The sequence below is a fragment of the Phasianus colchicus genome, chromosome 2 (assembly GCF_987193195.1).
Source record: "Phasianus colchicus chromosome 2, bPhaCol1.hap1.1, whole genome shotgun sequence".
Taxonomy (NCBI): Eukaryota; Metazoa; Chordata; class Aves; order Galliformes; family Phasianidae; genus Phasianus; species Phasianus colchicus.
The window spans coordinates 103,277,325-104,197,994 of NC_143437.1; the positions used below are offsets into that span (position 1 = coordinate 103,277,325).

General features: G+C 41.1%; 14 protein-coding genes and 2 long non-coding RNA genes across 35 annotated transcripts; 7 read left to right on the forward strand and 9 right to left on the reverse strand.

Moving 5' to 3' along the window:
• Positions 1–134,763: 134,763 nt before the first annotated feature.
• Positions 134,764–137,137, reverse strand: LOC149919238 (uncharacterized). Its single transcript, XR_016464555.1, has 3 exons — positions 136,985–137,137; positions 135,422–135,553; positions 134,764–134,894 (listed from the first exon to the last, which is right to left on the reverse strand). It is a non-coding gene; the product is annotated as an uncharacterized LOC149919238 (long non-coding RNA).
• An 8,471-nt stretch (positions 137,138–145,608) lies between these two features.
• Positions 145,609–548,966, forward strand: KLHL29 (kelch like family member 29). Of its 5 annotated transcripts, XM_090136444.1 has the most exons (16): positions 145,609–145,960; positions 215,196–215,302; positions 249,611–249,694; positions 301,216–301,521; positions 399,659–399,772; positions 407,395–407,536; positions 408,291–408,833; positions 477,142–477,280; positions 493,066–493,265; positions 499,409–499,668; positions 513,344–513,542; positions 516,613–516,795; positions 519,388–519,568; positions 528,102–528,295; positions 535,764–535,908; positions 546,726–548,966. In XM_090136444.1, the coding sequence occupies exons 4-16, from the start codon at positions 301,261–301,263 to the stop codon at positions 546,907–546,909; spliced, it is 2,745 nt and encodes a 914-aa protein (XP_089992570.1). In that variant the 5' UTR covers positions 145,609–145,960; positions 215,196–215,302; positions 249,611–249,694; positions 301,216–301,260; the 3' UTR covers positions 546,910–548,966. The 5 variants fall into 5 exon arrangements, with proteins under 5 accessions (XP_089992570.1, XP_089992567.1, XP_031451767.1 ...); XM_090136441.1 differs by lacking the exon at positions 249,611–249,694 and having other exon boundaries at positions 546,726–548,965; XM_090136445.1 differs by lacking the exons at positions 145,609–145,960; positions 249,611–249,694 and adding an exon at positions 196,299–196,420 and having other exon boundaries at positions 546,726–548,965.
• Positions 548,967–556,349: 7,383 nt separating this feature from the next.
• On the reverse strand, positions 556,350–629,206 carry ATAD2B (ATPase family AAA domain containing 2B). 5 transcript variants are annotated; one of them, XM_031595911.2, is made up of 29 exons: positions 628,800–629,206; positions 614,975–615,129; positions 612,811–612,857; positions 611,610–611,763; positions 609,240–609,342; positions 608,619–608,727; positions 607,205–607,321; positions 606,565–606,640; positions 604,800–604,898; positions 603,920–604,031; positions 602,974–603,089; positions 602,043–602,217; positions 601,161–601,249; positions 599,948–600,107; positions 598,944–599,034; positions 592,974–593,285; positions 589,709–589,841; positions 587,697–587,883; positions 586,852–587,037; positions 585,864–585,999; positions 585,332–585,528; positions 582,773–582,932; positions 578,755–578,877; positions 575,615–575,752; positions 565,372–565,521; positions 564,829–565,269; positions 563,074–563,201; positions 561,873–562,001; positions 556,350–560,105 (listed from the first exon to the last, which is right to left on the reverse strand). In XM_031595911.2, the coding sequence occupies exons 1-29, from the start codon at positions 628,953–628,955 to the stop codon at positions 560,064–560,066; spliced, it is 4,221 nt and encodes a 1,406-aa protein (XP_031451771.1). In that variant the 5' UTR covers positions 628,956–629,206; the 3' UTR covers positions 556,350–560,063. The 5 variants fall into 5 exon arrangements, with proteins under 5 accessions (XP_031451771.1, XP_031451769.1, XP_031451770.1 ...); XM_031595909.2 differs by having other exon boundaries at positions 556,350–559,907; positions 560,050–560,105; positions 564,829–565,521; XM_031595910.2 differs by having other exon boundaries at positions 564,829–565,521; positions 585,347–585,528.
• Positions 629,207–636,905: 7,699 nt separating this feature from the next.
• On the forward strand, positions 636,906–653,185 carry UBXN2A (UBX domain protein 2A). The gene is made up of 7 exons (XM_031595913.2): positions 636,906–637,033; positions 639,667–639,719; positions 641,108–641,243; positions 642,824–642,933; positions 644,437–644,577; positions 649,774–649,935; positions 651,831–653,185. Exons 2-7 carry the CDS (start codon positions 639,688–639,690, stop codon positions 652,132–652,134), a joined length of 885 nt encoding a protein of 294 aa, XP_031451773.2. The 5' UTR covers positions 636,906–637,033; positions 639,667–639,687; the 3' UTR covers positions 652,135–653,185.
• Positions 653,186–653,277: 92 nt separating this feature from the next.
• MFSD2B (MFSD2 lysolipid transporter B, sphingolipid) lies at positions 653,278–691,706 on the forward strand. 2 transcript variants are annotated; one of them, XM_031595914.2, is made up of 14 exons: positions 653,278–656,288; positions 660,657–660,773; positions 664,462–664,586; positions 667,933–668,056; positions 669,515–669,593; positions 672,329–672,507; positions 677,744–677,834; positions 677,929–678,050; positions 679,748–679,831; positions 680,378–680,458; positions 685,653–685,762; positions 686,904–687,047; positions 688,987–689,163; positions 690,007–691,706. In XM_031595914.2, exons 1-14 carry the CDS (start codon positions 656,235–656,237, stop codon positions 690,062–690,064), a joined length of 1,545 nt encoding a protein of 514 aa, XP_031451774.2. In that variant the 5' UTR covers positions 653,278–656,234; the 3' UTR covers positions 690,065–691,706. The 2 variants fall into 2 exon arrangements, with proteins under 2 accessions (XP_031451774.2, XP_089992572.1); XM_090136446.1 differs by lacking the exons at positions 653,278–656,288; positions 660,657–660,773 and adding an exon at positions 661,630–661,715.
• Positions 691,707–696,832: 5,126 nt separating this feature from the next.
• Positions 696,833–704,366, reverse strand: LOC116230640 (WD repeat and coiled-coil-containing protein). Of its 4 annotated transcripts, XM_031595917.2 has the most exons (6): positions 704,186–704,366; positions 703,712–703,825; positions 700,376–702,273; positions 698,845–698,962; positions 698,345–698,416; positions 697,339–697,476 (listed from the first exon to the last, which is right to left on the reverse strand). In XM_031595917.2, the coding sequence occupies exons 3-5, from the start codon at positions 702,251–702,253 to the stop codon at positions 698,394–698,396; spliced, it is 2,019 nt and encodes a 672-aa protein (XP_031451777.1). In that variant the 5' UTR covers positions 702,254–702,273; positions 703,712–703,825; positions 704,186–704,366; the 3' UTR covers positions 697,339–697,476; positions 698,345–698,393. The 4 variants fall into 4 exon arrangements, with proteins under 4 accessions (XP_089992574.1, XP_031451776.1, XP_031451775.1 ...); XM_031595916.2 differs by lacking the exon at positions 698,345–698,416 and having other exon boundaries at positions 696,834–697,476; positions 704,134–704,361; XM_031595915.2 differs by lacking the exon at positions 698,345–698,416 and having other exon boundaries at positions 696,834–697,476; positions 704,186–704,360.
• Positions 704,367–711,414: 7,048 nt separating this feature from the next.
• On the reverse strand, positions 711,415–727,754 carry WDCP (WD repeat and coiled coil containing). 2 transcript variants are annotated; one of them, XM_031595895.2, is made up of 3 exons: positions 725,646–727,754; positions 716,856–716,976; positions 711,415–712,874 (listed from the first exon to the last, which is right to left on the reverse strand). In XM_031595895.2, exons 1-3 carry the CDS (start codon positions 727,566–727,568, stop codon positions 712,708–712,710), a joined length of 2,211 nt encoding a protein of 736 aa, XP_031451755.1. In that variant the 5' UTR covers positions 727,569–727,754; the 3' UTR covers positions 711,415–712,707. The 2 variants fall into 2 exon arrangements, 1 of the variants encoding a protein (XP_031451755.1); XR_004167289.2 differs by lacking the exons at positions 716,856–716,976; positions 725,646–727,754 and adding an exon at positions 714,037–714,480 and having other exon boundaries at positions 712,787–712,874.
• An 8,471-nt stretch (positions 727,755–736,225) lies between these two features.
• Positions 736,226–781,707, forward strand: FKBP1B (FKBP prolyl isomerase 1B). The gene is made up of 4 exons (XM_031595918.2): positions 736,226–736,574; positions 738,830–738,877; positions 777,881–777,993; positions 780,999–781,707. Exons 1-4 carry the CDS (start codon positions 736,538–736,540, stop codon positions 781,125–781,127), a joined length of 327 nt encoding a protein of 108 aa, XP_031451778.1. The 5' UTR covers positions 736,226–736,537; the 3' UTR covers positions 781,128–781,707.
• A 4,204-nt stretch (positions 781,708–785,911) lies between these two features.
• Positions 785,912–789,535, reverse strand: SF3B6 (splicing factor 3b subunit 6). The gene is made up of 4 exons (XM_031595922.2): positions 789,378–789,535; positions 789,112–789,230; positions 786,891–787,029; positions 785,912–786,418 (listed from the first exon to the last, which is right to left on the reverse strand). Exons 1-4 carry the CDS (start codon positions 789,405–789,407, stop codon positions 786,329–786,331), a joined length of 378 nt encoding a protein of 125 aa, XP_031451782.1. The 5' UTR covers positions 789,408–789,535; the 3' UTR covers positions 785,912–786,328.
• Positions 789,536–789,617: 82 nt separating this feature from the next.
• Positions 789,618–795,155, reverse strand: TP53I3 (tumor protein p53 inducible protein 3). 2 transcript variants are annotated; one of them, XM_031595921.2, is made up of 6 exons: positions 794,766–795,155; positions 793,532–793,674; positions 792,685–792,952; positions 791,910–792,122; positions 791,036–791,232; positions 789,618–790,468 (listed from the first exon to the last, which is right to left on the reverse strand). In XM_031595921.2, the coding sequence occupies exons 2-6, from the start codon at positions 793,667–793,669 to the stop codon at positions 790,277–790,279; spliced, it is 1,008 nt and encodes a 335-aa protein (XP_031451781.1). In that variant the 5' UTR covers positions 793,670–793,674; positions 794,766–795,155; the 3' UTR covers positions 789,618–790,276. The 2 variants fall into 2 exon arrangements, with proteins under 2 accessions (XP_031451781.1, XP_031451780.2); XM_031595920.2 differs by lacking the exon at positions 794,766–795,155 and adding an exon at positions 793,765–793,926.
• LOC149919239 (uncharacterized) lies at positions 793,772–795,193 on the forward strand. The gene is made up of 3 exons (XR_016464556.1): positions 793,772–793,852; positions 793,923–793,992; positions 795,107–795,193. It is a non-coding gene; the product is annotated as an uncharacterized LOC149919239 (long non-coding RNA).
• Positions 795,194–796,384: 1,191 nt separating this feature from the next.
• Positions 796,385–800,002, reverse strand: PFN4 (profilin family member 4). Of its 2 annotated transcripts, none has more exons than XM_031595935.2 (5): positions 799,854–800,002; positions 799,603–799,724; positions 799,092–799,229; positions 798,247–798,352; positions 796,385–796,870 (listed from the first exon to the last, which is right to left on the reverse strand). In XM_031595935.2, the coding sequence occupies exons 2-5, from the start codon at positions 799,717–799,719 to the stop codon at positions 796,845–796,847; spliced, it is 387 nt and encodes a 128-aa protein (XP_031451795.1). In that variant the 5' UTR covers positions 799,720–799,724; positions 799,854–800,002; the 3' UTR covers positions 796,385–796,844. The 2 variants fall into 2 exon arrangements, with proteins under 2 accessions (XP_031451795.1, XP_031451794.1); XM_031595934.2 differs by having other exon boundaries at positions 796,385–796,873; positions 799,854–800,000.
• Positions 799,915–808,466, forward strand: FAM228B (family with sequence similarity 228 member B). Its single transcript, XM_031595929.2, has 9 exons — positions 799,915–800,334; positions 801,752–801,841; positions 803,269–803,388; positions 804,240–804,314; positions 804,906–805,103; positions 807,037–807,114; positions 807,513–807,600; positions 807,689–807,818; positions 808,281–808,466. The coding sequence occupies exons 1-9, from the start codon at positions 800,173–800,175 to the stop codon at positions 808,321–808,323; spliced, it is 984 nt and encodes a 327-aa protein (XP_031451789.2). The 5' UTR covers positions 799,915–800,172; the 3' UTR covers positions 808,324–808,466.
• Positions 808,467–808,845: 379 nt separating this feature from the next.
• ITSN2 (intersectin 2) lies at positions 808,846–877,201 on the reverse strand. Of its 4 annotated transcripts, none has more exons than XM_031595923.2 (39): positions 877,060–877,201; positions 866,670–866,733; positions 852,932–853,024; positions 851,360–851,423; positions 850,161–850,324; positions 848,641–848,838; positions 847,665–847,761; positions 846,818–846,960; positions 845,792–845,855; positions 843,991–844,128; positions 843,784–843,869; positions 842,553–842,815; positions 841,684–841,833; positions 841,307–841,447; positions 838,931–839,018; positions 838,169–838,308; positions 834,929–835,065; positions 832,554–832,942; positions 831,700–831,821; positions 830,625–830,800; positions 830,057–830,201; positions 829,553–829,755; positions 828,881–828,945; positions 827,965–828,131; positions 827,590–827,635; positions 827,266–827,387; positions 826,733–826,829; positions 825,701–825,892; positions 815,867–815,988; positions 815,269–815,375; positions 814,976–815,159; positions 814,066–814,164; positions 813,728–813,895; positions 812,659–812,871; positions 812,337–812,458; positions 811,725–811,807; positions 811,502–811,585; positions 811,043–811,216; positions 808,846–810,209 (listed from the first exon to the last, which is right to left on the reverse strand). In XM_031595923.2, the coding sequence occupies exons 2-39, from the start codon at positions 866,698–866,700 to the stop codon at positions 810,052–810,054; spliced, it is 5,235 nt and encodes a 1,744-aa protein (XP_031451783.2). In that variant the 5' UTR covers positions 866,701–866,733; positions 877,060–877,201; the 3' UTR covers positions 808,846–810,051. The 4 variants fall into 4 exon arrangements, with proteins under 4 accessions (XP_031451783.2, XP_031451785.2, XP_031451784.2 ...); XM_031595925.2 differs by having other exon boundaries at positions 877,014–877,090; XM_031595924.2 differs by lacking the exon at positions 877,060–877,201 and adding an exon at positions 876,967–877,056.
• A 6,774-nt stretch (positions 877,202–883,975) lies between these two features.
• Positions 883,976–898,209, reverse strand: GPN1 (GPN-loop GTPase 1). The gene is made up of 14 exons (XM_031595938.2): positions 898,061–898,209; positions 897,893–897,986; positions 895,983–896,022; positions 894,018–894,084; positions 893,264–893,301; positions 892,650–892,728; positions 892,463–892,557; positions 891,697–891,742; positions 888,722–888,868; positions 887,467–887,549; positions 886,253–886,292; positions 885,585–885,675; positions 884,994–885,104; positions 883,976–884,464 (listed from the first exon to the last, which is right to left on the reverse strand). The coding sequence occupies exons 1-14, from the start codon at positions 898,142–898,144 to the stop codon at positions 884,373–884,375; spliced, it is 1,107 nt and encodes a 368-aa protein (XP_031451798.2). The 5' UTR covers positions 898,145–898,209; the 3' UTR covers positions 883,976–884,372.
• A 43-nt stretch (positions 898,210–898,252) lies between these two features.
• On the forward strand, positions 898,253–916,534 carry ZNF512 (zinc finger protein 512). Of its 2 annotated transcripts, none has more exons than XM_031595936.2 (14): positions 898,253–898,438; positions 900,106–900,170; positions 900,563–900,771; positions 902,985–903,074; positions 904,237–904,320; positions 905,525–905,649; positions 906,020–906,106; positions 906,902–907,000; positions 908,480–908,647; positions 910,528–910,719; positions 911,260–911,361; positions 912,230–912,292; positions 912,775–912,873; positions 913,335–916,534. In XM_031595936.2, the coding sequence occupies exons 1-14, from the start codon at positions 898,424–898,426 to the stop codon at positions 913,629–913,631; spliced, it is 1,695 nt and encodes a 564-aa protein (XP_031451796.1). In that variant the 5' UTR covers positions 898,253–898,423; the 3' UTR covers positions 913,632–916,534. The 2 variants fall into 2 exon arrangements, with proteins under 2 accessions (XP_031451796.1, XP_031451797.1); XM_031595937.2 differs by having other exon boundaries at positions 898,254–898,438; positions 902,988–903,074.
• Positions 916,535–920,670: the final 4,136 nt, after the last annotated feature.

Below are 920,670 nucleotides of genomic sequence, written 5' to 3' on the forward strand. Positions count from 1 at the left end.
AGATTCAATTCCATGTTGGTGTTAGCCATCCTCGTCACAGCCCTGCAGGTCCTGATAACATTCCTATATTCTTCTCAAGTGGTCAAAAACAAGCTCTTCTTTGCAGGGCTGCTCTTCTCCCAGTCTGTACATGTATCTGAGGTTGCTTCGACACAGATGCAACACATTATTAAGTTTATCTGAATTACAAAAAGTACCATTCTTGTGAAAAACACTGTTTTGTGGGGGTTTTTTATTGACAATACAGTTTTGCAGAATAGTTGTTTCTATTCATATATTTACAAAATCACAATTGGCCCTGGGAGAGTAGACTGGAAATGACTACTTATCTACCTAGTAAGAAAATGACGTTTGAAGAGCTGAGAGTCACCAAATTAAACCAGATGTTGTCAAAACCAAGAAGTGGATGTGATTTTTTTCCCAAAATAGGTAAGACTTATGAAATTGCTTCTCGAAATACATAGATCACTTCAAAAGTAGTGCCTCCTATTTATTTCCATGGAAACCACAACAAAGAGCACAATAGCACTATTTGATAGAGCAAATTCTCAGCTACAAAACACTGTTTTTCAAGATAGTTGCTATCATTAGCTGTGCCTTTTCACTACTGATGAGCAAGAGTCTGCATGCTTCACTTGTAAAAATCTGCACCAGAGGAGGTGACTGCTGTCACCATTGCTGTAAGGCTGCCCATCTGTTGCCATGTGTCAAATGGAAACAGAATTTAATTCAATATTGGCAGAAGGGTTCAGTTTCTACTGCCATACTGCCATACCAACATCTGCCTCTGACATCATGAGACAACTCAATAAAATAGGAAGCATCACTTTTGGAGCAGCCCTCTTATACTAGGTATGTGTATATTGGTTCAAGGGAAAACTTTAGTAAGAGTGTTTAAATTGACAAATCATATCAGCCTCAAGAAATACCATGAACTTAAATATCTAGAGGCTGGGGTAATATTAGGAGAAAATACAAATACACATGGCTTCCTTTTATCTTTCTTCTCTGTGTGGCATCAATCCAGTGATATACCTGAATATATTCCTTGAGTAGTGAGGACCTTTTCTCCTTAACTTCCTTTCTAAGAAAAGGATTTTGATAAATAATTCCACCACTAGAATACCTGTATTTGTTTGCATACATAACCCAGAGAAGGAAAAGAATGCTATCAAAACTTCTACATATGTTCTGTGCAGTTATCTCTGGCTTAGCACATCAAGAAAAAGTTTAGCACATAACATAATTGTTTTGCAATGTAGAATCTACAAATAAGAAATGCATAATCTAAAAAAAAAAAAAAAAAAAAACAACTCTCAAATATATTATCAATAAAAATTCTTAATGTGTAAATGCATCTGGGTAAGAAGAAAAAATTTGACATATATTCCAAGTACACTGAAGAAGTATGCAAGCACAGAAAAAAAAAAAAAAAAAAAAAAAGGAAAACAATCTTTAAATTTGAGAAAATATTTTCAGTGCTGTAAGAAGAAAAATAAATGGATAAGAGCTTTCTCTACTGAAATAATACACTGCACTTCCTCAATCAGTGCTTGGTTTGAGGTCTGCTTAAGGCCTGTAAGAATTGGCATTATGTCTGAGAAACAATGTAGTTACACATGCACAGCCTTTGTCAGTGCAGCTCTTCACTCCGTGAATAGATGAAGTTCAGCAACACTTAATTTTGAAAGCATATTAAATCAGGTCAAATTAGAATGTTCATCCTCACCTTTGAAGTCCTCACTTCGCTGATCTACATTTACTCAGAAGAATTATTGTAGGCTCTTCTGAAGCTGCAGGCAATCTTCAGAAAGGCAAAGCCTGGAAGAAGCAGGTGATGCTGCAGTCCTCTTCCAGAGAAAGATAGAAGGGTATAATACCTTCTTTCTGAATGTTTTATGATTATTACTTCTAACATTTCAAAGGTAACTTCTTTCTCACAAAGCAGAATGCTTTGCATTTATACTTCAAGACTGCACGCGCACCAAGTTTGATGTTTTTAAACAAGACTGAGTTACCCAAGCACGAAATAGCTGAAACAATTTTCTTAACAGCTGAAAAACACTTGGCTAACTCAAAAATAGCTGAACCAATTTTCCTCCAGCTTTCCAGTGCAGTACACCTTGGGATTAACACTGCACTTGCTAAATTTTTTCCCTTTACGTGCCTCTTTGCTTTTACCTAGTTACTAGCAAGAACACAAAATAAGGATTAAAGATCCAACCCAGCACATACTCAAGTACATGATTAAAATTACTAATATAATATTGAGTCAATGTTGGCAGAGTCAAATCTAAGAAAGTTTGTACCATTTCAACTTCATAAGTGTTCTGTATTGACACTACAGCTCATAAATATGGAATAAAGTGAGGTCCACTGTGTTTTATGAGGCTGTAACTTTTGATAGGGCTCTCACATTACTCTCAGTAACACTTCAGGGCAAATCTAGTTGGCTGAATTTTTTGGAGATTGCTTTCTGAATGTGCTCATGGCTAGTATTTCACATCAGCTGTGCATGTAAATTGGAAATGTTTTTACAAGAAAAAATCATGAGACAAGTGCAAAACAAAATGGGAGACATTTTTGCATACAATCATGCTCTAAAATGAACAAAAATGCTCAGAGGTCAAACAACAGCATTCACCTTTTTTCAACCCAAGGGAAAGTTTTAATTTACAGAGTGCCAAGCTTTCTTCCAAATCATTGCAGCTATCTCTTCCACATCTGTAATAATGGATCTACGTTCCTCTATTTCTTTTTCCCCTCATCTACAGAACAGTCTTCTACTCCTTACAGATCTAGTGCCCTAAAACATGTGTAGACTCTTGCACCATCATCATTCTGTCCTGGAGTTTTAAATGCATTAGGCATCTATTGAAGTCAGAATATATGGTTTATTAAAATCAGAATGTATGGATTATTATGTAAGAATTTAATTTGAAATTCTTTTTTTTTTTTTTTTCCTGTTTTCTCTGTATTTCTCAACCGTTCATCCCAGCTTCTAAGAACAAAAAAAGTTCATTTAGTGATGATGTCAGTAAAGCACATCTGTTCTCAAAGTGTAAGAGTAAAAGTGAAAGTCTTTAATCAGGTACATACATGCAAATTACTCATGACTCCCAGGGCTACTCTTTCCTTAGTTCAGCCAAACAGAATATCCACATCACAGAAAGGCCTTCACCATGTCATTTCACACAGTTCTGTATCAACTACTTTTATTGGCAGTTCCAACAGAACAACTGTAAACTTAAAAAAAAAAAAAAAAAAAAAAAAACAAACAGAAGAAGCAGAAGAAAAATTACTTCTCAGTGTAAAGACCTTTTTCTCTCCATCACTGGATCCATTATACAATCAAGTCACAGACACCATAAAATGTCTGCTGAATTTGTCAGAATTTTCCATAGCAATGGTTCAGTTTCAAAGGCAGCAAAAAAACCTGGGATGTTTGCTATTTCATGCAAATTTGAGATATGCAACTGTAATCTTCATTTAGTATTATTGAGTATTTTCCTGTTTGTGAAACTAATGGTAACATCTAATCCAAGAAATTTTCATGTTAAAATCACGCCTAATTTTATTCTGTGAAAAGATTTGTCTTTTAAACAAAATTTTTAGACTGCATTTAATGAAATAAGATTGTTCACAGTTTATTGTCTATAGCTGAACCCAAAGTCTTAAACTAATGGGACTGGAAAGGATCTGAATTTATCATGTAATTCCTTTCCTTATTCTACACAGGATCAATCAGCGCTATGACATTCCCAACTGATGCTTGTGTAAATCATTCTAAAGACAGAGCTTTCCACAATTCCTCAGTAATCTGTTCATTGCTTCTCTTACTATTGGGAACTTTTAGTTTCTAATTTGAATTGCCCTTTCTGAAATTTAAATCCTTTATAGTCTCTCTGCTCAGACTGTTCTATTAAATATCTATCTACACATATGAATAACATTGGGATCTTCACACTCTGCACATCTTCAGACAAAATCCATTCTTTCTTTCTTCCTTGGTCATGTCTGCAGACCACTGATCCTTCCCATAATATGTCTAGGTGGTCCAAGTGCTGTTTGAACATTAATGTTCAAACTGGACACAAACTTTCATCTGAGCTTAACAGTTTTGAGTAAAATAATGCCACACGTTTTCTAACTTGAATCAATCCTCAATCCTTTTTCCTTTCTTGCAGATCTGCTACCATGAAGCACAATTTCCCAGTCAGTATGTAACAGATTATATGGCTGATTATTTCTATGTGTAACGCTTTGCATTTATTAAGCAAGATCAATTTTCATAGAATCATAGAATCATTAAGGTTAGATGACCACAAAGGTAATCTAGTCCAACCTCAGCCCACCCCCCTCCCCAGTGCCCACTGATCATGTCCCTCAGAGCCACATCTCCACATTTCTTGAACACTTCAAAGGACAATGACTTCACCAGCTCTCTGGGCAGCCTGTTCCAGTGCCTCATCACTCTCTCTAAGAGGAAATATTTCCTAATATCCAATATTTTTGTGTACTATGTCCCACTTTGCCTGAACCATTTTCATTTTCATGCCTGTCCTGTAAAGTACCAAAAGCACTATGTCATCTGAACATTTCACAAGCATGCCTTCCACTCTGTCATGCAAATTTTTAATGAAACTGTAATGAAGCCAAGGCAGACCCCTATCACTACAAAAATAATTTGAACAAAAATCTAGTTCTTCTTCTGTAGCCTTAGAATTAAAGAGCTGCTCTCTTCAAGTAGAGAGGGAGAAAAGACAAACTTAGAGTAATCTCAGCATATGCTGATGGACTTCTCATCCAACAAAGGCCAAATAATTTAAAAGCATCAAGAAGAAGCGTAAGATCATCACGTAATATGTTATTTGTCCCATTTTTCTCAGCATTCGGACTGCATAGTAACAGAGCCTGATAACATATATCCCAAAGCAGATCTTGTGTGACAGTGAGTCAGTCAGTGTTATATTCATTATTGGACTGAAATTACTTGAAACAGAACGTGCTTTTGAAGAAAGCAAAAAGAATAGAAAAAGGAAATGAATGATTCAGTATATTATCTCCTCAGGCTGTAATATACAAAGCTGGCAGCTTCAGCTTTACAAGCACTTTAATTTCAAGAGACAAAGGTCTCATTTCTATTATTATTCCACTCACTAGAATTTACGTTTTAACCAAGCAGGACCCTCTGTGCCAACTGATGTCAGAAGTGACCAATTTATATCCATTAACAAAAAAAGTTTTTAAGTATAACAGTTGAAATTCAGGCCTAGTTCAATTCAGTGGCAGCTTTAGCCTCAATTCCAGCAGAGTGCACATAGAGGATTTGGTATTCTATGTTACACAATTAGACCAATTAAATTCTGCTCTTCTGCTAACAGCAGTTAATCTTCTAGTGAATGCATAGAGGTAGAGCTGCAGAAACACATCTGCGTATACTGCTCATCCATTAACATGCAGTTCATGATTATTTTAAGACCTTTTTCCCTAATAGCTTGGTTCTTATCAGCTTTCTCATATCAGTATCTTTTTTTCTCAGAGTATATACAATGATTTAAATAGGACCTCTGGTGGCATAAGTTAAACATGATAGGACAACGTTTAGCATATGACAATATCTGAAAGTTTTGTCCCTGATACATGAGAAATAGAAAGTGAGAATGTACAGGAGAGCTCCTGGCAATATCAAAATATGTACAAATCTTTGCAGTTTTGCCAAGCTGGAAGATGTTGTCCAGGCTACATACATTAACTTGGGATGTATATTAATACAAAATCCTGCAAGTGGTGAGTGAAGAAATTCCAGTGAGATTTTTTCTTTCTTTTTCTGTGCAGAACATTTTAACAAGGTCATCTCATCCTACTAAGTAACAAAATGGGAAGATACTACAAATCAACAGAAACTCTCTAAGTTTTTATATCAGGAATCAACAGCTACATGGCCTCTATCCCATTATAGAAACTCAATTGCAGATTTAGTGAGCAACACCTTAAAGGCACAAGAGCTTTTGCAGCTTTCTTACCTTTTAGGCATATACAATCTTGAGCACTTCTCTAGCTCACACAAACCTATCACATCATTCTGCATCAGTGATGGGAAATTTCCCATTTCCATTCCAATCTCCTACTATAAACGTGTGACCATCTATTTGCATACATTAAAACACTTCTTGGACTACCCAGCTGAAATACAGAAGATGTCTAATTTACATTTTATAGATGAAAACTGAGAACAAAGCTGAAAACATTTACTTGGTATTCAGAGAGAAAATCTTCCCTTGCCCTTTAAAGCACATGTTAAACCCATGTCATGTATAGCTTCCTATGTCAGTGTTTTTCTTTCATCACTCATTTAGTGTACATTTCATTTGTGTGCATCTGTAGTTCTCTATGTAATCAGGAAAAGCCATCTCCTGAAAGTAGGATTTGGTTATCTAAATTTCTAAATCTGTCTCCCATTCAGCTGAATGTATGTGATGACAGGCCTTCAAGAAAAGGATGAAATCTGGTATTTCATTTATGGGATGAAAATGCCTTACATAGGTTAGTAGAGGTTTTAAATGAGTCGGTAAAGCTTTTGGCATAGTGTAAAGTCATGTGCAGTGGAGCTCCAATAAATAAGAGACTTTCTTGAACTGAGTAGAAATTAGGAGAAGCATCCATTTCCCTTTTCCTAACTCTGCATTAGAGCACTCAGTGTAGCCTTATTTCTCTCAGCCTCTCTCTTTGGTAGTCTGCAGTTCAGGGAAATAAAGTACTACAAAAATCCAACTAAGTTCCAGTAGTGTGGAAAGTAAGAAACCAGAGAACTGAGTGTATGTTATGCCCAATGCTGAAATCTAAGAGTTAAGAAATAAATACAAAAGTGAAGCCTGCATTGAAATTACTCTAAACATTGAGGTCTTTCAAAATCTAGCTCCAGGTGTAACTAATACAGTTCAAGCCAATCCTATCTTATAATTTGATGCCTGAGGAATTATTGTGATGTAATTAATCATTCTGTTCCATCTGTGGCTCAAAAACAGAAATGCATCAAGTATTATACAAAAGACTTGCACTGTTATTCTGGACATCCACTCATTTTCCATCTTGCAGGCACGTAACATTGGTCACAGGACACTGCCTAAATCAACTTCAATAGAAGCACTGCATTAAAAAGTAATAGGACATAAAATCTTCACCATTCATCCTAACCAAATTATATCATGTTTACATTTTATGCATTTGTGATAACTGGCCTGAGAAGCACAGATAAAAAATGAGCGTTCTATGTACAGTATATTCGTATTGAAGAAGTTTGCATTATTTATAACAATGGCTCGACCAATACTCTGCATACAAATTTGTTTTGGTTCAGTTTTCCTTCATGGACAGACCTGGATATTGGTTCAAAACATTTCCTCAGTAGATCTATAAAAATTGTTAATCATTTCAATATACAAAATTACATTTGTAAACTTCATACATAAGTAACAGTATTTGCACAGACAGAGCTACTTACGTTATAAGCAGTCTGGGGAGGGATCTGTCTCTTGTATTTGCTTATACAATGGCTAGAACAATGTGATGTAGAATAAAAGCACTAGAATAATAATCATATTTATAATAATAGGCCAGGAGTTGCATTAACTTTTGTGTGTGGGTAATCAGTTCTCAGTGTCTTTGAAAGATAAGCCCACTTATAACAGTGCACAAAAAAAGAAAATCTTTGAAAGCCACGTTCCCAGTCATACAAAGCTTATCACTCAGTTATGGCCTGGATTTTCAAAAGAGTCTGAAGACATCATGCTTCTTAATCCCATCATATTTCAATAGATTTGGATGCCTAAATCTTGTGTGCAAATGAGGTAGTACTATGCAGGAAAAAGTTTAGCTGTCTTTGCTACAATCTAAACGCTCTATAACGAATACCTAGCTGAGCTGCACTCACACTATCTGAAAAATTGCTTAGTTACATATATGACTAAGCAAGCTACTCAGCGAGAAAGACTGGGATCTCACATATATCAGCCAGAGAAAATGTGTCTTACAGAGAAGAAGGAATTAGCTGAGAAATTTTCAAATACAGAATTCAAAGTTGCATGGTCTAGTGTATGAATTGAATAGAGGAAGTCTGCAATGGTTAGCTTTGAGTGTCAAATGCTTCCACATTTAAATAAAGTACCAAATCAGTAGGTGCACAATGAAAGATACATGATAAAAAGCTGATAGCTAACAGACTACCATGTGATTGGATAAATAAAAACAGTGGAATGTGCAGTACAGCAGCCTGTACTCATTGGGTTTGGCTTTCTGAACACCTAGACTTCACATCTAACCTCTAGTTCATAGATCTATTCTTTCGACCTCCGGTCTCAAGTTTTGCACCTCATCTTAGTCTATGTACCTTTTTGGCCTTGGGAGATTGTCTCACTCTGCTAAATACCAGCACCAGCTTTAAGGATTTTCTTTGGGATACCTGCTTATTACACTGACCCAAACATTCTGTGGGGGCAAGGCACCTTGTCTATGGTTCACATTTCATTGCAAGACAAGCTTCACAGCGAAACATATGAGAGATTTAAGTTTAAGGTAAAAGTTAAGGTATTTAAGCTTAAGGTAAATGTCCGAGGGTGGTAATAGTACAAGTTAGAAACAAGAGACTGTAAGTAATAAAAATGCACATTAGATATATAAATTATTTACAGAGAAAAAGAAGTTCTAGCTCATTCTTAACAAAACATTATCCGGCTAACAGTCTCAGAGTCTGAGATACAGAATCTCAGAATCCAGCCTTTATTGTAACCCTGACTCCACTTGTAGATAAACTTCTGTATATTTTTCTTAATAAAGTCTATCTAGATTTGCTTTAGTGTAAAACAAATGAAGAATCAATGGAGTAGATGCCCTCTTTGTTAATAAAAGACTTTCCAGGTTTCATATTCCTCTCATTTTTATCGTATATTTCTGGCAAGAAATCTTTGTATTCCAGCTCCAGAAAACTCATCCCAGCCCATGCTACCTAATGCACATTTTTATAAGTTTCTGAGTGTTTTTGTGGGTGTTTTTGTTTGTTTGTTTTTGTTTTTGTCTTTGTCTTCATTTTTTCTTAATACTCCACATAGCATTCATCATAGATGTGATGGCAGGGTGCAGGTAGGATGGTGAACCTGCAGACTTAATACAGCAATTTAATCTAGATTTGATAAAAACCAGAGCCTTTTAGAGCATAATACCAGAAACATTCTAGCCACAAGACTAAAGCACTTTCCCAGACAGACTGTCACAGAAGGAAGCTATACACTTCACTCGTAAGAGTGAAGCAGAAATAGATCTTTGATACAGTGATTTAACAAAGCTTAATCACAACTAAGACAAGGACTTAATAAGACCTAGATGGCAAGGTATACATGATTATTTACTACATAGAAGGCAGGGAATGCACACACTGGGAAGACTCTTTCATTGAGTCATGAGGTCCAGAGCAGACCCCTTCATTTCTGAACTCCTTGAACCACAGAGGTAAGAAACTGAGGTGCAACTGAATTCACTTCTAGTCCCAAACTTGGTCAACAATTTAAGGGGATTATATGTGCACAATCAATCTAAAATATAAGATTAGTGAAGATCAGTATCTGCAAGGTGTCTCGACATCAAGATTTCTGCAGTACATATAACCTTGAAAGTCATCTCCACTCAAGGGAAGATCCTGCTGTGCCACCAGATGCGATGCATGAAAGCTCAAGGGGGGAGTAAAATGATAGATTCATAACTTTGGTGCATGCCCAAATGGTCTTCAGCTGTTGAACCCAGTGTCTGCTACCAATTCCTTGGGCAGCCAGTTTGAGGCCTGAGCAATGCCTCCAGTGTCTCACTGTCTGTCTGAGTGAGGACTTGGGTGCAACAGCCAGGCCAAAAGAGGAATTTGATGGGGAAGAGGACACAGACACAGAGATCTTAGACAACAGGGATCCTTCTCTGAACCTTGATTTCCAGATGTGTTCAACCAGAATTGCAATGTTCTTCTGAGGATGAATTTCCCACAGTTCTATATGCCTTGTGTCACAAATACTTCCTGTCACTGATTTCTTACTACTTTTCACTGCTACCTTTCCCTATTTATTAATTCTTTCTGTCTTTCTCAAAAAAAAAAAAAAAAAAAAAAAAAAAAAAAAAGGAGAAGAACTTAAGGGATGAGCTGGAATATAATTTGGCAGGTTTTTTTTTTTTCCTTTTTATTTCTAGACAAAATGGCTAGGAAAAGCATGATGACATGAAAAGGCAGTGCATTTTTCAGTGATGACAAATATCCTGCATGACTAAGACATTTTCATTCTAATAATACTGAAAGCAATTGACCATGCAAACGTTACACAAATTTTCTGATCAAGGAGAATTCAATGTTTCGGTAAGCAAGTTATGCACATAGAGATGTAGATCCTGTGGATGTTATATTAGTGCAAGATACTTGTCCACAGCAAAATCTAAAGAAAGATGAGAAAGATATGAAGAAAGAGAACTCTGACTTTATTTTCACTGCTTTCCACAATCTACCTTCAGTTAATCAAAAGCAAAAAATAAAATAAAATAAAAGAGCTATTAAAAAGTTAATATAAGAGCCTTTGTACCATTGTTATCTCATTGCTTTAAACATAAGTAAAGATAAACGTACTTCTTTAACTTGGTGCCTGTGACCTTTGTGCTGACTCCAACAACTTGCAAAACAGTTATATGGGAAATCTGGAGTGCACAAGACTCATTGTTTTGTAGAATTGTTCAAACACTGCCAAAAGATAGAATGTAGACTCCTGAAAGATCCAAACGCCATTAGCCATACAACTTCTGCTATAGAAAATGTTATCAAAATCATAAAAAGGCCCACTCACTCCATATTCTTTGCTCAGCATTGATTTATGGACCTAAAAATAGAAAAATGCAAAGAATGTGGGCTTGGTTAGATACAATGGCCAGACCAAAAAAACCAAAATCTTCTATAATTAAACAGATAACAACCTGGAATTTATAACAAGAAAATCAAGAGGCATAAAGTCCAGGATTCACTTTAATCAGAGAGTAGCAATTTTTATTTCCACTCATATCAAACAACTTCCAGTCAGGCTTCAGCCAATCCAGAGCTGGTCTTTCTTTTCAGGTCTATAGCTGTCAAGGGAACTCTTGCTGCCAACCTTAAGGGTAGCCACAAAGCAGTCACAGAAAGAAAACTGTCTGTAAGGACCACCAATTGATGTAAGCTGCATTTCTTTGTTTTGTCTTTTGTTGTCCACACTATCAATCCCTTGGAATGCCTGTCAAGGTAATAGGAGAGGGAGTGTTCTCTCCAACCAGAGAACAATATGTTTAAGGCCCTCAGCCTTCACAGTGCCCTTCCGATAACTCCCTCATTCAGTCTAGATGTCACCCAGATGTATCCCTATCTGAAGAGTTGTAAATCAGCCTCTCAGCAAGAGCCAAATTTCCCTCATTCACAGAGCTTCTCATCAGAATTTTCACTGGACAAACAAAACAAAGATCTTTCACAATTTTACTTTGATAGCCTTTCACATTTGTAATTTGATGGCACTACTCTAGAGAAAGCCTCTCTCCAGAGGATGTCTGTGTACTTATCTCTGTGTAGACAGCAGTCACATGTAATTGCAATTTTTGCAACATTCCCTAAAATCTGCACAAACAAAACTAGTTTGCTGCTTAATGAATTACAGGAATACTAGAAAACTGTGCAAGATAAAGGTACAATAAAGCTGAAGTAGGACTATGGGAACACCAGCAATGGCAACCTGGGCCAGGTGAGGATGAAGTAGACTTCTGCCTCAGAAATGAAGTGTTTCAAAAGATGATAACACATTCTTTCTGAGAATATGGAGGAAAAGGAAAGAGATGGAATGTACAAGACGTTAGCTTCTGCCTCGGGTGATACCAGAACAGGAGACAAAGGCAAATAACCTGACACTTTTCAGGTGACCATGGTCCTGCTACCAAATCAACAAGACTGTAATTAGCCAGAATCTGATGTGCCAAGACTCATAACATAGATAAGCAAGTCATAACCTGAAATGGCAGATCCTCACCCTCATCCTCACAGGAATGCTTTAACCAGGATGCTCTTAGAAGCCAAGTCAGAATTGTGTTTATATTCTCTGTCAATTATTCCCAGAAGCTGCTGTCTGAAGGGGACATGTTTAATCTCAGAAGAATCTGACGGATTGCAGATGGCCCAAGGAAAAAGCAGGTCCTGTATGAAAATATTTTTAAACTGTAATTTCCAAATAACGTGGTCTGAGTCCTCTAAGAGGAGCTGCCCTTCATGTACAAACTCTCTCATGTTTATTAATTTCCTCCTGTAGTAGGCAGTCTCTAGGGTGCTGCTAGGTATGCCCTGGATTCCAGGGCTTACCCGTAAGCCACACAGCCTGCTTCAATACTCAATATCATTTGCTTAGAAGGTCTATCAGTAAATAGTTTTTGCACTCAGCAAGAGAAAATTTTTATATACTTAATAGCGTGCATCTGTTTTACGTCTCAGTGTATTTTAGAAAGACCCATGGCTCCATTCGTCCTTCCTTTCACTCAATGTGCCCCTGGGAGGGTACAAGTATCAGTCTGTCATAAATTTTACATCCTAGAAAAGACAGATTCTCAAAGGAAAATATCTTATACCTAGGAGAGATTGTAAGGATAATATAAGCTGGAACATTAGAAGCCTGGCCTATGCAGAGTCATGAAGAACTAAAAGAATCTATTGTCATTGGGAGTTGGTGAAGAGCCTTGCTTAATCTTTAATCTGAACAGAATGGCACTGAATTCCATTCTCATATTCCTTGTCCATGGACAGGAACAGTAGCTGAAGCACAAACTTACAAGGACAGGGAAAACTGTGAGGGGAATTTTAGCATTTACATATTTACTTGATCTTTCAAGGTATATCTTCTTACCAGCTAAGGCCACAGATATGACTAAGCAGTGCATACGTGTCCTGGAACAGATTGTTACAGAAGATGTTTTCCTGAGATGAGAAGATAAGCTGCAAACCTTGACCATGAAATGAGTCGTTGTCTTCGTAGCCTGAAAGAGGAGGATCATAAAGATCGCAGATAGGTGTCCACCTGAAGAGATTTGAGTTCATGCAGTGACATAAAATGTCAGTCTCAGTACTTGGACGAAAGAGAGAAGCAAGTCAGTGATGCACAAGAAGACATTGCACAACAACATTCCTTTTTGTCAGTTACATCGAATATGGACATTCTCATCTATGTCTTAACAAGAGATCTCTGAATCACTCCTTGTCTCACAAATATATTGTAAAGTGTAAAATACGTAACACTCAACTATACCCTCCATAACAAGGTCATATCAGACAAATAGGCAGGCTTGGATGATCTTGAATTATCTAAGGGGACACATAAGAGAATCAGGTTAATATAGCAGGACCACAGCAACACAGCAAAAAGAGGATAGTCAGATAACTGCCAGAAACAGCGGTAGCTGCTCTCATGCCACCTCCATTGATTATAAGTGGCAGAAACAAAGGGGAAATCTGTCTCAGAAGTCTGACATCAGAACCGTGAAGCATGGAGATACCATTATGATAATATAAGTACCATAGGAATCATTCCTAAAGAAGAAAGAAATAATATTTCTTCAGATTATAGTAATGGCCTTCCCTCTCCAATGCTCTGGTACTTTCCTGGGTGTCTCATGTGACAAGAGCACAGATATATCAGTCAGTGTATTTACATATCATGCTACTAATTAAAATGACTTGTCTTCAGTGATTTGTGACATTACAATAACTCGTCGACATATTTTCAGTGCTAGAATTTGATAAGAGCTTGACATAATTAACTTCTAAAAGGCAGTATCTATGTGCTGAGCTAAGCTGGGGCACCACTGATACCAACAGTACAACTGTCTTGATAATGTATTAAAAGCAGTTCAGCACAGTCATGTCTGGAGACATCCGTCATAGTCTTGCGATGAGATCTCATCACTTAGTGCCATGTCACTAACAGACTTAAGAAAAAAACAAGAAGCACTGACTGCTGAGAACCTCAACATAGAGCTGCATTGTTGATTAGTGTTATGAATAGTACAGAGAGGTCAATGGCAAAATAACTGACAAGGGAGCTTTACTAAGAGTTTTACAGAGTTTGTAAGAGGGAGTGACGACTGGATAGGATTAGGGTCTTTGTAAGAAACAATGAGATATGCAACCTGAATGTGCTCCAGCTGAGGGAATTCTCCTTAATTGTTCAGATGGAAGTACTGATAGACTTTACAGGTTAGTGTAGAAGTACACAAGTTCTGCCTTCTGTTTTAAAATAATACCGTAGGCTATTTAGAACACTTCTGCATTCTTACCAATAAATTCTTCAGTAGTTTATCTCTGAGTTCGTCTAAAAATGGATGCCCTTTCTTCAGGGCTTTGTAATGCAATGGCCAGAATGTTTGACTCTTTGAAATGTATGTTAAAAAAAAAAACAGAAAAACTTGTTAATGCTTAAAGTTGCCATAAATTGAAGGTAAAAGACAAAATTATTACAGCATCTTTCTGACTGCATTTGCAGCATGATGATAGTAAAACAAATTGCAGGCATCCTCTGCTTTAAGAAGTGTATCATATGGGCTATGGAGATAGCTAGTCAAAGGGGAACGTGAAGACCTGAGAAGGCACAAAAGAAAGAGTTTGGGGATTTTGCCAGAAACTGTGATGGTGGTTCCCTGCGGTACAACATTTTCAAGAGACCATTCATCTGTGTCTGCAGAAGGGAAATATTCCTTAAAATTCAACACCAAAGGCTCTCGGCCTCATTTCTGACACCTGTAGACCGAGAAGAGACATCCGCCAACCTCTCAGTTCCTGCAGATGGTACCTTCATATACTGTTTTATCTGTAAAGTTCTGCCACTCACATAAGTTTAGTGACAAACTCAAAATTCATTCGGCAGAGTAATCTTCTCCAAGTTTTCTCTTCTCTTTATCTTTTTTTCATTTCTTATTCAATAGGAACATGGTTACTTTTGAGTCATTGCTTGCACCAGTCTTGTCTTTGGGAATTGGACACGAAAATACAACTATAAAATGACATGTTATCCAAGAATTCTCTGCTATTCTGAGACTTTCCCAGGTAATTAGAACATTTTATGGCACTCATAATTGAACTGCAAGAAATATTAATCTTTCCTACTTTCTGCTTTGCCAATGATTTTCAGAACATTTTAGGTTTGGGTAAAGATCACACATAAAATCCTGTTTCATTTTTAATATAGGAGACGATTGCAGTACCAAATTCTGTGTCTAAATTCTTTTAGTTCTTACCATTAAGAAGGAAGGAGCTTTCATAATCCCTATGTGCCTGTGAAAGTGTCTCCCTTCCTACAGTTCTCTCTTTTTTTTTTTAGGTTTATAAAATCAAAAACAAAAAAAAAGGAAACACACACACACACACAAAAAAAAAGATTTTAAACAACAAATTAATATAAAACAAGGTTAGATAAAGTTCTTGAAGTTTATAGATTTGGAATAAAGCAGCCTTCTGGCTTTTTACTATCTTGGACATCAGAAATAAAGTTCTTGTCACATAAAACCCTCCTACAACTTAAGAATTCCTGACATTTTGTTTCTGTACTTAAAGCATAACAGAGAAAATTTGCGGACTGGCTTCTAAACTAACCCTACTGTTACTACTCATCCTCTTTAGTATGCATTTTACTTTATTTGTGGAAGACATTGTGAAGATCATTTTGCCCAAGTACCCTACATTTTTTTACCCACGGTTGTTGTAATTGTTGGCATCTTTATATGTGACTCTCAGTTTTTCCCTTCTGTCTTCCAGTGTCAAGGAGAATGATGTCATAAATGTGACAGCTGTCCTTTCCCATCTGGAATTCATAAATGGATAATATTCTGTTTCCTCAAAAATAGTTCAGTGTGGCTTGATTGCCTGGGCCTGTGTGACTGGCAGGGGGTTTTGCCTTCACATATATTCCAGCAGGCGTCTGATGCTTTCCTCAGTATCAGCCCTGTGAAACATCCTTCACAGAATCACAGAATCACAGAATCATAGAATCATACAATGGCTTGGGTTGGAAGGGACCTCAAAGATAATCTAGTTCCAGCCTCTCTGCCATGAGCAGGGTTGCCAATCACTACATCAGGTCTAGATCAGGCTGCCCAGGGCCACATCTAGCCTAGCCTTGAACACCTCCAGGGATGGGGCATCCACAGCTTCTCTTCTTCCCCAGTCTTGTCTGGAGAAAATGGAGACTACAGTGAATAACTATCATCTTTGTTATTTTTCACTAGGATGGATGAAGCATTCATGGCTTTGTTTTAAGAATGGAAGTGTTTGAAATCTGAATTCCTCATCTCCATTGCTATGTGACAATTATGGCCACAGTTAGGGGTATGGGTTTCTGCACTCAGATCGCTTGGAAGAGCATAGCTTGGAAACAAAGTGATGATTGGCCAGTCTGTAACTGGCAGTGACTGGGATTTATTATGTTATTTTAAAATTTGAAAATATTCTTTTTTTATGCAAGGTCAGCTTTTGCTGTATTTTATTACAGCCAAGCATGTTTGAAGGTGGGGGGAGATTTTATTAATACCTTGGGAATTTTTCAGATTTGCAGTCTTTCTTCATTAAAAGAAAAGAAAAAAAAAAAAAAAAAGGAAAAAAAAACCCAATGTATCATTTACAGTTTCAAAAGCAGAGGTAGAAAGGAGGCTAAAAATAAAAACAAATATGCATGTATTTGGCATCTTTGAGATGACCAGTCTCTGAAATTAAGCCCACAGGAATAAAGTTGACTTTCTGACATTTTGCTGTATTTCAGTGTTCTGTGCCTAATGGAAACATGCAGGTCACAAAATTACTGTGAAAAAAATGTCACTCTTTGCTAACATAATCTGCAACCCTGGTAAACAAGACAAAATTCAACAACTTAGAATACAATATTAGACATTAGTCCCTCACTATGAGTGACTATCTTTCCAAGACAAGGGTAAGACAGGATGTTAGTGCAAGGCAACAAAATTCTAATGCTCTCACAGCCTTTTGCCATCACATATTTCAACACCAAAACTTTTCCACAGAAACTGTAACATGGTTAAAGAAAGCTGGTAGTTTGTCTCTCTCTCTCTCTCTATATATATATGTATAAATGACAAGGGAAATAAAATCTGGAAAAAGACCCTGCAGAAATACAGTATATAGCACAAATGTAATTTCAAACAGATGAGGAACCAGCATTTTTAAAAGCTATGTTGAATCAGAGCCTGAGTTATTATGTGAATTGGATGGAAATGTACTCCATTCATTTTGAGAGCTTTGAACAAACTTTGACACAATTCATAAGCTGCCTCACTTAGGTGTTAAAAAATTTTATTCCACATCTGTTTTTCTCCCAAAGGAAGCAGCTAAATAAATGATCTTCTTTTTTCTTTTTTTTTTTTTTCCCTAGTGATTGAGATAATAGTGTAAGATTTTAACGGATATAGCACCTATTTCATGTTTTCATCTCCCTAAATGAGCAGCTTAAATTGGTATAAAATGACCTGTTCTTGTTCCCTGTGTTTATAATTCTTGTTTGTAAGATTATGCCAAACTGTGCTATTTTCATGCATGTAAAAAAAGTAAATCATACACAGCAGTAGTGGAAGATTCCACAGAGGTCTCCACCAAAATGCAATTAATATTGACATAAAGAAAAAATTTAAAAAGATGAAGGTATAAGATGTTCTCCAGACCAGATGCAAGTACTATTTTTTTTTTCTTTCTGTTCAGAGTCCTTTCTCTTAATCATCAGGCTAATTTCAGACATTTCAGAAAATATCAGATCATAGCAAGCTTAAGTTACTTCTGACTTGGTGCAAAATTAATAGCTGCAGCTGAGGCCAGCTCTAAGATAAGAATAATAGCTTATGTTTTCAAAGGTTTCAGCACCAGGCTAGCCAACCTGATTTAAAATAATACTTCGCACCCAGTATTTCCCTGGACTCAAGGTAAGGACATGCTGACTGGCAGTTTTCACTTCTTAATTCCCGTTATGTTTTGTAGCTCAGATTCAGCCAAAAAGACCTTAATAAATAAATAAATAAATAAATCTCAAATGCCTGGGAAGTCTCTATCTTTTCACTGACTACTCAAAATTATTTATTCTCTAGAAAAAAAAAAAATTGGAAAGGGAAGAAAAGTCAATATTCCCTTGAAATATAAAGAAACATAATTTTGAATTGTACATTATATGATTTTAACCTTTAGAGTTATTTTTATTATCAGAGAATCATAGAATGGCTCTAACCCCCTCGCCATGGGCAGGGATGCCATCCACTAGGTAAGGGTGCCTAGGGTCCCCTTCAGCCTGGCCCTGAACACCTTCCTGAACACCATTCAGCTTGGTGAGGATACACTCAATCCCACTGTCTGTATCATCAATAAAGATGTTGAAGAGCACCAATCTCAAGATGGACCACTGGGGGACACTACTCATGACCAGCCTCCACCTGGACATAGAGTCACAGTCCACAGCCACAACCTACATCCAAACACCTCTTTATCCACTAAATAGTCCAGCCTTCAAATCCAATTTAGAGAGATGTGCTGTGGGATTGTTTCAACGACCTTGCACACGTTCAGGTAGATGACATCAGTTGCCTTTCCTTTGCCCATACTGTCATTCCATTGTAGAAGGCCACCAGATGAATCAGCGACAGTCTGCCCTTGGTGAAGTCCTGCTGGCTGTCTCAAATTACATCCTCACATGTGCCTTAACACAGATTCCAGGAGGATCTGCTCTATGATTTTCCCAGGCATAGGTGTGAGGCTCACCAAGTTGTCTGAGTCTTCCATTCTGTAAAAATGGGAGTGGTGCTTCCCTTTTTCCAGTCAGCAGAGACATCAGCCATGACTCTTCATACACTATCAAGCCACATCAAGCCAGTTCCTTGAGAACCCAGGGACGCATGTTTTCTAGACCTATAAACTTGTACATTTTCAGCCTCGAGAGGCCTTCTCTCTTTGCTCTCCTCTTATAGTGGAAAGGATTTTGATCCCCCAACCCCTGCCTAGGGATTTAGGGACATGAAAGGTGTGGGAAGCTTGACTGCCAGTGCAGACTGAAGAAAAGAACCTGTGTACCTCAGCCCTTTCCATAACTGTTGAAGTGAGTTCTCCATTCTCATTTATCAGAAAGGGTATGCTCTCCTTTGCCTGTCTCTTGACCAGTGTACCCATGGAATCCCTTCATGTTATATTTCACATCCCTTACCATGTTCAGATCCACCTGCACTTTGGCTTTCCTGATCCCATCTCCACATATCCGGATGCTACCCCTACCACTTGTCCCTGCTTCTACTGCCCATACCTCTCCTTTTTTTCCCTCAGTTTGACTAGCAAATCCTTACTCAGCCATGCTGGTTTTCTGCTTCCTTTTCTTGATTTCCTACACTGGGGGATGGAGAGTTTGTGTGCTCTCAGGAAGATATCCTTAAATTGCTGCCATCTCTGTTGTGTTCTCCTGAAGTTCAGGGCCCTGTCTCTGTTCTTTGTCAGGCCCATATTCCTTAGGACTGCAATATTATTCTTAGTCATAATACTGCCTCTGTGACACTGTGCATATCTATCTATATACATATCTTCATCCTCACACTTCACGTATATTTTTAGATACATAAACCATGGACTTCAGCCTCAGGTATTTCAAGAAAAAATATAGAAGTCCCATAACTGTATAATCAGGCATGGATATGTCATGAAAGCTTGTATGTTCAAAGGGTATAAATTATTTCTTTACCAAAACTCCATCTGAAAACACTTGATCACTTAATCTTTTTAGTCTTAAAGCCTTAAGCATCCTAGAGCCTCATAGGAAGATGGCAGAAGTATTCCAGAAAAGGTACTGTTTCTTTTTTTATTTAAAAAAAAAAAAAGAAGAAGAAGAAGAAGATAACATGCTGAGTTTTTTTTCTATTATCACAAGGGAATTAAATATTTCCATTTTAAGCAGTCTGCAGCACCTTCTTTGTTTATAGTCCTCTTACACTATTGGTGTAAGCCACCCAACCAGTTAAACACTAGCTACAATTCTCTTTACAAGTGCTAAGGAAACTAATTAAACCTAACGAAAGCAATCAGTCTGCAAGTTGAGAATGTTCTCTTTTCCATTTTTGAGTATAGGTATAATGTTACTGACCCTTGGTGGTGGCAAGGCTGTCAAACACTGCAAATATATAAATTAAACAGGACGTGAGCTGTAGATTAAAAATCCTAAGTGCCAATTCCAAGTGCATACCACAGGCCTGCCAATTTTCTATTTCTGGCATAAAAGCTTACTATTTCCTCTTAAATTTTTATTATAATGTATGAAATCAGTACTATTTAGAGGTTAAATCTTTTCACTTGACTGCAGTCCTTCCAAGATTAAATTATGCTAATTTAACAAAAAAAAGGTAACCACTGAAAAAGAGCAATGTATCCTAATAATTGTTTTCAGAGTTTAGGACTGAATTTGAGGCTTATAATTAAATAGCTAAGTAGGGGAAGATGTTTATATGGAACTTTGTGTTCTGTTCAGCATGGCAATGTGACTCTTTCCTGTATTAATATGGCACTAAGGGAGCCTCAAAGTCTCAATCAGGGGAAATTATATATATATATATATTATGAATTAGGATATACAGGTTTTGCAGCAGAATAGTTATCTGTTTTATGAGTGACTTTTCAAAATCACTATTGCTTGGTATTTTATGGTTAAAAAAAAAAGACAATATTGGGTTTGGTATTAAGTTATGGAAAACTTAGGTTTAAATTGCAATGACAAGCATTGTGATTTGATTCCCCCTAGTTCTGCTATAAGACATGGCACCCTTTACATATGTTTAAATCCCCTGTCACGAAAAAAAAAATACATACTCAGAACAAAGAAAATCCAGGCTGATTGCAGTAATTGATTTTCTTGAAACAAATGATTGCATAATGCAGCTAGCTGCTAGGGGGAAAAGAAAAGAAATGAACAACAACAACAAAAAAAGGCCACGTGCTTTAGTTCTGAAACCTGATATATGGAAGGAACTTTCCAAGTCTCTCATTGCTGTGTAACATTCCAGGCATATCGAAAAAATGCAGCATCTGTGCTGCCTGATGTTTTTCTGCTGGTTCGACACATCCTGATGTGTGCTGTGACTGTGATGGAACATTGGAACATCAGAGGAACATTGCTCCAAGGAGCATCACAGAATGGATACCTCAGTGTAAAAACAGTAGAGGGACAGATGGAAAGAAAATTGTGAAAATCTAAAAAAGTGGCAATGACTTAGCATGTTCCTCTGAAGATCAGACCAAAATGGAGAAAGTATTGCATAATATGCCAAGCAATGTGAAAAACATTTAACAAGTATTTTTTATGCCCTGAATATGACTATTCATATCAATTGATTAAGTTTTCCAAGGAAAATTGCTGGAACTTTGTCATCACTCAAGATATATAGTAAATAAGGAATACATTTTAGCAGTTATTTATCTGTGAGGAAAAATAGGAAAACATGGCGTTAATAATAAGCAGCTGGGAATACAGAGGTCAGAGGATCCATTTCTATAGTGTAGGTCCTATAGCTACTTCAATCTATAGGTCCTGTAACTACTTGGTCATGTTAGGCATAAAGAGATAACTGGGGGGAAGAAGGGGGAGGGAAGGAGGAAAAATCATTTAAGAAAATCATCTTTTAATAAATCAATAACAGAAGCCTGAAAGTGTACAGGTAAGAGCATACACTATGTCACACATAGGTTAAACCTCAGCCCACCTAGATAAAGTCATACAACAGACTTGAGTAAGTGGGATAGTTCTCACCCTAGGCTCCTTTTAAGGTCAATATGGAGAAACTGCTCCTGAGACCAATTTGGCTCACCCAAGATCTGCTTCATATTGGAGATATCAGCTTCTCTCCCTTAGCAGCCAGAGAGAGGACAGATATGTCCACTACGTGCTTGAAGTGGGATAAATTTGGGTCCATAACCTTTAAACTGTTTGTTTTTTTTCAATAGTTTTCCAGCTCAGTTGACAACAACAAGCATCCACAGATATAAGACCACAATTCACGCCTCTATTTTACCTGGTAAAGATAAATTTATAAAACTGATTAAACCAAATAAATTTCAGAGACTTCATGAGAAGTGTTTTAAAGTAATCTGTTTTTGTTTATTGTTGAAATAAATAAAATACTTATGTCCTGTTAAAAGTAATAGAATTTACATCTGTATTTGTGCTATTTATTATCCCTTTAAAAAAATAAAAGAACAACAACAACTGCACTTGAAATTCTAGTAGCTTGTCAGAAATATGTACCAATGGTTGGGTCACATCTCCTGCTACCATTAAGCTGAATGTCATAGGCACTTTGAAACAGTAATAAAGCATTACTGCAATGCTTAGGAAACTGAGAAGAAAAAGATGTTTCAGGACAAATGAGAATTCAAGATTATAATGGGCCTAATTCTTTCACATATAATTTGCCAAAGTTCTCATCACAACATTACTAATTCAAAGGCTTTGTAAATAACTTGACATCTGGAAGAGATGAACAACAAGAGGAAAGCGGCCTTTTCACTTTAATGTTCAACGAAGTAATTATGGTTGAGAAAAAGAAGATGAGTTCTCACTGGCAGATAAGTCAAATAATTATGGTGAGTACGATAGGTGAAAGAGGGTCACTGAAACAAAGAGCAAGAAACTGCACAAGCAGATAAATTCTGATTTGAGGTTCAGTGAGAGAGAAAAGATAATTTATTCACATGGAAAATGACTCCAGTAATATTTTGGACATGTGTAGTTAAAATCTAGAGCTTTTTATTGAAAAATTAGAAAATCAAAAACCACAGCCTAAAAACAAAGAGCATTTGAAGAATATAGTGTATCCAGAATGAAATGGATCACCAAAGGAAAGAGCCCAACATGTTATGAAGAGTACATAGCACACCCTTCTTGGATTTCTGAATCAGCTAACTAACTTTGAAATAGCGAACTGCAGTAGAAATTAAGAACAAGATCTTCAGGTGACATCGAGTCAGCTTTCCTAATTGGTTTTCTCTTTCACCCTAGGTCTCTAGCAGAAATTGCAATGAGGAAAAAAAAAATGCATCATGTAACAATTCTACCTATTTTGAAGACTGAGATAATGCAATAGCATTGTGTGGTTTTTAGATGTGGGACCTGGCTAAACATTCTCTGAAGTCAAAAGAAATTTCTTCATTTACAACACTTGGTATAGATCAGTCTGTCTAGTTTAATGGCAAAATTTTGAAGAGTTTGTGTTGCTTTCCTATAGATCAGTAGATATGATTAAACATTTTTCCCTGCTAAATTTTGAGCAAAGATGAAATTTATCCACTCTCAATGGGCAGTCATTCTGGAGAGTCTATGCAGATACAAAAGCCACAATGAAGAATTACGCCATCTAATCTAACCTCAACCTTACCAAAGGAAGCTATATTACAATTCAGGAGCTAACATTTTTAATTATATCAAATATTGCAAAATTCTGAAAGAGATATAACAGTGAGGAGCAAAAAACATCTAAGGTCCATGTGAACAAAACTGATTATGTGGAAGATGCAGGTATATCTGCAGCTGACAGAAAATAAACAAAAGATCCATCCAGTATAATCTGTGAGAAAGTTCTTTCTCAACCACGTCTTAAAACAAATATAACTGTAAGTATGTGAGAAAATAAACCACTCAGACACCTGTGAGAATTCTCTGTACTGTATCAGTGACCTATCCAATATCCAGCTGCTGCTTATTTCTGATACTTCTGAGGGGGAAAAAAAAAAAAGAAAAAGAAAAAGAAACAAGAAAAGAAAGAAAGAAAAAAGTAAAAGTAAAAGCTTGGCAGCAGAGTAAAATCTCCTTCTTGACTCTTATAGATAATCACATAAAGTCCAAAAGTCATTAGCTTTGATTGTAATCATTGGCTTAATACAGTTCTATGCAGGTCTACAAAAATAAAGCACATTCAGGGAATGCAAATCTTTCTCCCAGCTGTCACTCACCTAAGCCAAATAACTTCTTCAAACAGCGAGAAAAAAACATATTTTTCAGAAATCTATCTGGTTTTACCTTAGAAATGCTTAAGGATTGCTCCCTGTTATTTTGTTATTCTATGAGCCTTGATTATCTGCAAACTTCTCTAGCACATATTTATTATCATAGCCTAGATAATGAATAAATAATATTAGTCTTTCTGCAAAAGGTTGTATTTTGGGGCAATCCCAACAAAAACAATTCCTCTCCTGAATACCTTCCTATGAGCTACTTGATCGTTAGATTTCAGAAAGCCAGAGTTTAACTGAGCACATATGCCCCCTTATTACTACCATGTAATGTATGCTTTTGAGTGAAAATGTCCTGAGGTTTAGTCTTAGAGAAAAAATATTTCAGATACGTATGAAGAAAATGCAAAAGTATTACCAGGGCTATTTCTGTATCTTCCTGTAAAACCAAATTACCTACGTATTTGTATAAATAACTGCAAGACACTTTTATTAGACAGAAAGCTCAGTTTCTCTTCCGCACAATCTCCTACTCCTCTGGATTTTGCAACAACATAATATCTTGGAGCAAAGTCCAAGTGTGTAACATTAATTTGTGATTTGATCATTTCAGGAGTGGCACAAACAAGGATATTATAATGAAAGAATTTACCATCTTCTTACTCACATCAATTTTTCAGCAAGGTAAGGTTAAACTTGATCTAGATATCCATGCCTGAGCTCATCGTCAATCTCATTTCTCTTTATGGCCAATGGAAAGGACTAGATATTCTATAGAAACCTAAAATAAATGTCTAAAATAGATTATGTAAAATAACACTACACCGTGGCCATTTCTCTCCACTGCTTATGAAGGGAGCGCAGATCACTGAGTTCAAATGTGCATATCTACATTTTCAGCTGTCCAAAGTTACAAGAGATTACACTCATGTTTAATATCTTTGAAATTTCTTTCCACACAAATGCAGTTGAAATTGGCCAGTAAGCCCAATATGATACTTACACACACACACATGACATGATCACATAAACATTGATATCTTAAGAAACTGGGTTAAAAATAAGGTAATAAAGGTAATAAAGGAGGTAATAAATCACTGCTGACCTGTGTTTATCTCTACCTTACGTTCCATTATTTCTTTATGTTCTCTAAGGCTGCATGAACTAGAAATTCAGTCGGTGTGGCACAGAACTGATGCATCATCCTGTGTAATTTTGAATTTTAAATTATTGAAAAAAAGTTATGAAAACTTTTGGAACCTGCAACTGTTTTTTTCTGCACGTGGAACACTTATATGGTGTCAGCTTTTGTTGTACACAATATACTACATTGTCGTTTGATACATTTTTTTTTGAACGAAATAATGAAAGACTACTGTAAATTAGTGAATAGGTTTGAGGTCTTGAGAGTGTTAATGTTCTCTTCATAGCTTCACACTCTCCAATTTATTAATTGGGAAGTAGGAAAGTCAAATATTTCAAAAGCTATTTGGTACTTAGTAGGAACAATGTGGAATTACATATACCACAAGTTTGCACTAGAAATGTGATAAAAAAATTTTAGTGTGAGAATCAGACCTGAAGTTTGATTCAATTTCTAGATTTGTTTCCAAAATTCTGCAAGGAAACCTTTTTTTTCAGTATTTAAATCTCTTAATAATTTTGAATTTCCCAGACTTAGTGAGCTTTACATCTTCAGGAAGCTGAAAACCTATTAACTCTTCTTGAATATATTCCTGAATGCTAATTAATGATTTCTAGGATTTTTATTTTTTTTCTGGCATTTCTGCAACAAAACATCTTTTGCACTGCCTCCTCTTTCCAGTTTGTACCTGCCACTTTCATTACTTGGGCTATAAGTTGCAGTAGCTGTTGTCAAAGCTTTGCCTCACCCGACACAGGCAAAGAAGAATGTCTGAATAGAAGTCTTCAGAGCCAGGCACCTGTGCATGGTGCTTCATCTGCTGTATCTTAGATACTTCTCTTAAGAAGGAGACTTAAGAATAGACTTTTAAATTCTGCCAGTGAGAACTTTATTTCAGGAGCATTTTAAAAAGAATATTTTTTAATCTAGGGAATATAACCTGTTTCTATTCCTACCAGCTGATGTATCTTTGGTTGGCTATAAGAAGTGCATTTGCTGCTCTCACTCCAGCAAAAAGCATATTCAAATGCTACCACTGCCATTTTGTTCACATTACCCCTACATCATAAGCAGTCTATGCAAAAATAAAGAATGGAGTTTTAAATACCATTTTCATCTATAAGGACTTCCTCTGTGTCAAGGGTGAAGAATTTTGAATAGGCATTATGGGAAGCTACTTCTGTGTGAAATCACCCTCTTAATTCTAGTCACCTTATAATTAGGGGTCAACTTAAAACTAGTTATCAGAGTTGCTTGTATGCTTGCTAAAGGATCATCACTCCTCTTGTGAGGCAGTTATTTTAAGACAAGAAGTGGTATAGAGAATATTCTCTCTATTTACAAGGCAGCTGCCTGGATTGCTAGGTTACAATAAACACTTTGCTTTCAAAAAATAGAAGTTAATTCAGAGCAATTCCTTGGAAGATTCATTATACATTCCATGAATTTATAGAGATTCAGATAATCACAAGTATATTCTGACACCTTTGAATTTATAGAAGTTTTGAAAAAATTTAAATGGGTCTGCAAAACCCCTGCTAGGCTGCCTAAATAATTTTAAGTGGTTGAGCTTCCATATCATTTATTTAGATCAGCCAAGGAGATAAAATCCACACACAAAGAAAATGATCTAGTGAAAGCATAAGCAACATCTTATCTTTATATCCAGCCATTCTCTAAGCTAATCCTTCCCTTTTCACTCACCTTGTGTTGAATGGAAGAACAATGGCAGAGGCTTCCTTTGGTAGGGCAGTGCCTGCACAGTGTACCCATCATATGAGTTTCCCAGCTTCACAAAGAGAACTGTGAACGTCTAGGTTCTGCAACTCAATTTTATGCAAATACCATATGCGTGACTACAACATGCACATACAAGATGTGTAACACCACAGTTTCTCCTTTTCTGTGACCTGCTGTTTGTAGAAAATATGGTGCCAGGGAGTAGTAGGAGAAGGTCGTAGACACTGTGACATGAATCAGTGCAACAGACGCCTAGCTCTGGAGTACCTTAATGAGGATAACTAGTGAGCCTCTGCCTCAGAGAGGGGGTTTGGGGAAGGTATGCTGTGAGCCTGCTTGAAAGGAGGCTAACCAATTGCAGGTATCTCTTGGCTAACTTTCATCTTTTCTTATTTGTAAAAATTTGCAGGAAAAAAAACCTCTTAGAATCACACTCACAAAAGATCTTCAGACTATTTCCTGAACTTTCAACCCCACCAAGTTCTAATGATTTATATTGACAAACCCAACTCCTCAGGGCATTGCTTAGAGTTAAGGGCCAACATTTGTTTAAAAAACAGTCTGTATAATTATGAGTCTCACCACTGACCCCAGCAATAAGGACATTTATGAAAAATTAAAGCACTGAGAGGAAAGGAAGCAACAACAGAAACTGAGCAGTGAACGGTAAGGTCAGGCCCACAGTATATTGTGTGGATTTGGTGTGCTAATTCCAGTTTTCAACCATGAGAACTGACAGTAAGTGTTCCCAAACTTACCCAACATAAGAAAGGCTGTGCTGTATACAGATATCCTCTGCATTCTGCCTATATAACTTCTGAGGGTTTCCCAGGAGAATTGCTTCTGCTTTGTGCTAGGATCTTAGTCATACCCAAAAGGCAGAGCAAATTCCTTTGCACAGGGACAGCATATGCTCTTCGTCTGATGCAGAGATGGCCGTGAAGAGATCAGACACAAAGGTAGTGATTAGCATCATACAAGGAGACACCTTTTAGTCTTTTTTTTTTTCCTAGCACTTGTTAGGCTCCAGGAGCAGCTTTTCCTCATGCCTTAAACTGAACAGGAGCTGCCCAAGTAGCCACCTTCTATGGTCAGGAACAAAGGCTAACAAAAGGGCAGAGAAACTCTGTGATGGATGAGAGGGGCAGGACTTGAGGGAAGAAAAAAATGCTGCTTAGGTTATTCAGGTTTTGTTCACAGGGAGACAGAGTGAAGTATATTGCAAACAGACGATAGAAAGCAAAAAGCACTTTATTTCACAGAGCCTAAAGTCCTATCCCCTACAATGATGTTTCATATCTTTACATTTCTTTACACACTATCTCATGCAGACCTGCTGATGGCATAGCACTGCATGACAATGTAACAGATTACAATGTGACACATCCAAGTAAATTGGAATGTATAATAATTATGTAAAATATCATATCTGCTAGCAGAAGGACTCTGAATCATCAGCCTTCCTTTCTGATCTGTGGATAATTCCCAACCACAACTTAAGTTTAATCAATCTCGTAACTTCTTCAGTTTTCACCCACGTAGACAACTCAATACATAAACATAAAGTACCTCCTCCTGGTTTTCCTCCTCAAGGGTATCTTTCCATGTGAGCAGACATTACATGCTCAGCTCCATGAAAAGTACTAGAATTAGATTTCTACAATATTTATTATGGTTGAATCTGCCTTTGCATTCTGTAAGGCTCTGTTCTTTTATTTTTATCAATATGATAGCAGCTTTTTTGTTAGCTGTATTTGTTTAATTTAATTCCCCATCATAGTCACCGCTCCATAGTGACAACTGGTGTCTAACTGTATGCAACGATTTTAATTCATTACGTGTGTTCTTTTAACTTGTATATATGTATTGCTACTTCCCTTCTTGACTGTTTCTCAAGAGCAGAAATTAAATCATAAATTCTAGATGCATAAAATGTTTTTATATGGTTCTATCTTTCTGATTAATTTGCAAGTCAGAAGTTTCCAGTGCATTGTGCTAAACAACAACCATGTATTTATCTTGACAAATGATGCAAGAAAAACTAATAATGATGAGGCATATAGAGAGCCTTTTATCCAAAGATCCCAGGACACACAACAAACTTTACATGTTGATTACAGTATTGTTGAAGGTTTTCATTGGCTTTAATGGGCATAAATGTAAGTAGGAAACTATGCACAGATAACTTCAGGCACAAATATGTCTGGAGTACAAATAAGTCTGGAGTACAAAGAGCAAACTAGAAAGCAGTTCTTTCTCGTAGTACAACAAAGAGTAGGAGGAGTACAGTGTGCAGGTAACAGTGGGGCAGCATAGTTAATTACTCTATATAAACCATGAGATGCATTCTCACTGTCTATTCAGCAGCATCCTGGTTACAACTGAGAAGTGAACAAACATGGGGGAAAATAAATATTTTGAGGGAAATCTGACTTTGGTTCTGACCTATGTTATTTTAGGACAAGAGCTTATCTTCTTCATGGGGTGAGATAGAGGGGAAGGTGATCACATGAAGTAACACAAATCCACTGTCTTGCAGTGTGGAGCTGAGCTGCCCTTTGGGGCTAAACCACATCACCACAGAAGTTAATTTCGGCCTGTCCATTTTTTGAAAGGGAGTTGGGGAAGTAGGGCAAATTTAAAAAAAAAATCTTCTGCATTTGGAATTTCATTTCACTGGGGATTTTGCAATTGTTTCTTTGTTTCTGGGAAGCAGATGAAGTTAACAGAAGGAAAGAAAATCCGTTTGACTAACACCAAAATACCTTATCTACAGTTATTTAACTATATTTTAGTGTCTATTTAATTCATTTATAAATATGCAATTCCTTGACACTCCCAGGCAGAATTTAAAAAATATTCCCAACCTTTGGAATTTTTACTAAAAGTGACACTCACAGAATGGCCAGGGTTAGAAGGGACCTCAAAGATCATGAATCTCCAACCCCCTGCCACATGCAGGGCCACCAGCCTCCTCATTTAATGCTAGACCAGGCTTCCCAGGGCCCCATCCAACCTGGCCTTGAACACCTCCAGGGACAGGGCATCCACAGCCTCTCTGGGCAGCTGTTCCAGTACCTCACCACTCTCACTGTAAAGAATTTCCCCCTGACGTCCAACCTAAATCTCCCCTCCCTCAACTTAAAACCATTTCCCCTCGTCCTGCAGTTATCTACCCTTTCAAAGAGTTGATTCCCCTCCTGTTTGTAGGCTCCCTTTAGGTACTGAAAGGCTGCAATGAGGTCACCCCGCAGCCTTCTTTTCTCCAGGCTGAACAAGCCCAGCTCCCGCAGCCTGTCCTCATAGGGAGGTGTTCCAGTTCCCTGATCATCTTCTTGGCCCTCCTCTGGACCCTCTCCAACAGCTCCCTGTCTTTTTTGTACTGGGGGCTCCAGACTTGGACGCAGTGCTCCAGATGGGGCCTCACAAGAGCAGAGTAGAGGGAGACAGTCATCTCCCTGTCCCGCTGGCCACCCCTCTTCTGATGGAGCCCAGGATACCATTTCTTTCATAAGAGGAAAATTCTTCTCTAACAGGATAGTCAGTCATTGCCTGGATAGTGATAGGAGACTCTATTGCAAGGTCCTTGCAATTACATTTTCAGAGAGCCACTTTCCAATCCTCTATTCTTGTACCGAGCTCTTACAGCCACCCAGCCTACAGTCCTACATTAAACTCCATAGAAAATACCACCTAATCATCTTAACCATACAGTAGATCCTGTCCTGCTTGGCCATTTCTGCATCCAAAAAAAGTATTTTGTACTGAATGCAAAATTTAATCAGCTCTTCAGCAAGTCACCTCAGCAAGTCTCTAGAATGACCTCATTCTCACCCTGGATGTTAATCAACACATTTGAGAATAGGGACTGGTCTGAGCACAGTCATAGCTGATGGGAATAATCTTCCGGACAGGCTAAAATTCCTACCTGGAGAGATGCTGCTACAATTAATCAAATACTTCATGGTGGAGGAGGTTAGGGAATCAGTTCACCTTGTCTCAAGTCTACCCACTGATTTAGACCAGTTTATTCTCTTACCAATGCAGCAAGATGAAGAGTTCTAGGACAGACAGAGAATTCATGTCTAAAGTGAATTGGTTTGCACATAATATCAGACCTTGTACCCAGCTGTACCACAGCTATAAGATAAATATTTCACCAGGTTTAACTTTCTCCATTCTTTTCAGCTAGAGGTAATCAACCAGTTCTATATAGTCAGATGATTTATTTCAATCCTCATAAATACCACTTTTCAGCAAATTTACTACTCATTGGGAAAAAAAAAAAACAAACAAACCACAAAACCAAAAACAGCTGTAGTCTGGAATTACTTTACTTACTCTTGTTATCCAAAACAGCCCATGAAATGGATCGTGTGTTGTTGGTCTAAGTTGCTCAAGTTTCAGGAAGTGCAGTGCTTTAAATACAGTGTTCAGTAGTCATCCCTAGTTCAAGAAGAATTTATCGTTTGCAGCCTTTCTCTATTCACCACATTTTGCCACATTTACCAAATGTCTACATTTAAGCACACTTTTCTGTAATTTGCACTACAAAGAACTATTGATGATAGTCTGAGTCTACCAGCCAAATTAAGATTTTGACTCTAGAAAAGCCCTATGTTGTTAATATTATATGTGCTTTCTGCCTTGAGTAAGCATTTTGCTCATATGTAGTACACAGTTCACTTGTTATAATAACCATTTTTTGTCACTCACTGTTTAAAAATTTTTCTCTTTTGACATACATCTTTTCAGTGTCTCAATTGTGTCAATTAGATTAGTTTCAGCAATCTTGTTAATTAGCTTGAAGCCTTCAAATCTTGAAATGAAATGGTTCACTTCTCAGCAGTGTGACCATCTCCAGCATGTGACTGGAAAGACAGATGCACTTTGCCTCTCCCCAGGCTTCAGGCATGGATTAAATTGCAGTGCAACTTCACTATTCATGTTGTAGACAGAGTGCCTTCCGTCCAAGAAAGGCAGATAGTATCCTCTCCCATTACCACGTGTAAAATTTTTCAAAGGGCATATGGAGATGCACACTCTGGAAACAGACTTGTCTTTCTTCTGCCCCTCTTCCTGTGCTAGTCTCCAGCAAGGCAGTTCTTGTGATTCCTTCACCCCTTTTTGATCTAAATAAACTGGGTTAGCCATGACCTATTCCCATTACTTAAGCTAATATGACTTGGTGTAACTGAAATGAGAGAAGGAGCGCTCACACAATCAGTTCTGCTAGGAAATAAGAGCAAGTCAGCATGGATGCACAGTAATCGCCTCATAAGCAGAGCTAGGCTGAGAAAAGCACATCTGTTCCCAGCCTGAGTTATGCTCTGCAAAGTTACAGCCACAGAATTAGCCATGCTCTGCTATACATCGCTACATAAGAGTTTTGGCTTAGTTTTGTGTAACGATGAAACTATATAACTGCCATAGCTGTGAAAATATGGGAGGGTAAAATGCAGGACCATCACAAACATGAACACCTGAAACTACAGCTCTGGGACCTAACATTTCCCTTGTTTTCAGAAGGAATTCTAAGTCTGAGACCAACTACCACCATTTCAATGAGGGTATTGTTAGCTGTTTTACTGCTGAATGTTTTAACAAATCCAGCTAACTCCTATGCTAAAATTCCAGAGATGCTCAAAATCATCTGTGTCCTGAGATGGCTGATCAGGAGAAGTCATCAAGCTACTGGAGTCTGTGTTATATTCTTGGCATAAGAAAATGGGAAATGGGCTGAGCATAAAATAAACAAACTTCTTCGGGAAAAGAGATCATATTATTCAGAATTGTGCCTGCAAGTATTTTTCTTCTTACATAAGTTATTACAACTTGATCTTAAATTTATTTTATATTAAAACGTCTCAGTTTTTTAACCAGTGTAGCCAAACTCGGATATCTTATCATAGGCTTTAAATCTACTGGGTCAGAGTTAGCACAAGAATCCAATCTCAGACCAGCAGTGTTAACAGCTACCTCTGTTTGTTCAATTTGCAGTCCCAGGATTTGCACCAATGTATAGATAGTTTTGGGATCATAAATTCTGCTGTTTTGCAATTGGCATGGCATGCTTGTACAGATAGAAATAAAGAGCACAGAAAGAGTCAGAAACTGGAGTCTAAGCTACAGCCTTGTTTGTGCTACCACCCTACAGCATTCAAAAAACAACATAGGAAAATGAAAGAAAAAAAGTTAAGACTTCATATTTTCCAGTTGTAAATACATTATTTATTAGAGAAGTTCTATAAAATTGAGTTAATAATCACTTGTCTGTTAGATAGACAGTTTTTTCTTGCTTACAGCTGCAAAGCAGTTGAGAAGGGAAAAGAGATATTTTTTCATCTGAAAATGTAATATAAACCGCTCCGACTGTGACAGCTTTTTCAATTAAAGCTAACTCCATACAGCCCATATTAGCACAAGCCTATTTTACTTGTTCATTCAGCCTGCTACCTTAATGAAAGTAAAGTGTACATCACAGTGAGAACACTCAAAAATTCAATTTCTAAGCAGCAAGTATATAATGGAGTTAACAGCTAACGGGTTTTGGACAGGGCATGAAACATCACATTTCAGAGAACCCATTGGGAAGGTAAAAGGACCAGTGGTGTTTTCTGATATACCCACTCTCAATTGTATAAATACTGCTACTGGAGTCTGCAGGGAGAAAAGATCTGATGTTAACTGTGAGAAAGTGAGCAATTTAGTGAGTATAATCTGAGTCTTCCTAGGATGTGTGAGAGCTTTTCTGAGTATGACCATGGAAAAAAGAGACTCCTCATCAATACACTATGAAACAACCTAATAGCCATCATGGCTTTTTTCCTTCCTTCTCCAAATAAATGCTCCTTAATAGAGAGTTCATTCTGATTAGAGGAAATGATTTTCACATACAAGATGATGTTCTCCCTAAATTGCTGAAACAGATGTAGGAGCAAGGTGAAGAGTTACAGACCCATGTTAAACCAATATGGATGACTACAAACAGATTACTGGTGATTTAATTAAAATATTGGAAAATTTATTCAATTTGATCAATAAGACTATAGAACCAAGTTCTTTCTCATATGAACTGTATATAACCAGGACATGTCTGGGGCAACAGGAAAGGGATAGGGCCATAGAGATGCTTGCAAGCAGAAGAAAACATGAACTTAAAGAAAATGTTTGACTTGCTAATTAGTCACCATTACTCCACCACTTCTTGGCCAGATTCTTACTCACTTTCAGAACCAGTTCTGGATTTCTTAGCATTTCTATCAGCAGTTTTATTGCACTGTTTGTGTACAATTTTGTCAACCTGCAAATCTATTATTGGAAAATAAATATTATATTAATATTTTATCTTAATTATGCTATTAATGGGACCATGGGGCTTGATGACATGCATCTGCTGGTCCTGAGGGAACTGGTGGATGGTGTTGCTAAGCCACTGTCCATTATATTTGAGAAGTTGCAGCAGTTTGGTGTAGTTCTCTCTGACTGAAGACAAGGAAATATAATCCCCATTTTGAAAAATGAATAAGGGACTACGCAGGGAACTAAAGGACACAAAATTTATCTCTGTTGTCAGCAAGATATGGAGCAGTTTCTCATGGAAACTACGTTAAGAGGCATGAAAAACAAAGAGGTGACCAGTGACAGAGGAATTCAACGATACACCTTTGCTTCATGCACACTTTCATGTCAGTTGCCATTCTGTCAGAGTACCCCTCTGCTGCCATCTGTCGCAAGGCAACAAAATGTGATGGAATGTTGATGGAATGGTTCAATGTCTACTGCCACACCACCAACATCTGCCTGTGATGGGATGGGCCAACACAACAAAATAGGAGGCTTTCCTTTAGAAGCAGCCCTCGTATATGCAACCTTTGCTGTATTTGTTGTAGTTTACGCACTCCTGCAACACAACCACACAGAAGATCAATTAAATTATTTTTCTTAGAGAAAACCTTAGAAAATTAACCAGTACAGAAGTTTTATATCATCATAATAACTATAACATAACATTAGTTGACATTCTCTGTAAACTTTTCTTGCTAAATTAGCTTTTCTTACAAAATTAAGTGAATTATATTTCTCATTCTGCAGCTTAAACTAGCAATATTTAGTTTTATGCCAAATCACAGTGTTTTGGCCAAGACTTACATTACCATTTCTGAAAAATACAAGTCTTAGAAACAACATACCTGCTATTTTATGCCAGAAAGAAAAATATCAGAATTCTCAGAATCTAGTCATCAGAGCTTGGTTTGGTTAGCAAAATGAAAACTTCTAGAATGCATAGAAGAGACTAATTAATGTGAACCGAAGATGAGGGAAGAAACTAGTACTCTAGCTTAGGCCCTTTTTTTCTTCAAAAGAGGGGGGTGCAACCAAAACATAAATGTTTGCATTGTCTGTGACTGTGGTTGTTCCTCATATTATTTCAGGTATCACTTTCTGAAACCCCTCCCAATAAAAGTTATTTAAAGACAAGCTCTAATGTCTCAGGAAAAGAGGGCTTTGAAAGGAACCTCACAGTGAACTGGTCCAGCGCTTTTCAATGTTTTTAGCTCACATTTTATTTTGTGTCTCATTTCCACAGTATGTGACTTCTGGGACAGCAAGGTGCTTCATGCCTCATTTGCTTCAGTAACATTTTTACCAGAAAGGAACATGTCCCTGGCTGAGAATTTTGTCTTATCCAGCACTGGCCCAAAGTCAGGATTTGCTACATCTAAATCATTTCAGACAGACACTTGTTATATCATTACAGTGACATGTTTTTCTCTAATGTCTTACCTAAATAACCCACACTGCATTCTAAGCTGTTATTTCATCTCAACTCTGTGGACACAGGGAACCCATTATTCCTTTCCTTTCCTTGGCAATCTTTCATAGTAAGGTTACCATAAAATCCTTAGTCTTTTCATCTTCAGGCTAAGCAAAACAAATTCCTGCAGTCTCACCTTAAAGGTCATGTTTTCTACATCTCTGGATTATCCTCCCTATCTCTGTTGGACTCCCTCCAGTTGGCCCATCTGTTACAGTGCATCACCCAAAACTGGGAACAGGACAAGGTTTTATGAGTGCTGAGTAAAGCAGAAGGAGGAAAACTTACAGCACTTCTGCCATATACCCCAGTATGTGGTTTACTTCTCACAGCACGGGATTCCTCTCTCACATTCATTTAGTGATTCAATGGCATCTGTTTAAATTCTACTTTGCCAAGAGTGCTCTCTTTCTTACATGTATGTAATTTGTTATTTCTCAGGGTAGTGTTCTGCATTTCTCCTTACTGCATTGCCTTCTATTTTTCTTCAAGATTTTTTCTTCAGCCCTTCAAGACAGGTTTGAATATTTTTAACATTTTTTAACTGTTTTCAGTATTTCAGATCTTTCTTCTTGAGTGTTTACATTCTCCATTCAGGTTTGTGTTGTCTGTTCCTGTCTGTAAATATTACAGCTATACTCCTTCTTCATTTTTCAAGGTCATTAATGAAAACAGCCCATACAGCCAAGGCAAGAGAATCTCCGCAGCAAACATTCCTTTCACTTTCAGAATGAATCTTTAACTCATCATTCTATGATTCTTTGATCCTCCAGTAGCTCTCAGAAGTTACCAGAGCCACTTGCCTAGACCTTACACGGAAGATTTCAGGAAAAACAGATGATTTGGAATCATTTAACAAGTTGCCCCTGAACTGTCCATTCCCACATCTGCTCTTCCCTTTGACTGTTAAATTATTCTTTTGGCCATCTGATCAAACTTAATCTTGTTGGTGGAAACTGATGCAAAAACCGCGTAACCTCCTAAATATTTAAATTAAGATATGTTGTTATCTGTGACTATCCACTGCAAACCAATGCCTATTGCCTTCTTCCCTTCTACAGAAAGGTCAGGTGTTGAAAAGCCAAAACACTGATGAGATTTCTATTAGTCTTGAGAAGATATATGCTGTTTGAATATGAAAAAGGCACTCAGAAAACTTCAAAGACATTACAAGGATATGTAGACTTGAAAATTTGAACAAAACTTCTTGAATGACATAAAATCCTAAAAAGAGGAAAAGGAAAAACTTTGAAATATCTCTTACGAAGAACAATGTTGAAGAAAATTTCCTCAAAGAATAACATACACACTTGGCTAGGAACCACCAGTGCAGATAAATAATGGAGATTTATTACTTGGCTCATAATTCAAGTAGAATAAACAGAATTACAAAATTAATGTCTCAAAAGACTTTTCTCTATTAAACTGTTGTAAATTCAGAGCATGTACTCCAAGGAATAAAAAGTATTATGGTTGATAGAACATGGCTTACAGCTTTGAAGGTATGAGAAGGTGAATAAACTGAACATGCAGTTCTCTGTAATCTGAAAAAAATAGCCATGCAGTGTAAACAGTCATAAATATCAGAAATTCATCTGTCCCCTGAGATGAAAATACTGACCACGTTAATAGGAACATTATAGAAGGTGTAACATAGACGGTGACAGTAGATAAATTAATCAGTCCATTATTGTCACTGGCTAAAGAATCAAATAACTATTGCAGCTTCCACTGATAAAGCACATGAAGTTGTTGGCAAACCATCCTTTGAGGATAGCTATCTGCAACTCTGATCTGAGACGGCTGTGGAAGAGAGAAAGGCGTTTAGAAAGAAAAATCTTGTTCCCAAGCAGGCAAGTTTTCATTCTTTCAAGACCCAGGTAAACGCTATTGCCAAATGGTTTGAAGTACTAGAACAATATCCAAACTCTTAAATCATGATACTCTGACATTAGCTTTTCACTGATACAACTGAATGTATGACCTCCAGGAACATAACTCCTGTTTGATACAAACTGGAGTAACTTTTAAAAATGTTCAGACATCCCAAAGAGAAATTGGAAATGAAATCCGAGTTTTCAGAAGGAATTCAGGCAAACAGGAATTACACTTTATTTTTACTGAAACATTCATTTCAAAATTCCCAACGCAAATCAGGCACCCTGAGGCTGCTCAAGTTTGTTTAGGACTGATGATAACAACGCATTAAGAGATTCCTCCCTTTTCAAGCTGCCCAGCAGCCCCCTTGTCAGTCTGGATCCAGCCTCCACAGGCAGTTCTGGTTGCCCACAGCCACCTGTGTGTGCATGTCATTCTGGGGAGGACAATGATGGGCACACAGGGGAGTCCCATTAGTAGCATCTGCTCACAAATTCAGAAAGTTTGGATAGTTCTCACTTCAAATAATGAGACAAGAAACTCTAAGGAGAAGGTAAACTGCACTCACCCAAATGAATTCAAATACAAGAAAATGATATTTCCCTAAGAGAATATGTTTGTAACAGCTTATGGTAATTAAAATTCTTAGAGCTGAGGTGACAACTGACCAAGCAAAGAAACCTAGCATGTATCAGAATTATCTTTTTTAAGAAATCCCTCATCTCTGCCTTGATTAGATGTCAGCAAACGCATCTGACAGTCATTTTTCAACAACACAGGAATGCAGTCAGTGGCTGTTCCCAATCCAACAGGGAATGAATCTATTTCCAAAAAGAAAAAGAAAAGCAAAAAAGAAGACTTCAAGGATACGGCTTTCTCTAGGAAGTTTGCTTAAGTGAATACATTAGAGTCGTTGCATGCACCACACAGCACTGCTGAACAGAAGGCAAACAGATAAGATCCCACCCTCACCCCAGGATAAGAGGACTCCCCAACTGCCAATAATGTGAGCAGGAGAGGCCCTGGCATAAGTAGCAGAAAAGGCTAAATTGTTCTGTCACTAAGTAAAAAGCAATAACAGTTACCAACCTATGACTTTGTTAACAGGCCTGGATACAACACTATTTAGTGTCTGCACTTGAACCAACTGGGTATTTTCAAATTTCCATACTTTATATCCCAATATTGCTTCACAAGTTCAAGTTCAAATAACTCATTGACTTCTGTAGGTTTGCCCCAGCTCTACATCAGCCTTCTGAGGACAGTAATGTTAAAAGACGTTTGTGGCTGTAGTTACTTGCTACAGCAGTTCAAGAAATTTTGATGTAAACCTGCCCCTAGGCAAAGGACACATGAGTGCTGAATTGCAGAGATACAGAAAACACATCATAGACTTTTACTAGCACATGAACTTTGGAAAAAGTAACCTGCTAGGGTCCAACACACATTACTCTGCACAGAGGAAATAGAAGATCTGATTTTTTGTTTGTTTGCTTGTTTCTGGAGTAAAATAAAATTAAAAATATGACATATAAAATGTCATGTCATAAAAACCAAGATGTTCTACAATAATCCAAAATATGATATCTCTACCAAAATGTAACCTCTGTTTTGTGGTGGTGCTTTACTCTTTTATTTAAAGTAAATTTAAAATAGCAATGATTGCTACCTTTCAGACTACAATGTCTCTACTAAATGGAAAAGCAAAATTTTCTGTAAGTATTGAAACAGTTTTACTTATTCAAAAACTGCTTTTCTTTTTGAGCTGAACTTAAGTTTGCAAATACTTCTGAGTGATCCAAGCATCATTTACCATAGGTTGCCACAATTTTGACAGCAGAAATATGTCCATTTACATTAGTTTGCCCTATATACACTGTGGGAGCTCTAAGAGGCACTTTGTACAACCACTAAGAGAACGGAAGAGTTTCAGGCTGCTTGGGCTATACCATAACTCATGCAAAGAGCAGATTGTATAAACAGCAGATGCTGACTTTTTCACACAGAGTGAGGGGGATTCATCTCCATCTCAGCTGGTCCCCATTTATAGTCAATGGAGACAAATGGGTAGTTTTGGGACACAATTCATCGAATCTCTTTCAAACATCTACGTTAGGATGCGATGAAGTGCATCCTAAAACAAGCTGCTTTCTACCCAACTATAAAAGGAAGTTAGGGTAAGCTATAGCTGTTCTCATACTGATGAATCCCATTGCCCAAATCCAGGCCAAACCTCAGTGAAATTTCTGTGACTGTCCATTATATTTGCCAGGCCTCAAAAGAGAATCTGTCCCCATTAAGGAAACATTTAGCTTCTTTTGTTACTCACAGATCAGAACTGTATTTAATTTGTTTGCTTTTAATACCAGGTCACTAGGTCTCACATATTGGTAATTATGTAGCATTAGCTCTTAATAGGATTTGCATAGATACAATACTTAAACAGACTAGATACGACACTAAAACAGTGTGATAAGAAGCATAAAACTTTGCCATTGGAAAATGATTTTTTTCTATTGCTAGCTGTAACAAGACTATGAATTTAATTCAGCATCCTAGGAATTCGACAATTCCCCTGTGATTTTGACCAGTACTGCAGCAGATTTTAAAAGTTGGAATAACAGATTTCCTATTTTACAAGGCATTTGAGAAAAAAATTCACTACCTGCACTCAAATCTTTTGTTTTTCCCCAGAGCTCAGACATCTCTCCTACTCTGAAATAATTATTAGCTGGAAGCATGTTTTGGCTTTTACCATTCCAAATGAACCTGACAAGTAATTTCCAAAGGAATTTATGTGCTATTGTATTTCCCTAGGCTGTGTTTTAAAAGTGTGATCCCCTTTATTGACATTTGAGAGAGTTTAAGCAACTTTACCATTCCCTTGAGGGAATATTGGAGGATACTTTGTGAATAGAACAAGTGAAACTATCTCTTCTGAAGGAGTTCTCATGACTTCATCTCACTTATTAGAGCAATGATGTGGGGGGGGGGAGAGGGAGGAGGGTGTATTTATGAAAATTCTTTTGAATAATCACTGATTTAACTTAACAAGGTTGCATTTTCTTCTTTTATGTTCCTTTGTCACAATGAGACTAACGTGGAAATTGTGAAATACATACAGGACATAATTCACCACAGTGTAAGTACTGCAAAACTCCCTGTACCACAATGACAACTTCCAATTACTTCCAACTTAATTTATACAAATAAAAGCTAGAAACAAGGCCATGTGGCATAATGATCAGATTATCTGTGTTAAAGAAATCAAATCTCTAAAGCTACTAACTTGAACAGTTCATAAATTCACGTATGTTCAACTGAAATTTTTACCAAATATTTTCAGCTAATAAAAAATGTATGTTGGCTTCTTCAAAGATGGGGATAAAAGACTAAACTTGTAAAATGAATTATTTCCTGTGAGGTGTTTATCCAAGGTATGTGTGAATGGTGTTTAGAACTGCTCTGTGGTATATCTCTATTTAACAGAGAATATGATTAAAATAAGAAATATTCCAAAGGTCACACACCTCTGTGTAAGTATGCATATGTACATATACATTTTGCATGTACATATTTCATATGTCTGTATATATATTTCACTTATAAAATATGGTAGTTTCAGTTATCAAAACTTTGCATAGGAAGTCAACTGATAGAGTTGAATGATCTGTCCAAGACCAGAATGTAGCTGAGTTAAGATGAAAATCCAGATCTGATGGAACTCCTAGCCTTGAATCATATTTTAATGTATTTGTGTTAAAAATCTGTGAATGTTTGTACTCTACAAAAACAGGTCCTGGAGGTCTTTCGATAAAGTCTGGCCATCTCCATGACACTAAATGCTCTTTTCAAAAGAAAACAGAAAAAATCATACCATGAGAGAAATATCTGTTCTGAAAAATGAACGGTAGCCATCTAGTTAGTAAAATCATTAACTGACCTGAGACAAAAATGGGTGGCCAGGGTCTACACAATAGCATGGACAACCAAGTGTAGTACTTAAGTTTGTACTTTAATTACCTAGTTAAAAAAAAAAAAAAAAAAAAAAAAATCAATAGGGCTATGCTACATCTCCATGAGTTCCAGCTTTGAATTTGGCCTCTAACCATCCTGTTCTGCCTTTTTTCCGTATGTAATTGTCCACCCAAGAGTTGTTATTTGCTTCCATTTGATCCATGGAGAGTATTTTTTGCTATAGCTGGAGGCTTAGTCCTTTAACTCAAGCAACAGAAGTTTTGTCTTTTGCGTTTGATATCCAGGGCACACTCTCCAGAGTTAAACAGAGATCGTGCTTCCAGAATGAGTTGGGCACCCTACAGAGACATCACTTGTTTCCCCAGGCAAGAAAGTATTATACATATAAACCAAAAAGCCTTCAATTGGAAAGACATTTCACACTTTTCTCAAGTGCATGAGAGCCACAACTCACAGAAACACAATTTAATAGGATTTTTTAATGAGACCTATGATAAATTGTTTTATGACAAAAAAAGAAAGTAAAAGCCCATTGTACTTTCCAATGAGGCCAGAGTACATGTGAGTTCCCAAATTAATTCACAGGCCTCTCTCGAAGAGCAATTCTTAATGCCCTCTATTAAATTACATCTCTTTATTTTGAGAAAATTGATTTACTTATTCCTTTGCAAGAAACTTGAGAATAGCATCACCAATCACTTTGTGTGACATCTCCATGCCAGCGACATTGGGTTATATAGTGACTGACAACTGAGACTTCTGCTACACCTAGGAAGAGCTTAATAAAATTGACTTAAGAGATTTTTTTTATTATTCCCAAGAACAGGGTCGATAATGAGATTTTTAGCTAACCACATTTCACTTGACAAATTATGAAGAGATCAATTTTTTTTCCCATTAGCCTCTCTTTCATCAATGGCTCAGCTGAGGTCAACTAGCCCTTCCATGTAGTTAATGGTAGACAACATTTGTTACTGATTTTTCTTTGTCAAAGCCAAACAGAAGAAAAATCAATGACCTTTATTTCAAATTCAAAAGAAAATATTTTGCTTTAAATTAAAAACTCCTCACATTTAAAAGAGACAAAAATTATGTTTTAGAGATTATACCATATTACAGTACAGTGACAGCTCAAGGCAAAGGCTGAAGGCCATAAATTGAGTGGAGCTGAGCATCTAAAAATCTCATAGTACAAAATCTTAGGCCAAATCTTAGGTCACTGAGAATATTATTGTTAATTTCAGTGAGGCCTGAATGTCATCTTTAGATTTTACCAAGAGAGAGTACTCAGTAGCAGTTTCTATTAACATATCATTATCTAGAAGAGACATTCCAAATCTTAAAGCATTTTAAATTATTATTTTTTTATTGCTGCATAAAACACATAGTGTGCATTTTATACCTGACTCCATTCCCTGAGCTGCCTGGAAAGTTACCATTACCACAGTATGGAACTGTGACTTTTAATAGCTATATGAAAACGAAAAATCATATCCTCCGTCGCTGTCTTTCTATCATGTATACATAAGCCATCAAAGACTTGTTAACATAGAAATAAATTATCCAAAACCATTTCAATAATGTTATAATAACAATCAACTTCTTCCAGGAAAGCTGGCCATGTGAGTTTTGTCATTGATTTGAGCCAAGATTTAACTACCTCTTTAGACAAATGTGTTAGCCATTAGTTGATTAAGTAAATCATAATTCAGAGCAGACTCTTCCTTCCAAACTTTTGACAATGCAGTTAAGGCACATTAGGATATCTCTGTAGCCTACAACAGTTTGAATCTCTGATTGGCGAGATTAGCCCAAAAGCCTTTCAATTGAATATAATAGCAGGTGGTCTAGTAGAGTTCATAAAGAGTCATTGGAGTTTAGATAGGAGGACTCTGAACTTCTATACAATGAAGAGTTTTGAAAGGAGAACAGATGTATCTTGTCTAATTTAAGGTCAGCTCTTTGTATTAACAGACAGAGGAATGCAAGCATTTTCCCCAGGCTATTTTTACTTAGTTAAGCATGTTTCCTGCATCTCTGTTTAACTTATCCGAGTACACTAGTACAAACAGCCTTCTGCTCCTTCTTAATGAGGCTATAGTTCTCCTCTTGGAACCATCTTTCCAAGTACGAGGCTCTCATATCATAAAAGATAAAGAAATTAATATAGGACTATATCATATTCCTGAAACTGCAGTGATGTTTATATGTTCAGTATGAGTATTTATGCAGATCCAAACAAGGGATGTATTCTTTGATTGTCTACATCAACTATATTCAAATGAAACCAAGACTCAGGTGTTCTTCCTCTGGATCTATACTAAGCTCTATCTGTTAAAGCTCACACAAGCTATCTGTGAGATTCTTTCAGACTTCAAAAATGCAGAAGCTTTAACTAATTTTGACTTATTCACATAAGAAAGGCCTTCAAGAGATGCATGTAATAAAGAAAATCCAGACCAAAAAAAAAAAACAAAAAAAAAAAAACAAAAAAAACACAACAAAAGCAAAAACAAAAGCAAAAACAAAAACCATAGCAGTCAAACTAACAGTGGAAGTCTTCAAAAAAATGCCCAAGGCTTTTTAGGGACCTCAAGTCCCTTTCCACAGTTTGTGCTCGAAATTTCCTTCAGGCATCATGACTAAGAAAGATAAACTATAGATAGAATATAGCTACTAATAGTATCGATGGACTCCTCTGGCCAAAATGAACAGTAATGTCTTTTATTTCATTTTAAATGAATGGATATTTAAAAAAAATATTTGCTTGTGTTGAACAAATCTGAGTTTTTTAGTTTGTTTGCTTTGGGAAGCATGTTTCAGTTTGATTACAGCCTTTAATCTTCTTTCCAAGATACTTAAGACTTTACAGCAGTTATGTCTCTTTGCAGGAGACAAGGATGATCATCAAGCCAGGTATTATCAACAGCTTGCAATGAGTAGATGGATCCAGACTCCACATTATAGCAAACACCAGGAAAACTGTCCCTATTCAAAATAAATGAAGGTCCAAATTTTGCATCCAGAAATTTACTTAGGTTTTCCATCTCTCACTGAAGTCAATAGAAATTATTAACGTAGAAGACTATGCACAAGGGCTGCTCTGAAAGTAATGCATTCTATTTTATTACATTAACCCACAATGTCAGAGAGAGATTTTAGCAGTATGGAAGAAGAGGTTGAACCTTCCTGCTAATATTGCATTAAATTCTGTTGCCATGTGACAGATGGCAGCAGAGTTGCAGCCTGACAAAATGGCATCTGTCATGGAAGTGCATATGAAGCAAAGGTGTCATTGAATCCCTCCATGAGGAAAAAATGATATCCGTTAACATTCTTTCACCCTTGCTGAATGCTTATGGAGACCAAACAGTGGATGTTAGCACAGTGAGGTGGTAGGTGCTTCATTTCAGCAGTGGTGACGTCGACATGAAAAACAAGCCATGTTCCAGAAGGCTGTAAAGATCTTTACAAGCACAGCATTCAGACTCTTATTCATTGCTGATGAAAATAACTAACTCTGACTATGTGAAAAAAATAGTGTTTTGTAGCTGAGACTTTGCTCCATCAAACCGTGTTACTGTGATCTTTGTATCTCTTGTAGTTTCCATTTAAATAAATAGGAGGCATCAATTTCAGAGCAACCAACATATATCTGGTTTCTGATAATTAAGATGTATCAGGAGTCAGATACAATGTAACAATGCATAGAGAGTATTAGTTGCTAGATGACTGATCTTTTCTTATTTCATTTTACTGGTTTTTTTTTCCTCAGTTTAGTATCACCCTGAAATATAATTACTGCTAACCTCATATACTGATAGTATTAATACTGAAATATTTTAGAAGTAGATGGATGGATGGATGGATGGATGGATGGATGGATGGATGGATGGATGGATATTAGATATCTTTTTAATGGACTACAAGTACACTGAATGTTTAGGGATTTGTTTAACCTCATATGGTCACTACATGACTAAAGTAAATTTTGTGGAGATAATTAATCAGCTTGAGAGAAAAGTTTGCAAACAGGCACCTTCATTCATTAGCTGGCTGGAAAGAGCCAGTGAAGCATAAATTGATTACCTGGAATACATTAAGTATTCTAGATGCTGCCAACTGTGTTTCCCCCTTCCTTTCTGCAGTACATTAAGTAGAATCATGACTTCTGTTATTTGGACTAGAAAGGCATTGAGTTTGTATTTCAAATTCATGCAAAAATCAATACATCCAAGTCAGTATTTCAATCTTATTATAATCTGGCTGTAGTTTGCAAAGTGGGTGTGTCAGAATGAGAACCAGGCTAAGGTGAAAGAACTTTAGTGTGGCAAATAATTCTTGATAAATTAAACAAATTTCCCCTATATCCTGGGATCCATGAAAAACCATTCACAGTAAACTAAAATCCAAGAGTTGTTATACATAGAAATGTCAAAATACAGGATCATTCAATGGCTTGGTTTGGAAGGAACAAAAGAAAGTCACTGTATAACACAATGCTGAAGAGTAGTCCTGGCTGCCAACACCATAACAGGATGGGGAGGATGGGGAGAAGAAAGACACTAAGCATGTGACTGAAAGCCTAGATCATCCTTTGTTCCTCCACAAATCTGCATGTATGTTGTAGCCACGGAGTAAACTAATCATTTTACAAAATATCTAAAACATTCATCATTTCATGAAATGACTGCTTCAGTCACAGATATCACAAAAATTTTCAGTTATTTCAGAAAATGATCAGATACCATAGATAAATACTATAGGAAATGCCTGCACCTGGTTTCTCTTGGACCACAAGACAATATTTCTATTACATTTATTTTTAAGACAATACACTGCTATTTATACCTGAAACTACATAGCTGTACACTTCACCAAGCTAACACTTATTTTCAACATTGAGACTATTTCAGAAAGTGACTTTTTGTTTTCATTTTACAAAATAACTGTTTTTAAAAAACACCATCACAGGTATTACAGGGGTTCAGAGAGAAGGGGAAGGAAGGTGGAAACTGAATCTGTATAGGGCTATACAGTATCAAAGAGAAAGTAAATTCTTTCTATTATACGAATTTATATTATATTCTTGTCAATCCATATATTCACAATCTGGCATTCACCCTTTTAGATGTTTTGGCCTTTTCTACCAAATTCGACATCACAAGCTTCTCCACAGGGTTTCTCCAGCGTTGGGATCCTTGGAAGCCATAGGAAAAAAAAAAATCTGAGTTCTGCATATATGCCTCAGGCAAATATTACTGCAGATAACCTGTGACCATGGTGACCTCCTGCTAGTGCCCTCAGTGGTGTAACTCATTAAAGTCACTGTTCACCCTAACCACTGCTAATGGGTTTACTGCTATTCATGCAGGAATTCCCCCCTCTGGTAATAATCAGACAGTAGAACCCTTGCTAGTGTTAGGACTCATGACCTCCACTTCATGCCAAAGAAAAGCTATGTCAGAAGCATGGGAATGAAAGCAACTGACAGTGTGAACTCCAACAGTGAAGATCATTAGATGGAGATCCAGGTCACAGGGGAAAAACAGAACCAACAACAGTGTTACTGCAGAATATTGCTGAGACATCCTGGTCTTACGATTTCATATCATTCTTTTTTACAAGAGATTGAGTCGTAGGACCAGCCTCAGGTTTCAGATGTGCCCTGAGACCCTGTAGCATCCCTAGAAGGGAAACAATGAGTTGGTTTGCTCTGTATCAATCTCACCATCTCTAACATATTTATTTTTGGGGCAGTTTCTAGCACCTTGCTCCACTGCAGCCAATATTGTAACAGCAGAAGTACCAGATCCCTCATATATCAGCTCTCCCTGGGTTTTTTGAATCTAACATGGCCTGAATATCTGAATCTGAAAATGAGCCCACTAATTTCCAGACATACCTCTGGATATGAGTGTGATTTAGGTGCTGTAAGGGAGCCAAATAGAAGAGACTTCCACCCGAAGAACAACACTCTCTCCTTCACACTCCAATGAGCAACTTGAAAGAAATAACCAACAAGGAATACAGATGTTAAAAGGAGACAACTTACTCAGAGAAATTTTGAGCGTAAGGAAGTTCCCAGAAGGAGAGTCAACAAAAGGGCATGTTGTCCCACAGCTAGGGGATTTCTAAAGGACTGAAAAATGCATGACCGATCTTCTGCTTTGTACCACTGCTGTTGTTTATTAATTCCCTGAATAGTAAGAAGTGGCTAGAGACATTATTTCCCACATAACCACAGCGTGAAAGCACGTGGGTAATGCCAGGATTCACCTTCTGTCTGTTTATACAACCGAGTGAACCAGGCATATCATCCAAAACACCTGTAATGCCAGTCAGTTGGCAAAAATACCTGAAACCTTCAATTATTTCATGAAAGGACTGATTTCACAAGATGACAGTAATAAGCACAGACACAGAGAACATATATATCTGAAGATAGTGTGATGAATACTTCCATATATATATATATGCATGCAAAAATTAATGCACAGCAGCCAGTGATTAAAGGAATTGGTTGATTATTTCCCATTGCCACCTGCTGTCTCCTGCCTCTGCAATGATCATTCAGTACAAATGAATGACCCTTGTGTTATGAAGAGCAGCATGTCATTTTAAAGTTATATTTACCAGCTAGAATAATACTGCTGCAGCTTTTGCATTCCCCTACACAGTGTTTCTATAGGGCTCCCTGGTACCCTGAGAGTGGTTAATCAAATCATTCTGGTCCCAGTTCCAGCACTGAGATTTTAGTTGTTGTTTCTTTTCTTTTTTAATGTCATTTTATACTACAATAAAAAAGTTTCTGAACTTCTCAATTCATTTTTCCACTTCTTTCCTAAAATAACTTGGCAGTTCCAGATTCCTCATCTCATGCTTCACAAATTAAATACAGTGAAAAGATGAGAGCCTTTCATTTTAGGTGAGTGATATCATTTATGCTTTTACTGATTTTATTTTCACTTCTGTCACAGTTTCTTATATTTTTTCTTCTTTTGTTTTAGGCTAAAAGATATAATCTAAGATGACTGTGCTGTTCTCCCAAGCCATAGCCTGTCACATTGCTGAATTATCAGTATCTAGTCAAGCAGCACAGTAGAAAAAGATCACATATACCAATTCCCCCCCACTTGGTAACCATTTTGCATTCACTGGAGGAAAGTGCACAGTCCAAGCTCTTTTTTGCATGATGGAAGTTAGTTCAACTCTGTAGCTTAGCAGATGTCCTTGGGCAGCAGGTGGTCTGGTGAATTATATCAGAGAAACTAATAAGTTGTGTATTATTCTGGAGGCTCTTAGTCCTCTAACTTGTTAAAAGAACACACTCCTTTTTTCTTTTCTCTTTTTTTTTTTTTTTAATGAATTTTCAGTCAGGCTGTAAACTTTATTTAAAAATAGTCTCAAAGAAAATACGGGAAACTGCTTTCTAAAAAGAATTTAGAAATCTGACATCAGTTGCTGATATCTGGAAACAAAACAAGGAATAAGAAAGTATAGTACAAGTACAGTGCGCACTGACATCCCCCCACTGAAGCTATTCTGACTGGAGCTATTCTGACTTATATCAGCAGGAAATCCTCCCCAGATTTGTCATGTCAACACAGATGAAAAAGGAGTACAACCTGTGCTGTCAAAAGCATTTAGGAACACCCTAAAGACAATGACCTCAAAAGTCACTCCACGTAACCACATAGAGCGGCCACAAATCCTTATTGCTTTGGCAAGATTTTTGCTGGAAATAATGTTGTGGGTTTTGAAACGAATATTGACCAATATTTTAGCCATATAATTATTCATAATATAAACTAGGATTCGTATTCACTTTGATACCATCCTCAGAGCATCTATTGACAGCCCTGCTTCTGGACAGGGGTGTTGTCTTGTATTTAACATAGGGCAAAGAGAGACCAAATATCTGCCTTCAATCCCATTCCCACAAAACTTTCTCCCATGAACTTAGCAAGCTTCATATCTTTGAAAAGCCTCCATTATCCTACATGAGAAATCGGGATAATCATCTTTCCCTCACTCACCAGCAAGTTCTGAAGATTTGTTTGTACACATTTACAGAGCTGTTTTATGGTGCTTGAATGGAAAGGAGAATATATGCAAATGATTTCCTGTCTGTATTAGGATACCACCGATGCAGAAAAACATAGTGTAATGTACAGAGATGAATATAGATCTTTTTTTTTTTTTTTCTATGTATAGCATTATAGACTCCAGATTCCAGTGGCTGCAAGAATTAATAGAAAAAAGGATGAGTGATATGTATTTTGTTCTGCAAGGTAAGGGCTGTACATTACAGTTTACTTTAATCAATGATAGAGTCATGCTATTAAAAACAAGCTAAAAAATGATTTAGGAAAGAAAAGAGATGGAGTCTTGAGGCTTTTTTTTCCCCACAGTTTTACTTCCCTATATTTTGGCTTATGGCATATATTAAATGGGGAGAAAAAAGTATGCATTCTGCCCATTCAGACAGAATGAAGTCTACAGTCAAGTATTTCAAAAATCTCCCTGCTCGGGTAGAATGGCAGCAGATTTGTATGCAGTGACAGGTTTAACAAATCACCAGAAAATTGGGTGTGACCTGCCAGGAAGAACAAATTGAAGTGTAAAAAAAGAGTCTGCAAACATGTTGTTTTATTCTTCAATGAGTAGTTTTCCTAGTGCATTCAGAGATTATGTATTTAGATGTTGGCAAAAATAATTACTTTTTTTTTCCCTCCTAGTGCACAGCCAGCACAGTAAAGAGAACGTGAATGAATCTATTAGTACTCATACATCTTCAATACATTTGTTTATGAAGTTCCTCATGCTTTCAAGGCAACAGAGTTACACAATTAATTGCAAAACTAACACTATGTATGAAAAGAAGATCCAACACTCAACTACGTTTCACTTTTCCTCCACTTCATGAAAACTGTGTATGAAAAATGCCCATTCTCCACTGATATACACAGGTCAGTGGAGAGTTTTAGAGCCACTTTCCACACAGGTATAAGCGACTACACAACATTTAAGTCAGAGTTGAGTGCACTGCATTATTATATAATGTGTCCTCCAGAGCTGTCATTGCTTCTGACAGTGCTCAAGAAACAAAGAAGCCATCTTTTATTCTCAGTCAGCATTTGCAGAGTTGGTACCCAGCATAAAGTAGGAAGGCAAGATGAACTGTGATACCTCAAGAGTCCTTTTCCTGGAAGAGCTGCATTTGAAGGACTTAATTGCTGTTCTTGAACATCATTGGCAACCAAAATCCACGTCAGGAGAATTTGTGTACATGAAATAATAGACGCCCACAGCACTGGATAACTTCACACTCATATTTCAGGATGTCAAAATGCAGATTGTCCCAGGGAAGGGGCACATGCCCAGTAGTGGCCTTCACTTTGCCGTGCTGAGGAGCAGATTGGCACGAGTTTGCCATTTCTCATAGAACAAGTAGAATTTTCAGCTGGAAGAGACTCCAGGCCCTCGAGACCAAACTCTAAATGGCTTCTCATGTTGTAGACAGTTTTCAAAAAGTCTTTCATGCCCTGCGTATATTGTAACCTACAGGGAAAGGTACTGAAATAAAGGGCCTAAACTGCAGAGGCCATTCATGCCAGAAGAGGGATTTCCCTTCCATTTAAGAGGTTGTTCTGTAGTGTGATGTTAGAGTGGAAATACGGTTCATAGCAGATGACTCTCTGCCTTGAAGTTGTGAGTCATGTGGCTGCTTTCACTTTCTACTCAGCAGCAGAGGAAGGCACATCACAGCCAGCTTCTACCCTCAGATCTGCATACATGTAGTCTGGCATTTTTTCTCAGTCTGAAGGGAGAATTTAGCTCTCCTTTATATTAGCTCATATTTATGAAGAATATTTCAGTAAATCCAAGAGAGAGCAATATAATTCGCTTGCAGCATCATGCCGAAGAATCAAGAACCATGTTTTCTGCACTAACTGCAGACATTTTGCTCTGTGAAATATGATGTTAAAAACTCCTCAGACAACCTAGAATCTGATCCTGGCTTTGAGAAATTGCCACAGGGCAATTCAGAGCAGACTCTGTAAATAATTCAGGTGCCTAACCACAGATGCCTTGGTGTCCAAGGAATTCTGGCAGATTGACAGATGTGATACAGCACCAAAGGAAGAGAATTTTAGGATCAACAGTACAACCTTGCAGAGCAACTGCTAGAAGCAAGCTTATACATTCTTGGTCTTCTAAAAGCACTCACTTGGTCAATCTTTACAATGATTTCTTCAGTAATGAATTAGGTCTTTATTTTGAGAGGTATCTGGTATATTAAAAATACAGACGTGAGTCAACTAATATTTTGAAAAAGGTAAGGGGATGTTGTTGAAGAAAAACACAAATTAGTGCTTGGCTACACCAATGGACATCTCTACATCTCCAAAAATATTGTTCAGAGTCTCCAACTTCTTACAAAGAAAGCAAAAAAATCTTTCAAATGATGAGAAAGTACTGTGTTTCCTTTCCGTGGCTTTGTGTAACAATAAAAAAGTTCACAATTAATGTAATCTCTACATTCATTACTCCTTTTTCATATCTACCATCTTACTGTAGATAAATGAGTTTTAAAAAAACTGGGTACAGCAGTTCTAGACAAAATGGCACTCATCATAATCATGTATTACAAGCAGATGGGCAGAAATTTGCCAGTGAGAAAGTTTAAAGAGAGGATCTTCACTTCACATCTTCCCCTTATATTACATGGCATTACAAAAGATCAAAACAAGAAACATGCACATCTTCAAAAAGATACACCATAGGAAAAGGTGAAATACAATGTGAATTGCCATTACAGTCACAAAATCACAAAGTACCAAGACAAGAGAACAAAGCTGAGTGTTTAACAGCATCAGATAAGTAGGGAAGGCAAAGGAGAGAGAAAGTACTTGTTAAATTACCCTTATCCAGATGTGATCAGATTTCTGTAGAAAACACAGAGCTGAAGGTGGTTCAGTTACAGCACTGAAATTACAGTAAATGGGGTTACTGAAGTTCTCATCTTTTAAAGACTAGTAGAAATGTTCAATAGAGCCCTGAAATTCTGCACTGATGAGGGTTTTATTAGTGCATGGATGGATAAATGGATGTAAAACTAGATAAGTAAATTGTACTTAGAGAAGGAGGAGGATTATTTGGCCTAATAAAAGAGAAAGACTTTAGAACTGGGCTCAGTGCCCTTATTTTAAGATAGATTGATCTAGGCTTTGAGATTTTGCACTATGTCAAAGAAAATGGAAAAGGCTATGGCCCTCAAAAAATAAATGTGTTGAAGATAATGTATAGTGTTGGTACTTTTCTATAGAAAAACTTCAGACAATAGCATATTTCTTGACTTAGGAGAGTCTGTGGAACAATTATATCTGGCATTATATAAGTCTGTTCTATTTTGCCTTTAGCCTAGTTTCATTATATCTTAGGTTTTAACCCAAGATATCATAAGTTTTAATGACTTTATCAGAGATCTTTCTAATTTAAACCAATGTCAGCAAGAGCTAAATCAGGTGCTTGGTGCTCATACAATTAAAAATAGATTTCCCAGAGCCATTCAAGTATCTTACCTTTACAGCACAGGAGGAACAGTCAACAGCTTATACCTAGCAGGGATGCAAGAGAATTTAATTTGTTAGAAAAATGTTCTTCACACCATTTTGGATTACTGCCCACAAAAAATGTGAGCGTCTTTCTAGTACCTCAATCACTATTTAAAAAAAAAACAAAAACAAAACAACAACAGCAACCAAAAAAAAAAAAAAAAAAAAAAAAAGCAGGATGAGGATAATTAGAAAGATGTTTATTAGATTTTGAAGTCCAGCCTCATGAAATATGTTGTCCATAGGCTAAGATTACAAAAGTGATGCATGAGTTGCTGGGTTGGGAGCTGGACTTGCAGGTTAAAATACTTGACAATATCTTAAATAGCATGTGAGACTAGATTACTGCATTCATCTTCCCTAAATTTGATAGTTCTTCAAGGATAGAATTGATAGAAATAGAGATTTTTTTAGTGTTGCAGGTATAAAAGTAGCACAGTAAGCCGTAGTCAATCCAGGAGGCTCCTGGAGTGTATTGAGAATAACTTCTTGAGCCAAGTAATAGACAGTCCCACAAGGAGGAATGCAATGCTGGATCTGTTGCTCACCGACGTGAGTGACTGGGCTATAGTGACCATGTAATGATGGAGTTCATAGTCCTGAGGGATATCTAACAGGTAAAGAGTAATATCAGGAAGCAGAATTTCAGGAAAGCCAACTTCCAGCTGTTCAGGGAGTTAGTAAATAAAATTCTGGGAAACTGTCCTCAAGGATAAGGGAGTGTCAACCACAGTTGACACATCAGCAGGGCAGAATGCCATTCAGAGAGACATAGACAGACTATGCACTGAGCACAGGAGAACTTCATGAGGCTCAACAAAGCTAATGCAAGGTCAGCACCTGGATCACAGCAACCCTCACTATCAACAGAAACTGGAGGAAGTAAGATGGATCACAGCCCCGACAAAAAGGACTTGGGGTACTGTTGGATGGCAAGCTGGACATGAGCCAGCAGTGTGCTCTCACAGCCCCAAAAGCCAATCATATCCTGGCTGCATCTAAAGAAGAGTGGCCAACAGGGCAAGGGAGGTGATCCTGCCCCTCTACTCTGTGCTGGTGAGGCCTCACCTGGAGTACTGCATCGAGATGTGGAGTCCTCAGTACAGGAGAGACATGGAGCTGTTGGAGCACATCCAGAGTGCTGGGGCTGTTTAGTCTGGAGAAGAGAAGATTCCAGGGAGAACCGAGAGTGGCCTTCCAGTATCTTAATGAAGGCTGGAAGGAGGAAGAGGACAGACTCTTTAGAAGAGTTTTCTGTAATAAGACAAGGGGAAATGGATTCAAACTAAAGGAAGGGACATTTAGATGGGATGTAAGGAGATAGTTTTTACAAAAAGGGTAATGAAGCAGTGAAACAAGTTGCCAAAGAGGTGGTGAATGATCTATTCTAAGAGACATTCAAGGACAGGATGGACAGAGCTCTGAGTAGCCTGATCTAGCTGTAGTTGACCCTGCTCATGGCAGGGGAGTTGGACCAGGTGACCTTTTAGGATCCCTTCCAACTCAAACAATTCTATGATCCGATGTTCAAAGAAAAGGAAGTAGTTTCAAGCTGCCAGTTTCTAAGCAAATAAATCACTGTGTTCAATTAAACAAGGAATGAATATATCTAACTCAGGGATATGTTGGATTTGCTTGTCCCTGTTCACACTCACTGCTGAACTACTAATTTTAACATTCATCCAAAGGGAGTAGAGCAGCTCTTTTTTCTGCCCATCTGAAATGACCATCTGTTTCTGTAACTTTGACACACTTTTCACGTCTGCATTTTATGAACAGACATCTAGAAGTAAGCAGCACACGCAAATAGAAGACAAAGTCCTACCTGTGTCTTCAGCTGACAGCACTATTTTTGCAAATTCTGCAGAACTTGGGCACAAAGAATTGTTAGCTGAGACCTAATGCTGCTTAAATCCAAAGCTGATAGCTGACTAGTAGCAAATTTCCTAATTTGTATCCTGCACTGTATCATAAGGTGAGGAGACAACAGCCTACCTCTGGCAGACTGTAAATCTGTGCCTATTTGAAATCTCTCTCTCCTCTCTGAAGGCTAAATCACCCCAGGAAAGACTGCCCTAAACATCAAGCCACAAAAACAAGTTTTCAAAGGCACCTAAATGACTTCAGTTCAGCTTTCTGCTGTACTTAAACAAGTGCTTGTGACATAACTGGAGCAATTTAATAAGCAACTAAGCCTTCCTATTCATTGCCCCCCTAACTGTTGTCATCCTGTCAGTGAGGATGGACTGAGAGAGAGCTCCTGCTCCTTTCCAAAGCAAAAATAGGAATGCTTAAGTCATCCTCCGGACACATGTACAGTTTTCAAATGTTAATCCAGGCTCACTTTCTGGCATTTGTTCTTAACAAAATTACAGCCCATTTTGAGACAGAATAATTATTTTATTTTTTTAATCAATCCTGTTTCAGAGTAGCAACAACAGCTTTATTCTGCATATATAGTATCTGATACTTATAATGCTGGTCTAGCATTAAATGTGGAGGTTGGTAGCCCTGCATGTGGCAGGGGGGTTGGAGATTCATGATCCTTGAGGTCCCTTCCAACCCTGGCCATTCTGTGATTCTGTGATTCTGTGATACAACATGGCTCTAGCCCACATGAAAGTCACCTCCACATTGCTGTGTGTTTCACAGTCTCCAAGCTTCACAATAAGTCAGTAAATTTCAAGTGCATCTTCCAGAAAAAAACATATTGCCACCAGAAAATTTTTGTAGCCATCATACACCCAGAAAACCCGTAACAGAACACGTACAGAGAGCCACAGCAGAAGTCCAGAGCAACAGTCCTGCTTTAAGCAGCCCATAGCATAATTTCCGAATTCAGTGTGAGCATGACCTCAGATCCTCAGTAAGAGGTGAGAACATACGAAAAATTTCATAATGTGGTCATAGAATGGCTTAGGTTGGGAGATATTAAAAATCATCCAGTTCCAAATCCATTGCTGTGGGCTGGGTGCCCCCCATCAGCTCAGGCTGCCCAGTGCCCACCCTACCTGACCTTGAGCACCTCCAGGGATGGGGCATCCACAGCTTCTCTGGGCAGCTGTGCCAGGGTTTTACCATCCTCTGAGTAAAGTATTTCCACCTAACATCAAACCTAAATTTCCTATTTTAATTTAAAGCCATTCCCCCTTGTCCTATCTCTATCAGACTGAAAAAAAAAAAAAAAAAAAAAAAAAAAAAAAAAAAAAAAAATCTCCCATTCTCTCTACTGTTCTAAAGCCTTAGAAATCCCTAGTTAAATCTGTCCTAAATGTAAGACAAGTGAACTCAGATTCAACTGCCCATGTGACAATTCAGTGAAGAATAACAATGAAGCATTGCTTAATATGATGGTGCAAAATAATTATTTGGCATACAGCAGGCTGACCCAGTGGCCTTCTGCCCTGGAAAACAGGAATAGTGTTTGACAGTCTATAGTTGGAATAAGGATTTTGTTATTCCTGCTACAGTGTGCTCTTCTGCGCAGAAGTCACGGTGTGCATTTTCTCTGCAGCACATTTTTCCCTTATGTAACACTGTATATTGCTATATATATATACACACACACATAAATATCTACTGAATACAATACTGATACAATATACTTCCTTGTAGCAATGCGCTTTACCTACTAATTCATTTTTCAGTCCCTGCTTTTTGGCCACAGTTTCCATACTGAACAAGTTCACAGCAGTCATCCTGGCACTTCAGCCTCATATGACCTGCTAGGCTCATCTTCTGTGACTTAGCTTTGATTTCTGTATAAGGGACAATGCAGATTTGGCCATTGAAACAATTTGCACCAACCTCTCTCTTGTCCAGTGTAATACTCAAAGGCAAGCCAGGAAAAGATATCTTCCCACCTTTCCTCTTTTTACTTCTTGAGGACAGAAGACGTTAGTAATGTCAAAGTATAGGTGGTGCCAAGATGACACCATCCAGTGCAGGAGAGAAATCTGGTTTGGTCTGTGGAACAGACATGGCTATACATGCATACTGCACTCACACATAGCCAGTGCTAGCCTTTAGAGCAGTAGCCAGGGACTTGGGTACTATAGAAATGAATGTACTTAAATCCTTAATATTTCATAGCCCTAATGTGGAAACTTTGGAAGTCTCTTAGGATGATCTCCAACTCCAACCTGCCTTAGACATCAGGTCTAATGCAGCTCTATAAAACATTGGAGCAGTCCAAGTGTGAGCCTGATCCCTGTGGAGCCCAATCTGGGCAGCCCAGGAACTGGAATAAAGTTTTACGTTATGATCAAAATCCATTTCACCAGTTAGGTGGTGAAAGTCTAAGTCGATCACCATGGACTGAATGCACCCAGAATGATTGGTATCAACATTTGTCTGTGCAAAACATTGTGGAACATTTTTAAATATCAAACAAATGTTTAAACATCACCATCTGGTTGTAGATACAAACAACCAAACACGATACAACTAAGTGTGTTAATCAGTGCCTGATGGTTTACTCCCATGTCAGTTCCCTGCTTCCCTACTGTTTGGTTCTTCCTGGCTCTTTTAGACCCAGGCTCCTCCACTCAGAGGCTGCTTCCATATGTGTATGTGACTACACACACAAACAAACACATATCTAATCAGCACTAGACACAGTAGGATTTCTGTTCTGACCAAGACCTTTGATTTACCCATACTATCAATTATGAATAATAAAAACAATGGAAATCCACAAACAGAAAAAAAATGGGATGATGGTTGCCCAGTTGCAGTCTGCTCCCAGCTCTAATTAGACCCCCAGTAGCTACGGTTCCCACTTCATCCATCAGAGCTGCTGCTTGTGACTTCAATTACAGAGAGGCCAAGTGTGCAAAATTGTATGAATACACAAAACTATTTTGTTTTTCTGCAGTGCCACTGGTTGGCTCAGTCATACTTTGCTGAACACACTAATCCTACAAGCCACCATCTTAAGAAAAAAAAAAAAATTATTTTTGAGTGCTAAGAATAACTCGAATTAAAATACATCTTTCAGTAGTTTTGTTATCCATCTTTTCTCCCATTACACTTTTATTTTTTATTTTTTTTTTTTTTAATGCAGCAGAAGGCCCAGATTTCAAAGAATGGGTTTCTCATTATCTTATTCTAACCTGAGAAAGAAAGAAAGATAGAAGTCAGGTGGAGAGATGTATTTTTCTCAATATTCTCAACTGCTCTTTACTGTTTTGTTTCTTGTCCTTCCAATCCTCTGTCAGCTGACACTTCTATTTAGGCAGAAAAGTTGCCTACATAAGAATCAAAACTGCAAAATGAATCTCTCCCCCATTTTCTCTATTATTAGCAATTTGTGACAGGGACTTCAAGAGACATCTTTCTCATATACATCTGACAACCACAAAACCTATAGGTAATTTTTTCTCCCTTCCTCTATAGCTTCATGAAATATCTTAGATGTGAATCATAGGAGAAATGATAGCCTGCAATACTTCGATAATTGTGGAATATTTCCATGCAGTGTACATCTGAAATAAATATAAAGCCATAGTCTGAACCATAAATACTAGCAACAGAAGTATTTTATCTAACACTAAGTGAATTTACCAGCAGTAACAGAAATAAAATACATCCACACCACCCCAGTATTCTCCTACTGCTGAAGAATTTCATGTAAGAACAAAAGGGATTTCTGTGGTTTACTGTTATTACATTTGAACTTGGCTTTGAATAGGAATAAAATTTCCAAACAAATTTAAATGTCAGAATCATGATTTAAATATCCTATTAGGCAACTCAGGCAGCTAATTTTCCAGCCTTCCTATATGTCAATGTCAAGAGACATGTGCCTTCTCTATCTCAGGCTATAACTATCTTGGACATGTATATTAGAATTTCATTTTAATGTGATTTAGATATCAGAGTTCTGAACATGCAGTAAATAATGAGTTCTTGAAAAAACTTCACTAAAAATTCTTTTGAAAAAGATTTCTTCAAGAGTATAAAGGCACATAGACTTCACTCTGGGAGCAAAACTGGTTAGATGCTACAATGTAGTTGAAATTTTTCTTTTGGAGACAAAACCTGCACTTATGATCAAATTTTTCTGTTACTCTAACTTCAATACCAACTATGGAAGAATATTTTCTGCAGTATCATTTTCAAGACAAGTTAAATAATTATATTTATCTTATCTTGCTTTGTAGCTCACTCTTCTTTGCTAGGAGATTCATCAAGGAGAGATGTTCTTCTGCCTTAAAAATGTATATTCTACATATACATTTCAGTACTAACTGACTGCACTGCCTAATCTAATGGATAATAGACAGTCCCAGGCAGGCAGGCTGTTTCCCCTGAACTTCAGTTTCAGACAAGAACAAATGACAAAGAAGCAATACAAATAGTGTCTCAGAGTTACCTGCCCTCTTCAGGGCCATCTAATAGAGACAAAAACTAGAAGAAAGAGAAGCCAGGCTAGGTAACCTGCTCTGACACAGTCAGATGTACATTAAGTTAACCCTGAATCCTGTGTGTGCATCCCACAGCAAGGAATGGAAAGTCATTACCTCTGCATGTAAATGTCATCCCTGCAGGTGACAATGAGAATACTCTAAGCTTCTCTTTTACTCATCAAAGCATTTTATATATGTTAAGATATTTCCTCCACAAATAATACCTGCATATTGGAGCCTCATAGTACTGCTACTTCAAAGCAGAGGGTTTTGAAGCATGTTCTTGGCTCTCACTGGGAGAAATCACTCATGTACCAAGGACGCAAGGTGCAGTTGCAGCAGGTGTCTGCACTGCATTATATATATTCAAATGAATTCAACACCTGCTGAATTACCTTGAATATTAAATGAATAAAGTTGTCAGATTTATTTGCCTTAGCTTTTCCCTACAGATGATCTAGGGCATTTTCTATGTCCCCTTTCACAGAAGTGCAAGTTGGATACAGGCAGTTTGGTGCCTTCTTTGTACTTCAAGGGTGAAGAATGAAAGCAATTCCCTCTCTGTATGTCTCATTCAGTTAAAAAGTAGTACCTTCCTTTAAATCATTCCGAAGAACATGTTGGGGCCTAATGGAAAGCTGGCTTCAACTTCTCTTGGAATTATCTCTCCACACTACTTCCACAAAAGGTCCGTATCACTTTCAGTGCAGCTCATTGTCAAACCAACACAGCTTGGCCAATCACACAACATTCAGTTCACAAGAGTACAAATTACACAGTGCTACTGAAATTCACAAGGCTTGTACTGAAGTTTATGAATGTGTACAGTGGCTAAAGGTTTTCTTGCTTTCAGCCACTTATTTTTGACATGCTTTAGTAAAATTCTGACTCTGGAAACTCTTGATCTATCAGAGATAAATAGTGATATGTCTGCTCCTGAACAAGTAACTTGAAAGGATCAGAAGAATAAGGTCTTGAGAACACAGGGAAAATATTCCTATGCTAAAGAGCTTTAGTTTTGTTTTGGTTTGTTTTTTGTTTTTTGTTTTTGTGAGGCCAACAAATTGATTCTTTATCCTAATTGACTCCTCTTTGCATGGAAATGCATCTTGTATGCTGAAATTTTATCAGTAAGTGCTAGAAACTGAATTATGATGACAGAGACAATGAGGTTCATCTAGTTTATGTTTCCTAAAGACTTGGTGATCCCTTTCAGATGATTTCTCTAGGTTCTTCTACAGCCAGCAGAAGTATCAGCAATGCCAGAAAGCAGTTCACCTCATTTCTGCCAAATGTCTGCTTGTCCTCCACATTCAGAAGGTCCCTGCCTCTTCCTGGTGAGGGAGGAGGATATTTATCATAAATTAGGATAAATTAGAGAACCAACTTAGATATAACTCCTAGGCTCTGGTCAGATAAATGCAAGTTACTGGAGTCCCAAATGCTCTTGGGAACACCATGGGAACCTCAAAAAGCAGAAGCTTTTCTGCAACCCTTGTGGTAATTGCCATTACTGAGGAGACGGATTTCCAAATGATACCTACAAACCAATGTCTTTTGAACCCAGTGGCACAGGGTTTCTAGACAGCAGCAGCTGAGAATCAGAGTTCTATGCATTTTGTTTGACTGCTAGTACGGAAAAAAATACATGTTATTTTTGGAAAAAAAAGTAAAAACATTAACTTTTCTTTCAAATGAATATTTTTGTAGTGTCAGCAGGAGCCTGCGGTTGCTAAATCCTGGCAGCGGAGAATCCCATGCAGATTTTGGAATATAAGATTCTTTGCCAAGTTATACAAATGACCTTCAGTTCTGCAAGAGAACACCTATGGGTTTCACTTTAATGTTTGCTTTACCACCATAATTAGATTGCAGTTCCAATTATGACACTATGGGTGTCATGATGCACACACACATAAAAAGTATACATCAGTATATGCATATCAAACTGCTCCCTATACAATGCTATTATGTTACACTTTCAGATTATAAACTAACAGAGAAATTGAGGACCTGACTTTCAGCTGCATGGAAAAATATACCAAATGTCATTCGTTTTTTAAATGAAGGAGAAAAATGCACAAAATTTATGGAAACTGTATTTGATTAATGTATTCTGAGAAATTCATTGCTGATGTAGGTCAGGCAGGATGGTCTATGGATTCTGAGGAAGAGATTTGAATACACTATTAAATACAAATCAGATAACTTAAAAAAATCAATTTTGTTCAAGGGAAAAAGTTCTCTCAAGCCAAAGGAGACTCAACTAATTATATCAAGAAAGTGCATGTAATGTAGCGTGTATGCACTACTATAGATTTTTTGTCTGTTCACAGAAACAGTCAGGTAGAAAACCATGGGAGATGGGCACAGACTAGCTCAAAAGGTGATTTTTATGGTCTTTTGCAGATATAAGACTCTGACCTAAACTGGAGTTTGATCAATTTCCGTATTGGCACCGTTCTCCAAAGAATATGAGAGCAACTATAACTTACAAGCAGATACAAAGCAGAAAGCTATCCCCTGTCAGATGGAATGTGAACAGTTCTAAAGTGAAACTTGATCCGAGATGTGAAATGATACGAATCTATAAACAACCCTTAAAATCAGATACATTAATTCAAGATTCAACACTTCCTATTTTCTTAAACTTGTCCTACGTTCAGGTGGGACACAGCTGATTTTCCTCATAGCATCTGGTATGATGCTCTGTTTTGGCTTTAGGAGAAAAGCAGTGATGATAATACAGTAATGTTTTAGTTGTTGCTGAGCAATGTTGTGCAGAGACAAGGACATTTCAGTTTTTGATACTGTCCTAATACCAAGTGGTTGGGGGAGAACAGGGAGCTAGGAGGGGACAGAACTAGGACAGTTGGCTTAAACTTTCCAAAGGGATGTTCCATACCATATGGCATCATGTGGAAGAAAACTATAAAACTGATGGTAGATGGCCAGGATGAGGAGTGCTCCTCTGGGCCTGGCTGGGCATTAGTCAGAGAGTCATAAGAATACACTTGTTTTGTGTATAAATATCTATGCATATATATAATGACTAACATTACTGTTATTTCTCTCTTCCTTTTCTCTCCAAATAAATAGTTTTTATTTCAACCCATGAGTTCTACCTTTTTATTTATTTATTATTATTATTATTATTCTCTCCCCCAACCAACTGAGAGGAGGTGGGAAGGTGAGCAAAAGGCTGTATGTTTTTTAGCTGCTTGCTGGGTTAAACCACAATAATGTGGCCCTCCAATTTAATCACATTGCTTGTTTGTATTCAGCTGAACACATTCCTTACTCATATCTAATATTGTAAGGAACAAGATGGGTATTCATCCCAGAATTCTTTTCCTGCACCTTAAAGCCCAACAAAATGAAGTGAAGGGGAAATATTAGTAACTGTATACCATTACCAGGATCTCATTGCCAAAAATTATCAATGTAGACTTCATAAAGTAAGCAATCTATGCCTTTGTGTTATTAAAGATTTAAAGTGATGCCTGCAGATGGCAATCAAATGGATACAACAAAGAACTTGAGATTTGTGCAGTCAGTGCTGGTAAATTGTAGATGGTTCACAGAATCACAGAATCACAGAATTGCCAGGGTTGGAAGGGACCTCAAGGATCATGAATCTCCAACCCCCCTGCCACACGCAGGGCCACCAATGGTTCCATAACTTAGACTTCCCTTTGGCCGTCAGTGTCCAGCTGCATTCCTTAGTATTGCTGGAAAATAACTGGCCTTTTGAAATCACAAGGAAATTCTTATTCACAAACAAACAAACAAACAAACAATTAAAGTTCGCTGACTTTCCATTGATTTTAAGAACCAAAGATATAAAAGACTAAAGTTCAGTTCCAAATCTGGAGCACAAATCATGTCTTGGTCTTCCCTTTAATGTCTACTCTGCAAAATATGAGTCTATAGTGGCCTATGATAGGATCTATCCTTTATTAGGCTTCAGAAATCTGAGGAAGACTCCTAAAATGACATAAACAATTAATTTATTAAATGAAAAATAATGTGGGTAAATACTCCTTATCTCTCACTTGTTGATACAAAATGGTACTTTCAATGAATATTCTTTACTGTGTATTCTAGATAGCAGACACTGATCCACTGGGGACTACTTGCTATTGCAATGTAACAATATTTTCAGTACTTTTATTTCCTTCTTAGGATTCAGCCCTACATATAAGAGAATACACCCCTGAAGACTAGACAACATCTGTTATATATAGGGATGAATCACAAGATGGGTATAAAGAAAGAGAGATCTAAAATCCCTTGACAAAGTAGCTGTTTCAATCCTTTAAGAAGCCTGCTGAAAGTTAATCTTAAATGTGATTTCAGGAGCCAAAACTTTCTACACAATTTATTTTCTTCATGAAATAAAAATGTTTTTTTGAAAACAGAGCTGCCATGTGGATCCCCACAGCAGTGTAGCTATTTTCTTTCAAGTTATAGTTGCTTCTTAACATTGAAATTAAGTTTGAATAATGCTGCCAAAGAAAATCACATACTTTACACGATTAGTGAACAGAACGTAAAAGGGAAATAAAATACGATGTGAGCTTTGTTAAACTTAAAATACACTTGACAATGACTAAAATAGATACATTCACCACCTGAAAAAGTTACTGCATTAATTTTCACCTTTCCAAAGTAGTTCTCTCTCAGATCTGAAGGCATGTATCCCACCATTTTTTGTCTCTTTACATTTACTATATCAACACCAATGTATCGCTAACAGAGAGGACAACTTTCTTCTCCTATCTCTGTCAATGACCTAGTTTACGTTCTTGGGAGGTATATGCCACCTCAATGCCTCTGTTTCTAGATCCATTACTTCCAAGTTTCTCTTCTAGGGAAATTATTCTAATGCTATGTACATCATAATAGCTAATAATAATTACTGTAATATACATAACTATATTATGTTCTACGTAGAGAATTATCATTATAGTAAGAAACTTCTAATACTTTAAGAAAATTAACATTTTGTGGTTACAAACTGACCTAGATTTACAATTCCCCTGGTTTCACGGAGTTCCTTTAACATTTTTGAATAATATTTCCTTCAAAGGATAGATATGTGTTCTTTTTCTCTTTCTTTCTGTATTTGGAAGCAGTTTGGAATATACATAGAGCTTAGACAATATTGTTCTTAGGTAGAATCTGGCAGAGCTACAGTTATTTCCATGGGACTGAGTCAATTTATCTCAGATTAGGAGTGAGTTTTAGTTTTCCTTTTAGGGACTTATAGGGACTTATTTATCACTAGCATCCCTAGTGATAAAGAAGGAAGACATCCATTATGGATTCATATCTGTGAAACTCATTACTCTTCAAAAGAAACCACAGAGACGTCATATCTTGTATACTAGGCAACAGAGTATCGAAGGGTGAGGTGGGTTTGAGCACAGTGCAGTTGCCTATGCTCCAGGAAAAATAGGTAACAATGAACTGCTTTCTTTCTCAAAAACCCAAGATCAATTGAGAGTGAAATGGTTCCAGCAATTAAAGCAGATAAAAGCAAGTCTTTTTGCTCACACTGTCCGGAGCAGGAAAGCGCATCGCTATGTGCTGTACTTTATCTTGCACAGATCTCTCCAATGAGGATATAAAGTGGCCTACACTTGGTGATTCCCTGTGTCATAGAATGGCTTAGGTTGGAAAAGGCCTTATGATCATCTAGTTCTACCTGCCAGCCATGGGCAGGGTTGCCAATCACTAGGTCAGGCTGCCCAGAGCCCCATCCAACCTAGGCTTGAGCACCTCCAGAGATAAGGCATTCACAGCTTCTTTGGGCATGTTCCACTGCTTCATCACCCACTGAGAACAGAATTTCTTTTAAATATCTAAACTAATTTTCCCTTCTTCCAGTTTAAAGACATTGCCACTTGTCCTATCACTATCAGGCTATTTAGAAAGTTGGCCCCTCTCCTGCTTGCAAGTTCCCTTGAAGTACTAGACGACCTCAATAAGGTCTCCATGGCGCTTTCTCTTCTCCTAGCTAAATAAGTCCTGCTCCCTCAACCTTTCTTCTCCCTGATCATCTACATGGCCTTCCTGTGGACCTGCTCCAACAGCTTTACATCTTTCTTTTGTTGGGGCCTCAGGTCTGGATGCAGAACTCAACATGGGGCCTCACAAGGGCAACCACCTCCCTCTCCCTGCTGTTGATGCAGCTCAGGAAGTAGTTAGTCTTCTGGGCTGCAAGAGCATACTTCTGGCTTTGTGTCTAGCTCCACCAGGACCCCCAAACCCTTCTCTGTAGGACTGCTGTCAATAAATTCCCTCCCAGTTTGTGCAACACTTTGTACTTAGTTTGTTGAACCTTATTCTGTTCACGTGAGCCCATTTTTCAAGCCTTTCCAAGTACCTTTGAATGGCATCCCTTCCTTCTGTTTTGTCAAATACACCACTCAGCTTGGTGTCATCAGCAAATCTGCTGAGGGAATATTCAATCCCACTGTCTTTGTCTTTGACAAAGACATTGAAGAGGTCTGGTCCCAAGATGAGCGCTTGGAGGACACTGCTCACGACCAGCTTTCACCTGGAGCAATTGTCCACAGCCACAGCTCACATGCAATCAACTCTTTATCCACTAAATAGTCCAACCTTCAAATCTATATTTCTCTGGAAATAAGGATGCCATGTAAGTACACATCAAAGGCCTTGCACAAGTCCAGGTAGATGACATCAGATGTCCTTCCTTTATCCACCAACGCTGTTGCTCCACTGAAGAAGACCACTAACTGGTCAGGCACAACCTGCCCTTGGTGAAGCTGTGCTGGTTGTCCCAGATCACACCCTCATTTCACACAGAAGGCATTACTCTTCTATGTGGCTTCTCTTGCATCTACACTGTAATCACTCAAAGGCCTTTCCAGCTGAAACCAGAACAAGATTCTAATCAAGTCTTATCTTTTCTGAAATTGCAACTGCTCTGTATACATACTTTGTGCTAGGTAAGCGTGTTCAGAAATTAGGGAGAATGTTCACACTTAGGCACTCATACAAATGCAGTAGAAAATGAAAATAAAAAACGACAAATAAATGATGTATCATGGTAGTTTAAGGATCTCTTTTCCCAAGAGAGAGTTTTCCTCCCTGTGGAATGTAAGAGCAAGAAGGAAGGGAATGAAGAACCAGTTCAGTTCAGGTTAATACACTATTTTTCATACCAGAAGGTAAATCAATAAATGGTTGCCTAGATCAATTTTCTGTCATGTCTATGCAACATATTGAGGAAATGTAGCAAGAGAAGCACTTGAGGATGTGGCAGCTAGGAACAGAACTAGCATTTTGATTATTATATCTTTGAAGTTTTGAATTAATAAATTTTGGGGTGTGGGGAGATTTTTTCACTTGAGACAGCTTTGTATTCATTACACGTACACAAAACTGCATTGGTTGTTTATGTTCACTGATTAACTGTAAAAAATGTTTCACCATTTAAGTGTGAAGGTCTGTGGTAAAATTCTAGAAATGTATTTATGGGGGACACAATATGAACAGCAGTTGTTTACTAAGGTCATTGGTATAAAATGTCTGACTGGTGCAAAGACTGTGTATCATTACAGTGCTGGTCATAAAATACACCATGGGGCACCTTGCCAGGTGCCTCTTCTAAGCAGCGTTGAGGTTGATGCTCAAGCAGAATATACGTTGTAGCATCTTCCTATGCTGAACATTTACCAAAATAAGATTACTAGAGCATCATCCTGCCTATGCTGGATTCTCTGTGTGCTGGCCATCATCATTACAGGTGGAAGGATTTGACTGTCCAGACTCTTGAAACTGTTCTGTGCAACTCCAGTAGTGCAAAACAAATTTAATGCCAGCTTACTGGCAAGTGTGCCAGTGTGATGAATTCTCAGGTGGCAATAAGAGCACCTTCTATATTAGCTCACAAGCAGAGCATGTAGTTGGGAGCTGTTGGATCAGGGTTCTGCCTGCTACTGCTCCCCATCTGCCCCTGTCAGAAGGGAGAGGCTGAACACAAGCACGTATCTCAGTAGGTTCACATTGGGTTTGTCTTTTTTCCTTCTAGCTCTCCATACTCAGTGATTACTTGGGGTGCTGATTATGGATGCATTTTGATAACAGTAGGTGTGCATTTATAAATACCTTTCAATTGCTTTCTAAAGCAAATTGTAACAAAGCTGAAAACGCATCTGGGTTTTATCAGTGCACCGTGTAAAGCAGCTGCTTTGAACTGCTGCTAAATTCGTATGAAACAACCCTGAATTCTGAAATAAAAGCAAACACTCCTGGTTCTTTTTTCCCCCTGAGCTTAGTAACAGGGAGAGTCCATATGACTGTACTGCAGACAAGTTGTTGAAAGCAAGAACTCCTGGAAAAAAACTCCAAGCCACACTTCAATGCCAAATTTTGCAACTATTCTGTTTACTGACTGGGATGTTCAAGTGAAATCAGACCAGTGGGCCATGACCAAAGATAAAAATAAAATAATTGCAAAAAGACTATGTAAAGCTGCAGCTCTAAACTCTTCAGGAAAAAAAATAAATAAATACAAAATAAAAAATAAAGTATGGCAACTTTTTCAGTTTCACAAGGGTTTTAAGAAACCCTTCTCTCCTTCTAACACAGCTTGAGACTTTGAAAAAGGAACTATTTAAGAAACTGTCCCATGGCACATTGAACTGAGCACAGATACAGAGAAAAACACTAACTTCCCTGCCCTGTCACCAAAGAGAACGAGTTTATTACAGCCCACAGAGAGGGAGATTTGACAGACAGCTGGCCATCCAAGCACTCTATTACTAAAGCCTGTGTTCAGCAGGATGCATTGTTTGAAAGCCGTGTTTGCAAAAGCAGTCTCCTACCACTAGCATCTGCATTAACTATTAGTTTTATGAAGTACAAACTGCTTTGCAATGGCATAGACACAAAGCAAGCTTAGCCTTGTGCCTACTTGAAGGAAAAAGAACGAAAAAAAACCCATCTCCCAAGGTTATTTAATTTTTTTAACAAACATATGTTGTGAAAGGCCTCATGGCAGTTTGAAGGAACTCTCAGAGCTCTTGGTAGAAACATGCTGAGACCTTCTCTCTTGAAAAAAAATAAAAAAGCTGAAGCCTTTATGACTTTTATCAGGAGAAAGAATGAGGATTGAGTAGGCTGAGGTATAGGTAAATCTTGTTTTGTCTATACTGTCACGAAGGTAAGACCAAAGAAGGCTTTAATAGCCTGATAGGTATAGCCATTAATAGCCTCATAGGTACCAGGTCTTGTAGTAGTAAATCCGTGTGCATAGGTAGGAGGTTAATACAGTTTTATTACCAAAGCTCTAGCAGCCTCCTCTGCAATCCAACAGCCAATCTCATCTAAAAATGTCCTGAGATTGTCAAATTACAACGTAGCAGCTATGAAGGAAAGCACAATTATAGGAGGGGGAAAATATTGAAAGTAAGGTCATACTCCAGACACAGAACTTGTATTTTCCTACAGGCTTACTCAACTCATGGCTATTCAATTTCAATTATTTAGACTCTCCTGTGCACGTTGTCAAAATTGTAGATATTTGGCCCCCTCCAAGTGGATATTTTGGGAAAATATTTTGGATTTTCTTTATATTACCTCAACAGATAATGAAGAGACAGAAACTGTACATAAATTGTAGGAGTCACAAATTCTTTACAGCCTCAGGGAAGGTACCAGCCATAATCATGTCTTCACTAAAAATTGGGAATTTCCTCCTCCATCTTCTGTCTTCGCTTGGAGAGAAACCTATACAGATTAGACACAGCCCAGGGCACCTCCAGAATCTAATCCATCTCATTTGTCCTAGACATTTATATATGAGATGAATCACCCACCTTTGTTTCTGTTGACTGTAGATGACTCACTGGACAGCTAAAATCAGATGAAATAAATTCCATTTGAAATGTTCTGCAGGATCAGACTTTATTTTACAATTACATGGTATTGTATGATTTTGAAGAGGTTTGTTTTGTTTTAAAAGCTCAAAGAAAAAAACACAACTAAGCTCAAGTCCCTAAACATAACAAAGCTGTGAATTTTTACAGTAATTTATTTTCTGCAGTGGTAGGAATATGTTGACTTCCTCTATTAAGTATTATAATTGGTAAGAAAAAAAAAAAAAACCAGAACAGAAAAAGGTCTTTGGCTGCTGTGTTAGCATTCACCTCCAAGAATAATTTTGATCTTGCAATTGTAATAGCCAATCTACAGCACAGAATTTATATAAGATGTTTTTGGCTGGTTTATGAGAGAAAAATCTTGGCACTCTCATAAACATCAATGCATGCGTCTTAAAAGTAATGTTCATAATTTACATAAACTAAACAGGATAAATTGGAAATTTCAACTCTCAGGCAAAAAGTGTGTCTAAAAGGCAATTTCAGATTGAATTAAGTGCCAGAAGAACTGAAGCCTACAAAATATTGCCCTTTTGCTCAAAGTAATAATACCTCACAACCGTGCACATTCAGATTTGCACCCACCAGTGCACATTTACACATTTTTGTATCTGTCACCTCTTCCTGTTTGAACCCAGAGAATTTTGTACCAATGCATTATTCTTTCTGCAGACTAAGCATCTTCTACCTAGTAGTTTAAAAGCTGGTCTCTTCACCCTTCCTGCACCCCATTTTGATTTCAGTGCTGTAAATTGTCAGGCAGACCCGTAACAAAAGGTCTCTCTTTCTAGTGGTTGCAACATAACCCAGCCACAACCAAACTGCTCCCAGCAGTATCTCCCTGCTGGTAAGCTCTCAATTATATTGCTCTAATGCAATCTGGTTCCTGGGTCTTCTTTCAAGCCAGCTCTCAGGTCAGAGATGCACTATTTTTCTTTTACAGTGTTGCCAAACTTGGGGTACAGAATAAATAAATTTTTGTTTGAATGTGAAAATCCTGTGACTAAACTGCTTTTGAAAAAAAGTACCTTAGTTCTAATTCTTTTTGTCTCGTATCTTTCTCTCAGCACTTGCAGCCAGATAAAATCACACCAAATTGGTTCAAAAAGATGATTAAATAAAATGTCAATACTTCACACCCACCTTGAAATCTCTTAGAAATGCTATAAATTATCAAATAATTCAGTAGTGGAGAATTGAGTCCAGGCAATCAAAGCTTCACTGTTCAGATTTCTCAGGTGCTCTATCTAGTTTCTTCTCCACAAAGGAGAATTACAGAAATTCACATAATGAGTCTAGGAATTTTGAGTGTCATTCATGGGATTTTGTATTTCACTTTTTTTAGCACATATTCATTATTGCAAAAAAATCATGGAGAAACCAGCAAATAAAAACAGACAAAGAAAAAAAAAAAAAAACAAGAATAGAGTGTAGCTCTGAAATTTCTCCATGTTGATAATGCAAATGAAATGCATATAGATCTCTAAAAGAATATTTATGACTTATGTTAAAGATATTAACTAAATCTATTTCATGATGGAACTTGTTCTTATCCTTGTGCTTATGAGAGCCAGCAAAGGTGTGCTTTATTTCAGTCTATAAATAGTTGAACTTTGCTAGTTTCCTCAGAGGGACGCTATGAGACAGTTGCTTAGATCACACAGTCCATGATAAGGAGCATAAATCCCAAGCCAAAAAAAAATATCTTTTTTAAGGTTTCGGATATTGAGGTTACACGCAGATGCCACAGATTATGTGCTTCCATTCATTATATGCAACATGTCTAACAGTCTGTGAATCAAATAGATTTGAAATGGAAAGTAAGCAAATTAGACTGGAGGTTAAATCTCAAATACCCTCTCAAACTCCACCCGTGAGGATCAAATACTGAAGCAATGCTGACCAAGAACCAAGAAACAGCTATTAAAGAAAGGAAGAAAAGAAAAACCTTAATCCAAAAATGATGAAAGAGGATTTCAACAATTGTCACATATTTCCTTTTCAGTTGCCTATATTTTTATCACAAGCTTCCTATAAATAAAACAGTACATAATCCCAGTTGATTTCTAAGAGGCTTAGTGCTCCTAAAGTAGTTACTAGTTCAATCACTCATAGATGCTATAGAAATAACAGCAGTTATTAGGATATATGAGAAGAAAACCAACTTCTCAAAAAGACTTGAGTTCTATTTCACGTCCATTACTTGCTGAAATTCAAAATTCATGGGGAAAAAAAAAAAATGGAACAACCAACTACTATCCATCTAAATTAATCAAAGCACTGCAGACATCTTGGTTTCTTGTTCTGGTATTACAGACATCACTTGGTGAAAAATGAGGCAGGCTAAAAAGGAAACATTTCTCTGTACACCAAGGTCTTGCAAAAGCAGATGTTGCAAATCTAGTAGAGAAAGAAAGGGAATAGAAATTGACTGAACTTTTTGTGTTTAGGAAATAATGTTCCCTGACTAAACATTTTCAGAGAAAATAAAACACCTGTTTTTGAAGACACAAGGAAAAAGCAGACACCTGTTTTAGAGATAGGAGGCAAAATTCTCATATAGAGAATAAACAAACTTTCTTAAGAACTCTTATGGCAATTCCCCTAGGTGGCTGGAACCAACTGGCTTATGACAGCCAGCTGAGGGCCCATCACAGCTGCTCAAGATGAAGCTTCTTACACACATGGCTAAGAGGATATAATGCTTTTAAAATCAAAAGTGTAGGGGAATAGAAGAGATGTGAGGTGTTTGTAAGTGCTTCAGCGTATGTAACTGGTGGATGGAAGTTTGTTGTTGTTGGCACAGGGAACGTACAAAGAAAGCCACAAGCGGGTCAGTAGGTTTTTCTCCTTAGGAAATAGAAATGGTGGGAGCAGATGTCTCAGCTCTTGAAAAACAATCATGAAAATAAGATTTTTATCTCCTCAGTTTTTAACACAGATAGCAGACTCTGCCAGAAAAGTATAAAGACTGATGTTTCATAAGACTATGCAAACACGATTGCAGCCACAAGTTGTTCATAAAGCGATGGAGATCAAGGTTCAATTGCTCAGATGCCTAGTGCCACATGAGGCACTTGGGTTTGTCAAAATCAGATTCACAGATGTGTGTTCTTCCAGACTGTCAGCTGGAGGTGAGTACTGATGTAGCAAGCATTTTATATGGAACTAAGTATTTATATTTAGGCAACTTCTTCTCTGTGATCAAATCATCTGAGAGAGGTGGGTGGGTGGAACAGAATAAAAGCTCCTCAAATTACAATTTAAAGAATGGAAATCCTGGAGAGGAAAGAATTAATGACAACTATTCTGGGAGTGCTGGTGACTCAGCCCAATACTTGCAAGGAGACCATCATTACATAAAATTTTCTATCAAACTGAAGTTCTTCTAAATAAAAGGTTTTTGGAGTCTTTTCTACATTCTCACAGTAAGTTCAGACATAATAACCTATTTGATTCTAATACAAAGTTGGAATGCACTCAAAATAGACACCTACCTAACTGCAAAAGATTTTAGTTTTAAGTTCAAGCCATCTTAATAACTATATTTTCTTTACACAGTACTTGAGTCTTAGCCACAGACAAGAATAAAACTGTACCAGACATGATAAAACAGTGGTTCCTATGTAAAAAAAAAAAAGGTTATAATCAGAATTTAAACAGGAGACAAAAATTCTGATGGAAGGACATGGGGGAAATGATAAGGCAGAAAATAGATGTGAAAGAGAATGGCGTTAGTGAAAATATAGCCAATACATCATCACTTTTAAGGAAGTCACTACAGAAAAAATAAGACTTTTTTTTTTTTTCTCTTAAAGAAAAAGTATTTGAAGTCAGGCAGTGCAATTATTTTGGACATGTTTCTGTGGAGCTTTCATTCCTACAAGGATGATAATAGGAGATGGCATAAGTATACTTGAAAAACTCAAGTAAACAAAGAAGACTGGCACAAAGGGGCAATTCAAAATGGTATGAGAAACAACTATGTTAATAGAAAGACCACAGACAGATGAGCGTGAGCAACAGAGGCAGATAAGTTGTGTTTGCTTTGACAAAGAAGATCTAGTGGAAATATTTTTAAAGATGGCACAATTTTCATATGTTAATTCAGAACTGAACATTCAGTTTTTACAATAAAGATATTTTAATCTCTTATAGGATCTTCTTGCAGCCTCATTTCTAACCATAAAACATGCATACAACTATTAGGCATTTGAGAAATTCTATTATGATTTTGTATAATTTCATTGAAGTCAATGAAGTCTTGTCATTTGTTTCAAGACTAGAATTACTCTTTATTAAAATACATTTGGTCCTTTTTATATTCAAAAAATTACTCAAATGTTTATTGAATCAATTTTTAGAGAGGACAATGAGGCTTGGAAAAGTTTAAAAGTTTCTTCTTTTTGTCCCAAAACTGCAGTTAGTACAAGATCGAAACAGCTTTTCGGTGATTTTTCCACACAAAAATGTTATTTCCATTCTAATGTCAAATCATTTTAGAGTGTAGAAGTCTTGGGGTAAAAGCTCTGGGCCTTATTTTCGTTAGTGGGAATTCTGCACATAAAATATAGCTTTTCTCCTCGGTCGTCTTTATTCCTTAATACTCTTTGGGAGTTAAAGGAAAAATAAATCCCAAAATGTCATGCTATCCATTCTTGGAGCTCTTCCCAGAATAAAACTGTCAGATCACACCGTTTCTTCATCCTTTTAAGCAGGTGTAGTGCTCATTACAGAGCCCAGCTGACTCCACTGCAGTCCATACAGAGCTGAAATTTCTGTGAGGCCAGCAAAAGCGCAAGTCTCCAAAAATGGTATGCACGTGGTCTAAAAAAGTTATAAGCCATGCATTTCAGAAGCATGTGGTAAATTTCCCTAGTACATCAACAAAACTCGTGAATTGCCAGTTACCTTCGGACATGTGGCTCTTCTGCCAAGTGAACAATAGCCTGAAGGGCAGTCCTGAACGAATATTTGTGGTAGAATTCATCCTCCAGTACTGTTGTCACAATTATTAAATTTTTAAGTATGTTAGAATGGCACCCAGAAGACTATTGAAAATCCTAAATGTACAGAAGTGTAGTAAAGAGAAATATCCTGGCCTTGGCCTAAATAGAAAAGATATCCAAAGATATCCAAGGAGTGATCAAGGGAGGATCCTGAGGTTGGGAAACTGAGACAAAGAGAGAATAATTCACTTGCCTGAGGTAGCTGAGCCCAGAAGTGAAGACAAATTTCTTAATTATCATTCCAATGTCTTAACCATGAAGCTAATCTTCTGTAGACCACTACTTTTATCTTCCTGTATTTTTTCATTGGTTTACCTAAGCACAAGGGTGAAATACTGGGTAGGGGGGGGGGGAGTAGGTAGATGAATTATATTTGAGTTACGCTACAGTAGGAAAATATTTGTCGTTTAACAATGAAAAATGCATTTTTCATTCTGGTAGCTGAAAAACAGATTTGTTTTTATTACATATTGAACGTAGCTAAAAGTGAACACGTTTTCTTATGCACCTGTGCTAACAGAAAGCAAAGGCAAAGTAATGAGCCCTCCTGGTTCATCTGAGGCATCTTATTGGGAACTTCTACTCGTCCTGAGCCTTCCTCATGATTTCTTCTCCCAGGATTCCTTCAGACATGACAAAGACACTTGTTCCCATTGACAACAGAGGCCAGACCGACAATGCAGTGAATTTAAGGGCAAGTATGTTCTAAGGTTTCCAAAGGCAACAACACTAAAATACATGTATAGCCCTGAAAAGAAAGGCTTTACAGCGCACATTATTAAATGCAATTTTTGTCATAAACTGACAAGTAAATGTTTTATTAAACCTGTTGGAATTCATTGTTAAATAACAACAATGTTCAACATTTATATCCTTAAACCTCTGCACATATATAAACCACCAAATCTTGCAACACAAGTGGATCATTTCTTCTTTTATTATTATTACTAAATCTGCTTTACGACACGCAGTGCACAGGCTCAATTTTCCACCCTCCAGGTTTCTCCCATGTGTGCTCATTTACGTCTGTGAAATTTTGATTAAAGTGACTAAACATAGTGGTTACCACCCATACTGAGCTCAACATGCAGCAGTGCAAATGACAGCAGAAGTTAATGAATTGAGTTTTCAGTCCTCGTAGGTTTGGCAATATTTGGAACAGATCAAAATTATCATCGGGTGATAGAGTTGGGAGGTTTCTGTATACACATCTCACCAGACCATCAGCTCAGCCTCTGGCCCATCCGTGGCATCTGCAATGAGGCACAGACTGATGGCGTTAGGCAAAACTGGGAAGAATTGAAGCAGTCCCAGTTTGTCAGGTACATGGAGTGCCATGTGTCAAACACGCAGCTGTGCATCTCCTCGGATGGTTTTGCTGAGGAGGGATTGATCACACCTTAAAAAAAATAAATCAGTGGAGTGCTTAGGGACTGCAGCAGTCATATGTATTGTGAGGATGGCGTAAAAAGTGAATTTTAGACGGTATGTTTCTAGACCTAGCAAAATAAACAAACAAAGAAATAAATAAATGTTAAGACGTGGGGTAGAATTAATGGTCTGTTGCCACACTGTTTCATTCAGTTCTCCTCTTGACCATGCCAGGAACCCCAAGTCTAGCACACAAAATCCATTCCAAGACATCACAGGTCCTTCTGCTTTATGGGAGCCATTCTTGTGACCCCTAAAGCTATCTTGGACTTCAGATGTTCCAAGACTTGCTCAAACAATTGCTTGTATTTGAGTTTAATACTTCAGCAAAGACAATCACGTCCACCTGGATTTCCCTTTCCAGGAAAAAAGCAAGCATTTTGGTGGGAACATTATAGTTTTACCTTGCAACTCAGGTGTGCAAGGCAATGTCAGTGTTGCTCAGTTGCTCTTCACGTCCTTTGCATGCTCAGCTACTGCTCTCCAAACAAATCAGAGGCATGTTCAGAAATGAATGCAGGCCAGGTTCTTCATGCAGCCTTCCTATTCAGGGCATGAAAGAGTTTCCAGAAGCCAAGAACAGCAAGGATGTGGCCAAACTTTGCCAGCAGGTCTTGGGAGAGCAGGCCTGAATGCTCTGGATAAATAATATATGTGAGGTTTATTATTCTTATTGTAAAGCAGAGAATAAAACCCTTAGAAAAGTCTGAAGTAAGATAACACAAAGAAATGAATCATAAACACAATGTTGCTGTGTCTCTGCTCATATCTCTCCTTACATTTTCCTTTTTGAAACCTTAGTTACATCTCTCTTCCTTCTGTTCTCTATTTCCAGATGGGTTCTTTGGCTTCTGTCTAATAAGAATACAGCTTTGAAGTTTTACATACTTTCCTAAGAAATACACACGTTTCTAATGACCAACATTTTCTCACTGGGCATGAGCTTTTCCTTGCTCTCAGTGAGAGAAGCTGTGAGTGCTGGAGCAAGCCAATCTTACAAGCACCCTCCTGGGAGCCTGACTTCCTCCAGTCTTCTCAATTTGCTTGCTTTTTTTCAAAATAGAAACTAATTTAAGTACAGCTTCAGCAGTGCCATTCTTTCTACCGGACAGCTTAATACACACTGTAAAATCTTTTCTTGATTTTACAATGTTTTGTAAATATCATTTAAAAAAATTCAATTATGTAAGAGTTCTGTTATCTCACAGTCTGTGATTTTTTTTTCTTTTTTTCTTTTTTTTTTTTGTGAACCACACAGGGCACGCTGTTAATAGCCCACCATTCCATTAATAATGCACCCAGCTGCCTCATCAGCTGGATGATTTATCCAAAACAATGCCTTTTACCACTTAGGAGGGCCCTGGTGATCAGAGCGCTGTCAAGCCATTACCACTGACAGCAAATTAGATTCTGTAGTAAAACACCTTGCTAATATTTGAGCTGTTCCCCACTGATTCTGCATTTATGTTGTTTTTTTGAGGGTTTTGCTTTGTGAAGTGGTATGCACTATTTATCCTGGAGGGTCTTTCTCTCTACTTTCAAAACATTTATCCCAATCCCTACAAAGCATCATCTTTTTTTGTTCTTATTGTTGCTGTCCTAAAGCAGGACTTATCTTGCCCATTACACGCTTCTAAATGATAACCACCCAAGAAGTCATAAATCTATATCTATCAATAGAAAAGGATGGGAAACATCCAGACCATGATTTATCCCAAGGTGAAACAGGTTTGTTAAGCAGACAAGAAGATTTGCCCTGTCTTTCCCTTTTGGCTTTGAAGGGAGCCTAAGGTGATTATTTCAGAATTCATTGGCCAGTTTTTGTTACTGAAAGTTAAATGCAATGAAACACAGCCTTTTAGTGCAGGAGCCAGAAATGACAGACCATGACACTGTGGTGTTGGGTACTGCCCAAAAATTTTTTGGCCAGCCCAGAGGAGTCATCATTTAAGCCTCTGAATTTTAGAGAACAGCAGCTCTCCTCCCTACCTTCCGGGCTTGCCTGAGGTTTTTCTTACAGGAAAGTAACTTCACTGGCATGCATAAGTGGGAGCAGTAAGGGAGATACAGGCATTGGAGAGTTAATTAAAAAGAAGAGGAGTCAGTAACAAAAGATGCAATCAGAAATTACCTTAAAGCATCCTGAAAAGCTATGGGATACTCAGAATATCCTAGAGATCTAACTGTTTTCATGGAAAAAGTAGTGCCACTGTCCCTGAGGAGATTAAGTGAATGAGTACCAGAGCCTTCTGAAAAAGATGGAAATGTAAGTGATAAGCAAAGACACTGGGGCTGTTGGATAGGAAATGGTCATAGAGATATTTATGGCATTCAAGGCCAGGCTGGATGTGGCTCTGGGCAGCCTGGTCTGGTGGTTGGCTACTCTGCAGACTTAGCAGAGGGGTTGAAACTAGATGAGCATTGTGGTCCTTTTCAACCCAGGCCATTCCGTGATAGTACTGAAGCACAGCGACACAAAGCAACAGCAGGTCAAGGATTGTAAGATGTATCTCTGCATAAGAAAGGAATCAAAAAGATTGCAAGGACACGCACAGGGTGTGTGGACAAGCATTGAAAAGGCATTTGGTTAATTAATGAACTACAAGAAAATCAGTTAGAACAAAAATGCAAAAAAAAAAAAGAAGGAAGGATTTTCATTTAACTGATTTGATGTTACTTCCGTATGATATTATTATATGGACTTTTATGGATAGTTCTTTCCAGGTTGGAGCATAGCTGCCATAGAATAGAGAAGGTCAGGATGGAATAAAACAGAAAAAAAAATCCATGGTTTAAACTGTGAGTGACATGCAGGTGGCCAAAAAGGAATTGACCGAATTGGTATCTGAATATTGCACACTGTTACTGAGACTCCTGGGACTGGAGTGTTTGTACAGACAGACAGATATCAGAGAGAAGGGTGATATTTTCATCAAGAATCTTGTATTTAAAAGTCTGTGGGATGTGTAATAGCCCCCTCCTCTTCTCCAGCTCTCTCCAGCCTCTCTGTGCCTCCTCAACTTGCACACTGCTTCCCAGCTGTGGGCTCAAGCAATGAGCTGTGCTGAATTTTGCTGTTACTGTTGAGTGGGCTACGGACCCTTCCAGAGGTCCACCAGCAAACCATTGTGCATCTCTAAGTGCATCATGCTGCTGCAGCAAGATGCAAGTGGCACAGTGGCAGGGAGAGTTCTAGCGAGGCTCCTGATAGAGGCTGGAGGGGAAACTATGAGGAAGGTACTACAATCAGCAGAAAGCAATAGAAAATATCCCTACATCCTTCCTCATTTTTGTTAGTTTTATTTACCACCTTTCTCCTTTGTGATGGTGGTTTACTCGAGTCCCCCATTCCTCCAAATTACATACATCAATAAAACCACTGACAGCATCTACCTTATCAACTGCAAGGATGTAGCAAGCACGATGCCCATGAAAGGCCTTATCTCCTATTTCCCACTGCAGGCACTGTCCTGTGATTGCTCAATTGGTCAATGAGGCTCAGGTAGTGATGAGTTTTCATAAACATCATTTTTCAGAGGAAGTACAATATAATGGCTGGGGTACTAGACTGAGACTCAGGAGAACACAATTAATTCTACCTCGTCTCCAGTCTCCAGGAAATTTGGGGAACATCTCCCTTTCTATTTTCTATCTGAAAATAGGGATAAAAATACATCCTCTGTCTACTCACCACATGCCTTTTCTCCCTTCTTCACACAGAACCTGGTATTCTGGGGCCACCAATTGCAAAAAGGGACCTCAGCAAAGGTCAGAGAAGATAATATGCCCTAAATGGAATTATTTGTGGATAAAGAGGGCTTAATTGTACAAAGATTTCGAAAACTATGTATGCACAAAAGGCTTTTAAAAAATAATTGTGTTTATTTTTAATCTTATTTGCCAGTCTTATCTTTCAAGCAGTCAGAGATAGCACCAATATAATCTGGCAAAAGCAAGAGTAATTTAATAGAAGGAGTAGATAAAGTGTCCAGATACATGTCCAGCATGTAAATTGAAGGAACTGCTTTATTGTACTTGCCAGATTTAGTGGAGAAAAGTGTGAAATATCTTAATGACAAAATTGTTAAAATTTGAAGAGTTGCTATGTCTCCTGCAAGGCTAGAAAAATCAAAAGACCCAGAAGATAGAGATCTATATTATACCAAAGTAATATAGTGACAGGGAGTCTTGGGCTAATAAACACCCTGAACTAAGAATGACGTGAGCACCATAAACAAGTCATTGTCCAGAGAGTGCTCCCAAAGTTCATAATACATATTCTAAATCAAGAAGCTCATAAAAAGTGCTGATAGACAATTCCACTGAGACAGACAGATCAAGAGGTGCCTGTGAAACTACCATAAATACAGTTGCCACGAACAGATGAAGAACAAACCACCTCCATGCACATTTCAAGATCAAGTGCAATAAGTGAAACACATTCTTGGGGAAGGAATCCAAATGTAAGAACAGACATAGAGGAGCCAGCACTTATTTCTTGTTCTGCTAGTCTGCTCAGTCTGACCTTGAAGAAGTTATTCTAGGCTCAGATCTGAAAAGTAGTGGCCAATCTGTTCCTGAATTAACAAAGCCTTCAGAAAGGGGCCTTGCCAACCTTGTTGTTTCTTGCAGGCAAGGAGAAGGTGCTCCTCCTCCTAATGCAAAGCCTGCCAAAGTACTCTGTTATCAATTGTAAGGATAGCATCTATTCTCAAAGCTGTATTTGCACTGGCAGTGAATCACACCATCACTGTGGGTAGGCAGCAGCTGATCACACTCAGATCTCGTCTGCACACACAGCACTGGACTTCTGGAAGGCGACCAGGTTTCCAGAAAATCCCTCTCCCCGTTTGCTTTTGTGTCTCCACATGCAGCCTGTGGGACTCTAACCCAGCTCCCAGCTCTTTTTGAAGGCTTGCAAGAACCAAAGCTATATGCAGAGTGTTGGATGGAGTCTCTCTCCTGTGCACGCCTGTGGGTGTGCCTTCATTCAGCAGGAATGCCTCAGGAGCTGGCTGTCACTCAGACCCCAAACCTATAGAGACCACCAGATTTCTGTAGGTCTCATCTCCAGTCAGTCTTCCCACAAAACCCTCACTCCTCCTAATCCCTCAAAGTCCCATGGAGAGGAAAGCACATCTAAGTGTGGCTAAGCTCAGGCTACGCATTTCCTGGACTGGATTCCTCTCTGACTTGTATCAATTCTACTGCAGAATAACACTATTGATTTTAGTGGAGGTATGGCTGATTTACACGAGGTTAAATAAGAGGAGAGTACTGATGACCCCTGTAAGATGGGGATAATAATCTTTACCTACAACCCAAGGGAAATGTGAGAGTTAATTAATTAGTATTGTAAATCTGTGTGAGATCCTAACAGTCTATAAATGAATTCAAATGGCACCAGAGAGACAGAGGGTATGAAATTGTTCCTACAAAAGTTAAAAAATACAGACAAGGAGAAACATGAAGTACAGAGACAAACATTCAAGCACTGAGCAGTGTGAGTGCACTTGAAGCCCCGTTACAGTAATGGGGTTTAAGAAACATGTAAGATATGTGATTTCACAGCTGAAAACAGGAATCCCTGACATTTTCTTTAAAAGGAATTGCTGTCAATACAACCCAAAGAAGTTCACAAAAGGTTCTGTTTTAAGTTTAGTCAATTAAAGATGCGAGAAAAAGAACTTTAGATATCATTGACCCAGATATTCTGTGGCATTTATATTCATAAAAGAGCAGAATATGGACACAATGAATTGCAAGAAAAATTCCCAATACAGATGGTTAACTTGCCGTTCTGCCCTTCAATAGCGCAGAAGTCGGAAAGGTGAGGGAGTCAGATGTAGAGGGCTATTCCCTGATCAAGGGAGCAAAGTGTGCTATTTAATAATAATGAGACAGGAAAGAAGGAATTTTTTTTAAGCTGTTGGAATGTCAGAATGATGCACCAACAGAGCGATATCTCCCAAAGCCTGAGCTCTGTACTGACAGCCAAGACCATTTCAAAACCATTAGTTAGACACCCCAGTTTATTCGCACACCCACAGTGAGCATACAAATGGTTTGCATTGGATCATTGGCTTTAAGTATTCCCCTAGAGAAGGATGTAAGAACTTCAAGTGGAAGAAGGTTTGTCTTTTACTGTGCTACATAGAAACAAAAGGCACAAAGACCCAAAGCACAGGAAGTCCTCTCAGGAGAGAATGAAAATAAATTCAGTCTCACTCTGCAGTCTCCTTATCTCTGTTGACCATAGAGAAAGCCCTGGGAGACATGTTGAATGCATTTAGCAGCCAAATTAGGAGCCTATAATGGAACTTCACAGTATCCGAAAATTATTCAAGGCCTAAAAAGCTAATGAAATCTGATTTGCTGCATTCCCTATATATAGGGTTTGTTTGCTTTCTTGTTTGTTAACTCTTATCACCTGCAGTTACCCAAAGCCAGCAGAAAACCAGACAACAATTTTAGGTTCACCTGTAAAAGTTCAAAGCTGACATAAATGAGAAAACATCAGAGGTTCTCTTCAATTACACTTTTCCAGAGTTTCCATATGGCTCAAGTAAATTTCAAGAGGCAAGAGAAGACATCTTGACCCTATGAACCATCATTGTCAAGCCAATGATTAACTCAGAGGTTAAAACTCACTCTTGTCATTGAGCCCTGCATAGTCTAGGATGATAGTATCATCTATAGGTAGTCAGTCAACACAGCTGTAGGCCCAAGTAATAAACCAGCTCAAATTATTAGCTTAATTTGCAGCACGGTGTTGATGAGCAGGTGCTTTTGCTGTTGGCTTTGAATGTATTTCCTACTCTAGGGTATGCTTTTCCCATTTGCAGTGACCTGTGACTTCCTTCGCCCTGATGTTCCATTACTGCCTATTTGCAGCTAAGAACATTGTGAATACAATTACAAACATAAGGGGGTCACTTCCACAGTCGTCTATCTGTCCTGTAATTGTAATAGCTTCCTTAACTTCACAAGTGACCTGCTCAATATGACCATGCCCCCTTATGTATATGTAAAACCTTTGTTGATGAGGTATTGTAATGATTGCTCTGTGTTGTAAAGGACAATTTTTGAATGTACAGTACTCAGAGAGTGAAAAAAAACACTGTGAGAAGGAGCTGAAAGTATCAGCATTTTTAGCTGAGTTTTGTGATCAGTGTGCTAACCCAGGTATAGCCCAGGAAAAAAATATATATATCTTGGTATTTTGAAGATTTCTTTTGAAATGTCTTTGAAATAAATAAGCTCAAAAGATTATTGTAACCAAGAAAAAACACCCATTGCATATTAGTAAACTCAACCAGAGACTACACCCAAATAGTTGCACCAAAATCCCGATTATCATATAATCATATAATCACAGAACAGCCTGGGTTGAAAAAGACCTCAAAGATCATCTACTTTCAACTCCTCTGCCATGGGCAGGGTCACCAACAACAGACCAATCTGCCCAGAACCACATCCAGCCTGGATTATCTGTTTCTTTCTTCTACCTTAAGAATTAAATACATTTGCAAAGCAGAACGAGGAAGCTTCTCCAATATTGGTTTGTGAGAATAATCACCCAGATCAGGCTGGGCACTGGGCAGCGTCAGGTAACTTTCCCTCTGCTTCCTACCTGAGAGTCTGAGTCTGCACATCTAACTAGACCTCTTGAACTGGTTTATCTAGATGGTAAAGCACCTCTTCTTCTGCGCAGCATCTAAGATAGCTGGAATCTAAAGAAAGGGATGTTTCTGAGCTTTAATATAATGTACATATTAAAAACATTATTCAACTTCCAAGGTTTTCTAATTTTTCTAATGAAGGGCAAGGGACACGATTGAATTAAAATAAACATGAGATAACAAAGACAAAAATATTGCGAAGATGTTTTGAAGTAGGATAATGACCCACCTAAATAAAGTCACTTTTTAATACCCTCTACTACTGAACTAAAAAATGTTTACCTATATATATCAAACACCACTTCTCCTTATATGCGTTGTATTCAATCTTCAGGATTTGCGAAGGTTCAGATTTTGTAGATATTTGTGGTGGGTCTCAGTACCTCAGTTTCCTCATCTGTAAAATGTTGGCACATTATTGTTTTTTATGTAGCAATTGTGCCTAGAGGCCAACCACCTCAGCATCCCATTGTGCTTTGGTAAGATATGGAAAATTACAGTCTCTGCCCCAGAGCTTAAAATTGTTTATCTTCATTATAGCCCTCTTATGGAGCTTAATGCTTCTGAAGTGCTTAGAAAGCCTGCAGTGAAAGGTGGGTTATAAATGCAAAGAGTAGTACCAGTGATAATAGATTTTTTTGATTGAGGGAAAGTCACAAATAAATATACAGTGTGGTGCATTAAAAGTAAAGGGAAAATAAAAATTAAAAAAAAAAAAAAAAACCAACAAGGATTTAGTAATCAGGTATCATCAAACCAAAGAAAAATATCTCTGTCACCAAGGATTGTGGCAGAGAGTAATGGGTGGACTTCAGTTCAAAAGTTCAATTATACAATTTCAGATTCAAAGGAAACTTCAGCTCAGCTATTGCCTAGCGATATGCTTACTGAAACCTTGAAGGAATGAAATTGAGTTTGAACTGAGTGTAGGAACAGTAACTTACCAGGTGGAGTATTCAGAAAACATTAACTCTGTGAATACCTTTGTCAAGGTAGGAGTGATTAATGCAACAATGACCTCTTTTTGAAGAAACCAGTCAATTTATACTTTATAACACAGAAAATTTATTGTTTCAACTTAATCATTGCTCAGACACAGGAGTGAACTCTCCCTAAAGCCTAAGGACAATCTCTCCATCTTGAATAGAAGATCTGCTCTCCTGACTTAGTCAGAGGTCTCCACTTACAATACAGAATCACTTCCTTCAGATGAAGGATTACAAATTTTGCATCAGCTGTGATGGGAAAACTGCTCCAGTGAATTCTTGTGAGCATTATAATTTGATTTATACTCCAGGTTTCTACATTTTTGGCACTGTCATAAAGTCTTTAATTGTTAGAAGTTAATGTTCAATCCCTACTGTGATGTAGTCTTCCTGTCTACCTTGGTATCCTTAAAATTTAACACTGACTCTCTTCACATAAGCATGTAATTAAAATGCCGATGAATTATTTTTGCATTTATATGGCAGCCTTCTACTTGTAGTGCTAAAATAAAACTTGCATTTGCATCAGTTCTACCCTTGAAGAACTGTCAAATCTAGAGCAGATGATTGCAATAATCTAGTCTAACATGCCACTTAAGATATTCTAAAGTACTTTGACCTGCAAGTCTTGCTCCCAAACTAATAACTCATGCCTGAACCGAATATATATTTTAGAAATAGATCCATCCAGTCAAGAGTTAGTTCTAATTTGTGGATTTAAGAAGCAAGAATGATTCTTATTTTTAGATTGCATCACATTTACCAGTCTGTGCTGCAGCTGCAGATGCTGTAGGGCATCTCAGATGGCATGAGACACCACTTGCAAGGCAATAGAATCCTGCTCCATAGGTCAAGATTCCAGTGTGTAAACCAACTCCACAGGGCAACAAGCCTGAATCTGACCACTGACCAAATGCTCACTCTTACAGGTATCAAGATTTAGCTCTCCCAAAATGAAGAGATAAGACATGGCTGTTTCCATGGGAAGTAGCTGGATGACCCCTTGAAGACAATGGCTTGGAGCAGTGACCACACCTTTGATGCCACAGGAGCTGTCAATGCAGATAAATCCCAGGCTGTCAGCAAACATGACACTCAAGGAGAAAAGCTCTGAATCTCACTAGACAGCTGGGATAAACATTTATATAGGAAACATTTTCAAAAGACTAGGCAGATTATAAAGGCACCAGGAGTCACTGAAATCTTGTTAAACATTGTTCACTGCATTACTTTAGATTTTGGTTTGAACTTACGTTGTCAGATAAATTCCATTTATCTCCTGAATGCTTTTCTCACTGTGAGCGTTTGTTGCTATGAATTCACACCTTCAGCGAAGATTTACATTTCGTCCTTGATCAAGACAAAGATAATGCTCAGTTTCAATCATTCTGAGGCAGCTCTTTTTTTCACTTAACTGGGTCAGTGTTTCTTAATGTGACACTGAAAATGCAGGTTATGGTATTCAACTGTTAGTGTAGGAAAGAAGGATAGTCTTATGTGTAAGGGATTGAATTAGTCCCCAGAGAGAGAGAGTTTCTCTCCAACTCTGTCACAGATTTTCAGCCCCACCTTGGAGAAACCACATTAGTCCCTCTGTGCATCTGCAAAATTGTGAAATAAATATCTTCCCCTTTTTTTTTTTACTTTGTCTTTTGTTACACATAAGGCCAAGTACACAGGGAATTAATTTTAACTGAGAGTCCTGGTTGCTCTTTTAACATGGCCAATAATGAGTAATCAACGTGATAGTAAATTTGGTGATTTAACCAATACAATTGCTCCACTATAATTCAGATACATAAAGATTTAGATTATATTTTTAAGAGAGCCATAGAAGAATTCCCATGAGCACTCCCACACTTCCATGTGCTAACCTATCTAACTTGTCATTAATTACAAACTAATGAGTGCCATTTTCTGTTCTGCACTGATACTCTGCTTTGTCCTCCCGTGGAGCTATCAACCAGCATTGAAGAATGTGTCCAGACTGCAAGCATTTACCCATCCTATTTCATAACGCTCAGCAATTTTGACAAAACAAGACTTTAGTACATAGTACCCCCGTCAAAAAATTAACTTTATGGACAGTCCCTTCAGTTTGGCTCACTCTGTACTGGAAATTAATTTTCCCATAATCTTTCTTGCATGGCAAGAGAAATGACCACGTGCCTGTTGACACTTCCCACAATCTTCTGTATCTTCTCCCCTTGGCAATACTGAGGAGATGATGCTGATCCTAGTTCCTCATTACAAACTGTTTCCAGGGCAATTGAGTGATTTATACTAATAAGTCTTGATTGTTGTCTTTATGTACTTAATGACTATGTCTACAACAATTACTTATGCTACTAAATCTATACTACTCAATTGCTACAGTAGCTCTTGGCATGGTTTTGGCTTGGACTAACAAGCTCAAATAACTCCAAGGCACACAAGAAGCATCAGCATGAGCCTGGAACAACTCCTAGCAGGCTGTTTGTATATAATAATTTTACTCAGGGTTGTTACAGAGTTTGATAGCGCAACCATGATCTGTTCTATGCTACCTGGTTTCCAGGTCAGAAAACAGTGCTGATGACATTTACCAACATATGTAGCCAACAGAGAATGTTAAAGGAGCACATCTCTGAAAAGGCTGAATTAGATCATTTCCACTTAAAAATACTGCAGATGTAGGGTACATAGCATGTGGACTATATGTTATGTTACCTGATGAAAGAAAGAAAATGAAAAGATATCTTTGCACCTGGAGCAAAGGGAGTTGAACAAGGAGATGAATGATCTCAAGTGCAATCTAAAATAGTCCCATGACTGCATAGATGATCCAGGGCTGCTTGTGACCTGCTTAGCATACCCACATGCTCATGGACCATAGACCTTAGTTGAGAGGGAGAGAAGCTTTGGCATCTCTTGCATCTACACTAGAATTTCTCATTGTCCACTTTACAAATTACTAAATGTTGCCAAGGAGTTTCTAGGGAAAAGGCAAATGAAAATATACAAGAAGCTAAAGTGGCTGAAACCTCAGTGTTGTAACTTCCCAGCAGAAGACATACTGAAGCTATTGGTAAAAGCATTAATTAATCACACGGCTTTAAAGATCTGTGCCATTGTCAGTAATAAAATAAATACAGGACAGTGCAGTTAGATTATTCCTGAATATCGGATGTGCTATTACAATAATTAAGATGACTAGTGATTATCTGTCTTGTTTGCTGATACTTTCTTGGTCAGATAAGTATAGCTACATTAAATGACAATCTAAACATTTGTTTGGATCATCACTCACTGATGCATTAGTCCTTTATACAGTAGGAAAAAGCCATGGATATTAAGATCTAAAGAACAATAATCAACTTACTTGAGCTCTGAGGAACAGCAATGGTAAAGAAACTGCTTGCAAATCACAGTGTGAAATTCAGTCTAACCATGTTGTGCTTTTATCATACACCTGGGAATATGAGATCTTTGCTCACCCAAATTCTCAAATAAGAATTTTCTCTATAAAAATAAATCATATTGACAGAAGTGAGTTTAGGCACATACAGACTGAGTACAGTTAGTGTGTGGCACTGCAAAAGATCAGAGAAAAGAAGACATAATGACGGCAGTCTACATTCCCCCAAGGGAAGAGTGAAATTACTGGATTGGAGTCTATTTGAACAAAAATCAACTTTCTTTGTTAGCTCTAGAATAAAAGACCCAATTAATTATTCACAATCATTCTATTGTTTGCATCTTACTGTAACCAAGCATCGCTTAAGAAAACTGGCAATATTTGGCACCTCACAGGATGCCACTCACTGCTTGAGGATAACAGCTATACCTTGCTGCCTCCTCTCCACCTACAGGGCTTCTCCATATTCTTTTTTACCCCATGTTGTCAGCAATAATCATGATAAAATATTACTTGCCTTTGCACCCCAATTTCATCAAAAGATAGCAAGGAGTATGTTGCAATTGTGTTTACTGAAATACAGCTTCTATCCAAAATTCCTTAGTAATGCTGTTCTGTGTTCTCAGCCACTTTTTTTCTACCCCATAGGAATCTGGTGTTAAACGCTGGGGAAAGAGACAGATTAGATTGAATTTGCAAAGCACTTCAATATCCTTTGGGGATACAAGACATAAAAATGCAAGGTATTGTATTATCATTAAAGTGATTAACAGACAGCATTAGAATGCAGAAATAACCAGCAAACTGGGAGTTTGCCTGTTTATCAGTTAGCAGAATCTTCATTTTATGGAAGCTGAGCTTGAGCCAGATTTTAAATGCGTAGCCTTGAATGTCCAGCATATATTGAAGAGGTGTAAAGATGACATGCATGGATGTGCTAGCATAGCAAAAACAGAAAGGACCTAACTGCATTTTGAGTTGGGAGGAGCACTTAGGTTATATCAAATTTTTATTACAGAGGGAAGTGGAATCCCAGTACATAAATACTAAAGACAGTAGGAGCCAGCACGGAGTGCTATGGAACACCACAGTTTATCTCATCAGGATCAAGCAGAACATTATCTAACAAGAAAGAAATGAGCACAGGCACAGGAAAGGTTTAAACCACTCAAGTGGTGTAACAGAAAATCCTATGTACACCATGATCTTGAGACATTAAAACAATTTGAACCACTGGAAATAAAAGGATACTGACAGCAGCCTGCATCATGATATGGGCAGCTAAGCATCCCAGAGTCCTTCATAGCAGCTGCCAAGAGGTGAGTGAGGATGTCACAGAGCACAAGAGAGAAGGGCATTCACACAAGATTAGGGCATCAGGGGAACCACATAGCATGGATATGCCTATGTTCTTCACATGCAGAAGCAAGGGATGAAAGGCCAGATGTATTAGGTATTCCTAAATAGGTGTACTACAAAAGGGAGTAAGTAAGGCTGTGTTGTTCAGGCAGAAAGTGAAAACGAACCAGAGTATGTTTAAGTGTTACCTAGAAGGATCAGATCAGTCATTAAAGGACTCTCTTGGGACTCAGACTGGAGTTCACCACCCTGATGAGTTTACACATGACCTTGGGTAAGTTGCTCAGATAATTAGAGGAACATGGGCATCTCATTCATACCAGTTTAAATTAGAGGCAATATCTTCAGCAAGCCAGTCATATCCTTTCTGAACTTCATTGCTACATCTAAACAACAGGGATAACAGCACCTCACACTGACTTTGAGAGAAAAAAATACACTAAAGATAATTAAAATTTTGCTTACAACACTAGCAAGGAACATAGGAGAAATGTAGGTAAGGCAAGCAATCAGATACTTAATAATAACTCATATGCCTTACTTGTTTGTAAATACTGGAAACACCGAGTCCCATTCATTATTTGCAGTCTCATTTAATAAGGCCACACTGTGCATGGGCTGTCTTTATCTTTATCTTTCTGATCATCTCAAATGTATGGAAAAAATGAGGCAGTGGAAACAAGAAGCATTATTGCATTATTGTGTTTAAAATCCAAAATGACAAGTTTTTCATTAGTGTTCAAATGAGATTCTTCCACCCTGGTATAGTGACAAGGTTTGAAAGAAGCTTGTTGCTGGACTAAACAGGGTAATTGCCATACAATTATATACGAGTATTTAACCCCTCTCTTCCAAATTCTCTATTATAGTAATAAAAATGCTTTTGTTTAGTCTTTTATGCTTCATGGCTTACAAATGCTCCTGTCTTTTGCAGCTCAAGAGAAGAAAAAAAAAAGAAAAAAAAAAGAGGGGAGGGTGTGGAGGGGGGGAAATGAAAGAGCTTTGACACATTTCCGATGTAAGCATTGCAGCGTTCCTCATGATACATTGTAGTGATGCTTAAACTCTGACAGCCTCAGTGTAACAGCACGTTGAGTCTATCACTATGCTTTCCTGCCTTGTGAAAAGAGCTTTGGATAAGATGCAAAGTAACATTCCTGAAAAAACTTTCTCTGGTTTTCAGAATTATCTCTTGGACTTATCTGCTAAATCATTCACCTGAGAAGCCTAGGGATTCAGGTCACGATTACCTCATCATTATTAACTTCAAGGTACACTTGCTTATGTATTAGGAGATGGCTATGAGCTATGGAGAGAAAGCAGAAAAAAACTATACTTGTTTTTTTAAAACCTATCCTAACTTTAAAGTGCTAATAACTAAAATTCATGCATAATTGCTAACATTCTTGGATGACATTTTGCACAGTCAAATAGATTTGTCCAGATTTAAAGACAAATTCCATGTTAGATACATAATATTGCTAAACATAGACTTTTGGTCAGATATTTAATTTAGATTAAATTCTGGCACTGTAACTCTGAAGCAGTAGTATCAATTATCATCCACATCAAAAATGTGGAGCCAAAGGAGCTCCACAAAATTTGGCCCTATGGCTTAGAAGTTTTTGCCTACAGAAGCTCTGTACCCAATTTTGTTGCTGTAGCACTGAGTTGAACCTAAAGGTATAGCTCTAGCTCCCATTTACACTGGCTTATCATAGAACCATTTGTGTTGGAAGGGATCCTTAAAGCTCATCTAGTCCAACTCCGCTGCACTGAACAGGGACATCTACAGGTGCTCAGAGCCCAGCCTGACCTTGAATGTCTCAAGGGACAGGGCTCCCACCAGTTCTCTGGGCAACCTGCTCCAGTTGCCCACCTATCTAATGCTCAGCTGGTGTGTTCTCATCCTTACAGGCATGACCTCCTGTGGATAAACTCTAGCTACTTGTTACATACCATTGCCTTTCTTCCCTTGTTGTCTGAAGTCTTCTCTTCTTAGGTCGCATCAGAAATAGTTCAGGCAGATTTGATATTCAAAAACATCAGCCTAACACTGAAATAAATGGAATCCAAGCAAAGACTCAGTCCCATTCATGGTCTTGAAATGAAGTGTTAAGTTCCAATGTATGACTCTAGATTAAATTATGTCTTTATACTATAGAAGCCCTTGACTGGAACAACTCTCATATTAAACATTCCATTCCTGTAAAGGGACTAGATGTTTTTAATCCATACCTTTACCTGGTTTCTCCTGGATAGATCTTCCTCAGACTCAGGCAGATTATGGACCTCTCTGGTCAGTCTAAAACTAACAAGAGGCTGCTATACTTACCTGTGAAGTTGTAGACTAAAAGCAGAAGTTGCTGAATATAACTCTGTGGTAAGAAGGTTGTATCAGAAATGAACTGTCCTTTGCAGATTTATGACCTCGCCGAGTTGAAAGGAGACAGCTTTTCCCATAATCTGAGAACACTACCCTTACAACTTAGTGACTGTTGTGATTCACAAGGCTTCTGATAGCCAGCAAATAAGCCCTGGCTCCTACAAACATGTCTATTACTGACAAATATTCTCTAAGTCATCTCTGAAAAATATTCCCCAAGATGAGGAAAACTGATTTAGGTTCTATATTATTTGCAATTCTTTTCTCACAGGATTTGAAGGGCACTTATGTCACTTGACACTGTTTCCTAGCTGGATGACTTCAACTTTTTAAAAATTTAATTAGGCCAACAAAAATAACCACTGGTAAATGACAGATATCTTTCTATATGATTATTTTTCTTTGCATGTCGATCTTTCACATAAAGGAAGAATGAGGAATTGCCAGGCCTTGACTTTAACCTGTCCATTGTAGTGTTCATTACAATGCTCACCTTCACTTCACGTTCTCTGTTTCGTTCCTTCTCCATTTGTTGCCTTACCAAACAGACTTATCTATAAATTGGGTCTGTGTTGTGCACTTTTTGATCCTTCTTGGTTTTGGTGCTTTTATGCACACTGAACTGTGTGCAACTGTTGTGGTTGCTTCTTCTCCAGCATTCAGAAAGGCATAGAAGGGTTTATAAAGCCTTCAACAGGATCTAGCATAGTGGGCTTTAAAGTAGGACAAGATCTCTAGGACCTGTAACTGAACAACAATTTGGAGGTTTCCAGAATTCCTAGTAGGATAAAGGAAGAGAGTAGTGATGGGCTCCAGACTGTATGAAGAATGGTGGAATTTCCACAGTATCACCTTGTCATTTTCTTATAGAACTTGCAATCATGACCCCTCAGGCACGTTATACCTTCCCACCAATGTCTTTTGGAGTGATATTTAGGCAGACTCCAATGTATGGAGAGGTAGACCTACATGACTGCCTCAAACATGCTCACCCCAAGCTTTAACCACAACTAAGTTCACCGTTCTTAACCAGACAAGCTCCATATATATGGTTATCCAAGGAATATTTGGGAAACCTGGTCAGACATAGAAACCAAGATGGATTCTCAGCCCTTCAAGTAGTTTTGCTTATCCTTAAGTGTTTCAGCAAATGAAATCTCTTTCCAACAATACTATTAGTGACACTGCGGCCAAGCAGAGCAGATGCTCAGAATTCAAATAAATGTTCATGGATCTTGGGTTTCTGGCTATAGAAGCCTCAGTCTTGAAGAGCACTTAGGTATTCATTTAATTTTATTCATATGAATAGCCCCAGTGACATTAGTAGGCATGAGGCTTAAATAATTGCTGGATAAGTGCCCCAAGTTACAGAAGAAAAGAAGGAGGAATGAAAAGAGAAATGGAAAGAAAAACAATGCAAAGATTAGCTGACTTTTTTTAAATTTCATTGGAAATTTTCTTTTGTATATCATTATGCTAAAGCCCATGCATAAATATGTATGTCTGAAGTTTCATTAAGACACATTAATCCTATATTTTATTATCTTGCACATTGCAGAAAAAGATTATTTGACCCAAAGAAAGAATTAATTCCGCTGAAGTAAAGTTTCAGCAAATCTCCTAGATTTGTCGTGAGAGAAGAAAAAGAAAAAAAAAAGATTGTAATTAATTTAAAAGGCCTCTCAAAAATGTTCACTCAATTTATTTCTCATAAAGTGAGCTTCTAAGCTTCTGTTGTTTGCCACCTTTCAGTCTGCCCCTAAATCTGATTTTCCCTGCCCACTTTCAGATACTGCTTGGAATAACTTCAACTTCTCTTGGACATTAGGCTCTGTCAGTCACCCCAAACTAATTTACTTTCCCACTTGGGATGCTCTAGGATTTAATGCCTCTAGCTGCAGCTTCAGGACAACCAAATTCACAGGTAGATAATGATAGGACAAAGGGAAATAGATTATGTTAGGAAGAAATTCTTCACTCAGAGAGTTGTGAGACACTGAAAAAGGCTGCCCAGAGAAGCTGTGGATGCCCCATCCCTGGAGACATTCAAGGCCAGGCTGGATGAGTGCCTGAGTAGTCTAGCAGCTGGCAAACCTGCCCACAGCATGGAGTGCAAACCTATGGTACCTTATGGTACCTTAGCAAGATTAGCATAGTAGGTCCAGTGATGGTAAGCAGGGTTAGACAAGACATCAGATTGCCAGACAAGAGCACAGTGATGAGGTAGGTCCAGAACAGAGGCAGGAACTGAATCAACAGATTACATGGTCAGGCCCAGGCATGGCTGCCTACACTCATATATGTGAACATAGGTCAGGGAGAGACTTCTTAAATGCAGCTCCCAAGAGAAGGGTGGGGAGTGGAGGTTCCTTAGCAGAAATTTCTCAGATAACTCCTTGCAACCCTAGAGACCTCATCTGAATTGCTCAGAACCCTCACACAGTAAGACTGGTAACTGGAAACAGGACTACATAGCACTCCACATCAATCTTAGATGACACTGTCCATTTTTGATTAGGCCAAAGAAACAAATATACTGGCATATATATTGTCATCTGATCTACATGAGATGTTTTACAGGGTTGGCAAATGGCCCAAAGAAGTTTCATGGCTTTCTAACATAGATGTAATACTCTTGGGTGTTTCAGAGGTCACTGGATGACACTGTGGGCAACTGATTCTCTCTTCTAGCTGCTGGCCAACTGGATGGCTCTGTAAGCTGCACTGACTGCATTAATTATCCCACGCTAATTATAAGGGCCTAGCATCTGAAGGTATCTGCCTACAGGTGCCTGAATTCAAGTCCTTAACCTTAAGATCTGCCCCAACTCAATACAGTTAAAAGAAATTGTTGAGAAAGGGGTAGGCAGCTGAAGAAAACTATTTCTAGAAAAAATAGTTCTTGTACTCTGTCAAAAAGACAGAGACATAAGGCTTTTGCTATTATCATTTTTGTGAACTTAACTGTTGTGAAACAGAGCCATCTGCACGTACCAAATTAAATCAAAATTCAATTATATATTTCATATTTTGTATGTATGTGAATATATTTATGTACAAAAAGCAGCTATCTATAAGAGCAGAAAGAGGCAAAACTCTTTCTGTACTGCTGGGAGGATGGAAAGGTCCCAGCAATCTCGTTTGACAGTAATTCTTTCCAGACTTATACTACAGAAAACTTCTTTGTGCATAAGTCCAGCCCCAACAGGATCAGAAGCAGACTTTGCTATGTTGTTTCTGGATGGAAACTTAACGTTTTAAGTGGGGTTAAAGTTTAATTTGGGGGAAAAAAAAAAACAAACTTTTTTTTCCGCGAAATTATTCTCTTCTGCAAGTCATGGTATGGCTATGTAAGAAAAGGGCAACAAAGTGAGAAGAAAAGAACCTAAACCTCATAGAAGTGCACGGATGAGGCATGCAAGGTAAGCAAGCACCTGAAAGCCCACGTGAAGTCACTTGGAGGAAACAGCACTGTGTGTTTTTCTCCATTCTTTGTCGATAGAGGTGAGAACAAAAGCATTCCCCAAGCTGGAGAGGAAAAGGACATTGAAGATATTAATTGCTCATGTTGTTTGGTGAGATAAGCTCGGTGAGCCATAGACAGAAACGTTAATAAGCATTAACCTTAATTTTTATGCATTAGAAACCATTTACACATAACATACTTTCTCTTTCTTAATGCAGTGTTATGGTTCAGCAGGATTGCATTTGCTGGAAATCTGTGACCACTCAATCTAGAACTTTCTTCCTCCATCACTTGCCCACCCTCCCCTTATCATCATATACTTTTGCTTTTCCATGCCTACATCCCTCCTGACTTCTTATCATGAATCAGAAACAGGTGTGCTTACTTTTCCATACAGCAAGCAAGTAACAATGTCTTATAGTGATCCTTCTGCCATGCCTCCTCCTGCCCACTACCACAGCCCCTTTTGAACTTTATTGTTATGCTTTTCAGAAGGTTTGGAATGCTTCTGTAAATTTTCTGGCCATTGTACACTACATAGATGCCTGTTCTCCCAGACACACTGCCAGTCTGCATACCAGATCATAAATATGTATTTACATGAGGCTGATGCTGATAACAGCTATGAACCTAATAGAAAATTTTGCATTCAACAAGAGAAAAGATTTTCGTTTTTCATCTGCCTGTAAGACTTGCTCTCAAATTCATTTCTTTCCACTGGATACAATCTAATATGGTTTGAGAGTATCATAACAATCTTGATGCAGCACCTGTTGAAATATACATGGCCACCTCCTGGGGTGTGGATAAACCTCAAAATGGAGAATAAATAACTTATTATAAAGAACTAGATTTCCAGTTGTTATTCATGGTAATATAAAAGAACTCCTGCTTTATAATTTAGAAACTCCATCGGGTTCATATCTTTATAGCATTTTTAAGGCATGCATCAGGTAGAAGGAAAGAATAAGCATTTACTTTTCCATTAAGAAAGGTAGAAGGAGTGCTGTGCTGCTTTATATATAAAGGTACCAGTCACAGCTAAAAACTTCAAGATGAAAAAGCTACATGCATTGTCATAACAATAAATAAGGAAGCCATTTCTTTCTGCTGTGAAAGAAGTATATTAAAGAACGTCCCCTGACACAAAAACTTTTAAGTTAAAAAAAAAAAAAAAAGCAAAAATAGATGATGCACTAAGGATTTGGGTCACAAAGCCAGATGACACCAACATGAGAACAGATTTGTTCTCCTAGCTCCAAACCAGGTGGAGAATGAGTTCATAGTGGGGGTTATATGTTCCTATTGCATGCAAGGTGGGACGCTTACTACATCATGGTGTCTCAGTGGCAAATCCACAGACCAATGAAACATCAGGCACTGAACTGAATTTCTTGGCCTCTTGGCCAGAACAAAATCGAATGCCATGATATCTCAGCAAGTGGAAATGAAAAATGTAATACAGTGAACAATATCATGTTAAAAAAAAAATCAGAAAGGGATTTGATGATAGCTATAGTAGGCTGACATTTAGATGTTGTATTTCAGTTTCAAAAAAGATGGCTATTATGTGAAAGGTATGAAATGTGACATTTTTCACCAGCTAGCACTAGGTTTCTTGTTATATCAGTTACATACTTTCTCTGCATGTAGCTGTGCCTGTGTGTGAGCAAGAGAACACAGTTTTTCATTACAACTTTGTACTGCTGGAAGCAACCATAGTGCAGATGGTATAAAAATATCTCATATTCTTCCTTTTTAGATTGTTGGGTTTTTTTTTTTGTTGTTTGTTTGTTTGTTGTCCTAAGAATTAGGTTGTCTTTTGAAAGCCACATGGAGATTATGGATGAACTTCAGCATTGACTCCTTCAGCCATTATCATGAACAAAAGTACAGAAACCCAACAGAAGCCAACTGAGGATGGTTCATGCAAAGGACAAAAAGAATCTACATTTGAGATACTTAGACTCAATTCTAGTACTACATCTGTGCATCTGAATTAAATGGTGCTGGGCACAGGCCCTGGAACTCAAAAGTCTGCTCTGTTCAATGGTTTGAACTTTGTGTGTGTGGCAACTTTTGCCAAGAGCTAACCAGCACTCTCCTCCAAATAAAAAAATGGTAGTTTAGGAGTCAGCATGGGCTATGTTATGCCCCAGTGGGCATAATGGAGGAAACTATCCTGTTTTAGAGAATCAGTACAGTATTCCTACACCCAGAGCCAAAGGCCGTAGTTCTATTAAGTTTGCTATGCAGACTTCAACAAGTCACCAAGGTATGATTACAGGCTCTTCTAATGACTGTTAACACATCACACATCACAGACACTACAAGCAAAAGAACCAGCAAAATGCAGTGAATAACAGTACTCAGTTATGCATAGTTTTGACGACAACTGGGAGCAGGTGGAATTCAGCATTTATTTATTTGCACTTGAAAAAAATAATAGTACTGGGAGGAAAGTTCTGTGCCTGACCATGGATCTGGCATGGCAATGGATTCAGGTCTTAGCTGAGTATTGTTCTGTGTTCTCAGGAGGTTAGAATACGTATTTCTGAATCTCAGCTCATCAATAATACTGCAGTGACAAAACATGCTCAGTTCTCAGCTTATTTAGTTAAGCCACGAGGGAAGAGTGTGTACTTTTAATATCACTTTGGACAGCATGACGTGCAACAGGGCTTCGCTCTCAATTTGGGCCTCTAGGCTTCTGGAACACACCAAACAATAATGCTGTATATTTTGAATAGCTTTAGTAAATCATCTTTTTTAAAAAAAAAAAAAAAAAAAAGAAAGAAAAAAAAAGTTTTCAGAGAGCTCACAGTGTGCCTCATCAAGGGATGTGCTGCCAAAATTGTAACAATTAGCTGTCTATCTTAGGTACTTCTGTGGCTCCCAGAACCACAGTACATCAGCATATCACAAACTTTAATGGATTTTTCCTCCCCATACAGCTGTGAGACTGAGAATGTGGTGTTAGAATCCCCCTTTTACAGCAGTCAGTGAAACTTGTACGTGAAATGAGGAGCCTGGCAGCTCAGGCAATACACCAACTGCATGGTCGTCTCCCACCATGTCCCCTTCATAGAAAAAATCCCATCTCAGAGGCTGGCAGAGGCTGCAGCGTGCCCAGATCCCAAACACAAGGGTGTGAAAGTTCGAGACTGCAGGCAGTGCTGCAGAGTGCTTTTCTCTGATTGCCTCGAGCTAGACAGAGAGAATCGTTTGGAAGTCTAAATGTCACTGATTTTGAAAACTGGTTTTAAATCACTGATTTTAAGTACACCTATGAACCCAGGCCAAGAAACAGATCCATGCTCTTAATGTACAGACAGTTCTGATCATAAAACAATAGCTAGTCACCACAGCTGTAACCAGTGCTAATTTGAGTACAGTTGTCTGCATGAACTGTGATAAGACGAAGCCCAAGACTTGACCAAGTCTATGGAGGACATTACTGAAAGGGAATGCCATTTCTCCTCCACAGAATCCAAGGTATACCCCACAATCTGTAAGCTATTTTTCCTTTCAGATATAATTTCCATTCTGGGTGTGAGTATCAGTAGCAGTATCAGTAATCAGAATCCTATTTTCAAAATGTCGTATTCCTCTCTTGAAGATAATGGACTGGACATGTTGTATTGTTCCTCTCAGCTGTCTGAAAATGATGTGATTACCAGAGAAAAAGGTGGTTTCTCAATTCAAGAATAGTTTTTGCTCAACCAGCTGTCAATCTGAGTTCATAGGTGAGAAAATATGCTTCCTGGAAAAAAAATAATAATAAAAATAATTTTTTTTAAAAAGCAGCTTTCCTGGTTCTTTTGCGATACATGTCATCACTGTCATTATTTTGCTAAGGAGAGACTCTTCGTGAAGACAGAGGTAGAAGCTGAGAAAATGGTTGGTTGAACAAAGCCATCCTTTCTCTTCCTGCTGTTAGGCAGCACTTAAAAGAAACTGAGGTGGAAGCTAGTTTTCTTTTCAGCATGAGGTTGGAGAACACCCAAGATCTTTAAATGCAGGTCAGCACCTTAGCCAGTGAGGAAGAAGTAATTAAATTACATTTGTCCAGGCTGGTTGTTAAGTTGTCCTGGGTGGCTGAACAATAGGCTTTTCTGAGCCTGAAGGAAATATATGTTTTTCCAATTAGATGAAGCAACAAGAAGACAAAGAAATATAGGAAGGATGCTCTAAATGACAAGAGCTACAGGGACAGAAAATCTAATGTTTGCATTGCTAAGACAGCAGGAAAGGAGCTTAAGAGGCCTTTGAAGAATGCGTAAGAAAGACAGAAGAAGAAATTTAGAGACATAATGCTTAGACAATATATGAAATCATTTTTTAATCTTAGCATAATATTTTCCCAACCTGTGACAAAGTTAGAAAAATCCAGTACTGATAGCTGCAATATGAGTGAGCGCATGGAGAACCTGCACATATCTACTGCTTCATCTCCCTCTGCTCCAGGCATTCCCAGCTTCCATGTGCGGGGCTCACTGAAGCAATATGGATGAGCACTGCTTTCAGAGAGAGACATTTCAGGTTTAAATTCCTCACCACAGAACACTGTTTTCAGGACTCAGATCTATGGTACCATTTTGGAACGCATAGATGCTTCCCTGAATGCATTATATTTTCTGAAGATCTGAAAAACAAGCTGCACTTATATTCCTAAAAACAGATTTATGTGATGGTTTCAGAGAGTAAGATGTGAATATACATTTTTTAAAAGTTACAATTTTTGTAACTGCTATCAAAGTCATATTTTACTTAGTATATTCAAAACTTTTCTTGCATTGATTTAAAAATGAACATTTCTTTTTACTTGGGACTCACAACTTACATTCCAGAAAAACAGTGTTCACAATATGTTGTTCAGTAAACCTTATGTTGGGCTTCTTTTTTTTTTTTTTTTTGGTGATGTTACTAATTTTTGTTAGAGCCCTTTCCAGCATCCCATAGCTGGTAGCTCGTGATACTGTGAATGATCATTTGTGTGTTTGCATGTCTGTGCAAGCAAAGGTCTATGAAAAAGGGAGCAATATGACAGAAGGTTTTCTATTTTTAGACAAACTTTTGTCCCACTGCTTTACTTCAAGCCTCCTCTCTTCAAAATAGGAACAACCGATGCTTCAATAGCATTTTAGTATCCAGTGTGACAAATAAATGTTTGTAATAGTTGTTCTTCTTGGTATAAGATGATCCACTCATGTCAGAGAGGCTCTTCTCAGACACATGAGGGTGCCCTTCAGATTGAAAACAGCATAATTTGTGTCCAAAAAAAGTCATCAGGGAAACAAAGCAAAACTCAAAGAAGATAAACACGATGTGGCAAATTTAAAACACAGCAGATTCATCCTTCTAGTGGCTAGCACAGCTGGAGAAAGTCATAATTAACTAGTCTAGTGTGCTCATGGGGCCACTACAGAGTTGGGGTGTTCTGCAGTTCTCCATTAGTAGAAAATTGACAGAGTTCCAGAATATATTTTAAATTGGGCACGGTCTTAGCACTCCTACATATGTCAAGAGAATGCCAAGAAGAATGTGATATATTTCGATACTCATGCTTCTGATTTATTTCCTGTCTTCTCCTGTAATTTTTTTATTACTATTAATTTCAATTTAATTGGAAGGGCCTGGCCTCCTTCGCTCTAGGCACCATATACATTAATTAAAGTACCGAAAGAAAGATTAAAAAGTAATTCAACAAAAAATTTTTTGATCAGACCAAATATCTGAGTCCAATAGATCATCTTAAAACATTCCTCGAAAATATCATACAAAGCAGGTACATATTTGCTCTTTGCCTTCTCCAGGACCAAGAGTAAAGCAGCAGGCCAAACCTATGAAGAAATCTGAGCCAAAGAGGAGATCAGAGCTCCATCACATCAGATGGTGAATTCCATGTGCAACATAAATGCTAACCTTGGCTTCCATAGTTCAGTGTAGGTGAGGATAAAATATTCTCCCAAGGAAACTGATTAGCACTCTGCTGTTACCAAAGCTTTCCAAATTCTCTGAGGCAATTCGTAAAAAACTCAGCAGTTTGCAGGTCAGCAATGCTATGCACTCTCAGCTTGAGCTGTTGGGTGATAAGTGTGCATTTTACACCAGCTCTCACTCCTATGTGCTCCGACAGGCAATGCTGCAAAGCCCTTTCTTAAGGTGGCTGAGGCACAAGACGTATCAGAGAAATGATCAGATTTATCTCATTGGGAATAGAATTTATTATCCTGGGCTCTGCTCAAAGGCCTCAGCTTTACAGCAGGAGCACTTTGCTTTTTGGGAACAAGTGTTGTAAACTCCTTTTTTCACACATTCTATCTTTGTACTGATTGACTTTCTGGACAAAGGAGGTTATGGTTTAAGTCTTCCAAAGGATTTTAAGAATAAAGTAGCTCAGCTGATAGCAAAATACATGATCTCTCTTCCAGGGCAGCTCCTCTATTACAGTTGTGAGATTGCAGGCATTGTGCTTGTACTTTAAAAAAGGGTAGACTTAAATACTGGAAACATATTTTTACTTGATAAATTGTTTGAAATAATCATTACATATCTACAAATCACGGTAAGATAGTGTCTAATTAGCTTAACTTTTGCAAACCAAAACCATGTCTCACTACCTTATTAATATTCTTGGAGTATGACAATAAATTAGCAGGTAAAGGAGAAAAGATTCCTTTGATTGCATAAGGTTTTTGACAGGGTTGCTAACATTTACTACTGAATTTGAAAAGTCATACAGAGGCAAAGTGTCAGTGAGAATTAAGAAATGGTTAAGAGACAAAAAAAGAAGAAAAAAAAAAGTAAAAATTAATGACCAAGTTAAAAATTTAACAGCAGATGCCTTGAGATTTGACATTGTGTCTGGCATTATTTAACATACCTATTAACACCTGGAACAGGAAGATGAACAGTGAAGCAACTCAATCTACAGATGACAACATATTATTTACATAAATGATGTATAACTGATGGCACGGATTTTAAAAGAAACTTAACATATACAGATCTTAGCTTAATAAACACCAAGGCAAATAAAATTCACAAAAAAAATATATTAGTATATTTTTTTAAAAAGGGAAAATAACACACACAAACCAAAAGGAATTGTTACAAATTATTATATGTATAGCACACAGCACTTTAAACATTTAGGAAAGAGCTTGGTTAGAACTGTGATCATGTAAGAATGCCTGCAATTGCAATTAAACAAGCAAATGAAATTTAATTTAAAAAAAAAAAAAAGAGAGAGACAAAAAGGAAAATGAAAAGGGAAAAGGGAAAAGGGAAAAGGGAAAGAGAAAGGAAAAGGGAAAGGGAAAGGGAAAGGGAAAGGGAAAGGGAAAGGGAAAGGGAAAGGGAAAGGGAAAGGGAAAGGGAAAGGGAAAGGGAAAGGGAAAGGGAAAGGGAAAGGGAAAGGGAAAGGGAAAGGGAAAGGAAAAAGAAAAAAAGAAAAAGAGAAAAAGAGAAAGAAAAAGAGAAAGAGAAAGAGAAAGAGAAAGAGAAAGAGAAAGAGAAAGAGAAAGAGAAAGAGAAAGAGAAAGAGAAAGAGAAAGAGAAAGAGAAAGAGAAAGAGAAAGAGAAAGAGAAAGAGAAAGAGAAAGAAAAAGAAAAAGAAAAAGAAAAAGAAAAAGAAAAAGAAAAAGAAAAAGAAAAAGAAAAAGAAAAAGAAAAAGAAAAAGAAAAAGAAAAAGAAAAAGAAAAAGAAAAAGAAAAAGAAAAAGAAAAAGAAAAAGAAAAAGAAAAAAGAAAAAGAAAAAAGAAAAGCCATAATGCTAGTATATGAAATAATGGTGTGCCATTATAATATTGTACCCAAATCAGAACCTGTCATTTCAGAAAAGTTATTAAAAAGTGCATGTTCAGAGACAGGCCAAAATCCGTAAGAGCATGGGGGTCATTTACAGAAAATCAGAAGGAAAAGACTGAAATTGTTGACTTTGCAAATTAGAAGACACAGAAAGCCGACATAAAATGTATAAAATAATGAATTCTTCAAAAATGCAGATTGCTGGCTCCGTTCTCCTTTGTGAAGGAGACATTCAATGAAAATGAAAGGTAATCAATTCAAAGCTGATAAAAAGTAATCACTTTTTATCCAGTACATGGTAAGGCTGTGGAACTCACTGCAGCAAAGCAGTCTTGAGATCAATAATCTAGTAAAACCCAAAGAGGGACTTGCTTTCTTATCGACAACAAAAATATCCTGTCTTTTAACAAAAATGCAAAAAGCATGATCTAAGTAATAAATATTCCAAGATTTAAGACAAAGTCCACTGTTTAAGGACTTCCTTGGATGCTTTATCTCATGCTTGCCATCTACAACATCCTTGGCATGTTCTCTCACTCATCTACATTTGGCCCTTCCTAAAGACAAAGATGTCTGAACAGACAACAGGTCTGATTGACTATCATAGTTCTTTATATTCTGATATTTATATAAAAGCTTCAAAGTTTCTGTAGATACACTCTCTATTAGGGTTGTATCAAAGTGCACTTTGATGCCTGGTACACAAGTGTCTGCCCAGTACCCTCGCAGCAGTGCAGTTTATTTGAGTGCAGTTTTCATTATATGGCCTCTCAAATAGCTCTTCCTGCAGGCATCTTTCTTTAAAACATCAGACTGCAGTACCTAATGAAGGCAGAAGCTTACGTATTGTCAAATAGTTCATAGAGTGGATTTTCTATCTATCCTTTTTCTCATTGTGATAGATAGCACAATTCTCCTTCCTCTCATTTGCAAAGATTTTTCTCAAATGAACTATGAATAATTAAAATCTAACTCCATTTGTTCTTTTTTTTTTTTTCTTAATTGAAGAAATTAAAGATGTATGTAGTATGACTTCAAGGACTACATATGAAAAGATATACATTATTTTATCCAAGTATAGCACTTTAAATGGTACAGTGCATATTTTTTTACTAATTCATGCCTCATTCAAGTTAAATATTTGCTCTATATGTGGCAAATTAAGCTAATAAAAGCAATTTTATTAGACACCGGTGTTTTTGTTACATCTGCACTCTCCAAGATTTCCATCCCCCGGCTCATAGAGCAGTAACAGGTTTTTTTTTCCTACATTTTCTTCTCCTTTTTTTTTTTTTTTTTTTTTAATTCCAACATTGAGTTATTACATTTATATTATTAATAAGACCGTCTGTTGCCAAATGACTGAAATATAGATTCATTATGGACATAAGTGCTCTTGCTGCAGGGTGCAAGCATACTGCTGACTGTTTGGGGTTAAGAAGAAATCTCCCCAAAGGTCTGGTTGTTATAGTTATTCATTAGAAGATTAGTTGCACCCTCCCCAGATGTACCTCATCATGATGACTTGGAAACTAGACACTGGAACAGACTAATAATTTAACATGTTCTTTGCTGCTGTTCCTCTGATACAAATGTGTCACTGTTAGAAAATGTACTGAAGATCATTACTGGAGGCTAAGGAACAAGCAAAACCTAACGGGAAATGTTTTCCGTATGGATCATTTGCTAATTAATTCCATCTCTGGCTAATGAAAAGATGATAGACCAGTAGATCATTGGATAATTGTATTTTGCTGGATTATTGTTCACAATGCACTCTTAAAAAACATTTTTGTTTAACCAACACATGGGTGTTAGAATTTTGCACATCGTTCTGTCTCCATGTTTGTCTTTCCTACCCCCATTTTTAAGTCATGGGGAGATTTATTGTGTCTTCATTTAACTACACAAATCAAAACATAGAAGGAAGAGGGAAAGTTATTTGGTGAGTAGGCAGTTTTACTGTGTCTAGTTTCCAAAATCCATCGCATCAGAATACCTACAGTTCCTCCACATGCTCTCAATCATATTACTGCCACTGTTCCACTCACCTCTAATGCTGTGAGCAGTTTCGGGCACTACAATATCAGACGGACATAAAACTACTAGAGAACATCCAAAGGAGGGCTATGAAGATGGTGAACAGTCTGGAAGGCAAGACAAAAGAGGAACAGCTGAGGTCCCTTGGTTTGCTCAGCTTGGAAAAGAGGAGATGGAGCAGAGCATCCTGGTGGCCTACAGCCTCCTCACTCGGGGTACAGAGGGGCCGTACCGAGCTCTGCTCTCTCGTGACAGTGACAGGGAATGGCATGGAGCTGAGTCAAGTTGGCTGTTAGAAAAGGCTCTTTACCAGAGGGTGGCCATTGGAACAGTCTCCCTGGTGCAATGGTGACAGCAGCAAGCTGCTCTCGTTCAAGACATGTTTGGACAAAGCTCTCAGATAGGGGGTTTGAATTTTGATTTGTCCTGTGTGAAGCCAGGAGCTGTGCTGATGATCCTTTTGAGACCCTTCCCTTGAGATATTTTTTGAATCTATGGTTCTAACTCATTACCATTCCCAATGGTATAAAATCCCTTTTGACTTCCCAAAGCCTGCCTTTCCCCAATTTCCTTGCCTTCCAGATGGGTGAAAGATGGCCTGGGTAGTGGTTACTGCTGTTTAGTGCTAACCATCTGCTGCACAGGAACAGGTCAGTTGGCCATTTCCAAACAAAATATCAAAGGGTTGAACTTTCCTTGACACAACTTCAGCTGGAGCACTGATATACTTTCTCATCTACCAGGCTGTTGATTTTCACAGAACTTGTGGGAACGTAATATCTTTGAAACCTTTACTCCTCTGTCAAGTAGAGCTGAAATTGCCCTCCAGGCTCGGAAGTTATAAGGAAGGGGCTGATAGACAGTATGATTGTGTGAGTTTTGTTTCCTTAGAAAACCTGGCTAAAAATATCTAACCTTAAAAGCAAGAAAATGAAGAGTAAAAGACATCATAAATTCTACAATGCTCCCATGATAAACAAAAATATATTATCCTTGTCAAGTACAATGGAATGAGATTTCACCATCACATAAGAGTCCATGAAGTGCTGACTGTTTGTTGAAGTCAATGGTGCAAAAAGAATGTGACACACAGCAGTGTAAGCAACACACTTAATTCTACTCATGGTCCTGGATTAGGTGTTGAAAGATAATGTGTCATAAATTAGCATCTGCATCATCTATCACGGATTACTGTTGTATGATATTGTTCATAGCTCTTCTTACATTGAACCGTACAGACTTGAAGTCTTGGGTGATATTCACCCAATGTAAAATCAGACACTTTTCTGGACGTGCCAAAGCTAGAAGGCTGGTCATATTTGCTTCTCACTCAAGACTGCAGAAGGACCATTTCTTCCAAAGAGCATCTCACACCAATTGTGATGACATCCTCCAGATAATTTACTCGCTCTATATAGACGAGAAAAAGTGGTTTGTGATACTGGTCTCCAAAGGCAAGATTTTTTTTCTAAAGGCATGTAGTAGTAACACCACCCCTTAAAATTTGAAAGAACTTTTTAAAAAAAGACGGGTTTTCATTAACATTTTTCCATTCCTTTTCTGTTTTTTTTTCACAGCACATTAAGCAAAAACTCTTTTTTTTCATTTTCTTCTCTAGACACTAGCATCATTGTATGCTTTTGCAGCCTGTAAGGCCAATGGTATTCTGGGCTGCAACAACAGAGGGGAGGCCAACAGGGAGAGGGCAGGGATCGTCTCCCTCTACTCTGCCCTTTTAAGGCCCCATCTGGAGTACTGCATACAGACCTGTGGCCTCCAGTACAGGAGGGATATGCATCCATTGGCGTGGGTCCAGAGGAAGGCCACAAAGATCATCAAAAGGCTGAGGCATCTCTTCTATGGAGAAAGATTGAGGGAGCCAGTATTGTTTAGCTTGGAGAAGACTCTGATGAGACCTCAATTTTAATTAATCATTTCCCAGTCCTTTTGCACTGAAACCTTTAGAGCTTGATAGAGTTTCTGTGCAAGCAATATTTTTAATAAAATATTTAGAACCGGAAGAATGTATCTTACATGTCTTACAATCTAAAGGAATAGAAGTTTAAGCATGTCTTGAGCCTGAATTAGTAGACTACATCAATTAAAGGGGCAAGAATAAGAAGCCTAAGTTATGCTGGCCTACCTTATGGGTTGGTTATTGATATATGGGGTTAGGGGCTTCTTAGTGCTGTGCAATTTCCATCCCTCAGCAAAATCTAGTTGCTTTCCAACCCCAAAAGCATACATGCTGCATACATACTTTCGTAATAATATCTCTCATATGCTGAAAAAACAGCCAACAATCTATTGATTTTCAGACAAGCTATCCTGACCAAGAAGAGTGCAACAAAGTGGGTAATGCTATTCATAGACTCACAAAGGGCTAAACTGTGGCTTTGCCAGGAGTTCAGAGTGGGGGAAGGAACAATGATTCACAGCCCAGCAGCAGAATGAGAAACTGACTATGTTTCAGAGGCCACAATCTTTTCCTCATTTCCCTCAAGCACAGTGATCTCAGCTCCACTATTTTGCAGTTTGTTTCCCTTCAGGCACTTGCACTGCCCAAGCCTGCTGGTGGTGCAGAACCATGACCTAATCACCACCTTTGTATGTCCATAGGGAAGCTGCTCCTCCAATGAAGCAAGGGCTAACCTGCATGAAAAAATAGGAGGAAAACTGCATATGTTGCAGTAAATACTGTAAATCAATGTGCTTTAGGACAGTGGAATTAAAGATGAAAATTCTCCTTTTTTGTTTCCATAATATTAAACAGTCTAGTTTAGGACAAACCAGGCTGACAACCCTCAATGAGGAAAATCCACAACCATGCCTGTATCTTTAATCCAGAAGCATTCTTAGAAACCATACATTCAGGTCTAATCAAAGCTTCTCAAAAGCCCAGTAGGCACCTATGGCACATCCATTTCAAAATTGTCACCTACCATTAAATTCCTCTCTTAGAAACAAAAAACAAGTGAGATTCTCATTTATAGTAAGGTCTCTTTACATTGCAAAATGGTATGAATAGAAATCAAATATATTGCACTGCATATGTATAGTTAATATACCTGTGCAGGGTAGCTTTTGTGAAAAGAAAAGCTCCAGTATTTGTTCAGTATTTCATCTCTCAATATAATTTCAATATGTTAAACAAATGTTACCTATACAGTGCACTATTGTAAGTCATACAGATGTAGTTTGTCCCACCAGGATTTATTAGGTCACAAATCCTAGCCAGCTTGTTTCTGTTTCTTGTATGTTCATAAGACAATTGAGTCTTGGGACTGGAAAACATCCTTATATACAAATCTGCATATAAAGAATAACTTTTAATTTATTGTTTGGATATTAAGTGCCGTGACAAGATAAGTCATATGATGTGTAATTGGCCCAGTGAGGATTTATTGTGTGTACAATATATACACTTTTATTAAAGTACAAGAAGAAAATTACTTTGTCAATCTTTTCTAAGAGAAAAAGGGCCTGGAGAAAGCATTAATTCTTCTGCTGTCACTTTTGGCACTGTAGTTCTTTCTATGCACAGCTATATTTTGAAACATACCTCTACTGTATTTAAATCATCAATAGTACAGAAGTTTTTTTATTTCTAATTTGGTACAAAAGATGGTCAGATGTGATCACGCATGTGCTTGTGCACACACGTTTTGCAGTCAATATCTGATTTAATCATTTATAATTAAAATCCAAACAGATAAAACAATAGATGAGAACTAGATTGTTGTTGCTGCTTTGTCGGAGAGATAAAACTCATCTAGATGTATAATCTGTTCAAAGCAACTCTAGCAGCATTGTGTTGATGTTCTTCCACCTTGTTGGAAATAAAAAACTTCCATAGAATCATCACAGGAAATGAAAGGATTTCCTTTCTGATGTTTCTTATTTGGTCTTATTCACAAGAAGGTTAGCTGAGCTCACAGACACCTATAAATGCAAAGGAAAGATGTTTCTCCTCTTGAACAGGTTCAACTTGCTGTCCAAACTTTCAGTTCCACCCACCACTGCAAAAAGTAAGATCAAGGCTCCTGTTGCTCCGGCCTCCTTGTTTCAACTCTTGTGTTATCACCTATTTGGGACTCAAAGCTAGTTCTCCTTAAATAAGATGAAGATTTACATGAGCTGCTTACAGAATTTTAAATTCAGTGTGGTTTTTCACAGCTGGCATTTCAATAATTCCATGAGCCAGGAGTCCCTTGGCAACCTTTGGGTCATTTCTCCACCATGTTATGTACATGTGTGTACACAACGAATTGTAGATCTACATCAAGAGTGAGAAATAGCCTTGCAGAGGAAGAGGATTAGTCAGTTAGTACCCAAGCACCAACCTATTTTCTTACTTACTGGAAACAGTTCATGTCACCCATTTTCACAGAATCACAGAACTACAGAATCATAGAGCCACAGAATCATGGAGCCGTAGAATCATTAAGGTTGGAAAAACTGCTAAGATCATCTAGTCCACCATCAACTCATCACCACTATACCAATAAATCATGTCACTCAATGTGACATCTACCCTTTTTTTGAAAAAAAAATGCTGTTCATTCCCTCATGGTATGACCTAATCCGTGTCAGGAGCCTTTAATCCACATAAAGTGTTCAGCCTAGGGGCCTGTCCATGCCCAGGTCTGTTCTCAAGGGAGACACAGAGCAAAGAACAAGTTGCCAACTTTCCCTAATGGGCTCTCTCCCCAGGCCTGCAGCTTGCAGAAATATGAACATTGACCTAACTCTGCTGTCATGGGGGAGCTCTGACTTTAACTAGAGAGGTCAGAGAGTCAGAGTCGTAACAAACCGTCTGTCACCTCACAGCCTCTTTCCTTCTGTCATGCCACATTGCTTCCCTTCTGCAACCAAATATTCTTTTGCTCTAGGGTTTTTTTTTCATCATATATAACTTCTGAAGTATTTATAGAATTGAGCTTTTGGAAGAACTGTAAAATAATATAGCATCACATTGCCTCCTGTTTTCTCTACCAGCCTGTTTTCTCTACCAGCATTGCTGTAGAGAGGACTACCAATGGAGACAAGAGAGCTGCTGACAATAGGCACTACTTACCATCCTCTGAGTGCGGATGTTGGGGATAAATGGTTGTTTTTCCAATGTGATTTACAGCTAAAGACAATTGGAATGAGATGGTTCATTTCAAAACAGTTATCCTTCCTTACACCTTAAAACAGGGAGCCTACAGCCAAACTGCATCCTGCAAAGCATCCCTGATAAATGCTAACATCGGCTTTCTGTTAAGTATCATCTGGGATTGTGATCACAGACACAGGCCAAAACTGTACCAGAGCCAGCACCAACAAATGTAATAAAATAAACTATAATACTGCAGTGGCATAAGACTGTCTTGATAGTACAAATGTAGCTACATACTGTCCCTGTACAAATATGGGCCTAATTTCTCCTCAACTAATTTCGGCTACTGTCCCCACATGTTCCACCCACTTCCAAGAAGTATTTTTCTACTTTCCTTCTTCATCTCCAAACCACAGGCCCATTTCTGAGCTCCTGACCCAAACCACTATGCTCACATCACAAAATCATAGAATCATTAAGGTTGAAAAGACCACTAAGACCATCTAGTCCATCAACCCATGCCTGTGACTGCATATCCATTTTCCTCCTGCTGTGTTTCACACCTCAGCCATTCATGTCAGTGCAGTCCCCAGCTCTTCTCAGCTTCTCAGAGTGCTCAGTGGCTTTGAAACCTTCAGGAGCTCGAATAAGTCTCCACTGGCAAAAAAAAAAAAAATAAAGACATTTCAGAGATGAAGTCTGGCAAAATGAATGCAGCTGTCTGCAAGTACAGCACTTCCCTGACAAACACACCATCTATGTGCCAAATTTCAAGTCCTTGCCTGAAATAACAGTTAAAAACAGAGCAGGCAAAAAACTTGTTAATAAAGCAACTCTAAGATATATATTTTTTTAATATTGACAGAAAAATATATTTTCCCTGACCCAGTTTTGAAAAGTGCTGATTCATTTCTCCTGAAAGCCTCCTAGCATATTCACCTAAAAGCACACACATGTCAGGTTCTGGGAAAGTTTTAATCCAAATTTTTACAGTCTGGCAAAGTTATAAACCAATGAAAATGAAAGTCAACAACGATAAGGATTGAGCAATCTTAATCATAGGCTTTGCTACTCTAGTTAATCCCCAGTGGGGTTATTACACCAATGATAATTTTAAAAGATTATGGAATTGCCTAATTTGTTACTGCTTGACTTGGAGGGATTTCTGGCCTAAACAGTTTTTGATGTCTGATTATCATGGCGAATATAGCACTATTATTTTGGCATACACATCATTCACTTCTGTAAGAAAAAAATTCTTGATGTGAGGGGCTCACGAGATCTTACAGTTATTCCTAAACCTGGATTTTCTTTCACAAGGTACTGCAGTCACTGCTACACTGGTGAAAAAATACACATTTCTAGATAGGAGTACATTATTTTGTGTGCTTTTTCTTCTTTTTTTTTTCTTTTTTTTTTCTTCTTTTTTTTTTTTTTTTGTATATAGAAGATAAGGAACATTCTGAAAAAAATACACATTCATTAATTTTATTGTTTTTTATACGCCATAATTCTTTGAACGTCATCTCTTAACTGGTAAAGATAGGATTCCCTGCACCATTTCAAAAGAACAATCATTTCAGACTAGAATACAAAAAAAAAAAAAGTGATAAATCTCCCTCGTGAACTTCAGCCATCATTTTTGCATCACTGTGACAGCCAAATTCATTCTGGTTTCACAGAATCACAGAATGGCCAGGTTTGGAAGGGACCTCAAGGATCATGAACCTTCAACCCCCCAGGCTGCCCAGGGCTCCATCCAATCTGGCCTTGAACACTTCCAGAGATAGTTTTTACAGCTTCAAATTAGGAACAAGGAACAGTTGCTTTTAACATTGTTTAAAAGCTGGCCAATGTTATATTTGCTTTTTTAAGCTCCATTTAATTCAGGTTCCCATCTGCCTCTTCTTCATAAAATTTCCAAACCCTAAGTGAAAGCATTAGTCCTCTGTGCTAGTTGCAACAACACATTCTAGCTGGTTTTTACTCTCTTGCTTGACCAAGATAACCACAAACAAAAAACTTTTAACCTGTATTTCTACGTAACAACTACAAAAAAACACAGAAAAAAAAAATAGAACCCCTCCCCACCAACAAAAAAATGTCCTGGTCTTTCAAAATGGGCCTATATATTTGTAACAACACCTTCAATGAGTTCATGTATCTTTTTTATTCTTCATAAACAGATCATTGGATCCTTTGGACTTCCAATGTGAAAAATGAAAGAATTTCCTCCTGTTCTTGCCTCTCTTATCTCTTAATTGTTTTGTTCGGAGCAGTAGGAGAGGCCAAAATAAATGTCTCTGCTGTTTTATTTGTCCTTTCCAGGCTCATTCATACTTTTCTTGAGGGCATTTGTTTTCTTCTTTTCCTTTTGAATCGGTATCTGCTTACTGTTCTGTACATCAAGCAAGCTAAATTGTTCCAGATTTTATTCCAGAGCCTTATGTAACACATATAACAGAACATATTTAAAGTGAGATTTCAGTGTTTTGTAACGACCATGTGAGGAAAAAGATTTATAGATACGTTCAGCCCCAAGGTATAGAACTGGAACTTATGTCCCCAGACCTGTTAATCTTTTGAGCATGTAAAATCAGCCATCCTTACTTCCAGACATTTTGGCTGCACTGTTATAGCCCTTGTTCTGAACTTGTAGGGAAAGGATATAGGAGATGGCTGGAAAACAACAACTGAAGCACCATTCTGCATGATAGGGTTCATAGCTCACACAAGATTTGAAGCACAGCAAGTACAACCAGAGAAAGGAAAAGACTGATCTCAGGAAAAAATGTTATTCCTTGTGACTCTAGGATACAGAAATATTAATTGTGGTGTACAGCTTCAAATAAATTCCAAAATGTGACGCCAGCGAAGATCTTTATCCTCTGTCTGGGCCTCCTCTGCTAACCCAAACATATACATCCTTATGCTGCCTTCCTTCACCTTTCTACAAGTATCTTAAAGCATTTCAGATGTCTCCAATAGGCAAAGGTTAGAGAGCACTATAGAGTTGATTTAACCTATTCACATAGATATAGGTTAATAATCAAGAATTACAATTCTGTAACTGACTCTAACATTCTCCCATAACCTTTTGCTAGCTGAATTCTGGCACAGCACAAAATCTATGCCCGTGTTTTCACATGGCAGCCTGTAATGCTTAGGACTGAAACGGGAATGAAGGTGATATGTTATTAATTATACAACATAACCTGTATTGAAAATCTAGACAAGGAGGTGTGAAAATGATCTCTTGAGAGATATTGTCATTTCGTGTGTTTTTTTTTATACCCCCCTCTTCATTCTGTAGATTCTTATACCATGCTCACATCTGTAATATCCAGTGGAGCATTAAGCAGTATGACTAACATCTGTCAGATGTGTGGTGTCTGCTTATGTGAGAGCATACTTGGAGTGTTCCTGAGGCTTGGCAGCTGGTTATCTTTTGTGATCAGGAAATCAATCAAGGGGGACTTCTGCCAAATCAGAGAGATTTCTCCACTCTTCTCCTTCTACTAATTGAAGCAGACATTCCCTTGCTGAGGTGAAGGATGGGAAGCTGTGGGATTGACAAAAAGCAGTATGCTGAGATATGGATGGGCCAGGATGGTTGAGATTGGATGGGTTCGGGGACTTCTGAAGAGCAATGTTCTGTCCTTCCTCACAAGGTAAACTGAGGAAATCTCAATTTCAGCTTTAATTTGTCACGTTGTGAGCAGATAGGGATGCCTTGTCCAGAAACTGGGTAACATGGCCTGACATTTTTCATTGCAGAAATCAGCCCCAACTGACAATCCTGATACTGTGTAAAGTGAGTGAAAACTCAGTTTTTCACAGCCAGCTCTTCTGAGATGATGGATAGGTAGGACAGATTGCTTTCTAACTGTTTGATACAGTTCCAATGGTCTGAAGGTAAGAAACAGGATTTATGCCAAGGTAAAACCAAATATTGTGATGCTGGTCGCCATCTGGGACAGGTTTCATGAAAGCATAGAATAATTAAGGTTGGGAAGACCACTAAGATCATCTAGTTCAACCATCATCCCATCACCACCATTCTTTTTGGATCTCCATAGGAAAGGCAACAAGTGGTTTATAAGACAACTCTTTTAATCAAACAGAATAAGAAGAGAAATACAGATAGTAAGAAAATATCCCACCATTTCAAATGCTAGGCACTCCATGTTTGTGTAGTCTCAGACAGAGCTCAGATGGATTTTCCTATGGCATGCTGCACAAAGCAGACCCTATCAATATAGAGAAATGCCTCTTTCTGGTCATTCAAGCTATTATATAATTTTCTTAGGAAAACAACTCTATTCACAAAAAATCTTTATATTAGAACTTCTTGCTTCACTTTTAGATAGAAACAAGGATATTCTATGGATTCAGTTTTTGAGCCATTTAGTGGTCTTGCCCTCTTGCATAAAGGTATGAGCAGGCTTTTTCTGGCAGTACAACATTGGTCATAATTGCAGAAAATAATAAAACATTTTTATATTCACCACCACCCAATGGGTGCCACTTTCTGTGCTCAGTGATCTTTATATTCCCAATGAGCCTCCTTACATGAGAATCAGCAGAGTGGAAATACAGTGTGGGTTCAAGGACTTTTTGTAGAGTTTGGCCTTTGGTAATCAATGAGAGCAACTCCTGCAGCAGCAGAATAAATGTGATGTGGGATTCAAGAGGGGAAGCTACACGAAGTTCAGCACTGGAATACACAGGAGGCTTTGGGATATTTCACCAACCAGATTAGGCTAAGAGGAACCTGTATCACGTGGGATGAGTATTTAGCCAACCCAGACTGGGAGATACCTAAATCCTACTCACTTTCATATACTGAATAACTATAGAGAGAGAGCTGTGTGGGATTGTGTCAGCAAGAGATCTGACAGCACTGCTGTTTTCTATCAGTGCCTGCTGCCGCTGTGCCTTGAAACAGGTCTCACACCATTTAAGCTCATTACCCTGGGGCTCACGGCCTCCCTGAGAAAAGGAAACATAGCTTGTGGCCAATGATGTCAAACATGACAGAGAGAGCCACAAGTATAAGAATGGATGTTTGCCTTCTGTGATGCCTGAGAAATTTATTTCAAAAGCTCAACTAAACAGTATATCAGATAAAATTTCCTCTATCATTTATAAAACTCTCGAAGTACTGTTACTGAAGTGCACTTATTTAATACAACACTGAAATAAAATACCTAATAAAAAATTAGTTCAATTACCTGAAACATTTTTCTTTCTACAACTAACCTAAGACATATGCAAAATTTTATTATGTTTAATGGCTGTGTGGGCTCCTGGTGTAATGACTTCAAGCAGCTCACTGAGCTATGATGCTTTTGCTATGTGAAGTTTAAATGGAGGGCAAGACTTTCAGAGGGAAATTTCAGAGAGAAACACGACAAGCTGCCCAACTTGACGGAGTCAGGGAGGTCAGGAGAGAACAGGTAGATTTGTAAGTCATTGATGCAAAGCAGATAGCTGAAGCCAGATGAGGCAGCGAGTTCGCTGAGAGGAAGATTTTAAATGAGAGAAGAAAAGTGAGCCAAGGACAGTATCGATAATCTGCAAGTAATTGCTTGGTTTTACACGTGATGCCAGAGCCGCTGTAGGAAGTGGCTCCTGAGATTCACTTTAAATACTGTAGAGGGATTGAGTGTGGAAGGAAGCAGAGGGTGTTTCTGCAGCAGTACTTTATCTCTGAACATGTTTGTGCACTGGAAGCAAATCTCCTAATCTTCACCTGTAGGCTCATGCCCACAAGTGGTTTCCATGCAGGCAAACTGGACTCTTCGGGGGCTACATTAAACCAAAGGATGCAGTGCTGCAGGTGCACCTCTGATGAGCTCCAGCTGCCAATGGGAGTTCTTTTCCCTGGATGAGAGTAGACCCAGTCTGACGTAAAGCTTCCAAAATAAATTTAGCATGGATACCAGGTCTTCAGCTCTCTCCACACAATGTTGCAGCCCCCTTCTGCAGTGCCAGACTACTTGATGATGTAAGCACAGCCATGGTGGAATTTTTATAACTTTGTTGCATGGATTTTACAACTTCCTTCATGGACTTATGTAAATCATTTTTCTTTGTCTTGAGTCTTTTGTGTATGAAATGTACTTAATAGTGTATTCTGTGCTCACTGGGACATGCAAAGAGTTAATTTGTTGACACACATCAGGCACTCAGATACTATGGTGACCAGCACCCCTCTCCATACACAGGGTAGAAAACAACCAGTGGAAAACAAAACTTGACTCATGTTCAGGAAATGAGATGTGAACCTTACCCTGAACACAGAGGATAAATCTTCAGACCAGAGTCCTTTTCTGTTCAAAGAGCTGAGACCATTCTTGCACACTCCAAAAAATGGGTCCTACTGAAGAAGAGTATGATATAATCAAAAACAAACAATTGAAAAAACAGATTTCTCAGCACCGATTTGTGGGTACTTCACCTTGCTGTCTTCATGTTCTTTTGAGCTAGTCTGCTGCCTTGTTATGGAACTGCACAGCGTTCTGTCATTGTTTCATTCAGATAGTAACAAAACAGCATTGTAACAGCAAGGGAGGAATCTCTACACATTTGTCAAGTGTCTCCCAGCTGATCTCTCTGCCTGAAACCTGGTCGTCATTTTTTTTGTGATGTTCTTGGGGTTGATTTATTCCTGCATTTAACCCAGCTGTGTTCTGCTGTAGAATCCATTCAATTCAAAGCAGAAACACTGGTCTTATAACCTTGAAAGCTTTTGCTAATTAATTCTATATTCAGCATGAGCGCTACATCTAGCTATTCTCTGAAGTAATCAGCAACACAGTGGCTACTGACTTCAATGTAAATCAGCTTTTTCACAAAAGGAATGCCATCCCCTCTTATTTTAACAGTAGTTTTTCCTCTAAACAACATATTGTACAAACTCATCAATAGCATCTCTTCCTCTTGTTGTGACTAACTTCCTCAAGGCTTAAAATGGCTGCAAAGCATCAAGAAGCAAACAGTTTAAGCCCTATATTAAGAGGTCATGGCATACCTATAACACCTTCTATTTAAATCGGTGACATTCCTGAATTAACTCTAAAAGGACAGTTAGATTTTTGGGGCGTTCACTTCGACACACTTAACTAGCTTTTGTGGGAAAAGTCATAGTACTCCCAAGATTTCCTCAGCTACTGAATTTATGTTTGTTTGTTTGTTTCTGTGATGTGCACACAATTCTCTTTCCACTGCACTTGAATCACCGAAAAGGGAAGATCCACACTCCCAGCACCAGGCTGTAATAGCATAAAACATTTTTCTGCTTTGCTGGCACATCACATTATAGAGGCTGTCCGTAATCTTAGTAGAACAGACAATGTAAAAAGCCTTTCTGCTTATATCAGGCCTTGTTATTAAATTTATATCCATTTCTCATAATAACCTACATTTCCCTTTATCGGAACTCTGAAAAATAACTCCTCGTGCAGGACTTGAGCACAGCATTTGATACAGTCGTTGGAGGAATTCTGATGCCCCGTCTCGGAGACATGGCAGGGGATTAGTGGGATTGCGAGTAGATGGCTTCAATCATTCCTCACAGACAATACCCAGTGAGACATGAAGACTTTCTACTTCCAGGGCTATCACCCATGAAGTTTTGAAAGACTCTGCCTAATTCAGTGTTTAGAAGAGGGCCCTTACTGTGAAATAGCCTGGACTAAAACAGAGGCAATGCTTTCTTGGTATCTTCACTCACAGGACTCGCAGTATATACTCTGCCTCATGTCCATTAAACTCTTTAAGTGCAATTAATTGTATATAAAAAAAAATGAATCAAAGTCTTGTTCCTTGAGACAAAGATATATCAATAGCAGAGAGAAAAGAAGAAAAGAAATTTCATTGCAGGTTAGTAGGGAAAGGTAGCCAGCCCATCTGCACTCTGTGCACATGACTCCTTTTCATCTAGTTGTCTAGTTTGTTGACAAATAAAAACTGGGGGGACATTTCTTTTGTAATGCATTGCTAAGATAAATGTTTTGAAATAACTCTTCACCTAGCCCTAATTAGTCATCTCTCTCCTTTTCTTATGCAAAAATACTTAATTAGGAATGCTGTGTATGATGTTACACCTACTAATACAAGGGTGGAAAAATTCTTTTTCAGATTACTTTTCATGAGGGGTAATACATTTGTGCTTTTCACATGGGTCCTGTGGAAATTTTCATCTTGTTTGTTTTGAAGATCTGGTAAACATAGTGTTGAGAGTCATAGACTTATAGAATTGTCTGAGTCGAAAGGGAGCCTTAAAGCCCATCCAGTCCAACTCCCCTGCAATGAGCAGGGACATCTACAGCTCCATCAGTTGCTCAGAGCCCCATCCAGCCCAATGCTGAGTGCCTCCAGGGGTGGGGCACCCACCACCTCTTTGTGCCATGGCTTCACTACCCTTAGTGTAAAAAACTTTTTCCTTATATCGAATCTAAAGCTCCCTCTTATAGTTTGAAACCACTTCCCCTTGTCCTTTCACAGCAGATCCTGCTGAAGAATCTGTCCTCTTTGTAGAGGAAAGGTTACATTCCAAAAAGTCATGAAGCACCTATTTCAGACTAGTTTAACAAAACCAAATAAAACTGTACTTTTATAGCATTCCGGGAAACAACATATATAACTAATCAATCCCATTAGCCTACAGAGTACATTCTTGCAGCATCTCTCCAGTGACACAGAAATTATTTTTACCAGAGATTTGCTTAGAAGGAAAAAGAAAAGGCCTCCAGCATTCAGCTTGGGTTTCTGCAATATTTTTAGCCATTCTGTATGGCAGTGTTCATATGCTCTAAAATTTATTCCATGTGCCTGAAATTTTCACCCTGAGCTGCTGGCTCATATTCTGCCTGTATCTTACGTTTTTCAGAGCTCAGCATAAGTAAGCCACCTGGAATCTAGACAGAAAATATATTCCTGATGTTTCATATCAACCCTGCCTGGCAGCTCCAAGATAGGCTAATGGGTTGTGGACCTCTAACATAACCCTGTTCCAAAAAGGATTGAAAAAAAGCTCATGTCTCTACCTATCTTCCCATTCACATCTACTCAAGCTTTCATTAATCTCCTGATTCTCAACTTCAAGATGAATCAGAACAATTGAGACATCCCTTCTCCCTTCATCCCTTCTCAATTTATGATTTTGAAGTGTAAAGTGATGCCACCACTGCCACATCAGCATTTGAAGTCAGAAGAATTGACCTCCCCATCTTCATAGCACTTCAGCAAGCCTAAATAAATGATTAGATTTATAACCACAGTTAACACTTTGCTTAATTTAAAGATGCCGTGTGGAGACGTGGACTTGTTGGAGAGTGTCCAAAGGAGAGCCACAGAAATCATATAAGGGATGAAACACCTCTCCTACAAGGACAGGCTGAGAGTTGGGGCTCTTCAGTCTGGAGAAAAGTAGGCTGCAAGGTGACCCATTGGTGGCCTTTCAGTATCTAAAGGGGGGCTTGTAAGAAGGAAGGAGTCAGGCTCTTTAGCATGGTCTGTTGTAGAGGGATAGAGGAAATGGTTTCAAACTGAAACGGGAGATTAAGATGGAGTATAAGGAAAAACTTCTTTACAATAAGGATAGAGAAGTACTGGAACAAATTGTTCAGAAAGGTGGTGGATGCCCTGTTCTTGGAGACATTCAAGGTCAGGCTGGACAGGGCACTGAGCAACCTATCCAACCTGTAGATGTCCCTGCTCATTGCAGGGGAGTTGCACTAGATTGGCTTTAATGTTCCTTTCCAACTCAAATGATTCTATGATTCTATGAAAATAGCTCCCATGACACTGTAACCAAACTGCAGTACATTGATTATGAATGTTCGTAAGGCTAATATCCAAAAAAGCAACTAATGCATAATTATGTTCTTCTTTTTGACTGTGCACTGAAGACACCCAAGCAGATCAAGCAAAACAGTTGCCATCCTTAAATTGATCATGGTTGACATGGTTATTCAAGCCACAGATAGGACCAGCTTCTTGTTTTAGACATAAACAGGCAGTTGAGAACAGTCTCCACCTCTCAATTTACAGCCTAAGCAGACCAGATGACCAAGGAAAGTATTACTCTTCATTATTCACTGCAGGAGAAGCCGAATCCTGATTAGATGAAGTGACTTAAAACAGAAAGGATTTCACACAGCCAGGAATTTAACTGATATTTTTTAAAGTGCGCCTCAGCACCTGAATTCCTGGATCATCTGTCTTCTCTTTTCCCAAAGGGGCAAAGGTCTTCCCATAATATAAAATTCTTTTTATGGCCCTAAAAGGTTGAGCTATTCAAGAAATGTGAATTCTCCAACCTGGCAGGATTTGTCCAAATAAAATATATGTATATATAACAATAATAAAACATAAGTAGTTTTTACACCTCCAAAGTGAGGCAGAAATATTAGTTAACTCAACCTTACAAGACCCCTGTGAGCTAAGTACAGACTACACTTCTCAAATATGTTTGGGTTTTTTTTTCCTCCCTTTCTCTTTCTCCAAGCACGCAACCAAAATTACAAACAAGGTGCATAACACTTCTGTGTGGTAACCATGGTAATCAGCTGTATCAACTACTGTAAATGGCAATATATCCACCAAAAGCAGACCTTCTCCACTCTCACACAAGGTGTCCTGCAGGCCACCACATCCTAAAACTGACTTGAATATTTCTGCTGGGCAGCCTGTTGCAGGCAATATCCAGCAGCTGCCCTTTGATAAGCTGCTTTAGAGCTGGGTTAGCAAGCACTAATTGCTTTGGAAAATTCGAGCCCAATGTCTATCCATGCTTCAGAAACTCTGGCCAATGCAGCCCTGGCCTTTACTCTTGCAGATCCTGCACCCTGAACAGTTGCTGTGCTCTGTGGCAGCTCTGTCTATCCAGATGAAATTAGCATCTGGACTGTCAATAAAGATTATGACTTAGGGAACGGGTAAGATTTAAAGGAATCAGGCCAGATGCGCTATATATGGTTTAATTATCAAACTATAGTGTTCCCTTCGTTGGTTTAAGAAAATGCCAGTGCTTGAGAAGTTACTGAACAGCACCTTTAGGATACAAGTATGTTTTCCATTCTACTGAAGATAGACTGCATCTGTTCGAGGCTGACTGATGCTCTGCTTTTTGATTACTTCAGCAGAAGAAATATGAAAGCCAGTGCTGTCCTCTGAGCGTACTGATACAAGATTACAGGCACTTCTAACTAGTATAACCTGTACCCTTTTGTACGCCCTACCTCAAACACTTCTTTTATTAACTTTACTTTGTTTCAGAACTTTATTCCTCCAGGTGCTTTGTTGCCACATGATGGCAGAGGCTGAGTTTCATAATGTCGAGCACGCCTGGGTCCTTTCCACCCAAAGAGGCCAAGGCTTTTCTTACCCAAAGATAAGCATTTCACATCCCAGCACTGAGCTCAGATGGAGGGACAGAACACACCAAAAAGAAATCACTCATAGCAAACAAAGAAGACTCTCTGTGACACACAGAACAGGGTTCAGCTGCCATTGTTGACATGGCTGATAATTTGTTATGCCAAAATTCACCTTCTGGTCTCCAAAATCTTATACAAATAAATGCAGCACACCTGTCCGACCCTCCAAAGCATCCTAATGCCATTAGCCATTATTTTGAAAAAGTTGCAGTTGACCTCAGTGAGAGTTCAGTGTGAATCTATAACATACAGTCTGAGCTCTGCCTGTAGCAACAATTTGCATAATGCTATTCATTTCCAAAATGCTTCACAGGCTCTATACCCACAAGGCCATCTCTGGATGGAGAAGACAGAAAACCAGAAAAGGGAGCATTGGACACCTGCAGAAAGAAAGGAAGATTCGACAATAGCAACATTTGGAAATGAAGCCCTGGTTTTATAGCACAAAGATCATTGGCAAAGAGTGGCACAGTGACATCCGTCAAGCTCTCTACAACCCTGGGTGTTCCAGTGTAATGGGGAAGATGCAGGGCTGGGACTTTCCTATGCAGGAATGGCAAAATCTCAGTACTTGGCTTTAATTCTGAAGAGAAATGTATTAACTGGCCCATGAATCAAGGGAGATTCAAAGACTGAATTAAAGTATAGCTGCATTTTTAGCAGTTGCTTGCAACTGGGTTCTTTAAGCACTCCCCAGCAGCTCCCCTGGGCAGAAAACAGTCCTCTAAACACTGGGAAATTTGCACATTTTAATTCTGCTACAGCCAAAGTAGCTTCTTAGTGCATCTCTCTCACCACTAGTTCCATCAGTGACATGACAAACACCCCTCAGGTATCATTTATCTTCTCTTTGCTATTAAGATGAACTGTGCGTGCAGCATAACATTTTGTTTTGGAAGAACCTGGGATTTTCAGGGGAGAAAGGAGGAGACTGATATAATTGTCCTTTCATATCCTGGACAAGGCAGGTGAGAGAGGCAGACGTGCAGGAAAATCCCATATCCTGGGCTGCACCAAAAGCAGAGTGGCCAGCAGGGCGAGGGAGGTGATCCTGCCCCTCTGTGTGCTGTGAGGCCTCAACTGGAGAACTGAATCCATACGTGGAGTGCTCAGTACAGAAGAGACGCGGATTTGTTGGAGTGCATCCAGAGGAGGGCCACAAAAATGGTGTAAGGGACGAATACGAATACGAATACAGGCTGAATGCTGGGGCTGTGCAGCATGGAGAGGCTGTGAGGTGACCTGAGAGCAGCCTGTCAGGATCTACGGGGTGCGGGGGGGGGCTGCAAAAAGGAAGGGAACAGACTCCATAGCAAGATAGGACGAGGTGATAGGACGAGGAGAAACGGTTTCAAACGAAAAGAGGGGAGATTTAGATGGGATGTAGGGAAAAAGTTTTTCATGATAAAGAACAGGTTGCTGGGGCGGCGGGAAGCTGCGAGCGAGGCGGTCTCCCTCTGGTGGCCGAGGGCCGCACTGGCAGCGGGAGCCCGCCCGGCTCCGAGCTGCGCTTCACCCGCGTCGCTTTCAGCTGAAATAACAGCATGAAAAGCCCTCTGAAGGGACGTTTCAAATAAAAATCGTCGTAATAACAGCCTAATCTTTTTGTTTGTTTGTTTGTTTTGTGGTTCCGCAGGACCGCAAGGCTTTCCCGATGCAGCTAAATGAAGCCAAACGTCGTTCCTTTTGATGACTTAATGTTTTTGTTGTTGTTGTTGTTGTTGCTTTTTTGCTTTTGAATGTGAAGACTTTGACTGAATTGGGTTTTATTAAATAAAAGCAACAACAGCAACAACGGGTTCTGTCTCACACGATTTAAATATCAGTGGAAGGAGCAGAGGGTACAGACAGGCAGAGCTGGAGACAAGCTGTGGTGGCTGTGGCATGAAACAAGGGAAATGAAACGGACCGGGGATCATAAACATGGTATTCAACACAGGCAAGCTGCAAAAGAAGGATGAGAAGCAGAGAGTTTGGAAAGATCCTGCTCTGACAGTTTCCTCCTGAAATGCAAATGCATTTAATTGTTTATAAAAGGAAACGTGATCGCCTTTCTGCCTCATAAAGGGAAATATTCAAAACCTGAAGGTCATGTTTATGAAACGGAAAGGTGTGTAAAATCGTTGCTAAATGAGGAGCAGGGCTTCACAAAGGTATCTCTCATTTAAAGAGAAACGGTGCTATAACTGCTGTAAAATCATGAGTGCTTATGAGGCAAGAAAGTGGATGGTGCTATGATATTTTGCAATGCTTCCTATAATTCAAATAGGAACTATTTCAAAATACATCTTAAGGACATGTTTTTCTGAGGATCATGTCCAGTTTTGTGCTACTCCTTGAAAGAACTTTATGGAATGTGGAGAGATCAAGAAGTAAAACAATAAAAGCATAGACCCTTAACTTTACTTAGATCCTCATCCTGCATACAGACGGATACACAGAAGAATTTCAGGACTGTATCTACACACATCTCCTGTAGTTCTTCAAAATTCAAATGTGGAGGAAAAAAGCAAAATAATCTCATAGCTGCTGTGTACACCTCATAAGGTTATCTGTTAATGTGTGGTTTCATTTTCCTAGTGAAATACAGCTCTCCCAACCACCACAAATATAAACCCGGGATTCTCTTAAATTGAAAATCATTCCTCTTTTCCATACTTCTTCTAACCTTCCATTCAGCTGATGGCATCCAGTGTTAGACCACGATTGTCTTCATTAAACGTGCAAATATGGAATACGGGTAGAGGCAGTTACAACTTTACATTAATACACCCTAACAAAGGCACACAGGTGAAGTGTGACAGGTAAATAGAGGTGACAACACAACAAAGGTGCTTGCACTGCTTAAAGCAATAGGGGAAAAATACCTTCATCCTGGCTCTTGATGAGATTAAACATCCTCCTCTTAGGGAAGGAAATGAACCATAACTGATCTGAGCTGGATTCATTGGAGTTTCCCAGCAGTGCATGCCTGAGGAGGAGGGTCATTCCCTTTTCTTCGGAAATCGATTACATTCCCCAGCTACCTACTGTGATATTACACCAGGATTCTATTGTATTGCTATACAGCCCACCGTTATATAGCAGTTCTATCAGCATTTCAATGTCCAATGAAAGCTGGAATTGCCACAGAGTTTTCAAGTAAAGAAAATTTCAAGCAAAAATAAAAAATTATTGTAAAAAAGGTTGGGTTGAATGTTTTTAGCAGAAGTATTTGTGGCTGTCTGTCACTCTTTTTTCCTGCTCTCTCACAAAAGGTTTTTTTAAAGTCTTCATTTACACAGACATATTGTGCAGAGTTCTTGGAAGAAACACAAATGGCATCATTCCAGTGGTGTAGTAATAAATTAAAAATGAATATTCTTACCCATTTTGTATAAACTCAGTCTTGCCCAGAATAGATGGGGGACAATTATATTTATCTGCATTGAACTTTGGCTGCATCACCACTGGATGCCACTAGGACGCATTAAATGTTGTCACTCAGTCTGTAGCAGGCTGTAATAACCCAAGTACTGTGTTCAGTTTTGAGCTCTTCACTACAAGAAAGACATTGAAGCACTAGAGTGCTTCCAAAGAAGGGCAGTGGAGCTAAGGAGGGTCTAGAGCACAGTGTTATGGGGAGCAGCTGAGGGAACTGAGGTGGTTCAGTGTGGGGAAGAGGAAGCTCAGGGGAGACCTCATTGCTCTCTACAATTCCCAGAAAGGGGGTTGTGGTGTGGTGGGGGTCAGCCTCTGCTCCCAGGTAACTGCGATAGGATGAGAGGGAATGGCTTCAAGCTGCACCATTAGGAAATATTTCTTCTCAGAAGGAGTGATGGCACTGGCACAGGCTGCCCAGGGAGGTGGTAAAATCACCATCTTTAGATATGTTCAGAAATGTGAAGATGAGGCATTGAAGGACATGGTTTAGTGGGTACAGCTGGTGGTGGGTCAGTGGCGGGACTAGATGATCACAGCAGTCTCTTCCAACCTTAATGACTGAACAACTCTATGATTCTATGAACTATTTGTCCCAAGTCCTAGACTGGTTAAAAAGACCACGACTCCGTGTATCCTTACCAAACTGAACAGCACAGCTAAACAGGTTTCTTACTGAGTACTTCAGCACATTCAACATAAAAACCCGAGAATTCTCTGGTGAGGAGAGAACACAACTTGCTTGCAAAATGTGGGTTATGCTTCTTCTTACTATGTTTGTCTTTTTTTTTTTCCATGTTTTATCTTATGTATTAATGGACTGAACAAATTGAGCTAATTGTTTTGTTGGCTGTAACAGATCCTATATTTAAGTTTAAGATTTATGTTGCAGCCAGTCTCTAAGGTGATGGCCATTTAATCATTGTTTATGTAGAAGTGATTAAATAAATGCCAAAAAAAAAAAAAAATCCTGGTTAAAACTTGAAAACAAGTGAGGTCTGTAAAGAGCTAAAAATAAACCTGAAGAATCCAGGCAAGCATGTGAGATCCTGTCTAGATGGAGCTTTAATTCTCTTAAACAGTTTTATGTCAAGAATGTGCTGCTTACAATGAGTTTACAAATCTTTAATTGCATTTTCACCGTTCAGTTACATTTCTTAAAATTTTACAAAATACATGTCTAGAATTAGAGGATATCATGGAGGGCAACAGCATCTCAGGGCACTTCTTCCATGCACAGGTCTCTCTCTAATCCTTATTTTTACTTCTTGATTGCATTTAACAATAGCAACCAGGCACTTCAGGCAGTGTTTTTAGGGCAATTACTACAATTCTCGGGTGGTCACTCTGCATTAGATTTCATGCCTTATAAAACAACATGAGGTGTGCTATAATCACTCAGAAATATACAGCCTTTCATGTCCTATTGCTTAATTAAGGAGGGTGTTTTGCAGTACAGATATTATTGCTAGTCTGTGGTTTTTAATTTTACTATACAGTAAAAGCACCCTAATTCATACCAGTAACAGGCAGACCTGCAAATTAGTGCATTTTCTGAATTAGAAAATAAGTGAATAAACTGCAGAAAGAAAATCTAAATGTGAGCACTGCAATATTAAAGCAAATGTGCTCATTTATCCTGGGAAATACAGCTGAGTCTCATTCTGGTGATATTTGAGAGCGTAACACCTTGGATTTTTTAAATATAATGAGGCTCCAGACCCCAGCCCTACAATGAGCTCCTTGTGTGCGGGCTCCTGTGCAAATATGGATTTCAGCACAGGTTCCCCAGGGAGCTGAGTATCACTTGTGGCAGCATGGAGAAGGGGGTAACAAGATACTGGGAGGACTGGTAGAGACAGCAGTGTTTTGTGGAGATGATTATTTCTGTGAGGTGGTGAAATAAAACCCAGTGATCTTCTCGTGACTTTTGCATTAGTATAAATGCTGTCACTACTAAAGCTATGCTTGATTTTTTGAGAGACACTGATAAGTAGATAAGTCACAAAATTTGACCTACTCGAGTAAATATCTATAATCTGACCAACAGTGTGCTGTAATCTCTGTTCCTCTCTCCCTTTAATAAACCCACTGGCTTTTTTGTTGGGATGTTTAAAATGGCTAACTGCACTGACCAAGGCTCCCTACACACATTCACTCTGCCCCTCTCCCTCTCTTTCTGCACCCAAATTTAAGAAAGCAGTTGGCCGCAACGCTCACCTCAAATTATTTTGTTGTTAGCAGTTCTCCACACACAGACCATACAAAGTATAAATTTCTCAGAGAGCCAGCCACGCTTATGCTCCATGTTCAAAGCCTGGGATTTGAAGAGCATGGAGCAGCGCATAATTTCTACGGGGATTTGCATGGAATCCTCCAGTGTAATTCAAACGTCCTCTTCCTGCTGAGGGGGGTGATCTACAGCTACAGCTTGATTCACAACCCTCCAGCAGCTCTGCTTGCCTCATCCTTCATGTGGACACTCTCCAACCCACCACACTTTGCATGAGCTGGAAGAGATGAGCAAGAGCGTCTAGTTAAGCTTATTCAACCAATCAACCAAGATCATTTGGCCAAGCTAACTGAGTTGGCCAAAAAGAGATACTTGGACAAGTTGATCGAAGTACTTTCCACCAAGGCCCTTCTTGACTCTTGTCCCACTCAGCAGCATACTGTTAGTGGGACTGCAGTTTTTGTCAAAGAATCATAGAGTGGCTTGGGTCGGAAGGATCTTAAAGATCATCTAATTCCAGCCTGCTTTGAAGAGATCTTCAGCTCAACACAATTTCATCTACACCTGCAATTGTTAATGCTTAACAATTATTGTCCTAGTCTGGTGAAGGTATATTTATTTAGCAAATAGCTAATTGCCTATCTACTGTGGAGGTTCACGGGCTCATCTTTAGAGCTTCAAACAGAAATCCTAAATCAAACATAGGCACATTGGCCAAGTCATCACTGTGGTGCTTCTGCAACTGCCTGAAGACAGCTTCTGCAATCCTTCTATGCTGGTAGTGCTCTGACTCATCCTAGCAACTTCTAGGTATCAAACTTATCCCATAGAGAGGGTGGGAATTTCTGTTCTGCCTGGGAGTCAGCTTTCATCCTAGGTTCATAAAGAAGTGTGCAGTGTCCTTCCTCAGTGTGAAGAAAGATTCTGCCACAGGAATTATTCAGTACTTTTCAGTCTGAGATCTCTCTATTTGTTTTTGGGAGACCCAAAATTAGCAAACACTTTGGAAAACTGTAATGACCAACTCCAGGAGTGATCTCAACAGATTACCTACAATGCAATGTGAGGAAATATTTCTGGCTATTGAAGTAAAATTTATGTGCAGCCAACTTCAGTGAAGAACACTCATTGCCTCTACCCCATGGGGAAAAAAATAAAAGGGGAAAAAAAAGATATATAGCTGCTCTGGTTTTATTTATGTTCGCTGTAATCATAAATATCTGCATTCAGTCTCCCTCTTACAAGCAAAACAAACCAACACTGCAATCTCTTACACCAGGACTACTTCTGCACTCATTGTAGTCAGTGGCCAAAATGCATATGGATTTCACACAGAAGACTAGGCTCTATATATAAGCCCTCCTTATACATCTCACCATCTGTGCTGGAGTAAACAAAAAAAGCCATATTAAAATCAAGCTCAGCTGGAAACAGAAGGAGAAGAGGAAATACCAGCAATTGCTAAATATAAAGCAATAAACAGATTTAAAAGGTGTTACAAATAATGGATGGCTTTTTAAAAAAGTTATGGCTGCACTGCATATGAATTTCTTAAACATGACTTTGTGGATGATCTTTCTTGTGTTTAGTGCATATTCTGTTTAATAATACCATGTATAAAATAATCTATCATATTCATTAACAGTATAGATAGCAATGTAAAATATTTTAAATTATTGATTGTTTTTCACTCCTGCAAGGAGAAAGATTTCTTCATTGCAACCCCTGCCCTGTTACAGGCTGTGTGCATGCCCAGATTTGCACTGTTTCATTTAACAGGGAACCATACAAGCTCCAAGATTTATCCCCAAACATTTTTGCTCAGGAGTGACAGAATGAGGCTCTCATTATACAAAATTTGATGGTATGGCAGAGGCTTCAAATCAGTAAAGTACCTCTGTTTAGGAAAACATACTGAAGACAAGCAGCCTTAGGCATGTGCTTATGTGCTTCCTTGAATCAGCCTGATTGCTGTAAGTATTTTCCCCAAGGCAGAGATAAGGCTTACAGACATAGGTCCCAAATTTGGGCCGGTCCAAGGCTAATTTAAATGTATCTCTTCCCTCTCTCTCTTTCCTCTGCTGAAAGAGCCGGGTTTGCTGCACATCTTATTCCTATCTGCCTTTATTAGGATTTTTATAAATGTGAAGGAAAAAAAAATAAAATAAAATTCAGCATCCCAGACGTCTCCTTGGGTTTAAGATCTTAACAAATGAGGACACAGCTGGGCTACTTGGTCCATGGATTTGCTAGCTGCAGGATTAAGTCCAGCTGAGCTGAAGTTTATAAACCAAGTTATTGACTTTAAAAATTCTCATACCGCTTATCAAAACACACCACATTGAAAGAACACCCTTCCCAGAATCAAACGTGGTAAAGCTTTCTCAATTATAGGCAGCCTCTCCCCACACAGCAGCCCTTGCCGTAACCCTACCGGTCTGCTGCATCTACTTCATTTCAAGACTCGCTCTCAAGTTGCTCTAAAAAATAGCCTTTTCTATCTTCCATCCCAAATAGGCAGGGTCTAGGCAGCAAAAGGTCGGTTTCATATAGCCCAGCACTGAGATGGGAAACAAATAGAGAGACACCAGGCAGCAGCATCCCTCGGCCAAGCCCCAGCTGCCATCAGGTGCTCCCTGCCTAAAAGGATTTGTTTCTAGTCTGAAGTTATCACGGTGCCTTTGTATGTTGCTTTTCACTAAAGGTCTGATCCGGCTGCCATTAAATCAATGAAAAGGCTCCCATTGACTTCAAAGGAATCAAGGTATACCATCTATTGCGGTAGATGAAAAATACCAAGGGAAGAGAAAATCTCTGCCTTTTAGTGTATACTTTCGATTTTTATAGTCTTCATCATAGCAATGTTCTGAGAGAAAGGGAGATTGGAAATTTTTCCAAGCAAGCCAGTGTTGAAAACTGCAAAAAATGGAACTTTTTAACACAGGTGGACATTTTCTCATTTATTCTAAAAAGTATTTTTTCCAACAAAAACTGTTTTCAGCAGCAAATCTCTGATTAGTTTAAAATCTAAACAACAAATAGAGCCAGGAAATTATTTTAAAGCAATCCTTTGAGATGCATACATCCTTTCTGCCTACTTACCTGTCAGCCACCAGACCTCCAGCTCCACATTTCTGTTACTCTGGAGCCCTGCAAAAAGAGGGGTTGGATATTAGTGCTGCTATTGCCTGTGCCCATAGGGAGGACCCCAGTGCCTGTCTCTCAGCCAGTGCTCTGTGAAAAGCATAAGGTGGGATAACACACATGAGAAAGAGAGGAATTTCTTAGTATGCAGAAGGCTGGATTGGAAATCTAGATATGCAGCTTTATAGATGCATATATTTAAAACATATTTCAGCAGCTTTATATACCGCTACAGTTACCGAATTTGCCATCTTTGACTTAGATATGAATTATTTACTTTGAAACTTCAATACCTGCGTAACTTTCCACTATTATTCCTATTCAAAGAAATACTTGCACCTCACAGAATTTCCCAGCAGCCAAATATTTTATTGAAAGCAATACTACAACTGTTGCAGGCTGGGTTATCCTGGTAGTTCGGATCAGGCCGTACTTTGGTTCATCTTACATCTGGTTTTCTTTGGACATAGTGACTCTGTATTTGGCTTCTATCTACTGAATGTACCAAACTATTCCCTCTGGTTACTCCAGAATTAAATAAAACAAATCTTGAAAACATCCAGATGTCTCTAATTTTGTAAAATATTCATTTTAATTGATTCTAAGGTTTTAAAATATTTTATAATAGTTCTGTGTCTCCAGCAAGTCTTTTTTTTTTTTTTTCCCAGGAGTATAACAAAACACTGAAACTTTGTGGAGGGCATTTGTCTGTGTTGTGAAGGAGATTTGCTCCAAGAGAACTTGCAGATTTTTGCTTTTCTTCATCTTCTTGTGGCACTAAGCAACATGGTTTAGCGATGGGACTTAGTAGGTCTTGAAAGTCTTATCCAACCCAAATGATTCTATAGTTATGTGATTCTCACTCACACAGCCAACACTGATGATGCTTACATACACTTGTGGCAGAAAAATGGTTCTTTTCCTTACAATTGCTACCATACAGCCTGTGCTCAGAAGACCACATAGAAATCAGGGACCTGAGGAAGGTCTGTGCCACTGTCAATGGTATTTGAAAACTCACAGTGGTCAGGTGAAGTGCCAGGTGACTGGAAAAAAGGCAATGTCACATCCATTTTAAGATAGAAAAGATGATGCAGGGAACTACTGACCCGTCAGCCTCACCTCTGTGCTGTGGATGATCACACAGCAGATCCTTCTGGAAACTATGCTAAGGCACATGGAAGAAAGGAAGATGGCATGGGACAACCCGCATGGCTTCAGCAAGAGCAAGTTCCACCTCACCAACAGAGTGGCCTTCTGTGACGGTGTAACCACATCAATGGACAAGGGAAGAACTGCTGTTGTCATCTATCTGGATGATATGCCTTTGACATGGTACCCCACAACAGCCCTTTCTCAGATTGGAAAGCACCTGGGTTGTGGAAAGCCCCACTACCAATAGAAGCTGAGGGATGAAAGGATAGAAAACAGCCCCGCCAAAAAGGACCTGAGGGTAATGGTAGATGGGAAGCTGGGCATGCGCCAGCAATGTGACCTTGCAGCCCAGAAAGCCAACCAGAAAGAACCACAGCCAACAGATCAAGGGAGGTGATCCTGCCCCTCTACTCTGCACTAATAATGGCCTCAATTGGAGTAACGCATCCAGATGTGGAGTCCTGAGTGCAGGAGAAATATGGAACTGTTGGAGCACATCTGGAGAGCTGGAGCAGTTCAGTCTGGAGAAGAGAAGGTTCCAGGAAGGCCTGGTAGAAGCCTTTTAGTATCTAAAAGGGGGTTGTAAGAAAGAAGGGACTCTTTAGAAGGGTCTGTGGAGATAGGACAAGGGAAATGGTTTCAAATTAAATCAGGGGAGATTTAGATGGGATATAAGAAAAAAAAAATTCATGATAAGGGTGGTGAAACACTGAAACAAGTTGCCAGAGGGATGGTGGAGTCCTGAAGACACTCAAGATCAGGCTGGATGGGGTTCTGAGCACCTGATGGAACTGTAGGTGTCCCTGTTCATTGCAGGGAGTTGAACTAGATGGCCTTTAAGGGTCTCTTACAACTCAAATGATTCTATGATTCTGTGTGGTTCCCTGGCAAAGCTGTAACTGAACTTGTGTTACAGATGACCTCACTGTCCTCCTCATGTGTGCACAATGTGGATCAAAATCCACCCTATCTATTGGAATGTTCTGCATAGAAATGCAATGGTTTGAAAATATTTTGGTTGGTATCTACCAAAACATTAGTGTGAGTTATAAAAAATATAGAGATACAAAAAGTACAGCCGAGAGCTCCCAAAATGGCAAAGCAACAGAGTACCTCTCCTGTGAGGAAAGACTCAGAGAGCTGGGACCTTTCAGCCTAAAGATGAAGAGGCTCAAGGGGGATCTCATCCTTGTCCATACCTGAAGGGAGAATGCAATGAAAACAAAGCCAGGCTCTTTCCAGTGATGCCCAGTACCAGGACAGGAGACAATGGACATTAACTGGAACATCACAGGTTGCACTTCTGTGCTGTGCAGGTGATGGAGCACTGGCACAGGCTGCCCAGAGAGGTTGTGGGGTCTCCTCCTTCATGATGTCCAAAATCCACCTGGATGTGGTACTGGGCACCACGCTCTACGTGTCTAACCTAAGTGGAGCAGGGTTAGATCAGATGGACACAGAGGTCCTCACCAGCCTCAGCCGTGCTGTGATTCTGTGAGGTACATTCTGGCAGAGGGTTTCTGACATGAAGCATCCCAGCTCCCCGGGCCACAAGGATTAGTTTTTATCCCTTGTGCCTAATGAGATATTGCTCTTTAAAACAGTCATTGGTGCAGAGGAATAGGAAATATAAATGCCATTTCCAAGAGAGACGAAAATGTTTTCAGTGTAATAACAAATATCCTGAAACAGTCTGCACTGGTGAGTGAACAGAGGATTACATTTAAATTCAACATTCTTAATGTACATTTCTAATCTTAAATTTCTAAAAAGATTAGCCATTTACAGGATGAATAACAGCTTCTGCAGTCATTGCAGCTACTATAAAAATCATAAAGGTTAGCAAACTGTATGGATCAGAATATAAACTAATCAGCATCTGGGATTAGGAAGAAATCTCCTCCAATTCATTGGTATAGGTTTACCCAAATACCGAACGGAGCCCATTATTCTGTTTTGCTGTTACTAACTCAAGTGACATTTGCCATGTGCCATCAAAGAGACCAGGGTCAGTATGAAATTTATCTCCATTAAGACCTGCAGATTTGGCCTCAAATTGTGAGTCCACAGTTCAGTAGTGAGTTGGGCTTTCCAGTTTTGGAATAGTTTTTGAATGTGGAAGGAATTATTTGGGAACTGTGCAATGAAAGTGCAAGGGAGGAAGCTTAGGAGGGGGCAGAAAAGAATTGAAATAAGATTCTAACATAGGATAAATATCAAAACAGATGAATATATTTCTTTCTCCCCGCCAACTTTGCTAAGGTTGTTCTTCTAAATTGAGATCACTGTATATCTCTGATCAAATCACATTCAAAGCAGTTATTCTAGCATGTCCTTGGCTGCATTTACACATTAGTTTCAGCATGTTATTCATATGCTGAGTTTCCTACAGAAAGGGAAATAAACTGCAGGAAAAAAATTCAGTTAAAAAAAGCACAGTGAAGGATTAACCTCAAAGCAAGGAGAAGACTCAATGTGTGCCCTGATGATTTTTCTGGAAGAAAGTTTGACAGAGTTCTATAGGAGGAATTCTACCTCAGTTTCTTAAACTTCAAAACCTGTAGAAAAGTTCTTCCACAAGGTGGAACAAGAGGTGATCTGGAAGATCGTTTCAATGGCTCTTTTCTGGGGGCCAGCTTTCCTACCAAAAGATGCTTCAGCAGGATCCTCTGTGATCGAATGGGGGGAAATGGTTTCATAATAAAAGAGAGGAGATTTAGATTGGATTTAAGGAAGAAGTTTTTTACAATACAGGTGGTGAGGCACTGGTATAGGTTGCCCAGAGAGGTGATGGGTGCTCTGTCCCTGTAGACACCCAAGGTCAGGCTGAACAGGGCTCTGAGCTGACCTGATGGAGCTGGGTGTCCCTGTTCATTGCAGAGAGCTGGACTAAATCTCCTTTAGGAATTGAGTCCTTCCAACTCAAGCAATCCTATGATCCTATGAATTATTAAGATGTGTTTAGGGGTGATGGTAGTCCTCACCCTGAAAAAAAAGTTAGCTCTAGAAAACTTTTTTTTTCTGTCAAGCATTGCTGCAGGTAACACAGCCAGCTCCAGGCTCCTTGAAAGCTCCTTCTGCAGGGCCTGAGTTCCACACATCTTCAGCACAGATCTGCTTCATCTCCTACCTGTCCTTGGGAGGTGCTGGTGAAGAGGACGTGCAGTCACATTTTCCCCAACAGAATCCAGCTAGCACAGCATTGCATGCAATTCAGTTGAAACCAAAGGACCATTGAGCCCTGCATCCTTCCTGTAATGGGTCCATGGAGGATATCTAGGGAAAATCATAAAATGGGGAGATTATGGGGTGAAATCTTGCTAGCAGAGGTTTCCTCATCCCAGCTTATCACAGCAAAGGGATTTCTCATGCCACTACCAGTGTCCCTGGGGATATTTTTCCTTCAGGAATTCATCCAAGCCCTTTCTGAACTCTTGGCATTCAGAGCACTCTGTTTTCTGAGTGTCCCATAGAAGGGAGCTGCACAGTACAAATTGCACAACTCTCTCGGGCTGTTTTGAAGTTGGCACCTGCTGCTTGCCTGTGTTGACCCTCAGTGCAGAGGTGATGCTGTCAGATGCCTGGAAGCACTGCCAATCACGAGGCTTGACAGAGCAGCCAAACACAGTTTCCAGGAATAGGAGAGGTTATTATGGTTATTTCTTAATGCTGAGTGAGGGTCTGCAAATCTACAGCCCTGTTACTATATGAAATACAGATTTCCCAGAGGCTCCTCTTTGGGCTCCAGCCAGCTAACACCTGCTCCCATACAAAACTCGCCATTTAAGCCAAAGGGACAGCACCTGTGAGTAGAGTCACTCCACAATTCGTTTTTCCAACTGGGAGAAAATGTATTCCAAACAGCACTGAGTGACAGATGTGATCCGGGCTCGTACTTGGTTCACAAATCATAAATCTGCTGTGCTGACATGGTCCTGGAATAACCATAAAACTGCTGGAAATGGAAACTGCAGTTATTTCAGCTAATCACAGAATCACAGAATCGCAGGGCTTGGAATGGATCATCAAGTCCAACACCCCCTGCTAAAGTAGATACCCTACAATAGGTTGCACAGATTGGCATCCAGATGGGTCTTGAATATCTCCATCAAAGGAGACATTGCAACCTGTTCCAGTGCTCCATCACCCTTACCATAAAGAAGTTCTTCCACATCTTACTATGGATCTTCCTATGTCAATCTTCTAAGTCGTTACTCCTTGTTATATCAGCAGTGCTGAGTCTCCTCTCCACTAAGGAGAGCCTGGCCTCACTTGTTTGCCTCCCACCTCCCTTTAGATATTTATATTTATCAGATCCCTCTCACTCTTCTTTTCCCCAGACTGAACAGATATAGTAACTTGAACAACTTATGTGTTACTAAATCAAAACTTAGATTAAAGGCAACTTCTAAAAGACACAGGTATGATTTCTAAGCCTCTGAATTCCTTCCAAATCTATCATTTGAGCACTGAAAACTTTTTGTTATAATAAACACAGGCCTGAGGCTGTAAGATGCTAAAAGCCCCAACCATGGTTACCAATTGAAATGGAGGGCTCTCTGCCTTGGTTTTACATGCACACAGTGCTTGAAATTAAGGCAGGCATTCACAAGTGATTTCTGAAAATCATTAAGCAATATAAAAGCCACAGTCCTTGTAGAAAATCATGTATTATTACAAACACAAAAAGACAGTTCTATATAAAAAAATCTCTCTGAAACAGCGAGACTAATAACAAACCGTCTTTTAGAGAAAGAAGGAAAGTTAACATCTCCCATAGTACCTAAGCACAGCACAAAATACAAAGAAATGTATTTTTCAGGAATAGTACAGCCTCTTCTTTAGGGAGCATGATAGAGAACTCCAAGACTCGGTGACCCTGTCCAGCCACAATACGCAATGAATATAATGGAGAACACAACAGGTATGATTAGTTTTTGGGAACTCTCACATGCTGAACTTATTTATGTGTAATCTGGCCAGCTCGAGTACATCAGCTTCTCCAGTAATCAAATACAAAGGGTGTTTGGATGAAGAAAACTAGCACTAAAGCAGTGGAAAGAGGGTATCCACCTCATCCTCTCAGAAAAAGCTGTGGGATCTACTGCACTGCACTGTTTCATTTTAAAATGGTTGGAAGCGTTTTTCCCTAGGCATAAAACCTGCTCACTTGGTATGTAGCAGCACATCAGCTAATGAGCCTCTATTTGCCTTTCCAAATGAAATTACTTGTTACAGGTGGGAGGAATTTTGCAGTAGCAGGTTAAAAGTAATAGAGTAAGAAAAAGCGTATTAGGCAACTTTTCTAGTCTGTTCCTATTCAAAGGCACTTTACTCTTCTTCTTACACAGGAGTACTAAACTCACACATCAAGTAGAAGTTGCTGGCAAACTCCAAGGAAAGGTGCCCTTTCCTTTCATCGCCAGCCAGGGGTGATCCTGCCGTTCTCCTCCTCCTCCAGTGGCGATGTCATCTCTGAGGTCAGGCTTCTGCTTCTTGAACATGACTTGGCTGTTTATGAAATGTGAAATCAACATCAACAATCAGCAGCAACTTCAAGAAGGAAGCCTTGGGCTAACAAATAATAATAAAATAAAAAAAAACCCTCATATTTTTGCCCGTGATGAGAAAAAATCTATACAGCCACCACCTAAGGGCTTTCATTGCCTTTGGCACGGAAGGAATCCACTTTTAGAGAGTGCAGCCTAAACATTTTCTCTCACTGAGCTCATCATTTATTTTGGTGGCAGACTTCCCTATGTGAGACAACCTCGCAAGTCATTAATCCCTCTTTAGATTAAACATGAAAGGGGGTCTATCCTCCCATTAGCACAGGGGAGATGTACTAATATGGCCCAAATTAATGTCCTAATCATAGCTTGACAGAAGAGAATTTAAAATATCCCATCTCTATCATTCTAAAATCATACAGTCTGCGACTGATCATTTGAAAATTGGTGTTGGTCATCAGGGATCTCAGATTGCAGCTGAATTATTCAGAGAGCTAAGTACCGAATGCAGCCACATCAGTGAAGGTGGGGCAGAGGAGAAGGGGTTCATATGGGGGAAATCAGGGAACCTCACTGAAAATCGAAGTGTAAGGCAGTTCAGCCAAACCCCCACATCTTCTCAGTTATTTACAGCTCCAGGACACCATTTTCATCCAAGAAAACGCTCGCAGAAAACACCGTCTTTGTGCATACTTGCTTGAATACACATTCGTATTGGTTTTCATTCTTAGTGTTTACTGGGGCCCTGGTTACATTCTCCAGCCAATTTACTCATATAATGTGTTTTTTCTCCCTCTGGCTACCGTGAAACAAAGCTTCAAAAGGGACAGGCAGGAAAACACTCCTTTTGCTAATGTATTTCTGTCCTAAATACTGAGGAATTCTCCTTCCCTGGAACATTTCTCACTATTTACACGTGTGGAGCTGTGTGCATACCTCAGCTTACTAACCCCAGTGGCTGCACAAAGGTTAAATCTGAATGGGGTTATTCATAACCAAGCCCTCAAACAGCTTGCCCAGCGCTAGGATTTTAGTTGATGCTCACGGGGCTTTGCTTAGTCCTAGAGAACATTATGAAAATCAGCCTGGATAATGATTACTTCAAATAACCAAGAAAAGAATGTATTACATTCTCTAGGAAATATTACAGATGAATCAAGATTTGCGTGTTTGCAATTTTTTGTTTGTAAATGTTCTCATTAGCTCATCCGTAAGATTTATTTTCCACGCAGGAATTACCAGGGGAAATTCTATACTGCTCAGTGAAAGAGGCAGATAGATTCTTGCAACACTCTTTTTGGATACAAAAGCCTATGCATTTCTAAATGCCACAATTTTGTTCAGAATATTCATCACAATATTGTTAATCATATCCTTATTGACTACACAAACCATTTATAGCAAGTTTCACAGAATTTAAAAACAGAACTAAGAGTCTGATCTATATATCTCAAAGCAACATGTTTTATCCCTATTTTAAAAACCCCACATGCAATAGCAGCAGTTAAGTCCTCAGAAGAGTAGATTTGTGTATATGGGGAAATGAACCTTTCAGCAATGTCCTCTGAAGAAAATCAAATGGAATAAATGAGAAACATTCAGATGTTGCCAGTATGTACTGGGGAAGCTCTATAACCTTCAAGATTCCTGCCAATCTGGCACAAGGTAGAAGTCCCAAGCAATTCAGTGAGTGGAAATAGTTCAACTAGAGGCAGGAAAGCAAAATATAGTACCCATAGTTGGGAGGGGTGAGTTGCACCAGAGCAGAACGCTGGCAAACAGCCATCCAAGGACTCATCTCCAGCCATCCGTTCATCTCCAGCGCTCCGAGGGAATGTACAAAAAATGAAATAACACCCAAATAACTGAGATACATGTGGCCAATTTCATCCGAGAGAAAAAATAAATCCTTCCTGACAGACTGCAGGACCTGTCTGAAGATTATTTGATAATAATTATTCTCCTTTGAAAGCACAAGCATTAGGGAGGATGTTGGGAGGTGTTGAGAGCAGCAGTAGCCACGCTGGTTGACGGAGCCTCGGAGGGACAGCAGGTTCTCAGATGGAGAGATGGGAACCACCACCCATCTCACAAAGCTCCCACTCATACATGCACATAAAGGTATGCACAGATTTTTCCACAAAACAGATGAAAGCACGCATTTCAGAACACATATTTAACTTCCTCTTAAACATCCTCACCTATTCACAGGAGAAACTGTTTTATTATTTAGGGCTCTTTGTATTCCTTAGAGGGTGGATTTGTCTAACTTAAAACTCACAGCCACTGCATCCCATAATGCCCTTGTCAGGAAGATAAACTTGCTGCTCACTCTTGGGTACCTTTCCCATGGGTGGCCACAGACCTGCAGTGACCAAGGCACTTCTCAGCTTCTTCCCTGATGAGCTAGATAAGTTGAGCTGCTTATGCCTCATGTTGTCATGCTTGTTTTCTGAATCCTTTTTCATACCTTTCCTTTGAACTTACCTTCGTACTTCCACACAGCTTTTGAACTGAGAATGCCAGAACTGGACACAGTTGCTAACAGTGGTGTTACCTCTGTCATACACACAGGCAGGATCAAATCCTCTTATCTCCTTGCTTTACTCTTTTTTACATCTCAGGATTTCATTGGCCTTTTAGCTACAGAGCTACAGTGAGATTTCATTATCCAAAAAGAACCCTAAATCTCTCTCAAAGTCCTTGTTTTCCAGAGAGCCTCCTGCTCTGTGTAGCCTCTTCTCTTTATTACCTTGCCTTGCACCTAGCTAATATTCCATCTTTTTACTTTTATTATCTTGACCTCTTCATTAAGCAATTCAGGTCACTCAGCAAAAATAACTTGCCCCTTCCTCCATTACTCTTCCATTTGTTCACCATTAACCTGTGCGATGTGTAAACCTGATTCTGTATCATTTCCTCAATCAGTGATAAGAACATTTGGCCTTTAGACAAAACCTGATTCCTAGACGAATCCATTAAAAAAAAAAAAAAAGAGTTTTAGTGCAAAACATGAACCAAAACAAAAAATGGGAGTACCACCACCTTGTTCAACCTGACTTTTGCCAGGCATCAACTAGATAGAAGAAAGTTTGTTACCGTTGGAGCAGGGCGTTGTGATGATGAGCTCCCTGACACTCATCAGATACTAAAAGGACAGAGTTTGTCTTACACTTACCACACAGATAAGCTTTGGAGTAAATCAGCTCTTCAAAGATAGGTATCCATGGGTATGTGAGCCCTCAAAATGCATCCAGGTTCCAAGGCATGTGTGCATGCTCCATCTCAGAACCATCCCAGTTAAGCTCTAGGTATCATCGACCTCCCTCTGTCAAGGTTTCTATGCATCTGAGGGGACCTGCACTGCTCATCTGGGTAGCAGAAAAGCAAAAGGATGTAGTGTTGTCTCCATCTTGCTCCACAGCCTGTATATGGTCCCTGACAGAGTCAGTGGCAAATAGCCCAGGTGGCAATTTCATCTCCTGGAAGCCCTTAGTGGCCCCCACTTCTCCTCATTTCCGTCCTATGAGCCTAGTTCTGGTTCTTTCCACAGCCTGTCTCATGAGGTACTTAACATTTACAGGAAAACTCATATTTAATTAAGTTGAATTACATCTCAGCATTGTGCTCAGATTGTTCTGAGCCCATCTAAATATACAGAAAAACAATGCGTGGCTGATTAATCAAACTATTACAGCCCAAACTTGCATCCCTCTATTAAATGACAGAACGGCAGCATCTCTTCTCCATGCCCAGCGTGTCACAACACTGAAATTAATTATTTGACAAGAATGGGGGGCATGATGTGTCTCCTAAAGGAAATGCGGCTGAGTCATTTATATTTTTTTGTTCTCGTTCTCTGTTCTAGTTATGCCACAGATGGCAGAAAATAGGAGTCAAACTAATTTAATACAGACATTCAGTTCAAAATGACATGCGCTTTAGTTTTCTCCATATAATTACGAGGAATAGGTGGGAACATATTTTTACCATTTTAGACAAGCAAATCAAACCCAACTCACTCCAAAATCACCCTGAAAGTCCAATTCCTCCTCCAGCCCCAGCTCATAAACCAGCACAGAAGAGTTATTTCAACAAAACTCAAGAAACTGCTCAGCAGCAATGAAAATGCCTCTCTGTGGGATTGAGTGGGACCAGAGGTGACTTGGAAATAAAGTTGTTAAACAGAATCTTCATAAGCTTTCAAAAAGTCCCAACAAAAGCCTGACTTCTCCGCTACCCTCAACCAATAGAGATTTTCACATAATTCAAGACAGAGCTCTAGACTCTGCCAATATAGTAAAATAGATTTAACTTTTATTACTGCCCACCAGAAATCAAAATCATAGCTCTAGCAGAACCCACTTTAGTCTTCTGGGGGAAGTTTTAGCAAATGGTTCTGTCATGTCTAAGAGAAATCAACTCAATATACTGCTTGCTCTTACAGGACCAGACTCTTCTCACTCCCTTGGCAAAGTCAGGGACAAAGAAGTTTCAGCTCACACACCTAAAACCACACAGATCTGTATTTCATCAGTTCTGAGCGTGTGTCTGAAAATAGTTTGTGGTTAAAAAGTGGAATGTCTGAGAAATCAGGTACACTTAAGAAAATATTTTGTGTGAAAAATCTGAAAAGAATGGTCCAATATTCATGAGAGGATCACATCCTTTCCTCGATTTTGCCTCAGTCAGAGGAGTTAAGAATCCAAAATTGGGGCTGTGAACAGTGCCCAAAGAGAAGGAAATCATTTCTGAAAACTGGCTAATTCAAAGCAAGAGTTGTCTGCCGTGACTGCTGCCCCACAGAGGATGTGGAGTTGTGTGTAGGTTAGGATAAGGGCAGTCAACAAAACCTTCCCAACGAGGCCCAGCTCCACCCCAGCGCCTCTTGGGTTACTCAGCAGAAGAGAGAAGAGAAGGAATTGTTTCATTAAACACGGTGCATCCACAGAAGTCAGTGATGTTTCTCACTGAATTCCACAGGTTAGCAGTTCTTAGCAGTTTTTGCAGTCTTAGCTTTATATTTTGGCAATTAAGTCAAGCTGTACACCTAAAAATTGCTTTAAATGTCACTTCCTGTTTTCTTTGGGGAATTACTTTTCTGCTTAATGTTAGGGCTAATTGTAACGGATGTGTATGGATGAATGTTAGAAGTACCAGCTAATAGTCCTTACACTGCAAAGAAACAAAAATACACGATGGGAAAAGTAAAATAAAAATATCTTCCTGATCTCCATTTCCTTTCTCAGAACCCTCAAACTCTTCCCTGGAAATGTACTAAATACGTGTTACCAGCATTTCAGGCAGCAGCAGATTAAACCATCGGCATTCCCATTCAAGCTGTAAACCTGTAATTAAAGAGATCTTCATTAGCTGAAAGCAGGAGTCAGATCTCGTGGCTGAAGTTTGGATAGCAGATACTCATCTTTGGATACGGCTTAAGAAAATCTTATAAAACAATTTTGGAGATGAATTTTAATTATCTTTGAAATGGCTGAACCTGAATCAAAAAGCAAGACATTTTTAGTAAGAATATAACGAACTGTATCTTAAAGCCCTTAAAATAAGCAAGAATTTCATTCCCTGAAGCACATCCAGACAAGGTTTACCATAAAGCAAGTGGGAAAGGTTTATGGGAACCCCTTTGTGAAATCCTAGTGCCCGATTACCACGTCGGTTCCTGCAATGTGCCCACAGCTAATCTAATAGCATTGCCATCCAATATTTTGCAGACTAAAATGAAATCTCCAATAAGATGAATAGATCTGTGTGTCTCCTAATATTTTATCAGAAGATGGACTTGATGCTCTGACAATTCAAGATGCCATTAGTTTTGATACAATCAGCAAAGTCGGGGGAGGTTGTATTATTTCATTCTAATACATGCCTCGTAACGTCATGATCTATTGCTAGAAGAGGAAATCTGTTCTTTCAGGGGAGGAAGCTTAACCAGCCGCCCAAGTCTTGCAGGCTATCACCTGCCTAATCCAAAATCAGGATTCTCACAAACAATCCTCAGACTGTCAAGTACAACTCTGTATCTCATTCTATTAAGGAAAATAAAATAAAATAAAATAAAATAAAATAAAATAAAATAAAATAAAATAAAATAAAATAAAATAAAATAAAATAAAATGCCCACCTAAGTAAAACCAATACCACAGAGCATTTGTGGATTATTTTGTGCAGGTTGGTCGGTTGTGTTTTTTTGTTTTTTTTTTTTTCCTGTAAATCTAATTTTCATTTCATCATTTCATCTTTTTCAGCAATGTGGAGCTCAGGGGGACTTTTCCCCCCCCAGCTATCAGCCTCATTTTAAACAGCTTCTTGCACATGGGATTCCATCATGTCCCTGTGATGAACCATCAATGGGGTACACTGCTTCCACCCACCCTTCTCTGCAGAGCCCCTAATACAGAAAAAGAATGAAATAACAATTAAAAAAAAAAAAAAAAAAAGAATAAAATGAAGCACTTTCTTCTGAAATTAATGAATTTGCTAAAATAAGAAAATTGAGTCAAGAAAATGAATGTAGAATACTGTATTTAATGTAATTATATGCTTATTCTTCATGACAATTGTGGCTCGAATTCTGAGTTAAATTGGTTGAGATCAGGAATAAAGCCACTGAGGATGAGGAAATTTGTTGAAGTTTATACCTAGAAGCAAAATCAGAATCTGACCCAATGTCAGCATTTGTAAATGAGGCATTTAATAAAATTTGAGGGGGAAACTGAGGTCAAGTTGTGAGCTCTATCTTCCTGAAGTGAAAGGCTACGAAAGCACACTCCTAAAATGACAAGCCTGGAAAATGGTCAGTATAATAGACCTATAGAACTTCATGGCTCAAAAGTGCTGTCCAAATATTAGCTAAATCCTTACTATAAACCTGCAAGGCAGATAAGATGGAAGCACTTATGCTAAAAATAAATAAAACCCAGAACTGTCTCATATAACTGTAAGATTTTATTAAAAATAAACAGGGCCGGTTGGTATCCTTAACCCCAAGGTCACCAAAAAGAGTACGAGGCACTGGAGGAACCAGCCCTCCAAAATCACTGTGTCTAATTAAGGATTCCAAAGAATCTCTGCTTTCTGCTCTCTCCGGTCTCAGAGCGTTTGCTGCCAGAACATCCAAATGCCACCGGGAGAGCAACATGCTGATGGGTAGGTCAGCAGACCCACTGAGACTTCTCCTGCTTGGACCCTGGGTCAGCTGGGCTTGCTGGGCAAATAGCGGAGGGCCAGGGCAAATAACACACTCCCTTGTTGGGAAGGAGGAAAACTAAGGGGGGGGGGAAAAAAATAGACGTCAGAAGAGCGTGTCGTGTGTGTGCTTGCTAAATAATTCAGATTTCAACCGTTCTGAACTTGTGACCCTCACACTCCGCCGTGATCTACAGGACTGGAAGTTTCAATGTTAATATACGGTGGATTAAGGACAAAAAGGTACAGAGCCTCCCAGCTTCAAAGCGAGGCCATGTTCTGCTAAAAGCATTCTACTCCTAATGATGATGGTTTTAGAAACGTTTCGGGCCCCTGCAATGACATACTGTCATTGGTTTGTGGGGTTGGGGAGAGAAGAAATGAAGCTGCCCTCCTGTAGCTGCACCCTACTTTCTCTGCATGCCCCTTCTCCATCAAATCCCTCTTTACCCACCACAACGGGTTGTGCGCTCCCGTCCCTTCCCTCACATTGCTCAGCCATCATTTGGCACAGCCGACTCACTCTCAACACATTCCAGCCTATAGGTCCCTATGATGTTGTTTTTTTTTTTTTTTTTTCCAACGGGAAAAATAAGGAGAAAAGAATTCGATTGAGCTTTTTTTTTTTTTTTTTTTTTTTTTTTTTTAAATATGCTTACAGGAAATCTCCAAGACAAAGTGTTCTGTGTTTAAACCCACAGCATATGCAGATTGTGTGCACATCAGAGCGATCACTACAAAGCAGCGCACCCAGATACAAGATTACGCAGAATAGAGCCAGATGCAGATTTCCACCCGTAAAATCTGTAGTGACTCCAAGCGCGACGGATATTTAAAACAAGAAGGGGGAAGAAAAGAAAAAGCGCTGTCGGGAGAGAATCGCACCGACCTATTCAAAGGCTCCCGTGGACTTCAAGAGGCTTTGGATCACGCCCCCGGAGAGCGATGATTTAATAAAGCGGGGGTAATATTTCTTTTCAACTACACGCTACTTTTTGAAGACAGCTATAGGAGACTGATGACCTTTTAGGAAATACGCTCTCCCGCATGAACGTCCTCGCCGGGGACGGACGGACGGACGGATGGAAGGAGGGAGGATGGAGGCGCCGGGATCCGCACCCACAGCCCCGCGGGGTCGGGGCAGGGGATGGGGATGGGGAAGAGGAGGAGGCGGCGGCGGCGGCGCTGGGGCCGGGGCAGCCTCCCGCGGGGGAGGCAGGAGCGAGGCAGGGAGGCCGGGGGGAGGCGGAGCCGGGCCGGGCTCCACCGCCTCCCGCCGCCGCCACGATTGGCCCGGCCCGCCCCTCGCCCCGGCGTCCAGGCCGCCTCCCTCCCCGGCTAAAGCGGGCAGTAGGTGAGGGGAAGGCGGCCAGACGGGAGCATGGTCGCGGCTTCGCAGCAGCAGCACCACTACCACAGCCAGCAGCAGCAGCCGCCGCCTCCGCCGCGCCGCGCCTCTCTGCCCGGCCTCCAGCGCGGCTCCCGCCGCCCGCAGCCGCGCGGGGCTCTGCGTTAGCGGCGCGGAGGCTGCGATGCGCAAACCTCCGCCCGCCGCCTCCGCGCATCCCCCCGCCGCCTGAGGCCCCGCGCTGCCGGCCCAGGGCCGCCCGCGCCCCGCGGAGGGAGGTAAGCGGCGCGGAGCTCCTCGCAGCGCCGGGCTGCCCTGCGCCTGCGCTCGCTGCCCGCATTAAAAACTTCCTGCGTGCCTCCTGCCGCCTGGGGGGTGCCGTGCGGGGCTGTCAGCGTTAGGATCGTGATTGCCGTCCTTTTATTTTCCAATTATTAATATGATTATTTTTTTTTCCCCCTCCCGATTTCTGTTTTTTTTTTTTTTTTTTTTAATTAAAAAGGGGCTCCTCGCCGCAAGCCCAGCCGCTCACCCACAACTTCTGGCTTCTCGCCGAGCCGTGGCCGCCCTGCCCCTGCCGCCCCCCACCTCCGGGGCCGCCCGTCCGCGCCTTTCCCTCTCCCGGGGGTCACCCCGAGCTCCGCCGCTTTCGGATCGGCGCGGCCCCGGGGCACCGGCCGTCCCCAATCCCGTCCCCAACCGCGTCTCGCTGAGCCTGGATCTATTTCCATTCCCCCCCTCCCTCACCTCCTCCCTCTCCCCATCCCTACGCGTGATTTGTAGCAGGAACTTCTCGCCGAAATCCTGCTGTAATAGATACCTTAAAAAAGCGCTTCTTCCACGTTTCTGCCACTCGGTGCTTTGCCGTTCCTCGCCGGTGTGAGGGTTTGTTTGGATGCTGCTGGGTTTTCCATTGATGCAGTTCGTTTATTTATTTATTTTTCCTAATTTTTTTGTTTGGTTGGGTGGTTTGTTTTTTTTTTTTATATAACTTGTGGCTGAGCCCAAGTGCTGCCTGGCTCTGATCCGCAGAGCTGCATCCCCTTGGGTACCTTCACAGGGGTTCGTTATTTGACGTGGAGTGGCTGTGCCAGGCTGTGTGGGTTCAGGTCCCTTCACCTCCCCAAGAGGGCTGAGAAAGGTCTAAAGGAAGGGAGCAGTGGGGCTGGAGGGTGTTGCTTTTCATACGTTTCATAAACAGGGACTGCTCCCAGGCTGGGATTTTCTCTTTTCCCCTCTATGCTTCACTCACAAAGCTGGATATACTCCTAAAATGACAAAGATTGATCTCCCCACCAACACCCTCCAGATTTGTGCTCCCCTGGTGCTGGAGTTGGCGCCTCACCTTTTGTTTGTTACATGTGAAAATTGTTTAGCAAAAGGTAGCATTCTGGGAACTGCACTAAAGGGGATTTGATCACTTTTCCATCAATGAGGCAAAACAGCGTGCCTGCTTGCTGCAGGCTCCTTATCTGTTCTAATGGATTATTGCATATAGCGGGTTTCTAATAAATGGGAAAACTTTCTTTCCCATCTATTTCCGTACCACAACAGAGGCAGTGTGTGTGCAGGGCATGTGTGCATCTTGCAGTGATTTACACATCTATCGGGGTATCCTTCCGAGGTCAGTTCTGTGTGATAGTTAAAAATCAAACTCCTGCAGCTTTAAGGTGACTGCAGATAATAATAAGACTGTCTCTAATAATTAGCAGTCTGCTGAAACTTTAAATCCTCCCTGGTAGCTGTTATGATCCGAGTGAGGGAAGGCATAGTGTTCCTGCAAGCTTTATTCCTTCAGATTTCTTTTCCTCCAAAACAAAGCAACAGTGCCTTCTGTTATTGTTATATTCTGATTTAAACTGCTAATGGGTTTGAGTTCTTCTTTTTTTTTTTTTTTTTTTGAAGGAGAAACAAAGTCTAACCATATTTTACGCCGGCATTTATCTGTGTCAAACTTTAGTTCTGCTCAGTAGGTTGTTTAATCATCTCTGAATAACATACAGGGTTTTTTTTGTTCCTATAACTTGTCTTCATTGTGTGTATTTATGGAAGCTGTCTTTGATTTAAGACGAAATATGGGAGCTATGCAAATAATTTAGTGACCCATCCAGGATAAGACTCAGCCAGCGTCTGTAAGCTGCATCTTTCATTGCCTCATTTCACATAGATATCTCTTCCCATAACATCTGTGTCGGTATTTCCTAATAGAAAGCGAATAACGCGTGCTATATTTTAATTAAAAATTACAGTTCAGGATTTTGAGTTATTGCCTCTTCTAAAACATGGTAGCATCGTTGTTGTTTACATGAAAGTCAAGCAACATCCGGTTATACCGAGTTGTCTTGCAAGTAAGTGGTCATTAATGCTTAATTTGGATGAATTTTTGTTTGTGCTCGTTTAGCTTCCTGCAGAGAGTCTGAAACGAGTGCTGCAACGCATCCAGGGTTCTCCATCCTGAGCACTGCCCGACTTCTCTGTATTTGTTGTCTCTGGCAGCTTATGAAATGTGTGCACAGTGTGTCAACCTTTCCCTTAACAACAAAACCTATGAGCAAATGTTCGGTGTGAATTATATTACTGAAATAAAATATTCTATAGTTGTCATGGTTACAAATAGAGGCAGGGTTACTGGTTTTCATCTGCATGCTGGGGAGGGGGAAATCCAGTTTTGTCACTTTTTTAATTACATTTCTAATGAGTGATGGTCATACTTCAGGTACCCGATAGACGAGATACACAGCCGAGCGAATTAGGTTTTGTCAAAGTCTCGCTGAAACAAAAAGTGGCTGTGTGCAAGAGCGGAGCCTTTCTTGTTCATCTGCTCTTTTTTAGAGGCAGAAATCTTGAAATACGAAAGTAGCCGCCTCTTCTGCTTTATCCTTCTTCTGGGTTCATGTTCTGTCAGGGTTACTGCTCTTAATCCTCAAACAATAATAAAAAGTATGTAGCGTGCGAGGGGACTGGAAATCTTCTAAATGAAAGTACACGCCGGTAGTAAGTTGGCCAGCAAAGAGATAAGATTCTGGGGGTTTGCTGTGAGCCATACCTGGTGCTATCACTCCTAATGCCTGCTTGTGAGGAGGATTCATTACCCCAGGCTTGCTGTGCTCACCTCGCTCACTGCCAGCACTGCTCCTCTCCCTGCTCTCAGCCCATCGTTCCCATTGGAGCCGTTCCAGTTCAGCGCTCCTCGAACCGTGACCCGGTCCGGGCCCGTAACTATTCTCAGGCATTGGCACCCATCCCACTGCTGCACCTCTGTGCTCATCTGCAGTTCTTGTCTGTGCCTTCTTGCTTGCCTGAGGTTTTTAATTTACTTTGAAAACCAATGGAGCCAGTTCTTTTGAAGCACGGAAAAATATACCTATATTTTTGTATATCCTTTTTTTTCCTTCCCTTCTTCTGCACGTAGAACCTCTGTATCGTGGTGGAAGTTTGCACGTGGCTTTGTGGGAGAACTGACCCTGGATACGGAGATGTAGAGAGAGGTTCCCATCTGCCCTGCCTTGTTTAACCTCTGCTCTATCCATTGCATCCCTATTGTGGGATTTTTTTTTTTAATCATAAGATCAGTTTTTAGGTTTTCATTGTATTTTTTTTTTAAGGTTTTCGAGTTATTTTGTCATGTGTTAATCTTTAATCTTTTTTTTTTTTTTTTTTTTTTTTTAGCATCCCTTGTTAACATCATATTGAATATGTTACAAAGGCACTCGCAGTGCCCTGCCTGTTAACTTGCACTGATCCACCTGGATTTACTGCTGCGGGCTGCAGAGCCAGGGGGCCAAGGAACCCGAAGCTCTGATCCCGAAGCTCCTCTTTGCAGAACATCAGCTTCATAATGTACCACAGAGGTCTGCATTGTTTTCAGATCATTAATTCTTTGTGCCATAATCAAGGCTTTCAGCTGGCTAAAATCTCAGCATGGCTTGGCAAATTGTTTGGTCCTACAGCCTTTTTTCTTTTCTTTTCTTTTTTTTTTTTCCCCTTCCTCCCCATTTCAGTTGCTCGGTTTGGAAACATTCAACCTTACCACGTGCAGATTCGGTAACCTTAAACACGATACAGTGCCATTAGTTTCTGATTTATTTGTGTATCTAATAACTTTCTTAAGCACTCATCACTCCCCAGCAGCAGTACTGTACCAACAGGTTTCGCACCTACCTGCTCTGAAACCTACTGAGTTTGCCTTAGTGTACTGTAGGGTCCTTGAAAGCGTGCTGTTAACCCTTTGTTGCCTTGATATTTTTTTTTTAACTCCCTTTCTGCACAGGGAGGGAAGGGGTTCAGCTCTCCTCTACGTTGCTCGCTCTCCTATGGAGTTCCCCATAGAAAGCTGAGGCTCCGCACGAGGGCAGGGCGCGGCCTTCTGCCAGTGCCCCGCCAGCAGCAGCGCGGCGTATGAAGCTGTGCGAGATGTAAACAGCTTTGACATGCTTCTGTCACTTCCACGTTCCCTTTGTTGCCCAAAGTACAAAGAACTCTTCCTCGGCTAGGAGGAGATTAAAAGGAAATAGATTAGAAATCTCTACAGGAACGCCTCTCTGTCAGGTTTTTAAAACTCGACGCTTTGCAGGTTTTGAATATGCGCTGTTTACCTATTATGGTTAAAACGGGATTGAAGAGAATTTATACCAGAGGTGCCCTGAGAAGCTTTCCCTGTGCTGTTGTTATGCAGCCGGTTACCTCCGGGCTGTCTTGACCATCTGATAAATGACGGTAACTGAATTCCTAGTCACACTCTTCCATAAATAATTTTATGTCTTGGATTAGAATATCAGGAACATGGGACTGTTTCCCTTAACTTCTGTGTGCTGCTTTTTTGTTTTTTTTAAACCTGTGATGCTTAGGTTTTCAGATGGCCTGAACTTGGATTTCTGCTGTTGGTGGCATTAATAACAGAAAAACACATAGGTTTTCGTTAGCCTTAAACTTCAGGTAACTTATGCTGGCTTATAGAAGACATATTGATTCGCAGAAGCAGTCTGCTCCAACTACAGACAGTGACTTTTTATTGTGAATTCAACGTTGCTTTTTCATTGTACTTTTGTTTTGCTTTTTATTAATTCCTTGTCATGCAACAAAACGTACAAAAGTGATATCAAGTGCCAGGACTTCAAACAGAACCTGAACAGGTTTGGTGTACTAGAACATATAAATGCACAATTCCTGGATTCATCCCATATTCCAGGGCTAAACTCGACATAATTATAGGTGAAATTAAATTTAATTGGGAAAAAAAAAGAGATTATTTCTAGGGATTATCTTTTGGAACTAATTCAGCGCAGCAGTTTGCAAGAAAAGCTGCTACTGATGTGATTCCTTAGCAATGTTGCTGTTAACTAGGAACTGCCAGACTTGCGTGCTGTGGAAGTTTTCTTGGCCTATGTGTGCAGTTGAGATACACTGGGAAGAATCCCTGAGATTCACATAGTGTCAGTGGCAGAACTGCTACTGCTGCAGGGCTCAGCCTCAGCATGTGCCCTGAGCAGCTGAGCTGGACTTTAATCATCTGTCTATTGATATTTTTGGACCTTGAGAAGAGGCACTTTATCTGCCTTGACTTTTTTTAAAACAGAATAAAACCCACAAAAACAAATCCACGATTTGCATGACAACGTGGACAGCAGAAATCCAGGATTTGAAGTGTGATTTAAGAGCTTTTTACTCCGGATACTTGTCCAAGTCCGTGCTGAAGAGTAATAATACTTAAATCAGATAATTCTGCTTTGAGATAAGCTTTGTCAGGCCTGTTTGAGGATTTGGGTTTTTGGTCTGTGAGTGCTGAGCGGTGGGTTTGCAGATCACAGCATTCTGTAGCTGCTCAAAGAAAAGTTTCCCTTCTCGGGCTGAGACTCAAACACGCTCTTCTCCTTATGGAGAAGAGGATTCAAATGCCTCTGGTTCTTCCAACCACAGGTAAACCACAGACCGAAAGAGGGCAAGGAGTTCAGAAAAGATCATTCTCTCATCATTATACAATAAGAAATAACTTTAAAGTGGATGCAGCTGTGTTTACCTGTGCTTTGAAATATATATGTCTTGCAAATTTCTGTTGACTGGTTGCTTATTGAGCACCTGAATTCATTAAATGATTCCTAACATATTGAGTCTTTCAAAAACTTCAGTTTTTTGACTTTCTCTCCATTTTATTCTCTTGCTTGCCAAGAGTGGGGGAAAAAGTGCCAAGTTGGAACACTTCACACTACAAAATGTTGTCAGGTATATAAATGTCTGGAAACTGCTTTTGAAACTATATGAAATGCTGTAGAATAACCATGACCTTAAGCAGTATTTTTATTGAGCTTACTCCTTCCCATTTCATGATATTTGAGAATGGGATGGGGAGAAGTTGTGAACTCACTCTGGATGGAACTTCAATGCTTTGCCCCTCATTCTAAAATGCAAAATACATATGTAAGTAAAATAGAATGGCTGTCACTTGTCTCAACCTATTCACTATTAAACATTTATATTCTGAACTATATCCTTAATATTTTGGCATTGTTGTTTACACTGTCAAAGCTAGCAGTGGTATTAGCAATGAAAGTTGGTTTTTCTTTCTTGTTGTTTCATGGCTTTTATTTTTTTGGTCTTCTGCTATTTTCTGAATGGCTTGTTTAATGTGATGTGTTGGAGGATATAAAGGATATATCAAAAGGATGTTGTGAGGGACAGAAGGAAAAGGATCAAAGGAACTTCTTCCACCAAAATTGTGCAAGAAGCACGAGGCCCTGGTGTAGACGTGATTTCTAGAGGATGGGAATAAGCTGCTTCCTGATATATGATGCTAGTTATATTTTAAGGATTCCAATTAAGAAAAATGGGTATTTATGCAAGTGATAACTACTTCAAAGCTGCAATTAATTCATCTTTCTCCCTTCTTCCTTTGGGAATAGGAATAGATGCAACCAAGCCCATATGGAGGTTCTCCATCATGAATGTAGAGTACTCTGCTTCCTTCCAGGCTAGTCACTGATTATAGGAAATTTTGCACTGAAGTTCATGTAATCCCCTTAAATCCCAGGAGGGCCGTTCAAGGGTTTGCTGCACCTTGCTGGGTGCAGTAGGCCTGAGAGATGATGCCTTACTGTCTCTCTGCGTCAGGGCGGCGATGTGCACAGTTCTCAGTTGTACCTGAAGTTTTAGAATCAGAAAACAGATCTTGGAACATAGCTTTTACCTCTTCCTTATTTCAAATGATTTACTTAACTTAGAGACACCTGCCCAGTACTATTCCCGCTCCCCCCTGACTTGCTCCACTTCATAAACAGCTTGATATATTACATCTGAAAAACCTAGATAATACCAAGAGTACTTCTCAGCGTACCCTGTTGGGAGCCAAGAAATACCAAATATAGCAAGGATACAGTGTGATGAGAGGCTATGAAAAATGCTTCTTCAGGTGAAGAATGTGTGTGGTTAACATTTCCAGGTCATCTCTGATGGAATTGCTAATACAGTGCAAGGCAAAATGTTATATATACTGCACTGTCCTATTTATTATAATATTTATGACTCATCATAGGAGGGAAAGTATAGGTTGAAACAAAATACCATGTACTAAATGTGGTTCTCTTTCCCCTCTACCCCAATATTTCATGTTTCTAAACATTGCATGTACCGATCAATAGTCAATTACAAGGAGAATTAACTTGGGAGAAGCTTGAATGTATTTGCATGTCGTAACTTATTTCTCGGTCTGTGGCTTTGTATTGCTTTTCTCCCATGTCATGTTTTTTTGTAAACAAAAACAAAACCCTCCAAATATTTGTACAATTACTTCTAATAGCAAGGCTTGCCATGTCCCATTTGAATACTGTCAGTATGGATTTCTGGTACAGCCTTTTTGCACTGCCCTGCTTGCAGGCAACATCAGTCAAATGTTTGTAGCTACTTTTTTGCTTCTGTTTTGTAATAGCTGGACATCAAGGTATTAGGCTTCAGATCAAATGTTGCTCTTGGTTACACACGTAGTTCATAGAAATCAATGTTGCATAGGCACAAATGAGTTGGATTTGATCTTTTTGTGAGTTAACTCTTATTGCACTTACACTGATGTTAGTTTGGATTTTCGGAGGGCTGGATTGAATGCCCTATCTACAGCTTGGAAGCCGTGAGACTTCAGTTTATTATGGCTCTCTACTACCCTGAGAACAGTGACCACCCCTCTTGATTTTTGTTAAGCCTCGAGACTGTAAACAAATGTAATGAGATTGGATTAAAAGCTGCCTATAGCACGTAAGAACTGGAAGGTGGCTGTGTGGGACCTTCTAGGGAGCCTCCTGATTGATCCTGATGTGTGAATTGTCACAAGAGCCACTGAACTGTGGACCAAATCCTGAACTAGTTAACACTTGTGGAGCTGACATGTTCCAATATGTATCTGATGTTGTGCAGCGCTTCTGTACCCTGAGGAACAAATCACTTGTGAAATTCAACTGTGAAGATCCTGAGGTCAAGGAAAGAGTCTGCAAATCTCTGTGGATGACAGCAGCTGCTAAAGAGGGGATGAGCAGTAGCGGAGCGGGCATGTTTTTCTGGTCTCCTTGCTTTGTGTGGCCCAGGTACTTCAATACATCTTTCTTCCTTCTTTCCTCTGTTTTGTATTATAAAATGGGCCAAACTTGTCCTTGGCCCAAATCAGTTGAATTCAATAAGGTTACAGTTTGGTACCTTGAAAATATTAGATAAATGTTCTGCCAGTTGTTCAAGATTATCAAATCCCTGAAGTGAAGCTTATTTCTCTAGTACGCTTCTCTCTTGATTTTATTTTTTGGTTGGAAGAAAAATGTGTAATTTTATGATTAAACTTGTGGGCAGTTGTAGCTCTACAGCATCACAACCTTATCTCTCTCTGAACTAAACGGGCAGTGGGAAGTTGTGGCTGATATTGGAGTTATTTGTAGGAAGGAAAAAAAAAAACAGAGCACAGAAATGGCATAGGAAGGAAACAAAAAGGTTTGCCTGAAGTCTGTAAAATACAGGGCAGACTCAAAAAAATTGTGCTTCAATACAGAAAAGCAGTCACAGGCAGAGAGGGGAATTGTGGTTCGCTTGCTGTTGTTACACCCTTTATTTTGGTTTGGTTTTTTTCCCTTGTCTCAGATAGAAAATTCTGAAAGCGTGTTTGTGTATGGAGAGGGGAAGGAGCACTCTTGCTAAGAGAGAAATTGCAGCAAGTTTTCCTTAAACTCACTGTTTCAATATCACACTTGAACAGTTCACAGCAGCATCCTTCAAGCCTTCTAAAAGCTGTTCTTAGACAAATCTTGTGGCTGCAGCAGCTAAGTTATTGAAGTATTGTATTGCAAGGATAATGTAAGTAAAACAAGCAAAAACCCACCTCTGTGCTGTGGTGGCTATTTTGCTTGAAGTAGTTCAGGCAGTTTTCTGATGGCATGGTGAAGGCAGCCTAGGCAGAGACCAATGCTAATAGCCAGTTGGGTGAAGCTGGGAGACTGGGAAACAACAGAGGCACCTGCTGCTGGAGGTGGTGGTTTAACTGGGGTATTGGGCACCCTTGCATAGGCTCCTGGCATATATAAAAGTCCTGGTTAACTCTTTCTTCCTCCTATTTTCAGGTCATACCATTTATCAGGCAGTTATTCACCTTCAGCAAAACGTGAATGGGCCCAGATTTCCTATAGGTGCTCACTGAAATGACGCTGCATATCACAAGCCTTCCCATGGTCTAGGCATTATTTTGCAAAGTGGGTCTTTGGTTGCATGGAGGTGATTGTGTTTTTTGTTTTTTTTTTTAAGGGTAAAATCTATTTTTCTATGTAAAGATTGCTGTTAAACTTCTGTGCATCTTTGGGCTATCTTCTTGATTGAAAAATTGAAAGAGACAAGGGAAAAAAATGGTGGCTTTCTCTCCTTTGTGCTTGACAGGCATAGTAGTAAGTATTGTATATTAAAAATATGTAATATTTAGTAGTAGTGTGATATTATACATGTGCACATGTATTCTGAGGGTCAGGGATTGTTAGAAATAGCTTAACTTATACCTGTTCTTGCTAATTTAACAGCAAAGCTTATTGAGAAAAAGACTAACTATCAGGATAAGATCCAAGAAATGTCAGTACTAATCTGTGTCTAGAAAATCTGTTAGTTTTAACTTAAGGCAAAATCTAAGCACAGACATCATGCATATATAACTACCACATGCACAAATACAGTATCTTGGCTTGTTACATCTAATAAATAAGCTTCACTGTAACTGCAATCAACACAGTGTCTAGAGATGTCTGCAAGAGTGATGATCGTAAATCAGTACAGTACAGCACCAAGTGACAGCGTTGGTCTGTGAAACCCTCAGCTTCTGTCTTCAAAGCCAATTGCAAATGTAGCTCTGAACCTCTTGGTGGGCTGTTGGCAAAGAAGAATAAACAGGGGATCTTTGGATCTTACACACAAAGTTTCTGATGTCTGAGCTAAAAACGATCTGTTAGCCGAGCCTGGAGCAGGCTTATTGCTGAGATGTGACCTGGCTGCCACTAGAGAGGGACGGAGCTCTGCACAGAGCAGGGGTGTGTTACTGCTCTAAAGGGCAATTTTCAGATAAATGAGGGTTTTTTCGTCACTGTTGTTCACCTTTTAGAGGATAGAAAGGGGAAGGGTAAATATTAAATCTCACTGTTGTTTATGCCTCAGAACGACTTGCAAAGCTAAGCGCTGTTGCCTAGAAGTGTCTCTAAAAAGAAGAAAGTGCTTCACACCCCATATATGCAATGTATGTAAGTATTTGTAGCTTGTATATATTTTAGGAATATGATAAATAACGTTGTGAAACAACATAAAACAACCATTAATTGCCAGTTGGATTGCAGAAGCAGGAATCAAATTCTGAACTATCTGGGTGAGTAGAGAAAGCATTGTATCCTATATGGAATGGAAGCACAAAGGAACTTGGAGCAAGCAGTGGGGTTTTCCCATGTTCCTTCATAAGATGGGAATGTTTTATGCTGCTTATCCTTATTTAGTTGTGACCCTGGAGCTTTCTTTCCGGGGAGGGGGAGGAAATAAAGAAAGAGTCCATAGAAAACACGTGGGGTCAGCTTTGGTTCTGTGTGTAACTGTGGCTTCTGATGGCCGTGTTACAGTGGTCAGGCTTATGTAGTTGAGTCTTGGCCGATAGCTCTCCTCCTCGTTATCAAAGAGCTCTTCTTTTCCTTTCCTTTATATATATCCTCAAAGTAGCTGCAGTAGCAGTCTGAACCTTGGTTGCTGCGTTACCTCTTCAGTCACTGTATCTTAAGCTTCCAGTTCTCTTCTTTCGATTTATTTCACTTCAGATTAATAAAAGCACCACCCATAATTATGGAGCATCTTCAGGATGAAACACATCCTGGTAATTTCAATTTATTTCTGAGGATTTTTCTGCCCTTGCCTCCTCTGTTGAGGCACTAAAATCTTCTGAGACGAGGACTGGTTCTTGTTTGCTGTGTGCAGAGGCCTCCTTTCTAGCTGAGCATCATGCTCCAACAGGACAAACAACTCTCAACTATGAAAACACTGCTCTTCTCCACCCCTCTTTTCTCTGTTCCAATCTACGAAGATTCTTTTATGCTGAGGCAAAGAGAATGCAACTTTTTTTTTCAGCTTTGTCTAACTCATTCTCTTTGGAGAGGAGGAAGCATCCTAAAAAGGCAAAGTGAACATAAAAAAAAAAAGTGATTTGGGCAATTATGGAATGCATAAATAGGATTTATTATTATTTTTATTATTTTTGACTTTGGATTAGAAACCAGAAATACTTTTTGGCTAAATATTTAGCAGCATAACATGTGCTTTCCAGCTAGGGGTGTATCTGTTTCTTCTGGAAAGCAAGTATGTGCTTTGTCTCACTCTGTTTAAAAATAGTAACCCCATGAATATATTGAAGTCTCTGAACTGTTTAGGAGGTGGTTGCTGCTGTAGAGGTCTGCAGTCACGCCCACCAGAGGGCATTTTATCACCAATTTCTTGGGGAGAAAGTTAATTCTTAAGTGATAAGTGAAGTGGTAAATATTGGATGAAAAAGCAGTGTATAAAACATTGTACAGATAGCTTTTTTTTGTTTATATATAAATACATATGCTTATTTCCTGGCTGTATTTATATGTAAATAAGTAATGGTGTCAGCTTGGATAGTTGGGTTTCCCCTCGGCTTCCTAAGTAATCCCTAGTTTTACTTAGGGATAATCTGAAGAAAAAGGGACTCTAAAGCTCTTGCACAGCTGGTATAGCTATTGGTTACCAGGAAACCAATGCCTGTACCCCTGGATCAAACGAGTGCAGCAGGTACGTTGAGTGATTGGGGTGTAGGTACCTCAAATAACCTCTTGCAGGGCTTCTCCAGAGCAGAGGCTGCTGTTTGGAAACCCTGCTCATTTAGGAGGCTGGAATTTGCAAATGCACTTAATAGTAAAGCCCGTGCATCATAAGGAAACACTTGGCAGCCAGGGAAGTGTACATCTGCCAGATGGACCTGACGTTTTGCATTTGGCAGCAGTTAATGCTAAGGCATGGTATGCAAAATGCAAGAGTGACAGCAAGAAATGAGGTTTTACTTTTTTAAAAAAAAAAAAAACAAAACCTATAGTTTTATTTTTCTCTTATCCCATCCATTTTCAGTGATAAAATAAAACCTTTGCAAAAAGCAAAAAAAATAAATCTGCTGCTGAAAATAGTCTCATCCCTTTTCAGGGTGCTTCCTTGTAAAGTTAACATCTGTGCTGAAGGTTTGGCTGCCCCTGCTCAGATCTGTGACCTTCGTCAGCCTGGTACAGCGTGCATAATGTGATTTAATTCTTTTTGGTTCCCTGTGGACAAATGTATTCACTCCACCAGAGCCCTCATGACTTGTCTGCAGCCTCAGCAGAGCCTTGGGGTCATATGAGCATGAGAGACCAAACTGCAAACCTGGGCAAGGATCTGAGTCGCCTGTGCTGAGGCAGGACAGTAGGAAAAATATTTCTCCCTGTGCATGATCCTGATGGTGTGTGTGTGGGACGTGCTGTGAGTCCTCTGCATGGAGATTTGAGCACTCGTGGCAAGCGTAGCTTGGGGGCTTGTGATTGGGACTCACTGTTATATTTGTGGCCATCTGGATAAGGGTGGGAATCAGGCTCACTGAGGTTCTAAAACACCTCAAAGATTGCCTAGTTTCCAGTATTTCCCCACTAAAGTACCACACCTCCATGGTGCTTGATTACCTCCAGGGGCAGCGACTCCATATCTCTCTGGGCAGCTGGATCCAATGCCTCAATACTCTTTTAGAGAAGAATAATTCAGAGCCTATCTGTTGCTTGCCAAAGTGAATGAAAATGGATTGCAATGAAATCTAGATTATTTTAATTTTTCCCAAATTGTTCTTATCAAAAGACTGTATATTATTGGAATAAAGCAAATATGGATCTAGACACAGCCAACTACCACTGTGCTGAAGTGTGTATAAGGGCTTTATTTCTTCAGGGATAAGGCCCTAATTTGCAGAGGTTAGGGCTGTGTTGGTTAGAATGAAGGGAAGCAATGCCAGCAGCATAATTCTCTGGAGAGCACCAGCTGTGGAGAAGATCCTTATGGTAGGGGTAGGTGCACCTTCTTTTGCAGGAGGGGAGCTGAGGGTCTGGCAGTGTTGGAACAAGGGAAAACTAGAAGAATTAGCTTTGATGTTGGGAGGGAATTATTTTCTCAGAGGGTGGTGAGGTGCTGTTACTGGCTGCTTGAAGAGGCTGTGGTGTCCCATGACTGGAGGCATTCAAAGCAAAAGGATGGAGTCCTGGGCAGCCTGATCTGCTGGGTGGCAATCCTGCTTCAAGCAGGGGGGTTGAAGCTAAACGTTCATGTAGGTCCCCTCCATCCTCAGCCATTCGCTGATTCTTTCAGCATGATGTGAGCAGGAGGCAGAAGGTGCTGTGGCCTCCCACTATTCCTAGCTGTTTTCCTTCCATGGAAAGGTACAAGTGGAAGCAGCACTGTGGTTTGTAGGCATCTCTACTCCCTCCAGAACTCAGTTAAGGCACTCAAAGATGGTTGTCGGGGAATTATGTAGAAAGAAGTGCTCATACCCTAAAAATGAATTTGTGTAATGAAAAAGTGAGGTGGAGAATTAATCAAGACCAGCTCCTGCCTGATCAGCAGCAGGCTTCTAGTAAAAAGCCTGAATGCTTTCAGCCTCTTTATTCAGATGATAGATCCTTTAGCCTTGAAATTTATTTATTTTTCCAGCAATGTTGGTATCTGTGCAAATAAATGACTCGTAAAAAAAAATTTACTAATCCTCTGAGACTGAAACTTTGAATAACACTTTCAGCCAAAAAAAATTGCTTTCCAGAACTGTCCTGAAGTATTCTTAAGTTCTTTTTTGTCCTTGCGTTTAATAGCTTAATTTTGTAGAATCATAGAATGGCCTGGGTTGAAAAGGACCTCAAAAATCATCTAGTTTCAACCCCCCTGCCATAGGCAGGGTTGCCAGTCACTAGAGCAGGCTGCCCAGAGCCGCATCTCGCCTGGCTTTGAATGCCAATATAGTCAAGTATTCCCCAGCTATTGTAAAATAAATAATACAGTTAATGGTAGTGGCTTTATTTTTTTCCCCTACTTTTGGCAACTAGGTGGACAAAGTGTAAATTTGGGGTCCCAACTGTAGAGACTTGAGACATTCTTGTTGTGAGTGAATTGGTCTGCTAAGAACTTTGTTAGGATAAAAAAAAAAAAAAAACACCAAAAAACTGTTAAGATTAAAAAAAAAAAAAAAAAAGTAGATGGCAGCACTAAGCTGTTCTGAGAGAGAGGATTTGAAGGTGAGAAGGATGAAAAAGCCTGTTAAATTTGCAATTATTGCAACAGTGCAAAGCTCCCGCAACACTATAGTAACTCATATTAGCAGAAGAACCTTGCAATCTGGTTTCCCTGCTGTTACACTGGGAATAGATACTACTGCTTCCTCTCATTTCATTAGCAAGGACCATATGAGGTCTCGGTGTAATTCTGAGCTAAAACAAGCACATATCTAGGTTTCCTACAGAGTGACTTAAGGATTTGACCTGGCTGCTGTTTGTATCTTGGTGCTAACTTATTAGCTGTACAGCTATTGTATCAGAAATCCTTGGCTTCCAAAGTATGTGCAACAACATATTTAACTTCTCTGTATTTTCATTTTGGCATATAGAGCCGTGGCAAAGTTCTGGAAGTTATTTGCTCAGTTACAGTACCATGTAGCCAATAGCAGTTCTAACAGAATTAGCCTAGAGCTGCTCCAGACCAGACTGAAATCTTATAAACATGCAGTTTACTCAGGATTTGAATCTATATTTTAATGTGCTTTAGCAGATGCCTTTCTTCTCCAAAACAACTACTTGTCACCTTTAGCTAACTTGCTGCTTTCCTCAGTCTTGTATTGAGCATGGATTTAGGTCATCTCTGGGGAGGGAGCAGGGAGTTAAAATACTCCACTATGGTTGCAGTGGAGCCAGCTGCCTTGCTTGTAAAATAGTTTTGAGCAGAAAAAGCCTGTCTTTCCATTTTCTGAGCTCCAAACTAAAGCCAAAAAAATGTTAACAATGTTGTTTTCTTGGACTTTGAGTCAGCCTGCCCACCAAAATTCAGAGTTCGCAGTGTGACCCCAGGGAGGGGAAGAAACTTGGATACCTTGATATGCAGCTTTGAACAAAACAGAGGAAAATCCACGTGGTTTAATTTTGACATAAGAACAAATCTAGCGGTTTTGAACTTTGTCCTATCCAGTAGTGGGCAGGGAAGCACACTGAAGGTGCAGAAGAGGAGTCCCTTTGAGAGCCTGTAGTGGTAGAAAATGGGGCTTTGTGGATGATACAAACCAGCATGCAGCAAAAAGGAGGTAATAAATGCTAACTGCTGGGGATCAAGGTTGATTTATAGCACATAGTTATTTTTTGAAGGCTTGCAGGTCTGTAGAGAATGTAGACTTGTAGAGCCTAACTGAAAGAATTGGGATAGCCGGAGCTGAGACTGGAGCTGATCCAAACAGCCTGTGCTCTTTGGCCTCTGAGGGCTTACAGGCCATCCCTAGAACTTATTTTGGTCTGCTCCAGCTGAATTTCTTTTCAACGTACTTAACTAAAAATAAATTGTAGGTGGCCATCAGTGTGTGATCCAAGTGCCTCGGTTGAGGCAGTGTGTTGCTGTGAAGGAGCCTGCCCTCTGGCATGCCAGCAGCTCCGTAGGGCTATTGGGCCTGGTGCGTGTGATAGGAGAGCCCCAGTCCTGTCCCTCACTGGCTTGTGAGGTCTTAACTTTGCGTAATGCTTCTTGGTGCTTCTGTCCTTGATCAAGGCCAGATTAGATGGGGCCCTGGGCAGCCTGGTCTAGCATTAGGTGGGAAGGTTGGTGGCCGTGCGTGTGGCAGGGGAGTTGGAGATTCATGATCCTTGAGGTCCCTTCCAACCCTGGCCATTCTGTGATCACTCCTCACACTAGTGGCTTCATCCCATAGGTTGTTTATAAAAAGGCTCTGGAAAGAGCCATTGAAATTACTGCAGCAGTGGCTAAAAAATCACTTTGCATCTCAAAGTGCTAAATCATGCTTTTTTGTATTCGAGTATTGAAGGTAGAAAGGTTCTGAAGACAAGCGGCTACTTGACTGTCAGAAAAATTTTACTTGGTTAGAAGACTCAAATACCCATCAGTGGGATTAACTGCGTTTTTGGGATGTTCTGCCTGTCTTTGAGTATGCCTGGGAAGACTGGATATTTGGAAGAATCTCTTTACTGTGAGTGTGGTCAAACACTGGAACAGACTTCCTAAAGGTGACTGGCATCCCATGCCTGTCAGTATTTGAGAGGTATTGGGACAACACCCACAGTAATATCTCTAACTTCTGGTTAGCCCAACTGCCTGACCACCTCAGAGCTAGATAGTCTTTGAACATACCTTCCAGCTGTGCAATTCCATTATAAAGAAGTGAGTTTGCTAATTTTTTGCCACGATATTATTTGATAATTTGATATTATTGAATTTGGTCATTGTGTTCTGCTAGGTTGTTTTTAATCTATCATTAGTATTTGAATGATGAGTCCTTACTTCAGCACGTCCATTCTGTAGCTTTCCCAAGGCTTGGTTCAGATGGTGCTTCTGCTGCTGGTTGGATACAAAATATAGGTGTATTTCATAAAATCATTAAGGCCTGAAGGACCACTAGTATCATCTAATCCAGCCATCAACCCATGCGTGTAACCACTCTGGACCATGTCCCTCATGGCCACATCTAGTCTTTCCTTGAAAACCTCCAGGAATGGTGGCTCCAGCACCTCCCTGGGCAGGGTTCCAATATCTCATCACTCATTTGAGAATAATTTTTTCCTAATATCCAACCTGAACCTCCCCAGCGCAACTTAAGGCTATTGCCTCTTATTAAGCTGATCAACTGCAAATATGAAATGGATTGTATGGTTGGATGTCTCATGGAAAAAAAAAAAAGGAACTTTTTACATAGAGATGTTGTAACTTCTCAATCTGCAGTGAAAGTAACTTTGTAGTGCTGATTGCATATACTGTTTGTTGTCATAAATAATGTAGAAATTTGAAGGATTTTAAAGAACTGAAATAAAATGTGATTTGAGGAGACAGCTTTTAAATTCTACTTCTGGAAAATTGGACATATTTTGAGGACATGACACAAAACTTGAAATACTGAATAGTTTGAATATTTTCCTGGAAACAAATAAATAAATTTTCATGACTAAATGAATCTTAAAATCACTCAGGCTATCTATGGAGCTGTCGGGCTTCTGGCCCACCTCTTCAGGTAGTGACTTAGAGCAGTTCTTGTGGCCAGATTATTAATAAAATGAGAAATGACCTGTTCTTCATCTTCTTTGGGAGAAGAAATTTTTCGTAACATCCAACCCCTGCATCTCCCCTGCTGCAACTTGAGGCCATTCCCCCTAGTCCTATTGCTACGTATGCAAGAGAAGCCTGCCCTCACCTTGCTACAGCCTCTTGTGAGGAGCCCCAAACTGAGCTCAGTACTGGAAGTGCATCCTCACCAGTGCTGAGTACGGAGGGACGATCACTTCCCTGCTTCTGCTGGCAATGCTGTTTCTGATAGAACTGAGGATGCCATTGGCTTTCCTGACCACCTGGGTGCTCTGCTGGCTCATGTTCAGCTGAGCAGTGACCAACAGCCCCAGATCCATTTCCTCTACACAGTCTTCCAGCTGCTCTGCCCCAGAACTGTAGCTTTGCCTGGGGTTGTTGTGGCCAATGTGCAGGACCTGACACTTTTGATTAGGGCGGTTGTAATTATCTCTGTTTGTTGCTATCTTCTTAAGGGATTGGTATAGGAGTTAAAGATCTCATACCAAGAGTTCTTATCATGGGCTTCCAAATCTCTGGATGATCTTAACCATATGTATGTTTCCAGTAGCTTATAAGGGAATTCTTGCATTTTTGGCCTTGACAGCTGCTTCTGGCTTCAAGCTCTGCAGTCTGGTTAGGCGTTTTGAGAGTATCTTATTTTTATCTGCTCTATAACTTGTAGCTTTTATTGAATTCCCTATTGTTAGGAGACCGAGAAGAGAGAAACTGAAGTTATGACTTCTGTGCTAGTCACGATTTTACATTTTTATTTTGTCTCTAAAGTCTGCTATTCAGTCTTCAGTCTGCCTTCAAATAAGGGTCTTCACATCCGAAATATTGTTGTTATGGTCCTCTGAGCCCTCTCTGAGCCTGCAGTATTTCCCTTGGATTTGGGTGTCTAGTACACAGAGCAAAGAAGCAATACTATTGATTTGATAGTAGCACTTCAAAACTGCTTTATTGCTCAAGCTAACACGGTGAGGGTTTTTTGGTATTGTTTTCCCTGTCTCAGTGAGCAATCGTTTCAGGATTTTTCCATGAGCTTTCCAGAATGGTGCTGGTATTAATACAACTGAAATACTTGGAAGAAGTCAAGCTTGCTGTCCCTAAAATGAATCAGCCAATTCTGTTGATGTCAGTATAGCTTATTATAAGTGTCCTTAAGTACTTGAGTTTCCCTTTTATTTAGATCAGTGTTGTTGTTTGTTTTTGGGAGGGGGGTCCTGCAGATTTGGGGAATCACAGTTGCATTTTGTTCTGTCTTTGGAACTAGGCTACTGAAAAGATTTTTGTGAAAGGTTGCTCATTTCTAATATGTATTATAACTATAGGATTAGACCCATATTCCATTTCGTTATCAAGTCCTATTTCAGTAGGAGATGGTGATTTGTTAAAGTTGAGCTGTTCCCTTAATGCTCTGAGGATTAGAAATGAACTTCTTCCTTAAACTCCCATTAGTAGAACATGAAGAAGACAGGAAGAATGAGCAGCACAACGTAATGTACATCATGCCCCTTTTTTGGCAACTTAGGCAGTGTCTGAGATGTCTGTTCTGCCTCTGCCCAGCAGTTGTTTTCAGTACCTAGCTGTCATTTCTCAGGTGTTTGAGCAACTACTGCCAAGCTTCCACTTCGGTTTGTTTGTGATGGTTTAAGGTAAATAGCACTGAATTGTGAGATATATCCTAAACCAGCCGTCTAGCAACCTCTTTGTGGGAACTTAATTGCTGGGGGGGGAGGGTAGGAAGGATTTGGGTGGTTGGTGTTTTTCTATTTTTATTTAATTTTCATGAAAATTAGATCCAAACGTAAGTGCTGTGAATTTCTTTCACGCTGAAAATTCCAACAAACCACCACTTGTGAATGCTGAAACAAACAAATAGAAATGCATTCCTTGTTTATTTGCTTTGAAGTAATACTTGTATATAATCAAATGACTCCAGAAGCTGACCGACTACTTTAAGAACGGCATCAAGTGTGATTCAAGAAAAGTACTCAGTTGGCAACTGTTGGACCTTTATCACAGTTAAGGTTTCTTGGTGCTCCTTAGACAATGTGAGAATGAATAAATAATCATCTTTGGGAAATCTGAGGCAATTGTCTGCTTGGCCCCAGTGTTCTCATTCTGCTCAGTGACTTTCTGGAGTTCTGCAGTATCTTTTGTTCATGTATGTCAGACTTGTCAAAGTCTGCAGATGACAAAGCTGAGATGCAGAGAGGAGAAAGGATTTGCCTGAAACACTGAGATCAAATGAATTCCTGGTTATACTAGAAATACTGCATATAATACACTTCATTTTAGGTTCAAGTAGTCCTGCAGGCCAGCAGTATTTTCTTTAAGGCAAAGGTGATGCAGCAGTAACTGTAGACACTTGAAATTATGGGATAAGAGATAATGATTGCACTGGGGAGGTTTGGGTTGGATATTAGAAAAAAAGGTCTCAGAAAGAGTGTTAGGGTATTGGAACAGGCTGCCCAAGGGGGTGGTGGTGGTGGTGGAGTCATTGTCCCTGGAGGTGTTCAGGAAACATGGAGATGGCATCGAGGAACACAGTGGACGCGATGGTGGGCTGACTGCTGGACTTGGTGATCTTAGAGGTCTTTGTCAACCTTCTGATTCTTTGATGCTGTTTATTTGTGTGTGGGCAGTCTTGAAGGTGAGCCATCTAATGACTCTAGGGTTACGTTAGGGAGGTGAAGTTTGTTATAGCATACCATGCTTTGGGAGGATGTAACAGTGACAATAAAGTTGGGTACACCCAGCTGCTGAACTGCTGAAATTTCGGTCTCATAAAGATAAAATTTTATTCTACTATGACTGGCCCTCTGCTTTTTTTTCCTTAAAAGAAGAAATAATCTTTCCCCACAAAGAGATTGAGAAATCTTCTGTCATGATGCCAGAGCAATGCCTGTGGCTTTCAGTTTTTGAATTTTGCCATTTTGCTTTGTGAAATAATTGTTGTTTCAGTCCTATATTGGACACTGGAACAATGAGCTCCTTTGGAAGCCCTTCAGTCTATCTTGGTGCATCTCCATAATGGCCCACAGCCTCAGAGTCCTTGGCAGGGTGCTGGGGAACACGATGTGCAGGGGAGTGGGAAGAAAAGGAGTGGAGCAGAGCTGTAGCAGACAGAGACACTTTGCCAAAGGTGTGACTGGGAGGCTGAGATGTTCTGAGAGCATGGAAGAGGAGGCCAGTGGTGGCTGTGGGGATTGCCTTGGAAGCACCTGGGAGTTGGTACAAAAGAGTTGGTGTGACCTGGGAGGAAAAACAAACAACAACAAAAAAGTTGAATGCAGCTTTTATCAGCCTCTTTGGAGGCTGGAGTTTCGGATCTTGTAACTGGTAAATAAGGTAGAGCAACCACACTAAATGGGAGCATGTGTTTCTGGTTTGGTGATTATGAGAGGCCAGCATGGATCAGAGCTGCAAGGTGCTGAGTGGTTGGGTTATCTCTGCTGCTCTTTGCTGAAAGTAACCATTTGGATTGAGACAGCTACTCGTAACTGTTCCCTTCCATAAACAAAGTGCCTCTTGGAAAGCTGGGTAGATGCAGGTGGCAATTCTTTGCTTACCTGAAGGAACGTGGATAACTGCCCTCTGATGCAGTTCCAAGTGGTATCTCCATTGGTGCTCTGCGTTGGCACAGCAGAAGAATGAAGCTGGTAGACTTACCTGTAGGTCCAAGATCTACAGAGTGCTGTCAAGGCAGATATCTCTCATCCTATTGCTGCCAGATTCTGTGGGGCTTAGATTATAGTGTCTGCAGATACTAGGAGATTTTGTGGTGGTTTTGCTTTTGTTTTTGCTTGAGGGAAAAAAAAAAAAAAAGGTGGTGAGGTAGGAAGAGCCTTTTGCCTTTTGGGGACACTTGATGCCCAGTACTGCCAGTAGCTGTCAAATTTCAATAGCTGTCAATTCTCCTTAGTACGGGAAAGCTGGAGCTGTGGGTTGGGACTGAAACTCTTCATCAGGAGGATAACATTAGATCACAGAGCTGGGGCTCAGGCCAGGACCAGAGCATTGATGGATAACGCTGCTGCAGAGATGAGTGGTATAAGCTAGAATGGTGTGGGAAACCTGATGTTCCAGAAAGGAAACGTCCAAGGAAGGAAAGTGGGATGCGCAGGAAGGAAATGATAGAGCTTTACTTGTTTGAGCTTAAAAGAGAATTAGAAGAAGGATAATCTGCTGTGACAGCTGCCAGGTAGCTGCTGTACTACTGTGTTAGCGTTACAACAGTCCTTGCTTAGCACGCACCTGCGGCTGCCTGCTGCTGATAGAGGGATGCAGCCATGGATGGGCCAAATGGAAATATTCCCTCCTCACAGGAGAAGGAAGAAGTCGGCTAATGGAGAAAAGGAAAGTAATCACAGAGAGTGAAACTTTCTGTTTGGAATATGTGACTTCCAGATAAAGAAAAGCTGCACTGTTGCTTATGGAATTCTGAAAACTTTCAAGAAAGCTGGAAGTAGTAACTGGAAGGGTTATATGAAATAATCTCATTGGTGAGAACTGTTGGGTGCTCAGGGTTAGTCAAGCTTTTCCTGGTTATATTTCCATAGATGAAAACTATCTGCTTAGGAAATTGTCTGCCAATTGTGCCCTCATAGAGGTTGACTACGATTCCAGCCTAGCATCACAGAGTATCCCAAGTTGGAAGGGATCCAAAAGGAAAATCGAATCCAACTATTGGCTCCACATGAAAAATCAGAGCTTTACATTAACAAATAACTCCCTTTTAGACTCCTTTTTAATGCATCGATTGTTTTAATCACCTTTATCTCATAATTTTTGCTTTGATGGGATTTCTTCCCATCAGTCGCTAACTGCAGGTGTACAACAGATCTTTAACATTGGATGGTGGCTATGGCATGAAACATTTTGAAGTATTCACCCTGTTGGAGAAACAGGTTACTTCCTAAGAAACCTTGATGGGCACCCTCTTTTCTCCATCTAAAACCAATCCAGCCTTGTCTGGTGAGACTTTTCTGACCTGATGATCAAGAGGCCGTATCTTCCCATTTTTCTTTTCATCTCTGCAGTTTTTGCTTTAGGAACGATAACTCTCTGCTGGCTTTGACTGTCACTTCAGAAATAGACTGAGGGGCCGTATGGTGTCCTAGGGCAGCTTTTCTTTACGTGACCTACTTCTTTCACCTGGCACCCACATCTCACACACTCAGCAAATCTGTGCGTGCCAAATCATGCCTGTGTTTGGTAGCTTCAGAATTTAGACCATTGTTTTTTCTCAGAGCCTTTTCCCATTGTCTTTTCTCATTCCCTCTGAGAGGGAATCAAGCCCAGGAATTGGGAGGGTTCGCCTGTTGGTTAGGCAGATAGTTGGGGCAAAGTGCATGCATCATTTCTGCTGGCAGATGGTCAGCAGAGGCTATTGCCTACATCTCACCTAAGGCAAAGGTGTTTTTTTGCTTTGAGCATCAGAGGAATCCTTGCTCTTTTCTGCAAAAGCCTGTTAAATCAGTGAGCTGTTTGCTTGTTTTTTTTTTTTTACATTTAAACTTTAATAAATAAATAGATAAACCAACCCTGTTGTACAACACCATATCCTTTAAAAACATGTGACCATCCAAAAAAAAAAAAAAAAAGCCTGTTACGTACCTATAATAGAGTGCTGAGTTCATGAGTGTTTCCACCACTGGCTGCATGTGCCAGGCTCACTCTAGCTCTGACAAGTTCAGAAGCTAAGCAGCGTTCTAAGCAGTGCTGGAATACAGGGTGAAAATAAGGGAGCTCCTTACATCGATCAAACCCAGAGGAGGTAGGAAGACTTAAGTGTCCAATTTAAGTGAGAGTGAAATGCTGAACTGTGTTAGTAACAGATGTGGTGTCACAAGGGATGTTCTTTTAAATCCAGCTTGAAAGGAAAACCAGCAACACAGGTACAGGGAAAATGTATAGGAGAATGAGAAGGGGTTCAGTATTTCTGCAAGAGAGACAGGCAAACTAGTCTGCTAGGAAGTATCATAATTAAAAGCAAACTACAGTTGTCAAAATAAGTGAACAAAACATGGTTTATGGTACATTAATTTGTTTGCTTACTTGCACACAACAAAATTTTTTTTGGCTTAGCAATTGTTCTCCCACTCATTAGTGAGAAGTAACTAGATTCTATTGCAGTACTTGCTGGTAAATTGGAGAATGGGGAAAGAAAAGGAAACAAATTGTTCGGACCACTGGTAAGCACTTGTTGACTTGATCCAAATTCAGAGCCATAATTTCAGCTTTCCTTTATGACTAGGAAGAAACAGCTGCCTGAACAGGAGGGAGAACAACTGCAAGTCTGCTGCCATCACGACGCTGTTACTCCATGATTCAGGTGTGATTTTTGGGCAGTGTCAGAGGTATCACAGACCTCTGTGTGCAGCCGACCCCAGGCCCTGCACTGCTGGCAGGGGATGGTGCAGCTTGGCCGGCTTTGTATCAGCTTGTTTAGGCTGCAGCTGCCTCTGCTGTTACTCATAGCTTTCCCAGAAGGTACAAAATGAAGCTGGGATGAGTCCTGCCAGCTCCTCTGCTGTGAATAGCATTAGTGAAAACTGACTGGAGGAGAAATTCTCGTGTTGCTGTTGGGAGAGCTAATGGCTGTGTCTGAAGCATTTCCGTGCTGCTGATGCTAGGAATGAGGCACTGGTTTGTGTCACAGTTGCAAACTGAGTTCCTGTGACAGAGGAGGCTGCAGCGTGCACATGGAGGAGGCAAAGAGGATGGCTTTAGCAATTGCATTCAACTCCTAGAGAAGTTCTTCCCCGTATTGTAGATTTCTCTTGAATTGTATGAGTAAGAGATGTGGGAAAGAAACAGAATAATTCTTCGGACCGTGCTTTGATCAGATGTTTATGCTTCAGTCTTGTAGCCACGTCCTCTAAACAATCAACAAGTTTCTTGGTTACAGTAAAACATGAATCATGTCGCTCTTATCTGTTCTTGCTTCACCAGGCAAAAGTCAAACAAGGAGGTCAGCCACAGTGACAGAGAGCCAAAAAGCCTCAGAGGCTTTTAGCCATGGAAAGACCTCAATGAGAAAGACAACCTGATGTGAAGCAGCAGAAATTTCTTTATGCTTCTAGCATCCTGGATGCTAAGGAAGCACTCTTTCCCCTATGTGTAACTGTTACTTCTTCATCTTGCTGTTATATCTCTTAGCTGCACAGAGGTGGGAGATGAAGAGCACAGTCCTCTTTGTGGAGCACCTCTTGATTTTTCTCTCCTGTGTTTGGCACAGATGTTAGCAAAGTCTGTGTGCAGAGGTATATTCCTTTATAGTGGCTTGGCAGAGTTGAAGCTTTCCTGTATACTATTAATCTACTCTGTAGTGTGCTTCTAATAAGTTCATTCTAAACTTTCATCCCCAAGCTGTCTTGATTCTATGGGGAATATGGCCAGCATATACATATAAGCAAAACCAGAGTGAAGGAATTGCTTATGCTTGATTTCCAGTGCTCCAGGAACTGTGCAATACTGGCAGATGTGGAAGGTTACAAATAGCGATCTTTCATGCTGAACTCTTTATTTTCAGGGTTTTACAGCCTCCATTTAAAATGCTGAAGTACTTCCAGTGTTTTTAGAAGCGATGCAAGTTAATTTTAGAACTTGTGGTGAAGCAGATTGGTTAGTAACTTGGGGTAGCTAGAGCATGAAGAGCAATGGGGTGTCATAACTCTCTGGAAGAGTCATTTGTGCCTAACCAAGCTCGAGATGATGTTATGTCTGAAGGCACTCTGCACTCACTGAAGGCTATCGAGATGGATTTTCCTTTTATTGTCACAGGGAGTCACCTGGGTTGACTACTAACAGAAGCTTGCTTGGCCCTGTGGATCTCTGGATCTGGAAATATAATTCGTTTTGTGAGGTTTATCAGCAGTGCCAAGTGCTGTGTTAAGGTTAATATTACTGAATAAGAGAAGGTTCCATTTTTATTTTGCTGTGATTGATGGTAAGCACTTAACTGTGTTTAATTGCCAGGTTGGCTAAGCTAGGCTTGTGAGGCATCTTCGGTTATGCGAGGCTGGATGTTTCGGTGCTGAGCTGTCAGATGTACTGCCAACAGTGAAAATCCAAAGATTGACACTGAATGCCTTCATATAGTTCATAAGGAGACCCGAGCTCAGGTCCTTGAGATAAAAATTGGGCAGAGAAATAGTGAAATCTGAAGTTTTCACACTATATAGTGGAAACACTGAAGTGACCCATTTTTGTTCAATTAAAAAGTAGATTGGTCATGGTGAGGCTCTCCTAAGGTATACGGTGCATTGTTGCCCTTTTGACAACAGTTGGACTTGGCTGGGCTTTTATTTTTTTGTGCCCATCATTGAAAACTTAGACTTTGGGGAGGGAAGTAATTGGGACGAAGCTTTATGTTAGGATTTTTTAATAGATGCCACTGTGTTCAGATTCTTAAAAGCCATTCACTCAGGCATGTCAGTTCCTATCTCAGGATTGTTTTGTACTCCATTCTGCGTAAATTAAAAACAAAAGTGAGACCGAACTGATTTCGTAGAAATAGTTGGACCGTGTGGAACCAAGCAGAGAGCTGGCCTTAAAGTCATACTCTTAACATCTGTACCAGGAATATCAGTTTGGCACTTCTCTGAAATGGTTTGAAGCTTGCAGGCGAACTCACAGCAGCCAGCAGGAATGTCTGACGTGTTCTTGTCTTGCTACCCTCTCCCACAAGTTTTTATTTCTAAATGATCATGTCTTGTTGAACACAAAATAAATAGAAGACTATGCTAAGCAAGGAAAAACAGACTTACCCTTCCCGTAGCAGCAGGATGCCTAAATATGTAGTTACTCCAGCAATTACTACTTTGTCACATTGGTGATGATAGCTTAGCCCCTAAAAATATGTTCAAAGAGCTATTCCACTCCACTCTGCTTCATTCTTTAATTTGATTCCATATTCAGTGGCAAAAGGGGATTGCCATCAATTGGGTATGCAACTGAAACTCTTTTTCCATTCAGTGATATCACTTTTGTAATTGTCTTTCCTTGCGTTTTCTGCTGCTGCAAACAGACTTTTTCCTGCAGAGGGATGGAATGGGGAGTGCTGCAACGTAGGAACTTCCTCATAGAAAATGCACGCCTTTGTTTTAAAAACAGCAGTGAAAGGATTTGGTTTGGGTGCTAAATATGTCAGCATTGTAAAGAGCCAGCAACCCATTTCGTTTTTAAATGCTTAAATAATTGTTCATATGCTCTACCTTCCTGAATTACAGTTAATTTTATCATATCACAGAACATCATAGAATGGCCTGGATTGAAAAGGATCACAGCAATCATCTGGTTTCAACCCCACTGCTATGTGCAGGGTTGTCAACCACCAAACCAGGCTGCCTGGAGCCACATCCAGCCTGGGATGGAATTACATAAGTCACAACTTGGTAAGATCCCATGAATGGATAGGCATTATATTCAGGAGTTGGTTGTACTGTGTTTTTTTTTTTTTTTAATTTGAAGGTTATTTTATTAATAATAACATTCAAAAAAAAAAAAAAGGGCTGGCTAAGAGAGGCCAGCTGGCATCATTACAGAGTAATACGGGAGAGCTGTGAGCACGGAGGAGGCACAGCATGACGGAAGGCAGCCAGAAGGATTAAGGTATCTTAGAACTTCTTTGCTGCAGGCTTAGTCTGGTGGCAGAGGGAACACGTAATTCCCACTTTATTTTATTTGTTGTGAGACCAAGGGAAGCAGTCCGTTCCGTTGCCTCCGTTTGCAGGATAGGGGAAGCAGAGCTGGCGCCGGGCTGTTGTAGGATCACAGATGGAAGAAATTTAAGGGATGCTTTAGGTCCTAAAGCTGCACTCCTATAGGTCTGTCAGCATAAAAGGATAGTGAACGGGGCCATTGGAGTGACAAATGTCTCAGGGGAGGATTTGAAGCAATAAAAGCGCACACAGCTTGCACAGCATGGGGCTGTGGATTGGCAGAAGTCTGCAAGTATGTGTAAGTGTTTTCATTGGATGCAGTTACTATCGTTGCCTATTTTAAACAAATGTCCCGATTAATCTGTAATGGGATAGCATCTTAACGCTGTGCTGGTTTTTTTTTTAATAAGCAAGAAAAATAAAGCAGTAAATATTGGTATTCTTGAGATCTGTTTTTGTGGAAATTCAGGAGAAAGACTTTTTCAGTTGAGAATCAAATCCCAGTAATGTCAGTCTGGCACAGGACTTGGTATCATTGATGTCTGCAAGATAAGACTAACTTCTGTGTGTGTACACACTCACTTATGTTTACATATATATATATATATATATATATATATATATATATATATATATATATATATATATATATATAAATACATGTATGTATTTACATGTATTTACTTGCAGCAAAATAATAACCAAAAATCTCTCTATTTCAAAGTTCTCCAGATTTACTCTTAAAATCTAGATTTAAAGTTGATGGTATCTCTTTAATACTTGTGTTGACAATATCTCTTAAATGCTTTATTCAGCTTTAAAACATAAGCACCTGTGCCTCCTTATCTTCAGGGACCCCTGTTCTAAGAAGGCAAATCAACATTCTTTGTAGCTATTTTACTTCCAAGGTATTGAGCCCTTCTCCCCTAATCTCTCTTGGAAGGGATTGTAGGAAGTGAAGTGCTGACTTGCTGCCTGTATTTAAATCCTCTTTGAGAACTTTTAATCTCTTTTATTTAATATTTTTAAGTCAGTTTGCAGCACAATGCTATTCACAATAACCGAGAGACCTGTGTCTTCAGAACGTAAGTGCAACCTGTTTGGTGACGATTGAGATCTGGGTGCTGGTGTATTTAGTCTGCCTGCAGGGCAGAGGTTGGGAGGACCTTGGGGACAGACCTTAAATACACATGCATTCACATGGCATAGAACTGCTCCTGCTTCTGGAAATGCCTCGTTCACAGCAGCTATGCCAGAAGGCTTAGCACTGGTGTTACGTGGTATTGGGTTGACGAACATTATTGCCTTAGCTGGTCTGAAAAGAACTAAGCTAAATGCCACCCAGCCCTTCCAGCACTGTTTTATAAGAGCAATTTGAGAACTTGCAGAGAGCTAACAGGCAGTGGTGGGCACATTTTGAAGAGGTGGCAGATGGACTGCGCTCACTCCTTGCAGTCCTTTTCATTTCTTCCTTTCTCAACCCTCATCTTTTGACTCACTGTAGCCAAATTTCTTTGAAGAAAATCTTTCACTCGTCCCTATTTCTGGAGTGTTCCTGGATCAGGTTAATTAAACTTATTTGCAAAATTCCGTAATCTGGTTGAGGTATTTTAGTCGTAAGTTATCTGTTGTTTTTTTTTTTAATTAATTAATTGGGTGAATGGTTGGACTGGATGATCCTGTGGGTCTTTTCCAACCTTAGTGATTCTGTGATTCTATGAATCTCAGTTATGCATCAAAATAAATTATTGTCCTTAGCATCTGTATGTTACATAGCTTTTTAATGTTGTTTAAGCATCCTTCAGTGCAACTCGACTTGCCGAAAACGTTACAAACAGCAATGACTTTTATTAATCATTCTCATTTCTTCCCTTCATTAAATTGCCATAATTAGTGTAAGATGAGCCTCCACCTTAGCGAGGGACGGGGGGGAAGTTGCAGCAAGATGAAAGCCTCCGAGTTGAGGGCTGATAAGATAGATGTGAGGAGGGAGGCCATGTTGTCATTGTGGCAGCGTTAAATCTCTCTCCCAAAACAATTGTGTGCAAAGCTCCACCTATGTGGCTAATCATGCCCGTGTTGTTAAACACTTCCATCGCACAGCAGTGCTTGCAGTGCTGCTTTAGATTAGATTAGCTGCACACTGTGTTGAATAGATAGCATTTTGAGTACCGACGTGTCAAATGATACAGCCAGAAAAAAGTAACTGAAGAAGCGTCTTCCTCTCTGCCGTACCCAAACCTGCAGGCCTGTCTCCAGGAGGGTATTTAAACTCATTAGAGTCAGCAGCTTAGGAAGACTGACCAGAGAAGGTGATCTGAAAATATTTTTTCCTCTGTTGGAGCGGAGGACTGTTTTGCTTGCAGAATATTAATTTAGAAAGCTGCCATACCCGTAGTGTGCTTTGTCCCTCACAAAAGAAGCCTGTTACCATTTTTTGGCTGCACGGTTGTTTTGTGATTGCAGCCTGAGTGTTGAATTCTGCATAGACTGCAGTCTGGAAGTAGATTGTTAAAGAACTGTTTTTCTTGCATATATACTTAAATCTAATTAGGAAGGTTGTTTTTTTATTTATTATTATTAATTTTAATCTAAAGTCAGTAAGGAAAAGTGGTTTATAATCAGGGTATTGAAGCACTGGTGCAGGTTGTCCAGAGTGGTGGTGAGTGCCCCATGCCTGGGAACATTCAAGGTCAGCCTGGATGGGGCTCTGGTGTTACTGTTCATTGCATGGGAGCTGGACCTGATGGCTTTTAAGGGTCCTTTTCGACTCAAGCAACTCTATGAAGAAGGGAGCTGCAACATGAGAAAGATATTCTTCTGTCCGTGCAGCAGTAATGTGTGTTGCTGGCTGTATGACTCTTAGATGGCACGTGTTGGAGGTGTCAGGTTTTTTTGTGTATCTCTGCAAGTTGAACAGAAGCAAAAGTAAGTATGCGGTTGAGGCGGTGTATGTTGCTGAATGAGGTGGGTTTGTTCTCAGTATGCAAACATCTGTGTGCCAAATGGTTTTCTCCCTGCCCCCCAAATTTTTAAAATTACAGTTTAGGGGAACAGATGCCTTCTAGACTGCTGTCGTGGCTGTGCTGGTGCTTGGATGGACAGCTGCCACTGGCTTTCAGGCAGCCATTCTTCTTAGTACATTTACAGTGTCATGACTCAGGCCAGCAGATACTCAATTATTAATGACTTATCTACAAAGAAAAATAATTAAAAACAAACCCAAAGCAATAGAGCACTTAATTAAGAGTTAGCGGTGGAGTTTTCTGCTGTCTCCTAATGGAAAGCTTCCAAGAACAATTTTACCTTTCAGAAAGAGTACCTGCATGAGCCTGCCACATTAAAAATGCTTCCCACATAAAATAGGAGTTGGTCATACTTCTAGGCAGGCAAATAAACCTATTGATTAGACACTAATTGGAGCTATGCAAAGTGGAAAGGAGCTTGTACATATTTCAGAGACTTCAGGCAGAAACCTGCATTAGCTTTGCAGTGTAGATGATCCCAAAAGCAGCTTATAGTGGATCCTGAGTAACTTTGTCCAAAAAATCAAGATGCAGCATTTTAGTTTTCTGTTTGTTGTGCTATCTTAATGATTTATGAGCTCCCACAGGCATTTCAGCAATATCAATGTCCTTGTTGGATTTTTGTTGCTGTCCAGAGTTCCTTTTCCATATCTTCAGCAATGATCTATAGCAAGTTTGCTGAAAAGCATAAGGAAAATCAAGCATTGTAAGTAGAGCTGAGTTTTTGCTCAAAGCATCTGTTTGCAGTGATATGCAGATGGAATTCCCAAGTCTCTTCATCTCTCCGATGGCCATCTCTCTCCTGCCACTTCCTGACTGCAGGTCTCTGAATTTCCTCTGGTTGGGATAACACAGTCCTGCCACAACGCAGTGCTATTCATCTGCATGAATAGCAAGCTGGCTGGTTCTCAGAAACTCCGTGGTCATTTGGTCAGAGACCATAATTAGCTGTTTTTAAAATATATAAAAATAAGCAAAATCAACTTAACTGCTGCTGAATTAAATTTCCAAAGCTGCTTATGTCCTTGTTAGTATCTCTTTTGCTATCTGATTTTTGTGTTGCTGTATGCTTTTCTTCCTTCAGAGTCTTCCTCCCTACCCACTGCTTCTGTGGTTCATCTTTTTTCCCAACTGTTGTGTAAACTGACCTCACTTCCAATTGTTTTGCTGTCTCTCTGTCCTGTTCACCTTTCATCGGTGAATATGCATCTGTAGTAGCTGGGGATGTGCAACCACACAGCCCCAGAGGAGGTTCAGGTCGGATATTAGGAAGAAATTCCTGTTCAGAAGCAGTGGTGATGCATTGGCACAGCTGCCCAGTGGGGTCACTGTGGTTGGGGTCACCATCCATGGAGGTGTTAAAGAAGTGTGTGTGTGTGGTACTGAGGAACATGGTTTAGTGAATGTTGTGTGGACAGGCTGATGATTGGATCTTAAAGGCCTTTTTCAACCTCTTTGATTCTACGATCAGTTTGTTGGTTGGACTTGGTGTTCCTGAAAATCTTTTTCAATGGATGTGATTCCATAACCTAAATGTAAATTGATAACTTGAAATAAGGAGCAAAATCAGCAGGACGTGACCAGTAGGTGCTTTGAAGACCAAGTGGTGGGTGGCTGTTGTGTTGTGAAGTCATACTTTTCTATTTTCATTGTCTTTAATGTGCTGGTAATTTCAATATCGGAGTTTTTTTTCTTTGTAGCCCTCAGCATGCTGCATTAGCTGCCAGTAACCAGCTGATCAGACAAATGATCTGAACTCCTCATGCCATTACAGTGTGGGTATTTCATTTCGTTTTTTTTTCTTCTTCTTCTTTTTACCCCTTCAAGAAGTAATACACCAGAGGAGGGCTTTAATTTAATTACTTGGAAAGAAGAGCTGCAGAGCGGTCATTCAAGACCTTGCAGAGGTTTTCAACTTGTTAGTGTGGCTCGAGACAGTGATCAGTGCAAACTGAGCAGGCAGCCTTTTACAATCAGCACAATCATCTGCTTTAATTACGTTACTTTATGTTCCCTATACAGAAGCAAGTAGCCAAAATTAAATTTTATAAGGAAGCTGTTAATGAATCTTAAGTCACTCAATTTCTGTCTTTTCAGTTAAATTAGAGATAATAAATAGCCTAAACCTTGGCAGTGTCTGTTCTGAAACTTGTCTGTGGCTGAACTGTGCTTTCTTGGGGGAATTAATCATCAGAAAAATGTAGGCTGCTAATTTTCTGCCCTTCCTGTGTGAGTTGTGTGGGTGTCAGAGGCTGAGCAGCGGCAGGAGTGTCCTTTAGACGTGAGCGTTTCCTCAATGTCGGGCTCCTTCTGGTGTGCAGCAGAGATGGGCTCCTAATCAGTAACAGAAAGAAAAGCTGCAAAGTATTTGAAGAGAGTGAGAGGGTGGTGAGGTGCTGGAATTGGCTGCCCAGGGAAGCTGTGGATGCCCCATCCATTGAGATGCTCAAATCCAGGCTGGATGGGGCCCTGGGCAGCCTGAGCTGGTGGGTGATACCCAGCTCATGGCTGAGGTTGGAACTGAATGGGCTTAAAGATGCCTTCCAACCTAAGTCATTGTATGAACTTACGCCTTACTTATAAAGTGATTTTGACAGCAGTGGTATAGTTACACTTATCCCTAATGCCTTTCTAATTCCATAGTCAATTTGCTTAATTAATTTTTGGAAGCTTGGCTTTTGCCCAGCCCTTTGGCACATGCAGGTGGTGCCAGTGAAAGCAGTCGGTTTCCACAGGTAGTGGCACACCTTGAGTGACTTTGTTGGAGAACACATTGCATTGGCCTTACAAATCCAAATGTCTTGATTTTTATTTTTAACAACTTTTTTTTTTTTTTTTTTTGCATTTTACTCAAGCTATTCTTTAAGCTTATCTGTTGATCTTATGTTCTGAGTTTCTTCAAACCGTCTTTGACAGGGGAGCTGAATAGGGTTGTTCTTCTCAATGTGTACATCTGGTTGATTAAAATGTGGCCCTCCATTAGAACAGCAAATACTAGCATGCTCTTTCTCCAGAGGCAAATAAGCACGTTTTGACAGTTCACTTGCTAACAGTGTATTTGCTCATTGTGTTGAGCACGACTCCTGACGCACCTAATTGCCTTGAAATAGCAGGTAAACATCTCCTTGTATTAACTTGACCTAAAAATCTTTTGTTGGTACCTTTGTGTATGAGAACGTGGCATATTTTGAGGTGTTTTTAAGCAAACATTCTCTGAATGCATCTGTATTGTTTGTGATACAGTTTTGAAAGATGATTATCGACTGTGTAGCTTTAGAACTACAAGACATTTTGATCTAAGAAGTCCATGTGACTGTGATAGATGTAGAAAGCAGTGTGGCTAAAATCATGCGGTATTTCCATTCCATGTGTATTGTATTTATCAGTGTGGTGGTGGGGTGTGTTGTTTGGGCCCTTTCTATGTCTTGGTGTTTGTTGCTAAACGTCACACAGCTTAAGGAAAATATCATCTGCGTGTTTAACCCTGCTGAACAGTCTTTCAAGCTCCTGATTGGTGCTGAATCTGATCAGAAAGTGAGATTGAGAGTAGCAGCTTGTCGGGGGGGGGGTGATTAATGACAGCTCCACCTGCCACCAGGCTTCCGTTGTGGTAACAGCCATCCAGGCTGCAGTGTCCTCCTCAGCGAGCTGCCATTTAGGCATAGGTTTACTCCCTCATCTCTCTTTCCATAAGAGTGTAAAGCCAAAAGTATTGATGGGAAATACCTGGAAAGATTCGGGTCTGCAGCAGCAAACTGCTGGCTGGTGTGGGTGAAGTGTGGTGGGGCAGAGAGCAGGGCAGACTTGCTGGTGGTTTTTGTTGTGGGTAAACAGAATATATGAATATAGTGTCCTCCCTATGGATACTGTGCAGAATTGGCTCAGGCGCAGTCCCCAGCCTCAGGCAGGCAGCAGTGTGGGCTTTCCAGGATAGCTTTTAGCTGTTTTTCAGGCTAGTCCTGTGCTAACACTCACTAAGAACACTTCCTACTTCCTATTTTTATACTTCTTTCAATCCTTAGGTCGAAATTCAATACCTGCTCCCCACAGCTCTCCCTGCTAAGCCCCTGCTTTGCTTGCGCTCCAACCAAAACCTGCACAGCAGTGAGGCTGTATGGAATACTAGGATTTTTTGAGCAAACCAGTTTGGTACTGCACCTAGGGAAATAAAGGCACATGGAATACATTTTTTGGTAGTACACGATTTCTGCATGAATGAGGTCTTGCAGATCCAGTTAGTCATGCTGGTGATGGATCTCACTAATATTTTCTTCTGGAGCTGAGTGTACTGCTAGTTGTGCAGGCTGTAGCCTAAATCATAGGGACCTGCCTGGGAAAAGTGTGCATCTCTATGTAACTGGCAAAGAAATTAAACCTCTGCTAAAAGAAAAGCATCAGCGGTGGTTAAGAATGTGCTTCAAAATTGTGTATCAGTGAGAGCCTGCTCCTGCTTCCTTGTTCTGATGCCTCAGGTAACCGTGGAACATAAATGCTTCTTACGGTTTAGTAGCTGACATCTCATATAAAAATACTTCTGAAAAGCAAAACAAAACCCACCATCACTTCCTGGTGTTCGGCCCTGGCTGCAGGAGGCTTGTGCTGGTAGAGTGGGCTGTGGGCACAGCAGTGCACCAGGCAGTAATAAATCCTCCAGGTGGGAAGCGTGGGCAGGTTGGAGGTCTGCTAACACCTTTGGGAGCCTCGAAGGGAAGAATTTGAGCGGTGGCCGTAGCGGATTGCAAGGGTGACTCAAGCACATTCTAGCATTGATCGCCTTTCTTAAAATAAAAACAGCTTGCATTCATGGCTGTGAGGGTGGGATTCGTCTCCCCTTACTTCAAACATCCACATTTAAGCTCCTTGCCCCAGGGTGCCTGCATAGTCAGGAGGAAGAAATAGATTGCCCTCTGAATGTGCCTGTTTTGAATATCATAGGCACTAAGCTTAGACAGAGGTTAGCTTCTCTCTTGGCCAGCCTGCACTTACAGCTTGTTCTCTGACACCGAATTTGGGTGAGGCGGATCCCACCCTCCGTGCTGAGCCTTGGGGACCAGCTGTGGGTTGGCTTGTGCTGGAAGTTTTTCATCAGCCATAACCTTCACAGGCTTGCTTCAGTGGGCTCAAAGAAACCCACTCTGGTGTGGTTTGCGGTTATGTTGGGTGTAAGGCTGCTGCAGCAGTCACTGCAGATTCAGTCTGAAATTCTCAGCTCTGGCTGCTGTTTGCTTCCATCAAGCCTCCCCGGTGCTCTGCACTCTCTGTGCTTGGGAACAGCCTGACTCTTCATTTTAAATAAAAAAAAATAGCAGCTTCTAGTGCTTCTGTTTTGAACGGAATAGGAGAGGGAGTGCATAAATCCTTCCTCCAGCTTGTGCCTCTGTCTGCAGCGTGAATTAACATCAGTGTTTTGCCTTCAAGAAAACGTTCCCACATTATGTTGTTACATGCCAGCGTGACAGCCTAATAGGAACTCTGCATCCAACTTTTTCCCTTGCTCTCTACTTTTTGCCAGAAATGCTATCAATTTAATTAATGAGGAAGCCACATACAGTAACTTGCATGTATTCTGAGTTTTGGCAGGCTCATGCATCTAAAACATACAGGCCTGTCCCTCCCAGCCCTTTGGTTTCAGGAGATAGCATGCTAGTTATTTCCATTCCTCATTCTTACCACGGAGTCTAAAAAGCAACATCTCTTAAAATGCAAACACAGAACGTAATGTTTGGAGAAATGCTTGACCAGATTTGCTTAAAGATGTTCATTTGTGGAGAGAGAAATGCTTGAATGGGACCTTCTATTGTGCTTTTATTTATAGGTCGGCATTACTAAGCATATGAGCACTTTAACTCATCATGGAGGTGTTAGAGGACTATCACTTTAACTTAGAGCATTCGGAGAGATTGTGACTTGGCCTAAAATCCCACAGACCTTGGCAGGAGGCAGTGAGAACTCCATCTGACGAATCCTAGTCTCCCAAACCTTTTCTTTTCAGAAATTGTGCAACTTGATGAGGGCCCAGAGGAACGTGAGCCCCTTTTCAGCATCAAGGCCAGGAGAACAGCATCAGCCGTTCTGTGGCAGCAGTTGAAAACTTGTGTTTTTCCCCGCAAGCTATGAGCATACACCTGTTACTTGGCCTTTCAGATTGTGACTTAATCGAGAATCTGAGTGGTCAGAGAAATTAAGTCGTTTTACTGCAAGGCATATATAGATAGATAGATTGTATTGTAAAAGTGGTGCTTGTAAGTTTTTTGTATTCTTTTGAGGACGTTTTATTTGAGCAGCTGTACAAAATGAATGGTGTTTTTTAGTGATACCAAAATAGATATTCTCAGTCTGTAATTTTGATAAATCTCCTTCTTGATGCATAATGCAGTTACTATTTTGAGGGTTAAAAAAAAAGTGTTGAGTGTACTGTTGTTTATTTCTGTCTAAACAATATTCTACCTGCTGACCAATCAAGTACTTTTAGGTTAAATTTTGGTTTACTGTGCATGAAATGCTGTTAAAATAGCTAAATCTCAACAAAAACGTATGTGTAGCTGGTGGACTCCAAGTGATGTGTATAAAATGTAGCATAAGCATATCTTTAAGTCACAATATTAAAATTAAGAGCCCTTGGTAAAATTGCTTGGCCTGTAATTCAGAAACCAGATGCTTAAGTTGTTTATAAACTGAAGTCTATATACATATATTTTGTTTCTAGGAAAGCGGAAAACAGTATTACCATAATTTTGCTGTCAGAGAAATAACTGTGAAAAGGTGACGTCTTGCTCAGCAGGTTTGTTTCTAGCCTTTATTTGAGGGTCTGCTTTCCCCCTGATGAATGCTCTTGCTCTCTGTGGTTTTGCAGAGCCAGCAGTGTGGATGGAGTGGGGCTGGATGCTGGGCTGGCAGAGCACAGCAATCAGAACTGCCGGCTGCTTTGGCAAATTCTGCCTTGGTGACAGCTGTGCAAACGTACTGGGGAGGCTGGGAATGTGCAGGTGTCCCTGTGCATGGGCTTGGCCTGAGGACCCGCTATTACTGGTACTGATGGGTAATGAGAAACGAGCCCTGGATGAGTCAGGAGTGGATTTCAGGGTTGGCAGGAGAGCAATGTGGGAGAATATGTTTTGTTTGTAAACTGAGGAGACTTGAGATCGAAGCACCGAAGCATAATAAATCTGGAATATCACAGGGCCTCTTTACAGAGTCTCGTCTCATCTCTTCTTCCCCTTCCTTCTCATTCGCAGAGAGTAAATCTTACTTTAAAGAGCTTATTTTAAAGAGCTGCATGCTTAGAGTACGGGGAAGAAAACTGTAGAGAAGCAAATACTTTTCTTTCTGGTGAACAGAGTTGTGTTTTGTCAACATTAACTTAAAACTATAGGATTGTGGAACGAGATCTCTGTGAATTTAGGTCAGTTTTTATCTTAAAGGATTCTCCCCCAAGAAGCAAAAAAGAAATAATAAAGAAAGCCAACCATCCAGTTAAATATTAGTATTTTGAAAACATAACAATAGCAATTAATTAAAGCCCCTTCCTTCTCTTATTTTCTTTGCCTACACTAAACAAGCCCAAAGCACTTTTTAAGCTGCAAATGGAGGTCATGTAACACAGCCCAGTCCCTGTGGTCATTATCCAGAGAACTAAAATACAGATATCTCTAGGGCAAAACAAAGTAGTTTTTAAGTAGGGCACAACTTCAGGACTGGAAAAGAATGAAAATCTCAGCTGAGCTTGGTGACAAGGTAGGTAAAGAAGTTGAGCCCGTAGTTAACAATGTGTAGGGTCAGCACACAGCAAAGGGGCAAAAGCCTTAAAGACACATATGGTTGCTGCTTTTAGGTTTATTTATTCTCAGTGCCAATTTCTCTCTCTGTCTCCCTCTCAATATGTGAGATTCAGTTTGTAGCATGCCATTTTGAATTTATTCAGAAAATGTGTTTGCTTTTCTGTGAAAATGGGAATATTGGAGGACTTTCTCTTCAGCTAAAACTTAACACTTAACTTTGGGTTTTTTTCTTAACCTGAAATAATTTTACTGTTGTGGTAACTGAGGAAATAATCCCACACAACTTGTCAAAATGGAAGCAGAAACAGAGGCTTTGAAAGCGTGCATTTTTTTCCTTGAAAAGAATGAACCTGCTCAAGCTGTGGTGCTTGATGTATTTCTACAGTATTTTGACAATAAATTCTCTAAGTTTTATGCAATCTTTAAAGGAAAATTATGTTTTTAATTAGGATTTTTTTACACTAACTACTTAGCAAAATTTTGTTATCTCACTTCCGTGCAGTTCTACAAAATTACCAATATTCAGTTGTAGTGATTGTGATCAGATTTATATTTTAACTTGAGTTCACTCAAATGGTAACCTGCAGGTTGCAGAACCACATCTGAATAGGTGGCAAGAAATATTTGTAATCAATCTTCATTCAAGGAAAGAATGCTTGTAAAACTGCATCGCTGTGAACGTGAGATTTCGAATTGTCATTCTGTTAGAAGATTTTCTTAACAACTGTTGCTTATACCACCATCAGGGGACATGCAGTAACTTTGAAAGTGTGAGAAATAGACTCTAGTCATTCGATGTAGAATAGTGCAGTTGGATGTGGAGAAGCTGATGTGTGCAGTTCCTTCAGGGTGCTGGTATGATTGATGGGAGCACTGAGCTCTGGAACAGGCTGCCCAGAGAGGTTGTGGAATCTCCTTCTAAGGAGATATTCAAGACCTATCTGGATGCCTACCTGTGCAACCTACTGTAGGGTACTTGCTTTGACAGGGGGGTTGGACTCAGTGATCTCTTGAGGATCCTTCCAACCCCTGTGATTCTGTGACTTGAACTTAATGGGTTTTCTCTCTCTGGCAAGCATCCTTGCAAAACTCACTGCACAGGGCCTTCTTGCAGAGTGACAATTTTGCTTGTTGGTTAGACACAGGAAGTTTTGCTTCCCAAAGTGAATGGCTGGGCAGGAGTCGTTCTTGCATTTTTTATCTTGGCATCTCAATTTGGTAAAAAACTGAATCTACATTTTTTGGGAGTGGGGTTAGAAATAAAGCTGCAGCTTTTGAGCATTAGTCAGCCCTTCCTAGAGAATTCAGGTAGCATTTGCTGCCATTTCTATAATCTTGTGATGTCATTTCAGCAGACTGAAAACCTTGCCTTGAATGTGTCAAAGACCCCTCAGAAGAGTAGTGTCCATGGGACAGTACTAAGTAGCAATAAATGTATGAGTCTTGCCCTTGCCTACCTCCAGTGACTGGGCCATAAATCTCTGTCTGAGGCTGTTTTAATATTATACTAGACATTGCATTCTAATGGAATGAGCATGCAGCTGAGACATTAGCTCATGAGACTTAATCCATTGTTACCTATGATAATTCATTTAGTTTTTCAGTCTGTCTGCTTCTGAAGCTGTGAAATGGGTAAATTTGTAATCTATTCCATAAGATATTGTGGGAAGAGTTGCATGGCATTAAATCCTACTGAGGAATGTCTCAGGGGAAGCACTTGTTGTGAAGATGCTGCAGAAACTTACTATTCCTTTGGAAGGAGGAGGACTAAGAACTGCGTGAGGTTGACTTCAGAGAGGTGCAGGCTGTGGAAGGAGAAGCATCCTTGAGGACTATCCTAGCAAGGGCTGATGAGAACAATGGATATTCCAGCTGGAGGCTATGGAGGATGCAGGCAGATGTGTATCATAGAATCATTAAGGTTGGAAAAGACCACTGAGTGGTTCTGCCAACAGCCCATCACCACCATGCCCACAAAACCACGTCCCTCAGTGCCACATCCACCCTTTTATTGACAACCTCCAGGGACAGTGACTCAGCCACCTCCCTGGACAAAGTCGTGACTGCACGATGCTGTGGAATTTGTTCCTGGGGGAAACCTCCCATCTTCTTCTCGGCCAACAAATAACCTTTGTTGGCTCTCATTTGTTTCATGTGTTTATAGACCTTTCCTAATTCCTCTTGCTGTGTCATTTCCCCCCCTCCTTCTTTTGTCTTGCCTCAGAAGCATCAAAACAAAACTGAATATAAATTAAAAGTGTTTCATGGACATGGTGCTTGTTACCATTCTTTTTGCAGGGTCTGGCTCTTCCACCTCTCTTACTTCTGCTACTTTGACTTTTTAGAGCAGGAGCTGCCTATTGTGGATGGAGCTATAGCAGTGGTTGGTCCCACATGCTTGCAGCATGAAAATGATTATGTTGAATGCTGACTAAAATCTAAGCACATATGGAGGAGAGGAGGAGGCTGTTCCTATTCATTGATGTCAGTCCAACCAGCATAAAGTCCTAAGAGAAGGGCCTGTGAATCCTGGGTTTGATTTGATGGTTTAGCTTTGATCAGGTGTGTGTTTTTTAGGTATTTTCTTGTTGCTGCTGTTGAGGGGGGTCCTGCTGGGTCTGTAAAAACCACATCTGACTGACGTGGAGTTTGAAATGAAACGTAAATGGTAAATGTACAGCAATTCTGCTTGGTTGCTGTGTATGATTTTCCTCTACACCTGTTTGTCATTGGTTTTCACACCTCAGTATGTTGCAGCAAAATCCCTGGTGCTCTTAAGGTCTGTAATTTCTGGCAGTGTTTTAGATGAGCATTATTTTAGGTCTGACAAACTACTGATCTCTTTCTATCACAAATGGCACTAATTTAAAGTTTGTGTTGATATATTTGGTGGGGGACACTCACTTCAGAATGGAGCAGCAAGTTGAAATGCATTGCACTGAAGAAAATCATGGGTTAACTTCTTTCTTTCCAAGAGATTTTTCAGCTCTCTCTCTCACAGACTCTTCGTAGTTTAATGTCTGGACTATTTTTTTTCTTTTTTGAAATGGGGAGACTGTTCTTTCCTCCGGCTATTTTCGGTGAGCTAGTTCCTGGAATTTTATAGAGAAAGGATAATATTTAGGTCATATGAAGTAGGCTGTTGGAGGCTTACTTCAAATATACTGTAAATATCATAGCAACAGCTATGAAAGAAGGAAAATAGTCACTCTCACAATATTAAACATCAAGTAGCTCAGCTGAGCTATTAATTAAAACTATCTGAAATGCGATGTAGTTCCACATTAGGCTGTATGAGCAGACCAATAAGATTGTTTTTACCAAAGAAAAATATCCATCCAAGAAAAGCGAATTAGGGGAGATTAAAGCTTGAACATTTTCTAAATGAAATAAACTGGAGAGGGAAATCATAGAATCACAGAATCGCTCAGGTTGGAAAAGACCTTCAAGATCATTGAGTCCAACCACAACCTAACCATACTACCCTAACAACCCTCCTCTAAATCATGTCTCTGAGCATCACATCCAATTGGTTTTTGAACACATCCAGGGATGGTGACTCAACCACCTCCCTGGGCAGCCCGTTGCACTGCTTAACAACCCTTCTGTAAAGAAGTGTTTCCTGATATCAAACCTAAACTTACCCTGGAACAACTTGAGGCCATTTCCCCTCATCATGTCACCTGTCACCAGTGAGAAGAGGCCAACCCTGCTCTTGCTGTAAGCACCTGTCAGATATTGAAAGAGAGCAATAATGTCTCCCCTCAGCCTCTTTTTCCCCAGACTAAACAGCCCCAGTTCCTTCAGTCTCTCCTTGTAAGGCATATTCTCCAAGCTCTTAAATATAATGCTTCTGTCATCCATGAGAAGTTTCTATAGCTCTACAGCAGACTAGCAAAGTCTTTGGGATTAGCAGGGACTGGAGAGCTGAGAAAGGGCTACAAATGCAACCCAGGTATCTGTACTTCATTATACTGAGATCTGCAAGGACATAAAAATTCAAGATGGTAGACATAAAAAAAACCAACGAAACAGCACAAGCATGCACAAAAAAACTAACAATAGAGAACCACACTCAGCCCAAAACAGAAAACAAACTACAACCTTCATCAGGGAAATATCAGAAGCAGACGTAAAGAGCTGGCCTAGATGAGGGTTTGGTTACGTGCACTGAGTCTCCCTGTGGCACCTGGTCAGATTAAGTTAATCACAAACTATCTACTGCTATCTAGTGTTACACTTTGGCTCGTGGGTAAGAGCTCTTTAGCAATTGGGAATTGCCAGGATCACTTTTCAGGGGCTGGGGAGTCCTTTCCTGAGATGATGTGACTGCTGGTGCAGGAAAGGTGCAGCCAGGCCAGAAGAGGTGCTGTCATTTTCATGTTGTTCCATGGTTCCCAAGTGGCCTACTGGCACAGAGGGACACAGTGGTGACTGCAGCCTTGCAAATGGAGAAAGTATTGTAGGTGACCCTGAAAGGACAGGTGAACAACAGGTCTTCCTTGATCAGTTCTGCCTAAATCCATCCTGTGTAGGCTGCTGAATTGCAGGGAATTTAGCTCCAAGCCCAGCTTTCAGGCCATTCATAAATACAGTGAAGATGTTATCTTCTGTGTCCTGTGTTTTGACACTTTGATTTCTCTCTGGCAGTTGTATTCAACAAATACAGCAAGGACAGAGTACTTGTGAAGTGGTGTTCCCCTGTGGATGATCACTCTTTTGAGAAACATAATGTGTGATATAAGAGGCGAGAAGCCAAGGGTTTTCCTTCCCCCTCCCTTCTTTTATTTTGCATTATTGTCATTTCACGCTTATATCATCGCAGTGATTTTGTCAAAGCAGTTTGAAGGCTCCACTCCTGCCCATCTTTCCCTTTGGAGGGGCAGAAGGAAAAAAGTTGGCTTGTGTTTACCCTTCTTGTCCTCAGGCACCAGCAGATCAGCACTGAACTCCCTGAGTGACCTCTGTATTTGTGGCTGAAGTGGTCACAAGCAGTAGATGAGGCAGACTTGAAGTCCTGTGAAAGTGTTCTTTTGTAGGAGAGGATGCTAGGTTTGGTGGATGGGTCGTGTGTTATTGGCCTACCTAACAGGAGCATTCAGAAATACAGGATTATGGGACTGACAGATGAATGGGTTGAAGCTTACACTCGGTAAAGCAGATGGATGGGAAAGTTTGAAACAAAGCATCCAGACCTGCATCCAAGTGATCTCATTAAGAAAAGGATGCAGGAAAAACAAGGCCATGGGAGAATCAAGCTCCCATGCCACAACATAAGTACCCAGTTGTGGGTTACCTTTGCTTCCTCATTCCAAATGCTGATGGGATTGTAAATGTCTCTGTTAAATGTATGCAAACCAGATTGTACAAAGTAATGATTTAAAACAACAACAGTCTTTCATCCTTGGTGAAACCAACAAATATTATAAAATCTAAATTGTCTGGAAGAAGTTGTTTATCTTCAGCTTCTGACAGCATTCACAGCTGAAATATATAAATGCTCTCAATTCTAGCTTTTGAGCCTAGATTTAATGAGGTGCTCAGAGGGAAATCTTTGGATGGGCTTGTATAAATTGTAGAAACACGCCATTGCATTGTCACAGATGACTGTTTTTCAACTTTTGATCCATTTTATAAGTAATCATTTTATCAGGCAACACCTGGGTCTACTCTTTACCTGTCCTTTTGAAAATAATTTTCAACAGTAACGTGTAATCACTGGATGGAAACGGAGTCTTGTCACTGATGCTGCTGAATAATAACTGGTGAATGCAGCTCTGTGTGAGCTGCTGGCTGTGTGCGGGTGCAAGATGCACCTAGCTGCAGTTCTGTGCCAGCCATCCAGTTTGTTGAAGTTGTCTTTTGAATCCTGCGAAAGAAGGAGGGAGGGGAATATAAAGGAAGAAGGACGTTCTTCTAATGCATCGCTATGGTTTTATCGTCCTAGTGATAGGACAAGAGGTAATGGCCTTAAGTTGTGCCAGGGGGGAGATTCAGATTGGATGTTAGGAAGAACTTCTCAGAAGGAGTGGTGATGCAGTGGCACAGGTTTCCTAGGGAGGTGATGGGTTCACCATCAATGGAGGCTTTCAAGAAAAGGGTAGATGTGACACTGAGGGATGTGGTTCAGTGGGCAGGGTAGTGATGGGCTGATGGTTGGACTAGATGATCTTAATGGTCTGTTCCAGTTTTAATAATTCTATGATTTTGTTGTAGTTCACCACTGGGTGTGGCTTAGTGATGAGAGATGCTATCTGATTTGGCATCTTCTTTTTTCTTAAGAAGTAAACCAACACGTTGTTTAGAAGATCCTTACATTAATGTCAGAATGAAATTATGCTTTGCCAAGGATGTCATGGTAAGAAGTAGAGCCTTTAGGAATGCCAAGGTGTGTGTCAGTCTTAAGAGACTGTTGTTAAACTTGGTCTGCTGTCTGTGTGCTAAGTACAAACTGATTTTTCTAGAAGCAAATGAATCCTCTGTATGTCTTCCCTGTTGTTAACAGCCTAAAATAAGTCTAAATAAGTACACTCTCTTGGTTTTTCTTCCAGTGTGAATGTGAGAGCTATAGATACCAGTCTACTGCTTTTTTCTTTTTTGCTAAGGACTAATATTTTGATGTGTTCCAGAAGGATGGTGGTTAGGAATCACTCTCAGCCTTGTGAAGACAGCTATCTTAAGTGTTCCTCAAGCTCATGGGGATGATTCTTCAGCTAAATGAGCCAACTAAGCACATGGAGAAGGGAACAGAAACCTACCACGTGCCTGAAGTCCCTCTGCTCTGAATCTAGTGCCTGAGTTACCTCAGCCTGTCCCTGATGTGACTCCAGGTGTGCTGCCTGTATCTGTAGTTGGTCACCTTTACACTTGCACTCATAACTCAGTCAGTGTAGCAGTCAGAAGATATGTTTATTAGGAAGCTTCATGCCTCAAAATTGTCATTTAGTTTTATGCAGTGGTAGATTGTTCCTCGTGCTTTCAAAAGAAAGGATCCCTTCCAGAGAGACCTTGATAAACTCCAAAGGTGGGCCCTCGTGAACCTGATGAGGTTCAACAAAGCAAAGTGCACTTGGGTCGAGGTAATCCCAGACATGTATACAAATTGGGAGAACTCCTTGAGGGTAGCCCTACTCAGAAGGACTTCAGGGTCCTGGCAGATCAAAAACTTAACGCGAGCCAGCAGTGTGCACTTGTAGCCCAAAAGGCCAATGGTATCGGGGGTTCCATCAGAATAGGAGTGGCTAAAAGGGTGAGGGAGGGGATTGTCTTCCTCTATTCTGCCCTTGTGAGGCACCAGCTGGAGTACTCCATCCAAGTGTGGGGCCCCTGACTTGTTGAAAGGTGTCGAGCTTTTGGAGAAGGTCCGGAGAAAGCCATGAAGATGATCAGACAGTTGGAGCACCTTTCCTATGAAGGAACTGGGTTTGTTCAGCCTGAAGATTAGAAGGCAGCAGGGAGACCTCATTGCAGCCCTCCAGTGTTTGAAAGGAGTTTATAAACATGAGGAAAATCAACTTTTTACAGGGGTAGATAGTGATAGGAGGAATGGTTTTAAACTAAAGGAAGGGAGATTTCGGTTAGACACTGGGGGAAGTTTTTGTACTGAGAGTGGTGAGGTGCTGGAATAGGTTGTCTAGGAGGTGTTTAAGGCCAGGCTGAATGGAGCCCTGGGCAATCTGACCTAGTACTTGATGTAGTGGTTGACAACTCTGCCTGTGGTATGGGGGTTGGAACTTGATTATCCTCGAGATCCCTTCCAGCCCAAATCATTCTATGATGATTCTATGATTCAGCGAGGATGTATCAAAGGAGTCACCCTATCTGTATGGTGAGGGAGAAAAGACTCAGGAGAGCACTTTCCTTCTGATGAGCTACAGTTTTTTTGAGTGTAACTTCATTTTTTTCCCCTCTGTTTTTTCTTTGCCTGGAAGAATTTGGGTTGTTGTTCTTATTGTCGTGTCTTTATCCCGGAGTTTCAACATTTTCTGAGTTGGTTTTCGCTGGCAGCTTTCAGTGAAACTGCTGTTATTGTATCCTTCATGCCATTGTCTGTGGTGTGAAATGGTAAGCTGCTTAGCCACCAGTGTTTAACTAAAGCCCCTGTTTTTAAATAGAGTTGGTGTGGTTAGTGCCTCTCAAAAGTTTGTGGATTTCTTCCCGCTGTGCTCTTTTGGTGACACTTCTTATTTACTTTGTCATTATAGATCATAGCAGCTTTGTGGGTCAGGTCCCCTATAGAAAGGATTTGACTTCTTTTAGAAGTTACCTGTTTAGTATCATAAACTACATAATTCTTATTTTAAAACTGCTTTTCATTCTTTATTTCTAATATCGAATGCTTATTTCTCTGGAGATATCTGTGAGTGGTTGAATGTAAGAATTCAACTCTGTAAGAATTCTCTTTCTTACAGAGAATATCCCCTACCTCTGATTTCTACATCTCTAAAATTATCTTCCATTGTGGGAAGCAGTTGGTGTATAGCCTATAACACGTCAGTTCTGAATTGTTGGATATGCATCTTACAGTCCATAAAATCCTTTATTGATACTGATCTGAAATTGCTACTGTAATCGTGCTTAGTCCTCCAACATGGTTTTTCTTGGTATTTTCTGTTTTGTCTTTTTAAAGTTTGTTTTTTGTTCTTGCTTTGCATGAAAAGTGATCAGATCAGATGTCAGCTGCACTACACACTTTAATATCCTGGATAAGTTCAGATACATTTTCATTCCAGTAGACAGGCTTTTAATCTGATCTATGGGTAGATACCTTACTAGCGGAATGAATATTCCACCAACCAGCAGCAGAGTGATTCTGTCAGTCTTATACCATCCTGACTTTTCATTAGTAGCATTTCTGTATATATATAAAAATATATATATATTTGTACATAGATGTACTTCTTTACTTTTATAAATAAATATTTTCAAGCACATGTACTAATTCCATTCTTTTCTCTGGTTGTCAGACCTCTCCAATGTACGCAGATGTCATGGCTGAGGACACTGTCACAGTGTGCAGCAAGCTGCGAGTTCATCAGCACAGTTGTCTGTTGGTGTGCAGTATCCTATAATTGTCATTTTCATATATCACGTTTGAAATGCAGCTCGGAGAAATTGGCTGTTAATTGGCTCCCAATCCTTCTGCAGTTTTTCAGCATTACAAGTCCTAATTTAATGTTGCTCTTTCTGCAAGGAGGAAGAACCATTTTCCTGTCTTGGTTCATCATGCATATGATGAATTCTTATATATAGTTATATCTTTTAACCCACTCCTTGACTTTGGCATAAGCTGTGAATTTTGAGAACAGATTAATCTGTTTTCTTAGTTACTTGTATAGCTTTTAACCTTGCTGATTTCTAGTATCCCAGAGAGCTATAATTGAAGCTGGTAGAGTAGCATTCATTTTGGAAATTGCTGTTGCATTTGGAAAATGTTACTGCCACTCCTCCATGCTTTCCCCAGCTGTGTGATGCTGTGCTGTCAGTAAAAGGGGAGTCAGGAGCGCTCTGGTATCCAGTTCTATCAGCCAGCCATGCCAGCCCAGCCCGAGATGTCATTGAAGTGATTTGACTAACACAGGCAAGGAGAGGCTTGCATAGTGCAGCAGAGATGGAACTACTACTTGGCAGATGGTGATTGCAAGTGACAGAGGGTAGTAGCATCTTCAGCTGCTCCTGATGTATCCATTCGCAGGGCTGTCTTCTAAGAGCCTCAGTACCCAGATAATTTCTCTGAAGACTCTTTCTGAGACATCATTTAGCATACAGTTTGTTGCATTGGTAAGGTTGTTTGGTTTATTGACCCAAGTGCTGTTCTTGGTATCTCAGTTTGCCTGTCACTCGTAAGTCTGCAGTTCACTGCTGAGGATAAGCGAGAAATGGGTGGGTATGTAGAACAGCAGCTGGATTGCATTGCACTTTATCCTTACTCTCCTGGTTCAAAATTCTCATAGGATGCCCTGGTCACTTCTGCCATGTTGAGATACAGATTGTGAGGAAGAGACCATTGGCCAAGGCTGTTAAATTGTAAACGATATCCCTCTCAGTTAATGCCACAAGAATAGATGCTTTCCCTTGCCTAGTTGTGCTTGGTCCTTTTACACGAGCAGTGTGTACTTTTGAGAGCTACAATGACAATAACTTGTTCTCCTTCATTTGTGTATTTGTGTGCATGGTGGAAAAATTTTCACTGCTGTTACAGGAAGGAATTTTGTTTGCATAGGAAGTCCTAAATGATACTGGCTTGCTGTCATGCAGCATGGCATGCTGATCTGTAATCTGCAGTCCACTGGCCAGGTTGTTTGGCTTTCTTATAATCGGATCTCCCTCTATCACTGAATATCTGCAGTGTAAAATATATATAAAAAAATCTTAAGGATGTCTTCTGAATGCAATGTGAGTATTATTTGAAAGCCTTCTTCACTTAAGTGACATAGAATTACAGTGGAAAAAAATGTATAGGCATGCATCTCCAGCTTTCCTGGGATCATGGGCAGTGTTACATATTACTGCTAAAGCCTGTAATCACAGGTGGAGACTGCTGCAAGGGATAATCTCTTGTTTGTTACATTGAGTGCTTTTTCTTTTCTTCTGTTTTTTAATGAGTCCCTTTCTGAAGTAGGCTAAGCCTAGTTGTCCTTTTATCAAATCCCAGTTGGTGATCGCTATTAGCAACAAGATAACACGTTTTCACAAGCTTGCACCTGGTTTAAAAAAAAAAAAAAAAGTGTGTACTGCTTTGCATATAAGCTTTGTCTCTTAGGTTATAAGAGTTCACTTTGAATGGCTGATTCATTTTCTGTACTTCTGCTCTGTGAGAAGCTGTAACGTGTTTTGTTGGGCTTGCATGTTGTGAAATTAAGTAACTGGAGAAGTTTCATATGCAGATTTTTCATCTCTGTTTGACATTAATAATTTAATTCCATAATGAATGGAAAGCATATGTGTGAATGCCACAAAGGTATAAAATGAAGATTGTTTTTGAAGAAATAATGCTAGCCTGATAGAGGACCTTGTAGCCTTAAACAGTTACTTGCTTCAGTAGAAGCTGAGTTATTAAATCAACCGTATAAAAAGCAGCTACTGTAGTCCTTCCTAGTAGATTTTCTGCAGATAAAGAAGGGCTATTTATGCTGAATCCAGCATTCCTTAAAATCAATGAAAAAGTTGTTTTATGTTTGTGAACTGTAGGTCTTAAGTACTGGAAACAGTGAGTTGACATAACAGCTCAGTATGTGTTCTGCCTCTTCCCCACCACCAACCCTACCAATTGGTTTGAGTTATCTTAATTTTGCCCACAGAAGCTGTACTGCCATTATGTGCAATCATGGGTAAACACAATACACCTCATCAGTGGTTGTATCTTTATGAGCTTATAAGGTACCAGTGAGGCAGAATTTGAGGGGAATCATACTACAAACTGATGCAAAGAGTAAAAGCAAAGTTGTTAATATTGCTTGTGATGGATGAAATGTCAACACCTGCAGAAAACTGAAATATCCAGTGTTTACATACCTGGCTCTGCTTAGTCTTCCCATGGACAATGAATAGCACCTAGATGTTCTATAACAATGCCAAGTAAATATATTTTTTGGAAGCATATCAGTTCTGGCTGAATAAACATACAGTATAGTAGTACTGTTTCGTTCCAGATAAGTTGTTCATAAGTAGATACTTGAAATAACAAATCCTTCCTATAGCTCTCCTATGGCACAAGTAAAAGTGTATCACCATTCAGCAAAGTTCTTGATGTTTGGATTTTAGTGAAATGAGTGGGAGAGAAGGTCTTGAATCTGGTTTGGTTTGCAGCCCCCCAGCAAACACTGCAGGAGACTTCCCAGCATGTTGTAAGCTTTCTGAAGAACTGACGTTGGTGTTAGGCTCTGTATTTGTTTCGTGTGGAAGCTGATAGGCAGCCTCATGTGAATACAAGAGGCTGTCACCCCCGGGATGCTCCCATGGGGTCTCTAAGTGGGAGTGTTGTGGCATACACTCCCTCAAGGCAACAGGGGTCTGTACCCAGCTGTTTGGTAATACCAGTGAAGAAAACAAGCCAAATGCTAACTAGTTCCTCAGAGGTTTTTGCTCAGCCCTTTGCTTTGGGAAGCTGGTTGCTGTAGAATAGTTACGTGAGTGAGGAGCAGCTGAGGTTACCAGGAACAGCAGGTGAGAATGATAAAGCCTTAACAGAATGGTCAAGGTTGGAAGGAGCTTTGGGAGATTATCTAGTCCAACCCCCTCCTCTAGCAGAGGCAGTGCAGGGTACCCCGCACCACATCCATGGGGATTTTGAAGGTCTCTAAGGAGGAGACCCTGTAGGCTTTGGGCAACCTGTGCCAGTGCTCTGTCACTTGTACAGCACCAAAGTGTCAATTTCTGCCTGTTGCCTCTTGTCCTGGCACTGAGTAGAGCCTGGATCTGTCCTCACTGCACGCTCCCTTCAGGTATTTATACACGTTTATGGTTTCCTCGTGAGCACCCTTGTCTCTAGGCTGAACAGTACCTGTTCTCTGAGCCTTTCCTCACAGGTGAGGTGCAAGTAGAAGAGCTCTGAAGTGCAGTTGTAGATATGCCCTGAGCTAATTAACTCATTTAACTCATACATCCATTTGAAAGAAGATCGAGCACAACAGATGTGGTTTGTTTAGGTGTTGTTTTGTGTTTTTTTTTTCCTTTCCCCCAGCTCTCCTCCCCCACTTAAACTTGCCAGTTAAAGCAGCATGGGCTGAGCTCCTGACTGGTCAGGGGCATACCAATGCTTGCCTCTAAGGCCCACTTCAGTCTCCCTATAACTGAGACTGCTTTAAATGCTATAAAGTTTGAGGCTTTTAAATTTAGAGCAGTTCTGTGTGGCTACCTGTATGTCGGTAAGCTAAATAAAGCCAAGTCTAGGCTTGCGTGGGGCTGTGCATGAGGGATATCTCAGTGTGCCCCTGGGCATAGTTTTGGCCAAGGGCTTTCCCTAAACAAAGCCCAGATGTGAGCGTGGGCTGAGCTTTGTCTCCATAGGGAGGATGAACAGATATGCTTTTCTGTAGGTAAGTGTGGACATATGTATGGGAGCTACGCCGTGCTGTTTTCCTCCAGAAAATCAACTCTGATTTTGTCCAATTGATAGTCACTGTTCACTGCTAACACAAATGTTCCTAGATTAAAAGCCATTCTGAGGGGCAATATCCAGGCACATGTATGTGCAAATCTTCCTAACCCCCACCTGACCCACAGCTCCATGCTGTCCCCTCGGGCTCTGTCTGTCACAGAGCTCAGCGCTGCCTCTCTGCTCCCTGTGAGGAGCCACAGCCGCCATGAGGCCTCCACTCAGCTCCTCTGCAGCTCCCAGCAAACCCAGGGACTTCAGCTGCTCCTCATAATACAGATTTCCCTCCAGGCCCTTCTCCATCTTTGTAGCCCTTCTTTGGATGCTCTCTAGTAGTTTTATGTTGGTTTTATGATGTTAATTCCTCCTTGAATTCCACCCTGAACACATGCTGTTACTTTGTCAGGTCTAATTGAGGGGCATTAGATGCACTTGAAAGTGCTTATGTGTTTTCACCCCATTTTTGGTAGTCTATTAATCTCTGACACAGTTTCATGAAATACGGCCTTCGTTTGACAAAATTAACTTTTCTTGATCCAAGAGATTAAATGTGGCTGTAAATTTTTAAGTAGAACCAGTTGCTGCTTTTCCCCATCAAAGAAAGCCTTGTGAACTTGAACGAGCAAGACTTAAGGAAAACATTCTCCTGGGAAAGGTGATTAGTTAATACTTAAGCGATATCTTTCTCTTTCTTCTCCCCATTTCTCCAGACCTGAAACAACGCAAACACTTCCTACATCAAAAGAACACCACAGACCTTTTTATTGGACGTATATCACAAGCCTTTACTTTTCACCAGCTTGAGCAATGGTGCAGGTTTTTGCCATTCCTTTAATAACTTAAAGTAGGTCGTAAGACCCACCACCGCATCCTCCAACTAGTATAAATCTTGGTTTCCAGAGTTTTAATTACAGTGGCTGCTCCCATTAGGTGGTCTTGTTTCGTGGCAGGATGCTAGACAGCTCTCTTGCTCTAAGTCATTTATGTGGACTGCGGGTATGTCTGTCAAACCATAATGAGCAATGAAAGAATGAAGAATGTTAATTTAACTGATGCTGCTTTTGCTGTTAACGTAAGTACCACCAGCTGCACCTCATAAACATTGCTGTTTGCTTGCCTGAGCTTTGCTATTCAGCGAGACCCAGCTTGATTGATAGAGGCAGAATTAGAATGATGGCTTGCATGTCGCAGCTCTTCTGTAACGCTACTTCTGTGAATGCTTTTTTGTTGCAAGAGACAGCTCCTAAATTTTAATTGCTTTTCAAACTAGCAAGTGCTGCTTGTGTCAAATGCTGATAATTGGTTTATGACATGGAGGTATTATAAATTAAGGAGAGGTCAGTGTAGATAATGTGTGTATTACCTGCTGGAGGAAAAAATGGTTGGGCAGAAGTGACACTTGGGAGAACCTTGCTTGGGTGTGCGGAGCACTCAGTGCTTGAGTGCGCCTTCTTGAACAATGGGCCCTGATAGGAAAGGACTGCCTGGAACAATAGCAGTGCTCCAAGTCGCTTTATAATTAGAGAAATTACTGAATAATTCAAAACTCTGTGAATGGTTTTTGTTTTCCGGCCCATTAAGTGTTCATGCAAACCTTCAAAATAGAGCTGCATACCTCCTCTCACCTGTCAGCCATCATGTGCGCTTGAGCAAAAGCAGGTTTTGTTCCTAGGGCACATTGCTGGGAGGGTGATTAACCCCCAGGATTTGATGCAGACCACTTGTGCTCTACTGCCAACTCATCCAGAAGCATCTCTCTTCCCTTCCAGCCCTTACTCCCTGATTAATGGGCTCCCGTATTGCCTAGTATGAAGCTGCTTCTCATTGACGTCCTGTCCAGCGTTTCCTTCTTGGCCGTGTTTGTTTCTTGAAGTCTTCCTTCTTCCCAGTCTCACTCTGTCCTGACATACTCAGTTATTTTAGAAGTGATTTACTACATGTTTCTGGCTTTACTCTGAGAGTATGTCACGGTGAAATGCTTTAAATCTAAATGACTGAAAACTTCAGGATTTAAATTATGTAGGATTTAAAACAAAGACTGCTCATGGAAGTAATTGATTTATTTTTGTTCAGTATCGTATCTAATTCATTTCCGTAATATTCTTCAGTTAGTAATAATTCAAATAACTTTCAACTAAATACCTTAATTCTATACTACTCTTTGTTATTTGTAATGTGCTCTTATCTATGCACACTGCTAGGCTTTAAAACTTTGTATTCTTTAAGTAATTTTGTAGCTTTTAAAATTGTTTAAATTAGATTACCTATAACTGACAGCATGCCACAGTATGGATGTTCTTTTGTGCCTATAATCAGTGAAGTTTCTTGTAAGCTTTTAGGTCAGATAGAGAAGAACCTCTGTGGAAGTGGCCTTTTAATCATATTAATACTATGGACATCATGGATACTGTCTGGTTTTGATCGCAGTCTGCACCATAACCTCTGTGCAAGTTTTAGGGTTTTTCAGTTTTATTATTTCAAAGAGAATTGCATAAGTGCATGGACACCACAAGTTTGTGTTTAAGTGTAATGAAGCTTTTCCAAAAATCGTTGTATGTACTTCTGGGGACTTAGGCTGGTTATTATATGGCCCATGCCTTTAAGGCAATAAAGTTAGCTTATAATACCTTTCTCTTCCACTTGGTTGTCTGTTTCTAGCCTTTGACTGAGAAATTAACTTTTCTTGGTCTTACTTTCAGTGAATTGGTCCCAATACAGAAAATAATCCCTGAGCAACTGCTGGCTGTGTTGAAATAATAATAAAAAGTGATTCTGTACAGCCAATACTGAAAAATACGACTTCTTGGGAAAGCTTCGAGAAAGAAAAGATAAGTGTAATAGCACTCAAGCACTTGTAAATGTTTAAGTATATATTTAAGTTTTATACATGTTTAAATGTCCACGAGTGCTTGAATTGATTCTAGATGGCAAGAAGACGTCCAGGGATTTTTTGTAGGATTTCAATGTGTTATCTTTTTACTTCTTATATTTTGAGTAAGAAATTATTATGTATTGTTTAACTTCTTGTTTAAACCCGTGCGTTAAATCTAGATTTTAATATTATGATTTTGAAATGAAATCTGAAATTAATGTATTTTAATCCAACAAAACTAAGAAATATCTATTTTAATAATATTAGGTGTGAATTTGATTACGCTTTTTTACAGGCAAAATACTTTCACTGGGTTATTACTTAAGGAAGGAGGTGAAAGTATTTTCCTCTCTTGTTAAGAGTGTTTCCATTTTAGTGGACAGCTAAAACTATTTTAATTGTAGCTACTAAAAGTATTTCTTCCATAAATCAAAGAGTCATTTTAATGGACCCAATATTAGCAAACAAAATTCCATTAACATTCAATGTCATTTTTAAAGTATGAAGTTTCCATTTATTACCATTTATTATCTGGTTCCTTTAGATAATCCCCCCCTCTGCCCAACATTTTAATATGGCAAACCAAAGACAGCTTGTGTTGAGGTACTGTTCCACTGGCAGGATTTGCAGTTTCAGCCTAAGATGCATCCTTCCCCAGGCGGATTCCTTAACCTCTTTCCATTCATATCCTCTGGCTAGCACAAGGTTCTGAGTGTATCTGGTGAAGCAAATCAGTTCCTTAGCCTATGTCAGCATGCTGCAGCTATTCCAGAGCATCCAGGAGGGATAAAATGTCAAGTGAGTTATGTAGAGGTAACATCTTTTCCACCAGGAATTTACTGTGTCTAGTTTCAGAGGATACTGATGCTATATTGAGCCCTGTAGTGGTACATGAAACTATATGGCTATGTGCTGTTTGTTTTTCCCCCCTCCTTCAAGAAAGAAAATAATTTTTTTCTTCTTAGAAGGAAGGAAAACCTTAAGACAGTAAGTGTAGCTGGCTTTTGTTCAACTCAGTTTATATTCTGGAAAAAGTGGGCACAGGGATATGTCAGCCTTTCTGCATTTGGAAAAAGAGTAGCATACATGTCCATGTGGAGGGCACAAAGTCAGCATCAAATGGGTTAAGCTCACAACTTCTGAGGTCCTCCTCTCAAAAATTGGTAATGCTATTTCCTCCTTTCTGTCTGGCACTGTTGGAAGTTTTGTCATAAACAGAGCTATTGTTTCAAGAGTGCTTCAGTGGAGGAAATATTCCATATTTTAAACTGAATGGTTGGAGGAGACTGTCTTTTTCTGAACAACAATAAAACCAAATAAACACAAAATTCCAAACACACAGCTAAGCAACTTTTGATCTCGTATCAGAAATAAGTCAAGGCAGACTTCATTAAGCAATCTGTAACATTTTTGTTTTCAGCAGCTCCATTTACCTTGTGCTAATTTTCATCAGCATTCCAGGTAGAGTCCTTAATGTACTACTAACCATTATTTTCTCACCTAGTTTTCTCAGTACTGACAGATAATAGATGATCCTATTACAAATAAATTTGACACTGCATCCATGAAAATGTGAAAATTGGAGTCTCTCATCATTATTTAAAATATGTGCTCACTCACTCAAATGAGGTATAAGAGTCTACTTTGGAGATAAAGTAGGCCAGATTGCTGGAAAGGCTGCTTCAGTGTCACACAGGTTAATGCAGATGTATTATGTATTTATATAGCCTATAGGAGGATAACTTTTTAGCAAATCATTTGGACTGAATGTGCACTTGATCAGGACCCTCATTAATAACCCATGGCCATACTATTCTCATAGTGAGAAGTTACCTTTGCAGTCATAAAGATTAATTCTGGGACTGTCTATTGTAGTTTGGGAGAAAAAAATCCAAAGAAACAGATTAGTTATGGGTTCAGTGCTGAACAGAGATCTATTTAGAATTAGTCATAGCTTGAGATCATAGAATGATTCAGTGCAGATCCTGAACTGTCCCTGATGTTTTGATTAGAATAGTCTTTTTCAGCCACAATTCTGGAAATGGGGACAAGATGTTTTTTTCTCTGAAGGTGAGGATGTGTATTGCTTTTTCTTCTGTTGGTGTGATTTTTGCTAAAGACTAAGCTGACTTTTTGCTAAGTGCAGCAGATGAAGTGTCCGGAATGTGTATTCACGTGAGCTGCACCTCAGTGAAGCTCTCATGCCAGACTGTGACCTCTGCAAAAAATAGTGAAAATAAGCAACTTCTGGGTATTGCACCAGGCCTGCACTTTGATCTCAATTGCAGTAATCCAGTCAGAAACTGGTAACTAATGTGCTTCAAATCCTGCAGCCAATAGAATTTTGTGCAGTAGAGGAAGTGGAGAATTGGCTAAACAGAGCAATTGCATTTCCAGAGAAAGGCAACAAAGCTGGGTCTGAAGCACAGATCTTATGAGGAGTGGCTGAGGGAACTGGAATTGTTTAGTCTGTAGGAGAGGAGCGTCAAGAGAGATGGTATTGCTCTCTAAATCTCCCTGAAAGTAGGTTGGAGCGAGTTGAGTGTCAGTCTCTGCTCCCAGGTAACACTAATCTAACAATAGGTAATGGCCTTAAATTATGACAGAGGATGTTCGTGTTGTATATTAGGAAAAAATTCTCAGAAGCAGTGGTGATGCATTGGAACAGGCTGCCTTGGGAGGTGGTGGAGTCACCATCCCTGGAGGTGTTCAAGAGAAGAGTAGATGTTGCACTGAGTGACGTTGTCTAGTGCACTGACAGGCATGGGTTGATGGTTGGACTAGGTGATCTTTATTGATCTTTTCAACCATAATGATTCTGTGATTCTGCAGCTATGACTACTTCTACCTGTAACATTATTTCTGCTTTTGGTGGATCACCGGAAGACAGCACACTGGACATTCTTTGCAGCACAGACATCTTCAGATGATTTGTGTTGGACTGTTGTAAAGCCTCATTAGCTTCCACAGGCCTTGCGAATCTCTGAACATGAACCACTGCAGGTGCCACAGGGAAGCAGTGTTAGGCCTTTACTTGGTGTCATGCGCCTGTAGCATGGCATTGACACTGGATGGCTCCTGAGGGAGGTGGAAGTGCCCTAGGACCAATGGTTGCATGGGTCAGTTGCATGAAGGCAGTTGGTATTTTGTTTTTGTACTCTGCATATGGCAAATGATGGTCATAAAAAAGGGTGGTGAGGCACTGGAACAGGTTGCCCAAGGAGGCTGTGGATGCCCCATCCCTGCAGGCATTCAAGGCCAGGCTGGATGTGGCTCTGGGCAGCCTGGTCTGCTGGTTGGTGACCCTGCACGTAGCAGGGAGGTTGAAACTAGATGATCATTGTGGTCCTTTTCAACCCAGGCCAGTCTATGATTAAGAGGACACCAAGAAAGAATTTGGATAGCGATACTGATGAAATTTAGAGCTTGTCACTAGAAAGCATATCACCAGAGACCTGGAGCTATAGGGAGGATTTTGGACTAATTCTGTCATCACCTTCAAGGTCTGAGGGTGAAGCAATGGAAGTAAATGGCAGAATCCCTTCAGCTGGGGCATGTTCATTGTGCATACTGCCAGTGTGAAGAAGCAGATATGAGATAGGCTTATTCAGAGCATTTGATGACAGGATGCAGGACACTGCCTGGGGCTGTAAGGCAAATAACAGTAGTCTTCTCCATGGGTGCTATTTAATTTTTTTTCTTTTAAATGAATACCTTTCTGACTATGCTGGTGTTGCCTTGCAACGGAAAAGTAAGCTCTGTATCTCTGTAGCTGCTGAAGTCAGAGATGGTTTACTTTGAGCTGTACATAGGTGTTTCAAGGGAAGCACTGCAGTTTTTCGTGTGTAGTACTTGGGTCTCTCTAGATTCAAAGTATCATGAGGATGTTAGTAACTTAATGACATGAAATGACCTGCTCTCGTGCCTCAAGTAAGTACTTGCAGGAATACTGTCCGCCAAGTCTATTCTTCCCTCTACTCTGCACGGGTGAGGCCTCATCTGGAGTATTGGCCATATGTGGAGCATGTGTCCAGATGTGGAGTCCTCAGTATAGGATAGACATGGACCTGTTGGAACGTGTCCAGAGGAGGGCCACAAAAAGGATCTAAGAGGTGAAATGCCTCCCCTGCAGGGACAGACTGTGAGATCTGGGGCTGTTCAGCCTGGAGAAGAGAAGGCTTTGGGGAGACCTGAGTGCGGCCTGTCGGTGTCTGAAGGGGGGCTGTAGGGCTGTGAGTAAGAAGGGGACAGACTCTTCAGCAGGGTCTGTTGTGATAGAATGAGGGAAGTTGTCCCAGACTAAAATAAGGAAGATTTAGGCTGGGTATTAAGGAAAGGTTTTCGTTGATGATGTTGGTTTTTCTTGTTGTTTGTTGGATCGTGTGGATTTTTTTTATTTTTATTTTTTATTTTTTTTTGTGGTGGTGGTTTTTTACAGTAAGGGTAGTGAAGCAATAGAATGGGTTTCCTAGAGAGATGTTGGATGCTCTGTTCTTGAAGATGTTCCAAGTCAGGCTGGATGGCACCTTGAGCTCTCTGATCTAGCTGTGGGTGAACTCACCTGTTCACTGCAAGGGAGTTGGACTAGATGGCATTTAAAAGTCCCTTCCAGCGCACATAATTCTACGATTCTTTGAAGTCTCATTGATAAAGATAGCTGGGAACAGCTGGAGGTTGTACTGCTCTGCAGTCCCAGATTACATGATTACCAGGAAGGTAGGAATCCTATAGGGAAATGCTTTCCCTCACTCACCTTGCATGTCATCATCAGTCTATGGACTTTTCTTAGGAAAAGTTAGTTATCAGGCTACCAGGTGGTGGAAGTTTCCCAGCACTGTATGTAAAGAATCTAAACCCAATGTTTTTATGTAACTTAATTCTTAAATTAAATCTTGGAGCTCAATTTGAACAGCACGATTGCTTCACTCAGCTGAATAAATTCTGTGATAGTCATACATGCTAAAATCAACAGTTAACATCAGGAGAACAAATTCTTGCTGTGAATGAATTACTTCTTTCTCTAATCATTCTCAAGGACTCAAAAGTTTGATTGACAGTAACCTGCTCACCTCCCACACTTCCTTTTCTATCTTCACTTGCTTTTTTTCCCTTTCACTAAGGGAGATCTTTTGTAATCAGTCCGTTTATTTTTCTGTTTCTTTGGGGAGGACAAATCAAGCTACAGATCTTTTTTTAGTGTTGTAATTACAAGTTGGAGAGAATGGTTTGAGAGCTCCACCGTGCCAATGGGCTGCTGGTGGTCAGCTCTGGAAATCTGATTCATTGCTTTGGAAAAACAGTCAAAATCTGTGCCTCAAAGGTGTGAGCTTTTGAGCCTTGTCATCGTAATATTGATTTAGGGTGTAATAAAATGGGACTGCTGCTAAAGGATTGAGCAAGAGAAGTGTAATTAGTGCCAATCAACATGAGCTTATAGAAAATAAATCCTGTCAAGGTAACCTGATGTCTATTAGGTGTTTTTAATGCATTTGCATGTTTAGATTATAAAGGTAAGATTTGTTATTTATGGCTTCTACAAGACATTTGACTTAATAATGTAGTTTTGATTAATTTGATGTGGCATATGTGAGGGATGAAACTGAGCTTTCTCAGCTTCAGCCTTTTAAGGTTCATGTCTTTAAACTAGTTGTCCTAGACTCTCTCTGAAGTTGGTGAGGAGCAGAAAGAGTCATGGCTGCAATTGTGAGTTCACACCAGAGGAATGTGGTCTTGCAGGACAAAGCTTGAATGTCTTCTTCAGCAACTTGTGTGTATGCCTATAGGAGAGGCTGTGCTAAACTCGGATCTGACCCTCCTGCAGATGCTCCCAGAGTCTTGTTGGCAGTTCAAGGAGTGTGATGGTGGTTAGGGGTGGAAGAGCATGACTTCAAGCCACTGGGGTTTCTTGCAATCATTTATTACCCTAATCAAAGTGAAGGAAAGAACAGATTCAGTTGTTTCTGTCGGAAACTTTTAAGAAAGCAAGATACTTCAGTCTGAATGTAACAAGATTTGTTGTCTAGAAATGAAAGCCAAGAAAATTTGTGATAGAAAACAAAAACCAAATAGATTTTGACAGCAGGAATAATTAATCAGTAAACCTTTTACCAACGCCCCCGAGACATCTCTAGAAATTTGGTGATCGTGACTGGACTTTTTTTTCTTCTGAACAAGGCAAGAAATCGAGTCCTGTGCATCATAATTTCCAACAGGATCTGCCTAAGGCCACAAAGGGACTGCTGGGGTTATCTAGTCAGTAAATAGTGTGGTGGTCTCTGTGAAGAGCATAGGGCTCCCCTGCTCTGCGATCAAACTGTCATTCTGAAGTGAGTCAGAGAAAATGGAGACTGTAATTGGGGACTCAGAGGTGATGATACCTGTCAGTCCTCCTAGTAACTACTCTAAGTAGACACTCAAAAGCTTTGAAAACCTTCCGGAGATGCGGAATGTTGCTAGCTGTACCACACCATAGCAGCATTCTCACCCTGGCTATATTTTTTCCTCTTCCAGACTTCTTTGCTCTCAAATATTGCATAAGGATGTTGATTTTTCTTGGGGTATAGCAGTGTTGACTCATCTCATAAGCAAAACAGTTTCTTTGCTTTTTTGAGCACAGGCTGTTCTTGATACTGTGAGTTCCCTTTCCATTTTGCAGTATTAGACCTAACAGAATGAGTTTTTTGGTTTTTCCCTCCTGCTTGCTGTCACTGGTCCACTGTGAACAAATGCATTTATGCTGTCTGCAAACTTTTCATGTAAAAACAGAATTTTCTTTGGCCCTTCTTCTTAGAGCTGCTGTCCTGGCTCTCGCTCCTGCCTGTTCCTGTCCCAATCTCCAAGACCTCTTCCATCTACCAGCGTTCCCCCGGCACTACAGAACACACATGTTGTGGCTGTGCTCACATCACCCACTGTTCCTTTTGTTACCTGATTCCCAAGAAATATCGAAACATCTGCATGGGGCAAAACAATAGGTTTGTTCTATTTCTAAGTTCTCTGTTGTTTTATTTATTTTCAGAAAGATCTGGAGAAGGTCTTGAACCACAGGAAGTTCGTTTATGTTGTCAAAGCAGTTGAGTTCTTTTCAGCCTAAAATGCTTCAGTGCTTTTACTGATAGTCCTTCCAGCTGCTTCAGCAAAGCAATGGAGTTGGGAAGATATGTTAGTCAAACTGTCTAAAAGTTTCCAGCCTTTTAATTCCACTGCCTTCAAATCATTGTAGGAAAAAGTATTTTGCTAGTTTTTACTTCAATAAAGAAATAAAAAGCCTTTCAACAGATGTACTTGCCTATTACCTTCATCAAATCTCCAGCAAAGCCAGTGGACTTCAATGAGTCATGAAGAAGCTGACTTCACTTTAAGGAAATGTACCTCTTTTACAAGACTGTATGCATTTGTCTTCAAAGAAACCTCACTATTCAGGTGAACAATTTTGAACTACAATTGCAGATGCATTAGAACTCAGCATTCATTTGAATAAGCGGTCTTTTCAGCAGCCTTTTTTACATGTGAATATTTTGCATATCTCTTTTGAACTCTACACATCTCAGCACCTTTCCTTGAGCTTTTCCTGGGGAATAAAAATTAAATAAACGTAGAATGAGTAAGAAATTCCTATTTGCATCATCATTCATCTGCTTGTAAGTCTTGCTACAGAATACCACATAAATTAATGCTGCCTGGATAATGTAATTCTATGTTTAACATGGCTCAGGAGAAGGATAGTGAAATAAATTCTTAGAAGATGGGTTCCTAAAGTGTCTGTCTACATTTTCTTGAGCAACTGAAGGAACTGGGGCTGTTCAGTCTGGGGAAAAGGAGGCTGAGGGGAGACCTTATTGCTCTCTTCCAGTATCTGAAAGGTGCTTATAGAGCAGGATTTGGTCTCTTCTCACTGGTGACAGGTGACAGGACAAGGGGAAATGGCCTTAAGTTGCGCCATTGTAAGTTTAGGTTGGATATCAGGAAAAACTTCTTCACAGAAAGGGTTGTTAAGCACTGCAATAGGCTGCCCAGGGAGGTGGTTGAGTCACCATCCCTGGATGTGTTTAAAATCCGTTAGGATGTGGTGCTCAGGGACATCATTTAGCAGAGAGTTGTTAGGGTAGAATGGTTGGGTTGTGGTTGGACTCGATGATCTTTAAGGTCTTTTCCAACCTGAGCAATTCTGTGATTCTTTAGCAGCTTTGTTCAGGTGGGCTGGTGTGTATGCTTTAACTTAAAGCATCAGCCCAAGGACATCTGAAGAAAAAGATGGGACGTGATGGGCTGCTGATGCAGGATGTCTGATCATCCATGTGTATAGATTTGTCAGTGCTAATGAACTGTGATCTCTGTGTATCTTGCGGAGTTTTAAAGGATTTCTGAAAAAAAAATGATTGAATGTCTGTAAAGTATTTTGGCAAACTTTGCTGTAATTGCTCATTTCATTTCAGTTTGCAAAAATAACTTTGTTTATGATCTGATATTTTTAATAGCATATTTCACTGTTTCCATTTAAACTTCGAAGTGACATCTTTGTTTTTCCCTTTTTAAAGAGCAGCATAATCCAGATGCCTGTCAAAAGAGTTGTTGATGTAGCATTTATGAGTAATCCTTCTGTTTGAGTTTTTTGTTTTGTCAGAAATGTTTGCCAAGCTCTTATGAAGCTCCCCATGAATATTATTGATGCATATTTCCTTTTAAAGAAGTGATTAGCCATGCAGGAATTCAAACTGAACAGTCAGTCCTGAGGCACAAATATTTTCTCAAAAGCTACGTAGTGTCATAGGAGGAGTTAATTTGTCTGTGTAAGGGAAAAGAGGGGTAGTGAGCTAAAATTGTTCTCTTTCCCTTAACCCAACTGAACTCTTTGCTGAAGCAGAGGTCAGCATTCTAGTTTTGGAGACTTTTGAAGAAGTGTTACACTGCATAACCTCAGGGTTACTGTCAGTCTGTCTAAATCTTTGATGATGAGATGTTAATGGGTCCCGGCCTTCTTTTAAACAGTTGAGTGCAATTGCAAGAAATGTAAGAGGAAGTAAACATTGCAAGTAGTCTTAGGAATTATAATTTCAAGCCCAGAGCTGCTAGGCAGTAAATCCAATGATGGTGCCATTAAAATATTTATATAAATAACTTGCACATTAGGCACGTATAGCATTCTCTGCTCTGGTCATCCTTCTTGGGTGACAACTTGGTGGCTATTGCATAAATTCTTTCAGGCAGTAGTGATGACTGACAGCATTGCCAGGCTTTTTCCAAGCACCTCAGGATCCTCTCGGCTTGCAGATCTTCAGCAGTCTCCAGACTTCTCAGTGTTTTAGTTAGTAGTTAGCTGGTAGGAAAAAGAGTTCTGTATATTATTATCTAATAGATGAGGGTCAACATACACAATAGCATCATAGTATAAGGCTTTCATCTTTCCCTATAAGGATGATGAAGTCAAGTGGGGCTTTGAAAATACATGTATCTTTCAGTTTCAGCTCCAAATAAATATTACTTTTTGCTTCTATTGCAGCCTGTAGCCATACCCAGCTGCAGAACCTGCCTAGCTTCTCCTGGCGTCTCTAGTTGCTCCCTTTGCAGATCACTTTCTCAGTGTCTGGCAGTGTTATAACAGCAGGCACTCTGGAGATTTTCAGTGGTAGAGCTGGAACAGGTAAATACACCAAAGACAGTGGGACAGCACACCTGGTAGACCCCAGCCCATGCAGCACTGAGAGCATTGGGTGCATCAGCCCATCCCTCACTCCATGCCTGCAGGTTCTTACCAGCTGGAATTACTGCTAAGCGAGATGTTTGATTTTTCATTTGCCAGATATAATGCTGATAAGAACCCTCCTTTTACTGCTTACGAAACTGTTCAACCTGCTTTGTGTTTATATATTTTTATTCCCCCGATTTGCTTTCCTTTCTAACTTGCAAAGAGCGTGCTCCACTTGTGCTTCCCTCAGTTTTTTTCCCTTTCATTGCCTGCCGCCCCACGCTGTAGCATTTGGCATGGGGGAGGATGTTTGTAGGGCAAAGCAGCCTATAAAGGGCATTTTTAAAGCGCTTTCTGCTTCCCAGTTGTTCTGTAGCTTGTCTGCAGGGGCAGCCTTTTGTAGAAGATTTTTGCATGAAACCTTTTCTGATTAATTAACCTAAAATAATAGTCTCCGTGTCCTTGGTTTTCATAGAATCGTCCAATGCCTAAGGTGGGAGGGAAAAACCATCTAGCTCCAATCCCTCTGCCATGGGCAGAGTTGCAAATCATCAGATCAGACTTCCCAGGATCCCATTCAACCTGTCCTTGAGTGCCTCCAGAGATGAGGCACATGCAGCCTGTGCCAGCACCTCACCACCCTCTGAGTAAAAGATTTCTTCTTAACATCTAACCTAAAACTCTCCTCTTACAGTTTAAAGCCATTCCCCCTGGTTCTGTCACTATCAAATCATGTAAAAAGTTGATCCCTCTCCTGCTTGTAAGTTCCCTTCAAGAAGTGGAACAATGCAGTGCAGTCTCCCTGGAGCTTTGTCCAAGCTAAACAAGGCCAACTGCTTCAACCTTTCTTCATACAGAAGGTGCTCCAGCCCTTTGATTGTCTTTGTAGCCCTCCTATGGATCCATTTTATCCTTCTTGCTTTCCAGATACTTTTCTAGCTGTGAGCAAGATGTGGAAGGCAAGTGGTGCATGGCATCATTGCTGAGATGGATGCTGTGTGCTTTGCATCAAGGAGCTCAGAATCAGACCCGTGGGGTTCTTGGGCTGCACTTTCCAGGGCTTTGCATAATGCAGAATAAACAAACCCAGAGCTTCCATCTATTTTTTTTTTTGTCTTTCTGCACCAAGAAGCCCACTGCTTCAGCAAGGAAAACATTCTTCTTGAATTTTGCCAGTTCTTACTCAAAACCGTTGTATTTGCTCTGAAGTTTTTGCCTTTCACTCTACTTTTCCCTGTATTTTGGAAGCTATTTGACATGCTCGTGGCAGTTGTATCATGGTAGGCAAGTGCTTGCTAATGCTCTCCTGCTTGCTTTCTTATTTTCCCAGTTATATAGATGCTGCACAAAGTAAGGCAGATCTCTTATTTGCCCCAGGAAGGCTCTTTGATTTTTCCAAGTTTCCTTTCATTATGGTATTGAGTTGCTGAATGTTGCTGTTTGCTTTATATCGTGAGGATGCTGTTTAAATCTGTACATTTCTCACACCTTATGCAACTCTTGGTAGATAAGCTGGTCTGCTCGATTGCCCTTTATAGGGCATCTGTAACGCAAAGCTCCGAAATACAGTTTTGCTGCATAAGGAAACTGTTTTAACTTGGTATAATGCAAAGTCATTCTGTCCCTTACGGCTCTGGCATTTGGATACTTATAATTCACTTCTTAAAGCTCAAGTGTGATGAGGCAGGATTTAAACTGAAGGGCTTGGGGAGTGGGGTCTGAAATGGCATCATTGCAACCAACTGGCTTATAAGCTAGGCCAACCAGAGCAGTGACAGTTTCCTTAACTGCCTCCAGTGATTTGAGCCAGAAGGTCAACCACATCCCTCTCTACTTAGCCCTGGTGAGCTTACATCTGAAGTAATGGCTCCAGTTCTCCTCAGTTCAAGAAAGAAAGGGATCTTGTAAGAGAGAGTCTTGTGGAAGGCGCAAAAAAGATTGGGGCCTGGGCATCTCCATTGTGAGGAAAGGCTGGGACTGTTCAGCTTGGAGAGGAGAAGACTGAGATGGGTCTTATCAACACTTACAACCATCTAACAGGTGGAAAGTCAAGAGGATGGGGCCAATGGTACAGTTTCTTTCAACAAAGATGCAAACTTGCTTTTCATTACCTAGGTCTTTTAAGCCTAAGGCATCTCTGATCATTACATTCATTCATGAAGAAGCTTCTGTCAAAGTGGGTGGGTTCACACCAGTTTCATATACCATGTAGCCTCCTGGTAGTTCTACCCCAAAGGACGAGCTGCTGATATCATGGAAGTTGCTACAGTGATGGAGTATCTGAAGTAAATGTCTGGTTTCCAACAGGTTACCTCTAGTCATTTTAATTTAGAAGCTTAGGTGCTGCATAGGATGTATGGTTTGCCCATTTTGAGGTTATCAGGCTGCTAATGGATAAATTGGGCTGCTGCTGTAGGCCTTTGTAAGGTACCTTCAGCTTCATGAAATATTGATACAGGGAAGTGAGGCTTTATCTTCAAAGCTAGCAAACAAAAGAGAACACCTCTTGGTGTAGATGCTTAAAGCTCCTCACTGTATGTCTGTCTCTTTTACTTTCAGCATTCATGTTAGTAGTTCTGAGCTGACTGACAGGTGTTCTCCTCTCTCCGCCTCACTTTGAACTGCAGTTAAGTTTTGATAAGATCAAAATCCTGTCCTATTAACAGCCAGGCTTTTCTAAAGCAGGGTAGAGAAGGCACCCGAAGCCTAGTAAATAAAGTAAATAATGTATGTTAAACAGTAAAGACCATTAATCCTTTCTTTGTGTCGTCCCAAGTAATAATTTTGACTCCTCTTTGGGACTGCGTGTCCAGGAGTAAGGAAACAGATTTTGAACCTAAGCCCGTCTTTGTGTACCATTTTCATGGTGACGGATTATTCCCTTTCTTGCTCCATTTTCCTTCTGAGCTTTTCTTCAAACATCCCGTATCCAGCTGTGAGGTCTGTTTCGCTTTTCCCTATGGCACTTCCATCTAGAGTCTACAGTCACGCTTTGTAGATGTTCCTCGTGTCTTTCACTTTTGAGGTAGGAAAGAAAAAGATTTCCTTCATGTGAAACTGCCATTGGTGTACCAGACTAGTCCTCTTCCTTATCACAAACCCATTTTATTTTATGTTGGGTTTTTTTTTTTTTTTTGGTCAAAGGTGGTTCTTCAGTTCTGCAGAGTCTGTGCTTGCTCTTGAACAAGTCCTGAGATGGCTTTGGGAAGTGGATGTTTCCCTTGGGAGACCTTCCATGTTATTGTGGCCCAGTGTTGCCCTTGAAGAGGATGGGATAACTGTGATGTGGTGATTCACTACGCAAAGGAGAAATTACTCCCTTGAGTTTTTTCTGTCCTTTCCATAAACTTCTCCGTGAAAACAGTGATCTTTCTGAAAAACAGGAAAACAAACCAAACCAAAAAAAAAAAAAGCTGTTATTTTTGTTGGAGCTTTTTCAGGCAGTTCATGCAGAATTCTTTAAGCGTGTCGCGAAAGTCAGAAACACTCTGTTGAAATGTCTCAACAATGTGTTTGAGCAGCATTATATAAATGAATAGACCAACTATTTGGAAAGCCTAAACTCCAAAATGAGTCTAACCCTGTAAACAAAGCAGCTAACGAGGAGAATGCAGCTCTGTATGACAGAGAAGACAGGAATGATGGGGATAATGCAGTCTAGACACTTCTTTTTGTGTGCCTTCTCAGTCCTTTCGTGTGCTTGTTGCTTGTATTATCATGCTTTGCATTTTTGAGAGACTAACCTTGCAGCTGGCTACTGCTTGGGAAGGAATCTGCTTTTTCTGCATGAAACGAGGACTGAAAATTGTAAATGATTTTGTCTGTTTGCTTTTAGAGATTTCTTTTGGGATGTCAGCAGGCCCCACTTTAAACTTGTATCTTTTTTCCTTCTCTTTGTAATGGTACATCATGAACTGCAGTCAGCTCTCATTACAGGTATTACAGGTCATTTGTTACAACATGAGCTATTTGATCAGCTCATCAAGCCAGAGTTGCTTTATGCTTCATTTACAGAATTATATAAGCATCTATCAGTTCTATTAAACTCTTCCGAAGGAATTTATCATGGCCCAATGGAACTCAGGGCTTCACAGACCCTCAAAATGACCTTGGATGCGTTGTGTCACTCTTTGGTGTCCTTCTCTTTCCTGTTACTTTACCACCTTCACCATCCCTTTGAACCATGAGCTTCTCAGTGCTCAGCCAGGTTTGGACTTTCACAGGGGACTGGCTGATTACTTTTCTTTCTTTGGTCAGGCTATTGGAACATAGTAAGAGTCATGCAAATACTCTGTAATAATGTACTTGCAGGGCAGGGAGGTGTCCTCCAAGAGGTTTTGCATGATAAACTTCCAACAGCTTGCAGGTATGGTAAGTGATATTGCTCTAACAAAGCAAAATATGTAGTGTTTTAGTTACACAAAACGTTATGTTTATATAAAACAAAGAAGCTTAAGCTGAGGTTGTGAAAGAGAAACATTTTGGTTTCTTTGGAATGGTTTTAAACCGAGACGGGAGGTGTAGGTTAGATCTTAGGAGGAAGTTCTTCACCCAGAGGGTGGTGAGGCACTGGAACAGGTTGCCCAAGGAGGCTGTGGATGCCCCATCCCTGCAGGCAGTCAAGGCCAGGCTGGATGTGGCTCTGGGCAGCCTGGTCTGCTGGTTGGTGACCTGCACATAGCAGGGGGTTGGAACTGGATGAGCATTGTGGTCCTTTTCAATCCAGGCCATTCTATGATTCTACGAAACCCTGATTACAGTGAACTTCCACTGAACAACGGGAACTTAGAATTGGCTTGTATCAGCTCATTTATTCATCTGTGTTTCTCATGATTGTAAGAATCTTCTTCATAGGGCCAGAAACTCCAGTGCTAAAAACGTGAAATCAATAGGTACTGTTATGCCCACTTAAAAATAAATAAATAAATATTTTATTGATTTGCAGATAATGACAGCACTTCGTTCTTGCAGGATTACATTCCACTTCCCGTCATGGAGATTACTCCTATATATATATATTAGATGTGAGATGGAGAATGTAGGTATAAAACTGCTTTGCTTTAATGAATAGTCATTTTATCCTGGGCACTAAAATGAGATATATTTCTTTAAATTTATCTCTTGGGATTATTTTTATTTCATGGGCAAACCCCGTGTTACCAAAGACTTAGAACGCTATTAAACTTTTAAATAATCTTGTGTCGCCTCATTCTTGCGAGTGCTTGAACTCGTCCTCTCTTTGATAGCAACTAATTAAGCAAAATATCGTGCTCTTTCTGCTCTCCTCCACGTCCTTGATTAGAGGGTTAACACTGTGTTATCACGGGTATTAGATGTTCTTTACTAAACCCTAAGAATCCAGCAGCACCGAACTCCCCGTGCTTCATAGCAGATTTCTGTCACCTTCAGAGGATTAAATTCTCCATGCCGATCATGGTGGCATGTACCATCTCCCATTCTGCAGCTGTTTTTTTTTCTTCTCCTCTAGCTCATTTAAAGGCTATTCTTACAAAGCCTAGGTGACTTCATCTTTGTGTATTAACGTAGTTTTCCTCTTTTTCCTAGGTAATCTGGCTTCCCAGAAACCTCCTGCTAAATGCAAGGATTTGCTGTCCTGTTTACTGACTATTACACCTGAGGCTGATTTTGATACACATTCTGGATATCATAGGGTAAGTGAGCAGTTATCTGTTCTTTTTGCATTTTAATTTTCCTTTTATCTGTCTTACATGAGCGTAGTTTGGGTTATGCATTCAGTGACTGCAGCAAATCCCTGTCAGAGCATGTGCAACTGTGTTACACTGGAAAAAGAATGTAGGAGACTGAATGCTAGTGCTATAAACCTGATCAAGGGTATATGCACTGGGTTGTGTGGCTGCAAGAGGGAGTAGAGTTCATCTCCACAGGCTCAGAGGTTTATATCCTACAGAACTGCAAAAAGCTGTAAGCCACTTTGAGTGCTGTGATCGCTTGGAGTTTTAAGCTACAAAATATACTTATATGTTTGTATTACAAATGAAACATTCTTTATTATATAAACACGTTATAAATACCAGTGAAGTTTGCAAAATTGTGTGTAGATTTAAAAAAAAAAAAAAAAAAAAGGCAGATTAAAGGTTGCTTAGTTTTTCCTAAAAAAGAGAGAACTGATTTCCTCTCCTACTCAGTTCTATTACGCACATCAAAGTGGAAATGTAAATATTGACTTCATCACTGAGTGACTCCCATAGGACTTTTTACCTTTCAGCTGCTAGGGGAAAGTGTAGCTTGGTGGATGCAGATTTGGGTTTTCTATTTTTGTTCTTCCTTACGGTGTTGATCCTCTGCTGCTGCCTTCTCTTTCAGCCTGCTGCTTTACTCATCATACCCCTTTCCTAGCTTCTTTTCCCAATCTTCTTTGTGTGTTTCTCCTTGCAGAGCTAAGCCTGACCCTTGATGCTATATGACTGCTCTCTTGGCATCCTTTGATCACATTCTGGCTTCTGCCAACTAGATATTTAGAACTGTTGGTTAATTCAGGCTTAAAAGTGCCTCTGGATATTGTCCAGTCTGACCTCCTGCTCGGAGCAGTGTCTCCCAGGTTGCTTAGGTCTGCATGCATTTGAGCTTTGAATATCTCCAAGGATGGAGATTCCAACACTTCTTTGGGCTCCTGTTCCTGTTTCACGATCTCATGAAGGATGTTTTCCTCATCTCTCATCGGAATGTTCGTTATCGTAGCTCCTTTCTCGTATCTCTCCATACTTTCAAGAATAGGCTCACTCTCTATACCATACCGTTAGGAATTGGAAACCGTAGTGTGATCTCTCTCCCCTCCTTCATGCTTTGTGCTCCAGCCTCCAATACCCTCTATCTACCCTGGAGAGCTCACAAGTGTTACATGGATGGGTAGGACACCCTCCCCAGGCTTGCTGGCTGTCCTCTTGCTAACACAGCCCAGGAGTGGTGCACTTCCTATCTGCGTTAAGACCACCAAGTCCTCTTTTCTTTTTTTCTTCTCTAATTTTAATCAGTTTAATCTTTCTTGCACACTGCACAACAGTTGTTGTGTTGCTTGCTGTTCCCTCTCGATGTTTCTTGCTGAACACCTCAGCATCCTCAGCACATCTGGATCATAACCTTTCTGGCCTCTTCCCGTAAATAGGTTTGTAGTACACCCATGAAGACTGTTTATAAAGTGTATTTCCCTTAGCAACCAGCTTACAGATTTCAGAGCAGCTTTGATAATTTAAAAATGCTTCTTAATTCCTATCATTAGTTTGTTCATGGTAAAACAGGAAATTGTGTGTATGCTTGAGTGTGTATAAGTATGTGTAGGGAAGTTTATTTAATCTCTTTCTCTGTGCTACCAATACAATATCATAAATAGTGTATGTAATAACAGAAAAATGAAATTGTTACTTGAAGTTGAGTCTGAATTTTGAATAAGGCTTTTATTTTATATTCCTTCTTTGTTCCGGCATGTGTTTGTAATACTGTAAAACTGAATACACCAACAGCTGTAATTGTCTTGCAGTTGTATAAAATGTTCTCTAAATAACTTTTTTTTTTAAATATCCCTCCCAATGAATACAGTGTCATTTTTTGCTATCTTTTCCTGGGGTGTATATGTTGTGAGATGCCCTTGTTCATTGCAGGGGAGTTGGACTAGATGGCCTTTTACGGTCCCCTTCCAACTCAAATGATTCTGCCCCAGCTTTGCCTTGACTCACTGAACAGATGGTCCTTGGAGAAGGGAGCTGTACTCCAGCAGGCTTTGCTGCCTTATTCATTTATAAACGAGCAACAGAAAGGAGCAGGAGGACATCAGAAGTTCAATGCTCAGACCATAATTATCAGTGTAGCCAGGGTGGCTGGAGCTCAAAAGCAAGTTCCTTCCTTTAAATCTGCTGAGAAGGGGAAGAAAAGAAAGCAGTAGGCAGGCAGGAGGAGTACAGAGGGTTAAACATACTGAACTGGGGAAAAACAGCAGAGTGGAAAATAGGTAAGCGAAAAGTAGAGAGGAAAAAAAATAACATGGGAAAGTGGATGAAGATTTTAACTTGCAACATAGCATTTTGTTTTTAATTCAGAGCAAGATTGTCCAACTGATGAAGAAGTACTTACACTAGAGCAAGTCTTATGGTGATGAGTGACAGTTTAATTCACTTTCTGTGGAGGGGAACGTCTAGCAAATCTGGCTTGATATGTTGCAGCATTGCACAGTTCAAATCAGTACAAAATGCTGAGTCTAGTCTTAAGCTGAATATCAGCTTATTGTACTGTTATTGTATCAGATTATGGTATTTCTGTGGGTATTTCTGGTATCATGTCTGTGATCTACTTGGGAGGGGAGGGTAAAATGACAAAACTAACCAAGCAACAACTCTCTTCTCTTCATTGGAGCTAATTATCACAAGTAGTTGACATATGTAGTTGGAAATGAGCTGCCCTCTGTGTCCAGGCTACCTCATCTAGGCTTCTGCTGTGGGTTGAGAAGCCGTTCAAAAGTGCCTTGGATTCTTGGGTGGACTTTGTTTCTAGAAATGAGCTGCCCATAGGAGTAGCATGCTTGTCTGTCTTACCCATTTGAGGATATTCCTAGCTCAGCCACCCCTCTTAAGACATTTTAACTTGCTTGTTCTTCTGAAGAGTGTAGAAGGTATTTATGTATGTTGGCCATAACTCTATACAGCTTGACAATCACATACTGTTGCAATCTCTGTGTTCTAACTAGGGAAGTATTTAACCTCTGTTGTTTCTGGCTCAGAGTAAATCGGCTTTCACCATATGCAGCACCTCATATGAAAATGTGTGTGTGTAGGGGGGGACGGGACGGTGGGGAGGGAGAGGAATCTGAAATGAAAGGAAGAAGTTGAGAGCTGTTACCATGATGCAGTTATTTTAGCAGCAGTGGTTCTCTCGGCACAGCAACTTGATTGAGTGTTTTCTGAGTGTTTCTTACAAGGAATGAGGGTCAGGAAGGTATGTAAACTTCAACCAAGACCTCTAACGACCACACACATTTAGGTGCTTGATTGTGTTTTGCTTTTCATATTTTGTAGCTTTAGGCGGGTTATAGCAAAGATTGCAGTCTGTTCCATCCCACTCTTTTCAGAAGAGAGCAAGCTGAATGAAGTAGTTGTTTTTACTCATGCAAGTCCAGAGTCGTACTTCTTGTATGAATTTCTGATAAGCTTTGGGATGAAGCAAAGAAACCTAAGAATAATCTCACTTGTATCTGTATGATATTCCTACAGTAACTTAGGGGAGGACCTCAGGAGGCCACCTTGGTCAACCTCCTGCTCAAAACAGACCAGCTGCAGAGTGGAGCAGGTTTTTCAGTGCTATGGTTGTGTCCAGCTGAATCCTGAGTATCCGTGAGGATGGAGACTCAGCAGCCTTCATGGACAGCCTGTGTTGATTGGTAAAGCACTCACTGATTTTTCCTTCCTCATACCTAATTAGATTTCCCCTTACTGCTTGTGCCTGCTGCATCTCCCTTTACTGGTTGACCACCACATCACTGAAAGTGAGAGATCTGAGAGATGTTTTTATAAAGAGCTCAGATAATGTCTGTCAAGCACCTGTGCATAGGGAAATCTTTTTTGTGTATGTTTCTTTGAGTCCATGTAGCATCTATTCTTTATTCTATTTTTTACTTTTGCTTATTCTTTCTAATGTGGCTCTGATTTAAGTGCTCTGTCAGGGTGCAGGGTGGAGGGGGATATAGGCAGTGTTAGTGCTAACATCTCCATAGGCACTGACAAAAATATCTCTGTTCCTCTCCGCCTATAGATGATGCATGCCAGGTAGGCTGGAATTTACTCACAGTGCTTGGAGTTTGGTATTGTTTTTGTTCTGCCACATCCACCTTTGTGCCTCAGCTTCCATGCCATTAAAATAGTGATTATATATTCTTATTCACAAGAGTGCTGTTAGTTCTACAGTAACTGTTAAATGCTTTTAGCTCCTTTGGAGAAAACTGCTATAAAAAAGGCAAAAATACGTATGTTTATAGTATAAAACACACGCCCATAGTTATATGGGGATATGTTAACTCCATACTCTTAGTAGGCTGCTTTTAAACCAAAGTATACTTTTGTAGTGTGTTGTGTTACCATATAAATTAGATGCTTTTATTCACATCGCTTGTTGGAAGCTGAAGGAGATGTACATGGGGGTTGCTAGGGCTCCCTCATTTTTCACTTTCAAGACTTAGAAGTAGAAACAAAGCTTAAAAACTTGTGATTCTTTTAAAAATTAAGTCTTTTCATAGAAGTAGTTAAATATTTTTTTGTGAGCTCTAATAATAATGAGTTTTTGGTGCCAGGATGAGCGATAATTGCGAATGGCAAGAAGTCATCAGAACATTGTTGCTCAGATTGCAGATTTTATTAATCGTGAAAGAAATTACTCACCTAGAAAGGCTATTTTATAAGTGCTCATTTGCATGAAGGCTTACTCTCTATATTATTTTGCTTAAAAAAAAAAAAAATCCCAAACTTTGTTCTCACCTTCAAAATCTTGATTATTTTGTTCTTGCCACCCAGTTTGCAGTAATGTCATCTGTGTTCCTGCTTATCAATGCCAATCTCATTTTTATCCCTTTTCTCACAAATATATCTAAGTACTTCTTGGATTTGTTCCAACGACTGAGTTCCATGCATCTCTCCTGCACACGTCTTCCATAGTTAAACAAGATGTTGATCTTTAATGAATGACTTCTTAGGTAGATGTGTTCTTTGGCCCTTTACACGGTTCAGACCTTATTAGGTGCTGGGGTTCATGGATGTAAATTACATTTCCATCCATTTTTCCTCACTTTTTTTACATTGTTTTCAATTTGAATCTTGACTTAAAGAAATAGGATGTGTTTAGTCAACAGAGGCTGCCCTGTGAGCTTAAAGCAAGGCACATACTGAAGTACCTCTTTAATTGGGCTATTAGTTGGTAAATTCTGTGGTGTATGGGTACAGCCCTTGCATGCTTCTGTTACAGAATTCATATACAGAGCATTCCCATAGCGTGAATATTCAACGCTTACCTGCCTTTTATTCCTTATGCTGAAATATTAATACAGGCAGTGATTTTGCACCTAATCCTGTGGAGATCAGGTGTGTTTAAACCATCCTACTGATAATACCCTGCATGCACCCAAGCCCTTTTTGAAGGATCATGCCTCTTTGGACCAAGCTGAACACTGACAACTTTCCTTAATTCAGTTGCATCTACAGCTCCTGTTGCTCAAGTGCTAATGGGCTGCCACAAGGAAGGCAGTGGCTCTGCCCCACAGAATCACAGAATGGCCAGGGTTGGAAGGGACTTCAAGGATCATGAATCTCCAACCCCCCTGCCACATGCAGGGCCACCAGCCTTCCCACCTAATGCTAGACCAGGCTGCCCAGGGCCCTATCTAATCTGGCCTTGAACACCTCCAGGGATGGGGCATCCACAACCTCTCTGGGCAGCCTGCTCCAGCATCTCACCACTCTCTCTGTAAAGAATTTCCCCCTGACATCCAACCTAAATCTCCCCCCCCTCAACTTAAAACCATTTCCCCTCATCCTGCAGTTATCAACTCTTTCAAAGAGTTGATTCCCCTCCTGTTTGTAGGCTCCCTTTAGGTACTGAAAGGCTGCAATGAGGTCACCCCGCAGCCTTCTTTTCTTCAGGCTGAACAAGCCCAGCTCCTTCAGTCTGTCCTCATAGGGGAGGTGCTCCAGTCCCCTGATGCCACTGGGTCTCATAGGGGAGGTGCTCCTGCCCCTGGCTGTGTCGCTGGGTCTTCACTTCAACCTGTGGGATGTAAACTGTGAGAGGGGAATAAAGCTGCTGCTACTCATAGCAAAAGCAATTTCAGACCCACAAGTAGAGAAGTACTTTGTAGAATCATAGAATGACTTAGGTTGGAAGGAGCACCAAAGATCATCAACTCCCCTGCTGCAGGCAGGGCCACCAACCTCCACATTCAATACCAGCCCAGGCTGCCCGAGGCCCCATCCAACCTGGCCTTGAGCACCTCCAGGGATGGACGGGGCATCCACAGCCTCTCTGGGCAGCTGTTGCAGCACCTCATCACTCTCTCTGTGAAGAGCTTCCCCTGGACATTCAATCTAAATCCTCCCTCCTTGAGCTGGAAACCATTCCCCCTTGTCCTATCACTGTCTACCCTTGTGAAAAGTTGATTCCTCTACTTCCCTGTAATGCCCATCATGTCACAGCTCTCTTCAAACTTTGCCAGCACCAAATTGGCTTTTTCATTGCATAGTCTTTTTCAGGACCAGATTGCAGATGGCTCAGTAGCAAAACAGATTCAGCCGTGGAGGATTCCTGTACTCTGCCAGTCTCCGGGCTATAACTTTAAAATACAATTTCACAATTGCTATTGTGGACTTCTGAGTCTGTTTTCTAAACTAATATTTAAATTAAGCCCTACCAATTCTGGTCTCAAAGTTTGCTGTTTAATCTACAGCATATTTCAACACAAAATTATGCAGGCTGAAGTGAAGACTGGTGTATGGTAGTGGAGCAGATTCTTCTGTTTCATGTATATTTGAAAGCTGAGAAAGCTTCTGCTGAAGTCAGACGACACAGGCTTGTCAAATGTTCACGAACGAAAAGATGGAATTAATTTGCAGTATCTCATTTGCCATCTTGAGTTTTGTCATGAATTTCCCCTACTAGGCAGCCTGAAATGCCAAATGAAAAAGTGTTTTAGTGAGAGATAATATAATATATTAAGAAAATGTTATTGATCACAATGTGCTTTTACTGGAAGATGACTTTTTCTGACCGGAACACAAGGGACTTTGCCTTGTTATGGTAGAAAAATATATTGTAATATGCAAACAGGATTATTGTTAAGGTCAGAGCAACTTTGTTTTTACATTCCACTTCCCCTGGAAGCAAGCTTCTCCACAGCAACGCTGTCAGCTTGGCTGGGGTAAGAACAATTTCAGTATACAACTTTGAAAAAAGGGTTACAGTGTCTGCTTCTTGAAGGAAGGAAACGAATGCTGTTCTCCACATCTCCCAAGGTCAGGACTTGCAATTCCTGTACTTTGCAATAGGCATTACTGTAAGCATTTATTATTATTTTTTTTTATGATGGTAGACTGTGGTCCGGTGGTTCTTTGCGTTTTTAGGTTTTTGTTGCTGTTGCTTTTTAATGGTGGTTGGTCAGAATCAATTAAAGCACGTTTTCTTATCCTGCACGTGTTAATATGCATACGTTACAGACAGAAGAGTTGTCCATTTTGGTTTAGAGTGGCTTTCACACACAAGGACTGTGAGGCACTTAACTTTTATGTGGGAAGATTAGCCAAGTGGAAGAGTCTGTGTTGTTCACAGACAGCTTACGTGGGTATATGAACATCATTACTCTACAAAGCGTGAGGACATAAATTTGTGATGGGCTGCCCAGCACACGCAAGTTAGAACAAGGACGTTTTTAAACATGTTTGATTTAAAGAGGTCTTCCACTGCATAAGCAGTGGCTTGGAGCCATCACTGCTCGCAGTGACATTGCTTTCTGCTGAAGGTCTCAAATTATGCCACAGAAAATAAATGTGTCTTCATGATGATATTTCTTAAGGATATTTCAAGCTATTTCTAATGAAATTTGCCCAAAACATATTCTGCAAGACATATCATTCTACCAAATCTTGTGTTTTTTTGTGATTTAGATAATATTATTATGAACCATGTTAATTTAGACTGGAAACACAAAAGCATTTCAGTTAAGCCACTGCAAATCCAAGAATATTGTATTTTCTTTGTTTGTTTTCCTTTTGTCCCGCTCCACTTCCAGCACATTCCTCCAGTGGTTTTCTCTGTCTTTGCTGCAATAAATCTCCACTTCAGTGAATTTGAAGATATAAACCTGACTGGAAAAATTCATCTCTGGTACAGTACCAGGTTACTAACCCACTTAAAGTTTTCCATGTGGCAAAATGTTTTCTTCGCTTTGACCAATTGTTTCCCTCATGGGCCAAGCAGTGTTACTGAACTTCTCGTCAGATGTCATTACATCCTGAAATCTAATTACTTTTCTTTACTGCTTTGTCTGATTTAGTCTGGGCAACAATAGGTTCTGGGTATAAATCACAGGAACAGATCTCAGTTGTGGGAAAACCCTATTTCCCTCACTCTTTTTTGCAGGCTCTTCGAGCACATTGATAGCCATGTGCAGGAGAGAGACCTCTTGTGTTGTTAAAGCAAGCAGTTACTAGTAGGAATTGGAGATTGTAGTTTCTGGGTTTTAAGAGAATAAAAAGAGAGCAAGAAGCAAAACAGATTTATTTTTTTCCTCTTTAGCTGCAAGAATGTGGTTTAGTTAGCACAATAAACATGACTTCAAGAGCAAGCGTAGCAAAGGTTACAGAGGAATATCACTTGATTTTCTGCATTAGTAAACCCATCATCATTCCTTCAAAGGATGTTTGGAAATATACAAAGGAAACCTTCTGTTTTTCCTCCTGTGCTTAAAGAGGAGGCAAGTTGCTACCATGGCTTCAATTCCAACCCCTACAGGACCTTACTTTAAGGCAACTTGGCTCCTAGGCTGAAATCAGTGAGCTCGGATGTGTGCCCTGCGGGAGCTGCTCTCCTAAAGACGCTTTATGTTGCCACATATTTTGTTCCCACTTGGCAGGAAAGCGATGCTCGGCGTTTGTAATTCCGAGGCTTCCCTGGATGTGCCAAAGCTCACCCTGCTCACAAAGCATCTCTTGTTCAGGAGCGGGTCTCTGAAACGCAGCGATGTTGGGCACAGCTGGTGCCATGTCCCCATCAGATGTCCTCAACAAGACTAGGTAGGGTTACAGCACGTGGTCCCGAACTGCACAGCAACACAGCTGTTCAGTATTTCCTCCCAACCTTTTGCAACTAGCTCTCCAGAATCCTGCTTAAAATACCACTGGAATCAGCTAAATGCTGCTAGCCCTGTGGATGAACTTTAGTACTTGGTTTGATGTGCCTGAAAAGATGAATTATTTAAGCATAAATCCATTTAGTTTTCATGTTCCCTATCCTCCCGAACTGAGAGATGAGGGAAAGAGGAGAGAAAAAAAAGAAACCCCATGGGAGATCAGTTTGTGCTGCTTAAATCATAGCCGAGTTGTTTTATTTGGTTTTGGAATCGTTCTTGGTGGGTACTGTAAACAGTGGAAGGTACCTGCAACTGTTACTGTGTTCTGCACTGAATGTGGAAATGTAGCAGCAAGCAGAAAAGACAACAGTCCATAAAATCTCCGTGTGTTTGTAGAGGAATTTGATTTAATGACACCAAAGGTCTCCTTGCCTATGCGTCTAATTGTGATGCGGTGAAGAACACATACTGGTAAGCAGAGATACTGAGCTAAAACACGTAGACAATGTTTACAGTGACACAAAGCTGCAGTTCTTGCAGGAGCGCCAAATGCCTTCCCGATTATTTCACGTTGTTACACCTCATAGAAGTTTTTACAAAGCCTTTTGCACCAACAAATTGAAAGATGCAGAACACCTCATCTCTGCTGGCTGTGGAGGTGTAGGAAGACCCCTGGCAGATCAGAATGGCTCCTTGCTCAGCTGTAAGCCTGCTTATGAGCTGCTGTACGTCCCCGTGAAAGGCAAAGCTGCACAGGCTGGATTTGAATAATGGAGTTGCCATTAATGTCTAACACAAAAAGATGATTGGTTCTAGGCTTGATTTATGGGAAGCAAGAAGTGGTGAAGTATACAGTACACAAGGGGATATTTATGCTGCTAATGCTTAAAACACAGCCAAATGCACTGCGTGCTGCAGCCGTTTCAGATGGCAAAAACAAAGGTGTGAATACAGCAGTAAATCCAGTTATTCTGATATTAGAGTGGCCCCAAATCAGGATCTGGCTGTGAAGTCTCTTCAACATGCAGAGCAAGTCTGATAAGCTACTATTTAGTTACTGCCTGTTATAGGATTATCGGCTTTGAATCAAAGAAAATAATTTCAAATACGTTAGGATTTAGGATACGTTGTTTCATCTTCATCAGTTTCTAATGCAAGAATTGTTTTTTTCCAATTTATGTGCAAATAGGCTTTCAAAATCTGTTGCTGAGAACTGAGATTTTGTCAGATTTTTTTTTTCTCGGTCAAATTACTCCTGTTTTGCTAATAACTGTCACATTGCACCTCCACTCAGCATTTCCTTGATCTGTCTCGCCTGCAGGAGCTAACAGGAGCTCTCGGAGGTGTATCACTTGGCTGCTTTGCAAACTGGGGGCTCCGAAGGTATTCGGCTGCGCATTTAGATTTTTTTTTGAAATGTTAAAGCAATTACATTTGATTTCTAGAAGAATAATTCATTGTCAGTTCAAACCAGATGAATTTCTCAAAAACATGGAACGTATCTCGGAGGTTTGTAAGCTCAACAGATATACTGCATTCATCATCCTGCAGTGTTTTATTTTAAAGCACGTTAGCTGTGTCTTTATGTATATTTTTTTAAACATGCAAAATATTAGTGTGATCCTTACAATAAATAATACCTTCTGCTTCATTTACACATCTCTACCCTTTCCCATGTTTCCCCAGAAAAACACAGGGAGTTGAAGGTACTGGAGAGCCCTCATTTTGGGGCTGGTTAATAGCTCCCATTATCTAATGTTGCTAGCGGTGATTGCTTCTGGCTGGCTTATTTCTGAGACAGAAAGATGTTATTAAATAAAGAGCATTTGGTGAGCTTGAGATCAATTCTGTCTGATACAGCAAGTTTGCCTCTATTCCCTAACATGCGGTTTCTACACCAAGCTCTGCATTTGGAGCAATTTGTTTCTCTCAACCTACTGTTTGGAGAAGACAACAATACAAAAACCAGCCTACTCCTAAACCTCTCCAAGCAGAGTACGTATTAGGTAATCTTCACTCACTAAACAGCTTGGCATTTTGAAAGAAGTTGTTTATTATTAAGGAAATTCAGATGAATACCTGTCTGGGTGTGCTGTGTAGACTTGAACCAACAAGATTGGTGTATCCAAATTATAGCAGCTTTGTCTAGTGTGAATGAGATGCTACTTACGTTTTCAGGTAAAAAGAAATCAACAGCTATTAATTTGGCAGAATTATTTATTTCTTACTGATGATATTTTCGGCGTATCTAATCAGTGCACTCATGAATAGAAATGAAACAATTTAAATAGAGGCACTGTACATTGTATGATCTTGTTTTCTCAAACTGTTCCGTAATGCAGTGAATAAATTTGTCTGTTCTTCTGAAAAGACTTCTGCAGAAATCATACACAGTGCTTTCACCTCTATTATTTAATATGAGTGTTTTATAACTCTTGCGAGATGGTGATTTCTGCTTCTGCTGCAGGCATCTGGAAGAAATACTTGCTTGAGGGGAACAGAAGGGAAGTGGAATCTTACGGATTCTGAAAATCCAGACATGCTCCAGGAGCACTTGGCTGAAAGGAGCGCGAGATGAACATGGTGAAACAGTCTTATCCCAAGCTATTCCCTAGCCACCTGAACAGCAACATTCAGATTTACTGAAGGTAAATTAGTGTGTGAAAAAAAGTGGGTTTGAGTCAGCATTTGAACTCAGGGGCCTAGAAATCTTAGAGCCATAGAATGGCTTAGGTTAGAAGAGACCTTAAAGATTCATAGAAACACAAGTTTGGAAAGGACCTACAAGGTCATCTAGTCCAACCGTCCACCCATCACCACTGCTACCACAAGCTACTAAACCATATCTCATAGCTCCTCATCCAGATGCCTCTTGAACACTGCCGGGGATGGCGACTCCACCACCTCCTTGGGCAGCCATTCCAGTGCCTGGCCACTCTCTGAGAGAAAAAGTTCTTCCTCATGTCCAACCTAAACCTGCTCTGGCACTACTTGTGGCCATTTCCCCGGGTCCTGTTCGTTGCCTGGGAGAAGAGTTGTAGAGTGCAATAAGGTCTCCCCTGAGCCTCCTCTTCTCCAGACTAAACAATCCCAGTTCCCTCAGCCGCTCCTCATAAGACTTGTGCTCCAGACCCCTCACCCCTTCTTGGGGTTTTGTTGCCCTTCTCTGGACATTATCCAATTCCAACCCCTCTGCCTTGGGCAGGGTTGCCACTCACCCTCTCAGCCTGGTGTTGATCACCACCAGGGATGGGGCATCCACAGCTTCTCTGGGCAACCTGTTAAGAGAGCATTCATCACGTGGCTGCAGTAGAATTTTGCTCTGAATCTTTGGATATATTTGCAACACTTCTGGAGGGGGGCAAGTTTTAGTTGGCCTCATTGCTATGCAGTTGCTGGCTGTCCATCATTGTACAACTTGCCTTCCAGATCAGGGTGGTGGTGGCTGAGGGTGACAGCAGTGAGCAGTGTGATCGCTGCTGATGGAGCTCAGTGTCATGGGCGAGGTGGGGAATCACACCTTCTGATGCTGTGGTCTGCATTGCCTAAAGTGCCTTGTTTAAGAAAAAAATCCATCCAAAATTCAAATCTAGGCTTTAAAAGATACTTATGTTGAGGCTTGAGGAAGCTGGATTTTTTATTATTACTTTATCCTTCTGGGGGCTGGGGGTTCTCTTACACCAATTTGAATATTTTGTATGGGGAGGTTAACTTGTCCTTGACAAATAGCAATATAAATAGATCACGCAGGTAAATCTAAAACAGCCAGAAGCCAGGAAATGAAGGTGTCACTTTATTCTTCCTACTGAAAGGATGCAGATACTGGATGCCATCATGATTTGTGTTACAGTACCTTTTAGAAGCTGTGACTCCACTGTCTTCAGGCAGGTTTTTGGTAAGCAAAATCTCTTTCCCAAAGCCCACTGTTTTAATAGGTTTTAGGAGTGTAGTTAATTCCTAAGTCTCAGAATACAAATGCTTGCTTCTCCTCACTAAAACCCTCCTAGATCCTTCACAGTAAGCCATGGCATACGTTTTTCATTTCCAATCATAAATCTCTAATCCTTGGGAATGGGTTCTGGACAGTGAAAGTGATACTGGCTGCTGCATTTATGATCTATCACCCCTTTTTTTAATTCTTTTTTTTTCTTTTTTTTTTGTTTTTTTTTTCAACGTGAGGAATTTTAATCCCACAGTGAATTTCAACACATACATGCTCTTAAAGACCTTACTGGCAACCACCACCCCTTAATCTTTTTACATTTCTTGCGATTAGCAGAGCTTTTTAATCCTAACACCAGACCCAACACCAACTGTTAACTGCACTTGGTGTTTTACAGCTACCTCTAAATCCTTCTAGCAGTCTGAGACCAGCATTATATTTATCACTCTGAAACGACCAGCTGTAAGACGTTGTGGCACTTCTCGAGTAGGCTTCTTTTTCCCACTTTCTCTTTTCTTGCCGTGGATTGATAAATGTAGTGATTAGTGTTAGGTTTTTTATATGATGATTTCCAGAAAAATGTGTAAATAATTGCTTTCCCCCATCACGTCTTTTTCTGTTTCTTGCATTTATCCCTAACCAGGAGGAAAAAAAAGATTTCCTTCTACCCGAGTTTGTGATTAGTAGCACAGAGCGTAGGTGGAATATGTTCCAGTAGCTTTTTTTCCCCTCCCTCTCCTTCCCCTTACACCTAATAATATATGTTAGTAAGCTAATGCTATTAGGTTATGCAGGCTGGTTGGTACACGGGGAAAGACACCAAAGCCATCAGAGCCTTGCAGTGCCCCAAACCTTCTTTCCATTCTGCCAAAGGTTCCTTGTGTTTGTCCAGATCTTATATCCTGCCACTTAAAGAGGCAAGACTAAAGGAATTACGTACTTAGTGTGTTTTTCCCCACCTGGAAAGTTGTGTGGGTGTTTACAGTCTCTGCAAAGAACTGCTCTGAATTAGCATTAGGGAAGGGGGAAAGGGAGAACTGAAGAACTGCAAACTCCGCTTCTCTTTTGTTGTTGCTGCTTGATTTCTGCTTGTTTATTTTTTTCCCCTAGGGAGGAGCAGAGAAGGCTTTGGCCAGAAGCATGCAGTCCCCCCAAATGACCCTATTTTGTTTAAGTCCTAAAATCATTTTTTAAGGCTGATGGAAAAAGAATGGAGGAGTTAGGCAGAGACAGAATAAAAAATAACACTTCTCCATAATTACAGTAGGTAATAGGAAACTTTGTCTTCTGCTGCTAATGTCTTTCCACAGTATTTTTCTCAGCTGTGTTTTTCTTTCCCCAACCAAAACAGCGGCATTTGTTACTGGCAGTGCAAGCTTCAGGAAGACTCAGATTTTAAAGCAAGGTAGGAAGGTTTTATGTGTGTATGTACAAGTAGATCTGTGTATGTATGCCTAGACCAATGGTCTTCACTTTGTAAAAATTCCGTTTCTGTAGTCTTCTGTGTCTGAAAGGTCAGCTATTTTCCTCTGATGACTGGACTAGTAAAAGAAAGTTCTCTCTGTGCTCCTAGACTTGCTCATATGCTAAGACCATATCAGCTCTGGCAAGAATTCTGCTTTTGTACTTAAAATGGGAGCAAAAAATGCAAAGTCGTACATTGTTTGAAGTAGCAAAACAGAACTCTGTCCTTCAGCTTCTGAGACCTCCATGCCTTTTTCTCCATGCACACCTTTGAACTCATTCTTCTAATTATCTTAAAACTTTGAAGGGGGCAAAAATCATAGGAACTGTGCAAGACAGAAGTAGGCTTCGTGGTGAAGTGGCCACAGAGGGCAGCTGGCATGCTGGCTGCTCTTCTGAGCTGCAAATGTTTGTGGATGTGGAAGAAGAGGATGAAGGGAGAGCTGCTGTGGGAGCTGGCAGTGTTCATCCCAGGTCTGAAGTTATACCTTTGGAAGCCTTGATGCATCTGCAGGGCTCGTGGTGCAGAGGCTGAAGAGAGGGAAGCCCTCAATTTTAGCATCCTAGTGCCTGTATTGCCATTTTCAGTGCTAAGCTAGCTTGCGGGTGGGGTATTGGAAAGGGCTGGGATTGAAAATTGTGGTGACCAACAGCAAGGAACTGTGGGAGTCAGGTAAATACAGAGCTGAGGAAAATGTTGGTACCTTGGATAAAAACACAGAAATCTGGAGTGATGTCTTCAAACTGACTGCAGTGTTAGCGACTGCAAAAGAAACTTCTGAACTTGAGTGCTGCAGTTGTTTTATACTGCTTACTTCCCTTTCTCTGGCTGCGTTTCTTCAAGAGATGTTTCCTGAACCCTGCCTGGAATCTCTGAAGTGCTTTGTAACTGTTCTCTCTCCAGGCAGTGCTCTGCACAGCTGTTTCCTGCACAGCATCCTACCTACACACAGTATAGAAAATCACTCTAGATTATAAAGATAAAAAGGAAAACATATTTATCAGGCATTTGTCTACTTCAGTAAAGAGGGAATATGTGTTTCTTTGAAGTCTTACAACTGAAAATCATGCTGAGAGTTGATTAATGTGAAAATTTGGATCCTCCATCACCTCTTCCTTTCCATTCCAGTGTTGAGTTCCAGTTACAGAACATGTGTGATGGGTGGCCAGCAATACCATTATCATATTCCTCCTTCAGTGTAGCTTCTGCAATCTTTTTTTCTCCTTCCTCCGGTATGTATCATAAAAATCAATATTCTGGCTGATGGGAAGGAAGGAGTGGTGTGCAGGTTGATACCTAGGGATCTGCAATCTTTTAGGTGTGAGATTGCTTTCTCTCTGCAATGGTTACAATCTTGGTCCTGTACAGTGCCTGCAAATTTTGGTTTTATATATGTAAGACATGCACTCTTACATTTTACGATAAGTTTCTAAGGGATGGAATTGATCAGGGCTGCTATCACGAATAGTAGATGCTTAGTCCCTAAAAATTGCTTGTATAAATAAGTATTTTTCCAGAAGGTGACAGTCTTAATCCCCTGCATCAAATTTTATTCATTCTTCTGCTCTAAGTGTAATTTCTTCAATAGTTTTGAAGCTGGGAAAGTGCTAACCTTCAGGATACTCTTTGCTTTAGAAACCTCTCTCAAAGTAGCAGAAGTAGTGACCAGTGAAGCTGAAAAGGAGGAAGATGGTGATTAAACACTTAATATAAATGTGTAGAAAATGGGGAGAACCTCAAGTTTAGAAGAATAAGGAATATTAATACTGATGTGGCTCTAACAACTGTTTACGAAGGTGAAGAGTGACAGGACAAGGGGGAATGGTTTTAAACTAAAATGGGGGAAGATTAGATTAGATGTTAGAAGGAAGTTCTTCACACAGGGGGTGGTGATGCACTGGAACAGGTTGCCCAAGGAGGTTGTGGATGCCCCATCCCTGCAGGCATTCAAGGCCAGGCTGGATGTGGCTCTGGGCAGCCTGGTCTGCTGGTTGGTGACCCTGCACATAGCAGGGGGTTTGAACTAGATGATCATTGTGGTCCTTTGCAATCCAGGCCGTGATTCTGTGACAAATCCCAGATGGGTAGCAGTAGTTTTCTGTCGTTATGGACGTAGTAATCTTTAACTTAAAGATTTATTTTCTTATCAGTCCCCTAAGTGATACGTTGATACCAACTCAGGTGTTGGACTGCAGAAATGAGGTGCCTCAATGTCAGCGCTGCAGATGCTGAGAGCAGGGCAGTGAATAGATATGCAAAGCATGTTTTTAACTGCTTGAAACCCAGGAACGCGCTGTACCTGACCACAGCCTATTTCAAGGTCTGTCAACTTTGAGGATTCTGCAAGCTGCCCATGTCTCTTTTTGAACATGCCCGTGAAAATAATTGTGAATGATTAATTTTAATTACTGCTGGCTCAGGGCAGATCCTTGGCTATGAGAATGGTTTTTTATTACAACATGTTGAAGGGTTTGTTTGGGCTGGAAAACTCTGAAACTTTGCCAGCATGAATGGTGAGCTCAGGAAGGAGCATGTCTGCTCTCCCATTGCTTATGCTTACTTAGCAGCAGCGTAGCAACTGCCACTGGGGCGTGTGTGTGTGTAGAAAGTACAGAAAGCACTTGAAATTGGTCCTGGTGATGGAGGAATGGCTGGAGGTGAAGACAACCAATGGCTGCTTCTGTTGCTTTATAGTCTCTCTTCTACTTCTGTGTTCTTCTAAACTGGAAGTGAGCAGAGAGGATGGTTGTGCCGATCTACAAGGACTGTATTTCTGTTTTAGCTTTTATATGTGTTGCTTCTACCTTATGCTTCTACCTATGGACACAATCAGAGTAGCTGTCCTCCAGAGCAATCATATTAAACTTGTACATTAGACTTTACCTCCTGTAAAATCTAACCCATGGGTAGAGGAGTGTTATCTCTATTTCAGAGATGAAACTGAGTCAGACTGATGAAATCTGACTGGATACCCGACTTCCCATAATCTGGGATGTGCCTTAAAGGCTGTTGGAAAAGGAATAGAAAGGAATAGATCTGAATCTCGTTTCACATTCAGTGTCTGGTTTTCTAGTTATTGGAAGAGCTTTCCTCTCAGATACTGAACCTGAGTGTTGCAATTCCAGTTCAGCAGATCTATTTATTTGTGAGGCTGCAGTGTGTATGTAGACACGAAGATACCTAAGAGACACAAGGAGGTCTTTTGGCTAAGTCATTAGCCTCGAACTCTAAAATTCACAGGTGAAACCATGTGCTTGACTTCACTTGTAGCTTTGCCAGTGGCTTGCTTTTTTGACCTTACTCAAATCACTTAACCTTTTTTTCTGATGTTTTTATTTTTCTATTAAAAACATTCATCTGCTGGGCAGTGTCTGGATTTGTTTATTCTGTTTATGTTCTTGCACAGTACTAAAAAGCATTCACTTGTGGCTGCGTAGAATTAGAATAAAAAGTGCATGCACAAATGTAGGTTAAAAAAAGCCCTAATTTAGAAGTGTCTGCTTGTGGAAATATTTGTTCTCAGCCAATGAAATTCAGTTCAGACTTCGCAGAATCACAGAATGGCCAGGGTTGGAAGGGACCTCAAGGGTCATGAATCTCCAACCCCCCCAACCACACGCAGGGCCACCAACCTCCACATTTAATACCAGACCAGGCTGCCAAGGGCCCCATCCAACCTGGCTTTGAACACCTCCAGGGATGGGGCATCCACAGCTTCTCTGGGCAGCTGTTCCAGCACCTCACCACTCTTATAGTAAAGAACTTCCCCTGACATCCAACCTAAATCTCCCCTCCCTCAACTTAAAACCATTTCCCCTTGTCCTGCAGTTATCTACCATTTCAAAGAGTTGATGCCATACCATACAAGTGTGCAGTTCAGCAGCACTGATTTATGTTCCTAAAGAGTCTTGAGGAATATTCCTAATCCAAAACTGGCTTTCAGGAAGGTTTCCATAGAAGTCTTGCTGCTTCTGGCTTGAGAACAGAGCTCTGTAGTCAGCTGAACTTCAAGCCCTGAGCTGTTCTGTATATTCCTTAAAACCCTCTAATTTCAATCTACTTTGCTATTTATATAATCCTTACCAACTGGGGATGACATTGTCCTTTTAGATGGAGGGAAGCACTATGTTTTCCCAAGACAATTTATGGCAGTATTAGGAATGGAACTTGGACTGCCTGAGCTCCAGCCTGATGTTTGATGCTAAAATAATGCCATCTCCATTACCCAGGCAATGACTAAGCTGTCCTTGTAGCATACTGTGGTAGTGTATTTTCCTGCTCAAGTGGACATGTTCACAGAAGGGAATTGATTACCAAAAGTTGGCAGACTGGACGGCCTGCGGCCATGGTTGGAAGATGCCAACTTTTTTGATGGTTAGCAAAATGGAGTTATTTTATCCTCTTCCTTTAGATGTGCCTTCAGTTAAGAGATAAGATGCCGTGATTACAGCAGTCTGTTATAGTTGTCTACACAGATTTCCTTTTGCAGAGATAATAATCGTCTGGACCATCTTTTCATTAAATTAGGCCAAACAATGAGCCTTATGAAAACTGCACTGGGACGAATGCAGCTGATCTGTAATTTGGGGTGTGTTTGGTTTGTAGATTGAATGGGAAGGGAGAAATGCTGGATTTGTTCTCCCCCTCTGCATTTCTTCATACTTAATTCTTTGACTGAATTCTTAAAATTGGCAGTTTGAACATGAGCAGGCTCTTTACTGTTTTAAAAACTATGTTTTTGCTGTTTCTGAACGGAATGAGAACATGAAAGACGTATCTTGTGAAGATTTTTTTTTTTCTGTGCTTCTCTGCCTTTGTTTTATCATCTTTTTCTCCCAGTATATCCACAGTGAATAACATTAGTTGTTACTACTAGAATTGCTCAGGTCACAAGTGGTCAGAAAGAAATCTTCTGTTAACTGCAATTTCTTTTCTTTTGGTCGTCTTCAACTTTTCCTAGCTTATGTATGTTCCTTCTTCATAGATGAGTACAAATTTTCTTTTCTCTCCACCAGTAACTACCTACCTATCCCCGCATTTATTACTGCACTTTTATTTGTTTTATGCTTTTTTTTTTATTCCCTTCCTTTTTCTATTCTATACAGTTAAAACACAGTAACAAGTGCTCACAGAATATGAGATAAGACACGAAGCAAATCGCAGAAGAGAAAAAAGTCACCCACGGTGTCAGAGTATGTAATTGCTTTTTGCCTTTCTTCAGGCTTTCCTGGTGTAATGCAGCTTGTTGAATGACCTGTGGTTATGCAAACATTTATTTTTTTTCCCTAGTCTTCTCTATAGACTAAAATTTAAGTAAACCATTTCTTCTAAAACATAAATGAAAAAGGTGTATTGTGCTGTTAACAGCCACGTTTGGGGTGGGAAAAAGTGAGCAATACCAAGAATGGGAATTAACTGTTGTGGGGAGGGTGTGCAAGCTGCTGCAGTTGTAAGGACATTGCAATGTCTCCATTTAGATGTTTCTCATTCCCTGCCATTTCTTGATGTATGATGAACACCAGAGATGCAAAATATCCTGAAACCTCCCTTGAAGCTGCTCCAACTACCAAAGCAAGTCGGTTCCTGGGGTGCATCTCTCTGTGAGACAGGAGCTGGCTGGGCTCAGCTTACCCAGTGCCTCTTGGGGCAACTTGGGGAATTGATCTGTGGTCTTCATTTGGCATTCTACAAGGGGAGTATTTGTTCCCACACAGCTTAAGCAGTGTGGCAGGTACCAAGAATCCCTTCTAAGCTGGCAAGAAAACTAGAAGCAGAATTTTTAAACAATTTACCAGCCTATTTCTTAGGAGGTGATGTTGATGAGGAAAGAAAGCCCCAGCTACTAATTTATTTTTGTCCATATGCATTTTGTTATGTAAAAACACCACCGAGATGACATCTCTCAAGGCTACAGTGGTGGTCTCCAGTAGATCATTCATGGAAATGAGAAAGTAAAAGAGAGCTAGAGGATCCTGCTTATCTGCAAACCATGCACTTTAATTACAGCATTAACTGCATGCCAGTGCCAGGGCTGTGCACCGGAGATGTTTGCTTGTTGCATAAATATGTAGAGGACAGCCTGACTTTGCAGCTTGGCATTTCAGTATGGTGTCAAAGACTCTTCCAGGTCGTAGTGCCACTGCATTCCTTCCAAGCAAAATTCTCAGGTCATTCACACAATGGCACCCAGTGCTGAGTAGCAGGAGGCAGCAGCTCTGTGTTGTTGGCAACTGGTCCTTCCCACATCTGCCAGTCTTCTCCATCTTCCAAAACCATCCCTAAAGTGACACATGGATTAACAAATGGCTGCATGTTTCTTGGTAAAAAATGCTACATTGTTGTGAGGGGGAAAAAAACAAGCAGAAAACTCCTAAAAACTCACAAATGAAGTAGAGAATCTATCATTTTTAGCAAGACTCAAGATTTCCAATTGGTTTTGACTTCTTTCAGTACTTCAAATTACTTATCTTTCTCCTCTTGCTGGAGGATTTTGCAAGTTACTAGGTTCACATTGAGGTGCTATGTTCATATCAATAGGAACATTATGCATTTTTTTTTTTTTTTTGCTGCAGTTCCCTTCCATCTCTTTCTTCTGTTGTTTTTTTTTTATTAATTAATCTGCAAGAGTCCAGCTACAGCAGATAATTCGTTGCTTGTCGGGTCAGGTGAAGGTAGTTCAGTGCACAAGGCACTTTAACAACGTGGAAAAGCTTCTTCACTAATTGGATTGCGGTACATGTGTTACTGCCCACTCTAACTCAACAGAATCTCTTTAATCTGATTGCCTCACTGTTATTTTACACTTAGAATTTGTGACATTCAACCTCTTTGTGAGAAATAAATATTATTTAATTATCCCAGGCTCGCAGAATCGCTGAGGTTGGAAGGCACCTCTGGAGATCGTCTCAACCGACCCCTGCTTGGAGCAGGTTGCCCTCAGCCTCTGTGCTGCCTGATGCTTGGACTGCACAGCAGCTGGGAAAAGCCAGAATTCAGCACTCTTAATGGGAGAGTGCTGTTTAAGGTTAAGAAAACAACACACCTTAGTTATTTACGCATAGTATATTTAAATTCTGGTGTCTGCACTCATCCTCCTGCTGAGCTTAATGGAAATGTGCGTGTATTCCTCTGACCTTAGTCACTGCCTTTGTATAACTATAAATGTAAAACTGTCTTGATTGTAAAAGAACTATTTATTTTGCCTTTTTTTTTTTTCTTTTCTCATCTCCGATTCCCTTTTGTACCCTGAAGAGAATTAAATTTCCTACCTGTAAACTCTCTGCTGCTGCAGCAAGTTGGAAGACAGGATGCTAAATGCGTTTGTTGGTAGTTATTGAGAATGCCTACATTGTACTCACAGGAGTAACTGCAGTTTCATGCAAATATACTCAATCTAGCTTGGTATATGCAAATACACCAAATCAGCCAATTCAAGCACGGGTAATAATCCAGCCACACTCTGATGGGGTTTGTAATAAACTAGCATATTTGCTGCTGCTTGAGCTAATTTATGGTGCTTGTATGTACAGTGCAACCATATGACCACGTCCTTTACTCCTGCCTTCATGCTTGTGAGTGTTTTTTAATTGTTTATTCTTTGTGCCTTTTCTTAATACTTTGCACTTCAAGAGCCCTCTACTGCGAGGAACTCGGTGGTTTGATCAGACAGGAGTAAGGTGAAGTGGTGACTTTGTTCATGTAGGAATGCAGCCACTTCTGGCATGGATCTCATGGTCCCTTTGCAAACAGTGACTGCCTTTGAAGACAGCACTGTCCTTTATTTTAACCAGTCTAATGTCAGAAGCATTACACATGTGGGAAGTCAGGGAATTTTCATAGCCAATTTTTTTTTTTTTTCATCAGACCCATTATCATGTGGTGTCATCATGTGAAGGAAATGAGAAAAAACAGATAGCCGCGTCGGAATTACGCAGGAATTAAACTCCACGGGAAAGTTGACTTACATTGCAGGCAATGTTTGGTTTTATGCTTTCAGTGCAAGAACATGCTTTTCAGCAGCCTGATAGCTCTGCGCTTGGGAGATGGTTTCTGTATTGTCTTATTAAAGAGACAGCACTACAAAATGCCATGAGAAGCATGGCTGTTCTTGTTCCCTAAGAACTGCTTAGCGTGCAGGATTTGACAACCTCGCAGAATGCGTAGCGTTAGGGCAGGCTGGGATCTTTTCATACACCACGATGCTCTCTTCACGTACTGAGACTTGTAGCCATCATTCTAATTAACGTTCCTCTTGTAAGTAACTGTACAGCACTGCCTCTTGTCTGGTGCAAAAATCCCTGCTCACGCGTGGTTCATTGTTCTGACGGTTGGCTTTCCGTTTGCAGTGGGGAGAATAGTGAAGAGCGACTGTCTAGACCTACTTGCAGAACTATTATGGCAAAAAGAATAATCTTACAGGAGAAGTTCCTATTTCCAGGACCTATTTGTACATTCTGACTCCTCTCCGTATAATAGGATTACACATTTCTTATCGCAACTGCAAACTGGATGTGTGCCAGCCATAAACTGTGCACAGTGTAACAATATGATTGCAGGCATTTTTATTATTTTTTTTTTTCCACTGCCTTCTACTTTCTCTCCATTCCTTCTTATTCTGGGTGAAGGGGAAAAAAATATTATATTAGACGGTGTGGGATGAATCACAGAGCATCACTTAAAACATTACTGTAGCCTGATACATGGAAGCAAAACCACTTGACCAATGGAAACTAATTACAGACAAGGAGTGCGCCTTAGGAGAAAAAGATATTGATGTTTGAAGTGTTTCCTTAATGCATATGTTTGAATTTGGGGAGGAAGAATTAAGATTCTGTCGCTTTGAGGGAATCTTCCCATTCACATGGTAAATGTGGGATTGACGCCAGTAGCTGAATGCTTATGGACAGATACACATTGCAGTGTGTTACTGTTTTATTTAACATGTGGGTTTGATTTACATAGTACTGTTGCAGTAATTCTGTCTGCAGTGTACTCGACTGTAATATATAAACCAGGTGAAATAATTCTGGTCTGAGGTAACTGAAAGCTAAATAAACGCTGCAGGGGGAAAGCTAAGCATTTACTGTGCTGGCTACCTTGAAATAGATCAAATAAAGGGGAGAAAAAAAACAAAAAAAAAGCCAATTCCTCTCTTACTCCCCCCCCAAAAAAACACAAAACCAAAAATATCCCAACAAACAGAATCACAAAATGGACACAGCAGTCCGTACTACATAATATAGGTAAGCAATCAGAAGTGAAATTCTTTTATGGCTCATAGTTAAATGTAGATGTAGCCATCTGCTGGGAATTGTGTGCTTTCCTGGAGTCTGGCCAGGTGTCAGTGTTGTTTGGCAAGGAGAAGGTGACCCAGGTTGCCATTCGTCAGCACCCACTTTCACTATGGTTATTATGGGATTTCTAAACTTTCATCTAGGAAAGTGTGCAGCATACCTGCAGTGAGCTGCAGCCTATGGTTCTCAGGGTCAGCCTCTGTTGAACATGGGCTGAGCTGTGAGCAAATGTGGCAACCTCAGTGGCATTTGGGATCTGCTCTGTGTCTTGTGGCTGCAAAAATAAAAATGCCCGTGTCATTGCTGAAATATGTTCTCCCGGTGTAGAGGTGAGACAGTCATCTATTTTTTGCTGTTTGGATGAGCTTGCAGCTTACAGGCGAGCAAACAGTTTTAAGTAGGCTTGTTCCTCTCTCCTGGTTTTGGAAAGACAAAACATTAAAGATGGCTGCTGGGTTATATCAGCTGAGGTCTTGTTTGTCCTCAATCCCTCTTCCAGTGCATCTTTCCTTCCCTGAAACACATGCAAACGTGAGAAACAGCGGTGTACAACTGCTGCCTTGGGCTGGCCGTGCCGCCCCATGCTCAGCCTGTTGAATCCAATAGCAGGCTGGGCTTTTTTCCCTTTGCTCAAAGAAATCAGGGTAAACATGCTCTGCACTGAGTAAGTGCATCCGCGTTTGATGTCTTGCTGAAGAAAGCCTGCTTTTGTTGTTGTTGCTGTTGCTATAAAAAAAAAAAAAAAATAGTATTTCAAACTGAATATTGCTGGCCATTTGCAGGAAGGTCTAGAGGTTTAATCAGAATAGAAATTCCTCTCTAGATGCATCAGACAGAAAGAGGCTGTGTTCTTGCGTGAGAAAATCGCACATTGAAGCTATGGTCAGCGCAAGCATCGCTTCTCGAGCAGGCGTGGGTGGCTTGGCTGGGACAGCTGCTGCTGTGTGCTTGGCAGTGAGCTTTTATTAACTCAGCGGCAGAAAAAGGCTTGTCAGGTGGAGCTGTATCAGTCACTGTTTTGAGGAGGGGTTTGGGGAAGGGTGCAGAGGAGGGCTAACGCAGCACCAACAGATTCTGGCTGGGGGGTTTTTGAGGCTCACTAGGCCTCTTTTCCCACTCCAAACACTCTCTCTTTTGCTCCAAGTGAGCTTTTTGTAGCAACTCTATCTGTTGTTGAAATTCTAGTCACACGTACATAGGATTTCTCTAAACGTCTAATGTGCTGGGTTCCAATTAAGTGTGCTGTTGAGTTTTGTACACTAAATATGGTTACTCCAGTAATTGATTTTAAAGGTATAGGTGTGAGATGGATTGATATATCTAGTCTGCAGGTTGTATGTAAAAATTGGTGAAAGTCGTCTGCATTTATTTCAGTATTCAAACACCGCTTCATTCATTTATTCTTAAAGCATGGGAAATGAGTATTTAAAAACCCCCACCACCAACAGAAGACAGCTAGTGCAAAACTATATTGGGAATTTAATGTAGACGTTGGGAAATTAAAAGTTCCTGCAATAAATGCAACTCTGTCATATTACAGGTATACTGCAACATAAATTTCTCAGCCTCTACAACGATATCGAATTCTGCATACGTGCAAGACGGTTGACATAGAGCGGTTATGAGAATTACAGCCTTGTTTTTCCTAGCTAGTTCATTTAAATTCTCAGCCTTAATGTTCTGTTAACCTTCCATTTTCTTGCTAATCTGCTTTAGGAGAATAAACAAAGTACAAGCCCTAAGTATCTCACAACTCAAAGTGATGTATACCTGGAGGGAGAGAGATAACATTAGAATGCAGTACACTTTTTGTGGCTTCATCACTGTGGAATCCTTGACCACTGACGTTAATGTTAAAACATTCCTCATCTTCATGGAAAGGACAGATGGAGCTGCTGGATCTGGTCTCCCTGAGATGGGGAATGAAGGCCGCATAGGGGATGCTGGAAGTGAAGAAGGGTAGGAGAACGCATGTGCCTGGAGAAAAGTGGATCCATTCTCTCTCTAGAGAGGCAGGATCCATAGAGGGACTGCCCTGTCCCACCCAGCCTTTAAGGTTCTAATCTGCATCCTCACTGCAGGTACTTTCCCATCTTGTTAACCAGAGACATGTTGGGATCACTGTTATTCTGTGATACAGTACCCATGCCAGCCGTGTTGCGAGGCGAGCGTGATATTCACTGAAAGCAAGATGTTCGTAGAATCATAGAATGGCCTGGGTTGAAAAGGACCACAATGACCATCTAGTTTCAACCCCCTGCTATGTGCAGGGTCACCAACCATCAGACCAGGCTGCCCAGAGCCACATCCAGCCTGGCCTTGAATGCATCCAGTGCATGGTAAGACTTCTTAGGAGCTCTTCCATGGCTCCCAGATCTATGATACATCATACTGCAGCAAGAAACTTGGGCATTTTTTTTGGAGTTAACATACCTGGATTTAACACTTACTTCAGTGAATTGTACCGTGTCTTATTTGCATAAAATAAACAAAACAAACAACAGCAATAAAGCCTGCACACAGGAAGGGTGAGGTTTGGAGTCACTGCTGAATGCTGGTCAGCTTGTGGCATCAAGCTGTGCATGAAGCTGGGAGAGCTGAGAAGGCAAAATGAGAAAGTTTTAGAAGTAGCCACTACAAACTCGTTGAGACCACTGGGAGATGGAAAAGTGATTTTAGGAAATAAATCTTTGTTATACTTTATATGCAATGAAATACAGGTCCCTTTTCGAAATCTCTTGTGGTTAAACACTTCTATCATGTGCTCACCACCTGCTGGAAATCCAGCACGAAAACAAGAATAACCAAATTTTAAGTTGTAGCAGCTGAACCTGTTTCAAATAAATCGCAGAAGCTATTGTTTACGATAAGTGTTATCTGATTGCTGGCAGAACCTGCGTTTATTGCTTTTGTATATTACAGTCTCTTGTAATTTGGACAGCTAAAAATTGTTATCCTTTTTCTTTTATACGGAGAGATTTGTAAGTAGACAGATATCTATAATTACACTTAGTGGGATTGGAGAGCGTATAAAGCATAAAATAAAATTGCTTCATTTTAATTTGAAGTAATATCACATCACATTTTTTGCTTTTTTTTTTTTTTTTAAGTATTTCAGAACAAGTAATCTTTCTCATTCTTTGGGTAGCACTGAAGGACGTTTCGGGACTGTCACAGTGATGCCCTGTGCAGACTGTTCACATGGACTTGGATGTCTTGAAATGTTTGCAGTGGAAGTCCAGCACTGGGTGCTTATTGTACAGCTAATCACGAAAGAAAGCTATAAAGTGCAGTCTTACAGTTGTCAGTGAATATCTGAAGTGAATCTTTCATTTCTGTGCAGTAATGGGGTCTTTTTTTTTTTCCCCTCTGATTTAAAAATAATAATAAAACAAGCCAAGCGCAAATGAATCTTTCAGTTGTTTCACTTCTCTTTAGAGCTCATTGTCTTTTATTTTCCCAGAACAGAAAACCCAACATTGTGTCTAAAATCCCAAATGCCTGATGCAAAGCCGCAGCTCAGATATATTCTTCCATATATTTTGGGTGCTCTTGACTTCGTGTCTTTATTGTTTATTTATACTAAATAATACACTAACTCTTTCTCTGAAGGTAGAGGAATATGCATATATTATTTACACCTTTTGATTTTGCCAAATAATATCACACTTCATGCTTTCAGAGTGCCTGACAACCCAATCCTCCCAGCAGTCCCTAGAGGTAAGAACAGGCAAGTGTGATTCACCACAAACAGGCTTTAATTTGCTGTTAAGTGAAACTTGCTGCTGTTCTGTTCCAATTTTGTGTCGTGGTGATGCTGTGACCTTTCCTTTGGCTGCTTCAGTCATCCATGTTTGTACCTTCTAGATCCAGTGAAGTGAAACCATGAGCATTTGAGATGTTACACAGAGAGAACTGCCTCTTGTTGGCTAGCAGAAGTGGTTTTAGTTTTGTGTAACATCTCTGCAATACAATCCCTGCAATACAAAGGAGAAAAAGAAAAGTCACTCAGTATTTACTCATGAAAAGAGGGATTTGAGCTGTGATTTTCATCTGTCAAAGCTGCAGCTGTACTTGGGAGGTCAGAATGTGTGTGTTTGGCCAGGTAGGACACTACCTACCTAATAGACTAATTCATGGGGCATGCTGGACAGTCATAAGGGCAGCACCTTTACACTCTGAAGAAGTATGGGAGGGAAGGGGAGGATCAGTATAGAAAAGACCTTTTTAGGAGTGTACCAAAAGCACTTGTGTGCTTTTGAATTAAAAGCAGCGGAGGGTAGACCCTGGGAAATAAGATTTTCCTCCTCAGACTTTCATGACCCAAATTCCTTTTAACGCAGAATTCTTCATCACACTATAAGCTTTGGATCACTGTGATTGCTTCTCCTGAGTGAGATTTTCATGGAACTTAACCTGAACATTCAATGTTTTATAGAATATATATGTTTGTTTTGTGCAGTTTGAATATTGCATGATCTGTGAGCTTTGCTTTTTTCCACTAATCATGCTTTAGACCCACACTTTTCTTGTAGTAATGCAAATGGTATTGGATAAATGGAGTCACGATGGTGGGTCAAACAAAATGACCAAAAGGAATGAGGTGGCTGGGATTCTTACCAAGCACTACCAGCCTACTTATGTCTTTTGAAATTGCAACTCCTTCTCTTCCAGCTAAAACTAATGGTCTAGGATGGATGCATGGTACAATGATGATAACTGCTCTCAACTGGAGAGAATTCACTTCACAGATGCTTATGCAGCTTGTCATGCCATAAAAATGAAATGGTACTTGGTGGATAGGATTTAAAAAAATGACTGACTTCTCAGGTACATGACAGGTATGTCAAGAAATGTAAGATCACAAGGCACTGTGTAGATCCAGTTCTCTGCAAGGGCAGGCAGCTGTCTGACAGATGCAGTCCGGAGATGCCCGTAAATGTCTGCTCTGTATCCCTCACTGCATGCCACGAGCTGCTAAATGGACATATCTGGGAGAACATGAAGACTGGAAACCGAAATACAGCATGTGTAGGGAAGGAGAAGGAGCCATCATGGATATTGTTGGGTCTTAAGATTCCTGTGGCTGACCGGAGGTCCCCTAGAAGACCTGGGGTTGACCTACAGTGCACTGCTGTATGATTTGTGTTCCAGAGAGCTGAAGAGCAGGCTGCTACTTTGGCTCTTCTCCTTTGTTTTCAGTATAAAGGACAGATTTTTATTTTTTTTTCGGTTGAGATTAGAATCCTTGCATGATTTCAATCGTCCCTCTGCTTTGAAATGCTAGATTGGAAGAGTCATTTTAAAAACCTATCCGAAATCACACTAGCTAAAAAAAGCTTTTCCACTCTTTGTATGCAGGTCTTTTGCATCTGTGTTTCTCTCTCTGCTCTGTGTACCTGAGCTGCAAGGGTGGAATTCGGACACAGTTGTGAGTGCAGCACCATGCCAACAGTTCTCTTGCAGTTCTCTGTGTCAGCCTGTACATTTCGGGAGTAAACGCTCGAAAGGCAAATACAGATGTAAAGCTCAGTGAAAGAGACATTAATTTCCACTCTTTGAAAGCACATCATCGTTCCCATTTCACAGATAAGGGAACGTGTCTGTAGGAAGCAAAACCATCTATTTAATTGTGTTACTGTCAGGATCGTTGTTTGGAAACGTTGGCCTTCTGTGACATATTTTGGAGGCCACAAGACTTCAAGTGCAAACTACTGTCAGAAAATCCAGAAAGCATTTCTGTGTTGCACAATCCAGTTGGCTCTGTCTAGGTGATGTTTCTCCTCTGAGACTGCTGTCATACAGTGGGTAATTTGTGGGCTGCACCTAGGGACTGGCGAGCAGTTGTTAGAGGCCACGTTTCACATCCAGACACCTGTAAAATTATGCAGAAATGGTCTTGGGATCCTAGAAGGTTTATTTGACTATGCTTTGCATGAAAGTGATGTTCTGAAGCATTTCCATTGTATCTGTAACTAACAGCCACGGTCACGATTTTGAACATGACAACAACAGAAAAGGCTCACCAAATATGTGGCTACTACTGTTAAAAAATAAAATAACGATCTTCCTTTTAGTGCTGGGAAAGTTGAGGTTTAAAAACGTGGTTGTGAAATTGGCCACCATTTTGTGTGTCTAGATTCTCCTTGTCCAACACGTGGAGAGATTTAGGCATCTTGGAATGAGATGTAAATAGCCAGCATGCATAGCAAGATAAATAATTATAGTATTAAATGCAACATTAAACATAGCATTAAGTCTCCTTTTCTGTTTTCTCGCCAGTCCAAAGCTCCGGGGATTCACATCTATCCATTCCTTAACCCTTTTTTAGGACCTCCATCCAGAGGCAGGTTCCTTGCTCCTCTGATTAAAAATCTGCATTGGCACACCATTTTTTTTTTTCCTTATTGGTAAAAGTCATGCAGACAGTTGCAGTGAAAAAGCTGGCAGACGGTTTGATGGGTGAGCGCCCAGTTCATAAGTGTAGACGTTCAGGTAAAACTGAGAGGCAGCTGTGGAATTTGGGAGCTCAGGAAAGTTCGGTGAAATGGCACCTGTCAGGGCTGTGCTGGTGCTGCAGCTGGAGGCCCGAGAGTCTCCTTTCTTCTTAGTCAAAGCACTAAAAAAAAAAGCAGTGGAAGTCAAGGAGAACTCGTGGAAAAGATGGATGAGCGAGGTGCCTTTGCTGCTGTGCCAGTGCATGCGAAGAGGAGCTCTGGGGGATGCAGGCGAGGCTGGAAGGCCCTCGAGTCCCCCGCTCCTGGGGCGTGTTGCCAGGGTGCCAGATCAGCCCCGTAAATGTTTTTCATGATCTGTAGCGGTGTTTTCCCTAGGCTCATATGTTTTCCCTTTTGTATGGGGCTCTGCTTCCTTGCCCGAGGAACAGTTGCAGACATCTATTTCCCTCATCCTTTCTGAGCCCTTTTCTAAGCTTCCTTCCCTCCACAAGTCTTTGATATATTCCCTTCCCTTCCTGATCTGAGGACTGGTAAGCACAGCAGGTGAGGAGTGTTAGCGCTGCATCTGCTGCTAATTGGGCTCACAGGCTCATTCAGATAGCGCTGGCAAGTGCAGCACCGAGTTAATCAGGAGCCGAGGTTTGTAGGAGAATGTTCATATTATGTAGGGTAAGCAGAGATTTGCATGTCAGCTTTGAAAACCGGGGCTTACTGAAACGAGACTGGCTGCTGCTTTCTGTTGTTGGCCTCCCTGTGGCCCCGGTCACCTGAGGCGCCTTGGGCCTGTGCTCCCATTTATCTGTGCAGCAGGCTTGGGGCATGGCTGCCGGCCCCGGCTGGGAGATGGTGACCAGGATGTGGTGAGGTAGGTTGTCACACAGCACGTTGTGTTCAGCAGCAGTGCTGGCTAGAGCAGATTCCTGGCTTCCCAGCCTTCTTTGCTTATCAAGACCTTGTGCTGCCACAGACTTTTCCAGCCACCTCTCTTCTCCTTTGCTTTTGCTTTTGCTGTTCTTACTGGTTGAGATTGGATCGCTGAAGTGATCCAATGCGGCGTTATCCCCTTGTCTCTGAAAAGCACAACAAAAAACTTGCTTTTAACATCTTTCTGCTCAGCAGGTTGGTTTACAGCACGGTGCCTGCGGGCTGCCAGGGCCGTGCAGGTGTGGAGGCAGTGCATGGCAAGTGGAGGGAAGGCAAGAACTCCTTAGGCCAGCTTTGCTTTTGAAGCCAAGGTATCCACTATCTACAGCTTCAGTGCTTTTGCCTAAGGTCATGCAAGAATGCTTGGCAGAGCAAAGAACTGAAGTGTGTCTCTCCAGATCTGGGTTACCACTTTAACCCCAGGACTGTTTTTCTTCCAGCTCTTGAAAATGGTCTGAAGCTCCCATGAGGTACTTTGTGAGAGCTTTTTACGCAAAGATTTTGCTCTAAAAAAGGACGACTGTTTGCTTTGCAAGGAGAAGCTCTTGTTCCTCTTTCCTTTCTGATGTATCCCTTCTGTTCTTGGCTTGCTAACTTGATGATATCACTCCCCATGCATTGGGCAAAAGCTGTTTTCCCTCTATTCAAAGAGCTAGGAGGAGCAGCTGCTGCACTGACTTCAATCTCTAGCTCTTTCTGTGCTCCTATGGCATGCCAGTGGGAGCTAGGATGAAGGTATGTGGAGAATGCTAACAAAAAAGCAAATTTGCTGCGTCATTCTTGAGTCTCCCAAGCCAAGGAGTGTTTCACTGGTGTTTATTCAGGAGGAATCCGGAGTTTGTGCAACATTTCCTGAGAACTGCTGACAGCTGAGTATGGAGCGCTCCCAGGCTCTTTGTCAGCCACCTGTGTCAGAGACGAAGTCTTTACTACCTGATGACTTTGCTGTTACATGAAGCAGGACATGATTTCTTAGTGCGTTATGCCTCCTGCCACGCTCTGAAAAAAATGAGCCATTCATTTCCTGTCCCTCGTTTACAGGTAGGTCCTTCAGTCAGGTCCTTTGACCCTTCTTCTTCTAGAAGACTGTCATCTGTTTGGTGTGTGGAGACACTTAAACGTGCTCCTTCTTTTTATATCCTTTTCCAGTGATGATATCTCATTCTTTTTAAAAACAGTAATTGCTTCTGCACTCTTCACTGCTCAGTTGTGCGGGAGCCTGGGTACATTATCCCATGCATACATCTAGTATTCACTCCAGCAGTCTTCTGTAATTGACAATTAATTTGAGAATCTTTCTCTATGCTGTTCTTTCACCTTGAGTGCTGGGCGTCCTGGATCTCTGCCACCTCATATTTCTTGGATAAAGTCACTGTGGCTTCTTGTCTTACAATGTCTGACTCTGAGCCAGGGCGACTTGTTGGGGGGGGAGGGAGGGAAGCTAAACACAGCATGTATTGCAGATTTGTTTGAAAAAGCAGAATAGTTGGAGAACAGTTTGTGTAAAACAAAGAGAAAGTCAGAAATGTTGATCTATCCATAAAAATTCCAGGAGAGCTTAGTTACCAAATAATGCAATTAGTCAATCCCTTTGTCATAACCATTGCAGTCTTCATTCTTTCATTCTGTGAAGAAAGGATGCGATATATAAATCATTTTCTGGGATGCCTTATGTCCATCCCATTCAAATGTATAAAATTCCATTCTAGTGGTGCTTTGATTTCTAACCTTTAAAAGTTATGAGCTGTGACAGAGGAAATTATAAACTCCCATTTGTTTTCTGTGCTTGTGTGGGGAAATTCTGTCTCAGTCCAAGCGCCATGAAGCCTACAGTGCCTTAAACTGATTTATGGAGCCTTTTCCTTGATTTGCTTGCAGCTGGTATGTGTAAGTCCAAATTCAGTTACCACACCTGCAGTAAATCAGTGATATATAAATGTTTCCTAACTTGGGAGAAAATCCATTAGTGGTTGAATTAAACCTTTAAAATACTCTTAGTTCCCAAGTGTTAGACTACTGTAACTTTTATGTGTGATTTTAACACATTCTGAGGTGTTAGGCTAACTACAAAGAGCCACTGAGCATGTAGGTGACAGTTGTTAATGTATTTTAAGAACAGTTTGCCTCTAATAAAAAGGGCTCTATCATGTAAATGTTGGTGTATCAACTCTAATGAGGGGTTATAAAGAGGGAAGAAGTCAGCAACTAGATATGTTCTGTTGTTTTCTTAACTAAGAGACTGTCACTGCCTTTGTAATACCATTTGGGTTGTATTTTCATGAGGGACAAGAAGCTTTTAAGGATGGTAGGAGAAATGAGCCTGTATTTGTTAATAAACGTTCCCCTCCTTCATCTTCCTCTTCTTCCTGTGCAGTCCAGGAGATCTGATCTGGGACTGTAGTATGACCCACTCACTCAATTCATTTACCCGGCCGCACATGGTGAGAATGCTGCAATCCAAATCACTGAGTGCTTGAGCTATATTGCTCAGCAGAAGGGGCTGGGGACCCAGCAGTGGAATGCACTGGCTTTTTGCAGTGGTAAATTGGGCTGGGCGCGTGGTACCCCATTAGATCTGCCATCTAAGCTGCTGCTTTGAGCGTTTCCATTGAGCTATGATGAGCCAGAGTTCAACTAGTTCAAGCATATAAGTCTTCAGTAAGCCACATTGCAGGCATGCTGTTGGCCATAGGGGTAGTGCTTGCACGAACCAGGAGGCAGTGGCATAGTTTGGAGGTCCATCTTACAGTTTTGTCTTCCTTCCACTCCTGTAATTCCCTCTCTTTCTTCCCTCATGCACCTCCCAAGATCCATTTCAGCCAGTGGATCTGCGCGGTAGGAAGAAGTAAACAAGTTGCATCGCTACACTGAATTGCTTTCTCTCCCCTTTCCTCCTCAAAAGCACAGAAGGGAATAGCGAAGGAAGATTAGTTGTGTCAGAGCTCCATCCTGGTGCTGCTGCCACGCCGTGTATTGCTCACAGCCGAGCGTGTGTGCTTTGTCTGGGATAAATAACACTGAAACTCTGTCTCAATTTTCTCTGCAGTTTCTCCCACTTGCGTTCATTTTAAAATTTCATTTCTCACTCTCATTACTATGAGGCCTGCCGTTCAGTGCCCAAGGGAATCAGGTAAAACATTTTTATTTACTTTTGGTTTGGTCTGGTTCTACTTTTAACTTCGTCTCTTCTTTCAGTTTTTGCGTTTTGTTTTGTTTCGCAGTGATTTTGGGGGGGACGAGGAGGGTCTGACATTTATACCACGCGTGAGAATCCTTCAAATGTAAATCTGTGTCCTTCAGTGTTAGATTTCTGGCTAATTCTTTCCCTGTAAGGTCATCTTGTTTTGCTCTTGCTGTCTATGATCTCAAAACCATGGAGTGCAGCAAGGAAACTTCTGAAATCTGGATGGGATTATTTAGAGTACTATTAGACGGTGGATTATTTGGCTGTTCATGGGCACTAGTCAAACCACACTTTTGCAATCCAGAAGTGTTGGCAGCAACGATGCTTAAATACATCCACTTTTTTTTTTTTTTTTTTTTCTTCCTGTGTATTCCTTCTCCCTGCAGCCAAAGCAGACTGCCTTTTCAGTTGTGCTGATGCTGTAGTTTGAGGGACATGCCATGAACCAGATTATCTAGTGCTCTGGGCTAAAAATAATCCTTCAATATAGCAAGAGTGGAGGAGGGTTTTTCTTACCTGGCTCAGTTCGCTGCTTTCCAGGATGACCCCACGGGTGGTTTCAGCAGCTCAACCCAAGGGACAGAATGATGATGTGCAAGGATGGGAACAACAGAGGTTGAGGAGAGGTAGGAACTCTGTAAACAGAATTTCTCCCAGAAAATTTTAGCTCCCAAGTGGGTAAATGGGTTCTTATGCATCTTGCTGCAGTGTTTTTCAGATGTTGTAGCCATAAAGGCAGGGACATGTCCCATTCAGCTGCTGTTGATCTGAGCATAGTAACCTTTGTAGAAGGGCAGAGCAATAATGTATTAAACCACAGCTACTAAATCTGCAAGAGCACTTCTGTCAAAACACCCAAATATAAAAGGTAATGTGAGCTTCACCTTCTGCAGTGTTACTCAGAAGGGACATCAGATAAAATATGGAATATATACGGTGGCTTCCAGATCAGTGGCTTCTGGGTGAGGATGGTGAGTAAGCATCTCCTTCCCAACATGACAGATGTGTGAAGATGAGGAGGGATGTACAGAAGAGTCTCAGGAGACCAAGACGCTCAGAGTGTCTGTAATGGGAGAAGCATGAGCAAACCCAGTGTGTGGGTCAGCAGACCACTAGACTTTAGGCTAAACACTCTTAAAGGGGAAAGTTCAATCAGCTTTCACTCCAAAGAGCATTATCAGTATATAACACTAATCCTATGTAACGGCACTCCAGCCTGACACAGGTACCGTGAAGTAGATTTTGTTGACCAGTTTAGCAAACATATTAAGATGCTGTCAAAGTAGGCAGGTCAGAGTGCTTCCTTAAATCATGCTGCTCTTCTGACTTGGTGATGTAGCTTTTCTGCAGCCAGTTACCAATAGTTGACATTCAGTGAACTCTGTACTATGAAAACTACCTCCCAGTTATTTTTGATCCTGGTAGTGTTTGGGTTTAGCATTTAGGTTTTTTTTAGGGGGGGGGAGGTTGTTTTTTTTTTGTGTGTGTGTGTGATCATCATACTTTGAACTTGCAAGTGCTCTGCTCAGTCAGATGAGTGCTCGTGCCTCTGTGCACTGTGTCAGATCTGTTCTAGGGGCCGGTGTAGCACGCACTCAAATAGTAAGAGGTCAGATTGCAGCTCTTCCAGCCTCTGCAGTATCATTTTGTTTTAATTTTAAAGCACATGGTAGAGGCAGGAGGGAATTCATTTTAAAATATTCACAGATACTCAGATGCACGGTAGGGTTGCATGGAGATTTCCTTATCTTTCCCTTTTGAAGGAAAGATAGAGAATTTTGCAAGTCACTCAAATCCTCACTCAGGAAACAGTGGATTTATTATGGCTGGAGACATCCTGCTGTTTGGGTTTCTGGGAAGGAGAGGGCCCAATGTTCCTATTCATGCACAACAGTCCTTTTTCCTTTTTTTCCTTTTTTATCCTTTTTTCTCCCTTTTATATTGCATTACCATGCTCTTGCCCCCCACCCTCCCCAGCTGAGCGTGGCTCTCCAGCTCTGCATATTGTGCTGCTTTTCCCCTGCTGTGCCACTCTCTTGTGTGCAGTGGCAGCAGCAAAGTAAAATCGACTGAAACGCTGATCTCCGAAGCACTGGCACACAGTGCTTTAGAGATTAGGATTTTAGTGCATTATACTCAGCTGCTAGCAGAGCAGAGCAGTGTGACAAGGAAACACAATGCAGGAGCCAGGGGTTCTGACTTGGAGCTTTAGCCCTGCTCCCTGTGGGCAAAGCACTTCGCACTTCTCCTTTTTGGTGAGCGTATGTATGGAGAGGCTGGGGCTTGCTGAGCAGATGAAGAGGGATATCCGGGGGCATGTTGAGAGCCTTTTCATCTAAATCACATATATTATTAAGAAAAAAAGTCTTGCGAAGAAAAAAAGTTTTTATGGCAAGATTTTTCTGCGCTATTCTTATATGCACATCCTCGTTTTTTCTTTCCCTTTGCTATATTTAGCTTTTTTTATTTTCCCAGAAGCTAAGAAAGATGGATTTTTGCTCTTGCTCCCATAGACCTGCAGTCAGAATTTGCTGCCATAGCAGTTTGCTTTGGGTTCCGCTCTCTTCTTTGAGGTTCTGGGATGATGCAGGGATGCTGTAGATGGGCAGTAACGGAAAGTGGGAGCCTGGCTGGGTTTGTCTGGGCACCTGCAGCGTGTTATTGGAGCCTGTGGACAGGATGGTCAGTATGTGTGCCCACAGCCAGTTCTCTAAGGTGCCTTCAGAGAAGACAGTGCTAATTAGTGCCCTCATCTAGTGTCAGCTCTTCATTGAGTTGGAAAGGATCATTACTTAATGACATAAAGTCATTTTAATAACTTGGCAATCTCTGATATCCTTATCAAATATCAGATAATCTCAATTTTTTTGGTACTTTTTCCATTGGCTTAAGGCCACTTAGTAGTAAAAGTGTTAATATTTATATAACTGCATTTAAACCCTATTTAAAAGTGCTTCTGTTCTTTATTCAGAAGGGAAGGAAAATAATACCAGGTACCAGAATAAATTCTCTCTTCCGGAACAATGAAATATTTCTCTGGCACAGGCTGAGGTTTGTGCTGCATGCAGATGTCGGCGAGCATCTGTCTCTCTCATGGTCTTTTTCTGTTCAGCAGCTCATTCTGCTCCTTTCTCTCTGCATCCCCTTTCTCCTCCTTCTCAGCACCACACTTGGTTCCTCTTCTCTCTCAGTTTTGTTGTATAACTTTGCCGATGGGCATCAATTTCCCCCCCAGCTTTCTGTTGCTTTCCAGAGTGCCATTTCTCCCCTCTTGTATTCCGGTTTTACTCTTTGGCCTTGACCTGACCTTCAAGCCAAGTTGTCTCTTTCAAGAATGGCTGCTTCTCAAACCTGACTGTTTAGCATTGTTATTTTTCTGACCTTCCTTTCTGAAGTTGTTCTCTGATCATGGTTATATTCTGTGCTACAGAGTTCTTTCCTGCATAGTCTGGTAATACACATCACTTGCATCTCCTGCTGTTTTTCTCCTTTTTAGTTCACCCCTTTGCAGTCATCCTGGATTTACCACCTTTTCATCATAGAGTGGCTTGGGTTTGAAGGGATCCCAAGTATCAAGCTCCAACTCCCTGCTGCATGCAGGGCCACCAACTTCCACATTTAATAGCAGACCAGGCTGCCCAATGCCCCATCCAACTTGGCCTTGAACACCTCCAAGGACAGAGCATCCACAGCCTCTCTGGGCAGCCTGTCCCAGCACCTCACCACTCCTTGGTAAAGAACTTCCCCCTGATGCCCATTTTCCTTTCCTACTGCCCTATAGCTGAAGCCATGAGGCATAAATCAGAGATTCCCTCACTATTTTCCTGCTTTTCGAGGTCTTGGTAGCTACTTCTATCAACAAATTGACTTTCTCAAGCCAATGCCTTGAGCCATCTCTAACCTCTTGAGGATTTGCTGTCCTGTTCACCTCACCAACCACTTCAGAGAGGGCTTTGCTCATCTGAATTTCATCTCAACTCCTTCCCACCTTTCCTAATTTTTCATCCTTTATTTTCTCTGCTTTGGAGTTTGTCGCCTTCCCGTTAATGTCATTTTCCAACTGTAGTCTTCTGGCTGTGTATCCCATGTAGTCTGGTCGCTTTGCAGCACCCCACAGGTGGCCATTGGTATTTCTGTCCTTTCTCCCTTTCAAGCACAAGAAGTCAGCACTCACCATGCTTGCTTTGGGCACACGTTAAGGCACAGCAGGGAATAAAAAATGAGAGTCCTTGAGCTCAAGTCCTCCTTACCATAAGCTGGAGCACACACCTGTGTACTTTGTTCACTTAGCAGGAGTTGCATATGCATGAACCATCGTATGCCCCATCTGTGTGGCTACATGTGTCCCCTCTGTAATAACTTGGAAGTCTGTGAGCCCACTCTTGAAGTGTGGTCGCTCTCTGGTTCCTGTGCTTGGTTCTCTTTTGTCCCCCTGCTGAATTCATCTCTCTCCAAAGAGATGCTGTAAGAGTGGTGTGGAAGGGGAGGGAAGCAAGGCAAGGGAGGGGAAAATATCAGACGCGTTAAAGAAGCAGAGAGGTCAAGAAAAGTAGGGCTGAATTACAGCCTTTCAGGTGTGGCCAGGAAAAGCATACCTGAGACTGGGATTGCTGCTTCTCCAGAGGGAAAACTCAGGCCACAGAGCTTCCAGCACATGCTTTAACTTGTTTAAAAAAAAAAAAAAAAAAAAGATAATTCATCTGCATATGGCAGAACTGCATATATAATAGAATTACAAAATAGAAAATACGTGACTTTTTTTTTTCTGCAATCTGATATATTGTCTTATGCAGGACCATTGCTATCGGAGAAATCATTGTGCTAAGTCAGCTATATTTTTGACCATAACATGATACATGCTAACTCTGGTTTTGTCTTGCATCACAGGGAGAGAATATATAAGCAGGTCCCCAGGTTTTCTTCTTCTTTTTTTTTTTTTTTTTTGTGCCTCATTCAAGCTATAAATATAAAATAAAGACATCAAGCTCAGCACCTCATGGGGGGAGCACCAGCAGTGAACCCCCAACACAGGCACTAAAATACCATAAAGTGTATTTGAGTCACTGTGCAGCGCGTTTGTGCCTTCAGCAGATGACTGTGACTGACGACATGCATACAGCATTGCCTGTGAGCAGCCTCCTGCCCTGCGGTGCTCATCCTGACCAGGGACTTCTCCTTCTGCAGGACAGGAGAAAGGCAGGACTGGTCATTCTGTTAATGTAGGTACTTCAGGGACATGTCAAAAAGTAGCTGGCACAGTAGATGGGCCAAGTAACAATTGCTGCTGACTAGCTCTGTCTCAGTATTTATTTCCCAAGGAGGAGTTTTAGGGCTGAAGATGCCTTAGGAAGGGCACAGCTGGGCACAGCTGGAGCTTGCTCCATGCCAGTGACTGCCAGGATAGCTGAGGGTGATGCAGCCCCTGACTTCAGGCCAGCTCAGGAGTGGCTTAGCAATACCAGCAAAGTCTAGTGGCCTCAAATCCTGTGAGTGTGGGAATAATCTGCGCTTTGACGCTGGTTCTGTGCCAGTTAGGTTGTGCTTCTGCAGGGAGCGGTCACCATATGGCTGCAGTGCAGCTGCACAGCCTGTAAGCCCTCTGCTATTTGCACATGCCCAGGGCATGGTTTTGCAGGGCTCTGACTGTGTGGGAATGAGGAAGGAGGGGTGGTTGGGTTGTGCAAAGCCAACAGGTCTGCCCCTGCACAACACTGGTTATGCACGTGTAACAATGATTTATTTGTGCCTGCTTCCTTGGGCAGGCAGAAATTGAGGTTACATTTCAAGGTATAACTCTGGGAAGGGGCAAGATGAAAGCGAAACAAGAAAAAAATTCCAGACCTTAAAAATAATTAGGGGATTAGAAAATGATGCGAGGCTTTTCAAGAGGCCAACTTGTATACAAGTAAAAATCAGCCCGTGGCTGCTGTGCTGCAATGCAGAGGCCAGAGCTGCTGGGGCACTTGTAATGTGCTGCTGTGCCTCTGCACCTTGTGGATAGGTGCTGAGATTCAGTGCAAGGAGGCTGCTTCCAGAGGAAGGTCTGTGATGGCATTAGGTGATGCGCCTGGATTGTGTTTCCTAGGCTGTGTTGGACACACACCAGTGGTACCCAGTAGGAATACAGCCACCTAATAGGAGATCTCTGCCTTCTCATGATCGATTCAAGATGAATCAATAACTGCTTTAATTAATTTTTTTAGTTATACGTGTCATAAGCGTGTGCTTATATGGAAGTTGTGCTCTACCAAGAAAATTGTAGAGATGATTTTTCTCCTACATCTGAAACAGCACATTAAGCTGCATGCGATTTTAGAAAATCCCAGGAGCATCAATGCCAGAGGAAGGCATCCCTTATTTATTACACCATCTTTACATGATTTAGCCATGGGATGTGATGATGGCAGCGCTGATCCTCGTGGTTCACCCGTGTATTGATGCTTCAGGTGTGTGATACGGGGGTTTTGCACTTGCCAGAGGTTGAACAGAGGCCTCCAGAAGGGGCTGTGTCACTGTGAGCAGTGAACACAAACCTATTAAGCAATGAAACGTGAGATTAGCGATCAGATAACGGCGTGCTGCTAATTTGGGCACAAGTGAGACGGGGGGGTCAGGAGTGCAGGTTGTAAGGAGATTCCGGTGACTAAGCAAGGAGGTAATGCTCAGCAGCATAGGTGCTTTAATTCTCATACAAAATATGTGCAAAAGAAAGCACAAAATCATACATTTTTGTGACTGCTTTAGACAAACCACGGTCTCCAGATACAGCCCGACAGGAGCCAAGTCCAGGTGACATAGATGGGGTCAGCTCTGCTCCTAATTTCATTTTTCCTTTGCGGTTTCTGAGAGATGGATATATATATATATATATTTTTTAATGGAATTATTATTATTATTTTTAGTATTTCTGTACAGACACTGCATTGGCATTGATTCACTGAGTTTATTTGTCAGCAATAAAATGAATGAAATTCTAGAGGTACAATTTCAGCCAGCTGCTGCTGTTTACTAGCAAGACTACCAGTGACCCTTAGCATCTATAAATACATCGCAGGGAATTAAAAGCAGCAGCCTCTCCAGTCATTTTTCTCTTACTCATGTTTCCCAGGCTTTTTTTTTTTTTTCTGTCTTTTTACATAGTTTTTTTTTATTATTTTTTTTTCATTTCTCACCATTTCATCTCCACGGCTTCAGGTACAGGCAAACATTAAGAGGAAGATTTAATTCCTAGTGAACGGTAGACTCGGTCATTTGTTAAAGGACTCATCAAGCCATTAGAGCATGTGAAGGTTTTCCTCCAGTCTGTGCTGTGCTGACTTTCAGTAATGGCCTTCTTAAAGTGAAAATTTAGATCTCTAAGCGTTATTTCTTAGCTCCTCGGTCTTATTAAAGGGAAAGTTGTTTGCAGTCATTAATTAGTTACGATTCAGACTTCCAAAAAGCTTGAGGTAATAAAGAGGCGCTGCAGTTTCTAATCCCCTTTTTCAGGTGGCTTTTCATTCCTTTTCACTGATTTTGGAGGCCTGACATGGACCAGTAGGTCTTTTTTTTTCCCAGTCACAAGTCATGAAAAGAGCCACTGTTGTTGCTCTACACTCTGAGCCAATATGAAAGGATTTGCTCCTCTGTACCCAGAAAAATTCCCCCAGTCCCGATGACGCCAAGCATCTCTGCCTGCAAGATTATTCCTTCCCCTTGGACTAAAATGGCACAGTATTGCCACCCCACATCCCTGTTTCATCAGGCCTTTCTAGCTTTTGTTTGAGGTTTTGGTTCAGCGCGATGCTCAGCTTTCCTACCTGCTGCTGCGGTGTGCAGAGCTCTTGCTGCAGGCAGGCAGGTTACAAATTTGACTTCCTTGCCGTAGAGCATGCCTCAAGAAATGGGTGAGGATACAGCCGATAGCACTGGGTTGAGTAAAATCACTGACAAAAAGGCACTCTGGGTGCTATTCATCTAAACCAGCCTGTGGTGCTTGCCCTGGGCTGGAGGGGATGGCTCACACCTCCCAGCAGAGCTGTGCAGCACCAGCCAACCTCTGCCAACCTTTGCCTTCTATAGGGTGTAGTTTGTCAGCATTTATAGGGGCTGCAGGCTCTTTCTCAGTGCTGGATGTCTGAGAAGAGGAGGGAGTTATTGCAGAGCATCTCTGGTTTTAATGCAACCAACCCCAAACCAAACATTATCTTATAAAAATAAAACCTTTTTTTTTTTTTCATTGTTATTTTATATTTCATCTTTGGTTCTGTTTCTTATATTCAGTTTTATTTTGGTCAGCCACCAATATTCTTTCTAAGCCCATTTCTTTGTCCAGCCCCAGCTGCTCCAGGATTTGAAATAAACTTACAAGGACAGCATTTGTCCCAGCTCAGAATGACTCAGAGCAACACGCAGGAGTATGTGAACAAGATTTGAGATTCGGGCAGTGGAAATTTGTCTTCACCAAATTACATTTCTCATTTTCCAGCCAAATGTTTTTATAGTGTTTGCTCTGAACCTTGCTACAGGGAAATTCTTCCAGCTGCAGCCTTCCTTTCACTGAAGCGAGCATCTTCTGCTATCTAGAAATAGCGACGGGACATCTGAAGTCATCTGAGGACAGTCTGCTCTCATAGAATCGTTAAGGTTGGAAAAGACCACTAAGATCCATTCAACCCATCAGCGCTCCTAAGCATCCGCACTGCTTCATGAAATTGTTGAATTTGGAGATACAACTTATATATGTAATACAAAATCTACTCGCACAGTTTTTCAGATGAGAAGTTCTCCATAGTTCTGCCTCTTGCGTCCTAAATCAGAAGTATTTTCTTTCTGAGATCCTGCAGTAAGGACAAAGAGATGTTAGGAAAGTTTTGCAGAGAAGCTTATTATTGTTATTGTATATGTTAAAATAAGAAATTAATTCTAAGCTGTTTTGCCCAAATGGCTGAGCTTTGTCTTTTTACCTGCAATTTAAATAAAAAAAAATCAACATTTGTTGAAGGCAAGGAGGATAATTATATAGTGAGATTGCTGTTGTTCTCTTCTTTTAAAGACAAAGAAAAATCCAGCAGAACAGATGTGAATCTGCAGACCTGTAGTATTTAAAAATAATTGCTGTACTCAGTGATCTACGATATTTTTTCTCTGTAGTTTCAGCATAGCTTTTCCTCTTCATTTCCAGGGCGGCAGGACTCTTTCCATAGGCTTTATCTTAGGTTAGGCCATGTTTCTTTCCTGTGCTTGATTAATCCTCTTTTTGGAAGCGGCATGCTTTTATTCCCTGTGTTGTTATCGCAGCAGGAGGAAGGGGAAATGTGTGATGATTGAAGAATTTTAACGTTTATGTATGCCACACATGAAGTTAGGGATCCCCTGAGATTTGTTTGTGTTCTTGTATATGTGTGGATGAACATCTGTGGAATGACAGCCTAACAACTTCCTTCTGACATTATAAAGGGGCCATAATAGTACTCTGTTTTTTTTTTTAAGTTGCCTTTTTTGTGTTAACTCTTTCATTTCCCTGCTGGTAGCAAACCGTGTTCATCCATCAATAAGGGGGCTGCATCTCCTGGAAGTCAATTAGACCTCAAAACCGAAATTAACACCAGATTGCTAGGCCTTGATCTTCAGGTAACCAGAGTCTAAACGTAGGCTCCTTCCCTATTATTTCCTGTATTACCTTTCTTGCTTAAGCCATGACTTTTTCCTTCCCCTTCTAATCTCCTCCCTGCTCTGAGCATTGTTCTGCAGGAACCAGCAGCAGCTTGTCTAATTGTCAATTATATCCAACAACCTGAAGATGCAAAGGTGAGCACACCTTGCTACTTTTGTCTAATAGGGTACAAGTATGTTTAAAAGAGCTCAGAGATGTTGAAGTTCTTGTGAACTTTTAAGGATTTAAAGCCTGGGAATGTTGGGCTTAGAGGTCACTGCTGGTGAGTCTTGTTCCTGCAGTTTTGCAGGTTTCTGCATTAACTTCCCAATAGGAATAACAAAGACACACACACACAAAACAAAAAAAAAAACAACCCCCAAAACAGTCAACCCAGTAACAAAAAAACACCTCACAATCTATTTTTGAGGGCCTGATCCAAATCCCAAAGCACAAACCTAATCAACTTCGTAATGATTAGAAAGTCTAATGTACTTTCCTGGTAATCTCTGCCTCAAACCCTTAATTTCTGTCTGAGCTATAGCAGATCTTTTTGGACATCAACTTCTCTGATTTACAAATTCTGAGTGATGAAAAATCCCCACCTTCCTTATATTTATTTCCCAGCGGTTAATTACCACATGAAACCAACCAGTCCTTAATTCTCCTTGACCATTTTTGTCTTGCTTTTAATTTTAGTTTCTTCTCGCTGTTGAATCGTTTTCCAACAGATTAAAGAGCTGTCTGTATAGACAGACGGTGATCAACTCCCCGGTTAACTTCTTTGGGATAAGATAGATTGCATTTCTTAAGTCTCTCATTTACAAGGCAAGTATTCTGTATATTTTGCTTTGTGAATACCTTTTGATTTAATTTCCTGTTTTAAAGCAGAGGCACAAGTACCGGCTTTACTAATTCTCTACGCTTTTCCTATTTCCAAAGAGCTGCATTCAACATCATAACTGCAGTGCTGCACAGACACCTAATTCAGTTGGTAATACATGATAACCCCATCTTAGCAGCGGTGTATTGATTTCCATAACCCAATTTCAGGGAATAAATGTTGGCTTCGATATTAGAATTCTCTCACCTCGATAGCTCTGTTCTGTTTAATATTATTATTATAACGATACAAGCTCAAAGGATCTATTTGTTAAAAAAGTTGCTAGAAACTTCGAAAAACACATAATAGCTTCCAAGTAAATAGCTGAATACCCAGAACTCTTATTTCTTGGATTAGGGAGTTCCACTTCTGCATGTGAGAAATCCATGTTTACGTTAAAAAACTTGCCATCATTTTCTGCTTGGGGAATTTGAGACTTGCTAACCAAGTTTAATATGCAGAGCTGAAAATCTGCTTTTAAAAGCCCTGTTTATGCTAAGACACAAGAAATTAGCAATTTTGGCTAAGTAAATGCGTAAGTTCACACGGAAGATACTTCAAAACTTGTGTAAATTGTACAGGTGGCACCAGGTGGGCAGCTCTGAGCATCTTTTGAGGAGCAGTGTGGCTGACCCTGCAGCAGCACGCGGCTGCCCCGCGCATCTCGATGGGGCCGGCAGCGCAGGAACACCACAGCTAATTGAATCTCTGTGGGGAACGGAGGTGGGCAGAATGCTATTAGCAGAGCTGAAATTTGGCCAAGATTCCTAGGGTTAGTGCTGCTGCTCCTGGGATAATTGCCATCAGGCTGAGCGTGGTGTTCGGGATCCATGCTCTATAGCTCATCCGAAGAGTCATAAAACCCGATTCAGCTGTAAGTACACAACGGCAGCCACCTGAGATAAATAACTTCACTTTAATGGCACCTATTTTTCTTTGTAAATGGCTTTAATGTCTGCTGTGCTATACAGAGGCTTTCTGACATTCATTATTAAAACTGTATATAACGTCTTTTAACCAAATACGATCTGAGTAGTGAAATACACAGGAACGTGCAACCCAAGAAGAGCATCTAAGTCTCCAAGACCCTGAGGCACACAGCCACGTCCTCTACTTACCAACTCTTTGGCTTAAAACTGCCACTGGGGATCTACACCTCTTTATTCCTGTCTCTGGGTTAGAAATCAGAAAAGAGCTTCTAACCGTATTCCATCCAGTGTGAGTTTATACCACTATTTGTCCGTGTTACTTTTCAGTATCTCCTGTAAGCTAGATTATTTTCATCTGTCATGAAGGAAAATGCTGCTTTACGTATGGTAATCCTTACCAGATTTATGTCTGCAATGAATGTTTCAAGTAGAGTCTGGAATATGAAGTACTCAACTTGTAATGAAGAATTTGAGTTTTCTTTGCTGTAATAGTGTTGCTATCATGTAATGCTTGTTCTGGCTGCGCTAATCTCCAAAGACTAGCGTTCTGAAGCACTGTATAATTCTGCTTTTTAAGGCCAAATGTCTCCTTGCTGGAGTTCTTAGTTTTCAGATGTGACTTGGTGACTCTAAGGGAGGCAAATGAGCATTTCACACTGAGCTTTACCATAAGACCAGTATATTTTACTCAAAGGCCAACCTTGTTGTGCTGGTCCGTGGGTAAAAGCTGCCTTAGCCAGTCCTGTCCTGAAGCAGAGCCCAGGTTGTGACCTTACCACTTCTAACCTAAAAGTCACAGATCTGAACAGGACCACTGCAGTAATGTCTATTTATCTGACCCTGCAACTGCAGTAAAATAAACCACGTGTTCAGATTTACCCCTGGAAATGTGTGCATCAGAGTATCAAGAGTATAGGATCAATAGTTATCTTTTCTACAATTAACAAAAATGCTGACATCCCACACTTAAGGCTGCATTTCGCTTTGGAATTTGGTTATGAGTGGAGTTTCACTTTTTCCCCCCAGGATTTTGAGTTTGGTTTTTTTTGTTGGCTGCAGAACTTTTAGTATGCGGTTGCACTAGGAGGTTATTTGAGAATACTCCTGGTTTCAGCTGATTTCCTTAGCAAATAATTTTGTGTGCTTCGCTTTGCTCTAGCAATTTCCATAGCCTCTCAGATGAAATACTAAACAGGATCACATAAGCTTTACCCCTCCCCGTAACATTTAGCCTGTCTATTTCATTATAGCAAAATATTGCATTTTACATGCCAAGCCTTAAAACCTTCTTTCTAAAAATGGTAACTGTATTTAATAACTAATTACTCTAATGATCCTACAGAAGTGCTTGAGACCTGTTTTAGTAGTGGTGTCAATTACAACCATCTGCACGATGAATAAAGGAACCGTGGCCCAGCTGTAGAGTTGAAACATGTTGGCATTTTCCTACGGGCAGCCATATGGTACTTAACGAAAGCGAATTGTTCACACTGCAAACAGCTCTGCTCCTGATGAATGATAGCGTTTTGTTCTGGAAAATGGTTCCACAAACACGGGGAGTATTTTTAAATGCTGGAAGTGTGTCTGTAAGTGACAGGCTATAAATGGGAAGGTCTTTGGAAGGAGGAGAGGGGGATGAGAACGGAATTGTTTCTTTTGCCTAGGGGTGTTCTAGCACAGCCTTCCTGTCTCTTAATAGCAGTATCTTTTTTGTGCATACATAGCCCTGAATCTGTAAAATTTATTTATTTTGGTAAGGAAGAAGATAATTAGAAATGTAACTCTCATTTGCCATCAGCATGCCCAAACTTGAAGCTGGTGTGAGCTTTAAAATAGCGAAGCTGAAGCTGTGAAGAATTAATAACTCCTTGCCTCGCGTACGTGCTGACATTCTTTTACACTTGGAAAAGGAGCTCCAGAATTGTAACTGCAGTAAGTATGTGAGCACACAGGTTGGAGGAAGGTCCCGGTTTCCTGGCACTTGGCATTAGTCAGAGAGAAAGGGGCAGATAACAAATCAGCTGTAGATAATGTCCTCCACTGTTTTTTGGTTAGAAACAGAAGCTGTTTTTTTCCTGCACGGGAACATCAAAGACTGGCTCAATGAACTCATCAAGAGATTGATAACTCTTTACCCCCAAGTCATTAGCCCCAAATCGGAACTGAATCAACAATAGGCTGTTGCCATTTCATGGCTGATAGCAACCATTTGGGTAATGAGTTTGGTCTCAGTTCAGTTCCTAGTATCTGTCTAAAAGAAATAACTGCTGCTAATGACCTGAATTGATAATTTTATTAATCTTAGAAATTGACTTTTTCCAGATGGCTTATTACTTCTGTACATGAGATGTAATCAGAAATCTTGCATCATTTGAATTCCTGTTTGGTTGATTAATAAATACCTAATTTGGCTATTTTTGCTATTTTTGTTTAGTCCAGCACGTTCTTTGGAGTTTGAGGATTATTTATGAGTTTTCCTTCTGTGCAGATCTCAATGGGTAGTTCAGCTTTCCTTATGGTGAGCTACTTTCTGCCCTTTGCCAATAGAGGACTGTTTTCATTTGCCAGCAGTCCTGTACATTTGCAAGCACTGGAGCTGCTTAAAAACACTTGATAGATGTTGCAGTAGTTTTACAAAAACAACATAATAAAAAATCTCACCAACCTGTGACATCCACGGTCTCATTACCTGCGCACAGAGCTATTTGCAAATTCACAACAACAGTAGGGCTACAACTCCAGAGCCCCATGCTTTTGGACTGGGAGCATCTGTCACTTGAGCTAAAAGCAAATCTTTCTTAGCTCTCAGCAGTACTGGGTGGATAAGGCTGCTAAGAAACCCAAGGTAATGAAACTATCAGTCCCAGCGCTAATGCCTTCTAACTCAAAATGTAAGAGCACAAGGGGAAGAAAAAAAAAAGCTTCCGTATCAGCTGGGGTATGTTTTCTTACAGCTTCTTTGTGAGATTGTGCTTTTACAAATCATGATGTTACGATATAGGTATTGCTGAAATGCAGGCAAGCCACCAGATTGTGACGGGGTGCAAAAACACCATGATGCCTATGAAACACAGAGGGCTGTGATCTGAGAGGCATTAAGCAGCTAATTACAGCACATTGTGCTCCATAACCTTCTCGATATTTGATCTGTTACAACAGTGCTGTCTGATGCAATAAATTTTCCTCACTTTTAATTAATAGTTGTTCGTCTGTACTGCAATAATTTTAACTAATGTTTGCATTAAAAAGAAAGCACAAGGGGAGGGAGACGTATCTCTAGGCAGGAGTGTAGCAAAAAGAAAAAAGAAGAAAAAAAAAGGGTCTTTTTATCCAGCTGGGAAGCAAATACTGTAATTTGGGAGCAGTGCATTTAGTGTGTGTTTTACGGGAGAAGCCATAGCCTTTCTGTCAAAAACTCACTTTCAGAATCACATCCTGGTGAGACATGCTGCTCCCTAAGCCCTTCAAGTTGCAGTTCTGCATCATCTTTTCTCTGCAGTTCCAGAGGTTCCTGCAGCTCCTGTCTTGACTTTGCAACCTGCCCTCTTTCCTTCTCTATCCTCTCACCCCTCCCTCATTATCAACTAGATCACATACATTATTTTGACTTAAAAAATGCAGAAACAGAGAAGTAGACCCATGTTTTCCAAATGTAGATGCACATTACCTTTACGGCGAGGTCAAGAAGCTTATAAATATTACTTACCCAGTGCATAACATGCTAATCATATTACAGGTTTCCATCATGTTTGCTTCTGCAGGGAATGTGTGAAAAAATCACTAACCATAGATAGTTGCAGTGTGGGCTGCTGGGCCTGCTGGTAGCCTGTGGCAGTTGCTCAAAAGGCAATCTGCAGAAAACAGATTAAAGGGGAATAGAGCAATGCTAAACTTAAGTCAGTGCACTTAAGCAGGATGCGTTGGAGGTATCCCCAGCTCAGGATACTTAACTGAGTCTCAATATTTGGTGTATTTGTTGTCACTGTTGTTCATTCTTCTGCATCCCTGTGACTCAGTACTCAAAATGTATTGGTGAAAGCTGGGATTATTGGTTTGTAGCCCACACGGTCATGGAAAATGAAACCCTGAAAACATTATAAGCATAAGGATATTTGAAATTTATGAATACAGTTTCTGAATCTGAATGGTTAGGTCCCAATGAGTTGGCTCAGTGTAGGCATCCAGTACCATTTAAGATGCCTCAGGGTCTCTCACTGTTCCTACACCTTACCATGCCAGATGATTATGGGGTCTTTTGTAGGTCTGCCCTCCTATTTGGCAGTGCCATGAGGATGGCTTACATATCATGGCACTTCTCAAATGGTGCTAGATGCCTGTATATAGGGAACTGAATCAGCTCTGCATGTTGGAGAGTCGTACAGCCAGTCTCAGCTGTTCCTGTTATATTACACCTAAAGGAAACTTTCTAGTTCTAGGTTAATGTCCACACTAGTAGCTAGATGATTTTAGCCACTAATATGTTCTTAATTTTGGACGATTTCCATTGAGAAGTAGACCAGAGCCATGTCCTTTTCTGAGAGGCTACATTCATACAGTAAAATGAATGGTGAGTACATAGCTTAAGCACTGTCCTATAACCCCCAAGCACTGTTATGTTTCTGGGCATGGTGTCTGCTCATACCACTATCATTTTCCCAACACGTGTAGCTGTGGGATTACCATTGTTCAGGCTGTTCCAGCAGGTAGCATGGATCCAGTTAGTGCCACTTGTCTCAGGACCCGCCAGGATACCTTTCTTCTGTTTGTCGACTAAAAGAAATGAAGAAAGGAAGACCAACAGCATATGTCTGTTCGTCCAGCCTACGTTAGTTTAGCCAGAAGAGAACATGAGCATATGTTAGCAGAATATTCCCTGGATTATTGCATGTGCTTGCAATTTTCTTTTGCTTTTGTCCCCAAATCCTATTACTGGACCATTTTGAGGCAGATTTTGAAGAAGAGAGGAGTCTTTGTAGAAGTCTTGTTGATCTCACTGCTGGCATGTTACGGAGGAAGAAACTGTCATGTGCTGTTACAGAAGGATGTAATGGAATGAGATTCAGCACACTTGGCAGAGAGAAGCTAGTATTTTTACATCATAGGTTCTTCTTTTCTTTGAAAATGCTTCAAGCAGTTGGAGAAAATCCAGTCTTAGTCCATTTATCACAGTGACCAACTGAAGACATGCAACAAAAGTGGTATGAACCATATTTATGTTTCACTTCCATTGCCCACCAAGGCAAAGAAGGCAAGTGTCATCTTCCAGAAGAACAAGAAAGAGGATCTGAGTGGTCAAACACTTGACCAGGTAACACAGAGTTATGGAGTTTCTTTGGAGATCCCCAAAACCTGGACGCAGCCTTCCTAGGTGAGCCTGTGCAGTGGGGTAGGACTCAGGTATCTCCAGAGGGGTCTTCTTCCGGTATCTGTGTCTATGAGACTTCAGCATATAAAATATTTTGAGTTAATCAACCATTACTGTAGGTCATAGATACCATAGGTCATGTCAGTGATGTGGCAGCACATCAATCTTTCTACGTCCTGATGTCTGGAAGTCCTGCAACAGGTCCTACAAAAAGATGCTGTTCTCTTTTTTTTTAATTCCTTCCTGGCATCTGCTGCATGCATCAGGAATTGCAGTGCTTCTCCTTTTCTTTGAAAATGCTTCAAGCAGTTGGAGAAAGTCCAGTTTCCACACTCCACAGCAGTGCTTTAGCATGTAATACAGAGATTGCCTTCATTTAGCAAGGGATGCAAAGAAATGTCTGCACTGAAGTGCTGAAGCAGCGTTGCTCAGTATTTTGGCCTCCAGACGAGGTGTAATCACTGAAAGTTCCTCTTGCCACACGTTCCTCAAAACCAAATTTTGAACAAAATGGAAAAATTGACCCAATGGAAGATACTTTGTTTGGACTTGAACAATTTTTCCACATACTGAAGAAATTCTTTTTCAGATTCAGGGAGAATTACCCACTTTCCTTTAGGAAAATATTTACAGTTGTTGCTTCAGTTTGGGACTCTCTTACGTATTATGGCATTTCAGTTACATTAAATACTAAAAATGATACTGACAGCAGAGCTGAGCCATTGCAGAAAAGGTGGAAAATGAAACCACTTTGAATATAGTTGGTGCTGACTAGTTTTCTACAAGCAGAGTGAAATACAGAAATAAAACAGCTAATAAGTAGTTACAGAATCATGCCTACTGTTGATGACCCCTGTGTGCATGCATATCTCAGAGTATTTAAAAGAGATGTCATTTGTCTTCAGTAAACCTGAGAGTTTGTTCTGGATGCAACAGTATTGTTACTGAAACAGACAACTTTCCATTCATACGAGTTTCTGCTCCGCTTTTTTTTTTTACTTGATTTCAAAAATAACAACTATACCATCTTTGTTTAGACAGGAAATATACAACACTTAGATACTTTCATCACTTAACAGTACTACAAATTATTTCTGGCTTTCAGTTGTTCTCCTTGGAGTGGGACACCAAATAAGCTGTAGGGAGCCTCAGAAGTGATGGAAGTTGGGTTGGTTGGTTTTTTCTTTGTTGTTTTTTTTTTTTTGGAGCATATTGCAGAGAGCTTGTTTTAGTTCAGCAGAATAAACAGATGTGACAGAACTGAGTTTAACACATGGCAGATAGTTGTACTTCTGAATGTTGTACGGGTTTAATCCTTATTCTAGTTTTCTGAGGCATTTGGGAGGTAGGATGATGCTGGCCTAATGGTTGCTCTATGCTCTGGTATAGGTTGGCTCACATCTATTCTTCCTCAGAAGATAGTTGTTTAAGAAAGTCAAGACTTAGGTGTTGTTTGGATAAAACTATCGTGTTATGTGGGTTTGCTCCCATTGGTCTCCAGTACAAAGATGACTACACATATTTTTATGAACAGATAAAAGCTTTTGTTGCAGAGACCAGCAGCACATAGTTGCCATCAAATTTCAGTACTGATACAAGCTGTGGGCTCTGAGGCCGATTTCTTAGATAGCAGTAAGTGTGTCACACCAGCTTTTCATCTTAGCCAGAGCTAAGCTTATCCCTCATGCTGGCAAACCCCACATGTCTTACCTTCCTGAGTATCTTAGAGGAGAGCTGCACAGTGAAGCACTGCACTCAGTTTGCTCTAGAGTACTCCAGGCCCTATTTCCATTATTCCATTATTTCCATTCTTTTGTGAGGAGCGAGTTTTGGAAACTGTGGGTCAGACTCTCCATCCATATAGACACACAGGAGCTCCTTGGGTGCAACAGGACATTTGCCTGATGGCATAGAGGAGTGTGAAGTTTAATTTAGGAAGAAGACAGAGCACCACATTCAAGCAGCTGCTGGGTGAACTGGGCTACCAAAACTGACCACCAGAATATATGCTAAGTTTGGAAAAAGAGAGAATGGTGTTGTGCAAGAGAGTCAGAGAAAGAGAACGCCTTTGCTCTTTAATATTCTTTTTTACTTGTAGAAAGTTGAATAATTTAGTGCACATTTTCTTCCCTTAATCCTACAGCAAATCAGCAAAGCCAGAATTGTGGACTAAGATCTCCCTATTTTAGGTGGTGTGCACACAAAGACCAGCATCCTTGCACACTCCAAGTATCCAGTGTGTAAATAGAAAAGGATGGGTTAGCAGTGGTGAAGGGTGGCACAGAATCACAGGTCATCCCAAGTTGGAAGGGACGCACAAGAATCATTGAATCCAACTCCTGGCTCCACACAGGACGATTCAAAACCCAAACCCTATGGCTGAGAGCGTTTGTTTCCAAATGCTCCCTGAGCTCCAGCAGCTTGGTGCTGTGCTCACTGACCTGGGCAGCCTGTGCCCACCACCCTCTGGTGCAGAACCTTTAACTAACCCCCACCTGACCCTCCCCTGACACAGCTCCATGCCATTCCCTCAGGCCCTGTCGCTGTCACAGAGAGCAGAGCTCAGCACTGCCTTTCCACTCCTTGGGTGCCCCCCAGGGCACAGTTGGCCCTGCTGATTCAGACTCAACTTTTGACATAACACACAGCAAAGCAGTTATTCTGAGGGAAATGTAGGAGCTGGTGCACAGCCCTGCTGAGTGGCTGCATCTTCTGCACCTGGCACCAAATATTCTAAAAGGAGAGAGAGATTTGCTTTGTTCTCTCCTTTTACAAGCTGTTCTGCGAATATTTACAGGGATCACGGGCTACAGCTGAGTGCTGTTGAAGTGTTGTGCGGTGCTGGTGAGGGCTGACATTGCTGATCAAAGGTGAGAGATAGCATGCAGGGAGCACAGTGGGGTTGACAGTCCCAAAGGGGATGGGAAGCAAAGATGTATATGCTGATGCAACAGAGAAGGGAGAGGAGCAGACAATCCAGGAGAATAATCTCAGTAGCAGCCTTCTGAACAGATCACCGGGCTCCTTCCTCGCAGCTCTTGACCTTGATAAGGTTTGAGATTTCCATTGAGGCAGCCCGAGTGGTACAGCTGTGTCTGCAGTGGGAAGGAGACTTTGTGGAGTGCTGTGACTTTCCTAAACGAGCCGGGCTTCATGGGTTTTCATCTCAGCAAACATAGGAAAACTATTTAAAAATGAATGTGCGTACATTAGACCTGTTCCCCAGCCTTTCTCTCTTACCCTAGGTTTCATAAGTACCAACTCAGAAATTACTGCTAAATTACTTTGAAGGGAAGAAAGTAAAAATCACTTTCAGTAGATCGCATGTAGCAGCATCACCTCTACAGCAGTCACACAAAATACATATAATTGACACAGTGCATTGGGACCCATTTCTGATATACCCAGGGAAGGGATGTTGAAATTCACTGGTAGGATAGGGAAAGAGAGACGTGGACTTGCTGTAAGCACAACTACATCCAGATTCCACAGGCCACATCTAACCCTCTTGCTTCACAATTTCCTATAATTCTTGCTATGAAAAAAAGGTTTATTCTTGTGAAAGAATTTCTATGAAAAAAAAAGGTTTACATCAGGTTCACTTTGAGAATTACTGAAGTTTTTTCTTCTGATTTCAAAGAAAATTAATCAAATTGGTTTTTATATTCCTGTGAGAGCTGCAAGGAGGATAAAATTGGATCTGCATTGTATTTTTGCTTCTTTGTTTGCTTTATTAGTTGGCTCTCAGTCTCATAAAAATGTCACACCAGAGTGGCCATTGAAATCTCTGTGTGTCCCTGACATTATGTAGTAATATATGGGAATGTGATGGATACAGCATAAAACTGGATAACGTAATGGTCTTGTGAAGAGGCATGTAGGGATGGTTTGGGGGAAGGCTGTATCTTTGTTTAAAACAGATGTCTTTAAAGGCCTTCAGTGGCAGAAAGTAATAACTAACCCAAACTAGCAACCTCACTGAATGTTGTAAATGCAAATTATCGAAAGGAAAGAAGCTAAATTTTTCATTTTTAATTAGTTGTAAAGCTAAAAGCTGTTATGCAAGTATTGTCACCAAAGTAATTAAACTGGACTTCAAAAAATGAGTCCCATAATGGTTCTGCACATTTGTGTATAGATGGCCTTAATTTCCAAATAAATATAGCCTATCTTAGGTAGCAAAAACCCACTGTTCAAACCAAAGAAACTGCAACCAGCTCAGTTTTGAAATCTGAACATCCAAATAAGTCTATATTTAAGTAATCAGTGTGGGGACTTGTATATACAATAAATAAATAAATAAGTGTGTTTCTATACTAGTTCTAATGTATTAGCTGAAAAAAAAAAGCTGTCTCAGACATTTGCAGTTTGACTCTCTTAGGTAATAGTGTACAGAAACATCTCCTTGGATCTCCTTGTCTTTTTTTTTTTTTTTTTTTGTAATCATCATAACAAAAAGAGGAACAATCAGGCAAAAAAGTTATTAAAAAAATATGAAGATTTTACTTCTTATCTTGTTTTAATCAAATCCCAAATCTTGCTTAATGAGATGATTAGCAGACAATAAAGCATGATGGCTTCCTCTGTGTTTTTGCTGGTCTCCCTCCTTTCCAGACCCCATATCCCCTTGTGTAGAGAAATTACCTGCAGGTGGCTGATAACATCAAGGAGACCTTCATAACACCTGGTCTCAATTGGTTTGGTTTTTTTTCCCCCTAGTGATGTTGGGCAGCTCTGCTCACCATGAACCTGCTGAAATTTCTGAAAATGAAGTAATGAAGTAACTGTTTTTTTGGCCAGCAACATCCTAGTTTATGGCAGTATTTACCCACAGCCATCCCAGCACTGCTGTTAGAAGGAGATCAGGTGACTCAGGTCACAGCTCACATTTTAAACCCATTTTTTTAAACTTGCATTAGTAACCTCTGGTTTGGGTTTAGGGCTTTTGTTTATTCATGGTTGTTTAATCTTAAGACTAGGTGAGCTGGAGTGATTCCTGGGACAGTTGAGGCAGAACCAGGACTCAGTGATGTCTCTGGGGCTGGGAAGCTCTTCCACAAGTGGTCTGAAAAGCTGCCTTTGTTGGCACCTTAGAAATCTTCAACAGGAGCCTGTAATTCTCCTGTACAGCAGAAATTAAAGCAAGGAACTCTGTGGAGTCTCTCTTGTACTGTGAGATGTGAACATATAAATATTGTCCATCTGAGACAGCAGGTAAAACAGTGTGAAGGTAAAAATAATTCCTTAGATGATGACATGACAGGCAGCGTGAAATCTGAAGAATATAGAGAACAACTGAATTATTTGTAGCAAAGTGGAATTTCCATTTAGTGTGGTTTAGTAAGCTACCCCATCATCTCCCTGCTGCCAGGACTTACAAGGAGAAATGGTCACAGTTCTGCTCAGTCCGTAATGCTTGTCCTTTCCAAATCATTTTTTTTAAATGACTCTCCAGTAGTCATTTAAATAAGGAGAAGCATTAGCGATAGGAATAGCCCTCAAGTTGTCTCAGTGAAGGTTTAGGTTGGCTGCCAGGAATAATTCTGTCACCTAAAGGGTTGTAAAGCATTGCAACAGGCTGCCCAGGTAAGCAGTTGTGTCACCAACCCCAGAAGTTTTTAAGTGGTGTATGGATGTGGTGCTCAGGGACGTGGTTTGGTGGTACAACTTGGCAGTGCTCGGTTAATGGATGGACTTGATGTTCTTAGAGGTCTCTTCCAACCTAAATGACCCTATGATTCTAGGATTAGCTTACAGCATATATAAAAAAAAGCCAAGAGAAGTGAAAACTCTGACATTCAGATATGTCCCTTTAAGTATTGTTGTCCAGCTGGAGGACTCAAAAGGGGATTCATGGAATTGTGGAATGACTTGAGTTGGAAGGGACCTCAAAGATCATCCAGTTCTAACCACCGTGCCACAGGCAGGGTTGCCAATCACTGTAGCAGGCTCCAGATCAGGCTGCCCAGGGCCGCATCCAACCTGGCTTTAAGCACCTCCAGGAATGGGGCATCCATGGGTTCTCCGGGCAGCCTGTGCCAGCACCTCACCACTCTCTCACTGAAAAATTCAATCTAAATCTCCCCTCTTTTAGTTCAAAACTGTTCCCTTCTGGCCTATCGCTATCTCCCTGGGTTTCCGTAGAAGTACTGGCTCTGCGAAGCCCTTTTTGAGATCACAAGATCTGCAGGTTTAAATATACCTCTTCACATCTGGTCTGGCCATGCAACTTTTGCCTTTTGCATTTCTCATGGAGGAAAAAAAAAAAAAGAAAAACACATTTATTTATAAATCCTTCAGTTTTATTCTCAACACTTCGGCATACGCTGCTTAAAATGGACATGTGTGCAACGCATTATCTGCTGCCTGAATGACAAATGGTTTATCAGGCGCTGACAGAGCACCGGGCCTCACGCTGAACGGTGGAAGGCAGCAGCAAGGACTCGGCTTCAGAAAGATTAACTTCCAGATAGGCAAATAATAATAAACAACAGACAGTAAGCAAAGGACCAGAAAAGAGGAATCGAGACCATAAAATGGAATCACAGCGATCCAAAGGGACAAAGCAAAGTGGATTTGTATATCTGGCCTTGAGATGCGATAACTGGGCAGCAGATTAATGATGCCAGGCTTGCTGATGGCAGAGAGATTTGCAGGAGGACGCGGTGGGGAAGGGCAGTGCAGGATAGCAGTGAGTGGCAGAAAGGGAAAGAAGAGGGGATGAAGGCTGGGGCAGAGGATGCCCTGAGAGTGGGAATTGGGAGCTGCAATCACTGGGAGTCTGCAAGAGAGAGAGGTGCAATGCCAGCAGTGAGACCTGTCTGTCATAGTAGTGTTCCAAAGGCTGGAAGGATGTAAGAACACATTGAAAGAACATCACCTATTAAAGCCCCAGCATTAAAAGATGTATGTGTATAGTTTAGAAGATTGCCAGGAGCTTATCCTTTCCTGCTATTCTTAATTTAAACATTGCTTAGATATTCACATGCACTTTGTTGTCAATACAGCTTGATTGATTTTTTTCTCCCTGATGTTTGGGAATACTTTTGAATCCCTGGAAAATTTTAGGTCTTAGAGACATTGAGCTTGGTTTGATTTACAACTGAGAGATACTGGACTTCCCTCTTAGACATTAGACCTTAGGAAATGGAAAGTTAGGGACCATGTACTCGCTCCAAAGAACTGCTTCCAGACTGCTCAGCTAGTACGTAGGGTGAAGCAGAAGCTGAGCATCCATGGGTAATTGCTAAGGAGTTGTGTTACTCCATAACCTCACTGAGTACCTCACTGCGTGGCACAGGGGAATGTCTGTCCACAGAAAACTGCCAATATATCCTCAGTTTTGATATAAAGGTCACATGCCAACTTTTAACGTGCATATACAGCGTCAACCTACTGCAGACAGATTTGATGCTATTATGTTGTGCTAATGGATTAATTACAAATTACCTCAATCTCGTACCCTCTAAGAGGCACTCAAGTGTTGAGAAGGGGCTGGAACAAAGACCAAGACATCAGCACATCCAACATTTCCTTTTGCTCTGTTCCTGACATAGTTTGGAACTTTGGGTCAGCTGCTTCTTGCCTCAACTTCTCCATCCAGCCAAGGTTACTCAATTTTTGTATTATATTTCATAGTCTAGAACTGGAAGTTTTGCATCCTTACTATATTTGGAAGAAAACTGAAATGCTAGTGGAGTAACTGTGCTTATTTTCAAAGAATTTGATAAAGAACTACAGTTCAGACACTTTGGAGTGAAAGTGCCCTGGTTTTTGCACCTCTTCTATGAGATGGTATCACTCTTGGAGAAATGTTTGTATAATAAAATACAGTGAAATGACACTATTGCCAAATGAGATCTTGACGAATAGGGCATTTGTAGTATTAAATCCATGGGTACTTTACGTTGTTATGACAATAATAGTTTGCACTGTTGTAATAAGTTACACTTTTTCTTCTTTTAAAAAATAAATTTAATCGGACCATAATGTATCTTGGAAAACATAGCCCCTACTGCAATCACCTGTGCATCTCATGGAACAAAACTGCTTTAAATATATATAAAAATACATTGTATGGAGTATCATATATCAGAGGCAGCTGTGAAATAAATGATGTTTATCAGTATGTGTTACATAAAGAGACTGCAAATATGTAATCCTTTGTGTAGCTCAGGTTTGACATAGCCATTGCCATAACACTTCTGCTTTTAATAAACAGAATTACATTGCAGCTGACACTTGAAACTCTGATTAGAAACACCCAGGGATGGAGCCCCGCAGTGAGGGGCTGGGGTTAAATGCAGTGAGCACTTAGACAATTTTATTCCCCTTATAGGTACTTATACCCTTATAGGTATATTATAGGTACTGGTTGCAATGCTCACAACTGGGCTTCAGAGAGCCTAGAAGGAATTCATGGTCTTGCAATGCCAGTTGCAGTTTTTGGGATACTTTCCATTTTCATCACAGGATCTGCTGTGAGACTGTATTCCTAAACTGCCAGGAAAAGTGTGCTTTAACTTAACAGGTGCCATCCATGCTAAAAGGATGATTTTGAAGATTATTACCTGGCATGACTAAGATTTATGATGCAATCTGCTTTTTTTCTCTTCTTTAGTACAGATAAGGGGGGTTATTATTGTTAGTAGAAATACCTATTAAAATAAACCCCATGAAGCAGTTTCAAGGATTTGATAAAAATGAATATAAAGTTGAAGCTCACCGCTTATCTTTAATTCAAGTGATTTTCATAGGGTTATAACTCTTCTGGCATGGGATAAGGAAGCAGGAGTGTGATTTTTATCCTCACTTTACAATAGAAGGGAACAACAGATTTTGCATTCCATTTATTAGCATGTTGCTGCTCAGGTTTACGTCTGCATGGGAGAGCTGACAGAGATTGCACATAGGTGAGAGTGAATGAGGAATTTGCGTGTGTGGCTCATTTCAGATTGCAATTAATGGTTTTTGCATACCAGGATCTACCAGTAGTTTTGGGTAGACTCTCTCCTAACAAGAGCACGCTGAGAAGAGCTGGAGAAGAAAGCATTAAAGTGTGGACAGCTTCCTTGTTCTCTTTAAAGTTTTCCTATACAGCAGATATCGCTAGTAGATCATGAGGTTGGGTTTAAATCATCAGTTATCATTGCTGAACATTAAGGCATTGTTTATTTATGTCTGCTCAGGGACATGATTTAACAGAGGGTTGTTAGGGTAGTATGGTTAGGTTGTGGTTGGACTTGATGGTCTTGAAGGTCTTTTCCAACCTGAGCAATTCTATGATTTGGCTATTTATGATCTTTTTTCTTCACTTAAATCAATTTCTACTTTTAAAATCTTTTAAATTCATATATAATACATACTAGTACAATATAATAATACTAGTACATATAAAGTCTTTCTGGAGGCTTATATATATATTTATACATCTTTTGCACAGTTCAGATTTTAAATGCTATTCACTTGGTCAATTAAATTAGTTTGTTATCTTCACTTCTTTGCTGAGTAAGGTGTGTCTGCAGGTTGTACAGCTAAGCATGATCTTGTGTCCTCAGTGATGCTGGGGAATGCTGCATTCGCAAAAATATTATTTTGGCTTTTGACTTCTTGTACTGTGAAAACTTAACCAGGAGACTAATGACATTGGTTTGACCAATATTGTTTTTACTTGACAATGCTTTTTTTATTTACGAGGGCATTTTGTCTTTATTTTTCTAATGTTCAGCATACCACTCACTATTCAGGATTTGTGAAAAGCAAATGAGTTGTTGTGTTTCCAAGGAACAAAAGACTTTGCATTAGTAGAACAGCGTGAGGCTCATTCCTCACTATACAAAAACTGCTTGAAAAAGAAGGGCTTGTTACTTAAACAGGCTTAGAGTTTTCCTTCAGTCTCGTGGCAGGGAGCACTGACCCCAGCAGTGTGTTGAGATGCGGGGAAGCCATGCGCTTTTTGGCAATGTTCCTGTCTTGGTGGAGCTCCAGAATCTTGTTAAAACTGACGAGCCAAGGCCTAGCTTTGCCTGCCTTCTCCAAAAGCCTTTTTATGTCTTAGCCATATGTGTTGGGCACACTGGGTTAACCTTCCAGTTGTTGGGTTGGAAGCTTCAATGCCAAGCATCATCTAGTTATTTCCTAGAAACTGCATTTGGTTTTGTGTCTTGCTGCTGTTTTTTGCAAGGTATGTGTGACATCCCTCATAAAGGCTGCCCTTCAGTTGCTGGTTGCTGAGACTTCCATTCTCACGTCCTTCATGTTTATTAAAAATGACTAGGAAGAAGTTCAAAACTTCTGTATCTGATATGTGTTATATCTATTATGGTGTCATACAGCTAAGAAAAAAATCACTGGCTAATGAGACTTAATTGTAACAAAACATCAAATCATTGTCACTTCTGCTGCGGTAAATGGCATTCATTAAATTAATCCACTCCATTACAGAAGTATTTTGCAGAGAATACCATGACCCTACTGCTTGTGTAGCAGTAATAAGCTGAACATAACACTGTGGCACTATTAAGTATATTAGAAAGCAGTTTGAAGCATGGCTGCATGACCTGAAGCAACATCAGCAGGTCCCAGGTAACATGTTTGAAAAAATAAACTACCTTAATTAAAGACAGGACTAAAGCAGACCCTAGGTGTGAACATTCCCGTAGCTTCGCACTGCATGAAATAAAAGTCTTGATCAAGCATCTTTCTGGCTCTTCGTGGAGTCGCTTGAGCCAAAGCAAAGCTGAAATCTTGACTTGGGGAAGGGGAATTTTGACATCTGGATGTTGCGCACTCTTCCTTACCCATACAATCCTGTTTTAACTTCAGATCAGAAATCACTGTGTTTTCTGGAATGGTCTCACAGGTCATGCAGACGATATCTGTCCTCTGAGATGGCTGGAGGAATTTTGGCTATGGCAAGAAGAAGGGAATGGAGAGATTTAGGTTAGATATTAGGAGGAAGTTTTTCATTCACAGGGTGGTGACACACTGAAACATGTTGCCTAGAGGGATTGTGAATGCCCCAACCCTGGAGGCATTCAAGCCCAAGCTGGATGTAGCTCTGAGCAGCCTGGTCATAGTTGCATGGTTGGCAACCATGCCCACAGCAGGGGGGGCTGAAACTGGATGATCTTTGAGGTCTTTTTCAACCCAGGCCATTCTGTGATTCTCTCTCTTTTCCCTCCAGTATCAGAAAATAGAGAACTGCATTGCGCCCCAATGCTTTTTTACAGCACCGCCATCAAAATTGCTGGCAGGAGTTGCTTTGACATCTTAGCAGTGCTCTACTTCATACCATATGTGTACATACACCAACGATGATATACCGCGTTTGTAACCAGAGAATGGCCTGCTTTATTAAACATCCCCCTTGCCAACAGTAGAAATGAACAGCCACAGTAAACACAGACGCAGCGAGGGAAGAATAGCCTGAGCCGAGCTGCTGCGCTTTGTACCTAAGGAAGGAAACGTCAACCTCTAATTGGCTCTGAATGCAGCCCACCTACTTAGCAAAATAGGCTGCCAAAAGCAAATTGCCCCGGTGCTCCACGCACCGCGCTGCCTTCCCATTGAATTCAGTCAAATGGGAGGCTTTGCCTTCTTTTTCCAAACTCTCCATGAGCTGGCAAAAAACTGTTTCAGTGTGTCTGGAATAAAAGCCTCCTGAGTACGAGCTCCTTCCTTTCACTCCTCCAAGAACGCTGTCACTCCAATTCTGGAAACTCAAAGACAACTGCAAGGGGAAGAGGAGCTTGTGTTTATTTTGGGAAGAGGAGACTTTATTTATTTATTTATTTATTTTTCTGGGAAAGCGCATTTTGGAGGAATGAGCAAAACACAAATCTTTCTTGTAGCTCTTAAGCTACTAAGAACAGCATTCAGAGCTTATATGTTGTTGCGTTGCCAGCAGTGATACGCAGAGGCAGTGCAGAGAAAGAAGAAATTTGTGCCATTCTTAAGCGATTTCTGGTGGTTTGGGTTTATTTTTAATTTGTTTTTCCTTACAAAACCACAATCGCTGGTTTTGGCCCAGGTTTTGCACTCAGGCTGTGGGATGTGGTGGGGATGCTCCTGGGACGAGCCTTGCTGTGGGATTTAACTCCACCACAAACAGAAGTGGTTGGTCAGTTGGTGGGTTTTCCAGCTGGATACCGAAATCTTCCCTTCCAAGCTAGTAAAATCAATTGTACCAAAGACTCGCGTGAGAGGATAGCAGAGGTAGGAGAGAAAGGAGTTGTTGCTTGGTTTCACAGAATCACAGAATTGCCAGGGTTGGAAGAGACCTCAAAGATCATGAATCTCCAACCCCCCTGCCACATGCAGGGCCACCAACCTCCTCATTTAATGCTAGACCAGGCTGCCCAGGGCCCCATCCAACCTGGCCTTGAACACCTCCATGGACGGAGCATCCACAGCCTCTCTGGGCAGCTGTTCCAGCACCTCACCACTCTCTCTGTAAAGAATTTCCCCCTGACGTCCAACCTAAATCTCCCCTCCCTCAACTTAAAACCATTTCCCCTTATCCTGCAGTTATCTACCCTTTCAAAGAGTTGATTCCCCTTCCCTCTATAGGCTCCCTTTAGGTATTGAAATGTTGCAATGAGGTCACCCTGCAGCCTTCTTTTTTCTAGGCTGAACAAGCCCAGCTCCCTCAGCCTGTCCTCATAGGGGAGGTGCTCCAGACCCTTAATCATCTTCGTGGCTCTCCTCTGGACCCTCTCCAACAGCTTTCTCTCTTTCTTGTACTGGGAGCTCCAGACTTGAACTCAGTATTCCAGATGGGGCCTCACAAGAGCAGAGTAGAGGGGGACAATCACCTCCCTGTCCCTGCTGGCCACCCCTCTTTTGATGGAGCCATGGTTTCATGGTTTCTGCTAAACACCTTAGTTACCATTTCTTCCCTGTATTTTAGTCAAAACCTTGCTTAGAAGCTTATCAGATTATAAGTTTGTCACTTCCATTTCATCACCACTAAATTCCCACCTGCTTCTACACCTCTGTTTTCTCTCTTCTACATGTGGAAATAGCATATGAGACCTTTGGTTTTTTTTAAGGGTGCCAACTTGCCAAGCTATTGGTTCGTCAGCTCCCTGTTTTTCACATAATGCTTTCACATAGGGAATTTAAGATTGAAAATGAAAGGTCAGAAAGAGGAGAGTAGCCAAGTAAACAGAACAAAGTTTTGTAAGCCTCTTGTTTGGTTTAATCTTACTTGGGGACGGGGGAAGGTCCTGGATGAATTCTTGCTTTTATGGGAACCGGGTCATGTGGTGGAAGGGGAGGGCAGTGAACAGAAGTATGAGCCAAAAGGGAGACATGAGGACAGGGAAAATGCTGCTGGAAAGCATGATCAACATATTAGGGAGAAAACTGGGGAAGGTGGTAAGGAGGCTTATGCATGCCCCACAGTCCTGCTTCAAACCACTTCTGAAGACAGTCTCTTGTTGCCCCTTCTCCCTCCTCATCCTCCTCCAAGCCAGCTTGGAGCCATCTTTGCTGAGCCTTCGAGCCATTACTGTCACCCTAAGACCCACTCAAGACCCAGGACAAGGAGCCCATGTTGTTCTACCAGATAGGCAGAAGGATAGGTGTAGATCCTCTAAATAGCCTGCGTGGCAAATGAGTAAGATGGACAAGTTTTCTCGGCTGTTTCAGAGAACCAGTGCTTCAAGATTAGAAAACAGACATCAACAGCAAGCTGTGTTCTGCCCATTCCTAAAAAAGAGCTTTAATCCAGTGTTGTTTGACATTTCCGTAGTCGTGACACAACTGCATGGTTGTGTTGCTCATTTGAAAAAGACAGTGGCTTTACAACTAGACTTTGACTCTCTCCCCTCAAAGGATAATCCTGGCCATTTTGCTAAAGTGTACTAAAATCCACAAGGAAATTATTGTTTTTTTTTCCTTCTACATGCACATTACTGACACAACGTGACTTGTGTAGATATAGCTGCAACCTGTACTTTAGCTGGTCAATGTAATGTATAACAGTAAAGCTACATATTATAATGACATAGCTTTCATAATATGTGTATGTTGCCTCCACTCCGCTGTTTTATGGCAGCGCTACAAAATATTTTACCAGCATATGTGTAAATCCTATAATCTTAAAAATGAAATGGCAGAAGGCCTCCATCTGACTAGTAAAGCAGAAGCATGGACTTGTGAGGTGCCTGAGGAGTGCCTGAGGAGTGCGTGTTTGCTAACCTGATTCCCCAAAACTGGTGACAGCAGAAACAGCAGTGCCCTCCTTCGTGTGTTGTGGCTGAGATCAGGGGTTTGGCTTGCAGAACAGTGGGGGCATGGTGCTAAGCCTGCAGGTGCCCCTGTTGCTTTTCATATCTATCTCCAGTGAACTCCAGTGCTCTGTTGAGTTTAACTTGAGCAGTTCGCCCAGAGTCATACAAGAGGTCTCTGGAGAGAGTAGGATTATACCCACTCCTTGCCTTTAGTCTGAAGCTGGAATAATTTTTTAAAGGAAGTGATGGTACCATCACAAAGAGAGCTCTAGACTCAGTGTTGTGTTGAATTTAACCATGCTGGGCACATTGGCACCCAGCTCCTGGCATGGAAACCTCTCCCCCTAGCAGCTTTAATGCCTCATGCTTGAATTACGTAGGGAAATGAGGCTACAACCCAAATTCCTCAGCAGGATAAATCATGCTGTATTAGCTCCCTTCAGTGCTCAACCTGGTGCATCTGCGTGTGTTGGAGGGGCTCATGGCATGACACCATGGGATCTGGGAAGTGGTTGCCTAGTCTGGGAGTTTCCAATGCTTCTGCAGAGATAAATGCCCAAATAATGTTCCCTTTGGTTTATGTAACAGCAGGATGCTGGGCACCTAAATATTAGCAAAAAGTGCTAATTTTTAGCAAAAAGTGAATTCCTGCTGAGGAGTTTTGTGTATGTTTCAATTCAAGCTCTGCTCTTTCCTACATGACAGTTTCTAGTCTTGGTCCATATTCACTCCACCCTCAACCCATCAGCTAGTGAGGAGAGATATCGACAGCCCTCGACCTCAGAAGAATTTGTCAGCATTAAATGGGTATCAGCAATGTTTGGGTATGGCGATGTTGGAGCAATGTGATCAGTAAGACAGAATCCAGTGGCCCAGAGGAGGAAATTATGCAGTCTGCAGATACACTTGTTTATCTTTGTCCCCTAACCATATCATGCTTCTCTTAAAGTACATTTTTGTACTGTTTATCTTGAATATGTGCATTTCCCAGGAGAAATCATTAGACCTGAGTGTGACACCAGGAGCCCATCCCCATGTGAACAGCACTTTCATGCTTCTCCCCATGTGTCCAGCAAGGGATGCTCTGGTGCTCAGCGTCCATGGGTACGGCACTCCCTGTCATGAGATCTGGGGTTGGGTTTTCTTTTCTGTTCAGCCAACAAATGACATTTCCAGGAAGAAACTTTTGTAAAATGGGGAGTCTCTGGGAGATAATTAGGTGGTTGTATAAATAATGAGTGAAAGCTAGATATTATCTGCCAGCTCTGTAGTCACATTTATGGAGAGAAGAGATGAGCTTTCTTTGGGGGCAGGAGAGTTTTCTCAGCTCAATTAAATGGACGTATAGTACCAGCCTGACACTGAGCATTTGTTCCCATAGAAGCCTGTTAAAGGGAAATACAGTTAATGTTGCATACAGCCAGTGTTTAGACCTCCCACTTGGATTATGAGAAATGTTAAAGCTAAAAAAAAAAACACTCATTATTTGAGTTTCAAAATCTGACTGGCTCCTGAGCACTCTCTGCAGCAGGGCGCACCTTTTCCACTGGCCGATTAGCTTCTTGTTATCTTGTTGCAAATGCCTGGCTTCGCTATTCCTGTACTTTATTTTAAAAGGCTTTTGCTCTGTGCAATTGAATATACTGTAATCTTCTTATCAAATGCTAAAGCTCTTTAGTGATGCCATTTTGAAAAGTACTTCAGTTTTTAAATTGCAAATTCTTCTCTGGCTGGAAGGTCTCTGTTCTGGGATTACATAGGGGTTGAGAATATATGCATACACACATATACATACATATCTGTGTATATGTAGATAGATAGATGTATATGACGTACAAATATGTATGATGTGTGTGTATGCAGAGATGCACACATATATAGGAAGGCTGTTTTGAAGTGCAAAAGTAATGCATCCTACTTCATTATGTTGGCCTATGACTTCAGAGGTGGATATTGGTGGTATGGCAGTAGAAGTTGAACCTTCCCAGCAGTACTTCATCCCATTTTGTTATTGTGCAACAGATGGCAGCAGAGGTGCAGTCTGACAAAAAGGAGTCTGACATGGAAGTGTGTATGTTAGCAAAGATGTGTCCTTGAATTCCTCCATGCAGAAAAACTTGCATCCGTTGACATTCATTGACACTTGCTGAATGTTTCTGGAGACCAAACAGCGGATGTGAGCACAGTGAGGTGCATTTCAGCAGTGGTGACAGTGACTGTGGGTTACCTCTGTTGCACATTTTCATAGGTGGCTCATGCAGGCTCTTGTTCATCACTGGTGAAAATGCACAGCTACTGGTGGTGACCGGGTTGAAAAGTGGCGTTTTGTAGCTGAGAATTTGCTCTGTCAAAAGCTGTTATTGTGCTCTTTGTATCTGTTGTAGTTTCCATGGAAATAAATTGGAGGCATTGTATTTGGAGCAGCATATGTGTATATAAATATACACACGTGTGTGTGTGTGTCTACATAAGGGCTGAGAAAAAACACTGTGCCATTTGTGAGGCTGTACGTTTGTGGTTTTCCCCCTAGTACACTACAAAGTGAGGATATGGCTGACAAAGCTGGTAAATGTCCCCCTGGATCGTTTTGGGGTGCTTTTCATGTTTTTTTTGGTCTTTCTTTTGAGCTGCTTTCTCCTTGGCTTCAGAACCTCTGAAGAGAAATTCTCCCTGAACAAGAGCAAACTTTTTCATTATTATTATGAAGCGAAAGAACAAGGCTTGTCTACTTTTGAGAGTAGAACTGAAAATCTGAGCTCTCGTATTCTGGTCTCACATCCGTCAGTAACTTGTGATGTGACTTGAAACAAAATCACTTAACCTGTGAGTCTGTTTCCCTACCTGTAAAATGGGGTTGAGAGTAAGAGGGATACCATGAGCATTAAATATTTAATGTTTGTAAAGTGCTTTGAAGACAGAGTGCCACATAAATGCTTATCACTGTATTGAAATAGGAGGAACTGGATAACCTTGTGTAGGAAAATTTTGCTCAAAACTGTAACTTTGGGAATGAAGACCAAAGCGGGAGAAGAAAGGACATCTGACAAAGTTGTATATTAATAATTTCGAGTGAAATGCACTTGAGAATCTATCTCTAAAAATTTAGAAGAGGCAGTCTTTGGGACCATTGAAAATAACCTTCAGAAAAACGTAGGATTCAGTAAGTAGACAAAATTGAACTTTTCTGCTAAAAACAACAAAAAAAAAACTTTATGAAATTATTCTGTTTAGCCTGACCACGGTAATCAAGCTTGTAATAGGGCCATTATGTGAAGGTTGGAAAGTAAGATGTCTAGTTATGGGCAGGCATTGTTTCTCTGTGTATATCTAATCCTTTCTAAGTGGATGTCAATACGTAGCTAGAAGATCAAGGAAATTCAGTGCATATGTACTGTATTTAGGAAAGCAATAGGTATAGCACTCCACCAATGAAGGCTGTTCCAAGCAGCTCATACAATTACGTCAGCGTAAAAGTCATTTAAAACTGGGTAGACAAAATTTAATGATATGATACATAGAGCATAGTTCATAATACACTGATGGGTAGTCTGTAACATTTCCTCCAATACTCCTATCTCCTCATTCTTTTCCTCGTCTTCAACATGGGTCCATCCCACGGGCTGCTGCTCTTCAGGATAAGCCTGCTTCAGTGTGGGCCTCCTGTGGGCTGTGCCTCCTTCAGACCACATCCACTGTTTCACTGTGGGCTCCATGTGGCACCCACAGACTGCAGGAGACAGCCTGCTCCTCCATGGACCTCTCCTAGGCTGCAGGGAACTCCTGGAGCACCTCCTGCCCTCCTTTTGCACTGACCTTACTGTCACAGGACTGTTGCTCACACTTTTTGCCTCACTCCTCACTGCTGGGCAGCCTTTTCTTATATTTGTTTCGCAGAGGTGCCACTAGACTCAGCTGTGTCCTGCAGAGGGACCATTGGATGTAGCAAAGGATGATTGATCCTGTGCCAGGAATGGGAAAGGAGAAATGATTCAGCCTCCAACCTGCAATAGGATTTGTGAGAGTTGTGTGGCTGAGTTGAGTGGCCATCACCCCTCACAGCTTTAAAGGAATTTGGGGGATTAGACTGTAGAGAGACTGCATGTCTTATAAATGTGCTGTTATCACTGGATGTCCCACATGTAAAACGCTGCTCTGTTACCAACCAGAAGTGCTTCAGAAGTGGCTTGCAAGAGATGGAGCAAATCCCTCTGCAGTGCTGCTTGCCTGCTGCTTCTCTTTGTCTTGCCTGTGAATGTGCCATTGCTTCTCAGGTCAGGTATTAGGAAAAAATTACACTCAGAAAGAGTGACAATGCAGTGGCATAGCTGCCCAAGGAGGTGCTGGGGACGCTGGAGGTGTTCAGGAACCATGGAGATTTGGCACAGAAGGACACAGTGGGCATGGGAGGATGAGCTAAGATTGGATCTGGTGATCTGGGAGGTTTTTTCAAACCAGAACGATTCTATGATTCTGTGATCCAGCTGGATGCAGTGTGTAGGAGGTACTGGCCTCTCCACTGAGACCTTCTGCCCCCCTACTTTTGGTAAGCTAATGGGGAAAAAAAAGGTAGAAACGAGAAGACTTTGTTAATTCATTGTAATAATCCAGTTTTTGTTTTTTTTTTTCTGAGTAAACTTTTCAGGTTTTTTTGGATATATCATATATATATTAGAATGTCAAGTTTTACTCTGTCTAGCCCCTTCACAGGGTGTTCTGTCAGATCCACAAGCTGTGGGATGGGGCTGTGGGACTGAGCTGTTCATGGAATCAGAGCAGGATGATCATTGCGGTCTCCTGTGCTTTTTGGCCTTAAAAATCCATAAATTTGTAAGACTAACAGGAACAGTGCAGTGCATCATCCACACAGCAATCAAGGTGTCACAGCAAATCAAAAGCTCTCACTATTTCTTTCAGACCTGAATTCAGAGAAAATGTTGACAGTAATTAAAAGAATTGCTCAAACAGGGCTGTGAAATTGTGTTATACCTAATAAGATACACATTATCTCCAAACTGTTTACAGCATTGTCTTTGGTAGGACGTGTTTGCATCCAAAGCTGCAAAGCAGTTGCATAAGATGCAGTTCCAGAAACAGAACGTGCTGCTGTTATTTCTCATTGCATGATGTTAGATTTTGTGTTTGATGTCTTTTCCTGGTATTTAGAGCCGTGACTTTATTCTATCACATGCCATCATCTACTACAATTACTTACTGAGAGTGCAGTGCCTTTGTCTGATCTTCCCATGCCCGCTTCTGTTGATGCCTGAGAATTGCTTAAATTGTGGTAATTGGCGGTCTTAGCTTTTGCCCACTGTTTTTACTTTCTCGGAGATTCAGAATTTCTGTCCAAACTGATTAGATAAGCTACAGCTACATTATTGCTGCTACATAGGATATATGCTTCTCTGAAGAGCTGTGAGGTTTACATGTGAGAAATAATTCTGCTGGAAGTGATAAGTCTCGGTAATGTATTCATTTGGGTTTCCTTGCTGTGTTTGAGCTACCTGTGAAAACAAACTCCTTAGTAAGTTTTGTAGCAGTAATAAAATAATTTACTCCAATGTCTCGCTCTTAGATGTCACAACATACTTTTGGTGTTCCTCCTGATGTTTACAGGAGTATGGCAATGCAAGGAAAGATTAATCAATCAGGAAAATGATCTGTTAGTTCCCTTCCCTTTTCATCTGTCCAACAAAACTGCAGTGCAAAGTGTCTCTAAGCAGTACGTATAATGTATGCGATTACTGCATGCTCAGCAGCCAAATGCAAACATTGCAAAGTAGAAACACAAGGTTTATCTAAAAATAAACAAAAAGGAAACAGAAATCTGTACTTCTGATTCTGCACACAAGCTGTTCAAACAGTCAGATCTTAATAGTAGATTTGAAAGTGTCAACAAGCGGCGGCCTTGGTTTTTTGCATGGTTCAAACTTGTCAGCAAATTCAGCCTTCTGAGTGATAATAACACCAAAAGGCTTACAGCAGACAGTCCTTGGTGTATTATGAACAAGAAAAAAACCTCCTAGGAACAAGAAGTATGTGTTGACCTGGGGTCAGCGTGGGAATCTCAGGTCACTGCTATAGGCTGAGCAGCTTCTGGAGGAAAGAGCAAAATCCAGGAAATTATTGCATTGCTTAACCACGCCACGAAAGGTCAGAAGGGAGCAGACCTCTTCAGATGGTCTTTAGTGACGATGACGATTTCGCTTGCCGTAGTCGCTTTGCACCAAATGGTATTTTGCACACCCTCCCCCTGCTCCTCTGCCGAAAAATTTCCTCAGATCTAATCTGAAAGCAATCACATGCTCATTAGCAATTTTTCCATTTTCCAGCGAACCACATGAAATTATTCAAAAAGCAAGAAAAGAAATTATTTTGCTCCACATATATGGTTGGACCAGGCCGCGTCCGTGCCGGTAGATACAGGAATGGGACAGGAGAGAATATGCAATGCTTCCAAATATTAAACTCTCCTGTGTAAATTGAAGTGACTGCTGGTGCTGTTAAGGTTGGCTTTACACATATTTTTTGCTGGTGTTGACATCTACTGGATAAATCCGCTACTGGCAGGAGGAATATGCTGTGTTGCAGAGCAGAGGAGCGTGCTGTTCCTCTCTCTCAGGAGGCTCCGCTCGCTCACAGGCCCTCACTGTTCCCTTTTTTGCTCTTTTCTTGTGTTGTGTTTCATTCCCCAAATCGTTCTGTGAACAAAAATTGAATTTGAAGATAGCAAAATTGCGAGCGGGTTTGGGCAACAGACTGATGAAACAGCTGCAGTCTTTCAGAGACTTGAATTTTTCTGTTCTGCCCAAGGCAGCGAAGGGAAATTAGTTTATTAGTTTCACTTCGGTCACTGGTGAATATCATCCCCCCTCACAAAAATAACACTTTAATTCTGCCTGATTTGAAATAATTGACCGATCAGGAATGAGGCATGTGCGGGGAGCTGCCGAGCCTGAATTACACCGTAGGCCTGGAAGATCAATTGTTCGGGAGGAGAGCTGAGCCGCTGCAGCCTTCTATTACACCTGCCTGTTTATTGCACTTGGCCGGAGGGGAAGGCACTGCGCCATTCTGATCTGTTGCCTCGGAGAAGTACGGATGTAAAAGGAATGCAAAATAAGGGAGCAGCAAGTGATTCTTTTTTGTTAATACATTTTATATTGATACTGAGGACATTCGAGTAAACTGAGCTTCCAGTTTGTAGAAGAGCGTATGTATTCTTCCTTCTTTCTCTGCCAATATTCTTGGCTAAATCAAGTTTAAATTATTATTATCTTTTTTTTTTTTTTTTTAGTTTCTTAATAATACTTGCAGTGACTGACTGGTAGCAGGAGCACAACTGCTTAGTAAAATTAGTCCCACTGGAAGATAATTCAGATGCTGCATCTCTTCTCCTTACTCCTCCTTCCTCTGCTCTTTCTGCCTGTTTTAATGATTTCATTTTAAGGAAAACGACCTGAGGCACAGCGGAGGAAAAAATAAAATAAAATAAAAGCCACAACAGCAAAAAAAATCGACTGGACTTATTCTTTGGCAAATTCATGGAACAGAAGTGAGGCCAGATGTTTGCTATACAGGCATTTGGCTTGTATATAAGATCCTCGCTACACGACTGCATATAGAGTTTTTGACAGCTTTGGCTGAACGGAAATGAATGATTGCTATTCAGGATAAAATGCAAACATTTTGGCCAGTGCTTGCAAATGTGGAAGCTTTACAGTTACATTCTAACTAGGTTCTTGGTATTCTTAAATCCATATTTAAGTACACAGATGCTTACCAAGCATGATTAGATTTCTCTCTTTGATTTTTCAAGGTTCTACATCACCTAATGCATCTTGAGTGGGATTTTGTGAGTGGTTCAAGCTTTTGAGAAATGAGCTGATTCTTATTTTATCGTGTTAGTTCTAAAGCAGCTAATTAAAAGCTTCAGACCTCTGACCTAGAAAAGGTAGGTTGCTGATATACTGCATTCAGCAAACAGTCTCGTCCAACAGCTGGGAAGATAAAACAGGATTTGCTGGTGACAATTTTAAGTGAGAAGCAAGAAAAGGTGGTGGAAGAAGTGATAAGAGGAATAACTTTTAAGAGGCACAGGAGCAAGCTGAGAGGCAGTTGGCTTTGATACTGGGTGTGCTATTAGTTCCTTAGGATGGTGGCACTGTGCCTATGATTCTCGAAGTGTCTGCCTTTCAAAACAAAAGAAAATTTGTAAGTAGGTAGAAGCGATACTTCTTCTGTTGAACCAACCAAGAATGAAATCGATCCATTTTATGAAGCATGGTTATGCCATACAGAGGTGACAAGCTGTGGCATACAGACAGATAACATGGGCTCTGGTTACATTCTGTGACATCCTTTAGGAAGAGAACATAGAGATTTGAAATCCCCTAATGTCTGCCAGGTGAGCTAGAAGAAAAGACCAACATTTCAGAGGTAAGGAGTGCCTGGTACTTACATATTGCTGCCAGTGGTGTACGCGTGCCACAAAACTAGCAAATGTCTCCAAGAAACATGGCAAGAAAATGTATCCACTAAGTCCTTCAGGACCTCTAAAAAAATATATGTGTCTCCTTAAATGAAGAGTGAGGAAACTTTTGAGGGTAAGTGCATGGAGGTTAGCGACCATCCCATGTTTAGGACACTTGAAATTGGAAAAACAGTAGTTCTTCCCATTCGTGCAGGCTTCATGTACAGCCTTATTGCAGCAGCAGGATAACTGCACTTTCCTACTTCAGACAACAATATGAGCAAATCATGTTAAAACCTCTAAGACACTTAGACACATGATTGTGCTAGTCTGTGTTCAGTGGGTTTAATGTTTCTTGTTTGTTTCGGAGGCATTTTGCTTCTAATAAGCTCTTTTTATAGACCAGATGCTTAGTGGCTGTTGCATGCTGCAGTGTACATGTGGTCTTCGTTTGTGGGAGTGATGAACAGAATGTGGCAGAAAACACTGCATGGTCAGAGGACGTCAGTCCTGAAAGAGGAAATATATTGTTTCTCCTGTTGCTTGCTTGCTGAAGCTTTTAAATGTGAACAGTGGCAGGGATGGGACAGCCCAAAAATATTCTGTAAAAAGGAAAAAATACAGTTACTTAAGTTTTGAAGGAAAACAGGTGATCCTGAGAGATTTTGCTGTAAAATGTGATGTATTTAACCCTTTCCTTGGCAAAAGCCTTTCTCCTCTAATAGTAGTGACTGACTGATCAGTCTTCCCCAAGGGCTGGAAAATTGAGAATGGCAGTAAATCAAAGGGAATTTCTTGTGCCTTGTCCAAATGTAATCTGAAGTCCTAGTCCACCCCTCTCTGAAACCAGCCCCAAAAGACCCCAGACCTTAATTAAATTTTGTGAAATTTAATTTGTGACATTTGGCAACACTGACAGTAGCTTATTCTATATTTCTGCTTTATTAACTATGAAGGCTTGAGCAAGATTAGGTATGTCAGGTGCTGGCAACCTCTCCATGCATTTTGAGAAGGTGGTGGATTTCCCCAGAAGAAACCCAGTCGTGTCCCTGGCCTCCCTCCTCTACCTCTCAGTTTTGAAGCATGGTCAATTGGTGATGCCCAGCCATGCCAAGCCATTCTCTGTGCAGGGACTCGCAGTCCCAGCTGCTGACTCCACTGTGTGAACCTTCCTGCACAACCCCCCGTCAACTGACAGTAAACGTAGCAGCTTTTGGCATTTGGTTTTCTTTTGTTTGCTTTTCTTGCTAATGAGATAATTTAATTAGGGGAGTCAATGTTTGGGGCAGTGTTTTGTAAGCAGAAGTGTTACGGAGGAACATGATGTTTTGGTTTTTTTTTTTTCCACTCTGACCGTTCTTATTTAGCAAAGCAGCAACAGCTACTCAGGACCCCACAGAGACATCTGAGAAATTTATTGGGCCTTTGTGTAAAGTTCCGGTGGATTTTCATGTAGGAAACTGCTATGCAGAATTCCAGTTGTGTTGCTGCAGAAGGACATTGCAAAGCCCAAGAATCTGTCGCAAATGGCAGCTGCAATTGATTTTGGGGAATGGAAGGGTTGAGTTATGCTCTGAGCTTTTAGCCGTGCGGGTGTACCAGATCAAGTGAGAGATCTTACAGCTGAAAACCGAGAGAGACAGGAATGGAGTTAGGGATATTTGAGTTACCTACATACCCTAAACCATTTTATATCAATTTGTAATTGGCAGTAGCTGTGTCTGAGGATACGGATCAAGGCCTTTGAAAATAGTCCAAGACATCTGACTGATAGGGGGCTTCCCCAGAAGGTAACCCCTGGGCTTGCTGTAAACCCTGCACCTTTTTGTGTGCGTCCAAATTTGACACACTGAAGGGTTTGCGATGGCTTTGTTCTTCATCTTCTGTTCTGGCAGTGTGAACCTCAGGACCTCAGATGCCTCTGGACAAGTGCAGATTTTTCTCATCCCACCAATGCTTGCGATCTGTAAATTGCAGGGTGTGTTACCTACTCCACGTGCTGTAAAGGCACTGGCATTTGAAAGCAAAGAACGAAGCATAGGATTTTATCTCATTTAAATTTCCACATGGAAATTTTGCAGAAGCTTAATAATAAAACGTATACATGCAGACTTTTTAATACCTCTTCATTAGGAAGACTGTATTCTCCTATCCTTGGGAGAAAGAAACCAAACCAGTACACTAAGGTATCACTCTCCGTGTCACTGACTGTATTTGTCTTCAACTGAGTAGTCTTGTTTATCTTTTTTTCATATCCAAAATAGGCTAAACTATCTATGTTCATCTTAAATACTCAAGAGTGTGCAAGTTTTTCTGCAATATTTTGTGGCAGAGAAGGAAAGAACTTACCTACGTGCTCTGCATGGTGAACTCTGTCCTGGGAAGACAGCGTTTCAGCTCTGATATTTTTTTTTTAATGTGTCCCAAAGCATGGCCTCCTCTAGCATATATTTGGAAAAATTCAATCCTATGTAAAACCCTACATAATCTCTTAAATCTCATGCTCCTTTATCACTTACAGGGTTAAGATTTTTTTTCTTCTCCTTCCTTTTTTTTTTTTTTAAAGATCTGATTGTAGCAAGGCAGCTCAAGTCTCTGTCTTGTCTTGGATTTTACAAGAGCTTTACAACTGTTTACAAGACTAAATCAGGGGTTTACAAAAGTAGACCTTGCTTGATAATAAAGTTGTTTCCTTGCCCCTCAAATATTTCTGGGTCTTATCTTTCTACACAGCTGCTTGTAGTTCAGCTTTACAGAATCTCTTGATTGGATTCCTACTGCCTCAGTCTAACAAAGAAGTCTTTCAATGAAGTTACCCAAATGGAAAAAAAGAGGTTAAGTAAAAAATGTGAAAATGGATTAGTCAGATCCATGTAGGCTTCTAACAATAATTCCATATATGTCTAAGAAAGTCTTTGTAGGTTATAAATAATGCAGCTCAAATTAAACATTTTGTTTGCCATGCTTCTGAAGTGAGGACTGGCTCCTGAAGCTGCCAGGTCTACTAATTTATTACTGGTTAATACGTCCACTGCTTTATTTGGAAGATTTATTTTTTTTTAAAGACGCATTTATTTGTGTTTAATGCATGTGCATGTATGACTTTGCAATTAAATGATATCCAGAATTTATGGTAACGCTCATACATTCCAATGTGGTTTTGGTGCTGTAAACATAAATGAACATCCTTAGCCCTGCTGCCTCGGGAAGGGGTTGTTGTGTTGGTGTGCACTGATAAAACTGCATCCAGTAGCATTTCGCCTGCAGCGTCTATCTGAAATCATTTGAGATTAGGTACTTAGACATCTTCTGTATCACTTACAGTTCTTCATGCTAGATCTCATTACAGCAAATCTCTCTCTTCTTCTTCATCTTCTTTTTGTGTGTGAATCTCATAAAATACTTACGCTTTGCATGCACTTAACTGCTTTTTAAGCTCCCTAACAACCCATTTTACCCGTGCTTCCGTTCATGCAGTCTGAAAACATGGAAGGCTATTTAGCTGCTTATTTTAACGTTTCAAACTCTTTTCTTCCACTTCCCTAATGGCTGTGAACCTACTTCCACTGTGCTGTCTCCCAACTTCTCTTGCAGATCATATTTCTCTTAATGTTATTATATAAAAGGTAAATTTAGAAACAAGTGCTTACCCGGGAAAAATTTAAATTAAAAGGTTGACCTTTATTTTTGAAATCACTTAATGTAGTTAACTAATAGTCTAAGAAATCTGATTCTCTGGCTTCAGATTGGCTGAAAGCCTATTTTTCCTTGTATTTATATCTGTGAGGACAGGCATTTTAAGGAGACCTTGACCAGATACGCATGGAGAGCAGGGAAAAAGCTGCTCTAAGGCTCAAGCCGGACTGTCATTTTGTGGAACATGAATAGGAAATGCTTTTCTTTTTTTTTTTTTTTTCTACAGAACAGTGAGAGCTTTGGGCTTGGGGGAAAAAGGGCTGTGTTTAAATGTATTGAGCATAAAATGAAATGTTAATCACTTAGGTTTAATAAATCTGCAGCAATGATCTGTTTGAACCTGGTAAGAGGCCTGTAGTTAGCACGCTGCTATCTCAAATGCCTCTGGTCTTTTTCTTGCCTCTGTGTATGTGAGTGGAAGCTGTGGAAACAAGGAACAAATGAGCTGGCAGAAGAGATGTGGTGAAAAATGAATACCAGCACAGAAGTAGTTTTCAATTAAGAAGGCAGGAGGGTTTCCTAATTGCCAAAGGGTTAAATCTGAGGTAAATTTGGAGATTGGATACAGTCATAGATGTTGGTGGCCCACATTTTGGGCCCAAGATGCTCAAGTTCTGCAAGAAAAAAAACATCTCAGATGCTACTGTTGAGTAAGCTGTTTCTGTGAGAAGTTTCGGGAACTCCTGGTCTTCACCAGCCGGGATGCTCCCACAATATACTTTTCCTCAAGAGAGAGTGGTTAAAGTAGTTGCTTTTTATGGCATCTCTGACTTGCTGCATTGTATTTTGGCTGTGGAGGGCTAAGATGGACACCTGGGAGAGTCAAGTTCCTCAGAAGAGCGGTCAGTATTGCTGCATTACTCCCTTCCTTTCTCCCCTATTCAACCATCCCAAACCCGCCTAGCTGTGAAAGTAAATAATGGAAGAAAGGCCAGGTTCCTGTGCAGTCCTCTTGTCAGGCTCCTTTGAACTTTGCAGTCTTTCTCTGAAACCAGGAGGGTCCTCTGTGCTTGCCGTGGCTCTTGCAGTGCCTCCATGGCTATGCTGCTCTTCAGGGACCAAAGCAGGCATTTTGTTTGCTTTGCCACATCACTAAATCTCCTTTTAGGTATCTCATGGGATTTTTATTTTCCTCTGGCTGCGCAGTCTCTCTTCTGTAGCTTACAATCTTTTTACACAGCTCTCCCTTAATGCCAATTCGCTCTTTTTGCTGTGTATTTATCAGCTCATCCTGTATCAGCTATGGGTTTCTCTCACTTTTCCCTCTCTGGCAAGGATGCTTTTTCCCCCTCCAAAAAAAAAATCTTGTTCCTTTTGGCTGCACAATGAAATCCTTTGATTCTATGTGACAAGCAGGAACACACGTTTCCTTTCTAGTCAAGATTAAAGACACCCAGCCACTTCGGTGATTACATCCTGGAAGAGTGTGGGGGAAGGCCTGTCTCATTGACTTCACCATCTTCACAAGATGGTATGTCAGCTGAATTAGCTGTACAAAGTGATTTTCAGCAGTGGCAGCCCTCCTCTTGGACTTCTATTCTGAGATACACATATCCTACATTCTTCTATTGCTCGGTTTGTCTACACTGGTTTTACGGCTCCGATGGAGGATGGACATATCTGAGATAGATTTAGCTTATCTTCTCAAGAGCTGGCTTCTAGGCATGGTGGCAGGAAGTTTCATTCTAACTGAAAAATCAGCTGCAAAACAGAGGTTGATGGATTATACTTATAGCTAAGGCTTAGCTGGGGTAGCAAATTCACTGTGGACAGCACTGGGTGTTTCCCAAGTCTGAGAAATAAGATGAAAACCTTCTTTCTCTTCCTTTGTGTGGTGTTCAGAGGGTTCTAACACTATTCAAAGGGCCTAGAAAAAGTATGTCTGCATGCTTTGAAATGTTGAGAAAAACATTCTTTTAACGGGGAAAATCAATGAATTATTTGTAGGTATTGATATTGGCATTTGTAAACATTACGGTCTTTCTGCCCTTGTTCTCTGTAGTGGAAAGGAGGTGGAGTGGTGGGGTTTTTTATTTATTCTTAAGAAAAATCCTAAAAAAAAAATCCTAAAAATCCATGTCTGGAAAATTTTACCCTAAAATTGGATATGAATCTGCATCAGGGGAGGAACAGCCTGTGTATCAGGAAAAGGTTCTTCAACAGAGTAGTGGGCATGGAACAGGCTCCCCAGGACAGTGAGCACAGCCCCAAGCTGCTGGAGCTCGAGGAGCATTGGGACAACATTCTCAGACATAGGGTTTGGATTTTGGAATTGCTAACAAGTGAGCTAGGGTGAAAATGCTTGCATGTGTTTGATTAGCAACTGCTGTCCTTGCTGTTTGTGTTGGTTTGTGCTGGCCTCCTTCACTGCCGTTTCCCAAGAAGGTCTGTGCTGTCCTGTGTCAAGTTCTCTGCAGAGGAATGTGATGATTAGGCTTGGCTCAGAACACAGTTTGTTGGCAAAGTTTTTCTTACGAGTACTAAAGATGTTTAAAGTGTTATTATGATGATGATTATCGTCCTTGACAAAGATAGCCCAGACAAAGCATAAACGCTGGATCCGAAAATGCATTTAAAAATAAGCCAGCCTGTTCACAAACCGTTTCTTACCTCACCCAGCAGCTATTTATAAGAACATTTTATATTGTTTCTAATTTTAAGCAATTAATACCTAGCACCGGCAGTTGAATCCCCGTTTATTAGATAGCTATCCCCTCCAGTATTTCTGCATGTCTTCTTGCTGTCAAGTGTCTTTGTACCCAGCCAAAAATGACACGCTTGAAGCAAGCAGTGTATATTTAATGCAGTGCATTTTCAACCCTCGCTTTTATTTTTTATTGGAAACATAATAAAATAGAGTAGCTGGACAAAGAAGAGAACTTGCTTGTGAAGAGGTTGGTGGGTTTTAAGTAAACTTCTTAATGCATGGCTTAGTCACCAGCTTTTTTCCTGCTTGTTATTGACGTAATTGCCTGTCAGTCTCATCTGATAGTAGAATTGCTGGGGGCATGGTGTCTTGGATCGTGTGGCAAAAACTGCTAGCTATTGACTTATGTGCATGTGTGCGCTGCTCTCCGCTGAATTAAATGTCAGATATACTCAAGTGTGTGGGTGGGTGGGGGGCTATGTGATTTGGTTCTCTCTCATTGCCTTGTCAAGGAGTACACTAACACAGCTAATGGAGATCCTCGAGCTCAGAAGGAGAAGGGCATTCAATTGACAGCCACCTTCCAAACAGTCAAAAAAGATAGCTTCATACAGAGAGGGAAAATGTGCAGTTTTAAGAAGAAACTTTTCCAGAGGCAAGGAATAATAAAGGGTGTTTTTAAATGGAATTTTTCACCTTTAAAGACGCTATCTTCAAGTAGTATCAGGATGTGGAGTGTTGTTTTTCTGGTCAACATCTACAGCCCTACTGTGTGGGTCCCACCACGTGCTGGAGGTGCTCACTGCTCACAGGAGTACAGCCATGACCATTCATATAGTCATATCACAGAATCACAGAATGGCCAGGGTTGGAAGGGACCTCAAGAATCATGAAGCTCCAACCCCCCTGCCACACACAGGGCCACCAACCTCCTCATTTAATGCTAGACCAGGCTGCCTGGGGCCCTATCCAACCTGGCCTTGAAAACTTCCAGAGATGGGGCATCCACAGCTCTCTGTGCAGCCTGTTCCAGCACCTCACCACTCTCATAGTAAAGAACTTCCCCTGACATCCAACCTAAATCTTCCCTCCCTCAACTTAAAACCATTTCCCCTTGTCCTGCTGTTATCTACCCTTTCAAAGAATTGATTCCCCTCCTGTTTGTAGGCTCCCTTTAGGTACTGAAAGGCTGCAATGAGGTCATCCTGCAGCCTTCTTTTTTCCAGGCTGAACAAGCCCAGCTCACTCAGCCTGTCTTCGTAGGGGAGGTGCTCCAGTTCCCTGATCATCTTTGTGGCTCTCCTCTGGATTCTCTCCGGCAACTCTCTGTCTTTCTTGTACTGGGGGCTCCAGACCTGGACGCAGTATTCCAGATGGAGCCTCACAAGAGCAGAGTAGAGGGGAACAATCACCTCCCTGTCCCTGCTGGCCACCCCTCTTCTGATGGAGCCCAGGATACCATTTGCTTTCCAAGCTGCAAGAGCACACTGCTGGCTCATGTTAAGCTTTTCATCCATCAAGACCCCCAGGTCCTTCTCTGCAGGGCTGCTCTCAAGGACCGCTCCTTCCAGTCTGTATGGATGGCTGGGATTCCTCCACCCAAGTGCAAAACCTTGACTTTGTGTTGAACCTCATCAGGTTCACCCGGACCCACCTTTCTAGCCTGTTGAGGTCCCTCTGAATGGCATCCATTCCTCCCACTGTGTCAACCGCACCACTCAGCTTGGTGTCATCAGCAAACTTGCTGAGGGTGCACTCGATTCCATCATCGATGTTATTGATAAAGATGTTAAAGAGCACCGGTCCCAAGACAGACCCCTGGGGGACGCCGCTCGTTACCAGCCTCCACCTGGACACAGAGCCATCGATGACCACCCTCTGTCTGCGGCCTTTCAACCAGTTTTTTATCCGTTGAGTGGTCCACCCATCAAATCCACATCCCTCCAGTTTGGAGATAAGGATGTGGTGGGGGACCATGTCAAAGGCCTTTCTCAAGTCAAGGTAAATGAGCTTTTCCCTTGTCCACTGATGCCGTCACTCCATCATAGAAGGCCACCAGATTGGTTAAGCATGACCTTCCTCTGGTGAAGCTGTGCTGGCTGTCTTGGATCACACGCTCATTCCTCATGTGATCCGCCCCAGTCCCCACCCAGAGGTTTAGGGATGCAGGGCTCAGGACATGAGAAATGCTGGAATCCTGGCCGCCAGTGAAGACCGAGGCAAAGAACTCATTCCGTACCTCAGCCTTCTCTTCATCCGTTGAAGCCAGTTCTCCTTTTACATTTACCAAAGGCAGTACACTTGCTCTGGCCTGTCTCTTCTGGCCAATGTACCTGTAGAATGTCTTCCTATTGTTTTTCACATCCCTCGCCAAGTTCAGTTCTGCCTGTGCCTTGACTTTCCTGATTCCACATCTGCACGTCTGGATGGCATCCCTGTATTCTTTCCAAGTGACACGCCCTTGTTTACAGAGCTTGTATGCACCTTTCTTTGCCCTCAGTATGCCTAACAGGTCCTTGCCAAGCCATGCTGGTTTCCTACCTCCTCTGCCCGCTTTCTTATTCAAAGGGACAGAGAGCTCTTGTGCTCTCAGAAGGGCATCCTTGAAGAGTAGCCAGCTCTCCTCAACATCTTTGTTTTTAAAGACAGCATCCCAGGGGATCTTGGCCAACAATCCATTGAACTGCTTAAAGTCCACTCTTCCAAAGTTCAGGGTCCTGACACCACTCTTTGCCAGGCCCACATCCCTCGAGATCACAAACTAGACCAGGGTATGCTCACTGTAGCCCAGGCTGCCTCCAACCTTAACACCTTTAATGATCTCCTCTGCTTTGGTGAGCAGCAGGTCCAGCAACGCTTCACCTCTTGTTGGTCTGTCCAATACCTGGACCAGAAAGTTATCATCAATGGATTCCAGGAGCCTCCTGGACCTCTTGCAGCTCACTCTGTGTCTTTCCAACAGATATCTGGATGGTTGAAGTCCCCCACCAGGATGAGAGCCTGTGAGCACAATGTCTCCCACATCTGAAGCAAGAAAGCCTCGTCAATAGTCTCCCCTTGACCAGGTGACCTGTAGTATACCCCTATCACCAGCTGGCCTTTGTTAGACCCATCCCTAATTCTAACCCACAGGCTCTCAACCTGTTCCTGACTGTTTCTCAGAGGAAGCTCCTCACAGTCTATCCACTCTTTGACATAGAGGGCTACTCCCCCACCCTTCCTACCTTGCCTATCCCTTCTAAAGAGCTGATACCCCTCACTGGTGGTATTCCAGTTATGGGAATCATCCCACCATGTTTCCGTGGTAGCAACAAGCACATCACAGTTTCCAACTAATCCTGCTTATTTCCCAGGCTGTGTGCGTTGGTACAAAGGCACTTCACCTGGGCTTTCCATCTCACTGCCTTTATAGAGGATCTAGGATCCCCTAGAACAGCAGCATTCCCCGCATCCCCCTGCCCTAGTCCATCCCTTTGTACTCCACCATCTTCGCCCATCAAGTTTGGTCCGAGCCCTCAAATGACCCGCTCAACCCCAACAGCACTCATTTTGTCCCCTTCCCCCTTCATAGCTAGTTTAAAGACCTTTCAGTGAGTCCCACCACTTCCTTGGCTAAGATCCTCTTACCCCTCAGAGACAGGCTACTTCCATCTGCAGCCATCATGCTAGATGCCAAGTAAATTGCCCCGTGGTCAAAAAAAATCCAAAATTCCTGTGTTTGCACCAACTTCTAAGCCATTTATTTATGCAGTGGGTTTTTTGGATTCTCTCAGTATCATTCTGTGCCACTGAAGGTATAGAAGAAAAAACCACCTGCACGCTTTCTCCATCAGCTACCTGCCCCAGTCCCCTGAAGTCTTTCATAGAATCATAGAATGGCCCGGGTTGAAAAGGACCACAATGACCATCTGGTTCCAACCCCCTGCTATGTGCAGGGTCTCCAACCAGCAGACCAGGCTGCCCAGAGCCACATCCAGCCTGGCCTTGAATGCCTGCAGGGATGGGGCATCCACAACCTCCTTGGGCAACCTGTTCCAGTGCCTCACCACCCTCTGTGTGAAAACCTTCCTCCTAATATCCAACCTAAACCTCCCCTGTCTCGGTTTAAAGCCATTGCAGGTTATTGTGAGATCTTTGTTAGAGGATTGTGATTGTGGTAGGGATTTTGTTTGTTTCTATTCTAACCACATTTATAGTATTGATTTTTTAACTGAGAAAGAATTTTCTTCCTCTCAAGCCAGTATCTCTCTGGTGAACCAGGTGAGCCTTTAATACACTGTATTTAGTCATAGTAGCTGGTTTAGTTTACCCTTTTTTTTTTTAATTCTATCAGGCGAATAACTACTGAAATTGTTGGCCACGCTGTTTTATATCACTTCTAAATAACATCTCTCTGAAGTAGTTTGTTATCTTTAAGTTTCTGGGTGAGTTTTGTTTCAGCTTCCCTCCTCAGCCATTATGAGCAGATATTTTTACTGTCTATTTTTGTATTTAAGAATTTGTAAAGCAAAATCGCTTCAGCTGACCTGTTGTTATTATTACAAACAATTTATTGCATCGTGTGATGCAAATAAAATAAATCAGATGCTGCAGTGACCTAGATACTCATTATTTATTTATGGGAATAAATATATTTAGCATTTATTTATACTGTTCTTCAATCTCAAATGCTGCAGACTCTTGGTTACTCAGACCTCTGCTGGGAAAATAACATTATTGCCACCCATTTTGCAGGTTAGGAAACCTCAGCAAGGAGACTTAAGTAAGTGCTGTAGGCTATGTAAGATATAATTATTAGAACTAGGATTAGATGTTGGGAGTCTCAACTCCCTCTGTTGCGTACAGACGTCTTGTTTCTGGCTGATAAAATCTGTGGATAACAAAGACCAAGGAGGTAAGGAATGATAAGGGCAGGATGATCACACAAAGTGACTTGGTCATTCGATTGTACATTTGATTGAGTACATTAAGTGTTTTAAATCTAGCCAAAAGCACAAGAGGAGATGGGAAATGTTGGCTTGCCTTGGCTCAGGTGTCCTTGGGGTGAAGTGTTCCTGTGAGAAGCTTTAGTGAAAAGGAGTGGAGGGAACAGTGCAAACAGATACTCAACTTTGAAAACAGGGAGTTAATGAACAGCTTTACAGGTGGATTTTTCTCTCTGATCTTTACGAGTGACGCTTGGTCACACATCAGGTGCAGAAAAAAAATCGTAGATCTGAAGGGTGTTGAGAAAACTACAGGATGGAGCTGTTGGAAACATTTTTCTGTTATCAAAACATTTGAATGATTTTCTTCTAGCTTCCACTTTGTGTGCTGTTGCTTGTTATTCTGCTGGAGAGTTTAGGCAGATGGTGTTTCGTCGGGTCTGAGGCATGGGTCTCTCCACCACATGCTTGTAGCTGTTCTAACTCTCTCCTTTCTGTTCTTGATTAACATTTACAACTCCACCGCTCTCTTCCTCCTGATGTTCAGCTCGGAAAGGGAATGAAGCAGCACTCCTCCGATGCAGAGGAGGTACAGCAGGGATGCGCCCTGAGGACTGTAGGGTACAAGTGCTATGCTGGGGCCTCATCCCTTACATCCCTTTGTTTTCATTCCCTCAGGCAAGGTCTCGAGTTCCCTGTGAGCAGAAGTTGCCCTACATCGAGATGTCACGGCACCACAGCCGGTTTGAACGAGATTATCGGGCCGGGTGGGATCGTCGGGACTGGAGCTCCAACGGCAACCACGTCAGCAGCACCAACTGCAGCAGTGCTGCCAGCACCAACAGCAACAACCGCCCTGGGCTTCTGCCCCTGCCCATCGTCCCCTCCCGGCTCCCCACTCCAGCCACAGCTACTTGCACCACCGTCAGCAGCGATGTGATCACAAACCTGGTGGCCAACTCGTCTCCAGCTTCAACTACCAAAGTAAGAACTCCGTATTTTTGATTCTGAGCGTGGTGTGTTGGAGGGGAAATTAGAGATGGAGCATCATCTGTCCCTTTGCAAAATCTGTGTTTGCAGTGTAGCGCATACTTAAGCAGATTGTTCTTCCTCATAGGCTTAGAGTTTCCCTGTTTCTGAGAGGCCCAGGGCTGAGCAGAGCAAACTCCATTTTTCTTCTAGCACTGCCTACATTTGGGCTTTCCATTGCTTTTCCTGGTTCCCATTTTTGCTTCTTCTCTCTTCACCAAGGCGGAGCTGTGTTTGACAATAGGTGGATATTGTTTTCATGCTGAAGGAGCAGAAGAGGTGCAAAGGCCATAATTTTGGCTGAATGTTGGGTTTTCTTCTCTTTAATTGTTACTTTCCTATAAGGTTTTCATAGCCTTGTTAGTGGTGCACATTATAGTGCAACAGTAGGACTGTTACAACCAGGCTCACTCACTCAAACAAAAGCGCACGCTAAAAAGGAAGGAAATTTTAGACCAAATAATTGAAATCATTAGTAAACCACTGATTTTTTTTGTTGTTCTAAAATATAATCAGGGGAAGGGGCGACTTTTCCTTTTAAAAAAATATATAAAAAATTAGTACTTTTAAATCTGCAAAGTACAAGTTATTATTCTGGTAGAAAGTTGGGGTTTCTTTGTGCATGCAAATTCAAATAGAACAGCTGGGGAATACAAAACCCTGGCAAATTGTAAAGGTGACCACAGTGTTAGCAAAGTGAGCCAGAAGCACTGCTGGTTTTCTTTTTATGATATTTAAATTTTCTTTCAACTTGGTTTCATTTTAATAACTGCTAGTGCCAAATGCAGCAGACACAGACAGGGGGAAAGGAGACAATAAAGTTATTTAAAGCCAAGAGCAAGCTGAAATTTTACTGCAGTACCATTATTATATTGATTTTATTTTTTCACACTGTAGAAAAACAAGGTCAGTGCTCTAAAAGGGAATATTAGGCCAAAGTTTACGATGTCTGTGGTTTTAAAAATTTTCCACAGTGTCTTCAAATTATTTTCATTTGAAAGAAGCCCATCAGATTCAGATCAAAACATATTCAGAGTCCTCCAGATGCTATCCACAGATAGATGCATTTCAATCGTGCTTTGTCTATAGAAGATTGAGGTAATTTTGGAGCCAAAGCAGTCATTTTATTTATCATGACCTTTGTTCCTGGGTCTGCTTAGAGTCCAGCTATTGTGTGAAGCTCATCAGCCCTTCTCCCAGATGTTCAAAACCGTTTTGAAGCACAGCAGTGCCAGTAAACCATGTGTTTATTGGGGGAGAGGAGGCAGGAACTGCAAGTTAAATGCCTTTTGATCATATGTTCAATGTGAACTGTTTTCTAAATTACCTTATTAGGCAATTTTCTGATTACTTTCATTAGTAAGAATGTTTTGGTATGAATAGATCAAAAGCAATAAACAGGCAAGAATGGAGGTAGCATGGGACACTTTTTGTTTAGAGAACTGTTAATCGGCTGTGTAATCTCCCATAAAATTAATGTGTAAAAATGCCTACAGTCTTTGCCCCAGCCTCTTCTGCCAAAAATCAGCTGCACAGCTCTAAAAATTCAAAAATGCGTGTAGTAAAGAAAAAACTTTGAAAGGGAAGGGAGGTAGGTAGGATCAACAGAGATGTAAGAGTATAGTGCATAGCAAGCTTCCAACTAATGATGTGGAACGGTGTCAGAAAAAAACATCAGGTGCTCATACATACTCATGTTCACCCTTCCTGACTCTGTCTCTCTCCCTCACACACAGCTGATTTACACTTGTGGTTAGCAATGTCCCCAGCCAGTGCCTTTCTCTTGTGAAATCCAGCTGATGGTTAACCATAAGAAATTAGGTCTGTGTAATGAGGAAATTGCAAGTCAGAAGAGTGAAGCGGTTGCGTGGTTTATTTAAAAAAAAATAGGATTGTGTCAAGTTTTCTTGGGCTGTGGAGAGCTCACAGTCTACTGTCTGCAGCCATTTTGGGAGTATTTTTATGGGGTAACAGCTCATGGAGGGCCACTGGCAACTTAAACTGAATGTCTTAGTTTAAGTTTGTGATCAGAAAGGGGATATTAGGTTGCCTAGTTGTAATCTTCTGTAGTCTAAATCTTCTTCAGTGTTATGGCAGTTGCTGTATGGCAGACTCAATGACGAGCTGGTGTCCACACAAGAGGTGACATGGTGAATGAAATTAAGTAATCATGGTGTTTTGGAGCAAGAAGATTGAGAACATTGTTCTTTTTCTATAATAGTCCAAGGATATGGATAAAGGCAGTGATGTGCCTCCAGGCTGAAGACACAAAGGCCTCTTTGCTTCATCCATTTACTAGTTTTGACTTTATTGTATCTTCCTGATCTGTTTTGAAGGGCACAAAGAATGGAGGCTAACCCTTTATTTTGTGTTCCTTCTATTTGATAATGCTCCCAGTTACAAGCTTGTTTCATTTATTTTATAAATCATTTATTCTGCCTTCAGATTTCTGGTCACTGGTTCCTCTAGTTTCCTGCAGCGTACCAGTTTTAGTAGCCTCCAAAAGGATTGCGTATCTTTTTGTATCCTGTCCAATTCCTCATTTGCCTTTGAAAATCTGGACACTGAAACCGTATGCAACATTTCAGCATCATACCATTCCTTTGTACAGAGATAAAAGTGCTCCCTTCCTCTGTTCTCATGTATACAGGGCTGATAATTGTTCCAGACTTTTTTTGCCAAGATGCTAAGAACACACATAGCATTTTTCCTTTTGGATCCTTATGCTGCTTCTGGAGTAACTGCTTTCGTGGGTATAGAATCAATCACAGCATCATAGAATGTACAGTCATATGTTCATAGTGTGGTTATATGTTCATAGACTCATATGACACTCATATGGTTCAATCATATGATACAGTCATACATTCACAGAAATACATTGATAGAATGATATCTTAGAGTCATAGAACTTAGATTGGAAGGGACCTTAAAAATCATACAGTCCCAAGTCCTCTGATATGGACACCCATGAGCTGGCACCTACGAGAAGCTCCCCAGAGCCATCTTGGCCTTGAGCACCTCCAGAGATGAGGCATTCACAGCTTCTCTGGGCAGTGCCAGTGCCTCACCACTTTCTGAGTAATTTTAGCCTAACATCTAATGTAAACCTCCCCTCTTTCAGACTTAAACTATTCCTCCATGTCCTGTCACTATCTGTCTGTGTAAAAAGTCAGTCTTCCTCCTGTTTGTACGCTCACTTCAAGTATTGGAAGGTTACAATGAGGTCTCCCCAGAGCCTTCTCTTCTCCAAGCTGAATAAGCCCAGCTCCCTCAACCTTTCTCTCTAGGAGAGATTCTCGAGCCCTCTAACATCTCCATGGCCCTTCTCTGAATCTGCTCCACATCTTTCTCGCGTTGAGAGAATGGGCTGCCTTCCTTTCCCAACATGCATAGCTTTGCCATTTGTTGCATGAAAACTCATCATTTCATATGAAAGCCTTATTCTTCTTACTTCCCACTCCTTTAATACTTTTTTTATCCACAAATTTAGCAGTGCTTTGCACATTTACTTCCAAATCTTGTTTGAAAAGTTGAATACCATTTAGCCTAATACCATTTCTTGTCTCATTTCCCATTGGCAGCTAATCTTTGAGAAAAAAATCTGTTTACCAATTCTTAATTCATTGAACACCGCTGTTGTGAAGTGCAGAGTCTTTAATCCAAAACATTGCACAGTGCTAAGTCAATAGTTATTAAAAATGAATCCACGTGCCATTGTTCTCCATTACATGTTATCAAGTGGAGTTATAATCTTGTCAAGGATTGAAATGAAGTCATTTTGACAAGATCTCAGTCTTCTGATATCCATATTGACAGGCTTTGGTGATGTTCCTGTCCTTCAGCTCCTGATACTGAATCCTAAAATGATAAATTCAAAATGCAGGAAAAGCCTTGTTTTCTCTCTTGGTACTTGGCTGGACTGTGAAACCACCTATATTGATGACGGAATTGCTCATGGAATTTATCAAGAAATAGTTAGAAGGAGCACTAGACTATATAATCTGGCTGAACCATTTGGTCTTTAAATGATCGTGGAAATGTATGTAAGATTAAAGACCTGAATTGTGAGATATGAATGACAAAAGCATTGAAAAGGAGAGGAAAACTTGCTCAAATGAACTACTGGAGAGAGGTGAGACCATCTTCAGTGGAAAGCTTAAGATATATAATGCCAGTGATGAGGGGGTTGGGCTTGGGCTGTGTTTTTATGCTTCACAAAGAGCTTTTAACATCATTCTGTGGAGGGCTTTGGAAGGATTTTATTACTAATTATTAATGTGTAGGAGAACTTTAGAACTAATTATACTTTGCAGACCTTTGAAATTTGTTCTCAAAGCGTACCTGTAATCTTCTTAGCACAGATGCTTTGGTACAAATCACACTTAGTGGATCTGCCACGTTTAAGTACTTACGGATGTTTGGTCTGAGTTATTTAAACAAAAAAAAAACCCAGCCCTGTAGTTTCCTAAGCTTTATTTTTTGCTGAACAAAATAATGGTGATACTTTGCACTGCTGTAACCCGTTTCATTGGAGGCTGCCAGTAGACATAAGAAAACCTATTTAAACCTCTACAACGCATAAAAAATAATTTAATGCCTCACTTCCAGTACACCATCAGGGAAGCTGAGGCAGTAGGAGGTTTTGATCATTTTCTTCATTGGAGATCCTTCCTCAAGCCTGAAGTAGTCAGTAAGAGAGAGTGCTGCCATGAAGCTGCCCCATTTACACCAGTTCTTCATATCCTGAGCCCAGTCAGGTATGGTGATGGAGCTCAGGTTTGGATTTGTCCGTGTTTGTGAGGCATTGTTTGTTTTCTTGCAGCGAGGTTATTTGTTGGTAGAAGGAAGCTATCAAAGAAATCCATATAAGACTGCAGCACTGCTTAAGATATTGGCAACAAAACACTCTAAAATTCATTTAAGGATGCTGCCTGCCATTCCAAGTATGTTTTCTGTTCATCTCAACAGCACCTTCATTCTTTGTTGCTTTTCTGAATTACTTTGTGAGTTACTTGTACAATTTTCTCCATCAAAGCTCCTGTATCACAGCTTCAATTTAGAAGTGTTGTCATGGGCTGTAATTTGAAATTTTATTACCAAGAGTTTTTTTGGTAATAGAACATTTACTTTTATCATCTCTGTATTATTTTTAAATGCCTGAAAAGATTGATACATCAACAGAATCAGTGCAGTACCAAGCAAGATCTATTTTTTTTTTTTTTTCCCAACCTTAATTTTAAAAACCCTTTGCTTGGAACACAAATTGATTCTTAAGCCCCCAAACACTAAATGATTTGTTATTCTCAAGGTTAAACCTATGACAAATCTTATAAAAATGCCAGTCTTCGGTTTTGATAAGATTTTCTCCAGCCAAGCTTAGAGATAACTATATAGTTTTAAGTCTTTAAATAGCATAACTGAGATGTGATCCTGGCTTCAGTGCTCCCATAGCATTTAAGATATGTGTGTTGTTGTTCCCGTAGTTGTCATCCCACTGTGGTTAGCCACGCTTAGGATGTGGGAGAGAAGACAGAGATGGCAAAACATTTGTTCACCTCTGTGGAAATCCAAGCAAGGATTGCAGGGGAAAAATCACCCCCACTGCTTTTGTCTCCGTGCATCATAGCAAGCAAATTGCATTGGAAAAATGCGTGGGGAGGGAAACAAATATATGTTAAGGGAAAAACAAGTCGGTTCGGCTGAGGAATGCACGGTAAAAAGACATGAAGTGGAACAGCACAAAGTAAAATGTTCTGTGTTTCCTTTCTTTAAGGTCCAAAAAACGTGGTTCCCTCAATGGCAGTCTGTCATATGCAGCCGGTTTGCTGTACGTTGCAGAATTTATATTGTCTGTTCTCTTTCTCTCGCTTCTGAGGTGGTGATTTGCTAAGCTGGTGGATGGCTTCCACAAATATTTAAAATATTGATTAAGCAGAGGAAAAATAAACATGAATTGTTTTTCAAGTTACGCCTTATGTTGTACATGACTAATTACATACAACAATTTGCTCTGCAATGGTATCTGAAATTTATGTACTCTTTTTATTATAAAACATAAGAGGCTTGCATAAAGAGAGAGATTATAAATATTGGAATACAACAGTTGCTAGAAAACAGTCAAAACATGCAGCGATGAAGTATATAGGATTTGCTGTTCCAACTTCTCTGTGCAAAGCTACTCTACCCGTCCCTTGAGGGACTGTATTGATAGCTGGCATATTTTTGTCACCATTTGTGATAGTAGCTGTCAATTCTTTGATCTGGACGTGATGGCAGCAGTGCAAACCAAATGCAGCAATGGCAAAAGCTGCGTTTCAGATCCACCTGATTCTTTTGGCAAATTACTGTGATGCTAAGTGAGGCTCTTCCACATGAAACTGTAATTATGGCAGGGTATTACATGGGTGTAGGAAATCAAAGCAGTGCCCTGAGTATATAATACACGATGTTCTGTAACAGAAGACATGGATAGGTCTTACCTGGCACCAAAATCACATTCTCCTAGTTCTCTAGGTTGAAAGTTCAATCGACTTTGCATAACCTGGAGTGCAGCTTCCAGACTGTGCCTCCTGCAAGGGGTCTGCAGGCAAGGAAGGGGAAACACCCAAAGTTCACGACATTGGTGGTAGTGGTGCACCTTGTGCCAACCTGGCCAGGGTCAAAGTGCCAGAATACTCCCCCTCTGTACTATCCTGCTGGTATCCCCAAATAATTTTGGCGAATGCTTTCGAAAGATGAACAGGGCCTCTGTCAGGAAGAAGAGGAAGAAACACGGAGATTCGATCTTTGATTCCCAAGGGACCTTTTTCTTGACTAATTACAATTCTGTAAATGGAACCCACGAATAACTTCTGTTCCGCTAACGTGACAGTGAAACAAGTTCCAGGAGTCCCTGTGTCACTAAGGGACAAGAGAGCTTGGAGAGATCAGTGGTGGATTCCAAAACTGATGTACTGAAGCTTTGATGTAGAGGAACCAATACCTTTTCAATAAGCTGAAGAGATACTTTGGGCTGTGTTGAAAATCTTCTACAGAAAGCTGATCTTAATCTTTGGCTGTAGAGAGAGCTTTAATTGTGCTGATGTTTGTCACATCTTCTTATCATCCTATTTCAGTATTTCTTTTCATGTGCATTTTTGCATGGTGTAGAAATTAAAAGGTACAAAATGTGATTTTAGTTTGTCAATTTTTGTGGATACTTGACTGAAATTGATTTGGAAGCCCTGGAATACTAATTAATCTGTAAAGTCATAGAAAGCTACTTGGAGATTTTGAATTGCAATGTGTTTATCATCTGTTGAAAGGGCTAGAGGTCTGGCCAGTCTCTCGTCCCAGTTCCATTCAAAGATGAAAGTCAGCATGTTTGAAACTCTAATTGACATAGCCAAGAACTTAGAAGGTCACAGCCACGACAGCTTTGGATAAAGAAGGAGTATTTCTAGCCTTTGACACTTTGATTGAAAACACCTCAACTTCTAAAGGAGATAAATATTAGTAATAACAATAACATAAACAAAATGTGTGTTGGCCAGGAGTTAAGTGCTTGATTCTTCAAAATGATTTAGAGTTCTTTTTATTTTCTTATTTTTCTCAACTTTACTTTCTTTTTGTATTTACTAATTGCAGATTATCCAAGAAAAATCCAGTAGAATATATACATCTGCCATTCAGGAGGCGTGTGCATTCGGTTGGAAAATTTGTCACAGCCTCCTGTTAAGCTAAAAAATCCTGCCCATGAGTTTCCTTGCCTGTGATCTGATGCTGATTACTCAAGATTTTATTGTCCAAGGAGCATTACTTCTGAAGGAGGGCAGGCTGTCTGCATTGTAGATGCATCAAATCCTGAGGTTGGTTGCTGTCATTTAGGAACATAGTGCTGTTGTCACTGTCAAACACAGCTGCAAAAAGAATTTTATGAGGAGTCATTTGGCAGTTTCCTATTATTTTTGCTGTCACTGGCTAACTTAGTCAGGTAGGCCCTGTAAATTATTTTCAAGACAGCTGGTTCTTTAAGTAATTTCTGATTTCGACATTGCATGAAGAGGGCAATGTCAGGGAAATCATTGAGGGAGGAAATGAGTAGATTAAAGGTTTGGTACAAAGGAGCCAAATGCAAACTGTTTGCAGAAGGCTTCGGGGGAGGTTGGGTGGGATGTCTCCAAAACATGATTTTTGTTAACAGTAACTTAAAAATAGTGGTCATTTTTTAAAACATAATTTGATTGCATCTCAGAAGGAAAATAAACTGCCCAACAGATAATATTTTTATGATGGCATTTGTTTCCTCCGATTGCTCTTTCATTTGGACTCTTCAATTTAGAACGCACTTGCAAAACAAGTGAATGAATTGAATAGGAAGGAAGGAAGAAATAGAAGGAGAAGGAAAGAAGGAAGGGAAGAATTGTGCAAAGCTTCACCTCTCCCTGAATTCCTGCCTGATACCACAGTTTGGCCCTAGCAGCAATAAACAGTGCGTTAACCTTCACTCCCTGGCTCCTTGCGCTGCTGTACATCACACCTGCAAACAGTGGACACAGGCTGATGCTCTCTGGGCACACAAGGAAGCTCTGATGACTCCAAATTGATATTAAAGCAGCACCACTGCTCTTTCTACAGTTCCGAAAATCCTCTTGTAAAGAGTCCCCAGACCTTTAAGAAGACCATGAAGATCTTGTGATTTGATGGCATGAAATGCAGGCAGCCTGTGCTGTTTCACACTGTCAGAATAGTGCCAGGAATCACATTACGGCAGCAATGCTGAGCTGCTCACCATCCCATCCAGACAACACACACAAGGTGCAGAGAGCTTCTGCATAACTGGAAGTGCAGTGACTCACTATCTTGTGAGTGGGCAAAGCACTGGCTCATTGTCAATGCCTGCAGAGCACTGTAGGGGAAACCACAAAAGGAATTCCTCACCCTTTTTTCTTACTCCAGTTTCTCCTTCTAGAAGAAGCTCTGATGGAGATTTGTAATCAACCATTACTTGAAAAGTAGCATGTAGAAGGAGCTTGCAAGTACCCATGTCCTTCTGGGGGATTTTCTCTTGGAATTTGAAGCCTCACTAGATGTCCATGTGCTGGTTAACCTGCAGTACTGTTCTTGGATGAAGTGGGCACTTTTCAGCAAACAAAATGTATATTTTACTTTGGTTTAGGGGAACTGACTATTCCGGAATTGTCCCCAAAGTCCATCTGCCTCTTCTGTTTTGTCTGTTCTGTGCTACTGTCCAGCTGAAATATATGTTGCTGTTAACCCACTACAATTTAGCATCTCCAAACTGATTCACTTTGGAAAACAAAGCCTGAAGAACTTCTGCTGAGAAAAATATGTTGTCTGTAAAGTGGTGTTTGTGTGTAAAGTGATCTGCACCCACTGTATAAATAATGAATAATAGCTAGTAATAAATTCTTCATATTATAGCATTATTTCTTACTGTTTATGATCCCAGGTCTTTTATGGTAATCCTAAAACAAAACACTGAGAAATATGTGAATAATATTTACTATTGCTAAGTTGTTACACACATCAAGAAAGAGAAGCTTTTTTGACTGTATAATTTGAATGTTTTTAAGACTATATAGTCTTTATGTGATAATACTATATACAATTAAAGTCATTCCTTCATCCCAAAAGAACACAGTGTGTTACAAAAAGTCCATGCGTTCAAAACTACTGAAGTAATGCTTTGAGGTACATTTGTCAGCTAGCAAGTGGAATGCCCCTAAAAAGCAATGCTGGGCATATTTTAACCTTGTGTTCCCCTGCAAATCTTTTTAAGTGACAGTCTTTATACAGTCAGCTGTGTTGTACAACAAGATGCTACACTGCCCCCTCAATGATCTAGTTGCTCGGCCTCCCAGCGGCTCAGTAATTGCTCAGTTGGTCTATGGGAGCCAAACCAGCACAGCTGGAGGCTCTCCCACCTGAAAAGGGAAGTCCTGACTGAGCCCAAATGAGCAATGAATGTGTATGAGAGCAGGAAGAATCTTAGAATTACAGAGTGGTTAAGGTCAGAGGGGACCTCTGGAGATCTTCTGGTCCAACTCCTGCTCAAGCATGGCCTCCTGAAGCCCTCGCCCAGGCCTACGTCCAGGTGACTTTTGAATATTTCCAAAGAGGAGACTTCACAAACTCTCTGGGCAACCAGTGCCAGTGCTTTGTCACCCCTATGGTACAGAAGTGTTCTTGATGTTCCATCTTCTCTACTCCAGGCTTAACAGTTCCAGCTCTCTTGGCCTTTCTTTATATGAGAGAGGAGAGGCTACTCAGGCATTATTTGGAAACACTGCTTTGCTGTGCAGGTTTAGAATTAGGAATATGAAAGCTCAGCAAGAATTAAAATTGGCAAGAGATACGAAGAACAGCAAGAAGGGTGCCTATAAATACATTGGCAGCAAAAGGAAAATATGGGCTTAGTGCTCATTGTGTAAAGTCCCAAATGGAAATATAAGAAGCAAAGACAGTCAGTGCTGCTTTTTCCTTGGTCGTTACTGGCAAGGGTTCTTTCAGGTCCCTTTGTCTGGTGGCAGAATCTGGAGGAGTGAACTACTGCTCATAGAAGAGGACAGGCTTGAGGACAGGGATAGAAGATGAGGAATGATCTTACAGATCTCTTAAGTCAACTGAGCATACACAACTCCTTGGGACCAGACAGGCTTCATCAAGGAATACTAATAGTGACAGATGAACTGATGCCATTTTGAAGTCACTCACAGTCATCCTTGAGAAGCCATATTAATGAGGGAATTTTCTGAGGATAAGAAAAGGAAATGGTCATATTGTTCTTCAGAGTGGGCAAGAAGAGAAATCAGGGAACTATCAGTTTGCCAGCCCAACCTCAGTGTCCTAGAAGATTGTATAGCACACCTTTCTAGATGTCCAGCTACACGGAAGACCAGAAGTTGAATGCAAGCGAGCAAGGGCAAATCATATCTATCCAAGATGATGGTGGTCTTCTATGATAGATTTGTAGACAAGAGTTGTACTGGGAATGAAATATTCCCATGTAGCTTTACAGACTGAGCAGAAAATGCATAGAAAGCAGCTTTGCAGAAAAGGAGGTCCTTCTTTAGCGCAAGTTTAAAATGAGTTAGCAGTGCAGTGAAGGCCAACCAAGGGATGGGATGTACCAGCGAGACAATAGCCACCAGTTCAAACTCTGTGACTGCCTCTCAAGCACTGTGTCCAGTTTTGGGCTCCCATGTGCAAGCCAGACACTGACCTACTGGAACAAGAGCAGTGGAGAGTCACCAAAATGATGTGGGGATCAGAGCTCAAGACATGGGAGAAGCTGAGCTGATGCTCTTGAGCATGGACAAGACTCATTGGCATGGAGAGTAGGACCACTTCCTATGCCTATCTAAGGGCAGTATAAAGACATGAGAGTAGATTCTTCCTAGTGAAAGGAAGAAGAGCAATGAGCACAAATTGTGCCCAGAACAATGTGGATTACATATAAGGGAACAGAAAGTCTCTGTGCAGGGTCCAAAACTGGAGCAATGGGTAAGAGCAGCTACAGGTTCTCCACCCTAGAAAATACACTGCAAGTTCAGCTAGACAAGACCAAGAGCACACTGATTGCATCAAAGATCACCTTGTTTTGAGGAAGATTGGACTAGTTTATCTGCAGACGTCCCTTCTAAGCAAAAGCATTCTATAATGCAATCCTGACACTGTCCTAGAATTGAACCATCACTAAACATACTTCACAAAGCAGAGGTATTGTCAGTTTGCTTTAAAACAATTCCCAGAATCCTCCTCAGTTGATAAATACTAAATCCTTGAATTTATTTTAGCTCTTCTGAGCCTGACTCCTATCTTGGCATAGTCATCAGAGTTTTGTTTTTGAACAGCTTGTTTCCTTTCGAATTTCTACCTCATGCTGGGATGGGGTATGACTGAATAATTTATCTTCCTTTTCCTCAAAAGCAAAGCAGTAGTTATACTCCACACAGATTCACAACATTATTCTGCTTCTAAGCTTCTATTAATTATCTTTATCATCCCTGCTTTTAAAGGTCTAGCATTTATCTTTGCAAAGTTCTTTAAGTTGGATGATGGAGGAAAATTTGTGTATTAAATCCCATTCTTGCTCATGAAGCTTTAAACTCCATGTGATAAACCTTTTTTCCACTGCTTGCAGTAATTCTTTTGGCAGTTTTCTTGTGACCAAAGTGCCTGATGTGTAGAAGTGATGGCTTTTAAGGTCATTATGCACATATGTAGTTATCTCAGATGTGCTACTTCTTTGATTAAGACATACACATATATACAATTTTTATAAGCACAGATATTTTCTTTGCCACATACAAAGTTGCTGATCATCTTGTTTTCTTAGCCTGCCTAGAAATATGACCTGCTTAACAATAATATTTAACTCAGAAACAGGGAAGGATAATGTTTCAGTGTTTTTAGAATTCACCTAGGCTCTGGATTTTACAGCTGTTTCAGGACAAAAATGGTCAAGCCTTTCAATAGATTTATTGAATCAATTGATGGAAATGAATCTATTGATTCATTTCCATCTTCATATTATGTAGATAATTCCTGAGTTTTTGTGTAAGTTGCCTTTGTTTCATCACTGCTTGCTTTGTAAAGGTGCAGGACAACAAAAGCACTCTTTGCTCTGCAAATCTGGGGGCATCCTCAATTGAGATGAACCGACTGAAGTAGAGGGGGAAGCTTTTAAAATAACTGTGAGTAAAAGAATAGAGCAACACACTTCATTTTTCATTCCTTCTCTGTTTCTTGTAAGCCATTTTGTTATTCATGTTGTGCTGAGTGACTGTCCTTTAAAATGGGCCAATAAGGCCCGTGATGGAAGAGGAGCAGAGGCTGAGGAGGATGTGAATGTTCTTATCAGCTTCCAACAAGATCAGTTATTCTCTGCTACGGGAAGCCTTCAAACAAAAAGTGGAGAGGAAAGATGGTCTAGACTCTTTTAAAAAAGCTTTCTTTCAGAGAATGAATATTTATGGTAGGTGGCACCTGCCATAGCAGTAACCTTGTCCCTGGAAGTAAGTCTGCAAAAGCCAGTCTTTCTTATATGGCCTCATGATCTGTTGGCAAGGAAGCAGATTTGCTCTGCAGCAAAATCTTTGGGCCATTTTTTTGATATGGAACTGAGAAGGTGGTTCAAAAATGAGGTAGGGCAACTGCAGCACCTGCTGCACTACTCTTGAACACTGTGCCTTTTTGCATCCACCTCTTTGAAGTAGGAGATTAAATACAGACATTAAGCAATACTGCAAAGTTTGTGGACCAATCCATGCTTTCCTTCATTTTTTTACTTTTCTACTTCACTCTTGGTATCTTTTTCCATCTCCTCCATTTTGTATCAGACATTTTATTTAAATTTTCCTGACATTTCCCACAGTCATTGCTGGATGCACCATACTTGCTGGCAGCTTTAACTGAAGCACTGGTAAAAAACAAGGCATGCTTGATGCTTACCACAACTATTTTGACCTTCCACTTTCTTAACAAATGCAACACCTCTTAGAAAATAAGACTGATTGGAAAATAAAACTTGGAGGAAAGAAAAAAAAGAAGGAAAGGAATCATGAAAATGCATACAGATTTTTTATTTGGTCAGATAATCCTTTTTATGTGTCTGTTTTCCTGTGAGCTCTGCTCACAATACAACTACATTTGGCAAGGTCAGTGCTAGATGATTAAGCAGTGCCAGACGTTGGGTCCAAGAGCTGGAACATGACCATCTATACCATTAAATTGTTAGCACAGGCTCTGCTGTGCTTTTGGCTTGGGCCAGCCAGCCCTGTCATAAATGATACTGAGGCATGGTTTGGGGATTAGCAAGGGCCAGGAGCCATTCTCAATCAGCAGTTTGGACATAGCCACCCTATTTTGGAAGATAAAAGTATATAATCCTGGGAGTGTGGTTATGCCATATCATTTGGCCTCAGAACCATATAACAGGTCCTGGCCTTGTTCAGTTTTCTAGTCAGAGGGAAGGCTTTGTGTTGGAGACAAGAGACTGCTTACTTGACTCTACTGTCCCGTACTTACTAAGATATATCTGGACAATAAGGAATACAGTCACATCTGTACTTTATCTGTTGTTTTAGCAGGCTAGGAGCTGTGCATTAATATGGTATGATTTGTCCCTGTTGTAATTGTCATAGCAACTAGAATGGTTGGTGAAACCAATCTCTCATTGTAAATACATAGGTTGCACCGAAAGTAATGCCTCCTGTTTATTTCCATAGAAACAAAGAGTGCAATAATACTGTTTGATAAAGAAAATTCTCAGCTACAAGACACTGTTTTTCAGGATAGGCACCACCACTAGCTATGCATTTTTGCCAGCTGTAAACAAAAGCCTGCAAGCCAAACTCATACATATCTGCATTAGTAGAATGACCACTGTCACCGTTGCCTCAGCTGAAATGCATCACCCACTGCCTCACTGCACTCACATCCACTGTTTGGTCTTCATAAATGTTCAGCAAGTGTTGATGAATGTCAACAGATGCTATTTTTTCCATCTGGAGGAATTCAGACACCCCTTTGCTTCATACATATTTCTGTGTCCGACACCATTTTGTCACACTGCCCCTCTGCTGCCATCTGTTACATGGCAGCAGAATTTAATGGAACACTGGTGAGAAGGTTCAGCTTCTACCACCACATCACCAACATTCACCTCTGACATCGTAGGCCAACATAATGAAATAGGAGGCATTAATTTCAGATCAGCCATCTCTGAAGTATATGGTCTAAGAGAGTCTAGAAGTGTACTTTCTAGGGAACTGTTGCAGCTATTTTTCAGAAATCTTTGTCATGGTCTTGCAAAGCGGCCACCTACTGCTGGTAAATATAGTCCCTGTATCAGAATGAAGAATATGTTATGCAGATGTTCCTGGTGGCAGGGAATTATTTTTATGTTTTCTTTTGGGTCTGAAAATAAGAGATCGTGTTAGATACTGGATGGATGCTGGCATACGGCTAGTATGAAAGATCACGTTATCCATTAAGTGTTGAAGTAGAAACGCCTCTCACTACCTGCACAATTGATTTTTCACTTACTAGACTGTCTATTCTCTTTCTCTCTCACCACAGCATTGAATAGAAAATAATACTGCTTTCTGCCAATGAAGGCCCAATAAACCTGTGACAGTTGCCAGGACAGGGAAATTCCAAGAGTATGGTTATATCCTTTAAAACTCTGCACTCACACAGAGTTTTGCACTTGGGCCAGAGGAATCCCAGGCATCCCTACAGACTGGAAGGAGCGGTCCTTGAGAGCAGCCCTGTGGAGAAGGACCTGGGGGTCTTGATGGATGAAAAACTTAACATGAGCCAGCAGTGTGCCCTTGTGGCTCGGAAGGCAAATGGTATCCTGGGCTCCATCAAAAGAGGGGTGGCCAGCAGGGACAGGGAGGTGATTGTCCCTCTCTACTCTGCTCTTGTGAGGCCCCATCTGGAGTACTGCGTCCAAGTGTGGAGCCCCCAGTACAAGAAAGACAGGGAGCTGTTGGAGAGGGTCCAGAGGAGGGCCACGAAGATGGTCAGGGGACTGGAGCACCTCCCCTATGAGGACAGGCTGAGGGAGCTGGGCTTGTTCAGCCTGGAGAAAAGAAGGCTGCGGGGTGACCTCTTTGCAGCCTTTCAGTACCTAAAGGGAGCCTACAAAGAGGAGGGGAATCAACTCTTTGAAAGGGTAGATAAGAACAGGACAAAGGGAAATGGTTTTAAGTTGAGGGAGGGGAGATTTACTTGGATGTCAGGGGGAAATTCTTTACAGAGAGAGTGGTGAGGTGCTGGAACAGGTTGCCCAGAGAGGCTGTGGATGCCCCGTCCCTGGAGGTGTTCAAGGCCAGATTGGATGGGGCCCTAGGCAGTCTGGTCTAGCATTAGGTGGGATGGTTGGTGGCCCTGTGTGTGGCAGGGGGGTTGGAGATTCATGATCCTTGAGGTCCCTTCCAACCCTGGCCATTCTGTGATTCTGTGATCTTTTTGTCCTGTCCAGTTTTCACCTCCCATTTCCTGCTGCCGGAAGTACAATTATCTACACATTCTAATTTTTTCCAAATACCATTTATTAACAGAAGTTGGCTTATTTCATGAGTGGAAAGCTGCAGACTGCCCTGATGATGCACCCATCTAGTGCTGCAAGAAAAGAAGTCTGAGGTATTGCTTTTCCTCCCCGGAAGTGTTGAAGACCAGGTTGGATGAGACCCTGGGCGATCTGATCTAGTACTTAATCTAGTGGCTGGCAACACTGCCTGTGGCAGGGCAGTTGGAACTTGATGAATCCTTGAGGTCCATTCCTATCCAAGCCACTCTATGAGTGTGATTCTATGATTTTAGATCATCCAGCGGAGTAAAATCACATATACCCACTTGCACATGCTACAACCTTTACAAACAACACTATAGTAGCGTGGTTAATCATAGAATGATTTAGATTGGAATGGATCTTGAAGATCATCTACTTCCAATCCCCCTGCTATAGGCAGGGACACCTTCCTCTAGACCAGGTTGTTGAAAGCTCCATCCAGCCTGGCCTTGAAAATGTCTGTGTCTCCATGCTGGGTGGTTTTGGCCTTGATTTTCAGTCAGTGCTGACAGCATAATAGACTTTTCAGTGCCAAATACTTTATCCAAAGCATTTATCACAAGGTATGTCCAGTGGTCCATATGCGATGGAGTTTGGATAGAAATCCATGAGCATATGTTGTCTGTGGTAACCTTCCCCTCACAACAGGCTATCGAAACAAAGCTCAGTGTATCTCACCTGTGGTGTTATTTCCTGAATAGCTCTGGTGACTTGTTTTCCTCATCCTGTCAACCATAAAATCTGCCAAATTTACCACAGATTTGTAGAAGAGCGGTTTACGAGTCTGTGTGATGTACAGCTCAGGGGTTAATAGTGGGTGTTTTGCCTGTTGGGTTCAGTCAAACGTAACGCTATTAACACGAGGTAGTTGTTCAGTGCTGCTGAAAATGAGCTTCTGTTTCTCATCCCTTTTCCCTTTGTATTTCTGCTTCATTGTGTTTAGTGCCCTGACTGTTCACTTTTCCTTTGGAGGTGACTGTTCCTGGACAGAATAAAAGTACAGAGACGGAGTGGTGTGAAAATGTGCGTACTGCTGCTGAAAGCCTTTTACAAGAGCTAGACTGCTTGGAGAAATAAAGAAGGAGAGAAAGAAAAGCACGCAGTTGCAGGAAGCAAATCTAAATAAGCTCCCACTCCACCTTTTTCAATTTTCTGGAGGAAATATCTTTTTTCATATCATTTGACTTTTTGATTGTTAGATCAAATTGAGCCAGTTGGAATGAGACTCAGTGATCAGAAGTCCTGAAAACCTCTGTTTAGCTGCTCTCTGGTCTCTGTGCAATTGGTTTGCTTAAATTCGCTATAATAACCTTTTAAGAGTCATGTACCCATTCTTCACTGAGGACCCTGCTGTGCATTGTGATTATGTTATCTGTTGCCTCCCTGAATCTTTAACATGATCAAAGTGTTGTGTTGTGGAGCTTGTTTTTTTTTTTTTGTTGCTTGCTTTGTTTTCTCTTGGCCTTTTTTTTTTTTTTTTTTTTCTCTACAAGCTTTTATTTCCAAAATATAAACATACATTGCTTGGTATCTGTTACTCTCCGTGTCAGTCCTCCTTTTTTTTTTTTTTTTTTCCTTCTTTCCTCTTCAAAGTTCCTGCTTAGTAAGTATTGAACAATCATGCTGAGTAGCTCTGATAATTAGGTAATTTGAATTTGGGGATGGATGTTAGATGTTAAGTCGTGGGATGGAAGCTGGTTACGTTGGAAGGCAATGTATTCTGGCTCTGGGTAGGAGAGAATGAAATGCCCTTTATATCAGTACCACTCGCCAGCAAGCCAAGGATATGGCATAGAACATCAATGCAATTGCATGGCCTTGCTCACCCTCTTTCTCAGGGAAAGCAGCAGATGTTTACAGTGAATATAGTGAAGTGCAAATGGGTAAAATACTGAACTGAAGAGGCAGCTTAATGGAATTATTAATGGGATTTGTGTTCAAATAGTGAACAAGGATTGATTTTTATTAACATAGGTTTTACACATGTAAACTTATGCAAAAGATTATAGCATACTTTTCCTTCTCTGAGTGTTTATAGAGTACACTGTATGTGCAGGGCTCTCTGAACTTCTTTAAATATTGCCCTTTCTCCCACTTATCTCCTGGTGCTGCTCAGTGTGTAGCACTCTATATAAATCTGTATAATGCACCCAGAGATTTAACTGAACAGCAACAAAACCTTGAAATTAAAACTGAAGCAGTAGGTGTTCAGTGGGAGTTCGGTGTTTGCTTGTTCATTCTCACCAGAATAAAAGGTGGGAACATGATGGATAGCTCAAAATGCTAAAGTGCAGCTATGTGTGAGCTGGAAGGCCTCTGCTAGAAGTGGCTATATACCTACAAGGTGGTGGCGAAGACATCATAGTTATGAGCTGACATTTAAAGAAATGTCAGAAGCATTCAAACAAACCCCTGCTCAGCTTCCACCCATGTATCTTTTTGTGTCCCCAATCCTGCCATCTGTTATCCCAAGGACTCCAGTTTTGATTACCTTTTTGTTTGCTTTTCTGATAAATGTTTTGTTTATCCTCTATGCCTGGCATGTGCTTCCAGAAATTGTTTGCAAGCCCCTTACCCTCTTTGTACGTGGATTTCTCCTAAAGATCTATTTACTACCATGATGCTGGCCAAAACTAATCCTCGTGATTATGGATGGGCTGAGTATTTTTGCATTCTCTATTTAGCAGCGTACTTTGCAAATACCTATTTGGAGTATGTGTACAAAAATGCATATGGTGTTGTTCAGCACTGTTGCCTGTCATCTACTTACTTGCTCGTGGTTATTTTCTTCACATATTGTTTTCTTGACATTTGTGAATGTGAGCTCTTAAGGGCAAGGAACATGTCATTCTTGGCATTTGGGAAGCTCTTCATTCCATTTAACAGATTTTTATTGCTACACATGTTCTGAAAATCAAAGAGGAGTGTCTTTGCCATTATGCTCTGGTGCAGCAAGGTCTGTGTGTAGTTCATTGTAGTTCATTTAAGAAAGACTTCTTCCAAAGCAGCTGCTATGCTCTATTGGCATTATTGATAACGTTAAAGTGTGTTTTATTCTGCTAAATCCTATCTCTATCCATAAATCATGAGAATAGTCACAGTAAGTGAGATTAAGCCTTCATACAACTCAATATTCTGCCTCCATGGGAGATTTACAGCATATGTATATACACCTGTATACATACTTTTCCCTTGCCAAGAATTGGGGTGATAATCATGGCAGGTAGCTGCTGGTGATCAAAATGAAAGAAGCTGAAGTGTGTTTGAGTCTGCCTGGTCCTTCACAGCTGTTGTCATTCACGAGAATGAGTTCTTCAAATGCAAGTCAGTAAGCAGAGGCACACACAAGTTGTCCATCCACCTTGTGTCACCTGCCATAAGTGGCCGAGTAATTTCCAGCTGGGAAGAGGAAAAAAGGCATGTGATCCTGTCCTCATCAAGCCTTGACTTGCTGCTTGGAAGCTATAGCTAGACACTTACATAGATACTGACATTTTAACAACCACGAATGTGAGTGTAAATTAAGGCTGGTGATTCTGTAGTTGTAAGAACCAGCTCAATGCATAGGGCTGTAGCATGGCTAATCTCCACTGGCTGTGAGCACTTACTGTTTCTGAAAAAAAATGCTGACCATGTGATTTTTGTTGTAGAATCATGTTAGTCCTGGGGTGGATAATACTGGGTAAAATATATTGTACCTATAATTCATATTAATGGAAATGCAATAATGGCAACCTGTCACCCACGGAGATTAGAAATGAGTCCAAATGTTGTGCTATAAGAGCATTAAAAAGGCATTATGAATTAGAATCTATTGCACCATGTTTTCCTCATTATAAATAATGGAGGGAAAAAGTAGACCTTGAAGTTTTCGGATTGTCCATTTCAAGAGAGGCCAGCAATTACTTTGTAGAGCTGACTGTGCACCATTGATCTGACTTATGGATTTCATAAATGCAGTAGTCTGTTAATTTAATAAACTTACTCAATCTGTTTTTAAACAGAGCACAGAACTTTGAAAAATGATTTCCTTTCAAACTAAAATTAACTCTTATGGCTTTTAAACATTAGACTGTGATATTTGCTTCCAGTTTTTCATTAAAATACCTTCTGGTTTCACATTTTTCCTGGGATGAGCTAAATGCTTGCAGCTCATGTTTTATCATATTAAATACTCATATTTCACTTATGCTAATTTGGCATCGAGTTATGAATTGGAGTTCTTAGACAGACCTTTATTTGGTTCTGCATTGTCAGTAAATTTTGCAGCTACCTCCAAAGTTTAGCATTGCCAAAAGCTTAGATGCAGTTGCTCCATAATCTAGATCTTGTCATATAATGGACAGAATATTGATGCCCTAGATATGACCTGTTATCTAATGTGAGGCTGCACATTCTTTGGAGAAAAACTTGAAACGTTTTCAACAAATTTGCAGAAAACTGAGTAAAGAGAGAATTCCCTTTCAAATTAACTTGCACTCTGAATAATGAGGTTTCATTATTACTGTCTTTGTCTGCTTTAGCTTTTCTGACCACAGCAGGTCATAAAGCAGTGCATCTTCTCTTGAAATCTGCCAACTTCTTCAAAACTTTGACATACCTGTTAGACTTAAATCTATTGAACTTGAGCTGTACAGAAGTAAAGCAGTGCGATGGCAAATTTTGTCAACCTAATTTCTGGATTTGGTGATGTAAACATTAATCTCTATGGAATCTTGCCATCAGAATTTATTTCTGTATTACTCTGGAAAAATACCTACTCTGTTGAAGCACGTATATAATTAAGGACAAAAGTTTTCCATGTTAAATAAATTCTGAATTTTATACAGTATAGATCCATCGTTCTTTCCCTACGCCAATCTATGCAAAATGTATTGTATCATGAATTGGCACTGACAGGGTAACTCTAGGATATTTGGTCAGATGCCAAGTTTAATTCATTTGTTATCAAGATCAAGAAACGAATGTGACAGTGACAGTAATAATTATCTTCTTCTGTAACGAAATGAAATACAGGCTCACACTTTTTGGTTAAAAGGGAGATAAGGGAGAGTAAGACAATTATACCTATCATATACTTCTGACCTGTGTTTTTATCGTTCTTGACAAGCTTAGAAAGCATGATGGTACATCTTGGCCAAGGAACACCTAAATTCAAATGAAATAACTTTCAACTGGTACCATATTTATATAGCAGGCTGATAAATTGCTTTTTCAGAAATCAGCTCTGTTGCATTTTTTAATAAAGTTAATGGGCTGAGACAGACAGTGGTGTGTTGTCTGCTTAGTGTATTCTGAATACAAAATAAAATTCCCTCAATCATACTTAATACTATAAGTTTGGAGTTTCATGAAGGAAATGAAAAATCGATGACATATGAAACTCAATACAAATTGGAATAAGATTCAGGGTAGGTAGCTGGGGACTGGCCGTGAGGACTCCTGAGCTGCTCTTAGCTTCATGATTCCCACTGTATTTTTCCCCTTCCAACTGCTGGAGATACAGGACTAATGTTATTTAGTTTTCTTTATTTTGATTCTCTTGGATTCCTTGAACAGCTTTTATGAACTGTCTGAACATGGACACCTTTGTAATTCCTGCCTAGGCAGAGGTTCTTGCTGATATTCAGACAATTTGTTGGGGTTCCATCCAGGAAAGTCCTTTGAGAGAGCTTGACTCTAGAGAGGAGTGAGTTGACATCAACATCAGTGCTTGGACAAGTTGACTTGAGAAAGAAGCAACCATCATCTTGACATAGGACTGGACCATGCTTACAAGTTGAAGATATTAGTCTGTCAAAAGTTCTAGAAGAGAGTTCTAGAAAAGATTTTGAAACCTGACTTGCTTACGTAACTGGAGATTCTTCAAGAAAATTATCTTTAAAAGTGAAAGTTTGCAGCTATTCTGTGATTTGGATGGATCTGTGATATGGAGAAATACAGTGATGTCAGCCCAGTGGCAAAGAGGCAGTGCCCTGTGCTGTTCACTGCTACTAAAGTTGAGCCTGTCAGTCCTTGACCAAACTGAGAAGTTGACAGTGTCATCAAGAAAAAGCCCTGAAGTCCTGGCCAAGAGGCTACCTATGTCAGTCATCTGAAAGGCTGAACTCATGGGCTGTATCTGTGGTAGGAACAACAACAAAAAAAACACTAAGCAAGCATTTCCCTCAAAAAGCAATCTTCCTGAAGGCAGCAATCTTTCTGCTGCTCATTGGGCCATTCTGCACGTCTGCATCCTCTCTCCTGATCCTGACAAAATGTTCTTCCCTCCTGATTCATCAACTCTTTCAATTGTATTCTTAATGAGAAAAGAAGGAGGGAGGGAGGGAGGGAGGGAGGGAAGGAAAGAAGGAAGAAAGGAAAGGAAGGAAAGGAAGGAAAGGAAGGAAAGGAAGGAAAGGAAGGAAGGAAGGAAGGAAGGAAGGAAGGAAGGAAGAAAGGAAGGAAGGAAGGAAGGAAGGAAGGAAGGAAGGAAGGAAGGAAGGAAGGAAGGAAGGAAGGAAGGAAGGAAGGAAGGAAGGAAGGGAGGGAGGAAGGGAGGGAGGAAGGGAGGGAGGGAGAGAAAGGAAGGAAGGAAGGGAGAGAAAGGAAGGAAGGAAGGGAGAGAAAGGAAGGAAGGAAGGGAGAGAAAGGAAAGAAAGAGGAAGAAGAGGAAGGAAGAGAGGGAGGGAGGGAGGGATGGGAAAGAGAAATAGAGAAAAGAAAGAAAGAAGACTTTTTAACTCTTTTTAACTTAATGTACAACAACAAGAAAAAGTCAAATTGTCTCAGTGAATTTTTGGGATTTTTGAAATATATATTCACTAGAAATTGAATACATAAGACAGAAATGAGCCAGCTCATCTTTTGTCTCTTTCCTTTTCTTGGATAGTTTGTATTTTCTGCCTACTGTACAGATTTGTCATGCATAATATACTTTTTTTTTGCTTCTCATCCATGTATTTTTACCTCCAACAGTCTTGGGCAGCTGATGGCTCTGTGTTGCACGCCTGGGCACAGACTAGGTCTAGCAGATGAAGCAGAAGAAAAAGTTGATGGAAGCCTGGAGCCTGATCCCATTTCACTTGACAGGTTCTGATGAATCTTTGAAGCTTGGATTCACCTTATATTTTAGCCATCCAAATGTTGGGGATCTATTTAAAGCCAGATTGTAGCCTCTCATTTCATTCAATAGAGAGGAGTAGCACTCTGTGAAAGATGATTTTTCTGCTCCTAAAATACATGGGTTGAAGCACTCCTTTGGCTTGCTTTTTTGTTGGCTACAGAAGGATTCTGTATATCACTTTTGGATATCTGATATAGAAAAAAGTCCAGTCCTCACATTCTGCATCATTTTCTCGATCCGTGTCAGCACATGTACATAAATACTTAAGGATCTAAATGTGAAAAAATAGATGTTTTGCAAATGGTTATTGATATTGTAACAAGAAGTATTATTATCCATCTGCTGAGGGAAAAAGTCACATCTTACCTATACTGAATCATTCGCATGGCAGAAACCTTGCCCAGTGTTTCATTGCGTACATTTATTTCCTCTTTTTAGTTTGCTTTTCATTTTGCCATCCTTCATTAATGCAAATTTTTCTCATTTGTGACACTGGTAGGAAGCACTTGGCCCATTACACAGAGCTTAGTCATAAACAAGGTATTTGCTGTTTCTCTTGAACAGAAGAGTCAGAAAATATCATTCTGGATTGTCAGTGACATTATCATACTGGAATCTGCTGTTCCTTAAAATTATTTTCGAGGCAGACGCAGCATTCAACCTCCAGATTTTGAGGTAAATCCATACAAATAAAGCAGTTTACCATCTCTTACCAAATTGCTCGTTTTCAATTTTGTGGGAAGAATATAAAGGAATAAGAATGGAGTATTCAGGGAGGCCATGAGGAGCTGGAAAATAAACACAAAAAGCAGTGAAGTTGTGATATATTGAGGAGATGGGCACTGTTTTCAAACTAAGAAACAACAGAAATTAGCAAGACCCAGGTTGGTTTTGAAACACCAGCAAAAGGAACTCAGCCACAAAGAGCCACAGCTTGCTCTGCTTTCTGCAGCATCTGTAGCCTAATGGCTACCATGGTGAGTAATGCTTTCAGGAGGCGTTGTGTGTACCATAGATATCTAATCTCTATAATTAGAAAAGCAAGTAAACATTTTCCATCTCAATTACCTGACAGTGGAGGACCTTGAATGGTGTGGTCCTTCATAATTTCAAATTTCACTTGGAATATTTCGGGGTCTGGCCAGCTCTACCAGATTATGCCCAGACACGGCTCAAGACTAAGCTTGAGTAAAAGATGAGGTTGGACTTGTTTGTCAAAATGTACACAGTATTTTATTCACAAATTCCATTGCAAATTCAGATGTTTACCCCATCTTCAGGATGAGTAAAAAAAGCCAAACTATATGTTTGCAATGTATTCTATGCAGTTCTGCCCATTAACTTCCAAAACTATAACCTGGATGGTGAATCTAGGAAACCTTTTCTCCCTAAGACTTCAGACTAAGCTGTTTTATTGGCTCAGTGAAGCTGTACTTACTAAGAATCATAGTAAGCCGTGTTTTAAAATTCCTAATGCAATGCAAGTACAAATTGTACTAGGCAGCGTGAAGGTAAATTGATTTAAATCCTAGCAAATGTTATCAAATGATACTTTATCACCTTTGCTAGTAAAATTCACAGCTGACTGAAATAAATAATGGTGATGTAGACAACTAGACATAATCCAGGAAAACAATCTCTCATTTCTGCATGAAACGAATCTGCTCAACTGCTGCAGTTGAAACTTGGTGCAACCTTCTGTTTTGCTGTCCTATGGGGCGAGCTTCTGAAGCCAGCAACCAATTAAAACACCAGGATTTACTCTTAAAGCCATGAGGAAAGGACATTGGAATATTCTATATGATGACCTCAGCATTAGCTCCTAGTATAACAGAGTAATTAAAACACCTGGAGAAGACCTTGGTTATATAAAAAAGAAAAATTACAAGCAAAAGTAGAGAGTATTTTGGTTAAAGTCTGTTTATTCAGTATGGTAGGTGCCAAAGTTCTAATGTCCATTGTTGAAGAAGATATGGAGAAATACTAAGGAAAGTCTTAAGGACAACCATAAAAATTATCCAGGCCTGGAGAATGAATCATAAAATCTGTTTCAGTCTATTCCATTTACTCAAGGAAGGTTGGCGTTGATTGCCTCGCTGCTGACACATCAAAAATTACGAGAAGTGTAGGAGATGTAAATCTTGCAGGCAGTACAATATGGAGTAATTGGAAATGTGAAGTTAGATGATACCGGGAAATCTGTAAAGGAATTCATCCCAAATGATCCTGTGAGCTCTTTCCAGCTTAGAACACTTGACAAAAGCTGTATTTGAAAATGACTGAAGGGGTATAATCTTCCAGGTACTGTTGAGTCTTCTGATATCCTCTTGAAAGGTTTGAATTAAGCAGGACTTCAGTCTCAGCATTTATTTTGTAATTAATACAAACATGTAGCTAATTCATTTGAAGTACAGTCTTTTAGTTACAGAAACTGGGGGAAAACAAGTAATTTTTTTTTTTTTTTTCCATGAGAACTCTTGATTTTTAGTCTCTTACTGTTACTTCTAGTGGTTTCTGTGCATGTGTTGCAGCACTGTTCTAGTGAAAAATTATTGAATGATGTACTACAGGAAAGTCTTTGTGGGGAAAAATCTTGTATTTTGATTACAGTTTGGGATCCAAAATAATGGTTAGAGAAAGATGCTTGCTATGTTCATCCTACTTAAAATTTTGCCATGCTCTCTAGCAGGTCTACTGCAAATGCCACGTCCTCAGCTGAGCTGTGTTGCTAAATGCCCACATTTATTTTCTTTCTTTGGTTCCACCATTTTTGTTTTTACATTACTGCTTTCTACCTGAGTCTTTCCCTGCTCTTCTAGCTCTTAAGTATTTCCTTTAATGCCATCACTCATTTTATCTAAGTAGCAGTGGCTAAGATTACACTCGTCTTTTAACATAACTGTAATCAGATTAAACAGATTGAATATTTTAGATGATGGGACACCAGGGATACCATTCCTTGTGTCCAGCATTATGTAAATCCACATAGGTCTCTCTGTAAGACTTGGACACAAAAGTAGTGAGATGTGCAAACAAACTGTACATGACAGATGTTACTCGCTGTCATGTCACTTAGGGCTGCAGGAAAAGCACTCAGTAATGTTGCTGAGCTGCTGCTGAACAAGGCATAGGAATCCATAAAAGTAGTGTAGTTTGGGGCTCACTATGCTTAATTCAGCTTTGGAGTTTTGCCTCATTACCCCTCTTAGTTTGGTCTGACATTTCTCAAGCCCAAACTCTGCCAAATCTCATAACAATATAGCCTTTATATAGTTCTAAAACACTCCAGCATCTCTCTTTCTGTGGTACATGTTGCTTATCTATTTTATAATATTTTTCATCCCGTTCCCATTAGTGATTTCTGCTGCTGACAGCCTCAGATATTCAGATGTCATGACACAGTCTTTAAAATGATAAGAGTTTACAACATGATACAGCTGGGGTTGCTTCGGTTTCCCTTATGGCTTCTGAGGTTTTGGAGTATCGTCAGGTTGCATTTCACATTAGTCTTTCTAACCACCAGGTTTGAAATATCTTTTTTCTGGCCTTTCTGATTCATTTGGAGCCAAGTCACTTTGAGTCAAACATAAATTAGGGTTTCTCAAGGAGGGGTGTGGAATTCAAACTCCTAAATCCTGAGCTGCAAACCTAAAAATCCCTGCTGCCTACCCCATGTAGGTAGCATATAGTCTCCATAGGTGTCTTGCTCTTTGCCAGCTCCAGATACCTCCAATATCTTCAGATATGTGTTTGCTGTACCATAACTGGATTACAGCTAAGCACGGAATGTGGAAACCAAGTATTCCTTTACCAAAATGTATCTAGCAAGATTTCTCAGCGTGTGCCTGAAAAAAAAAAAAAAAGAATATGAGGAATATGAGGAAACCTGAATGAAGAGGCTTAAAGGCAGCAGCAGCTCTCTTTTTAAAAAACAAACAAACAAAAACTAGCCAACACAACAGTGTAACACCAGGAGATCTTGAAACTGTCAAAAACTGTGGGGAAGGGTTTTTGGATAGAGCATTCCAAGTGGCAGGTTCATCATTTCTGCTCTGGGGTCAGGTGTGCTCTCTCTGGAGAAGCATTTTCCTTCAAGGCCTGGCAGTGGATGCTCTGCTCATACTTAAGAGGGAAAGGAACTAGCAGAGGTGCAAAGATGATGGAAAGGATGTGTCCTGTGTTTGACACAAGGAATGCAAGCCCAGCAGGTGCAACCCTGCTGCTAAAAGAAAAAAATAATAATAATAATAAATAGCAATAAAAACAGAGTAATGATTTTTCAGTAAAATAAGAGAGGGAAGAAGTGTAATCTCCAAACACATAGCCCTGGGGTAAGGACTTACAGCTGCAGAGCAATGTGGGGGTTCAGATCCTATGGACAGTGAAATGAGAGGAAGAAAATTGGAGGCTGCATTTTTTTCTCAAACTGGTACACATAATTTCATAATGTTATGAATGGCTAAGAAAGGATCTCGCTGTAATTATTTGTTTAATTTTAATGGATCAGTTTCCTTTGTAAACATGATTCTGATTTTGCAAACAACAGAATAACCCTTCCAGTCTTGCAAGAATACACTTGTGATGCTTTCACTCTCAAGTTGGTCTGATATTAAAGTCACTCCGTCTGATGCTTGCAAATCCAGAATGCACGTGTCCTTTGGAGGTGAAAAATCCAATTACAGCAGCATGCGTTGGGGAACCTGTGAGCCTGGGAGACAGGTTTATCTCGATCTGAATAACAAGAGCTTGTAAGAGAGCTGGCACCACAATGTGCCAGGCTCTGGAGAGAAAAGTTTTGCTCTAGATATAAGCCAGGCTGCTCTTTCAAGAGGCAGAGAAGTTCTCAGCGCACCAGGCAAGCCACAGATGAAGCAGTATAAAAAAAAAAGTATTTTAATTTTACAGAATAATCACAGTATCGAATGACTTGCCTGTGAAAGACCTACTTTAACTGCTTCCTCAGACTGAGCAGATTCAGACTTACATTTCCTAAGTGTGTTAGTGTTATTTTATAGCATTTCAACACTTCTGAATAATGCTAAATATTCTAAGAGCGAGGATGGAAAGCTGCCTCCTACCTCCCCATCCAACATGGGGCCGTAGATCCAGACAACCCTGAGTATCTAAATCTTGCTGAATTACTCAGCCCTCTATCCTGCTGCCACCAGTTCCACTGTGTAAATTAATTAATAGCAGTGTAGGAAATTAACTGGGCTCTAATTTCTCACTGACTTTTTATCTGTGGTTTAAAGAACAACATAAAAGTGAAATCCTGGCTCTTTTTTACTGCTTCTTGCAATTCTTAATACTTCCATCTCTCTCAATGAAAGCAACTAGCAGAGGAGGCAACCAGAAAGAGATGAACATGCAGACTGGCACAGTATCCCATATACAGCAGACTGTCAGGTAATAAAATGATGGTGCAATAGGAAAAAAAAAAAAAGAACAAGCAAATAAACTTGTAACAGAATCACTTAATACAAACATTTTAGTATTATTTCTGTCTGGAGCACTTACAGCAGATAAAATGGTTGAGGGATGTGGAAAGTATTTCTTAAATGGAAAATTCTCCAAGCAAGGGCTGGAGCCTTGTCACATCCCACCCGCGAAGGGAGGGAGGAGTGAGCAGATTTGCAATTCCCCCCAGTTAGATTAAGGTGAAACGACACTCAAGGTCCAAACACAATCATCAGTTTTAATGAGAATCTCTGTACTACAATTATCTTCAAAGTATTGGCACTTTTACAATTATATCTATCTAAGCTGTGCAGCTAAACTATGCAACTTTATGAGAAATGCAAACACGCCTTGCATTACTTAACAACTTTAAGAGGAAAAAAAGAAAGAGAGGAGGAGGGGAACAAGGAGTAGAGAAAAAAACAGACAGACAGAGATCACCCAGTCTGGGTTCCAGCATTTGTCCAGCCAAGGGCAGTCTGTGAGAGCCCAGGGTGACTTGTTGAGATGCATGCAGGACCTGTACTGTAAAAATCTGAAATTTCTTGGATTCCACTTCAGATGCTTTTTGTGTTACGAGACTGAGATTAGTGCCTGATGAGAATATTGTTTTATTTAGGTACTAAATCTGTGTTTCGATTATTTCGGATCTGGGATTTAGTAGCTAAAATGAACCTCCCATCTAAATGCAACATTAGATGGAAATATTTAGCAGCCTTGTACCTCATCCTGGTAATACCGTCCCATGATGTTTTCTATGGTTTCTCATACTGAAAAGACAAGGATTACCCAAGAACTGAGGCTGACAAACAAGTAAGGAAAGTAAATTGTCAGTGTTCATGCAGAAGCAAGTCAGACTTCTTCCCAAGCTATCAGACTTTCACAGTGTACAGAGAGGTGTTGCTGGAGAGCTTTTAGATCAGTTGCATTAATACATGGATTTGTGCCTTGTCAGAAGGTTCATCACAACTCAGCTGACTAAGTGTGAACAGAAAAGTAACCCCATGAATCATGTGAAAGGAAGCAGTGTACAACTATGATGAGCATCTCACCTATAAGTCCATTGAATCTCAACTGTGTGCTGTAATATCATAGGTCTCAGTTAAGGTCTATATTATTATAGCATGTATTGAACAGATACTCCATTGAGATTTTCATTAAAAATTAGGCTTCCGATTGAAAGAGTGGGATTTGATTTCATTAAACAGAAGTTATAGCAGATATTACAGATGCACTGGGCTACTCCACTAGGTCTTCATTTTCAACTTCACGTGGGCATAGGTCTCCTGTAGGACCTGTGTCGTATCATCCAGATTGGTGCAGACATCTGACTTACCTCAAGCATTTATATCAGCATTAGGCACTAAAGTGCAGGCAGCTGAACCTCTACCACCATTAATTTATTTTGTATTAAATTGCAAAGGCAGCAGAAATACAGCAAGTCAGCAAGTTGTTGGGATTAGTGAGTCTTGCAACTGTGAGGTGAGGTGCCCATTTGTCCTGTCTGCTGGCAACCCCCCATGGGTACAACTGTCCTGCATGGAGGGGCATCAGAGATTCCCTCCAGTTGGTGATGGGATTTTGAGGACTGAGAAACTTTAACTTGTAGGTTAAACAAAAACTGAAAAGAATACAGCTTCATACTAAGCCAGGGGGACAGCTGCTAATAATGAGCCTTACTGTATTGCTAAGTGATGTGGAGGAAGCCCTATTACTCTTGACTGCATAATTGGATGGGATATTGCTGCAGAAACCATATTAGAGGACAATCCTGCATTATCAGCATGAACTGGATGAGCTAATGGCTGTTTTTCTTATGCAGTGCCTGTGATCAAATCAGAATAGCAATCTAGCTGGAATGAGCAAAAAAGAAATTACATAGTGGATTTCATAGAAAATTAAGGCTTCAGGTTGTTGTATATATCCATAGTCTTGAGTAAATCTAAACCTGTTTGTATTTTCTAGCTTTTTTTTTTAACTTTTCTAAATCCTCACTTGATGTAGTTTCTTCAGTGATTAGATACACTTTTTTATTTCATTTTTATTGTACATTTGTGGCAAATATTTAAGGAAGAGAAGTGGGGGGTTGGGAGAGGACAAAAAGTTAATGTTACAGCTTTTTAATTAGAAGTCTTTGAAATTACAGCAATTTTATACTGTAGTAAGTTTTCAGGGCCATTTAGATTCTAAAATACCTGCCAACTGGGAAAGCCCCTAGTTCAGTTGCTTTATTTTTCCTCCATTACTTTTGCAGCAGAAAGTGGCTTGTATAGGCATTTGCTTTTCCCCCAGCACCTCCTGCTGATGCATGTTTATGCCACTGCAATCTTCAGAATGCTGATACCATGTAATCGCTGTGTGCTCACAACCCCTAATTGCATTTCTTGGTGTTCGTAATGGGGAACTGGTTATTCTGAGTAACGCTGTCTGAGGTGATGGGTGGCTGAGGGTCTGCATGCACCAAGAGGAGGAGGCATGTCCGCCTACTTCCATCCCTGCACTGCAGGTTTCTTGCCTTCACGATGCTCAGAGGCTGGAAGAGTCATCTGGAACCAGTGCCATCACCATCAGTGCAGCCCGATGGTGTGCTAAATGAGAAGCAAGTCATGTTAACAGTCTAGCACAGCCCTGTGTTTCATGAATATTTTAGTTTGCTGGCAGAGCTCCTGTTGTGCTGTACAGTCCGCACTGTGCATAGCAGCAGTACTCGGGAATATAATTGGTGGATGGGGAATAAAATAGTGTTTCATATCTGGAATTTTTCTGTTACTATCAGAAATATGCTTGATAAATTAACATAGCAGTGGCAGGAAAATCCAGGGGAATTGTTTTCAGTTAGGGCAAATTCAGAGGGCATCAGGTAGAGTTTGATATAAGGATATGTCAACTCTACAGTCAACTATCAAATACACATCTAAGATAAATCAAAGAATCAGAAATATTAAAAATCAGACCCAGTTATTATCACCCTGCCTTTTGATGAAGAAAAGACTGTTCAAAAGCAAACAAGCGGAAAGCACCCTCAACAATTTGCTGTTGAGCTTTTTCTTTTCAAGTTTAACAATGATGTAAGAATTTGCTTTCCTGAGGGTGCAGGGGTGTTTGTTTATTTTTATTCCTTAATCTTCTGAAAGTGTCAGTGAGACAACATGAAGCAGTAATGAGAGCAGAACACTTATCTAAGCAGATCAGTTGTTCCAAAGAGCCTCTCTTTGCATTTGGCAAATGCCTACAAGTATCTGTCAGTACTGTTTTGTATTAAACTACTGGCTGATGTGGCTGGGATGGGACATCACAAAAGGTTGCAGGACTCTTGATGATATGCATGAGACCACCTGTTACATATGGACAAGATAAGCTCCGGTGTGAAATATAGCTGGAAGAATTTCCCCTGTTTTCCTAGATTTTATTCTCATTCTTGTAATGTGGTTGTGTTTTTTACAGAGCAAGAGATGTATATCGATATCCTGGTTTTGTCTTAGTTTTTTTTTCCCAAGTGTCTTGTGTGTGTGCGTGTCAGAGACAGCCCTGCATTCTTCACTTCGTTCTTTTATTTATGGCTTGCTGAGTTAATGTTGTTGCTGTTGATTATTCATAAAGGGTTACTTTATCAAACTGTTTTCATGACAGCTAGGTAAAACTGGAGAGGGAAAAGTCTATATTTAATTATTAATGAGGCCAGTGTGATTTGTAGTAGATGTTGTTGATATATTTTCCGGTACACAGAGAAAAACACTTGAGCACTTTTTACTCAGTTTCTGAGCTATGTTCTGAGAACATGAGCTCTTTTTCAGTGTCTTGCTTCTAGGCTATGTGTGTGAGCTCTGGCTGGAGATTACTGCCAGATGGGAAGTGCAGTAGCAGGACTTGAAGTGTCCCTCTTCACTAAAACCTGAACCTCTGAATCATAGAATTGTAGGATCACTAAGGCTGGAAGAGACCTCTAAGATCACCCAGCCCAACAATCCACCGAGCACCAATACTAAGCCATGTCCCTAAGTACTACATCTTCTCTTTCCTTAAACACCTCCTGGGACGGGGACTCCACCACCTCCCTGGGCAGCCTGTTGCAATGCCTAATCACACTTTTTGAGAAGAAATTCTTCTTAATATCCAACCTAAGAGGCTTGCAGCTGCTGTGTGCAGCCTGGAAGCCTGTCACTGTGTGACTGACACTTGGTGAAGGCGGTGGGCTCTGTTCAGAGCCTTTCTATGGGCCTACCCTTTTTCCAGGGACACAGCCGTCCTTTGCACACTATGACCTGATTTTTCTTGCTTTCGGGTTTTCCTACGTGGTAACACTTGGGGGAAAAAAAAAGAAAAAAAAAATTAAGATTATGCTCTGTGTATCCCTCAGACTCCTAACCCAGAGGTAAGGGTCTCTCCTGGCTGACTGATGTCCCTTCAGCCAGGGAAGAATTTTAAAGGGTCTGTGTGGCTGAAATACATCAGGCTGACAGCTCTGTTGCAGAGGGTTGTTTTAAATGCAAGTTAACTGTCAACACTGAAGCACACAACATGAGGAGAAAACTTAAGCAGTCAACTTCCACGTCTTGAAGTTTTGCCACGGCGCTCTCTCAAGCCCGCTGCACCCCGGGGCAGGCCGCAGCAGGAGGCAGCCATCCATAGCAAGGCCCAGCCAGCACTGGCAGAGAGGGGAGGTGGAAACCAGAGGCACTCCCTGCCTCCCACTGGCATTTCTGCTGGGGCATTTGGCTCACGTGGCGTAAAATGGATGACAGAATTTGGCAAGTTGAATGGCAGGTCACCTTTGAGAGGCAGCCAAGTTGTACGGCAGCGCCTGGGCAGATCCAAGCAGACGTGGCAGAGGCAAACAGCGGGCAGGAAGAGGAGCTGGGATGGGAAGCCAAAGCAGTTTTTTGCATAGATGTGTGACTGGAAAATTTAGTAAACCAAGCAAATTGCTTACCAGAAGCTTAAATAGGATTCCTCTGATATCCAGCAGGATTCACAATGAGGGAGCAATCTATAAACCAACATATCCATGAGGAGAAATAACATTCCAGCACCTTAACAGTGCACTGAAATCGCTTCAGCAAATAACATCTCTTTGTAAAATACTGCTTTAACATTCCAGATTGTTTGCAGCATGTTTGTGTGGCCTTGAACTTTGCAAGTGTGTTTGAAAGCAAAATATTTAAACGGCATTTTCTGCATTGATAAAGTACAGACTTCAAAGTTGTGCCTGTCTGGTGCCGTGGCTGATGAATCACTGCTGCCCGAGGCTGGGGGGAGAATGCAGGTCGGCCTTTGTTTTCAGGTGTTAGTGATTCATTGGGAGTTTCTAGGGGAATAAAGAAACGTGAACTCTGGTCACAGCAGGTAAAAAAGCCTCCCAGTTCACCTTTTGATCTCGGAAAATAAAACAGAATTCCAACTAAGGAAAAAAATATATATATTGCATAAAAGCAGTAGAGGGAGGATTAATGTGGGCTGGATAGAGGAGAGTAGTTATTGCTTGGAGATAAGCACTGTGTAAAGGCAAAGTTAATCTTGAAACATTTTAGGGCAGCAGACAAAAGAGTTATTTGGCCTGGGTCACAGGTCTGTTTTCAACGGCAGCTTGTTAATTATTGTTTTAGATGTTTCTGTTTAGATGCCAGTTTGGTAACTATTAAGAATTTTTCCAAGGATAATGAAAATGCACTCAAGGAGGTCCCTTGCAGGATTGGTGTGTTTATGCATATGAAATTCATCATGAGGAGGATCGGGTCTCCTAGTTGGTGGTCTAAGGACCTTGTCTTCCATAGCAGGAGAGCACAAAAAGAAAGGGGAGAGGTGTTTCCCCTCTGTTTCTGGATAAAACTATACTATAACTGCTATGAAGTTCTCGAGCATTAGCCAGCTTCTCAGCTGGTTTCTGTAGCCTTGTGTAAGCTGCGTTGTAGGAAGCCAGCCTCCAAAAGAGCAGGTTATTCCTTTTTGCTCTGCAGTGCTCTGCAACTACACCAAATCCACGTTTAGTCTGAGAGAACTGATCCTTTCCTCCCCTCTCCATCAGCCTGATTTGTAACGGCCAGGCTGCTACCAGTGCCAAGTTAGCTGATTTAAAGGCACAATAACTGCAGTAGAACCGTGTCTTCAGTTTGATGCAGCAGATCATTTGACATTAAATATTAGGGAGGCAATTGGTAGCACCAGCTCCGACTGTAGGGTGGGAATGAGTCAGCTATTTGGCACATATTTATTTTTAATCGTTGTTGACATGGCTTCTGGAAAGAAGATGCATTTTTTCTGCCTGTCTTGTTTATTATAAACAATGTGCACGTTATCCTTGTGAAACAAAAGTAATATGTCTGCCAAACAAAGTGTTGAGAAATTGAAGCTTGACAAATGCAGATAAATTCAGAAATTAAGCCTCAGTTTTCAACAGTGGGGGCAATTGACCAAGAGGTCAATATACCAAGAGATTTTTGCACTAAATCTCTATCACTGTTGATTTTTATATGAAGATTAGATGCTTCTTTACAAGATATGCTATAGATCAAACAGTAATCAATTCAGGGAAGTTCTGCGGCTTCTGTTATGCAAGAGGTCATGTTGGGTAATTTCAAAAGGTCCCTTCTGGCTTCTGTATGAAGAAAAGACCATTAAAAATTCACAGTTTGTATAAAATAAAATTCTCCTCTTGTCTGATGCTAAATGAATTGCAAAAGCAAGTTTGACGAAACTGACAGGTTGTTCAGAACTATTAAGAAATTGCAGTTATGCTGAAACACGCTGCATTTTGAAGTTAAGCAAACAAAGTTTTTTCTTAGTATAATAAAAATATAATCATAGTCCACATGGTTATAATTTGTATTCCCATGTATGTCTTCAGAGCTTTTAGCTCAGAGGTCCTAAATCCTGCATCAGCAAATCCGTGGGTGTGTTGTTTTCTTCTCTGCTGTACAGATCACTCTCCATACATGAGGATGCTGGAAAATATATAGAAAGCAATGCAGTGGGTTTTGTTATTTTATTATTATTTTCTTACTTTTTGTATCATCATTGTCAGTAATGACAAGGTCAGAGACGTTTGCTTTTCACGTGGAGCACACTGTGAGATGAGTAGTGATGCCCTCCACTGCCCTGGAGTGGGGCAAGTTTCCCCTCCACAGTGTCCTAGCCACAAATTATTTTTAATGCCTTCACTTGAGCTGAGCTGCCATCTTCATTCAACACTTTGGCATAATTTTTCAGATATGCAAGGCCAAGGCTCTGGAGCACCTTAGACAGAGTTGGCTAAGAAAGTAGAATAGGAGATCCAGAGAAAATATCCTGGACCACCCTGCTTGGATGATGTTGCTGGGAGAGCATGGTTCTTGCATGGGACAGTTTGGATGATGTGCAGCGACTTGAGTTGCAATGCTGGTGGCTTCCAGCAGGCAATGTTTTCTGTCACTGCAGATCACTTGACATGTGCAGTGACTGTGAAGGTGCCAAGTCCAAGCTGCCCCACAGCACTGTGGCCCCAGATGAGGGCAGGGCATGGAGGATGGTAGTTCTGTTAGAATCTCCGTTTTTAGTGCTCCTATGCTGGAAGGCAATGGCAACTCCAGCAAAGAACTGCACAGAGCAGAATTGGATACAGCTCAGCATCTCTTAATTATTTCCATTTTATTTTTGAGTATCTGTTCCAGTTGTTAGGCTGGCAATGCACTAATCTCAAGTACTTCTTTTTTATTCTTCCCTGCATTGTCACCTAATAGGTTAGGCAACACAAAATTATTCTTACCTCCATTCCAGTTGCCCTTTTGTTCTTGCACTCAGTCAAATAAATATTTTTCGTGATGCTTCGGAAGGCAATAAAGAAATCCCACCTCATAGCTGAGAGTAATGTAGGCCAAGGCTGATGATGTGAGTCATATTTCTTGGAGACAAAAGACCTAACATTGTCACAGTAATAAGGATATGTAATATAATGGACTGTAACCACCAAGACTGCTATCACAATGCATTGTGATTATTCCTGCTCATTAATGAGTCCAGATTAGTAATACCAAGGCTCTTCTCTTGTGCTGATTTTGCAGGACTTAGATGTATAGAACAGCCAAACTGTGTTTCTTTCTCTTGTATACCTGAAAAATGATTAAAAAAAAACCTAATTATTTTTATTGCCACGCCTATGATTCATTATGCAGCATGAGGAGATAGGATGGGGTCCGGGCAGCTGTTATCTATGTATCACATTAGGCAAGTCACAGTGCATCTTTGCATCTCTTTTGCTCTCCATCTCCCGTGTTTTCTATAATTTTTTTGAGCCAGAGACTCTCTCCTGAGGCAGGTACTCTGTCTTATGTATTCCTGGCGTGTCTGGCCCCAGCTGGGATTGTAAGATGCTGCTGTAATACAAACAAACAAATAATAATAACTAGAGATAAGAAGAAAAAAGTATCCAGCTTGAAATATGGATCCCAGGGTGACTGACAGAGGGAAAACTAAGCAAGTCTTACACAGAGGTCATTGAAGGAAAATAAATAAGCATGCTCAGCTGTCAGATTTGCAGGCTCCTGAGAAAACTGCAATTAATAAAACATATTAATTGAGAAGTGTGGAGAAAATCTTAAAGCTTAACACGTGGAAAATATGTATATTCCCCAAGAATAAACATTACATTGAGAAAAGGCAACGTTTATATTGCATAGCATAACCAAGCTTAGAATGACTGTTGTAGCTAAGTAAATATTTATGATGCTCTGACATGAGGCACTGAGCGCATTATCAGTGCGTAATACATTAGCTGTTACACAGTACTTACAGTGCTTTTAATGGAGTACAAACTTAAAACGTTTTAGTAGCTCGGTGTGGGATGGCTGCATGTGATTTCTTATCTCCACAGCTAAAGAGCTTTGAAAGGAGCTGTGGTGGATCTTGGAGCCATAACTGCGATTTTCAGCATGGACACTGGGATTTTTTAGAACATCCTGGTAGCTGGGATGGTTCCTTTTTATTTTATTTTCCACTAAATACAGATTTCTTGCTGCAGGTGTACATTTAAAGTGTAACTTGCCCTACATTTGCTATGGAAGGAGAAAAGCAGGTGTTGGTACAACCCAACCTTTGCATTTTCCTTTTGATCAGTCATGATTTCTTTACATTGAAAAAAATATTAAATATATATATATAAGCATATGTATATATATAATATGTATAATATTTTTTATATATATATATATATATATATATATATATATATATATATGCAATTCACAGTGCTGCTTATCAGGTTGATTGTCCCATATGGCATTATTTGCCAGTGGTTCTGGTGTGAGATTGAAGATTTTTTTTTTTAATTAAGTAGATTTTTGTTTCCCCATTTATTTCCTCAGCTACGTGAATTAATCTTCTTGGAGCGATCTTCACAAATTCTGTTCTTAATCCTGAAAGTAGCTTTGTTATCTCTCATACCTTAACTTAAATTATTCGAGGGGAGGAGAAGGAGATAAGTTTCAGACTGAAAATGAGGTTAGAACTTAGCAGAGTGAGGAAAGGATAATGTTTGGTCAGTGCATCTTGATATTGTAGTGTTGTTTAATACAGCTGCACTGATTTAAAAAAGGAGCTACGAGGTCATACGTTGATGTGTTCATCAGCGTTCCCACTATGTATCTCACTTCATTAGGGTTTGCATCTTATCTTCTTCTCCCCAAAAATAACTTTTAGTTGAAAAGTATGAATTCAAGCTGATTTCAAAGCAAAAATAACAACCTCAACTCGGAATTTCTTCTTCTTGCATTTTAAAGGCAGCCGGTAGCATTACTGTGAGCTTGTCTTTTTGTGATAGACTGTTTTTTAAGCTTTTATGTTGTGTCTGACATCGGTGCCTAAGCCCTCTGCCTCCCAGTCACCCTGCTGTTTGACTCTTCCCTAGCTCTGCCATGGCATTTCTAAGGGCAAATTCCACTATTACTCCAGGGCGTTTTCAAAATCCGTCTAGTGGTCAAGTTCAATTCCATTTATTTTTGACATCTGTTTCTGACTTCAGAGGATTGCTTTACATTTCTGTCAAACTTCTTTGCACATATTTCAATCCATCAGTCCACGAAAACTTTTTGAACCTTCTTCATTGTGCCTCTTTCTGCTACAAAGCACCAGAATTCTTTTTTTTTTTTATACATATGGAATTGATCATGGACTAGAAGAGAGAATCAGAATAAAACAGCTGTAGCCCATTGTTATCATTGTAGTGAATAATTTCTTCCATTTTATTTCTCTTTCTGTTATCTGTCACTCATATTAGAGTATGAACTCCAGGGTATACCTAGTGAGACATGACTGCATCCTGTCTAACTTCAGACCCTCACATGAAGCACCAAAGTTAGCATGGTCCCTATATCACCTGTAGAAGACATGCATTGAAGGTCTGGCTCCTCTCTCCACTGACTGCAGAAGGGCCTTTGGGAGCACCATTCCTAAGGCACCTCTCTTGAGTGCTTAAAAGATGGATCCAAGCCAAAGTTTCCCAGCTTCAAACAGTGGGGTACATGAAATGGCTGTGTGCATGAAATGGCTGTATGTCTTGATGGTTTACCTGAGTTCTTGCAGTACTTTTAAATTCATACCCCTCCCCTTGACTTCACGGCAATTATGTTGTAGATTTCAATGAATTAAGCAATGCAGCTTTCTTCCTACTGGGAATAGAGAATGCACGTGTTTAACTGCTTGTCCTTGAGGGCTGGAGAAATGGCAGCAGTGCCCTTGTGCTTCCAGGATACGACGGATGAGTGGAGGAAGAGAGATGAGCCATCAGGAAGCAAGGAAATCAGTAGATTTCTGGGACTGGCTAATTTTTTGAGAAAAAAAAAAAAATCAGGAATATTATTTAGTATGTCATCTTTCTGCCAAGAACTTGCTGAGGTGGAAAGAGTGCCAAGCAAAAGTGAGATATTCACGAAAAAGGAGAAATTTAGTGACTGTTGTTGAAAGCACCGGTAGACAACGACATGTGGGACAACAATCTGATACCTAGAGCTGGGCTGAGAAAACAGCAGTTCTTTTTGTTGGACCAGTTCTGTGACCTTGAAGAATTTGCTTCACTTCTGGCTTTGCCACCTCCTCCTAGGAATCACCCATGTCACCCAGTGAGGGCACAAGGTCACCGGTGCGGGCGATCTCCATATAACGCAGCGCCAGCACCCCTAGCCCTATTAAAAGCAGTAATACTTTAATATGCTGCCAGCATTGGCAAGGGGGGAAATCAGGAGCTGCTGTGTAAAAACTGAGCGAAAGAGCTTCTTTTCTCCCAGCAAACCACCTGGGAGATTTGTTTTGTTTTGCTTTGATAGCTTCTGACACTGTGTCTTATATTGCGACTTGTCAAATTATGTCAAAATTGTGATATGCTGCCGTGTTACAAACTGTATTTATTGCTAATTTCACACTAAAATGTTATTTCATATCACTTCATAATCTGGTGCCATATTTACTGATTTCTGTATTCCATCTGGAACTTATCAGCCTTTCCATGATGCCTGCCAGTAGCCCGAAAGTTTCTTTCTTGATCTTCTCTAATACCCAGGGATAACTTCCATCTGGTCCCAGAGATTTGTTACTTTTAAGTTGCTCTAGATTATTTTCTCTCTGTCTCGCTGGTGCTGAAATCAGCTCGGATTGTGGTTGTGACATGGGCATTTCTCCTCTTTTTAGAACTGCATTTAGAATATACTAATTTATTTTTAGCTTTCTGGGCATCCTGCAGTTTTCTTCAATTTTCTTTCCCATTCCTTCCCATGATTCCAATTCATGTGATTGAAATTCTTTTGTAATTCTCCATTAGGAATTAGAAAAACAGCAAAAGCAAGAAATTAATGTCCCTTAGCCCATGGGGCTTTTCACAAAGTTAGATGAAATTAAAGCAAAATAATGAGTAGAGAAACAACGGAGCTTTTTGCGTTCTTTGATTTTCCTTTCATAATTTATGTAGTAAATATTTTCTTCTTTCTCTCCTCCTTTTTTTCTTTTCCTTTCTTTTTTGAGATATGCGACTTGTTATCATTTGAGTGAATTTACATACCAAATGGATTTTAATGTTGTTTTGCTGCTTAGGGTCATGACACGTATTTATTATTTTTGAAACCCAAGTAGTTTTAATTATTTTGGTGCTACTTGTGTAATTCTGGATAGCTGCTAGCAACTGAACTCTTCCATTTTTGTTCCCGTTATTAATAAAGCATTGTTTTTAATTTTATGAAGATTTACTGCTGCTCTTCCGTGTAAATTAAAACAATCCTTTACAGCAGAATGGAGCTTCCAGAGCACTCCAGGAGAGTCCATTTCACATTTACACCAGGTTATAAACTGCCTCTCCCCTTTAACCACCAGCTTCTTGCAGATCAAAGTTACCCACGTAGGTACGTAAGGAGGCTGAGTTACAAAAACGCTTCCATTGTCTAAACATTAATAGCCTTGATAGCAGCCACTTTGCTTTTAATTCAGGTTGCCAGGAGAATCTACATCCCTTAACATAAACATTGCTGCCTTTTGATCTAATATGCAGTCCTTTCGTGGCTCCACAACCCCAAGAGATAGCGCGGTGCTCTGCATCCTTAAAAACCCATATTTTAGCATGACATATCAACTACATCGCCTTCACCAAGGGGTAGCCCTCACAGCTAGAGACACCTTTAATCAGCGGAATTAATCAGTCTGGAAATCAACAGGAGTGCCTGGGGAGGTGGGTTGTTGCTCGTCATGAACAAACATGGAAGAAGTGACGTGTGAAGTGAATTTTCTTGTGGAGACCGTATTTTCACTGCTGATCTGCAAGAAACTCCAACTGATGTCCCCTCTGTAGGGAAGGAAGGGGGTGCGGGACGTGAGGAGTTGCTCTGAGGTTGCATGCCAGGAATTGCACACTGGGAGTCCAGAGGTACGAGATGTGGGCAGCTAAATGTCAATAATTACCTCTATTAATGTTAATTAAAAGAATCTTTTGGTGATTCATACTGTTTGTCACTCACATTTCTGTTTATCCTTCTGGGAACTCGCTGACTGAAGAAACGCAAATTGATCATGGTTTGAACTGTGGCTTTTTATTGTTAAAAAGGGATGAGAAAGGAATTGAAAGGAGAAGATGAGATGGTTAGTGTATTGCTTATTCTGCACCGGAGACACTTTATCTTTCTTTATTAGAAATTCTCCAATATTAGTTTACACCCTAAACTCAGCCTAAATTAACTTACCTTAGGTCCAAGTGTCTTATTTCCAAAATCAGCAGTTAGTGCCACCTCAGAATACTCAATGTTATGCATTTAGCTTTAAAAAAGATCAAAGTATTTCACTTTGTATCTTCCTTTGGGTCAATATTTTCTCAATCAACACTGTTTTAATCCAGATCGATTTCCTTGGGAATCATTTTTTTTTTTTTTCCAAATGTATTAGAAATATGCAAGTGTAAGGTACCTTCAGAACACTGAAGGAAGTTTTTCAAGGGAAGCATTACAAGAAGCCTTTGAGACCGTCAGTAAACTAATATTAATAACCTTATTTTCTCAACGGGTCCTGCTCCTTCTCTCTTTCTGAGAAATAATAGTCTCTGCAACCTGGGATTTGACAGAGAATAACAAAAGCTGTTATTCTGTTAAGTTGCAAAGATATTTCAGTAATCCATTATGAGAGTGCAAAAAATGAATTAAATGTGGGTGTTTTATTGGAGTTCATAAAGCTGTAAAAAAAAAAAGGGGGGGGGGGGGGAGGAAGAAAAGAGAATGCAAACTAAGCAGAAGTACTTTGGCAAGAGCCATCTCACCAGTGCTGCTGAAACCTAAAGGATGTTACGGAGGCACAGAAGTGCTGGACTTGCTGTTTCTTGGTAGTGCCGTTGGGTCTTTTGTTCATAACAATTTGTTGCCGTTGAAGAGCAGCTTGGAGTGAGCCGAGCTGAGCAGGCTTTGATGAGGCGGCTGCTGTTCACTGCCCCAGTTCAGAGAGAGCTGCCTCTGGAAAATCATCTGTCAAGGTGGTGCTGGGAGTCAGATGGCAGCCCGTGCCACCACGCTGTCACACCATTCCTCTCCGCTTGGGTTTCACTCGCTTCTGCTGCTCCTGAATATAAATTTGGAGAGCGAGGCTGCAGCTGGGTTGGGATTGCTTTTGTTGTCGCGTTGGAAAACTTTTCATCCTTTTTTTTTGTTCAGATCATTTTCAGAGCTGTGCTTTTAGTTCTGTCAGGGCCGACTGAAATCAAAAGCCAGTCCTATCCCCTGGAAGTAAAGCATGCATCTCGGAAAGCAAATTCTGATTTTCCCAAATTTCACCTCAAGTATTTATCCAGTGAGTTAATATCCTTTCTTCGTGCTAGTCCTTGCAGAAATACCTCATCTGATCTGGTTCCTCCACTCACACAAAGTTTTGTGCTCAGATGGTGCCTCATACAAGAAATCAGTTATAGCATCAAATGAATAGGTGCATGAAACATCTCAGTGCTCATACAAACACAATCGAGCAATTATCATATGGAAAGTCTGCATTTAAATACAAATGTTTGTGACTTGTTTGAACTTATATCACCCTAAGCGTAGCACACGATGTAGAAGTAGTTGGGATCCCCTGAGAAGTAATTTGAGAGATGTAAATATTTGCCCCAATATTTGTAGAAACACTTTGCAGTGCTTATATAGAGACATTTTAGTTTTTTCATGAGAGGGGAGTTAATCTGGAGAGCTTTTTCTTTTTCTCTTTCTGAAAGAGACTTTTTAACTCTAATATTACATCCTGTGCATTACTCCCTTGTAGTAATTCCAAATGAAGATCCTAAAATTCTTTCTCATCATCAGGCATTTTCCAAAGGAATTGCCATCTTATAAAGTATTCTTTCTTGTGATGCTCCCCACTAGACGACTGTTCACTACATAATGGCTGTGTTCCTTTTCTTTGCTTATTGGCAACATGATTTCTGGATTCACGACCTGCTCCACAGTATGATTTGCAATTAAGAATGGTTCATGTAAAGTAATCTACATAAAGCGCCATGGTAACTGAAAGAATGTAAGTATTTTAAGGTCAAGTATAAAAAGATACAGAAAATTAACTGTTAATTCCAAAATTGCATTTGGGATCCTCTGTAATCTCATGCTGTTGTAAGAAGCCTGGCTTTATGGCACTTATGGTCTATCTCAAAGAGATCCTCATAGCTTAAATACGACTGAACAAAGCCAACCTGCATGAGCCCAGCTCTGCACGATGAAGTGCACAGTGTTAATTTCCTAGCAGTACAGGAATACATTAAAGTAAATTTATGAACAAATACATTTGCCTTTATACCACACATTTCCACTAGTTCAGGGATGTCTAATGCAAGTTCATTGTGGATTTTTTTTTTTCTATTCCCTATGAATATTTAGCAGAAGGAGCAGTGCTTAAATGAAGACTTTTCTGCCCTTGCACCCCCGTATTGTGTTTTAGTTTACAAAAATGCATTTTGCACTTAAATGTTAGAAACAAAAATGTCCCTCAAGCTTTAGGTTTCTGCCAGAATCTCAGTGATTATTAGCATGTGTGTGCTGGAATCAGCCTGGTCTTTTTGCAAAAGCACTTGCATAGGAAAGATAGCATCTTGTGAACCTCTGGGAAAGATATATGCTTGTTTGGCTTTGTCTTATATAATGCAAAACAAACAAGAAGATAAAAAAGATATCCTGTGTTTGCAAAAGCACTATTGGGCAGACGGTGTTTGCTGCAAATGCACAGAGAACTTTTGCCTTGCATATTTATTTAGCCATGGTACGCCTTCACTTCAGTGCTACTGAAAAGTTAAAGGTCATCATGTGTGGATTTAGTGCTGCAAGAATGAGATTTGAGCACACATTTGTAGTCCTCATCCATCTGGGAGTCTTGTCAGACCTCCTTACATACACTGAGTTAAAAGCAGGAGTTAAAAGTCTAAGGTAGCCCCGAAGGACTTTTCTTTTAATTCATCAGTGAGGATCAGTTTGCTGGCAGCAGCTGGAAAATGACAGCAATATATGATAGGTGAAGACCCTCACTATTCTACTTACAGAGCAACATGCATTTCTTTTGCTTGCATTTTTTAGCATGAACAGATAACAGCAAACATAATTGCACAATATTCCACATGCAAGAAAAAAAACAGCAGCAAATGATGTGTCCTTCCAAAACTGTCTCCTGCACTCAGAGTGGAAGAAGACCTATAGGGGTTTCCCTTGAGATGTACAACCTGTCTGTAAATATGGGGCACTTTGCTTAATGCTCTAGTGGGAGGTGCTCAGATAGGTGCAGTATATAAGAGAAATTGGTTATTATTTTGAATGAGTTGGGATGAAAACTCTAGGACTTTATGTGTATATTATCATTTTCATTGTGGTTTTTGTTTGAACAAGTAAAAGGAACCTGTTAGCTGTAGGAGTAAAATCCCAACAGTGGGATGAAGCCAATGGCCGGATTCCCATTTGGCCTGGTAGGAGTCACCATTTCATCCTGCTCTTTTGGTAAGCTCAGAACACCGTGAGAGACTGAGTTATTGCAATAGAGTAAGGAGAAGCCTTCCTTTAACACCTCTGCATCTCATACGAACGCTCATAGTCTGTTAAAGGTACATACATGCATAAGTTAAATGATCCTTAAAAGGGTTCTGAAGGCGTTTTTTTACACTGGCATCACTGTCACCCACTGTAGTGAATGAAAATTCAGAGTATGTTGGGCTAAACCCGGTAATTCAACAAATCACTTAATTCATTGAATGGGAACATTTTTCTCCCAACTTGAGGCTACAAAGGATTCTTTTACATGAATTCTGTAATTGCAGCAGAATGACTTCAAACAATGGAAGAAGTGTTCGTTTTTATACCGTCAGCTTCAGTTGATTCACTTTTCAGGGAATGCAAAAAGTAGTTGACTGCTATTGTCTACTTCACCTGCCTTATTTTCTTCCTTGTGTGTTATTGTTCTTATCCAGATAATCCTACAGCTTGATCAATATCCTCACGTATGCTTTCTTTTATTGCACCTACTTAAAATACGTTAAAAATCTCCGTGGCACTTGAAGAATCAAACTGGAATTAATTTGATTACAGTGTTCTTAAGATGTAGCAATTAAGGGCAATCATTTTTAAATAATATCATTTTATAAACATTGTATAAACACAATGTAAGCTGTAGATAACTACTGCAGATTTATAGTAAACAACTTTATTGTATTTCTTGACAAATCTTCAGGAAGCATGAAATATTAATTTAGTTTTTATGTAATTCATTACTCATAGCAGGAATAAAAGAGAGCCCCGTACATGTTTAAGAGCACGCATTTAGAACAAGAGAGTTGATGTTTTCAGGAGTTTTTACAACTAGAATTCTTTAGCAGGGTAGAACATTTCAATTATATGTTGGCCCCGGTCTACTTACTGCATTGAAATTCTTTCCTGTGTACATTAGCTGGTAAAGAGCACCAACCATAAGCTGCCATCTCATAGAGAGACGTGTGAAATGAAAGGTGCTCTCCAGAGCTGGTGAGGAGACTTTGCTACCCTTGTTTAAATTCAGCAGAGAGGTCTGGCCCTCCAGGCAGATGGAAAAAGTCGTCAGAACAATGTGGAGCAGAGAAAACTTGAGTAAAATAAGAAAGTAGCTGCTGAATTAGGAAAGGCATTTTTTATTTATTTGGCACATTTATTTTGTTTACTTCGGACTGAATTTCATTAGCCATCATTCTCCAGCTGGGAAGACAACAGGCCCCATACCTTCTGTGACTAGATTCCTTGTTAGGGACGCTCTCCTTCCTTATGCCTCATGCCATGCGTGCATGGTGAAATAAAAAATTCACAGCCCCCTAAGATGAAGAGCTTGCAAATATAGACTGCAGGTAAGAGAGCTTTTTTAAATGAATGAGTTATGCCATACCAAAGCTTCCCAATTCAGTGCTGCAGAGGCTCTCTGTTCAGCTGGTCCTACTCCCTTGGGAAGCTGAAACTTCTGGAATTCGGAGCGGCACAGTGGAGCCAGAATCCCTGCTGTGATGTCAGGAGGTGGTTTTCCTAACTTACTGTGGGTCTCCTTATGACCTGCCTCACTGATAGTGAAAAACTCTCTGAACTCTGTGAAAAACTGATAGTGAAAAGCTCTGGTGAGGCCGCACCTTGAGTACTGTGTCCAGTTCTGGGCTCCTCACTGCAAGAAAGATGTTGAGGCCCTGGAGCGTGTTCAAAGAAGGGCAACAAAGCTGGTGAGGGGTCTGGAGCACAGGCCTTATGAGGAGTGGCTGAAGGAGCTGGGATTGTTCAGTCTGGAGAAGAGGAGGCTCAGGGCAGACCTTATTGCTCTCTATAACTACCTGAAGGGAGGTTGTAGCGAGCTGGGGGTCGGCCTCTTCTCCCGTATAACTGGTGATAGGACTAGAGGGAATGGTTTCAAGCTGCGCCAGGGAAGATTCAGGCTGGATATTAGGAAATACTACTTCTCTGAAAGGGTGGTCAGGCGCTGGAATGGGCTGCCCAGGGAGGTGGTGGAATCCCCTTCCCTGGAGGTGTTCAAGGAACGTTTGGATGTTGTGTTGAGGGATATGGTTTAGCAAGAACCATTGGTGATAGGTGGATGGTTGGACTGGATGATCTTATGAGGTCTTTTCCAACCTTAGTGATTCTGTGATTCTGTGAAAAACATGTTAGTTTAAGCCTCAACAGTACATGTGTGGCTTAAGCTCATTTTACTTCTCTGCAGGGGCACACTAAGAGAAAACACATGATGTGTTGCAGCAGCTCGGTTATTGCTTGTCATTTTATGGGAACTCAATTGCTTGTGGACGTTTGTGTATAACCTTAGTCCCATGTAGGAGAACTTAATGTAATTCCCAAAAAAATTCCATTAAATTCTCATTTTGGCTCAGCTTTTGTAGATCTGGTTATAGTTCTGTTTCGTTTGTGTTTTGTCTCACTCCAAAGGTCTTCTTCCCTTTTCAGTTTTACTGTGCTTCTGTGCTGTCAGTCGCATCAGAAACCAGAGGATTGATGTGGAAAAATTAAACTGGAATGACAAGTACTTGTTAATGTATATCAAGCATAACTCAAGTTGTTAAAAGGGTAAAAAATCCTTGTTATTGGAAGCTGAGTGCCATAAAATGTATATTACATGGAATGTAAGATATGTTAACCAAAAACTTAATGCACAATTTAAAAAAAAAATTATAACAGCCTACAGCTGTTGAGAAGTATGCTTTAATTTCATGTCACGGACTCTTTAATTCCTCCTCAGCTTAACCCATGTTCCTCTCTTTGCTCATCCTTAAGCAGGGAAGTAAACAGACCACCTGAGTGCTGGTCAGTAAAAGTCCTGTAGCAAGAGACTGTTTTTACTGCTGGTGTGCTTTCTTTTTTCTTTTTTGTGAGTTTAAAGTGATAATGCTGAGTTTTGAATGTATATAACAACAACAACAAAATGTGTTAATTACTATATAAAATGAAATAATAATTACGCATGTTTCCTGTCGCCTTTATACCAGAGGGCTTTTGGAGGCAGCATCTCAGCATTTTGGCTGGTTTATTTTGCCCTCAAATCCCCAGTGGCATTTTCCTGTTGGTTCTTTGACTACAAACATAGGCTGTAAAGGCAAAGCCAAAAAGGATCTCAGGGTTTGGTTTGTTTTCTATCGTATACAACAAGCTTAAATTTTGACTTTTGTAGATCAGCATCACCATATAAATGAAAAATCAGATTCGTCTGCTCCTTTTTCTTTCTCTGGTTTTCTTGCAATGGGTCACTGAAGGAAAGCCTGAAGGGAGAATCTCTAAAGTATTTTTCTTCCTCCTGTCTTATTTCGTACATTTGAACTACTTCAGCAATTTCTCTCTCTTTACTGGACAACTCCTTGGAGAAATTAAATAATTATTTATTTATGATTATTAGTTTCTTTTCAGCATTTTAAAAAATGTTTTCAATGTTTGAAGCACCCCAGAAGGCATCACAAGCAAAATCCGCAGCAGAGAAAACAACAGTAAGGCAAAAACAATGACAAATTTCATCCAAACACAAGAAGGGAGGAGAGTTCTTGAGCAGCAATAATTAACCAAGTTTCAACATGCACGAGACGCCCGTGGAAACTACCTGACAAATTGATGGGCTTTATGATAGGAAGATGAAGAGCTGTTTCAGGCACAACTGAGAGGGAGAGTGGTTAGCTCGTGGGTCTATGTGGGAAGACATTTCTTTTTATAACCTCCTTAGTAGTAATAAAAATTAGGATTAATCAGGTTTATTAGACAATTCTTCTGAAAAGTTTCTTCTAAGAGAGAAAGAAAGAAGGCATCTCTCCTGAAAATGCAGGGTATGCTCCCATTTCAAACAAATTTCTACAGGGCAGCCTTTCCGACTGGAAACCCTTAAAGAAATCTTGTCCCATCCTGCGAGTTCATTCATTCTGGGCTATTTAAGTTTTCATAGGGAAACAGCAGCTCCTACAGCTCAGCTTTCCTGCAGGAGGTAGTCACTGGAGACACATCACAAGGAACAGCCTCTTCAAACTACATGAAATACGTTGCTAGCTGTTGCCAGCCTCCTGATTTCACTCCATTCCTGTCTCCTAATTAAATCCCATAGCATTTTCCCTTGCATGTGAATGAAGTGGGGTTATGCCTAATCATGAGAGACTTTCAAGCAGAATGTTTGCCTTCTGGGTTCTCTCTACAGTCAGTGCTTCATGATCCATTTGTCTGGTGGCAGTTGATTTTAGCTGTCTGTTTGCAGTGGGGATTGTAAGGGATTGCACAGAATGAAGTTGAAACTCAGGGCACCAAAGGACAGGGAATGCTGGTTTGGAGGCACCCAAACAGTTTCATCATAGCTTATCCTGCAGTCTTGGCCAAATGAAAGACAAGAATAGATTTTGATCATTGGAGCAAAGGCTAAATTGTTGCTTCCTAGAAAACTTGTTTATATTGGTCTTACCAACAGAGCCCACTGGCAGAGGACCTTGTCAGCAGCCACCAAAGAGAAGACAGGAGGGATAAAAGCCCTGTAATTGATATCTTCTTAAAATATTCATAATTTGGTGTACACCCATCACACGTAGCTAGAACAGTGCTGCTCCAACTCATCTCTTCCATTTCAGCACTTAGGTCGTCTCTCGAGGTCTGTCATCGTGGGGAGGACTGCAGCTCTTCTTGGCATTGTAGAAGGCACATAGAGGAGCCACTCAGTCATTGCCAAAGGCAAATATCCATTTCATAGCAGACCTTTCACTTTCTATAGATTGTCTTAACTACTGGAGGAGAAAGATTATCTGTTGGTAGCAACAGATGCTCCCGCCACAGCTTCTGACCTGGCAAGGATCCTCACCATTTCTGATCTCCCCATCATTAAAGCAGAACAAACAAACAAAAAAACAAACAAAAATAAATCCAATCTTTCTATTCTACTCTCCTTTGAAGATCCCCTTCAGTTATTGCAGCTTAATCATGGATTTTTGCAGATAAGGTTGCTGCACTGAGAAGGCTGTGGGTGATGGTTTCCTTGTGCCCTTTTAAGGTGTTGATCTTGGGGTTTTTTTTTAAAGTTAAATTACCAGAAGGAGCCTTCCCTTGAGAGGAGATGTAGCTCCTCTGCTGGATTTTTTTTTTCCCCTTATACGTCTAAGAAGGTCTGCATATCCTTTAGAAACCTGTGGGTTTTGTGGTCACAGAACATCAGTTACCCTAATTAAAAAAAGATTTTTGTAATATCTTTTTATTTTAAACTATGCAAAAATTCTGTGGTGAGATGAGTTAGCAGGAAGAGTCTTGAGGAATAATCCTAAATATGCCTACTGTGTTACATCCAAGCCAAGGTGCCTGTGGCAATTAAAAGCATTTAAGTCATCTAGTTAGTTCCTTGGTCATGGAGCTGCTCCTTTAATCTGAACTCTTGACATTGCATGGAATCACGTTATTTGAAGTAGATCCACAGATGTATGAAGTTCTACCAAGAAACCAGGTGGAGTTTTGATCTCCATCACTTACAAGGAGTCTCTTTCACAGTTTCATTTTTCTGCTGGTTATGAATCTTCTAAGTGTCCTCCTCGTGGCCATTTGCTGTATAGCAAACCTTGTTTTGAGTTTATCCCTTGTTTTAACGGAGAGCAATTAGACATCCTCATGCTGTTACCTCCCTTGAACTGGCTTCCTGTCCATGTGCTCCCTACAAGATCCACCTTCCATGGTGCCAGATTGAACTGTGAATTTATCCCTGATTGGGAGCACAGTTTGTAGCTATTAAATGCAGATTATACCTGTTATAAAACACTGCTATTTCAGACCCAGTGAGCTCACCAGGAGGATATTAAATAGATGATCTAATAGGTTTGTTTCTCTTCTTCCCATCGGCATCCTCTTGGTTTTGTTGTTAGTGTGAGTTATTAAAAAGGGACCTGAAAGAAGACCACAGCATGCAAGCTACATAATATCAAGAAGAAGGTAAGAAAACTCAGTATATCCTGGCTAGGGATTTCTCTGGGTGAAGACAGAAGGAGAAAAATCTGCTTTGTGCCACTTGGAGCATGCTCTCAGTTGGATTACCACATGGTGAAAGGGTGAGGAAGCATAACACCTTCTGAGGACTGAACTGCGAGCGATTCACTCCCAAAACCAGGAAGGGTGTTCTTTCAGCATCACTGAGGTATTTTTCCTCTGTTACTGCTGCTCCTTTCATAGCAAAAGCCAAGCACACATGTGGCATCTCCACTGCCAACATCTAGGCTACACTGTGGGAGTCCGCCCAGCTGGGAAGCTATCAGGAGGCCTAAGGTGTGCATGCATGCTGCCAGCATTTGTCTGATTGCCACTGTAGTCCCACACAGATTTTCTGTGGCTGGATGTGTCCTTGAATTGGCTTCTCTAGATTCAGCATATAAAAGCAGTCCAAAACCAAGGTAATTAAGCCCATGTCAATGCAAGCTGAAAAGCCTTTGAACATGTAACCAATACCATGGGAAGCTAAAGATGCTGGTAGCACTTAACTGTATATATATAAGAAACTTCTGTTTTCCTCAATGACCTCCACCATTTATAGGGTTTGGTAGAGAGATTTCACTTACACAGTCCTCCTCTTTCAGCACAGATTCACAGGACCATCTTTTTGCTGTTCATCAGTGTTGGACTTTACATGGCAAGATCTCAATCCACAGCTCAGCATGCAGGAGGTACCATGAGACAAAGCAGTGCATGGGAAGGATACCCGTGTCTGTATTCATAAAGATGGTCTTATGAACGTGAAACCTGACAGCAATTGCTTTTCTTCCATCTGTTCCTACTCCCCACCCAAACATGCATATTTCTACCAAAGAAATAAAACCTTAAATTACTTGTATGGTCTGTAGTCGAGCTACCAGCAGAGCTTATAGATATCGTACATGAGCCAAGCCCTACTGCTCCTACTCAGCTCTGCTTCTCTCCTTCATTTCAATTAGACAGACTTTTGCTTTAGAGCACGATGAGTAAGAATTGTGAATTTTGGCCCAACTGCTTCAGCAGTTCTGTGTCACCCAGTATTTTACTACGCAGCAGTTTGCCAGATATACCATATTGGAGACGTGCTGATCTTTGTAGCTTCCAAAACTGACACTTCCTTTTCCAGTCTCGCATTTTAAACTATTTTAGCTGAAGAACACCAAGCTTTCAAAAAACAATGTGGTTCTTTTTTCCCCTTTTGAAGCAGTATTTTAATTCAGAGGCTTAGTCAGGACTTAAATCTTACTCATCCAACTATGCCAGTTCAGGCTGCGGTTTTTTATTTTTTTAAAAGCAGTGTGATGCTGATATAAAGCAGTTTTACAAACACGGATACACCCTTGGCTAATTTTGTGATAGAATGGCTTGCCAAAACCTGTTTCTCTACCCATCAGCTATGTTTCTATGCTGTTTCTAATTTGTGCGTTAGTGTTCTGGCATTCTCTTAGCTACAGAATTTGTCTTGGTCATATCTATGCAGCTTGTGCCAGAACAACCCTCTAGTATGGGCAGTGCCATCCTCTGCTGTAAAGTCATTAGAAAAGGTCATGAAAAGGTGATCTGAAGGGCTTTATTACAGTATTTTAGGACTGGAGCCATGTCCCGGTTGCTGGGATTTCAGGCTGTAAGGCGCTCCAGCTTCTTGCCAACCTGTTCAAAAATGAGTATTATTTGACTCTTTGTGTGCTGGATTTTTTATCCCCTTTTATAAGGATCTGGTAGAGGGTGGGGTGCTGGGAGGTACATACGTCTATCCATAAGGAGAGACAAAAAATAAGCAGCTGCTTTCAGTCTTTGACCCTTTTACCTCTGCACCATGTTATGTGTCTGCCCTTTGGAATATGTTGAATTTCCATGCTAATCTGCCTTTCTCTTGTAAAACAAAACGAGGAAAGCCTAGCGTCATTTTTTTTTTTTTTAAATTGGAAAGAATTTTCCTTTTATAGCCATTCTTTCTTTCCAACGTAGACCATTGCCTTTATTTACGGTTGTTTCATTTTGGGGGTTGGAATCAATAAATGTCATTTGTTTGTGTGTCCACTGGGATGTACACATGAAACTGTGTCTCGTTCTGTATAGCTCTTGTTATAATACAAAACTGCATTTATTTTCAGTACGAACAGAGCCTGAGAGAGGAGTTTATCCCAGTGTATTATCTTGAACGCTGCATTACCTAAAGGCTGATGATATAGAAATAATTGAAAGTAAGTACTGCAAAATTGTTGAGATAAATTTTGACATAAAAATGTAGGTTGGTTCATAAAAAGTTGCAATGACAATAGGTTATAGTGACAGCTTTTCAACAACTGTATAAGCTCCAGATGGAAGGGAATTTGGCTTAATGAATTATAGGCAGTCTGTAACACAAGAGCCTTTTATAGGAGCAGATCAGAAGAAAGAATAAACTTATTCATACTGGCATGTGTTAAATAGCATCATTGTTAGAAACATGGAGTTGAAAAGAAACTGAAAAATGAAAGATTTAAAAAATCTGCTGTTAATATCTGGGGCCCTTCCGGCTCCCAAGCAGGACATGACACAGCCATTGTTTCAGTATTAAGTGACCCCAAACATTGACTCTGGCCTACTATGGAGGCCAACAAGATGGCCTTGCTACAGGACCTTCCTCTTGGGGTCTTTGTTCTGAAATTGTCAAGAGTGGGACAAAGTCTGTGCATTCTGTTTTTTCTTTGCTGCCTTGCGTGGCGCGGTCTGTGATGGGGGAAATTGCAATGGCTGACTGCAGTTGTGCTCTCCTGCCATGCCTCTGCTTTGGCTACAGAGCTGCCTGAGCTGACAAAGGTTGTCACTTACACTTGGGGACTGATACTTAGGGCCCCTGAGAGCATTTTTTCCGAGCTGTGCCACTGACAGGCTGCATGACCTTGGTAAATTACTTAATATCTGCTTCCCCATCCAGAAAATGATGATGATACTTACCTGCCTCCCAGGAGAAGCATTTGGGCTTCATTAAGGATTAGGACATGCTTTTAGTTTAGTTAGTTGTGTTGAAATGTGCTTTGTAAGCAAAAGTTATTATTAAATAATGAATGAGGAAAAATGCTGTCAAAGTAATATACAGGACTGAGCCAGTGCTAAGAGCAGTAACCAAATAAAAATCACATGAGCTGTGATATCAGAACAGGGTAGTATGGCTGAAAACTAAGAATAAGCAGCAGATGTCAGTGACTCATTAAAATAACAAACTTGCATTTCTAATTTTGTCAATGTACTGTGTCACTTTTGATGGGACAGATTAACTGCTGATGATCTTGTAGGATTTTTGTGCACGTGGCAGTGAGGAAGGACGTGGCTGTGGCCTTCAGTCTGCCTTGCTGAATCTGTGCAAGGCAATATTAAAATACCTGGACTTCAAACTTAGGAAAGCAGAACATTTCTGTGAAACTACTGATCGTGGATGTGTAAGCAGTAAGTTCTGTTGGCAAGAAGCAAATCTGTGGCTTTTGACACTTTCAGATGATCTGTCCTACATCTTCCAACTCCGCCAAGCAGATGCAATGGACACCTGCCTTTACACGGATTTGGTACCAGCACTGAATGCTAGGTGTTTCCTCCCAGCAGTGATTGGGAAGATGTGCAGCCAAGCAGCCATTTATCCCATTCCCTGTTTCCTGAACATGGGCATCTTAATAGTTCTGGCAGAGCAGATGTGTGTGTTTTGTCAGCGCAACTGCGTGTTTGTGATACTCCATCTCCTCAGACTCTGCGAGGGCTCATTTGTCTTAGCACATTTTACACTTTAGAAGCACCTGGATCCTTACCCATGCACTTCATGAAACCTTTTTTTCATGTTCATTTTCCTAATTAACAGCCTGCGCTTGCCACGTGTGGATAATAACACTTGCATCCTCGCACAGGTAGAAGGAGTCTCTCAACAGCCGTCATTTTTCCCTTTGCATCTCTAAAATGATGTAATGGTGAGATGGTTTTAAATACAAGGCCCTGACCTCCATCAGGATGTGCTGTTGGGTGCTGGTAGATCCCCAGGTGGGAGCTGCAGGGCTCTGACCTCCACCCAGAGAGAAGATGGAGCCAAGGGGCTCAGTGGCATCACTGTCAGCCCTCACCTCAACCCTGCACCCACTTCGCTCCCGGAGCGTGGAGTGACAAGTGGTTCTATATTAAGAATAAAAAGATGAAAATGCAGCTAATTAGAAGGCATGGGGTTGACTGAAAGCATAATAAATGGCAGCTTACCAACAAAGATTGTTGCTCTGGGTAGATAATCTGATTAGTAAATATTTATTCCATCACAAAGTCTTTTTTTATGGTTTGATGCAAGTTCAGTCAATAATTCGGAGTGACCCCTTCAGCATTTCAAAATGGATTGGGAGGTTCTGCCATTTGAACCAGGGATTCCATAAACAAATACGAGATTCTGAGTGATTGGAGGCAGTGGTTCAAAATGCAGTAGTATTTATTTAGAGAATCCTCGCTGGGTGTCTGCTGTTTGATCAGGCATTTGTTTGCTTGGACTCCTAACTCATTTAATCTTACACTTTGAGAAGATACAAAGATATTGCACCCACCCTTTGACAATTAAAAAACAAGACATTAACTCTTCAATTACCGTTGAGCAAGCGCTCGTGTCACCAATGCAGCTCACATTACCTTACAACCTAATGGCCAGCAGATCACTCTGTACCCGGACTCATCAAATGGTGCACCAGATGCTTTTTGCCCAGGCATACCTGGTATAATCAGTTATCAAGAAAAAAGGGAAATCATATGATTTCTATCAGCTTTGCTGGTGTTAAGGAAACAAATCAGAACTTCCTAAGAGTTGCATTACCAGTGCGTGTGGCACAGCCGCTCTTCCCAGTCTTCGTAAACTCTGTTTCAATCAAGGTCTGCAGAAATAATAAAAGCACTTTTTTGCGTTGTTTGGTGACAGTGTTTCAGATAAATAAATGAGGATTTAAAAGAGGAGAGTTCACTGCATTCACTCACTGGAGGCTGTGGCTTTAGCTTTAAATTCAGAAAATGCTTAAGAGAACCTTATGAAATGTAATAAAGTTCTCTTTCCCCTAGCTCACACTCTCAATCTGAAATTGTATTGAGGGAATTTGAGTTTCAGTAGTGTCCTTATGGAGCAGCTATGCTTATTACTTAGATATTAGAGATGCCCTGTTGATGTACAAGCATTTGAATTCCGAAGGGAAATAAAGTCTGTATTTTCAGCTTATTATTGTACAATATTGTAGGCATTCCGCAGTAAGTGTCTGAGAAAAACTGTTCTTTTCCCTTCTCGCTTTCACCACCCAACGTGTTCTCGTCGCTTCCTACCTCTGCTGTGAAAGGAAGCATCAGTTTAAATTTCCAATTCCCCCGTAAGGAGTTATGTACATTATAACACTATTACAGTTAATGCTGTTTATGTGCTTAATTCCTTGCGCTAACAGTGGTGGCCGCAGTTTGAAATCGCCGTGCCACCTCAGTGCTGGAGGAAAGCACTAAGGGTACCCAGATGAGAGCCAGGCAGCAGATCTTCTCTAGTCTGCTCTCCTCCAACATTGACTTCTAACATCCTGCTAAGTTTGCCTTGTAAATAGAGTGCACATCAGGTAGCGTGGCTGTAGGACGGCTCCCTACAGAAGCAGCAACAAAGGCGTAGAGCAGGCACGTGGATGCTCTGGGAAGGAGCTTCTTGGAGTAACACTTCCTTCTTACATCCCTCCCAGTCTCATTTTTGCTTGCATATCCCCTTGCAGTGCTTTTGGGCATATACTCACACACAGCCTGGCACATGAACCCAAATCCCAAGCGGGATTCTTCACGCCCCATGCGCTAGAAACAAAATAAAATAAAATAAAAAGAAAACAAAAAATAAAAAGAAGAGCAAAGCAAAGCAAAAGCTCCTGGCTCTCTGTGCTCGCTGCATGAAATGGAGCGTGGAGGAGGATGCTCCGGGCAAACTGCAGCTCCGAGTTAACCGCCAGGTCAGTGCAGAGAGCCAGGAGCTGGGCAGCGGGCTCCCGCCTGGAACCAAGTCAATACGTGCCATCTTTTGCAATGGAGAGGATTATTTATAAATGATGCATGAAGGGATTTTGAGGTCTGCGAAGGCAGCACCGTGGCAGGATCAGAAAACGCTTGAAGGTATTCATTCAGCCAAGCTCTTTAGCTAAGTTTTCCCAAGCCCAAAAAAAGCCTGAGAAGTGAGAGGGATTGCAAGAGTATTTCTGGGACTTGAAGGAACTTTCTCCGCTTCCAGTTTCTGTTGGAAGAAGGTGCACACAGCCTGAAAATGAGGTACAACATGAGAGTTGCTTTGCTCCTGTTCTGCAGTATGTTTATTCCAGTCACTGCCAGGTACACAGACCTTGGTGCTAAATAAAAGCTGAGAGCAGGATTTGCACAGCTGAAATCAGAGCTTGGCGTTGGTTCCTGTCAGGCTGGGAAGTGATGTGCACACACGAAAGGTTTAGTTCTTGTTCCCTAAGGCATGTTTTTGTGCACTGCTGGCCTTCTTTGCTGTTCATTATGTCTACTGATATTATACATTATATCTACTTATAATATGTCTTACTATATTTCAGTGCTAAATTTGGGGGACTCCACCCCAGGGGCTCTTTAAGAGCATTTGACTCATTATTTTACATTAGATCTGTAAAGTGCTTGTCCTGTCCCTGTTATGTGAGTTGTCACTAACCTTAAAGTTGTCGTTTTCTTTCCATATTCCCATTATCCTTGATAGGACAAGGGGGAATGGTTTTAATCTGAGGCAGGTGAGATTTATTTTAGATACCAGGAGGAAGTTTTTCACACACAGGGTGGTGAGGCACTGGAACAGGTTGCCCAAGGAGGCTGTGGATGCCCCATCCCTGCAGGCATTCAAGGCCAGGCTGGATGTGGCTCTGGGCAGCCTGGTCTGCTGGTTGGAGACCTTGCACATAGCAGGCGGTTGGAACCAGATGATAACTGTGGTCCTTTTCAACCCAGGCCATGATTCTATGATATTATTCTATCCAACTACAGTAAAAATAATGTCTTAGAGGGGAAACAGTATAAAACTCATCAAACTACATTCATTTGGTATAATATCCATCTATTAATTCTTCTCACAGATCAGCAGACGTTGCTTTTTTCAGTGTTCCTTCTGAAATCTAGGAGCCCCTATTCCTCTAGAGTATGTCTGCTAAATTTTAGACTGTTAAAAAGGATGAAAAATGCCTTTTAACACACAGAGGATTAAAGACAAAGATACTGCTTGTTGTGCTGCTACAAACACACCCTGAAATTGAAGCTCAGGTGTTTACCTTCTGGGTTTTGAACCTTCAGTGGTCAGGTTTTTCTCAACCAAGCAGTTAGAAATCACTGTTGAAAGCCATATTCCTCAGTAGTTGCAGTGTACCAAGAACTGGAGCTCAGCAGAAAACAGAAAATGCCACAGGACAGGAGATACAGAGAAGATTATTAGAACTGGCAGTGTGGCAATGATTTCAGTTTTTTGGACCATATCTGTTGAGAGTCTGAAAAAGAACTGTATTAAAAAACAAACACTTTTTGGCAAAAAAGGAAGCTGGCAGTCGAGGAGAAGTCTGATTTATCAATGCTGTACCAGCTGTGCAAGTCTTCCTTTTCAGTGATTTTATTTTGATAAAGGGAGGAGGTGCTGTGGATTTTGGACAGGCTTTTCATTACAGGAGTCCATCCATGCCACGGGTCCCACACCCCACAGTTCACCTGATTCGCTTCACTGGCTTTGCCATATTTTTGCATTTTAGTGGATTCCAGGAAGAGGAAATGATGCATTTGGTTGTTGGGGAAATTCTTCTCTTCTATGAAAAAAACCATACAGTTGCCTCTTGCATGACCTCCTAAGAAAGCTGTCTTGCCTGAACTGTTCTCTTGTCAGCACATTTGCATGTTTTGAGGGCTCAGACTTTTTCTTTGTTTGGTTTTTGAGTGCAGAGAAAATCTCACGGCTGTTGGATGCTGGTTGGATTCTGGCTGTATGCATCTGTCTGTGTGTACACCCCTTCTCTTTTCTTCTTTCCCCTCTTCAACATGGGTATGTTTAGCTCAAGAGCTCTAGTTTGTACAGCTCAATTACGCTTCTTTTCCCCTTTTTCTTTGCACTGCTGCTGTTGGGCAGTACCAGTCCAAACCCCTGTCTGAAGACAATGAACTCAGCTCAGTAGCTGTTTTCAGCTGCCAGACACAGCAGTTGGGCCTGGGTTGTTCCCATCTTCCAAAAGGTACAAAAATTCCCTCATGTGACCCAGAATCCTTCCTCCCCTTTTCTCCTTCTCCCACACATCCCGTCCCACCTGTACCAGAAGGATGAGGAAAGTCACTCTTGGGTTGTAATGTCTTTTAAGTCTTCCTGTCACAAGAAGATACAAGAACCATGATAACTTCTCTCTTCGTTAAATAACGATTTATTCTTTTCCATGGTAAATTTCTTCAGAGCTTCATGTTGTCAGGTTTCCACCATCTACGTGTGTGTGCATGTCCTCACCCACCACTACTCAGAAATATTGGATGTCCTGTCAGTTCCCCGCATTAACTCTGAAGCGGGCCATCCATTTGAAATCGCCTGTCGACATTTAGGAATTGTCTGTATCAGTGTGAGATTTCCTCATCCAGGAGGGAAAAGCCCATCCAAATAAACCTTTGTGATGTGTAGCCTCTGAGGCTGAGATGTAGACAAGAATGAACACACACTTTTTTACGCCCAAGAGCCATTCCTTGCCAAGCCTGTAGTGCACAAATCACTGCTATGGATTGATCACTAGAGGTTGCTCTGTGAGGTTTTTCACCCTTGATATCATGGATTGTTTAAAAGTAGCACAGAAGCAGCTGGTCATCTTGTAGCCCCATGCCCATGGCTGAAGCCTTTGAGCCTCAGAGATGATTAGGTAAGCTGGGGGAGCCTGAGCACACCTTACAGGCAGAGCAGAATTGCTAATTGAGATAACTTAATAGTACACCCATTCTGCTGCAGCCTGATGAGCTAATTGTTCATGCTGCATTTCTCCAGCCTTTTATTTGTATGCATTACAGCTAGCAAACATACCAGCCAAATTCAAATAGGAGCTAAGACAGCATTCATTTCCAAAGAAATCCATTGCTGAGAGCAGAATTTCCCCTGCTCCTTCCATGTGCTTCAGTTTCAGTTTCATGGAGCTGAGGGGTTCGTTTGTTGATGGTGCATCCTGTAAACAGTGGGTCCTCTATGGATGGAGGCCCCAGGAGAAGGCAGTGAGCAACAGGGCCTGCCCTACACCACACGGACGCGTGGCTCCATGTGGAGAAGAAGGCACCATGTCTCTCTTCATAAACAAACTTGACCCTGCTGTGAACACCAGGAGTCATGGCTTCATCTCCCTCACAGCATTTCTGAGTTGGGGCTGAAGGTTTCATAGCCCAACACAGTTGTGCTGAGACTCCTCATTTTGCAGTTTACCATTTGGGAACAAGATATTTTGCAGCATGGGGGGGTCTGGCCATGGCAGTGTGTATGTATCCTTGCACACACATTTTGAAGCATACTGAGACGTGGCTATCTCTAACCTCCTTTTGCAGTGGCAGAGCTCAAGGAAGCAGCACACTGTCCTATCTATCTCACATGTGTGATACTATCCTATCAGCACCCATTCTACCATCACTTATGACACAGTTCTCCATTCCTGCTTGTGTAGTGTCAGGAGTTCAGCTGAACTCATTGCTCCACCAATGGCTCGGGCATCAAACTAACCACAATTCTGCCAAGCAGTGAAGCAGGGCTATGCAGACCACCCAGAGCTGCTGTTTGACCTCTTGTACCTCTTTTTCACACAGAGGGTGGTGAGGCACTGGAACAGGTGCCCAAGGAGGTTGTGGATGCCCCATCCCTGCAGGCATTCAAGGCCAGGCTGGATGTGGCTCTGGGCAGCCTGGTCTGCTGGTTGGCGACCCTGCACATAACAGGGGTTTGAAACTAGATGAGCATTGTGGTCCTTTTCAACCCAGGCCATTCCATGATTCTGTGATTCTGTATCTTCTTTTCCTTGAGTATAGGATGAGCCTAAATAGCTGACCAGGAGTCTTTGCCATTGCAAGAGGTTTCTGAACTGTACTAGGGCTCTTGGTGGGATCCATGTTCCTGTGCAATGTCTCATCCATGGTCGTTACAGTTTCATGAATAGCAGAGCCTGCAAGGCTGTTGGCACAGGGGATTTGGGCTGGTGGTCAGCTTGTGACACACTTGGCTTGTGGGTGACAGCAGATCTGTATCGAGCTCCACAGTCAGCATTGCCCACTAGCTCAGTCTCATTGTGCTGAGCTCTCTGATTTCTCCTTCAATTCTGTGCTCAGATCATAATTCCTTTCAACAGTTTCTTTTCTAACTTCCCCCACTAATAGCTTCATACTTATATTTTGCATTTTTCCGATAATGCCCTATTTACTGTTGAAACTCCTTTGCGTTATGTATTCAGGGAGAAATGCCTCTCTCTATGAAATGTCTTCTTCCAGCAAACACCCCGTTTCCCTTAAGACTTCCAGCAATGATCTCTGAAAATATCCACACCACTTCACAGAGAGCTTGTCTCTGGTGTATTCAGATGTCAAACTGCTTGTGTCTCAGCTTGGAGCAGACACTCTCATTTGTGTGCAAAGCCCTACCATGCTCATGGGACACTGCTCAATAAATAATAGCACCAGATTCATCTGCTGCATCCTATAGTAAAACTGGAAAACAAAACCAAACTTTCCACAGTTGAGGAAAGTCTCTCCTCGCTCTCTCCCCTGCATTTCAAATTATTTTTCCTATTGTTTCCATTATGCATCATCACGTTCTCCAGTGGGTGAAAGGTCCCCTTGCACAAAACAAGACTAACACTCAGCAAAAGATTTCCTACGAGGAATCTTTCTGGTGAAGGCAGGGTTTCTTCTGATGGAGGTGGCATAATGGTCTCGGGTGCTGCTCATCTTGTTTCATCTCATCATGTCCAAACTGACTGGAGTGGGGCATCAACCAATGCAACATCACACTGACCATGTACTCTTCACTTCTTTCTTTCCTCCTGCCTGGCTCCCTCTTGCTGTGCTTTTCTGCTGTTCGAGCTGGATATGGTGGATTTTTGTCTAATGTACATAGAAGGAAGCAAAATGTGGGTTTACAAGCTTGAGTAGCAGGGAATGAAAAGAGAGTATTGTGAAAAAAAGCAAAGCAACACCCCTGTCACAGGATCATAAGGTGCAGTGGCAGTAGCCTGCCTTCTGGTCCATCTATCTGTGAGCATGCAGCATTAAAAACAGAACAAAGCAATAGGAGTGAATGTGCACCGTGCTTATTTTAATAGAAAAAAGTTTGTATTTGTGGGGATCGCATGTGTAGTAGCAAAGAGCAATCTGAGGGGCTGGAGAGGAGAGCTGTTGTAAACCTGCAGCACCTCATGTTGTGTTGCTCCTAGCGTTCATCCTGCTTCTCTGCCTGCTGGCTCTGTTCTTCTTGAACAAGCAGCATACTCAGATACATAAGAATTCTTCTCTCTGAGGGATATGACATCGTTAAAATGGGTGACCCACCACCATCCCCCAAGGGCTCTGGGTCTTTGTGCTCATTCGTATGCCTGCACATCACACCCCCTGCTCAGAAGCCACCGCAGGACTGTCATGCAGAGGTAGCTGATTGCAAAACAAACCCCTGCTATCCTGACCCGTGGTTTGCACAGTTGATGTGTTTAAAATTAGGACTCAGTGGATAATTGATCCATCAGCCACGTTGGAAAAAATCATCACTGTTGTCATTTTAAATGCTCATAGATGACCACGCAGCAGTGAGTTTGTTTCTCCCGATCGAAATGGCAGCAGCAAAATGGTGGGGGGAATAAATAGTTAAAGGGGGAATGAGGCTTGGTGTCGAGTGAAGCAGTCCATTGCACTCAGAATGAAGCATCAGCCCTTGCAAGAAAAGTGAGGGAGAGAAAGGAGAACTTGGCAGAGGCAGAGAGAGATGAAGCTACTGTGCATGGCTACCCCATAACCTGATAGATAGCCAGGGCTCTGCTCTGCACTGATGCATCTGCAATGCTTTACCTGGCCAAGACAGCCTGGAATCCTTCATATTCTCTTTCCTTATGAATAGTTAAAATATTTAAGTCTGCACCAGGTGAGTTGCAGCCATGCTGGAGCTGGAGCATCTTGAACGGACTTGATTTGCATCCTCACCTGGACCAGACTGCAGCAAGATATGTGTCTTCTGCCTCTCAAGAGAACTATATTGAAGTTGGTTTCTCTTAATCTGTCCCTTTCCACATCAGCCACACTGTGCACAAAATACACGACATGCTGGACTTACATATGTATATATGCCACCCTACAGCAGTAAGCAGAAATCTCCACAGACAATCTTGTGACTCCATAGAATAGAGCGGTGGGGAATTAATGAAGACAGAAGATTAAAATAGTCCGAAATACAGATCGCCTTAATCTTACAATGAATTTTTGGAGAAGAAAGCAGCTGGAAGGTGTTGGCATAGGTATTGCCCAGATGTCAGAGTCCTTGAAGAGTAAAGATATGAACTCAGTGAGCATTCAGTGGGGTACGGGAGCATGGGCAGCTGGGCTGTATGGAGTGAGAGTGGTCAGTTAGCTATCTCAGGCATAAATTGTAGTTGGCACTTTAATAATCTTGCAGCCCTTGCTTTGGCAGGCTGATAGATTTTTTCAGAATCAGGAGGACATTTGAAAAATGTATTTTCTCAACTAGATTTTAATTTGGGGGCCTGTCAACCTTGGCACTGTCCTTTCTTTTAAAGCGAGGTCACTGTGACGTCCTCCGCCTGTGGGATACATGCATTTCCTAGGGATTTAAATCTTTTAGACATCATGTAATTCATAATGTTGTAAATATCTTCAGATTTGCCAGTTCTTGTGATTTCATTACGAGTTTTGTGGTGCTGTGTGTTTTGGAAAGAAGAGAGCATGATGTTTGTTGTTTTTGTGGCTTTTTATTCATTTGGCTTGAAAACCTCAACTAAGAATGGGAGGTTATGGAAGAACAGTACTTTTTTTTTTTCTTGGTTAAAACTAAAGATCTGTTTAAACTGTCCCACGCTTCTGGCTGTCACAGGGGCTGAAACCAGTCCTCCCACTTCTCCTTCCATATTCAGGAACAGGTGTGCATTTGATTGCATATAAATCCGAAGCAGTGTTTGCTATCTTCTTACTGCATTTCAGCAATATGATTTGCCTTCCTCCCAGAAATCCCAGCTCAGAGCAGCAGCTGGGTGCCTCGAAGGGAGCAGCCCTGTTCGCTGTGTCTCTGGGTGCTCTGGCATGTATATGAAAGCTGCTCTCGGTGGATTTTTTTTCCATACAGTGTGTGGCAGAGCCTCGTGCTGCTTTACGTGGAGCTCTGTGCTCAGGTGTTTGGTTTATCCCAGTCTTTCAGCAGCAGTACCTCTCATTTAGCATCTGTAGTAAAATTAGAGCTTTTCATGCAAATAAAGATTGTTTATATTAACAATAAGAGTAGCAGACGTGCAAAGTCTCAGTGCCTTCACCGATGCTGTGCAGCAGCTTTGCCTACCTGGAATAGTATCCACTTGAGGCTGCTCTTTGTCTTTTTCCTTTAGGCTTTTATAGAAGCATGTCAATTTTCTTCTTCTCCCAGACATTAACCTTTAGTGAGAAACAAGGTCAGGGGGGATAAGAATTGAGATAGCTCCTAAAGAAATCCAGTGAACAAATGACTGAAGCACATTTGCTCTCCTTAGTTTCCTCGCTCCCTGCTCGAAATAAAATTAAAAAAAATAAGTTAATAAATAGCTGTTCTTCGCTGCCTTCATGCCGTATTTTTAAAGTTCGTTATTTAATAATTTCTTTCTTCGCTTCCCCTCTTCTGCTGTTTGGGCTTTTATGCAGGATTGTCACCGTCGTGACAGAGCCGCTGTCCTACGAAGCCATTTCAAAAGGCTGTTTTCATAATGACTCCCGTGAGCAGAGCAAGCGAGCTTAACGCCGATATTTTCTGCTTTAGCCCCAAATTTATTTATTTTATTTACACATTTCTGCACAATCGGATGATTTTCCATGCAAGGTGCATGCTGTTATCCGAAAGGCGCGTGAAAGCGATAGGGCTGTGAAAAGCACAGTGTGCTGTAGCAGGTGAGTTCTGGCAGCTTTACAGTATGTCCAGGTTAACAACCTGGAATGCCATAAATATTCAGAGGTTTTTCAAGTAACATCAGATCTGATAGATGCTATTTAAAGTTGCTAAACATTAGGCATTGTGTTATTCAACTGAGCTTCTGAAAATATGTTCATCTTTTCTTGTAATTAATCTCATTAAAAAGTCTTTAGCTGGTATGGGGAAATAATGGATCTTTAATGTTTTGTTTGATATTGAAAGCAAGTTTTATAGTGAGACATTAAAAAGTGGTTTTAATGTGCGCTCAGCATGCGTGGGTACTCACAATCGGTGATTCTTAATGGAAATGTGATCAAAACGACAGCTTAGGCCAGAAAGCTGCATGAGAGCTGTGCTGAGGGAGGACGGGTGCCAGGGCTCCTGGGGATGAGCTCCGAGCAGAGCAGCCCCAGGAACCACACATCCCTGATGCTGGGGCTCAGCAATTCAGGGGCCCCATGCTGCCGATGTGTCTTCTTGTTCTGTAACAACGGCATCTTGGCTTGCATCAGGAACAGTGTTGCCAGCAGGAACAGGGAAGTGATTGTTCCCCTGTACTCAGCTCTGGTGAGGCCGCACCTTGAATACTGCGTTCAGTTTTGGGCCCCTCACTGCAAGAAAGACATCGAGGCCCCTCGAAGAAGGGCAGCAAAGCTGGTGAGGGGTGTGGAGCACAAGTCTTATTAGGAGCAGCTGAAGGAGCTGGGATTGTTGAGTCTGGGGAAGAGGAGGCTCAGGGGAGACCTTATTGCTCTCTATAACTACCTGAAGGGCTTGTTTAGCCTGGGGAAGAGAAAGCTCTACGGAGACCTCACTGTGGCCCTCCAGCAACTAAAGGGACCAGTGGGAAAGTTAGAGAGGGACTCTTCATCAGGAAGTGTAGTGATAGGATAAGAAAGGGGGCATGATTTTAAACTAGAAGAGAGGAGGTATAGATATTAGGAAGAAATTCTTCACCATGAGGATGATGAGGCACTGGGATAGGTTGCCCAAAGAAGTTATGGATGTCCCATCCTTGCAGCTGTTCAAGGCCAGTTTGGGAGCCTGACCTAGCAGAAGATCTCCCTGCCCTTTAAGTTACCTTCCAATCCAAACCATTTTACGATTTTATAATTTATGCTCTGAAACCTTCCTGTTTAAAAAGTAGATCTTGAAGTTCAGCTGCAAGCCAAATAAAATCAGCCGCTAATTGCCACTAAAATACTTTGTAATCACTTGAAACAGCTCGCCTGGATCTTGTTCAAACAGATGGATCTCGCTCCCCTCAAAGTTTTCCTGTCTGTTTTGGAAACAAGAACCACCTATGACGAGTAGCCAAATGCCTGTAGGATGCTATTAGAAAAGACTGTGAGCCATCCCAGTCCATAAAAAGATGGTGTAGGCAAATCATAAGTATTCAAGCTAGCAAATGAAGTTGAAAAAAAACCACCTTTGTGTGATAAATATTTTGCTGAAGGGAATTTCAGGTTGCTTCATGGGTGTTTATTGCTGTTGGCTTCACTGTGTTGAGCTCCAGACGAGGCTGACCCATGCTGCATCTGCTCCCCTCACATCTCACTGCATGGGGATGGCATACAGTGCCATCTCTGCCCCAAGGGTTTCCAAAAACCAAGGCAGTTTTTAAGCTGAGGCTGATGCCAGTCAATTGCCTGGTGTATTGATGCAATGCAACTCTGTAAATAGAAGTGGAAGTAGGAAGGAGAAGAAATCATACGCATGCACAAATGTGAAAAGGGAGCTCACTAGTTGGAAAATGATACTGAAATAGGAGCTTTAAGATAGCTCATGGGGAAATCGTTCTGGTGACAGATACAGTTAAGCACTGAATTGGGTTCCTGGGCAGAGTTGTAGATTGTCTTCAAATGGGACTTTCAGTGAGCCCTGTGTACCCCAGGGGCAGCCTTGCTGACCATCTTTATGCTATGGGACATCCCACAGTTCCATCCAGCTTTCTGCTTGTTCTGTTTGCTGACAGCACTTTGCAGTCTGTACTGATGTCTTAGCAGATCAGCACCCTGCAATGGAAGAACTTTGGCACTGCGTGACCTTAGTCCTCATGTCCTGCCAAAAACGTCTGCTTGTACTTCTTAACGTAGTGACAAACACTGTCTGAACAACACCTGGCAATTACGATGATTGTGTTTTTATGTCTGCTCTTTCTAACCTTTACATTTACTTGCGAAAAATATTATGGACTTTTCTTGTCATTTGCCAGCATTTTGAGTAGAAGAGCCCTCATATTATCTGTACTCGGGGCTAAAGAACATGGGAGAATTGCTAAGGCAAAATTATGTTTAATACCAAGAAATGAGACGAGTACAAATTTTCTTAGTTGTGTTATGTGCTGTTTTGGTCAAGTTAGATAATTCTTTATTTCAGTTTTCTTTGCTACTACAAGGCTCAGTCTGATCTCTTTTGTCAAGTTTTTGAATAATTTAGAGAAGGAACAATCTAAATGTTAAATATTATTGTTATCCATTTATTCCAAGAACAGTTTTTTTCTAAAGTCCTAACATTTTCTTATCTTCCTTAAGAGGATTTCAGGAGGATTTTCATGCCCTCTTCCTCTTAGTTCACAGAAGTTTGTGTAACTAGTTTACCTCTGCAGTCTGGAACTTCCTAGCTTTCCCATTCCTTCCAAATAAATTGCTACATTACATTGCCAACATGTTTATAAAGAACCTAGACACTAAAGCCTGCTGATAAAGTGCACGGGGCCAGGAAGATGCCCTGGCCTGCATGGCGATACTGAATATTGTGGTCTAAGAAATATTAAGGTGCTGCCACGTTGCTGAATACAAAGGGATAACTTCCTGTTTTTGTGGCAGAAAATCAATGTATAGCGTCAAGACTGTATACTGACAACTTGATTATAAAGGACACTGAATACGTTGACCCTGGAACAGCACCAGCACAGAGCAGACAAGGTGTTCATACAGCATCAGCAAGGCTAGCATGCATTAAAGCTTGCTTGCCCTTCTCAGTTACATCTGATATTTTCACACTGTGTTGCCATTATTATTTCTTTTTCACATCTCTTAGCTTTCTGTTTGCTTTTCTTGAGCTCTTTGCTATTGGTATTACTAGTGCACATGTAGCTGGCAGTGTTGGAGCTTTGTCACAGTGCATCAGTCCTTACCCTTCAGAATCATGCTGCATAGGTTCTGAAAGCAGCTCGAGCTTACAGTTGAAGCTGCGTGGGAGCTGACTTCCTCATGGTTTTCATCCCTTTAATTTCAGGTAGGAAAAGTTGCTGTAGGATGGTCAGAACCATCAAACCTGGGGCTGGCGGGTGGCACACGAGCAGAGCTGCATCACTCTGCTGAGCACTGATGTGACCCCCTGAGCATAACAGCAAAGGAGCAATTCCCATGGCAGTTCTTTCCTACACGTTTTCCATCTCATTTCAAGTGTTAATATACTGTCTTAACTGGGCACGGTGCTTGTTATCCTAGTCACTTCCAGCTGGAGCATAAGACAGAGGACCAAAATGAAAGACCATAGTAAACAATATGATTCATTTCATTCAAAAGGAACAAAATGCTAAAAACAGTAGCAAGAAAAATCTCTGCCTTCTTAATTTTACTATTTTAATTCGAGGAGAGCTGCAGTTACTGAAAGCATATTAGGCGGTTGCAAATGAGGGAGAAATGAGGCTGTAGGGTAATTGCTATAAACATATTTAGCATTATGAAATTCATTAGAAGTTCCATTTTTCATGGAAGAGTATTAGCTCCTGCTTGTGAGTCACTTCTGTAGCTTTGCTTCCTACCTCATTATGGTGCCTGACCCTGAGCTTCACAAAACTCCCTCTCTCCTTTGTGGCTGCGTGAGCCATGGTGACATTATATTGCGACTCTCCTTGACTTTTCATTCTTCCTGTTGCTGTTTGCTCTGACATTTCATTACTGGCATACTTCTCAGAATGCTATTATCTCTGTTTCATAGTAGTTTCCCATCATTTCCTTTGGCAGTGAGGAATAATTCCACAAGTTTCAAAAAATACGATCTGGCTCAGCTGCTTCCCCAAGCAATGCAGTCGCACAGCCCTGGGTATCCTGTAAAGGCATCCTGAGTGGGATTTTGTTTTCCTTTCTCAGATAAACTTATTTATTTGAGAATCTTTTTATTTACTTGAATATCTTTTCCAAAACTAAGGAAGCATGAGTGGCTACATTTTGTCTTAACTTTCTTCAGCTCCTGCTTTCCTGTGGTTAATGGCTAGACAACAGCATTCCTAAAAAAAGCTAACATTTACAGATCTATCATTCATGTTTCTTCAGTCAGTAAGGAAAGGTCAGCCTGTGCTGTAAACAGAGCTGTGACCATAATGCCAGTCAGCCCGCTGCTCTGCCTTCATCATGGCAGCCTGGAAGAAAAGAGGAGGTGCAGCAGCAGAAATGTCAGCTCCAGCTCATTGTGTGGGTGAGGATCCAGGCTTCATGCTTGTACCCGAGGCAGCCAGATTAATGTTGTCTCAAGTAGGGCAGGAAACACTACATTAGTAATCACAGGAGGCATAGCAGTTCTATCTCAATCATTTTTTTCTTTCCTTTGCCACTGAGCAGGAAGGAATGTCCCTGTTTGTTGCAGGGGAGTTGGACCATATGACCTTCTAGCATCCCTTCCAACTCAGACTATTCTATGATTCTATGAATCGGGCTATTTTGACTTTGGAAGTGGGAATTCCCTCTTCTCCTTCCAGTCTTGAGCATTCAGGCAGGCACACATTCAACAGAGGAAAGTTGCCTTCCATGACTTCAGTGATTGCTTCTGGACAAGTTAAACAGGAAATTAGATAGCGATTATACATTCTTGCAGAACTCCCAAAGCACTGTGTGGATAAAGTTGAGTGCACATTTATCAGGAATGGAAACATTACCCCTTTTCTTGCATTTAGAGAATATTGACGCACAGAGATAAGCATTGTTCTGGCAAGTCACTTAGGGAGAAGAAACCTCAAATCTTCGGAATCCACTTACCGTGTCATCCTCCCTCTCAGAGCAGCTTTCGGTCCTAGGATCTTCGTGGGAAGCTGTTATATAAATGAGGGAACAGAAATGTGCTGTTTTTATGTGTCTGTTTGCGTAGCATCCATCAGGCAACGCAGCTGCCTCAGCTCGAGGTTTTGCAGTGCTTAAAAGGTGCACCGCGTTATAAACCAGGTGACAGCATGCAGGGACAAGAGCCTTATCCAATTAGAAGTACAATTTGCTACAGACAGGGAACGTGGCAAACTCATCCCTGACAAGTTGTTTATTTGTTTAGCTCAGGTACATTAACAAAGGGAAGCAGAAAGCTCTGGCTTCTTTTGTGCTGGGTGCTTCGGCCTGCATTGCTAACAGATAGCCCATACAACTGTTATCTTACAAGGTTACGACAAAGGGTGGATGGAGCAAACAGATGGAAGGAGCACAAGTGAGACCGTTGCATTTAACATAATAAGCCATGGTCTTACCATCTGCCCAACTGTGCCAGAGTGTTTTGCAGTCAAAATCTCACCTACAACTCCCCAAATCTTGGGAAGAGTGCCATCAAATCTCTGCTGACTGCCGGGATTCAGGATTTCAACTTCATATTTCTAGAGTGATGCTACGAAACGGCACTCTTGAATATTTTATCCATGGCTTTGTTCTAGAAATAGTCCTGCAAATGTTGATGGGATGCATGCCGTTATTAGAGCTTATTTCCATCCTCTTGTTTGTTGTTGTAATTTGTAGAGAAAGGCCATAAGTTAAATCTCTAATTCACAACTTTTAATGTAAATCATATCTCATTACAGTACGTCACAGTGATACAATACAATATGTTAGTTTGCCCTAAGTGGATGTATTTGTCTCTATTTTCTGGCTCAGATAATAGTTACCATCTGGGCATGTGTTTATTTTTTGTTGTTGTTGTTTCTTTTAATCATTTGTGGTGCTGCTTGTTTTAAAGATGAAAATGAGTAAAATTTGAGGCTGATTTAGGAAATTGCCTGGAGAATATCGAGGGGAACTTCAGACACTTTGAATACTCCACATTTTTAACCTATGACTGAGAACATTTTGGTAGCCTTGAGTCCTCCCTTCCTACTCCAGGTCTTTGAATGTCTTATGAAATCAGTGCTGGGGTTGAGCAGCATAGAGCAGGATAGAGCCCCCAACTTCAAATCCTTCTCTTTCATCTCATCTTAACAAATATCAGATAGCACTGTGGCTTTCAGTACTACCAGCCCCACGTCCAGGCTATTGAAAATACGTCCAGCCCATCTCACAGTCAGAGTCTTCATCTTTCTGGCTACTGTGAGCATTTGTGCTGTCAAAACTGTGTGTCAGGTTTGTTTTCATAGTGGGTGTATAATAGCAGCAGCATTCATTGTCTGTATATTTTTGTATGCATGCATGCTGTACATCCTTCAGGCTGTTTTATTCAAACCCTTGCAAGTCCCTGTTTCAAGCCAGTCACCAATCTATAGGATGTAGCAGTGCAGGTGCCTAATTTGCACCTAAATTTCAGCTGCCTGGTGAAAAAGCCATCTTAAGTAAGTGCATAAATTCCTTACAAAGTCACTGGGGAGAAGCAGTTGCTTTGAAGGCTCCCAGAGAGATCTTTGCTACCTGAGTCTGGCACTTAAGTTGCTCTCAGTACCTCTGTGATCTTTTTCTTTCTGATCAAATCTCAGGGATTTGAGATATGACACACTTTTTTTCTTGTTCTGCTCTGGTGGAAGACTACCGTGGTGTTCAATGATTATAAAGAACACACTGAACTGAATTTGGCTTCTCTTGGTGAACAAAGGATATATACTCATTTATCTGGTTTGGGGCACGTAATATTTCAGATGTGGATTTGCCCATTTGTGTGGATCATAAGCATGGACTCCAGACTTGCACACATTTAGATTTGAAGTAGATGTTTCACAGTAATGCATCTGCCTTCTGGCTAGTTCTTCTTGCACAGTACATAGCTATAAACACTCGAGTCTCCAGTCATCTAACTTGTACCCTAAGAACTAAGCAAACATGACCCTATTGATTGTAGTGTCTGTAGGAAATACCCTTATTGTTGCAAGTGCACAGCCCTAAGTGTGTAAAATAGCACTACTCTTTTTAGCTCCCTATCCCTGCTTCTTGCAGCACCCAAGAAAGCCCAAATGAATCATTGCTCTTTCCAAAACGTCCGTGCTTCCAGATAGCATCATGGTATTAACTGTATGGTAACCACCAGACCTTGCAAGGTTTGTCTCTTGTAGACCTCAAAAGGGCACAGCATGAATGGCTGGGAGCTGTTTGCAGATACCTGTTGCAATTCTGGCTGGGCAGACAGCCACAATGACAGATACACCCCTCAGCACATCAGCCAAGGACCCTCTCTCAACTGCTCTTCTGCCACGTCCTGCAAGCTTCCATTTTCTTGTCCCCTGTTCATGCACTGGTTTGGATGCAGCTTTTCAGATCAATTTTGAGCCCTTTATCCAATTTAATTTTCCTCACCTCATGCAGAGAAAGGCAGAATTTATCCCAGCATCATTCACGGACATAAAACACTTGAATCATGTTTTCTAATTATTTCTATTCAGACATGGGAATCCATATCACACAGCCCCTAATGATGTTACACGCAATAAAAGGAAGAACCTTTTACCAAATACTTGACTTTATTGTGTCGTGATTAGAAGCAACAAATAAATGAAAGAAAACAAAGTTTTGGTTAAATAAAAATGTAATGTCTGTTCTCTCTGTTGAAACTGTTTTGATACAATAAACTGTGGAAAAAGGAATGACACGTGAGAAAGCACTTGAAATTAGTATTGGTATAGTTAAACAATTAGCATTTGCTTGAAAGATATGTACAATTGAGACAATACCATTCTTCAGAAGCAGTGCTGAGATCACATCCTTTGAGGCTGACTTGAGAGGAGTTTAGGAAGCATGTTTCTTTGCACTCTAATTCTGTAATTTGTAATTGTGCCTCTGACGAAGGTTTTTAGGTACAGCAGGACATTCCTCACCACCACTACAGATAAGCATCAAAACTGGGAAAAAGCAAAATAAGTAGATAATTAATTAGCTTGGCTTTCTGTAGACATACACCCCAAACTCTTTTGTTTGTTGTACAAACTAGGGTTAAGCACATCTTCCCCATGCTTTAGACTCCATCAGCTTTTAATTTTTCATTGGGTTTTATGAAATATAACAGATAGAATAGTCTTGTTTACTTGGAAATTTCAAAGATGGGGCACAGAAGCTTCATATATCCTCACAAGAAAACATTTATTAAGTGGAACCAGCTATACTTCAACAGAAAAATGGCCAATGGCCTTAAAGGAAATTAAAATGAGCCATAACAATTGGAATTCATGCAAGAGCATAAAGGGCCTCCCTAAGATAAATAATACATGCATTAAAAAGCATTGTACAGGAAAGAACATGATAATGGAGATTATCCCTCAAAAGTGAAAACAAAATTGGAAAATAAACATAAGAAGTTTGAGTGAGCATCAGAACTCTGTGATGCCATGCCTACAAAGGCTTTCGGGGACCACTGGGTTTGTTCCTTTTGTCACCAGGGCTGAGCTGAGAATCCAACTCAAAAACTCATGCAAGGGAAAGTGGGCTTTAACACTCCATCGGGCAGAGATTTCAGAGATATTGAGCTTGAAAGCTGAATCTGGTTTGAATTTGTCCTGACATTAAATATATTACTTCTGTAGTGGACATCATTATTTGGGAGGAAACTACCAAGAATTGGAAAGATTTCTGTGGATAGAATTTTATAGATTAAAACCAGAAAGGAGTGTGATGAGGCACTGTTAAAAAAAGATGCTCTTCAAACACTTCAGGAAAGGTCTGGTAATTCAGTTATGCAAAGCATTGGAGTAGATAATAAAGCAGCATCTCTGACCTTGCAATCAATGTAATAGTATAAAAGCCCAAATAACTTGGGGAAAATGGTGTCTGGAAGCCATAGAATTGTATCATAGAATCACAGAAGTGAGTTGAAAGGGACTCATAAGGATCACTGAGTCCAAATTCTGGTTCCACACTGAACCACCCAAAAGTCAGACCAGATGACTGGGAGTGTTGTCCAGATATTTCTTGAACTCCAACAGTCTCAGTGCAGATCACTTTCCTAAGGTGCCTGTTCCAGTGTCCAACCACCCTATCAGTGAAGAACCTTTTCCTGATATCCAGCCTGGACCTCCCCTGTCACAGCATTCCCTCGGGTTCACCAGAGAGGGAAGATTGAAAACTAGCATCAAAAGGGGTCTGGTTGAGACTTAACAAAGCAAAAAGGGAAAGGATTGCGCAGAAAGGGAGGGAGTGATAGAGGGATGTCTTCGGTGGCACCTGAATTCTTCTTGTCCTTTCATAGCTCATCTTCTGCATTCCTGACCTTCCTCCATCTGTATGTTTGTATCCCAGCAACTTCAATCTGCTCCAGGGGAGCTAGGAGGGTGAAAGCAAGGAAGGCAAGGAAGGGGCATGGTTCCATAGGACTCCAGCAGTGTGAGCAGAGCAACTTGGATCGTGGCAGCCATGCTTAACCAACAGTTGTGTTAGCCAGACAAATCCAAAGCTATAAATACACCAATCCTTATTTTCCAGCGAAGTATTACTTTTGTTTATTTGTTTGTTTGTTATTATTATTATGAAGTTCTCCCTTGAACAAGGCTGTAGCGACTGAAGAATTGGCTAAATATCTGGAATATTGTTTTCATTAATTGCCCCTAGAGTTGATTGGGTTTGAAACCTGACATTGATTGTCTGATGGAAGTTGAGCCTGATGTTCTGATGTTGTTGTTTTGGGGCATGTAGTTCCCTTGTTTTTGTGATATAGAAGACCAGGAAGAAAAACAAAATAGCCCAGTCATTCCATACCCTGGCAGTGAAGTTGTAGACAGGGAGTCCTTTTTCACTCCATAGTCAGTGTCCATAGGTTTTAATAAATGCCTGTACAAAATAAGGCCTTTTCTGAAACAGAAGAAAAGCTGCAAACAATTTCATAACAGGGAAGCACATCATCAGTGCCCTAGGTTCCTACATTAGCAAATTTGATGGGTTGGTTTGTGTTGATATTTCTGCAAAAGACTTCCCCTACATTAGAGATAACAGGAAAAGCTGTCTCTGAGTGTCTGACTAAAAAAAAATCTTCTCTGATGGATCAGAACCAATATGAAAGCTTTTGAAACTGCCCTCCACTACCCCCATCTGGAAGATTATCCATGTGGTGTTGGAAAAGCTCTAACTCATTAGGGCTAGAGCCTTTGAGGGCTTAGCCAAAGCTCATTTGAGGTCAAAGGACATGTTTATATTGACTTGATGAGTTTTGGATCAGACATCTTTGCTCTATACACATGTGACATTTAGCTCCCTAATTGTGCACACATAAAAAGAGGGAATGTTAAAGCTGTCGAGTTTCCTTGCCCTGTGATTGTCCTCCGTGACGCCTGCTACTCTGTTCCAGAAGGCTTCTGCTACTTTCTCACTCCGGGCTGTTTTGATGACTTGATAAGGAGAAGCTCTTGCCATCAAACAGAGCTCATCCAAATACACAACTTTCTTTGATGCATCCCAGGTCTCAAACTGAATTTCTTCAAAAGCAATAAACAGAAAAAAAAGAGAAAACAATTATCAACTTTGTGTGTCAACATCTGAGCTTCTAAAACAAAGCTTTCTTTCATGTCTTCCAACTGTTCAAGGCTAGAGGTAGGCTTTTGACCCGATTCTCCAGAGAAACTCCTTTAGAAAATAACTTCCTCTTTGATTGCTTGTCAGGGTTTTATTTCATGCCAGTCTTACTAGACTAATATTATAAAAAAACACAATTTCAGGAAATCGCCTGGAAGCCACGGAGAGGATACTAATACCTCCAAATAAGCAAGCTGCAGATCAGTTGAGGAACACAGAATTAGCTGAAAATATCAGCATCAGCAGACATGCTAGCTATATGTCATGAAGATGGCTTCCTCACGCGGGTGGGGATGATGCACCCTTTGTTCACGTTGCCTGATATCAAATTTATCCCCACCAAGGACAGCGAAGGCTTACATGCTCATGGATGGGAGTAAATATTTTACAACAATCGTTTTCTCATCTTGTCATATTATTTTATTTTACTCCTGGAAATGACATATTTCATCCAGCGAATTCCCAGGTAGTAAGGTGCAATGGAAATGTTTCACGGCTGAAAAATATTTCATCCTGCTTACTGTATTTTATTTTTTCACTTCCTCAAGAAGTGACTCAATTCTGAAGAAAGATGAGCACATTTATGCCATCACACTGAAAACCTAGACTGCATGTGGTTGAACGGATGTTTTTTTCATTGATATCTTTAATGCTTTCTATTATTTACCTGAATGAAAGTGTTTGTAGAGGGCTGACATAAAACCTGCAGCCATACAACCTCGTTGTGTTTCTCAAAGCACTTTTTCATCCAGGCGTAAGAGGGCTGGGCCATTCAGAAAGATTTGGGAGGTTTGCGTGTTCCTCAGGTGATGGCATTCATACATGGGGGAGCATAAGAGTAATGCTATTACACAAAATCTCAGAGTCGCTACATGGCTGAGGTTCACTGGGACTTCTGGGTCCATCTGGTCCAACCCATGCTCCAACAGGGACACCCAGAGCAGGGTACCCATCCATGCAGCCACAAATGAGATCTCCCACAGCATCTCTGAGCAACGTGTAGCAGTGCTTCATTACCTGCACAGCACATAAGTGCTTCCTGGTGTTCATTCCTCTCTACTGCATCACATACCCTCTCTAAATGCACTTGGAGATGAATTCTCCTCAAGCCAGTCATTGCCATTTCCAGTTCATTACTTTCCTTCTATCATTTAATATCTCTGTAGCCTTGTTTTGTTTTGTAATGTTTTATTTCTTCAAAACTACTTTGACTAACTTATAGGGAATTTTTTTCCTCCATCCTTTCGTAGAGCTTAAGGCCAGAAATGTGTTTACCTGCTGAAATGACAGAGGGTTTCACTCTGTGATCATGGAAGAGATCTCATTCTTTTTGGTGGAACAAGGATGTGGTTGGGGATCCTGTTTTTTTCCTGGCAGTTTGATTCATGTCAAAACCTTCCCTTTATTCTCCATCAGAATATAAACTCCTACACCTCCTAGCAGCTGGTTCTGTTATGTCTTTGTCCATTATGGTAAAGAATGAGATGTTTCCCATTGCAGAGTAGCAGTGGGCATTGATGAAGTCTCCTCTTCCCCTTTTAAGTGTTGGTGGAAATGAAAGACAAAATATTTTAGAGATTGGAGCCAAAACCTGCAGCGTTTGAGGAAGCCTCTGAAGAAGCCCTTAAGGAAAAGACCTCTGGAAAAGACCTTTAAGCTATGGACTGAATTGTGCTGAATTGTTTGTGTAATGCAGTTTCAAGGATACGATAGTCAAATTAGTGTCATACTGTTAAGTGTCACACCGTGTCTTCGAGGAAAACCTGACAAAAGTAAACAAACAAAGGAAATAGAAGTTAGTCATCACTATTCTTTTTTTTTTTTCCTTTGCAGAAGAAGTAGTGTCAAAAATTAAGCAATAAAACTCCATGTCAGTTCCATTATTCCCTGGGAAGAAATGCTTTCTTGCAAACTGTCATCCATGCAAGTCATGCTTACTTTTATTGCAGTGTCCGTTTTTAGACACAAGGTATTAAATCCTAAGATGGAGCACAGCTAATTAGCATAGATAATCAAGCTAGTTCCAGTGATGAGTCTGTTTGGTAAGATGACTCTTTTTTGATGTAGCAAAGCTAAAAATATCTGGTAGCAGAAGAAAGTAAATTGCAGAAAGCTTTGTAAGTGGAGGAAAACTTTAATTCAATTACTTGATGAAGCAACTCTAAAGGTATTCACTTCAACTCAATGTCTTTATCTTCCAGATTGTTTAAAGAGTAATTTGATACAGAAAATTTGATGAAAATTAAGCATCTTAAATTCAAGTTAAAGCCATCACAGACTTTGTCTTACCTTAGTTGGCTTACATTGTCTCGCTCTTGGGGGTTTGATGCATGAGTTTTTAACAGAAGTTAGAACTGCATGTTGGTGTTGAAATAGAAGTAACAGCAATAACAAGTAAACCTCTGCAAATGCCCTTGAAGGAATTTCTTTCATCCCTTTCTGCCTGAGTTTGTGAAGTCTGGGCAGTGACTTGTTTCCAAAATGCCTTTGTGTTCTTTGGAGGCACTTTGGACACCGTCCTTATGCTTTTTCTCTCACACACATGCAGTCAGTGCTGAGTTTCTCTGCCTGCAGTGATGCGTCTGAACTGGGCAGTTCTTTCCACTCTTAATGGAAGGTTCTTTAATGCCTTTGAAATATCATTTTGAAAACTTGCATTTGGTCTGTTTGGCACAATATCATTATAGTCCCTTAAAATCTTCAGCCTCACGTTCTTGAGAGTGCTTGAAAGTTGTTTCACTCAAATGAAATGTATAGATTGGATGTATCAACGTCTTCGGGCTTTGTAGTCTATCTATACTTTACAGATAAAGCACTTTGAAAGTTTGTATTATTAATATAGCAGAGCTGCTTGATGTGCAAAAGTAGCCTTTCCACGTGTAGTTTCTTCTGTTAAATATTTCTGTAGACTTCTTGTAACTTAAAGCTTTAATTAACACGTTCCGTACGCCTGCCAAATAATTAACTCAGTAATATATTCAAGCAATTTCTTAGTTATTTATTAAGTCAAATATTGATTAATTGCAGCTGCATTTTTTTCCTTCCATAAAAGCAGTTCAAAACAGCATCAAGAACAACAGCAGGCAGGTTTAAAGCTGGATAAATCAGAATTTTGTTTCAGCATCTGAACGCAAATAAATGGGCAGGTCAAAAAAACTTCTCTGCAGTTTCTCCAATGTAATGTTTTTTGGACATCAAACTCTTCCTTGATATGTTTGCAAAATATATCAGTGTTTAATACGACCATTTGTAATGAGACGTCTCCAGAGGAGAAAGCCTGTGGTTTAAAATTACATTATTGTGCAGAAATGATGTCGTCTGATTTTATGGATGAGCTTATGGCTTGAAATAACTGAGGTTGTTGCATGCTCAGTGTACTCAATTAAAGAGTTAATTTATTTGTTAGCGTCCTGTAGGATAATGTTGTTTTGAAGGGGAGAGAAGCACAAATGGAAGAGTTGCTGTGATTACAGCCTTCTCTAAGGAAAGAGCTTTGTTTGTCTGTACTGGAACAGAGTTTTAGCTTCTTTGCTTCCTAAATTGAAGTTTACAGTTAGAAATCTTGCAGTGAATATTTTCAGTGTGACAAGAAAATCCTTACTGTTTTTAGAGTAGTGGGAAGTTCGAGGGGATGTCTGACAGAACAGGGAGTACCAGCCAGTTTTCAGGAACTTTTCCTGTTTTACTGCCTACTCTTATTTCACTTGTTCAGTGGTTGTTCTAATTCTCCCCAAATTGCTGTATTGGAATCTAATTCCCTCATATTGCTGTGCTTTGAGAGTCTTTATGTTGATGAACAAAATTAGACTTTTTAGCAAGTAATTACTTAAATTACCTTAATTATATAATAATGTAAGGTCAGCAACAAAATTATATATACTCTAGCTAAATCATTATAATGCTGATGACATGAAGTGCCAAGCACTAACTTCCATCCTGTCTCTCCCGTAGCTAAGGTTTTGTGTAATCCCACTGCAGTTTACTGAGTATAATTTTGTTTCAGGTGTTTATCATAGTGGAGATGGCCAAAAAGGTATTTGAGATAATTAGTTAAGTGATTTTGTAATTGCTAAAACATCTGTCGGAATTAATTCCAGCAAAGTAGCCATTTTATCGAAATAAAAATATTCTCATAGTACCTTTGGCAGAATAGCTCCCTTGAAGTCATTGAAATGGCACCAGGGAGGAATCTGGGGCATTGAATTAGTCTTCAGTTGCACACTGCATAAACTATCTGCCCTTCTGTCATTTCAGCTTAGGAAGACATTGTAAAGCTCAGTGCAGTAAGTCTTCAGCTTCTTAAAATAAGACTCTTTTAGCTTCTTCGGCACCGTGGTTGTTCTGAAGAGCCTGAATGGCCCCTGTGCTCACAGGGCATTTCCTTTGTGTCTTCCCTGACCTCAGATGTGCCTGCACTACGGGATTTTCACTTGTTAGGGCTCTAATGAGAACCCACAGATGTGTTTGTTTCAAGATTTTATTTTATTTTTTATGACTTCAGACAGCTTTAAGCCTACACATCAGGTTTCCAGAGCCCACACATAAAGCTGAACTTCTACAAACAGAGATATTATTTAAAGCATTTCTAGAATTTAACAGCAGTTAACATTTTGGAAATTTCCCATCATGCTGCAGTTGAGCATCAGTGGTAGAAAAAACACCCACCTGGTAACTAAATGCTCCTCTTTGTCGTGGTACTCCTGCAGTAAATGAATGCTGCCCAAAGAAGATACCCAACGAGTGGGCACAGCCAGGGTCCACGCCACCCAGAAATGCTCAGATAATGAATAATGTTTATATAAATATCTGAAGGGAGGTGGGAAGCAGATGGATGAGGGAGGCCAGGCTCTTGTTGGAGGTGAGTAGCAATAGGACAAGGAGCTATGGCCTAACATTTGAACATAGGAAGCTCCCTACTAACATGAAGAAGATCTTCTGTACTGTAAAGCTGGTGGAGCACTGGAACAGGTTGCCAGGGAGGTTGCAGAGTCTCCAATATGGAGATATTCAGGACCCATCTGGATGCCTACCTGTAAGGTACCTGCTTTAGCAGAGCCATTGGACACAGTGATCTCTTGAGGTCCCATCCAACCCCTGCAGTTCTTTGTGATTCCGTGTGACAAGATGGGGCATTCAGTGGGCACTGTTACTAAAGATAGGGAAGAAGTAAGAGTTCAGAACATGCTTAAAAATGTACAAAAAGTATCCAAAATAATGAAAGCTATGATGGAGGGAACAGAGCAGCAGGGTAGGAGAAAGTGAATCAGTGAGTAGTTTGTATTTACAGTCATAGAATCATTAGGTTGGAAAATACCACTGAGATCATCCAGACCAATTACCTATCTGTCACCACCATATCACTAACCATGTCCTTCAGTGCCACAATTAGAATCTAAAGTCATTACTGTGTAAAACAATTCATGTCCCTCCCTAGTTCAGAGCTGGTGTTAGCTATCTCTGTCATCAGCTTTTAGACCAAACTATGTTCTGGTGACCTCAAAGGTAGCTTGAATTTATTTGTGAACTTGTGCTGTATCTGAAGTTTGCTCATCTCCGTGAGAAAAGAAACAAGAGAAGACACAGCTCCAGGTCATATTATGATGAAGTTCACGCAGTCAGGTTGGCTGGGAGAGGATGATGAGCTCAAGGAAATCTCAGCACCTGCAAGCAGAGCCCAGCAAAGCAGCCCACATTAAGCCCCATGTTCCTGCCTGCTCCCTGCTCCAAGATGCTTCCCACTGAGCCAAGGTTCTCAGAGTCCACGTGGGATGGAGTGTTCCCATGTTCCCAGTGGTTTAATCCAGGAATTGGTTGCTTAGCATTTTTTTCAAACAAGTTATAACACCAAACACACATCCACACACACGTCCAAGTCCCTCCACTCTCATTTTCATAGCTGGACTACAGAGGTGGGATGAAAAGAGCAGAGGGATGTCGGGGCAGCTGGGTGTGTGTGTGCAGTGAGCAAGACCTGCTGTAAGGCAGTCCATTGGGGGATGGGGGGACTATATTTGATGAAAGGAGTGGAAGGCATTCAAAGAAATATCTCAGGTTCTTTCTGCGTAAGTGCTCGATGTTTTCTCTCTCTTCCTACATCACAGGCATCACCACTGAGCAAGACACCCATGTTCCTGGATAGCTTTCTTTAAGGGGAGGTGCGGGGGGGGAAGATAATACACAAAAAGACACTGGAAATAAGGACTTTTCTTTCCTCTTTCAAAGAACGTTAGGATTTTTTTTTCTTGATATGTGTGGCTGATCTTATTTCAAAGTCACTTTGAAATTTTTGGGTGTTTGTGGTGGATGAAAAGTTCCTTGGAAATGAAAAGAAGTTTTACGTTTTTAAAAAACTGAAAGAATTGCTGGATGGCACTGTAGCCACAAGTTTGTTTCCCAGCATTGTCACTGATATAAACTTTATAATACAGGAGCTTCTTTCGTGGCAAATGTTGTGTTTTCTAACATAACAAGATCTATTTAGAAGTTTATACGTCTGTGACTAAACTTTCATCTGGAGCAATGTCTGTCAAAATACAAACATTAACATCTGAAAAGTTGCAGCTTTCATTTGTGAAAAATCTTGGCATTTAGCTGCAGGTAAAACATGCCGTTAAACCTTTTACATCATTGTTGGCAATAGACAATCAACATCACTTTCCTTTCTGTAAACACTGAAAGTTACTGTTTGGTATTGAGAAAAAAAAAAAAGACAAAAGAATTTTAGGAACAGTGAGCGTGCAGCAATTTACTGTTTTTGGCTTCTTCTCTGCTTCTTTATGTTTCTAAAGATGCAGCAGTTGGCAAATACAATACGGGAAGCTCAAACATTGTGTTAAATGAAAGTCAGAAACTGATAGGAAATGGATGCTTTGATAGTTGTAAATTTGTCACTGAGCAAGAAGTAATATCTGCTGTATAGAAGCGTAGTTTGATCAAGGTTCATTTTTGTGTGTAAATACAGATGTGTGTGAGTACAGCAGCAAACAGAATTGTGTCTCCCCTTGAAAGAGCTTTCAATGGAATTGTGGAATAAATATTTAAAATTCATGAAAGATCTGATAAGTTCACCTAAAATGCAACCCATCCATGAAATTCACAACCAGAAGTGAGCTGTTTTTGAGAGGTGGTTATGCATTTTTTCCTGCTCAGATTTCTCCCAACCCATTGGGATCTTTGTAGCTGTCAAGACCAGTGACCAAGTGTCTTCACCAGTTTACCTTCTTCTCAAGCAATTCCCTGATTGTTAGTTGCAAAGTCTGGGGGACTAAACTACCACCCATGGTGGAAGAAGAGTAACGTAGAAGTCACTTAGCCACCTGGGCATATAGAAGTCCATGAGATCCATCCTTGAGCCAACTTTACTGTGAAACAGTTCTCTTATCACCCTAGTAATAGAAGTCCATGAGAAGGTTGTGAAGTAAATCTTCCTAGAAACCCCATCTGAGCATATAACAGAAAAGAAGATGACTGAGAACAATCAACACGGAGTTACCAAGAGCAAAGTGTGCCATACTCACTGTTTTCTGTGATGAGATGCTGCTTCTGTGGATGAGAAAGCGATGGAAGTCATTCCCTTGGACCCTTAAGGCTTGTGACCATGTCCTGCACTATCCTTGCATGCGAATAGCAGTTGTACTTCTAAATTCAAGGTGTATTTTGCATACTTGTACCATAGGGTGGGTGGAAAATGGATTGGACAACCAGTCTTGAAGGGCTGTGATCATGGCATAAAGCCCTACCCGTGACTGGTTCTTAGGAGCATATTTCTGAGGTCGTGGTTGCAGTAGAGGTCTTGAAGACAAATTGAACGTTGACCCAACAAGTGCACTCCTAAAGCAATGGAAGCAAGCTGCATACTGACTGTATTCATTAGCAGGATTGCAGCCAACAGGTCCAGGGAAGTGATGCTTTCTCTCTGCTCGGAAACCGTGAGTCTGATTTTGATTAGTTCAGCGCACAGAATGCACGGACTAAGGCTGGTGAAGGGCCACTAAATTATTCAGGTGGTTAGAGCATATGGCATATGAGGACAGGCTCGAGGAGCTGGGTTTGGCTCAGCCTTGCTCAGGGAAAGCTCTTACTGCTGTGTACAGCTACCTATTGGGAGGGTACGGAACAGACAAGAGGCTCTTCTCAGAGGAGCACAGCAGGAAGACAAGAGGTATCAGACACAAGTGGTAACAAGGGATGCTGACCGAGGACAGACAGGCTGAACAGAGTTCCAGGATAGGCTGTTAAATACCATTACCAAAGGGCAAAGTGGATGCTTAGAACCTCCTGTTTGCAAATGAGCTCTGAAATTTTCAGTTAGCGTTTCTCTCCACTGTGCAGTGAATCTGGCATGGAAGAAGGTGGCCTAAGCATGATGATATTCAGCTAACTGAAGATCAGTAGCAGACACTGAAGGAGAGTAATCTTTCCTTCTTTGCTCTGGAATACAAAGTTAACATCCAGTTGTTGCAGCTGCTTTTGCTCCAGGCCCTGATGTTGGGCAATTAACTGATCAATTCCTAACCTCGTACCCAAAATCTGAGGGTCAGATCTGTGCTTGATAGGGCTGCTGCTTTTCAGCAGCTTTGTACTAGGGATCAGCCTGACCTGAGCTGTGCTCTGCTCTTGGCTAGCAACAGAGCTCAAAATTTCTCAAATTGTTTAGAAGTATAACTACTGCAAAAGCATTACAGTGATTTCAGTGTATCTTGATTTGCTGAAGGCCAAATCTAACCATGCTAAGCAATAGTTTAATCACAAAGCCAATTTTAAATGCTCTTTATTACGGGTGCCTTGCATTCACTGACCAGTTTCCATTCTCTTTCAAGCTGTGACTTTCTGTTTGCCCCAGAATCCTGCTGGAGAGTGGAAAGATGTAGCAAAGATTTTAAGGAACTAACAGAGAGCTCCTGGAGACAGGGATCGAAAAGTGCTTTCATAATTATTCCGCAGCCGAGCCTGCGTGACGTCAGTGTGATTCATGCAAGGTCATTACAATTTGTCTTTGTATCTGAGTTGAAAGTGGGAACAGGATGCTGAAAAAAAATGTTACTGTATGTCTGACTTGGGTATAAAGTGCAAATGGAGTGATAGATAAATGGTTAGATGCCATCTTGAGGAGTTGGGGTGAAACAAATTGGAAGACATATTTAGTAAAAACTAACGTGTCTGTAGGACGTTCTGATGTTGCTTGGTACAGCTTATGTGTCAGCCTCCATACAGTGATAATCGTCACTGTGGCAATGCTGCACAGTACGTAAGGAACAAAAAATGCAATGCCGAGTACAGTTGAAACAAGGAAACATTCCCTGATGGAAAATTTTCTTAATCCCTCTCCATAGAGGACTAATGAGGATTGCCTCCTATTTCTAAACTCAGATATTTTGCAAAGTGATTTCGGTTTGCCTGCTGCCCCTCAGTACTTCTTTCTCATGCCGTCTCCTGCTCCTCTTGAATTATCGTATTGCTTTTTGCACGATAAATGACATTCCAGTATGTATTTGAAATGACCAAGATTGGTATTAAAAATTAAATAAAATATTACCTCTTTTTTCTTTTGGTAAATTGCTCCAATAGTAGCAAATTAACAGTAAATTGATAGAGAAAGGTAAGCACAAATCCTTTAAATCATAGTGAAGTTTTTGGCATTCAAGCTAGAAGTGTCTCAATTTAACACATCATTGGTTTGTATTATTAGAAATTTCATTGGTTTGTGGAGCGTATGATGGTTATGCTCTAAAATTGAAAGTACATAGACTCAGGACTTCTACAGTAGGCTGAGCTCTTACACGGTTACTGATCAGTGTGCAGCAACTGCCATGGCTTGTTAATAAGCACAGGCAAACCACCATTAAAACCCTACTTGCCACTGTATGGAAGGATTTTTAACAGTACTTATTTTCTTGTTTATAGTTCTATATCAATCATGAAATGGGAACTGAGAGACCAGCAAATGTCATTTGCCACTTTTCAAGTGACATGAATTTATCATCTGCATTGCATTTCATCACGTTCATCTGCTTCCTTCCAGAAAGGAGTGGAGGATTAAAGTAGAACGTGTGTCTTGAATCAGTAAAAGAAACCCCGCTGCAAATGGTAACGTAAATTAAACAAGCAAAATGGTTCCAGTTAATACTTACTCAGTGTGGTCCAACTTCTTTTACTGTTTTGAACTGTATTGCCCGTAAATGATCCTGGAACTCCCCCAAAATAAGGGAGAAAAATTTTGGTTAAATAGCAAAATATTTTTAGAACCCTAATAAACTTTAAGAGGGTCTTTATTTCCTAACCGTTATGACTGCCTCTTCCATGTGATATTTGACAGGAACGTAACAAATGTTTATTATACCTATAAAGTCCTGGCATGGTATTTATTCTTTGTCATATGCAGCCTATGCTTAAATGTGCCTTCTGCCACGATTATGAAGCTGGCTTTATTCAGGTGGTGGTTTTCCTGCCTGTAGGGAGGGAGCCTGGGTGAGCTATAGGACACCATCTGATAATGAGCAGTTCTCCACTCCTGTATGCTGCTAGGAGGTCATTACTTGCTACATAAGATATGGTCTTTACCTATTCCCTCAATGGATGGGACTCATCTGTTGTCAGCCTTTTGCTCTTAAAGCCTAATGTTCTTCATAAATTCCTTGTTGCTTGCTAAAAAAAAAATCTGAAGTTGTTTTGTGCTAACATAGCAGAAGCAGCTGATGTTTGCAAAGCACAGGTGCTTCTCCAGCATGTCCCAGTGGTGCTTAGGCACAAGATAAAGGCTGCACAGCCTGTTTTGTACATGCCTGATGGCTGGATAGCTTGCGGAAACATTATTTCATGCTCTTGGGCTCACAGACGTGGTCCTGCAGGATGATAGGGCATAGACGTGGTGTGTCACCAGGCTGGGTAAGGAAACCATTGTACTTTTATTGGGTAATGATGGGCATTAGTCATGAGATAGAAGAGAGTTTACAAAGTGCTTGGGAAACAAGAGTAAAGATGTCAGATTACTTCTTTCTCCTATCTGGGAGCTCCCAGGTAAGAGAGTTTCTGGGAGAACGAATGAAGTGGGATCCTCCCTCCAGGTTACAAATTACATATACACATTTCATTTATTCCACGTGCTAAAATACCTTTACAGCTGAGGATGTTCAAACTCAGCCCCAGTGTGGGCAAGTTGTTCAGTAAGAGGTATAAATCTGACACTGTCATGCAGATATTTTTGGTTGATGAAACAACCCTCTGACGTTTGGTTGATGTCGCTCCTTTAACGCAAAGAATATCTGGGCCACCTACACTTTGTGTTGAGACAACTCCCTGCAAAGCCCTCCTATCTCTTCCATTTTCTTAATGGAGCCAAAACTGGGATCTGAATGAGTTGTACTTTAAGGCAATTGCTTTTCTGCTTTTAATTAGTACTGCTTGAATACTATCAGCTGAATAATGGATTTGATGAATAATGCTGTTGTCCATCAAATAAATTATTCGATTAATCTTTTTTTTTTTTTTTTGTATTACCTAGACACTCCTATAAATGGTTGCAAATATCCACTGAATAATCTATTAGAATGATGCATTACTTTTCAAATATACTATACAACAAATAATTTTATCTAGTATTCAGCCAAGTTTTCTCTTAATTAAAATTTATATGTATAAAATGACTGTGCCTGAAGTATCACAAAGAATTTAGGTAGCAGCAGACATAAGGTGGAGAAAAGTGTTTCTGTTATTATGAATGGTTTATGTCTTTTAATTCCTGTAGCACTTAAAGAGTATTCTGAGGATGCCAAGAGCTTTGAAAAATCTTTTTTTCCTCTTTCTTTTTTTAAATAATGTTACTTTTAAAATGTTCTGCAAAAGAATGACATACGTTTTACCAGTGATGTGCAGCCACCCTTGGGAGAGGAGTGGTTTGCAGCCAGTTCATTGCACGAGGCTGGGGAACGAAGAATGGGTGCAGGAGGAAAAGCCAAATAGATTCACGTGGCAGCATCGTACCGTCCCCAGCACACACAGAGCAGCTCTCCCTTCCAGCAAATGGCTCAGAGAGCCTATCTTAAAAGGGCTGATGCCTTTATAGGATCCTAATTAGTGCACAGGAGGGGGTCTCAAGTTCCGGATCTAACATGGAAATCAATAACCTGCACAAACAACTCAGAAACTAGGAAAAAGTTAACACAATGTTAGGAAGGCTCTAAGATGGCCAGCAATAATACAGGATAATGGCTACTGGCTTTCCCATTTAGATGTCACACCAATGTGTGTGAGTACAATACGTTGGAAAAAAGGGAAGCTGAGCTACTAAGCTCTCCTTGCACCTTTCAAAGAGAATCTGATGGGCCTATGAAGAGGACCTGTGTGACCAAATACCCTTCCAGTCCCCATTTCAAATGGACAGTGGTCCCAGCTGTGTCCCTCTACACTGTGTTTACAACTTACACCTTCCTAGAATATTTTGCTTGTCACAGTTGTGTTTGGAAGGGTTCTCATTTGTTTCTGATTACTTCCAACAGGATGAGGGCTGTTGTCAGTTGGGCACTAAAATTCACTTACACAAGAAAAGAATGAAAAGCTAACCTTGTTTTGGTTGAGGTGGGGAAGCAAGTCCTTGATGTTCACAGTTACTTTTCTCTCTAGCTATCAGTTGCTACAATTAAGGCATAACATAGAGGTTAGGACAGTCTTCAAGAAGTATGAAATAAAGCAGTCACCACTGCCTTTGGGCAGCTGTATGACAGTCGGGAGACCTGGGTAGAGGTCATTCTGGTCATTTTGTCTTATCATAAAATCATAGAATGGCTTGGGTTGGAAGGGACCTCAAGGATCTCAAACTCCAACCGCCTGCCGCAGGCAGGGCTGCCAGCCTTCACATCTAATACTAGGCTAACCAAAATCAAGTGAGTTGGGAGTCAATTTCCATGGTCAAGAAGAATTTTTAAAGGGAATAAAGAAAAAAAAAAAAAAACACCATGTTCATCTATTCAGAAATTTACATCCAGGGTTTTATTGCTAACCCTTGGGAATGGTTTTCTGACAGTTCAGCTTTCTTTGAGTGTCTGTCTCAAAATGATGTCAGCTCTTGATCTACCCAACCTGGCTATATCTTTTTATTAAAGTCACAGTTTGGATGGTGGATTTAATTTAATGCAAACGAAATTGTGTTGGGGTGACATGATCTGACTGTGTTATGCAGACTCGTGCATTATGACATTCCTCTCACACTAACTAAAGCTTTGTTGCAACATATTAATGTAGAAAGGGTTATTTGTTTGGCTAGTGATAAAGGCTGTTCATTTGCTGCTTAGAACTAGTAATAAGATTGACTTCTACGCAACCTTGGGGAGAAAGTTACTTTATTTATATATTTTTGAAGAGTTAAAAATTAAAAATGCATCTTGTGTATGTTCAGAGGAGATGAGAGCGAAGGAGAGTACATACAAATTCCATCAAATGCAATTAGCATAATCAGAGACTGGATGAGAGCCACAAATGATTGCACAAGGGGAAAAAAGTAGTTCCTAGGATCTTGATATATTGCCTGAAGCTGAGCAGGACACAAAGCACTAGAAACTATTTTTACCCAAGGGCAATTTTTGTTGATACTGCCCTTGCAAGCAGCTCTTATTTTATTATTGTTATGAATTCTTTTTCTGCCCTAAATTTGTATACTGAATTATCCATGAGGATAAATGTCAGAGTGGATTAAGATTAAATTAGGAACTAGATACTCCAAAACAACAACAAAAATAATGTCTCTTTCCTATGCGCTCCCTTTTTAATTTATTTTTATTTTTATTATTTTTTCCCCTTTAAACGCACCAGGATGCAGCTCCATAGAATTTCTTCTCTTTTGAATCTCTCTACATTAAATTTCCTGCACAGATAATTTAACTTCAGTATTTCGTCTTCTTAGGTTTAGGTCATCATTCTCTTCATAGACTTCCTGAATGTCTTTCTTCTGCTTGTAATATAGCTGGATGATGTTCTTTGTCATTTATTTTTTTTTTGCCTTCCTTTTTTCACTCCGGTTCTGCTGCAGTGCACATGGGGGCACAGTCAGAGAGTTTACAATGGCTCCTACCTTCCAGAGAGCGAAGAGTAATTTAGCCCACTTGTTATCCAGCCTGCCAGTCTCCAGCTTCTAACAGCTGACGGAGAGCAGTAGGCATGACACCTAAATGAGGTGCCTGTATTACATCGCTTAACGGCTGCCCCTGGATCTTACCAGGTTCGTTAGAATAACCCCACTGATGTTGGGAGCTAAAAGCTGAGCATTTAAAAATTCCCCATCTTGTACACAGAGGCTTTGCTTATCTGCAAGGCAGCATCTTTCCTGGCTGCTTATTTCTACCAAAGCTGCTGCTTTATTTATTTATTTATTTATTTATTTATTTTTCCTGTCACTTTGCATCTCAGCTCTTATTTTCCCATCTTATGCTCACCTTATTTCCACTCCCCCTGACATATGTAAATGCTCCAGAATACATTCATGCACTCACGCTTTATTACTCCTCCTTATATGCATACTTTTCTGTTTGGTTGGTTTGTTATTTATTTTTATTTTTTTTTTCCTGTTTTCTTTGGTAATCGTTTCACATTTTAATATAAAATCTGCTTCACGCTTTGTGTTTAAAAGCACAGTTGTTTGAACACACTCCAAATGGTCCCTTTGGGAGGTGGAGAAGAGGCAGGGAGTGCCATCAGGGTGGCTCACAAAGCTCTACCTATAGGAGAGATTCTAACAGTTCCTACGCCCGAGAAGCTTCCAGCAGTTGCTCCCTCTTTAGAACTGAGGTAAAAATATCCAACTGCTGTTAAAAAAAAAAAGGAAAACAGTGCTTTCTCTCACTTTGCATTCACAGATCTCTCCCCAAATACCGTCAGCCAGGGTTTCCAACAGGCAGGAGCTGGTCAGTTGGGCAACACTGAGAGGGTTTTGAAAAGTGAGCCTGCAAGCACATACAGCTGGAAAGAGGAGTTCCTGACCACTGGGGAAACTTCTGTTTTCTGAAGTGTGAGAACAACTTGGGGAGGCTTTTAAAGTATTTTAGTGATGCCGTTTTCCCCCTGCGGTACTCTTGCGGTTGGGCTAATGCTACTGAGGCCCATGGGCTTACAGCTCAAGGTAGGACTCCGTGCTGGGCAAGTGACAGCTTTTCCAGACATGGAAATGTCACAAGTTTAAAACCTCCCATTTTATGCCCTGTTCTGCTGTAAACAGGAGTTTTATTCCACCGAGGAAGGCAGACTTTTAGTTTGCCGTTGGAGTTTGCTCTCACAGCTAGATCAGAGAGGGCTTGAACTCCCTCAAGCTGTGTATTGAAAAGCTGTAGACATTCACGTTTTAGAGATATTTCACTTTTATTAGTGGAATAAAAAAAAAAAATACAAACTGCCTTACCTAGCTCAACCTTTAGTAAATAATTTAAATGTGCAGATTTGCTCATGAAAGAGAAGGAAATTAAAAGCTGCCTCAGGATGACTTGTTCCAGGGGCAAATAAGTCACGTTTTAAATAAAACCCACAACAATACCTTACACACCCCTGCTCTACGAATCGCAGAGCTTGTTGGGTGGGAACTGCTCTGTAAAATATCTGCAGGGAAGGCTGTGTCCACTTGTGCTTCATGGTGTGGGACTGGACGTGAGGGCCCCTGTGTCTCCTCCGAGCAGCAGGGGAACATTAGGCAGGCAGAAATGCAATTACTGGAGTTGAAATTGGGCCAAGACAATGGAACTGACAATATATTCTTGGAAAATGTGCTCTTTGATCGTAAATATCCATGAAGCAACCTTGCCAACGTTATTGATTTTGGCAGTGGATTATCACTGACAGCCAGGATCTGCTGCCCTCTTGCTTTAAGCAGTGCCCTAATAGGTTTTTAGACAAACAGCCACGACAGTATGTACAGAACAAGTCTCCAGGGTATGTTCATCACATCACAGGTTCCCTGACTGCGTTGGACTCGCTGTGCAATAAGATTGTACTGGCACTTTGTGCTGGGATGGAGAATGTTACGTGTTTGGGATGCACCAGACCTGCAGAGAGCGGGTGCATGTGCTGTGTGATGTCCTGCTCAGCCCCACATTGATCACAAGCTTTGACTGACACAAAGCATAAGCAAAGCTTGACCTTCGTAATAACTTTTTTCCCCTCAAAGTTTACACCTGGGAGGAAGGCATTGGCAGTAGCAAATGTAAGACCCTGGCTTTCAATAGCAGACACATTAGGTAATCATGCTTGTAAGCTGATGGTACTTTTATTTTCAACTGAAGTGGAGAACACCTGTGAGGAGGGTGTTGGTTAAAATAATGAGAGAAAAACTGAGAAAGTGCAAAATAACACCTGCATATCATCCTGATGATCTTTGTCTTTGTGTGCTAAATGCCTAATGCATGGAGTCTGTGCCCTGATCCTCAGCTGACAATTCTGAGTCCTGCTATAATACAAATAATAAGCAGATATTTAGGATAGATTAGAATTTACTTTTGGATCCATTAGCATTTCTGTTAAATCTGACAAACGATTTAGAAAATCTATATGAATACAAAGTGCCTGCTCATCATATTTTGTGACAGCTGGGTGAATACTTGACATCTTTGTGCTCTTAAAAGAACATATGCAAAGACTCAATTTAATTTGTAGGGTTGAGGGAATTTATTTGCCTAATTTTGAGCCCACTAGCACATGATGGATTTGAAAGTTCAGTTCTAACAGGAGTATAATTGGGTTCTCATTCTACTTAGGAGGAAGTGTGATAGAAAGGGTGAGGAGAGAGATAGAGACATGAGGAAAATTAAGTAAGAAAATGAAACTGGGAATACTCGTGAAAAAAGATGCAATGAGACTGGAAGAAAAAAAAAGCAAAGCAGCACATGAGAAAAAATCAGCACATACAAATGAGGGAGTTTTTAAGGGAGCAGGAGAGGAAGGGGACAAGAAAAAATAATGCATTCTTAATGTGGGATATCTTTTGGTTAGGAGGAGAGGATGCTCTAAAATATACTCACCGTGTTAGTTGACAGTGTAAGATAAAAGATTAAGTTGTGGGAAGGGAAGGAGGAGGAATATTTCTCTGAATACTTTTTCAAGCTCATAAAGAAAGGGAGGTGGTCAGATGGTTTGGAGTTTAGGTGATGCTGTGTGGAGCCAGGAGCTGGATTCAGCATTCCTTGTGGGTCCCTTCCACTTTGGGACATGGAAGGCTGGAAGAAACGCTGTGGCTTTGTTTAGCCCACAGTGTACATAACATGGTGGCTGTGGAGTGAAGGGCATTGCCATCAGTGTGGCAAGTCCCATTTCCTCCCACCACAACGCCCACCCGCAGGACTGCCAGCATCCTGAAATGGCTTTATTGAGAGTCCTTACAGGATGCCTCTCCACATCCCAACAGTTTATCTTTTAAAGGATTCTCTTAGCGAAAAACAAAAACACAGGCAAGAATTTAATTTGGTTTTAGTCCGACTCCCAGCATTTATGGTTTCCTGTTTGCTTCCTAATAAGCTGGCTCCTGATGTCCCCAGCCCTTCTCTTGCCTGATTTTGGACACAAAGTCCCTCTGCAGCTGTCTGCTAATGGGTCCAGCTGGACCAGGGTGATCTGAAGGCATTCTCAGGTCTTTGTGCAGTGCTCTGTGACCTTGTTGGCTGATTCAGGCTTTGGTTCTTAGCAAATGGAAGTACTTTTTTTGTGATACTTGCATTTACTTTTACTTGTAGGTAAGAACTACATTTCCAGCTGTATCATTGGCAATCCTCATTAATGCTCCTTGCTGAACAGAAGCTTTTTCTTCTTTGTGCTTTGCTAACATTGAAGAATTCAATGGGTTTTTCTCTCTTTTTTATTGTACCCTGATATTCTGTCACCTTTTGATCCCAGTGTCATGCACAGACTGCAGACTCCTCCAGGTGCAGTCTGCTGGCTCTGGGTGAATTTTTTCTTTAGAGAACATCTACTGTTTCAGAGACCGAGATACTATGGTGTTGGGTAATAATAATAATAATAACATGGATAATAATAATAATAACGTGGATAATAATAATTACCACAATACCTTTGTGATGTTTAGGAAAAACAGCTTTATTTAAACTCTGTTGAGAGCTCTGTGAAGGGTAGGAAATGTCAACCTTGCAGCAAATGGCCCACAGTATGGATACGTTTCTGACTTCATACAGCAACTTCTGCTTAATCCGATCACTGGTTAATTTAATCCTGTTTCATTTGATTGGATCCCCTGGAACCAAATCATTTGTATTGTGTTTTCGCTGGTATTTCTGATCATTGTCTTTGTTAATTTGATCGGGATTGATTGAGCCAGTCATTGAAAATAAATCACATAATTAATCACATGCAGCATTGGAAAAGCAGGTCCTCAGCTAATATGCTGGATTTTATCTCTCGTTTTTCTCCTTTAGTACATGGAATTTGGACTCCCTTTAGAAGGAAACTTCTTTTTAGAAGGAAGCATATAAATATATGTGTGCATCTATTGATGTAATTGTTTGTCTCTCTACTCAGAGGGCCTTAATTTGTGACTCTGAGGCAGTGGTGTTTGGTAGGTGTTGGGTGTAAGGTCCTTTTTAATGAGTCTGTATGAATGAGTTCAGCATGTGATCCACATTTGGATTTGATGCAGACTCACCAGCAAATATAAAACAAAACTAAAAATCAAGGTTCTGTTTTGTTCTAATAAGCTACAGATAGTTTGGTGCACAATCTGTGCTTGCCTGAAGCCCGGACCTGAAGTTAATGTGTTACAGTCTGTGGATAGGAAAGGAGATCTTGGATTTGCAATAAAGGTGTTTTTTATCTGTTGTGGATTCTTTTTTTTTTTTTTTTTTTTTTTTTAATAGGAGCTTTTTGGTCCTGCTTGAGCTCCTCTCTCATTCTGATTGTTGGCCATTTTGATCAGCACCGTTAGGTATTTATAACTTTGGGTTCTAATTGAAGCTTTATTATAGCAAATCAAGGCTCTGTCTGAGTCCTGGAGGCAGCAGTTGCACAAACATCAGCTGAAGCTCCCTTTACCTCTCCTGAAAGCAGCAGTGAGTTCAGCAGAGGCCACGCTGCCTCTTAGGGGGTATTATCTGCAAAGACCCTGGGCAGGTCTCCCCAGCACATCATCCTGAGGGGTTTCAAGGGCACTGCCTGCCCTGCAGCCATCCCAGCAGAAAGAGCAGCTTCCGCAACAGTGGAGGAGGAGAATTAGGAAGATCAGATTGTGACTTGCTGTTATAGGTGAGGTATCCCTACTGAAGGTCATTTAATTTTAGCTTGCCTGTCCCTGCACGGCTTACAGAACCAACCTGCGTTATTTAGGGCTCACAATAACCCTTCGCTTCCTCCCTGCAACCCTGAAGTTCTGTGAGAAATGGGAGATTATTTTTAGAGGAGGTTTATTTTGTGTTAACTTCCTGGGAGGAAAGAGAGTGGGAGTTTCTATGCTTTTACAAATGTAAACTTTTTAAAAGAGACATTTTACAGAGGATTTTGAGAAGCACAGGGCCATTGCCCAACCCCACTGCTGGATTTCCTCTTCATTTGAGTCCAGTAGCCAAAACCAGACACTCAGAAAAAAAAATTGATCTTCAAGGAGTAAATAATACAGGAATGTAAAACTATTAATTGTTAGAGAAAGTTAAAGTAGGACTTCACCTTATCCATTTATATTTACCGACAAAAGACTATTTAGCATCACACGTTGCTATGAGCACAGTGATATTGATGGAGCATCTGATTCACGCCCCAAAAATAAGAGTGAAGTGCCTGGAAAAAATAAGTGGCAGGTCTCTTGTAATGGCAGCCACAACTATACTATTATCTGTTTTACTTTAAATTGTGTGGCTGTGGACAGCAAAGTATGTCTAATAGCCATTTGCTAGATTTATAGCCTGGTATGTGATGTGTTTGCCATTAATCTTTTAGAAGGATGATGGCTGAGGCAGCTGAAGCATTCATGCTAGTCTACGAATCAGTTCTGCTGAAGGGAAAAAAGGAGAACTGGACAGCTTCCTTCTGGTAGCATGGAGATGTGGGAAGTAAATGAGCACAAATGCTTTGATATAAACCTACAAACCACAAAAATTGAGGAAAATGATGGCTGCGTTTCCAGAAAAGAAACATATGTTAGCACTCTGTTGTAAATCAAATTATATGACCACTGCCTAATCTTGCACTGAACTTCTTGTGGTAGTGGAGCTGAGTCTGAATGTATGCAGGGCTGCACCTCGAGACCTCCTATTCCCAAACAGGACCTGCCAGTCACGTCTGGTCGGAGCAGCTTGCTGGATGTTTAGCTTCCTTGAGGAACCAACTGGGAGATGGATGGGCTTGAGCTGTTTTTGCACAGGCTTGTTTGAATCTTAAAGTGCATTTTCATCTGTCTGCACAGAACGAAAGATTTTAATAAGAACCATTGAGATATGTGATGTTGGATTAAAAAGAAATGTAGTATATTATGTTAGCATTTTTACTGTGAAATATATTTTTAACGAGACCCAAGCAATTACGGGAATGGGCAGATTGTAGATGTTATCTTGTGCGTAGGGAAAGGGATGGGTTATTCAAGTGTGACCATTCAAGTGTATATCTTCGAGTGATGCAGCTCTCTAATCCCCTTTGTCACTTCTTTATTTTTGTGACTGCATCACTTACCTTCATCAGATGCTTTTAATCGAACGTTTGAGTAGGATTTGAATAAAATCTAATAGATCTGAAATTCCTCCTCCACTCCCTTAAAACATGATGGGAAATTTATTAGTCTTAATGTACATATCCCAGAGCTAATTGTTTTATCTTGTAAATCAGTTTCTCCTCATCTTTCGTGCAGCTTTTACTTTCAGATTTAGAGAATAAATACATTCTCGATTGGAAAGTCTTTGTTGTTTTGTAGCAGAAAAAGGGGGGCAGCTTTATGAATCTAAAAGGATTTTTAGTTCTTTTTAAATTATTTACAAATGCTGTAAAAATGTTAAAGGACAGCGGATTTTAAATTATGCATTAAATTAGCATCTTACTGATGGAAGACTCTCAAAGAAAGTTGAGGTTTTTAAATTGCTATGAGCCAGATTCAGCCACATTTAATAGCTCAATTGATGTTGATGAACTTATGGCAGCGATAAATTTGGACCTATAAGCTTATTTTTCTTTTTGCTGGGAAAGGTAAGCATGCTGTTCCTACAGTACTGACTGTCCTTTTGTTTGAGAGTCGACTGAGTGTACTTTGATCCTTTTTTTAGAAAAAGATTTCTCTGTTCTCCCTTAAAGAAGGCTTCCTGAGACCTGGATCAGATTATGGAAACCAAAGTGAGCACGCGAAAGTGCTTGTTAGAAAGTGAAATTTATGTGCAAACTAAATGTGCCCTTGATGATAGCCTTATTGATCAAGCCAAGTTAATAAATCAGTAATATTGTGCAGCACTGTTCAACAGTCACAGGCTTATCTGGGTTTTCTTTTTTTTTTTTTTTTTAATGTGCCTGCTGTGTAGGCAGAGAACATGCACTTTCCTGCCAAGGAGTGTGTACTACAATTGAAGCACTGAATTCACAGGGCTTGAATGTAAAATGTCAGCTTCCAATGCAGCAAAAGGGGACTTTTATAGAAGTATCTTAACGAAGGGATTGGAGCCCAAAGTGACATCGCTTTTGTTTTTTTTTTTTAAATATTCCTCTTTTTATACCTAATGCTTTAGGCCCTGATCCAGAAAGAAACTGAGAGTCCTAGTTAGATAACCAAAAAGAAATGCATGGGAAATTCGGGACAAAAACACCACAAGGAGCGTGACTTCTGACCCTATCAATGGCCAGCATTTGCATGCAAGATAAATGTTTAGTTTTCAAGCGATCTGCCATTAGGTCATTCTCAAGTAGCTTTGCTAGCACACAAGGGTTACATCCTTTGTACGCCCTTGGGATTCTGGTCTGACAAGCACTTATTCCATTATTACCCATGTTTCCTTTTGCCCTCTGACAAAAAGCACTTATGATGAACTGGATTTATCTGCCTCTGCCATAGGATCCCTGCAGGACCTTGCGTTGCGTAGTGCATGTTCTCTGTAGTACGTGCTGCTGAATTGTTCCTGATGTCACGCATTTTTTCTCCGTTGTGAGATGCTTTTACGTTTGTAGTTTCGCACTGATTTGGGGTTGATCTGCATGCCGACCGTGTTAGCAGAGGAGGTTCTGCTCAGGCTAAAGTGGGGCTTCTGTGCTCGAACCCAGTGTCGTGCGCTGATGTCCTTGGTGTCCTGGAGCAGCAAGTGTCGCAGCCGGGACCTCGGTTCCATACCTCAGCTCCGGTCTCTGATGTTCTCGCTGAGAAACGAAGGCAGCTGGGTGAGTACCTGACCTTCTGCTGGTGAGATTTGCCAAGACAGAATGCCAAGTGCCATTTATGAAGCACTTTTTCTTTAAATTCATTCCCGGCACCTAACTGGTGGGAGAGCGATGGTTGTCCTGGGCACTGCAGCCACCAAAAAGATAGCATTATGATCAATTCACAGCCTTCTTTTATCCCATTTTTTCCCTCCTTTTCGATAGTCTTATCCATCCTCTTGCTTCCCCAAACCCAGGGGGTTGCAGGAGGATTACCAAGACAGCAGCAACAGACCCATACCTGGCATGGAGTTATCTTTCATTGCATTGTTAGAGCTTGGGAATTTGGCCGTCAGCCCTATTTAGGAAGGTAACCATAGCATAACATGAATGAAATGGCAAAAACGCTTAGTCCAGGAATTTTGTGGTTGATGTGTGGGGGAGGGAAGGGTGAAGATGCTGGATGTGCTGGTACATCTGCCTTAGCAGCTCACAGACTGCAGTGAGAAGCCCTGCTACTCGGAGCTGGAATCAGAGTTCTGCCTGTGTGAGACGTGGGCCTGACCGCACTTGGATGTTTCTTCAAGCACTTGTCATTAATCTCAAGGTTGAGGTTGTGTTTAAATCCTCTGAAGAAAGGAATTGATGAAGCCAGCACCCTGCTGCTAAGGGATGTGTCTTGCCTGGAGGCTGCTCCATAAGCTCGCACTGCCCATTTGCTCTTTGCTGGATGCTGGTTAGGATGGCAATACTGAATGATGCTTCCAGCTTGAAAGGAAACTGAGATTTCTTTTGCCTTCTCTGCAGGGTAACAACATTTTTTCTGTGAGTTAACTTTATTATCCTCCTTCTCACCGCTCCCACATTAGCTTTCAAAAGAGAAAAACAACGCTGTGTCATGGTAGAATTGCCTGGTAATGGGAACTGTAAGGTAGATGAGTTCTCCTCTCCACCCATGAGCAAGTTCTTGAATAAGGTTTTACTGCAGGACAGCTCGTTCAGTTTCTCTTGCTTACCAGTCTGTCCATATCCCTTAGGTTTTCTATCTATTACAGTACATCCCTCTCTTTAAAAAGCAGTTTTCTTTCTGTCGCCCAGCCCCATGACTGGTACTGGGTGGATATTGCTGTCATCCCTGCATCTTTAAAAACCGTGTGTATGTCCTTAACAGCTACTTTGGCCATTGACTGGATTCAAAACTATGCCTGCAATCCTTCCCAATGCAGTATAGGAATACACCCCAGTCAGAGATCTTCCCCACTGTGGTTTAGCTTTTACATGTGTGCCTCATGCACATAGAAACTACCTGTTTCTTATGGAGTTTAGTAATACAAACTACTAAATGAGACCATAAACACTACGGTGCAGAAGCCACTGAGCTTTTTAGAGCACCAGACACGTTCAGGTTTAAAACCCACCCAGGGTCACCAGGCATTACTTCTTAGAGTGAGGCATAGCTAACAACTTTAAAAAGAATTCCCTCATTAAACTGAAGTTGCTTTTGTCCATGACAGGCTATAAAACCTGAATCTGTGGGAGGGAGTGCTTGCTACTACGCATGTGTGTGTGTGTGTTAGTCTTTTTATTTTCAGTGGGGAGAGAAAATAGAGTGGGTTGCATATTGGATACATTATCTTAGTATTAAGCTGCCATTCCCAATCTCTTTTGGATAATTGGAACAGAGAATCGCTACTTCTTATCCATCACTTTAAATGAAGGCCTTAGTAAAATAATTTTGGTTGCCGGGAACCACAAATAAGATCCCTCTATCCAGATTAGTTCTTTTTTGCTCATGAAACTGCTTGAATAGGTCTTAGCACTGTGAGCCGTAACAGGATATATGTCAGGAGTTTTACAAGCCTTTGGGGAAATTGCTCAGATGTGTTTATAAAGACCTCCCAGGAAGTGTTTTGTGTTGTTGAGACCGGGCAGGATTTAATCAGAATTTTCGTTGTTGCATTTTGGTTGTTGTTGGGTTGTTTTTTAAATTCAGCTGATACACTCTGCAACGCGGGTAGGAGCGCGGTAGGTTTTACGTTTCCATTGGCATAAAGGTCTTAGTAAAAGTTTAGGTCTTGTTTCATCAAAGGAGACAGCTTCTGTAAAGATTTGGACTCAATGGCAGATGTAGCTGTGGCTATGCCTACTGACCTACTGATGTTAACCATGTAAACTGATGCAGAATAGACTGGATCACAAATTCCCAATCTTTAGCACCAGCTGATTGCCGTCAACTCGTGAACTTTCTTGTGGATATTGTGTAAAGCCCTATGAATCTGAACGTTTTTAATGTTTTAATTTAATAAGATTCAGTGGACCAGATGTACACCAATTACTGTTGCCGGTGGGCCATAGTTTATGACTGTTAGAGCTAAAAAAAAAATTTCAGCAACCTGGCAACTTGTCTTTGTTAGTCTCAAGTTACTCTGAAATTGTTCCACCTTGCTCCGTTTTGCCTGCACATCTGTACTGCAGTTAATATCCTTGAAACTGGGAAACGGTGCTGCCAAGGTGGCTTTTTTTTTTGTTGTTTGTTATGCAAAAAGCTTGATATACAGAATTCCAGTTTTGTTGCAGAGAGTCTAGCTAATCCTAGCTTCATACTGTTCTTGTATGTCTTCGAAGGATGTAACATTGCCTCTGTAATATACCAGTCAAGTTTAAGCCAGAGGTGAGAAGAAGGATGAGTTCTGCACTATAGCAAACACCCCATCAGGAGAGCAGGGCTTTGCACAACACGCTTCCTTCCTTTGAAACTCACCATCAAGTCTGTGGAGCCATTGCACGTAGTAAATCTGCCTAGCAAATAACAGAGTGCATACGGTGTGTTGGGGCTCCCCAAGCTTTGGGAAATGCATATCTCTGGTTTGTACCTCTCTGGGCTAATTCAGCTCAGCCCTGAAGGCTTCTTCATCTCTAGATGCCAGTAATCACACTGTCCTTGCCAAATGTCATGGAAGAATATCCTGCCTGGGACTCTCCTAATGTCCCTTCATACCAAGCTCAACTTCATGGGGATCATGGCAGTAATTCATCAGCTCTGTTGGATGGAATCAGGAGATGTGCGGTGAAAGACTTATTTTCCATCATAAAACTTTTCAATTATTGCCTGAGTTGCAGTCATTTACCTTCTGTGCCATAATCTCTCAAATGGAAGATGTAGAACATAGCTGGAACAACAGATCATAAGTGTTGCTTTATTTACTGGGTTTGGCTCTAAGCTACTCATCAGCTTTTGTATTTATGTTGACTGCAGAAGTCTGAATTGGCTGATTTGTGGAGAATAATAAATACTCAGATGAAATCCTTCTGATGAGGGTTTCAGTACACTTGGAAAATTTGTGCACCAATTCAGCGTTCTGTACTGTTTGTCATTTTTAAACATGGGATGTTTTGCTCCATGCAAAACAGCATCACAATGATTTTAATTCAGGATGTCCTTTTCAATAGAGAAGAGTCTTTTGAATTAGTTTGAAATGCTACTGTAATGCTTAGTGGTTGATTAGTAACTTAAAGGGGCTAACCTCAGGTAAATTAATTATGTTCTCAAGTGGATAGGAAAAACCTGCTCTCATAAGAGCATGAAATTTTTATTTACATTTGTTCAGCCAATTGGTTGCATCGTAGCTGTGTGTGTGTCCCCTTCATTAGTCACCTTGTTGTACAAAGTTAATGGCAGATCTCAAGGAGAACTCTTGTCTGGGATGTCAGCAGAGAGGATCTTACTTAGGGAGAGCTCTATGGTGACAAAAAAAAGTTGCCCTAATGTGGGGCGAGATAAAGGAATGAGCTCAAAATGTGAATTTTAGAAAACAAAGCAAAAAAAAAGAAGTGCTTTTTTAAGTCACCTGTACTAAGAGAGCCTACAGGAAAGCTGGAGAGGGGCTTTTTATAAGGACAGGTAGTGACAGGATGAGGGGAAATGGGTAGATTAGGCTGGATATTAGGAAGAAATTCTTTACTGTGAGGGTGGTGAGACACTGAACAGGTTGCCCAGCGAGGCTGTGGATGCCCCTCCATGGAAGCATTGAAGGCCAGGCTGGATGGGGCTGTGAGCAACCTGGGCTAGAGGGAGGTGTCCCTGCCTACAGCAGGGGTTGGAACTACGTGAGCTTAAAGGTCCCTTCCAACACAAACCGTTCTACGGTTCTATGATAGAATTGGAAGAACAGAGCATGGCCATAAGAAATTCTAATTGCTGTTTTAGTTGAATATCAAGTGGAGGAATGTTGAGAAACTTTAAACATAAGCTAGCTCAATCTTCAAAACTCTGCTGTAGAAATGTGTCATTGTTACTGCTGCAGTTCAAAGTGACAGGCACGAGGTGAAATGCAGGCTTTCTCTGAAAATTTGTGTTTGTTCTTAATGGTCATTTCAAACAAAGGAGTAAAAGAAATCCTCAAATTTGGATTCAGGGTACCTTACTCATGACAAAGAGCACGGATGGAACATGTTAGGGCTGCTCAGAAATGCTGATAATTCATTTAGTGATCTTTGTAGTCTGCCTTGAAGTTCAGGCTACGAAATAGTGCTGCCATTGACTAGCCAGGCTTTACCAGACCTTTCAGAAACCTTCTTGTCTATTCATGTAAATAGACATTTGGCAGTACTTTAAAATGTATGCCCAGTAGATTTTGTAATGCATTTCTTTTCTTTTTTTTTTTTTTTTCATGTGTTTCTTGTTTAATTCAAACAAGCATCTGACATGAAAGCTAAAGATAAAAGTGTAACATAGTACAATTAGTTTCTGTGAAGTCTGCAGATCACTAATGGAACACATCTCTTCCCCCAGCACGACTGGCATAATATAGGCCATTTTTTGGTCATTTGTGTTGTACATTAAAAGCATCAAATAGAGTGCTGTCATGTGTCTGAGCGCATGGACATAAAGTTCCTCTTTTTGATGATGTTGGAAATTGTTTCTCTTTCCAAATATGCAAATTAGTAATTGCTGCAATTGGATCAGAGAGATGTAGCACTTGTAAAGTAACCTTTTATGTATTAAGAAAAATAATGCAGAAATTAGATCAGAGACCAGATACGTATGTGTATAAAGGAAAGAAATGTGGTAAGCTGTGCTTCTGTTTCTACCTCTGTTGTTCTCCAAACTGTGCTTCATTAATGTGCTTTGTGATTTCTTACCAACTGATGCCTAGCTCTTTCTGAGCCAATACACACAAGTTCAGGAGTACAGTTTAAAAACTGTGTGCTGTGTTTGTGGTTGTTAAGTCCAAGGGGCCTCTAAGAAGCACCATTTGTAAGCATATTTAGTGAAAATATCTATAAACCATTTATTTAAGGTCTTATTTGATACTGACGCTGTTTTAAAGCAGTATGAGTTTGTAACAGAAGTTACACAAGATACTGCACACCTTACAATACCAAGAATGTAGACAGACCCACTGATAAGGCCCAGTTCCTGTAACAAAGAAGTGCAACACATAAATACTGCATGTGGAATCTGGCGCACACGGGGCAGGATTGGAGTTCTGAATTCTCCTGCCCTTCGTTGCTTCGTAAAAATGTCCATTTCTCAATATTGCACTTACTGTTTCAGAGCTTTTCTTTAGACAAATAACAGTGGTTTGGCAGAGAATGGAGGTGGTGTTTTTTTTCTTTTTTCTTTGTTCTATTGCAGAGCGCTTTAGCCTCCATTAAACAGTTTAGCTGCATCCAGAGAGATGCTGCCAACTGTACTGGTAAAGCACCAAGAGCACCAACAGTATTATTTCCTCCTCTGTCAAAGGCTTTGTACTATGCAAAAACTAAGGGTATTCAGATTGAGCTTTTTCTAGGGACAATTTATAAACAGAAAGCATTTCAAATTGAGATTTATTTCTTCCCCTCCTGCCCTTTCTTTGCCACTGAATACAACACCATGAATCTTAAAGCTCTTGCTTATCCACCTTCTCTCTTTTTGCCTTTGCTGATTGTCATTTTTACTTCAGCTGCAGAAGTTCTAGGCTTGAAAAGTTAAGAATGGAATAGAAAAAGGTTGGGGGCAGAAGGAAAAGTGAATCTAAAACGTGAATGTCACTGTCATTGGCACCAGTGGAGTAGAAAAAAAACTGAAATGTTAAAAAAAAAAAAGCGGAAAAGGATTAATTGTTGCATTTTACAAAAGAAGAGAAAGAAAAAGTATTCATTTGGGTACAATAATAAAATTCTCATTTCAGGATTCCTTAGAAAAAAATATATTAAGAACCACGTTTCCTATGACCGTCTACATTTAACAAAATGCAGCATTTCTATGGGGATATATTTCCATTGTGGCCTTTGGCAGCAAAGACAGCAGCAGAGCAAAGCCTCTGTCTGCCATCAAGATCAGCATCCTGGCCTCCTGACTGCCGTAGCCCAGGGAGAGCAAATCTCAGGTGGGAACAGGAATGAGTAATAAGAGGCGATGGAGGCACCTGGATGAAGGAGGGAGAGTTGGAGCGTGGGCAGAAGGGAGGAGCTGGGATTTAAAGGGGTGAGGAATGACAGATGAACTTGGGAAAGGCGTTTTATGTATTTTGCAGAGGGCAGAAATGGGTCCGTTAATGAATTTTTTTCATGGAGTGATTGAAGTATTGATGATGGGGGGAAAAAAAGTCAGTGGTGTTGACAGAGATTTCATTGGTATAGCGTGACCCAGGGTGATTATGGAGCCTCTGTAGCTCCGTCTCAGAGCTAAATTACTTCCCAGATGTAAGGCAAACAAGCGATCACTCAGACTGGTCTCCTATTCTTTATGGCTTCATGGCCTCAATACTCATTCAGCAATAGGCAGCTGGTTCCGCTTTCCTGGTTTAGAAGTTCCGACACCAGTAAAAACAAACAAAAAAACTTTTAATCTTCTAGCAATGAAATACACTGCCAAGTTAAATAAATGAGACCTGTTAGAGCCCCCTCATTTTCTACAGACCTTTTCTCAGCAAAGACATGATTGTTTGAGAAGAACTCCTGAAACCACAGGAGTTCTGGCTGAGCATTTCAATCCACGTGATCGTTTCTTTATCTACAAATCTCTTTCAGATCACATCTCCCTTGATGATTAGTCAGCCCCAGTCCTTCCCCTACTTTACAGTTATTTTAACATCTCTGAAGAACTGCCAGCATAGCCACTTTAGCAGCCAATGGCTGTTATGCTGCTTTTTTTTTTTTATTGACATTCAATTTTAGGGGTTGACAGACAGTAAATACTAAGACTTCTCTTTACTGTTCTACAGTAATTTGTCCTACTGTGGTAAACAAGTCGCTCTTTTCCTGCCTTCTGCTAAGCAAAACTCACCATTTTTGAAAGAGACCGAGCAAACAGAAGATTGTCCCATTTTGTGTTAGCTATGGCTGTCTGAATGGATATTAGCATAAATCTTTTTTATTTATTTTCAAGGCTAAAGAAACCCCTACTTCTGAAAATGCTAGTTTTTGTATCTTTTTTTTTAATGGTGGCTCTGTTGAATTTCCAGAAATAATTTTGACAAATGCATTCTTTTATCCATACAGACATTCCATGTAAGCCTAGAGTAAAATGATATTTATAGACTTAAAACTATCCTCTTGGACTGTAACAAACAAACAAGCTACTAGATATTCAGAATGGTAATTATTCCAAATATTCTTACCATTTTTATTCTCTATCTTCTTTCTCTCTTTGGTAGACACCTTGCATTTCCAAGACTGAAAATCAGCCTCAAGGACTTGCAACTAGCGTTAGGTGGGGACAGACACCCATCAATCAGTCTACACCTTGGGACACTGATGAGCCACCATCTAAACAGATGAGGGAGAATGAAAACCCAGGTATGTTTGTAATCTTATTTGTAATTCTACAAGGGAAAATCATTCAAAGCAAATTCAATGCACTATCTCCATTTACCTCTGTAAATTAGACTTCATTGTGAGCCCTTTCTGTATTCTTCAGCAGGGTTTTTCTCTCATTGTAAAGACCACTCAAGTTTCTTATATGCTGAGACTAATATAAACGTATTAAGATGCCTGCAAGTTCATTAAAGTGTTTTTTTTCCCCCCTCCTTCTCTGCCTTCACTGGAGGAAAAGGCACTCTGTAATACTTTAAGACCTCTTTTATGTCCAGAACTACCTGAAATGATTTCCAGCTTCCAGACATATATCATACATTGTGCTACTTTGCCAGACGCCTAATTACAATCTCTTTGTAGTGGCTGGAGCACCATTATTATACACACAGAGTGTTTGTCAGGGAGCCATGAAAGCACGGTGGGGAAAGAGGTTAATTTTCTTGGAAGCATGTGCTTAAGCTGCATAAAGCGCAAAACACATAAAACCATAAACACGCTGCATGTCACCTGATGAGTATTTTAACAATTGCACTCACATCACTGTAGCAATTTTATGCACTTACTGGGTTGGAATAGCTCCAGGTATTGAGCCACTTTAGATACTGTAAAGGATAAGAGCGTGGCTCGGTGGTGACTTGTGCAAACGCGGTGGTACAGCGGGAGGCCCGGGGTGGTTTTTTGTACCTGTCCCCCTGTGCCAGCCCACAGCCATTGCCCACCTTCCTTCGTGCCACAGGTGCAGCTCCCTGGGTCACCACGGTGGCAGCCGGCAGCCAGCCCGCCCTCATCACACACTCCTATGGGATGACGCAGCCGCCCACCTTCAGCCCGGCCGCAAACGTCCAGGCCCCCGTCATCGGCGTCACACCTTCCCTCCCTCCGCACGTCACTCCCCAGCTCCCACTGATGCCGGCCCACTACCAGCTCCAGCCGCAGCCCTCCCAGCCCCTCAGCAACATGGTGGTCAACCTCCAGAGCCAGCCCTTGTACACCAACAGCCAGCCCCTCAGCATGTCCTCCATGAGCGGCGTGGGCCCGGTAGCCCACCCGAGCCCCGGGGTGGTGGGAAATGGCCACCTGGCCTGCCCCATGCTGCCACCGCCGCCTCCAGCCCTGCCCTCTGCCGCTTTGCCCAGCAACGCACCCGCCACCAACGGGCAGGTGGCCGCCCCCATGCCCCCCAACGCGGCGGCAGGGCCGGACAACACGAACGGGGTGCAGATGCTGCGGACAATCGGCGTGGGGAAGTACGAGTTCACGGACCCCTGGCACCCCAAAGGTAAGGTGGGCCGAGTCGGCCCTGCGGGGCGCGAGGGCACGGAGGGTGGCGGGCTCAGGATAGCAGCCGCATAGACCTCCCCGCTGCTCTCCTTGGGTCTGCCGGCCCGGCTCTGGCGTCTGTCCCACGGCTTTTCTTTAATGCATAGCTTTGATGAATTAATGACGACGAAAAGCGGTGCTTTAGAAAGGCGAGGACGAACTGCGGGTGTCTTTTGTCGGCAAAAACAGCTTTCAAGGCCCATCACATAAGCTGGTGCTCCCAGTCTCAAGGCGCATTAGGCAGCCATCATCCCTCTCCTTTAAAAGTGCCTGTGTTTACGTCACACCGCTGTCCTCTTGGCCTCAATTGTGTGCTAGTCACACCACTGGGCTTCTTCAGCCATTGCCTTCTTCCTCCCTCCGGTAAGAGCCCAAACCAAGTGCAGGCAAACCTATTGACTGACACTGAGCAACCCAAAGTGTTCAGCGTAAGGGTAAAACTCATCATTACCAGCTTCATTGGGCTCAAATGCTACAAAAAAAAAAAGTGAATTGTCACGAGCATTCTTGAAAGGTTGACCTTTTCAGATAAGTGCTTTCTAAATGAAGCACGTTGTTGGGTCACGGTGGAGTGTTATTTCCGAGTGTCTTACCCTAGACACTTTAAAAATTACTCTCTGTGCACTCAGTTTCTAATTTCGTTTGTGGAGTTTGCCCTCACCAAACCACCCCCCCCCAAAAAAAGAAAAATCATGACTGTGTCACATGTGACAATAAAGTAAAATGTAGCTTACCAAAATATAAATGCAGGCCTATCACCAAAATCAATTAAATTGATTTCAAAAAAGCCACCCCAAAGGCTTCATTAAGTCTGTGATATTTTATGTATACATTTGTATTCAGACCCAATCCGTGGGTAAATTATTTACTTGCCACAAGCTATTAAGTTCTGTTGTGTAGCTCTGTATTAAAGACAAGGAATCTCTATTAAAAATGATTACTCCAATAACTCTTCCTGCTCATTACTTAAATTATACTTCGGTATGTGCAAATCCATACCGAACGTCTCTTGAAAAGGAGCTGAGGTTAAAAGCTCGGAGTACTTTTCTCAAGTGAAATATTTGGACCACTTGTAAGGTTGTAACTTTGAGCCCCAAACACCTGCAAGGTGGTGATCTTCTGAATTTTCCTTCTCTTTAAGACCTAGATGGGCTTTAAGTGGTGCAAGTGCAGGCAGGTAATCAAAAAATCACTAACAGCTGCTTTTTAAGAGTTTTGCTAATTCTTTCCCTTTAAAAGAAATCAAAATCCACAAAAGCAATTTGTCAGCTTAGGTTTATAAGTTACAGACCTTTGATTTTGTAGAAGGAGAAAGGGCAGAGATTTATACTCCAGCCCCGGTAGAATGAGCTGCTGGATGTCTCTTTTCTCCGTGGAAGCTATTTGTCTTCTGAAGGCATCATCTCCGCTTTTCTTAGCCACCTATCCCAATTTACTGCACTAGGTACTCGGGTACATGATCAAATTAGCACAATTTAAAGGATTACTTGGTGTCATCGGAGACGTGCAAATATACAATACGGGGAAAAACACATAAGCTTAAACCACTTTCACTGTGGTAATTTGATCACGTATCTGGAGCCCTAGTGATGCTAACCTAGTGAGACAGATGAGCATGTCAGTGTCTGCACACTTGAGGTGAGGAATAGTCTTAAATGCCTTGCATACTTTGGCCCAGTAGCATTAGCTGTTATTTACGCTTCCTACATCAATTAACCTTCAGCGTATCTCTGGCTAGCAGGTGAAGTAAACTTCAGTTCAGAGTCCGAGTAAAAAGGTTGTAAAATATTGAATCAGTCTTTTAATATTTGATTTGCAAAGTCTTAATCAGCATTCTTGCTTAAAGTGCTGTAAACCGTAGTCTGGTCGAGTTGTCCAAATACTTGGGAAATGGAGCTTTGCTTGACAGTCAGCCAACGAGGTGTTCATTAAGGTGAGGAAGAGTTATAAGAATATGTTGGGCACATCAGACCTAGCCCTGGTCTTATGTTTCGAAACTTTTGTGCCTAGGAGAAGCTCTTAAGAATATTGAAGCAAGCAATATTTCTAAGCCATGACAAGTGCTGACTTATTAGCCATGCTTTAGCTTATAAATTGCAAGCTAGACAGCTGTTTTCCCAGGGATTTATGACCATCATCTTTTGAGTTATTCCTGGTAGAAGTCAAAAAACAAACATAAGGTAATGAGCACATATAAATAAACGTCTCATAAACAGGACTTAGTTTAAAAAGTAAAAGTCATCTCCTCCTAAGTCCTGAAAGGGCTTGATTCCAAACCTATAATTATTCTTGCCAAAGCTAATATCAGAGAAGATAGATACAAGTTAGACTTGGTTTCTTTTTGAATGGTCTTAGGATACAGAAATAATCAAGAAAGGGAAGACACCTAGATGTCTAACCATAATTTGAAACCGTGCTAGGATAAGATTTTTAGTATAAACTCTGTAGATTTTAATGTGACTCAATTTTTTTATTATTTTTTTTAATTTGTTTGTTGTAGTTTAAATTTCTGCCCTTACAGATTTCAATCTCTAAAGCTCCACTGATTTCACAGTCTTAAATGATAGGCAGCTTTCTCTCCAGGAAGAAATGGATACTATAAGACAGTGCTGAGCTGTTCAAATATACAAGTTCAAACTAATTCTCTGCTAGTTTCATTTAAATATTCTCTTTCTTGGGGAGTCTTGGTCACTGATGTAATATGAGCCACTGCTAATGGCCTTAAGGTCTTTCTCATTATCCTGAGATACTCGGTATTATTTTTTAACTTGACAGTCCAGTGTTGTAGAGGTTTGAATAATTACCCAACTATCCCTTAAGTGAAAGAACAGTACTTTCTGGTTAATATGGTAGGATTTCTTATATTTTTAGACTTTCTCTGGGAACTCGTATGAAACTTCATGTATTATTTCCCATCGTATTAGTTGGGGCCATATTATGCTGTATTCAATCAGAATGAGGTTTCTTATTTGGCCACTTCTAAATAAAAGTAAATTAATAAGTTGCCAAAAGTTGATGTCATGGCCAGTATGGTGTCTTATTTGCAATAGGTCAAGAGATCTCACTTACACGACAGAGAGTCATTTCTGTGACTCTGCAAATAGACTATTTTGATATCAATAATCATGATATAAGACAGATTTGCCATTCTCTTCACTGTGTCAGAGCTAATTCTCACCTAATTCCATTGAAAGTACTTGCAAGAAAATATTTGCACGGATTAGAGCATCTTCTTCATCTGGATGGGTGATATTCTACAATGAGATTCTTTATTGCCTCTATAATATGTTGAATATGAATGTTTAGCTACACAGTCCATTTATTTAGTGGATTTATATAACAGACACATTATAGGAGACATAAATAACGTTTCAAAGTAATTATTGCTTTTAACAGTGTGTAGAGCTGCCTCATGAAATGCATGGGATCTCTTACTATACACATTTAAGAGTGGTTTTGAGATATCTCAGCCTTGGATTGTAATTGCCTCTTTGAAGATAATCCTTTGTGAAGATACTTAGTGAAGATCCACTGTAGTTAACATAGCCAAAATTTTATGTGATTTCTTCAGAAAACAGAGTTGTAAAGAATATTCAAACATAATTTCAGTAACTTAAGGCTGCCAGCACTAGATGTCACTTGCACAAGATGCCTGTGGGGCAAAGGGAGAAAGGCTCTGTCCATTCAGCTTCCAACATGAAGAACCCCATGTCATGGTGCAGTAACAAAGACCAACATCTATCTACCTGCCAGTCCAGTTGGGGAAAAATTAATGTGTGATAAAGGGCCAGAAGAGATTGGTTCTTCTGCAGAAATAAATGAGTAGCTGAGATTTAGTCCTTGACTTTTTCATGAGGCAGTACGATTCTTTATTTCCAAGACTTGTAGTAAATCCAAACCTCAACCCCTAGTGGATAGCCCAGCTGTGTATGTAAGATATAAATGGTCTAGCTTGAACTCTAAGATCTATTATATGTTCAAAAAGATACTTTCTTCATAAATTCAGTATACCTTGAAGCATGAGTGAAAACAACACAAAGAAAGAGAAGAACAGGTTTTTATTGCAGTACATTCTCCTGCAGTGTAAAATTAGCCATGGGCATTGAGAGTTTTAATTTGTGGATGTTCGTGGATAACACTGATATTTGTTTCCACAGTATTTTTTCTTCTATATTTTTTTTTTTTTATTTTCAGTCCTTAACTGGTGGGAAACAAAATCAGATGCTAATTAGCATTCATACTGTAATGACTGTAGAAACATAACGGTATCAAAAATAAAATCAGAATGTTAATTCTTGTAACACTAATTTCTTAACACTTCCTTTTCAAGCATCACTAAATATCATGAACTAAATGATAACAAAACTACAAACGAATACTGTTGCATCATGACTTATTGATTACACTTTTCACACTTGACTTTATTGCTTTGGAATTCTCATTAGTCCTCAGACAATATTTGCTTTCCTTAACAGTGGATAGTAACATTGCAGACGACAACATTTTGTCAATAACCATCACCTATTTTTTCACAAAAGGTTGAATTTTCAAAAAGACTTCAGCCTGTCCAGCAGTTCTGTGGGTGTGCATAGCAAAGTAGCATTTGGAATTCTAATAACATTAATTAGAGAATACGTTGTGATAAACACTTTAGAAAGTCTGGTTTCAGTTCTTAGCTTTGCAGTAGAACACATGGTCTTTGTAACCATAGGAAAATCTGCCCTATTTCTGTATCCATATAGATAGATAGATAAATAGCTTAGATGTAGTTGAATGCATAAAATTACATGAGCGACTTCAAAATTAATGTCTCCTATTTTATTATGTTGGCCCACAACATCAGAGGCACATATTGGTAATATGACAGTAGAGGTTGAACCTTGCCACCAATATTCTATTCAGTGGAACAGCAACAAAGGAGCAGAGTGACAAAATGGCGTCTGAGATGGAAGTGTGTGAAGTGTAAGTGTGGAATTGAATTCCTCCATGCGAAAAAAATGCCAACTGTTGATGTTCATTGACACATGCTGAATATTTATGGAGACCAAACATGGATTTTATCACTGCGAGGCGACAGGTTGTGCATTAGTGCTGCTATGTGCTCTTTGTATCTGTTACAGTCTCTGTGGAAATATATAGGAGGCATTACTTTCAGAGCAACATACATCCATGCACAAGTATATACATATATATATGTGTATAGTTGTGGGCAAAAAAGTCTACAATAGAAATAATAGTGCATTTTATGTCTTATTTCTTGTAGATCAGTTAGGTTATCGTGGAAGTCTGTCAGCGTGGTGCTTCTAGCTGGGTTTTCCTCAAGGCAGTCTCAGTTTTTTGGGGCAGTCTGAAGATGACCAAGATACAAATCATTACTGATCATTTGTAGGCTCAATTTGCTGTGAGTGATTGTTCACAGAATCACACAGTCATAGCAGGGCAGAGGTGGAAGGGACCTCTGGGTCCATGTGGTCTAACTCTCTCCTCAAAGTCACTCAGAGCAGGGTGCCCAGCACCACGACCAGACAGCTTTTGGAGATCACCAACAAGGAGACCCCACAGCCTCTCTGAGCAACCTGTACCAGTACTCTGTGATCCACACAGCACAGAAGTGTTTCCTAGTGTTCAGGGGAGCATCTTGTGTCTTCGTGCACCCACCCTTCAGGTATTTACTTGCATTGTTTAGGTCACCCATCTCCTCTCTAGGCTTCTCTCTCTCAGCATTTCATAGAATCATAGAATGGCATAGGTGTGAAGGAACCCTTAAGATCATTGGGATCCAATTTCCTTGCTATGGGTGCAGTTGCCATGCACCAGCCCAGGCTGCCCAGGGCCCCATCCAATCTGGCCTTGAATGCTTCCAGGGATGGGGCATCCACATCTCTGGGCAGCAGTGCCAGCACCTCACCACCCTCTGAGTAAAAAATTTCTTCCTAACATCTAACCTAAATCTCCCTTCTTTAAAGTCATTCCCTGTTATCCTGTCATTATCTGCCCATGTAAAAAGTCAGTCTCCCTCCCATTTATAAGCTCCCCTCAAGTACTGGAGGGCTGCAATGAGGTCTCCACAGAGCCTTCTCTCCTCCAAACTAAACTAAGGAGAGATGTTTCAGGCCCTCTGATCATTTTCATGGCCCTTCATAAGACACTCTCCAGTAGTCCATATCTCTCCTGTACTAGGGAGCTCAGAACTGGACACAGGACTGGTGGTCTCACCAGTGCTGAGCAGAAAGGAAAGATCAATTCTTTCTATCTGCTGACCTCAAATACTTGACCTAATGCAACCCAGGATGTGGTTAGCCTTCTTTGTGACAAGGGCATATTGCTGGCTCATGTATTAGAATATTCATCTGCAATAAAACTAGACAAACTACTTGAACAGGTCCTCTAAATTCAGGGTTTTTTTTCAAGATTAATTACAATTTCCCAACATCAGAAAAAGAATTGCAAAGTTGGTGAGGGTATCTAAACCATCAGCTGAGTGAGGCTGAAATGCATTCCACCTTTTTGTGTTTCAGGTGGAGTATTTTCAGTTAAGTTTTGCCCTGTCTTTTAATGCCACTGCTGGTCAGGTCATTACAGACAGCGATTTAGTGCACTGAAGAACCAAAGAGGATTTGTAATAGTCCTAGAACATTACCTTGCTAAATGCACAGCATAAAGGTCACTGAATTCTCTTTTGATTGACAGTTCTCAGTATGTGAGTGACATGAGACTTCCATGTTTCAGCTGGAGCAGGAGCCTCTCACCACTACCAATTTATCATAAGGGTTATGATTAAAAAAAAAAAAAAGTATAGGGTTGCTAAAACGCATTTAAACTGTCTGAAACTACTCTTAACATTCATCTGCTGCATTATGCTTATTTTGATACTTTTTTTAAAAAAAATAAACACTAAATTTGCAACTTCTGTTCATCTGTTCTTGAAAGAACAGAGCTATTGTGGTTTTATTCTGTTAAGTGATTCTGTGTCATCAGTTGCAGAAACCTTTAGGTAATTAGACAATAATACATTTGAAGACATCTTGAAACTTTGCATATGGTTTCTTTGCACCAGAATTCTAATGGTTTGCTTAGAATGTGCTTTCTTAACAAATACAGTTTTGTCCCTGACAGTGACCACTAAATGCATTCCAAGTAGGTCTGAGAGGAAGCATAGCTGAGTTCTGTTGAATTACTGTTTCTCTCCCTTGCACAACGTTATACTCGCAAGTGCATTTTCTCAAGGACCAATAGGTGTCAAAATTGAGGCATTCTTTTAGGCACCCTTTTAGTGCAGAATACATGAGCAATAATTTTTTATGAGTATTAACCAAACAGTTAATGAACCAAAATAATCTGTGATATAATTAAAGCAGTGCCCTTCTCTCATTTCCCATCCATCCATCCATCCATCCATCCATCCATCCATCCATCCATTCAAATCTTGTTCCAAAGCACTTGCTGAGAGCTGGAACTGCATTTGGATGTTCTGAAAGTTATTCACTGTACAACCTTCCAAAACACTTGTGGAGTTTCTGTTCTCTCTTCAGAACCTCTTATGTTCATTTCTCTGGCCTCACCTTCCCTTGATCCTCTATGTTGTTCAACTCCTGACACATTTGGATGCAAATGTCATCTCTTCTTTCAGGCTCACATCCCCTTTTCCTTTCATGTTGTCCTCATATACCTGGAGCCACATCAGAGCCACATTTCCTGAATGTTCAGTTTTCTCCACAAGTTTGGCCTTTCTTCAAGCTTCCCGTTAAGATTTCCTCCTTCTCACAGTGGATATTTCTACTTCTTTTGCTGTCATTAATTAAACAATGGAAAGTCAAGTCCCAGCTACCACAGAAAATCAGCAGAGGTGTTGGGTTCTGTGCTCCATCCAAACAGAAGAAGCTGAGTCCATCAAGAGCCAGCCTGTGCATCTGTGCATACACTTACATGTTCTTCATATGGGCTATGCTGTGGGCTCCACAGCTCTCAAGACAAGTGAATTTATTAAGTTGCAGATAGATTTTGGTTTCCCTACAAGAAAAGCATTTTCTTTGTAATTGGCTGTCCTCAGCAGAGCAGCAGCTGAACTTTGGATGAAGGATCATTTCTGTCTTATTGCATTCTAAATAAAAATCATCCTGTCTCATGTTAGGTTAAGAAAAAGTCTGAGTAGATTTGCAAACTGCAAACACTTCCAGATAGCAACCTTTCTTACCCTTCTGTGGCTTGACATTGCAGATGAGAAGTTCTGCTATCCCAGCAAGGCTGGGTTTGAGCTGCAGTCAATAATAATGACAACTTGCATAACACTTTACATCTTCAAATTGCTTTACAAACATTAAAAAAAAAAAACTTCAACTGTTTATCATTAAATAATTGATCATATTTTGTAAGAAGAATGATAGAAGGACTACTGATGAAGTTAAAGGAAGAGTAGGCTTACATGAATTACTCATAGGCAAAACTTCCATGATCCAGAAGCACAAGCAAAGGTAACAAACTTTTATAATAATCAGTTCCAAAAATTACAGCCTGCAATGTCGTACATGTTCACTGCTGTACTGGAAAAATTTTTGGACTGTTGACAAAATCAGGAGGTTCAGGATAAGGATTTGAGCAAGAGTATAGACAGCAGTATCTATATATACTGTTAATATCACAGGCTTATCATAGGCCTAACATAGCATGGCCTGGGTTAAAAAGGACCACAATGATCATCTAGTTTCAAACCCCCTCTATTTGCAGGGTCACCATCCACCAGACCAGGCTGCCCAGAGCCACATCCAGCCTGGCCTTGAATGCCTCCAGGGATGGGGCATCCACAAATATATATATATATATATATATACACCTATTTATTCACACAGCTAAGTCTGATGCATTTGGCTAGACAAGGTGCAGGATGCGTAGTTATTCTTTTCACAGGGAGCTCAAATGGAAATTGGAGGGTTTGCCTAGCATAGATCTGCTTGGTAACATTGCAACATCAAAAAAGAACGTAGGATTAAAGAGAACATTATGCTTTTTTTGTGATTCCTCTGATGTTTCAGAGGAAAACAAAATATGTTTTGTCCATCAGTCTGCACAGTGAAGTATTTGGGTGATGACAGAGAAGATGGTATGAAAGCACAAGATTGGCTGCAATAGAAGAAGTCTGAAGTGAATCACAGGCTGATGCTCCTGTTGAGTTTGGCTGATTTGTAGCGAATCCAAATCCAGTATCAAGCCCAGCTCCTCTGCATGACCTTTTGCTCATAAGTAAAGACCTGAATGTTTCTTTTCATTTCCAAGCTGAGGATATTCTTTAAAACAAGGAGCATTTGGAACAAAACACCACCATCCTGTGGAAAACAGAAGGAGGAGCAGTGCCAGTAGCCTCCTCTTGTCTGTAACCTTGGAAATAGGAAATTCTACTATTTTCCTTTTCCTGCATGCTGTGCAGACTTTGTTACAGATGTGAATTTTCTAGATGGCTGAATTTTCTGGGGTTTAGATGTTTTTCTGCTAGATCTACTCCTATCATGGCCAAACTGCTTTATGCTGTTTTATGAGCAGTGCACTTCTTTGGAGGCTTTTTTATACTTCTGTAGGGTGGTTAGAGCTCTGAGGTGGAAGCCACATTGAGAATTCGCATAGAAAAGCACATTGCAGGAGCATTTCAGAGCTTGAGCTAAGTGGAGAGCAGTTACCTTCAGCATGAATCAGTTTAGTGATTGTAGTTTCAGACACATGCAGGTATTTATCCATCGACATATAGCACTGTAGATAAGAAATACCAAGAATATTCTTTCATTTGCATAAAGGTAGCTCATATTCCTTCAGCTCCAGAATAATACAGTTCTACAAGTATTCTGCTTGCTAGAATGTTAAAGCAAATTTGACATCCTGTTCAAGGATCAGCTATTCAAGGACAGACAAATCTACTCGTAACGAGAAATGGCGTACATTGCAAGAACAATCTGATAATGCCTTACACCAGCAAGATTTTCTTCTCTGAGAACTTAAATCAGTTCCACAGCCCTTCCCTGGAAGTGCCACTAACACCTTTGGATAAGCCATCACTATTTCACTTTTTTTTTTTTCCCTGTCAAAACTGCCGCATAGGCAAATTGTGCAAGTGAGTCTAGGTGTTATCTGTCAGAGGTGCTTTAATTTACTTGCAATGTGATAAAGTTTTGCTGAGAACACCACTTGGCTTTAAGCGTGAACTTAATCAAGAATTTTACCAAAGCCAAGAAATGATTTTAGCATATATTTTTGCCCAGATTTTTGGATGATGCAGTGATAGATTCGATATTTCAGTAAGATTGGGTATTTTCTGAGACTGAATCTTCTTTTTTCTATTTTTTAAGTAAAAAAGAACTGGAAATCTCTCTAATTGTTTGAGCAAAGTAAAGGCACTAGTTATTATTTATGCAACACAAATCCGTGTGTCTGAAAACAGCATCAAAATATATTTAGAAGGCATATTCTAAAGACCAAAATATGTTTTAAGAGTTGAGAAGAGGAGCCTATTTGAAAAACAAAATCTTACCATTTTAATAAGTTAGTGACATGGGTTGGTTCCTATCACGGTGAACTCACTGAAAGTGACATTGGCTTTTTAAGATGGCTTTATGTGGCAGTGGGATGTAGCCATCATTAGAGCAGAGCTGTGACCACACTTTGTGTTTAGGACAGAAAAGTGGCAGACAAGTTGCATGCAAATGAAATGAGAGGTAGTTTTAAGATATAAATTATAATTACCCAGTCTGGATCTAGATTATAATTACATAGTCTGGAACTATGCCAAGACACTGAAATTAATATTTTAAGTTTGGAGGGATGACAAAATAGTGTTTGGTGAGGTTCCTAGCTGTCTATCAGCCACGAACTCAGAACTAAAAGAGTTCAAGGAACCTACCTCACAAGGAAAACTGAAAAGACTTTTACTTAAAATCTTAAATACACAACAGAATTTGAAAAAAAAAAAAAAAAAGACCACAGTAATGAAGAAAATACACGGTGATACCATTAAATGTTACTGTGTGGTTAGTAAATGAGAAAGAAGCATTATTTATATTCAAAAACTGAAGTATTATTTTAAAGAACCCTAACTGGCAGGCGAGTCTTTTAGGTAAGATTTCTTCCCTAATTTCCTTGAATTTAGAAAGTAAGTGTGTTACTCATTCACTTAGCCACAGAGTTAGAGCCATATTTATCCTAAGCCTGTAGTACTGCTCTAGTTCTCTTGGTACTGGCAGGGCACAGCTTCTCCATGGGTGCTGCCTGGTTTTAGGCATTATGGCTATCTCACAACATGTCAGACAGCACTCAAGATCAGTTTGTCAGCTACTGAACCCTATTCCCATGGCTGCCCAGCTCTGAATCACAGAATCACAGAATTGCCAGGGTTGGAAGGGACCTCAAGGATCATGAATCTCCAACCCCCCTGCCACATGCAGGGCCACCAACCATCCCACCTAATGCTAGACCAGGCTGCCCAGGGCCCCATCCAATGTGGCCTTGAACACCTCCAGGGACGGGGCATCCACAGCCTCTCTAGGCAGCCTGTTCCAGCACCTCACCACTCTCTCTGTAAAGAATTTCCCCCTGACATCCAACCTAAATCTCCCTTCCCTCAGCTTAAAACCATTTCCCCTTGTCCTGCTGTCACTCACCCTTTCAAAGAGTTGATTCCCCTCCTGTTTGTAGGCTCCCTTTAGGTACTGAAAGGCTGCAATGAGGTCACCCCGCAGCCTTCTTTTCTCCAGGCTGAACAAGCCCAGCTCTTTCAGCCTGTCCTCATAGGGGAGGTGCTCCAGTCCCCTGATCATCTTTGTGGCTCTCCTCTGGACCCTCTCCAACAGCTCCCTGTCTTTCTTGTACTGGGGGCTCCAGACCTGGACGCAGTATTCCAGCTGGGGCCTCACAAGAGCAGAGTAGAGGGGAACAATCACCTCCCTGTCCCTGCTGGCCACCCCTCTTTTGATGGAGCCCAGGATCCCATTTGCCTTCCGAGCCACAAGGGCACACTGCTGGCTCATGTTAAGCTTTTCGTCTACCAAGACCCCCAGGTCCTTCTCCACAGGGCTGCTCTCAAGGACCGCTCCTTCCAGTCTGTATGGATGCTTGGGATTCCTCCGGCCCAAGTGCAAAACTCTGCACTTTGCCGTGTTGAACCTCTGGTGACTGCCCTGACCAGATTTCCACGTATGTAGGAGCTTTGACACCTCACAAACCTGATTGCACGTGAATTTAAATATCTAAACCTGAACCCATCCTCAGTTTCAGCAAAAGGGTCAAGAGTCTCAGAAGACAGACACATCAGGGTGAACACTGCTTCACTGTCAGAAGTACAACACTAAGTACTCATATGTTTTGCTGCTTTTGTTTTAAGTTTTGTGACATATTGGTTTAAGAGTTTTCTAAAATTAATACATTTGCCTTTCATTAACACTAGAACATGTTGATCTAGGTGAGGTAAGCGAACAGCCTAGTGGCCTTGTGGGATCACTTTCCTCATCTGCCCATGGAAAGCCACTTCTGGACATCCTCTATCCTATGTTTTACCTGTCATTGTTTTTTGTTAGCGTAGCTAAAGCTAAGTTGGGTACATATTGCCAACAGCTTTGATTTAGTTCATCGAAGTGCTCCTTAAACTGTTATCTCCCATAATTTCTCATGCTATCTTACACTGTTCAATATATGACAGCGTACGGAGAGGCTTAAGAGGTGAGAAGCCTACATATCTCATTCAGGAGGCATCACTTGCAGTAGTGCAATGTCCCGCAAGATATTTGAGCTTGGTTTCTCAGTGACGACTTAGAAAAAAGAATGCCATGTACACGGCTTCCACCAGCTCTTGGTCTTTTCTCTAAGGTTTTCTCACTAATCCCCAGCTCATCACGGTCATCATCAGCCTGTGTAATGCACTCATCACATGCTCATTTTCAGCTTTTGATTTGGCCAGGCTGTCAGCTGGGGAAGGCTTTCTCTGGCAGAAGTCTCCAGGTACATGAACAAGTGAGCTTTAAGTGTTACTAATAAAAAATCCTTTAATCCACTTTAACAATGATAAATTGGAACTGAGAACTTCTCTTTACTTTACAGATACATTCAGTTCAGAATTTCACTTAAGTCAGGAAATCATCTTACAGGCAAGAGAGAAGAAGTCTTAAACACTCTGATGTGGACAATGGGAATTAAAGGCCAAATGCTCAATGACTCTTACTGAGTATCTGAAGCACCTTTTGATGACTGAAATGTCTGCTGACATGGCTAATTAATATCAAATTCACTGGTCATTGCCATTATTTTTATTCTTAATTCACTCTGGCAGTTCCCTTTAATTTTAATTATGCTCTCATCATAGCCTGTGCATGATGAAAGGAAATAGCTGAACTGGGCCACAGTGATGTCATCTGAGCAAAGATCTGGCTAAAATGTGCCTTTTTGAATTGAGATATATTGGCAACTTTGTTTTGGTGGTTAGTACATCGCACCTGAAATCTGTATTATCATCCACCCACTAGCATCCATTTTATGTCTGCTCTTATGCTGAGAAGCACAGCATGATCGGATACAAAGAAAATTAAGACTTCTTCTTGCCTAAAAGCATGGGTTTTTCACTCCACCCTCAGTGGTTTATGCCTCTTGCAATCCCCACAGATCTCTGTTTCAAACAGTGGCACTTAGATGTTTCCCACAGTGCAGCTCATTGCAGTGTTTGTTTCAGGCAGCAGAAGGGGCCTTGAAGGGCTGCTCACCCTGCCTGAACCCTCACCTTATGTTCCCACCATCCCACCATCTTACGTTACATCATCTTACATAACCTGATCAGGAGGTAACACATGTTCTTGTGCCTCCTTTCCAAGCACCCATCCGTCATTTGCAAGCAAATGTGGGCTCATTGTTTCATGTCTAATTTTGAAAATCTAGCCCCAGTTGCTTTTTTTTTTTTTTTTTTTTTCTTTTTGTGCATCAATATACTAACATCTGGCTTGTACTGGCTTGGCAGACAGTCTGTATCATTAAGTAGAACTAAGCTGCACATTGATATGGACAGAGATGATCCTGCACCAATTTCCAAAAGGACAGTAGGGCTATTGGCAAATTAGATAGTTGGAGAAATTCTCCATCTCTCTTCTTTTTCTTGATGTATCAGGGAATAAAATTGAGGAGAAAGCAGAAAACAAACTAATGTGAATGTAATTCCCAAATTTCAATCTTCTGTATATTATGGGTCATTACCCGTTAATTTGCTAAATGGCAGCTTTCTACGAAAGAAAAGTTTTGTTTAGCTGTATAATGATGACAGATGATGTAATTAGTATCATTCCCACATTGAAAATGATAAAAGCATTTCTTTTGTGTGTCACTGCTTTTAGACAGTATAATATCAAAAATGATAACAGTATGAAAATTGCACCGACCGCTTTCATATTGTGCATATAGAATACCTCGGTGATATGATACAAGTAATGACAGGTACTTTGCCATGTATTCATTTTCTCCATTCTCTAGCCTTTATATTACAGTGAAATTAAAAAGCACAGCACTAAGCAAACCAGACGTGCCTGAATGCAGTACCATCTTATGAGACTCTAAATGGCAAGAGTCCCTTTACTATTGCTGGTTATGATAATTAAGTGATTATAAACAGAGTTTTTGAGGGAGAACACTGAGTCATTTTTCAGTTAAAGAAGTTGGGGGGGGGGGGTGTTTTAATTTCAGGCCACATTTGTTGCTTGAATTAGTTTTAATTATATTCTGTATAAGTACTTGCCCCATATCCTGGTCTTGATAGTGGTAGATATTCTCATTTAAATATAAATAAACACCAAACTTATTTAACATGGAAAGTGACTGCTGTGACTGTGTAGTAACAATTTTGTCTTTGTTGCCATGGTTTGGATTTTTATATAAACTTTGCAAATATAATAAAGCTAATGGAGCTCTTCATCCAAGGAAATGGGTATATTCAAGAAAATAAATTATATTTTGCAAGCTAATGAGCTCTACTAATTGTGTTTATCCCTGTGAATTAATACAATTTAAGCAAATCTATCCCCCAAAATCAAGCATTTGATTGCATTTTAGCTGCGTGGAAATCAGAACATCCGGATCAAATCTGAGTTTACTGGATATCCAAGGGGTAGGGGAGAAGGTTAATTTTCATTGACTTGTACAGCTGGTGCTAGCTCCTAGTAGAGCACAAGTTAGACTTTCAAAGTTGTGACTTTGTTAATTTTTTTATTTTTTTTTATTCAGCGACTTTCCTCGCAGGCAGAATTTTCAACAAAGAGTTGTGTGTAATAAATCCAATGTAATGCTGTGGTGGGCCTGTAGGAGCCATGCTAATTAGCCCACATGCCCACAGGACAGGATAAAGTAGGGAAGAAAAAGGCAATGACAGCTGTACTGTTAAGAGACGACTTATCTGCACACAGTTCCCTCTCTCCCTCCTTTTTCTCACACTTTCCCGTGCCAACATTTGGATTTTTTTTCTCTTCTTACAAGCAGGTTTTCAGTTCAGTGAGGTATTTTGGGAGATGGAGGCTGGATTACAAACCTCTGTGTAAATTGTGACAGATTTTAGATTATTCTTCTGCTTGGCTTTTTGGAAGGGTGACAGGAAGTAAAGAAAACGACCAGTTTGAATGTTCAAAATCCTGCAGATACCCCCAAATAACAGACAAGCAAACCATGATGGTGAGCACCAACAGGCAGGCACAGTGAGGTTTGCACTACAAGAGGGTGACAGCAGTTTGTCAGCAGTGTCCTTACAGAGCCAGTTCAACTTGCCCACATTGAATCACAGCCATTTCATAAAATCATCAAGGTTGGAAAAGACCTCTAAGATCATCTAGTCCAGTCGTCAACCCAACACCACCATGTCCACTGAGACACACCAAGACAGAATGCAACGCAGAAGTCCCAGCCTAAAATGACTGCGTTTCTGTGATCTTCACTTCATTGCAGCCCTACCAGGTCAGCACCAAAGCAGAATCCCAGCTAAGGGCCACAGCAGATTCCTCAAATGGAGCAAGCATGAGATCAGCACGCTCCTGTTTCAGCAGTGGAACCCTCTTCATTTATAACCCAGTCTGGGAAACGCAGCCAGACAGCCCTGTGCAGCTGCAGAAAAAAAAAAAATGCATCTTGAAGATGGATAGCATACACAAAGAGGGCTCAGAAATGAATTCTGTTTGTTTGTTTGCTTTATTGCTGCTCAGGTAAAAGCTTGGATGATCTTTTGCAGCATCTACATTGTAAAAATGCCCTTCTTCCATCACTGGCACCTGGATGTCTAAAAGGATGTTAGAATTTGTTCTCTAGGAATTTTGGACTAATTGTATTTGCACAGTAGGAAGGATCATGTAATCATAGAATCTTTAAGGAAAAGGCTACTAAGTTCATCGTGTGCAATTGCCACCCCATTCCCACCATGCTCACAGACCGTGTCCCTCAGTGCCACATCTTCATGGTTCTTGAACACCTCCAGCAACGGTGAATCCACCACAGCTTCTCAGTAAAAGAAAAATAAAAGCACTTGTAAGCAGGTATAATTGTGTCCAGACTGCCAGACTAGGAATTATACTTGAAGAATAGCTTTGACTTAAAAAAAAAAAAAATTATCTCAAACTGTCTATCTCCATTTCTATATGTGCTCAGGGAAGACTTCGTTGCTCTATACCTGAAATGATGATGTAGCGAGCGGGAGGTCTGCCTCCTCTCCTGGGTGGTAAGACAAGAGGTAATGGCTTCAGGTTGCACCAGAGGAGGTTCAGGTTGGATGTTAGGAAACACTTCTTCTGAGTGGTGATGCACTGGAACGAGCTGCCCAGAGAGGTGATGGGGTCACCATTGACGGAGGTGTTCAAGAACCACAGTGATGTGGCACTGAGGGACATGGTCAGTGGACATGGTGGGGATGGGTCAATGGTTGGACTTGGTGATCTTAGTGGTCTTCTCTGACCTTTATGATTTTATGATTCTATGATTCTATCAGTCTTGTGAGTGAAATATTTACATAAGGAAAGGTTTTTGTGCACAGTCACTCCGGATTCCATAGATTACAGAATCACAGAATTGCCAGGGTTGGAAAGGACCTCAAGGATCATGAATCTCCAACCCCATTGCCACACACAGGGCCACCAACCATCCCACCTAATGCTAGACCAGGCTGCCCAGGGCCCCATCCAATGTGGCCTTGAACACCTCCAGGGATGGGGCATCCACAACCTCTCTGGGCAGCCTGTTCCTGGCTCCTCAAATAGGCATTGATACAACAGACCAAAGCCACAGATTACACACCAATAAAACTATGATGTTGTCAAAGATACAAAGTTTGGAGCCATCTTCAGAGGCTTCTATTATTTTCCATAGAAGAACAAACTATTAAGTACATTCCTGTGGTTCAACATCGCATCACTATTAAAAAAAAAAAAAAAAATAGGAAGGAAAAAGTGCAAAAAACTTCACATAAAAAATGATGTTCTCATCTGAATGAAGCTATAGGCAGCAGTGGGAAAAGAATCCAGAGTTTGTTTCATTCCTGGTGTTGAAAGACTTTGATTTTTGAAACTGCTATTAGCAATTTAAAAGTCACCTGTTGGCTGCAGCAAAAAAGGAAAACAAAAGAAAGCAGCCATAATGATATGGTAGCTTTGGGCTGCTGACTTACTGCACAGACCCACACGTATCAGCAAGAGTTAAAATCAAAGCACAACCTCAGTTCTGAAGCTCCTTTTTCTCCAGTGTTTGAATCAGATCTGTTGTGTTTCATGTCTCACCACGTGGGGACGGAGGGGCCACTGCTCGGTCCCACTGACCTCATGCAGACTTATTGTAGAATTGTGTCAGTGCAAACACAGCTTTGATGCATCACGCAGGTTGCTCTGTGGCTCCTGCAAAGTGCTGACCACCCCACATCTGATTGAAAAGCTACCTGCATGGAGCTGAGCTGCATTACGGGTTGTGAAGCTGAGACAGGCTTGACTGACAGAAAGGGTTCTGGCAGGCTGTTAGCACTCATCAGCTGGGAAAATGGAAATGTTTATTAATAAGAACCTTTGACATGAAATGCAGGATATGTGCCCCCTGCACTAGGCCCATGATTAATAACATTAATTATGGGGAGTTCATTACAGTCTCATGGGGAGATGATATGTAATTCAGCCAGCATTTCACTGTAAATTAGCATTAATGTCCAACTTAAGTATAGTAGCTATCTGCAGAGGAGCTGCAGTCAGCAGCATGTGCAATAACATCGCCTTACTACACTATGGTGGACCTCAAAATAAAACACAACATTTCTCCTGTATTAAATCCTTGCTGCCATTGGAATATCTATCGTAACTAACCTACTGGTGCTATTAAACCTTTCCTCAGTGGTATTATAAGATAGCCTAGTGCCTTGTTGATTTTAAACAGGAACCAGATCATTTTAAAATCTGGTTGGAAGTAGTCTTGATTGCAGTTTCATTAGCAATTAAAAGAGCATGTAACCTAATGGCTTTTTCACTCCGATCCAGAGAAATTACGCACAGTGGGCAGCTCTTCAGTTGGTGTAAACCATTGGCAATGCAATAAAAGCAATGAACCTTCACTGATTTGTACTGAGAATCTAGCCTGCTCCCAGTTGTTCAAATGTACTCCTTCCTGAGGCTACTCTTTGTTGTTAACTCGTTGAGTAATAACAAAATATTTTAGCCTTACTTGAAATCCCTTTTTCCCAGTTTGACTTCCAGGAATCCATTATCAAACTGCCTCTGTCCTGTCCAACTTCAGTTTCTTCAGACCCTTGTGTGCTTCACATACCTCCAAACAGATGACCCCTATATATTAACAGGGCTTGTACGATCTTTATCAGCATCTCATGTCATGGCAGCTACTCAAAGCCATTGTTTTCCTATGGTGGACCCTGGACGTGGCTGCTAGAACCATCCCCGTGATTGCCTTGAGTTTGTGTGCTTTTAATCAGCTGGAGGAGCAGCTGGTGGCACTGTGGGAAACATCATCCATTCAAGACAGAATGAACGAGACAGAGAATGTCAGACAAGATTTTTTTTTCTTTTAGGTTCAGAATGGATATTAGGAAGAGTTTTAAGAGGTTTTTCACCAGAGAGTGGTGGGCATGGAGCAGGCTTCCAAGGGCAGCGGGCTCAGGGAGCATTTGGACACTGTTCTCACACACAGAATTTGGGTTTGGGGTGTTGCTGTGTAGAGCCAGGGGTTGGACTCAGTGGCCTGTGTGGGTGCCTTTCAACTTGGGTTACTGTATGGTTCTGTGATTCTGTGAAGCTGCAAGAATACAGAGTTATTATTTGGATTGCTGTGAGTTTTAGAAATGGAAGGCTGGATAGAAGGGACCTCCTGGGTCATTGTGTCCAGTCTTCAGTCATGTGTGAAACATCCAGTTTAGGACAGCCTGACGTGTCATTGCCTATCAGAAGTCATAGAATACTTCCTCGGACATTCTGACATTTATGACTTGTAGGGAGAGAAAGCTGCACTGTGCCAAAGGAATAGAGGAAGGAAACTCCTGGGCATCACCAATGGCTTAAGTTCTCACAGCTTTCTGGGAAAATGTGTTTGGTTCTGTTGAGCTGTCTATCTAAAATAAAGCCAGCTCAAGAGAACTATGAATCAAAGTAGCTCTGCAAGTGTCTGTACCAGAGAGACGAGTTGCACCCCGCAGCCATTTGGCACTGGAAGATGCGAGTTGGCCAAGTCCAGCACCTGTTGGGCTTGTAACACTTTTCTTAGAATTCACACAGCTGACTGTCTCCTGGGGGAAACACAGCAGCTGCTGGCAGCTGTGGTTAAATATAGGAAGAGGAGAATGCCACATCCAAGTGGAAGGGGGGAGAGAGGGGACAGGAATCTGGCTGCAGTGAGATTCCTTGGTGCAAATTGCCTGAGATGATCAGGAATCAGAGGCTTTTACATCCTCTGTGACCACACCTATAGCTGTACACCTCATCGGCCCTGGATAATGCTGGACAGTTGTTTTCTATTAACTGTCTTCTGGAGTGTTTTGGAGTAGCATATGAGGGCCCTTCATCTCCCTGTGGTTCTTATATACTTCCTGAGATGTGCTGCCCTTAGTTTGATTTGAGTCTTTGTAGCAGTTTTAAGAGTGAAAATGCCATGAACAGCTTAAAAATGAAGCGATACAGCGTTAGCACAGATGCAGTTTGAAAAGGACGTTCAACCTTCTCTAATCTACTGAGATCAGCGAGTAAAGCAAAAGGAAGGACAGCCTGAAAGATAATATTTTTCGTTCTGATAATCTGCAGTACTTTAATTTCACCCAGGCATTTACATCACCCCTTTACTGAAGAGTCTAAGCGTTCCTTTTGCTTTAGCTGGAGGACTGCTAAAAAGGAGCTAAAAAGCAAAACACTTTGCTTAGTCACCTTTCAGGTAATGCCAGACATCCTTGCAGGCAAAGAGAACAATGCAGAGCTGAGGAAGCTCAGCTACAGATTGAAAGATTATTCCTGTTCTTCAGACAAACACAACAAAAGAAGGTGAGAGGAAAGAATGAGGAAGAAGAGAGACTCCTGTGTTGCTTCATCCTCCTGCTGCACGCATCCACAAGAGATGGGCTGGTGGCACCCAGGTGTGCCCCAGCCTCCAGCCCTGGGCTCATGTCCCTATCCCAGGAAAACACGTGGCCAGCAGGCTCCCCTTGCCTCCCACCCCTTCTCCTGCATACCAGCTGAGCCCATCGTGGTGCTGATCTCATGCACATAAATTAATTATGAAGCTGACCAAGCTTAGAATCAATTAGACAGGAGACATAAAAGGAAAAAAAATAAAACAGACTAGGTGTGAAATGATGTGCACGGAGAAGGAATAGAGAGAATGGTCTTAAAGATAGCATGGGGTTTGCTGTAGCACAGAGGACCTGCACGTGACAGGGCCATCACTGCACCCCCCAGACCCTCTCTTCCTCCACCTATCCAAGTATGGTTTCATGAATTAGCTCTTGGCATCCAGAGCTCAGTCCTTCCATCTCAAGGATAACGCTTGGATGTAAAGAAGATTCCTTGTGTTAATAGATAACAGCCATCTCACTTTACATTTATCTCATTCGTTACATTTTGAGTTTGCTGCTGAGTGTAACCCACACCCTGAAATGGGCAGTGCTGAACAGGCATCATGCTCTGCATTCACAACCTCAGCATCTGCTGCGAGTTTGGGCCAATAAATCACAAATGCTGGGAGGAGAGGAGTCCTTCCTACCGCATGTCCTGACAGCAGTTCCCACAGCGGGCGTCTGATCCTTGAGGCACTGCCATATGCAAACAGTGGTAATCTCTGGTTTGTTGTTTCTCCAAAGTCAGATGTGACTGCATGTGTCTGCTTGGAAGCTGAAATAAGCCACGTTGAGGCTCGTTGGCTTTTGCAAGTTTGATTCATCAGCTTGGTTTCCAGAATGTGTAAAATACTTCCGACTTGGTCGGACTGTCTTTTCGTTAGCTCTGCCCAAGTTTGTCTTAGAGAAGACTTTTTAAAAAATATTTTTAATTTTTCAACATTTTGGATGCAAGCCTGGATGACGGTCAAACAGTTGGCTTTTAAATCTGATATTGATATTGTTTTTTCCATTTCCTCCATAAGCTCAGAGGCCCAATGAACAACATTGACTTGTACATATAATCAAACAAGTGTAAGGCAAGGAACAGGGACTGAAGTAAATCGTAGCATTATAGGAGCTTTCTTATGAAGCCACTCAGATGAATTCAATATAATGATCCCTATCGGGACCTTCAGAATTACAACCTTTACCAGAAATTTACACCCAGCCTTGGCATTACCTTTGTTTATTTTGTACAGCTATTCCATTGCATTACTGTTACATTATTTTTATTTACATACAGGTACTTTACAGATAACATTTAGAACAAGAAAGGAAGAAGTAAAAGGTCACTGCCCCAAGCAGGCTGTGATTTCTGAGTGCCTTCTGCTCTGGCAACCAGAGAGTAGTGCTTGTCACCAGAATCAGTGTGACTGTGTCCTTCCTGAAGCGCCATACCTGGTCAACAGCATTTACAGAGCCAGGCTCCATACTGTTACGTGAGACTTCAACCACTTCAGCTACAGCAGGGAAAATTATGATTAGGTTCTTGAATGTGTTTCTAAGTGCTGGTCCTGCTTTTGCACATACACTTCTAGCCCTTGAATAGCGCAGCACCCAGTCTCAATCTGTCATCAGTAGAGGAAGAGGCATTTCTACAGGGTTGGCCATCTGCTCTGTTGATTGTAGAGCAAACTTTAGCAACTGGTTAGCATAGGGATCTGGCTTTTGGATGCGGAGCTGTTAGCCTGGTGCCTCTTACACACTGCCTTGCAGGTCTACCCATTCATTTTATTTATAGTTAAAGGAGAAGAGGTTCTTTATGGTTACGTCTGATTTCAAGTATTTCTTCCAAAATGAAAGGCTTGGGCTTCTGTATTTCTCTTAGAAGTTATTTGAACAGTTCAGAGGTCCCATCCAACCTAAATTTTTTAACAGTTCCTTAAAATTAAAATTAGGTGGGGAAAAGCATAACTTTCAGCTAGTCACAGAGCTACTTAAAATCTCTTCTTTGAAAGTTTCCCTTTGGCTATGCTCTGAATCGTGCACAGCTTGCCCTCCAGGACCTATTTGCTCTCTGTTGGCAAATCAAGTTCTTAGAGAGAAGAAGAAAACGCTGAGAATGGCTTTTTCTTGGGTCTTTTGTCCAGAACACAAAATAGACAGTTTTCTGGCGTGCATGCAAGTTTGTTAGACATCCAGTGCTCCCACATGAGAATCTGGTACATCTGGTTCTGAACTCAGCACTATCTGGATGTGCTGGGTGCATTAAACCTCTCAGACCATGTCTCTGCTGGTAAACTAAGTATATCTGAGATGACTGTCTGGTACAGAGACCTAAGTGGCACAAGACAGTCCTTATCCTTTGTGCTAACCTCTCAGAGACTCTGCCTGTGTGTAAATAGCTTATTGAGAGAGATCCCTGCCCTCTTGGGATGGAGCTATTTGGCCCAAAACAAAACCATGGCAGTGGCATTTCAGCAGAAAGACAGCTGAGTTCTGGAGCAGAAGAGATTCTATTAGCATTGAAGATACAGGTGTAGATGTATCCTCAGGGAACCCAGGCTTACAAAGTCCTATTCATGAGTTCTAAGTACATGCACTGTCTTCCTCTCAGTGTTTTTGTAAGTTGGATGGTTGTTTTTGGTTTTTCTGGTGGTGGTTTTTTGGTATGGTTTGTTGGGGAGCTTTTTTTCTCACTATCACAGTGATTTAGCTTTTTTATTGCAAATTCTACTTATGACCCCGCGCTTCACAGGATCTCTAGGATGCTTTCCATCAAATCTTCTGACACATTAGGACCAGGAACAGCAGCGTGCTGTGCCTTCAGCCCCCATACAGACAGCATCAGATGGACAACATCCTCTATAATATCATCTGCCAGTAGAGAAGCTGAACCTTTCACTTTAAATCCTGGCTCTTTGCCCAAGCTAAATAAATGAGTGTTGACTGACCGCCATCGTTTTTGTGAAGTAACCGCCAGAGGGAGGCATGGCAGACTTAACTTGTTTTATTTTTAGACTTTGGTATGTGCACAATTTTATATAGTTCACACATCCAGCTTTTCTACTTCTCTTTTCAAGCCAGTTTTTATACAGCCCTCATTTTTTGCATCCTTGTTGTGGCACCGTTTGCACGCTGTTCATCACAGACACAATCTCATGGCTTCATTTTTTGAGGGATCTAGTAAACTGTCACTGTGCTTGCAAATATCATATAAAATAACGAGTTTTGTCATCCCTTTGAGTAGCCAGAATTCTCCAAACATTTCTCTTTGGTAGTTTTAAGTGCAATGGAAGCAGGCAGTCTAACATTGCAATGGCATGTTATTTCATGTAAGGATTTTTTTATTTTTTTTTCCTGCTTTCGAAACTAAAAAAATAAAAAACAGTGCCAGCAGTGGGAATTGATCAAACCGTAACATTTGTGTGTGACGCCCTAATAGATTCTATAATGCCTCTAGCTTGGCTTACAACATGGCAGCTAGACAGGCATATTAGCCGCATCCTTTTACATGCAGACCTTGCTGTTAAATCGTGTTTCGCTAATCTTCCCTTAGGGGAAATTGGATTTCAGTCCCTCTCCCACCCGAAACCCACTGTAAGATATAAAATTGGTTTTTAGAAGTCTCTTTTTCTCTAAGGCACTTTAATTGGCATAAGGTAGTTGCTCCTATAGAGAGACTATTGATTAGCATTTTTATTTTGCTAAACTTTAAAGTACACCACTTTCAAAAGCATTTCATGAAATACCAAGGCAATAAACCTGGCAATAAAAGGCCGGAATGGGGACTGACTTGGCTTGCTTACTCCTACCTGTCTCATTTGTCTTATTTTTTCATTTTTTAAAGCAGACAAATGGCTGAGGCTGTTTTTCATTCTCCTTACAATCCCCATAGTGGAACCCAATCTGGACACATGAGTCAGTGTCACACACATAGCAAGATTTATACCCAGAGCTGAGGGGGCCAAGTAGTCCTGGTAGCCTCATCCAGTGCAGCATGTCCTGCAGTGCCCCATGAGGGAAAAGACCCATGCTTACTCTTCTCCTCCTTCCCCAGCTCTGGGGTTGCTGGCAGTTCTGAGGCACCATCTCTGGGGAAGCAGGATGGAGAAAATAGGATGGAGGGATTTTTCTATGAGAAAACCTGCATGCATCATATCATTTGATTTTTTCCTGAATGCTTTATTAGACTTTATAAAAAGTCTTTGATGCATTATCTTATCTTTGAAAAGTTGGTAAAATGGCTCTTCTAGTCCTCAACGCCTATTTTCAGTGACCACTGCCAGGGCTTTGCTCCTTTGGGCATTCTTTGTTTCCAGAAGTTAAATGAGTTACAATCTTAAATGTGACATTCCTGAAGTTAAGTCTGTTCCGTGTCTGTGTCAGACTCAGTTTTCTCTTAGTTAAGGAGTTACTGACAGCCTGCAGTCAGGAAGTTATAAATGCTCCAGCTACAGAGCATCTCCCGATTGCGACATTCTTCCAGTTTGTCTTTTGTCTTGTAGTACCAATCATATTGTAAAAGCAGAAATGACACCCAGCCTCTTCCTGCTTGCCAACACCAGTGAAAATAAAATTCCAGTATGTAGATGGCAACACTGTGTGTTCAGAAAATTGAAAATTCAATAAAGTAAATACTCTAGTTGTCAGAGCTTTGTAGCTTTAGAGTACATGAGTACTCTAGAGCAAAAATGTTGAGTGAAAACAACTTGGTGATCCCAGTTCAATCTTGTTACATTACTTATCATAGAAATCCAGGGCTTGTAGGCAGAATAATTTTGACCTAAGGCCAGCCATTCGTGTATTTGCTCTCTGCTTTCTTTTATAGAAAACATTATAGGGGTACACTGCTTTGCCTGGGTCTTGTGTTTAATAGTGTTTTGCATCCATCTATGCCACTGAGACAGATTTAATTTTAGAATGTTTCAGAAGCGCCTTCTCGCCAATCAGACATTAGCTGTACAAAATCACCATGAACTGCTTTGCTTTCTCAGCATGGCTCGGCTTTATCCTCAGTCAATAGACATCTTATCAATCCTTGTTCAAAGACATTCTCTTGCTTCCCCTGGGCTAGTGCTGGTGATAGATAAAAAGTCTGCAAGCTTGGCTTGTGATTTGTTAGTCCCAAGCTATTTGAGGCAAATGGATAATAAACAAATTTTGAAAGTCCACCCAGTTCATTAAAACTCGAAGCAGTCATTTGAAAGTGTGGTGGGGTTTCGGAATGCTCTCAGCTTCACAGCATGGCCCATGATGATGCATGTACAAACCAAAATGTAATATAAAGAATACTTCTTTCATCTTCACAAAGAGGTTTTATCATACAGCCTTAAAGACCTTTAGATCTTTCTACATCTGAGAGGAAGATCCAGCATCTCTTGGAATTTCTGACTGTAAATTCAGAGCCCCTTTAGTGACTGTTCCTTTGAATCTCTGGGTTAACTCTCATTTGTGTTTTGTATTAAAGTTTCTTTTTTTACTACCTTTATACTTACAAGGGTCATTAGAGGATTATCCCTAAACTTCAGAATATTAGTAGTTTCTGACAGCTCCTGCTATTTCCCTTCCTGTGGTTAACTTGACTTTTCACTTGAACCAAAAAATAATACTTGCTATTGCTTTATTTAATTCTAAAAATTTCCCTGAAGAACATCTCCAGTTTTCTTTAGTGTCAGTCCACCTTACATCAGACAAATGGAAGGCTTCATAAGAGCAATTTTTCCCTGTTAATATTAAGAACCTTCTTAGGCTATAGATTAAGACTGCTGTTTTAGAAGTAAATTAATTGGTAGTTCTGTAGCAATTAGAGATTATTAGAAAATAACTTCATTTATTACTGATTTTTCAAGGGAGCACGGGAAAAGCATAAGCAAAGCCTCTCCCTTAATTTACAAAAAAGAAAAAGTTCTGCTGTCAAAGCATACTCTGTGAATATCTAATTGTAATCTGTGCATCTGTCCAACCAGATTTCTTTCCCCATCCATGAAGCTTTCAGCACAGCCATTACACAAAAATAAGCAGACATTTCCAACTGGGAAAATTGCAAAGACCTTTTGAGAAGGCTGAGCTGTCTGAGGATGCTCCAGTACAAAAAGGCAAACCTAAAAGCATTTAAAACACACAAAAGGTTTACTCTTGCGGGCCAACATGCTAAGGACTTAAGAGAAAAATAGATGTGTATCAGATCAGCAGTGACATTAATGTCTGTTTTAGTAATGCATGGCTGCAAAAGTACAGGAAAATGGTAAAATATGAAATTTCTATATCTACCATCTGTTTTATCCCTTCTGATCCTTAAAAATCCAAAACAACTGTCCTGGATGCCTGTTGAAGGGGTTGGGTTAAGAAAATTCTACCAACCTCATGAATGTTCTAGAAGCACAGTAGCAGAGAAGTGGCAGCATTTTTTCTGTATGAATTTGGAAGGCTGTGAGACTGGATTCCTTCCTTCTTTATACTTCTTATTGTTTTGTTTGGCATTTTTATCAGTGATCCGGATGAGTGCACCCTTGGTAAGTTTGCAGGTAATGCCAAGTTAGATGGGTCTGCTTGAGGGTAGGAAGGCTTTTCAGGGCATTCTGGATTAGGTTAGATTGATGAGCCAAAGCCAATTGCATGACATTCAACAAAGCTAATCCAGTACCTGGGACAACAACCCAATGCAGCGATAGGAATAGTGGTTGGAAAGCTGCCTGGTGGATAAAGGACCTGGGAGTGCAGGTTAGCAGCTGGCTGAACATGAGCCAGCAGAGTGCCCAGGTAGCCAAGAAGGCCAATGGCAACCTGGTACACATGAGAAATAGTGTGACCAGCAGGAAAATGACTGTCCCCCTGTACATGGCACCGGTGTGACTGCACCTCAAATGTGTTCAGATTTGGCCCTCTCACTGCAAGGGGGATATTGAGTCACTCAGGTGGTTGCAGAGGAGAGCAATGACTTAGGTGAAGGGACTAGAGCTCTACGACTACCTGAAAGGAGATTGCAAAGAGGGGGTTGGCCTTTTTTCCTAGTTGCCAAGTGACAGAACACAAGCAACAGTCTCAAGTTGTGTCAGGGGAAACTAAGATTGGACATTAGAAAGAATTTCTTCACAAAGAGGGTAGTCAAGCATTGGAAGAGGCTGTCCAGGGAAGCGGTTGAATCCTAATCCCTGGAGGTATTTAAGAGATGTGTGGCTGTGGCGTGGTTTAGTGATTGTATTTAGTAGGTAAGGTTAATGATTAGACTTGATGATCTTAAAGGTCTGTTCCAAACCTAGGTAATTCTGTGATTCTGTAAAATGCAAAGAGAAAAACTACAGCCACAAACATTTTATTTATGTGTTTAGCTGAAAGAAGCAAGACATATATGGATATGAGTTTCAGAAACAGATGTGTGCAAAAACATATGCAAGATTTAAAGCAATTATGTATGTAAACTTGATAGTAATACATGTAGCAGATGACTAAAGACCTAAAGGATCGCTTGCCTATGCAAAATTATCTACTGATTCCTTAGACCCATTTTTCACATTGTGATGTGACCAGATTAACTTTTGTCCCTGTGAAACTGAGATGCTTAGGGGACATGTAGGGTTTTTCTACTATTTCTTTAAACAACCATTCTTTTTTTTTGTCAGCCTGTGCTGCAAATATAAATGTAAAGGAAAGTAAAAAGAGATATTGTGAAACAGTGCCCCAAGCTGACTGCCTTGCCACCACATCTTGCACAGTGGCTTGATCTGATTTGTTAAAAAAGTAGGAGAAATAATGCAGGAAGCACTTGTAGGACCTCCTCTAAGCTTCTGGAGCTTATTGTTTTCATTTGAAATCTCCTTCTATTAATATTTCATAATTTTAAAGTAGAAAGAAATCCATATGGCGGAAGGATAGGAATAATGGGATTTTCTCTTTGTTTACGTTTTATGCAAGGAAGCTGAAAAGGTAAGTCAAGTTTTCTGGGAGTAGAGGGGATTTGGTTGATTTTTTTCAACATTCTTCTATGTTATTGTCACTCCATCATGTTCACTTTCATCCAAACTCAATTCAACTTGCACTGAGAACTAAAAGAGATTTCCAAAACTTCTGTAAGGATCTGAAGCAAATATATCTACAGTATTTTGATAGTAGTGAGTCTTGCCATTGATCCGTCTTTTTTTTATTATTATTTGATTAGCCCATGTAAGCCTAATTTCAGTCATTTTTTCCTAAATTTCATTAAACCACTAATGAATAGTGGTTTATAGAACCACTTCCACTGGAAAAACATGAAACATCTCAGGATCATTAGGAAGGCTCAGCTATTCCTATCAGAGTTCAGTCTTCCTGAGTACCATCAAATGCAGCCATTGGACACTCCCTCTAGGAAACCATCCTTGTATGCTCACACTCTTGCTTATTTTTTTTGGATGAGTGTCCAGTGGCCAAGCAGAGCTGCCCCTTGCATTTTACATGGGAGTAGAAGAGTGGTTTCATGACTAATAAGCATGAAATACAATTAATTGCAAGGGCTCTGAGAAATCTCAGCTAAGGAAGCTTCTCAGAGCAATGAGGAAGAAATGTTTTACCATTGAATGGGCCATCAGATTTCTAGATCACAAACAGTTTGACAGGGCTGACACTATATGGTCTTAATTTGCTCGCTAGTGAAACAGGCTCTTTCCCACTCTCCCAAGCCTCCAGGTGAAGATTCCAAGACACAAAGTTCTGGTGACTTGCTAAGGTTCACAGAGCATATCTGTCACACAGCTTGGAATCCTAACACTTGGTCTCAGCAATCTGCTTTTCTCTTCTGGGGTGAATGTAATACCTGCTATCACACATACTCATTTAAATTTCAGTCCCAAATGTTGATTTATCAGGCTGTGGCACCAACAGGGTTTCAGTTTCTCCTGCTTTTTACATCTACATGTGCCCTTTTTCTCCCCCATATTATGGATTGTAGGACAGTTATGTCCCATGTTCTGGATTATAGAACAGTCATAGCACAGTTCTACATCAAACCCTGAATATCTCAGTATGTGTACAACTCCACATGTGGAATTTCTGCAGTGGATGCGTGTTTATACAAGATTAGGGTCTTCAAGTAGGTGGCATGTCACGTTTTCACTGACCAAATGATGTAAGCTGTCTTTGCAAATTACCCATCAGAATAATACAGCATTTGTGTGAAAGTTGCACGAGTCCAAGTGGCCTTGAATGTGAAATGACTTCTTGTTCTCCTGACAAGGAGAATTGTTTTTCTGAGGTTTGATACCACAGTTTCTGCTGACCACTGATGCTAGTCTATTATGTTGTAATCATGTGCTTATATTCTTATAGCAAAACCACATGTTAAAAAAAAAAAAAAATTCAATGTAGAGAACGAGGATGAGTTGAACAAGCCTGCCTGATAAATTACTTTCCATTCCTGTGCTGGTTTCTCCATGATTGGATTAAAAAAGGCTGTCAGAGTCTGCTCATCCTGTAACTGCCTACCCTGTCCCCTGGCTAAGGATAAATAAAGAGTTGTCAGGTTCTACTCTAGCATGTTGTTTAACCTCAGCAAGTACCAATATTTACTCAGAAATTTAAAGCAGTACATTCGGCCTTCTCTTACTCCAAGGCAGTGGGAGTACAAAGTGGCCAGTTGTGTCCATGCCATGTCTGCTCGCCCCATGGGGTTTCTCTTCCATTATCTCTCAGCTGTCTCCTTTTGTTTAACATGAGAACTGAATTATGAACTGCTCAGAAATTCCAGCCCCATTACTGCAACATGCTTTGCAGAGAGCTCTCTGTTCATTATTCAGTGTTTGCCTTTCTTTTACCACTCAGAATTGAGTGAAAAATGCAACATTTGTCCTTCTGTATTTTACTGCACAGGAATTGAGTATTGTAAGAGCCTCACAAGCAAAGCTGTGTCGAGTTTTTCATTATGGAATACTTTTTCTCTGGTTCTTTTGGTGTTGCTGTTGTTGAGATTGCAGTAGATTTAATCTCACATGTATGCAAAATAGCACCGAAGAAAAAAAAAACCTTAGAAATTTTGCATATTTAAAACAAACTTCACATGATATTGAGTTAAATGTAACAGTGCTGCACTGTATTTCCTTCGCATTGTGGAATATCAAATGAAATGCAGAGCTGTGCAGAGAAGGACGTGGGGGTCTTGGTAGACAGCAGATTTGCCATGAGCCAGCAGTGTGCCCTTGTAGCTGTGAAGGTCAGTTGTATTGCAGAGCATGGCCAGCAGGTCGAGAGAGGTGATCATCCCACTCTACTCTGCCCTTAGAGTGTGTAGAGTACTGTGTCCTGCCCTGGGCTCCCCAGTTCGAAAATAGCAGGGATCTCCTAGAAGGAGTCCAGCAGAAGGCCACAAAGATGATAGAGGTCCTGGAACATCTCCCATATGAAGAAGGGCTGAGTAACCTGGGTCTGTTCAGGCTGGGGAAAAGAAGACTGAGGGGGGGGATCTGATTAATGTTTATAAATATCTGAAGGGAGGTGGCAGACAAATGGATGAGGGAGGCCAAGCTCTTCTCGGTGGTGTGTAGCAGCAGGACAAGAGCAATGGTCCAAAACTTGTACATGGGAAGTTCCACACAAACAAACAGAAGAACTTCTTTATGGTAAGGATGATGGAGCTCTGGAATATGTTGCACAGAGTGGTTGTGGAGTCTCCTGGCATATTCAAGGCCCGTCTGGATGCCTACCTGTGCTACCTCCTGTAGGGTACCTGCTTTAGCAGAGGGGGTTGGACTTGGTGACCTCTTGAGGCCCCTTCCAACCCATTCTGTGATTCTGTGAAATTCCTAAAAGGACATGTGAATAGGGTTGTTTTCTAAAAAAAATGCATTTTCTGCTAAAGAAAAAAATCCTCACCTCTCAAATGGTCTGCGTCAGGCAGATGGAATAAAAACGCACAACTTGAGAAACCCACTGAATATACAGAAGTGAAATTATAGTTCCTCTGTACAGTCTTGATACTGAAGCAGACCGATCCACCTATCCTTTTGTTCCCTGAGTTCCCAGAGCCTTCCCACCCCTTTTACCAGGACATTTCTGCAATCTCTTCAAGCTGGTACAGCTTCCTAACAACCTCACTGCTGCCATCCAGCCCTGGCACTGCAATCCACTCTGCTTGCTTTTACTTTCTGTTTCCCCAGTCATCACCTTTTCCCCTGACCCCAGACAGGATTAGGCATCATGGCATCAGCACACCAATGCACCAGCATCAGGCTTTGAGCTCAGGGCTGGAGTTGGCAATTCTGAGTTGGGTTTTGGGAGCAGGGATCGCAAGGGGCAGCCAATGGATAGGAGAGATATTAGGAATGAATGAAAAAATTAGTACATCAAAAAATCTCAAGACCGAGGTTCCTTTGGGAAACTTGGAATCGCACCCTCAAATTCCATCATTCACATGGGCTGCTCCGAAAGTAATGCCTCCTGTTTTATTCTATTGACCTATGATATCAGAGGTTGATGTTGGTGTGGCAGTAGGAGTTGAGCCTTCCCACCAATATTCCATTAAATTCGATTGCCGTGCGACAGATGGCAGCAGAGGGGCAATCTGACAGTATGGCATCTGACGTGCAAGCGAGTGTGAAGCAAAGCCTTTTCACTGAATTCCTCTTTGAGGAAAAAATAGCACCCAATGACATTCAGTAATGCTTGCTGAACATTTATGGAGACCAAATAGTGGATGTGAGCACAGTGAAAGCTGGACTGTATGGGCAACGTTTTCTGTGGGCAATAACCATAGCACTGTGAAAAAGTGGGTCACCTCCACTGGTTCAGATTTTTACAAGCACAACAGGCAGACTCTTGTTCATCACCAGTGAAAATGTATAGCTAATGGTGGTGACTATATTGAAAAATAGTGTTTTGTAGCTGAGAATCTGCTCTATCAAATAGTGTTATTGTGCTCTTGTTTTATTTTCAATGCCAGTAAATAGGAGACCTTACTTTCAGAGCAATCTACATCATTTTTCAATTGATGTGTGAGTGAGTAAAGAGGGAATGGCAAGAAATAATAGCCTTTTGCATAGAATTAGTGCCCAATAAATAGGAAACCCAGAACCAGGTCGCTTCTCCATGTCATGGGCTCACATTCACATTTCCCACCTCTTAGGGAGGCACCCAGCCTCAGTAACCTTGTGGACATCTTTGTTCAAAGTGCACATACATACAAAGTGCATATGTTCTACATACCTGTCAAGGAGATGATATGCTGTCATCCCACTAAATCATCTGAGAGAAGGCCTGAATTCTGATGCCCTCTTTCAAGCTGTTGGACAATATATTTTATAGAAAAGCAGATGTTATAAGGAAGCAGGAGCCACATGGCATCCTTCATGGGAGAAGCAAAGGAGAAACTGCACAGGTATTGCCTAAGGGCCTTCTGGAGCTGTAAGACAAGCAAGGCAAGAAATTCAGAGGTGTGGGACATTATATGCTTGATGACAAGCAGCATCCTCTGCTGCCAGTGGGCCTCTCTATTGGCCATCCCTCTGCTAACAGGGACCTCACTGTGCTTAGGAGTGTGTACATCCAAATTGTGCTGATTACCCCAAATGGCTCTGGATGCAGAGCCATTTCACTTCACTAATGATTCAAGCATCCCAGTGCATGCTGTGCTGTATGCTGGCTGTGTGTCTACTCGAGTCCCTGTGTCATAAAACAGGCTGGCAGGACAGTCTGCAAAGAGTGTGGAAATCGTTCATCTGCTCTTTTATTTGAACTTCCTGGTGATGTTCTCAGTATGTGTTCAAGAAAGATTTGATACAGAAGCTGAGGTTATCATTGCCAGAAGATGAAACAGGCTCCTGGATGACTGGCTTAGATTCTGTAGGACTGACAGTTTTGAGGCTGCCAAGATTTACTTTAATTATACATATTTTATAATTAACGTAAAGTGAGATATGCCTATATAATTCATAATGTTAGGGTGTCCAGAGTCTTGTATAAGTTCATAAATGCCCCATCTTTCTATTTCGTCCTAGGACTGAGTTAAAACATTTGTAGTGATCTATGGTGCCTTCCTTGATTTGCATTCTGCAGGTCTAAAGGAGACCTTTCTTTTATGTGTTGGCATAACAGCTGAAATTAGGTGAAACTTTTCTGGTGAAGTTTTTGGAGTTAGGGAACTGCACACTCACTGGGTGTTGCCTCAACCGTTGCCTTGAAATATATCAGGTGGTAATGAGGTCAAAATGTCACATCTCTACACACTTAGGATTTACTTGGGCTGATTCCAGGTCCTGGATGTTAAAGTAGGTCTGGGAGAAAACTTGCTGAACAACTGCATGGCAGTCAGAGAACACCTACAAGTCAATTTGTGAAGTGCAGCCTGATCTGCATACTTAATAATCTTTTATAGTATTTTTTATTTTAGGGCTCAAAATTTGCTACTGATGCATGAATATAATAAACAGTCTGGATACACAGATGAGTAAATCCACCATATGATTGCCTTTATTCCTCAGATTATCAATCTTGCCCCAGCTACACTGAAATTCTGTTTCTTAATCAAATTCACCAAATTTCTGTCAAGGTTTCCTGCTGGAGAACATTAACATGGGGTTTTATCTACGGAAGAAACTGGTCTGCTCAGACTGGCAAAGCAATAGGCAGAAAGTTTTGCAAATGCAGCTATTCCCTCTTGAATGCATGTGTGTTCTCTCAGATTAAGACTGAATTAGGGGAGATTCAAAGGGAATTTTCACTGTCATCAATAGCTGGTCATAGGAAGCTTTGCATAATTAAGATTCAGAAAGGCTGGTTACTTAACAGCAGTGAGCCGAGGTCCTCCAGCCAGACCTTCTTGCTGAAAAGAAAAAGATTTGCCTCCAGCATTGCTAAATCACAGAGAAGGTGGCAGGAGCAAGTAGGCAAAAATATCCTTAACACCAAGGGGAGAGATGTACGTGTAGTGTGGAGAAGGGGACAGAGACTGCAAAGCTGCAAAAGATCTTCACTAAGTGGAGCAAGAGGAGAACAAATATAGATATATTCTCTTAAATGTGCAGTGAGTCACCACAAGTCATGTTTTATTGGGGTTTTATTGCATGTTTCTTGTGTACCTTGGAGAATAAAACCATATGCATCTGATTAGATTGCTCTAGGGCTGGGACTGTAAGGTAAGAGCATAAATTGGATGCAATTATTTTTAAAGGAAATTATATTTCTGGTGCTTTCTGTATGTCTGCTGTCCTCTATCTTTTTCTTTTTATTGTCTGTTTTATCTTGGTTCTAGGGTGGTTTTCACTCCATATCTACCTTGCAATCCCCTGGTTTGTATGAAGGCAATTCACAGCCCAGTGCATTGCCTGTCTTCCCTGATTGTTTACAACTGGTTTATTAACCAGGCTTTGTCTTGGACTATCTTTGCTGCATCAGGTGGGAGGGGGGAGCATAGCTGTTCATTTTGCATTAAGCATGTGTGCTGATGTGGAAATATCCAACCATACCCCTCAGCGGAGATATCTGTGTTAAAATGAAACCAACTTTTATGGGGAAAAAATTAATTTATTACCAATGCAAGGTTATTACTTGGACCATATAATCCAGTGTAAGTATTTGATATTGCCTCCACCTAAGAGTCCTGTATTCCTGATTAAAAAGTGCCAGAGGGGAGTATATGCCTTGCAACCACTTATCTGCCCCGTTTTCAATTTCACCTGCTACAATATTCCATTTGAACTCTTTCTTAGAATTTTCCAGCTGAAGTGAAATATTTGACTCTCACATTGGGCTGCAATTTTGGGGTTATAGGGCAGGGGCTTGAGAAATTTTTTCCTTTCCCCCATTTCCTTTCTGCTCCTTCCCCTAGAAATATGTTGCCGTAAGTGCCTTTGGCAAAATAGTGATTAGCTATAATGAAGATCTGTCTGAGAGAGATTACTGCCTTTATGAGGCGGCATTTTTCAATGTGACTGTGCCTGTACCTTCCAGGCAGTTAGCTTTCTCCGTTCACAATTACATTTATTTATTTTGTTTTATAGTTTTAAATACCTGGACTTGTCCGGGCTGATTTATCCATATTATTTAAGTAGACACAGCATGTAATGTATTGAACCACACATTCTGAGAGTATATTATCGTCTTTGCCCTCTGCAGTGAACCCATGTATAACTATACACTTGCTCCCCAGATTCCCAAGAAGAGAGTTACGCTTTGCAGCAAGATTGAAAAACTATGTTGAGAGACGTATCTAGTCTATTGATTTTCGGATCTCCCTTTGGCTCCAGACGTGTTTCCTGGGGTAAGATTCATTCACCTTACTTCAGGCAGTCTACATCGTAGATGTGGACCTTTGGGGTAGTTGTTACGGGTTCTTTTTCCAGTCAGTGGAGGTCTAGGCAAGGGCATCAATGGAGTCTGGAGCAATCTGTCTGGTCCTCAAATGCGAGTTGTGTGTTTGACCCCATTGGCTCTGTTGACTAAATCTCCACTGCCAATAGGGAGAGCCATGGAGAGCTGCCCTAGCTGTAGTCATCTACACCAAGTTGGATGGATGATACCGAAACCTCAGCCTTTGATTCTACACATGCTTTGCAGATGTCTTCTCTTCAGCACAAACTCCTTTTATTCAAATGAGTGATTCACCAACCTCATTTACTTGGTTGCTGAACAAAACTATCTCACCTTCCCTCCCCAGTCATTGTGTCCTATATGCATGTCTCGTTCCTCACAGCCTGGCTGTATACCCAAATCTTGCAGCTATTTCTGCCTTTCCATAATACAGATTTTCCAGGTCATTCAATAGGAAAAGTTCTTTTCCCGTCCCTCTTCACTTCATATCTCGGGCACATGAGCTTCATTTTCCTTGGGTTTGACATGACCACATCTGTTCCTCTCAGACCTTGTGAGGAAGCTACAAAAAAATTGTAGACCGTCGCTGTGTTACCCAACTTGATATGTATCTTTGATGCTCTCATTTTTTCTTCTTCCTCAGATATTTCTTACCTGCACTCAAATAAGTCCTCAAAAGTCTACTCATTTTCTGTCTACCAATTTTAAGTCAGTACTGTTATTACTGAAGAAACTGCTGTGCTCAGACACCTTCTTTTCCCATGCTGCTCCTTATACTGGGGAGGGAATGCCTATAAGCTGCACTGAAACAATGCGATCCATCTACACGTTTCTTGAACACCTCCAGGGACAGTGACTCAACCACCTCACTGGGCAGCCTGTTTCAGTGCCTGACCAATCTTTTGGAGAATAAATTTATCCTAACTGAGGCCCTGGAGCGTGTTCAAAGAAGGGCAACAAAGCTGGTGAGGGGTCTGGAGCACAGGCCTTATGAGGAGCGGCTGAGGGAGCTGGGATTGTTCAGTCTGGAGAAGAGGAGGCTCAGGGGAGACCTTATTGCTCTCTATAACTACCTGAAGGGAGGTTGTAGCGAGCTGGGGGTCGGCCTCTTCTCCCGTATAACCGGTGATAGGACTAGAGGGGATGGTTTCAAGCTGCACCAGGGAAGATTCAGGCTGGATGTTAGGAAATACTACTTCTCTGAAAGGGTGGTCAGGCGCTGGAATGGGCTGCCCAGGGAGGTGGTGGAATCCCCTTCCCTGGAGGTGTTCAAGGAACGTTTGGATGTTGTGTTGAGGGATATGGTTTAGCGAGAACCATTGGTGATAGGTGGATGGTTGGACTGGATGATCTTGTAGGTCTTTTCCAACCTTAGTGATTCTGTGATTCTGTGATCCTAACGTTTTACCTGAGAAGCCCTACGTGAACCTATTAGAAGCTCAGTTGTTCAAAACAAACTTTATTCTGAGTTTTTCCCTCTCCTATGCTCATCATTTCATTCACAGAAGCTGTACTTCCACCCCACCACACACTCACCCATGCTGCAAAACCAAGGAGAAAAAAATTGAATTGTCCCTAAAAAACATGGGTACCTGCAGGACTGACCACCTCTTCACAGTTCCTACCTTTTGAGAGTATTGCTTTGTTATCAGCATTTTCAATGGGAGTCTTTATCTGTGCTTTTACAGGTCTAGCCTTTTTAACCTTCTGCGGCATGTTCTCGGGCTTTATCAGTTTAACCAGATCCATTATTACCTAAATACTGGGGAAGCAGGCAGGGGAAGGAAGAGAAAATGACAAGCGGCTCCTTCAAGAGCTGTTCTCGGTGGCTCTTTACAATATACATTAGTAACAGCAGGGAGAACAGCTTTCATGGCAGATCTGAGCCTGTTTGAAAAGAAGTCATGGTGCATGGTCTCAAAAAAAAAAAAAAAAAAAAAATTGCTGGTTTATATCCATCACCATTGGTCTTGGCATTCTGTGTCTACATACAGCGATCCCGTTGTGCGCAGTCTAGACGGAGCGGTGTCAAGTTTGCCCCTGCTGCTTCACAGCGATGCTTGCTGGAGTTTGCTCATGAACAAAATCTCTTTAGGTGTTTTGGGATGCATGAGGCTTAAGATCTTAAAATGCTGCTCTCTAGAGTGTATGCTCCTATTAATGGGCCCATAAAGATCCCCTTATTTATTATTGTTTAATTATATGCAACCTGTTGCTGCATAAGCTGCGCATAATTGGTATTTATTTGTGTGCTGGCTTGGGCGTGCATTTATTTAAAAGCTGCATCTTGGTTTTAGTGAATTCAGTGATGCTGATTGTTCAGAGTGACTTTATTTTACGTTGTCTTTTCTCTAAATGTTCTTTTGATATTTAGAGTGTTAGTGATGATATTATTACATTGCTGTTAGCTATTGAATGAATGATTGCTGTTGTATTCTGAATGTGCTGATGCTGAAAATCTGTGATATAAATAAACTTCCTCTGGTAACATCATTATAATAGCACAAGCAGCAGAAATTTATGGAAAGAACAGATTAAATGCTTAGACTTAAATTCTTCAGTGTGCAACTCTGCTTAAACTGCTGTGTCTGAATTTTGGGTTGCTGAATCAGGTGGAAAAAATCAAACTGACACATCGCTTGTCTGTGCATTTTTACTATGATATATTATGTTACTAAAAGAAAAAGCTCAAAAGCTACCACTGATAATCCTAGCTAAAACTTGGAACATAAATTATTAAGATCTGTAGTTTCTTTTCAGAGTGGCCTGGGACTTGATGCATATATCACAGCAAGGAAATGTAGCATCAATATGTACTTAGGCATTATAACATGAGACATTTTTATGTATGTAATAAAGCATTCGCTATATTGCTGTTTATCTAAGCAACAGATAGGAAGGCTGAGAAATTCACACAGTTAATCATATTTATTTAGCTAATTAACAACTAATAGCATTAATCATAACAAGCGTGAACATTTGAAAAGTAATTTATTATTGAATATTATTCAAACTATTATCGAACTTGCTTTCCAAAGTACATTTTGTTTATTTAAATTTGCCAAATCTCCCCAGATACCCAGGCTCAGTATTTCACGTACTTATCCCATAAATTGAAAACGTGAGATACAAAGTACCATGTCAAGAGTTTCCCAGAGATAAATACCCCTGCACTAAACATCTCCAATTATCCTGTGTAATCACCTCTAGGCTAGGGAAATGAGACTCCCAACGTCAGTCCTGCTTATCTCTGCCTTGCTGTAGTCACCTGCACTTTGTGCGGAGCTTCAGGATTTCCCCGAAATAGGTTGAAAGGTAGCATTATAATTATGCAATAAGATTAGTGCACTGGTCCCTAACCTTTGCAGCCCCTTGGCAGCAATCCTGAGCAAGTAATGTTGTACAGTGGGATCATAATTTGTTCTAACTCTCAGCCTGAAGTGTTAACTCCTATATCCCCCATAGCAGTGCTGGCCATTAGCCGTCTGTTGGGAATTACTGAGGAAGCTGAAGACGTCACCAGTGGCTGGTTGTCTAATTCAGTAGGTTTGTTCTCTTCTTCTCGCTAACTTTTTTATTACAGGTTTAATAGTGCCCGGTGAGACTCCCTAATAAATGAACGTGTGTTCATTTCCTGCACAGGTTTTGTCAAATTCACCCTATTATCTCCAGGTTCAGAGTAGGAGTAGTAGAGCGACAAGGCTTGTCGTTGGAAATTGAGGGGAGGGAAATGGTTCTCTTTGGGAGAAGGCAAGGAAGAAGCAGGCAAGCTTGCAACACAAAGCTGAAAAATAAAATAAAGTCACGTTTTTACCTGATTTTTTTTTCAAATGTTTATTTGTAGCTGGCTTTAAATTAATGGATGTAAATGGCTGAACTCAGAAGGTACGCAAAAGCTGAAGTACATAGTTGCTCACAGAAGGCATTGCAACACATTAGCTGTTCTGTGGAGATGGCTGTGTGGGAGGCATTTTCATACCAAATCTTTTTTTAGTTATTTCTAATTGCTTTTAGGGGAAAAAAAAAAAAACAAAAACCATCCCTTTAGGGCTTTGAACTGGAAAAGTGGATGTTCGCTGTCCTTATGGTGGTGCATTTTGAAATTGGCAGCATTCTCTATGGCCATTTTGGAGTTATCATACTATGGTACAACTGTTTACAGCAGCTGAATCTTTTCAAAATGCAGTTTGTCTGGTTTGGGGTTCATTTTCTATCAGCTTAGTGTTAGATTACTGCGGAAAGGGCAGCTTTTTGTTTCAGTCACTAACTCCAAACTGACTTGGACCTTAATCCTGCAATGATTTATGCATGTATTTAATGTGTCCTGTAGAGCAGCCAACGGGCCTGGAATCTGTCCTTTGTGGCACTGCCTTCCTTTGGAAATTGGAGAGATCTGCTGATGGGAAGCGTTAGCAACGAGTAGCCACAATTAACAATGACTTTAAACACTTGCTTAAAGTGGGCTGCGAAGCACACATGTTTGAGTCTCATTATACTGGGAGATTGTTTCCAAATTCTCCGAAATTACCTGGACTTAAATCTCCTGTAGATGCTGTTTGAGCTGAAGATACTCATTCTAAAAATAATGAAGCACTACGTTCGTATGCATGTGTCCAGATTTGGTAATGGATCATTTCAACACTGCATTCGGATGTTGAGTATAAGTTACATTTCTCTTTACCACACATCAGAAGGAGCTGCAGTTCAGCCGTATTATGATATAAATATGTACTACTGTGCTGCAGTCTGTATTTTCAAAGTGGGTATTTTAACATGCAAGTATTTATGCATTTAAAATTATGCATTACCTCTTACAGGTAAGGCCTATAAAATTATAAAGTACTGTAGTTTGATTGGATTATAGAATTTTGAGATTATTTTGAAAGTGTAAACGATTTTGTAAACTAACCTGGGTGCCTAATTTTATAGATAATAGCAACCTTGCTTAATTTTTGTGGTGAGGGACTGGGAGAAGGCAGGGAGAGGGTTTTAACCCCTCCTATAGAATCCTGTGAAGACATCCTTCCTAAAGGAGGAATTTCAAATCATAATGAAAGCTCATAATTTCCTGTGAAGTCTTAGGAAACTTAGCACATAGTGCTGATGACTTATTTTCATGTAAATTCTTCATCTTGATGTAATTCATATGGCATCAGCACTGATAAGTAATCAGACCTTTGTGATAAAATCTGAAGAACAGAAGAATAATGAGTGCCATGCCATTAACTCTTTACTGTAAAGCCAGAATGCAGCATTAGTTTTAACTCTGTAATACATAAAATATGCAAAAAAAAAAACACATAAACCAGATGGACTGCAGCAAATATAAGCCTGCCTGTAGCTCCTGGTACTGCACAACACAGCAGTGTGCATTCTACCATGGGACCCAACCCTCTGTAGCCATCCAAGGTTGACTGTTAAGATTGCTAAGCTTCAGCATGTTGTGCAGACCTTGCTCACAGTGCAGCCTTGTATCCAGATGTCTCATTAAAGTTGTGCATAGGAGTAAGCTTACGGACGTGGTCCTTACTTGCACAGAGTCAAGGATTCTTTGTTCAGGTCCCAGATGAATTTTGTTTGTGTGTGTATCAGTATTTTCTGCTAGACAGGGACAAAGACGTATTAATACTTATTCAGTCTTTTGTAATATCCTTTGCAATCTTCAAATTAAGGTGCCATGTAAGTATATTGTAGTGTTGTCAGTTGTTCTTGTTATTAATCCTGAAATAATAAAATGTGTATTAGATAGAATCAGAGCAGCTCAATGGTATATTGCAGGCTATAAGCTTTCATTAACAGCTGCAAGGCATTTTTTGTTAACTCTGTGTGCAGAGACAGGGAGGGAGAGGAGCTGGAGGGAGTGTGATTTGGGCTTGATAAAGAGAGGATAAAAGAGAGGCAGGGTTTTCATTCTGGGCAGTTCTGGCTGCTCTTCAGCTTTGTCCATCAGTTGTCTTCTGGCAACACGTTGTGCTAGATCCTCAAACATAATAGCAGTCCTTTACAATGGTCTCTTAAATGTGTTTTGTGGGCCAGCTAGGTTAATGTGTGGGAGCCTTTTATTTTTACAGTTTTTTGCATCGCTCTCAGCAAATAGGTGAATGCCGAGTGCTGTGGGATGCAGCAGCTTTGGTGTTTTTTTCACAATGATCAAGGGGCAGTTCATCTCTACACAGAACAGATCTCAGTCACCAGGAGACTGCAGTGACAAAAAGGGTGCTTTATCATCTGATCTAGGGTGAGAGCAGAAAAGAAAGCGTATTTTTATTGCTGCAATCTAAGGAGAAGCAGCCAGAAGTGAACACCAGCTCCTACTTCTGTCCATCTGCTCCCTCCTTCCTCTGGTTTTCCAGTATTATTTTTATTGTTTCGCTTTAATTACGGCAAGGAGAGTCACTTGAGTGCAGCTCTTTATTATGAAAGGAGTGGGGTCCTGGGATGCCAGCACTGCTCTGACTGGTGGCAGAGGACCATTACAAGGGCAAAGTGGCAATCCCAGGAGGCCCTGTCCCCTCACCTAGGTGACATGCACTTAGAAGGATGGACCTGGTGTTTTCCCGCATGCTTGCTGCCAGAGTGGCACTTATAAACCCCTTTCACATGTCGGTGTGCGGTGTGCTTTCATGTTCCTCACAGGCAGCTGATGCTGCTGAAGCATCACAACTCAGCTGTCGTTGGGATCACAGGGTTCAGCCTCTCCTGGGCCTGCTACATCTGCCAATTCATTTGGCAAGAAGAGCTCCGATTCGTAGCAGCACCTTCCACTTCCCAAGTTAAGCAGAAGAATATATTAATCGTAGTTATGTGTTGTCATCTGTACACTCGGGAAACAATTAGGGAAAAGTTTCCTAATTTTCTGTGTAAGCTGAGCCTCAGGTGTTCTGTAATAAACTGACAAACTGTGACTTGGGAGATGGGGAGTGCTTGGACTTTGGAAGACTGCTGAGCTAAAAGAAGAGATGCTTTCTCTCATTCCTAACTTCTGTTCTTAATGCTTTACTTGCACAGTTTTCTGAATTTCAGATTTCTGAAGTTTCCCAAAGTAGCATTGTTACATGTTTTTATAGAGCCTTTTGTGGGGGATTATATACATCCAAGAAAAGGAGCCAGCTGATTCTCATACATGAATAGCGCCGCATTTCTTTAGCACCTTTTCTCCTTGATCTTCACGTTTCATCATTTTTCTCACCAGATTACAAAGAGAAATAGAATCTAAAGAGTCCTGGCCAGTGCTACCCAAGGAAACAGTGAGCTGTTAGAGAAGGAAGGTGAAAGCACTGTATCTTCTGCCTTGGTCACTGTCTTCTGTTCTGGCTGACTGAGGGCTGTAGGGCTGTGCCAGCCCCCGAGCACAGAGCAGCACACGGTTACCCCAAGTTCGTGGTTCAGACGAGCTGAGCTCTGCCAGTTTAAGCAATCAATCAAACCAGGCTGCCTTCCTCATCAGTTAATGCAGTGACTGAGAATCATAATGTACCATGAAATTAGAAGCTTTTCTGGGGAGGTTTAGAAACAGAAATGTGACTGCTTAGATAAATGCTACACAATTGCTTTCAGTTCCCAGACATATGCTATCAGCTTTAATAAGGTTGAAAACCATCATAAGATTTGACTTGTGCAGATGGACAGTGTTTTAAATTGAAGAGTTAGTCATAGGTAAATAGTGGCTGACCACAAAAACATGTGAAAGAAAGGTAGGAGGCTGTACCAAGACACAGCATCTCATGGCAATTCTCATAAAGCTGCAGGGTTGTTTCCCCAGCATACCAGTAAATCAACTTCTCTTAGATATTTGAGGCTGTAGTTAAAACTCACGTTGAGAATGGTGATAGCATGTTGTAGGTTGGCTGAAATGCCTCCTCCGTGGTGCTGATTGTTCTTTAGTGTTAATGACAATCTACTTTTGTCATTAATTGAAATAGACCTTTCAGCAACGCAGTGGCTTATCAAAGCCTATCATTACAGTAGTCATATGCTTACTGGAAAAGTGCAGTATCTTACATCCCAGAATGTTAAAGAATTATTGATGGTTTAAGTGGCAGCATGGTATATGAGGAGATGCCATAGTGAAAAAGTTATCTGATAGCTTACATTTAATTTTTCCTGTTGAGTTGAAATTGTCAACGCTCCTAGTAGTAATAAAACTCTTTGCATGGAGTGGACTGTAATTTAATTTACTACTGTGAATATTGATTCCTGGATAGTACACTCTTTATCCTGCAGATGACCTAGATCCTTAGTTCCCTAAGGGTTTTGAATAATAACAGCAGCAAAAGGGTCTGGATTACATAAGAGACTTGATGGAGATTAGTTACTTTCTCTGCTGACATTTTAATTTTATTCATTTAATTTATTCCTCATATTCCTCGTCTTGCTTTGTAAGCTTGAAACCATTGTCAGTTGGATTGGCATTCACGAGCACTGAGTGTTTTAAACATTGCTCTTGCCAATTGTTCAAAGCAAATGTTTACCTCCAGAAAAGACCATGTTCACTTAGACAAGTGATTTCATTTCTCCTGAGCTGAAGTAATCCTCAAAGAGGTAATTTAGTTCAAGTGTCTATATTAATTAAGAGGACAGTCACCATGGGTTCCTGGCAGAATCTCCTTACCGAGGTCATCATGGAGTTGGGTTGCAGTTTCCACAGAACCAATGGGGAGTATTCCCACAATTTCGAGCAGCCTGACAGAGTTGCCCCAAAGGATCCACAAAATCTCCTACTGCTCACTGAAAGAATGAACAAGACCTCCAACAGGGATTTGGGATCCCTGAGGAAATATTAAAAGGCAAACAGGAAGGAAAGGTCAGTGAAGGAAGGGAAGAAAGGGGGAACAGTGTATCATCTATTGCTTTCCAAATCCCAGGTATTCAGGTTTTTGTATGCTCTGTTGCCATACAGACCAATGAGGTATGAGGTATTGGAGCCCAAGAAAAATATCAAGTCTCACCAAACTCTCTCTCTCTCCCCACGGGAATGTGGCAGGATTGCACCTGGAAAAGACAGAACAGCAAATGACAGAATAGCCTAGTTTCAATGTAAAACACAGAGGTTACTTGAGCAATTTTTTCGGGAGCTTTTCCTTTGCCCAGTTATTTTGAGCCACTCTAAGGCGATTAGAGCGGCTCGTTACAGATGCTCAGGAGCTGAGAAGGCGAGTCGTGTTCCCTTTTGAGAAAACTGTCACTATCTCTGCGTGAGCTCAGATGGAATTGAATAAGAGTCTGTTTTGTGCTCAGAAGTACAGAGCGAGCCCTCTTTTTCCTCTCGCTGACTGCGGGTTAATGCAGGCAGCTGGGGGATCTGAAGGCTCTTTCCTCCGTCTTGCAGCCATCCGCCGTGTGAGCTCACTTGCAGCAGAAGATACTCTGCATGCACAGTAGAGACATTTTTTCCCCGTCACCTCAGCATTTCTGTGCTGCCCACCGAAGAAATCTTGACTTAATATAGTGACTGTTTTCTCTGTTTTATGCATTCTAGCTAAGGAGCTAAATAATGCTCTTAGGCTTATGACAGTCGTTCACTATCCTTATTATAAAGAAGGAGATAGGCACATTTCTTAGCACGGATAATTTCTGAAATATAAGGAATGCATAAAATCACTTCAGTTTTTAAAAAGAATTCTCGAAATATCACCAAGTCGCTGAAAGTTATGTTTTAATTTTGTCTCAGATGGGACAACAAATCTGACAGTACAGCTCTGTATCTGTCATGGATATACAAGATGAAAATTACACTATGTGGGAAGTGATAAACTCTCTAAACCCATTTCTGTCTGGCACTGGGACTGAAATACGAGAAAGAGATGCTTTGAATAATTGGAAGATATTCTGGCTGAAACTAAAAGTTTTGAAGTTTTAATAATAGACCTTGGGGTCAGAAGGTTATGTGGTTAGATAGCTTGCTTGTATACCAAGAACGCTAGTATACTTGACCACAGGTTCACTTTGCAAGAGAATAATGACTCCAAACAGACTTACAAACAGTGTAAGCATGTAAGAAATACAGTAATAAAATCTGAAAAGGAAATTGGGATGGAGCAGCCTGCTTTTTAGTCATAACCTTAGCCGTGTGGAGCAAATGCAGATTTTATTTCACTCACCACAGTTGTTTCTCTTCCTTATATATCTGCAACACTTCATGCTGCACAGTATGTTCATGCTGCACAATCCACAGGCACAGAGAAAGAGAAGCCAACATTTTTGAATACCTGCAGCTTTTTGCTGGGTGTGGTTTCTTACTCAATGAAGTGTTGCATTCTGAATCATCACATAGATTTAAATATCAACTTTGGCAGCATTTAATGTTAGTATGGGATTCAAAATCTAGGTCAGCCTCTTAAGAAATTGGGGGATAAGGGGCATGTCAGCACTGGGCAAAAGCATTATCCATTCTGCATGTGAATATGCAAAGCTTTATATGAATTTTTATTGCATTAAAGAAAAGGGTTAAGGAAAAAGCCAGAAGGGATTGGAGGAAAAAATTATATCGGCATTTGTAAGTAACAGGATTTTGTAATTTAGCCCATATGTTAATGGCAGAATGAGCCCTTAAAAGTATTCTTTTCTACAATTCTTCATTAATGGCTACTGTTAATAAGGCTACTCTTATTTCAGTAGTTGCTTTAATTTAAAATGCTACCTTGATTTTCACAGGAATGGCTCTTATTCGATGAATAAATTATTACTTTGTCACTGTTTTTGTCAGCACTATTAACTATGGAATATATTCTAGCTGGTCATTTTAAGTGTCTTCCTTATCAGTATTGTGCCTGGCATTCATTATCCTCTTATCTCTCTGCCATTTCTCTCAGTGGAGAGGTAATGGATTGATTACTTTCACTGCTATATTGGTCAGGATGTACAACAAATTCTCTTCAGCTCTACAGCTCATTCATCATGGATATCCTTTAATCCCCAATCCCTGAGTTTAAACGTTTCATTCTCTTCATATATATTGGAAATTATTAGTGAAGACAAGAATCCAAGCAGTGCATCTTTTATCACTCATTTACTGTAAAACATTGTTAGTGAAGATGTTGGGGGTTTTCTCTCAATTATGCTGCTCAGATGAATTTGAGTCTCACTATTTCAGTAGCATTTGCATTTAGAAGAGGAAAAAAAATGTTCTTTGGGTTATGGTGCTCCCCAGTTTGCCACATGGCATTGGCAGTTGCAGAATCTCTGTTGCAGGAGCACATTGTCTCTAACTCATAGATGGCATTTGGAAATAAAGGCAGATTTCCACTTGAAAAAAAAATATGTACTGTACATATTATGTACTTATTATATGGAATACTCTGTTGGAGCAAATTGGATGGGATGAGATCTGTCAGACCTCTATTGGATAATGCATGGGTGCATTCCTTGGGTTTTCTAAGAAACTTGTTTGTGGCATAGCTCACATTGCAGGAATCATGGAAAGAATAGAGAGTTCCTAAGTATATGAAGGACACACACAGGCTCTGTGTAGGTAAAGAAATTCACCTCAATTTAGTACTGCAGGAGATGTAGCTCTGTTTCCCTAACTAACTGCTCCCCTCCAGAAGGTTCATTTGCTTCCCTTGTCACTGATGCTGTTTCTGTTACTGATGCTTATCAGTCCAGTCTGTGCTCAAATGCTGATTTGAGGTCTTTGCTGTTGCACCAGCATCTCTTGTGCACAAAGTGCTTAACTTGGGGTTTTTTCAAGGCATCAGCTGCATGCTGAGAAGTGACAAACAGGAGAAACCTGACTCCAGAATAAATGGGAGAAAGAAATGCTCAGAGATTTAGATAAATATCGGTTGAATGTGCATAAAAGTACTGATTACAACAAAGCATTTGAGGAGCAAAACCAGAAGTCACTGCCAATCTCCATCACCTTTCTTGAGTCCCTTGATGATGAGAGCTTCTTGCCATACAGCAAGCTTCATGAAAGGTCTTTCCCTTGCTTTTGGCTCGAGGGCTCCCAGGGCAGGACTCGCACTTGGTTGTATATCAGTGACAGGATGGACTTCATGTACCTGAAATTTAAACTGAGTACTGCTGACCCAATGTGCAGAGATAAAAACTGATCTTTTTATTTATAATGTATCTGCCCACTGTAAACCACTGGATGGCTGCATGATTTCCCTCAAAAAAAAGTAGGCAGTTGTTGCTTCTGATGACAAAACGTATCGAAGCATGATTTTTTGCAAAAAAAAAAACATATTGTGTATCAAGACTCCTTTAGATCATCTTGCCTTCTTAACTAAAAAATAAAATAAAATCACATATCATTTTACCCATGTTCAGTCTCCTGGGAGATGGTCCAGAAGGAAGACTGTATCCCTTCAGCCATATAGGGACATCTCTGTAAGCAGCCCTTTGCTTCTCTGACATCTTCCCTTAGATGTCTTGTCAGAGAGTCCCTGCCTCTGACATCTCTTTTAGATGTCTTTTGTAGTTGCTTTAAATGGAACATGGCCAAAAATTAAGTTCTCATCCTTCCCCTGTCCCTTTTATTGTTATCAACAGCACTATTATCATCCCTGTCTCTCAGCAGTTGGCATGTTCATACTTATACTTCTGAATGTTTCATTTGTCAGAATTTGTCGGGTCAGATCAACAAGGTTTTTGTCACTGCTCTAAAAGTAATTAGGAAGGACAGGTTTCTCTGCAAGAGAGAGGCACACAAGCAAATCTAGACCCATGTTACAACCCATGAATGTTACTGCTTAAAAAGGGAACATTTTTAGTAAAGCAATAGAAATCAACATAGGGCGGAAAAAAGGAAAAATTCTCCCTGTGCTTTTTAAATTTGTACTGGAACTATTAATACCCTTTCTCATTTCCTGGATTTTTTTTTCCAGTGTGTTGTCCCTTTCTGCTTTTTCCACCAGAGTGAAATAAAGAGTTGTTAGTTGTCTTTGGAAGTGTCATTTGCCCTGTATCACAGCATTTGATTTCCTGGCACCTTTTGCTCAGCTCTGCAGTTCACAGTGTGGGTAATGCAACCCCATCATATTGTAGTGCGACGCTGAAATTCTTTCAGGTACACATGAGAGGGAGAACTGCTAAAAGAGTTCGATGTTGCATTCTCCCACTGAAAGCACTCTGTATTTCAACCGATCATTTATTTAACATTTGACAGCCTCAAAGAGGAAGGGTAGGTTATCTGTGCTCTTAAATGCATTCTGAAAGGGGACTGTATCATAGTCAGTCTATATATCCACTTTATTTGGTTGATTTTTGCTGGTACTTAAATATATATATATATGTATATAAATAAAACAACATACAGAAGACCAAGTTTCATAGAATCATGGAGTCACAGAATGGCTTGGGTTGAAAGGGTTCTTACAGCTCATCTAGTTCCATCCCCTGTGCCATGGTTTGGTTGCCTGCCACTAGACCAGGCTGCCCAGGGCCCCATCCAATCTGGCCCTGAGTGCTTGCAAGGATACAACATAGTTTCAGTCTGCCCTGATTCTGAAAGGAGCATTCGGGCATCAGCAGTCAGCCAGAAATCAGTTATTCACCATCCTTATAGAAGGTACCCTCCATTGGACCCAGGACAGAGTTCAGTGTTTGCTGGGATCCTAAGATCTGGGAGGTTGATGTCCATTGAGCTCCAGCTTCGACACAGAGGTGCCCAAGGAGTTTTGGAGGCAGTACTGATGCACATGCCTTCTGGGTTGCCCTGAAGTTTTCATCCACTTGAGTCCTCACGTAACTTGAATCTTGTCCTTGCTGATTGCCCCAGTGCTTGTACATATCCTATTTCCAGTATCTCCATTGGGATCACTGACAGCTCTGCTCTCTTCCTCTGATTTCACACCTGGAGAGGCACCCCTCAGAGTGGTATTTCCAGCTGACTAGTGTTAAACAGGGTTGGTTTCTGCTTTTTGAGAGTGGGGAGTTTCTAAATTGCCACCTCTTCTAAATTGTATGCACTACTTGGGTAACCTTACTTCATTCACATAGATTTTTGTCAAAAATAGATTCAAATGCAAGTTCATCATTAGGAGCCCTAGTACTGTTCTTAATAGTACTGTATGACGTGAAGATAACAACTGAGGGGCTAAATATCAGCTTGCTGTCTTTTCCTTCCATGTAACTCCTATGCTCTGGTTTGACAGCTTGGGTCATTTTACATGCTTTTGCTTTTGAGTAGCTTGCAAGTAATATGAGATTAAATACCTAAATCAAAAATGAATATAGCAGAATGTTAGATGCTGAATAGCTGAAAAAATGTTAGCCAAATTCCATTCAAGATGCACTATTTTCAAGCAAATAGGTTCAAATATGAAGGATTTGTTTATCAGCATTTATTTCAAAATACGGTACTTATTTCTGATTATCTCGATTTCGATTAGAAATGCTAATTCAAATAAATTCAAGCTGAGAAACCATTTTTGAAAGCTTGCGTCTGAAAAGAGATCTGCAGCCATCACTGAATCGGATATGGGAGAATAAATGAGATCCTTCATAAAGCACACTGAAAATGAAAGGCTGAATGCAGCACTGCCAAGGATTAGCACTATTCTTTAAAAACATGCAATACAGTATTTATTAACTAAGTTTCGATCTAATGCCTTTGTAAGTGTGGTTGTTGGGCTTCTTTTTTCCCCTCTTATCGCAGGGTCATTTTACTGTTAAGGTTTATCTTACCTGGAAAAGATTCTCCTTTTTTCATCTTCATATCAGTCTGATGTTCCCCCCAACTGTTAGCTGGGGAGATTGACTTCAAGATTTAGGGCTTTGCCTATTCGTACCTATTGAGGATGCTTCCCTTCCAGATAGCACAAGAACAAGCGCTGGGACACGAAGTTTTAGAAGACTATTATCAAACCAGGGAAAAAATTCTGAACTTCTGCTTCACAATAAATTTTTAATACAATATCTGAAAGATGCAAAAGATCTGCCTGGAGAATGGCATTTCACTATTGTGCTCTTTTAAATTAAATGACAGCTCATACAGGTATTCCAGGGCTGGGTGTAGAATCTTGTTATTTAAACATTGTCAAAGCTCCCGTTTAATTAACTCTAATTCAGTTCAGTTTCGCCATCCTCGCACACTCTCTCTGTCTTCCTTTCACTCCCTCTCTGTCTTTTCTTTCTGCTGGCCATGAAAGCCTTCGGAGCGCCTGTCAGGGTGTGATTTCAAATGCCTTCCTGCCTGCTGCGGGGTGGAAGGAAAATGACGTCCTGGCAGAGCAGCACCGGAGCATCTCCTTGTCAGCAGGGAGAGGCAGGGCAAAGCCAGAATGCTAAGTCCCGGGCTGGCTGCGGCTCTTTGTGTTTAAAATGATACGTGCGTAGTTCCTAAGGAAAGCGGAGCCGCATTGCTTGTTGATAAAATCCGCAGAGGACGCGGTTGGACTTCCAGAGCTGGAGTGAAGACGTAATTTGTCAGCGTCGTGAGCGTTACCGTCACACGAGGCCGCAGAGATGGCTCTGTGCCTGTCTTCATTGGCTGGGATCTGATGGCCACGCGTTGAGGACTGCAGGCTGACCGCAGCATGGAGAGAAGGCTGTGGGGAGTCCTCATTGCAGCCTTTCGTGTATTTAGAGGGTGTAAACGAGATGGAGAGTGACTTTTTACACGGTCTGATAGTGATAGGACAAGGATAGGACATGAAACTAAACAAGCGGAGATTTAGGTTAGATGTTAGGAAGAAGTTATTTACTCAGAGGGTGGTGAGGGCTTGGCTGCCCAGAGAGGTTATGGATGCCTCATCTCTGGAAGTGTTCAAGGCCATTGGATGGGCCCTGGGCAGCCTGAGCTGGTGGGTGGCAACCTTGCCAGCAGCTGGGGCTTGGGACTGGATGGGCTTTAAAGTCCCTTTCAACCCCAACCATTCTGTGATTCTAAGGACCCCAGCCAGCAGTGAGTGGCAGAGCATGGTGGTTCCACCATCACTGTGGTGGAACAGACACACAAACAGATAAAGTCTTAAGTTCATTCAGCACTCATTCATGTTATTTTTTTGATAAGGTAGTTCAGATTACAAGCAAGCTTTCCTGAATACTTGTAAATTGCTTCCTGTGCATATCTAGCTCTGTTTCTCATCTCTTTAATATGCTACGGTGCTCCCTCAGTCTCTGTGGATATACAAACCATTCATTACTCTATTTCTTCGATGTGACTTTGGATAGCAAATATTCCCAGGCTCTGAATGGCAATTCTGTGATGAAAGTTGCAGCAGACTAGGCCAGCTGCTTATAGCTACTATTCAAAGGCAGTCATCCAGCCTGTGTGCTCTAACAGTTTTCCATCTCAGTTATGCCCAGACCAACAGCCTGACTGTCAAAAGTAAGCCCTAAACTTCCTCCTCTTTCTATTTGAATTCCCTTTTTCCTCTTTACATTCAGATCACATGCTTTTCCTCATAACTTGCAGAGATTTTACAGCTTCAGAAGCCTCTTCATTCCTGCCAGTGACTTCTCAAGTAGGGAAAAATGTCATATGCTGCTTTTCCCCAGATCGAGGGACCTCTTTTGGTCCTAATCAGCTGCCAGCATATGCACAGTGACCTTCATGCAGGCTCTCCCCATCCGCCAGGAGAGAAGCCTGCTGCCCGCAGCAATTCCCTCGCCTTGCAATGGGCGAGAGGCAACACAGCTGGATCAAAGAAGTCTAAAGCTGGAGACAGCTAATCAAAGCTAATCAGCTAGCCTTCCTTTGTGCTTAATAGGGAGAGATGGACAATCCTGGGGGAAACCCAGCTGTGCTGAAACAGATGTCTAAGGAACGGAGAAGACTCCCTCTCTGGAGGTGCCCGTCTGACTGAGGATTGGAGGCTGGATAGCTAAGTCAAGGCAAAATGCCTTTTATGCAGATGAATGTAGATTTGATTAATTCCAGCCAAAAATATGTATCTTTTTATTAATGCCAGACAAAAATGTATAAAAGTATGCAAGAGTGTTTATCACAATTTAATTTTAATAAGAGGTATTTTGGGGAATGCTGTCCTGTCTTGTAGCGGAGGGACAGCTGAGAAAAAAAAACAATCTCAACCTCAACCGTCTGCTGCAGTGCTAGAGGTGGACAGAAACAACTGTCAGAGCTGACACATCAAAGATCTTCCCAGCACTTCCCAGCCTTGAGGAAAAGCACCTGGCTCAGATATTTTTCTTAAATGTTTAGTAGATTTTCCAAGAATGCCCTGCTTCTCCTTTAAGAAAAAAAAAATAATAATAAAGATTTTAATAAAGATAGCTCCGTTATTTTTCAGTCACCCAAGGACAGCTGTGATTCTTCTCGTTGAAAACATCGATCCGCATATGATACCATTAAAATAGGGAAATAAGGCTTAGTTAATGGTATATATTGCCACTGCATGTGTATCTTATGTGTGAAGTTATAAACCTGAAAACAGGCATGCAAAATGAACGCTTCAGCTTGAAAGTGATGAAGACAAGAGTTGTGTTACTTTCCAGTCTAGTAGAAATGAATAGGCATGTACAGTACATTGTTCTCCTTTGCTGTTTTTTAAGGCATGAAAAGCAATTTGAAGTGTATTCTTGCTTTAATGCCATTTAGATTCCTCCCACAGTAATGTCATTGCCTGTTCATATGTGTGTCTACATAACAGCGTGTTTCTAAAAAAGAAACTTACTTCATTCCTGGTTTAAAAAAGTTTTGTTGTGTTACCACTATTCATGCAAACTGAATTTTCTATACTTTCAGAAGAAAAAAAAAAGCATTAAAAATATGTTGTTGCATTTTCCTCCGACTCATCTTGGCCAATGGCTTGGGAAGTTCTTTGCATGAATGCCAGAGATACGATTTAGAGCAACTTGAGTTAAAGGAGTCTTAAGCTGATGGTACCATGCTGTACCATGTCAGGAGGGATTTGCTGTCTTATGTACAAGTGCAGGCTGGTTACAGGAGTGGGCTGTTGGGATGGCTGGAAGGGACAATCTACAAGCTTAAACACGAAGTTAAGGGACTGCTTTTGTGCCCTGGTTCCTCTCAAAGCCCTTAGTAGGTCCTTTCGAAGCCCACCATCCTGCACTCCCATTTATGGTGGGGAGATACCTGAGCAGGGGGTGCAGCCATGAGCTCTGGGGATGAGTACTTCTGGAGCTTCAATCACATCATTCAGAACAGGAGCCGCATCCATCTTTGAGGAGGTGAGGGGACAGTTTGCTTTGTGAACTCCATGCTTTGATTAATCTATTCAAATATTAACAATGCCTGGTGAGGTAGACCAAAATATCCTCTGGATATATAAATATTCATATAGTGACATCTGCCACAGCTGCATAGTTATAATTCTCTTTTCATGGGAGGAAAAAGACTCTTTGAGGAAGGTCCAATGTACCAGAGGGTTTCTCTCATCATACCTGACACTTTGGAAGTTGTGTAACTTTTTTTACTTTATGATTGCATTATTTTTGAGTTAGTTAGGCTGGTATATGAGGATTTAACTACAACACAGCAGCTATTAACATTCCTGGATCACTTTTAGTTGGTGTGTGAGAGGTACTATGTGATTTTCATATTATTAAACAACTTCTTTGAGGATTTGCAGGAGAGTTTCTGCCTCTAGTCCAGCCTGAAACAACCCTGGTTTGCCCAGTTAATGTTGCAAGATTTTTGTATGCTCCTGACCCCCACTTTTTATCCTTAAGAGCATGCCTTCCATTTTATATGGCTTGGTACATCCCATTGGAAGCCCAGCATTGCTCCCCAGTGGATTTTATACAGATCTGCTCTGGTTCGGTTATCACATATTAAAAAATAATTTCTTTTCTAATATTCAATATATTGGTGGTAGTTGTTGCTTTCTGTTTTTTGGCATAGGGAAGACATTGTGTTGGTGCACCACCATTGTCTGAGCATGCATCAGCCTTATTCTCTCCTTACTTTCTGAAGAACATGAAAATGATTGTTCATAGAATAGAATCACAGAATGATTTTGGGTTGGAAGGGACCTTAAGATCATCTTGTTTCAACCCACTGCTATAGGCAGAGACACCTCTCTCTAGACCAGGTTGCATCCAGCCTGACTTTGGATGCTTCCAAACTGAGTCGTTTCTTGAATATGTTTCCTGTCTAGAAGCTCTATTCAGTACTCCATGGTTGTGGTTTTTTCCTCATTTATAAATTGAATGCTAACAAGTATAAAAGAACTGGTTTTGGTTACTTCTGGGTCCGTGAGCTCCAGAGGAAAAACCATAGAATAGTTAGACTTCCCAGCTGCAGTTCTGAACTCTGACTCTCTTTGCAGATAAACCAGTACTGAAGTCTGGTGTTAAAATTATGTACAATTTGTATGATTAAGACAATCCCATATAAAAAGAGATGTTGTATTTTTATATGGAGTTGTCATTCACCACAGAACAAGAGATTTACAGCTCCAATCAGGTGCTGAATGGCCATTTTACAGAATAGGTACTTGCCTTCCAGCTTTATCTTTTTAACCTTTCACATTACTTAGATCAGACAAATGCGAGTTGACCCTATTATTTCAGGAGAAATCATTGTTTTTCACTGTGACAAATTATAGGCAGGTTAAATTATCAAGAGCTCTTAAGTCCCAGGCTCAAAAGTTACTCTGACATTTTGCAAAATTTCATCTACATCTTGTTTTTTTTTTCATTTGTTAGAATTCTTGCTAGATAAAGACTTCAGAGCTGCTGCTTCATCTTCAATTTTATTTTGCACTTAGAGCATTATGTATTTTTTTAAAAAAAGTTGCAGCCTACCCAAATTACACTTTAGTCTGGCAATTTAATGTCCTTAGAAATGCACCAAATTATCTTAATCACATTCCTCAGTGATATATTACTACTTTTAAAAAACACTGCTAGGAGAAAATCACAAGAGTACAAGAGGGAGTTGAAGGATAAAGATGTAACACTTAAGGGGAAAAAAGGAAAACAAAACCCAAGACGTTAAGCTGACTCAAAAATTAACATTAAAAAATGTAAGGAAATCAAGAAACAATGCTCCTTTTATAGTATTGAGAGCATCTATCTATAGAACTGTATTTATTTTAAAGTTCAGCAGTGGAGTGCTGTAAAATATACCAAAATAATTTCTCTGTTGAACTGGTGTGTTGGTTAGAACTGGCAAATACTGTCACTCACACAGGCTTTGCATCAGTTTAGCTCCACCAGTTATTGCATAAATGTAATGGTGTTAAAGCAGCCTCTGCTTGCTGATAAATAGCAGCTGCCTGATATAGCACCGATGGTGCCTTCATCCCATAAATGGTCATTGTAAGTATTTTTGGATGTAAGACACCATTATTTTTTTCAAATAATGCTAATTTCAGAAGTCACTTAATTAACAAGCAACTTATTTCAGAATTCGTTTGGAGAAATTGTTTGGTTTGGTTTTGGTTTTTTTGGTTTTTATTTTTCTCAAAGCATATTCTGTATTTGTCATCCAGCTTAATACAGTTTTAGTAGCAAGTAGATACGATAGTTCATTACAACATAAAATGGGCAAACACTCTATTTTCGTTTTAGAATACCAGGCTTTTAATTACATTGATGCTATTTAATGACAGAGTAACATCTTATTTTCTAGGTCAGTGTTTTGTATTTGTGTTAGGATTAAAACAGATTGACATTTAGAATACAAATAAATGAATTTTTTGTATTAATTAAAAATAATGACCTAGAAAAATGCTCGCAAACTAACATAAAGACATCAGACGTGACAATTGTGCCTGAATGTCCCCATCAACTACATACCACTAAGTAATATACAAATGTACATATCAACAACAAAAAAGCTGAAAACAAGAATTTAAAAAAATGAAACACAACGTGAAATATTCACACCATGGAAGAGTTCACACAAACACAGGAAGAGAAACCCAATTGTTGAAATACTGGCATTTCCTGAGAAAAAAAGCTTTCACACGGGTAGGAATTTGTTCTTCTATACGTTTGCCTTCTGCTGGCCAAGCAGAGAGAAGGGAAGCACACGAGAGGTGAAATCGTGAAGCCTTTGAAGCTGAGCATTAGATTTTTAATGAGTTTGTTCCCGGGGTTGTTCATTTATACATACAAACTGCTAATACCATATAGTTAATTAAAAGTACGGTAATTTTCATAAATATGTATATGATATATGAAAATTAATGGTCTAGAGGAATGGGAAATAATAAAGTAAATTACAATAATTATCTCTCCTGAAACCAGTTCAGACGTGCCGCTCACTCTAGTCAGAGGCACCAGGTTCTGCTCTGTGTCACAGGGCAAAACATCACTGAAGACAAGGTAAATAGACGCCAACTTTGTTCCTGAAGAATGCAAAATAAAAATCAGAAAAACCATGGGTCATAAATAGCACTTATTTATTTTTCTTTTGGAGGTCTCCTCCCTTTAGTTTGGGTTGCAATAAAGAATCTGCCCTTCAGTAGCATCTCAGAGGCAGCTCTGTCCTCTGGGTTAGTAGGCTCCATTTCAGTATGTCACGGTGAAACAGCTTGGAGACAAACATCAATTTCCATTTAAATGTTGGTAACCAAAATTAGATCCTCATTTCAACCAAATGAACCACTAGGAATGCTGCTGTGACTTTCACTAAGTGGACTTGGCAAACTAAGTGGGCTCCCACTTGAATGCACCAAAACAATGGTTTTTGCCCCCCATGTAGGTGTGTTTGTGATTTCCATGGTAAGACAGACAAATCATTTGACATTAAGAATCTTCTATCTAAATTAAACCCCCATTAGTTTCAGCTTACGTAAAGCTGCAGTGCGTTTCCTCTGCTAATCGATGTGGTTTCTGCTTTCCATGTCAGCCCTCAGCATTTCTTAACATTTCACAAAGCCTTTAACACTCAGAGCTGGAAATAGTTAATGTTTGACTTTATATATTTTACCCTTCTTATATGCACGTGCCTGAGGACCCCTGTCATCTGCACTCTCCCACTGGGGAGCCGTGGCTCTACGTATTTCCGTCATTAGCGACAAGAAGCCGCCAGTATCTGAAATTAAAACAGATCTTTGATTTCCCACGAAGACCTCTAGAAGAGAAATTCACTTCAATTCTTCCGTAAAACTTTACAACTTTGTCTTCGCAGTGCAAGCGGGAGCCCTGGTGAGGCTGTCATTTGAAGTGAAGCTGCTTCACAGCCCCTTTTGTTCCCTCCCCGCTGGCTGCAGGGAGCGGGATGGCTTGTGGTGACAGCTGTACAGTTACGGATGGGAGCAGGGAGGAAAAAAGCCCTTGTTCAGTTAGGAGGGGTTTTACATCTCTCTGTTTCCATAACTACCCAGAAGGAGAAAAACATGCTTCTTTCATGCTTGTCTAGATTCAAAATTGCCTGTTGTCATCCTTTCATGGGTTCGGTGCCTTTGCGGGTTGGTCCTAGTGATATTTTTGGATGATGAAATTATTGTGAAATTTGTATATTGTCTTCACTGTTGAAATTTTGACTCTGGCTTATTGGTTGTGTTTGCTGAGGTGTCCTTTTATTTTCGTTTGTATCTGAAATGTTTTAGCCAAGTCTTATCAACCGTCTTCATCATATGACAGTCGTTCCGCTCACAAAATAATGTTTAGAAGCGTGTTTAATTCTTGGAGAAACCTAACATTTCACTGCTTATTAAATATATCTTTATCCTTTAATCTTAACAGACTTTATAAAAGTGGCTTTTTTTTCTTAATTCTGGCTTTGGTGAGGCAGCTACGTCACTGCCTCCCAATAACTTGTTCCTCTCTGAATACAAACAACATTTGCAGTTCAGTGGCTTCTAACACGACCAGGCAGTCACAGCTCGTACTGTCGTGCTGTGCTGTACCAACTCACTATCCACGCAGATACCAAAAATGGGACTTTGATAGCATTTATGTAAAAATACCTAATGGCAGCAGCAATACTTTCAAAAGGCTGGATGTGGCTCTGGGCAGCCTGGTGTAGTGGTTCGTGATCCTGTCTGTGGAAGGGGGGTTGAAACCAGATGATCTTTGAGGTCCTTTTCAACCCAGGCCATTCTATGATTCTATGAAATGTTTGCTTAAAAACTCAGGTTTAACTTGCTATGGGGAAACAGGAGCTGAGCAGGAGCAAGGGGGACATTTTACAAAACATTCCCTAAAAACATACAGCGCTGTTGAACTTGGAAAACTTTATAGTGCTTAGAAAAGTTAAAATATATATAGACATCAATTTTAAACTCTTTCACATCTTTAGGACAGGTATGGTCTAGAGATTTGGAAAGGTGATAAGTAGGGAGATGTTTGAAGAGAACCTGACAAATACGAGGTTTTTACCATATTGTACCCTGTTCCTAAAGCTAACAACACAGAGAAGTCAGAGGGCTGTTTCTGTGAGCTGCTCATTTCTGCAGCTTTCCTTTGCCTCCACTTCCAATGCATTGCACCTTCAGATCTCTGCAGTCCTGCCCCAGTTTGTGGGGCACAAAAAGATCATTTGTATGTTGCTGTCTCCAAACCTCCTGTTGTCATTTCTATTAATGAGGTAAGTGAGCAGCCCTGTATTTAAGCATTATTATCACGACTGGGGTGACCGTGAGTGCAGCACTGCTACAAGCTGAAGCTGTAGAGCATAGAACCGGTTGGTGGAGCAGATTGTTCCATTCCAGAGTACCTGAGGGAGGGCCTGGCAGTGTTTTCTTTTTTTTTTTTTTTATTTAGCATCATTTGATTACAGCTGCCTGTTCTGATAGTGTAATGAATCACCGGGAGGCACTATGCAGGCAGTCTGTATAAAAGAGCACTTCTCTATGTATGAGATGCCCACTAGACCAAGAGATGCTGTCAAATGCATTTAACCCAGTGCATAACATACGCCCAATACTAAGCCATCCACTGAGTGGATGCTTAGATTTACTACTTCATTATCATTAGATGATGTATAATATCTCTTCAGAAGGTGGGATCCCTGTACCAAAGATTTGTGCTTTCATTATGTGCTTTCATTGGGTATCTATATACTGCAGTAGTGTGAAATACTGGATAAGTGTTTAACCACTGATCAGGAAAGATGGGTGTATTTCAAAGCATTGTGTTAATTATAAATATGTAAGAAAAAATAAGCCCTACTCAGTTGAAATAGGCAGCACTGCCTTTGCCATGGGCAGAGGTCACACGTGCTATTTAATTAATGTATGTTGAGAGCTTTGAAGTCCTTGATTGTCAGGTGCTGTGCCTTACAGTTGTGTTTATTGTCTTACTCCTCACTAATGTCTGCAATTTGTATTGCATGATCACTGATCTATTTTAAGAAAGCCATCATCTTTTCTTATTTGGGGAAAGGAGCATTGTGTTGTTTCCATGCTGCTGTACGTACACCCCTGATTGCTGGTAGCACACAATGCACAGCTCTTGTTCTTCCACCACCAGCACTGGTCAGCCCCTGACTGCTGCTGACATGTCGGCAGCCTTGATTACACTGTTGGTTTCACAGATGGGTGCTTCTTGTTCAAAGCCTTCAAAATGAGGAAACATTTAGCTAATGCCTTGCACTACATAAAGAGATCAAAAAGGTCTAAAAGCTATCTGCTAGTCTTCTGCTACAAGCAATTAGGGTAATACTGAATCCAGCCCAAATCACATAGTAATAAATATTTTAGCCATCCCTTAAGCATGTATTGATATTCAGGGCTGTCTGCTGGTAAATAAAACAATCAGAACTAAATTTCTCTTTGAATCTGGGCTATTCTGTGTTTCCAGCACTCACAGGGTTGTTTTTTTTCATTCTCTTTCTGTCTCTCTCCCTCTTATTTTGTCTCCAGAGAAAATTATTGTCTGCCAGGAAATCAAGTTACAGTGCTAACTGAAATAGTGCCATGTTATATACGGAACAGGGGGCCAGGCTGGCAATTTGCTGGGAGCCTCTGGGGTTTGTTGCCTTGGCCAATATAGAACAGGCCAATATAGAACAGGCTGCAGCCAACTTGCTATTTGATCAGAGGTGAATCCTGGAAAAAAAACAGCAGATCCTGTTACAGGAAACTCCATCTTCATCTCAGCATGTCAGTGGGTGCTTTTGTGCTGGACCATTTGGTCTTGCTGCTTCTGCTCGCATGGATCACGGTCTGTGTTGGGAAACAAATCTGATTGTCTCCATTTTTTTTTTTCCTCATTCTTCCTGTGCATCCAAATATGTAGTGTAAATGCAGTTCGTTTTCAAAGCCAGTCACACGTGCTCAATGTTTCATTTGTAACCCCATATGACTATAAATTAGTGGGCATGGGTACCGTAGAAGTGTTCACCTTATAAATCAGAATGCCAAGAGCATTATAGACCCCAAACTTCTTCTTTTTGGTCATTTTTATGCACAAGCTCTGGTGTCAGAATCTCTCCAATGTTGCATTTAAAGTACATCTTCAAGAAATTAGGGGTGTCATCCAACTCAATATAAACAGAAAATGTGTTGAAATAGTTCTGTGGTCTAACATTGAAAATATCAACTCTGTAACGTGTGAAGACATCCTTGAGGCACCTCCTAATGTCAGTTCTAGTGATGATAATAGCCTGAAAATTGTTTTCAAAACATGATGCTGTGACTTCTCTAAGTTTCTAGTACATTTATAATGGCTCCATTTACACACAGAGTTGTAGTTGTCTTCCTCACATGAGTAAACACTGCATCTGACTTTGATGACCCTTTTTCCTTGCAGTAAGGTGTGAAAAGTTCGTCAACGTGAACAGTGAAAAATTATTTAGCCCAGCAGGGAACCTCACTGCCAACAATCCTTTGAGCAGAATTATCATATACAGCCTCATATGTGTTGTTCAGTATGGAATTTAAAATATTTTCCCAATCTCCAGCATCTGTTCCTGTTTTCTTTTGTAGCAAAGGTGTGCAGTAGCGTGAGTAAGACTAAAATCCAGACAGGTTTGGTCTGTGCTATGAAGTCCTGCTGCCATAGATGTTTTTGGAGTAGAAAAAAGTCATGCCTTGCATTTCACGTTTCCGTGCCAACAAAACACATCAGAAGAGGACTCTTGTAGGCTTATTTCAGGGTTGATGTAGCTGTGCCAGCAGGGATACCTCTTTATCAGTCTGTGTCCTATCTTTAGAGGGAGTGCAGTTGGGATGCAGAGACTGAAGGGCATAGCCTTGCTGAGCCTTTGCTGGGGGTGTAGTGCTCCTGTTGTCCATGTTAAGCACTTAGCAGTTCATTATTTCATCTGCCTTCAGGGCTTCAGAACACATCATGTTCAGGAGAAGCCACAAGCTGTCAATTGCTTTCGGGTGCCTTTGGAGGAGGCTGGCATCCTGAGAAAACCCCATAATCAGCAGAGACTGGGAGAGGAGGACAGAGCTAAGTCATCATCTGTCTTTGCACTTCATCACAGTGCAGGATGAAAGAGCTCCCCCATTCATCAGCTCCCCCCATCTCTAAGATAAATGACCCCATGCAGGGGAGTCACAGCTTTGTTGTGCCACCTCACCTTCTGCCCTTGACAGAGTTCAATTGCATTTGAGTTCAGTTGGAAAAAAAAGGAGGAAGTATTTATCTGTAACAGGTTACCTCTCACCTTCTGTGAAAAAATTAAATGAGTGGTTCTTCTCAGGTTCTCTATCCTCCCTTAGTAATTCTAGGGGAGAAGACAATGCAGTCTTTAGATTGTAGGAAGGAATCTCAAGATGATGGGGTAGTATCTGAGACATCTTCATTTGATTCCCACCTGGCTTCAGGGGAGGTTCAGGTTGGATATCAGGATAAACTTCTCCAAAAGAGTGGTCAGGCACTGGAACAGGCTGCCCAGAGAGAGGTGGTTGAGTCACTGTCCCTGAAGGTGTTCCAGAAGCGTGTAAATATGGTCCTAAGGAACGTGGTTTAGTGGGCAACACTGGTGAGAGGTAGATGGTTGGACTAGATGATCTTGGAGGTCTTTTCCAACCTTAATGATTCCCTGATTCCCCTTTTTCTCTAATACTATTCCCTTTCAGATTAAAAATAATAATACTGAAATACGAGACCTATGTCTTGTTCTCAGTCCCAAGTGTAAAAGCTCTTCTCCAGAGATGTGTGCTTGTCTTCACACTGCTAGGAGGATAATTTAACCAACAGGATATTTGTCAACCAGGAAACAATTGAGTCCATGCCCAATAATGCCTGGAGTCTCAAAAGGATGTTGATCACTTGTGACTGAGTTTGCAGTGTCAAGATGCCTCAGCAGAGCAGACAACAGCCTCAGCTGCTGCAAAGCCAAGTACAAATGTGTAACCTTATCAGACTGGCCTGACAGTGCAACAAGGCATTTGGTTACTGCCTCTCTGCAGCTGCTTCAAGCTACATAGCGAGGGTAAATGGAGCATCTAATTTTGGCACACATTAGGCTCTGGGTGTTGCAGTGAGGAGAAAGAGAAACTTTGGAAAATTACTAGAGAACCTTGTGGCGTTCAGTAAGGCAGGTTCACTGTGGTACACACTTTCCCGTGACTCATAACTCCCATTTGACAGCTAGATATTTTGCTTCATAACTTAATTTCTTGTGGCTTTTAAAATACCACCATCTATCAAAACGTGCCGGTGTTTGCAGTGCTGGCACTGACTGGTTAAAATGCTTCTTTTTCATAACTTTAACTATATAACATAACCTTGGGAATTAATCTCCCTAGTTGTTAAGGCAAGAAAGTAATTAGATTTTCTTTCAGGTAACTTTTCTTGCCCTCCCCCCCCTCATTTTCTGTACCAATCATGAAAGCCTAGGTAAGCACTTGCATGTTCTTCTCAGGAATAATTAGTGATGTTTCACCAATTACCCTTTGCTGTTTTATAATAGGTTTGTTTTTTCCCAACAACTTTCTATAAACACTACTTGTAAGAAGTATTCTTCCATATTTCAAAGTTCCTTATAATTTAGCTCTTGCTTGCTGCCCTCCCTCCCCCTCCCCCTTTAAACCTCATCTGTCCAAATTTAAGCTGAAATAAAAAGTTTTTCATTAAAAGTGGAAAGAAACTCGAGAGTTTCCACTGTGCCACAAGAATGTGCATTGGAAAGAATCTTTGACTGGGCGTCCAGTCTCCAAAGTGCATGAAATACAGAATAGATAAACTTGGGGAATAAGTTCCTTTTTCATTTTTACATCCGATCGTAAGTAATTAAAAAAATAAAATTTATTATATCATTTCTGTTCCCATTACTTGATCTATACAATTACATAGTTGTTCTTGGTCCTACATATGATCCAAGGCTTATGGGCTCTTCAGTTGTAATTTGTCCATTAATTAAGAGGAAGAAAATGTAGTGCAGTGGGTGGAGCTGGGGACCAGGAATCAAAGCATCTGAGCTCTTCCTTCTCTGTTAGTGACGTGAGGAAAGTCACTTGTACATCCTGACCCATATTGTCTCTGGGACTCTCAATATAATTATGTTTAAGTGCCCCCAGGCAATGAAATGAAGGCTGAAATGGCAATATAGTGAGTGCTTCCTTTCTCAGGCTCCACAGAGATGTTCAGCTGCAGGTTTCAGGTCAAGTCCCTTTCAGGTTCTTTAGCAATATGCCTCTTATAATTATGGAATAACATGCTGGTGCCTATTATGTACTTCTTTATGAGGAAAACATGCAGCTAGCCTTTGAGAATGATTGAGCATCAACAGTGATGGATAGAAAGGACTGGGTTGTATGGTCTCAAAGTTTGTATGAACCCGGGAGGAGGAAGGAGGATTCTTTCCTATTCCTTCCTTACTATGGACGCATGGGTGTTTCCTGTGATGTTCTGGGAAGAGAGAACAGCAGTGCCCACTCTACTGACACCCCTAACAGTCATTACACTCCATTTTTATCTGTGTCTGTTTTAAAAAAAGAAATCAAATGAGGCAAAAAGCAGATGAACAGTAAACCTCTGTATGAACAAAGAGACCAGGGGAATAAATAAACAATAGGAAATACCCAGCACATCCCTTTCAGGGAATTCCATGCGTTGGAGAAAAAGCTGGAAACGAGGAGGAGCCCAGAAGAAGGACTAGCATGAGATGGTTGGGATCGTTTTTCACTGCCAGGACTGCACTGTGTTGTTTCTCCTTTTACAACTCATCGGCAGGCATTATTACCTGGTGAAAAAATTTGTTTTGCAGCTCATCCTGAGCCCTCATAAATCATTAATGCCTGGCTAAGCACAGTGTGAGCATTACAAACACTCTGAGAATGAGGGCCCTTTCTGATATAACCTTGTGTCCAATACTAATGCCTGCTAGTTATTTAGCAATACAAAGGGGCCTCGGCTAGGAAGATCGATGAATCAATGCAGTCTCCTGACTTCCTTCTCCTCTCCACCTGCCTCTTCTCTTTATGGTTCAGAAACTGAGCTGCAAAAAACACGGGGCTATATGTAGTCAGCTCTCTGTAGAGGGCAGCATGAAAAGTCCAGAGCAAAGGAAGAAATTAGGTTCTCCAAATGGGAAAAAGGAGCTCCAAATTGTGATTAGGGCTTGTTCTGATTTCTTTCTTATGAGCCAAGTGGCACAGCTGTTTCAGACCTGTGTTTTGTGCTTTGCATCCTTTAATGAATGCATGTGGCGTAAAACACACTGGAGTGTGGAAAGTACGTAAACAGAAACTGGGACCAGGAACTGCAGGACTGGATGTAATTAAAGGGTGCTCAGCAAAGTCCAACAAATGAGGCTGTTACCTGGGGAGCTGTCTGAGGACTTAGATGTTCCAATCGGCTCACACACTTACAGCAGATAGCACAGAGAGCTTCCAGCACTGAGAGGCTGAACTTCGGGTCACATTATTCAGCCATCTTGGCCATAGTCTTGATGTCAAGGATGGTCTGTACCACCTGCTCACCCTGAGCCCACCTCCAAAAAGCCCAGCCCATTCAGAATGAAGCTAAACCCTATTTCGTCTTCTCTCTCAGAGCACAGGATCCATTTGTGTGGTTGCTACGCAGTTGTGTCTTTGAATGCTAAAAGTAATTGATCATCAGCTTTAAAAGGAGGAAATGGAATGAGGTGAGATGGAGAGTGACCTCTTGTGGAAGTGTACATACAATCTTGAACTTGGGTGATTTTGTCTTGGTTGTAGCCTTTGTCTTGAAAGACTTCTGCAGGGAAGATTGTAAAGGGCTGCTGCAGATACTAAAGGAACTTGAAGGGGAACATAGGAAAAATGCCATTGTCGTGGGCAGAGGACAGTAGGTGGGCAGATTTGAAAAGGGAATGACAGAAAACAGAAGTGAAATGAAGTAGAGGATATGAGAGACTGTCAGAAAGTTCAAAGGGGAAAGTAGCTGTCTTTAAGGCGTGAAATGGTAGCATGTGGGCCCAGAGGGAAAGATGGGTACTGCAGGTGAAAGTGGGAAAGTGGGCCAAGGAAAGAGAGTCATTCGTACATGAAAAGGATCTGAAACATACTTCCTCCACAATCCACTAAAAAAATATGCAGCTGTCAGGTAGCACAGGTACAGGTACAGGTACAGGTACCCAACAGGTAGCACAGCAACTAAAATGTTGGCGTGTTAGCAACATTGTTTTTCTCCTAAAGCTAAAACATAGCACTGTATCAGACACTAAGGAGGTAGAATCAACTCTGTCCCAGCTGAATGCAGGACAGCAACAAAGAAAACACATAATGCCATTCCTGTGAAACCAAAGGTGTTAGTTACTTGGGCCCTAAATCAGGCAAAACACCCTGAGTATCCATGGTCCTTCAGTGAGGCCTGCATCGTTGTGCTTCAGCTTAGATAAATTCCTTAAAAATAGCCCCTGCTATAGCACCCACAGGACAGAGTGGTTTATTTTCCTCTATTATAGATCTGACACAACCTGCTGTTACTTCCGTGCCCTCTCTAATGATCTGCTTGCTCTCTGGAGAGCACTGACCCATTTCAGCACAGAATAATTAGCCTTTCAGACACTACTGTGTTTCCATTAAATAGACATAAATGTGCAAGGTGACATTTATTTACTTAGGCCTGAAAAATGTGCACCACAGATGTTGGGGCTTGGGAGAACTTCTATTTGTTTTGACACAGCAGCTGTATATTTGTATGTTTTTGTGTTGTTTAACCGCTGGTGCTTCTCTCTTGTGGAGTTTCACTGGGGGACAGGAGAGCACAAAGGTTATTTGGGTCCCTATTTCATAAGGCCGTTTTGGCAATGCTTTGGCAGCACAGTGCCCAAGCCTGACACAGTGGCTTTAAACTTAATTCTAGTAACACATGCCAGCTCCTTTTAACTTTGGATTCCATGTGAAGGAATGTTGATTTACAGATCTGCCTGAAGAAGGATGTGCTTAGGGTGTTACAGTGAGAAAATGAGAACCTTGACCTATTGCAAACAAAATAAAACCAAAATTCTTTAGTATTTAAAATCAGCTCTTTTATCATCTTGATCACCGGCTTTTGAACAGCCAGACTATTGCCTGGTAAAAAGTATATCATTCATCTTGATAGGCACTTTGGCCCACGAAGTTGGAGGGAAGGCTTACCCTTAAAAGTTCAACTGGTTTCTGAAACATGTAGGTTGCTCAGCAGTTCACATCCACACATGAAGATGTGGCATGCTATCATTCCATTCCTTTAGTACCACTAGGCTTTATAAAAGGAGGCATCAAGCAAGGTAGGTGCTTTATTGCAGGATGGAAACACTTTCATAGGTTATTTTAATCATTACAATTCTTTCATGATGTGTGAAAGTTGATTGTTGCTGTAAATGAAGCCATTGAAGGCTAAAAAATAAAAATGCTGCGATGGTAAAAATCCTTGGAGTGCAAAAGATGGGAATTACTATAAAAGGCAGTAATTTATTCTCTGTGTGAGATTATTTTTTATCATAAGGATGCTTTTAAACTAATTCTGATATGTGTATATTGTGATCTATAGAGCTGAGGTATATTCCAAGATGTATTGATAATTCATTTAATTGTGTATGCAATTTAGTCTATATATTATTTATAAGTACTATTTTACTCTGTTAAATGAGAGGCTTAACACAATTTTACTATGTTAAGGCTAAGTTATTTTTGCAGGTCTTGTGGTTTTATTATTTTGACCCATATCCAGTTCATATTACATCATAATACCATATTTTTACTAATATTATTCTAGTATGTTCAAAGCTTATTTGCATTTGGATAGAAATTCATTAGCTCTTGATTTTTGTTATAACAAATTATTTTAACTTTTCTGTGAGATTGCATTCTCTGTGTTTCTGATTTGCTGATGCTTAAATATTTTGTTTTCATTTTAACCCTTCCAAATTTAGGATTGTTTTTGCTTTTTTTTCTGTATATGTTTCCGTTGTTTAGACCTACTGGTTCCTGCTTTTTCTTTTTCCTTTTTTTTTTCTTTTTTTTAATATGTTACGTTTGTAACTTCTGACTGTCTGTGTTGAGCCAATCTTACCAACAAAAATATCAGTTATTTCCTGTTTCTCTACTTCTTTACAAAAAAAAAAAAAAAAAGAAAGAAAGAAAGAAAGAAAAGAAAGAAAGAAAAGAAAAGAAAAGAAAATTGAAAAGTAAAAAGTAAAAATAAAAAACTCTTAATGGGAACCCTGGCACTGTCTGTCTTCTCTGTTCTGCAGAAATGTTGAAGGAGTTGAACCAGCAACGCAGAGCGAAAGAGTTTACAGACCTGAAAATTATTGTTGAAGGCAAAGAGTTTGAAGTCCACCAAAATGTTCTAGCTTCCTGCAGCTTGTATTTCAAGGACCTGATTAAAAGGTTTGCCTTCCTTCCAGCTGTGATCTGCTCTGTTCTTTTGTAGGGCGCATTTGTGTCGCTTTTTTTTCCTCCCCTCTCTTGCAGGTTTATGAAGATTGAATCTCCTGTCACAGAGCCAGTAGCCATTCTTTCCACTTCCTCTGAATGTATTTCCAAAGTGAGACTCAGATCCATTTGTTACACATCTGACTCGTACAGTGTAATTATTTCTGATCAGTAGAGGCCTGTTTTGGCCGAAGAGAGTGTTCCACTACTGAGAGATCTAAGATTTAAACTGATCTGCTAATAGCAATTCAGTAGCTGATCTACTGATAGGCTCCGACTAAACACTATCGCTGTCCATGCTTTCAAGGGACTCCATCACATCTGACAAAAGTTTATCCTTCAAGCTACACTGAGCTGTCAGCATTCTGGGGAACGATGCTGAGACGTCGTGCTAATAGAGGATTTTGATGAGCTTGATCCCTTCACCCTGAAATCTTTGTTAACATGCTTTTGCGTGCCTTTTATGGGCAAAGGGATTGTTATTTTTATTATCCAGGGATTTTTGAAAGAATTAAAAACAACTGATGAATTTCTCTGTAGAAAAGATTAGAAATAAGACTTTTTTTTTTTTTTTTTTCCTGGTCAAAATATAGCTCAGTCTGCATATTAGGCAAAGCATAGTTGTTTGCCACAAACACTTAGCTTAGGGTAGGTGCAATACGTACATTTTCTAAACATCAGGTCTCCGCCTTCACATTTTCCCCCCTCTGTTTCTAGCTGATTGATTCTAAACAGTGCATGATAATCTTTTTTTTCCATTACATTGATTTTTCAATTTGTATGCTTCATATACTTGCATAGGAATAAATTGGTGCTCTCGTATTATTAGTAAGTTAGAGTAGCAAGTAGGGAGAAAAAAAAAACCATGAGGATAACTTTCATTTTTCTCTCAATCATCAGCAAATTAATGCAGCTGCTGATTTTGCCTTGCAGTATTTTCCTGAGCAGACTGAGCCTGGACTGTGCTAAAAAATGGGATTAAAGAACATTTTGCTTGCTTCAAATCCTGTATTTAAATTTCGCCAACTAACACAATAGTGACTGTATTTTATTTCAGGATGGCATATTGGCTGGTATCTCCTTTCAGTGTATCATGTCCTTTTGCACAAAGCTGGTTTTATAATTATGGATATATATTACACTTCTATGATATAACTGTGCTGACTGCCTTATCAATTATTCATAAAAAATATGTTGGCCTAGGAAGCATGTCTTTTCCCCTCTGTAAATCTAATGATTGCTAGCTGTAGCTACAGACAGATCTCTCCTGTCCTTTCTCTCTGTCTGCTCATTATCATTTAATAGTAAAGTCTGGAGAATATGCTTTTAGGGTGACAAGGTGTAGAGTCTGGAGGGAATGAAGATCTTCTTAGAATCAACTTAGAGAAATATAAAAACTGACTGGCCAAAGACTGTCATCTGCATTTTGCTGCAAAGACATCTGCTTGTGTGCATAAATCACCAGGCAGCGTCTATTTTTAGAGAAACATTGCTGCTGTATTATTTCCTTACCAAATGGAGATATAGTTTGCATCTAAAGCTGTTTTGGTATGCACTCATTTCAAACAAACAAACAAACAAAAATTAATTAAATTCTCTGAAAAGAGACCATAAGAGCAAAATCCTAGATTTCAGCATTCTTGCTTGTCAGTTGTTCACACAAAGCTCACACGTGATGCAGGGAAAAAAAAAAAAAAGCAAGAGGTTTTGCCCATTTGCCAACCTCGCCATTTTTTTGCTTTCTTTCACATCATCATCAGCAATAAGTACTGCAGAGGTCGATTTGTGCCCACAGTCAGGTCTCTCCATCCCAATTACCTTCCTTGTACGAGTATAATCTCAGTTGTACACATGTAACCTTGATGAAGGCTAATGGAGTTGCACAGGTGTATCCAAGGCAAAAATACCTTTATTACTGATGATGATGCTTGAATAAGGAAAAATCCAGCTTGGTGTCTAGTTGAGTTTGCAAAAATGTCAGGTGAGAAAAATAAATATTCACCTGTAAATTGATCAAATGTGTCTTTGCAAGACAATAAACTTAGGAGTACAGAGGGAGATTTCTGAAGACGTGCTTTCTAGAGGATGTTTGCTGTATAGAGCTTAGTCCTTTCAGAAGCCCCATAAAGTCAATGAAATCCTTCATTGAAAGAGACAATCAGTACTTTTTAGGATCATGCCCTTAATAATCTAAAATCATTACAGTTCGCAGAGTCAGTACGTTTATAAATGCAGCATGTCTAGAATCCTCTCCTGATATTTATTAGTAGCTCCTTTGAGATGGCACTTAAGGCTTAATGTGATTTATATTGCGCTCTCTGTATTATTATAGAAATCAAAACAAGAAATGGCATTTTTTCTTGAAGAATAAATGAGATCTCTCTATGTTAAATGTAACATAAAAGCCATTTCAGTCAGTGTGTACTAGGGTTAAACTCTGAAGCCATTCCAACTGGAGGCACCAGTAGATTAGCAGAAACTTCAGTGGGAAGATGATCTATTCGTGAAGACGCCCTGTGCATCCATATGAAGATGCAGGAAAAAAATATATATATATGCATTTTCAGAGTATTTACTTCAGCTGTTCTTTGCCATGGGCTAGTTACTGTTAACCTCATGTTCTGCCATCGATTCCGCTGTGTGTTGTACTTGGTATCTGACAGTAGAATAGCAATTGGTGTCTCAAAAGAATAAAAATGAAATGTTCAAAACCAAATAAGATCAATTATCCCATCCTTAAAAAAACAAAACATAGACAAAAAGCAGAACAGAATGAGAGGTACATGCCCAACAGCAAGACTATTTGACAAGGATGAGTTGTGGTATTAATAGGGAAAAAATACATTGTTTTCAGCGTGCCTTGTGGGGAACTAGATTTGATTGACCAAAACAACTCTAAAATTATTGATTATTTATGAAATAAATTTGACAATGAGAATGCACCTTGAGATCCCTTACTTTCTCATATTCCGGTCCTAATCCAGAAAAGTTGTTCTCCCACATGATTTATCTTTGAACAGACAAGAATGGCTCTTTCGAGCCAGCCCTCAGTCTAAGCTCAGCACTGTGCCAAGCACTGTAATGTTGGAAATGGGTTAACCAGTCCCCTCTAAGAGCTGCACAGCACTCAACCCTAAACCAGGACCCAATGTTCTTCTTCCTTCCAGCAGCAGCAGATCATATAAAACACTCTTAGTTTTTTTCAGTGCAAAGTCATCTTTTTTAAAAAAAACAACTAGGTATTAGGAACAGCAGGTGTGAAGTGTTCCTGATGTCTGCTGCACTTCACTGCAGGAAAAGAACAGAGGTGCAGAGGACAGATGGGGACACGTGAAGATGGGTGCATGCTCAAGGCTGCTCCTATAGCAGGACGTATTGCAATAACTTCAAGTGGCGAGAACAGTTTTATCCAGTTTGAGGAGTGTTTGTTCTCTTCATACAATCATTTTTAAAGTTTAATCTTCTTCTGATTATTTGTGACCGTTTGTGCCTACTTTATAATAGGTATGAGGCTGAGTACTTGTGGCCTTACTGCTTTCTCCTTCAGCCATAGAGCACAAAGAGAAGTTGATGTGTTTCATCTGTGTGTAAGATAATCAGGTGGTTAATCAGCTTCTTCTGACTCTGACCTATACAGTATTACTGCAATATGGGACTTTAGGGGAAAGTAGATGATAAATAGCAGCTGGAATGGGGATCTGGACTCTAAATACCATGTTATGTGTTTTGAGTGCACCATCAACCACAGTTGCTATCAGTTTGTCTGCTCACCCTCTAGTCAACAAACACCTGTGTTTTGGGTATTTAAGAACTCAGCCTTCCCAAAACAGAGGTCTAATTTCTAGTACAAACAATTAGGAAAGGCATCCTGGTGGCTTTAAGAAGGAGCTTTATCTGATGGTTTGGATACCCATATGTGGGCAGATAGGAGTTCTGTCAGGAGCAAGTAGAAGTGGTTGTTTCTTGTTGTTAGTCCACCAACATTTAAGCCTGAAGTTGGTAGGATTAGTCTGTACTCACCATCTCTCTTCTTGCTGCTCACTTCAGAAAGGGAGACAGGACTCTCCAAGAAGCAAAATAGGTAAAAATAGGTATCTAAGATAGGATATGAAAGAGGGGACCATCCTTCATTACTGTTAATAAAGAAAGAGCCAAGGTAATTTAATTAGACCACAAATTTATGGTGGGTGTTATGTTGCTTACTTAAGGGGTTCAGCTTGATCTGGTTGTCTGGCCTTCTTCTGCAGTTATGAGGGAAGACAGGAACGTCCAGAAGGCAATTTATCCTGCCTTATGATATAGCATAGTATAGGTAACGTTCTGGAAGTGCTCATTTTTCATTGCCCAGAGAGAAAGTCCGGTCAGCCAACTTTGATTAGACACCTGAATTGCAGTTGACTAAAGCACATGAGCTATTCCTTCCAAAAATAGTGTTTGTCTGGATGCCACACACATATGCCTATATAGAGAGAGGAAAATCAGAGAATAAGGATCCATATCTGTATGCCCCTCTTTCAAATTTTCTTATTTAAGCCAATGCTGTAGCTACAGCTCCTTGGTTTGGGAGAGGAGAGGCAAGTTCTGTGTCTTTCTATCTGCAATAGAAGAAATGAGTGGAAGATGCACGTGTCCCCTGAGGAAGGAAGGAATGGAAAATCCTATGAGGAGGTGTCGTTTTTTCCATCTGTGTTTGGGATAGACAAGTACAGCTGCTGGATAAATGGAATGTCTGATATTTCTGTAACAAAGAGAGCTAGACCGGAACATTTCAATTTGCTGTTTTCTTCCCCTCAATCCAAGCCAAAATGCTGGAACCTCTACCAAATACGACATTAATAATAGGAAGTACTTGACATGAAAGCCTTTTCTTGGCCAAAAGGCTGGCTTTTGTAAGCAGACTTCAGTTTTATTTCTCTGTGGTCAGTTACTAAAGAGCAGTTCCTGCCTCATAAGCTTTATCTTTTCAAGACATCCTTTTAACGATGCTTTCTAATCTTGCAGTCATACTGGCTGCCTAATTCCAGTAGCACAGAGCAGTAAGTCACATACACAAAGAGCTTCAGTCATAAAGCAAACATTTTTGATGCAGTGTGATCTGGCAAAGCTGTGTTCATCCTTCTTTTCCTAAGGAGCAGAGCCAGTGAGTTCGTGGCCAAATTGCTTTTCCACAATACCTTGCTTCTTTTTGCAAGTATTTCTTTTTTCTAAAATAGGGCTGTATGTACTCCCAGGACTTGGAGGCAGAGCAGGAAGGCGGGAGGCATAAAGCATTTAAGGTGAAAGGACCAAATTCCTTTTACTTCACACCTACACTGAAGACAGAGATGTCATTCTGCATTTTACACCATTGTGAGGAAAGGCGGCATTTGGATGCAAGACAGAGAAACCTGCCGCTATCCATCTGAAACAGTCTGACAAAACTGCAAAAGCATTTAGGTGTCTGGAAAACAGACTGTCTGGTTTGTGTTTACGTTGTAAAAAGCCCAAAATGAGAAATAGCAGATGAAAGAAAAATCTACTCTTGGTGACCTCTTCATGTTTTCCTGCTTATTAAGAACCCTGCTTTTAGCTCCAGGAGAGGAGAAGGCAGCATTTCTACATCTGCACGCTTCAGCTCCACCGTAGAGCAGAATGAATGTGGAAACAAATTATAACATTTCTTTGGAAATGGAGAAATAGGGAGTTAAAAATATGATGCTTGTGTCAGATGCCGGGAGAGGTATAGCGTATGTAGACGGAGCACCAGTGCTTTCTGTTAAATCATTTAAAGGAGTCTACAGGAATGGGAGGTTGCCTGGGAGTATAAAATATTCTTCATCCTTTTACTGCCTGGGTGCTGGCTTGAATTATGCTATGGACGACATATTCTCTTAAACAAGGAACTGATAATTACTGTGCAATCCTGGCAGGGGAAAGAGCCTTCTGCATTCTGTGCCCCCCTTTCCATGAGCCACACTTACACCCGCGTGTCACAGCTGCCTGCTGGGTTTCAAATTTTGCAGCTGTCGGGCCTTGGAAAGCATGTTTTCATCAAGCAAAAATGTATGGGCTTCTACGTAAATGAACTGCAGCTTAGAGATACTCAACAGTGCTAATGAATTACAGCCCAACTGTTTCCAGCCCTGGGTGCGGAGGGTGAGTGGCTTGGGCTGGATGCTGGCTTGGCCAGGTGGGACAGATCCATGCTCCCTGCTCGGAGGAGAAAACCCAAGTGAGGAGGACATGAGGGCTCCTTTTCAAGCCTGGAAGTACCATAGAGAAATGAAGCTTCTGCCTCGTAATGGCTGCAGCTCACCAAGGCACTGTGCAGAATCACTTAACCTCTCGCTCCTCTCCCACACTGACAGCATCTCTATTTACTGTAGTGTGGGCTCCTCACTCACATAATTTCCAGACACAACTACAAATCCTGTGAATGTTATTCAAGGAATGACAGACTAATCACCTCTCTTGCTTGGGCTAGACCCATCTGCAGCCATGAAGCTGTCATGCAACCGCTTGTAAGATGCTGGTGCGTGCGAACCACCTGTATTTACTTACATCTCACAGCCCTGTTAGGCTTGACTGTGTTGAAATTTAGAGGTGAAAGGGGACAGTTATCTAACAAGGTCCAGTTTAAGCTAAATAGATCAAAGACGAGGAGAAAAACTTCCATAGTGCAGGAAGTAGAGCTGTGTTCTTGAAAGCTGTCGTTTTGGGTAGCTTCGAAAAGCATGCCTTGCCTGAAAACAAGAGTAATCAAATCTCTGACTCCAGCATGCTAGCAGGTCGCACCAGGGATCAGCAGTTCATTTCCTTTTATTTAAATCATCAAGGATTATCCACTGCTGGATTGGGGTAATGAATGTGAACTAATATGACCAGGTTATGAGCGTGTCAGATTATGATCCTGTCTTTTTGCTTGTGCAGCACTGGGCTTCGATGCGCTGAGAGTTCAGCAGGGACATGGGCAGGGTCCGAATCACAGAATCACAGAATTGCCAGGGTTGGAAGGGACCTCAAGGATCATGAATCTCCAACCCCACTGCCACATGCAGGGCCACCAACCATCCCACCTAATGCTAGACCAGGCTGCCCAGGGCCCCATCCAATCTGGCCTTGAACACCTCCAGGGATGGGGCATCCACAACCTCTCTGGGCAATCACAGAATCATTAAGGTTGGAAAAGACCTCTGAACTCATTGAGTCCAACCATCAACCCATCCCCCCACACCCACTGACCACATCCCTCGGTGCCATATCTCCCACGGTCCTTGAACACCTCAAGGGACAGTGACCCCACCACCTCCTTGGGTAGCTGTGCCACTGCATCATCACTCTTTCCAAGCAGAAATGTTTCCAAATATCCAACCTGAACCTCCCCTGGTGCGACTTAAAGCCATTACCTCTCATCCTGTCACTGGTTGCCTGGGTAAAGAGTGCAATCCCCATCTCTTCAGCCAGCACTGGCAGTGGAAGAGCAACATTCCCTTTCCACGTATCCCATGGCTGTAGGTGATGTGATGCAATTACCTTTTATTGACACCCCAAGCACAGGCTGCTTCTACATGTACACCATAGGAACAGCCTGTAGCTGAGTGACAAAGAACTGGTGCATGACAAAATGAGTTCTAATTACTGAAATGGTGATTGGGATCTTTGAGCACTACCATAATCGTTGTAGTAGTAATAAATAATAATATTGTGGTTATCATTATTTTATTATTGTTTTCCCTCTAGACATTGCAATGGCTTGGATAGACTTACCTAGATAATTACTTGTATAAATTTCACCACATTCCTAAGAAACAGATTTATTAGCTGCATAATGCCAGCTCTCTGCTAAGCTGTTTTTCGATGATGTAATAAATATCATTAAAGCAAATCAGATTTGGGTTGGTTAAGGGGGTGAGCTTTAAGCTAGATGAGAATAGGTTTTCATTCTGTCATTTTGTTTTAAATCTTCCCATGTAAACTACAAAAACCTCTTTGCATCTTTTACTTACCTTTCAGAAACAGTAGCTCGGACCATTTTGCCACATGTTTGCTGAATTAGGCAGCCAGAAGTACTTAGAAGTACCTAACAAGCAGGTTAGGGCCCGCACTGGTAATGAATTGGCCTGGTTTTTCCCTTCTCCATCTTATAAGAGTCAGTGCATTCTCAGTCCCTAGCAGAAGTCTAGGTCATGGAATGCTATTCTTCCAAGGGCGCTTGCTGTTCGCTTGTTCATTCACTTGCTTAAGCCAGCATCTTGAAACTTGTCATCTTCTTTCTTAAATCTCAGCAGGGAGGCAGATTTCTGCCTCAGACTGTGATCCCAACACTGTAGCCTGCCACTGATCCCGCTACTTTAGAATCAGGCTTTACCCGGCAATTAGGCTGCGTTCCCTCTTTGAATAGCATTAAGGGTATAGATGAGACGTGGCTCTTTTGTTAGTTTTGTTTTATTCTGGCCGTGTTGTTTGTGAACAAAAGCATTCGCTGATAATCCCATTGCTCGACTTGGTTTGTAATGATCATTTGTGGGATGGTGAATTAGCGGAAGGCTGCTGTGTGCCCCAGCTCACAGCCATTCATTTTCCTCATTTCCCTCCGATAGAGCAGGTGCAAGCAGACAGCATTTGACCCTAATAAGTTAAACCAGTCTTGCCAAATTTTGTTTGCCTGGAACGAGGAGCATTATTTGTATCAACATCAGAGTAAAAAGTGAGCAAATTGATTTGTCGGTCAGGTAAATTTTCGTGACAAATTGGCAAGCCTGTGTTTAAACAGTGTAATTTATTTAATCTTGTGATTTTACTAGTTCTTTATCATAATCGTACAATAGCGCCATTACAGTATATGTTTTCTTCTCTCATGAGACAGATGGATAGAGGCTGAGGCTCAAAGATAGTATTTCTCTACAAGGTAGTATAACGAAGGCAGAGATTTGCAAGTTAATACATTCTGAGCTGATAAAATAATTCCAAGGGAGAAGCAATGCTGGGGTGTAATTTATTTTTTAAAAATCCTGTTTAATAGAACATTCAGTGCCTTATGACATACATATTGCAATGATGTTGCTCTATAAATGTCCCTTCCTGTCATCATTTACATGATGGATTACCTTGCAGCTGCATAAACTTGAACAACACAGTAAATAACCTCTGTGCACCGTGTGCACATGCATCTTGGGGTGTGTGTTGTGGGAATGCATGTGGGTCTGTTTGTGCAAAGCTGCTTTTATATTTCATGAGCTCGTAATTAGGATAAATCAAGCTCCTCGGTATGAAATACTACTTTCCATGTAGAGTGGCTTCTCTGTTTGTAGCTGAAGCTTGGGTAGAATATAACTAAATTTCTTGCTTTTTCTCCCAAGATAAATAGACATGTGAGTTTTGAACCATTTAATAACTCTAACGATGAAAAGTCAAGTAGTGGACAGTTAAGATGCAGCAAGACGGCACTCTCTTTGCCTGGAATTTCAATGCTATAAGGGTTGTGTTCCACAGTAAACAAGATGCTCAGTCTAAATTGTATAGACTTGAACAGGAGTTTTTAATGAGCACATAGCTAACAGACTCTTAAGCCTCATGAGAAGCTGCCTCTCCCAGTCTGGAGTCCTTTTTCAGTAATCAAAATAATTTGACCGAGATAAAAAGATAAAGCTTCCCTTCATTTAAGTGTTTCAACTTACATAAAAATGTTGGATTTCCTGATATCTATAGACCAAAACACTGAAGAGGGAACAAAACAATGTAATTTGATTTTTTTTCCCCCCATCTTGGTAGCATATATTTTGCTCCAAAGGAATGGAGACAGAATTAATGTAGGGTAAATGTTGATGTTTCCAATTATGAAAGGAAGCAAACAAGATCAGGGTGTCATGCTGATGGGACAGATTCTGGGAGCACTCAGGCAGCTGCCAGGCCAGGACGCTGCTTTTCTCCATGGAGGGAGAGACCAGTCTCAAGGATGTGCCTCAGAAACACATATAGGGATGGAGCTGGAGCTTCTACCTGCATGCTGGCCATCCTGTAGAGTGCTATAAGCTAAACCTTGTGCTTTTTGTGGAGGTTATTGTGATTCCTGGGCTGTATGAGATCCTAAGCAATAGACTTGGGGATTGGAACTAGATGATCTTTAAGGTCTCTTCCAACCTAAGCCATTCTGTGATGATGATTATAGTCAGAGTTACCACTGTTTCTTCAATTGGAATTCCAGAACTAGTCTGATTTGGGAACAGGTTGCCCAGCAAGGCTGTGGGTGCCCCTCCATGGAAGCATTGAAGGCCAGGCTGGATGGGGCTGTGAGCAACCTGGTCTAGAGGGAGGTGTCCCTGCCTATAGCAGGGGGTTGGAACTAGATAATCTTAAAGGTCCCTTCCAACCCAAACCATTGTATGATGCTATGATTTCCCGCAGTAAGCAGCAGGTAATGGTGGCAGGCTCCCTGCAAGCTGATGGGCCGTGGGTAGGGAGAAAGCAAAAGGCACTCACCAAGTCCCATGTGCCACCTGCTCTTAGCTTCAGCAATGGTAATTCTGAGAGTGCCTTTATTTTACAAGATAATCATCTATGTCAGCACCATCTACATCATACCTTTGAGCCCACAGCACAGTGAGTCATATGGCTTCCGATGTAAATAGGTGTCACAAACTGTGTCAGGCCTCCTGTTCCCAGTGAGGCAGTCTGGGAGGAAGTTGAACCAACTGTTCCTAGTCACTAACGTACATTTACATAAAACGTTTCACATTTTTCATGTTTATCCTGTGCAGATGGCTCCATTTTGAACATCCAGAATTTGTTTTGACGTTGTGACTGTAGCTTGTAAACAGAGAGTTGGCTGGCATCTGCACCGGGGAAAGGTAGCTCTTTGCTTTTCATCTAAAATGGAGTGAGGCTGCAGCCAAACGGTTAGTCAGTCATGTTGGGATCTGGCTGAAGGCAGCATGTCCAACCCATGAGGGAAGCTCCAATCAGAGGTGATAGCATTGACCATAAGTTGACAAATGCATCCATTTGTCGCAGTGTTTCACTTACACAGCTGCTTTAGCCAGGCTCTAAATTCAGCTTTGCAACTCAAAGCATCTCACTATTAAATGTTTTGAACCAAATCACACAGAAGCTACACGAAGTGAATGTGTTGATACAAATAATGCAGTGAGAAGGCACACATACACATGTATTTATAACTCAAGGTGCAGAAAACTCACTTGCATCCCTATTTAGCTTGAGAACACCAGCGCTGATTCTTGTCTTTCTGTATTACATGTATGGAAATGATTTTGAAGGACAAACGAATATCAAAAATGTAAAGTTCTCTACTCATTCTTTTGGTCAGATACACTGTAGTCTTGCAGGTGAGGTTTTAGGGTTGTTTCTGTTGTTGCTATCAGTATTTGGACACTATAGCTCTTTTGCATACGTTAGTTAACAGAAAGGGACATCAGTTTTATTTTGTTATTTGAAAGAATTTGAGCCACCTTCTGCTTTAAAAAGCAGCCTGTGTCTCTTTCGTCTTTAGTTTAAGTAATTAAATTGAAGGGTAGATAGCCAGAGCGTGTTCAAAGCCTTGGCTTTATTTTGTCAGGCCTAATTATTCCAGACAATACAAAATATTTTTCTGTAACCCCCCTCTTATCCACTGAGAGTATATATGTGCTTCCTGCTTATCTGTTGGTTCAGTTCTGCTTGCACATTGCTCAGGTCTGTCACCTTGCTGGGGAAATACATGATTTGTAAATCTGAAAGAATTCCCCAACAGCTACCATAAAATTAAGCTGTTAAGGAGCTCTTGTGGCTTGTTTAAATGTAGACCTAAACAAACCTCTTTGCTGTTTAGCCCAAGATTAATCTTTTAAAAGTCCTGTTCTAAATCACTTCCTAATTTTAATGAGTTTATATATCAGCCTTTGCCAGATTTTTACTGTCGCTGTTCTCAAAGATTACAGCGGTGATAAAGATAGGACTAAAATTGTTTATTATATATTATTCTTCAGAAGCACAACTTTTTCCCCCAGAGGCTGTTGGGAGAGTTATTGATTTTCTGCCACAGCATGAAATGTGTGACCTTTATAATATGAGCAATGATTACAAGGCCAATAAAATGACATCATTCTATTTAAACTGCAGAGTTCACAGGGCAAATAGCAGCTTGTGCCACGTTCTGTGATGTCCGTGGACGATAAGTGTACATTGCCTGACTTCAAGTGAGATGGAAGCACTGAGCAGATGGGCTATTCACCCCAAAATGCCCACTGTTTTTGCCTGGGGGGGCAGGAACCAAGTAAAGCTATAGCTTTTCACAACTCTAGGGCAGGAAGTCAATGATGTTCTCAGTGCTGGCATTTCTAAGAGGGACATTTCTAATTGTTTGCTGCTACTGATACTACTGACAAAACTCCTGATGTGAGACAAGATCAGATATTTGGATCACTGCTTTCATACATATTTTCCCCAATCAACTGTGTTTGGTATTACAAGGCTAAATTCTGTTCTTGTAATGCAGCTTTAGTCATTCACTGCAGTTCCTCCACAGTAACTAAGGATAAATCTCAGATATATAAGGTGGAAGTGTTGAAAGCATATTGATATGGATGGGTTGATGGTTGGACTAGATGATCTTAATGGTCTTTCCAGACATTAATGATTCTATGATATTCTAATACAAATGAAAACCAGGAATACAGAAAGCTTCACAAGCTCTAGGCAGGCTTGGAAGGGGATTCCACAACCTGCTTCACTGAAATTGTTTAAAAAGATAAATTTCTGGAATCTATTTCCCACATCAGTCACATCAGTCTGTTTCAACACACTATTTTCTTCTGCTCCTTCAAAAACTCATTTTGGATCCATCAAAACTTGCTTCAATCCTGTCCCACCCCGTTCTCCATCCTGTGCTGCTGTGCCCAACCAGCTCCCAGCAGATTCCCACTTGGTCCAGCAGGGCCATGCCACTGGTGTGCTCTCTGCTCGGACAGCACATGCCAGCCATCATTGAGGAAAGAATAGGGATAATTTTCTTTCCCATATCTGACTCATTGTGCAATATCAATAATCTCTGTAGCTTTGTATTATATTTGCCGTAAGTGGCTCTAGTGATTGATTAAACACCTTAGCTTTTCTTTGGCGTTTAATCAATTGCAGCAGCAGCAGTTTATTGCTTGGTATATTACAAAGTAAAAGAGATTATTACTTAATTATTCTGAAAAATAGCAGCTTGCAGTTGTTGCTCGCATCGGTACGTGTCTATGCTGGCATGGGTGTCACATCATCTTTTCCTTTGTGCCTCCTCAACTCTGCTCTGGGAGAGAACTCACAGCTCCCTGGGCAGCTGTCACAGGGTCACACATAGTCCTTCACATAGCCATTGCCAGCACAGTGCAATTAGTGGCATTAAATAAATAATTGCTTACAGAGGGGCTTCCCGCAGTGCCAAGAGCCCGATTCTGTCGCTTGCTGGATCTTTCCAAGTCTCACTTAAATTTTAAGCAGTGTCCTTATTAACGAGCCCACCTGAATGTGAACTCACTGTCAGGTACTAAGCACTTCTGGAAGCAATTCAGCAAGAATTACATTGGTACCAGGAGGCATCTTGATAGCCCAGGGTGCAGCAGCGGACGTGTGCACAACTGGAGATAAATCAGATACAGCAAATGTTATTGCTGTCTGAGCGTGCGAAGGAAAAAATAATATTTTGTGACATCCTCTTGAGGATCCAGGAAACGGTGACTCTTCTGTTTTCACACCTGAGGTTTTCTGCCATGAGTGCAAAATTGAATTCATATGCAACAGTTCAGAAAGAATACTGTGGTGTGATAAAGCATAAGGACTCAGGGTAGCACTCACATCTCTGCCTGTAAGGATGCCACAGGTAACATGGTCGGTTCTTAGGGCATTCTTAACCATCTGTGTGTGGAGTAGGATCTAACCAATTCATGATTTAGAATTAAAAAATGGCATTTACTTCTTTGCTTTGCCCCTAACTTTCTCTGTGATCATAGGCAAGTAATTTTCTTTTCTTTGTCTCTTCTTTTGTGTATGGGAGTAACTGCTGTTCATTACCTTAGAAATGCATACAGAATTAAGTACTGCTAGCTGCTGTCCCATTGTGATAATGGACACCATATATGTTGTCTGTAGAAAAAAAAAGAAATCTTTAAAGCTCTGATCCTGTAAAGAATCACATGAACCACAGCAGTGTGCTTGACTTGAACAGTACTAGTCAATGGAAGATCGGTCACGATGCATCCACTGAACATTTTAAGCTTTTCCCAAAACTATATATTGGATGGAGTGGGGAGATGGGGGTGGCAAATTCATAATATTTGTATGAAGGAATAAAACTGAAGCTAGTATGCTACTCACTTTTGGTCTATATAGTAGTTGAGGTCTGACCGTCACCTTTCTAGGCAGCTTTGTGAATCCGGGAGGTTGGTAGTGCACTTGCTCATGCTTCAAGCTGGCATTGCTTGTGAATAGTGATGCTTTGGCCAGTCTGTGTAAGTCGTGCAGAATTGTATGCTGGTTTTGTGTTGTTTGTGCAATGGCTTTTGCAAGTACTCTAGCAGAATTGGAGCGAGCAGACGTTGACTGTCCAGTGACTAGGAGAAGTTCATGTTTCTTTGAGAAGGTGCTGGATGGTCCTAACCATTAAAAGAATTTATTTTCTTACTCCAACAGATTTCCCCTCCCCTCCTTGATGTGACAAAATTTATTATCACTTTTGTCTTTCAGGTGTAACCTGTCTTTAGTGTTGCAGACACATCAGCCAACCATGCATTAAGAACTGGGCCCTTACTTTAATTCAGTATAATTTTCTTTTTGTCCAATAATTTCACAAGCACTAATCCACACTTCAAATGCAGGAGATACTTTGATTTCCCAAATTGTTCAGCACTTCATGCAGGAAAAACCATAGGCCACAGTCATGAAACTCCTAGAGGATGGCTGCTGGCTTCCTGTGGCAGAGCTGGTTGTTGTTTTCCCCCCTTCCCCTACTTTGCTCTAACCATTTTGTCTGTCTATCTTGTCTTGTATTCAGTTTTCAAAGCAATTGCCATGAAGGGCTTCCTTTTTTTAGTGCCTAAAGGGAACAATAGATTTTTAGAATAAGCACGTAGATTTATATGACTATCTGTTAATGCCTATTGTATCTATCATATATGCACTTCAATATAATGTACGGAGAAGTTCGAGCTAAGTAGAAATTAATATTTACTATTGTTATTTCTGATGAAAAGGTCTTTAAATGTATCTTTAAATGGACATGACATTTAAAATTATTTCAGTACTGGATTCCTGAAAAACTAGATGACCTTTTCTCTTGAAATTGGAGAGGCTTTTTTCCTTAACAGTTATATTATGCACAGAAGATGAGATGTTAACCGAGATGTTAAAATGTATTGTTTCCCTTTGAAAGCTAATCCTGTTCCTCATTTTCATTAATGTTGGCTCATTCGTTTTTCTTTCTTTCCTTTCCTTTCCTTTCCTTTTCTTTTGCAACTGTTTTTGCATGAAAATGCAGAGTAGCAATAAACAGATTTTTTGTAAGACTTGCTTTAAGACTCTTCTCTTTCAGATCCAGTTAAAGTTTTAAGTTCAGTTATTTTAAAATTCATATTCCTTGGTTCCATAAACAAAAAAAAAAAAAAGAGAGACAAAAAAAAAAAAGGAGAAATATAATGAGGTGCAAAGCAATTTTCTAGCCCTCACTAATCTAAATGCCAACAAAATGGGGATGCCGTAATGTTCGTAATTTCATTGTCTGCTGTTACCAGGTCACCAAGAGACAGTAGCAGAAGTGGAGAGAAGCTGGAATTGGCCATGTCCAACCTCACTGCGGATGTCCTGGAATTACTCCTGGAGTTTGTTTATACAGGTTCTTTGATCATAGATTCAGCCAATGCAAAAACTCTCCTGGAAGCTGCCAGCAAGTTCCAGTTTCACACTTTCTGTAAAGTCTGCGTTTCATTTCTAGGTAAGAATCATTTCATCTAGTGAGGTTTTAAGGTTTACTTCACTTTAAGGTTTGTAACACTTCTTTTTAACTCTTATAATGATTAGGAGAGAGTTAAATGAAATTAAAAAAAAAAAAAAAAAAACATGATTTATTTAGGTTGAGGATTGAATGCTGAGGATTGAAGTGGCTTACAGAAGATAATCCAGAGAAGTCTAGCCTGTTGTATGAGTGACAGTAGCTTTCACAACTTGGATAGATTCTTCTGTTGAATCTTGTTTTATGATTGGTGCCACGGTGACATCTTGTTTCACAGCCATTGATCTCTGTATGGAGACCTGACTATAATACACAAGTTGTTTATAACTATGACAGCAAATATTGAGTGTTGCACCTGCCAAACAATGTTGAAGTTGGAGGGGAAGTCCCAGGGAGGAGTCAGGATCTGCAGTTTTCTTGCATTCGTGAGAAAATCCTTCCAGTGTTCTTGTAAACAAGGTCTGATTGAACTACTGCAGGTTGAATGTTTGCAGGATTTGCTTTTTTGTATAGAGAGAAGGTCTTCTGCATGCATATCCTTACGAATAATGGATAGGAATTATTCCTCTGCCCTCCTCTGGTAACTAGTGTGCCCTATGTGCATGGGGAGTGTTTGTCCCAGTGCAAGTGTACAGAGTAACCTCATGCCAGTCCCTCTGTCCATTCCCAGTGATCCCATGTGAAGCCTATTCTTCTAATCCACAGTACCATGTCATCCTGCTCTTGCATTTCCATGTATCTTCCAGCACGGACCATTTCAAAACCATCCAGTGTTACCAGATCAGTTCAGTGAGCTTTACTGGTCCATACTGGAACCAGCCAGCCCCATTTCTGTTCATGGCAGAACAGGAACCAGAGGTGAAAGTCAACTGAAAATCACGTTGGTCCAAATTCCTGTATCACATGCCACTCCCTTAATAACAGGGCTATAATTTCACTTAACAAGACAGTAATCACTTATAAATTATTGATTAACACAAACTTATTAACACAAAAAAATGTGATCTTGATCTTACATGACTTACTTCCCATGTCCACATTCCAATATATATGTTTTTTGACATCTGACTTCTGCACTCCCTCAACCCCTAGCTTGGTATGGGAGATGTCATTCTATTTGAACTCTAAATTTATCCTCAACCCACATGACCTATAGGTTCTTCCTAGTCAATTTTCACTAAAAATACACACTTCAAATTGCAGCATGTGAAGGATGAAAGTTAAGAAAATGTCACTGATTTGAAAAAAAAATCCTCAGACGAGTCCTGTTGTCTGTGGTGTTGATTCTCACTGCTAATCTGGCCTGCTGACAAAATGGTGTGACACCACTGCAGGCATTCAGTAAAGAATCTGTGCTATTGTATTCCCTTCTTCTTTCCATATTTTTTTTTTAATGTCACATTTATACGTCTGTTCTCAAATGTGTGGATAGTGGCAAAATGAAAACTATAGTTTGCAATTCTGCTGTGTTGGTTGTGCAGTTTGAGTGAGGGCTCTGGCTGTAGCATTGCTTTCCCCCAGCTCCTCTTCAGCACTTTTCATTATTAGATCTTATGGCCTTTCTAGAAAGAAGAGATGTGTTTAAGTTGCACAGCTTCAACCACAAAACCAAAATACATTTATTTCACTAAATCAATGTGAGATTTCTCCTTTCCGATATTTAATATTTGAATTCAGTGAACCATGTTATGGTGTGAAACAGTAGAGTTGGTTATAAGTTCAGTGATATATGGGGAGTCGCTGGAATTTTGTATTCTCATTTGGAGAATTCATGGAGTGTAATTGCTTATTTTTATTTATAGCTGTGACTGAATTACTCTGCAGAGATAGTATAGCATTTGCCATGTAAAAAAAAAAAAATTAAGGAAAAGCATTTTGCTTTCACTGTGGCTTTTCATCCCAGCCACTTCTACTCCCTCCCAGCAAAGCAGAAATACTGTAAAAATAGGGTGGTTTTTTTTTCTATGGTTTCTGGCAGATTCATTATTATAAAGTGATCTTCTGCCATATATAACCGTGTCTAAACTCTGAGAGAAGTGAAAGGATAAGTGAAAATAAAATAAAAGAAACAATTAATTGGCCTGTTGTGCACAGCATAGCAACATCCAAGGTAAAATCTGGATCATCTTTTTTAAACGGCGAGGCTCCAGGAAGATCCTTCTTGGCTGATGTCTGTGCAGCTCAAGCATCTCCAGCAGTGTTGCTCTGGGCAGAGCGCCTTGAATCTATTCTCACTGAATAGAAACCTGTTGCAAATGTGCTCAGAAGACTGTTCCATTTCAACAAGAGATTTGTTAACCAACTTCACTTGGCTAATTATAGCCATGTTCTCTCCTTCACACATGCTGTCTCCTCTGCTTTTGTCTAGACCATGCAAAGTGACAACATTTTCTCAGCTGATGCAACAATGCTGACAAGTTCATGCAGTTGCCATATGATAGCTGGGCAAATGTTTGCAAACTGGTCAGGACATCATAGGTATTCCCTCTACCCATATGGCTTAAGACTTGAGAGATTTTTCTTTTTTTCATACTTCTTTTGCAACAAAACGATGCTACCATTACAGACATGGCTCGAATCAGTTTTCAGGAGGTCCATCAGTACCACAGTTTGGGCTGTGATGCAGAGACCCCCATTGCAGGAGTGGACAGACTGTGAGCTTGCATTTCTTCCTGCTGCTGAAAATTTACACATAATTTACAAATAATTTACACTTCCTTCAAGTCTAAAGAAATTGGTGGAACCTGTTAGAGTCATGGAGGAAAGAGCAGGAGCTCTGACTTCAGTGCCCTGCAAGAAAAGCACAAAGTTTACAGAGTGAATGAATGGGAGATAAGAGAAAAGCCTAATGAAGGGCCAGTGACCTCCATAAATATACTTAAGCACCCAATGGTAGAATAGGCCTTTATGGTTCTTATGAATTCAAGAAAGTGTTGTAAGTAATTTTTGTTTATCCATGGTGGAAAATTTTCAGCCAAATGGAGAACCACATTGGCCAGTGCTGGAGAAACTAAAGCATCAACCTTTTCTGGAGATAGGAGATAAAAGGAACATTCTCACTACAGAACTGAAATCTTTGGGACGGTGAATGCATTCATAAATCTTCCCCGTCTTGCTTGTGTTGGTGACATAGGCAACTGAGAAAGAAATAAGATCCCTATCAGAATGACCACAGTGTTGCTGAGAATTGCAGGTTTTATGCTAACTTTGAAGATATCTAAGTCATCATCTCTAAGTGAAATACTAAATGCACACAGAAGGATCTTGTGCCAACCACTGATCTTCCACTCTAATGTTACCGCAGTCTCACTCAGTAATTCTTCTGACTCAACTCTAGAGGACTTTATCTCTGCTCTTCCTTTCATTGCTGTCCAAGAAGTGCAGTCTTAGCAGTCTGCTGGTTGTTTTTCTCTTGCTGACTTAGTACACGATTCCAAAATTGCACGTAACACGAGTGGGGAACACTGGTTGCTGATCTGCAGTATTACGTGGAGACAAATGTGATATCCAACACTTGACTCCCACCAGCGAGAACCTGCTAGATTACATCAGATATCCTTAAAGCCCATACAGCCATTTCTGTTACAAACCGTCCTTGATTGCTGTGTCAGTAGTCGTGTTCTGAATGAACTCAAGGTGAAATTCCACAAAAATGTGTTGTTCCAAGTCAGGTGTCCCTGTGACAAAAACAGCAATCATTGTAACCACGTCAGCATCCAAAGGAAAATGGCTCAGCAGCAGATGGGGCAGAACTGGTCCTTAGCTGTCTTTGTCCTGTTTGCTTTTGACTGGATGCACCTCTGGGAATGCTTGGGATTGGCTGTATTATGTAATGGAAGTTTATAGGTAAGCAGTCATTTAATCTTCCTTTATAGTCAATTAAGAGTAACAGGCACTGGTAGGGCATGATTCTGCTCATCCTGAAGTGGAGATCCAAAATATTATCAGATAAATCGCCTCCTGGGGTCTGCCATCAAGCAGTTTCAGGGAAGAAGGTGTGAATTTCTGCAGCAATACGTGGAGCTACCTGGACACCCCATGTACCAGGGCTGCATCAACACAACAATACAGGAATTAGAGAAACTTATCCAGATGAGAAGAAATCAGCTGTGAGCTGTGCTTTTCCTGCCCCATACCTCAGGCTCAGCTGGAGAAGATATGGGAATCTGTCCTGACAGAGGCAGAGCTAGGCCTTCCAAGGGAAAGATTTGTTCTTGCAGGTATTTTCCATTGTGTGCTAATAAATGGATGCACAATGAGTCAAACCTGATTATTTCCTTGATTATAAACCTTACGAGGATGAGGTGGGGCAGTGTCAGATTTGTCTTTGACTTGGAGGTTTGCCAAGCAATGATGAGAGGCTCTGTTAGGTGATTATTTTACCCACAGCCATATGTATACACAAAGCTGCTGCCAACAGACAGAACCGAAGGCCTTTGAAGAGATTTTTGGTTCTTTTAATTGGAAAAGCAGAAATTTTGGGAGCTTTGTGCTTCAGCTGTCAGTTTGCAGCCTGTCTCTGGGCAGGCTTTGAGTGACAAAATCTTCTGACAGAAAGCAGTGCCACTGTTCCGGTGTGCTTCAGGAAATGGGCTCCTTGCAGTCAGCACAACCAAATGATGTAAAATGAGATAGACTTCTTTCAAGATACTTAGATATGCAGAAGAAAATAAATTTTTAAAAAATATTATTTTATTCAGGAAAAAAGCAACAACCCACACCCAGAACGGGCTGTCTTTGAGTTATACCAGGTTAAAAAAAAAGGGTTGTAATCCCATTTTAATAAAAGCCACGTATAGATAGCATGCAGGTTTTACATCTGGTGAAGGCAGAATCTGAGCGTAGGGACAAATCACTGAGCATTTCCAGTGAAGGCAATGCAATGGGAGTTGTGCTTGAAGAGGTTTGGGGCTATCTGACATTCCTCTCCAGTGCCCTGAAATAACACACTGAGCTATGACACTGCGCAAATGGGATGCACTTTTTTTCTAGCAGCACAGAAGTCTGGCACCAGTCCTGATGTGGTCTATTGGGTGGTGAGGCACTGGAACAGGTTGCCCAAGGAGGTTGTGGATGCCCCATCCCTGCAGGCATTCAAGGCCAGGCTGGATGTGGCTCTGGGCAGCCTGGTCTGCTGGTTGGTGACCCTGCACATAGCAGGGGGTTGAAACTAGATGAGCATTGTGGTCCTTTTCAACCCAGGCCAGTCTATGATTCTATGATTCTATTGAAGTCTGTCTCCCCCTCTATTTATTTATTTATTTATTTTTCCTGCCTTACATCTTAAAGAATATACCAGTAGTGGCTTGGTTAACAGAATCTGAGAAAAAAAATCGAGTTCCTCTTATGAATTTCTGAAGTTGGTGGGTTTTTCCTGAAAGGGAAAAAAAGTACAGTCAAATGTGTGGTGTAGCACACTTTAACACAAAGCTACACACTGTGCTGTTAGTTCTGTTTGCCGGGTAGGAGATAATGCTGTCTCCTCTGTGCATGATTTTCTTTGAAACTCACTACACAACATTTAACAGAAGGCGTTGGTGTAATCTGTGTTTTGCATAAGGGATGTCATCACATTCAGCAGCAACAAAGTTCCTTTGAAAAAAAGGAGGGGAGGGGGGATTTTTCTTTTTTTTTATTTGAAGTAGCTTAGTAGCTGAACAGGGCAAAAATTATCATAAAGCGACTGCAGCATCCTCAGAAATGTCCTCGGTGCTGTTTGCATTTATTCTTAAGTGTCTGCGCTACCGTTTACATCTTTGCTGTTTCTTAAAGCAACATCGTAAGCGGTACGAATAGCAGGACTCTCTTGGCTGGATTCCTGTCCTTTGGGAAGCCCGAGACGGTATTATGTCAGTGGGTTTTCCCAGTGTGCATGAAGGTTTACACAAAAAGCAAACATAGAAAGTGTGTTTCTCTCCCAGTCCCCAGTTCAGTTGTTAGACAGACTTTGATTTTCTACATTAAGCCCCAGTCCTGAAGTAATCCAGGGTGCTGCTTCTAATTAACTCCCTGAAATTAATTAGCGCTGGAGTTTTGTCCGTGGCATTTATTTTTTCATGAGCTCAGTGAAAAAATGTGATTCTTGCTTTAATAATTCTCACTTGCCTTTTATTTGTTCCTTTTAGAGAAACAGCTGACTGCTAGCAACTGCTTAGGAATATTAGCCATGGCTGAAGCCATGCAGTGCACTGAACTATACAACATGGCCAAAGCATACGCCCTGCAGATTTTCCCAGAGGTGGCAAACCAAGAGGAGATCCTTAATATCTCAAAAGACGACTTCATTTCCTATATGTCCAATGACAGCCTGAACACCAAAGCAGAGGAGCTGGTGTATGAAACAGTGATAAAGTGGATTAAGAAGGACGCTGCAATCAGAGCTCAGGTAAAAATAATCTCAGCAGCTTCACTCTGCTCCATTCCCGTAAATGCTTCTAAAATAGAAACTATCACCGTGAATGTGAGGATGAGAGGGAGATAGGATGGGCAATTCAGATAAAGAAAGAGAAAGGGAATGCAGGCTATGCACAAAATCTAAGTAATTTCACAATCTGATCCCCATATCTGATCATTTAGAGTCAAAATCTCATTTGTGACATGCATTGTATAAAGCTGGGGCTTCAAGCTCCTGGCTGCAAGCTTGGTCGTAGATAAATCAGGAAGGATTAGAGTTGTGGAAGATGTTACTTTATGAAGAGGATGCATTTTAGCAACAGTGGGAAATAAAAATCTATCAGAAAATCAGTATTTCTTTTGATGGCACGTCTTGAATGCATGTAGCTTCAGCACACAACAAGTGATTCTGAATTTCTATCAGCTACATAGATAACCCCCTGAGTGTTATATATTTATTAGTTAGCCCTTACTCAACCATCTCTGCTATGCCTTCTACCCTCTACTCAAGAAGCTAAGCATGTTACTTCACCCAGCACTGTCTCCAGAGAAATGCTAAATCAGTGACTGTTCGATGGTTGTGATTATCCTTGGGACCAGAGGATTACCATAGTGATAATTAAAAGCCTCCAGCTTGAAGCTCTTGAAAGTCAGTCTTTTGGTGGGTTGTGGCCTGAACCCCAGATCTCTCTTTCTGGAGGACAGAGATGCTGACTGACCTTGGCAAGGGCTTTTCTGCACCTTTCATGTCCTGTGTGAACAGGTAATGTAACTCAGCAAGATTTTGTGCTGGGGAACTGCCAGTCTGCATCCACCTCATGCACATGCCAGAGGTACCTTTTAGTATTACCTGATATTTTTATTACCTATAACATCTACACGATATCATTGATTTACTGAAATGAACCACTTTTTGGCTCTTGCTGCCATTGAAAAACATGGTTTTATGGAGTATTTCACAGCTTGCTTAATATTTGATGACAGCAGTCAGCTCCATGCAGCTCTGAGCTCCGAAACTAATGCAAACTTAGGGATTATTCCCAGGGGCTGGAGCACGAGAACCCTGCAGCAGAAGTCAGTTTGCCTGGTGCAAACAGAAGGTGTCACTCATCAGGTGGTCTGGGTTGTGTTTTCAAAACTGATGGTTAAAATATTTCCTCCTGCGCCCTGCTGCGGTGATGTTATGAATTTATTTTTTAAGTGGTGGTTTCTCCACCACCGCCATCTCCTCCTCTCTTGCTTTCATGTTGTGGTTGGGTTGGTTTTCTGTGTTGTTTTTGTATTTAAATTCCAAGTTTCCTTCTTTTCTTTTCACCTTCTGCAGAGCCTTTGCAGCTTAAGCTGGCAGTTTTATTTGCTTCTCCAAATTTCTCTGCGGTGCTTTGGTTTCATGCATTACTTTACAAGGGCTTTTAATTTTTAATTTGTATTTATCCAGAGATGAGGGTCTTGAATAAATTAATGTTAAAGATACCATGCAGATAGCTATTTTCATGTCCAATCCTACCACAAAGCTAGTTTCTTCAGATAGCTGTTGTTCCTGGTTGATTTTTTTTTTTTAAACTGTGCACTGCTTGATCTATTATAAAGCTCTTAGTTAAACAGGTACTTATTTTCTAAAAGTGGGAGCTCATACTTACCATGAAAAATACCATCTTTACAAAAATGACTCCTGCATTTTCAGTACTCAGAAACAAATAGCTCTGAGGGTGGGTTGGAAAAAAGAAGGATCTAAATATTCTTATTTCAGATAAAGATGATGAGTGAACATTTGTGCTTGATGTGCAGCAGGGGCTGCCATGTCCGGAAGTGCCCAACTCCCATAAGTTTTACAGTCTGAGCAACCATGGAAACAACAGATGCAGGCTCGACTTTCTTGCAAGAGCTGTGCATGGATGTATTGACTTTATTCACAGTTTGGTGAGATGGATTCTCTCAATTATTTCTTTCTCTCTTCGGGGTCAGAAAATAGCACATAGGGGACATCAAAGCAGCAATAGGGTTTGTGCTTCTGCAGCCAACTGGTGGGACCTGGGGGTAGGACTGCTGGAGGGTTTTAGCCAAAAGCAGCCTAAAGCCCACCTGGTTAAGACATTGGTCATTAAGTCTCTTGGGGCCTGGATTTCCAGGACCCTCACCTTCTTCACACTTCTCATCTGCCCTTATCTGACAGGCCAAGCTCTGCTGTCACATTAGAGGGTTTTTATTCTTAATAGCTCTGACTCAGGTGATGTAAGTGCCTCCTTCACAGCTTCTTTAGGGCACAGCAATTCACCCAAAGGCAGGTTTCTGGCACAAGCAGAAGAGAAGAAGAATTATCCTCTGGAGAAGAGGGAGTTCAGAAGTGACTTTATCTACAACCCTCTGAAAGGAAGTTGTGGCAGGGTGTGGGTTGGCCTCTTCTCCCAGATAACAGCAGTAGGACACGAGGTTTTAAGTTGTGTCAGGGGGCATTCAGGTTGGGGATAAGGAAAAACGTCTCCTCCAAAAGAGTGGTGAGACATTGGAAATGGGCTACCCATAGTGTGAACCTTCACCTGAGGGTACATCTCAACCCGTGATGTGAAGCTAACATGGCCATTCCCCACACCAGAGCACCTCGAGGTACGCTGTTACAGCAACGTGTGTGTCACTGCCTGTCCTGTTCCCCTTGAAAGGACATCTCTGGAGGAGATTTTCTCACCCATTCTCATGGAACGGCATTGAGTTACATATCCTTCTGCTTCTGTGCCTTTCTAAATGCTCTTCTTTGGGTATCAGGTTCTTTTCGTTTTTGTTAGTCTTTCACCATCAGGTTGGAGGGCAGTGGTAGGGAAGGAATCAGGGTTTGTCTGCAAAATGAGTTGAAAAGCTATAATCTGACTTTTAATTCTGCAAATTGTTCTCAGATGAGGTCTTACAGTGTTAGGAAAAGCATCTGTGGTATTGCAAAGAAACAGCACCTTAGACTTGTTACGAAGAAAAAACAACAGTGCTTTAAAGGTTGCTGATCCAGCTACATAAGACAGAGAAGCAGTGCAGATAATGACATAAGTGTTAAGCTAAGATTTGGTAAATAGCTGTATCCAGTGCATCAAAGCAGCACGCTGGCTCATCTGGTAACGTTTATGGAGCTATTTTAGGAATGCTCAGAGTGCAGTCGTGTCTAATCAGTCTCACCAAAAGAAGCTGCCTGTGATGTGAGGTTCTGAATACTTGGGTAATTTCCTGTGCCAGCAGACGCAAAGCACTGGTTGCAGGAATTCCTCCTGATTGCCTGTCACTGTATGGAAAGTCTGCAGCCAGCTGACACATCTGGAAAAGCTGAATTTACTATTTTTCTATTTACTCCTCTAACTGACTGGTGGACAAGATTGTAGGGTTCATCCTAGCGGTCATCCCCTTGATAAGCTTATTACAACCGTGGCAAACTCATGCAAAAAAAAAATATATAGTGTAATGGAGGCTTTACTGTCCGAAAACCAATATGATCTGAGCCATCCAAACACCAGCAAAGGCTCCTGCTGGGCACCCTGAGCCCTTGGGCCCAGCCTGAACCTGAATGCATCCCCCCACTGTCTGTGTGGACTTGGACAGGTTGTTTCATCTTTCTTCCCCTGTTTATTGTCCTATAAGCCAGAGGGAAGCAATGTCTTCTGCACATGCTGCTGGAAGGATCCATGATCAGCAGTGGCACAGCTGCCTAGGGAGGTGTTGGAGTCACTGTCCCTGTAGTTGTTCCAGAACTGTTGAGATGTGGCACCTGGGGACATGGTTAGTGGGCATGCTGGGATGGGTTGGGGATGGAATAGATAATTATACTGGTCTTTTTCAAGCTTTATGACTCTATGAGTGAGCATGGGTGGTGAGCTGATGGTTGGACTAGATGATCTTAGAGATCTTTTCATGATAACGAGCTGTAATTGTCCACCAATGCTAATAACCAGCAGAGATGTGAAATGCTGCAGTTGTGCCCAGCATCAGTATGGAACGGGAAGATGTAATGGTACTGGATATGCTGCAATTTGCTGTTTGCCCACAGCACAGACAGACCAAAGCTCACTGGAAACTTTCACACCTTACAAGTCCAAAGTTGTGTCTGTGTTCTCTGACATAAAAAGCACAGCAACATGCCTATTAATAACAGAAAGCCTATGAAAACAAGGTGTCTCGTTGCGTGAAGCTTCCATCTCCCCGTGAGGAAGGACGAGATGTGAGGAGAGGACAAACAATTCAACAAGCTGAGCAGTTTATGGCTGGAAGAGTGGCAGTTACTGCAGCCATGAGTGATGGAGCAGAGGCTCTGCTCATTGGCAGTCACCTTTTGATGCACTCTTTGTGGATGTAATTGTGTGCCTGCTTTTAAACCCTTTTTAAAATCACGATGTCCAACAGCAAAATGAAATGTCTGTGCCATAAAGGCATTAAAAAGCCTTCTATGAACTTGTGTCCTCAGAGGCGGATTTGTCTAAACAGCATCTTCATGGTGCCTGGGAACCAGAGATGCATAGACAAATTGGAGGTAATTTAGAGAAGAGCAGCACAAATGATTAAAAGAGTGAAGGAATTGATGTGAGAAAGAAAGATTAAAAGATGTGAATATGCATGACTTGGCCTAAAGACAGCTAAAGAGCGATAAATGTCTGTAAGTGTTTGAAGTCCAAAGGAGAGGAGTTGGCTGGGAGGGTACAACCAGAGTGTGACAGCTGTAGGACCATGGGGATGAAGTTGAGACCAGGCAAATCAGTCTGAGCAAACACAATGCCGACATGAAGGCCCTCTATGTGAAAATGAGGGTAAAGAAAAGTGAAGGAGAAGAGAATTTGTCAAAAATGTTAAAAATGCCAATGATCTGTATTTTAACAATTAAAAGAGACTTGATGATCCTTGAGGTCCCTTCCAACCTGAGTAATTCTGTGATTCTGTGAAAAGAATTGACAGGAGACAAGAAACTGTGGAGTAGAAGCAGGTGGGTAACTGTGAGAGAGCAAATCGAAGATCTCTGGTCTGCAGTTAAGATGGCAGCATAATTCATCATGCAAATTTTATAGAGTCTCCAACATTATGCAAAAGACCAACGCACTCCAAGACTAGGAGGAATCAGAGAGGGAATGAGCACAATTTTGTGGTGACAAGGAGGTAATGATCTATTCAAACACTGATACACAATGGCAGCATGTACAGATCGCTTAAGTTGATCATAATAGGAAATTAATTGATCAATCAATGTACTTAAGAGCATTAAGCTTCAGGAAAGCAGTGCTAGAATAAGTATGAATGGCACGGCTTCCAAGGGAGCCTAAGTGAATTAGGCACTGACACTCTATTACACTTCAATTAGACTCCTTTGAAAAGCCCAGACTACCCTAATGCTTTGAAATCCATTTGTGGGAAGAGCAGACGAATTCAAAAAGATGCCATAATGAAAGTGCAAGAAGCTCCAATTTCTCTGAAAGTGAAAAACGCAAGGGATGAGCGGTAACCACTGTGATTTCACAGGGACAGGCTGCTCAAAGAGCTCAGATTTAAATGAAGCTTTTCCTAGTGGCAGTCAGACACACTCAGAGCCTGTACAGGCTTAGAGAAGGAGAAGAAAAGGGAGCAGCAGGAGCAGAATCAGCGTAGGAACATGCACTTAGCAATATATGGGAGGAAGAAGCAGCATAAAAAAGCAGAAGAGATCCACAAAGAATATGTGGGTGAAGTTTGCAGTTCATTAAATTCCTCCTGCATTAACCTATTAATTTTTTTTAGACAGATATCCGTCAGTGAAAGCCTACTAAATTATTCCTAACAAGTTTAAATTCACAGAATCATTAAGGTTGGAAAAGATCACTAAGATCTCCCTGTCCAACCTTCAATCCGTTGCCACCATGCCCAGTTGGTTTGAGGAGCTCCCTGGCCCCAGACCTCTCAGTCTCTCAATTTCTGTGGCTTTCCCAACTTATTTTCCAGCGTATTTACAAACTATTTTCAACTCTCGCTAAAGCAGTGGCCTTGCAAAGACATCCATATGCAAGAAGCTTCTCACAGGTGCTCAGCTGTGTTCCCTTGCACTGCATAAGAACCTCCAGAAAGAAAACTGTTTTGTGCCATAGCCAAGAAGTATTTCAGAGAATTACTGTATGTGAGTGTTTGCAGCAGTGTGTTGAAGAGCTGTAGTTCATTGGAGTTCATTGGATTTTGGGAAGTTTCTTACAAGCTTCAGCCTCTGAATTGTTGGCAGCATGCTTTCGTGGTGCATCTATGCATGTGCTGGTGTTTGAGTAGGAAATGCCAGTTACCATTGCGGTGACATCTGGGGGAATTCAGAGTGTTTGTTTGGCAGAGTTCAGTAGGTGAGATGGTAATATGGAGGGCTTTTTAAGCCTTACTATCAGGTAAATTCCAGCTGTAATAGATTTATGTATATGGTCTGATTTTTGGGCTGTCCTGTGCGGAGCCAGGAGTTTGTCTCAATTATCTTTATGGGTCCCTTCCAACTCGGCACATTCTATTCTATCATTCCATGCAGTGAGGTGCTGGAACAGATTGCTCAGAGTCTGTGGGTGCTCCATTCCTGGAGGTGTTTAAAGCCAGGTTGGATGGGGCCCTGGGCAATTTAATGTAGTACATGATGGCAATCCTGCCTGTGGCATGGGAATTGGAACTTGATAGTCCTTGAGGTCCCTTGCAACCCAAGTCATTCTGTGATTTTAAAATCTGTGTGTAAAAAAAAATAAAAAAAATCTCATTGTATTATTTCTAGAAATGCCTGCCTGTATGCTGCTTTGCAAACAGTTTGGCAAAGAGGACAGCAGTTCCCTTTATGCAGCACTGATGACATTACAGCATTAAGTCAGCTGTGCTGCCACAAAGGTGTCACATTGAAACCTTATTTCAGGAAGACAGAAGGACTGCTCTTTTCTTCTTGCTAGGCATCAGATTTATACAGGTGGCATTCCCCTGCCGAGTCACCATGTGAGCCCAGCACTGCAAACCAGGTTTTTTGCTGCATGGTTCTCTCAGTGTATTATGAGGCTGTCAGCTGCCATGCTAGGAGAACTTTGGTTTAATCTGAAGGAAACACTGCAATTCCAAGAAGTCAATTCAGGTGATGAATAAATACCAAGCAGACCAGAGTGCTTAGGCTGGAATTGGATGTGACCTTGGATGTAGGATTGTGCAAGAGGTTATTGGAAACAGAGCATTCCTTTGTAATACCCAGGGCTTAGATGAATCAAAGCAAGAACACTAATTGCCAAATAACACAGCAGTGCCGTGAAAATACAATCTAAAAAGGCTATTTCTGGGAAGGGCAAACCAGTTGGGCCTCCAGGCTGGAGCCATTCTGCTAGGCAGCTCACTGCCCCACTGCAGGGTGGGAACCAAAGGTTGGCATCTACATATCTGTGGGTTTTGCCATTTATTTTTGCAGTTGGAGTGCTCTCTCCTAATCTGAAGAAGTTTCATGCAGCAGGGAGCTGGTGCTGCTTAAGCTGTTGGGAGTAGGAACTAGATGGTCTTTCAGGTTTCTTTCAACCCAAGCCATTCTGTGATTCAGGACCATCCCTGATGGCATTCTCCATTCAAAGAGGTCCCCATTGGCCCCATTCTCCTGTGGGATGATGTAAATCTCCTCAGTCGCTCTCAGATGAATTGAATATGTTCCTACTTTCTAAAGTTTCAAAGCTCTCTCAGTTAAAGCACAAATTGCTGAAACAGCAGTTTATTGGAGCAAAGCCCTACCTTAACATGGGTAATCAAACTTCTGTATTTCCATTTCTGGCTTAAACATGTTTCTTTGGGCAGATAGCACAAAGGGACCTTTGTAGGAAGAACAGTAAGCAAGAGAGACAGACGAGTTATAAGGCATAGGGGAAACATTATTTTAACCTCTCTGGGCATTGCTTCAAAAATGTTAAAACTCTTGAGAGCTTTCCTTTGTAACACTTAAGGAGTAGGAAATTTGACTCTGTAGCAGTAAACTTATTTCCTTTTGAAACTAACTGCATATTGTTGTAGCTCAAAGCCTGTGCAGGAGCACATGGAGAGTCCTTTCAGAGGACACCTGGGAGGATTGTACTGGATTACAGATTTGAGAATAAAAAGATTATTTTTAATGTGATACTGAAGAGGGTTCTGTAACTGAGAATTACAAGATAGCAGAATAAAGCCCACTTGCAAGCATTTGTAATGCTTGTATGACGAGCAGGAGAAATGCCACAAAAAAAAGTTTAGCAAAGTAAATGTCCCCATTTAAACTACCAGCTTGGAATAAAACCAGACTTCAGTTGTTTTGTAGTCCAGTTTGGTTAAGTCTGGCCAGCCTGCCAAGATGAGAGTAGCTTCTGTGTGAGAATGAAAAAGGTCAATTTCAGTCTATTTCAGCGAATTGTGTTGATTTTATATTCCTCTCAGTCAGCACTGACCCAAGGTAATGTAGGCTTCCTCATAGTGTGACTGTGACCTGAGCACGGCGCCCAGGGCAAATGGGGGCAGAAATTCCCACCAGACAGACGAATTAATCATCCTCCAGTTTAGGCTGGCATCTTGTTGCAGACACGTTAATGTGGCATGGTCTGAGGCCTGCTCTGAGGCATGCTGTCCCTTTGCCAGGAGCTGCTAACTCACAGCTTTAGGCCAGAACAGGACATTGATACTCTGCTTCCCCTGGTGTGTGATACATTCAGTCAGCTGCAATTGCTTTGAGGACTGCATTAAGTGATTTGACTGGATGACTGTTAATTATAACATGAGTTTACATATCTAGCTGGCAAATACATGCATGTATGTACCCAATTAGGAGTATGAAGCTGGATCATAGAACAATAGAATTGCTTACACTGGACAGATCTTAAAGATCTTCCAATCCCAGCCACCTGCTGTGGGTTGCCCTCCATCACCCAGGCTGCCCAGGGCCCCATCCAGCCTGGCCTTGGCATCTCCAGGGATGGGGCACCCAAAGCTTCTCTGGGTAGCACTGCCAGTGCTTCACAACCCTCTGAGTAAAAAATTTCTTCCTAAAATCTAACCTAAATCTCCCCTCTTTTAGTTTAAAGCTGTTCTTCCTTGTCCTGTCACTATCAGACCGTGTAAAAAGTCAGTCCCTCTCCTGCTTGTAAGCGCCCTTCAGGTACTGGAAGACCAGAATGAGGTCCTCCCAGAGCCTTCTCTTCTCCAGGCTAAACAAGCCCAGTTCCCTCAACCTTTCTTCATAGGAGAGGTGCTCCAGCCCTCTGATCATCTTTGTGGCCCCCCTCTGGACCCACAAACAGCTCCATGTTTTTCCTATACTGGGGGCCCAGACCTGGACACAGTACTCCAGCTGGGTCCTCACAAGGGCAGAGGACAGGCAGACAATCACCTCCCTGCTGCAGCCACCCCTGTGTTAATGCAACCCACGATACTGTTGGCCTTCTGAGCTACAAGAGCACACTGCTGGTTCATGTCCAGCTTTTTGGCCATCAGGACTCAGGACTCCTTCTTGCCAGGGCTGCTGTCAAGGAGTTCTCCAAGTCTGTACTGATATCTGGGATTGCTTTGTTAAATTTCATTGGGTTCATATGGGCCCACTTTTCAAGCCTGTCCTGCTCTTTCTTGTTGACATTCCTTCCTTCTGTTGTGTCAACTGTACCATTTAGGTTGGTGTCATCAGCATACTTTCTGAGGGTACACTCGATCCCATCAAAACCCTGTCACCATCTGGATCCCACCCCCAAATGTTTAGGTAATTAAGGAAAAATAAGATGATCTCTAAAATTTTTCTCTCCCTTTTTTTATGAAACACATTTGTGATTTCAGTCTGGTTAAAGACCCTGCGTTCAGTTCAGCTCCTGAAATTGCTATCAGTACAATAGGCGCCTTGAGGTTGGCCATACAGCATCTCTCCAAAGTCACTGCTCTACCATGTTCCATGTGACTTTCCAAAAAGCCTTTGCTCCTGTGGTAGAGGCGCCCTAGCCTATGCAGGATTGCCCTGGCCATAAAAGGACCACAGAGAAATCCAGCTTCATCACTACTCAGCACTGCATTTATGGACTAGATATTCTGCAAAACCTGAGCAGCTTCCTTGATCCAATGTGAGATACGCCGAGGTTTAAAACAGCTGAAAAGCCATGCCATGAAAGTGCTCAGAATCTTCCCTAGCATTTTATACAACATATTCATTAGGTTCTTGCATAATTATATCTCTTTACATAGGACCTGAGGTGTTGGCACAGGCTGCCCACAGATGTGGTGGAGTCACTGTCCCTGGAGGTGTGCAGGAGCCATGGAGATGTGGCACTGAGGGACGTGGTCAGTGGGCATGGTGGGGTTGGATTGATGGCTAGGCTAGATGCTGTTAGTGGTCTTTTCCAGCCTTAATGATTAGATGGTCTCTGTGGTGTGCAAGGCAGGTTGTAGACCATTCATAAGTGACTCCCAACAAAGATCTGAGAACAATTTCAGTTTGTCCAGCAAGCCCGTATGAGAAGAAAATATCCTCAGGGTTACAAGCAGGCACAAATTGCAGCTCCAGGGAGTGCAGGTTGTTGTCTGCAGAATGTGGCAAAGTGCACTGTGCAGGTTTTCTGCTGTTGTAATGAAAAACAGCAATATCAGAAGCTACCATAGGCATTCCATAGCTGTATAAGGAGCAACGGAAAGACAAAAATGGAGAGCAAATAACAGATGGTAAGAAGGTTGAAATGCGTTACAGTGCTTATTCTAGTCTTAAATGAAAAGGATAATAGTAGCAGGATATTTAATACAATCATAGCTGACAGAGCTAGGAAGCCTTGTGAGGGAGAATCCAAAAGAAAAAGGCTGCTGATTGCCTAAATCACTTGAATGTTCTTAAATCAGTGAGGCTAAATGAAATTCACCCTTGACTATAGTGCTTAAAAGAGCTGGTGCAAAAAGCCATTGGTGTATAAAAGCCTCTCCTGTCTTTTAAAGACAACGCGATGGTACGTACTCTTCAAATCCCTTGGTAAAAAACACTGTTATTATGTGTACCCTTAATGCCTTTGGGGATGAGCCTGAATGGTGGTTGCGTGTGGCCGTGCATGCACACACACATATACAGAGCTTTTCCTGGCTGGTTGTGCAGGGGGGAGAGTAAGAGTGAAAAGTGACATGGGTTTTGATATGTAGCATTAACTTTCAAGCTGATGAAAGGGAGCAACATGTTCTAATTATTATTCCCCTTCAAAATAAGCCACAGACAAAGGAGGAGAGAAAGGGGTGGGGAATGAAAGAGAGAAACAGAATCACATTTTCTCACTTATCTAATTAAAGAAAGGTGGGTGAGCAAGAGGAAGAGCTCACCATGCTAATGCAGCAGTGATGCCCCATTTATTGTGGGCAACTTGGGGGCAAGGGACTCGTCCAGGAATCGCCCAGCCCTGCTCTCGTCCAGATATACGAATTTAAACCAACCTCTGGGACATCCTGGTGCCTTTTGGACCCCTCATCCTAATTCAGTGCACATGTATGCCTGTGCTTTATCCTTCTTCGTGGTACAGCTGCTCCTTGTACAGCCCTGCTCTCACACGTGCTGCAGCGCCAAGGGAAGTTGCTTGCTCTGCTACGGGTGTATATATTTCACAACTTTATTTAAACTGCCCTTTAGCAGCTCTTTCTGCTTCCTAAGCAGGCTGTGATGGGGATTAACCTCCCCGCCGGGGCTTGTCTGGCTCATCCCTGTATACTTGCTATCCGCATTATTCCTGTGTCCCGATTCCACATTCCGTCTTGGCTCCCTTGTAAGGTTAAACGCCCCCAACCTTCTTAAAAAAAAACACTTCCTGAAATCAGAGCTTTGCCACCCACTGCCATATGTCCACTGCTCCCTCTCCTACAAGCTACTGCTTAAGGGCATTACAGTATCTGCAGCCAAGTGCCTGACATTTGTCACTCTGGGGAAGGGGAGCAGCCAGTTCACCGCCTAAGAAAGTTCTATAGACATGGATTTCAGCAAGGGAAAAGAGAGGAGGCTCTTTTTTCCTGGTTCAGGGGCTGATGGAGTGATCCCAGGCCTTACTCAGCCCCGGCTATGTGGTCCTGTGCCGTTCTGGAGGTACGGCATGGGGCCACACGGTCACCAGTCACTGGGGATTTGTTTCAGAAGAGAAGCACTGTCATTTTCCCTTGGCTTTTGCATCACTTCTCTGGCACTGAACAGCAGCAGGGTAGCTAGACCTAAACCCGTTGTGCCCTAGGTAAAATTGCTGTTCTCATTCAGCCTGTGACCCTGGTTGTCTTCCCGCTGCCACGTCCCTGCTGGTTTGGGTAGGGTTCAGCTCACTGCAGGTGGTAAAGTGCTGGCTCTAATTGAGCTTGTACCAGGCTGACGTGGCTCTCAGGCAGAAAAACAGTGTGAATTCATTGCCACTGGAAGGAAAAATCCTATTTTCTTCCCAAATGAAACATGCTTTTTCCATTTGAGTTGGGAAAGGGGAAGCCCTGGAAGCAATCCCAGTCATTGCTGTGTCCTCACCTGCCTGGCCAGCCCTAAGGAGGAGCCCATTAGCTGGCTGCAGCTCTCCTATCTCCCAGTGACCCTTCCCTGTCCCTGCTCCTGCTGTGACTTGGCTCTCGTGCATGAGGGCCAGTCCTGCTGCTTAAAAACCTGCCAGAGCCAAGGAGCTTCTGGAAGAGCAGAGGCATGTACAGGCCAGCAGATGCTGCCAGTGCCCAGCGTGTCTCAGGCCTATGGGCCTGAGGAATATTTGTTTGCATCCTGACCTCAGTCCCATGTGGGGTCTTTGGAGGCCACAATTTTTATGCCTATCTATTACAAGAGATTATCTTTTCTTGCTGTGCACCCTTTGCTTGCCTCCTGTTTGTGTGGATTTCTTCTCAAGGACCACATTTTCCCATTCAGCTTCTCACTGTATTCCGTGACGCATTATGGTAGAAACACATATATAAAAACACGTATATAAAAAGAATAATCTGGGTTTGGGCTCTTGGTTTTTTGACGGCAGTTTTCTCTCGTGGGGGTTTGTTCTCCTTTAAGCCATGTTCAGTGACAGACAGCTTCATTTGCTCAGATGTCCTTTGCCCTCCAAGGTTTAATGTATTTATTTAGAAGATGCAACTTACTGTCAGTATTTGTATAGCACCCTCTGGAGTCCGACTTCTCCAAAATCTAGAAGTACATGATTTGTTTTCCCAACAAATAAACCTTATTAATTAAAAGATGGTGTTATTCATTGACTTGCATAGTGGTAGTTAAAACCCACACTATTCGCCAGCTTTCGTTTCACATCCACAATGCCAGAATAGTCTTTTCTGTTGGTTTTTTTTTCTCTTTTTTTTTTTATTTGTGCTGTAACGATCACTCCTGCATTTCAAGGTTAATTCAGAAAGCTCACTGCATGTCTCCAGTGCATAAGGTGTTACATTCAGCATGTGTTCAGAATGAGCTTTTATTCTGAAAGCCCTTCGTACAGCTGTACAACACGAGTTACCACCTTTTGAGGACTGTTTTCATTCCCTCTGGGACCAAATCCAGCCCTGATAACAGAGCATCAGAGGCTGCGTCACTTCTGTCCTACCTGAGCACCAAGTAGCAGTGCAAAATCCGTATCCCCAGGACAGCTCCAAGGGTAACATGTCTGCAGGTTGGCTGACGAGGGACAGTTTGCACAGACGGAGGCGGAGATGCCGAGCAGCTGAACAAAGGCTGCAGTGCGTTGTTGTTTTCTCCCCCTTTGCAGTACGCCGCGGAGCTGCTGGCGGTGGTGCGTCTCCCCTTCATCCATCCCAGCTATCTGCTAAACGTTGTTGACAATGAGGAGCTGATAAAGTCTTCGGAGGCCTGCCGGGATCTGGTGAACGAAGCCAAGCGTTATCACATGCTGCCGCACGCCCGGCAGGAGATGCAGACGCCGAGGACCCGGCCCAGGCTCTCTGCAGGTAAAACAAAACTTCCTTCGGCAGCACCAGCTTGCACCCGGGTACAGCCAGGCCATGCCCAGGGCTGGGGCACAGACCTTGGCTCCTTCCCTTCGCTCGCTTTCCAGCATGAACTTGGCAAAATGTTAAGCCCTGTTTGCAATTCCGCTTTGCTCTAGCATGTAAGAGGGTGGTGATGCACTGGAACAGGTTGCCCAAGGAGGTTGTGGATGCCCCATCCCTGCAGGCAGTCAAGGCCAGGCTGGATGTGGCTCTGGGCAGCCTGGTCTGCTGGTTGGTGACCCTGCACATAGCAGGGAGGTTGAAACTAGATGATCATTGTGGTCCTTTTCAACACAGGCCATTCCATGTAGCAGCCTCTCCCAGTGGCCCAAGATTAGGAATTTAGTTACATTCTTGAAACTGAATTTAAAAGGGAGCAGTAGGGAAATCAACTTTTTACATGGGTAGATTGTGATCGGACAAAGGGAAGGGTTTCAAACTAAAAGAGGGAGATTGAGATTAAATGTCAGGGAGAGATTTTTCATTGAGAGGACACTGCCGCCCAGAGAGCTGGGGGTGCTTCATCCCTGGAGGTGCTCAAGGCTGTGGATGGGCCCTGGGCAGCCTGAGCTGATGCCTGATGTAGTGGTTGGCAACCCAGCCCATGGCAGGGGGTTGGGACTGGATGATATTTGAGGTCCCCTCTACCCTAAGTGGAATTACAAGCTTTGGCAGAGACAGTGAGGCTCAATGTGATGTTCTGTCACTGTCCTGTCATCAAACCCTCTGTGCCTCAGTTTCTCTGGCTGCAGGAAGAGATGAGTAATAACATTTGCTTCTTTGCCATTCAACTTCTTGCAAGGAGCAGCTGATTAATATTCATAATACAGCCTCACTTTCACAGCCCTATGTAAATGTATTCTTGCAGTACCAGTTCAGGCAATTCTGCCTCCAAAACAAATGGATACACAGGATAAATTCCCTTTTAAAAAACCCTTTTCAAAATCCCTTTAAAAAATCTAGGGAAAATTATAGGGCTTCAAAAAGTTTTTCATTTGAGGAATGCACTAATTTTCTTTTTTGGAAAAATACACATTTAAAAAAAAAAAAAAAGTACCCGATGTGGCAGCACTGTGTCACAGTTAGTGTTAGAAATATCCAAGGGATGGGACACCTCCCCTGCAAGGACAGACTGAGAAAGCTGGGGCTGTTCAGCTTGAAGAAGAGAACGCTGTGGGGAGACCTAAGAGCAGCCTGTCAGTATCTGAAGGGTGGCTGCAGGAAGGAAGGGGTTGCTTTGATAGGACAGGGGGTAATGGCATTGAGATGGCATATCAAACCGCATCATTTGCTGCTTCTGGAGGCTCTCATCAAGGCACCTTTCAGAAGGATGAAGTGTAGAGGACTTTCAATAACAATCTACCCTAAAAAGTCTTTCACTGAAGACGACTAATGGTGTGATGTTTGAAGGGATTTTTGAAAAGTGCTTATTTTATGTATATAAAATTGTAGGTGTAATATGAACCATTTCCAGAAGCTTGTTGATGAGGGAAAAGTGATTCTCGCAGAGTAAGAGAGGGTGATTATAGTTTTTTAGGTCAGAGCCTAATTATATAGAATCGTGTTATTTTGCATATCAACGGCATTCACGTCGGCACAAAGGATCTCTAAACATCCTTTGTGGACTCGCTGCAGCATGCCACATGCCCTCTCGAGGTCATTGATTATAATCAAGTTATGTTGTGCTCAGGTGATTAGCTTTTCTGGTATGTTGCAAAAATAATGATCTCTTGTTACTGAAAAATATTTATTTAAAACTCTACCGCACTTTCGCTTAATAACTTGTAAGAGAGTAACCTTGTTTGAATGACAAAAATATATATATTTTAAAGAGCTAATGAAAAACAGCGATAATCCATTCCTCTGAAGCATTGCTCAGTGCTGGAGCTCCTGATTTCTCTGGCTGTCAGCTTCACTTCTGGACACCTGGACGCACTTGTCTGTGAGCTGGGCACCGTAACAGATCACAGCACAGTTCTGGCCACAAGCAGAGCTCCTGAGGTGGCAGTTCCTTCCAGTTCATGCTCCGGCTTCTGAATCTGCCCTTCCTGGCAACAGATTGCACTGAGCCTTACAATTTTAACACTTGTTGCTTAGCACTAAATCCAAATTATCCCCAGCACTTGGCACTTGGTGGTTAGAGGCAGAAAACATCCCAGAGTTAAACTATGACCCATAGTTGTAATCCACTGCAGTGATGAGTCTGGAGAACCTTGTGGATCAGATTTGATGTACTCCTGGCTGGGAGTCAAGTGGGAGCAAAAAACATAGAGATTTGGCCTGCAAAAATTTTGTCCATTTGCCCCAGCAGAGAACTTGGCTTGCTCTACACCTTGTGTGCTATGGGCCTGGGGAAGCTGTTCAAGCACTGATAAATCTCAGTTAATGACTGTAATGGAGCAGAAGCTCTTTTTCTCGTGTTTCTTAACACTTGGTCCATTAAGACCCCCATTAGAGGCTTGAGGAAGTGTTTCCTGCATATGCAAAACCTGGTTTCTCCAGGAAAAGCAGAAAAAAAGACCCTTGAAAATTATCCAAGCAAGTATATGGAGAAAGAAAGTCAGGATGAAGAAGAGTAGCCATAGGCTAAATCTACTCTGGTAGAACAACCTTCTGTAGGTTCAATCCATGTATACTTTATCTAAATAACAGTCAAACTCCAGTGATATCACAGCCCTTGAGAAAATCCTCATTTCCTTCAGTGGAACAAGTATTTGATACGTGTGGGTCTCTCCCAAAGACGGTTGAAGTCACCGGACATCTTTACATGGGAAGAACTTTTTTACTTCTTTCCCCTTTAGAATGTTGTGCAGATGATGTGCTGCCTTCCCAGTGACCCCCAGCATGCTCACCCCCCACTCTCCCCACAAGTTTCCCATTTTTTCTCACTCTTCCTGCTTTGATTGTGCAAAGACAGATGTATCCACAACATGTTACAGCTGCTCTGATTGCTGAGTGTTTTTTGTCAGCTCCTGCCTAGTAGAGAGTATCACTTTCTTACAGTGCTCTTCTGCTTTTTGAATCCTAGGTGTAGCTGAGGTGATAGTCTTAGTTGGAGGCCGTCAGATGATTGGCATGAACCAACGTGCTTTAACAGCAGTCACTTGCTTGAATCCTCAAAACAACAAGTGGTACCCTTTGGCCAGCCTGCCCTTCTATGATCGGGAGTTCTTCAGCGTGGTCAGCGCTGGAGACAACATTTATCTTTCAGGTGAGCAGCAAAGACCTGGGGCTGGGAGGAAAGCTTCCTCCTTACAACACAGACAGAACAAGCGAAGAAGGATGCGTTGCTCCTGGGGGATAAAATGAAAAAAGACAAGTGAGAGAGGGGCTGGGAAAGGGGATTTCCATGCTTTTATCATTCTCCATTTCTTCGCCACGCTAGCGTTCTCTCGAAGCAGTGAAGAGCAATATTTTGCTGTCGCAACGTCAAGAAAATAGGCCTGACAACCATCAGGCATGCAAAGAGGTTCCACTGCCATAGTAACACAATTTAAAATATTGGCTGTAGTTGAGTCTAAATGGTGGGTTATGGAATTTGAGACAGACAGGCTGAACTGCTGAATATGTGACCTACACTTACAGTATTTGCTTACAGGGGCATTCATTTCTTGTACTTGTTGTTGAAACCTCTCTTTTGACAGTAGTCACTAGCCCTATAATCTTCTTAGTTTCAATGAAACTGAGACCACGCTCCTTAAAAGGCTTTAACTCCCAAAGTAGCTGTCTGCTCTGTGCCTGTAGCATTGCAGTGTCTGGTTATTTGCAGTCTTGTGGTACCTCTGCTTGGCTGGAGGGCGAAAAGCAATTGCTAGCAGGCTAGAGCTTGCTCTGATGGCAGCAGTGTGGAGGTTTGGGGATGAAGGAAGGAGCCTGGGCAGGGAGATGCAGGTGTGTGGGATCTGAAGACAGAGATGCACCAGGCAGTAGCAATAAGAGGTTACAGCTGTTGCCTTTCCCTTCTGGTGTAACCTCACTACATCTGCAGTAAATCGTTGCCTGTGGTGTTAAATTCCATTAATACTGCATAGAGGCCCTAAGGACTGATTGGAAATTATTTGTTTGGCATTTTCTGCCCATGTTCTTTTTTGGTGCCAGAGCGAAAGCCTTCTATGGAGGCTTTTGACTTGTAGTTATTCTTAGCTGGAGCACTTTCTAATATGTAAAGATATTTTAGATTGTGCCTTACCTGCTGGCAAAAGCCATCGAGTCCTGAATTCAAAGCTCATTTCAGCTCTTTCCCTTGAATTTGGATGAATAAGTTGGTGGTATTCAATGGATAAAATAGGAGAGCTGGAAGTTCTTCATGGCTGGAAACCCAGCACAGTGTCAATGGATATTTTGCTTTGCTCAAAGTTACAAGACATAGGAAAAAGGGAAGGGAAACCAATAGAAATGGGAATGAATTCCTGCAAGCTCAAAGTACTGGACTCTGCAGTGCATATTATAGGTTTTGAGAGTGAAATAGCAAGGAGAAAGCCTGGGTTTGTCATTAAACCACAGAACTGAGAGACTTGTTTCTTTCCCTGGCTCCACCGCAGACTCCTAGTGTGGTCTCAGATAAATCACTTCGCCTGCTTGTTCTCCAAAATGGGGATAGTGAGGCATGAAATAAGTAGCTCCATTGGGAGCTACTGTAAGAAGTTTAAAAATTGCCATACATTGTATATATATATATATATATATACATACAGAAAGCCAACCATATCCTGGACTGCATCTAAAGAAGTGTGTGAGACCCCACCTACAGTGCTGTGTTCATCACAGGAAGGACGTGGAGCTGTTGGAGTGGGGCCAGAGGAGGTCCATAAGGATGTTCAGAGGACTGGAGCCCCTCTGCTGTGTAGACAGGTTGAGAGAGTTGGGGTTGTTCAGCCTAGAGAAGAGAAGGCTCTACAGATATATCGTGGCATTCCAGTGCCTAAGGGGCCTACAGAAAAGACAGGGAGAAACTCTTTATCAGGCAGTGCAGTGAAAGGGTAAGGGATAATGGCTTTCAACTAAAAGAAAGTTAGATTAGATTAGAGATAAGGAAGAAACTCTTCACTATGTGGACGATGAGGCCCTGGCACAGGCTGTCCAGAGAAGCTGTGGATGCCCCATCCCCAGAGGCCTTCAAGGGCAGGTTGGGTGGCAGCTCTGCCCAGGGCAGAGGGTTGGAACTAAATGGTCTTTAAAGTTCCTTTCAACTCAAACCATTCTATAATCCTGTGATTTCACTTGAGCATCTTAAGCTGATTTCAAGGAACAGTACAGCTGGTTCTTCTGTTTATCAGCAAATGAAAATAAATAAGAATTTTGTCCTTGAAAATCAGGCATTAAGCCTACAGTGCAAGCACTGAATCTGTTCTGCCCGTGTATACATTGCTTTGATCACTGTATGAAGCATTTAGATTTCATTCTGGACTGTGTCTTGCATCCCAGATAGGCTGTGCCTCGTAACACCTTCTTGCAAGTGTTGCAGTAATTTAATAGCCTGGAAGTTATTTATGAACATTGGAAAGGGTCTATCCCCTTACGTACTTGTCCCTTGAAATCTGACATCTTGATTTCTTCATGTCATCTAATGAAAAAAAAAAAAAAAAAAAAAAAAAGCCTTTGGGACGCATGAATAAATGACACAGATATGCATCATCGGAACAGATGCTCGGTATTGAGGGTGATTTATTTTAATTAGTCAAATGTCATTTGAAGAGTTTTTACTTTGTAACTGGCTTTGATTGCTGTGTGCCAAGCTGCTCCCGTTCCAGGAGCTCATGTACTTCTCCCCTTTTTCTTCCCCTCACCCACACGTTGGTGCCAGGCGGCATGGAGTCGGGTGTCACACTGGCTGACGTCTGGTGTTACATGTCCTTACTCGATAACTGGAACCTCGTGTCCCGAATGACAGTCCCCAGGTGTCGACACAACAGTCTGGTGTACGACGGGAAGATTTATACCATCGGAGGGGTCGGCGTGGCAGGCAACGTTGACCATGTGGAAAGGTAAAAAAAAAAGAAAGAAAAGTGGCGGTTTGCTGGCGCTTTGACTTCTTGCTGTGCTAGAGGATGCTTTTCCTTTTAAAGGACACGTCGAATGTGTCGTATGCGTTAAAATAAGCTTTCATAACCGCTAAGAAAGGAGGAAAATATGCAGGATTAGATTTCTTTTACAGCTTCAGTGGAGACCATTGTTTCGAAACCAAAGACGAGAGCTGCCAGATTGTTTGTTGGTTTGCTCAGGGGAGGGAAGAGAGGAATTAAGCTCCTCTGGACACTTCACACAGATTATACAGTGAACTCGATAGACTAATAAATGTCCTCTGGATTTGGTACTGATGGAAGTCTTAGCAGACCTCAAAAACCCTTTTTTAATTAAGAAAAGCAACAGCAAAGTAAATTTCACATCTGCACCCACCTGGTAAAGCATTTCAGCTCTGACTTGGCTGGAAGGAAGGCCCTGGCTTTGGTGCTCTTGGCCTGGAGCTGGGACCTGCTAAGCTTAGAGTAAAACAAGCAGTAAATGGAAACAGGTTTGAATTCCTGGCTGAGAGAGGCTGGATAAAGATGATACAGAGTGGAGGCTTCTCTTTTCAAGAAGTATTCAGATATTTCCTACTCTCACATGAGGCTTAAAAAAAGGAAGGAACAGAAGCGCAGAAGAATGATTTTACAGAGTGGAGTTCCAAAACTAATATCGTGTCAACCACAGCACTCAATAAAAGCGTAATAACTTCTGTGCATATCAATGTTCTCATTAAAAAATAGAAGCCACTGAATACTGAAATGCAGTTTAAGAATATTGCACTCCAAAAAGATCCATACATCCCTAGCCTTACCCAGATACATAAAAGTGCACTGTGACAATAGATGGGTGATAACATTTTTGTGAAAGGTTTTCTCTTACTGAATCTGGCAGCCAAAAATATGAGCTTTCTGTTTTTCAGTCAGTTTTAAGTGCTTCATTTGAATACTTCTTCAGCAGTATTTTGAGGCAGGCAGTTCCTGGTACAAGTTGCCTTAACAGAGAATCCAAAAAGGGGTATGCAAAAAAAAAAGAGTATTTTTCAAAACAGTAGAATAAAAGGTGCTCTCTATCTATTATTTCTGTGTTTGGAGGTTGCAATATTTATATTCCATTTATACAGAGGTTGAGGGTTTTGTGTTCGGGTTTTTTTTTTTTAGTATATATTACAAATGCTGGATACCAAAGCCTATCCAGAAAGAAGCTTTGACATGTTTCAATGGCAAGCTCTTGGGAAATTAGGAAATGTCCAAAAGTTTCCTTCTTTATATCTTTATATCTATTTTTTGGTACAATCGTATGATTACTTTATTTTTATGTATTTATTTATTTATTTGCCAAAGGATTTCTGTAGTTCAGTGCTTGAGACAGGCCAGTTTGTGGAATTATTGAAGGCTGCAGAAGGAAAACATCTCTGTAAGACGCTGGCTGCAGGTCTGGAAATTGTAGAGGATGAGGCAAGCAGACAGAGAGCAGATGGTACCTGTCTTATGCATGGCCAGGAAGGTCTGTCTGGTGCTGAGTGATCAACGTTCACATATGCCCTTAGTTTTGTGTTTCTCAGTCTTCACAGTTTCAACGCTATTTTATCAAGGAGAGAAGGATGTGACAAAATAGCCACTGGAAAGGATGTGTGCTGAGGGACAAGGTCTGCAGGTAACATTCCCTCCCAACCCAGGCATCGGCAGCTGACTTTGGTGATGCTCTCAGCACGCCAGGGAAATGCAGGCAGCAAAGAATGAATAATAAATAACAAATAATAGCAGTGAATGCAACACGTGAGTGTTGCTTCACTCTGCTCTGAGTTTAAGGTGGGCACTGCCCTTGGGAATTGCTTTGAAGAAAATCTCACTGTTTTATGCAGATTTTTTTTTTTTATTTCTGAAGGCATTTGTCTTGTAATGTAAGTTGGGAAATCTTTAGCTGAGAGAAGTGTTGTCTTGAACGTGGGAAAAATCAAGCTCAGGAGAGATAAACAGTCTTCCACTCCGTCTCTTGATACAGACAACATCTAAATAATGCTACCACAGAGAGATGTCTTGATAAATGCCCTTCATTAAAGTCTTCCTTTTCATTTTTCCCAGAGTCTCATTTCTTTCTCTGCTCTAATTCTCATGGCCTCACTTTAGCAAAGCATCCATAGTGTTGGCCAGCTGAATGCACCCCAGATGGAGCAGAGTTGCCCCCTCTCTTTCCCTATCACCGCTGTTACCCAAGCCCTTGCCACAAATGACATTGTACTCTGCAATGTCACACTCAGGCCCTTGGCATACCCAGCACAGCTCAGTGTGAGCAGCCCTGCTAGCTTGCACTTGTAACCACCCCACCAAGAGACTTTTATGTAGGAAAGTAGTAGATTTCCTCCCTATCATTTCAGTGCACGCTGTCTCTACCACAATAAGGATGTCTTGTCATGGGGATTTGCTAAGCCTGTGGTTATAATTAATCTGCTATTGTCTATAAAGTGACTTGTGAAATGCAGCCATGGAAAAAGTACAACATGGCCTCTTTTGGGTTATGCCAAGAAATGAGAGAGCTTTTTGGATGTTTCCTTTCTTATTCTTCGTACGACAGTGGGGAATTACAGAAGCAAACAAGCCATTGCTGAAGCCCTGTGTTTTGAAAAGGATGTTTCAGGGGTCTGCTGTAGAAATGCAGGTGAGAAAAAGATAACCTTCATGGCTGTACTGAGCAAACTCATGCCTTTTCAGACAAAAGCAGTCCCCTTTTGGACCAGACAACCAATTTTTTTGAGCATTCAGTAATTGAAGAATGGGAATCACTGTATTCATCTTTGCCAGCAGTGACGCCATCTGAATTTGGGGTTGGTACTTTCAAAAAACAAAACAAAGCATTGAAATACAGAACATCATCACTGTAATTGCTCAGTTGTCTGTTGCTGTATGCTCAGTTCATACTCACCTCTTGACTTTGCCCTCTCTTTTTTCCCCCGAGTGAGAGCTACAAGAAGCTGGCCTTCTCCCTCGTATTTCTGTGTGGGCTGAATATTCCTCTCTGACTGTTGTGCTGGGATTTTGGATGGGACACTTAGATTTTTGAGTAGTCCAACGTGGAGCCAGGAGTTGAACTTAATGATCCTGATGGGTCCCTTCTAGCATAGAATATTCTGTGTTCCTGTTCCATCACTCTGGAGGGGAACCTCTCTGTCATTCCAGCAGGTCTTCCAAAAGCATTGTATTAAAATGACAATAAAGTGACGTGATCACATGCTCCAAGTTATGTGATGGAAAAAAAACCACATTTACCTTTGCAGCTTTTGTCCCTCAGTGTTGAATTTCAAGGCCACACCCCTCCTTTTAATTGTTTTTCATCCCAAATGGGGCATCATCGTCCTGTTATCCACCCCAGTAGAGCTGTGGAGATTTAGCCAGGCCTGTTGAACGATACAGACTGTGCCACCAGTGAGAAGAGCAACACACTGGACATCCTCTGGGCCATTTACCCCCTCCTTTCATGCACATACATCTTATCTTTACCAGCAACATTTTGCTTTCTCCTTACTCCTCCAGCTGAAGTGTGACGTGCCTAGCTCAGGCCAGATTTCAGTGTGTTTTCAGTGGCATTGTGGAGGGCACATTTCTGGTTCACAGTGACTTACCCCGACTTCACCAGTTAGCAGCCCGTTCATATGGAGTCTGTGGAGTTTCTTGCTACAGCTGATCTCTGAAGATGGCAAAATATTTCCTCCCAGTTTCCTTCTTGTTCTCCACCTGTTTTATTTTCTGGGAATTTTTGGAATATTTCATCCTAAATGGTTAAAATATTACCAGGATACTTTTATTCCACTTTATACGTAAAACTGTATGTGCCATTACCTGATGGCACTGAATTAGAAAGCATTAAAGCAAGTAGGGACCATCGAACTCCTAATGATTTATGGCATCAACTCCTGAGCTCGTCTGTCTGTACTCTCACTTGTGTCATTGATGCTGAAGGGTGTAGCCTCAACAAGGAACGCTGGTGCCACTTAAATCAGTGGGTGCCTTCCCATCAGCTTCAACATAGGTAAGATTTTTTACCCTTTATCGATCTGTAAAGAAGCAGTAAAGTTCTACATTACAGGACTATCATAAAACAGACAGGTAGGAATCTTCTACTACTCATCTTAAAACAGTATGCATCTGCCAGACTGGCTGAGTTATAAACCCATTCTTGTGAATATACATGGATATACATTCGGGGAGAGTTATGTTTTTGGAACGGCTGTTTAGGAAAATAACGGCGTGAGCGCAGTTCTCAATCAAACCCTGTGGCAAATTTCTGTGTGACAGGGAGCGAGTCATTAGGTATCAGGCTAGAGAGTATTACACTTTCTGTCTCCTTCTGAGATATGACTTGAGTTGGGAGGCGGAGAAATGAAGTGGATCCACGAAGTAGGATTTTAGATAATGGATGGGCCTTGTAATATATGCAATTTGAGAGGCGAGAAGACTGCTTATGCTGACAAGACAATGTATGTGACTAAAAGTGTGGAAATGTGGGTGCTTTGTGGTTATTATCTGTTTGAAGGACAGAAGAAGATGAATCCCCTTGACCTGACAGCACTTTTACAATAGGGTTGTCTAAAACTGGGAGATTACTTCAGCTGGCAGTGTATGCTTGGAAGACAGTCTAAAAAATTCAATGTAAAAAATAAGCCTTATAAGCTTTATAAACTGCTTCAGAACCCACTGTTTTATTGATGTCTTAAGAAAATTAAATATATAGCCTTGTGCAAGAATACTTTCTTAAGCTCCTCAGGACAGTCAAAAGAATATAAAAAAGGCAGAAAATAGTAAACCATTAGTATGGTTTTAAACAACATGTGAATCATCTGAAGAGCAGATCAATATGACACTGCGCAGCTTCATTTTGAATAGCAGCTTTCCTGCAAACAGAATTAAATAATGTATAAGAAACTGGAGAGTGCGTGTCTGTAAGCTGCTGACCATGATGCAAGGATTTTATAAGGAATAAATGAAGATACTGTTTAACCTAGGAGAGAAATTAAGAGACTCTTGGGGGAAAAGGTACTGTTTTCAGATACTGAAGAGATCAAAAGTCAACTAAGTGAGGAATTGTGTGGATTGAAGTGAAGGGCTTTTCTGCTGTTAGCATCAAGGCCATAGGGGAAGAAGAAGAGAGGAGGTGCTAAACCAAAGGAGTGAAGCACAAGGAGGATCCAAGATGAAACTCTGAGCTTGGAGACTTTGGAAAAGTAGCAAGGTTATTTCTGAGTGTGTTTTCCTCACACCTGGGCTGCATTTTTTGCTGGGTTCAGATCATTTGCCGTATCAAGGGTGTATAAATAAAACATAAAGCAGAGCATAGCGCCTGCACAAGGGTCAAGTGAGAGAACACTGTCCATAGCATGCAGGGACTGCAAAACCGGGAGTCCATAACACGAAGGGAAATGTCCTTGAAGTTTCAAGTTCAGCAATTCGGATGGGCTTTGTAGGCCCTTAGCCAAGGACAGGGATGGACACATTGAGACTACAGGGAGCATTGGAGGAGAAGGAAGAAAAACTTTGGCATGGCTCAAAGCCAGCTCACATTAAGTCTCCATTTATGTCTTCAAACAGGGAATCAAATGCAAAGCTTGACTAATGGAAAGAGATCAAAGTGATTATTTTTTAAATCAGTTCTTCCCTCCCTGCTGGCCTTTGAGCAGCATTCAAGGAGCCAAAGAGCCTCACCAGCCCCAGTGACGGCAACACTGGAGGCGGAACAGAGAATGGAAGGGGCAGAGGGCAGAGAGGCAAAGTGTTTGAAGTTGTTTCCAGTTCTTACAAAGGTTATGAATATTAAACTTTATTCATTTTTAAACCAATTTAGTTAATCCAGTACTAATCCCTGTGTAAACACATTGAGAGTTGATTTGAAAGATAGAAATCTGGCTTGTGGTGGAAGACTTAAAGAGCTCGCACTACTTAGCTTGTCCTGTAGAAGTTGAAGAGGTGACTTTATTATCTTCTGCAACTCCGTACATGAAAGAGAGAGTTTTGATAGCAGGCATTTTTATAATCTAACAGAAAAAAAAAAAAAAAAATGTGGGTGGGAGAGGAAGCAAAACAGGCTAGAAATCAGGTCTGCAGTTTTGCCAGGAGGTCATGAACCAGAGAAATCCAGTGGATGTAAGGTCTTGGTGAGCAGACTGAAATTAGGTACCAGGAAGCCATGAAGGCACTTCCTTCTCTTATTCAACAGCAGAAGTAAGTCTGGCACTTAAGGGGATTGTTTCACTGAGCAGCCTGTGTAAAACCCAGGTTGGGTGGTGGTGTTGGCTGGATGAGAATCGTCTTCCACCTGCTTTATGGTTCACTGACTTTTGAAACCAAAGGGCATTCAAGATGAGCATTGTGTTAAGCCGTCCCACTTGCACCTGTGTCCCAGGGACTTGCAGCCTTTGGCTTTCAGCAGATGAAGTGAAACCAGTCAATTTTGATTCCGGGTGGCTGTTAAAAGAGAAGACAGAAAGATGAATTCTGTCACTGTAGAGCGTAACCGGTGAAAGTGGGTGAAAAATGGGATGTAGGAGGCCTGAGGTCCCCATAATGAGAAGGAACTGTTGTTTTTGCAGTTTGAATCTTCTGCCAGTATTGCTGTAGACATGAGCCTCAACCACATCCAACCTCAATTTGAAGGATATATATATATATATTCAATCCACCAGCAAATTTGAAGGATATATATATATATATTCATTTGTCTAAAAATGTATTGGAATGGTCAAAAAGTCATTAACAGTAACGTGCCTGTCTTGAAAACAGTGTTCTGCCAAATTTCTAACCAATTTAATCAATTTCTTCACCAGTTTTAATACATAAAAGCACACCAAAAAAATTTTTTTTGAATTACCAAACCCAAAATACTGCAGTAGATGAGTTGACAAAGTGTAGCCAAAAATCAGTGTATGAAACTCTTCATATAGGTGACATTCTGCCAATTTTGCTTTGGGCAGATGCAAGAGATGCAGCACGCAGTGCTTTCCCTGGAAGAGCTGTTTGTGTAGGCAAACATGCATCAGTAGTCTCTGTTTTGGTACCAAGCTTTATGAATCAGCCCAATATAGGTTTGTCCTCTTGAACGTTCCCAGCACCATGTTCTTTAATCTCATTATTTTTCTGCCCTTTGATCACTTTGTTGTAGATGAATTTAATTTCTCAGTAACTAATTTAGAGCATTGTAAAATGCAGTTCTCCACGCTCATTATAAGGGACTTTACCCATTTTTTTTCAGTTAAAGTTTGCCTCCCTCTTGCTTTTCCTTCATTTATGAGTATGTTAATTACTTCCAGCGATATTACTTGGAAACTCATTAATGCATTTTCATTAAGTACATTAGCTTATGCTGTTTCCACCAGTTACATCCCTTTTGCCACTCGTACTTTCCCCTACTTTGGACAGTGAGGATTTGAGGGACATAGTGCAAAGGGAGAATTCTCCTGTCACTGAATCATTTTCTAGAGATGGATTTGTGGCTGTGGATTCATTCAATGTTTTCGTATTGCATTTTACCAATATTAAGAACAAAAGCCCTAAATGGGTGATGAGGGCTTCTGTTTTTGCAGCACGCAATTTTGAGTAATCGCTCCTCAGGAAAGTCGTAGTTGACTGAATGTGCCATTACATGAAAATATTGAAGCCTAAGAATCACATTATTTTCCACTGTCTCCAAGACTCGTTTTAGAGCAGCTATTTGGATCCCTGCCACATTATCTTTAAGAAAAAAAAAAATTGACGTCTGTACTTGTGACATTGTCTAAAATGAATCTTTATCCATGGATTATTAACTGCGTATCCCTTATGGTCAATGGCTTAATTAAATCAGATAATGATGACCTTAAAACTAATTTAGCACTTTCATACACGCTCTTTCTGTTTGCTTCATGTCAAATATAGATACGCTGGTAAAATCTTATCCTAGCATTAAGATTTGCAGCATCCTGCAATGAAGCACATGGTTTGCACAATGGAAATTAAATGGAGGCAACTCGCTCTGGCACAAAATGTGCCCCGCTGGTCAGTTAACTGGAGCAAAAAGAGCTATCGTGTCACATTATAGTGCAGGTGAGATCCGTTCCACGAGCTGAACAACTGAAGTATATTAACAGTTGCCTGCCTGCGGTTGCTATTGGATATCACTGCACTGATTTGCAAGAATAATCTCATTGTACAGTCATTAATAGAAATTAATTAGTGGAAGACATCTTAACAAAGATGTCCTGAGTCTCTTTAGCTTGGACTAAAATGAGATTTGAGAGGCATGAACGGAAAATAGAACTAGCTTTCTCTGTGCTTTTATCAATGTTTTAAAAGCTCAGAAAAGGCATTAATTACACTATTTACCAAGTCGTTGAATTTGTATGATGTTAAAAAATACATTTCCACCTCTGCTTTTCTTCAGCTTGTCAAGCTGCCTTTCTGTTTTATTCCAGCCTGCTTTCTCTGCCTGTCTATCCTGCCTTCAACTGACGCTGCACCATTGCAGCTCACTCTGATGTTGTTGTTGTAGGTATGATACTATCACCAACCAGTGGGAGACCATCGCTCCTCTGCCCAAAGCTGTGCACTCAGCTGCTGCTACTGTCTGTGGTGGGAAGATCTATGTCTTCGGTGGGGTGAACGAAGCCGGCCGAGCTGCGGGGGTCTTGCAGTCCTACATCCCTCAGACTAATTCCTGGAGTTTTATAGAGTCTCCAATGATTGGTAAGGGAATCGTGTTGTCAGAGTAAACCCGTATTATGACAGAAATCTCTGTGCTTCAGGTATTTTAATGCCTTTGCAGAAAGCGAATGGGTTGTGGGGAGGGGGATGTGTTTGTAGCAGATTGGCAGGAATGCATGCATTTTATACCAGAGAGGCAATTATCTGAATCTTCAGTGAAGGCAATTGTCACTCATTAATAGAGCTAGTTATCAGCTAGAAGTGATGAGTTCAAAGTAGAGGAGTAAGGAAAGCAGTTATTAGGTATGGACAACTAGTAATTTTAGACCCAAAAAACTGTGAAGTGTAGTGAAACTTTATGCTAGCATCGTGTGTTGCTCCATGCTTTAAAAAGCACTGCTCACTTACTGGATTATTACTCATGTGCTTGTTAAAATGCTTCCTGTCCTATAGCAAGGTGGTCATTCTTAACTGGGGTATAGCAGTGGTATCGAAAACCATACAGGCTCCAGAGTCTGAATTCTCCAAGACATGTAGATTATTAAAACTGTGTTTATTAGTATGTGATGCCCCAGAGCTCTCTGAACATTTTACAGGATAGAGCCAGATGCTCTATGTTACAGAAAAAGGGCAAGATGAGAGGCCAAATTTTCCACTACACCAGCCAACTTCAGATGTGCAAATTTCCAAAATGATAGTAGTGCTTAAAAGATTGCAGTTTATTTGCTTTCTGTGCACCCTAAGAGCTGAGGCTGCTTTTGGAAGCAAGGTTTAGCATTCAGCCTCACAAGGACATTCCTGCAGGTAACAGCCTTCAGGAGCACGTGGTCTATGCTGGATGGATGGCTATGGGCAGCTTTCCATCTGGATGTGCTCAAACTCTCAAAGAAGCAGCACTTACGCAGTCATTGCAGAGAAGCTGCTTGGAGGTGGCTTGCTTTTGTGTCCCAAACCTCTTAGTCATGCTGAAACGTCATAGAATCATTAAGGTTGGGAAAGACTTCCAAGATCATCTTAGAACCATCGACCTACCATCAGTACAGCCCACTAAGCCATGTCCATAAGTACCGTGTCGACCCTTTCCTTAACACCTCCAGGGATGGTGACTCCACCACCTCCCTGGGCGGCCTGTTCCAACACCCGACCGTTCCTTCTGAGAAGAAATTCTTCCTAATATCCAATCCAAACCTCCCCTGATGCAACTTGAGGCCGTTCCCTCTTGTCCTGTCATCACGACAAATAACAAGTCATGGTTTGAGCGTTCAGCCTGGTAGACCAAGTATGAGTAGGAAGTAATAAATGACACATATACAGTTATGAGGCATTCAGGCCACCTAGACACATTCAGAAAGCTAAAACAAGCTTGTTGCTATCATTATGCCTGTCTTCTCAGTGTTTCCTAGTAAAAGGAATCACGAGGCATTGGTGTGGCCACAGCTGGAGCCTCCCCCGCGAAGGCAGCACTGCTCTCCAGCTCCCTTGCTGCTGTTTGTGTCCAGCCTAACATAACATGACATGCATATGATGCAGCATGAAGCGCCCAGCAGGAGGGCGTTAACCAGCAAAAGTCGTGTTGATGTAATACAGCAGTGCAAACAAACCTATTTCCTGGCTTTTTCCATCACAAAGCTACAGCTGCCACTGTTCATTTAATCCACTGACTGACAGTATGAGGTTTTCCAGTTCTCAGAGCGTACTGCAGAAATGAATGCATTATGCAAAGAAGCGTTCCTTTTCCTTACCAAGATAGTACAAGTGCCAGCCACAGAGCTAAGCAATCATTCCCTGGACTCATTATACTGTCTAGCAGGCATCAACACCACGCGTGCTTGGAAAAATCATCCAAATCATCCAGAGGTGGGTTTGTCACCAATTGATATAGCGGATGCGCATTATCATTTCCTAACAAAAATACACAAAAGTGAAGTTAAAAGACAATGCTTCTCTTTTCTTGGCGTAAATAAAGTTAATTAGTTAAGTTGAAGGCTTAAAATATGTGATGAAATGTGGAGTTGCTGTGTGTCTCTGTTGGGAAATGCGTAATGCCAGATTATTTGCAAATAAAGTAAAACGTGGGGGAAGTGGAGACCCAGTGGAGAATATCCAGAAAAGTGAGCTGATGTGATTCTTCTTCTTCTCTAAAAATGCTTTGGGAATATTGGAATTTTTATTCCACCAGCTCTACAAGAAGCAGAGTATCACCTGTGCTTGCAGGGTATCCCCAAAGAGCTGAACGATACTCCATGATACTCCATGTGCAGTGCAGGCAACCTTTACTTAAAAGAAAGAGGGAGTAGGAGGCTTGGAGTACTTTTTACAAAATGGAGATGAGGTGAACTGTGATAGGAAGATTGCTGGCGTGCTCTCGAGAGCCTCAAAGCCTTTTTGTGCATGTTTGTGAATTCTTAAGGTGTCCCCCTGGGCTAAATAACCTGAGACATCTGACAGTGAGTTGTGTGGTTTAAGATCACTCCAGAGATCGGCGAAACCTCTTTGACTTCAAATGGTTTAACAGGTTATTTAAAAACACCTCAAGCACGCTCAAATATGCATCAGTAGATGCAGGTGTTGAAAGTTCCTGAGGTCTCTGGAGATCTTTAGGCTGGTGCTACCTGCTCAAGTCACTGTGGTATTTTGCAAATGTCAGTGAGCTGAATGCAGCATGGCACGTGATTGAACCCAACACCCAAGGCAGTGCTGGCATCAACCAGCCAGTGGTTCCCACCAACCAGTGGCAAGGGAAAGGGTCATTTTATGATAATATTAATAGAGGTGAAGCAGGCTGGATACTGAAATCTTGCCTGTTCAGAGGTATGGAGTGGGGACTGGTAGCTCATCTACTCAGCTCAGCCCCTGCCCTCTTCTGCCTGCCTTTCTCCTATGAGTAAGCATTGAATCCAGCCCCACTTTCCATTTGTTTATAGCCTACACGTGCCATCAGGTGGCATGAGGTTGCTCCACTTCTGTTCTCTCCATCTTTGGAGGCAGCAGATGTTCCTTCAGAAACACAACCCACAACTCAATGTTACTCAGACAGTGGAGCATCCCAGCCTTTCCCACTGCACATTTCTGGTAAACCACCATGCACAGCTCTTCTTGCATTTGGAGCTGTTAGGAGTTTGTTGCTGTTGAGCCAAAGTCCTACAGCAGTAAGTGAAGCCAGGCTACATCCTTGCAGTGCCTGCCTTTCTGCACCCAGACCATTGGCTGACTGCTAAAAGTACATTTCTCACCCAGCTTCCTAAGTTTGGTCCTATTTAAGAAGATAGCTGTAGGCATGCTGAAGCCAGTGATTGTAAGTAAACCTAATTATCTCGTCACTGCATCTTAGTTCACGCTGTGTCTTCATATCAAGGCACTAAAATACACCTTTGTTGATACTCTGAGCAGTCTGTATCTGTACCAGTGTAATTACAAGTTTTGATTAGTGCTTCTGAATTTTTTTGAAAACAGTGTTTCTTCATTGACACTAGTAAATTTTAAAACCTACTGAAAACTATGGGAACACACAGGACAAAGATCTATGAGCATTTCTAATCCAAGTGGCCAGTTCTTGCCCATACTATTCACTATCCAACTGAAGTGGGACAACCACAGAGCTAAGAATGCAAGAAATATATGGAAAATGGTGTTAGCAGCATCTGCACATTTCTATTGCTCTGTTTGATGTCTTAAGTTTTGTTAAAATACATAATCAATCATTCTCATGTTCCTCCCCAGAGGTAGGCCCTCCCCTGGAGCACACTTGCCCACCAGGGCATTGCTCTGCCTGCTGTCTCCTGTGTCCTCAATCCAGAGAGTGCAGACATCCCTACCCCACAGTGACAGCCGCAGGCTGATGACATCCAAGACCTTGCTGCTGTATCTGCACCTCGGCCTCCCAAGCTGTGTGGAGGATCAGACTGCAGCCTCACAGCTGCTGAGGGACACGGTCTTATCCACGGCTGTGTCATAGTGTTGTCTGCATAGTGTTCAGGGATGGGAAGAGATACTTACTATTAAAAACAGATTTAGCTTCTGTTAACGAGTCTCTTTTCTCCAGTGTGCTTCACCATGTGAATTGCTGTCCTTCCTGCAGCCTCCTGTGCTGCAGGGACACCTCTGGTTGGAGCCATGTCAGGACTGGGTGGCACATTGGCGTTTCTTCCTCCTGTTAAAAACGTTTGGCTGGTTTGGTTTCATAACCTGTTTCTAGATGGAGCGTTGTTTTCACGCCACTTTTGTCTCTGACGGTGTGCTTTACTGGAAGACAACAAAAGATTTTTAAGCAATCCTGAATGGGAAAGCAGAACTGTGGTAATTGACCACGTAACGTACCAAGAGATCTGAGAGCCACAAAACACATCACAGACAGCATGCTGTTGTTACGAATTGAGCACACTGGCAGGTTAAATTATAAACCCCATGTGAAGTGCACCTACAGCTCAAGGATTGTCTTTGAGTGCATACCCCTTCCTGCAATGACCCGTCTCGAGAAGAATAGAAATACTTACCTATTTTCCTATAGCAGCAGCAAAAGAGAATGATGTTATGATATTATCCACTTGGAGAGAAGAGTATCTTTTATCTATTATTTCCTTTACATTTACTCTGCCTTTTAATCTCAAGAATGCTTGCTGTCTTGGACAAATCTCATTTAAGATTTTCCAGCCTGAAGTAGATTGCCGTGTCTGACAGCCCCGGCATTTGAATTCTGGAGAGGAAAGGAGGTTGTATCTCCAAAGCCTCAGTTCCCATATTCCCAGTCCTGTGGCCCATAGGAGCTGACGTGACACCCAAAAGCGTTGACCAAAAACGTGCTTTTGCTAAATTAGGGTCCCCCAGCACCTTGCATTATTACAGGGTTACATCCATCAGTGGACGGTCTGTAAAGCTGGAGCCTCCTGGGTGCTTTCAGAAGCCCTGGAAAGGACAACAAGGGAAGGGTGGTGAGGTGAAGTAAGGTTGCAGATTGAAGGTGGGCATCCACGCTTAGTTCGTAGATTTCAAGCTCCCCGTATCTGTCTAAACTTGTGGCCTCCATGGTAACAAAAGAGAAGTAAAACACAGTGTTTTCTCTCTACTCAGGCCTAGAGGGGTGTCTCCTGTGTCTTTCTGCCATATCTACGTCAGGATCAGGACACTGTGGATTTCTCCCTTCTTGAAAGAAGCAGCAGAGCTGTCCCCGTGTCTCAGTCCCAGGCTCACTTTATAGCAATTTATGAAATTGCAGCTAAAGCCAAAAGTACTAAAAAGACAACAGATAGACAGCGTCTTGAAAAATTGATGAGAATCAGGCACGTTTGCCTCTCAAAAGAAGAAAGAAAAAGTCTATCAGTCTGCTTATTTGAAAAGAAAAAAAAAAAAAGTCACTATAAAAATAACCAAGGGGGTTTCCCTCTTTTACTTTGACAAAAAGGAACGTGCAGTCAGTGATTCAGTCTCCTGAGAAGTCGCTGTTTCTGCCTTGAGGGAGCCCCAAATAATTTCCCTGTGAGATTTGGGAGTTGAGTTCTGAGCTCTTTTTTTTTTTTTTTTTTTTTAATGCGATAGTCTTATTCTCCTGCAAAATAGTGCTGGTGGGAAGGGGGAAAAAAACAGCCAGGAGAATGTGATAATTAAATATGGAGAACTTCTGATGAGCGTCTTAGCTGGAAAAAATGTCACATATGCAAGTCTGATTTGGAAAGGGATGCAAGACGGGTTGTTAGGACAGATAAGTCTTTCTGATGAATTATAGTGGCTTAGTGGCACCAAGAAAAAACTGAATACTCCTTGTTCTATTTTCTGGATGAATTAGTTTCTTCCCATCTGTTCCCAAGGATCAGTGACATTTTCCTAATGCATCTGTGTTTTTTGACATATGCCTGTAGATACTGAGAGTAATAGGAGCCCAGCTTACCCCAAAACGTGTTTTGTCTGTGCTGCCGGGTGCTGCAGGCCCACACCTCCCCCAAAACCAAACCAGACAACACCACAGCCAAGCTGGAACAGAAGAACACCACAAAACCATTCTGTTATTTCCTTTCCAGTTTAGTAAATTCAAACCCCAGTTAAGGAAATTACCACTCTTCTGGACAATTTTTGCTTAACTCTGGTCAAATTAAATCTCTCGTTAAATATTTAATGGTTATAAAAGAGCCTCAGGGTTACAATGCCAGCCAGGCAAGAGGTAAGAAAATGCCAAAAGTAAAACCACCAGGGCTGGTTTGAGCCCACTCCTTTCATTGTTTGTAAAAGAGAGCAGTCAGAGGACCACAGACCTGGGAGGAACACTCAGAGCCCTTGGATGCTACATGGAGACTGTTAGCAGTGTAGTAAAAGCACTGTAAGGATGGGGCCCTTCTCTCCAGCATGTTGTCCTGCATGCCCCATTCTTGACCAGCAGACATTCAGGCTGATTCCCCACTGGTGATGCAAGAGAATTGCCCTTTACTGAGCATACACCTATCTGCATATTTTGGAGATGCTTTATGTAGCTACTTACAAAGAGTTCCTATGGGAAGACCAAAGGATGTGTCCCCCAACACTTGGACAACCATCTAGGAAGCGCCTGCTCTGAAGGGCTTCATTTTTAGAGGACTAATTGTGAGACATATTTTCACTCAAATGAAGCAATGTACTCCCATCTTTTGTTCCCAGACACTGCTGATTGGTTTCACTGAAATGCTGATGAAAAAAAAACGTATCGCATTAAGACAGACACCATCATGAGAAATTTCAGCCCAACTGGCTCATGGTTAATAACGTGCATATGGCGTGATAGCAGCATACGGGACAAGTCAACTAATTAAATTACAAGGAATTTATTTGATAAATTATGCTTAGTTCTACATGTTTTTGTAATAATGCTTCCGCTAACACAAAAGTTTTAAAGCATCCTTGGAAATTCTGATTGAGCTTAGGATAAGGCACTTCCTTTCACAACTCAGCTTCACACGGTTCATTGCTATTGTACAGGACTGTTTGGAGATACTTCTCACATCTAAACAGAGAAATGCAGGTGAATTTATGAGACAGATGAAGGGGAGAAAAAGTCGGGTTTCAGAAAATCTTCTGGATTGTGTGGGTGACCTTCCCATGAGCTAAAGTAGAATACAAAGGAGAATCAACTCTTGAATATTATTAAGTGGGACTCTGCACTGTGGGATTCTTCTGTACTTAGCTACTTAGGAAGCATCTGGGTTAAAATTTGCAGCAATTCAAAATTCTGAAACAACTTGACATCTTAATTTCATATGTAAGAGTGGTGCTTTCAGTGATTCCGTTAGGCTTTGCGAGAGGATAATTGTACTTTCCCAGTTTAGAGGGAGGTGTGTACTGGGGAATGAAGGACTGATGAACTTTAAAAGTGCCTTTGAGAACTTTGAGAGAGAAGAACAAAAGCAGGAAAGATTTCCTCATTTTTCTTTCCCTAGCCTTGGAGGTTTAGAGAAACGTGACTTATCTATAAATAAGAGGAATGTATAAATAAAAAACAGTCTCCAAACCTGAGCCTAAAACTGATCTCAGTGTTGCTTTCCATTGACAGATAACAAATATGCTCCTGCAGTCACTCTCAATGGGTTCATCTTTATTCTTGGAGGAGCTTATGCACGAGCAACCACCATCTATGACCCAGAGAAAGGCAATATTAAAGCAGGTCCCAACATGAACCACTCCAGGCAGTTCTGCAGGTGAGAAAAACCCTTCAAATCGAATTACCAGTGCCTTAGTATTTTCTGCTGCTAAATAAACTCATACTGCCTAATAGTGAAGGGGAAAGGGGAAAGGTGAGTACCGTCTGGGGATGTTCCTCTTCCTCGTGTTTAGGGACGCAGCATTTTCCAAAGTGCTCTTCCAGCACCCTGCTTTGGTTCTTGCATCTCCTCGTATTCAGGCACCATGGATCAAGGGAGGGAAATGCCTTGGGCTTCTGTAGCAGACCACAGTCACCTTGATTTGCTCAGTTTGCCATGCGGAACCGGAGGACGATCAGTACACGCTATATTAGACTGCCATCATGTGGGATCGGTTGTTTGCTAACTAGCCAACAGAGACCTGAAAGGAAAGAATACTGAATAAGCACCACACACTGATACTAATTATTATTTATTATGTATCTTTGATTGCTTTTCGGGCTCACTGCTCTGATCCCAGTCACAGGTTTAACAAACTTCCCAAACTGGCATACGAAAATAAAACTTGGCACCCATCACAGACACTGGCAGGACTTAAAGGCCTTTTCAGAAGTATTACGTTACCATTACAGAGAGCAGAGGCTGGCAGCTCTCAGGCAGTGCTTAACACCAGCCCCTCACAGAGCAGTTACGGGCCGAGCTATCCATGTCATGCTGGCAGCCATCACGTGCTTGGCGAGGGCTTGGTATTTATTTCCATGGCAGCAGCATCTCGAGGCATTGAGCAAAGCTATGGTTGGAGGGGTTGTGTCCCCTCTATGGGTGTGGACAGTGCCATAGGGCAGCTGCAGGGCCCCACTCCTTAATGCAGGGGCTTTTCTAACACCTGTCCTACAGCTGGAAAACACCTCTTTGGTTTAATCTTCTGCTTTAGTGTCCGTTTTCTTCAAAGACTGAAAACCAGAAATAAAAGAGAGAGTACAGCTAATGTCACCACTACCACCAGTTCAGAACCATAGTCGCAAGATTTTGGGATTATAGGCTTACACAGCAAAATGTAACATGAGGGACCTTTGTGCATTTGTTCCATTCCTGTATCTTAGCAGAGAGAGGGATGTACTGCTCTTTGAACATCTCTGTTGTGTAAAACATAACAAATATCTGTTAATTAGGCATCTGTTTGTAACACACCACAAGAGAAATTGCTTAGCTGCGGGTGATTCCAGCCAGGGAACGTGAGCTGAGCATCTCACATGACCACTTCTGAAGGTTTCTAACATGAAGGGATGCTTTGTCTGCACCGAGCAGAAAGCAAACCTCATGATTGACCAAGGAGGGTTAGCCAGTGACTGCTAGCTGCTGTTTCAGTGCCATGATGGTGTTCCCAATAGACTGGCTTGGCTTAAGCAGAATATGGCACCCATCAATAAGACGTAACTGCAACATTTTTAAGTATCTTTTTTGTCCCAAAGCCTAAAGCAACTGTCAACATGGTGGACCAGAAACTTACATTTACAGTGGAATAGACACCATTGACAGAAATAGTTCAGTGCATGCATCCTGAATGACAAAAAAAAAGCATCATTTCTGAAATTGCTAAATGCAAAAGGAGACGTGAAAGCTGTGACAAAAACAAACTAAATTAACATACATGAAAATAGGAGAAATGGGAGCTTAGCAGTAACAAATACAAAAAGTATAGGTTAAAAACAGGCTGCTGCTAGAAGCAGCTGAGGGAACCAAGGGGGTACCAAGGGCCAAGAGGAAAAAAAGCAAAGCACTTTAAACATGGTGTTTTAGTCAGTCCTAAATACATACTTTGCTCCAAAAGTAACGCCTCCTATTTATTTCCACGTGGAAATTGCAACAAATACAAAGAGCACGCTAACACTATTTGATAGAGCAAATTCTCAGCTACCAAAGCTATTTTTCTACACGGTCACCACCGTTAGCTGTGCATTTTTACAAGCAGTGAACAAGAGCCTGCATGCCACACTCATAAAAATCGGCACCAGTGTTCCACAGCTGCTGTCATGGTTCTGTTGGTACAAAATGTAGCCCATACAGTCCATCTTTGATCAGCCCAAATATACAGAAGTCAGAAAGCACCAAATCCAGATTATATTGTGGGTGTGGTAGGGCAATCCAGCCAAGACTGGCAATGTGGCAATGTGTTCCCCAGTCTTCAAACTGGTACAGGATCTGGCATAATCATGTTGTAAGAGAAAGGTTGTCTTCTCCTCTGACCTGACTCTGGAAGTTCCAACCTTCAGCTTAGTCAGTGTCGTGATGTAACAGTCAGAGTTGATGGTTTGTGTGGGCTCCAGGAAATCCAGAAAGATCACCCCTTTCATATCCCAGAAGACAGTACACATTACTTTACCTGCAGAGAGCTGCATCTGGAACCTTTCTTTTGATGAGGAATTCATGCTGCCACACCAAGGAGCTGTTTTGACTCCAGCTCATAGTGTTGACACCACATCTCATCACTGGCAATGATACGTTCAGGAAATTGCCACCTTCACCCTCATATTGGATCAGCAGGTCCTAACAAACTTGCATACAGTGTTCCTTCTGTTCCTGTATAAGCATTCATGGAATCCACTTGGCACAATCTTTGCAGTATTCCAACATTGCCACGATCATTTTCAATGCACTGAGGTCAACATGCTGCTTTGGACACAGTATCCTGATCATAATCTACCAATTTATGTGGATGAGCTGATTAAGACACTCTTCATTTCATGGTGTTACAGCTGTGCATGGCTGTCCTGAATGTGGCTTATCTTCTGTGTTGCTGTCACCACTGCTGAAATGCACCACCCACCACCCCTCTGTGTTACATTCACTGTTTCATCTCCTTAACTGTTCAACAAGTGTTTGCCATTTTGCCCACGTGGAGGAATTCAGTGACACAGCGTTGCTTCATACACACTTCCATGTCAGACACCATTCTGTCCGACTGCCTCTCTGCTGCCATCTGGCACAAGGCAACAAAATGTAAGGGGATGTTGGTGGGAAGGTTTAGCCTCTACTGCCAAACCACCAACATCTGCCTCTGATGTCGTGGGCCGACATAATGAAATAGGAGACATTACTTTGGGAGCCGCCCTCATAGATGAGACTGATGAAGTAGCCAAGTGTCAAACGGAATGATCTGATGGATATTTTGTGCTTTGGACAGAAGCGAGCAGCTTTGGTTCCATCTGTGAATGGACCAACAGTGAAAAAGGTCAGAAATTAAGTAGTCAAAGCAGGCAAGCTGGTCGCGGTTCACCCAGACCCCTTTACAGACTTATCAGAGAACCACCGTTGTTGATTTGTAATAGCTTTTACAATTCAGGGGGATTGAGGTGGATCGGGGCACTGCCAAAGCGTTTCCCGTATTTTGAAAAAGGTGGAAGGCAGATTTTTAGTGTGGCAGTTAATTTTGCAAAGAATCAGCAGCAGGCTAAGTGGTCTCTCATTTAGCCTGATGTTGGTCCTTTGCAGAATAACAGAGAGGTTAATTTGGGATTTCTTCAGCAGATAACTAGATGGTAATAATTAAATGAACAGCAATCAGTGTGTTTTCCTGGAAAACAGGACTTTGTCAAGCAAACCTTCTGTCTTTCAGTTTTGGGGTGGGAGTTGGGTTCTTTGTTTTGTTTTTTAATAAAACACGCCTGGCTGCTCAAGACAACTGTGGAGCTATAATATACTGCGATTTCTCCCAGGTATTTGGCTGGTATTACATGGAATTAACAAGGCACACATTAGAGAGATTAAATCTGCTTCACTGACAGATCTCAAAATGTAGTTGTTAATGAGAAGATATCATCGAGAAAGGCCATCAGCAACAAGCATTAAATCTTCTTCAGTGCTAGGTAATATTTCTACCAGTGATCCAGGTAATAGAAAATCTCCCCTGGTAAGGTTGCAGGTGGTGTAACATTTGGTGGGGTTACAAATATTACAAAATGAGCAATATCTGCATGTCCCAGTTAGGCAGTCTCAAGCTAGCAGCGGTGTTGTAAATGCAAAGCAATGCATTTAAGAAGCACAGTTGCAGCTGCACCTGCCCAAAGTCCCTTTAGAAAGCCACAGAGGAGGACATAACAGAGGCTGCTCAGAGCTGCACAACGTGAGCTCTCACTGCAGTGCTGTGGCTAAAAGTCAGTGTGATACTGGGTGTAGCATATGAGCTGTAACGGAGGAATGAGAACAAGTTGGGAAGAGGAAGCAGTGCTGTATTGCAAACCACAGGGGCTGGAAGGGACCTCTAGAGAACATCTAGTCCCTAGAGCAGGTTGCACAGGAAAGCATGCAAATGGGTTTGAATTGCTCCAGAGGAAGAGATTCCACCACCTCTCTGGGCAGCCTGTTCCAGAGCTCTGCCACCCTCATGGTAAAGATCTTACTCATGTTCATATGGAACTTCCTATGTTGCAGCGTCTGCCCACTGCCCCTTCTGTCACTGGGCACCACCGAAAAGAGCCTGGCCCCATCTGCTCGACTGCCATCCATTAGATATTTATAAGCATTGCTAAGATCCTCTCTCAGCTTCCTCTCTTCACACAAAATATATGAATTTTTATATGAATTTTAAGGAGTTTATAAAAGAAAAGCTGAGAGGTGACTCAATCACTGGGAGCAAGTGGAAGAGCTTTCGGTCTCGCGGATGAAGGGTTACAAGGGCCAGAAAGTGACATTATGCATCTGAGCCTTCCAGCAATGCACTGCCCTACCAGCAATCAGACAGAGAGCCACCAGGGCCGAGCACACCACCACGGTGTTTGTATGAGAAGATTAGATGTGCTCCCAGCAGAGAGGCTGCCTGGGGAAAAGTCTGTGGCCTTATACACAAACTGAGAATGACTGCGCGCTGAGGTCCCTCCAGACCTCAGTCTCTGAGTCTACAAATTCCTCATTCCTCTCATTAGCAGGGATCACAAAAACATGGTTTAAAAGCAGCAACATAAACAACTTAAAAATTAACCGTGTGCTATTGATCTCGTCTCAACAGGAATCACACACCACCAAATTTGCTGGGAAAATCTTGACCGTATCACCTCTATTCTTAGCTGCACTGCTTTTACATAAGTGGGATTGCTTAGACAACGGGGAAGATAAATGCACATGGTATTCCCTGCGTAGCACATGTGAAAACAGAGAGGTCCATTGGAACTGTTTTAATATCCAGCTAAATTACTCTTAATGAAAAACTAAAAATAAACAGCTCAAATCTCCAGCTTGCACTTCGCCTGAGCACCCGCTTTCAGATTGAGCCTGGCCTCGTGGAAGTCGATAAGAACCTTTCAGATTGAAAAGGACCACTAAGACCATCACGTCCAACCACCTACCACCAGTGTTGCTCACAGAACCATATCTCTCAGTGCCACATCTCCATGTTTCTTAACACTTGAAATTCGTGTTGACCTAGAATCAACCCATTGAGGGATGCTGCCAAGTGGGCAAAGCGTGCTAAAACGCCACAGCCCCTGTCTTGACTGGGCACCTTACAGGGTATGTGGCGGCCTGAGATGGGCAGCCTCCCTGTGCGGGTCAGGGCTGTCCCTTCTACAGTGCCCTTCAAGGGGTTATTTTTCCACAAGCAAAAAGAATACAGAATGCATGCCGACGTATCATTAAAAATTCCGTATCCTGCTTGCTTGGAATGCAGGCAGCGTGCACACAGAAGTGCACTACAGCGATCCTCTGTGGGGGAACGGCGGCAGCGTGGTGGTGCCAGCAATAATTCCAGAGCAGCTAATTTAGTACCAGCAATTCCCAGTAGGTACCAGAAAAGCATTTTCTTCCTCCTCCTCCTCCGTTAACCAGGAAGATTTATTAGATTGGTTCTGCCGAATGGAAATCTTTAATAAAACTTAGACTGGGGCTGAAAAGCGTAGCAAGAACAGGGTTCGTTTGTGGATGTATTTTCTTTCTTTCCTCTCCTTTCTAAATAAGCCCTTGTTCTTGAAGCATGGCGACTCCTGCGCTTGCTGATGTACGGCACCGGCTGCAGGCTGATTCATTTCCTTGTCGCGAAGTTCGTGGTGACCTGGGGTGCTGGCTGGGTCGGAACACAGCTCGTGTGGGCAGCTGCTCCCCAGTGATGTTATTACACAGCTCCTTAATGGCCACGCATGTCTGGAGCCCACAGATGCGCCGCTCTCACAGCACGCAGCGCTTGCAGTTGGGCCAGAAGGGAAAACCTACATCTTGCAGCATGTCTGAAGGAGACGTGTGGCTGGGACTGCGTGAAGCAGACAGTTGATGGGAACTGCAGCACCAGGCTAATAGCAATGATGGCTGCAGCGGTTTGCGACACGAAGGATTTCTGTGTGCATTAAGGCGTAACTGATACATACAGAGCACTTGAGCCATTACTGATGTGCAGCGGGCTTTGGAATAAAACATTGCTGGTTTTCAGCAACAAGTAACAATGCCACACAATGGTTTTGGATCATTAGCAGGGGAAAGTGCTCACAGAGTACGGGAGAGTCTAACTGGAGTTTGGCCAAAACACTCACACTAATAATCCTGCTCCAAGAAGTGGCATGATAGCCTTCTAATTGTCCATGACTAATCTGGACCCTCGTTTATCCATCTCATTGTAAAGCTGACACCTCTGGCAGCCCGAGCTCGAACTTCTTGCGCATAACAGCCCAGCTGCTGACTGGCCACAAATAGCTGCGAGCTCATGACAGCACCCTGAGCACAACGATTCACCAGCCTCCATCTCACAAACGTTCCATGGGACAGTCCACTGTGAAGCAAGAGCTGCCCTCTTCCATTAGACCTTTCTGAAGACTGATGGCAAGAAAGAAACTCATCCACTAATAAACACTGAGATTTTTCTCCGTCTTGCAAGCAAATTCCATCGATAAATCTGATAACATTTAATAATGTTCTTGCATCTGTTTTGAATAAATCAGTGGCTCCTTGTGCACACAGGCACAAGTGAGGCAGGAAAGGAGCTTTGTTAGCAGCCTCAGAACATATTAAGTTTTGGTGAATCAAAACAACATGCTAATTCAGCCGCTTCAAATCTGTTTCACAACTCCAGACATTACAAGACAAGATTCTTTCTTCTTTTCTTTTCTAAGAGTTCCTGATAAGGCTGATGTGATCTTTGGAACGAAGCAGGAAATTTTAAAATAACAATAACAAACAAAATGAACAAACTTTGCTGGTACTCCCTCCATTTGGTGATGTTGTAATGCCATCAATATTATGAGAGAGACATGTTGGAGCTGGAGCTTCCAGGCACCCAACCTCACAAATGCCAAGATCTGAGGCACTCATGTGGAATCACAGAATGGATTGGGACGGAAGGGACCTTAAAGCCCACTCATGGCAGGATTGCTCCCATTCAGATCAGGCTGCCAGGGCCCCATCAGTCCTGCCCTTGAACACCTCCAGGAATTGGGCATCCACAGCTTCTCTGAGCAACTCCATCAGGGGACTTCTAATGAAAAGCAGAGGGCTCACAACACCCTCCAGGGGAAGAGTGCCACCAAACCACGGCAGATCATTCCACCATTTGCTCTGTAGCCAAGGCTCCAATGCTGGAGGCAAAGTGTGATACTGGGAGGGCTCACAGAAACATTAAGTGGTAGAGCAGACAGCAAAGCTGGTGATCGCATGTGAACAAACATACTTTTTAAAAAGCAAAGTCAGTGATTCATTTATCCATCAAGTTGTTGAATAGCCAGCTGTCACAGAAATCATCTCTGCCACCTGTTTGCTTAAGCTGGGGAAGGTAGAGAAGAAATGTAAAGGATGTTGAGGTTACATAAGCACTCCAAACCAGTGACAGCCAGATGTTCACCATCCTTTCAGGTACCTCAGCCTCACTCAGATGCTCTTAGGATTGTGCTGCACAGCTTTGTGGAGGTCAGCAGATGGGCTGGACTAGAGGTGGCTGTGTCAAGGGACAGTCATGGCGTGGTCCTCTGTTGTCCTTATGGTTTGGGCAATCGCAGTTGCTACCTTGGGTGAGTCGGCTGCAGGGTGATAGGTGAAGCCTCTACAGCAGTAATTACCTGGGGAGTAGAAAGCAGGGCTATAATTTGCAAAATGCTGAAGCATATTTTCCATGGATAAAGCGACCTCCATTCCAATGACGATCACCTTCACCGAGGGCACGTTGCTGGATGGGAGCAGGTCTGGCTGCTCTTTAGCTGGGGAGGTCACTGCTCTGGAGCTGCTGGGGGTTTGTGTCTTCTGCAGCAAGGTTATGTGGTCCAGAGCTTCGTTTCTGCCCAGGTTCTGACAACCCATAATCATTTTATCTCTCAGGATTAATGGCACCGAGCAATAAACTTGCATCCTAATTATTGCAATTATTTCTTTCTTCGTACGTCAGCCTCGGTAATGTTTTTACAGCTGATGGGATGGAAGGGAGAAAAGAAATATTGTCACAGTAATGAAGAGAGAGCAATGAGCATTCTCCTTTCCACTCGCTTTCCTTAGGGTTTTGAAGCCCACTTGAGTTTCCTGCCCCCTAAAGTCCCAGAAATTAGCAGTGATTGCCCTAATATTGGAAAGTAGCAGCAATCTAGGACTCAGTCCCTAATTGACCATAAGTACCTGCCTCCTGCTTTAGTCCTGGAGATGCCTGAATATCTCCACATCCCCTGCACACGTAAGTATTGGCTGCACGCTCCAGAACTGCCTATTCCTTGGTAGCAGGAGGAGCTCCCAGGCTTGGCTCACGTGCTAAGTGCTATGCCAGTCTTATCTGTGGGAATTGTGTTTGGAAGGGGCTGAAGCTACGCTAATCACCATTAAAAATTCATAGTCTTTCAGAGGGTAGAGTTCAGCACCCATTTCTTCCCCAAAGCATCAGCACCATTGTCAGAGGCTGCAATGTTCAACTGCTGTTCCCAGGCAGCAGTCCTTGCTTGCAGTGCTGTGGCCGAGGTGGAGGATAAGAGCTGTGTTTGCGCACTCGCTGTAACCCCAAACGAAGAATCCAGGCTGAGGATGACCTGGGACACAGCCTGGAGAAGAGGTGCTGCAGGAACTGGAAAGGCCTCTGAGCTTAGAGCTCCCTCTGCCCATCTCCATCCCCATCCAGACCAAGTGCTCCCTTCCAGCTTCCTTGGACAGAGAGCAGCAAGTACGAGACAGGCTGCTGCAAGTCACAGAGTCAGCTGGGGGTTGACTTCTGAGCTGGTGTGAGACATCAGTGTGCCTGTATCAGTAAATTGCAGTACAGCTCAGGATCCTCATGGGCACCGTTCATCAGTGCTGATGAAATGCCCCAGGCTCCAGGTTGCTACCTCTTACCATTTCCCCTTATTTATAATTCTGCATCCAGATCTTAGGGATTTTTTTTTTTTTTTCAGGCATGCATTTGATTTTCCTGCTTAACTCAACAAAGTTGCTGAATTCATCCATTTAATAACTTGTTCTTCTGCTTTTGTTGAGGAGTAACAATGTAAGGACTGAAAAGCACATCATTACAGAACCATCGCAGCAAAACTGTGCTGTACTGCAGCACATTTCCTGACACTGGGTCTTCCTCCATCTCACCCCAAAAATATCTTAGTCCTAACCGTGGTTTCATTCAGATTTTTCTGGGCAGCTCTGCCTGCTCTCCCTCTATGCCACGAAGGATGCCAGGCCCTAGCACAGCCCTGCTGGCTCCAGCTCTGCTTCTTCTGGAAATGGATTTGTTCTTCTTCAGAGCCATCTTTCAGGATGACACTTGTTTTCGTCAAGTCCTTGTTCTTCCCAATTTCTCCCTGACGTTTCAAAAATAATTACCAGTGGTTCAGTAAGTTCATTAGCAAACTCCCTTAAGACCCTGGGCTATGTATCATCCGGCCCTGCTGATTTGTGGATAGGCTCTAATCAAGTGCTTCAAGCCTCTCTCACCCTCCTCCTCCTTTCAGATTAAGTTATTTTGACAAGATTCTCATTATTTCCCATTTCCTGGTGGTATCCAGGGACTAGGCTTATTTGAGTCCTCACTGTTGTCATTGCGGGTTTATTTTTAACCTACCGCTCTGCTTCTTCACAAGGACATCACCGTTTTGCATTCTTCAGAAACATTCTTATTTTTTTTTCAGTGCTGCTGTAGTCTCAGTTCATCCTGGGTCTTAAAGGACTCTGGCTTTTGCCTTTGTCACTTTTCATTCTTCTTCCTCCCACTGTTCCAAAAGCAGCCAAGAGATATAAATTTGCTTTTACCAAGACTTAAGGGTTCACCACCCCTCTCCAGATTCTGAGATCAAGGCCCCCCTTCTTCGCCGCAAGGAATTTATCATCTTCCTCTTTTTCTGCCTGTATGAACATGCTTCAATGCCCCCCTTTTTCTTCCACCTTGACATGGGTTGGAAAGCTGGGGCAGTTTATGATCTACACACCATTTTAGTGGCCTTTTAGGCATCACAGAATGGCCTGGGTTGGAAAGGACCTTAAAATCTACCCAGCCCCAACGCCTGGTATGGGCTGGTTGCCCCCCACAACAGCTCAGGCCTCCCAGGGCCCATCCAACTTGGCCTTGAACATCTCCAGGGATGGGGCATCCACAGCTTCGTTGGGCAGCACGGCCAGTGCCTCACTACCCTTCTTGCACCAAATCATTTTCTTGTATACAGCTTAAATCTCCCCTCTTCTAGCTTGACACCATTTCCCTTTGTCTTATCACAGCAGAGTTCATTGCTGTTGTTCAAAGTACAGACACTCACCTAGAAGGAACATGAAAAGGATTTATTCAGGAGAGGGAAAGGGAAGAGAAATGCCCACACAGCTTTATATAAATAAGAAATGTATTCATGGTTTTACCCCTTGTTCAGAAACACTTGGGGCTGTTAAAGCGTAAAAAGAACTGTTTGGTCAGTGACTAACTACAGCTTTCTTCTTTTAAAAAACTACAGCGCTGTGGTTCTGGATGGAAAGATATACGCCACCGGAGGGATCGTTAGCAGCGAGGGACCTGCCCTGGGCAACATGGAAGCCTACGATCCTAAAACAAACACCTGGACACTTCTCCCAAACATGCCGTGCCCTGTTTTTCGACACGGCTGCGTAGTTATCAAGAAGTACATTCAGAGCGGCTGACAGAGCAAGGAGTTGGAAGGAGAACTGCTTGTACCTGTTGAAAGCAGGCAAAGAGAATACTACTACTCATCACAAAAGCAGCAAAGCCAGCCAGCGAACATATTGCTCTAAAGTCTTGAATAGTGTCTACATTGAATGTAGAAAAAATCATCCTCACCTTTTGGTGAACAAGGAGCAGAGAGCTCCGTGCTATGTAAGATATTGTAACTTAAGAATACAAGTGTGTCACTAGATGTTATAGTGGCACTTGTTCTGGACGTCGGCTTTTGGTCAACCCAGGTGCAATAGAATTTCACATATTTTTTAAGCTGAGGAAGAGAGGAAAAAAAAAAATAATCTGCATTTTACTTCTAGAGCTCAAGCTTGATTCTTAAAATAACCGTGCAGATTAGTTTTACTATTACACTTTAGGCATCAATCTATTTGAAAGGTCAAAGTGTCCTTACCACTTTGATTCCTACATTTGTTTTTAAACAAATACATGCTTTTCAGTACCAGTGACTGGGGGAAATCTTGTGTGACAAATGGCTTACCTTGATGTCAGTCTTCCATCAGGTGAAACGTGAAGTTCTCTAGAGCAGAGCCCAGGAGAGGAACGAGGCAGGGGCTGGGAAAAAGAGCCATTGGTAACACGATTCCATGTAATAGAGTGAAAAGAGGTCTGTTGGGCTGTGCGGATTTCTGCTCCCAGAGATGCTTGTGTGGGCACACGCACAGCTGGGGCTCCCGCTGTTTTCCTCCCGGTTTTGCTGCTGAGCAAACGTTTCTGTGCCCAGTAACGCAACACAGAAAAGGTTTGGAATTCAGAGGCGTTCTCCGGATTGAACTGCATACTCAGTTCTGCAGATTGGGATCACGTTGACACCCACCCAGCGTAGCGTGGGATTTCCACATTTCCAACAAGCAGAGGAGGAGTTGCCTCCAGTTGTGGCTACACATTCGATTTCGGCTGTCCACCAAAATCCCTTACTCTGGGACACCTGCCACTATCTCTTCCTTTTATGTAAAGTCTAAGAAGGTTCTTATAAGTGTGGAAATCTTACCTTATACTGATTTACAGATTTTAAACACACAAGTTGAAATCCCATGGTAGAAAAATGCATAGACTTAAGCCCAGTATAAGAAACTTTAAATGATTACTATGTAGAGTTGTAAGTATATGCACAGCACAGGGGTTATATTTTTATATATATTAAAATATTGTCTATCCAGAGAGCATTGTGATGTGGAAATTCTTTATAAATTTATACATAGAAGGATCAAATGGGAGACGGACTGGGTGATACAGAGGGGGCAGGGGAAAGACTCTTAAGGTTAACAAACAGAAAGTAGCCCCAAGCTAAGGATTGTCCAATTTCTTCCCAAGTAGAGGGGAAAAAAGTTCCCATTCTTGCCTTTGCAGACCCAATGCCAAACACCATGCCGGTAATTCAAGCAAGAGTTCCTCTACAGGGTGTGGGCGACATCCTACAGTCAATATCTGGTTGAATTTCATACCAAATACGTTAGCCTTTTTATACTGAGGGAAGACTGCCTGCAGCTTTGGGGAAATCGATGCAGATGGTTAGCTGATCATCTTATTTTATTAATAATCATTTATAAAAGAAAGAAATTTGTATCTTGCAGTATTTAAAGAAAAAAGTGCTCACGTCAGCTGAGTCGAGCTCTACAGCGACTCAAGTCTCTCATTTTGACAGTGAGGTTCCAGCCTTTGTTATGCAGCTGTTTTATTTATTCTTTAAAGAAAAAAAAAATAAATAAGCACAACAAAAAGTTATCTACTAGTATGTCATTTAAAGTATTTATGTCAAACAGGGTGCAAGTGTGAACCTAAGGATTGGAGCACAAGTTTCTAACTGCCTGGGGCAGGACTAATTTAGTGTTGGTGTGCGTCTGCCTCCAAAGGAGGTGCTGCCTGTCAGCAAGACCTAAACACATTCGACATTTCCAGTTTAGCTTATTTCTTCATTTTTCACACTGGAACAAAACTGGCTATTTCTGTGAATAATATTAAAAACAGGGTTATCTGTAATGGTATTGTATATAGTTTATGTTTACTGTTAAGTTCTTGTTATATTATAATAAATATATTTATAGATCTAGATTCAGCATCCAGATTGGATTAATTTTGTCACGAGTCACCAAGAGATACCTTTGCATTAATGACTACTTCCATTCCCATCCCAGCCATGGATGAAAGCTTTTCATTCCAGACAGTTTCTCTTGCAAATCCCCAGATCCGCTGCCAACGTTTAAATGCTCAGCAGCTTCCCAAGTACTCCCATTCTCATTTTGGAAAAGGAACTTTGGATTTTATTCATCAAGACCGCTTCTTCTTCATCTCTCTATTCCCCTAAATTTTCTATTAAACAAAGAACAAAAGGGCTCGTGATAATTTAGGGGAAAAAAAATATCTTGAAGCTTTATCTTAAAATGCCACTGAATCGCTCTTTGCTTTTAGTTAGGATGCGTGAAAGGTGGAAGCTGCTATGCCCTACCGTCAGAATTCCTTCCCACCGCAGAGCAGGAGCTCTACAATTCACCACCGGACACCGCTTCCAGGGAGCACTTAGGTACAGCCACGCGTGGCTTTGATGTTTCATTAGGGTGACATCTGGTAGCTGTAAAGCTGGATGGGGAACAAAGATGAGCCAAATATAGCTCGTCTCAAAATACCTCTGCAGTGGAACATCGCGTCTGGATCTTAGGAGGTAGTGTCTGTTATAGACATCAACAGAAACAAGCTAACATACATTGAGATTGTCTTCTGTTCTTACAGAGCACGTCTAGACAAGTATTAAAGAGCTTGACTGCAGTTTTTAAACATTGTAGGCTGGGCTTAGTGGCTCAGGTTGAATAGCCCATGAGGATTACTGAAAGCCATGTAATTCTGTAATTCAGCCAACCCTGCTGCAACGATCCAGACCAACTGGAAGGAGTGGGTGACCACCATCGACATGCAGAGGTGTGTGACTCAGCACTACTCAGCAACGCTTGGTAGGGCGAACAAGACACAGGCTGTTTGCTTTGCTTGTACCTGGAAATTGTTTTAGCTCCCTCTGGGAAGTTGGCTGAGGGGTTCACCAATAGAATCATGCATAGATTTGCGCAGAGATTTTTCTTCTTAAGAGCTGGAAGAAATTCCAGCTCAGCAATAACAATAAAAACTCTTCTGTTCCCGGTTCAGCTTCATGAAGAGAGCTATTGCTGATGGGATTATTCATTGCTTTCTGCAAATCCCTGTTCTTGATGCTGCACAGGATACCCTGCCTGTCCTGCTTCACCCAGCAGCAAACACTGTCCTTGTTCAGCCTCAGTCACCCACCTGGCCACAGACTGCAGCAAGGCGTTAAGGCTGAGCTTCGCACAGCGCAATCAGATCAGCCTCATTAGTGCTCTCATTACACCCCAGCTCACTCCAGGTGTGAGCAGAGCACCCATGCCCAGAGCTGTGGGATTAATGCCAAGAGGCCTTCCAGTACACGATGGGAGCTTTAAGCAACAGGGAGAGTGACTGCGTGCACAGGCAGGTAGTGGTAGGACACAAGGGGGAATGGCTTTAAACTGAAAGAGGTGAGATTTAGGTTAGATGTTAGGAGAATATTCTTTACTCAGAGGAAGGTGAGGCACTGGCACTGCCCAGACAAGGAACAGCATCGAGGGAGGCAAAGGGATGTGTCTCCAGCATAGTGCTTCCATCCCCCATCACGTGAAGGTGCACAGCCATACCAGAGCAGAAACACCATTCTTCCTCTGAAAAGCTGATCTGTTGGAGGTACAACTGAACATCAATGATGAAAGCTTTTAGTACTTCCTGTTTAGCTAGCAGATTTCTTACACAGTAACAAATCCCAATTTTCTTCATCTAAAATTCCATTTAAATCAGTACCAGCTCTACACATGGAATTAAATGTTTTGGCTCAGTTACTACCTGGGAGAAGGAAGCTCCAGAGCTGTCATCAAGTCAAATCTGCCTCTGAATTTTTCATTAGTGGCAGTCTCTACAATAAAGGTCTGAAAGGCTGCCTGCTGGTTTTAATTTCATCATCTGTTCTTTTTGACTGACAATCTCCTTCCCTTCAGAGCTCAGATCCCCCATCTCACACAGTGAGATTCATCCTGGCAACGACATCAAACTCCTTTTCGACCTGTCCAGAGAGCAGCACTCATAACCCTGGGTTTTCAAGAGCTTGACAGGAAACTCCAGCACACTGCTTGTAAGCAGAGCAATTACTACAGAAGCAGGAACTGTGATGAGGGGAAATTTAGGTCAGATGTTAGATAGAAATCCTTTACTCAGTGCCTTGGCACCGCTGCCCAGAGAAGCGTGGTGCCCAAGGCCGTGGATGGGCCCTGGACAGCCTGAGCTGATGGGGGGCACCCAGCCCACAGCAGGGGTTGGGGCTGGATGGCCTTTCACGTCCCTTCCAACCCAACCCTGTGATTCTATCATCAAGGACTGCTGAAAGCCACACTGTGCTCCACAGACAATACGCACACCCCTCACTGATGCCCTGTATGGCATCAGTGATTCTTCTTCACATTTCTGTGGCTAAAGAGAAGTCACCACTGACAAAAGCTTCAGCTCATCCCTTTTCCCCACCCTATGAAAAGCATAGTTTTATAATAGCTCTTACAGGTACCAATTTCTCTACAATTTTGGGAACCTGACCGAAGCAGTCCCTCATTTGTAATACAACGGCCTCGTGCTGGCAGACAGCATCAGAGGAAGGATCAGTGAACTGAATCTGAAGGTGATGCACCAAATGTTTTAAGCCGTAAGAACATAATGCTCATTATGCTCTGCCAGAAACATTGGCCCTCCACGCAAGTAAAAATAATCAGCTCTTGCAAAGCAAGCCTGGACTTCAAGACCCACTGGAATTTCTGTAGCCATTCTGTTTCCATTAAAAGAGATCGTCTTTTAATAAGTTATTTACTTCCATGTCCAATGAATGCATTGTTCCATTACGGTGTTCCATTACTTGTTGACACCAAGTTCAATTTTAACCTACTTCAATTTATCCTCAGCCTTTCTGCAAGCTGCCTGTTTATGTGTTGGAACGTACAAATGTCACATACAGCCTTGCCAGGGAAAAGGAGGAGCAGAAATGTGGCAGAGGGCGTTATGGAATGACTCACCCTCTGTTTCCCATTCAGAAAGACGCATCCTATGGGGATTAAGATATCATTTCCAGACTGCATACTACCTGCAAAGGTAGCCCAATGGCTTTCTCTAGTAGATAAGTTTTCAAATTCAGGAGGGAACTTACACCAATCCACTTTAAGAAAGCTTAAATGTCTTAGCCCAGCTGACAGTCATTTTTAATAACACTTGGAATACCTGGGTATTTCAGAAAGAGTGCTGAAAATACAACAGCAGTTCTAATAAAAAAGGGCATGCTAAAGGACTGAGTAATGATAGGGCACTCACCTGACATCAATCCCAAGCAAAAATGGAAAGATGATATCTGACTAAATTGATCACAAATCAAAGAGGCAAGAATAAACATGATGATTTTTGAGAAAATAGGCCGTATCACACAAACCTGATTTCACTCTCCGTCAGGATTACACATCTGATTGATAAAGTAATAGATTTTCAACAGCGTGTGACAAAATACTTCATCTTTCTCACTGTACAGCATCCAGATAGAAAATAATTAGCAGGTTAAGAATAGGTAGATCGAGGAATATCTATTCTGTTCAAGTACTTCCCATTTGGTATTGTCTGAGTATTCCTTGTGGGGGGCTTGTGAGGATCCTCTTCTTCCAAGTTCTGAAAGGATAATGTTGAAATAAATCACTAGCCGTGGGCCTTTGGAAGGATAGATAAGCAGAGAAAAGAACAAGGACCAAACAAGTCAAAAGCCTTCAGGTGGCTCCTCTGGCTAGCTGGGACCACTAAAGCAAACCTTGTTCTAACAAAACTGAAGAGGATCTCAGAGAGGTGGGAGTGAGGAATTCTGACATTCAGGCTGGAGCCCAGCGTCGTGAGAAGTGGCAAGCTGGACAAGAATCAAGCAAGAAGAGCTCCTAGTGCAATTTCAAAGTATAAAAGGACTGCATTGATTTTTGGATGAGTAAAGAAGGGATCAGTGAGTAGGAATCTGCGATTTCAGTTCTAAATATAGCACTGGTGGGACCAGTGCTGGAATATCACATCCATTTCTACTGTGAACAAGCGTTTCAAATGTTGAAAAAATTGACCTGCTACAAAAAGAGTCACAAAAATTACTTAAAGGCTGGAGCAAAGGCAGCGAGAGCCATAAAGAGCTCATTCTGCTCTGCAAAAAGGCAGAGAGGCTCTGAAACTATGCTGCAGTACTGTCTTTGGGGAATGAGGGGGGAAATAGATATGAAAAGTTCATTTAATCGAGAAGAAAAAGCAAAAACAAGAAACTGTAAGTAGAAGCCAGATAAAAATAAATGAGGAATAAGGCATGGTTCTGGCAGTGAGCTTAACCTCTCAATGAAAAGCTCTAAGCACGGGGCACATGTACAGACTTTCCAACCAAGCCTTTGTTTTGCCCAACAGGAATTAGGAGACACTGGGCACTGAATCATTGGTAACAAAGCGCCAGATTCAACACGCCAATGCTTTCTGCTGATTCTGCACTGTGTGAGTGGACCTGAATTTCTCTGACAAATGGTGAAATGCTTAAGTCATCGTTTGCTGTCAGAGCTACGAGTTGCATCCATTTCCAAAATTTATTCACAAGTACTGAAGAGGTTTAATAGTTAAGATTTATGCTCAATTTGTGATTTGGCGCTGTTTCTGAATCTTAGGAAAATGAAGGGTTGTTTTTTTGTTTGTTTTTTTATCTAAAAATAAAGCTTTCTGCCTTCCGCTGAAGTTAAAAGGACAATTCCTAAGCACTCCAGCCCTGGTATATAGGCTAACCATTCATTTTAAAGCCACTATATATGGAGTGTTTCATGCACATGTAGTCTTTACATGCTTACATTCCTGGTACTCAAGATGCCTACACAAAACAGTAATTACTCAACTGATACTAACCATCACATTGAACATGTAACATTTCCTTCACCCAATCTAAGCTTTTTATATTGTCACTGAGAATCACAGAATTGTGTGCTTTGGAAAGAACACTTCAAGGTCATCTAGTCCAACTCTCCTGCAGTGAACAGGAACATCTACAGCTCAGTCATTTTGTTAAGAGCCCCATCCAATCTGACCCTGAATATCTCCAAAGATGGGGCACCCACCATCTCTCCGGGCAACCTGTTCCAAAATCAGGTACTGTGTTCTTCCAGCCAACTTCCACGCAGCAGGTATCCTACAAGACACAGCCAACACAGTATGAGAATGTAAGCAAGCTCTCTATGACAAAAACAGAGCTGGGGTTTAGGAGATACTGAACAGTTATTTAGATGAAGCAACGTTAGTTTATCTCCCCTCTGTAGCAGAAAAACTCAGTTTCTTAGCAAATTCATTCACTCAACACTCAAATGCAACATACTTTCAAGGATTTTCTATGTTTTTGCCTATGCTTTACATCTAAAAACTAAAGAAGTATTTCAAAGGAAACCCCTTTGAAACTTCCTTGCATTTCCTCCATCCCAATGTAGAGCTGAAGGGTATTGGTCTTCTACAGACTCCCCCTACTGCCATGCACAGCCAGACACCCCTCAGTTATAGCAAACGTGAAATTTCACACTGATGCAAAGGCATTTTCATCACAATGAATACAGCTCCAAAAAAACAAGATGACAAATGGTGTGAGCATTCTCAGCAGCCATACGAATTCCTGACTACTACAAGACAGAAGTGAACACCACAAAACAGGAGAGGAACCCATCACAACATGAACATCTCAACTTCTGCAGCGTGCCCACACACCCTAAGTGCTGCAGCACTGATGTCCCAAGTGCAGACTGAATGTGAGGAGCCTTCTAGCACAGACTAATCCAAGAACACCTTCTGTACTTGAACCCTGAAAGCACCTTTATTCCAAATCAGCATTCAGTCATTAGCAAACCTTGATAAGGATGGCCAGGTTTACACTAACATTCCACTGGAAGTGGTGAATCCATTTTAAATCTCAGCATCTTGTCTTTTTTTTTTAAAGTATGGTAACTCTCCACTATCAAAGTGAGGCTCAATGTAGCATAAGTCAAATGCATCCCAAAAATAAATGGAATTTAGTAGTAGCTGCAGACATTTCCTGGTGTTTGGTTAAACAGAAATATACTCCCTATGCAAATGATAACTCTATAAAAAAAATTTACTCACCTAGAAATTGAATGAGGCTGAATTAATTGAAGTTAAAGTTTATAATCCCTGATTTTTACATAATAGTTACATGACTACAAGTGATGCATAAAAGGGGGAGAAAAATGAAGTGTTTAACTTCATTAATCAGTACATAAGTTTACTGATTTGGCTTTCAGTATGTAGCCACATGCAGCGCCAGCTTAAAATTCCAAATACTGCAAGTCCCGAACAAAACCTGCCTGAAACAGAGAACAAAATCTCATTTTCAATTTATTTAAATAAAATATTTGAGCAGCTTAAAGGAAAAAGGAGATGTGCAGCACTTCAAATTTAGAGCAATATAGGAAAATGCACATCAAAACTGCACTAAATGCAGAAAACAACAGGAGAAGCAAGCAGGCTTGAGCAGCACACATTGGACAAATAAGGATGCTGCTCCAGTTTTTACTAAGGCTCTATTAACAGCAAATGAAACTTAACTACTGCTCACTAATTCACGTTTCTGAAGCAGTAGAGCTCACTAATTTTCCAAGAAATGTTTTTCCAATGCCCCAGTAAAGCACAGTTTTGTCTCTTTTGAATGCTCATCTTTACCACCACTGCCAGAAATTAGGCCTGCCACTGTTCTCTCCATTAAGGTGGCCACACCACTCAAGAAAACAGAACCACAAGAGCAAGCCCTCAGCTCTGCAGCTTTGATCAGAGCCTGCAGATTCCCTGGACAGTGTTAGGTGTCTGTAGGGCAGCAAGTCTTGTGGCCTTTAGATCCAACAAACCTATCCATGCCAACACGGAATGAGCTCAGGCTCCAACCGATCACCTTGTTCACTGAGTGCTTTCCCACATTCTGTGTAAGATCTAATTGTGCAGTATTTAAGAGTCAAGTCAGGCATGGAAAAAGTCGCTACCCTCTTAACTTATAGGGTATCTTCTAGGATCCCTATAGTTTGAGGAACAGAGAGGAAAAGAGGAAGAAGAGCCAACGTTGTTAATGTTTTCCCCCTCAAGAGAAGCCCTACCAGATCTGTGCAACAACTTATCACGCTCTGTGCCACATTACACAAGTTACCAACACTTAGCTTAGAAAAACTGACAATGTAGATCTAACACAAGTGAGATGTGGGTTGATCCTGAACTTCCATAACCTCTGACAGTTTTATTAGATATAAATTATCTTTTTCTTAAAAAAATAAAAATAAAATTTTAAAAAAGGATAATGATGATATATGGGGAAGAATGAGAGAGTGTTTCCTTAAAGACCTCTAACTAGAAATTCTGGTATGATCTGCACACCATAAGCAGCCCTGGGTGTCTTCCCACAACTCAACATGAAACATTTCCTAAGCACGGAGCTTAAACTCATGATTACATTATTCACCTGCCAACGTACAATGCTAATTTCCCTTCTTCAGTCAAAATTAATCAGGACTTTAATGGACAAACACTGAAAGCAAGAGTCACACATTAAACCACTGCAAACAACAACACAGCAAGATCCCAGAATAAAACATGTCACCTGCGAGCACCAGGGAAGTCTGTACAAAAAGACTGCAACCAGCTAAGAGCCAGAATTGCTTTTAAACACAACATTCTTGAAGGAACTAAAGCTGTGTTTTCTTGTCATCTTTATTCAAGTATTTCACAGCAGTTATATTACAAATTACAGTAAAATGTTCAAAATTTCCAGAAGTTCAAAAAATTAAATAACTTACTTCAAACTAACGTAAAATGAAGTCAAACTGCAAAACATCAATTTGAACACAGTTCTGAATAAAACTATAGAATTCAAAATATACCATAGTTGATGAAGGAAGTCTACTTAATCCACCAAGTAGACACACGTTAATGAAACCAAACAGGACTCCCCGATGTCTAAATAACCCAATGTACAAGATACAAAAGATGCAAGTACAAGCCCAAATTCAAGCTTACGTTGTGATTACAAAATAAAATAAAAATAAATGACTATCAGCTGCAGGACCTTCCATTCAGGAGACTGAAGGATAAGCTACAGCTGACCCACCAACCCACCAAAACAAAAAAAAAAAAAAAAAAGGAAGACAGGATATTACAAAAAACAGTAATCCTATAAATACATTGGCATATGAGGAAATCAAGTAACAATACAGAGGACACAAAACAAAAAATAATTAATCACAGGTGAGATTCAAGCTTGCAAATACAATCAACTCCATAGCCATCAACTCCACCCAAGAGCAACTCCATCATCCCGAGTACAGCCCTGCCAGCCCCACAGAGAAACCTCCCCTCTCATGGGTGGCCATGTTTCATTGACCCCAGCACAAGGACTCACACAGGAGTTTATTTGCAATTTTCACAATAAGAAACAAGGAAGAGAGGTCAATTTGTACAAATTCTTGCCAGTGCTATATGGCAAAAAAAAATAATAAAATTAAAAATAAAAACATACAAAGAGTAAACAAGTTTAGACCACATGGATAGATTAACAGCTGCTTTAACTCTAGAACCACCAGACATCTGTAAAGGAAAACAAAACTGAACTGTGGTTATTTGGGCTACAAAGGCGGGTATATCATTTTATGTAAGCTGTCCACTATCACATTTGAAATCAGCTACTTTTCTCTAAACAACATGGCAGCTCCCAAATTAGCAGAGCCGCCTCTTAAGATTTTTCCCAATCAACAACTGACAGTAAAATTTTTCCTTTAGAAACATGACTTTTCAGAACCATTTTTAATGCCAGGCATTAGCTTAAACTTGCATTTTACACTCACTGGTGACTAAACTTCTCAACTGTTTTAATTCATATAAATTTATTATCGTCTTAAAAATGTATGCAGTTTTATCTTCCACAAGTGCTGCTGTTACTTGAACAAAAACTCCTTTGAGTAAGTGAAACTGGAATAAATATTTTTAAAAAATTCTGCAGCAAGAACCTGAGACTTGCAAAAAACCCTTTTATCAGAAACTTGCTACAAAAAATCTGCTACATTTTATTTAATCAAATCTTAAAGTTTGTAACAATTTCCATCAAAATACAAAATGCTGTTAATGTACCAGACACAAAAATATCTCAAACAGGTATGACGCTAATAAATACTAAACAAAACATGAAAAAAAATCCCCTAAACAAATCTGAGATCAAAGAATCTCATCTAAAATGTGTTTTCTGCTTGTTTTTGTTGTTTTTAATCGCACTTTCCCACCTAAAAAATACAGCGATTCTGCATGGGTTGCATTTAGGTGTAACTAGATGTACAAGAATACCTAAAACCTTTTTCTGCCATTAGCTACAAAGAAAAACAGTGGCATTCAGGGGAGAAATAGTTCCAAGACAGAATTATGTTGAATTATAATATACAAAGCACTTTGGATTACTGCAGTAGCCCAAGGCCCGTGTTTGTTTCTCTGCAGTGGTTTCCTACTATTAGCCATAGAGGTGGAGACAAGTACCTTAGCTTCAGCTTGTAAATGGGAGCAGAGTGATTACAGTCCTCAATAAACACTGTTGGTAACTAAAATACAAAAAGCTGAGGTAGCTCAGTATCTCTGCAGTAGTCCAAGACTGTTTTCTCTAATTAAAAACTAATCACACTGTGTTGCATATTTCTGGAAAGACACTTCCGCAGCTACGTAGGGACACAATGGATGGTTAGAGACAGTAACACCAGCCAACTTCTCTACAAGAGTTTCCACTTACATTTGAAAGAAATCAGCCCAGGTAACATCTTAATACCGAGCTCGTAACAAAACTTTTTTCTTGAAACTGCCTAGACTGTTCTCTTCGGTTTCCAGAGAGGAAAGATTTTGAACTACACAATTCAGACTGGAGAGCTGTGGTCCGAACAGATCGATTTGAAAGGCTGTCCTCCAGTCCCCTGACATTAACAGTGCTTTGCATTGACTGAGTCGTGAAGCCTAGTTTAAGTTTTACTTTCAGGTGAGCTTGGGCTCCAGGATTTTGACCGACATCTTCTTACCTGCACTGCACAGTCCAAGCTATATTACAAACACAGAAACCTGCCAGTATTAAACTGGCTTTTCTTAAAGAACTCCAGATGGACAAACAAAGGAATGGTGGGAAAACGCTTCACTTTTAGCAACACAGAGGAGTTTCACTGTGTAACTTGTTTCTCAAACAAGTCTGTATCAATGAAAAAGAAATTTCACCATTCTGGTAAAGTATGTGGCTTTTTCAGTGTGTCTTAGTTTAGTTCTGTAGAGTAAGACAGGCATTATAGAACCATAATACTGGCTGCCATCCAATGAAGAGAATACAAATACGATCTACAGATGGTCATTCTGAAGAGAGCTTTCTAACATTGCCATTTGCTATAATCCAAACCAATTGATTAGCCTTATCTTTCTCAATTGACTAAAAGGCACATAATAGGCAGTTCTAGAGAGCCTCATCTTCAAATTACTGTACATCCAGTTACTCAAGATTCCTACCACAATGCATCATTGCCTTCTTTAGAACAGATTTTTTTGTCCATTGCCCCAGAGAAGAGAAAGATTGGAAAAAAAAATAAAAAAGGTTGCCTGTTTAAAAATATTCAACTTAGATCTGCTCTTTTCAGTTCTCTCGTGTATGTTGGTCTCCACTTTGCCTGAAGTTTCACCAGAGATAATGCATGTAGAATGAACAAGAGCAGAAGAGAGAACAGTTTCTGTAGCACCAAAAATCTCCAAGCTGTGGCATTGTATTCTTTATTTATATCAGATACAACTATTTGAAGTTCCGTTTGGTTCTTGTAGGCTGGTTGGTTTCAGGTACCTGAGACAATAGCACCAAATTCAACAGAAAGAAAAAGAGAGAGCACTTAAGACCAAGGCTCTGCACATACTTGGTGCAAATGGAAACTGAATGGCTCAGAGGACTGCTCTCCCATGAGCAGTTTAAGAGAGGACAAACCCACCCATCTTGACGAGTTCACAGGAATGTTTCAAACACATGAACTGTTCTTTCCATCTCCTGCAAAAAAACACAGAACTTCAATTATACACAAATATAGAGAGAGACAAAAATAAAGTTACATTACATCATCATATTCACCAAGGCATCCCTGTTTCTTTTCTTGAAATCCAAACAAGTAATTCATAGGAAAACAGATGTTTCTGTTTATTAGCTCTCATCTGCTAGCAAAAGATGGTGAAAGAGGACATTACTTAGGAAGATCTTAATGCAGAAAAGCATTCCAATATTACAATCCATGAGAAAATCCAAGTCTAGTAGAGTCATGTATATAATTAAGGTACTTGATAAGTATTATTAAGAAAGCACTTGTGATAGCACACTGCATGAATCCAGGTCTTACTGCACATTTGAGCTATTGGTATCTTGACTGTAAACACCTAACTGCATTGTTTGGAGAATCAAAGTAAGGATCTGTCTCTAAAGATCTTCTGCATAGATGTCTTTTTAATCTACATAATATTTGGCACAGACTTCCAGCACACTTTTAGGTGAAGGTGGCAGAGGAAGAGTATAAAAATGGTTTAAAATATTTTGCAAGACAATACCCTATTATGCTATGGCCTCTCCAGATTTTGTAGTAAAATATTCATAGAGAAAAGAATTCGGGGTTCAGGGTTCCAATTAGAAACCAGCAATTGTTGTCTCTTTATCAGCAGGGTTAACAGTTGAATCCCAAAGTTGATCTAAACTATTCAGCAGCTAGAACAATGTTGCTGTAGGGAAAGCATGTCCAGAGTTATGATCAGTCTACATCAATGGTGAAATGACCTACTTACTCCTGATGTAGACAGAAGGCCTTTGAAATGAAAACACTTTAAAAGGAAATGCTGTCAGCAGAGCAGGCAACTGGCCTACATCACACTGTACAGGAATTTCCCAAGACCATCAAGAGTTTATTTTCCAATTTAGAAAAAGCTTGCATACTTTTTTCTTTTTTTTTCTTAATAACACAAATGCAAGCAGGGGCACAAGAAGGAACTATAAACAGCCACTAACTTCAATGTTATTCGTGCTGCTAAATTTGAAAACTTCTGGCACAGGAATTAAATTTTCCCATCAAACAAATAAGGGTTGAAAAAAAAAATCTGCCCACAGTTTAAAATTATGATTCCAGAAGATTAAGTATTTTCACCAAAGTTGAATAACATAATGCAAATCAGTTAAGAACAAGGAAAGGGATTTTCAGACTGATACATTCACTCACTAGGAGGGAAACCTAATCTAGTGAATGGTGTCCCAGTCCAGGACAGGGAAGTTGAACAACATTATTTTTAAAGGTCCCTTCCAACCCAAACCATTCTATGATTCTACCCATAAAGCCTTCCCAACATTATTTTTATAGACTTCCATATAAAACAGCTACAATCAAGCTTGTTTATCAGTGCTGCACAAGAATAATGAAGATTAAGCTACTTAGTTGGAATAACGTTTTGCAAAGCCAAGATGACCACCTGAAAGCTCCTGTTTCTGTTCCATTCTTATTCTGCTAGCAAATGCACCTAAATGCTGCTGCATTCTATCCTCCTTTTACTATGTTGTTTTAGGTTAAGTTCTTAATCCTTTTCTGAGGAAAGTATAAATAGAGACAATCTCTGTTTAAGTCATTACTATGCTATGCTTTCTTCTGTTCATAAATACACACCTTCCTCTACGTCTACTTAAAGCTCTTCTGTGCTAGTACAACAATAAAGTCATAGATTAACTGCTCTTGGAAAAACCAGTCTCACAAAAGTCAAATAAATAAAATAAACTGTATAACATCACCTCTATAAGTTGTGATTTGTCATAGTCTCTACGATGCCTGTAGATGCATTGGCTGAGGAGTGAATACAATCTCTCAAGTTGGTCAACAGTCAAGTTGTCGCTTTTCTTAACCACTAAATAAAGCAGTTTCTGTTGGAACAAAGGGTGAAGTTTAAAGAGCTTTTATAATCTTTTCTTCTTTTGCTTTTCTTTTTTTTTTTTTTTTTAAGGACAAATTGGAGCAATCTGCTTCTAAAACTCTACTTTGCAGAGATATATAGAAGTAAAATGGACCAAATCTGGCTATTATTAAGGCCAATGCTTCCATTTTAATTCAACAGAACTCAGCATTTATCTTTACTTCTGTATTTAGACCCACACTTTTCTTAGTGTTTATGCATAGTGTAACCAGTGCATTCTTTGTTCTGCTTGGAATTATACTTAATCCTATTGCATCTTGGTTATTATTACTGTTGTTTATAAATAAAGCAAACCATAAAAAGTGTCCTGATAGGTGAACACTCAAGAACTTTTATGTTGACGTGAGATTTTAAAAGTACCAAATGGAAACACATCTGGAATTCCACAAATGTCAAACAATGAGAAAATAAAAAGCATCTGTAGGGAAAACGTGTAAAACTGCTGATAAACAAATGATGCAAAAAGCAAGGGAGTCTAAATTTCTTCACAGGTCAAGCTAGTTTCTACCACAGAAAATGGCAAAATCTGTTTTAACTTCGCTTAAATTTAGGCAAAAGTGAAGTAAAATTAACTAGCAGAGGTTTGACCTATAGCACCAAAACATCAGCACAAATTCCAATTTACTTTCCAATTCCTTAACAATCCTTTCCACCAAGTATACATCCATGGGACAGGAAATTATACGTTAACTCCTAATTACCAGGCACCCAGCAGTTTCTCAGTTACTGACATGCAATTAGCACATAAGAGTATCATCAAAAGCCACAATTAAAATAATGGACTGCCTTATCTTTACTGTATTTGTAAAGGTAATAATAATGGGACAATAAGGTTTCAGCAGTTCTATTAACTTTTCATCCAAAAAAAATAAACAAAAACCACTGATCAAGTCATCTTCAAAAGTTACAGATGCCAAAATACCACTTTGTAACCAAAAATAAAAGGAAATTTTACTTTATAATAGAAGGAAACATTTTTCATGGAGCCTGTTACAAGTCAATTTATTTTTCAGTTCCATTACCTTTAGTCTGTCATGGTCAACAACTACAGAGGGTAATGGATCTGATGGTTCCTCTGGGACATGCTCCAGACTTGTGAGTTTTGACTGTTCCATAGTGACTTTTCGAGTTTTCTTACTCTTGAACATACCTGTAATTTAAGGGAGGGGGGAAAAAAGTCATTAGCCATGTCAGTTACACAAAATAAACAGCTTTTGTCCCAACTTTGGCTTGATTTTGCTGGGATTGTGTGAACCAGGAAAGCACATTTCCAGTGTACAATATCAATCAGCTTCACAGAATTCTCAAGGTGTATGAGAACTAAAACCACAGTTCATAAGGCACACACAAAACACATCAACTTGAAAACTGAACTCTGAAGTCCCAATAAAATATTGAACGTCACTGAAAATTTCTCCTGTGCATCGTTTTTGCTTAATATCAAATTATGCAACTTCCAAAGGAAGTTCAGATACCTTCCTAAGCAATTCAAAATTCTCACTTTTCCTTTTCAAAGCATTCCCTGTTTTCATCATCACAGTAATTCTTATCACAGCAATTTTGACATCTGCTCTACGCCCAAAAACTTCACCTTTTGGTACGACTTCTAATTTCATCTATCTCTGTATTAAAGCTGCTGTCCAGTCCTGTTACGGAGAACAAAATATTTTTAAACTATCTCTTGATTCTATCCCTACACTTATTCACTGTCTTTCTCCTCTAGAACTATTTTAAATCCTTTTTTTTTCTTTCTTTTTTTTTTTTTTTTGCCTAAGGACCTCCCCTTACTTACAATCATCCTTAATGTATTCAAAACACAACTATTACATTCAGAAGCCTAATGGCCCTAACACACATCGTACTCTTCTCCTGATAACCTTAGGAGCTTTCCTCAGCTACACCCCTTATCCTTAGAGAAAATGTGTATACACACATTTTCAACGTGTATACAGTGATATTCTCATAATTCATCTCTCTCATTAAAGCTCATTTATTTTGTAAATCTCAGTGCTAACTTTTGAAGTAAAGATTTCATTCTTTTACATAATTCTGAAAAGCTAATTAAAAAGGCAATCATGCATAAGGCTTTTATTTATCCTCCCTGAGGTAACTATGTCTCTTTTCTTCAAAGGACACAGTCCCTCCTTTTATGCACCACCAGGATTTCCCTTCCCTTTCTCTTATCTTTTTGTTGCACTACTACTGCATTGACTGTAAAACCAGATACTTACTCCATTAGATAAACAATGCTGCATCTGGCTTTTACTGAGTTAAACTATTTAACTTTTGTTATGAGCATATACTTTTTTTTTTTTAAAGGAGACATTCATGATTAAACACATTCTATATTTCTGTGGTTTTTGATCTAACTTAAATGACATTTTTTATGACAAAATCCACCAAAAAAATCAAGGAATGTATCATATATATCAAAATACATATCAGACAGTTATTTATATTCACTGATAACAGTTTCTGAATCTTGAATTGTAATTTAAATAATGTTATCACAATACTTACAATGCCTCCCTCCAATAAAGCATTAAAAAAGCAGAATGCTTTAAGTATGAAGATAAACTTATTTGCTTAAGATAACATTACAGCAAGTCAACAGTGAACTTTTAATTGATTTATGTGGAATTAAAAGGTATAAGCATAAGTTTCAAATAACTAGACAGGAGATTATAAAATATAATAATAATTTGAACTCAAGTTGTTACAATTAAAAATACACACATTAACATGGACACAAAAATGACACTGAGAATAAACTATACCTTCTTTATCTGGTTCAGCATCTTTAGTCTCAAGGTCTGTGCTCTGTAGTGTTTTTTCATTATTGCTGCAGTGTGGTACCTCTGCTTTCACTAAATCATCTCCTTGGTTTTCACTGCAAGGTTCTGTTTTCTCCTTTGGCTGATCTTCTGAAGATTTTTTCTTGTCACTCGATCCAGTGCTGCTATCATTCGTTGAAGCAACATCAACTGATTCCACTTTACCATTATGGCATGCTGGAACAGCTATACCCTCTAAGCTGTGTACAGATGTCTCTCCATTTACACAGTCTCCTTTCAATGTAGAGTCTTTCCTTAAATCCTTTTCAGCAGTCAGGGTAACTCTCTCGGTTATTAAGAGAGATTCATTTGAGCTCTCTTCTTCTGTAGATGCAAAGTTGTTTTCCTTTCCTGATGTCCCATTGTTAAGCCTCTGCTCTGCATCTATATCCATAATATCACAAGAGGATTCATCATTTGTCATAGAGAGATCTCCTATTTCCTCCCCATTCTCTTCAATGCAGTCAGTGCTGATTTCTAGCTCACCATTTTCCAGCAATTTACTGTCCTCTCCATGATTTTCATCGTCAGCAAACTTTGCATCATCTTCATCTTTCTTTAAATTATTGACTTTCCTCTTTTTAATAATGCCTTTGCCCCACTGTGAGCGCCGTCTTGACTTTCTCCTTATTCGAACTGAATTACAAGGAAAAAAAAATTTAGACATGCAAGTCTCCCCCATTAAATAAACTACATTTGAATATGCTGTATCCTACTTAATATATTTATAGACATTACATATCCATTTGCAGGTAAATCACTCAAAGAAAACAGCTAAGCAATGATGTGGAACTCAGTCCCCTTTTTGTAACACCAGCTACTTGAATGCATTACACAGCAAAAGAGATGGAAGTAAAATCCATGGACTGACAGATAATTCATGTTGGAGGGTACATAAGGAATTCTCCAGATCAACCTTCTGCTCAAAACAGGGTTAGCTATGAGGGCAGATCAGGTTGCTCACGGCTTTATCTAGTCAAGTATTGAAAAACTCCATAGATGTAGACTACATGACCTCCATGTGTCTTGTACTGATGCACAATTGTGCAAAAAGGCATTTTGCCTTACATCCAGTTTGAACTTCTCATTTCTATTTATCTCCACTGTCAATTCAAACACATCTTCAGTTATTAAGTCACCTAAGGAGTAATCCTCTTCTTCATCTCCCGTTCACTCTCAGCTCTGTACACAAGGTCACTGCACTGACAAAATGTGGCTTTAAAAGAAAAGGACTTTTATTTTCCAAGTCCAGACCATCTTAGCAACCCAGTCTACAGCAAGACCTGCCAAACATTTGCATTTACACAGTCAGTCTGCATGAAGAACGGAAAACAGCCTCTTAAACAGAACTTACTAATCCAGCATCATCATCGGTATCTTTCTCTCACTATATGCAACTCAACCTGAAGCAACATTGGTACGTGATCCTTTTTCCATTACTCTGTATCCATACTTTTTTACTTTTCCTTTTGCAAAAGCACTAGTAAGACACAGCTCAGAAGACTAAGGAAAAGACTGAGAAAAATGGAAACGCCTATATTCATATTAAGGCAACAATGTAAACTGTTCATTATTTTGCAAAGTTGCAGTCAAGTGTTTATAACTGAAAATGCTAGCCAATACTTAACAGATTAACAACTTCTCCATTTTAAAATGGGGACATGCTGAGCACCTCCAAAACGTTCTTGCTATTCGTAGGTTGCCTTGATTTATGGGGTATTAAGTCCTAGGTCTGTAACTGCCAGCTTCGCACTGAGTTACAAAGCTCAGTGTTTATTAAATTGCTTTTAAGATGCAAGCACTATGCAGGTACAAGCGTGGAGAATTAAATGACAGAAAGTCAAGGAGCATCAGGCTCAGCACTGCCAGCTGGGTGAGAGAAGGGACCGTCCCGCTCAGCTCTCTGGTACAGCCTCACCTGCAGCACCATGCACAGGGTAGCACAACAGAAGAAGAACATAAAACTATTAGAGAATATCCTAGAGAGGGCTGTGAAAATGGGGAAGGGTCTGGAGTGCAAGGCGTGTAAGGAGCGGGTGAGGCTCCTTGGTTTGCTCAGCCCAGAGCAGAGGAGCTGAGGGGAGGCCTAATGGCAGCTGCAGCTCCTCACAGGGAGCGGAGGGCAGCGCTGAGCTCTGCTCTGTGACAGCAGCAGGGCCTGAGGGAACGGCATGGAGAGCACCAGGTGGAAACCTGCACTAGATTTCATTATCTACATCCCCTTTACATTTACTGGGAAAAAATAAGGCATTGCTAAGGGCCTAGATGTTAAACTAGACGATCTAAGAGGAATTTTCCTACCTTAACGATTCTAGGACTGACACGGACCTGATAACCTATAGTCCAAAAAGCAAATAGGAGCTAGCATAGGGTCAAACTCCTATAAAGCTAAAAAGCAAATGCTCATGGATTGCTACGAAATAATGAACTTAATCCAGAGTTCCTTCTCCCCTGCTTTCACATTCATCTTCTGCAGGACTGTTAGCCATCCAGAGCAGAATCACATTCTTTTTATTTTGCAGTCTGTATGGTTCATAATGCATTGAAGTTTTCAGTAACAGAATGGGGTAATCATTTACAGAAGAAAAACTCGGAGTTAACTTTAAGAAAAAAAAATTAGCAGAGCATATACAATTGCAAGTTAATGCATTAACACCTTTTCAATTACTTCTTTCAGAACTACTCATCTGAAATGTATCATTGATAGTCAGTCTTTTGGCACTATTTGTGCCAGAGGCAGTAGAAATACTATTGTCAGAGGAATCCTGCTTTTTAGAACTGAGTTTCTATAACTCAAACTATTATAATACCAATTATTCACACATGAATACATTCACTCGCCTTCTGAATTGCAGAACTCCTCTCTCTATAATCTTCACATAACCTCTATAGATTTGCCAAGGGGATCCTCACATCAGTTCTAGCTTCCTTCTGGTTCACTTTTTTGTAAATCATTAGCCCAGCTCATGCAGAATTTTTAGTAACACTAAATACATGTTTGATCACAAGTCACATACATTTCACTTATGTATCAATTTGATATAAAAAATTACCCTTCCTCACTCATTAATTTGTGCTAAACTGCAGTTTATACAGACAGCATCTTAAAGGACAATGCAATACAATGTAATTAATCACTGAATGCATGTGTACCCTACGTTTGCATAAAGCAGTAAGTGGGGTTTCTCAATTCCTCTATTCCTACCTTGACATAATCTGCTGAAAGATCCCTACATTTAAGGCAGATCGCATTTTCTGCAGGAGCAGCACAAGTTAAGTAAAATGAAACCTACAGCAGACTTTCAGAAATTCTGAATCCTCATCGACTGACAGATTCTGCTTCCAAATTTTCACGGCAGATACACCAAGTAATGACAGTACCTGGTGAAATAAGCATCTGTATCATGCATGGTGCACACTAACTCTGTCCAGAGCAGAACACAGCTCTTCGATACTGAAGTGACAGCAAAAACCAAATCCAAACTCTTCCAACAATCTGTAAGTATTTTCAAAAGATCTAGAAGTTACTGTCACCTTACTGTAAGTGTAGTGTAATAGCCCTGGTGCCTAACAAGTTCTCTTTACACTGCAGAAAAGTAGCATCTTTACATGTCTTTGGACTGCTTCTAAGTCCACCAGAAAAATGTGAGTAAATATCAATAAAAGATAAAATTCATATCCATCAAACAGTAGATACATAAAGAATTACTGGGGATTCAAATCCAAAGATGATTCTCTCCTAGCAAGCAAGATCACCACAGATTTAGGTTTTGGTGTCTGTGGTACTTAATTCAATGCACATTTCAAGGTTTTCTTCCACGACCAAAACTCCAAGGTTCCTTCTGATGTCTTGTGTATAAATTAACTTAAAACCCTGAGAAAGAAGTTATTACCAGCAATTCTGCTTTCTCTCATGCAGCATCCAGAAGACATAAGTATATCAGTAATTTAGATGTTTCCAAAAGCTCTGTGTTCCTTACCAATAGACATGGAATAGCCCACTTCAAAGTTTCTGGAGTTTTGAGTCACAAAGTCCCAAACTGCAGACAGAGATAAGAAGCAAGAAAGAACAGAGTACTGTTCCACAATGGCTTAAAATGCAAAATGAAGTGCCAGCTTCCACCAGCAGACAAAACCATTTCTCCTTCCAAAGCCAGCTATATTACTCCTACTACTATATCTGTGCTGGTGTTACTGTTCCTGCAGTAAAACAGATAAGGAAACTAATCTGTCTGAAAGTCAGAATTCTTTCCCGAGTTAGTTTTCAACATTTTCAGTTCCCAAATTGAGATTTCTAGCTCTCAAGTGATGGTGCTCACTTAAGACAGAGTGGGGATATGCAGCCACCAAAAAGTAAGACTTCTTCACTAGAAATCTGCAGTTTGACAAGCTTGAAGAGACTGCAGAACTAAGCCTTAAGAGCTACGTCATTTTCTTCATTTAGATGAAACACACAAAGATACTCAAGGCATGGACCTCACAAATATCTAAAAACAAAAACAACCCACATGCAGCAACATGCCACATATTGCCACCAACAGCATATGAACTGTTAAATGAAGACATACTTGAGGAACCTGGAAACTTCTCAACAAAGAGGAATCAAATTCTATAAGGAGCAGTGGATATGTCTCAAAACAAGCTTGGCTGCAGCATCCTCAGTATTGCCCCTCTCCAGGCAAATGCTATCCCCTACCATTCTATATGACACTCAAGCTCTTACCAGTACCTGTCCAAAAACCTCTCCCAGTATCTTCCATTCCACTGCAACCCCAGCTGAGTAGTATGCAGGATACACTACATCTCAGGTGTGCACGCTCTGTCTGGCCAACATGATGTTTTAATCGATCAGCTCAGAAGGCCAGGCAGAACAAGTAACTACCATTTTCAATCTAGAGCCTTTTCCTTCAGCAGATGCATAGATTTATTCAGCTAACAATTTTCACAAAACCTGCAGGAATCCAATCTTTTAGACCTCAACTCCTGTCAAATCTGTCTGAACCAGGCTAAATGATTCAGAAGTTATTACGGAACAGAGATGGACAGAGAGGATAGGTATTATTTTCTTGGGAAACCAAGCTAAAAATATAATTTACATGAAATCAGAGTAATTATGTTAGCTAAGTACATGACAAGACAGTCACATAGGAAGATTAAAAAGAAAAATGAAGTCAGAAGAGAAGAGACAATCAGATTAATATCACCCGTGGAGATCAGTTTTAGACTTTCCACCTCTATAGCTCTGCTCATTTTCCTTCTGCTGAGTAGCTTTTTTACAATAGCGACTATTACAGCTATTTACATTTTTGGTACATTTAGCTGGTTCTTAAGGACTACTGAATGACATCTTCTCTGCTGCAATAGAGCTGTGAATAAATGCAAGGTTATTCTGCAATTCCATAAGTGGAGGACAGGCTCCCACTTTACATTAATTAAAATGACATTTGACAGTTTACAGCATTCTCTTCTATCACAGATCTGAAAGGTTCACGGCTGCTGGGTGGTTTCTGTGACAAGGAGGCAAAGTAAAACAAAAACAATAAATTGCTTAAAATGGAAATGAAAAAATGAAAACCAACAACCCATACAAGCATATACAAACTCTTAATACAAGCATATAGAAATTTAGACAAACTCCTAAAGAAAGCAAACACTGCTGAAGTTTCCAAACAGGAGGAAGGAGTAATATATTTAAAAAGTCTGAAAACTTTTTTATTGCATTACTGATCTGTACCCCACTTACAATAAAACCAGTCATCAATTTTAGAACTCAATAATATTTTTTTCTACAAAAACCCTCTTTTCACCACATTCGTAAAAAAGGAAGATAATGCTTTCAGGCAAACCTTGTTCTTAAGAGAGGCTGAGCCATCTTGGATTACTCAGTTAGAAGGAGATGAATTACATGAGAATATAAGAAAAGCACTGATTCGGGTAAATTGCAGGACTGTTTGCCCTCTCACAGGGCAAAGAGAATTAATTCAAGAGGCAGCGTATTTAATAGTGATAAAAAAATTTCTTTGCCACTAGGTACCACTGCATCCAAAAGCCTGGTGGGATTCCAAAGAAGAATTAGCAACCAGGATTTATAAGAATACCCACAAATTCAGTAAATGGGATTTTAAATTAGAGGAATTACAAAGCCTATGGGTTTAAAACAACTGTTAACCAACTCGGAATCATCTAAGATAGTATTTTCTTCAAAATCAGGTATCTTTACTTCTCCTACTTCCTTTGCAATTTCCTTTCAAAGAACCCAGTTGAAGCCAATGTCAGATACAAATCCAACTGTTCCCATCCAAAATGCACATTCTGAAACTACCAAGAAGGAAACGATAAAGAGGCAGTTGTCTCAACTCTGAGTAAAAGAAGTTTAGAGGAAGCTTTTCACTCAGAGGTTGGTGATGCACTGGAACAGGTTGCCCAAGGAGGCTGTGGATGCCCCATCCCTGCAGGCATTCAAGGCCAGGGCTGGATGTGGCTCTGGGCAGCCTGGTCTGCTGGTTGGTGACCCTGCACATAGCAGGGGGTTGGAACTAGATGGTCATTGTGGTCCTTTTCAACCCAGGCCATTCTGTGATTCTATGATAAAGACGTTCTCAAATTCCAAGGAAGCTTTTTTAATCACGATTGTCAAGTCATATTGATTGCCTCCATCTCATGTGCACTGTGAGAATCAATCCAAGTCTCTTTGCAGGTGAGCAGGAGGAGAGTGAGAACCAGTAGGAAGTAAAGGATTCATGGTTTTGACAGGACATCAGCTGCTATGAGGAATTTAACATTAACATCTGGTTGGCTGTTATTCTGCACTACCCAAATTCCGTGGTAACTGGGACAGAACGACTGTTAAAATAATGAAAACCTTAAAGGATCTGGTCTGCCATGTCCTCTGATAAGACATAACTGCATACATTCACACAAATGCCCAATGTACAGCAATCACTGACAACATCACTGCATCACAGAGGTCAAAAGGAGAGACAAAAGCAATGAAAAGTAGACAGAATGACTGAGAATGAAACAGCTTCTGAGAAAGAGGACAAACAAGATTTTTCTCCTTTCTAAAAATAAATTAAACAAATACAAAACTAGATGAAAATACTTATTTCTACTTTATAGGAGCAAAGATTGCCATTCAGCAAAAAAACAGGTAGAAGTGCACAAAATATGATATTTAATTAGTGACTAAGTTTTCTGCAGCCATTTTTTTTTTCTTTCCTTCACATCTCCCAACCATTCTTTCCACAGAGACCACCGTTCACCTCCACTACTGGAAGAATTCAGCATAGGGTCTAGTTAAAATTCATTTTACAAAACACGATCTCAAACATCTCTTGTAGTTCACATAACACAACACATTCTGATTTCTTCTTGCTCCAAATGTCATTTTTACATTGGCCAGCTATCATATTTATCATTCTGCATGCAAGACACTCCTCTAGAAAGAGAGCAAAATCTGTAGTCTGTCACTGTGGTGTGTTATTAAATACTGCAACAAAAATGGTAAGAATGGAAAAAGTAAATCTTCCCCATATAGTTTTTATTTATATGTAACGTTAACAGAAGGAACTGCAAGAGATAAAAATAACATGGCAACATACTCCATCTACTGGCAAGATGCAGTAGTAGGACAAAGTTTTACTATACAGCATCAAAACAATTAAAGAAATAATATTGCTTTGTGTGCTAAAGCCTATCTAAATCACTTAGCAATGATTAATTTACAGACACAAAACTCCACATTGCTGGTAGTTTCTTCTTCCACACATACACACAATGGAAAAGTCAGACTCCCCTCATTTGTGTCCAGTCCTAAGAGGCAATGGGCACTGACTGAGAAAAAAGAAATTCAATTTGTAATCTAAAAATGTACTGTAAAGGTGATCAAGCACTAGAAAACGTGGCAGAGACATGTCATGGAGCCTCCATTCTTTGACATATTCAAAACAGAATAGAATACAAGGCTGAGCAACCTACTCTGAGCAGATGAGTTGGGCCAGAAGATCTCCAGAGGTTCTTCCCAAGCACAGCAATTCTATCATTCTTGGATCCTGCAACTACTTACACCAGGCTTTTGGCTTACATCCCACTGTGCAGGAACTTGCATTTTTCCCCAAATATGCAGTCAATACTGATATATTTTAAATCAACTCTGGCAGAATTCTACCAAATGAATTCTAGCAATGCAATACTTCTGAAATTCATCTATATTGTAATACAGAACCTGCTATAGGTGTTACCCCAACAAGGGATATGAAGTTGCAGATTAAACTGGACTATATGTTTTGTGCCACATTTCTGATAGCCCACATGGACTAATCATAGGAAAAACTTGAAATACATTAGCAAAATTAAATACATTACAAAACAGCAGGTAACTACAAATCTAAGTAACATTTCATTAAAAAATATGTAAACCTTAGAAAACAACACAATCTCGTTCTTTACTGTATTACCCGTGTATTAAACAGAGATTTCAACTGGGCAAGGCTGCTACACTCTCTGTAGACCACTGTGTTTCTCGTGAAAATGCCTGACAATATTTTCTTTAAGGTTCTCAAACATTTTACCTGAATTGACTCTTTTGAAGCCATTTTCTAAAATACTGTGAACAAAGCTCCTAAAAAATAATTTCATTGAGAAAACAGTGTTACAATTGGTGATTACAAATAAAGAATAAAAATTTAAAAGAAACAGCATGCTAGATCAGCCCCCCACCCCCACAAAAAAAAAAAAAAAACACTAAGGAAAAAAAATGAACTTGAATTCAAAAAAGAGGGGAACAAGAAGATTTTCAGTATTACTAACGGGCAACCAAAGTCTTCTTCCTATGTAATTAAAATATATCACTGTCCTTGCTCCTCTGCTTCTGCAGTGCAGTTTAGTCTTCAAAAAATATTAGTTCTTGACCATAAAAAGATTCTTCTGCACCTCTAAATCATCTCTATTCTAAAATCATTTATTTAAACTACTTTGTTCCATTTATACAATCACAATCTGCCATGTAATTTGCTGCTATTTGAGCTCCCTTACCATCTGCCCAGTTCTGCTCTCACTTTACTACAGTTCCTTCCTCCAGTTCCTTTTCTGCACTGCCTCTCTTCTTAGTTTTTCAGTCTCTGCAGAACTTACCACATCAATCAAAGTGTGTCCATGTAATACCCAAATCCCTTCTACACATTTCTGATTGAGTCATCAGCTCCTGGTTCTCCCTCTTGACTACTTGATGCATGACACTACTCCTGGACCAGCTACCTTTCCCAGTCTGATCCTAAAGAGGCAGATATTCACTTGATGGTAGTCCTAAACAACACAGTCTCCATTTTTGGGTTTTCTCTTTAACCATCTAAAGCTCCAAAATGCTAGCAGAAAAGGTCCATTAACACTAGCTCTTTTTCTGTTTACACACAGTAAAGCTAGCAAGTTTCTTCAGTTGATGGCTCTAGTCTTGAAACAACTGCCACTGAATGCACAACAGAGTAACAGAACAGACAGAAGAGTTTCTTTATATGCAGTACTAACCAGTAACGGCTGCTCTCTCTCTTCCTGAGAGATGTCCAGCTTAAAAGTCTGTAACCCCTGCTGTCCACTGTATATTATATACTATACAGAGCCAGGAGAAAGATCAGTTGGAATCAGTCTCCACTGTGGGTTTCATAGGAAGCTAAGAACACTGAGAATCCTCTCTCTCCTTTTTGCCAAACAGCAACTTGGATCCACATCATCAGTTTCTTACGTAACAGTTTAGTTGAGCCATAACTCTATGTGATTGATTTTAATTCCTTTAGCAGAAGAAATTACAGCTCTAGGAAAAAAAACTATACATACCTAATTAAATAAACTATTATACAACAATGCTATCATTCACATAAACAAAGTTCAGCTCTGGACAGTTATCCCCATGCCAAGAAAATGCTCTCACCAGGAAAAAAAAAAAAAAAAATATGATCCAGGAGAAGAACAAAGGTCAATGAAAATGTGACTTTCCCAATCTAGTCTGCCTATGAAGCAGCAATTTTCCTGTTTCCACACCTCCAGCAGGAAAGCCATGCACAACAATCAGCATCTCTCTCACACACAACATTTCTTACTATGTTCATGTTTATAACAAAATTTACTGTAGTGTATTACCTGTTCTAATCAACTCACCTCTTGAAAGTAATTAGCACTGCCTCCAATTACCTACACCACAGTTAAGTAGTCACAACTCTACATAATTTTAGAGACTTTGACCAATTAACTGGACTAATTCAGTAGGCTGCATCAAGAGTATCTTAACATCCTTCAGTAACAGGTTGAAAACCATGTAGCACAAATGAAAAATAGCTGAATTTGTAACTACTTTTAAACTTTTAGCATAGTACTGTATGTACTGCAAATAGGAAGTGACCAGTGCATGTGAGAATATAAGGCAGCACGCAGGTATGTATCTGTCAATATACACACCATAAAGACTCGGCCAACAGCTAAAAGCAATGAACTTATTGAATAGTAATAATAGCTATTTAAAATTAAATATATAAAATACACTACAAGAACAATTATTCTTTACTACAAAAACAGAAATCTCTCTTCTTTACAGTTTCTCGGGCAGAAATTTCACACAGTCAGAAAGAGAGCATCTCTTAAATTTCCACGCCTAGTATTACCTCTGGAAATAACCCAGTAAGCAGTAGTCTGCCATCAAAGGTGCCTGTAATTTTGCACAATCATCACCCAAGGTACTCACATGCACATTTAGTTGCAGAGTTGGGCCACACCGCCATCGTGGGCTTCTGTTTGTTCCGAAATGTTTCTTCAACTCTAGCTTCTGTTTTGCGTACAGCGGAACCGTGAGGATTTATTTGTTCTGCTGTTACTGATAAGCCTGCACACAGAAGATAACCATACCTATTTAAATAAACCAAGCTGCAAAAAACTTGAATTTTAAAAGAAACTTGAAATACCATGCAATAAGAGCACATCAATTAATATTTAGTTGGACATTCAAAACAAAGATTAGAATCAAGAGTATTTGTTTTCTACTAACAGAATAACTTACTGGCTGCGTGCTCTTTAAACTGTCAGCTCTTAAGGCCTAGGAAAATATGACTCTCTCACACTCAGGTCTCCAAAGACCGCACGCTCTTATCCACATTTCCTCCATAAAACAAATTCTTATTGACAGTTTCAATTTTTCCTAATTTTAAACAGACGATTTGAAACAAGTGGCAATTCATAACAGCACAGTATGCCATCTCAAAGACAGTACATGAACAGAAACTTGCACTGTCATCATGATCTACGTTATGTAAAATGGATCCAGTGCAGAGTCAACGGGAGCTCTTAGATGGAGAAAAATGAGACTCTGCTTTTAACAGGAAGACTGTTGTGCTTTCTGTGGAATAGAAGTTTATCTCACAGTTTCTACTATTTTACAGGATTTTTAATTAAATTTTAAAATTCATATTTGGTTACCAACACTCTCAAGAAAAAAATATATGTATGAAGTTTCCTATTTGTGAATGAGAATTAGCTATGCATCCACTGTAACAGTCTTCTTAAATGCCATAACATGTCTCCAAGAGAAGCCAGAATAAAGTGACTGAGAGCAGGCAAGAAGCTCTAAGACTGACAGAAGCCAAACTAAAAAGATTCTCAAAGCAACTCTCACTTAGCATTTTAAGCACAAGTATCCTGGAATCATTACAAATATTTTAAACTACACATCAAATATATTTATTTACTCAAAGCACTCATCATTTCTACCTTGCTATCTGCTGGTTTCAACAAGAAGCTGCAAATCCAAATAACCTTGTACATATTTTTTATTTACCAGATTAGGTTTACATGCTTCCAACAACAGACATATTTCTCTAATACAAGAACAAGATATTCTAGTTTAACTTCTAGACACTAATTCTGCCACTCTGTAAGATTTGTCACCAGTCACAGTACTAAATAAAATCAGCAGATCTGACAGAAGTGTAGAAAAGATATTTTTGTTTGGAACTGTGGGGGAAAAAAAGACAGGGAGAAAATATCCTGCATTTTAAAGCTTTGTAAGATTGCGAAACAGCTTGCCAAGATAATTGTGAAGAAAATGGATATAGAGCTTTTTAGCCTTAGCCTTCATCTCCTGTAGTTCCTGGAAAGCAATTAAGAGCTAATAAATGGCAACATTCAGAGAAATCAATGGCTTTTCAACTGGGCAAAGATTAAAAAGTCTACAAGATGTGCCACTTGCCTTCCAAAGTCCAATGTGCTCAGAAACACTTCACAAAACTGCCAGAAAATCTACAGAAGCCTCACACAGATCAGCTTGAGTCCTTCCAAATCTCAAATTGAAGTCTTTCTAAACGTAGCTGAGAAAACACTGGCCAAGATCTAACCAACTTTGAGGCTTATTCTTTTTGTCAGGCGGACAAAGTTGATTTTTGATGGTCACATTCACCACTCTAGCTCAATCTGTGACTGCAATACTATTTTTACCTCTTCAGGTTTAAATGAAAATTGAGCTGCTAGTGGATTCCAGTTAGCTCTTGAGAAACTTGCAAGGAGCAACTGCAAACTCTACTTACTCTCTGTAACAGACCCTTATACACAGCTAACTTTAACCTCAGAAGAAATAACCTTCAGCAATCACGAGGAACTCGCAATGGATAATTAACTGAGCATAGCTCTCAGTGTGATACTAAGGCCAGAATTGTGAACATCCTTTTAATAGAAAAGAATAGAAAAGTATTAGTTCAAATTTACTACCACAGTGAATTACAATTTCAGGTGCACATTGGAAACTCGAACCAAACGAAACGAAAATACACGACTGAATTGGAAAATAAGAGGAACAGTATCCATTTAAAGCTGAAGAGAAAGCCTACAGACACTTGCTTAGTTCAAGGAAATCTATTAATAAAGGGTCTTCAACCTACTGACAAAAGTATTTCAGGAACCTGCAAAAACAAGAGTGATCATGGTCAATTTAGAAATCTAACAATGCAAGTTTTTCTTATCTCTTGGTTGGTTGGTTTTGTTTTTTTCCAAAGCAGGAGTTGAAGCAGTAAACAACTTTGGAAGGCAAAGCCAGAATTACTGCAACAAGTAGGCATTAAAAAAGCTGGATTTTTTCTTTTTTTTCCTAACATTACAGTTTAGAAATTTTCAACCATTCTCAATTTTCAGAAAAAAAAAATTCATGGAGGTACAGAATTTCTCCTGTAAACGAAGCCTTTCTGACAGCACATCTGGGTTTTCAGTTACCTACAGTGGTCAACTTTAGAAGCTGCCCATAGACTTGGAGGTCTATAAACTACAAGCTGAACACAACTGCACTAATATGAACAAAAATGAAGTCAGTGCCCCAAAAGAGGGGGCTGTTTTTCCTGATTCTCAATTATTAGACTGTCAATCTCATTCTCCCCTCAGGGAGGATTTAACAGACATTTCCTAATCCAAAAAGTCAATATATTATCACCAAAAGTACACTTGGACACATGCCAGGCTGAACTGAAAAATACAGTGTTTTAAATGGTGTTCTCCCTAATCTTAATTGTAAATACACTGGATTTCTAGAACGCAGCTCTGGCATTACCATACCTTCAATTAATACAGCAGTCCCAATGCCTATCTACCTGTTCACTGCATTCAACAGTGCTTTCTGTAGCAACAGCCACTGCATTCCTCTTTTGTAAAAAAGGACAGTGTTTTATCAGATAAACTCACACAGCTGGAAAAAGTAGACAAGTTTCAAGCTCAGCCATCCTTTAACAGGTACTGCCCGAGCCTGACACGCACTCCATTTTCCATTTTAAATTTAATTTTTTATGTGGACATTTGTAATTGTCTTCTATCCTATTTATGTTCTTTTATGATAAATGAAGCTAAACATACCTCTTTTTCTTCTTGCTTCCTTGATTTCTTCACACATCTTATTAAATTCTGGATCCAGTTCAGCAGCAATGATAGCATGAGCAGTGTCCTTCAAAGTACAAGCTCTATGTCTTATTATTTTATCTAGAAAACAAGACAGAACACATTAATTTTAATCACAATTAGTAAAAGACTTATTATTTCTACGTAAGTTTGTTCTGTATATGACAATACTGATACAGATGGAACTGGAAAATAGAAATACATGAAAATGTACACGGATCAATATCACAGCGTGCTCAAAAATTCCAACGCAGCAATGTTAAAAATATAGTAGTTTTCAGAAACACAAACTGTTAATTTAATCAATAGTGGCATTTCTAAACAAAGGCAAAAGATGAAAGATGAACACACTCAAATCAACTCGCAGCTCTTCAGAACTCACGAAAACCAGCAGGTGAAGGCAGTTCCCACAGGCAGATCTACACAGAATCATGGAGTACAATAAGATTGCCCCAAGTAACAAGAAACTGGTCCAGGAATAAACTCACTAAGGGGGTAACATCCATATATTGTCAGCAAAATCATACTGGACACCCTCTGAATTTGTATGGCAGATCTGGACTACATTCCTTTTTTTTTTTTTTTTGATTGTTTAATTTTTCTTCAACAAATGCTAAAAAATTCCATCTCACGCTTCACCAGATTCCTGTTGATAATGAATAGTTATTTCTCATTTTAACTTGCTCCGGGAAAACTGGCCAAAATATCTTTGAAATACACAAAAGAAATTCTTCCATTGCCGTTGCAGTATTTGAGAAGTAATTTTGACTTAGTAAGTAAAGCCATATGTGGAGAAAACTGACATCTAGAATGCTGCTTTTCAGTGAAATCTACAACACCATTTACTTTTAGCACAAACATATTTAATTTGTCAATTCATCCACACTGAATTGCTTTTTTCCAGCTGATGGATGTACTTATACAGCAAACACCAACATTAATGTCTGTAACACATTATATAATTAGCATATTTAATCAGTTTTAATAATTACTAAGTACAACAATTAAGAGTATCAATGAACATTTATTAAACAAGGTTTATAAATCTAGAAACAGTAAATTTTACAGATGAGAGGGCAGCTGAGTCAAAAATAATACCAATATCCAGCCCAATCAAGCCCTCAGTATGTTTTCTGGGGAAACCTACTACTGCTTAAATTGACTGGAAAGCAGATTTATTTATTTTTTTTACCCACATGTACTTGTGGAGCATCTTGATTGTGGTCACAAATAAACATCTGCAGTTTACTGATGTATAGGTCAGGCAGGAAATAAAATACAAAACAACCTACAAAAAGGACTGGGGGGAAAAAGCTTCTATAGTGATCAAAGCTCTACATGGAGTTTAAGTTGGGTTTTTGATATTGATTAGAAGCTTACTGTTGAAACAGCCCTCCCCAAAACCAGGTTTGTAGAGTCATGTCAACATGTCATACTTGCAATCCCATTCCACTTTAACACAATAGGTTGTTATATAAGCCTACCAAAAAGCACCATGAATGTAAGCACAAGTTGAATCACACTACCACAGATGACCATGCCACCAACCGTATTCTATCAAACAATACAGGGGCACAGATTCCCAAGTCTACACACCAGTCATTTTACTGAAATGGCAAATGCTGTTCTGCATCTTTTGAAGGGAACATTTGACTGAAATAATTCTTCTCTCACATCTTGTGATAGGCAAGACTTTCCCACAGACGTTTTGAAGATGCAAATAGTAATCTGTCTAATACACAAAGATTGTTCCCATTCCTGAAGAATGGAAAAAACAGTCAAGTAAAGGAGGGAAAAAGAAGGGTTCTCTTACTAAAATCTATCTGCAACTGTACAGAAAAATAATTTTTAAAAGAACGAAAACAATCCAGTTTTGAGCATTTGTATTCAGTATATGAACTCTTTACTCCGATTGCCTTCCCAAACTGAATGACAGAACAGAACCAGGTACAGTATGATTCTTCTGCAAATTCATGCACGAGACAGAGGAGCATATATGCCCAGCTTTAAAAATGTGAATGTTTATAGCTTAATAATCAGTTAATGGAGTTTTTATAGCTTAATAATCAGTTAATGGATTTGAACACATATAATGCCTACTCAGAATAGAAATGATGTACTGCTTCAGCAGTGCATTCATACAAAAACTCCCGACATCTTATATGCCAGAAGAACAATATATAATCAATCTGTGACAACGCAGAAGACAGAACTATCTTTCAATTTACCTTCTCAAAGTTGAGAAGCTACAATCGGAAAAAGCCAGATCCATTTCTCCTCATTTAATCCTGACATAAAGAAAAACTAAAGTATTCCTATTTCAGTTCCCTAGGTGTGTTTCCTAAAGCTCTTCTTTAGTCAAGCTCAATGAAAAATTCTGACTACATTCTGCCCAAGCTGCCTATTTCAAGTTTCTGCCACACCAAACTTGAGATTCATGTCACGATTCCTAGAAGACCTGACCTCCAAAGTCTGTTCTTTGGAGGCAGAGACCTGCTCTACAACTTCAAGAACCTCTTCAGACTATTTATTTCCCAGAATTAAGCAACCAAGCTTACAGATCCAAAAGGCCTAAAAAAGGAGAACAAAAAGTGTGTATTAATGCCAATTTTTCCCAAAGCCCATCATTAAGTCAAAAACATGTCAGTCACATGCAGGAGGTGTCTCTCCCAGCCCTCACTACGTGAGCAGGCACTCTTCAGAGACACTCAGAGAATCCCACGTGCCCATCAAGGCTTTGATTAGCTCATAATTACACATTAGAAGTCCTTAAGCAGTGTTATCAAGAACACATTGAATCATGTGCTGAATTCTACCAGTGTATTTTTTCTTTTTAGCTGTAATACAAAAAGCATCCATAAATCAAAGAAAGGTTTCTTTTCAAAAGCTATGAACTAGCACTATGTTCAGAAGGCACACGAAACATGAAAAACACTCAACTTGAGGCTTCACAACTACACAAATGCAAGGCAATTCTTCTCACATGACCCTGGCTTTGCAAAGCTAGGATCTGACATTACGGGAACTAAACTGTGCAAAACAATTTTAGAATTACAACATGCTTTTCAAAATAACCACCCAAGAGGATTAGTGCTCTCAGCATTCAGCTTACAGCTCAGAAGTACAGGAGAATGGGAAAGAATAACATCAAAAATTTGAGAAGGAAAAATAGGCGTAATCAGGCTATAACCTGGTAAAATTATTTCATTAAACACTTAAATGCACTGGTCTACAGACAGATTCAGATTTCTGGTATCACAAGCATAAAATAAAACTACATTAAAAGGACATTGCTTTTGCATTTTAAATGTTTTCTTGATGATTCTGAAAGCTGCCAAATGAAAGGCTTTCTTTCAGCAATATTCACAATAAGGTAGCCCCTGCAAAGAGTATGAAACATGCTCTTTCCTTTGAGTATGAACAGCTTCCCATGCATTTCATTCCACAAATTTTGCCTTAATTGAAAGCACAGCGTGACACTTTATCAAGACCAAACCTTCTAAATCTCTCCTAACCAGCTGCAGCAACTTCCTTGCCCGATGATCTATCTCACTTTATTTCTATCCCCAGACAGACAGTTCTTAATTTCTGTGGGTGCATTTCACATTTTAAGCCAATGAGAAAATAAAAGCAGACCACTGCCAGATTGTGTGTAGTATTCTCTACGCAGCTCTGCAAATCGCACTGGCTTTTGTTGCATATGCAAAGTCAATTCAATGAAAATGAGCTATTGAATTTTAAAAGGAGCTACAAAACCTAATTTATTAGAGAACAACTCTAAGTGCTGTAGCTCTTGTAACGTCCCCCAGTGCTCCAAGTGCCTCAGAACACTAAAAGCACAGACACTTAGGAAATTTGCTTGTTTATCTTAATTATTATAAAGCACGCAGCTTATTTAGAGACTAAAATAGTAACTGAATATGTGATTAAATACCAAGCTTTCAATTTAGGTAAGCCAAGATGAAGTAGATCCTACCTCCAGGATCTTTGTCTGGATTGTACTCCAATGCATTGCTGCATATCAGATCAATATCTGTTAGGAAATCCTTGGCTGTTAAGTAGTTGTGTTTATCAATTTTGGTTATTACTGTTGACAGGTCCATTGGCTCTTTGATAACTTCAAGGTAATCTGAAACCTGCAATCAAACAACATAAAAAAATGACAAAGGAGTGTATTTGAACACTGCTAGTTTCATACCTTTATACTCTTATTCATTCATGTTTAGCTCCAATACAATAACTAAACAGTTTCAATAATAAAAGAAAAATTATGTTAAAAGTCAAAGTTTTAACTGGACTTCCAGTTTCTTCAAAATGGATTTGATGGTGTTTTTGAGGCACAGCGTTTTATCTAAATGCATTTTTATTTCTCCTTTTTTTCGGTAACTGTTTTAACACTATCTTGAGCTGGAAAGGGAAAACAAGCAGCTTCACCCAAAGAAAAATGAGGAAAACTGTGTGTTGTTCAAGTTTTCAGTAAACTTCTCATTAAACTGAACAGTCAAATTACCAATTTGTACGTATATGTGATTAATTAGTTCCTTCACTCAATTTTATTTTTTAAAAAAAGTCAGGTTTTATTGATCGAAGACAGTAACTTTACAGAAGGGCAGTCTAAAGAGAAAGTATTGTGTCAGAGTTCACAGCTTACTATAAGCTTAGCTCATAAATGGAAATTTAGCACCCACTAGGGCACGCTGAAAAGTATTTTACATAATTAATGGTACCAAAAGGGGCTCAAGCTTGACAGTCAAACGTATCAGCACAGCTGCTGTAACAAAGTTCATCAAAAAAAAACCTATGAATTTGTTATTTTTTACTTCAAGGCAGAAAAATCCTATACGTGCATGTTTCACTGCAATTAAGGTTGCAATCAATTAGAAACACTGGCAGCCTCAGAAACAGCATTGCTTTTTTTCTTTTGAAATCACCCACGTATAATGCTAGCTGCCAAAATACTGAACAGTTACATACATAGCCAGATCAAACTGCAATGGCTCCATAAGACTTAATAAGTTTTTTTAAATGAAGTATATATAGATATTCATAGAAAAAAATCTATTACAGCATAAAATAACTTGAATGCTTTAGTGCAGTGGACAGCAGCCTAAGCACACACTGAAATTTATGCTGAAAAATTCAAATGGCAAAAATTCTCCTTATGTCTCTCTCTACAGAAACATGATAATTAGTTCATTGAGTGGAACGCCAAGTCATGAGCTTCCTCTTCTCATTAGCACATCAGAAATAATCTTCACTGGCAACTGTAAACACTGCTGTTGTATTAGTCAGGAAAATCTCTGATTTGTCACATAGCAGCATTCCCTCTGCAACACAAGCAGGAGTGGAACAAGCTTAACACTTCCTCAGAAAATCAGACAGCTCTTCTACAGTGGGACAGAGCCATGCTTGGAAGTATGACTTGGGACAAAAAGGGACAATTTCTAGTGCTGTCACATATTACAGGGCATGCAAAAAAATCCTGCTAATGGGATTTCATTTAATTTCTCCACCTACAAAGCCAGGACTGTGGTTTTGTGGATGTTCTGAGTGGGTTTTTTTTCTCCCTACATTTATTCACATGTATTTGAACTGTGACTTCATTGGGGGAAAAAGAATTTTACCATGAGTACTATGGATTCCCTACAACTCCTAAACAGTTTCATCATAAAAATACTTCTTTGACCATGCTCACACTGAACTGCCTTATTGAAGAGCTCCTCAGTCTTTCAAAAACAGCTACACAAGACTGAGGAAAGCTCCCACTAAGAGGACTGCATGAGACAATAAAAATACGCCATTTAGACGTGTGAAATTTACAATACAAATTCATTTTCTACAGTGCTGTACTGCAAACATCTCATATTTGCCTCGTAGTATCTTCTAAAAGAAATGTTTCTTGAGAAAAAAAAGACAAACAACCCTAACTACCAGACTTGCAGCATTTGATTTTTAAGTCAGGCTAACCCACGTCCTTTTCTTATACAAGCATCTGAAAATAGATTTGCAGATCGAGCCATCTTATCAGCTAGGTGTGCACACTATATAATCATCCAGCAAATGCCTTATAAAGTGCTACCATCTGCAATTAATGGCATCTATAAGCATTACTGCTGAAATTATTCAACAATACTATTAACGCTTGCTACATTACAGAACACAGATTGCTTTTCCAATACTATCATGCCTGCAGGACTATTATGCTCTAAAAGGTTTTATTAAAGAATAGTATTTATGCTTCCAAATATTTCAGAAGCACTGGTAGGGATAAGAGTGGCATTTTTAAATGCTACTTTTAGTTGAAAAACTGACAGAAAAGCACAGTTTCCTACAGGTTAATGGTACAAAGAACATTCTCAAACTCCTTGCATCTCAATTGATGTGGCTGTGACCGTCTTGCCAGCTAAAACAAGCAGTCTAGATAAGAAAGATCACGGCTAAAACATTCATTTTACTTATTCACTTCTCCATTTCCTTTTTCAATGGATACTCTTTTTCTAATAACTTCATTGTTTGCACATCACTGAAACAAGACCTCTTCAATATCCACCGGTTTGCTGAAGATGTTAAAGCGCTTGTCTGTAGCCAGCCTCTTGGTAACATCCCTGAGAAACAACCGCAGCTCTCTCAACGTGTTCTCTTCCTGGTCCTCCATTCGTTGTTTTTCTGCTTCCGACAGCTCACGGGCAGGAGACGGCAGTGCAAGAGGAAGAACTTCCATAGCACGAAGAGCTAGGGAAAAAAAACAAGAAGTCAGACAACAGAAGTATTAACCACAATGTATTTTATGATTGTGCCCCTCCAAATTTCACTACGTATTTCACGGGTCTCACCAACGCAACAACTATCAATAAATCCTTAGTCCCACAGTCCACCCCATTTTCTGAAACCAATAATTGCAATTCCTCCAATTCTCCTCCAAATAAACTTTTTCTGGGTACAGAAACACTGCCACATATTACCTACAGTAGCTGTCAGTTACTCATGCCTTTTGAAAAGAAAAAATGTTATCAGAAAACAAAACACTGAGATCACATTATTATTGGCTTTACTGTAATTTAGTTTACCAGCCTGTTTCCTTCTTGGTGGGGGCATTGCAGCCTCATCAAGAATTAATCCTCTGAAAAATCGCAATCTGTCTTCTTCACTTGGTTTCTGAATATAAAAAACCTCTTCATATTGGATTCTGAAAATACATTTCACCTAGAAAGAAAATAATTTTACGTGAAAATTGAGCCTCCACTCCAAATGACATAATTAACAACCATACAAACACGTTCATCACAAACTTTTCCACAATCAATCACATTAGAAAAGACAGGAAACTCTACCCAAATCTCTGTACACAGAAGGAAGGGATGCCATACAGAGGGACCTGGACAGGTTTAAGAAGTGGGCCCACATGAACCTAATGAGGTTCAACAAGGCCAAGTGCAAGGTGTTGCACCTGCACTGGGGCAATCCCTAGTACGTCTATGAACAGGAGGAAAAAGGCCCTGTGGAGAAAGACTTGGGGGTCCCAGTGGATGAAAAGCTGAACATGTGCCAGCAGTGTGCATAGAACAACATCCCTTTGTCTAGGTTGGGTCAGTTATAGAGGTCCAGTTCTCTCCCAGCTCCTTCTGCACCCTCATCCTGCTCGCTAGCTGAAACATTGGAGAGTTTTCAACACTCTTTCTCTCTTAACTGCAGAACACAACATTATACCAGCCACTATGAAGAAAATCAACTCTACCCTAGACATGCTACTGGAATTCCATTGTTGTCTTCAACAGCAGACCAGAGAACGAGCCCATGGTGGGTTAAATCCATCAATCCTTTAAAGGAACTATGTCATTTCTAAACAGCAAGTATAGCTCTTGAACTTGGCCTCCTCAGCAAAATAGTGTGGAGATTCTAATTACCAATAATATGGAAGTACCTCCCTCATTACTGAAAATTACAAATTTTATAATAAAGTTTGAAAAACAGTGCAAAACAATGTTTTCATGTGATCAAAACATGCTGAATAGCACACGCATCCATAATAATACTGCCCTCCCACAATAAACTTACCTCTTCAGGCAATTCACTATACATGGACTCAGAGGTAGACAGTAGAAATATAGGGGAAAAAGATGGTATATCTTGCAGCAAAGTTAGAAAAGTAGCTCTCACAGTTTCACTGACAGCTTCCCACCAATCACCAATCTGAGGCATGTAAACAATACTTGGTACTGTTCTTCGAGCTTCACGAAAGATCTAATTAAAAGTAATAATGATATTCAACTAAAATCAATGTTATCCCCCACGAGAAGCAAAACTCTTGCAGACTAGGAAATGACTTGTGTTGGTAGTACTTGGTATACAAATCCTCCAGTAAATTAACATTATCTAAGAATTAAGGCTTTCTAAGCAACTGTTTGCAACTATTAGCTGTATCATTCAGTTATTTTATATCAATGTGGTAGGACCTACAAAAATACTGCTTGTCATATATGTTTTAAAACTTGTCAAGATTGAACTACCAATATGAAATTTGAACTGGCTTGCTATCCTTACACACCATAAAACTCACCACACACTTAAGCATTTACAGTAAGTAATTGAGCATAAATCCATAACACAACAATTTACACACAAACTAACAAAAATGAAAATCTGGAACCAAAAACCCAGATTCAATTTACTTGAGATAAGGTTTGTGCCTGAGTGGTCACGTTAAAAACATGATTACTCTCTCAACAGAGAGATCTGAATATCCATCTAGAGAGACCTATATTTAAAATATCAAAATACAAAGAGCCTATGAAAACCTGGCTTTTATCTAACACACCACTCAGCTCCCATTATTTAGATGCTACAGATCTGTTCCAGAATTACATCAGAATTACTTATTACAAGAGAATTTTAAATGTCACCTGTGCACACGATTCCTCAGGTGTTTTGGCACTGACTGAATAAAGTGCTGGCAGATCTAGCCTGTGTACAGAGAACTTTTCAAGAGTGTGCAATAGTGCTGGAGCAAGGTGTGAAGTCTGACCCGAACCCCTCTCTCCAGTTAGCAGTAATCTCGGTCTGTAAGAGGTTGGCTGGTGATAAGCTGACCTGTAACAGACAATAGTTAGAATTAACATGCCACTGTTACCAATGGACATACATATAACCTCAATCACTGCTTTATTTTAATAAGCCTGGATATTTGTTTTGGGTCTTTTGTTTGCTAAGAATCCAAAAGACCGAGTAATGGACAACTTCCTACAACTGCCTAAAAAGATTCAATAAACTGTAAAATACTTCAGCACTAATTCAGCTCTAAGTAACTCAAGCTTTGTCTACTACTTGAATTTCTCAACAATTTTATTCAAACTCATCTGCAAAAACATGCACATGTTAAACTTATACATCATATGAACACGGTTTCACATAAATGGACTTTCAGTCAAGATATCTATTTGGTCACATCAAGTTCATGCATCTGTACAATAACCTCAGAAATTTCAAGTTAATGAATTCATCCTCTAAAAATAATACTTAAGATTTCCAAGAAAAATGTAATGTGTTGTAATTTAAGAAATAGGATTTAACAAAAATCACCGTTCATATTCTACTCTTTTACTAAGTTTATTTTATGAGAGCAGAAAGACTGCAAAGATAAACCTTACTTTCATTCTTGCATGTCTTCTTGCTAGAAGACATCTAAGAAGGAGTTCATGTAAGAAATTTGGTATTAAATTAAATTTAGTATTAAAATACTTGACCACACCTTCTCAGAGAATTTAAATTATATCCTTAGTTTTAAGCACAGATTTCCATAAATGCTGCCCTGGCATCACTTTTTAGCAGAAAAAAATTTAGCATTTTTCCACAAGATGGCTCTACTGAACAGTACAACTACTGAGCAGTTCTCCTAACCTCATTTTCTTTATTAAGCAAACTCCCCAGAGAACCTACAGAACACAGGCTAAAACAGTTCTACCTAAAAACCAAAGAAATGTTACTTTACAGTTAATTACTGTAGGCAATTCAAATTAAACAGGAAGGATTCAGCCAAATTTCACACAATGTTTCCAAATTCCCATTTCCCAAAAACTTTCCAAAAAAAAAAACAAGGAAAAAACATATTAAAAAACTCAAAACATTTTTATCGTTTAACCAAACAACTGCATACACTGAAGCTCAACAGTGCTTCAGACCAAGAGAAAGCAAATCATCTCTACTGTCATCATAATGTTTCCTACAAAGTAAACCTCCAAAATCATAGAATCATAGAATCCTTAGAGTTGGAAGGGACCTCTAAGGGCCATCTAGTCCAACTGCCCTGCAATGAATAGGGACACCACAGCTAGATCAGGTTGCCCAGAGCCTGATCTTGAAAGTCTGGCCTTGAAAGTCTCCAGGGATGGGACATCAACCACATCACTGGGCAACTTGTTCCAGTGCCTCACTCCTTCACTCCAAGAGATTTTTTCCTCATATCTACCCTAAACCTACCCTTCCTGAGCTTGAAACTATTTCCCCTCTTCTGTCACCACAGACCCTGTGCTAAAAAGGATGTCCCTTTCTTTTCTGCAGCTCCTCTTTAGGTACTGAAAGGCTGCTCTCAGGTCACCCCACAGCTCCAGCCTAGGGAAATACTCTTCAATCTCTCTCTACCCAGTGTGGGTATTTCAAATCAGTACTGCTTGTTACAATTGAGAACTGCTCTTAAGATCCTTACTTCTAAGACAAATCCATCTGTTCCAAGCTGTTTCTGATTGCTGTGTTCAGGATGTGGCCTTACCTAAGACCATTACAATCTAAAACCTCTTATCCGTGCAGTTATATTTTTCTCACACAGAACAGCATTGCCACCACACCTTTATTACCTCTGCTGATCTAAGTGTGCCATAGTTTCATCCATCTGGTTAGAGACAGTTAGAGAAACACTCACATTGTAAAATGAAGGTAGGGTTTATGTATAGCAGCTGATGACTGTTTCTTTGGTGATCCTGAGGGACAGCTCGTCTCAAAAATTGATGAAGCATTCTCATCTTCACTATCATCTAATATTAGACTTGGTACATCTGTTCCAAGAAATACATTAATTAGTCTCATCACTTATGCTCACAACAAACAAGAAAAGGCATTACAATTTTCTTCAATTACAACACTTATTTTCAAGAGTAGGAAAAAAAAATATTATAACTGTCAAAACGTAAGAACACAGAATAATAATAAATACTTTCCAAAAAAAAAAAGCAAATTAAATACTGTATAAGTCTAATAATTACAAATTTACTCTTCAAGCCATCAAGCAGAACAATCTCACAAACAAAAAACTGTTTAACTCGCTATGAATTGCTTCATTTAATTTTATTTTACTGTCAGATTTTTCAAGGATGAAGTTATGAAATTTTTAATTCCTCAGACTATAAAGAATTTTGTATTTCTTTCTTTAATACAAGTGCCCCAATATTTATAGGTTCTTCCAAAATTATTCTCTGCGTGATCACGTGGACAATGTCTGTTTACAAGGAATTGTTTCCCACACTCTGACAATCTGCCAAAACAAACAAACAAAAAAAGCCACCACAAATGAAACTACTACAATCAATGCAGCTAATCCTGAGTTCATATTCTGTACTTCACTCTATTTTAATTCCTTTTCTAATGCATCAACATGATGAGGTAATTTCTACGTAGTCCTTCAGAAACAAAAAGCTAAAAGACTGATTACATTCTAAAGACAGCCTCTGGGGACAAAAAAACTGCAAAAAATGTAAGCGTGGCAGTAAACCAAAACTACCAGTTGACAGAAGACCCATTTGAAAATTAGGTTCTGCTAAATTAACTACCATGGCTACAGTGGGATAAAGAATAGACCGCTGCCATTAGATAATGGAAAATCAACTGCTATGAGATCTTTATTTGCTCCTTGGAAAGGAATTTATTTCATGTTAACTTCAAAAACCATCCTCATTCCCTCAGCAAAATCAGTTTGCATGAACAGGGTGAAAATGGTCAGCAAGAGAAGTGCAGAGGTCAACAAAATACTCTGTAATGGATGGGCCAAGCTGGAAAGCAGCTCAGCCACAGCTGCACGCTGCTGCTGCAGGGTAATCACCAGAGACCTTAGCAACACTCCAGGTTGGCCACAGCCATTTAGAAAAATGGAGTGCTGTGAAAAAAAGACACAAAATAAAGAGATATGAGAGTTATTCTCAAATATATGACCCACCACACACATGTACTACTACCCTGAAACAGTAATGGCAGCACTGACGGTGTAGGACAGAGATGCCACCTAACAGTTATCCATCCACACGTGCAGTCCCAGGAATAAGTGTTGAGACAACAAAAGTATTTGATGAGGATATGACAGCTCTCTTGGCAAACAGCAATGCAGTTACATTTTTGACAAGCATGCTTCATAAAGTGAAGATAATGAAGGCCCACAGATCTCAGTCTGGTGCCAAGAACAAGCCCATATCCACAAGTATTAGGAAAAGTTGCTGGATATCTAACTCAGGGCAAAGACAGAAGCCCTTCACAGCATCACAGAAACACCAAGGTTGGAAAAGACCTACAACATCATCCAGTCCAACCATCCACCTATCACCAGTAGTTTTCACTAAACCATACCCCTCACTTCAAACCAACTGAACATAGACTTCCTAACTCTTGGAGCACTGCAGAACTCAAGATGCAGGATTTTTGCTATACCAAATGTGGACCCACAGGGTATCTCCTACGCTCATGCACTAAATATTCTCAAATAGAACTTTATAACAAAGAGAGGGGTTTTTAATTCAATTCTTTAATAACAATAGTATCCAAACTGAGTATTACCAAAAGGTAAGAAGTATGAAGGGAGACAAATTTCTTACACCACTCTCATTTCAAGAGAAGCTAATGTCATCTAACCACAGCTGCAAGCTAGTTTCACTTCCCTCAGCTCCACCACTCCCTAACCTCACCTCAGGCCATCTCCACTCTTGAAATCTTCAGCTATTCCAGTCAGCAGAGAAGTAACCCAACAAAAACATGTTTTTAAGCGAGCTTGCCAATAAAACAATTCAACAAAGGGCCTGATGTGTACATGAAATTCAAGGGACAGAGCAAAAACGCACAGCTGGCCTGGTGGAACTGCTGCAGCCAGCACAATATTCAGCCTAAGCTGCCTGGGGTGCAGTCTGAAAGCATGTTCTGGAACAGAAAAGAAGTCATAGCTGTCACAGATCTACTTTATGACTAGACTATTTTCAAGTTAATTACACACAACCAGAAGTAGTGTTTATAAAGCCAGAGGGATGAGGGCGTTTCCAAATATGAACAGTAAAAAATATTGTGTCAGAATACAAAGACATCAAAAACCAAAGTAATTTCAACATTTAACTTAAGAAATGACAAGGCTAACTATTAAAGTACGTCTCCAAGAACACAAAGCGCAGAACCTACTGAATCACTGCCAGTCAAAACAGTCAGTCACGTTCCTTTTTACTCTCTGCTTCACTAACACACTCAAACTGTTCCCACTGCAGGAGTTCTGACACACTTCTGATCCCTTATAGCACATTGGACTTCACTCACTAATTTGGCAAAAAAAAAGCTAAAGACACAACAGCTAATAGTTCTCAACTTGCTACCTCAGCAGAAACATCTCCAGGATCAGAAGTGCATCAGGCACTTCAAGGTGAGGAAATCATCAGGACTTCCTCATTATCCAGGAGATGACCACCCCACAGGCCCAGGGACTTTGTCTAACCTACACTCTCAACTTCTGAGCTCTGAGCTCCCCATAGAACTCCTTTGCAGGCTGCTTCTATCCCATTAACAAGCAAACAATTGAGGACAGGTAATCGACACTCAGGCAGGAACACCAATTCCAGGTCCTAAGGTGCTGAGAAAGACTCTATTCAGTTGCTGTTTGTTTTTGTACCATCTGATTATGTTCTATTATTTCTCATTTAAACTATAATTCACTTAGGGGTGTGGGTTTTTGTTTTGTTTTTCCAGATAGTACTGAAACCTACAGCATATTGGTCTACATAGGTTCGTTATACATAGGTTCATTAAATGCCACAGCAACTTAAAATCTACAAAAAAAATAGGCAACAGACAAGTAAACTGCATTCACATTTGAACATAACACTAAACCAAACACACATCAGGTTGTAGGCTAGCAGTCCAAGAAAGTCAACTGACAACCCACATACCTTCACTTTTGTCACTCTGGCTGAACTCAGCATGAGGAAACACTTTGTGTAAAACCTCAAGAAGGTCAGCAAAGGTACGTTCCAACAGTGGTCTGATCACAGGAGATAATGCATGTCCTGAAGATGTCACGGCACGTTGGGAAGCAGGCACAATGTTCTGCATTGCATGATAAAAATCCTGTGCACTGAGAACTACTGACGAAACATCAAGCTGTAGCTTCTGACTGCTCACATAAATCTGGGGGTAGCGTCGTCTCAGGGCAATCAAGGCAGCCTCAGTGCAAAGTGCTTTTATGTCAGCCCCGCAGTACCCTGGTGTACAAAAAAAAGAAAGAAAAACAAAACAACCTTGCATGAAATAGCACTGTTGTGCTGCATACATCTCAAGCATGCCTACAGCTAAAAACAACTGGTAATACTTCGTTGTCGAGGTCCACAAAGCACCTGCCAAAACATGCCAGGCTATAATCCAGCCACAGTGTTGTATATCAAGAAATTATGTACAGTTACATTGAAATACAGACAGAAATGAATCCTACCCAATGGTTCAAATGACCTCTGTTTTCACTACACAGCATTTATCTTCAGCTCATGGTTTTCAGTCTGTCATCACTCTCTTTTTAATGCTGCCTCCAGTATACTTGCCATTTGTAACTGGCTAGCCCTGGGGTTTGTTTTTCTGTTTGTTGCTGTTTTAGTTTGCTTAACATCTCTACATGAATATATGTATTAAAAGCAAAGTCGTTTTGTTATATTGGATGAGCACCTAACTATTACATCAAGAAAAAAGGTTAATGAATAAAGAAGAGAAGGAATCTCTGGTTAAAAAGGCATACTGTAGAGTCTTAGAAAAATGTGAACTTTTACCATTGAGGAAAATGTTTCAGACTTCTTATAGTTTTGTAATGTTACCAATAAAAGAGTAGAAAAGCTACTAAAAAGCATTACAATGTTCATTCAGCCCAGCTTCTAAGTATCTACAGGTGGCTTTGCATAATTGCTTAATCGTCATTATTAAGGACCACAGATCTGATAATTATGAAATACTTAGGGACTTAATACCTCTGTGTTTTCTGCAGTTCCAGTGGCTTGGGGTTTCTCCCCAGAGCTATGTTACAAATTACAGAGTTAAATTACAAATTTTCTCATATCTCTCAGCAAGAGACATCAATATGCTGCCGTATTTTGTAGCACAATAGCTCCATCTTTCAAAGAACTTTAAATATTATTCCAGTGGGGCACAGTCTCTACAGGAAAAGGTAGGATAGTACAGATGGTACAAAGGCACTATCACCTACGTTCATAGTTTTGCAACCAAGTGTTTACAGAAACTCATTCTTCAACTCTCTATGTAAATTCTTGTGGCTGTTTTGCTTCCCCCTCCCCACCTCCTCCCATTCATACTTCTTCTACTCTATTTTTATATCAGTTTTTTTGGCAGTACCAAGTCCCAAAGCTGAAGCCTGCTGCCTTGCTTCTCTCCATCCTCTAATGTTCTTGCAGTGCTATGGAAATGCATAGTTTCACAAAAATCAATATAGCAAAAGGAACAAAGTTGATTCTATACACAACGTTGAAAACATAAAGAAGTAAATAAGAATAAAGAAGCAATAAGATGAGGGGGAAAGACAATTTTCCACCCTCATCTTTCAGTTACATTATTTGAGGTTTTATAATACAAGATACCAACTTTCCAGCTACAAAGACAACTTGCACTGGCTGAGACTTAAAATTCCACCTGAAATTCTCAAACAATTCAACAAACAAAAAAACCAACTACCTAAGAAAGAATGCCTTGAATATCAGACTTGCTATACAGCTTCTAAGCTGTGTTCACAGAAAAGTTAGTGACTAACTGCGTAAATTTCATGAGCACACAGATTGTTTTCTAAGCAGCAGCCAGCAATTCACATTCACAACTTACCTTAAAATGAAATAAATACATGTTACATTTGAAATATGCTCAAATATGTCCATGTATATTACTTAGCAGGTAATTATTTTCAGTGCTAAGGCTGTTTATTTATTTATACCAACCCCCAACACGAAATCAAAACCATGCAGGCACACTTTGTCAAACACATGTACTTATTAAACAGTACCTACATGTCCATCTAAAAAAAACAGAAAACAGGTTTTTTATCCAAGTTTTGCTTTCTTCTTTCAACATGAGGTAGCATTTTCCCATTTAAATTAGTCTACTTTTCATGCAACAAGCTTTCTGAATTTAACACATCTAGGATCACTAAAGCAAAGCTTAAATCAAAAATGTACAAGAGATATATAGAACTCCAGTGGCCTTAAAAACTAGTTCAGCATCTTCGTCACAGAAGATTCAGCAGCTCAGGAGCTTGGTCCTTTTCAATTTTTCTATTAATAAATGCTGTAATACCACTTTCTAACAGTCTTTTTAATCACCGCTTGCACATCTCCAAGGAACTGCAAAATTAGGAAATAATAGCCTGTAGCCTACTTCTAAAATTACATTCTCGGGTGATCAGATACACAATTAGTCTCCATTTCTATTTTTCATTTCTCAGGAGCAATTACATTTGAAGAGTAATAATTGGTGTCTCTTTCTAAGGGATTCTCTTGTGTACACTGTACATCCATTTCAGCGACAGGAAAATTGCAAAAAAAAACATATCTTGTGAAACATTGAAGGGTTTTTGTTTCTAAGAAGTAAATGCACACTGATTAAGATGTGAAAAAACACGAGTCAAATGCTGTCAAAGGGAATAATAAATAAAATGAGTCATACCTAGATGAAATAATCTGAATTTATTTCTGTCTAAATTGACACTATTGAATCAAGGCTCAGTGCATTTATTTCCATTTTGAAGAATTCACAAAGGATGTTCACTTTGGCAGGCAAAACACACTGGCACAACACATCAAAAAACTAAGTAATCTTCTCAAGGAAGCCCATTTTGCTCTGCCTATCACCACCACACTGTGCTAACTAGTTTTGAAGTCCAGCTTTCAGAAAACAGATTTCCAAAGAATGCATTTTGATCACCGAAATCTTACAAGTCATATTTTTACTGTTCCTATCCTGCAGATACTGCATGTACTATGTACTCTCTAAAGTATCCTCTGCCCAATATCCACCCCCAAAATCTACAACTAACTGCTCCTGAGCTAGGCTGAACATCTAACTGAATGATCTCAACCACTGCTTTTTACAATAAAGGGTAGTGAGGCACTGAAACTGGTTGGCCAGAGGTGCAAGACCCATCTCTGGAGACACCCAAGGTAAGGCTGGACAAGGCTCTGAGCAGCTCATCTAGTGTAGGTGTCACTGTTCAGTGCTGAGGAGTTTGACTAGATGGTCTTTAAAGATCCCTTCCAACTCAAACTTTTCTATGATTCTTCCAGTTTCCGCAGTACACCTCTCTACAACTCCTCCCATGGAAAAAAGTAAGTTGGTCAAAGTTCAGTATTGTGAGAGAAGTGAAAAACAATGTTTTCTACACATTGGTGTTTTTCATACATTTATGAAAAGTATGCAATGCTAAAATTAATGCCATAACTTCCTTCTCCCACATTACATTAGGACAGGAAGAAGGTCTAATAAAATACTATTTTGTCACAAAACATTCCTTCAAAAATAACTTAACAGGCACCTCGAGTACGATGGCTTGCTTCTTCACAATTCTACTTAACATCATTTCAATAACACTCTTCACACTGTAAAAAAATTCATCTGCAAGATGAAGGCATTCACACTTGATGTTTCCAGTATTTTCTGTTTCCTACAAGACTGAGCTAACAGCCTCTCTACCTACAAAAAATTATAGTTCAGAACAATAAAGCAAGCACAAGAGAAAAGCAACGATTATAAAGTTCAGGATTGCTGTGACCCATCTCCAGTGCACACTTACATGACAAAAATGGTATTAAGTACTTGTGCTTTTTGACAGTAGTAGAAAGACATCACTGTGTGGTCTTCAGAGTAATTCCATGTTCTCCCCGAGCAGCTTCACTTGTCACACACTCATTGCATTTATGTGGCAATTCAGTCAAGTGTGTTCTTTAATTCCCACATACACAAAAATCTCCTAAAAGGCATCCAAAACACCTGGGACAAAAATCAGCCCTCTGAAATAACTTTTTTGTGTCCTGGAATCTTCCCCTTGTAATATCGTTAAAATTGTACCCCTGATCTTACAAAGTTTTGAGTCACACATACATCTGCTTCCCCAAAGTCATTTGCTTTGGTAGTATTTCAGCAGGTTTCTTCATTAGGATCCACGTGCTTGTAAGTTAAGTGTTGCCAAGCTTGCTGAATTGGACAGAGGTATAAACCATGCTGTGCAAAAAGCCTGTTGGGTGTAGGAAGCTCTCAGGGATGCAAGGGGAGGTTTTAAAATGGGGGGGAAAAAAAAAAAAGGCTGTACACAGGAAGAAACAGACCATCACATATTCTTATCAGTGTGAGAAGTGGGCCAATAAGTTCAATTTGCAGGTACATCTGCAAATTACAAAGAATCTGGAATGCCTGCTTAAATATTAGTTGCTGCAGATTTCACTTACAGAAATGATGATGCAAACTGAAGGTGAAGAAGATAAACCACTCTTCAACTGTTTTAAAAGATCTTTGTAATACTTAAAAGGTTTTAATCTTGGAGTGTGAAAACATTTATATTCCAAGACACAGAATTGAGAAAATCACAGTAGCTGGACAAAAGGAAATCCAAGGAAAAAAGAAAAGGGCATTTCCTCTGATTAGCTTTCCACAGAACAAGTTTTACTGAGAATGAAGAATGCCTTCCGATCAAACCTACCAACAGCTTTCCTTATGGTCTGAAGTTCTAAAAAACACGATTGTGTTCTCAGTGCAAAAATACGGTGAATTTTCAAAGAAACAATTGAGTTTTACATCAACTACTCCCCTCTCTCCCACTAAGCAGCATCACGTCTTTGCACAAATCAAGCAGAATTTACATGAAATGGGTTTGGCACATGCTGTCTTATACCCGGCAAAGCTTAAATTGGAGTTTGCTGGATAGTTATGTTTTCTCCTCACCAGAAGATGTTGAGGTCTTTGTGCATCAAAAGCGGAGGGATGCTGCTTCGATGATAGATGTCCCTGTGGATGAAGAGGATAATTCGGATGTACTGCAGCTGACTGAATGGACTGATGTTCAATTTAAAGTTCTTATTTCTCTGATGATGGGTTCCAATGCACAGATATTTGAGACCGTCCTTTTTCTGAGAACTCCAGTGCTTCTCCGAGCAGATGACTGACAGAGGATGCATCTTTGCATGACAAATTGTTGAGAAGAGATTTGTGGTGTGTGTTTTAGGGTCATTTCCTCTGTTAAATTCACTATAAAAATATTGGGTTTTATTTCTGATTAGCTTTTAAGCAGCAGGTTTATCTTGAACAACCATCCTCCATTCAGTACAGCAGGTCTTTGGGCGCTCCAAAGGTATAGTTAACGTACTCACGGTGTGGTGCTTTTTCCCCTCCACCCCCACCTATATCTACACTTCGGATTTGTTCTATGCTAGCAATCTGTAAAGAAAAAAATCACCTTTAGAAAGGCTGAGTGGTCTGTGGGATTTCTGTCAGAGGAGAACATGCCAGGCAATGAAAAAACAAGTGCAGAAAAAAACACATTTCCCTACCCCTTGTGTAGGATTCTATTTTAATGGGAGATCTACCTGATGATTCCAATTCCCACTTCCATTTGTTTCTTTTTGTGGGTATGCATCCTATTAAAGGACAAGTGGAAGTTGCAGAAAGGAAAAATGATATTATTTTACCTTCAAACAACAACTAGCTACTGATTTTGTATTTCAGCAAGACAGAAGCATGTTTTACCACAAAAAATAACATTGTTGAAAGTACAAAAATTCAAAAATGTAAAAACAGTAAATATCCTGATACATTTAATAAACATTCCAAGTTGCACACAGAGGAGAAAGCATCTATAGTTGAAGTACTAACATGGTAACACTCACCAACACATTTTTCAGCTAGTTCTCCTAAGAAAGGATCTGACAGTTTGGGGTTCCAATCCCTGGTATGAATTTGTAAGATGTGCTTTCGTGCCTGATTTAAAAATGAAAATAAAGTTAGCAAGACAAACCCATGTCAGAAGATTTGAATATATTATTTATTCAAGTAAATATCAACTTATTTTCCCTTGACATGTCCCTGAAGTGCATAAAATAGAACTTATCATGCAAAGACCTCTTGAGAACAAAGGTTTTCCCCTCCTTTACAATTTTATACAGAAGCAGTAATCTTTTCATTATACCAGTTACATATTTTAATTGTTTTATCAATACCAGGATTACATGTGAATTGATCACAATTCATGTTCTAGTAGGAATTATCATAATTTTATAATTGAATGTTTAAGTGCTGCATATGTGATTTACAGCTTCCACTGCCAAATGCCTCACCAATTAATTTTTTGCTGAGTAGCACAGTACATACACATGAATTGCAGAAGTATTTCATTTCAGAAGTGCAAAGAATTCAAATAAGTTAAAAATAAACTTGTTGTGGATGTAGTTAAGTATGAATTCATGCAATATTAAGGCTGAATTCTTACAAATATAGAACAAGGAACTGAAATATTCCTGTAATCAATAAATTACCTTTTATGCTTATGTGTACAATTTTTGTGCTTTCAGTAGTTTATATATTTTCTCTTACTGTAACTTCCAAAGTCCCAAAATTTGACATTCCTTATATAAATTCATACAAAAACACAGGTTTTAGCTAAGCTCTCCAGTTTAATACAAACAATTTATCTTTGTTTTTATTTTAACTATACTCCAAAGATTTGGAATTCAGTACAACAACATTATATACACTATCAATGTGTTTTTACTAAACAAGTCTTCACAACATTTAATATACTTACAAGAACAAATGCAATTTGCTTTTTTATGAGCTTGGCTGTCAGACATTCATTTGTTTTAAGTTCAAGAAAAAATTACTTTCAAAGTTTTACCTTTTGATCAGGCAAGTTGAAAAGAAATTCCCTGTCAAAACGACCAGGTCTCCTGAGTGCAGGATCTATAGAATCCAGTCTATTTGTAGCACCAATAACAACTATCTCTCCTCTATTATCCAGTCCATCCATGAGGGCAAGAAGAGTAGACACTATAGAACTAGAAGTTTTCAAAATAAATAAATAAATAAAAATATAGGGAATAGTGTAATAATTTTTGCTCTTTCACTCTTAACTTCAGAAAATATGTATGTCAAAGAAAAACCATGCAACTATTTCAAATTTCAAATCAAGGAGAACTCTTTTGATATAACCTGTATTACTCTTAGCACTACAACACCAGTAGGCACTACAACAAATTCAAACTTCCTTCTTTATAGAATGTTTTAGGGAATGTGAGCTCAGTCATTTGCTGTGACTCTAAAGAGATCTCTTCCATTAAAAGTGTATGCATCATCCCATTTAGAGCAAGTGATGAGGTAGCACTGAGTAGAAGAAAAGTGCACCAAAATGAAGCCCATAAACTAGCCTGCTGACCCTAAACCTCCCTCCTTTTCCTCTCACTTGGGTCATGGGAAGTGTGCATACAATATGCCACAGTATGTCTATAATATCAAAAACACAACCATGCTGCCTTAATGGCCACAGCAAAACTGAGATTGAGGACAACCAGAAAAAAATATATCTAGCAGTAAATATGCTTAAAAAAAAAAAAACATTATGGAAGTAAATCAAGATAATCTTCCACATCACTCAGTAATCAAAAGGACAGAGGTGTTCACTTCATTCATAGAACACCGCAATTGAAAAAATCTCAGAATGTGTTTTCAGCTGATTATTCTATCAGGTTGGTAACAGATAACCTGTTTATAGTACAAAACCAGCAACCAATCCTTAGTTGATGCTGCAGCTGACAGGTCATCACCACTACAAGTTGATTGCCAGCAAATTGCTGTCTGTCTGAAAAGCTAAAAAGGTAATTTTCCAGAGCAAAAAACCTAAAGCAATCTGTCCTTTCTACTGTAATAGATCTTACACAAAAGTAAAAATCCTTCTTGAAAATTCAATAAAATTAAGCTTTAGAATTTAGCAAAGTAACATGGTCCTGTGAGGAGCCAGGAACTGGACTCTATGATAATTGCAGGTCTCCTCCAAATCACGATATTCTACTCCATAATGTATATTCCTTGATAGCACACAAAAAAAATATTACCTGTGAATCTGATCTTGTCTACTAGAACGAACTGGAGCCAAACCATCTATCTCATCAAAGAAGATTATAGAGGGTCTCATCAAGTATGCCTGACATGCAAGAAAAGAAAAAAAAATATATCAATTTGCCACTAATTCACAATTACTCCATCAACATCAAAAATAGTTTATTCTTCTTACTAAGCAATAACATGCTAAAATAAAATACACTGCAACACCTTGGTTAAAAGGTGCAGTCTAAAAATAAAACTCAATGTTCAACAACAGTACAGTTTCAAAGGAAACAGATGCATTCTCCTTTGAATAAGCAAGATGGCACCAGTGTATCAGTTTTACTAAGAGATTCAAGACAGAACAGCGCTCATAAACTGAGACACCTCACACTGAGTTACAGAAAGCAGTATCTTATCTGCACATAATCCATTTGTTTAGGCATCTGTCTGAAAACAGCCAGTTTGTGCAACTGTGTCTCACTGCTTGATAAGAGACTCTGCCATCCATCATTTTCCAAGCCCAATGAGGGTACTAAAATGCACACACAGCAGATGCAGTCCCACATCCTCCTCTACAGAGTGTATGTACACTGAACATGACAGACAACTTCAAACTCACTGTCTCTTCATTTATTTTTTTTCCTTTTTCCAATTTTTACCCAAACCACGCTGCCCATGTTATTAAGGGACAAGTTTAGAGACATCTTCCTCTCAGTTCTCAAAGCAAAATAATGCTGACATTTGTACATTCCTTTATTACTTCATCTAAATATATAAGCTATTTAGTATTTAATTTCATTTGCAAATAATTTGGGTTGCCTAAAACACAGTGCACATATAGCAACAACATAAAAAGCACAGAATATACACAAGATGTATTTTTTTCTAACCTGATCAAAAAGGAGTCGAAGCTGACGTTCAGATTCGCCAACCCACTTACTGAGACAGTCTGCTCCTTTCCTCATAAAGAAAGCCACCTTTTTGTCTCCTTGACTGCATTCATTAGCTAGAGCTCTAGCTACCAAGGTTTTACCTGTTCCAGGAGGACCATAGAATAAACAGCCCCTGAAGATAAATGGATCAACACAGTCACAAACTTATTTTACGTCTCCTGAAAAACTCCAAGTCAAATTTTATAATGAAGACAGGGAGCCTGGAGAAGAAAGACTTAAGTGCTATTATTACTACTTAATGTATTCAACGTGATTTCATAAAATCTATGTTTGTTTTATGCTTTCATAGATAAGCTTCAAAAGGATTGTTTTACTCTAGTTAAATAACTTCTCAAATATTAACTCTTCAGTAATACTTCAAGACAGTTTCTATTACTTTTTTGGAGAGATTTACTCCTTCAAAGCAACAAAAATATCTCAAAATTTTCCTCTTACTTAGATTATGTGTACCCATTTAAATCTCACACTAAAATGGCTGATTAACTGACATTAAAATCACAACATAACATCATTGTGATTACTCTTATTAAAAAAAAAAATCAGCACTTACCTTAATTTAGTCAATCATTTGACAAAAGGATTGAAATTAAGTAAAAAAAAGTCAAGCTACTAAGGCTGCCTTAATAGAACATCTGAATTCTTCAACCAAATCACTAAGTAGTTCACTTTACCCCAAGAAGAGTAAATTAGATTTTTGTTAACTCTTCATCCTGTTTATTACATTCTGATAAGCAAGTGGAGTGGCAGACAAGTAAGTCTATTTTAACTGTAAACACTTGACAGAAAGAAGCAATCTCCTATGTGTTTTCAAGTGAAGCATCCTTCAAGTTTAATCAATTTTTTTTAAAAAAAAACCAAATACACCTACCTTGGTGGCTGAATTTTGAATTTTTCAAATATTTCTGGATAGAGAAGAGGAAACACTACCATTTCCTTAAGTGCAAGGATGTGATGACTCAAACCCCCTATACTATCAAAACGTACCTTAGGAAAAAAAAAAACAAAGCATGTATAAACAAGAGCTTTTCAGAGAAGAGTCTCTAATTATAAAACAACATTTTCAAAGAAAAACTGCAAACAACAACACATTCATTAAAAAAAAACTGTACTAAAATTGGAGCCCAATTAAGTTTAAAAAGTTAACCAAGTCAATTATCAATGACTGAGGTGAGGTTTATCTGGTTTGCAAATTAGGTGTGCCAGGGATGGCTGAATATCTACATACATAGAGCAGTTTTAAGCTCAGGCACACCATATCACGAATATACCTTCAGTACTTCTAGACATTAGTTTGGTTCTGCTAATCATACAGCAAATTCTTCACAATACACACCATAAGCAACACACATCATTGCTCCTGAACAGGTTTTATCTTGAGGCAAGCCAAGGGTTCCTGGACTACACTCCCTACAGTCAGGCTTGCCTGAGATAACAGTGAATATCCACACACACCATGCAAGAAGTTTGCACAGGACCATGGTTAGCTCCACAGACAATCAGGTCATTACACCTGTTTCTGCCCTGCTTATGATACCACACATTTCTCTACTACAGTAATTAAAAACTGGCTATAAACAAAGAAATATAATTGAGAAACAGATATTTTAGCTCATTTATGTTATGTATGCAGCCTGATGATAACTTAGAGGCCAAAAGCAAGAGCTTTCTAGCACAAGATAATAGACAAGACTTCAAACAATCAAAAAAGATCAGTGAGTTTATAATTAATTTACTTCAATTTCAGTAAGAGATTGTGGTGAATTCTACTTATGCAGAACTGGTGGAAGGAAAAAAAAGCTTTTAACTGAACTTACAGATTTATCAACAATCATAGGGTCAACATCAGCCAAGCTTGCACCAACTTTCACACGTTCTCGCAGGATTCCACTAGCTAAGTCTTCTGCTCTAAAGTTTAAAGGCAAGCACCTGTTCAATCACAACAAGAAAAATCAAATATTGTTTTATTTCAATCATTTGGCAGGAATAGGCAAAGACAAGAGAGTGAACAGCTTCATTCACTGAATTAAAATGGACCTCAGCCTAACCAAATTTTATCAGATTTCAGAACAGTTATTAAGAAAAAAAAATTACCAGGCTGAGTTAAAAGAACTTAAGGACAAATAATAATTCTCCTAAGTATCATTAAAAATTGACAGCATCTAAGACAGTGACTTTTTTGATTTGTTTGATAATGTAATAAATGCTAATATTTTGGTAATTATTCTTCTGTATTTAGGAGTTCCTTAACCATAGTGTTATGCTTATATATGTATTTCAGTTTGTAGAGCTAGAATGGACATATTTCCATTAAACACAGAAAAAATGCTGAGCAAAAAAATGAGACACTAACTGCTGGCACTGATGAAATGCATAAATTCAGTGTGGTAAGAAAAGTAGTAACAGAACATATCAGAGTAAGGAAAACATTTAAAAAAATTTACTTTTAAAAAGTCAAGAAAAAAGTCAAAGTAAAAAAAAAAAGTCTTACAGATCAGCCATAACTCTCATCCACCTGATCCAGTATACAAAGAAGCATCAAACACTTACTTCAGTATTCCACCAGCTGAAATGAGTTATGTCTTGTAATCCATCTAAAGTTCTCTCTCACAACACAACACTATCACTTTGCAGTGGTTTATTTGCTGCTGCATAATAAAAATCAAACCCTTCTAAAGACCCAAGATGATTTGGTACCTATTTCTTGCTCTGGCCATGCTTTTAGATTTTCTTCTTTCAAAACGTTCTTCATCTGAGGAAGTGGTATCACTGCTGTGAATGGCATGCTTCTTTCTCCTATTCAAATGGCAAAGTAAATATCAAACTCTGTCCTCTTCACAGTCCTTTTCAGAGTGGAACAGCATGTTTTCATTTTTTAATAAAATCAAATTGAAAGGGCAAATACTATACTGCTCAGATTTACCAGACACATGCAAATTCTTGTTCTATTAATTATCACAATAAACACGAGGAGGGGATGATGACATCATCATTTACAGTCTCAAGGATGTCCAATATCAACATGAACATCACGAGAACAACAAATCTTTATAATGTGCAGTCCAGTTCACATTAATAACAGTGAGTGTAATTAAGTATCCAGTCCTCAAGTTGTTGATGTTCAGACAGCTATAAAGAAAAGTTTCCCAACACCTTATCAGCCTTTAACATAACAGAAATACCAAGATCTGCTTATTCAGTTTGATACTTCCCTCAAATTTTTTTTTTTTTTTTTTTAAATTCCATACCTCCTACAAGCAAAACTTCATAAAAGGAAGGATTAGATCTGAACAGCAGAACTCGTACAAACTACTCATGTGTCATTCACTTTTCAACATCTCTATGACCCATTTCTTATGGTAGTATCGCAATATTTCAGAAAACTCTTAGAAAATACTACATCACATACATTACTAAATTGTCTGTACAGGAAAGTGGCCAGTTTTTGAGGTTTTTCTTGTTTTCTTTTTTTTTAAATTAGTGTAAAAAAGCAGCTTTTTTGCACAAATCAACAAGGATTGGCTAACAGAATAACTCATGCATTTTTAGTGAATATGGTGAGTTGCATCATTTGTAAGAACATGATATGCATTGATGTTTTCTGCTAAAAGAAAACAAGTAAAGGACCAAAAATTAAATGCATTTTAAAACATATCAAAGAGAACATTATGCAGTTGTGAAGAACTTCTTCGAGAGTGTAAAACATCCTGAGAAGCAGAAATAAAATGGTAGTAGAAAAATAAGCATGTTAAAACTGAAAGGATAATTGCCTTCAAACCCTCTGCATCTTGCTAGCAATTAGAAGTTCAGAGATTATCCAACAAAATGCTATATATGCATGATACACAATAGAAACGCTCTCCAAAATGATAAATGGTAATTAATATTTCAAAGGAACTTGCAGGGTATTAAGATTCTGCCACTGAGCAGAACTTTTTAAAGTTTTAAGTGAAATTATTCTCACACAAACAATCTAATCTAGTTTGCTAAATAAGAGCCTTTCAACTGCTTCCAAGAGAGGTGGGTATACTACAGATTTCTTGGACACAAAAGATAAAGTCAAAAATCATTTTCAGCTAACATTCTATTAAATTGCTAATGCTACTTGCAACTTGAATGAAAAGAAAAAAAATTACTCTTTTTTTTTTTAATCTTGTAGCACAGTAGAAGGGCATTATTTTAACTGCTGCTATAGAATTAAATACTAAATATAAACCCTTAAAGAAAAAGTTACTGCGCAGTGCACAAATCTCTTCCTGGTACTTGCAGCACACTTTCTTCCAGATCCCTCATCACAGAGCTGCTGTTGCTATTGTGAAATGCTGTGAAATTCATTCTTATACGCTGATACACAATTCAAGACCCATCCATATGCATGAATGAAATGAACAACATTTTTAAAATCAGAAGGTAATAGAAATGTACCATGCAAACAACTGCGTACCAGAAGACTGACACTTACCTGATATGGCTTCTTCTTGCAGGAGATCTGTGAATATCAAACAGTGTATTTTCTCTCTTTTTTTGGTGAGCTGGCACTGAATGAGAGAAGTGACAGATTTGTAACATCAGTTAAAAAAAAAAAACAACAATAAAAAAATAAACAGAGCTACAAAAATAGGATTTAGCAACAATTTTTATCACTGGTTTCTCTAATAACTCAAATTAAGAAATTTCTCATTGAGGTAATAGGTGGCTACCACTGCTATGCTTTTATCCAGTCATAAATTAGGCTTATCACTCAAAAAAAGAAAAAACAAAACAATTAGCAATTTTTCTACTTAATTATTTATCAGGTTCCTTTCTGAGCTCATCTCTTGCCAACTACTTCTTTCCAACGCTGAGCCCAGTGCAAGGCACTATGTGCAAAGTTCAATGAGGCAGCAAGCACTAGAGATGCCCCCACAATTCATACTTCACAGACATTCTGAGTAATCACACACACACACAGTGAACAAGAACAGGCAAGTACAGAACCACTAAGCACTGCATGGGATCTCTTTCAGCGATGAGGAGCAGTCATACAAATTCCCTTCCCGTGCCCATGGTGTTTTTTGGAAGTAAATAAAGCAGAACTGTATGAGCAAGATCCAGTTCCTCACCTATTGGAGGGGCCTGATACCTTTCAACAGTTTTTCTCTGTCTTAGATTATATGGTCGGTCATTTTCTTCCCCTTCAGCTTCTTCTGCTTCTATATCTCCATCTTCTTCCTGAGACTCTGTTTTGAAAGGGGAAAAATTTCAAAACTCATTTTCTTAATATCAGAACTATCCTCACCCTAAAAATTAACAATTTAATGGACACTGAGAATTGTTCCCCTCTTCTTAATTAGAACTAACTGGCAAGTCACTGGAGATTTGAAGACCAAGACGAATCTACAACCTATTCTCAAAATCTCTTCCAGTTTTTCACAGACAGTTCTGGAAAAGCAACAGACAAAAGTAAGTATAATCAGATCAGTTTTAGTTGTGAAGTACTGCAAATGTCTGCTATCTTGCTATCTTTCTCCTTCAGTAATTATCCTCCAACTTAAGAATAATGCTTCTCTTCTCTCTCTTTTCACACAGTAGCCTGGGAAAATCAATATTTGACATAGCAGAAAAATAACAATAATATTCACAGTATAAGTTTTACACAAAGCAAACGAGCACACTTTATAATGTTATTACCTAACGTTATTACCCAGATCCATCTGTTAATACAATTTGTATTTCTGTCCCTGCATCTCAGAATTAAGACTGCATTCTTACTAACTGGTAGAGACCAAACCTCCTACAGCAAAATTTCAGTTTGAAATCAAAAGACGTTATGCTGTACCCTGTATGCATCCCTAAAGTCAAGTTTGATCCTGACTTCCTAAGGAAATCAAGCATGCTGTTGAATGTGCCTTAGAGTTAGCCATTATCCATTCTTTCTCCAGTACTTTTAGAAACCACTGGCCATTGTCAAGCAACATTTTAAAAAGGAGAATTTCAAATCTTGACAAGCCTTCTAAGATTCAGAAGATAGGAAACAGACTTCAGTTAATACCTTCACAAAAGGAAGGATGCAGAATTGACTTACACGTTCTTTCTGGTAAGTCATCCACTATTAGACAAACAGTGAGTCAAATCAGTACATGCACAGTTCTGGAGTACATACAACAAATGCTGGTTTCATACACACAGAGGATTGTTAGAGGGAATATGAGAGAAGTTTCAATTATTTAGCAATACAGAAAACACTGGTAAAGGAAAGCAGAAAACACATATTTAGAAACCAAGCTTTGTTGTACCACTTTCAGATAAACTTGAATTGGTTTTATTCAAAGAAAACTACTTGCAGCAATCCCTAAATTTTTACTTTTTTTCAGTACAAACTTCTTTGCAATTCACTAGCTGCTTAATAGCTCCAAATCCAGATGCCAAGCCAAATTATTCTCTGCAGCTTAATACTTTACATAATATTTTAGGCTGAGGAGAGCATTGTTTTGTAAATATTTCAGACAAACCCTTACAATCCTGTACAATCCATACCTTCTTCTTCGCCTTCTGTGGACACTTCATGGTGGTTCTGAATCCCATAGCTATTTCTCCTCAGCGATTTCCTTCTTCTTTTCACTCGTGAATACATATCCATGTTCTCCTGGAATAAAAGTAACACATACCCCATCAGCACCATCTCATGTCACACTGTTAGTGCACAGTTTAGTAACACAATTTCTAGGCCTCAGCTGTTTTTTCAGAGCCCTCCAGAGACAAACTACAAAAGTACTCTCGTTCAATAGATGTTAAAACAAACCTCTCAGTATCCAGGCTAATACATTGGTAATGGCAGGATGAGGCAACAAAACAGATGACAGTCCTTAGTTCTGTTATCACATTGCCAGAGCATGCATCAAATCAAAAGAGAACCACCAGAGCAAATCAGATGGTCACAGTAGTCAATTCACCAATAAAGAACACCTGATTTTGTACTCTGCCAAAATACATACCATTTTCATGAAATTCCTTCCAAATTTGAGTTCAGCAAGTTTTCTTGTGTCATCCTCTGATGAGGATCCACAGAGCTACTGACTCGTGCACAGACAATAGAAAAACAAATGTGCTCTCCCTTCATACTGCTTTCATCCAAGAGATAAGAAATGCTCCACTTACAAACTCTGTATCCGTCCACATTCGCAGCCGTTCTACTTCCCCAGAGCGCCTGTTTCTCCTGATGTTAATATTATCCATTTCCTGGAGGACAGCTTCAGCAGTACTGAAATACATGCAACAGTTAGCAAAAAAAAAAAAAGGAATAATCTTAAAATAGTAGACACACAGAACTCTTTATCATCCAATAGCTTACAATATGTAATTATGGTCTGTTATGGTTATTCCAAGGTCAACAAGATGACTAAATATACAAATGATTTAAAATATGAAATTTTTAATGTGGCTTTTTGAATCTAGCAATTAAGGAAAATACTAACTGTAATAAAGAGAACTGAAAGGTGAAGCTACAGAATATAAACTAAAGATTATGCATAAGAAAAAATGCTGATGCTCCAGGTTCAAATTAAATTGTAATGTTTCAGACTGTATTTTTGTGCTTGGCACAGGCATGCAACATTTGAAACTGCTTAGGAAGGTGCCAGATTTGCAGAGTAAGAAAGCAAAGCTTTTCATCCACATAATTATGATAGTGGGAAGCAGTCAATGCCTCACAACTGTAAACTTTATAGCTTCCCACCTTGGCCTCAAAAAGACAAAAATAAAGAAATGATTTAAAAACTATGAGATCAGTAACACCTAGAACTTCATCATTCATGCCATGCTTTGGCAGGGGGGTTGGACTCGATGATCTCTGGAGGTCCCTTCCAACCCCTACGATTCTGTGATTCTGTGATTACTTGAGCTCATTACTCTATCACTTCTTATCTACCATCTAACTAGACTACATTTTCATTATCTGGAGTATTTATAAAGAGATTGCAAAGCAATCCTAGGGTATGAGTTACAACCCTGTCCAAGATGCTTTATTGCTAGAGAAGGAAACAACAGAGTGATTAGTGGAACTAACCCAAATATGTGGCTAGCTGTTCTGACCTCCTATTTACTACTTTCTGCAGAGATTATGGTCAGTTTCTTCTTGAATTCTACTATCATTGCATAATAACTGTAAGAAGATAGAAACTTTCACTTCTTTTAAGCTGTTCAAAAGTAAATCTGAATTGGGAAAACCTGTCCAGAAAGAAGTCAATGGAATTTCTGGCCACAGATGTCAGTAAAGTCAAGATTTCATTATGAGTGCCCATCTCAATTTTACACAATTCTTCTACAGCATGTGTGATGTGTGATATTTACTGTTTCGAGAAAAGTCATGCTACAGTTCATTACCAAAGAAAGCAGGACTTAAGGGGCCTGGAAAAGTCCACAGATTCTTTCAGGCCAAAACAAACTACAGTTCCTAAAATCACTGCAGTACCTAAATCACTGCTGGCATACATCTCTTTAACCTGTTCTTAAAAACCTCCAATGATTGATTATTGGAGGCACTGTAGTCAAAGTTCATATACAGACTTCAGTACCACAATCTTATCAAATTACAGTATTCATGGTAGACTTTCTTATTGTCCATGGGAGAGGGAGATTCAACTGCAACTAAAAACGTAAATGTAAATCAGTATAAATTTGTAAAGTGATATGAAGTAGTTATTAAGTAAATTGAAAAGAAAATTTAACAAATCAAAAAATTTAACAGAGTATGTTTAGCAATAAAGATCATACTTGGCAATTCAGTCTTCATATCATTTTTCAAGCTCTGGCAAGCAGACACTCAGAGATGTGAGAGATGTGACCACAGAAATCCATTTAACAGGTGGGAAAATTGACACACGTTAAGTGGTCTGCCCAGGGCCACGCAGAAATAACAGTTCAAGAAAAATATTTCTGGCTCCCATTCCTATGCTCAGACCAGACCGTGCCTCCCTCTCTGACCTACTTTGTCTGCACAGTAAATGTTAAAAAGTGACACCCACCCTACGTGAATTGTTAACAAATGGTAAATAACAAAGCAAAAACAAAAAACAACAAAAAAGAAAACTACAAACTTTTGATAATTTTATGATCAAAATCATACAAGCAATATCTGGAAAGCTTTCCGTGCATTGTTGCTAATCACTACTTTACATCACATTCAGATATCACTACATGAATGGGTTACTAAGAGACAAACTAGGGTGTGGGTTTACAGCATGTCAGCCACCTTGCAGTAACTGCCAACATACACAGCTTTATCAAGGGGGAAACACAAAGGAGCTTACTTCTCACCAGAAGTCCAGTAAGCAGCTTTGCATTTAGTGCATGGGTAAAACTGGCAGTTACAGCAGGGGACTCAGCCTTTAACTCAAACCACAACCCAGCTTGCCTCAACGCTAATACATTTGCACAGTAAAACACAAAGATGGCACTGGAAGACAAGGTTTTCTAACTTTATAAAAAAACAGGACGTTTTGTGAATACAACTGAAGCATCCCCACATACCTGTTGACTAGCTGATCAAACAATAAACTCTGATTCAAAGTTTCAAATCTGTTTTTCCTGGACCGACAACTTTTTCTGACTTCTATATCTCCGTTTATGCAAGCATGGTCCCCATCTCCCTTTTTTTCCCCTCGAAGGGGATGGCTTTTGAGAGCTAAGAGAAATTTGTATTACTACTTTAAAATGCAGTCAAGAACATTTTCACAAACAAGAGTTAATAAGCAGAATACTTAACAAGGACAACAAACCAGAAGTTATTATGGAGCACAATAAGAGCATCCTTACATTCACTTAAGAAATATATACTTAAAATTCCAATCAAAGTTGTTTTTTGAACTATTTCTTCAGGCTTAAGTTTGTTTCCTTATAAAACAGATCTTATTTTCTGACTGAAATTTGGTATTCAAATATCCACTCGATATTTTTAATTCAACATTGATGCTAAATGCACGCTTGGCCCCTGGTTTCAATTCTTAGGCTCCCAAATGCATTATCAAGACATCAGATACAATACATTGATTTTACAAATCCGTACCAGCTACTCTGTACAGAATCAAACAAAAAGGGGTCCCCCTCCTGATTGTCCCTCAGGCCCCAGAGTTGATAAATAATAAAAATACCAAAAATGCTACATGAAGTAACATTTACACAGAGTCAACGCAGAATTAAATGAGACAGTTCATGAAAAGGGGACACAAAGGACAATGTGGCTCTCACTGAGATATGAAATGAGATGGCAAGTCTGAAAAGGAGAATAATATAGGAAAGCTGTACCAAGGCAGAAGGAGCTGCAGACAAGGCAGGTCTCTCCAGAGCAATAACAAAGTAATGCTAAGAGAGCCACAGAAGGCCAATTCTTAAACAGTCAAAGAGTGTAAGTAAACTACAGACACTAACTGCGAGAGGAAGGCCAAAATTAGTTCCCAATACAAAATTTGGGAATTAAGGGAAACATCATGATCATGGCCAAGTGGTCTGAATTGAGAAAAGAAATGGAACTTCATCTGAGAATGTTCTCCATGTCAACAGAGAGCATCCAAGATGTTAACAGAAGAAAACTGAGCCAAAACAGTAACATTTCAGGTTGAAATAGCAGAAGTAATCAGCGAAGTTATTAGAAAATATATGCAACTGAAAGTCATTGACATAAAGCTGGTAAATGCAGAAGTAGATACCACAGGGTCCACTGAAATGCACTTACATAAGCTACGTCCATTTGGTAGTGTAGCACCAGGTGGAGAAGTTAACCTAGGAAACAATTATAGTAGACAAACAAACAACATTATAATTCCTCGGCCAAGTAAGCGTTACACAATCAAAATAAAACCTTAGAAATTAAATACAAACTTAAAACATTGCACAATAAACCAAGTCTTCAAAATCATTGTGAAACTAAGAGCAGACTTTTTGTCTCTAAAGATTCTGCTTCATGCCCAATGTCGGAATGAGGGCAAAACTGCCAAATACCAATTACATGAATCCTCCCAATTATCCAAATATCTCTTATTAATCCCTCCAACATTCCCTCATGCCATGTCCTACTATTAACTCTCCCTTTCTGCTTCAGAACAGGATCTTGATATAGCTCTTGAAAAGCAATTAACATTTAAGCACTTAGAATAAACCAGGAGACGCAAGGAAAGCTGTTCTGTAGTCACACGCTCACACAGAAAGAAAATGTAATAAAATTAAGAACTGAATAGGATTATTTTATGCCTGGTGTACTTCAGTCGGTAACGAAGTAATTTCAGGTTCTCTATCAATACTCTTTAAATTAACTTTTCAGAAAATTAACCTCTTCTATTCCATAACTTAAGAAAACAACATATTCCAAATTCTTCTGAAACGTTGTTGCCTAAGGAGTTGTTCATTCACCTTTAAAAAAACTTCACATTTGTTCACCATTAGACATAATGATTCTGAAAGAACAGTAGTGTAGAACAGAAATGAACAAGAACTCTACAGCTATTAGCAGACTTTTAGAAGCAATTTGTCAATATTGCTATTAAAAGCAAGTCACGGAATAGAAAAATGATACGTATTTTTAATGTTTTCCACCCTAAGAAGCACCAAGTACTTTAAAAATGAGTGACCTGCAGCGTACAGTGCACACCAGTACTGGACAGGAAGGGGCACCTTGTTCTCAAACTCAAAAGCTACAGTGAATTTCATAGGAAAAAAATAAAAAGAGGAGAACTAAATAATAAATGGAATCTGAGCTTGAATTTGACCAAGAGTTCAGCACACTACACAAACCATTCAACTCAATAGAAGACGTGGGCTTTGGCTATTGTTTTCCTACCAAATTTACCTATGTAAAAGAAAGGTAATCTAAGGGTTTTTGCATTGCTTTGCAACCATTTTGCAAATTTTTGAAAGCCACATTTAAAAGTCTCATGCACATCCAAGATCCCAATTATGTTTTTCTGGACAGATACTTGATGTTTTTCAGAAAACACAACTGAGAAATGAAACTTGATTACAATTTAAGGCTCAGCAACGAAACCTTGGCAAAGTCTTAAAGACTCAAGATCATTATTAAGCACAGCACTTCAGATTTTAGCCAAACAAAACCAACAAAAGCTCAGATGCATGGAGGAGTCACAGTGCTTTTTGTCTCAAGAAACAAGAGCACCAGTAACCTGATTAAGTTCCATCTGACAGAGTGATCTAAATTCTCCCAACAGCATTATTTTTTTCTCCTGGCATTCCTAATAAATACAGTAGGAGTCTATACTTGCTAAAAAAAGAGTCATGAATTTCAAATATACTCAATTTATTCTGTTTTAAAAGGCAAAAGCAAAAAGAAACAGAAAAAAAGAACAGATCTATTTAAGCTTTACAGAGTTTTTCCAAAATATCTCACCCTAGCAGATGACAGCCCTATAGTGAATTACAGTCATTCATATACACAAAGTGTGGAGAATTCATATCTAGTCATTCATATATACAAAGTGTAGAGAAGAACATTTGTTATTTGTACACAAACATGAAATACCCATCTACAAGATCACTATTAACCAAAAGTTCACTCTCCAGGAACATACAGTCTACAATATCTCATAATTACTTGTAATTGTGTGAAGAACCTTAGGAACAAAAGAATGACTTTTAAAACTATAAGGAGTTAGAAAGGGAAACAAATTACTTCTCTTTTGGATAATAAGTAATTTATTCAGGTCCTTGTAACCAAAAATAGGGAAGGGTGACTTTCTTCCCATTGTCATTTCCTGCCTCTCTTCCCTGTTTCTTGGTAGCTCATCAAAAATACCCTCAAGCTGCAACTCATTGAAGAAATAAGCGAAGTGCATGACAAATAATGAAAAAATTGAACAAACTCTGTACTTCTCTTAGTATCAAGTTACCTGGACTGTCCAGCTGAGATGCTCCATTCCTCTCGCTGCCCAGTACTGCGTGATTTTGATTTGTCTTTGCACACAGGATCCGCATGTTTTGAGGTACGTTTGGCAGGAGGAGATATGTGGCTATCGCTCAAACTACCATCACTACCTTCATCTTTCTGAAAATGAAGAAGTGTCATTAATTGGCTCATTTATATATCCTTATTTAAAAAAAAAAAAAAAAAGAAATTAAGCTTTGTAAAATATAACTTTAATTAATGGAAATAGTCAGACATTATCAGTGATAAATAAAATCAGACATTCGGAGGGTTAAACTTACTTCCCTATCAAACTCTTAGTAACTGGTTTGCACAAAGTATTTACTATGAAAATACTTAATCTGAAACCATCAACTTTTGTATATTTGATTTTATTTCCCCTGAACAAGCACTGTGGTTCTCTTATCCACTGCATTTTGTATATTATACAGGACACTGTTACCCTTACTGTATTGTAAAAGAATTAATAGTGAAATAAAAGACCGAGGAAAATTAATACACTTAGAAACAGAGCAGGACTTCATCTTACTGATATTATCTTTGTATTTAAAATGCTGAAACAGTGACATTATAATCTCCTTGGATGCCATCCAGAGGGATCTGGACAGACTCAAAAAGTGGACTTGATGAACCCAATGAGGTTCAACAAGGTGAAGTGCAAGGAGTTGTACTTGGGTCAGGACAAATCCAGATAACGCATACAGAATTTGGGAACTCATTCTTTAATCAAAGGGCAGTGAGGCTGTGGCACAGGGTGCCAGAGAGACTGTGGGTGCCCCATCCCTGGAGGCCCTTCAGGCCAGGCTGGATGAGGCCCTGGGCAGCCTGAGCTGGTGGAGGCATCCAGCCTATAGCAGGGGTTTGGCAGGGGATCATCGCATGCAAGACCTCCTACTAAAGCAGGTACCCTATCAAAAGTTGCACAGGCAGGCATCCAGATGGGTCTTGAATACCTCCATAAAAGGAGACTCCACAACCTCACTGGGCAACTCTGCATCAAAGCTCCATCACCCTCACCGTAAAGAAGTTCTTTTGTTTGTATGAACTTCTTATGTACAAGTCTTGGGCCATAGCTCCTCTTCCTATTGCTACACACAATCAAGAAGAGCCTGGCCTCATCCATTTGCCTCCCACCTCTCTTCAGATATTTATAAACATTCATCAGATTCCTCCTCACTCCTCTTTTCCCCAGGCTGAACAGACCCAGGTTTTTCCTCATACAGGAGACGCTCCAGGCCCTCTATCATCTTTGTGGCCTCATGGACTCCTTGTAGGAAATCCCTGTCTTTTTTCAACTGGGGAGCCCAGAACTGGACCCAGACCACACAGTATTCTAAAGTGGCCTCACCAGGACAGTGCAGAGCAGGAGGAGAACCTCCCTTGACCTGCTGGCCATGCTCTTTTTAACATGCCCCAGGATACCACTGGCCTTCCTGGCCACACTGCCTTACAAACTCGTAACTCAGAGATCTTGGTTAAAAACCTCATGATCTACTACGACAGAGTAACAAGCCTCTGAGTGTTATATGCAAGGAGATGATGGTGGAAGTCCAGTTTATTCCTCCAGCTTAACCGCAACAACAAACCGTTCTGTACTACAAGTAATTCAAATTCCGGATGACAAAAGTATTCAAGAAAAAAAAAAATAGAAATGCTTTTTCATAAGCAGAAGAAAACTATCACAGCACATTTAGAAAACTGCAAAGCCTAAAGAAAAGCAGATGCAGGGGAGCAGCTCAGTAACAGAGCAGACCCAAAGGAGCTCAGCACCAGTGAACTTGCCAACCTCCTTTGATCTTGCCCTGATGTTATCTGACCCACCCAGAAACCAAACCAGCTCACTAAGGCCTCACAAGTTCGCTTTTTTCTTCAGCTGGATTCATTTCTCAGCTGTTTAAAGAGCTGAATTATTTCATTAAAAGATATTAAATTCTAACTACCCACGTTCCTATGTCATTTTAAGTTGTTTTAATCATGGCAGTTGTTTACCTGCTGGTGCAAAAGCAGGGAAAGCAGGACGTTTCTATTATGATTCAATTGTGGAAATCCTTGTCACAACAAAACAAAATACAACAAAAAGCAGAACAAAAACACGTCCTCTTCTTCCTCACTGCTTCACTTCTTCAGAAGTGCATCCATTTAACTCATATTATCTCTACTGCAAGACTACAATTACAAGTTTGTATGAAACAGGATCTGGGGTCAAACCCTCAGACTCGGGCAAAGTGACAGAAGAGATAAGAGCTCCCTTTCCCAAGCACAGCCCCCTGCACCTCACACAATGACACCCCACAAGCCCTGCCATCCAGCTGCTTTGCATGGCACCCAGCATCCATAGAAGAGTTGCTTTTCACAGTTCTGATAACTGAATAGATTCCATTTGAATACTGTATGTATTTGTGCTTATCCATTAACCAGACACAAGCTCATTTGCAGACTTACGTAAGTGCTGCATTGCTAAAATGTGTGTCAGTAGGAACTTTCTCTGCGCAATTACCAGAGCAGAATGGAAGCAGAGCTTCAAGGGAAGCCACAGAACCAGTTTCAAACCGGCTAGGCCAGAAAGAGAAAATGAAGCTAAGAAAAAGGAACAAACAAGTAATGAAGCTTTATGAAGGGTTTGTGAGCAAGGAAATTCATAACAGCTATTTTCCTATGCTCCATCTCTACCCCTTCCCATACAAAAATCTTAACTCCTCCCAGGTCTCCTACAAGCACCTTTGTTTGCATCTCCTCCAGTCTCCTGCCTCCAGCCTGGCTGGTGTCCCTTGTTCCCCAGCCTTTCCTCCAGGCTATCCAGTGGGGAAAGGCAATGTGGCATGGCAAGCAACTGCCCAGCTTCGTGCACACTGAGCTGCCAGCCAGCAGGTAAAACACAACACCAGCCATCAACCTGGGGACAAAAGGTGCTGCTTTGGGTATCTGCTTGCTACTGAGTCCTCATCCTCACAAAATACATCACAACTGAGTAATGCTGCAATCTCTACTACTATCAGATGAAGGGAGAACCATTTCACAAATACAAAGCCAGTCTGGAACTGAAGGCAGTTAAGCCAAAATACTAATCTAAGTTAGTACACAAACATACAAAATATCCTAACCGAGGTAATGACAAAGCCACAACAGTGAGAAATCAATCAATATTTAACTGTATTATTAAGTCTAGAAATTCCCTTTTCCAGTCAATGCTCCATGGAATCAAATCCCTCCAAGACCAAATCCAGACTTTTCACCTACCTACAGCAAAACATGGAGATAGAGTTCTCTCAAGTGATGAGCCAAATGGGATGTGCATGAACAAGAAAATAAATTAATCTTAATTTGAAAAGCCTTTACGAGAGCAGTCTTCCCATCGTTTCCTCCCGTTTATAGCAGAAGAGGTCTAATGATTCCACTGCACTCAACTTGCTCCCTCAAGAAACTGGGTCTCAAATCATTTATATCTTTAATGATTAAAAACAGTACTTCAGTTTCACCCAGGAACTTATTACTTAACAGTACACACTGTAAGTTCAGGGACTAGGAAAAAAAATGTATGATAAAAGCATCAAACCTAAAAATTAAGAAATTAATTGTGCCATTGTAGAAGTAGGAAGCAGCACACTGAATTCAGAGCTCCTAATGAAACACTGGCACTGAAGCAAGCCTGCTCACATGCTGAGAGCAGAGCTGCCACCAGAATTCAGAAAATCTTACTTATGCCAGAAACTGCCTGAAAGTGTACCAACACCACACAGTATCAGTGCTGAGAGAGGTGAAAAAAAGAATCAGAAAAACCTGATTTAGCACAATTCTATTCGCCTACAACAAGCAAGAGACCCACAGAAGTCCAGATGTGATCCAGAACCCAGTATATCATCGTATGGAAAGCTGTCTCACAATAATGGGCTAAGAAGTAATTGAAGTTAAAAAGACAGCACCTTCAGTTTACACTGGAGAAACAACGTTCACTGTCATAGAATATCCTAAGTTGGAAGGGATCCATAAGGATCACTGAGTCCAGCTCCTCCTCCTCCTTTATGGAGGTCTCCAAAGAGCTCCAGAGCTGAAGGCCTCACGAGCTCACTAAATGGAAGGACTCAGGTCCCAGAAGGACCTTTCCCTTGCATTAGTCCATTTATGGATTCAAGAGTACAATTGAATTTGACAGCCAAAAGAATATTCCAAATGAGTTGTTGAGCTAAGAATCTACAGCAAGCCTTGCAGAAGTAGTGGCAAACTCTGGAACATAACTTCACAAAAGCACTTGAACAACAGTAATGATTAATGTAGTAAATCAACCCAAAATCATTGAGTAATAAAACAATTATATCTGAATACTTTTATGCTTCCTTTGCATGAAAATGATGGAAAAAACATTTCTCATCTTCTAATGCACAGATTTGTGAACACGCTACAAAAGCACCAATATACACTGTTACTTCAGTCTGCTCTTCCAAACCACCACTATGCACAAACGTCAAAATAATAATCTGATATTCAGAAAACTTCAGTACAATATTTAGAGATAAGTTCTTAAGTTCTGAAGGACCACAAACTGGAGATGAGCAAATAAGACTAAATTCTCCTTCTCAACCTTTCTACTTAGAAGTGACTCAACTGATGAAGTCTTTCAGCAAGACTGGAGCACACGCCATGGAATTCCTCATCTACAAAGGCTGCTTTTAGGGATAGCAGAGGGACTAAAGCACTATCACTGATTAATTATCACATTATAACACAAAGATTCCCTGTAGTGCATTGAAGGTATCATATAGAGGACTACAAGTTTGGTTTTGAGGGTGTTTTTGGTGGTGATCTTTTCTAGCTGGTTGCTTTTGGTTTGATGGGGCTTTTGGTTTTTTTTAAATAAGCTGAATCTCCTGGCGAGCAGAATATCTACAGGGCTCATCTCTCCTCTATCGGTCCGAATATCCAACAATAATTACAATCCAGAAGTCTTGCTGATACAGGATGAATTATCTACCACTGCGATCTTGCAGTACATGAACACAAGGTCGTCTCATCCTGGATGAAGCAATGACAATAATAAAGCACAACCCCATCTTGCAATTTCAGAAAGAAGCATTTGGTTTGCTACAAGTCCAGCTGTATTAATAAATGAATGGTATGCAGACAGGTTGATATATATTTGAGCTTTCCATTATGGTAAAACTTGCTCTCCTTGCCGTGCCTTTTGCAGGTCACACCCTTCCTCTGACTAACTCTCCCACACTCAGAAACTTACCATGATTGCTCCTGTGGCTTCACAAATCAGATGTGAGTTACAAACCCAGCATTTTAATTCTTTCAAGCTCCTGTAAGTATGTTTTTTCTATCATCTCTTCCCACGTCTAAGACATGAAATTAAGACCAACCAACACTCAAGCTTCAATTGATTAATAGTATTCCCCTACACTTTGAAAAATGAACAAACCATTACAATTCGTTATTCGTTTTGCCCTGATGAACAATCACTCTGAAGTTCACTCTTGTCTTAATTAAAAACAATGAAATAAGCATAACTAAAAAATCCATTTCAGCCACAGGCTTTCACCTATGTCTACTAACTTCAGCTCCCTCTTAGCTTTGGATATTTACAAGTAAATTCTCCTCCTTGCTTGACTCTTTAAGACAACGGTGACTTTGGGCAGCTCTCAATCTACTTATTTTTATTGTCTCTGGCAAAACCGAATCCAGATCTCCCACTTACACCTAACATACTTTGCAAAGTATCTTGTGAAAAAAAAAGAAACACAGCTTCTCAGATGCCTCTGAATATTAATCATCTGTAACAGTATTTAAAAAGTACACGCCAAAAAAAAAAAAAAAGCCTGCTGAAAATCTAGCACCTTTAAATGGGCTTCCCATTTAAAAAAAATACACACTGAGTATTTAATACATTAATTTTTTTTAATTCCTTTTATATAAAAAGAAAATTGTACCTCCAAAATAAAACCTGTATTCATGACAACAAAAATCCAACGCGATGGTCGCCCCAGTTAAGTGTAAATCAGTGTAAATCAGCTAAGCCAGTTGCTCATTTTTGCCCTTAGGTAACTATTCAGTTAACAAATAACTTGCTTTTTCTGCACTTCATCTGTAACATCATTTCAAACATACGAGAACAGAACAGAGCCTGTCCTGTGATTCTGGACAAGTCACTTGCTCCCTTGAGTATCTGTTCCTGCAAAAGGTAAAATACGTGGATTAAAACATTAACTTAAACAGATCTACTGTCTTTTAACATTCAGTTTCTGCATTTAGTTTTCAGTAAATGATACTTAAGTCAGCAGTAGCCATCAAGAATACCACCAACTTCTTCCCAACTCATTCTTCTGAAAGAAAAACTGTCTGGATGAGATTTGCTTTCGTGATTACAATAGATTTCTATTTTATTTCCTAGAACTCTCCAACCCAAGATCTTGAGGCTTTTGCTTAAAGAGTTTACAGGGTAAAAACAGAAAGCAAGCCTGCTTGTTTATTGGGTATTTTCATGCTTGCAAACATTCATCCTTCCTGTGGCAGCAACCTGCTCACAGCCAGGCTGAGTCCTGAAAGGTCCTGAAAGGAAAAGCCCTTGAAAAAGAGCTTTTGATCCAACACCCAGCAGCTCCTGCAATCCATGGGCTACTGCAGGTTGATAAGGGAGAGCCCTCTGCCAAAGGGGGTGAGGTTTGTCCTCCTCTCATCACCACTGTTCCTCTCCAAACTCTCCACAACTTGTCCCCCTCCTCCCTCTTGTGCCTTCCCCAAAACAGGTGTGAAATTGGGAATTTCCAGCTGATAATCAGGGCAAGGGGAGCAGGAGGAAGTGGGTTAGATTACAGCTGGACCAGCAACCTGATCCTGATGCAGCTGATCAGATGGCCAGACAAGCATTAATACTGGCAAGTCTGCTCCTTTTCGCAACTGCAGAGCAAGCAGCTTGCACCATGTGAAGCCATGCACCTCCAGATGAGCTCTCTGTCTGCTGTAGAGGGCTTTGCACTTCACCCAGTCGTTCTTCTGGAACACATCAGAAGTTTTATATACCATCTATCTGCCTAACTTAACAGCAAAGGAATACTAAAAGCAAGGTATTTTTAGTCAGAACCACTTTTGTGAGTTTCTAGGTATTAACAAACACCTTAAAGGCAGAAATATTTATGTAAACATTTATAGAATGTTTACAATTCAGACGTGGAAAAAATAAAGCATTCGAACTATTTATTTTTCCCCTCCAATTCTTAGTCTTCAAAAATCCTTTTTTTTTTTTTTTCCCCAAACAACCCTATCTCAAAAGATTTGGAATACTATAAAACCTAAATAAAGGAAGATAATAATCTGAATGAGGATAACAAGCAGGAGGACAGGGAGATCTCCCTTGGGACAGAGGTTTCCCCCAAAGTTTGGACATAGCCATGTAATCAAGGCATTAAACTGAGCAAGGAAGTGTCCATAGCAAGTGAAGTGAACAGACAGGTATCCTGCCATGTTAAAAAGTATGTGGGAGTCAAGATGCTTGTGGATCTCAATCTACAGTGCACTTAATGACACTATCACAAAAGTACAACCAACCTTGCAAAATTGTACTATGAAATCTTCAGATTCATGCCCTGAAATTTAAAATCAAGATGAAAACAACATTCAAGGCCTGAAAGATAACATCAGAGGAATAACAGAAAGTAGTTATTAAATATTTCAAATGAGGGGTTGCAGAAACACAGCTACAAATGTTGATGTATGTAAGTTCCTCCAAGTGGGCAGAAAGAAGAGCTTCTTCATTTTGGGTGGGTTTTGTTTGTGGCTTTTTTACTACTTACTCATTTAATTTCAAGAAATGGACTGGATGCTGGAGAAACGCAAAAAGCCAACCTTCCAAATTATGGAAGTGCTCAAACCAAAGTATCTGCTTTGAGTGCAGTCAGGCAGAAACCAGTAACACAAAAACATGGAAATTCAGGATAGGCTACAAAAGCTGCTCAGGAGCTCTGGATAAGCTAGAGTTGTGTAGTTCTGGTAGGAGCACTAAAGCTGCATCACACAATCCAAGTTCAACTGGAGTTGAAGCTGTCAGAGCACACGCCTTCTCAGATCAAAACCAAAAGGCTGACAGAAGATCACACCTTGATCTCACAACTGGGTCAGAAGAGCCATGTTTCAGTGTCTACCTAGCAAGAAATTGAATTTAATCAGGAACAGAACCCAAGAAAGCATAAATGCAAAATAACGCTTGAACAATTTAAAGCAAAATTCATGGTTAAAATAAGCCATCAAAAGTAATGAAAACAGTGTTTCAAGAATAAACTCAGACAAAAACTGTTGAGAAAAAGCAGCAAAGCATGAAGATTAGGAGCAGAACAAGGGGAAATGGCTTTAAGCTGATGGAGGGAAGATTTAGGTTGGATATGAGGTGGAAGTCCTTTATTATGAGCGTGGCAAAGTGTTGGAACAGCTGCCCAGAGAGGCTGTGGATGCCCCATCCATCCCTGGAGGTGTTCAAGGCCAGGTTGGATGGGGCCCTGGGCAGGTATTAAATGTGGAGGTTGGTGGCCCTGCATGTAGCAGGGGGTTGGAGCTTCATGATCCTTGAGGTCCCTTCCAACCCTGGCCATTCTATTATTCCATGATAATTCTATGAAGAGCGCAGAACTAAAGAAAATTACAGGATGAGAAAGGATGGCAAGACAGTTCTCTTTGCAGTAAATGGGTTTATGAGTGATATTATCCTGATTCAAAGTAATATATTACACCTCAAGTATGTAATAAACAAGCAGCATCATTTAAATTGTCACAGCAGTGATGTAAGAGCAATGAAAGCTTCATGCTACCAATTTCAACTTGCAGAATGCTTTGGGTTGGGAATGGTTTTCTGCATCAAACTCTTTAAAAACATTTAAAGCATCACTAGAACAGAATGAAAACTTTGCCACACATAGTGAACACTCAATAATTTAGGACAGGATATGGAAAACATTATCACATCCAAGTGAAACTGCACGGGAATGTAGGTGATCACAATGTAATTACCTGAGCTAATTATCTTACATAACCCCAGGCTGTATGCCACTCTTGCAAAACTGTCATGGGATCTCTCCCGACAACCGGTTAAGCTTTCTGCCTCAAGTTTTAAAGGAGAGATAGCAACCTGAGCAGCAGCTTTTGCTGACATTACTTTTGGTCAAACCCAATATTCAGAGGAAGCAGCCAAACATCAACACCACTTTGAGTATTCCTTGGTGCTGTTACCTGCTGCAATAGTCCTTGTATTGCTTCCTTGCCAGGCCCTCTAACACTATGATGGCAAAGATACCGGTTTGGAATGAAGCATGACTGCCTCCTAAAACAAACTGCGTGTCCTCAGGAGGTGCCATGAACTTGCTAGGTGGCTCACGCTGCTTCGATAACGCAGATAGGACACACACGAAGAACTTTCACTCAGAGCAGCCATTTGGAAGCACAGAACTTTTACAAATGCTGATTATAGAGAATTTGGACAGAAACTTGGACACGGATCACTCCTGACAATTACTCATTTCCCCGCTGCTCACAGTATGTTAATATCACACTAGCAAGGAACAGTCCGCACGATCCGCTACAGATCACTGATTTTCTCCTGGTACATCCCAGAAGAGCAAGGGACCACTAAAACAGAAGGAACTGCTGTTTCACCACATTGCTAAGATGAGCTTAGTTGAAAACTTGCCTTAAACTGAAGTTATTCTCAGCAATTTCAATTGACTGTATCTCGGGATATAATTCAAAGAGCTGTAGAAGCACTGAGTCCCCTCTGCACCTTTATTAATTTATTGCAAACTCTTAGCCATAACACAATTCAATTTATTTTAAAATGTAGGTATTTAAGAGGAGCTTCTGTCCCTGAAGAGCTCTACATGCAGGAGGTCAGCAACAGTAATCTCCCCCAGGGATGAAGGAAACCCCAGGTTTTACTAGGAGTTTTATTCTAAGTCCATTCCAGACTACCCAGAACACAGTAAGATACTCTGCAAAGGAGCCACTGAGAAAAAAAAATAATCTGCATCAAACTCTTTCACAAAGAAATAATGATACATATTAAAAGTTCACTCTGTATGTTTGCAATAGCTGACCATTAAAGAGTTTTTTCAAGGAGTGAAGCAGTGGGTTTGTGCTAGGAAAGCTGCGTTAGCACACTTTAAAAACAAAAATATAAACATTTTGTTATAGACTGAGATATTACAGGAAGAGACATAGAAATATATGGGCATTACAAAGCACAAAAATGCTGCTCAGCTTTATACTTGACCACTCTGCAGCTCTTTCTGTCAGTCCCAAGCCTGTGCTTGTTCCTATTAGCAATTAAGTACAATGGAGAGCTCTATGTTGCGACTGAGCAAGCTGAATGATGCTGGCAGTGCTACTTTTAGATGGGATCACGTGTTACAATTAACACAGAGCCCTCAAGTAGCTCTTAAGGCACTGCTAATGCTTTCTTGACTAATTAAATTAAGTTAATCTCGTATACATTTCTACAGTGTCTAACTAATACACTGACATGGTTTCAAAGTGTTCATTTCTCAAGAAATCTCCCTTCTCAATGAGCATTTTTTGGTTTTGTATGTTGAGAAAAATCATTTCCACTGCCAAATAAATATTGCCAGCATCATCACAACTCAACGTGTGAAAACATCAGACGTAAGTAAGCCTAGACTAAATTTAACCACTTATGGTCATAATATCCTCAAGTCTTTCCCAGTTTGAATTAAGTCCTCTGAATTTACAAGCACTGTTTTACGATTTTGTTTCTGAAAATTGTGGCAGATTTTGGTGTATTTTTCTTGCCAGAATGCTTTACTCAAGACATTCCATAACACTGGAAAAAAAAAAAAATGTCATTTACACAAAGATAGAATAGCAACTTATGTAAGGACAGCTTAACTTACTGTTACATAAATCAAGAATGGAAACGGGAATGAAAACATAGCCCAATTTTTCCTCTTTGTGCCTTCCTCAATGGCATTGCTACGACATCATTTCAGAGAACAAGCTTCCTGGCTCCTTGATCCATTTAGTGAGGGATTCTGTTAATTTTCACCTTGCTGCTGCTCAGTGGACACGCATGTATTCATCTCAATCATTGCCCAGAACTCAAAACAGTTTACCTTTCAAATACTGATGTCATTGCTTTGTCTGAGATGGGAGAATACTACAGAGGGAATATAGAGAATACGATAAAGGTTTTCTGTGGAAATGATCCATCACAGTCTGAATATGTATTGCTTCCACATTAAGATCCAAAAACATGTACACTATTGATAAGCAGTTTGACACAGTATGGAACCTGAAGAAATTCCAGCTCACATCTTCTATCCAGGGCTTGGGAAAGGAGAGATTCCCGCCTACTCTTGTACATGTATGGAGAGAAAAACAAAAACAAACCACAAGGAAATCAGGAGAAAGGAAATAGATCTATAATGCTGCAGTACCTGGTCTAATTGGCATTTCACAGGATGCCATTAGATTACTAACTCGATTTTTCTAATAAGGAACAAATAGATCATCTGTTAAAATACACTCCAAAAGGGAATTACAAGGACTGCCACCAATGAGCATTTCCCTATGAATTCAAGTCCAAACCTCCTCTGTGGAGGAAAATTAAGTCACAGTGCAAATAAGCAGCATAACGTCTCTGCCAGAGCTCCCAGCTCTAGCTGCCCATTAACCCAATTAACTGCCGTAGTAAGGCTGGTTTCTGACATTACAACTAAAAGATCTTAAAAGGACACACTGTTCCAGTCAACTTCGAAAAAAAATACATAGCAACTGCCCAAAAACAACCCCAGCACAAAACACAGCCTCCCTATCTGTCTGCTGACAGTCACTTCCAAAAAGCAAAGGCTTTGTCTTCCTACTGCTGCACTTACTCACGCTGTACTCGCTGAAATCCTCCTTTGGCATCATTTCAAGGAGATTCGGGAGCACAGAAACACACTGTATCACTGACAAATGCTTAGATCTGAAGAATAAAAAACTGTTGGACAAAGATCACTCAAAAATATGGTGGGATATATATATATGTTACAGAATTTACAAAGAGAAGAAGGAAAAACAAGAAATAAACAACTTTTTGGTAGCTTTTGCTCATTTTTGGTGAATGTATATAAATTTTAAAAAGTTATCTACCTCAAACACATCACATTTGAATGTGAAGTGAAACAAGCTCATGTCAGCATGCCAAAACATTTGCTTAACTTTAGAAGAAACGCTCCTTAGAAGTGCGGGGTGCACCCTGTGATGCATTTATGAAAAAATATTGTCATAAAATCAATAATCTCCTTTCCTTAGAGCATGAAAATCACACAGTGTACACATTTTAATAATTTGCAGTAGAAAACGCTGTTCGTAGATGAAAAAATGAGTGGAAAGAAGCCCAACCTATTTACTTAGCAGCTGCAAACTCCTTGCTACATGAACCAGTGAGAGTTACACCAAACTTTGCCCTGCAAACCACAAGACCCACGATACAAATAAACAGAAACTGCACATGAGAACAAGCAGAACGGCTCTGTGCAGCCACGTCTCCTCCATCCCCACGAGCCCAATGAAGTTACACACAGAGTAAGGGCCACTGAGAACAAGTAAGGCGCGTGAAGAGGAGAAACGTGAAGTACAAGAGAACAGAAAGAGTTCTTAGAAGGACTCTGACAGTGATTTTATTATTTTCAAACAAAAGATATGGGGAAAAGACTTTCCAGTGATTGCAGCTGTCATCCTCCTCATCTGCCTCTGGCTGCTGCTGGTTTCTGTTTGCCTAATTAACGTTTTCCTTAGCACAGGGCAGGACGTGGTCAGTCGGTGCACGACTGTGAAACAACCAGACCCTCCATTTTCACTTCTGTATTTAACGAGTCTCTCACAACACACAGCTCTGAAAATAGGCGTGCGGGTAAGCGAGCTATAACCGTTAGCTTAAGTCCTCAAGCACCCGAAAAAAGCCTCGTATGTCATGAAAAGAACAGCGCTGTCAACAGATCTGCTTGGAGACGCCAAGGCAAAACCGAGGGGCTTCGGAATTCCCTCTTCCAGTTAGTTAACCGAGCATTAGCTGCTCGAATCCGCCTATGGAATTCATCTGCCACCGGACCACGGTAAAGGCATTATCAGTTACGTTGAGAAAGCGTTCAACTCAACCCCGTGCGGCGACGGCACAACCGCGTCCTCCCCGCCCCACAGCGAGCGGGGCGTCCCACCGACAGGACAGCTTCCCCACACGCCAGTATTTTACCTCACGAGCCTCCGCGAGCCCTCGCTTCAAACGAACTGAGGTCATTTAAGGAAGGAATTAAAAATAAAAAAAAAAAAAAGAAGCGAGGAGGGAGGGACGATCGCGAAGTTGCGGCCGGCGCGGCTCTCAACTTTTGTCTGGCGGCGGCGCAGAGCCGCTCTCGGCCGCAGGGGGCGCTCGGCCCGCAGCGCGGCTCCCTCCCGCCGTGCCGGCCCTGCCTCAGCGCCGCGGCCCCGCCGCAACTTCGCCTCCCGTGTCCTCGGCCGCCCCCTGACCCTGTCAGGGGCCGCCCGCTCGGCGGCTTCCCCACGACGTGTGTCCCCCCTCCCGACCCCGCACACACGGCGCCGCGTCCCCGCACGCCCCGCCGTCCCTCCGCTCAGCCCGGCACCGTCTCGGAGCCGCCTCCCCCCCCCCGCGGCAGCGGCGCTGTCCCCAGCGGTTCCCCGGCCGAGGCCCTGCCGCTGCCGCTGCCGCCGCCGTCGCGGCCGCTCGCCGCCCCCCGCCCCCAGTTCCCTTCTCCCCGTGCGTCGTCCGCTGCCCGCTCCCCGCCGCCAGCCCTCACCCTCGCCGCCGCCGTCTCTTCCAGCCCGGCCGCATCTGCCTTGGTGCCCCTTTTGGAAGAGCGGGTCCGGGACGAGATGAAATGGCTGCCGGCTCCGGCCGCTGCGGCCGCCGCTTTGCCCAGGGGGCGCAAGGAGCTTTTCCTGGTGTTCACCATGGCCCCGGGGAGGGGGACGCGGGGGGCCCCGCCGCCGCCGCTGCTGCCGCCGCCGCCGGCGCGGAGGGAGGAGGGAGGGCGGACAGACGAGGGCTCGGGAAGGGAGGGGAAGGGAAGGGGAGGGGGAAGAAGGAGAAGAAGTCCTTTGGGGACGCCGCTCCGCCGGGCAGAGCCACAAGACAGAACCGCGCCGACTCCTCCCGCCGCTGCCGCCGCCTCCTCGGCTCAGCCCCGCGCTAGCCGGCCGCCATTACTGCCCCTTCTCCCTTTCTCTCCTCGCCGCGCCGCCACCCCGGCTGTTGCCGCAGGGGGGCGCTGCGGCGCCGCCGCCTCCGCGCGTAGGGCCGAGGCGGCCCCCGCTGTGTACGTTCTAGCACGGCGCCGGCGCCGCTCTATGGGCTTGGCGCGAGCCGGGGCACGGAGGTGGGGGGAGGCGGTCGGCGGGATCCCCCGGGAGCTGGACGCCGGGTTGGGGCGGCCGGGAGCGCCCCGCTCAAGCAGAACGGGCCGGCTGCGGGGCGGGCGCTGCGGGGCGGCCGTCCTGTCAGGCTGAGGGCCGCGGCGGAGCGCTGGAGGCGAGGGGTCGAGGCTTCTGTCAGTTGGTGCCTCCGCCGGGATCCGGCGCCTCGGCGACTACGGCAAGGGATCGTAGCGATTCGGGGCCGGGCCGAGGAAGGGGCGGCTGCCCACGGCCGGGGGCGCTGGGAGGAGGCAGCCCCAGAGAGCGCCCACGGAGCTCCGCTCAGCCACGGGACGTCGTGTCAGTCAGTGACACGGCTTACACAGACGGGGGTGAAGGAACCCGCCCCTCTGCGTGGAGAACGGATTTCACAGCCTGCCGAGTTTGGCTGTGAAGGAATCCTGTGACGGGCAGGCTGACAGCGATGCGCCCTTGCGCTGCCCGCCGCGCAGCTCCCCCACAGCGTGCTCACAGCGCCCGATGTCCATTGCTCAGCCCTCGGAAAGCCGATTTTTCTCTTGTCTCTCTCATCGCAGATCCAACAGTCACGTTACAGAGAGCCAAAGATTGGTATCTATTAGGCTACATCGGATTCCTGAGCGCTGCTCAAACTGTTCATGAACTACAATCCCTTCACACTGATGTGCAGCAAGAAATCCTCCTTGTGCCACCAGCTGATGGCCTTCATTGAACTTAACCACAACATATGTACATAAGTCCCCAAATCCAAAACTCTGACAAATTCAGTAGCAGAAGCACAGAGGTGAGGTAGTCAGTAATAGAAGCACAGAGCTGTAGGTGATGTAGTCAGTAATAGAAGCACAGAGCTGTAAGTGATGAAGTCACAGCCTCTGTTTGTTACTCTGACTTGCTTGGCACTGCTGCTTTGGCAAAAAATAGTAATACAATTACTGATCGCATGGCGGGGGCTGCTAGGCTCATACAGGCTTTATCAGTATTCTTAGTGCTTAAAGATGGAAATTGCAATATAAATAGAGAACTATAAATGTAAAAACTGTTATTTTGGTTTACGTCCATGCTCCCGCATACTTCCTTTCAAGATTAAAGTCTGAAAGCACAGTGGAGCGTATACTTAAAAATGTAAAACTTACAATAGTTCCATTAGGATGTATAATAAGAAAATGGGCCATTTAGATTTCCAAGAAAATAAATATCTCTGTATACAGAAAGAATTTTTCATTTTTCTAAGTACTGCATCTTAGAAGTAGAAATGATGATCTTTTGATTATCTGACATTCTCTGCTTACAGCTTTTAATCTGTAATAGCAACAGTATTTCATCTCCTGTTTAAGAACCTGTAGTCTTTCTAAAGCACAGTTGTTCTGCTCAGTGCAATTAGTTTGGTTACATTGCCTATTCTTCATTTATTCATTTATTTGTTTTGAGGTTTTGGAAAGATGTAGCCATTCCAAACTCTTGTAGGGTAAAGGAGTATTTTAATGTAAAATACATGACAGATTTTGAAAATGACATTGGGAAACACCTTGTAGGAATAGAAGGAAATGGCAAGAGGCTGTAGTTCACCAAACATGTTGCGGGAAAGAATCCAGAGATGCGTTACCTAAAAGAGCTATTACTGCAACCATACGATGATAGATAAATGAGCTTTCCCATTTCCATCCTTGCTACTGATCGGCCATGTCATTCAGATATGGTGTCCAAATTCTTCCGGTCTGAAAATGAAAAATAGTATTTGATCTTCTTAAAGTTTTTGTGTGCATCACAAAAATACCATCCCCATTTTGGGAAAGCCAACAGATGAAGCTGTGGCCCAAAAAAGGACCCAAACTGCAGATGCAGTGAATGTCATAACTCAGGATTGCAATGCATTGGCAGGACTGTTTGGGGAAGCTTGCATAACATCTGCTTGCAACATGCCTGATTCAAACCAGCACTCCTCCCTCCTCTCATGAACACTGATGACTTTTTAAAAGTAAAATAAACTTTGTCATTATGCAAGCAAAATTATTTTCTGGGTGCCTATCCAGATCTGCTTGAAGCAACAGAAAGGCCACAACATGAAAGCAATTTATATTTACCAAATATTTTGACCATAGTTGTGTCCTTTTTTTTCCTTTGTCCTTTTATTCCTATGTTCTGATCTCATTCCTGTGAGCCATGCTCTTTATGACACCAGAGGGACTACTCTCATGGAGGGATTGATGTCGTTAAAAATCCCTCCTCGCTGCTTTGAACACTCTAATGCTTTATTCTCATTATGTTAGCATAGTAGGGAACATGTAAAGACATGCTTCATTTTGGATGTTTCCTCCCTACATGGTTTTTGGCAGATGGTTTTATTTTCAGGTTTCTTTGTTGTCCTGTTGTTCTTACAAGGCGTGGCCAGTAACTGACTCAGTCATCTCATGGCTTTCTGGCTTCTATGTGCGCTCCATCGCCATTCTTAATAGGGACACTATAAATGAATAAATCATAAATAACAACATTTGCTCGTCAGTTTTGTTTGGATTTTTTGTTTCTTATACAGATAACGCGATAACATAAGATTAATATTTTATACTACACGCACAAAGAAATTTCTATATGGTTTAACAATAAAAGATGAAGTACTGCAGACATTGATGCAGGCATGAATTTATTGCAATTTCACTAATTCTTATTTGTTGTTTGTGTCTAGTGTAATGTAAGGATGGAATTAAAACCTGTCTTGACCCTCTATACGTAGGGAGAGCTTTGTGGGGAAAAAAACAAATAGAAAAAAAGAGGTAAAAAAAACCTGAGTAGTGAAAGAGAAAAGACAAAAAAGAAAAGAGGGGGAGAAAGGAACAGAGTTCCTAATACTCCACAAAGTATTACATAAAACTTTTGTAGGGTTCATTCTCAGATTCAATTTCAAGATTTGTAGTTTGGTCTTGAAGACAGATGGGTAAATGCTTCTGAAAATAAATGCCATTGGGAAGGACTGTGTTTCAAATTGAACCAATTTATAACAAGTGCTGAAGCTTGCAGCAGAGTTCAACACCTTTTTATCTCCAGTTATTAGAAAAGAAAATGAAAATAACCAAAACTTATATTGAGAAGAGGCCAGGACATCTGCTGTGGCAGGTACACCACTGAGAAATTGGAAGACCATGAAAAACTGCTGGAGTAAAAGAATCCCTTTTGCTCAACAAGACTTGGGTGGGACTCGGTGACATAAAAATACATTAAAAGATGAGCCAGGATAAAGACAACTGGAAATCCTTGTTTATTCCATAAGTAATATTTAATGTTATGGGAAGTACTTGGAAGATTTTGTTGCCACCTGTTCCTGTTTTACAAGGAAATCAGGAACATATTATAACAAAAGAAAAAGTGCTTTGTCATTTATTAAGAACTTTTGTAGAGAGCTTCATCCCAGTAAGGACCAGAGGGCTTTTTTTCAGTCAAATCTTATTTGCTTCAATCATGGGCAATTTATCAGAGATTACTTTGTAATATCTCTGAATAGCTGTAACATTCCAAAGAATGAAAATCAAATCATCTTTTCGGGACTCTATTTATAAGCTCTTGTGTGTTTCTTTCTGTCATGCCGTCAACTCATCCTGGTTTCAGCTGAATCTCAAAATAAAGGGATTCAGAAGAGATTATGCTTTTGTACATGTGCTCTATGTCCTTTCTGGGAAGAATTTTAGGAAACTGAGTTGGAACAGCTTCTCTCTTGAGAACTGTCCACCATGAAGACAGGCCCTTGGGAAACATCAAACAAGGAAGGTCTGCTAGCCTGGATTGGTCCCACCTTACACTTGAACACATAAAGTCCCTCCACATTGCACATGCTTTTCAGTGATAACGAGGTGGCCCATTCTTAATAATAATGTTTTAGAAATTAACTTTGAATGTTCAGTTCTAATGTTCAGCTGAATATTGCTTTCCAAACTACAGCAACAAACTACATAACTGCAACTTGAAATGGTATCAGAGGGCAGATTTCTTACATGACATTAAATAGGAGCGATAAGAACTGCCTCCTGATATTTCAAAATTAGCTTCACATCACATCTACTAATCAGCTTCCATAACGTTTCCTGTTGAGCTAAGGTTACATACAGTAGATGGTCTGATACTAAAAAGGCTGATGACACTGTAAGCCAGGAATCTGCAGGATCTGTTTTTCACTATCATTCTGTACTAAAAATTGCTTCCATCTTGCAGAAAAATGGCATATCATCTCACTTTGGTGTTTATGATCATTAATCATATGAAAGTAGTACCCCAGATTGTTAGTATGCTAAAAGTAAAGCTTTTTATATAGCTTTGTTCATAAAAAACAGACTCTGTTCTAAAATGCTTACAATAAGCATTTATTAATACATTTGCAGATAAGCATTAGGAGTATATGAATGCATAATAAACATGATTAAGGTCACATGGAGAGTCCATTGGAAACACTATTTGCTCATAAATTTCCCTACTCCTCACACAAAATCTTTGCTTCAAAAATAAGTTCTCTTGTTATGCGTCCAAGAACAATATTATAAACTATGCTACCATATCTTAGTTTCACTTGAAAGTGTCTTTGTTTTGAGAATTCACGTCATATGTTATTTCCAAATGTGTGTTATCTAGTGCTAACAGTTGCTCAAGCTGTCTTGAATTTTTCATGGCTTTATACATTCTATGGAATTTTTCAAATTGAAGTTATATTCACTTTGCTGTGGATTCACACTCCAACAGCCCAGCTGCATGTGTGGATACTTCACTGCACGGGGGTAACACCCTGTTCATGAATGCTGATTCCTGCAGTGTCTCCCATAAAACGGTGACTCGCTTTCCCATTGCACTAACTTTCCAGCAACATGAGCTCCCAAAGATATTTCTGGCATTGTGGCAGCCTGGAGCATTTAACATCCCTGCAAGGACCATGAAGGAAAAGGACACCACGCAGAGGAATGTGCTGTCACGTCACAGAATTGCCGAGCACAGAGTGACCATACTCTGTTCTATTTTACAATCCCTTTTCCCTCTCAGTCTGTTACAGCTCTATGGATATGTGTATATTACTGAAAAAGCTTCAGGCAACAACTGTTATCTCAAGTAAAGGTCAATCAATATAGCTGATGTGTTGATGTTTAATCATAGGAAGTTGCTGTTTTCCTCTGGCATGGGTTAACCTTGGTTTAAAATATTCCTTCAGTTAGATTTCGTATTGTTTTTAGGTACACCATGTGCAGTGGTTCTTCTACAACCCTGACAGCTGGGTAGTGACAGCTGGAACAGTGCTTTATTTTGTCATCATTGAGATTCACTCCTACATTATAAAACAAGTTCAGGGGTTGTTACTGTCTTCCACACCAGTGCATCTGATCTCTCCTGACAAAGGGGCATGAGATGGTTGTATTCATCTAATGAATACCCTGTTACAGTGTTTTTCAGTGAACTCAGTCCGGGCTGTTTGCTTCTATTCACCACGCTGTAAGAAAAGGACCATTTGCTTCTGTTCATCTTGTATACTGTTTCTTACCAGAGAATAAGCTTTATATAATGCATAGTCTAAAAGGATTTCAGTAAAAGCTTGATTGTAACAATGCTAACTTGAAAATATCCACTTTTAAGAAAAGAAGATTTTTTATGCTATACTGGAACTGAAGACAGATTTTCCCTTTATTTTTCTTGCTCTCATGCTTTGTCAAGTTTCAGTCCTGAGGGAAAACAGCTGCACTTAGAAGAGCTATTAAGGAACCACTAAATTCACTAGGACACCAATTCCTATTGTAGTAGGTCAGCATGTCTCCAGCTGTACTCTGATTTGCAGTAATAGATCTAATCTTCTAAATCAATACTTGATTGCAGTTGAGAAGCCTGCAACATTACACCAGGTAAAGTCCAATCTTGCCTTTTCCTGTGCTTACCTTGGGTCTAATACAATTTTTGCAGAAAGGGCCCCAAGGCAGGTCTTGCACTTATTACTAAGCTTGTGTGTTCAATGAAATGGATCAAATGTACTTAAGATATTGAAAGTAAAATATGTTCAGCACCGCAGAACAACTTTATGACATTTTACCAAGTAGAATTTGTAAATTCCTTACATTTCTTCAACAGTGATATGAAAGCCTTGTGATACATTCCGTATGTGTACAGATATGTATGTATATGAGGGGTATAAAACTCACTCAGTAGAATCATAGAATCATTAAGGTCGGAAGGACCTCTAGGATCATCCAGTCCAACCTCACCCCTTCCCACCATGCTCACTGCCCGCATCCCTCAGTGCCACATCCTCACGTTCCTTGAGCACCTCCAGGGACAGCAATCCCCCCCCACCTCCCTGGGCAGCTGTGCCACTGCATCACCACTCTTTTGGACAAGCAGTTTTACCTGATATCCAACCTGAATCTCCCCTGGCACATCCTGAGGCCACGACCTCTCCTCCCATCACTAACTGGGAAAAAACAGCTCCCCCCAGCTTCCTACAACCTTCTCTGAGGGTAGATGTAAAGTGATAAGATGTATACTTGTATATGAGGTCTGTGGGGAGACCTCATTGTGACCTTCCAGTACTTGAAGGGAGCATATAAACAGGAAGGGGAATGGCTGTTTATGAGGGTGGGTAATGATAGGACAAGGGGGAATGGTTTTAAACTGAGACAGGGGAGGTGTAGGTTAGATCTTAGGAGGAAGTTTTTCACCCAGAGGGTGGTGAGGCACTGGAACAGGTTGCCCAGGGAGGTTGTGGATGCCCCATCCCTGGAGGCATTCAAGGCCAGGCTGGATGTGGCTCTGGGCAGCCTGGTCTGCTGGTTGGTGACCCTGCACACAGCAGGGGGTTGAAACCAGATGATCATTGTGGTCCTTTTCAACCCAGGCCATTCTATGATTCTATGATATGTGAAAGCTATAAAACTCAACAGAATCACAGAATTGTAGGGGTTGGAAGGGACCTCTGGACATCATCTCGTCCACCCTCCTGTTAAAGCACATTCCCTACAGCAGATACATAAGAAAGCATTGAGATGAGTCCCGAATGTCTTCACAGTAGACTCCACCACCTCTCTGGGCAGCTCTCTGTCACATTCAAAGTAAAGTTGTTCCTTACGTTTGTATGTTTCTCCCTATGCTCAACTCTCCCCTGCACATTCACAGGCAGGAGCCACAGTTAGATGTCATCCAGCTCAAACTGAAGGGCAGCTGCCTTCAAGTGGCTCAGTGTGATGTAACGTACAGCAACACGAAGTGGAATAAACTCAGCTGCCAAGGGTCAGGTGTCAGTGCCTCAGAGGTTAAGCATCTCATTCCAGTCATAGCTTTGAAAAAAGTCATTTTATTTGTTACACTTAAGGGACTGCACAACACGTGAAGAAAACCCCGGGTGACCTTTGCTTTTAGAATTATCATCGATCGCATTTCACTCACGCTGAATTTCCTATTAATTAACGCGAATTAGGAACGAGGCGAAAGAAACACAACTCCACCCGCACTCTTTCCAACATGGCGGCCCTACACCGCCCTCCCTGTGGGCGGGGCGCAGCCCTCCTCCCCGCCCGGCCCGGCCGTGGGTGCCCGGGCCGCCTCCGGCCGCGCATGCGCAGTGGAGCGCGGGACAGCGAGGAGTTGGTGCGGAGCGGAGGCCGCGGGCGGTGCTGCGCTGCGGGGCCGGGTGAGTTGGTGCGGTGAGCCGGGAGAGTGGGTCCTACCGAGCCGGCGGCCCCTCCGCTCCGAGCGGTGCTGGAACTTAGCCGGCCCGCCTCAGCGCGGGGTGACCTCGTGGGCTGTAAATACAGCCCTGCTCGGGCTGCCCTTGGGTAGGTCGGGCTTTGGGGCGGCGGAGGGGAAGGCGCTGCTGGAGGCTTTCCGCGTTTCTTTTCGATATACGCCTTGCTGGCCGGCTGGAGATCTTGGAGCCGCGTTTACCTGAGCGTGTCGGCTCGGTGCTTTCCCTCCGTGCCCGTCTTTCTCCTCTAAGTTGTTCCCTGCCGCTGGGCGCTGCGCTCAGCCGCGTCCGTCATCGCTGGGCGCTGCGCTGGCAGAGCGCGCTGAGCTCGCGGCTGGAGAAGTTCTGCTTCCGTCGAAGTTAGCCGGCGAGCTTTCCTCTGGGAGCCGCTGGGAGGCTGGCAGCCCCGCGTTCCCCTTTATTTTGGTTAATTTCCGCAGCTGGAGGCTCAGCTCTGCGATACGTTTGCCACAAAAGGCGTACCGAAACTCCCAGCGCTGTGGGTGACGTCTGTGAGAAGTTGGCAGGAGAGAGCCGCTCCCTCTGCGGCACCGCGGGCTCATCTGGCCGCTGTGCCCGAGTGGCTCCTTGCTCGTGACCACCGACACGCTGCGTTGTGCTTTCCGTGATATATCAGCACGTGTGTTTCTTCAGAGTACAACCCAACGCCTTCTAAAGGCTGTTGAGTTTCAGTGGGAGCAGCGACTTTCACAGCTGAGCGGTTCTGAATGCTGCTGGTGCGGGCTGGAGGCCTCAGAAATCCCCCGAGCTCCGTCATTGTGCCGTGTGTCAGCAGCTCTGCTGACAGCCCACAGACAAATCAACGGAAGCAGGCACTCAGAGGTGGCTCTGGGGCAAAAGATACACGCAGACACAGATTTAGTCCAAGAAAATTATCTTAGCTGTGTCAAAAGTTAATTTGAGAGAAGCTGATGAACGTAAATATAGTAAGCATTCTTATGCTGGCTACAGAAGGTTCCTGTTTTGCAGGACAGGTGCAAAGTTCCAAGTGCAGCAATCAGATACACTCACGAGGTTGCAATGTACCAGCACAGGCTTGGCCAACTATAATTTTCTGTCTATGAGGACAGAGGAAAAAAAAAAAAAGGCTGTACCTCATCTTACATGAACATGTCAGAGGTATTCTAAGTGCAGTTATCTGACCTACGATATAGTAGAAGCAAATGATCTGAAGGCTGCCTGAACTTTCTCATAGTAACACAGAGTGTTACTATAACTGTTTTGCCCCATCCCTGGAGGTGTTCAAGGCCAGATTGGATGGGGCCCTGGGCAGTCTGGTCTAGCATTAGGTGGGATGGTTGGTGGCCCTGCGTGTGGCAGGGGGGTTGGAGATTCATGATCCTTGAGGTCCCTTCCAACCCTGGCAATTCTGTGATTCTGTGAGTGAATCTTTGTGGTTGTTAGGAGTGTTTTTTGAAGGCTTACCTACATTTCAACAGAAAGTGTGTTGCAGAGTTTTGAGATGAAGGAACGTCAATATCAGCATCCCAGAAGAACATGAATTAGTACTGAACTGAAAGCTTATGTGTTTGTTTTTTTTTTATCATTTCAGTGAATGTTGTTTCCTCTAACATCTCCATCTTTTATTAAGTTAGATGGTTGGAGCATTTTAAATTTATTTCAGTCTCACATGATCTTTTTTTTCCTGGGAGCACGTGGGCTATTGCTGCTTAGTTTGATGTTGATATCTGTGCACAATGTGATGACTTAGTCCTAATTCTGCCAGGAGCAGAGCGTGATCTGTGTAACCTGTGTCCAGAAATATTTAAACAGTTGCTGTTTAAAATTTATGTCCTTCTGGAAGCTTGTTTAATTTTAGGGTGGTTTTTGGGGTCTCCAGCTTTTTGTGACTCTCTGTAAGTTCTCCTCAGAGAGCTCAGAAGATTGGTATGGCATTCTCTGACTTGGCAAACTAATCCTGTAGTATATTTAGTACATCTGAATCCAGGATTTTCTTTCCAACTGGGTGACAGACTAGAAATGATAATGCACATTATGCAATTCTTTGAATGCTGCACTAATAAGGTATGGTAGGAAGAGGAACCTGACAAATCTTGCACCTTTGTGTAATGTGCTCTGTTGAAGTGAAGGTCATCAGAGTGCCTGCAGTGGCAGTGCAGTTTTCCTGTGACTGCCTCATAGCGTTGCCAAGAATCAGGGGATTTTAAGTCATGCTGATGAGAGAAGGAATGTGATCTCCTTTTCCTCAGTCGGTGTGGCTGTGGATGTGCATTTGCAATTCACATGATTATTGTGAAACTTATTTCTCTGTATCTATGTGAGGGTAGTTTTTGTTTAAGAGGTCTGAAAGCGATGTTTGGTTCACATGTCATCAAACTAAAAAGTGAGGGAAACAAAGAACCATTTGAAGACCAGGGGGGAGGGGAGGGGGATATAGGGGACAGGGGAAAGGTTCAGATTTCTGGTTAAACTCACTTGCAACACAAGAGAAACTTAAAGAGCATTTCAGCTTCAGAAGTAGGCAGGAGTGCCAGGCGTATCGTCTGCTGATGTCTGTGTGGGTTTTGTTTTGTTAACTGTCGTCTTTTCTTAATTAGGAGGAGCACCAGGATGAAAACATGGACAATATCAAAACTGTGAAGGAAGAATGGTAGGTTCTCGTCTCCCTTAGCTGTTTTCTTTTTCCTTCCTATTAGTGTTTACTTGTCCTATCAGCACTTTTTAAACTTTTTCTTAAATTTCAGAATACAGTCATTTCTGCTGTATCCTCTGTTCCACGTACACTGAAGTTTAAAAAAAAAAAAAAAGCCACAGATTTTTGCTTGAAGATTTCTCACATACCCAGAGTGTTTCCTAGATGTGAGAAGTGGCATAAATATTTTACTTAAAATAGAAAGACAGCATTACAGTTTGCTAACTCACTGTATACTTTGACATTTAGTATGGAGATGTTCAGTTTTCCAGACATGCTTGTGAGATAAAATGTAGTTGTTGCCTCAAATAATGCTCCAAGTTTTTGTTCTCTTAGAAAATGAAAGCAGGTACAGTATGGTACAGCATGCTTCTGAAGTCTTTCTTAATGTCACTGAGTTTTTCTTTACTTAAATACATTAATCCTTAGGGATTCTTACTGTTGCATAGATGCACTGCAAACAGTAATTCTTTTTAATGCAAATGTAGCTCATTACTGTTCAAGTAAGCATTGCTCTCCTTGAATTTATTGCAGAGTTTTACATAAAAATGTTTTTAAGAGCTACATTTTTTTTCCTGAATTACTAAAAATAGACTTCTGAATCTCCAGTTGAAATAACTCCTGCAATGTTTACCAAAACCCGCATAATCCTCTTAGTATGCAAAGAATCTAAACTGCAAGATAATCGTTCATTCACGTTGCATATATCTGCATTTTGATTGGTCAGAAACTAACAGAGAAATAGCTGTTACGTATGCAATGTTCTATAAAAAGAAGTGGCTGATGCATCTCTTTGTAATATTCTGGCAGTCTCCAAGGTATTAAAATCTTCCGTTGTATCTCTTCATTGTGCTCAAGTTAAGTGAACACTTGTTCTTCAGTTTCTTCATGTATTTCCAAGGGCAGGAACGGTATGTCTGTGGTGATGATGGGAACAGACAGTAAATAGTATGGCAGTTTTCCTGTATGTGGCTTTTAAAAATGAAGTCACTGTAGCCTGTATGATGGCAGTGCTTTAAAGATCTTTTGTTGGTGTGCAGTGGTCTGAGTTACAGATGTGGATGCATTCCTTGCTCTGATACCACGTTTAGATTTTTTTCGTATACGAGTTCACCTTTTCTTTTGTCACTTTTTCATTTGTGCTTCTGAAGTGCAAATAATAGCAGTTACAGGTTCCTGAAGCTCTTCCTGAAAAAGGCACAATACAAAGCTGACCTGATATTTTCTAACTATCAAGTAAGCTGGTGCAGGGGAGCATGTCTTTTAGTACTGAACTTCTAGGATAAAACTGCTTGTTGTCTTCTGTGCTGTGGAACATCTTTGTTATTTATGCATTTGTTCTGCAGGATGTGTAAGTCAAGAACTGATGACCAGATTTTGAATGGTACGGAACAAAACCACGACTATTTTGTCAATGACCTTTTTGAAGAAGCTCAGAAGATCGGTGCGATATGCGTGTCTCCAACTACAGTCAAGAACCAGGTAGGTGTTGATGAAAAAATGCTAATTTAACATAATAGTACTCCAGGAATACTCCAGAGAACAAATGTAAGAAGTTCAGCAGTCTTATCCAATAGGCCTGTAGGTAAATGCATGCAGAAGTCAGACAGCAGTAGGAACAGTCTGCCATCTTTGGCTGAACCAAGACTAGAATTCTGCTTCTGACACCTAAAAACCACTATAAAACACTTTTTCTGGGACTTAGCTCATGCACTTCTCATTAATTGCTAGAGAGAGAGAGCTTGTGATTAGGTGCAAGGAGTGACAACTGCCATTTCAGGGGAAGTTTTAAGAGTTGTAGTCTTTCTATGAAGAAATAATCCAGATTTTTCACTTATTCTTTTATATAGTTGTGGTAGTGGGATGCTCAGCATGGCTTTATATGTCAGTGGTTCTGTCCTTTTTTTTATATTTTTGTTGCTCCCAAAGATTGGTGGATGAGAAGCTGGATATGAGCCAGCAGTGTGCGCTTGCAGCCCAGAAGACCAGCTGTGTTCTGGGTTACATTAAAAAAGAGGTGGCCAGCAGGGAGAGGGAGGTGATTGTCTCCCTTTATTCAGCTGTTGTGAGGCCCCATCTGCAGTACTGCATCCAGGCCTGGGGCCCCCAGTACAGGAAGGATGTGGAGCTCTTGGAGTGGATCCAGAGGAGGGCCACTAAGATGATCAGAGGGCTGGAGCAGCTCTCCTATGAGGAAAGGTTGAGGGAACTGGGCTTGTTTAGCTTGGAGAAGAGAGGGCTCTGGGGAGACCTCATTGTGGCCTTCCAGTACATGAAAAGAATGTATAAACGGGAGGGTGAACGGCTGTTTAAGAGGATGGATAGTGATAGGACAAGGGGGAATGGTTTTAAACTGAGACAGGGGAGGTTTAGGTTAGATACTAGGAGGAAGTTTTTCACCCAGAGGGTGGTGAGGCACTGGAACAGGTTGCCCAAGGAGGTTGTGGATGCCCCATCCCTGGAGGCCTTCAAGGCCAGGCTGGATGTGGCTCTGGGCAGCCTGGTCTGCTGGTTGGTGACCCTGCACATAGCAGGGGGTTGAAACTCAATGATCTTTAAGATCTTTTTCAACCTGGGCAATTCTATAATTCTGTGATTGAGAGGGGCTGAAGAAAAAGCCATGTTCAAAAAAATGTTAGGGAGAGATCTGGAGAGAGCACCCCTAGAAATTATATTCATAGATCTCTGCCTGGGCTAAGGGAGAAAAGGAATGTGGGGAGCAATACTTGAACCCTGACTTCTGAAAGTGTTCCTTGGCAGTACTAGTTTCTTCCAGGTTTGTTTTTTTTTACTGCTTAATAGGAGGAGAGTTTTTGACCAAAGAAACTGTAATGATTAGAGTGAGGTTTATTTCTAACTCTTATTGACAGAAGATGCTTAGAAATCTTACTTTCCCCTTGCAGTCAGTCTACCTGTCGAGACAGGGTCAAAACACACTACAGTGAGTCTTCTCTTAGTGTTTTTAGTCCATGCACTGGATGGTTTAAAATCATAGGGTACTGTTGGTTATATAAAGCTAGTTTTAAATGAGTGTTAAATTGAAAATTGTTCTCGCTCTACAGGTTGATGTGATCATTAAACTTTGGAAAAATGGGTTTACAGTAAACGATGGTGAACTTAGAAGCTACACTGATGTTGGAAATCAGCAGTTCTTGGACTCCGTTAAAAAAGGGTGAGGGAGTTTTTTGTTTCTCATCTGCCTGAGTTAATGTGCTTTGGATTGCAGTTTGCTCATACTCCAAATTTTTGGCATTGCTTCACTCCAGTAGCCCTGCAGGAGCACAGTCTGCTGACTCTGTCATTTCCTGTCGTGCCGATGACTTCTCACATCCACAAGTTTCACATACTGCAACTGAAAGCAGTCGTACAGTTGCTGATGGAGTAGATAAAAGTGAGTGTTGGTAGGAGGCACAGCAGACACAGAATGAAATAAAAAGGAAGTCATCGTGCCCAGTAATAGCCAGTGCTCAAATTGTACTTCTGCTGACAGTCTCAGTGTGCAAGTGGTTAAGTATGTCTGGTTTGCTGGTCTTTGTTTTCCTTTTATTGATGAAAAGCCTTTGGTGGGTGCAGTTGCTGCATTGTAATACCAGGAAGCTTCAATCAGCCTTCAATTGCAGTCATCGTTCCTTGTACAAACTCACTATTTCACTCACTTGTGTGCGTATATAGTGATCCTACTTTTATCCAGGTGCTGAAATTGAGCATGCTGGAATGATTTCTGCTAGTGTTTGATGCAGTCTTACTTTAAAATAGCAGATTGAACATAAAAACCAATGTAATTTGAGCCTTTCACTTGTAGTCTGTTTCCTCGTCCCATACAAATAAAAGGGAGAAAATAATTTTGCACAGTATTATTTTATAACTCATTTTCATGTATGTGAATTAATTACACCATTCTGTTTTTCATCTCTTTTGTGCTTTACAAGCCCATCAAAAACGACTAATTTTACATTTTACCTTCTGCGTGTCACCTGCATTGGTTCTAATAGCAGTTGACTGCATTGTTAAAAGCCCTCTATTTTCTTTGTGTAAGTCAAAAGTTTACCACCTCCCTTTCTCTGTTTCCTCATAGAGATGCTAAGTAACTACCAGATGGTTCCTGCATAATTGGTGGTGGTAGGCTAGCACTCAGCACCACTCAGACAAAGGCCTTGTGTTCTGCTTAAGGCAAATAAAGCATTGCTGGGTGATGTTACTGCACTAAAGACTGTAGCTATTAGTGATCTAACTTCTTAAAGCTGAGTTTCCTGTTTGTCAGTAATTAAACACATAGTTTCTAAACTCAGTCTTTCTCGTTAAAAGTTGATCATTGTTTTTTATGTTTTTGTTTTGTTTTTTATTCCCATAAGTTACAAAAAATAATTGAACCTACCATGTATTGCTGCAGTAATATTAAACCCTCTGCACGTTGTACTTTGGTGTGGTAACTACTGGGTAAATTTCAGTATCATTCAGTGAATTACATTGTCTTATTTTATTGTTCAAATTGTATTTAATTTGCAGCTCAAGAACTTGGAGTTCTTTGCATATCATGCAGTTAGTGTGATTATTAATAAATTATGTACTTTAAAGCATGATCTTTACAGGAGTAAACAGAGCTGGTATTAATCATTAATGTATTTTGGATACTGAAACAGTATAGTAATTCTTTTTCTTGTGTCTTTTTCTTAAGGGAACTGCCTTTTGAGCTACAGAAAGTATTTGAGAAGGAAGAGGTAGATGTGAAGGTGGAAGACAAAAAAGATGAGTTGTATCTGTCATCAAAAAAGCCAATATTTCATCCCTTTTCTGGTCATGGTTACAGATTAGGAAGGTGAGTAACTTGATGTAATCTGTGATTGAGTAGCTGAAGGAAAGTATACGTATGGTAAGGGATCATATAATTCAGATTGGAGGCTACCTCTGGAGTTCTCTAATCCAGGCTTCCATGTGAAACAGGCTCACGTGTGGGGAGAGATGAGATTCCTCAGAGCTTTATCCAGCTGGGCCTTGAAATTCTGCAAGGATGGAGACTGTGAAACTTGGTTCAGTGACCTGACCTCATGAGGGAGAAAGTTTTAACTTATACCCAATCTGAATTTACTGTGTTTCAACTTATATCCTCCATGCAGAGCCTGATAACCTCCTGTAGGTACTGGCATGTTGCTGCTAAGGCCCCTAGTACAATTTCTCCCACAGGCTGAACAAGCCCACCTTCTCCATCCTCTCCTCCCAAGGCAGATGCTCCAGCCCAAGCACATCTCTGAGGCTCTCCATGGAACCCCCTTCAGTTCATCAATATTTTTCTTTTATTGGTCTTTTACCAGGGGCCAAATCTGAGTTCAGTATTTAGGTGTGTCTAACAAATGCTGTGTAGGGGATTATCAGCTGTGACAATCTGTTGGCTGGGGTCTTGCTCACACAGCCAGGAGTTTATTGACTTTCTTGGCTCAAAAGTTCCATGTGAACAATACTTTTTTAAAGAACTGTTCCCAGTTTCTTCTATCCTGTAATTTAATAAAAAAAAGCTTTGCTGTTAAAAGTTAGTGTATCTATGAGAGAAGAGGAATTTAAGTGTTGGAGCTGAAAAAGACTATTTTGTATTCTGTTGAAGTTCTTCAGCATTTAACTATGCGTTCACTGTAGTTTGACTTTCTACTCATCCTTTCCTTTATTCTATGTGGGTGGATAAAAGTCAACTAGCACAAAAACTGGACTTGGTTTATGACCATACAGCATTTTGGAAATCCTTTGTACAGAGGCGAGCTAGGAGTTCACTTGTATAAATCTCTGCAGCTTTAGCTTACTTCTGCTGAATCATCTTTCATGTATTTCCGTCATGTAAGATTTACGTGCATGAAAAAGATGATTTCAGCCTTGGGAATGAAACACAGTGACCAGGAAACCTTCAGTGGTGGATCTGCTTAGTGACCTGTAGGCTGTGCTGAAGCCTGAAGTGAACTGCTTGTTCTGATGCAGTGGAAAGGGTTTGCTGTTCAGGCTCAAGCTGAGGAAAAGCATCACTGGGTAAGGAAGGAGTGAGGCTGGGGGAGAAGGTAGGTAACATACAAAGTAAAAGGCTGATGGGGCAAAGAGTGAGTGGTTTCAGGAGGCATTAGAGAAGCAAATATCTTTGATCAGTTTCATCTGTTTCAGTAGCACAGGCTATTCATTCAATTGCTGTATGCTTGGGTTGATAGGGTCGATAGGGAAGAACTTCCCTTGAGAGGTGGATGAGAAATGCCTCAAGTCTCGCTTTTGGTAGCACTGAAATCCTGAGCAAAGGTCAAGAACTGAATCGTATTTCATTTAGCAGTAGGCATGTATATAGCGGAAGCAGAAAGATCTTCAGCATGCTGGGTTTCTGCTGCTAAGCAGGGCTAAGTGGCAGGTTGTTCAGTTGCTTGTCGTGCTCTGTCATGCCTACAGCAAGTAATGATCTGGCTTCCCAGTAGGCGCGTTAGGTTCTGGAAACATGCTATTCTGTGACTTTCGCTTGAGTGGTTTTGCACACTGAGACATCCCACAACTTGCTCAGCAATTTTGTTCTGTATGAACAGGATAGAATGCGCCCTCCTGCTGTTGCTGGTCTATTCAGTGCTATGGTATCAGAATGTTTTCTTTCAAGACTACTAAATATTTTTTTGCTGGTGGTGGAAACATGAGCCGGGAGTGTTTTGTAAACTGGTCCTCGCTTCCTGATGTTAATAAATATCCATTGCACCCATATGCTACTCTTGGAACAGAAGAGCTTTTTGGGGAAATAATAATACTACCTGAGATGGATATGTTGTGGTTTAACCCAGCAGTCAGCTTGGAACCACACAGTCTTTTGCTCACTACCCCTCCCTCCCTCTCAGTGAGTTGGGGAAAGAATCGGGAGGAAAAAAAGTTTTTATCTCAGCCTGCAATTACTTTTATTTGCTAAGACAGAAGAGAGAAATGGTAGCAGTGGTAATGGCAAATGTTTACATTTACAGAACAAGTGATGCACAATGCAATTGCTCACCACCCACCAACTTATGTGCAGCCAGTCCCTGACAAGCAGTAGCCCTCCCTCCCCCCAGCTAACTTCTTACAGTTTTATTGGGTTTTTTTAAACGATGCCATCTGATATGAAAGATCTCTTTGGCCTTTTGATCTTTTGGATCAGCTGTCCTGGTTCTGTTCCCTACCAGCTCCCTGTGTCCCCTCATTCACCTCCCTCTGGCAGGACAGTAGGAGAAGCTGAAATGTCCTTGGCCCTGTATAACCACTGATGAGCAACAAATGAAACATTGATGTGTTACCAACATTGTTTTTCTCCTAAAGCCAAAACATAGCATCATAGCAGATGCTATGAGGAAAGTTAACTCTGTCTCAGCTGAAACAAGGACAATATAATAGGGTTGAAGCTGTAGAACTCCCTTTACACAGTTACATTCATGTGCTTAATTAAAAGAGAGAGACAAATGACTGAATGGTTTACTTAGCTTATGACCTGCTTATCAGTTAAACTTCATAATAATCTCTGTAGGCTTTTCTGCTGGTGCTCCCAGGTGAATGAATTACATGAGTGGCTGCGTTCTGAAGTCTCAATAGAAGTTGGTCTGTTGACCACCTCATTAAAATTTGTTTTGGGGAAAAATAGAGGAACTAGAACTGTTTTCATTTGTTGTTTATTTTTAATGCAACCCAAATGAGTTTGATCCTCTCCATTTATGCTGTACAGGAGAAACAAAGACAGACTTTTCCAATATATCTCAGGTAGCTGTATAACTATTCAGGTTTATTTACCCCTATTCAGGTTCATTTAATAGCTTGACTCTAACAAGATTTGCAGCTAAAAATCTCTGTTAAGTTTAACAAGGTATTTTAAAGACAGCCTTAGAAAGGACCTTAACTGTACTGTTGACTGAAATCACTTGTAGCAAAATGGATTTGCTGTATAACATTATTAGGGTAAAACAGTGTGCTTCAAGCTTCTTCCCATTAGTCTGGGTAAGCACAGTACTTAAAGAGAAAAAACCCAGTATGTGAAAAATTGCCTGGAGACTTTTGTATCTCTTCAATGGTAAGGTTATCAAGGGAAGATGTAAAAGGAATGAACTGTTAAAAGGAATGATGATGGTTTGATGTCAGACTAATAGAAGACTTACATTTTTGGTTTGTGGCTTCGGTCAGAGCTCCCACCACTAGATGGCTTTATCTGTCAGTTTTACAGGAGCAAATTTAATTGAAATGCTTTAGAACTTGGTGAATGGAGTTCTTCTAACTTTCTCTTGCAGCTTAGTTTAACGTGTTGCCTTCAGTTCTGAGTATGCTTGCTATTAAAGAATAATCTCCAATGCTACTACAGAGTCCTGAGATGCGGAAAGAGGAAAGAAGTGGTTTGAGAACAGCATCAAATTTGTGCATATGTGAGATAGTTGTGTGAACTACAACTGTAGCTGATGGGACTAAAACGTGTCTGGTTTAGCTTGGGCAGAACTGCACAGTTAATTAGCTCTCCAGGATCCACTGTACTGGAGGCAGCTGGCTCACATGTGACTGTTTATATGTCAGTAAGCTCTGAACTGGACTGCACTATCAAGCAGCCAGAGAAAGATGATCACTGCAGGACTTAAGTATGATTTACACTTTATTTTTGTTTTTACTTCCATTGCCAAGATTGTTTAACTTTATCTTGTTGGTGCTTAAGGGTTTTTTTTTCCAAATCTGGACTGCAGCTAGGGTTTATTGTGTCCTGAGGTCAAGCATGGCAAGAAGCTGAGTGAGATAAGTATATCAATAGGGGCAGATGGGTGATAGTAAGTCACCTGTACTTGGGCTGCAACTAGAATGTTTTACAGGTGCACATCTTGAAATCTATTGCTTCCTACTTCTTGCACCCCAGATGGTTTCTGCTTATTGCCATGGACATGAGTGGTAAAGAATTCTTGAAATGCTTCAGATTGAGAAGACTATTAGCTTGAATGTGTCAAATCGGTAGACTTTTTTTTTTTTTTTACTGAAAAATGAACTGTGGCTTTTCTGCTTTATGATTAAACTAACACAATACAAGAACATAAGGATGCTGTTTGCAGAGCAGATGCAGTATTGTTAAGAACTGTTGTTCTATTGTTTAGTGAGTTCTCCCTCAAGAAACAATAGGTGATTTTTTTTTGTGTGTGTGCAGAGTGAGCTTTGTCTGAAACCACTGTGAAACACTCATGTAGTCAGTAACCACGACAGAGCTCAGAAGAAATGGCAACTCCTTAAATCACTGCTATTGTTTTGCAAGCACACATCTGCTTATATTTACGTGTGTGGAGGATGTGCCCATTGGATCAGGCCTTAGTGATGACTTAAACAGTACGTACTGAACAAGCTTGCCCATGAAAGCAAAAAAACCTAAACTCTAGATGTTTCAGAACCAGTATTTGTGCCAATAATTTTTTTCAGAGACCATACACTCGAACTGAAGCCTTCTGTCAAGCTATTTTATGGATCTTTCTTTGCCCTTATGGTACACTGAGCTGGTGAAAGTGCTTTGCAAATCAAAAGCTAAGTATATGCATAAGCTTGGGTTTCCACGTTAAATCAATTTCTCTATGAATGTCTCTAAACTGAAAAAAATGATGCTGGAGTCTAAATGAAGGCTAACAGCTTTCAGTTAAATTGAATTACTGTAATCACATTGCACTGAAAATTAACATTGAGTATGCAAATTCAAACATAAGCCCCTTATAGTTTCACCTGTGTGATTAGAATACAAAAATACACGAAGAATCTCTCTTGTGTGTGCTTTAGTCCTTTGACATGTCAGTTCCCTTCTGTCTTGTAAAATGCTTACTGCAGACAAGCAAATTCTTTAGCACGTTGAAGACTTCCACGTGGAATTATTAGCATAGTTTTCTGGGTTTTTTGTTTTTGTTTTTTTTAATGATATCAAATCCTATGACCTTTTTTTGCTCTTTGACACAGGGCAGAGAGCTCCAGAAGAAGAGATCTGGACAAAAGTTCAAACTTATGGGAAGTCATAACTTGGATTTTTGGTTTTTTTTTTCAGTGCTACTCCAAGGATAATCTCTGAAGTAAGAGAGGATCAAGGAGCTGCTGATAAAAGACGTCTTCCTGTAGTACCCTTAAATGATTTGGAGCCTGTCACTAACATCCAGATCTGGTTAGCGGATGGGGAGAGGATAATTCAGAAATTCAATGTTTCACACAGGTAATGCTGTTATTTGTGCTTGCATCTGAATTGTTTGTGCTACAACTGTACGTATAATATGTCCAATATCTGTAGCTCGTCTATCTCTCCAGTTCACTTAATGTTGCATTGCTCTTTGGCTCTACCTAGTGTATCTTTTTGAAATTTTTTAGAGAAAATTCATCATTTTTTAGCAAACAAGTGAGAGGAGCGCGAGAGAAGCTGATGTTACCAGTCAGCTCATAACTGAGTGTAAATCAAAATCCACTGAGGAAATTTGGAGGTTTTTAGGCTAGTGGAAGTTAAGGTGTATGAATTGTTAATTGCTGGAAGAAACAGTTAAGTGGATTTATGCAGCTTTTATGGTGACAAGTCCATTACAGAATGACTGCATCTGGAGCAAATTGCTTATTCAAAAAGGAAAACCTGCTAGTTGCTGAGCAGACAGCAGCACAGATGTTGAGTTTCAGAAAATCCACTTGTATCTCTTCCAGCACATAAAAGGAAGTGGAGGATGTGACTTCGAACTGAGCCAGAGGAACATCCAGGGAGGGCCAAAGTTAAGCAGGAGAGCTAATTCACCTGCATGTCTGTCCTGTCAGCATGGATGGAATAAAATGCATCTAGTGTGCTTAATTCTTAATTATTACAATTTCCAGTTCCCGAAGAAGCTTATAAATGGGGATAAAGTCAGAAGGTGTCAGCACAGCAGATGTATGAAGGAACCTTGAGAAAGTAGGATTAATGGCTTAACATTAAATTTTAGAACTGCTGTCTTTAGGGACCTTTCCCCAACTTGTAATTTGCTGTCACAGTATTACACAGTCATGTCATATGCAAAGGTTACAGTGCCTGTGTTTCTCTCTGAATCAGTTTAAAGTGATCATAGGTTTTAATACAACTCAGGCTGCTGTCAAGATAAACTGTAAATAGCAGGCTGCCCAGAGAGATTTTGGAGTTTCTTTGTCTGGAGATAATTAAAACCCACTCTGGATGCTTTCCTGTGCTACCTTGCTACCTACTGTAGGGAACCTGTTTTAGCTGAGGGTTGGACTGGTTGATCTCCAGAGGTTCTGTTCCTATCCTGAACATTCTGAGATTATGAATGGTCAGAAGAAGAGCTCAGGTGCTTAACTTGTACTGATTTATTACTCTTAGCAGCCTAAGATATGATGCAAAATGTTGTTGTGGTGTACTGCTGAAAGATCAATTGCTATTCTAATTAGAAGCTCCCAAATAAAGGTTTTATCTTTGTTATTCCAAGTTTAACAGGATTAAGTATATTAAAGAGTTTTTTTCTTTGTGATAAATACTATTATTTACAATTGTGAAGTACTTCAACAGGGAAAAAAAATCCTTGGGATCAGAGAATGAGTACTTTGTTTAGTTCTCTGATACAAATGTATCCTGTCACCTGGATTTACTCAATTAATCAGTTCTTGTTACTGCAAAACCTGTGTCTTGCTTACTCTTGAAAGATTCTTTGCACATTAGCAGGCATCTTGAATTTACTACTGCTCCTACTTTGGGAGACAGAGGCTACTTTAAGACCTAATTAACTAATTATCCAGGCAATCTTTGCAAATTTTGCTTTTTCTTTTATGGTTCTGCTGCGTGTACCATACACTAAAGGCTTCCTTACTCTAGCCTTGGCTATGGAACTTCAGGCAGAGCTCCACCAGCTGGTTAAGAAATATCAGGTTTGTGTAACAACCGTCCATGAGCCATGGTGAAGCATTTGAATCCTTCTTTTTCTTGCTCTCAAGTGAACCAGGCACTTAAGGATACCTATTTCTCCATTTCTGTGCCATTAGCCGTTATGTCTCATTCTGTTCCTGAGGTGGTTCTGTGTGTTGTTTGTGTTCTGTGTTAGGGCTAGAACACTCTGATGCTGAGTCGTCTTTTTTTCTTCTCAGAATAAGCCACGTCAGAGACTTCATAACAAAGTATCAAGGATCAGAGGGAGGTGTTCCCTTCATGCTGACTACTTCACTGCCATTTCGAGAACTGCAAGATGAGACTCTCACACTACAGGAAGCAAAGTTGCGAAATGCTGTTGTTGTTCAGAGACTTCAGAAAACAACTGAACCTTTTAAACTCTTAGTGATGAAAGCTCCTGACAGTGACTGTAAAACTGCTGCTACACCTAATGGACGGCTCAGGAATGAGCAAAAAAACGCTATCAAAAGCACAAGTTCAAATCAGTTTATAGCTGACTGAAAGCTACACACAGGCAGAACTAGACAAAACGTAACCAGCAATATCTGGATGCACTATCATTCTTACCTAGTGTGATCTTAGCAAATGTGCTGTAATCTGCTGTAACAAACATATTTTCAATTAATTTTGGTGATGAGAGCCTGGCTGAATAATGCAGCAGAGGTAACTTTATGACAGGAATTATCCTTATGATTTCCTTGGCTTTGCTAGCATGTTCTTTAATGAGTCCACTTAGGTGGGACGGTACTCTGAGACTTAATTACTACTGGTAACACACTTTAGGGAAAAACAATATTTATTTTTGCACTTTGGACTAAAGAGAAACTGAACTGGTTGATCTAATTTATACTTCAATATAAGTTGCTCCAGTTTCCCTTTCTGTTTTAGTAACAGGCAATAGATGCTGCAAGAAAGTTCACATTTGAACTCCTCTAGCTATTTTGAAAATCAGTGTAAGTATCATTAGTATTTAACTTCATCACAAGGTCTGCAGTGTGAATGTCCTATTAAGTCTTCACATGATGGTTGGTGCATGTGTAAGAAGATTGAAATTAGGTAGCCTGGTGCATACTGGATATGAAGTGCCTCTAAGTAAGCTCTGAAGGAATTGTTATTCCTAATGGTTGAAGTGTTTTCTTTCTCTTGTGTTCTGCTACAGATATCTTACAGACAGGGTGATGTTAAACTACCTGGCTCACTAGGTTAGAGATCTGCTTTTAGACTTGTCACAGAGAAACTTCATTTTTCTGTAGTTTGCCATGTGGCTATAGTGGCTTAGAGGGGCACAGTTGTTTTTATACTACGCATGTCTTTGTCCTGAGCTAGCCATCTGATGAGATGTCAACAGCACGTAGACAAACTTCAAAGATATCTAAAATCCATATTTGAAAACTGAAGCTTCTTCTCCACCCCTCCACCTCCTTTCCATCCCAATCTTTTTTTTTTTTTGTCCTTGTATTTTTGGCATAAGATTTGTACCCAACAATCCCATGTTTTGTTAAAGGAGAACATTAAGGACTAAATATATATATTTTGTACTGGTTGTGTTAAATCACGTATGGGTTTGTGTATGGACCTAAAGTCTCTCGGTAAAGACTTTCTTGGGGCCTTCAATAAATGCTGACTTGTTTGTGCTGCCTACACAAATGGATGGTTGTCAGAGCTGAACTTCTTTTGCATGGTTAAAGATAATTTTGGGCTTCTCTGTTCTTCTTCTAAATAGAAAATTATTTAATTGAAATGATTTTAATTCTTTCTAAAAGTCCTGTTACTTCATGCTAAGAATGCATTTATTTCATTTACAGGAACATAAAACTGTTAATTTTGTTTCAGAATCTGAGTCACAGGATGGTTGAGGTTGGCAGGGACCTCAGAGAGTCTATCTGATCCAACCAGAGGAACTCAGGGAACTCAAAGCACAGTGCCCAGCACCACATCCCGGTTGCTCTTGAGATCTCCAAGGAGACTCCACAGCCTCTCTGGGCAACTTTGCAACTTTCTCATGCTGGAGCACTGAGAAGTACATTTGAGGACAGTCAGACTGAAGTCAACTGCATGAATAACTACTCCATGTATTCAAAAAGCAAATACCTGAAAGCTATGCAGTACAGTGTGCACTGTTTTCAGTGCTACAAACTTGCTGTGTTACTGTATTATTCAGGTTCGTGTAGCAAATCATACAACTGAATTTTGTTTGCTCTTCCATTTTCTCTTCCATTACATGAAAAGCGTGCCAGATCTCTATGTAGGAAAAAATACCTAGACAAATCCCATGATAAAACCAAAGGGACAAGTCACCTACAGGCATATATTCTACCCTTAGCTTGCAGAGCTTCCTGAACAGTGGCTTTTATTCATCGTTTCTTTTGGATTAGTTTTAATGTAGAACCAAATATTAGAGAAATACACATGCTTAATTGTAAACACAGTTATTCTTACCTAAAAGATTCATGTAATCTCGAAGTAGCAGTACACTAGTCCTATGTTTACAATGGAAATTAAATGAAAAGATTATGAAATTTATATAAAATGGAATTTAAAAGGAGAAAATACAGTGGTAGGTAAAGTTGTTTTGCTTGTTGTCAGAAGATTAGTTTTTTGGAAAGGAGCTTAATATTTCAACACTAATTCATTCCTGCTACCAGTGTTGTAAGACATCAGGTAGGTTGATTCTGTCTGGCTATACAGTGTGCTTTCCAACTGTTTCCAGCTTTGGTAGACTTCAGTGTGTTTGTAGTCTGAAATGCTGCAAGAAATTGAATGATCTTAATTACAGAAATATAGAATCATGGAATGGCCTGAGTCGAAAAGGACTACAATGCTCATCCAGTTCCAACCCCCTGCTATGTGCAGGGTCACCAACCAGCAGACCAGGCTGCCCAGAGCCACATCCAGCCTGGCCTTGAATGCCTCCAGGGATGGGGCATCCACAACCTCCTTGGGCAACCTGTTCCAGTGCTGGGAACAGAATGGGAGCAGATCTCTCAGAAGTCAGGATTAGTGCAGTCAGCATTTTATATTATACTAGAAAGTACCTTTAGGGGAAAAAAAAAATAAAAAGCAACCAATTGCGATTGGGTAACATTGCCTAACTGAGAGAAAATGCTTGGAGTGAATACAGAACTGTTTTAAATCTAATTGGTTTTGGTCAATTTATGAGACTGAGGCTGTCCAGATACAGGCAGCTCATCTGTTGCTCAGTGCTGTAGACACCTATTGTGCTTTGGTCAGAGAGAGGAAAGGTTCTATCTAGTTTTTCCTTTGTGAAGAAGTAGCTAACAAAGATTTAGTGTATTTTGGATATAGTGTCTGAAGTGAGAGTGAAGAACCTACATGTTGAGTTTGAGCGCTAAGCATTCCAGTGTTAAAAATATTCCAACTTGCATCTAGCTTAGAATTTGTTCCAAAAATACCATGTTGGGATAAAGCACTGAGCAGTCCAGCATCTACCCTTAGCCCTTAAGGACACTCTGGAGTCTAAATGCTTTTAAGTGAAACCTGGTAAGCTGGCTTGATGAGCTGAGTCCAATGGGATGGAGTTCAGCAAGACCAAGTGCTGGATACTGCATTTTGGTTGCAAAAAAACTCCATGCATCACTACAGGCTTGGAGCAGAGTGGCTGGCAAGCTGCATGGAGAAAGATGTGGAGATATTTATTAGTTGACAGACAACCGAATGTAAGCCAGCAGCGTGCCCAGGTGGTGAAGAAGGCCAACGGCATCCTGGCTTGTATCAGGTATCAGAAATAGTGTAGTTAGCAGGATCAGGGAGGTGATGATCCCACTGTATTCTGCACTGGTCACAGGAACGGATTGATGGTTGGATCTTATTGGTCTTTCCAACCTTAATGATTCAATGAACTTGTGGTAAAGCCAGGGTTTCAACTTCATGCTAAAAACAACTGCAGTGTCATGATGGAATGATTTTTAATTCTTCCTTCTTTCAGAATTTTGCTACGTGGTTGTGATGGTTCTTGTCACCACCAAGTGAGCATAGCAGAATGAACCGCAGCAGCAGCTCTCCGTCTGATGGGGAAACGCTGCGCGCGTAGCTTAGTCATTGCCTCTGCGAGATGGGTAAGTGCTTGTTGCTGTGTTTAACCCCTCTTTGACGAACAGGAAAAGAACTCATCGTTGAAAATGCGCTTCTTGACGCGGACTCACTGCTGGGGGAAGCGCTGTCGGTGGTGAACTTTACTGTCTAAATTAAGGCAGCGGCCGTCGTGCTTCGCAGGCTGCTGCCCGCTCCTCAGGCGCGGGGCTGTGAGGGGAGCGGCGGGGCTGTGAGGGGAGCGGCGGGGCGGGCTGGGGCTCGGGGCGGCTTTTGCCGCGGGCGCTCCCGCTGTCTAGCGGCTTCGGGTAGAATAAAACTTCAGTTCCACCTCTCGGGGCAGAGCGAGGGCACGGCGGGGCGGAGGGGTACCCGTAGTCCTCGCGGGGAATGCCTTCCTCGAGTGTGAAGGGCAGCGATAGCACCTTCGCTCTTCACGGGCGCTGCGGGCGGGAGGGGGAGGGCATCGCCCGCGCTGTCCCTCTCCTTCCTTCCGCCCCCCCCGCCGCGGGCACGCAGGTGTCGGACGGGGCTGTGCTGCCCGCAGTACCATGGCGGGGGCTGCGAGGGACGGCCCGGAGCGCCTGGAGGAGGAGGAGGAGAAGGTAAGCGGCTTCCGAGGGGAGAAAGTGACTGCCGGGGGTCCCGAGGCGCTGAGGGGTTGTCTGCAGCTTTCCGTCCTCGGTGTGAAGGCAGTGCGCACGTCGGAGGGGTTGTGACAGTGAGAGAGCTGAAGGAAGTAGTTCTTCAGCTCTTCGATCTCCCCTTCTCTGTCATCGAGAAGATCGATGTACCTCTGATGCTTTTCCTCGAAGACAACTCTTGCTCTCCTATTTGGCGGCTGGAGAAAAGCGCTTCACGCCCTGTGGCTGTCCTTCCCTCTAGGCGCGCGTGTCTGTAGCAGCACAGAGCTGCAAGGGCGCTGAGCTCCTCAGGCAGCCGCTCCCCGTCGGTGCTGCGGGTGTGAGGCGGTCCCAGCGCTGCCATCCATCCCCGGTGTTTGTGGGGACAGAACTGAGGGGCGGCGGAAGGCTGTGTGCAGCCCCCTGTGTGCCTCTGGGGCATCAGGTAAACCTGGATGCTTTATAGCAGTCTGAGGAACGGTCAAACCGTGGGGCTCATCAGCACTGGGTGCTTAGGCTTGTGTGCAGTTTTGGTGTGAATTTAGGGGTTTACAAAGCAGGTGGGGGGGGTTCACAGAAGAAATGTGAACGTTTTGAAAAAAGATAAACCACCTTTGGCTCGCACAGCCCCTTGGCTCTATGCTGCTGGCAGCTGGAAGAGTATCCCAGAAACCTACTGCTGCATCCAGCCTTGGTGTGCCCTTCCAGTCATCTGCAGCTGAGCCCCATTCCTGCTATTTCCTCTGCTTGGGGGTGGGCTGGTCACAGATTGCTTTGGGTTGGAAGAGACCTCGAAGATCGTCCATTTCCAACCCCTGCCACAGGGTAGGGTTGCCCCTAAACCAGGCACTGGATCGGGTTGATGATGTCCCTAACGAACTAAAGAGAGTCTTCAAGACAGCTGACATGAGAGCTTAGGGATCCCACCTGTCACAGCGGCACTCCTGCTTTTAAGAGGACGCTGTATGGTCGCTCACAGAACAGCAGCTTTGACCATTAAAACTACGTTGAGAAAAAGCTGACTCAAACGCTGCTCCTTGTTAGCTGCATTGTCACTGTTTCTCAGATAAAGCCGCGTTTATCTGGGGCTTCCAGGTTTTGCCCTCTCTTCTTGTTACTCTTAAATTACATGTTGCCTTGGTTCTGGACAGAAGAGATAAAGAACAGCTTAGGACCAAATGCCTGCAGCAGACCTTTGTGCCTGTAATGTTTCTGAAATATCTTCACACCATTGCAAAATGTTTTCAATGTAATTAAGACTTTCTTTTTTTTCCTAAAGTAAATAAGATGATCTGATGGGCTATTCAATTCCCATTCTGTTGGGGAACAGAAAATATAAAGCACTGAATTTGGTTTCACTCACAAAAGATCTAAAAATAAAGGAGCTACAGTGCATTACTTATTCTGCAACAATATATTTAACTCTATTTAAAGAGTATTATCAAATTTCTCACCTATTACACTGTCTTGGTTTACCTTGAAACAGAGTGAACTTGGATATGACTGGGGCATATATAAGTACAAAATTCTCAAGTTAATCTGAAAATAGAAAATAACATATCTTAATACCACCTTTGTTTCTCTTACCTCCTACCCCATTCTCTCACCTTCCTTCCAAAACTCATAGAAACAATTGGGTGTTGCTGTAATTTGTATTCAGCTGCATTCTCACAGCAGAATTTTGAGTACAATCTCTTTGTATTTTGCCCCTTGATTACCGCTCACACACTCAGCTTTCTGTTTTCTGGAGTACTTTAGGCTTACAAACAAACTTACACAGGAAAAAGTTTTCACCAGCTTTCGCAGAAATCAGTTTCTGCTGCTTGAAGTAGCAACACAGCAGGGACTTTGGTCACCAGAGCAACAGAGAAAACCTCCCTCAGCTGCTCACAGCCAGGCTATCACTGCACAGGTGCCATTTCACCTTCTCATCCTTTAGGATGAGAGGTAATGGCCTTAAGCTGCACCAGGGGAGTGTTAGGTTGGGTATTAGGAAACATTTCTTCTCCAAATGAGCGGTGCTGCAGTGGCAGGGCTGCCCAGGGAGGTGGTGGGATCACCAAACCTGGAGGTGTTCCAGAACCGTGGGGATGTGGCACTGAGGGACGTGGGCACTGGGCATGGTGGGGTGGGTTGGGGTGGGACTGTGTGACGTCTTTTCCAACCTGAATGATTCTCTGATTCTCAAGATAATTTCTGGCGTCATGCAATCCCATCAAAGGCTGGGGAGGCTTACTCACCCAAATCCTGTCACCTTTTCTAGTCTTAACTGTTGGCCCTGGAAGTTAGAAGGAACTGTTTCACTTCATGGGTGCAGAGACTCACTTTCCTTCCTACCAGTGCCTCAAAAATATTGAGGCAGAAAACATAACGATTACAGTAAAACTTAAACAGGAGTTTGAGTAACTATTTGAATAATTATTTGCAGTAGGGGGGACTGGGCAGCAAGTTTAAAATGAACCAAGTTCCCTCCACAGTACGTGTGATTCGTGTGTAGATCTTCTGTGACGTGTAGGTTGCTCCAAAAATAATGCCTCCCATTTATTTCCATGGAAATGACAACAGATACAAGGAACACAATAACACTGTTTGATAGATCAAATTCTCAGCTACAAAACACTATTTTTCAATATAGTCACCACCATTTGCATTTTCGCCAGCCATGAACAATCTGCACCAGTGGAAATGCATCACCCACCATCTCACTGAGCTGACGTCCACTGTTTGGTATCCACAAACATCCAGCAAGCATTGATTAATGTCAGTGGGTTCCATTTTTTCCACACCTTTGCTTCATAGGCACTTCCACATCAGCCCTATTCTGTCAGGCTGCTCCACTGCTGCCATCACCAATCTGGAGCAGAAGTGAGACCTGCTGCGGTGACACCAATTTGCAGTAGTGTCCTGACACTGTTTGCTTGACTTATGCACATAATGGGATGCCACCTATAGCAAAAGTGGTGTACATGTAACTAAGCCAGTAACGAGAGCTGTGATTAGCCTGAGACTTTTTCTCTATAGATGCAGAACAAGGGAAGTGTCCTGATACTGTGCTCACTTCCTCACACCCACTCAGATAAAACAGTTCAAAGGAGAACAATTAGATGATGAGAGGCTCTGTCTGGAAGTCTAAAACGTATCAAAACTCTATTATGTAGTGAAGGTGATGGTGCTAAGTACATTTTATAACATTCAGAAGTGAGGTAATGCATCTGAATATTATCATCATTTGGGATCTCATTACCATATCTCTATTTTTATCTTGATCTAATGAAAGAATTTAGGGCTTGTGTATTCAGTTCAGAGACATAGCAGAGGCAAGATTAACACTGCTGCTCTCTTGGTTTCTCCTGACAGAAGTCTTTAAGGAGGGATGGAATACGTGTGAAACTTCTCAACACTTGGGTTGGATGTGTTGTCCCTACAAAGGAAATACAGAATTAATAGAGCCACTGTCTTCTGATATTTTGAGTCTTACATAATTAAATTGATTCTCAGATATTTTTAAAAGCTTTCTGGTATTTTTTTTTTACTAGTGGAAAGAACAGCATTCTTCATTAGAATTTCTATTACACTGTCCATATTTTGTCTTTTAATTAAGAATTTTAAACCTTCTTTTCAACTTTTATCATACCTTTATTTGTCATTTTGATTAAAGAATATTCTTGGATGCTTATGGTACTTTTCAAACACATCAAAATGCAACTGAAGGAGCACAGTTTCTCTATTATGTCAATTTTCATTGATTAAAAAAAAAAAAAAAAAAGATGATACAGAGTCAAGTTTTCCTGCAAGACCCTCACCAGGAACCTGTGGCAAATTGAGGAAGGAATGGGACAAAAATCTTTGGAATGTATTTAGTCTGCCTTTGACTGTAGATATTTTCCACCTCTTTGAATGTCGTCTAATGATTATTGTAAGAAAGCACATACAGTTATCGTGGTCTGAAAGATTCATACAGGAAATTATTTTAAAAGGAACAAAAATAAAAGGAAAGATTGTGGTGTTTTTAATATCTGAATTGAGTGCTCTATTTTGTTTCTTCTTGCTTGTTAACGGGTTCCTTTTTAATAGTTTATGAGAAGCAGGTAGGCAAACCTAGATGCCATTGTAGGAAAACCATGGTTTGCTTTCAGATGCTGAATTAAGAATCAAAACTGTTAAAAAACGAAAAAAGAATGAGCATTCCAATGATTGTAGGGGTTTAGGGCACATGGCTTTGTTAATGGAATACCCGTGAAGCAAATATATGATTTTGGTGTTAGCCTCAGACTTTAACATTTGGATTTGTGTTGTTTTTATGTGTGTACCTTGGTTTCCTCACCAGTTGTTGTGTTTGTTCTTGCACAGGAACAAGGGCTGTCTGTTTGCAGCAAGCTATGCTATGCCATAGGAGGTGCCCCGAATCAAGTGGCAGGAAGTGCAGCTTCCTTCTTCCTGCAGATCTACCTGCTGGATATAGCCCATGTAAGTAGCATAAGAGACCTTTACAAATTGTAGATTTACCTCAGCTTTGATGTCGTTTACAGTATCCCTAGAACTATGGAGGGTAAATTAGCCAATAATGCTTCTAAATTTTCTTCTTAGCCTTGCCTTTAGCTGTTCAGCATACTGGAAGCTGAATAAACTTCTTTGGAAACATTTCTTCAGTTTCACTAGTTTCCTTTCTGCCTTGAAGTGGCCAACATTTTTATGATTATTAATTATTCTTTGTAAATAAAGCTGAGTGATCCTTCCTGAAGGTTCTCTGCTGTCAGTTTGTGCAGAAGCAGACCTGGTGAAACAAAGCAGTAGGAGTCATCCTATTCATATGACTTTCAGCTGCTCCAGCTGGATTCTGGGACAGCAGGGAAACAAAGAAAATGATTCTATAAGCATCTTTTTTATTGGTTTGAATGGTCTTGTGTGGCTTAGTTACCTAGTGGTGACTAGGTGAGATAGATAAAGTTTCATAGTGTAGAAGAAAAGACTTTTAGGGAGATGAGGCCAAATTGCAGGGGCTGTGAGAAAGCTGTGGCTTAAACTGTCATAGATTTTAGCACAAATACCAAAGCTTATGCTTAATGGTTTTCCTACAGAGGTCTAATATAAAAAGCTGAGGTTATAAAGGAAAAACTAAATCCTGTAAATTACTTAATACAGTTGGCCACAGAATAAGATAGGCATGTAAAACGGAGATCTCAAATGTCTGGTTGAGGCTGAATTCACAGGATTTGGAAAGTGGGCCAGATTTGGACAGCAGTGTCAAAGATGTGAAGCGTATGCTGTGGAGTCTGAGGACAGCTGGATGTGGGAGAAGTAACTTCCTGGAGATGCAGTAGGAGGTGGATGCAGCTCTGACCTCTCTTGATTTTTACTTACATCAAGGATGGCAGTACAAGCCATTGGAGATGATGAAGCAGGAACTGGGTGAGAAAAACACTAATATGATTTTCCTAGCATGCTTCTAAATACTGGAATTTGCCCATCCTCTGCCAATCACAGAAACTGGAAATTCTAGAACTTTTGTTTATTTGTATTTGTGTACAGTGTTCAGGAAGCTGGGGTCCCATTCTCCAATCTCTGAATACCACCTAAAAATAACATAATTATTTTTGTTAACAAGCTTCTACTGAAAACCAATAATTTTGTTTAACATTTGTAATTATACTTTTATTACCTCAGTAAGAGCCTGAATTATTAAACCTTGATGGTTTAGTTTGTTCTCTGAAGTAATTCTTCATACAACTTTTTCAAGACAGATCAAGAGCTTTCTAAGTCTTTTTTTCCACACATTTCCAGGGGAGAATATGTCATCTTATAGGCAGTACCTGAATTTAAATCTTACCCACTTAGAGGGCAGATCTGCTACAGCTCTTTCTGGGAGGCTGTGCATAAAGCTTCATGTGTAATCTGGGCCCCTTCTGAGAAAATTACATTTGTATTCACTTTCTGTAGCTTATACTTTCCATTTCAATTCCATGTCCCATCTAAATTACCTGTATAAACTACAGGTTTGTAACTGCAAACCACATGAAATCCTTGAGTCAAACTACTAGAAAACACTAAAACCTCAGATATTACGATACCGGTCTTTATTTCTTTTGAGATGGATGAACAAGGGGAAATGGCTTCAAGCTTAAAGAGGGTAGATCTAGATTGGATGTGAGGAAAAGGTCTTTTATAGTTAGGGTGGTGAGGCACCAGAACAGATTGCCCTCTGTTCTGTTAGGGTGGTGAGGCACAGAGATGTGATGGATAACCCCTTCCATGGAGACTTTCAAGGCCAGGCTGGACCAGGGCCTGGGCAACATGATCTAGCTGTGGTGTCCCTGTTCTTTGCAGGGGAGTTGGACTAGATGGACTTCAAAGGTCCCTTCCAACTCTAAGGATTCTATGAATTTAGCATGTTATTTCTTGTTCTGTGTTATCACTGAGAAGCTGTTGATGTTAGTGCTGACAGAGAGTGTTTAAGTTTAAGGACTAAGAAAATGCAGCTAAGGGATGCATAAGACCTTTGAGAAGATGAAAACAGGGACACCATGTTAAGACTCAACTCAACATATGAGAGATTTTAATTTTCATCAAGGCTTTCTTCCACCTCTGTTTATTTAGTATCTACTTCCTTTCTGTCTATTCACTTTATCTAAACAAAACACCAATGAAAAATTCACCTGATTTGAAACTTTCTGCCTGTATATCCTTCATCAGTGCAGTATTTCAACCACTGTATCTTTCTGACTCATTGCTCTTTTGTTCTTTTAGCCACCCTGGCTATAAGAGGGCACAAGTAGCTGAGCTGGACATCAGCAAGCTGCTGTGGCACCCAGCCCAGCATCCAGACAGTGCAGCAATGGGATACATGGAGTGCCACTGCCATTGCCTGCTAGAACACCAGTCTCAATCCTCCCTTGTTCTTAAGCTTTCTAGGGTGAGCTATATGTCTGGGAGCTGGCAGTGTGAGGAAGATTGGCTATTCCTGCAATTCCAGCTAATCTGGGCTGAAATTTAACAAGTGTTGTTATGGAAATGCATAACATCTGTCTTCACCAAAGTCACTCACGATACTTCAGATATTGTTTCTTTTTGTCACTTCTGAGGAAATACCTGCAGCAAGTTCTTAGAACAGGGAACCAGCTGGAAGCTGTGTGACAGTGCCTGGGAAAGAACAGCAAGCTCAGCAGATAAGCAAGGAACGCTAACCCAGGCTTGGTGTTGCATTAGCTGCATTCACCAGGCTTCCTGCTGAGTTAAAGAACTTCTGACATGAAGGAGCATATAGATGAAGGTTATATTTTCTGCAGTTGCTCTCTAAGTTCACTAGTCTGTTTCAGTGGGCTCTCTCTATATATTTTAGAGATTTAAGAGAACATTTATCATTACATAGGCTTCAATGACTTTTATTTTTTTCCAGGCCTATAGTTTTAGTGGCATGAACTAGACACTTCAAGGAGAAATTACATTTTTTTATCCACTCTGTGATATGAATTCCTAAAGTCTCTACAGATGCAATGGAAAAATAAATACATTGCCCAGGCTAAACTGTAATTCTATACATGCACTTAATTATGGTTAAACTTCAAACTTGGCTATTTTATTCACATATAATGCATGAACATTTTTCAAGTGAGGTTTGTTGGATGTGCAATGGTAACTTTGAACAGATGTGCCTTATGCAGCTGAGTGGATAGAATCTACTGTGCTGCAGCCTCTTCCAAGCCACACTCCACCAGCTAGCAGCCTTAATGGTAGTCTCAGGAGGTGAACAAGCCCAGATGCATGCAGACACTTACCTCTGCTTATATCTGCTTCAGATCAAGATGGTGATCTAGAAATGTATGAGGGAAAAGTTACAGAGATGCTCTGTCAGATTTAATATCTAAAACAAGGACTTTGGTCTCCTGTTTGACTCATTTTCCTCATTCTGAGCACATCTATAATCTCACCTTCCTTGCGTTTTTCCTCTGTAATCCCATTTTGTCTCAGTGTTTTGGTTTTTTTGCTATGGGAAACCAGAAACCAGTAGGAATTTCTGTGACAGCAACAGGCATGTTTTGTAAATGAACTAACATTACTCTTTAAAACACCAAGGTTCTTTCTGGAAAGTTGTTTTATGCTGTTTCATTGTACTGTGGAACAATAGCTCGTGTTTAGAGTACTGTGTTTGTATTTTCAGATTACTCCATTTCATGCCTCTTTGGTGCTGTTTATTGGCAAAGCCTCAGGAGCTGTTACTGATCCCGTTGCTGGCTTTTTTATTAGCAAAAGTAGATGGACAAAAATTGGCCGGCTCATGCCTTGGTAAGCAGAAATCTGTACATGTATTTATACCTATATGTATAAATATTTTGTGTATGTGTGTTTTAAGACCATACAGTCATCTTACTGAGTTATTTTTTCCTTGCCTGTTTCCCAACAACTGTGATTGTATTATTTCTACATATATAAAAGCAAAAAAAGAAATTCTCATGTCATCTATTTCCCTTCAATTTGTTCATCCATGGAGAACAACAAAAAGATTTTCTGCAACTGGAGAAACAAACAGATAAAGCCAAGACACTGCACTGTTAACAAAAGTGGAATCTCATGTGTAAAACCTACTTGGCGACTGAATTTTCATCTCTGGCTAAATTCCATTTAGTTTGGCTTCACTCCTTCACAAAGCTGGAGTGAGTTTCTACTTGTGTCCTAGCGTGCCATCACTTCTCACATCAGCCTTCCAAGAGTTCCCTTAGCTTTAATTGGCTAGGCCTTCCAAATCAGTAAAGGACATGTGCATACGTGTGGAGCAGATGTGACACCATGGCATTGAAGGGCCCAGCAGCTAGCAGTGTCTGACACTGTCTCATTCTTCCTAACAGCAGTCATTCTGGTTCTGCTCCTTTTACATCTCATAATGAAAATAGCTAACTAAAAAATCACAATGACTTTTAAAGAGGAATTAGGTGCTCTAGGATTTGATCAGCACTTCTAAAGGGACTAAGGGATGTTTCACTGTGACATGCTTATCCCTTGTATGCATTCTAGCTATTATTGTCCAGCAGAATCTGCACAAGTTACACTGGTCCATGTGCTGCACTAGCAGAATCATTGCTCATCTGGGAAGGAAATTGACAAGTGTGAAGCAAAGAATTGGAAACGAGTGGTTTGTGTTAGAGGAACCTAAGCTCATCCACGACAGTGGACGTTTAGAAATCATAGAGTCATTTGTTAATTGCAAGTTTTATTTTTGAAGTCAAGGAGAGACTAAATAGTTTGTGAAACGGGAAACCTTTAATCACTGCTCTGTCTCATTCATTGTGAATATTGCCACATATTTTGAACTGGGAACTGGGCTTGTTTAGCTTGGAGAAGAGAAGGATCCAGGGGGACCTCATTGTGGCCTTCCAGTATTTGAAGGGAGTGTATAAACAGGAGGGGGAACGGCTGTTTATGAGGGTGGATAGTGATAGGACAAGGGGGAATGGTTTAAAATGAGACAGGGGAGGTTTAGGTTAGATCTTAGGAAGAAGTTTTTCCCCCAGAGGGTGGTGAGGCACTGGAACAGGTTGCCCAAGGAGGCTGTGGATGCCCCATCCCTGGAGGCATTCAAGGCCAGGCTGGATGTGGCTCTGGGCAGCCTGGTCTGCTGGTTGGTGATCCTGCACATAGCAGGGGGTTGAAACTAGATGATCACTGTGGTCCTTTTCAACCCAGGCCATTCTATAAGTCTATGATTATTTCCAGAAGGATTTTTCCTATTTGTCTTCTTTGTAATGGCAATCTTTTCATGAGAATTTGGCTCTTATGCTTTGGCATTTAGGTTGTTTTTATGCAAGGAAAAGAATGTGTCTCCTGTTAGTTAAAAAATACCTTATTATTAAGTGTCCAGAGTGAAGTGATGGAATTGGTTCAGTCAGAAAAGTTTGCCTACAAAGCACAGACATTAGTAAAGGGGCCAAAAGTTGAAGTATAGCTTAATGCTATACTTAACCTGGTAGGAAATCATCAGTCATTACTGATCTCTTGTATATAATGTGTTTAAAACACAGGAGCAGACAATGACTTAAAATACACAAACCCAGTCAAATATTTTCTCAAGGGAGTTAACAGCAGTAGATCAGCAAGTTTGATGAGACTCTGAAACCAAGTGAAATTAATGAGGGAAGGAAAATGTGGGAAGAATACTGCTAAGATGGGTATTGCTGAAAAACACAAAAAAGGACCATAAAAAAATGTCATTGTGGTGACTTCCCTGTCCCTGGAGGTGTTCAAGGCCAGAGTTTGGATAGGGCCCTGTGCAGCCTGGTCTAGCATTAAATGAGAAGGTTGGTGGCCCTGCATGTGGCAGGGGGGTTAGAGATTCATGATCCTTGTTCCTTTCCAACCCTGGCCATTTTGTGATTCTGTGACTCTGGACAGCAGTCTGGAACAGCTCACTCCATTATAGAAGAAGGTGGATTCCCTGACGTGTGTGAGGATTTTACCATTCTTTGTGTTTTCCTTTTGCTGACCAGCTGGAAACGAGCTGTGGCCTGAGCACTGAAGAGGCAGAGAATAGCAGAACCTGGCACTTTCCTTGTGGAGGTTCAGCGCCCAGTGATGCCATCCATCCCCACAGAGCAGTGTGGGAAAGTCATTGTTTTACTGAACTATTGACACTCTTTTGTTGCTCTTTTGTATGCCACGTTTTCAGTTCACGATTGCAAAATAATCAGCTGACCCCAAATGTCGGTAGCGCTGCTGTGAAGGGATTAATCTGTTTTCTCTTTTGTGTGTTTGGATATTTTTTTACTGGAACCTTGGTCATCTAATTATGTTGTTTAATATGTGGTTCATAAGGCTCTGATGCTGCCGCAACTCGGACTTTTAGGAAATAATAGCATTTGATAACTTCTTTCATATCATTGAGTTTGAAGTGTTGTTTGCCTGAAATAATCCTTAGACCAAATGTATTTCATTACTGTTAGGTGTCTGGAATTGAAGTTTCTGCAGTTCTGTTTTTAAGCCACTTTCCTCACCAGATGACGCTCCTTTTGTTTTTCGAGTGATTAGGAATTTTACTGTTGAGTAAAATGGAGTAAATTGTTGTATACCAAGGTAGATATAGACCGTAACTGTGAGCAATCTGTTGTCTTTTATGCTGTTTCCAGCATTTTTAAGTACATCAACATATTTGCATTTGTTTGAAGTAGCAGTGAAGAGGCCAAGTTCAAAGGAAAACTGAAGGAGTTAAAATTCCAGCAAGGAATCCTTCATAATAAGTAAGCTCATGTAAACATTGCTAAAGTTTGTTATGACATGTGACAAGAGGGCTTAGCTCTCAGTGAGTCTTTTGACAAAGATGTAGTCTGAGGCATGTGCTAAGGCATGGCAGTGCAGTTGTGCTGTTACAGTGCATGTGCAAGGTGATTGTGTCCATTCTGAATAGGCTATTAATTGAAGTATAGCAGTTCTCCTTCAGATTTGACATTTTATTCCATTTTGTGGAAGTATATGCCTACAAATTTACATTAATTTGTGCATTTAATGCTTAAAAGCACATCTTTATTGTGTTTTGGAAAAACACATAATACAAATTGCACGATATCAACTATAAGCAGGAAAACATACTATGCTTTGCCATCATGATGTTGAGATTGTTGGCATGTGTTCCTTTTCTTTGCAGGATGCTGGCATGTACACCCTTCACAGTAGTGTCCTACTTTTTCATGTGGTACCTGCCTCCTTTTGTATCAGGAAGGGTTGTATGGTACTTGACTTTCTACTGCATTTTTCAAGCACTGACCACAGTAAGTAGATTACAAGTCATGGTGTTCTCAGCAGTTTTGTTTTTTTTTTCCTGTCTGTTTCATTGCATTCCAGTTTAGTAAACTGAGGTTACCAAACCTTTTCATTATATTTCAACTTCTAGTATCTTTTAAGGCCTAGGCAGATAGATGTCCCTTCATCAAGCTCTCTGCTGGTCAACAGTTCCTGCCCAGGCTTTCTCTGTCAAATGGTTTGGCAATTCAGCCAGATTACCTCCAGTCACTTTCTCTGGCAGTTGAGGCTAAGGCAATAATTTAGTGCCAAAGGGTTTGAGAAGCCTGCATGTGAATCATAGAATCATAGAATGGCCTAGGTTGAAAAGGACTGCAGTGCTTATCTAATTTCAACCCTCCTGCTACGTACAGGTTTGCCAACCACCAGACCAGTCTGCCCAGAAAGGGAAAGGAGAAAGGGGAGCATACTTCCCCTGAAGCACATTTGGGGAAATATGGTGTCAGAAACCATCTCAGCTTTTTGGAAAATTAGTCTGATGGCCTTAGACATGAGTTCATTCTTGCATAAATCCACAGAAATATTTAGATTCCTAAATTGCAGTTATTCATCCAGCTTCTTGTAACTTCTTTTGGCAGAATAGGAGACAAATGGATTTGTGGCTCCAATTCTGGATTTTTTGTCTCAAGGTGAAAGGCAAAGAGTCCCAAAGCTGAAATAGCACTGCTGGTAGTCATCATGATATTTATGCCTGGATAGAAGTGTTAGAGCACATGAATTTTTGCACTGTGTTGCATGATGTGCAGTGTGTACATAGAAACCATTATTTTAGAAGGTCCCAGAGAACTTCTTCAATGATTCCATGCACTACGTGCAGGATTGTATCACCTGGTTCTGCCTTATAGCAAATATCAAGGTGAAACAAGGTATGTTCAATGTCTCACAGTAGGCAAAGACTGGTAGTGAGGCACCTGCATTGCAATGTAGCAGGTGGTTGAATTTTGCTGGATCATAGTTTGAAAAAGGAGTTCCCAGACATTTGAAGAATAACACAGTGAAAGAGATATTGAAATATTTGGGAGATTATGCAGTCTTTTGGCTTTAATAAGGTGGAATGCTGTACTGTCTTCATTATGGCTCTGTTTCCTGCTAGTTAGCTCAAGCTAGGAAAGTGATTCTCCTATTGCAAATAAAACTAGATGCTTTATAGCCTGATTATAAAGGACTTTTTCCCATGGAAACTGGAGGAATACAGCATAAAGGTAAAGCCTCTTGTTTACTTATTATTTATTATTCGTATTATGACAGAGATTATTTTTCCTCATATACACTTCATGAATCAGGAAGAAAAGACAGGTCTTTGTGCTAAAACATGCAGCATTCTAAATAAATGAATCCTATTGTTGCATTAAATCATTTTCCTGGATATCAGTGAATTTAAACATTTACTCTGAAATGTCTTATGTGATGTTCTTTTTTTTGCCTAGTTATTCCAAGTACCATATTCTGCTCTCACCATGTTTCTCAGCACAGACCAGAAAGACAGAGATTCTGCAACAGCGTACCGTGAGTGTGATATGAGTTATTTCATGAGAAATGGGGCTGTGTTCTATTTAAAATCATTTGCTAGCTATAGGGAATTCCTAATATTCAGTGTCCCTGAACTGGACTTTTCCTTGAGACTTCAATGAAAAATATTTTGTCCTGTAAAGACTATCATTTTTCTATCTCAATAGGAGATATTAATGTTTTATTGTCTCAGACTGTCTGATTAGGTATGAATTCTTTTCAATTTATTGCAAAGCCAGAAGACAAAATTACCCAAAGCCACGGTAGGGAATAATTATTTCATTGAAGGATGGTTTGTAGAGGTAAAAAACGAAGGGCTGATCTCCTTCTATGTTTAATTAAATAAAGCCTCAAAGTAATTTTTTTTTAATTTGTTTTTAGTTTGCATTTCTGTGGGTTTATGTGTTTCACACTTAAACTCAAAATCCCAACCTCTGAAACCTTCCAATCTCTGAAAAATTTCTCTGCAAAATAGAACCAAGGCAGTCGATCTCACCAAGAAAAAAAAAAAAAGGAATAAATTTTGTGCATGTTCACCAATTAAAATCTTTCTTTTTAATTTTATCTATACCTATTTAACACATTCCAGGTAATTTGAAGAAAGGTCTTATTGAAATATTACTAGCACTCAGACTGTATCCATTAAAAGAATGACAGTTTCCAGACCATATCTCCAGCTCTTAAAAAATCAAAACCAGACAAAGATTTTACTTTGAAGCAAATTGATCAAATCAAGAAAGTGCAAGGAAAATCTTTTCAAGATTTCCTGTGTAGACCATAAATTGTGTGTAAGAACAGTTTCTTCCCTTACTGTTCTCTTCAGCTCTGTTCTCATGCCTTCTTTATTATGTAACTGCTGTCTCACGTCTACCAGCATTAAGGAAGGCAATGAGAAAAAAGTGCTGAAACATCACATGAAAGATTTTTTCTCTGTCCCAGCCTGTTTTTCAGTGGTGCTTTAGAACAGTTTCTGATTTCCTTTTTTGTTTCATCTGTTCTTTCTTCATGGCAAGAACCCTTTTAACAGACAACGTAGTTGCTTGATTATATTGAAAACTAAACCCTAGAGGCACAATGATACAGCCAGAAGTCCTAACATTTCACATCAGAAATTCTAAATGTGGTATTCCTTGAGCAATACCATCCTTCTTCATCCACATGGAATATCTGCAACTAACATTATCATCACAGAGGTAGTAGTCAGAGGATAGACCTAAACAGCAGGAGATTCCAGTTGTGTTATATTCTTTGGCAGTGGTTCTGTATCCTGAGTCATCTGGCTGAAATTCTAACTAAATCCACATACTTAGTATTTTCTGTTGTCTGACTTTACGTCTTCAGAGGCTGTTATCCAAATAAATGTGTTTTCCTATATGCTAGTCCAATATAATGCCTCACAGGCATGTGAAATTCTTGCTCATAAATGCTGTTGACTTCCATGGGTGAGAGACACTTATAATGTCATTTTACTGTTCAGAAAAGTGTCTCAACCTTCTAATGTACAGCTCTTCCAGTAAGACAATTTAGGGTGGTGCAATGAACCGTAATTTTGACTTTTCAAATGTTGGTGTTTTTGTGTGTTTTGAAATAGTATTTTTTTTAGACAAGTTTTCTTGGAATGGTTATGACCACATAAGAATCTTTTTACTTTTTTTTTACAGGGCCTTAATTAAACACTCTTCTCTTACCTCTACTTGAGTTTCATAAAGAATTAATTCTTGGTCGTAGAAATTTTTGGTTGCAGTCTATTGTTCAGATATTCTTCAACTGCTTTATGAAGTGTACTTCAGAAAAACGAAAGCTTGGGATCAGAGGATCCACTACCCTCTACTGGAGACAAGCAGAATTGTTTATCATAAATTTTCCCCTACTCTTTCTTGTAAATATATGGCAGAAATACTGGATTCCAAAGTTGCTTTAAGATAAATCCTACTTACATTCTGTGCATATTAAAACCTACTCCAACATATAATCTACTTCCTGAAGGATCTGCTTTGCTGCCTAAGGTGGAAAATGATATGTTATAAATTCTGAGCACGCAAGAACTTTGAAATCTGCTTGTTTCTCAGCTCCTGGTACTTTTCAGTAAATAAGTTTCATGTTAGTTGTATCTATGTTGCCTATAATGAATTTTCTGAGTTTTAGTGTATGATCCTATGATGCTGTTAAGAACAGCATCTGCTGTTTTCAAGAGCTTTACAGTTGTATTATTTCCTACAGAAGCCTGTGGTAAGTATCATTTCATTTTACCATGAGAGAAGCCCAGAGATCTAAGCAGATAAGTGGCTTGCAAAATGTTTCATGAAGTTACTGTCAAACTTGAGATGAAAAGTCTCATGTTATGGCTCCTAGTTGTGCTTTGAAAAAGTGGCACTCAGTATTTGATTTGTAGTTCAGCTCTTGTCCATGAGATGAAATGTTTCTGTTATCCCCTTACAGCTCTTAATCCCAGCCATACTCATCACACAGCCTGTGTGTAAAAAAAGCTCTTCCCATAGAAGCTTCTAAAAGCTGATCAGAAAACCAGTTATAAAACTCTCTTCCCTTGACACTATTCTATTACTGACCTTCCAGTTCAGCTGTTCTTCGTACTGTTTTTCTGTCTGATCCATATGAAAGAAAATGGTATTGCTTTAATGAGGTTGCTTTTCAGTGAGGTACATGAGCAGGCTTGTAAACAGTGGAGGAATCAGGTTCTCATTCTCAGCACACATTTGTGCTTCCTTCTTTAGGAATGGCAATGGAAGTCCTTGGGACCTTGGTTGGAGCTGCACTTCAGGGGCAAATTGTGGCCAGTGCTCATCTCTCTCATCACTGCACTTTGAATCCCCCAGTAAACACCACCAGTCCTACCCTCTCTTTGAACAACACTTCTGTCTTTCCCGAGCCTTCAGACCCCTTGTCTCATCAAGTAAGTGTCTATGGGAGGATGCTAAAATCTCTTAGGGAGAGGAGTGTGTTCTTGCTGTAAGACCACATCACATTACCCAGCTGGATAAGCATGAACATGACTTCCTTGAAGCCAGCAGTGCTGGAGCTGAGGCAACTGCCTTGTTGAAGGACAAGGCTTCATATCTGTTGTATTTGCAGCCTATTCTCATTGTGACAGCAGAATTATACTGAGGAGCTTTACTGATGATACTGACGTGTGAAGTAACTAGAAGGTAGGTACCTACACTTTGTTTTCACTAGAGGCTGATCTACAGTTTAAAATAGAAACTTAGTAAGAAAAAGAGTCTGTAGCAGAATCTTTCGGTTCAGCAAAACTGCTTTTCAAAGCAGTAGTAGGCATCTGCTGTGAAGATTAATGGCTGGTACATGCAAGAAGCTGTAAATCCTAGTTTGAATCCATATTCTTGGGAAAGTACAAAAGACAGTTGATAGTAAATGATAGGTAACGGGGAATAAGTGGGAGCACTTCTCCATGAAGAAGCCTTCTTTGACCTCAGTTTAATCTCAGCTGCACGCTGCAAATCAGGATGTATGTATTTGTAAAATCAGGATGTATGTATTTGTAGCCAGTGCTCTGCTTACTGTATTTAAATCACTACTATTACCACTTTTCAGCAACAGGAAAATCACAAGCTAAAGACATTCCACAAACACTTTGAATTTGCATACCTTGGCACCAGCACAGGAAGGTGACCAACCCATGCATCCCCCCCATCTCAGACACTGCTCTCTCCTACTTCTCCTTTTGTTGGCACAGACCATTGGACGTCTTCTCAGATAAATTATTTGAGAAACTGACTGGGGAGATCTGAGCTGCTTTTCTAAGTGGCAGTGCCATTTTATAGATGATTAAAATGTTTTTGAAGCTGCTCATTAGGTAACTTCTAGTGCATGTTTTAACAAGACACAGAACATCATTCTTCCTTTTTAGCTTCTAGGGGACAATGGCTTACTGTAGAAAACTGCTGTGCTATTACAGATCTGTGAATTGTGGAGACAAGTAGCTTGAGGAGTTGCAGAGCAAGCTGAATTTCATTGCACAGCAGATTCCTCTGAATCTGCTCTATGCCATAATCACCAACTTCCACTTTCAAATCTCCTAAGTGGCTTTCAAGGAAAAAAATATATATGATTTTGATTTATTTTCTTTCTAGCCACATGTTCTTTCCTGTGCTTTTGGACATAAAAGGGAGACAGAGGAAGAAGCTTCACAATGCAAGTCGTTTTTTTTCTTTGGAAAGAAAAAATCTAAGTCTGGACTAGTAAAAGTTTGTAGGTGGAAGTAATATTTTTAATTCAACTAGCTCCTAACACTGAGAAACAATGCAGAAGCATTTAGGCAGACATTTAGGCAGACAAACATTTCAGATCTGCTTCTATTTCAGATCTGAAGAAGTAGGACTGTAAGGTTGTCTCTCTGTCTTTTTTTTTTCCTCGACTGCAGGTCGATTTAATTAAAGATACCACCATTTTATAGATCTGTTCTTGGTTATATCCTCCTTTTAACGTTATTTCTACACCTTTAACACTATCCTAAAATACTGTTTTGCAAACTTACTTAATCAAAGGATAAAAAGTATGTGAGTGTTTGCTTATTTCTTTTATTTTACTTATTTCCCCATTTACATGCAGGCAAGTGTTCATTTTTCATGAGTTTTTTGGGTTTGTTTGTTTTTTTTTGTATGTTTGTTTGGTTATTTTGTTATATATTTTAATTTTCCCTCTGTTCTGTGTGTCACCGTCTCAAGTTTTGTAGAAGAGTAGTGTCCCATGGTTGAGAATGGTCTGAAATATGGTGTCTGCTGTTTTGTGTGGGAAAGGCTCTGTTCTCTCCTTGTCTTATGCTGCCCTTTTTCCCCAGAAAACCCTCAGGTATGGGCAGAAGCCGTAGTGTAAATGAAGTGCTCTGGCAACCTGCCTCACTCCCTACTACCCAGTTTTGTGAGAATCCCAATTTTTTGCCATTTGCATAACCTGACATCAGTTTCACTGTAGTATGAGAGCATGCCTGGCCACCAACACACACAAGAGAGCTGCTTTATATGGCACGACAGGGCACTTGCCTTTCATTTACATGATGTGCAAACAGAACGTGCACCCAATTGGATGATTGACTGGAGACACTGAATCTTGATTGTATGAGTGGTGGACAATCATTTATAAGTTAAGGAATGGATAGGGTCTATGAACATATGTACACATATATTTATATTTAGAAGAGGTGAAATCTTGATGATTTCTCTTAGAGCCATTTGGGAGAATGACCCTAATCTTCGTCACCAAAAAAAAATGAAATACACAGCTTAGAAAAGCAGATCTTTCCTAATGCAAATCACACATGGACATTGATATAGGCTAAAGGGCAAGGAGGATCCAGGTAATTACAGGCCAGTCAGCCTCACCTCTGTCCCTGGAAAGGTGATGGAACAGATTGTGCTGGATGCCATCTCCAGACAGCTGGAAGAAAAGGAGGTTATCAGGAGTAGTCAGCACGGGTTCACCAGGGGGAGGTCATGCTTGACCAACCTGGTAGCCTTCTGTGATGTTGTCACTTGCTGGGTGGATGGGAGGAGAGCAGTGGATGTGGTCTACCTTGATTTCAGCAAGGCGTTTGACACTGTCTCCCACAACATCCTTATAACAAAGCTGAGGAAGTGTGGGACAGATGAGTGGACAGTGAGGTGGGTTGAGAACTGGCTGACTGGCAGAGCACAGAGGGTTGTCATTGGCGGTGCAGAGTCTGGTTGGAGACCTGTAACCAGCAGTGTTCCCCAGGGATCGGTGCTGGGTCCGGTCTTGTTCAGCATCTTCATCAATGACCTTGATGAGGGGATAGTGGCCACCCTCAGCAAGTTTGCTGATGATACGAAGTTGGGAGGATTGGCTGACACATCTGAAGGCTGTGCTGCCATTCAGTGAGACCTGGACAGGCTGGAGAGCTGGGCAGTAAGAAACCAGATGAGGTTTAACAAAAGCAAGTGTAGAGTCTTGCACCTAGGGAGGAATAATTGCATGCACCGGTACAGGTTGGGGGATGACCTGCTGGAGAGGAGCTCTGCAGAGAGGGACCTGGGTGTCCTGGTGGACGACAGGTTGGCCATGAGCCAGCAGTGTGCCCTTGTGGCCAAAAAGGCCAATGGCATTCTGGGGTGCATTAAAAGGAGCGTGGCCAGCAGGTCGAGGGAGGTGATCCTCCCCCTCTACTCTGCCCTGGTAAGGCCTCATCTGGAGTACTGTGTCCAGTTCTGGGCTCCCCAGTACAAAAAAAACAGGGATCTCTTGGGAAGAGTCCAGCGGAGAGCCACAAAGATGGTGAAGGGCCTGGAGCATCTCCCCTATGAAGAAAGGCTAAGTGAACTGGGTCTGTTTAGCCTTGGGAAGAGAAGACTGAGAGGGGACCTGATCCAGGTCTATAAATATCTGAGGTGTGGGGGGCAAAGTGGCGAGGCCAGACTGTTTTCAGCAGTGTGCGGAGACAGGACAAGGGGAAATGGCCAGAAGCTGGAGCATAGGAAGTTCCGCACCAATGTGCGCAAGAACTTCTTTACGGTGAGGTGACGGAGCACTGGAACAGGCTGCCCAGGGAGGTTGTGGAGTCTCCTTCTCTGGAGATATTCAAGACCTGCCTGGACACCTACCTGTGCGACCTGGTGTAGGGATCCTGCTTTGGCAGGGCGGTTGGACTCGATGATCTCTGGAGATCCCTTCCAACCCCTACGATTCTGTGATTCTGTGATTCTAACAAGTTTTGCTGAGGGTCGGAGAACCTTATTTGGCCCACCATGAAAATCCTTAGTAGTTTGGGTGAGTAAGGCTTGAGTTACACATAGCTAAGACCTGGGAAAGAAAGCATTTAGTTCAATTACTTCAAGCAAATTAACAAATGAATAGATATGAAATACAAAATTCATAACAAATCATTGTGATCAATCTTTTTAGCCCCTTCTGTCCAGTCTAGGCTATTTTTTTTTTTTACCCTGTTTAAGTAAATTCAAGTATTGGCACTACTGTAGTCTGCAGTCTGTACAAACCATAGCCAGAAGTATAAATGTAGTCTGTGACTATGTTATAGTTTTGATATCCAAAATATCTTTATCCCAAATAAAGAAATACAGCCCTATTCTTCGTTTCACCATGTCCCTTTCTGAAATGTAAGTACCTTAACAAAAGTTGTCATCTTGAAGGTTGTCTAAACAAACACTCGAAGATTGTCTAATTGAAACACTGAAGTGGTTCATCTCTCTAACTTTGCCTCTACACTGAGTGACTTCATATTTGGAAGTACATTCTTGTGACTGCATGCCTGTTTACTATTTTGTTCCTAGATTTATAATCCTGCCTTTTGCAACATAGTACTGATCACTCAGAATTCAATTTTCCTATCAAGTAATCTTTGTCAAAAAGCTCTAAAACCAGCACTTATTGTATCTTTTATAATAAAAACTAAATTATTACAGAAAACTAAAGCAAAATAAAATTGTAAAGCTTTATTCAAGAGTCAATATAATCTCAGTCAGAAACAATAAATATGATTTGTGTGGGAAGTATCCTTGGAGGGCTTTTTCACCTGGCTTAATAGAAAGCAAAGATTTCTGAATTTGCTTAAACAGTTCACTACCTAACTGGGAAAACAAGCATGCAAGCTACTGTGTTCTCAAAACATCAGCATTAAAATGTGGTTTCTAAAATTTATTAAAGCCTAAAGTAAGATTTTATTATTGTTATGTATAAATGCAGTAACTGTAGTAATGTTTGCATCAGCTCAGAAGCCTTTCCCTCTCAGAATGAAGATACAGTTTTGGATCTGTGTAGAAAGGTCAACAAGATTTGAAATAAAATAAAAAACAATAATCCAGAATCATTCTATGAATGCTGTGTGCTTTTGAGAGATGACTGTGTATATCTATAGCTAGTCTCAACATAAGCTTTTTTTTTTTCATATTCTTGTTGCCAGCACAGTAGACCTTTGTTCACACCTTCTTTTTCTCCCCCTCCTGGATTTATCTTTCAGTGTCATTTATAAACGAATTGCAGAAGTGAATGTTCTTCACAGAATTAAAAGATAGACAGTTGGCACTATTTAGATGAGCATTTCTTCACTTGCAGATGACTCACCAGAAAAAAAGACTGGAATTTTCATAATGATTTGTCATTCTCCTATCACCATTTCAAATACGTCTTTTTTCTTTTCAAAGGCAAAAGTCTATATGATGGCAGCAGGGGTTATAGGAGGTATATATCTTCTTGGAATTATCATTCTTTTCCTTGGAGTAAAGGAAAAAGATGGTAAGATATATTTAAACATGCCTAGATTTGCTAATAATTATTTCATAGTTGTCTCTGGAAAAGATTGTTATTTTAAGTATTCTATTCCTCTTAGATCCTTATGCCTTGAGTTCAGACAGAGCAATTCCTTTTTGCAAGGGGCTTGGACTCACCATGAAGCATGGCCCATATGTGAAACTTACAGCTTCATTTCTTCTCATCTCAACAGCAGTTCAGGTAACTTCAGTCTCTAAGGCTGTATGTTGGCCTCATTCCAGTCCCAGCATGAGAGAGTCTGAAGCAGCTAAAATGCAAATAACCTTTGACTTGTGTCTGGAGGTGATGATCAAGGGGGTGGTACCTTCCCCTAGAAATCAACAGGGAACCAAAGCCTTTTTTTGGTGCCTGGGATTCCATGCTGCTGGAGATGGTTCATTCAAACGAGAAGGAAAACCAAAGTCCCGACCATTTAAAGATGGGTTTTTATTATTTTTTTTTTCCATAAAAGGTGAAGAACTAGTGACACAGATTGGGTCATTATATGTTATCCATCTACAGTCTCCTGTGGTTTCAGTTGCTTAGAAAGTGTTTTTGCTCTTCTGTCTGTTCTTCTGTGCCACTTTAAGCCATTGCCCCCTTTCCTTTGCGTAGGTGACTGATCTCAGACAGTGGCTGAACTGGTTCTGGTAGAGAATTCTGTGATGGAAGGCATTAGGTTAGAGTTAGAAGATGTTCAGAGGCAGGTAGTCTTAGCTATTTCAGAGCTAGATAGAGCTGATTTTCAAATCAGGACCTGCAGTTGAATGTGACTTTCACAAAATGGTGCAGTATGTCCTTCCATAGACAGGAGCTGTAGAAAAAATGTGAAGCCACTTAGTAAGAAACTTTTACTCCCTGAAGTTCAGGGATCTTTTAAAGGTTGTTACATGAGCTGTATTCAATTCAATAAATATGTAGTTTTAATGTGAACCTGACACTGCCTATAAGTTGAAGTGGCTTTCTTTTTAAAAGCGCATAATATCCATGTTTTTGTCAATTGACTCTTAATCATATGAGCCACACGTCACAGTGGGTGGGTTCATATGGGAGGATAAAAACTGAGCATGTAAGACACCAGTGCTGTGTTCACCAGCAGTCATGGTAAATTACTAAGTTCCTTGGAAAGTCTGCTTACCAAAGAAGCATTGAAGTCTCCTGCTGGCATGAATTTGGGCATAGTTAGTAAGGTTGTCCTTTACTTGGAGGCCCAAGTGTGAGAAATGATAGAAGCATTTTTTGCTAACATCTGGGAGTTGCAGGCACCAAAAGCAACAGAGACAAGGAGAAGATGAATGATGGAAGTCCTTTTGGTCTAGGTCCTTCCAGCATCCACTCAGTCAGTATGAGTACAAATGCAGCATCCAGTCAGCTCCCATCCAATGAACGTTCATCTAACTCAAAGCTATGCTCCTTAGCCAAAGTTGCATACAAAAACAGCAGCTACTTTACTACAGGAGGTTGGCATGTGAGCAGTTCCAGTTGAAGAGTAACTTGTTAGGGAATCAGAGCTTCTGGTGAAAGGTTAATGAAGGGGCTATGGAAAAGGAAGAACAATTTTGTGGTGGTCTGCAGCTGTGACTGTGACCATGACTCAAGGAAGTTGCAGCATAGGGAACAGAGTCTTCAGATAGAATCCTTTCATGGGGCAGTTCCTGGTTAGGACATTTTTATACTCTGTTAGAATCATGGCTTTCCCTTTGCTTGCCCTGATATTGTCGGTGTGTTACTCCAGTGATAAAAGGAGAGAAACTGCTTAAGTTGTTGCAGAACTCCCAAATCCTATGTTTGATACATCAGTCCCCAGGTATGTTTGGCTAGTACAGAGTCTGATGTCTTTTTATCTTTTTTTTTTTCTCTTCCTTCTTTTGGTGGTGGTCACCAAATATCTTCAACAGCTAGAGCAGAGCAACTTTGTCCTATTCTGTACTCATGCAGCTGATCTTCGCTATCACTTCCAGTATTTGGTGGTGACCATCTTGGTGAGTTGTGGTTTGTTTTATATTTTTATTTGCTAGTTCAATCTCACTGTTTTTTAGCACAAAGATATAAAAGACAAGAAGTCTTTTATGTATATACTGAGCTGGGATATGTACTCTAAGATAAGTATATATTGCTCTTCAGCTTTCTTGCTGTACTGCAGGATAAGGCTTAATTAAATGATCATGTGTCAGGTTCAAATCATGAGGTAAAAGACATTAGGACAAAGCACAAATATTTGCAGTATGTTTGGACTTTAATGATTGTGTAACTTTAACTGCAGTGGCTTAAGTTAGGAAAAGTTTGCTACTGTATTTTGCTATTTATCTTTGTTAAAACCTCTCACATCATATTCATTTGTAACATATAAGAATGAATCAGACAAACCACTTGGAGAGTGAGAGGGAGCAATCTGCAAGTTTATCTGCTTTTCAGACCATCGTGGACTATACAAAATGATATTGGTGAACTCTGCAGACAATGAAGACAATGAAGCCTGTGAAGTAGCAATAAGCACAGCACAGATTTTCTTTATCTGTTAATTGTAGGTATCAGCAGTTGTGAGCGTTCCCTTCTGGCAGAAGTTTCTGCAGCGATTTGGCAAGAAGTGTGCAGCATGTGGGATTTCGGTAAGCAAATCCTTGGAGAAAAGAAAAAGATCTTGTGCTCATTTACTGTGACAAGTGGAGCCATTTCAGGAATTATTTCACGTGTTTATGACCTCAAGGTACAAGAAATCTGCTCAGTTTTAAAGTTTTAAAATTGTTACACAAAATTTTAGACAGATTCCAAGCTTTCAAGAGAAACTTTTTAAGAAATGAATAGATGCTTAAGGAGGTCTTAGCATTTTTTATAATTATTATTTTTAAGAATCTGCACAAGTTCTGCATTTCACTGCTCCCAGAAGTGAGTACAAATGGTGTTCAGTAAATTCAGATCCATTTTGACTCGAGTTGACAGGCTATCTGTTCAAGTTATCTGTTGTATAAGGCTACTTTTGTCTATGATGCTCAGCTGACTGCATTTTTAATTCAGTCACAAAGGAAGAAACAGAAGTCTATTCCACATCCTGCTCTAGAAACCTAAGCAGAAACAAGTGCCCACATCCCTGTGACTGGGAATGGACAGTTATTAGTGAAGTAATGGAAATTACCTGACCTGCCTGAGAAAAGAAGCCTAGTTTTACTCTGCCACAACTCCACAAAGCCACCTCAGGGAGCCTGCCCTCATCTCTGATGGATTATTTTAAATTCTTCACTTAGTGAAGAGAGTAGCAATTTTCTGTCATCATCCTCAGTGGACCATTGTATAGGCCTGTTACTCCCCATTTTCCCCTGTTTACCTTCAATTACTTATGAAAGAGGAAAAAAAGAAATTGTCTCTTTTGTGTACTACAAAAAGTGTGAAGACTTGGAAAATCCAGCCTGAAGTTTTATGTCAAGTCTGAACAAAGTTTAAAAGTTTAGGTCTGGTGACAAATAATGAATATAATTGAATAGTTCTCATTTTATACAATTACAATCTGTGTGTTAGAATGACTTTCAAAGAATCAGAAGTAACTTTAAAACCCCTATTCCAAATACGCTGAATTAGTTATGTTTCTTGAAGTAGACATCTGGAATCTAAGTCCCATCCTCATTTATTTTTAACATTTGAGCAAAGATAATTGCCAAAAGCAGTATTGGACCATTGGATGGATCAGGGAATGAAGATTTCCTTCTTAGGAAAACTCCTCCATATATTTGGCTATGAAAAATGCTTTCTTCAACCAACTTGGCTTTATAAATTTAGTTAAACATAACTGGAAAGCCTGTCGGCACCTCTGCAAACATGGTTTAACTTAATTTTACAGTTGAATTGCTTTACTGTGTTATGATCTAAGCAGGGGTTGGACTGAAAAAAACCTTTCACCTTGTAGATATTTCTCAAGGGACTGTGAATGCTTTCTGTGTGCTCAGTGATGGATTTTATGTCTGGCAGTGCATCACAGGAGCTTCTTATACTACCACCCTGTGTGATCTGTACAACTAATCTGTTCTCCCTCACTGTAAAACAAAATCATATCATTCAAAGCTTCTGTTGTCACTCAGGAACGTTCTCCTGGAAGGGAAAGAGAGAGGAGAAAAGTTTTTTCTCCAAAATCTTACTCAGCTTTCAGGGTGAAGGTGTAATTTGAAAATAAGTTTCCAGAAAAAAAGAATTAGAATTTCTCTGGAGTTATTTTTCTGTGAAAGCAGTTCTGTGTTGAAGAAACATCTGAAAGAGTATAGAAGGCAGGGTAGCTAGATGGACAACAGGAATCTTGGCTTCCCACTCCTGGTATTGTTCTCTTTTCAGTTGTTCCCCACATGACCAGTCATCTCTGTACTGACTAGAAGTTCGAAGACTAGATCTCCTTAAAGTATAGGGTCATAACCAAACAAAATCCTTCCCATGCCCAGGTTGGTGCACAGACTAGAAATGTTGCACTGCAGTTTGTTGGCTTCTGCTTCCATATGCTTTGTTAAATTTAGACAAACAGGGACAAACATTCAGTTTACAATCAGTAAATCTTTGTGGCTGGAGGTAGAATATTCATGGAAAAATTTGCATGTGGCAATTATTGAATCATGGTTTTGGTAAGACATCTAACAAAAGACCTCTCTTTCTCTTGTATTTGAGTACTGAAGATTCTTGAAGACACCATGTATGCACACATCTGTGTTTCCCTTTCTTAAGGCCTAAGTTTGCTCAACAATAAACCTCACAGATCTGCCTTTCATCTTAGCTAACATTTGCTTTTCACAGAATCATAGAATATCCTGAATATCCATGAAGGGACCCATAGGGTTCATCGAGTCCAACTCCTGACTCAACAGAGGACCACCCAAAATTCAAACCCAATGTCTGAGAACATTGTCAAAATGCTTCTTGCACTGCAGCTGGCTTGAGGCCATGACCATTGCCCTGGAAAGCTTGTTCCAGTGCTCCTCTGGCTAAGAACCTTTTCCTAACGCATAACCTGATATTCCCCTAATCCTTACATAGAGTCCCTCAGTCGTGTCATCATGAGCTCCATACAGCCCAACTTTACAGTGCTACCCCTACCACACGTGTCTTGCATGTCATTTCTGAAGAGCCTATAACCATCCATCGTAGCCACCAGTCACAGGGCTCTTCCCACTAAGTCTCATCTGTACCAATGTTGCCATAGCTCTGATTCAAGCCAAAACTTTTAGCTCTTTTTGTTTATTCTTCATGCTGCATGCATTGGAGTAGAAACATTTCAAATGTGTTACTGTGCACCTAGTGCCTTATGAAAAAAATGAAGGAACTTTTAGCACGCTGTCCCCTTGTTAGCTATGGGGTAGGAGTCCCATAGCTGATCACCAGTGAGCCTGATGATTTTCCTTTCCCCCTTCAAATCTAGCTTAAATCTCTTTCATTCATCCCTGCAAACTCTTGAACAAAAATCCTTTTCTGTCTTTGAGAAAGGTGCAGCCCATCAGGTGCCAACCACTATGATGCCATGTAGACCATCTCATGATCAAAAAAACCCAATGTTTTGCCAGCGACACCAGCCTTCATAAGCTGATCCACCTTTTTCTTCCAGTATCATTCCCTGATACCTGAAAGAGTAGAGGGAAATATTGCTTGTACTTACATGATCCCTTAGCCGATCATCTCATTGGGCACCTCAGTACAGAAAGGACATTGAGATGCTGGAGCAGGTCCAAAGGAGGGCAACAAGACTTGTGAAGGGCTTGGAGAATATGCCCTGCAAGGAAAGGCTGAAGGAATTGGGGCTGTTCAGTCTGGGGAAAAGGAGGCTGAGGGGAGACCTTATTGCTCTCTTCCAGTATCTGAAAGGTGCTTATAGCAAGAGCGGGGCTGGTCTCTTCTCACTGATGACAGGATGAGGGGAAATGGCCTTTAGTTGCACCAGTGTAAGTTTAGGTTGGATGTCAGAAAAAACTTCTTGACAGAAAGGGTTGTTAAGCACTGCAATAGGCTGCCCAGGGAGGTGGTTGAGTCACCATCCCTGGATGTGTTTAAAAGCTGTTTGGATGTGGTGCTCAGAGACATGATTTAGCGGAGGGCTGTTGGAGTTAGGGTAGGATGGTTGGGTTGTGGTTGGACTCGATGATCTTTAAGGTCTTTTCCAACCTGAGCAATTCTATGGTTCTATGATCTCAAAGCCCTAAAGTCTTTTTTGATGGATTCTTCATTGCAACTTCATCACTGTCTACATGAAAAAGTAATCATAGAATCATAGAATCATACGATCACTCAGGTTGGAAAAGACCTTAAAGATCATTGAGTCCAACCATGACCTAACCATACTACACTAGCTAGCAACCCTCAGCTAAATCATGTCCCTGAGCACCACATAATGGATAATAATCTGGGGGCCATACTAGACTGAATTTTCTGTACTAACTCTAACCCAGCAGCAATCTTCCCAAAGCAGAGGGATGTCTGACCAACTTTTTGAGTACCCTGTATCTCTGGGTTTTGGAGGACTTAAAAAAAATAAATCAATCCACAAATTTCTCTGGCCTTTCATTTCACCAAACATACACCGTTGTCTGAATGCCATCTATCAGCACTGTTCAGTATGGAAGCACGCTTTTGTGTGAAGCCTCACTGCAGTTTTTCCTGCTCTGCCCTTCATCATGTGCTGTCACACAGGTCAGCATCACCTTCCACATTGCAGAGGGGTCCCCTGCCATTGTGCTGCCAATGAATGGATGGAAGATGCATGTTAAGTGTGGAATATTGTTTATGACTCAGTGCAGCAGCGCTGTGGCCAGGGAACAGGGAGCCAATAACAGAGTATTTTATGCTTTACAAAGAAGAAGGAAGAAGACACATTAGCTGCTTATTGCATCAGGAATAGTGCCCCCATGATTGCACTAGCATTGCATGAGTGAAACTCCAGGGTGTTGCAGCCTCAGTCTTATGGATTGTTCTTCTCTGCCAATAGAAAATTACAATTACTACGATTATTATTATTGATCCGTAATTTTGTTTAAGTCCTTTGGTTTCTGAGTGGGGCCCCATGTGGAGTGTAAGCCTGTCATAAAGTTGCTTATAGGCAACATAAAATCTTGTATTGCTGGAGTGCTCTCTTGTGGTGAAATAATGATTTTGCCACAACACTGGGCTGTCTGTGCTGGAAACATGCTGTCAGGAAAGGTTATTTTCTGCCTCCTTAGGTTAGGAGAAAATGCTTTAGATGGGAAATGCATTTAAAACATAAATATAATGGATTAGACTCCAGGACTCCCAGAATCACTTATCATATAGAACTGTAAATAGCAGTGCTTAAGGGAATCACTCCCTGTGAAAGCTCTTCTCAGACCCTCAGTTCCCTAGCTGCGACTATAGAAGATTGAAATACTTTATATTAAACTAATCCTCTATCATTAAAAAGCCCTGTAGATAAGCCCCTGGTTCTGGATTCTACATGTGCTGTGCCCGTGGTTCACAAGCAGGGGAGATGGAGCATGTGATGGATATGTGACAGCTGGGCTGCGTACATTCCATCAGCATTTAAAACAGTGGATTTTCAATCCTGTAAGCTCACTGCCTCAAGTTGAAGTTGAAGAAATCTGGTGGTTTAAAGTACTGCCAGAAAACGAATCCTGAGCAGCCCAAATTAGTTTAATTTTGAGGGTAACCGTAGTGACTTGTGTCATTTCACCATAATACTGAAGCACAAGTCTTTGCTATGTATGATGTATCATTTCACAAGACAATCTTCTACTTTAAAAGAAACAATTTACATACACTTAATAGTGCATACTGTAATTTATATGTGCTGTTTTTCTTCTTCCTCAGTGGATGATTCCTTTTGCAGCCATGCTGGTGACCATTCCAAACCCGATCCTGGCTTACTTCGTGGCCTTTGTCTCTGGTCTGAGCATTGCAGCATCTCTGCTGTTGCCATGGTAGGAAAATTTTACATTTGAGGTGGAAAAGGGTTATATGTCTATTTGTATAAGTGTACTGGATGGAATTTGCCTCTGAAAGGGATATAATTTGGCAAGAGTCCCTTCCAGTAATTTTTGCTTTTATAATAAAGGCTGTAATTATGCTGTTGTTAATGGATTATGCCTGCATTGTAACTGTAGCTGCTCTTTGTACTTAAAAGTATCCACATTAATCAATAGACTAAATAGCTGTTGAAGTTGTGATAACAGTAAATCAGTTGCTTAGGTCTGGTTTCTAATAGTGCTACAATAATGATGAAGTTGGATGTTGTACTCAAATTAATGCATGAGCAATTAAGTAGCAAAGAAAGTCAAGTAGTGAATCTCTCTTGAGCAATCCTATGTTATGGATTAAATACTACAACAATATGGATGAAAGAAACTGAGATTTGTTGGTTCTAGGACTGAAAATATGTGGGAAGAATGGGAGATTTCCACATGGAAAAATTATTGTTCAGGTCAAGTTGACCAGAAAGCAAGACCATTGTTAAGAGCTGTTTTGCACTTCTCATTTGGACAATTCCCTGAAACTCTGAAACTCCAAGAGATCGTGGAAATGTAATACAATATGTGCTGTCAGACTACAAATGCCTTTCTGCACAGATCATAAGCCTTTTATTCCAACAGCAAATAATGAAATATACTGGAAAAAATGTCAATTTGCAGTTGACATTTGTGCAGCTTTCATTCTTATTTCCAATCACCAAATTCAATACTTCTATTTGAAGGATTCTCTCTTTTAAGAGAGAATAAGCCCTTCTGCTTTCAGAAACTTTTGTTAGCTTGTCAAGAGTTATTTTAATATCACAACTTTTGATGGAATTAGTCAGTCTAAAGAATTCTGTCCCCTCCCAACAAGTGTCTGATAGTTTCTCTATTGTTCTTATACTTGCTAACATGTGACTATGCATTTCTTATAAGGATTTTTGCCCTCTTGTCCAGCAGTAAGACATTTTGAAGTGGATTCTCTCATCTACATAACTAATTACATCAATCAGCTCTTAGAAAGTGGAGGTTCAAGTGTCTTTCATTAAGTTTGGACTTTGAGAAGAGTGTTCAGCTTGAGTTTTACTTATTTACTTATATTGCTTACCTCTAGGTCGATGCTGCCTGATGTTGTTGATAACTTTCGCCTGGAGAATCCTCACAGGAAAGGACATGAAACCATTTTCTATTCTTCTTATGTTTTCTTTACCAAGATGTCAGCAGGAATCGGCCTGGGAATTTCTGCAGCTTGTCTGGAGTAAGTAACACTGTGTTTTCATTTAGTGGATCTACTCTGTAGTGCTCTGCCTTTACCCTGTTGAGTTAGTTGCCTTTTGCCCTGTGTCTGAAAGTGCCAGCAGCTCTAGTTGACTGACCACTAAAGACAGGATTGTTATCATTTAGGCCAGGCCACGGAGCACTCAGCCACTTGCCTTAGCAAGTTCCAGTTCAGAAAAACCTGACTTTCCTTTAGATGTTACATTTTTCAAATTATTTTTGTAAATTGTAGTGGCTTACATGAATAAAGAACTGAATATGAAAGCAGATGAAGGTCTCCCATGAGGGATATGCCTTTTCTGAGCAATCCCTATTGTATCTGGGTTGGTCTACAAAAATTGAGTTTGTAAGTCTTTGCAGTGATATTGCAGTGATTTCAGGGAGCATAGCAGCCTGTTCTGCATGAAAGGATCCCAGATTCCTGCATGGTTTTAGGGAACTGAATGTTGAACAGAGCCAGGAACAGAGATTTTCTCATAGCCCTGCTCATAACCTAATCAATATCGGTATAGAAGATGCTTCCTGTTCTCCCAGCACCTGCCTTGGAAGTGAAATTGTATGAATTGTTATTTAGCTTTTGGCTTCGGGACAGGTTCTGGTAACCAGGCTATTTTGCTTCAGGGCCTGCAGTAAAAACTGCTGAGAAACAGCCAATGCTTTGCTGAACATTTTTGGCCTAGGAGTTTTAGATCCTAACAACAAACACACTCATTTGTAAAAAGTTGTTTGTCTTATGTTGACAAAAGTTTTGATCAACGTTATTAAGTGTGGAAGAAAGTGTTAAATTAGAAATCACTCTGCAATTTGATGAAGAAGCCCCTGCAATTAGGCAGGTATTTTGGATAGCTGCTTGAAAAGAACAAATTTTCACCAGGCACATCCAACCTACTCCATATGTTTACATTTCTTTGTTTTTGCTAAGGAGATCAGTTTATCTGCAGCAGAATATCAGATCCCAGAACGCAGCCCCGATTAAACTGTCTGCAATTGCTGCTGTCATTTGAAAACCAAAGAGCCAAAATGACAGAAGGAAGGCTGGGTGAGGCTTACTGCATGAGCTGTTCACGGCTGCTCCTGAAACAAACTTTGACAAAGTTTGTGAAGGATGCCACAATACCCCCTCCCCCCTCAAAAAAAGGGGAAAAAAATTAGAAGGAATAAAAGGAAAATAAAAGAAGACCCTGAAATCAAATCTGCTAGTTTTTACTGACTATTTAGGAAGAGTTTAAAACAAGCAAATTAGCTCTTTACCAATAAGCTCTTTCATTATTCCATTCCAGTTAGTTCCCAACAATTTGCCAAGGCAGATGTTTGTGGGAGAACATAGGTGAATATTCTGAGGATTACAAACTCATTCTGCAAATTGGGAATGGGAACTTCAGTATATCAGCTCTTGTGGGACTGCATGAGAGCTCTGTATCAACACAGTGTAAATGTGTACCTAATTCTCAGCACTTGAATAAATTTGTCTGTGTTGAACAGCGTGCTTAAGTATGTGTTTAAATTAAGGTGAAGAATTGCTGCTGAAATTGGTAGGATTATTTGCATTTTTTAAAGCTGAGGCTAAATACTTTGCTGAATATTAATAGGAGTCACAGATCAGACCAATTTCCTTGTCTGGGATTCCAGCCTCCTCTTAACAGTTAAATGTTACAGTATAATAATGTGAAAATTCAGAAATAATGCAGCTATATGAAATGGCAGAAAGATGAGATCTGCAAAACAAGATATAAAACATGTAGGGAAGAAGAGGAAAAAGAGGGGTATCAAAAAAAAAAAAAAAAAAAAAAGGAAGAAAAACAGGAGAAGAGTCTTAAAGAGCATTGGGAGAAAGGAGTGATCCATGCAGGTGACTTTCAGATGAACAAGTGTCTGCAAGTTTTGGACATATGCACACCCTGTAATTTCCATTGGTTTAGGTTTACTGGGTACAAGCCAGGAATATGCAGACAATCCAAGGACGTGATCCTCACTCTGAAAATCCTCATTGGAGCAGTTCCTGCCATCCTCATCCTCATAGGTTTGCTTATACTTCTCTTCTACCCAATCACTGAAGAAAGTCGGAAAGAAACAAAGCTCGCACTTGAAGTGTTAAGGTAGGTTTGAACCAGCAAAAAAATAGCAGTGACATCATTACAGCAGCTTTTAGTCATACTGGGGAAAAATTACTAGCTACCAGTGTATACATTTATATTCCTCGGAACTCAACAGAACAACATTCTATCAGTTGAATTATTAACTGAATGATACCATTACATGCTTCAGTACCTTATTTTTGTAGTACTGTGCTGGCTGTTTAGAGGAACATTTCCCAAATAGATATCAGCTGCTATATTTTACTTCTTTGGAGTGGCACACAGAGCACAGTTATTGCAGTGTTTCAATACACTCATGGAGACTCTTCTAGATACGTTAAATTGCTGAAGAAAATGTGAATAGTTGCAATTTTCTTATATATAGAAGAAAATAGGATTATTGACAGCATTCTTGGTGTTTATGGTGTATAAGAAACATCCAAATCATTTAGGGGAGCAGGCAGAAAAGACCATGGGAGAAAAAGAAAGGACAACTTTGAGCACTCTTTCCCTTTTTTCCTTGTCTCTGACCCTTCATCCCTTTCTTTCTTCTCTATTCCTCTATAAAGAAAATCTTGGCTAGCTCAAAATCATCCATCTCTGTTAAATGAAAGACTTGTATACTGAGGGCATGCATAAAAGCAGTCTATCCTACAAGACTGATGGATTCAATTTCAAAATATTTTCTTACACCCCCAACCTAAAATGTCACTCACCCCTCTGCATAGGCATGACAGTCACTGTCCATAACAAGCACATCTTCATGGTGGTTCTATGTTGTATTAATTGTTTGAGACTTTCTACCACTGCTGTGGCCTGTCTAGTTAACAATACAAGCCATATCATTTGTCCTACTTTTAACAGAAGGAGCCATCAAAGCACAGAGAACCTGGATGACCACAAAGAGGACACCTCAGTCTGAAAGTTCTGAATACAAAGACTTCCTAAACTCAATTTCACATCCCGCACACAAACTCTGTGAGTCTTCTGGGTCATGTCCATGCTCCCATATTGTCAGAAAGAATAAATAATGATTCTGAAAGTCAGTAATGAAATCAAGAGAGGGACAAAAAGTAGGTATAATTCCATGCACTGTTCTAAAAGAGACATTACAACCATTCAGGGATACAAGCTATTGGAGATTTGGGGTTTTTTGTTTCTTTGTTTTTCAGTGATAACATAAAGCTGTGATACTTTTGCAGCAGGATGGTTTATGAACTTGTAGGCCAAGGGAAAAGCATGTACATTTGGTGTACTACCCAAATTTTAATATCTGATATGTATCAGCCTCAGAGGCCAGGGTGGTTTCTGAACCTATAAACCTAATCTCTACCTATAAATTGCACACCGGTATGGTTAGGAAGCACTTTGGAATCCTGATGTGTGCTATAAACATTTAGGATTTCGCTAGTTTTGAAATGAAACAAATCACAAATGCAAACATGTTTTGAAGATTTTCTCACAAAGAGTAATTCTGGAAGAGGCTTTGATGTAATTTAACATTATAGATTTTGTTTGAAACAGAACATTATGTTTCTCTCACTGGAGTTCCTTGTTTCACACACCTTTGAACTGATCTTTGTCAGAGTGTGAGCGCTTTATTTTACAAGCATCTCTGCTCAAGGTACCCTAAATCAGTTGTCTCTTCCGAAAATTAGAGTATGCCATTCAAATTTATGTAACTTTGGCCTTTAAGCAATTGTGATTCCCCCCTGTTTTTCATTTGGTATAGTCTCATCCATACAAAATACCATGGCATTGCTGCTAATCTCTGCTTGCACACAGTGTTTAAAATAATGAAGCTGTGTCTGACTGGTGATTCTTTTCAGTTAGAGATCTCATCATGCTTTAGGTACATTATCAGAAACCTCATTTCTACTATAGATTCACACGCTGAACACATTTTGTTGATACAAGGTGCAACTAATGGCTGGTGCTTTGTGGGGTAGTTAAGTTCAGGCCTAGTCATTTGGGGCTTGAGGTGTCAGTGAAAAGACAGACATCTCCAATCTCAGGCTAAAATGACAGGACTGTGAAGGAACATATCTAAATTGGAGGACAATGAACCCAAGACCTGAAGGCTTGTTCTCATGAAGAAATCAGCACAGTGCAAGACAAGACACAAATTTACAGTTCACTTTCTTCACTTATGAACATATGGGAGGGTGCCTTAATTCTGTACTGGAAGTGCCTTTGGACGAGCAGCACACCATACTGGGAGGTGTCACTGGGGGCACTGATCATGACGAGTTTGCTCAGGGCCATCTGGGGAGGCAATAATGGTGCTGGGACTAAAAACTGGTAAAGACTCTGTGAAATAAATCCAGTGCATCCAAAGAGTGTCTCATGAAGTTTAATATGGAACCCTAAACCTTTTCAGGCAAGTCTAAGGGCTAATGAACTATCCTAATTTAGTAAAGTGCTTAATCACGAGTGAGCCTTTAAGGATGTATTTTGAGTGTGCGTGGGTAAGAGTGAATGATGTTTAAGACTTGTATTGAACTGACATCTGGGGATGGGTTTTTTTTAGGTTTCAGCTCCTGAACCAACCAATATTTGTATTGCCTGGGACATATGTGTTTACAACAATAAAAACCAGAAGTCTGTTTACAATTTTCAGTCTAATAGAATTTGAAATACAAGATGTACTTCGTTTTGAAGTAGGTAAATGATGTACTATTATTACATAGCTCCTAAACATCATAGAAAACAACCTGGGGGATGTGATTTATTCTGTCACATTTGTGTCTGCCTGAATGGTCTCCTTTAAAAACATTCAGAAGTCTCAGTATAGCCTATTCATTTTAATAGGTTTTGCTTTCAGCTGCTATGAATCTGGCTACAAGGTAAAGATTCAACATCAGTGTACTTAAACCAAAATCTTAGTCCAGTGATAAAGAGGTTGCAGAAACTCCTGGCTGATCAGAAAAACTTGAATATGGCCTAAGATACTATTGCTAGATCAGATGTGGAGTTACCTCTAAACTGCGTAGCACCACCATTTAATTTCTTGCACTGTAAGCTTGGTTGATCGACCATCAACTGTAAAGTTTGATCATAAACTGGTAAGTTTTCTATGATCTTCTTTTTTTTAGAGCCTATTGTTGGTGCCGTAAAACAAATGAACTTTGTATATTTTCTTGTGAGTTTTAAATAATGTGTAGTTGGTATGTATGCTCAGTACATGTGACTGGAAGAAGCAGATTCTCTTATTGACATCCATTCAGACAAGTGCCAATTGAACATAAACCTTCTGCCCCTCCTGATCGTCACTAAGAAGGGCCAGGCTCTCTCCCCAGGGCTCTCATTCAAGTAATACCCAAATAAATTGTAAGAACGTGGGAGATTGGATTAAGCTAGCTGGGGGTCTGATGGACAGAATTCCCACCTACGTACAGACTGTTCCAATAAATGGATTTACACAAATAGAGGGAGAAAGGGACAAGAAAATTAACTGTCCCTGGGTAGTCCTCTGTAATGTGGACTATGGCCATTCCCAGGTATTTATACAAACTGGGGGAAGATCTCCTTGAGAGCAGCCCTGTGGAGAAGGACTTGGGGGTCCTGGTGTATGAGGAGCTGGACATGAGCCAGCAGTGTGTGCTTGCAGCCCAGAAGGCAAGCTGTGTTCTGGGCTACATTAAAAAAGAGGTGGCCAGCAGGGAGAGGGAAGTGATTGTCCCCCTCTACTCAGCTCTTGTGAGGCCCCATCTGCAGCACTGCATCCAGGCCTGGGGCTCTAAGCACAGGAAGGATGTGGAGGTCTTGAAGTGGGTCCAGAGGAGGGCACTAAGATGATCAGAGGGCTGGAGCAGCTCTCCTATGAGGAAAGGTTGAGGGAACTGGGTTTGTTTAGCTTGGAGAAGGATCCAGGAGGACCTCATTGTGGCCTTCCTGTACTTGAAGGGAGCGTATAAACAGGAGGGGGAACAGCTGTTTATGAGGGTGGATAGTGATAGGACAAGGGGGAATGGTTTCAAACTAACACGGGGAAGGTTTAGGTTGGATATTAGGAGGAAGTTTTTCCCCGAGACGGTGGTGAGGCACTGGAACAGGTTGCCCAAGGAATTTGTGGATGCCCCATCCCTGGAGGATTCAAGGCCAGGCTGGATGTGGCTCTGGGCAGCCTGGTCTGCTGGTTGGTGACCCTGCACATAGCAGGGGGTTGGAACTAGATGATCATTGTGGTCCTTTTCAACCCAGGTCAGTCTATGATTCTGCAATTCCATGATTCCATGATTTCTTGTCCTGGCATGATGTAAGCTCATGGCAACCTAAATCTTCTAGGCCTGATTGCTGCTATAGTCAGTAGCAGAGCTTGTCACATGTCCACTTTCATCCCCTTTGTAATTTCTGCTCAAAAATAATGCTGAAAACTTCCAGCTGGAGCATTGCTGCTGGCAGTCGCTCTCCCTACAGGTTGCAACTGAGTATGCAGACAAGTTGCTGTTCCCTGTCATTGCAGGGGAGAGTTGCTGCTGGCAATGCCACCAGCCGTGTTGTGCTGTCCTGTCTGCCCCTGGGCTTGCAGGCTGTTGCAGCTTAGGGAGATTAGATCCTTTATGCTGAGTCCCCCACTGCAATAGGTGACATCAGACATCTGTCCCTGGGCACCTCCTTAGGTTTCAGGTCACCAGGTCTTCAAGAGGGGCTCTGCAGATCTGAGAACTAATTCCTTATGTCACCTTCTGCACCTCAGCATAATCACTGCTGGAGTCAATCCCTGCTGTGTCCTCTGGTCTCTTTTCATCTTCTGTATTTCAAGTAAAATCCTCAAAAGCGGACAGAGCTAAACTCTGCTTTTTTGGGTCCACAGACTGTTGCCAAATATAATTTGTTCATCTCCTTTTCTACTTGCCTTTCTGGGTCGCAGATAAAAACCTCAAAACTAAACCAGTCATCTCCTTCATCTCTTCCAACTATCCATCTTCCTGGATGTTTAGACTGGATGATCTTGTAGGTCTTTTCCAACGTTGGTGCTTTTGTAATTCTGTGATTCTGAGGAGGAATTTCCCTGAGAGAGGTCTGAGTTCTTTAAGACCTGCTATTTTTTGGCAAACTCTTTGAAAACAAGCAAAGAAGGCAAGGATGTTCCAAGTCTTATGCAATAGGGTACAGCCAGTAGCACTTCTGTGTACAGTGGTCAGTCACATATCTTGGATGAATTTCATATCACTGCTTTAAAAATAGAAAAACAGCCTTGAAAAGTTACAGTAGAAGCTTTCCCTTCAGAAAGCTGCTTGCCTCATTGATGGAAAGGTCACCTGGATTCGCCCAACTGACAGGTGAGTAAGAGTGAGTTTCTGTTTGCTTGTGATTTCTTTCTGAGATCACAAGTTCCTTGCACTGCTCTGAGTGCTTTTTCTTTTCAACTTAACTCTCCCTAAAACCATGGTTCAGATACTAGCAAGAAAGCTGAGTAGTGTGGTTATAAAAATGAGTTTAAGTTTTAAGATACGAAATTAGATAGCTTTCACATCATTAAGCACCAAATCTGCTGCATAAACACATGCTAACTCACTGTGAGGCTTCATTTAAAAGCACATCTCAGTCCTTGAGGTGGAGAAGACTTTTCTGGTTTGCACCTGAGATCTCGCAGCCTTTGAAAACACAAATTGGTGAAACAGAGAGCCGAGCAGACAGCTGAGGGAGGATGATCCTGGAGCCACAGCACTCTGCAGGAAAGGTGGGTCCCTGAGTAATATCAGAGGTGTTTATAGAGCAGTGTCTCTAACCGCAGCTGGAGAGCAGCTGTGCTGTTGGATGGCAGGGAAACGTGTCTTTTCTAAAGGTGTAGACTCAGAAGTAAGATTTGGGTCTTGATGAAGTTCTTCTCTGGCTTTCCTCTTCAGTATTGCTGCGTTCTGCTACAGGTGGTGAGGACCCTGTGGGACTGACACTTGTTCAGCTTCACCTGATGGAGATGAGCCTCGGAGCTCCACATCCATCCCCAGCCTGTTTGACTTTGCTGGTGCCTCTGCAATCACTTACCTTCAGCAAGGGATCAATGGCATTTCCTTCACAGCTTTGTAGGCTCCATCATCTCTTTTGCCTAGAGGATTTTTTTACCTAGAGATTACCTTTTCACCCTAGTGTCCATTCTGGCCACCTGCTTGTCATGTTGGTAACAGCACCACACTTAGAATGGCTGACCAGTTTCTTTTTTTCTTATTCTGCCCAAATGAGCCGCTGTCCGTGAGGAAGATTTTCCATTACCAAAACAAACTCACCCTTTGCCCATCATCAGAACCATTGAGAAGAATCTGCACATTGCCACCAGCCTCAGCTGGAGCATTTCCACCAATGCAGGCCACCTTGTAAGATTCTCTTTGCAGCTTTTAGCTCTGTTGTACCTTTAATATCACATTTTGTGGGCAGATGATTTATGACAGTGGCTAAATTTCCAAATAGGCAATAAAAAAGAGATTATATTATTCCAGAGGCAGCAGCTCCAATTCCATAATCTCATCACTTGATTCCTTCTCACAGTTAAGTGTCACTGAAAGCCCAATAAACCACTTAATGTGACCATGCTTTAATTTTATGGGTAGCAATCTTGGATTACTGTGTTTTTCTGGTGCTGCAATCCATGCTACATAAACCTGTGCAGTTTTCTAAATTTCACTATTTCCTCTCTCACTACAAAGGCAATAGAACTTTCTTCTTTTGCCAGCCTTTAAACTGGAGGCTTTCGGGGCAGCAGATGACGGGCATTCTCTTTTGCCAGTTTAGTACATGTATAGGCAATAAAAAGCAAATATTTATATATACTTCTATATTGAAGGCAACTTTGTTAATATAATAGTATTTCTTCAAAGGAAACAGTAAAATTTTCAATACAAAGACAAAGAAATCAATGAAAAGAATGAAAATACTAGCTAGAAAATTGTAAAATGAATCAAAAGCAGCTTATGCCTTTGCCTATGAAGATGGACCAAGTCTGGCTGCCCTGGAGGTAAGTTTTCTTTATGGCAGCCCATGTGATGTTGTGCTTTGGATCTGTGACCACGCAGAGCTGCTGGCACAGCAGTGCCTCACCTGTTGCTGAGCAGCATTCACACAGCATCAAGGCTTTCCTTTGTTCCCACTTTCTGCCCAGCAAGGAGGCTGGGTCATCATAGGGACATTCCATTCCACACAGTGCCACGTTCAACAATAAAAGCTGGGGGAAAAGAATGAAGGTGGGGGAATGTTTGGCACTATGAAGTTCAATTTCCCACATACCCGTTATGCACAATGATGCTCTGCTTGTCCCCAGAGCTGCTGGAGATCTGCCTGCTGATGGGAAGTACTGAATGAACTCCTTGTTCTGCTTTGCTTGCACACACAGCAATTTTCTGCTAATCTTTTAAACCATTTCTGTCTCAACTCATGAGCCTTTCCTCAATTTTGCCCTTCTGATTTTCTGCCAGTTTGGGTCAAATGACCACCCACACCAACACAATGTGACAGTACTTCCCAAAGTCACACTGCCAAGTAAACATGGGCACAGGAGGGACAGAAGGTCTCACCTCCATGCAGTAAGGACCTTCTACAATGTAGGACATTAGGCCTACATTGGCCTAACTCCCTACACCTGAACCTTAGAGCCTCATCTGACACCTGAGCAAAACCAGATGCATTCTGCTGCACACAGCATCTCCTTTTTTTCTGAATAAGAATGCAATATTTCAGGATTTGGAGGAAGTGAGAAAATGAAGAAAAATGCTGTGTTTTCACAGATGTCTTTATTAAGCAAGTTTTACTATTATCTAAAAACACCAATACATTAAGAGCAGGATCATAGCTTCAGCTCTGCTGCTTGTAAGACCTCCTATGTTCAATCACTGATACAAATACCTGGTATACATTGCAAGAGGCATATTAAAAACACACATCTCAGAATAAAATAAAAAAGCTAAGGTTTCCAAGGACCAAATAAATAACTTACAGTGATGGTGAACAAAGATGATAGAAATCCAACAGAGGTTTGAGACAGACCTTCATTAGAATTCGCAGTCCTAAACTGTAAGTTCAAAAGTCTCCTATGTTAAGACAGGCACTACAAAATCACTGTCCAAAGTTACATTTTACTGCTGGGCTGCTCAGAAGGACTGCTGCCATCCAAAGCCTTGGAGGTGCAATCTCGGAGGACTTCCAAAGAGCTGGTGATATCCAGGCTTTCAGAAGCAGCATGTCTGCACCCTTCTGTGGAACTGATGATGTCTAAAGTTTTGGAGGATCGGGCACTGTAGCCTTTCATACTGGCATCTCTTACAACCACCTCCTGCATGGATGTAAACATCAATGGGATGAAGCCGTCACTGTCTGCTGTGAGAACGATCCAAGATGAACCTGTGGAGACAGAGAAACACCATAAGCATCCCTGTCATTAGGCATGTTGATGGTATACAAAACCTATTTCTTCTCAAATGAAAGGTTAAATGCTTCTGTATGCTTACAGCTTTTGTAGCACTAAAAGGAATAGGGAGATGCAGGTTGTATAATCTCAGAAACAGAGAAATGATAGCAAGCATGCAGAACTTGGCTTCCTGAGCAGTTTTCCCACTCAGAGATGTAAGAAATGCACACTTAAATAAGTGGAAGGAAGAGGAATTAAATTCTGAACAGAATTCAGAAGCATCCAGACTTGGTTTTATTTAGGTGTTCATAGGCTACTCTACAGTGCCTAAGCTGTGCAGGCACTGTCCAAAGCAGCCATTTATTAAACTATATGATGAATATAATTTTAAAAAATTAGGAACAGATTCTGTCATGTAATTTCAATATAATTAATCCCAATAATCACGAGGAAGAAATACTGTGCTGTATTACACAAGCCCCATGCATCTGGCCATTTTGTTATCTGACTTCACATCATCATTACTTAGAAGTCAGAAGCAGTGACTTTTACCAGTTCTTATAGAAAGCTGTCATAGCTTTATCCATTAAGTTGATGAAGTAATGAGATAGAGATGGGGCGTAGGGGAATTCAGGGAACCATCTCCAGCTGTTCATACAGTTACATTATGTAACTCCATGGCACAAGTAAGGTCAGGAGAAGATTGCAGCTTAAAAGCACATGGCCCTTTAATCTTTTTGCTTCATATCTCATTTGGGAAAAAAAAACTTGAATATCAATACAATTCAGGAATTCAAAACTACCATTCTTGCTGTGCCCATTTACCTCCTAACACCAGATCAGATTCACAAACCTGCCTACCTTTCTCAGTAGGTATATTGCACCCCTCTGGGCTGTGTCACACCAGCAGTCACTGTGTGTCACTACAGGACCCTGCAGTACAACAAGCACTCAGCAAAAATAAGACAGCAGAAAGAACCTTTTAAAGATTCATCTGTTATTGATACGTCCCTTTTGACTGTGTATTGGAACATCAAGCATTTTAACAACTATTTACAGGAAAGTAGGACTTGCATAGTGGTAAGTACAGCAACCTCAAGTCCTTTGGATAGCTGCAAGTGAGCAGACAGCAAACAGTGATGAGCAGCTGCAATACAGTACTGAGAATGTATGCAGTCGTGAGAGGTTGTATCCCAAAGGTAATCCACGTAGAGCTGACATGTATACAGGCACATAAGATGTGCACATGGGACCTTTGGGGTTATTTCTCTAGATCAGATTATGCACATTGCCACTGCCCACTGAGAATGTTGCCCGTGTTTCAAGGGTTTATTTGACTGGATAATTATATTACAACGTACCGTGCTGCATCTCTACAAGAGAGAGGTTGAAGATCTGCTGGACTACACTTAGACGAAGTTTACCCTCGCAAAGAATAACAGACCGCCTTTCATCCGAATCACTTCTGGAAAGCTGCTTCTGCAAATGCAAGAAAGACTCATTAGATACAGCAATCTATTTTTAAGCGGAGATATCAAAATAACATCCATCCAAACAAGAATCAGAAGTTTGTAAAGCTTCAAGTTCTCTTTCCTCCCCTCCCAGATCCTTATCTAATGAACAGGTAAGAACTCCCGTCCACAGACAGGGATGAGGAACAGGCCAACAAATCAGCAGTGCTTGTCTGTCTCACCTCTGATCATCACTGCTCTAAGCCTTAGAAGCCAGCAAAGGATATCCTCCCATGGGGCAAAGCAAAGCAATTTTTAAAATGACAGAAGCAAAGTGAATCCTGACTCCTCTTCCATGCCATCCATGCACAGAGCCACCCATCCACAAGACGTATGTTAAGAGTGAAGCCTGGAAACGTACCAATCTTGCATACAGTAAATGTTTGCAGGGTACTGTCAAAAAATTATGCATTACTGGCCAGCTTTGACTGTAAGTGAGCCTTCTGCTGTCACAGATTTTCTACCTACATCGGTAAATACCATCTCTGCAGTCCTTCCATGCTGCACAACCTCATTTCCAGAGGCCATACCAAGAAGATCCCTGCTCAGCCAAGTCAGCCTTCTGCCCTGCTTGCTTGACTTCCTACATTCTTTAAGTGCCTACTCCTGTGCTCTTAAGGTGGTACCTAAAAAGTTATCAGCACGATGCCTTCAAATTTGGATTCCCAGGGGACCCTGGTAGCTGGTTTCCTGAGCAGCCTGAGCTCTGCTCTCCCCATAAGCATTGCCAAAGCTTTGCTTGCAGTTTTCCCCCCATCACTCGAATGCTTCTTGTCACTATGGCCAAGGTGGGACAAGTGATGTTTGGCAGCCACAAGACCCTCTGTTTACAAGCAACAAATCTCGGATGGCACCTTTCTTAGTATCCATACTCAGTTCCTGTACCAGGAAGTTATCATCAAGATGCTTTAGGAATCTCCTGGACCTGTGTGATATTCCCACTTAATGTCTGACAAGTTGAAGCCACCCACAAAGACAAGGTTGGCTGACCTAGACATATCTCTTCTCTCCTTACAGATTAAGGAATCAGTGTCATTGTGGGAGTCTAATCCAGGCCACTCAGCCAGGAGGACAACACCTTTTGGTGTTGTATTGCGTGTCCCTTGGCCCTCACTCTGAGGCTCTCAACCACATCACTGTGATCTGCAAACTCCACAGAACCCAATCCCTCCGTTCCATACAGTTACTCCCTGCCCATCCCTCCTGAGAAGCCTGTAACCAACTACACCACACCAGGGTTCCTCCCACCAGGTTTAACTTTACACCAATGATGTCTTGTCCTTCTTGTGTATAATCCAACAGGAGCTTTAATCCTGTGCTTTACAAAGACCATACATCCATATACAGATATTGCCATTCAAGCTTACAGTGCTAGAGTTACCTGATAGGTGATGTTAACAAAAGGGGGTTCCTGAGAAGATGGGTACATTGGAAGATTTCTCTTCCCCGATTTTAGCAGCTCAGTTAATTCACAGACATGATGCTGTAATTGGGTAAAGTTACCAGACAGTTTTTCTACATTTTTTGAAAAGTAACTTGCTTCCTTTTCACTTAATAGGTTATTTTTGTAAGAATTTGGTATTTTAGAAGCTGTCTCTATCTGTCTTTTTGGAGACGTTGGCTTGTTAGAAAATGCCAGTGATGTGGTGGACAGTGAAGCAGACTGATTAAGCGGTTCAGCATTGAGAGAGTCAACAGCTGGAGGAAAATTCAAGGAAACTTTTTTTTCTTTGAGGTCACTCGTGTTCAACAAGCAGCTCTGTTCATAACCAGGACTCTTAATTTCTTCAATAAGTTTTCTTCTGCTGGTAGGGGACTGGATGGCAGCACGATCTGGTATCAAGAGTCCACGACTAAGAGGGTGAACATCTGTAGAGACATCGTGAGGCATGTTTGAAAGATTCAAACTCCCATTGACTGATGCACAGCTCCCATTAACCGATGCAGATGTTGAAGGAGCCACTTCAAATATCAGCTCCTTTATCATCAACCTGATCATGTATTTGTCTGATCTTGAAGACGGAAGAAAAGCAGGATCAGTGAATTTTTGTTTCCCAACCAGTATCAGTAACAACTTATTGGTCAAGAAGCACAAACCCTTTGGTTTTTCATTTTTCTCTAGCTGAATTTGTTGAATATTCGGTAAATTGGACGAAGTCAGCGAATAGACTAAAATAATGTTACAGGTATTGGAGGCAACCGATACGGTTTGAGTTTTGAGGTCAAAAGCCATTATATCAGGAACCAGAATGCCTGGGATGCTAACTTTTTTGGTAGAGGTCACCTTTTTTTCAAAAGTCACCAAAATAAGATGTGAAGAATCTTGGCCGCTTCCCGTTAGGTAGTCCTTGGGCCTCAGATGAAGCAGAGGACTGGAATCAGCACCCGGCTTGCTAGAGAGTATGTGGGTCAGATCCACAGGAGATGTAACTGCAGACATGGGCTTCTCAGCATCCAGCACCTTCCTCCCCCCATCCATGGAATATTCTTCCTCTCCACATAAGCTGGACTGCGAGGGAAAGGATTCTGTTTCAATGCTCGCTGGAACCTCAAAAGCCACACCGGCATTTAAGCCACAGATCTTGTCTAGAGGAAGCTCGGTAGCAACAGCAATTTGAAAATTCCAAGTAGCTTCTACAGCACAGATGTAGCCTCCCACATCAAAGATTGGGCAAAAAGTACAAGCACTGAGAGTCTTCTGAGTGTCATCCCAAATATAAGAATGAAGGGCACTGCCTACGCCGACCACTAAGCGATTGCCTTCCTTAGTCCAACAAGCACAATGGATGAGACCACTGCCTTTAATATCTGCTTTAATTCTACAGTTGTTGAGATGAACAGAATGCAAGACCGAGGCATCCCGCGTTGTCAGCACGGCCAAGATCTCCTTCTTTGGATGCCACACGCAACCTTGGGGGAGCACTGGAAACGGCTCACTGATGTCACAGATCTGAGAAACCAAAAGCTTATTTCTGTCTGCAGCATTAAAGCAGAGCTGCCAAACAGTGATATGCTTTTTGTGTTGAACAGCGAGCAGTGCTGGGGCATCAGGGGGACCTGGGCCCCAGTAGAGTCCATGGACGTGTTCAAACTGACCAACAACGCTCGAGTCACCAAATTTTGGCTCTCCGTTATGAAGTTGTAAGGAAGTTAATATGACCTGTTTCCCATCAGTCCAGGCAATCCCATGCACAGGGTGAATTGCTTGGTGTAAGGCATTAAGGCCTGTTCTCAGCAGCTTTGCCTTTCCTAGCTCCATGTCTTTTTGATACGAGACATCTAAACAAATTAAAGAATAAAAATTATTGTAGAGGACAGAGGCAAATATCCGTATGTATATTTAACTTATGACCCTCCCAGTGCTGGACTCTTCCTTTCAGTCAAGTCAATATACACAATACTCATCTACACTTAATTCACAACCCTACCTTTTTTTTTTTTTTCGCTTATAATGTCTCCATAGTGAAATGTAATTTTAAAAGAAAGAAGTTGTGATGTTTACATAGGCCTCAGCTGCTGCACTTTCATCACAAAACCAGTTTGTTCATTCTAATTGACGGGATGCTGCTTCTCAGAATATTTTGTAACAACTTCAAGCATTTCAAATTTTCAAAATACTGCCCCTTCATTCTCAGCTTCATCGACCATTTGTGATCAGATAAAGTAATCCCTTACAAGTATAATAGAGCATTATTGTATTATTTATAAATCTGATCCTGTATTAAGTGGGTAAGGAAGAGGCACTTGCCTGGTTATTCCCAAAACCTTCCTAAAAGAGCAAGTGAAATTTTGAAGGAAGTTAATATCAAAGCAGATTTTTTTCTGAGGAAATGTACAACAAAGAATTTAAAAGAACTTAGAACACAGATGGGCACAGAACCATCTACCTGAGGCATGAGCTGTACTGTGATAACTTATGAGTGACTCACTAACTTCAACACTGTCTAATGCAGTCTCATTTAGCAGTACAGATCACAAAGAGAATAATTCAATAATGTAAGAACACTGCAAAATAAGTCAATACAACTTTGAGAGAGATACCATACAGCACGGAGATAATTACCCCATTACCCACAAGCAAGTGATATCTCCACTGGCATTTTGTGCCCAGTTCTGAGCTTCATGGTCCAATGACAATGGAAAGGCTTCTTAGAGCTCAAGAACCAGAGAAACACAAAAAGTGGGTTCATTTAGTTTGGAGAAGACTGTGAGAGTAAACTTGCAAACACAAACCAGCTTGTTGGTGAGAGAGCACTCATCAATTTTCTCCAAGTCCACTGTGCAAGGTAATAATCAGCTTAGTGTTAACAAAGGAGATTTAGGTCAGCTCTGAAGGAAAAATTAAAACAAAAAATGACAGCTCAGCACTGAAGCGGGTTACCTTGGAGAGAAGGCGCTCCATGAATTCGATAATCCTGAAGAACTACTAAGTGAATGTCGGTCAAGGACAAGTCTGAGTGGTCAAGTGGAACAAGTCTGGTGGTGGATGGATGCTTGGTGATCTTACAAGTCTTTTCCACCCTTCTGGGATTTTAGGTATACTGGATGCTTCCTTATAGTAAAAGAACACTCAGAGGAGCTGGATGTACCTATCACCCACCTGGTTGTCCTCTAAGCTCCAACCACTGACCTCAATCATTGCTTCTTCAGAAACATCGAAGCATGAGTCGATCACTGTAAGCAGCTGAAGGACAGCTCTCTGCAGGGCAGTACTTACCTAGGGAAAGGAGGTGACAACTCCCCTCACGGGACACACCGAGGCACTGAGCTTTGTGGCCATCTGGGTGCCTTCTTCTGCCACAACAGAGGCTTCACGTTCCCCACAGCAGACCTGGGAAGGGAAAACCAGGCACAAGGGCCGGCGTGTTCACACAGCCCTGTTCCACACCCCGCCCCTCAGCCCGACCTCGGCACGCCGATTAGGCCAGGTCTCCCCGCAGCCACCCGGCCCTCTCCTCACACCCCAGCAGCCTCCAGTCGCCCAGGAGACCCTGCGGGGACCGCAGTTGAGGTGCGAGGCGGGGCTGTGCAGCCTCGGCTAGAAAGAACGCCAAAACGCGCCCGCCCGCACCGCTTCACTCCGCGCCGGGTGCCGCCCGCCCCAGCGCCCCGCCGCTCCCTGCTCGGGCCCGCCCGCACCGATCTCCCCCGCCTCCCTCAGCGGTCCACTCGCCACGGCGGGCAGCCTCACCCGCCCGGCGGCTAAGACCGGCTCCAGCGAGGCGACACCCGCAGCGGAGCACGCCGTTCTGAGCACCGTGCGCCTTCAGCCCCCAGCTCGGTCCCGCCCTCCCGCGCGGCGCTCCCGCCGGCCACGCCCGGACCTCGTGACGCAGCGGGCGGCGCCTCCACGGGGAGGGCGTCAGGACTACAGCTCCCATCAGGCAGCGGGGCGGGCTGTGTGACGTCATCGGCGCTCCACCAATCCCGCGGGGGGCGCGCGTGGTCTCTTCCGGGCGCCCCGACGGTCGTCGTCCCTGAGGGGGGAGTTTTGCTCCTGAGGTTCCATTTAAAGTCAGTGAAGAAAGCAGCTTCGGGTCCTCAACGTTGTGAAGTGCAGCAAAACAATGAATAAATAAATAAAAACCTCAGGCTCGAGATAGTTATTTATAAGTGTACGGTTACGTTTTAGCTTAGAAAATAAAGCAGTGGAGTCAAATGCCAGCTAAATTAATCCTCCATAAATTAATCCTCCATTAATTAATTCACAGAATCACAGAATTGCCAGGGTTGGAAGGGACCTCAAGGATCGTGAATCTCCAATCCCTCGGCCACATGCAGGGCCACCAACCATCCCACCTAATGCTAGACCAGGCTGCCCAGGGCCCCATCCAATCTGGCCTTGAACACCTCCAGGGATGGGGCATCCATAACCTCTCTGGGCAGCTGTTCCAGCACCTCACCACTCTCTCTGGAAAGAATTTCCCCCTGACATCCAACCTAAATCTCCCCTCCCTCATTCTTCATAAATGAATCCTCCGGGACTTATGAGAATTCATCTCAGAGTGAAAGTGCTTTTCATTTCTCTTTTCATTCCTTTTGCTTCTTTGTTAACAGCAGAACGGTGCAAAATGCTTGCCACTGCAGAGAACAACCCAAAAACAGCATGCAGCTGGAAATCTGAAAAATTATCTGGTTCCCATAGAAATGTACTCACCGTGCACATGTCTGTCCCCCATCCACTCTCAGATGTATGTTGGTTGGTGTGTTAGGACTTTCAAGTGAGCAGAGCTGAGCCCTGCCTGAGAGACGGCATTGACAATCATTTCATTTGCTGCTCCTCTTTTAGCTCTAGGAGGGAAGATTGAGGTTGGGTGTCAGGGGGAAGTTGTTTGCTGTGAGAGTGGTGAGGTGCTGGAACAGCTGCCCAGAGAGGCTGTGGGTGCCCCGTCCATCCCTGGAGGTGTTCAAGGCCAGGTTGGATGGGGCCCTGGGCAGCCTGGGCTGGTATTGAATGTGGAGGTTGTTGGCCCTGCGTGTGGCAGGGGGGTTGGAACTTCCAAATCAAGCCATTCTCTGATTCTCTGATTCTATGAAGTACACAGTGCAAGTGTAAGTACTGAACAGCACTAAGAATTTCTGCAATTTCTCGTGAAAAAGTGTATTTTCCATTTCATCTCCCTTCTCTCTATAGGACTGGAACACTCAACGCTGTATTACATCTGTCATTGGCACTGGCACAGGATCTTGTGCACTGCAGAGGACAAGAGAGCCTGTTGTCCTTTTGTTACAAATAAATAAGGGTGACCAAAATGTGCACCTTCTACAGCACTACTGATATGCCCTGTGACTTTGATAGATTGAAGGTAGTGCAGGAAAGAAAACTTTTGGGGACTCGTTTCAGTGCTGGGTGGCCAGATGGTGTTATGGTGTTCTAAATCGTGCCCAGCACCCAAGGGCTGCACTGTTCTCTCGTGCTAAAGGCAGAGCTGGGCCAGCAGAGGGCTATACCAGACAGATTGCTGCAGAGGAGCTGAATTCCTCAGTGAAAGACCTGATTTTTTTTCTCTTTTTGTATGAACATATCAGGTGTCAGGAGGAAAGACCACTCTAAAAATGGCTTAGAAGATATTTTTGCATTCATAGAATCGTAGAATATCCCAATTTCAGAGGGACCCATAAGGATCATCGAATCCAGCTCCTGGCTCTACTGTCTGTGCCTAGAATTATACAATCAAGCATTTTTAAAAACTTATTTTCATCGTGTGAATTTTCTCATAAATGTAAACATAAATCTTAACCATGTTCTACAAACAAGCCAAAGACATTGCAAACACATGTAGACATTAGTAAATCTGTCAAAGATGGGCAGTTGTGTAATATTTTGATTGCAATAGAATTGTCTCAGCCTATCAGGTGGCTGATCAGCCTGGATGGTATGTGGGTAGTTATTATTACATCTAGATTGGTTATTTCTATGAATAGGGTATGTCTGATTTGTGTAACCACTGGATGGTTGGTGGTATTGTAGAACAGCATGAAAATGACCATGGCTTGGAACTAGATGATCATTGTGGTCCTTTTCAACCCAGGCCGTTCTATGATTCTATGAAGTAGAATGGATTTGTGTTCTCATAACTGACTTTGCAGCATCATTTTGGTATCTGCTTGTCAAGTTAGTTTGAAACACAATTTTAATAAAAATGTAGGACCTGTTAAAGAATGGCAGGGAAAGAAAATGAAATGCGTGCAACAAGGAGACATGCTGTAGTATCATTATTTATGTGCTCCATAGAGTCTTCCTCTGATTTTATTGAATATTTCCTCACGCAAGGAACATAATATTGTAAGGGAACAGAATAATTTGAAGATACTTGCTGTTAACTTCATAAATATAACATTTTATGAGATCTGCTTAATCTGGGCAATGGACATTACTGAATGAGCAAGAAGATCTCATCATTATTTCTTAATGGGAAAGCTCAGTGAGGCACTGCTGTGTAATTCAGACCCTAAAACCAGATGTGGTAAAAGCCTAAGATCAGTAATTAAAATGTACATGCATTTTAACTGCTTTTTGCTATTACAGTAAAGATATTTGGGGTTTCTTCTTACTTTTTGGAAGTGATTAGTAATAAAGATAATAAAAGATGAGCAATTTTGCAGAAAATGACCAAGACCTGGATGAATATCATGCTGTTACAAGAAGGCAGACATCACTGTGGGATGTGTGAACAGCATCATTGTGTGCAGTCAGTATATGTGAGTAACTTTGGCTGCGTGAAGCCAGAAGGGCTCACTGTATTTCCAAAGTGTAGGCAAAACTGAATGTTTCTGCTCCGTAGTGAAAGGATTTGGAGGGAGTTCCATGTGGCTCCAGCCTTTAGAAGAATAATGAGCATCACTGAAAGTCTGGGGAGATTAAGACAGCGACAAAGTGAGACAGAATTGCTGCCTTTCTCTGCAGCAGTAGCTACCAGCCACGTCTCTGCAGCAGCTTCTGCTCCAAATCCCCATCCCCGTCCAGTCAAAAGGCAAAGCATGTAAACTGTGAATAGTCAAAATCTCTGCTTTGGGACAGAAGGAATGGAGTAGGTGACCTTCCATCCACTGTCACGTGGCTTTGTGTTCAGTCACTGCCCTTGCACCACCCTGCAAGTGCTCAGAAGGCAGCCGTGTCTCCTGACTTGTCTCAGTCTGTTGTGTCCCATCAATAACATGTGAAACTAAAACAGCGGGGTATAAAAAGCGAGACAGCCTTTTGATGAGAAATGTTCTGTTTTATAACTGATTTGGTTAAAACAATTATTTTTACATAATGATTTTTAATATGACAGCATTCCTTCAGAATAATCTTTCCAAGGGTATCTGTAGACAGACTTTTTCAGAAGCAACAATATATTTGCTTAAGTCAGGCATGTCATTGATCTGTGAAAGCACTGTTTTCATCTCTGCTGTGTTGTAGATTAATCCTGCTTTTCAGGCACCCTCTCACCCTCTCATGAAGTTTTGTTTTATGTTGATTACAGGTCCAAGAGTTTTGAGATAACAGTGTATCAGTGGAGATCAGCATGGATCCATTTTGTGTCCATAACTGTGCTGCATACGTGTGCTGCTTTTGTCCCTTGCCTGCTAGGATAGCGTGGTGCCTGCTGACAAGTGGAAGGGATCCTTGCCAAAGGACAGAGTTTGTCGAGTCCTAATGGTTTTAACTGGCAGGTCTGTGCAAATGTCACCTCCTGTGCAGGAAGTCTTCCTGTGCCAGTGCTGGGCTTTGGCACCGCGTGCCTCCAGACATCTGATCACACCTGGCTGTTGACACGCTCGTGTCAAATAATAGTGGAGGAAAGGTAAAGTTCAAGGACCGTGTTGGCTCACTGCAGACAGAGGCTGAGCTGCAGCAAGCGCTTTGGAAACTCAGCTGAGAAGTACCCAAATGCCATTAGTGGGGAGCTGGCAGCCCTCTGTTAGATAACAGCACCAGCAGGGACCTGCTGAGCCTCCGCAAAGTGTGTTTGCATTTAACACAAAGGTGGTGAAACTGCCTCAATCTGGCAGAATGCTGAAGCGATAGTATTCACTAATTAACATATCTAAACATATATAATAGGTGATGCTAATACATAAATTCATTTCTGCTGTGTGGGACAATGGGAAATAAGTTCATAACTTCAACTGACATACTGAATAACCTCTGGGATTCACTTTGCCTGACTTCACATGCTTTAAAGTCAGGTCACATGAGCCTGAAGGACTGAACTGTTTCATCTTAGCAATCTAGGACTATATGGTGGGTTTTTTTAAGATCAAATTAGTTAAACTGTTTATTAAGTGTTATTTAGGAACAGGGAATACTGTGTTGGGATAGAGAGGACTTCTGGTCTACATCTTAGAATCAGAGAATCAGAGAATTGTTACAGTTGGAAAAGACTTCTAAGATCCTCAGGTCCAACCCCAACCCACCCCACCATGCCCACTGCCCACGTCCCTCAGTGCCACATCCCCACAGTTTTGGAACTGTGACCCCATCGCCTCCCTGGGCAGCTGTGCCACTGCATCACTGCTGTTTCTGAGAAGAAATGTTTCCTAATGTCCAACATGAACCTCCCCCAACTAAAGGCCATTTCCTTTTGTCCTAAGGAATATTGGTCTGATGCTTGCAGTTTCATGTTAAGACAAGCTATACGTTCATTGTCCAAGCTAGGAAAACAGATAACAATCAGAAATAGGGAAAAGGAAGTTAGGCTTGATTTATGCTGTCTAAATGATTGAAAGTGTGCTAAAAGGAAATTTATAACTGAGATTTTTAGCATGAGTACAGATAGTAATTTTCTGGAGCTTTATTCAAGGGTACCCAGGTCTTTAGTAATAGCAGAAGAAGGGGAACTAAATGATTGAGGATCATGCAGGGTTCACTTCATACACCTGCAGTAAACTCTGACTTTTAGTTGTTACGAAGAATACCAAGGAAATATTTCACCGTACAAAGTCAGCATCACAGATTGGCCAACAGACATTCAACTGACTTTCATTTTGTCGCATTAAATTTTTATATTGTTTATTATCGTTTTCACTATACTGTTTTCAAAATCAAAAGAGGGGAAAAAAAAACCCAACCACCTGTCATATAACACCCCTGTGCTTAGCAGTTCCCTCAAGGAGGTGGCAACAGAAGGAACCAGGAAGACTAAAACAGATGCCACATGTTTAACAGCAAAGTTATGGAAAACGTAAGGTAGGTTTCAGCTATAATTGGGAGCAGATTGTACTTGAAAGTAATGATTTACTAGCACCTAAAATATACCAGGTTGTATATAAATGTGCTGGATAAAGATGCAGAGGAATTGAAATGGAACTTCAAATTTTCTGGTATGCTGTTTATTTCCCACAAGGGAAGGAGGAGCTGGTATACCATGAAGTGTTCTGAGTGCCACCTGAATGACACACTGAGCACAACTGTTAAACTCTGGCTTCTGATTCAAGTCCCAAGGTTCCTTAGCTTTCCTACTTTTAAATTCTGAAAGAGGCTTCCCCACAGGGTGACTCCAGGCAGGAGTCAGCACAGGGACTCCTCATTGCTTTCCTGGAGGAGCCCGAGCTTTCTGCTGATGACAGGAGGATCCTGAAGAGGGGTTTTGCCCCTTCACAACGTAGAGGTCACCCAAACAACTCTTCCCTTTTTTCTGTTTTGGCCACTGGCTATAAAATAGCCTTGCTGGAGGAAGGTGAATGCTTCCCAATCTGTGTTTTTCTCCTTTTCACAGCCTACGGTCTGCTCAGCTGAGCACAGACTCTTTTTATCTTTCCACATGCCTTTTTCATTGTTTGTGCAAAAATCTTCTGTACAGCTTGTGCTTAATGGAACAGTCTTCTATCTCTCTACTTCACTGATTCTCCATCTGTTCTCCATCCAACCCAAAGCTGAAAATTGATCCTCTGCTTTGCATAAATCCCTTCTGCACTTCCTCCAGTGCTTTTATTACTTTCAGTTTTAAATTTACAGCCCTGTGATAGACACTATATAAAATACTTCTGCACTGGACCCCTAAATCATTACCTGTAAACAAATATTTCTTCACTTAGGAGTCATTTGGTTGTAATTGCATGCACATGATTTAAACATTTTCAAATTGAGGTAGATGTGCACGATGTGTGTTCAGAAGCGTGGAAGGTATTGTTGTTTTTTAATGTATTAATTTTTCATTGATTGTAAAGAACTCTTCTCCTAAGCCATCCTGTGCAATTCTAAATGCCCTCAAATGAGAACTGGGGTCCCCATTTGTGACTAATTGTGCTGAATAACAATAGTGACTTCAGACAGACTGGTTCCTACTTTGGTCCATGAATCATACAGCAAGGGAAAACAATGTCCTCGAATTATAACAAATAAAAAAAAACTTTGTTAAACATCACAGAATTAAGTTTTTGAATGTAACAGTCAGCTATGCCCTGAAACTAATTGTTCTGTCATCTGAAAGTTTGTTGGCCTCCTTTTATCTCCAGTGAACCAAACCAAACTTTGATAGCCATTCTGGCACAGAAGCTCTTTTCATTCCCGTTCTCAACATTCAGATCATTTCGTAGAAAAGTAGTACATTAACAATTAAAATGGTAGCATGGCAGGATGACATTGAAATGCCTAGTGATAATTATAAGTTCGGAAGTAGCTTTGATGCACGCACTTCCTGATCTTAATAGTTAAGATCTCCCCCTTTGGTTGCTGTGATGGCACTAAGGCATGAAGTTGACAAAAGGTGGAACGTGAGTATTCCTCCAACAACAAGGAATCCTTTGGAATAATGCATATCATAAACTCAAAGAAACTATGGAGTACAGATGGAAGTGTGTTGATGTGGAACCAACCTGGGAGGCTCAGTCCTGTTTTTGTTCAATTTTGTATGTTTGTAGTGCAGATCTGTTCCATATAACAGACATTTTGTGTTTCAGTAGCCTCATATAAGTGGACCAACCTGTGGGACTATCACCATTCCCTTTGGAAGGCAATACTTGTCCAAAAACATTTCCTTTAGTTCTTCCCTTAGTTTAGCCTAAATATTCCTACAAAATATATCCTTCCATCATTTCTAGTTATTATAATTTAAGTTTACTTGGCCACATGCCTATGTATTTTAAACACCAGATTCTGCTGTGAGACACGAGGATGTTGTCCAGATATATTTTGCTTCTTCAAAATACATAACATGATTTAGAAATCTGGCAGTACAAATACACCCAGCTACATCTCACACCTGAGCCTGCAGGCTTGTTAGAACAATGATGCCTTAGTCTGTGGGAAGATGTTTGCATGAGAAGGACATTACTTATTTCAGTGAATTGAAACTGTTCTCAGAGTGAGGTTCATCTGAATAAATGGAAATGTCTGTATTCAGAGCAGTCACACCAGCTTGCTTTGCAGCCAGTAGAAAGGAATAGGCACTTAATTACTTATTTTGTAGGGGTGGCTCACCATGACCAGTATTACAAACTATGGTAGTACACGAATAATCTGCTATAGGAGCGCTTTCCTTTATTTGTCTGATCATCCAGGTGCCTGGATGGCTATTTCAGCACAGACATCTGCATTTAGCCAAATGACATTTACACTCAATGTCTTTGATCTTTCATTTACCCGACAAGTTGGGTTTTTTTCCTTTCTCTTTAGTGTGCATGTATAAATCTCCATGCTGTGTGAGACAGTGACAGGACACCGTGATGCAGCCGTATTTGTAGCTGAACATTTTCATGTTAGAATTATGCATTTCTGAAAATGTTGCAGGTTTCCATGGGACCCATAGGAACTTCATATAGAGCCAAAAAGTGCTTTCCCTTCTCTTTTTGCAGTTTTCCTTAGTGTATAAATGCTCGTTAGTAGCTCTTTCTCCAGCTTTTGTGTAGGCTGTACTCCCATATTGGTTGGGCTGGTTTTTACTGCATGATTTTTAGCATACTGTTGTTTCTCCCAGAACATCCTGACCACAATTAGAGGCTTGTCACTGCTCCAGCCCACTGGCAGTCATTAATAACAAAACGTTATTAATAACAATTAATAACACTGGTAAACTCCATTTTAGGTCTGATCATGCTGAAGAAATCATGAGGGTGTAGTCAACCCTAGGACTCAGCTATTGTGTGACCGTGCCACAGATTTTAGTCCAAATATATGGAAAGTAGTGAAGACAACTTTCTAGTCATTCAGTGTCTGATACCACAGAACATCTCTGTATTGCTTTAGGAAAAAAACAAAAGGGATCATTGGTGTTCTTTGGTGAGCACTTATGTCACTCTGCTTGGTGGCTGCATTAAACTGCCCTTTTTGTAGGAGTGATGACCGCAGACTTCGGAACTGTCAGTTCCATCCCTTATGATTACGTCCTGTCTTGCTTTGAATATTAATGGCACAAAGCCATCCTTGTCTGCAGTGAGCACGATCCAAGAAGAGCCTACAAAAGTTAAGCAAAAAAGAAAACGAGTTATATAAATTGTACAGAGATGTTTTAAAACAGTCATCCGGCGCATGAGCAGAGCGGGCTTCCTTTTGCATTGAGCCTCATTACCCTCATGACATTAAGGCCTGGCAGTCCGTGCTAACCACACCTTTGTGTAAATGCAAAGGGAGGCAAAATGAAAGCTCTTGAAAGTTTTGAGGCATTTTGTACCTTATCACAGAATCACAGAATGGCCAGGGTTGGAAGGGACCTCAAGGATCATGAATCTCCAACCCCCTGCCACATGCAGGGCCACCAACCTCCACATTCAATACCAGCCCAGGCTGCCCAGGGCCCCATCCAACCTGGCCTTGAACACCTCCAGGGATGGACGGGGCACCCACAGCCTCTCTGGGCAGCTGTTCCAGCACCTCACCACTCTCATATCAAACCTTATTGAACTTAAGTGGAAAACACACATATCTTTGCCAGTTCTGATAAACAATGATATCTCCATTTTCTGAAACCTCAGACGGCCAACTTTGATCCACCTCTGCCTCTTCCATTTCCTCATCTGCTGTACCCAAACAATGAATCACAGAATTGCAGGGATTGGAAGTCTTCAGCCATTTCTACACACCACTGAAAAGAGCCTGGCCTCATCCAATTGCCTCCCACAGTTTAGGTATTTATGACCGTTGATCAGATCCCCTCTCAATCTTCCCTTTAGATCCAGATCTCCCAGCCTTTCTTTATACAGGAGATACTCCAGGCCCTTTATCATCCTTGTCGCTCTCCACTGGACTCCTTCTAGGAGTTGGTAAAGAAAATGGTTGTACTGTATTTATTTTAGAGGGAAATGGGGGTTTTCTTCTCCTGCACTAAGCCAGGGTTGTGCAGTATGCTTACAAATTCATATAGCAAATGGAAGGAAGTTACAGCTCAATGATTTACAGAATTGATACTATAAAATTTTTCATTCTTCAATTATTAATCAGAACTTTTTGTAGAGAAGAGATTGAACAAAATTCAAATGATATTTTTAATGTGGTTTTTTTTTTTTTTCCCTGAAAAAAAAAAAAGAGACAAGATTACATGAAAAAAGACATCAAAATCATTCAGGTTTGCTTTCTATATCGCAAAGAAACAGAAATTAAACTTAACCCTTCAATTTTACCTTCCTTTGAAAGTAAGTTTGAAAATGAAGCGATCTGTACTATTTTTTCTTTAATGATTCATCTCTTTCCTGTTGGAGTGGATACTGCAGCTGTTACAGAAAATTCTGTCTTTTGTTCGGTTTGACATTTTGTGGAAAGGAAAAAAATGAAAACAAAGTGTAGCAGCTGGTAAGCATTGCGGGAGCCTTCATGTCACACACTGTTCTTAGAGAGTACGATCCTGCCATGGCTGGGTGCTGCCATTAGCTGGGATTTGAGGTGAAGAAAGCCTTGTTACAGTTGTTGTTCAAATTTTTATTTTGGGGACGTAAAACTGTTTTTAAAAAGAATGTGGAAGAAGAAAATGTAGGGGATATAAGCTTAGTTTTTGTCATAATGAACCAATTTTACTGGACAAAGCAAATCTCTCCTCCTTATACCGTTAAGAGAGCACCTTTCCAGGCTGCACTATTCCACGTTGTCATGTCACCTGTTACATCATAAGAAGATTGTCATTCCAAAGCATGAATCTTTAATCTTCTGCTCTTAATACTTTCTTATTCTGGACCGTCTTCAGCTTCTGAAAACAATGGGCCTAGAAGTGGAAATTCTGCCATCCAAACTGGTAGTTACATTGGTGGTCAAATTGATAAAGCATATTCTTTTTGTCGTACTCTTAGGACTTTTTATTTTCACCTGTTGAAACATCTGAACTTCTCTGTGTAATTGCTAACACTTGCTTTGAAGCATAACCCACGTAATATATATATTGAAGGTAGGAAAATCTTGTGTTGAATACATTTTCCTTTTGTTATGCAAAGTTCTTACCATGATAACCTTCAGAAAAGAGCGACTTCTGTGTGCTAATTCCAGGGCTCTGTATGGCAGGTTATATTTAGTACAGGTAATGTTATTATAGTTCCTGGACTTAACGTGCACATGATGAAGCCAAGTTCATTGCTCTTATGACTGTTACGATCTTAATAGCTTCACCGTGGGTATGAATTTGGTCTGCAGTTATCAGCTTCTTTATTTCAGCATATTCAAGTTTAATTGTATATTCAAAGTTAAAAAATGCAGGACTGTCACTGCAGTATAAGCACACCCCTGATTACATCCCTTTTAATTGTAAAATGTTAAAGGATGGAAGTGACATTTTTGAACACCAAATTTAATATTCAAGCCTAGTGGCGAAGGAAAGGTTTAGGAATTTAAACCTCTACTGATCATAAGTGAATGAAGAGATGCATAACAACCTCTGCCCAGAACCTGACAGTTCTTCAGGATTATGGTGAGTTTGAGAGTGATTCTTGATTCAGTCTTTCTGATGTCAACAGATTTGATTTCTGAAACGCCAAGCAGCGCAATGAAGAGGCAGAGGCACCTTAGGGTTCTGAAGTCTAACTCAGGAAATTGTAGAGTTCTACTAACTTAATATTCAGTCGTCCCATAGAGCTGAAAATAGACATTCTCCATCCCATCGCTTATCATTGTCATACTGAATAACGGGCCATGAAAACCTGTTTTCATTATGGATATTTCCTTCCAAAATCAAGAAGTGGAAATGTAAGTCAAAAAATTACCTTCTTCTTGCCCTGCAAAAGATAGCATTATCTGCATTGCATTATCACAGAACCCTGCTGGGAAACAGTGCAGGCCTCTGCAGCGAGTGAAGGTTTTTTATCACAGAATCACAGAATGGCCTGGGTTGAAAAGGACCACAGTGCTCATCTAGTTTCAAGCCCCCTGCTATGTGCAGGGTTACCAGCCACCAGACCAGGCTGCCCAGAGCCACATCCACTGTGGTTGTGGCTCCTTTTTATATCGGCCTTCACTGCACTGTACAGTCAAGAGAGACTGCCTTCAAAAATACAGAAGCTGCATATCCTTATATTCTGGAGCAACTTTCAGAGAGCCAGGGAAAAACTGAAATATCCCAGTATGCCTAGGTGAAAGGCACCTCCCTGATCTGTAGTGTATATGGAGCCTTCTTATCAATTAGCCTATTACACACCAGTCATTTGGAAAATTACAGTGTCTTATTACTATCCTTTTCATTTTGCTTTCACCAAGAGTCAAATTCAGTTTTGGTGAGATGGGCTGCACTGCTTGAGCCAATGTGTCTCAGCTTGTTGGGGCTAAGGGCCAAGACAACGAGTTATTCGTGGATCCCTCTGTGTGGAAACAATGCAAGCAGATCGTAATTACAGCCAATACTTTGTACCTCAAGATCATGATCTATCTAGGCTGAGATGAGAAAAGCCATTAGAAGTATCATAGAGAAATGGCTACGAAAAATAATCTGTATATTGCTGAGAAAGTAGCACGCATGAACAGACAGGGACAAGGTAATTCAGTGACCAGTCTGGGGCTAGGTTTTCCCTAGCAGTGTCTGCATTTGTAAGTTAATCAGTGGTGGTGGTAAACGAGTGATGGGAAAATTAGAACACCGAGCTTTACTGTTTGTCTTAGATTAAAATAATCCCAATTGCTACATGAGACATGTCTGTCACGTTCTACAAATGAATTTTCCTCCAGGCTATTCCTTATTGTCAGGTGTGGGACATGCTGTGCAGATAGAGAAGGCAGAATGCCAAAAGGTCTCATAGGGAAGAATTTCTATTTCCATATAACGCAGTGGACTGATTATTTTCTCAGCCTTCCTCTGTAGATGCATCCAACGTATTGCTCTGGTAATAGGTAGCTCTGCAATTACTTAGCATTTAAGTGAATTTAGCTATCACCATTTTCTACAGTACGGGATAATTACCACAAATGGCTCATTTACACTAAAAATCTCAGTTGAAACCAGATATAGATAGAAATAGAAAGAACATACCATGTTTCATTTCAATAATGGTCAGGTCAAACAGCTGCTGGACTAAATTCAAATGGATCTTGCCATCGCAGAGGAGAACATCTTTTGTTTCTTCAGTAACTGCTCCATTTGAAAAATTTTTCTTCAAACACATAAATGCAAAAGAAAAGATCTTGTTAAAGGCTTAGATATTTTACCAGAGTTCTTTTCACCATTCCTCTACTCGTAGTCCTTTCTCCAAGTTCTCTAATAATTTTGCTTATTTTTTTCTCTGTTATTGCTGCAGTTTATCAACGACACAATCTTACAGTCCCATGTGAAGAAGCGTTTGCCTCTTTGGTTTTTGCTTTTTTTGCAGCTCAAAACTGCATGGTCTGTGATATGTAACGTATTAAACCACGTGTACCTGTGTCCATTGGGTCCTTCTGCCTTAAGGTCAATTCAGTGAAAGGGAATATATCATAACTAGTAGAAAGTAGCTGAGATCTTACACTGCCACAGCAAGAGCTTTGCTCACTATCAGTGCTCTATGTGGGTGTTTCTGATAATCATTGTTCAGCTATTCCACCTCAGTAAAATCCCCCATTTCTGGCACAGAGAGAATTTCACGGAGACAATCTCTTAAAAAATATGTCACAACAAGGTAGCTTGGAAACTGTATGGCTTTTTTTTTTTTTTTTTTTTTTAATAGAATATATGGATTTACTTCCCTGGAAGTTGCTCTAACATTCACACAAAAATACACTTTAAACATAAAGGTGGCATAGTTGAGGTGGCATTTCTGATGTTTATCCAGTCTTGAGAATTGACAACATGATGTTCTGTCATTCAGATTGCTACAAAGTGCAAGGACCACAGAATAGCTGAGTTAATATTAGTATGGAATGAAGATATATTTGCACTTACAATTTCCTGCTATCTTTTGAAAGTCAGTCTTAACACTGAAACTTTTCCAGTGACTTAATACCATTATAAAAATATTTGAGTCAGCCATTTGCTTCTAAATAATCTTGCTCTACTTTTGTTCTGCCGATTTCACAGAATCACAGAAGCACAGAATCACAGGGGTTGGAAGGGACCTCCAGAGATCATCGAGTCCAACCCCCCTGGCCAAAGCAGGATCCCTACACCAGGTCACACAGGTAGGTGTCCAGGCGGGTCTTGAATATCTCCAGAGAAGGAGACTCCACCACCTCCCTGTGCAGCCTGTTCCAGTGCTCCGTCACCTCACCGTAAAGAAGTTCTTGCGCACATTGGTGCGGAACTTCCTATGCTCCAGCTTCTGGCCATTTCCCCTTGTCCTGTCTCCGCACACTGCTGAAAACAGTCTGGCCTCGCCACTTTGCCCCCCACACCTCAGATATTTATAGACCTGGATCAGGTCCCCTCTCAGTCTTCTCTTCTCAAGGCTAAACAGACCCAGATCACTTAGCCTTTCCTCATAGGGGAGATGCTCCAGGCCCTTCACCATCTTTGTGGCTCTCCGCTGGACTCTTTCCAAGAGATCCCTGTCTTTTTTGTACTGAGGAGCCCAGAACTGGACACAGTACTCCAGATGAGGCCTTACCAGGGCAGAGTAGAGGGGGAGGATCACCTCCCTCGACCTGCTGGCCACGCTCTTTTTAATGCACCTCAGAATGCCATTGGCCTTTTTGGCCACAAGTGCACACTGCTGGCTCATGGCCATTCGGATCTTTCCTCTCCACACTTTCCACCATGTAACAGAACTTCTTTGGCATTTTTAGGTCTCTTCAAATTATGTAGCATTATATTCTATCGAACCTAAATACAATTAAAACTCAGTGGACTGGATTTTCAGCATGAGCACATGCATTGCATTTGCACTCCAAAGATGCTCTTTGCCTGTACAGGTATTTCATTGGCACGAAGCTTTTCATTGCTGCATAAAGTGGATCGGTGTATCTAACAACTACTTCAATTTCCTAATCCCAGGATGAAATACCAGAGTTTATTCAGACTTGTACCTCAATTAATGAATTATAAAAAGAGGTGGGCTTCAACTGTGACAAGTACCCAAATGGTTTTTTTTCATTAGATATGCATCAGCTCAAAAGTCATCAGAAAATAATCTAGCTCTGCCTCTGTTGACTTGAAAGCAGTCAAATGGACGTGGATGACTCTGTTCTAGAATGATTTCTACTTAACCATGCAGGTTATTTTAATGGCCTTTACAACTGGAAGACACTTTTACATATTCAAAACCACACGGTATTTCGTTTTTATCCTTTCCTATGGTTTTACAGTTTTTCAAGTACAGACATCAAAGCTTACATTTCAGAGGTGCTTGTCTTTCATCACTTTTGGGCCTTATATTGATTCTCCTGTCTTTGTCACACACTCCTGCTCATCATGTTAAACTTGATCACATTTACATTTTATTTTTGCCTGCTGACAAATTTTCTCAAGATTTTTTCTTTTTCCCTCTTCTGTTTGTTAGTTTCTTTTGTTTATGTTTGGTTTAAGTGATGATAACATGTCTCTTTGAGGAATATGTTCACACACGTGTGTTTTCTTGAGAGCTGCATAACTGCTTTTATTCTCTTATTATAGAAGATCAAACCATTACACCAGAAGATTAAGAGATTTACTCAAGGTCATGCAGGTAATTTGTGACCAAGTTAGAAGCACAAATGAAATCTCACTTTAGTACTTGCCATTTTCATGCCTTAACCCAACAACAATTTCCTGGTCAAATCTAAATTTAATCGTCCACTTCCTAAAATATGTATCTGTTTTGCAGTGCTGCTATTAATCTCCAGCAGAAGCAGAAGAGGACTTGCAAATGTCCAATTAAAAGCCCTTACTGTTGGTTGTTCCATTCTAAACCAAAGTTTATTGGTGTACTTAGCACACATTAACCACAGAATAAACAAATATATTTCCACATACTCGAGTGGGTATTTTCAGATAAAGTTTCTGTAGCCAAATTCCTGTAACCTCTCAGGTCCAACCCTCCCTCAACAAAAATCCAACAGAAACAAACCATCAATTCAACAACTGTTTTCCTTCATCTGTGTCAGCCTGCCCCTTGATCATTTTTTATAGCCTATAAAGGATCTTCTGGGCTGCAGCCAGCTGGTCACAGTGTTGCCAATCTGTCTTTCAAAATTCTTGTTTTGCAATACAAATATATATGGGAAGAAAATAATTTACTAAGGCAAAAAAAAAAAAAAAAAAAAAAAAAAGATTTCTGGATTAGGTGCTGTACACTATATGACTGCAGAATAAATAACCTTCTTTTATAGCTTTTTTTGCATCCTGCTGAGCAGCCAGCTAATTCTGCCTCCAGGGCCTTCGCTCTACGTATCTTTTATTTTCTAACTCACAGCCTACAATTACCTGGGTGCAAAGATCATCTTTGTGAACTTAAATTCAATGACTGATGAAACTGTGATATCCTTCATAACACATTACCAACCAAAAATGTTTTGTGCTAACATTGGGTTAGTAATTGCATGCAATTTGAATGTGTTTTTCTTGCATGCGGATGTCTAGAAATGTAAACTCCAGATGAAGCCTCACACTGCATTTCTTTCTGTATGTACCTCCCCCAATGTATCAAAAAACTGCCTTTATTCTTTTCATAAACTTATCATCTTCTTAATTGATACTTGTTTTGCATTCACTTAACACATGCAAGCCTTTGTCTTTCTCAGCTGTTTCCAGACAGTGAGTATCCAGTTTACAGCATCAATTTTTAATACCCTTAATACTGGTATTTCCATTATGCACTTCAAACTAGTTCATCAAATTATGCACTTCAAACTAGGACATCAAATTATAGGTGTGATATCTTGATTCTCTATTGAAAATACTACTAACTTTAGGCCATAAGGAGATTTTAATAGCTTATCTCAACAGTGGTTGGCGACCCTGCACATAGCAGGGGAGTTGAAACTAGATGATCATTGTGGTCCTTTTCAACCCAGGTTATTCTATGATTCTATGAAACTTATAGATTAGCCTGAAGATCAATCATAGGCAAATCCACAAGTTTTTAACCATAGAAACTAACAAAACAGCCTAATCATAGGCAAATCCACCAATTTTTAACCATAGAATCACAGAATCACAGGGGTTGGAAGAGACCTCGAGAGGTCAGAGTCCAACCCTCCTGCTAAAGCAGGTAACCATCTTACACTTCTTCTATTAATTCCAATTCTCTGCTGTCAAACCAGTAATTTTCCCTATGGCACAATTTTGAGTGCTGTGTTGAACCACAGATATTTTAAATATTCTTAAATATTCTTAAATAATCTTTTGTGTTAATAATCTGTTCTTTTATAGAGGAAAAGTATCAGGTTAGTCAATCCTATCTGTGCACTGTTAGATGAAGAAGGGCTGTAGTTGCCCAGAACTCTGTTTTCTTTTTTCTTACACCCTCAATTTCAGCTTTTTGGTTTGTGTTTCATTGAAAATTCAGCTGTGATGCCTTAGTACCTATTAGTCAGCTCGTTCCCCTGCACTCATTGTATGATGCAAGTCAAATCATATAGACATGAAGGATCTGACCAAGAAGACAATGAAAGATAATTGAATGGCTGAGGAAGAGCAATGAAGAGGAATAAGAATTGTGATTTCTGATATTCAAGGCACTGCCTGTCTGGAAGCTTTGTGCAGCATTGCTACAGGTACCAGTCCAGACAGCCTGGACTACTTCCCTTTCTTGTCATGAGTTCCACTTTTGGCGGATCGTTGTTTTATTTTGGTGGAGTTCTCAGTATCCCCACAAGCCCTTAAGTGAGATATTCCAACTGCAACCCTAATTAACCTGTGAGAGAAGTATAAGCCTGTCAAATGTTTAAGTTAGAAGAGATTTGAGGTACTCAGGGGTGCTTAAATCCCAGTGCAGTTTGCATTTATAGCACACAGAAGGACTTCAACTCTTCCAATGCTACAACGCTAGGACTTCTCTGCTCTTGGCTCCCTGTTGATAGTTCTACAATTAATGTTTCAGGTGTCTTGTTATCTAAGATACACCTTATTCCCTCATACATGTGCTTCCATGACCTTTGAGAACTCTTTTTTAAAAAAAGAAAAAACTTGAATCTTAACTTTCTTTCGGTACAAAAACTTGGCTACAGTTTTGATGTTCTACATTCCTTTATCTTTCGTATCCATGCATCTGACAACCAAATGATCTGGCCTAATAAAAGGTGTCACATCTCATGTGCAGACCCTGCTTGTCTGCTATTGATCACTTTCACAGCAGTGTCATCAGAATTTGTTCTTAACAGATTCTTCAACGTTTGCTCAAAATGTTGTCCACGCATTAATCACACCTCGTCTTGACTACTGCAGGTCGTTTATGGTCATCCTAAATCTCTCCCTTCTGAACTTCGAGATGACTAGTTCTTACTCTGGGGAGCAGTCAGAACACCTTCCTCTTCCATCATTTTCATGACTTTCTTCCTATTGCTCAACTCAAGTCGAAATTGCACTTTGGTTCACGCTCTTCTTACTACTGATCACTGAAGTTTCTCCTTATGTCTTTGCTCACTTTACTGTCACCATTATGCAGTGCTCCTCCTTTATCTCCCCTCCATACATTTGTATTAAAAAAAAAAATAAATTAGTGTGATGTGTTTGGATCCCTTCTATTCATCTCCCAGCTCTGCATAAAAACTGTTTATTTCATAGCTGACCTTGTCGATAAAATTTCCTACAGTGAATTATAGAAAGATATTAGAAAAGGACAAATTGATTTGTATACAGTTGTTGGCCAAGGTTAAGAAAGGGAAATCCTGGTGACTAATTCCTGAAAAGAAGTTTATTTCCAGTTTAATCATAAAATATATGCTTTCAGCAATAAAGATTTTTGACATAATGCTGCTTGTGAGCAAAATGTAGGAGTTTTACGATACTCCTCAGATGAAAAAGAATCTTACTCCTTCTGGAGAGGTTTGCTTAAGTGCCATTATTTTCAAATCCAGATTGGCTTTATTTCCACTGTAATTAGCTTTTGAATGAGGCTAGTTTAAATATTCTGCAGCTGTTTCTTTTCTGGGAGATGGATGAGAAAATGGATAAGAAAAGTATCTCTTTTTTTGTTGCAAAATGAAACAGAAATAAATTCCCTCACTTCTTTTTTTCTTGTTAAATAATATCTTACTGCATCTGTCTGTCTGCCCTCCCACGCTAGCCTGAATCACAAGTCTGTATGTGATGAAAGAGCAATAATATTTGCTTTTCAGGGTTGAATGATCAAATCACCTCTGGTGGCTGAATGCTATTACACAAGTGATAGTCGGTGACATTTCCGAAGTGTGAGTGATCATGTTTTTCTTTTAAGGCCGTGGGCTACAAAGCATATAAATTCTGGTAGCACTGCACGGACATGACTTCAGAGAAATTATGGGCAGGCTGGCACTAACAGGATAAACAAAGGTTTTGAAGACTATTTAGTAAGCAGACATTATGAATTATTAAGTAACATACTTTCTGGTTTATGTTAGGATTTTCTAAGCAGAACTGGAATCTTTCTGTATGTCAATACTGCTTCTGCATAGCAGTGTTCATAACTGGCTGTTAATTATAGCTGCTTTTTTTTTAATGTTTGAAACTTTTACATTTGTAATGTGTAAATGTGGTTATGTAGTACCGGTCATTATATTTTATAGAACAAAGGATTTCTCAATCAAGATTGGGCCTCTGCTGTGCTGGGGATTATGCAAACACTTAAGAAGATGCAGACTTGGCACAAAAAGTTGACAGATAATGGCCATATTATAGACTGGACTGCAGTGTTCCTGAAGTTTAGAATGTTTTCCACTGGCTGATATTTATATCATAAGGCAATAAAGCTATTTCCTGACTCTCTGCACTGTGAACAGTGCCTGGCTGGAACCCACAGCCCAGCTGCTCTCTGAGCTCCCGGAGCGTTAATCAACTCCTGGAGGAGAATCAAGGTTCAGATGTCTCAATCCAAACTAATCAAAACAACTATTTTCTGAAAAAAATTATTAGCTGCCTACGAAGCAAATATTTCCTTCTCCGTCTGGAGACCTTTTTGCCATCACTCTATTTTTCATTATCTTTTGGCATCATTTTGTGATCCTGTTAGATTTCAGAAGAGGAGCGGAGCTATGAGAAGCATTAAAAGTGAGGCTCAAACAGAAAAGCCATGTGTTTTGGAAAGCCATGAAGTGGCACTTTTTCTGAGTCATTATAATGTAGGACCAGAGGGGCTTTCTTCTGGTTCAATGCAAAATTTAACCTGCTTAGAGAAATAAGAGTCTGCTTCTCTAAATGCACTTAGTCTGGCAGAATCGTAGGCCTGCTGGTTTTATTGTCTTTGTCTTATTCCCAAAGAGATCAACTGGAAAATTATTTCTTACTGCTTGTGCAAGTCAACATGTGCACAATGAATTCAGATCTTAGATTAATAGTAGGTGCCACAACCAGAACTTCTCTTTGGAAAGATTAATCCTATTGAATCCAAGAGATAGAGCTGCTTGTAAAATAAGTAAATTGATTTATATTAAGAAAACAGTATTAATTTGAACATGCTGGAGAACAGAAGAGCATGCTTCTTGGCAAATAAAATCCTAAATTATTTTCAAAAGGCATCTTGCTTTTTTTCACCAGAATTCATATAATATATCAAAGTTATGGTACTAATTCAGATCAAAAGCTTTGCTTTTATCCAGTCTACTGAGCATACTAGAATCTGCTAAAATGCCAAGTGAACAATTGCTAAGAACTAATGAATATTTTTGAATGGAGTCACGGTTCCCTTAATGAGTGTTTAAGCATGGATATTTACATGTCTGTATTACCCTTCCAAGTGAAAGGAGGCTGTATAGCTGTGAGTCAAATCTGTTCAAGAAACAGGTACTTTGGCATCATCAGTATGAAATAAATGTATTACTCGGCATAATTCTGCTTATCTTGGATAAGAATCCACTTGAAATTGGCATCAACGTCCTGAAAAGCACCCCAGTTTCAGCAGCAACACAACTAATATTAGCATGACCAAAACTATTATCAGTATAGTATCGGTATTACTGCTAATAATGCTAAGAATTATAGCAAGAAATCATTGCACAGTCTATGTTCCCAAGTTGAAATTCTTATAGAAGCCAGTAGGAATTTTGCTAAAACAAGGGTGGGGTAGGAACATGATTTGACATTCATATCTTTTTTTAATGAAATGATAATTACATACTGGCAGATTTTTTTCTGAAAATTTGAAGTGATAAAACTTGCAAATTGATTATGTCCAGCTGTGTAAAGATTAGCAGTAAGACAAGTAGAAATAAGCCAACTTTGTATCATCTGCGTCTGAATTGTCCATAAATTGAGATTCACTACTTTGTTTCAGCCTTCACGAGAGTCTAGTTACCTTCAAATTTTGGATTTGAGCTTAGGTTTGAATTGATCAGGTTTCTAGTAGGGACGTCTAATTATGGCTACTTGTAGGCTCATCTCTACACTAAGCTAACACATAAATACTTTTTGTGCATCATTAACTGCACGACTGTTCTCTTATACGATAGCTGCACCCAAAATCAGCTACTATGCAAGACTGTTTTGCTAAGAAGTTGTGCAAAGAAGACAGACCCCCTGTGTGAAATATCCTCTAAGTCACTCACAACATCCTTAGTTATTGTTTCAATAATAAATTACAATACCATTTAAAATTAAGCTTGATGCCAAACTCAGTTTACATTTCTCATGAGTTGACAAGAATCAAACTGCATCCTCTTGTTTTTAAGTGGTACAAATAGAAGATATAGTTTAAAACATCAGTGCCCCATCACAGTGTTTTTAAATTGATGAAAAATTTACCTGGTAAGTGATATGAATGACCGGTGGTTCTTGTGAACTTGGGTAAGTTAAAGATACCCTTCTCCCGTTTTTAGCAAAGTCTGTTATTTCAGAAAGACTCAGCTGTAAGTCATTGAAACTGCCACAAAGTCTCTCTAAATTTCTAGATATGTGACTCATGCCTCTTTCACTTGGCAAATTGTTGTTTTTAGGAGAACTTGATGTTTCTTCAATTACATTGAACTGCACTTTAGGGGAAGCTGGTCTGCTGGAAAGCCTGGCAGCTGTTCCAAAACCAAGAAGAGCCATTGAACGATTGATAGGTTCAGCATCCAAAGTTTCCAAGGCAACAGAGGGGTCACCTGGGAGCTTTTTCTCATCCAAATCACTAACACTTGATGAAGAGCTCTGCTCATAACTAGGGCTCTTCACATCTTCGATGAGTCTTCTCCTGCCGCTGGGAGATTGAATAACTGTACTTCTTGGTATTAACAGGTCTCTACTTTGATGTTGGTCTTCTGTGGCAAGGTTTTCAAAGAATTTTCTTTTTCCAGGTATGTTCACAGATGATACAAAGTTATAAAGCAGATGCTGCTTCGTGTCTGGCGGCGTTGAAGCATCTTCTTCCAGCATCAGTTCTTTGATCATCAAGCGCATTACATACCTGTCCGAGCTTGAAGATGGAATAAGATTTGGCTCAGGGAACTTCTGTTTCCCAATTAATATCAATAGGAGTTTATCTGTCAAAAAGCATAAGCCTTTTGGTCTTTCATTTTTTTCCAGCTGGATTTGTTGAATATGAGGCATGCAGGAAGAGGTTACTGAATACACCAAAACAATGTTAGAAGTATTAGAGGCTACTGCCACAATCTGAGCTCTGAGGTCAAAAGCCATTATATCAGGAACCAGAATACCTGGGATGTTGACTTTTCTGGTGGTGGTTACCTTCCTTTCAAAAGTCACCAAGATCAGGTAAGAAGAATCTTGACCATTTATTGCTGCAGAGTCTTTGCGTTTCAGAGTAATGAGAGGACTGGGATCAGACCGACGGTGATTTGCAAGGATGTGGGTTAAATCCAAAGGACCTGATGAAGAAGAAGCCACTGAATCAACAGTGCCTGATCTATCAGAGTCTGTGGATTTTCTTCGCAAGTCCATGGAGTACTCTTCATCACCAAGCGCTGTAGTAGACTGCGAGGTTAAAGAACTAGTTTCGGCACCAGATGGCATATCAAATGTAATGCCCGCGTTCAAACCACAGATATTATCTAAAGGAAGCTCAGTAGCTACAGCAATTTGGAAATCCAGTGTGGCTTCTATAGCACAGATATATCCTCCCACATCAAAGACTGGGCAAAAGGAGCAGGCATTTAGAGTTTTTTGAGCATCATCCCATATATAGGAATGCAGGGTGCTGCCTATAGCAACTACTAAGCGATTACCATCCTTAGTCCAGCAAGCACAATGAATAAGCCCACTGCTTTTGATATCTGCCTTAACTCTGGCATTGTCCGTTCGAACAGTGTGCAAGACTGAAGCATCTCTTTTCGTAAGGACAGCCAAGACCTCCTTTTTTGGATGCCACACACAGCCCTGGGAAAGCAATGGGAACGGCTCACCAATTTCACAAGTCTGAGAAATCAAGGGTTTGTTCTTCTCTGCAGTGCTGTGGCCCAGCCGCCAAACGCTAACGTGCTTTTTATGCTGAACAGCAAGCAGAGCTGGGGTCTCTGTAGAGCAGCACGGGCCCCAGTAAAGCCCATGCACGTGTTCAAATTGACCAACAACATTTGAGTCTCCAAACTTCAGCTCTCCATTATGATAATATAAAGCAGTCAATATCACTTGCTTCCCATCTGTCCAGGCAATTCCGTGCACAGGATGGATGGCTTGGTATAAAGCATTGAGGCCGGTTCTCAACAGTTTCGCCTTTCCCAGCTCCATATTTTTAGGCTCTCTGTCTACTGGTGATTGTTCCAAAGATGAGAATCCATGGAATTCATTTGCAGATCATGATGAGGAAAAAAATGTCTTTTATTTCCTTCCCTTCCTTTTGCAGAATGAAGCTGTTTTGTTTTTTCCTTTTCTGCTAGTTGTTGAAGAGCCTGTCTTGTGAACTCCTTCCCAGTAAGCCTGCAGCTGCTCTTCTAAGTATAAATCCATGTCAAAGCTGCTTTTGCTATGTCTTTTCCTGGGAGGAGTTATCATCTTCATGTGATGCCTAACAAGGTTTAACCAATTACTGGACGTTTTTGTAGGAGTCTATTTTTAACTCTTTACTGCTGGGTGTATCTTTAAAAATAGCATTCTAATACCTTGACCTTCACTGAACGAAGGTCTTTGGTGAACAGTGGAGAGAGATCATATACTGTTAAACCTAAGCATTACGCTACGGCCTGAAATAATGACTTAACACTTCTTTCAACCAGCCTTTGAAGGGTAAAAGAAGATTTAAATATATCCGAGAGCTGCACAAAGCAGATTGCAATCTCCAGTGGACAGTACTTTTCAGATATCTAAGATCTCAGTGGCTATGAAATGAAGGTAGAACAGAGAAATTACATTCTGCTAGTAATTATAGGAAGATGAAGAAAGGTGAAATAAAAAAAAAAAAAGACATTCTCAAAGAAGACATTGAGATTAATGTTCATTTTACTGGATCCAATTTTGCAGCTGCAAAGAAACACTGATTTTGACTAATGTGAATAAATTATACCTGGGCAAAGAAGGTTTTCAGCTGACAGATGTAATAACTACAGCCAAAGGTTTAAGACAACTATATGCATTCTGTATCTTTGGCTGAACTCTAGAATCACTGCATCATTAAGGTTGGAAAAGATCTCTCAGATCATCTAATCCAACCATCCACCTACCAACAATATTGCCCACAAATTCTTCATATATTTTGTAATACTTTATATATATACTTTATGTATCTTTATATACTACCTGTCAAAAGGAGATTTCTTGTTTCTTGGAAAATTTGTTTTAATGTCCTTTTTCAAGATGTTTTTATTGAAGATGGTGAGAACCACTAGGGAACTCCCAAATTTATGTACAGTAATCATGCTGTATTCTCACTTACAGCCATTTCATTTTGTAGATGATTTCATTCAAAATCAGAATACTTTGTCTTCATCGAGGACAAGCCAGCAGTGATGACTAGAATAGGTAAAAATTATCCTGTTTCCTACCATAGAGCATCTTTATATCCTGAACTAGAACTTTTCTAGAAAGTTTGAAGCCAATCAGTAAAAGGGCTTAGAAGATACGGACTTACACTGTTCATTTACAGCAAAGGAGATTCAGAGATCTGTGCCTACGGAGAACCTTTGTAACACAAATACAGTGAATTCAAGATAAGGCCAACAGGAGCCAGGCTATGGGGACACAGAACCTTTGAAGGGTTTGCTGTGGCCTTTTGGTGAATTTCTAATGCTTTGTGTTCCTTGAAAGCTGCAGAGTTTGGACACACACACCATGAGGCTTACCCTCTAGCAATTGAGTTTGAACGTCGGGCTCCACTGGAACAGCATTTGAGGATCCCAAGAAAAACTTCCTCCCGTGGTTCATTCTGTGGGTTTTTGAGTGGGAGAGAATAATGTGCAAAGAGAATCATTGAGTACCTCCACAAACACAACACACAGGGAAAGTAATTTGAGACATGATGACATTTCAGAGTTCATCTTTAAATAATTTTCTAAATAATAGAAGACTTGTAAAATATACAAGGGGAAAAAACTGGAGTTATACCATGGGGACAGAACTGAAATAGTGTACTCTGGATCAAATCAAGTTCCAGATGCAGACAGAAGGCGAATGAAAGAGACAAAGAGATTTTGTTTGACACAGTCTCAGTTCAGATACAACCAGGGAGGGGGACGTTCCTTTCATTCCACTCATCTATTTTTCTGGAAATGGGTAAAACATTTTAATAATATTCCTGTGTCCCCTTGGCATGCATAGATCTATACAATGCATGAAATAAAGTCTGGTAATTGAAAGCTGCCCTGGCAATACTTTAGTTTTCCTTTGAGACTCAAGAAAGCAACAAGAAGAGTAATCTATTAGTAATTAGTAATTAGTAATCATTGAGCACACTCACAGACTCTACGCTGATACTGAGCTAGATTCTCATCCTATTCCTAACTGTGCCTCTGATTAGCTTTGCTTTAAGGTGTTCCAGCTGATGCTGGTCTGGTTGTTAGAAGTACCACACAAAGTCTAAGCCTGAACGCAGTCCACTGATGGTGAGTTCATTAACAGTTCTGTTAATAGCACAGAGCTGTTGAGGAGCGGGGTGGAGTTCCCATAGTTCACAACGAGTGTTGGAAAACCAAAACCAGCCCTCATAGTTGCAAAGGTTGTGAGACTCTTTCTATAACTGTGATTTTATGGTGCTGTTTTCTCACATTGCTGTACCCATTATTCACCTCTCTCTCCTGGGAAACTGTGAATGCTTTCTGTATTCAATATGAATCAGAGCTAATGAGATGCAGGCTCTTAAATATACTTCCTTGCCTGTTTCCAGTCTAGGGGAAGATAGGTATCTAACTATCTCTGTGGATCAGAGTTCAGTGCCTTGCTGGAAATGCTGAGACTTCAGCCTTCATTTTCTCCTTTATTCATGGTAAAACAACTCCTTCTGGGCTAAATCTTGCTTCGAGTTAATTAAATTGATGTTAATATTCCTGGTGACTTCAAAGGAAGACAGATCCAGCTCAATATGTAATGAAAACATAACAGTAATAATTTTTCTAATAGTAATTTAACTCAAACGTATAAAATATCTAATGCTTTGTGATATCTCTACTTCAAAAACATTTCTATTTAAAGCTACCCAGCATGATTTCACCAATTTAAGTTGATGTGTCATTGAGTTCAATACTTTCAAGAAGCTTGAGTAATGTATTTATTTTTCCACATTGACATTTCTTTTCCTCGAGATGTGATTCTAAAAAACAGTTATCTGTCACAAGCTGACTGGAACAGAATGTGAAAGTGATGTGCAGTTAATAAAGATACAAAATACGTAATCCATCAGAGCAGATCTACTGATCACACGATGTAAATCAGCATCCTTCTGACACTGCTATGCCTGGGTGCTGTTACTGCTCTCCAAATAGGATTTCAGCTGCTCTTTTTTTTTGCTAGCAAGGTACGTGTCAGGTAAAGTGGGAAAGAGCTAATGAGTGGTTGTGTTAGTTAAATAAATTCGTTCAAGCAGACTGTTCAGAAGCCTGGTTAATTTCAAAACATTCTGTAAATTATTATTTAAAGTAAAGCCCTGAGCTTTTCTATGCAGGCTATATTCAAACTAATGAGAATCCAGGCAGGGATGTCACAGCTTCTTGTGTCTCAGGGTGAGACTTTTGGCCCACGGGGATGGGGGTGGAGAACCAGAGCATTCTGGAAGGACACTTCATTCTTGCTCCCACCCAGACTGTTGGGCTCAACCTTTTTCTGCCTTTCACAATGCTAAAGCAAAATAGGTGAGGAATTAGGAAGGAAGGCACGTAGAGGGTAGTTGTGCAAACACAATCACAGAGAATGAGATTCAGCTCACTTTTAATTGTAGGGATGGGATTCATCTCCCAAATTAATATGCTGATGTTGATGTATATACATATAGCTGCCTACAGGAAAGTAGAACCCAAGCTCCCATGGAGGAAATGAGCTGGGCCTCACCTTCCTGACACAACTCCTGGCATAAACAGCATGGTTGTCTAAGTCTGCCCCTCTGCTTACTGACTCATTTAAAAATTATTAGGGAGAAATTGACCTTTTTAGGGCATGATTCATTCCGCTCTAAGGTACCTAAAATAAACAAATGATTCTTGCTTTATGAGTCTAGCTGATGTACTGAGATAGGATGTGGTTATGGGCAGATGAATGCCAGGTAGGCATTACGTGCATGTCTGTTACAGCTAGCAAACTTATCAGTGATCAGCCCTTTCTAGAGCTGCTTCCTACCCACACCTCGCCCAGTGCTGAGTGCCCCTCTGCCCCAAACCTCTGTACATGCCAGTCTCTTGTGTCTGCTGTACAAAGCAGCCACGAGTTTTTCCAAGGTGTTCTCAAAAATGAATATTTCTGAACTTAAGCAATGCCTGTGTGGAATAGAATCTCAAGGAAAGTGATAGAAACTCCAGCACTTATGTTATTAAAATTAGAGTAGGAAGAAGAGTATGAAATGTTCTTTAGAAAACATTCCTGTCTTGGCAAAGAGAGGGAAGAAATGATCTAATAGGTCTTTCCATCTGTAAGTCAGCATTCAGCTTCCAAATAGTGCCAGTCTTTTTCTTTCACAAGCATTACATTTATTTATTCTTAAGGAAATATTTATTAATATTTTCCATTGCACACAATGCAGTAAACAGAAGGTATATACAGGTCCTAGCTTGATAATTTGTAAAGGCCATTTAGAATGTATCTGTGCTGGGGAAGCAATTTATGGTTGTACTGGGACTCAAGTAGGACTCTGATATAATATAACCCTGTATCAAAACTGGTTCATTGACATTGCAGACCAAGTCAAACTCTTGGCAACATCTACTTTGGAAAGTGCACTAGAAAGCAAATTTAATAAAGTATATCAAAATTGGCTGCTTCTGAGTCAAGTGGATTCTAGTATTTTTTCAAGCAGTTAAGCAGTGGTTGAGAATATTGATTGAGAGGGATCACCAATTTAATTCTGCTTCAGGTATGGGATGCATGTGAAGATAACACTTCTGATGGAATGTAATGTGAACATCTTCACTGCTGCCTTCACTGGTAGAAGTGTTCTGCCTTAGGGATGATGAAAGCACATTTTCAGAAGGGTGTGAACAAAGCTGTCTCCCAGCTGTATTTGAAAACCCTTGTAACAAATCACCTTTGGCTTGGTCTTCCCTAGAAAAGTTCCTGCTAGTTCTTCTTAGGACTTCTCTATTTCTCCCCACCAATACAGACAAATAGGTCAGTGGATGTCGTTGAATACAAGCATAATAATTAAGGAGTGCCAACATCCTGCTGCTGTCCAGCTGTGCTGTTTGGACACAGGTCTGTGGTAGACCTGGTGGGTCTACCTTTCTACCTCCGGGTCTTTATAACTTCAATCACTTTGGTCTGGAGGTTCTAGAAACTCATTAAACAGCGTTATAATTTCACATGTAGAATGAAGGAAAACAAATAGAGCCTTAATTTTCTGAATCCATTATTCATCTCCCTCGATTCATTTATCTGAAGGACTGAGAATGCCAGTTAATTTCTTTTCCTCAGTTACATTTTCCAGAATCATTGGAAGACTAATCAGGAGCTCGTAGCTAATATTTGCGGTCTGCTTGGTTTTCTCCTGTTGTTTGAACTGTTTCCAACACTCCAAACCGGTGACATTTCCTCACAATGCAGAATAAATACCAAAACTATAGAGAAAAGAGTTTTACTGCGAGATAGCAGTAAATGTATTGCATTGTAAATACAAAGATTCTCAGAGTGATCCCTCTGTCACTTCCATGGCGAGGAAATGACAGAGCTGGAATAATTGGTGTACTGTTTATAGATAGGATTCCAGTTCTGTTTTGTTCAGTGTGAAAGATAGGCTTACATTTCTTTTTATCCCTTTTTATTTTTGTTATGAAAGATTGGATGAAAGAGAAATGTTAATCCCCCTGGGCTGTCTGCTTGTGATACTGTTATTATGAGAAATTTTATCTGTGAGAGCACACTGCATGACCCTGGGTTTAGTCTTTGGGCCCCAAGCTGTTACATTTATTTATTATAAAGAGGACCTCTGCTCTTCAACTGTTTGCAATCTAAACAGACGAGGCAGAATTATCATCCTCGTTATATAGGAGGAATACTGTGGCACAGAGCAATTTGGAGTAGAACTTCAGTTCAGCAAGCTGCCTTCCAAATGGCAGGCAGTGAAGCACATCCATGCAACAATCTACATAGTGCTGATTAGCTGGATGGATGCTGCAGTTTCAGATTTATATGGCATGTGAAATGCCCACTACTTTTTACACGTACCACTGTACATTGCCCAGTAGACATATTAGCCAGTTTGGAGTATTATGCATTGCAAACATAACCAAAGTGATTTAGTGATGCACTCAGTCTGTTCCAGAGCTGTGAGCTGTAATTGCATTTCTTCACTCTAAGATTAACGCTGTGCAGTTCACCTCGCTACCATTGCTCTTCTTCCTTCTCTTCCTCATTCCATGGGAAAAATATTACAGGCTCATAAAGCAGTTGAAGGGAAGGGATCTTTGGAGGCCATATGGTGCAACTGCTTGGTGCTCCAGCTATTTCCAAGGTTTGGTCAGGTTCCCCAAAGCTTTGTATGGTAACTCACCTTGTGAAGACTTGCCTTCCCTTATGACTTGTGTCCATTGCCTCTCATCCTTCTGCTATGCACCTCCACCCCTATGAGGGAACTGCAGACAGCAGTGGAAGTCCTTCCCTAACTTTGTCTTATGCAGAACAACTCCAGATCCTCATCCCCTCCACATCCTCCAGCCCTATCCATGTTAGGGGCCCTTTTCTGAACTGGCTCTGCCATGTCAGGGTGTTGTACTGGGGAGACAGAAGCTTGGGAGTGAGTTCAGTTCAAGACACTCATCTAAACCAATATTTTTTGGAAGTGGTAAATTACATTAATCTCTTCTCTCCCTTAGGCCCTGGTGTCATGGAATATTTGCCTTCATTTCTAAGCACAAACTATCAAATTAATTGCTCTAGAAACCAATGTGTCTAGCATTTAGTGGTGTGAATCCTGATGAGCTGCAGCTCTTCCCTGCACATAGCCAGGGCGACTTCACCTCAACCCCTGAAGATCAAGACAAGGCCATGACTGCCATGAAAGCACTGTGAGATCTTCTCCAAGGATGCTGGTGTGTGTTGTCTGTTTGTTGTTTCTTTTGTTTGTGACATCTATGAATTTGTGTGCTTGTAGGATTCATGCTTTCCATTTACAGGCAATTTAGTACTTTGGCCCTCTTTGTGCACATATGGAATCTATCACATATGATTTGTAGATCCTTTGTAGATTTTAAAAACAGTGAAGAATGGGATTTTACAATATAGGCACGATGAAGTAAACTATGGATGAAGCTAAAACACTTTTAAATTCTAAAAACTGATTGTTTTCCTAGAAGTGGAAATGCAGTTTCTAACAGACGAGTTGCAGGGGTTTAAGATAAAGAAAATGAAATACTCTGCTGTTAAACTCTGAGATTTGGGGTTTCTGAAAAAACCTCACAATGGCTGTGACCACTTTGTGACCACTGAGGAATGTTAGAAGTTGGAGTCACGTGGTTCCATCATCATATTTGGGAAGGAGGATTCCCCTGCTTTTCCAGGCTGCTGTTTTTGTTGCCAGGATAGAAAGATGCATCGTGAGAAGTTGAACTCTACAGAAGGTGAGCTCTACAGAGCCTCAAAAGCTGAGACTAGTGGACTTCATACTTGAGACACAGAGGTTCCAACAGAGGAGGAGGTGGATGTCATGCAATAGCTCTGAAAGAGTGTTCTTTAAAACATTAATCTGCTATTTCTCTAACTTGGTTTTAGCTATTCTCTTGGTTTCTCAAAGACTTTCCCTTTTACCTCTCTTTACAGAACCTCTTGTTCATTTTACCTCTCTTCCAATCCTCTGCCAATCCTAAACCATTTTCCCTTGTATTTCAGAGGCTTTCCTGAAGATATGGGGCATTCCTTGCTTCAGCTTTCTCATCCAAGGTCTTTATCTGCTTTGCAGTTGTTTATACCAGTATCTTTGAGGACCTCAGTATCACTGGTGAATACAATAAGGTGAGAAACAACAACACTGTCTGTTGTTCAATATCTGTGATAATAAAGATTTTAAAATATATATTTAGAATCATAGAATGACAGAAGTTGGAAGGAACCTTAAAGCCCATCGAGTTCCAATGCTCTGCCATGGGCTGGCTGCCATCCACCAGCACAGGATGCCCAGGGCACCATCCAACCTGGCCTTTGTTTACTCAGAGCAGACAGGAATGCAAACAGATTTATTTTGAGTCAGTGGGAACTGTAAGGTTCACATCTAACAACAGTTTATGAGGAAATAGTGTTTTCCATTTATCTCAGGTACATCTGAGAGAGCTGTGAGGGGTCTGGAGCACAAATCTTATGGGGAGCAGCTGAGGGAACTGGGATTGTTCAGTCTGGAGCAGAGGAGGCTTGAGGGAAACCTCACTGCTCTCTAAAACTGAAAGGAGGTTGTGGTGAGGTGGGGGTTGGCCTCTGCGCCTGGCCAACAGCGATGGGATGAGAGGTGATGGCCTGAAGCTGCACCAGAGGGGGTTCAGGATGGATATTAAGAAACATTTCTCCTCAAATTGGTGAGATATTGGAGTGGGCTGCTCAGGGAAGTCGTGGATCACCATCCTTGGAGGTGTTCAAGAACAACAGAGATGCAGGCAGCCCCAGGCCCAGGATGACGGTTGGACTAGATGACCTTGGTGGTCCGTCCAACCTTAACGATTCTACGATTTCTCCAATCCTCCAGAAGCAGCTGCAGCCTCTTGCACAGGCAAACGCACTTGCGATCTCACATCATGGGAGCGCCTAGGGAATACACACGCACATTTTCTTCTTTAAAGCTGAGGGCGGTGCCTGAGGGCGGGGGTGCCGCTGCCCTCCCCGCACCGAACAGCACAGCACAGCATTGCACTGCACCGCACCGCACTGCACAGCAGCCCCGCGCCCCCGGGGAGCTGCGGGTGGGGGCGGGCGGCCCCCCTCCCCTCCCCTGCCTCCCCGCCCCTGCCCTGCATTGGCTGCGGGCGGCTGACGGGCAGCCGGGGAGGCCCCAGTCAGCCGGCCGCGGAGGGGCATGCCTGCACTGGGGGTCCGGCCGCGCCGAACCGAGCCGTGCTCAGGGCTGCCGAGCGGAGCTCAGCGCCGAGATGGGGGTGGAGATCGAGACCATCTCTCCGGGAGACGGTACGTGCCGCAACGGGGAAAGGGCGGAGGGCAGACCTGCGGGGCGGGGGGCGGCGGTGCCCGGCTGCGGGGGGCTCCCGTCGGGCGGAGCTCCGACAGCGGGCGGCGGCCGTGGCCGGAGCGCCGGGTCCCGGGAGGCGGGCGGGCGGGGGGGCTGCGAGGGGGCCGGGGATTTTCTTCTGGCATCCGCCGACAGCTGCACGACGCCGAGCGCTGGCGGTAATTGGGGTTCGTGAGGCCGGCACCGCCCCGCCGCAAACTTTGCCCGGCGCTCTGCCGGCTCTCCAGGGGGCGGGCGGCCATTTGGGGCGGCATCCATCCGTCCTCCGGAGCCGGTACCCGGCTGGGAGCGGCATCGCCTTGCAGAGCCGCTGTCTGGCTGCTCTGTCGTTTCATAGCTCTGTTTTTTGTATTGATTATTTCTACGAGACCGCAGCCCCTAAGATTCCACCTTCCCCGTCCGTCTCAAGCCCACATTCACCCTCGGCTGGACGCAGTTCGCTGAAGTCCGTCCCAGTGTAACTTTCTCGGCCCGTTCTCTCCGCTTCCCCCATGTGTGCCTTTAAACTGCCCTCTCACTCCGTGCTCTTATCCCTGGATGGGCGCACAGGTGTGGGATCTGAACGCCGTGCGGGTACCGTGGGGCTGCGAATGCAGCACTACGTGGGAGCCCTTACATCTTTGGAAGCCGGCTGCTATCCCAAATAAGGAGATATTGATCATTTCTCTCGGTTGACTGTTGCACCCATAGCTGGAGGGGCTGCAGATGCACACAGGCTGCTGTTCAGGGTGTTCTGATGATGCTCAGAAGCACCATCTTCTCCACTGCATGATACAGATCTCTGCTTATGATAGCCTGTTCCCCTGCTGCTTGCTTAGTGGTTTGGGCATACGAGTCCTGAATGCACAGCTTGTGTTGTTAGCTGATTTACACAGTATTTTGCATTACTTGCTCTCATGTAAAGACAGAATAAGGAGACCAAAGAACCAAGTAAGATATGAACAAGCCTTAGTTTCTATCTGAATCCCTATTTTCTAGCTTTATGACAACACTGTTCATTAATCATTTGTCTCATTCATATTTCTTAAGTTCTTGAGTCTCCTCTTGCTGGCCCTCCCCTGGCCAGCACTGCTTTAGAGATCAAGGTTAGCTGAGCCAGTATGCAGCCAGCACATCTATGAGCCCAGCAGATCTTCCCCCAGCCTGCAGTACCTGGAGCAGGTAACATGAAACAGTAATTCCATTTTTCATTAAGGAAATAAGTTAAACCTTCTTTTCCTTTCGGGATGAATGTTTTAGAGGGAGCTGCCAGGCTCACGTAAGGATTCAGCATCTCCCTGCTCTTCCATAGCTCAATACTACAGCGTTAATGTTAGCAAGTGAAGGAACTGGGGCTGTTCAGTCTGGGGAAAAGGAGGCTGAGGGGAGACCTTACTGCCCTCTTCCAATATCTGAAAGGTACTTACACAGGGCTGGTCTCTTCTCACTGGTGACAGGTGACAGGACGAGGGGAAACGGCCTCAAGTTGCACCAGGGTGAGTTTAGGTTGGATATCAGGAAACACTTCTTTACAGAAGGGTTGTTAAGCACTGCAATAGGCTGCCCAGGGAGGTGGTTGAGTCACCATCCCTGGATGTGTTTAAAATCCATTTGGATGTGGTGCTCAGGGACGTGATTTAGCAGAGGGCTGTTAGAGTCAGGGTAGGAAGGTTGGGTTGTGGTTGGACTGGATGATCTCTAAGGTCTTTTCCAACCTGAGCAATTCTATGATTCTATGATTAAACTATTTTTGTACATGATTTTCTAAAAAACCTTTCCCTGCTAATTAGAGATGCTCTTCCTAGAGCTGTCTTGAATGAATGGCATTAGGAATGGAAATACAGATGGATTTTTTTTTTTTTTTACAATGTCAAACTAAGACTTTATTTGAAAAAATAATGACAGAGACATTCTGAGAATTTTCAGGTCGCAATCCACGAAGTTTTGACAGTCTTTTTTCACGTGGGGAATGTAAATGCATATATTATGCACACACAGATACACGCAAAGCTAACTTGGTGTGAGTAAAGCATAATTTGGTCTAACAGGTTGGCCAAGCTGGAACGTTCTACCCAAACCCTACCAGTTCCTGCCCTTTGTATCAGTGGTTTGATAAGACACAAATCTCAGTCTGGCGTTTTCTTCTTGAAATACACACCTGTGTAGTTATAGGGATCAAAGAGAAAATACACAATAACTGTTATCATTTTAACAGGACGGACGTTCCCAAAGAAGGGGCAGACATGTGTGGTGCACTACACAGGTAAGGCATGTTCTGGTTTTTGTGTCCATGCCAGCTGAGTTATGCCCAGGAGTGTTGGATCAGTTCAATTGTGGCTGTTGGATTTTTTGCTTTGTGCTGCCTTTCATAATCGATTTAATTGTGTTGTGATGGATTTCCTGAATGTTTGACTTGTAGTTCAGGCTGCAATATCTAGATGTGCGTGCTAGTGAATTTGTCAAGAGTGGTGTTTAGTGGGGACAAGTTGACAGACAAATCTGCAGACCCGATTCTTTAAGTCATTCCACGAGCAAATGAAATCGAGCATGAAGCAGTGCAAATGCCAGGTTTGTATTTTTTCCAGTCTCTGATCTTGATACAGACAACTAATGACTGTTTATATCTTAAAAGAATCTGTGTACTGGCAGTGGAATTCATTCCAGTCTGAAGAGATCAATTCAGGGTCTGGTTAACACCTGCTTTATGGGCACGTGTGAATCCTAAGTGGTGAGTTAGCTGATGGAGCTGTTTATGCTGCACCTTTGCACAGAGGAAAAGTGTCCTTTAAATCAGTTTGCAATGTTGTCTTTTGTATTTAGTTATGTAAATCATCCAAAACAGACTTCTGCAGCCTGAGTCTTCAGTTGTGGCGTTCGCATCGAGGGCTGCCATTTCATGAGGCCTTTTCCTTAGAATGTAAAACATCATTATTTTCACTAGATACAATTAATGAAGTTATGTATACTTATGTATACAAATATATACATTTATATTTCCAAGAAGCTTTTTAACATGGTTTCAAAATCTTTCTCCTCAGAGCAAGCAGTTACCACACTGGCTTAGGATATGAGGAGTCAGGGTTTGCAGGGTATACACTTATATTCAGAGTAATTTTATGTATTATGTGAGTTAGAATAGTGGGGAAGTTAAACACACAGATCTCCCATGCCAGCCTCAGCTCTTGCAGACGTTTCCCTGCACTTTGGATTTGAGAATAGGTGTTTCGAAACTATTTTTGTGAAGGTGCTGAAAGATACGTTTCTGTTCCAGCCCCAAATTCAGAAGTTTTCCTGAAGCAAAACTGTCACCTCCCACCTCCAGTTGGATTTAGACACATGTGAATGTCAGAGGTGAAAGAGGCAAAGAATGCAGAGGTGGCAGTGCAGAGAGGTGGTGGCGATGGTCTCTGGCAGCCACAGAGTGCAGTTCTGCTGGGTAACTTCAGAGGGAGTGCAAGCAATGAATGTGGAAAGAGAAGGTGGAAAGAAGAAAGGTGCTGAATGCTGCCCTTGGCATTAGACAGATGTCTTAGTTGAGGCTTTCATAAGCTGCTTTTTGATATAGAAGACTTTATGAAAACACATCAAATCAATTCCCAGCCTAAACTGTGCTTCCTCCATGTATGTTGCTGTTGGTGCTGTGCTCTCTAACTCCCAGGTTAGAACAATGTCAGATGAAACTCACAGTCTCACTTTCAATGCTGTTTAAGCTGTCTTTGGTAGCAGTATTTTTAAAGGGAACCCGTGATTCGTGGATAAGGTGTTTCCTTCCAATGGACTGCAAAATATTAGGCCTCTTCCTGGATGTAACTGGAGGCCTCAAGTTGTGCCAGGGGAGGTTCATGTTGGATGTTAGGAAAAATTTGTTCTCATAAAGAGCAGTGATGCAGTGGCAGGGCTGCCCAGGGAGGTGATGGGGTCACCAAACCTGGAGGTGTTCCAGAACTGTGGGGATGTGGCACTGAGGGACGTGGGCAGTGGGCATGGTGGGGTGGGTTGGGGTTGGACTTGAGGATCTTAGAGGTCTTTTCCAACCTTCATGATTCTCTGATTCCATGTGGGAAAATACAAAATATAAATGTCAAGTTTTAATTAAAATAATTTTATCTGAATGCGATGTGACTTTGTACTGATGTCCAGATATGTCTGGGATTCATCTTGATCTGTCTTATTTGTGTGATCTCATTAGGCCCCGTGGTACTTCATGTTTATCCTCAGCATGTTCATAGCAGTCCTGTTTTACCAGGCAGGTAGCAAAGTTCCAGAGATATCTGAAGAGATATCCAGAACATACAGCAGCAAAGGGGCACAGGAGCCATGGGCAAGAGGGTGACAGACTGGTTCAGGCACTTGTGAGAGAGCTGGAGGAGTTGTATTGCAGTCCATAGGATTCATTTTGTACTTCTTTTAGCCCTTGATTTTCCCACACAGTGGTGCATCATTTTGACAGCTTGGTTGGCCACATATCTTCTTGCTTTGCCCCTCACCATTCCCATACCAGTGCACATATTACAGTGATGCAGCTCTTTGGCATGCAGTTGGTTCCTTGCTTCCCTGAAAGGTTATTTTATTTTGAGCAGACATAGAAAAAAACATTGTCTGTTTGCTAGTTATTCATGCTTTGAGAATTTCCAGCAAGGAAGAGGAGACCAAGAAGATGCTTAAGTTATGAATTTCCAATGAGAAATGCCCCCACCCTGGAAGCATCCCAGGCCAGGCTGAATGGGGCTGTGAGCAACCTGGTTTAGAGGGAGGTGTCCCTGCTTATAGCAGGGGGTTGGAAGGAGATGGTCTTAAAGGTCCCTTCCAACCCAAACCATTCTATGATTCTATGAGAGTCAAATAAGGGAGTGGGCTGTGGGCTCTATTTTGCTTTACTTCTCCATCTTGCCTTCCCTCGAGTCCCGTAGATGCCTGTTCCCCATGGGATGAGGAGAGATGGCAGAGAGAGCACAGGCAGGAGCAGACTCCTGCTGCAAGAGTGAAAGAAAGGCCTGTGGGTTGATTCCAAAACACACCTGGGAGAAAGGGTTTTAGGAGCAAGCTGTCTGTGTGAGTTGTCCTGACAATCCGTCTGCAGCAGGTGAGAGGCTGAGCATCTCAGTGCAGTCCAGAGAGGACCACAGTCTGCTATCCTCCATATTTGGCAGAGCTTCAGAGTCCTGGCTGGTCACCTTCTGTATTGTTTGATTCATACACCTTCAAGGTAGAGATTCTCCAGGGGAGTTTCTAGTCTGAAAGCCCTGAGAAGGGGGAAATGAGAACTGGAATCTCCTCCAGATGAGGGAGAACTGTGAGTTTTTACACTTCAGCCAGTGCTTCAGCTATCAGGCTGTTACATGCAGCAGCTTTGCCTCTTTCTCTCCTTTTCCAATTAGATGCATAACCTCAGGAGCAGGCATTGTGATCTGACTCACAAATACATTGTGAAGCCTCAATGAACAAGACTAAGTTCCAGTGGCAGCAGGAGGTAAGGTGCAACTTCATTAGGGAAGAGATTAGAAGGAACATCTCTTCTAATATTTAAGCAAATATTTTTTTTTCTTCCTCCCCTAGGAGTAACTCCTGGCTGTGTTCAATTAGAGCAGGATTTTTGGATTACCCTTCAGGAGTACCTAATTGCCCTTCCATAAGGCGCCTTAGAGCCTAACTTGGTACTGTAAATCACCTGCTAATTTTTCAGCTTGGCACAGCCTTAGTTAAGTACACAAATAGGTGATTAGATAGGAAGACTGAGAGAGAATATGAAACCTGGTCCTGATCTTTTTCCGTGACAAGAATATGATCAGATCCCCATATCTTTGTTAAGAAATATAATTAACATAACCACTTTTTCTGATCATCCAGCATCTACGTTGTCTCAAAAGCAACCTGACACAGCAAAGTAATGAGATTAGTGGATATGGCAGTGAGTTGGCACCAAAATGCACTTCCAGCAGCGATGGTTTATGTCATGCTTTTGTCATAGATTTCCTTGAGCAAGCTTCTGAAAGCTTTTGGCAGTCTGCTCACTCCTTCTGTTTTCTGTCTGCAAAATGATCGTCGTACTTTGTCTGCCTTGTGGAGATAGATTGCCAGCAATTTGGGGTATGGACTGCCTCCATCCTCGTGCCTAATGTAATGGCCTCCTAATCTTGATTGGGTCTTCGGGTTATGTTGCAGCAGTGATAGCAAAGCCAGTAAACAAATTACGGTATCATTAGTCCTGGAGTGTATCAACAGAGCCGAGCCATTTGCTGTAGTTTTCTTTCCTGTGATTTTTGAATTTGTTGACTCTGGGAGTAGGAATCAGCAGTGCTGAATTTTCAGAGATTGGTGAAGATGGTGCAGCCTGTGCCTTTCGGTGAAAAACAGCCCTGAAGGTGACAGAATCCTTGCTGTGCTTCTGACTGTGTGGTCAAACCTTCATCCTGGGAAGGTGATTTCTGGCCCTCCTGCTCTTGGTGGTGTGCCCTCAAATAAGATTTGTGTGTGTAGCTCCTCAACCTGCAACTTTTCTATCATTATTCATAGAGTCATAGAATGGCCTGGGTTGAAAAGGCCCACAATGCTCATCTATTTCCATACCCCTGCAATGTGCAGGGTCACCAACCAGCAGACCAGGCTGCCCAGAGCCACATCCAGCCTGGCCTTGAATGCCTGCAGGGATGGGGCATCCACAACCTCCTTGGGCAACCTGTTCCAGTGCCTCACCACCCTCTGGCTGAAAAACTTCCTCCTTAGATCTAACCTAAACCTCCCCTGTGTCAGTTTGAAACCATTCCCCCTTGTCTTATCACTATCCACCCTCGTAAACAGCCATTCCCCTTCCTGAGCTGATATTCTCTGGTAGTTTGTGGTAAAGGTGAATTCATGACCTCGTCGTTGTCCCCCCAGCCCATGTGTACCTCTGTGGTAATACAGTTACCTTCTTAAAGAAGAAACTGGATGTTCAGCATTTGTAGTGTGCTGCAACAGATCTCATGGAGTAAGACCATCAAGGCACATTAAATCATTAATAAACCAAACTTCTATAAAAGAAGGTTTTCCTTGGACTTCTTAGGTCCAGGCAATGACCACAAAATTACACTAGATATTAAGAAATTGATTTTATGTTTTCTCTATTCGAGTGTTAGAATACTACTCCATTTATTTCAGATATGCTGTACAGATGGATTCTGTCTTAGGAAGCAGAACAAAAGATGACTTGTTCTTTTCCTAACCATCTGGGGACAGACTCGGATCATCTTCTTTTTTCCACGTGTTACCAAATTGCTTTGTGTTATTTATTTTTGTTTCTTCAGCTTTGCCAGTGCTGTGATGCAGTGAGTATTATGCTTGCATCTGTGTAGTTGAAAGCCTTTTCTTTTTAATACCTTTTTTAATAACAAAAGCAGACCACATAGATTCATAGAACATGCCTGATTTACTGTGATGTAAAATGCATCTTCATTTAACTTGATACAAACATAATGCAATTCCTTTGCAATAACACTTGCCAAAAAGAAAAAAGATCTGCCTATATTTCTTGGATCGAAATCAACCCAGTGTAAAGCGTATGCAGTAATAGCCAGACATTTGCCAAAATGCTCTCAAAGAGACTGATGTACATCCAGAATAACACTGCAGAGTGTCGTATACTTGTCTATGTACCTAAGTATCTGTATGGTTGGTGTACACCAGCTTAGTGTGGGAATGCTTTGTGCCAGGTGAGCACAGGGCTGTGCATGGTCCCATGTTCTGAAAAATCTGCACAACTTCCACGAGACCCAGAGAGATCTGTGAGGAAATGACAGAAGAAATTCAATCAAAATTATTTGTCTCCAGAAAACTGTTTTGGAAGAGAATAGTGAACAACAACGATAGCAATTAGAGCTATCATTAAGAAGAACTGTATTTTAACAGGCATTATAATTGAGTTTTGAATTAGAGCCAGCTACATCTTGCTTACCTAGAAAGAAGGTAATTGTTTTATCAAGCACGTTCACAAGATACATTCTTCCAGGAGAGTGAGATGCCTGTCCATCCTTTGGGGCCTGCCAGTGCCTGGAAGTTTTTTGACTTGAAGCAATCTCTCCAAATTGCCCTGGTTTAAAAGATGAAAGCCTTTTACGTCTTTAAAGATCTCTGTGACAGCTGAACACTTAAAAACATGTTTTTTTCTTCAGTGAATCATAACTGCAAGAAGTAGGTTTGACTCTTCAGGAAAGAACGTGTTCTTTTGATGTCCCGCAAACACGATTTGCAAGTCTTAAAGCTCTTGATAAAAGGAGTAAAATGTTCATCTTTGCTTATTTATTGCAGATTGGTTACCTTTGGAAGCACTTCAGTGGCATGTTCAGGCTGATAGCGATTGCTGTCCTGAAGCAGGAATTGGAGGAGGGCAGATTTCTCTGAAGCATTTTGCTGCCAGCCTTGTGACTGCTTCCAGACACATTGCTTGCACCTTCAGTTTTGCAATCTGACAGGAAAATGGCCCTGCCAACCAGTATGGTCTTGAAATTAATGCTTGCAAGTGCTGTGAGCTGTCTATAAGAAGAGAATATTGATGTGAAAAAATGGTTTGATGGAGGAGGAAAAGAAAAAAAGGATTCCACCTTTTGTGAGAAGAAATGTGGTAGCTTCAGCAGTTAAATTAGTGGGTTTAAATTGATCGTATCAGATTGTTGCATGATGGAAAAGGATTGGCATACTAACCATAGCCTTTGCTTCCTGGTTCCCCCTCTGCTCTGGATACGTACTGTGCCCATTGGTTTCAATGAAATTCCTTGTACTATTGGGTTCTATTTAATATGGTTTCATAAACAGCTTGGAATTATCCACTGCATTCTTGCTCAGCAGCACAGCTATGTTTTCATAGAATCGTAGAATGGCATGGGTTGGAAAGGACCTTAAAGATCATTGTGTTCCAACATTCCTGCCTTAGGTTGGTTGCTCTCCACCAGCTCAGGCTGCTCAGCCTGGCCCTGAGCACCTCCAGGGATGGGGCATCCACAGCTCCTTTGGGCAGCAGTGCCAGGGCCTCGCTGCCCTCTGAGTAAGAATTTTTTCCTAACATCTGACCTAAATCTCCCCTTTTTTGGCTTAAAACCATTCCCCCTTGCCCTATCACTATTAGACCATGTGAAAAGTCCCTCTTGTTTACAAGTTCCTCTCAAGTTCTGGAAGGCTGCAGTGAGTTCTCCCTGGAGCCATCTCTTCTCCAAGCTAAACAAGCCCAACTCCCTCAACTTTTCTTCATAGCACGGGTGCCCCAGCCATTTATTCATCTTAGTGGCCCTCCTCTGGGCCAAATCCAACAGCTCTGCATCCTTGTTGTGTGGGAGGCCCAGACCTGAATGCAGTACTCCAGATGGGGCCTCACAGCGACAGAGTAGAGGGGGGCAATCACCTCCCTGCCCCTCTGCCACCCCTCTGTTGTTACAGCCCAGGGTACTGTTGGCCTTCCAGGCTGCAGGCACACACTGCTGGCTCATGTCCAGCTTTTCATCCACAAGGACCCCCCCAAATCCTTCTCCACAGGACCGCTCTCAAAGGGCTCTTCTCCCAGTCTGTACTCGCATCTGGGATTGCTTCAACTAAAGTTCAGTTCAACACCTTGCACTTGGCCTTGTTAAACCTCATTAGGTTCACGTGGGCTCACTTTTTGAGCCTGTCCAGATCCCTCTGGATGGTAACCCTTTCTTCTATTGTGTCAACTGCACCACTCAGCTTGGTGTCATCAGCAAACTGCTGAGGGTGCATTTGATCCCAAGAAGACAGGATGAGTTTCCTGCAGGGTATAGATTGTAAAGAGACTTGTTCAAGAGACCATGCACAGGTGCTTTTCTCCCTGATGGACACTCTTCTATCAGTGTGAGAGAAGCTGAATAACTTTGAGACTGCTGGCTTCTGTATTGGAGCTCACACCAATCTCTATAGGATTTCTTTTCACGGATGCACTGTAGTATCATGCTCTGTTCCTACTGTGCCCAGAAATGAAATTGCTAGCAAATCAGATTACATAGTGTAACAAAACTAGTACCGCAGAGCATCAAGTTCTTAAAAGTTCACAACAGTTCTGTCTTTAAAAAAAATTTCTATTTTCTAACAAAATATTTTTGCCCCATCCTGTTTATGTGAAGACAACGCAGAGATGTAGGAAAACTTGGGAGGGGAAATGAGTAAATGCATACAGTTAATGCAGTTGCTTCTGATTGACACAGCTTGAGCTGTTCATGGTTCTTCCTGAAAATGGGAAAATGCAGTGCCTAATTCAGTGGAAACAGCAGGACTGCATCGTTTGGTCAGGCATTGGAACAGGCTGCTCAGGGAGGTGATCACAGTCCCTGGAGGTGTGCAAGGACCATGGAGATGTGGCACTGATGGTCAGTGGGTATGGTGGGGTGGGTTGGGGTTGGACTGGATGATCACAGAAGTCTTTTCCAACCTGAATGATTCAATGATTCATGCTTATTTTCAGTGATCCTGGTGTACAGTGCTGCCTTACAGCTCATCTATATATCCAATGATCAGGGCCTGAAGAGTTTGCATCAGCCCTTGATAATCAGAATTCCAGATCTTCACGAGGCTGAGATTGAAATTATTTTGCACAATTTATTAGAAAACGAAGAATTTCTCAAAGAATTGTTGGATAGTGGACTGAATAGTTGGTTCCTGTAAATGGACAAATGGTTACAGCGTAATTAAATGAGAAACTCTATCAGCTGGCAACACTGATAGGCTTGTCTCCCTTTATTGACAAAATAGACCTGACATCACCATATTTACCTAATTAAGAAGTCTAAATTGAGAGCTTAGTTACCTTACGCTACCTAAATATTTAGCCTTTGGACGTGCCTCTCTCTGTCTCAATTAGATAAAGAGCTTAATCAGGTTCCTAAGCCAGACAGCTCAGCCAGGCAGGGCTTGTGTAAGAGGTGGTAATTTTAATTAGACTACATGCAGTGTCATCGCTCTGGTGGGGGCAGACAGCACCCACACTTTGGGTGGCACCCACTGGGCTGCTGCATGGCCAAAGCCATCTGCAGGTTGCTGATGATCTGAGCTCTACAGGCTGCAGCCTGAGGGAGGATCGCTGCCCAGGAGCTTTGTGGGGTGCAATGGATCAGGAGGCCACAGAGGAGCCCTATGCCACTGCAGGAAGCAGCCATTGGGCACTGGCATGAGTTCTTCTGAGCCAAGCAGGGCCCTGCCAAGTGGGCTCGGTATTGAAAGCAACATCTCACAATGGAGATATATTATTTAGCTTTGCTTACTCCAGGGCACTGTAAATTTTTTTTCAGGAGCCTGCTGGCTGCAGAAGTTTGTACTCCCTCCAGTGCAGATGACATGACCACGGTGGGTCCTTGTCACTGGGGCAGCAGGAGGTCCAGGCAGTCAGCGGAGTCCTCCAGCTCCCATCCAACATCCCAAGGTTCCTAAAACTCAGTGTTGCAGAGCTGACTTGTAACTCTCCCTCTGTTCCTGTGCATGGTATTCCAAGTCTGGTTTCCTCCAGACCTTTTCTGTTAATCCTGTGTAGTTTCTGGTTCTTGCCAATGTCTTGCTGCTCTAAATCCCTTTTCTTTTAATGATGTGGCTACATTGATTTACCAAGATTGACCTCTTCTACATGAAGAGTTTATCTAATTCAAGAATTTTGTTTTTGAAAGGGTGAATTCTTCTTGGAGGGAGACTAGCCTAATGCTTTATTCCAATCCTGTGGTTGCTGTATGCAGTGTTATAGGGACACGTTGGTTGTCTGCTTTTAAATGACTGAAGTGATAATGCTGTTTCTGCTACGTTAATCATAGAATGGGCTGGGTTGAAAAGGACCACAATGATCATCTAATTCCAACCTCCCTGCTATGTGCAGAGTCACCAACCAGCAGACCAGGCTGCCCAGAGCCACATCCAGCCTGGCCTTGAATGCCTGCAGGGATGGGGCATCCACAGCCTCCTTGGGCAACCTGTTCCAGTGCCTCACCAGCCTCCAGTTTTCTTTTTTACCTTTAGAAAACACACACACAAAATAATAACAAAGGTGGTCATTCAGAAAATAGACTGTAGTACTACATAGGGATTGTAGTTACAGTGATTTAGATTTTCATTCTTCTCCATGAATAAATTTCTCCTTATGCTACAAGCAGGATTTCCAGTAGAAGGAGAAGGTTTGGCACTTCGGGAGGTGAAATTTAGCAATATCTGGGACACATGAAAGAAAACAGAAGATGAGTCACACAGTTCCTGAGAAGTTCTGAGGCATCACCATGATGTATTGCCATTTCCAGACTGGGATGCATAATTTTCAGCCTAAAGAATTGGAGAGATTTTTTGTTGTTGTTGCTGCAAAAGCTGTAATTTTGGTTGAAAAAGCTTTTCCCACAAGTTTTATTTTGAAGGTTGACGATCTGAGACTGAAATTCATAGGCTTACTGCCAAGTCTATATTGGTTTGAGCTAAAGTGTTGGATATTAACAGAAGGATGTGGCAGAATTTAAAGATGTGGAGCTGAATTTTACAGCTCAGGCTCCAGTTTGGATCACAACTAATCACGTCTCAGTGGGTTTTTCCTATTTTCATTGTAGGATAAGAATATTTTTTCTTATTAAGGGGTTATTCTGTCTGACCCTACTGTAACCCTTCCCTGTCTTTCTTGCCTGAAAGTAATACTGCATGATGGTCAGGTTACTACAGTCGTGCACCACGTTAGGAGCATCAGTCCATGGCATTTGCAGATATGGTAACTGACCACTATGCAAACATGCTTGAATTACAGAGTAAAAGCAGAATTACATGCAGTGTTTTTGCAGTATGAAACTCTTCTCCCTTTTAATGGAAGAGAGTAGAACAGTGATCACAATGACTTTAACCCCTGGAAGAGAAGTCTTCCTATAGGATGCATGTCATGGATGGAGAAGAGCAGGCTTTTCCACAGGGCTTGACAACCTGACCTTGGCTGCAGCTCGAGGTCCTTGTCTGGCAGCATCTCTCCACTGACAAGGACAGGAGATGCTCCTCTGTCACACTGCCCTGTGACTTGCTCTCCCAGCCCCTCTGTGCCCAACTGTGGCCAGCTGGCAACAAGTCCGTAACAGCACTGACTGCATCTGTCCCATCCTGCCAGGGGAATTTCTCAGTGCCCAGCCAGCCCCATCAGATAGCTTTCTGCTTATGCTTTGCTTTCCATTTTCTTCTGCTGTCATTTGCACCTTGTCTTCAGCCAAATAAGTAGCGGGGGCATCTTCACAGCTCCTGCTCTGTTCCTTAAGTCACTCAGCAGCGCTTTTACGCAGCACAGCTGAGAGCTATCATCTCGCTGGGGCTGAGCCCCTTTTGCAGTGTCCTGCCTTTTCCTGGCTCCCACTCAGAAGTCATGACCTTGTATCCAAACCCTGAGGACTTCTGAGGCTGTAACTGCAAGAAGAGATGTTGTAAGGGCAGTGAATCAGGTTGGAAATGCCTCGTTAAAAAATTGCACTTACTTTTGCTGTTAAGACTTATTCCATGTGAAGCCTTTAATACAGCTCACCTCCTTTTCAACATTGATTCAGATTCCTGGCTGGGAACGTAGGAGTGTTAGACACTTGTGAGTCAAATGCAAATTCATGCTTGATACCTTCATAAAGAACTGCCATTATTAAACCCCTGTGGACAATTTTTAAAGTTGAATCTGATCAAAATTCTATACCCTTCACTCATAAATCACTTTGGGAAGGGAAAAGCATTGTTTACTCCTCTGTAAAAGACAGAAATATTCAGGAGGGAAATGATTTATCCAGAGAACACAGCAAGCCTTTGATAAAACAGGGGACAGAAATTTATTTCATGTCCTTATCTATTATGTTTTCCACTAGGCAGTATCAACTCTGGAAGAACTGTTTTTCTCCAGACCTAAAACTTGCTTAACTTTTCAGAACAAGCTATATCCTCTGAGATAAATGTTAGAAAATCACAAAGTACCGTGGTTTTTTATTAGGTTCTCTGTTTTTCTCTAACCAATGCTTATTTCATTGGTTATATAAGCACTGTAAACAGATGAAGAGCTCAACCCTTTCTTGCTGTAAAGATTTTCCCCAGTAAAGAAAGTAAAGCTTGCCATACATTGATTGGATAAAACTGCAGAGCCATTTTGAAGCGGTTTCATAAGGAGAGCAGCTCTCCTGTGAAGAAAGGATGAGGGAATTGGGCTTGTTTAGCTTGGAGAAGAGAAGGGTCTGGGGAGACTCACTGTAGCCATCCAGTACTTGAAGGGAGTGTATAAAGAGGAGGGGGAACGGCTGTTTACGAGGGTGGATAGTGATAGGACAAGGGGGAATGGTTTTAAACTGACACAGGGGAGGTTTAGGTTGGATATTAGGAGAAGTTTTTCACAGAGGGTGGTGATGCACTGGAACAGGTTGCCCAAGGAGGCTGTGGATGCCCCATCCCTGCAGGCATTCAAGGCCAGGCTGGATGTGGCTCTGGGCAGCCTGGTCTGCTGGTTGGTGACCTGCACATAGCAGGGGGTTGGAACTGGATGAGCATTGTGCTCCTTTTCAACCCAGTTCATTCTATGATTCTGTGACTTGCTATCATGGCACATTCAAAACTCTTCTTTAGATGCAAAAGTTTGTATAAAGTGTTTGGGAAAACAGCATCAAGCAAAGAAAGTGGGACCTGAAAGAGCTGGAAATACAGATGCCAGAGGGAACGGAGAACTGAGAAATGCTTTGCTGTGCTGGAAGTATGCAATTAAATGAATATACAATGAAATGTTGAGTTGGGATTCTTCCCTGCAGGAATATGGGCAGAAAGATTGACCAACTGCAAATTCCTCCATACAGCAATGGAGTCATAAGACCTGTAATCTTCCTGTTATTGAGTCCATCCCTGTAGGACTGGCCCATGTGTAGAGCACAAAGCATTTAAATGATGACAGCTGTATTAGGGAGTAATGCACATAGTTATCCCACTGTGTTAATGAAGCAGTAAGATAAGAATAACTACCAGTCTTCAGTGCTTCCCACGTTTATTTTCATTTTCAGACACCTCTGTACATTTTGTGGACAAGCAGCTGAGTTGAAAAAAAGTGGGGAAACCACGACAATGGTTATCTTGGCTCTTGTTTTCCTTTGAGAAACTGATGTACAACACAGACCAAGTGGGTGTCAGCTGATAAAAGCCAGGCTGATGTGAAGTGTTCTTTGGATTTGATGTTATGTCAAGGAGCTGAGAGAAACTGGATGGTGTCTGGAAGCACAAGGAGTGAATGAGTGAGTGAGTGAATGAGTGAGTGAATGAATGCATGAATGAATGAATATCCCCAGTATGCCCTTCCACTGCACCCTCCTGCTGGCCTGGGTTCTTACTGTACACAGGAGCCCTTGTTTTTCTTCAACACATTGAAGTTATAATAGACTCTTAGAAAAAAATTTTAGCTTACTGCATGCTTAGATATAATTTTACCTTCATGTTTCATTGAATTACTTTACATATCTTTGAAATTTTTAACTTAATATTCAGAGAACTGTAGAGTCACATAAAAGTGATTTGGAAGGGATGCCTTCCAAAAGGAAGCCCATCCTTTAACGCACTCCTGCCATCATCAGGGACTCCTCCCACCAGACCAGGTTGCCCAAAGCCCCATCCATCCTAGCCTTGGGCACTGCCAGGGATGGGGCATCCACAGCTTCTCTGGGTTGTGTGTCCTGGGGTCTGTCTGCCCTCTGTGTGAAGAATTTCTTCCTAATATCTAATATAAACTGCTTTCATAGGAGAGGTGCTCCAGCCCTCTGGTCATGTTTGTTGCACTTTGTGCTTTGTTCAGTTCTATGCAAGTTCTAACACAGATTTCAGTGTTAACTGTGAAGCTTCTTAGCACATTCAAGCAGTACATCCAAGGGCTGGAGCACCTCTTCTATGAAGACAGGCTGAAGGAACTGGGCTTGTTCAGCCTGGAAGAGAGATGGCTGCGGGGACATCACATTTTGGCCTTCCAGTATTTAATGGGAGTTTATAAATATGAGGGAAATCAACTTTTTACACAGGTAGATAGAGGACAGAGGGGAATGGTTGTAAACTAAAGGAAGGGAGATCTAAATTAGATGTCGAGGAAGTTCTTTACTGAGAGAGTGGTGAGGTGCTGGAACAGACTGCCCAAAGAGGTTGTGGGTGCCCCATCCCTGGAGGTGTTGAAGGCCAGGTTGGACGGGACACAGGCAATCTGATTTAGCACTTGATCTAGTGGTTGGCAACCCTGCCTGTGACAGGAGCACTGGGATTTGGTGATCCTTGAGGTCCCTTCCAACCCAAGCCATTCTATGATTCTGTGATTCTATGATCATGCAATGGGACTGCTGCTTGTTTTCTCATTGCCTCTTCAGAGGGGGAGAGGTGTGTGCTATGAAGTGTTTTAACCCATGCAAAGTGTTAATCTAAACCTGAATTCCAGACTGGGTTCCTTAATGCAGACCAAACCTCACACTTAAAAACTTAACAGCCCTGCATTTCCAAGAAGTTCTTATCTGCATCTCAGCTCTGTAGCTTGTCTGCAAATAGCCAGAAATGAAGTGTGAGAAAAAAGGGACTGGAAGACACGAGTGTCTCAAGCATCACTCTGGGAATGTGCTATGCTCATCTGCTGTCCCTGACCTTGCCACTGCTCCCCCTCAGGTAAATCACCTGTCTGTGTTTCCTTGTTTGAAACATCACAGAATCAGGAATCACAGAAACAGGAACTTGACACAGGAAGAAGAGGCTGGATGCAGGGCAATCCGTTTCACATGTATTTTGTGCTAGTAAATTGAAAACTATGTAAGCTCTGCAAGGCTTTCTGTTAGTAAATTAAAAACTATGTAAACTTTGCAAGGCTTGGGGCAATAAAGAATGAGGTCATTGAGTAAGAGCAAAGCTTAGAAGAAGAATCACCAGGCTGGCAATTACAAACAGCAGGCTTTCTGCCCTCCACGTTCCTCAATTCACACACCCCTGCTCACATGAGGCTGTTTTGACTTTGGGGCAGAACTGTCCTACCTGAATTAACAGAGAAACAAGTAGGAGAAAGTTTGACAATGTGCAGTACTGCATTTCTTTTTTTAATTTAGCCTTTCCAACAGAATCAGAGACCTAATTTTAGATAGTATCGGGGTAAGTGTCAAGTCAGAGAGACAGCCTATTCTTCTGTTGTCACTGGAGTCGGGGATATCAGTGAGAGCATGTTGTGCTTCTACCTAAAAAAACAACCAAGAAGCCCCACGAGTGCACCCTGCATTTGCAGATGCTGCTTGTAGTGTAGCACAGCGGGCTCCCAATAGGTTCCAGAGGTTGTGGGATAAAGGTATTTAGTTAATGTGAAGCTAAAACAGGGCTGGCTTTTGCACTGCTCTTTTCTGTGCACACAGACACTTTGGGGGCTGCAGTGTGAGCTGGGCTAAGGATCTGACACGACATCTGGGACAGAATTATTGTTACTAATGTGTTTATTAATACTGCATACGTTGCTTTTTTTGGAGGACATAGTGCTGCCCTTCTACTGAGCGACTGCAAATTTAAAGCTTTATAATTAGCTTCTTACCAGAAAATAAAACAATGTCACTAGCCGAGGATGCTTCTGAACATGACCTGCATAAACCTATCACTGAGGAGGATCCACATGATCCTCCTGATCAAACAACAGCAGCAGAATGGACGTGACAAGTCCTACCAGGGTGAAGGATTTAAAGACTAAAGACCCCCTCCTCACCCTGAAATGCTGATCTTACAGCCTAGGAGCTGCTGGTAACACACTGGAACAGGTTGCCCAAGGAGGTTGTGGATGCCCCATCCCTGGAGGCATTCAAGGCCAGGCTGGATGTGGCTCTGGGCAGCCTGGTCTGCTGGTTGGTGACCCTGCACAAAAGGATCATTGTGGTCCTTTTCAACCCAGGCCATTCTGTGATTCTGTAATTCTATGAAATGTTTGAGCTGAGTAAGAATGGACTCCATGACTGCCCATGCATACGAGGAAGAGATCTGGGGCCTTCTTATCATGATAAGACACAATTCATACATGGTCTTCAACTGCTGCTTGCCAAAGAGGAAGAGAAAAATCTCAGAGCAAGTTTGGGGTGTATGGATAGCAGTTGTTGTCAAGCTGACTTTCCAGGAACAGGTATATAGACAACCAGACAATATCTACAGAGAGATGAAGTTTTCCATCATGCTCTGTGTGGGACTTGCAATGCTTTGAGTAAGACATTGAAAAGATAGAAAATAAATATGCCAGTGGATGTAACATTGGCTCTCTGAGTAGGAGGCTTTCTTTTGGGTATTAAAATGGACCGTAAGTGACATTGTAATAGTGGAAAAAGATGTAAAAAAAAAAGACTACAGATGATAAGAAGAAATAAATATTTCCTAAATAAGGGATCTCATCCAGTAGGCCATTGACACACAATAATAGGGATCACTACCTAAAATGATCACAAGCAAATAATATATTTTTTTCAATTTCTGTGAAACCTTTTGCTCTTACACATAGGACATTATAAAGAATGTAGTCTGCACATATAGATAAGAGGATTTTGTCGCAGAAGCAGCAACACTGAAAATATCCTGGAGCGTGGTGGCTGATTGTCAACTGAATACAAACTCCAGAGCAGCTCTTATGCCAAAAAGTTGACTACAGTCTGTGGACATACATAAACAGGAGCATGATGAAAAGGGAGGAGGTTCAGGGCATCACACTCCTATGACTGTTTTGAAAACAGGAGGTTCAGTTTTGTAATCCACAATTCAGGAAAGAGACAATGGAAACTGCCTGAACATAAAAAGCTCGGTTTGTTCAGAAGAGGTGAAGGGGTGTTTTGAGGTACACGGGGAACAAAAAATTGATATGATGACTAAATTGTTCTGTTAGTTCACCAAGCTATATTCAGATATCATGGCTGGAAAGTGATATTTTAGAAGTTCACCTTAAAATAAAGCATTTGTTTGAAGTGGAAATAATGATTTATAATTGAGCATCAGTCAGTAACTGCAGTCAGTTCACCACCCCAAAACATGCTTAAATCGGCACTAGTTCAAGCAGGTATTCTTTAGTGAAAATCCTATAGCCTACACTAAAGTAGGAAACCAAATGAAGAGATTGCAAGGGTTGCTTCTAGTATATAAGTGCAATAACTGATAGTTTTATCATGTATTTTGGAAGCAATGGTTGCCTGCTCTTTTAATGCTCTTTTTCTTATGTAGGTCATTCCTAAAAGTTTCAGACTGTTCCTGGATGCACGGCTTTTAGGGATGGGCTGACAGTTAGTCTGACTTCTCCAATAATACTAACATTGGAGCTTGAACTCATTTGCTTCCCTAGGCTTAATCAAGTCAATTATTTTTCCTTTATTGTGTTTCATTTTTCTGCTTCTCCAGAGAATTGATGTACTTTTCTGTATAGCGATGGAAGTAAACCACAAAATGGAGTTGATAAATGTTATTTGCTTTTTCAGCTTCTCCTTGGCTTTATAATGGTCAGAAAAATGCTCCGGTGAAAATTACTGGCAGCAGAGGACAGTCAGCACTTTGTGGGGATGCTCCCTATCATGAAAAATGAGCTGGTACATAGCTCTAGAGCCATTTGCATTCTCATGTATTCTGGTTACCAGCCTGCACCAGGCAACCTTAGAATTGGTCACTTCCCTAAAAAGAACTCAGAGCATATTAAAAAGTGGTTGACAAAATGGTTAATCGATTCTAGGATGTAGTATTACGATACCCTCGTAATACCCATTTTATGTATGTAGCCAGAGGGCTTAATTAAGTTTTTACCCCACTTTGGGTGATATAATTTTTATTAGATAGTTCTTCATGTGCATAAAACCCAAAATAATTGCATTAAAACAGGTGGGTGCATAATGTCAAGCTCCTTCTTCAGTGCAGAGATCACTTGGTAGAAACCTTTGTGCTGTAGATGTGGTCAGATCGTTCCTTTGGTAAGAACTGGTGAGCATTAGAAACTCCCAGCATAAGACTGCAGCAACCACAGGAGGGGAGGCTCTGTGTCACCATCTGCAACACACAGAAATATTTGCAGTTCAGAAGATTGACAAGCCAGCATGCTGCTCAGGGTAAGGAAAGCCATTTGCACAAATCCCCTTGCAGCAGTCACGTCTCGTTTAATTGACATCCCACCAGCTTGCAGTTTCGGTTTGGCTTTTTTTTTTTTTTCTTTTTCCTCCTAACTTTAAAACTTCATTTGGCTGAGCTTGCTGAAAAACCCTGCGTTACCAATTCTAACACTTCTGCTGTTTTCGGGAGCTAATTTTAGCCTGGTGAGGCATTGTCCTGCCTTCAGTCCTGCCCTGTGCGTCACTGCATGCCCAGCCATGGGCTCCCGTGTGCCGCAGGCCGTATCACATTACCAGAAAACCCTGCGTTGGCAAACAGCTTTCACAGCTTATGCTGGTAAGCATACCTCAAGGACATCTGTGTATGGTAAAAATAACAGCCACAGGGCAGCAGGGCTATGGAGAGGTGCAGCAGAGACAAACAGAGCCACAGGGTCGTCGGGTGCGAGGTTGTGTGGCTGGCAATGTTGGGTAGGAGAGGTGCAGGCCATGTAAGCCTGTGGAAGTGCAAAACGTCTGCACGTCTTCCCCAGCATAGGCCTGCAGAATAAAGAGTACAAAAAGTGTATTTCTTCCTTGTATTGAATCCCAAACTGTCTTTAGAACCATTGAGATACTACGTTCTAGTTTGGGGTGAGCACGAATATCTTAAAGTCCAGTCATAAAATGCAGCCTTGGGTATCAGTTTGGGGATCAGATTGTTCAATTGTTGAGAAATTGAGAGAGAAATTGTTGAGAAATTCTACTGAGTAGAAAATAATGCCTTTCTTGTATGTTTTTAGAGGGAGGGGCCTAGCGATCAAACTAAATGTACAACAACATGTCTGTGAAAGATCATAGAATCGTAGAATTGAGTTGGAAGGGACCTTCAGAGGCCACCTGGTCCAACTCCCTGCAATGAACAGGGACACCACAGTTCCATCAGTGCTCAGAGCCCCATCCAGCCTGACCTTGGGTGTCTGCAGGGACACCCACCACCTCTCTGGGCAACCTGTGCTAGTGCTTCTCCATTCTTATTGTAAAAACCTTCCTTATATCCAGTCTAAATCTCCCCTCTTTTAGATTGAAGCCATTCCCCCCTGTCCTGTTGCAACAGACCCTCTTCCCTTTCTTCTTACATCCCCCCTTCAGATACTGAAAGGCTGCTCTCAGGGTTCCCTGCAGCCTTCTCTTCTCCAGGCTGAACAGCCCCAGCTCTCAGCCTGTCCTTATAGGGGAGGAGTTCTATCTTGTGCATCAATTTTGTGTCTCTTATCTATAATGTCACACATCAATAACTCTCAGATGCAAATCACAGAATCATAAGCATGAACCCACCAGCGAGCCCTGATTTTCCTGCTCGCCAGTCATATTTTGACTTGAACAATTTTTTTCTTCAATATATATTTGTCATTATTTTCAACACAATGCGACCATCCTTTTTTTTTTGTGTTACAGTAACCCCTAGAGTTCCCAGTGGAAGGTTTCATCATACTACATACAACTGACATAATAAGGGTCGTTTTATTTAGTGCCTGTGGTTCTCTGTACCCCAATGCTCATGATTCATCATTTCTTTTGTCAGTGAATAGTGAGATAGTGAGCTAACAGGCTGACAAGGGCAGAAATAAATTTAGATTTACAATAACTGATGTGCCTTGTGAGCAGGTCCAGCTAAGGAGGACCTCCATCTGTTCGATGGGCATTGCTAGGTCAAAGCTGACTCAGAATTAGTATTTATGAATACTCTTTCAAAATGTAAGCATAAATAATGATAAATGTCTTTCTAATACACACATTAACTGATGGTTTCCACTTGCCAGTATTTTTTTAAATATCTATACACTGGCATTGATTAGAATAGTACTTTAAATATCATTGGCTCAGAATTATGGCTGCCTCTTGTGATTCAGTGTGTTCTTCATCTGAGATAATAAAATTACGTGTTATGTACATGATAAGATTTGCAATGTTCCTGCCTGTCCATTTCCTCATTTTTAAGAATTGGGTTTTAAGTGATAAATGTCATGTAGGTTTCCATTGCTATTGCAGCTTAGGATGTTGACTTTTCTTAATGAAGTGTACGAATTTGTGATGGTTATGCTTTCTATCTGGCGAAAGCTGAAGGAAATGCTTGGAGCTGAACTGTTTTTAGAATAATATAGTTGAAATCAAAGAAATTAAATGCCCAGGTGCATTTGAAATCCCTGCAGTATGACCACTGTGTCTTCAGACACCTAAGTATCTTCAAATATCTGCATTTTATGCTGTGCTTACGTGCAAAAAATGATGCTATTTGTAATTAGTCTGGTGTTTTCTGGCATGAGCATCTTAATATACATTATGTGATTATTCATAGAATCATAGAATGGGTTGGGTTGAAAAGGACCACAGTGATCATCTAGTTTCAACCCCCCTGCTATGTGCAGGGTTGCCAACCACCAGACCACTAGACCATTACTGCAGACCTATCAAGAGGAAATTCTGTACTCAGCCAGTGTTTTTATATGATAGGAAGCGTATGTGAGACCAAGTATCGAGTTCTTTTATACTAGTAGAAGTTCTTCTATACTAGTAGACGTCAGATTTTTAATCTGGTTAATACGTGTGGCATCCTGTATACATTTGTGTAGAAAAGAAGGTTTGTGCTGCTCTACTGCAGTGTTTCTCAGCTTTTCTTGGGCATTCAATGCTATGAGTCACAGAGACATGGGAGTATTAAGCATTTCTAGCTACATTAAATGAACATTGCTCCCACTTGGCTTGCAACTTGAAGTACTTATTAGTTTATTTAATCAAGATTTTGACTGGCCTTTATTATGCCTATGCGTGCGATTCGCAGGCTTAGGAGACACGGCACGTTCAGCCTCCAGCTTGAGAGGACTCACAGAGCAGGAGACGAGCTCACTGCAGCTCCTGAACAACACCCAGGGCTGCGTCTGCATTTCAGCTGAGGATCCCAGGAGGAGCTGGGAGCAGGACGGCTGCGTGAGCCACCACTTCTGATCACAACTTTGCCCTGCAGGCAGTCTGCAGACGGCCCGGTCGGGTGCACTGAGGTGCCTGGCAGAATATTAAACTGCCAGACAGATTCAGACATAGAGTCCCTTGGGTTGCGCCGGGGGTTGCACTTGTAGCTTCACCATCTGAATATAGAGTAAGCCTGATCCAGAGGGCAGCCTTTGGATGACCCCGCAGTGCGATGTGGAAATACCCATGGTCTCAGAGCTCAGACAGCTCTCTAAGCTGGAAAGTCAGGTCGAAGATGCACTGCTGTGAAGGGGAGAGAGAGAGCAAGCCATTTCAGCTGAGGAAACATCCATGACCTCTGCACGCACCAGCTACGATTCTGTAGCCCTCCACTGGTGATAATCCATGTTGGCTCAGACCCCAGCTGGGATCAGACGGGTCAACTCCTGATTCAAGGCTTCTGACCAGGGAACAGAAACACAGCTCTGAGCACAAGGAAACGAATGAAAAGCTTTAGAATGATGGTGATGTGTGGCTTGACAGTAGGAGTGCCACACATGCACGCAGTTTGAGAGCAGCTTCCTGACCACACTGGGTGTGTTGGTGCAGCAGAGTCCAGGCTGTGTATCAGAGCATTTGCAAATCTCCACTTGGCTTTAGAGCCAGCCACAGAGCTTGCTATGGCCTCACATGGCAAATTATAGTTTCTTTTATTTGCTCTTACGTTAGGCATAGTGAGAGCCTGATGACAAGAATGTCCAGGGCATGATTTAGCTTCTGCAGATGGTCAGGACATGCCAGTCTAACTTCTTGCACGTAGGCGCCAAGGGGAGAGAAAGCAAGGAATTTAGTGGGCACTGTGGAGCAGTTGCAAGGAACACCCTGCTGGTACTCTGTAATGTGAGAGCTGCACAAGGCAAGTGTTGCTTTATCTACGAGGACACTGGACTGTGTTTGCGTTATGGATCTCCTCAGGACAATGTAGCAAGGATATTTCTGTGCCTTTTGAAGGCTGAGCATTGCTGCAGTTTGGGAGGTTTGTGGGTTATGCTGTTGATTTTATTTTTTTTAGGAGGAACGGATATGGAAATGGATATGTAGGAAGAAGGGGCCATTTTGAAATGGTTAAAAATAATGCAATTAAATCCCTGTACCAAGCTACAGGATGTGACCATTCATTTCAAGGTCCTTTTTGCTGTCCTTCTACTGCCATCAACCAGAGGCAGTTCTTGGGCTTTTCTCATACATATTAGGGCAGGGACATCAGGATGGATCTTTTGAGTGAATTTATCCACTTATCAGTGCTCAGGACGTAAGGAACGAGGCAGCTGTTTGTCGATGTCATCATAAATAACAACAGTTTTAAAGATCCTTTCTTTGCTTTCATGGTGAGTGCTATTAAGGCCAAGTTCTGCTGTCAGTTATACCCCCACACTGTAGACATTCCCACTTTTTTTCTGATAGCATCATCGTTTCCGGGAACAGAGAAAAGAGAATTTGATTATACTGGTATCATAGCATCATTCAAGAGCTCCATTGTGCTTAACTCTGCACAAATAGATTAAGACAAACTGTTATTCCCAGACAGCTGAAGAAGGTGAACAGCAAAGAAGAGAGGAATAAGGCATGCAGTCAGAGACATGCATATCTATTATATTTACTGCCTATTTCAAAGGTACATAAGGTAAAGGGCCAAGTCAGCCCCTTGTATCTCATTTCTCTTTGATGTTAGGACACATTCGAGTGCTGTGGGGAGATGCTCAGACGGAGGTGGCCTCAGAGAGATGCCCAGAGAGAAAGAGAGCATTCAGGGCATGGATCGCAAGAATCAACCCGTTCTCCAGGATTATCTTGTTTATTTTGAAAGCATTTTAGCCCACAGGCAGCCTCACCTTTGCTAGCTTCAGAGAGAGATGGTTACACTGGAGTGTGTACAGTACGAACCACTGCTATTAATACGCCCCTGGGGAGAGGGAGGGCTGCCCAGTACAGTATGTGTGAAGAGACATCTTGTGCCGGCAGCAGCACCATTGAGTCATCCCAGCCCGTCTGCAGGGAGCACTCAGGGCTGTAAAGCCACCACCATAATCATTATTAGAAGCAGTCAGGCACGGCCTGCTCCCCCCCCCCCACCCTTCAGTCTCCCTCCATTTCGGGTGTGTAAATATTTGTGCCGTCCACATCTATTGTTGGCACAGAGGCGTAAGAAGAAAAAGTTGTACTCAGTTTTTGCTTGCATATTTGGCTTCAGGCCAGTGCAAGTTAAACCCTCAGCATCTTGCTGTACCCTGCTCGTTATTTTTATTTATTTTTTTTTTCAGTAGTAAACGATGACTCTCTTGAAGATAGGCCGGCATTTCCTGAGGGTGGGCTGGCACTCCCCCAAGGCTCATTTCATAGCATGTGCCAGAACAAGTAAACAGCAGGACGGAAGGGTTTTTCTTCCTTTTGTTCACACCATCCAATTTGTTCCTTGGCAATTTCCCCACTCCCGAGGAAGGATGGCTGTCTCTCTATGCAAGCCACGGTTGGATTTTTCTTACCTTCCTGTTGCTATCTGCAGCAGGCACACCACATTTCCAAAAATGAAGGTGTTGATACAAGTATCTCTTACTGCCCCTGTCAGGACATTTATGCCACTGTTATTTGCACGCTCCCCAAAATGAGAAGAGCAATTTGAATGAGTCAGGAGATCACTCTTACTCAGATTGACGTGGGAGCGTCTCAGGATCATATATATTTCTATTAATATAGGGTCAAACTTGAGTAGGGAGCTCTGGTTTGATTTGCCTATTTTTAGCAAAGGCACAGCCATGCAGCAAAACCAGCCAAATTCAATGGAGCTGCAGTTTGCTTTCAATTTGGGTGAATCAAAGGGACATGAGTTAGTGGGCAGGGTGGCGATGAGTCAGTGGTTGGACTAAATGATTGTAGAGGTTTTTTCCAACCTTAGTGAGACTATGATTCTATAAAATAAAATAAGTCAGCGGAGTCCTTAAGATATGGAAGCATTCAGTTTATTCTGTGCTCACCTAATGGCTGTGGTGGGGAGGTTTGTAGAAAGCCCTCCTTTCTCCTTGCAGCCCCTGACTGATGTGACCATCCAGCATCAGATGTGCTGCTTTTGCAGTGACAGGTGCTGAAACAGAATTCTTTTTTCCTTCACAAACCACAGATCTCTCTGCTGATCTCTCCTCCTTCAAAAGTGTTCATGCAAGGATACCGAGAGAGGTTCAATCTTTGCTCTTTCCTTCCCCTTCAGAAGGCATTTGACGCAAGGACAGATGAAGAAAGAGTTTGGATCCAGGTGTGCTGTCTGTTAAGAAGTAGTTTTGGGTGCACAGTCTCACTCTGTCTTTTATGATGCTATCATGGATTATGAGTCCTGAATCCAGCAGAATAATGCGACTGCCTGTTAGAGAAAGTGGATGGTGCAAGGATTAGAACGTGTTAATTTTCTTGCTTCCAGGGAGGCAAGCCTTTAAATACAGCAAGTAAGGAGAAAAAAACAGCAAGAAATTTAAATACAAAATCTGGAAAGCTGAGGAAATTCTGTTTAGTAGAGTAGAAAATGGTTATAGGAATTGTGTGGTGGGAAAATACCTGTATCTGGAAACTCCTATCTCTGGAATGGCTCGCTGAGAATTCCTCCTTGGCTGGGGCAGATTGCAGTGCTCTTTTGACCTTCCCAGGGTTCAGCTGATTTACCCCAGCTTAAAATCTGCCCTTTTGTGTCCAGATAGCAAGGTGACGCAGAACTGGAAGAGATCAGAGCAACACTTCCTAATCTCCACAAAGGCTTCTGAAGCAGATAAAAGGGTAACAATCCTGTTTTGCATTCTTTAACACTTTAGCAGAGCAAGAGGGATGTTGAAGTTGCTCTGAATGAGCAATAATTAGAAAATCCTATTGCCCTAAAACTGCAGGTGATGCTCATTTTTAGAAGCAGCCAAACTGAGATGTTGCCTGTTGTCTTCAGTCTGATAGCACTGCAATAATCATATCTGATGGGGTTCTATGGACTGCTGAACACATTCTGCTGGCCACCGGAACAAAGCTGTCTGCCTCAGAGTAAAAACATAGCTGGGAAGACTCCCTGCAAACTTCTTACCATGTGTGAAAATACATATTGTTTTTAGGGCTGCGTAAAGCATTAGTTCACCTGAAAAAAAAAAAAAAGACAAAAATCTGTAGCTTGAATTAGCCTCCCCTCTTTATTAGGCAACATCAAGAGTCAGCACAGCTGTTGGAGCTCACCCAGAGGATGTTTGCTGTTCGATTTGAACATGCGTAGCACATCTCCGAAATTCAAACTTGACATGGAGGCCAGGACAAATCCATTCAGACAGACAGCCTGAATCTGCAGTCTGTGTTACATGACAGCCTGATGTCCTGCTTTTAGCCTGTGCAGCATTTGTAGCACAGCATTCGGAGCAATCATCATCCTTGCAGCATCACAAGCAAGAGCTTTCTGTTGATTGTTAATGCTAGGGCTTCATCTGCAGCCACTGTTAGATTATTTGATAAAGAACCTGGCACAGAGCTCGAGCTAATGCAAGAAAATAAAACTGTGTGTATCTGCACATGTAGCAGTTCTGAAGAATTGATATTGCTCATGTGTTTATTGGAGATAGTTACGATTCACCTTTATGCTGCACTACAGCAATACATGCATCACTGCCTTTCCTAGGGCCATCGGTGATCTTCCTTGCTGATACAGTCCTATAATATCCTCTCCCTTCTCATTCTTCTAGTTTCACTTGCCACATCAAGATTTAAAAACAAAAATGGGATCATTTGATTCCTGCTCGACAATATCCTTGGAGAGCAGCTTGTGCTGCGCCACCGAAGCAGTTGCTACAAGATGATGCCATCTGACAGTAGACCCCAAAACAAGGCATAGTATGCAGCAGCTAAACATGGCAGTCTGCACTGCACCAATATTTCAGTGTTGTGGTCCTGCAGAGGAGTTTCATTCAAACAGATGCAACTGAATGCTTGGCTTCTTGCAGGATGCATGGTGCTTGCATTATACACATCATGGTCAGCTGTGGGCCTTGCTCCAAAAATGACTTCTCTGCCTAATGCAGTGTTTGCAGTCCAAACAAAGCAGGTTTATAAAGCACTTGACCCTACTTTCTTTTAAACCCCCGAGAAAGCCCTGATGAAAGCCGTGTTTCTGAGATTCATCAGCAAAACTTTAATTTCAGATTTGCTGTGCAGGAGTCTGGTGTGGGAATCTACGGAGTCAAGAGTTCAGATTTTTGCACAAGAGGCTGTTTACATTCAGGAAGCTACCTTTGTGCTAAGTACAGCTCTCAGGGGGGTTTGCTGATTCATTTGCAAGCTGTGCAAAAGTTTAGATGTAGATTTTGCCTGGAGAATTGGCTCCTAAATACCAACCAGATTGGTCTTGGAAGCATGTGACTGCATCTCTAAGACCATAAGAAATGAGTGAAAAAGCAGAGTTCTGCAGGGATGAGTAGAGTTGTACTGGGAGAAGTACTGGGGCATGCACTGCACAAGCAAGGCAGAGGATGCTTTGACTTATAATGGCAGAGTGTGCATACAGTGAAGAAATATGCATGGCTCTCATCGGTGTATTGTCTTCTGGGCAGATTATTAAGATGAAAGCAAAGCAGTGATTCCAGAAGCAGCAGGTGGATTGGGTGAAAATGGTGGTTTTACTACACAGTGATGTTTCTTGTGCTAGGTGGACACTTATGAGGGTATATGGTGCACCGTGTCTCTAGGATACTGCCTGAGCCCACAGGATGCAGGGCATGCTCTCATGTGGTTCATTGCTGTTGAGGAGTTATGAGAGTTAGGGCTTAAGTGTGCCCAGCTGTGTCCTTGGATCTTTGGACAGGTGAGCAGGCAGAAGCTCGTAAATGTTCAGCTGTGTCAGATAACATGGATTACATATACCAGGAAATATAAATTCTCTTACCTTCTTTCTTGAAAAAAACAAACCAACAAAAAACCCTACAAATAAATTTATTTTTCCAGAAGAGAGATTTGTACCTGTGTCAGTTTGGGATCAAATCAGCAGTAGTTTTATAATCGTTTAAAAATCAGATTACTAAAGTTCATATCCATTTTATTTCCTTTCTTTCCTGCCAACTCTTTGCTAACACAAAATACTTGAGAGTTCTGATGAATGACTTCCAAAGACTGGGCAGTCTGGGTGATCACTGCTCCTGTGAGCTGGATGACTCCCAGCTGCCTGCACAGGCAGCCAGTAAATCTGCAGATTTGTCTTTAAGCATTGAAATGATACACAAAACTAAGATAGATTAACTCTCGCAATCCTTTTTAATTTGCTCTGCAAAGCAGGAAAATGGGAACAGTAGCTTAAAGTAATGGAGCTTTGCTATCACAGAATAGAATCATAGAATATCCCAAGTTGGAAGGGACCCACGAGGATCATCGAGTTCAGCTCCTGGCTCTACACAGGACCACCCAAAAATCAGACCATCTGCCTGACAGCACTGTCGAGATGCTTCTTGAACTCTGGCAAACTTGGGGCCACAACCAGTTGCCTGGGGAGGCTGTTCAGGGCCCAACCTTTCTCCTGGTGAAGACCCTTTTCCTGATAGCCGACCTGTGAGTTGGCTCCGTTCCATAATGTTGTTATGGATTCAGCACTCTCCTTATCAACTTTTCTTTTCTTTTTTTTTTTCTCCTTAAGAGCTCTGGTGTCTTGTAGATTGGATGTGGCTAAGAAATATGTCACATTAAGTAATTGGAAAGGAGATGTTGTTCAAGAACTCACCAGACTTCGTAGAAGTTGAATTTAAATAGCTCGTAAGAGTAATCTGAAAACAAAACAGTGTGTTCTCAGTGGAAGGAAATATTTCAGATCAACAGAAGGCACTTTTTTCATTTTTGAAAGCATAGTATTTCACTTTTTCATTCCATTCAAGCCTGAATTGTATTTTCTTTAGAGTTTTGCATAAAATTGAACAAGACAACCCCTTATTTTACTGTAGAAAAACACCTTTTACGACTGTGGTCATGATGTGTGTATTCTGGCTATTGGATTGCTAGGAACAGATATTTATGTACTTCATATACTAAGTTACTCATATATGATGCTATTTTTTCAGTTCTGTTTACGAGGATGATGAAAGATGGCATGGCTTGTAACAGAAAGCTGTTTGTTCTGTAACAATCGCTGTGAGTTATGCTATATATTTAGCAGCTCTGTTTTTGCTTTTATAGATGATAATATTGCATGTTTCACCGTAGAGTCTGAAATCATTGCTGGTGTGATAATATATTTGTTTATGTAATGATTCACAGTTAGGTACTCTCTCAACTTGTTTGCCTTGCTTTCCATTCTTGTGCTGTTGAGGTATTCTTGCCAGTGTTTGCTTTTGTTACTTGTGTCTATGGACTGTCTACTATTTTTATTCGTGGCATCTAACCTGGTTTAATTTACAGTGTCTTTTGTTTGCAGCAGTCCTAAGCATGAAAATGCTTTTTGGAAAAGTATTACAGCCTGTGCAGTCCATTGTCACAGGTAAACAATGCAAGGACAGACCCTACACAAGATGGCTACAGTTGATCTAACAAGTTCTTGCAGAGAGAATCCAGATCCTTGCCTTTCCCACACACCTCCCTACTTAATACTTCCTTACTCTTCTCCTGACTTCATCATTCTCTGTGCCCCGCCACCATATGGGTTCAATTGAAGGCATATAGAGTGACCCTATTGAGTGGTTGATTGTCTGATGATGGGAATACCATCAGAGAAGGTGAAGAACGTGAGTTTATATTCAGACCTGAGGTGGAGTTGAATTTGTGATGCTGTGGTGCTTCGGGTGGAAAAAGTGGGCAGAAATATGCTTTCTACCAACCACCCTTTAAAAAGAATGAACCCTTCTCAACTTTGTCCTTAACATTGGATTCAGAACTCCACCTCCAAATTAGATGATGGTGCTAAATGCTATGGAGAACAGAAAGTTGAGGCCCTCCCTTGTGCTTATCTTTCCCCACTGGCTGGCTGTGCAGTGCACAGGCTTTCTGTATCTCACCTGCAAGTGTGTGTTTGTCTTCACTGCTTCTATAACAACCTTATAGTTATTTGTCTGTCATTTCTGTTAAACTCCAGGGGGACTCACAAATAGGCAATACTTGTCTGATTCTGACCTTATTCTCTGAGATGTTTCCCTCAAGACATTTATTTTGCGTTCTCCTCACTTCTTCCCTTCACTGGTCCAGGACTTGAGTGCCTTGTCAAGTAGATGGAAATAGATACAGGCATTGGAAATTCCTATTGTTCTGCAGAGAGACGACTGTCTAATGTCCAGTGGAGCAATTCCTGAGACCCATCTGTCAGGACAGCAGCTGTCACTTTTTCCATGGTTTGTTTGTAAGATCGTGGGGATCAAAACTTACAGATGGAAAAGACCTATTTATAATAACAAACCGTGCTGTTAATAGCTCCTTTCCACTGCAGCTCTGAAGATATTTTAAAGGCTTGCTGAATGAAGCCTTTCAAGATTCCTAAGGCAAAGTATATTAATTAATAATATTATTCTTGGACGTGCCAGTGTCTGTCTGACCTTTGGGAAACCACAGTCATCATTTCACAGGGAGTAAAATCAATCTAAAAGTTATACTTCCGTAGCTGCCCAGTGGTTGAACCTATTCTTTTTGACTTAGAGCTGTTTGTGCTGGTCACAAATCAACACCACTCTGTTTTCACCCAGGATTCTGCTCTGGAGAGCAGTTCCAAGTGCATCATTCAACTTAGTTTTAAATTAATGTGATCCAAGTCTGCTATCTATATTTTTGTACTTTCATTAACATCAGGACAACTGTGCCAACGTAACAACAGTGAAGATCAGCAGCAATGGAAAGGATGAACAAAACCAGTAAACTAACGTGACAAAAGAAGAATTTTGTAGCTAATGTTATTGTAGAATATCTGAGTTTACAGCCAGAGGCATATTTTGACACTGCTATGGTCTGCCTTGGAGCCCACAAAACTGTTTACACTGAAAACAGTACTATAAAATTGCTATTTTTGTGAAAGCAGGTACATATTAGTGAGAAGAGCAAGCTATACTTCTATAGACAGCTCTGCTCCTTTGATGAGTGTTGCTCATAAACCTTTCGATGAGGAAGCCTAGAAAAATAACAGTGTCTGAATAAGATGTTCTTCACTGGAGTGCTGCAGCAAATGATAAAGGCTGTTTGCCAAAATGCTGTTTTTATCTGATCTTAATTGTAGGCTGCACTCTGACAACATAATGAGGGTTACTGAATACATAACTTGTTAATAAATCCTTTCACTTACAGGCTAGAAGTGACTTCTGTCTCCTCATATTTATACAGCACGTTTACTATATATGTTACTATACAGTAAGAGACTTTAGGTAGATCTGCAGTCACTGAGTCTAACAGGCTGTGGGCATCAGAATCCATGGGAAGGAGTTTGGTGTGCAAAGCAAAACCAGTATGGGTTCAGACTGCATTTTCTCACTTACTTTGTCTGTGACTGAGTCATTTTGGGTGAAATCCACACCAGCTGCCTTTTGCTACCTAAATCCGTGATCTGTCCACGCCAGTAGAGAGCAATCAGCATGTAGATAGCTGTCCTTGCCCACTCTTGACCAAGGTGTTTGTTTGCTGAGTGAAACAGCTGTATGTTTCACCTGACCACCCTGCAAAATGCCCCTGGTGTAGTGAGTCCCTTTGAGCCCTGTTATCAAATTGGTGCCGGTGAAGTCATGTCTCATTTTCCCACGTGGAATCACAGTCGGGAGGAGGCGATTCCTCAGGAGTCCTCGGAACAGTTGTGAAGGGAAAGGCCATTACATAATGCCAGCTAGGAATGTCACACCACACCTCTAAAATGAGACACGTTACAGAAATGTCTGGCCAGTCTGGATCAAAAAGCCGCATGCCTCGGATAAAAGCCATTTGACTTTGGCATTATGTATGTTTTGTGTACACATGAGATGGGAATAGAACTGCACTGTCTGCCTCTGACTTATTTAGAGTAAATGTAATCTTGGCATATTGACCATCCCTTCTTACACAGCTTAGTCAGCACCCACTTCAATAAATCATGTTTTCTCCTCTGTATGTTTTTCCCCTTCGTATTTAAGAACACACCAGTTCCTAAGCCCTTCACAAGATGTTAAGTGATCAGTGTGTTTTTCAAGGTAAATTTCAGTTGAAAACTCCCCTGTGAATGAGATACAACCATGCCATGTGTGATAAAAGTTAAATGTGACAAAGAACCTTGTAAACAGGAGCCTGTGGGAAAGAAAGTCTATTCATTCACAAGGAATCTGGGGAGAAGTGTTGTATTCCAATTCCAGATACCCCAAAGTCCAATGTCTTGGTGTTAGGTGGTAAAACATTACGAATATACTTTGTCATGTTCAAATTTGCTGTTTCAGGGTGTGCAGAGCCTCTTAATCCTGTGCCCTACCAAAGATGGGTAGATATGTTACTAGTATACTACTATCTCTAGCTAAGGAAACCCAGGATCACAGGTATCCCAAGTTGGAAAGCACCCACATGGACCAATGGTCCAACTCCTGGCTCCACACAGGACCACCCAAAGATCAGAATTCTCAGTGTTTATCAGTGTTGCACTGATAAATTAGGATTTCAGAGCTGATTTCATTCAGAACGAGATAGAGGCACATGCTGGAAATCTAGATTGTTGAAAATCAAAGGGTGTCCAGTCTGGGAACAGTGGGCCATGAAATCCACTGCTGATGGAGCATTGTTAGTGGTCTGTGCCAGAGTGGTTGGCAGAGTGGCCCCAAGGGAGGAATTTACCCCATAGGGAAAGTGGTCATTTGTTCTCAGCTTCCTTCAGCAAGCACTTGACCCAAAATGGTTCCATCGTGTGATCTCAGAATTGTGTTCAAAGCTTTCCCAATTAATATCTGGTGATCCCTTTTTGCTTTCTTTTTCATGTGCTCCTTGCATTGAGACACAGAAGCTTTGGTGATCCAGCTTGGGCTGTTCCTTTGCGTTACACTGAGAGTAGGTGGCTGTTGTGTTCAGGTATGGCAGTGAGGTTTAACTCCTACTGTGTTAAACAACAGAGTGTGCAACTTCCCACTGCAAGGTCACCTGTACATTCAGATATGTGCTGCAGGCTGATATCAAATCAACACAACTACCTCATGGGCAATCAAACACTAATTAAAGGGAGAGGAAGTACAGCTGAGCATTATGTCATGGGGAGAGACTGAGAATGAAACCAAAGAAAAAGGAGATAAACTTCTCCTAGGTAACTAGTAATAGGACCAGATCAAATGGCCTCAAGTTGTACCAGGGGAGATTCAGGTTGGATATTAGGAAAAATTTCTTCTCCAAAAGAGTAGTCAGGTGTTGGAACGGGCTGCCCAGGGAGGTGGTGAAGTCACCATCCTTGGAGGTGTTCAGGGAACACGTAGATGGAGATTGTTCTCTGAAAGAGTGGTCAGGCACTGCAATGGGCTGCCCAGGGAGCTGGTGGAGTCTCCAATCCTGGAGGTGTTCAAGAATGTTTGGATGTTGTGCTGAGGGACATGGTTTAGTGATATCTATTGGTGATGGGTGGACGGTTGGACTGGGTGATCTTGTGGGTCTTTTCCAACCTTGGTGATTCTACGATTCCATGATTCTGTGTGGTAGTAAGGACATGATTCAGTGGGCAGTGTTGATGGAAGGTGGTTGGTTGGACTAGATGCTCTTGGAGGTCTTTTCCAACTTCAGTGATTCTGGGATTCTGGGATTCTATGATTCCACTTTATTAATTTTACTATCCTATAGATTGCCATAATGTTTTTTTACCAAATTCTACTTCATGTGTTTGGGCGGAAAAACATCTTCGTATTTCAGTCATGCTCTTGATTTGCTGTTTGTGCTTCTTGACTGGTGCCATGGGGCAGTGACAGAAAGACCTAGCCTGGCCAGGAGCAGTCCCTGTCCCTCCAGAGCCTGTGTTGCAGGATGTGGTGCTGAGGAGCATAGATGCAGGAGGGCCCAAGGATTTCTGTAGTAACATGTTCTTTCCAAAACACTGTTTTAGACATTTACTGTCTCAGTTATTAGCATAGCCAGACTGGCCTGATTCTGCTATGCCTATTCAAATGAAATTTGCCTTATGCTGCAGAGCATGTATATTTTACAGCTCAATTCTATAACGGTAACAGAGTCAGAGCCTAAAATGAAATGTCTGCATTTAAGCAACAGGGTAGCAGAGGAATTGTTTTGGTCTCCTTACAATTCATATAGAATATGCTTATTGAACCTTATAGCTGCCTTCAGGGTAAGTCTACTTTTCTCTTTAAAAAATATGCAAATCCATAAAGCCATTAGGACAGAATGATGCCTTTCAGTAGAGTGAGCTAGACAATTGCATGCAACTTTGCTTGGCTGTGAAGTCAAGCTAAGTGCAAGGCTCAGTCATACTGTCTTGTAGTTGACATATAGTGCACGGTAATGCATTATTGAGGAGCTGCCTGTTGTGTCTTCATTGCATGGTGTCAGCTGTGTAATAAATAATTGATAACATTGCTCTTACTCCACATTAAAGATATATGAGTGTATAATACATGAAGAAAATGCAGCAGCAAGGCAACCTGTGCTGAAAAGATCAACCGTTCTGAAGTACTCTGCAGCAACAGGAACCACAAAGTGACCACTGCCACCATTTCCCATTCCTATACTTTCAGGCTGTGATTGTTTGTCATGGCAACAAATGGCACACTCAGACCATTGCTGTTGCTTTTTAAACGGAAGAAAAATTGTGGTAAAGAGCTGATGTGCTGCAGAGCTGCAGTCTCTCCAGTTATTCTCCTTGTAGACTAAAAATTCCCTTAGGAAGATCTTTTTTTTTTTCTTAAGTGGCTGTAAACTGTCAGAAAAAATACAGTCTAAGCAAATCCTTTTTTCCTCGTAAGACCATTTTTGTGTTACGTATAGGAAAAGTTAAGGGGGAAAAAGTTGCATTTGTATCCACAGTGGTATTAAATCTGTGTTGTTGAACTGCTCCTCTGGAAAGCCACGCTGTCCTCCTTAACTCAATGCCAAGGTCCTGTACAGGACAAGGTAAGATGTCTCGCTGTGCAGACATCCTCTAAGAAGCAGAAGCTTTCTTCAGCTTATATTCAACGCTCTTTTATTTCCATTACAAGAATAATCATTTCTGATGACTTTTTAATCAGTAAAACTGATGAGACAGCAGATGTGTTCAAGAAAGATGAGTTTGTGAGTCAGATCAAGGAGATCAAAAAGGAATGGGCTGTGTGGTTGTTTGGAAGGAGGCACACGGCCAAGGAAAAACTACAGGTTACTGGAAGCTGTTATTATGGCAGAAAGGTGTAAAACAGTGTAGTGGGTGTTGAGGTAATAACAAAATGACACATGGAGATGCAGGAGGTATGAGATACCCAGCCTGCACCATGAATTCTGATGGAATGATCTGAGGAGCCAAAGGCACGTTAGCTCCTCCAGGCATGTCCCTGGGGATGAAAACATCAAGGCACCAACTGTTTCGACCTAGAAAAGCATTGCCCAGGTCTTTTCCTTTAACACTGAGGCACTGAGACAGAGAAACTGATGGAAAACTGCAAATTTTCCCAATGCATTAGACATGAGCTCCAAACACAAGACAGGGGAAAAAGCCTCTGTCCTGCTTTACTGCAGTATGTCAGAACAGAATAGTAAAGAAAACTGATCTATTTAAATGTGGAACGTGAATAACACCAGTAAAATCAGTGGAGTTCTGCTGGTGTAATCCAACCTGGGATGTGAATTGTGCCTTCGTGGATTGTAGGTTTGTGCTGAACTCCTCTGCTTTGCTAAGCTGCATCCATCTCTATACACTGTGAAGTCTGTGTGTATATAACACTATATATGTGATACAAAGGTTTTTGTGCAGCTTCAAAAACATTCCAGCAAATAACATCTTTCAGGCTAAAAGTTTATATTGGTGATATTTACAGGCTATAAATGGGAAAAAATCAGAATTTCCAGCCTGTGTGAAATTATCCTGACAGCTTATTGATATGTTTTGACATTAGAAACATTTTTAGGCAAAAAGAAATAAACTTGAGATTATAAATTCTTAGCCCACAACAATACTAACTACAGGAAACGCTGCTTCTGAGAGTCCCAGTTGCTCAAATCTTGGTAATCAAACTGAAGGACACGTTTATAATGGCACAGATTTATCACAAGGCATAATTGGAAAGGTGATTGCATTAAAGACCATCAGAATATAGTCCCTATCCTGAAGAAAACCTGGTCTACTTAAAAGGAAACAGGTTAGCATCCTAGAAACACCTTCTGAGTATCTGCCCCTCTTTCTGATACCAACAAATATACAGAAATTACTGTCTTCAAGTACATGCACTGAGTTTACTTTCTGTATTGGTAATAATAGAAAAACAAGGGAATTCATTACATCTGTTTTTTGGAAATCACTTGTTCAGTTCATCCCCTTAATGCTTTTGTCAGGTAAGTGAATCCCATTGGAGACGCACAGTAAAATCAAGGGATTTGTCCTGGATTAGAATCTCTGATTCCCAGAACATGACAACACCTTAAAGACAAGCAACTCAGCAAACACTGGAGCTGGGGAAGCCTGGGATGCAATTTGGTCTGCTTTGTGTAGATGGATGTGTGAGTTAATGCCTGGTCTGCTGGTTGGAGGTTATAGCAGGGGGTTGGAACTAGGTGATCACTGTGGTCCTTTTCAACCCAGGCCATTCTGTGATTCTACACCACTCTTTCTCCACTGAGTGTAGAAGTAGCCCAGTGGCAGGCTGAGACACAGCTTCTGTCTCTGAGGTGGCTGATGTAAGCAGTGGAATTCATTGTGGCTCAGTTACACCTGTGTTAACTAGCTTCAGGCACTAGATTTGACGTGGTATCATGGAGGGCTTTCTGTTCTCTGTCTCCCTCCATCTGTCTGATCTGTAGAGAACAGTCTGAGCATGGCTTTGGGCACGGTTTTGTTGGAACCATAGTTATAAATCAGGTGCCTAACTAGCTGGGTTCCTTCAGCTGAGAATAATTCAGCTGGAAATTCAGCCAGCCACACAACCAGAACCCCCAGTAAAAAGAAACTTAGACTGCAGGCTGGCTATGACTTTCCTATTTCTCTTAAGCTCCACTTCACAATATAGGTTCTCTGGTAACAAAGATGACCCCCTCTCTTTGTAGAAGCTTCCTACCCAGATTTCTTTCCATCAAATACGTAGGTCATTAGGAACCCCACTCCTCTGCCATTAGGAATCTCTCACTCCAGATTTGCTTGAAACTGGCTAAAAGATTGAAAACTTACAGTTTCATTAGCCCTCTCTCCTTAGGGAACAGGCTTACACAGTGTGATCTTAGCTGAGGTTGACTGACCTCAGATAGCTAATGCATATTGAAAGAGTAGTACAGGCATGCATATCCCTGGTCATTTCCTTAACAAGATCATTTGCCAACTCTTTGATCTTCTTCAGTTTCAATGAGGTTTTCTGCGGCCACCTGAGTTTTAACACTGATTTGTTGATTAGGACACCCTGTAGGTAAGAACGTTTCCAAATCCAGATGATATCCTGATAAATGAGTTTCTATAATTAATTATTCTTGTACAGTAGTTTTTACCTTTCAGAATCAAATGGGAGGTAATTATAACAAGCATATAAGCTTCTTGGTGTCCTTGCTCAGTGCAACCTCTCATTGATTGCCAGGGCAGTTTTGACTTTGCAAAGCAATGCCATTGTTCATTCCAGACTGTGGGGTTTTTTTGCCTCCCTGTTGTTAGCTAGATAAATAAAGGTGCTTGCAGGCTGAAGATGGGCATCCGTCTTTGTTGAAGAATATTAACCAAATCAATTTTTTTGCAGAAAGAAAATCAATTGATGTATTAGCAAGAGAGAAAACAAAACATTTTGCTGTTTTAGCTCCCAGGAGACCAAAGAGCCAGTTCTTAACTTTCAAAAATAGAGAGATAAAAAAGATAGGCTTCAAAGTTCAGATCTAAATTCAGATCAGAACTTCTCCAGGGCACATGGGAACTCTGACTCATTTCTAATCTCGATGTACATTTAAAGGGCAGTCTTATAAAAATTGGCCCTCTTATATTCAGCAAATACAGATATGCCTGACTGCTTGAATCCCAACTTGTCCTCCAGAAGCAAAGAGGTGAGGGTGATGGCAGGGGAGGTTGCATTTTTTGGATTCATTGCTTGATGAACTTTTATCTGACCACAGGATGTTGCTGTAAACAAGCTTGTTTCCCTCTAAACCTTTGATAGGCTTTTGATGGGGAAACAAGTCAGGTTTGGTATGATATATACTAAACTAGCAAGCTCTCCAGAGAGTTCATTCTGGTTCAGTTTGATGTGTGGTGTACAGTAAAGCATCAGACCTTTAAGCTAAGTATTCTAATAGGATGTTGTTACAAAAGAAAGTGAAAACATACCAAAGTTTTGTGGAACTTTGCATCTGAGCTGAACTTCCAGAGTGAGGCTATTTTATAATATTTTTTCTACCTTCTTGGGCTGCTGGGAAGAATAATTAATGTTTGCACACTACTTTGAACTGACAGAATGTAATGACAGTACTAAGATATAATATTAAAACTGTTAAATATTGAAATTCTCCAATAGTCTCCTTCTGTTTCATAGGAACAAAAGATTTTCAGATGCATTTAGAAATAAAATTACTGTAAGAAAGGACCACAATTAAATGCAAGATCAGATAGTTCAAAAAGCATTATATGATATGCCCCAGAGTTCTCCCCGAGCTGCTTCTTCCTGCCTGCCCTTCTCCATATGCGTGATTTCTACCATACAAATGAACTTGTATTTGTTTGTAACTCTACTGTTTGCAATTCTACTGTTAATAAAACTTCAGGAATGTGACAAACAGTAATGGTGAACACTGTGAAGTGTGCCTTAAGGGCAGGTTATTCCATAATTACCTCCTAAGGCCTTATACTGAAACACACACAATTCTCTGAAGTACAGAATTAGGCACGCTGGACTTGATGAACAGTTAATTAGCCTTAATATGGCATTTGTACAAGACATCCAGACATAGAACCCCACTTGAACAACCAAAGATTGTGTACTTGTTACTGCAAATCTAAAATGCCACCACTTGAGGTTTAACTGCTAAGAAGTTTGGAGACATCTGTGTCTGAGCTGGTTGGTTGGACTTCCTTCAGATTCATTGCAAAGAAATAAGCACAGCTAGGATGCAACTCCTTGTGTCCTATTGGAGATCCCACTATTTGATTGGATGGATTGCCCTCCAAAGTACTTTCTCTTCTGACTTTTATAGAGGGAAGCAGAGTAATTAGCTCAAAAACAGCAGGCTGCATCTCAGCAGAAGAAAGATAGGTAAGGTGAATCCTGTCCTTTAGGTCTTTGGTTTTTATTCTGGCACATCTCTTTATATTTACGTTCTTTAAATAAGACACATAAGACATTTTTTGTTGTTGTTTGAATATTGAATGGTTTTCACTGCAAAAAAAATAAAAATGCATCAAGCTGGTCTATTAATATAACAGCTTTAATGAAAAGAAACCAGAAAGACTGTATATTTCAGATTGAGTCATAAGGGCAGCATTTCTCAGCATTTTCTGTCAAAGCTGTGTTTTATAAAATTGTTTGCAACTGGAAACTGTCTCAAATATAAGCTTATTCACAAGCATTTCTTTTTACAGCATCTCATACAGTAGAGTCATGGTATATGTCCAGAAAACTGGCATTACAACATTACAAAGAAAGTATTTATTCTCATATGGAAGTATCCACCCAACCTTGCAATATTCAGAATGTAATTGGAAAAAGCAATTATCAGTTACTCTTAAGGTTAAAGTTATTATAAAAATCCCTTGCTTGAAACAATAATGAGAATTTCTCAGGATACAGAGCTCTGTGAAAGCTTGTCCATTTGCTGTAGAACCTGTGCATGCATACATACGTTGAAACACTGTTGTGCTCATCAAAATGTAAGGTGTTCTGTGACTGTCTTGAATGACAAGGGAAGGAAATACCACTTCTAATGACCCTGTTGGCAGAGAGGTGGTTTAAAACCTCTGGACACTAACTTGTGGTGGTGATGGTCCTGCACATCAGTCCTCACCCTGCACAGATGTTTTCTCTCTGTTCCCTTTCACCATTTTAAAGTGAAAATGGAAATAAACAGTTGATGTGACCAAGACATTAATTTTTCACTTCTTTTCTCCCATACCTCCCAGCACTTAAATTGAGATGTAGCTTGGATTGAAACTGTGTCTCTTCTTTTGGCAGGAATGCTACAGAATGGAAAGAAGTTTGATTCCTCCAGAGACAGAAACAAGCCTTTCAGGTTCAAGATTGGCAGGCAAGAAGTCATTAAAGGATTTGAAGAAGGTGTTACACAGGTACAAAGACATGATTCTGGCTGAATTTCCAACTGGGTGAAAGATGTGTTAGGGCTTAGTGTTCAGTGCAGTGTTGACAAGACCAAGTGGAAATCACAGTGTTGAATCCTAAGTGGTTTTCTTAACGGTCTTAAGTTGCTCCAGGGAAAGTTTAGATTGGATACTAGGAAAAATGCATTCATGAAAAAGAAGGTCAAGAATTGGAGCAGGCTGCCCACTGCAGTGGTGGAGTCCTCATCCCAGGAAATATTTAGGAGATGTGGACATGGCACTAAAGGGACATGATTCAGTGATGGGGCTCAGTAGGTGGGGTTGTTGGTTGGACTTGATCTTAAAGGTCTTCTCCAACCTGGATAATTCTATTATTCTGTTCTGTGAAAGCATGGTCTGTTGAAGAACAGTATTTCCTGTAGTCCTCCAGTAGCTGACTAAGACACCTCCTGCTGACAAGGCTTTACGTGAAGTATGCATTTGAGAAAGGAGAGGCAAGATCCTCTTGCCAGGTGTCAGTGTGTATATAAGTCTTGCTTCTTCCAGGGCCAACTACCACACATAAACCACAGTGGCCTCTAAACTGATCCAGGTGGCAGTATTTTATGAAGTGGCCTCTATTCAGCTACTCAATAAAAGGCCAAGCTGTCGTTTTTGACAACATCTACAACTGTGCTGCAGATTTTGACCCTTACTGAGCAGGGCACCATGCTGCACTGTTAAACTTTTATGACTTTAATACTCCCAGCTACAAAACTTAACATTCAGCAAGCAGCCATAAGACATGAAAAAGGAAACTGCCCTCCATTAATTACAGCTTGAGTGCCAGCACAGTAAAACTGTGAAAGAGCCACACAGAGCAACTCCATGCCGTCTCTGCAGTGTTTTGTCTGCAGGGCTTGTGAGGACGTACGGTGTGAGGAGTGCAGTCAGGGTGCTGAAGTGCAAAAGTTACTCCATTTCTGACTTCTGGACCTCATAATAGGAGGAAATTGCTCAAATGTTATTGTCAGGAACAAATTCTTACACTTAAAGAGGGAAAGAATGCAAAATGAGAAAGAATCCAGTGATAAATGATGCAGCCAGACTTGTTTGAGAGGAAAGGAAAAGAACATGGTTTCCAGCTCCAGGAGAAAGCAACACAAGCATATCCTTCTCTCCAAGCAGAGAAGGAACAGGTCCATCTGAGGAGTCCTGGAGTCTGAAAAATATCCACCTTCTGCTCTAACATCTAGGGAGCACTCTTTATTATTTGCTTTGCAATAATACCTAAGGAGAGCTCAGGGCCCCCATGTGCTGAGTGCTTGAAATGCAGAATTGGTGGTCTGAATAGGGAAGAACAACAAAATGGTTTCAATAGATCCAGCAGCAGGACACTTTGCAAATAGTTCCATGGTTTTTCATCCATCTGTTGTCATATGGCAAGGAGCCCTACAAAGAGAAGGAACCCAAAAGTGCATTTAAGTTGAGTTGGGGTTGCTTTTATTCTAGTCAGAAACCAGTGCAGGAAAAGCTCTAGAAACAAGCTCTGGGTGAATTGGTTTTCTCTCTGCCTTGAACACTCACCAACTCCTGTCTCTTCATTACTGTGCCCAACTCCATTCCAGCAGTGTAGCCACATGCTGCCCTCCTGCTCCTCCTAGTGGATCGCTACGTTAAACTTGTGGCTGCCTCCTTCCACCTCAGAGTTTTTGAGGGTTTGGGAAGTGTGATTGACACAAGGCACATGGAAAAAGGCAATTCACTACGTCGAGCATTTCAATTTTCCAAACCTTGGTTTAATGCCTGTGAGATGGCAGCAGCATCTGCCTTTCTGTGCTCAACTTCTGACAGCTCGAGGTTGCCCCATGCCTAAGATCCATGGGTGCTGTACGAGCTGTCTTACTGGCAGGGACCCACCAGAGCACCAGAGACGAGTGTCAAACCCTGCAGAGACCAAGGAGGTTATCTGCTCTCACACCTTCATCCCCATCCCTGAATGTGAAGGAGGTTGGTGGCCCTGTCTGTGCAGTGGGGTTGGAGCTTCATGATCCTTGGGGTCCCTTCCAACCCAAGACATTCTGTGATTCTATGAATGTGGGAAAGTTACATTCACATTTTTCTTCTACCTAGAATGACTGAAGCTCTAGCTTTAGCATATTTCATAGAAACAGAAAACGAAATTCAACAGGAGAAACTGTGTAAAATATGTAGTTCAGTCCAATCCTGGGAAAGACATCTGAATTAACCTCACTGCATAAAGTCAGGAGTTGTTTCTTGGCCAGTGAATATCTGGTTACCAGTACAGTGTACATAAGTCACAGCTTTACCCCAGAGCAGAACAGAATTTTCAATCTTGATGCTGCAAATCTTAGTGAGACCTTTTACCTCTAAAGCTAATCTGGTGTGAGAGAACTTGGCACTTCTGTCTGTCCCAGGGATGAGACAGAACAAGCTGTGCATGAGCATCTGTCCTTGAGCTTCAGTCTAGGGAAACCTTTCTTAATTAGGACTGCATCAGTCCAGCAGCAGAAAGTTGGGTGCCTCTAGCATTTGTGTTTGGTCAGTAGCTTTGAAGTCATCGATGATGGTGACTGAAGAAGCAAAAAACACTGCTGGACATTTTTGAGAATCTGAACCAAAAGGTGTCTCTGTGCTGATCTGTCATGAAGTTCTGTTCCTGCCTGCTACTAAGGCTTTTCCATAACTCCTGCTGATGGTGTTGTATGTATCCTGCACTCCACAGAACTCACACCTCATGCAGCTGACTCCAGGATAAGCAGTGTAGATCACAGTGTGCCTTGGAAAGACTTTTGTTGCTCCCAAGCTGGCTCTAGCAATTTAAAGAGAAGCCGGATGAGCTAGGCAATGAATGAGAGCTGTTTGTAGCAGCTTCAGCTTTCTTGAAGAGCAAAAAGATGAATTTGACCATCCTGAATATCCTCGGTTCTGTAAATCTGCCATGTAGTGCTCTGCTCTGTCTTCCTGCTAATACTGTGTTTTATCTTCTTCTTTCTCCACCATCCAAAAACCAGATGAGCTTAGGGCAAAGAGCAAAGCTGACCTGCACACCTGAGATGGCCTACGGAGCCACGGGCCACCCTGGGGTCATCCCTCCCAATGCCACGCTCCTCTTTGATGTGGAGCTTCTCAGGTTGGAGTGAGTCGTCTTGGGGGAGCTGGCTGGAGGCACCTCTCCATAACCATCCCTTCTTTCTCACCCTCCCAGCAGCGGGGGAAATCTTCACTGGAATCCTAATCTTCCTGCTCAAGCTGTCATATCAGTAGCATTTGCCATTAGGTTTCTTAAGCCTTTCTTTCTCCTTTCTTCTTAGACTTTGTGGTGTCCATATTTGCCTTTCATTGGAAGCTTTGCTTTGGGAAAAATGTCTACTGTTGTAACATTCTCAAGTTGTACATTTTATTTAATCTGCATGTGATGAGAATTCACAGTGATGATTGAAAATATATATAAATATAAATATATATATATATTCCTTATTGAAAAAACCACTGCCTTACTGTACACTTAAACCAAGAAAATTTAAAAAAACAAAACACAAAAGGTGCTCAAAAACTCCAGTGTACGCCTTGTACATGAACGGGCATTAGCCAAACAGAGTTACCTGCGCTGCCACTTTTCTCAACTTGTACGTTCTGCTTGCTGCTGTTTTAAAGAATACTGTCTCATTTAAGAATTAAGTATATATGTAAACAATAAAACCTTGATACTTTACAATTTCTGTTTTCTTTTTTCCTGCTTTCCATCGGCCATCAAAGTTCTTTATAGTGAATGAGAAGTTCTTCAGACAGACATGAAGGTTGAGGGAACTGGGTTTGTTTAGCTTGGAGAAGAGAAGGATCCAGGGAGACCTCATTGTGGCCTTCCAGTACTTGAAGGGAGCGTAAAACAGGAGGGGGAACAGATATTTACAAGGGTGGATAGTGATAGGACAAGGGGGAATGGTCTTAAACTGAGACAGGGGAGGTTTAGGTTGGATCTTAGGAGGAAGTTTTTCCCCCAGAGGGTGGTGAGGCACTGGAACAGGTTGCCCAAGGAGGCTGTGGATGCCCCATCCCTGGAGGCCTTCAAGGCCAGGCTGGATGTGGCTCTGGGCAGCCTGGTCTGCTGGTTGGAGACCCTGCACATAGCAGGGGGTTGGAACCAGATGAGCATTGTGGTCCTTTTCAACCCAGCCCATCCTGTGATTCTATGAAACGTTCACCCATTTTCTTGATAATTATTTATCTTCCTACACAAAATATGCATAGTTCCATGTATTGCTTCTGTTGTAGTTTGCACAGGGAAAGATGTCCAGGAGCACGCATGTAGGTGCTGCTGGGACAGAGGTTTCCTGACTCCCCATCTGCCCTGCACTGCTGGTGGCCCCTCAGTTCCAGGCAAAATTTGGCTGTTGAAGAGAAGGAAATTGATATTTCTTAGAGTCACAATGCCGGTCCCATGCTATGCCTTTACAACAGTAAAACTAGCATACAAATTTCTGCTGGAGCTCAGGCAGGCTATAGAAGAGCAGAATTGTGTGCATCCAGCTCACAAAGCCAATCTGAACCTGGGGCCCCCAGTACAGGAGAGATCTGAAGCTGTTGGGACACATCCAGAGGAGGGCCACTAAGCTGATGAGAGGGCTGAAGCACCTCTCCTGTGAAGAAGGGCTGAAGGAACTGGGCTTGTTTAGCTTGGAGAAGAGAGGGCTCTGGGGAAACCTCACTGCAGCCTTCCAGTACTTGAAGGAAGCTTGTAAGCTACTTGCATCATTTTCAACTACAGGATTTTTTAGGATTTTTTGAGGTGAGCACCTGAAACAGTTGGTGCTCTATTTTCTTGTGCGAGTTTCTGTAAGGAAAACACAGCTCTCGTGGGAAGATGGACTGCAGAGCCACATAGTGAGGGCATTCCTCCTGGAGAGCATAAAAGCAGCACTGCCTGTCTGACCAGCAGGGACCACAGATCTCTTTTCTTTCTCTAGGCAGTCATCTGAACCACAAAGCTGCATTTTAGTTTGTTAATTCAAAAGCAGATAACCTTCCCTCTCCCCCCCTTGCAGGTTATTATTCACTGAAAATTGGTAAACTTTTTTCTTGCTCCTCTCTCCCTCAAGCAGACAAAGGAGAAAGCCCTTTTTCAATGGAAATTCAGGGTCTCTGCAGCAGCTGTTACAGATCCATGTTTCACTGAGAGGTCTCAATTAGGATATAGGCCTTTTTCAAATGCCTCAAAAGCATGCAGTGACACGAAGAACTAATTGGTCCAACCAATACTGCTGTTTGCACAAGAGCTGAGGCATCACTCTCCACTTCTGCTGGGTTTCTGACCAGAGAGCAGCGCATTCCTGCTGGGCTGTAAGAGCTGATCACAGCCCTGTCATCTCCATCCAAAGAGCTGCTATGCACTTACCTTTCCCATTGCCCTCAGCTGTGCAAGCCTGCCATTAGGAGTCTGTAAAACCCTTATTACAGCTGCTTGATGAAGCTCTCTCCCTCATCACTCTCTCCCTTCAGAGACCTTTGTTGGAAGCAGAGATTATTACATCTTTCATGCCAAATTCATTAAAAAAAATGTGAAAGGAAAACTAATTGTGCTTTGTGATACTTAGGGAAATTAAGTCTTCAAGGAAATGTAATCTCCAGCTCTTCATTTGACTGCAAATGTGTTAATTTATTTAATTGTATCATCGATCAACACAGTACATATAATTATTGCCACTATATAATGGATTAGAAAAAAATTTACTGTTGCCGCCTGTGTAATCAGATCTGCTCTTGTTACTGATTTCTAAACAGTATAGATGGAAAAAAATGACCTTCCAGGCTTAATTTCATGCCCTACTTCCTGAAAAATTAAATGGAAAGTGAGCACACACAAAAACCAGCACAGATGCAGACTGCAAGGCTGGTAACATCTGCCTTATTTGCTGCCCCTTCTGCCATTCATATAACTGAACTCATTTCCTCGTCCTTTGATATTACATTTCAAACAAAATCTTGAGCAGACCTCATCAAAACAATCCTCTGGGCATTCGATTTCCATTCTCTCTGTCTTACAGGTACAAATTATTATTTCATTTTCCATGCGTAGGGACATTGAAAGCCCCAAACAGACACTAGAAGGAAAAGTATGAAATGGAATATTTAATGAAAGGCAGCAGCTGAGCTCTTGGAGATATCAAAAGCTGCTGATGTTGAGGATTCATTGAAGGAATTTTTATTAATCTTATTACCCTATAGGATTGCTTTTTATATGTATTTTTCAAACAGCACCAAATCCTCATCAAAACAGACACTACAGAGCAGGCAACATGCTGTCTGCTATTGACAGATGGAATGCAGTATTTGCACATGATTTTAAACAAGGAGGACAGAACACTGCTCCATTATTAGCACTTCAGTGGGCTATTACCAGCATTTATCATTATTTATTAAAGCATCAATCCAGTTCTTGTTACAGCCAAGAGCCATCTAAATGCCCAACAGCTTGTGTAAAGTGCATGTTCATGTGCCTCCCTCCAACCTTTACAAAGCTGTGGCAGGTCACACAGAAGTCTCCCATAACATTTCATTCATTTAAACAATTTAAGGCAAGCTGGTTTTGCCTGAACAACTTAAGACTTGTGTTAACCTCGTGGGTTGGACCTCTTAACCAAGCTGACACAGGAGAAGTAACCAACTGTGTAAGTATGAAGCAGGTGAAACAGATCACTGCTCCCATTTAAACATATGCACATCACAGATGCATCGGAGGGGGGGAAGCAGGAGAGGGCTGAGCAAGCCAGAAAGCAGCCACAATGGCAGCAGGGATTTAGAATGAAGGATGGTTTGGGTTGGCATGGACCTGAAAGCCCATCCAGTCCCAGGACCCCATTCACTGAATCCTGATACTTTGAGAAATAATTAAAAATCAGATTTTTTTTTTTTCCTCTACTACAATAAGTTTTCTACTTAGCATGAACTTCATTACAGTCACATCTAAAATTACCACCAGTATCTATAGCCTCACTTTGGTCCTGTGTTCTCTACTTAATATTAAAGACATCAGCTTCATTCCTGTTGCTTCTCTTCAGTGCAAATCTGGTACACTTCCAAATCTCTTCCAGCATCCTCAGCCATACAGCAATGAGAGCTGTTAGGAGTAGCTCTTATCACTGGGCATGAGGTATCTTGACAGAAGTCACCTAAACAGTTGGATTACTTCACCTGGCCACTCATTTTCTATTTGTAGAGGAATCTCCGTTATAAATATAGCTTTGTTTCTAGCAAACAGCAGCCTAACAGGCTAAGCCTCCTTGTTTTGGTTTCAGCTGGAACCAAATTGATCTCTCCACAGCGTCTGGTATGATGCTATGTTTTTGTTCTAGGAGAAAAACAACACTGATAACAACCTGATGTTTATAGTCACTGCTAAGCAGCGTTGTACAGAGCCAAAGCCTTTCTCAGTGAAGGGCCTGAGGAGCTGGGAAGGAACAGAGCAAGAACAGCTGAGTGAAACCAGCCAAAGGGATATTCCATAGCCTGGAACATCATGCAGATGGAGTTCTGAAGGGGTTGGGAGTTTACCTTGCTCTCTGCTGCTGTTCAGAAGGCTAGCTGGGTCTTGGTTGGCAGGTGGTGGACAATTGCTTGTGCATCACTTGTTATATACATGCATATGCATATATTTGTCATAACTATCACCCTTTTCTGCAGTTTAGCATATAGTTTTATCTCAATCCATGAGTTCTAGTTTCGTTTTTTCCTTTTGATTCTCCCTGTCATCTCACTGGGAAGCAGGGGGTGAGGAGACAACTGTGGTGCTCAGCCACCTGCTGGGTTAAACCACAACGCTCCATCAAATATTTCCAGGAGGAAAAAGAAACAATGAGTTGGATACAATATGTAAGCATGAAGAAGAATCAAACCATTCACAAACCACAAGCAAAAAAAGCAGAAAGGGTCCTGTTTACTTGCATTTAATCAATTTTTAGAAGCAGCAGGTGAAATTCAGAGATACTTCATATCGAGCCCTTGAAACTCTTCTGCATCAGCTGGCTACCATGTTTAAAGTCAGCTCTGGAGGCTGAGGAACAGCAGGCCAGAAATGCTCAACATATGTGGTCCCATCTTCCAAAGGCCTGCTCCAAACAGGGCTGTGGTTACACAGCACTTACCCATCCAAGCCCTTACAACACAGGGAAGTCGTGTCCCTTCAGGAGATTTAACTTTAAAGCAGATATTCTGATGTTTCACATCTATTCAATTGATCTAAAGATTCAAATTAGCCTACTAAAAATGGTAAGTTATACTTCAGTGGGAATCCTTAGTTTCAAAACACAGCGGTAGATCTGGAGAACAGTTTTTAAAAAACATCAGTTTATTTTGGTGGGTCTGTATTTATTCCATATTTTTCTTTGAGCAGTTTAAGCTGTTCCTCTTTCTTCTTTGTGTCCATCTTTTGGAATGCCTGTAATTAAGGGAAATAATAAAATGCATGAGAAGAAAAACTGCATCTTAAGGTATGTTATTTCCTATAAACTGCAACTAACTTCTCACTGTGAATGACATCAACATCACATACAAACAGCACTGCTTAGTTCTTGACCTCAGAGAACTCCACCAGACTCTGGGCCTCATCAGGCAGAACATCAAGGATTTACAGACTTCTTCCTGTTAAACAAATCTCAAAGCCCTCTGTAACTGTTTGGCCCCTTCTACCTCTTCTCACCAGAAGCATGATTTCCACATTCCTAGTCCAAAGGTTGTGGTGATTTATGCACATGAATCACACTGAAGATGAAATCCTTGCCATTTATCCACCCATTCCCTCTACCAGTCTGGAATTATTTCTTAAAAGCATCCAACCATTTTCTCAAACTGATTTTTTTTTTATGCTGAACATCTTCAAAGGTAACAATAAGAAAACCAAGAGCACTTACCCTGTTTGCATTATAGTACAAAACGACAAGGTATCTGTTGCACACATTGAATCCTGACAGATGATCACAAGCATTTTTGGCATCAAAGATGTCTTCATAGACTACATAGGCTGTTCCTCTCGTTTCTGGAGTGTTTCCACTGCAGAGCAAATGTTAACAAACATTAATACCAAGTTCTATGAACAGGACTCTTACTATTCAGCACTGACTGAGACAGAATACTGTTCTTCGCACAACAAAGCTATATTGATGCAAGCTGGTTCAGCTGCATGACCATCACTTATCAGACCATCAATTCAATTTCCTCTGCCTGAGGAGCAGGAGACACGTCTGGGCACATCACTCTAACCAGCTCTGAGCTTACACAGAGCTTATTACAGGGTTTACACAGCCACAAGATCTCAGCTAAAAGACAGTTACAGCCAACTTAGGAATCACAAGAACCCTTTCTTCGGAGCTGACTTATAAATGAATTCCAATAAACAACATCACACACTTCCACATCACAGTGTGAATGCAAACTGAAAGGATAAAACTGCACAAAGGAGGAGAAGAATTACAAAGGGAGTTCCACAAAGGGAGCTCACAACCAATACAAGGGGAAGAAAGGATTGAGTGCAGCCCTGCTGAAAAAGACCTGGGGGTACTGGTGGATGGCAGCTGGCCATGAGCCAGCACTGTGCCTTCAAAACCCAAAAAGCCAACTGTACCCTGGGCTGCACCAAAAACAGCGTGGCCAGCATGGCGTGGAAGGTGATCCTGCCCCTCTGCTCTGTGCTGTGAGGCCTCACCTGGAGCACTGCGTCCAGATGTGGCGTGTCCAACCTACTCTTTTTCATATTAATTCTCTTCTGTCAGCGTATGTCAATTAGTGAAAATCCCACCTATTTAGCCAAGCAAAAGAAGTACGTTCTCTCTCATTCTTTTAACCCTTGCCCAGTCCCTTTTGTTGTTCTTCTCTGTATTAATAAGACCCCACCAGCTGCACTTTCCAACACAGCATGCAGGAGCACACCCCAGTACTCCCCTTCTGTTCATGTTTACTGAGAGTAACTCTACACAGAAAACTCACGTTGTTCTTTGCACTGAGCCATCACTTTTTATCACTACAGCACTGGCCAAAACGAGCACTTTGATTTGGGGTAGAGTTTGATCTTTTTAGCTATTATCATATCTATACCCCACAAAATTGAAGTGATGAACGTTATGGATTCATTACCCAACTCAGTCTAAGAGCACAGGGAAACAGAGCAACATAAACAACAAGGACACATTCAGCTGTAAGCCAGTCAACAACCTGTGAGCTCAGAGATGCCACAAGTTATTTTGCCAACATCAGGATAAAGGCAGTATGAAGAAAATCATATCATATCTACCCTACATTTAATTTCTTTTCAAATATTAAAAGATGAGCACCAAATATTATTGCTCCTCCCTTCCAAAATATTTCTCCGAGCTTGGAAGAAAAAAAAAAAAGATCATCTTGTATGAATGCCAGTACTCCAACCAGCCTTACTGCAGCTCTCAACAGCTAATCCTAAATCCTCAGCCAACTCTTTCTGCCTAAAACTTAGAACACAGCATTAACCAGATGAAATTACAGTTAGATCCATAGCACAGCGCTCAGGATAGCAAGGAACATCAGAGCTCAGGTCATCAATATTTGAAGAAACTAAAGAGAGGAGCCTCAGATTTGCCACAGAGAGGTACAGCCTCAGCATATTTGGAACAAAATTCAGTCAGATCTCCACATGGCTCAGAGCTGAGCTGCACAGCAAGGGGTGCAGTATTTATGGTAGACAGCTCCATCATCAGTGGTGCCATACCTGTTTCTTCATTAGTTCTTTATCTAATCCTCACTAAGCAGAAGTGGTTGCCTTCAAACCTTGCTTTTCATATTTTTACCTTTACTTAAAATAAAAGGTTAGTTCATTTAAGGTTTAAGTCCTTTTTTTTCCCCACTTACCTACATTCAGACCAGGCTTAAGCTATTCCAACATACCTACCAGCACCATTCTGCTTACCAACAAATTGACACACGAGAGAAACACAACCACGTGCCCCTTCAGCACACAGGGATGCTGCTAACGCACACTCAGCTTTTTCAGCTATGAAAACCAGTTGTTACCACTATAATAGGAATACTGACATATGACAGCTATTCCAAAGCCTTGGTTTAAGTTAAGTCCTTAACTTCTCAAAGAAAACTAAAATTACTTACACCCTGATTTGCCGAATAGGTCCGTATTTCCCAAAAATATCATACATCTCCTCTGCGGTGATTTTATAAGGCAAGTTCCTGATGTATAGGATCCGATTGACCTCCGGTGGCAGCCGAATCTGAAGGAGAAACAACGTCGTGCTACACACAGAACCCACTTCAAACCTTAAATGCTACAGCCTACCTACTACATCTCAGGCCTGCTGCCCATCAGCTATAGACTTTACGTGGTTTTACCAAAGCTAGAACCCGGTAAGAGCACTCACGTTGGCTCGCTTGGCCGCTTGCATCGCCATGGTGCCGGGACAACGGGGGGGCCTCGGGCCTGGGAGAGAAACGGCAGCAGGCAGCGATCCTCCAACAGCGGCCCTCCGACGCCGCCGTTCTCCTTAGCGGAAGACCCGGATGTTATCCCAGGTTGCACCGCGCGCGCTCACCGGAAGTGCTGCCGCGCTACCCCGCGTGATTGTGTGTCTCTAGCCCCGCCCACCGTCCTGCCCCCATTCCCGCCTCTCATGGGCTGAGGAAAGCGGTGCTGGCTGCCATTTTGTTCAGGCGGGGCTAGGCTGGCGCCTGATGAGTTGTAGGAATTGTGCGGCTTGGAAAGGTGTGGGAAAACAGACGCGAGCCCCAAACTGAGACTGGAGATAGATGTGTGGTGGTTTTCACAGAATCACAGAATGGCCCGGGTTGGAAGGGAAGGACCTCAAACATGAATCTCCAACTGCCCTGCCACACGCAAGGCCACCAACCTCCACATTTAATACCAGACCAGGCTGTCCAGGGCCCCATCCGGCCTGGCCTTGAACACCTCCAGGGATGGATGGGGCATCCACAGCCTCTCTGGGCAGCTGTTCCAGCACCTCACCACTCTCTCTGGAAAGAACTTCCCCTGACATCCAACCTAAATCTTCCGTCCTTCAGTTTAAAACCATTTCCCCTTGTCCCGCTGTTGTTTTCCTGTATAAAGATGTCATATGCTGTATCTGCAGTGTGAATTGCTTTTTTTATTCACATATCCTGTAAGACTTTGCTTTGGCCCTCGTTTTTTGACATCTTTCACAATAAATCATTTCCAATTTGGTAGCAGAAATCACAGAATCTCAGCTTTTAAGGCATCTGTAGTGCTCCTACCCATAGAGCAACTACAGCAGAGGGCCCTTCTTTAGGGTGATTTCAGTGGCATTTCAATGACAATTTTGCCAATGTTCTTGCTTTCTTCCATTTTCCTGTGTGCCTCCACAATCCCGTGCAGAGGGTAAACGCTGTCGACAAGCGGCTGGAGATGTGGAGAGGCTCCTTCAGAGAAATAGGGCAGCACATTTTCTATGAAGGCTTTCACCAGCTGCTCCTTATACTGCAGAAAAATAAAGCATTTTTCAGATCATTTTCTAGTCATTCACATTCACTGAACAGTCTCTGAAGACAGCATACAAAATGTATACAATTCTCAGACATTTCTCAGGTTGACTCATGGACAACATCTATCCTAAAGTGCCTTTTATAGTCATAACTGAATTTTCCACATAAAATGATTTTCTTTTGGTAATTTCTGGACTTGAAATTAACTTGGTCTCTGCTTTGAGGAGTGTGGCTGCAGATGACCTGATGGAGGTTCTTCTCTCTCTCTCCCAGACTTGATCAAGTCATCTGATCACTCGAGTTTTATTTCTTAGAACAAATCTTTAAATTATGGTATCATTAAGCATGTTAAAAAGTCCCTAGTATTCCCAATGCATTCCTCTGTTGTACTGTTTTCTGGAAGGATGCACTTCGTAATTTTGCAATGTTTTCTAAATTATGTAATAACAGTTCAATATGGTACTCTTTTTTTCAGCTTTAGAGCTGATATCAAGAGAAAACTCTCAAAATTGTCACATATTTTAAGATTAAACTATATACAGCATTGATAGTCATTACTTGCCTCCTTGTCTCGTGATCTTAATAGACTTGTATGGATGCTCCCTCTTTTGGAGAGCAGTCTTGCAAGCAAATCTCCATGAACTTCACCTCCACTCAGTAGTCCATAAATAATCCACCGGCCATCAGTTCTCAAGCAGCTGAGATTCTTCTCCCAATAAGAGCCACCAACACAATCTAAAATAATATCTACTCCAGAACCTCAAGTAGAAACAAAAAGAAAAAAAGAAACAGCAATACCATTGAGCTGTATTATAGGATAATCTCAGGCAAGCAAAAGTAAAACATTATTCTCTTTAGGTACAGAATTATTCTTGCAGGTCTTACTTAAATCCTGGGAAATGAGGAACTGGCACAATGATTTGCAAAGAATCCTAGCATGAGGCACAAAACCAAATCATTACAGATACACACATGCATAGTCTGTCAGAAAGTGTCTCAAATGCTTTTAAAAACCCTCATTTTTCCTAACTGTAAGAGAACAAAGTTTTGTGCCTATTTGCCTATTCAGACACAAAACAAGTGCAAGGATTTGCTCCTATGCTTAGTTATGGGTGCAACAATAATATTGGCACCATTTTTACACTGCAGATGAACATAAAGCCAAAGGGAGCCCATGTGCAAAACAGAGCCTTAAACTAAGGAAAGATACATTCTTGACCTGAACAGGATGTTACATTACCTGTAGTAACTCACGAGTAGTAAAGCAGATTTGATACCACTGGAATCCCAACCTCTTTAGCACCAAAGGGAGCATAGAAGATTTGCATGCTTCTTTTTGAAAAGATGATGGAAACTCCCAGTTGAAATTGAGTGTATGTGCATATGCTTTAGAAAATACACTCTTTCTTAACTGTGTCTTTCACTCAGGTTCTTACCTTGGGTGAAGGCCAAGACCTTTTCGCTAAAATCTTCATTCTTGTAGTTGAACCCTGCAGCTGCTCCAGCATTTGTTGTTGCTTTGAGTTTCTCCTGAGTTCCTGCTGTCACGATGGGAATAGCATTTGCCAGTCTGACCAGCTGAATGGCTGCCATACCAACCCCGCTAGCTCCAGCATGGATCAACACTGTTTCCCCTTTCTGTATTTTACCTGAAGGAGGATGTAAAGGAAACGATTACCCTGTGGGCATTATCTGGGAAGTAGAACATGATCAAAGTGGCAAAAACTGAATAGATAAAAGTAGTGAAATCTTAAAGAGATATCCTTATTCACTGAGTCCTATTTGCAACTTCATGTCCTTTATTAAAGCAGCAAATCCAGAATGAACACAACTCCTGGTGTACTAACAGGACTCCATTTTACTGACTCCAGTAAACTGCTGCCAACAGAAAACACACTCACTGAATGTTAATGTTGAGAAATTGGGCACTCAGCAGTGGAGAAATTCCTCAAGCCTTGGGTAGCATTAAGGATTGGTTCTCCTGAAGTCAGCAGAGTATGTTGTGTCTGGGCAGATGTGGTCAGGATTTCAGAATGTGAATTCATACCTCATTCTGAACCAGATAGGTAAAATGTGAATGGTGTGACAGAGAAAATATTTTGAAGGTAGACAGCATTCAGATGGAGGCATGGAGGCAACAATTAGAGGACTTAACAGCAGAAATGAAGGTGAACTGTTTTGACAGGATAGATTCGCAAGTACACCTCTCACCTACAAAATGCAGCAGCTGAAAAGCTGTTAACCAAGCCTCAGGAATGGCTGCAGCCTGAATAAATGTAATATCTTTGGGAACTGGCATCAGGTGACCTTCAGGTACTGTAACATATTCAGCCTGGCCGCCTCCAGAGAGCAGAGCCATCACTGCATCACCAATCTTCCATCGCCCGGTGCAGCCAGGTCCAAGCCCAGCCACACTCCCAGCTGCTTCTAAGCCTAAAATATCACTTGCTCCTTTGGGGGGAGGGTACTTCCCTCTCCTCTAAAACAAAACAAAAGAGAGGATAGGGAATGAAAAACCATACATCAGTGAGTGTAACAACCTGTGGTATTTTATTTGTATACCTCCTGTCTTTTTATTTTATCCTGATTTTGGACTGTGCAAATGTTTCAGTAATTTAAGGGCCTTCCATCCTTTGGCAACACTCCCTTTTCCTTAGTAAGTATATTTGATTCTTAAAACAGTGCAAGTATGATTTGCTGCAAGTTCCCTACATCCACACCAATCCATACTGGGAATGACTTTCAGTTCCTGATCATGGTTTTCTGCTCAAATTAGGAAATGGTCTAAGCATCCAGAAAGACTGGAGCTCTTTTACATCTTTTCTTGAAAGGCAGCTGCCTTTCCATGTCTCCATGCATTGCAGAGATCAAAATAAAAGCATTCACCTACTCAATCAACACCTCTTCTTTCAGCCCTATGAGCATTTCCTTGGAAGACTCCCAGCCACATGCTCACCAAGGCCAATCTCTTTTAACTCTTCTGATTTGTCAAGACTTCAAATGGGGACTTGAAAAGTTGGTGTTTTCAGGTGCATAAACCCACTTAACATACACATACCTGGAGTAAATCAGCCCTGTTCAGAGCACTGGCAGAGACCTTCACAAGAACTTCTCCTTCTCCTGGGTGTGGTTTCGCCACTTCTTTCACATAGAGATTTTCTGGTCCTCCTGGGCAATCAAAGTGGGCTGCCAGCATCTTCCCTAGAAAACAATCATGTCAAGGTCAGCATGAATGCAGGCATACTGTGTAGGTGGAACACCTCTGCAATCAGTACAGCTAAACTCCTGTACCTCTGGAAGGCAGAGACATGGGCTGAAGTGCAGATGGACAACGCAGACTGTGAAGCAGTTTGAAGGCGAAAGAGCTGCTTGAGAAACGGTGAGTTAGCATGACTGAAGGGTAAGAGATGCTTTGAAAACCTCCTGCTTATGTTCCTTGCCTCCCTTAGCAGGTGATTCCTGTCTGCTGTGTGCTGGACTCACTCCTATAAAGGGTCTCACTATTGCAGAACCTTTCAGGTAACTCTTCACAGCTTCTGGTTTTGCCACTAGCAGTTGTTGAGATGGGCTGAGATGTTAAGCCTGTTTTCACCTAGAATATCAAACTGGAGTAATCATCCTTCTGGGTACTGGATGGAAGCAGAAGAGAAAAGAATGGGAAAATCTCTGTTATTTCCTGTACTTTGCAGCATATAAATGCAGTACAGATCTGCTGCACAAGCGTGTGTGCAAGGTTGACCCTCTTCACGTAAGCAGAGCTGCATGATAGAGCTGCATGCCCTCTGCAAAGTCAATTGCTTTACATTATCTGCACAAAACCCCTGAAGTGCATACTTAAACATTTGTTGTAAGGCTGGAAATGTGGAACGATAAACACCTTAAAGCCCAGGGATGTAATTCCCCACAGGGTGGTGCTCTGTGGCTGCTTTATGGTGAGTTGAAAACTGCTACCAATTATTGGCATAAAATGTAACTTTAAGGCATCGTGTTCTGAGACTGGCTGGTTTTTTGGTTTTTTTACTTCCAGCTAAACCAGTCAATCCAGTCTGTCAACATTCATTTGTCAGCACAGAAATGTAATGGGAAGCCCTCTGGATAGCACCCTATACACGTGTTTCTCCCCTCTTACCCTGTTCCACTACAAACAATTAAAAATCAGATGATAAAGAAGCTTCCATCCCTCTTCTGACAGTCCACCAAACCCATTTTTATGAACGCTCTGTTGCTGGAAGCAGGTCCACCAAAATATGCATAGATATAGATTTTAAAAAGTGTAGCAAAGATATGAATACCTTGCTTTCAAATGTTTACAAGTGGAGAGCCAAGTTTCCAAGTGCAACACCTTCAAACGATCAGATCTGCCAGCGGAGGCCTGAAGCAGCAGTTTAAGGGTGCGTGGTTCCTGGCCGTTTCTTGTGAGCCACCTTTTCCTTCAAGGAAGAGAAGTTGCGCAATGGGAACTGTCACTGGGAGCAGTCAGGTCTGGTTCCCTCCTCCCAGGCTCTGCCTTTGCAGTCAGCTGTTCCCCAGCAAGACAAGGGGTGCAATCAGAAGAGGTCGTGTTTTACTCGGAGGGAAAGACCTGAACTGAGTCAGAAATATTAGCACATCTCACTGTTATTTCTTCCCATAGATATGCTTTGTTCCATGGATCGAGGCAGAAATCTGCTTTTCCCTTTGACATCGATGTAGAGATTTCACGCACGCCCCCACCGTGCAGGGAGGTTTGGTTTGGTGCCTTTACCCTGCTGCTGCTCTTCATTGATTGGTTGGTTGTGTGCGTTCAGAGCTTCCTGAGCGAAGCATTTAAATGCTCTTTGGATTTCTGAACTCTGAATAGCACAGGCTGGATTTACTCACACTGTGTTAAGGGTGCATGAGTTGTGACAGCCCTTAATGCTATTTAGATCTGTCTCTGGTTCCTGTGAGACTGCAGCACTCAGAGCTCATGTCCATCCGCCCACTGCATTTCTACCTGCTGGTTCAGCCACCTTATCTCACCTCTTTGCTGAGCTTTGCCATTTCCCACAGTGGGAGGTGCCTCAGGTTATGCATTTATCCACATCCCACCTGCCAGCTCCTGTTACGTGGGAGTTGTCAGGAAATAAAACTGCCATTTCAGAGTATTTAGATACGGTATCATTTTTCATGTCTGTCTGTGTGTGGGGTTCTTCTGTGCATTTCTTTTCATATTGATTTTAATATTTTGGGACTTGGACACTTTGAAACTAAAAAAATTTAGAAACAAATATAGCAAAAAATTTGTTTGAATCATAGAATCATAGAATGGCCTGTGTTAAAAAGGACCACAGTGCTCATCTAGTTTCAACCCCCTGCTACGTGCAGGGTTGTCAACCAGCAGACCAGGCTGCCCAGAGCCACATCCAGCCTGGCCTTGAATGCCTGCAGGGATGGGGCATCCACAACCTCCTTGGGCAACCTGTTCCAGTGCCTCACCACCCTCTGAGTGAAAAACTTCCTCCTAATATCCAACCTAAACCTCCCCTGTCTCAGTTTAAAACCATTCCCCCTTGTCGTATCACTATCCACATGTGTTTATTTTCACATGACTTCAAGAGCTATAGCTTATTTGCTTCTGCAGATGAGAGGATCACAGGACCTGGTTTTCTTCAGCCTGTTCTTCACCTGGTGATATAGCCAGAGCCTCAGTGGTCTTCTGCACAGTTCAGGAACTGTGGAGATGTGGCACTGAGGGACATGGTGGAATGGGTTGCAGTTGGACTAGATGATCTTAGTTGTCCTTTCCACCTGAACAATTCTACAGTTTCCACCTGAACGATTCTACAGCCTGGTAGCAACGTTGTCCCTCCTCCCAAGTCTTCACAGAACTTCACAATCCACTGCAGATTGAAGTATATTCCATAGCAGTCAGTGACAGTGCAGACAGACATGTGAAGATGTGTTTTATTTTTAATATTCAAAGGTGTACAGAGCAATCTGAAAATCTGTTAATGCGGCAATTTCCTTAGCCTCCTAGGTCTGTGATGCCATAGAGAAATGCTATGAGTTAAGTTATTTTGCACGGGAAAATTCATAACCTTCTTATCTGAGAACAAACTAAAAGACAACATACAAAAGACTAAGGAAAGCATCTTAAACCAAATCCCGTGGGCATCACTCTAAATTCTGTTCAGAAACTTGGATGATACACGCAGAGGGCAGTCCTCTTGGGAGCTGTGAACCATCAGGAGTTCTTGAGAGAAAAACAGAAGGAAAGAGCCTTCACTCTGCACTGGAATGCAGTAAAATAGCAGGTACTTGCTGGAATTGGATAATATGTCAGACTTCTGTACTTGTTTTGCTGGTGAACAGTCCTTCTGAACTTGATGGAGTTCGAATTTTCTGCTGATTCAGCTACCCTTCTCTCTTAAGTAATCTGCTATAAAAACACAGGGAAATAATTTTTTTAAAAAATCAACAATAATGAAAATCACACACAGAACTGCTGTAATCGAGATGCTTTTTTCAAGCTCAAGTCCACCTCGGGCTTTAATTGCAAGAACAGACAGCAGTATTCCTAATTGCACAGCACAAATCCTAATGCTTATATTCATGTGGTATTATCTGTTCTACAGAATAAACTGATCACTTTATACCTAAATCATTTGCAAAAATAAGATGCAAGTAAAACTAATGCCACTTTGTTTTCACAAAGAAATCATCCTGAAGGGAAAGAATAAACTCACATTGTCAAAACTGCAGGAAATCTGGCTCTGGAAACATGTAATGAAAGTTTGATGAAGAATTTATTACTGTCAGTCTTACAGCTCATTTCACACTAAACAGCTTATGCCCCAAAACACAGATTAATTCCACTTACATGTAGGCACCTAGAGAAGGAACAATGCTGAGCACAATAGATTTGGAATTTCATTCCTATGCAATGAAATGAGCATACTCATAGGTATAGAAATATCTCTGTTTCCATGGTGAAAATCAGGGCTACTCTGGGATCTGCTCTTTGGCATTCAGTCCATCTGGATGATGTGATAAAATGATAGTCAGCCACACACTACAGCAATAGGATGTGTATCTGTTATTTATCTCCCTGGCATAATCCTTGCCAGCACCTCCACACACGGAGAAAACTACATCTGAGATGAGGACACCTTGTCTGCAGAGGGCTACATTTTGCCTTATTCTCAAATGGGGAACAAAGTGTGAGATTTTAACCCTAAGTCTTTGAAACACCAAACCTGAGAGAGAACTGAGGAGTCCCACAAAGGGAACTTTGGCAGAAGAGGAAAGGAAAGGGGCACTTTTGTTAGAGAAGAGGTGCTTTGTAACTGTGAAACAAAACATGAGAGGAAGCAGCTTAATGATGTCATCAGATTCATATAGGCATAGAAGGAAAGTCTGAAGCTCTTGGGGAAGCTCATGGGTCTCTGAAGAAGTGGAATGTGAATCAGAGCATGGAAGATGATGCTCATAGGATGTGCGTTAAGACACAGCTCAGCATTAGTTGCATGAGGTCAAGGAAATGTAACTGTTGGGTTCCATTGTGTTTAAGGGTAACAACAAAAAACTTGTGCCACAAAGGCCAATGCAAGAGTTCTGCAACCTGTTCATACCCATGGAAGCTTTCAATCATGGTGGGATGTCTGGAAGGCAGTAACACATGGCTGTATTCAAGCTGCCAAGATTTTCAGGATTTGATAGTACATCAGATAAATTTTTGAAGTTGTTTGCAAGAGCAGAGCCAGTCAATGAACCACTGATGTGCAAGCACACAAGTACATGTGTTTGTCTTACCGAGTTTCTCCACAGCTTCCACACAAACACTGGGATACATGCCCACTCTGTATGTAGCAATCAGAATGAAAGCTTTTGTCTTCACCACTATGAGGCCTCCATCTGCCTAGATAATACAAGTGGGACGAAGTTAGATGCATACACATACATACTGCCTTTCAATTTAGGCTACACACAGACATTCCCTTTGCCAGTATACTTGAGGGGAAAAAAAAACAAATACTCTGAAATCCTAAGAAAGGATGCAGTCAGAACAATAGCTGTGCATGTTTTGAAGACTGCTGCTTATTAAAGTCACTCAGGTCCCATATTGTATTGCCCATTGTTGCTTCCAATGAAATCATAGAATCATAGAATCGCTCAGGTTGGAAAAGACCTTAAAGATCATCGAGTCCAACCACAACCCAACCATCCTACTCTAACTCTAACAGCCCTCTGCTAAATCATGTCCCTGAGCACCACATCCAAATGGATTTTAAACACATCCAGGGGTGGTGACTCAACCACCTCCCTGGGCAGCCCATTGCAGTGCTTAACAACCCTTCTGTAAAGAAGTGTTTCCTGATATCCAGCCTAAACTTACCCTGGTGCAACTTAAGGCCATTTCCCCTTGTCCTGTCTCACCTGTCACCGGTGAGAAGAGACCAGCCCTGCTCTGCTGTAAGCACCTTTAATGTATTATTGCACAGCAATGTGAATAAGTTTCCCCAACCTGCTGGGAAAGTGATACCAAGAGAAAGAAGGAAAGAAACGCATGAAAGCATTCATCCTAATGCAACCAGACAGTAAAAGAAGGAAGTAGGAGGCTTCCAAACTTCTCAGGACTGCCACAGCTGTCAACATACATTTTTAAGATAGATGGAATGCTCATCTGCTCTAACACACTTATAGTGCTTCTGCTTGAAGTAGAGTCCTTCCTTTCTAACTTGCAGCAAGTTCTTGTAGAAGGCATAGATGAGGTTTATGGCGTTCTCTGGTGGCACCTGTGTGCATAACAGCACAGTGTTACGGACTGAAAATATGTCTTCACAATGATGAACTGCTCTTTACTCACGGTTTACTCACCCGCTTTCTTTGATAGTTTACCTAAAACTACGTTATCTCAACCCCTAGGGTTATATCAGCAAGTCTTCTGAACACATTCTTCTGAGCATCCCAATGGGAACTGTACGTCCCCTTGTAAAAACCGTTTGTTAGCGGTCTTAGAGATTAGGAAAGCACATCTGGGTGCCAGAAGATGCTCAGACACACTCGTGCTCGCCAAGCACGGCGCAGCTCCCCGCCGCACCGCCGCTTTGAGCTCCGCGCTCCCAGCGCTCCTCCCGCCGCCGTCACCCCGCGGCTCCCATCTCTTACGTAGAAGCCAGGGGTGGAAGCGCGGATTTCCCTTTCGTTGATGCCGATCGCGGCTGCGTTCTCCACGTGCTTTGTTCTGACGAGGCTTTCATTCAGCAAAGCCTGAAGCTGGATCATTTGTTCTGCGAGAAGGAACAGGTGTATAAATGTTTAAATGTTCGTCCTCTTTTAAACTGGAAACCAATGGGGAATTTAGGAATTTCGACACAATTAACGCTAACCCTCAAAGTAAGACAACAAAAATCCCAAACCTAAGAGAGCGGCAGAATAGACCGGCAGTAGAACGGTCCCCTTTGCCAGAAAGGCTGTAAAACCCCCCTAAAAGTTAATTTTTATAGCATTTCTCGGTTCTGTTTTTCACAGCCGCAGGAGCCGCCCCGTGCCCACAACCGCAGCCCCGCGAGGCGTCGCCATGGCAACCGCGCCCCCAGCGCCGCACTGCGCTGCCCACAGCGCGGCCACCCGAGAGGCGGGCCGTGCTCGGCTCCCGATTGGCTCACTCGCCAAGGCGCTCCCATTCTGATTGGTGGAAAGGTCCGCCCTGACGGAGCACCGGGCGTTCGCGTTGCTATGGGCTGCTGGAGCGCTGGCGGCGGGCGCGGAGGGATCTGGCCGCTCTTCTTCTCGCCTCGCCCCCTCGGGCCGGGGAGGCTGCTGCTGGGTGCCTGCCCTGCGGATAGGGAGCCGAATCGCTGTCCTGAGGGGGTTCCCTCTTCTTCCGAGAGGCTGGAGGTAGTGGGAAGGGACTATTTTCTCAGGCGGAAGGACATACGATATGGGTGGTGTGATGAGGATGAAGGGGGTAGCGCCATTTTTGCTGCCCTGGCTCTACTGCAGCTGAGGCGGCGCTGAGGTACCCGGAGCGGCCCCCGGAGCGGCCGTCGCTGGGTCCTTCAATAGAAGGTTTGGGAGGAAAGCCTTTCTGAGAATTTCACAGGGTTTTAAAGTCCTCATTCCGTTTTAATACATAAAAGTTTTCTCAGTATCAAGTGTTTCTCTTCTAAGGGAAAAAAAAAAGAAAAAAAAACATGAACACGGCAGACTTTTAACTAGCAAACCCTCTTCTGTGTGAGGATTTGATCTGTACACCCAAACAACAGATAATCTTACTTTACCATATCCAACAGGAATAAAAAGCAGTTGTGTGTCAGGCAGTAATTTGAATTCTTAATTCTCTGTCTTCCTTTACACGGTCAACAAAATTCAGTGCATTGCTAACAAGCAGACGTGTGGTTTTTATAACGTGTATCAAGTGCGTTGTGGCTGGAGTTGATCTTGAGGGTTTTGTTCCAACCTTGCTTGTTCTATGACTGTTTGTGAGCTTTCAGGGTAGCTTCTCTTCAAGGCTTTTGTCAGAATGGGCTTTTGAGAGGACAGAGCCTCACCTATAAGGGAATTTACTTTCTGCCACAGAAATGATTAATCTGCCTTCTCAATGTTTCTGCAAAACCACGTGTTTGGGGAGGTACCACGTATTTCAGCAGAGGGAAGAATGCTCTGCTCTACTGAGCAGAACTCCTGATGCAAGAGGAAATTTATTAGATTAGTGGAAAATATTGGTGATAGGTGGATGGTTGGACTGGATGATCTTAGAGGTCTTTTCCAACCTTGGTGATACTATGATTCTATGAAACATACTGGTGCACGTATAAGGGAGGAGATGGCATTTCCTGGCTTGATCTCAGTACTTTAGTGTAAGTTTCATCTCTTAGAACTGGCTTTAAAAACCACTGAAACGCAGCTATCCCTGTTGTGGAATGTAGTGGTTACTTGAAGGTAACTTTTATGTAATTGAAAAAGTCACAAAGGAAAGAAGTAAAAGTCACGAGGCAGAACCTGAAATGTTTTCAAAGCTGGAAGCATTCTGGAGTAATTTGTGGATCACTTTGTTCTTTGAAACAAAATTACCATCCATTTATTATGGAGATAAGAACAGACAGGTAGTGCCAGACTATCTGCCTCTACACGTGATACTTTGTCTCCCTCCCTTTCACTTACAGTGATACAAAACCACTTTTGGTCTGTTTGGCAGCAGTTAGAATTCCTACAGAGCTTTGTTGCGTGTTTGTCTGGCATTGCAGGACAACTAGCTTTTTGGTGTATACCGAACAGTTTCATATGGTTTGGAATGTTTTAATGCTTCTTGCAGCCTCCCTCAGCAATGCATACTGCACACAGCTCAGAGACCTCTCCAGGTCCACTGCCTGCAGCAGAACTCTGTCAGCACAAGCTGTGCCAGGTGAGCAACTCTCTGCATTCCTTCAGCTGTGAATTCTGATCCAAAGAATGAAAATGAAACATGAAACTCGTGTATAGCTGAGAACCCAGGGCATTTGGCTTCAGCTGTGTTTCCTTCTTGGCACTGGCAGCTGGTACCCACAGACTTGCCTTCCCTGCCCAGCCCTTGAGATCATCAGGCATCCCATTGAGCAGAAACATCCCTGTGGTTTTGTCTCCACCCTATGAATGCTCAGGGATGTGTATCACAGAATCACAGAATCACAGAATGGCCAGGGTTTGAAGGAACCTCAATGATCATGAAGCTCCAACCCCCCTGCCACACACAGGGCCACCAACCTCCACATTTAATACTAGACCAGGCTGTCCAGGGCCCCATCCAACCTGGCCTTGAACAACCTCTCTAAGCAGCCTGTTCCAGCATGTCACCATTCTCCCTGTAAAGAACTTCCCCTGACATCCAACCTAAATCTTCCGTCCTTCAACTTAAAACCATTTCCCCTTGTCCTGCAGTTATCTACCCTTTCAAAGAGTTGATTCCCCTCCTGTTTGTAGGCTCCCTTTAGGTACTGAAAGGCTGCAATGAGGTCACCCCACAGCCTTCTTTTCTCCAGGCTGAACAAGCCCAGCTCCCTCAGCCTGTCCTCATAGGGGAGGTGCTCCAGTCCCCTGATCGTCTTTGTGGCTCTCCTCTGGACCCTCTCCAACAGCTCCCTGTCTTTTTTGTACTGGGGGCTCCAGACCTGGACACAGTACTGCAGATGGGGCCTCACAAGAGCAGAATAGAGGGGGACAGTCACCTCCCTGTCCTTGCTGGCCACCCTTCTTCTGACAGAATATATGTGTATTAAGGGAAGAGTCATGTGCTCTGCTGTGCTCTGTCCATTTGTTGTAGGTTGGGCTGTCTAGAATCCAAGTACTGTGCAAGTCTTCCAGAGTAACCCCAAACATTAGTGCTGGTGGAAGCATCAATAAACGCAGTGCTGCAATGATGTTGCAGTTTGTCTTATGTATGCATGAATAGGGTCACTTGCTGACCCAGTAAGTAGTGGTCCAGTACCACAAGAGCCACTTCCACTATGGCTATGTAGAATTGAACCTGTATGTATATTTATTTGAAGAGTGCCCTCACCATTAAAATCATTGCTCTAGGTTGGGATATCCCTATCTCCAGTGCTTCTGTTTCGTGTGTGTGAAATGTTCTCTCCTGAAGTACTGCAGAGAACTGCTTAAGTGATGTTTTGTTGTTATTCCTGCCCTGGCAGAACGAGGTTTGCAAGGCAGCATGGTATGAGGATCTTAGGTGAACTTCTTGTATCCCAGTTTGTAGCCTGACTGTGGAACCTACATGAGAACCTGATCTTTATAAAGCAGGTAGACATTTTTCATGCAGACCTTTTCCTTTTTTTTTTTTTTTAATTTATCCAGAGGTGCCTCACAGCACCAGCAAGGAGCAACACAGCAAATACTTTTGACTGCAGTAGATTCTCTGGGAAGACAAATACTAGCAGATACTGGCTGATACAGAAGGACTTCTATCGCATGAAGGTATGATGGAGGAGTGGAGTAGAATGGAAGGGATGAAGGGAGGAATAAAAGATGGTTCTTTGCAAAGTTCTGTAGGTCTGAGTTATGTTTGTCATTGGAGAGGAGAACAAATAACTGAAAATATGAATCTGGTGGGTTTTATTGAGCACTTTGAGGTAGCTTTATTGAGTTCCATGACATTCAAAAAGTTTTCACATTAAACCTAAATATTTGGGTTTATTTGGTTTTCACAGAATCACAGAATCACAGAATGGCCTGGTTGAAAGGGACCTCAAGAATCATGAATCTCCAACCCCCTGCCACATGCAGGGCCAACAACCTCCACATTTCATACCAGCCCAGGCTGCCCAGGGCCCCATCCACCCTGGCCTTGAACACCTCCAGGGATGGACGGGGCATCCACAGCCTCTCTGGGCAGCTGTTCCAGCACCTCACCACTCTCTCTGGAAAGAATTTCCCCCCTGACATTCAACCTAAAGCTTCTCTCCCTCAACTTAAAACCATTTCCCCTTGTCCTGCAGTTATCTACCCTTTCAAAGAGTTTGGGTTTCTTGTTTGTTTTGGACACACTTGAGCAAGTGGCCTGGATCAAGTGGTGGTGCAGACCCAGTGAGGAGCATGCAAGGAGGTGTATGGGCTGACCACAATGAACATGAGCTTTTGTTCTTCCAAAACATGACTTGAATTTAATGTATCTATTCAGAGCACAGAGATCTACGCTGTTCTGCCAGCTGTGTTAGAGTGTAACATGCCTTAAATTCCAGCACAAGTAACTATTCTGATCTAAGATAATTCTGACTGCTGCTGTAACTCCTACTTTTACTTCATATGTTTTCTTGCTGTTTTGCCAGGTGGCTCCTGATGAAAGCAGAGACATCATCGCTTCTGCTCAGTCCATCTTAGACAGAGAAAATTACTTCGTAAGAGTAAGAAATGATCTCTTTTCTCTTGCTTGCTGTTGGTTTTCTGTACATAAAAGCCTTTATCTCCATCGATGAATTATGATAAAATGTCAATTGTCTATATGCTTGGAAAACTAAATTCAGAAATATATCCTTTCTGAGGACAGGACTGAACTGGCAACCCTAAATGTGAATTTCACAGTTTTCTCTCTTCAGTTACTGAGTGCCTGTTTGCACCTAACTTTTGTTCTGTGGATGAGATGGATGGTGGTGAGACTGTGAATAATGGACAGCAGGACTGACCCAATCCAGCAGACTGCCACTGTTGGAGGAAGAAAATCCTTTTCCCAATAGCCTGGTGGGAAAAAAAAAAAAAAAAAAGAACAGTTTTCAGCCACTACAGTTAAAAAAATTCAGAGTGTGGCTGCTGGAGCCCATGCAAGGAAGGGCTTGGAGCCAACATGAGACAGGGAGGAGCAGAAGGGAGGGCTGGCCAGGAGGGCAGCACTGCCCAGTCAGATCAGGTCAGCCATGCTGCATAGCTTTATCTATGGACTCACTGAGGTGATTGTTTGGCTGACGTGTTGTGTGCTTATTTTTCCATTTTTCACACAGGAGGTGGACAGGTATTTGAGGCACCACGATTTCTTAAATCTGAGAAAGAAGGAGATCCTATACAAGAAATGGCTTGAGGATGTTTCAGAGCCACTGCTGTGGAAAATTGAGGACAAAATGGATAGCCAGTCGAGGGAAGAAATACAGAAGAGGAGGGAAGAACAACTTTCTCTCTATTTAAACTACTGTAAAAAGAAGGTATCAAGATACAGATTTCTGCCATGGAAAGAGTTGTGGACAAGACTGGGGTCTTGGCTACTATTTGCTGTTAGTTGACCAGCCTGGTGTTCCAATGTGCCTTATTTATAACTTACTCTTCCTGAGGACCTCTGATTGTGGCATACATCATTCCAGCCAGTTGTTCAAATTTGCCATAAGATAAAAGCAAATGCTTTGCTCAGTGCACTGAGCACACACTGGGTTCTGAGAACGGTCAAACAGTGGATTTCATTTGTGAGTTCCATCAACAGAGCTCCATCGGGTGAAAGCAAAGGCCAGCAGTCACTGTAGGAAATGCTTCTTGTTGTTGCTCTGAATTTCATATAATTCTTTAAGAGATTCCACAACTCAACTTTCTGCATCTCTGACTTGGATATCAAGAGCAATAAGGGCAGTCAGATAATCTACCACAAATAGCATAGTATTTTATTTAGGGCAGTCTTTTGTTGTCAGTGGAAACTACTGCACAGTGGATTTATGAGACTGTAAACAAGCTTCCTATCCATAAATGAGAACACTGTGGGAGCTGTGGTGTTGAAATGAGAGCAAACAATCTATTCTTCAAAAGTCTGATGTGAAAGATTCATGCATTTAAACTGCACTTAATGATGAAAGGCTGAATTGGTCCTTCAGCCCAAGTCCTGGCATTTGCATCTGTTAGGTGTACTGTGCACATCTGGGTCTGCATCAGTGCATCTTGCAAACCCCTGTGTTGGGTCAGGACTTTGCTGGGTGACCTTTGAACACTGTGGCTGTTGCACTGGAGTGTTCTTCACTCCAAACAAGTGCACCATCAGTGACCAACGCCCACCTTTTCTCCCTGCTTCAGTGGGCTGCAGCCCTCCAGAATAACAGCATCATTATTTGCATATATTTGCATTAATTATGGCAGCATGTGACACATTTTGCAGAACTTAAGACACTTCTAGGAGTTGGTTCACATCCCAAATTCTATTTGTGCACTTTTTTTTCCTCCTTCTCTTTGCCCATTTTCTCTTGCACCACTCCCTGCTTTGTAGACTTTTTGTTTTGTTCCTCAGATCTCACTTTTTTGTTTCTCTTTCATCTGTCTATTCCCTCTTTCTATGTAAATTCGTAGAGTTTCTCTTTTCTTTTTTTTTTTTTTCCAATCTCACAGCCATACATGATGAAATGGAGTTTGTGGTGTGGGACAGCACCTAGCACTGAGGCTTCACCCAGTACTGTAATAGGATGATATACAGTAATTAACCAATGGGTGGCACTAAAACTTTGCAAATCAAGGCACGTTAGTTCTTAAAGTTTTGCAGAAGGTGAGAGAAGCTGCTGTGTGGCCTGCCTGAGCAGTGTTTGCTTTCAGCAGCAGCTCAGGTCCCGTGGGGCTGCCCAGGTATTCAGTGAGTGTCTGGAGCAACAGACCCACTGGCCTGATTCACTTGCCCACTGCAGAGCCTTCAATACAGTGATATCTTACACTTCCTGTAGATCCCAGGGCTTTGGTTTGGTTGGTTGGTTTGGTTTGGCCTTATGTTGCAGTCCTATTGACCTGTTCCAAACATGATGTTTCCAGCTCTCATCTGCTGACCTCCAAAAAGAATTATATAGGGCAGAGATCCAGAGAGCCAAAGGCTGCATCCCTTCCTTGCTGTGACCCCTGGCAAACTGTGTCCACAGAAAAGCTGAAAACCTTCATTTAAAGGAAAAAATGAGGCCAGTGGGGCTTAGTCACTTTTTCTTTTTTTTTTTCCTTCTTTGGTCAAAACCTGTTCCCTTGAACAGAATTTTCACTACCTGAACTGCCCTAGTAATAATTAACCTTTTAGTCTGGATGTCTAGATGCTTCATGAAAGTACTTACAATGTATATATGCTTGCATTCAATTAAAATGGATGTATTTGCCTGTTACACTACATGTAATCTACTTCTCCTACAGGGCTATGTGGCTTTAGAAGCTTATGACCCATCAGAATATGACCCACTATTCCTGAAGACATGCACAGACTGCTGGAAGGTGGGGTGGTTTATGCTGTAAAGATCGTATCAAATGCACAACAACCTTGTGTACTGGGTGGGAGAGGCAGGTAGGAAGGACTCAGACACAAATCCAGTTCTTTAAATCCTTCCTGGGTGCTGTGAGCCCTTGGCCCTGTCTGTGTCTCATCATTTGTGACAGTGTTGAATGTGGAGGACAGTGACAGTATTGAAGGAGGAGTTGTGATGCTCAGCATTTCTAAGAACTGGGGCCACTCAGGTCCGTGCCTCATCTTTTTGTTCATAAAAACTGAAGTTGATACTCCTCCCTGCTAACCAACTGTATCTTGAAGTTTACATTTGTCTGACTTCGGTCTTTGAGACATTCTCATAAAATTGTCTAAGTGCTTAAGCTTGAAATAATTGTCTCTGTCACAGGTTTCAATACCAGCTTTACAGGATCCTCTGTTAAAAGCTGTTCAGAAAAAGTTTATTGAGACAGGCATTGTCAAGCGGTGTGAGACAGGTAAGTTAAATCATCAGTATCCCCTGGAAACTTTTCATGCTGGGGGAAGCTCCCCCTTCCTTGGCAAGCATCTGTTCCCTTCCATCAGGAAGACCGTGCTCTAGCAGAGAGCTGCAGGAACTGCCCCTGCTTCCCCTGGGCCGGCAGCGCATGGATGCAATCGAGTGGCTGAAGGTTCCACACACCTACATTGCTAGTGAGCTCCACCGAACAAGGAGGTAAGAGCTGCTGTGTTTCCTGAGAGAGCAGTTACATCAGGTAAAGCCTCTCTTGTTTGGCTGCATTGTAAAGTATTTGATAAAACACTCCCAGTGATTCACCTCCTTTTGAAAGCTCCCTGGGCCTGCTGGTGCAGTGCACAACAGTTAAAGGAAGTCCTGTTCCACAGTGACAAGAACATCAAAGCTCAGTTGGGAGCCGGATGTCCTTGAAGCAGGCTCACTCACTCCCCTGAGCCCATGCACTGGTGCTTTATGCCTCTTGCTGGCCCAAGCCTTTGTCCAGCATAACTGTTAGAGCAATTACGGGCTAACAGCAAGTTCTAGAAGGGAAACCAGTCACAAAGACAAGCATTTCCTGGAGTAACTCAGCGTGGGAAAGAACTAGTGCAGGAAGCTGTGCTGGGCGATGGCAGCCTTGCTCTTGGGTTGGCTGACAATAGTTTTTATTTCTGTTTGAAGGCTGAGAGTCGTGGACCACCACAAAGACAGTGAGAGCAGATGATGTCACCTCTCCTCCAGCTCACTGCAGTGGCAAGTGCAGCCATCAGAAGGTACTGTCTGCAAAACATACGTTAGATCTTCTGCCAAAGCAAGTGACAGTGGGCCAGGTCTTCTGGAGAACTGCAATAAACTCATTGTCTTAAAGTAGAGCTTCAGCAGTACTGTTACCCAGCTGTCAAAGAAATGTATGAAATACTGCTGCTGTTACTTCCAGCAGTGGACGGGGGAATGTCATAGCTTGCATTTAGCTTCAGGTGTTGCAATACTGCATGGAGCTGCTGGTGCCCTAGAGATGCATATACACATGTTCTGCTGTGGTCCCCACCTCCCCATTGCTGTGACTGCAATGCTCTGATGTCGAAGCTTGAGAACAGCAGCAGCTCTCTCGCACTCTCCCACAGCACAAACACTATCTCTCAAGCGTTGCCAAGATTTAGTTTTATTTAGGATTAGAAATACTGAACCACGAAAACTGTTAAAAGTAACAGAGGTTGACTCAGCTCTGTAACAGGAGGGTACACAGATGGCAGTCAAGTGTGGAACTGTCAGACACCGGGAGGTATTGCGGCACCCACAGAAAACAAGGGCACCTGCTGTTCAGAATTGCATGCTGTGCTTTTTCAACAAAGCAGCTGAAGGAGGCAGTACGATGGTTACCATGTATCAAATCCTTTACAACAATCTTCTTTAAATCAGCCCTAGTTTTAGTGCCCCGAAGGAGGTTTTTGCTTGCAGCCAGTCTCATCTTGCAGATGAATACTGTGCTAATGCTTCCTCTGAGCAAACATTTTAAACTTTTCCCAAACTTCTCTTGAATTTAATTCCATAAGTAAGTTTTTCTCATTATTTCACATTCTCTTGTACAATAAAATATACTTTTTAAAAGTCACTATGCATCAATAGACATCTGTAGACAAATTACATTAATAAACTTATATTTTACTCTCTATATACAATGTTGGCAATGTCAAAGCTTCAAGATTCACATGGAGGTCTGCAAAACCAAGGAACTGTACACAAATAACTTAGATTCAGGAAAACCAAAAGCTGGAAAGTATTTTTCCACATTATTGTGAGTCACAGTATTTAAAACATTGTTTCTAGTTATTTTTTTACAATGACATTGTCTCAGCAGAGAACCATTCATCCAACTGAAGCAAAAAGAAAAATCAAGTTGCAGTTACTGATTTCAGTGCAGAACTAAGTCAAGTGAAGAACTACACTTGATTCTTAAAGAACATACAATAGATTGGAGAACTCTCCAGTGCTAAGGCTTCTTCAGCATTTCATCTTTAAAACTATCGTCCTGAGACAGGAAGATTCCAGTGGATATCACTTTTCAGATTTCAAACGGAATGATTCCAGTGTGAAACTAAAACCATTCCTCAGTCTGCTCGTTAGACTACGTGGTAAAATACACATACGTTTTGATGCCACATTTCTACCTAATACTTTTTATGGCCCTGAAAATGAAAACATTGGCATCCAAAAACAATATATTCCAATGTAATAAAAAGGCACTGAGCTATAGTACTGTATACACAGTAACGTCTGTGTTTGCATAGATCAACGACAGCTTTGAACGCAGCAAGGAACTAAATGCAACCAGTGGCTGAGGGAATTGGAAAGCAGCAGGTATCTTGCTTAATGAGGAGCTTAGGGCAAGGAGTTTTATCCCAAAGTTCAATCAGTCAGTTTCATTTGTCCTTCATAAATTAAAGAAGTGCTCTCAGAGGAGTGTTTTCTGGTCAAAGAGCTGCAGGTCAAAACGGACCCAGACCTCGCCGGTCGGCACTTCATGCAGCAGTAAGTGCTTGGTTGTGGGGCCTTTGCTCTCCTGTTCTGTTCGGATTTTTGCTACCGGAATTTCAGTGCGACCCAAAAAATCTGTTGTACAAAAACAAGCATGAGATGTCATTAAGCACACGAAGCTCAGGAAATCTGAAAGCGCAACGTTCATCAGCAGTGCTACGTGCTGCGCAGGGAAGCACCATGCGGCACCTGAGGGGGAAGCTGTTCCATGTCAGACAGGGGAGCTCAGGGCTGTGCAGAAGTTTTTCAGCATCACGCAGTTTTCCTACCATACTTTGATTTTCCTACCACCAGACTTTGATTTCAGGCACTACTTTTGCTTATTTAGTTGTTACTTCCAGCATTAATGTTTCTGTACTATCACACTTGAAATGTTCTGTCTGTGACATCTAAAATTTATGACAAGTGACAGTCTCAAGGTCAGAACTAAGCGATGGCAGCCATTTACATGTCAGCTGCACTGCTACAAAGACCCTAAAAAAATCAAGTACTTTGGCTCAGACAGCTTTTATTTAGGCTGTTGTATCACTTCACCTTTTAAAAACTACCAGAAGCAGACTGTAAAAAAGTGTTTGGTTTCCAAGCAAAAGAAAGCTCATCAAGTTATTGCTGTGTAAACGTAACCTAGTACTTTATTTTCAGGTACTGCCTACAAAGACAGACAAAAACTCCTTTCAGTTTCCTCCCAGCTTGACAATAAATTATTCTGTTCCTAACACAAAAGCCTGAGTGGGATCAAATCTGACTGTTGGCTCTGGGCAGCTATTCAGCCTCTTCAGTATGGAAGCACTGCTTTTTACACAACATTTTGCAGAAAGCAATTGTACCTACAGACTGTCGGTGAAAATCCATGCATCTCAAGTCACAAGAACACTTTATTTTCCTAAAACAAATGTTCACACACTTACCGTCAGGAGAGAATTGATCCCTGTCAAACATGGTGATACAGAGGACATCCTGATACAAATCCTTAATGAAGAACTGGCAGTTAAAGTTCCACTTGGGGTTCAAGGTGTCCTGCATGGTCCTCGTCGTGTAGCTCTGAGAGCCCATGCTGATTTCACAGTACGGGTTGCTCTTCCCTAAGCAGAGAAGCAGCAGTGAAACGCCCCAGAAGTGCCAAAACCTCCCTCCCTATCCACAGGCTGCTTGGACACACATCTACACTGCTGTCCAGACGATGTGGGGTTACATATCCATAGATCCTATACCAGCACAGAGCTGTTTCTCCATACAGTCCTCTGAAGCTACATAATGGCTGATTTGTCCAGGAGCTGCAGCTGTAACCACATTTCCCAAATCGCCAGACTGCTCTCAACGATCCTTTCCAAACCCTACAGGAATGTGAGATTATTTCCATCACTTACCATTGGGTTTACAGGCCTTCAGCTCTGTTGCTTCAATCACGTGCACCATCAAACGTCCTATTCCCGAGGTCTTCTGTGAGCGAGCTGGAAATGAAGAAGTCAGAAATTGGCTGCAATCATAAAAACTGGCAGTTTTTGAAGAGAGATCCCCCCAGAAATGTGCAGTGTCCTTCAGAACACGCTGCTGTCTGGGTGAGTGAGGGAAGAAGGCAGAACTCAGTACCTTGATATGCTTTTTCACGTTTCTTCTTCTCAGTTTCAATGTACTGCTCGGACGCTGCTTTGATTTTCTGGACCCAGGCAGTGCTGCAAAGAGCAATCCCAACATAAGAGTTGTACCATAGGCAGGAAATCCCTCATCAACAGCGATTCTGCCCCATCCTTTTTTGCCATTTTTTATGTACTGGATTTCAGAAGCATCACAAGTCAAGTTCGCTTAGGGAATAAAGCTGCAGAGGTTTCACATTAATTCTTATGGCACGCTTCCATATGAGCCTAAATAAATGAAATTGAAATGTCTGTTTTATTACAAATTGCAGGGTCACATGAAAGGCTGACCAGGACTGGGGAAAAATCCTATGGGATGCAGGACTTGGCAGTCCTAAACTATTCTTCTGTGCAACTACAGCATCTGGGAGCAGTAGATGCAATGCTGTATTCAACTTCAAGAGCTACCCTACAAGCAGATCAAAGTGAAAGAAAGCTTGTAATTCATACAAGAGTCAGAGGAGTTTACGTCCTGATGGGGAAGCTAAGCCTTGTCCTGCTCACCAGGAACACAGCCCCCAGCCACATTCAGAAAGGTTAACCTCAAATTCACATTTGCTCTACTCACCGCTCATTGATGTTGTCAGTTTTAAGTGTGTAAACTCTGTCAATGTGTGATATGTGGAAAACTGGCTCATCACTTGAAGGATCCGTGGGCAATTTCACTAGGACTTCATTAAGGAAAACAGGCTGAAAGAAAAGCAAACATTGCTGTGGCATCATCACCCCAACATTAAGCTGAAACTCTACAAGGATATTTAAGTACATGATTTTTCTGCTGCGTATTTGAAAGTTGAAGGATACAAGAAGAACAATCAGATCAGCATGTAAAGGAGGCAACAAAGGACTGAAAGAAAAACTCCGGACCATGGGACACCTCCTGAACTCACCATTTTGTACATTTTGAACTGGGAGTTGGACTTGGGGCTGAACAGTTTATCAGAGCCAGAAGAGACAAACTGTTTGACCATGTAGGTAAGCAGCAGGAAGTCGTTGAACAGGAAGCCATACAGTTCCTTGCTGCTCTTTGCCTTGTACAGCTTGCCACTGTGCAGGAGCTTCCGTGGTCCCAAGCAGTTTGTGAGGGAATTGAATACGGGTTGCTAGGAGAGACAAAAATCCATGAGCAGCAGCAAGTGAATGCAGGCATTATACCCTCTTCACAACAGAAATTGCTCAAACTGCTCAAAATCCTTTTTTCTTAGTGAATATAGAGTTACCACTGAAGAGGAGGGAAGCTGTCTCATGATCTGTCATGGTGTCAGCACTATTCCCAGCTGTAAGCAGGTTAAATCTGCTTACAAACAATAAATGCTCGGGTCATGGTTGCCTTTCTGCTGTCCAGAAGTTGTGTTTAAGAAGAGTCCTTGAAGTCTGCAGTCAGGTCACCTCATATGAATGCACAAGAAAACAATGGCACCAGGACAGACCCGCTGGGCACTGTTCTCTGTCCAACCCTGGCTCCTTACACAGTCAGTGAAAACTGGCACCACACTTCATTTTGAAGACTATCCCAAAGAGTACACCTGATTTAGCTCAAAGGCAGCACAAGCAGAAGTTCGGGGTTGGGAGTTACTTCTGTTTGTTTAACTGTTTGAATGGTATTAATTATACACTGGTAAACGGAGATTCCCCACTGCCAAAATAACGCTTGAACAATCGGGGCTCATCATATTGTGGCTGTGAGCAACATCTCTGCCAAGAGATCAGCAGTGGATCACATCCCAGTACGGGATATGGGCAAACACTCTCATTTCTCTGAATCACAGAACTGCAGCGGTTGGAAGGGACCTCTGGAGCTCCTCTAGTCTGACCCCCTGCTAAAGCAGCTTCCCTGCAGAAGGATTCACAAGAATCCAGGCAGGTCTTAAGTATCTCCAGAGAAAGGGACTACCCTGCTCTGGCCTTCCCAAAACAAACTGACACAGCCTCTACCAGAGAGCACTGCAGTGCAGCTACCTCAGCAAGGCCTTCACACTGCACGTGGGACTGTATCCATTCCAGGCGGTCCGAGTTCTCTTTCTCACGCACCCCTTCATTAACCTGAGAACACAGCTCTTCTGCACGCTCCAAGGCAAGCTTGAGGTTACTGTGATCTGGGTGATTTTCTGGAGTATTCTCTAGAATCTGATGCAAAACAAAATGAGGAGAAACCAAGACAAAAATGGAGGTAAGCACGGGAAATAGTTCTCCACACTCCTCCAGAAATCCACATAAAGAGATAAGGTTTTCTTTCTTTTGCTATAGAGAATAAAATCAAAAGTATTCTCGTACAAGACTTCACTCAGGGTACTCACACTCTTTATAAGCAGAGGATAGCGCGTTATTCTTTGCATGGGTTTCAGAAGGAAACTGGAGAGGGGCATTCCTTTGCAGCGAGGATCCAAAGCGAGTTTCTACAGTGCAATCCAGAGACATCGTATTACTCATCAAGAAACAGCTGCTTCGCTGCACTGAAAAGGGTCTGATCAGATTTAATTTTTTTCAGGCTTTCCAAGAAATCTCAGACTTTTAGGCTAGCAAACAATACAGTCCACTTGTATCTAGAACAAACAGGAAAGTCAGCGCTGTCATTGTGCCCAGATGCTTTGCCAGCACAGAGCTGTAGCATCATTGCCCATGCAGAGTCTGAACATACAAAACCATTCTAGCTTTTATTCTGACATAATATGCTCCACTCAGATTGAAAAAAAAAACAAAAACAAAACAATGAAAGAAGCAAATGCCTGATGTCAACAGTTCTGGCATTTCTCCTTTCATGGCTTCAAAGGCACAGCATCAGCTGCAATACAGCAACGATCTCCTATTTCTTTCTGCAACTGCCTGTGATGCTCACAATGCGCAACTGAAGGCCCAGCCCCTACTGCAACCTCATGCCCCACCGGTTTGCACATTGCACAGCACATTCAGCACAGCTTTCTTATTTTAACTCCACAGACTCCACCCCCTTTTGACCACGTGGATTTAGGGAAGGTGCAGACACTGGCTCTGTAGCTTCCTGAGGTTAACCATTACACCAAAGTAATGAGGAACAGAACGGGAAACAGTGTAAAGTACTTGCTGAAGAAGCATATAAACCTCCACTCCTTGGAATACCCTTGTCTTATTTTTGCAAGATTTACTCCTCTGGGTTATTCTGATCTGGTCGATGCTGGTCAGAAAGGCTCCTGTCAGTGGGGAAAGGTGAAGGTACCAAGAACGAGATACCTTTAAGTAGTCCTTGAAATCAGCTTCTTCATCAGTTTTCTGTTGCAGCAATGAAGCCCCGTTAAGCTGGCAGCTGCAGAACCGAATGTAGGCCTGCATGTGTGACAGCTCTGCTGCCAAGATGTCCCCAATCATCTGTACCGGCATTTTTTCTCCTCCCGTTTTCTTACGCACTCGCAAGGCTCTAAAGAGAAAATAAATTACCTTCCAGCCTTGCATTCAGCTGTCCTGACTGCACACATTGCATACACAGCACATACACAAAAACGCGAGACGAAAGCTCAAGTACTCACTTCAGTAACTTGGTATTTGACATGATGAGTTCCTTCCAGTTAACAAAGATCAGCCCCATTTCCCCTTCTGTGAGACAACCTGAATCAGCCATTGGCTTTTGAAAAACCTGCAATCAAAAAAATCAGAAAGGTGAGCAAAGGTTTTCTCTTTGGAGAAAAAAGCTCTCCCCTTAGTTAGGTCATTTTTGCTTTGGGTTGTTAGGTCAGATTTTGCTTTGTTTTTCACATAATTTTTTAGGTTGCTGAACAACCATATAACGTAACATTTCACACAGAGCGTGGTGAGGCACTGGAACAGGTTGCCAAGGAGGCTGTGGATGCCCCATCCCTGGAGGCATTCAAGGCCAGGCTGGATGTGGCTCTGGGCAGCCTGGTCTGCTGGTTGGTGACCCTACACACAGCAGTGGGGTTGAAACTAGATGATCACTGTGGTCCTTTTCAACCCAGGCCATTCTATGATTCAAGAGGAAAGGGAGGTACTCACACAACCTCCTGTCTTCCTCTAGCATTTCACGATTCTTAAGCATCTCTTCACTGCTATTATTCTTAAGGACAAAGGTGGTGTTTTTCCAAAGACTTCCACATGAAAGCATCTCACCTCCAGGACAAGCTGAAGATCATCCATATACCTTTCTTCCGTCTGAATGAGTTCGTGGATGTAGCCCTGCCTCTTCCTTTCCATTGGCTGCATGGTATCGAGGCTTTGGAGATCAGCACACCCTACAAGAAGCAAGCCAGTAGTTCAGATACCACTCAAGCCTTCAGATGTGATGAATTCACAAAGTTACATCAACATATGGCAGTCCGAGGGTCACACTATACATAAGCACTTCCTTTTAAAGCCCCTGTCTACAGCAGCACTGGGTTTCAACTGATTGTGGTTTGCACCCTGCTTTCTTTATAGCAGTTTTGAGTCTGCCACCTTTTCATTCCTTCTTCCCATGCTGTGATGCAGAATAAGGATTCCTGACTTCCTGTAACTTCCTATGTCTCTTCTTTTCTGCAACACTGATTTCGAAGCCATGTTTTCCTCTTACCTTACACAATGTCTGCTGTGAGATGAAGTCATCTAGAACACGTCTGGTGCTGATTTATAGCATGGCACCTTTAATCTTGACCCTGTATCTCAAGTAATCTGCCTCTGCTATTAATTTATTATACAAACCACCAGGATATATTTGCAAAGTTGCGATGCATAGTTTTGTTTTCTAGTTTAGAAACCAAATGAGCCAGAGATACATTGAATTATTCTGATGCACTGAGTACAAATAATCCAAACCATGCACGAGGACACAGAGAACATTCAATGACACAAATCCAGTTCTCTACAGGAACATGCAGACTCTACAGTTTCACACTGTTTCTCCTCATTATCTGTGTTAGTAAACACGACCTGCAGTGTTTGAGGTTTAGTAACCAAACGAAAAGTGGCAAAAACAAAGCGGTAAATATGTTTAGATGGGTAAAGGAGAGTACATAAAGTGCAACTCTGATCCACCTGTTGGCCATCACGTGCTAGCAGAGCACTGCAAGGGAGCAAGGAAAAAAAAAAAAGAAACAATTACAGTTTATTTAAGAGTATACATTGATCACTTGATGCAGCTGCATCCAATTTTGATAAAATCTACACCAGAAAAGGCAAGAGCCAGATGTAAAATGAGGGCTTTTCAGTTCTGCTACGTGCATCCAGAAGGATCTTGAACTTTAAGCTTTCTAACAAGAACTAAATAAATACGACTTCATACAAAGAGCTCTGGGATTGCAGCTCTTCCAGCTGCAGAGAATGCTGCTTCGAGCCTTAATTGCTTCCAAAGTTATAATGAGAATAAAATTAGAAGAAAAAAAGGAGTGAAATTTTAGCCTGGTGTGATTCCTATGAAGTTCGGTATTGCATCAAGACTGACTTTGGTCAATGTGTGCTGCTTCTTTTCTAGTGCCACTCATGTACATAGCTGGATTTAAACCCAGCTGGTTCCTGACACACTGCATTCTAGGACAGTCAGAGCCTGTATAGTCCCTGTACTTTGTTTGCCCACACTTAGACCTCAGATCTCAGCTTTGACAAAGTGCTTCTTTTTTCTGTTGCAACGTGCAGCCCCTGCAACAGGGATGGCAAAGTACTGAGGCTCCTGTTGCTGCCTGCTTGCATTGTAACTGTTAGAAACACATGTACTCTTGCATTTGTGTCTGTCTTGTTTCATATATGTCAAGATGAAACAAACTCTGGGAGGCAAACATCCTTTCATACCCACCAAGGACAGGTATGATTTATAAAGCTTATTGCCAGATACAAAACAAAAGCTGACTCAGCTGTGCAGTAATCCTGCACTTGGACTGTCACAGCTTTTAGGATCAGTGGATGAGTACCAGTTCACATTTAAATCATCACTGCTCAAAAAGCTTTGAGTTGGGATGGCTCTGATGATACTGGCATAAAAACGTAGTATGGAATCCATTTATCTGATTATAGAAGGCCTGCATAGGCACTGGTATCTGAAGGGAAGAAAAGCAAAGGGAGAACAGATCAGCCTACCTAACATACTTGCCAGTATTTTCTACAGCAGCCATAGTAACCTGTTGGCTCCCTGGCACAGAATGGTGAGCCAGCATCTCTGCCCATTCTCCTCCCACATTCCTGCTGCCCCCCTCCCTGCACCTGAGTGCTCTGGCACTCAGCTCACCTCCAGCTCACACCCTGGCAAAAAATGAACCGGGACTTTCCTGCTACTTTAACAGCCAGGAGCCCTTTCCTGGCAGCAGAAAGCTGTTGCTTTGGCTTCTGGCTTGCAACAGCAAAGCAACGCCAGGCTGTCTGAGGAACCCAGGGCAGGTCTGCCTTGCTCCCTCCTGAGCACAACATCTACAGAGCTGCTGTGAGCCTGGCACCTTTGAGACATGGGCCCTAACCACAGAGCAGTGCACTACTGACATATTTAGGACTTGAGATAAGTTCTAGGGGAATGAGGACACTTTTTGAAGGAAATCTGCTCAGGCACTACATGCTTTGCCCAGTTCCCATGAACTTCCCCACACAACCAACAACATAAACACCCATTTAGAAAGTGACAACTCTGGAAAGACACCTCAAGCCTCACAGTGTGCCCCAGCACTTTCCCTGAAGGATCAAGCTACATCTAAGCCTAACAATGAAGACCACCTAGGGGCAGAGGTGGTCTATGCATAAACTGCACATGTAAGAAGCTTGGTTTGTTTAGGACTGTAGATTCGTTCAGGTTTGGGGTATGCTGAGTAGAATGTGCTTTGTTGGTTGATTTGTCCTTTTTGTGTGTATCCATATTATCTTCTTCTCCTAGGCTACCACAGAAAAAGTACATCTTGTGACAAGTGCCATGGAGCAGCATTAAGCAGTCCCTTCATTCCAGGCTGAGCACAGATGGATGGTGTTGAACAGCACCCACACCTGCTGGCACACCACAGCAGTGTTCTCTGCCATGCCTGCAGTGATCAGACGCCTTTGTGCCTCCTGCAGCCCATGAAAAGGTCAGTTTTCATCAGGCTCTGGGAAACACCATCAGAATTTTGCCCAAGCTCCCCTAAATGCTGAGTGCAGTACGTGCTTTCCACCACAACAGCAGCAATTTATGATTCAGTTTGCAAGAGGTGAAAAGCAAGACTCAGTCAGTGCATCCCATACCCAGGCAGCGTAACACACGTAGTCAGCTATTCAAATTGGAAAAGATGTCCCCAGGTGAACAAAAAACCACAACAGACAAGCTGGGTCCTTTTATGTGTCCCTTTAATAAAGTACATTTGCATAGTTATCTTACAACTTTGTTTCAACCCAAAGATGAACAATTGCCTCATGCTAAGCACAGCCTGCATTTGCATGTCTGAACAGTCATCCTCACACGTTAATACCCCAGCTCCAAGAGAACAACAGAAGATATTTTAAGGCAGCACACAGCATTCAGCAGCAGTTTATTGGTTCATTACATGGAAGCAGCGTTGCCCCACAGCAGCTCCCAATGTCACTGCAGGGCACAGTTTGCCAGCGTTCTTACGAGCAGATCTATGCACAGGTGGTGAACCCCACTCAGAAACATCACACAGGGATACAATCTGACAAAGCACTGGGATGGAATAAATATTGGCTGTAGGACACCCAGTTACACAACAGCCCCCATTTTCACAGAAAACAGTACTAAGCAAGTACTGCACTATAGGCAATGCCACCTTTTGCTCTCTTGGATGGCTTCAGATTTAACTGTTAATGCCTTGTTGCTCTGAGAAGCATTTGGGCTCTCAGGGCCAAAGAGGGGATCGGCAGTTCAGCAGGTATCCCTTGTTTTCACCCTGTCCTCACCTCCAAAACCAACGTTCTTCCCCCAGATTAATACAGTTTCTATAGCTACACCTTGTTTTTAAAATCTGGCCTTTAATACATCATTGGCACAGCCTTTCTTAATGATAACCTGATATATTCGTACAGCTCTTTCTGCTCCAGCACATGACAGGAGAACGGAGAGAGCTCTCAGGTGACTGTGCCTCATGTGCACAAGGGCAGGGGCTGAGGTTTTTCCAATCAGCATTAGTAAATCATTATCATTAATTAGAAGATCTGGCGTGTACTCAGGTAATACCGAAACATCAGGAGAAGCTGTGAAAGCCTCCAGTGCTTCATCACAATACTCATCAGTTTAAGTGGAGGGGCAGCTGTTTCAATGGTCATCATCACCTACATACCCAAATGTAGGGCTGCTTGTGTGAGATGGTCCTCATACACCCCAGCTGTACCACTCAAGAACGGGTGCAAGGCCAGCTACTTTTGCCCAATGCCATAATGCTATTTTTCCTGCATCATTCCAGATGGGATGTAAAGTTGTTTTCCTTTTATTCCCCCCTGAATTAGCAGCAGTTTGGCACTCAAGGAAATCACTGAATGTCGGGAAGTCAGCTGAGCTCCGATCCCACAGGCGAGCAGTGCCTTGCAGACATGGGGCAATTTGTAAGATCACCTGATTATTAAACCATAGGGAAGGACTGCTTGATACCATTCAGCATCTTTTAGCAGAAATACTGAAAAACGTAGCTTCAAAAAGAAATCAAGTCAGGCAGAACACTGGAGAAATTACTGAGCGCATCATCTGCCTACAGCAACATGATCTCATTCCATAGCAAAATACTGGTTGAGACAAAATACATCCAGAGTAAAAATCCATTTGTAGTTTTCTGTAGGCACAATGCTGTGGTCAATATTGCACAAGAGATACCTCTGACCTAAAGGGCACATATACACTATTGGATAAAGCATATTAAATACATTACATTCCACTCTTTCTATAGAGGTGCTGGAGAAAGGCTGTTACATCTCTGCAGTTTGACCAACCTTTTCCTGATCGTACCTTCACAACATTCACAGATGTGTAGTAAACACAGGGCAGGTTGTAAACATTTCTGATTGCATAAGTAACCTTTGCTGTTTCGTTACCGAGTTCAGAAACCAACTAAATTAAATAGATTCATTAAATAATTTCATCTCTCCCACTCCTACGGGATCACACTACTAATTCCTCAGACAAGCAGCCTGCTGCTGCTGACTCCTTTCATCCAGAGGGGCATCAAGGTTACAGCCCTCTTGTTCTGCTCCCTCCCTTCTCACACCAACAGCAGTAGCATAGTGTAACTGGGCCCTCTGCCTTAAACCCAGATTCTCTGCCTTCAGCTCCAGGTGTCTTTTAGTGTTCCTTTTCTACCAGCACCTCTTTGCCAGGGCTGCCCGTGCGTTAGGCAGGGAGGGGGCTGATAGCACAGAGGCTGTTTAAGTACTTACTAACCACCACAATTTGCTGTTGGCCAAAACTGAAAGCATCAGTGAGCTGTTAGAATAAAATACTCAAAGGACATTGGTTAGGGATAGGGCATATCGAGCCAAAACAACCTGAATTCCTGCCATAGAGCTACTGTGAGAGAAGAAAACAAATACATATCTTCCATTCTATGTTTAATATCTCTTTCCTTGATAAAAAGGTTACTTAGAGGCACGACTGCCCCAGACCCAACAGACCTCAACCTTGGATCGTGCAGTATATTTGTAATCACAGTGACCACCAGCAGCTGAAACAGGGAGGGCTTGTTTTCTGGATGAGCCCTGCAGGCTGTCAATTTTAAAAGCTCAATACGTAGGAGATTAAATCAAGTAAATTAAAACAGCAATCAGCAAACATTTTAATTCTGCAAAGTATGTACATTACAACATCAAAAGAACACAACTCCCCATTCAAAACAGCGCAGATAAACTGTGCAAATAGTGGGTCTTTGTGTGCCTGCAATCCCACCATGCAAACGATCACTGGATGTGCATGCTAATGATCAAGGATTATCAACGCCAAGGAAAAATGCTAAAGGAAACGAGAATGAGCAGCAGTGAAAGCCACACAAAGACCCACTATCCTTTCTTTTACAAATCAACTGTAAGTGTAGATAAGAAAACCCAGGATAACCTAATTTCTTGACTGGATCTAGCATTCAAGCGAAGCAAAAGGATTGTTTCAGAGATACGTGAGCAGGGCTGGCCACCCTGCCTCCACGCTACAGTCAAACTCGGATAGTGGGTCTCTGGGGTGCTTTCACACTGGAAGACAACATTGGGTCCTAAAAAAAACAAAAAAAAAAACAAAAATGAAGGATAAAATGAACATAAGTTTGAAGAGTGAAACACATGAGTTCTACGGACAGACAGAACAACACCAAAAAGGTTGGAAAGGAACAACACAGCTTTCTGAAAACAGACATCATGCACTTCTACTCCCCAAAACTGCAAGTTATGAACACACACAGTACTGAGCAGCTGTGACAGTCATTGCTGACTCAGAGACACGCTGCAATGACTCAACTTGAGAAGGTTTCTTCCCAAGGAAGCCTTTAACACAGACTTTAACACACCAAGTCAAGCCCTAGGCTCCTTGGAAAAGGCAAGGGCAAAATTCCCTGAGACTTCAACAAAGCTGGGATTTCTCCTAAAAAAAACTTGTGATGAGACATTAGGTAAGCAGAGCATAGATTTGTAATGAAAAACTTCATTGCAATTGATTCATATTGGCACATACAAATCAGCCTGCTTTACTCTGTTCCAAGGCTGAAATGACAAAATTGTGTTTCTGGTATTTACCCACATCATTCAATATTCTCATCAGAAACCCAAGGCTGTGAGAAATAGAGCAGACACTGCTATGTCAGGGTAAAGGCAGATGTATGCCCTGGATTTATGGGCTCTCCTTCAGCCCACAGCCCAGATCTGGAAGCTTGAGAAGACCTGACTGAGATTCACCACGTCTTTTTAGACAGACAGAATGACAACGTGACAATGAGGACTGATTTCACATTTGCTTCCAGGAAAAGAGGGGAAATATTCTGTTGAATAAAACCTTAAAACGTCTTGGAATCTTCACACGTTAGAAAGTGCACTCAGATCTGTGGCATGCAATGCTTCAAAGCCACTGATTCCGTGAGTTCTTACTGCCTAACCAAAAAGAGAAGTTCCTTGGCAGTAACTGAGTGTTTTGATGTGTGTTGCCCATACACAGACACTGAAACACACCCACCCCAAGCACGTCAGTGCAGAACATAGCTCTTTCCTATGAACATCCTTGAAAATGGGTCAGCTTCACTAATCAGATGATGGTGCACAAGAATTATGAACTTTCATGCGCAGAGAAACTTCTGGAAAAGCAGCTCCTTGTTGAAAGGACAGGACTCAGCTCATCTCTCCAGTATGTCTTGTGTAGAGGTAAGGTTTTGGGGGGGAAAACTGGGTTGATCCAGTAGTGTTTCCAAAAACATCCAGGAAATTCACACTGCTGCCCTATGAATGCCAAGAGCAGGAAGAACACGTGGCAGGCCTGCACCGTGGAGATACCAGCCGTGCACAAGATCTCACCCTGGATGGATGAGGAAGCCCTCACAGAACAGAAGGTAACAAACATTCCTTTAGGTAAATCTACAGCTACTTATGCTTTAAAGCCTCCTGAAAATCTTCTTTATGTGGATGATTTGGGACAGACACTAGAACAAGGGCTAATCAAAGGTTATTAAAACGTGAGCAACTCTCACAGACACCAAGGTCACTGAGAGCATGACTCAGTATTTTCTGTTCTGCAGTGACCAAGGTCTGACTTGTAGTAAGAGCTGCTGGCAGAGCTATGGCATCCTGAATTGTTTTTTCCCTTGCAGAGCCCTGTGCCAGAATGCATGCCAACAAGAAGTCATCCTTGTCAGTACAGCTCCTTCTGCCCAGAGAGCTGCTGACACAGCTCTAGAGGTGAACCACCTAAGGGGAACCTTGTTAGGGAGGTCTGCACCACAGGGATAACCAGGAAGCCCCAGGAAAGACTGGGTACAAAGGTAACAGAGTTTAAATTTGAGGGGAAAGCAGAATTATCACAAGCCTCAAATCTCTGTGGGTAAACCCAATTTGTTCCCATTCAAATATTCTTACTTTCAACTGGCCAGGAAAAAAAAACAGTGGGAGGAGAAACTTGTGTTTGTCAACAGAAGCACTGCAATATTCACACCAAACAAGTAGGGATGACACCTGCTCTTTGCTGACTGCTGCTGGCTGGCCCTGTCAATGCCATCTCAAAGGACAACTCTCTTCACACAGCCACAATCCAAAGGTTGAGAACAAGACAGCTTAATGATCTATCAGCAAACAATGAGAAAGATTATCACATCAAATGATATCTATCAAATGTTTCCAATTGCAATTTGATCTCAGGATTGCTTTTGTTGAAAATTTATGTTACACGCAACCATCCTGCACTCATCACATCCACTACACAAGTCACTGGTGTGATAAGCCAAGATCTTTCTCTTTTCTGAAAAATTCAGGAGTGTTTAATCAATAGAATGGCCTGTGTTGAAAAGGACCACAATGCTCACCTAGTTTCAACCTCCTGCTATGTGCAGGGTCACCAACCAGCAGACCAGGCTGCCCAGAGCCACATCCAGCCTGGCCTTGAATCCTCCAGGGATGGGGCATCCACAACCTCCTTGGGCAACCTGTTCCAGTGCCTCACCAACCTCTGAGTGAAAAACTCAGCCAGAACCTCAATTTCATGACCTGTCTGGATGCAGTCTATGCTATTTTGTCCAAATTGTATGCAAACAGAATATTTCCAAAGGAATATGTCAATCTTTTAGATAAGCTCAATCAAAAGTAGTTTAGGTTCAATCTAAACACAGCGGTTTTTGACATCAAAGTCACAGTCAAAAATATGTTACCTGGAACATTAGCACAGATGTAATTAACTACAAATAAAACCTCAAGAATGGGGCATTCTGGCCAGGTAACAGCTACTGAGGGGACAAGCCAAACTTTCCAACCCAAGCTGGACCTCCATCACCACATTTGGGAATTCTTCTCTAACAACCAAACTAAGTTCATCAAATCTCAAGTGCAAGCTGCCCCCAACAGAGCTGCAGGCTTTTAAGGGTACACCTCAACCAGAATTCCAGATGAATGCCTTTGTACTGCAAAAAATAGAAATGATGCCTAGCAAAAAAACAGCAAGTGAAGGGATGTGGCTTGCTAAGTGAAAGGGACAACTTTCACATCACCTACCCAAACCTGTTAGGCTCTCAAAGCCACAGATGCTACGGGCTGATGAAACGTTGATTTAATTAAAGTGCCCAAGAATGAAAAGCTGAAGGAGTAAGAGCAGTGGTCATTTTCTCTGAGGAAAGCTGACAAAAGCTGAAAAAACCAAGAGGGTGGGTGGGGGACCAGAAACATTTCCTATATTTATGTGCAAAAAAACCCGCAGGAAAATGCCTGACCTTCAGACAGGCGAATATCCTGGCATTCAGGTCTCAGGCTGTTGCTGATGATTTTCAGCTTAATGTTGTTTTGATACATATACCTTATCTATCAGAGCTGGACAAGAGCAGTTGTGAGCCAGGACTGACACATCTATCACAGACCACTTCGCTTGTTATTGCTAGAATTTTCTTTTTTTTTTAAAATCCTTTGTGATCATTTTTACTGAATTGATAAATTGTTAAATTTAAGTTAAACAAGACTACAGCAGACACTTTTTTCATGGTTTATGAAACTTGTGGAAGTCCTGCAATGAAGCATAATATACCTGCACCAGCTTCCAGTCAGTTCCAGCTATCAAACACCAGATATCTGTACACCAGCCTCTCTTTTAGGTGGACACCCATCAGATGTATTGCCCTAGCTCACCCTTGCACTCTCACTACTGCACTTTGGCTGTTGGTAATCTCATGGTTACTTGTAGGTTAAATAGAGAAGTATTTCAAGTACAGAGTTCCAAAGAAAAGTATTTAAAGAAAGAGTATTTAAAATCCCAGTTGATGCTTGGAACTCAAAATTCCAAGTTCAAAGCAAAAGAACAGCAATGCACTTTTGAAAGAAAGAAACAAAATGGTTTTTAATAAAATTGTTGCTTACACTGCTGACTTGGATCAGAATCTGTGGTCATCTTCACGTAGTTGGAAGGGAAGAGACCTGTCACACCATTGAGTTCTCCTTGCCACCAGTCAGCATCATCTTTGCTCAGCACGTTAATAAGCTGCCCTTTGGAGAAGCTGAGCTCATCTTCATTGTTTGCCATGTAATCATACATTGCTATTACTTGACACACTATGAAGAAAAAGCAAAGTTAGCAGGCTGCTGTGACACAAAGCAGTAAGGCAGTTTTTCAGTATTTTGCATAGACACAGCAAAGAAACAATTTCACATGAACTGCTACAAAAGAAAAACACCAGACGTGATCACAGCTTGCTATGGAATCAAGCTTCTGTCTCTTCCACTGGCTCAGAATAGAAAGTGAGTTTGGTCATCCTGCAGATTCTACTTGTGAGAAAAACGCAGCAAGGGAAGCGTGCACTGCTCATCATGTGCTGCAAGTTCCAGCAAAGGGAAGATTTGTCCAGAAAACCACTGTACAACCAAAGCATGGCTGTGGGGAGCTCCACACAACTAGAAAAGCTACTTTTCTGTGAAATCATCTCATTTGTACTCAGGTATTGAAATGAAAAATACACAGTGGGAAGTGCAGCTCAGTTTCCTTCTTAGAATAAGAGCAGTGCATGGAATGCCAAGGTGCTTGCCAATGACTGCAAGTTTTCTGTAGGGTTTTTGCTAGAATTTGGCAAGAAGGAGTTTCCAGATGAGGTGAGCATTGCTCTGCAATGCAGGCAGAAAAATTAAAAAGCCTTACAAATAGTATAGGCTGGGGCAGGGACCCCGTGAAGGATTGCTGTAAGCAAGTGGGAGATTTTCCCTTTCATGGACAGAGAGAAAATCTGAATGGGCACATATGCCAAAAGACTCAGATTCTGACTAGGACTTCACCTTCTACAGCAAAGCATAGTAAGATAAGGCCATTAAACACAGTGTTAATTCAAATTAGCATGTGAACAATCCAAGTAGTTCAACAACATACTCTAAATAAAACACAATTAAAACCATTTTATTCACCTGAGGGGGCAGCAGATGTGGTTCGCTCACTGCTCGGACCCAGTAACTTCACATGGCTGGCAGGAAACCATCCTTTCTGTCTCTTTTTCCCTCTTGCCTGTAGAAATGGTTATTACCCAGTCAAGAAACAAAACAGCATAAGGATTGGAAAAAACACAACAGAAGCATCACACAGTTCTGCCTATGGAAAACAAAGCTCGTCTTTCAACAGCAATTAAGCATCTCAGAGGTAAGATCTGGCTAAAGGATGAAACAACCAAACTCAAATAAAGCATCTTAATATGCTCTGACAAATATGTACAATCAAAGGTTTTAAGTGCAGCTAATTATTTCAGTGCACAATTTCACAGTAGGGCAATATATCTGCTTTAAGAAAACTTCACTTACACATCAATTAAAGAGTCTCAAATGAGGTACTGCAACTTTCCAACCAGCTTTCAGAGCGCTCCACTCAGTTGTTCATTTCAAATTAAACCAAACAACCCCTCATTGCTGCTCATCAAATCAGAATTACTGTTCCTCCAATCACTCACCTGCAGCTCTCCTTGCCACCATCCGCTAGCATTTTTCTTCAGGATAAGTATGAGCTGCCCAGGAGCAAGACTAAGCTGTTCACTTCCTGATGCAGCATAAGCAGTAGTCACCTGAGCAATTTCTGAAAAGAAAGGATATTAATTGTCTTTGTTACATTTTCACTACTGTAAGAGCTATTTCCAAAGAAAGAAGCTGGTATTTATCTTGTAGGTAAGCACGCTGGCAGACCTTAAAACACTGCTATGAAAACACATGCTTTATTAATCACTTTATTAATCACTTAAAACACAGTCCAAAATGTTGAAAAGTTATAACGCACTCACCAGGTTTCTTATTTATTGTTCCAGTTCTGCCAGCATTACTAGAACCCTGTAACAAAGACACAACAATATTCTTTTCACGTTTAATAAAACCAGTAGAGTTTATTTATGCTGTTCTTAAGCAAGTGGCACGTAGATGGAGGTTTCAACCCTGAGCCCTAATTTAACAAAACACCAAGATCCTGCTGTGAGACCAACAATGGGACACTGTGGTTACAGCACTGATCTGGGACTTGAGTTCCCTAGGATCCCCTTTTCTGTCCAGCAATTTAATCTCTGCTTCGAATCAGCGTTTAATAGACAGGTATCAATAACAGAAACACACTAAAATAGAGAAAAAGCATCATGAGTTATGCAAGACTTAAAGTAACAACTCACTTCTTGATCCTTTGGTCTGACATAATTGGAGGGGAAGATCCCAGTTCTGTCATCAATGCTCCCTGTCCACCATTCCCCTTCTTTCTGGGTCACCAGGATTTCCTCACCTTCAGTGAAAGTCAAGTCGCCAGGCTCAGAGCTTGAATAGGAATACAGTGCAACGTACTCTGCACAGACAGCACATATAGAGGTGGAGAGAACAGTTTCAGATGCGAGGATAAAAGTCCATCAGTCACAAATATCTTGGATGTCAGCACCCCTCATGGTGTCCATAGAGTGGATCATATCATAGAATCATAGAATCATAGAATGGCCTGGGTTGAAAAGGACCACAATGACCATCTAGCTTCAACCCCCTGCTATGTGCAGGTCACCAACCAGCAGACCAGGCTGCCCAGAGCCACATCCAGCCTGGCCTTGAATGCTTCCAGGGATGGGGCATCCACAACCTCCTTGGGCAACCTGTTCCAGTGCCTCACCACCCTCTGGGTGAAAAACTTCCTCCTATTATCTAACCTAAACCTCCCCTGAACGTCCTAGCAAGCCTGTGAAGCAACCTACCTTACAGATTGCTATCACAGCTTGCCTCGTGCTCACACCTCTGAGTTAAGGATATACAACATTTTACAGACATAAATTTGGCAGTGAGTTACCACACTTGGAACAGACTGCAAATAAGCAGAAGCCTGGGGAACTTACACCCAATTGCAACCAAACAAAATCAAACCCAACCAAACAAAACCAAGATGCCTACGCTCAACCTGAATTAATTACAAATATTACTTAAGTTCTCATTTTTGGATTCTCCTAATGATAGCTCAGCATTTGCACTATATTTTCTGGACAAGCACTGAAGGAATTGCTCAGACATGTCTCACATATTTCAGCTCCATCACACACTGTTGTGCACTCTTACCCTCTCCTGCTGGGTAGGGCTGCGCACTGGACTTCTTCTTTACTGCTGCATAAATAGCTTCTGGTCTGCAGAAATTAAAAAGGACATCAGAATAATCAAAATGTTGACCATCACATCCCCTTACTAGGATGAGCCTAAGATTGCTTGAGTGTCTCCAAGTTGCTATTTTTTCATTACAAAAGCTCCCTCCACTTTTAAAAAGTGACAGACATCACCAGTTTTAAGACCTGAGCAGCAACCAGGAGCACACCACACTCCAAAATCAATGTCATACTATAAAACTAGAAGGTATTATTTACAAATTATTCACATCCATAGAGATTTTTGCCCAAATTCTCTCATTCTGAAGTATTTCTAAGAACTTTCATCATAAAACGATGAGAACATTTCACACACAATGGTGCAGCCACCCCAGCATTAACAGGACTTAAGTAAATACCCTGATGAATAATCAGCCACCACTGACTTTTCACAGCACTCACCTTTGAAAGCTGTTTATTTACACAGCAGTGAGCCCAACACTAATTGGCTTCCAAGAATGAAACAATAAAAGCCTAAAGCTGTACGGTGTAAATCAAACAGCATTCAGAATCTGCACTGCAATCATTTTGCACCCTGGAACACCTCTCTCTGCAAACTGCCAATTAAAATACTAATCAAAGTTACACTTACTCCTCTTTCTTCTCACTTCCAGGTAAGAGCTTGACATAAGACTTGGGAAACCAACCCCTTCCTCCATGCACCTCCCCAAACCACCAGTTTTCCTGCTGCTCCAGGACAGAAATGATATCATTTTTGGAGAAGTTCAAGTGGTTATCTTTTTTTGCAGTCCAAGAGCAAAGTGCTTGTGCTTTCAAGTTCTCGACGGGCTGCCCCTGGTAAGACAGAAGCAGAGCTGTGTTAGCACTCACCCTCACTGGTGTGGGTGTTAAACATGCATTGATGCATCAGTTATTGCAGTCCAAGCAAGTTCATTCCTAACTGTTGTTTTTTTTTTGTCTAGTCAGTGTTTTACAGAGGTGACTAAGAAACAATCTCCACTGTTTCCTATCTGTCACAAACATCTTGTGTGTTTAATTACAGATGAAAACTATCATAATTTAGAAATGCACTGCACATGTCCTGTTGGTCACCAGTCCATTGATGGATGGAATTATGTCAGAACACACAATATACCTGTCCATGAATGGGTGACACAGATCCAGGGGACACAGTGCGGGTAAAAGCTGACTTCTGTTGCCACGCTGCATTAACGTTCAGGCTGGAGAAATGTATGTTCTGGTAATCTGACTCTTCTACAGATTTGCTTGGTGAAAGTGGTCTGCAAATTAAAGACAGACATAATAAACACACAGCACTTTTTATTTTAAAAGCACTTAGAATCACTTTTTTTTTAAATATAGATACAAAACAAGTAATACTACAGCTGTGGATGCCCCATCCCTGGAGGCATTCAAGGCCAGGCTGGATGTGGCTCTGGGCAGCCTGGTCTGCTGGTTGGCAACCCTGCACATAGCAGGGGGGTTGGAACTAGATGATCATTGTGGTCCTTTACAACCCAGGCCATTCTACATTCTACACAATGAAAAAAAAGCCTATCAAATATTTAAAATATGCAAACTATGACTTTCCAATAGGTTCTTCAATAAGTTCTTTTATATTTTCTAGATCACTGACTGATACCACGCAGCACGTTACCTTAACTTTGAACAAGCAATCTGAACACAAACACAACAGAACTCACTCTGAAGTAGCTGAGGTAGTAGATAAAGATACTGTAGGAGGAAGTAAGGCCTTCTTTGGAGACAAAGCTTTTTCTCCTTCTGGTATTCTTTCCACGTAATTGCATGGAAACCAACCAATACGTCCTTGGAAGCTCCCATAAAGCCAGCCAGGCTCTCCAACATTTTTTTCATCAACCTATGGACAGAAGGATAAATACAAAGAAAACACAATTTGCAGTGTGAAACAACAGGATATCTATTATATGTCAGCACCCACTGGTAGACCAAACAGCACAAGCAGTGCTCGCAGGTTCAGCATTTGCAATTCTCTCTCCTCCCAGAATTGAGCTGATTACACACTGGTGGAAATGCAGTTGTACTATGTCTCCAGCAGCTCCTCCCCAGGTAAAAGACCAACTCAGTGACTTGTGGAGGCAAGCAGAGACAGCCTCAGGTGTCGTGCTCCTTCAAACGGGGCCCAAAACCACGTGACACTGAGGGACCACAGATGACACCAGGAGCAATTCTGGCTTGCCAAAATTATGATGTCTTGTGTTGCAGTTTTGACTGCATGGCCAAGAATTAGTGGCTGGCCAGCCAAGCAGCACATGAGAAATGGTGCAGTTTTAAGAGCTGTGCTGCTCTTAAGTGAGGAAGCCCAAATATTTCTCAGTAATTCTAATTTTTAATAAAAAACAAATGTGCTCAGCCTCCAATTAACTTTATTCACAAGGCATCCAAAAATTTTGTTATTTACTGTAATGATTAAAAGTGGAGCAGTTGTGCTACACACATTTGTGCTTCAATACCGAAGTCTCCATCATGCTGCATATCATCAAAGGCAGAGTAAGAAAAAACAGGCTAAAATTAGCAGCTAATCAAATCCCAGCAGCCAGTTAGCTTAGTTGAGGTTGGCAGCTGAAGAGGAGGTGGTGGCTGCCGGTGTATTTCTAAAATAAGACACTAGCAGTTAAAAGAGACAGCTAATTATATCTGAAAAGGAAACCAAAACAACACAAACCACTTTTGTTTCCTCTTAGGGTCAGAAGAAGGGAGCTGTTTTGTGTCAAGTTAAATACAAATGGCACATCTCACCTGAATTATATCTCCAGCATTAAAGCTCATCTCATCATGATTTCTTGCTTCAAACGGATACAAAGCTCTGTAGTTTACAAAGGCAACGGAATTCCTGGATTCTGAAGCACTGATGGCATTACCTGAAATGATAAGAAAACTCATCATCATTCAAAGCCAGGCTGGATGTGGCTCTGGGCAGCCTAATCTGGTGATTGGTGACCCTGCACATAGCAGGGGGGTTGAAACTAGATGATCTTTGTGATCCTTTTCAACCCAGGCCATTCTATGATTCTATCTTTCAGCACCCCAGTTGGCTCTTGCTTAACTCAGTTAATTAAACTGGCTAATGAGAAGTGGCAAGAACTAAAGAAAGCTGAAGTGCAGTAAAGTCATCTTCTGGGAAAATATTATTAAACAAGGATTTCTGAAGACCTACAGAGAAAGTCAGGTTGACTTCAGTTCTTTTTTTGTTAATCAGAGGCACTGGGCGGTGCAAAAAGAAGCAGATTTCAGTGTTAATAAATCACTGATGATTATCTGTGCATCCACTCATCACCTGACAAAGCTCCATGTCAGACTTCTGCTTGAATGACAGAAAGATCAGGTCTTACAAAAAAGCTACATTACTTCTGTTTCCAACACCTACAACTTGTTAGCCACAATCACTGGAAGATTTGGCATTGGTGGTGAAAACTGATAAAGACAAACTAAATCAATAGAATGATTTCCAGCTAACTAAAGACATGGAACATTGTGTTTTGTTTATAATATGAGGCAGTAAGTCTGCCACAGTGTCACATTTATACACTTAAGGAATAAAAAATGACTTAAGAAAACAAGAACCACCCAGGCAACAATCTAACTAAGATTACCTTCGTTAGTCCAGGGTGGCTTAAGACTTTTACCCTCTGTTGGTTTCAACAGATCTCCAAACTTTTCACTTATGTTTAATTTAGCAGTGCGTTTCTCTGTCTCGTGAGAGGTGGTGACTTCTTTTAGCTTTTTTATTTCTTCATTCTGCTTACGCCTCTCCTCAGCTTCTTTTGCAATTTGTTCTTGCCTTCTTTTCTCTTCCTCCAGTTGTCTCTGCCGTTGCTCTGTTTCTCTCAAGATCCCAGCTTGCTTATTTTTCTCCTCCTCTTCATGAAGCTTTTCCTGAACCTTTTCCTGCATTTTCTCTTCCTCTAATCGCTTCTTCTTCTCCTCCTCTTCCCTTCGGATATTTTCCTGCCATCGGTTCTCCTTCTCCCTTTTTGCTTTCCTTAAAAAAAGGAAATGAGAGAGGGGTAGGAGAAGATTCATCTAAAATTGAAAGAGATTCTGTTCACAGAATAATCAACTTCACTTGTAAGTGAGCTTCGTAAACAAACCTGAATCTATGGTATCAGTTACTTTTCTCTCTGAACAATAAGCTCTTCCACAGGAGACTGCTTTATCTACACAACAGCACCCGTATATCCCACGTGTAAGTAATAAATGGATTTAAATTCTTAGTACAGGGAAACTGCCACATAGATACCTGCCTCCATGTACACTTCTGCTTGCCCTTCACACAAGCAAGACATAGTCCATTCATTTAATAAGGGTGGCTTGAAGCTGTCCACCATGGCAGCAAGCTTCCAAGCGCCATGACTGAAAACTAACATTTCCAAATAGATGAACAGTAAAATTACATTGTGTTATAAACATAGGAATAGTCTTTGCATGCTATCTTTGTTGCTTTAGCTCTCTGTTTTCAGCACCTACTCAGTGTTTATTGCCCCACCGCTGCCACGCTCTTCAGCTACTAAGGATAAAATGGGTAGCTGACAGCAGGAAGTCAGGAGAGAAGAAAAACAGTGGTATCTTAGAACAGCAAGTATAAAACCCCCCAAAATACTATTTCTTAGTCAGCAACACAAGAGAAACTACACTTGTTGGGAACGAGACCATGAAAAAGCAAGAAGCAACAACTGAAAAGCTTGATTTCTTAGTACAAGCTGAGCAGAGCAAAACCAGCACTTCATACATGAACCAGGGCTACAGAAATGATTTGCTCAAAGTCCTATTTTAACGTTCTGGTCCTCCTCCTACAATAGGAATCAAACTTGCAGTTGAAAACTGGCTCACTTATTGAACTCCCAAGATTAACACAGGCAGTGGCACAGCTGCCCAGGGAGGTGGTGGGGTCACTGTCCCTGGAACTGTTCCAGAAATGTGGGGATGTGGCACTGAGGGATGTGGGCAGTGGGCCTGGTGGGGTTGGATTGGATTTGGGGATTTGAGGTCTTTTCCAACCTAAATGATTTGATGAATTAAGAAGTCAATGTCCTTCCTACTGTATGAGTACCTATCTCACAACAGAATATACACAACAAAGAACTAGCAACTACTCAAGAAGAAGTGCTTTTAAAGAAATATTTAAGAACTTTTCAAAGGTAACAAAACAAGGTAGAAAACATGAGGAATTTCAGGTGTGTGAGAATTATCTATCTGCAGTACTGTGTCCAGGCCTGGGGCCCCCTGCACAGGAAGGACGTGGAGCTCTTGGAGTGGGTCCAGAGGAGGGCACTAAGATGATCAGAGGGCTGGAGCACCTCTCCTATGAGGAAAGGCTGAGGGAAATAGGCTTGTTTAGCTTGGAGAAGAGAAGGATCCAGGGAGACCTCATTGTGGCCTTCCAGTACTTGAAGGGAGCGTAAAACAGGAGGGGGAGCAGCTGTTTACAAGGGTGGGTAGTGATAGGACAAGGGGGAATGGTTTTAAACTGAGACAGGGCAGGTTTAGGTTGGATATTAGGAGGAAGTTTTTCACCCAGAGGGTGGTGAGGCACTGGAACAGGTTGCCCAAGGAGGCTGTGGATGCCCCATCCCTGCAGGCATTCAAGGCCAGGCTGGATGTGGCTCTGGGCAGCCTGGTCTGCTGGTTGGCGACCTGCACATAGCAGGGGGTTGGAACCAGATGATCACTGTGGTCCTTTTCAACCCACGCCATCCTATGATTTTATGATAAAAAAAGCTAACATCTTAATAGAAAGAATGTTGCTTGGTTTATTTGCCCTTCAAACCTGACTTTCTAAATTCCACGGAAAGATAAAAATAGATCAGAAAAGGAAATGGGGAACACCCTGTATCAGTGGTACTCCATTTCAACTGCTTTCTCAAGCCAACTAACCAGGATGTATTTTTGCCAATTATACTTCCTGTGTGTTACAATCAGTTACTTTGCTCTAAAAACTGCTATGCTGACACATTTTAAGATATGGTACCTTGCAGCTTCATCTTCCAGCCGTTTTTTCTGTGCAAGTTCAGCTCTTCTTTTCTCTACCTCTCTTATTTTGCTCTGTTTGATCTTATGGAGCTGCTCCAAGGCTAATTGCTGCGTGCTGTAGCTTTCTCTCAGGTCCTAATAAGGAAACATAATGAAGTACATCATAAGAAATGAAACTAATCTTTTGAGAGAAGCACCCAAGCACTGTAACACTGTGTGAACCAAACTCTTATTTTATCCATACAAATGAACAACGTAATACTGAGTTCTTAACAGTCCTTGAAGGTCACTGCAGAGCCAAACAAACTGAAGTATGAAAACAGCTGGCAGGTTTGCAAGCCCTTTCATAGGACTCAGGCTTTCAAAGAGCCCTTCAGACATACACCTGCTGGAAACAGCAAATGTGACAGGAAACAGGAAAAAACTGCATGTTTCAATACAACGCTATGTGAGGACAAAGACAACAGTGAAGCACATTTTGAATAACCACAAAACACGCTGTTGAAGAGGCAGGCTTCAACTGAAAGCCAACACAATACCAGAAAGCTGAGAATACATCCCCAGTGTTCCCCTTTGCAACGTTTCTGTTTTTTCTCTTCGTTCCCAATTGTAAAATACAACGACAAATCGCTGCATGCAAATGGAAGACTGAAATTATTTGAGCAGAAAAGGAATGATCAGTTCCATAACTCAATCAAAAAGCTAAAAGACATCCTCACTAGGCTTACCACTGCAGGCAGCTGCAGCCTAACACACTCACACTGCTTTCTTCCTCTCTGAACTTCTACTTTTTGGGGCACATTCTTCTGTTTCTATTCCATCTCCCTCTGACTCTGGACATTTTCACTGAACACAGAGCATGAATCTTTGGGATAATTCCATTTACAGGAAACAAAACCAGCAATAATTTGAATACTTCAAGAACTTATTTTGTCACAGTACAAAGTGAGATGTCACACTACTATGAAGAATCCTACTGACACATGTTGAGCTATTGGTGTACTCTGACTTTCTGTATCTGATATGAAATGCAAATAAAGCAGTTATCAATGATCCGTTCCCACCACAGTAAGCACTGCCAACCACAATCACAATGCCTGAGAAATGCTGTGCAATTCCTGTGAACAGGATTTCTGTGTCAGTGAGAGTCTCAAACAGATCTACTTGCTACCATTTTTTCCCCAAATGTATTCAGTTGAAAATATTTTCTCATGCTACACAGAAACTGAGGATTACTATGGAAACAAACTCTCATATCTGTGATTTTAAAAGGAAGAAACCCAAGCCAGATTTCTGACATCAGCAGACAAAAGCAGTATGAAGGGAAAACAAGAAGCAAGCTTTAGTACAGGGTTAATCTGGAGGTTTAAAAGCATGGCCATTGCTGTGCCATATGTCATCATCTGGGCATTGATACCACTTCAGTCTCCAACTCAGAATTCATATGCCTGACTCCATATACCTGACTTGAGGGCCAGAGCACCTCCCCTATGAGGACAGGCTGAGGGAGCTGGGCTTGTTCAGCCTGGAGAAAAGAAGGCTGTGGGGTGACCTCATTGCAGCCTTTCAGTACCTAAAGGGAGCCTACAAAAAGGAGGGGAATCAACTCTTTGAAAGGGTAGATAACAGCAGGACAAGGGGAAATGGTTTGAAGTTGAGGGTGGGGAGATTTAGGTTGGATGTCAGGGGAAGTTCTTTACTGAGTAAGTTCTTTACTGAGGTGCTGGAACAGCTGCCCAGAGAGGCTGTGGATGCCCCGTCCATCCCTGGAGGTGTTCAAGGCCAGATTGGATGGGGCCCTGGGCAGCCTGGTCTAGCATTAAATGAGAAGGTTGGTGGCCCTGCATGTGGCAGGGGGGGGTTGGAGCTTCATGATCCTTGAGGTCCCTTCCAACCCAACCATTCTATGATTTTATGATTCCCAGCTTCAGGTATATGAACTAGACATGGTGAGACACAGAGAGAGCAACAGATGGAAAGCTGGGAGAAGACACTGCTTCCATCTTAGACAGTGCTCCTTTTGTTGATGTTACCTTAACTAAAAAGAAAAGGTTGAGTAAAACAACTTAAACACAGTCCATTAAGAAATAAAACAGCTATCATCACTTTGCAGTTTGGCTTTCTAAGCAGGTAAACAAAATTGTACATCTTTATGAGGATTTAAAAGCTAGCAGAAAGAACAAAACTATTGATTTTCTTTTAGGAAAATTTCTTTAACATAAGTTACGTATCCAAACAGAAAGGGTAAGCAGAGAAAAAAAAATGAGAAATGATTAAAAAGCAAAAGAGCCAAAGATTAGAAAATAACCTTAAGTAAGAGGAAGAGGTTGTTGAGACAGCTTAGCAGAGACAAAAGGCACTGAAGAACAGAATCATCCATACTGTCACACTGTAAGATAAGGCAGATAAAAAGCTAATTAATCTTTGCACTGTATTTTGGAAAACATATTTTAGGGAAGACTAAACAGTGGATGCAGCCACTGAACACAGCAAGCCATGCAAGCATACAAGTAACTAAAAATGCACATCACTAACGTTTCATGCAGCCTGTTCTTTTTCCAAGAAAAGAAACTCTTAGAAATGCTTACAAATTCAATCCCTGTTCTTTTCAATGGCGAGTGTAGAGCCCTCGCATTGGCCCAGCATAAATGCATTACGTAGGAATACAGCTCACATCACTGCCACTGAGAGTAAGCCAGGAAATAAAGTTAAGTGAATGCATGCCTGAGCACTGTATGCATTTTTAGGTACATCAAGAGTTGCTGCTGGAACAAAAATAGTTTTAGGGCCAGCAGTCAATATTTACCACCTTATCCTCAAAGAAACAGCCTATGCTGACTTACAGAACAACACCTAAATCTGTTACTGGACCTGTGGAATGTTCTATGAAACCCTGCACTCCTTTCAACAAGAATTAAAACTTCACAATTCAAAGATTGTAGCCCCAAAGAATACTGTATAACCCCATAAAAAAAGAACCTTCAAGAGCATAAGAAACCTCAATTCCAAAGCAAAGGTTGATAGTGAGCAACAGTTGATTCATGCAAAGCAATGATCAGCAAGATGTTGATATTTTAGTAGATTAGGATAGCTTTAAATGAATTTTTCTTGTGCTACAAGACTTCTGGTAATTCTTTTGTGACACTGAAAGTTGGGAAGACCTTTTGGAAGCACCCAGCAATCTTTACACATGGATGAAGAAATACACTTACTGTACGTATTTAGAGAACACACGTACCTTAAGCTGACTGTTAAATGCATCCATTTCAGCAAGTTTAGAAGCAGTTTCTTTCTCAAGGGCATCTAATTGTTCCTTAAGTCTTTGGCACAATTCTTCCTTTTCTAGAGACTTCTTTTGCACTGAAGCAATTCCTGCATCTGCATTAGAAGAAAGACAAACAGCTTCAGAAGGATTTTTGTTCTCGTCAATTTATTTTCTCCCCAATATATATACATACATTCCCAAATTCTTTCCTTACAAAAAATCCTTTGACTTACCCTCCTGTTTGCATACAGCACCAAGAAGGGGGCCAACATCCACCTGACACATACAGGCATTACGTGTAATATGGAATACTTTACAAATGGTTTTTCACATCATGTTAGATCAATTCATAGCAAACTTCTGAAGGCAGGAGTTTGCAGTGTGCTTTGATACAAAAATCAGTGTAAACTTTTAATGAACCCCCCTGACTTAATGCTGCCAAAAACACACTGTGTAATAAGGATCCCAGTATCTGAGGATTGTAAGTCTGCAGAAATGAAGTTTTAAGCAAACTCTGTTTCTCACAAAAATGTGCTTGTTTGCTTCTTATTTACATCACAGTAGAAGTAATGAAATACAGATGCAACAATTCTTAGGTGGCTTTCACTAAAAAGATATTAAAACAAAGGTAGGATTGACCCCTCTATATCCTACAGCTTATTTTTTTAAACAGTATGACATAAAATGACAAAAACCCAGCAATGTGAACCACGGAACTCATTTGCAGGCACTTACTTTGAGTGCTGTCGTGTTGAACGTTTTTAATTCTTTCACTTAACGACTGCTTTTCAGGAACTAAATAAGTTAGCTTAGTCTGATACTCCTGTAGATATTGAAGAGAGCATAACACATTTTTAATACTACTTATATATCCACGTGCAAAAATTTTCAAACATAACCCCAAGACACTTTAATGAAACATGGATGCAAGTTAGCACTATAGGGAGGAGGAAAAACTACTTCTATACGCCCTGTATGAACAACATTAACACCAAATACTTTTTAATCTTTAAATCTGATCACAGTTGGAAAAGAAGAAGTTAACAGATTTATTAAAGTGGAAACTATCATGAAAACAGAGCTGCAAGCTTCTCAGAAGGAACAAGCAGGACAGAGTGGGGGAGTTGCCCTCTAAGTTAAGAAGAGAGACTGCAAAGAGCTGTCTCTAAGAAACTGATCATCAAGTTGAGAGCCTGTGGGTTAAAATTAGGGACCAGACCAATGAAGGACATCTGGTGGTCAGGGTCTACCACAGGCTGCCTGAACAAGGGAATTCTGTGGATGAGGCCTTCTTGCTTCAACTGCAGGAAGTGTTGTGCTTGCAGTCTCTCATCTTGGTGGAGACTTCAACCACCCAGATGTCTGCTGGGAAAGCAACACAGCAGGCAGCAAGCAATCCAGGGGACTCCTGGAGTTTGCTGAGGATAACTTCTTGGTCCAAGTACTGGACAGACCAACCAGAGGTGAAGAATTGCTGGATGTGATGCTCACCAGTGCAGAGATCATGAAAGAGGTTAAGACTGGAGGCAGCCTGGGTTGCAGTGAACATGCCCTGGCTGAGTTCATGATCTTGAGGAATATAGGCCTGGCAAAGAACAGACAGGACCCTGAACTTTGGGAATAAGAATTTCTGGCTGTTCGATTAACAGCCAAAAAGTGAAGGCAGGGCACGAGGGAGCAAAATCCCCTTCCCCCCCACTGTGAGAGCAGAGCAAGTCCAAAACTTCCTCATGAGGCTGAATGTGTACAAGTCTGTGCGGCTGAACAACATGCATTCCAGGGTCCTGGAAGAACTGGCTGCTGTGGGTGCCAAGCTGCTCCCCAGCATATCTGAAAAGTTGTGAAAGTGGATAAAAGGAAACAACTCTCCTATTTTCAAGAAAGGGAGAAAAAACAACCCAGGAAAATACAGGTTGGTGAGCCTCACGTGTGTGCATGGGAAGATCTTGGAGCAGATCCTCCTGCAAGATATGTTGAGGCACACGTGAGACGAGGTGATCTGATACAGCCAGCATGGCTTCACCAAGGTCACATCGTCCCTGACCCATCTAGTGGCCTTCTATTATGGAGTGATGGCACTGGTAGAAAAGGAAGGGCTACTGCTGATGTATGCAAGGCCTTTGACGTGGTCCTGCACCACATCCTTATCTCTAATTGGAGAAATATGGATTTGAGGGCTGGATGGATTATTGGTGGATAAAGAATGGAAGGTTGTAGCCAAAGGGTTGTTGTCAATGATTCTATGTCCAGGTGGAGGCCAGTGACAAGTGGTGCCCACCGGGGGTCCATCATGGGACCAGCTCTTCAACATCCTTATCAACAACAAAGACAGCAAGATAGAGTGCACCCCCAGCAAATGTGCAGATGACACCAGGCTGAGTGGTGCAGCTGACACAACAGAAGGAAGGGATGGCATCCAGAGAGACCTGAACACCCTCAAAAAGTGGGCCCACAAGAACCTAATGATGTTCAACAAGGCCAAGTGCAGGGTGTTGAACTTCAGCTGGGGCAATCCTGGATATGAGTACAGAGAGACCAACTTTACAGAGTCTGATAGTAGTAGGCCAAAGGGGAATGGCTTTACACTAAAAAAGGTGAGATTTAGGTTAAATGTTAAAAAGAAACTATTTGGTCAGAGAGTGATGAGGCATTGGCATGGGCTGCCCAGAGAAGTTGTGGTTGCTCCTGAAGACGTTCAAGGCCAGGCTGGATGGGGCACTCAGCAGCCTGAGCCCCTGCCTACAGCAGAGGGTTGGAAGTGGATGGGCTTTAAGGTCCCTTCCATTCTAAACCATTCTATTGACTGCCTTAAGTCTAACACAGAAATCCTCACAAAAAACTGAGACTGGAAACATCAAAGTAACAATTAAAAAGAAGCCACTATTATCAGTTCAAAAAAGTTTAGACTACTGTCTCCATTCAACTATCAGCTTGTTGTAGTACATGCAATCAATTCTTTAGCATCACAAATGAACCTAAAGTCCGCTGCAATGTAGATGGCCTTGCAGATTCAAACTGATACACTACTCCTCCCTGTTGGAGCACATAAAATTACTGAAACACAAAACAGGAAATAAAGAAGAATTAAAAGCTTAACAGAAAGCGATGTACCTGAAGTTGCTGTTGTAGTTGCTTGACTTCCATAATTCCTTGGTCACATTTTCTATCTAAAGCCTCCAGCTCAGTCTTCCGAATCTGCTTTTTGCTTCGAATATCCTGCAATCTGCCTGAGATTTGCTGATGTTTGTCCGTCTAGAAAGAAATCAGAGCAATGACACTACATATAGCAACAAAACCTTTCTCCACTACACCCATGGGCTTATTACAACACAATCCATTCCCTAAAAGAACTCAAAAATACCTGTTTTAGATTGCTCATCCAAAGCAGAATGGTTTGCTAGGAGTTCTATTAAGTCTACATTCTAAGATTCGCGCATTTCAAAATACTGCATTTCATTTCAAGTTGGGCAGTAAAACGTATGTCTTACCAGGGCTTCTAATTCAAGATTAAGGCTCTTCTTCTTAGAGGTCAACTTGATAATTTCTTCTTGTTCCCTGTTACGCTGATTAAGAAGTTCTTGGCGACGAATTCTCTCCCATTCCAAACGCCGCTGGCGCTCCAGTTCTTGCTTTGCTGCCTATAGAGAAGTTACATTGCTTTAAATCACCATGCAGATACAGAACCCTGAGATCATGTTTTAATATAACGTGCTCAACTTGTAGATAGTGTAACAGCAACACAACGTATTGTTTTTCTCAAAATGATTTTGTAAACTTCAGCGTCAAAGACTGGAGAAAGTGATCCGCTAGGATTCTTTATGCCATGCTCCTATCCCTGATAAAGCAATTTGATGAAAGATGCATAATTCAGAGAGGAACAAAATCTATTTAGCTTAGAAAACAGACCATAAATGAGCACACTGAGGTATTATTCTTAACCTCTTTTGAGTATTTCACAGAACTACCTAAAACATGAAAGCCTTATGCACGCACTGAGACACCAGACAGAAGCAAATCTGCCTGAAGTTCAAACAGCAAAATATTATCAACTATCAATTCAGTAGAGTCTTGTTTGGAATACAGATTTTTTTTTTTAATGAAAACTAAGAAATCTATCCAATCTATCTGTCCTTTGAAGAATCTGAAAGTCTTTGATTTAAACACCACTTCATTCATTTATAATTGACACAATATTTTCAGACAGAAATGCCATTCTCTCTCCAAGTGAGTGTGCCACTGGCCGCTCAACGAGAATGAGTCAAAGTCAGTGCCCAAATCCTGAGTGCTCCACCCAGTGAACACTACATGCACATACACATTCCTTACAGCATTACAAAAATAATGTCAAGAAAACAACCTCCCGCCTTTCTATTTCTTTCCTCCTTTCTTCTTCCCTTTGTCTTTCCAGCTCTCGTTGTCTCTCCAGCTGCCTTTCCAATTCAAGCTGTTTTTTCCGTTCCTGCTCCTGACGTTCCCTCTCTCTTCGTTCTTGTTCTTCTCTTTCTTTCTGAGCCTTACGTTCTGCCTCTCTCTGCTGCTGTTCCAACAGGACCTGACGGCGTTTTTCCAGCTCCACATTTCCTCTCTCATAGTTTGCTTTTCTTTTGTCCTCAAACGTCACTAGAACAAGGAAAATTAGTTATTTCTGTTCTGTGCAAAACACTGCTCTCAAACAAGTGCCTCGGTAATGCCACTAAAGATAGGTATTCTCTTTTTGGCAAGTTCAGGTAGTCAGGTCATGGACGATGGAAGCACTTGGCATTTTTTCTAGTATTATTTTCCTTCTCAAAAATACCTTGAAATTTTCCTAAGTCTATTCCAATTGCAAAAACGTCGCAATTTAAAACTGACCAAGAAAATGGTTTTAATTTTAGAGGAAACACAAAGGAACAGCTTCTACAAGCTGAGAGAAGTCAATATTTTGTTACAGAGGTTTTCTACTGAGCAAGAAATGTTAACACACAGAGAGTGAGCCTTAAAGGGCGTTCCCTGTAAGATCTCCTGGAGTTAAAAACAGCAGAAAACATAACAGGATTAAGCTGAACTACAGCAGGATAAAAGGAGACTGAAAGGAATGACTTAGGTTCCCAGCAACCACTCTAAAAAGAGAGGCACGTTGTGTCCCACACTGCACACACAACAGACCGTTGCATCAGGTAGCCAACAGCAGAATTTACTTTTGTGTGCAAATCACATTTTGTTTTTAGATAATTAAACAACATTGGGATCTCTTGTTTTCAGAATGTCCAGAACAAAGTACTGCCAGTAACACTCAACTGCAAAAAATTTTGCAGTAGCACTGCAGTGGTTGTAAATGAAAGATTTATTTTCCAAAATACATTATTAATCAGCACACTTTTCCATTCCTACAGCTAATAATAGCACCCATCTCTGCCTTCTCCATTTTATTAGATGTAATAGGCTGACTACATCCACTTAACAACCCTCTACTGTCCAAGTTAAAAGGGATCTAGCTCCTGAAATGAAGCCCCCCAGAGATTTGATTATGTCTTCCACTTTCTAAGTGTTCCAGTGTCCTTCAAAGACAGCCTTATTTATCAGCAATGAGACCATGAACTTTGTTTTACCTGGCTGTTTTTTCTGTGGCTCCTCCTCTTGCACAGGCTGGTAAGATGGCAGAGTTCCATTAATATTTTCAGAGTATTTTCCACTCCTGGAGATGACAAAAAAAAAAAAAAAAACACAAAACCCCGTTAGACAAATAATAGTTACCTTGTTTGCATAAAAAATTTCTGTTGAAGGCACAGTATGTTTCACTGCCTTCACCAATTTACCTGAAGGAAGGTGGTACCAGCTCAAGAGGCAGAGTTAGTGGCAGAGGTTGCCCAGCTTTGGCCATATCAGTTAAGTGCATGGCTAACACAAACTCATCTGCTTTCAGCTGTCCATCTCCATCAATATCAGCCAGTGACCTGCATAGTTTTAATCATAACAATAATTAGAACTAAACATCACAACCACTCACAAGCAATAGCTGAAGATTTTCACACCTGGAACTGTGAAATACTGTTGAAAACAGAAAACTTCTCTGAAATGATCTGGCAAAAATAATTAAAATTAGTAATAAAAACTGTGGGTGGAAGGAGTGGATGGAAGGAGATATTATTCTCAAAGAACCATCAATTCAGATACAGAGTGTGTCCTTAGACACACTCAGACTGGATTTATGTGAGATGCTTCATACATGTCTGTGCTCTATTTTGTAGTCAGAGTTGGACACACACACACAAAAATGAGCCATTTAAAAAAGAATCAAAAAGGAAGCAAACAAAAAATCCACCACCCACTCACACACCACAGGGAAAAAACAAAGGCAGGAGATGATGAAATGAGATTTTTATTGTGCTGACAGACCAGCACTATTCACACAATACTGTTATTTATTATTACATTGTTAGTGCTATATTACAGTAATTAAGACCATAATGCCAGTAGAAATATCAGTAATTCCTTACTTTGGGCAAAACTGTAAGTTGGTCTGGTAATCTTCTACATGTGCACAAAGACATCCCTGCACTGGCTACTGATACATTCAGACCAGGCACCCAGGAGGAAAGCAGCAGCTGTGTACCTGCTTTATTTCCCCACACTCCTACGTGGATGAACACAACTACAAACTCCATTTTTACCCTCACAGTGTGCAATCAAATTAGTTGAATTAGTAGGAATAACGTTTCAGGTCGCTGCTGATAATACAAACAAATGACTGCCCCCAAGATAAAGACAACAGTGGAACCTCAGAAAGAGCTGTGAAAGACAAAATTAATCTGAATTCCTCTGAAAAGTGAAGTTCACACATAACATCCAAGTTATCACTGAAAGCAAAATCTAAACTATCTTATCTAGCAGGTTAAAGGCAAATTATTCAAGCCTTCAGACAACTGTAACGATTTCCATCACCACAGCAAAGATAAGTCTTAAAAGCTGTTTGATATGCAAGTACCTTGATGGGCTACTCCTCCTTTAAGCTCTCCATATTTTAAAACTAACAAGATCGTAGAATCACCATAGAATCACAGAATTGCCAGGGTTGGAAGGGACCTCAAGGATCATGAAGCTCCAACCCCCCTCGTTGCATGCAGGGCCACCAACCTCCATACCTAATTCTACACCAGGCTGCCCAGGGCCCCATCCAACCTGGCCTTGAACACGTCCAGGGATCTACCACCTCTCTGGGCAGCCTGTTTGGAGATGATCTTTCGCTTTACAATCCTGCTTTTCAAACAAACAAATCTTTGCCTCAGCTTAAGTATCCCACCACTGAAATGGAAGCTGAAATTAACATCTGTACTACTCTACGAAATTCAAAAAACAAAGTGTGAATAGAATAGAATCATAAAATCCTTAGAGTTGGAAGAGACCCCTGTGGGCCATCTAGTCCAAAAAGTGAAAAGTTTAATATATTAAAGTTGAAGTGTCTTTTGAAAATGCATCAATCACTAAATGAGTTTAAGAAGCAGCTTAGTTTCTGGTTACAACTTAGATCTATGGTGTCCTTTCATCATTTCTTATTAAATAAAAACTGTCTTTTAATACCATAAATGTATTGAATGCACAATCAGCAACTCAACTTACCAAATAGTAGCCAGCTGAGTCTGTGAGAGGTTTGATTGCAGAAGGGCATTCCTTGCTTGAAATCCTTCATGCAAAAACACAAAAGAGATTAATAAATACTTTGAACAAAGATTCACATGTAGCAAAAATGGGTCATGAACTGGGGCATGTTTATTTTTAATGTTAATCTAATCCATTTTCATTAATCGCTGACAGTTGGCATGACTTCCAGGCTTAACAAAAGGTATTACAATCTGAACACAATGAAGACGTAAGTATTTTTGTGTAATTCTCTTTTCATTCAAAGGTCAAAACAGAAAAACTGACATAAAAAAGGGGTATTTATGGTAATCCCCACAGCTGTTACAAGAGCACAGCTGATTGCCTGCTGAAAGTTTGAGCTGGTAAGCTGGAAAACTGCCAGTTTTCCTTGGTTAACAGAGAACCATACACCTTTTTCAGGCAAGTCAATGAAACCTTCAGCCCCAAAATCAACCAAATAAGATAAAAGTGCATAGAGTCCCTTCCAGGAAAGAGACAATTGTCCTTTTTTGTGTACTAAAAAACTGAGGCAGAGAGTTGGCAAGTAGTCAATCAAAATGAGAAATCTGGTCAGCTACAGGCATACATTCTGACTCCAAATCTATCTCCTGCTTTTTCAGAGTTCCACTCATGAGATTACAGTTAATAATCCACTTTTACAAGCACTTTCATTCATTTCAAATTCAGCTCTTGTGCTAACTTCGTGTGAGGTCTTTCAAAACCACCATAATGCTGTGGCACAACACAAATGTCACTGGAAGTCAACAAGGAATTACTCCCTTAAATTACTTCCCAGAAGTTACAATCCATGCCTGCAGTACTGCCACGTCTTTTCAAAGAAAGCAGTTGAGGAAAGAAGACAAAGTCCAAATATCTAAGCAGTTACTGATGGATATACACGGAAATGGAGACGTGACACAAAAACAATTGTGTAGATGTATCTCATTTCCACAGAAAGCACTGCTCCACTGCTTTTTCCCCATGTGTACCAAGTGCCATACTCACCTGATAAATAACCACTCATACTTTTATCAAGACTGTTAAATTTCTGTCTGTATTTTAATCTGGAAGCCTGAGGAACTGCCCAGTCTGAAGGTGCAATCTTTGGTGAATTCCCAGCTAGTGAAGCACTAGAGGAAGAATTTGAACTGTAATACAATTTCAAATAAGAAAGAAAGAAAGAAAGATATCTAAGTTAGTTACTTGGCTTAACAAACAGGCATTGGTACAGAAGATATACAGCATCATTTGGTGCCCAGATGAGAAGCCCAAAGTTGGACATGCATTCATCCTACATGTCTTGTGCCAGCAGCAAAAAAGTACAAGCATTTCTGAACCACCTTCTGGAACTGAGAACCCTCTGCACTCTTTTGGGAAACTGCTCCTTCGAAACCCAATTGTACAGATAAAAACTAAACCCTTTCTTCTGTCTGTGACAAAGCTCTAAAGTCAGCAAACAGATTTATAATCATCTATTATTCATAAAACAAATTCACAGATAAATATTTATAACAAACGCTGTTCTTTATGTCTGTTGGTGCTATCTATAATGAATGACCACATCAATCCATAAACACTGCTTTTACAACCACTTGTTTTACTTCTATTTGCTAATGCTGTGCACTACCTTCTTTTTGGCACTGCTTTTACTTGTTTGAGCTTTCTCTTCTACTTCAGAAAGTTTTGATACAGTTATTGAAAATATTAATTTGCCCGTATACAAACAAGCTACTTTCAAATTTGGCAGGCCATTATTAATGAATAATACCTTAAAAACATAAGTGCTTTGTGTTTTTTAGGAGGCATACTATTCATGTATAAGATATAGCCATTGTAAACTAAACTTTCATACCTGCTAGATCCTAGATCGATTAGTGACTGTGCCTTCTGCATGTTAGATCCACCAAACCCTCCTGCCATGGGACCTAAGGAACCAGTATGAGGCTGCACTGAAACAGACAAAACCAAAAGCTGTAAAGAAAACAGGTATGGGTATGCAGTAATGATTTGTAATAAACACCCAAGTGTTTGAGAGAAATAACAAAAGCTAATCAGTGCCTTGTTTTTAAGGTTATTTCATTATGAGAGATGTAATGAATGCAAAATTTGGAAAGAATGTGTGTGTACTTGGTGGCCAGCAGGAAAAGGGAGGTGATTGTCCTCCCCTACTCAGCTCTTGTGAGGCTCCATCTGCAGCACTGCGTCCAGGCCTGGGGTCCCCAGTACAGGAAGGACATAAATCTCTTGGAGAGGGTCCAGAGGAGGGCACTAAGATGATCAGAGGGCTGGAGCACCTCTCCTATGAGGAAAGGTTGAGGGAAATAGGCTTATTTAGCTTGGAGAAGGATCCAGGGAGACCTCATTGTGGCCTTCCAGTATTTGAGAGGAGCATATAAACAGAAGGGGCTGTTTATGAGGGTGGATAGTGATAGGACAAAGGGGAATGGTTTTAAACTGAGACAGGGCAGGTTTAGATTAGATGTTAGAAGGAAGTTTTTCACCCAGAGTGTGGTGATGCACTGGAACAGGTTGCCCAAGGAGGTTGTGGATGCCCCATCCCTGCAGGCATTCAAGGCCAGGCTGGATGTGGCTCTGGGCAGCCTGGTCTGCTGGTTGGCGACCTGCACATAGCAGGGGGTTGGAACCAGATGATAACTGTGGTCCTTTTCAACCCAGGCCATTCTATGATTCTATGATTATGATTCTTTATACGTTTATTTATTTATTTATTTAACTTGCATGTTAGCATAAGTGTTCCTCTCTGAAATTAGCCAGGGAGAAAATGAGATTCACACATCAAAACAAGCAGTGGACTGCACTCTACTTACTTGAAGAGAAAGGTACGGCCAAAGGCTGCAGTAGGCTGGATGTTCCATTTGGCAGTGATGAGGTACTGACAGAAGGCACCAGGGGAGCAGAAATAACCAAAGGAGGAATGGATGTCATTGAGGTCAGAGACATTGGAGCTAAGGGCGTGATCGTAGACATGGATGTTGGCATGGACAAATTTGGCATACTACCCATTCCTAGAGCAAAAACAAACAATTCATGATTTTGTACTGCATACACTCCACAGCAAGAAATGGAATCTACTATGCTAAGTAAAAACTACACAAAGCAGCCTGCATCCAGAGATGCAATAAATTAAATTGATGCTTGTCTAGAATATTTACTTTTCCCCTCAACATTCACACAACACAGCTAACAGAAGGAAATATACTGAAGATGAATAATCAAAATAAAAACCAAACCCTACTCCTTACAAGGAATTCATTCTCCAGGTTGACCTGGCAAATATTTCACAGAAGGATTAAGATGTAATTTTCTATAATTATCAACATAACTCATTTTTCAAGAAGCCTTTCTGTGTCTGCCCCCTGAGACAGAATTCTAACAGAACAGGAAACTTGTGACAATTCTCTACAAAGAGCAGCTCATGATATTTCTGAGCTGTCTTTTCCTAATCTTGGTCCCAAAAAAATGTACAAAGGTGAAACGTTCATATTTAGGGACACATGCCCAACATAGGATTGCTTTAAGGCAGTTTTCTGATTAAGACACTTGAATTACTGACTAAATCTTGTGGAGGAAAACAGGATGTAGATGAGGTGATGAAAGGTTAATAGCAAGTATTCATTTGCCAACCACAGCTATATATAAATGCATGCACTGGTATGCAAACACGAGATTTAAAAATCACATGTGCAATTAATACACACACATACATTTAACTCAACTGTATAAACACTGAAAGAAGTACATGCAGAATTCTGTAGCCTAGCTGAAACCAGGTGTGTATTTTCTTTTACAAAATTACAATCAGCATGCAGACATGCACTGACACACACTCAATGCCAAAACATGGCAGAAAAGTTAAAAATAATTATATTCCATCGATGAACAAGTGAACAATCTGATTCATTCTAAAAAAGTATTTTAAAAAACTGATGTCAAAACTTTGACCCTTGCTAAGTTTAACTTAAAAGGAAGAAAAAGGAAGTAAGGAGGGTAATCTCATGAGTGAATGGAGGGAGACAGAAAAAGGCCTTCAGTATGAAAGCCTGCAAGTCAAAGGGCAGATGTGAAGGGCCTTCCTGAACCTCAAAATTCCATAGATGCTTCTTCTTTATTATTAAATGTCTTCAGAGAATGAACTCATCAAAAAGGCCATTTGCTCTTTCTCAAGTAAGAGGCTTTGTGGATTTCTTGCATCAGCATAGCCATTGTAGTTTTTTGGTTTTAACTGATTCCCTCAGTGATGTGGTCAGATTAACGATACTTGTATTTGAATGCAGATCAACTGTGTGTTTTCTCTTTGAACACTAATTAACTATACATTAATAAGTACCAAAGCGAGCTGACATTAGAGGTGAAAGTACTGGAGTTTGTTTCATGACAGGAGGGAGAACCATAGGTAAGTGCTGTCCTTGTAATTTCAGCTTGATGAGTTTCATGGCTATAGAGAACTCTTGTTGATCCATTTTTCCATCTTTGTTCAAGTCTGACAGTGCCCTTAAAGGAAAAACAAAAAAAGAAAGAGTCCACACAGGAGAAATGTGACTTAAAAGTTTTTCACCAAATGAGAAGCTTTATTATCAATTTTACATACTATTTTTATACAAGCAAACAACACACTGCAACCATCTATATACTTTCTCCTTATGACAACATTTAAATTCTTGTATGCCTGCATCATTTCAAAGTATAACATCTAACTATATCCAATTTAATTCACTTGGTAGACTTCTATTTACCTCAATTTCCAAGTTACTATGTATTAAATACTTAAGAGTAGGAAGATATTTGGGAAAACAGTCATCTCCTGCTTACTTGTTGCTACAGCAATGCTTCTTTCTATGCTGAGAGCAAGAACAATTATTTTAAATGAGTATGTTGCAGCACAAAGAATTACTGCAAAAAAAAAAGCATTACAATACAGAAACGTGCTACAGGCATTGAAAGCCACTTCAAAAACTGTATTACTTCACAAATTCTGAAATCTTATTAATAATTAAATGTCCATGAACAGGCACAGGAGCGTGGATAAAATTAGTAAAAAATGACAAGGTTAATAATGGGCTACATGTTCTCATTTCCAGCTTTGTTCTCTTACTACTCAGAACAAATCAGTGCTGATCTGTGCTGTGAAGTGTCTGAAGAAGAAACTAAGTTAGCATTATATCAAAATCCTTTCTTTCATGCTTTCTTTCACACTGCCCACCAGTGAGTTTCTCTTAATTATTACGGTCCACTCTGACTTTCAGCATGTGTACATCTTGATAACAACACCCACTGCAGCACCATAGATGAAGATTGAAGAATTACAAAGAAGAAAAATTACCTTTTAAGTGTTGCAACTACCACATACGTGTTGCAAAGAACAAAACTTCATCCTGTTCCTATGTTAGAGTTCTGGGTTGATATCTTACAGACTATTATAACTGACCTACAATGGAGCTTCAGATTGTTGTCTGTTGTAGTAGTTGGATGCTATGCACTTCCCATTTTAAAAAATAGAAATATAAAATTAAAGCAAGAACACCTTACCATATGTCAGCAAGGACTGAAGATGGTAGACCTGATTGCAAAAAAAAGGTACGTGCTTGATCACCTATGAGAAATACGAAAGAAAGAGGCTTTTACTCTAGAGACATGGATATTGACAAGCATCAGAAATCTTAGACAACCTCAGCACTCTCTTGTGGGAGCAGATCCTCAAAAGGAATCCCCACACTTTCTAATCTTTTTGGTTGTGTGTCACTTAGCTTCTTCCTTTGTGACAGCTGTTATCAGATGTCTTCCTGTAATCTTGAATCCGCTCTCAAAAGCACAGCTTCAAATAGCAATAAGAAGCTTTAAAATGTGGGAGGAAAAAAGAACCAAACAGCTGCCAACAGTTTAACAACTGCACGATTTCAGGAGATGTCATACAAGTATAAATGAGCAAAAATTTAATCCTGACCTAATTACTTCTAGAGGAAAGGATGAGCACACCGTTTCTTTCCTTCTCCTTTATCCAACCTAACCTGAGCCATTACTGTCTCTCTAGAAAAAGGAAAAGAAAAAAAAAAAAGAAGAAAAATCTCATGTTCTAAGCAATATTCTATTCCACCACAGAAGCATCCAATAATTCAATATTTCAGGAAGGGAACAAGAACCACTAAGCACATTCATACCAAATTCCACATCAACTGATACTGACTGTGCTGTTAAACAAAGATATAATAAAGCACAGACAGTGGTGTTTATGCTTATCTATGAGCAAATTATAAAAGCTTAAATCTAAGGCTCCAGGTTATTTTTTCAGCATCTTCTTCCCCTTCTATTCACATACAGTCTTTAATTTCAAGCACTCTACAAATAAATAACAAGGCCTGCAGACATGCATGTGGTGGCCATGACATGGCCTCAAGGTAGTCCCTGGGAAGGCACACTTTCCAGCTGGTGCTAAAATAGCATTGAGACATCAGTATTTGGTCAACGCAGGAGATGGTTATCTCTTAGCTAACAGAAGTACATACTCCCCACAGACAACTTCCTACTCTTTTCTCTGTCCTTTTCAGACCAAAAAGAGGAAAAACAGGGGCACCAGAGTTAGCAGATAGGGTACAGACTCAGCAGATAGTTAGGCAGGCAGGAGTGAGGGTTAATAAACTATAAGCAGTCATTAACAAGGATGAGTTGTCAGCATCTCTCTCCCTGCCTCCTACTCCATAACAAAGATATCTAACATCACAGTGTTCTCCAGCCCTTTTCAAACAGAAGAGAGCACTTCTTGTGTCCCTGGCATCGCTTGCCACAATAGCTACTAGAAGTGTTTTGTTGGCAGCTTCCCATCTCAGTGCAGATTCAGCCTCTGACTCTGTTTTTTGAAACTAGACAGAGTGACAACACTTGACTGCTGGCTGCAGAAGTGATGGGGTTAAAAACTGTGTGTTTCTGTGCCAGACTTCGGTCCAAAGCTCGTACAAGTTTAGTAATAACCTATGGCTGTTTGCCCAAAGTATGCTTATTAGTCACACCACAAGGGCCTGAAATAGGATGTAGTTTTCAAACAGTTTCACAACACTACTTATGTGTACCCAGAAGTTAATGTGTAATGCAGAATCCCAGACTAACCTGTAATGTAGCCTCCCGTGGGCTTAAGGCTATCAAACTGCTTGTCGTGCTTGGCCCGCTCTTCCGCTGTGATGGCCCATATGTTTGGCCCTCCTAAAACAACAACACAACAAAAACTGAGAGATTGAAGATTCTGACAAATCAAACACGTCACTTGTACAAGCAAAGCTTGGCTTCTTGAAGGACAAAGCCAGATTTAGGTACGCCCAGCTCCTACCAGTTTGGCAAGGGCATTATGAAATGCAAACCCGCTTCCCAGATGTAAAAGTGGCAGCTGTAACTCCTCAGCCCTGCTGCTTTTTGCTCTGCTTTCAAACAAGCTGTTTTGGCTTTCCAAGCCGCTGCAAAGTAGTTGCCTGTGGCTGCTGTCAGCTTGCAGCTTGGGCAGGAAGCATGCCAACCACAGTACTCTGTGTGAACTAACACTCCCCTGCTCCACCGGTGAACAAACAGGATTCAGTGTCAACTAAAGGGTCTCGCAGAGGAGGCTCACATCCTAAAGCTGCCCCAAAGACTCGTGCTTCGTCTTGCTGATGCTCTAAAATCAACATTGGGACTGTTAATAAAAACAGTCTGGTTTTGTATGGTAAAGGAGTAACATTTTGGATTTATTTCTTAAAATAGCATGTGATTTCAATTGGGCTTTTTTCAGTACTTAAAAGGAAAATGTTTAAAAATATTATAGCTTCCAAGTAATAAGGAGAAATTGCAAGGAATTATCGTGCAATTATCAAACACAGAGATGTTCTGGTATACTAAATGGAACCAAGAGTGACTTCAGAATCACTCAAATCTGCTTTACAAAGGTCTGGCTGTGTGTCTGAGCAAGACAAGTAGTTTCCCAGTAACAGCTGGTTTGGGATTTATGCAAGAGAAGTTTTAATTGGGAAACTTTTGACAAAATCTCATCTTTCAATGTAAGAATGAGCCAAAATTTTCAATGCAATCCCCAGTAGCAACGTTAAAAACTTATTAAAAACATCTCCAACAAATTCTAATCAGCATTATCACTTCCAAAGAACTGTTACACCATCCTCCAAGGAATGGTATCACTCGCCAAAAAGCAGCCAAGGAAACAAATTATTCTTTTAATAAGATATTTACAAGGTTCTCTAAGGGCTATCATTCTCCTCCCATGTTTACACATTGAATTCTTTACACTGCTGTTTCACATGGAAAGACAAATAGTTAGAAAGCAAACAAAGAAGAGGAACTCAATGGCGATATGAATGACAAAATGGTGGGAGGACATCTGGATATAACCTTGAAGCACCTGAGTTTGGAGTTCCATCTCCCCCTCCAGCAGCAGTTAGCAAAGGTCTATCCTGAAACAGCTGTTTCATGCAGGGGAGACCTCCTGGAGACCTCGTTTGGAGAAAGGAGAATGAAGATGGGACGAGGAACCCAGCACTGCCAGCTCACAGTCCTCCTTCTGGCTCTCCATACTGCCATGCTGGCCCACACGTCCATGGTCTCACCATTGGATTCAATGATGCAGGCAGCCATAACACTCCCCAGTGTTACACTGGAAGATTACACCACCCACACCACTGTAGCTTGTCTAAGGAATACAATTTATATTATATTGCAGATTGCTGTTTATGTATGCACTGAAGTTCCCAGCATCATATAAACGTATCACGAAGTATACAAGAAGATGGCAATTACTCTTTCAATCTACCACAGCAAAATGGCCATTTGTACAGTAGGTGGTGAGTTTTCTTTCTTTTTTTCCCCTGAGTTCCCAAACAAAACGTGCAGAAGCACTTCTACAGCAGTCATCACCACGGCCAAGCATAAATTTCATTCAAGAAAAGCCTTGACTACAAATGATGTTATTATAGCAACAAATGCAGAGTCCTAGTGACACCCCAAGAAGCTACTGTCCTGTCCAAGTGTGAGCCATGAAGTCATGTGTCAGCAAAAGAAGGAATCCTTTCAACTCTTTGAAAGGGTAGATAACAGCTGGACAAAGGAAAATGGTTTTAAGTTGAGGGAGGGAAGATTTAGGTTGGATGTCAGGGGAAGTTCTTTCCTATGAGAGTGGTGAGGTGCTGGAACAGCTGCCCAGAGAGGCTGTGGATGCCCCATCCATCCCTGGAAGTGTTCAAGGCCAGGTTGGATGGGGCCCTGGGCAGCCTGGACTGGTATTAAATGTGGAGGTTGTGATGGTGAGGGTTGGAGCTCCCTTGAAGTCCCTCCCAAACTGGGCCATTCTGTGATTCTGTGAAATGGAGAATATAGATCCTGAGAAGACCCACTTGCCAATAATTCATTTTCCAAGGTAAGAATTTCAAATACTCTCTATGTCAGAAAAACCATAAATCCTTCATAACTTATTTCATAAAGATATGCTCTCATCCACTGAGGGCTTTTGTAGACATGGAAATAAGTAATGCAATAGATCTTAAAACCCAAAGTCCAGGTAACCTGAATATTCTACTTACAAGGAAACATATAGAAATATCCATTCATTATTCAAAGAAAACATTTCTTTTCAATAATTTTAGCAGTATCTCTCACGACTTGCCAACATTAAAGATGTTTAAGAGAAGATAACAGAGCACCTGGTAATTTAGAAGGTTGCAGGAAAACATGCTGTAAATTCCAAACAGAACTGAGATAAGCAGGGTGGAGCAAAGAATACCCAAACAAAGTCCTCCCAGGGCTGTGATTCTTTACAAGCTAAGAATAAAATCAAGAGCATAGCACAAGAGGGAAGGTGAAAGTGTTGTGAGGGTTCATTTTCAGCTTAACCAGGTGTCTGTGACTCTTTTGATGTTACAATTTGGAGATAAGAATAATAAGAACAAAAAACACTTGTACTTAAAGTGTCATTAAAAATAAGATCCCTCCAAGCAAAAATACCACATCAGTCTATCTTAAATCAACCCTTTGAACAGCAGGGTTGAACACAAGGCCTTGGCAGGTCCACAAAGTACCTCATGAAACTGTTCTTCAAAGTAATTACCATGTTTACTTACGGTACAAACGAGACCATCACAATGAAGACTTACCATAGATGATAAAATTTGAAACTCAGCCCCCCTGCAAAATCACTATCAAAACACAATATGATCCTCAGGAATACTGTGGTCATCTCCCGAAACAATCATAAGCTAAATCTGACCTGTCAGCATTGCCTGATACACAAACTGTCAATTTTCCTGGCCCACTGAATGTCTTCTGATGTACGACAGACAGATAAATGAAAAAGAAATGTACAACTCCACTGAATCAGTAGCACTGCAGGCACGCTGAAGTGTGCAACAACAGGAAGACCACTCCTGCAGGAAAAAAATAAAAAGAGAAGTGTGCCACCAAGACATATCAACTAAACATCTCTAGACTCTCCCAACAGTCCTTTGGCCAAACCTCTCAGTCCCCAGGCTGAGAAACACGCAGCTGGTAAGCCAGATCTAGCCAAAGGGAACAACCAAGCTTGCCCAGAGCCTTCATCATTCTTCATTTGTCACTCCCCCAGTTCTTAATCATGGTACATCATACATGACTCACAAAAATCAACCTGCAGGCATCTAGCTCCTCTGGTCAGACTTGGGCGGGTGGGGATGCCTTTCCATCACAGCTTTGGGGATGAGGCACACACACATCCTTTGGTGAAGCAGTGATGAGCCTTTGGAAACAAGCAACTATGCTGGGCATTAAGCAACTTTTTCTGTTTCTTTAAGCTCATTTTAAACAAAAGACACCTTCCTAAGAGAACTTTAGAGTCCGTTTATGACAGGATCATAGATCTTGTTAGGGACAGTCTGTTTTCTTCAGAAGGTTATCAGCCTGATGCAAAGTCCTAATGGCATTTCTAAAGGACTTGCTTTGATGGGCTGCCAACACAAAACAGAAACAAACACTTCTTTCCTTCAAAGGGCGAGCTGCAAATGTAAAAGAGGGGAGGAAAGAAAGTGAAGTTCTAGAAGAGCAATCAACAGCCTTCAAAACGCTGCTGTGAAACTTCTGCCACCTGTTAGTATTACCTATGGGCAAATGTAGCTGTGCACAACAGTGTTATTAGCAAAACAGACAACTTCTTCACTTGCAGAACACTGCAAGGCATTATCACATTCTACTGGGAATTGTGTCTGTTTCTCACTGGTTGGTGCTGCTTGTTTGGTACTCTCTAAGAAAAACTATGCTCCTACGAGCTGCAAAGTTAATTAACTCCACTGAGATAATAAAACTAAATTGAAAGAGCACTCCCTGCACATGTAAGTCATGAGAACAAGTGATTATACACCACCTTTTTAACCATCCAAAAAAATACTAGCAGTAAACTTCATAATGACCCTAAATAAAAATTTATTTATGTTTTAAAAAGGAGGAATTTCACACAGCAGCTTGCCTGCAGCTTCATAACTAGGGACTTTCCACAGTTCAACCACCCAGAGCATTCCTTGCTGCCTCCCATCAAGTGGACTCAAGAGAACTGCTTGGTGTGCGACGTGCTGGGATAACCCTACCTACAAATACAAACAGAGGGAGACTGGAATTAAGTTCACCACAGAAATATTCACAACAGATCAAACTGAACGACCCCAGCTGAGGCAAACGAAGCGTGGAACCACACTTTTCATTTTCCTTTGGTGTTGGATAAGCACACTAAGAGTCTCAAACACACAATATTTTACCATTATTATGAATTCCCAGATTCCCTATCAGCGTTTCTAATATTTTCAGTACTTGTTTCTCTTATTTTTTGTTGACTTCTCTTTATTTTTGTAGATTTTTTTGCCCAACCCAAGCATTACCTGCTCATCTTTGACTCCCAGCTCTCCTATCCTTGGACCACAACACAACCCACGCTCAACCTCCCTTCCCAACACATTAATCCCACTGCTTCTTGTCCCACCCAAAAAGCATCACAGAGGCTCTGGGAGTACAAGGCAACGCTGCAACAACTGCCAGAGAAAAAGAAAAGGGCATGTCTGTGCTTAAGGATAATTTGAGCAGTTTCTTTAACACACACAGTTAGAAAGGAAACACCTGTAGCTGAAGCTCATTCAACAGTAGGAAAAAGCTCCTGGGTTTCCCCTTCCATTTCATATTTTCACTGAAGTTCTATGAATTGTGCCCTCTGAAGCCAAGAGTTGTTTTGTGGGCTTTTTTTTTGTAAGATTTTTGAAAGTCTCTGATGTGCTGTCCAAAAATAATTGTTCCACATAGCAAAGCTGTTAACTGATCTGGCCAAGAAACACCTGCTTAACTCAAGGGCACGCTCACAGAAACGTGAAGAAAGAAGCAGCAGATGTTGCACTGTGGGGTATTCATTTGTACTCCCCCTATTTTGTACAGGATTTCTACATATTGTGGTGCATTAGGAACCCTCAGCTTCAGTAGTTCACTAAAATTAAATACTGGGGCTGTTTACTCATGTTTCCTGTAAACAGGAACAGCATTCCATCCCATGCCCTATTTTCACCAACGTGATCATCGTGACTGAAGCCCCACTTCAGTGTACAAAACCTATCATAAAGAATGAACATGAGATCTTCTTTGCCATGCTGTGATCTCAATTTGAAAGACACTCCTTTTAGAATGAGTATAATCCCTATCACAACCTAAAGACACATTGCCTCGTCTAGTGTAAAATACATCATAGCACAGTCATAGCATCACAGAACAGCTGGGTTGGAAGGGACCTCAAGGATCATGAAGCTCCAATCCTTCTGTTACATGCAGGGCCACCAACCTCCACATCTAATACTAGACCAGGCTGCCCAGGGCCCCATCCAATCTGGTCTTGAACACCTTTAAGGATGGGGCATCCACAACCCCTCTGAGCAGCCTACAGTTGATGCTTACAGTGACAATCCACTTGTTATCTGAATTTCACAGTGCCACCTGATGATTCCAAAGCACTTAAACTATCAGGTTATAACAATGGGATATGACTATACTTACACAATCACAGTATCATTTACCTCATTACAGCTATCCATTTTTACAAGCTCCTTTTTAGTTCATTTATTGCCAAACTCCACTGAAATACAATGCAATGCAGCCAGCAAAATGTTTTAAAAGAAAAAACACAGAGCAAAGTGCATCAATTTCCTTTTTAAAATGTGTAAATGAAGATCTTTCTGGAGTGCTATCCAAGCTCCACTAATGCAAGAACGTGAGTATAAACATGACTGTACTCTTAAGTGCACACTGGTGTGCTGCCTTTTGTGCTAGTTGGCTCTAGCATTTGTGTCAGCTCATTCAATGGTATTTTCTGAAGTTTTAATGAAACAAGATTTCTTGAACAGCATTCCCCAAATCTCAGTTCAATAGCAGCAATAAATATGAAGTGCTTTTTGCCTAACTGGAAAACCAATGCTCTTGAAATCATCTGTAATCACTGAGTTACTGACGGGTGCATGTAAAGTAATCTCATTTTTCTATTCACTGACATGGATTTGTACAATATGAATACTTCCTGATGGATTTTAGAAAAGGGACAAATACAGTCATAAAGCCACAACAGAAACTTCTCAGTGGAAGGTATGAGATGTTCAAAGGGATGTGATCACAACAAAATGGAAGGTCCTTTGCCACGTTCTCCCACATCCTGGGAGGCAAAGGTTGCCTCCGTTTGTTGCTGGCGTAAGCATACTTGCAGCTGGCAGCCTCTGCAACCTTCCTTGGCACAACATGACACAGAAGTTGGGAGATATGCTTATCCTTCAGTTTAGGGCAAGCCAGCAGCTCTTCTGGGTGAACTGCTGTCAACCTGTATAGAATCAAAGTGTTTAATAAGGAAAGTAAAAGCTTTTAATCAGCACTGTTCAGGAAGAAAACCTGCCGGTGCTTAGATTAAAGTCCTTCATTACTCAAAGTGGATTCTTTTTATACTGCTGCCCACCAGCATTCAGAAAAACCCTACTAATTAATTGAAAAGTTACAAAAGGACAATTTGTTTAATCATTGTCTAGCAAAGCTCTGTGGAATGCAGCAAAATGAACAAGATTCAGGTCAGTTTTCATCTGCAGCAGCTAACAAAGATTTGAGTGCTGGGAGAAATGCTGGCAGAAAAAAACAAGGAAGAGGATGCAAAATGAATCTTGAAATTAGGCTGAGGAAAGGAAGCGATCCTCTTACAACAGAAGCTGACATAAAATCAGAGCAGAACTTTGTTCAAATAATATTATATCCTCTACAGTAACTTCTGTAGTTATTATCTTCACGTTTCCAGTTTCTCAGACTTGAAGAGGAAGTCTGGGACTAAGAGGAAAAGAGAACCACCATCAAATAGAAAAAAAAAAAAATAGACAGGAAGAATGAGACAGAAGGAAGAACGAAGAGGCATTTCCTGAGCTATCTGTGGAATAAAACAAATTAGGAGATATTTTAAGAAACAAGCCACGGTAATGACTGCCAGCTCAGACCAACTATTCACCTCTCTGAGCAGCCAGCTCCCAAGCCCAACACCTGGCATGGAAGGAAAGCATGGAGTGAACCTGTGGTGGCATTTCCTCACTGTATTTTCTCAGCCCCCAGTGTAGCCCCTGATCCAAACGTGTATCTCATTAATGGGGTGAAAATGCATCTGTATCTAATCAACCATGGAATCCATGTCACCTGTTGGCATCCACAGCTTTCAGAGCTTAACTGACACTGAGCAAAGTGCTCTGTTTGATAGCTGCCTATGGTATTTTCACTTGATAGTGGTTAATACTTCTATTATGAGATATCAATTATCACTCTGTTGTCACCTTCCTAAGGTCATTCATCATTCTATATGCATTTATTCTATCCATCATTCCAAGCTGGAAAGTCCTAGTCAATATTATCACTCCAAATAAGGAGTATGATTGCTTGAGTCCTTCCTTGAGCATTACACTCTCTTGACTTTCAGTTATTAGCAAATTGGGAGACTTCTGGAGCCAAAAGACCACAAGTTTTTGTTCCAAGCACTTAGAGCTTTGGGTTCACAGGTGTTTTGAGACAATGAGTCCCCACCAAAAAGGAAAAAAAAAAAAACAACACATTTTCTGCCAACTGTAAGCTCAATAATTTCATTGTGTACAATTAAGAAACTCAGTCCCACAAACGTTTCTTGGGGTTTTTTTTTTGTTTTGTTTTTGTTTTTTTAAGTTTTCCAGCCATCTCAATTATGATTGAAGGCTGTTGTTCAATTGTAAGAAAAATAGCAGATGTCCTCAACAACTAATCCAGGACACTGACAAGCCCAAACCTAAAACATCCCTAATTAAAGTAACACTGCAGCATTGTATAAATGCATTCGACAGACTACAGGCAACGTCTAAAAATGGTTTATTCTTGCTATTATGATTAGGGGGCTAAACCTGAACTCATTCTGCCAATACCAATTAATATTATCTTTGGCCTGTTCAACATGCGTAGGCCATAATGACCACAAGAAGGCACAGTATTTAGCTGATGTTAAAAAGACAGTATTTCACACTATGACAAGCAACCCCAAGTTGCACCAACCATATGAAGCAGTTTATCAGACTAGAAGGGCAATTCCCAAAATGTTGGAGCTCATCTTTCTATCAAGATGAGAGCAATTTTGAATAGTGAAGGCCCTCTGAAGCTCTGTCACATGACAGATTGATGTTTGAGTCCCTACAGGGTAGCCCTCAGGCTCTGGCTTCATTTTGGGCAAGTATTTGTTGATCTCCTTACGTTTTCTGTTTTGTCTTGTTAGGAATACACTCTGAGGTACAACAAAACCACAAGGAACACACTGGCATCCAAAATGATTAAAGCAGCTTAAATTATAGACATATTACAGAAGATGAATCCCTTGGTCCCCCAGTCAGCACAGTCTTACCTTACAAAAACTAACACGGTCCTCAAAGTCAAACCCTATCAAGACAAGGCAGCTTAAAGTAACTCAGTGAATGATATTTGCCAAGTTACCAAGTAACACTGAAGGCTGCTTTAGGACTGCAAGGGACTTCCAAGGTCATCATGTCCGGACTGCAGCTACTCTGAGGAGGTACAACACAGAACTCCTTCCCCAAAACCAAGCTCTGCCTTATGGCGCTCAGATTCCTCCCTGATCACAGGGACCAGAACATCCCAGAACCGTTCAGATTTCCATCCCAACACACTAACAGCCAATTCAAAGGGAGGTTGGAGCTTCATAATCCTTGAGGTCCCTTCCAACCCAGCCATTTTGTGATCTCTACTGAACTTTGTGCTACCACTAAGATCACCAAGACCAACTCCAATCCACCCCATGATGCCCACTGTCCATGGTTCTGGAACACCTCTAGGAACAGTGACCCCACCACCTCCCTGGGCAGCCATATAGCACTGCATTATGCAACAGCACACAGTATCACTTATTTCACCATCACATTCTACGATGCGTTTCCTTTCCCTCAAATTACATAATTATTACATGACTATCTAAGACATCCGGTTGTCTTCCCCCTTGGTCACAGCCAAACCCTGGGCTCCCAGCATACAGCAGAAATTCTTCCAGCCTATAGCAGCATGACTACAAAGCTACTTGAAGAAGCACAATGGAAACGTGATGGGATTGAACCAATGATGCACTGTTTCCTGATTAATCCTCCCTGGAAAATGACTCCTATGTCTGTGTCATCAGAAAATCTAACCAGCATACACATGCTTTGTATTAATGATGTTTCCATAAATAATAAACGAGTTAGTTTGGTCCCAGGATAACAATCCACGTAGAATTTCACTATTACAACAACCAAGTCTAGTACTTCCATTTTCTCTCCCTTTCAGCCAGTTCTCTCTCTAATAAACTCCACCTGTTTGACTCTACCACAAAATTTGGGGACTAAAGAAAGCTTGGGATGCCACCTTCATTAAAACCTTGCTCCTTTTATTGTGTTATTATTTACCTCCATGTCTCACTATTTTCAGCTTCCAAAATTACATACGAGCAAGATACTCCTGCAATTCTACAGAACTATTTCTCACTTCTTAGAATTGAAGTACACATCTGATACAGGATGTGCAACTGGAAACCTAATGTTTTGCAGGGTTTGATAGTGGAACATATAAGCCCATCTGACTTAAACACGTGAAGTTTGCTCTGTATTAAGCAAAATCAGCATCCTCATGCAGAACCCAGGAATTAATTTACAAACATAAGTAAGGCCACAGAATATTTTTGTCCTTTCTTTGAATTTCCTTCATTTCCTTTGCCTTACTTGAGATGGAAGAACAAGTTCTGATACTTCCTTTGCAAGCTGTAATTCAGCTCAGTATCTTTATCTACACTTGCTGATATCCAAGTCTGCAGTTTCCATGCCTGCAGTACACACAAGGTTAAGAGTCATGTTGCACCCATTAAGGTTTTAACTGAGCTGTGATGACCAATTCCAAGAAATTTCAGATCAGGGATCTTGAGATAGACTTTTTAAACAGAGAAGACAATTTGTGAGTGCATTATTCTTGACAACAGTAGAACCAGAACCCCATTTTGCACTGAATTCACTAACTAAAACCCAGCTTGAATTATTAAGCTTAAAAAGAAAGTGAAATGGAGTTATGAGTCTTACTTTTTGCATCTCAGCTATCAGAGGTGTTTTCCTGTTGGACCACTACACATTACATCAAAGGAAACAGGTGGTAGGAGGGAAGAGGAAGGACAAATAAAAACATAAACAGGAAAACCACAGTCCTAAAACTCCCACAGTACTTAAGGAAGCTCTGTGAGATACTGATCAGCAAAGACAGCCTTCCTCATTTCTGCCAAACTGTCAGGATTAAATCTCCCTAAACCAAGATCCAGCCTGTCTGAAAAATTCTAACATACAGAAGAAGAGGAGATGGGAGAACAGCAACATCTTGCAACTGCTCTCCAGTTGTAACAGGAAACATCCCATGGCAAGGAAAGCTGCTTTATGGCAGATACAGCAATCAGAAAGACAAATGACGTGGAAGTGCATTTTAATCTGTTTCAGTTCCTATCCTATTTTTAACTGCTAACTCATAATTTAGAAATGTAATTTTGAAAGTATTTGATATTTAGTTTATGTAAGTGCCGCTTTTACAGGATTTGAGATGAGTTCCTTAAATTAGACCTGGATCTCAGAATAGACTCCAGTGTCTGTGATCTATCTAGTGCTGTATGCATGCTTTGCGACTTCTCCCACAGAAAGGTATCATACAGTTTTGCCTGTTCACATAAAAAATCATCACAGCCATTACATTTAGCTTATGTTTGTCAGACCTGGCAGATGCATCCCGAGTTCCATAAAAATCAACATGCACTCTTCAAGTCCTGCTTCTCCTCTCTGCTTTTCCAGCCTGTTAGTAACCCACCCACAAAGGTCACCTTGGACCAAAATGGAAGGTCAAAGGGAACTCCTCTGTAGATGTTCACTGTGTTCTTGTATATCTTTAGAGAGGAAAGTGGTTTAGCAAGAGTACGTGTCCCAGGAGCACAGAAGGCCCCACCAAGCTCAAGTTTACGTATGACCACCCAATTAGAAAAGAATATGCCAGTTCTCAGCCCAACACACAGCCTGGCTGTCAGCCACATGCTCAGGCTGCAGAGTCTTGAGAACCTGTTTTGGTAGAGCTCCCAAGGTGCCCTCCGTGAATTCAAGTCTCTGAACTGGAACTCCAGCAGTTAAGTGAGTTAACCTTCTTCCCCTTCTCTGCTCAGATGGAAAACAAGGTGCTGCAGACTCTTCTGTTCACGTTGCTTGAGATGCTGTAAGTATCTCACTTTGTCATTTGAGCCCTGCAGTTCTCAACCCCATTGTCATTCTGTACCATGTAATTGCTCACTTGCACACACACGCTATTTGCTAGCTTTTAGCACCAAGCACCATAAATAAACCTGAAACAGAAACTACTTTTGTAATTAATGATCTAAAAGTTAAGACTTTACACCTTGATAAGGACGAGAGGTTCTTCCCCCAGAAAAAAAAACAAAAAAAACCCACAATTTTCCTCTAGTAGAGAGCAAAAGAAAGGGCCAATGCCCCAGGGCAGGCAGCCAGTGCTCTTCACTTGGGCTGCAGGAGTGCCTAGGGGTCTTACTGCCTCATGCATAACCATATTCTTCATCCAATGCTTGAAGTCATTACCAATGTCTAATAGCGTAATGAGAGGTTTGCAGTGAGTATTAAATGTTGGTGATCTACTTTGAATGCAAACAGTAGTAGGAAGTAGCAGGGAAGAGGAACACAGATTACAGAACAGTTTCAGTAGTAAAAATTGCTCAATATTTATACAGAAATCACGTTAAAACTAGTCTTCTTTTCCTTGCCTGATATGTTTCAAATTTAATCAATTCTGATGAGAAATATCATTGCAAAACCACACACAGTCATTCAAATACACTGTGAGCTTAACTGCTGCCTGCTAGCTCACATTTTCTTACTAAGTATTTCAACACAGTAAAACTCATTTCTTGACACAAGAAAAGTGCACGTTTTGGCCTAGTTCCCTTTTGAACTGTGCAAGGGATTCTAGATGAAGAAGAGGACCACTTTCCCAAGCTAACATCTTTCTGAGTTCAAGTCATGCATGTGATCACTGCTGTCAAATACCTGCAGTCCTTCACCAGAGAGAGGAAAGAGCCAAACCAAAAAGAATAGACCATGTGTAAATCAACCACAGGGACAGCCAAGTGCACAAATTTGTGTCTTCTCTGAAGAGCATTTTGTGCTTAAGTTGGGGAGCAAAGAGCACACAATGACAAGAAAATTGTTTTTCTATGATGCCCAAGAAGTGGAAGTGATACGTAGGCTTTTGCCCTATGATATGCAATATGTTGACTCCTTTTACTTCTCTTTTAAGTCTGTGGAACAAAGACCAGATCAAACTGCAACTGCCTGTATAAAAAAAGGTGTTTTATGCACACATGAAACATGTAAAACAGTTTGAATTCGAATTCTGAGCACTTTGCTTTGGCTAAGAAACACTTTTTCTATTTCACTCATTGTAGGTGCAATGATTTTTCTAAACTGGTTAAATGAAGACCCCCCAGTCCTGCAGTAACCTTCACAGAGAAGAAATACCTTTATCATTCATCTCCCTATCTGAAATATCTGGAGCACAAAGCATTGTTCCTATATTTGTCTTTCCATTTTGGCCAGCTCTGCAAACAACAGCACATAAACATAAAATTTCTCAGCAGACAGCTGCAACTTGTGCTTTCACAAACAAGCTTGCTTTAGAAATAATGAGCTCCACTGTACACATATACACACAAACAATTCTAAGCTTTGGTCTTTCATACATCTTTGATAGAGAATCACCAAGAAACAAATCCAAAAGTTTCCACGGAGCGCAGAACGAAGAGGAAGGTTAAGTTTTTCTTACTTTTAAAGAAAGATTGTTTTAGTTAACACAGTACATTGATTAACATATTCTACTATTTCAGCTTAAGTAGCATATTATAATGAAACAAATTTTGTGCTGCATTACATAACACAAAAGGTATGCAAGTCAAATCAGCTATTACTTTGCATATTCCCACTTGCAGTCAGTCAGTGCTCATAACACAAGACCAACATTCCTCACCCCTTTAAATGATCTGAGATTTCTAGATGCTCCAGGCATTTCTGTATCTAAATCATGCCACAATTATGCTCGCAGCCAATTTCTCCCAGTCTTACAAGGTAAGCTGAACTACAGGAAGCAGTCTGCAGCAAGCTGTCCATAACACTGCTGCGGGTACTAAAATCAGCTCCTTTTTCATAGGGCCGTTTCAACAGAAAATAAAACCAAATGCTCCCACCTCTACCTAAACAACCAGAACCGAGCTACTCACCATTTACAGCCGTGGGAAACTGAGCCATCATGGTCTTGAAAGTGCCTTGCTAGCTCTCAGCCATCTGCAACATAAAAACATCGTGCCATTAATAATGCAACAAGGGCAAAACGTCGCTGCGCGCTCCCGCTGAGCAGGGGAACGTCTGTCCCCTTCAGCTCCCACTTCCGACAGCAGACAATGCAGGGCTTCACACTGCTGCTGAACAAGCTGAATTTACATTTGGGAGGGGGCGGGGGATTTTTTTTATTATTATTATTATTTATTTATTTTCAGTCTTGAACCTAGTGGCACATTTTTAAAGGAAAACAGTCCCGACTGTTTAGCAGCTCCCGCATAAAGCACACAAACAGCTGTCTCAGGGCACACAGTGTGGGGTGCAGCACTCTCTTGGCAAGGAGAGAGCCTGCATGCCCTAAGCGTGCTCCCTGGTGTTACTTGTGTCTATCACTAAAAAGTTCACCTGCAGCTCCGTATGGAATGCTTCTACTGAGAAAAGTGAAGAAACAACCACTATTCAAACCCACCCACTCCTAAAGTGATTTACAAAGAGAACGCTCTGACGGGATGCACTCTGGAAAAAGAACTGCCCTAATAAAAGTCATAGAATGGCCTGGGTTGAAAAGGACCACAGTGATCATCTGGTTCCAACCCCCTGCTATGTGCAGGGTCACCAACCAGCAGACCAGGCTGCCCAGAGCCACATCCAGCCTGGCCTTGAATGCCTGCAGGGATGGGGCATCCACAGCCTCCTTGGGCAACCTGTTCCAGTGCCTCACCACCCTCTGGGTGAAAAACTTCCTCCTAAGATCTAACCTACACCTCCCCTGTCTCAGTTTAAAACCATTCCCCTTTGTCCTATCACTATCCACCCTCGTAAACAGTCCTTCTCTCTTCTGTTTATATGCTCCTCTCAAATATTGGAAGGCCACAATGAGGTCTCCCCAGATCCTTCTCTTCTCCAAGCTAAACAAGCCCAGTTCCCTCAACCTTTCCTCATAGGAGAGGTGCTCCGCCCTCTCTTAGTGGCCCTAATCCGCAGTTTTCTTTCCATCAGCAATGCATCTCACAACTCCATGCTGCCCTGCCCCCAAGGAAAATGCTGCACATCCCATCCCAAAACTCACACAACTGGAAAGAAAGTTCCAGTTCTGCTGCTGGATAGAAGAGAATATTTGTACCTACTGCACATTCCTGCACGGGGTCCAACGTTAACAATCCCACCTCTGTATATTTACACACACATTATTTACAAATCCACTTTGATACCTATTATTCATATGCTTATACACCCTGAAAATGGCACGTAAAATCAGGTGACTGTGATGGGATGTCATCCATTCATTCTCACTGGGTCATCCGTAAACATCATAGCCATGTGTGCACTGGGCTTCCCCAAAATGAGCCAAGAAGAGCACTGCATCCAAACTCAACTCACTCTGCATTGCTCATATAACTGCCCAGTGAGGGAAGAACAACATATCCATATTTTAAATGTAACACATTGCAGAGCAGTTTCATTAGGAGACTTGAAAATAGCCACGAATGTCAAGTATGCTAATGATACTGCTCTGCAATGTGTTCTATTTCTATATAGACAAACAGATGCATACATATTACATATATATCGTGTCATTTATGTAGGATATATGTAGGATACACACCTGTGTATGCATGCACACATACAGAATACACATACACACATATATAAATAGAAACAGCAGACAAGTCCAAATGATCTCTCAGGGTGACATCAGGCATCAGCTGCAGAAAGATGGAAAAAGGAAGCCTGGATCTATTCCAAGAGAGGAATTCTAAAATGAATTTGGGTATTTTTAGGTTGCTTGCAGCAACCCCTCCTAGGCCCTACAAGCAAGAGACACTTGAGATCTATGAATAGCTCTCCTGACAAATGCTTCCAGTGTTATTAAACATTGCTACAGCATGCCTTGCTGCAGAAGCTGTTCTGCCAGGAGGGCCAGGAGAGAACCTGAAGGCAGGAGAGCAGCAGAACGCTGAGCAACACCCCCAGGAGCAGCAGAGCAAAGCACAACACAGCAACGTAGATTCACTCCTAAAGCCCAGAAATCTCAAGATACATTTTTCAAGTCAGCTACAGAGAAAGTCAGCCTTTGCAGTCCTTGGGTCTGATGAAGCATGTGACTGGCTCACGTACACTGAGCTTCCTACACTCTCAGCTGTGAGTGGGAAAAGCAAGCTGGACTGTTAATGGGCTTAAATGAGTAAAGTTTATCTGCCCTGTTCTGATGCTCCTGGAGTCTCAACTTTACCTTATCTTAAAAGTCAATTTTAATTGATAATTGTCGCTTTGAGACAGCAGGCCTGCACTAGGTGCTTCCACAAGCACTTGTGGATGATGATCAGTAGCCTAAACAGATCACAAAGATGAGAAAACAGCCATTATTATAACCAGAACACCTCACAGAACACCTCACAAAAGATTCATTTCTGCAAAACATTATAGAAGAAGTCCTCAGTGAACTCATTTCTCAGTTCCCATCAATGCCAGGAACAGCACGAAATCCAACTTGCCACCCAACAGCATCAGGTGTCCCACTGACCATTGGAGACGACACAAAGTCTTTCTGCCATTTAGGGGGAAAACATGAAAGCTTGGATGTTATATTTAAAGGGTAGAACCACCAGTTCTTGAAAACAAATTCTCAGTGCTTAAAGCACTTGTTAATTGTTTGAGATGTGCCAAAGTGCAGCTTCTGCTCCCGTCCTCAATAATAGGGAAGGGAAGGGAAGGGAAGGGAAGGGAAGGGAAGGGAAGGGAAGGGAAGGGAAGGGAAGGGAAGGGAAGGGAAGGGAAGGGAAGGGAAGGGAAGGGAAGGGAAGGGAAGGGAAGGGAAGGGAAGGGAAGGGAAGGGAAGGGAAGGGAAGGGAAGGGAAGGGAAGGGAAGGGAAGGGAAGGGAAGGGAAGGGAAGGGAAGGGAAGGGAAGGGAAGGGAAGGGAAGGGAAGGGAAGGGAAGGGAAGGGAAGGGAAGGGAAGGGAAGGGAAGGGAAGGGAAGGGAAGGGAAGGGAAGGGAAGGGAAGGGAAGGGAAGGGAAGGGAACAACCTTACTACAACCTGTGTTAATGTTTATACCTAAATCACTTCTTTTTCCAAAATATTTCCTCAAAGAAACCACAGATGTATGGTTTTAGCTGGAATGCAGGTCTGGAGTACCTGGTTTGGTCACCCCAGGTGTTACTGGAAGAAAGCAAACACTACAGAAGCAACACATCTGGACACCTCTACTACTTTTCCACCTTTCTCAAGGCCAGCAAGAAGCTGCACTGCAGATTTCTGCTTTAAGAACAATTAGGAAATACTGCACCTGATGAATATCACAGCTTTTTGCTACTGAGCTAATTACAGATCACTTTCCATTCCTACTGTTTTGTACTTTCTGGTTTAGAACCTCCTTGCAGTAGCAGGATCCCAGTATAACACGTGTTATTTAGGTGAGACCTTGTGTGAATTACGCCTATTTTAAAACCACAAGGCACTTGAAATGCAAGATTTTAGAACCCAATCAGTGTCAGTCTCCCAGGGGTGAGCTTTCTTCCAAGCAGCAGCCACCTGCATGGAGGCAATTTCAAGTCAACAACATATCCCATCAAGTGTCCTTTTTAGGACTTCACCCCATGATTCAGTTTAGAACTGCAACAGAGGTAACCCAGAACCACTCCAACAACACCTTCAGAAGTGTCAGGTACTCCTTTGGGCATCTCTGCTTGGAGGAATTGCTACTCTGTACTCAAAAAAGGTGAAACACCATTTAGACTTTAGTTTCTATTCTACCCAAGTCATGGTCTAAGGCTGGCCAAAACACACCTAAGTCAACAGAAAAACTCTTCCAATCAAAGAACAGCACAAACAACAGTAACATTAATTTCACTATTCCTCTGGAAGGATTTGTTCTGCATTTGGCTGCTGTATGTCAGCCTACACGTCTAGAGAGTCTCTGTTCCCACTCAGTTTTGTTTCCAACTTTAATAGCCTTCTGACCCTTGGATTACTTGCTAGCTTGAAAAAGGGTTAAATGGCATTAGAATTCACAAAACATCCTTCTGCCCAGCTCGCCTGATTCATGGCTTTTCTGAATATACAGACCATGCAAAATGGATGCCACGCAACATAAAAGAATCACCGTTTCCATTGCGATTGTGAAACATAACTGTGATGGTTTTACTATTTTTCTTTTCAATTATTATTGGGTATTTTTCCACACAGCTGCCCAGTTCTTCAGAAGCCGTTCAGAATAACAAGACCCAGCTCAGCTCTGCCTGAGGAGCCATAAACCCTCCCATCGTTTCTCTCAGACCCTCCCACATTTCACTGCACAGTCATTTAAGGAAGCCCATGCACAGAATTCAGAGGAGCAACGAAAGCCCAGGACTTCACCTTGCTATGTGAATATCTGTGTCACTAAGCTAAGAAGACACAGATCCCTGTCTGTTCATGCTGTCCCAGCTCTGATTCTTCTTTGCAAAGATGTTCTGAAGGAGAGAACAGGAGTCCCACTTTGAGAAACTCACTACTGAAACGCTATGGTCTTCCCATAGGAGATGTGTATGTAAACTTCAACAGAAAAAAGATGGGAATTCAACCCAGCTCTGCCACACACTGACAGAATACGTTCACTAACCTGATTCCAGACAAGGAGACACATCACCACCTCCACTTTGTTTAGAAAGAAGAAAAAAAGAAGAGCAGCAGATAGATTTAAAAGAAAAAGTCCACATTAGCAGCAAACACAAAAGTTCTCCATCTCTACCTTTGAGAAGAAATTCCAGGCTGTAGGTTGAAGCCTTTCCAGAGAACGGAAAGTGATACAATTGCTCCTGAATGGGTGGTAACTTAAAATACACTCCTCTTTCTTGCTTCCTACTTCCTCATTTGCATGACTGCACTCAGTATGCTGCTTCTTGAAGTTTGCAGATCCCATCTTGAGATGCAGATTTCAGTTCTAATTCTCTGCCAGCACCATACAGGAATCCTAAGATGCCATCCAGTGAGCTCCATGCAGCTCCAGAAAAGTTCCACAATGCAACTCCTAATGTCATAGCATCACAGAATCACCAAGGTTGGAAAAGATCTCCAAGATCACCTAGTCCAACCTTCCATTTGTGTCACTGTAGACTTGGGCAAAGCACCTGTGTCTGATGAGCTCTCTCTTTACTGCTGTTATTCATTCCAACCATGATGAGCAACACTCAGGGCAGTTTTATGAGCCCACCCATTTGACATCTTGTCAGACACTCTTTCTCAAAGAGAATTTTGAGCCTCCTCCATCCATCCACAAGAAGCACAAATGAAACCTCCTAACAAAGCAGAAGTAACATAAGGACTCTTCTCTTACTATCTTCCACTTCAGATAAAAGAGCTGCTGTTTATCCTTGATGGAACGGCCAAAGAAGCCCCATGGGAGAAGAAAGCCAGGCTGCAGCACCTCTCCCCCTCCCAATTGAAGACCCAGGTCCACACCACTCTCAGTCCCATCTGTGTCACAGTCAGTCTGTCCCATCAGCAGCTGCCCCTCTGAGCATTCATACAACAAAGAGACACCGAGATACAGGCAAAATCAGAAAGATACTTGGGTGCTTTAAAACTATGTAAGAGGCACACTGGGAAGTGCACAACACCTACCTGACAAACTACAGTTCTATGATTGTTGGTATAAAAGTAGTAACTAGTTTCCAGGATCTCCAGTGTTGTTTAGTGGAAGTCTGGCTTTGCTAGCTAAACAAGGACTCTTTAAGGTCATAAAAGGAAAACAAATGAGAGAGAGATTCAATTGGCATTTGGTTTTTAGCCTTCAATTAGCATATATTATACATTATATATATATTATACAGCATGCAAGCAACATGCTGACATTACAACCAAGTTTCATGAACTCAGGGAATCAATTGCTGTTGGAGTCAGACATCCATCAGGTGGTGAGGCACTGGAACAGGTTGCCCAAGGAGGTTGTGGATGCCCCATCCCTGGAGGCATTCAAGGCCAGGCTGGATGTGGCTCTGGGCAGCCTGGTCTGCTGGTTGGTGACCCTGCACACAGCAGGGGGTTGGAACTACGTGATCATTGTGGTCCTTTTCAACCCAAGCCAATCTATGGTTCTATGATTCATCTCAACATTGGGTGAAGTCCCAAGGAGCTAAATCATACATAGCTAGAAAGATAGTTTTTCTTAGTAATGTGAACACATTAACAGCGTGGTTGAAAAAAAGGAGACTTAAATATTTAGTGTTAAAATTCTTGACCTCTGAAAACTAAGGTAGAGTTGCATCATTGGAAATCAGCTCTGATTTTTGACAGGCCACAGTATGGCCAAATTTTACATTGCAATTGTCATATTTTTAGAAACAAAGAGGAGTAACTCCTATTTCCTGTTCTTCCCAAACGTTGCTTCACGTACTGTTGAATCATGAATTACAGATAGCACTCAGGACTGATGCCATAGCATTTCAGAAGCTTCACTTGCATCAGCACTGAAACTTTTCACTAGAGGAGTCAACTCTGAACTTCAGTCTCCTCCTTCTAAAGCTGAAAGAACAACATCCGACACCAATTTCTTCCCACCCCATTTGCTGCCCTCGGTACTGCAGTCCCAAAGCAGCACTGGACCAACAATGCTTTTTCTACAACCTGTAACTGCAAAAAGAATTAAAAATAGCTCTCAGATAATTGTTCCCTATTAAGCAATTCCAGTGAATTACTCCATCATCATGTTACATCATTTGAGTTTCATGTGGTATTGTGAGAACAAGAGTTACACAACGCAGTGCTCGCTGCACACTACCAGCTCAACCCAGCCCAGCTCTGCCAGATTGCATTCCCCTACTGACCAAAACAAAGCCTTAAACGTGCTGAAGTTCAGTAGAAATGAAACTGCATCAGCTTCACGTTTCCTTCCTGATTTCTATTTCACGTGTCTTTTGAACATTTGGTGCTCAAGGCACCAGAAAAACAAGTCACTGCAGTCTCTGTATCATGCTGCAGTATGCAATACAGCAAAGTATGTGGGACTGCGTGAGGAATCAAAAATGCCTTATGAAACAAAATCAACTCCCTTGTTTTCTAGAGAAAGGGTTAGAGAATAAATTAATATCCCTGATAGATGGATTCATCAGTGACCAAAAGCACAACATGTCAGTGACCAGCATGCTGCCACTTTTAGCCTGGCTTTAAAATTACAGCACGTATCAATCCATCATTCAAAGGAAACTGAGCTTACAAGCCTCACAGTTCTGTAAAGATCCAGAAACTGAATTCCAAAGGTATTCTGGCACCTGCAACATTTGCAAAGAGCATTTGAAAATGTGAGGATCACTTGAAATAGCTGCTTTAGCACTGAAAGCCCGAGTAGATGCTCTAACAGGAGTGCTTCCTCTCCAAAGTATTCCTTTACACCATCCATCCCCACACAGGGTACAAAAGGAAAATGCAGCTTTAAAAGATGGTAAACTGATTTTAAAGCTAAAAGAATACAGCAGTTATTGTTTTATCTCACATCAAAAATAAACATCAGAACCTCAAAGTACTTTGTGCAAGTGTTTTACTGACAAGTGACAGTGCTTGAAATAAGTCAAAGTCATAAAAAAGGTAATTCCCCAATTAGTTCCACGTTTTCTTTGTTATCTTTATAACCAGCAGTGGTCACCTAAGACATGGAAAAAGGTAAAGAAAGGTCACTGACTTTCACACGCCGCTCAGCCACATGAAATGAGTGCTCCAATCTAGCAGCAACAGCACAAATTCACAGACATAACATCCTACTGCTCTCCCAGCTCTCACAAAAGGACCGTGTTTATGTCAAGCCTTCCCCTGAAAACATGTCAGGATCCATCCTTTAAGCTTTTTATCTAGAGCTGTGGCATTACTCTGAACTAAGAGTGGCTTTCAGAAGTCAAAATAATGTGAAAACAATCAATGGCAGCACATACTATACGTGGAACAGAGCTGGGCCTGGTGCTGCCATTAACACGAGCTGAGATCACTGCAAGACTCTGTGGCTTTGGAAAGGTTCTGGTGCCTGGGAGAGGATCCTGATGGCTGGAAAAAAGCAAATATCACACCCATCTTCTAGAAGGACAAGAGGTACAATGCAGCCAAGGCTGCAATTCTGACTACAATCCTTTGAAAGATTAAGGAGGATATCCTATTCACTGGAACAGGTTGCCCAAGGAGGCTGTGGATGCCCCATCCCTGGAGGCATTCAAGGCCAGGCTGGATGTGGCTCTGGGCAGCCTGGTTTGGTGGTTGGGAACCCTGCACATAGCAGGGGGGTTGAAACTGGATGATCATTGTGGTCCTTTTCAATCCAGCCCATTCTATGATTCTATGATGATTCTGTTGCCATGTACAGATGCCTGAAGAAAAAGGTGACTGCAAACAGCCAGCTCACATTTATTCTGGATAAGCCACTCCTGGTCCACCTGACAGCTTTCTTTTCTGATCTGACTGCTCTGTGAATGAGGGGAGTGCAGCAGGTGCTGCTCATTTTGACTCTCCAACAGCTTTTATGAGGTCTACCAGAGCATTCTTACAGCGAGAGCCAAACTGGTGAAACAGAGCAGTGGGCCAATACCATTTGACATCTTTGCTGATGAGCTGGGCAGTGGGACTCATAACCCTGCAGAAAGGATAGGGGATGCCAAGACTGCTGCTTGCTGCCCACAGAGGTTGAGGATCTCCACCCCAGAGGCATTTCCGACATGGCTGGATGCTGATCTCAGCTGGCCCTGCTTCTAGCCAGGGTTGGACCACACCACCTCCAGAAGTCCATTCCAAACTAAACTATTCTGCAATGACATTTTAGGTAAACAGAAGCAAATGGAAACTGTTTAAAGGTATTAAAAAAAAAAAGAGAGAGATATTTGAGGTATTTCCTTTCAAGTGAAAACAGGCCAGAAACAAACATTAAAAATGAGGATGTCCAACTTCTGAGGCAGTTTCAAAAATGAAAAGAGAACAGCTCAGGACTTCCAAAGGAATCTCATAAAACAACGCCTTCCTCAATTTTATGTGCTGACCAAGATGCTGCTTCTGTGGCAAGAGCAGAAACTTGCACACTGTTAATTAACAGGTCAGAGATACCTGTCCTTGTTTGCAATAGGAACCAGAGAGCTGAGTGTGCTGCTGGGCAGGACTAACCATGAGGTCTTCTCCCAGCAGATACCTGCAACTGGGAGGTGTGAAGCTTTTTGCTTCAAGTCAAGCACACAAACCAACTCTCCCTTTATAAAGCCCATCTCTTTTCCCCTTCCAGCTCCAGATGAGTGGATGAATGAAGAACTGCTACCAGCCCCACGGTTTAACTTCATTTTTGATGGCTGCTACTTTGCTCCAGAACAAAATTAATTTCCTTTTCTCTATTAAAGACCACAAACAGAATTATATGTAAATAAACCTACTGTAAGACTCGCTACGGTTCCCCTCGCTGTGATACCTGAAACTGAATAAAGCTTTTCCTCAACAACACAATTCAAAATCATTAACAACTCAGTTCTGCCTTGAACTTAATCTCTCTCTGCCCACAGTCAGAGTGGTAAGAAAGCATGCAGCCCATAAAGCACCGACAGCACGAAACATCTGCAATGGACAACTCCATAAACGATGACGCTGTAGGAACATTACGTCCCAGACTGAGCTGCTACCCCGATGTATCTCACATCCTTGATCCTGTACAGACAGCAGAAGGAAAAAAATAAATAAATGCAATCCCTCGGGGCAGTAATTAAACAGAAAATCGTACTCACTTGATCTAATTTGGGCACCTGATTGAGGAGACTGACCAAAATCTCTCTGTAACAGAGAGCACAGAGCAGCCCGAACCCAAATCTGTGGGGATGCTCTTCATCCCCCGGACATCACACAGGGCCTGGGGTCTGACCGATTATTTCTCCAAGGACCCCGAGCGGTGTGAAACACCATAATTCAATCAGGGGGAAAAAAAACAACAACCAAACAACCGAAATACAATGGACGAATCCAAAGGGAAGTAAAGTAGAAGCACAAAAATGAAGCTCAGCGCAAGAATGAAGCCCAGCTAGCACCCAATTTACCCAATTAGCTGCTACAGCTCATTATTTCTAACCATCACAGGATTCAGGTGTTTGTCACGGGTGAAACCTGTGAGTTTCCAAGCAAACCACGTTTGTTTTGGCTTTTTTTCCGCCGAGACGACGAACCGCCACCAACTTCAGCCCCCCGAGCCGCAGCTTCTCACGGCAGCGACACCACGCAGCGCTCCGTCCCGCTCACCGCCCGCCCCGCGCACCTCAGCGCCGCTCCCGGCCCCGCCGCGCTGACAGCGCCGCCGCTCACCCCCCTGTCCCCCCGCTCCGCTCAGCCCAGCCGCCGCCGCCGCTACCTGTTGCGCCGCCCGGGAGCGCCCGCGCCGCGCCGCCTCCTCCTTCACCGCCCCACAACATGGCGGCGGGGGCGGGGGCCGCCCGCTGTGGGGGAAGGCGGCGGGCGCGGGCTGAGGGCGCCGCCGGGTGCTCGGCTTGAAGTAGCTCCCCACAGGGAGCTGCGGGTGTGAAGCTGACCGACAGAGCTCGGAAAGCAGCGCAACCTGCTGCAACCCCCTAAGCCTAACCTTCAGCCTTTAGGATCCGTGTGTAGTTGCAGGATTCATTCTACAGCTTCGCTAGCAGGTGGAGCTTGCTACGTACCAAAGATTAGCGTCTTCCTGCTGCGTTTTTTGCCGTGTAGATAATTACATATCATCTCCGAGTACAGATTTTTTTCAGTGACTCATTCTCTCAGGTTCTCAATGGGCCCGTCCACTTTGTTACACCTTGTGCAATTCATCACCATCCCATAAAGTCACGTTACTGTGCCATGTTTCGGTCACGGTCACGCAGCAGGACACACTCCTGTACGCTGTATTTCTTTGGTGTTTCAGCTCAAATGTTTGATTGCTGCTCTGGTTGCCACGTGGCATTGCCAGCTTGAGTTAACATAGAATCATAGAATGGCCTGGGTTGAAAAGGACCACAGTGATCATCTAGGTTCAACCCCCAGCCATGTGCAGGGTCACCAACCACCACACCAGGCTGCCCAGAGCCACATCCAGCCTGGCCTTGAGACATATTTACCCACCCAGTCTCCTCAGCCCTCTTCTGACTTAATGCTCTCAAAGAGACGGCATTTCCCTTCCTTACTGCCAGCCCCGAAGTACATGATGTGATTTGGATGCACAGATATTTGCTGTGGAGGTGGATGAAACACGTGTTCAAGCAGCACTTGCTCACTTTATGTCTTAAATTGCTGTGGTTGTGCCATTATCCGCATCTTCAGCTGTGCAAATTCTGTGAGCAAAGCTTCATTTCACTCCAAAAGGATTGGCTGAGGTAAGAGAACAGCACTGGTTCAGGCACAGATCCCTCTGGAGCCTCTCTGATGGTAATTTCTCATTTAAATTAATTTCTAATATCTCTTATAAAGCAGTCTTTAATCCCTCTAGGACATACTACAGTGATATTGCCTGGTTCTCAATGTGACTTTGCTGCACAGGCGACACCTACAGCCGTCTTTGTATTTAAGAATAACACATCAGACATAACAGCATTCAGATTCTCTCTTGCAAAGAAGTTTAAAATAATAATAACCAGATAAATGTATTTCTTTTCGTAGTAAGAAAAAGATCAGGCTGGTGATTAGGGAGCCTACAAACAGGAGGGGAATCAACTCTTTGAAAGGGTGAGTGACAGCAGGACAAGGGGAAATGGTTTTAAGTTGAAGGAAGGGAGATTTAGGTTGGATGTCAGGGGGAAATTCTTTACAGAAAGAGTGGTGAGGTACTGGAACAGCTGCCCAGAGAGGTTGTGGATGCCCCATCCATCCCTGGAGGTGTTCAAGGCCAGGTTGGATGGGGCCCTGGGCAGCCTGGTCTAGCATTAGGTGGGAAGGTTGGTGGCCCTGCGTGTGGCAGGGGGGTTGGAGATTCATGATCCTTGAGGTCCCTTCCAACCCTGACCATTCTGTCATTCTGTGATTTTGTGATTATAGTAATAAAGCACTGGGGGAGAGGCAGTAGAAAAGCTATCAGCAAAAGTCTGTAAGAAGAAGTTAGATGAAGGTCTGTGAGCAGTTACAGAAGGATCATCAACCCTCCCTTGGATGTTGACCTGAACGAATTCACAAGGAACCTGACATGTCTTTCCTTCTATAATTAACATCAGTGCCTTCCCAAATGAAGGGAGTGGGGTCACATCCCGTGTGACACTGCACAAAAGGACGGGCACCAAAGCTGGAGGAGGAGAGCTGGGGGAGCCTGTGCTCCGTACGAGGTAGGGCATGCTGCTGGGGCACGTGATGGTGAGTCACACAGGGGCTAAGTGTTGATGTACATTTGTTGGTTTGAATTTTATCCATAGTTCTGCAGTTATGCCTATAGATACACTAAGCAGAAACACAGGGGATATGCCTTCTTCAGTACCCCCAGGAGAAAGCAGCAATGTAATGCAGCGAGATAACTACTAATTGCCTGCTATGACACAGAATTTAAGCCAGAAGCAAAGTGCAATAATATGAGCTTTGTTGCCTGGGATGGAACCAGAGAGAAAGCAAAATCCAGCTGACTCCCTCAAAAGGAAAACCTTGGGTGTGGAATTAGCATATCAAAGCTTTATGTGTTATTGTAGACAAGTTGAATGCTGTTTCATCTTCATCATCACTAGCTAATCAGAGCTATTAGAACAATACATATCTGTAAGATTAATTAGCCAGCAGGAAGAGGAGCAGAACTCACAGGCTGCTGTGAATACACAGCAGCCTTCCAATCATTTTTCTTTGTAATTAGAGCAAAGTTTAGCGTGAACTAGAAAAAACTGCATCCTTGAAATGAACTAACTCTTATCCAGCTTGAGAAGACTCTCACAGAGGCATCTCAGGGTTTGGGGAAGAGTGTACTTTTTGCAAGCTTCAGTGTGGTTTTGGGGGGCGATATCAAGTATTAGATGAAATAAAAGGAATATTTTCTTTCAGTAGTTAGTACCCTTTGGGCAAGGGATAGGCAGTGGAAAAGCAACTTAAAGCTGCAGGAATAAGTTTGTTTGTCCCAGAGAGCCATTAAAGTGAAGACAATTACTGATGAGTAATAAAGAACATGAGCTGAAAGGAGAAAAAACCAATTGTACGATTGTATAGAAAGCTGTGAAGACACTCGGGGAATTTCAGCATATTATCTACCCAAAAGAGATCAATTAAGACAAAATGTGTGGGAGAAGCAGAAAAGAAGCAGGATATACTGTAAGCAGTAGTAATGTTACTGTTAGCATTTACTATTCTGTAAGCCCTTGGTCATATCTGAGCCAAAACCAATTTACAGAAGTAAAAGCTACCAAGATCTTATGAAGACAGGTAAACTAACATGGAATCTTTGCTGTCTTTAGCATAATAAGGGAATATAGAATAACAGAATAATTTGAGTTGGAAGGGACCTTCAAAGGCCATCTAGTCCAACTCCCTGCAGTGACCACACTGCTCAGAGCCCTGACCATCCTGACCTGAGTGCTGCCATAGTCAAGGCACCCACCACCCCACTGAGCAACCTGTGCCAGTGCTTCATTACACTTACTGCCAAAACTTTTCTTTATATCCAACCTAAATCTCCACTCTTTTAGTTTGAAAACATTTCCCCTTGTCCCATCACAACAGACACTGCTGAAGAGTCTGTCCCCTTCCCTCTTACAGCCCCCTTTAGGTACTGAAAGGCTGCTCTCGTGTCTCCCCAGAGCCTTCTCTTCTCCAGGCAGCACAGCCTCAGCTCTCAAACCATGTTCACGGGGAATGTGTTCCATCCCTATATCCCTAATATCTCCATCAGTATTCAGATGTTTATTTGAATGTTATTATTTTGAGGGAGGGGAGATTTAGGTTGGACGTCAGGGGGAAATTCTTTCCAGAGAGAGTGGTGAGGTGCTGGAACAGCTGCCCAGAGAGGCTGTGGATGCCCCGTCCCTGGAAGCGTTCAAGGCCAGGTTGGATGGGGCCCTGGGCAGCCTGGTCTAGCATTAAATGAGAAGGCTGGTGGCCCTGCATGTGGCAGGGGGGTTGGAATTTCATGATCCTTGAGGTCCTTTCCAACCCTGGCCATTCTGTGATTCTGTGATTCTGTGATTTTGTACGGGTGCAGAGCTGGTCTGCACTTGATCAGAGCAGGAAAGATTCCTTTGGCCAATCATACTGAAATTATTTTGAGATTTATAGAAAAGCAATGTAACCATAGAGAATGTGGATTTCCAGGCAGGCCAGAATGTGTTGTGAAGGCAACATTGACTCATGCGGACTGAATTTTGGCAAATAAAGTCTTACCAACAGCTGAACAGACAGAGAATTTAACTTGCAAAACCTACCTACAGCACAGGCATTGAGAAACAAAGAAGTACATACAAATTTCAGCTTTTAAGTTCAGCTTAAAGGCAACAACTAATTAATAGCATTAAGCAAGGTTATTTCTTGCAATTTGTAATCCTTAATCTCTAATTAGTAAATAATACCTTGGAAGGCAGAGTTGCAAGTTCTTTTCAAATGCCTTTGTTTCTCTACTCTCATGTGTTATACAGCAAGCCAAGAAGCCAGTCCAATCCAACAGGTTGCCATCCTTAGTTATGTTTGGTGTAAACTGATTTTTTTTCCCAAAGCCTTCAGTTTTAGGTGCTAGAAAGCTACAATTAGGTTTGTATTGTTAAGATAAAAGAGAGCCAGTGGTGTGAGGGCACAAGGGATGGCCAATTAATGCACCATCCAGCTGCTCCCAGGCCTCTCACAGGAACTACAGCCCATCCAAAGCCCATCTCCAGAAGCCCAGAGGTGCACAGGGGCACGAAGGCAATGGATAACTTAAATCACAATTGGTGATTGCTGGTCTGTACCAGCAGCTGCAAGGGAACAGTGGTTTCATGGGCTCCAATGTTCAGGTACAGCAATGAGTGAGACTGGAATCCAGGAAGCAGATTACTTTTAAGAAGTCACAAAGTGCCTCTTACCAGAATTTTGTGACACCCTGTAGAATTCTAAGATGTTTTTCAAAGATGAATGATATAAGAATCAGTTTTTGAAATAATAATTCTCCGATCTTTTACAGTGTTTTTTGAGTTGCTGTGAAAAGGAAAGTTTTCCAGATTCAGAGAGATCTGCAAAGATGCAGGCACACTGAGAGTAAATAAAATACTGCTGCAAAGAAAGACAAAACAGTGTTAGAGTAAAGTAAATGCATGATTAATAACATAATTAATACAATCAGGCATTAATCAACAAGTCAAATATCTCTCTGGTTTTAAACCCTTTTATGTAAGTCTGCACTAAAGCTCTGTTACCAATGCCTGTGGCTCTGGGTGTTAGATACAACACTGAGAATTTGAGGTGCTGCTGCCACCCTCTGTTTGTCTCATATTCTGCAGAATTTTCCCCACACAGACGACAGAAGCAAGCAGGAATTGTTCTCTCAGATGCTGCAAATAACAACTGTGTCATGAATTCCAGCTGCTGGAGGTAAAGAAGTTGTTGCATTCAGAGGTTTGGGTCTGTTCTCCAGTCTTCAGCCAAAATGGAGTTGGCTTTTAGCTTCTGGGTTTTTCTGCACTTGAAACTTGTTTTTGAAGAGTGGTGAAGTCAAAGCAAATCACTTTGTAACTTAGACGGATGTGAAAGTTTAACAGAGTTCAGAGCTGAAGTCCAGGGAGCACAAAAAGAAACCATATTATCACTCACTGCTGCTTCGCTTGAATTTTTGTGCAAGATTGGTTTTGCTTTCAAGCTGCTTCTTGCTCTGGTAAGGGAAACCTATAGCAAGTTGCTGCTGTGCTTCATTGATTTCCATAGAGGGCTTCTTAAAATTCATTCTCCTCAATAAAGCTGTAATGGAGAGACTCCAGAGTTACTAAACCAGCGACTGTTGTTGAATAACCCATGATTCTAACATTTCTGTCCAATAATTCTCACCTATCCATTACTTTAACCTCCAGTTCTAAATTGTTTAAGGCAAAATCCTTTCTGTTCTGAGTCAGCAGTGTCAGGAAATGAGCTTTTAGTGCCTAATAAAATAAATTTATTGGCACTTGTGCTGAAGTCCTTCCAAAGCGATACGATACTGCTTTGCTGCACTTGAATTTGTGTTTCTCTTTTGCACCAGGAACATCTTGATTAAATACAACTACTTTGATTAATATCATGGCACCAAGTGAGTGTATAAAGTGCAGTGACAGCTGCAAACAGCAGTTTCTCCCTGCTAGAAAGTGTACCATGGTCCATGTTTCTACCACACCGAAACCCTGGATCTTACAAGCAACCAGCTCAGCTCTGCCAAAAAACCACTCTTTGGATCACCTTCATTAAAGAAATTAAAACCAGATGGGAGAGAGAAGCATTCTGGGCTTTCTACAGGGCCACTGAAAAGGAATGGTGCTATAAAAACAATGTCAGGGGAATAACAAGCTCCTAGGAAAACTCGTATCTGTTCAGCTTCACAAAACATCAGTGCTGCAACAGTACATAAGTGAGAAGTTTCGTTCCAGGTTGCTCTACGTCAGCACACTGCATTGTATTCAACTACAGGGGATGCATTCAGTGCACCTGCACATCCCCCATTGGAATCTCTTGACCCACAGACAGGTCAAGAAGGATTGAAATAGAAAGAGCAAAGTATTCAGACATTTTAAGCTTAAAAATATATATATTTTTAAATATGCAACTGTTTTAGCTGGAATAATTTTGTTATAATTGTTTTATATATTTAGAGGATTAAGGAGGAAAGGAGATTTCGGTATAGGGATCACAAAATAATTCTTTATCCTCATGTAAGTATAACTGTGCTTTTATCTACAAATGGAGAACCTGGAGCCCACACAGGAGCGACCCGCGCGTTGCAGCAAAGACGCCACTTCCGCGTTTCCGCGCGCATGCCTAGTAGTGCCTGGAGGACCTTTCACCATCGAGACTGGGCGGCATAGAGTGGCCGCAGTAGTTACGCCACTTCCGCGTTCCAACGCGCATGCGTGTTGCTGTATGGAAGAGTATGGAGACTGACGGAGCCGGTGGCTCAGAGCGGCTTCAGCAAAAGGGCGCTACTTCCACACGCGTGCACCTAAGGACCGATGACATCAAGTCCTGGAGGACTGGCGGGGCAGAGCGGTTACGTTCAAATCCACCGCTGGATCTGATCAGTGCTGATCGGGATCTGAATGGCGGGGGTCAGGAGGGTGGGGCTCTGATCGGTGGTGCCCAGCAACAGGACAAAGGGCAGTGAGCACAAATGAGAAAACAGAAGTTCCATACGAGCATCAGAAAAAAAACCTTCTTTACTGTGAGGGTGGCAGAGCTCCAGAACAGGCTGCCCAGAGAGGTGGTGGAGTCTCCCACTCTGGAGATGTTCAAGCCCACCTGGACACTCTCCTATGCAACCTGCTGTAGAGAACCTGCTTCAGCAGGGCTTGGACTGGGGTCCCTTCCAACTCCCAAGGTTCTGTGATTTTGTAGCAGATGGCCAAACGTGCAGTCAGTTGGATAGAAAACCCTCTACTCGTATGACCAACAGTTACTGCAGAAAGATACAATATATCAGAGGAAGCTGTTCAAGGACTTCAGACTTCATGCATGTTTCCACGCAGCTTTCTTTATGCTGTTCTTTTACCGTTAATTCCATCTCAAGGAATTTCAAGCCATTTATTTCTAGGCGTCTCATTCATTCTCACTGCTTCTTCTCTGGTATCTCATCCGTGTTTCTTGCATAAAGTTTTTGAAGGCTGGTTCTTCATGACTCTCCTCAGTAACTGGGAGGAAAAAAAAAAATAAATCACAGTTTAATACCATTTCAGCATTTGTTCTATTTGTGTTCCTGAAGAAAGCTAGAATCATGCTAGTCTAAGCAACACTACAGGTCCATTTCATCTTCAATTTCATTACAAAGGAAAAGAAAGAAGTCCTAAATATTAATTGAACAAGGAAAGAATGACGATAAAATTTGCAAACTCTCTAACAGAACACGACACAGTCTAAGAACTTAAAAGGCATAACAAGTTGCCTAGTGCATGCATCTTATTTTATGCATTATTTTATTTTAAATGCTTACTTGAATATAAAATTTGCAGTTGAACTTTCATGAAGATTAGAGTGTGGTATCACTGGACTGAGCACTGTAGCTGGGCTTCTGCTACAGATTCAGACACCTTTATTTAGGTGACTGAATGTTTGCTTTTCTCTTAGGCTCTCGTTACAGTCAATACAGTTAATGAAATACAGAGGATATTTCATGCCTAAATGAGCAGCTTTTAGATCAAATCACATCTCTCATTCCCTTACCTTCATGGTCGATGTCATCAGTATCACTCTCCCTCTCTTCTTCATCCTCATCAAGATTTCCTCGTGTTAGGATCAGCTCAGAGGGACCCATTGCAGAAGCATCATCAGACCCTTGGAAGGAGCAGAAATGTTTATAGGCAAAACATCACACTAAGTAAGTTAGCTCATGCCCTGACCATTTCTATGTGCATACTATAAATACCTACTCTAAAGGGAACCTGTAAGCACTTTCTGTCCAAAGATTCAGAACAGACTGCATCAGCACCAAACTGAACCTCATATAAAGCAACAGCTTGACCAACAGGAGAGTTTTCTCATATTCTAATTTGACTGTTTCATCTTTTCTCAAATACTTCATTATTCTACTTCAGTACATCCACTGCTTTATGTACACACCAGGATTTCTTCTTTGTGTGTTTGTGACTGACACATAGTAGAGCTAAGTCTGACCCACCCCACAGGAGCTGGAATCCCACTCCACTAAGATGAACACTTTCATGTTTTTGCAGAGGAATGCTCTATGTGATTTGTCAAGGCAGGCTCTTCAGAGAGCTTCTGCAGTAAACTTCATCTTCATTCCTGAGAAAATACCTGCAAGTGTGTTGCCCTGCATACACACAGGGCCCATGTCCTTCCGAAGGCGCTCCAGCTGATCTCTCTTTTGTTTATTTTGAGCCTTCTCCTGTGGGTACAAAGTTACGAGAGGCTTCTAAAAACGTTTAAAATACATCTCCCACAATGCTCTGTCCCAGGGGCAAAAAAAATAAACAACAACCCAAAAAACAGAAATGAACAAAGCAGGTCTTACACTGCAGTTGAAGTTACACAAAACTTCTGGTTAAGCATGGAAAACAAGCAGCATAAGGAAATCAAACTTAGCGAAGCTGTGCCTGCAAGGACTGTCCTTGCACAGCCAGAACTCCATGTGAGCAGAGCTACTCATTTTGGCATTCCAATTCGGTCTTCATTATGAATTATCTCAGTCAAAACAGTGCATTAGACCAGTGCAGAAATATGCCACAGTAAATTTGAATTATTTAGCACTAATACAGTGAGCAACATCTCTTCTACAAAACACCCCTATTTTTGTAAAGATGTGCTCCACCAAATCTAGGGGAAAAAGTCAGACTGTGAGCTTCAGACTTTTTCACATTTAATATTAAATGAAATGTTACAGCCTCACAACACAGAGTCAATTCTGCACATAAAAGTGACTGCAAGATACACCACTCCAGGCTACAGTAATTAAAAGTACTTACCAATGTTTTCCTCAGGCGTTCGTATTCTGGACGATATTCCCTGCAAAGGTAAATATACACAGTGCATTCATTCTCAGCTAAAACATCATTTATATAAAGAAAAGATCACTTTGGAGGGTTGTTTCTATCCCAAACTAAGGCTACTTCTAACCAAATTGTATTCTGAAACTAAAGGATGTAAAATAAGCGAATATACTCCATTAAAATGCTAAACCTTTCTCATGCAGTCTGGTTACATTAAAAAATAAAAATTGGGAAGAAAAAAAAACCAACCCAGCTCTATAGAACTAGTCGTTACACTGCCATAACCAGCAAATCACTCACTCTGACTAAACTAAAAGAGGGAAAAAATCAGATGTTAGAAAGAAATTCTTTACTCAGAGAGCAGTGAGACCTCTGGCATAGGTTGCTCAAAGAAGCTGTAAATGCCCCATCCTTGAAGGCATTCAAGACCAGACTGGATGGGGCCCTGGGCAGCCTGATCTACCACGTGGCAATTTGATCTAGTGGGTGGCAACCCTGTCCATGGCAATGGGGTTGGAAATGGATGATCTTTAAGATCTCTTCCAACCTAAGCCATTCTACTAGTCTATTAAGTTCACAAAAAGCTCTCTGTGTATCCATCTAATCTGTGTGGCTGGCTGCGTACATACATGACATCCAGACTCCCTATTAGTTTGATTTGGGGAGCATAAAGTTGTAGCAGCCTTTCTCAGGTTGTCTGATCCAGCATGATGTATTCTCCTCTAAAAATAGTATTTGGTCTGTCTTAGCTATTTCCATGTAATCCAAATTCCTAGATTTGCTTTCTAATGTTACAGAGCAGTCTAGCAGTATTTCATGAGGAAGAATCCAGTAAATCCATCAAGTTCTCAAAGAATTCTTGAATTTCAGCTCACTCACCTACTCTGTCTACCTCTTTATGAAGACAATTCAAAGCTTGATCATTGTACAGAACCAGGTCGAAAAACTGACTTCAGAATTTGCTAGCACAGTTGGCTTTTACTTTTTTTCCCATTGAATAGCACAAAAAACTTCACCAGTGCATAGTTCCTTTTGATTGCTTCTTCTTATACTCTTAGATTTCAGTTTATTAGAAACCTTATTAACTCGGCTTGAAAAGTGAACACTTTTTCAAATCAAAGGAGTAGTTTAGTGAATTAGTAATTTCAGCAAGTATTCGGAGGGTCAGAAATCAAATGTTATCAACTTACCTCTCATATTCTTCTACAGCTTTAGAAAGTTGAACAAAAAAATCATCCAGTCCTGTGCCTAACACAGCGGAGACACCAACCACCTGTAAAAGAAAGCCATACATTAGAACTAAAAGGTAACTGAAGTGAGTTTTTAGGTAAATGACAGAGAATGCAAGCTGAAAAGGCTAAGCAATGTCTTTGAAAAAATGCCTTTGAGAATCCAGTGATATCCCTTTTCTCCTCCATTCTCTACTTTTAAGTAATCCAGGGAACTGAGTGTTCCTTTCTCTTCTATAAAATTGACCCCAGAAGAAAAATAATACTAGTTTAAAAAGGAAAACTTGGTTCTGCAGCACACTCTTGTACTTCAGAACTCAATATCCCACAAAAAAATATAGTTAAGATAATACAGTGCCTAAATATAATGAACAAGATGGGGCAATTGTTATAGTTTCACACTGATGGAGCTCTGTCACACCACTCTCTCCCATCTCAAAGGAACTGAGGAAAAGAATAACAATAAAAAAAGGCTCAAAGGCTGAAAATGACAAGGAGATTATAGCCACAGGCAGAACAGACTTGGCATGGGGATATTAATGTAATTTATTACCAACTATTAACAGATGATAGCAGTGAGAAACTGGCCTTCTTGGCCACAAGGACACTGCTGGCTCACGGGCAACATGTTATCCATCAGGACACTCCTCTCCAGTAACTCAGCCCCTAACCTGTACTGATGCATGTGGTTATTCCTCCTCAGGTGTAGGACTCTACACTTGCCATCATTGAACCTCATCAGATTCCTCTCTGCCCAACTTTCAGCCTGTTCACATCTCACTGAATGGCAGCATGGCCTTCTTGTGTGTCAGCCTCTCCTTCCAGCTTTGTATCATCAGTAAACTTGCTGATGGTGGACTCTATCCCTGCATCCTGGTCACTGAAGACGTTGATCAAGATCAGGGAACACTGCTACTTGCAGACCTCCAGCTGGACCCTGAGAATAAATTGCTCCAGCATGTTGAGAACCTTCTGAAAAGCAGCAGAGCACTCCACACAGTTTGATAGCAACAGCAAACTTGGCTGAGGAGGCACCCTATCACTTCATCCAAGTCACTGATGGATAAGTTAAAGATTACCCAGGGGAAACTCCACTAGACACCAGCCACCAACTAGATTCCTTGAGCTTTCTCTTCTCCAGGCTTTTGTGAAAGGCATTTACAATTAAAGATAAAATTAAAAAAAAAAAAAAAAGAGAGAGAGAGAGAAAACTTACCTTCAGTGAACTGTAAAACTCATCCAGCACTAAACTCATAGAACGAGTCAGGTTACTGACGTAGGAAGTCTCTTGATTCAGAGCATCCTGAAAAGTCTCAAAGTCCTGCATCCATTCTACCGCAAAACTGTGATCAATTATGTCTGTCTGGAAGGAGAAGACAGAGTTTTCAAGAGTAATAAATGATTAATTCTTTGTCCATATCTTATGGCTAAATTAAAGAAATGCAAGTTAAACTTACATAATGCTGATGTTTTCAAAAACATTCAGCCCTGGTCTGCAGTTTTCCAAGCTCTGTTTTTTTTTAGTCTAATCAACTACTTGAATATAAGAAGAGAAAACAACACCTATCTCAGTTTTAAGGAGTGTTTAAGAAAACAACTGAAAGCCTGGCTATAAAAAAATGGCATGGCTTACTGAAAGGCATCCTAAACTTGCTTTACAAAACAGCTTAATTTGTAAATATTACATTTTATGATTGAGGTGTGACAAGAACAGACTGAATCCTTTTTTGACAGGCTTGGGAGCTGTGGGACACTTCTATGTTAGGCAACATGCTAAAGGACCTTTCAGCTGTGCTCTGACCTAAAGAACTTACAAACTAAACTCAGAGCAAGATCATGGACACAGAACAGATAAGATGATTTCATAAGTTTACATGGATTGATAATTGAACAGTCTATCGAAGAGTTTTATAAACATATCAAAGTACATGGAAATACTCAACTATTACAACACAAGTGCCTACAACTGATATATTTCATTTCCCAGCACCAGTAGAAAGGAGGAAAACAGAAGAAGGAAGTATTTCCTTATATTATTCAAAATACTTGTGACAGAACTGAATCCATCAAGGATCCAAACACTGACAATTTAGAAATGCTTTGATTGAGTTCTAAAAGTAAAATTGAATCAACTCTGAAAGTTGGTATTTTTTGTCCTCTGCAAATCTAATACTTCTTAAATCTATGTCACAGAATGATTTGGGTTGGAAGGAACCTTAAAGATCATCTAGTCCCAACCTCCCTGCTGTGGAGTGGGGGGAATGAACCTTCCAATTACACTGAGGTGCCCAAAGCTGAGGTATCCAACCTTGTCTTGAACACTGCCAGTCAGAGAGCATCAACTCCTTTGGGCAACCTGTTCAAGTGCCTCACCCTCCTCATAGGAAAGAATTTCTTACTTTTATCTAATCTAAACCTACCCTTAGTTTAAAACTGTTAACCCTTGTCCTGGCACTACAGTCCCCAAAGCCTTTTCTCAGAATACAGAACCCCAGGTGAGAGCAGAGTAAAGGGAGACAATCACCTCCTTTGACCTGCTAGCTATGCTTCTTTTGATGGAGCCCAAGATATGGTTAGTCTTCTGGGCTGCAAGCACACACTGCCCACTCCTGTCAAGGAGTACCCTCAAGGTCCTCTCTTTATTACTGCACAATCCTTGGGATTTCTCCATTCTTATAAGGAATCAATTTTGAAGTGCTTGTCAATAATTCTTCAAATGCTGCTGACTTGTCTTGTTACTGAAGCCTAGAATCCAGAATTAAATGAAGCTGTGAACCCAAAACCTTGGGTCTACCCTTCCATACACATACTGCGGAAGTTCTGTTTCTTTTAGTCTTGCCAAAAAAGCATTTTCTTAAGAGAGAAAAACATTTTCCTCTCTCATGCCCTTTCCCACAGTTTATTCTAGAGCTATTGTCTGGAGAATAGCATACAAAAACCTGCTAAGGAAGAAGATATTAAAGACATGCACTGTAAGGGTCACTAGGGAGATGCATGTAGTTGGAGCACATCAGATATCAATCCTGCTCAGCAGAGGCAAGGTAAAATTTCACACTCAAAGCACTGACACTCTAAAAAGAAGCATGTAAGATACATATGCACACATAAAAATTGCTGTGTTGGAAGAACAACTCCTTGAATACAAAGAATGCCTGCGAAGAGAAGGAACAGTACTTACAATAGAAATTGGAGTCTTCTAATACATGGAATTATTATGTTTAAAGAGCTGGCAAGCTGTTAAGCTTAAAAGTATTCCTTTAGGCTACAAACCAATACCTAACACAACAACAGAGGTGTATCCTCAGCATAGTAAGTATCTGCTTTCTGACAGATACTGGTACATTTTAAAAGTCTCCAATTAGAACCATACACATTTTGTACAGGCAGGTATGACACAATTCCTACCCTAAGTCTTCAGTCCAGTGTTCAGAAGCAATGATTAAGACAATTATTTTAAGAAGGCAGGGAACTGTAAAGGCAGATTCAATAATGAACTTACCCTTACATTAGAAAGTTATGCTTCCTTATAGCATAGCATTAAGCTGTTAGGAGGCCATGGATGGCACTCTTTAAAACAAGTGCAGGTGAAAAACAGATCTATCAAAGAAACACTGAAGCAGTGGGAATTTCTGGGCCAAGGTCCAAATATTCTACTTTTAAAGACTAAGATGAGAATAGGACTGGCATCCAGTCACTCAGACAGCTTCCTATGGGAAAATCTACCTCTGTGACATACATTTCTAGTTAACACTGAATTTGTAAAACATATTTTACAAAATTCACTCAAAAAAAAAAGGATTTAGAACAAGAAAGTCTCAAGGAACCAAATCTCTAACAGATCCTGCAAAACATTTTTCAAATTGGTAGCATGACGTCTAATTTAAATGTTTGGGTGTAACTGCCTGTCCCTGTTTTTCCTCACTACTTACTTTGCCTGGTTAAAGATCTTTTCTAGATTCAGTTTTCAGCCTGCAGCTCCTTCCCAGCCTTTCTTTTTCAGAAAAAGCCTGGCCTGGTGATTGGCAACCCTGCACATAGCAGAGGGGTTGAAACTCAATGATCACTGTGGTCCTTTTCAACCCAGGCCATTCTATGATTCTACGATTCTATAATAAGATGAAGATGGTAGAATAAAACAAGCTAAAGAGAAAAATACTCTACTGGAATTTAGAAACCATAGCTTTCATTTACCTTGTTCATGACAACAATAAAAGGCAGCTTTGTCTTGTACAGGATACTGAAATTTTAACCAAAAAAAAAAAAAAAAAAAAAAAAAAGAACTGTTAAAAAATAATTTAACACTCATTAGAGCAGATAAAAATATTAAACAGAAAGCAGGCAAGACTTGTGCAAAACATCAAAACATTCCAAGATGACTTCCAAGATCTCTTCTGATCCCTTCTGAATCCCTGGAGGCATTCAAGGCCAGGCTGGATGTGGCTCTGGGCAGCCTGGTCTGGTGGCTGGCGACCCTGCACATAGCAGGGGGGTTGAAACTAGATGATCATTGTGGTCCTTTTCAACCCAGGCCATTTTATGATTCTAGAAATCCAATATGCTAAGCCTCTACTTGTCAGACATTTAAGTTAGAACCATCTTTTCTCAGAGACAAGAAGAAGAAAACTGAACTACAGTCAACATCTGGAAGAAATGCATTAAAAGAAGTCAACATTGGGATTTACATACTTAATAATTTGTCTGCTCCATTATTTATTTTAAGAACAGAAATCCCTTATTCAAGTCAGAAGGCAGATTGAATATAGCCACAACAACATTCTAACTTAACTGTAAGCCTTGGTCCTTCCTATCAGCCACATTCCCAAAAAATGAGCTGGACATATTCTCAACTGAAAAGCTCCCTGGATGAAGTCTAAACAGTCACTCTCCCACCCAAACAGATAACATAAAGGGGACAATGCACTCAAATGAGATGGTTTGCATATTCAGCTTTTCTTACCTGCAGGCATACAGCATGTTGGACATAAAGGTGATAGGGTTGGTACTGCGAGAGGTGTCCATCACATAAACAACAACTGAAGGAAAAGAAGAAGCCTGGAAAAACATGGCAAAAGGCATCTTGATTAGAAGAAGGCAGGCCCATTTTTCACACAGCCTCAATATCAAGTAATGTAGAATACACCTACCAGTGCCTCAGTTATGATGGTTCCTGATGCTGACCACGTGAACACCTCAATCTGTCCTGGTGTGTCAATGATAACATACCTGTTAAGAAGTCACCACCAACAAAAAAAGTCAAAATTAGTCAGGCAAAAGTCCTGTTGTGACCAGATTACCACATGCAGGGAACAGCAAATCACATTATTACTGTGCTACAGATCAGAAAAGCTTCTCCCAAACAGCGATGAGATTCATGAGTATAGCTGAAAAATTCCTGTGTGACTTTTGTGAGAAGCACTCACTCTCTTAAGATTCTGTTAGAGCCAAAGGCATTCATTTCACACATACTATCTCTCCAGAATCAAAGCTAAGTCTTGCCTGTTTAAGAAGGAAAGTGAAGAAAAAAGTGGAAGTCTGATGAAGGATGAGAAAAGCCAATCTAGAATCAGTAGATATTTCTTCATAATACTTTTTTTTTTTTAAAGTCCAGTAACTTGTTCTATTTCTACACTTTTTTTCCAGATAAAATTTACCCCAAGGTCGAAGAACAACTAGGAAACACAGAGAGATCCTTTTTATGGATGTCACATATTTTCCCACATAGATTCCAGAATAACAAAACTTGGTAGAATATACTCACTTGGATGCATTTTGTCGTTTTTCGATAAACTTCATCACCTGATGGAAAAAGCAGCAGCACATTTTGTATTTAGGCTCTGAACAGGAAACTTGAATAATCATTTTGTAATGCAAGCCTCAACTTTAGCTTACACAACTACCATAGCTATAAAAATAGACAGTGATACAATAAAAGCTAGAAGTCTCTAAATCTGAAGATGGAAACAGATAGCAAATACTCAGATACAGTGAAACCTTGCAAAAACAGCCCTGATTTTACCTGTGTTCTGGTACCTGCTGAAACAAATGGTACAATGAATGCAGCTGTTCTCTACTTATTTCCTAAGAGATTTGGCACTTCTTTAACTCAGTAAGGTTGCCACTCCAGTGCTGATTAAGCATTAACGTTTAAGAGAATATAAAATTATCAAATAAGCTTAGGGAAACTTGATCAATCTCCAAAAGTGACTTCTGTACTTCAAAATCAGAGCAATCACATGCAAGTTTTTACAGTGAATACAGAAACAGAACAGTTATGTGACTTAAAGTTCTGTACATGAGACCTCAAATTTTACATTACAAAGAATTGTAGGAAAAGAATAAGGATATATTTCACTTAATTAAAGAGCTACTGCAGTTTGGCTGCTTTGCAAAATAAGGAGAATGCACTAACTCTAAAAAAATATTAGAAGGTTAAATAGCACTTTCTAAAACTCTATACACAAAAAATAACTACAGCCTCCAGGCACAGTATACACATATGAGCAACCTCATACCTGATCAAATCTCGTAGCAAAAAGATTAAGAGAGGTCACTATTCCACCATTCGGGCCCAGCCCGTATCTAGATGCTTCATTCAGGAAAGCAGGTGATCATGCAGACCTCAGAGAGCTTATTTTTAACATTCTGACAGTTGTTGGCCTTTTGCAATGCACACTGGGTACCTTACAGAATAAGACAATACTACACATACACAATTAAGTCTTCTAAGTGCTGCAGTAGATAAATAGCATGGCCTTTTTTTTTTTTTTACACCAACAAGTGTGACTGTCAAAATGAAGAGAGTTTACCCCGAGGTTTCCCTTGCCAGTATCCAACCATGACTATTTCAGACAGAGAAAAATGTATGCACACATGTTCTTTGTCTTTCCAAATAGATGCACTACACAGTCAGTAACTCAGTACTTAACAGTGTCCTGAATGCATTTCATTTTTAAGAATATGTGCTTCAAAATATAATTAAAAGATTTCCTGCACAAATCATTCACAGTCAGAATTCAAATGGAATGAATGGGAATGAACCCTGTAAACATACTGGGAGCACCCTGAGGACGAAGACTTGAAAATTCCTTTCTGTGCATATGGATCTGTCTATTAATTAAGTTCACAGACACAAATACTCTTTTATTATGTCATATATTTTTTTTTACTGCATAAAAGCTAGGAGTGATTTGCCAGTACATGCAGTATTCCAGGGTCACTGCTCTAGATCTCCAAGCATACTGACAGACACTCTTTAAGCACTGTTTAATCATAGAATTGCTCAGGCTGGAAAAGACCTTCAAGATCATCAAGTCCAACCACAACCTAACCATACTACCCTAACTCCAACAACCCTCTGCTAAATCATGTCCCTGAGCACCACATCCAAATGGTTTTTAAACACATCCAGGGATGGTGACTCAACCACCTCCCTGGGCAGCCTATTGCAATGCTTAACAACCCTTCTGTAAAGAAGTTAATGAGATGTTAAACTCCAGTGACAGTTAACAGACACAGCAAAGCAAATAACATGCCCATATATCAAATTCAAACTTCTGCTAAGATGTTTTGCTAGTAACTCCTAATCAAACAGCCAAAATCATAATCCTAACATCCATCATTTCTATTTTTTCCTAAAACATTACATTAAGAGAGCCAAACCAGTAGGCCAAATCCAAGCACTGTATATTACATCCATCTGCAAAACCTACAACTGAAAGGATAAAAGACCTCCACACCTCTCTGGAATTGCAGTCACTTTAGTATAATATTACTGAATCACAATCCCCAAGCTACTGTGCAGCTTAAGACACAACTCCAATGTCTTACAGACCCAGAGAGACAAAATTTTATTATGATCAAACTATGCAGAAATAGTTTTTCATCACCTTCTATGGGCAAATACTAATTTGCATGATTTTAAGAACAAAATTAGATTTGTAAATACACAGGGAAGAAGCTGCTGGCCTCCTCTATTACAAATAGAAACTGGGTGAACAAAAAACACAAAAGAGACGTGGACAGAGTTCCTGTGAAGGTGGTGAGACACTGAACAGGTTGCCCAGTGAAGCTGTGGATGCTCCCCTCCATGGAAGCATTGAAGGCCAGGCTGGATGGGGCTGTGAGCAGCCTGGCCTAGAGGGAGGTATCCCTGCCTACAGCAGGGGGTTGGAACTACATGAGCTCAGAGGTCCTTTCCAACTCAAACAGTTCTATGATTCATGCTATTTGTAAAAACATACTACTAAGCAGAAACACCTGCAGCACATAAGAAGAGAATGACCCAAGGAGCATAAAAATCTTGCTCACACACATTTCTAATCTCAGATGCGAGAAATATACAGTCAAAAACCTTTGGTCTTTGTGCAACAATCTGCATTGTTGCAATCCCAATCCCCCTTCATCCTCCCATGTAAAAGTGACAGCTTTTTCAAAACCTGAGATTTCAAAGATCATTGCAAGACCAAAAGAAAGGATACTGCTTCATGACTTCTTTGTACTTCACAGTGTCCCGGATATCTAGAATGGGAGCAAGCATAAATTGTTTCAGTACATTTATTTTAAAACAGTCTTCTTTGTTAATTTGCTTATCATCAAAACTCTTTCCTTTTCTATCAAGTCTCCTTTTGCCTCAGTAACAAATCTAGTACCAGCAGGAAAAATCTCATACATAAAAAAAAACAAAACAGACCTGCTGTGCTCTCAGTAGATACATGAAACCCAGCATGACTCATGTGAAGCTTCACCAGATTATTGAGCCATAACTGCTTAAGCTGAATTTTATTATTTCATCAACATCAGTTAATAAATCACACATCTTTCAAACACTTATCACTTTATGAGAGACCCAGAACTGGGAGGCATTCTCTAACTCTTCAGATGACATCAGTAAGAACACTTTGGTATCCAAAATATCTTTTTTATTTTCTAAGAGATGGGCTAACACTTTTAGAAAGTTTAAGTGACAGAATCCTCAACAAAGCTAAGTCCTGGCAAGCCTTGGGAACTGCAGATCTTTGGGAATGGCTGGTCATAAAGCCTGTTTGCTTTTAAGGTATTTTATCTAAAAATTGATGTCTTTTATGTTGCTTTAAGAAGTTATTTATTAGCATACAGCCACTGCTTGGCTCTGAGGATAGGAAAACCAATCAAATCTGCTAAAATGTTCATTGTCAATGACAGGGAAAAGAAAAAAATAAAACCACATGCATTTAATCACACTCCAACTCCATTATGGGGACAGTTCTCATTAATATCTTCAGAAATGACTTGGATTTAGGACTGGGAGATGCTTTCAGCATGTTTCCTGATGATACTATATTGTGAGGAGCTGCTGGCGTTGTCAAGAGCAAAAACACCTTGCTGAGATCTAGGCAAATTACAGAGCTGAGCAATCACCAGTTGCATGAAATTTAACAAGAGCAGGTGCCAGATTCTGCAACCAGAAAGGGGCATTCCTGGCTATATATACAGGCTGAGGGATAAGATGCTGAGGAGCAACCCTGCTGAAAGCAATTTGGGGAATGTGGCCTACAGCAAGCTGAACATGAGCCAACAGTGTGCTCAAGCAGCCCAGAAAGCCAACCATACCCCAGGGTGCATCAGGCCCAGCACTGTCATACAGGCAAGGGAAGGGACTGTCTTGCACTGCTCTACCTGGTGTGGATTCACCTCAAGCACTGTGTGCAGGTTTGGGTACCACAATATAAGGATATAAACGTAAGACAGAGTTTCCAGAGGAAGGTTACGAAATGGTCAAGGGTCTGTAGAGAAAGATACGTGAGATGCTGCTGAGTTCCCTCAGTGTGTTCAGCCCAGAGCAGAGGAAGCTGAGAGGAGGCCTCACAGTGACCTACAGGTCCTCACAGTTGGCAGAGGGGCAGCACTGAGCTCTGCTCTCTGGTGACAGTGACAGGACCTGAGGGAACGGCACAGAGATGAAGGAGGGGAGGGCCAGGCAAGATATCAGGTTCTGCACCAGGGGGTGGTTTTATGTGGAACAGGCTCCCCAGGGCAGTGGGCATCGCCCTCAGCTGCCAGACTCAAGGAGCACTTGGACACTGCTCTCAGACATATGCTTTGATTTTTTGGCTCCTTGGGTTTGATGGTCCTCGGGGGTTCCTTCCAAAAGAAAACAATCCAGCACTCACAACAACTTAAAGTCCTCCTCACGTTAGGCCTTGGCACTTTTTAAAGAGAGAACAAACAGCCTAACCGAGTGCGTGCTGTGAAATACCTCCTCCTCTTCGCAGAGTACAAGGAAAGCAACGCATCAGAACAGCTTTACCTCGTTCACAGCAGAAGGGTCCCGCTCCGTTCCTGCAGACCCTACAAACGCGATCCCCCACCCCGCCCCGTTTCTCCCCCGTCACGCTGCCGCCCCTCTCACCGATGTTGGCGGGGAAGGGCAGCTCGTGCACGGCGGGGTCCAGGTTGATCACGTAAGGTGGGCACCGCTGGCCGTGCAGGTGGGCCGCGAGGCACTGCGGGGACACAAGATGGCGTCAGGCCCCTCCCGATGCGGCGGAACGCGGCAGCGCCCGCCACCACCCCTCACCTGCACGAAGGTGGTTTTCCCGGAGCCGGCCATTCCCAGCACCAACACGCAAACCGGCGCCGCCGACTCTCCCGCGGCCGCCATCTTTCCCGGCACTACCTTTGCGTTTCCGGGGCGCGATCCGTAGCTTCCGGTGATTGGCCGGAAGCTTTCGATGATTGGCTAGCAGCTTCCGGGATGTGGCCTGCAACTTCCGGCCTGGCGCCGCGCGCGCTCGAGGGTCGTTTCGCCGCCGGCCCGGACCGCGTGGAGAACTCGGCGGCGTCCCCGCGGCCTGGGAGTTGGCAGCTGCTGGGAGGAGACGGTTGGAGGTGACCGGAACGGAGCGAAGGGCTGTGCGTGCGGCTCTCTGGTGGCGTCACCATGCCGGGCAGCGCGGTGAGTGCCTGGCGGAGGCGATCCGGAGCCGTGCGGCCCCGCTGTGGTGTGGGAGGAGCGGGGGGTTGGGGAGGGGGAACGGGTCTCGGTATTTCGGGTCTCTTTCTCGCCTCGAGAGTCACCCGGGTAACGGCGGTAGGACGTGAGGTGATGGCCTTAAGTTGTACCAGGACGGGTTCGGGTTGGGTGTTAGGAAACGTTTCTTTTCTGAAAGAGTGGCCGGGTGTTGGCACAGCTGAGCAGAGAGTGGTGGGGTCACCGAACCTGGAGGTGTTCCAGAGCTGTGGAGATGTGGCACTGAGGGACGTGGGCACGGTGGGGACGAGTTGGTGCTTGGACTTGATTATTGCAGAGGTCTGTTCCGACTTCAATGATTCTATGAGTCTGGAAGGGTGCTGGGTCTGCCCCAGGGCCTTCCCCGTGGGGGTGGGGACAGGCAGCATGGGGCAGTTGCTGTTTTCCACTGACTCCTCAATAACTGTGGAACCAGTTCATCAGCACATCTCTTTTTCTTGTTGCTGCAGATCATTTACAATGACCTAGATTCATCATACTGATTTTGGATTATTTTACAAAGCTTAGTAGGGCTAAAAATAGCCAAACATGTGCTGTGTTTGTCAGTCATGGAGGTTCTTCTCATGATGGATCAGGACAGATGATTACAGCAGACTGTGCTCATTCATTTTATCATTATAACATCGCACTTAAATGGCCTGATTTTTTTTCCAGCTGCTCATCACACTGAGTTTCCTCCACCTTTCTGACATAAAGTTTCCCATATATTCTTGTATATACTACTAGCAGCATGTAAACTCTTATCACAGTAATGCAAACGCAAACCTCGAACTGTTGTCTGCTCCTATACATAAATTTAAGAGGAAGTTTTTCACCCAGAGGGTGGTGAGGCACTGGAACAGGTTGCCCAAGGAGGTTGTGGATGCCCCATCCCTGCAGGCATTCAAGGCCAGGCTGGATGTGGCTCTGGGCAGCCTGGTCTGCTGGTTGGTGACCCTGCACATAGCAGGGAGGTGAAACTAGATGGTCATTGTGGTCCTTTTCAACCCAGGCCATTCTATGATTCTATGATACAGTTGTCTACGTACCAGGAACAAAGTACAGCAACATAACAACATAAGAACATAAGAAGTAGTGATTATAAATGACAAAAAAATCTAAATTAAACAAAAAAAGTTAAAGGAAACAGTTGAGCAACTCATGGAGTGTGACAAAATAATTGAGATGAAGAATGAAAAAAGAACTTAAAGAGTACAGAAACAGCATTCTTGGCCTGGAAAATGCAAGAATTATTATGGGAAAAGGCACCATAGAAAAACCAGTAGATTACAGTCTTTCTTGTCATGTGGTAAGGTATGGGCAGAAAGCAGGTACCACTGAATTAAAGACAGAGAAAAACTCCATGCCCAGTGCAAGGAGAATGATTGCATTTCATATGAGAAGTGGAGAGGGGCTTGTGGCTGTTTTGATTGGAATTCTACTGTAGCTGGAAGTGAAAGGGTTCCTTGTTACAGAGTAGCTTCCTTGTTGCAAAAGATGTATTTTTCCTATTCAAAGAATGATGTGGTCATCCTCAAAGTGCAGATGATTGTGCTTGACTGGAAAGAATAAGAGAAATTATAGTGCTGATGTGAATTGTTCTGCTTTGTTAGGCTACCAGCGCTGCGCATCATGGACAGCAGAAGGGCAAGAGGCCAAGATCTCTGGAAAACAAAAAGTATGTAATATTTTGTGTAGACTTTGACTGAGGGTCAAAAGAAAAAAAAAAAAAAAAAGAGTTGAGATTCCTATTGAAAAATTGCACCTGACTTTTATGTAATAGTCTAAATGTTAAGAGCTGCAGTGCTTTTTGTTTGTTTGATGGAATCTCAGGTGAGATCCACACTGGCCCCTTATGGCTTATAGAGAAGTATTTATTTTTACACTGTGATGAACTTGTGATTGCTCCTTTCATTGAAATGCTGAGGTAGGATGAGTATCTTTATATTGATGCTCTCAGGTAGCTTACTAATGTCAAACTCTTACAGATATATTGAATAATAATAATATATTGCTGGCATCTTCCAGTTCAGAGAACTGATAATGAGATTTCAAATTGATGTTTTCCAGGACTAAACAATTTGATGAGATGGAAACTACTCCCCTAGGATTGAACAATAATTATAATGAGACAGCCAGCAACATTTCTTCTGGCTCACAGAAGAGTACAGTGAATGGAAGAGCAGAGTCCAGAAGCAAGCGGACCATTCGCCGGCCTGCTTACTGGCTGGAAATGAGAGGCATAAAAAACAATGTGAACAAATCTGCAGATGAAAAAGGTACTCATCACTCTTGGCTCAATGCAAAACTGTTTTTCCTCTTCAGTTCTTTCATGAGAGATGGAGAGACTTGATGATTTCTAAGTCGTGGTGCAGTTCAGCCACAAATTATAAGCTTGATAGTGATGCTGATACATTAGGATGCTTAAATTTCCTCCACTGCAGCAGTGCAGATTAAATTTTCTGGTGTTATGCAGTTCCTTTTAAGTGACTTGTCTATTAAAATTAGTGATTCTATGAGTGATATCAGTTTTATCTGAAGAAGAGGAGTGTGTAGGGCATCTGCCAATCATTTCAGCATTATACTGTAATAACTTGAAAAATAGAACAAGCAGTGCTAAAAATGTACAGAAGCAAATCAGTATGCAGCATTCTGGTTTAGACATGGCTTTTGTGGTTGTTAGATTTTTGGTGGGGAAGGGGGTTGAATGTTTTTACAACTGTTGTTTTCTCTCTGTTGTCATTTATGATCTCCTTACTTGGAGTGGATGGGGTTTTATGTTGTTTTAGGGACATTCAGAATGGCTTCAGAATCATTTTTCAAACTTTTTGTGTGGCTCTTCTTTCTTTAATGGTTTTTCTTCATCTCACTAAATTGGGACCTGTGTATTATCCTGTTGCAGGGAGGACCAAATATTAACTTGATAAAGGTGAGGTTGCTGCAGCTTCATGCCCCTAGGTCCAACTAGTAGCAAGACTGAGCATATATTCCCATGAATACAAACATGTATATTCAATACATGTATACACAGCCAGCCATACAGATCAACAGAAATGGATGTGCTCAGCACTCACACAGACAGCACTGATGGCATCCATCCCATTTCCCTCTCTGGCTGATCAGCGTGGAGATATGTTAGTGAGAAAAAGGTGTACATACACATATATATCAAACATATATATGTATCTATGTTTGTACACACGTGTGCAGTGTGAATCCCTCCTGTAGCTGAATTAGGCACTGGCCTCTGGATCCTGGTCTCTCCTGTTGCTGGTACAAGGACATACTAGTGCCTTGTGCCTGCAGAGCCACTCCAGGTGCTGGTGTGCACCTCCTTTCAGACATGCTCTGACTCACATATTCTGAAGGGAGTTGACTGGAACTCCCCTCCTCCCTCTGGTTGCCAGTTTCCACTTGTTCTTCTGCCTTACCACACACACATGCATACACCTGGCTCCCAGTTTTCTTCCCCTTCTCCCCCAATAGTCCACTTGGCAGTTGCATGCAATCACACTCACAGACTCATTCCAGTTGGTGGCACCACAGACACACTGGCCCCTACAACCTTTGGTATTGCTTTACTGGCTGGCACTTAAGCCTCCCTGCAGTCACCTATGGACATAGGTCCATAAAATATAGAGTCCTGCACACAGAGACTACACTCATGCATTCGTAGGTATGAGCAAACTTGTGTGCTGACCAACTGGTTGTTTACAAGCAAGTGGCCTTACCCTTGCTTGTTTTCCCACAAGTTCTTCCCCAAACCACCTAATTCCCTCCCTTTCCTTGCCTTTAATGTCTTGTGTAATACTTAAATGGTCTTTGCCTGCATTCCATGTATCCCATAATCCCAGGCGTTAACAAGACACTCACCACCAGTTCAACACACTTCCCATTCCAAAGCATGGTCCAGGGAGCAATTCCCATTGGTTCACCTTGAATCTTGTACCTAAAAGGTGAGGTTGATGGGTATCAAAGGAAGAAGGTATCTGTTTCTTTGAATCCCTAGTTTGCCTGCCGTGGCACCATGCTGTACTTCTCTGCACTCATGGAGGGTCATAAGACACTATTCTGAGTACATAAGGAGCTGTAAGTGCTGGCAACTTTCTGGGTCTTTGATGAGCCTGCAAATAGTGAGGATAGGCAGAACATTATCCATGTTTTCCCACCTTTCATTGTCTCTCTGTGCTGCCTTTTGTGTGTGCAGATGAGCTTTTTATGACATAATCTAGCAACTTCTAGCTCTCTTCCTAAGCAGTACAACTTTCCCAAGCCATGTTATCACACTGCTCTTTCCATGTCTTGTGTATTGGAGGATTGCAGACCATGGAGTTCCTAATGTGAATGGGTCATAAAGCTCACTGGTGTCCAGGTGCCTCACAAAAAACCACTTTTTTCTTTAGAAGTATGAGGAGAAACTGAGGTAGCAGACAGCTGCTGTTATGCAGACTGAGTTTAATAAGACTGAAGCATTTCTTTTCTTGCTTGTTAGCAGAAGTGCTTTTGAAAGGCAAGAGGAAATCTGAGCACAGGGAAGGTGAAGATCTTAAAGACACTCCCAAGAAGAAGCAGAAGATTTCTGGTAATATTAAATAACTTTTTATATCTTGTTACAGGCATACAGGTACTTCAGACTTCTTTTCTGCCCAAATGCTGTCCTCCATGTCTATTCCTGATTCTGTGTATCTTGTAGGATGCTGCTGAATAGCATTTTTTTTTTATGATGGGGGGTGGTTATTCTTATTTCAGTCTCAAAGTTGAGCAGAGGGACGGAAAAAGGAAATAGAGCAAGAACAATCTGGTCAAGTTCATTTTAGTTTCCCAAAAGATTCTGAACTAAATAATCAGGCAGATTACTGGAGATTGCTGAGTATATGATGAAACATGAAGCTGCATCGAAGGAAGGTCATATAGGGTTAGGAAGAGGTTTTGCACCAGAAGGTAGTGGGTGTGGAGTGGACCCTGAGCTGCTGGAGTTCAATAAGTGTTTGGACAATGCTTTCAGACATAGGACCATCCAGAAATCAAGCCCTATGTGGAGCCAGGTGAAATCAATGATCCTGCTGAGTCTCTTCTAACACAAGGTATTCAATGATTCTGTTCTATGAACCCTCTTAGCATGCTCCTAGGGAGCGTAAAATCTCATGTGAGACAAAAGCAGATGTTATCCTGAGATGTTTGAGCAGGAGTGTAAACTTTCAGGAGTGACAAAACTTTTTTCACTCTGCTGCAGGGTCTCTCTTGAAGTACTGCTTCCAGCAAGCAGTTCAGGAAACTTGTAGATCAAATGAAGAAAATGTAGAGGGAAAAAAAAGAGTAGTAAACAACCCATGGGAAAATACTGAAACAATAAGAGGTATTTAGTCTAAAGAAAACAAGAACAAGTAGAGGAATGGGACTGACCATTTTGTTGCTAACAAGTCATTAAATTGCCTCATCTATACTGTGAACTGATGATATGTTTTGGTGTAAAGAGTTCCCATCCCTATGAGCTTTGCATATGAACAGCCATAGATTATAAATGTGTGGATGACACCAATGCCTGCAGCTGCAAACAAATGTGGATTTTGAGAGAGAGGAGAGATTGTAATCTTTAAGTTCTTTTTAAAATGTAAAGTGGAACATTTCTGAATGAGTAGCCTTGAGGCAGTAGGCTGACTAGCAACTTCCTAGGCAAGCTCTGCTTTTTGTGTACCGAGGCTCACAGAATTAAGTCTCTTGGTCTTCCTTGGTTGTTAAAACAGGAAAAAAGCGGCAATCAGGAGCACAACAAAACTCCAAAACAAAAAGCCACCATGTTCGGAAGGAACCAGAAACCTATGGCACAGGTAAGGAGGGAGGAGCAGTTGCTCAGAATGGTTTATAGAGCAGGTAAGAGGTAATTGTGATTCTGCAAGTTCACTCTGAGCAACATCTGTCTCTCTGATGTTTCCATTTTGTCTTTCACTGCTGAGTGGCTGCTGTCTTGTTGGAGCATTGCAGAGCAACGGTGCAGAGCATGCTCTCTGTAGTTTTGTGAGGTTTAACCCTAAAAATAGTGCATAATTGGACAGTGAAGGAGGAATCATTTCAGTTAGGTAAAAGCCTGTTAAAATAGTTTTAGTGTAAAACTCATAGAAATATGTATACTTTTTTACTCAGCAGAATATATTTGGAGGAAAAACTGTCACACTTACTGTCACATCTCTTTTGGTTAACTGATAGCCAGAGACCTAAGCAGCCTATGCTGGAAAATTAGCATTGTAGCCTTGATTCAGCATTGGCTTGCTATCTGTAGCTCACAGCACTTACTAATTACTCTAGCAGTGCTGTTTGATTCATTGACTTTTCTGCTGACTACTCAAGGAGGGACAAACCCTTCCTGTTATGACTGGGCAAAGAGAAAAGCCTATTTTTATAATAAGATATTTTTATGATAAGAATTAAAGCAGGTGGCTTTTAAGCCACTTTCTTCCCAGAACTCATATCAGTAATTTATAATCCTTGTGGATAGAGCTGCTCCTTTGCATTTCAAAAGTGGCCAGGCACTGAAAATCATGCTTCACAGGATGCTTTTCCCTAGCTGTAGGATTGAGAGGATTGGCATAGTGGTGCAGCTCTTTTCACTTTTGGTGCCAAAATCACTGTCTGACATAAGTGGAGCTCTCAAGATTTGTTTGGTAGAATTGAACCATGGACTTTGTCCCAAAAACTGTTCAGTCACATCTGTCACCACTTTTGTTAAAAGCATTCTGCCAAAAGTCCATGCTAAAGTAATTCTGTAATGAAAATGAACGAAGGAAAAATTTCTGCTGAACAACTAGGACTCTTCTCACAAGAAGAAAGCAGTGTTGAGTGTTCTTATCAAACCATCTTCCAAAAGATGTGATGTGTGCCTTGTCACATGATGCATTTAAAGCTGGTAATGTTCTGGAGTAGGACACGAGTTTGGTGGCATGTGATTCATTTCCTCTGGGGATACATTGTGCACATTGATGGAAAAAAAAAAGATTTTGTGTTTCCAGTTTTATTGCAACTCCTTCGTTTTGACAGGAAGTATAGAAGAGCAGTGGTCTTTGGAAATTCAGGACAAAGGTCGAGTTACTTGTCCTACCTGCCGGGCTGTGGTGAGAAAGACTGTAGAAGGACTGAAGAAACACATGGCAAATTGCAGACAGGTGAGAACAAGAGAGATGTTTTCTGTACTCTCTTCAGCTTACTGATAGATGTGCCTGCACGTAGATTTTTGTTGCAGTTAAAACCATTTTCGTCTCATTATCATGTCTCAAAGCAAGAATCTTTTATCTGTAGAGGCTGCAGGTGGTGTTTCCAGCTCAGTCCATCGCTGGAGTTTTGGTACAGTGACTAAAAGTGTCCCCATTTCATTGCTTCCTAAATTGTACTCTCCGTAAAATCTATTTTATTTTTAATGGACAATTACCAGGCCTAAGTACAGCATTCTGCTCTTGTGCTCCTTTCTCCCAGAAAACTTTCCCACTGCTTTGGTTAATTTGCAGTTACACACACGGTGTCCTTATTTATTTGTAGGAAACATTTGCATGTCATCATTGTGGGAAACAGCTGAAGTCTTTAGGAGGAATGAAATACCACGTCATGGCAGACCACAACAGTCAGGTAACACGGTTACTCTACATCTGAAAGTCTTACAGGGGAGATGGTCTTTTAATCCTTTCCCTGATACACACAGAAAGTGAATATTGTAGTTTCTATCAAGTGTAGCTGCTCAAATCTCATTTCATCTGTATTCTCATTATTTTAAGGTTGGAGATCTGGAGAACAGTAGTAGGTTAGCAGAGATGGTAGGGATGCTGCTTCTTTAAAACAGCAGATGAATTTTATGCTTCATTGTTCCTTAGACTGCATTTTTCAGTCCTTTGGTTGAAAGTAGCAGTTTTTCTATATTCATGGCAGATTTTAGTTCTTTACAAGTTCAAAGGTAAAAAAAAAATAAATGGAAAAAGCCGTTTTGTTCTTGCCTACTTGCTGTAAAGATGCAAATGCTGCAGTCTGTTTTTCCTCTTTGCTGTTGCTGTAGAGAGTCTGTTGTCACTGTGAAGCATTAGAACTTTTTTTCTTTGAGAAGTTTGGATAGTATTTGGAAAAATACATCACAGTTGTGATTTAATAGTAAATGTTAAAGATGTAGGATAAAGGTGAGTTAGTGCTTTCCACAGGCAGGCAGGGAGCAAAGAAATACACATCCATGTCCATCCAAGCAGCTGTAGTTTGAAACTACATGCTGTCAAGTCCTTATTCAAACACAGCTGTCTGCAAAGTAGTTTTCAGGCAGTTCACTCCTTTTAAAGACAGTTCAGTTTTTCTGTGTTGTAGACTGTATTAAATCCATTCCTGTAAAATCACAGTGCTGAGCATCCTGCATTTTTCTTTCATCCTTCTGCTGTTCTTTAGCCAGTTATGAAGGAAGGAGGAGAATTGGATGAGCAGCTTGAGCGAGACCGCCTTCGGAAGGTTTTGAAGCGTATGGGAAAGCTGAAGTGTACAAGGCAGGTGAGCTGCATTGTCTTAATCATTCTAAATTGAACAGCAGCAGATGCATGAACATGTAATACTGTGAAAGTTCTGCTGGATGTGCTTTTGGTGCTGATAAAAGATAACTTTCTATATTCTAGCTGTGCTTTAAAGACAGGATAGTCTCTTGAGAGGCTTTGAAGGAATGCTGTGTTACCAGGAAATCAGTAGGAGGCATGGAAAATTTTCTCTAAACAATTATGAAGCACTGAGCTTAGAGAACAAATTTTAAAATAACTGATGATTGATGAAACCTCTTAACTGAAAAAAAACAGGAGTCCAATGAATGCTAGTTGAATTAACTAGAAGCATTAGGGCTTTGCTCTTAAGTGACATTCTCTTGCCTGTACAGGAAAGCTGATCAGCTTTGCTTACTGTCTGATCCCCATCTGCATTCTGAAAGAGAGGATTATTAGGCTGATTATGAAAATAGAGGTTTTATTTTTGATTTCCTAATTTTTTTCAAATGGCTTCTTTAGTCTGATTGTTTAAATGTAGATTGAGCAAAGGTATGACTGAACTTCAGAAGAGCAAGCTTCTGCCTTTTTAAGGAATTACCAGACAAGCTGTTCATGCCCCATCTCTGGAGGTGTCCAAGGCCAGGTTGGATAAGGCCCTGGGCAGCCTGATTTGGTGGGTGGCAATCAGCACATGGCAGGGGGATTAGAACTGAATTGGCTTCCAACCAAGCCATTCCGTGGTAAGTGCTTTCAGTTGAAGATGTCAGGGAGGAGGAAGTTAAAGGATAACAACTTACCTTGCAACAGTATTGCAGACTGTTGATAGAATAATGCAGTTGTTAAGGTTGAAGGGGTTCTCCTGAGATCATCTGGTCCAAGCCCTGGGCTCCAGAAAGGTCATTTAGAGGTCCTTGAGTATTTGGTGTGTTGATGTCTTCAAGGGGGGATTGGAAGGATATTGATTTCTTTCCTTTGTGCACCAAAAGTATTGTATTAATGTATACTTCTTTCCTTCCTTAGTTGTTTGTAATAGCTGTAAAGATGTAAGTGACATCTGCATGAAATGTTGGAGTTTATTGCCCTCCTCTGCAGTTTGAGATGTGATCTGTATTCTAGGAACGCCTGAAAGTTTTATTTACAATTTCCATAATGCTGCATTCTAGACATTTCAACCACCCAACCAATTGTTGGCTCTTTCTCTGCCCACATCCTCCATTTGTATCTCAAAATCTTTGTTTTGTGCATCCTTCTTTAATGTCTTGTTTCTTTATTCCTTATATGGAAATTTTCTGTTCCACGCTTCTCACAAAAGAGTTCTCAGAAGCAATTTCTCCAGTTGCAGTCAGCTCTTTATGCCAGATTTTGTCTAGTTAGAGATTAAAGATCACTGTTTGATTGTCTCTGGTTTGTCAAGAAAGCTGGTAGCACTTTTATCAGCAGTGCTCTTATAATCACTCGGTGAGCATTTGAACCATGTGTTTTTCTTCTACGTTGACAGGGCTGCACAGGCAGCTTCACTAGCATAATGGGATACCTGTATCACATTAAAAAATGTGGGAAGACTGCTTCTGAGCTGGAGAAAATGGCAATGAAGTGCCATCATTGTGAAAAAGCATACAGATCAAAGGCAGGACTTGTATACCATCTCCGAGCTAAGCACGGGCCGGTAAGTGCTAATTGCTGTAGTTAGAATAGTGATGTGGTATTTCAGGCCAACATGTCCAGAGAAGAGCCACAAAAATGATCCAGGAGGTGGAATACCTCTCCTATGAAGACAGGCTGAGAGAGCTGGAGCTGTGCAGCATGGAGAAGAGAAGGCTGTGAGGTGACCTGAGAGCAGCCTGTCATTATCTAAAGGGAAGCTACAAGAAAGAAGGGGACAGACTTTAGCAGGGGCTGTGGTGATAGAACCAAGAGGAAATGGCTTCAAACTTAAAGAGGGTAGATTTAGGTTGGATATAAGGAAAAAGTCTTTTACAGTGAGGGTGGTAAGGCACAGGTTGACCAGAGATGTAGTGAATGCCCTGTCCTTGGAGACTTTCAAGGTCAGGCTGGATGGGGCTCTGAGCACCCAATCGAGTGTAGGTGTTCCTGTTTGTTGCAGGGGGAGTTGGATTAGATGACTTTTGAAGGTCCCTTCCTACTCAAACAATTCTGTAAATGCAATAGCTGTTTACAGAAGTAAAACCAAACATAGAATTCATTCACTATTTCCCATCAGTAGGCAAGTGTTTAGCCATTTCCAGGAAAGCAGAGCTTCATCATTTTATAGCAATTATTTGAGAAGACAAATGCCATAGCTCTTAACAATCACCCCTTTCTCCTCTTTTTATTACTCAGCATCATGTCATGCAGTACAGAATATCACTTTGGTCAGTTAGGGTCAGCTGCCCTGGCTGTGTTCCCTCCAGCTTCCTGTGCAGCCCCAGCCTACTCACTGGTGGGTTAGCATGAGAAACAGAAAAGGCCTCGCTGCTGTATAAGCACTGTTCAGCAATAGCCAAAACAGTGGTGTCATATCAGAACTGCTGTTCTGATAGACACAGTACCCTACAAGCTACTGTGAAGAAAATTAAGTCTGTCCCAGCCAAAACCAATACACGTGTAACCTTGTGGAGCTTCCTGTTATGTTGTTGTTTGCTCTTAGAAGAGTCATCTCTGGAACAGGAGTGGCCAGCAGGGAGGTGACTGTCCCCCTCTGCTCTGCTCTTGTGAGGCCCCATCTGCAGTACTGTGTTCAGGACTGGAGCTCCCAGTACAAGACAGAGAGCTGTTGGAGAGGGTCTAGAGGAGAGTCACAAAGATGATCAGGGGACTGGAGCATCTCCCCCATGAAGACAGGCTGAGGGAGCTGGGCTTGTTCAGCCTGGAGAAAAGAAGGTTGCGAGGTGACCTCATTGCAGCATTTCAGTACCTACAGGGAGCCTACAAACAGGAGGGGAATCAACTCTTTGAAAGGGTAGATAACTGCAGGACATGGGGAAATGGTTTGAAGTTGAGGGAGGGAAGCTTTAGGTTGGATGTCAGGGGAAGTTCTTTACAGCTGCCCAGAGAGGTTGTGGATGCCCTGTCCATCCCTGGAGGTGTTCAAGGCCAGGTTGGATGGGGCCATGGGCAGCCTGGTCTGGTGCCCAGACTGGTTAAATGTGGAGGTTGGCCCTGCATGTGGCAGGGGGTTGAGCTTCATGATCCTTGAGGTCCCTTCCAACCCAACCCTGGCCATTCTGTGATTCTGTGAACAGAACAAGCAACACTATTCTTGTTGTCCATGTGGCCTTCACAGTGAAAGATGTGGTATCCTTTCAAGATAGTCGCTGTGTGAAACTCTCTGCTTGAGCCCTACTGCTGTGTCACTGGGTAGATTTGGGGATTTGTCTTGATAGGTAGTGGGATGCAATTCTGTTAGTGAACCACAGCTGCTGCAGCATTTCTGTGAGGGATTTGGCTGAGTATTTATTCACAATATTTAGTGTAGCTGAACTAGGAAGTGTTGAGGAGGCTTAGTTTTTTTCTTCTGTTTTTTTTTTTTTTTAACTTTCATTGTAGGTTACCTTTCTCCATGAAGAAAGAACAGAAAGCCTGAAAGATGCAAAACGGGAGCAAAGTAGCACAGGTAGAGTTCAAAGGAGATCTGCAAAAGTGGCAATCTACTATCTCCATGAGCTAGCTGGAGAAGAGCTGGCCAAAGAGTGGCCCAAGAGAAGAGTGCCGCAGGACTTGATTCCAGATGATAGGAAGGTACAAGACCTTAAAAATGCTATACAGTGTTTGAATCTTTCTCCCTATCAAATGAGTCTGGTAGTGCTATCTTCCCAGTGCTGCCAGTGTTTACTGGCCATTGGAATTTAATACTGAGGAAATGATATCTTGTGGAAGAGATGAAGTTTTTCACTCTCTCTGATTAGATTAAGCTATGCCTACATTAGCAATTACTGTGGTGTAAGTATTTTACTCAGGCAGGCTGTAATGGCTTTACAGCTACAATAGCAATAGTACTTTAATTTCCAGTAGTCTCAAGTACAAAAGCAGTTACAGACAGTATGTTGATCACAAGTTAGAATTCTAGTATTTAAGGGGATTTCCATATTCAGTTGTGTTTCGTGGGTGCCTAATACAACAGTAGATGGGTGGGAGAAGATTGTTTATTGAGAGTTTGGCTATTAGAAGTGCTGTTTCACTTTCTACCACGTCACAAAAATGGGGAGAGGAAAGGGATGTGTTTGTCACATTGTGTAGTTAGCTTTGCTTCCAGCTTTCAATTCTATCTCTTTATCTCAGCTGAAATATACCCGTCCTGGACTGCCCACGTTTAGTCAAGATGTGCTGTGCAAATGGAAAACAGAAATAAAGATGTACCGAAGAGTCCACTGTCCAAATCAGGTAATTCTTTCTGAAGACTCGAAGGGGGCTGATTTCAGGTCTGTATGAGCCAACAGTTTTCCACAGCCTCGAAACTGCAGTTTCTGTCTCTGCAGGAGAGAAATTCTGCTAAGACCCTGTTTGATCCCTCTGGGGATGTGTTTGTACTCTTCAGAGCTAATAGCTTTCAGAATTAGACAGCTTTCAGGCCCTATTGGAGGAAGCTATCATGGTGATGCATATGATGTGGAGTGCCAAGGATTGGGATAAAGGGACAAAGGCTTCCCCCTCCCTGTCCCACTCACAGTGCTCTCCTCAGTTTTCAGGCTTGTGTCATTACCAACTATAAGAATCACAGTATGATGTCTTATATTCATTTACCCCCAGAAAGCAGCTGTCCTACTTCACCAAGCAGTAACCTAGAAGCATGCCTTGCCCTTAACCTCCTGTTTCAGCTTCTGAGCTGTCAGCTGAGCATAATCTAGTATCCTGAGACCGACTTCTAGAGCTCCACATGGGGTAGCCTTAAAGCTGCCTTTTACCTGGGACCATTGATGTTACATGCAGCAGTTCAGCTCTGTGCCATTAGATACAAGGTCAGGGCAGGAGAGATTGTAGTGTCTCCCTCTTGTGACATGTGCTTCATTCAAAACAAATCTATGGTCTTACTCAGGCTTTTGATGGAGGGTGATTGTAACTCACTGAAATCTTAAGTCCCTTGTGAAGGTCTTTACAAGAAGCTTTCTGGCTCTCTACGACTTGATATCTCCTTTCCTCTTCCTGTCTTATACCTTTGGGTATTGTGTTCCAGATAGTAGGACACTCTTACCTGGGAAGAAGTGATTTCTAACTAAAATTTTGCTGACATAGACAATTTTTGCTGTTTCAGGGTTGTGAATCTGCATATGGCACTCTGTCAGGACTCAAGTCTCACCTCGGCACTTGTACCCTGGTTGGTAGCATTCCTTGTACTCACTGTCTTTCGTACCAATATCCTGACTGTGCCTGTCCATCTGATATATCTTTGTTCAACCCACTGTCCTGCCATCTCCTAATCAGAATTTCTCACAATTTGAGTGCTTCTCTATGTGCCAGTGGGGTTACCATTGCAAACACCGTTTGAAGGAAGGAGGGAGCATCTTCATGGTATGCATTTTAGTGAAGCTGCAGTCCTACCTTTAGATTCAAAAATGCAAGAGCATTTTTTTACAGGTACAGCACTAAAGACCTTGCAGAATCTCACAGGGTTGTTCTCTGCTTTGTGAATGCTGGTCAATCATGCCAGTGTTCCTGTACAGATAAAGCAGTTCGGTATGAATAAGAGATTCTATTTCTTACTGCTAGCTTACATCTGTACAAGACAGAAGTACAGTATATAGGTGTATCAGCCTTCTAAGGAGCAATTGGTGATATATTTCTTTGCTTTGGTGCCAGGGAGATTTTGTGGCTGGCAAATACAAGTGTCTCCTGTGTGAGAAAGAATTCATTTCAGAGAGTGGAGTCAAGTATCATATCAACTCTGCACATGCTGAGGTAAGGCAAGCAGAATTGGAAGTCCTTAAGCTTTAGTTTGTGGGGAAAGGGTCTTGGGAAGGAAATGCACACTGCCTATTTTATTCTTTCCTTGCTTAATGCTGGCAGTGGGGCCCTGAGCTCAAGTGGCATTTGGTTGCTTAAACATAGCTATTCTTATGTGTTGGTCTGGGGAGCAAATGTGTCATGTCACAGGTCTTGTCCTGGATGGTTGCTGTTCAGTTTTTTACCATTTTCCCTGCCTTTAGACAGACAATTGGTAAATCAGATCTGACTGTTCTGAGACAGAGAGACACCTGATGGGGAGCTTCAGAGAGCAGAGCTTTGTTAGTTAGTTGCTTTTCTAGATCTCATGTTTGACCAAACATTTGTGCCATGGATTCAACTTCCATTATAAGTCCTACTAACCTTGTGTGGTATTTCCACCACCAGTACCAACCTGTTGCCTTCTAACCCTCCAGGACTGGTTTGATATGAACACAAATACCACCAAAAGCTTTGAGAAACTAATGAAAATCCGCCAAAGAGAAGAGCAAAGGAAGCAACGGAAGAAACATCCTTTGACTCAAGGCAGAAAGAAGAGAACTGGGTCCTTGGCTACTAAGAAGCTCCCCAGTGCTAGAGCTGAGAAAATGAGAAGTAAGAGAGGCCGTCCAAAGCAAGTGCGCAGTGAGAACGAGAGAAGTGAGGAAATGGAACCTCAAGTTGCACAGAGAGACAAATTTCCAAAATCCAGCCACAAGCGAGGCCGGAAGTAAACCCTAGGAGAAGGGAAGAAGTAATTCTAAATCTTTTCAGTTACAAGCTCTGTTTCTTTCAGTCTCATAACCCACAGCCTCATAACCCACAGGATTAACACAAGCAACTGAATGCCTTTGGGACTGTGACTTCATTCCCTCTGTGATGCGTGTTTTGGAACTGTTGCATCTGGTCAGTTGTGAGAAACTGTGAACCAAAGCTGTGGTATAGAGACAGTCTGTCCCGGTTTAGGAGAGACAAGGGGATTAGCAGTGTACCCACTGTGTTTTTTTCCTCTGGTTGCAGTCTCAATTTGAGTCACATTAGTTGCTTGTTTAGGACTTCCAGCACAGTAGCTCATTTTGTCATCTTCCTCTGATGATGGGTGAGATCAGGGTTCTTTTTAAGCAGTTCTCCCTGTAAGGAGCTGGCTAGCACAGTGTTTAGATCACTTTAAGATGCTTTCTTGCACAGTATGCACACAAACTAAGCAGTGCTGTGCAAAGTGCAAAGGCTTTAGCTTGCCTAGTGTATTCTTTAACAACTGGGTATTGAATGGATGAAGAAGCTCTTCCCATTCTGTGAGGAATAAATATTTGCTGGCCTTTTGAAGACTCTCAGTGACAGTGTCATAAAGATGGCCTGCATAGGCCCTCTGAAGACAGCTTGTTTCAGACTCAACTGGGAAACAAACTTGCTTTGAGATGGTACATATCTACATTGGTAATGCTGCAGCCTAGGTAACGCTGCAGCCTAGAACCCACTGAGCTGCCTTGCCCCAGTGCACTGTGCTTTGTCATGCTCACATAGTGTCCTTTTCTCTGCAAGTGAGTACTGTAGATTCTTTCTTTGTTATATTACATATTTCTTTTCGATACTACCACTGTTATGTGGATGAGATATTTTAGCAGTGGCTTCCCTATGTGGGAAAGAACAAAAGAAGGGGGTTAATTTTCTTTTTTTTTCTTTTTAAGTCACATGTTGGTATGAATTCTGGGGCATAGGGAATATCTTCTTGTGCTCCAGAAATGCACAGGTATTTTAGAAACTAGCACGAAGCAGGAGCACAGGCAGTGCTACTCTGTCTGTCAGAGAATGTATTCTCTCTGTTATCCAAAGACCCAGTATCCCAGGAAGTTGCAAAACTTGACCTTGCAGGTTTGCCAGCAGAAGAATAGACAGGTGGCTCCATGCTGTTTCCCTGTGAATTTTTCCAGGCTAACAAAACAGGCAGCTGGTGCTTAAGTTCACAGGGAAGCCATTGCAGTGCTTGGTGAACAGGCAGATTTATACGTGCGTGTTACTACCAGAAGTATTTTTGCCCTGTTACTGGGAAGCACTATGGCCAGGGTGTCCTTGAGAGCTGCCTGTGCACTAAGCAGAGCAGTAAGTAGTGAGACAGCACACAATGCTCCATTGTGATTGACGTAGTGGTTACACTGCTTTTTTTTTTTTTTTTAAAAACCAGTTGTCACTCTGGTTGCAGTACTGCACCAAAAGTATAAACGTGTGGACTTCTGTGCAGGCTGTACAAGGCTTGCAGCCAGAGGGGCAAAATAAAAATGTCACCAGTGTGAGAATGTGGTTTCTTGTCCGTTTGGTGTGTGGTGTTCTTGGTACCATCCCTACCTGCACAACACACCCCAGCCTGCTCACTTGGTTGTCATGCATGCTTACTGATGCTATTCATTTCTCCACCCCATTCCTCTTCAGTGCTGCCCTCTGCACAACTGTGCTTTGACCACGTTTACTGCCTTACTGACGGGCAACAAGATAAGCCTCTGCATTAAAGGAGACTTTCTTTAGTGGGTTTTGGTCTATAGTCCTGTTTGCTGTCACTTTTAAGCCATTAATCAGCCTTGCTTTCTAGATATGAGTACTTCTTTGTGACCATCTGGATTTTGTATACATATCAAGATTGTATTCCCCCCACATTATGTGATGTGTGGGGAAAAACATCATTATCCAAGAGTCTGTCCATGAACTGTTCATTCTCAGCTCTGTGTCAGGGCAGCTCATCTGCTGTCTTGGCTCAAGCTGATGAGTTGGTGGCACTGTTTCTGAGGAGTTTAATCTGTTTAGGAGCACCTGCTTCCTCCTGCAGGTGAACTAAGGCAGGCTACCCAGCATGCATGCATGCAGCATACTGCTTAGAGGCATGGGAAAATCCAGGCTCAAGAAAGGGACTGAAAGTGGGGAATTCACATTTGTCATGTGGATCTAGGCTTAATAACATATAAAATTTGTACTGCAGCCCACCGTGCTAAGATGTACTGTTTAAGCACCTGTGAGTCTACAGTTCACTCCTTTGTCAACGGTTCAGTTAGCCCAGCCCTCTGCAATTTCAGGTTAAAAACACTACCCCAGCATATTTGCCCTGGCAGTTACAAATAGAATTTGAGCATGTATATATTTAGAAAGAGATCAGTTTCAATGTGAACGAAGTGACAGAAGAAACCAGCTGGTCACCGAGTAGTTGTTCCTGTGATTCATTACTCCAAAAGCAATGTGCCTTACTTCTCATTGGGATTGTTTTCAATTTCAGCTCCTGCATCTCTTATTGCTCGATCCTAGGAAATCAAATAGCCTTTACAGTATGGGAAGTTTCTTCCTGCGTATTTTCGATCATAAATAACTCCATGTAATTTTCTATATGAGCTAAAGAGGTTTTCTAGTCTCATTCAAAACAGTTTTCTTTTGTTGTTGTTGTTCTGATTGTTTCTGATGTTTTATGTATTTAGCAGTGCAGAGACAGGAAACAGAAACCAAATGAAGTATTCTCTAATAGTCTTTCTAACATAGAATGCAACGATGATATTACTCTGCTCTTAGCTATCTTTTTTTCACCCCCACAACTGTTTCATTATGCTGTTTATGTTCACTTTGCAATCTGCTCTATTAAATATCATTTTCAGTTCTGGAATTTGGTTGGAGGGCCTATTTCCTTTGTTTCTAGGAGTAGACGTTTGCAAGGTTTCAATCCAGGCAGCACATTATCCACTGCTCTGTCCTCTGTACAACACTACAGCACATTTCACTGCATAGCAGAGGTGTGGTTTTGCTTGAGCCACCCTTTGAGATAACTTTGTTGTATAATTTCTCATTGCTTTCATTTTCCATCAGCTTTTTTTACCCCGCAGATTTGCATTGTAATTGTTTTATATTTTCATTAGTATTGTTGTTAAAAAATATATCAGCTGCACTCTGGCAAACTCTGAAACAAGTCCTTATTTACAATATTTAGTAACTAGCGTTTAAGATACTGCACACATACTTGTATGACATATGGGCAAGAACAACACCATACAGAAACTGACCATGTCAATAGTTAGTTTCTCTAACCCAGACTTGTAATTTAATTAAAAATGTTTACAGAAATCTGTTCTCTGTGAAACCATGTTGGTTGGTTTTACTTACAGTGTCGTTCAGTGTCAGTTTTGCCATTGGTTTGGTGAGAAGACTTCAGATTGATGAGCTGTGAGCTCTCTGTTTGCCATTATTTAAATATTGGTACAGTGCTGGCTTTCATTCCTTGTCCTGAAGAATGGGAGAGAAAACATGGAGGGTTGGTTTTTTCTTGTTCTGTTTTGTTTGAATGACAGTGAGCTTACAGAATCACAGAATGGCCAGGGTTGGAAAGGACCTCAAGGATCATGAAGCTCCAACCCTCCTGCCACACGCAGGGCCACCAACCTCCACATTCAATACCAGCCCAGGCTGCCCAGGGCCCCATCCAACCTGGCCTTGAACACCTCCAGGGATGGACGGGGCACCCACAGCCTCTCTGGGCAGCTGTTCCAGCACCTCACCACTCTCATAGTAAAGAACTTCCCCTGACATCCAACCTAAATCTTCCCTCCCTCAACTTAAAACCATTTCCCCTCATCCTGTTGTTATCTACCCTTTCAAAGAGTTGATTCCCCTCCTGTTTGTAGGCTCCCTTTAGGTACTGAAAGGCTGCAATGAGGTCACCCTGCAGCCTTCTTTTCTCCAGGCTGAACAAGCCCAGCTCCCCCAGCCTGTCCTCATAGGGGAGGTGCTCCAGTCCCCTGATCATCTTTGTGGTCCTCCTCTGGACCCTCTCCAACAGCTCCCTGTCTTTCTTGTACTGGGGGCTCCACACTTAGACGCAGTGCTCCAGATGGGGCCTCACAAGAGCAGAGTAGAGGGGAACAATCACCTCCCTGTCCCTGCTGGCCACCCCTTTTCTGATGGAGCCCAACTTACAGAATTGAGTTGCAAGGAATACTTCCAACTTGTTTTTTAGTATCTCCCATGGTGAGGACAGCACACTGTGCCAGACGGGCTCTTCCATGGGTTCCTCACAGAGGCATTATGTATAACTTGGATGTTGCACTGTGCACTGTCACAGGTAGCAGTTCTTGAAGCAATCTGGACCTCAGTGATGGCAGTGTCCTGCACAGTAGGTGGCTGGAGGGATGATGTCACCCTGGGACACTGCCTGGCTGGAATGATGGGCATAAAACCAACACCACTAAGCATAACATGATCAATTTCTCAAAGTGTTGATTGACTGAAGGCCAGCTTTCTTCAAAATTAAGTAGGTCAATTTTGTAATTAAAATACAGCAAGATTAATAAAGATTTGGGGGGGTAAATTCAATAGGACTGCTTATTAATTAGTGCAGTGTCTCTTTATGTACATTGTATCAGTTTCAAAAATCCATCTGAGCTACCCTCATAGGTTTCCTAAATCACAGAATCAGAGGATTGTTTTGAGTTGGAAGGGACCTTTAAAGGTTACCTCACCTGACTCCAGTGAATGGGACATGAGAGAGCAGTGTGGTGGTGCTCAGCCACCTACCAGTGTTAAACCACCACACCAGGAGATGCTCCTGGCCAATGCTGGAAATGAGTCCTTTTCAGCCAAGAGTTAATGTCATACCTAGTTTCTAACTAGGACATCTTTGATTTTATTCCTAGCTATTTAATATTACGCAACCTCCCTCCATAGACCAAAGGGGCCTTTAACCTTCAGCACGTTTTCCCAGCTCTGTGTATGCAGTATATGATAACCTTTAGGTTTCTTTTTTAAGAGCTCAAACTCTTTCTGTCTCCCTGTGAGACGTTTCCCATTCCACAGATCACTGTGTTCTCTGTGCTCCCTGAACGTTTGTGTTCTTTTCAGGTGAGGCTCCAGGTCAGTTTCTACATCTCCCATGCCTGCTTTTCCCATCTACAGACAGAACAATCTTCACAGTTTACATAACCACAGAGGATGATGCGTGTCCCTGCTGCCCTTGAATCCCTTTCAGCCATTGCTTTGCAGGATGCAGGTTTAGTACAGCCTGCTTTAAACACGTCAGCTATGCCTACACTAAGAAATCAGAGAAGGCCAGGGACCATTTGCAGGCACTGAAGTCTGATCATTCTGGCTGTTTAATTGGGGTTCAGCCCCATTGGTGCTTTCCCAGATTATCTCCAAGCACTCTTCAAGACATCAGCAGACTGCAGTCTGAGTACACACATCCTATTCTGGACAGTTTAGTGGCTGTGGTAGGGACAACTGTTCAGCTGACCTCAGGGCCTGGAAGTAGTACTGGGCACGAATGTATGAGCACCATTTTGTCCAAGGGATCCAACCTGTGAGAGCCTTGGAGAGCATCCCTGTGCCCCACCAATGGTCCCAATGGTAAATTGTAGTTACAGTGAACTGTTCATGTTTGGATTCAACTGCCTTTAATAGGAGGGCAGCTCTGCAGAGACTTGCAAAGGAATTTTAGGTGGGGATACTGCTGCTTAAGGAAGCAGGCTCCTCTGTCATCAAGAATGCCACAGAGCAACACAGCCACAGTGAGAATTTGGGCATCAGCAAGCCGGAAATCATGATAGATAGCTCCAGTCCACTGTTGTACTTCAAGCACAAGGTCCCAGTCTATCTGAAGGTACTGCACTCCATCCCTGGCCTCCTCAAGACAGATCTTCATGATCTCCTGAACAAAAGTGAATATTTTTCTTCAGATCAATTGCCTGAATCTGGACTTGGAATCATAGAATCCTTACAGTTGCAAAAGACCTTGAAAGGACATCTAGTGCAACTCCCCTGCAATGAGCAGGGACACCTACAGCTCCCATCAGGGTGCTCAGAGCCTGATCCAGGCTTGCCTTGAAAGCTTCCAGGCATGGGGCATCCTCCACATCTCTTTATTTTTTTTCTTTTCCTTTTTGCTTTGCCATTGTGTTCTGAGCTTAAAGATTGCAATGGAGAGGTTGTTATTCATTCTCTGTTGCAATTAAGCTTTCAATGAAAGTAATACATTGAATTGAATACATTGAATTTTGGCACATATGCAATTGAATATTTAAGTTGTTTTAGAAAAAAAGCATATTTTAAAAGGGGCTTGATAGCCATTAAAAGTGTTCAGTCATCTCTGTCTTTGTAGTCTTTCAGTACTTAGAAGCGCAGTAGAATAACCCCCTCTTGTTTTATAATAATACTTTTAAAATAACACTTTCCTGTCAAATTGCTTTTCATTTTATCAGGCTCTTGGCTTCAATTCCTTCATGTGGTGTAAATGCATCTAAAGAGGGGCTGTAAAAAAGAAGGAAACAGGTTCTTTGGCTGGGTCTATTGTAACAGGACATGGGGAAATCATTTCAAACTAAAAGAGGGGAGATTTAGCCTGCATATAAAGAAGTTTTTTACAATATCATCATATCATAGAATCATAGAATGGCCTGGGTTGAAAAGGACCACAATGATCATCTGGTTCCAACCCCCTGCTATGTGCAGGGTCACCAACCAGCAGACCAGGCTGCCCAGAGCCACATCCAGCCTGGCCTTGAATGCCTCCAGGGATGGGGCATCCACAGCCTCCTTGGGCAACCTGTTCCAGTGCCTCACCACCCTCTGGGTGAAAAACTTCCTCCTAATATCCAACCTAAACCTCCCCTGTGGTAGTGAAGCATTGGTACAGGTAGCCCAGAGAGGTGGTGGATGTCCCTGCAGACAGCCAAGGTCAGGCTGGATGGGCTCTGAGCACTGATGGAGCTGTGGGTGTCCCTGTTCATTGCAGGGAATGGGATCAGGTGGCCTTTA

What these genes read in the sequence shown, in the direction of transcription:
- ATAD2B (XM_031595909.2), bottom strand. Translation starts at nt 628,955, where the DNA reads ATGGTGAACACCAGGAAAAGCTCCTTGCGCCCCCTGGGCAAAGCGGCG. An exon ending in AAGAGACGGCGGCGGCGAGG is followed by an intron (nt 615,130 to 628,799) that starts GTGAGGGCTGGC and finishes CTTCATTTTCAG; the next exon opens with AAAGATGAAGGTAGTGATGG. An exon ending in GTATCAGGCCCCTCCAATAG is followed by an intron (nt 606,641 to 607,204) that starts GTGAGGAACTGG and finishes TCTCTCATTCAG; the next exon opens with TGCCAGCTCACCAAAAAAAG.
- KLHL29 (XM_090136444.1), top strand. Translation starts at nt 301,261, where the DNA reads ATGTCACGGCACCACAGCCGGTTTGAACGAGATTATCGGGCCGGGTGG. An exon ending in TGAGAAACGAAGGCAGCTGG is followed by an intron (nt 399,773 to 407,394) that starts GTGAGTACCTGA and finishes TCTCTTTGGTAG; the next exon opens with ACACCTTGCATTTCCAAGAC. An exon ending in ACGCTGCAATCAGAGCTCAG is followed by an intron (nt 499,669 to 513,343) that starts GTAAAAATAATC and finishes CCCCCTTTGCAG; the next exon opens with TACGCCGCGGAGCTGCTGGC.
- LOC116230640 (XM_090136448.1), bottom strand. Translation starts at nt 702,253, where the DNA reads ATGGAGCTAGGAAAGGCAAAGCTGCTGAGAACAGGCCTTAATGCCTTA. An exon ending in TTGTTAACATCACCTATCAG is followed by an intron (nt 698,963 to 700,375) that starts GTAACTCTAGCA and finishes TTGCATTTGCAG; the next exon opens with AAGCAGCTTTCCAGAAGTGA. An exon ending in TCTTGTAGAGATGCAGCACG is followed by an intron (nt 697,477 to 698,844) that starts GTACGTTGTAAT and finishes CTGTCTCCACAG; the next exon opens with GTTCATCTTGGATCGTTCTC.
- FAM228B (XM_031595929.2), top strand. Translation starts at nt 800,173, where the DNA reads ATGGGCTGCTGGAGCGCTGGCGGCGGGCGCGGAGGGATCTGGCCGCTC. An exon ending in AGGACTTCTATCGCATGAAG is followed by an intron (nt 803,389 to 804,239) that starts GTATGATGGAGG and finishes CTGTTTTGCCAG; the next exon opens with GTGGCTCCTGATGAAAGCAG. An exon ending in GAGCTCCACCGAACAAGGAG is followed by an intron (nt 807,819 to 808,280) that starts GTAAGAGCTGCT and finishes TTCTGTTTGAAG; the next exon opens with GCTGAGAGTCGTGGACCACC.
- TP53I3 (XM_031595920.2), bottom strand. Translation starts at nt 793,864, where the DNA reads ATGCTAACTCACCGTTTCTCAAGCAGCTCTTTCGCCTTCAAACTGCTT. An exon ending in TCAGCTGCTGCATTTTGTAG is followed by an intron (nt 792,123 to 792,684) that starts GTGAGAGGTGTA and finishes ATCCTCCTTCAG; the next exon opens with GTAAAATACAGAAAGGGGAA. An exon ending in GGTCTTGGCCTTCACCCAAG is followed by an intron (nt 791,233 to 791,909) that starts GTAAGAACCTGA and finishes TTTCTACTTGAG; the next exon opens with GTTCTGGAGTAGATATTATT.
- PFN4 (XM_031595934.2), bottom strand. Translation starts at nt 799,719, where the DNA reads ATGATCCAGCTTCAGGCTTTGCTGAATGAAAGCCTCGTCAGAACAAAG. An exon ending in CTTCCACCCCTGGCTTCTAC is followed by an intron (nt 799,230 to 799,602) that starts GTAAGAGATGGG and finishes TTATGCACACAG; the next exon opens with GTGCCACCAGAGAACGCCAT. An exon ending in ATTCCATCTATCTTAAAAAT is followed by an intron (nt 798,353 to 799,091) that starts GTATGTTGACAG and finishes TGTATTATCTAG; the next exon opens with GCAGATGGAGGCCTCATAGT.
- ITSN2 (XM_031595923.2), bottom strand. Translation starts at nt 866,700, where the DNA reads ATGATGGCTCAGTTTCCCACGGCTGTAAATG. An exon ending in CTGGAAGATGAAGCTGCAAG is followed by an intron (nt 832,943 to 834,928) that starts GTACCATATCTT and finishes CCTTTTTTTAAG; the next exon opens with GAAAGCAAAAAGGGAGAAGG. An exon ending in GGTGGCAAGGAGAGCTGCAG is followed by an intron (nt 826,830 to 827,265) that starts GTGAGTGATTGG and finishes CCATTTCTACAG; the next exon opens with GCAAGAGGGAAAAAGAGACA.
- WDCP (XM_031595895.2), bottom strand. Translation starts at nt 727,568, where the DNA reads ATGGAGCTGGGAAAGGCGAAACTGTTGAGAACCGGCCTCAATGCTTTA. An exon ending in TCATTCATATCACTTACCAG is followed by an intron (nt 716,977 to 725,645) that starts GTAAATTTTTCA and finishes ATGTGTTTGAAG; the next exon opens with AAAAATTTTTCAAATGGAGC. An exon ending in CATTATTGAAATGAAACATG is followed by an intron (nt 712,875 to 716,855) that starts GTATGTTCTTTC and finishes TAACTTTTGTAG; the next exon opens with GCTCTTCTTGGATCGTGCTC.
- MFSD2B (XM_031595914.2), top strand. Translation starts at nt 656,235, where the DNA reads ATGGCGGGGGCTGCGAGGGACGGCCCGGAGCGCCTGGAGGAGGAGGAG. An exon ending in ATTTCTGCAGCTTGTCTGGA is followed by an intron (nt 687,048 to 688,986) that starts GTAAGTAACACT and finishes CCATTGGTTTAG; the next exon opens with GTTTACTGGGTACAAGCCAG. An exon ending in CTCGCACTTGAAGTGTTAAG is followed by an intron (nt 689,164 to 690,006) that starts GTAGGTTTGAAC and finishes TACTTTTAACAG; the next exon opens with AAGGAGCCATCAAAGCACAG.
- GPN1 (XM_031595938.2), bottom strand. Translation starts at nt 898,144, where the DNA reads ATGGCGGCCGCGGGAGAGTCGGCGGCGCCGGTTTGCGTGTTGGTGCTG. An exon ending in GGAAAACCACCTTCGTGCAG is followed by an intron (nt 897,987 to 898,060) that starts GTGAGGGGTGGT and finishes GTGTCCCCGCAG; the next exon opens with TGCCTCGCGGCCCACCTGCA. An exon ending in CCATCATAACTGAGGCACTG is followed by an intron (nt 892,558 to 892,649) that starts GTAGGTGTATTC and finishes ATGTTTTTCCAG; the next exon opens with GCTTCTTCTTTTCCTTCAGT.
- UBXN2A (XM_031595913.2), top strand. Translation starts at nt 639,688, where the DNA reads ATGGACAATATCAAAACTGTGAAGGAAGAATG. An exon ending in CAACTACAGTCAAGAACCAG is followed by an intron (nt 641,244 to 642,823) that starts GTAGGTGTTGAT and finishes CTCGCTCTACAG; the next exon opens with GTTGATGTGATCATTAAACT. An exon ending in TTGGACTCCGTTAAAAAAGG is followed by an intron (nt 642,934 to 644,436) that starts GTGAGGGAGTTT and finishes CTTTTTCTTAAG; the next exon opens with GGAACTGCCTTTTGAGCTAC.
- SF3B6 (XM_031595922.2), bottom strand. Translation starts at nt 789,407, where the DNA reads ATGGCGATGCAAGCGGCCAAGCGAGCCAAC. An exon ending in AAGCGGCCAAGCGAGCCAAC is followed by an intron (nt 789,231 to 789,377) that starts GTGAGTGCTCTT and finishes TTTCTCCTTCAG; the next exon opens with ATTCGGCTGCCACCGGAGGT. An exon ending in CCTATTCGGCAAATCAGGGT is followed by an intron (nt 787,030 to 789,111) that starts GTAAGTAATTTT and finishes TTTGCTCTGCAG; the next exon opens with TGGAAACACTCCAGAAACGA.
- FKBP1B (XM_031595918.2), top strand. Translation starts at nt 736,538, where the DNA reads ATGGGGGTGGAGATCGAGACCATCTCTCCGGGAGACG. An exon ending in ATGTGTGGTGCACTACACAG is followed by an intron (nt 738,878 to 777,880) that starts GTAAGGCATGTT and finishes TTCTTTTGGCAG; the next exon opens with GAATGCTACAGAATGGAAAG. An exon ending in TTGAAGAAGGTGTTACACAG is followed by an intron (nt 777,994 to 780,998) that starts GTACAAAGACAT and finishes TCCAAAAACCAG; the next exon opens with ATGAGCTTAGGGCAAAGAGC.
- ZNF512 (XM_031595936.2), top strand. An exon ending in CAAATCTGCAGATGAAAAAG is followed by an intron (nt 900,772 to 902,984) that starts GTACTCATCACT and finishes CTTGCTTGTTAG; the next exon opens with CAGAAGTGCTTTTGAAAGGC. An exon ending in ACATGGCAAATTGCAGACAG is followed by an intron (nt 905,650 to 906,019) that starts GTGAGAACAAGA and finishes ATTTATTTGTAG; the next exon opens with GAAACATTTGCATGTCATCA.